The sequence below is a fragment of the Erpetoichthys calabaricus genome, chromosome 4, assembly GCF_900747795.2.
Source record: "Erpetoichthys calabaricus chromosome 4, fErpCal1.3, whole genome shotgun sequence".
Classification (NCBI taxonomy): Eukaryota; Metazoa; Chordata; class Cladistia; order Polypteriformes; family Polypteridae; genus Erpetoichthys; species Erpetoichthys calabaricus.
This window is the reverse complement of record NC_041397.2, coordinates 287,823,432-288,976,864: the sequence shown is the minus strand read 5'-3', so window position 1 is coordinate 288,976,864 and position 1,153,433 is coordinate 287,823,432. Positions and strand designations below refer to the sequence as shown.

General features: G+C 39.9%; 4 protein-coding genes and 1 pseudogene across 6 annotated transcripts; 2 read left to right on the top strand and 3 right to left on the bottom strand.

Moving 5' to 3' along the window:
* Window positions 1-242,557: 242,557 nt before the first annotated feature.
* Window positions 242,558-686,315, bottom strand: dhrsx (dehydrogenase/reductase (SDR family) X-linked). Its single transcript, XM_028800889.2, has 7 exons — window positions 686,180-686,315; window positions 613,991-614,098; window positions 593,847-593,915; window positions 463,676-463,777; window positions 432,270-432,477; window positions 350,669-350,876; window positions 242,558-244,570 (listed from the first exon to the last, which is right to left on the bottom strand). Exons 1-7 carry the CDS (start codon window positions 686,277-686,279, stop codon window positions 244,382-244,384), a joined length of 984 nt encoding a protein of 327 aa, XP_028656722.1. The 5' UTR covers window positions 686,280-686,315; the 3' UTR covers window positions 242,558-244,381.
* Window positions 633,063-886,432, bottom strand: LOC114650937 (E3 SUMO-protein ligase ZBED1-like). 2 transcript variants are annotated; one of them, XM_028800886.2, is made up of 2 exons: window positions 886,293-886,432; window positions 633,063-636,930 (listed from the first exon to the last, which is right to left on the bottom strand). In XM_028800886.2, the coding sequence occupies exon 2, from the start codon at window positions 636,876-636,878 to the stop codon at window positions 634,800-634,802; it is 2,079 nt and encodes a 692-aa protein (XP_028656719.1). In that variant the 5' UTR covers window positions 636,879-636,930; window positions 886,293-886,432; the 3' UTR covers window positions 633,063-634,799. The 2 variants fall into 2 exon arrangements, with proteins under 2 accessions (XP_028656719.1, XP_028656718.1); XM_028800885.2 differs by lacking the exon at window positions 886,293-886,432 and adding an exon at window positions 686,180-686,325.
* LOC127527570 (uncharacterized protein K02A2.6-like) lies at window positions 774,579-779,148 on the bottom strand (annotated as a pseudogene).
* A 91,374-nt stretch (window positions 886,433-977,806) lies between the features above and the next one.
* Window positions 977,807-1,079,791, top strand: LOC114650935 (CD99 antigen-like). Its single transcript, XM_051927285.1, has 11 exons — window positions 977,807-978,031; window positions 1,006,863-1,006,892; window positions 1,021,249-1,021,323; window positions 1,031,537-1,031,563; window positions 1,037,254-1,037,310; window positions 1,038,078-1,038,152; window positions 1,044,195-1,044,218; window positions 1,044,425-1,044,457; window positions 1,068,286-1,068,393; window positions 1,068,544-1,068,597; window positions 1,077,532-1,079,791. Exons 1-11 carry the CDS (start codon window positions 977,974-977,976, stop codon window positions 1,077,564-1,077,566), a joined length of 576 nt encoding a protein of 191 aa, XP_051783245.1. The 5' UTR covers window positions 977,807-977,973; the 3' UTR covers window positions 1,077,567-1,079,791.
* A 12,507-nt stretch (window positions 1,079,792-1,092,298) lies between these two features.
* LOC114650934 (glycogenin-1) lies at window positions 1,092,299-1,149,990 on the top strand. 2 transcript variants are annotated; one of them, XM_028800879.2, is made up of 9 exons: window positions 1,092,299-1,092,927; window positions 1,097,849-1,097,990; window positions 1,107,357-1,107,531; window positions 1,108,906-1,109,068; window positions 1,117,566-1,117,692; window positions 1,118,773-1,118,995; window positions 1,121,364-1,121,477; window positions 1,134,248-1,134,349; window positions 1,148,991-1,149,990. In XM_028800879.2, the coding sequence occupies exons 1-9, from the start codon at window positions 1,092,921-1,092,923 to the stop codon at window positions 1,149,150-1,149,152; spliced, it is 1,215 nt and encodes a 404-aa protein (XP_028656712.1). In that variant the 5' UTR covers window positions 1,092,299-1,092,920; the 3' UTR covers window positions 1,149,153-1,149,990. The 2 variants fall into 2 exon arrangements, with proteins under 2 accessions (XP_028656712.1, XP_028656711.1); XM_028800878.2 differs by having other exon boundaries at window positions 1,092,300-1,092,927; window positions 1,134,245-1,134,349.
* Window positions 1,149,991-1,153,433: the final 3,443 nt, after the last annotated feature.

Genomic DNA, 1,153,433 nt, shown 5'->3' with positions numbered 1-1,153,433 from the left:
GACCAGGACTGTGACTGTGTTTTTCTCTCTTACAGCTGAACGTGGATACCCCCAGAGGTTTATTTTCTCAATTGATTCTGCTGACTGGAGTTTTTGTTTTCCTCCCCTCCATTGCCAACTGGCCATGGTTAAATGATAGTACTAATGGAAAAATATTGGTGCAATTTATGCTAATCATTTTCAACTACTTTTTTACTCTTTTTTAAAATAAATCTGTCTTTACGTTTACTCATTATGCAATTAGTAATTTGAAAAGTTTGTAATTGCATTAACTTGTGAAATTCCTACAGTGCTCTGAGCCCGCACTTAGTGAAGAGTACTAAATTGAAAATCAACTGAATAAAACTAAATTGAATTGAATATGCAATATTATTGTATGGCAGGGGTGGTCTAATTTCTTTAGATAGATAGATAGATAGATAGATAGATAGATAGATAGATAGATAGATAGATAGATAGATAGATAGATAGATAGATAGATAGATAGATAGATAGATAGATAGATAGATAGATAGATAGATGTCATCACACATACTATAGTAGTAAAATAAGTTCACAAAAAAAATGAAATTATGGAATTTTGTAAAAGGCTGCCAAGCACCCAGGCTTGCACAGTGCCCAGAAGTATAGGATTCAGTAAAATATGGAGACAATGACCCAAAAGAGTATGCCAGTGGTGCCAACACATGACTCAGGCTCCCCTGTTGCTGTCCTGGACAGCTGGTTCTTTTATTGCCTTTGCGATGAATTAGAAAGCTCACATATATGGTCACTAGGATGAAAGAGACACATAAGCAAAAGCTAAATAAAAATCTTGCCATGAATTGACTTGAAAGGTGTTCTAATATGAACATTATAACATTTCTAGAATAAAACAATATAATGACTTTCAACTCAGGGTGTAATTGCCTGCGGGGCCAATCACTGCACCCCCTGAATACTGTAAATCTGCTATTTTCTCTGATCCTTTTCATCTGGAGGCTCACAGCAATCTGTACATCACAGAAATTAAGTCAACCCATTCAGCATGTTTTCAAAAATATTTTCCGATACCTCAGAATTATGCTGTCAGCAGGCTTGAGCGCTTTGGTGGATTTTTAAAGTGAATATTTCACCATGACAGATGATGACATTGCTTGCTTCCTGCTTTGTTTTGTTTTTTTTAGATTTTGCGTATATATTTAGATAGGGACTCCATGTTCCCTGTTGCACAGCAGCTGAATGTTGTGTGTACCTAATTAGGGAGATCAGGAATTACACCTTCATTTGTAAATTTGACAAGTTAAGCTTCACTCATTACAGATCATTTTGGGGGTTTCTATGGTGATCTGATGTGACAGACTGTCTGTGTTCTGTCATTAAAGCCAAATGATAATGGGCTATATTTATTAATTTTATTGACAGAACGTTTCACAGCAAACATAGTTGTAGACAATAACATAGAATACTGAGGCATGTGCCTGAAGCTGGTACTACTAGATAAAAGGAAAAGAGAAAGGAGATTTGTAACCCGTAGTCTCGTGAAGGTAAATGGTATTGGGCAGAGAATGGAGTTGTGTGCCATTCAAAAACGAATTGCTTCTTACTTCTTAGGCATATTTTAATGTACTTTACTGTCAGCCTGTCTATCATATGAAGCACCTTACATATCTATTAAGTTCAAGTCAATTGAGTTTATTTTGTAAAGTGTTCTTCACTGAGTCCAGGCACAGAACACTGTGACAAATTCTCAGGTGAAATACAAATACAAACTTCACAAATCATGTCATTATAATTTAATCAATTGAAACATTTAATCAAATCATATTTAATGAAAATCAAACATATCTATCTATCTATCTATCTATCTATCTATCTATCTATCTATCTATCTATCTATCTATCTATCTATCTATCATCTATTAATCCCCATATAACATCTGTGTAGGGACCTGAAGATGGCAGCTTATAGACACTTCCCATCCAATCTAAAGGAGCTTAAGGAAGTGTGTTCAAAGCTTGTAGAGACATACCCAAGAAGACTCAACTCTGTCATTATTGCCACAGTGGCTTCTAAAAAGAACTGAAATAAAGGTCTGAATAGTTCTGTGTATGAGAGATTTCTGTTCTTGAGTTTTTTTAAAAACTGTAAACCTTTCTGAGCACATGCTATCACTGTGTCATTATGAACTATTGAGTGCAAATTGATGGGCAAAAAATGTAAATATATGCTGTCACACATGTGCGCTTAGGAGGCAGTCAACAAGCCCAGAGGTGAGAGATTTATTACCGGATGAGGGATTAGATTGTGATACTAATGCCTCTCTCTCTACTCTTACGGAACAAAGGAAGAAAAATAACCCACTCACTTCATCAACAAATCCCATCCTGGAAAACGAATTCACTTTCCGGTCCCATCTTGATGACGTCACTTCTGTCCATCCCGAATGACGTCACTTCCGGTCCCTCACTGATGACATCACTTCCTGCCACATCACCTACAGCGGCCATTTTGTCTACTGTATAAAAGCTCTCACTCCTGAGCTGTTTTTGTCGAATGTTTGATTTAGTTTTGAATCATTTTTGACCATCGTTTGCATCAAAGCGATATATGGGGCCAATCCCCAACACTTTATCTTTGTTTGGTGATCTTCTTTTCATCACAATTCATATAGTGTTTATGTAGAAAGTGAAAGAGTCGGAATACTTTCTTAATGCACACTTTGTCTTTCTTCTCTCTATGTGTGTATATATATATATATATATATATATATATATATATATATATATATATATATATATATATATATATATACTGTATATATACATATATGTTGTCAAAAGATTGGACAGATACAAGAAGAGGTTTGGGGACAGCCGTCTGTATACTTGAATTAGGCTGCCAAAACTGAAAGGATGTTTCCACAGAACAGGTCTCAACAGACTTCAGTCCAACAACAGAACAATCATCACAGGCAAAGATGGCAGTTTTACAGTCGGACAAGGGAACTGATGTCATCAGGGCAGGAACCGGAACTGGTGTCATTGGGCCCAGAACCGGAAGTGACGTCTTTTAGTCCAGGCAAAATTTCCTGTGGTTGGTCTGCTGATGAAAAAGAGGGAGGGTTAGTACACCCTGCCATCTCCTGGTCTGGAATGGAATTATCCCTGTGTAAGCCCTTCAGCTGCCTCCCATGCACATGTGTATATTATAATAAAAAAACTTGGGTCGGGACATGATCTTCTCGGAAGACACTTTGACGTCCAATGAGACAAAAGGACAGCTGCTGTACAGGCTTTTAAATGATCAATGCGCAGTGCAAAAAGCAGAACACACAGCTCAGCAACAGCAAGCCAGCAGCTGATCCGTCCATATCTGCTTAGTGTGTGTTCAGCCCCCCCACTCTACAATGCGAGCGGCAGAGACACAAAGTGTCTGGCACGTAGCGCGAGGGAGGGGGTGGGCAAGCGAAGCGAGGACAGCAGCTGTACAGGCGTTAAATTAATGACGCACAGCACGACAAACAGAACACTCAGCTCAGTGCGTTCAGCCACCCCCTCTTCACAATATATATATATATATCCATCCATCCATTATCCAACCCGCTGAATTCAAACACAGGGTCACGGGGGTCTGCTGGAGCCAATCCCAGCCAACACAGGGCACAAGGCAGGAACCAATCCTGGGCAGGGTGCCAACCCACCGCAGTATATATATATATATATATATATATATATATATATATATATATATATATATATATATATATATATATATATATAGGGAGGGGTGGCACGGTGGTGCAGTGGGTAGCGCTGCTGCCTCGCAGTTGGAAGACCTGGGGACCTGGGTTTGCTTCCCAGGTCCTCCCTGCGTGGAGTTTGCATGTTCTCCCCGTGTCTGCATGGGTTTCCTCCCACAGTCCAAACACATGCAGATTAGGTGGATTGGCGATTCTAAATTGGCCCTAGTGTGTGCTTGGTGTGTGGATGTGTTTGTGTGTGTCCTGCGGTGGGTTGGCACCCTGCCCAGGATTGGTTCCTGCCCTGTGCCCTGTGTTGGCTGGGATTGGCTCCAGCAGACCCCCGTGACCCTGTGTTCGGATTCAGCAGGTTGGAAAATGGATGGATGGATATATAGGGAGTGGTGGAGCCCTTGCCTGTATACTGGAATGACTGGGGGGGGGGGGCGGGGGGGCATTTAACATTTCCAGAGCCAAACATCCCCTGAAGCAATAGATGGCAGCCCCTCTGGGTTGCAGCAGTGTTTCAGACTCCCACAGGAATGCATGGGAATTGGACTTTGGTGCAGCCCTGTTGGGTTCTGTGGGTGCTGCCAGGCCAGTGGGTGCTGCAGGTACTGTTGAATCCTGTGTGGCAGCACTTCTGCCACAATCAGAAGTGCTGCCGGAAGAAGGTCATCAGACTCCCGGAGCACTTCCAGGGGCCCTATAAAATGAGCCAGCAGCCAGGAGGAGGTCAACAAAGCTTGTTGGAGGAGGAGTGGAGGTAAAGGGGATTACAAAGAGAGAGAAAGAGAAAAGGGATGAGAAGAGAAAGCTAGTGCTGGGTGCTGTAGACTGCTTTGTATATATATTGTCACACACGTGCGATTGGGAGGCAGCTAGAGGGCCTAAATAATAGAAGTACCATGCCAGCCCTGTGTTGGCTGGGATTGGCTCCAGCGGACCCCTATGACCCTGTATTATGGATATAGCAGGTTGGATAATGGATGGATGCCAGACCAGGGGGTGGTGAGCTGCACCAACTCTCTCTCTCCATCCTCTGCAGACTATTTCCAGGAAATCCCACTAGGTACCGGCGCTATTGATGACATTACTTCCAGTACCGATGCCATGGATGACGTCACTTCTGGTCTCAATGACATCACTTTTGGCTCCAGTCTCAATGACATCACTTCCGGTCATGGCCTTTAAAGCCGCCATCTTGTCAAACCAAAGTCAGTTCTGTTTTGGACTTCAACCTGAACACAACTCATAAAAAATTAACCTTTTGCAGCCAGGGCACAATATATGGGTGGCTGCCCCAAACTTTTTTTGATTTATCCTTGTCTTTCTTATCACAATATATATTTCCATATTGCTTCTAATACACAAAATTGGGGTGCATTATAAATTCAAGGTATTTTATTGTCACACTGTCAGAAAATATAAGAAAACAAAAATCCTCCAAAGGCTCAGATTTAAACCTCTGCAGATGAATAAACACAAGAAGTAACCTCTTATGGGCTCATGAAAAAAAGAAAGTAATTTCATGAATGCGGGGACATAAAAAAATGCAATTCCACAAAAGAGAAATAAATGGTCTTTGTTTACCAGTATATGCTGGTAACTAGTAGTAATTTTATTTTCCTCTGGTTTTGAAAGATGGCTTATATTTGAGAGCATCTCAAATTGGAAGCAATATGGTATAAAATAGAAATGCTCATATTCCAAAAATATAGAAGGTTAGAAATGCCAGGATGATGTTTTTGAAGATGTCTGTCTATTTCTGGGATTAGAATAAGGTCACCTAATAAATGTGACTAAAGAGGCTGGCAATCATATAGGAAATGAGGGCTTCAGCCTGGATTTTAATGTTGACTTTCACAGGGTTCCAGCCAGGGGACGCCATAGAATGCAGCAAATATTTATTTGGAATTTAATTTTAGATCTTTAAAATTTATTAAAAATATACATACAGAGACAAACAGAAATAAACACCATTTAACGTTACGCCTTTCCAATCCAAATCTGATTTCCAGGTGCTTGTCTGGTATTTTTTTGTTATGTGTAGATTTCCAAAGATGGAGCACTTGCACTCTAAGTCACCTCCTCAGACTCACACAGTGGCAGCACTGGAGCCCAGAGCCTTATGTTTCCCACTCCACTAGGAGGCTCCACTTGCACCCATTATTGTTTAGCTCCTCTTTGTGCCTGAGGCTGCCAGGACTGACCCCCCTGGCCATTCACAGCCCTGAGCTGAATTAAACAGATTTAAGAATAATATCTTACTCTAGTAAACATATGCCAGCTCAAGCACTTCCAGTTCTTAATAACTGAGACTTTTTGTACAGATTAGCAGGTTAACGCTAATTAACTCCATTAATAACTCTCTTTGCATATGCTTTACCTCCCCCATACTTCTCTCTTTGTGAATGCAACCCCACAGCTGAAAACAATCAAGTCAGCTACAGTGAATAATTAATTTTCTTTACTCTATCATTAAATGTCACTGCTGCCCTTTTGAAGCCTTCACATCGCTTCCTTATGTTACTCCAGATAGAAGATAAGCACTGGTCTGACACTAGCATGCCACTGCAAATGTTGGCTCCAAACAGATAATGTTGCAGTCATAAACAATTACATGCTGCTAGGGGGGCGGCCTTGGCTTTAAATTTAGCCTTCACAAGGTCTGCTTGCCAGCTTTTCAGCATTCACCGCATGTTCCTTGAGTGACCAGGAAAGAACAGTACCACCTACTACTCATCGTCAAGAACACAGCATCGCTTGAGCCTAATGGAGCTTGATAAAGTGGCTGGCTCCGTTTCCAAAGGGGACACAAGGCTGTGCTAAAGCGTTTGCAGCTTCTATAAGACGGCACGGCTCTCCACTTCACGTCCCCAAAAGAGATCATAATAACTAAAATAAATCAGATTGTATTGGTTTCACAGGATGGTGATTATTACAGTCTCATAAAGAGACTTTTGAAGGTGCCCGAAATGAAATGACGGTTAATTGAGAAGGCATGATATTGTCAACTCTTTTCTCATGTTCGGTGTAATTTATTAAATAAAGAATGCTCTGTGATAGTGTTTATCAAGAAAGGCACTATACAAGAACTTATCAAGACTGACTTCTTATTGATTTTGTAGTGCACACTCTAATTGAGATGGATTTTAAGGTGAATTCTTGCTGACTGTGTGAACATATTTTTAAATACTTATAAAAACTTTATATGGATGGCGTTTAATTCACTGGCAATCATTTCTAAGTGAACATTACCAAGACAAAAGCATCGGTGGCATGGAGAACATGTGGAGGTGGTGAAGGCCAATAAATACATGGGGGTCTATATGAGCACTCGATTGGATTTGGTGGACAACACAGACCTGGGAGAGCAGGCTCTTCTGCATGTGAAGACTATCATAAACATGACCAACTGCTGGGGATGTTCTACCTCTCCATAGATCAAGTGAACTGTTTTATGCTGGAGTCTAGTGGGAAGTAAAGCCAGAACCCTGAATAAACTGATCAGGAAGATCCCTCTAAATTAAAAAAGCTGACCATGGACTGACTGGACACTGTGGCAGAAAAGTGAATGACAACAAAATTTATTAAGTTCTCTTTATACTTACCACAGAGACTGGGATGTAAAGCACATATGCTGTCAGTGACCAAGACGCTTTTAATCTTGTGACAGCCCGTTCAAGCGGCATGTTAATATTCACATAGTCAGTAGGTGGCAGTGTTTGGTCAGTGTCAAGTAACTAGCATTATCACAGCAGAGAAAGTAAATTGTTTACATGGTTGTTCAGCGAAAGGTGGCTACACTTGGTGAGACTCTGCCGATGAACATTGAGCCTGTAATTGCTAGCTCTAACATGTTTTCAATGTTTTCTTACATACTGCTTCATTTTCTCCAGTGTTACTTGAAGTTTACTTTTATGAATTTGTCATTATTTGAGTGTCTTTATGGTCTCTGGGAGAATCATACTTCTATACCCAAGATCCTAGCTGGAGGAATGAGCTGCTCACCTCCATTCGATCTGCTGACTCCCTGAATGTGTTTGAAAAGTCTACTGTTTTGTGAATATCTGTCAAATTCTTAATGAATGTTTATTGCTCTCTGGATATCTGTTATAATGTTAAATGATAATGTTTTTGGTATACTAGCTTTGTAGTTCAACACCTGTGGTGATCAACTTTTGTAACCACTCCTGCTACATTTGTTTAAATATTACTCGATTATTATGACCTGCTTTGGAAAAAAAGCACCTGCTAATAGAATAAATTTATCTGTCATACAGCAGCCTAGGTCACCTCATTTCCTCCACCAGCCTCTTCTCAAAATTTGACATTTTGGATAGTCAGGCAAAATTCTGTGCCACCAAACCTAGAAAGAGGATGTGTATTCACATCCGATGTCATTTTTGGCATGTGGCCCAAACTTATAGAGTATGTCCAAACTTATTCCAACACTAAGAGGTGGTATTGGAGGTCTACAGCCTTCAGATTGTATAATATCATCTCCCATCAGGCCCAACTTCACCCTAAACAGCTATAATTGACATAGTAGCATAAGGAAAACATTTCTTTAAAGAAATTGCTCATTCAATACATACATACTGTGTAAGTCCAGTGAGCTATGTTATAATTAAAGTTGTAGTGGAATAAAGGGATTGGTTGGTATTCCAGCCAGGACTAACGATGATCCTTTATCTGGCTGAGAGCTTGGATGGATTGGAATCCCAGCTGGGATGGTTGGTTGGTGTTCCCCTTCCAAATTAGGAGACCAATATGATCGAAGGACAGCAGGACCAGGGGTCCTCTTGTACAAAAGGTGTGTACGCACATAAATGTTGCGTATGCCCGTTTCCACGCTCATATCGCAATGTATAAAACTTAAACTTGTCATAAAGCCATGCACATTTTCACGCTAGCTCAAACCCTGGCATAAGGAAGTTCTCCGCTCGGTTTTGTAAACTGGCGAAACCCAATGTCAAAACAGTGCTTTTGTTCCAGTGTGGTTTCCCTTTCTTTTTTAGATGCACATCCCTGACGTGGCTTTATCATATACACTAACATTAACCGCATATTGTTTATCAGTTTATATCATCTGATTGTAATTAACCCATAACAATATAATGGTCCACGGAATGGCCAAACTATTCCAAATACCATAGATGCTTTAGCATTGTTACTCTCACTGCACCTTCTTCTTTTTTCAGCTGCTCCCGTTAGGTGTTGCCACAGCGGATCATCTTTTTCCATATTACTGTCACTGCACCACTCGGAGTATTTATATCACTGTATCTGAGTGTGGAATCACAGCTCTACAGCAGCTGATCGGAAAGAGAATTATCGGTATACAGCATCAAGCACACGCTGCCTCAGCCATGCTGCCTATTTGAACTGCTCTCATTCGGCAAACGCTTCAGAGCCTTTCCTGTACGGACCTCACAGTTCAGAAACAGTTTTATCCTAAGAACTATAAACGCACTCAATCAGTCCATCAAGTGCTCCTTGTAGAAATGTTTGTACTTATAAGTACAATTACCTCACTGTAAACTTGAGATACAGTTATAATATTGCACAACCTGAGCCACCTTATAAACCGCATATTTACATATGATGACGATATCATTTTTAAGATGAAATGCAGCAAAATAAGTTTATTACATTATACAGATAAAATGTTAATGTCATTTAAATAATCTATATTGTTAATAATTAAACATGTGAGGACACGGTGTCGCAGAGCTAGCTAGTTCACGGATTGTTCCTGCCTCGTGCTGTATGCTTGCTGGGGATGGCGCGACACTGGAAGGATAGATCCATCCATCCATCCATCCATCCATCCATCCATCCATCCATCCATCCATCCATCCATTATCCAACCCACTATATCCTAACTACAGGGTCACAAGGGTCTGCTGGAGCCAATCCCAGCCAACACAGGGCGCAAGGCAGGAAACAAACCCCAGGCAGGGCGCCTGCCCACCACAGGGAAGGATAGATGGATGGAATAATTAAACATGTACTAAAGTGCTATATAAATGTAATGAATTATTATTATTATTATTATTATGAAGATATTTCAATGTTCCTTAAAAGTTTTAAAGAATCGGCGTTCTAAGCTTATAGATGGCTTAACATCTATTACAGAGCAGATTGTGTGGCGATTGGGTACTTGGAGAAAGAAAAGGAAGGACAGGAATTGGAGGTTAGTACATTTGAAAGAGACAGTACTGCTGCAATAAATTATTTCATCGAAGGTTGTGCACGGCGCAGCAAGCATCCTGCCAGAGGAAAGAAAAATCTTTGGACGGGGCGCCAGTTCATCTCTATCACTGCGCCACCGTGTTCCCAAGTTTAACAACATGCTTTAACTCCTATCATCATGAAAATGATATCAAGTATACATCTCAGTATTTTAAGTATTCAGTGAGCTCTAATATCACAAATGTAATGGATTCTTTGTCCTATCGGAGGAAGATAAAGCCCGTTTAAGAAGCACATAGTGATTCACACACATAGAGCACATAGAAGATCAAATACAAAACAAAGCATTTAATGTGCTAGTTTAGTTACAATAGTATTTGAGAAACTAGTAAATTAAATGATTTAAAGATGAAGTTTGTGATGTTCTACTTTAATGACAAAATAAACTACGTGATTAAAGTGAAAATTTCGAGATTAAAGTAGACATTTCAAGATTTTTTCCCCACTGTGTCCCTATTTTTTTTCTTTTCTCTGTAACCTAATAAGCTTTCATATGACACTCAGACAGTGGGCTACGACTCGCCTTTTCACAGCGACTTTGATGTCTGACAACTTCTTTTTTATTTCGGGCACTGTGCGACTTTGTGAACTTGAGCTTTCGAGTTTCTCCAACACTCTGCCACTCGATCAGCTTCCTTTTGTTGTTTATAGTAAGTTTTTCCTTGCCTCCACTTGGTATTTGCTGAAATTCTTCTATTTTCCCCCATGCTTTTGCCATTGCCTTTTCACAGAATGCTGAGGTTAAGGGCTATTTATATTAATTTGCATATTCAAAAAGGCGTAATTCTGGGAGGAGATGAGGCAGCATGGCAGGCGCGTGCACGTGCTTTACTTTTCACGCTGACCAAGATTTATGTAGCGGAAGAACATGGAAGTTGGCGAACACACATGCATCTGGATTTTTTTGTGCATATGCACATTTCTGCTTTTGTCCTTAAGCCATGTTTTAGTGTGAATTCTACGCATGGTGTTATGCATGAGGCCCCAGGTGTTTTACCAATATGCTAAGTGGCAGCATCCCACTAATTTGTTTCCCACTTGGGCAATGGAATGGCTGCATGGCAGTTGAAGTTCCAACAGGCAGCCCTGTTGGTTCTTTTAGGGAAAATGTTCTGTATAAGTTCTGAGTTTGGCTTTTCTGTACCATTTGTTTCCAGAATATTCATCAAGGAAAGAAAGAGAAAATGATCATTATTTCTTTTGATTTTGTTCTCTTTAAAATTTTTTATAAGTAGTTCCTATTTAATGATAAGATGTTTGCCAAAGACTTTGAATCTGTTTAATTATTTTGGGACCTTTAGATATACAATAAGTTATGTTATAGATTATACCATTTATGTATATGCTGATTGGTAAAACTAATGTATTTCTTAACTGTGTTTTGCAAATGATCCTAGCTTACTTGTGACTGTTACTCAGCCACATTCTTCACTCTACATAAAGAACTCACCTGTTGATGCATGGGCTCCATTGGGTTCAAAGTCATAATGTCCATTCTAATCATAAAAGTCTTGATCTTGGTTAAACTTAATAGTATTAAAAAAGAATTTGCGCAACAGTACTTTGTGTGCTACTGGAAAGAACTGCCAGGAGGAGGCTACCCTGTCACATGAACATTCCACCAAAAGTGCTTCCTAAAGGTAATAATATTGCACTGGAAGGTATTGTCTGTCAGCTGTAATATGTTCCACTTCATCCCAGTCAGTCATGCTGATATTTTGTAGATCTGCTTTGAATTCTTGCCTTTCTGTCTAGAGTTATCTACCTTTGTTCTTGTTTTCTCCTGATGGTATTCTTAGCAAACCACTACTCTGATAGACATATAATATGCCCATCAAGGCAGCTAGCACTCCACCATCTTAAATAGTGGTGATCTGCTGACATGACATGATATGTCATCCAGTGATAAATACAGCTCAGTGTCACTGGAATACAAATGAAAGTTAATGTTGTGTTTCCAAATGACATCTTCTAATGATAACATACTGTGTATAGTGAAAAGAGAATTTGCCTGAAGACTGAATCCTAAGGGACACAACATCTAAATACAGACAGGAGCCTGAGTGAACGGTCTTCAGACTTCTGTTCATATTGAAAGTGATTTGCTACGTATGAAAATGAAGACTACAAACTGTGCCTGACAGGCCAATTAAATACTGAAGCCCATGTAAACAGACGGTGATCAATGACATAAAAAGCACTACTTATGACTTAATACATAAAAATGATGGCATCTTGTGCATTGGGTAAGTTTAGCATATTATTTACAACACAAGTTAAGGCAGCTTCTCTACTGTGATGATGTCCAAAGTTAGAATTCTCCTAAAGACTATATTTTTTAAGATACTGTTGTGTGGGAGTGTGTCTTAACAAATGCTACTTATAAGGAATAGAAAAGAATGCCACTCACCGTAATAAAAGGATAAGTGTCTGTGTGTCTGTCTGTGTGCCTTTCCGGTTGCTATGTCTCTGTCATTCCAAAAGATGGCACATCACAAACATTTTTTGGTAATAAAATGCATTGCATTTGTCATTCCTAGTTATGTGACTAGTAAAAAAATAAAACAGAATATCTAATGCAGAATCCACGTATCCTGCTTTCCAGTTCTTTTAAAAAATGCTTGTTGTTTACAGTCTTACTGGTAAAACCTTAAGGTAAGGAAACAAATCTTCTTGTTTTTCATAGTTCTTTCAAATTAACTAACAACATTGAAAGTTCATAGTAAAATACAAAGAATTTGTGTTAAACCCCACAGAATCTTAACACTGCTTCTGTGTCTTGGAGGGATTTCAGAAAGCATACTTCACATTTAATCATTCTAAGGCTCTGCACAGGTATGACACCGTTACTTATTAATTTGTAAAATGCAAGTGTGACCCTCTCATTGTTGCTCCTATGCAAAAATATCTTTCTGTCTTGCATGGGTAGGGTGACAGTGATATCTACAAATAAATGGCCTAAAGACTGGTTTCTGATAAAAAAAATAATAATGATTAAAACAAGTAATAATTAAAAACACTCACTTTCGTATGAATATAAAAAAACTAAATGCACCCAACACTTCGGCACATCCACCTTTTCATGCAAAATAACATCATTAATAAACAAACAAAAAATACAAGATTGTCACGCATTATTCAACAAGCAATTCATTCTTCAATCCAAACAGCAATGCAATGAACTTTAATATAACTAATTAAGTAATAAGATACAGTATAGATATACAGTATATATATATATATATATATATATATATATATATATATATATATATATATATATATATATATATATATATATACCTGTGCTCATAGCTCATCACCGTGCAGCTTGATAGGCATTCGCCAGAGAATACCATAGTTGGACGCTTCAACCATTGGCGACCCGTTCTCTTCACAGATGAGAGCAGGTTCACACTGACCACATGTGACAGACGTGAAAGAGTCTGGAGACACTGTGGTGAATGTTGAGTAGCCTGCAACATCATCCAGCATGACTAGTTCGGCGGTGGGTCAGTGATGGTCTGCATCGGCCTATGCTTGGAGGGACACACAGACCTCCACGTGCTAGGCAGCGGTACCCTGACTGCAGTTAGGCACCAGTATGGAATACTTAGTGTCATTGTGACACCTTATGCTGGTGCAGCGGGCCGCGGGTTCCTCCTAGTGCGGGACAATGACCAGCCACATGTGGCCAGAGTATGTAGGCAGTTCCTGAATGATGAAGGAATTGATGCAGCTGACTGGCCCACAAGTTCTCCAGACCTGAATCCAGCTTGGAACCTCTGGAACGTTATGCATGGGTGCACCCAACGCCACCAAATAACAGCACAGACTGTCCAGGCGTTCAATGAGTTATATTGTATTCATGAATTTACCACTTGAATATTTCATTCATCAAGATCTAATTTATGATTTAAGTGTTTCATTAATTTTTTGAGAAGTATATGCTGTATGTATATGTATATACTTTGACGGCGGCAGCAGAGAGGAATGTGCTCTAGATTACCTACTAAGCTGCCATCAGAGTTGGCAAATAGGCAGTGACAGCAGTCACACTATATATATATATATATATATATATATATATATATATATATATATATATATATATTTATTTATTTATTTATTTATATATATATAAATACTAGCCATCCCCCACAGCTCCGCCTGTGTAGTGATGAAACAGGACAAACTTTATATATCAATTAAAAAATAAAAAAATGTAATAATTTGTATTGAGAAGAATTTATATTGATAGCTTTCTTATCTGAGGGCCTGTTGATATACAATATTTTTGGTTTTGCTATCAGGGGCAATAATGTAGCTGTAATCTCTTTGCCAAAAATGTAAAAATTTGACAAGGTAACTCTGGCCAAGCGGAAGGTAGGTACTGTGATGGATGGCCGGCAGCTCAACCCGGCCGGGATGCCCAAAGAATAAAAGGATGGGGGAAGGCAGCTACCTGTGGACACTTCCTCCCCCAAAGCGCTAGATGGCAGCTTCCCTGGACTGCAGTGGTGCCCCAGATTCTCACAGGGCACTATAGGACATGGAGTCCGACAATGCCACCCTGCTGGGTACCGTGGGTGCCGCCAGGGGACGCTGCAAGAGGACTGGAAGAGTCATGCCTCATCCATAGCCCTGAAGTACTCCCAAGTTACGAGGATGGATGCTCCGATGTACTTCCAGGCTGAAGAAAAAAGCAAGTTTTCCATCTGACTGGGAAGTGCTAGCAAATCATGTGGACAGAAGGACAGAAGCACTTCCGGGTCAAGGACTATAAAAAAGGACTGCTGTGAACCAAGCAATCAAGCTGGAGTCAGGTGGTAGTAGATAATACTTGCTGGGAGGTGTGGAGGAGATATATAGAGAGAATTGTGTTGATTATTGTGTTTATTTGCCTGTTTATTGTGACTGTGTTGCTTTGGGTACTGTTTTCAAGAAGTCCAAGTATTAAAATACTTCTTAGTGTTTTTAACCTGTGTGCTGTGCTGTTGTCTGTCTGTTGGGCAAAAAGGGGCAACAGTGCCACCTAGAGTTGGGAAAAGAGCATGTGGCCGTGATATCTCTGCCAACGAGCAGCTACCTTCTAAAACACATGTCGCTGTGATCTCGCTCTCAAAAACGTCAAACGTTACTCCTTAACAATCTCTAGATGATAATATTTGCTGAACAAACAGGTATTGCTAGCTAAGCGGAGGCAAGGTGTGCTCCAACACGTGGCGAGAGGTAGAGTGACTCGAACGGAGGCTGGTGTGTGAGTAAGGAGGGCTCCGCCCCCTCCCCACTCCTGAGATCCCGCCTCCCCCTCCCCTCGGCCTGAAGTGTCTCTCTTGGATTCGTGCAAAATCAACTGGAATGTTCAAGCATGTTATAGAAAAAAACCCAATCTAAATCCATTAAGTAGTTCTTTCATGAAAAACGGACAGACATACAGACAGACAGATAGACATTGGATTTTATATAGAGATATATATATATATATATATACGAGGGAAGAATTTCAAAAACAAATTACATCTCTTTTCTACATACTTCTACTCTTTTCTGACCTCCCCAGAAGCTGCTGGTTAATTTCTATAGATGCACAATAGAGAGCATCTTAACAAACTGTATGATGGCCTGCAGGTACAACAGCTGCACCAAGGCTGCTAAAGAAGCCCTGCAGCGGGTCGTAAAAACAGCAGAGGCCATTATTGGGACTGAACTGCCATCACTCGAACTCTTGTGTAAGACTCGCTGTGTGAGAAGGGCCAAAAACATTCTCAAGGACGAAACTCATACTGGAAATTCGTTGTTTGAGCTTCTCCTGTCAGGAAGACGCTTTAGGTCAATCCGTACACACACAAACAGACTAAAAAATAACTTTTTCCCATCTGCCATAAACTTTCTGAACTCTGAATCTCCTCAGTCTGAGATCATTATTAATTGAACATGTGCAATAAGCTATGTTGGTAATGTGCAATGTACTAATGCAGTGGTGGGCAAATTCATTCCTGGAGGGCCGCAGTGGCTGCGGGTTTTTGTTCCAACCCAGTTGCTTAATTAGAAAACAATCCTTGCCAATAATTACATTTCATGGCTTGTTGGTGCTTTAACTCTGCTATGTCAAGTCATTCTCAAATCCTAGATTTTTTTTTCCATTCTAAGGATATCAGCCAAATACTTTGAAGTGTAAAACGGATGAGTAATTCTCAATCCTTCACTTTTTTCTCTTCTCTTTCCTTCCAAGTATTTAATTAAACCAAACAGTGCATGATAAATACACACAGGTGTAAAGGGTAACAAGCAAAATGGATAACTGTTGGTTTCTTTTGTCATTTGTATCTTATTGCTAATAAGGAGCAATTAAAAAACAAGAATGCAGCTGTTTAAGACTTAAATAAGCAATAAGGGTTCATAATCTTAACAAGGGAGATAACTAAAATGAAGCAGAAGTGTTTCTAGAGCAATAAGTGCTTCTTATTAAGCAATTGGGTTAGAACAAAAACCTGAAGCCACTGCGGCCCTCCAGGAATGAATTTGCCCACCCCTGGACTAATGTAATACAATATATAATATTTAATTTAACAGGTGCTTATTTATGCTGCTGTACTTTGAGCAGTAATAATTTGCTCTGGTTACTTGATCACTTAACACTGTATACGACATATAGTATTTGGAATTATTTGACTTTTCTTTAAATTCACCTTGGGGCTGTCACAAAAAATAATTTAGTTGTGTTACACAATGACAATAAAGTGCTTGAACTTGAACTTGAACATAGTCATCTTCTTTTGCGATGCAATTTTCTCAACGTCATACCAACTTTTTAATACCATCAGCAAAAAATGTTTTTGTTTGAGTGCATAGCCACTGATGCACTGCTGCTTTCACATCATCATCACATCAAAATCTTCTTCTCCTTAAAGCTTCTTTGAGCGGTCCATAAAGGTTGTTGAACATTTCAATCCACTCATAGATGACTCTACGAGAGAGAACTTTATCCCCATACTGAGGAAACATGTGGAGATTAGTTTGCGCTCCCGGCACACCTTCTGCCCACAAAAAGCGTATGACAGAACGCTGTTCCTCATTGGTGCAATTTATAAGTTTGGCAGCCATCTTCACCACAGGGTGACAACTCATATACTAAACTGCAGGGGATGCTGGCTTGCCAGGCAGAACTAGTCACATGACACTCTCAGACACAACCAATTACTACTCCTCCTCCCACCTTCACCATTTCCAATGAAAATACAAAATTGCGTAAACTTTTTGAATGCCCCTCGTATATATAAGTATTTATCATATTATAATGGTAAAATTAACAGAAGTCTTTAAAGTTTGTGGTAGCTACCTATCGTGGTACCTATCCTCCTTGCATGCCTCTCCTCCTCTTTGCACCTGGCTTTTCTGCTTTAACAACTAACCGATCCAAAACACAACAGCCCTGAGGAACAGAAATAAGTCTACTAACAAGCATTCTCCCTTCTTTTAACAATTAATCCTTTGAGTTGATGCAAATATAAATCAAGAAAAATGATTTATATATATGTGGAAATAAAGAATATTTGAACAAACACTCTTTTTTTCATAACAAAGATTTAAATAATCTTATAGGGTGCTACATGAACTTAATTGACCTGTCAGTGTTTTAATCCATCAAAATAGCGGGTCATAATGAACCACCTTAGCCAATGAAAATTTACACCTGCAGCTAAAAGTAGCCCAAAAATATTTTTTAAAGTCATTGAAAACTAAGAAAAATCATAGACAATAGTAATATAACATTTTTAAACCCACTTAGTCCAAATCAGAGCCAAAATGAAGGATTAATATTTGGAGAACGAATGATTTGTTATTTTACTGGTGTTCAGAAGAATATAAAAACCTCACCTTTAAACCTTCATATCTGAGAACGCTCCTTTCATTCCCTGTCTCCAGTTTACTGTGGGCATATGTATCTTTTGTGAAGAATAATTGTGCTACAGCTACACTGGCACCCTGTGCAGGATGGGTTTCTACCTTGTGTCCGATGCTGCCAGGGCTTCAGCACCCCTCTACTTTTAGATGGCATTTTATAATGGAGGAATAGGCCAGCACTCTCAATTTGCAAAGCAACTTGGGGTGGCGTTCACTATTTGAAGGTGCAAGGGAAATTAAACATTTGAAATGCCAAATGGTGAGCCATTTGCAAAGGGCACGGTGCTAAATAGAAATATGCATTGAGTAAAATGAGCATAAGGAAGAGAGACTGACAGGAAGAGTGCATGCGGGACTTGATCTTACCTGTCTGAGGTGAGAGAAGGTGCATTAATGGGACCCTACATCGATAAGCCATTAACCTGAGCGGCTTAATGAGGTGCCATGCACAGATGCGCACACTTCATTGAGCCCAAAAGGCGATGCACGCCACAGATGGCAGCAGCGTGTTTCTCACAGAGTTCAAGTACTCACTTACTTAATGTGAAGCAGATTTTTGCCTGCCATGTTCTTCATTTCAATTCCTCACCATTTCAGGACACTAGCTAGTGACCTCTGAGTTCTGAAAGAAATGCAAAATATGGGTATTTGCAATCTGTTCTAATTTTACAGTTTCCTTAACTCACACTGTGAAAAGCTCAGGAGCGTCAATGCTTTGAGAGAGCCTCACAGACATCTTGAGGTCTCAGAGTAGTTTCATCGTCGTTTCACTAACCTCAAATTCTATTTGGATTTTACATGTTCTCCCTTTCTCTGTCTGGACTTCCCTGCAGACACTCCTGTTTTCCTTACACATACACGTTAGGTTAGGTACCTCTAAATCAGTCCTCTAGTTGCAAGTGGGCCCTGTGATGCTCTGCTCTAAATTAATCGCAAATAAAACAGCACAAAATTATTGATACAATTTACAATACAATACAGTTTATTTTTTGAATAGCCCAAAATCACGCAAGGAGTCATGCAATGGGCTTTAACAGGCCCTGTCTTTTAACAGCCCCCCAGCCTTCACTCTCTGAGAAAACAAGAAAAAACTCCCAAAAAAAACCCTTGTAGGGAAAAAAAATGGAAGAAATCTCGGGAAAGGCAATTCGAAGAGAGACCCCTTTCCAGGTAGGTTGGGCGTGTAGTGGGTGTCAAATAAGGGGGTCAATACAATACAATACACAGAACAGAACACAAGTAATCCTCAATGCAATGTAATAGTACAATAATAATAATACAAGTAAAGAGCAAAATGCAAGAGTAGATGATGTCACATAATGCAATTTGGATTTGTTCAGAGTCCTGGAGACAATAGCCATCGAGCTCCCGCACCCCCTACTGGCTATTCCACAGCTGTGTCAGTGATGGGCTGGCCAATATGATGAAGGACCCTTCTACCTGAAGATTTCAGAGCTCCTCCATCAGAGATGAATTGATCACATAAATATTCAAGTCCTTCAAGAACTTATAATAGACTTCTGGAGACAAAAAACAAACTATAACCCAATATACATCAGTGGAGATTGTGCCTTCAAGTTTGTGGGTATACAGAACATCTGGGAGAACATCTCTCCTGGTCCACTGCACCACAGTGGCAGTCAAGAAGGCACAACAGAGACTCTACTTTTTGAGGATCTTCAGAAAAAATGACCTGAAGGAGAAGCCGCTGGTGTCCTTTTGTAGCGGGGCTACATAGTAATAGTGTTGTTCAATGTTTGTACTGATTGCGTTTTGTTTCCATCGTCCCGTTTGCTGTTTGTGTGTGTCAGTAAATGTCGTCCCCGTAAATTACAAGGGGGACGGATGATGGAAAGAGACTGCAGCCCCAAATTGGAAAACACCTGTTAATGATCAATTACATCCAGCAGTACTATTTAAGCAATCATGTGGAAACGAGGGGGGAGAGAGAGGAGAAAGACGGAGACCATTTTTTACCACCACGAATCAACTTACCTGCTGTTTTTCCACATTGCGCTTTTGCATCAGTTTGTTTTCATTCCGCCGGACTGACTTCAATTCCCTCATCACCAGAGACCCCGGGGTCGGATTACATCATCCACCACGCGCCGAGGATTCACGGTGAGGTTGCTCCATTTAATCCAGGAAATGCAAACGCATCTCTTATCAGTTGACCAGTCATCCGCATTCAGGACAGTTGTACACTCGGACTCAAGTTCAATATCATTGCCATTTTCCATGTTTCATTCATTGTTGATGTCTTGTGAATCTTGATATCTACATGTGATTTCTCAATTTTTTTATTTTTAATACATTTTCAAAAATCTCAAGTAAACTTTTATCACGTTGTCATTATGGGGTGTTGTGTGTAGAATTCTGAGGGAAAAAAAATTAATTTAATCCATTTTGTAATAAGGCTGTAACATAACAAAATGTGGAAAAAGTGATGCGCTGTGAATACTTTCCGGATGCACTGTATATATAAATTCTACATGGTGTATGTGCAATAGTGTTTTGTTGTGTTCTGTTTTAATATATTCACTTATTTTTACATATTTGCTTTTCTTTTGTGCTTATGTTTACACCGTCGATTGTGGGGAAAAGTTTATTTGTTAGAGGTATAGCTTGATATATAAGATTCAATCTCAGTAATTTATCCAGGCCACAGGTCTTGGAGGTGTAGCTGCCGGCTGGGTAAGGGGTCGGCCATTACACTTTTACCGTTGCTCCATTGAGGATGTGCTGTCATACTACATTTCGACGTGGTATGCCAGCAGCTCATTGGCACACAGGAGAGCCCTTCAGAGGATCATGAACTCTGCCCACAAAGTTATTGGCCGTACACTGCCCTCTTTGGAGGAACTCTTCAGCTCTCGCTGCCTCAACAGAGCAGCCAACATGATAAAAGACCCTTCCCACCTTGCACATCACATGTTGGAGTTGCTGCCCTCTGATAGGTGGTTCAGGTTTATCCAATTGCGGAAAAACAGATTTAAGATTTCTACTTCAGAGCCATATGAGAATTACTGTATATACTCACATATAATTTGGGTCTTGAAACCTGAAAAATCGATTATAAAATCAGATCCTGACTTAAATGCCCATTCAAAATGCGACAATTTTTTTTTCACATCTTCTTGCCTCCTCCAATATCACACTAGCTTCTCAGATGCATTGAATTTTGTTGCAGCAGAGCAGTTACCAATTTCTTTCGCCACTTCAACGTCGTTTAATTAAAAACCAGCTTCATATTTTCTTCTGATCGAACGCTCCATCATAGGTAAGGGATGCTCTTGTGATAAAGGTGTATGAGGGCATGAGATACAAAAAACACAAAACAGTGCAAACATTGCTTCAGAATAGTTTGGGTATTACTGTGTGGTCAAGTAGGCACAATACATAGGAAAAAAAAGGCAGTATGCTCGGTGGTTACTGTCTCAGGTGGGCGTTAGCATATCATAATCTCTTGGCCCAATAGCGTGAGTTTTTCTGCATTCGACCTATACGACTGACATTATAAAATACCAAAAATTATACGGTAAAATCAAGTCCCAACTTAACAGTCTTAACAGGCTCAAAATTCTCGGTGACACAAATTTGGACCTACTTTTAGTAGTAGAAGTGAAAGTATTTTATCAGGTTTACTAATTTAGGAAACTACTCCTAATGTCATGAGGATTTTGGAGAACTTGTGAATTGTACTAACTGTTTTCCTCTAGGGGGCGATAGCTCCCTGGTTGGAATAAGTTCTTGTTAATTGCGGCATTTTAAGTAACCTAAATCTAAATAGATATATTATAACTAGGCGATACCCCTCCCATAGAGATACAGTTGTAACAAATTACATAAGAGAATATAACTTTGCTTTTTTAATGACGATTTACGTGGCATAAAAGATGAAAGGAAGCCAATGGCAAGACAATTACAGAAGTGGGAGTTTGATGTATACAGTCTGCCATTTTCGTTGCTGCGTTGGAAGGGTTTTCACGATCGGATGACGTTTTCTCCCATCCATCCAGCTTCCTGGTGTGCCAGGCAATCTTCCAAGGCTTTATACTCATTCTCCATGTGCAGGCACTTACTTATGTAAATCATGCCATCCCAAACAAGGAAAAGAGAGTACTATTTCTGTGTGCATGAAATTGAAAATGCCCATTTCGTAGTTGTCCCTTTCTGTCTTCTAATGCTTGCCTAGCAGTTCTAAATGCTGAGTCCCTGTGTGCTAAATCTGGCCTTGTGTTAGCTGTACATGTGAGTGGATTTATAAAATATTTTTTTTTTTGTACAGAGCACAATATCATTAAATTTATGTTCTTATTACACTAACTTGCTAGGAACTGCCAGAACATGGCGTTCAGGCAGTGATCGGCTTTTAAAGTTGGAAAGTTGGAATGTTTTGGAAATGTTGGACAACAATGAACTTGTAAAAAGGTATTGAATAATAATATATAATATTCACTGAATAATATTTTTAATAAATCCTGTATGTTTCATGATCAGTGTATCTATAGAGAAACCATTGTATGTCATACGAACTTTGAGCATTGGCAACATTTCTTTTTAGCCACAGCTTTGCAATAATATGTCACAACTGGCCATTTTTCGAAGTTATCACCAAACCTTAAACACCCTTACAACACATCATTTAATATGTAGATTTATACATTTGCCTACGATAACTTGCAGTAATGTTAAACCAAGTTTCATTCATGCAAATCGGCATGTACCTAAAGATCGTTGCCCCAAATGTGGTATTGTAGCAGCTGGCATGTTACCCTGAAGATAACAGGAGGTTGGATGGCTGATTGACAGCGAAATATCACACAGGTACATTGAGCGCTGCATCCATGTTAGATTTTAAAAGCCAAGGCATTGGATAAATAGAGATTCACATAAGATAAGGGGAATCATGGAGAGCGGTACAGCATACCACAGTGGAAGTCGGTCAGGCCACCGGAAAAGTGAATATGACTTCAAAAACCACACAAGTATAGCTATGAATAGTTTCAATAACTGTTATTTTATGAGATGTTTCCTGCAGCCATAAAAATGTGATTTATCGTGAAGTGCGGCTCTTGCTCTGGATTATCCACCGGTCCATTTTCTAAACCTACTTGCCTGAGCAGGGTCACAGGGAAGCTGGAGTCTATCTAAGCAAGAATAGAGCACAAGACAGGAACAATCCCTGGAGCATTCGTTGTTAAATGAACGTGCCCATTATTGAGTTTAACACTCATTTGGTGTGTGTCTCGGAGTCTCCATGAGTATAATCTTTGATGTTGTTACAAATTGGCAAAATTATGTGCATCTTAGCACAATATCCTCCCTTATTATGATTTCCCTTTTTTCTTCTACAACAACTACAACAACATTTATTTATGGAGCACTTTGTCATACAGATGATGTAGCTCAGTGCTTTACAAGATGAAGAAAGAAAATAATATAAAAATTAGGCAATACTAATTAACAAGGAATTAAGTAAAGTACGTTGGCCAGGGAAACAGAAAAAACAAAAAAAAACTCCAGAGGCCTGGAGAAAAAAAACAAAATCTGCAAGGGCTCTGAGGCCCACATCCTAACATCTCAAACAGTCCTCGTGGTTTTCAGGCTTCACGTGGAAGAATTAGACAATGATGGTCATGTGGATCTCTGGCCTTTAATCCCTCAATGTAGGAACAACATGGTACCCTGATCAGGTGCTGGTGGCGCAGATCTCCACCACAGAAAACCGGAAAAAGAACAGCAGAGAAAGCAGGGGTTAGTACGGATTGTGGAGCCATGATAAAAATGATAATTCAATGCATATACAGAATACCAGGGTTACACTAAAATGAAGCTATAAGAAAGTCATGTTAAAATAATGAGCTTTTAGCAGTTTTGTAAAGTGCTCCACGATATTAGCCTGGCAAATTTCTATTGGTAAGCTATTCCAGATTTTAGGTGCATAACAGCAGAAGGCTGCCTCACCACTTCTTTTAAGTTTATCTCTTGGAATTATAAGCATACACTCATTTGAAGATCTAAGGTTACGATTTGGAGTGTAAGGTGACAGGCATTCTGAAATATAGGATGGAGCGAGATTATCGAAGGCTTTGTAAACCATAAGTCAATTCTAAATGGCACAGGTAACCAGTGTAGTGACATCAGAACTGGAGAGATGTGCTCAGATTTTCTTTTCCTAGTTAAGATTTTAGCAGCTGCATTCTGCACTCGCTGAAATCGATTGATGTCTTTCTTGGTTAGTCCTGAGAGGTGTGCAGGAGTGGTGGCTCTGAGGCTGCACTGGTAATCGGAAGGTTGCCAGTTCGAATCCCGTAAACACCAAAGTAACTCTGCTTCATTGGGCCCTTGAGCAAGGCCCTTAACCTGCAATTGCTCTGTCCTGGGTATGACGTTAATCTGCATCCAGCCCTGCATGTAGGTCCTCCAACCTGCAGGGAAAACTTTTGGGTTGGTGGCAGAATTGGCACTCCAGCCACCATAAAAAAACTCACACTATTCCTAGTGTGGTGCTGAGGTGTTGCCCATTGCACTCGGGTCCCATTCCAGGTGGTTCATTGCATGGTGGGTGCGGCAATGCGCTGTCAGCTCATGCTCCCAACCTCTCTCTCTCTCAGTTAAATGGGACTCATTATGGAGGTGTTCCAACTCTTTCCTTGTTTCGCTTCATAGTGTGACAATGAATAAATATGGAGACATTTGTATTTTAAGTACCATAAAACGCACTACATTAAACCACTAAGACTCAGCACTGAGTCACCAAGTGATCCTACATGACTTGTGTAAAGGAGAACACAGAAACAAGAAAAAAGGTATGGGGTTCCACCCCGTAAATTGTCAGACATTATGAGCTCCATAGAGTAATCTCAAAAGACTGAGTCCTGAATTGAACTGACCAGAGAAGGCAAGTGACTGCTTTTATAGGAGGTAGAAAGGTAGAGGAGATTCCAACAGGCCACCGGCGGAAGTGAGGTCAGCAGGAGGGCATGGTCTGGACAGGGAAGTAGATATTGGTTAGGCTGTCATCTGTCTTCTCTTCTGTGGTCCATAGACTGCCTCCCATGCACACATGTGTGACACTTGGCATTATTAAAATTTGGGAAAAAGTGTACCATACATGTAAAGAGTCAAGGAACGTTAAGGATGTTATAAAACCACAAACCACTGACTCAGTGATTTATTCTGTGTGAGTCAGTTCACATTTGAGTGCTCCTAATGCAGGATATGGAAATAATTGCACCATACATGTCATGAGCCGGGCGGCACGGTGGCGCAGTGGTAGCGCTGCTGCCTCGCAGTTAGGAGACCTGGGTTCGCTTCCCGGGTCCTCCCTGCATGGAGTTTGCATGTTCTCTCCATGTCTGCGTGGGTTTCCTCTGGGTGCTCCGGTTTCCTCCCACAGTCCAAAGACATGCTGGTTAGGTGGATTGGCGATTCTAAATTGGCCCTAGTGTGTGCTTGGTGTGTGGGTTTGTTTGTGTGTGTCCTGCGGTGGGTTGGCATCCTACCCGGGATTGTTTCCTGCCTTGTGCCCTGTGTTGGCTGGGATTAGCTCCAGCAGACCCCCGTGACCCTGTGTTTGGATTCAGCGGGTTGGAAAATGGATGGATGGATGTCATGAGCCTTAGAATGATGGCACTTATGAGGCAAACTATTCAAAGTCACTGACTAATTGAATATCCTGGGCAAGTTGTTTTATCTGGCTTGTTAAAGTATTTTGTGTTTGAGTTTATTGATTTGTCATAATACTTTTGTACAATGAAATTCTGATGACAACATTCCATGTGCAGCAAAGAAGAAAAGGTGTGGGGAACAGCCCGGACACAGACAGGCATACATGATGGTTTTACCACACACGTGTTTATTTACAGTATATACAGTGCAGTTTCTCAGTCTTTGGTCTGCCTCCACTCCTCTCCACCAAGCTTCGTCCTCTTCCACCCGAATCTCGCTCCTGACTGGAGGGAGGCGGCCCCTTTTATTCACCCCGGATGGGCTCCAGCTGCATCCTGAGGGCCTGTAGCCACACCCCTGTGTGGCGGAAGCCCCAGCGGTGAAACCAGAAGTCCACCGGGTGTCTCCACATCTCTTCCCCCCAGCATTTCCCGGTGTGGCGGAAGTACTGAGGTCCAACACTCCCAAGGCATTGGGGCGCCCCCTCGTCCCCAAAGCCACCAGGGAGGACGCCCCCTCGTGTCCTGGAGGAGGCACAAGCCCTCCTCCACTCCTCCTGGGCATCCCGGACGGGCATGGACGCCCGCCGGGCACCACAAAGGTAACAATAAAACACTACAATAAGGCAATTATTCAGGTTATTCAGGTAATGAAGGAAAGTAGTGAAGAAGAAAGCAGCATATATTCAATTGCTGTGCATATACAAAATTACATTAATTATGTAGAGCTTAAGAAAATATTTAAAGTGTCAATATGCATTGCCTATGAATAAGTTGCTTGTATGTATGATAAATGTGAAGGTAAAATGTGTCTATATGTGTGTTGCCTATATTGTATATTTTATGTTTATACTTGGGGGGCAAGCTGCCCTGGCACCTTTGGCACCCAACCCCCCCGGCGCCTCAAACTTCAGCTAACTAAATCACCTAAATACAAACATTGGTGTTATGAATAGATCATTTTATAATACTTTGTTCCTGTGAAAGAAAGTTTACTTGATCAATAATAAAAGCCATGACTTTCTTGATATTAAAAACCACGACTTTCTTGATATTTTAGTTTATAATTTAAAATCAGAATAAGAATATGAAAATCTAACTACATTACATTAAAGTTCAATAAATTCTGAAAAGAATGATACCAAACATATATACAGTATGTAGGTTTTAAAATCATTGCACAAAATCGTTGCACGTTTAGGCTTAGGATTTTATATATAGGGAGTAGATTGCAATTTCTGTAACCTGGAGGAGTACTGGGTTTGGAGAGGTGTAATGGAAATCAAAAGGGGCCAGAGCACAGGGTCAGCCATTGTGCAACACCTCTGGAGCAACTTTTAGGTCAAGGGCCTTGCTGAAGAGCCCAATATAGTAGGATCCATTTTGGCATTAACAGGATTTGAACCAGCCATCTTTTACATACCAGCGCTGAACCCTAGCCACAGATCCACCACTCTGCCCTAGGACACAAATTAAGAACTATGCACCTTTACGATTCACTTTTCATTGTGCATGTTGTGAATTAGGCTTTATAAATAAAGAATGATTATTTGATTGATTTATGAATAGGAATATGTGGCTGATCTGATGAACACAAATTAATCATGAACTGCTTGCCTTGCTTTAAGCTTGACTCTTTGTTTCTCAATTAATCATCATTCCACATAGTGCCTTTCACAAAGAATTTAATATTTTAAAGAAAAGGAGAGTACAATTCAAGGGAACACAATAAAGGGTCTGAGTGAACATAAGGAAGCAAACTTTGAAGAGTCTAAATGGGCAAACACATGAACTGACAGTATGAGCTGACAACGCAGTAGAATCGAGATCATTAGAGAAGAGTCAGATTAGAGGATAAAGTTACAAAATAGCTGATTAAAGCGCAAGAGGCAAAAGGTGAGTATTAAGAGTGACTGCCAATGGAGCATCGAGGACAGACCAAGGGCAAGAGAGAGATTCAGAAAGGTGTAGCCACAAAGCTTAATGAGTGTTGGAGTTGAACAAAGAGTAGTGTGAAGGCCAAGGTCAAGGGACCTCAGCCATGATGACAGGGAATGTGGAGCGTAGGATTTAACTGCTTTGAGAGTCAGTGCCAGAGTCAGAACATAATGTGACAAAGGTGTCTTCAAGCCAGCTGAGCTCCTTGTCGCAACATTGGCTTTGTTATGATCTGTTAATACAATTACATTCATTTGTTTAGCAGACACTTTTATCTAAAGCGATTTACAGAAGAGATCAACATAATCAAGCAAAACATCAGTCTAGGGGGACTGTTTAGGATCAAGTGTTACAGGACAAGGGTACAAAATGATCATCACAAGTGAACAGCTCAGAACAAAATACAAGTGAATTACAACTCCTAGGTTACCAAAAACCTAACAGCTAATATCAAATTCACCATACAAGAGAATCTTTAAGCGCTTCTTAAACACGCTGAGGGAGTCAGCAGTTCGAATGGAAGTGGGCAGTTTATTTCACCAGCTAGGAGCTACACATGGAAAGGAGATTGAGATCTGATGGCATGTAGAGGTGGCATCACCAGAGATTTCTCATTAACAGATCTGAGTGGTCGAGAAGAAGAATAGGACCTCAGAAGTGTCTCCATATATATAGGTGCTGATCCACTGACTACTCTGTAGGCAAGCAACAAGGATTTGACCTTATCATTTGCTGCTACATAGGGCCAATGTAGTGATTCGAAAACAACACTGACATGTGCCTATCTCGGTTGGTTGTATACCAGATGTGCTACTGATTTTTGATTCATCTGCAGCAGTTTGCTGACACATGCCAATACTCCTGCCAGAAGAGAGTTGTAGTAGTCCAGATGTGACAAAACCAAAACCTGAACTAGGAGCTGTGCTGCATACTCCATTAGGTACAGCGTGATTTTCTGAATATTGTATATAGTGAATCTGCAAGACTGAGAGGCCATAGCAACCTGGTCATTGAAGGACAGCAGGTCATCGATCACCACCCTAAGGTTATATACTGACTTGGCCTGTGTTAGCGATAGTGAGCTGAGCTGAACTGAGATGGGATGCTGATTACATGGATGAGCTGAGACAACAGGAAGCTCCATCTTTGCCAGGTTGAGCTGGAGATGGTGCTTCTTCATCCAGGTTCCAATGTTAGCGAGACAGACTGATACCCTTGTCAGACAAGCTGACAAACTGATGTGGTCCTCTGGCGGGAATGACAGGTATAGTTGTGTATCATCAGCATAGCAGGGACATTAGTACTGGATGATGGGGCCTAGTGAGGAGGTGTATAGAGTGAAGAAGAGAGGACCCAGCACCAATCCTTGGAGCACTCCTGTCCTTGGGTGGTACACCCTTGACATCTCTCCTCTACAGGTCACAAACCACCTGAGAGCAGACCCAGTGATGCCACAGTCAGAAATGGTGGCAAGGAGGATCCAATTAATGATTGTGTCAAAAGCAGAGGAGAGATCCAGACCTAATTTGAGGTGGAAGGCTGAGAGATATTGGATGTGTTTTTAGAATCTGGGAGGAAACCGTAGTATTGAAAGAAAAAACTTTTTTTTTTGTTTTTATTTATTTATTTAAAATTATATCCTGTTTTTTTCTCTTTCTTCCTTGCCAGACAAGCTCCTGTCTCCACTTCATTTGCAACTCCAAGCTTACCTGTTTAGGTTAATTAGCCGACCAATAGTTCCGGCTCATCTTTGAGACTTTGTGAGGTATACAGTTGTCTGTGTTAAGGGCTACGGCATCTGTAGTCTGCTACAACCTGGAAGTAGCTTCTTGCTGCCCCCATGTAACTGGTAGGACAAGTAGGTGGTCTCTTGTCCTGCTTTGGACATCTTTACTACTCCATCTGGGATGAACTCTCCAATTCCTAGATGGCTCCTTTCTATCCCATTCAGGCAGAGGTCCTGCAAAAGTTTAGGACGGCATATTGACTCTCCATCTGGGCCGTGGTACCAATCAACTCCTGGACAGGATGAAAAAACACCTACAGTGCGCATTTATTTGTCAGTTGCTCAAGTTCAGAGTTGGTATGGATTATTCAAAGTTGGTATGGATTATGTGCTATATACAGTTGCAGAAAAGAGCACAAGTAAATGGTGGCATCTATATACTACAAACATGACTTTGCAAAAAATGGAAAAATAATTTTTAAACACATATAAAATTTAAAATTACTTGTGAAATGATTTTTAGTGTCATTTTCACTAAACTATGCAATTCTTTCCTGTTTCACTCATCACTAGCCACTATCCACTGCCAAGATTTTAGTGAGTTGTCCCCAGATGTGTACTCTCATTCTAAGAATCAAGTCTGGCCCTGCAAGACTAAGAAAGCTCCAGACACACTTGTTCTTCACCCTGGAAGAGGAGCCCACTTTAACATTTTAATATGGGTGTGCTTGAGCAATTAAATTGCTAGGGATGTCCCCTTTCAATATTAATAGATCAAAAAAATGTCTAGGACCTTACAATAAAGACCCCCACCATGTAATGAGTACCAAATGTGGGGTTGCTAACCTAATGACGGTATGTCTGTGTTACTGCCTTAAAGACTGTCACATTCTTTGATTGCTTGAATGATCAGCATTTCATTTCATTCAGATATAGATAGATAGATAGATAGATAGATAGATAGATAGATAGATAGATAGATAGATAGATAGATAGATAGATAGATAGATAGATAGATAGATAGATAGATAGATAGATAGATAGATAGATAGATAGATAGATAGATAGATAGATAGATAGATAGATAGATACTTTATTAATTCCAAGGGGAAATTCACATACTCCAGCAGCAGCATACTGATAAAGAACAATATTAAATTAAAGAGTGATAACAATGCAGGTATACAGACAGACAATAACTTTGTATAATTTTAACGTTTACCCCCCCAGGTGAAACTGAAGAGTTGCATAGTGTGGGGGAGGAACGATCTCCTCAGTCTGTCAGTGGAGCAGGACAGGACAGCAGTCTGTCGCTGAATCTGCTCCTCTGTCTGGAGATGATACTGTTTAGTGGATGCAGTGGATTCTCCATGATTGACAGGAGTCTGCTCAGCGCCCGTCGCTCTGCCACGGATGTCAAACTGTCCAGCTCCGTGCCTACAATAGAGCCTGCCTTCCTCACCAGTTTGTCCAGGTGTGAGGCGTCCCTCTTCTTAATGCTGCTTCCCCAGCACACCACTGCGTAGAAGAGTGCACTCGCCACAACCGTCTGATAGAACATCTGCAGCATCTTATTACAGATGTTGAAGGACGCCAGCCTTCTAAGGAAGTATAGTCGGCTCTGTCCTTTCTTACACAGAGCATCAGTATTGGCAGTCCAGTCCAATTTATCATCCAGCTGCACTCCCAGGTATTTATAGGTTTGAACCCTCTGCACACAGTCACCTCTGATGATCACAGGGTCCATGAGGAACCTGATCCTCCTAAAATCCACCACCAGCTCCTTGGTTTTGCTGGTGTTCAATTGTAGGTGGTTTGAGTCGCAACATTTAACAAAATAAACTTAAATAAAATTAAGATAGATAGATAGATAGATAGATAGATAGATAGATAGATAGATAGATAGATAGATAGATAGATAGATAGATAGATAGATAGATAGATAGATAGATGGCATTGCACACATGTGTATATGGAGCATCTACAGGGTTCTGGTAAGAAGAAACGCTGACCCAAATACCTGCGGGATTGCAGCTGCTAACACTTCCTGCTTTCTCACCCACAGATTTGAAGACAATTCCTGTGATGAACTCTTACATCACTTCTGGTTTTACCCCAGGCACAGCAAACCAAAAGTCATCATTCAATTGGGAACCCACTACTAAAGAGTATGGAGCTCCATGGAGGAACTTCCATCTGCAGTAGAGATGCTCTCAGAAAACCCATAGCCATAGGCTACAGAAGATGTGAGACATTTGGAAATTTATTTGGTCCTTTTCCTTTTTTCTATTATATTATAGGTCTCCAATCCATCACAATCTGTTTCCCAATTCTTATCATACAATAAACAGATAGGAGGTGTCACTACGTCCCAAACCCCAGACGCAACTGACACAAAGAGTCATGGGTTCAAATATAATGGTTTTATTTCGTTCAAGTACCTTTACACAGCATGGTATATACAAGGACGGTGAATCCTTCCACTTTATTCTCTTCATCCTGACTCCTCTTCCTCTACACGAATGTTGTCCACTGCCCCCCAACTTCAGCTCTCTGAGGTGAGGCCCCTGAGGTGAACTCTTACATCACTTCTGGTTTCACCCCAGAGGTCCTTCTTCTGCCCTATTTAAGGGCTATTTAAGGCACAATGAAACAAAAGTCATCATTCATTTGGGAACCCACAACCAAAGAGTATGGAGCTCCACGGAGGAACCTTCGTCAGTAGTACAGATGCTCTCAGAAAGCTGGTAGCCATAGGCTACAGAAGATGTGAGACATCTGGAATTTTCCTTTTGTTTTTTTCTGTTATATTTTAGGTCCCCAATCCATCACAATCTCTTTCCCAGTTCTTATCATACAATAAATATATAGGTGGGGTGGAAGACAGGAGGCGTCACTAAGCCCCAAACTCTAGACACAACTGATACAAACAGTCATAGGTTCAAATATAGTGATTTTATTTCATTCAAGTACCTTTACACAGCACTGTATATACAAGGATGGTGAATCCTTCCACTTAATTCTCTTCATCCCAACTCCTCTTCCTCCACACAAGTATTGTCTGCTGCAGGCCAAGGGCTCCTTTTAAGCCAGACCCTGGAAGTACATGCAGTGCTTGGGCAAAGTCTGGAGGAAGTACTTCTGGGTCGGGCAGAAGTGTCATTATTCTGGCCTCCCTTCCAGGCAAAGGACCAATTCCTGATCTGTCCAGATCCCAGTCCATCACTGTCCTTCAATTCTGGCCTCCAATTATGGCAAAGGAGCCACCTTTCTTTGTAGATGGTATGCCAGAAAATCTCATATGGAACTTCCAAAAGATAAATAGGTGGATTTGAAAGGCACTATACATCAGATATGAAAGATGTTATATGAAAATAAAGTTACTGTAGCTGCCTGTAGGTGTGTCTGACAATGATAGATAGACTAGGCATTGTGTAATATGTTGACTAACATAGATTTATAGATGAGTTTTAGTTTTTAAATGCAACATTTTCTGAATAAACAATACATATTGTTCAATTTATAATAAAAGCAAAGAGCAAAATAAGTGATAAAAAATTCAAAAGATTAAAGCTGCAGCCGGCCTTGCCTCCTTTAAGTTATTCCTCTAGTGGCCTATTCCATTAATGCTGTTCTCTATGCTGTCCTTAATATGCAATGATAAGTCATCTCTTATTAACTCCCAGTGGGACCTCCTAAAAATAGGCTGACCTGTTGACACATATTTTTTCCTAAATTGCTTAGCCCATTAGAATTTCTTCCAGAACAGACCAATAGAAATCTTTCCAATGAACTGCTGATGTTTCATTGCTTTCCTAAGATTGCCCACCATAATGCACGTGTGATTTAGCCCCTTGAGATTACTCTATCACCATAATACTTAGAAGAATATGGCACACTAGAGAAGCCAGTGAGTCGTCAAGAGGCTGCACTTGGGTTTAAAAGAAATTTTTGTGTTTTGTTTTACATCTAAGCCTTGGCTCAGTTCTCACCACTCGGCTAGACAACAGCTCTCAGGAGTGATCACTTTAAATCAGAAGTGGCATTGCTATAGGGAGACTCATTTCAGTTTGTAGCCACTCTGGGACACCTTACTCCCAGGGAGCTGGGTATAAAACTGGAGCTGAGGTCTGTCTCTTGGGTCACGAAGACTGCCGAGGTTTTAGTAAATCTCAGGGCCTCCAGAGGACATTAATGAGCAGAAGTGAGATGTGAGAAGTGGTTTGTCTCCTCTTTCTATTCTGGCTGTGATACTTGAACAATGACTTGCTAATGAAGCAGCAGGCTTGATAAACAGCATGCGAGATACACCAGCAGCTGCTCTGCTTATTTTGCTTCTTGACCTAAATTTAAGGAAAATAAACAGCAGACTCTCATGGGAGTTGATGTTCTGTGTGGTGATCCCTCACAGCTAGGAAACAAAATCTCACCCTTGGAACTCAAATGAGGCTTGATGACAAATTACTTTCCACAAGAGAGAGTCTGCAGATATAAGGCAGTGTGCCACCTTGTCCCCCCAATATTTAATAATTCATTCATTCATTCATTTTCTGAATAAGAGTCTGTCCTGTGCCAATTTCGAGCTGCCAATTAAACTAACATGTGAATGTACCTCTTTGGATGTGAGAGGAAAACTGTAAGACTCAGAGAAAATTCCACACAGATACCAGGAAAGCAGGCCAATTGCACATGGACTGTGACTAAGCCAGGTTTCAAATCTCGGACTTGGAGCATTAACCAGAGTGACAAATGCAAAACTGTCACCCAAGATGGATGTTAAGAAAATCATGAGGTTAAATGGAGCTTGATGGACACTTGATGATGAAAGCTGGCCAAAGTGGGAAGGGAATGGAGATTTGTGCCAATGAGAAAACTGACTACTTCTTGATCTAAAACAAATTTTAGTCTATCTATCTATCTATCTATCTATCTATCTATCTATCTATCTATCTATCTATCTATCTATCTATCTATCTATCTATCTATCTATCTATCTATCTATCTATCTATCTATCTATCTATCTATCTATCTATCTATCTTTGGGAATTGGTCAGTTGCTTGGAAGGGAGGCCAGAATAATGACACTTCTGCCCAGCCCAGAAGTACTTCCTCCGGAATTTGCCCAAGCACTGCATGTACTTCCAGGGTCTGGCTTTAAAGGAGCCCTTGACCTGCAGCGGACAACACTTGTTGTGTGAAGGAAGAGGAGTTAGGATGAAGAGAATTAAGTGGAAGGATTCACCATTCTTGTATATACAGTGCTGTGTAAAGGTACTTGAATGAAATAAAATCACTATATTTGAACCTATGACTGTTTGTATCAGTTGTGTCTAGAGTTTGGGGCTTAGTGACGCCTTCTGTCTTCCACATCACCTATATATTTATTGCATGATAAGAACTGGGAAAGAGATTGTAATGGATATAACAGAAAAAAACAACAGGAAAATTCCAGATGTCTCATATCTTCTGTAGCCTATGGCTAACAGCTTTCTGAGAGTATCTGTACTACTGATGGAGGTTCCTCTGTGGAGCTCCATACTCTTTGGTTGTGGGTGCCCAAATGAATGATGACTTTTGGTTTGTTGTGCCTTAAATAGCCCTTATATAGGGCAGAAGAAGGACCTATGGGGTGAAACCAGAAGTGATGTAAGAGTTCATCTCAGGAAGCAGCCGCAATCCCTCAGGCATTTGGGTCAGTGTTTCTTCTTACCAGAACCCTGGAGATGCTCCATATATACATGTATGCAATGCTATCTATCTATCTATCTATCTATCTATCTATCTATCTATCTATCTATCTATCTATCTATCTATCTATCTATCTATCTATCTATCTATCTATCTATCTATCTATCTATCTATCTATCTATCTATCTATCTATCTATCTATCTATCGTCACCCATGTGCATCTGTAGACCACTCTCCGCACTCATCTGTGGTATGTACTACCACCCCAGGTTGAGCACTGGCACTAACCTTCACCTATTTTGTTCCCACTGTAGTACCGATAAGATACCCAGTGAGGGCAGCTGACTCCACCCCTTCTAGTCATCCACCTATAAATCCCACAACAGCTGGAAGAAGGCAATCACTTTTGTGGTCCTTTCTAAACCTAATCAAACCTGCCAGCTTTTTCTTTTGGTCAGGATTTCTTGTATTGGTTTGCATAGAGGCCAATTTTCGTTGCTTTTGGTTTTGTTTCTTGCTGGTAATTTTTCAATATATTTTTTGATATACAGTATATACAGTATTTATTAGGGCTGTCAAAGCATTAACACATGCGATTAATTTTCAGGGTTATGACACAATACTATTCCTTAATCACATTATTGGATACCCCATGCTGTCTAAGCCAATGTTTTTCAAACTAGGAAGCTGCAGCTCCAGCAAGGATGACATTATTAAAAAAAAATAATTTGAATTTTAAAGGTTGTCTTTAAATTTCCTAGTTTGTAAATAAACATATAAGTAACTGAAAATGTTCTTCATTTGTTACGTAAAAGCAGTCATAGTTATAAATGAGAGCAGGGGTAAACAAATAGCAGTCCTGTATTACACAAGCAAATGAGAACAATAAAAATTGGGACTTACAGACGTGTACAAATTTGTTGATACCCTTACTGCTTATTGGAAAAGTATTGTGCCCCTCCTGAAGGTGATTAAATGAAAAGCAATTGTATACCAGCATGCCTCTGATGTATAATTCAGTAAAGGAAAGCAAGTGTGTAAAGAGGTCAAGTGTTGTTTATTCTATAAAGATACTAGCAAAATACCCGCACTTTGCAGCAGAGAAGTAGTGTGTTAAAGAAGTTAAGAAAAAGAAAAGGAAGCATTTTAAAAATAGCATAACATGATTGTCAATGTAATTGTCGTAGGCTTATTTTAGTATTGAGAGTGAATTTGATGATTGTAAAGAGTTTAATTTATGATTGTAAATGTTGTGTATGAGAAATGCACCTTTTTAGGATTTGAGGATCTCTTTGTAAAAGACGTTTGCAGTTCTGTCCTCGGGCTGTAAAATGACCAAGCTGTCTGCTGAGCTTACTCTTGAGCATGCAATAAACCGCCAAAAGGAGAGGTCAGTTCTGAAAGTTCTTTACGGCATAATGGTAAGAACCCCCAAAAAGAAGACGTTATTTTCAAAAGTTCGTTACTGGGCACAGTGCGAAATGAAACATACTTAACATTTGTAAGTACAGTGTAAAGGATGACCATGGGAAATTTGGGCTTCCTACGTATATTGGAAGTCACAGAAATAGTGAGGAGGGGTTTCCCCTATCTATATACAGTATACAGTTTAGGGGGTACACCCGTTTCACCCCTTGGGTGTTGCAATAGGACATGAAACATACCTGACTTTTGTAAGTACACTGCAAGGAATGAGCATGCAAAATTTCAGCTTTCCACCTATATGGAAAGTGGGAGAATTAGTGGTGAGTCAGTGAGGACTTTGCCTTTTATGTGTATAGATTCAAAAATGGCCCGGATATATTTGCTGGTGCCCCTAGAAAAGATCATAAATAATTGGAATCAAGTGATTTTGATGTCTGCAATCATGCAATCAGTCACTCAACCTATTTAAAAGGCGAAACGTTGACACTTTGCTAAACATGAACCAGAGAAAGCAAAGGAGAGAGTTGTGTGACGAAATCAGAAAGAAAATGACAGACAAGAACATTAAAGGCAAAGGCTAGATGATCACCTTCAAGCAGCTTGATGTTCTAGTGACAACAGTTTCAAATACGATTATGAAGTTTTAAGGTCCATGGGACTGTAGCCAAGCTCCCTGAACATGGCTGTAAGAGGAAAATCAACTCCTGAATGGGCAGAAGGATAGTTAGAATGGTAGACAGAAAGCCAAGGACAACTTCTAAAGAGATACCTGCTCCAAGGTTGAGGTCCATCTGTGCCTGATCACACTATTCTTCGGTGTTTGAGTGACAGTGGACTCAATTAATGAAAGACTAATGTGGACTCTACTGTTGAAAGAAAAACATAAAAAAAATCCAGACTGGAATTTGCTAATTTGCTACAATGCTTTCGGAAAGTCACATCAGCTCTGTGTCCACCTACTGTGAAACATGGAGGAGACTCATTGATGTTTCAGTTCTGCTTTGCTGTATCTGTCACGGGGCGCCTTGAGTCTGTGCAGGTAATAATGAAATCTCAATTGACTATCAAGACATTCTGTAGTGGAACACTACAGCCAGAAAGCTCTGATTCAGCCACAGGTCATGATCCTCCAACAGGATGATGAGCCAAAACACACAGCTAAAAGCACCCAAGAATGGCTAAGAACAACACATTGGACTATTCTGAAGATGCCTTCTATGAGCCCTGATTTGAATCGTGTCAAACATCTATGGCAAGAACTGAAACATGCACCAAATCAAATTCTTCAAAAGCTCACATTGGCTTTGAGGGAATAACTCCCTCTCACTTCCACACCTCCTTGAGCCAATCCATTGCAAAGATGGAGACTGCTGGAGTAGCCATACACCAAAATCCATGGATTTTTTTGTGACAGAGGGCATCTCAAGTAACAGCCCTTAGGTGGGAAGCCCTGATCCAAGCTGTCCTGTTAGTGATGGCTGAGAAAGATGAAATGTATGATGGTCGCCTTTGATGTAAAGCTCTCCCAGATGGTTCAAAGGACAAAACTGTCGATTCTTGTAAATTTGGTGCTTGCAAATTTAAATATCACAAAAGTACAACATCCTTGACTTATGACACAGGAGCAAAACAGAGATGATATGGTTGTTTAAAACTCTAACGTTAGACATAAAAACAAATTGCCTTGAATGAATGAAAGCATTAACAAGCAATATAATTAAATACTAAGTTTCATTATCACTATAAGAGCTATCTATCTTCTAATAAGGAAACTGTTTGGACTGTGGCCGTCCAGGACATAGACAAGTCTGCTAGAGTTCAGAAGATGGTAAACCGTGGAGATATGCTTGGAAACTTGTTAAGGACAAATTTCACACAAATGTTGGAAAGTGTTTCTTTACATGAAGAACAACAGACACATGTAGTGTAATGGAGAGTAGAACTTGGGGGGCCTTCAGAACTCAACTTGATGGTGTTTCTGAGAATCAGAGTAAACAGGATGGAGGAGCTTGTTGGGCTGAATGGCCTGTTCTCATCACAATTGTTCTAATGTTCTAAAGTGGTGATAAAGAGTCTGCTCAGAGAAATGGGGTGTTCATTGATGTCTTCTTTATCCAAAGACCATCACGCAGTAGGACATATTTGTATTATTCTTATATGAGACAGTGCCATCTTCGGTCCATCAGCTCATTTTGGTATTTACTTCTGTTACTATGCACTTGGCAGAGATGTCATTTTGCCCTTTAAGGCTAATGTAAGTCTTGGAATTCATAAGGCAGGACCCAAAAATTCCCAGAATTGGTCAATAGCACCGGAGTAGGGTGAATATATTGACGATGCCTATAGGTATTGCACACCTAAAGTCTTGTTAAATAGTCTACCAAGTGGCACTGTGATAAGTTGATTGAGATGTTAATTTCTGACATCTACTCTACAATTGCAAAGGTGACTTTGTCATTTTTCTTTCTAAAAAGCATAAACGTCAAGGCACCGATGATTGCATTTTGCGACGTTAACAGACTTTAAGTTTCCCTGTCTGTTAATCAGCAACATTACTCTGAACTGCTGAGGCATCTGCAGGAAAGCATCAGGACAAAAAAAAAATGTCATCCAGAGAGCAGGCGCACACAAAAACTGCATTTTGCACCATGACAGAACACCTGCACACACTGCATTGTCAGTCGACCGAAAGCAATGTGGTTGTTGCTTCACACCTCCCGCATTTGCTAGATCTCACTCCTTGTGATTTTTATTTTGTTGCCAAAATTAAATTAGAAACTGAAGGGAAGATGACTTGCTACCATGTAAAAAATCCAGAAAAAGACAACAAGAGGCTCTAGACATGGTAACAAAAAATGAATACAGGAAATGTTTCCAGAAATAGTAGATTTGCTGAGACAAGGGTATTGCATCTCAAGGGGAGAATTTTGACAGTGACTAAAAATTGCTGTAAGTTATATAATAAAGTTTGTTTTTTTTTTGCAATTTTGGTAACTCTCCCTGCCTCTTGTATGGCTACTAGGCAGAGCTCTAGGCAGGCATTCCTGTAACACGTATCAGGGCCATCTTAACAGCATTATAGGCCCCCGGGCAAAGCAGTGCACTGGAGCCCCTACCTACACAACATACTGTATATAGATTAGTATGGGCCCCTATGCTCGTGGGGACCCCAGGCATCTATCCAGCATGCCCATGCATTAAGACAGCCCTGACACATAGAGGTCCATACCTATCTTCAGAAATATTCTCTGAACATAGCTAAAATGACTCATTGAAAGGGTTTAAAGCCACCTCCAGGTCAGAGAGTCCGTGAACTGGAAGTTGAAAGGGCTGTGGGTAGAAAGAGTTTGACTAGTTGGAGGAAGACAGGCCAGGATTACAAGAGAGAGAAGCATGAAAGGTGAAGATCTGAGACGTGGAGTCACTGTAAGAGGTGCTTTGGTGTACCTGCTCGAAAGACATGTCATAAGGCCAAGAAAAACAAAGCAGTTTTCTTTTGTTCTGTTCTTTTTTGTAAAATTTTAATATAAAATAAACCTTTATTTCAGAGTACTTTAACTGTTATATTAATTTTGAGGCAGCTTGGGAGTGTAACCACTAGTCTCTAACTTTATTTAAATTTAAACTCAATTTGACATAAACAGCCTCCTTCTTTTCTGTTCTGTCTATCCTTCCTACAAATGTGTACCCATCTATGTTATACTCATTCCCATCTTTGTTATTTAGCCAGATTTCCGTTAATGCTATAATATCATAATTATGCTCCACTACATAGTGTACAACTTAAATTCATGTATTTATTTTTGATCCTTCTGACATTAAGACAAGCTATTTTTAATCCAACTTTTATCCAACCCGCTATATCCTAACTACAGGGTCACGGGGGTCTGCTGGAGCCAATCCCATCCAACACAGGGTGCAAGGCAGGAACCAAAGGCAGCAGGGTGCCAGCTCACCACAGGCTATTTTTAATGTGCTACTCATTTTACTTCTGTACTTAAACTTTGAGCTAAATTTGATTTTACTATGCATATTTTTTGCACTACTTTTCATCTCCTTATGAAGAGTACTAAACTGTCTTAAACTTCTTGCCCCCTCCCCCCCCCACACCCATACCCTAGTTTAAATAACCCTTGACTAACCTACTCATACGCCACCCCAACACATTGGTTCCCATCTGATTCAGATGTAACCCGTTACGGTGAAACAGGTCCCATCTGTTCCAAAAGGAGTCCCAATGCCCCCTACACTTATACTCTTCTACCCTACACCAAGATTTGATCCATGCGTTAAGATTTATAATCACCTCAATCTTCCCTGGACTGGTGTTTGGCACAGGCAGAATTTCAGAAAAGACCACCTTGTCGGTTCTGCTCCTCAGCCTGGCACCTAACTCCTTAAATTTGGATTGCAGAACAGACAGTCTACCCTTATGTATGCCACTTGTTTCAGCAAGGCAACTTGATCTACACCTCCCAGGTATGGCCTCCCACCAGTGCATCCAGGAGATAAAACACTGAGTGAGACTCTCTGCCTTTGGATCATACCTGCTTATTGCATATTGATTGAATTCCCCATTATCACAACGTCACTCTTTCTGGGGATTGATTATGAGGTGGCCTGTTGGAGCTCTTCATGCCTGACAACCACCTCAAAAATCTTCAGAAATGCCATCCAGCTCTGTAAGGACCTGAAAATGTGTGTATTACCATATCAGTGGAGTGGTGGCAAAAGAAGCCGTGCTGGTAACTGGAAGGTTGCTGGTTTGAATCCTGGCAGTGCCAAAGAAATGCTACTCCATTGGGTCCTTCAGCAAGGCCCTTAACCTGCAATTGCTCCAGGGGTTCTTTACAAGTAGCTAACTAAAGCTTCTCTGTGTGTCTCTGAAGAGTAAGTTGGGGTATGAGAAAACTGACAAATTCCTAATGCAAAAATCTGAATATGGTGAATAATCATTGAATTATCATTATTATTTAAATGGTTTGACACTTCCAGTTCTGAGGTTGATGCCCCCAGACAGTGTGAACCCATTGCCTTGCACCTTGTGGCTATGACACACATATCTGTATCTATCTGGTCTGGGGTCTCCTCCCGTGCCACCTTAGGGGTGCACACTATCTCTCTAAAGGACACCTGGGCCAGGTCCGCCAATTCTCTACTACAACACAGGCCAGCCAACTCCTCCTCCAGTTCAGCGACGCTGAGCCAGAGGTTCTGGATGAGCTGACATCTCCTGCAGATGTAACCTTCAAAGCAGACTGGCTCTGCTTTGAATCTGTCATCTAAAAAGTCCAACATCCAACAGGATTTGCATTGCACTGGCCTCGTTGTTAAAATTTAGCTATGGATTACTAAAAAAAGCTCAACCTTTTTCATTAAATGACTAAACTAAAATATTAAAACTAAAAAATGTAATTAAAAACTACTATGGTTATCGTACTCCTTCTGACCCCTACAGTTCCAGTAATATTCTCCCCCTCAACTGCCTGCTGTTTGTCCTTTAATGTAGTTAACTTTTCTGTCTGTTTTTCTAACTTTGCTCCCTTCTAATTCCTTACTTTGAGGCTCTCCACTCGCACGTTTGTATTCACTTTGTATTAATAAACACTTATCCTATCGCCCTCTTCTTTGCTTTACTTTCCTGATCGCATACTGAATATCCGTCACTAGTTACTTTGTTATTCTCTTGTGTGCTTCTACAGCCGCTGTACATCGGTGAGTTAATGCTAGTCACCTGCCTACATACTGCAAAGTCTTTCTCTTAACCTGTTTGAAGTCAGCCACCTACCTTAAAACAAATGCTTTATAACGTATGAACGCATGTGCCTCATTCACTACCAGCGTTGACACTTAACTGTACGAGTGCTATATGGTGCTCTATCCAATTATTCTTTATATGCATTGACTTTTTCTCAATAAGGAACTGCTCTTACTTTTACCTATTAGTCACTATGACGCTGGTTATTTACCTACAAACTCGTCAATTTCAGCTACCACTTACTGACTCACCTTGCCGACGCTAGTTTTGAATACAAACAACAAGAAGAGTACAAAGGTACACATAATAAGTATCTTTCCAAATATTGTATAATGTACAGTCATATGAAAAAGTTTGGGTCCCCCTCTCAGCCTGCATAATAATTGACTCTCCTTTCAACAAAAAAGATAACAGTGGTATGTCTTTCATTTCCTAGGAACATCTGAGTGCTGAGGTGTTTTCCAAACAAAGATTTTTAGTGAAGCAGTATTTAGTTGTATGAAATTAAATCAAATATGAAAAACTGGCTGTGCAAAAATGTGGGTCCCCTTGTAATTTTGCTGATTTGAATGCCTGTCACTGCTCAATGCTGATTACTTGCAACACCAAATTGGTTGGATTAGTTCATTAACCCTTGAACTTCATAGACAGGTGTGTCCAATCAGGTATTTAAGGTGGTCAATTGCAAGTTGTGCTTCCCTTTGACTCTCCTCTGAAGAGTGACAGCATGGGATCCTCAAAGCAACTCTCAACAGATCTGAAAACAAAGATTGTTCAGTCTCATGGTTTAGGGGAAGGCTACAAAAAGCTATCTCAGAGGTTTAAACTGTCAGTTTCAACTGTAAGGAATGTAATCAGGAAATGGAAGGCCACAGGCACAGTTGCTGTTAAACCCAGCAGGTCTGGCAGGCCAAGAAAAACACAGGAGCGGCATATGAGCAGGATTGTGAGAATGGTTACAGACAACCCACAAATCACCTTCAAAGACCTGTAAGAACATCTCGCTACAGATGGTGTATCTGTACATCGTTCTACAATTCAGCGCAATTTGCACAAAGAACATCTGTATGACAGGGTGATGAGAAAGAAGCCCTTTCTGCACTCACGCCACAAACAGAGTCGCTTGTTGTATGCAAATGCTCATTTAGATAAGCTAGATTCACTTAGGAACAAAGTGCTTTGGACTGATAAGACAAAAATGGAGTTATTTGGCCATAACGAAAAGTGCTTTGCATGGCGGAAGAAGAACACCACATTCCAAGAAAAACACCTCCTACCTACTGTCAAATTTGGTGGAGTTCCCATCATGTTGTGGGGCTGTATGGCTAGTTCAGGGACTGGAGCCCTTGTTAAAGTCCAGGGTCGGATGAATTCAACCCAATATCAACAAATTCTTCAGGATAATGTTCAAGCATCAGTCACAAAGTTGAAGATACGCAGGGGTTGGATATTCCAACAAGACAATGACCCAAAACACAGTTCGAAATCTATAGAAGCATTCATGCAGAGGGAAAAGTTCAACGTTCTGGAATGGCTGTCACAGTCCCCTGACTGAATATCAACGAAAATCTATGGGAAGATTTGAAGCAGGCTGTCCATGCTCGGTAGCCATCAAATTTAACTGAACTGGAGAGATTTTGTATGGAAGAATGGTAAAAAATACCTCCATCCAGAATCCAGACACTCATCAAAGGCTATAGGAGGTGTCTAGAGGCTGTTAGATTTGCAAAAGGAGGCTCAACTAAGTATTGATGTCATATCTCTGTTGGGGCGCCCAAAATTATGCACCTGTCTAATTTTGTTATGATGCATATTGCATATTTTCTGTTAATTCAATAAACTTAATGTCACTGCTGAAATACTACTGTTTCCATAAGGCAGGTCATATATTAAAAGGAAGTTGCTACTTTGAAAGCTCAGCCAATGAGAAACAAAAATCCAAAGAATTAAGAGGGGTTCCCAAACTTTTTCATATGACTGTATTTGCAGCTGTTTTCTTAATTCAGGAGTTTTGACAGGTAGAGGAAGTCAAGTTGTAATTTACAATCGCAATGTTCCATGTTAGGGGTTTAATTTTTTTTAATACAACCTCTGCTAAAAACAGAAAAATATTTCATTGATGTTTAATGCATGGACATCTGAGCATCTTTGCTTATACTGCTGCCTCCATGACCTAGACCCAGATAAGCAGCAGAAAAGGAATGGATGGATGGATGGATGGATGGATGGATGGATGGATGGATAATTCAAGTAAGTCCTCAAAACTTTCCATTATCCAACATGGCCCTAACAGAAATAAATATTTCCGTAATATAATTTTTGTTTATTTACAAAGATTACATAACATGACAGTATCAAAAACACCTAATGATGTTCAGAGTTGTGTGGGACTACCCAGTTAATTCACATGCAAAGCAGGAACATACACTAGTCATGGTGATAGCCCATCACAGATCCAGCAAACATGTTTTAAGCCATTAAGTGTGAACCATTTTTAAGTATATTTACATATAATGCACTAAACCACCTATTACAATAGCCCACATCTCTGTGTCTGGCTGTCCATCTGTTCACATGAAACATCTCAACCCACAGTGGACCAAAGCTGTTGAAATGTGGCACACTTATTCTTCAAGGAAGTTCAATTTTTGTCGAGCTGTACAAAACTTTGAAATTTTAAAGTCTCCCATTGAAAAAGCATTAGCGAATCTGTGAACTTGTCAATCGTAAAACAGAGAAACATTTGGTGGGACTTAAACTACTAATTCATTTTCTATTTCACCTTGGCGACAGTTACTCCAGGTTGTTTATACAACTGCATGCATGGGCAGGAAGTTACTGCCTGGTTGAGCATGTGTCTGACTGGGTGGGCAGGCATTCTGCCATCTTCAAGTCCAGCAAGACACTTGCAGAAGGTCTTCCCAACAGAGTGCGCGCAAACTTAAGTGAACTAGTGCACCAGCATTTCACTCCTCCCAATTCTTTAAGCCAGTGTTTCTCATTGACCAGTAGTGGTCCGGAGAAATTTTTTGCCAGTCTGAGAAAAGGCAGGCATGGCAAGTATACTGATACTGTTAGTTGCTTGCGGCCAGTCTATGAAAAACTGGCTATGAATTGTCACCGGTCCACGAACTAAGAGTAACCTGCTCTTCTATTTATTATTAACTAGCTGTCCCCTACAGCTCCACCGGCATAATAGTGAAACAGGACCAACTTTAAAAATCAATAAACAAACAGGTATCGCTAGCTAAAAGGAGGTAAGGTACACTCCAAAATGTGCCGACAGGTACACCGACTCAAATGAAGGTTGGTGCATGAGTGAGGAGGGCCCCGCCTGGCTTTCCACTCCTGACGTCATGTTTCCTTCTCCCCTCGGCCTGCAAACTCTGTCTCGGATTAGCGCAAATAAATCACTCCTGTGAGCGAACTATGATTCTTAGCGTGATGAGAGAAGTCGCAAAATCAACAGGAATGTTCAAGCAACTGATAGAAAAAATACAATCTAAATCCGTTAAGTAGATCCCTCATGAAAAGTGGTCAGACAGACAGACGCTGGATTTTATATAGAGAGACATTGATCAATCCACTCGAAACACCACAGGAGCCCCCAACTTTTTGATCGAATGGTAATCAATCAAACCTCTCAAAACTCCATGGAGAACCCCCTGGTCCATGAAGTCATTCTCTAACTAAAAATGGTCCACTTGTGAAAAAGGCGTGAAACCCACTTTGACTTAAATGATCTTCTTAACCATTAAAGTATAAAATACTAGCAAGGAAAAGAAAAGGATATCTAAGATATGAATGAAGTATCCGGTGGCGAGACTATGTCACTGACACTATAATTTACTAGGGTGACCAGACATTCTGGTGACATGGACAGTCTCAGGATATACATAAATAACTGTAGAATATCAAAATGTTCCCGTCTTACTAGGCTCCCCATTTAGTAAAGTTTTTCAGAGCTGGAAGACATTGCTTCATCAAAACAAATATCATCACAGTATATTTAGAACAGCTCATACAAAACTCCAAGAGGGAAACCTGCCTGACTAACAACTTGTGTTAAATTTAAACAGCATCGCAAGAAGGAGCAAGAAGAAGACAAAAACAGAGCACTGGCATTTATTTGCTTATACAGGTCAAATTCCGTTAAAACGTGCATGGGACTGAACACATAATTTGTTATAGCGGAAAATTCATCATAATGATAGAAGTGAAACATAATGTGGTCTTTCAATATGTAAAGGCGACGAAGCTGACTATGGAGTGCCAGTCTCGAAGGCAACATTTGTTTTCTTCTTGCTACCATCAATAGCAGCGAGAAGTTCCAAACTTTTTTTTTTATCTTTCTTAAATGTGTCCATATCACTCAGTCAGTATTATTAGACTTCGAGGTCCATGGGATGAGGTGTTGGGGTTCCCCTCAGTGTCTGCTTGAGTTACATAAACAGTGCCCCTCAGTGTCCATAATGTCATCCCTCTGGTCCAAATGTCCTGATAGATTGACAGGTCTTCTCTGGCTGCCATCTGCTCTTTTGTGAGTTACCGGTTTTTACATAAAAATCAAGTTTTACATAAAAAGATCATGATAAAAAGTTTGAGAAAATGAAGGTCACATTCACAAATAAGAATCGGATGGATGGATAGTGAGCTTAAAATTCAAACACACATTGAAATGCAACATTTTTTTTAAGGTTATGGTGGACAACAGAAGATCAGAACCACACAGTGAAAAAACTTATGGGATAACCCCTATCATGTACTGTATGTACGTGAAAATATCTCATACGTACAGGATACTTTTACATGTGTATGAGATGTTTTCATGTACATACAGGATACTCTCACGTATGCATACGATACTTTCATGTACATATGAAATGAAGTTAGATTTAAAAAATTACAAAATTGCGCTTTGCAGTTCCCTAATTACGACTTTCTCAAGGTCTCGCCGTTTCAGTTTGATGTCACTTCCATCTCCTGTAGTGCAGTGACATAAAAAGCCGATGGATGGGCTTTTATTTATTAAAGGGGTGTGGGATGGTTTAAGTACGTACTTTCTGTTTACAGTTACCAGTTTACACACTCGTATGGAGTCCCTGAGGGGACTTGGTGTCGTTTTGTTTTTCTGGGAAACAATTTGCTGCGTACTATCTCCTGCTCACCACTTACCATCTTGTGCCCAACACTCACCATAGCCTGGCAGCAGGTACTTTAAAGTCACACCAGCTAATATTGCGTATGCTCTGCATACATTCAGATGAGCACCAAATACCATTGTGTGTGACTGTACATCATTTTCTGGAAACAGGTGTGACAAAAGGGGCTATAAAAGCGTTCAACCCGACACAGACAGACGCAGGAGGCACACTGGTAAAAGAAATAAAATGTTTTTATTTTCTTTTTCTTTGCCTGTGGGCAGCACCTTCCCCGTTTCCCACAGGCACAACACCGTCCCACAAGCACAGTAGCACACAATTCTTCTACTCTTTACTTTTCTCCACCACTCCTCTCTGGCAAGCTTCGTCTCCCTCCTCCTGACTCTGGCTCTCGGAGTGGTGACTGCTGGCTCCTTTTATAGCCCACCCGGAAGTGCTCCAGGTGTTTGATGACCCATTTCTGGCTGCACTTCCAGGTGTGGTGGAAAAACCACCCACATGGGCTCAGGAACCACTGCAGCGACCCCTAGCGTCATCCCCGGATCCCAACAGGATTGTAGAGGACTCCATTTCCCATCCGAGGCACGACTGCGACCCAGGGGGGCTGCCATCTATGTCCCAGGGGAGGTACTGTTCAGTCCAAGCTTGCTCCTCTGGGACCATATAAAGAAGAGGCGTCCCAGCCAGGCAAGACCACACAGGACATATCGCTTAACAGTTTGATGTTTTACTCACGCAGTTACTATACATTCCACAGAAGTGGACATTGGCCAGTTAATAAAAGCAGGCTATACATTCAAGCCCAAGTCGTAGGATCCACGAAGCAGCAGTGCTAACAAAAACCCGGAAACAAGTGACAGACTGTCCGCAAGTACAGATGACATCAGATTTGACTGACAGTTATCCCTCCCCAGATACATCCACAATGCCTCTGGTCTGCGGTAACCCTTCTCGAGCTTCGCAGCTGCACAAGTGTGACAATTGTCGAATAAACTAAACGACATAAGCATGCAATCTAATTGCCTGTCCTGATTCGTGATTTTTGGGCCAAGTGTAGAATAAATTCACATATGTTGCTGCTTTTTTTACTGAAAAATTGTAATTAATTTTGCAGATAAAGCAAACTTCACTGTAATGAGTTTTTATTAACATTCGTTCTATAGGAAATTGGCCAGGACCAAAAAAATAAAACTGTTACAATGAGAATTTTCGTTAAAACAGAGTCTGTTCTAATAGAATTTGACCTGGACTTCAAGCACTATTTGCAATCCTGTGTGTTCATTTTTTGTATTTCCCCGTGCCCTGATCCCTCTTTGATGATGATGATGATGATGATGACGTAAAGCAGGCATTATGAGGATTGGCTCTGTATGTGGGAATACCTGATACACAAGTGTTAGGACCCTGAAAATCTGCTCACCCTATCATTTCCCATTCAGAGTGCTACATTCACCTGATATCTGAAATAGTCAGTCACTGTCATAAAGTTTGCCTTTCACATCTGTTGTTCCCTAATATTTGCCATAACAGAAAAGTGTTGTAAGTCACATCCATCCATCCATTTTCCAACCCACTGAATCCGAACACAGGGTCATGGGGGTCTGCTGGAGCCAATCCCAGCCAACACAGGGCACAAGGCAGGGAACCAATCCCGGGCAGAGCGCCAACCCACCGCAGTGTTGTACGTCCCATTTCATGAAAATTACTATGGCCAGATGGGCTCAAGTACAGAATAAATTAATTACAAGTAACTTTTTCTTTAATTTATTGTTAATTAGAACTTGCAAATTGTCACTGTATGTGAATATAGTGTGTGTGTGTTTGTGTGAGTGAGAGTGGTACCTGTGATGGACTACAGTCCTGCCAAGGCCTGATTTCAGTCTTTTGCCCAGTCCCGGTGGGTTAGCCTCTGGCCCCTGCAACCCTCAAATAAACTGAGAAGGTTCTAGAACCTGCTATCCCTGCCGAACTCAATCTTTTCTGGCACTGCCAGTTAAGTTCTAACTGTTTAGTAGACTTTTGTAACCCTAACATGAAAATTCTAATGCTGCTGCTGGTGCAATGCCCGCACAGCCCTCGAACGCACCTGAAGGCTACGCCATGCATACATTTTCTAACTTGTTTATTTTCTTAAAATACTCCCAAACTTAAACTAATTTAGAACAATGCTTTAATCCTCCTACTTTTCAGATGATGGTGTCCATTCATTTTCAAGGGGCAGCATTAAGACCTACTGGTCAATAATTAATGGCTTCTAATTTTCTGTCTATTTTTTATGACCTGCAGTCATATTTTCAGGTTTTCTATCATCAGGGCTTTCACACAATGTGGCATTTAACAATTAATATAGTCATTTATTTTGCAGCAAAAGCAATTATTTTAAACTTCACCATGTAGTGATTGAAAATAATTAGTACTGCAGGGGATGTCAGTGCAATTTCCATTAAATTCCTGGAATTTAGGCTCAGCATCAGTGCACAATATATGAACTCATTTGTTTTCGGAATAAACAGTTGCTGTATGAGGTCATGTTTATTAGTCTTCGTTCACAGAACACATTTATGAAAGCCATCTAGAATTCAATCAAAAGCGTGTCCTCTTTTGGGATTTTTTTAATACTTTTCTCCCTTAACATAGACAGCTGACCTGGTTCCTTGTTTACTCTCAGTGATTGGCTCTGTAATGGAAAAAGAGATTTTTTAAAAAAGGAAATTGTCTTAACCCCATTCTGTTTTGTTCAGGGTGTTGAGTGTTGATAGCCAGAATGAAATCTCCTTCATATGAAATCTGCACGTCTAACTGATGTTTCTAGGACAACTAATCTTGTTAGAGTGTGTGTGAAGTTCCATATTCTACCATGTGTCTGCATGGGCTTCCTTTGGATACCCCAGTTTACCCCCTATTTCCCAAAGATGTGTGTGCTAGACTAACTGATGGCTCTAAATTGAGTAACAGGCACTGTAATGGTTGATAATGGTAATGGTTGGCTCTGGCCTTGCTCATCAAGGAGACTTATACAAATTTCAATTAGAAACAATAGGTTTATTTCCCATGCCTTCAGAAAGTCATCAGTCACTTTTTTCACATTTTGATATGTTACAACAGCTGTTATCAAACTGTGGGGCGGGCCCCCCTGGGGGGGGGGGGGGGGGGGGGGGGGGCGCGAAGATGTGAAAAAAAGAAAACAAGAATCGAAAATATGAAAAATACATCTGTTGAAACCAAAACAAATTAACTTAAACTACATTCTGATGCTAGAAAATTTAATATAGTGTTAGATAAATGTCGATAAAAGTTAAGTAGGTATAATAAAATATGTATCTATGATATATCATTAATTAAAAAAGAACAGGTATTAGTGGGCTCCTTTCAAAAAAACGTTAGGGGGGTGCGATTAAAACTGTTATGAAAACTCGGGTCACAAATACTTGTGAGAAATGCTGTGTTACAGCTTCTTCCTATAATCTTTTATACAGTAGAACCTCTGGTCACAAACGTTTCCGAACACATACAAATTGGCTTACGATCAAAAAGTTTGCCAAAATTTTGCATCTGTTCACGCTCTGGTGGTGAACAAAAACACTAGCGGCAAGTTTCCCTAAGCGCATTCGTACGCGCCAATTATTTGCCATTCTCCGTTTCCCATTTTCTTTTGTTTGCATATACAGGGCTTAACAAAGCAGCTGATGTTGCAAAAGAAGTTACAATGTTAACCAAGCAGAGGCCTCAAGTGCTGGAAGAGGTGGAAAAACTGTTGCTGGTGTGGTTGAACGAGAAGCAACTTGCAGGGGATGGCGTAAGCGAGAAAGCCAGGAAGATTCCTGGCGATTTGCTGAAAAGAAATCCTTCTTCGAGTGGCGAAGGTGAGGAATTTAAAGACAGTAGAGGATGGTTTGAAAAGTTTCGCAAGAGAAGTGGCATTTAATTTTTTTCCCCTGTGCTTAAAACTCATAAAAAAAAGCTTACAGTGAGTGGTTCGTAAGGGTCTAGTTCAAACTCTTACAATGTTAGTTTTCTCTGTTGTTCAAGGTTTTCCAAGTGTTATTCAATGTTTTTACATTTAGTTTACTGTTACGCCGTGCATTCTATATTATAATTAGCTATTTTTGTGCTTAAAATATATATATATTTACATACAGTTCATACGGTCTGGAACGGATTAATTGTATTTACATACAATCTTATGGGGAAATTATGTTCGGGTCGCGACCAAATCGGGTTGCGTCCAGAGTTTTGGAACGAATTACAGTCGTGACCAGAGGTACCACTGTATTCGGTTTTCCCCACATCAAGCAATACTCAATAAACCCAGAATGACAAATTGAAAACAGGCCTTTAGAAATTTTTGCACATTTATTAAAAAACAAAACAAAACAAAACAAAACTGAAATTTCACCATGACTTAAGTTTTCAGACCTTTTACTCAGTTCTTCATTGCCAGTTTTAGGAAGCGATTCCAGCCAGGAGTCTTCTAGGGTCTGACATGACAAACTTCACACACCTGGATTAGAGAATCGTCTGCCACTCTTCTCGACTGATTCTCTTAAGTTCTGTCAGCTTGAATGGAGACTGTCAGTGGACAGCTACGTTCAGGTCTCTCCAGAGATGTTTGATTGAATTCAAGTCTTGGCTCTGTCTGGGCCACACAAGGACATTAGTAAAGATGTCCCTAAGCCACTTCTGGGCTGTGTGGTGAATGGCTGGGGACCTTACCCAGCTGGGATGCCTCAATAATGGAAGGACCAGGGGAGAAAACAGGCACAGGGCACTGCCTCCCCCAGAGCACTAGGTGGAAACCCACCCCGGGATGCTACAGCACCCCTGATTCCTTCAGGGCACACTGTGACTTGGAGTTTGTGGGCTCAGCCCTGTTGAGTTCCAGAGATTCCACCAGGGGGTGCTACAGGAATTGGCAAGCCCTATTTATCAGGATTCCGCCATATCAGTAGAGACTTCTGGATCATGCTAATGGGAAAAAAAGATGTGTCGCTCTGGGAAGGGTTCTTTACGTGTGAAATTGGTTCTTTAGGGTTTGATAAAGTAATATGTGAACAAATCAGAAATATTTAATATATAGTAGGATAACCTAGCAGGATACTATAGATCAAGAAAACCTGAACTTAGCCTGAGTTATTGCAGGCAGCAAGAGTCCTTTTAAAATCAGGAACCCATTGGTATTTCTCAAATTTGTTACCATCTCTTCATGGGCATTTATGGAACCTGTTACAGATCTAAATAACTAAAGGTCCTTTCTGATACTTTAATATCTTCCTAGGACAATCGTCCAAAAACTCTTCTAATTTGCGACCCAGTTTTGCCATTCTTATTGTCTTCAATACCCGGTCCACGATGACTGTCAGATCAGTTTTGGGGGTGGTGTTACTGTGGAAGAAAGATTAGGGTTAGGGTACACATAGTCAAATAGAGTAAAGTGTTTTGATATGCTTTCCATTTTAACATACAGTGCATCCGGAAAATATTCACAGCGCATCACTTTTTCACATTTTGTTATGTTACAGCCTTATTCCAAAATGGATTAAATTCATTTTTTCCACAGAATTCTACACACAACACCCCATAATGACAATGTGAAAAAAGTTTACTTGAGATTTTTGCAAATTTATTAAAAATACAAAAATCGAGAAAGCACAAGTACATAAGTATTCACAGCCTTTGCCATGAAGCTCAAAATTGAGCTCAGGTGCATCCTGTTTCCCCTGATCATCCTTGAGATGTTTCTGCAGCTTAATTGGAGTCCACCTGTGGTAAATTCAGTTGATTGGACATGATTTGGAAAGGCAAACACCTGTCTATATAAGGTCCCACAGTTGACAGTTCATGTCAGAGCACAAACCAAGCATGAAGTCAAAGGAATTGTCTGTAGACCTCCGAGACAGGATTGTCTCGAGGCACAAATCTGGGGAAGGTTACAGAAAAATTTCTGCTGCTTTGAAGGTCCCAATGAGCACAGTGGCCTCCATCATCCGTAAGTGGAAGAAGTTCGAAACCACCGGGACTCTTCCTAGAGCTAGCCGGCCATCTAAACTGAGTGATCGGGGGAGAAGGGCCTTAGTCAGGGAGGTGACCAAGAACCCGATGGTCACTCTGTCAGAGCTCCAGAGGTCCTCTGTGGAGAGAGGAGAACCTTCCAGAAGGACAACCATCTCTGCAGCAATCCACCAATCAGGCCTGTATGGTAGAGTGACCAGACGGAAGCCACTCCATAGTAAAAGGCACATGGCAGCCCACCTAGAGTTTGCCAAAAGGCACCTGAAGGACTCTCAGACCAAGAGAAAGAAAATTCTCTGGTCTGATGAGACAAAGATTGAACTCTTTGGTGTGAATGCCAGGCGTCACGTTTGGAGGAAATCAGGCACCGCTCATCACCAGGCCAATGCCATCCCTACAGTGAAGCATGGTGGTGGCAGCATCATGCTGTGGGGATGTTTTTCAGCGGCAGGGACTGGGAGACTAGTCAGGATAAAGGGAAAGATGACTGCAGCAATGTACAGAGACATCCTGGATGAAAACCTGCTCCAGAGCACTCTTGACCTCAGACTGGGGTGACGGTTCATCTTTTAGCAGGACAACGACCCTAAGCACACAGCCAAGATATCAAAGGAGTGGCTTCAGCACAACTCTGTGAATATCCTTGAGTGGCCCAGCCAGAGCCCAGACTTGAATCCGATTGAACATCTCTGGAGAGATCTTAAAATGGCTGTGCACCGATGCTTCCCATCCAACCTGATGGAGCTTGAGAGGTGCTGCAAAGACGAATGGGCGAAACTGACCAAGGATAGGTGTGCCAAGCTTGTGGCATCATATTCAACAAGACTTGAGGCTGTAATTGCTGCCAAAGGTGCATCGACAAAGTATTGAGGAAAGGCTGTGGATACTTATGTACATGTGAGTTCTCAGTTTTTTATTTTTAATAAATTTGCAAAAACCTCAAGTAAACTTTTTTCACGTTGTCATTATGGGGTGTTGTGTGTAGAATTCTGAGGAAAAAAATGAATTTAATCCATTTTGGAATAAGGCTGTAACATAACAAAATGTGGAAAAAGTGATGCGCTGTGAATACTTTCTGGATGCACTGTATGTAGCGTTCATCTTAAAGAAATAGCATAAAGGGTTAATGAATTTCAGAAACCTGTTCACACATATCAAGAAACCAGATAAAGGTCAAGTGAACAGCAAAAAAGTATTGAAAATGACTAAGAGATGACTAAGAAATCAGCAGATGTCCTGTGAACAACCAGAGTGGACAGTTGTTACACACACCAAAATGTCAAGGGTGGTGACTCAACCCAAAGGATACAAGAATAATAAGCATATAGTAAAATAAACTTTCATTTTATGTAGATCATTTAGGTACAAACCGACGAAATCAACCAAAGTAAATGTATGCATGGATTGACACTGTTATGTAAATGCAATCTATATATATAAAAGCCAAATACCACTGACTCACTCATCACGAAGTGGACTTGGGACTTGAAATTTGGAATGTAGGATACCCTTGGTCCATAGGTGCTTGCTAAAAAACGGTTTTAAAAATTTCGTGGTCCAAGCGTGAAATTTCTTATATTTTTTTAGACCCGTTTGTATGTCTGTTCACTTTTCACGAGAGAACCACTTAACGGGTTTAGATTGTTTTTTTTTTTCTATAATTTGCTTGAACATTCCGTTGATTTTACAACTTTCTCATCGTGCTAAGTATCATAGTTCGCTTGCGGTACTGATTTATTAGTGCTAATCCGAGAGAGACTCATTGGACTGCGGGGAGGGGGGTGGGGCCCTCCTCACTCACGCGTCTGCTTCGGGGCATAACCTTAACTCTGCTTAGCTAGCGAATGAGAGAACTACTTAACGGATTCAGATCTTTTTTCTATAATTTGCTTGAACATTCCGGTTGATTTTGTGACTCCTGTCATCGCGCTAAGAATCATAGTTCGCTTGCAGGAGTGATTTATTTTCACTAAACCGAGACAGAGGCTGCGGGCCAAGGGCAGGGGGAAGAGTGACGTCAGGAGTAGAGAGCTGGGCAGGGCCCTCCTCATTGTCCTGTTTCACTAATACGCAGGCGAAGCCACGGGGGATGGCTAGCAGTTTATAAAATGAACCTCTATCCTTTGTTTCTCTGACCATTCCGATCATGTTGTAGAAGAATGCTCCCTGTTGAAGCATTAAGAGTAATAAATGATATACACCAGGGGTCGCCAGCTCCGGTGCTGGAGGACCACAGTGGCTGCAGGTTTTCATTTTAAACATTTTCTTAATGAGTGACCTGTTTTTGCTGCTAATTAACTACTTTTGACCTAATTTTAATTGATGTGTTCTTGAAGACTGAGACCCCTTAATTGCTTCTTTTTCCTTAATTAGCTGCTAAACAATAATGAGATACAAAATGAACCAAAACAACTGGTGTCCATCATACAATATCTGAAAATAAAGAAAGATGACGGTCTCGGGAATGTTGAGAAAATCAACAATTTCAGAAATGTCTGCTAATGCACCACGAGAGCAGCAACAAGCCATGGAATTAAAGAACGAGTTTAATTAACAACAAGAATTGGCACCTCATTAAGCAGCTGGTTGGAGAGAAATTGGTTGGAATTTGAGGCCCTCACTTAGTTGGTCTTCTGTTGGCTCCCTCACTTCACATTTCATTTCTGTTTGCGTGCCATTTAAGGAAAGAAATGAAGCAATTCAGAGGAAAGATGAAGAAATTCAGGGGAGCAAATCTTAAAAAAAGCAATTCAATTAAAATGATTTCACAAGAAATTATTAAGCAGCACAAACAGGGTACTCATTAAAAAAGGATTAGAATGGAAACCTACAGCCAAGGTGGTCCTCCAGGACTGGAGTTGGCAACCCCTAATCTAGACAGACAACCTCAAAGATTTTATCAAACTTGTCCCAGTTAAGGATAAGAGAATCACCAATGACAATCATAGCAGAGGAGTCCCCCTTAGAGAATCACCACCAGTGTTGCTTAAACTGCCCACAACAACCCATTGTAAGACACTTCGCAAGCCTGCGACCCTTTCCCATTAAATACACCAGTGAGTCACAATCTCCTAAAGATGGCAACCCGTCGTCCATTTTGGATTGTGGTTCATACTTTAAGAAAATAAAGCATCTCTCTCAAGAACCACTCTGGTACCTTTATGTTTAGTGTATGTAGAAACACTTCAGCTTACTGAGGTCCTTCCTGGGAATCCTACTATGTGGCTTAGATTACTATTTATATTTGTGAACCTGTGATGGCATATTTTTCATTGTCTCTAAGGTCCCACCACAAAGGCAGAAGGAGTATCTTTATTAAAGAAGTAATGATTGCAATGTTGGACACCAAGACGAGAATGGTAGAAGGTTAATAGGAGCCCATCTTTAGTTGAAGGAGTTCTTTGTCATCATCATTATCATCATCACTTTCACTCTGCTTATCTTGATATGGCTTGCAATACCAACCCAGTGTTTTGCAGACAAAGATAAGCTATTCTCATCAATTTCTTTTGACACATTGAAATGAATTCCCAGATGTAATACAGTGATCCCTCGCTATATCGCGCTTCGCCTTTCGCGGCTTCACTCCATCGCGGATTTTATATGTAAGCATATTTAAATATATATCGCGGATTTTTTGCTGGTTCGCGGATTTCTGAGGACAATGGGTCTTTTAATTTCTGGTATATGCTTCCTCAGTTGGTTTGCCCAGTTGATTTCATACAAGGGACGCTATTGGCAGATGGCTGAGAAGCTACCCAGCTTACTTTTCTCTTTCTCTTGCGCTGACTTTCTCTGATCCTGACGTAGGGGGATTGAGCAGGGGGGCTGTTCGCACACCTAGACGATACGGACGCTCGTCTAAAAATGTTGAAAGATTATCTTCACATTGCTATCTTTTGTGCAGCTGCTTCGTGAAGCGACATGCTGCACGGTGCTTCGCATACTTAAAAGCTCGAAGGGCACGTATTGATTTTTGATTGAAAAACAAACTCTGTCTCTCTCTATCTCTCTCTCTCTCTCTTTGTCTGCTCCTGACGGAGGGGGTGTGAGCTGCCGCCTTCAACAGCTTTGTGCCGCGGTGCTTCGCATACTTAAAAGCCAAACAGCCCTATTGATTTGGTTGCTTTTCTCTCTATCTCTCTGACATTCTCTGCTCCTGACACGCACTCCTTTGAAGAGGAAGATATGTTTGCATTCTTTTAATTGTGAGACGGAACTGTCATCTCTGTCTTGTCATGGAGCACAGTTTAAACTTTTGAAAAAGAGACAAATGTTTGTTTGCAGTGTTTGAATAACGTTCCTGTCTCTCTACAACCTCCTGTGTTTCTACGCAAATCTGTGACCCAAGCATGACAATATAAAAATAACCATATAAACATATGGTTTCTACTTCGCGGATTTTCTTATTTCGCGGGTGGCTCTGGAACGCAACCCCTGCGATGGAGGAGGGATTACTGTAATAATAAAAATAATAATTCATTACATTTATTTAGTGCTTAGATGTAGCTAGACCAGCCAAGACATACAATCCTTCAAGTGTTGAGGGTCTAACCTTGTGTCTTTTCTCTGCGGGATGAGCCTTTAAACCATGTGTGTGTGTGTGTGTGTGTGTGGGGGGGGGTGTGTGGGGTGTGTGGGGTTGGGGGGGGGATTGCACTAAGGTGGCACATTAATTATGCAGGTAAACCATCTCAACTGACTCCTGTCATTCAGGTAAGACTGTGGTGCTTTGTTGAGCTTCTCACCTTGTCACAGGGAGTGCACAGAAACCTCAGTTTTTTGGTCATTCTTTTATTAAGTTGGAAGGGAACCTGGATGTGCTGTTTACTTATGAGTGCCTGCTGGCCAGTGACTGACACATCCCGGTCATATTCCAAAAAAAAATAAATCAGGCAGATCCACCAGATGGGCTCACCACACACAAGGTAAAGGATGGGTGTCATGGCATGAGTCTGATTTATACAGGCATCCTAAATCTTGGCAAAGGTTGAAGAAGTTAATTGATTTAACCTTAGTCTGTATGTTTATCTGTATTACATATTTCTCATCTTGTTTCTTGCAGTTCTATTTTCCTTTGGCATTTTTCTTTGTTTTACAGTGGTTCATTTTTAACATTCATTATCCACAAAGGGGAGCATCAATAAAGAACAATTATCCTACCATTGGACGGTTGCAGAAATCAGATCATTGTAGTATGATCTGGACATGTCTTGTGCTCCATTTTCACCCTGCCAGTTCATCTGTAATGATTATAGTCTTACTTTATGGTACTAAGAAGCTATTTCCCCTGCTTATTCTCACTGTCATAACCGTTCACTTTGTGTTTTCATCCGGTGCAATGGTTCTTCCTTCAAGCAGAAATGCAATTATGTCTCGTCTGCACAGGACAACTTTCAACAGCCCATTTAACGCGTTTGACTTTCAGCATATATGCATACTCCTAGATCGAATGATCTTAAGCATGTGCTTAAAGTACACTAATATTCAGTGTGCATTGCTGGTCTTTATATATGTAAATGTGAAAGTGAATCCAGCACCTCTGAAAGGGGTAGGAAGTCATAGGCAGCTTCTGGACTACAAATCCCATTCTTTTTAGTCCAGGGTTTTTGTAATAATCCCCAAGAGGCTGGAGAGATTTTTTATCTTGCCTCTTGCCAGTCATATACTTTATTATCTGATGTCTGAACACCATGATCTGCTCCTTTTCTGCCATATGGTACTTAATAATAAAATAATAATTCATTACATTTATATAGTGCTCTTCTCAGTACTCAAAGTGCTATCCACACAGGGAGGAACCAGGAAGCGAACCCACAATCTTCCACAGTCTCCTTACTGCAAAGCAGCAGCACTACCACTGCGCCACCTGTGAGGACATTCATTCTCCTGGCAGTCGTCTGTGGCCTTACTTTATGTAAATGGCCAGGTGTCTCTGACACCAACTGAGCTACCAGCTCTTAATAATCTGAGAGAACATTAGGTACACAAAGTGGATTCAGAAATTGTTCAGGCTTTCACTTTCTGCACACTTTACTGTGTTATTAGATTTAATTTAAAATACATACATTTGCCATTTTTCACCTATCAATCTACACTCAATAACCAACAATGAAAAAGTAAAAACAAATTTTGAAAAACGCTTGCAAATTTCCGAAAATACAAAAACGGAGATCTCTCATTCATAAAGGTATTCAGAGCCTTAATTCAGCACTTTATAGAAGCCCCTCTACCAGTAGTTACAGCTTCGAGTCCTCTTGAGTAAGTCTGTACAAACTCTGCATTTGGGCAATTTATCCCATTTGTCCCCCTGATAGATCCTCTCGGACTCCATTTGATTGGATGGGAGGCATCTGTAAACTGCCATCTTCAGGTCTCTCCCTAAATATTCTATAGGGTGTGGCAGATGACCAGTGATCTTGCTCCACTGGGACACCTGGAAGAAGGACAGACTGGGAGAGAGGCACTATCTTTCCCTGGGCACAAGAGAGCAGCCCCCCTGGGCGGTATCGGGGCCACAATTGTGGAACACCGGAGCTCATGCATTTTGCGCTCTGTGGCCACCTACAGGGGGAGCGGAACGACTTAACGAGCCCGTTTGGGCTGTGATGCAGCCACACCCGGAAGTGCAGCCTAATTAGGCTAATTACCACCTGAAGCACTTCCGGGTGGGCTATAAGAGAAGCCCGCAGCCACCACTTGAGGAGCCAGAGTCGGGTGGAAGAGGATGGAGCTTACGAGAGAGGAGTGGATGTGGCCTGAAGAAAGAGAAAGGACTGAGTAGAGTGTGGTATTCTTGTACACTGTGTTGGTTTTGTGTGGTCTGTAAATAAACAGTGCATGTTTTGTACATTTGGAGTTTGTGTCTGTCTGTGCCGAGGCTGATCTTTCACAAGGGTTTAACTCTGGGCTTTAGCTGGACCACTTAAGGCCAATTAGAGACTTGTCATGAAGATACTCCAGCATGCCCTTGGCTATACTCTTAAGGCTCATTGTCATGCTAAAGGGTGAACTGCCACCCCAGTCTGAGGTTGCGTGTACTCTGGAGTAGGATATCTTCAAGGACCTCTCTGTATTTGTCTGCATTTCTGACCAGTCTCCATGTCTCTATCACTGAAAATACCCTCAAAGCTTGATGCCTTCATCACCATGCTTCACTGTAGGGATGGTATTAGGTAGCTGATGAGCAGGGCCTGGTCTTCACCAAACATAGTGCTTGGAGTTCTGCCCAAAGAGTTTAAATTTTGTCTCATCAGACCATTGAATCTTTCTGCACATGATCTCAGACTCTTTCAAATGGTCATATGCCTTTTACTGAAGAATGTTGTCTATCTAATGACTCTACCATAAACTCCAGATTGGTGGAGTGCTGCTGAGATGATCATCCTTTCTAGCAGAGGACTTCCGAAGCTGTGTTACAGTGACCACTGGGTTCTTGGTAACCTCCCTGAGCAAGGCCCTTCTAGACTGGTTACTCAGTTTAGCTGGACAGGCAACATTCTTTCTTTTCACAATTTTTTTTTTATATGCCCTTTTCCTGATCTATACCTCACCATAATTTTTTATCACAGAGGTCAACAGAGAGTTCCTTGGCTTGGGTTTATCCTAACAAGCAGCATGAATTTTAGAATCTTCTATGCACAGGTGTGTACCTTTCTAAATGATGTTCAATCAAGTCAGTTTGCCTTCCCTTAGTTGAACTTCAGTCACATTCTCAACACCTCTCCAGAAGAATGAAAGCAAACAGGATCCACCTGACCACAATTTGGAGAGCCACAGCAAAGGGTCTAAATACTTGTTAGTTTTTGATATTAAAAAAAAAATTTGGACATGAGCATCAGTAGGTTTTGCACCCTAGGAATGAAATTACCCAAACTATTCCATAACATTTCAGTAATTATTTACTGCTATGATGCTGATCGTTCTGATTATAAAATAAGTTATTAAGATAGCACCTGATGAGAAAAATTTATCATTAATTGCTGAATTACAGTATTTCAGGGTTCCTCTAGAGTGCCTCTTTCTCTTACCCGATTTGGCTCAAAAACTAATCAGCACATTGTCATCTCATACCAGGTTTAGGTTTTGAGTTTGGTATTTTTCCTTCCAGCCGTTTTAGCTCTAGACCATCCTCAAGAAACTGTGACATAAAGACACACACAATAACAGAGACAGACACACACCCGTCATCGAGATATCGATGTTTTCGGTATCAGGGGACCATAAAACATTGAGATCCATCAAAAACCAGAGATCAAAATTTTTGACGAATCTAAAGCTTTCGCTCTTCCCCCGTAGACGATAGGTTATGGTGGTGGAGGGCACAAAGCAAAAGTTGTAACCCTTTTTTGAAAATATGTTTTCACTTTATCATTATAGGATATTACGTGTAGATTGATGAGCAAAAATAGCAAATCTATCCGTATAAAATTAAATCTACAACATAGAAAGTAATGGGGTCTGAATCCACTGTATTTAGGGTAACACTTTAAAATAGGGGCTGCCCATTTGCATTTCTTAGACACTTACAGTTAAGTAGCAAGAGCTCAGCAAACACCTTCTTTGGCCTTATTAAGCTTTATAAAATATCAATGAGAACACAAGAGTAATAGCCACCAATAGTGTGTCTATAAGTCACTTACTACTATGTAGTGATGAGTAAAACAAACAGGTTTTGATTTCATAGTTTCACCAAACGGACACTAAAATTCATTTCAGAAAAAAATTTATGATTGCAAAACTTCAAAACTCATTAAATAGTTTTTGGGGTTTAAAAGTTTTCATTTTTGGGTGAAAAACAAGGACTACTGCTTCCTAAAGCCTCATTCACTCTTCCATGTTTACCTGTATCATTTTTGCAGTTGCATAAATCAAGTAATCCATAGTACTCTGGTAAAACAAACTCTGTTGATAGTATGCCTCTTATTTACATTATGTAGTATGTTTTTAAAACATGTCAAAAAGTTGCCACTGCCCCCTTACCCAGCGTGCCAGTCAAGGATACGCATACGTCCAATGATTGTTTTCTTTCCACTAGAATTCTTTTTGTAAATACAGTAATCCCTTGCGATTCATGGGGGTTAGGGATGCAGGACACCTAAGAATTGCAAGATCTGCAAATATGTTTTGATTACTGTATATTCTAAGCTAAAATAAATAAGATAAAATGATCACATGTATGAGACTGGATACTGAGACAAAGGTGTGTGGCATCCCAGGACAAAGTGCATTGTTCAGAAGTTCTTTAGTAAACTATAGCTTTTTTTCAAAATTTTACTGATTATGATATGTTTACTGTATGTGAATCAATATGGTTATTATAGCAGATACAAAAGAAATATAACAACAAACAAAACCCAAAATGATAAACATTCATGACACAGTTCAGTTGTGTAGATGTAGATGAAGGCGTTGTAGTTCTGAAATGAAATCCCCTGTGAACAGCCTCCTGAAAGTTTTTGTCCTACCATGATGCCGAAGTGAAGAAGTTTTTCCAATCCAGATGAAATCACACAAAGAAGCAGCACAGGACAAGAACATAAATCGAATAAAAACTGTTCACTATTGGGACTACCGTATATACTCGCATTTAAGCTCTCCTGCGGATAAGTTGGGAGTTGATTTTACTGCATAATTTGTGTTATTTTATAATGTCGGTCATATAAGTCGAATGCAGAAAACTCTCGCTATTGGTCCAAGAGATTATGATATGCTAACGCCCACCTTAGAGAGTAACCACAGAGCTCTATTTATTGTGCCTATGTGACCACACGGTAATACCCAAACTATTCCGAAGCAATGTTTGCACTTATTTGTGTTTTTTGTATGTCACACCCTCATACACCTTTATCGTAAGAGCATCCCTTATCTACAATGGAGCTTTCAATCACAAGAAAATATGAAGCTGGTTTTAAATTAAAAGTCGTTGAAGTGGCGAAAGAAATTGGTAACTGCACTGCTGCAACAAAATTCAATGTGTCTGAGAAATTGATGCAAGATTAACGGTGGCAAGAAGATGTAAACAAAAAATTTAAGTGTCACATATAAGCATATAAGTTGGGGTCTGATTTTATGATCGATTTTTAGGGTTTCAAGACCCGACTTATACGTGAGTATATACGGTACTTGTAATCCAATTGTTCAGTGAAGCGTTGAAACAAAAAGACACCACAGATTATGATCCCATCGGCTTCTTATGAGTCATCTTTCACCCAGCAAAGGTAACCACTGGAGGTACCCAACAATGCAGTACTACTGGGGTTGCTGGGATTTGTAGTCCACTTAAGTAGTGGAGGAGCAGGATCATCTGTGGTTTCTGCAAGAAGCCGCAAAACTCACAACATAATTTCCATTTAATTATTAATGACAAAACTGCAAATAGGCAGATCCGCAAATTGTAAACCTGTGAATCATGAGGGCACACCTGTACTAAAAAACAGAATGTCACAGGCATAGTTAATGCATTAAGGAACTAAATGCCTTTCTTCTTGTGTGAATGGCTTGAATTTCTCTGGAAGTGAAATGCATGTTATTTCAAAAAATGTCTTGCAAATTACAAATCCAAGTTTCGCTACAAATTCAATTTCATGCCAATCACTTTGCTCATCTTTACTGCTATGTAACAAGAGTTTAGCAAAGTGTTTGTCTTTGTTACATAGAAATAAATGACTAACCAATGCAATATGACAATCTTTTAAAGACCCTATTACAAAGTGTTACCTTTAGTTATTTGCCTCTCGCTCTGATGCCCCTGTCCAGTGTACATATACTGTAGTGGCAAACCCATTTATATCCCCATTTCCATATTGTCTCTTCCTACCTCTCTTATAGCCACTCTCGCCCTGTCCTTGCTCGTCTAACAATCTTTTCAACCTATATACGCCTTTGCAAACTGGACCCCCACAGATGTAAATATGAAATAAATGTATCTGAAAAATTAGTAATAAAGGAAACAACCAAAATGGTTGTATAAAGTCATGATTAAAATGTAACACTACAAAGTTCCCCATAATGAAACACAAAATCAAAACCTCAATCCAGAAAGCAATAAATCTAATTAAAATACAAAACAAAATGGAATGCTTAAGGGGGAAATCCTTTAAATAAGAAAAAGTCTTAACCTTTTGATAGAAACTAAATATAAGTAAAAACAAAATGATAATGCTGAACTACAAAACAGGTCAGATAAATTCAGTTCAATGAGTCTTGTTGTGAAATTCTTCCACCCTGAAGTACAAAATTGGGAACAGGCCTCCAAAAACTCACACAAAAGGCCAGGCCTGCTCTATTGTCAAGTCTGGACCCACCAGATTGGCCTCACCCCGGGCAGGCAGGCTCCAAACTCCAAAGTCAGGCTTCTCAGCTTGCATGGGTTTTTAAATTCAAAAGTGTTCACAAAAATGGGGAAGGCTGAAACATTGAAACCACTGATTCAACATAGAGAATAGCAAGCTCCTTTTATTTAAAGATTTATTTTAAAATTTTCAACATATATTACAAGAAAAGCCAATATATTAACAAAATATTTAAAAAACTGCATTTGCCTTTAAGGCAATAAATCCAACAAACACCAATGTAGAGATAATACTTTAAAGAAAATGCAGAAATAAAAAGCCAGAGAATTCAAATATGAACAAAAGCAAAGCAAAAATAAAGAATAAAATATATTAAACACAGCCATGCAGAAGCTGATGAAACACTCCAAAGCCTCATTCACTCCAAAGTACTGTCATGAACTAGAGGTTCCGCAACACAAAAGTCCCAAATTATCTCAAACATTCCCACTTGAAGAGGCAAAACTGTGAAACACCAGCTAGTCATAAAAAGGGCAAACTAGAAACAAAAGTACAGGAGAGATATGAGGCTAGGGATCTGCACTGGCAATTGGAAGGTTTCCGGTTCGAATCCCGTAAATGCCAATAGGGACTCTCGGTCTTGTGGCCTGGAATCCTGCAGATTTTATTTTTTTCTCCAGCTGTCTGGAGTTTTTTTTTTTTGTTTTTTCTGTCCCCCCTGGCCATCAGACCTTACTCTTTTTCTATGTTAACTAATGTTGTCTTATTTTAATTTCTTATTTTGTATTTTATTTTTCTTTTCTTCATTATGTAAAGCACTTTGAGCTACTTTTTTCTATGAAAATGTGCTATATAAATAAATAGAATAGAATAGAACAGAATGCCTTTTATTGTCACTATACACATGTACAATGAGATTAAAAGCAGCTCCTTCAGTGCAGACATATATGTTGAACACAACAAGTAAATAAACAAATAAACAAATGGTGCAGAAAGTTGCAAAAAAAGTTCTGCAACACTATTTACAAATGGAAAGAATGATAACTAAATCGAGTTATTGCACATTATTTAAATACTGGAAAGAATAAATAACTATTGCACTATTGGGTTATTGCACATAATTTAAATATTGCCCAATAATGATGATCATGTGCAGTGAGTAGTGGATGTTGGACCCTGAGAGTAATGATATTGTACAGTATACAGATATTACACAGTTATTATTCAGTACCATTTAGATATTGGATATTGCACAGTTGATGGATAGAAGGAAGTCCTGGGGTTGGGGGGTTAGACTGTGTAGTCAGTGCATGTGTGAGTTCAGAATGGTTATGGCTTTGGGGAAAAAACTGTTCTTGAGTCTGTTTGTCCTTGTTGTGATGCACCTGTACCACCTCTCTGAGGATAACAGATCAAACAGATCAGAGCCAGGGTGGGAGCTGTCCTTGATGATGTTTTTCGCTCTGCTGAGGCAGCGGGAGGTGTAAATGTCCATCAAGGAGGGGAGAGGGCAGCCGATGATCTTCTGTGCTGCCTTTACTACTCACTGAAGCCTCTCCCTGTCTGCCATGGTACAGCTGCCGTACCATACTGTGATACAATACGTCAGCAGGCTCTCGATGGACAAGCGGTAGAAGGTCAGTAGCAGGCTGGAGTCCAGGTTGTGCTTTCTGATGACCCTCAGGAAGTGTAACCGCTGCTGAGCCTTCTTGATGACTGCTGTGATGTTGTCTGTCCAGGAGACGTCAGTGGAGATAAGGACGCCAAGAAACCGGAAGAAAGAAGAAACTGGAACACCAAGAAACACTTGCCATTGATGTAAAGGGGGGCTAAGTCGGTGCTGTGCCTCCTGAAGTCGACAATGATCTCCTTGGTTTTCCTGGTGTTCAGAGCCAGATTGTTCTTTGAACACCAGGCTGCCAACTTCAGGACCTCCTCTCTGTAAGCTGCCTCGTCTCCCTTTGAGATGAGTCCGACCACTGTGGTGTCATCAGCAAACTTGACGATGAGGTTGTTGTTGTGGGCCGGACTGCAGTCGTGGGTGTAGAGACAGTACAGAAGGGTGCTCAGCACACAGGCTTGCGGGGTACCGGTGTTGTTGTTGTTGTTGTTGTTGAGCAAGGCCCTTAACCTGCAATTGCTGAGCGCATTGAGTAGTGAGAAAAGCACTATATAAATGCAAAGAATTATTATTATTTATTATTATATGTTAGCCTGCACACCAGGGTGAGTTAGAGAGAGTGACAATAAGGGGAGAAGCACAGCCCATTTCTTCTCAAGGCTTTGTGTAAGAGGTGGAGAACATAATGGGAGACGTGTGTCCGTCTCATTTGAGTGCCGCTAAATATCAGAGTGAGTTTGACAGAAAAAGGCTACAGGGAGAAGCTCATCTTATTTGTTGTAATGTCTGTATAGGTGAGACAGAGCAAGATTATATGGGATATGTGTGTCTCTCATTCAACCACCACACATCAGAGTTAGGGATATAGAATGAGGATACAGGAAGGGGCATATTTCTTCTAATGCCACTGGGCATAAGGCCAAACAGAATATCAGTAGGTGCTTATCCTACTGTTTCCGGTATCACTGTCCACAGTTTTGGGCATAAGAGGGAGAGAGTGCACGTCTTAGTTTTTTGTTATACCAAATCTGGATACGTAAAACAGAACAAAAGTACTGTATGAGAAAAAATTACTCAAACTTCTTTTCACGCCAATATGAATGAAACAGCTAGAGAGTAGAGAGGTCACACATTTTGATCTTTCTCTTACTTCTTCCAAAATAACATCAACTTGAGTTTTGAAAGTCCCTAAAGTCCTACTGTCTACCACACTGCTTGGTAAGCTTATTCCAAGTGTCTATGGTTCTCTGTGTAAAGAAAAATTTCCTATTGTTTGTGCAAAATTTACCCTTAAAAAGTTTCCAACTTTGTCCCCGTGTTCTTGATGAACTCATTTTAGAGTAACCACCCACTGGACTAATTCCCTTTGTAATTTTAAACACTTCAATCATGTCACCTCTTAATCTTCTTTTGCTTAAACTGTAAAGGCTCAGCTCTTTTAATCATTCCTCATAATTCATCCCCTGTAGCCCTGGAATCAGCCTAGTCGCTCTTCTCTGGACCTTTTCTAGCGCTGCTATGTCCTTTTTGTAGCCTGGAGACTCAAACTGCACCCAGTACTCCAGATGAGGCCTCACCAGTGTGTTATAAAGCTTGAGCAGAACCTCCTACAACTTGTACTCCATACATCAGGGCGCTATATAACCTAACATTCTGTTAGCCTTCTTAATGGCTTCTGAACACTGTCTGGCGGTTGATAGCTTAGAGTCCACTATGACTCCCAAATCCTTCTCATAAGGTGTACTCTCGATTTTCAGAACTCCCATTGTGTATTCAAACCTAATATTTTTAATTTGTACATTTAATACTTTACACTTACTGACATTAAACTTCATTTGCCACATATCTGCCCAAGCCGGTATGCTGTCCATGTTCCTCTGTATTGACTCAACAGATTCTCAGTTATCTGCCAATCCGCCTATCTTGGTATCATCTGCACACCTAACCAGCTTGTTACTTATATTCCTATCCAAATCATTTATAGATATTAAAAATATCAGCAGCCCCAGCACTGACCCCTGCTGGACACCACTCCTAACATCAGTCAATTCTGAAGAGGTTCATCACACCATCACCCTCTGCTTCCTGTGTCTGAGCCAATTCTGCAGCCATCTACAAACGTCACCCTGAACTCCCACTTCTTTTAGTTTGACGCCTAACCTCTCATGTGGCACCTTTTCATATGCTTTCTGAAAGTCAAGATAAACTGTGATGAAATGTGAATTTACCATTTAGTTGTGATAATCTGAGGCTCTACTGTATTACATTAATTAGTGACTGTAAATGGTTTAGGTCTTTGAGTGAGTCTCACCAGAGCTGATTCCTTGCGCCTGATACTGCTAGGATACCCTTTGTTTCCCTTTGATTCTATAATGGAAACAGCTGCTTCAGAAAATGAATGGGTGGGATACTTTCTGCTAAAAATTGCTTTTTAATTTTCTGCTCTGTCACTGTGACTAATTTCTATTGCTTTCATTAGACTTTGTTCTTGCAGACAAATATGATTTGAAGTGCCGTCCTTTTTCATGTTCCGCCTTCCAATGTGCCAGTTGAAGTCATTCCCTTATCTCCTAGCAGTATTCAGACTCCTTCACTTTCTGCACACTTTATTGTGTTGTAGATTTAATTTTAAATCGATACATTTGACATTTTATGGCCATAAATCTACACTCATTAACGCATAAAGACATGTTTTCAGGAAGATCTTCAAATTTATTAAAAAGCAAAAACTGAAATCTCTCATTAATTTTAGAATTCAGACCTTTCATTCACTACTTTGTAGAAGCCCCTTTGACAGAAATAATAGCTTGGAGTCTTCTTGGGTAGATCTCTACAATCTTTGCACACCTGGATTTGATCAGTTTATTCCATTCTTCTTGGTAGATCCCCTCAAGTTTTGTTCAATTTAGATGGGGAGCGTCTGTAAACTGCTATCTTCAGGCCTCTCCACAGATGTTCTATGGGGTTTAAGTCTAGGCTTTTGCTGGGTCACTCAAAGCCATTCCAGAGTTGTAATGGCTAATACATTCAGGCCATCCTCGTGTTGAAAGGTGAACCACCTCTCCAGTCTGAGGTTGAGTGCACCCTTGAGCAAGTTTTCTTCATGGACCTCTCTGTATTTGGCTGTGTTCATCCTTCCCCTAATTTTGGCAAGTTTCCCTGTCCCTTCTGCTGAGAAGCATCCCAAGAATGAGATGCTGCCACTGCTAGGCTTCACCGGAGGATGGTATTAGACAGATGGTGAGCAGTGTTTGGTCTTCAGCAGACAAAGTGCCTGGAGTTCTGCCCAAAGATTTCAATTCTGTCTCTTCAGACCACAAAACTTTTTTTCCCCATGTGCACAGAGTCCTATAAACTGTCCTATGTCTTTTACTCAAGAATGGCTACTGTCTAGCCAACCCTACCATAAACACCTGATTGACTGAGTGGTGCTGAGATGGCTATTCTTCTTATAGATTCTTCTTTCTCTGCAGAGAACTTTAAAGCTGTGATAGAGTCATCATCATATCTTATCACATCACTGCCATATCCAGGTAAGAGTGGTATCATTAGCATCCTTAAGATCTTCATTGATGGGAACATTCACTGAGAATGTGGTCCATTGTTTGGGTGAGCTCACCACAGGGACATTCAGCGCTTGTTGTGAGGCCCCATCTAAATAGGTTGTCCCTTGTTTTGCCCACCTCTGACCTAGCTTAGTTAAGCGCAAACCAGTCTTTCCTAGAGAGGGATGTTACATTGGGTAGATGCTCTTGAGGTGTAGGTAGAGCTTCATTAGGAGAGCTACGGTCAGTCTCTCGCCACCACTCGAGCCTATGTGTTGTGGACTGCTTTGGATTGAGGGGTTTCACTGTGGCGAAGCTCCGACGCGAAGGTAGTTGGTGATTTACTTCCCAGTGGAGGTGGAGTGGGTGTCTGGAGTCCATCAGTTGCTTGAACGTTTCTACTCTGATAGAATGACCACTGGGTTATTGGTCACCTCCTTGACCAAGGCCAGTCTTTCCCAATTACTTAATTTCACTGGAGAGCAAACTCTAGAAGGAGACCTGCTGGTTCCAATATTCCATTTCACATTTATTGAGGACATTGTGCTCCTAGGAATACTCAAAAAGCTGTAGAAATGGTTTCATCCCCTTGCCCCGATCTTTGTCTCACCACAATTTGATCACAAAGGTATACAGAGACTTCCTTGAACTTCATTGTCAACTGTAGACCTTCTATACAGAGGCATGTGTCTTTCTAAACGATGTCCATCCAATTCAGTTTGCCACAGGTGGACTGCAGTCAAGTGCTCGACCTAAATCAAGGAGAATTAAAGCAAACATGAGCACCTAAACCATAACCTGAAGAGTCACAGCAAAGGGTCTGAATACGCATATAAAGGAAAGGTTTCAGTTTTAATTTATAATAATTGTGCAAACCCTTCTGAAAACCCAGTTTGACTTTGTCATTGTCAGTTACTGAATGTAGATTGATGAGCAAAAAAGACACGTTTTTCCATTTAGATTAGATTAGATTATTTATTTATAAAAGCACATTTAAAACAACAAGTGCTGTACAAAAAAGCATTAAAATAAACACAATACAACAATAATTCAAAAGCAGATTAATAAGATAACCAATTATAACATCCCCCACAATCCCATCATACACAGTGAAAGATGACTTTTAAAATCCTCGATAGAGGATGAAGACCTGATGTGCAGAGGCAAGTCATTCCAAAGCCTAGGAGCAACAACTGAAAAAGCTCGGTCTCCCCTAGACTTCAGCCGAGATCTTGGCACTACAAGGAGCAGTCATCCAGATGACCTCAGTGCTCTTGGTGGCACATAGGGGTGAAGGAGGTCACAGACATATTTTGGAGCGAGACCATGCAAGGCTTTAAAAACAAACAACAAGATTTTAAAATCAATGCGATACTTCACCGGTAGCCAGTGGAGAGAGACTAAAATGGGGGAGATGTGATCAGATTTTCTGGACCCAATCAAAAATCTAGCTGCTGCATTGTGGACCAACTGAAGGCATCACAAAGCAGATTTGGGCAGACCCACATATTATTACAATAATCAAGGTGAGATTTAATAAAGGCATGAATGACTGCTTCTAAGTCCTTTTGTGATAGAAAGGATTTTAGTTTAGAAATTTGCCTCAGTTGGTAAAAACTGGACTTTACTACCATGGAGATTTGTTTTTCAAAACTTAGTGACGACTCAAAGATGATACCTAGGTTTCTGACATCATTATTAATCATTGCTGCCAAATGTCTTAAGTGCATGCCGATTTCAAAATGTATGAAATCTACAACAATAATAAAGTGTTCACACAGTGAAGGGGTCCGAATCCTTTCTGAATCCACCATTCAGTCTTCAGAAACTTTCCTAAAGTGTGTCTAACAAGGTGAGATCTGACAATGCCGTCCATGAACTGCTCTTCCACTCCCAGATTATCACATATGCAACCCAACAAATTTAAGCAGAGAATTTTCCAGAAAAAAAAAAGAGAATCTCAAAACATAATCTGGGAAATACCTCAAGTAATCACAGCAGGTGCTCCTCTGGGCTCTGATTGTATTCCCCATTGGATTGCTGATTGTGTTCTAACAGTCGCTGTGCCGGTGTGAAACACCCATTAGAACGAGTCTGTCACAGCAGGCAAGAAGAGGTGAGCAAAACCTGCTTCCTATTGCACTGATTACTAACGTGCAGCATGACGACAGTCTCAGAAGGATGCCCTATTTTAATAATGACTGCGTGATGTTATATTATGATTAATGTGTCACAAAATAACTGAGATAGAGCAGCAGACATGTTTGCAATTTGGTTCAATGGAGGATTAAAACAATGCACATATATTCTGCCGACTCCTGGAGGATTCAGTTATCTTTTAAATCTTCAATTAAATGATAATGTACATAATGTAATGTTTCATCTAAAGGAAATGATTTTTGAATGACGTTTTTGGAAATTTTGAAGCAGTCAGTGATGTGCTCAGTGTATTGCTGATTTGTGCGGACAGAAAAACGGAGGACTTTGTGTTTATGGTTTGTTTGTTTTTTTGTTTCCTTTTTGGTTTGCTATGTTAGTTTGCTTTATTCCAGCATTTCATAAAAGGGTGAGCCTAAATTTAGATCTAATGTTATTTTTTATTAATATTATTATTAAAACATTCATTTTTTAAAAAAAAAGTCAAGTCATACCAGCATAAACAGGATCATCAGTTTCTTTTTTGTTTTTTTCTTGCACATCTAGTTTGAATGATTTTTGTTCACACTAATTTAAAAATTGGAGTGGTCTCCCCTAGACTTTCTTGTATACTCGGATATGGGGATGGATATTTGAGGAGTAAACTGCAGATAATGATTATATTTTGTGGTAAGCATACCCCCGGACACAGACAGACAGACACCAGAATGTCCAAAACACACTTCTCTATTTTTCCTTTCAGTACCTCAATGCGTTCATCCACCAAGTCTCTTCCTTTCTCTCTTTCTCTTTCTCTTCACAATGACCTCCTCTCTCCTCCTCACAAGCCTCGTCTACTTCCTCCCAACTCTGGAGGGAGGCGGTCCCTTATATACCGACCCAGATGAGCTCCAGGTGCTCCCCCTGACGACACTTCCTGGTGTGGCGGAAGTGTCAGGAGAACCCCCGGAAGCACTCCGGGTGCCCCTGGGAATTCTTCTGGCAGCACTTTCTGGTGTGGCGGAAGTGCTGCCATCCAGGACCTCACAGCTGTCTGGGCGCCCCCTGGTGGTGGCCACGTCCTCCGGTAGGAATGAGTGTCCCAGCTTCGGTCCAGTGGTCCATAAGCAGACCCGGGCAGCTGCCCCCTCGTGGCCCAGGGGAGGTATTGTCCATCACGGGGACCATCCAGGCGTCCTGGCTGGGTAGGGTTCCCATCCATCTGGGACAATTTTTATATTATGTACATTAAAGAACCATTAACAACAAATCAAATCAAATTAATAATATATTAAACAATTATTATAAAAGTAAACCTGAATAAATCGTACTCTGCAGCTGCATGAATAAAAATGTACCACTTCTGGTCTGTGGAAATAGTTCAAAAGTTGATAGAAATCGACGTTTTGCACCTAATGCTTGTATGCAAAATTTGGTAGACCTATGTGAAAGCGTACTCAAGTTATCATGTTTATATACATGCACACACACACAGACATAATACAAAAAATGGCATTTTCAGACTCAGGGAGGTCTAAAAGATTGAGATTCATCAAAATCTCGAGGTTGAATTTTTAGATGATTACAATACGTTCCCTATACTTTGTATATGAGAAAGTAAAAAAGGGTGAAAATAACCTGAGGAGATACCAGCCCATCACAAAGCCCAAACATCTAAATAAAATCTGTTATAACTTTGACATTAGTAGCAAAGAGACAGAAAACAGTTTTTGACATTCCTTTTAATTTGTGAACTACCTGCTCTAATATCATTGAGCCACAAAGTAACAAGCCTGACTCACCAGAACAGAAGGAGGACACTTTAGTACCAATTGAATTGGTGGCTCGTAAACATCAGTCAAGTCCGTGACCCTGGCTAATCCTTCAGCATTAGGCGGCCGAGTGGTTGTAGACTTCCCAGCCTACTCAGTAGAAGTGTTGGTGCAAACCCATCGCTAAAGCAGCAGGGGTTTCATTTGCTGTTGGGGCATCACTGAAGTTTTCAAAATCTGCAACCTTTTGCAGTTTATATCTGTTTTGTTTAATTATAAAATCTTAAAGCCTTGTTTGGGAGACATCGCTAAATTTTACCTAGCCTCCTGTTAACATTTCTTGTTTTGAGTTGCAACTAGTAAAATTTACAGTCTTAATATGGATGTGGTGAGAGAGGACATGCAGGTGGTGGGTGTAACAGAGTAAGATGCAGAGGACAGGAAGATATGGAAAAAGATGATCCACTGTGGCAACCCCTAACGGGAGCAGCTGAAAGAATAATAATAATAACTCTTCATGTAGTGGCAGGTGGCTGGCGTCCATGCCCACCCGGGACACCCCTGCACACTATATTCAGGGGGAGCAGCCCTGGACGCTGCAATACCTCCCCCTGGACGCTAGATGGCAGCCCTCCTGGGGTGGAGCAGTGCCTCGGTTTCCCACAGGGCTCCCTGGGAATTGGAGTTGGGTGCAGCCCTGTTGGGTCCCACAGGCACCGCTAGGGGGTGCTGTGTTTGGGACTCCTGAGCCCATGTGGGCTGCAAATGCATCACACCCGGGAAGTGCAGCCAGAACTCGGTGATCACACACCTGGAGCACTATCTGGGTGAACTATAAAAGAAGCCAGCGACACCACACAAAGCTTGGTGAGGAGTGGTGGTGGTGGTGGAAGAAGACAGTGTGTTGTAGTGGTGCTTAGTACTGTTTTTGGGACTGTGTATTGCCTGTGGGTCACGGGGAAGACGTGCGCCCACAGGGGAAGAAAAAAGTTTATTTATTTTTATATGTGCATCCGGGTGAATCTGTGTCAGGTCGGGTGCAATATAGTGCCTTTTCTTACAATGTTTATATAGCACTTTTCTCACTACACAAAGCTCTTTTCATAGTAAGAGGACAGCTGTTTCAACCACCGCTATTGTGCAGCATCTACCTGGATGATGTGAAGGCAGCCAGTATGTTCAACACATACTTCCTATTAGTTGATAAAGTGGTGAGAGAGTTATCCAATTAGAAACAGATGATTAAGGGGCTAGAATATTGAGGCCATGGTGGTCAATTTACCCAGGATACACCCTGCTCTTTAGGAAGGATGCCCAGGGATCTCTTATGACCACAGAGATTCAGAAACTCAGTTTTTTACGTCTCATCTGACAGATGGCATCATATCTACAGCACAGTGTCCCCGTCACTACACTGGGGTATTGGGATCCACAATCAGACCACAGGGTAAGTGCCCCCTGTTGTCGTCACCAACACCTCTTCCAGCAGCAACCCAAGCTTACCTAGATGGTCTCCCATCCAAGCACTGGCCGGGCCTGAACATACTTAGCTTTAGATGGATGACCTCTTCTGAGTTGCATGTGATGTGGCTTATCTTCTATACCTTGTTAGGTAAACATACGCTATAAAATTAGCATTAATGTATATATTTACCATTTATATGTTAAATTAACTCAAGGTAAGAAACTAATATTGTTAATGTTGAAATGTATGTTAATTAATTAATATTTTAATCTAGGGAAATGTATGAGGGATGTTCAAAAATTTTCACTTTTTTTAAACTCTATTAAGAATTTCAGAAACAAATTACATACCTTTTTAATGCCCAATTACTACTCCTCCTGCCTTAACCGTTCCCAACGAAAATACAAAAGTACAGAAACTTTTTGAACATCCCTCGTATATTGAAATCCATGTAGTCAGTATATGCCAATTTTCACTAAAAATAAAAACAAATTAAAAAAAGCTTAGTGACAAAACAGGGAAGGCCATTGAGCAATCTGGGTGGACATAGGCCTACTTGGGCCCTGACGTGAAATTATCTGTTAAATTAATTTCAAATGAGATTTAGCAACTGCAAACAAAAAATTACAAAAAAATTGGGGTTTTTTTTGGCTCTTTAAAGGTTTTTTGGGTTAGGAATATTGCTTTCGTATTCCATTGCCAAAGCTGTTGTCTCCTTCCTTATCTGCACTTCACTGGCTGTAGATCTTCCATGACTTCTTCCATGAACCTCTGCCTGCTGCTGTCAGCTTTGAGGAGCATCTGCCTGCACATTCTTGCCACCATTGATTTGGGATAAAAGACAACACCATCTGTGCTGTGGATCTTAGCCAGGATGAAGGGGTTTTGTAGTAGAGGCTTCACCACAGAAATAATAATAATAATAATAATAATAATAATCAAAGTAGTATGAGAAAAAACAGAAAAATAAAAACATTAAGGTATTGCACTAAACTGAACCTAATTGAATTCAATTATTCTAATCTAAGAATAATATTGTAACAAGCGCCGAGATGTAAAGACAGAAACACAAACTCTGAATGAGAGTACAGCCCGATAGCAGACATGCTTATTTAACAATGAATGATCCACAGCCGTACTTTCAGATGAATCACCTTCCCCACTGTTATAGCCACGGGGAATGCCTTCTTAAATAAATTACTGAAACTATCCACAGCTATTGTTGCACTGCATCTGAAGTCTTGTTCACTCTTCCAGTGACCCTGATGGTCTTCCAGAGTTCCATGGCATGTCTGTCTCTGTGATCCCCATTTATCTTCTGCAAGGCTCTGTTTATCTATGCTCCAGGAGTCTCTGCCTGCCTTTTTGAAAACTGTAACACAAATGTTCCAGGAGTTCATGGAATGCAGAGCTCAGCATACCTGTGTGACATTCACCCATCCAGCCCCGCCTATCATCAGGGTAATATGCTAGCTACTACAATAAAGTTTGAATACACATGAGCACCTGTCTGTTGATGCTGGGATATCACGTATGATATGTGCTCATCCACACTTTGGGTAGTGATCTTTATGTGAGTGCTGAAGTTGCATAAATGCAGCTTGGTGGATCACTATCTCACATGGAGTTGTGGGCAAATGTATATAAACCCTCAAACTGACACGTGTTGTAAGGGTGTTCAAAGTTTGGAGCGAAATTCAAGAAACAGCAGATTATGACATGCCCATATCATCACTATTGCAAAGTTGTGACCAAAAATTGTAGGGTTACCAACATGTTTATTTCGGCTGACAGCACATTTTGACTTTTGGCCTGATTTTTGGATTTTTTAACCTTGCTTAGTGGTTTAGATGTTATTTAAATTCCTTTTACAATTTTTTGCCTGTGTCTCTTGATATCTTGTGCACTTCTCTGAATAACCTCCTGTTATGTATTACTCTAAATGTAGGTATTTAATTCTATTTTTGAGATATTATGTGTAATATTTTATGTATTTTCTATTATGTGTGTTATTATGTACTATCCTATTTAATGTGCCTCCATTGTTGTTTTGTAGGTGGAGCCTCAGGAGGTGGAGCCAACTGACATCACCACTATTGGGCCCTCCCTCTGGCTATTTAATTCACAGTACACAGTAAGATCAGACCAGGTAATCATTGTGTAAGATGGAGTTCTTTGAGTGTTTTTCTTTGGATTTTTCTGGTTTTCTTGCTTGCTTTTGTTGTAAGGATTCCCATATGCAATTGTGTACTGAGAATTTTTTACTGTAGGGTTGTCTTTCAGGCATCTCCTTCTCCCTACCTTTGCTCTTTTAAGTTTTTCCTTGCATTTTTCTATTTTTGTGAATAAATCACTTATCTATCTCTCTCTCTCTCCAGGACGCCTGGAAAAGGGAAGGACCGGGAGAGGGGCAATATCTTCCCCACGGCACAAGAGGGCATACCCCCTGGATTACATCAGGGCCACAGATGAAGAGCTTGGAAGCTCAACCCCGTTGAGGTCCATGGCCACCACCAGGGGTCACCTCGACCATCACAGAGCCCTGGACGGCAGCACTTCCGCCACACTAGTTGGTGTCTGTCTGTGTCGAGGCTTATCTTCCAAAACATTTTTTTTCTAGAATTTAATCTAATCTATTTTTTTTAATTTAATCTATTTTGCGCGATAAGAACCATAGTTCACTTGTAGGAGTGATATATTCACGCTAATCCGAGAGGCTGCAGGCCAAGGGGACCCTCCTCACTGCCCTCTTTCACTACCCACGCGGGACAGCTAGTGTGTGTGTGTATGTATGTGTATATATATATATATATATATATAATATATATATATATATACAGTCGACCCTTGATATACGACTGGACTGACATGCGAACAACTTTATTTATGACCAAAATTTTTGTTTTGATTTACGACCAACATCTTGCATTACGACCTGAATGCGGTCACATGTATATCCACTTGCGTGATTGTAAACAAACAGCCGAGAGCATTTGTAAGCGTCAGTCGGAGCCCAGATACATGTGTTTGTGGACGTAATTTCGGTCAGTGCAGTGATTTTTATAATTTGTTTCGATAATTGCTAAGGAAGGAAGAGAAGGTAACGAAGGTAAAGAAAGCGATCACAATCGAAACGAAGAAGGAAATTGTGCAGAAATATGAGAGTGGTGTTCGTGTGACCGATCTCGCTAATATTTACAGCATGTTGAAATCCACCATCTCGACAATTTTACAAAGAAAAGATTTGTATAAGGAGGCTCCTTCCAAACAATAACTACCTTCCATTTCATTCTCCTCCTCCTCCCTTCCTGCAGCCCAAAGATGTCAATTTAAATGGTGAGTACAGTATAAAATTGTTGTTTCTGGTAGGCTAGGCACTGTTTATAACTTTTTGGTTAGTACATTAGAAAAATTATTGGTGTTTTGGTAAATTATGCACATTATACAACCCTTTTTTATTATGAAAAGGTTAAGTAAGTGTTGCTGTGGGAGGTTCGGAACGCATTATGGATATTTTCTTATGGGAAAAATAGTTTTGACTTACAACCAACTTGAGTTACAACCGGCCCTCGTGAACGAATTGAGTTCATAAGTCAAGGGTCCACTGTATAGTGATAACACATCTGTCTGTCCGGCATCTATGCCCTTGGAATGCCCGACTAACAAAGGCAAGTAGCCGGCGTAAGATAGTAAACTGTGCAGCATACATTTGTGCATTCAGAAATCATGCCACCCACAACAGAGCTTGAGCATCTGACAAAGAAAGACAATACAAATCACAAAGAAAGAGGGATGTAAGGGTTAGTATATCCAGTAAAAAGAGATTCATAAATGCAGGACGTGAAAACAGACGGACTTACCATTCCACCATTAAGCCCGTTTTAATAGATTCTAGTTTATAAATATTTCTTGTTTGTCCTTCTGTGCACAAGCTGGATGTTTACAGTCATCCTGCCTCTTGTGAGATTTTAGTTGTATTTCAGGACTTTTCTACTTATTTTGTCAGCTCCCAGTGGTTGGGGCCTGCTAGGCAGGCAACCTGTAGCTAGCAGGTGTGAGACTAGATGTATTTGGGGTGAACTTCGTCAGGTAGGCTGGTTAGGTGGTTTCCCTTTCTTTAAAGTCCCCTTAGGAGGCCTCACATCCTTTTTTTGGCCTCAGAGTGCACAGCATAATACATTCTTTCTGTTCTTTAAAATCACAGACTTACTTAAATAAACATTCAATTATTTACTTTATCACCATGCCTTTTTATTAAGTTGCCCCCCTCAGATCTGTGTGGTCCCATTGTTGCGGGTGACTTGTTGTGTGGTACATAGCAGCCCTCTATTACCTGCTAAAAAGCTGCTGCCAAGTAGCTGCACTGTGTTCAGCCCAGCCTCTATGGGCACTTCACTATGCGATGATATTAAGTGGTCTGGATTATGTTATGTTTTGTTACAGTAATGAGCATACAACACACTAGACTGTTGCTGTATATTGCTTTCTAAGGTTTAACTGTAAATATGCAAGATATGACATTATTAACTGAGTCAGATGAAGTTTCAAGCTTTTGCATGCATTCCAAATTCACATTGCTTAAGTAGAAGGCAAGAGATTATTTGGCACAAAGCTTAGCCCCTCTCTCACTGAAGAGATTAGACAGAGTTATGTTATTGCCTTTGACGTCATCTGACTTGTAGATCTCAGCCTGAGTTGTGGAAAACGCTTGTATCATCAGCTAGAGCTAAATCCCTGTATCTGGCAGACAAGAGCAGAAAGTCGATAAACAAAAATTAAACATCTCATTCCGCATTTGTTAAATATTAGGTCTGGTCTTTTGTGCTTAGATGTAAGCAATTTTCTTATTTCTATCATTCTTGCATTTCTCAATAAAGTATACTTCTCTTTTTCTAAAAGAAGAGAGTGGCTCATTGAATTGAATATTGGTTTTCATTTCTGTCCTTTTCCCACTGTTCCTAAGTTGGGTTGTTGTAAAAGTGAGAATCTCTAAAACATCTTTCTTACCTTTTGCGTTTACTTATCCATTTCAAGATCACAGGAAACAGGTGCTATAGCAGCCACTAGCATTGGTCATGACTAGTAAGGAGCAAAACATCTGAGTTTCATTTCACATCGAGTTTTGCAAAATTGACACGTGAAACTTACTAAAAGTTTTTTGAGACAAAAAGGAAGGAATGTAGCTCCCATAAATTTATCGATGCTACCATCAACCACATCTTCAATGGCTCCTGTTTGTGGCATCACACACTGTCAACTGTCTCCTGCCCTTCCTGCATATTCACAACGCTGATTTTGCCTCACACCGCTCATTTCAGGTGAGAGGAAACACCACTGGCACTCAAGTTTTTTTTTTGTTTTTATGTTTCTTCTGCAGTATGAATTTCCTCATGAGACCGATCAGCTGATACACGTACCTCACTTTCATTTTCAACTTCCAGATCCCTTGCATCAAAATGAGAGTCTGATAAGTCAGAGTCTGATTCCAAAATAATACGCAAAATGTTTTCCACAGAGTATTTTGCCTTTCCACATTTGCTTCGGTCTCTCACCAGATGTTGATGCCATTTTAGACATTGTTTACTCTACACCACTCTCACATATGCAGGGATTCAAGGTCAAATCAATGAAGTTAACTTTCCTTCTAGTAAAGTGAGTTGAACTATAACGTAATGGCGAGTTGTGTCAATGTTTACAGCTGATTACCACTCTCTACCCCGGATTCTGACATCCGCCATCCGCCTGTGTATATATATATATATATATATATATATATATATATATATATATATATATATCAACATAAATCAACTCCTGCCTCCAAAGTTTATCTAATCTGATCTAATCTAATTCCCTAGCTCTGTAAACTGATCCATGCCAGGATCCTTCCAGAAACTTGCTGGAGGCCACACAATGGCCAATAAATTTTAACAGTGGACAAGTACCTCCAAAATGTTTTAAGGCAAGCATTGTATAGCCTTGTATTTCCAAGCTCTGCACCAGAATAAATTTTTCCATGTGAATGTGATAATAGCGCAAATCATCTTCAATTCTCACAAAACATAATTTTTTGGTGAATCTTTTGTGAAGCAAAGTTGTGCTGCAAATTTATTTTTTCTTAACTTATGTTACTCAGCACTACTGACATGGCAGAGACCAGACCTGGACAGGTCAACATCTCTATCCAGGGCACATTACTTTTAGAGTCTTCAGTTAACCTATGCATTATGTCTTTAGGATCTAGCGGGTAACTCAAAGCATCTGGAGAAAAGCCCACCCATACAAACATAGACAATGTGGAAAATCTCCGCACACTTCAGTGAAGTCAAGTCAGTCATGTCATCTGCCATATCCAGTGACTCATGCCAACTTGTCCACAAATTGCAGGAGTGAGCTCTGTGTGCATTAGAGCCGACAACCAATGAATGATCCTGTGGTACTACAATGCATAGAATGCTGCGATAAGTTACAAGGAATGCAGATGTTTTGGACCTCACAAGCAGAATAGAGGTCCATCTACCTGATCAAACTGGAATCGAAATGGCCAAAAAAACATTTTGAATAACAGATTTGTAGACACTGGTCATTGTTCCATGTGACACTCCAACTTATTTAAGCATCTTAGAAAGAACTGCCTATGGTGAGCTTACATGACCATAAGAGATATGTTGATCTCCCATGTTAAAGTGCTGGTGCCTGGAAACTTGAAATTCTTAATTATCTCTACAACCTAACTATTGATAGACAAAGGTGGCAGTGACCTTTGACATCAAATAAAGTCCACAACCAATCATTTACAGTAATTGTTATTTTCTATTCAACCCAACCCTTAATCAGACCAAAACAAAATTTTATTAAGTTGGTACTTGTCTTTGTAATAACTGTAGGAGCTACTTTATGAGTTGGTTTAAATACAAGTTTTATAATATAATATTAAAGATTGACCAATCATTGTCCAGATCTGATAGAAATAGAATTAGACAAATTATCCTCTATGAGAACCATTTATTTATTTTATTAAATTAACTGCTATTAGAAAAAAAGTAACTAATCTCCAAGACAAGGCCTAAAACCTGTTCCCTTGATTCTATTCTAACAAGCATGGCAAAAAAAGGCCCTTGTGGAACTTACTAAGCCCATTCTTATGGGCTTCAATAATGGTTATTGCACATGTCACTTTCAAATCGACTTTTGTTTGTGATTTTCTCATGAGACGAATTTAGGGATTACTATTCTTATATAGACTGGTCTGTAACTTAACATACAGTTGAATAACTTACAAAGATATATAAAAAAAAAATCAACCATAATAAGTAAAACTCTGCTAAAGCAACCAACATTTGTTCAAAAATGTGAAAAAGATTATAAAGACACAGGTGATCTTCTGCTGATGAGGTTTTAACAAGATATCTCCATTATACTTGATTTCTAATCACGTCAACAGCAGTTCTCAAATCCAATCTGTAATATTCCAAACCTTCTTTTATATTATTCAGTTCTTTCTGTCTTCCTCTGCTCTTACCTCCTCCCATTAACATCATTATTCAGATGTGTAATTGGTCTCTATGATGGACATTCTAATAAGTCCTTATTTCTCTTTGGAAAAACGGTAATTAATGCTTGCAACAAAAGTCTGAGGTAGAATCTTGTTGTCTTTAACTCCTATAAATGATGTTAATTACAGTGGAGCTGTCTTAGTTGAAAACGATTGATAAAATTCCACTGGGTAGCCATCAGGACCAGCTGCTTTCCCACTTTGGTGTGAGTTTATAGCATCCAGTAATTCTGAGTGTGTCAGAGGTTTGTCCAGTTCCTCTGCACTAAAAGTATCCAACTGTGTTATTGGATCAAAAAACTCCTTAGATTGTGTCCCATCTTCTTTAAACTAAGTAGAATATATGGACTTAAAGAACTCCCTGAATGTGTGAGATATATTTTTATGGTCAATGATTTTATCTCCAGTTGTGTTGATAATTTCTGTCATTGCTTTGCAAACTTCCTGCTTGTAGATCTGTTGAGCCTTATTAGCCTTCTCTCCGTGTTCATAGTAAAGAGGTTGCGATTTAAAGATGAGTTGTTCTGTTTCTTTTGTTGTCAAAAGATTAAATTCTGATTGTAAAACCAGTCTTTTCCTGCCTTATTAAGAGACTTGACATATTCTTGATCTGTTCCGGAGATCTCTCTGATTCACTCTGATGCCTTCAAGGTCCCTAGTTCATTTTTATGAGAAAGATATGAAATAATCTGTCCTCTTAAAAAAGTCATCATAATTTTCCTGAGTATTCCTGTGTAGAGACCTCTGAGGATGTGTTAGTCTCTGAAGAATAATCAATTTGTTTAGTGATAAACTCTGTTAAACTCACATCTGCTAATGACAAGTGATTAAGATGCCAGGTATGAAATGAATATGTAGGACCTAGTGATTCAAACTCTTAAGATCAGAGGGGCATGATCAGAAATAAAAAGAGCATTGTCAATGAAGAAATAATCAATTCTTGAGTAACTATGATATACCGGTGACAAGAAGGAATAAGATGTTGAATTTGGATTCAAAATTTTATTTGGTTTGATAAGTTATAATCCATTACAAACTTTGTGATTGTCTTTGCGGTATTAGATGTTATCATCACTGTAGTTGATGATCAATCCAGGTCTGAACTTTAAACACAATTAAAGTCTAAATATTTATCACAATTACTTTTGATTAATTGTCATTCATTCCCCTTTCACCACCAAATATCTGATGTGTGGTGAATGAACTGGCACAAGAATGTTTTCCATCACACCATCCAGGTGAATGCTAAATATTGGTGGTGGTTAAAGTGGCTTCTATACTATGTAAAACATTTTGGGTGTCTAGAAAGTGTGAAGTAAATGTAATTTATTATTATTATTGTTACTGTTATTATTATCATTATTATTATTATTAATTATTATTATTTTCCATAAAGGATGAGAGTAAAATTTTGAATCTCTGGTTCCATGGAAAACAAAAATAAAGTTACTTTATATTTAAAGAATTTATTAGAAAAAAAAAACAAGGCAATACAGAAAAAACAAATAGCCGACAAGTCACAATCCAAATTAAAATTACCATCAGCATTAAAAAGCTAGTAAGAAGCCAGGATATCCAAACATCAAAAAAGTATCACAAACCAAAAGACAGGAATCAAAAAAACAAAACACAACCCCGAAATGGCTGTGAGAACAGAAGCTTCTCCATTGATACCTCAGAGTGCAGGTACGTAATCAGGTGGCCCTTTCCCTTTATGTGGAGCCCAAAAGAACAGGGCCACTTGATTATGTAAACAAAGAAAACCAATGCATACATTGTTAATATTTTTTTTAAGTTTCTTAATGTAGTTTATGTGGGTGGAATAAGAAAGGGAGGAATTGTAAATGTATTTTCTCTTTGTTGATTATTCATTATTTACAGTGCATATGTGATTTATAAGGCCAGCCTTTTTAACAAAAATGCATAATGAATATACGCTGCAGGAATACACTCTTGAGGGGTCCTCTGACGGTTTACGAGATGCACACTTCAGATCAGATACATCCTGCCACCTTCAGTAGGGCTGTAATGTATTGAATCAGCACAAATCCAAAGGTGACGTTTCAACAGAAGCCAAACACACAAACACACACACACACAGAAGTGACCGGTGGACTCTCAGTTGGAACATTCACATGTTATCATTTGGCTTAACATTGTTATACTTCAGATGCTGATAGCCCTAAAGAAATCCCATATCACCTTCACCGGATTCCACTTTCTCAGGAGCAATATTTGGATCCAGTCTAATGATTTTGGTAAACTCATTCCTTTCTTTAACTATTTTGTATGGATGGCCCATATCTCAGGAGCAGCCTGACCTACTTTGAACCCTCTAGTGTAGCGCGTAATTACAGGCTCTTTATCACTGCAGCCAGCTGTACAATCAGTGTCTTCCACTATGCGACAGATCTCTGCCATCAAAAGGAAGAAAAATAATCACAATGAATCTCTGATATCAGCTCCCAGCCTTGCAGCCAAACAAGAAGGCAGGAGCAGCAGTGTTACTCATATAACCTGCACAACTTTTAGGAGGTGACTTTTAGGAAGTCACTGTGCTCTAGAGAAGTTCTGAAGGACTGGAAAATGGCAAATATTATCCCGTTATATAAAAAGTGTGACTGGGCAGATCCAAACAACTATAGGCCAGTAAGCTTAACATGCATCACAGGAAAATTAATTGAAGGAATAATTAAGGATAAGATCGAGCAACACCTGGCAAGGACAGGAGTTATTAGGAACATTCAGCATGGGTTCTGAAGAGGAAGGTCCTATTTTACTAACATGCTGGAATTCTATGAGGAAACAACAAAAGATTAAGATCAAAGTGGAGCATATCGTATTATTTATCAGAAAGTATTTGATAAGGTGCCACATGAGAGGTTGGGCATCAAACTAAAAGAAGTGGCAGTTCAGGGTGATGTTTGTAGGTGGGTGCAGAATTGGCTCAGACACAGGAAGCAGAGGGTGATGGTGTGAGGAACCAAATCAGAATTGGCCAATGTTAAGTGTGGTGTTCCACAGGGGTCATTGCTGGGGCCGCTGCTATTTTTAATAACTTGAGGACTGGCCTCACAGCTTTTTCGGTGTGTAGCCTCCTCAGTTGTTTCCTCACTTCATCACCAATTATTGACAGTCCACACTGATGGTCAAAGATGGGCTCATCTCTAGCCATACCATTGTGGAACGAGCCCCGGACACAGACAGGTAGACATGTTATTTTTGCACCACCACACGTTTATTTACACTACTACTATTTACAATGTCTCTAAGTGCTCCACAAACCCCAATCTTCCCCAAAGTCCAGGCCAACCACTCTGCCTCTTCGGACCGCCTCCTTCTCTCTTTCTCCGACCTTGTCCTGCTTCTACCCAACTCCAGCTTCGAATGAAAGGAGGCGGCCCATTTTATCCATACCCGAATGTGCTCCAGGTGTGCACCGGCAATCTTTCACCTGACACGCCCCAGTGTGGCGGAAGTGCTGGCTGTCTCCCCAGAAGCACTCCGGGTGTTCCCTCTCTTCTTCCCCCCAGCACTTCCTGGTGTGGCAGAAGTGCTGGGGTCCAGGGTCCATCAGGCACAGGGACGCCCCCTGGTGGTGACCATGGGCCCCTACAGGGTTGAGCTTCTAAGCCCTGTACCCGTGACCCCCAATACAACTAGGGTGGTAGCCCCTTGTGGTCTGGAGGAGGCATGAGCCCTCCTCCTGTCTCCCCAGGCGTCCCAGCCGGGTAGGAATCCAGCCAGGTGCCACACCATTTATAAATGAAGAGAGTGCAAAGGATGATTAGATAAAGAAGCAACAAAATACATAGCATAATCAGAAAACAATAACCCTAATGCCTCCCTTGTGCTTACCACACACGGGTAGTGTCCTATCTAAACAGTATGGCGTCTGCTCTGCTTCCTGTTAGGGTTAACATAAGTACGTCCCTCTTACGCTTTTTCTCAAAATCTCTTGCCGTTGGAACACCAACTTGTCTCCTGGATCCAAGTTCACTGGAGGTTCACTTGTGTTCTGCCACTGCTAAGGTAAAGTCAATCACAAGAAAAAGAGATGAGAGGAAACCAGTGCTAGTCGTCCTTATATGCAAACTATACAAGATTTGCACAGATATGTACAGAAATGTGCTGACAGTACTCCATCATTATACACAGAAGTGAGATATGGTGTCCCTCAGGACTCAGTACTGGGACCTTTACTATTCTCAATTTGCATGCTTCCACTGGAATCTCTCATTAGGAAACATCATGTTCATTTTCACTTGTATGCAGATGACACCCAGTTATACCTTTCATTTAGATCAAATGAAGTTTCTCCAATGTTGTCTTTAATTAGGTGTGTTAGTGAATTAAAGGAGTGGATGAATGAGAACTACTTGTCTTTAAACATAGATAAAAAAGAGATGTTAATTGTTGGAGGGAATGACGCTGATCACAACAATATTTAAATCAGTTGGAATCACCATTAATTTTACTGAATCAGCCCGCAATCTAGGAGTTATCTGTGACTCTAGCATGTCATTTAAAACGCATATTACAAAGTTGTCCAAATCATGTTTCTTCCATTTTAAAAATGTTGAGAAATTAAGGCACTTTCTAAATAAACAGGATTCTGAGAAATTAATTCATGCATTTATCTCTAGTAGGATTGACTACTGCAATGTTGTGTTCACTGGATGTTCAAACTGTTCTCTATACAGCCTCCAGTTAATCCAAAATGCTGCTGCAAGAATTATTACAAGAACAAGAAAATACGAACACATAACTCCAGTTCTTAAATCCTCACACTGGCTCCCGGTTAAGTTTAGAGCAGATTTCAAAATCCTCCTTTTAACATACAGTATAAAGCATTAAATGGCCAAGGTCCGGCTTACTTGTCGGAACTTATGATGACTTACAAACCTGAGCGCACATTATGATCTCAAGATGCCGGTCTGCTTATGATTCCAAAGATTAATAAAATAACAGTGGGAGGTCGAGCTTTTAGTCACAGGGCCCCTAAACTGTGGAATGGTCTGCCTGCTACTATAAGAGATGCCCCTTCGGTCTCAGCTTTTAAATCCCGGCTGAAGACTCGATACTTCAGTTTAGCATATCCTGACTAGAGCTGCTGATTAACTGTACAGACTGCATCTCTGTTGTTAGTCATTAGCACTAAAACATAAGTAGTATGATAGTTATAATTTGTTACTAACCCTCACCTATTCTGTTTCTCTTCTCGGTACTCAAATGTGGCACTTGGTGCCACTGCCCACCTGCCAAGTTGTTTTGCCTGCCTAAGGTAAAGTTATCCCTGATGAAGGATCGCAGGAATCGTGGGAAGGAGGGGTCCTTTTCATTGGATTAGTGCTATTTCAGCCTTGGAATGGCCAAATGGGGGAGGCAGCTTGATGGATGAGGTCTCCAGGACTCTAAATATATCCAAATCTTCTTATGTGATATCATTTACTGTTAAATTCTGCTCCTAATTTCTAACATTTTTATTTTTATACTGTATTGAGGATTTGTTCTGTTCTGTGTATTGTATTGTATTGACCCCCTTCTTTTTGACACCCACTGCTAACCCAACCTACCTGGAAAGGGGTCTCTCTTTGAACTGCCTTTCCCAAGGTTTCTCCCATTTCTTCCTGCAAGGTTTTTTTGGGAGTCAAGGCTGGGGGGCTGTCAAGAGGCAGGGCCTGTTAAAGCCCATTGAGGCACTTCCTGTGTGATTTTGGGCTATACAAAAATAAATTGTATTGTATTTATAATGCCCGGTATGAATAATTTTGTAATGATTGTTTGTCATTCTTAATTGTTTAGATAAGCTCATTATAAGCTTGATTTATTTACTTACTTCCCACACCATAAAGTCACAAGTAGACTACAGAGCTTCCAGTGTTTGATCAACACGGGCATGCTCAAAAAATACATGTGTAGTGCCACGAAAAGTGCATGCTGACACTTCAGTTCATAGGCAATGGTACAAGAATGAAGTCAGACTTTTTTGGGCACATACACCATTCAGATCTAAACACTAGCGTAAAAAGTCGCTCGCATACTGAAGAGTCTATAGCTGCAGGTGGAAGCTGCTGTCGCTGTACTTTGTATATAAGAGCCAGATCGAATGTTATTTACCTATTTACCTTGATTTATTTACTTATCTTTCAACAGCGTAAAGTCACAAGTAGACTGTAGAGCTTCCCGTGTTCATATACAAAGTACAGCAACGGCAAAAGTGCGACATGCATTCTTTCTCCGATGTAGAACCCTCGTCATCATCTGAGTTCACCTCTGTTATAGGACGTCTTTATGTGAAAATAGCAGTGTCATATCAGGGGGAGCGTGAACTCGACTGAGAGAATAAAACTGAATTAAAAAAAAAACAAAGCTAACCTTTACAAGTACGATAAATTTACACTGGTTGTTACAGACTCAAATCAAATGTATGTTTTTATTCTAAAATAGTAAGAATAAGGGCAACTTACTTCTCAAAACGGAGTCATTTGGGGATCGATTAACAATCAACAGTTGTAACTGTTGCTCCACCAAAGCGGTCATACCCAAAGTGTGTCAATGTCGCCCCCTAATGCAGGTTCTTTTTCTGCAGTTATAATCTTGAATAGAAGCGCACTTTCTGTTATATTTGTACATTTTATGAAACTGTTTACTTGATATCTGGACTTCAGTTGCACACATTATACACTTCATTGTCAACATTTTGTCAATTATTACTAAAACATGACAAATGTTTCTGTTTTAATGATGTGTTTACATAGATTGTTGTAGACACGGAACACACATGAAATGCATGTGTTCCAAATAGCGATAGTATTTGTAAAAGGTGTCATTTTGCTTGATTTCTCACTCTATACAACTCTAAGCAACTGACACGCAGGTAAACAGACTTGAGCTGAGAAAACTGTGCAGCGGTGGGGTGATGTGATAGCAGGCTGCTTGCTGCTTATCGACACATATACAAGACAAAAGATTCTGACAGAGAGGTGCAAAGGGATTTAAGGTTCTGGTAATTCTAGTGTTAATACATTTCCAAAGAGCATAAAAGGAAGGGGCTTGGATTTCTTGAATGTAAACTGTGATTAGTTGAGTCAAAAGATTACAACAGTAATTTTTTTCCCATCATTCATATGAACTTCAATAGACAGAATGGGACGGCAGGGCATCCAAAGAGCATATTCTGTCAAGGGCCTAAAAAAGAAAAAACAAGAAAAGGCATCAGTGATGTATTTTCAGATATGCTTAGTTTAATATGAAGTTTCACTGTAATTGAGCAGACAGTCTTCGGCAAATTGGCAACAGCAAAGTAATACTTGGCCTACACTTCAATCACAAAATGTTGCTCAGTGATAAACAAGCCACTTGTTTTGCACCTTACCTGAAATGTACATAATTACTTTATTTCCCATGTCTGCTCATTTTTTAAATTATTTAATATCCATCCATTTTAAAATACAGGTTCGCCAGGGGTGGTTATCTCAGGAGACCTGGGTACGCGTGATTTCTCTGTCTTTCTGGTTTTGACCCCTCTATCATTAATGGTCTCTTTCTTTTTATGTCCAAGTGGCCTGCCAAACTCCAGTCCACTTTTCCACACATTGCAAACACTTATTTTTGGAGACACTTAATTATCAAAATCATATGAGCTTTTACTTTGAACTTGAACTTTCACATCCACAGTTAATAAAATTTTGAATTCTGCTATTAACCTGAGTAACGGGGCCCTACTTAAATATTTGATTCCTCTAATCTTCTTTCATCTGCTAATATGCCTGTGCCAACAATGTGCTGTAATGAATTCCAAAAGCTACCAAACCAAATGCTAGAGCTTCTCCTCCATCTGCAGACAAAATGATAATTTAAAGGCAATTTATACAAAGTGACTGTAATTTAAACATTATGGCAGATCATTCCTTTTTCCATTATACCACTTTGTGCTGCCATTACCCTACTTAACACCTTCTTGGTATGGCATTTGAGAGACAGGACAGGCATTAACTTTGCAGTACAAATAGTAATTTATTTAAAGAATAGCTATAAATGAAAACTGGAGAAAAAATATAAAAAACATGTATGAAAAGGGATTTTTTCAAACTTTTTTTCAATCATTCTCTAATAAAGTAAGTGTCTAAAGATTGTAGTTATCCACCCATTCATATTCTATTCCACTAAAGGGTCATAAGTGGACAAAGCCTATACTGGCAGACCTGGGCAGCTGGCAAGGACTAACCCTGGATGTGACGCCAGTATATTACATTCATGCCCATTCATATAGCCACGCTGAGTCCTCATACACAACCGACTCTTTGTTCATGTCGGAGGAGAAATGGAGTACCTGCAGAAAAATCTCAGTCTCGTAACCCTAACCTGGGAAACGGGCATAAACTCTACCTTAATAAAGACTGAGTGCAGGGCTTCAGCCAAGGACTCTGGGAGTGTGAGGGAGCAGCGCTAACCATAGATAGGGTCCCACAGATTGCAAAAATGTTTGCAGAAATTATTTTGAGATGCGCAGCAGTACAGTGTTTCCACATTACTACACTTATATATCAATAGTTTGACTCTGGGTTTGTGTGCCCAAGGGGTAACTGTGTGTGGCTTTACCGTTTCAGAACAAATCACCATCATCAACACAAAATGGTGCTCCACTGAGACTTAAGGGTCTCTCTTTGAACTGGCATTTCCAAGGTTTCTTCCATTTTTTTCTCTAAAAGGGTTTATTTTGGGAAGTTTTTGCTTGTCTTCTTAGAGAGTAAAGGCTGGGGTGGGGGGCTTTCAAAAGGCATAGCCTGTTAAAGCCCATTGCGGCATTCCTTGTGTGATTTTAGGCTATTCAAAAATAAATTGCATTGTATTGTATTGTACTTAGTTCACAGTAATGCCGGTACATTTGAAAATGCATATTTTGTATTCATTCTCCTCCCAATACTGATCCTATTACATCTTGGTATTCCTTTTTAAGTGAATTAAATTCTTTCACGAGGATAGATTTACCTTATCTATATAGAATAATTTCTCAACTGAAACTCTCCATCTGCGTCCTTGACCCAATACCAGCAGGCTTTTTCAAAGACGTATCCGATATGCTAATTGGTAGTGTGCTTGACATAATAAACTCTTCATTAGATACAGGGGTCTTCCCAGACTGTCTTAAGACTGCTGTTGTTAAACCCCTGCTTAAAAAAAAATAATCTCAACTCCTCTTTTTGACAGTTTTAGACCTATTTCTGACCTGCCTTTCTTAAGTAAAATCCTAGAAAAGGCAGTCATTACGCAGGTAAATGATCTCTTGAATTAACATTCTGTTCTTGACAAGTTTCAGTCGGGTTTTAGAGCAAATTACAGTACAGAAACTGCACTCGTTAAAGTAGTAAATGACTTGCGGGTAAATGCAGACAGAGGCCGTTTATCTGTTCTCATCCGTTTAGATGTGAGTGCCGCATTTAATACCACTGATCAGAATATTCTTAGAAATCACCTTAGTCAGTGGGTGGGCCTCTATGGCAGTGTCTTAAATTGGTTTGAGTCTTACCTGGCAGGTAGAAAATTCTTTGTTAGTTGTGGTAATTATACTTCGAAGACACCTGATTTTCTATATGGTGTTCCACAAATCTCTATCCTGGGTCCACTGCTCTTTTCGATCTCCGTGCTTCCGTTAGGTCAGATTATCTCAGGACATAATGTGAGCTACCACAGCTATACTGATGACACATAACTGTATTTATCAGTAGCACCTGATGACCCCAACTCTCTTGATTCACTGACCCAATGTCTCACTTGTGTTTCTGAATGGATGAGAAGTAATTTTCTCAAACTAAATAAGGAGAAAAGAGAAATCTTAGTGATTGGCAAAAAAGGATATAATGAGGGTATTAGAAATAAACTTGATCTATTAGGATTAAAAGTCAAGGCAGAGGTAAAGAACTTAGAGGTAATTGACTCCGACCTAAATTTTAAGTCACATATTAATTAGATCACTAGGATAGCATTTTTTCACTTAAGAAATATAGCAAAAATTAGACCCCTTATAACTTTACAAGATGCTGAACAATTAGTTTTTTTTGTTTTTAGTGGACTAGATTACTATAACGCACTCCTCTCAGGACTAAAAAAAGGTATCAATCAGTTGCAACGAATGCAGAATGCAGCTGCCAGGAAAAGAAAATCCGAGCACATCTCTCCAGTTTTGATGTCCCTACATTGGTTACCTGTGTCATTTAGAATTGAGTTTAAAATACTGCTTATGGTTTACAAAGCCTTAAATCATCTCGCTCCATCCTATATTTCAGAATGCTTCTCACCTTACACTCCAAATCATAACCTTAGATCTTTAAATGAGATGTCTGCTTAGAATTCCAAGAGCTAAACTTAAAAGAAGTGGTGAGGCAGCCTTCTGCTGTTACGCACCTATAATCTGGAATAGTTTACCAATAGAAATTCACCAGGCTAATACAGTGGAGCTCTTTAAAAAACTGCTAAAACCACATTACTTTAACATGGCTTACTCTTAGTGTAACCCTGATATTCTGTATATGCATTGATTTATCATTTTTATCAAGGCTCCAAAATCTGTACTAACCCCTACTTTCTCTGCTGTTCTTTTTCCGGTTCTCTGTGGTGGCGATCTGCGCCACCACCACCTGATCAGGGCACCATGCAGTTCCTACATTGATGGATTGAAGGGCAGATGTCCACATGACCAACATTATCTAATTCTTCCACGTAAAGCCTGAAAACCATGAGGACTGATTCAGATGATTTATGTTAGGTAGAATGCCCAGAGGGGGCTGGGTGGTCTTGTGGTTTTGGAACCCCTGCAGATTTTGGTTTTTTTTTTCCAACTCTCTGTAGTTTTTTTTTCTGTTTTCCTGGCCATCGAACCTTACACTATTCTTTGTTAATTAATATTGCCTAATCTTTTTATTTTTATATTTTCCTTTTTTATAAATTTTTCTTTCTTCATCTTGTAAAACAATTTGAGCTACATGAATTGTATGAAGATGTGCTATATAAATAAATGTTGTTGCTGTTATTGTAAAAAAACATCTTTGAACACCGAAAATTAATTGATTCAAGAACGCTCTCCCAGGTGTGTAAATGTGAAAATTGAAAGTGTGTAACAGTGTACATGTAGAAAAACCTGATTTTCAAAAATGTTAATGCGACCAGGCACTGTCTTCACTTTTTTTCCCCTGGGATTTCATCTTTACTGTTAAGATATTCCTTTCTTAACTCCTCTGCATCAGCCGACAGGTGCTGGAACGCTCAAATATTTCATGGTATTTATTTTGGTCGGTGTATATTTTTACAAGGCTTTATCAATTTTGTACTCATTTGTAACCTCTAAAAGCATTTGTACTTCACCATCTGCCCTCAAAAAGAACTCTATTTTTTTTCTTGTTCTTTCACCATTTTGATTAACTTTGGGTTTGCACAGTTACAAATTTTAGAGATTGAAAAACACTAGTGTGGACGGAAAACTTGAACAATGAAAATGGAGTTTTTAGATTTTTATGTGTTATTGTAGATTAAGCCTGAACTGACAAGCACGTTGCCAAGAAGACGTCTATAATCTTCAACTAATAATGTGTGGTCCATTTGTTCTCTGTTTACACTCAGCACTTCCCACATGCCCGTTCACATGATTTTCATTTATTTCCATCATAATATTAAAGGAAGTTCTCAACCCAAAACTAGTCATTTATTTAGCAGTTACTTACTCTGTGTTGTTTGTAGTGATGCTGAATTTTGAATGTCATGTTTTCATGGGAAACGGTGATAACAAACTTCCTGATGCAATGGGCTTCAAAAGGGGCCAATGCTGAACAACACCAATTATATAATAATAATAATGATAATACCATCATCATCATTCTTTATATTTATATAGCTCTTTTTTTATTACTCAAACCCATGATCTCCTTACTGCAAGGCAATAGTTCTACCACTGCACAATTAATAATGAAATATCCTTGAAAAGATTTTAAATTACTCATCTCTCATAACCCACATGTCAATAATCCAGTCCCAAACACATGCAATATTTGTTAAAATACAAATTCTTCCAGAAAATGAGCGCAGTTCATGACAGTGAAGAGTATTCAAATGTGATTGAGATTTTGAACAGAATACCCACCTACCACCTGTTTTATTGATCAAGAGTCCTGTCATCAATTAAAAAATTTGATCTAGCTTGAAAGTATGAGATTAACATTTTTCTCAGTCATCACTACAACCAACATGGGGCAAGAAACAGATTAAAAAATATCATTTTGGGGCATAGCATTTCTTTAAGAATCCCGTGGCAAGTTGTAGACAGTCACAGCGGACTGGTATCCATTACCATTTGTAGTGTGCGGTGGCACCCCCAGTAACTCAGTCATGTTGCTCTTAACAGCCCCTTCAGCTCTGCAGCACATTAGAATAAAATCAAACTGAGATTTAAGTCGTAAGGGTGGTTTTTTGTGTCTGCAAGTGTTTTCAGCTGTGGAAGACAGGGGGTGCCACAGAGCCCCAAACCCCAGTCACAACTGACACACGCAGTCACAGGTCCAAATGAAAGTTTTTTATTCTTCTTAACTACCTTTCTCAACAAAGCAGTCATTTTCTCTCATCTGTCTTCTTCTCTGAACTCCTCTTCCTCCTGTAAGTATTACCCTCTTCTTCTCGGCTCCGACTTTCTAAATAAGATGGAGCACCTCCTTTTATCTTGGACCCAGGGGTACTTCCAGTGCCAGGGCATAGCCCAATTGAGCTACTTTTGGGTCAATTGGAAGTTTCCTAAAGCAGGGACCATAACTCCCTGTAGTGCAACTATGGATCCACAGCAGGGCTGCATCACTACACTACAAGTCCCATGACTCCTTGCTGGTATCGAAATTGGTCCTGAAGCCCAGAGATGCTGCCCTCAACTGGGTTGGGGATGTATATAGTTTTGAAACGAAGCTTCCCTCCATTGTTCTGTCACATTACCCTCCCTGCCAGTTAATGATGTATCTATCTATCTATCTAATGGAAAGGAACCAATCCCGGCCTTGATGTCCATCCATATGTGCAGTCCTTTACACAGCCAATTAACACTCAACGAGAAGTACAATCCATACAGTGCCAACAAACAGCAAAGGACACTGGGAGCTGCAAGGAAAAAAGGACTCTGCAATTGGAGGAGAGGCTCAAACTTTGGGGCCACTAGAGACATCTATTTAATGTTTCATGTTTACTTTTGTACAGTGTTCATCTTCTTACTGTGGTGTGCTCCTCATTCATTGGCTGTTAAATCAAGACTGCCTCGCTGTCCTATACTGACACAGAATGAAAGTTACAATCATCATGAAAAGTTCTGATTTAATCATTTAATCAGTCATCAAGTGGCATAATTTGACACTCTCACAAACAATGAGATTCTGCAAACTTCAGCTGTTAAACTTAACAGGATCTCCAACTGTCAAGAACCTGCCAGCCCCAGGCCTTGATTCTGGTTTTTGGGTTTTCTAAAAATTGGCCGCACCTTTCTTTTCTTTCCTTATAATTGTTACATTATCCCAATACAACATTTCTTTTGTCAACAAGCACTTCTCAGTATCTTTAATCCCCTAATACTATTATTATTATTTTTACAATGACTATTACTACCATTATCACTACTATGGCTACTATTATTTTCAGTTTTACCAATTTTGGTTAATTATGGTGTCAATTGGGATATTTAGTTTTACCTTACAGACACCATAACAGGATGAATAAATGTGCATGTGTAATCCAAAAAACATTTAATATGAAAAATGATTTTATATATCGATTATCCACTTCATTAACAGACTAAAACTGACAAATCTATTCTGGGTAAGCATGTGTGTATTCTGTAGTTGGCATACGGGATGGACGGGCATCCCGACCAGGAGAGGGAATTGTACCTTGTCTTCTGAGGGAAGACAATGGAGAGTAGGGTGGCGTGGACGTTGACTCCTTTCCCTTTTCCAGTAGACGACGAACAGCAACGTCAGTTCTTCTTTAGTCTCAGAAGTCCCATTTAGTAGTTAACAGGACCCCAGATCGAAGTCGTCATTCAGTATCTAACTCATGTCTGAAACGAAAGGAGTATCAACTTTATCTTTTAAATTTCTTGCTTATCTTTTGCAGCATTTTTCGTTGTTAGCATTAAACAAGGTTACCGTGGAGGTCAAAAACTCTCCATCTTGTTCCTGTCATCTCTTTGCAGTAAACACACTGTAACAAGAGACAAGAACAGAGACAAGAATAAGGTTTGGGGATCCACTCCGTATACTTGAGAGAAGTAGCAATTTAAAAAAAAAACAGTACAATGGTGGAGTAATCTTTCGAGACTGAGTCCAAAACATGATTGACTGGAATACAGAAGGAATGTTGGCTTTTTAGAGAACAGGCAGGAGGAAGTGAGGTCAGCAGTGGGATTGGATGGGAGATCTGAGCTGCAACTGGAAGTGAGGTTAGGTAGGCTTTCCTCCTGAGGATCTTTAGAGGAAGGAGAAAAGGTGCGCACTGCCAATCCTTGGTCCAGCATATCAACACATTTAGTCAAGCCTATCGACTGCCTCCCATGCACATGTGTGTGATAACACACAAAAACATAATGTTTACAGTGGATTTTTAATAAATTTACACACCTTTCTGAAAATATGTTTTATTTTGTCATTATGGGTTGTTGAGTATAGATTGATGGGCAAAAATGGCAAATTTATCCATTTAAAATTAAATGTATATTAAAAGTAGACATTAGGCTTCCAATCTTCGTCGCCTATTTAATGTAATATATTCACCAATAAAGTCTAACACTCCGAAGATCATATTATCTTTGAATGCACAAAAAACATTACCTGTTCACCGCTTTGCATAAATTTGGGTTTGGCCCGAACATTTGTGCATGGATCAAACTACTGTATACCAGTTTATATTAACAACATTAATTCAGAACACTTCAAACTAGACGTGGTACTAGACAAGGATGCCCCTTGTCACCTCTGATTTTTGCAGTCGCCATTGAGCCACTGGCAGTTCACTGTTGAAATGCTAATGAGATAATGGGGATTATGAGAGAAGGACTGGAACAGAAAATATCACAATATGCATATGATATGATACTGTATATATCAGACCCACAGAATACTGTGTCTGCAGTCCTAACAGCACTAACAGAATTTCAAAAGATATCTGGACTCAAGGGCAGCACGGTGGTGCAGTGGGTAGCGCTGCTGCCTCGCAGTTGGGAGACCTGGGGACCTGGGTTCGCTTCCCAGGTCCTCCCTGCGTGGAGTTTGCATGTTCTCCCCGTGTCTGCGTGGGTTTCCTCCGGGTGCTCTGGTTTCCTCCCACAGTCCAAAGACATGCTGGTTAGGTGGATTGGCGATTCTAAATTGGCCCTAGTGTGTGCTTGGTGTGTGGGTGTGTTTGTGTGTGTCCTGCGGTGGGTTGGCACCCTGCCCGGGATTGGTTCCTGCCTTGTGCCCTGTGTTGGCTGGGATTGGCTCCAGCAGACCCCCGTGACCCTGTGTTCAGATTCAGCAGGTTGGAAAATGGATGGACTCAAAATTAATTTGAACAAAAGTGTGCTCATTCCAATGAATTCTCTGGCAACCAACAATAGATTGAACACTTTCCCTTTTATTATTGCAGATCAGTTTACATACAGAGGGATCAACATCACAAGTAAATATAAACCACTTTTTCAACAAAATTTTGCTATTTGCATGGACAAAATTAAACAAGACCTGCATAGATGGTCTGCCCTCCATCTTACTTTAGCAGGGAGAATGAGCATTGTGAAGAATAATATCCTCCATAAGCTGCTGTTCCTATTTCAAAACATCCCCATATACATTAACACATCTTTTTGTAAGAAATTAGATTCAATCATATCCTCATGTATTTGGAATTCAAAAAATCCACACATTGAAAAGGTGACCCTACAGCAACCTAAATCAGAAGGCAACATGGCTCTACCTAATTTTCAATTTTATTACTGGGCAGCAAACATACAAGCTATAAAAACCTGAACATTGACACAAATAGATGAAAATTAAATGTACAACACAACAAAGTGGGCAGAAACTGAAGGGGTCTGAATACCTTTTGAGTTCACTGCATATACGTCCTGATCACCATATTAGGTGCGAGGCAACAACCATGACTATCTACCATGGAGCCCACTCACACATACACTCACACAGGGAAAATTTAGAATCAACCACTGACCTAACATGCATGTACATGGCAATCCAGAGTACTTGGAGAAGATCCCACACAGACATGAGAACATGTAGCCTCCATACAGATTCCGAGCAGTGCTAACCACTGCACCACCATGCCTCCCCTCTATATTAGATATACAGTAAGGGCACAATAAAACAAGATAAGCTGAACACAGTCAATAGTCATGCCATGTCATTTTCTTTTCTGAACCTTTTAATCCAGACCAGGGCTGCACCAGAGCCTATCCCAGCTAGCATAGGGTGCAAGGCAGAAGCGAGCCCTGGACAGTCCACACACACACACACACACCAGAGACACATTATGGCCAATTTAGCTTTGCCCATTCACCTAACCTGCATTTCTTTGAACTGTAGGAGGAAACCCACACATACATAAGGAGAACATGTAAAATGTACAAAGTTAGGAGGCAGGATGCCAGCACTGGCCTCCTTACTGTGGGGCAGCAGCACTAACACTGTGCCACCATGCCTCCTCTATACATTAGATATACAATAAGGGCACAATATAAAAATAGAAGCTGAACACACATCACAGTAGAGTGAGCGAATAAACAGTTTTGAGCTATTTTCATCTCCCATAGTGCATTGCACACATATATTCAAATGACCTAACCTAACACAGAAGGTGACAAGCAGAGCATTACAATATCTCAAGAATAATTTTTCAGATGAATAAAGGTGGAGGAGGAAACAGACAGAAAGAGGCGCTGCCAGAGAGAGATGACAGGCAGAGTCCTTAATCACATTCACTAAAGGCTTTATTGGAACGGCTGCTGTGTGTGATTACATTCATCCGAAATGAAAACACGGAAAGCCTCCAGTGCAAACAAAAGCCCATTTCTCATAAGTTTGCTTTAACCCTTGTCACTGTAAATATCATTTTCCGAGGTGCTATGACATTTAGTGACTCTGTTAGAATCGAGCATTTGTCAAGATTAAAAATGAGGTGAAATCCGAAATCATATTTACAGTGAAGAAGGCAATCTGTTACGAGAAGATCCAAATTTGAGAAAAGGACCTAACATTAGGAAGAATGCTGGCTAATACTGTGTATTCATACAAAGGCATGAAACACTTATCTGCTGAAAAGGCTCTTCACACAAGTGCGTAACAGATAGATGTTTTTGTAAACCGTCTAAAGTAAAAAGCAGCAATACTTTCTACAGTCCATTCATCCATTATTTGTATCTTCATTCCTATAACAGGGTCATGTGCCATCTTATATAGCATCTACTAAAAATCACTTACAACGCAAGGAAAGCAAAGCCATGCAGCACCTTCAGAAAGTGTTCAGACCCTTCACTTTTTATGCATTTTACAACATTGCAGCCTTGTGTTAAAATCATTTAAAGTATTTCTTTCTCCGCATCAAGCAACGCTCAATACCCGGAATGACAAAGGATATTCAGATTTTTTGCAAATTAATTAAAAATAAAAAACTGAAGCATAATACAGTAATCCCTCGCTACTTCGCGGTTCACTTTTCGCGGATTCACGACTTCGCGGATTTTTAAATACAAGTGATTGCCCGCCTATCGCGGAAGTTATGTTCCAGACCCATCAGCAACAGGAGAAAATCCGTGATATAGAAAGACCATATAAATAAACATTTTTTTAGTTTAAGCCTTAAAATACCCATCCCACATGCTTTAAACACATGTAAACTTATAAAACACACTTTGTTAACACATATGATATGTGGATGTCGGGCTAAGGATATGAGTAACATCTCACTATTATAAAACATTTTAACTTCACGCAAGACAAGACAGTGAGACAGGAAAATTGGTGATGTACACCTAAAAGCCTGATTGTACAGGCTTTTAAATTATTGACACGCAGAGCGACAAGCAGCACAAAGCCAGCACAAAGTCCACTTCTCCTTAGCGTTCATTCAGCTCCCCACCCCCTTGACAATGCGAACTGCGCTTCCGGGGAGGGGGGGTTTGAGCGAAGGTGCGTTCAGCTCTCACACACACACACACACACTCCTCGAGCAGAGCGACAAGCAGGCATTTTGGCAGAAGCAGCACAAAGTCCATTTCTGCTCATCGTGAGTTCAGCTGCCCCCCTTCACAAAGCGAGTGCAGACACATTGACGTCTGATCGCTGCGTGCAGTGTGCAGTGTTGGTCTGCGGTGTTTAAGAATGTAGAAAGTGTTTAAGAGCATAGGAAGTGTTTATAAGAGTGTGGGAAAGGTTAACGAGAGAGTGGGAAAGGTTTATAAGAGTGTGGGAAGGGTTTATAAAGCCTTAAAATATGTATAAATAATAAAATAAATATAGGTCGCTACTTCGCGGATTTCACCTATCGCGGGGGGGGGGCTCTGGAACGTAACCCCCGCGATAGGTGAGGGATTACTGTATTGACGCAAATATTCAGACTCTTTCCTATGACACTTGAAACCTGGTTTGGATATATCTCATTCTATTGACCATCGTTGAGATTTCCCCACACTTTCTTTAGTTCATTGAATTGACTGAAAATGATGAGGAAAGGCCCACACCTGTCTATAGAAGGTCCACAGTTGACAATGAGAATTTGAACAAAAACAAAGCTTTGAGGTCAAAGGAATTCCCTGCAGAGGTTGTGTCAAGCATCAATCCAGGGAAGGCTACAAAACCATTCCTACAGCACTGAAAAGTTCCCGAGAACACAGTGGCGTCCATAATTCTTAAACGGAATAAGTTTGAAACAACTTCAACTCTTCCTAGAGCTGGACACCTGGCAAAGCTAAGCAATTGTGAGAGAACGGCCTTGGTAAGAGAGGTGACCAAGAACCTGATGGTCACTCTGGCTGAGCTCCAGACAACCTCTGAGCAGATGGGAGAAACTTCCAGAAGGACAACCTCCACTGCAACACTCCCCTGATCTGGGCTTTATGGCAGACTGCCCAGGCAAAGCAAAAAAACTCACTTGGACTTTGTAAAAAGGCACCTAAAGGACTTGCAGTCTATGAGAAAATAGTTTCTCTGGTCTGAAGAAACATATATTGAACTGTTTGGCCTCAATTCTAAGCATTACGTCTGAATGAAACCAAGGACCGCTCATCACCCATGCAATCCCATTATCTAATGGTGGAGGCAGCATCATGTTGTGGGGTTGAGGAAAAGATGAATGGGGCAAAGTACACAAATGTCCTTAATGAACACCTTAGACTGAGCTGAAGGTTCACCTTCCAACAGGGCAGTGACCCGAAGCACAAAGCAGAGACAACACATGAGTGGCTTAGCATCAACTCTGTGAATGTTCTTGAGTGGCCCAGCCAGAGCCCAGACTTGAATACAATCAAACATCTCTGGAGAGACCTAAATATAGCTGTCAACTGACGGAGTCTCCTTCCATCCTGAAAGAGCTGGAGAGGATCTGCAGAGAAGCATGGCAGAAAATCCACAAATCCAGGTATGTGTGAAGCTTGTCACATCGGATCCAAGAAGACTCCAGGCTGGAATCACTGGCACAGGGACTGCAACTAAGTAGTAAGTAAAGAGTCTGAATATATATGCCAATATCTTTAATAAATATACAGAAATTCCCACAATCCTGTTTTCTCTAAATAAAGATCTGTAAGCAATTTGAAATCAGTGACTGAGGATTTGTGTGATTGTGGCCTCAACTGTCCAGCGTTGGTTACTATTTAGTGCCCTGCATTTTGCCTGGTATGGGTGCACTATTAAACTGGCATATAGACCATGTATAGACTGGCATCCTGTCCAGGCCTGGTTTCTGTTATACACCAGATTTTTTAGTGTGTAGCTCCCTGATTTGGTTTTGGAAAAGCTGAATGTACTACTGTATGCCAAAAAAAAGGACTCTGTGATATATTTTATAGCATGTGTTATGTCAAACTTAAATTTACAGGGAACATTTGAGTTACACTATAACTGTTGGTTGACAGATTTGGAAAAAGAATGAATACATGAATGAGAAGCACATCCATCAAATGATTTATTCATAAAAAGGACTGAATGTGGGGATAACTGAATAACAAACAAGAAGAACTGCCTTGAATCAAAAATCCCCCGTCTATCACAATTTAAGAGAACATCATAAAGTTTCAATCATCCTAAATTTATTTGTACTATTTTTAACCATTTTTGTCAGATGTAATGATGATCTTACCAGATGCACCAATTTAACTTGTGGTTGCTATATACATTGTTAGTACCATGGTTGGGGGCCGGAGCTTTTAATAACGTAGTCTGAGGCAAGGCACATTTTTACTGCCACTATCACTCCCAAATCTCTGCATATGACACAGCTCACTTAATGCATTTATAATGTGCACTGTAATAATAATGTTAACTTATTCTTTACATTAATATTGTGCTTTTCTTACCACTCAAAGCCCTTCAGTGAGTGGGGAGCCACTTCAGCAACCACTAATGTGTAGCATCCACCTGGATGAGGCGACGGCAGCCATTGACCACACATTAGCTGTTAGGTGTTAAAGGGGTGAGAGACAAATAGCCAATTAGAGACAGGAGATGATTAGGGGGCCAGAATGACTAGGTTATGGTGGGCAATTTAGCCTGGACATTGGATTACATCCTACACTCACGATGGCGCAGTGGTAGCACTGCTGCCTCGCAGTTAGGAGACCTGGGTTCGTTCCCAGGTCCTCCCTGCGTGGAGTTGGCATGTTCTTCCCGTGTCTGCGTGGGTTTCCAGCTCTGGTTTCCTCCCACAGTCTAAAGACATGCAGGTTAGGTGGATTGGTGCTTCTAAATTGGCCCTAGTGTGTGTTTGGTGTGTGGGTGTGTTTGTGTGTGTCCTGCGGTGGGTTGGCACCCTGCCCGGGATTGGTTCCTGACTTGTGCCCTGTGTTGGCTGGGATTGGCTCCAGCAGACCCCCGTGACCCTGTGTTCGAATTCAGCGGGTTGGAAAATGGATGGATGGATGATATAAACCAGTGTATCTTTGGAACAATGGAAAAATAATACAGTCTGTGAAAAATCAAAAAGATTAGCTTTAAAACACACCCACACAAGACAGGCATTAAAACAATAAAAATCTATAAATTCTTCAACTCTTATGTCAGACCTACCCCCAAAATAAACATTTTTACTGAATAGATAGATTGAATAGATTTTACTGCCTTTCATTACCTATCTATTATATAGTGCCTCATCTATCTATCTATCTATCTATCTATCTATCTATCTATCTATCTATCTATCTATCTATCTATCTATCTATCTATCTATCTATCTATCTATCTATCTATCTATCTATCTATCTATCTAATAGTGCCTTTCATTACCTATCTATTATATAGTGCCTCACCTATCTATCTATCTATCTATCTATCTATCTATCTATCTATCTATCTATCTATCTATCTATCTATCTATCTATCTATCTATTGTAACACACATGTGCTTGGGAGACAATGACAGGTGACAGGAATTGACTTGCAATTCCTCCCCGAGTCACAGGTTGGCACCTGAACCCATTCCTTCTGCCTCATTGACTTCATAACTGGCACCACTGCCATCTCTCCTCTGTCTGGAGACTCCCGTTTGTAAAAGTGTAATTTTTTTTTGTGATTTACCACAAATGACCCTTCATGTTTGTTTCTGATTTTATTACACTTACCTGAACTCAAAGTGGTAAACACAATGTCGTCAAAACCAGAAAGAGAGTTTAAATAAATTCACAAGCTGTAATTTGTTGGTGAGCCCTTCCATTTATATTACACTGAGTTCTAACATCTTTATGAGCACTAACATGTTGAGATGGACAAGATGAATTCAACAATGAACAGATTTGGTACTGTGTGTCATAAATTTGAAAGTCTTTCATTATGTATGTACTAAGCATGGGAATCATCGAGAAGGACGTGAGAGGGACTGATCTTTTCAACACATAACTCAAGCTAAACCAAAGTTAAAGTCAAAATAACAGTAAATAACATTCAAAAACAGAAAATTTTCCTGCAAGTGAATTTCTTTTTCTTACCAATGTCATGCACCATGCAAGTGCGCAGGGAGTGATTAAAAAAAACCACCATAACATCACATGTGACACAGCACATGAACCTGAAACATCACAGAGAAGAAAGCTCTCCTAACATGGTGGTGGCCACAAAAGACATACTGTATGAACAAAATGGTAATAAATCAGGATGTCACCATCATAGTTGTTAAAATATTAATAAGATAAAACACAACGAGTGACTCGCACAATCATCTTGCTTAGTTTTCCTGCCAATTCCTTTTCTAAAATGTTTTTGAATTTTGGTTTTGACATTTTTAACTTCTGGCTTGGGGGGGGGCCACCTTTTCCGTGTCGATTTACTAGCTGATCCATTTTGTTCTTTAGAGCGCTCACCCCTTTCCGGTCCCGATCGCTCTTCCTTAATATCATGTAGAAATGTGTCAGAAAATTCCAGTTTCTAATTTCTCAGCTTGGTCACATTTGTAAATAAAACTCCAGGGTTAATAATTCCATCTGTGTTTTTTCTTTTTTTTTTTTTCTTGTTTGCTCAGGGAGCAGTTTGGTGGCCAGCTGGCCTTATGTCTCTCATTTCTTTTTTTTTTTAATATTTACAGAAGAATATCGAGGTAATGGTTTGTTTGTCTCCATCCTGGAGATGGTGCTTTTCTCTGTCACTATTAAGAATATTCTCTTTACTCATAAGCCTGTATATGTGTTTATGTTGCAAATCATACCTTTATACCTGTACGATTTAATTTCTGTTAAGATTACGTGAATTTACTGTATATTGATTTGGTTTTGATATTTTTTATAATTATTTTTGGGTCATGTCTACCACCATTTTGGGAGTTCTAACTTTTTACTTACCACATTGTTTATAGCAATGATATGCATTGACAGAAAGTCATCATCCATAATATTAGGATTGATTTTCGTTTTGTGCGTTTACCGAGTCACGTAATTCCACAGTCATTTGACTCTTGTCTGCCTGGTTTAATTTTTGACTTTGCGGATTTTGACTCTTGCCAGTCTTTTGGCCTGGTGTTTATCAGCTCCTAGTTATTTTTCTCACAATAATCCTCAGACACCTATTATTGCTCTTAACATGAATGTCATCCTGTCAGCCCTAATTTTGGATTGATGGCACTCTATCAGCAGTGTCCAAGTTTCTAAATGAATTTCAAATCTTTTTTAGAATGTTTAGTCTTACTAGGGAGCTGGGACATAAACTCAAGTTTTTGATTACTGTAAAATTGCACATATAATGCGCACCCTTAAGTTTTCAAGATTTTAGGGCGGTTGTCGACTTTTGTTGACAGGAGGGATGAGGGTGATAATCAGCTGTAAACATCAAAAAAAACTTGCTGTTACAATAAAGGTAGACTCTCTTTGCTTGGAGAAATGTTAGACTTGTTGACTTGTGACATCTAATCTCTTCATGTCCATGAGTAGTGTGAAACAACAGCAAAACTGGCATCGACAGCTGGTGAGAGAGCGAAGGGAAATGCGCAAAGTAAAATACTGAGTGGACGACGTTTTGCATATATTTCATTATTTGGAATTGGACTTTGACATGTCAGACTCCGATTTTGGTGCAAGTGATCAAAATCGAAAGTGAGGTACTGAAATCAGCTGATTGGTAGCCTGAGGAAACGTTTCCATGGGAGGACCGCCACTTACAATGACAAGAGGTACAAACCCAATTGCATCACACTGAGACCTCCACTGACGCTGCCCATCCTGCCGACACCACCCCTGCACAGCCACTGCCACTGCCGCTTTAGCCAAATATGGAAAACACACCCCGAGAGCGGCCACAGAAGCAGTAACAGATGTTTTATGTAAATTTATGTGAGAAAACATTGCTTTGTATACTTTTCAGAAAACAGCCGGGCAGCTGCCCACTGCCCCTGCCACACAACCGCTGCCGCAGCAGCCAGAGGTGGCTAAGACACAACGATAGCTGATTTATCTGAAAAATTATTGCTTTAAAATTATGTTTCATGTGTAATGCAAACTAAAGCATTTTTTAGCAAACTAAAATGAATAAAAACTCGTATTATATGTGAGATTTTACAGTAATATTTTTCCTGGATTTTTGGCCAAACTTCAATCACCATCTTTCTCTTTCATCTTCTAAAAGAAGACACAAACAACATGTATGAGTTGGGGGGGCACTGCCCTAGTATACCATATAAACAAAAAAAAAATGCTATTTCCAGACAAAAGTTCAAAACAGAATTAACTCCAAGATGGCCAAACTGCTGGTCGTATGGATTCTGGCAGGTAGGGGTGGGTTCTGGACAACAGAAGTGACGTTAGAAGTGGAATGGCTGTCAGTCTGTCAGAGATGGGATTAGCAGACAGCACCAACCCCTGGTTTAACGGGTAATAGAAATAGAATCTAATAGAAATAGACATTAGATTCACATTAGATGGGGTCATTAATTGAAAAGCCAAGCGAAATGACCCCTTTTATTGGCTAACTAAAAAGATTACAATATGCAAGCTTTCAAGGCAACTCAGGCCCCTTCTTCAGGCAAGATGCAATCAATAATTGTAATCCATCCATCCATCCATTTTCCAACCCGCTGAATCCGAACACAGGATCACGGGGGTCTGTTGGAGCCAATCCCAGCCAACACAGGGCACAAGGCAGGAACCAATCCCGGGCAGGGTGCCAACCCACCGCAGTCAATAAATGTAATAATGACGTAAAATACAATATGCACATGTGTGACAATATCCTTTAAACAATTTCCATCCAACTTGCCATTCCTTCTGAACTCAATGTCAATTTTTGGCTCTGTTGTTCTACTCACAAGAGAAAACCTGGAAGTTAAGTATGTCCGCACTGCTGAAGACAGTAAGATCTGTGATATTCTGACCAAACTGTTTAGTTTTAAACATAGATTTGAATACTAGAAAATGTTTAGTTCAAACAAATTTTCATTGAAATGAAATACTGATATTAAGTTAATTATAGTGCAAAAACAATAAAAAAATTATAATTGACAGCTAAAAAATGTGTTTTGTGAGAAAATGTTATGAAATAGAGAAAAACGGTTTCCAGTTTTTCATTCAGCAGCCAAAAAATATATAAAAAATATATAAAACTCATCGGCGTTTATTCACTTTTGAAATTATCATGTATGTTTTTTTGATGGTTTATATTTTTGATCATTATTCTGGAGATGCCAATTTGTTCTGGTCACTAATAATTTGTGTCATTTCTTGTGTATCTGTGGCCATATTGTTTATTGTGATTTCTTGCCTATCTTGTATACTGTATAATCGTCTTCATGTGGAAGTGTGTGTGCCTGTCCGGCCTGGAAGTGAGAGATAGAGTCGGGGTAAGGGCTCCACCTCTGAGGATACGCAAGCGAGGCCAGCATGTCGGCAAAACGAAACCTCCGAAGAAAGTCACTCACTTCGCCGCTAATTCAGAAGTGAGGCAAACACATCGACAAAACGGTATCCCTTTTATTTTTCCTCCCACCGCTAATACACAAGCGAGGCGAGAATGTCAACAAAATGAAACCTCCAAAGAAATTCAAAGTCGCTTAGTCGCTAATGCACGAGCGAGGCGAGCATGTCAGCAAAATGAAACCTCCTAGGAGAGAGATGCCCAGAGTAGTTCCTTTCAATTACCTGACATCTCTACATTTTAATTTTTTTTCTGATGATTTCAATAGTTTCTAGGACTCCGGGCTCTTTACAGCACAGGCTTACACAGCTAGTTTTTAATAATGGCTGTACACAACTTCAGACGTCCAAGGTTTTGGATATTTCCAAAAAAGAACCTAGCTAGCTTCAAACTTTGGTTTTTGGTTAAGGATTTTTTCTTGTTAATCTTGAGTTTCCCCTTATGCTCCAGCCTTTGCAGCTACTGATTTTGGTTGCTAGATAGTTTTCTCTCTTGCTTTCCAACTCTGTCTGACTTTTTATCACAATTTCTGCCTCCTCCTGTAAATTCTATTCATCTCCCGGTCAAATATTTTACATTTATTTCAAATGTACACTACACTTTTGGCTTTCCATTTTACAGCTCTGGTGGTATGTTTTGATTATTTTACTAACATTTTTTTTTACCTGTGTCTTAGAAATTAAGAGTAGTCAGTTGACAGTAGTAGTCAATACACTAAAGGATAGAGATCAGCAAGCAAATCATGCGACAAAACAAAACTCAATATCTATCAAAGGTAGACTTCTAGTAAGAAATGTTCAACAGTTATTTAATTTTATATTTTCCCCTTCAGCATCTGAGTCCAAAGGTGCTACTATATTTGGATACAGAAAAAGTCTTTGATAGAATACAATTAGGATATCTGTTTACTGTATTTTGCAAATTTGCATTTTGCCCCTAATTTATATGCATGGATTATTTCTTTAGTTTAGCACAGAAGCTTCAGCTCAGATAAATAATATAAAATTACAGCATGGAATAATACATTATCCCCAATGCTTTTTGCAATTACTATAGAACCCTTAGCTGTTTATCTTTGGGTGCAGTCAAAAAAATAATTGATTTTGAGAGAAGGGCTTGAACAGAAAGTATCTCTTTATGCGGATGATTAGGTACTCCTTATCTCAAACTCATTGCCATCTGTATTAAATCTGTTTGGAGGTTTTCATAAACTCATAGGTACAGAATGATCTTGAATAAGGGCATTTGCTCCTCAGTGAATTCTTTCACATGCCAGACAGAACTAGATCACTTTTCAGAAATTGTCTCAGAACAGGTCAGATTCCTAAGAGAAACTGTTACAACAAATATTAAAGATATCTTTAAACTTAATACCTGCAGTATAAATGAAGGCAATACACAAGACATTAAAGATGGTCCATTTATCTTACTCTGTGAAAAAAATAACATTGATGAAATGAATATCCTCTCAAATTGCCAAGATCTTTTAATAGCTTCTCTCTGTATTAACAAATCCTTTTTTTAAAAAAAAGGTAGACCCCATTGTAACTTAATTTATCTAGTAATTAAAGAGTCGTGTATTAAAAGCTGATTCTAAAAACACCTAAGGCAGAATGTGGTATGGCGCTACCTAACATTTAAAAATGAGTACACTTGAGATTTTGGAAGGAGTCAGAAGTTAATGAAAGCTCACCAGCCTGGTTAGCAATGGAAAAGAAATCCTCTTTGTATGCTTTTCTCCGTGCTCCAGTCAACACTAATTACTGTCAATTTACAAGCAACCCTGTGGTCTACCATTAACTTAACATATGAAATAACATTTTATGTAATGCATTATTTCTGGGATGGCAGAGTGATAAAATGATTTACGCTGCTGGCTCACTGCTTTAGGGACTTAATTCCCAGTTTGAGGTCTGTGCATTTTCTTATGTTTTTGTGGGATTTATCCTGGTACTCTAGTTTCAAAACATGTCAGCAAGATGTTCATTGACAAATCTGAATGGGCCTGATATTTGGATAAAAACCGTATGCTTTAAAAAACAATAAAGAGTTTAACATAAAAAACCCATATAAACAAAAATGTGAGTTTTGCAAAGAAGGTTTCATTAAAACTGCGGTGTGCTGGTGCCCTGCCCGGGGTTTGTTTCCTGCCTTGCACCCTGTGTTGGCTGGGATTGGCTCCAGCAGACCCCTGTGACCCTGTAGTTAGGATATAGCGGGTTGGATAATGGATGGATGGATAGATAGTTTCATTAAAATTAATGTGTACATTCGATAATGAATGAGAGTGATCTAGAATTGCATTAGAGATCAGTATGGCTAGGGTTGTACTTTATTGGGTGGCTTGTCTGTTACGTTTATAAACACCACGAGAGTATTAGGCATGCTATAAAAAAGGAGCTCCAATAACAACAAACAGAGTTAGACTGTTTAGGCCTTGTACTACTGACATTGCAAGTCAAGAATTCTTTGACAAAAGAAGACAGAAATTTTCTAATCATGGCGCTGAAGACGATGGTATGTTGCATGTTGATTAGCACATGCATGAAAGGATTACACTGTACACTGTACATGGGACAATAATGACCACATAAAATTACATAGTATCACTACAGAACATATTTTAGGGCAGAAATGTTACTATCAGCATCCCTGTTCTGGACAGGTGGAAGGGCACTCTGGGACTTCCAGAAGGTGTTGAGGTGCTAGCCAGATCAACATGTTTAATCCAAAATTAATCATTACACTGGTCTACAAAAAAATATTTTTTGTTTGCTACTGGGAACTTCAGAGCAGCTCTTTATTAAGTTTTTTACACTCAATTCATGTATGAAATCAAAATTAAGCTAGCACATCAGGTTTTGAAATACACATCATTGACGTTTTGACACTTTTGAATATCAATATAATATATTAACACAATATCTAGAGTTTCAACTCTGTCCCACCAAAATTGTTTTGATGTATTTATTCTGAAAACAAACTAGAAGACGATATCAAAGACACATTAAAGCATATTTATGTCAATTTACCTCAATATAAAAGTGAGGTCAGCCTGCCCAAAAATGTTGGAGGCACTTGCTTTTGCCCTTGTACTGCACATCCATCTCTCTTTGCAAGAACCAACAGTAGCTACCCATCATGCTCAGAGTGAATTTTCCCTTTATATCTTGATATAATCTTTCTGTATACTCATCGCTGACATTGCTCAGATTTGGTGGAAAAAAGTCGAGATGAGAATGTAAAAGATGCGTCTTCAGTGACATTCTGGCTCCCGTAAGCTAATATACTTTCAGCAGGTTCTCCACAAGCTCAGTATAATTCTCTGCTCTGTGACTGTCAAGAAAATTCTGGACCAACTGCACAAATAAGGGTGCTGATTCAGTTGGCTTCAGTTTCCTTTTGAACTCATCATCAAGCATCAGTTCACAGATTTCAGGGCCAACAAAAACACCTTCCTTAATTTTGGCTTCACTTTTCTCAATATAATAATAATAATAATAATAATAATAATAATAATAATAACATTTGTTTGTATAGCACACTTTCATACAAAAAAGTAGCTCAAAGTGCTTTAGATAATGAAGAACAGTAAATAAAAAAATATATATATATATATATAACAACATAAGAAATTAAAATAAGACAATATTAGGTAACATAAAAAAAAGAGTAAGGTCCAATGGCCAGGGTGGACAGAACAAACAAAAAAAAGACGGCTGGAGAAAAAAATAAAATCTGTAGGGGTTCCAGGCCACGAGACCACCCAGTCCCCTCTGGGCATTCTACCTAACATAAATGAAATAGTCCTCTTGTGTCTAGGATTCTCACGGAAGGACTTAATGATGATGGACATGCAGACTTCTGGCATTTAATTCTTCACTGTTGGAACAAGAATTTGTGAATTTCCCCTTGGGAATAATAAAGTATCTATCTATCTATCTATCTATCTATCTATCTATCTATCTATCTATCTATCTATCTATCTATCTATCTATCTATCTATCATGGTGCTTTGCGTATAGGACACCGGAAAAAGAAACAGAAGGGAGAGTAGGGGTTAGTACAGATTTTAGAGCTACCATGGATAGTAATTATAATGAATTGGATATACAGAGTATCAGGATTAAATTACAGTGAAATTATGAGAAGGCCATGTTAAAGTGATGTGTTTTCAGCAGTTTTTTAAAGTGCTCCACTGTATTATCCTGGCGAATTCCTATTGGGAGCAGAAGGCCACCTCACCACTTCTTTTAAGTTTTGCTCTCGGAATTCTAAGGAGACACTCATTTGAGGATCTGAGATTACGATTTGGAATATAAGATGTCAGACATTCCGATATATAAGATGGGGTGAGATTATTTAAGGCTTTATAAACCATAAGCAGAATTTTAAAGTCAATCCTGAATGACACAGGTAACCAGTGTAGTGACATCAAAACTAGAGAAATGTGCTCGGATTTTCTTTTCCTAGTTAGGATTCTAGCAGCTGCATTCTGCACTAGTTGCAAACGATTTATGTCTTTTTTGGGTAGTCCTGAGAGGACTGCGTTACAGTAATCTAGTCGACTGAAAACAAACGTGTGAACTAATTTCTCAGCGTCTTTCAATGATATAAGAGTTCTAACTTTTGCTATGTTTCTTAAGTGAAAAAATGCTGTCCTAGTGATCTGATTAATATGCGATTTAAAATTCAGATTACAGTCAACAGTCACCCCTAAGCTTTTTACCTCAGTTTTGACTTTTAATCCTAATATATCCAGTTTATTTCTAATAGCCTCATTGTATCCATTATTGGCAATCACTAAGATTTCAGTTTTCTCTTTATTTAGCTTGAGAAAGTTACTATTCATCCATTCTGAAATACAAGTCAGACCTTGTGTTAGTGAATCAAGAGAATCGGGGTCATCAGGTGCTATTGATAAACACAGCTGTGTGTCATCAGCATAGCTGTGGTAGCTCACGTTGTACCCTGAGATAATCTGACTTAACGGAAGCATGTAGATTGAGAAGAGCAGTGGACCCAGGATAGAGACTTGTGGAACACCATATAGGATATCATGTGTCTTTGAGTTATAATTACCACAACTAACAAAAAATTTTCTCCCTGCCAGGTAGGATTCAAACCAATTTAAGACACTGCCAGAGAGGCCCACCCATTGACTAAGGCAATTTCTAAGAATATTACGATCAATTGTGTCAAATGAGGCACTCAGATCTAAGAGGATGAGAACAGATAAATGGCCTCTGTCTGCATTTACCCGCAAGTCATTTACTACTTTAACGAGTGCAGTTTCTGTGCTGTGATTTGTTCTAAAACCTGACTGAAATTTATCAAGAATAGCATGTTTATTGAGGTGCTCATTTAACTGCATAATGACTGCCTTCTCTAAAGTTTTACTTAAGAAAGGCAGGTTAGAGATGGGTCTAAAATTTTCAAGAGCAGAGGGGTCGAGATTATTTTTCGTAAGTAGGGGTTTAACTACAGCAGTATTGAGACAGTCTGGGAAGACCCCAGTATCTAATGACGAATTTACTATGTCAAGAATATTATCAATTAGCACGTCCTATACTTCTTTGAAAAAAATTGTTGGTATTCGGTCAAGGGTGCAGGTGGAGGGTTTCAGTTGAGACCAAACTTATTTCTTAAATGCTGAAACGCATGACCTTTACTGTCCAGTCACCCTAATTGTCCAAGACCTGGAACATCATAACTAAAAAACAGGACATGCTTGACGAACACGGTTTTCAGATTTGGAGTCAGCAAGTGAAATTTGTTAAAGTACAGATGAAAGAATCCCAGTAGAGAAATGCTTGTTGACCAGTGTTAAAGAAAATTGGTACCTAATGGCGCAAAAAGAGAGCATGCAACATAAAAAAAGGCAACCTCCTTAGCTTGCAGGTTCTAGCAGCTCAGTCCGGGAGCTCTGTCCTCTTTGCAGTTTGGGTTCAGATTGAGATGACTCTCTCTGGGACAGTCCTGCTTCGATATGGTTCTGACCAGAAGGAGTAGAGTCAGTTGCCCTCACTGGGAGTTTTCTTGCCACTGCAGGTGAAAGAAGAAATTATACTGTTAGCAAGAGCACCCTCTGTCGTCCTGGGGTGGTATCGCTTACCTCATATGAGTGTGAGTGTGAAATATGAATGTTGTAGCGGTGATGCTGGGAAATGAAACTTCAACTCCCAGCAGTCCCTGCAGTGGCTCTGATTGGTTGTCTGCTGAGGGTGCAGGTGCTGCTGGAGACAAGGAGGTGGTGCGACATTTAAAAGGAGGCCATCTCTGGAGTATCTACCTCCTTCATTTCATTTAATCAGTTGCCGTTTTCATGGACTTGATAGTGTGTGGTTTTGGTTAGTGGTTCGTTATTGATGAATTTGTGTTTATTGTATATCGCCATAAGGGGAATAGGGGTGGGATCATTGTAGGTTGCATATATTTAATTTATTATTGTTTAATACATTCTTTAATTTCTGTTTTATTATACAATACAATACAATTTATTTTTGTATAGCCCAAAATCACACAGGAAGTGCCGCAATGGGCTTTAACAGGCCCTGCCTCTTGGCAGCCCCCCAGCCTTGACTCTCTAAGAAGACAAGGGAAAACTCCCAAAAAAACCTTGTAGGAAAAAAATGGAAGAAACCTTGGGAAAGGCAGTTCAAAGAGAGACCCCTTTCCAGGTAGGTTGGGCGTGCAGTGGGTGTCAAAAGAAGGGGGTCAATACAATACAATGCAGTACACAGAACAGAACAATTTCTCAATATAGTAAGAAATAAAAAATATAAATTTTAGCAGTACAGAGCAGAATTTAACAGTAGATGATATATCCCATAATAAGATTTGGATTTGTATAGAGTCCTGGAGACCTCATCCTTCAAGCTGCCTCCCCCATTTTGCCATTCCACGGCTAAAACAGTGCTGGGCCAGCCAATCCGATGAAAGGACCCCTCTTTCCCACGATTCCCGCGATCCTCCATCTGGGATGACTTTTCCTTAGGCAGGCAAAACAACTTGGCAGGTGGGCCGTGGCACCAAGTGCAACATTTGAGTACCGAGAAGAAAAACAGAATAAGTGAGAGTTATTATACAATTATAACTGTCATGTTACTTATGTTTAAGTGCTAATGACTAACAACAGAGATGCAGTCTGTACAGTTAATCAGCAGCTCTAGTCAGGATATGCTAAACTGAAGTAGTGAGTCTTCAGCTGGGATTTAAAAGCTGAGACCGAAGGGGCATCTCTTATAGTAGCAGGCAGACCATTCCACAGTTTAGGGGCCCTGTAACTAAAAGCTCGACCCCCCACTGTTATTTTATTAATCCTTGGAATCATAAGCAGACTGGCATCTTGAGATCTTAATGTGCGCTCTGGTTTGTAAGTCATGATAAGTTCAGACAAGTAAGCCGGACCTCGACCATTTAATGCTTTATATGTTAAAAGAAGGATTTTGAAATCTGCCCTAAACTTAACCGGGAGCCAGTGTAAGGATTTAAGAACTGGAGTTATGTGTTCGTATTTTCTTGTTCTTGTAATAATTCTCGCAGCCGCATTTTGGATTAACTGGAGGCTGTATAAAGAACAGTTTGAACATCCAGTGAACACCGCATTGCAGTAGTCAATCCTACTAGAGATAAATGCATGAATTAGTTTCTCAGAATCCTGTTTATTTAAAAAGCGCCTTAATTTCCTAACATTTTTAAGATGGAAGAAACATGTTTTGGACAACTTTGTAATATGCGCTTTAAATGACATGCTAGAGTCAAAGATAACTCCTAGATTGCGGGCTGATTCAGTAAAATTGACTGGGATTCCCACTGAGTTAAATGATGACAAAATATTGTTGTGATCAGCATCATTCCCTCCAACAATTAGCATCTCTGTTTTATCTGTATTTAAAGACAAGTATTACCGGTTGTTTGTTTGACTCAGTGAGGGAGTGTGTGTGAGTCGTGTCAAGGCTGGATGCGTTTCTGGGACCCCCACCTAAAAAATAAATAAATCACTGTCATATTGACGGTGTGAATCTTAGCTGGGTTTTAGTCCACTACAATGTGATCCTGTGACACGCATGCATGACACTGTGTATGATAATTATATATTCAAGCCTTGTTCAATCTATAAATTAATTTGGAGAATTTACATGGTTTACTGCACACCAAATGGCATAAAGGGGTTCAAAATATCCAAAACTTCAAAAACAGGCAGTCTAACTTCATACTCAAGTGACAGTGTGGAGATGCATGCCTGCTGCCCATCATGCATGATCCCGATTTTCTTCGGGTGTAGTCATCTGGTTTGCGAATTGCAGTGCTTCAGACAGTGTGACTGGTGAGTGAAGGGTACTGGCTGAGGGTGAACAGGACACACGTCAGATGTGGGGTGCTGCAAGATGTCTGCTACATGTGTGTGTGTGTGTGTGTGTGTGTGTGTGTAGTGTGACATGCATTAGTATGATGTAGGTTAGGCATGTGTCCAGTTAGAGAGAGGTGTTAGATGTGGTTTGACCTGGGATAAAAGCCAGTCTATTCACCAGCCTAGGCACCAAGAGAAGGTCGGGTGCATTCCTTTCAGTACATGCAGAACAAAAGTGGCAGGAGGGTGATTTACAGGCAGGTGAACAGTTACTACTGCTTAGCCAGGGCATACCAGCAATTAAACTTAAGAGCTGACTACTTGGAGCCCATTAAAATGGAACCTTTTTAAACATTTTCTTTCTTTTATGGGTGTGTTTCGTATGGTGGTTTTAGAGAAAAGCCAAGCAAAATGACACCTTTTATTGGCTACCTAAAAAGATTACAATATGCAAGCTTTCGAGGCAACTCAGGCCCCTTCTTCAGGCAAGATGAATGGTATGGTGGTTTTAAATTTTGTCCTTTTAAAGAACATTCTTGTTTTCTTTGTCTTATTTACTTTTTGAAGTATTTGCTAACATTACTGAACATTGATTTTCTTTAAATAAATACACCTTGTTGTACCTGCTGTGTCTGACTTATTGCCATACAGACCCTTAATTATTTCTACTGAATTCCATCTAAAGCCTAAGGTGGTCTTGACACTCCTCAACATACAAAAGAACTTCTGGCCTGGATAATAAGAGAGCTGCTGCTTTCAATAGCAGGCTTGTAGATGGCAGTAACATGTGGTCAGACCTGCCCAGTTGTGCCACGGGTTTACATTTAAAGGCATTTAATATTTGGATAGAACAGGCCCAGCTTGTCATGTCCACAAATGGGACAAGCTGGCAGAAGTGTGTTCCCCAGGTTAAAGAATGAACAAAGTGAGTTAATACGCCTTAATAATGGCCAAGGCCAACAAGACTGACTTTATTTTTGACTTTCTCTTTTATCATTTTAATCTATTCTATTGTCACTAGTCAACTAGCCATAGTTCATCAATTTATCAACTCTTTTAGGGCTCATTTTTTCCCTTTTGTTCCAGGGCTGAATATTTTTCCAAAATACTCAGTCTTCTAAAAAGCACTCAAAGCAATGGTTTCACACATAAATCAACTTAAAAATACTTATTTATGACAAATGTCTCTTTGTTTTATGTCCCATGAGACTCTACAGTATGTAAATTCACATACATATTACATACCTGTTTGTCTCCTCACTCATAAGCTGAAAGACACTTTCTGGAAAAAAAAGGCTTGAAGCAGTCAAGTGGCTGGTAATCCGTAGTGTCCACTAGCACACCGGGTCACTTGATGAAGTCCGGTCATCAGCTTGCTTCCCACAGAACTATATCTGTGTAGTCCTCCTAGAGCGAACGTTGTTGTAGAGTAGGGGTCTCCAACACGTCGCTCGTAACCCCTCTCCAAGTGGCTCGCCAAAGGGTTAATGAACCCTACATAAATTTGAAAACTTGATTCGTCAAATTAGGGGTGGGCGGTCTTTCCAAAAAATCATATCACGATCCAAAATCTGAATTGCAAACTTTTCAATCTTTGAAAAATCTTTTCAATGTGGCATACACTTAAGAGAATATCCAGACTCAAACTCGTCAAGACCTAAGTAACACTTTATTTTAAATATCAAACAAAGTTGAATTCAATTGTTCTCTCATTCGCTAGCTAAGCGGAGTTAAGGAACATGCCCCAAAGCTGGCGAGTGAATTATGGAGAAACCTCGGATTCGCACAAATAAATTGGTACCACATGCGAACTATGATACACAGCACAATGAGAGAAGTCGCAAAATCAACCAGAATGTTCAAGCAACTTATAGAAAAAAAACTCGATCTAAATTTGTTAAGTAGTTTTCTCGTGAAAAGCGAACAGACATACAGACAGACAGACATTGGATTTTATATATTATATATTAGTAAACCTTCGAACTAATGTGCAGTTAAAGTCTCAACAGCATTTCTGGAGCTAAGTAGAGCCAGATAACTATAAGAATCTTCACCAAGCAGCTCTGAAAATGTCTGCTTTGTTTGGGTCTCCATACGTCTGTAAGTCGGCCTTTTCTGATATGAATGTCATGAAGTCAAAATTCACAACAATGACTCCATAAGAGTGAACCTAAGTGGCTCCACTCCACCATATACCTGCCTCTCTTGTTGACTCCATGCAGTGCCAGTCATCTGACTAACTAAAAAACACATCGCACATGCAACTGGACCTGTGAATAAAGTGACACAGTGACATGGAACAAAATGACAAATGAAGAAGTCATATCTGTGTATTTGGAATTGCATTGTTTTGTTTTGACAGCATTGATGTTTTAATTCAATAGCGTGACATACACTAGAAAATGCAGACAGACATACAAAATGCACTTGCAGGTGAACTAAATATTTGTTGTGATGTTTTAATGCAAAATGTAAGTTGTGGACACCAACATTTTGTAAATGTTCAGGCAAAACAAGCTTATTCAGTTTGTCTGGGTTGAAATAAGTTATGAGAATAAACGTTAGAAAACATGAGTAGCTCTCGGCCATTTTCATTTTGTAAAAGTAGCTCTCGGGGGAATAAAGTTTGGAGACCCCTGTCGTAGAGCATGATAGATGCACAATCAGCTAGGGTGTCCAATCTGCTGATGAAGATGAAGATCTCCAGCTCACTTGCATCAAAATTGGAGTTTGATAAGTCAGAATCCGATTCAGCAAAAAATAAATAAATAATACGCATGGAGTATTCTGTCCACTTCGCTCTCTTTGGCCGATGTCAATGCCATTCTAGACGTTGTTTAGTCTATGCTACTCACGCACACACAGGAATTTGACATCAGGTCAACAAGTCTAACAGTCTTCCTAGCAAACAGGATCTACCCATAACATAATAGTGAATTTTATCGACGTCTACAGCTTTTTGCCCCCTCTGCCCATGGATGTCGACTTTAGTTGACATCTACCCTAAAAGAGTTAATGGACAGATATTGTTCTATTTATGTTTAAACAGTTTCTGTTTATTCTTTGTGTGTTTTAACAAATCTGTATTTACATGTGTAAATTTAGTAATTTGTGTAATCTGTGCTTGTATTTTAACTGAGAATTGTTCACAGAGCTCTGCGCCGGCACTCTGGGAAGAGTGCTATACAAAAAATAAGTTGTATTGTATTGTGACTTATCTCCATAGGCACTGTATGTATGTTTCCAACTAAATTATTTATCTCCTCCCCTTGGTTGTGCCTTCAGTGACAGTCATCATCCTTCTGAGTTAATAAATCTAACATTTCAAACATCAGTCATGCTTGATTTGTAACAAAGATGTTGCACCAGTGATTGAGGTGGCAGCTTTGCCAACAGTACGCATTCAGGTGAGATAATGCAAGAAAGCAACACTCTTTGCAATTCTCCATGCGGTATAATAGTTGGACACCTCCCAATCCTCTGTTTGGATTGAACGGACACCCATTCATATGCATTGGCTTCCTATCAAAACAAAATCAAAGGTTCCGGAGATGCACTTGGTGTCAGGGCCAAGTTTTTCAGGCTGGGGAAGCTGTATCTCCAAACCTTCCATTAATAATCATCAGTTGTGTTAATTATTTTGCAAAATTTCATTGATATTAATTTCCTACAGTTCAAACACTGATTTCCCCCAGACCCCCTCTGTGAAGGTGCGTCTGAGCTGGTAATCATTTAAATTCCTCTGAGGCCACATGACGACGTTCCAAGTAATTGAAAAAATGCAGATGAGCTGAAGAACAACTGGCAGGCCGGGAGTAATGACATCAACATGATACAAAAGAGCTGCGGCGCTGACTTTAAATACAGCTCATGACATTCCTTGTAGGTTGATCTCTCTAATCCCTTTGCTTTAGGCTTTACATTTAATCATTTCAAGGAAGGGTATGTCAAAATCTCCCTGGTGACCGTTCATGGGACAAAGAGCTGTCTTGACATCAAATGTGTTAATTATCAATTCATTGCAGTGTGCTTTGCCACCAATGTTAAAATGACATTAACTGCGTTCACAAAGGACGCCTGTAATTGCAATTAACTGTTTGGGACCTGCTGTCAGCTCTAGTCAAAGTGCCATTTTTCCCCCTAAATTAATGAGTAACTTAACCTGTTCATCCATTTATTTCCTGAACTCACTTATTCTGATTTTGCAGTCTCAGAAAACCTAGCAGTAAACCGTCACGGAGTGGGCACCATCCAGCCAGTGGGCACATTCCCACATGCACCCTCTTTCACTTTTACAGTATTCAAACTACGTGCATATCTTTGAGAAGCAGGAAGAGAAATGGAGTAGAAAGATGTGTTGGGGTCAGCCACAGTGGTATCTCTGGCTCAAGTTTGTTTTCTCCTTAATGTTTTTGCTGTCTTTCAAATACTATTTTCTATATTGTATTAATTCTGCCCTTTTTTTGTGTGTTATATCTGTTTAATAGTGTATTGGTTATTAATGCTGTGTTTTGTGTAATGTTATTAATGTACAGTTGATTCAGCAATTCTTCATACCTCTTCAGTTTCTGCGCACTTTATTGTGTTGTACCTTTAATATTAAATGCAAGTTTGCCATGTGTCCATCATTCCATACTCAATAACCAATAAAGACAAATTGAAAACATGTTTACAGAAATGTTGGTAAATTTATTAAAAATGAAAAACTGAACTCTCTCATTCATAGAAGCATTCAAATCCTTAATAAAGTACCTTGTTGAAGCCCCCTTTGGCAACAATTCAAGTCATCTTGGGTAAGTTTCTATAAGCTGTGCCCACCTGGATCTGGGCAGTCTCCATTAGATTGGATGACAAGTATCTATAAACTGCCATTTTCAGGTCTCTCCATAGATGTTCAGTAAGGTTAAAGTCTGGGCTTTGGGTGGGCCACTCAAAAGAACTGGGGACTTTTCCTGAAGCCACTCCAGTGTTGTCTTGGCTGTATGCTTTGTCTCATTGTCATTCTGAAAAGCGAACCAAGGTCACATTTTCTTCAGGGACATCTCTGTATTTGGTTGTATTCATCCATCCCTTAAATCTGACCAGTCTTCTTGTCCCTACTGCTGAGAAGGACAACCATAGCGTGATACTGCTAACACTACGCTTTACTGCAGCTATGGTATTAGGGAGGTAGTGATCAGTATTTGGTTTTCTCAGATATAGTACTTGGATTTCTACCCAAAAAGGTCAATTTTTGTCTCATGAGACCAGAGAATATTTTCCTTATGTGCTCAGAGTCCTTTAAATATTTTTTACTAAAGAGTGTCCTCTGTCCAGCCACTCTGCTCTAAACCATCTGATTGATGGAGTGCTGCTGAGATGATTGACCTTCTGACAGATTCTCCCACGTCAGCAGAGAACTTCTGACGTTCATGTAAAATGACCAACCATTGAGTTCTAGGCCTCCTCCCTGACGAAATCATCTCTAGGAAGACTCCTGGTGGCTCCAAACATCTCACATTTCATAATTATTTTGGCCACTGTGCTCTTGGGAGCACTCAAAACTTTAGAAATGGTGTTAAACCTTTACCGTGAGTTCCTTGGACTTCATGGTTTGTTTTTTTTTTGTCCTGACATGAAGTGTGAATTGTGGGACCTTATATACTAAGGTGTGCTCCTTTCCAAACAAAGTACAACCAATTCAATTTTCCAAATTAAAAATGATGTACCAGATGTTAACATGAAGTTGACGCTCATAGTTACCCTCTGATTAGTCTTGCGGGTCCAGACGCGATTCTCACACAAGAGTACACACCTGGGGACAACTCATTAAACCGTTTGTAGTGAACAGCTGCAAAATCTGTTGTTTTAAAGGCTCCGTCCACAGAGTTTCTTCCTAAAAATTTGACCCCAGTTCTTCCAGTTTGTGCACTTTGGGGTTACAGGGAGAGACCAAAAGAAACTGAACAAAGAATGAAAAGCTACAATAGTTGTTATCAATTCAGGAGCTCAGTGGAACAAGGTAATGGAGGCTCAATAATGAATTTGTATGTTGTAAGTTATCGTGGTGACAGAAGAGAAACACACATGTTGACCACTGCAGCTACTTGGCCCCATGCATTAGAGAAGTGGTTCTTTCCGCTGCTATATCTTTCCATCATTCTGACAACTGCAAACAGAGTTTCGATAAACATTATGGTCTATGGATATATTCAGAGTTAAAACACAGCAGCTATATTCAGGCATGGCGTGTTTGCAGTTACAATTGAAGATGTGAGTTCCAAAATCTGCTAATTACACCTTTTGGTAAAATTTAGTGAACACGTGATTGTGACTTTTCATGCAGTTGGTCATGCGCCGAAAATATGTTTGAGCTACAAAACCTGCTCATTGCAACAGTGTAGCACTATAGTTTTAGGGATTTAGTTTCAAAATCTGTTTACGGACCCAGATTTTCCTATTTATCTCCAAAATTTATCTTTTGTACTTATCTGATTTTGGAACTGAGCTCTTCAATTAGAACGTAATGTTAACTTCCTATAGACATTAATTAGACATGAGGTCAGAAAGTAGACGCTGTGCTTGTGTTGTTAGGCAAATTTGTTAATTCACGTGTTTTGAGTACCGAAATCTGCATCTCCCGTGACTTTTTGTTATTAGCTTGCTTTCTTCTTTTCATCTCCTTTTGATGGGGGGTGTAACATAGTGTTTTCTTCAAATACATATTTTGAGCTTCATACATTCACAAGTATGGCTGCCAATTCCTTCAACCTTACACCAAATCCAACCTTTTTGTCATAACTGAACAACACATACAGTCATCGACAACGCATTGTTCACTTTTTCCACTAACCCAAGAAGAACCTGATTTTACAAGCAGGCTTCTCCCTTGCAACAAGTTATAAGTATTTTTAACACATTGCATTGTGTTTTCTGCATATTCAACATACATAACAGGTGGGCTTTTTAGGAGGCTTTTTGGTTGTAGACAATTCATCATAATCAGAAGCTTGCTCTCTGTTGGAAAAGGTTAACAAGAGCACCATTACTTTTTGCGACTTTAAGCTCCGGCTTCATGAGGCATTGGATTGGTTTATAAATGTAACACTTATTGAACAATGTACTTATTACCCCCCACTTGCAAGCAAAATTCACTTGAGGCTCAGTTGATCGAGCTGCCCTGTGGCACATCCAAGGGTTCCCGGGATCCCCTCGAGGTTGTGAATTTCCCATTGGGATTAATAAAGTATCTATCTATCTATCTATCTATCTATCTATCTATCTATCTATCTATCTATCTATCTATCTATCTATCTATCTATCTATCTATCTATCTGGGTTGCTGGATATAATGGCCGGCCTGTACACTGGTACTGTGAGTGCTGTGCAGAGTGGAGGTAGAACATCTGTGTTTTTTCAAGTTGATTCTGGGGTTCGTCAGGGGAGTCTGAGTGTCTGGGCTTGCGAGTGTCCAGGATAAAACTCAAGATCCAGGCTTTTAATGACCTCTTGGGCACAGCCATCAGCAGTATGTCTGCGGAGAGAGTGTTGACCTTGTTGAGAGGTTTACTTACCTGGGCAGTGACATTCATGTCTCTGGTGGCTCTTCCTTTGAAGTCAGTAGACGGATTGGGAGAGCACGAGGGGGGTCATGAGGTCGCTGGAAAGGGGTGTGTGGCGCTCCCGATATCTATGCAAAAGGACAAAGGTCCAAGTCTTTAGAGTCCTGGTGCTTCCTGTCTTGCTCTATGCTTTCGAGACATGGACACTGTCCAGTAACCTAAGATGAAGACTGGACTCCTTTGGTACTGTGTCTCTCCAGAAAATCCTTGGGCACCGCTGGTTTGACTTTGTGCTGAATGAGCGGTTGCTCATGGAGTCCCGAATGAGGCACATTACCTACATTGTGAGGGAGCTTCAGTTATGGCACTACGGCCATTTGGCACGTTTCCCCAAGGGTGATCCAGCTTGTAAGATCCTCATTGTTGAGGACCCGAGTGGTTGGACCAGGCCAAGGGGTCGCCCACGTAACACCTGGCTGCGACAGATAGAGGGTCATTTCCGGAGGGTGGGACGGGACCACGTGTCTTCTTGGGGGGTTGCCAACTGGGATCCCGAGTTGTTTCGTTGTGTAGTGGGTGCAGCAACGCACTGCACCAGTGCATGCTCCCCAACTTGACTTGACTTGCTATCTTCAGACATGCTGTATATATACTACTCAAAAAAAATTAAAGTAACACTTTTTAATCAGAGAATAGCATCAAGTTAATGAAACTTCTTGGCTATTGATCTGGTCAGTTAAGTAGCAGAGGGGCTTGTTAATCAATTTCAGCTGCTTTGGTGTTAATGAAATTACCAACAGGTGCACTAGAGGGGCAACAATGAGACGACCCCCAAATCAGGAATGGTTAAACAGGTGGAGGCCACTGACATTTTTCCCTCTTCATCTGTTTTTTCACTCGTTTTGCATTTGGCTATGGTCAGTGTCACTACTGGTAGCATGAGGCAATACCTGGATCCTACAGAGGTGGCACAGGTAATCCAACTTCTCCAGGATGGCACATCAATACGTGCCATTACCAGAAGGTTTGCTGTGTCTCCTAGCGCAGTCTCAAGGCCACGGAGGAGATTCCAGGAGACAGGCAGTTACTGCAGGAGAGCTGGACAGGCCCATAGAAGGCCCTTAACCAATCAGCAGGACTGACAGGTATCTGCTCCTTTGGGCAAGAAGGAACAGGATGAGTACTGACAGAGCCTAGAAAATGACCTCAAGCAGGCACGTCACTGGTATGAATGTCTCTGACCAAACAATCAGAAACAGACTTCATGAGGGTGGCCTGAGGGCCCGACATCCTCTAGTGCGACCTTTGCTCGCTGCCCGGCACTGTGGAGCTTGACTGGAATTTGCCATAGAATACTAGAATTGGCAGGTCCACCGCTGGTGCCCTGTGTTTTTCACAGATGAGAGCAGGTTCACCCTGTGTGGAGAATGTTATGCTGCCTGTAACATTGTTCAGTATTGACCAGTTTGGTGGTGAGTCACTGATGATCTGAGGAGGCATATCCATGTAGGGACGCACAGACCTCTACAGGCTAGACAACGGCACCTTGACTGCCATTAGGTATTGGGATGAAAATCTTGGACCCATTGTCAGACCCTGTGGTGGTGCAGTGAGTCATGGTTCCTCTTGGTGAACGACAATGCCTGGCCTCATGTGGCGAGAGTATGCAGGCAGTTCCTGGAGGATGAAGGAATTGATACCATTGACTGGCCCCTACACTCTGCTCACCTGACCTCAATCCAATAGAACACTTCTGCGTGTGACATTATGTTTCGGTCCATCCAATTCCGCCAGGTTGCACCTCAGACTGTCCAGGAGCTCAGTGATGCCCTGGTCCAGATCTGGGACGAGATCCCCCAGGATGCCATCCGTCATTTCATTAGGAGCATGACCCCTGCACGACATTGTCAGGCATGTATACAAGCATGTGGAGGCCATACAAACTACTGAGTACGATTTGGAGTTGCTGCAATGATATTTTGGCAAAATGGACTAGCCTCTCGCCTCATTTTTTCACTTTGATTTTCAGAGTGTCTTTGATTTCAGCCCTCTGTAGGTTGATAATTTTCATTTCCATCAAACGACGTGACATCCTTTCATTCCTAACACATTACCATATCAGTAGGATCCAGCAGGATTTTTTTCCCATTGAGATCTGATGTGTTTTCAAAGTGTTCCTTTAATTTTTTTGAGCAGTTTATTTGACATCTGGCTTTGTGCGACTACCCTCTGATTCAGCTGATAGGTGATATTTTTGTTTAGGAGTACCCAAAAGTTATTAATTTCTTGTGCTCCATGATTTTCCTCCTGAGCTGTACTAGCAGCATCACATCTAAAAATGTAGGACGCCAGGGTGGTTAAGGTTATTTTTTTTGTTCAGTCGTGTTTACACAAGAAAACATTAGATTTGCCCTTTCACGATTTCATACATTTAAAAAAGAACAAAATGTATATAAAAAAAGGTTAACAATTTCACAGAGGTCAGACATATTGACATCCTTTTAAATCAATCCTTTTGTATCTACTTATAACAGCTGACAAAGCTTTCATCTAAACCCATTCACCACACTTACTGTTTTTTTTCCTTCCAGAAAAAGGGGAGTAAACCGCAAAAGAATTAAAAAGAAAAGGAACACATGCCCTAATACTCGTCTGGGCCTACTGGATTGGCCTCAGCCCAGATAGCCCCACCTCCAACTCAAAGGGCAGGCTTATGTAGTAGGCAAAAATATCAAAATCAGAATCCAAATCAGAATCATATTTATTCGCCTAGTATGCTCACATGCACGGAATTATGCTACATTTTTTAAACCTTTTCAAGCACAGCTACATGACATGTTAAGTACACAACTGAGATGAATATAAGACAATAAGTCTTTATGAGAATATAAAGAAATGCATACAGAATACAAGGTGGTGCAAAAAATACTAAAATATATATTGAATTACACATTAGCTACAGTATATGCAGGGCTTTTTTGTAACGGTACACGCTGGTATGAAATACTGGCACCTCGGCCGCGACAACTGGCAGTGGCATTGACTAAATATTAAATGATTCTATAATCAGTTGTGTGCTGAGTCTTAGTTGTACTCCAGTTTCATCAAGTGAGTATGAACACAGGTTCTCACAAATTAATCTAATTGTTACTCTAATGAGTGCCTCATTACTGACAAGCACCGTCTCCGTGCTCCTTTTCACACGATTAGTTGGCCCTCCACTCACACAGAGATGAGTGATCTTGTCTGAACTTATCATGACTTACAAACCAGAGCGCACATTAAGATCTCAAGATGCCGGTCTGCTTATGGTTCCAAGGATTCATAAAATAACAGTGGGAGGTCGAGCTTTTAGTTACAGGGCCCCTAAACTGTGGAATGGTCTGCCTGCTTCTATAAGAGTTGCCCCTTCGGTCTCAGCTTTTAAATCCCGGCTGAAGACTCTCTACCTCAGTTTAGCACACCCTGACTAGAGCTGCTGATTAACTGTACAGACTGCATCTTAGTCATTAGCACTAAAACATAAGTAACATGATAGTTGTAATTGGATACTAACCCTGACCTATTCTGTTTCTCTTCTCGGTACTCAAATGTGCCACTTGGTGCCACGGCCCACCTGCCAAGTTGTTTTGCCTGCCTAAGGTAAAGTCATCCCTGATGGAGGATCGCAGGAATCGTGTGAAAGAGGGGTCCTTTAATTGGATTGCCTGGCCCAGCACTGTTTCATCCGTGGAATGGCCAAATGGGGGAGACAGCTTGATGGATGAGGTCTCCAGGACTCTAAATATATCCAAATCTTACTATGTGATATCATCTACTGTTAAATTCTGCTCCGTACTTCTAAAATTTTTATTTTTTTTTACTTCTAAAAAAAAAACTTATTTTATACTGTATTGAGGATTTGATCTGTTCTGTGTATTGTATTGTATTGACCCCCTTCTTTTGACACCCACTGCACGCCCAACCTACCTGGAAAGGGGTCTCTCTTTGAACTGCCTTTCCCAAGGTTTCTTCCATATTTTCCCTCTTAGGGTTTTTTTTGGGAGTTTTTCCTTGTCTTCTTAGAGAGTCAAGGCTGGGGGGCTGTCAAGAGGCAGGGCCTGTTAAAGCCCATTGCAGCAGTTCCTGTATGATTTTGGGCTATACAAAATAAATTGTATTGTATTGTAAACTGTGATCTTAGGACACTAGGACCCTGATCCTGCAGATTTGTGGATGTTACAAAGACGACAATCAGCCACTGACACTAAAGACAAAAAATGAATTAGAAAGAATGAATTTGATGAAAACATGCAAAAAGTTTTGGAATTTTCTTTAAAACTCAATCAACTATAAGCATTGATTGCTTATTATTATTCAATTTCGGAATTTCTGTGTTTGTAATTTTAAACTGTCAAGCACAATATAAAGCAAAATGGTTCACTTGATAATTTTAAATGCTGTGTTTCACTAAATAAATAAATCTTTTAGTGCTATAACCCTCAGCCGCTAAATACTTTCGCGGTACTTGATCCAAATGCAGCGCATGCATACCACCACCTTTTTGTTTTACAAAAGAAGCACTGGCTATATGTAAGAATATGAAAAATAATTGAGCAGGTGGATGTCCAGATTGAAAAGAACAGTCAAGTTAAGTATTTGTGAACTTGATGGCCTGTGGAAAGAAATTGTTCTTATATGTGCTTAGCTTAGTGGCGTAGTTTAGTTTATAACACCTGGCAGATAAAAGAAGTTCAAAGAGGTTGTGGACTGGATGTGAGGGGTTGGTGATGACTTTCCCTGCCCACTTCATGACTCTGGAATAGCACTGGAACCTACCCAGTGTGAAGGACAGCCGGGTCCCATGCCCGGCAGGGACGCCCCTACTGCATCTGTTCCAGGGGAGCTACCATGGACAGCTCAATACCTCCCCTGGGATGCTTGGTGGCAGCCTCCCTGGCAGACGATGATTCCCCAACCGGGCGCATGGCTCCATGGGAGATGGAGTCCTCCACAGCCTGGTTGGGGGCTCGGATGGCCGCCAGGGGGAGCTGCATGGACTTTGCAGCCCGGCTGGTCAATTCCTCAGCCCCACCCAGAAATGCAACTAGGCCCAGGTGATCAAGCACCTGGAATACTTCCTGGTGGGGTATAAAAAAGGCCAGCCACCACCACTCGAGAGAGCCAGAGTCGGGAGGAGGAGGACTAAGGCTGAGCAGGATTGGTGGTGCTGCCAGAAGGATTGTTGCTGTGGTGAGAATTGTGCTTGTTTGGGCCTGTGGGTCACGGGGAAGACGTGCGTCCACGGGTGAAGAAAATAAAACGTGTGTGTTTAAGACATACGGTGTCTGTCTGTCTGTCTGTGCCTGGGGCCTGGTCTTTTACACCAGTAATCTCTGGGTAAAAGACGGGAACAAAAACTAAATCCAAAAATTAAAAAGGAAACAAGAAGATAAACATGAATCAAAAACAAAACATAATGCTGACAGTCCACTGTCACTGGAATTTCACCTTAAATACTATTTGGGCCAGTAGCCCAGCAGCCTAATCAGGTGGCCTGCCGCATTTGGCACCGCATAAAGGAGACAGGGCAGATAAACAAAAATAAAACAATAAAACTTAACATAAAACCAAACCACAAAATAGCTAATAAAAGAATATCAAATGCAGAATTAACAACAAAATGTTTCAAATAAAACTAAAATGCAAGAAAATATACCAGGCATGATGAGACTCTGTCAGAAACATAAGCTTACAAGATACACTCTACTTATCCCTACTTTTGTATCTGTAATAATTTAATGTTAATAAAAACATATGTAACTGGAGAAAAATAATTTCTGGGGTGGTTTCCGTGTGTCCTTACGGCAACACAATAAACAAAAGAGTGCATTTACTAAAGCCCATACTGAAAAGCAACCGGGGCAGAACTGTGGGATAAGAAACCGCCTCTCTTCTGTATTCCTTAATGTTCCTGTGTTTTTAATATCTTCCTCAGAATTGAGAACAAAAACATAATCTCATGGTTTCAAGTTCTGTTTCTTCACCACACTTAACATAAACATTTCACACATGCATTCAGATATTGTTGTGAACTCCATTCCAGGATTATTCCCTCGTGCCCTTCCAGTCTTTGAGCCCACCCACCATGTTTAATTACTTGTTATGTAATGGAAAAAGAGCAGATTACAAAATACACCACCAACCTTTAGTGTGCTCTAACATTGTGCTGTTTGACTCTGACAAAACCCTTCAGCTTGTTGCTGTGATTTGGTTAGTGGCGCAGTACTGTACTGTCTACTTTAATTGTCACTTAGGGTGTCAAAACCCCTTCTTTGGGGTCAGAAAAAAAATAGGCTTGCAACATGAATGTTTGGCTAAAAACCTGCAGGAACTGCGTGATGCTATTGAGTCAGCATGGTCCAGAATCCCCAAGGAATGTTTTGGACATCTTGTTCAGTATTCACCAGTCTGGTGTCAAGCATGTGTATCTGGTGACCACAATCCTGGCTCTGATGAGGCCCTCAACTCCAGTCCTGGAGGACCACAGTGGCTACAGATTTTCATTCTAACCCTTTTCTTAATTAGTGACCTGTTTGTGCTGCTAATTAACTTCTTAAGGCTAAACCAAGCTACTTTTCTTTTGAACCCTGGACACTGTTTGCTTACTTTTGCTTTATCGATTAAATGATGTCACTTGGCTGATGCCCCAACCTTCCTTTTTGGTTCCCTCTGTGTTTTACTCGGTCACAGTGGATATTAAAGGGAGAGGCATTATAGTCTGCTACTAAGCTAGCAGACATAACCAAGTGGCCACTCAGTGTACAGTCATGTGAAAAAGTAAGTACACCCCATGGAAATTTTTGATGTTTTAAATATGTTTGAACAGGAAATAGAGTACATGCAAAAAAGGTGAGATACCTGAATAAAAATACAAGGAAACTTTGCCTTTTCATTTTTTCAACAAAAATATCAATAGAAGTAATGGTCAGGGGAAGAAGTAAGTCCACCCTTGGCCTCAGAAGCTGCTTTTGCCCACTTTATCAGAAATTACTTTCTGTAGGCATATTATAAAACTGCCCAGCAGTCTCTGACACCAACTGCAGTAAAATGTTGTACCACTCCTCCATGCAAAAATTCCTTTAGTTGCAAGATGTTTGTGGGTTTTCTTGTGTGTGCTGCCTTTTTCAAATCATTCCACACCATTTCTATTGAATTCAAACAGGGGCTTTGACTAGGCCAATCCACAGGCCTCCATTCCTTCCTTTTGAGACATTCCTTGGTAGATTTGCTAGTGTACTTTAGATGATTATTGTAATGAAAGCTCCATTTTCTGGGTCAACTACAACTTTTGGACAGATGGCATCACATTCTCCTCAAGCACACCTTGATATAATCAGAATTCAGAGCTGATTTGATGGCTGCAAGTTGCCCAGGCCCTGAAGCAGCAAAACAACCCTAAACCATAACATTTCCACCATCCCACTTCACAATTAGTTTCGAGATTCATCTCCTGAAGTGCTTTCTTTGGTATGTGACAAACATGTGTACTGTTACTGCCTCGCAGTAAGGAGACCCGGGTTCTCTTCCCAGGTCCACCCTGCGTGGAGTTTGCATGTTCTCCCCGTGTCTGCGTGGGTTTCCTCCGAGTGCTCCGGTTTCCTCCCACAGTCCAAAGACATGCAGGTTAGGTGCACTGGCGATCCTAAATTGTCCCTAGTGTGTGCTTGGTGTGTGTGTGTGTTCTGCGGTGGGCTGGTGCCCTGCCCGGGATTTGCTCCTGACTTGTGCCCTGTTTTGGCTGGGATTGGCTCCAGCAGACCCCCGTGACCCTGAGTTAGGATATAGCGGGTTGGGTAATGACTGACTGACTGACATTGTTCCACAAGGCCTGGGGCCTCATGCATAACGCCATACGTAGAATTCATACTAAAACATAGCGTCAACTTCCACGTTCTGGACAGCGTGAAAAGTAACGCTCGTGCACACGCCTGCCACTCCATCCCGACTCCTCCCAGAATTATGCTCTTTTTGAATATGCAAATCAATATAAATAGCCCCTTATGTTGTGCATTCTGTGAAAAGACAATGGCAAAAGCACGGGGGAAAAGAAGAATTTCAGCGAATACCAAGTAGAGGCAAGGAAAAACTTAATATTTGTTGGTTTCAGCAGTGATATAAAAACAAAAGGAAGTTGATCGAGTGACATAGAGTGTTGCAGAAACTCAAAAGTTCAAGTTCAGAAAGTCACACAGTGCTCGAAATAAAAAGAAGTGGTCAGATATCAAAGTCGCTGTGAAAAAGTGAGTCTGTAGCCCACCGTCTGAGTGTCATATGGAAGTGTTTTAGGGTACATAGAAAAGAAAAAAAATAGGCACACAGTATGAAAAAAGGTTGAAATTTCAACTTTAATCACGTACTTTATTTTGTCATTAAAGTAGAAGGCCATAAACTTAAACTTAAAATCGTTTAATGAAACAGCATACAGAGATGAGGTGGAACAGCTGTCTGCATGGTGTGAAGACAACAATCTATCTCTCAATGTTGACAAGACAAAAGAGATAATCGTGGACCTCAGAAAATCACATCCTGCCCACATCCCACTCAGCATCAATGGTTTAGATGTGGAGACTGTTAGGAGTACCAAGTTCCTCGGTGTGCACATAACTGAGGAACTTACTTGGACGCGTAACACCTCATCAATAATCAAGAAAGCCCAGCAGAGACTACACTTCCTGAGGCGGTTGAAGTGAGCAAGTCTTTCTCACCATGTTCTACAGAGGCACCATTGAGAGTGTTCTGACCAGCTGTATCACTGTCTGGTATGGCAACTGCAACATATCCGACTGCAAGCACCTGCAAAGGAAAGTGAAGACAGCAGAGAACAGTATTGGGGTGCCTCTCCCTTCACTACAGGACATATTTTACAAACGAAGTGTTCACATGGACTGCAGCATTGTGCAGGACCCCTTACACCCCTCACATGGACTTTTCACACTTCTTCCATCCAAGAGAAGATACTGCAGCATCAGAAAAGAATCTGCCAGGCTGCAGGATAGATTTTAACCCCAAGCTGTTAGACTTCTTAACACCAGGCTGCCCCCTGGGACCTTCCACACGGCCTCAACCACCTCTAAAAACAGAACTTTTATACATGCAAGCCACTGTCCTGCAAAGACGAGTGTGCATGTAGAGAAGAACTGAAAATCTCATACTGACCTTTAAGTATTTTGACATTCTTGTTATCCTTCTGCTGTGAAACATTCTGACCTGTCCTTGTTTACACACGTCTTAAACAACTATTAGCATACACTGATAATGTCTGTATTATCTATATCTATTATTTATTATATTACATATCTTACACATCAATATTGCTGCTACTTCTTTGTTTTTGTCTTGTCTTTGTGCAATGTCTTGTCTTGTTTGTGTTTTAATTTTAATTTAAATTTTAATTCTATGTTTAATTTATTATTTGCACGTCATGTTGTTACACTGTGGACCCTGAGCTTCGCAATTTCGTCTATCTGTATACTTGTATATGGTTGAGAAGACAATAAAGTTCACTTTGACTTTGAATAGTTTCTCAAATCCCATCATAACTAAAGTAGCACGTTAAATGCTTCGTATTCTATGTGTTCTTATCTTTGTGTGATTCACTACGTGCTTCTTAAACGGGTTTTCTCTTCCTCCAACAGTACACAGAATACATTACAGTCATGATGTTACAGCTCTCTGAACAATTTAATACTGAGATGTATACTTGATATCATTTTCATGATGATAGAAATTAAAGCTGCTGTGGGTTGGCACCCTGCCCAGGATTGGTTCCTGCCTTGTGCCCTGTGTTGGCTGGGATTGGCTCCGGCAGACCCCCGTGACCCTGTCTTCGGATTCAGCGGGTTGGAAAATGGATGGATGGATGGATAGAAATTAAAGCATGCTTAAAACATTGAGGCACGTTGGCGCAGTGGCAGCAATGAGCTGGCACCCCTTTCCAAAGATTGTTCCTGCCTCCTGCAAGATGCTTGCTGCACCGTGCACAAATCCTTGATGAAATAATTTATTGCAGCACTACTGTCTCTTTCAAATGTACTAACATCCAATACCTGTCCTTCCTTTTCTTTCTCCAAATAACTAATCGCCACACAATCAGCTCTTTAATAAATGTCAAGACATCTGTAAGCGTAGAACGCCGATTCTGCAAAACTTTTTTTCAAGGCAGGGGATGGGACAGCAGGCTGCTTTCTACTTGTGTTGAGCGACACATTACAAAAGACGCTGATGGAGCGGTGTGAAGGGATTTAAGGTGGGCCAGGATTACAAGTTTTTTTGTAGGCTTCAGGAATTCTAATGTTAATGGATCTGCCGTGGTGATAAATGTAGGGGTGGGCTTACTTTTCCCAGATGACAAATCTACATTTTTGTTAATTTAGATTATGTGAGTGAATACACTATGTCACTTTTATGTGTCATTTATTCAGGTATATCACCTTTATCTGTAGGCACTGTTTGCATGAAGATATAGTGTTTGCCTCTTCAAATTTGTTAAAAACATCAACAATTTCCATGTACAGTATATTGTCACCCACTCAGTGTACAGTTCTCTTGGCTTTACTATCAGCATTGTCAAATCCTCTCACATCAAGTAGCCATCAGGTCACAACCATATGAGACGCAGTCGGACTTTCTCACACATTTAACAGCAGAGCAATTTAGATTTGCTAGTTTATCAGTTATGGGTTGATGTGTAAGGCGCAGGAAAACCAACTACACAGCCAATGTTTCTGTAACTATCAAGGATATTATAGGACCCTTTAGAATGATTTGGCTTCTTTTTCAAGTCATGTCCTTGTATTTGTCAAGAAGTAAAAAATGAATAAGTCATCATTTATTGTACAATAGCACTTTTCATAGGTTGCGCTGTCCTGTGCACAGAGAACAATTTCTGCAAGTAAAATCCATGTCACCCATTTTCAGTTGCAAACTGTGCTTTAATGTCTTGCTCACCCGCGTGAGGGAATCAATTTGATGAATCCTTGACCTGACTGAGCAGGGATGCTGCTCCAGCAGAGAACAACCAAAAGAAGAAATCAATGCACTGACCTTCAACGCAGTGCTTTGAAAAATAAAACGGCATGCTTTGAACCGTATGCTGCTATCGATGCAAAAAATGGAAAAACTTCATGTTCCAGGTACTATTTCTGTAGGGTATCATTTTGTCTGGGATGAGCTGTGATGCCATCCAGGACTGATCACAGTCTTGCCCCGTGGTACCTTGGATAAACTTGGGCACACCTGCCATCCCCTATATTGTAAGGCAAGGGTTGAAAATAGAGTGGAGCTAACTTCATACCTTGACTAGTTTGTTTTTTGTTTATTATTTCCATACAATTGCAGCTGTTGAAGAGTACATTTTGATCACAAAGCTAATTATTTTTAGAGGTTTGATTAGACAATCTTCCATGATGAACAGTTTACCCTTAATCTTTAAGTATTAGTAATGTAAAAGCAGTGATAACTGCTTCTCTGTTTATACAGTCAGCACACCTATTAGTATTCGTCCCCTCTGGGCAGCCAGGAGGCAAACTCAGTGCCAAGAGCAAATATCAATAGACTCGGCTTGTCAAGCCATTGCACAACTCCATTAGTGGGCTCTTGGCAGTGTCTTTTCTGCAGCAGGCTCACTCCACTACAAAAGCTCTTACTAGCATCACATTACAGATTGTTATGATTTGAGTGCATTCAAAGTGGTGAGTGGATGTGAGCCTTGACTCCAAACTCAATAGTTAGGCTTTGGCCTATACAGGCCCAAAAAAGGATTTGGTCCTAAAAATTGAAATTTTTTTTGTAAATTTCCCAAATATACACATAAATGTCCCACAAGGGAGAGGAAACCTCTGGTTTGAGAGAAATGTCGAAATACAATTTTTTTTATGAATGAAGAAATGTGTATTTCATTATCAAAAAAATAACAACAAAGAAGCAAGAAAGGAGTGTGCCTAATAAGGCAAAACAAGAGCAAAACCAGAGCAAAGAAGTCCTATAGGTTGGACCAATCACAGAACAATATGTGTATAATAATAATAATAATGATAAAAGGAAAGGGAACTTTCAACCAACATTATTTGTCTACTGACCTTGCATAGCTCTGACCATACCAGGCACACTGCAAGTACAAAAAAGTTAGATCCTTGTATTTGTTTTGAAAAAATAAAAATTAAATATGTGAATGCCTGAAGCCTTGGCCACCTGCTACTTCCTGTAAAAGCGCTATATAAATAAAATGCATTATTATTATTATTATTAGTGGATGTCTTGTAGTTCATACCCGAGGACAAACTCAAGCAAATAAAGAGGCAGACAACAAGACTGAAGGTGCCAAAAACTGCATCATTGTGTGAAAGTGGGAAACATTTTACATCTATAATAAACAATTTATAACATGAAAAGGTTTTGGAATTACAATGTAAAATCAATAAATAAAACAATTAAAATCAGCAGGAGAAATAGAATCACTTTCCCTCCTCAGAGCATCAATCCTCAGCAGAAGTCCATCAATGGATGGAGCCTTGTCACAACCCAAAGAATATACTAGCGACTTTCTGTTTGCTCATCATTGCTGTCACATTTGCACGTCCCGCAGCTCCCCTCTGGTGTCCTCTCATCGCCCCTGCACTCCGTCTGCAGACTCAGCTGTACCAGGAAATCTGGTCTCCTGAGCTCTCGCTCCAAGCTACCCCCTTCGGTACCCGCAGGAAGTGTTCCACTGTTCCTGGCTGCAGCAGAAGATACCCCATTATTAGAGTTAACCCCTTCATTATCTACAGCAATCACTTGTCAGTTTCTCCACACCAGTCATGCTTCTGCCCTGATGTCTTTCTCCTGCTCCTTCACAAACTCCATATTGATCGATGCTCTTTCTTTCCAGTACCTCCCTCTGTGTTAACCAGGTACCCTTTGTATCTGCACAGAGCCCTGCTTTGCTGATTGACTCATGATGCTGTTTAACGCATGCAGCAGCACTAATCGCCTCCCCTGCACATACCTAGCTCTACACTCATTAACAGCTCCACTGTAGGATCACCACTAGACAACCTTAGAGAAAGCTACACGTTCCACTTCACCAAGCCACATGACGCAGTGTCACAAAGCAACACACAATATAACAAATACTCCTTGAACAATGCCCTCCCCAATACCTAACACACACTAAAAGACCACAAAAGTACAAAACACAATCAAAAAACAAACAATCCTTTGTGAAATGATGAAAAATGATCAGAACAAAGTCCAGTAAGCCCAAAATTACTGTAAAAGTGATTGTATGGAATATTGGAAAAGTCTATGTGGTGGGATGGTACTTCTTCAGTTAATAGATTGTAAAACAGTTTTCCCTACCAGTAGGGTTTACTCTGGCTTACACATTTCTTCAACATGATCAAAAATTTTGGGGGGCTCTGCTTTAGCTGTAATAAGTTAGGCTTTACTCTCCTCTTCTATATCTGTTTACTGCTATCACTCTTCTTTTCTACAACAATGCAGGTGTTCCTTTCCTACCACCATTGTATTTAACCCTCTGATTCCTGTTTAGAGTCCTCCCCTTAATTCCAATGCCTACTGGTCTGTTCCAATTATTATGTCTGCTGCAGGCATCACAAGATTTGCTTCTTTCAAGTAAGAGCCAGTCAGATGGTTAGACTTACACACATTTATAAAAAAAGAAACGCTGGGTAGATTCAAACAATGAAACAGATTTTCTCCATGACCTTTGCTATGAGGTAATCCAAAACTTGAAGATTTAAAAATAGAAGCAATAAATCTGAAACCAGGAAAAATCACATTAACTACACCACTCTTCAGCCTCTCAATATATAGGGCATGGTGTTAGGGTGGCCCCGCCTCCTGGGGTTCCACCCAAAAAACACAAGAAACAGATAAGTTTTAAGTTTACATTTGAAGGTTGAAAATGATTCGATATTTCTGATCTCAGTAGGTAGTGAGTTCCTGAGCTTGGGAGCAGAACAGCTGAATGCTCTGCTCCCCATGGTGGTTAGATGGGCGAGAGGGATGGTCAGGTGGATGGAGGAAGAGGATCTAAGGTTACGGGAGGGAATGGCAACATGAAGAAGGTCGAACAGATATGGAGGGGGTGAGGTTATGAATGGCCTTAAATGTTAACAGGAGAATTTTAAAATCAATTTGAAGCTTAATTGGGAGCCAATGAAGCTGCTGCAAGACCGGAGTAATATGGTGAATAGACGGGGTTCAAGTAATGACAAGAGCAGCAGAATTCTGGACTAGCTGACGCTTATGGAGAGATTTATTAGATTTATTTAGATTTATTACTATTTAACAAAGAATATATAAATATAATACATACCAATTTCAGATAAACAAAGAAGATACAAAAAGAAAAGGAAAATAAATTCAGGGAACTCACCCTGGCTGAAACATGACAATAGCTAAGGATCCAGTGCTCTGGGCTTGAATCCCACACCCAGTAGCTGTCATGTGGAAAGTGCACTTTTACTTCTTGTCCATTCTGGTTACTCCATTTTTCCTCCTATATCTTCAAATATATACAGATTATACTAATTGACTCCATGTGGGTGTGTTCCTCATTGAGATCTGATATGAAATGCCTTATTTCTGACCTTGTGAGCAGTGCCTCCCACAACCTTGAAATAGATTAAGTACGTCTAAGAATGTTATATTGTTTCATTACCCAAGTCAATTTTTATTTTACTTTATGGCATTCAGGGAGAACTCTGCATTAGTACTGTATGCATTCCTTTACTACACTCATTTACTTCAACGTCACAAATATAAGGAGTGGTGACAAAACCTGACATTAACCAACCCAAGACAAGATGTTAGTCTTTAGCACGTCACACACGCACCCACACTCACTTATACTGAGTGAATTTATCATCGCCAATCAATCTAAACTGCAAAATTTATAGATCTTATAACCAAGCTAAACAATGCAAGTACTCTAATGGTATCTTTTATTGCTTCCCCCTGATTTAAAGTTTACCCTTTATCCTTGAAGGGTATTAATGTAAGGCAAGCTATTATTAGCACCTTATTACTATATAGTTGACTACTCATTTATTTTATTTTGCATTATGTCATGCCTTTACTAAATCTTTTTAATTCTTTTTCAAGGTTACAAAAAGTTGAAGCCTGTCCCACAAACATTACATCCAATCCTAGAGGGGGTGTTAGTCCTTTGCAGGGGGCTTTCATGCTCTGTCACAAGGGACCAGTTTAGAAAAACCAGTGACCTGTCCTGCATATCTGTGGAATGGGGACGAGGAACTGGCAGTAAAAATTCTAACTTTTGATATGGTTATTACATACTGACTTTTATGACTATATCATCTTTTTATAGTGCCTTTCATTCAATATGTCTTAAATATATGGTATCTATTTAAATGCATAAATAGGAGTAACTGTTTCAAAATACCTTAAAGATATATTTAAACTTCACACCTGTAATATAACTGAAATCATTACACAAAATATTAACAGATGGTTTCTTTATCTTACTTTATATGGAAAAATTAACATTGATACAATAAAATCAATCAATAAATCTTCTCCTTCTTTCGGCTGCTCCTGTTAGGAGTTGCCACAGCGGATCATTTTCTTCCATATCTTTCTGTCCTCCTCATCTTGTTCTGTTACCCTCATCACCTGCATGTCCTCTCTCACCACATCCATAAACCTTCTTTTAGGTCTTCCTCTTTTCCTCTTCCCTGGCAGCTCTATCCTTAGCATCCTTCTCCCAATGTACTAAGCATCTCTCCTCTGCACATGTCCAAACCAACGCAATCTCGCCTCTCTGACTTTGTCTCCCAACCATCCAACTTGAGCTGACCCTCTAATGTCCTCATTTTCTAATCCTGTCCATCCTGGTTACACACAATGCAAATCTTAGCATCTTTAACTCTGCCACATCCAGCTCTGTCTCCTGCTTTCTGGTCAGTGCCACCGTCTCCAACCCATATAACATAGCTGGTGTCACTACTGTCCTGTAGACCTTCTTTTTCACTCTTGCTGATATCCGTCTATCACAAATTACTCCTGACACTCTTCTCCACCCATTCCACCCTGCCTGCACTCTCTTTTTCACCTCTCTTCCACAATCCCCATTACTCTGTACTGTTGATCCCAAGTATTTAAACTCATCCACCTTCACCAACTCTACTCCTTGCATCCTCACCATTCCACTGACCTCCCTCTCATGTACACACATGTATTCTGTCTTGTTCCTACTGACCTCCATTCCTCTCCTCTCCAGAGCATATCTCCACCTCTCCAGGGTCTCCTCAACCTGCTCCCTACTATCGATACAGATCCCAATGTCATCAGCAAACATCATTGTCCACGGGGACTCCTGTCTAATCTCGTCTGTCAACCTGCCCATCACCACTGCAAATAAGAAAGGGCTCAGAGCCGATCCCTGATGTGATCCCATCAACAACTTGATTGCATCCGTCACTCCTACCGCAGACCTCACCATGGTCACACTTCCCTCGTACATGTCCTGTACAACTCTTATGTACTTCTCTACCACTCCCGACTTCCTCATACAATACCACAGCTCCACTCGAGGCACCCTGTCATACTGTATGCTTTCTCCAGATCCACAAAGACGCAATGCAACTCCTTCTGACCTTCTCTAAACTTCTCCATCAACATCTTTAGAGCAAACATTGCATCTGTGGTGCTCTTTCTTGGCATGAAACCATGCTGCTGCTCACTAATCATCACCTCACTTCTTAACCTAGCTTCCACTGCTCTTTCCCATAACTTCATGCTGTGACTCATCAATTTTATTCCCCTGTAGTTACTACAGTCCTGCACATCCCCCTTATTCTTAAATATCGGCACCAGTACACTTCTTCTCCACTCCTCAGGCATCATCTCACTTTCCAAGATTCCATTAAACAATCTGGTTAAAAACTCCACTGCCATCTCTCCTAAACACCTCCAAGCTTCCATAGGTATGTCATCTGGACCAACAGCTTTTCCATTCTTCATCCTCTTCATAGCTGCCCTTACTTCCTCCTTGCTAATCCATTGCACTTCCTGATTCACTATTTTCACATCATCCAACCTCTTCTTTTTCTCGTTCTCTTCATTCATCAGCCTCTCAAAGTACTCTTTCCATCTGCTCAACGCACTCTCCTCGCTTGTGAGTACATTTCCATCTTTATCCATTATCACCCTAACCTGCTGCACATCTTTCCCAGCTCAATCCCACTGTCTAGCCAATCAGTACAGGTCCTTTTCTCCCTCCTTAATGTCCAACCTCTCATACAACTCATCATACACCTTTTCTTTAGCCTTCGCCGCCTCTCTCTTCACCTTGCACCTTATCTCCTTGTACTATTGTCTACTTTCTGCATCTCTCTGACTATCCCACTTCTTCTTTGCCATCCTTTTCCTCTGTATACTCTCCTGTATTTCCTCATTCCACCACCAGGTTTCCTTTTCCTCTTTCCTCTGTCCAGATGTCACGCCAAGCACCCTTCTTGCTGTCACCCTTACTACATCTGCTGTAGTTTCCCAGCTGTCTGGTAACTCTTCACTGCCACCAAGTGCTTGTCTAACCTCCTCCCTAAACTCAACCTTGCAGTCTTCCTTTTTCAACTTCCACCATTTGACCCTTGGCTCTGCCCTCACTCTCTTCCTCTTCTTGATCTCCAACGTTATCCTACAGACCACCATCCTATGCTGCTTAACTACACTTTCCCCTGCCACCACTTTGCAGTCTTCAATCTCCTTCAGATCAACTCTTCTGCATAGGATGTAATCTACTTGTGTGCATCTTTCTCCACTCTTGTACATAACCCTATGTTCCTCCCTCTTCTTAAAATATGTATTCACCACAGCCATGTCCATCCTTTTGGCACAATCCACTATCATCTGACCTTCTTCATTCCTCTCCTTAACACCATACCTACCCATCACCTCCTCATCCCCTCTTTTCCCTTCACCAACATGCCCATTGAAATCTGCTCCAATCACCACTTTCTGTCCCTTGGGTATACTGTTCGTCACTTCATCCAACTCACTCCAAAAATCTTCTTTCTCATCCATTGCACACCCAACTTGCTGTGCATATGCACTAACAACATTTATCATCACACCTCCAATTTCCAGCTTCATAATCATTACTCTGTCTGACACTCTTTTCACCTCCAGAACACTCTTGACATACTATTCCTTCAGAATAACCCCTACTCCATTTCTCCTCCTATCCACACCAATGATAGAACAATTTGAATCCACCTTCGATCCACCTGGCCTTACTCCCATTCCATTTAGTCTCTTGCATGCACAATATATAAACCTTCCTTCTCTCCATCATATTGGCTAACTCTCTCCCCTTACCAGTCATACTGCCAACATTCAAAGTTCCTACCCTCAGTATCATAAAATCAAGTATTTAGACCCCTTTATTGTGTTGTAGATTTAATTTTAAAAAGGATGCCATTTTTGTCTATCAGTCCACACTCAATAACCCATAATGACAAAGTGAAATCATGATTTCAGAAAGGTTTTCATATTTATTAAAATTCAAAAACTGAAGTCTCGCATTCCTATAAATATCCTGATCCTTTCTTGTGGTTCCCAATTTGTGCTCAGGTGCAGTCTGTTTGCTTTAATTCTCCTTGAGATGTGTCTGTGTCTAGAACTTGACTGGAGTCCACCTGTGGCAAACTGAATTGACTGGACATCACATAGAAAGGAGCACACCTTAGTATATAAAGGGCCACAATTCACATTTCATGTCAGGACAAAAACCAAACCATGATCTCCAAGGAACTCACGGCAAGAGTTTAATACCATTTGTTATGCTTTGAGCGCTCCGAAGAGCACAGTAGCCAAAATAATTGTGAAACGTAAGACGTTTGGAGCCACCAGGAGTCATCCTAGATATGAGTTGGTCAGGGAGGTGGCCTGATCACTTTAACAGAGCTCCAGACATTCTCTGCTGATTTGGGAGAAACTGTCAAAAAGACAACCATCTCAGCAGCAATCCATTAATCAGGAGTTTATGGCAGAGAGTGGATGGACAGATTCCACTCTTGAATAAAAAGCATTTAAAGGATTCTGAGTGAATGAGGAAAAGATTCTCTGGTCTCATGAGACAAAAATTGACCTTTTTGGGTAGAACTCCAGTACTATGTCTGGGAACACTAAGCACTGCTCATTACCTGCCTAATACCATCCCTATGGTAAAACATAGTGAGGTAGCATCATGCTGTGGTTGTCCTTCTCAGCGGCAGGGACAGGTAGACTTGTCAGAGTTAAGGGACAGATGAATGGAGCCAAATAAAGAAACATCCTTGAAGAAAACCTGCTCCAGAGTGCACACAATCTCAGACTGGGGTGGCAGTTCACCACTCAGCATAATAATGATCTGAAGCATCCAGCCAAGACAACACTGGAGTTGCTTCAGGAAACCTCCATGTCTGTCCTTGAGTGGCCCATCCAAAGCCCACACTAAAACCTAAAAGAAAATCTATGGAGAGACCTAAAGATGACAGTTTAAAGACACTTGTCATCCAATCTAATGGAGACTGCCCAAATCCAGGTGGGCAAAGCTTGTAGAAACCTACCCAAGATGACTTGAAGCTGGAATTTCTGCTAAAGGAGACTTCTGCAAGGTACTGAATTAAGGATCTGAATGTTTCTATGAATGAGAGATTTTAGTTTTTGATTTTTAATTAATTTGCAAACCTTTCTGAAAATGTTTTCACTTTGTCATTAAGGGTTAGTGGGAGTGGAGTAATGGTCAAAAATGGTGACCTTATCTAATTACAATGAAATCTACAACACATTAAAATATTCTGAAAGTGAAGGAATCTATCTATCTATCTATCTATCTATCTATCTATCTATCTATCTATCTATCTATCTATCTATCTATCTATCTATCTATCTATCTATCTATTATATAGTGCCTTTCTCATCTATCTATCTATCTATCTATCTATCTATCTATCTATCTATCTATCTATCTATCTATCTATCTATCTATTATATAGTGCCTTTCTTATCTATCTATCTATCTATCTATCTATCTATCTATCTATCTATCTATCTATCTATCTATCTATCTATCTATCTATCTATCTATCTATCTATCCTGTCTTACTGTTACTCTGTGTATCGATTGCTTTGGTCTGGAGTGGGAGTGGCCTTTGTGCTAGCAGGAGAGTGAGTGTAGCTTTTTCTTTTTTTCCTTTTTTTTTATTTTATTCTTTTTTTTTTCTCTAGTCATTTCTCTTAATTTTTAGCTGTGTTATTTATATATAGTTATTATTTCAAGTTTATATAGTGTTTTGTTTTAAAAAAGAAGTGGCTAGGATTGCTGTGTCCCAAGGGATGCAGCCAGGCCTTTTGCCATATGGCTTTGAAAACCTTAGCAGAAGAAATGGCATCAAGTTGATTGTTGATCCAGTAGTTTCAGTAGAGAAGTGTGTTACTGAAATATTGGAAAAATAATTGGATGTAAAAACATTATTTCTGCTTCACGAATGAATAAGGCAGTTGTGGTATTTCTAAATGAGGAGGCCTTAGTTCACCAACTGGTTCAGGAAGGCCTAGTTATTAATGGAACCCTCTTTTCTGTTTTGCCACTTTCAACTCCCGCAAAGAGGATTATAATCTCTAATGTTCCTCCTTTCTTGAAGAATGAACTGCTACGTAATGAATTGCGCAGGTATGGCGAGATTATTTCTGATATTACTTTGATTCCTTTGGGGTGTAAACAGCCAGAATTAAAGCATGTGGTTTCATTTAGAAGACAGGTTTTTATGCTCCTCAACAGAGGTTACAATGAGTTAGATGTTGCTCTGAAATTCAAAGTAGATGGATGTGATTATATTGTGTTTATATCTTCTGAATCAATGAAATGTTTTAAATGTGGCCGTGCAGGGCACAAAGCAATTGATTGTAAGAGAACTGATGGAAGTTATTCTATGGGAGGTAACATAAATGCAGTGAGGGAGTCAGATGTAGAGGATGCGTCTGAGGACTCCGACTCCGATGCTGAAGATCAGCAGATTGTTATCTGTGAGGTAGCCACAGGTACTCTCAGCCCTACTTCAGGAAGTTCTGAAAATCAGATACCCAGTTGTAGCTCCACAGTTGAAAGGAGTGAAATAAAGAAAGCTGAGACAAAAATGCCTGAAGTGGATGGATTGGCTGAGGCCGAGTTGAAGTCCTCTAATCTAAATATACATCAGGCTGAAGAAAAGGGCCCAGCTGAGGCCGAGGTTATGCAGCTTATCAGAGAAATGACACCAACTGAGCAGCTGCTGCTGCTGCCTGTGAACCATCTAAGGTGGATGAGCGGGCCGAGGCCAGTCCTGAGTCCACAGTCCACAGTGAAGCTGCTCGCCCTCTCTTGAATCTCAAAGCTGTGGCAGAAACTGAACCAGGCATCACTTCAGGTAGTGCAGTTAGGGAAGAAAAAGCTGGAATTGTTGAGGAAATGAATGTTGAAGAAGAATGGACGACACTCCCCAGAAAGAGGAAAGAAACCTCAGACGGTGGAGTAGATGCAAAGAGAAGTAACAAAATGAACCTGACAGAGGGGGCTGACGTGTCTTTAAAAAATCGCTTTTTAAATACCAGAGAGGTGACAATTAGCCCAGAGTGTGAGGAGAGTCAGCAGGGTGGTGAGGACAGTGACTCTTGTATGTCAAGTGACAATTTAACTGGTACTCTTGGAAAAACGGAGTACAGCACTGAAAGCATTCTGAGCTTTCTGGATTTTCTTGAAGGCAAAAGGAAGGTCAATGTTGTAGAACATTTTCCTGACCTGGAACTTTTTTTGGTTTCAGCCAAGCGTGTTATGCGTAATGCTGTTCCTTTGGGAATGGAAAGAAAAGAATTTAATCGTTTAAAGAATGTTATCAGTAAAGTTAGAAAGTCTCTCACCTTTAGCACATAATGGCTCCACACCAGCTCCTCTTTTTTTCATTAGTTAAAGTTCTTGTTGTCATTGCTGCTCCATTTCTATTCTTTCTAATGCCTGCTCTTTCTTTGGGCTCTTTGAATGTTAACGGCTGCAGAGACTCCTCAAAGAGAGCCGTACTTTTTCAATATTTAAAACAGAAAAAAATTGATGTGATTTTTCTTCAAGAAACTCACACTGACCCAATGAATGAGTCGGAGTGGCAGAGGGACTGGATTGGGATGACGTTTCTGAGCAACGGCTCCAGTGCCAGCGCAGGGGTGGCAGTGCTCTTCAGTAAAGCAATTCTCCCAGAGTCCATCGACTGTATTGAGCAAGTTAAAGGCCGTCTCATGAAGGTTGTTGTTCATATTCAGGGGAAAAACATTATTTTTATAAATGTCTACGCTCCAAATGAGGGCAAAGAGAGAATTTCTTTTTATCTTTTGTTAAAAGACGTACTTGCTGAGTGCAGTTCAGAGGATGTCGTGTTCTTAGCTGGTGATTTTAATTGCACTGAAAATGCAGTAATGGACAGGAATGACGTTGAGCCTCACCCGGGGTCAGTCAAGGTGTTGCAGTTGGTCCTTCATCAGCAAGAACTTGTGGATATGTGGAGGGAGTTGAACCCGACGGTGAGACAGTACACATGGCTCAAGGCCTCCAGTGGCAAGGCTGGACAGAATTTATACTTTACAGCACAATTTGAACCTCATTTTGGGCTCTTGCCTTCTGCCCACAGGGTTTTCAGACCATAGTTTAGCTCTCAATCGGTTTTCTTTGGGGTCTGAGAGTAATTTTAAATCTTTCTGGCACTTTAATACTAAACTTCTTAAAGACTCTCTATTTCTTCAACACTTTCGTCTCTTTTGGGTCAAATGGAGACTCTGCAAAAGTGAATTCTCATCTCTGAAACAATGGTGGGATGTCTCCAAGGTCCAAATTAAACTGTTTTGCCAGTTTTATTCTGAACATTCTTCTAGAAAGGTCACCATGGCCATTAAAGAACTGGAAGAGGACATTGGGCTAATTCAAGCCAAACTGGATAGCGGTTTTGATGCCACTTTGCTTGAGTCCCTACAAGACAAAAAGGATTCTCTGAGGTCCCTGCTGGATGAACAGGTGAAGGGTGCCATTGTCTGGGGGAGATTCCAGAATATTTCTCACATAGACGCCCCTACGCAGTTTTTCTTTTCTTTGGAGAAAAAGGTTGCTCAGGCAAAAATCATTCACTGTCTGAAAACTGCTGATGGGACTGAAATGGCGGAGACCGAGGAGATCAGGGAATTTGCCTTAAAATTTTACAAAGACTTATTCTCTGCAGAAACCGTGGACTTGTCTTCAACCACAGGATTTTTCTTTGATGACTTATGTGAAAACATAAAAAGATGTAATTGAACAAAATGCATGTGTGTATAGAAAATAGGACAGAGTGATGAAACTTGTTTGTGTTTGGCGTGCGTGACAAAAAGCATGTATACTTTCTGGAAGTTTCTTTTGATGATGTGTGTGACAAGAAAATATACCTTTAGGGTAATGACTTTACAAAAACTGGAAAAGTACAAATGAGTCAGGATGCTATTTTTTGCTTACGTGGTCAACGATCAGGAGATTAGAAAGGTATAAAAGAACAAGGACATCTGCGCTCGAGGCAGATGAAGCGCGGTGTCCTGGGACTGTGTTTCTCTGACATTTTACCCTTGCCTGGTATGTATTAATAAAAGGTTTTTGACTAATTTTAATTTTCTTCTCTGTCTTCAGTCACAAAAAGTGTCCACAGTTTTGGCGCCCGGACGTGGGGCAAGAGACGGCCGGTCGACTCCTCCGGCGAGACCATTTCAGTGATCCGTCTTAACAGCGGACTGCCGTTAACTTAAGATATCCGGCAGCAGAGCATGCAGCTCCGGCAAAAGTTAGGACTGCCCTGTCCTGAAACAGTTCTTGCGTGAGGAGCCCCTGGTCTCCTCTTTGCTACATCCACGGTGACTGAACGGATTTCCAGACAGAGCTTGCACACTTCCAGGCTGGGGTAAGCACCGGGGGATTTCCGAATATTTTTTATTTTCTAAATAACGGGAGGGCGAGTTTCCTGTTGACCGTCTAGTCATACTCATATCTCAACGGGTTGCTTAAGGTGATGGAGACTTGACCCAAGCAGTTTGACGCATACGAAAGGTCTGACGAAAGGATACTGGCCTCACCCATATCCTAGACTCGGCTGGACGTATTGATGTAGTATTCTGCTGAACCGAATCGGACACGAAGTCACCTGAGCTGGAATCCAGGGATGTGAGCGGACAGGCTAACGGGACGAGTAACGGGGTGGTATGGAAATAAACCGAAAAGAGCACAGATTACAGGATTGCTGTTAGGAACGGAATGATACGTAGCGCTATGGAAGATATGTAGCTATGGAAGATATGTAGCGCTATGGGAAAATAAATAAATCTACATACGGAATAAGCAACAAAACCGTGTTCTCCTGGGAACTGGATCAGAACCGATAGTTAGGTGTCTCCCCTTGAAACTAAGAAGGGAACAGTTTAGGTTTAGTGAGTGGCACACTTAATGCCTCGCTGATTCATACGTACAAGGGATTAGGCGAATCAGTATATAGTTGGAAAATTAAATACAGAACCCGGGAGAGCAAGGGGATATAATGGGAATTTATAACAGTAAGCCTGTTAATCGCCGCACAGGGGGATCAAAATCATTAATGCTGGAAGGATTATTGTCGGAGGATCAACAGACGCCCCGTAAAAATGGGTCTCCTAGAAAATTAATAGAAAAGAAGACAGGTTTAGATTTCAAGAAGGCATGTAAGAAACGGAATAGACAGAGTGGTGGGCGTTGGCCAATAGAGGGGACAGGAGATGTAAATAATAGTGGACCGTATCGAATCGATAGAAATTTAGAAGCAGTACCCCCTTTATCCTATTATTTTTTTCCCCTCCTCAGAACCAACCTCAGACACCTCTATTATCCCCTCCTCTATTCCCCATTCCGACTGTCCCCCCCTGCACTACAACTAGCAGAAGTTTCCCCTGATGAATCCCCAGGCACAGATCACTATGACTCACCCTGTACTACACAAACCCCCGTCTCTAAATGCATTCGAAGTCACAAACCAGCTCCAACTTTTTTCTTTTCTGATCTTCCACATTCACTTACTTGCCCTTTAATAGAAGTTCCCAATCCCCATTATAACCCTGCCCATCCAGCTGGACCCCAAAATCCCACAACAGTTATGATACATCGGAATTGGGACATCCAAGAACTAAAAGATGTCGTGAATGCACTTCCAGATCCAAAGGAAGTAGGAGGACTAAAATTTGTTGAACAACTTGATCAATTAGATAGCATGTATAAGCCTAATGCTGCTGAATGGACCCAGGTACTTCGTCGAAAGTTTGGGACCACATGGGCCACTGTTAGCAGGGGTGTCCGCAATGACATTCCATGGGTATGGAACCCAGCTTTAACTCGAGGACAGGGGATAGGTGGAGAAGGCGAATTTAACCCACAATGGGAGGGGTTGAGACAAAATATTGCAGAAAAATATAAAAAAGGAACGAACTGGTCCCTTATTTCTGCTGCAAAACAAAAGAAAGACGAGACGGTTGATGAATGGGCACATAGGATTCAAGACCTTATGGCTAATCACTCGGACTTGGGAAATGCTGATGACCGCACCCGAGCTGCAGTTCCACCTTTTGTTTCCGGCTTGCGCTTTGATATACAAAACAAGGTCCGCACTTCCTGTATTGAATGGGAAAGTGCCACGTTTGATGAAGTCAAACGACATGCTGAACAGGCCGAATCGAACTCTCATGCCAAATTATTGGCAACACAGATGAACTATTATACCAGGAATGCTCCTGACTAAGGTCGAGGATATGGCTTTAGAGGAAGGGGACGAGGACGAGGAAGAGGACGAGGTGGTTTTAGAGCTCCTCCTGTTGACCACACTAAGAATCCTTTTATTCCCTCTCCCTTTAATTCCAATGCTAATTCCTTCTCTTGCTACGCTTGTGGTGAAACTGGACATTTTCGTCGGGAGTGCCCTCACAGACAGCAACAGCCCCCACCTCCCCTTATTCCACCTGTTTCCTCTGACACCCCTGACTAACAATACTGGCCGTAGGAAAACGCTGGGACCTCCAGCCACTCTTTTCAACTACCTTTGCTCACTCATAATTCAGAGACTGATCCTTTACTGACATTGTTCGTTGATGGCACTGAGACTGTTTTCTTAATCGATACTGGTGCCACTCGCTTGCTGGCAAAGGTCCCTGCTTCAAACGAAAACTGTTACTGTGCTTCCTGCTTCTGGACAACCTCATCTTCTTCAAGTATCAAAACCTCTTCAAGTCCAGTCACGTCCTGGCGGACATACCTTGTTCAACCCCCAAGTTGTTGTGTCAAATTACCCCTTATCCATAACCCTCTTTTGCAGCATGGACTTTAGATATTTCCCCACACACCATTCTCCTCAAAGCCCTACACTCTTTTTCCCCTTGTTTTTTCCCAATTTACAGGCCCCTGACATTTTGGTACTTGCCCCGAAACCCTTCATATCTACTGTGTTTTTATTTCATCCACAAAGGCTGCTGCTTCTGTTCATTTTACATGCTCACAGCACATATATTGCCTCATATTTTTTCCTTAGCTAAATCTCACACTGTTAAATGGGAGAAAATAGGACCATGGGTGGAAAAATGCCTTGAAAGAACAGACTGGTTACAAGTTACTCCGGGTATTTTTGATACTCCTGACCATTTAATAACTAAAGTAGTGTTTCAAAGGATAGCCCACTGTGAGCCTCTGGTGATCCACCCGAAATCCTCCTTCCGCCCGCACCGTGCCCAATATCCTTTGTCTCCCGAAGCAGAGGCTGGCATCTCCGCCGTACATCCCGATCTCGTCAAACGCGGTACCGCCGATGGACATGGACCGTCATGCCTCAGGGATACAGAGAAGCCCTTTGTGTTTCTGGTTAAGCTCTTGCCCAAAATTTAGAAGGCGTCTGGCCGGAAAAAGGTAGTACATTGATACAGTATGTAGATGGAAATAATATGTAGCGCTACGGAAAGAAGATTGTACAATAGATACTCAGAAATTGTTGCTGTTTCTGGGGGAAAAATGGCCATAAAGTTTCTAAGGTTAAGCTGCAGCTAAACAAAACAACAGGTTATGTCTGTTTTAGGTATTCTGGGCTACTACAGACAGTGGGTTCTAAATTTTACTGAAAGAGCACAGCCGTTGCAACGACTGGCTGAGAAGGCTCTGTAACCTCAAAGCTACTCTTTTATCTGCGCCCGCGCTAGGTTTGCCTGATCATTCTCGTCCATTCACTTTGTTCGTGGACGAAAAGCAGGGATTTATGAATTCAGTACTGACGCAACAACATGGAGATAAACAAAGACCGGTGACTTATTTTTTCTAAAACAAAACTGGATCCAGTGGCCGCAGCATTTCCTCCGTGTCTTCGTGCTGTGGCTGCAACAACAGAAGCTGTATTAGTAAGCACGGATGTAGTTCTCATGAAATTTCTTCTGTCTTTTTCTTTTTTTTCTTGTGACGTGTGTATTTGAGAGGCTGTTTTATGTTTGTTTGTCCTGAAGAGTGGAACTTGCTTTTCTTCAGAGTCCATTTGTTTCTGTTTCCTTTGCTGCATTGTTTCCAAATATAGTGTAAATATAGAATAATACTGGGGTGAAGTGTGTTGAAAATGGTATGGGTGATTTTGTGTGTTATAGAGTGTATTAAAGGGATCCCTATGAGTATCAGAATGTACTCTGTACTTTGTCAAATGCTACAATTGAAAAATGGAGCGCCCTCAACCAGTTACGCAGTGGTCCAAGGGGACCGCCTGCTGGAAGCAAATCAAATTTCATAAAGCTAAGTGCACAAAACAGCTGAACTCGTAGCACTCAAAAAGCATGTCAGCTGTCCGAAGGGAAGATCGTAACAATTTATACAGATTCCAGGTATGCTTTTGGAGTCTGCCATGATCATGGAACACTATGGAAACTAAGGGAATTTAAGACCAGTCCTGGAGAGCTCTAACTAAAAACTGAAAAAGATAATTATCGATTTGTGTGATTGGTTTAGCGCAAATGAATGTCTCCACTTTTGTTTAAGGCTTGTAAATATACAAAAGTATTTTTCCTTTTAAACCCTGATCAAGTTTGAAGGGAAAATGCTCTTTTAATAATATTGCATGAGAAGGGAGACAAGTTTTTTGGCGATAAGCGGAATGTGTCTAATTGTGATATGAATGTGTGTGTCTAATTGTGATATGAATGGAAGTTGTGTATTTTAGGTACTATAAAGGAAGAGCATGGTGACGCAGTGGTCAGCACACTTGATACGAATAAAGGTTCAAGCACGTATGTTTTCCTTGTTAATAATAAGCATGAAGGAAAAGACGCGTTTAAGTATATTGCATAGATAACCTTTAAGCACAAATTAAGACCAGTACTGGCAAACCCATCCAACATCAGAAATTGATCGAATCCCTTTTAGAAGTTATAACCAAACCATCGGAGCTAGCGATTGTTAAATATCAAGCTCACACAGGAAAACAGGATCCTGCTAGCAAAGGGAATGATTTAGCTGACCACTTTGCTAAAGAGGTTGCATATAATAACACACCAATTTCTTTATTCCAACAGAGAAATGACCAGGACCCTGATAATCAAATTATTTCTTTACAGAATGCAGCCACGGATATCGAAAGGAGAAAATGGTCCAAAGAAGGGTCCCTCTCTGATGGAGTCTGGACTCATAAACACACTAACAAACCTTTTCTCCCAATGATTTTCTCTCTAGTCTTGCAGGTTTGCGAACCTCGTTGAAGGAAATCCACCAGCAGGTTGATCAAGCCTGGAGGACCAGCCCCCTTTCCAAGGATTTACCAATTCCTTTGGGCACCTGGATCCTGGTTCGAGATACTCGGAGGAAAACACTGGCATCAGCCTAGGTGGAGAGGATCATTCCAAATTCTTCTATCCACACCACACGCCGTGAAAGTTGAAGGACTGCCTGCCTGGATTCACGCCTCACATTGCAAGAGATGGCACCCTTGATTGCTGTGCTACTATGTTTTTCTTTTCCCTTGTCTACTGCCCTGGTCACCTTGACTTTCCCGTTGGGAATTACCACATCAGTGCAGTTTGATTTCTGCTCTATTATCAACTGTGGGACTGGTCGACAAGCCCAGTGGACCGGATCTGACAAATACGTGTGTATGAGGGGAAGTGACTGCGACAACTGGCAATGGGTTTTTGCTAACACTGGAACTGAGAACTGGGGTTATCAACCTTTTTGAGGCCCAAAAATACGGTTTGAAAAATCGGTTTTCTATCATAAAAGGACATGCCTCTCATTGTATGTGCTGACAACCATTGTAACTCAGGTATTTATGTATTAGGGGTATATGTATCTGGAACAGACCCTTTAGGGAGATTTCTAATTAAGATTGACGATCCTGTTACTAACACCCCTCATTCTCTGGCACACACACCCATCTCCCCAACTTTTGGTTCAGATTTTTCTCCTGTTATGAATATTTCCACCCTTTCATCCACTTTTTCAGTAGAAACTGGTTATGGGGATCAGAATAGATGGTTGCAGTGGGTTCTCTATTCAGCTAAGCAAGTTAATCGTTCTCATTGTTATGCGTGTGCTGCAGCCCGTCCTCATTTAGCTACAGTCCCTTTCCCATTATCTAACATTTCTGACCCCGTGGGGTTGCCCTGCCTTCTGTATTTATTCACTACTTCCAAGAAACCCCTCTCTGGTTCAAAGTGTTCTAATCTATCTATTCTTTTTCCCCCCACCCGTCACATGGATACCCCTATGTTTCAAACTCACGAAGGAAATTATACATGTTTCAAATCTTATGGAACGACATGGGTAGGAGAATTACCATTTTCTTTCTGTTCTCAAACTTTTCAGGTTAACTTTTCTCTGAACACCGTTCTGTCTTCCTTTCTTCTCTCCCAAACCACTCCTAGATCAGATATTTGGTGGATGTGTCGTAGGTCCAAATTATTTGCCACCTTTCCCCCTAATTGGTCTGGTACCTGTGCTCCAATCCAATTAGTTATGCCTTTTAGACTTCTATCCTTACCTCCCTCTCCTTACATGGCCCTGGAGTATACATAGATGCTATTGGAGTCCCTAGGGGTGTCCCAGACAGATTTAAAGCTAGGGATCAAGTCGCAGCTGGTTTTGAATCTATCATACCCCAAATTACTATTAATAAGAATGTAGACTGGATTAATTATCTTTATTATAACCAACAACGTTTCCTTAACTTCACCAAAGACGCTATTGAAGACTTGGCAAAATCGTCTAGCCCTGGACATGTTACTTGCAGAAAAGGGAGGTGTTTGTGCTATGTTTGGTGACGCTTGTTAAATAATACCGCGCCAGATGGATCAATGACTCGTGCATTGGCAGGCCTCACTGCTCTCTCTAAAGAACTTTCCACTAATTCTGGCATTACAAATCCCTGGGATCAGTGGTTTGCATCCTCCTTCGGATCCTGGGGACAATGGATAAGATCTGTTTTTATTTCTTTGGTTGTGACATTTTGTCTCCTCCTCCTGGTTGGTTGTTGTATTATCCCTTTGTTTCGCTATGTAATCTCTAAGTACTTTACCGCCTCTATGGAAAGGGCATATGTGCTACATGATGAGCGCATGTCTCGTATAGCTTCTTCCATTTTCTCTCCCCCTTCCCCTTCATCAACCATTTCAAGATAGAATTATATAGGCCCACATCATTTTTGTTCAAAAAGGGAGGAGTGTGAAAACATAAAAAGATGTAATTGAACAAAATGCATGTGTGTATAGAAAATAGGACAGAGTGATGAAACTTGTTTGTGTTTGGCGTGCGTGACAAAAAGCATGTATACTTTCTGGAAGTTTCTTTTGATGATGTGTGTGACAAGAAAATATACCTTTAGGGTAATGACTTTACAAAAACTGGAAAAGTACAAATGAGTCAGGATGCTATTTTTTGCTTACGTGGTCAACGATCAGGAGATTAGAAAGGTATAAAAGAACAAGGACATCTGCGCTCGAGGCAGATGAAGCGCGGTGTCCTGGGACTGTGTTTCTCTGACATTTTACCCTTGCCTGGTATGTATTAATAAAAGGTTTTTGACTAATTTTAATTTTCTTCTCTGTCTTCAGTCACAAAAAGTGTCCACACTTACCACAGTTGACTCCATCCACCAAGGAAGTACTCGACCTGCCACTATAGCTGGAGGAGCTCACTAGTGCTCTTGGGAGTTTAAATCAGAACAAAGCCCCTGGGATCGATGGACTTCCTGTTGAATTCTACAAGTCCTTTTGGGATATCATGGGTAAGGACTTCCTGACTGTGTTCGTGGAGAGCATCAGGGATAAAGAACTTCCTGTGAGTTGTCGGAGAGCTGTTTTGACTCTTTTGCCAAAAAAAGGGGATCTTTGCAACATTAAGAACTGGAGACCAATCAGCCTAATCTGCTCGGATTATAAAATCTTTTCCAAAGCGTTGGCTCTTCATCTGAGGACTGTTATGAACTGCTTGGTGGCCTTCGATCAGTCATACTTTGACCCTGAACGATGCATTTTTGATAGATAGATAGATAGATAGATAGATAGATAGATAGATAGATAGATAGATAGATAGATAGATAGATAGATAGATAGATAGATAGATAGATAGATACTTTATTAATCCCAATGGGAAATTCACATTCTTCAGCAGCAGCATACTGATACAATAAATAATATTAAATTAAAGAATGATAATAATGCAGGTGAAAAACAGACAATAACTATGTATAATGTTAAATGTTAACGTTTACCCCCCCGGATGGAATTAAAGAGTCGCATAGTTTGGGGGAGGAAACGATCTCCTCAATCTGTCAGTGGAGCAGGACAGTGACAGCAGTCTGTCGCTGAAGCTGCTCTTTTTTGATAACATTTTCTTTGTGCGGGATTTGGTATCTGCATCTGAGACTCTTAGGTTTAAGGCGGGTCTCATCTCATTGGATCAAGAGAAGGCATTTGACCGGGTAGACCACCAGTATTTATTTAAAGTTCTAGAGAGGTTTGGTTTTGGTGAGACCTTTCTAGGATATATTAAATTAATGTACACAAATGTGTTTAGTGTTTTAAAAATTAATGGAGGATTGGGAGCCCCATTTTCTGTTACAAGGGGCATTCGTCAGGGGTGTGCACTCTCTGGTATGTTATACTCACTGTCCATAGAGCCCCGCTCCACAGACTTCACCAATTACTTCATGGCCTGTCATTGCCTGTGTGTCCCACTGCATCCTTTAAAGTGGTGGCATATGCTGACGATGTCACAGTTGTCATCACTGAACCTGATGATGTTGTCCTGCTGCAGGACTGTTTACAGGTGTTTCAAACAGTGTTATCTGCCAGGGTCAACTGGTCCAAATGTAATGCCTTTCTGATGGGCAAGTGGGACTGTACTCCCCTAAGCCTCCCAAGTGGTTTAACATGGAACTCGAAGGTGTTTAAACATCTGGGAATTTACATTGGGAAGTCTGGAGCCACAGCTGATAACTGGGAGGGCTTAATTGATCAAATTCAGGGGAGACTGAAGAAATGGAAATGGGTGGTCACTAAGCTCTCTTTTAGGGGTAGAGTGCTGATTATTAATAATTTAATCGCTTCAATGCTTTGGCATAAATTTAGGTGTGCAGATCCTCCACTTTGGCTATTAAAAGAAATTCAGAGAATTTTGCTGGATTTTTTTTGGGACAAAATTCATTGAGTTAAACGCAGTGTGGTACATCTGCCTGTGGATGAAGGTGGTCAGGGCTTAGTGGACATTCTGTGCAGAATTGAAGCTTTTAGGCTGATAGATTTACAGCATCTCTTGTACGCCCCTCAGCCTTTACTGTGGAGGAGTTTGGCTTTTACTTTTTTTCATAGGGTTGGTAATCTTCATTTTGATTTGCAACTCCTTTTCATTGACATCAAGTGATTGGCGCTGTCTGTACTGCCTGTTTTTTACCGCAATATGTTATTAATTTGGCATATTAAAACAAGCAGAGTGGGAATTAATTTGGAATCAGTCTTCTGGTTACTTGAAGAACCAGTAGTATGGAATCCAACCTTGGAGTTTGACTCGGTTAGTTTGAACTCCCTGCTTATGAGCAAAGGCTTTACTAAAGTAGCTGACTTTATTAATCCGGTCAGCAACCAGTGGAAGTCTGAGGCAGCTGTGACACATGAGCTCGGGATTAGGTCTGTCGGTTTTGGGGGGTCGATTATTAACAAACTACAAGTCTCTTTAGTGCAATTGGGTGCAGGTCCCCTGTGTGAGGAGTTTTTCTCTGGCGATCTCATAAAAGAGGCAGAACCTCCTGAATGTGATATTAGAATTAAACCAAATGTAAAAGATTTTATCAGGCCTAAAAACTCAATTTTAAAAATTAATCACATGAATGGAATTTTGTTCCAAGATTTGTCAAAAAAATAATTGTATGACTGGTGTCTTAAAGTATCCCATTTTATACATTTGAAGGACATGACTGATACCCTCTGGAGGAACACTCTGTGTCTGCATGACACGACATCTCCAGCATGGAGGACTTTATATAAACCTCCCATTGAAAAAAGAGTTGGGGACTTGCAATGGAGGATTCTACATGTAGCAGTAGCCACCAATTCATTCTTAAAAACCATTGGCACCAGCACAACAGATCAGTGTCCATTTTGCCTTCAGAAACATCATTTATTTCTGTATTGTACCAGATTACAACCATTGCTGACTTTCCTTGCTTTATTGTTGTTGGATTTGGGAATTGTATTTAATGAACTCATTTATATTTTTGGAATGTCGGTGTCAAGAATTCGTAAAAGAGAATGTTTACTTGGCAATTTTTTGTTAGGCCAGGCCAAGATGGCAACTTTAAAAACAAGAAGAAATAGAGATAAAGGTCTGAAAACCACTGACGCTCTATTAATGTTTAAGGTCCTCCTTCAAAGGAGATTGAAGATTGAATTTGCATATTTTAAACTAATTAATCAATTAGATGTATTTAGAGAAATCTGGGCTGTAAATGATGTTTTATGTTCCATGGAAAATGAATGTCTGGTACTAAAGTCTGAGTAGGAAAACTTTACTTTTAAATGTTGCTGAATTTTGGCTGTTAATTTGACTGCAGTTGTGTTATAATTGTTAATAAAGGTCTGTTTAAAATTTAAAAAATTATCTATCTATCTATCTATCTATCTATCTATCTATCTATCTATCTATCTATCTATCTATCTATCTATCTATCTATCTATCTACTGTGTCTGTCTGTCTGTCTGTCTGTCTGTCTGTGAATCAATCAAAATGTAAAAAGGTAACAGTTCAGGATCATAAAGTGTTAGAACAAAGCTTTACAGAACTATATTGGCAAAAAGCTCTAAAGTTGAATTTTTAGCTTGGTGTCCCTGTTCTCACAAAGTTAACCCCAAGACATTGGCAAACAATTGGCAAGACGAAGAGAAATCCGGATTGTGAAAGAAAAAGCATTTGAGAAGATAATGCATTCATGTGGTACTTTGGAGATGGACGTCAGTGAGCTACCCCTGCGCCCCTAACCCCCAATGCAGACTGGAGTTCATTTCCGTGTAGGTAGGCCCAAGAGCATCAGGATTTTACTTGTTTCTGATTTCTTTGGTACTGTCAGTTTTCCTAACTCATTCTGTGTTTTTTATTAATGCACTGTTTTAGATATGTTGGAATATAATGCAAAAACGCACCTTCTGTCATTGCTGTGTTTTTCTGTCCACATAAAACAACCTGGCTCCTAGTGTACCAATTTTGTTAAACGTTTGGCACCCTTATCTTCAAGGACAGTGTTTAGGAAAGTTTAATTTTTGTGGCAATATCTTGAATACAAGACACAGTATAATTCCAAAATCTTTGCTTTGGAGAATTGTCAAGCTTAAATAGTGAAATATTCTGTGCGATTCTAATTAGAGATCAGTGGGCTGTTTCAAATATACCATGAGACTGGTTACTTGCTCCCCTGCTTTTTCTGTTTTCTTCTTTTACTCATTCGGCAGCCACTCCTGTCGGTAACACAGTGAATCACTGCAGTGGCTTCTGTCTGTAGAATCGGCTCAAATGGCCCCATGAACCTCAGCTACAGCAGCTCGCCTCTCCTGCTCCCTGTAATTGTAGCAAGTATGTTGTTCACGTGCATAAACGTAAATCAATGGGAACAAATGAACTTATGTAGAACTGAATCAGGAAACAAACTCTCTAGCCTTGGCTCTGTGACACATTATGCATACAGTTAATAAATGTGCACGCCAGATTTCTATTACACTATAAACAGGGCTGCATTATCTGAAGATCATGATTTAGTATTTCTCTGACAATGTCATTTATCAGCAAAGTGTCACACTGATCTGCTTATCTATCAAGGACACATACAGCCAACAATTTTAGCTTTAGACATTAGCACACATTTTAAATCTCCATTGGGTACTTCTTTGAAGAAGTTTGCATTAAATTACAATTAGCCATCCACAACCAACAACTAACACTAACAGCACATGAGTTGATGACATTTTTTCATCACTTTGGCTGGAATCTGCTGTCTGTGAAAACTACTGAGCCATCACAAGCTTATCTGGGTTAAATAACTGAGATAATAATATGGTTCAGTCAGTACAGAAATGTTAAAGAGTAAAAACCTATGAAAAGCTCCATCAGCCGTGTTTCTTATTTGTACTGGTTACTACAATATCACTGACAAAATGGGAAGTACAAGTCAAGAGATATTATTCTTGATCTACACAACGCAACTGTGAAGTAATATTTAGAATACTGTATATAGTTTTGGTAATCTTATCCACCTTAATAAAAGGACAAGTGTCTATGTGTCCATCTGATTGCTATGTCTCTGTCATTCCAAAAGATGGAATATCACAAACATTTTTAGTAATAAAACGCATTGCTTTTCTCATTCTAATAGATGTTGCATCACAAACTTTAACACTGCTTTTACAAATCCCATACCAAATGGCATATAACAGAACACACACACTGTGTGTTGCACTGCACACATTAGCGCTGGCATCTATGTTGATTACTTAGATTTCAAGCCATCTTAGACAGTTGGCAGACCTTATTATTAAAAAAAAAGGCATTGGCAATAGAGAACATAAACTGACAAGTCCAGAACTGTTGGGCATGAATAACGGAAGGAGATGAATCAATTGAGCCTGAGCGGAGATTAAACCTGGCGTGACCCAACTTTGAGACGGAGAGCACGACACACATAATAACTGTAGTCACTTGATTTTGTTGCTGTGAGAATGTCGGGTTATGACAGGCTTCAACTTATAATTCCTTGTCCTCAAAAACTCTTTAAGTTGTCTGTTCAGAGGTTTCTACGGTCAACAAATTTGGTGCTTTCATTTATTTCTTATTCTGGTGTGTATTTATGAACATTTCTTTTTTAATTTATTCTCGCACGATGCCATACTAGGCTTCATGATTGGAGGTTTGCATCATGTGACATCATTGTTGTGATGGGATAAACATTGGCATCCCACACTTCCAAATCATCTTGATTATTCAGATTACTTCAAAGATCTACTTGGCGTGCAACTTGTTATGTTAATTTGATCTCTTGGCTTTAACTCATTTTGGTTTCCTGTCTTTGACTCTTGTCCCTCGTATCGATTCATAAACAGTAATAGCAATAATAATAATTCTTTACATTGATATAGCGCTATTCTCACTATTCAAAGTGCTTCAGTGAGTCAGGAGCTACTTCACCCATCTCTGATGGGTAGCATCCATCTGGATGATGTGACAGCAGCCATTGTTGCACCAGTATGCTCATCACACATTAGCTCAGCGTTTCTCAACTTTTAAGTATTTGCAACCCGAGTTTTCATAACAGTTTTAATCGCGCCCCCCTAACGTTTTTTTGAAAGGAGCCCACTAATACCAATTTGTTCTTTTTTAATTAATGATACATCATAGATGCATATTTTATTATATCTACTTAACTTTTATCGCCATTTATCTAACTCTATATTTATTTTTCTAGTATCAGAATGTAGTTTAAGTTAATTTGTTTTGGTTTCAACGGATGTATTTTTCATATTTTCGATTCTTGTTTTCTTTTTTTCACATATTCGTGCCCCCGTTTTTGTTACTTTGCGCCACCCTACGGGGGCCCGTCCCACAGGTTGAGAACCACTACATTAGCTGTTTGGTGGTGAAGTGGTAAGAGCGAGAGAGAGATAATTAGAGACAGGGGGTGATTAGGGGGCCAGAAGGATTAGGCCATGGTGGGCAATTTAGCCTGGACATAGGGATACACCCTACTCTTTACGAATTATGTCAAGGGATCTTTAATAACCGCAGAGAGTCAGGATGTCTGTTACATTTCATCCAAAAAAAGACTCCATATTTACAGCGCAGTGTCCTGTCACTGTCACAATGGGACATTAGGATCCACATTCAGACCACAGGGTAAGCGTCCCTTGCTGGCATCACCAGCACCTCTTCAAGAAGCAGCCCATGCTTTTCCTAGGTGGTCTTCCATCCAAGTACTGGCCGGGCCCAAACATGCTTAGCTTCAGGTGGATGACCTGTTCTGAAGTGCACGTGGTACGGCTGACTTCCTGGCTCCAGACCCTCTCTCTATGTCCTTTTTGACTCAGATTTCTGCTTCACTACTTCAATGTCAGGTTTCTTACTGGCTTCCACCTTAGCATGCTTTTCTGATTTCATATCTTGAAACTTAACGTTAAACCACCTGTGACTGTTTCTTCCTGCGTAGTCATTACAATGACAGAATACATGACTCCCTCATGACATTTCAGCATGAACATAGTGGAATGTCACCGAATTGTGACAGCTAATTAATGTGCTTCCTGGCACCGTTGGAGGTTGTACATGTATTTTATTTAGGTATGGTAAGCTCAGCAACCATCTTGTCTCAACTATTTCCTTTTATGTAGTCATTTGTGGTACACCAAACACAAGATGTCAGATAGACAAGCCTTTCGTGTATTTGTGCGTTTTGATAAACCCAGCTGTTTTGTGTCTTTTCTGTTGTATTGTACGTGTTGTACTTCTGGCTAAGCTCCCATAGGTTGTGAACTCCCGTACACACAAGAGCCCACCTCTGCGACTACTGACAAAAACAAACCTGCTTGACCTCTTATAGTGAGTCATAGAGAGCAATGACCAAGTCCCTGTAGATGTTACACTACACAACTATGATAATGTTAGTGATGTCTATGACTGAAAATCGCAGGAAAACCTGTTTAGTGTGACAGGAGCTTAACAGGTCACATGATAAAATTGTGAGGGGAGTAAGCATAGTGAATACCAGCTGTTGATACAAAATATCGACTTCAAGAAAAACACAGGGCACAGATGGAAGTTGCTTTACGGTAAACAGCATCAAAATGTTTATGATACAAAGAAGAGCTAAAGCACTGAGTAACTTACCAAGTCATGCAGTCAATAATAATAATTTGGGTTCTTTCAAATCTTGACTACAGCATATTTTACAAATACGAGGTGACTGGGGGGTGATCAGCTGTTCTAAGATCAATGTCTTCTTCTTGTGAAAACCTAAATGTAATTCGTTTTTGCATAGCTGGTAGAAATCAGTTGATATTTTACAATATGAGCAATGAGCTGATATACTATCTAATATTTGAATTTTAAGGCCCCCAGCCTGATTTTTTATATTTTACTATAAGCTCTCAATGAGAATGTTTTCTGTTGTTGACTTTTTATTATTCAAGGGCAACGGATTTTTCACTTTGCTGTTGGAAAAAGCAAAGAAGACAGCTTCTGTGACTATGTCTCATTGGATTTAGGATAATTAAGAGATAAGGCAGCAGCGGAGGCTAAGATTTGTATGAATAATGAACTCTTTAAATATTAACTCTGCTTGCCAAGATGAATTACTTTGTGGGTGTCCGAACCTTGACTCGTCTTCTGTTCCTTGGTACTGCTTGATTTGAGTTGCATTAAATATTTTACACTTGACACATTGTCTGCAAGAGGGAAGGCCGTGTCACTCTGAAACACCATTACTGCCACATTCAAAGGAACATCTACATGAGCTTGTGTAAAAAGGTGACTGGAAATTTGAAAAGAAAATATTACACACATGAGATGAGCTAGTTTTAATGCTGATGCAGTAGCTCTTGCAGTCACGGTGCCCTTCAGGCTCCCCTTAGGACTTCAGAATCTTACTGTATGGTGTTGAAGATGCCTTTCATGCTCAGATAATTTCAATCATGTGCATCTGAGTCATACAATAATGAGAAATGTTTATATAAACAACATAAAATGTAGAAAATATTGTAAGTGGGGTATGGTGTCTATTCTAGGGCTTCACTTGTCACTTCTCACACATCACTCATTTTTCATCATCTGTCAGTCATCACTCATCATTTCTAAGTTCTCACTGATCACTTATTGATCACTCATTAATGATTACATGTTATTTTTCTGTCGTACAATGACCATTTTAGGATATGCACCTCCTTTCAACAAAACACCATCCTTGATTTGGTAAGATTCCCTCCTATCTCTTTCAAAATGGCATTGTTCCTCCAGCAACATGTCATCCATGTTCTGTGCTCTCTCCTGCCTCAGACACAAAAAGGAGAAAAGGCAAGTTGGATGTGTCGTGGAAAACACTTTCTTCCATCTTCAAAGAAAGCAGTACCTGTGCCCAGATGAGAGTACAGAATGTTTCTTTATTTGCACATAGTTATGCACAAATGTCTCCGTCTATGGATTGAACAATCCATCAAATAATTCATAATTTTTTTATACTGTTTCTAATTACCATTCCCTTATTTAACACATCACATCATCTGACTCTTAATATGCAGAACTTTATTACCTCCTCCAATCAACTAACACCACCAGTAATTACTGACTCATGTTGATTCTCCCATTGCACAGAACAGCCTTTTGTTAAGAGGGGTGTTTTGCAGGGTGTCCTACTGATCTTAGCACCGCTTCATCTGATGGGGTGTATGGGCTTTCCCATCAGTTTATCCCCACTTTCTGGAGGGGTGTTTGTTACTCATTTACCTCATTCGAACCTTAGAGAAGATACCAATGTAATTTTCTATGATTAGACAAAGACCTATGCTTTCAACTTTAAGTTGCATTTAGTTATCATTCAATCCTTTTCCTTATGGTTTAATCATTTATTCTGTTATGGCATCATAAATATAAACTTATTATGTATTAACTAAAAATTCCATATATGCTATGGGTGTAGCAGGCATCAAATTGTTTATTTCAAGCTACACATTCCTCTTCAGATTTATATGGCCTGGAAAACATTTTAGAGTATTTATCTCCGTTAAACTTTTTTTTTTTAAACTCCTGAATGCAGTAGCTTAATTTTATCTTATTTCATTTGGCTTATATAACATTATTTGTAGCCTACATTTCTACAATCTGCTTTTTGGATATTTTTTTAAATAATTTTAAAGCATAAATGATGACGGTTACTTCCTTGACATTTAAACATGCTTAATGCTTATAAATAAGTTGCATTAACTGCCACATCTCATGGCAAGTCACAGCAAATTCAGGCACTGTGGCACTTTGTTAGCTGAGGAGAATTGGCTTTAACATCTTAATCCATACTCTATTTTATTGTGGACGAGTTTCATCTGATACAACAGCAGTGGAGACCTGAATATCTGTATAAAAGAGCAATGGTAAATAAGTGAGCAAATTACAATTAAAATTAAAAAGTGTAATCTAGACACTGAAATACTGACTGATTTATCCACATTACCACCTAGGGAGATAAGTTACAGCATCCTTATTAATGTTTATTACCTCAGCAACAGCAATAATTCACACTGTTACTAACACTCGGATGGTGAATCATTCTGACCCTAGAATGCTGGAGACTGTAACCAGCAGAACTTAGGAAGGAACAAACTTCTATCAATGTGTGGCATGTCCCATTTGTGGACATGATAAGCTGGACCTGCTCTATTCAAATATTAAATGCCTTTAAATGTAAACCTGTGGCACAGCTAGGGAGGTCTGACTACATTGTACCCCCACCTACAGTGGCACAACATCAGGCTTATTTAACACTGGTAGCAACATATGAGAACAAAAATGAATATGGCCATGACCTTCAACACTCCAGAAACTATACATAAATCATTTTTAAATAGCCAAGGCACAATTGGAAAAATTAAAAATCGTATGCCTGATCTTGACAGGTAGAGTTTAGGTTGTCCTGTCCTGCAAATTGTGTATTGTTCCTGTGAGGTTCTTTGCTGTTGATTGTTTCTTCTGTATTTATTTCATTATGCTATTGATTTACTTGATCATTGTGTGGTTCTTATTTATTTATTTATTTATTTGTTGCCATCTCTCTCTTGAGTTGGATAGTGGTTAGTACTGAAGCATCAAGTATCCAATGTTCTGAGTTTGAACCTTTTGGAGCTGGCAAGTTCTTATTGCTTGAGTTTTCTTTCATGTACTCCTTCTTCCTGTTGTATCCTTCAAATGTGCATGTTAAGTCAACTGGTGATTCCAAATTGGCCCTGTGTATGTGTCAGAGTGGGTGTTTGTATGAGGGGGCACTGCAACCTGTCCAGTTTATGTGCCTGAAGCTGCTGGAATAGCTCCTGATGACCCACAACCCTCAATTATTTTGATCCAGAAGTGACATCACATGCCCTTGAGATGTTGGTTTCCAGATCTGCAGAGGAAAGAAGAGGAGAGGCGTTACACAACAGCACAAACACTTGACTTGGAGTGGAATTACAAGTTGAAAAGCCCTGTAATTGTCTCCAAGGCAGGTGCGTGTGACAACAGCTGACATGTAACAAACACACACACTCACGCACACATTAGGATTAGAGGCCCAGTGTCACACTCCTGTTTATTTGTGATTCCTGCTTTGTAGTTTTTCATTTTGCCTCACCTTTAAATGTTTATATGTTTGTGGGTTTTCATATGAGGAGTCTATTTCTTTGAATTTGTGGTCCCTTGAAGAAACAGCTTTATTTGTTTTGCTTACTTTACTAACAAAGGAACCGCAGAGGTTTCCTAAATTGAAATTGAGCCCTTTGAACAGAATGCCTATTAGTATTTTCAGTATACTCAATTTTTTATGAAGCTAAATACATTTTTTTTTATTTATTTTTCTGTTACATGCCATGTGCCACAGCTGGAAGGAAATGTAACACAGCAGGAATTCCCATATGAACACATGCGGCAATCCATTTTCACTGCAGACCGTCTGCATGCTTCTTCATAGTTACATCTACACAACACATCATAAACTAAATGGTAAATCCTGACATTTCCAAAATATGTGAAGAAGTATATTTTATATCCTCTCCATACCTCATAACTGTTCCAAAAAATACAGGCATACTGCTTGAGTTTTGACAGCGGGTGTTGTTTTTGTTTTGATGATGAAAAAAGGATGAAAAGGGGCTTCATTTATATAAAAAGCCATAAACGGGTGAGTCTTGAGTTATGGCAATTCCAAAAATAGGAACGAGCACATAAACTTTCAAAAAGTTTCTTTTAAAATGAATTTTAATTAATTTTCATCTAGCCACTTCCAAATCCTTACTTACAAACAAATCAAGCTGGCTTTGACGAGGCTCCGCCATTTTTAATGGTGAGGAATAGTGCTGCACATTATCATGCTGCACTCAGGACTTTTTCCCTGGCTTGGGTTTATTCTCTGTTTTATTGTTTTTGTTCATTTGGAGATACAGGTTGAATATCCCTAATCCAAAATGCCGGGGACCAGAAGTATTCAGGATTGTTGATATTTTCAGATTTTGGAATATTTGTTTACACATAATGAGACATCTTGGGGACACCCTTGATCAAGTAGGAGAATGAAGGCAAACCAATTAAATGACATCTCACATGTATAGTAATTAATGTCACTGGACCGTTATTATAATGTGCATTGACATGACAAACATACTAGACCTTAAAAGTGATTAATATGATGCATAGGCTTATTTCAGTTCCCCTTTAAGAGGGCCAATGCTGCGTATTTGCACTGAATTGTTTTTTTTGTCAGTTTATATTTGATACCTTTTGTCCCTTCTCAGGAAAATGGCTGACATCTCAGGAATATCTCAGCCAAGCTTCACTCCATCCTGCCCACTCTGCTGGAAGTCATTAACTGACTGATGAGGTGTTGCATTTAGTTTTCATATGGTATTTGTCTACATAAATAAAACATAACTCAGTTTTATCAAATTAAAAATACCAACATAAAAAGGCAATTTTCAGCAGTGTCTGGTTATCCTAAGGTAATCGGAGAAATTTACAGAACTCGGATTGCAATAAGGGCACCTAGTCAGAATGAAGCTGTCTTTGCTTAACTGTAAGCAGTGACATTTCATTCATGCACAAGTCATTTGCAATTTTATTGTTATTTTCTTTTACCTTATTGTTATTGTGTCGCTTCACTGGGGACAAAGCTCATTGACTGTGTTTCTTGGCTTAGTGGGATACCCCCTACTCCCCCCAACCCCCACAGGATTGTCAGTTTTGTGTAGTTCTTTCTTGGCACTCTAAGCTTCACCGGGAGCCATTCCCACCCTCATCCTGCTCTGAAAGTATAATGAAAGAATAAATCCTTACATATGTTATTCATAAATCTACTTTTTGGTGTTAGCATATTCTCATGCTTGAATCCAAGTATAATTTTATATGAGACCCCTCATGTGGCATTTTCCACTTGTGCCATCATGTTGGCACTCAAAACGTTTTGGATTTTAGAGCATTTCAGTTTTTGGAATTTTGGAGTTGGGATACTCAACCAGTATGATCTCTTCATTTGTACTTTGTCTCTTTAAATGTGCTGCTCCTGCAGTTTGTGGGTGGAGCCCCAGGAGGCGGGGTCACTATGACATCACTGGAGGCTGGGTTCTCCTCCTCCTCCAGGCCTGTATATGTCAGCCAAAGAGAAGGATTTGGCAGCGGTGCTTTGAGTTAGTTTTGGAGGTGATGTAAGCATTGATTTTTCATTTGTGATCACTGGTTTCTGGATTTTTTGGCTGTTTCTTCATTTTGCTTTGTGCTGTGTATTGGGACGTGTTTCACATTGGATTGCCTTTTTGATAAATCCCTTTTTTACTCTTTTGAGCATTTTGCCTTGTTCTTCTAAATGATGTTAATAACCTTTCATTTACAAAGATTTCTTATGGGACTTGTGTCTACAAGCCAAAGTGTGACAGTTTATATATCTTAGGAGTCATTATCAGTTATGTTTTGAGTCTTTCCTTATATTTTTAACATTTTAAAAATCAGCTCTCCTTTCTGGGCCTATGTAGGCTGAACCCAGAATATAACAGTTGGAGACTGGCTAATTTGGGGTGAGCCTTTTCTGGGCAGATTAGTGAAGGTCTTAGCCTAGCTTGGCTATGGTTATCCTAGTTCCCAAAAAAGACAAAATCACTGGTCCTAAGCAGTTCTGATGTCAGCAGTTATGAAAGCCTTTGGACATCTGATGGTGGCTTATCTCAAGTCAATCACAGACCCCCTCTATGACCCTTTGCTGTTTGCTTATAGGGAAAATGGCTAAGTGGATGATAAAGTTAATCTGCTCCTTCGATGCGTGCTTTAACATCTAGACTTGTTTCAGACATGCTCCATAGCAAACTAACTCATCCAGCTGTACCCCTGAGCATGTGCCAATAGATCACCAACTTCCTGTCTAACAGGAAGCTGTATGTGAGGCTGAGTCCTCACCCATCTGATCTGATGTTCATTAGTTCAGGATCCCCGCAAGGTTGTGTACTGTCTTCACTTCTGTTTTCACTGTACACAAGTGACTGTATAGCTGCAGACAAATGTGTCAAAATCTTAAAGTTTGCAGATGACATAATTGTGGTGGGACTTATCTCCAACAATGATGAGATCAGTTATCGTAGAGAAGTGGGCTGTCTTACTGCATGGTGTGGTAGTAAAAACCTGCAACTAAATGCAGCCAAGACAGTGGAAATGTGGGTGGATTTCTGTCATCCAACCTCTAGGTGCCTTCCTCTGGAAATTAACGGCCAGGCTGTGTCTGAGGTTGAGTCATTTAAATTCTTAGCCAACACTACCACAAACACGCTGAAATGGGACTTGCAAGTCAACTTCATCACCAGAAAAGCCCAGAAAACACTGTTCTTTCTTACGTCAGCTTGAGAAGCTCAAAACACATCTTGTTGAACTTCTACTCAGCTATTATTGAGAGTGTTTTGTAAGTGCCAGAGAGGATGGGCTGGGCGATGATCTTCTACCTGGCTGGGAGGCCATAATGAAAAGTCTATTGAAACATAGACATGCAACTCAGCCAGGATAATCCTCGATTTTTATTCTAGTTGACATGAACAATTAATGAATGGACCAGGGGAGGTTAGATATTGAGAGCAATTCATCACCCAGCATGATAAGGGGCATATTCCTCTGGCTTGCTACCACCTTAGACATCAACAGGGTAACCCGGGAATTATAGAGAGGAAGGGTGACCCCGTCGAGGTACTTAGTTACTGCTAGGGGGGCCTGTGACAAATGAAACGTTTTGCTTCGTGCAGCTTCCGTGTGGCCCAGAATTGCTTTCAGCGTGCAATATTGTGATGCTGCAAGAATTCCCAGGAGCCACTTTGCCTCACCCAGTTGAGTCAGAGTCAGGAAGAAAAGGACTATGCACACAAAGTGGAAGGAGATGGAAAGTGCTCATCTGATTAATCATATTGTGCTGGTGTGAAGTAATCCTATTTAGGTACAGTTATTAAATAAATACAGTATAATTTATTTGAATCTGGAACTGTGTTTGATTTAGATGTGTCTGGTGTTCTGTGCTCAGTGGCACCCCCTAGTGATCAATTGTTGTGACATCTTTCAGCACAGTCTGGTTGTCTGCTTCCTCATTCCTCTCCTAGGCCAGGCTGCAGCAAGTGGTCTGCTCAGCTGAGAAGATCATTTGCTGTCACCTACCACCTCGGTGAAATCCTTCACCCTGGTTAATCTCCCTCTGTCTGTGTCTGGACATTTCTTCTTTTACTTGTACTACAATCTATACTTAGTTTTTTCAATCAGTATTTGTTTTTGCACTGCATCAGGTATTGGCACATATGGACATTTTTCTCTAGTGTCAAATTGCGCTACAACTTGTTTTTGTGCTGTATTTCCAGTCTGGTTTGCTCTTCTAAGTAATCTGCACATTCTCATTGCACGCTGTAGCTATTCACTCCGATTACTTTTAGATTAAATGGTAATTGAATATGTTCAGGATTGTGTGGTAGCTTGAAAATGTTTCTGCACTGTGTATCCAAAAAATTCTCAAGCCCTATTGGCTTCTTTAGTTTTACTGTACAGTAATCATGTCGTCTACACTGTGTCCTGTAATAATGCTGCCATTTTTTGTCAGCACTGTACCTGCTGTGAAGTTGAAATCTTGAGAAAAATAACTTCAACAAAAACAGATAAAGATTTGGGGACCGTCCCCGTATATTGTCGTTCAGACAATAAATAAAGAAACTGATTCAGATGACTTTGCAGTACATTGAACACTTTACTGTAAACAAAATGGTGTTTATATAATAATGGGACAGGAAATGGTTGGCTGGATGTGACGATTGGAGACAGGAAACGGAACCAATGTCATCAGGAGTTGACGGGGAGTGAAGGATTGTGAAACCGGAAGTGACGTCATTGCGGCCATTTTGAACCCGGAAAATGGAGGTCCTTATTTTTCTTCTGATTTTCTGTAGATGGAAAGAGATTCAGGTAAGTACCACGTGATGACCCTCTGTCTCGCGATAATTCACTCACCTTTAGGCTCTTTGACTACCTCCAACAGGCACGTGTGTCCGAATGGTCTTTTACAACAATTTCACAATTGTTTCCTTGGAGCCACAATACTCAAGATAATGTGGCAAGAAACGTAAGCAACACACGTAACAAGCTGACTAAACTGTGGTACTTGAACGCAGCATCATTGATGAGAATGACTGAAATAGCAATTGGGCATCACCAACGTTCAGGCTCGGCTAAAAACATCTATCCGCACCCTAAGCATTCGGCCCTGCTCTCCTCCACAGGTGCCGCTGAGGTGTACTCAGACAAATAAAAGGGTATTAAAAGACTTTCTTTGTATGCTACTTATTTTTATTTTAGGGGAAGTAAAAAGAAATCACAAAAACCCATTGTTGAACACACAAACCTAATAAAGATGCTCTCAAGTATCCATTTTCTAAATGCATTTAAGCTATTATGCATTCAAGGAACTCAACAACAGCCTCAGGTGAGGTGAAAACACTCAAGCTCATGTCTGCCCTCATTTACTCGGGACCACTCTGTACAGTTTACTGTTTAAACAAATCAGCACTACTTACCCATCCCAAATAACTGAGGTCCTGGAGCTCTGGAGAGTCCTAATGACAAACAAGGCCTGGTCTCTGTGGACACAAGACACAGTTTAGGGTAAGGGAATAGAGTGAAACTATAAACATAAAACAATATAAAAACTATACGAAGAAACACGTAAACAAGGTTGAGGTACAGCTGTGATCCTAACGTCTTCATCTTAACCAACCAAGATAAACAATAATCACAGTAATGGAAATATAAAAGTTAACTGCCCACCACCGAGTTCTTTTCCTTGTGCTTCCTTTATAACATATCTTGGTAGAGACACTGCTGACGCAGGGTCACCACCTTGTGTTCTGTCATTTTGCTTGTGGAATCGATGATTTGAATTGTCACATCCACCACACCCTCACCTTTCACTTTGCTTGTCTAGTTTGATTCCTTCCACACCCCATCTGTTTCAGTTCATCCATCTCATGATATCATTGATCTTAAGCACCTCTTTAGCCCCATATCGTTGGGATTAGTTTCACACCACGAGGTATTATAAAGTAATGATTATCGGAGGGCCGCTATTGTTTTAGCGCTGTCAAAATCACTCATGTACGTAACATTTTACACTTTCACATCCCAGTAAATAATACAGATTCTTTTACCGTCTGTAAAAAATATCCATGTTAAAAACGTCTCCTAAGAATTGACAAGTCAGCAAAATCCCATCATTTCCTCTGAAAAGGGCATTTTTGCTGAAAAATGGAGGCAGTCGAAAAACTCATCCACTCCCTGTGTGAGCCACATTAACCCACTTCAAATGGTTCAAGTGGGCAATTTTGTGTACTGTCATTTCAGGTATTCAATACATTCTCAACATTTTGTCCAATCTTTGACAGAAAGACATTTCTCATACAGCTCTTTATTCCATCCCAAATGTAATGTCATTTACTCCGAAGTGAGATGAGGCACAGAGTTTCAGCTCTGCTCCACTCACAGCCCTTCCTTACACTGATTGCCACCATGTTTCTTTTCATGTTATGGGAAGGACCAATAGTTACATAGCTACAACATGTGCAGCTCTTCAGAAGTGGCGCCATGGCAGAACTGTAAAAGGCACGGCTATCTCTGTCATTTTTCAAACAAATCTTATCTTGTGCAAATCCATTGTAAAAATGACTGATGCTGTGTGGTAACAGTGATTTATAGACATATGTCCTGAAAGCTTATCCCATCCTAATAGAGATTTGGTTTAATCCTGTACTGGACTGAACAATTACAAAAGCCCTGTTTGGACGGGATTAGTTTTACACCAGGAGGGGTTTTAAAGTAATTATCACTGGAGGAATTCTATAAATTTAGTCCCACCCGAATCACTCATGTCAGTAACTTTTTAAGGGACAACGTGTTCAGCGCAGTAAATATTACAGAGCCTTTAATCTTCTGTAAAAAGTCAGGAAAAAGAACCCCAGGTTAAACTAGTCCTGTGTGAATCAACATGTCGGTATACTTTCATTATTTGAGCAATTCAGACAGGACTACATTTACAGAGATCCTCCAGTAATAATTACTTTGCCTAACTCCCGGTATAAAACTAATCCTATCCGAATACAGCTTAAGGCAAAATTAATATATATATAAAAAAAAATATCCAGGGCCCCAAAGATGTTTGTACAGTAGATGATTTTCCCTACAAAAAAAAAAATATGATTTGAGAAGAAAAATATTGCAGCCAATTTTTCATTATGCTGAATAAAATGGCAGAATCATATTTTTCCTCCGCTGTCTTGAAGCATAAATGTGAGCAAATGATGTATGATCTTTACAGCAATCAAAGGGCTTCTACCATTTTTCATTGCTTTATAGCACTGAGTCATTTCATTTGAGTTATTTTCTCTACTGACATCCCAGACAGACTGTATTGCTGTGGAAATTTGCCTTAATAGAGCTGCTTTATAGCGCCCTACTTGTACAGCCTCACCTGTATGTGGACAGCAATGCCAAGCAAAGAGACTTGCTAGCTGTGCACAAGCAGACCAAACGGTGGGCTTCAGACCTGAGCTACACCTGGAACAATTACTGTGCTGCTTTATATTGAAGGGCGGCAGGGTGGCACAGTGGTAGCGCTGCTGCCTCGCAGTTAGGAGACCCGGGTTCGCTTCCCGGGTCCTCCCTGCGTGGAGTTTGCATGTTCTCCCTGTGTCTGCATGGGTTTCCTCTGGTGCTCCAGTTTCCTCCCACAGTCCAAAGTCATGCAGGTTAGGTGGATTGGCGATCCTAAATTGGCCCTAGTGTGTGCTTGGTGCGTGGATGTGTTTCTGTGTGTCCTGTGGTGGGTTGGCACCCTGCCCGGGATTGGTTACTGCCTTGTGCCCTGTGTTGGCTGGGATTGGCTCTAGCAGACCCCCGTGACCCTGTGTTTGGATTCAGCGGGTTGGAAAATGGATGGATGAATTTATATTGAAGACATCTCTTCTCAGCTGCTAACCCTGTGGGAATATGGTAACCACCCACCCCAGGTGCTCTTCTCACTATACCATGAGTATGTATATTATATTATATTATATTATATTATATATATATATATATATATATATATATAGTGAGGGAATAAACACACAGAAACTCAGGTTAAGAGTTGGGGATCCTCCCCGTATGCTGGGTGTAGTGTCCAGTACAAAATACTGGTCAAAATTAAAGTAAAACATTTGACAATATAAAGTTCTCTTTTCAGTTGTTTTATATATAACAAAAAGGAAGTGCAATTAACGGGGAGGAAGTACAGTGGAGAGTGGAGCTGACGTCAAATGCAGCGGCCGGACATGACATCAGGAGCGGGGTTGAGGGACTGCAGTCATTGGGGCCGTAAGGAAGCGTGGTGACTCCACGGAGGCAGCTGAGGAGTCTTTTGTGTGAATGGGATGTGATGACCAGTACGCTAGTTGCATTCTGTTGTTTTTCTGTGGAGTGAAGGAAAGAAAAGCATTAGTACCTCACCTCATCCCCCTGTCCTTTGTTCTTTCACACATGATCGAGCCTTTTGACTGCCCCCTAAGCGTGTGTGTGTGTGAGTGACAATATATATACAGTCATGTGAAAAAATTTGGGAACCCCTCTTAATTCTTTGGATTTTTGTTTATCTTTGGCTGAGCTTTCAAAGTAGCAACTTCCTTTTAATATCTGACATGCCTTATGGAAACAGTAGTATTTCAGCAGTGACATTAAGTTTATTGGATTAACAAAAATATGCAATATGCATAACAAAATTAGACAGGTGCATAAATTTGGGCACCCCAACAGATATATGACATCAATACTTAGTTGAGCCTCCTTTTCAAATCTAACAGCCTCTAGACGCTGTCCTCCTGTAGCCTTTGATGAGTGTCTGGATTCTGGATGGAGGTATTGTTGACCATTCTTCCATACAAAATCTCTCCAGTTCAGTTAAATTTGATGGCTGCCGAGCATGGACAGCCTGCTTCAAATCATCCCATAGATTTTCGATGATATTCAAGTCGGGGGACTGTGACGGCCATTCCAGAACATTGTACTTCTCCCTCTGCATGAATGCCTTTGTAGATTTCGAACTGTGTTTTGGATCATTGTCTTGTTGGAATATCCAACCCCTGTGTAACTTCAACTTTGTGACTGATGCTTGAACATTATCCTGAAGAATTTGTTAATATTGGGTTGAATTCATCCGACCCTCGACTTTAACAAGGGACCCAGTCCCTGAACTAGCCACATAGCCACACAGCATGATGGAACCTCCACCAAATTTGACAGTAGGTAGCAGATGTTTTTCTTGGAATGCGGTGTTCTTCTTCCGCCATGCAAAGTGATTTTTGTTATGACCAAAAAACTCATTTTTTGTCTCATCAGCCCAAAACACTTTGTTCCAAAATTAATCTGGCTTGTCTAAATGAGCACGGGCATACAACAAGTGACTCTGTTTGTGGCGTGAGTGCAGAAAGGGCTTCTTTCTCATCACCCTGCCATACAGATGTTCTTTGTGCAAACTGAATTGTAGAACGATGTACAGATACACCATCTGCAGCAAGATGTTTCTGCAGGTCTTTGGAGGTGATCTGTAGGTTGTCTGTAACCATTCTCACAATCCTGCGCATATGCCGCTCCTGGATTTTTCTTGGCCTGCCAGACCTGCAACTGTGCCTGTGGCCTTCCATTTCCTGATTACATTCCTTACAGTTGAAACTGACAGTTTAAACCTCTGAGATTGCTTTTTGTAGCCTTCCCCTAAACCATGAGACTGAACATGGAGAGTTGCTTTGAGGATCCCATGCTGTCACTCTTCAGAGGAGAGTCAAAGGGAAGCACAACGTGCAGTTGAACACCTTAAATACCTTTATATCTCATGATTGGACACACCTGTCTATGAAGTTCAAGTCTTAATGAGCTAATCCAACCAATTTGGTGTTGTAAGTAATCAGCATTGAGCAGTGACAGGCATTCAAATCAGCACAATTACAAGGGGACACAAATTTTTGCACAGCCAGTTTTTCACGATTGATTTAATTTCATACAACTAAATACTGCTTCACTAAAAATCTTTGTTCAGAAAACACCCCAGTACTCAGATGTTCCTAGGAATTGAAAGACATACCACTGTTATCTTTTTTGTTGAAAGGAGAGTTAATTATTATGCAGGCTGAGAGGGGTTCACAAACATTTTCATATGACTGTATATATATATATATTTATGTACGTATTATAAGGGATGGCCGGCAGTTTATCCCGGCTGGGATGCCCCAGTAATGGAAGGATGGGGGAAGGCAGCTTATCAAGGATACTGCCTCCCCCCAGACGATAGATGGCAGTTTCCCTGAACTGTAGCAGTGCCCCAGATACCCGGAGGGCACTATGCGACTTGGAGTTCGGCTACACAGCCCTGCTGGGTATCGTGTGTGCCGCCAGGGGACGCTGTGGGAAGTTGGTGAGAGAACAAATTCTCCTAGCCCAGATGTACTAATGGACTATGACAACGGAAGCCCCAAAGTGCTTCCGGGCTGATTAAAACCTGAATTCTCCAGCTGACCCAGAAGTTCTGGCAAGTCACATGGGAGGAAGAACAGATGCACTTCCGGGTCAAGGACTATATAAAGGACTGGTGGAGACCCAGCAACCCAGAAAGAGTTGGGAGGTAGAAGACAGAGCTTGTTGGGAGGTGTGGAGGAGAGATTGTGATTATGGTGGCTGCAGTGCTTTAAAGGCACTGTGAAGAAGAAGAAGAAGAAGAAGAAGAAGAAAATTAAAACAGTTCTTGGTGCTTTTAGCTTGTGTCCAGAGCATCTGTATGTTGGGGAAAAGGTGGGCAATAGTGCCACCAAGCGTCCATTTACTTACAGTATATATATATATATATATATATATATATCTATATATATATATATATATATATATATATTATATAAATATACAGTATGTGTATATTATGTGATGGACCCCGGCCGGGACACCCCTACGACACTGGATGCGAGGGAGCAGCCATGGGATGCATGCAATGTCCCCTGGAAAACACTTGGTGGCAGTGGCCCTGGGTTGCATCGGGGCCACAATGGTGGAACACTGGAGCTCATCCCTGTTGGAGTCCATGGCCACCGCCCGGCGGAGCTGCAAGGCTTAACGAGCTCGTCTGGGCGGGAGCGCAGACACACCCAGAAGTGCAGCTAGAAGTAGGTCAACAAGCACCTGCAGCACTTCCGGGTGGGCTATAAGAGGAGCCTGACTGCACTACTCAGGGTGCCAGAGTCGGGAGGAGGAGGACGACGACGACGACGACGAAACAGCTGCACGAAGCTGCCCTGGGAGGAGGGGAGGCAAGAAGAGTGTGTTTTGGAGTGTTTTATTTGTGATTTGGGACTGTGTTGTGCCTATGGGGGTTCACAAGGAAGACGTGCCCCATAGGTCAAGAAAAATAAATCTTTGGTTTATTTTGCCTGTGCCCCTGGTGTCACTCTGTGTCGGGTCTGTGCCAACCAAGCGCCTTTATCACTATATATATATATATATATATATATATATATATGCAATTATTATATTTCTATAATCCTTGTGTTTATCAATAAGTTGTATTATTGTTTCTTAAAATGAGTAGATTTCAGTTACCTTGATGTAAGTCTAATGGCTGGACACCACCTCCTACAACAGAGAAGTGAAAGGTAAATAAAGTAGGAGCCTTGCCAAATTATTTAATTAATTTAATCAATTAAGTAATTACCACCATTGCTGAATGCAAAAACAATAATTGATAAATTGAGTTAAATCTCTCCTCCTTTCCTATATTATTTTAAAAGTGCCTGGGTGGGCAAGTCAAAATTCATTTTCCTCTTCCCACACTGCTGACAGGCTGATCAGTATTTGCTTACACAGTTCACATTTTGACTTGGTTGCAGCCCACATTTGTGTTTAATAAATGATTTAATTCATAGTTCATAATTGTAAGTTTTGAACATTAACTCTTTATATTGTGTATTTCTATGCTCATATACAGACAGACAGTCCGACGTGGTCAGATCGTGTTCATGGATGTGTGAAACGAGTTCATCTTTTGAAAGCCCACAACCAAACATTGTAATATTTACTGTATAGGTAGGAAAAGAATAGATGATACATAAAACTAAGTAAAAAAAGTAAAAATGTATCCCTCCTTATCCTTTAAAATGTCCTTTGAGAAATGCCTGTACAGAAAAGTGGTTTTGTGTTATTATTTATTTATCTTTATCCTTGCTGTGTCTCTTTCCCTGTCTTCATTCCTAATTTTAGCTGCAGTTAAATAATGCACATGCTCAAAGAATAGGGAGCACCTTTCAAGAAGGTGTTGCTAATAGCATTTTTAAATTATTTATACTTTATGCCATATACGCTCTGCTGTATGGATTATTGTACAGCTATAAATATAAAACTCAATAAAATACTATCAATAAAAAAACTGAGTACCAACTCTAGTACCACATACACATTCTGCTGATCTTTCATTTAATAATAGTAAAATATTTTATTTATATAGCACCTTTCCCATGCTCAGGGTTTCTAAGTGTGATCAGTGCTATCACTGTTAGTATTAAAATGGTGAAATATAATCCCTTGTGTTTTATGAAGAGGACTCTATGCACCCATCTGTCCATTACGGGGTCGTGCAGAGTTGGAATTGCCGGATGCTTTATAATAAAGTTTTTTTTTTTAGCAATTCTGGAAATTTTGGGGACCTCTCTCCCAGTAGTGAACACCATTCCTAGGTGCTTTGCAACTACTAAAGTGAAAATATCTATATTTTAATTTTTAATGTTGCAGCAAAGGTAGTTGAAATTATTTAGAGGAGGGGACTGATCAGAAAGCTTAAGAGTTCATGTAGCACATTTTTATAATGAACTTAAGAACATAAGAAATTTGACAAATGAGAGGAGACCATTCAGTCCATCAAGCTCATTTGTTTAGCTAATAGCTAAGCTGTCCCAGTATCTCATCCAGATTCATCTTAAAGATCGTCAAGATTTCTTTTTCAACTACATGTCTCATTGTTCTGGAGTCCCACAACTCTTTGCATAAAGAAGTGCTTCCTGGCTTCAGTCTTCAATGCAATTCTCCTTAATTTCCACTGATGTCCACGAGTATCTGATAAACATATCTAAGTGCTTTACAAACACAGAACTACGGTAAATGGATGACTTTACTTTTTACTTCTGAAGCACTGGCAGGTGAGCTGACTTACCTACAGATTTATACCCTAGCCTGTGATTTAATCAAAGTATATGAATTTAAATTGAACTAATGAATTATATTCTAACTGGGGAAAAATACTGGACGGTCCAATGAAAGAGCTCTTTAATTTATTTAGATACATGCCTGTTAATTTAGTTCTATTTGCTTTGAGCTTTTACTGTTTTGTGACAAAGCAAAAGGAAATGGAAAGACAGGGAAAGAAAGACATGTGAGAAGATAAGCTTTTGTCAAAATGTCAGTAAATGTGAAGTATTACACATACAAAGTAAAAATATTAGGTTTGAATACACAATGGGAGGTCTGAAAATCGAGAGTACACCTCATGAGAAGGATTTAGGAGTCGTAGTGGACTCTAAGCTATTGACTTCCGACAGTGTTCAGAAGCCATTAAGAAGGCTAACAGAATGTCAGGTTATATAGCTCCCTGATGTGTGGAGTACAAGAGGGTATTTTTCATACGTGGATTACTCGTTTAGCCGGATGTAATTGTTGACGATTTGGCCTGATCCTGGATCTGTCGGTTTTTCGAAACTCTTGCTGGATGTGTTGTCATAGCAGCACATCCAAATCCTCAAACCTGCTCGGAGCAGGTTTGTTCAATGTAAACAAGAATTAGCTCTCACACTTAATTATTGTCAATACATGGAATTCATTCAGTCATGGCTTCACCGTTCATGAATGAGCGACCAATTAATATTGGTGCGCAAATTATAAGAAGAGAATTTCATATAGATAGGGGTTTGCGCGATCGGCAACATCCTTTAATGCTCCCGGAGGAAATTCTTTTCGAAAGATACCGCTTTAGCCAAGGTGGAATATTGTACCTCAAAAATTAGCACCTTATATTCGAAGTCAAACTCGGTGAAGTGGGACTCTCACAACCACACAGACAGTATGTATTGCTTTGAGGTTTTTTTGCAAGCGGCACTTTTTTTATATACTGTACTGTAGGCGATGCGGAAAATCTAAAAGTGCAGTTTGCCAGGCAATTCGTAAAGTCTGTTTGGCTCTGAAATATTTCCTTCGGGTTTTCATAGTGTTTCCTGGACACCTGCGTGTGCAGACAATAAAAGAGGCGTTTCATGCCATTGCAGGTAGGTAATACACAGGCAAAAACACCCACAGTTCCATGAAGAATCTCAGAATCAGCCTAACATTCTCATTACCCAGGATTTCCAAATGTGATTGGGGCACATGGGACTGATGAGAGTGGAGTTTGATCAAACATTATTTGGAAAATGTACCTCTCCTTCTGATGAATAATCAGACACAGTGTCTTCATCAAATATTTCACCTTTGTCAATATCTCCTTGGTCAGACACAGGTTCAAGGGATATGACATTCCCTGCAACTGACCAAACAAAAAAAGAGGGCTATATGGAACATACCTATGGCACACATTGAGGACAAATATATGCAATGACCATCCTTTACCTGAAATGAAGTGACCACTGCATCCTGCCACTGGTTCTGAGGAGGAGCTTCCCTCTGGAATTCCCTCAGAAACAGGGCGATGGGCATTTTGCTGTAGAGCCAACTCTTCTGCAGGAGTTAGGTCTGGACTGCATAGACCTCCACCTGTTTTTTGCTTGTCTGCCTTCTTATTAGCTTTAAAATTAATGTTTTTAATATTGTATATGATTATTTATGTCAACAATTCTTTAAATAGTTATATACCAATATTTACCTGTTTGAAGTATATTCTTGTACTTCACTTTAACCTGTTCCCATGTTCTCCTTGTGCTCATGTTTGATCTGGAATTATGACATATTAAATAATAATCAATCTGACACATAGGAAATGAAACGCTGCGTTCAGTAAGTACAATGCACACTACTTAGCATTTAATTTGTCGGCCACTTTTTGCCAGACGTCTTTTCTGGTTTGGGCTGCCTTTGCAGTGTTACCCCCTGTGCATATTAAATCTTGAAATTCTTCATGTCCTGATTCACTTGTGTGAAAAAAAAATGCGCCCGTTCTTTTGTCAATGTGTTACAGCCTATCAAAGAGTTGCTGATCATGTTTTCTAGACTCAATATATATGGGCTTTTCAATCAGCGTGGGCGTGCGCATTCATCTCGTATGATTAGATCCAGCTAGACTAGACTAATACACGGCTGCGTTTGAAAAAGTTTCACCGGCATTAACTCATCCAAGATGAGGCATCTGATCTTGGATGATTTAAGCGACGTACGGAAAATACCCCCCAAGTCACAGGAGGTTCTGTTCAACAACAAGAACAACATTTATTTATAGAGCACGTTTTCATACAAATGATGTAGCTCAAAGTGCTTTACAAGATAAAGAAAGAAAAAATACAAAAATTAGGCAATACTAATTAACAAAGAATAAAGTGACGTCTGATGGCCAGGGAAGACAAAAAAAATGAAAGAAAAAAAAAGACTCCAGAAGGCTGGAGAAAATCTGCAAGGGTCCCAAGGCCACAAGACCACAGAGCCCCCTCTAGGCATTATACCTAACAAAAATGATCTCAATCAGTCCTCATGATTTTCAGGCTTCACATGGAAGAACTAGACAATGATGATCATGTGGACCTTTAATCCCTCAATGTAGGGACATCACAGTGCCCTGATCAGGTGCTGATGGCACAGAAAAACAGAAAAAGAACAGCAGAGAAAGTAGGGGCTAGTATGGATTTTGAAGCCATGAAAAGTTTCATGCTCAAGCTTCATAACACACTGGTGAGGCCTCATCTTGATTACTGGGTGCAGTTTTGGTCTCCAGGCTACAAAAAAGACATAGCAGCACTAGAAAAGGTCCAGACAAGAGCGACTAGGCTGATTCCAGGGCTACAGGGGTTGAATAATGAGGCAAGATTAAAAGAGCTGAGCCTTTACAGTTTAACAAAAGAAGATTAAGAGGTGACCTGACTGAAGTGTTTAAAATTATGTAGTGAACTGGTCCAGTGGATCGAGACTTTTAAAATGAGTTCATCAAGGACATGGGGACACAGTTGGAAACTTGTTAAGGGTAAATTTCACATACAAATTAGGATGTTTTTCTTGACATACAGAACCACAGACACTTGGAATAAGTGACTAAGTAGCATGGTAGACAATAAGAATTTAGGAACTTTCAAAACTTGACTTGATGTTTTTTCAAAGAATTAAGTGAATAGGACTGGCGAGCTTTGTTGGGCCTGTTCTCCGCAAGATTGTTCTAATGTTCTGGTAAAAACAGGAAATTTATATTAATTACTGGTGTGGCAAGTGGCCGGTAGCTCATCCCGGCCAGGATGCCACTGTGATGGAAGAATGAGGGAAGGCAGCTTTTCCAGGTCACTGCCTACCGCAAAACGCTTGATGGCAGCTTCCCTGGGATCTGGCAGGGCATCCTGGAACTTGGAGTTTGGTTGCCCAGCCCTGTTGGTTGCCGTGGGAGCTGCCAGGGGGAGCTGTAAAGGAACAGAAGGACTCGTGTCATATTTATAGCATGGAAGTACTCCCAGGTCATGAGGATGGGAGTACTGAAGTACTTCCGAGCTGAAGAAAATTCCAATTTTCCATCTGACCTGGAAGTGCTAGCAAGTCACATGAGTGGAAGAACAGAAGCACTTCTGGGTCAAGGACTATATAAAGTACTGGTGGAGATCCAGCAAGCGAACCAGAGTCGGGAGGAGGTGGACAATGCTTGCTGAGAGGTGTGGAGGAGTTATAAAGAGAGACAATTGTGTTTATTAATTGTGTTTTGGTGGATGTGGTGCTTAGGGAGCACTGGAAAAGAAGAAGATATTTAATAAATATCATCTGGGTGCTTTTAACCTGTGTTCTGTGCATCTATCTGTTGGCTTTAAGGGGCAACAGCGACCTCTAACGTCCACACTGGAAACATGAAAACTGTTTCTCATCCAATCAAAACCAAAACCAAAACATTAAGCAAAGACAGAGTTGTAAGTCAGAGACAAAAATCAGAAACCAAGATTCTAACTGGCAAAACAAAGTAACAGGTTATTTAATGTTAACCAAAAATCTATGATGATTCTAATAATTAAATGTTGGCTTTTATAGCATTGTGCTAGTAATGCGACCATCATAATAGATCTGTTCTCTCTTTATCCAAGTATTTGGATAAATCCTAAACATTTACTAAGTCTTTAGAGTCCTTGCGCTTCCTGTTTGCTATATGGTTGCAAGTCGAATGCTATTCAGCAACCTGAGACGAAGACTAGATTCCTTCGGTACTGAGTCTCTTCGGAGAGTCCTTGGGTACTGCTGGTTTGACTTTGTGTGAAAAGAGGGGTTGCTCATGGAGTCCCAAATAAGGCACATTGCCTACATTGTGAGGGAACGTAAGTCACAGCACTACAGCCATGTGGTGCGATTCCTCGAGGGTGATCTGGCTCAGGTCGAGGGGACACCCATGTTACGTCTGGCTGCAGTAGATGGATGGTCATTTCCGGAGAATAGGAATGGACTGCATGTCTACAAAGGTGGCGCAATGGTAGTGCTTCTGCTTTGCAGTAAGGAGACTGTGGAAGATTGTGGGTTCGCTTCCCGGTTCCTCCCTGTGTGGATAGCGCTTTGAGTACTGAAACTCTTTGATAGGCTGTAACACATTGACAAAAGAACGGGCGCATTTTTTTTTCACACAAGTGAATCAGGACATGAAGAATTTCAAGATTTAATATGCACAGGGGGTAACACTGCAAAGGCAGCCCAAACCAGAAAAGACGTCTGGCAAAAAGTGGCCGACAAATTAAATGCTAAGTAGTGTGCATTGTACTTACTGAACGCAGCGTTTCATTTCCTATGTGTCAGTATTGAAAAGCGCTATATAAATGTAATGAATTATTATTATTATTATTATTATGTCTGCATGGGGGGTTGCCAACTGGGATCCCAAGCAGTTTCATCATGTGGTGGGTGTGGCAATGCGCTGTACCAGTGCATGCTCCCCAACCCGACCTGACCTGACTTACTTTGTGATTCAACTGACTTTTTTTTGAGATTGCGGATTTTGGTGCTATGCATTGTTGATCTTCTTGACCTCATGATGATGACTTCTGTAAGGACTTTTCTTTTGACTCTATACCTCTGGTCATGTCCTAATATTTTTTTGTGTTTTTAACTCCCTATGCCCAAAGAAATCTCACTCCGATTTGTTGTTCAACAATGGTGCAATCCTGAAGTGGAGCACTCATATTCATTTGACCTTGGCTTCAGCTAGTCTAATGGCAGAGCGCTGTTCTGTGTGTGTTCAAACTAGCCAGTAGCTACGATGAATGTGTTGTATTGTATCAGATTCAGCCTGATGTGGTTACTGAGTAACTTTCAAATTGCCTTTACTTTTTGATTTACCTTTTTAACATGACACAAGCATAACATTATGAAAGTGGAGAGCAAAAAAGAAAAAGAGTAATGCAATAGGGAGACACAGAGAAAAATGTTGAAGCTGGTGTTTTTCAGACCAGCCCTCAGCAATGTTTCAGTGTATGGCACATCTTTCCAATCAGGTGACTTTGCTGACCTCATATGATGTTACCAGCCATAGTCGTACCATAATTCTCTGTTCAGTCTGAAGCTTAGGCAGACTCAGCAGCTAGCACAGCCATAGGCGTAGCACAGGCAGCGACCGCAAAGGCCTCGTCTCCACAATCACCACACTCACTACAGCTGGCAACGATCACTACTTCACCGCTCCTGCTCGCTGGGGTTATGGAGTTTTGGAAAATTCTTAAAAATTATTGGATTTCTGGGACTATATGTTCTGCCTTAGAATTTTTATGTAATGTCTAGGAGTTCATGTTTTGGAGAAATAATATCTCTGTTTTGATTAATTCAGTTTTTTTTTAATGTATTGTTCTGTTATGTTATCATTTCCATTCATTCATTTATTATTTGTCCCTCTTAAATTGTTTTGTTTCAGTAGATTTATATCTTGCATTAATTAGTATGGAACTGACGCTCTAGTGCAAGTAATTTTCTTCTCCAGTATTTACTTTTTCGGCCCAGTTAATTAGTTCACCTTTTTTGTATTCCTTCTTTGTTTTTAGAAAATTAATTTCATTTTCAATTAATTTTCAATATTTGAGGTATTTAGTTGCTTTAGAATGAAAAGATTTCATGTGTGTATGTAATTTAAGTTTATGTGGAAGTGTGTCCTCTAATGGTTTGTTAACTTTTGAAACATTTTCTTATGGAGCAGCTCTGTCCCGGAGTTTAAAGCAATACTCCACCAAAAAATAATTTCTTTTTTTCATATGTTACTTACCCTGCAGATTTTGTAGTGATGACTGAGAAAAATAAATAAGTAAATGTTTTCATGGAGAATGAAGATAAAAATAAGTTTATGATAGACTAGGCATCTATGGTGACCAATCCTGTTCAACTCTATTTGATCGTGTTATCGCATCACCTGTGAAATGAGCCTAACATGAAAGGAACCAATAAAACCTCTTAGGTTCTGTTCTTAATGGGGAATTGGAAGAAATGTCCAAAACAGCTATATAACTGGTACCTGGTATTGTGTATTCAACCCCGGCGACCTCTTTGGCAGGCTGATCGCTGACTGGGACTGTCTTTACTTCCACTCCTTAACTTCAATCAGGCTTGCACTGAAAAAACACTTTACAAAATGTCCTTTGTGCTCTTATGGGACTGTATTTAGAAAAGCAAAAATCAATTATAGCCTTTCTGCAACCCTAGTAAATCAATAATCGGATAAACACATTGAGTCTAACTTTTACTTAACGATTATATCCATCCATCCATTCTCTAACCCGCTAAATCCGAACACAGGGTCACGGGGGTCTGCTGGAGCCAATCCCAGCCAACACAGGGCACAAGGCAGGAACCAATCCCAGGCAGGGTGCCAACCCACCACAGGACACACACAAACACACCCACACACACACCAAGCACACACTAGGGCCAATTTAGAATCGCCAATCCACCTAACCTGCATGTTTTTGGACTGTGGGAGGAAACCGGAGCACCCGGAGGAAACCCACGCAGACACAGGGAGAACATGCAAACTCCACGCAGGGAGGACCCGGGAAGCGAACTCAAGTCTCCTAAATGCGAAGCAGCAGCGCTACCACTGCACCACCGTCAATTATATTTATTTGTGTAATAACCAAATGCAGCAAAAACAAGCAATACAAATAATTTATTCGACCTGAGTAGGCCCCATGCAGTCTTCATTTAGTCCCAGATGATAATTCCCAGATGGCCCAATTCCTTAGTTACAGATTACATATCCTGAATCAAAAACTAAAAAGAAAGTTTTCTTGCAGGAGACAGAGCTGCTTGTAAAGAGTCCAGCAGATAAGCAGATATCAAACTCCATTTAAATGTCCGTGGATTGTCTCCAAGTGTCAGAGAGACAACAAAACACCAACTTAAATAAAACTAAACTAAAAACTGAATTGAAAACTGAACCAAGTCTTGTTTTGAAGACAGTTCTAATACAAGGCAGCCAATTTCTACCCACTTCTTGGCCAGTTTAAGCACACACACCTAGCTTACTGTCTAGCTAACACTTTTAAAGTTTCTCAAAACACAGAAAGGATCTCACACAAAAGCTCAAAGTCAGTTCTCATGGGAATCAAAAACTGCCCTAAGCTGCCATCAGACCAGTTGTACAGCACATTCTAACGTTCTGCTTTGCTTCTGGCATTCTGAGAATACACTTCACTTGTGTTCAGCTTGACAATTAATAATAATAATAATAATAATACATTTTAGTTATATAGCACCTTTCCTATGCTGTTTCAGGCCTCGTCTGTTTAAAAGAAATCTGTCAGTTGAAAAGATTAAAGAAATCCCTCATACAAATGGCAAACAGAAAAAAAATCTCATGTTACTTGTGTCATGTAATCCATACAGTATGTGAATTATCCAGTCATTTATTCACAACATGCAAAACGCATGCATTTTTTGTTAAAGTATTGTCAAATAGATACTGTATTTACATAAAAAAGCATTACAATTCATAAGCAGAAAACGTGTAATGATTTTAATGGAAGTTTGTATTTAACAAATTTTAGCAAAAAATGCATATGAGCATGTGACTGGATGTGACTTTTCTCCATAGACGTTTTCACATTTCTTGCTCTTTTACAACATTGGCCAATATTGATTTCTAATAAAACATAAAGTTTTAAAAGTTTTTCTCAGTCATCACTAAAAAATATATAAATTAAGTAACATATAAAAAATATCATTTTTTTTCGTGGAGTATTCTTTTAATCTTTTTTTTTTAGTCTCCTCCATTTATTTTTCTGTGAGTCACAAATGGTGGGAAGGGGAAGCCCTCTGACTCCTCTGACCCTTCCTGTGACTGTTCTCGATTGAGCTGGCATCATTGTGAAAACAGAGGGGGCGGTCATTTTCACTTTAAACAGTAAAAGGAGAAGGCAGAAGGAGGTGAAGAAAGTTAAATTATTTTATTCTTTGGAGATATTAAGTAGTATATTCAGTCTCCATTTTTATATAAGAGTCAACTACTTGTTGACAGTTATCGGAACTCAGTAGGCAGCTGACAACATTGGGCTAGACACAGGTTCAAGGGTTGGGGTACCAGCCTGGCAATCCCATATCAGTTGTGAACAAGAAAACAAAAGAATTAACAAAAACAACATCCAGTGCCACTTCTTTTCATAGATGACAAAGTCCTCCTTGGGTCCTTAAGTGAATGTCTGCTTCTGGTCAGAATATATGGTCATTGTCTCAGAAAGGGAGGGGCTTCTGGATCTCAAATGGGGGCGTGGCCATAGATTCTTCAGTGCCTGCCCTTTGGAGCTGCAGGTAATCAGAAAGAGTGTCCTGTCAACCCAGAGTGGAATTGCTTACCTCAGCATAGCCCTGAAGATGCTCCCCTGTGGCAAGTTGCACCATGGAGTAAGGTTTATCTAGTTAGCCAGTCATTTTCTAACCCGCTTAGTCCTGAACAGGGTCACAGGGGTCTGCTGGAACCTATTCCAGGTAGCATAGGGTGCAAGGCAGGAACAAACCCTGGACAGGGCACCAGATCATCTCAGGACGAACACACACACATCTCAATAGCACACCAGGGCCAATTTAGTATTATCAATCCAACTAACCTTCATATCTTTGGACTGTGGAAGGAAACTCGAGCACCCGGAGGAAACCTATACAGACACAGGGAGAACATGCAAACTCCACACAAGGAGGGCATGGGACACAAACCCTGGTCTCCTTATTGTGAGTTTATCTAGACTTACTGGGATTATCTAGAGTTATTTGTATAACTATTTAGAGAATTTTTTATTTTGGTTAGATAATTATATGGATTACTTACCTATAAGGGTTAGAAGGAGGTGTTGAAGAATATTCTGGTGAAGGTGGAAAAAAGGGTGGAGTGCCCTCTCAGGGTTGGTAGCGAGATCCTGCCCCAAGCAGAGGAGTTCAAGTATCTCGGGGTCTTGTTCACGAGTGAGGGAAGAATGGAGCGTGAGGTCGACAGGCGGAGCGGTGCGGCATCCGCAGTAATGCGGGCGTTGCATCGGTCTGTCGTGATGAAAAAGGAGCTGAGCCGCTAGGCGAAGCTCTCAATTTACCAGTCGATCTATGTTCCTACCTTCACCTATGGTCATGAGCTATGGGTAGTGACCGAAAGAACGAGATCGCGAATACAAGCGGCTGAAATGAGTTTCCTCCGCAGGGTGTCTGGGCTCTCCCTTAAAGATAGGGTGAGAAGCTCAGTCATCCGGGAGGGGCTCAGAGTAGAGCCGCTGCTCCTCCGCATCGAGAGGAGTCAGATGAGGTGGCTTGGGCATCTGATCAGGATGCCTCCTGGACGCCTCCCTGGTGAGGTGTTCCGGGCACGTCTAACCGGGAGGAGGCCCCAGGGAAGACCCAGGACACGTTGGAGGGACTATGTCTCTCGACTGGCCTGGGAACGCCTTGGGATTCTCCCGGAAGAGCTAGAAGAAGTGGCCGGGGAGAGGGAAGTTTGGGCATCTCTGCTCAAGCTGCTGCCCCCGCGACCCGACCTCGGATAAGCGGGAGACAATGGATGGATGGATGGAAACAGCAGGGCAGCTGTGTGGGTGCACACTTTCGAAGCAGTACGGGGGGATTTGCAGAACACTACACAAGTGGATTATACCTGGGCAGGAGGAAGCATCCCGGCATGAGATACCAACCTGCGCAGGAAAAGGATAAAGTAAATAAAGCCATTTGTGAGTTAAAGAACCTGGGATAGAGAAGAGATGTTACTTACCAGAGAGTGTCTGTGGCCATACACAAGTATGTGAGCATGGGTCACGTAACTTAAAGGGTTACTTCCAGATCATGGCATGTGGAGTAAACCGCGTGAAGGCATGCAAGGTGATTGGAAGGGGCTGGGAGAGACGTCCGCAGGGACTTGAGATCAAAATCTCATGGATGTATGAAAAAGGATGATGGATGCTAGAAGCCGTCTTCATCTGGTCACTGGTGGAGTGTGCTCCATAATCCTTCTGAAAAGTGTGAATAAGGACAGGATGAGGTGAACATTACTCTCGATAATTCCCTAGAGTGTGAGACATGGGGATAATGCAATGAGCTGGATGTTATGATAATCTGACTTATTTAGACCTCTGTAAGGTATGAGGTAAGTAGGGGGCATCACACTCCTAAGCACATGTGTGTCTGTATAACTAGCAACAGCAAACTACAAGACAAACATGAAAAGCATTTTAAATTCAGGCAGAACTTGATAGCTCCTAAATTGTGATTATTTGGTGGCCATCTTGAATCCTTAGGGCAATGTAGGACTGTAAGCCAAAAAGTACATCCTGAGAAAAAAAATGACAACAAGCGAAAAGGCAACACGAAACACACTCAACAGGCTGTGAAACCCAACATAGCCCTGGGATGTCGAACTTGCTTTTTCTTTTAGTCTAATTTTATTTCCACTCTCTTAATCCCCTGTATCGAATGTAATTAAGAATGTTGTTCTCTGCCTCAGTTGCTAAGGACTCAATGTACAGAGAGCTCACAGTTGCCTGAATTCACTTTTTTTATTTTTTTTCTTATCTCCCCTGAGACTTCAGGCTGAAGCGAGTCCCACTTTTCAGTTTCAATCTGATAACATTCTGCTCTTGTTGTGTTCCTCTGTACATTCTGTGCTTTTCCTGGTCTGGGTGGGCATTACTGATAAACAGAGAAGACACAACAAGGCTGCTGGCGACACAACAAGTCATGGCACGGAATCCATCAAGAGCATTCAGGAGGCCACTGGATGCCTGGTGTTTTGTTCTTTTTCGGTTATCATACATTACACTCCAGTCTGGACCTGCATGTGGTATGGACTGAGTTTGGCACCTGGAGGGCCCTTCTGTGGTCCCATGGCCGTTTCACTTCTGGTCTTTCATTAGCAGTCATGAAGATTTATTTTTAACTCATGGATACTGATAAATTATAGTGTGACAGAAAATCGTTTTGAAAGGACAGCTCCTCAGGCTGGGCAGAACATGTGAGTTATTGTATACACACCAAGGAATGCATTTTTGGCATATTTACTAGAAATAAATAAACTCAAATATCCCACTGAGAGAAGTATTCAGACCCTTGAAATCTGGCACAGGTGCATCCCATCCTATTCATCACCACTGAGATCTTTCTACACCTTGTCTAGAATTCACCTGTGGTCAATTCTGATGACAGAACCACTGCGCCACCACCAGCATGCAGCCCCCTCCAGTGTTGATAGATTAAAGGTGGGCGTCCTACCTGTCCACGAGACCAGTTTCATCAAGTACTGTCATGTGAAGCCTGAAAACCAAAGAGGACTGATTTAAGAATATTTATGTTAGGTTGAATGCTAGGTGGGAGCTGGGTGGTCTTTTGGCCATGGAAACGCTGCAGATTTTTTTTCTCCAGTGTAACTAGAATTTTTTTTTTGTTTTGTTTTTTTCGGTCCTCCCAGCCATATGACTTTACCTTCTTCTTTATTGCTTATTCTTTATATTATTCCCCAATCTTTTTGTTTTTCGTCTTATATAACTTTCTTTTTATTGTCTTGTAAAACACTCTGAGCTACATTGTTTGCATGAGAATGTGCTACAGAAATAAATGTTGTTGGACACAATTTGGAAAGGCACACAACTAAAAAGGCGGAGTGGTGGCTCTGAGGCTAGGGATCTGCACTGACAATCGGAAGGTTGCAGGTTCGAATCCCGTAAATGCCAAAAGGGACTCTGCTCTGTTGGGCCCTTCAGCAAGGCCCTTAACCTGCAATTGCTGAGCGCTTTGAGTAGTGAGAAAAGCGCTATATAAATGCAAAGAATTATTATTATTATTATTAACTATCAATAGAAGGTCCCACAGATGAGAAAAAGCCACGGCATGAGGTTGAAAGAAATGCCTGCAGAGCTTAGGGACAGGATTGTGACACATCTTGCAAAATTTCATAATAAATATGCCTCATCTGAAGAGTGATATCATAAGAGAACAGAACGTCAGAGGAAGGCAAGAGCAACATCAGAAGAGGGCGTCATCAGCGTGTAGCCATTTCCATCTGATCGTCAGCAAAGTATCTCATGAACAGCTTTGAGTGCTAGATCACAAGCCACCTGAGACATTCATCTTTGACATCTTTACTTTTCGTAAGCTTTTTCTAAAGAATATATATTTCTAGAATTTACTATCAGTCTTATTTTCTATTATTCTTTATTCTATTTGGTATTATTATTCATGTAATAAATATCATGCTGCTTTTAACTTTCTATACTTTGTCTTCATGTCTGGAGTGATTGAAATAGTAGGAGGGTACATGTCATTGAACACCTGGAGCAGCCAGAAGTTTGCCATACGCTCTGTGCTGCCAGGTTTATTAAGGGCTGAGGGTGTGAGCTCCACCCAATAGTAGGGAACAGTACATAAACTAAGGCATTCTTTGTTGATAAATGTCCTTTAGCCAAGGATGTTGAGCCTTTGTATGTTTGAATATATTCCTAGAGACTAAAGTAATATTTAGGTCTGAGATATATTTAAAATATCGTATGTTGTTTGTACTGACAATAAGTAAATCTCTTGAAGAGTGACAGGCTGTGTTATTCCTAAGGCATTTGTGTGGTTTACAGTGCTAGAGGTTAAACAGCTGTGTGTATATCATTCATTTATTTTTAATAATAAAATAATAATATTAGTGCAATTTTAGTTTTTTTTTCTGTTGCAAGACCACAAACAGCAGTCTACACATATTTTAATGCAAGTTATGTTTTAGTCAACAAAATACACTCACAGTTCACAATGCTATTAAACACAGCTTGACTATCAATGATCAAACAGATTAAGTGGTCTAATGAGTATAGTCAGCAAGATCAAATGTTTCTACCCAAGAAACCAGTCTGTGCAAGCACATTGCTATTAAGCTTTATATAAGCACACATTTCGATAGATCTGTTCATGTTGCAATGACGTCCGTTGTATGGATTGCCACACAGTGAAAATATTCGCTCAACAAATGCCTGTGATGCAGGTGCACAGACAAGGTCCTCATCCACTGGTGCCAGCAGACTGTATCTTTCTTACCATCTCTCTTTCTCTTCTCAGCATTAGTCTTGTTTTCTTTGTCTAATTCAGTCAAAATCGTTGGACGATGTTGAGCTAAATGAGCCCCCAGATTTGTAGTATTCTTCCCACTAACTAAAAACCACACTCTTTTTCTTACACTTGCATGCTATATTTGCTTTTATTATCATCTGCGCTGTAATTAAAGATTTCAACACATTACTTTCTCGCTTTCTACCCGCAAACATCTGTGCAAAACTCGCCGTCGTCAGCCACACATGCTTACTGCTTCAACCCGATGAACCAAATGTTCTCAACAAACAAACAACAGTCCTTTATGGAAGTTGTGCCACATGACTATAGTAGGCCCAAGGTACAAGGTCACCACATAGTAAACAGCACAACATAACAGAACACTCAGGGAGTTCAAACAAACCCTCTGTATGACTGAACCAGACTGAACGAAAATGCTATTGCTGTTTTTTTTTTGTTTTAACTCAGTTTTCTTTCTCGTTTTAGTTCGTTCACATATAACTTTTTTTATTTTTATTTAGTTTTAGTTTTTCTGTTTGCCTTAATTTCAGTTCTTGTGCTTATAAAATGAAAAACAGTATTTTTAGTTCTAGTTCTCGTTATGAAAATATCACTGGTCTGAAACAGCCATGACTCTTCCTACAGCTTGCTGCCAAGCCAAACACAGCAGTTCAATTCAATTCAATTCAATTTTATTTGTCATTTAGCAGAACATCCAAGATGTGCTGCAGAACGAAAATACGATGCACAAGACATTAATAAAAACACATAGTTAAAATCAGCCTACATAAAATACTAAAATGCTTCATTTAAAAGACGAACGGCAGTAGGAAAAAAACTGTTTTTAAACCTGGTAGTTCTACATTTCAGGCTGCGGTACCTTCTGCTTGAAGGCATGAGGGAAAAGAGTTCAGAGGCAGGATAAGTAGGGTCTCTAGAAATCCACACAGCTCTGGCCAGACAGCGATGTTTTGCCAAATCTTGTACATTTGGCAACGGGGCTCCAATGATCCTCTCCGCAGCCCTCACCACTTTCCTCAGTGCTTTCCAGTCCGAAGCGCTGCAGCTCTCCTGCCACAGAGAGCTGCTGCTGGTTAGCACGCTCTCTATGGTCCCTCTGTAAAAAGTGGTGAGGACTGACTTACTGAGATGGGCCCTCTTTAGCCTCCGCAGAAAGATCAAGCACTGGTGAGCTTTCTTGATGACGGAGGAGGTGTGCAGGGACCAGGTGAGGTTGTTCGTCACATTAACTCCCAGGAACTTAGTAGACTACACAATTTCCACAGCAGTGTTCTTAATGTAGACCGGGATGTGTATCAGCTGTTTCTTCCTGAAGTCGATCACCAGTTCTTTTGTTTTTTCGACATTCAGTATCAGATTGTTTTTATCACACCATTCCACAAATTACTTCACCTCCTCTCTGTAATCCCCTTCCCCGTCACCTCAAATGAGACCCACCACTGTTGTGTCGTCCGCATACTTAATAATTTGGTTTGTGCTGAACTTGGCACAACAATCGTGGGTCATGAGCGTGAAGAGGAGGGGACTTAGAACACACCGCTGTGGAGAACCTGTGCTCAAGGAGATGGTATCTGATTTATTCTTTCCTACCCGTACGTACTGTGGCCTATCCATTAGAAAGTCCAATATCCAGTTTTGCAGAGGTATGCCCAGTCCCAATGGGCCCAGTTTGCTGATCAAATTCTGAGGGATGATGGTATTAAAAGCCGAACTAAAATCAACAAACAACATAGTCATAGCGACCATAGCGTCTCTATTCTCCAGATGTTCCAATGAAAAATGGAGTGCAATAGATATGGCATCCTCTGTGGCACGGTTGGAGCGGTAGGCGAATTGGAGTGGGTCAAAAGAGGAGGGTAGGACAGAAGTAATGTGGTCCTTGATCAGCCTCTCGAAACATTTCATCACTATTGATGTTAAGGCTACAGGGCGATAGTCATTCATGGTTGTGACTATGGGTTTTTTCGGAACTGGGATGATTTCTGAGGTTTTAAAGCAAGATGGCACAACAGCTTGACACAGAGAGATGTTAAATATATCCGTAAGGACATGTGTCAGCTGCTCCGCACATCCTTTGAGTACACAACCTGGTAGCTGGTCTGGTCCCGCAGCTTTCCTTGGATTAATTCTCCTCAAACTCCGTAGAACATCATCCGGTTCCAGACACAGTGCCTTCTCATCAGGATGAGGGGTGGCCTTCACTGGTGATGTATCATTCAATGCTTCAAACCGTCCAAAGTACTTATTTAGGTCATTCAGGAAGTTGAAGCTATCATCACAGGGGTAAGAAACTGTTTTGTAATCTGTCACAGATTTAATCCCCTGCCACAATCTTCTGCTGTTCCTGTGATCTTGAAAATGACTCTCTATTTTCTTTCCATGAGCCCTTTTAGCTCTTCTAATAGCTTTATTTAGGTTGGCTCTTGCTGTTCTAAGGGCAGCTATATCTCCAGATTTAAAAGCACAGTTTCTCACTTTCAGCAAAACTCGCACCTCAGCAGTCACCCACGGCTTATCATTTGCCCTGACAATGATGTTTTTGGTGACGCAGTTGTCAGAGAAAGGGCTCTGGTAAGTGGTAAGTGGTGACCGAGACACCGATGATCACTCTGTCTGAGCTTCAGAGAACCTGTGTGGAGATGGGAAAAACTTCCAGAAAGACAGCCATGACTGCAACACTGCACCAAACTAGGCTTAATGACAGAGTGGCCAGATGACACATGAACAACAACAACAACAACAACAACATTTATTTATATAGCACATTTTCATACAAAAAGTAGCTCAAAGTGCTTTACATAATGAAGAAAAGAAGAATAAAAGACAAATAAGAAATTAAAATAAGACAACATTAGTTAACATAGAAAGGAGTAAGGTCCGATGGCCAGGGTGGACAGAAAAAACAAAAAAAAACTCCAGAAGGCTGGAGAAAAAAATAAAATCTGTAGGGGTTCCAGGCCACGAGACCGCCCAGTCCCCTTTGGGCATTCTACCTAACATAAATGAAATAGTCCTCTTTGTAGTTAGGGTTCTCACGGAGTCACTTGATGCCGATGGTCATACAGACTTCTGGCTTTTAATCCATCCATCATTGTTGGAACATCATGGTGCTTTGGGTAGATGGTGGTGGCACAAGCCACCACCAATAGGACACCGGAAAAGAAAACAGAAGAGAGAGTAGGGGTTAGTACAAATTTTGAATGAATAGTTATTATAATGAATTGGATATACAGAGTGTCAGGATTAAATTACAGTGAAGTTATGAGAAGGCCATGTTAAAGTAATGTGTTTTCAGTAGTTTTTTAAAGTGCTCCACTGTATTAGCCTGGCGAATTCCTACTGGCAGGCTATTCCAGATTTTAGGTGCATAACAGCAGAAGGCCGCCTCACCACTTCTTTTAAGTTTTGCTCTTGGAATTCTAAGGAGACACTCAGTTGAGGATCTGAGGTTGCGATTTGGAATATAAGGTGTCAGACATTCCGATATATAAGACGGGGCGAGATTATTTAAAGCTTTATAAACCATAAGCAGAATTTTAAAGTCAATTCTGAATGACACAGGTAACCAGTGTAGTGACATCAAAACTGGAGAAATGTGTTCGGATTTTCTTTTCCTGGTAAGGATTCTAGCAGCTGCATTCTGCACTAACTGCAAACGATTGATGTCTTTTTTGGGTAGTCCTGAGAGGAGCGCGTTACAGTAATCTAGCCGACTGAAAACAAACGCATGAACTAATTTCTCTGCATCTTTCGATGATATAAGAGGTCTAACTTTTGCTATGTTCCTTAGGTGAAAAAATGCTGTCCTAGTGATTTTATTAATATGCGATTTAAAATTCAGATTACAATCAACGGTTACCCCTAAGCTTTTTACCTCCGATTTGACTTTTAATCCTAATGCATCCAGTTTATTTCTAATAGCCTCATTGTATCCATTATTGCCAATCACTAAGATTTCGGTTTTTTCTTTATTTAATTTGAGAAAGTTACTATTCATCCATTCTGAGATACAGGTTAGACATTGTGTTAGCGAATCAAGAGATTTGGGGTCATCAGGTGCTATTGATAAATACAGCTGTGTGTCATCAGCATAGCTGTGGTAGCTCACGTTATGTCCCGAGATAATCTGACCTAATGGAAGCATGTAGATTGAGAAGAGCAGCGGACCCAGGATAGAGCCTTGTGGAACACCATATAGAATATCATGTGTCTTTGAGTTATAATTACCACAACTAACAAAGAATTTTCTCCCTGCCAGGTAGGATTCAAACCAGTTTAAGACACTGCCAGAGAGGCCCACCCATTGACTAAGGCGATTCTTAAGAATATTATGATCAATAGTGTCAAATGCGGCACTCAAATCTAAGAGGATGAGAACAGATAAATGGCCTCTGTCTGCATTTACCCGCAAGTCATTTACTACTTTAACGAGTGCAGTTTCTGTGCTGTGATTTGTTCTAAAACCTGACTGAAATTTATCAAGAATAGCATGTTTATTGAGGTGCTCATTTAACTGCATAATGACTGCCTTCTCTAGAATTTTACTTAAGAAAGGCAGGTTAGAGATGGGTCTATAATTTTCAAGAGAAGAGGGGTCGAGATTATTTTTCTTAAGTAGGGGTTTAACTACCGCAGTCTTAAGACAGTCTGGGAAGACCCCCGTATCTAATGACGAATTTACTATGTCAAGAACATTATCAATAAGCACACCCGATACTTCTTTGAAAAAATTTGTTGGTATTGGGTCAAGGGCACAGGTGGATGGTTTCATTTGAGTAATTATTTTATGTAAATCAGGTAAATCTATCCTAGTGAAAGACTCTAATTTATTTATTATGGAGTACTGGGGTTTCGGGGGATCCTTAGTGTTGGGGAGATATACTATGTTATTTCTAATATCATTAATTTTTTGATTGAAAAATACAGCGATAGCCTCACAGGTTTTACTGGAAGTACTTAGAAGGCATTCCTTTGAGTTACCTGGGTTTAACAGATGATCAATTGTCGAAAATAACACTCTGGGATTACTGAAATGAAAGCGCACTTGTTTACAAAAAGGTACATAAAGAACTATGAGAAACAAAATTCCCTGGTCAACTGAAACCAAGAATGTTTAAGCTTTATGTCTGAAGAAAAGCAATCACCTCTCATCACCTGTGCAATACCATTCCAACAGTGAAGCATGATGGATGCAGCATCATTCTGGGGAGTTGTTTTTCAGTGGCTGGGACTATGGGACTAGGCAGGATTGATGGAATCCTGAACACTGCAAAATACAGAAATATTGTTAATGAAAACCTGGTCCAGAGTTCTCCGGACCAGATTGTGTCAGGACATTGACCCTAATGTTAAAGCCAAGACCACAGAGAATAGGCCTAGGGATGATGTCGAGAATGTCTTTGAGTTGCCCAGCCCAAGCCCAGACTTAACCCCAATCGAACATCTCTGGTGAGACCTGAATATACAGTACAGCAGCTGTCCACTGATGATCTCCATCCAACATGACAGAGCTTGAGAGGATCTGAAGACAAGAGTGACAGTAAATCCCCAAATCCAGGTGTGTGAAGCTTGTTGCATCAGACCCAATAAGACTCCAGTTTGGGATCGCTACCAAAGGGGCTTCAATACTGAATGAAGGGTCTGAATACTTGTGTAAATGGGATGTCTCAGTCACAAGGCCATTCCTATAGTTATAAAATTCATATGTGTAGGGTTAGCATTGTGACAGTCACATTAAATATATTTAAATCTTTTAGGCATCCCTGAACATGATTGGACCGCTTTAGGAGTGATGTGTGTCTAAACCTGTGGTATAAGCGGTGAAGGTTAAAAAAGCAAATTGATCTGACTTAACTTAACTTTGAACTGTGAGACGAAACTTCTGTGAATATCGTTCTGCTGAATGAATAACAAACTGAACCGTGTAATAAAAAAAGAGATGCTGTCTTGCTTGCTGACTAATGATCAAAGAGTTTTTTTTCTTTTATGATTTAAAGGATTTATAATGATTTATGATGATGATTTATAATCATTTTTTTAGTAGTTGCTCCCTTTCGTTTAAACCTCTTCCAAAAAACCTCATTAGAAGCCACCTCAGTGCACACAACCAATGTTTAAATAGGCTCAGACAGGCCAACTTTGGCTAAGAGAGGAGTGGAAGAAAACTCTTTTGGGCTGAAGGCCTTGGATGAGTGAGAGCGGAAAATGAGCTCCAGTTTCTTAAGATCCTGTAAATGGTCAGGATATCAGTCCCTTTAATTAATTAGTTACCAATATTACTACTAACATAAATTAACATCCTTCACTTTGAATTTTTACCAGAAATGATAAAGAATTATCTTTGTTTGATATTTTTATTTAATAGATGTATATATTTTAATATGAAATTTTTACTTTAATATATATACTAGGGTGTTTGCCCCCTGCTCGCTTTGCTTGCCAACCCCTCCAGCCTGTGCTTATGCGCCAGCCAGTTCACGTCTCTGCCGTGCGTGTTGTGAAGAGGGGGGCTGAACGCACCCCAAGGAGGCGCGGTCACTCCTCCGAAACCCCCTCTTAAACAATGATACAAAGGGAAACAAATATAATTTTTTTTTTACCTCCTCTTTGCTCGATCAGCTGCTGGATTGCTGCTGCTGCCGTGCCGCGTCATTTGCATCTCTGAACATTTAAAAGCCTGTACAGCAGCTGTCCTACTCTTTATCTTTTATTTCCGGCCCCGGGCGTGGTTAAATCTCTTGGCACAAACTCTTGTCTTGCAGGACGTGAGTTCTTCATATTTTTTATTTTTATAATTTAAAAATGGAATAAGAATCTGAACATCTAACATAATCACATTAAAGTTCGATATATTCTGAAAAGAATGATACCAAACATAATATGTAGGTTTTTAAAAAAGCCAGATTTAAATCGCAACAAAAAACGTGACATAAAATCGTTGCACTTTTAGGCTTAGGATTTTATATATATATAAAGTAGGTTTAAAAGTTGCAGATGTGTTTAAATTTGTGATAACATATGGATGAGGAAGACTATGCACATTGTCTCTCCAAGCTAGGAAAGATTCACCATACAAATTGCAGCAGAGGATACTCCCATTTGGTCTAAATTTTGCTACAGCTACATTCCAGTGCATTTTGCATTGCTGATTGTGTAGCAGTGGTAGTAGCAGTAGTAGTAGTAGTGGTGTCATTTATTAACATATGTGAGTATTTATTCATTTTTTCAACCACCTTCCCTTAGATTTCAATTAATTAGACTGCAGTTTTCCTTTGCATTTTCTTTAATGTTTTCAGTCATCAGAGTAATACAAGATTTGCTACCAAGAGCAGCTCCAGTACTAATAAACACACTGATGCCCCTACTTCTTACTTAAGTTGTTTAATATGATATGTTTATTAATTGAAGACCTACTTCAAATTTACCCTTCCTCTGTAAAATGTTCGAAAAAGTAGTTGCCACTCAGTTTCAGTCTCACCTTACATATCACAATTTATTTGAGACATTCCATTTTGTCTTGTCATAGTACAAAAATGGCACTAACACGTGTTGTAAATATTTCTTCTGATGAAATTCCACTGCAATTATGTTATTGGATTTACACGCAACATTTCACATCATTGATCATTCTATTTTATTTTAGAGGATGGTAAATTACATTGGGCTAACAGGTACTGTGCTTTCCTGGTGTATTTATCAAATCAATTCCAGTGTGTACAGAAATGTGCTGACAGTGCTGCATCATTATACTCAGAGGTTAAAGATGGTGTCCTGTAGGGCTTAGTATTTGGACCTTTACTGTTTTCACTTCACATGATTCCACTGGTATCTATCACTAATAAAACATAACATTCATTTTCACTCACATACAGATGGCACCCGTTACACCTTTCTTTTAGACCAAATAACATTTCTCAAATGCTGTGCTTAATAAGTTGTGTCAATGAGTTAAACGAGTAGATGGATGAGAACTACTCTCTGAATACAGACAAAACAGAAATGTTAGTTGTTGGAAGGAATGATGCTGACCACAACAACATTCTGTCGCTCTTTACCTTGGAATTGCCTTTAGTTTTACTGAATTAACACAAAATCTAGTGAGAAAGAATATTTAGAATTAAGGTGCTTCAGCCTTTCCAAATAATAAAAGTATGGTGCTAATAGAACTATAAGAAGAGTGACACTTATGCATTAAATAACAAATGCAATCTAATGCAGATACTAAAGCTATAAGAATGTAATTTCTCTGTAACTAATGTAATGTACTGAACTAACTTTTATGTAACCCTTGATATTGTATAAGCTATGTGCGTACAAAAAGAATAATGAAGTGAGTATTGTCTAAATCTGTTGTAGTTGTACACACCCTGTGACAGTTAGGATTGCTGCAACTGGTCTTGTGTGTGTGCGGTGCTGACAGTGGCGTATTGTTTAAGATGTGAGTGTGCTGACAACTCTTTTTTCTGTAAGAAACAATGTGCACTCCTGCATGTTCTAATCCAGGATGTGACATCAAGCTATAACAATCTATGTATGGCCTCTAAATAGACTGCCATATATCCTCTTTTTTGTTTAATAAACAAGTTGGGTATAAAAAGAGGGAAACTCCCTGTTTACGGGAGGCTGTCTGTGTGATCAGCTGCTGCGGCCTCCTGCTCACCAAGAATAAAGAAATTGCTTTTTACTCTACATTGGTGTCCATCTCCTGTCGTTCCTGACTTTCAGCGACCACACTAGGCATTATCTTTGACACTAGCACGTCATTTAAAACACACATTAAAACTATCCAAAAATGTTATTTCCATCCATCCATCCATTATCCAACCCGCTGAATCTGAAAACAGGGTCACGGGGGCTGCTGGAGCCAATCCCAGCCAACACAGGGCACAAGGCAGGAACCAATCCTGGGCAGGGTGCCAACCCACCACAGGACACACACAAACACACCCACACACCAAGCACACACTAGGGAAAAATTTAGAATCGCCAATCCACCTAACCTGCATGTCTTTGGACTGTGGGAGGAAACCGGAGCACCCGGAGGAAACCCACGCAGACACGGGGAGAACATGCAAACTCCACGCAGGGAGAAAAATGTTTTTTCCATTTTAAAATTGTTGGAAAATCAAAATGATTTCTAATTTTGCAGGATACTGAGAAATTAAGTCATGCATTTGTTTTTAGTAGGATCGATCACAGTAATGTCGTGTTCACTGGCTGTTCATATTGTTCTTTATACAGCTTTCAGTTAATTCAAAATACTGCTGTAAGAATTATTACAAGAACAAGAAAATATGAACACATAACTTCAGTTCTCAAATTCTTACACTGGCTCCCAGTTAGACATAGGGCAAAATCCTCCCATTAACTCATAAAGTCTTAAATGGCCAAGGTCCTTCTTACATACAGTATCTGAGCTTCTTATTACTTACAAACCAGAGTGCACATTAAGACCTTAAGATGCCAGCCTGGTAAAGATTCCAAGGATTAGTAAATTAACAGTAGGAGGGCGAGTCTTTAGCTGCAGGGCCCAAAACTGTGTGAAAGGTTTGCCTGCTAATATAAAAGATGTCCCTTCAGTCTCAGCTTTTAAATCCTGGCTGAAAACTCACAACTTCAGTTTAGCATACCCTGACTGGAGCTGCTGATTAGCAGTGCACACTGCATTTGTTAGTCATTTGTACAGAATTATAAGTATCACCATATTTTTAACTGTTGTTAACCCTCCTCTATACTTGGTATCTTGAAGTGGAACTTGTACCGTTATTTTGTGGCCCAGCTGTTCACCAGCCCCTGAAAAGTCATTTGAGATACAGGGAGCTTTGAAATCATCAGATGGAAAGTTTCTCTCATTATACTGGATGCCCAGCTGGGCTCTACCATAGAATGTCCCAGAGGAGTAGTTGCCCAGTTGGCTGAGGTCTCCGGGACTCTGAGTGTGTCTGACTTTGGGGTTCCTTGGTTAATTATAACAGGCAAAAGTTTATTTTCTTTAGGGAGTTTTTTGTTTTCCTTCGATGTTAACTGGCCATAGTTCAACAACAATGGACAGATATTATTGATTTCCATGTGTGTTAATAATTTTCTACTTTCTTTCTTTTAGTTTTAATTAATCTTTATCTTTATGTGTACTAATTCTGCATTTAGTAATTTGTAAAACATACACTTGCAATTTTCTTGAAAACTTGTCACAGCTTCTTTCCTTTGCTCTCAGTAAAGGCAGCTACTGTATATAAAAATAAACTAAACTAAAAAATAACCAAAATTCATTAATTCATGAATGTATTCATTGTGACAGTATGGCCGGATACTGCTGTGGTAAGTGTTAGTTATTTTTTGTGTTATGATTTTCTTAGTTGTCTCACCATTGGATTGGGTCTTGTATTTACTGTATTTTTTCGATTGTGCTCTTTATACCGTCAATTACGTTGTCTTCTCTTTATTACTTTCTTTGTTAACTCATTAAGAAAAATCAGTTATCCTGTATTTTTCCTTTTTCTTAGTTTAATTATGTTAGCCTTTCTGTTAATGTAATTAAGTGTGTAATGGTTTTTGATAGTAGTGGGGGGGTGAGGCCTTTACCTAATCAACTGGCCCAAATATTGTGATTAGGCCTTTACAAGCATTGGGGAGTATTTATAAAGGTCATGTTGCATTACAATTAGAGTTGTTTCCCTGGCTTGTATTTGTTTTCTTTTCTGTTGTTGCTTTTGTTATTTGTGAAATATTATTTTTAACATTTTATTTAATTTTGGTTATGTCTGTATAGTATTTAATATTTACGTGCTATCTCTTTTATTATTTGTGCATTCCTTGTACTTTGCAGGTTGAGCCCTAGGAGGCGAGGCTACCCTAACTTAAACACTGCTGGGTCCTTCCTCTTCCTTTATATTCAGGTCAGAGAAAAGGACCCAGCAGTGGATCATTAAGTTTGTAAGGGCATATTTTGTATTACATTTTCTTTGGATCGGTTGTTTTTTGTGATTTATTTGTTTCTGCAATTGGATTTTACTTTCAGATTGTGTATTGGACTTGTTTGCTTTTGATTGCCTTTTATGGCACATTGTTTTGTCCTTTTCATGCCTTTTTTCTAGCTTGACACATACATCTCCTATCACTTTGCTAAAAGAACTTTACTTTTTATTACTAATGGTAAACAAATCCTTTTTTTGAGCTCTCACTCCAATTTTTCTTTGATCACACTCTAGTTTTTATTTTTGATATTGATCTTGGCTTTTCCCAACCACTGCATCTTCCAGTGAAAATCTTTTTTTTTTTATGGTGCACCTACTGCAATAGTCATTGTCTGTCTGCCATCATGAAACATCTTGGCCTCCAGTGGACCACACCTGTTCTTAATGAAAATTTGTCTAGACAGTTTTATTTCCTTTGAGATATCTTAAGCAGATTACCCTGTACAAAGTTCTGAAATTTCAAAAGGATGGAGGGGTGTGTCTCTTAATCCTGCATTTCTGTTTCTGTCTCTACTAACACTCCCTCTTCCAAAATACATAAGAAATTTGACACACAGGAGGAGACCACTCAGTCCACCCAGCCCATTTGTGAGCAGCATGTTCTAACAGCACATTGTTTCTTCTTTATGAAGTCTTCCCAGTAGCTTGAGGCCAAGCAGAAGATAACCAGTGTACTAGCATTTCACATCTCCCAATGGTTTCCATCCATCCATCCATCCATTATCCAACCCGCTATATCCTAACTACAGGGTCATGGGGGTCTGCTGGAGCCAATCCCAACCAACACAGGGTGCAAGGCAGGAAACAAACCCTGGGCAGGGCACCAGCCCACCGTAGGGCTTTTCCCATTGGTTTAAGCCACTACTTTTCATGGACTTACACTGGTCCATGGACATTTAGTGCTGGTCCTCAAAAAGGCAGGTATGGCTAATTAACACTGTTATTGCCTACTGCCAGTCTGCAAAAAGCTGGCTATAAGTTGTCGCCAGTCCATGGAGCTCCACTGCTATTAATCCCACAAGCAACCTACTCTTCTATTTATTGTTAATTAATCGAGCTACTCAAAACCCCACAGGAGACCCTTGCTTTTTATTTGAATGTTAATCAATCGAGCTGATCAAAACTCCATGAAGAGCCCCCTTTGGTCCACAAAGAGATTCTCTAACTAAAAACAGTCCTCTTGTCATAAAGTTTGAAAACCCCAATAAATGAAATGATCTTCCAAACATTAAAATTAGCAAAGGAATGTAAAATGCTATCTAGGTATGAAGAAAGTACCATAGTGGCGTGACTATTTCAATGGCACTATAATTTACAAGGGTGATCAGATGTTTGGGCGTCAGGGACAGTCCCAATTTCAGGCTTTGCATCCCAATAAATAACTGAGGAATATCAAAATGTGCCAATTTTCACAGGCAAGTTTTTTAGAAATGCACACATTGCTTTGTCGAAACAAACATGGTCACAATATATTGCCTTAGACCTTGCACACATTTTCTGACTTGATTCGTTTACTGTCTCTCCTGAGTTAGTATATTATTACTTTTTATTTCAATCTTTTGCCCCATTGGCCTTTTTGTCTTATTTTACCCTCTCAATTTAAAATTCTATTTTGGACCATTATAATTTATACCCTGATGCAATTACATTAAACTCATTAAACTGGGCCCAGTTGGATACAATAACCACTTACCTCTGTTAGCGAATCACTCAGTGTTGTCACTTCTCTTCACAGCCCCCGTCCTCACTGAGACACAAACCCGACTCACTGGAAGTTCGATCACTAAGTAAATAGAGAACCGCATTTGAACAGAAGCCTGTACCTCAGCCGTGATGCCATGTCCTGCACAGCAGTGAGGTATCTTGCTCAGATTCCCTGTGTGTGCGCCACCAGTTGCACCACTAATTATGCACACTTTTGTGATCATTTTGTTTGGGTTGGTTGTACAGCTTTCCCCAGGGACATGAGGACACATGGTGTGTCTGTGGTACAAAATGGTAAAGATTCAACCTTCATCAGTCAGTTTCTCTTATTGTGTTCTATGAGTAAACATGGCTCCTCCACCCTCTGTTTGTACCCAACACGAACAGTGTTACACTATTTAGGCTATGATGGTGTATCAGGGATGAAATCCACAGACTTTGTGCATATTATGGAGTGTGTTTTACCACACAGGTGTTTATAAACGGATTGAGAAGTTGAAAAATGGGACAAATGTTAAGCACAAAGAAGGAGTAGGGCGCCCATCCATGTCCAGTAATGATAACAACCTTGAGCAAGTGTGTACAATGATTTTAATAAACCAATGAGGATTTTGGACCCGGTACATGCTTAGCAGATTAAAAGCACATCACTACTTGCTGCTGTTTCTCTTTAGACAGTAGAACAGCCATGTTTACTCCTGGAAAACAACAAGAAAGACTGTTTGATCGATGTTGAATGTAACGGTGCAGGTTGGCTCCACACTACCAGCTCCTCTTGAACCTGCCACTGCTGATAACATTACGAGATGAACCAGGCACATGAGGACATCACACAAATCAAGGGGTAGATGCTTAAGTGAATAGTGCCTTTATTAAAATCTAAATAAATCAAGTGTCCATATTAAAGTACAGTGCAATCCTCCATAAATCCAATAAATAATCCAATAAAAGTCTTTGCACAAGTGGAGGTTAAAACAAATCCAATACATATATTCCATTAAAAACAACGAGGTTAAAATCCAGTGACAGTCCGCAGAACTTTGGGCTTCAAATACTGCCCTTTTAAACCTGCTGCTACTGCCTACTTCCCCTTATCCTGTTTGAACCTCACAGATGAAGGAGACGCCTACCAACAGGTGCAGTCAACTATCACATCCTGACTCAGGTCCCCCTTGCCTGGCCATTGGCAATCCTGGGGCCCCATGGTGACCCACCTACATCCCCTACCACCTATCCCTCGGTGTCTGCAAGAGGCAGTGCATGTCGGGCTGCTCCTACTCCCCGGAAATCGCTCAGTAGGAGTGCCCTTTCTTCAGCCTCAGCCTCAGGCTCAGGCTCCTGCAGCCCTGAAGCTCACTCTCAACCCGTCTACCTCTTGCTCCTTGCAGTATGAGCGCTCTCACTCGCCTCTGTCTCTCTCTTCTCTCCATTTAGCCTCTCTCTCTGTCTCTCTCTCTCTTGTCTTTCCCTCCCACTGGCCAGTCTATTTTTCCTCAGCTTCTGCCATGCTGGCTCCCATTTTATCTTCTTCCGCAGAGTCTCGATCACGAACTGTGGAAAGCCAATGAGGCAATTAAGACAGAACAAACCCCTCACGTTCAGGTGTGCTCCATCTCAATGACCACACCAACCTCCCTCAGCCGTGTGAACATGCACAAATGGAGATCGAGCTGGCTATTTAATTATTCATTTATTTAAAAATGAACTCCGGATTGTTAAGCTGCAGACCTACTATACCACGTTGAAACTTTACCACTGTGACCACAGATGCACCATGTTTCCTCTTATGTACAGGGAAAGCTGGCCAGCCATCTTAAACAAAACTATCACAAAAGTGTGGATAATTACTGACTTACCTTCATACAAGTCATCCGTTTACCGGGCAGAAGTCTGGGCAATAAAGATGTGGGTAAGGGCAACGCCTACTTGCCTGCATGCTGCCTCTCACACTCCATACATTTGCTTTTCATTTTCTTGCTTTGCCTTTCCAGAATTCAAGTAGCGAGTGGTCTGCCTGTGAGGATTAGTGTTCTGCATTTGGATTGAAGTCTTTCTTCTGCTCTTGCTTTGTTAAGACCCTTTGTGTTAATTATCCAGTGCAGCAGTTCATTACTTTCTAGGAATTTCTTCTCTAGCTTTTTTGATCTCTTTCAGGCTTTTTGGGTTACTTGAAGTGTTTCTATTCTTACCTTACATTTTTCCTTCCCTTTAATCATCTTAACTCTCTTTTTGTTCTGTTATTTTCAGCTTTAGGATCTTTTCTGTTACATTAACTGATCAATTAGTTAATTAGTTTGTGGAACTGGTGTTCTTTTTTCTTATTTAATTTGTTAATCTAATAAAGAATATATATATATATATAATATACTAGGGGGTTCCCCCCTGCTCACTTCGCTCGCCAGCCACTTTTTTTTTGAAGAGGCAGGCTGAACGCATCCCTAAGGAGACGCGGTCGCTCCTCTGAAACCCCCTCTTTAACTGTGATACAATGGGAAACAAATACAGTTTTTTTACCTCCTCTTTGCTCGATCAGCTGCTGGCTTGCTGCTGCTGCTGTCGTGCCACGTAATCTGCATCTCATGCGGCGCTTCAAACATTTAAAAGCCTGTACAGCAGCTGTACTACTCTTTGTGTTTTATTTCCGGCCCCGGGCGTGGTTAAATCTAGTGACAGCTCTCCAGGCGTGTCAGCCTCCCAACCTGGCACAGACAGACGCAGGAGGCAAACATATTATTCACACATGATTTTATTTTCTTGTCTTCCCTTGTGGGAAACGTCTTCCCCGTCTCCCACAAACACAACAACACTGTCCAAAGCACAGACTACTGCACAATACTTTCCTTCTCTTCTTTTCTCCTCCACTCTTCCTCCTCGGCAAGCTTTGGCTCCCTCCTCCCAACTCTGGCTCCCCGAGTAGTGGCTGCTGGCTCCATTTATAAGGCACCTGGATGTGCTCCAGGTGCTTGTTGACCTAATTCTGGTAGCACTTCCGGGTGAAGCAGAAGAGCTGCTCTGCAAGGCTCAGCAGCAGTTGCAGTACCCCCTGGTGGCGCCCCCGGATCTCAACTGGGCTGTATCCAACTCCATCTCCCCATAAAGCCCTGTGGGAGTCCGAGGCACCACTGACATCAAGGGGGTTGCCATCTAGTGTTTCAGAGGAGATAATACTCTATCCACACTTGCTCCCCGGGTCCTTCCAAGAAAGAGAAGTCCCAGCTGTGTATGACAGTATATATATATATATCTCTCTATATATATATATTGTGAGACTTGCCCGGACACCACCAGTCAGAAACCACCTCTTTATAAAACTCACACGTTTTTTAAGCACCATAATACACAAGTTTCAGTCCCAAACACCACACAAAGCACTCAGCAATAATCTCCACAATGAACTTCTTTCTATCTCAGTCCTTAGCTGCCTCTACTCTCCTCCTAGGAGCTTTGTCCTACTCCCACTCCTGACTCTGGCTCCCAGACTGTAGTAAGGCAGCACCTTTTATTCCTGCCCGGATGTGCTCCAGGTGGCTGGTGACGACCTTCCGGCAGCACTTCCTGGTGTGGCAGAAGTGCTGCCCTTTGCACAGGAAGCACTGCGGGTGTCCCTGGCAGGTTCATCCACCATCTTGCCTGGTGTGGTGGAAGTAACAGTTCTCCGTGTCCCACGAGTCTTGCGGTGCCCCCTGGCAGTGGCCACGGGTCCAAACAGGCCAGAACCCCTTTGTTTCTCTCCCGTGGTCCCCTCCTAGTCCAGGGCGGTTGCCCTCTCGTGACCTGGATGCTATTCCTGTCCTTTTCCGGTCCCTCCAGGCATCCCAGCCAGGTAAGAACCCCAGCAATCTGCCACAATATATATATATATATAATATATATATACACTAGCTGTGTAAGCCTGTGCTGTAAAAAGCCTGGGCTACTAGAAACTATTGAAATCGTCAGAAAAAAAATTGAAATGGAGTCGGAGGATTTGTTTTGTAGATGTGCTCACCCCACTTGTCTATCAGAGGCTAAGCGAGTTTCTCTCTCGTTTGTCTTTCCTCGGCTGTTTCACTTTGGCGATGGAGTCACTTTTTTTCAGCTTCATGCTGTAGCCTTGTATGTCTTTCTTCTTCTGATTCATGAACTTGGGGCCACCTTGTCGGCTTTTTGAGTGTCATGCTGTGGCCTCGTACTTCTGGGACAGACAGACAGACTCACACACAATTCCATGCGTAGACTTTTATATGTAATATATATATATATATATATATATATATATATATATATATATATATATATATATATATATATATATATATATAATTTCCCATTGGGATTAATAAAGTATCTATCTATCTATCTATCTATCTATCTATCTATCTATCTATCTATCTATCTATCTATCTATCTATCTATCTATCTATATATATATATTATATATATATATATATATATATATATACTGTAGGTGGTGCAGTGGTAGTGCTGCTGCTTTGCAGTAAAGAGATCGTGGGTTTGCTTCCCGGATCCTCCCTGTGTGGAGAGCACTTTGAGTAGTGAGAAAAGCGCTATACAAATGTAAAGAATTATTATTAATCTTATATATAATTCGCCAGTCTACTCACTCACTCACTCACTCACTCACTCACTCACTCACTCACTCACTCACGCATGTCTGTCCGAAGCCGAATGCACAGTCGCCTTCTGCGCAGCTGCCCGAAAAACCTTACAAGACCGACATCGCGGCAGGTGGCGGATTTACGGCCGCAAAAATTCAAAGAGAAAGGCGACTTTGATTAAAGCTCTAGAGGCCTGAAAGGCGATTTCGACTACAGCTCCAGGCCTAATTACGCATTCATTCAATACACTGTAGCAGTGCTACTTTATAAGAACTGCATCTCCCAGCAGTCCTTGCAGGGGCTGCTGGGGTCAAAGGTGGTCAAAGGAGGTTTAAAAGAGGGCAGAGGGTAAAAAGGAAAAAAAAAGTTTGTTTTGTTTGGTGCGTTGTGTGTTGCGTTCATCTGTCGTGCTGCCTGCTGTTATTAGAGCTCTAATTAATCATTGTGTCCTGGACTGTACTTGTTTGTTGGGGTTTGGATCATGTGTCTACCTGTGTGATGACGACTGTGTTGGATTCATTGGTTTTCCGGAAGAGTGGAGCGCTCCTGAACCATCCATCTGATTTCATCCTTTCAGTATCAACCGGTAGGACTGTGTTTTTCCTTCACCCTTTCAACCTACAGATCGCTGGGCTTAATTTCATCACTTCCCATTTTTCATCTGGATTGGTTTTCATGGACTTTTGCTGTGTGGTGTTTGTGTGTATATAAGTTAAATGTAACATCGGCGAAGGGGTCAGGGGTGGTATTACTGTTTTCATTTAGTTAATTGTGTTCATTATACTCTTAATTGTTTGCCTTTCCCGGTGTGCTTTATTGGTCTCTGTTATGAGTGTGTGTGGATCGATCCAAGGCTCGGGACGTTCCTGGGATCTCTTATATTAAAATAAATAAATCACCGTCAGCCTGGACAGTGTGAATCTTAGCGGCCCCTGACTGCTACAACACCTATATCAGGTTTGTGGTGCTTATACTTATTACTATTGCACTCGTGTCTGTTTCATCTTACGTTGTCGAAACAGGCTTTGTCTAGTATATATATAAAGCCTATGTCTCACATAAACACGCTGGGCATAGGGGCCCCATACTAATCTATGTATGTTGTGACTTGCTGTCAATAAATAAATAATATACTATACTAAACTATAAATATTTGTTGTTGTGTTACAAGTGGGCACTGGCATTTGTCTCTGATTAAGTATCACAGTCACTTCTGTAACCTCACATGCCTGTATGTGTTCTGATCTCACGCACAACATAATGTAAAAGCGTACATGTTAACGTCACTTCTACTCAATTCTCTGCAAAGAAATCTCGCAAATGTTTGTATTGAACACTTGATTAATAATAAATAATTCATAGTAATTTCATACTGTGCCATCTCCGTCTGTATGGTTTACCAATTGAGTATCATTTATATGTTGAAAGTTTTGTGTTTTTCAAGGCTCATGTTATATTGTTCAAATGTTTGTGTTGATTAATCTTTGCTGTACAGCTTGTTTTTTTAATGTTTACGCACTGATTTATTGGAAGTACCAATACAATAAATGTATGTTAAATTTTATCGACCATTTACATTTTTATTCCTGTGAGTGGTTGTGTAGGTAGGGGCCCCAGTGCACTGCTTTGCCCAGGGGGGCCTATAATGCTGTTAAGACAGCCCTGCACCAATCATATGGCAGCAGCACAATGCACAAAGTCCTACAGACACAAGTCAGGAGCTTCAGTTAATGCTCACGTCAAATACAAGAATGAGGAAAAAATTGGGGCTCATTGATTTTGATGGTGGCATGATTGTTGGTACCAGGTGGGTTGGTCAGAGTATTTCTTTAACTGTTGATCTCCTGGGATTATCATGCACAACAGCCTGTAGAGTTTACTCAGAATGGTGAGAAAAACAAAAAACATTGAATGAGTGGCAGTTCTACAGAAGCAAACACCTTGTTGATAATGGTGGTCAGAGGAGAATAACCAGACCAGTATGAGTTGACAGAAAGGCTGTAGTGACTCAGAGAACCATTCTGTACAACTGAGGTCAGCAGAAAAGCACCTCAGAATACACAAGACATCAAACCGTGAGGCGGATGGGCTACAACAGCAGAAGACCACTTTGGGTTCCAATCCTGCCAGCCATGAACTGAAAACTGAGGCTGCAGTGGGCACAGGCTCACCAAAACTGGACACTCAAAGACTGGAAAAATATACCCTGCTCTGAAGAAAATGGCTAGGTCAGAATTTGGTGCCAACATCATGAATCCAGACACTCAATCTGCCTTGTGTCAACAGTCCAGACTGGTGGTGTAATGGTGTGGTGAATGTTTTCTTTGTACACTTTGGACTCATTAATACCAATCAATCATCTCTTGAATGCCACCGCCTATTTGAGTATTGTCGCTGACTATGTGCACTCCTTCATGGCCATTTTTTACCCATCTTCTAATGGTGACATCCTGCATGATAATGCAACATGTCACAAAGCAAAGGTCATCTCAAACTGGTTTGATGAACATACAATGAATTCAATATTCTCCAGTAGCCTTCCCAGTCACCAGGTCTGAATCCAACAGAACTCTTTGGTATGTGGGGGATCAGGAGATTCACAGCATAAATGTGCAGCTGATAAATCTGCAGAAATTGTAATTATGTCAACATGGAGCAGAATCTCAAAGGAACGTTTCCACCATCTAGTGGAAAGCATGCTGTGAAGAAATGAAGCTGTTTTGAGAGCAAAGGAGACCCTACAAATTTGCTCAGTGAGTGCACTATATATATGCTTCATGAGAAGTCAGTTAACACTTATTGTCCAAGCAGCCTTTGCCTGCTTCATTTTAGTTGTCTTGTTGCACTTCATGTGAAGCTGATTGTCATCACTGTGGATTTGGTGACCTTTGGTCACGGACATTACATTCATTATTGTGAATTTTTGACTCCATTTTCTGAACCCTCTTTGTCCACTACAAGATTGTGAAGAGTGGGGGCCTAGTAGCAAGAAAACAACCAACTCCGGATGTGATGCCAATCCATGACATGGCACAATCATTCATACTGGGCCAATTTAGAGTCACCAATTAACCTAACACATGCATCTTTTTGATAGATTTTCCCCCCAACCACCATTACCTTTCTCTGATGGCCAGTTTCCTCACCAAAACACACCATCTCTATCGCATCAGCATCCTGTACCACTTCTACTTGAATGGCCAGTGATGAGTTAAATACTGACCATCAGTATGAGCTGTCAATAACTGAGGACCATGTGAGAAGACAACTAAGAAGAAAATTCAGGGGACCAGACAGAGTCAGTCCTCAGGTTCTCAAGGCCTGTGTTGACCAACTTTGTGGTGTCCTCTGTCACCTGTTCAGTCTGTCACTAAAGCTTCAGAAAGTGACACTTCTGTGAGAAACATTCTGTTCCAAAGAAGGCAGGTGCATCCTCACCTAATGACTACACATCAGTGGTCCTGAAAGTCTCTCACCATGAAGACCTTTGAGAGGCTGTTCCTGGACTTTATGAGTCCTTCTTGTGAAAGTCCACTTATTTCCAAGTGAAATTTCCCTGTTGGAACAAATAAAGCACTATCTATCTATCTATTAGAGATACGCACTACTACTCAATACTACTACGATATGAGGGGACGTTTTTTACACCCACCGTTCCAAGAAGATACCCAATTTAGGCAAATTACTCCTCCCCTACTGGTCCAGGGACTACAAAGCTGAGGATTCATGGAAGGATGTGTTTCATTTTGGGAAAGAGCAATGACCTAAAGCAGTGAGCACTCTACAAAGCTTCACCCAACCAGTTGTTGGAGGTGTTTCAGGTTTCTAATTGTTTGGTTCAGGTCGTTTTGTTCTAGGCTCAACTTCATCAGTTCATCTGCATAGTACTTAAAGACTGCTGGAGAATAATGTGACTTAATATTTTTGGGACTCCCACCAAAGAGCGTCCCAAAGCACGATCACCGCATCTGTGGAAGACAGTATATCGGTCGCTTAAGCGGCTCATGCAGCGGTTCACCGCGAAATCCGAATTGATCACGTTCGCACCATAAGTGCCTGCCATCGATGGATGATGCAAGTATAGCGCCCTCCTAGTTGGGTATTATAGTAAACTTAGTAGTTAGCCTCAGTGACACCACCTTTTTTTCTTTCTTTCTTTTTTTTTGCTTTGGGGAAAGCAGGAAGAGAGTTGTGATTGGTGTTATTTACTACCAATCAAGGCATAGAGCGCCGCTAGTACTCCAATGATTTTTGTTTTTCTTGGGTAGGCGAGAGGAAGAGACAGAGCGAGGTGGGGGAGAGTGTTGAACGAGTGGGTAAGAAAGGAAAAAGAAAAAAAACGAAAGAAAAAGAAATGAGAAAGCTGGTACTGTACTAAGGTCGAGGAGAGCGCGAGAGTGAGCTTTGAGAAAAAAGAAGAAACGTGTTTTGGTGTATGAGTGTTAAATGTGAGACATGGATAAAAAGGGGTGCTCGGCTTTAAAGAAAAGGGACAGACAAACCAAGAGTCGGGTGCCATACTTTACGGAAATTTGCTGTCTAAAGGAAATCCGAAAAAGGGAACGCAAATAAATCCCGCATCAAGACGAAGCTACTGGCGTCCTCCCAGACGGAGCTGTGAGATTCCTGTGTTTCACCACAGAGGTAAATGTGAAGTGCGGCGAAAGTTCTAGAAGGACAGCGTGAGTACATTTGGGGTTGTGCACTGCTTATGAATTCCAACTTATTTTTTATATTTTATTTATTTATTGTTTTAAATTTTTTTATTGTTGATTTTCTATGTGTGAACTTTACCTGTGCTGTAACTTGTAGTAATCGAGTTAAGTTAAACTGTGATAATATCTCTTAAGTGGGGAGTTTAATATATGTGTTTTATTTCTTTTTTTGTTTTTCTATCTATGATTGTGTGGAGTGCTTACATGGCATTGTGGTTGCATTCAAACAAGTGATATCTATATATATATATATATATATATATATATATATAATGTTTCAGACTACGAATGTAATGAAAATACAATCTGATTGTATGGGTGGTTACCTACCAGGTAACGCATGTTGTTGGTCTACAAGTCGGCAAATATCCGCCACGTCCTTCTCAGTTGCGAGAAGCAGATCATAGAACATAGTTTACTGTCAAATAAAGCAAAGAGTACGCGACACGTGTTTCGCCCTCATTTGGGCTCATCAGACGTACACACTCTACTGCTCCCCTCACGGGATTGAACCTCGGACGTCAGCGTCAGAGACGAAGCCCCTTGACGCTCTGCCACACGTGTGGTTCATTAATTTGACAGCTTGTAGGTGTGGAGTGATTGCATTCATTGCATTCGCAGACCTGATTGTATGGGTGTTTACCTACCAGGTAACGCCCTTGGCAAGCAGACCAACCACATGCGTTACCTGGTAGGTAACCACCCAAACAATCAGATTGTGTTTCAGGCTACAAATGCTATGAATGTAATTACTCCGATCTCCAGGCTGTCAAATAAACGAACCACACGTCCTGGCGAATCGTAAAGGGGCTTCGCCTCTGACAGTGACGTCCGAGGTTTGATTCCCGCGAGGAGTGTGTACGCCTGATGAGCCCAAATAAGGGCAAAACACGTGTTGCATACTCTTTGCATTATTTGACAGTATGTATAAAAGGGGCATATTGTGTAATTAATAAAAGGGTGAGCATTTACAAATAATTACTTTGCAATATTGTAACAGCAGGGATAAATATAATTGTTTCATTGGACCCATTGGTTATTGAAATTTATTAGGGTGTGTTTGATGTGGATCCCACCATAAGGTAACATGCCAGTTCAACGGTGGGAGGGCTATTTGGCACATTATTGCTTGGCCACGAGCCTGCCTGATTGCTGTGTCTGTGTATAGGAGAGTGGTAGATCCCGCTATAATAAATACTCCTGCTGTTCCTGTTTCAAGCTGAATAAACTTGGTTTTGCTAAAGTACTGAGACTCAGCCTCGCGTTTTGGGGTGCAAGACAGGGACTCGCACGTCACAATATAAAAGAATGGAGCACACATCTAACCAGCAGGAAGTTCCATCTTGAAAATGAAGTATGAAAAGGAATATCACTGTAAAGGCGGTTACAAAGAAATGCGCAGGTTTAATAATAAACTCCTGTCTTTATTACAAATTTCTTTCAGTGGTTGATTGCACAGTTTTCCTCATGAAGTCTTCCATAAGAACAACAACCATCTGTTAACAAGAAACAAAATCATTTAGAAAGATAAAGCTTAAGAGAAATAACCATCGAGTGTGGTGCTTTATGGTCAACAAAGGGATAAAGAAAGAAAGAATTACCGGGCCAACTCTAGAACAGACAAAAGCAGCAAGGACATAAGAAGCCGTCTTTGAGGGTCTTGTCGCACAGGCTTGTGACCGCTGTAGTGATGGACACCGTTACATGTTGGACTCTACCAAGGTGGGAAGGTTTGTGCAGCCCATGTTTTACATCCTAGGCTTTTGACAGAATTTCACTTTTTAAGGTTTTTGACCCTACCAATACGCTCTGGATGGAAGCTTTTTACACAGATGGTGCTGTTATGTGTGTGAGCATCTTAACATTATGTCAGTTTTTTGAGTTAAGTTGAATGTGCATTTAATATAATAATAATAATTCTTTACATTCCCATATAGTGCATTTCTCACTACTCCGAGCACATCAGTGAGTCGGGAGCCACTTCAACCACCATCGATGTATAGCATCCACCTGGATGATGCAACAGCAGCCATTTTTGCCCCAGTATGCTCACCACACATGGTGGTGAAGTGGTGAGAGAGAGCCAGTTAGAGACAGGGGGTGATTAGGTTATCTGTGGTGGGCAGTTTAGCCTGGGCATCAGGATACACCCTACTCTTTACGAAGGATGCCCAGGGATCTTTAATGACCACAGAGAGTCAGGACCTCAGTTTCACATCTCATCCAAAGGATGGCGCCATTTTTACAGCACCGCGTCCTGTCACTGCACTGGGGCATTGGGATCCACACACAGACCAGAGGGTAAGCAGCCCCTGCTGGTCTCTCCAACACCTCTGCCAGCAGCAGCCCAAGCTTTTCCTAGATAGTCTGCGATTGAAGTACCGTCCGGGTCTGAACATACTGAGCTTCAGGTGGACGACCTCCTCTGAGGTGCATGTGGTGTGGCTGTTTGACAAAAGAGCACAACGATCTCAAACCCACTTAATGCAATTCAGTGTCAAAGGTTGCTTGAACTGATTATGTCTCCTTTAAATGATCTTCTCATTAAATGATTTGTTCCTCGATATTTACTGTTTCAACATGTCAAACAATAGTGGACTTTTAGTGATCTAAAACCCCCAAAAAAGTGATGTACAACTCACATTACGAACACTTTGTATCTTATCGGGGAAAAATAGTTCTGCATTGTTTGACTATAAATCACACATTTTGGATCCATATTAGCAACGTATAGCAAGGACTGATTGTCCTACAAAAATGCCAAGTCGATCTCTTTATATGTTTTTCTAGCCTGGTATCGCTGGCCTAGAGCAACTGTGAAAGATGTGAACTCGAAACCACAAAGCAGTAGTACCGGTAGTAGTGGCACTAATAATTATAATAACAATACATTTTATTTATATAGCACCTTTCCCATGCTCAAGGTGCTTACTAGCCACTTGCACGGGGAGGAGGGAAATCCTTACTTGCATGTCTGATCTACTGTTCCACTCTCTTCAGCCAGGATGTAGACCCCAAAGTTAACATTTGCAGTGCACCATGTTTGTTAAATGTCTCTGTTATATGCCATTTGGTATGGGATTTGTAGAAGCAGTGTTAATGTTTGTGATGCGCCATCTTTTGGAATGACAGAGACATGGTAACCGGGCAGACATACAGACAGACACTTATATTTTTATTAAGGTGTGCTACCCATCAAGACGAGTTGGAATCTAAACGATCAACGTAAACCTCAGTGTTAACATTTGCACTGCGTATGTGTCTGTTATGGGCGGCACGGTGGCATAGTGGTAGTGCTGCTGCCTCGCAGTTACAAGACCCGGGTTCGCTTCCCGGGTCCACCCTGCATGGAGTTTGCATGTTCTCCCCGTGTCTGCGTGGGTTTCCTCCGGGCGCTCCGGTTTCCTCCCACCGTTCAAAGACATGCAGGTTAGGTGGATTGGCGATTCTAAATTGGCCCTAGTGTGTGCTTGGTGTGTTTGTGTGTGTCCTGCGGTGGGTTGGCACCCTGCCCGGGATTGGTTCCCTGTGTTGGCTGGGATTGGCTCCAGCAGACCCCCGTGACCCTGTGTTCGGATTCAGCGGGTTGGAAAATGGATGGATGGATGGATGTGTCTGTTATATGCCATTTAGTATGGGATTTACAGACGCAGTGTTAATGTCTATGATACTATGTTGGAATGACAAAGGCAACACATTTTATTATTGGAAATGTTTGTGATGGGCTATCTTTTGGAATGACAGAGACATAGCAATCGGACAGACACACAGGCACGTATCCTATTAGGGTGGATTACATATCCTTTGTCTGAATTGTACTCTTAAGGTAAGTTTTTCACTTTTATATTGTTATGTTATGGCTAAATTTGCCCAGCATTCTTAACTAGCCTACTGAGAAGACCACAACTTATACCTAACAAAGAATTGAACTGATTTCTCCTGCCAGTATTAATAACGGAAGAAACTGTTCATGGCCAGAGGTGGGTAGTAATGAGTTACATTTACTTGAGTAACTTTTTAAAAAAATTGTACTTCTAAGAGTAGTTTTACTGCACCATACTTTTTACTTTTACTTGAGTACATTTGTGAAGAAGAAACACTACTCTTACTCTGCTACATTGGGCAACACTTGAATCGTTATTTTTTTTCCATTATATACGCTGTAGTCCAACCCACGCGGCCACTGCGTATTCTTTAGCTAAAACTCCCTAAACCATTTCCCATTCATTCTCTATGGTAGTAGTAAACCACTACCGATGCGATCTATTTTCTACCACTTCCGTTTCGGGGGGTGCTGTTCTGTGCTTTTTGCCACTCTGCCTGCAGCGTCTGCCTTCATAGACTTGCTGGGGCGTTTTTCTTTTTTTTCTTAAGTAAATCGCTAAGTTTAAAATGTCGATTGCGGTTATTTCTGTTGATTAATTCATGCTTTAAGGAGACAATTGCCTCTGATGTAGCCAAGAGTACTTCAAGGGTGATCATCTTTAAGGGAGAAGACCCTACTGGTAAAATTACTATAATTTCACAAGATGAAGTGGAATAGTGTCCTCCGTGAATGAATCACTATAAAAAAAAAAAAAGGCTCTTTGATATACACGAGGACGGCAGGGTTCACACACATAGCATCCTGGGTTCAAATTCGACTCCCAATCACTTTCTCTGTAGATTTTGCATGTTGTTTCTGTGTCTGCACGGAAATCTTCTTTGGATACACTGATCATTCCCCAGCATCCCAAAGTCATAATTCAAAATTATCTCCATATGCTATGGATTAATGTTCTCTCCAGGGTTCTCTCTGACTTGAGCTTGATAGGCTCTGCCTCACTGCCAGTTTCAGTTAGACGTAGGGGCTTTGATAATATTGCTCATTCATGAGATCTCAAAGGTAGGCGTCAGATGTTACTTAGCATTTCTAAATGGTCCCATTATGAGTGTGCCCTGCAGTCAAATGTCTCATCCAGGGTAAATCTTTAACCTTGCACCACCTGGAAATAGAAAAATCATCTAGAAAAAAAAAAAAAAAAACGACTGACAAGTAAATTTAGATAACAATATGGATAGGCAGCTTCGATGTTATTTATTAACAGCGTACAAAAAGACATTGACTCTGCACAGCAATGTTCAGTAAAAAACAATCTTATGGGGAACCTCAAAACTTGTTAAAATGGCTCTTTTACAACAGCCCTGCATACAAAGTGCAAAAATTACATGGGTGTGCGCAAAATACATCAAGCCTACCATAAAGTTAGGCCTTCCACTTCATGTTTCTGCTTACTGACTCCTACAGTGTCCTGTAAGTGTATGACAAACATAAAGATGTTCATTATACATGGTATGAAGTACATATGTACATATACAGCATTTACATACATATATGTGTGTGTATATGTATATATAAATATATATTAATTGGTTTGGATCCTAAACTGATTATTAGGTGGTTACCTACCAGGTAACACTCGTGGTTGGTTGGCCAGTCAGCAAACATCCGCCATGTCCTCTCAGTTGTGAAAAGCAGCTCCTAGATATGTCATGCAGTACCTGACAAATAATACAAGGAGTACACGACACGTGTTTCACCCTAATTGGGGCTCATCAGGTGTACACACCGTTACTACCTATGAATGTAATACTCCAATCTTCACCCTGTCCAGTAAGCAAACCAGCCACTGTGGTGCAACGTCACAGGCTTTGCCTCGGGTCTGACGTCTGAGGTTTGATCCTCGTAAGGGGAAGCAAAGGTGCGTACACCTGATGAGGCGAAACATGTGTTGTGTACTCTTTGTATCATTTGGCATTTGTATCACACATTATATATATCTATCTGTACACACACACACACACACATATATATATATATATATATGCATATCTATCTATACATACATACAGTACATATATATATATATATACAGAATATATATATATGTGTGTGTGTGTTTGTATGCAGTATACAGTAAATAAATATTTATTTATATTTATATACTGCTGGCCAAAAGTATTTGCACCCCACATTTTTCCATTTTTTTATTGAAATTTGAAGTCCAGTGAACACCCTGAAATAGTACAAAGGTATGCAGCAGCAAGCTGTAGATTTTGAAAAAAGAAAAAAAAAAGGTTATCAAACATTGAAAAATAATGCAGTTTCATACTTAATGCTCTTGTCCTATGAAGCGCCTATCATGGAAGCTGTTGACTCTCAGAAACATTTCTTCAGATTCTGCTGTGATTTTGGGTCTGCCAGCCCTGTTCCTGACAGACTTTCCTCCAGTTTCTAAGTTCCTTTTCATGGTGTAAGAAAATCTACTCACGGACACCTTGGCATTGTTTGCAATTTCGCTACAGGAGAGACCTACACCTTTAAAGGTAATAATGCCCTGTCAGTTTTTTTTTTTTTTGAAAATTGCCATTATGATAGCTAAGTGCATTGCAATATTGTCCAAATAAAGCTTTAAAGGGTGTAGCAACACACCGCTTATTTGAACACTGCTTGTGTACATGACATTCAAGGCTCAATCAACTTCCATTGCTGAAGGAAACCTGTGAATTGTTTGTCAATCTATTACTTGATCAGTGTTTGTGTAACTCCATCACAATATTTTTCAGTTTTTGGTAAGCTAAACTTTTTTTAACCACTGGCAGTTTATCACTTGCCTTTGTACAATTTCAGGTATTTCACTGAACTTAAACTTCAATAAAAACTTAAAACATGGAGGCATTTTAAAACATTTGACTGTTAGTGTACATGCATATACAGTATATGTGTGTGTACAAATATATGTATGATATACAATATAGGGTGAGTCAAAATTATGTTAACACTAATGGATTATTTTTATATTCCAGGTCATGGTGGAGCATTGCCATGGCCTCCACACTCCCCTGATATAACACCCTGTGATTTGTGGTTATGGGGTATGGTGAAGGAGCACGTGTGTAGCAGGAAAGTTCGTGATATCAATGACCTGAAGGACAGAATATGGACTGTGGTATCATCAGTTGTGTGTCCGGACTTTAAATGGTACCATTGCTTGTTGGTTTTTGTGTGTTGAACATGATGGCAAACAGGTTGATACATTCCTATAAATCATCTCGCACATATGAAGTATGTTCTGTGAATAAATTGTTTCCGCCATTCAAATGTTAACATAATTTGGACTCACCCTGTATAAATATACAGTATATACAGTCATATGAAAAAGTTTGGGAACCCCTCTCAGCCTGCATAATAATTGACTCTACTTTCAACAAAAAAGATTGTAGTATGTCTTTCATTTCCTAGGAACATCTGAGTACTGCGGTGTTTTCTGAACAAAGATTTTTAGTGAAGCAGTATTTAGTTGTATGAAATTAAATCAAATGTGAAAACGTGGCTGTGTCATTGTGATGATTTGAATGCATGTCACTGCAACACCAAATTGGTTGGATTAGCTCATAAACCCTTGAACTTCATAGACAGGTGTGTCCAATCATGAGATATAAAGGTATATAAGGTGGTCAATTGTGTGTCAAGTTGTGCTTCCCTTTGACTCTCCTCTGAAGAGTGACAGCATGGGATCCTCAAAGCAACTCTCAACAGATCTGAAAACAAAGATTGTTCAGTCTCCTGGTTTAGGGGAAGGCTACAAAAAGCGATCTCAGAGGTTTAAACTGTCAGTTTCGACTGTAAGGAATGGAATCGGGAAATGGAAGGCCACAGGCACAGTTGCTGTAAAACCCAGCAGGTCTGGCAGGCCAAGAAAAATACAGGAGCGACATATGCGCAGGATTGTGAGAATGGTTACAGGCAACCCACAGATCACCTCCAAAGACCTGCAAGAACATCTTGCTACAGATGGTGTATCTGTACATCGTTCTACAATTCAGCACAATTTGCACAAAGAACATCTGTATGGCAGGGTGATGAGAAAGAAGCCCTTACTGCACTCACGCCACAAACAGAGTCGCTTGTTGTATGCAAATGCTCATTTAGACAAGCCAGATTCATTTCGGAACAAAGTGCTTTGGACTGATGAGACAAAAATTGAGTTATTTGGTCATAAGAAAAATCGCTTTGCATGGCGGAAGAAGAACACCGCATTCCAAGAAAAACACCTGCTACCTACTGTCAAATTTGGTGGAGGTCCCATCATGCTGTGGGGCTGTGTGGCTAGTTCAGGGACTGGGGCCCTTGTTAAAGTCGTGGGTCAGATGAATTCAACCTAATATCAACAAATTCTTCAGGATAATGTTCAAGCATCAGTCACAAAGTTGAAGTTACACAGGGGTTGGATATTCCAACAAGACAATGACCTAAAACACAGTTCGAAATCTAAAAAGGCATTCATGCAGAGGGAGAAGTACGACATTCTGGAATGGCCATCACAGTCCGCTGACTTGAATATCATCGAAAATCTATGGGATGATTTGAAGCAGGCTGTCCATGCTCGGCAGCCATCACATTTAACTGAACTGGAGAGATTTTGTATGGAAGAATGGTCAGAAATACCTCCATCCAGAATCCAGACACTCATCAAAGGCTATAGGAGGACAGCGTCTAGAGGCTGTTATATTTGAAAAGGAGGCTCACCTAAGTATTGATGTAATATCTCTGTTCGGGTGCCCAAATGTATGCACCTGTCTAATTTTGTTATGATGCATATTGCATATTTTCTGTTAATCCAATAAACTTAATGTCACTGCTGAAATCCTACTGTTTCCATAAGGCATGTCACATATTAAAAGGAAGTTGCTAGTTTGAAAGCTCAGCCAATGATAAACAAAAATCCAAAGAATTAAGAGGGGTTCCCAAACTTTTTTATATGACTGTGTGTGTGTATGTATATATAAATATACACACACACACATACACGTAATATACATATGCATACACCTTATACATAACATATATAAACAAACCTGTCAAATTCTTGTAAAATGAATTGAAATTGATAGAAGCATATAAAATATGTTGCTAAGACTTCGTTCAGTCTGCATAAGAGCTGAAGCATAGGCACATAAAATCAGGGCTCAGCATCTTAAAACATTGTGTCCGTTAATTTAATGCAGGGTCCGTTTACTCACTGCTCTTCAATTCAGTCTTTCCTTATCAAGCACACTTCCGCTGGTGAGCTCAGCACAGTATACAATAATTACACATATACCAGGAAAAGAGACAAACGACATAAGCACAAAACATAATTTTGAAACAGAAACAGTGAAACATCATGCAGAATATACAGAAAATATACATACAGCAGATATTGAACAGAAACAGGATGTCAGTACACACACAAGGTATTCATAACGAGGAACATTTTGCTTTATGCCAAATGTACTGTAGGGTTTTTCACTGAAGGCGCAATATTGTGAAATTAATATGCACCAAGCCATGGAGATGAAGGTGAGAACCACATCACTTTCTTCCTGCTGTACTGACTAGACCACCCTATCTATAACAACCTCTTCCAGAATTCAACCCATTTGAGAGAAGTAATCGCTACTACACCCCCCTTCCCTAGTGGTAGGCCCACCCAAGGAGGCACCCTGCCCATACTGCCTCATCGCCTCCTTTTCATTCAGTTTGCCTCTAAGGTCCTCCAGTGTTGCTGTGCTCCTCATTGTTTGCTCCCGTTTCTCTTTATCTTATTCTTTAAAAAGCAATTTTACAAAGTTGCCTAATTTTGTGAAATTCATTTTTATGCCTAAAATAAATGAAAATTAGAATAAAAAAATTGAACTTTCATTACAGAGATTTCAGAAAAGGAGACCAACATGAGCATAGATGTGGGGAACATTTTGACTAATAAGAACATCCGTTTGAAAGTTAAAGAGCCTATTCCTTTTTAATTACTTCATTAATTTATTTTGTGAATGTCAGAAATTGTAAAGGCAAACCAGAATTTGAAGAGTAAGGACAAGTTGGGGTCGATCGATCAAGCAAATTTTCCTCGAAGCACTTTAAATGGGAAACCAACATTGTTAGCAAACTAAAACGTCGTATTTTGTTGTTAGTCAGAATGTTTCTGCAGAGATCAAAGTGGGATCATCAACAGCCCTATCATATCTATCTATCATGGGGATTAAAAATACTCTGATATTAAAAATTTCAAACAAGAAAGGATTACACAAAGTGCACTTGTGTGTTTGTTAATGTTGTGTATTTAGCATCATTAGCTTTGTTATAATTGTATGTTTTGTCTCTTTTAAGAATACTAGAGGGCTTTGCCCCCTGCTTGCTTAGCTCGCCAACCCCTTTCCCTCCCCACCAGCACTACGCACAGTTGTGAAAAGGGGGTCTGACTGCACCCAAAGGGGACGTGACCGCTCTTAAACAGTGATACAATGGCAAACAAATACAGTTTTTTTTTATCTCCTCTTTGCTCGATCAGCTGCTGGCTTGCTGCTGCTGCCATGCCACGTGATCTGTGTTTAAAAGCCTGTACACAACTGTCCTTTTGTCTCACTGCCTTGTCTCTCTTCTCTCCCAGACATCCTCAAACGCTGTTCGATGTCTTTTCGCTGTTCTGTTATTTCACCAAGTAATATTTTCCATTTGTTTGTGCTAATGTGATGTTTACTCTCATTTTTGTGAGACTTTCGAATTTTCCTACTTCCATTATCTCTAACCTGCTCTGCATATGTATCAAGGGACTTGCTTCCAAAGGTTGCATGACGTGACTTGACCGTCTCGCGGGACGTGAAAGTGTCTCTCTTCCAAAGATCACGTCTCCTTGCATGAAAAAAGTCTTGTACTGTCGCAGGATTTTTTTTTTTATAATGGAGAGATGCTAAATTTGAATTGGATGTTATTAGAGAAAATAACCATTTTGTAACAAGTAAGTGTCCTGTATACTCTACGGTGTAGGAGACATGGTTTACTTTAGTGTTGCGGTGTTCAACTCACTTTAGGAGATTCTATTAAATGCTGACTCATGATGTGAAATTTGTGATTAGGACGGGGTAGGGGCTTGTAATTAGTGTGTAGACCATTTATGGATATATGGAAGGGGGACAGGATGACTAGAATAATGAATTTTGCTTCCCCCTTCAGGAAGAGAGCTTGGAGAATTTAAGGCAGGATTTATGAGCCTCAGTGAGGACAACAGAAAGTCATCTGAAGAGCTAGCTAGTGACATTGTGAGACAAGAGACACACACACACAGAACACAGAGATGACAACCGGACTACAGATAGAAGTGCCTAGAAAGAGACGACCATGGATTAGGTGGAGTGGTGGATCTGAGGCCTAAGCATTTGTGCTGGTACCTGGAAGGTTGCCGATTCAAATCCTGTTAACTCTTGGGCCCTTGAGCAAGACCCTTAAACTGAAAATTGGTCCAATGGCTAACCCTGATCTCTGACCCCAAAAGGTCAAACGAAAAGACAATTTCACCTCGTGGATTGATACAGTATACCAAATGATGACTTGACCAGAGACTTTATGTAACTACTAAGAATCGACATATGCATACAGAATGTGTAGCTGATCTTCGTCTGCTTTCAGAACCACAGGAACATCCAGGTTGTATTGGTATTAATTGTCACATCTGCATTTTGCTTTTGGTTTATGGAACTAACTATAATAGTTATAGATTAAAACCTATTAGGCCTGCTATCCTGATTTTAAAATTTTGATTTATTTGTGCTTCTATCAGGACAGGTCAAGTCAGGATGGGGCGCATGTACTGGTATTTACAAAATGTGTCATAAGACCTCCAAGAACGTATCGAGTACAAAAAGCCCTAATGATCAGTGGAATATTGTGATCCTCATGTTTAGCATCCATAGTGTGACCTGTAGGGGACACAACTGCACAGACACCAGTTTCAGGTTCAAAAGAGCTTGAATTCAAGGTAGTACAGGTCAGGTCAGGTTGAGGAGCATGTACTGGTACAGAACCTTGCCGTGCCCACCACACAATGAAACAGCTCAGGATCCTGGTTGGCAACCCCTTAGGCAGACCCATCCTCCGGAAATTACCCTTATTTGGTTAGCAGTGAAACGTTGTAAGCCTTGGAGGAAATCCACATGAATTGTGGGAGATCAGGCAAATGCCACACCGAAGGCATCCCATCTGGGAAACAAAGCAGGGGTCAAGTTCAAGAGGTAGCAATGCTATTAACACTGGTACCCGACTATACAAATAACTAAAGAAATTCATATTGGAATTCTAATTCTTAATATAAATTTATTGTCTTGGCACTGTCATAATTTGTCACATTTTAAGCAAACACAATTAAGGAACAAAAGAGGCTGAGAGCGTGGGCTTCAATGTGCAACAGCGGCAGCATTAGTAATGTGAAAATTGTATATGTCAGTATGAGGAATATCTCGCACTGCTTTGTCATTAATGGAACGCATTAACATGTGGGCTTAGAAAAGAAGAAACTGTGAAAGTGGACTTTAATGTCTGAGAGCTGCCGCATTAGTAATATGGTAATAATTCAATAATATGGTATGCCGATCTCATCACGTCTTGGAACAGTCTGGATGCGGGGCTAAACAGACATCACTTCCACCAGCAGCAGTTGCTCACTCTTCACAGAGAGTCTCTGCGCACTCAGCAGCCATCTGCGTCCTGTTGGAATATCCTGGGTGTCAATTACAATTTAATGCGTCCGGCACACATCTTGCAGGAAGTGCTCAAATGGTGTCTTTACTATGGGCCCAAAATCCTGATCTGAAGCAGAAGCCATTTGAAATTTGGACTTAAGACCACCATTAATATATTATGAATATATATACAGTATGTATGGTGGGCCTTAGTAAGTCTTTTACAGGGTTCAGTTTTGTGGGTGCACAAGGGAAGAGAATGGATGCTGTCAACCCATTTTTACTTCTCTGCCCTTAGAAGGGAGGAGAAACCCCTGATGTCACATTGGTCCCGCCTCCAACTTCACCCTCTTCAGCACCAGCATTTAAAATCCTGTTCAAATCAGGAAGTTGGCATCCGGTAAGAAGGCCAAGCACTGGAAGTCACACATGTAGTGTCAACTACTTGTTTTTCCAACTTTTTGATTGAAGGTTAAACAGATTTTCCCACTTGAGACCCCAAATATCTACTCTCTTTTTCTTCTACAAGGGTGATTAATAAGAAAATATTGACCTGGCATTGTGGCACTGTGGGCAGCACTCTTGCCTCACAGACCTGCCATGCTGTGTTCAAACCCCATGCCTGGCCATCGTCTGGGTGGAATTTGTGCTTTCTCTTTGGGCATTCTCCTGGGCACTCTGGGTTTCTTCTCATATTCCTAATGATGAGCAAATTAGTGTAACTGGTGGTCCCAAATCAGCCTGAGTTTGGGTGTGTTGGTGGCCCTGGCAGTTCTGCTGGGGTAGGCTCCATCAACTCTGGATTTAATTAAATGGATTTAATTGAATCGACTTTTCCATATTCTTACTTAGATTGAGCCTTGCATTACAATTTTCTTCAAGTACTGTACAACAATTTTTCTCTCATAGCCTGAAAAAAATGCCAGTGTGGCTGACTGTCAGTCAGTCAGTCATTTTCCAACCCGCTATATCCTAACAAAAGGTCACGGGGTCTGCTGGAGCTAATGCCAGCCAACACAGGGCGCAAGGTGACCGGTAACTCCAGACTGGTTCTATGTGGGTGAGTGTGTGACTGCTGGCATTCTCCTGACTTGTGTCTACTGCTGCTGAGATAGGCCCTAGCCCCTTGTGATGCTGAATTGGATTAAGTGGATTTAAAAGTGTTCTGTTTGTTATTTTATACTTTATTATTTTTAAACATCCTATGTTCCAGTGCAGTCTACCTTGCAGACTCATGGAGAAGGCATGACCCAGACTTGAAAGGGGTATCAGTCCATCACAGGACCTCTTCACAATGACAAAGGGACAATTAGGAATTGGCAATCAACGAATGGAAAAGCGGGGTACCTCCCACAGGATGTTGTATATTTGTTTTTTCCTGGTCTTATAAGAGATATTTTTTTAATTTCACCCACTTAGGGCTTTTAATTATGGCAATTAAGTTCAACCTGTACATGTTTTTAGGTACAGTACTTACTGAAGATGCTGAAAAATAAATTGCATTGTTTCATTGCTTTTCATGGGTGCCGCCATTTCTTTTATTTGTTGTCTCAGTAATAACCCAGAAATATCATGGTGAGTGATGAAGTATAAAGTTGTGCCCAATGACCTTTTATTGTCCGAGACTGCAGATTTCCCAAAACACTTTGTGCTTCTAAATAGAATTCTCGTTTTTGGTCTCATGGTATAAAATAATTATTTTGCTCTCCTTTTAGGTTCTGACTGTCTTATTATATATATACATTTGTAATATTTTCCAGTTACATTTTGTGCCTGCCTCTCAACTGTGTCTTTTCTCCCGATTGTGATAAGACGGGGTGTTATAATTGACTTATTCTTAGATTTTATTTGTAAACCATTTCAGCCCATGCGTTGGCTTGATAAAGTGACGATTGTTTTGCAGCCCGCTAATCAGCAGGCAACGAGTGCAGTTTGGCTCATTTAAAAGGAAGCACGTTAGCGCAAAAGGGGGCAGAGCTGTTTGGCTTTTGGTTTTGTGGAAAGGAAAGGGAGTGAAGGAGAGGCAGACCTTGACCTACGGTGAGGAAGATCAGGGTCGAAGGCTGAGTGTGGAGCCTGTGTGGAAATTGCGCTCTCATCCATCGAACAGTGGAGCAGATGAGAGAAGGAAAGCTCACCAGAGCGAGGAGAAAGAGCGGGGCTCAGGCCCAGAGGCATCTGTTAGAGGGCCAAGCTGCCCAGGGAGCTGTGACGACCATGGACTGGCAGCTCAGATCCAGCTACGGGATTTGGGAATGCAATGGGCTGTGTTTGGGGGGGGGGGGGGGGGGTTTGGTTTGGGTTCAAATGCAGTGTTGTCCAGAGAAGGGCAAGACACTTTGGGAACTGCAGGTGGCCACAGCTTGGATCCTCTTCTAGGTGTGACAGGCTGCAACTGTGAGATCTTCCTATGAGAAAAGAAGTTAACGATGTTTTACTTTCTGATAATGGGATTTAAACTTACTTAATGGAACTATGTATTGATTTATTTATTGGACACACAACTGATTTTATGCCACAAGTTTGTGGATTTATTTGTTGACATGTTCATTTTGTTTATGCTCTATTTACTGCAGTTTTTCATTTTCTGTTTTAATCGACTGCCATGAATCTGAGTCTCACTTATCTGCTTTACTCGTCATTGGTTCGTCCCACTGTTGACTATCGATGTTCTAGATTAAGGGGGAGTGTGCCAGCTGTGGGCCACCCGGGTATCACACTCATCCCTTAGGTTACATCCACACTAGTAAATTTTCATATTTTTAAATGAAAACAATCTCTGTACACATTAGCATTTTCATGTTGTTTACAGTGTCGCAGGTGGCTGGGGGGGCGACCCGGCCAGGATGCCCAGGAAGACCGGAAGAGGGCTTATGCCTTCCTCAGACCACGTGGGGGCGACCGCCCTGGTTGCTATGGGGACCTCGGGTACAGAGCTTTGAAGCTCAACCCTATGGGGACCCGTGGTCACCGCCAGGGGGCGCCCCAGTGCCTTGGGGGCCCTGGACCCCACACTCGGAAGTGCTGGGGGGAAGAGGAGCAGGGACACCCGGAGTGCTTCTGGGGATGCAGCCGGCACTTCCGCCACACTGGGGCATGTCGGTGGAAGATTGCCGGGAATCACCTGTTTCACATCCGGGTGACTATAAAGGGGGCCGCCTCCCGTCGTTGAGTGCTTGAGTCGGGTGGAAGAAGGATAAAGCTGGATGGCGAGGAGTGGAGGCGGCCTGAAGAGACAAGGCAAGAGTGTGAGGCCTGGACTTTGGGGGAGATTGTGGTTGTGTGGCACTTAAGTTGTCAATAGTAGACTGTAAATAAACGTGTGGTGGTGTGAAAAACATGTCCTCCTGTCTGTGTCTGGGGCTTAGTCCACAACAGCCACACTGAAACAACTGACAACACGTATACAGTAATCCCTCCTCCATCGCGGGGGTTGCGTTCCAGAGCCACCCGCGAAATAAGAAAATCCGCGAAGTAGAAACCATATGTTTATATGGTTATTTTTATATTGTCATGCTTGGGTCAGAGATTTGCGCAGAAACACAGGAGGTTGTAGAGAGACAGGAACGTTATTCAAACACTGCAAACAAACATTTGTCTCTTTTTCAAAAGTTTAAACTGTGCTCCATGACAAGACAGAGATGACAGTTCCGTCTCACAATTAAAAGAATTCAAACATATCTTCCTCTTCAAAGGAGTGCGCGTCAGGAGTACAGACTGTCAGAGAGATAGAGAGAAAGAAAAGAAATCAATAGGGCTGTTTGGTTTTTAAGTATGCGAAGCACCGCGGCATAAAGCTGTTGAAGGCGGCAGCTCACACCCCCTCCGTCAGGAGCAGAGAGAGAGAGAGATAGAGAGAGACAGAGTTTGTTTTTCAATCAAAAATCAATACGTGCCCTTTGAGCTTTTAAGTATGCGAAACACCGTGCAGCATGTCGTTTCAGGAAGCAGCTGCACAAAAGATAGCAACGTGAAGATAATCTTTCAGCATTTTTAGACGAGCGTCCGTATCGTCTAGGTGTGCGAACAGCCCCCCTGCTCAATCCCCCTACGTCAGGATCAGAGAAAGTCAGCGCAAGACAGAGAGAAAAGTAAGTTGGGTAGCTTCTGAGCCATCTGCCAATAGCGTCCCTTGTATGAAATCAACTGGGCAAACCAACTGAGGAAGCATGTACCAGAAATTAAAAGACCCATTGTCCGCAGAAATCCGCGAACCAGCAAAAAATCCGCGATATATATTTAAATATGCTTACATATAAAATCCGCGATGGAGTGAAGCCGCGAAAGGCGAAGCGCGATATAGCGAGGGATTACTGTAATGAGCATTTCCACACAGAGAGCAATGAATCCGAAAAGCAAAACAAATAAAAAATACAAAAGATTGTTGAGTAATGATGGGATGGATTTGTCACTGAGAGTAACACACGATTGTAAAGCAAGCAACCAGCTTAGAAAACAGACAGAAAGTCATGGCAGTGCAAGTACGTACAATTTATGGTTCTACAAGGTGCAAACAACAGGATAAGATGACCAGCCAGCACGGACAAAATTCTGAAGGTCAGTCAATCATTTTTCTAACCCGCTTTGTCCTGAACAGGGGTCTGCTGGAGCCAATCCCAGCTAATATAGGGCAGGGAACTTACCCTGGACAGAGTGCTAGTCCAGCTACAGGACACACACCCACAGACAAAGCACACACTAGGGCCAGTTCACCTGAACTGCATGTCTTTGGACTGTGGGAGGAATCTGGAGCCCCCACAGGAAACCCACGCACACGGGCAGAACATTCACACTCCATGCAGGAGGGCCGAGGACACAAATCGGAGTCTCCTTACAGCAAGGCAGAAGTGCTACCAGTGCGCCACCGTGCCACCCATAATTTTCAAGGTAATAATTACAATTAAATTTTACGTTGTAAGAAGAAAATAGAGACAAGCAGATGTAATGAGTAAGATCCAATCAGGAAAGGGCAACGTATAAAGCACAAACCAATCAGAAAGCAATTCCAGTTTTCGTTTTCAAAACTCTGCATTTCCACGAGTCAACAGTACAATGTGGTGTGGCACTTTCAGAAGCAGGCAACTCTGGAGAGAGTTTTCAAAAGTCTGTGTTTTTTTTTAGGGGTTTAAATAGCATCAGTGTTTTGTGGATGAAAGACAAAAAATGAAGACTAATGTCTAATGACTTGAGTATGGGACATCAACCCATGACGTTGGTTCAACCAGTTAACAGTGCTATCTTCTATGCTGCCCAATATTATATATTTAGGATACACAAAACACACATATTATAAATTCTTGGCCTGCCTCATCTCAGTAAAGTGCTCGCTTCACGCACTTTTAATTTGTTCACCCTTACAGTAAACAGAATTATGGAACAGAAGAGATTATGAAGGCCCCTGTGACCCAGCATTGGATTAAGTGGGTTTCAGAGGACATGTGTGTAAGAGATTACCAGTGTTGGCTTTAATGCGTGAGAGCTCCTGTATTATTAATACACAAAATAGATAATCATATTAAAATTCATTGCATTATATAAATAATGATTCCTGCTTCCACATTTACCTGGTACTATCATGAATTAAACTAAGCAGACTGCGAACTTGAGCTTTAACATTTGAGCACGAAGTAAACGAAACACACAAAAACACTTCAGTATATTTCTTTCTCCATCAGAGAAAACAGTTCTTGCAGCCCCTTGACTTGATGTCCCTGCTCATTGCTTTACGTGATCACAAACAGTGCTCATGTCACGATGCTCAGTGACAGAAGGTGAAGCACAGAAAACACCAAGGTCAAGCCACCAAACCTACATGGAGATACCAACCAAATCTGTAACCCAGAGCAACACATCTTGATTTTGTAAGCCTCTGCGATGTCCACCTTATAGTAGCAGTGGCTTGGTTATGTGTAGAGAGCACCCTGAAACACTTGTATGGACATCTGAGTAACATGCAACATGGTGCCACTCTCCAATGACAGCATAAACGAAACTGTATTAAAAGACAGGACGTCATCTTATGTGAGGGAAGCACAAAGCAGCTTACCTGATGTACGCCCTACTCCAGGCACTTTCCTGAAACGTTAACTGAAAAGACCCTAAGGAAAACCCAAATACAGTGGAACCTCGGTTTGCGAGCATAATTCATTCTGGAAATGTGCTCGCAGTCCAAAGCACTCGTATATCAAAGTGAATTTCCCCATAAGAAATAATGGAAACTCAGATGATTCGTTCCACAACCCAAAACTATTCATATAAAAATGATTAATACAAAATATAAAGTAAAAATACATAAAACAAATTAACCTGCACTTTACCTTTGAAAAGAATCATGGCTGGTGTGAGTGAGTTTCTAAACCCTTGTGGGATTCCTCCCAATGGGACGACACGCAGAAGAGCATCCCAAAGCAATCGCAGTCTTCCAGCGCTGTAGCAGTTCGCCGTAAAAGCGAATCCGAAAAGATCGCGGACATGCTATAAGCACCTGCTGTCGATGGGTGATACAAGGAACAAGGAACATTATAAATGCGCTGGGCACAGTACTACTTGGCCTCGACCCTGTCTGACTGCTGTGTCTGTGTATAGGAGAGCAGCAGATCCCGCTACAATAAATAACCGTACTGTTGCTGTTTCAAGCTGAATAAAGCTGGTGTTGCTGAGTACTGAGACTCAGCTTCGTGTTTCTTGGTGCAACACGGGGACTCGCACGTCACAGCACACACACACACAATCACAATGGTGTAGTAAACAGTATACACTCGTACGGATGTTGACTATATAAGTGAGGCACGCCGACTCAGACGGAGAATAGGAGATGATTGCCCACAATCCCGTAGCGAGAGAGAGAGAAGAACCATCAGCTCAGTTGTGATCACATGACACTCAGCAGACAAAGCATATACATACTACTCGTATTGCAAGACCTCGCTCGTTTATCAAGTCAAAATTTATTAAAAATTTTAGCTCGCCTTGCAAAACACTCGTAAACCAAGTTACTCGCAAACCGAGGTCCCACTGTACATCAAACAACACTCAACACCCCAGAACGACAAAGCAAAAACAGGACTTTAGGAAGCTTGGCAAAGTTATTAAAAATAAAAAGCTGAAATATCACAGTTGCACGAGTATTTGGATCCTCAGTTTTGACACTTGACATTTACCTCAACGTCATCCCATTCTGTTGATCATGGTTGAGATGTTTCTACACCTAGTTTGGGGTACACTGGTGGTTAATTTACTTGACTGGACATGTCTAGGTAAGGCACATACTTGTCTACAGAAAGTTCTACAGTTGAGCAAAAATCAAGCCATGAGGTTGAAGAGCTTAGAGACAGGATTTTTTTGAGGCAAAGATCTGGGGAAGGCTACGAACAAACTTCTGCAGCATTGAAATTTCACAAGAGCATAGTGACCTCCGTAATTCTTAAATGGAAGAAGTTTGGAAAACTATGACTCTTCCTAAAGCTGGATACCCATCCAAACTGAGCAATCGGTTTTGTTAATCCCAGAGGGGAAATTGTCTTTTCGCAAAACCTTTGGGGGTCAGAGTGAAGGGTCTGCCATTGTACAGCACCCCTGGAGCAATTTTCAATTTACAAAACAGTGCCATCCGAAGTAGCTGAGTTGTAACATACTGTAATGTTGACCTCTTGTTCTCTTCAGTAATATTAAAGACAAAATAATTACCAGGTTACCTAAAAGTGACATCACTGTTGCCAGTTTCTGTTTTGAACAATGTGATAAATACCTAGTTATTTTGTTTGGTTTTTATTTTTAATGACTATGTAATTGAATTAACTGTGAAAAGACTGAATCACACATGGGGTCCTGTCCTGAGTCAGATCCTACGAAGAGCCTGGTGCTGATACTCCAATCACAGTGACCCTAAACTGGATTAATTAATCAATGATGGATGGACTGATATCTGAAGTGTGTTCTTTAGATGGCATCATATTATGGGAGTATCAAGGCATACTGTACAGCCTCTTTATCAGCAGTACAAATGATTCTAATTACTATTCTACAGTGTCTCTTTCAGTTTGTCACATACACCACCTTTGGGGACTCTAAAGTGCTCAAGTACATTCTTTCAAAAGTTATTATCAAAGATAATAGTAGAACTAAAGTACTACAAAGATAAGAGCTGACACAATGTCTTCTTTCTCTGTATTAAAGTGCCTTTTTAACAATTAGAGGAATCTGGCTGTCCAGACACGATTGTAAGCCTTCACAACATTATTCCAAATTCTTTAGAGAATGAAATTTTAGTCCATGACTGAGAATCCCTTTGGCCGTCATGAATATTCATCAAAGGTTGGCTTGTCCTAATTAAACATATAGTGGATTTTTTTTAGCTCTGACTGACTGAAGTGCAAAATACTCCCAATAGTCCTGACTCCATTAACCAATTCTGCACTCACATCTTTCCTAAAACAGACACTTTTGTTAAAACTGTTCACACTCTGGATGTTTAAACCTCACTAAAAGAGGATGCCTAATGTGAATTACGATTAAAAACATTTGGCCTGCCGCTGTGTGCCTTAGCTAGAACCATATTAGTGAAGTTTATCAAGACAAGTGGAGAAGAAGCGAATTCAATTCAGTTTGTTTTGGTGTAGTGCTCATCACTAAGTGCAGGCTCAAAGCACTGTAACAAGATTATAGGTACAAATCACAAACTTTACTGATTATTAACAACATAATGTAGACGTGTAAAGATACAGAGTAGTTTAACATACTGTAACGTGACGATAACTCCATTGAACTAGTTTTGTCCAGTTCTATTGTTGTGTGATCTTTCTAATACATACTGTTAGTTAGGTGGCTAATTGCAGAGGAGGACAACCAAGTGAATCCCAGGATTTAAGGACATGTTGTACTCCAACAGACCCAGAGAATTAAACCTGTTCAGTTTCGAGCAGAGGAGACTGCCTGGGGACCTAATCCAGGTCGTCAGAATTCTCAAAGGCATTGATAAAGTAGATCCCGCAGAATTCTTTCAACTTAATGGTGAATCACGTTCTCAAGATCACCAGTGCAGATTAACGGGAATTACATTTTAAGACTGAAGCCAAGAAGCACATCTTTATACAAAATGTTGTAGGAATCTGAAACAAACTACCGAGACGTGTAGTTAAAACAGAAATATTGAAAACCTTTAAGAAGTCTCTGGATGAGATACTGGGACCGTTTAGCTATTAGCTACACAAACCAGCCTGATGGACTGAATGGTCTCTTCTTGTTTGTCAAATTTCTTATGTTCTTATATTTTTGTGGGTTTTAGTTTTAACTCTTTGAGGGCTGAATATTTTTTCCAAAAAACAGTTTCTGAAAAGCAATGGTTGCACACACAAATCAACAAAAAACGTCTGTTGCTGCATGCTGTGGCTGCCAGTTTGCCAAGAATGTGCGGCAGGCTTGCTGCCAGGCTGTCTTCGCATGGCTGGGGCAGCTGCAGCAGCGATCATGGTCGCAGTGTATTGCAATGTGGTTTCTACTTCCTATCATTGCTAAGTGGCAGTCCTACCTGGCGAAACATTGTCAGTGCCACGATCAGCTGGGGACCAATCAGCTGAACCTGGAACCTCACATTCGTTTTCGATCACTTGTATCAATATCGGAGTCCAACAAGTCATAGTCCAGTTCAGAGATAATAGGCAAAATGTCGTCTGCGGAGTATTTTGATTTACGCATCCGCTTTGATCTCTTGCCAGATGTCAGTCCCATTTTTACCATTGTTTGTGCCTTGCTACTCACACGAGTGCAAGAAATCTCAGTCAAACCAATGAATCTAACTTTCCTTCAGGCAACGAGAGTCCAACTAAAACATAACAGTTGTTTTTTTCACAATTTACAGTTGACTACCATCGTCAACTCCTCCTTTTGACAAAAGTGGACATCAGCCCTGAAAGAGTTAAAGAAGACTGTGACTATCATGAATTAAACTCTGAGGCACAATGTTGAATTTTTTTTATAAAATCTAATGTTTATTCACATGCCATGGGAATTTTAACAATTATCACTTGTGACGTGTCATGTTCCAATTCGTTGTGAATTTCTAGTAGCTGTTTTGTGAGAAACGCAAGGTTGCTGTTGACTTGCTACGCAGTTCTCACAAAAAGCAATTGAAAATAAAATGGATTTGTTTCCTAAAAATAAAAATCAAACAAAACAACTAGGTATTTATCACATTGTTCAAAACAGAAACTGGCAACAATGATGTCACTTTTAGGTAACCTGGTAATTATTTTGTCTTTAATACTACTGAAGAGAACAAGAGGTCAACATTACGTTACAACTCAGCTACTTCAGATGGCACTGTTTTGTATAAAGGGAGTTTCCCATTGGGAGTCTCTTATTTTTCATCTATCCCATAGCACATGAACACAACATTTTAAAAATATTCAATCACTGCACATACATTTAGCTAGTATGTATTTACTATATTACGATATATTTAGAATTTTTAACTGAAAGACTACATTTTGTATTTTCACTTCACTGAAAAGAGCAAAGGTATCAAGGAAACATTGTCTTTAGCAAATGGAGAAAGGGAAACAGTGACATTATGGATTACTTGAAAAGAAAAAAAACATTTTCCTTTTTAATGTGAGGTATATTCTCTTTTGTTTGCGTTTTTTTTTTCTCTGAATGTTATGTTATATTCTACACTGGGATCCTACACATAGGGATGCTGCACTACTGATGACCACAATGATGCCTGTTTTGTCCTAGTTAATCATACATGGCACTATTTTTATGTTAATTAATGTAGTCAAACTGAAGACATTTTTAATTTGTGGATGATAAAGGCAACCAAAAATGAATCATTTCAGTGTCTGAAAACATCCACATGAAGATCCCCAAGTAAAAATAAACTGAATTATCTGAGAGACTACCTGGAAAATGCTGTGCATCGGTAATCTCGGGGCCACACTGACCAGATCTCCTACTCCGTGGATGCCTCCCACATGAAGGCTCGGGTGAACAATGTGGTCACCATGGAGGAATGTTATGTTTCTGTTGGCCCAAGAATTCCTGGGAAGGAGCTGAAGGCAATTGCTGGGGAAAAGGGAAATCGATAAGCCCACATTTAGTCTGTCAGAATTACAAACCTCACGATGGACAGTTCTATCAAGTAAGACTACGTTAGTTACTTTTGATCAGGGGTGTCGAACTCCAGTCCTGGTGGGCCGCAGTGGCTGCAGGTTTTCATTCTAACCCTTTTCCTAATCAGTGACCAGGTTTCACTGCTAATTAACTCTTTTTCCCTTCATTTTAATAGGTCTGTTTGTAAGGATTCAGTCCTCTGAATTGATTCTTTTCATCATTAAATGGTAGCCAAACAGAAATGAAACATGAAATGAGCTGACAGATGACCAGGTAAATTGGGGCTTCAAACTCCAACCAAACGATTCTTGCTGTTAATTAAACTTGTTATTTAATTCCAACACCTTGTGGCTACTCTCATTCTGCCACAGCAGACATTTCCAAAACTGTTGATTTTCTGTTGATCAACCTTACTGAGAACTCCACCTATCTTTATTTCCACATATTGTGTGATAGGCACAGGTTAGTTAGTCACGTGGCACCTTGTTTTGTGTCTCATTATTGTTTGGCTGCTAATTAAGGAAAAAAAAAACAACTAAGGGGCCTGAGTCAAGTTAATTAAAATTAAGGCAAAAGAAGTTAATTAGCAGCAAAAACTGGTCACTAATGAAGAAGATGGTTAGAATGAAAACCTGCAGCCACAGCGGCTCTCCAGGGGCCTCATGCATAATGCCGTGCGTAGAATTCGCAATATAACATGATGTAAGCACAAAAGCCGAAATGTGCTTACGCACAGAAAAATCCAGATGCAGGAATCTGTGCGTACGCAAACTTCCACATTCTTCCGCTACATAAATCTTGATCAGCGTGAAAAGTAACGCTCGTGCACGCGCCTGCTGTCCCGCCCCAACTCCTCCCAGAATTACGCCTCTTTGAATATGCAAAGCAATGTAAATAGCCCTTAAGCTCAGTGTTCTGTGAAAAGACAATGGCAAAAGCAAGAGGGAAAATGAAAGAATTTCAACGAATAGCAAGTGGAGGCAAAGAAAAACGTATTATTTGTTGGTTTAAACAGTGATATTAACAACAAAAGGAAGCTAATCGACTGACATAGCGTGTCGGAAAAACTCTAAAGCTCAAGTTCACAAAGTCACACAGTGCCCGAAATAAAAAAGAAGTTGTCACATATCAAAGTCGGCGTGAAAAGGCGACTCATAGCCCACCGTCTGAGTGTCATATGAAAGCTTATTAGGGTACAGAGAAAAAAAAGGCACACAGTGGGGGAAAAAACACAAAATGTCAACTTTAATCTCGAAATTTCCACTTTAATCACGTAGTTTATTTTGTCATTAAAGTAGAACATCATAAACTTCATCTTAAAATCGTTTAATTAACCAGTTTCTCAAATCACATTGTAATTAAAGTAGTGCGTTAAATGCTTTGTTTTGTATGTGTTCTTCTATGTGCTCTATGTGTGTGAATCACTATGTGCTTCCGTTCTTTCTTTTCCTCCGACAGGACACAGAATCCATTACATTCGTGGTATTACAGCTCTCTGAATAACTAAAATACTGAGATGTATACGTGATATAATTTTCATGATGATAGGAGTTAAAGCACGTTATTAAACATGGGAACACGGTGGCACAGTGATTGTGCGCGACCTTCGATGAAATAATTTATTGCAGCAGTACTCAGGGGCAGCTCTAGGCTCGTGGCGGCCCTGGGCAGAGAAAGAATCGGTGGCCCCTTCGCCCGCCAATGTTAATATGGTATCTTATGCATGGCGGATGGCCACGTCCGTTGTGGACACTGCATAGACGCCTCGTGCTCATGACAGAAGCGTTTAACTTTTACCGAAATTTGCCGCTGCGTTTTTAGCTGTGTCGTTATTTTCTCTTTCTGTTTTATATTCAATATATATTGGCGTGGCGGCCCTGTGCAGGTGCACGGTTTGCACATGCCTAAGGCCGCCCCTGCAGTATGGTCTCATTCAAACGTACTAACCTCCAATTCCTGTCCTTCCTTTTCTTTCTCCAAGTAACAGATCGCCACACAATCAACTCTGTAATAGACGTTAAGCCATCTGTAAGCTTATAACGTCGATTCTTCAAAACTTTTAAGGAACATTGAAATATCTTCGTAGTACATGTTTAATTATTCTATCATTCACGCCTGTCCCAGTGAAGCATACAGTGCTTTTATCTGTATAATAAACATATTTTGCTGCATTTCATCTTAAAAATGATATCGTCATCATATGTAAATACGCACTTTATAAAGTGGCTCAGGTTGTGCAATATTATAACTGTAGTGCAAGTTTACAGTGAGGTGATTGTACTTATAAGTCCAAACAGTTCCACAAGGAGCAGTTGATGGACTGACTGAGTGCATTTAGAGCTCTTGGGATGAAACTCTTTCTGAACCGCGAGGTCTGTATGGGAAAGGTTTGAAGCGTTTGCCGTGTGAGAAGCAGTTCAAATAGGAAGCATGGCTGAGGCAGTGTGTGCTTGATGCTGTATTCCGATAATTCTCTTTCCGATCAGCTGCTCCGAGTGGTGCAGTGAGAGTAATATGGAAAAAGATGATCCACTGTGGCAACTCCTAACGGGAGCAGCTGAAGGAAGAAGAAGAAGAAGGTGCAGTGAAAATACCAACGTTAAAGCAGTTATGGTATTTGGAATAGTTTGACCATTCCGTGGACCATTATATTGTTACTGGTTAATTACAATCAGATGCATTAAACTAATAAACAATATGCGGTTAATTTCAGTGTATTTCTAAAGCTGCGTCAGGGACGTGGATCTGAAAAAGAATGATAAAGCACACAGAAACAGTAGCACTGCTTTGACGCTAGGTGCCGCCAGTCTGCAAAACCGAGCGGATAACTTGCGTACAACAGGGTATGAGGTACCGTGGAAATGTGTGTGGCATTACGCCAAGTTTAGGTTTTATACATCGCAATTTGAACGTGGAAACGTTCTTACGCAACATTTCTGTGCGTACGCACCGTTTATACATGAGGCCGCAGGACTGGAGATTGAAACCCTTGCTTTAGATCAAGATTACCCATTTAACTTGTGATGATTGCAGGTGTAATTCCAACCAACTTTTCAACTTGAAAGTAAATACAGTTTAGGGGAGAACACTTTCCTGCTGATCCTGTTACCGGTGTAAAATGTACCTTTACAGTTTTTGTGAAGTGGATAGTTAATCGTCCACTTGTCTTTCCTACTATATAATAAAAAGAGAGACATGTGGAGGAAAACACAAAGGTGAAAATGGCATTGGTTGATCTTGCTAATTTCACCTAACATTTAATTAGGAAGAGAGAAATAAAGAGCTTAAAATGTTTAAAAAGCAAGAAAAATGACTGTAAAATTTCATTTAATTCAAAAATAGTCTTGAATGAGGGTCCACCTTGGGTACAAATTAAATTTGTTTGTTCTCACTGGCACAGTTTGCCCTGCCTTCCCATTATGGCTGGGAGCACATGGCGTAAAGGACAGACAACACTGGGTACCTCAGTTCACGTTCTGTTCTCTCTTTTCAGGTTGGGCCCATAAAGTGTCCCAAAAAAGGCACAACACAGAAGGCAGCCATAACTTTCCAAGGGTCTTTTCATTCCAGTCACTGCCTTGATGGACATGGTGCCCGCTCCTTCTATTCAAAAAATATAATAAAGGTGGGGACTGAAAAACACAAGGTCACTTCACACTTGACTGGAAGGCAGTTCGATCAGCTAGACAGACCCCAGTAATTTTTCAAAGCACACAGGGGTCCCAACTAAACAAACATAGGCTATTAGAAAGTCTGAATAGAAAATGTATTACTATGGTGGCCCAAAATGAAAGGAGCCAAATCAGTTAAATGAATAAAGAAAAAGTGACTATTTTTTTGTGTTATTTGGGCGAGAAAAGACTAAAAATAATCCCTCAAGGCCTGCTAGGAGTCACTCATCAGAGATTTTGCATGCTGCTTGGGTGAACCCCTACTGATCGATCATATCACGTATAAATGATTATTAACTGTAAATCACGCAGCAGTTCAGTATTTTGAAATGAGGCAGCAGAAGAAAAATACTTGAAGCTAACAGCAGAAAAAACAAACACTATGACAAATATGAAACTGAATCCTGTCAACATTAACCAGCACTCGTGATAAATCAATTAGACTCAATTTAATATGACATGGTATGAACATTATTTATTTTTGCTTCTGCAATTCAAGCAAATTTGCGCAAATTCACAGCTTCATCTGGTCACAGTGCAAAAGAGGGCAGAACACAGAGTCTCGTCTAGCAGGTAATGTGTGTCTAGTAAGTTATGGTGTTAGCATTGTCTGTTCAAATCCCACCGCTGTCACCCACATGTCCACTGGCAAGACGTGGCACCTGCCCACGCTCCCACAGTAAGATTACGCATTGCTAGAAACATAATGAGTACTACGCTATGTGATAACATTTCTAATTTAAACGAATGATTCGACTGATTAATTATTCAGTCTCTAAGAGCTCAGATCTGAAACAGCCTAGCTTTACAATAAAGATCATCCCAACAAACAAAAGGAATTTAATTGTACACAGATAAGTCCACTGATTAAAACATCTAAAATGATATGTCAACAACAAGTAATTTCAAAGAACATAAAACAGGGAGCAAGGGCAGAGACAGTGACAGCATCAACCCTTACCAGTTAGTGGTGGGCCATAAGGCCATCTTGTAGACCAACCATGCCCAAAGTATCAAGCGTCCTTTGAATAATATGCACATAAATGAAGAGGCTGCTTGTGCTACGTCTTATTAACTGTTGATGCCTTGGTTCAGGTACAGGAGGTGGATTATATCTGTTGGCTTAATTTTTAATTGCAGGTTAACGACTTCTGGCTCTTATTTGTTACTTTTATTTACTGGAGCAATCATTCTCCAGAATCTAAATGTATTCATATCTATAATGCGGCTATTGAATAAAAAATTCTAGTAACCTTAAATCTGTCTATTTGTCATGGAGAACCCTGCACAGATGGCATGTTTGGCAAGTAGAAAATGCCAATTGAAGGGGCAATGTACCTCAAGTTGGAGAGTGGTGAGTCCAGGGAGCCACTATTTGGGCAAAGACAACACAGACCCCATCAATCTGACAGTTTTTGGGTTTCGGGAGTGCAATGCAATGTCCCTGGGTAGGGTCACCTGGTGGTCAAGGGAGCATCGGGGCTATCGGATCCTTATAAAATCTGACAAGGTCACCCCATGACATATTGCTGGCATGTGAAGTTGCAGGATGTGTTGGCACTATTACACTTCTTGTCAGGGTGGTCTGGGACATGAAATCACAACCTTTCAAATTCAAATCCCACGACTAGCCCAAGATTTTTATACATCCCTATGGAAGTCATGCCACATGCATGCACTCCAGCTTCAGATCGTTTCTATAAAGTGCTTCATTATGACGTCCACAAAGAAAGACATCCATCACTCACACTTGATAATATTTGCATGTTCTTAAATAGCTGACGGATACCAAGTGACGGGGCAACAACTGCAACTTCAAAGCACTTTGGAAATGGAATTAAACAAAACATCTATTATTTTTTTTTCTTTTTTAGAAAGTCTATTGAACATCATATGAAAATATCATCTGTGTAAACATTTATCATGATGCTGGACCGGGATAGCATTTAGAAATGACAATTAGTGGTGATGTAATTTCAATTCATGTGCAAAGGCAAAGCTTCTGCTGTCACTTTAAGAAAGGACTGCAAATTCATAATCCAGTTGCTTTAGCCCCACAAAGGAGTGCAAACTCTCAGGAAGGTTCCAGTAATTACTTGAAATGATCTGAAATGATGACTGACTACAGTGGTGCAGGTAAATCTTCTTGTCTGGTCCAAAGTGTAAAAGTGGTGCTACTCCCTTGTTTGAACTGATCAAGATTAGAAAAAGCAGTTGGTCGATCTATTTTTGACATCGAGTTGGACTGGTTACATGTAACTGATTGGTGATCTTAGCGGCTCCTCTCGGCAATTCGTACAAGGTCACAGCTTTGGTGGTAGAGCTGGTGTTGAAGCTGCTCGTCATACGTTATGTCTGCAGACTTAACCTTTTGCCCGTTGTACAGATAGCAGCCTCCAGTTCCCTCCAGGTCTGGTGCAACGGCAGCATATATTGAAGTCGAGGCTCCCTGCTCTGGTGTCTAAAAGGAAAAATAGACAAAGAAAGGAGGAATGAGTTCATTGGTGTGATGTACAGCAGTACAGCAGGAGAAGGAAATACAAGATGCTTCAAAACTCACTTTCTTCTGGGTGCAGTGGTGGGGAGATACAGCCTACTCCCCCTGACTTGAAAAACAGGGCATATCGAGATTTACATTTACGGTTATTTGCTTAGCAGACGCACAATCAAGAAAACATCAGTTTGGAGGACTCCTTAGGAACAACCAACCCCACTAAATATCTACTGTTACAGATAGGGGGCGCTGTCGCTCCCTTGAATCCTCAGACCAGACACCAGATAAAAGTCCAATAATTATTATTTATTATAATAATAGTGTGCACAAAGCACCTACACTCCTCTTTCCAATAATAAATCAATAATGCAATAATTCCGATACAATTCACAATAACAATAATCCTCCACACCTCCCAGCAGCTCAGTCACCCTTCCTCCCAACTTGGCTCAATCCGCTGGGGTTTCCCATCGTCCTTTCATACTTCTTGACCCGGAAGTGTTTCTGTCCCTCAGTCCATGTGACTCTTAACACTTCCGGGTCAGGTGAAAACTCCTTTCCTCCATCCCGGAAGTAGGTCATTTCTTCTGTCCCTGTGACTAGGACGTACTTCTGGGTTATAGTGCAAATAAAAATCCCTGGGCCTCCCTGCAGCATCCCCTTGCGGCCCCCATGGTATCCAGTAGGGCTGTGCATTAAAACTCCAATGTCCATGAGGCCCTGCTGGAATTCGGGGTACCTCCATGTTGCAGGTAGGGTTCCATCTGGCGGCCTGGAGGTATTGGCCAGGATGAACGGCCAGCCATATCCCACACTACTCAAACAAGCATTTGTAACTTTATTAAACATCATAACAGCATAGCTGTGGGGTAAGGCTGACCACCCAGAGAAGGTCTTGTATTCTTTATCTATTCAATGTAGCAAAAACCTCCTAAAACTCAACACGGTGACGATGAGATTGTGTGAAGACTTGTTTTTCTTAGACTCTTAAGCTGTCATTATTGTTTCCAACTGTATTCTACAAATGACCTCAATCATTATGAGCTCATCTCACTCAATGAACTGTCATAATGAGTTGAAGTGTTCATATCAATGCTCCCTCAGAGCAGTCAAATAAAAGATGTCCACTGCACGATTGATCTCAACTGGAATTGATGGCAAACGACTCTTTTCTCACCCAGTTTGTTTCAAGCCCAACATATCGTGATGTCTGTCTTGATCTCACGTTTTTGAACAGAAGTCATCGATACTCTAAGCAACACTGATGACAACATGGTCAAATTTGAGATAATCTTTGAAGATACACAAATGGAAGAATGAACACTACACTAAATACACTATATGAATACACTAAATGAAGACTTAGAATTTGCACAAAGCAGGCTCCATGGGGATGAGGACGTATCTAGAAAACACAGAATGGAGAAGTAAAAACTCTTCAACTATAAATGGTAGGTGGTGTCACCTCAGAGACCTTTTGATTCAGGCTCAAAATTAGCATTTTCCGAAAACTCTGGCCAAAATGGATAAATAAAGACATTACAGAAAGGTAAAACTGAAAGGATCACTGTACAAGAAAATTCAAAGAACAGCCAAATAAATCTGACTTAGAGGAGTACTGGACACTACAGCAAAAGATCAAAAAAGAAAATGATAAAGAAAAAAGGCATTTGAAAGATCAAAAGAGAAAAAAATTCTAGTGAAGGCAAAACAGCAAGCATTTTTTAAGTGCTATTCTAGTAAAAAGACACTTAAAGAGAATTTAAGAACCTTCAGGGATACAAAAAGAGAAACCACAGAAAATGAGAAGGGAATAACAAAGAAAATGAATAAATATTCCAGATTTTAAAATAGAAGAGTCAGATGTGCTTCCAGCCCTCAATACAGAAGACTAATAAAACCTCTGGACCTGATGGGATTTTACCAGTTGTACCAAAAGAAGTGAATGATGACATCTAAAAACCACTGGAAGGCATATTTGAGCCGACACTTGAGGAAGGAGAAGTACCAGAGGACTGGAAAGCTGCAACTGTGACTCCAACATTCATGAAGGGAGACAAAAAGAATCCTGGTCATTACGGACCAATAAGTCTAACTTTTATGCCATGCAATTATAAAAATAACTATATGAAAATAATATACTAAATAGCATGGGTTTATAAGAGGAAAAACTTACAAAGCCAATCTTTTAGATTTTTTTGAACAGGCAACTGCAATGGTTGATAAAAGTAAAGTATACAATAATTACACTAATACATAAGTTTCTTAGACTTCCAAACAGCCTTTGACTTAATCCCAAACTGAAGATTCATTCTAACACTAGAGGTTGTGGGCATCGGAAGTAACTTAAAAAACTGGATCTTGAGTTGGTTAACTGGCCAAAGACAAAGAGTATAGATAAGAGGAGAACGCTCTACATGGAGTGAAGTCATCCCCTGAGTCCCTCAAGGGTCTTTTCTGATTTATATTAATAACACTGCTTACAATATGATTTAAAAACTTGTGAAATTCGCAGATAATACTAAAAGTGGTAATGGCAAACACTAAGGAGGCATCAAAAGGAATACAGACAGACTTGGACAGACTTCAGAACCTGGCGAACAATTGAAAAATGCAGTTTAATGTAGAAAAGTGCTACACCTGGGCAAAAGGAAGGTCAAATACAAACACAAGATGGCAGACACTGTCCCACAGGAAGCAACCTCTGACAAGGACGTAGGGGTTTATGTTGGCACAACATTTTTATCAACCGAGCAATTTGTGGAAGCAATTAAAAAGGCAAATTGAATAAAAATGCTCATGCATTAGTGAGACTGCATCTGGTGTATTATGTGCAGTTCTGGTCACCACACAAAAAGAAACACATTGCAACTGCCTCTCCTGTCCTACTCAGACAGCCTCAGAGAATTAAATTTGTTTTATTCTCCAGCAGAAGAAACTGCATGGGGACCTAATCCAGGTCTTTAGAATCCTCAAAAGTATTGATGAAGTAGATTCAGCAGAATTCTTTCAACTTAAAGGGAAAATCACGTACTTGAGGACATCAGTGGAAATTAAGGGGAAGTTCAATTAAGACTAAAGCCAGGAAGCACTTCATCACACAAAGAGTTGTAGGACTCTGGAACAAACTAGCAAGACATGGAGCTGAAGTAGAAGCCTTCACAACCTTTATTAAGAATCTGGATGAGATATTGGGACAGCTTAGGACTGATCTACACAAACAAGCTTGACGGACTGAATGGTCTCTTCTCATTTATCAAACGTCGTATGTTTTTACTTCTTATGTTCTTATTTAAAAGAAAGGGAATCCACAACAAAGGCTGGGTGGTAATGATGTGACCCCTCAAATAATATCATACTGTATTTTAGACCAATTGTAAGAGCCATCTCCCTAATCCTATAAGATTTATGAATACTTTATAAGATGACATCGCATGATCTATAGGAGATTCCTATAACCCCCATAAGTACAATTGTATTGGTATATTCTTGCCATTTCTAACAGCTTGGAGTAAGCATTATTCTTCAGTTAGTGACAGCCTTGCCATGTGTAAGGTGTAGAGGCATACGGTTTTTAAACGTGTTCGTGCTCATGCTTGATGGCCTACGGGCTCTTCGAATGTGTGAAGTAACACGTAAAGAAAACTTGTTTATTTAAGTGAAGTACCGTATGCTTAAGGCGTACAGAAGAAGAAATTAAGAACTTTTAAGTACAGAAATAACTAAAGTTTTTCAAGAAAAGCTAAGTTCATAGAAGATACATTTTTCCTTTTTTTGCCTTTTATTCTACGTGTGTAACTATTTTCTCTTTTATTCTTGTGTGGATTATTTTCTTTTAACTTTCACTAAATATTTTAAAACAAACTTTTGGACTGTGAGAATTCTTTCGACACGCGTTTTACCCGTGCTTGACAACACCTTATATATGTCGGCAGCTACACCAATCATTACTGTTGAGTCCAGCAATACATTTACATTTTTAGAGCTGCTAGAAGTAGAAGACAACTTGTCGGATTTTTTATTTTAAGCCATATATGAAAAAGACTGCCGTGGTTTTCATGGCAATGACTGTTGGGTGTGTCAGCGTGAAATGCACGTTTCAAACTAGCTGCTTTGTATCAAAGAGTTTTCTACTTCACCTTACAGACCAAGTGAGTAAGAATGAGCAGACGTATACACCGCCATCATGCCACTTTCAAAACAAGGAATATTCCTATGTATGTGTATTGTATTAATCTTTTATTAATACAATAGTTTGGAATAAATATAAATACTTTTAAAGTGTGTCATGTTGCTAGTTTGCAGCATTTTAGTACTGGAATGCTACGATGCGTGGCAGCGTTGCTTCCAAGAATCACTCACTGTGCATCATGTCATGATACTCCATTATTTAATGTCACGCAGTGTTGAGTGTCCTAGATTATGGATTAAATATTTAAACAATCTCAGTCTTGTGCTCCTAATGTTCAAAGCTTCCTGGGTCTTAGTGGTCTTAGCGTCTTGTTCTGATGACATCACATTCTTTGATTAAAGGCTTTTAACCATCTTTTTGGCTTTACTCATGGTTTGTTTTCTGGTTTTAGACGTACATCTAGTCTGTTTTAACACCATCCTCATTGCTGTTAATTGTGTCATCAGCAGCCAATTCAGAGAGGACCAAAGCAGGTGGACCTGGTCAACGCTGTCGTCCAGCAAGGCCACTTTGAATACTCAGGACTGGCATAACACAATATGGTTGTCCCAAGAATATATGAACAAACATCTTGGTTTCAGCAAATCCAAACAATAGCTAAATGTAACCTTATTTGATAAACGAGGCTTAATACACTGACTGGTGGACCATTTATTATCAGGATACTGCAGTATTGGTCTATGCATATATGATAAATAATGAACTCTATCAAAACTCACAAAAAATGTAAAGAAATTTATTAGATAAAACAGTTTCATTATCAACAGTAACATTGTCAAAACTCTTAAAATGTAAATAAACCTAATGAATAATTTAAAAAACTGTTAATTTCCTTATTTTCTTCAGCAGTATTACTAAAAATGTGACAGAACCTGAAGCATGGCACCACACAGAAACACATGCGCCACAAAAGCCGTCCACGCTTGTTCCACAGAATGCATTTGGTAGCTGGTGACTGTTTGTACTTAGTGGGTGGCAGAATGTCCATGTAGTGCTATCCTGACAGTTGTGACAAGTCAGATGCCTTGTGATGAAGAAATGACTTCACTGTCTGCACCACTAGCACAGCCTACACGTTCCACATCATCCATTTGATTGTCATTATCGTCAAATTACTCATCGTCAACAAATCTAGTTGTTTCAAAACATCAGCAGCTTTGTACCTTTCTCATAAAGACATAACTACTCACTGTCTATTTAGAACACTATTTTCTTTAGCAACCAAAAGACAAAAAATATATGGCTAACCATTAGAAGGCAGCACTATAGTAGGTAACTGAGACGCGGTAACATGTTGGCTGCAATCACAGTGGCTGACATACGAGTTTTCTCGTACATCGCGCCTTAACAGGCTCAATCAGATACCTTGTGTTCAAAGTGTTAAGAAATTTTACTTTGTGATTATTTATTTAAAAAACAATGATGCAGTATGCAGAAGTCACATGTTAGGATTCTGAAGTTTTGAAATCTATAAAATTAATTTCTTTGAACGTTTTGTATTTTTAGCTTTGTTGTTTTAACGTTGCAGTTTTTTTTGAAGATTTGTATTTTGATCACTGGTTCTTTTCATTTCGTGTTTGCTTCCTCTCGGTCATGGCCATCTTTTTTATTGCTGTCACAGCTGGCCGTTAATCACAAGATCAGCAGCGATGCATCATTCAGCTCTTGTGGCATCCATGTGTTTGGATTCGTGAATAAAATATTTTTCTGGCATTTAAGTAGCAAATTAGTCCTATTAGTGAGTCTGGACTTTGCATAAAAGTTCAGCTTGTGTATTTGGTTTTGGTAAAATTGATCTTTTCTTTTAGACAACTTTTTTTGTCCTTCGATTTAACCTCATCTCCTAGTCTTCCTTAATTTTGAATGACTAATTTCATGTGGAATGTTATGTGTGAAAAAGTAAGCACACCCTGATTGCTTCCATATGAAGTGAGAGGTCATTTCTGCCAGGCGCTCCTTTTTTACCTGACTTGACTTGTGTGTGCGAGTGTTTGAGAACATCTGGAGACGGACTGCAAGAATCACAACTGACGCCTTTATGGCCTTAGTGGGGATAAGTAATTAGATGGATGGACATTAGAATGTGCTTAAAAGGACTACTAGTGCGAGAACTGCTTGGAAATATTCCTTATTAAATATACAAAAGTCCCACTGTGAAACTAACAGGGCAAAAAATACAAACTTGTTGGTAATCTTGTTTAGAAATGCGATGAAGGAGAACACGTCCACAGAAGAAGAAGATGAATTCAGCAAAGTATACAAAGTAGGGCTTGGAAAGGAAGATACATTGCTTCATGATTTGTGTAACTTCAGCCAGGCTGACACGGTGCTTAACACCGCAGGGCGTATCAGTGTGATGGTGAGGGGACAGAGGGTGGCTTTTATTTGGACCACACGGAATATCACACTTTTTATGGAATTCACATCCTTATTACCCACTACATATTTTCATTTTGGCTCTGCACTTTTCCTAAGGCTCAATGCAGGCTGTTTTTCTTGTAAATCTTAATTATTCATATTTAAACTGACATAATTTAAATTATGCATTTTAACCTCAAGTGATAAAAACAGTGGTTCTCTTTGAAATACCATAAAGTTTCTTCATTAATATTACATTAAAGATAAACCCATCTTTTAATATTTAATTCTAGTTCTAAGAGTTTATAGAAATTCAGCTAATCAGAATATCAAATAAATATCTAAAGGATTTTTCAAGTTGACAAACCAGAGTATATGACTTTCAAAAATAAGCAACAAACTGCCGTAATGGGATTCATTATTTTTATTATATGATGCAATACTTTTGAAACCCTCATGAAGCCTTTAATCACATAAACAGTCCTGCATTTTATACAGCACCAGAGAAAATGAGGACTGTTGTCACAAAAAGAATTCAAAAAAGCAAATTACTTTCACGGTGCCAGGGTTGGCATCTTTGATCCCATCATAGTCCAAAGGATTCAGAAATTATTCTGACCCCTTCACCTTCTGTACACTGTATTGTGTTGTAGATATATTCTTAAATGGATACATTTGACATTTTTGCCCATTGTCACACATGTGCATCAGAGGAACACCTTCTCGGCACAACACAGGTACTCAATACCTCGCTGGGGCAAGAGGGGGCACGGCAACGTAAATCTGTCCATCTATTGCTCTTTTATTGAAATCTGCTTAAATCAGTTCAGGCTGTGGAGACCAAAACATTTGGCCTATGGTAGGATGCAAGTCTGTTCACAGGGCACAGTCCACACACCATCACCTCCCTCACTCAGATGGAGCCAATGAAATGAATTCACATGTTGTTGGGATTTGGGAAGAAACCCTGAGCATCCAGAGGGAAATCAGTGCAGACACATGGAGTATAAGCAAACTCCACCACTGACCAGGCAGTGTTTGATCTTAGAATTGTGAAGCTGTAAGGAATCATCATGCCTAATAATACTGCATAGATTAAATATAATATCCTCAAAACCTTTACAAAATGTGGGACATTCTTTCATTACTGCAGCATCTTCTTCCAGCACAGAGTTGCTGGGAGATGGAGAATTTTATATTTTGAATTGCATTCTAACCCTAAGCAACCAAATCAGAAGCATCAAATTAATGTTGCTAGGTATACAGATGACACACAATTAGACATTTGTCTCTCATGTCAAGGGCAGCACTTCATCAGTAAGATAATCAGATGTTTGTTGGATATGACTCACTGAATGTTTCAAAGTCCCTTTACGAACAAGACACAGATATTTAATTATAAGACAAGGTCAGTCAGGTTATCTGTCACATAAATTAGGCATGTATTAATTTAGAAGTACGGCAATTGGGTGTGACGTCAGATTCGACAGACAGACAGACAGACAGGCAGGCAGGCAGGCAGATACATAGACAGATAGATAGATAGATAGATAGATAGATAGATAGATAGATAGATAGATAGATAGATAGATAGATAGATAGATAGACAGATAGACAGACAGGCAGGCAGGCAGGCAGGCAGGCAGGCAGGCAGGCAGGCAGGCAGGCAGGCAGACAGACAGACAGACAGACAGACAGACAGACAGACAGACAGACAGACAGACAGACAGACAGGCAGGCAGGCAGGCAGGCAGGCAGGCAGGCAGGCAGGCAGGCAGGCAGACATATAGATAATGTAAAAAGAAAACATTCTCACTTCAATTCAACTCATGGTCACAGCTGCATTGGGGGTCTTTGAAGTGTCCCCCCACACACACATACCCTGCATATATTAGTATCTGCACATTTTTTTTTCTTTGATTTACTCATCTATTTGCAATTTTCCCTTTTCAGTTCTTGTGGTAAATCTGACTTTTGGCATCCTGGGATTTCATGTTTGGACCGTATTTATTTATTTTAGTAGCTATTTATAACTTCATTAATATTTTGGCAGAACTATTTCATTATGCCCAATGCATGCCATTTATAGAAACTCTCCCACGTATGGCGAGGCCGCAAAAAGCTTAAACAACATGGCACATCCACATAAACGACTAGGATAAGCTTTCTTGAAGGATTTAGTTGACGCACCTCATTTTACAGGTAACAATCAAGCCGTTAAATAAGAAACGATACGATTTACAAAGCATTACATAGCAGACAGTATACATTAAGAAATTAAGCTGTAACAAAGACATAAGGTAACTGTCGTCACACTTACAAAGCGAGTGATTTCCATAGTGCCGAGAGATGCGTGTAGACAGAGATCCGAATGTTCTCCACCACAACTAACCAGCTCCCTAGAGTTTATAGATACGAATTGAAACGTGACCAATACAAGAGGATAAAGAGTACCACCGTGATGCTCAGGGGAGCACTGTAAGTAAATGTTCACTATGTGACTCTGTGTGACAGAGGTTTTTTGGACATTAATTACATCACTATGAGTGTGGCGAATGACTAAATAAGTGTGCTAATGGGCGATGGAACAGTAGGGGTGCACAACCCAAACAAATAAAAATTTCAGCTAAGACATGTGGGTTAGAATGTATGTTTGTTGTTGGTCTTTTTATATGGTTGCCACCATTTTGTGACAATTTTTTCCTTAGCTGAGACCATTTTTCTTTACATTCGTTATGATCACTGCTGGACACCATGATAAGAGAACAACGAGCTTCATCACGTAGCCAATGTTAATCAAAAGATTTTTCTTTTTGCTAAGTATTTATAATAGAGAAAAGTGCAAATAGTTGAAAAACTGGCACTTACCTGTACTAAATGGGGTGGTGTGGAGTGGGCACTGTGTCGTAGTAAGTGACACACAGACACGCAGTGGCTGGAGGTTTTTCCACAGTGCTTTTGGCAAAGGGAGAAGGGCCCAGGTTGGTTTTACATTGAGGAGGTGATTCTTGCCCACATCTCTTCAGTCTGTGTCTTTAAACTAACTCACATCTTGACTTGAGGTTCAAAACAGAACCTGACAACGACAACCATTTAAACCCTGAGGAAAGAGACGTGCTTAACAAAAGTTTAGGACAACCAGCTGCAACTGCATCTGGCAGCAGACGCTACAATCGTTCAGATGGCTCACTTTGCAATCTTTCAGGGTATTTTACGTATAAAGGGGGTGCCCATACATGTGCCTGAATTAAAATATTGAAAGCGCTAGAATGTTTGTTGAGGTTTTTCTTGCCTGCTCCTGTTGTTCATAACCTTCCATTATGTGATTCATACAGAAAATGCTTAATTTCAGCCGAAATATTGCAGTCTTCTTTCAGATTTTATGATTATTTTCATGTTTGGTAGCACAAAGATTATCATTCTCTACCTGCATTATTACAGATATTAGATTTTATTAAGGTTATGTTTTTTGACTTTGTCTTACAGTCTTCTTTTCATTGACACCACATGTTTTATTGTTGTTAATTTTCTACAGCCATCTTGTTGATAGCAACCATTCCTTGTTCATAATCATGTGACCTGAATGAGGACGTGTATGTGACATCATCATTATTTAAGATGGCGGCCTGAATCTTAGGCATTCTCCCTTTGGACCGCATTACTGTTCACTTTCATTTTCTTTAATCTAGCTCTCTCGAGTTCAATGATGCCCAGAAATTATTAATATTAGGAGCTTATTGGTTTGCTTCTGTGACTTCAATTCTCGCTTTACTTACTGGATTTGTCATTTGGATATTTTGTAATTTGCCATTAGTTTTGGACCTGCTGCATGGCCACTAATTAAGATTTTACCTACAGTAAAACAAATAATTAAAATGATAATAAAATAAATTAAATGTACCCCACCTTCACTAATTTTTCCTTACTGGTGGAGATAATGCTAACCATACATAGACTGTCAACAGACTACCATAACTGCTATTCTTTCTCACACTAGCTACAATAAACTAGGATCTGACTGTCTCCCAAAACACTTTTTTGTTAGTCCTGCACAGTTTTTGTTCAGATTCTGAAAATATTAATGGGACAAGAAAATAAGGACTGATACACAGGCTTTAGAAACTCCTGTCTGGTAGAATACTATATTCCTGGTAACAAATAAGAAGAGAAGTATCTGCCATAAAAAAGTAGACTTTGGTTCTGCCTTATTTCCTTAATTATGTTTTATAGTTCACTTTCCCTCCTCCTTGTGACATGGGAACTGGGACTAGGTGAGGACCTCCAAAACACCTCAGCCATGTGTTTCTCTCTTCTCTGGAACATTCTGACTAACAGCTTAGGATGGGGATGACCCTCGAAATCATGGGAAGTCCAAGGAGGAAAGAACCACCAGGTGAGGTCAAGAGAGGCTAAAAGGACATTAACCTGTTTGTTCACAGAATCCAATATAAAATCTGAGATAAAACAAGAGAGCAGGAGTAAAGTCCTCAGTCCAGTTCCTCCAATGCCAATAGGATGAAATTCATCTAATGTTCAATGTTTTCATAGGCAAAGAGCCCCTAACCCTAGAGCATGCGTTAAGGACTATAATTGTCAGGAAAGCCCCTGTGAAGAGAGGCTTTAATGAGAAAATGAGTGCATCATTAATGACAACAGGAACTCTGTAACCTTTGATTTCTAAATGTTTAAAGAGAACCATTGTTGAGGACTGGAGCCAGGTAGGCATGTCTTGTATGTAAAAGCTACATTGAGACCAAGTTCTGCGAACTAAGATGGTCCAACCATTTAATTAGAGTATTATTAAAACTCTGACTGTGAACTACGAGTTAAGTTGTATCTCACTGAGCCTGCCAAGACATGACATCCAGGAAAACTCGTATCTCAGTATACAGCCACTACTGACGCAGGCAGCTTACTGGAGAGCTTTACTGCCATGTCTCAGTTACCTACTGCAACCATCTAGTGGATAGCCATAGAATTTTTTTTGGTAGTATAAGAGAGAGAGAGAGGAGAGGTTAGGAGCAGGCGCTGATACAGCGCATTGCTGCATCCACCACATGACAAACCAACTCAGGATCCAGATTAAGACCCGAGTGCAGCCATGCAACGGGTGACACCTCAGCACCACACTAGTTCAGGTGGAGTGGAACAGTGTGAGGCTTTTTATGGTGGCTGGAGTGCCAATTCTGCCACCAACCCCTAAGTTTTTCCCTACAGGTTGCAGGGCCTACATGCAGGGGTGGATACAGATTAATGTCATACCTAGGACGGAGCAGTTACAGGTTAAGGGGCTTGCTCAAGGGCCCAACAGAGCAGAGTCCCTTTTGGCATTTATGGGATTCGAACTAGCAACCTTTCAATTGCCAGTGCAGATCCCTAACATGTTGTTGCAAAAAAGCTATAAAGCTGCTCATTCTTTGAAACAATTACATTTTTGGAGACTTTTACATTTTGTTGGTGAAAATAAAGAAATTAGCAGTTTTTTTTTTTTTGCATTTTTGACATAGTTACTGTTAATAATAAAACTGTTGCTTCTAATACATTTCTTCACAATTTTTACAAGTTTTGATAGAGTTCATTGTTTATCATCTATGCACAGACCCATACTGCAGCGTCCGGCTAATAAATGGTACAACAGTTAATGTGTTAATAAAAATGAGGTGATATCTGTGTTGGTCTTGGTGGACACCAAACCATTTTCTGTACCTACCTAGTGGAAGCAAACAAAAGAAATCACCTTTGCAAGGCTTGATGGACAAACTTTTACATCAATTTCCATCCAAACTGCTGTGAGGCCAAGATTAAGACTATAGCACAATAGATGGTCAACACCTTCTTTTAAAATTTCATGTAAATAATAATTGCAGATATACTCCTAAACTGTTAAACAGGTCTTCACTACCAAAAAAGACAGTGCTAAGATGTAGGAGTGGAAGACACCCCATGTTTAACAGAATATTAAAAAGAAACATGTTTGAAATCTGTAGTGTTGAGGGAGTTTAGTGTGGCACAAGGAGTGATCCTTAATAGGCAAAAAGGTAAAGCTCATTTGTTAAGCTAGTAGTTATGCTGTCTCATGTATCTCATCCTGGTACTTCTTAAAAAATTGTGAAGGTTTCTGCTTCAACTCTATATCTCAGTCATTTGTTCCTGATTCCCCACATCTCTTTGCACTGTAGCTTCAGTCCTAAATGCCCTTCCCCTTAATCTCCACTGGTGTCCTTGAGTACCTGATTCATCTTTAAGTGGAAAGAATTCTGCTGGATCTACTTTATCAACGTCTTTGAGGATTTTAAAGACCTGGATTAGGTCCCCAGGCAGTCGAGACTAAACAGGTTTAGTTCTCGGAGTCTGTCACAATACGAGTAGTCCTTAAGTCCTGTGATGCACTTGCTTGCTCTCCTCTGCATGTATTAAAGTGCTGTAATTTCCTTTTTAAAGGGTGGTGACCAGAACTTCACACATGCAGTCTCACTAGTGCATAATGAAATTCAGTTTAGTTCTGATTAACACTGTTTACTAAGTGCAGGCTTAGAGCACCATAACAGTTTCACAGGTAAAAAACAATAACCCATTTTGCAAATGTCTACTTATATAATGAATACACATAAAGCTGCAGATTAATTTAAACACACAGTAACACAAAGCAATTCCAAAGTGATTAACATAAATGGAACCAAACAATATCTGTGCTGTGATTGATTTATTTGTTTTTTTAACTTTTCTTTCAGTGTTTTAGTCAACTTGGTATATAGTCTGGGGTTTATAGACCAGAAGTATCCAAGTCTGGTATTTTTTATTTTGTTTCAAAATGGTCCCAAAGATCTTTATTCCAATATACCAGTTTGGTTTTCTAATGAGCGCCACCATTTTCTGTCTTTTGTGGTTGCTATGGCATTTCTATGAATGATGTCCAGATCTGTGCTGCCTGTATCATAAGCAGTCAAGGTTATAAAGATCAGCTCTGTGTACTTCCAGGTATCTGCAATACTTTTTTTTTCCAGTGATCTTTATGTTCGTGTACTTCTGGTCCAAGACTTTCATTTCTGTCCTTTTTGACTAAGATTTTTGGTTGCCTCTTTGGTTTTGATGTAAGATAGACTTGATTCTTGATTTACAATCCCATCATAGCTTTGTTAATGTGTGCTCTCCTTTTTATCATGAAAAATACCTCAGAACAATCTGTCCATTGACATTATCATTGAACTATGGGCAGCTGACAGCAGGGGAGAGGAAAACAAAATACTCCAATCAGCAGCAAACTCTGGGAATAATGAACCTCTGGGAGTTCACGGTCAAATATAGCAAACCAGGACAGACACATTCACAGTCACAGTCCTGGAGACCTCAGCTAACTGGGCACCCACCCCCTTCAATATACATTTTGTGCAAGCAGTTTACTGTGATGACAGAATCCTGTTATTAAATATATGTGTATATATTGGGGGTGGAAAAAATGTGCCATGTCTCAGCTGGTGTGATTTAACACACCAAATCTGTTATTCTCACCAAGCTCTTATTGGTAGTAGTAGTAGTAATAGTAGTAGTAATAGTAGTAGTAGTTGTATTATCAAGTGTACAGAGTATAGTGAAATTCGAATTTGCACATTTGACCGACATGCTAACCCAGACTGGTTGAGTGACATCATTTAGACTGGTACAGTGAGTAAGACTCGGAGAACAGATTTAATGGAGCAATTACACATACAAAGATGGCAACATGGTCAAAATGTAGGTCTTGAAGAATGCAAAAAATAATTTTTAAGACCAGGAAATGAAGCGTAAATAAAATCAAGAAAATGGTCTGTAGAATAGTGAGGGGTTAGAAACCAGGAGACTTGTGCAAGATTAACTGTCAAACTACAACAAGTGAAGCAAAAGTCATAGTTAAGAAACAAGAGCAAAAATCATGGCTACTTAAAAATCTTTTCCTATTTTACTATTTCAAGAAAGAAAGTTTTCTTTTTGAGTTTTTAAAATCCAAACCATTGCCAAATGCTGCATTGCCATGGTGTTGCAGAATGACCCAGAATGTCAAAGCCCACATAAAACAGTGTTCACTAAATGACACCAAGATGACATCACAAATGAAAAGCTAAATTAATATGAAAAGAGGAAACACTAGACAAATATTAGCAAAATTATTCAAATATTAATTATAAAAAACAATATCTCTGATTCATTTTATATACTTTGTAATATTGGGCCTGTTTAGCATTTCAGTTATCCCATTAAGAATATCAATAAGGGAAATCAAATAGAAAATTAGGCTTTTATTAATTTTAATTAAAAAATTTAATCAACTGTAAATGCTCTGTAATTTTTCAAGCCTATAATCTACCAGAGGGAAGTGTAATTATGGTGTTCATCAGGTGGGTTGGTCCATTAAATATAACTAATAATCTTCAGACTCATGCCATGATGCCACTCTACCAATTGTGCTTCTACGAAATTCACTTTGTCACCGACCAAACCACCAAGGAAGCTCCATCCACTAGCTAGCTTGTATAAGGGATATGAGAATATCTGAGTTTTTTAAATTAGAATGAAGTTCTATGTTTTAACCTGTAATTGTTTATCATGGCACAGAAAAGTGACGCTACTTCTTCTGCTACTATTGGAAAAATCACAGTGTTGTGAAAGTAATCCACATCGGTACTGGGATATTGTGCATACCTCGCACAGAGTGTTACCCACCAGCCTGGCCACTGCATGCTGCCCCCCCAGCCACTCGTGTCACTCATTCCTTCAGCTGAGCCCACTTATTCCAATAAATTCATGTTGGTTGAATTATGATGACAGCATCTAAAGCAGGCTGTTAGTTTCTTAGCAATGTAAGAAAAAATATTTGTCTTGTCAAAAGTGGCCTTTCCATTTCTAAAGAGCCTTTTACTAGGAGACCAGTGTGTAACTGTATAAGAACTTAACACTGATACGCAAATACTAACCTTTCATTTTTATCCAGATGTGGGGTAAATTCTCCAAAACACAATGTAAAACTGCAAAAAGTAAAATTAGCAGGGCCTCTTTATTATTTTTTTTTTCTTTTCTATCTCCAAATACTTCTCCTCAGTACTGGAAAATAGAAAATGTCAAAAGGCAGCAGTGGCACAGCAGTGCATCCTACAGAAGCGCTTGGTGTAACAAAGGTTAATGATGTTAAATAAGACAGAACTGAAGGATAATCTCCATCCAGCCTGTCCGTGTGACACCATGGCCTGTCCTGTTAATGTGTTTCGTAGCCGTCACTTTCACATTATCCAACTTCTAAATGTACACAGTGATGAAGGGATGATATACGGAACACAACGGGAGACTCAGCTGGGAAAAAGAAAATGTGTTTAATAAAATGAAATGCTGCCAATTAAGACAGTTTGGGATGTCAGTAAGGACTGTATTTTAGATTAGAATGCAGACCAAGATACCTTCTGTGAGCTGTGTACTGTACCTTGAGCATGGGAAAGGTGCTATATAAATACAATTTATTATTATTACTATTATGGGCGGCACGGTGGCGCAATGGGTAGCGCTGCTGCCTCGCAGTTAGGAGACCCTGGTTCACTTCCCAGGTCCTTCCTGCATGGAGTTTGCATGTTCTCCCTGTGTCTGTGTGGGTTTCCTCCTGTTACTCCGGTTTCCTCCCACAGTCCGAAGACATGCAGGTAAGGTGCATTGGCGATTCTAAATTGTCCCTAGTGTGTGCTTGGTGTGTGTGTGTGTGCGCGCCCTGTGGTGGGCTGGCGTCCTGCCCGGGGTTTGTTTCCTGCCTTATGCCCTGTGTTGGGTGGGAATGGCTCCAACAGACCCCCGTGACCCTGTAGTTAGGATATAGTGGGTTGGATAATGGATGGATTATTATTATTATTACATGTTCACCTTTTGGATTTCTAATGGGGACTGTGTTTCATCCATGATAACCGCCAACAATAAATTGCGGTGTCAGATTCATCCACTGCCCTTTTACCAGCAAAAGTAGCAATATTTTTTATCCCAATCTTTGTTTTTGCTATACGTTTTTAATTGGTAAAGGGGAATGAACACAAAGCACTCTGCTGACAATAATTATTTCATGAATGACAGAAACGAGAGCTTTGCTACTGATCTCGTGTGGATTGACAGCCAATGACAATTTAAGCTGGTGCACAGGAGGAACTTGCTGGTAGATACTCCTTTCAGGATTCAGTCATTCACAAGGGCACCAGTTTCTGCAGTCCCAAGTAGCCCCTTAAGGCTTTGACTTCTTGAAAGAGACCTTAAAGTTAGTGCTCATCAGAGACCTGGCCGACACTCACAAGTTCACAAGTTATAATCAAATAAATGATAGTTTTATTTATTTAAATCTTCAGGAGTAGCCCTCTCTCTATATATATATATATGGCGAGGGATGGCCTTGAGGTGGAAGGACAGGGAAAGACAGCTTACACAGGAATTTGTCTTCCCCAGGATGCTAGATAATAACAATAATAATGCATTTTATTTATATAGCAGTCTTCCGGTATGGAGGTTTATGAACCCCGAGGTGGGGTTTAGTAGACAAAACTTTATTGACTATACAACACTTCTGCAGCAAACACCATGCCAAAACACAACCATACAACAGGAGTACAATGGTGGACTGCTCTGTGGCCCCATGTTTAGTGCTGCTGGATGCCACATTTGAATCCTGCCATTGTGGACTTTGCACCACAATGTCTCCTCGTGTTTTTGAGGAATATTCTCCAGGTACTCTGGGCTTCCTCACATGGTGTGCATATCCTGTCAACTGGCACTTCTGTAATGAAGCACTCTCAAGGATGACTTAAGACAGAGACCGCAAAGATCTGCTTAGCAGTTTAATGTTATGTCTTTTTTGATCTCCTTAATGTTGTCAGCCTCCATCAACCTTGAACAGGATAAAACGCATGTAGATAATGGATGGAAAGGATAGGACACCGGTTGCCATATCGTGAGTCAGTGTTTTAGAATGAATATCCACTAGGCTGCACAGCATGCCCTAGGTATGTCATCATCACACTTTCTCGCTTAATAACGTGTCTGCCTTTAAGAAAAACCATTTTAGAAAGGAACATTTAACATGGGTAATATAAAATATATCAGAATGAAACAGCAAAATTTCCCCTGCAAGCCAGATTAACTTGCAATGCAGTGGGGAAGAATTCTGCAATGGCTAGATTTGATAAGAGGAAACTTTTAATTCCTTAAATATATGCCATTTGAAATTTGCATGCAAATCTTCACAAATCATTCCCGAGGTATTTTGTAAAACCTGCATTCTGCCACCCTCTGAGTCACAAATGATCTTCTTTTTCTGTCATCTGACGGCTTACTGATCCTTCTCGGCACTCTCTCCTGTATCTAATACTTTAAGTCGCCCCCATCCCAATTCAATGTATTTTGACTTCTACTGGCATATCAGCCGCTGCCCCTATTTAGGTTCAAGCCCTGCTTTACCGACATTGGAGATTAAACATCTGCCATTTAAATATAGCGGCCCACAAGAATGTGTGCTACCATTTGGATTGATTGTCTATCTTCATTACTTCAATTTCCACTAATGACACCAAACAATGCATTACTGCTATTGTTGATTTTTTTTTATCCATTTGCCACTGCCCAGCTTTGGTAGTTTAGGGAGTGGAAAATTGGATTCTTCAAAAACTGATATATTTTTAAGGAGAGAGTTCAAGAATAGTTGTGCTCACAGACCACCATCTTTCAGTTCTGCCTGTAAAGAGCTCTCTGCACTCAGTTACAAAGTTCTCTTTGAACTTCTGTAATAGAGACTAATTAACGATACGATGGTGCTGGGACTGATAAGCAGGGATGATGAAACAGCATACAGAGATGAGGTGGAACGGCCGTCTGCATGGTGTGAAGACAACAATCTATCTCTCAGTGTTGACAAGACAAAAGAGATAATCGTGAACTTCAGAAAATCACATCCTGCCCACATCCCACTCAGCATCAACGGTTTAGATGTGGAGACTGTTAGGAGTACCAAGGTCCTCAGTGTGCACATAACTGAGGAACTTAAGTGGACGCATGACACCTCATCACTAATCAAGAAAGCCCAGCAGAGACTACACTTCCTGAGGTGGCTGAAGTGAGCAAGTCTTCCCCCTTCCATCCTCACCATGTTCTACAGAGGCACCATTGAGAGTGTTCTGACCAGCTGCATCACTGTCTGATATGGCATCTGCAACATATCCGACCGCAAGCACCTGCAAAGGATAGTGAAGACAGCAGAGAACATTATTGGGATGCCTCTCCCTTCACTACAGGACATATTTTACAAACGCAGTGTCCGCAAGGCCTGCAGCATTGTGCAGGACCCCTTACACCACCTCACATGGACTTTTCACACTACTGCAATCCAAGAGAAGATACTGCAGCATCAAAGCCAGATCTGCCAGGCTGCAGGAGAGTTTTTACCCCCAAGCTGTTAGATTCCTTAACACCAGACTGCCCCCTGGGATCTTCCACACGGCCTCAACCACCTCTAAAAACAGAACTTTTATACATGCGAGCCACTGTCCTGCAAAGATGAGTGTGCAGGTAGAGAAGAACTGAAAATCTCATACTCACCTTTAAGTATTTTGACACTCTTGATATCCTTCTGCTGTGAAACATTCTGACCTGTCATTGTTTACACGTCTTATACAACTATTATCATACACTGATAATTTCTGTATTATCTATATACATTATTTATTATATTACATATCTATTGACTATATTTATGTTCATATTGCTAACTACATGTCAATATTGCTGCTGCTTCTTTGTCTTGTCTTTGCACAATGTCTTGTCTTGTTTGTGTTTTGATTTTAAATTTAAATCTTAATTTTAATTCTATTTTTAATTTATTATTTGCACTTCATGTTGTTACACTGTGGACCCTGAGCTTCGCAATTTCGTCTCTCTGTATACTTGTATATGGTTGAGATGACAATAAAGTTCACTTTGACTTTGGACTTAACTGATAACATTATATGACACAACACACATTAGTTTCTCAGTTTTGTTGTGGCACACTTGGGTTGTGGGAGAGTCCCTCTCCACCAGTGGACATGTATGCACAGGCTCGGGTGGATGCAGCCAGGCTTTGTCAGGGGCCACAAGAAACTTTCAACAGCATTGTAGCTTGGCCGAATTAGACATTAGACAGCAGGCTCAGCCACAAATACACCTTTGGCACTTTTAAAGGTCAATTACCACCAGCGTTGTCGAATCATCAAGTCTGTTCCTCTCTCGCACCCATGGGTTGTTACAATATTAGAATTCTAAAGTTTGTGCAATACTGTGAAATGGCAATGCTGTATATTCTGTTCCGTTTGTAGTTTCACTTTGATTCATAATCCCACTGATGATATGAATTAAACAATGGAGCTAAGATGTTCTTATCTAACTCTCATGTTTTTTTTTTAACAAATACAGTTTGCTTGGCTGCCTAACATTGCATAAACATCATTTGTGGTGCAATTGTCACAATAATAATGAAATTGTTTTGAAGTGTCACAGAAATGGACTAAAACAACTCACATAAATGCAAAAATCAACAATAAAATCACAACAGTTGCTGTATTGGAGTTTGTCCTTTTGATGTTCTGCTTGATGCTCTACATCCACAATATCAGACGTTAATAATAATAATTCTTTGCATTTATATAGTGCTTTTCTCACTACTCAAAGCGCTCAGCAATTGCAGGTTAAGGGCCTTGCTCAAGGGCCCAACAGAGCAGAGTCCCTTTTAGCATTTACGGGATTCGAACCGGCAACCTTCCAATTGCCAGTGCAGATCCCTAGCCTCACAGCCACCACTCTGCCTATCAAACTCTGGAAGTTAAAATTTGAAATATTGCTGCAGGATGAAGTTAAGGAAAAAGAAAATAAAAACATGCGCCTGAAGATTAGACAGATAGCAAAAGCTCCAATCTTTGTGTATGCATATTTATGTTTCAACGACTAAGAAGAAAACGTGCTTGTCAATATTAAAGGAGAAGATCTCTAACAAGGTAAATGTTGTCTAAGTGTCCAGCAGGAGATACCAGTGAAGGAGACCAATGGCAATAAAACTAGGATGGGTGTTCTTCTGAATGAGACCACAAAGCGTCACCAAAGGTGAGCTCGTTCTTTTGTGGAGCTGGTGTCATCTAATTGATGCTGTTTTGTTTTTTGCTGTAGGACATATCACACATTTTTATCTTGCACTCAATTAAACTGCTTCCATTAATCACTAATGATTACAAACTGAACTGTTTTTAATTTATATGGGCTTGGGGATTTTTCATTTGTTTTACAAGTGAAAGTAGTTGTATAGTTTTATAAATAAACATTGTAGGACAGACTGCAGTCACCATTTCTGCTTTGCTTTGGCACACAAGTCCTCAGCTTAAGAAGCAGCTGACAGACCCTCTTAACTTCAGCTCAAGTGTCAGTTCTCACACCACAGGGCATCTTTTAAATACAGTTTTTGGGTCTCATCTGATAAGACTGGTCAATCCCAGGGAAAATGACATATAAAGCTATCACTGTGATGCAGCATGTAAACACTTGGTCAGAGAACAAAGAGCATTAACTCAATGATTTGCAACCTTGATGGAAAAAACTTTGCAGCAATTGTCAAAGAAAAGGTTGGGCTTATGTGCACCCAAGAAATCAATGGCAATACATCTCTGCAATTGTAAATCTGTGGTCGGGATGTGCTCCCCCTGCCCTCGGTTTGGCTGTCACGTCTGCTCCACAGCATGACCGCTGTTGTCTAGACTGGAACAATCTCTTTTACTCCAATGGTTACCCTAGTGCTGGACTGAAATAGTGGAAAACCATCCGTAATCTGGTTGGGCAAGGAGATCACGAGCCCAAAGCAAGGTGTACAAGTAAGTGAGACCAACCTACAGTCTCACTTTTGTCTCGCTAAAGATGGGAGTTGACTGATAACTTACTAATCAGCAGACATAAATTTTACACTAGCAAAAGAAGGCTACTGTATGTGAAACCTCGAAGACAAATTGCAGTATCAGCCATAGCCAAAACGTGAGACCAAACTGAAGAAGAGCTTCTCAACAAAGAAAGAAAAAGCAACACTGAACACTCATCCATGTGCACCAGGGAATGCTGACTCAAAACAGTTGGAACAAAGCATCACCTACAAACAGAGTCAATGGTACATCTAGTTTGACTCTGAGAACTAATAACTGTAACTTAGTAGTTAGGATAAAGCCAGCTATTTTGTTCTGGTTATTGTTATTACTGTAACTGAAAAGTGAATGACCTGCGTGAAGGATATGTTTTTAGGTGTTATAATTTCCTCTTCCTAAATACAGTCAGAAAGTGCTGAGCATCTTTATACATAAACACAGAAGATGTATGTAAGGGAGTAATCTAATGCAGACTAGCTGTGAGCAAATCACCACCATCATCATGGTGCAGATGCTAGAAACTTAACAACTAGCTAAAAAACTTATCCATATTGACCACATTAATAAAAAGATCAGAATTCATAAGTTATGTGCCCTTTTCTATAGAGAACTTTTTCAAACAAAGCTAATGTAAATTTATGTTTTGTGTTGTTTGTTTTACCCTTTGTCTGTATATCTGTATATACTTGCATATACCCATCTTCTAGTATTCTTCTGTTATGAATAAATTATATTATTTGTTTAACTGCAGCACGCATGTTTGGGTTATTGGTTGAAAAATAACCTATCACCATGTCCAAAACACAAATGGAGAATGTGAAAGTTACTGTTCGTAAATTGTACAGATCTCTTCATAGTTCTGAATTCCCAGCTGGAAAGTGAAACAGAGATTGCACACATACACCATATATACAGTGGGCACGGAAAGTATTCACACCCCCTTCAATTTTTCACTCTTTGTCATATTGCAGCCATTTGCTAAAATCATTTAAATTATTTTTTTCCCTCATTAATGTACACACAGCACCCCATATTGACAGACAAAAAAAAAAAGAATTTTTGAAATTGTTGCAGATTTATTAAAAAAGAAAAACTGAAATATCACATGGTCCTAAGTATTCAGACCCTTTGCTCAGTATTTAGTAGAAGCACCCTTTTGAGCTAATACAGCCATGAGTCTTCTTGGGAAAGATGCAACAAGTTTTTCACACGTGGATTTGGGGATCCTCTGCCATTCCTCCTTGCAGATCCTCTCCAGTTCTGTCAGGTTGGATGGTAAACGTTGGTGGATAGCCATTTTTAGGTCTCTCCAGAGATGCTCAATTGGGTTTAAGTCAGGGCTCTGGCTGGGCCATTCAAGAACAGTCAAAGAGTTGTTGTGAAGCCACTCCTTCGTTATTTTAGCTGTGTGCCTAGGGTCATTGTCTTGTTGGAAGGTAAACCTTCGGCCCAGTCTGAGGTCCTTAGCATTCTGGAGAAGGTTTTTGTCCAGGATATCCCTGTACCTGGCCGCATTCATCTTTCCCTCGATTGCAACCAGTCGTCCTGTCCCTGCAGCTGAAAAACACCCCTACAGCATGATGCTGCCACTGCCATGCTTCACTGTGGGGACTGTATTGGACAAGTGATGAGCAGTGCCTGGTTGTCTCTACACATACCGCTTAGAATTAAGGGTAAAAAGTTCTATCTTGGTCTCATCAGACCAGAGAATCTTATTTCTCACCATCTCAGAGTCCTTCAGATGTCTTTTAGCAAACTCCATGCGGGCTGTCATGTGTCTTGCACTGAGGTATGTGTGGAGACAACCAGGCACTGCTCATCACTTGTCCAATACAGTCCCCACAGTGAAGCATGGCGGTGGCAGCATCATGCTGTGGGGGTGTTTTTCAGCTGCACGGACAGGACGACTGGTTGCAATCGAGGGAAAGATGAATGCGGCCAAGTACAGGGATATCCTGGAGAAAAACCTTCTCCAGAGTGCTAAGGACCTCAGACTGGGCCAAAGGTTTACCTTCCAACAAGACAATGACTCTAAGCACACAGCTAAAATAACGAAGGAGTGGCTTCACAACAACTCTGTGACTGTTCTTGAATGGCCCAGCCAGAGCCCTGACTTAAACCCAATTGAGCATCTCTGGAGAGACCTAAAAATGGCTGTCCACCAACGTTTACCATCCAACCTGACAGAACTGGAGAGGATCTGCAAGGAGGAATGGCAGAGGATCCCCAAATCCAGGTGTGAAAAACTTGTTGCATCTTTCCCAAGAAGACTCACGGCTGTATTAGCTCAAAAGGGTGCTTCTACTAAATACTGAGCAAAGGGTCTGAATACTTAGGACCATGTGATATTTCAGTTTTTCTTTTTTAATAAATCTGCAACAATTTCAAAAATTCTTTTTTTGTCTGTCAATATGGGGTGCTGTGTGTACATTAATGAGGGAAAAAATTAATTTAAATGATTTTAGCAAATGGCTGCAATATGACAAAGAGTGAAAAATTGAAGGGGGTCTGAATACTTTCCGTACCCACTCTATATATGGTGGGCCAGGCCTATGGGAGATATTTGCTGGTTGTAATTGTATGACCTATGCAGACTTATTGGGCACCTTCTGAAAAAGTCACTTAGACATGTCATATGGGCTCTCCAACCATAAGGTAAAGGATGAAAGTTGAGTGGTATTCCATTTAGGAAAAAGTCTGTCACTGCAGTTAATTTGATCCATGATGTGGAAGAACATGCTAAACTTCACACAGATGTGCCTAACTGTATTCTTGTAATAGAAAATGAAATCCCATTTCAGGAGTAAGTGAGAAATAAATTGGAAAAAATGACTATGACAGAAAAATATCATGCAATAACTGTGTTTACTTTAGATGCAGGTCTGAAAAAATCATGAGTGGTGTTTTTAAATCTCGCTGTTTGCACATTTCTGTCATAACTATATGCAATTCCTTGCATACAAAAAAATAAATCAGATGAACAGCAGGACCCCAATGCAGTGTACTCCCAGGATAATCAAAGACAGACGGCGGGAGAAGCAGAGCCAAAACTAGATCAAAGATGAAAGGGATTCCTGCTGTGATTAGAAATTCATAACAACAATTCAACCAGGCTGGGAGAAACGGCACAGAAGAAAATATTCACTTTCTGCTTCTGAGATCTGCTGGGAACAAATGGAGTGTCAAAACATTAAGCAAAGGCATTATAAAGGGATGAGTGTAAATGATTAGAGATGGGAAGCAAGGGGGCAACATCGGTAGCCTTACTACAGTACTGGGACCCTGCTCCTTATTCATGGGTTTGTAGATTTTTGTACCTCTATATCTTTCAGTGTATCTTTAGTATTGAGAGCTACATAATTAATAATTTAGAATTGTCCAAGGAATGATACTTTCTAGAATGTGGCTGACCTGTGAAAGATACAGTGCAGATTAAAACCACCGTGAATACTGGCAAGAAAATGTATGTGGAAATAATATGTGGGCTTTATAATATGGTTTGATCTTCATCAAAGTTACAAGAATGAACTAACACAGTTTGATTTATCTAATGACACACAAATTATTGTATTGTTCTTATATATACTGAATACATCATTCAAACATTTACAGGTGTAGGTTGGAAAAAATATGTGACCCTTTGACTGATGACTTCAACAAAAGAAACTGGAGTCAGAAGTTAGAAAAGTTGGAGCCCAATCAGTGAAACTAGAATGAAGGTGAGGTTTAGAGCTACTCTGACCGCTAAAGAAAGACTCGGACATCTTCAGTTTGCTATTCATACCAAGCTCCTGCTAATGTGAAGCATGCCTAACAAAAATGAGATCTCAGAAGATCTATGACCAAGAATTGTTGATTTGCATAAAGGTGTAAAGGGCTACAAAATAATTTCAAAGAGTTTAGATATTCATTTGTCCATAGTTCGATAAATGGTATACAAATGGAGATGATTTAAAAGGACATTGCAGAATGCTCCATGAGGCCAAAAAGAACCCCACTGTAATATCTAAAGGCTTGAAGGAATCATTCAAACAGGTTAACATCTCTGTTTATGAGTCTACTATACGCAAAACATTGAACAGGCATGGTGCCATGGCAGGAAACTAAGGAGGAAGTCATTGCTATCCAAAAAATATCACCCCACTTTAACCCTCCAAAACACTATTGGGAAATTGTTTTGTAGATTGATGACACTAAAGTTGAAATGTTCTAGAAGACTATGCAGCAGTACAAAAGGTGGGAAAAGGGCACCGCATACCACCATGAAAGTGCGGTGGAGGGAGTATTATGATTTGCTGTACATGTACATGTAATGAAGCCAAGAGAAATAAGGAATGTGGGTGTTTTGGAACTCGCAAACAGAAGAGTAGCTTATCTGTCTGATGTCTTGTGTTTAACAAACCTCAATAGAATAACAAAAACAGAAAGACTGTCGCTGAACTCATCCATATCTGTTAAACCTTTGTACATTCCGGGCCTTGTCAAGGCAGCACACTATTCACTGTCAGAAAAAGAGGCGAGCACGACTATGGTGAAGAGTTGGCATGTAGTTGTTATATTTGACGAGCCCAGTGATGTTCAATCATGTAAACTGAAATGATCCTGTAACAAGATCAGCACCTGCAGTCGGCAAGTCTGATATACTCAACAACTAGAAGTCGCATAATGAGATGTCAGCTTCTCAGGTGTTGATTGTATGTGTCCTGTGCTTCAAGATGTCTCCAGGCCATTTTATTTGGATCATTGCCATGAAAAGTTCTTACCTTTAAAAATAGACTCCAGCTGTCTGGTTCATGCACCAGATGACTGTGTTCTATTCCAATCATTGTATCATTAGATTATATATTTTTTTTCCTACAGGCATCCAGCCTGGCCCTTTCTTCAGGGGTTCCATGATGGAGAGTTTTACTCTGTAGTGAAATCTACAACAATCATTATTGTCATGTATGGTATGGATGAAGGTTCATTCATTGAGTGAAGTCACTATTGGCATTTTTTGTTTTCATGGGATTTCTGTATATGTTTAAAACAAAATATACATTCTCCCCATTTTTTTAACAAAATAATTTTTGATGTTTGTGTTTTATTTGAAATCTTCCTTTAAAAGTTTGTCATTTTTTAGTGTTATTTTTCCTACTATCTTATAGTCCGATGGATGACTCTGGTTTTTTCTATAAATATGTATGTCATTTTGTGAAGCGCTGTTGCTATGGCACTGCTGTGACATGAGGGGTCTCCTTGCACAAGTCATTAGGGTCAAGGTCTGTTCTATACAATTCCTGGTATCCGCGAGTGGAAAACCTTCCTTTTGAACTTCTTACTCAGATTCCATATTTCTTGCCTTTTCTTTGTGACTTTGCTTTTTGGTTACTGTATTAGGCTTTGATAAAAGATCAGACTGACTTTTTGGATAAAAAAACTGACTCACAATTCAACTCCAAATCCATCCATCCATCCATTATCCAACCCGCCATATCCTAACTACAGGGACACAGGGATCTGCTGGAGCCAATCCCAGCCAACACAGGGTGCAAGGTAGGAAACAATCTATCTATCTATCTATCTATCTATCTATCTATCTATCTATCTATCTATCTATCTATCTATCTATCTATCTATCTATCTATCTATCTATCTATCTATCTATCTATCTATCTATCTATCTTGCAGCCTTGTGTTAAAATTGTTTAAACTCATTTTTCCCTCATCAAGCAACACTCAGTACCCCATAATGACAAACTGAAGACAGGATTTTAGAAATGTATTAAAATAACAAAAGTGAAAAAATCATATTGACATAAGTGTTCAGAACATTTACTCAGTACTTATTTGAAGAACCTCTGCCATATATTACAGCCCAAAGTCTTCTGAATTTGTGGTTTTCTGCCATTCTTTTCTGCAGGTTCTCCCCAAGCTCTGTCAGATTGGATAGAGACTATGAATGGGCAGCTCTATTCAGGGTCTCTCCATAGATGTTCGATTGAGTGTCCCAGCCAAACCCCACACTTGAACCCAAGGACATTCCCAAAGTTGTCCATTTGTTGTTTTTGTTTTATGCTTAGGGTCACTGTTCTTTTGGAAGGTGAATCTTCAGCCCAGTCTAAGGTTCAGAACACTCTGGCGCAGGTTTTCATTAAGGGTGTGTCTGTACTTTGCTCTGTTCAGATCTCCTTCAACCATGTCTAGTTTCCCATACTCTGCCACTAATAAATAACCCATGGCATGATTCTGCCACCACTATGCTTCATTGTCACAATAGTATTGCACAGCTGATGAAGAGGGCCTGGTTTCCTCCAGAAGTGATGCTTAGACTTGAGGCCAAACAGTTCAATCTTGGTTTCATCTGAATCTTGTTATTTATAATCTGAGAGTCCTTAAGGTACATTTTTGTAAACTCCAAGCAGATTTTCATGTGTCATCAGGTCATTCTTCCATGAAGCTCAGATTATTGTAATGTTGCAGTGGTGATTGTATTTCTGTAAGTTTTTCCAATCTCCAAACAGGTTATCTAGAACTCAGCCAGAGTGACCACTGGGATCTTGGTCACCTCTCTTACCAAGCCCTTCTCAATCAATTGCTTACTTTGGTCGGACAGCCAGAGTCAAACTTCTTACATTTAAGAAATATGGAGACCACTGTGCTCTTGGAAACCTTCAATGGCGCAGAATGTTTTGTAGCCTTCCCCAATTCTGTCTCTAAGCTCTGCAGGAAATTCCTTTGACCTCATTGTTTGATTTCTGCTCTGGTACACATTGTCAAGTGTAGGTAGGACCTTCCATAGACAGGTGTATGTCTTTCCTATCTCCAATCAGTTGAACTGACCACAGGTGAACTCCAAACAAGGTGTAGAATCATCTCGGCAATGGTCAATAGAATGGGATGTACCTGAGCCAAATTTCAGGTGTCATAGCAAACAGTCTACATGTTTGTATCAATGTGATATTTCAGTTTTCTGGGGTATCGGGTGTTGTTTGATGAGGGAAAAAATGAATTTCAATGATTTTAGCACAAGGCTGTAACATAAGAAAATATGTAAAAGTGTAGAGGTCTGCATACTTTCTGATGACACTGTGCATACCAAACCCACCAATTTGGGGTGGCAGGGAGCAAGTGCCTATCCTGGCATCACTGAACACGAGGTGAGAAACAACCATGGACTGGGAACCAGTCCTTCACAGGACATACATATGAGTTACCAATTAACTTAACCAACACATATTTTAGGAATGTGAGGGAAAACTGTAATATCTAGAGGAAAAACACAACAGGAAGGGGGCAAATGTGCAGATTTCACACAGACAATTATTGGGTGTGGGATTCGAACCCAGCACGCTGGAATGTTGAAACCGTAGTGCTGTTTTTCTTTTTGTTTGTATTACGGATGAGTTATGACTTGGCAACTGGGACTACAACAATGTTGAAAACGAAACAAGATAAAAAACACTTCAAATTGTCTCACAGATACAGGACCATGTGATTGGAGGTGTTGTGAAATAATCCTGATTAAAAGTAGATGGATTCCCTGATTGGGATACAAGGCTACATAAACAGACGGATGGATGGATGGATATCTCCAGGACACTAAGAAAAAGCTACCTAATAAAACATACGAGAGTCTTTATAATTACAGAAAAATCCATCTGTTTGTCACATGCAGTAAATAAGAGAAGTCTAGGAAGGGCACAGTGGTGAAGCTAAATCAATACTTGAGAGTGGCTAGCTGAATTTCCAAGTATCTTCTATTAAATCTGTCAGGAAGGCATGTTGTGTTTAAGAAACACTTGACAAAGAGCTAGTAAAGATTGTTTACTTGAGGGTCTGCTTATCTCAAGAGGCATCTTTGCCACTTGAAAGGCCAAAAGTACACTGCTGTGAAATATTATTGGCACCCTGTTGGATTCTACATTACTGCATATTTATTACAGCTAATATGCTCAGAGCCTATACTGTAGTCACAAATATTGTGCAATATGAGATAAAAATGTTTGGTGATTCACAAATTTGGTGTACAGTAATCCCTCACTTATCGCGGGAGATAGGTTCCAAGGCCGACCGCGATAACTGAATTTCCGCGAAGTAGGGACACTATATTTATTTAATTATTTAACGTGTAATTGGACGTTTTTAAACCCTCCCTGTATTGTTTACAACCCACCATTTACTCTATTAAAAACAGGAACAACTGCTAAGCAATATGAAATCGGTAGATAAGTTTACACTTACTGTATAGCGAAGTACACGTAGCAGCTTTTAGGCGGTCATGACGTCGTCGACCTTGTTGCAAAGATTCCTAAAGCAGATTCCATCCAGACTACTGCCTTATCACGTCCACTTGCAACTCGTTTTGCACCCTGGTTAAAGGACACTGCGGCTGTAGATCTTATATGCTTTTCCTCCTTTTTAAATAAAGAGAATCGATGTCCTGCAGCGGTGTAGCTGTTCCCTTCCTTCAACATATCCAAAACTTTTACCTTTTCTGCAATCATTTGCATCTTCTGTTAGTGCTTGGACACGGCCCCTGAAGCATTAGCACGTTAATGATGAATGAGTGAGATGAGACTTCCTGGTTAATGCAACACTTGTCGCTGAGCCAATCAGCAGCACACAGGAACTTAACTGCGTGCTCTGATTGGGTAGCTTCTCAGCAATCCGCCAATAGCATCTCTTGTATGAAATCAACTGGGCAAACCAAGTGAGGAAGCAAGTAAACAGACCCATTGTCCGCAGAAACCCGTGAAGCAGCGAAAAATCCGCATTATGTATTTAGATATGCTTACATATAAATTCGCGAAGTCGTGAATCCGCGAAAAGTGAACCGCGAAGTAGCGAGGGATTACTGTACAGTTTTCAGGTATAAAAATGTTACTGTGGGAACTTGACCCATTTAAAATGATTGTTCAGCTCAGGTGTCTGAATATGGTACCAATTAGGCCTAATCCTGGCCCAGTTCTGCACAATATACACAGCAGTGAAAATATGTGAGAATACAAGATTTAGAGTCACATCATTCCAAGTTAAAAAATACCCTGCGTACCTTCAGCAAGAAAAGATTTTAAGGTCAGTTAACTGGAAAATGGTAACAAAGCAGATTTCTGAGGCTCCACCAAACCACTGCCATAGTCACTTTGTCCCGATTTAAGGATAAAGGTTGAGACTATCTAACTAAAATCTCTGGAAAAGGAGGTGTGAACATTTCCGTATGTTCACAAAAATTGCTTTATCAATAGTAAGGATTATCAAGCCTCATTCGCCTTGACATTTACCTTGAAGTCTGTCATCAGAAGGACACTGAGGAAATGGCATCCATGGAAAATTGTAAATCACTGTTTACCAATAAGAACATGAAGGGAGTGCTCCAGATTTAACCAAATGCACTTGGATGATCTTCAAGAATTCTGGAATAAAAGTTATATGGACAGAAGTGGAATATTCTTGCTGATGTAAGCTCCATTTTGTTAGTAGAAAAGTTAACATTGCTTGGTGTGAAATGTAGAGATGGTAATGTCATGAGGTAATATATCAAGACCTGGACAACTTGCCATTAATGAAAGAACCATGATTCTACTGCATATAATAATCTGTGCAGAGTATACATTCCTGTGCAAAAGACTCCGTTTTGAAGGAAAGCACAATGAGTTTTGAAAGAAATGAGCAAAATGCTCAGAAATAATGGAAAAAAAGGCTGATGGTTGAGGAAAAAAGTTAAGTCTTTGTTTTGGGGGAAGGTAAGAGGTCAAAATTCAAGAAAAAGTAAAAGAAAATCAAAGCAAAAAAAGCAAAGCCAGTAGCTAAGTACCAAGTAGGAAACTATACTTAAGAAATCGCTGGAAACTACTTTATTTTAGAGAAATAAAACAAAAAATAAAAATTGGATACTGTAGCTACCTGAGCCAGCGCTGAGGCGAAGGGTCTGCTCTGGTATCCGAAAACCCTAACCCTAACCCATTACTGGGCCATTGAACAAGGCCCTTAAACTGCAATTACTCCAGGAGTGCTGTATAATGGCCGACCCTGTACTCTGACCCTAGGGGTATCCAATAACTACACTTTACTGCACCTGTACTATGACAATAAAATTGAATTATTTAATTTTATTACATATAACAACATAAGGCATGCAATTGGCCACAGGTATCATGACTAGAAAACAAGATGGCCAGCCCAAAATACGACCAAATATTCAAAGCAGCAAATAAACAATGTCACTGTCATATTTGCAAAAATAATCAAACAGCTAAATCAAAGCATCACGTCACAAACCTTTACAGTTCAAAAGCTTAGGCTCCTGACAACTAATTACCTGGATAATAAATGTTTATTTATTTTTGCAAACACTATGCAACATTAGAATAAGCACAAATAAATACGTTACAAATTACACTCTCCTTGTCAAGTCTCAATCTCAAATTGAAGAATAAGTACCTCAACCTAAGACAAGTTTGAACTTTACACTTTTCACACTTTTTCAGCCTGAATATTGCTTTACTTACCCAATTGTATTTAAAATCTCAACATTCTGTTTAACTCTGAACTTTAAATTCCATATTCCGTTTTAAAATTGAACACTCAGGTCCTAATTTTATTGTAGATCTAAACTTTAGATTTCTCATCTTTTTTTCCCAAGATTGAACACTACACATTTTTGAAATTTCAAAATCTATTTAAGAAGCATTGGCACATTTTCAAAATAATCCATCCTATATTCCTTATGTCCTCAATTACAAATTCAATTTACTCTTTCAGACTTACCTTGAGAGAATTTAGTTCAGCTTGTCTAATAGCTGCTCATGACGGAGATGCAAATCCCTAATATGGGTTATTAAAATACATGCAGAGTTGTGTTTATCGGAAACTTATCATCATATCAGTTATTTTGGATGCTCACGGCGGACTAGAACATGGACTTTAACTTTCCATTGAGTAATTTAAAAAAATTTGTGTTTAAAAAATATGAACTACAATTAGCCATTTGACCCTTCACAACCAAAAACTAGCAGCAGGCAGGGCTTTGATTGTAGGGGGGTGGCCAGGTCAACTGCCCCAAGCCCTGCCCTTTATATGTGAGATGAACAATATGATAATTAAAATAACATTTATTAAAATATTAAATACCACTTGCAATGATGTATCCTTCAATATAAAACAAAAAAAAACAAACACATTGAAAGTTACCATTCTCGCAAAAACAGACACAGTAGCATTTATTTGTCTCAGAATAACCTTTCTGCTGTGTTTATTACAGCACGCCGTTTATTTTGATGCTGCATTTATTTCCTTTTCTCAGCTTTTGTTTATAAAAACTTGGTAAAAGTGACTAATTTGTGCGATGTTATTGCTTGAAGTGATTCAAAGTACATTGCTTAACAGATTATAAAATAAATATTGAGAATATCACAGTTACTAATACAGGTAAAATTCAACGAATATCTTTACAACAAAATTTTCATTACAACAAAGTATTTTTATGGTCCCGACAGTTTCCCCATATGACACGAGTCTATAGAAATCTTGTTACTACGAAATACATTCAGCAGATACTTTCATTACAACGAAGTGACCTTGAAATGCTTGAATGAATCATCTACAGAGCAGTTAGTTCCATGGTCGCAGCTCACTTGTGCACAACGATCCCCCAAGCAGAAACACTATAATCTTTTTTTCGAACGTTCCTCGTACTGTTTTGTTTGCTGTTTTTGGTGGTTTTCAGTGATACCTTTTACTTAGTGCTTGTCAACATTTGAAAAACATCCATTGGAATTTAACTCATTGTCACCCTCCTATAGAAACGGCAGACACGAAAAAACAATAACAGTTCATATTCCATCCATCCATCCATTATCCAACCCGCTATATCCTAACTATCCTAACTACTGTACAGGGTCACGGGGTCTGCTGGTGCCAATCCCAGCCAACACAGGGTGCAAGGCAGGAAACAAACCACGGGCAGGGCACCAGCCCACCGCTGCAGTTCATACTATCTATCTATATTAGGAAAAAAAAAAACTTTAAATTTTTGCGCCTCTCGATTCTGGCAAAAAGAAAAAAGACGTTGCCAGTGAATTCGGAATTTCGCCAGCGACACTGTCAACTTTCTTGAAAGACCGAGCAAAAAGGAAGAAAACTCTTGGGTTGCAAACGTATGCGAACTGCTGCACTTGAAAATGTTGAAAAAGCCATTTTTATGTGGTTCAGTGACGCTCGTTTCTATTCCTATTAATACGGCACTCATTCAAGAAAATGTGAGGTTTCTAAACTCTCTTGGGACCTCTCACAACTGGACAACACGCCAAAGAACATCCCGAAGTGCGATCACCACGTCTATGGAAGACCATTTATCACAGGCTCATAGCTCTGCTGCGGCTCTTCACTGAAGCAAACAGAAAAGATCTCAATGGGTGATGCAAGGAACATTATAAATGCAGGAAACAGGATTACTTGGCCACTAACCTGGCCACGACCCTGCCTGACTGCTGTGTCTGCGTATAGGAGAGTGGCAGATCACGCTACAATAAATAACCAAGCTGTCCCTGTTTCAAGCTGAATAAAGTTGAGACTCAGCCTCGTGTTTTGGGGTGCAAGACACGGACTTGTAGCGTGACCCCGATCTTTTAGGATTTGCTTCTGTGGTGCTTCATTGCAGCTCTGTGAGCCTGCTGTTGCCCTGCCCCGGCAACGGACCAACAATCTTCCACAGACGCGGTAATCGCGCTTTGGGATGCACTTCAGCGTGTCGTTCCTGTTGGGTGGAGGAAGGGGGGATCCCAAAACAGCTCAGAAACCTCAAAATATTAAGAAGAAGGATGATTTAGCTTCTGATTGATAACTGTGCTGCCCACAACATGCTTCCACATTTAGATAATGTTTGCGTTGAATTCCTCCCACCCAATTGCACAGTGCTTCACCCATTGGATTTGGGCATCATTCGCACCCTGAAAGTGTATTATCACAAGGAAATGGTGAGAAACATTCTCATCAGCATAACTTGTAGACAGGAGGAGATTAAAATTAACGTGAAGGAAGCTATTGAAATGATTGCAAACGCCTGGACGCAAGTTAAAGAAAGCACTATAGTAACAAATACAGAATCTCATTACTACGAAATTTTCATTACAACGAAATATTTTTTAGGTCCCTGGCTTTTCGTTGTAACAGAATATTATCTGTATATGCAATGTGCAAAGTTTTGGGTGCGTATGTGACGGAGAATTTCAAAGTAGGGCTATCGCTCCCACCAGGCACCTGGTGCCATCACGTGTGAATCCTCGGCTTTCACACAACACAAAGCATCAATGATTTGACCACAAATCCAAGAGTCTTCTTTGTTTAAGGTAAGCTTTAAAATGTATTCTTCTCTCGATAAAAATGAGCTTGGGTTTCCATTCATCGTGTTAAAACTTGCAGCACATTATATATTGGAGAGCTTCTGCAAGATGTAAAGTTATTTACCTACTCAAAGATTCACCATGGCGTGTATTTGAGTGCGAGTTTTATTTCTTTAACATCGATACACTGTTTATTTGAATGCAGTGTTTATTTACTGTACACAAATACAGTATTTATGCAGAAATAGTTTTTAAATGTTGAACTTTTCTAAATTAAAATCAATAAAAAATGATTTACAGACAGCCTTGTCTCAGGAGTGACTGTGTGGACTTGCAGTAATATCTGTTGAAGAGGATGGTGTATGGTCATTTAATTTCAGAGTTTTCCACAAGGAAGGCCAGAAAGATTAGCCTGTAACCTATGCAATCGGTAAGTTGAAAGTTTTTAAATTATTATGATAAATAAGCCAATAGCATAAAAGCAGAGTAAGTTTGAATGTACTACTGACCTGCAGACGAATGGGTGGTGTTATCTTCACATTAACAGCAGGGCCTCGCCCCAGGACCTGCCCACCACAAGCCAATGTTCCCTCAGATTTTTTTGCTAATGAGCAGATGTGCTAATAACCTATGCGCCAGCACTCTCGATGAGCTTTGGAAGGAAGGTGGGATGCTTAGTTCTGGGTGTTAGAAGGCTGTTCAAAAGTGCTGCACTGCAACTTGAAAAAAGGAGTGTGGCTGCACAGCTTATAAGGAACATTCGTAATACTCATTTTTTAGAGACAAGATGTATTAAAATGCGCATGGACTTTATGTACTTTACCAATACCATTATGATGTGATCACCCATTGTCAGGGGTGTTGGTTTTGGAGGTAGTGGAAGGTGCCGTCATAGACATGATGCTATGAAAGCCATCATCTTATTATCTGTGCCAACCTAGATTCTTCCTGCATTCGTTCTCTATTAAAAGGACTCTTACTTTCTGAATAAGGTTTTAGACTTTGAATTTTGCATCAAGTTTTGTTTGGTCAACAGTCCTGTGGTATTCCTGGTGTTAGATCCCTCATTATACTCTTTTAACTACATCCTTCTCCTGGTCCTGTATTAATTTCTTTAGCCATCCAACTTGCTGCCTTCTGCATTTGTGGCATAATAAACACATTCAACTTCCAAAACCGATTAGCAAGTTCCTGAATGTGCCTTAATGTTACCTAATGAGTACATTTTGTATCTTTCATTTATTTATTTTTTAACTTTTATCACATTAATACTTCTGAGCTGAGCTATCAGTTTCATTAAAATGCTTTCATACACCGTACAGCAGATCAGTAGTTAAGCCTGTGTTGGAAATTCAAAACACACTCATTTCCAGAGTTCGCGACAGCAAAGTGATGCCAGCTGTATTTAAATAATCCATAATTGGTATTCAGACAAATGCTTAAAGTTTGGATGGCCAGCAGGCAGAATTAATTCACTACGAACTCTAGTGCCATCTTATGTCTTTGGGAGCCATTACAAAGGTTAACAAGTACAGTAAAAGTGAAATGATCTGCAATGTGCAGCGGCATGTTTATTTTAATTAAATGTTGACCCATACATAAAGGATACAGTGTCACATTTAACTGCAACTAATAAATTACATCAGTGACAGCTGGGATCCCATGAACTTGAACGACAAGGCAGAAGGACACAAAAACAGATTAATGGCTTCTACAGGTGGCTGCATCTTAAACAACCGACAGAATTTAAAGTGTGACATTGTGACGTGTGACATGTTGTTTTTCACCTAAATAGATGATCTGATTTTGCACACTTTAACTCCTGTCTTTCTGAAGAGAAATGAAAAGAGTTGGTTATCTAGGACAGGGGTCCCCAACTCTGGTCCTGGAGGGCCCCAGTGGCTGCAGGTTTTCATTCTAACCCTTTTCTTAATTAGTGACCTGTTTTTGCTGCTAATTAACTTCTTTTGAATTAATTTTAATTGACTTGTTTTTGAGATTTGTTCCCCTGAATTTCTTCATACTTCCTCAGAATTGCTTCATTTTTTTCCTTAAATGGCAACCAAACAGAAATGAAATGTGAAGTGAGGGAGCCAACAGAAGACCAACTAAGTCAGGGCCTCAACCAATTTCACTCCAACCAGTTGCTTAACTAGGTGCTGATGCTCGTTGTTAATTAAACCCGTTCTTTAATTCCATGGCTCATTGCTGCTCTCATTGTGGAATAGCAGACATTTCCAAAATTTGCTCTTTTCTAAGAGCACTGTTAAAATGTTTTGTGGACCTGAGCCAGATCAGCATTCCCGAGACCTTCACCTTTCTTTATTTTTAGATCTTGTATGATGGACACAGTTTGCTGATCATGTTTTGGCTCATTTTATATCTCATTATTGTTTGGCAGCTAATTAAGGAAAAATAAACAAGGGGTCTGACTCTTCAAGAGCACGTGAAATAAAAGTAATTCAAAAGAAATGAAGCAATTCAGAGGAAGTATGAAGAAATTCAGGGGAACAAATCTTAAAAATAAGTCAATTAAAATTAATACAAAAGAAGTTAATTAGCCGCAAAAACAGGTCACTAATTAAGAAAAGGGTTAGAATGAAAACCTGCAGCCACTGGTGCCCTCCAGGACTGGAGTTGGGGACCCCTGATCTAGGAGATGGTATGACGGCACAGTGCTGTCTCTCCGTTCCAGGTACTCCATTTTAATTTGCACACCACGTACAATTTCTGTTGAGCTAACCACATCTTGAAGATGACAATGTTAGTCTGAGTGACTCTAAACTGGTTCAGTGAAGGACTGATGTTCCCTTCCTGCCAGGGTTGTCCCCTTGTCTTGTGCCCACCTGCCAGGGTAGACTCTGTGCTTCCCATGACCTAATTCCGGAAAAAAACAAGTGCAGATAATGAAACAGAACAAGAGGGGAACAGAGTCATTTGTTGTTTTCCAGATTAAAAACTGGAGTGGTTTTGGTTTCCTTCCCACCCTTTATGTTAATGTTAACAGAATGTCTTTTGTACTTTTGGAAATTGACGATGACCATTATGGAACATAACATAACATAACATAAACCTGATACAGCTGACAAACGTGCATAAATGTGCATCATTAAGAAAGAAATAAAATCTTAGTGTGCTTAAGCTTCAGAAAAAGAAATCGACCGAAAGAAACTTTCAATTAGGATGAGATATATTCAATATCTATGCCTGCTTGTACTCTTACCATAAAAAATCTGCATCTTGTCTGGTGGTAAGTGGTAAAGTGCCACCAGGTTTGGAAAATTAAAGAAATATATTTTTTGTTTTATTATAAATGTATCTGTAAATGCACATATTGCTCTGAGCTTAAATATGGGAAACATAATACAGTATGTAAAAATGATACATAAATTAAAATGTTACAAGCACAGTGAAAAGCCTATTTATTAAAACAAGCTTAATGGTACAATGGTAAGTCCATCTGTTTCGTTTGTGTTGTGCATTTATGAGCCTTTGTTCACCGGACATGCCTTACATCTCTCTTTCTTTGTGCTTCTTGTTGCCTTTCGTTGTCCGACATTCCAGCCCTGTCGTGGATGCCAGACAAGGTGAAGCATGGACATATGTCACACGGTTTAAAAACTTATGACGGCCATTTTCTTTTGTTCATTGGACATGCTGGATGCGGATTAACATCACACCCAGGACGAGGCAATTGCAGGTTAAGGGTCTTGCTCAAGGACCCAATGGAGTAGAGTCACTTATGGTGTTTACAGGATTCGAGCTGTCAACCTTCCGATTGCCGGCACAGATCCCTAGTCTCAGAGCCATCACTTTGCCCAAACTGAAGACAATATCATCCAGTGGGTCATGGCAATGCAAATGGATTGTACCAGCGCTTCTTAAAGCGTTTTGGACCACGGGCTATTTTATCAAAGTCAAAGATATGGAGGACCACCTACGGCCAACAGCCACTCATTACCTCACAATTATCCAATTTTTTTTCTGCATTCAATTATTTGAAAAATAAAAACATGAGGTGCAAAAAAGAATTTGTCCTGTATAGTAGTAATAGTAAGCTTGAATGGAGCTGTTTATCAGAAAGCACTTTCATAATTTACAGTGGTGTGAAAAACTATTTGCCCCCTTCCTGATTTCTTATTCTTTTGCATGTTTGTCACACAAAATGTTTCTGATCATCAAACACATTTAACCATTAGTCAAATGTAACACAAGTAAACACAAAATGCAGTTTGTAAATGGTGGTTTTTATTATTTAGGGAGAAAAAAAAATCCAAACCTACATGGCCCTGTGTGAAAAAGTAATTGCCCCCTGAACCTAATAACTGGTTGGGCCACCCTTAGCAGCAATAACTGCAATCAAGCGTTTGCGATAACTTGCAATGAGTCTTTTACAGCGCTCTGGAGGAATTTTGGCCCACTCATCTTTGCAAAATTGTTGTAATTCAGCTTTATTTGAGGGTTTTCTAGCATGAACCGCCTTTTTAAGGTCATGCCATAGCATCTCAATTGGATTCAGGTCAGGACTTTGACTAGGCCACTCCAAAGTCTTCATTTTGTTTTTCTTCAGCCATTCAGAGGTGGATTTGCTGGTGTGTTTTGGGTCATTGTCCTGTTGCAGCACCCAAGATCGCTTCAGCTTGAGTTGACGAACAGATGGCCGGACATTCTCCTTCAGGATTTTTTGGTAGACAGTAGAATTCATGGTTCCATCTATCACAGCAAGCCTTCCAGGTCCTGAAGCAGCAAAACAACCCCAGACCATCACACTACCACCACCATATTTTACTGTTGGTATGATGTTCTTTTTCTGAAATGCTGTGTTCCTTTTACACCAGATGTAACGGGACATTTGCATTCCAAAAAGTTCAACTTTTGTCTCATCAGTCCACAAGGTATTTTCCCAAAAGTCTTGGCAATCATTGAGATGTTTCTTAGCAAAATTGAGACGAGCCCTAATGTTCTTTTTGCTTAACAGTGGTTTGCGTCTTGGAAATCTGCCATGCATGCCGTTTTTGCCCAGTCTCTTTCTTATGGTGGAGTCGTGAACACTGACCTTAATTGAGGCAAGTGAGGCCTGCAGTTCTTTAGACGTTGTCCTGGGATCTTTTGTGACCTCTCGGATGAGTCGTCTCTGCGCTCTTGGGGTAATTTTGGTCGGCCGGCCACTCCTGGGAAGGTTCACCACTGTTCCATGTGTTTGCCATTTGTGGATAATGGCTCTCACTGTGGTTCGCTGGAGTCCCAAAGCTTTAGAAATGGCTTTATAACCTTTACCAGACTGATAGATCTCAATTACTTCTGTTCTCATTTGTTCCTGAATTTCTTTGGATCTTGGCATGATGTCTAGCTTTTGAGGTGCTTTTGGTCTACTTCTCTGTGTCAGGCAGCTCCTATTTAAGTGATTTCTTGATTGAAACAGATGTGGCAGTAATCAGGCCTGGGGGTGGCTACGGAAATTGAACTCAGGTGTGATACACCACAGTTAGGTTATTTTTTAACAAGGGGGCAATTACTTTTTCACACAGGGCCATGTAGGTTTGGATTTTTTTTCTCCCTAAATAATAAACACCATCATTTAAAAACTGCATTTTGTGTTTACTTGTGTTATATTTGACTAATGGTTAAATGTGTTTGATGATCAGAAACATTTTGTGTGACAAACATGCAAAAGAATAAGAAATCAGGAAGGGGGCAAATAGTTTTTCACACCACTGTAAGTGCCTCTATTACTTTTGCTGTTAAGCCTTTGGAAGATGCACCAAGAAAGACAACAAAAACCCTAAACAAACCAAATTCTGTCAAACCTGTACTGCTCCTCAGTCTCTTGCTATGTTGAAGGCTAACTCTTGTACTGTTACTCTATTAGCTACCATGCTGGCCCGGAGTACAGGATTGGAGTGGGAAGGAGTAGCGCAGAAGAAAAAGATCTGCCACAAAGTCTGACAAGGGTGCTCTGTGGTCTGTGTCTCACAGCTGTTTTCATATGTCCTTCATTTGTCCTACAGATCATCTGGCACATGCTTACAAACTACACTTTAAGAGCCACTGATTTAACATAACCATTCTGATACGGCGAATCTCTGCAAGAAGGAGAGGCAATGTCCCAAATGACAACAACATCATGCTCAAAGAAGCTGAAAAGCAGGGCAAATAGAAAAACCTGTAGGATGTGGGCCGCCAAAATTACAGCTGTGCTTGTGAGGGTTGGGACTCTTGGTAACTTCAAGAAAGGACTCAACAAGAATCTGAGGAGGTGGCAGGTGTGGAGGACGGCTGGGGCCCTTACCTGGTTGGGACGCCTGTGTAATGGAAGAACCAGGAGGAGAGAATACATACAAGGGAATTTTCTTGCCCGGAGTGCTAGATGGCAGCCCCCCTGGGTTGCAGTGATACCTCAAACTCCCACAGGGCTCTATGGAAGTTGGATTTCGGCAAAGCCCTGTTGGGCTCCATGGGTGCTGCCAGGGGGTTCTGTATGCTGTTACCTTGTCAAGAAGGATTTCAAGGTCATGCTAAAGGGCAACCGGAAGTGCTCCTGGGTGTGGCATAAAGGAAGCCAGAGTCGGGAGAAAGGCAGATGAAGCTTGACAGGAGGAGTGGAGATGAAAGGAGAGACAGATGAAGAAAAGAAAGAAGAAAAGTTTGCTTTTGTGCTGTTTATTGTTCTTTTGAACATTGCTGAGCAGGTGGGGCATGAAAGGGAAAGAGTTTCCCACTGAAATAAAATAAATAGCCGAACTTGTGTCCTGCGTCTGTCTGTGTTGGCTTTGGGGAGCTGAGCACCCCCTGCAGGTCACACAGGACACCATAATAAAGCATGAAGATGGAGACCAAACACAGAAAGTGCTGGGTTAAATTTTAGGTTGCTTTAAAGAACAAGGATATCGCAGCAACCACAGGCATACTGTTGTGATGAAGAGATTGTAATAACAATAGATGTCCACTTCAGGACTGGTTTCTGTTTTGTACCCGGTGTTACTGTGATAGGCTCTGGCTTTCTGTGTGCCTGAAAGTGAACTGGATGAATTTTATATAGACATAATATCTTACATTTTATATAATAATAATAATAAATTGGTTCCAGGATATGTTCTAGCTTCCCACAAGCCTAAAATGCAGTGGATCAGCAGTTAACAACCTGGACAACTGCATGGATAATTGAACTACTGTTACTAATAATAATAATAATAATAATAACTGTGAGGTTTCATGACAGAAGTGTCTTCATTTATGATGGAAAATAGCACGGTGAACATTAGTGTAAAACAGTGGTTCTCAAAATGTGGAGCGCGCCCAAAGTAACAAAAAAGGGGGCGCAAATGTTGCCATATGTTGCACAATTTTGCTATTCGTAGGGAAATTTTAAACTTGTAGCGATGTATCGGCAGCAAAAATATAGGAATAAATTTTATTAGGGTTTCAAAAAAACGTTAAGGGGGCGCGATTAAAACTGTTATGAAAACTTGGGTCGCAAATACTTAAAGGTTGAGAAACGCTGCTGTAAAATGAGCTCAACTAAAGGCACAGATGAAAGGAGGCTAAGGGGAAATTTCTAGTAAACATTTGACAGTTTTCTTAATGCAGAGAGCCATACATATATAGAATGATTTACCTAGCAGCGTGGTAGGTAGGACTACTTTAGAGACCTTTAAATCTCAGCTGCAAGTCACTGGCAAGAAAGGTGGGGCTGAATTGGATTTTTCTCATTAAAAATTTTTTTATATTCTTAGTATAATAACAAGAAAAACTGGTGCCCAGTCCAGTATGACACGTTTCTTAAAAATGTTTTGAAAAACTCAAAATGTTCTATAAAATAAATGATAAAGTCAAAAATGATAAAATTGATTCCTCAAGCATTTTTTGTTTCCTACCATAGCAATTCAATTTCATTACAGGGAAAAAAAAGTCCCTAAATGTATTCCCACAGTATAAGGTTTGCAGCCATCCCTGTTGGATATTTCATGATGGCTGGAAGGTGGTTACTGGACTTGTCGAGTTAATAGCCTCGCTGCCACTTTAACATAACGAGATAAAGCTGCAGGATGACAAAGTCCATTAAGGAGACCACAGCCGGTGTTATCATCTAGATCCTAATACTGAGAGCTTCCAAGAAAGGCATTTGTCACTTGGATGGGAGAATGAAAACAGATTTCTCGTCATTCACTGTGGTATCGCACCTGTTGGATTTCATTCCCAAGTATATTTAACAAAAAGGTAATTGCTGAGGTCGGTAGATGCAATCACAAACAGCACCCTGAAGTTTGGAATTGTATCAAAAGGTCTTCCAATAGGTAAGGAGGAGTAAAAGAGGACTAATTTGGTGCAATGTGAACTGCATGTACTGAATTGTGGTTTCCTTTACAACAGCAGACAGAATGTTGATTGCATGCTGACTTATTAGTCTTTTGATGGCTTAAATGAAATCTCAAGGCTTTGAGAGCTTGACACAAGCAAACAGCGAGTCTATAGCTGAGACGACTTTGTATTGACTTAATCAACAAAGTGAATCCAGCACATTTCTTTCACTTCAAAAGTAAAGCTCAGACTACTTGAAACTGAGGAATGGAAGCTGCTCAGAATTTTTTACACTGTGTGAGATAAAAATGTAGTGTGTAATACAAATGCAGCAGAAACCATGGTGGATTTTTGTGACCACATGCACGGTACATGGAGGGAATTAAAGTTCATCAATCCATTGTGGTGGCTGGCCAGGGCCCTTGCCCAGCCGGGATGCCCCTGTGATGGAAGGACCAGGGGAGAAGGCATTTTCAGGGCAATATCTCCTCCGGAACATGAGAGGGCAACCTCCCTGGCTCACAGCGAGGCCAGGGGTTTGGAGCTTAGAAGCTCAAACCTGCTGGGGCCCATGGCCACTGCCAGGGTGTGCCAGGATAGTTTCTGAGCCCTGGGTTGCAGCACTTCCGCCACATCCGGAAGTAGATACTTCCGGTACCCTATAAAAGGGGCCTCCTCACTCCATTAGAGAAGTCAGAGTCGTGAGGGGGAGGACAAAGCTTGCCAGGAGGAGTACAGGTGGACAAGAAAAGAAGAGAAGAGAAGGAAAGAATTGACGGAGCATCGTGTGCCATTTGGTACCGTGCTGTGCTGTGGGGAGCGAAGGAAGCACCCCCACTTATAAATAAACTGTGTGCTGTGTGGCAAACTTGAGTCAAGCCTGCCTGTGTCGGGGTTATGGGGTGCTGTACGTGCCCTGGGCTTCACACCATCGATTTTCTAATTCTCCTTGGTAGTCGATAGAGCATGATCTAGAGCTAGAGTCTACCCCCACAGGACTGAACACAGGCAAGAACAAACTCTGGATGGGGGACCACCAGTTCATCAGGGAACACACTCACACACACAATCATACTGGAAGCTATTAGTTCACCTATTTTTGGATGTGGAAGTAAAATTAAAAGTACAAGATGTCAGGCACATGCACCAAGGAAATGTTTTGAATGCTCTACACAAATAGGAACCGGTGAGACAGACAGCGGTGTGACATGGTTGTTAACTGTTCCCTCTTTAGATAGATAGATAGATAGATAGATAGATAGATAGATAGATAGATAGATAGATAGATAGATAGATAGATAGATAGATAGATAGATAGATAGATAGATAGATAGATAGATAGATAGATAGATAGATAGATAGATAGATAGATAGATAGATAGATAGATACTTTATTAATCCCAAGGGGAAATTCACATACTCCAGCAGCAGCATATATTAAATTAATATTAAATTAAACACAATATTAAATTAAAGAGTAATAAAAATGCAGGCATAACAGACAGTAACTTTGTATAATGTTAACGTTTACCCCCGGGTGGTATTGAAGAGTCGCATAGTGTGGGGGAGGAACGATCTCCTCAGTCTGTCAGTGGAGCAGGACATTGACAGCAGTCTGTCGCTGAAGCTGCTCCTCTGTCTGGAGATGATACTGTTTAGTGGTTGCAGTGGATTCTCCATAATTGACAGGAGCCTGCTCAGCGCCCACCACTCCGCCACAGATGTCAAACTGTCCAGCTCCATGCCTACAATAGAGCCTGCCTTCCTCACCAGTTTGTCCAGGCGTGAGGCGTCCTTCTTCTTAATGGTGCCTCCACAGCACACCACCGCGTAGAAGAGGGCGCTCGCCACAACCGTCTGATAGAACATCTGCAGCATCTTATTGCAGATGTTGAAGGACGACAGTCTTCTAAGGAAGTATAGCTGGCTCTGTCCTCTCTTGTACAGAGAATCAGTATTGGCAGTCCAGTCCAATTTATCATCCAGCTGCACTCCCAGGTATTTATAGGTCTGTACCCTCTGCACATAGTCACCTCTGACAATCACGGGGTCCATGAGGGGCCTGGGTCTCCTAAAATCCACCACCAGCTCCTTGGTTTTGCTGGTGTTCAGGTGTAGGTGGTTTTAGTCGCACCATTTAACAAAGTCCTTGATGAGGTTCCTGTACTCTTCCTCCTGCCCACTCCTGATGCAGCCCACGATAGCAGTGTCATCAGCAAACTTTTGCACGTGGCAGGACTCCGAGTTGTATTGGAAGTCCGATGTATATAGGCTGAACAGGACCGGAGAAAGTACAGTCCCCTGCGGCGCTCCTGTGTTGCTGACAACAATGTCAGTCCTGCAGTTCCGAGACGCACATACTGAGGTCTGTTTGTATGATAGTTCACGATCCATGCCACCAGGTATGAATCTACTCCCATCTCTGTCAGCTTGTCCCTAAGGAGCAGAGGTTGGATGGTGTTGAAGGCACTAGAGAAGTCCAGAAACATAATTCTTACAGCTCCACTGCCTCTGTCCAAGTGGGAGAGTGATCGCTGTAGCATATAGATGATGGCATCCTCCGCTCCCACCTTCTCCTGGTATACGAACAGCAGAGGGTCGAGGGAGTGGCGGACCTGTGGCCCCAGGTGGTGAAGCAGCAGCCACTCCATGGTCTTCATCACATGTGACGTCAGAGTGACAGGCCAGAAGTCGTTCAGCTCACTAAGACGTGTTACCTTTGGGACTGGGATGATACAACATATTTTCCAAAGCCTTGGGACTCTCCCCTACCCTTAGAGTATAGAAGGAAACCCTGTAGGGTTCAGAAATTCCACCCCTTCCACCCCATTTGCTATATAGAAAGAAGAAGGCCAGAAGTCGGTGTTCATTTGTGAACTCTTGTCTAATGGAGAGGGAGCTCGTTCCTTAGAAGTAGTGAAGAGCAAAACAGGTAACTTTCGACTGACATACAGTTCCACTACAGCTTGACACTAAGATTCTTTTAACATGTGATTTTGCAAATGCCAAATATCAAACTCACTAAAGAGCTTTTCGTGTGGATGTAAGGAGAAAACTTAATGTATAAATACGTAAAATGGCTCTAACTATAACTGTTTGTTTATCTAAGATATTCTGTAACATTTGATTCCGGAACAATTACCAAGTAAACAATGAGATAATGACAAATTATCACAGGTTGAGCATCTCTAATCTAAAATGCTCCAAAATCTGAAGCTAAAACCTCTGTAGTTCAGCTAAAGCAATAGTATAGGAGTTGATGTAAAGTTGAAAGAACTGGCAGCGACATTTGTGAAAATATTAATTATAAGATATGCATTCGAAGTAATCAGAGTATTTAAAGTTTCTGACCTATCAAAAACATGTGAAAAGGACCCCTGCATAGGAGATGCAGATTCTGGCACTAAAAACACTCGAATCAGTAAATTTGCCTAACAATAAGAGTACAGCATCCACCTTCTAACTGCACGTCTAAATAAATAACTAAAGTAAGTTAACATTCCTGTCTATTTGGAAATACAAAATATAATATGCAACGATATAGCTGCAACACTTTAACACATAGTAATCCATAGACAACTGTGAAAGAAAATTTAACTGCTTGCAAGCTACTAAGGGTTAAAAGCTGTTTTGTTATAATGGCAGGTTATCCCTACAGGCGTCTGTCATAAGACAGGTTGAAGTAAGCTGACCTAGGACAACTTCTTTATTTAGCATGCGTCCGTTACACACAGGACAGATGACTTTTCCTTCTTTGGGGCCCCTCTTGATGCGTACACAAAAAAAGGAACGGTTGGCCAATTTGCCTTTCTACTTGTGTGAATTACACAAAATGAATGACGGATTTCAAAACTGAGTTTTGCTTCAAATTAAATTTGTGCAAATCATTTTTTCTATCACTACTCAGAAACTGAAAAAGTCAAAACTCGGACTGCAGAGGTCCTGGCTTACTTGAAATCAATTCCAACAAGACTACCATTCCAGAGCCCAATTCTATCTCTGTATCTTTTTTCTATAGAGAAAAACGGGGAGGACATGCAGACTTTACCACGTATTTGTGATATCACTAGGAGGAGGAGGTGGGGAGCATGCGTTGATAACGCGTTGCCGCACCCACCACATGACAAACCACCTGGATTGGAACCCGAATGCAGTGGGTGACACATCAGCACCACAGTTTTTTACAGTGGCTGGAGTGCCAATCCTGCCACCAACCCCTGAGATTTCCCTGCAAGTTGGAGGACCTGCTGTAATCAGAATAATAAGTTTAATGTCACTGTGCTCTGTACAAAAATTATTTTATAAATCCACTCACATGTACAGGCCAGGCCAAAGTTAGCACACAGGGGCTCTCAGCATTTAGAACTGCTAGGCAAGCATTTGAAGAGAGAAAGGTACAACTACGAAAATGGGCATTATACTATTTCTGTATGTTAGAGATGAAATTGAATCCTCTCCTTGCCTTGTTTGGAAACTAAGTAAGAGCCTGCATGTGGAGAAGACAGTATAAAAGACTTGGACAACAGCCAATTCTTTGAAGCCGACGGACGGATGGGTGATAACGTCATCCGTCCTGAAAATCCTTCCATCGCAGTGACGAAAAATGGCAGATTGTATACATCAAGATCCCACCTTGGTAATTGTCTTGCTCTGGCTTCCTTCGTCTGTAATGGCGCGTAAATCATCATTAAAGAAAGCTAAGTTATTTTCTCTTATGTGATTTCTTACCACCATATCACTATGGGAGAGATATCGCCTTTTAATATTGTATCTATACTAGTCATTTAGCCCGTTACAGTAACGGGCGCTAGAACAGTAGTGCATAAACATTAGTAGGAACAGTCTATATTAAATGGCAAGGGACTTTGACCTCATTCTTTTTGTTGGTCGTGTTTTTCTTTGTCTTTCAGCCTTTCTTTTGTTGATGTTTACTTGCTGAGCTGACCGTTCTTCGTGGGCTGCCGCCGTGTATTGTGTGTCTTTAATTTTCTGTGACAGTAATACTGTCTTGTACGGCTCTATTCAATAAGGGCGCGCACAAAAAGGTGAGCTTCAAAAGGGCGACCTCAATTGAGCGCAAATAAAGGCGCGCGTAAATAAAGATCTGCACCTTTGTTGCTCTTCACATATTCCAGAGCCATTTGAACTAAATTATCTACGAACGCCTTTATTCGCCGCGCCCAATTGAGGTCGCCCTTTTGAGGCTCGCCTTTTTGTGCGCGCCCTTATTGAAGGATACCGTCTTCTACGTCCGCTGGCTTGTATGTCCGTAATATACCTTTAATTTTCTCTGGCGGTAATACAGGCGTGCATGTCGGTAATATGCCTTTAATCTCCTCTGACAGTAATACTGGCTTGTATGTGGCTGTAATATGCGTCACTGTATTGTGTACCTTTAATTTCCTCTCGCAGTAATACTGGTTTGTATTTCCGTAAAACGCCTCTAACTTTCTCTGACAGTAATATCGCGCATTGCACCGTGCCCCGCGCATGCGCACTTCATCAGAAGATACCCACACAGGGATTTTATATATATAGTTTTGGGTTACTTAAAACGCCACAATTACAAAAAGAACTAATTCCAACTAGGGAGCTATCACCCCCTACAGGAAATACCTGCTTGCAGGACTGGTTGCAGATTAATGTCATACCCAGGAGAGAGCAATTGCAGGCTAAAGGCCTTGCTCAAGGGCCCAACGGAGTAGAGTCACAACTGGCATTTACAGGATTTGAACCGGCAACCTTTCGATTTCTGGTGCAGATCCCTAGTCCCAGAGCCACCACTCCGACATCACTAGAACTGCATTTAAATGTTTATCTGGACCTTGCCTTACTGTTAAAAAATAAGGCTAAAAGGCAACTCAGATTTAAGTCTAACATCAACAAAGTGCAAGGTATAAACTGAAAAATAAATTGGGCATCCAAGAGGAATGACAAAGTGTGATAGCAGTTGTCTTATAAAAATCAGTCTGGAAGAAAAAGGAAAAAAAAAGTTAAGGATATAAATGGAAAGAAACACAGAAACAGGCCGCTGATAAGGGAGGCTGTCTTTAGGACTTATAGACTCGATGGATCATTCCCTCTTTTATATGGCAAGTCATTAGTCTTCAAAAAAAAAAGACCTCATTTCCTTTTAAAAGCTTGCAGTGATTCAGGCTTTGATTCCCGGGCAAAAGGGCATAAGCTACCAAGAGCAATTTTAAACAGTTTAATCTTTTCAAACAAATAAAGATATGACTACAAGGAAAAAAAGACTTGGTCAAACAAAGCATTAGTATCTAAGTATAAAATATAAGTTGCTGTGTGAGTAAAGGGGCGTCATGGTGCTTCTCCCTTACTGCCCCAGTGTGCATAGGCTGTGCAGGGTTTGCATGTTCTCCTCATGTCTCCAGTTTCACTCTGAGGGGGCCAGTAGAGTCGGTTCAGGCCTGATGCCTCCCCCAGGATGTGCACAAGGAGAAGACCAGGCAGCAGGCTCAGGACAGGAAGGGTTTAATTTCTTGACTGTCCTGACAGCATTTTGGGAATTCCCCAAAGAAGGCTGGAGGACACTGCAAGGGATAAGGATGCCTGGTCAGGCCATCTTAGCATATTTTTATTGTAATATTCATCAGAATTAGAGGAATGAAGATTATGATGATCTTAAATAACTGAGTGTTGGTTAGGTGGATGGGTAAATAAACATCTTGTTTAAATATAAGGATGTACTAACTAACAGATTGTGAGAATATCTGAATTAGTTTTAAAACATAAGAGCAATACTGCACTCTGTACAAGTGTCAATAAATTTGAACTTGAACATGAACTTGAAAAAAAGTGGTGGTTCACTGGCCTTCTCGTGTGGTTCTCATCATCAAAGATAATGGAAAGTAATAATAATAATAATAATTAATAACATTTATATAGCACTTTCTCAATATTCAAAGTGCTTTACATAGACAGAGGGGAACCACTTCAGCAACCACCAATGTGTAGCACCCACATAGATGATGTGATGGCAGTCATTATTGTGCCAGTATGCTCACCACACATTAGCTATTAGGTGGTAAAGGGGTGAGAGAGACAGCTGGCCAGTTAGAGACAGAGGGTCAGAATGGACAAGGCTATGATGGGAAATTTAACCAGCACATTGGGATAAACCCTACTCTTTTCAAACAATGCCAAAGGATCTTTAATGATCACAGAGAGTCAGGACCTTGGTTTTATATCTCATCCAAATGCAACATTTACAGCACAGTGTCTGCATCTCTGCACACAGACCACAGGGTAAGCACGCCCGATGGCCTCACCAATACCTCTTAGAGTCAACCTTGGATTGTGTGTACTGTATAGGTGCAATTCAGAGGAGAATGGGCATAACTATAAATTAAGATCTGTTTCATTTTTCGTGTCCAACAAGTGTCACGAATGTCTATAAAAGAAACTTGGAAGTACACCTTACAACAAGGACTTGGGAGGCACAGTGGACTTGTCACCATCCACATCCAGGCCAATAAGATGGCTAGTAGGATATTATGTTATATAGTGCCCACAATGTGACATGTACATATACTAATATTCTAAAGTTTAGAATCACCCATACCTTCATGTTTTTGAGAGAAATGTGTGTTTTTAATATAAAGGTACCATTAAATTAATTTAAAAATATAGCCAAGGCATCAGTAATGTTGCAAATGGCTGACTTATAAAATATGACACCTATGAATGCAAAGCCCCAATTACATTAGTTCTAATGGTAATCTCTTAACTCAGCTGGTGTTAGTCATATTTAAATGCTAACTGGGTATTAGAGAAACCGTTGTAACTGTGTTGGTACAGCTGAAATCTGTTATTCTGTTCAACAGAGCAAGTCAGTTGTCCTTCCTTGGATTTCAAGGTACTGCCATTCCTAAATTTCAATTCTAGGTTAAAGTAAAGGGGCCCAAATGAAAACGACTGTTTTAAGAAACACTGAAAATTTCATAAGAGGATATAGAGAAAAGCCAAGCAAAATGACACCTTTTATTGGTTAACTAAAAAAGATTACAATATGCAAGCTTTCAATGCAACTCAGGCCCCTTCTTCAGGCAAGATATAAGAGGATATATAAATTTTGTGACAATCCCTTTAAGTCTGAAGGGCAACTGGACTGGAAGACCTGTCTGTATTGGAGTTGGCCGAGGATGCCATTAGTCCAAACTTCCCAACCTCACAGCAGGAGTTCATTTTTCTAGCAACCAAGGACATTGTCTGTAAAAACCTTGAAGAGAAAACTGCTGAAAACTGTATGACCAAGGTGGAGATGGAAAAGACTCCCTGAACAAAGAAAAGCATGCTTGAAGATCTTTCCATTTACAGGAGAAAGCCGACCAGGAAAGGAACAAAGCATCGTCTACACCAGACCATAAGTAAATCCACAGTACTTTGATTCTGAGAAGTATTAATTGTAACTTAATAAATAGGATAGTGCCAGTCAATGTTTTATTGTAAGGGTGTCACTGTATCTGAAAGGTAATAATTATGTGAAGGATATGTTCTAGCTGTTGTAAGTTTTTTTTCCTAAATCCAGTAATAAAGTGGAGAGCGACATCTAACATACACACAAACATAGAAACTCTGTATGTTGGGGGTTAGCTGAGTAGCTGTGAGTAAATCAATGGCACAGTGAGGTACTAGAAATTGAATAACTAAAGAACTTATCCATCTTAACCACATGAACAGAAAGATCAGAAATCATAAATGATGTGCCTTTTTCTATAGGAGAGAAAGCTAAGCTGTTGTAACTTTATGTTTTGTTGCTTGTCATAGACATCTATCTATCTATCTATCTATCTATCTATCTATCTATCTATCTATCTATCTATCTATCTATCTATCTATCTATCTATCTATCTATCTATCTATCTATCTATCTATCTATCTATCTGCATATGCAGTATTATCTTCTATTATTCTTATGCCATAAATAAATTGTATTATTTTGTTCACTGTAACATGAGTGTTTGGGTTATTTGTTGAAAAATAGTCTATCACCACAAAAAATTCAAAGTATTATAAGCTGTATTGTAAACTTTTATTTTTTTAGAATTATGACCTGACAACACGTCATTTTGGATTTGTATGGGTGCCATAATAATAATAATAATGATAGTTCTGGAGCTCTTCTATTGGACAACGACTGGAGTGGAAGATGCAATTATCTGTCTGCATCAGATGGCCTATTCTCAACTGGACAAAGCTGGCAGCACAGTGAGGATTATGCTTTTTGATTTCTCCAGTGCCATCCAGCCATCCTTGTTAAGAGGTAAACTCAGAGATATGCAGGTGGATGACCATATGGTGTCCAAGATAATGGACTGTCTGTGAGGCAGTGTGCAGTTATCAGAAACACTGGAGCTCCGCAAGAAACAGTCCTGTCTCCTTTTCCCTTCAACTCTGCACACCTCTAACTATAAACTTTAACATCAGGTCATGTCACTTGCAGAAATTCTCAGATGATTCTTTACTTATGGGGTCTATTCATAACAGGAATGAGAGAGAGGATAGGAGTCAGATGGAAAACTTGGTGCAGAAAGAGAATATTCTGTAATTTAATATCAGCAAAACCAAACAACTGGTTATTGACTTTCACAGCATCAAAGGGCCTTGATGTCCAGTCACTATTCAAAAAGTGGATATAGAACTGGTCCACTCCTACAAGTATTTGGGTGTCCACATCAAGGACAGATTGGACTGGTCTCAGAACACTGAGGAACTATACAAGAAAGGGCAGAGCAGGCTCTTCTTCCTTAGGTGACTGCATCCCTTTAATGTGGGAAGTGACATCCTTCATATCTTCTATAACTCTTTGATGGCCAGTGAGATTTTCTATGTTTTGTTGTGCTGGGCTGGTAACATCACTTCAAGAGAGGCCCACCGGATAAACAAGTTAATTAAAAGGGCAGGCTCAGTTACAGGACATACTTTGGGAGAGAATGAGGACAAAACTGAGTGTCATTATGAACAATGCTGCATATCCTCTCTCTGAAGCACAAACGCTGAGGACTTTCAGATAATGAATTATTCAGCATTGTGGTGTTTGTTCAGACCATAATGTGTTTGTATATATACAGTATGTGTGTATGTGTTTCTTATCTATCTACATACTTACCTATTTATTTAACACATGAGCCTACGAAAAAACTCGTAGATCCATCCCGCCTTAAATTGCTTCTCACCTCTCCGTCAGCGTCCTTTGTCCTGTAAATGTGTGGATAAGCAGCAAACAGCAAGCAGCCTGCTATCACATCCCCCACCGCTGCACAGTTTTCTCAGCTCAAGTCTGTTTACCTGCGTGTCAGTTGCTTAGAGTTGTATAGAGTGAGTAGTCAAGCAAAATAACACCTTTTATAAATAATATATCGTTATTTGGAACACTTGCAGAAACGTTTTGCATGTTTTAGTAATAATTGACAAAATGTAGACATAAAGTGTATAATGTGTGAAGCCTGAATTCCAAAAATCAAAGAAACACTTTAACAAAAGGTACAAATATAACAGAACAAGTGCGCTTCTATTCACGAATATAGCTGGAGAAAAAGAACCCGCGTTAGGGTGCGACATTGACACGTAATTACTACGACCGCTTCAGTGGCGCAACAGTATCAACTGTTAACTGGTAATCAAAACTTCACGGGTTCGATCCCGGACGAGTCCATTTTAAGAAATGAGCTGCTCTTATTCTTACTATTTTAGAATAAAACGTTTCTGTTTTAACGATGTGTTTACATTGATCGTTGTAGACACGGAACACACATGAAATGCAAGTGTTCCAAATAACGATATATTATTTATAAAAAGGAGTCATTTTGCTTGACTGCTCACTCTATACAACTTTAAGCAACTGACACGCAGGTAAACAGACTTGAGCTGAGAAAACTGTGTGGGATGGGGGGATGTGATAGCAGGCTGCTTGCTGTTTGCTGCTTATCCACACATTTACAGGACAAAGGACGCTAACAGAGAGGTAAGAAGCTATTTAAGGTGGGAAGGATCTGCGAGTTTTTTCGTAGGCTCTGGTAATTCTAGTGTTAAGAAGTTTCTGTAAAAAACACATTTCCCCCGGGGACAAATACAGTTCTGTCTGTCTATCAAGCTATCTGTCTACCAACCATTAATACAACTAATAGAAATACATGAACTGATTCCTTTCCATTGGCATATGGCACAAAACCACTTCAGTAACAGCATGCCGGGTACTAAAGGTAATGATTCCACTTGTAGAAACAATGAATTGTATCGGCAGGAAACTGATGAAAGTTAACAACAACATGATAGAAATGAAGGCTGGTCTAATGGAATTACATGGGCTGTCGCCTAAGTGAGCAAGAGGCAAATGCAGGACGGCTTGTACTTAGGCAATCATAAAAACAGAATTCAACTTGGCCTCATTTGAAGAGTGCTCATACTGCGGTAATGATGATTTAGTGGTGACATTTCAAGGGAAAATAGTCATTATTACAGAAAATACATTAGTAATACCATCTGCAAATGAAGACGGCTTAAGGAGAGGCGCGAGTGAAGCCTAATTTCTAAATAATAATAAGCAAGACAAAGTTAGCGCTGACGGCCTATATTGTAATTAGATATCATACACAGTAATTAAGACATGCAGATCTGGAAGAATGTGATAAACACTGCCATCTCAAGACGTGCAAACCATTATTGGTTACAAATAAAGAAAAGTACTCCGGTGTTCAGTAACTACAAGTTTGGGCACCCAACTGGAGTACTTTAACAAGGCATTCAGTTTCTCTTATTGTTAATTTTCTTATTACACATGAAACTTAAAGCTTATTGTTATGGAGTTTTGGTCACTATGCGTACACCTACATAAATTGTTCACTGTCACAGTGTAATGAAATTTCCAGATTTTTAAGTAATCTGAAATAAAACACTTGCTGTGGTCTTCACCCCTTTGCTATGATATCAAAGATTTCATGACATCATAGACTCATCTGTATAGCTTGTGAGGTGAGTAGTAAAACTAAACAGCATTTCCTTGTGGTCATATCAGCTGGTTGATTTGATTTTTGAAGAAATCACACCCAAACAGTATGTGAGGATGCGGCCTTGGTTTTGCCCCGATTTTCCCACCTCATGCAGTTTTTCATCTGGCTCTGTTCAACAGTAATTGAGCTTCAAGCACTTGGATGGAGTAAATGAAATAAATAGGAAAGCTGGGACTTCCAACCTCAGAATGAACTCAATAGCCGTTGTGAAAGCTGCTCAGTCGTTCAATGTTTCTGTGTTTGACGATATTAACAATAATTTTATTTACTAAACGTGATTTACACGTCTCTTGCATGTCTCTGATAGTTTTTTTTAATTATCTGCCATTATCTTTTGTTGCTCAGCTTCACCAGCCAGAAAGAGTCCAGTGTTAGCTGGCATAGTCAGGTTATACATTTACATAAGGTCCCACAAATAAAAATGCACATCAAAAGTGGAAGTACCTCCTTGGGAGCAAAGATTCTGTGCATGCAAATCCACAGAATTCATTTTTAGGTGTGTGGAAATCTGCAACTATTTCCAATTGCAATGAGTGAAATGTAAAACAGAACAACCAGTGGGGTCAATATGCTTTGCATGTGTGAATGGTGCCCTAAACGTAACCACTCTTTGGACACTGAAGTAAAGGAAAGATGATGTGAAGAGGTTAAGGGAAATCCTCCAGACTGTGGGTCCTGGAGAGAAGTACGCCAACCTTGCTATAAGCAGGAAAGGAGCCGCAAAGCACTCCTGGCGCTTTCGGTTAAGATTTGGGGCTCAGAGGCACAGGAATACAAGTGACCACCAGTGGGAGCTACATGGCGAAGGTTCAAAGATTTGTAGACAGCATTCCTGACTCTGTAAGTGATTCCAGGGCTTGTCCCAGGAGTAATCCCAGTCTGATCCCTGACAACTGAGGCAGAGTTTGGGAGGTCAGTGATCATAAATAGGAGAGGGTGCTTTGGTGTGGTACTGTGGTGGGCAAATATGGAAGCCACCCTACCACACTGACATGTGGGCCATACCTCCATAGGTTTTTTTGAACTTTTGTTCATTTAGGTATATTTTCTATCCTTCAAAATTACTTTGTTTGATAAAACACTTATTTTTATATATTTTGATATTCCTGGTGTTTTGTCTTGGTATTACTCTACTGTCCCCTTTTGTATTATTAATATGTAGCCTCTGTCAGAATGCCTCAGATCTCACAGACTTACCACTTTTTATAAGGTATTGTTCCATATAACTTCTCCCCATCTTCCCTTCTGCATGTATAACCTCAGGCAATTAGGTGTAGTAAAAGACAAACAGGAGTTAAGTTACAATTTAAATAATGTATTATTGATAATATTCATAAATAATAACAATATGCAAAGTACAAGTGAACACTGGCAACCATATAACCTGATAAATGCTGATGTGTAGTTTCAGGCGGCACACAGACTTGTTAGTTACTATAAATGTCTCTAGTTAAGGCATCATTGGTGGTCAGCTTCTTCAGAACAGGCCGCATGCCTGTCTCAATATGGCTGCCGAGCTGTGCTCTTCATTGTGTTGTCCTTTTCATGGAAATGGTGTGTGAGATGCTCCTTCATGATGATGGTGTGAGAGAGAGAATGAAGGGTAAAGCAAGCAAGTTTATAAGCTCTCTGTCCAAACCCTACAGCCAATAGGGTGTCATTGGTACTTAAAGGCGTCTGATACAAGCCAATTCCAAACAGCCATACTTCAGACCATTGGCGGGACAGAATACCTTCACACCTGCCCCCCAAACCACGTGTTAAGGTAAAGCTTGCCAGTTAGACGGCCTGGCTTTCCTGTGGGGGTTGACTGAGAGACTTTAGCAGAGAAATGTTGGTCAAACTGGTTTGAGGCACTTCCCTCAACCCTGTCGTAAAATTACAAAGAGACTCATTCCTAAAAGGGGTTCTTAACCATCAAACCATTGCTGTTCTTATCAATAATGTAACACTAATATTAGATTGCTTTGTCTAAGTTACAAATAAAGATATACAAAATATGTATGCAAAATTTCACATCACAACACCTGGTTAATGCCCTAAGTGTTCACACTGCCTGTATGGAATCTGCAATGTTTACCCCGTGTCCTGGTATTCTGACTGACTGCCGTATCCCAAACTCTAATTTTCTCCAGTCTGAGTGATGGTTGGTGTGTGAACGTTAGCACAGCCAGTGGTGGACTGGCAATCCATTCATGGTCAGTTCTTACCTTGTGCTCACCATCATCACAAAATGGATGGACAGGGACACCTTTGTTAAAAATGCAGCTGGACACCATAAAATACTTGGTAGTGTTGTTTGAACGGATGGCCTGTAATGAGCTTTGTGGAATTAAAATGCACAATGCTGCCAGAGAGTGTTTGCAATTTTATATCAACAAGTTCTTTTTTGGGAACAGCAGGGTACATGAAATGAGAAGGGCTGTGTGGGGCACTGAAATAATTAGTGTGACGCTGCTTCAGCATCCAAGATTCAAGGTGACATTGGTGGAACAATTTGTCGCTTTATCTAAGCATGCATATAAAACTACAAAAAACTGTATTATTGAGGGCTGTAGAAAGAAAGAAAAAAGTGAAAATAGCTGAAGCAAAGCAGGAGTAGCATTTAATTGTGAAAACAGCACAATGCCTTATCTTTACACCTCCAGGTGCCTGCATTCTGTACAAGTTAATACGCTATACATTCTAGGTGAATATGATCCTGTATCACAAACATGTGCATGTTAGACTGACGACTGAGTATGGGGTGTTTGTCCTGCTAAGCACTAGCAATTTATTTATGGAAAGTCCTGCCTCAGTCCGCATTTGGCTTAAGACCACCTGTTGGCATCCCATTCAGAGCTGGTGCCTGCCTTGCAGTGAGAGCTTTTGTAATTGTCTCAACCCCACTTTGCTGTTCCATCCAGGAATTGTCACTCCTGTCTTGTACCCAGGACTGCCACACCCATCTCAGTCTCCCTCTAACTCTACACTGTAAAAGGCAGTTTTGAAAAGTGAATGGACGGATGGATGGATGAGCTTTCATTTCAGCTCAGTATACACCGATCATATACGGACACTCAATTTTAAAGAAGTCTTGTGCTTGAAAATGAAACATATGGGCGGCTTGGATTTGTCAGCCATACACACTAGCATAACGCTGAACCGTGCCTTTTCTTCAAAAATCACAGAAGCTAAAACAGACTCGGCACCATTAAAACGGAGAGTTCTGTCATACAGGTTGTGAACTGTAAGAAGTGTTTAATCCGCATTACCAGTCTGTGACAAATCCTACTCATCTTGCTTCCAGATTTTTAGAGTGGAAAGCAAAATGTTGCTGGCTCAATCCCCATCGTTGACTCACTTAATCTGCTACTGCTTATATTTGCAGAAAAATGAACACAATGTTAAATTACAGATTGAAAGTACCTTGGGAAGACTACCACAATGAAAGGTGCTATATAAAATTCAGAGAACTTATTCACACACCAGAATAATCGCTATATTTATACTGAATTTGTACACAAGTGCTTGTTTTCAACTCCAACATGTAGATTACTAGTGGCTAAGATGGTGGCTTTTAAAATCCACCACAAGCTCACTGCATGACCCCAATTGAGCTCTTTCACCTGCAAGTACTCACATAGATAGATAGATAGATAGATAGATAGATAGATAGATAGATAGATAGATAGATAGATAGATAGATAGATAGATAGATAGATAGATAGATAGATAGATAGATAGATAGATAGATAGATAGATAGATAGATAGATAGATAGATAGATAGATAGATAGATAGATAGATAGCACTTTATTTATCCCATGGAGGAAACTTAACCTTTTACAAAACCTCAAAAAATCCAGAAATACAGGGAGTCCTCGGGTTACAACGTCTCGACATACAACGTTTCGAGTTTACAACGCTCACTCCCATAAAAACTTAAAAAAATTGAGACATGAGTGTTTTGGCTTACGCCATTAGCATCGTACTTACAGACTACGTAGGCAAAGTAGTTTGGTTGCGTGCAGCGGAAGAATACGCGGTAATGCAGCGTATGAGTGAGGGAATTGGCAAACTAGTTTCGTTGCGCGCGGAGGACGTGTTACGTTTGTGTGGCTTTGTTTGGCGACTTTGTGGCCCTTATCATGGCTCCTAAATGAAAGTCACAGTCTTCAGATGGCAGTGAAGAAGGGGAAAGCCATCACGATGGAAGTGAAATTAGACATTGTAAAGAGATCAGAAGGAATAAAGGTAAGGAATTTTTTTATACACTCATTTTTTTGCCATTTTTTCAGTACAGTACAGTATATTTATGTCCTTTTCCTTTTTCTGTGGCTTAGTTGTGTTTTTATGTTCTAGATTATGATTTTGCAAATGTGTTAGGATAGGTAATTGACTTAGGCTAGGGTGTGTTTCGACTTACACCAAAATTTGGGTTACATCACTGTTGCAGGTACGGAACTGTGTCGTAACCCAAGGACCCCCTGTATTATCAGCAACAACAACCCCATTCAAACATACAAAGGAGGACATTTTTAAAAAAGCTCAAAAATCCAGAAGTATTATAACAAACAACAACAACAACAGCAGCCCAACTTAAATGCGCACATGAATTAAATAAAAGAAGAAAAAAACTTGTGCCTGGGCTAAAGATATTAGAGCAGGCACAGTGAGGTGTTATACAGGCGTATTGCGTTGGTATGAAGGAGCCCCAGTAGCATTTATCCACACACTTCTGCTTAATTATTCATTAGCTAAGCATCCTCAATGCCAGTGTGTCATTGAGAAGATGTGCAGCATTATTCATAATGGCACTCATGTTTTGCCTTCATCCTTTTCTTCACTATTACCTGCAGCAGGTTCTGAATGCGTCCCATGACTGAGCCTGCCCTTTCAATTAGCTTGTTGATTTGTTGGGTTTTCCTAGAAATGATGTTACTAGTCTCTGGAAGCAACATCACCACAAGAACGGTGCGTCAAGACCTTCATGAAATAGGTTTTCAGGGCTGAGCAGCTGTGCACACACCTAAGATCACTATGTGTAATACCAAGTGTAAGATGGAGTGGCTTCAAGGACATTCACATTGGACTCTGAATCAGTGGAAATGTGGAGTGATCAACCACGCTTCAGTATCTACCAGGCTGATAGACAAACTTGGGTTTAGCTTAATGCCAGAAGAATGGTACCTTCTGGACTGCATGGTGATTAACTGTAAACTTAAATGGAGAAAGCATAATCGTCTAGGGTGGTTTTTCTGGGTGTGGGCTAAGCCCCTTGGTTCCATTGACGGGCACTGTTAATGGTAGAGCATACAAAGACATTGTAGGCAATTGTGCACTTCCAAGTTTGTGAGAACAGTTTGGGGAAGGCCATTTTCTGTTCTAGTATGTGGACAAAGCCAGGTCCATAAAGACATGGAGGAACTCAAGTGGCCAGTACATAGCCCTGATCTCAAGCCTATTGCACACCTATTGGAACACTGACTGAACGCTAACTGAGAACCAGATCTTCTCGTTTAACATTGACATCCAACCTTTCAAATGCTATTTTGGCTGAATGGGCACACATTTCCAGAGTCACACTCCAAAATCTTGTGGAAAGCCTTCTCAGAAGAGTGGAGGCTGGTATAGCTACAAATGGGGAACCAACTCCATATTAATGCTCATGGTTTTGAAATGGGATGTCCCACAAGCTCATATAGATGCACACAAATGTCTTTCCATTGCACTATACTACGCTGAAAAGGACACTCATTTTTTCCAGTTCCGTAGCTATTTGCCAATGCACAGCATTTTATTATGTGCTGAACTTTCCATTTATGCAAACACTGCTTCATTTCCCAAGTCGCTAAGTGGTTGGCTTATAAAGCAGAAGGCTGCTACTTCAGACGTCACTATCGATCCAATGAGAGTCACTGAGTGACTTAGTTAACGTGCTAGTGTTACATCTGGAGACGTACAGCATAAGGAACATTTGAAGAACAACTGTCACAGTTCACTCCACCTCTCCCTAAAGACCAAGTCAGGGGTCCAGGGACAGTAATGGGGAGGAAGACGAGGAATTCAAGATGCCTTAGGCCATGCTCTTCTAACTTTTTAGAGGACCAGAAATTACTAAAGAAAGATGAGCCCAAGAAGATAACAGGAAGTGCCAGGGAATCTCGCCAGGTTAGCGAGGGCAAAACGTCAAATCTCAGCACCATCCAGTCCAGTCACTTGGGCAAGGACTGATATAAAGGGGGTCCTATTCGCCCCGGATCATCAAGAGTAACAGAACCCCACCTGGGTGCTGAATAACAGGTGTTTGGATAAGTTGGGCTGCCCTCTCAGAAACTACAGAACATTTGGTTTGTTTGTATAAGTAAGCCAAAATGTGTTGAACTACAAATCAAACACTGAACAAGCAAAGACTTCATTTTTAATATTCTTTGAAAGCCACTTCTTTGATTTATTTTAAGTGACTGAAAAGTGCTGCATTAAAAGTATCCCAAATGTTTGGGTGGGGATTGTTTTTTGCAAAGAATCTGTGTTTTGGCTACTTGAGTGCCTTTCCTTGGTGAAACATCATGGGATGAATTACTTTATGAAATGCACCATATAAAACAAATTGGCAACACCTATACTTGTTTTTGGACACAAATGCTTCTTTGCAGGTGGGTAGTGTTGCCCCTAAGCAGCTATGTGTTTATAAAATGCAGAGTATTCCAGCTTTAAAATCCATAAATGCCCAGTTGGAGATGCTGGGTGAGCCATTGAACCTGCCAGTACGACAGCACTGAACTGTATACATTGAAAGAAAAGAGGCATTGAGGAGGCATTATGAAGGGGATAATCCAATCTGTAAATCTCCTTTGTAAAGTGAATGATCATAACTCAAACACTTAATTACAATTGTTTAAAAGGAAAACATTTTAAGTGTTCCCCTGTTTTTCAAATAACATCAAACCATATGAAAATTTACAGAATTAGTTTAACAGCAATAACTATCAAAACAAATCCTAAGAGGGCATTGCCCCTCCTCGAACCGCCACCTTATCGTGGTGGAGGGGTTTGCGTGTCCCAATGATCCTAGGAGCTCTGTTGTCTGGGGCTTTATGCCCCTGGTAGGGCCACCCAAGGCAAACTGGTCCTAGGTGAGGGATGAGACAAAGTGCGGTTCAACAGACCTTCTATGATGAATAAAAAATTTGGACAGCGTTTTCCCTCACCCGGACGCGGGTCACCGGGGCCCCACTCTGGAGCCAGGCCTGGAGGTGGGGCTCGATGGCAAGCGCCTGGTGGCCGGGCTTGCACCCATGTGGCTCGGCCAGGCACAGCCCGAAGAGGCAACGTGGGTCCCCCTTCCCATGGGCTCACCACCTATGGGAGGGGCCAAGGAGGTCAGGTGCAGTGTGAGTTGGGTGGTGGCCGAAGGCGGGGACCTTGGTGGTCCGATCCTCGGCTACAGAAGCTGGCTGTTGGGACGTGGAATGTCACCTCTCTGAAGGGGAAGGAGCCTGAGCTAGTGCGCGAGGTTGAGAGGTTCCAGCTAGATATAGTCGGGCTCACCTCGACGCACAGCTTGGACTCTGGAATCAATCTCCTTGAGAGGGGCTGGACTCTCTACCACTCTGGAGTTGCCCCCGGTGAGAGGCGCCGAGCGGGTGTGGGTATACTTATTGCCCCCCGACTTGGAGCCTGTACATTGGGGTTTATCCCGGTGGACGAGAGGGTAGCCTCCCTCTGCCTTCGGGTGGGGGGACGGGTCTTAACTGTTGTTTGTGTGTATGCACCAAACAGCAGTTCGGAGTACCCACCCTTTTTGGAGTCCCTGGAGGGGGTGCTACAGGGCATACCTTCTGGGGACTCCCTCGTTCTGCTGGGAGACTTCAATGCTCACGTGGGCAATGACAGTGACACCTGGAAGGGCATGATTGGGTAGAATGGCCCCCCCGATCTAGACCCCAGTGGTGTTTTGTTATTGGACTTCTGTACTTATCACGGATTGTTCATAATGAACAGCATGTTCAAGCATAGGGGTGTTCATATGTGCACTTGGCACCAGGGCACCCTAGGCCTCAGTTCGATGATCGACTTTGTGGTCGTGTCATTGGACTTGCGGCCACATGTCTTGAACACTCGGGTGAAGAGATGGGGGAGAGCTGTCAACTGATCACCACCTGGTGGTGAGTTGGCTTCGATGGTGGGGGAGGATGCCGGTCAGGCCTGGTAGGCCCAAACGTGTTGTGAGGGTCTGCTGGGAACGTCTGGCAGAGCCCCCTGTCAGAAGTAGCTTCAACTCCCACCTCCGGCAGAACTTCGACCGCGTCCCGAGGGAGGTGGGGGACATTGAGTCCGAATGGGCCATGTTCCGTGCCTCTATTGTTGAGGCAGCTGACCGGAGCTGTGGCCGTAAGGTGGTCGGTGCCTGTCGTGGCGGCAATCCCCAAACCTGTTGATGGACACCAGCGGTGAGGGATGCTGTCAAGCTGAAGAAGGAATCCTACAGGACCTTTTTGTCCTGTGGGAATCTGGAGGCAGCTGATAGATACCGGCAGGCCAAGCGGAATGCGGCTTCGGTGGTTGCTGAGGCAAAAACTCGTGCGTGGGAGGAGTTTGGGGAGGCCATGGAGAACGACTTTCGGACAGCTTTGAGGAGATTCTGGTCCACCGTCCGGCGTCTCAGGAGGGGGAAGCAGTGCAGTGTCAACACTGTATATGGTAGGGATGGTGCGCTGCTGACCTCGACTCGGGACGTTGTGGGTCAGTGGGGGGAGTACTTCGAAGATCTCCTCAATCCCACTAACATGCCTACCAATGAGGAAGCAGAGCCTGGGGACTCGGAGGTGGGCTCTCCCATCTCTGGGACTGAGGTCACTGAGATGGTCAAAAATCTCCTTGGTGGCAGGGACCCGGAGGTGGATGAGATACGCCCAGAGTTCCTCAAGGCTCTGGATGTTGTAGGGCTGTCTTGGTTGACACGTCTCTGCAACATCGCATGGACATCAGGGACAGTGCATCTGGATTGGCAGACCGGGGTGGTGGTCCCTCTCTTTAAGAAGGGGGACTGGAGGGTGTGTTCCAACTACAGAGGGATCACACTCCTCAGCCTCCCTGGAAAAGTCTATTCGGGGGTTCTGGAGAGGAGGGTCCGTCGGATAGTCGAACCTCAGATTCAGGAAGAACAGTGTGGTTTTCGTCCTGGTCGCGGAACAGTGGACCAGCTCTATACCCTTAGCAGGGTCCTGGAGGGTGCTTGGGAGTTCGCCCAACCAGTCTACATGTGTTTTGTGGACTTGGAAAAGGCGTTCGACCGTGTCCCTCGGGGAATCCTGTGGGGGGTGCTCCGGGAGTATGGGGTACCGGAACCCCTGATAAGGGCTGTTCGGTCCCTGTACAACCGGTGTCAGAGCTTGGTCCGCATTGCCGGCAGTAAGTCGAACCCGTTTCCAGTGAGAGTTGGACTCCGCCAGGGCTGCCCTTTGTCACTGATTCTGTTCATAACTTTTATGGACAGAATTTCTAGGCGCAGCCAGGGCATTGAGGGGGTCCGGTTTGATGGGCTCAGGATTGCGTCACTGCTTTTTGCAGATGATGTTGTCCTGTTTGCTTCATCAGGCCGTGATCTTCAGCTCTCTCTGGATCGGTTCGCAGCTGAGTGTGAAGCAGCTGGGACAGGAATCAGCACCTCCAAATCCGAGACCATGGTCCTCAGCCGGAAAAGAGTGGAGTGCCCTCTCAGGGTTGGGAGTGAGATCCTGCCTCAAGTGGAGGAGTTCAAGTATCTCAGGGTCTTGTTCACGAGTGAGGGAAGAATGGAGCGTGAGATTGACAGGCGGATCGGTGCGGCGTCCGCAGTGATGTGGGCTCTGCATCAGTCTGTCGTGGTGAAAAAGGAGCTGAGCCATAAGGCAAAGCTCTCAATTTACCAGTCGATCTATGTTCCTACCCTCACCTATGGTCATGAGCTATAGGTAGTGACCGAAAGAACGAGATCGCGAATACAAGTGGCTGAAATGAGTTTCCTCTGCAGGGTTTCTGGGCTCTCCCTTAAAGATAGGGTGAGAAGCTCAGCCATCCGGGAGGGGCTCAGAGTAGAGCCGCTGCTCCTCCGCATCGAGAGGAGTCAGATGAGGTGGCTCGGGCATCTGATCAGGATGCCTCCTGGACGCCTCCCTGGTGAGGTGTTCCGGGCACGTCCAACTGGGAGGAGGCCCCGGGGAAGACCCAGGACATGCTGGAGGGACTATGTCTCCCGGCTGGCCTGGGAACGCTTCGGGATTCTACCAGAAGAGCTAGAAGAAGTGGCCGGGGAGAGGGAAGTCTGGGCATCTCTGCTCAAGCTGCTGCCCCCGCGACCCGACTCGGATAAGCGGAAGAGGATGGATGGATGGATGGATGGTATATACAATATAAAATGCTAAGGTATGTTCATCTGTCACACAATAACTTGAAAACTACTGGGTCTTGAACCTTGAACCTTGGTCTTAATCGAAAGCTTATGACTTGACACGTCTAGTAATAAAACAATTAAGTGGCAGCACACTTAGTAAAGTGACTTGTGGTCGTGTGTTTATTATGGCAAAGTGACGGCAAAACCAAGTGATATGGCAAAAAGAAAAAGAACGGAAGTGACATACAGCTGAGTGTCAAGCAAATTACAGAAGCTGATTACATGACAAAAAAAAACATAATAGGACGAAGAAGAAAAGCAAAAACAGCTGAGCATTAAGTGTGGCATACAGTAGGCAAGAAAAACGATGAACTGAAAGAAGTACAAAACTTGATGTAGCGGCAACCTGATGGCCATGACCTGTTCCAGAAACCAAATGATAAACACCATAATGGCAGAAAAAAAAGAAAAGAGAAGCAACATCTGTTGAGCATCAAGGACATCACAGAAGGCTATTAAATGATGAAGAACAAGCAAGAATAGGAAGACAAGGTGCTGAAAACAGGCGTACAGCGGCCACCTGGTGGCCATAAAGGCAGCAAAGTAACCTGTGGTCATGGGCTTACCGCAAAGTAATCAAGAAATCAAGTGATAACCACTATAATGTCAGATGAAAAAGAAGAGTGGCAGCATTCACTGAATGTATATTGTTTGATATATTGTGGAAAAAAAAATGACATTGCAGAGGCCTGGTGGTCAGTTGACTGGTGGCCAGTAAAGTTTATAATAATAAAACACAGTCCCCTCAAGCTCATCTTTTGCTAATCCTCCACAACATGGGAGATACATGTCCGTTATTCATAACCAATTGTAAGCATTGTGTTTATTGATCATCGAACATCACAATTTGTTATAAGTAAATGAAGGATGGAAATTTGTCCTGTGGTTACATGTTTGTGGCAAACTGAGTGCAAATCCAAATGATAACTACCATAAAGAAAAAGAAAACAAAAAGGCACAACCTCTGCTGAGCATCCAGCAATTTCCAGTATACACTCTGCAAGAACACCCCTGAGACAGAAATGCAGAGCGGCAATTGAGAAGATTGTCAAATACTCAGAATTTCTGACCATATAAGGCATTAATTTTACATCCTAACATTGATGTTTCTTTAAAGACCACTACGTGGCAAAGTTACATCAGTGAGGTGATGAGTGTCACTGTTTTTTAATGTTGAAAACAAAGAATGTGTTGCCATCATAGAAATGTTATGTTTCATCTAGATGAGCTACCAGAAGTTGTAAGGCGCCTCCTGTCTTCTAGAGGAACTGAAAGAAGTAACTGTTTACAAAACATAAGAAGTGTCAACAGGCCCTTATCTTTAACTTGATTTTTATTTGTATTTTGTTTATGACCATAGGCCTGTATGTTTCACTAGTGTATAATAACTTGCTTTACTTAAACTTTACCACTTGTAGTTTTACATTCAAAGTGAATGGCCTTTCGCTTTTATTTTGGCCTTTTCCAAATAGTTCACAATCTGTTTTGGAGCCATGATGCCCAGAATAATTTGAGAAGACATGTGGACAACAACACGCATGAACGAGATGAGTGAACCACAGCAAGCGAATACACAAGTACACCTCACTGATCAGCCCTTCCTCCTTCTCCAGAGGACAGTGACTGAACACAGCAGCTTCAGGTGTGTAAATAAAAGAGACTGGGAATGTGCATTGTGATGGATGGCCGGCAGCTCAATCCAGCCAGGATGGCCAAAGTGTGGAAGGATGGGAGAAGGCAGCTACTTTGGGACACTGCCTCCCCCATGACGCTAGATGGTGATTTCCCTGCAGCACAGCGGTGCCCTGTGGTGTAGCGGGTCCACAGCTCATGTCAAAATGGTCACTTTTTAAAAAAAATAATCGCCGCACTCGCGGCTTAGCGAGGGGACATGGTGTGTCTGGCCGAGCGGTTCCCGGGAGATGCGTGATGCGGACGGCCCTCACTAAAGTGCACAGGTGAGGAGTTGTCCACATCTGTAATTGTTCCCGGGAGCTGCTGATCGCCACAGCTGACCAACGTCCCTGTGAAGTGCGAGGCAGCTAGCAGGGGATGATGAAGAAAGAAAGATGAAGAGACGGACGGGGGTTAAGGTGGCAGGAGAAGAAGGCAGGAAGCAGGGAGAGAAAAGAGAGAGAGAGAGCGAGCTGGACAGTGAGCCCTAGAGGGGTTTTTGGCCGACACCTAGGGCAATGGATTGTGGTCGCTCCCACTGAGCATTTTGTGAGGAGCGGGAGTGACCGGAAGAAGGATGGCTCGCTGCAGAAGACAGCGGGAGTCGGGAGGCTTGGGAGGTGGATTCCCCAGCGTGAATGTCCTGGCTGTTGGGGGAACCCAAGTCTCGGTCTGGAGAGAGCTGAACCGAAGCCAGGGATCGAGAAGCCTCCAGATCAGAAGGTAGAATGAAGGTCAGCTGCAGGTAGGGTGGCTCCCCTGGTTTGAAGCAGGGGGGTCACCAGTAGAAAGGCACCAGGCTATGAGGTTTTATTATAAAATATTGCAATAATTTTAAATTGTACATGTTCTTAATGTAATTTAATGCCACATTACTGAACCGTATGACACAGTTTAGGACTATCTGAAAATAAACCTGATCCACTTCTCCTGTGCTCATTCGTCACCGGCTACACTGCCATCCACTGGAGGATTTGCACATGGATCACATTTCATGTCAGTTGTTGAATGTTCTTTGCAGACAAAGTCATTGCAAGAAGAACATCCCATCGTTGTCATACATACGCAAGTACCTGCACGGTACACCATATGCAACATATGGAACTTGCGACTGTGCATCCACTCATAAAACTGGCTGGAGGCACACTGGTGGGAAACCACTGGGACACTGTAGTTGTAGTGAATCAAGCTGAGGAGAGATGCTGGATGCTACCGGTAGGTTCAAGTAAAAGGATGTTGGATCAGAATAACTGAGATTGGTGTACAAAATACACCAGCGAGAATAGTTAAGGCTTAATGCAAACAGACATATCATAGTAGGCGCTTTTCACATTATACACAAAAGCACCTAAAAATAGCTGACAAGTTGGTCTGAGAGCACTAAGGAGACATCGATTCAAATGACGGGTTGGTTTAACACCAGGACCTGGTTTCTAATGAGAAGATCGATTGGAGCAAAAACCTGCAACCACTGTGGCCATCCAAGACTGAGACTGAAGGCCCCTGGTATAGAGGGCATGGTGTCCCCCTGCACTCCAGAAGACTTTAGGGACCTTAAACATCAGGGTCTCCACGCCAGCTTCCATGCTACCCATTCCCTTACATGCCTTTACGCATAAATATGAAAAGACCCGAAAAGTTTATATTTAGTTAGCTATAACACAAAAACATTTGATTTCAGTCAGAGTTTAATCGGAGGGAGGGCTTCTTCCAGCCAGTATAAGCTTAGGTTCCCCCTGATCCCTATAGACAAATGCTCACATAATAATCCTTTTCCATGTTTTTTCCTCATGTTGCAGAACAGTATTGTTCCAGAATCAGCACCTTGCCCCATGTATACTGCAAATCATTAAGCTTCCATTTATTTCTTTTTTCTGGACATAAACAATTTTCGCTACAAAAGAAATCATCTGTCACCTCACATCAGGCCCAGAGGGACCAGACCTTATATCTTAATGTGTTAAGCCAGTTTCTGCCTTTCCAAGCGGCAAACCGCCTCTATTGTCATTTAGACATCTCTGTCATTTTTCTTAAGATGAACACAACCATTTTATGCTCAGTGTACTTCTCATTTAATCCCAAGGAGATACAGTAATTTGAAAAGCATCTCTTACACAGTCTAAAGGTATTAAAATAGGCAATTGTTTTTCTTCCTAAATTTAATAATTGAGACTAGTGATGAGTAAAAGCCATAATGGACTCTATTAATTGAAAATTTGCTATTAAGGTATTCTCTGGTGATTTCCCCCAACTCTTGTACAATATATGCCAGCTATAATCTGTTAAGAAGAAAAGAAATTAAATGCACTCTTACGTAATGCCATTATGTAAGATCTGATGGTTAAGGATCAATTTGAGGAGTTTGGATACAGCGAGTCGCTTAAACAGAAAAGCGGTGCCTCTCAGCTCAAACCCATTAACATAAGTGTATAAAGCTCAAATGTGGCGCTGCATCAGGAGAGACAGATTCACGGCCAACTCGGCCAAAGCCAAGCAAACAGGACTCTGGTGTTCCATCTGCTCTACGGTTTACTGTTTTCTGCTTCACTATCCCAAATTGCAGTCTTTCACAGTATAAAAAAAAATGTTTAGCAGAGGTCTTGGTTATCTCGGTTAGTCACACTTCTATCATAGGTTAGGCCAAGGTGTTTCGTAATGTCCATGACAAATTCTTTATGCATGGCGAGAACAGATTGAACCATCTTAACGGTCTGCATTCCTTTCAGAGCAGTGCTCAAGAGTGCAGGCTTAATCCAAACTCACAAGTGGTGGAATTAGGAATGGTTTCAATTTTAGTGCACACAATCATCTGTATTTGCATTTTTACACTTTTGGCAGAATTTAGAAGCAGCAAATTAACTGCATTCAGACTGGCATCTGCTTCAGTGTGTTCAGACAACTTCTGAATATCCTGAGCTGCATTAGCACAAAATAACACATCACTGGCATTTTAGCACTATATAGTGCCATGTAATGGATAGCCATTCAAGCGTGATGGAACAACGCCATAATCTAAGAAAAAATAAATTGAAGGCAAAAATCTAAAAATATGTTATAAGAAAGAATATATACAAATATAGAAATTTTTTCATATATAGGGGTGGGCAGAAGTAGGTTTACAGTTGTGTGTACTCGAAACACAGATTATTCTTGCATTATTATTTATTTATTAATAATTGTATTATTTGTCTTTGTCTGCTTAAACCTATTAAGTTAATAAATGTATTGTAATAATCCATACCAACAACTGTAAACCTACTTTGCCCACCCATATATCCTATTAAAAATTATTCACCCCTTGGAAGTTTTCACATTTAATAATTCTATAACATTGACACACAGTGGATTTAATTTGCTTTTTTAGAACTGATCAACAGGAAAATACTCTTGAATGTCAAAGAGAATACAGATCTCTACAAAGTGATCTAAATTTGTTAGAAATATAAAGCACAAAATAATTGATCCCGTAAGTATTCACCCCTAAATCATCCCAGGTGCAGCCAAAGTGCCAGAATTAGTTCAACGGAGATCACCAGTCAGGGTTTTCAGCTAACTGCAGTCTAAATTCAGCTCATACAGCAGCCGTCTTCTCCTGCTGGTTTAGATAAGTCAACCAGAAAAGTACAAAACAAAAAAAGAAATGGAAATGAATGGAAGAGGGAAGCAATTATGTAAGCATGTATAAGACTGAATTGATTGAACTAATATCATCTGCAGATTAATACTGTAAAGAACTGATGTTATCAGCTTACAGCTGAAAGGTGTTTGAACTACTGTAATTAATAGCACAGGAAAGGTGCAGCTCCCCTAAGAGATGTAAATACACACACCACATACAGGCTTAGAAATGGAACTACAGTTGACCTGCGGGCAGAAGACAAGAGCTACTGGGCATGCAACAAGGGCCATGTTGGTCACAAATAGCAAGGACAGGGCAGGGTTACAATTTGCACCATGCTGAAAGAGTTACTTAGCGGCGTAAAGCAAAACAGACTGGGGTGCATTATGGCTTACCTGCACCCAAAGAGGCACTTTTCATTCTATGAACCTTCACACCAGAAATCTTCAAGATGATTGCCACCTTTTGTATTCCCATTATACAATAAATCAGTTCCCTTCCACGTTCTCACTTAGATTATGTAAAATTACTTTAAAAGAATCTCAGTAAGCAGAACGAGACACACGCAACAGGCCTTGAAAAATGCTCATTGAACATGCGGAAACTGACATTTAGGGTATGTCATCCTCTTAGATTAAAAAAAATCATGTAACATTTGCCCATATCTAGCACTAGACTTACAAAAGCCTACGAAAAAACTCATAAACCCGGCCCACCTTAAATCCCTTCACACCTCTCTGTTAGCGTCTTTTGTCTTGTAAATGTGCTGATCAAGACAAGCAGCAAGCAGCCTACTATTCCATCCCACCACCGCCGCAGAATGGGCACAAAGCTCTCCCAGTTCAAGCCTGGATTATCTGGGAGTCAGGTACCTAGAGTTGTATAGGTAAATAATAGATTGTTATTTGGAACACATGCATTTCAAACACATCGTTAAAACAGAAGCGTTTTTCATATTTTAGTAATAAATGACAAAATGTAGACATTATCTATATATAATATCATATCATATCATATACATTATCATATCTGGCCCCTTAATCATGCCCTATCTCTAACTAACCAACTATCTCTGCCACCCTTTCGCCACCTAATAGCTACAGTGTGGTGAGTGTACTGGCGCAGTAATGGCTGCTGTTGCATCATTTCAGTGGGTGCTACACATTGGTGGTAGCTGAAGTGATTCCTTTCTGTTTATGTAAAGCACTTTGAGTATCAAGAAAAATGCTACATAAATATTATTAACTTTTATTTTTATTATAATTGACTATCTGTTGTTGTTATTAAACATCATTTTTTATCACAAGTGTGACGTGTCATCATTCTGCCATATTTCTTCTAGTGGTAGTGATAGCTAAAAGATGCAAATAAGAAGATTTTAATATTAGGAGCTTTGGATTGCCCTCTGGATTTAATTTAAATCTCGCGTTCTGGTTTGGTAGATAAAAGATGCTACCAAGAAGACCTTATTGTTCAGACCTTGAATTTTTGTAACCCATTTTTTGTTTATTTTCCATGCCTGTTTTCAAACCAGTCTTTTCTCTGTTTCCATATCCTGGTCACATTTTCTTACTACTCTGCAGTATCTACTCTTCAGTCACAACGCTCATTATTTGATTTTGGAATGGTAAAGTTGAAATGCAGAAACAGTAAGAAAGACTTTGCATTGTTGATGGACGGCAGGTTCCTTTTCTACTAAGGGGCAATCAGAAAGTGACATGGCAGCAGGCTATAGTCCAGCCAAACAACATGCCTGCTAGACGCACCATCACAGCGCATATGCGCATTTTATTATGTAGCTTAGTCACACGAAATATCTGTCTTTCTGACATACTCTTTGAAATCTCTTTTAAATGTTTTATTTAGTTGCCATGCTTTTGTTACTATTATTCTTTACGTTTATTGCTTAGTTTCAACATTGCCTCCATTGGTCTGACAAACAACCTTGAATTTCCGCAAAAAAATAACATGCACCCTCTCTTTTCCTAAAAATATGGGAATTTGTCTCTGGGAGGCATCTTCTTTTCACTGTGGACAAGCTAAAAATATGCATTCAGCTGGAACACAGCTTTTACCTTAAAGCGAGCCATAGTACAGCTGCAGTTGCTAAATTGCATTACAGACACAAGATTACTTTGACATGTACACAGGGATTACATAACATTTATAAATAGTCATTCCTCCCTTTAGACATTGTTTTTCTTCTCTGCTTTTTGTGTCACACTCCACCTTTCTAGCTCTCAAAGCGTACGTGCTCTTTGCTATTAGCACTCCATTCATTTGCCGTACGTATTGACCCATCCATCCTTTATTATTACCCTGCTTTGCCCAATTCAGTATCACAGGGGATGGAGAAGAACTGGGCAGCATCAAGCATCACTTTACTGCTGGTCATCTTTATGGACATTTACTCCCATTGGGTCCATTTCAAGCCAACATTTAACCTTTACAAACATTTACAAGGTTTATAAACTACCAGGTCATTTAGTGGAAGCAGAAACCTTCACAACCTTTAAGAAGTACCTGGATGAGATATTAGGACAACTATTACTATAACTTAAGAAGATATTGGGACAACTATTGGCTGAGGCAGTGTGTGCTCCATTTACCTGTGAATGAAGGAGGACAAGGACTTGTTGACATCTGCAGCCGAAGCTTTGCAAAAACTGTTATATTATCTGACAGACCTGTCCTGGAGGTCTCTTGCCTGTATCTGATTACGACAAGTGGGAAATCTACATTTTGACAAGGCACTTTTTTTATGGACAACAGACAGCAGTCAACTGCTGGCCTTTTGCCTTTCTACAGCAGTTTACTCAGGACGTAGAATCTCCTTGAGCCTCATGTTAACTGGAGCTCTGCCAGTATGTTTTGGGCTTCAGAACACCCAGTCCTGAACCTCAAAGCCCAATCATTACTAATCAACTGTGGAATAACCCAGGTCTGCCATCAAATAGGTAAGGAAAAGCGCTGCTGGTACAGCACTGAGAAGATGGTGGAGGTGTTGAAATTATGCTCACAGATGCAGGCTAATCAACTGCTGAGGAAGATCCGTGCCAATCTTCCAGCCGAAGTAAAATCTCTTATTGGAGGCTTCCTTGCTGGCAGAGATGAACCTGTGTCCAATGAAGGTTTTCCTGATGTGACAGTGGTCCCGACTGGAGGATACTGAAGTCACGTAGGCATGCCATCTACAGCACAGAACAACTTCTTTAGATGGTGCTGTTGGGAAAGACCTCTACAAAATACATGTGATGGCAAATCACTGGGAACCACTGAGCACAACAACAGAGCCATCCTGGAGGAGCAGACTTGGCTGAGACTCCAGGGCCAGCTTGGCAGAACTTATATAGACCACCATTGAACAAAAGACCTTATATAGACCACCCCATATTTAAATAAAGGTTGTTCGCTCGCTTTCTTTCTTTCTTTCTTTCTTTCTTTCTTTCTTTCTTTCTTTCTTTCTTTCTTTCTTTCTTTCTTTCTTTCTTTCTTTCTTTCTTTCTTTCTTTCTTTCTTTCTTTCTTTCTTTCTTAGTCATAATTGTTATGCCTGAATCAAATAAATTAGGTTCACATAAAAAGAACAGCAAATGTTTGGTGTGTGACAGGTTCTTTCTGTTAAAACATACCATACATTTGGAATTCTTTAGCAGTTTGTACCACATACTGCAAAAATTGTTTTTAGACTTGGTGGTCTTACATTTTTTTCTATGTAACCATTAGCTAGACTATAAAGATAGAATCCGTCGGTGGCCAAGTTGCAATTGCGTATTATGGAACAATTTTTATTTGCAGAAGCAGGCTACCTTATAGTTAGGAAACAAATAACCACAACATGTACTGCCAAGAGAAAGAAACATGGCAAGCTAAAAAAGGCAGAAGGGATGGGTCAGAAGATACAACATCTTTTGTCAATAGTGGAATGTTATCCAAAAATCTTTTCCAGAAAACACAGGATCAAATGTCTTCAAGTAAAAACTTTAAAAACTTGGATGACTGCTACATGCTGCTGGCTTTTAATTCATTGAGTTAATGACATTCCCTGACCCGACTCCCATAAACCACGCCACCCAGCAGCTGAGCAAATCATCGCAGCAATGGGGTCACAAAATGATGGTTCCCACAATGAAAACACAATATCACTTTGGCAATTCAGGAACAAATAATATTTTAAATGAATAATAATCATACTAATAATTAAATGAGAAGCTCTGTCGAAGTCGAAGTATGGACATGAGGTTCCAAGGAGCCCCACTGTCAAATGTAAGAACAGACAAAGTATTTTTAAAATTTTTAAAAAACGCTTCACAGGGTTGAGTAGCAAATTAATATATATCATGATTGTGAAGAAATAACTTTGACTTGAAAAATATCAAACTTTACCGTTAATAGCAACAAGAAGCAGATCTTCATTATCCGTATCTTAAAAAACATTGATTTTCATCTGACTATACACAATGAAAACTTCTAAAAGCAGAAAAAAAAACTAAAAAAGCTTGGGAATTATAGCACAAGGTCAGTAGTATTAATGACAGCATACAAACACAGAATTTAAAAATATTCTTTATTAGCCATTGGGCTTTGAGTTTTAACTCAAGCAATCGATGGCAGGATGCATACGTAACTCAATTAATCTACCCGAACAGTGCATGTGTTAAAATGGCTGCTAGCTTGGCAATCATATAATATTTGATCGGTCAGATCTGAAACAGAAGTGATTGTAGAAGTGATTACATATGCAATGATATAAGACGCTGTGTTAAATATTGTGTTACTAACATGAAAAATTAATCACAACTAAAATATGTGTCAAAAAAGGATTTTCTTAGACGTTACAGCACATATCCTGTCCAGAGCGGCATTACAGTAGCTCACAAGCCTGTGAACACGCTGCACACAGTTCTTTTTAATCCTAAAAACAAGGATTTGGCAGCAGAGACACGGAATACAGTTTATAGCATACCATGTAATGCGTGTCCAGCGGTATATGCAGGGCAAACATCAAAAACACTTGACAAACGTATACAGGGACATCGCAAGGCAGTCAGAAGAAAGGACCCACGATCTCTGATTTACACCCATATAGATTAGACTGGACACACGTTTAAATGGGACTCAGAGTACGTAAAGTCCAAGGCTAACACTAAAAGTGCCAGAGAACTGGCTGAAATGTGGCTGTCTAATGAAAACGCCATTGACAGATATTTGGATATTAATCCAGCATATGCAGGATTAAAAAGAAGAACATTCAAATAATAAATAAGACTTTGTGCCCAACACCCTCTGAAACCCACCTCATCAAAATTAATTATATATATATATATATATATATATATATATAGAAGCAAGATCTTGGTCTCAGTCCACAGCACACCACAAACCTGACAGAAAAAGAAACACGCTGACAGATACTTACAGTGACTTGCATTACACAAGTGTTAGACACTCTTGATAGCAATCAACCAAAACTATTTAATTTAGATGGCTCTGGCATCACCTGAAAAAACCTTTTTTCATCCATTCTTGATACACAATAAAAAATATGTCACTGCAGTGGCTCCAACTGGCATCACAGCCATACTTACTTGGTAGGAAACCAGCACACTGCATTTTTAAAATTCCATTGAATTTGCAAGACACTTACTTCTACAACAATGACAAACCCAGCATCGCAACAACACAAAACACTTCAAGATGCCCACTTAATTATAACTGATGAGGCCTCGGTTCTCTCAAATCTAGCTTTGAGACATCTGCGACCTGCAGGTACATTTTGGCGAGATGGTTGTCATACTTAGTGGATATGTCATATGATTACAAAAATGAGAGCTGCTCTTGTGCAACTGCAGTTCACCCAGTTTTTACATTAACTGGGAAGTTCTGTACTTAGCACTATCGTCATAGTTCTTAGAAACCTCAATGGCATCAGATGTGCAGTCACAAATCTCCTTCAAAACATGACTGAAGATCACAAGATCTTTCATTGGACAAAAGCTGTTTGAACCTCACATGGATCTACAGTGGTGTGAAAAACTATTTGCCCCCTTCCTGATTTCTTATTCTTTTGCATGTTTGTCACACAAAATGTTTCTGATCATCAAACACATTTAACCATTAGTCAAATATAACACAAGTAAACACAAAATGCAGTTTGTAAATGGTGGTTTTTATTATTTAGGGAGAAAAAAAAATCCAAACCTACATGGCCCTGTGTGAAAAAGTAATTGCCCCCTGAACCTAATAACTGGTTGGGCCACCCTTAGCAGCAATAACTGCAATCAAGCGTTTGCGATAACTTGCAATGAGTCTTTTACAGCGCTCTGGAGGAATTTTGGCCCACTCATCTTTGCAAAATTGTTGTAATTCAGCTTTATTTGAGGGTTTTCTAGCATGAACCGCCTTTTTAAGGTCATGCCATAGCATCTCAATTGGATTCAGGTCAGGACTTTGACTAGGCCACTCCAAAGTCTTCATTTTGTTTTTCTTCAGCCATTCAGAGGTGGATTTGCTGGTGTGTTTTGGGTCATTGTCCTGTTGCAGCACCCAAGATCGCTCCAGCTTGAGTTGACGAACAGATGGCCGGACATTCTCCTTCAGGATTTTTTGGTAGACAGTAGAATTCATGGTTCCATCTATCACAGCAAGCCTTCCAGGTCCTGAAGCAGCAAAACAACCCCAGACCATCACACTACCACCACCATATTTTACTGTTGGTATGATGTTCTTTTTCTGAAATGCTGTGTTCCTTTTACGCCAGATGTAACGGGACATTTGCCTTCCAAAAAGTTCAACTTTTGTCTCATCAGTCCACAAGGTATTTTCCCAAAAGTCTTGGCAATCATTGAGATGTTTCTTAGCAAAATTGAGACGAGCCCTAACGTTCTTTTTGCTTAACAGTGGTTTGCGTCTTGGACATCTGCCATGCAGGCCGTTTTTGCCCAGTCTCTTTCTTATGGTGGAGTCGTGAACACTGACCTTAATTGAGGCAAGTGAGGCCTGCAGTTCTTTAGACGTTGTCCTGAGGTCTTTTGTGACCTCTCGGATGAGTCGTCTCTGCGCTCTTGGGGTAATTTTGGTCGGCCGGCCACTCCTGGGAAGGTTCACCACTGTTCCATGTTTTTGCCATTTGTGGATAATGGCTCTCACTGTGGTTCGCTGGAGTCCCAAAGCTTTAGAAATGGCTTTATAACCTTTACCAGACTGATAGATCTCAATTACTTCTGTTCTCATTTGTTCCTGAATTTCTTTGGATCTTGGCATGATGTCTAGCTTTTGAGGTGCTTTTGGTCTACTTCTCTGTGTCAGGCAGCTCCTATTTAAGTGATTTCTTGATTGAAACAGGTGTGGCAGTAATCAGGCCTGGGGGTGGCTACGGAAATTGAACTCAGGTGTGATACACCACAGTTAGGTTATTTTTTAACAAGGGGGCAATTACTTTTTCACACAGGGCCATGTAGGTTTGGATTTTTTTTCTCCCTAAATAATAAAAACCATCATTTAAAAACTGCATTTTGTGTTTACTTGTGTTATATTTGACTAATGGTTAAATGTGTTTGATGATCAGAAACATTTTGTGTGACAAACATGCAAAAGAATAAGAAATCAGGAAGGGGGCAAATAGTTTTTCACACCACTGTATGTACTGAAAAGCACACAACGTCTTTTCAAAATCAATGCAGACAATTCCCACTTTGGCCAGCCTTTGCAATGATCATTAGCAAAGCCCATCGAGGAACATTCCACGGGCCTCCTCCTGAATTTTCTTGTTTTTTCTCATGGAGAATTGTACATTGCATTTTCATGATTCTCTAGATATGAAGACATTAAAGTCATGATACAACATACTTCTCATCAAGGCAAAGTAGAAAATCATATTTAGACTACTAATATGGTCTATAAAGAAGTCCTGAGAAACCTTTCTCTATCTATCTATTATATAGTGCCTTTCATATCTATCTATCTATCTATCTATCTATCTATCTATCTATCTATCTATCTATCTATCTATCTATCTATCTATCTATCTATCTATCTATCTATCTATCTATCTATCTATCTATCTATCTATCTATCTATCTATCTACAGTGGGTACGAAAAGTATTCAGACCCCCTTCAATTTTTCACTCTTTGTCATATTGCAGCCATTTGCTAAAATCATTTAAATTATTTTTTTCCCTCATTAATGTACACACAGCACCCCATATTGACAGACAAAAAAAAGAATTTTTGAAATTGTTGCAGATTTATTAAAAAAGAAAAACTGAAATATCACATGGTCCTAAGTATTCAGACCCTTTGCTCAGTATGTAGTAGAAGCACCCTTTTGAGCTAATACAGCCATGAGTCTTCTTGGGAAAGATGCAACAAGTTTTTCACACCTGGATTTGGGGATCCTCTGCCATTCCTCCTTGCAGATCCTCTCCAGTTCTGTCAGGTTGGATGGTAAATGTTGGTGGACAGCCATTTTTAGGTCTCTCCAGAGATGCTCAATTGGGTTTAAGTCAGGGCTCTGGCTGGGCCATTCAAGAACAGTCACAGAGTTGTTGTGAAGCCACTCCTTCGATATTTTAGCTGTGTGCTTAGGGTTATTGTCGTAAACCTTCGGCCCAGTCTGAGGTCCTTAGCACTCTGGAGAAGGTTTTTGTCCAGGATATCCCTGTACTTGGCCGCATTCATCTTTCCCTCGATTGCAACCAGTCGTCCTGTCCCTGCAGCTGAAAAACACCCCCACAGCATGATGCTGCCACCGCCATGCTTCACTGTGGGGACTGTATTAGACAAGTGATGAGCAGTGCATGGTTGTCTCCACACATACCGCTTAGAATTAAGGCCAAAAAGTTCTATCTTGGTCTCATCAGACCAGAGAATCTTATTTCTCACCATCTCAGAGTCCTTCAGGTGTCTTTTAGCAAACTCCATGCGGGCTGTCATGTGTCTTGCACTGAGGAGAGGCTTCCGACACTTGTCCCACTTCATCATCACTTGTCTAATACAGTCCCCACAGTGAAGCATGGCAGTGGCAGCATCATGCTGTGGGGGTGTTTTTCAGCTGCAGGGACAGGACGACTGGTTGCAATCGAGGGACAGATGAATGCGGCCAAGTACAGGGATATCCTGGACAAAAACCTTCTCCAGAGTGCTAAGGACCTCAGACTGGGCCGAAGGTTTACCTTCCAACAAGACAATGACCCTAGGCAAACAGCTAAAATAACGAAGGAGTGGCTTCACAACAACTCTGTGACTGTTCTTGAATGGCCCAGTCAGAGCCCTGACTTAAACCCAATTGAGCATCTCTGGAGAGACCTAAAAATGGCTGTCCACCAACGTTTACCATCCAACCTGACAGAACTGGAGAGGATCTGCAAGGAGGAATGGCAGAGGATCCCCAAATCCAGGTGTGAAAAACTTGTTGCATCTTTCCCAAGAAGACTCATGGCTGTATTAGCTCAAAAGGGTGCTTCTACTAAATACTGAGCAAAGGGTCTGAATACTTAGGACCATGTGATATTTCAGTTTTTCTTTTTTAATAAATCTGCAACAATTTCAAAAATTCTTTTTTTTCTCTGTCAATATGGGGTGCTGTGTGTACATTAATGAGGGAAAAAATTAATTTAAATGATTTTAGCAAATGGCTGCAATATGACAAAGAGTGAAAAATTGAAGGGGGTCTGAATACTTTCTGTACCCCCACTGTATCTATCATGCATTGCAAGGGTTGCTGCAGAGCCCCAACCACCAGTAAAGACAGTAAAAGGCAGTCTAAAACAATATAATTGAAAGAACAAGCACCTCTGTCTCCTTCCACTACAACCTCTGTGAGCCTCATCCACTTTCTCCCGATTCTGACCCTGAGGTAGCTGAGGTGCCCTCTTTGATGATAGACCCAGGAGTACTTCCAAAGCTATGGCGTTGCTTAAAGGAAACACATCCGGTTCAAACAGAGGTTCCCCATAATAGGGATATTGAGTCTTCACAGCTCCACCTTGCGGCACACAGAGACCTTGAGAAGGTTGTCCTTCCACAGTACAAGTCCCAGGCAAGTCTGTGGGTGTCCACACTGAGCCCCTATAGCACTGCCAACTGTCACATTGGGGAACAAACTGCTCATAAAATACCTTTGGCCCATCTTCCATCCACTATTACTTCCTCCCAACTGGGATACAAACTGGTAATCCTCCTGTCCTGGTTCGCCTGCCTTCTTGTTGACCTTCCTCAATACCAGTCGGAATGTCAGTCCATCTGCTCCCCCACTTACAATATCTATATATTGTGACCGGTGATGCATTGTCTTTGAGGGTGACAGCTGTTAAGTTTATAATTAAGGTAAACATACTAATACTGAATTATTGTTGTTGTCCCCTTTAAGACAATGTATCTTCCTTGTGGGCATGTGTGGAATGTTGTGAGTTTTTGGTGTTTGTATTGCAGTTCTTTTTCAGTTCGTGTTTTTTTGCATGTTTGAAAGTAAAGTATTTCACATTCAAACTGGTGTGCTTATTGAAGACTAACATTGGTAGCAGAGGATGGCTGGGAATTACAAAATACCTCCTGTTCTCGACGAAAAAAGATCATATGAAAGCTGGAAAAATGAACTTGAGATTTGGAGACAAGTGGTGGCTCTGAGGCTAGTGATCTGCACTGGCAAGCGGAAGGTTGCCGGTTCGAATCCCGTAAATGCCAATAGGGACTCTGCTCTGTTGGGCCCTTGAGCAAGGCCCTTAACCTGAAAAACGCTATATAAATGGAAAGAATTATTATTATTATTATTAAAAGAAAAAACAAGCGCTTGCTGTTGCTCTCTTGCTTACAGGCAGAACACGAGATACGGTGCTAGAAATTCCAGCAGAAGACTTAAATAAAGACACTGGTATGGATAACTTAAATACTCGATAGGGTATTTCTGAAAGAGGAAAAAGACCGCACTTATGAGGCATATTCGTCTTTTGACAATATAATGCGGGAAGGTTCAGTTTCGTTGGTGGATTATATTATGGAGTTTGAACAATGCTATAATCATATGCGGAAATATGACATGACTCTTCCAGATGCTTTCAAACTGCTTGATAGTGCTTATCTAGAAATTAAAGACAAACAGTTGGGCCTAACTGTGTGCTCAAGCTTAACTTTTGCCTCGATGAAATCAGAGTTAAAGCGCATCTTCGGTGAGAAAACAGCAGTTGCCTGCGCTTCCACTGGGATAAAAATCAAACCCGATGCAGCTTATTTTACGGATTAAAAATAAAACATGTCGCAATATCAGAAGAACCGTTCAAAATTGCCATTACCTGGTACAAATCCACTTGACAGGTTCGGCAGAAGATCGAAGTGTGCCATGCAGTTAGGTCTATAAATATTTGGACAGAGACAACTTTTTTCTAATTTTGGTTCTGTACATTACCACAATGAATTTTAAATGAAACAACTCAGATGCAGTTGAAGTGCAGACTTTCAGCTTTAATTCAGTGGGGTGAACAAAACGATTGCATAAAAATGTGAGGCAACTAAAGCATTTTTTTAACACAATCCCTTCATTTCAGGGGCTCAAAAGTAATTGGATAAATTAAATAACTGGAAATAAAATGTTCATTTCTAATACTTGGTTGAAAACCCTTTGCTGGCAATGACAGCCTGAAGTCTTGAACTCATGGACATCACCAGATGCTGGGTTTCCTCCTTTTTAAAGCTCTGCCAGGCCTTCAGTTGCTGTTTGTTTGTGCGCCTTTATATTAGAAGTTTAGTTTTCAACAAGTGAACTGCCTGCTCAATTGAGTTAAGATCAGGTGACTGACTTGGCCATTCAAGAATTTTCCACTTCTTTGCTCTAATAAACTCCTGGGTTGCTTTGGCTGTATGTTTTGGGTCATTGTCCATCTGTATCATGAAACGCCACCCAATCAATTTGACTGCATTTAGCTGGATTTGAGCAGACAGTATGTCTCTGAACACCTCAGAATTCATTCGGCTGCTTCTGTCCTGTGTCACATCATCAATAAACACTTGTGTCCCAGTGCCACTGGCAGCCATGCACGCCCAAGCCATCACACTGCCTCCACTGTGTTTTACAGATGATGTGGTATGCTTTGGATAATGAGCTGTTCCACGCCTTTTCCATACTTTTTTCTTGCCATCATTCTGGTAGAGGTTGATCTTGGTTTCATCTGTCCAAAGAATGTTTTTCCAGAACTGTGCTGGCTTTTTTAGATGTTCTTTAGCAACGTCCAACCTAGCCTTTTTATTCTTGAGGCTTATGAGTCGCTTGCACCTTGCAGTGCACCCTCTGTATTTACTTTCATGCAGTCTTCTCTTTATGGTAGACTTGGATATCGATACGCCTGCCCCCTGGAGAGTGTTGTTCACTTGGTTGGCTGTTGTGAAGAGGTTTCTCTTCACCATGGAAATGATTCTGCGATCATCCACCACTGTTGTCTTCCGTGGATGTCCAGGTCTTTTTGCGTTGCTGAGTTCACCAGTGCTTGCTTTCTTTCTCAGGATGTACCAAACTGTAGATTTTGCCACTCGTAATATTGTAGCAATTTCTCAGATGGGTTTTTCTGTTTTCGCAGCTTAAGGATGGCTTCTTTTACCTGCATGGAGAGCTCCTTTGACCACATGTTGTCTGTTCACAGCAAAATCTTCCACATGCAAGCACCACACCTCAGATCAACTCCAGGCCTTTTATCTGCCTAATTGATAATGACATAACGACGGACTTGCCCACACTTGCCCATGAAATAGCCTTTGAGTCAATTGCCCAATTACTTTTGAGCCCCTGAAATGAAGGGATTGTGTTAATAAAATGCTTTAGTTGCCTCACAATTTTATGCAATCATTTTGTTCACCCCACTAAATTAAAGCTGAAAGTCTGCACTTCGACTGCATCTGAGTTGTTTCATTTAAAATTCATTGTGGTAATGTACAGAACCAAAATTAGAAAAAAGTTGTCTCTGTCCAAATATTTATGGACCTAACTGTATGTCAGAGTACGTTTCATTGGACTAAAGACTGTCCGCATAAAAGTGACCAAGTGAAACTCACAGAGGGCAATGTAAATAATGATGACATTGAATAATGTAACGTTACACTGTATTCAAATTAATCTGCCTCTGATTCTGAGATTTTTGTTGTTGAATCTTTGGGATCTGCAGTAATTGACACTGCATGCACTCGAACTGTTTGTGGAGAAAAGTGGCTTGAAAGTTTTATGAGTGAGCAAAGTCAGAATGAAGCAGACAAGTTGATTGAAGTACCAAGCTATTGAGCTTTTAAATTTGGTGATGGAAAGATTGTGCAGGCTACTAAAAGAATTACAATTCCTGCCAAAATTGGACACACCAAATGCAACATTGAAACAGAAGTGATCCCTGCTGATATTTCTTTGCTCTTAAGCAAAACATCTTTAAAGAAAGCTGGAGCTGTGCTTGACATTGAAAATGACAGAACAGTAATGTTTAAACAGCCAGTTAAGCTTGAACTGACCACTTCTGGGCATTATTGTATAAACATCTTAGATAAGGACAAGCATGTAGCAGTTCATGAAAATTAAACTTTGACAGTCACAGAACATATGACAAAAGAGCAGAAGCAAAAAATGATGTTAAAGCTTCACAAGCAGTTTGGACATGCTTCAGTGGATAAACTATGGAAACTGTTGCATAGTTCTGGTAATAATGACACAGAATGCATATCTATTTTACAGGAAATTGTGAATACTTGTGAAACGTGTTTGAAGTACAGTAAGTCTACGCCTAAACCAACTGTAGGCTTGCCATTGGCCTCAAGGTATAATGAGACTGTTGCTGTGGACCTACATGAACTTGAACCAAATGTGTGGTATCTCCACATAATTGATCATTTCACATGTTTTAGTGCAGGAAGCATTGTGACTTCAAAGAAACCTTCTGAAATAGTGAAGCATTTTATTCATACATGGATAAGTATTCTTGGACCACCACAAAAAATATACAGTGGCAATGGAGGAGAATTTAACAACGAAGAAATGAGAGACATGGCTGAAAATTTTAATATAGAAATAAAGACAACACCAGTGTACAGCCCATGGAGTGATGGGCTTTTAGAAAGACACTGACAGAAATCCTTTTGAAGGTTAAAAAAGGTAATGCATGTGACTGGAAAATTGCATTAGATGGGCCACTCATGGCAAAGAATACTATGCACAATGTACATGGCTATAGTCCATATCAGAAACCCAACTTTGCCTTCTATACTAATTGACAAGCCACCAGCCCTTGGAGGAACCACAATGAGTGTTTGGGTTGGACATCATATTACAGCTTTGAATGTAGCTCGTAAAGCATGTGCAGAAGCTGAATGTTCTGACAGGGTACACAGAGCTCTTCGAAAACAGCTGCACTCTATAGATAAGAAGTACAAGACTGGAGACAAAGTATACTATAAACGAGTTGACTGTGCAGAATGGAAAGGTCCTGGAGTTGTCATTGGACAAGATGGTATGGTAGTTTTTGTAAGACACGGAGGTATTTGTGTACATGTGCATCCCTCAAGATTTAGGAAGGTGGGTGTTCAAGAAACAGACAATTTCTCCACAGGTCTAAATTCCACAGAAAATGTCAAGGAAAACACAAAAAATGATTTGGATAACAAAGACAATGGAAAAGACATAGATCAAACGGAGGATATCGATAGTGACACAGAAACTGTTAATGAGGAAATAGAGGATATTCAGCAATCTTCAAGAAACTTGCAGTTTGCATTTAAACTAGGTCAAACTATCAAATACACTGATAGAGACAGTGGTGTCCATCATAAAGCGGAAATTCTTGTACGAGCAGGAAAAGTCCGAGGAAAATATGGAAATTGGTACAATTTGAGCTACACTGAGCCTGATGAGCTTGCTGGGAGCACAAGCTCAGCTGATTTATCAACAGTTGATGGTCTTAATATTGAACTAAAGGACAATATGCAGAGCAGTTTTCTTCCTAATGAAGATGTGCTTGAGATCAAAGATGTGTTTTTTGATACAGCTAAATAAGAGGAACAATTGGAAATACAACAATGTTTTTGAAGAAACTCCAGATCTGGGGCAAAAGTGTGTTTCAACAAGATGGGTATGCACCTTGAAAGAGACACCAGTGGGTATAATGCCTAAAGCTCGCCTTGTGGCAAGAGGTTTTGAGGAATTTGGTACGGATGAACTTCCAAAAGATTCACCAACATGTTCTTCTGAATCTTTAAGAGTGCTTCTGGCTGTTATTTGTCAGAAGCAATGGAATGGACACTCCATAGATATTACGTTTTCATTCTTGCAAGGAATAGAACTGTCTCGAGATATTTATATTCAACCTCCAATTGAAGCTAAAAGCAAGGGAATATTGTGGAAACTAAAAAAGTGTGTTTATGGACTTGCAGATGCGTCACTCTACTTTTACAACAAAGTGAAATCTTGCCTGAAGAAGGGGCCTGAGTTGCCTCGAAAGCTTGCATATTGTAATCTTTTTAGTTAGCCAATAAAAGGGGTCATTTGCTTGGCTTTTCTCTACATTCATAATGGCTAACACGGTACAACACCCTAGTACAGCAAAGTGAAAGAAACCATAAAAAACACAGGGGGAATAATGTCAGTAGTAAATCCTGCTGTTTTCTACTGGTTAGATGAACATGGCACTGTAACTGGAGTTCTTGCTTCTCATGTTGATGATTTTATTTGGGGTTGGGGCTCAAAACACTTTGCAGAAACTGTAATGCCGTATTTTAAAGTCTGTGGTCCAAATTGGACATGAGGAACATAATAATTTTTGTTATGTTGGTATACAGGTGATTTCTTCTGGTGGCGTTATACAGTTACAGCAGGAAACCTACATAAAAAAACCTTTGTCCTATTCCTACAGATTCTTCAAGAGCTCTGCAACGGGAAGTACCACTTATAAATACAGAAACTGATCAACTGAAATCAAAAATAGGTCAGCTTCTATGGGTTGCTCGGCAAAGCAGCATCCAACGTGAAGTATGCTACAGTACAAAACATCCATGAAACAAACAAAATAGTGAGGAAACTGAAGTCTGAACATTTTACATTAAAATTTCAACATTTAGGGCATGATGACTCATTAAAACTGGTCCTGTTTAGTGATGCTTCTCTTGGGAATTTGGCTGATGGTGGTACCCAAGGTGGACACTTCTTCATATTAATGGGCGAAGGAGGTAAATTCTCACCACTCTGTGTTGGCAATCTAAAAGGATAATAAGGATTGTTCAGAGCACTCTTGCAGGAGAAACACTTGCTTTGGCAGATGGAATTGACAATTCAATGTTTCTGGCAACTCTGTTCTCAGAATCATATAAAGGTTGTGCAGACAGATACATTTTGCCTATTACTTGTATCACTGACAACTACTTGTGAATGCCATCAAATCTACTGAGAATGGAGATCAGCTCTATAAAAGAATTCTTACACTCTGGTAGAATAGGCCAAATACTTTGGTCAGCTACAAAGGAGCAGTTGTCTGACTGTTTGACAAAAAAGGGTGCATCTGCCTTAAAGCTGCTGAAGGCTTTGAGTGACGGGATATGGCATTTAAAATAAAAGATTTACATGTTTATATTAAAAAAGGGGAGATTGTTATGTTTATAATTAAGGTAAACATACTAACCCCTTCTCTATTATCCCTGCAGACCAAACATGGGAAATTGTGCCTGATTCTGGCTACAAAGACATCACTTTCGATTCCAGCCACCCTGACATCACTTCTGGTTCAGGTCACAAAGATGTTGCTTCTGGTTCCAGCCACGATGACATCATTTCCAGTTCCCTGCCTTAAAACCCAGACCTCTTCCTATGTTTCCTCAATGGAGGACTCGAATCTGTACACATCAGCAACTAAGTTTGCCTTTTGCAACCAGGGTTCAAGTATACGGGTGGCTTAACCTAAACCTTCTTCTCTGTGTCGAGGCTATTTATTTCACAACAGCTCTGAAGCTGCTCCGTGGTGTTTTCCTCCCAACTGCTGCTGGTGGCTGCTCGATGATACTCCCTTAGCTGCATGCTGACACTCAGCTAAACAGTAAACCAATGGCAAAGACAGACAACTGCCCTTCGAAAAACTCCCTCAAACAGTATTTCAAAGGGAAACAAGCACACTCTTAACTTGTCCTCTGTGGGATCAACTGCAGATTTTCAAGCTTACTGTGTAACGTGCTTGCTGCACGAGATTTTGAATATTTAAAGCCAAGCAATGTCCATTTGCTCATTCTCCTGTCCTCTCTCCTCCAGACTGTGTCTGCCCCGCTGAAGTTGCTCGTCGAAGACGGCTTAGTGCTCTTTTAATCTGAAGAAGGGAGCTATAGCAGGATGAATGTCCGCATCACTGCTTGCAAACTGTACGCTTGTGTGCTAAAGAAAAACTTCTATTTTGAATAAATCCTTGAGACTGTTCCTGCCTACTCAGCAATAAAGTTATCCTTTCTTGGAAACCTGGTCTCATCTTCATGTCTCTTGTGCAACTCTGCGACCCAAGCTTGACAATATATATATATATAAGTGTCATTATTTATATTAACTGGCCTGATTTTTATGGTTGTCATAGTACTGCTAAATTGTTCTGTATCTCTTTTTCTGAAAAGAATCTGTTTTTTTTTTGTTTACATGTAGACAGTTACTTTGGTCATGTAGTTAGGATGCCTTCTGGGTGTCCGCTTGAGAAACATACAAGGCATGGCCTGCTGGTAAAATAATCAGGGTCATACTCAGGACCCATTCAAGGTAACGCATCTTTTGACTGGCCTGGGAATATCTATGAATTTCCCAAGAGGAACCGTAGGAAGTGGCTGAGACTAGGGTCGCTTAGGTCAGATTGCTGGCACCAGAACCCTCATCAGGATAAGTGGAATAGAACTGATGAACATAATGATGAACTAAGTGTACCTTAGATCATACGATATGAGAATTAAATTATGTATGTGCATAATAGAGCACTTGAAATGGCTTATATTTGATGAATATGCTAAAAAATTCCACCTTATTATATCTGCATTATCATTGACCCTTGAATGACAAGGGTATAAAATCCTCCTTTTTTAAGACAGGCTTTTAGAAATGGCACACTAGTTTTAATGAGTAAGAGGCTGCTCTGTCATTTGCCACCTTTGCGTGGGCATTCACAGCACCACAGAAAAGAGAATGAACCATAACTTTAAAAATATTTATTTAGATCGCTTTCTGAATAACAATTAACTTGGCAGACATCCTGGAATCCCAGCTGATATATAACACTTCTGAAAAATAAGAATGAAGTAAGGAAGAAAAGCACACAAATCTCAGGTGGGAATTACCTGGATTTTATGATGCCTACCTTTTAAGAACAGAACAAAATGTTGTTTCTCTATGACTTGAAAGCTGAGCAGCATCATGGGAAATGTTTAAATTAACACAAATTTGGCATTCAGAAACAGCATACTTGAACACAAGGCTACTCAAAACTGTAGCTGCAGCCTGAGTAGTCTGGATCAAAGGTAAATTGTCAGCCTTGTAGTCATGTCATGCAATTTGAGGCTGTATGTTCTGGACAGGAGGGTAATTAGTGGTTCCGAACTGTCAATTGATTGCTTCTTTTTGGAGCGTTATCTCAGATGGATGGAGGGTGGTGGGAGGAACACTTTGATGAACATCTAAACCTGATGCCACAACCTTCTTCAGAAGAGACAGCACTGAAATTACTGGTTTGGATTGGATCCATTAAAGTGACTGTGGTGAGTTTTATAGTGGCAAGGCCACTGTGATGTATGAGATTTAGACCAGGGGTTTTCAACCTTATTGATCAGTAGAAGAGTGAGAAAATCTTCATGGATAAGAGAGTTGGAAGATATAATAAAGTTATTTGCTCTGTCACTATTAGTCCAACTATTGGCTAAGTGGAATACATATCATAATATACTCTTTTTAAGTCTGATTTCTTAAAAAAAGCAGAGATTGTACCATCCAAGTTTACTAGAATTAGAGTGAAGACTTTCCCTTGGAGTTTCTAGCATCTGGATTGACTAACACTAGTTTGAATAACTGGGACGTTCAGAGGGTGGTTCCCCTGTGCAGATGTGAGTGTTAATATAATGTAAAAATCTTCCTACGGACCAGTGCCAGTCTGCGGAACAAGGAGGTTGGGGAAAACTTCAGCTTTTTAACTTTTTTGGTTAACCTACTTATTCTGTGTTGTTTAAAAGGTTGAGGACAATGCAATATGGATGGTCAGACCATCACAAAAAGTACCACATTTCAAAAAGGAGAATGTATGTTCTACTTGTACAGAGATCACATTTCTCAGCCTCTCTGAGAAAGCCTATGCTGGGGTAATGGAACTGCAACTCAAATCTGGAGGGAATAATGGGGATTTCTTTGCACATATACAGTGTGAAGGACAGCCGGGCCCCATGCCCGGCAGGGACGCCCCTGCTGCATCTGTTCCGGGGGAGCCACCATGGGCAGCTCAGTACCTCCCCCGGGACGCTTGGGTGCAGCCTCCCTGGTGGACGATGATTCCCCAACCCGGCGCAAGGCTCCATGGGAGATGGAGTCCTCTACAGCCTGGTTGGGGGCTTGGATGGCCGCCAGGGGGAGCTGCATGGACTTTCCAGCCCAGCTGGTCGACTTCTCAGCCCCACCTGGAAGGTCAATTCGGACCAGGTAATCAAGCACCTGGAACGCTTCCGGGTGGGGTATAAAAAAGGCCAGCCACCACCACTCGAGAGAGCCAGAGTCGGGAGGAGGAGGAGTGGTGGTGGTGCTGAGGTGGATAGAGAAAGGGAGAGAGAGAGAGAAATTGTGAGTGTATTTGGGACTGTTGGGCCTGTGGGACACGGGGAAGACGTGCCCCACGGCTGAAGAAATAATAAAGTGTGTTTTATTTAAGTACGTGCCTCTGCCTGAGTCTGTGCCGGGTCGGGCGCTATATAGCGCCTTTTACAACAGTCATATGAAAAGTTTGGGAACCTCTCTCAGCCTGCATAATAATTTACTCTCCTTTCAACAAAAAAGATAACACTGGTATGTCTTTCAATTCCTAGGAACATCTGAATACTGGGGTGTTTTCCGAACAAAGACTTTTAGTGAAGCAGTATTTAGTTGTATGAATTTAAATCAAATTTGAAAAACTGGCTGTGCACAAATTTGGGTCCCCTTGTAATTTTGCTGATTTGAATGCATGTCACTGCTCAATGCTGATTACTTTAAACACCACATTGGTTGGATGAGCTCATTAAGCCTTGAACTTCATAGACAGGTGTGTCCAATCATGAGATATAAAGGTATTTAAGGTGGTCAACTGCAAGTTGTGCTTCCCTTTGACTCTCCTCTGAAGAGTGACAGCATGGGATCCTCAAAGCAACTCTCAAAAGATCTGAAAACAAAGATTGTTCAGTCTCATGGTTTAGGGGAAGGCTACAAAAAGCGATCTCAGAAGGTTTAACCTGTCAGTTTCAACTGTAAGGAATGGAATGAGGAAATGGAAGGCCACAGGCACAGTTGCTGTTAAACCCAGCAAGTCTGGCAGGCCAAGAAAAACACAGGAGCGACATATGCACAGGATTGTGAGAATGGTTACAGACAACCCACAGATCACCTCCAAAGACCTGCAAGAACATCTTTCTGCAGATGTTGTATCTGTACATCGTTCTACAATTCAGCAAATTTTGCACAAAGAACATGATGAGAAAGAAGCCCTTTCTGCACTCACGCCACAAACAGAGTCGCTTGTTGTATGCCAATGCTCATTTAGACAAGCCAGATTCATTTCGGAACAAAGTGCTTTGGACTGATGAGACAAAAATTGAGTTATTTGGTCAGAACAAAGCGCTTGTATGGCGGAAGAAGAACACCACATTCCAAGAAAAACACCTGCTACCTACTGTCAAATTTGGTGGAGGGTCCATCATGCTGTGGGGCTGTGTGGTTAGTTCAGGGACTGGGGCCCTTGTTAAAGTCAAGGGTCAGATGAATTCAACCCAATATCAATAGTACTAGGGTGTTGCACCGTGTTAGCCATTATGAATGTAGAGAAAAGCCAAGCAAAATGACACCTTTTATTGGCTAACTAAAAAGATTACAATATGCAAGCTTTCGATGCAACTCAGGCCCCTTCTTCAGGCAAGATGTGAGTTGCCTTTTTAGTTAGCCAATAAAAGGTGTCATTTTGCTGAGCTTTTCTCTACACCCAATATCACCAAATTCTTCAGGATAATGTTCAAGCATCAGTCACAAAGTTGAAGTTACACAGGGGTTTGATATTCCAACAAGACAATGACTCAAAACAAATTTCTAAATCTACAAAGGCATTCATGCAGAGGGAGAAGTACAACGTTCTGGAATGGCCGTCACAGTCCCCTGACTTGAATATCATTGAAAATCTATGGGATGATTTGAAGCAGGCTGTCCATACTCGGCAGCCATCACATTTAACTGAACTGGAGAGATTTTGTATGGAAGAATGGTCAAAAATACCTCCATCTAGAATCCAGACACTCATCAAAGGCTATAGGAGGCATCTAGAGGCTGTTACATTTTCAAAAAGAGACTCAACTAAGTATTGATGTCATATCTCTGTTGGGTTGCTCAAATTTATGCACCTATCTCATATTTTTATGATGCATATTGCATTTTTTCTGTTAATCCAATAAACTTAATGTCACTGCTGAAATATTACTGTTTCCATAAGGAATGTCATATATTAAAAGGAAGTTGCTACTTTGAAAGCTCTGCCAAGTGGAAGTATTAACAGTATATGAGGTTTCTGGGATCCCTGCTATTCAGTCAGAGGTGGGATTCCTCCAAGTCCACTTAGACTGAATCTAGGACTCTTTCCAGGGTGTTCCTTATTCCCCTTTCCCAATTGTGATTTTCATGAATAAGATATCAAGCTACAGCCGAGGTCTGGAGAATATCCAGCTTAGTAGCATAAGGGCTGCATCTCTGCTGTTCACAAGATATTTTGCCATCTTGGTCTCTTCAGACTGTGATCTCAACAGCACATTGGGGACGGCACAACTGAGTGTGGTGAATTCTGAATAAGAGTGAACACCGACAAATCTGAGGCTAAAGATCCCTCCTGTTGGTAAAGGAGGCCATTTGCTCCAAGGAGAGGAGCTGAACAACCATAGGGCTTTGTGAGTGAAGAACAGATTGTGGAATCATCCAAGAAATCAGTGGGGCACTGGCTCTTTGAGAACGTGCATTGGTGTGTGTTGGTGAAGCAGGTGCTAAAGCCCTAGATGAAGATTTCAGTTGGCTAGTTAGTCTACATCACCATCCTCATTTACAGTGATAAGCTCTGGGTGTTGGCTGAAAGAATTAGATTGCAGGTACAAAACAGTGAGATGTGTTGCTGAGCTTGCTCTTCATTTTAATCCAGGATCAATGATGCTATTTAGAGTTCAAGGAGAACAGTCACATTTGTCTATAGTAAAAGGTACTCTTTACTGTGTAAAAAACAATCACGGTGTGAAATGTTGCAGCAGTTTTCATATAAATCACCAGAAAAAGAGTAGTCTAGTGACATCACTGGTGTAGTATGGCATCAGGGAAGAATTTGAAAAACCGAAGAGTTAATGCTGTCACCAGGCAACTGACGCTTTGGGTCACATGTTTTAGGAATGGCTCACATTGAGACCTTATTGGGATAAAATCTCCCCTCGTCATTTAGGTAGTTTTGGCTACACAACAACACTCTAACAGCACTTCTTGGAGGAACAGCCATTGGAACCACACACAAAGCAAAACAACATTTTGGAGATCATCTAAAACTGAAACTGCGCATTCCATACAATCCTCAAAACGTGTCAAATCTTTTAAAATTGAACAAATAAAATAAAAATGTGATCTTGTTCACAACTTACCCCGACACTCCTAGCTGAACTATGACTACATCCTGTGGCAGACGACCAGGGATCTTGCCCCACCGGGACACCTCGAGAAGGGAAGGGCCGGGAGTGGGGCCATATCTTCCCTTGTGCGCAAGAGGTCAGTACACTTGGATAGCATCCGGGCCATGGATACAGAGCTGGATGTAGAAAAAGTATTGTCGTTTGTACATAGTGTGACTAAAATGTATGCAGATCCCCTTAATTGAAAGCCTGCAATGTGCCCTTTAATCACATCTGAACTGTTTGATTTATAATTTTAAACTGTTGAGTAGACGGGTAAATCAAGGGAAAAATGCTTCTTTGTCCAAAACATTTTGCCTAGAAAGAAAGAAAGAAAGAAAGAAAGAAAGAAAGAAAGAAAGAAAGAAAGAAAGAAAGAAAGAAAGAAAGAAAGAAAGAAATTGATCGGATTTAAATGAGAAAAATGAAAAATGAAAGACAATGAATGACCTTAAGGAAACTGCTTTACTTCATCAGCTCTTTTATAATGGAAGCTCCACATAAGAGAAAATAAGCTTGGTGAAGTGTTTGGTGGCACATTATGTCTCTTTCTCTCAAGTGCACAGTCTCCACAAGTCGTTTATCTTCTGTGTATTTGTCTTTTAGTATTATAGTAGTAGCAGGGCCATATGATCAACATCATAGGGCCCAGAGGAAAAGTAGTGTGGTGCGGTTCTGATAGCAAAACAGAAACATACATAGGAATCAGAAACCTCCTGGGGCCCCCGGCTAGTGCCCATTGTGCCCATACGTTAAGATGACCTTGAGTATTAATATTGTCACATGTATATCCATCCATCCATTTTCTAACCCACTGAATCCGAACACAGGGTCACGGGGGTCTGCTGGAGCCAATCCCAGCCAACACAGGGCACAAGGCAGGGAACCAACCCTGGGCAGGGTGCCAACCCTCCGCAGGACACACACAAACACACCCACACACCAAGCACACACTAGGGCCAATTTAGAATCGCCAATCCACCTAACCTGCATGTCTTTGGACTGTGGGAGGAAACCGGAGCGCCCGGAGGAAACCCATGCAGACACGGGGAGAACATGCAAACTCCACGCAGGGAGGACCCGGGAAGCGAACCCAGGTCTCCTAACATGTATATCATTCAGTGAAATTCGCACAATCATCGGTCAATATTCATGTTCTTTCAGATGGCTCTGTTTTCAAGGCTATAGTTTTACTCCAGAAAATCTTAGAAAAGAGCAAAACATCAAAATACACATACAGTTAAATGGAACATCGAGTAAGCATTTCATCCTTATTTGAAAAAGGAGCCATTAGGCTGGGATTTTAGGTAAACATATATAACAAGCTTTGCATTTTAAACTGGGACATGCTATCATTCATTTACTCAACTTGAAGACCATCCATTCACTTTGTGAGCCTGCATATTCCAATTTTGGGGTCAGACAGATCTGCAGGCTACCCTGGCAGTAACAGGCACGCGTGACGAACCAACTTTGGATAGGGTGTCACTCCAAGGTTATGCTCACACACCCTCATATACCACCAGTTTCAATGTAGAAGTAACATTTCACCTAAAATGCCCACCTTCAGGGTGAGGGAAAGAAAGCCATGTAGATATGGGATGAATGTAAAATCCACATTCGCACTGTCTGGGCCAATATTCAAAAAACTCTGGAGCTCTGAGGCGGCAGCATTAGCTGCTATGTTGCCCATTCTATGAATTTACACAACAGTTACAAGCCAGCTTAAATAAACTGAGGATAGAGAGGGCCTGGAACACACTGTGGTAGAATCAAACAGAAGGCACTACCAGTCCGCATGAGGGAAACTTAGAGGCATTTACTAACATGCCACAAAGAGTGGGTGAAATCCTGGCATACTTCACATTGAATGGTTAAACCAGGAATTAACCCAGCATTGAGCCATCATGCAATAATTTCTCAGACTTGCATAATTCAATGCTAGTCTTCTGGAGTGGAAAATCATTATGGAACTGAAGGCACTATCTTAAAAGCAAACTGCAATCATTGCGATGAACTGTAAATGAACTCTCTGGACACAGAGCAGGTTTGAGAAATCCTGTGAAGAGCAATGCTGTGAGTGGCACAGTAAGAAGGTTTTCTGTTTTGTTTTCATTTAATATAATTTGTGTATTTTCTTTTTTATGTCATATATAGAATGATCATCCATCCATCCATCCAATATCCATCCATCCATTATCCAACCCGCTATATCCTAACTACAGCGTCACGGGGATCTGCTGGAGCCAATCCCAGCCAACACAGGGTGCAAGGCGGGAAACAAACACCGCAGCAGAATGATCAGGCAGCCCATAATTTAACTTTTAGCTGGAAGTAAAGAGAACTAAAGATTCAACACAGAAGATTATGTGTTTTTGTCAGGGGTCACTGTATTGGTGTATGCCACTCACTCAGGTGTTATGTTGACCCCCAAGTAATCTGTAAACAGAGGGTGGACTCAGCAGAGAGTGAGAGACATAAAGTAGGTATTTTTGAATAAGGGGCAAAAAGGTTATAAAGTTTATTAAAGTCAATAAATTAAACATGGGCACAAGAGGCTGAAATGAGCTTTCTCCGGAGGTTGGCAGGGGTCCCCATTAGAAACAGGGTGAGAAGCACAGACATCCGGGAGTGGCTTGGAGTAGAGCCGCTGACTCACCATATTGAGAGGAGCCAACTGAGGTGGCTCAGGCATCTGATATGGATGCCTCCCTGTCGAGATTTTATGGGCTGGACCAGCAGGGAGGACACCACAGGGAAGACCCAGGGTTCACCGGGAGGATTTTATCTCCCAGAAGGCCTGGGAATGCCTTGTGATCCCGCAGTATGAGTTGGCAAGTGTAGCTGGGGAAAGGGTCCTATAAGCCTCAATTTTAAGACTGTTGCCCCAGCAACCCAGTATTGGATAAGTGGTGGAAAATGAAATGAAATGAAAAGGATATGCTTTAAAATGTTCCAATCAGTTCAAAAGAATAAAATAGGAAAAATCCAGGAAAGAATTAGAAAAAGTTCAAATGAGTCAATTTTTAAAACAAACTCACCCTCTCCAGGAGAGTAAAACCTCCTTCACCACCACTGTTTTCACTGGCACCAGAAGTGGCAACCCACCATGAACATCATTAGGATTATGTCCATCCATCATTATCAAACATTATCAAAGGTATACTTCCTTCTCTACTCTAGTCGGCGAAGACTCCCACCTGGCACACCCATGGACCCAAGCTGCTCCAAGTGGCAGCATCGTCACCTCTTCTCTGTGTCAGCAGAGTCCCTCACCACATTGTACCATCAAAAGGTATTCCCAGAATCCGTTCCATTCACTGGCACTGGCTCTCCCTGGCCTGACCCACCTCACATCCTGTCTGTCGTATTCCCAATGGGGCTGTCAACATCCCACCTCACAACCTTTCTGATGTATTCCCAGTGGCCATTCGCTGCCAAACTCCCAGTCCCTCTCCTGCTCATCACATATTAAAGTCTGCAGAAAAAAAACAAAACTCCTCTTTCCTGATGATTTTCTGGTTCATGCTCTCCTTCACCTTGACCACCTTACATCTTTTTCATCACAGACTGTTCCCAATATCTGACCTCTTGCTATCCAATCCCCTAGAACTGACCTCCTCACTGCATTTACCGAAGCGGTTAAAAGCATTTCCACCTTCATTACCTCTACCATCCAATAATGAACTGCCACCTGCTCCCTTCCAATAGTGATTATTCAATTAAAACAAAGATATCTTTTAAAACATCTACAAGTAAGTTAAATGTCATATCACAGATCCCATGGTACACCTTGCCACAGCTTTGTGCAACCTTTAATGATAAAAGCTTTATAGTTTGTATGTTTGCTGCCCAGTAATAAAACTGAAAGTTAGGTAGAGCCATGCCGCCTTCTGCCTTAGGTCTTTTTAGGGTCGCCCTTTGGATACGTGGATGTTTTGAATTCTAAATAAATGAGGTTATAGTTGAATCTATTTGCTTAAAAAATGATCTATTGATGTATATCGGAATGTTATGAAATAAAAAGAGTAGCTTAGGAAGGATATTCATCTTAACAATGCTAATTCTACCAGCTAAACGGAGATGAAGCGTTGACCATCTATGCAAGTCTTGCTTCATTTTTTCCATACAGATGCCAAAATTTTGTTGATAAAGAGCTTTATATTTACTTGTGATGTTTACCCCTAGGTATTTAAACTGATCTGCGATGATAAAAGGGAAGGTGTCCAATCTAATATTGTGTGCTTGAGAATTCACTGGAAAGAGCACACTTTTATCCAATATGATTCTGAGACCAGAAATCTTTTGAAATTCTGTTAATGCTGTTAGGACTGCAGGCACAGTATTTTGTGGATCTGATATATACAGTACCATATCATCTGCATATAGAGAAACTTTCTGTTCCAGTCCTATTCTGATAATCCCCTTTATCTCATAGGCATTTCGACAGTGAATTGTGAGTGGCTCAATGGTGATTGCAAAAAGCAGTGGTGACAAGGGGCATCCTTGTCTGGTCTTGTAGTTTAAAGTAGTCTGAATTGATGTTGTTAATACAAACTGAAGCTTTTGGATTGTTATACAGTAATTTGATCCATGCACAAATTTTGGGGCCAAACCCAAATTTCTTCAATGTAGTGAAAAGGTAAGTTCCATTCAACCATGTCAAATGCTTTTTCTGCATCCAATGATAATAATATCTCCGGGGTGTTTGACTTTGTTGGTGAATATTTTACATTAAACAGGCGTCGAAGATTGGAAGCTAAGTGTCTGCCTTTAATAAATCCTGTTTGTTCTTGTGATATTACCACAGACAGCACTTTCTCCATCCTTCTTGCTAGGACTTTGGATTGTATCTTAACATCATTATTCAGAAGTGAAATTGGTCTGTACAATGCACATTGTAATAAGTCCTTATTTTGTTTAAGAAAGACAGTAATTAATGCTTGGCGAAAAGTTTGAAGTAGAATTTTATTTTCTCTAGCTTCTGTAAATGTTGCTAATAGAAGGGGAATGATAAAAGCTTTTAGGCAGAGCCGTCCATCTTCAGAGTTGGCAGCCGATGACCTATGTACAGTATAACATCACAAGGTCTGCAACCTCATGAGGCATAAAGATCAGCCTATATGAGAGAGGGAGAGAGACATCATGGAAAAAGACTCCATTCCATCAGAAAGACTCTATTCACCTGGACATAAAGACACCGTCCATGGCTCTGAGGGAATTCTGAATTTAAACGTTGGTCAACAAGACAACTTCTCCTCTAAAGCTGATGTTTCCTAGCCTGCTGATTTTGAGTTTTCCAATCTTCATGGAAAATACTGCTTAAAGTTTCCTTACTCTGAAGCAAAGGTGTAGCTTTACAAGTAGACTTTACTATTATTCACTATTCTCTTATCATTTATTTCGATTTGCCATTATTTTGTTCTTAAAAAATCTTTTTTTGCTTTACATTTCTGTACTTTTTCAGTATATCTTGAGTGACTGAAGTAGATTTTATGTTTCAGCCAGGGTCCTACCTGTGGCTGAAGTTCAAGGTCTTGTTTTTAGTTTATTCATTTTTTTTATGATAAATAAAATGTATTATTATTATTACTCTTATTATTATTATTGTAATGATCCAGCCACAGACTCAGAGGGTCATGGGGCTGGACAGCAGCTCAGCACTGTACTGGCAGAAGATGCAGTGTGATATGTTGATGAGACACATCGGTGGGAGGAGCAGGAGGGGCAGAAGTCAAGCATGTGTAGCGGAACGTGTGGCAATGAGATGTAAAAGAGTGGAATGCTTCAGGGCCATAACACTGCAGCTGAAGACGAACAGTGTTAAAACTAAAATGAGTCTGGTAGCGAGTAAAAAGTGCCAGAACAGTGGGAGTTTACCTGGGTAGTAATAAATAATAGTTCATCGGCTTCAAACCTCTGAAACGCATATGGGTGTTTACTTCCTCCCTGACTAACTGTGCTTATTACATTATTATTATCATTAATGTTACTTTTGTTAATTATTTGCATTATTCCTTGTCTGTGATTCTGTCTCTAAGCCTTTGTTATGTGGGTGGTTCCTCATCACCACCAGAGACTGTAAAGATCAGAATTTCCTACAGTTCTTGGGGATCCATTTGAATGCGCAAGGGAGTGGTGAGTGTTTATTGTGTCTTTACTTTGCCTAGTGTGATCATTGGATTTTTTACCTTCTGCTCTGTTTTTTTACTTTCGTATTTGGACTTTGTTAACCTTAGATTGCCTTTGCTGGCAACTCCATAATGCCATTTTGTGCTCCACGAAACTTCATGTTATTTAAGAACATTTTTGTATTAATAAATCTTTTATTTATAAAGATTCTACATTTCCCTCTATGCTAATAACAGGGTATTTCATGTGTTGTCGTCCAGTTGGATTACATGGATGTTAGCCGGCTGGGGAGAGGGGCTTGTCCCAACAGAGGACATCATGAAGGGAGTAATGTATCATTGGTTGATAAGTGGCTTTACCCAAGGTATATCAGCCTCCATGTGTCCAAGTTATTCTCAAAGACCAAGGTGTGCTAGTCTTTAGTGTCTAGGTTCATATTCTGAGAGATCGTGAAGGTGTGTCTACCTTTATGTGTCTAGGTTATTCTCAGGGACCAAGTCACATCAGTCTTTAGGTCTAGGTTCTAGTCAAGGACACCTGTGTGTTTTGTTCATGCTATAGCTACGAGCCCCTGTGTGGTGCACTGAGGAGTGACAAGCGGTGTAGGCACCACTCATAATCAGGGCTTATATGGATAGAGGTTATGAGTGTGTGTATGTGTCTTTCTGTGTGTATCATAAGCTTAGGGTATTAGAGTAGACCAACCCCATGATATAAACACAAAAGCCAAAAATGAGTTTGCATATGGTGATTATTGGTTTGGAGAAGGCTTATGATGGAGTGCCATGTCAAGAGGTCTGGAGGTGCATGAGAGTGAAAGGAGGACCACAGATGTATGAAAGGATTACCTAGGATATGTGTGAGGGAGTGAGGATGCAGGTTAAGAGCAATGTTGGGATAAAAGACAGGATCCCAGTTAGAGAAGGTCTGCAGAGAAATCTTCATTAAGCCCCTGCCTCTTTGATCTGGTTATGGATGTGTTGAATCATAGGATAGAAGACCAATGCCCCTGCTGCCGGCTTTTTGCTGATGGCATTATGTTGTGTAGCACCAGAAAAGAGGAAGTGGAGAAGAAGTTGGAAGAATGGAGAAGAGCAGTGGAAGATAGAGGGTTGAAAATAAATAGGAAAAAGACAGAATATATGAAATATAATCAGGATTCAAAAGTTAGCCTGCAGGGGGAGGTTTTGAAAAGAGTGGTTAATATTTAAATATGTAGGATCAGTGTTAGCCAAAGATAGAAAATTTGATGAAGAGATAACCCATAGAGCGTAATGTGTTGATGGAACAATTGGAAGATGGTATCAGGAGTATTGTGTGATTAAAAAAATTAAGGCGAAGGTTACAGGTAAGGCTTTAAGAACAGTGGTAAGACCAGCAATGATGTATGGAGCTGAAACATGGGCAGTAAAGGGAGCACAGGAGAAGAAGTTAGACGAGGAAGAAATGAGAGTGTTGTGATGGAGGTGTGGAGTTACAAAAAAGCATAGAATAAGAATTGAGACAATCACAGGTACAACAAAAGTGGCAGAGATATCGAAGAAAGTACAGGAAAGTGGGTTGAAGTGGCATGGACATGTGATGAGGAGAGACAATGAATGTGTGGACAAAAGAGAAGAGAAAGTGAGGGATAAAGTAAAAGAAGATCTGAAGGGAGAGGGTCAGTTTGGGGAAGAAGTGCAGGACCAAGCTGTTAGTAGAAGGTTGATCAAGAATATTAACTCCACATAGAAGTGGGAAAAATGAAGAGGAAGTGGAAGAATAAATAAAAACTGCAATTTCTTCATTGGAAGATGAGACCATCAATACATACTGTAACTCTAACAAAAGGAAAAAAGATAAGTGAGAACTACTGTCATTTTGAACTGAACAATAAGAGCTAACTTTCCTCTCACGACAACTGTGCACGTCAGTTAAACAAGACTTGAAATTTATTAACTGTAATGCCTTTGGCTTTAGTTCTGTGTTTACTTTATTTGCTACTGCATAAATAAGTAGGCTCTGGAATATCAATAAATAAAAATGCCTCTCTCTGATGCTGATTTGGTACCAATTCACTGCCTTAGCTGTTACACAACCCAGAAGATCACAGATGATATCTGACGGGAAAAACTCGAGAGGCAGCTAGCTTCTTGCCTGAAAACACAGACTGACAGCACAGTGGCTGCTGGAGATAAATATTCGCCAGACTTATCTAGCAGCACACAAATCCAAGAGCCTGTTGTGCGGAGGTGATTGACAGTACACCACTTCTTCTTTCCAATAATAATAAAAAAAACATTTAATAAGTTAACTGTAGGCAGAAACCAAGATCTTCTTATATAAGTCTTGAAATGAAGGACGTGACACTGATAACTTGCTCATTTACTTTAGATCTGGAGTCTGCAAAGGAAAAGCGGCAGCAAAAAATGAACCCAATTCAATAATTAGAAAACTGCTCTCATGAAGAATCACATCACATTCTCATGGCTCCTTAATCCAATTCAAGGTTGCCACATGCCGCGGTCTGTCTCATCAGCAAGAGGTGCATGACAGGAAACAAATGTGAATGGGGCACCAGTCCATCACAGGGTCATCCGATGCACGCATGTGGTCACAGTCACAAAGGGACAATTTAGATTTTAAGATAATATGCGGGTAGGAAATCTAGCATGGCAAGAAGAAAACCCCCAGAAACTGTGCAAACTACACATGGTGAACGATTAGGCATGGAATGTAAAATGGGAAGACAGCAGTGTTAACTGATATGTTACTGCACTGACCAGAAGGATTAATTAATATGATACATAGGAAAATTACATATACAGTATATATTACAAACTAATCCATTGTGGTAACTACACAATTTCCATAATGCAAAACCACAATTACCATTAATGTAAATGAAAAGAAAAAAAAATTAAGCTTTTCTTGATCTCAAAAAATGACCTCCATTTTCACTTAGATAACATCAGAATACTTGACAATTGGGGCGGCACGGTGGCGCAGTGGGTAGCGCTGCTGCCTCACAGTTGGGAGACGTGGGGACCTGGGTTCGCTTCCCGGGTCCTCCCTGCGTTGAGTTTGCATGTTCTCCCCGTGTCTGCGTGGGTTTCCTCCGGGCGCTCCGGTTTCCTCCCACAGTCCAAAGACATGCAGGTTAGGTGGGTTGGCGATTCTAAATTGGCCCTAGTGTGTGCTTGGTGTGTGGGTGTGTTTGTGTGTGTCCTGCGGTGGGTTGGCACCCTGCCCAGGATTGGTTCCTGCCATGTGCCCTGTGTTGGCTGGGATTGGCTCCAGCACACCCCCGTGACCCTGTGTTCGGATTCAGCAGGTTGGAAAATGGATGGATGGATACTTGACAATTGACAGCATTAGTTTAATAATAACATTAGTCATCAAAACAAACCCTAATAAGACATTGCCCCTTCATTAACCACCATTTAATAAAGCTGTTTACCCACACTTCATCATTTCACATTTTTTTAATTCAGTATAGCAAAGATAATTTGAGAAGACAACTGAGGAACATACATGATAAGATGACTGAACACATCAGCTGTGAGAATGAATGACTGTGATTGTAAATCACCTACATCCAGGCCTGCCCCAAAAATCCGCCCTGCTTCATTCCGCAGGCTGCAGTCAGATGTACTTAGAATGAATGTGAAGAAAATTGTACCAGACACCACCTTCGTCAGTCAGTCAGTCAGTCATTGTCCAACATGCTATATCCTAACACATTGTCACGGGGGTCTGCTAGAGCCAATCCCGGCCAGTGCAGGGCACAAGGTAGGAACAAATCCCAGGCAGGGCGTGCCCTAAACGCTTCCTATACAATCACAATGCGCATCGTACATGGGGCAAATTTTTTTCGCGATTTTCTTTGTAAAAATTAGGGTGCGCGTCTTACACAAGGGCGTGTGGTACACAAGTAGATACGGTATATATATATATACATTGTGGCACCCAGCCGGGACGCCCAGGAGGACAGGAGGAGGGCTTGCGCCTCCTCCAGACCACGAGGGGGCAATCGCCCTGGTTGCATTGGGGGTCACGGGTATGGAGCTTTGAAGCTCAACCCTGTAGGGGCCCGTGGTCACCGCCAGGGGGCTCCCCGATGCCTTGGCAGCCCTGGGAAGAGAAGCAGGGACACCCGGAGTGCTTCCTGGGATGCAGCCGGCACTTCCGCCACACTGGGGTGTGTCGGTGGAAGATTGCCGAGAATCACCTGGAGCACATCATCCGGGTGCTTATAAAAGGGGCCACCTCCTGTCATTCAGGGCTGGAGTTGGGTGAGGAGAATGATGAGGTCTCTGGAGGAGGCAAGGAGGCGGCCTGAAGAGATAAGGCATTGTGTTGGCCAGGACTTTGGGGGTTTGTGGTGCACTTTTTATAACTGTAAATAATGTATAATAAACGTGTTGTGGGTGACTTGAACGTATCTGCCTGTCTGTGTCGCCCCCTGCTCGCCAATCCCCCCGGCCGGTGCTACATGTCAGCCACTTTGTGTCTCTGCTGCTTGCGTTGTGAAGAGGGGGGCTGAACGCACCCCAAGGAGATGCGGTCGCTCCTCCGAAACCCCCTCTTAAACGGTGATACAATGGGAACAAAGACAGTTTTTTTTTTTTAACCTCCTCTTTGCTCGATCAGCTGCTGGCCTGCTGCACCACGTGATCTGCATCTTTTAGAGTACTTTCAACATTTAAAAGCCTGTACAGCAGCTGTCCTACTTTTTGTCTTTTATTTCTGGCCCCGGGCGTAGTTAAATCTCTTGTCACAAAGTCTCATCGCAGAACATGAGTTCTTGATATATTTTAGTTTATAATTTAAAAACGGAATAAGAATCTGAAAATCTAACAACATCACCTTAAAGTTCGATAAACTCTGAAAAGAATGATACCAAACATATATATGTAGGTTTTAAAATAAGCCCAATTTAAAGTGTGACATAAAAACATCACATAAAATCGTTACACAAAATCATTGCAATTTTAGGCTTAGGATTTTATATATATATATATATATATATATATATATATATATATATATATATATATATATATATATAGTATATATGGTGAAATTTGGCAACAACCAAGCAAAAAAGGAAGCGAGGACCAAAGGCAAGCAAATTTAAGTCATGGGAAGTGAATGCCACAAGAAGGCATTAATCCACACAGGAGCCACAATGGCTTCATCATTTTTATGACTGGGGTTTTTCTTGATTTACCTAAGGACTCTTGCCAAATAAACTGTCATAAAGATCAGAAGCTAACTCAGCAAACTGTTCTCTGAATCAATAATTTCGAGTTTGGAAAAGTTTGATCCAAGATTCTGTACTCAAAAAGAGACAGTGAGAATTTTTCAAATCAAAAGAACACATAACCTTCTGGCACAAAAGAGGAGACAGGTCAGCAGTCAGTTTTAAATGTTCTCCTTGTCACCACCGGGTGACAGACGTGTTATGTGGTGAGCCTGTGAACTTGTAGTTGCACTGGCGGCGGACAACCAATCCCTGCCTGCGTTAACAGAGTTTCAGCATGCAGCACAGTTTGGGGGTTGTCAGGATCTCAGAAATCTCACTATATATAGTGAAAATGCAGGCAATGGTCAAAACCAGGAATATCTAGTGAGAAAATCTGATATCGAAACCAAGATGGCAAAACAAAGTGCATAGTGAAAAAGGCAATAAATAAAGTCAAACATTTTTTGGAACTAATCAAACTAGGATGTCCTTTCCAACTATAATGAGAATTTTAGGTTGTGTCTCTGACCCACCAAGGTGTAATATAATTTCATTTTATAATGAAAACCTGGTGACATCATGTGCCATGATGCCAGCTGTCGCATAGCAGCAACAGGTCTTGCTAATGAAAACAACATGATTGTGTCCAGGAACAATGGGACCACAACACTGAGGCCAAAACATAAACATAAAATATTTCAACATTATTACAGATACAAATAAAAGCATGACAATAAAAAGTCCTGAATAATCTCCAGATTATAATGTTAGTTTTAACACACGACAGCACATGTCAAAACTCTGAATCAACAGCCTCTGTTATTGCAGCCTCGCATAATATAGACAGACGAGGAAGAAGTGGCGTATACAGCTCTGTCTGTACATATATCTTCACAGACTGAGCAGTGAATTACTGTACATGTAAGAGCGGGTGGATCAAATAAACTGTCTAACTGGCATAAAATGCATCAAAGAAAGAACCTGAAACAGTACCCTAAAGAGGAACCAGGCCACAATCCACTTGCAGAGCTTGGCTGGCCAGGAGATATGTTGGTAAAGGTCAGTGTTCACCACCCCGGGGTCCACCACATTTGCTGTCACATGGCTCCCATCAGTCAGAAGCTGTTGTTGCAGATGATAAGTAAACATGACAAGAGCAAGCTTGCTTTGGGCATACGCTCCATAGGGAGAATAACAGCAACTGGAAGAGAAAAAAAAAGGGAATAATTTAGAATTCAGGCCTGTAATATGAAATCTTTTTAAAAAAACAAACAAATTAAGAAAGAATATCTTTTGTTATGTCTTGTTCTTTCATATACTGTCTTTTTTTACAGTATGTCCCCAATGTAGAATGTAGCAGTAGAGGAGGGCTTAACTGGGTAACATTTTAGGACAGACACTTTCTTTAGTGGTCTACTGGCCAGTTAATAAGTAACCGGACCTTAACAGATGATACTCTGTGTGTGGACTTAATAAGATTTGCAAAGCACCAATCACAGTTTAGAATAAAGGCTACTTTCAGTGTGTCTGCTAGTTGCTGTTACGACACACACAAATCTAAGGGTATTTGCGGACTGTTCAGTACTAAATCATGGTGAGAAAAGAAAGCCAGGTCAGAGCCAAAGAGACAGAGGATAAGGCAACCAAAACTGGAATCTGAGTAAAAGATGAAAAAAATGAAATCTAATGCTAGGACTCACCTGTCATATAAGCTAGCTACATTATAAATTGAAGAGCAAGAGTTTAATCCACAACATGTAAAGTGATTAGCACCATATTTATACCGTGAAGTACGGTCACGTGACACATACTCCATGTCACACATAAACAAAGAAATGGAACGGTAACAAAATAAAACTTTTTAATTTACATGAAAATAATAAACAAACTTCAAAAAGGAATCTACTATCTTTATATATAATACGGTACTGAGGCTGTCTGTTTGTCTGTCCAGGATTTTAAATCACCTGTAGCTCGCAAACCATTGGAACTATTGACCTGAAATTTGGTACACATATACTACGTGACGTCTGCTGTCCACTTTCTGGGTGATGATTGACCTCCAAAGTTATTCCTCTTTTTATTTTATTGTAGAATCAACTCTCGGCAGTGGCCATGTGGTGCATGCGTACAGGCGCCGTTCTCATTCCCTACCACCTTCACCATCACTTCCCCTACCTCTTCATACCTTAAATCATTATTGAGTCAGATTGAAGACTTAAGTGCCAGCTTAAGTGAAAAATTAAAGAAAACATACTAAGCAACTGCAACACAAACACTGACTTAATCAGTTTTAATGTGAAAAGATACTAACGAAAGAAGCGGGCCGCTAGGGTGGAGAAAAGAAGAGCTGCTCAGGAAGCAAGGGCATCAACCTCTGAGCAAATGAATGCTAAACGTACAGAGAAAGAAAGAGGAGGAAAACTAGGAATGCTCAAGTCGAGTGTATTCACTGCACGTTGTCGTGCAGTGCGCCATTACTGGTGGTAAAATAATGTAATGTGTGTTCTTCCAGATGGACTTGAATTGGAGAAGGACAAGCAAACGGTGATTGCATTCACTACACTTTTGGCACGCAGACTTATTTTGTTAAATTGGAAGAATCCTAACTCTCCTCTTATAAGTCAGTGGGAAACCGATGTTTTATATTATTTGAAATTGGAAAAAATCTAATTTTCAGTTAGAGGATCGGTACAAAATTTTTTCAAAACATGGCAGGATTTAATCAATATTATTTTAGAATAAGAGAAATAACTATTATCGCATTTAACTCCCTTCTCCATCTCTTATTTACATAGATATTTACTTCTCCCTTTCTTTTGTTTAATGTTGCCTTATTAAAAAGCCTTAAGCAATTTCCCTTTAGCTAAGCTCTCCTTCTCAGGGGTGGGGTTTGATTAGTCTTCAAATTTGTTGGGTTATAAATTGATCTGTTTGTATGGAATGATTACAATGAAAATCAATAAAATAAAAATATTAAAAAAAAAAAAAAAAAAAAATGTAATGTGAGCCAAAATACACACACAAAATGAGGTTGTTACTACAGTTGCTTAATGCTACTTAACAAGAACTTAACAAAGGCTCTATTTGCCAGAAAATAATCCAAAAAGAACAATCAGCACTAATGCACGGGATGTTCCAATCACAGATAATGAGACGGTCAACTTGCTGAACTTTATATGGTAGCATTGAAGACGTCATCCGCCAAACAGCCCTGGAGAATTCTGGGAATGCTACTATGGAAACAGACAACACAAAGTCAGAAAATGGCAACTCCCAGAGAAAAACCAAAACATCAGGATGTTTTAATATAAGAAATGAATGCTAAAATTAGATTCCTTGGGTTTGAAAAACCCAGAAAAGAAACATAGATGAACACAAATACTTCAGGAAGAAGCAGAAAAAAGTATTGAAGTATGAAGTAGTTGTGTTTTATTTTTCTTAATAAGGCCAGAAATTTAAAGTTACGCTCTACCCCTGAAGGACATTTGTGGGCATTCTTAAATTTCTGAACTTTAAAAGCCTGAGAGTTTGGGTCTAAGCTGCCTGGGGTGAGGCCTGTTTCTGAGGCCCAGACTTAGTGAAGTTCTGGTTTGGCTTAAGTTTATTTTCAGACTGCTAACACTTTTTGCTCTTTTGGTGTTGCTAAATGTAACTCTTGCAATCCAAAAGAGTGGTTTCAAAATACATTTCATTCAGCACTATATAATGAATTAATTTGATGGAAGCAGTTAATGAAACAGAAAACAGAAACATTACTGAGGCCATTTTACAATGTGACGCTTGAGACATTTGATCACCGTGCCTCTTATATCAAAGAAATAATAATAATAATAATAATAATAATACATTTTATTTATACAAGGTGCCTTTCTAAGCACTCAAGTACACCAAACAAAGAATAAATAAAAAAGCACATTACAAACAAAACTTAAAACATCAGAAAATACAGAAAATATAAAAATTAAAACCAAACAAAGCCACTGTAATCATAAAGAAAAAGCCATCTTAAACAGATGGGTTTTAAGTTTACATTTGAAAGTTGAAAATGATTCGATATTTCTAAGCTCAGTAGGTAGTGAGTTACAGAGCTTGGGACCAGAACGGCTGAATGCTCTGCTCCCCATGGTGGTTAGATGGGCGAGAGGGAAGGTGGATGGAGGAAGAGGACCTAAGGTTACGGGAGGGAATGGCAACATGAAGAAGGTTGGACAGATATGGAGGGGGTGAGGTTATCAATGGCCTTAAATGTTAACAGCAGAATTTTAAAATCAATTTGAAACTTAATCGGGAGCCAATGAAGCTGCTGCAAGACCGGAGTAATATGGTGAATAGACAGGGTTCGAGTAATGATGCGAGCTGCAGAATTCTGGACTAGCTGAAGCTTATGGAGAGATTTATTAGAGAGACCAAAGAGGAGCGAATTGCAATAGTCCACACGAGAAGTAACAAGACTGTGAACAAGAATGGGGAGTGAGGAAGGGGCGGATGCGATAAATATTACGTAGGTGGAAGTAAGCAGACCGGGTGATGTTATTAATGTGACATTGGAAAGATAAAGTACTATCAAGGATGACAAAATCACTTTTGGTTCACGTGTTTTGTTAACAGCTGAGGGGTACTATTATCATGCCATCTTCAAAAAGGCAAGTGCGCTTGACTGAAGAAGCATTTATTTAATACTTTTCTGGATTAGAGTTCAACAATCATAAGAGACCCTATGCCTGTCTGTGCCACGGATTTACAGTTATATGTCACAACAAATGACCTGTGAATCATCTCCCCTCTAGTTACACTGACAGTCACTGAACATGACATTAACAAAACATTTACTCCTCAATGAACAGCGTGTCATGAACCTTGACAAGAAAATGCATTAATTAGTCAAGGAATATATTATTTGTTGAATTATCACCATCCTGAGGGTTTTAAATGCTCTATTCAGAAATTACAAATTTCAGCCTATGCTAACTGTGCTATTTAGTATGCTGCTGGAAGAACAGAAAGTCTGAAAATGTTACATTTACAGTATGTTACAACATTTAAGTCAACAATTCATGAGGAGATGGAGACTATCCAAGCATCAAGAGACATAAGGCAGGATACATACAAACTTATACTCTAGATACACTGCATCGACGACACATTCGTCATATTAAAAAGTAACCAGCTGAGTGAATTCTACAGCCACATCAACTCAGTATTCCCCACAATCCAGTTCATGATAGAAAAAGAAATGCATTGATACATAGGTTTCTTTTGAAATTTCTATTGAATGAGGTAACCACACCGGTTTAATTATGAGTGTTTATCATAAGGATTCCAATACTAAAAAATATACACTTTTCCAGTAACGACCTTTCATCACATAAACGGTTACATAGGAGATGCCCCAGTCCTCAGCAAACAGTAGACTCCAACTTGGTCCTCCACCGCACTTACCACACCCTCCCTTATCCTTGTGGCATTTTAGAAAGTAGAGCATGCGTCCTGTTCAGATCTGCCATCAAGACAGAGCACAAACCAGCAGAAACATTACAGTCCGTCCTTTTCAATGCCAAAACCAAATGTCATCCACAGAGACAAGAAACACAGTTTACAGCATTCCATGCAGTATACGTGGAACAAACATCTAAAAGACTCGTAAACATCTAAAAGACACATGTACAAGAATAGCACGGTGCCATCCCACGTTTAACTGGGACACTGTGAAAGTAAAATTCAGGGCCAACAGTAAGAGTGCCAGAAAGCTGGCTGAATCATGGCTATCAAATGAAAATGCCATTAACAGACACTTGGACTAGAACCCAACATATATACATACATACATACATACATACAGACACAGACAGACAGAGTGTGGACCACCAGTGGCTGCACTGCCACCCAAACCTGACACAGACAGGCGGGGGACACAAGTTCAAGCCCACACATTTTTCTTTTTTCTTTTTCCCTTGTGGGAAACGCCTCCCTCCGTTTCCCACAAGTACAGCACAGCTCAGCACAACAAAAGCACACAACACTCTTCTTCTCTTTGCCTTCTCTCTCTTCCATTCCTCCTGACAAGCTTTGTTTTCTGCCACTCAATTCTTGGTTCCCGGAGTAGTGGCTGCTGGCTCCTTTTATAAGGTACCCGGAAGTGCTCCAGGTTCTTGTTGTTCCATTTCCAGGTGTGGTGGAAGACATGGGCTCAGCTGCAGCACTTCCTGGCGGCGCCCACAAAACCCAACAGGGCTGTATCACACTCCAAGCCCCATAGAGCCCTGTGGGAGTCCAAGGCACTGCTGCAACCCTGCCACCTAGCGCTCCAGGGGAGGTAATGCTCTGGATACGCTCCCTTCCCCAGTCCTTACAGCATGGAGGCGTCCCGGCCAAGCAAGGGCCCCAGCCGTCAACTACAACAGATAGATAGATAGTCGTGGATTCAGAAAGTATTGAGATCCTTTTGTAGTGGTACTACTAGAAGTTAAAACTGCATCTTCCAGCAGTCCCTGAAGTGGCTCTGATTGGTCTTCTGTCGAGGGTGCAGGGGCTGTTGGGGTCAAAGGAGGTCAGCAAGGATTTTAAAAAGGAGCCAGTGACCAAAAGTAGGAGGGGTGTATTTTGTAATCTGCGTTATAAGTTCCTGTCTGTCTGCCTTCTGTTGGGTTACCTGTACTTAATCGTTTTGTCTTGGATTGTTTCGTTGTTGAGGTCTGGATTGTCTGCCTGTGTACATGAGGACTGTAAGTGGATTCATGGCCATCCTACAAGGAAAGGAGCACTTCTGAACCCGTCCACCCGTCTTCACCATTTCAGGAACTACCGGTAGGACTGTCTTTACATTTCCATTCAACGTGCAGATCTCTCATTTCATCCGTTGCATTTTTTCATGGATTTTGCTGTGCGTGTTTTGTTTGTGCTTTGTGTATTTAATGTAATATTGCCGTAAGGGGAACAGGGGTGGTATTGTTGTTTTCATTGCATTCTTTATTTGCTGTTTGGTTACCGGTTTGCTTTGTTTTTGTCTTTGTGAGTGCGTGCGGTTCGGGCCAAGGCTGGGTGCGTCCCTGGAATCTCCACCATAAAAATAAATAAATCACCGTCTTCTTGACGGTGTGAATCTTAGCGGTACCGGACTGCTACACTTTCACTTTCTGCAAACTTTAATATGCTATACATTTAATTTTAAATGGATATATTTGCCATTTTTGTAAATCAATCTACAATTATTAACAGATAATCACAAAGCAAAAACCTGTTATCAAAAATGTTTTCAAATTTATTACAAATCAAAACTGACACCTCTCATTCTTTTAGCATTCAGATGCTTAATTCAGTGCTTTCTAGAAGCCCCTTTAGCAGCAAATCCAACTTCAAGTCTTTTTGGGTAAGTCTCTAGAAGCTTTGCACACATGAATTTGAACAGTTTATCCCATTTTTCCTAGTAAGCTCCATTAGAGTGGACGAGAGGCATCTGTAAACTTCCATCATCAAGTCCCTCCACAAATGTTTTGTAGGGTTTAAGCCTAGGCTTTGAGACTTGTAACAAAGACAACCCAGCATTGTCTTGGCTTTATGCTTCAGGTCACGAACATGCTCAAGGGTGAGCCATTACCCTAACTCTGAGGTCGAGTGCACTCTGGAGAAGGTTTACTTCAAGGGCCTTTGGCTACATTCATCATCATCAATTCTAACCTATCTCTCTGTCCCTGCTGCTGAGAAACACCTCCATAGCGTGATGCTGCCAGCACCATGCTTCACCCTAAGGATGGCATTAGGTAGGTGGTAAGCAGTGCCTGGGCTTTGTCAGGACTGCAGTGCTAGTAGTTCTGCTCAAAGAGTTCACATTTTGTTTTATCAGAGCAGTGTTGTATGTAGCCATTTTCCTGCAAATGCCTGATTGATGCAATGCTGCTGAGATTTCCATCCTGGTGGTTTTAAACTTCTTCCTATTTCCAATTATTGAGGCCACTTCATGGAGTTCATAGCTCGGTTTTTGTCCTGACATTCAGTGTGACTTGTGGACCTTATTTACACAGGTAAACGTTTGCTTTTCAAAATGACGTCCAATCGATTCAATTTGCCACAGATGGACTAAATCAAGCTCTAGACACATCTCAATTAAAGAATTAAACAGGAGGTATCCGAGCACAATTTGGAATGCCTAGCAAAGGGTCTCTCACACTTAGGAGAGATTTCAGTTTTTGATTTTTAATAAAATTGCAAACCCTTCTGAAATCATGTTTTCATTTTCTCAATTTGTGTTATTAAGTGTAGTTTGATGGTTAAACATGGCAAATTTATCCATTTAAAATTAAATCTACAACAAAATAAAGTATGAAAAAGGATAGTGAAGGGGTCTGAATACTTTCTGAATCCATGGTACAATACAGCACTGTAATATAAACACACACACAATTTACTGGGTCTACTTTCTTGTTAACACACAAATAATCTCTGACAAAACTTTAGATTGATGAAGATGTATTGGTGAATGAAGTGGAAGTGCCAGCATATTAGAAATCTGCGACTTTACATACTTGAGTCTCATAGAAGTTAAAGAAAACGGGGAGATAAGCGAAAACACCCAACGAGTGCCAAGTCTCAGGGAAAAATGAGTGGGGTCTGAGGAAAATGGCAAGACTTTTTCAAACTACTGAAACCAAAAGGCCACAAATACCCAATATACACAAGATTAGACCATATCTGAAAGAACATCCAGCACAACTCCTGGCCCAGGCTTTGGTCCTGTCATATCTGAACTACTGCAACTCTCTGTTGGAGGAAGTAATATCATTTGAGACTATGTCACTGCAGATGAATCAAAATGCATTAGCACATTTCGAGGTGGACACATCTCACTCCTCTCTTCAGATCACTACATTGGGTCCCTATAGCAGCTTGTATAAAGTCCAAATCCTTGATGTTGGCTTACAGAGTAGCCAATGGATCAGCACCTATATGCATTACCGATCAAAAGTTTTAGAACACCTCAGTTTTTCCAGTTTTTCTTCAAATTTAATCAGCTGAAATGCAAATGGATAACCTAAATGGTGAAAAGGTAAGCAGTAAACTGCCAGGGGTTTAAATTTAAAGTTTAGGTTAGCAAACACGAAAAAAAGGAAATATCAGAATATTACAAATGGGTCTTCTTCAGGGAACACTTAATAGGTCACAACTTACAGATGTTCTGCAGCAATCAGAGTACAAGAAGCCTTGCAAGTTGAAGCAAACAATTTGTACAGGTGTCCTAACTTGTGTCGATTACTTCAAACCCATCTGTCTTAAAGCAGAGTTGGAACAGACTGAGTTACTACACCCTCTGAAGTACAACTTGGACAATATTACACCGTAGAAAGTCGTAAATTCCAGTAATAATGATCAGTAGTGTATATGGAGACACTTGTGAGGTCCTATGCCCTTCCTCTTGTGATGATGATGCCAACTTATTATTATTATTTGCTTTATTGACACCACTGCACAGATCTATCTTTTCTGGTGTCAATGATCCAGGGGGTGGTAATGTAATGTGGGAGCTGTAGTAAAGTCTACGTACTGTAAATTAACATTTGCTCCAAGTAAAATCTTGGTGCAGCAAGAAATTGATCTTTATTATCAAAACAAAGACATGAAAAGATTCTATAACAAAATCAATGTTCAAAACACAAAAATAAAGCAACTGTCAACTCAAAAACAAATAGACAGCTTCTGGCATGGAATCTTCAAAAACAGAACCATCCATAACTGCCAAGTCACTTAGGCTGAAGGGAGAAAAATGCTTTCCATCATGTCAACTCTGACGTTTACAGAGACTTACAGTTGGCCAAACTGATGAAGTTATTAAGCAGGTTCATACATGGAAATACCTAGGAAGTAAAAAGCAACAGCATGCTGTTATTTAAGCAATTCCTGATTCTTCACCGAGATCTGAAGAGAAATTACAATGAGGTAATGAAGGATCTATTGAGCTCTCAAGAGCACTGGTGTTCACTTCATGGGCCCCTAGAGCCCTAATAATTAGGGCTTAAAAATATAACATCTCCCCCATATATCCATGTTCTATTATAATATGACTTTTACAAACTCTTTGTAGTTTTCCAGTTGAAAAAATCCTGTAATTCATCTCACAAGAAAGACAACACCTGCCTACCAGTGTTAAGTGTTGGTTACTGCAAAAAAAAAAGAGGCTTGAACATTGAGGAAGAATAATGTAGTAGGTTCTATAAACATGAATGTTACATTTATGTATGATGTTATGAACAAGCATCTATAAAATAAGCACTCCAATTAATCTCAAAAGTTGTCTCTTATGCTCTGGATAGTGGTTAATAACTAATACCCCATTCCATCCATCCATCCATTTTCCAACCCGCTGAATCCAAACACAGGGTCACAGAATACCCCATTCCTATTCCTAAAATTCAAAGATCCAAAGGACCCCAATTCTATCAAACTAACGTCCAATGATTTGCCTTCACCAGCTAATGACACTTACAGATGAAAGACCGAAAAATTACACATGACTGCTGGAATGCTATGATGTTGAAAGGGAAGATTTTCTTTATTGCATCACGATAAGTGATGAAAGTTTGATGTGGAAACCAAATGAGTAAACGTGTTTTCATATTCGTAGTCCATTTGCTTTGTGCCAAACTGGGAGACAATTAGATGCTTTGTTTCCATCTCCATTTAGTTCAATTGTGTTTCACACTGCAAACTTTCAGGTCAACCAAAAGTAGCAATGAACACCTCATGGTCATGTCATGGACTTCTTTCATTTGCCAGAAATGATCTTTTTCCCGGGAAAAATCATGAAGTGTTGACAAGTGCATCCGCGTACTTGCAAGAACTGCACGGTTTGTTTAATGTCCTCACAGGTGGTGGAGTGGTAGTGCTGCTGCTTTGCAGTAAGGAGACTGTGGAAGATTGTGGGTTCGCTTCCTGGTTCCTCCCTGTGTGGATAGCGCTTTGAGTACTGAGAAAAGCGCTATATAAATGTAATGAATTATTATTATTAATAAACATGGTTCTGTAATCATATTATCTGATAACTAGAAGAGTACAGTGATCCCTCGCTATATCGCGCTTCGCCTTTCGCTGCTTCACTCTATCGCGGATTTTATATGTAAGCATATTTAAATATATATCGCAGATTTTTTGCTGGTTCGCGGATTTCTGCGGACAATGGGTCTTTTAATTTCTGGTACATGCTTCCTCAGTTGGTTTGCCCAGTTGATTTCATACAAGGGACGCTATTGGCAGATGGCTGAGAAGCTACCCAACTTACTTTCTCTCTCTCTCTCTTGCGCTGACTTTCTCTGATCCTGACGTAGGGGGTGTGAGCAGGGGGGCTGTTCGCACACCTAGACGATACGGACGCTCGTCTAAAAATGCTGAAAGATTATCTTCACCTTGGCTACCTTCTGTGCAGCTGCTTCGTGAAGCGACATGCTGCATGGTGCTTCGCATACTTAAAAGCACGAAGGGCACGTATTGATTTTTTTATCTGTCTCTCTCTCTCTCTTTCTCTCCCTGCTCCTGACGGAGGGGGTGTGAGCTGCCACCTTCAACAGCTTTGTGCCGCGGTGCTTCGCATACTTAAAAGCCAAACAGCCCTATTCATTTGTTTGCTCCTTTGAAGAGGAAGATATGTTTGCATTCTTTTAATTGTGAGACTGAACTGTCATCTGTGTCTTGTCATGGAGCACAGCTTAAACTTTTGAAAAAGAGACAAATGTTTGTTTGCAGTGTTTGAATAACGTTCCTGTCTCTCTACAACCTCCTGTGTTTCTGCGCAAATCTGTGACCCAAGCATGACAATATAAAAATAACCATATAAACATATGGTTTCTACTTCGCAGATTTTCTTATTTCGCGGGTGGCTCTGGAACGCAACCCCCGCGATGGAGGAGGGATTACTGTACATGAAAATGGTGCGTTACTTTGTATGCTATGGAAAGGACACAATCTATCTAGGTGACTGTAAAAAAGATGGTGAGCACTGGTGAGAGCATACAATGACGTGCTTCAATTTCATTCATGCATATTATTTCACTGTATAATATTGTGTATTGACTATCCGGTAACCTTTTATATGAACATCCTCTATTTAGTTTACCTTAAATCTCATGTCAATAGTCATCAAGCCTGTAAATATTTGTTAATAATGTCCACTTGAGAATGTTTAATTAACATTTATTACAATAGTATTAAAGTTAATGTGTCCCTCCAGTGACCGCATCATGCCTGAAGTGCAATCGCATTGAGAGGATGCCCACCCAAGTATGTCACTCTTTTGGTACAGATTATGGGCTTTAATTGTTTAATGGGCATTCATTATTCACCAATGTCATGTGTGGTTTGATCTACCTGATCACAAATTAATTTAATCTCTCTTTTTATTTTAATGTGGTCAACTGCTTTCTCACAGTGAGAGAGAAAAAGAAGCTCTGACGCTGAATCAGGTGCTAAGATTGACTTGTAGGTGTGCGTATTTATTCTCATACTGAGATTGCCTAAATACTGGCTGAAACATATCCCATAATGCACGCTTTTTCCTCTACTTAAATTGGTCTTGTGTCACACAACATTCATACAGCACATAAACCGCTCCAGGGTTCACTTGGTACTGTGCCAAGACAACCGTTTCTAAAGGAACTTAGGCCAGTTTGCTTTGATTCATGCTAAAGTGTGACTTGTGTGTTCACATCTATCTAAAAGAACCAGAATACAAAAAAAAAATACTCTTCAGACAAACTAGGTGTGATAACACTTTATAATACGTAGAATGGCAATTTAAAAATGAGAGGCCAGAGCTACAAAATGGGAAGATTCTCCAGGCAGCAAAGCGATGCTATTTATGCTTGGCTGGAATGAAGCACTTTTGCAAGGAAATCTTCACATTTTTAAATTGGTGTAAAAATGATTTAACCCAGACAACAATTTTGTAGAGAAATAAATAAAGTTAATTAGATATGATTAACTTACAATAATCATTACTAATATCTGTTGTCACACACGCATGAGTAGGAAGCAGCCATCAAGTCTTGAGGTGAGTGATATTTCACGAGGTGAAGGGTTGGTTATGTGCGCTGATATCTCTTTCTCTTTGCCAAAAGAAATAAAGAAGAAAAATAAGAACCGTCTTACCTTATTTGTGGACTCACAAAATGGCTTCAAAAACAAAACACGCAACTTCCGTGACGTCAATTCCGGTTGCGGCACGGTGATGTCTCTTCCACAGATGACATCACTTCCGGCACTTCTTTACGACGCCACTCCCGGGCAACCTCGATGATGTCATTTCCGGTGGCCATTTTGTATAAAAACGCATTGAACCAAACTGTCATTGTCTGATGTGATCTATTTTTGATTCATTTTTTGACCATTATGCTGTTCAACTTTGTCTGGCGGACAATATACGGGGTCATTCCCCAAATCTTTCTGAGTATCCAACGTGATTTCATTTCACACTGTATTGAATCATAAAATGAATTTGCTCATTACTTTTCATACTACTGTTACGACTAGGAGTTCCAGAAATATCTAAGTCCAAAAAATGAACACTAGAGGGGAAAAGCCAATCAAAACCCCCCAGTTAGAAACAAAAAGGGCCATGTAGAATATCCATCCATCCATCCATTTTCCAACCCGCTGAATCCGAACACAGGGTCACGGGGGTCCGCTGGAGCTAATCCCAGCCAACACATGGCACAAGGCAGGGAACCAATCCTGGGCAGGGTGCCAACCCACCGCAGGACACACACAAACACACCCACACACCAAGCACACACTAGGGCCAATTTAGAGTCACCAATCCACCTAACCTGCATGTCTTTGGACCGTGGGAGGAAACCGGAGCGCCCGGAGGAAACCCACGCAGACACGGGGAGAACATGCAAACTCCACGCAGGGAGGACCCGGGAAGAGAACCCGGGTCCCCTAACTGCGAGGCAGCAGCGCTACCACTGCGCCACCGTGCCGCCCCATGTAGAATATTCATTAAATAAAAGAGTTATTCTTCACAAAAATACCCTTCAATAACAATGAAGCTCCATGGTCCCCAAAACAACAAAGTCACCCAATGCAACCAAAGTCCTAACACAGAAAGACAAACCAAAGTCCAAATCACAATAAATGTAGAAGATCACAGAAACCCATTACTAGCACTTTCAAATGAACCGCCAGGAACGGTGGGAGACCCTGTTGTTTTATAAGGCAAAGAGCATCTCCTGGCAGAGATTCATAGCACTCTGTTATGAAGGGTGCTATATAAAATAATACTTAAAAAATGGACTTTGTGAATGTTCAGTTTTCCTCAGGCTGTTCTACTTTCTCTTGTTATCGCCTACACAAGTTGAGTGGGCTGTTTGCAACTGCTCCTTTTTATTTGTTTCAAGTGACAAGTTGGGATAAACAGGGAGTAACATTGAGCTTTCAGAAATCTCAGAAGATTATGTATCCATTAACTTTGTCAGCAAACTGCATTATTTAAATGAAGTAAGAAATTTGGAAAACATCAGTTTGTTATATGTTTTTCTGTGCTGGCTTAAACTCTGAAAAAAGTACCAACTGACCCCAGCTGTGCTGAGACTCCTTTCTTTCTTCAGCGACTGAAGCAAAAACTACTGTTACAATGGCAAGCACGACATTCTTAATCGAACAAGTAAACAGGCTTGTTTCTTCATAGGTGTCAGGTCATTGCTCATAACGTCAGTACTATCTCCTTTCTCACAATAATCCTCTGACTTCATGTTTATCTTAACAGTTAAAATTTACAGAGGGTCACAATTCAACAGTCCAATTGCTGAGCAGCTCAGTGGTCCTTCAGTGTGTGTGGGGCTCAGTGCATTCCCACCGACTAACAAAGCACGATAATGAATGTCTATGAAAAGTATTCACCTTTGGAAGCTTTCACATTTTACTGTTATACAATACTGAATCACAGTGGATTTAGTTTGGCTTTTTTGACACTGATCAACAGAAAAGGACTCTTTGATGTCAACATGGTCTAAACTAATGCAAACAACAGATATAAAACACAAAATAATTTTTCTCATAAGTATTCACAGATATGTCAGTATTTAGTGAATTTACCTTTGGCAGCCATAACATCCTTGAGTCTGTGCACACAGGTCTCTTTCTGTTTGCTTTGCTATACAAATGAAATGCATTATTATTATGATGATGATTATTATTATTATTACTAGGGGGCTTTGCCCACTGCTTGTTCCATCGCCAAACCCTTACGCGGCATTGTGAAGAGGGGGGCTGAATGCACCCCAAGGAGATGCGGCCGCTCCTCCAAAACCCCTCTTAAACGATGATATAATGGAAAACAAATAGTTTATTTTTATTTACCTCCTCTTTGCTTGATCAGCTGCTGGCTTGCTGCTGCTGCCGTGCCGTGTGATCTGAATTTTGTGCAGCGCTTCGAACATTTAAAAGCCTGTACAGCAGCTGCCCTTTTGTCTCACTGCCTTGTCTCTCTTCTCCCCTAGACATCCTTAAACACTGTTCCATGTCTTTTCGCTGTTGCGTTATTTCACCGAGTAATATTTTCAGTTTGTTTGTGCTAATGCGATCTTTACTATCATTTTTTTTTTGAGACTTTCGAATTTTCCTACTTCCATTATCTCTAATCTGCTCTGCATGTGAATCACACCAACGTTTTTGAATTCTTTACGACGTTCTACTTTGTCTTTTTCTGGCCCCCGGGCATGGTTAAATCTCTTGGCACAAAGTCTATGCATCCTTTTCTCTCCAACACTTTTGGATCTCTTTTCGATGCGCTGCTCTTTCTTCTTCGCTTAGTCGTTGATGTGTCATCTAGAACGCATAAAATTTTTAAGAGCTGAGAGCACAGGAAGTGTGTCTGCCAAAAGCATTCCAACAACTGAGAGGTTAGATGACTGTGGTCTTGTTTGAAAATGGTTGTAAGTAGGGCGTGACTTGCAAAAGTCACCGTCGCACGGGACTTGTTTCCAAAGGTTGTAAGTATGACGTGACGTGAACGTCTCGCGGGAGGTGAAAGCGTCTCTCTGTCTCTCTTCAAAAGATCACGTCTTGTTGCAGGAAAAAAAGTCTTGTCTTGTTCCAAGATTTTTTTTTTATAATAGACAGATTTGTACATCTGGACATTGCAGTTTTTTCTCTGTTCTTGTTTGTAAAACTGCTCAAGCTGTCAATAGGGATTGTGAGGGAACAGTCTTTGTCAAGCCCAGCCACAAATTCTTAATTAGTTTGAAACGCAGACAATAACTCGACAACTCCAACACATTGATATGGAGTGTCCCAAAAAATGTATACACACTTTCCTCTGATCTTCTAGAAAAGTTATTTGGCAAGTGGCTTGTGCGATAGGTATTTTAAAATCAAGTGTCCATTGCATTTTGAAGCATGCTCATTGGAAAAGGTTTATTCCAACATCAGTCCAAGCCCTCAATGAAGATGATCCTAACAGAAGAATTGAATTTTTTGAGTGTATACATTTTTGGGACACCCTGCATTGTTATTTTGAAGCCATTCCAGTCAACTAGACCTCTTAGGCTTTGAATTCAGCTTGTTGTACAGCTGAGGACTTATTGAGGAATGCAAGCCTTGTCAAGGAGTGCAATCTTCCTAATCATTTCCATGTTGACTCTCATGAGAGTTTGTCCAGCTGCTCTGGGAACCCGGTCTTGATGTTTCCTAGTGCATCTACGACTACTGAAGCCACTCTTGTCCTCATGTTCCACGTGCGTCTGACTTCAATCACTAGGTCTTTATATTTGACGATCTTCTCTGCCTCCTTACTCAGGATATTGTTGTCATCTGGAACGGTCGTATTGATGAAGACACATGACTTGCACTTCTTGTCATGGAGCAAAAAGTCTAGACCTATTGGCGGTGACAGTAAGGTCTGCGGGAATAATTTTATCCTACATGATGACACAGTCTCTAGTTTCAAGACCACGTCGAATAATGCCCAGTGCAGATATTATTATTACTGCTATCTATATATATAATTCACTAAGTCCATGGCAAGCAAGACACACGCAAGACAGAGCCCCGCCCACCAACACTTCACTAAGCAGCCGACCATGGCACGCAAGACAGAGACCATGGAATACGCATGACAGAGCCATGCCTGACAACTCACAGAGCCCCGCCCGCCAACTCTAACCCTCCTCCCACGTCTATTACCTTCACATTGTTTTCTTTTTATTTCTGATCCCGTTCAACAACTATATGGTGACATCGACTTCTCAACTGTGACTCCGGAACAACTCAGTACTTAAGCTATATTAAGCGTCACCAAAGAAGACTCGCTACACCTTAATGAACAAGTACTGAAACTTATCCCTACCGATGAAGTAACTTTCACCAGCATTGACTCCATCGTCACAGACGATCCCGCAGATCAAGTTTCACTGGCATGCCTCCGTATAAACTCTAACCCTCCTCCCGCGTCATGGGATACGCACAACAGAGCCCCGCCCGCCAACTCTAACCCTCCTCCCACGTCCATTACCTTCACATTGTTTTCCTTTTATTTCTGATCCCGTTCAACAACTATATGGTGACATCGACTTCTCAACTGTGACTCTGGAAAAACTCAGTTCGCGAGCTATATTAAGCGTCACCAACGAAGACTCACTACACCGTAATGAACAAGTACTGAAACTTATCCCTACCGACGAAGTAACTTTCACCAGCATTGACTCTATCGTCACAGACGATCCCGCAGATCAAGTTTCATTCCCCGAAAAATTTCTTAACAGTCTTACTCCCACTGGTATGCCTCCGCATAAACTCAAAATTAAAATAGGTTCAGTCATAATGCTTCTCAGAAACCTCATACCAGTAAGAAGTCTCTGTAATGGCACAAGACTTTCTGTTACCACCATTCACCGCAATGTACTGGAGTGTAAAACTATCGCAGCTGCTACCTCACAAACTGTCCTTATTCCCCGGATATTCTTGACTCCATCAAATTCAAATGTGCCTTTTACTTTTACACACAGACAATTTTCTGTTAGATTGGCCTTCACAATGACAATTAATAAGGCACAGGGACAAACTTTCAAAACGATATGCCTGTATCTGCCAAAACCAGTTTTCAGTCACGAACAATTGTATGTTGCTCTCTCCAGAGTTCCATCTTTTCATTCACTTACAGTCGTATCCTCAAAGCCACCCCATTTGGACAACTGTGTCTTTCAGAAAGTGTTCACCCATCAATAAATAATTATGCGGTGTATGCTACGCCGTGGGTTGGCTAGTTACTATTATTATCTTTGTGGTAAAGCCTTGGCATTAGTATCTAAAAACTGAAAGGCTGATTTACAAGGAAACAACCAAGCACCTTCATGAGTACCAGTTTGTGGCTCTGTTTGACGAAAAATTGTAATGTTATTCATTATCAAACATTAAATCCTGGTCTTTGCTGACAGTCTGATGAGGATACTTCAAAACTACTTTTCATGTCTTACTCTGAGGCAGGAAAAAATTATATTCTAGTCTGATTTTTAGTACAATTTGCAGGAGTAATTCTAAGATGCTTGATAAATGCGGGCCCTGCTGCATTTATTCTACAATCAACTGAAACAGCACACGGGTGATCTCCTGAATTAATTATGAGACTTCTAAAACTAATTGGCTGCATCAGTAATGATTTAGGGGAGTCATATTAAAGGGGTTGAATACTATTTTGTGTTTTATATCTGCAATTAATTTAGACCACTTTGCAGAAATGTGTTTTCACTTTGACATTAAAGAGTTTTGTCTCTTTGATCTGTGTCAAAAAAAAGCCAAATTAAGCCCATGGTGACTTAATGTTGTATAACAAAAAAATGTGAAATCTTCCAAGGGGGTGAATACATTTACATTAGATAAGAATTAGATAAGAATAGATTAAATAAACCTTATTAATCTCAATGGGAAATTCAGATGCATACAGCATCAGAAAAGTAAAAAAAAAAAAAAAACAAGGATGCAAACTCACAGGAGAGATAATACAGCCAATCAATAATGAGTACATCGAGTGGAAGCATGGAATTGCCCAATAGCATTTGGCATAAAAGCCCTTATCAGGAGAGGATGAAGGGGATTTTTCATGATGGCATCCAATTTTGCCACCATTGTCTTCTCCACAACAGCATCCAGTGTGTCCAGGTTTCACCCTGTGATGGAGCAGGCTTTCCTGATAAGTTTGTTCAGATATTGTGCTTCTTCTGTGCTCTGGTTATTTTTCCAGGAAACTGCAGCACAGAACATCACACTGGCTACTACAGACAGGTAAAATATTTCCAGCAGCTTGCTGCATACAGTACATCAAAAGACCTGAGTCTTCTTAGGAAGTGCTGTCTGCTCTGGCCCATCTTCTACATTGCAACTGTGTGGTCAGGCCAGTCCAGTTTGTTGTTCATATAAGCTTCAAAGTACTGGTAGCTCTGCACCACTTCCATGTCCTCCTCCTGAATGGTGAAAGGTCTCAGAGTCTCCTTGGCATATCTGAGGTCCACCACCAGCTCTTTAGTCTTGCTGATGTTGAGGTTGTTGTCCCTGCACCACAAGACAAAGTCTTCCACAACCTTCCTGTATTTGACTCGTCTCCATTATTAATGCACTGTATGACAGATGAGTCATCTGAAACTATCTGTAGATGGCAAGCGTTGGTATTGTGCTGGAAGTCTGTTGTGTGGAGAGTAAACAGGAAGAGAGACAGGAAAGCTTTTTGAGACAGTCTCTCTGCCTGACAAATTGCTGCTGCCTGTTGGTCAGGTAGTCCATGATCCAGGAGAATGTGGGGACATCAAATTCAAAGCCTTGAGCTTTTCCCCAATCGATGAGGCAGTATGGTGTTAAAAGCACTGGAAAAGTCAAAGAATATTATCCTGACTGTGGTACCAGCTTTGTCTACGTGGAAGTAGGCTCTGTGGAGCATGCAGATGAGAGCTTCCTAAACACCTATCTGTATCTGATACCAAAACTGCAATGGATCCAGATGTTCTGAAATCAGGGGGTGTAGCAGTTTTAGGACCAGCCTCTCAAAGGTCTTCATGATGTATGAAATAAGAACAACTGGTATGAAGTCCATAGGACTGGGATGTCCATTCTTTGACAATGGAACCACACAGGATGGTTTGCAAAGCTGGGGAACCTTCTGCAAATTCAGAGAAAGGGAGAACAGATGCTGAAGGACCCTGCTGAGCTGGCTGGTAAATCTATTTTTAATCACCCTGGGGCTGATTCCATGTGGCCCTGAAGCCTTGTATAATGGTCATCGTAGATTCAGGTATATCCCTTGGACCTGTTTCTCAATGGATAAGCATCAGATTCACCACCACCATACCATAAACTTGATAAGCAGGTGTCACTGCTATTTCCACCTTGGAGTAGTGTGAATAATTAACCATCATTAACTCTAAGCTTGGTACCTGCCATACACAAGATGTTATCCAGCTTTATCAGAAGGTTTTACTTTCATCTCTAACATGACCCAGTGTGATTGAGCGTGCCCTATAATTTACTGACATCCCATCCAGGACTGGGTCTTGAATCTGACCCTGCTGGGATCGTCTCTCGGTCAAGATGACACCATAAGAAATAATAAAATGGGTACAGAAAAGAGATTGCCACATACATGAAAAGTATGCCAAGCCTAAGTTAGGCACACTGATGATTCTCAATTGGCCCTGTGTGGATGTGAGGCACCATGGTGTGCCCAGTGTTGCTCATGGGGTCATGAAATGGAATTAGTGATTTTGAGAAGTCATGTATCATTGCCAGCATTCACAAGGGGCTTTACAGCATAAGAAATGAGGCTGCACTGCCAATTTTGGTGACTTCTTTCTGCCACTGAACTAAGCAACAAACTCACTGAAGAAGCTGTCCTTTGGAGAAAAAAACCAAAACAAAACAGATGTGATAGAATGTGTGTGTGTCGAAAATAAGGCATTGGTGAGCAAGCCTTTCCTTAACAAATGTATCATCATCTGCTAGGACAGCACGGCGAGCTCGTGACTCTGCACGTCTGCAGTGACAATGCTGCGTGAATGCTGATGCGTGCCCACACCCTCCCCCACTGCAGCAGCCCCCTTCTACAGGGACGCCATCCAGCCGCCTGTAACAGGTGCTACTTGGCCCCAAATAATGGCGGTCGTTAGCACGGTACTACTAGTGGGCACGTAATTACTACTAATTACCTCACAGACGCATCTCCTGGGTCGGCAGGAGCCACTAATTCTGATCTAATTTGCAGTTTCAGGATAAATCACATTGTTAACCAGTTCAGTGAACTGACAATTGTAAATAAGAAATTCTTCTTCATTAACCGTGAGCGATTGCAACTGACTGCAAAAAAATAAAACGAAAGGGAAAGAAAAAAAATACAGTGCAAGAGAGAGAAACTCTAATTCTTACTTTTTTTTTTTTGCCTGAAGGAATATTGCTTTTTTGTTTTATTTTGGTACATCCAATTTAGCTTTTCAAATGAGCAATCTCCTCTGTCGCCAGTGGAAAGGGAAATGCCTGAATGTGTCATTTATCAAGGGCCCCTTGGCACGGCCCAGGCTGCCAGAGGATATATTAAGATGGCCAATCGCTAATTTAGAAATTTAGCCAAACCCTGCTTCTAATAGAAAGCTCATTAAGACGAGGATCAATTTTTGTTCTATATAGCACCTTTTACTGCGAAGCGACACAGTGCTTAGTGGTACTGCCATACAGCACCAAATTCGGGGCGCATTCACTTCTTCACCGAGTGTTCATGTGAGTTTAACTAGCCTATTTTCCAGCAGTATCAAGGGGAAAGACAGGACCTCAAGGCATTGCTGGGCACAATTAACAAGTTAGTGAGTGTGAGTGTGTGTGACTATGCCCAGCAATGAGTTTAAGTCCTGCTTTGGTCAATGATATTGCAAAAAAAAAACAGGCTATAGTCGTTGAAACCATGAACTGAAATAAGCAGGTTTGATCATGAATGAGTAGACCTTAAACTAGATAATGAATTTACAAACATAATCTGGATTATGGGGATTCCACGATAGATAGATAGATAGATAGATAGATAGATAGATAGATAGATAGATAGATAGATAGATAGATAGATAGATAGATAGATAGATAGATAGATAGATAGATAGATAGATAGATAGATAGATAGATACCGTTTAATTTATCACAAGAGGAAAATTTAGTTTTACAGTAATCCCTCCTCCATCGCGGGGGTTGCGTTCCAGACCCCCACGCGAAAGGTGAAAATCCGCGAAGTAGAAACCATATGTTTATATGGTTATTTTTATATTGTCATGCTTGGGTCACAGATTTGCACAGAAACACAGGAGGTTGTAGAGAGACAGGAACGTTATTCAAACACTGCAAACAAACATTTGTCTCTTTTTCAAAAGTTTAAACTGTGCTCCATGACAAGACAGAGATGACAGTTCTGTCTCACAATTAAAAGAATGCAAACATATCTTCCTCTTCAAAGGAGTGCGTGTCAGGAGCAGAGACAGAGTCAGAAAGAGAGAGGAAAGCAAACAAATCAATAGGGCTGTTTGGCTTTTAAGTATGCGAAGCACCGCGGCACAAAGCAGTTACAATGCAGGCAGCAGCTCACACCCCCTCTGTCAGGAGCAGAGAGAGAGAGAGAGAAAAACAAACAATCAAAAATCAATACGTGCCCTTCGAGCTTTTAAGTATGCGAAGCACCGTGCAGCATGTCGCTTCACAAAGCAGCTGCACAGAAGGTAGCAACGTGAAGATAATCTTTCAGCATTTTTTGACGAGCGTCCGTATCGTCTAGGTGTGCGAAGAGCCCCCCTGCTCAATCCCCCTACGTCAGGATCAGAGAAAGTCAGCGCAAGAGAGAGAGAAAAGTAAGTTGGGTAGCTTCTCAGCCATCTGCCAATAGTGTCCCTTGTATGAAATCAACTGGGCAAACCAACTGAGGAAGCATGTACCAGAAATTAAAAGACCCATTGTCTGCAGAAATCCGCGAACCAGCAAAAAATCCGCGATATATATTTAAATATGCTTACATATAAAATCCGCGATAGAGTGAAGCCGCGAAAGGCGACGTGCAATATAGCGAGGGATTACTGTACACAGAAGCCTAATGAATAAAAAAGCAATATAACAAAGAACTGCAGACCCCCTCAGATTCACACCAGAATTACTAAAAAGAAAAGTGCAGTCCCAGCCCCAGTGAGGCATTATAAAGGTGTATTGTTTTATGTATAAGAAAGTCCCAATAGCGTTTTAAGACACACTTATACAGAATAATTCATCGTGTGAATGTCCTTAATGTTACTGTGTCATAGAATGGCTTTTGTTAATTTTCAAGTGCAGAAAAATAATTGGCATAACAAGAATCATAAGATATTAGTCAGGATTTGAAGGCAAAATGAAAGCCCGGAACCAGAAAACATCCTAATGCTTAGGCCTATTTGGAAAATAAAATAACCTCAACTAATGAGAAACCTGTTTCCTTGATTTATCCCTCTGCTCCACAGTTTAAAATTACAAATCAAACACTTCAGATGTGACTAAAGTGCACATTGCCGACTTTTATTTAAGGGGATTTGCAAACATTTTGGTCATACCTTGTAGAAATGACAACACTTTTACTACATGGTCCTTCCTTTTCAGGGCACCATAATATTTAGGACAATTGGCACCACGGGTGTTTGTGATTACTCAGGTGGGTTTCACTGCTTCATTAGTGCAGACATAAGATACCTTGGCTTGCTTCTACCCTATGGAGTCTGTAATTGCCTTTGGTCAACATGAGGGCAAGAGCTGTGCCAACGAAAGTCAAAGAAGCCATTATGAGGCTGAAAAATAAAAAAATAACACCATTTAAGATATCGGGAAAATCTGAGTATTACCTAAATCTACTGTCTGAAATATCATGGGACTGGTAGGCCAAGGAAGACCTCCTTTGCTGATGACAGAAGAATCCTCACTATGGTCAAGAAAAAGTCCCAAATACATCTGACAGAACATAAACAGTCTTCAGCAGGCCAATGTGGATGTGTCAGAGATGACTATCAGCAGAAGGCTTCACAAACAGAAATACTGAGGCCACACTGCAAGATGCAAGCCACTAGGTAGCCAGAAAAACAAAATGGCCAGATTACAGTTTGTGAAAAAGGACTTAAAAGATACTGTAGAATTCTAGGAAAAGGTCTTGTGGACAGATGAGATAACGATGAAGCTCAGAGTGATGGCAAGAGCAAAGTGTGGAGAAGAAAAGGAACTGCCCAAGATCCAAAGCAGACCACCTCGCCTGTTATACATGGTGCTGGGGTTGTTATGGCTTGGACATGTATGGCTGCCACAGGGACTGGCACACTTCTTTTCACTGATGATAGAATTGCTGACGGCAGTCTCATAATGAATTCTGAGGTCTGTAGAAACATCTCATCTGCTCGTTCCTATAAATGCCTCTAAACACATTGGATGGCACTTCACCCTACAACAAGATAAAGATTCAACATACTGCTAAGGCAACACAGGAGTTAAACAAAGCTAAAAAATACAGGCTTCCTTGAATTGCCAAGCCCATCATCCAATTTAAATCCAATTGAGCAGGCATTCAATATACAGAAGAAAAAATAGAAGGGGACAAGCCTCCAAAACAAACAGGGGCTAAAGATGGCTACATTAGAGGCCTGACCTTGGCAGAGCATCACCAGAGAAGAGCCTCAGCACCTCATGATATCCATGAACTGCAGACTTCAAGCAGTCATTGCATGCAAGGGTTATAAAACAAAGTCCTAAATATGACTGATTTAATAGACCTGCCATTGTGGTGCCACGAATGGGCAGTGAGTCATTTTCTAACCTGCTTAGTCCTAGACCAGGATCGTGGGATCCTGCTGGAGCCTATCACAGGAAGCATAAAGCACAAGGCAGGAAGAAACCCTAGAAAGGCTGTCAGTCCTTTGCACACATGTACACCCTAATCACACACAAGGGGCAATTTGGGATTGCCAGTTCACCTAACCTGCATGCCTTTGTTCTGTGGGGCAAAGCTGGAGCACCTGAAGGAAACCCACACAGACACTGGGAGAACATCAAACTCCATGCAAGGAGGTACTGGGATGCAAACCCTGATCTCCTTACTTTGAGGCAGCAGTGCTATCATGAAATGAGGGGGACCAAAATTCTGTGATCGAAATGTATGCAAATAACCTTAAATGAAAGTTTGCAATTAACACTTGAATCAAGACTGAATTGTTTGATTTATAATTTTAAACAGAGGGATAAATCAAGGAAAAATGGTCTTTGTCCCAAACATTATAGAGGGCACTGTAGGAGTAGTTTATTAAGAGATGGATAATGCATTGTAAAGCCGCCATGTATTTATAATGAAATTTCTGTGATGCCACAAACTGCCTGAATGAGATCACACTTCCAGGTTCTGTTCTACCTATGCCTCTTCATATTTTTAAATGGTTATCTTGTAATGTCATTAGTAAAATAGACAGCATATTACTTCTTAACCATACCCCTTTGCAATGCATTTTCGGACAGACTTTTCTACTATTGCTATTCTCTTGGCTCTACAGTTAGGTCCATAAATATTTGGACAGAGACAACTTATTTCTAATTTTGGTTCTGTACATTACCACAATGAATTGTAAATGAAACAACTCAGATGCGGGTGGCACGGTGGCGCAGCTGCCTTGCAGTTGGGAGACCTGGGGACCTGGGTTCGCTTCCTGGGTCCTCCCTGCGTGGAGTTTGCATGTTCTCCCCGTGTCTGCGTGGGTTTCCTCCGGGCGCTCCGGTTTCCTCCCACAGTCCAAAGACATGCAGGTTAGGTGGATTGGCGATTCTAAAATGGCCCTAGTGTGTGCTTGGTGTGTGGGTGTGTTTGTGTGTGTCCTGCGGTGGGTTGGCACCCTGCCCGAGATTGGTTCCTGCCTTGTGCCCTGTGTTGGCTGGGATTGGCTCCAGCAGACCCCCGTGACCCTGTGTTCGGATTCAGCGGGTTGGAAAATGGATGGATGGATGGATAACTCAGATGCAGTTGAAGTGCAGACTTTCGCCTTTAATTCACTGGGGTGAACAAAACGATTGCATAAAAATGTGAGGCAACTAAAGCATTTTTGTAACACAATCCCTTCATTTCAGGGGCTCAAAAGTAATTGGACAATTGACTCAAAGGCTATTTCATGGGCAGGTGTGGGCAAGTCTGTCGTTATGTCATTATCGATTAAGCAGGTAAAAGACCTGGAGTTGATTTGAGGTGTGGTGCTTGCATGTGAAAGATTTTGCTGTGAACAGACAACATGCAGGTGAAAGAAGCCATCCTTAAGCTGTGAAAACAGAAAAAACCCATCCGAGAAATTACTACAATATTACGAGTGGCAAAATCTACAGTTTGGTACATCCTGAGAAAGAAAGCAAGCACTGGTGAACTCAGCAACGCAAAAAGACCTGGACGTCCACGGAAGACAACGGTGGTGGATTATTGCAGAATCATTTCCATGGTGAAGAGAAACCCCTTCACAACAGCCAACCAAGTGAACAACACTCTCCAGGGGGTAGGCGTATCGATATCCAAGTCTACCATAAAGAGAAGACTGCATGAAAGTAAATACAGAGGGTGCACTGCAAGGTGCAAGCCACTCATAAGCCTCAAGAATAGAAAGGCTAGATTGGACTTTGCTAAAGAACATCTAAAAAAGTCAGCACAGTTCTGGAAAAACATTCTTTGGACAGATGAAACCAAGATCAACCTCTACCAGAATGATGGCAAGAAAAAAGTATGGAGAAGGCGTGGAACAGCTCATTATCCAAAGCATACCACATCATCTGTAAAACACGGTGGAGGCAGTGTGATGGCTTGGGCATGCATGGCTGCCAGTGGCACTGGGACACTAGTGTTTATTGATGATGTGACACAGGACAGAAGCAGCCGAATGAATTCTGAGGTGTTCAGAGACATACTGTCTGCTCAAATCCAGCTAAATGCAGTCAAATTGATTGGGCGGCGTTTCATGATACAGATGGACAATGACCCAAAACATACAACCAAAGCAACCCAGGAGTTTATTAAAGCAAAGAAGTGGAAAATTCTTGAATGGCCAAGTCAGTCACCTGCTCTTACCCTAATTGAGCCTGCATTTCACTTGTTGAAGACTAAACTTCAGACAGAAAGGCCCACAAACAAACAGCAACTGAAAGCCGCTGCAGTAAAGGCCTGGCAGAGCATTAAAAAGGAGGAAACTCAGCATCTGGTGATGTCCATGAGTTCAAGACTTCAGGCTGTCATTGCCAGCAAAGGGTTTTCAACCAAGTATTACAAATAAACATTTTATTTCCAGTTATTTATTTGTTCAATTACTTTTGAGCCCCTGAAATGAAGGGATTGTGTTAAAAAAATGCTTTAGTTGCCTCACATTTTTATGTAATCGTTTTGTTCACCCCACTGAATTAAAGCTGAAAGTCTGCACTTCAACTGCATCTGAGTTGTTTCATTTCAAATTCATTGTGGTAATGTACAGAACTAAAATTAGAAAAAAGTTGTCTTTGTCCAAATATTTATGGACCTAACTGTATAGTAGCACTAAAGCTGATTTTTAATCACTTCTCCTATTCTAGTTTACTTTTAAACCTGAGATACCTGCCTACAGTTGTTTTATGCTAGAACAATTAGACATCTATCAGGGCTTGCAAATGCTGCATTTCTTTCTCATTAAAAGCAATGGAATAGAGCTATTTTAAAGTGCCGTTTCACTGTAATGCTTATTTCAGCTGCTTCAGCTAATGTGCTTATTCACATGCAGTTTGCTTCTTAGGCGGGGTCCGGCTTGACACTCAAAGATTAAAACAAGGGTATAAGGGAAAAAAAATATCTGTGTTACATTTTGGCATAGATGTAAAGAGAAAAGAGAGAACCTGAGTTTAGTTTGGACCCAAATGGTATTCTTTGACTGCCTGCTCATGTCTTCAGGACTTTAACTAGCACCCTGAACTAGCAGAGTATTGCAACAACTGTGGAGGCTGACAGATGTGAGAGGATTGGATTAGCACTCAGACAACATTGTAGGTAACTAGCCCTTAACTGGTCTGTTTGTTATTCTGGAAGTTTCCAAACTTGGCCACAATTCCATGCCCCTGCTCTGTCCATGACACTCTGCTCCTCAGTCTAACCCAGCCTTACTCTCCTCTGACAAGTCCACTGCCCATCCCGCTTCAGAGTTTCCCTCTGCTTCATTAGGGCACAAGGCACCATTACTGCCACATCCCAACTTTGCTGGCTTATCCAAGCCAGGATCATTCTGGATGTTTTGCCAGTCAAGAGTATCCAAAGAGAGAGGAGGATCTGCTGGACCGCAGAACAGGCAAAGTGTAGATGTTTTGTTTTTTTTTTTAAGTTGCATCTGGTCTCCAGAAATTACATGCTGGAATAATCAAAGACAGCAACTCAGAGAAATGCATTAACCAGGCCAAAAAATGTAAATGCATCAAGAAACTATAATTAAACTCAATGTCTAAAAACTCAGATAGGCGCTGCCAAAAACAGAATAGATAAAGTGTAAGCATAGTCAGACAAGAAGTGCTATGAGTTATAAACCAGAAGATGTTTAGTCATCAAAACAGAGGTGGTAAAACCTTAAATAAAGTGGAATGCTATGAGTGGTGAAATAAAAGGCACAAAACACTGCAAGAGACAAGACTGAAGTTGCTTGACAGATGAACTTATAAATCAAAGAAGTCATAACCAAAACGGTCAGGAGTGGAACAACCAGAACGTGACTGTACTATAGGTGACGTGATACCAACATCTACTTATATGCAAAACCATAGTATAACCTCAAGACAATAGTCATTAAAATTGGGAGTCAAAAATGCTCCTAAAACCTGAAGGCGAGCTGTGGACAAAATCTAGACACAAGACTCTTGCTTAAAGAGAATTGAAAACTGCTGTGAATCAAAAGTCAAAAGGCATTCACACTGAAGTGCTTACAATGAAGTTTTTAAATGTTGAATTTCAGATGTTGCACCGAATGCAGCATGGGGTTATAGAGCAAAGGATCCATGATGTAGCGTAAAATATCTTTGTGGAAGCAGACCCTGGCAACAGGGAAGAACATCTGGGAACACATTTACAAAATGCCAATTTAATGCATCTAAAATTATATAATAAATGAATTTCAACTGGTTCATAATTATAGTACATCATAAACATAAAGAAGTCACAAATTAATATTCCCATAGGTTAAAGCCTTTCTAAGACCTACAATAAAGCTGCAGGAAAAAAATCCCCAGAAACAAAAATAAATTGAATAAACTAGCCCAAATCGTAGCATGTGAAACTACTCAAAAACCTGATGTCAAGGCAAGACAAATGTATTTTAATGGTAGAAAAGTGACTTTGAAGTGCCTTGGTCTGACGAGTACGTGGTCTTTATTCACCCTTCCTTTACTTTCTGTACTGGCTCCTTTTATGGCTCTATGGTTGAGTCTATAGTTATTGTGCTGTGCCCACTCTTTACACACATGCCAGAGAATAACATCAAGTTCTTCCACTGGGCCATTTAAAGGGAGCGAATTAAAGCTTGTAGAATTGATTCTTTTCACATCTTCCTGTCTGGTCAGCACAGTCTGAAGTGAGCACTTGTGAGTGTGGTCAATGGATAACCAGTTCCCTTCAATGACAGCCAACATTAGTGTAGAGCCCAATATTGTTATAAATGAAAACTGGGTGTTCAGTTTGAATGCAAGATTACCATATGGTGTCTTGGGTTCAAATTCTGCCTTGGTGTGGAGTTCATATGTTCTCTGCTCATCTGTCTGAATACATACTGTAAGGCTGATACTGCACATATTCTGTTATATGAAGTAATCTGCAATATTGTATTAGGTATACTGACAAAATTGATCCTAATTTGGCCCTAAAATGAGAAAGTGTGTGTGTATAAGTATGCCTTATAGTGGACTGAAGCTCTTTTCTTGCCTTTTGACCAGTAATTACTGAGATAGACTCTGAATTATATCTTTATATATAATCTTCATTTGGATCTTGATCTTTGTTTGTCCGCGAATTCACTGCCTTGTGTGGTGTTCCTGCTGTGTTCAGTAGAGGGCAGTAGTGATGGAGGAGGAGAGGAAGTGAGGGGGAGGATCGTTGGATGAGGTTGGAGTGTGGTGATTAAAGAGGATTGAACTAAAGGAGACTACATGCTATTTGTACTGGCTGAATACACAACACCTTGGTTGTTACTTTTGTTTACAAACACTGTCGATACCACACTTTGTGTTTAGATCTGGCGTTGACACCACTGTTTGTGTTTAGATCTGGCGTCGACACCGTGCTTTGTGTTTAGATCTGGTGTTGACACCTGCTTCATTGTCGAGACTGTGGTTTTTTGTGTTTCTATCAACCGTCGTTGACAGCACTTCATCCAAATCGAATGTTCACCCGTTTCTTGGAGTCGGCAGTCAGAGTATATAAGTCGGACACACTTCTGTGATTTTCCATCAGTCGGCGTTTGGAGTTCAAGAAAGAAGCATTGGTTCTTCCTTACTCTTTGGATTGCCACAAAACAACCTGCGAGATTGGAGAAAGGTTGAGAAGAGATCGTGAGAGGAAACGACAGCGTCGTGAAAACGAGACCAACTGTGAACGGAGAGAAGCAGAAATGCTCCTCCACCACCACATAATTACTATTCGGACAGTGATTCCGAGTAGGCCGTTCCTATCGAATCAATGTCCAAGGGTTTTGTTTTGTAAGTTTGTTTCCCTTATAAAAAATCATAATGCTGTGCAACGAAGGGCCCAGTTCATGACTGGCAGCCACGTTTAAACAGGGAGCCCTTCACAGATAACTTTAACACACGCAACGTAGTTGGGCGCACATGGCTAGTTTTATAATATAATAGTAGTAATGGTAGGATAAAAAATGTTTATATTTTCCTGCTCATGATAATGTTCCAATAGAAAACACGCTGCAATTCTATGAATCAACAACAGATGGTGCTGTACAGATCCCTACATTGATGCATGCCTACATAATCATGCTCAGCTGATCTTGCCTGAGTGACATGCTTGCTCGGAAGAATTTTGTAGTGCTTGCACAGGACAACTGCAGTTTAGAGTGAGAAAGGAATCAGAAGATGGTCGGATGATTGAAATATTGACCAAAAATCAGAATCGAGAAGACAAAATTTTAGTTATCAAAAACCCATTCATGTAACCCAAATCAGAATCAAAACACAAAGCAAAGTAGTGAGATGCCAAAAAGGTAAACATAACCAGGGCCAAAATTCAAGGCATAAATTATAGTTTAAGGGCCCAAAAACTCAGAACAAACTGTCAAAAATAACACTAAGACTTGCACCACCAGGAAATGTGTGACACCAACTTTTAAACCGTCATGGTAATGACCTCACACTCCTTGTCATCCAAACTAGCAATGGCATAGCAACCGATTATAAAAAATGGCAGCGCCCACAAGAAAAAGTCAGGTTTTATTGTCATACCACCTATACGCATATATTGGTATATTATACAATGGCAAGAAATAGTTACTGTATGTTTCCCAGGGTCATAGTGCAACATTTAGACAAAAAAATAACAATATAACAATACAGATGGGTGGGTAATATTACACAAGGGAATGCAGAATAAGAAACAAAATCAGTACAAATCAAAATCATATTTCCAAAGAGCAATCAGTTATGGTAGGAGATGAACAATGGATAAGCAATGCAGAACAGAACAGCACTTAGATAAGAGCCTATGATTAGAGGGCACATGCAAGGACAGGGGGGCAACATTGTGTTCAGGAGCCTGACTGGCTGGTCGAAAAAGCTATTGTTCAGTCTGGCAGTGTTGGTCTGCAACCTCTGATACCTTCTACTGGATGGAGGCAGGTAATACTGGAGGCCTTATGGATGCAGAACTTTTTGAATGTGTCTATGATGGAAGGAAGAGAAGACCTGATGATGATCTCTGCAGTGCATACTATCCGATGTATGTACTTGTGACCAGACACATCATAGTTTCCATACCAGACAGTGATGCTGCAGGTCAGGAAACAGTCAGTGGTGCCATAGGACATGTTGAGGATATGGTGTGGAAGGCCTGCTCCCATCAGCTAGTGTAGAAATTGGAGTCAGTGCAGTGCTTTCTTGGTCAACGAGGACCACATCAGGCCCTTGTCAGAGGCACACCAAGGGATTTGGTGCTTTCCACTCTCCCTACCACAGAACTGTCGATGTAAAGTGGCGTGTGAGCAGGGTGGGTCTTTCTGACGTCCACGATCATCTGTTTATTTTTATTAACATTGAGAGACAGGTTGTTACACTTGTAACAGTCTACTAGCTGCTCCACTTCCATTCTGTACTTTGTCACATCATCACTGCTAATGGGACCCACAACTGTCATGTTATCAGTGCCTAGCGATGGGGTATCAACTGTCAACAAAGGTTCCCCAAATGGTATGAAAAAATGGTGTAAAAAGGGTGCAAAATATTTTAGCTATTGGAAATACTGATGGAATTCAAATGAAAATATTTCTGAACTCCTCATAATAAAAATCCAAAAAGAACCAAAATATACAAAAATAACAAAGGAAAAAATGAGTGAAAATTAAATAATTAACTGAATAATAACAAGATCATAAAGAAATGCTACTTACATATCAAATCTCAGTGAAACAATTTTCCATATATACCTGCCTTGTGCCCTATGTTAGCTGGGAGAGGCTTCAGCAGACCCCCACAACCCTGTTCAGGACTTAAAGGATTGAAAAATGATTGAATGATAAGTATTGCTAAGAAAAAAAATAGACCACCATAACAGCTGTCTCTGGCATCATACTTTGGGTGAGAATTATAAATAACCTTGAGAGTTACTCTTCTTTAGATAATCAAAAATCATCTGATTGTACAGGGGAATGATTTTAATCAAGTACAAAAATGAAGCTACAATAATAAAGCTTAATTTTCACTAAAACTATAAGGAAAAAAGTAATGCTGTACAAATACGCAAGTATGGAAGCTACACCACAATTCAGAACCCAGAATATGCCTGTAAACACCTTACAGAGGTGGGTGGACACACGCACATCAGGCAAGATGTTCTGTGATCAGCAGTTACGCTGATGATTGATGTCCATTGGTTTGCACCTAATTGTTGTAATTTGTCTTCCTGCGGCTTGTACTGTTCTAGTTTTTATTAGATTCATAACATATAGGTATTTGGATTAAAACAAAGCATGAGTGAGACTCAAGTCAAAATGTATTTATAGAGCACATTTAAGGCCGCAGAAGTTGTTTCCAAAGTGCTGTAGGAAAATAACGTCAAAGGTTATTACATAAAAAGGGAGAGAAAGACAGCAAGCTATGTTTAATCTATCCTTTTAATCCTTAAAATTATAAGTACCAACATAACAATAGACTTCATGGCAATAACTCCTGGAAAAATTGGAAATTAAGGTCAAAGCTGTTTTATCTTCAATTAAGACTACAAAATGACAACAAAAGTTCAGAAGCAATGTCTCCAAGACTGGACAGTTAATTTTCTGAGTTGGAATGTTAAAGGCCTGAATCATGAATTAAAGAGAGTATTCGCTCACCTAACAGGTATAAACGCTAAAATATTATTTTTACAGGAGACCCACTTATTACAGTCATATGAAAAAGTTTGGGAACCCCACTTAATTATTGGATTTTTGTTTATCATTGGCTGAGCTTTCAAAGTAGCAACTTCCTTTTAATATATGACATGCCTTATGGAAACAGTAGTATTTCAGCAGTGACATTAAGTTTATTAGATTAACAGAAAATATGCAATATGCATCCTAACAAAATTAGACAGATGCATAAATTTGGGCGCCCCAACAGAGATATTACATCAATACTTGTGCCTCCTTTTGCAAATATATCAGCCTCTAGACACCTCCTATAGCCTTTGATGAGTGTCTGGATTCTGGATGGAGGTATTTTTTACCATTCTTCCATAGAAAATTTCTCCAGTTAAGTTAAATTTGATGGCTGCTGAGTATGGACAGCCTGCTTCAAATCATCCCATAGATTTTCGATGATATTCAAGTCAGGGGACTGTGACGGCCATTCCAGAACATTGTACTTCTCCCTCTGGATGAATGCCTTTGTAGATTTCGAACTGTGCTTTGGGTCATTGTCTTGTTGGAATATCCAACCCCTGCATAACTTCAACTTTGTGACTGATGCTTGAACATTATCCTGAAGAATTTGTTGATATTGGGTTGAATTCATCTGACCCTCGACTTTAACAAGGGCCACAGTCCCTGAACTAGCCACACAGCCCCACAGCATGATGGGACCTCCACCAAATTTGACAGTAGGTAACAGGTGTTTTTCTTGGAATGCAGTGTTCTTCTTCCGCCATGCAAAGCGCTTTTTGTTATAACCAAATAACTCACTTTTTGTCTCATCAGTCCAAGGCACTTTGTTCCAAAATGAATCTGGCTTGTCTAAATGAGCATTTGCATACAACAAGTGACTCTGTTTGTGGCGTGAGTGCAGAAAGGGCTTCTTTCTCATCACCCTGCCATACAGCTGTTCTTTGTGCAAACTGCGCTGAATTGTAGAACGATGTACAGATACACCATCTGCAGCAGGATGTTCTTGCAGGTCTTTGGAGGTGATCTGTGGGTTGTCTGTAACCATTCTCACAATCCTGCTCATATGCCGCTCCTGTATTTTTCTTGGCCTGCCAGACCTGCTGGGTTTAACAGTAACTGTGCCTGTGGCCTTCCATTTCCTGATTCCATTCCTTACAGTTTGACTGACAGTTTAAACCTCTGAGATAGCTTTTTGTAGCCTTCCCCTAAACCACAGGTGTCAAACTCCTGGCCTGGAGGGCTGCAGTGGCTGTAGGTTTTCAATCTAACCCTTTTCCTAATCAGTGACCAGTTTTCACCGCTAATTCACTTTTTTCCCCTTTATTTTAACAGCCATGTTAGAAGGATTCAGTCCTCTGAATTGATTTGTTTCCTCATTAAATGACAGCCAAACAGAAATGAGATGTGAAACGAGCCAACAGATGACCAGCTTAAACTTGGGCTTCAAACTCCAACCAGTTTCTTAATGAGAAGCCGATGCTTGCTGTTAATTAAGCCCATTATTTAATTCCACGGCTTGTTGCTGCTCTCGTTCTGCAACAGCAGACTTTTCCAAAACTGTTGATTTTTTGTTTTTTATAAGAACATCGTCAAAGTGTTTTGGTGAGTTGAGAAATCAACCTTACTGAGACCATCACCTTTCTTTATTTTCAGATATTGTGTGATGTGGCGGCTTGTTTTGTGTCTCATTATTGTTTGCCTGCTAATTAAGGAAAAAGAAACAACTAAAGGGCCAGAGTCAAGTTAATTAAAAGACATAATTAGCAGCAAAAATTGGTGACTAATTAAGAAGATGGTTAGAATGAAAACCTGCAGCCACTGCAGGACTGGAGTTTGACACCCCTGACCTAAACCATGAGACTGAACAAATCTTTGTTTTCAGATCTTTGGAGAGTTGCTTTGAGGATCCCATGCTGTCCCTCTTCATAGGAGAGTCAAAGGGAAGCACAACTTGCAGTTGACCACCTTAAATTCCTTTATATCTTATGACTGAGATATAACTGAACTGTCTATGAAGTTCAAGGCTTAACGAGCTAATCCAACCAATTTGGTGCTGCAAGTGATCAGCATTGAGCAGTGACAGGCATTCAAATCAGCACAATTACAAGGGGACCCACATTTGTGCACAGCCAGTTTTTCACATTTGATTTAATTTCATACAACTAAATACTGCGTCACTAAAAATCTTTGTTCGGAAAACACCCCAGTACTCAGATGTTCCTAGGAAATGAAAGACATACCACTGTTATCTTTTTTGTTGAAAGTAAATTATTATGCAGGCTGAGAGGGGGTCCCAAACTTTTTCATATGACTGTAAGTAAGGATCATTCTCGGCTGCACAAAGACTGGACTGGCCAAATGTTCCATTCCAGCTTTACAAAGAAAACTAGAGGTGTGGGAATTCTTATACATAGAACAGCCTCATTCTCCTAAAGGGAGATATGTGATTGTCATGGGTAATTTAATTTTAAAAAAGTTAATAAAAAGAACAAACTTTAAAAAGAAAATAAAAACAATAAAAATTGACAAATAAAAATGTGCAACACATAAAAACACATAATGAGCAAGTAAAAACCAGAGAGAAGAACGTCATTTTCAGCAAAGATTTAAAAGAGCAGGGTTGGAGCTGCTCTTACCTGTAGCAGTGGTAGGCTGATCCATAATCAAGGAGCACACACTGAAAAAGCTCAGTCCCCCTTTTTTTCACCTTGATTGTGGTAAGGCCAGTAGTAACTGGTCAAACAATCCCAGGGGTCACAAGAGACAAGGAGGCCAGACAGATAAGCCAATTTAAACATTTAAAAGTGTACAATAAAATTTTGAAATCAATTCTAAGACTGACAAGAAGCCAATGGAGTGATGGGCTCATGCTTACGTGACCCAGTTAAGAGCCCTGCAGCAGAGTTTTGGACCAACTGCAGGTGAGAGAGAACAGTTTGGCTGACACCACTGCCCACTATAATGAACTGAACTGAACAATGAGAGTCAAAGGCTTAGTTTAAACTCCAAGACTACTGTATCTACATTGAGGTTACTTTGAAATGGCAGACTTATTGATGCTATGATTACAATGTCAAAGAGAAGTCATTCAACTGATCCTATGAACTTCATACGAGTTGCTCTTACTTAATACATCATGAAGTCCTTTGAATAGCTAGTCCTAAACCAGCTATGACTCCAGGTTGCAGAACATCTAGATCCTCTGCAGTGTGCCTATCAGACACAAATAGGTATTTAGGATGCTCTCATCTCCATACTCCACAGAGCCTACTCCCACTTAGACAAAACTGCTACCACAGTTAGAATTACAGTTAGGTCCGTAAATATTTGGACAGAGACAACCTTTTTCTAATTTTGGTTCTGTACATTACCACAATGAATTTTAAATGAAACAACTCAGATGCAGTTGAAGTGCAGACTTTCAGCTTTAATTCAGTGGGGTGAACAAAATGATTGCATAAAAATGTAAGGCAACTAAAGCAGTTTTTTAACACAATCCCTTCATTTCAGGGGCTCAAAAGTAATTGGACAATTGACTCAAAGGCTATTTCATGGGCAGGTGTGGGCAAGTCTGTCATTATGTCATTATCAATTAAGCAGATAAAAGGCCTGGAGTTGATTTGAGGTGTGGTGCTTGCATGTGGAAGATTTTGCTGTGAACAGACAACATGCGGTCAAAGGAGCTCTCCATGCAGGTGAAAGAAGCCATCCTTAAGCTGCGAAAACAGAAAAAACCCATCTGAGAAATTGCTACAATATTACGAGTGGCAAAATCTACAGTTTGGTATATCATATCAACATACAGCCAAAGCAACCCAGGAGTTTATCAAAGCAAATTCTTGAATGGCCAAGTCAGTCACCTGATCTTAACCCAATTGAGCATGCAGTTCACTTGTTGAAGACTAAACTTCAGACAAAAACATGCAGGTTAGGTGGATTGGCGATTCTAAATTGGCCCTAGTGTGTGCTTGGTGTGTGGGTGTGTTGTGTGTGTCCTGCGGTGGGTTGGCACCCTGCCCGGGATTGGTTCCTGCCTTGTGCCCTGTGTTGGCTGGGATTGGCTTCAGCAGACCCCCGTGACCCTGTGTTCAGATTCAGCGGGTTGGAAAATGGATGGATGGACAGAAAGGCCCACAAACAAACAGCAACTGAAAGCCACTGCAGTAAAGGCCTGGCAGAGCATTAAAAAGGAGGAAAGCCAGCATCTGGTGATGTCCATGAGTTCAAGACTTCAGGCTGTCATTGCCAGCAAAGGGTTTTCCAACAAGTATTAGAAATGAACATTTTATTTCCAGTTATTTAATTTGTCCAATTACTTTTGAGCCCCTGAAATGAAGGGATTGTGTTAATAAAATGCTTTAGTTGCCTCACATTTTTATGCAATCGTTTTGTTCACCCCACTGAATTAAAGCTGAAAGTCTGCACTTCAACTGCATTGGAGTTGTTTCATTTAAAATTCATTGTGGTAATGTACAGAACCAAAATTAGAAAAAAGTTGTCTCTGTCCAAATATTTATGGACCTAACTGTATGTTCTTTGATTTTCCAGTGCCTTTAACACCATTCTGCCTTATCGACTGAGGACTGGGGAAAAAGCTCAATGCTTTGAATCTTAATGCACCCACAATCTCCTGAATCATGGACTACCTGACCAACAGACAACAGTTTGTGAAGCTGAGAGACTGTGTGCCAGAAATGGTGGTTTGTAATATTGAAGCACCTCCGTAAACTGTCCTGTTTCTCTTCAATGTTTACCTTCTACACAACAGACGTCCAGCACAATACTAGCACTTGCCATCTACAGAAATTTTTTAGATGACTCGTCCATCAAAGGCTGCATTAATAATGGAGATGAGTCAGAGTTCAGGAAAGTCATGGAGGACTTTGTCTTGGGGTGCAGGGACAACAACCTGCCACTGAACATCAGCAAGACAAAAGAGATGGTGGTGGACTTCCAGCATTCCAAGAAGCCTCTGAGACCAGTCACCATTCAGTGGGAGGATGTGGAGGTGATGCAGAGCTACAAGTTACCTGGGGGTTCACATGAGCCAGAAACTTGACTGGTCTGACCACACAGTGGGCCTGTACAAGAAAGGCCAGAGCAGACTGGACTTGCTAAGGAGACTCAGGACTTTGGCTGTGTGGGCCTGTCTAATTTAGTCAATTCTTCGACTGGGTGATTTGCTTTCTCTTAAGACTTGAGGCTTGTCCTATGTAAGATACTGACATCACCATGTATTATAAATGAGCAATACACTTTTAGAACATTGGTCTGACTTTTTCTCAAACTTTTGGAGGACGTATGCCATGAAAGGCACCATACACAGCATATACTCACTAAAGGGAGGAAATGCATTACTAATACATCACTATATCTACACACAAAAGTTAAGGTCTATCTGTCTGTCACATGATTACTTGGGAACTAATGGGGCTACAATTTTGATCTAGGTCTTTATCGAAAGGTTATAATCTGATATATTCTGGACATTCAAAACATTTCAGGTAGTTGCAATCTAGTAGTCACTTTACTGGTGTCCAGAAGAGTCTCTAGTAATTATAGCATAGTCTCCACAAGCCAAACTATAGATAATCCCCCAGGGCATGGAACTAATGTATTCAAAATTCATAATCAAGTGTAAGAATAGTGTTTATTGATTCATAATTCATAATCAAAGTATAAGAATTGTGTTTATTAAACTGTTGAGCATTAAACTATTTGATTACCACCATAATGGCAGAAAGAAAAAGAAGAGCAGTGGCATCTGCTGAGCATCAAGCCAGAAGGTGATTAAGTGATAAAGAACAAAAAAGGATAAGACGACAAGGCGCTGAAGCATATGGACAATCAAGCAGTATTCCTGAATGTAGCCTGATATGTTCAAAAAATTTTACGTAGCAGCAACTTGGTAGCTACTTTACTGGAAGCCAGAAAAGTTTAGTGTAGGTAAAGCACATACCCTATAAACTAATCTACTGATAACCCCCAGGGCATGATATATACATATTTAGACTTCAAAATCAAGGGTGAGTATTGTGTTTATCGATCACTGAACATCAAACTTTATTACACCTACATAAAGGATGGCAAAGTTACCTGTGGTGATGATCAAGTGATTGAAAATCCAAGTGATAACCACTATACTGGCAGTAAGGAGTGACATCTGCTAAGCATCAAGCAAATTGCAGAAGGTAATTAAGTGATAAACAACGAGAAGGAATAAGAAGACAAGGCGCTGAAACAGATAGACAATCAAGCAGTACTCCTGAATGTAGCCTGTTATATTCTAGCAATTAAAAAAAAAATATGTAACAGCAACCTGGTGGCTAGGTTACTAGTAACCAGAAAAGTGTATAGTAGTTAAAGCAAGGACAACACAATTGATAATCACCACAAGGCATGGTATATACATGATTAGAATTCATAATCAAGGGCAAGTATTGTGTTCAATGATCACTGAACATCAAACTTTAATAAACCTAAATATAGGATGGCAAAGTGAACTGTGGTCATATGTTCATGACAAAGTGATCAAAAAGCCAAGCGATAACCACAACAATGGCAGAAAGAAAAAGAACAGTGGCAACATCCGCTAAAATTACAGCAGATCACACAAGGCAATTAACTGATGAAGAACAAGGAAAAACAAGAATACAGGATGCTGAAGCACATAGACAAGCAAGAAGTAATTCTGAATATACAGCAACTAGAGCAGCAGGTAAAACTCAATGGCTCATAGGAATACAAGACAAAGTCCAGGATACAGAATGCAAGAACGAGAAAGAGACAGAAATGAATGGCAACAGTCGAGAAGATCATTAAATAGTCAAAATGTCTGACCATACAGTATGAATCCATTGTTTTTACATCGTTAAATTGATGTTTTTTTGAAGACCATTTAATCAACGTTATATCAGTGATGTAAACAATGTCAAGATGTGCTTTTATTGGTGAAAACAAAAAGAATGACAAATTATTTAGAAAACATAAAAACTATCAACAGTTCTCTTCATCTTGTCATGTGCGTGCACATGGGAAATAGCTTGAAGGCCTGGGTGGTGGTAATTCTCTGCCAAGACAGGAGGTGGCACTATGTACTAACAACCTCACTTCTTTCCCTTCTGCAAAAAGGATGACTGACACCATTGCAAGTGACGTCACCTCTGGGGTTCATCCACATGCACCTGCCTCTTCCTCCCAGGATTCCTTAAATTCGGAGGAGCAGCCATCATAGTCAGTTTACCTAAGATGGATGTTCGAACAACTCGCTTATCGTGTCATAAAACACGTTTTCTTTCAATTTATTCCATAATATTATATGGGGTTGGCCACAAGGTGCCCCAAAACTCTAACCTTGCCCTGTTATTTCCTTTCACAATCTTTAACTTGGTTTTTATTTGCATTTTGTTTTAGGACAGTTGGTCCTAAATTCCATAATTACATATGTACATCTCTTTCATAACTGGGAAGCATGGCTGTGCAGTGGTTAGTTTTACTGCCTTGCGGCTTTAATAATACAGAATAAAATTTAATGATACAATCCAGGAGGACGAGTAGGTTCTGGATACCCCAATTCATCTACTATGCAGTCCCCCAAAAATGTACTGGTTAGGTTATTTTATAATCACATATTGGCCCTGTGTGAGTGTGAGCCCTGCCATAGACTGGCACTGTCCAGGGCTGCTTCTTGATACACTCTTGGTGCTGCCAGGATTGGCTCAGGAGCCCTGCAAATCTGATTTAAAGCAAGTGAGTTTGGAAATAAGATACAACTAAAAATAAAATTTATAATGTCTATTAATATTTTCTGCTTATTTTTGAAGAAAAATATACAAACTGAAACTCCCCAACATAGTCTGTAAATTGCATTACGCATTACGTTTCTCATGATGATCATGTAATAAGGCTAATTAAGCGAGAGAGAAATGAGAACAATGTGAGCCTGCAGGAATTAAATTTGACAACCATAATTTGGATTGCATTTCACACAGGCCAATATTCACACTGATAATTACCCTTAATGAAACTGAAATGACTTCTTTAATCAACAGTTTAACCTCAGGTTAAACCTCGGCAAGCATTTCAAAATTAGAAATAAATATAGCTTTAAGAGAAAAATATTCTAGGATAAACAATGTGACCTTCATTTTACAAGCCTGAATGCTTTGGCATCCTACTACATGGCTGTAAATGATATTGTAATATAACATAACACAGCTTTGTCAGATCCGTTTAATCCTCTCAGGTTTGCAGGGACTGGGGCCTCTCCCAGCAGCATCAGGTGCAATGCAGGAACCTGCCCAGGACTGGACTATAGTGGACCAGAGGTCACATTCACTAAGAAACTCACAGATTTATGTTCCCCGATGAACTTGACATGCACAACTTTGAGAAGTGGGAGGTACGCATGGAACCTGGAGAATAACCCACACTAAGACAGGGAGCACGTACAGACTCCACACTGATGATATTCAAACTCAGGACTCTGGAGTTGTGAGGCATTAGTACTAACCACTGTGCCACCATACTGCCCAACTGAGGTTGTCTAAGGCTAACTGCATTTCAAGAATCAGAAAGAGGCTATTGTGCTCCAGGCAGGGATTTTTTTCCCCTTGGCCTGACTTTATTTCCTGTTTTATGATGTTTTGTTTTGCTTGAATTATTATTTTTAATGATTTTATATTTTTTATGTTGGTTATCTTTATTAGTTGTTAATAATGTGTTGTTTCTTTAAATTTGCTGCCATTTTATGTGCTTTGTGGGGGCCACCTTGACATCATACCTGCTTGGTCCCCCTTCTGGCTTTCTGTATTCTTTCCAAAGCGAGACCAAGCAGTGGTGTGTTGAGTTTGGATTAGGACTATGTGAGTATTTTGCCTGTTTTTTGTGGATTTTTTATTCTGTTCTTGGATTTTTGATTTTTGATTACGCATTTGAACTTGTTAGTCTTGGATGGCCTTTTAGGCACATACATTTGCCTCTTTTTTGGTCTTATCCCATTTTTGTGTGTTTTTTTTGCTTTGTGTCCTACCCCACCATAACCTATCGACTATGGGGGAGAAGCGAAATCTTTAGATTCTTTAAAAAATTTCAGTCTCCGTTTTTTGACAGTTTTAGGGTCCCCTGATACCAAAAACATTGATATCTTGATGATGGCTGTGTGTCTGTGTTTCACAGTTTCTTGAGGACGGTCTAGAGCTAAAACAGCTAGACAGAAAAATACCAAACTTGAAACTTAAGCCTGTTATGAGATGTTGATGTGCTAATACGTTTTTGAGCCAAATCATACAAGAGAAAGAGGCACTCTAGAAATAAATACCATAATTCTGCAATTAATTATGAATTCTTCTCATCAATTGCTATCGTAATTACCTATTTTAAGATCAGGAAGATCAACATCAGAGTAGTATATAATTACTGAAATGTTATAAAATAGTTTGGGTAATTTGATTCCTAGGGCGTAAACACTACTGACGCTCACATCCAAATTGTTTTCTATTATTTAATAAATATCTTTATTTATAAAGATCCTTCAACTGGATTATTTTCACATGCCACAGTTTGAAAATTTCTCTCCCTAGTGAGACATTTTTGTATTATATTTTCAGGCTCACTTTGTCTTTTGAACTTTCAAGGCAAGCTCTGGATTTTTAGGACTGTACAGGCGGCTATAAGCAAGTAGCAGACTGAGAACTTGCCTCCTTGGGGTGAGCTTCTTCTCAGCAGTTTAGCGTACCTCATGGCTTTTCTGATGGTCTTTTTGGAAGCCTCACAGCATTTCATCTTGTTTCTATATAGACTGGGTGTATCAGTTTGAAGATTTAGACTGCGATGAAGTGCCAGTGGTGAATCTCAAACCAACAACGTCAAGCTCAGAAGTGAGCTCTTTGCACCGTGAGTTAAATGGAAAGCTTTTTTAGTTAGCCATGCAGAGACCACCTCAGAACAATGTGAACGGTGTGTTTAATGGGTACATCAGCTGATCTCTCCCTGTGTTAGCCCAAACCTTTTCTGTGCAGTGTCACCACTACACTACACCCTTCCACAATGCAAATCCCATCCTCGTCACCAATTGTGTCAACTTTCACTACTATACTCCAACCATCCACAATGCAAATCCCATCGTCGTCTCCAATTGAGTCAGTTCAAATAATTGCACTGTGCTGAACTGCCAGTGTTGAATCTCAAACCAAAAATTTTAAGGGTTACAAGCAAGTTCTTTGCAGTGTGACCTAAATTGAGACATCCTTTAGTCAGCCACACAGAGAGCATCTCTGGACACTGTGAATGGTGTGCTTCCTGGGGACATCAGCTGATCTCTCTCTGTGTCAGCCCACACCTTTTCTGTGTCCCCACCAGACTCCAACCTGCCTACATTGTAAATCCCATCCTCATCATCAATTGTGTCAATTGTCACCACTACATTCTACCCATTCAAAACGCAAATTCCACCCTCGTCACCAATTATGTCAGTTCAGAGATTTGCACTGTGGTGAACTGCCGATGGTGGGTCTCAGATCCACAACATCACACTTAGATGCAAGCTCTTTGCAGTGTGAGCTAGACAGAGACCTCCTTTAGTTAGCCATGCGGAGACCATCTCTGAACCCTGTGAATGGTGTGCTTCCTGGGGACATCCGATGATCTCTTCCTGTGTCAGCCTCCACCTTTTCTGTGCAGTGTTGCCATTAAACTTGGTTTCTATTTATAATTTTCATGTATTTATTTCCAACAATTTGTATGCTCATCCACTTGTTTTGAGGGTCATAGATTTAATTTCTGATGTTAACTTTTCATTGTATTGTTTCCTTTACAAATTGTTTAATTTTTTGTTGTATTTTGGTTGCCATTCTCTATTTTTAAGATGTCTGATATTTTGGAAACCCATTGTGCTTCCAATTGATGCAACGGGTTGAAAGGTTGTCAGAAAGTCATTTCCTCATTCTAGTTATGGATTCAAAATAATTTTCTACGTCCTTTGCTTAAAACTTTTCTTGTTTGTTTTTTTGTGGTTCTGACCTTTTTGTAAATGTGAATATTTGCAGAGTTTCTTTGCAGCCTTTGTCGATTTTCGCAAAGCGTTTGACTCAGATGGTTGAGCTGCCCTGTGGGACATACTGAGGATTCGCAGGATCTCCTCGAGGTTGCCGTATATCATGGCCGGCCTGTATACTGGTACTATGAGTGCTGTGCAGAGTGGAGGCAGGACCTCTGCGTTTTTCCCAGTTGATTCTGGGGTTCATCAGGGGTGTGTTCTTGCTCCTATTCTGTTCAATGCACGTATGGACTGGGTGTTGGGCAAGGTTGTGGGGTCCACCGGCTGTGGGGCATCTGTTGGTGAAGAAAGATTCACCGATCTTGACTTTGCTGACGATGCTGTGATCTTTGCGGAGTTAATGGAGGCTCTGATTGGGCTCTCGAGAGACTGAGTGAGGAGTCTGAGTGTCTAGGCTTGCGAGTGTCCTGGAAAAAAAACAATATCCAGGCCTTTAGTGAGCTTTTAGGCACAGCCATCAGCAGTTTGTCTGTCTGTGGTGAGAGTGTCAACCTTGTTGAGAGGTTTACTTACTTTGGCAGTGACATTCATGTCTCTGGTGACTCTTCCTATGAAGTCAGCAGACGGTTTGGGAGAGCATGGAGGGTCATGAGGTCAGTGGAAAGGGGTGTGTGGTGTTCCCGATATCTATGCAAAAGAACGAAGGCCCACATCTTTAGAGTCCTGGTGCTTCCTGTCTTGCTATATGGTTGCAAGACATGGACCCTATCCAGTGACCTGAGACAAAGACTGGACTCCTTCAGTACTATATCTCTCCAGAAAATCCTTGGGTGCTGCTGGTTTGACTTTGTGTTGAATGAGCGGTTGCTCATGGAGTCCCGAATGGAGCACATTATCTGCATTGTGAGGGACCGTCAGTTACGGCACTACGGCCATGTGGTGTAATTCTCCGAGAGTGATCCAGCTCACAGGCTCCTCATTGTTGGGGACCTGAGTGGCTGGACCAGGCCAAGGGGTCGCCCACGTAACACCTGGCTGCAAAAGATAGAGGGTCATTTGCGGATGGTGGGAAAGGACCACGTGTCTGCTTGAGGGGTTGCCAACTAGGATCCTGAGCTGTTTCGTCATGTGGTGGGTGTGGCAACGCACTGTACCAGTGCATACTCCCCAACTTGACTTGACCTTTTTGCTAATGCTTTTTGTAACTACAATCTTTGTCTCATGTCTTAACTTGATGATTGTGTCTTTTTCCTCCAGGTTGTGACCTTTTTCTGTCCCACATCTATCTCCTGGTGCTCATAAAAATTACTTGTCAGCTTCCTGACATAACAGTTTCTGCCTTCTCTTTACAACAGAGGCAACCCATATTATGGAATCAGAAATGAAGCATAGAGTATATCATAAGTCAATTCATAAGACACCTACATTACACAGAAAATGTTTGATAATGACACCAGTAAGGATGAATATGAACATGAAAGCTTTTTCACCATGAAAAAAAACCTTTTGCTCATTTAGAAAAGAATTCCCCTTTGCTATTAAATTTGACTGCAAGGATAGGACCAAGCATCACATTCACATGAAAGTGCATCGACAGTGAAAATCAGAAGCTCTACAAAATGCTCATTTGGAGTCAGGCTTTAGTTATTATCACTTCAAAAGAAAGCAATCCAGAAAAATTAAATGTGTTACATCTGTAGGGTGCAGTGCAACAAAAAATCAGCAATTATTTAGAATTTTGGCTTTCCAATGCGAATAAAAATTTAATAACATCCTGCATCCAGGCTATACAGAAAAACAGACATGGATATTTTATCATATCTGCAGCTGTTGGCATTTTGTGAGACACAGTGACACAGCCGTTAATGCTTCCCACTTAAAACTCCAAAGTCCTCACTAGAAATCCCAGCCTGGTTACCATCCTTTTGTAGTCTACATATTCTCCTAATGTCTGTCCAGGTAGATTCCCCTCTCGTCTTAAAGACTGACAGGTTAGATGATTGGAGATTGCGACTCAATGTGAGTGAATATGCCCTGTATCTGGGCTGGGGTCTTATCCAGTTTTGCTTCTTGTCTTGCACCCACTTCTGCCGGGATCTATCCTGCTCTCCCCTGGAACCACAAATTGGAATACTAATGTGTGGTTTTATAAGTTAGCTGTTAAATTGCTGGTTGGAGCTGAGGACCAGTTCTTAGGGCCTTGCCTCATAGCTCTGTAGTCCCAGATTTGAGTTGTGATCTAATCACTGTCTGTACGATAATTGTATGTGCCCCTTTTGTCTGCATTGCTTTTCTTGCACTTCACAAAGATGAGTCTGTTAAGGTACTTGGTGACTATAAATTGGCTTTATTAGTGTGCATTAGTTGGGAACTCCAGCTGGTTTATGCTCGGTGTCTGATGATGCCAAGATGCTCCCTGCAGCTGTGAGCTGGACAGAATTTTTAATAAAATAATGAAATAAGTAATGGTGTAAGGAATTTGGGCAGGGTGTCGCCCCCATCTATAGGTAATGGCAGTGGTGGGGACTGAACATGGGTGAATGGAATTACAAGCAGTAAGTTCTAAAGGTGGATCTCGGTCAGCCAGTGGATGATCAGGCTGCTAGTTGAGAAGGGGCACTTTATACAAAAGCAACACCCCCCCACCCCACCCCTCTGTCTCATCTTTGTCTCCCACCTCTCCAAGTCAAGGCACCATTTGTTTCTCAGTGAAGGTGGCAGTGGAGATCTCCTTTAGCACGCAGGTAGAATCCAGCAACTTGTGTTCATTCTCAGGAAGGATGTGTGGCTTATATGGTGGATTCAGAAAGTATTCAGACTCCTTTGCTCTTTTTCACATTTTGCTATGTTGCAGCCTTGCGCTAAAATAGTTTAAATTAATTTTTAAGGCAACGCTCAATAATCCAAAATGACAAAGCGAAAACATGATTTTTGAATTTTTTGCAAATTTATTAAAAAACTGAACGATTACATTGATAGAAGTATTTAGGCCCATTTGAGTTGTACCCTGTTATCTCTTGGACCATCACTGAGACATTTATAAGCTTATTTGGAGAGTATGTCACACTGGTGTCAGGCCAACAGTCTTCTACTAAATGTCAGCAAATCAAAGGAGCAGAGTGTGCACGTTGGGAGGTAACAGTAGAGGCACAAAACACCCTCTCAGTATTAACGGCACTAAAGTAGAGAAGGGGAGCAGTTTCAGATACTTCAGTATCAACATCACGGAGGATATGACCTGGTCCAAGCGCATTGATACCTTAATGAAGAAGTCAAGGCAACCTTTGTGCCATCTCAGAGATCACAGATATTTCAGGCTGTCTTCAGAACGTCTATACATCTACCATCGATATTATTCTGACAGGAAGTATCACCACTTGGTGTGAGAATGACAAAGCTCTGAAGAGAGTGGTGCGGTCAGCTGGACACATCACAGGATGTGCACTTACTGACTTCCAGCACATTTACACCAATTGATGTCAAACCAATGCAAGGAAAAATACCCATTACACCAGCCAACCCAACTACTACGGTCAGGTAAACAGTATGGCTGCCTAAAGTCCAGTTCAGACAGACTGAGGAGAAGCTTCTGTCCACAGTCCATACGCATGTCAAATAAAGCATCTAGAAATACATGTTGTTAACTCTCACATTAAGTTCTTTAATATAATTCATCTATTTAATTATTATTATTTTTTATTTATTTATGGCACTCTGGATGAGCTCCAGAGAACCTGTATGGAGATGACAGAAACTTCTAGAAGGACAACCATCACTGGGCTTTATGACAGAGTGGTCATACAGAAGCCCCTCCTCAGTAAAAGACATAAGGAAACCTGCTTGGAGTTTGCAAGAAGGCACCTAAAGGACTCTCAAACTTTGAAAAACAAGATTAGTATTATGTCTGGACGAAAGAAAGCATCGTTCAACACCTGTGCTCTGTGTTTTCAGTACCAGGGACTGGGAGAATAGACAGGGTTGAGGAAAATCTGAACAGAGCAAAGTACAGAGATATCCTTAATGAAAACCTGCTCTAGAGTGCCCTGAACATCAGACTGTGCTAAATGTTCACCATCCAATAGGAAGTACAAAGCAACAACAACACAGGATTGGCTTATGGACAGCTCTGGGAAGGTTCTTGGTTGGCACAGTCAGAGCCTAGACTTGAACTCCATCGAACATCTCTGGAGAGGTCTGAAAATAGCTGTCCACTGATTGTCTCCATTCCAACGTGACAGCGCTTGAGAAGATCATGAGAGAAGAATGGTAGAAAATCCCCAAATATAAGTGTGCGTCAGACCCAAGTAGGCTGGAATCACTACCAAAGGGGCTTCAACTAAGCTGCTGAGTAAAGGGTCCAAATACTTGTCAGTGTTACACTTGAGTTTTTTTGTTTTTTTTTTAATTTGCAAAAATTCCTAAAATCATGTTTTCGCTTTGTCATCTTGGGTTATTGAGTGTTACTTGATGTGGGGAGAAAAATAATTCAAACATTTTTAACACAAGGTCGGTATGAGAATATATACAATTTGACTCATCATAGGTTTTTTGAGGTTCCCCTCTCAAAGTCAACCTCATGTAGCTTGGCTTGTCTACCTTAAGAACTCCAAAAACATCAAGAGATCCAGGGATTCACATTTTAACCAGAGACATCTCACACTTACAGTGTGATGGATTGATGCAGCATGAAGATCTGCTTCCAACTTGGTGCCTAATACCTCTAGGATGGGATTTGGTTTAAGCAGGGTTTTTAATGGATTCACTGAAAACTTTCTCTGAACAGGGCACCCCTTTGCACCTGTATCTCCTTAATTTCATTCAAGTTTGGTATTCTATAATGTACAGTTTCCCAATTTTGTCACATTCATAATTTAGGAAACCCTGCATATATTTAACTGTCAAAAAACATGATGCACATTTTTTAGGGAGGTTACTTAATGTGTAAGATAATAAATTTTAAAATCGTATGCTGTATGCTAATCAAGCAACCTCTGTATCAATTCTCTCTAAATTCGGCATGTGTGTGTTGCTGTTAGTAAATCTTAAAATACTGGCTATACAGAGTATCGAGGAGTGAGGCAGCAATGGAAAGGGGCAACTCAAAAAGCAGTGCTGACGTGGGGAGTACTGTACAATTACTATCAGGCAGCAGGAATACACTCAGGCGAAGGAAGGACACCATTATCTGCACACATAAAGTTTCGTACAAGCCAAGGTGGGATCTTATATAAGATGGAGGCACAGTGTTTTCTTCTCAACTAATCTGGATAGCAATGTTGTATCATCATGGGTTGTGTTTAGCTATGCTACATTTTCAAAAGACAATTGTTGCCCATTTATTTTAATCTAGACTATTCTGTGAGAAATACATGGGTCTAAAAGGGGTGTAGATATGGCCAAACTCTTAGAAAACAATGTTCCTTTTGTTCAGAATCAAATTATATTCATATCAAATACTTATAAACATTTTAAAAGTACGCATTTTTTTCTTTTCATCTGGGGCCTCCTGGTTCACCTGTATGAGAAAAGCCCCACATATGATATACCATTCGACTCATCATAATCTCTTGCTATGCAAGACCTTGAGTTTTTTGGGGTTCCCATCTATTTTTGGCCTTCTAGACCTGAAAAAACTCTTTATTTTCAGGCCACTGTTGGACCAAATTTTGTGTAGGAAATTCACCCTTATGATAATGAGAAAAGTAATAGATGCCTTTAGCAAAAATAATCAGAAGAACTTAAAGTTGTCCATGCCACACCCACCGACCCCAGGGGGTTCACCCCTAATGAGATACAAAGGGGTCAAAGTTACTCCATTTAACGAAAGATCATGAAAATGGGGGTTGGTAGTATAGGGATGTGGAGTGTTGTTTAATGCTATTTTGAGGTTGCTGACCATGAATAAAATAATATTTTGCTGTCCCAGCCCTCTAGATATCGCTCCTAGTAAGTTAAAAATGCCAAACATAAGCTTTCAAAGTCAGAGATAGCAAATGTGGTGCTAATTTTGATTTGTAATCCTTTACTAGCAATCTAGCTCTCCGGTGGAAAATGACAAATCTCTATTACAATTGAGAATACTTAGACTTTAAACATTTAAACCAAAGCAAGTATTTTAATATTTCAAACATCTGATATAACTATTCTTGTTTATTATGTAGTTCTACCTCATGAAGTAATTTTTTACATTTCTTATAAACACACCAAATTAGGGTGGCTTAAGCTAATTCAGATGTTTCTGAATTTGAATCATCTTTGTAACATTATTGAAAACCACCATTAGTGCTGTTTGCTTGCTGTAATAATACGAAGACCCCACAGTGACATCTTCGAACTCCTAATCCCACTGTTCCCCAATATTGTTGTTGCTTACCATGGTTCATGGGTTCAACAATCCACCCAATTTAAAGTGAGATCAACTATCTATTGGTAAAACCACAGTAAACCAGAAAACAAAAAGAAGCAGCATTCATGGTTCTGACCCAACGAGACGTTACCACAATCATGGAGTCCAATCCAACACAAAAACAGTAAATTCTTGACTCACGAGAGCTGACAAACTGATAGAACAAAAGTGTAGATCAATATTACAAAAGGATCAATATTTAAAAAACACAGAAATATTTGCTATCTTACCTGATCCGTTATACAAATATAACCGGGCAATGCCAGGCACTTCGACTAGTTTAACATACTGTTTTATAAAAATGATATATTTATCTTACAACATTAAAGTTCTATGTTATAATAAGCAAACATCGGAATAATGAGATAACAGAAGATATTAAGTCATATAAAGGAAATACAATTTCATGGACACACCAGATGTTTATCACAAAAAACAATTCTCAGCCAATTATATTAAGAAGTGAAATTGAAATAACCTGGATTTAGGTGAAAGAAAATAGCTTCCATAACAATCCAATTAAACTCATTTCAGTTCCAGATAATTAGCTGTGCCTCTTTTCTGTTATTTGTCAACTGCACACTTTCAATATGAAGCACATAACTCAATCGCTGTACTGGAAAAGGCAGATTTACAAAATCCATGGATGCATGGATGGTTTCAAGACAGAACATTCTTTTCCACAGAAGTGCATTTGCAGACACCACATTTATCTGAAAAAAGCTCTGTGCAACCAACTGGCATAATCCTCAACTTGCGGAAATATAAAAAAGGCATTTATTTTAATTAGTGCAGAATAGAATATGCCATATTATAATACAAATGTTCACAGTATAATATCAAATTATCTTTCTACAGTATCCATCCATTTGCTCTTGAAGCCAATAAATGCAACCCTTGTACAAAGTAGGAATCAATCCTGGAGTAGCCCTGAACATCACTCATGTGCACAGGACAATTTGTAATGGGGGTGCTCTCAAGCAGACCATGGACGTAACCCTGGAAACCAAAAATATCTAAAAGGAATTTATTAAAACAAAATATAATAAACAGAAGATGAGGATACAAAAATGATATGACTAAAATAACAAAATGTAACAGGCCTGGGCCTAATTAAACAAAGGTCACTCCCAACCTGCCCCACTCCTCCTTCTAGCTTTCTTGCTGTTCTGGCCTCTATTGCTCCTGCCAGGTGAACTCTTGCCAATTCTACTCCTGACTCCAAAATCAATAGGCCCTGTAGGCCCCCCTTTTAAGGCCCTGCATGCAGCTGTATACTAGCAAAGACCAGATACTATTTCTGGAATTAGGAAAGATACGGGGATCTCCTGAGGTCATCCTTACAATTATTTATTTGGCTGATGCTTTAATCCAAATCAACTTACAACATATGAAATGCAATTGGTTAATTTCTTTTGGTTTTCCAGTTGGAGCACAGGTGGGTGAAGTGACTCGCTCATGGTCACACAGTGTCAGTGGTGGGATTTGAATGCACAACCTCAGGTTTTGAAGTCCTAAGCCTTGACCACTGCGCCTGTCAGAACTCTAACCCGAGCGACCTCAGGTGTCTCTGGAATCCTGGACCCTAGTTTTCTGTAATAGGGCCAGACAATACCTCAGACAGCTGAAGATCATAATGGCTAGCAGACATCACACTGCTTTCTTCTGGGTGTTTACAACAATGCATTATGGAAGTCTTGCAATAACTGTCCCTGTCAGACATAATTGTAACACCTGTCAACCTAAACTGCAGTTTGCTGGAACGCAGGAGAGAACCAGATAATTCATCAGCTTTCATAACCCTAAAGGATGTGCCAATACGGGGCACACACTCCCACAGTGGTGCAATTTAAAGCCATAACATGCATGTCATCAGGATGTTAGAGGAGAACTGGTGTACCTGGAGAAAACCCCACATGGATGGGGTGAGATCATGAAAACACCACATGTGCATACTGTATATACTGGCGGATAAGTTCTCCCTCTGATAAATTGGGACCTAATTTTACTGTATAATTTCTGGTATTTTTAAAATGCCTGTCGTGTAAGTCGAATGCAGAAAACTCACGCTATTGGTCCAAGAGATTATAATATGCTAACACCCACCTGAGAGAGTAACCAGGGAACACATAGCCTTTTTCTTCTATGTGGGTATGGCAATGCGCTGTATCAGCGGATGCTCCTAACTCCTCTCTCTCTCTCTATGGTGCCTACGTGACCACATGGTAATACCCAAACTATTCCGAACTGACGTTTGCACTGTTTTGTGTTTTTTGTATCTCACATCCTCATACACCTTTACCGTAAAAGCATCTCTTATCTACGATGGAGCGTTCAATCAAAAGAAAATATGAAGCTAGTTTTAAATTAAAAGTCAGTGAAGTGGCGAAATTAACTGGTTACTGAGCTGCTCCAACAAAATTTGATGTGTCTGGGAAACTGGTGCAAGACTGGAGGAAGCAAGAAGATGTTAAAAAAAAAAATAAGTGTTGCATTTTTGAATGGGCGTATAAGTTGGGGTCTGATTTTATGATCGATTTTTCGGGTTTCAAGACCCAACTTATACATGAGTATATATGGTAGTTGAACATCCAATCTCTGCAGATATTGTCTGCGGGGTGGGAATTGATCTCTAGACCTTGGAGATGCGAGTAACTAGTGCTGATCATTGTGCTCCCATCCTGCTCAGTATTAGACACGGAAATGTGAACTGCACAGATTGTTTGGGAATGGTTTAGGTGTTGTCCTAGCTACCATACTCCCAAATCTCAATCCATCGTGTGGGATGTGTTAGAGTATCAAGTCTGACCTGCGTAGGCACCACCTCACAACTTATAGGAGTTAGACGATCTACTGCTAATTTTCTGGTGCCAGATACTGCAGGACACTTCCAGAGGTCTTGTAGGGTCTATGCCTTGGCAGGTCTAAGCTGTGTTGGTAGCACACAGAAGAGCAGCAAAAAATTAGGCAGGTGGCCATAATGCATTGACTCTGTAGTAAAGCATGTTATACTACCTTGGGTATAAAATTCTAAAACCAATATTATTTAGTGGGAAATTCACCGAATATGAGAGTCTCCAAATGCTTCCCAAAATGCACTGAGGGAGAAAGTTAGAATTTCAAATGAAGGTGGGCAACTCGTTCCACCAGCTAGGACTAAGATTTTATACCTTGCAGAAGTGGCATCACTAAATGCTATTCATCATCAGACTTGAGTAGGTGAGAAGGAGCATAGGACCTCACAAGTGTCTCCACCTATATAGGTGATTATTAATTTGACAGCGATATGTGCTAGAGTAGCCAGACAGAGTTCCTTGACCTCCCACATCAATAAGTCTTGGCCACTTTGGCAGTTGTTTGTGTTTTTTTCCCCTCTTTATAACACTGCTGGTAGATGAGCATCCCACAAGCTTTCCTGTTTCAGAAATGCTCTGACCCAGTTATCCGGCCTTAATTATTTGAACCTTATCAAAGACGCTTAAGACTTTACACGTACCCATATCTTTTGGCTCATCAGTGTATGCACAAACTAGTCAAGAGTGAAAGGGAAGGTCTACAGTACAGTAGTGAGACCAGCTATGTTATATGGGTTGGAGACGGTGGCACTGACCACAAAGCAGGAGACAGAGCTGGAGGTGGCAGAGTTAAAGATGCTAAGATTTGCATTTGGTGTGACGAGGATGGACAGGATTAGAAATGAGGACATTAGAGGGTCAGCTCAAGTTGGACGGTTGGGAGACAAAATCAGAGAGGAGAGATTGCGTTGGTTTGGACATGTGCAGAGGAGAGATGTTGAGTATATTGAGAGAAGGATGTTAAGGATAGAGCTGCCAGGCAAGAGAAAAAGAGAAAGGCCTAAGCGAAGGTCTATGGATGTGGTGAGAGAGGACATGCAGGTGATGGTTGTAACAGAACAAGATGCAGAGGACAGAAAGATATGGAAGAAGATGATCTGCTGTGGCAACCCCTAATGGGAGCAGCCGAAAGAAGAAGAAGAAGTGTATGCACAAACTAGTAATTAACAACTTTGAATTAACCAGTACTACCACAAACACGAGAAGGAAGGCATCAGGAACAAATACACTGTAGCACCGGAGAGTGACCGTTTGCTTTGTTACACCTCAATGATAATGCATTAAACCATCAGAGTTTGCAGATCAGTAAAGTGAAAAGTATAGCTAGTAACCGTGGAACAACATGTAGAAAATTAGCACATCGTGTAACATACAGGAGTGTCCAGGAATAACTGTTTTTTTTTTTTGTTTTTGTTGTTTACCTTTTTTTTGCAATGAGACATATCCAAAAATAACAGTGAAAATTGAATGTAATTACATGCATTAATGGAGTTTATAAAAGTCATGTTTTGTTTTTTATAGTGTGGCTTGAAAGGGACATCTCAGAGGCCCAAACCCTAGACATTATCACACAGACGCAAGTCCCATGTTTAAACAAGAGTTAATTTTAATGAAATTCATTACACAGGCTCTCTTCTATCATAAACAGTAGTCCTTCTTTCTTTTTTTCTTGTTCCTTCTCCACTACTCCTCCCCAGGTGAGTGTTGTTCTTCTCCTCTCTCAACTCCAACTTGTCTGGGTGAGTAACCTGGAATGGTCAGCACTCTTCAGATCAGGGGAGCCTCCGCTCAACAACACACTCTTGCTGCCCCCATGGACCCCACCAGGGCTGCCCTCCAGAACTACAACTCCTATGCAGCCCAGGCAGTGTCCAAATAGGAGCTATGCCTGAGGGATGGCAATCACTGCCTGTTCTTCCATTATATTTTCTCAACTCATTTGCGACATTCTCCATCCATTATGAAGACTAGCTAGCCAGATAACCAATCATCCATACCAGATGGGAGGCCAGCATCTTTGGCTTCCATCGCAAAAGCGTTTTACAATGTCAAGTAGCTAAAAGCACAACCAGGCTTGTAGTGGTAGAGACAGCTTTCCTAGGCAGCAGATTCCAACTAAAGTGATGTTAAAATTGCGCCACCAATGTGCTGATGTTAGTACTTCATTGTGGAAGATCTATGATTAATGTAAGTTCAAACTTCCTAAAAATAAACTTTTTGAAAGAAGTACATTATGGATAAGTGTACTACAGTGTCCTCTATAATGTTTGCGACAAAGACACATTTTTCCTTGATTTACTAACAAACAAACAATACAGACATGATTGAAGTGCACATTGCAGACTTTCATTTAAGGAGATTGGCATTCATTTTGGTTATCTCTCTATTATAATAAAAAAAAATCCTAGGACAACATGTGACTTTTTCAGAGAGATACTTTCACCTCCCGCGAGATGAGACTTTGTGCCAAGAGATTTAACCACGCCCGGGGCCGGAAATAAAAGACAAAGAGTAGATGACAAAGTAGTACGTCGTAAAGAATTCAAAAATGGTGCGATACACATGCACAGCAGATTTGAGATAATGAAAGTTCTAAAATTTGAAAGTCTCAAAAAAATGATAGTAAAGATCGCATTAGTACAAACAAATAGAAATTATTACTCGGTCAAATAACAGAACAGCAAAAAGAGATTGAATATATTGTTCGTATTTAAACTTTCATTGAATTCTTGTTGCCATCAGTGAAAAGTAGTGGTTCTTCCCAATGAAGAGGCGCATTTGCAAGAATTAAAAGATTTGTTGTTTGGTGAAAGTGAAATCCACATACGCTGTCACGCTTGGGTCACAGAGTTGCACAGATACACACAGGAGATTTTAGAGACAGAAATGTTATTCAAACACTTCAAACAAACATAAGTCTCTTTCAGGAGATAATCGAACTCCGTATGTAGTCAGAGGGGACAGTTCCATCTCTCAATTAAAAGAACAGAAAATCTTCCTCTTCATAGGGGCGCACCTCGGGAGTGGGACCACCAACAGGAGCACTGGATGATAGGGGGTGAAGAGAGACAAGGAAGTGAGACAAAAGGACAGCTGCTGTACAGGCTTTTAAATGTTCGAAGCGCCACACAAAATTCAGATTACGCGGCACAGCAGCAGCAGCAAGCCAGCTGATCAAGCAAAGAGGAGGTAAAAAAAAACAAAAACAATTTGTTTCCCATTGTATCACCGTTTAAGAGGGGGTTTTGGAGGAGCAATCACGTCTCCTTGGGGTGTGTTCAGCCCCCCTCTTCACAACGTGAGCGGCAGAGATGCGAAGTGGCTGGCGCATAGCGCAGGCCGGGGGGATTGGCGAGCGAAGCAAGCAGGTGGCAAAGCCCCGTAGTTATTATTTATTATTAAGTAATTCAAACATGTTGTTAAAACAGATATGGGTAAGAAAAGTAGTTTGAAGATATTAAAAGCAAATCAACAGTCATTGGCAGCCATGGATGTTACAGATTCATAGGTAGAAAGCAGTGTAACAGATGTGTGTCTGTAACTAGTGACATGGCAGTTTTTGTGACATTCTCCATATGTATGTCAAACTATTACAAAGTATACATATACACCAAAGGACAAAAGAATATATCAAGCTATCTAATAAATAAATGCAAGACTATCAATCTTAGCCAGCTATTTAATGCCAAAGAATGATAGCTGATTATACGAATACGAATGAAGATCTTGAAGTACCAGCCTTACCTAGCACTCAAAATGCTCATGAATATTCACTTTATTACCACATGACCTGAATTTGACCAAGACGGACTATCAATCATATTGAACTGAGAGGCCAACCATATATTTCATACAGCAGGCCTCAAGCATTAACACTTGATGCCTCCCATGAGCTACCTTCTAATTCATCACAGATTCCCTTTTTCCCTATTCTCCAGTTTATGGAGGAAGATTAAATGCAAGGGTGAGACTCCACTTTCTGTCTCCATTACCCAGACTGCTTACTGGGCCTCATCTCCTGGACTCTGCTTTAGCCAGCAGTAGTTGTTAATAAGGTAAAATTCACTAAACTGGGGATATTACTAACCTGTGAATAGGGGCATCTGATACTTGTATTAATGTACACAACTGATTTCTAATTATGTGGATGGTCTAAATAGAGTTACAAGGCTCACCACCTATGGGAGGGGCCAAGGAGGTCGGGTGCAGTGTGAGTTGGGTGGTGGCTGAAGGCGGGGACCTTGGCGGTCCGATCCTCAGCTACAGAAGCTGGCTCTTGGGACGTGGAATGTCACCTCTCTGAAGGGGAAGGAGCCTCAGCTTGTGCGCGAAGTTGAGAGGTTCCGGCTAGATATAGTCGGACTCACCTCGACACACAGCTTGGACTCTGGAACCAATCTCCTTGAGAGGGGCTGGACTCTGTACCACTCTGGAGTTGCCCCCGGTGAGAGGCGCCGAGCGGGTTTGGGTATACTTATTGCCCCCCGACTTGGAGCCGGTACATTGAGGTTTACTCCGGTGGACGAGAGGGTAGCCTCCCTTCGCCTTCGGGTGGGGGGACGGGTCCTAACTGTTGTTTGTGCGTATGCACCGAACAGCAGTTCGGAGTACCCACCCTTTTTGGAGTCCCTGGAGGGGGTGCTAGAGGGCATACCTTCTGGGGACTCCCTCGTTCTGCTGGGAGACTTCAATGCTCACGTGGGCAATGACAGTGAGACCTGGAAGGGCGTGAGTGGGAGGAATGGCCCCCCCGATCTGAACCCGAGCGGTGTTTTGTTATTGGACTTCTGTGCTCGTCACGGATTGTCCATAACGAACACCATGTTCAAGCATAGGGGTGTTCATATGTGCACTTGGCACCAGGACACCCTAGGCCTCAGTTCGATGATCGACTTTGTGGTCGTGTCGTCGGACTTGCGGCCACATGTCTTGGACACTCGGGTGAAGAGAGGGGCGGAGCTGTCAACTGATCACCACCTGGTGGTGAGTTGGCTTCGATGGTGGGGGAGGATGCCGGTCAGGCATGGTAGGCCCAAACGTGTTGTGAGGGTCTGCTGGGAACGTCTGGCAGAGCCCCCTGTCAGAAGTAGCTTCAAGTCCCACCTCCGGCAGAACTTCGACCACATCCCGAGGGAGGTGGGGGACATTGAGTCCGAATGGGCCATGTTAGGTGCCTCTATTGTTGAGGCAGCTGACCAGAGCTGTGGCTGTAAGGTGGTCGGTGCCTGTCGTGGCTGCAATCCCCGAACCCGTTGGTGGACACCGGCGGTGAAGGATGCCGTCAAGCTTAAGAAGGAGTCCTACAGGACCCTTTTGTCCTGTGGGACCCTGGAGGCAGCTGATAGGTACCGGCAGGCCAAGCGGAATGCAGCTTTGGTGGTTGCTGAGGCAAAAACTCGGGCGTGGGAGGAGTTTGGGGAGGCCATGGAGAACGACTTTCGGACGGCTTCGAGGAGATTCTGGTCCATCACCCGGCGTCTCAGGAAGGGGAAGCAGTGCAGTGTCAACACTGTACATGGTGGGGATGGTGCGCTGCTGACCTTGACTCGGGACGTTGTGGGTCTTGGTTGACACGCCTCTGCAACATCGCATGGACATCAGGGACAGTGCCTCTGGATTGGCAGACCGGGGTGGTGGTCCCCCTCTTTAAGAAGGGGGATCGGAGGGTGTGTTCCAACTACAGAGGGATCACACTCCTCAGCCTCCCTGGAAAAGTCTATTCAGGGGTCCTGGAGAGGAGGGTCCGTCGGATAGTCGAGCCACGGATTCAGGAGGAACAGTGTGGTTTTCGTCCTAGTTGCCGAAGAGTGGACCAGCTCTATACCCTTAGCAGGGTCCTGGAGGGTGCATGGGAGTTTGCCCAACCAGTCTACATGTGTTTTGTGGACTTGGAAAAGGCATTTGACCGTGTCCCTCGGGGAATCCTGTGGGGGGTACTCCGAGAGTATGGGGTACCGGCCCCCCTGATAAGGGCTGTTCGGTCCCTGTACGATCGGTGCCAGAGCTTGGTCTGCATTGCCGGCAGTAAGTTGAACCCGTTTCCAGTGAGAGTTGGACTCCGCCAGGGCTGCCCTTTGTCACCGATTCTGTTCATAACTTTTATGGACAGAATTTCTAGGCGCAACCAGGGCGTTGAGGGGGTCAGGTTTGGTGGGCTCAGGATTGGGTCACTGCTTTTTGCAGATGATGTTGTCCTGTTTGCTTCATCAGGCCGTGATCTTCAGCTCTCTCTGGATCGGTTCGCAGCCGAGTGTGAAGCGGCTGAGATGAGAATCAGCACCTCCAAATCCGAGACCATGGTTCTCAGCCGGAAAAGGGTGGAGTGCCCTCTCAGGGTTGGTAGCGAGATCCTGCCCCAAGCAGAGGAGTTCAAGTATCTTGGGGTCTTGTTCACGAGTGAGGGAAGAATGGAGCGTGAGACCGACAGGCGGATTGGTGCGGCATCCGCAGTAATGTGGGCGCTGCATCGGTCTGTCGTGGTGAAAAAGGAGTTGAGGCAAAAAAAAAAAAAAAAAAAAAAAAAAAAAAAAAAAAAAAAAAAAAAAAAAAAAAAAAAAAAAAAAAAAAAAAAAAAAAAAAAAAAAAAAAAATTTACCAGTCGATCTATGTTCCTACCCTCACCTATGGTCATGAACTATGGGTAGTGACCGAAAGAACGAGATCGCGAATACAAGCGGCTGAAATGAGTTTCCTCCGCAGGGTGTCTGGGCTTTCCCTTAAAGATAGGGTGAGAAGCTCAGTCATCCGGGAGGGCTCAGAGTAGAGCCGCTGCTCCTCCGCATCGAGAGGAGTCAGATGAGGTGGCTCGGGCATCTGATCAGGATGCCTCCTGGACGCCTCCCTGGTGAGGTGTTCCGGGCACGTCTAACCGGGAGGAGGCCCCGGGGAAGACCCAGGACACGCTGGAGAGACTATGTCTCTCGACTGGCCTGGGAATGCCTTGGGATTCTCCCGGAAGAGCTAGAAGAAGTGGCCGGGGAGAGGGAAGTCTGGGCATCTCTGCTCAAGCTGCTGCCCCCGCGACCCGACCTCGGATAAGCGGGAGACAATGGATGGATGGAGTTACAAGGCCAACAGGCCAACTCGAAAGGGTAGTTCAAGCTCACACATTCTTTATTAGTTCTCAAAAAGAAACTACACATTTTTTTAATTCTCATTTTTTTTAGCTTTTCATCCCTCTGGTCTTTCATAACTCCTTGGGTTTTGTAATAATTTAATGTTATTCACAATATTTTATGCTTTGTGTTGCTTTCCGGACATCTCGACAGGGACTGAAGTAGCTAGCTATGTCATTCAATTGTTTATTCATTCACTAATTATTTCCATATAAAGTGTTTTTAATCTTTCTTTTTATCTTCAGTGGATTCAGAAAGTATTCAGACCCCTTCACTTTCTGCACACTTTACTGTGTTATAAATTTCAAATTAAATTAATAAATTTGCCATGTTTGCCCAACAATACATAAAGACAAAGTAAAAACATGTTTTCAAATTTATTAATAATCAAACGCTGTTATCTCTCATTGATATAAACATTTAGTCCCTTAAATATCAATAATTCCTAAAAGCCCATTTTTCAAGCAAATCCAGCTTTGAGTCTTCCTGGGCAAGTCTTCAAAAGCTTTGCACACCTGGATGTGGGCAATTTATTCTGTTTCTCCTGGCAGATCTTCTCAAGCTTCATTAGACTGGATTGCAAGTGTCTGTAAACTGCCATGTTCAGGTTGCTCCACAGATGTTCTGTGGGGTTTAAGTCTGGGCTTTGGCCAGACCACTCAATCAGAGACTTGTGCTGAAGCCTCTGCAGTGTTGTTGCAGCTGTATGCTTGAGTCATATTGTCATAATGAAAGATGAACTGTTGCCCCAGAATGAGACTTTGTGAATTCTGGAGCAGGTTTACTTCAAGGACCTCTCTGTATTTGACTGTATTCATTCTTCTCTCAATTCTGACCAGTCTACCTGTCTATGCCACTGAGAAGCAGTCCCACAGCATCATGGTTTACCGTAGGGATGTCATTAGGCAGGTGATGAGCAGTGCCTGGTCTTCACAAGATGTACTGTTTGGAGTTCTGCCTGAAGAGTTCAATATTTGTCTTATCAGACCAAAGACCTTTAAAACAAAATTTGTCAAATTCCAAATGGGCCGACATATGGCTTCTACTCAAAAGTGTTGTCTGTTATTTAGCCACATTATGATAAATACCTGATTGACAGAGAGCAGCTGAAATGGCCATCCTTCCTAAAAGTTCCCCAGAACAAGGACTTCTGAAGATCTGTTAGAGTGACCATTGGGTTCAAGGCCCTTCTTGCCTAGTTACTCGGTTTGGCTGGACAGCCAACGCTAGGAAGATTCCTGGTGGTTCCAAAAATCAACAAGTATTGAGGTCCCTGTGCTCCTGGGTTTTATAAAGTTTGTTAAGTGGTTTCATACCCTTGACCTGGTTGATGCCTCACCACATCTTGATTAAAGAGGTCTACAGGAAGTTCCTATGACTGCATGGTTTGGTTTTTGTCCCAACATGCAGTGTGAATTGTGGACCTTACATAAACAGGTACATGTGTGCCTTTCTGAAGTCTCCAATCAATTCAGTTTGTCGAAGGTGGACGGCAGCCAAGATCTAGAAACATCTCAAGGAGAATTAAAGCAAAAAAGGATGTGCCTGACCACAATTAAGGCACTTTCTAATTAAACAGGATTTTGAGAAATTAGTTCATGTATTTATCTCTAGTAGGATTGACTACTGCAATGCTGTGTTCACTGGATGTTCAAACTGATCTTTATACAGCCTCCAGTTAGTCCAAAATGCTGTGGCAAGAATTATTACAAGAACAAGAAAATACAAACACATAACTCCAGTTCTTAAATCCTTACACTGGCTCCAAATTAAGTTTAGGGCAGATTTCAAAATCCTCCTTTTAACATTTAAAGCCTTAAATGGCCAAGGTCCGGCTTACTTGTCTGAACTTATCATGACTTACAAACCAGAGTGCACATTAAGATCTCAAGATGCCGGTCTGCTTATGATTCCAAGGATTAATAAAATAACAATGGGAGGGTCGAGCTTTTAGTTACAGGGCCCCCTAAACTGTGGAATGGTCTGCCTGCTACTATAAGAGATGCCCCTTCGGTCTCAGCTTTTAAATCCCGGCTGAAGACTCACTACTTCAGTTTAGCATATCCTGACTAGAGCTGCTGATTAACTGTACAGACTGCATCTCTGTTGTTAGTCATTAGCACTAAAACATAAGTAACATGATAGTTATAATTTGTTACTAACCTCACCTATTCTGTTTCTCTTCTCGGTACTCAAATGTGGCACTTGGTGCCACAGCCCACCTGCCAAGTGGTTTTGCCTGCCTAAGGTAAAGTCATCCCTGATGGAGGATCGCAGGAATAATGGGAAAGAGGGGTCCTTTCATCGGATTGGCTGGCCCAGTGCTGACTCAGCTGTGCAATGGCCAACTGGGGGAGGCAGCTTGATGGCCGAGGTTTCTAGGACTCTAAACAAATCCAAATCATATTATGTAATATCATCTACTGTTTAATTCTGCTCCGTACTTGTGATATTTTTATTTTTATATTGTATTGAGGATTACTTGTGTTCTGTTCTGTGTATTGTATTGTATTGTATTGTATTGACCCCCTTCTTTTGACACTCACTGCACACCCAACCTACCTGGAAAGGTGTCTCTCTTTGAACTGTCTTTCCCAAGGTCTCTTCCATTTTTTCCCTACAAGCATCCCAATATACTCTGCACATGTGCAAACCAACACAATCTCGCCTCTCTGACTTTGTCTCCCAACTGTCAAACTTGAGCTGACCCTCTAATGTCCTCATTTCTAATCCTATCCATCCTCGTCACACCCAGTGCAAATCTTAGCATCTTTAACTCTGCCACCTCCAGCTCTGTCTCCTGCTTTCTGGTCAGTGCCACCGTCTCCAACCCATATAACATAGCTGGTCTCACTACCGTCCTGTAGACCTTCTCTTTCACTCTTGCTGATGGATATGAAGTGTAGATTGACAGGCAAAAATGGCAAATTTATCCATTTAAAATTCAAATCTAAAACACAATGAAGTGTGCAGAAAGTGGTCTGAATCTATCTATCTATCTATCTATCTATCTATCTATCTATCTATCTATCTATCTATCTATCTATCTATCTATCTATCTATCTATCTATCTATCTATCTATCTATCTATCTATCTATCTATCTATCTATCTATCTATCCTATCTATCTATCTATCTATCTATCTATCTATCTATCATGTCTCCATTATAGTGAACCTGCAATATGCATGGCAGATTGGATAGAAGCCACTGTCTGACCCTGAAGAAGTTTGGTAATTATTTTGCATTTCCAGAAAAGATTAACATATTTTTGAATGCTGGACTCGTGTCGTGAAGTATTTACTTTATGAATATTTCACTTGCCTCCATTAAAATAACCAAAACATCTCTATGTTGCACTTTCAAGATTTAACAATTTGGGTTAACATCAAACCTCTTATCAATCCGATGACAAAGTAATAGTAATTTTTACTTTTGTCTCTAAGTAAAACCAATCCAGAGCCATTCAATACCCTATTATACAATGCGGCCTGTTGTGTGCTTCATGGTCGACTTGTGAGGGCATTTTTCTTTCGATTTAGCCCTAATGAATTTCTGATGTTAGATGTATTTGTTGTTGACTGGCAGCACGTAAGAATGCATTAACTTTACAAAGAGTTAGATGGACATATTCTTAGACAGATCACATGAAATAATAAACAGACAGAAGTAGTGGATGTGAGACAGACTCCTTAAACAGAGTGTTGGAAGTCCTGGAAGATAGAAAGTAGAAAGACAGCTATTCTGGATGATGGGCAGAATGAGAGAGAAGAACTATTTGAGATGCAGATGGAGAGACAGACTGACAGACAGATTTATCATTAGACAGATAAATCCTGGATACGATAAGAAAGACTGGATAGACAGAAATAAAATACTAAACTAATGAACAGAAATCCTGAGTGAGAGACAGAGGTACTGAATGAGAGTCAGACAGACATCTGTGGAAAAACAGGCAGACATGAAAGCTAAATAACAAGCTGACATTTTTGCCTGAGGACATAACGGCAACCAAGCTACAAATTCACCTGCCCCAGGATGTCTCGAAGAGTCAGGCAGACAGACAGACAGACAGACGGAGACATTTCCAGGTTCTCTTTTACAGAGTAACACAATGCCCTCTGTCCTCAAATGATATGCGGCACTCTGGATTGCATTTGTGTAGAACTACCGACTAGGTAAAGCATTCTTTACAGTAAGCAACAGGGACAGACTAGGAGCTGGGAACAAATCTAATTAAATGGACTGTCAGAGCTTGTTTTAAGACAACAGCCTAGAGCAGCATTACAGCAGAAAGCACCAGGCATGGCAGAGGCCTAACTATCTGCCTTTAGGATGGCTGTAAGTCACCTCCTCAGTGCTTGGCTTTCCCAGCCTGCCAGAACCCCAGAGCAATGTCTCGTCTGTGGTGTGCACCTCTCTGGGTCGAGTCAGCTGGAACCAAACCTGACTGGCATCTCTTTGCAAGCACAGTGTCTGCACTGGCTCTTCAGTTTCTAAGAGGTGACAAGAGCTGACAGAATGGGTTAGGGCTGTCATTTATGGTAAAGATGAAACCTTATAGTTTGGCTCAAACTGCAGGCATCAGTTCATGTTTTTTTGCACAAGATGATTGCAGCCTTCAGAACACTTTAATTGCACCATTACAGGCTGCCTGACATCTCATGTTTCTTATCAGGTGCCACTGCACTGAGACAGACATCATTCTGAACTGGTCACTACCCCACCCCTTCACAAGATGGCTTCTCTCGTTTTAAAGTCGGCAGTTCTAAAAGTTACCTGAAATGGCAGGAGGGAGGGAGACAAAATTCTTGTTTATGATCGACCTTTTGCCTTAAGAAGGTCAGCCATTTTGAAGCTGTTCTCCTGAACCTGACTTCTGGAAGACTACGAAAATACCATTATTAAGAAGGATACTGACTAGACAAAAAGTAGGAGAGCACATCATGGCTATAGTGGTACAAATACCAATTAGACACACCTTAACAAAGTTAGTTTGGCATCTTGCACCACTGAAAGGCCACGATTAATTGAAGGTGGCATATTAGTGGCACTACTGCCCCTGACCGGTCAGTGACTGTGTTTCATTTGTTTGTACTCTTGGTATTCATGTGTTTTCTTCTCCCAATATTCTTGTTTCTTACAACATCATCAAGACGTGCTGGTTAAGTTGATTGGCAGGACTAAAGTAGCCTGGCATATATAGTAGACTGGCATTAGAACAAGCTGCCCTTAAAAAATTACATTTACTGCAAAACAACCAAAAAAATACATGGATCTACAGTGGAATCTGAAAGTATTCAGACCCCTTCACTTTCTGCTATTTGCCATCTCTCATTCATATAAACATTCCGATCCTTAATTCAGTATTTTCTAGAAGCCCCTTTCCAAACAAATCCACCTTGCAGTTTTCTTGAGTAAGTCTTCATAAGCTTTGCACACATGGATTTGATCAGTTTATTCCGTTTCTCCTGGCAGATCCTGTTTGCAAACTGCCATCTCCAGGTGTCTCCAATGATGTTCTATGGGTTTTAATTGTGGGCTTTGGCTGGGCCACTCAAGGACACTCAGAGACTTGTCCTGAAGCCACTCCAGTGTTGCCTTGGTTGTAGGCATCAGGTCATTTGTCATTCTGAAAGGTGAGCCATCGCCCCATTCTGGAGTAGATCTTCTTCAAGTACCTCTCTGTATTTGGCTGCATTCATCCTTCCATTAATTCTGACCACTCTGCCTGTCCCTGCCCCTTAAATGTACCCTCACTGCATGATAAAGCCATCACCATGCTTCACCGTAGCCAGACACAGTGCTTCGAGTTCTGCCTAAATTTTGCCTCATCAGGCCAGAGAATCTTTTCCTTATGCTCTCAGAGCCCCTTTTTGCCATTTGGGAAACTCCTAGCAGATGTTAGCCACGCTACCAAAAACACCTGAGTTCTGTTAAAATGGTCATCCTTCCAACATGTTCTCCAATGTTAGCAGAAGACTTCTGAAGCTCTGTTCGATTGACCTTTGGGTTCTTAGTCACTCCCCTGACCAAGTTCCTTCTTGTCCGGATACTCAGTTTTCCCAGATGACCAACTCTAGGAAGAGTCCTGAAGGTCCCAAACCTCTTCCACTTCATAATTATTGAGGTCACTTGTAATAAGTTTATATGTTTAATATGTCACTGTGCTCTGTACGAAAAATATTTTATAAATCTGCTTCTTCTCACATGTACAGCTAACACAAGGCCAGATTTAGCACACAGGGGTGTGGTGTAGCGGGCCCACAGCTCATGTCAAAAAGGCCATTTTTTAAAATAAATAATCGCCACACTCGCGGCTTAGCAAGGGGGCGTGGTATGTGTGGCCAAAGCAGTTCCCTGGTGATGCGTGATGCGGATGGTCCTCACTTAAGTGCACAGGTGAGGAGTTGTCCGCATCCGTAATTGGTGCCGGGAGCTGCTAATTGCCACATCTGATCCATGGCCTCCTAATAAATAGAAGTGCAAGGCAGCTAGGAGAGGGAAAAAAAAGAAAAGAAAATGAGGGAAAGAAATTGATGGAAGTTAAGGGAGGAGAAGGCTGGAGAAGTGGGGAGCCGGTGGGCGAGTGACAGCAGGCTCACTTGAGCAGAGGCAGGCAGCTGAGGGAATGTTTGGCCGACACTCAGGGTGGATGGATAGGGTCACTCCTGCTGAGCTTTTCAGAGGAGCAGGAGTGACCAGGATCATTGACGGCTCGTCACGTAAGGCCAAGAAGGCAGCGGCAGTCGTGGAGGCTTTGGGCGTATTGAGCCCCAGTGTGAGCGTCCTGGCCGCTAGGGAAGAAACCAAAGTCTCGGTCCAGCTGGAGCCCAACATAGCCAGGGAGCGGAGGGTTATTGGACCAGTGTGGAAGGAGCTGCATATGCTGGTAGGGCAACTCCCCTGTTGCGGGGCCCGGAAGGGAGGAGCAGGGGAGTTGTCAGGTTAAAGAAGGCACCGGATTTTTAAAGAGAGACTGTTTCCAGCCGTTATTTTAACCGTATTTTTTTTTGTATTGGATTTTAACCTCCACCTTTCACCTGTTTTATGGATTATTTATTTAAAGATTTTGATACAATGCACTTTATTTAATTTGGACACTTTGATTTTGTTGGTTTTAATAAAAGCACCTTGGACTTTTTGCACCATCCCCTTGCTTTGTTGTGCCTCACTGCCTAGCTCATCGGTGACATTACCTACGCTGTCGGGTTCAAGAGCTTCCAGAAGTCTGATGGGAGCATGAAGCGAACCTGCATCGTCACAAGGGGCTCATCATTTAGAACTGCTAGGCAAGCATTAGAAGACAAGAAAGGGACAACTACAAAATTGGGCATTGTACTATTTCTGTGTGACAAAGTCCGCAAGACATTGGATCTTCTTTTCCTTGTTTGGAATGGCATGATTTACCTAGGTGGGGGCCTGGACATGGAGAAAGAGTATAAAGCCTTGGAACATTGCCCGGCACACCTTTGAAGCCGACGGACGGATGGGAGATAATGTCATCCGATCCTGAAAATCCTTCCAGCACAGCAATGAAAATGGCAGACTGTATACATCGAGATCCCACTTCGGTGAAAAGTCTTGTCATTGGCTTCCTTTGTCAATAATGCCGCATCATCATTAAAGAAAGCTAAGTTATTTCTCCTATGTGATTTCTTACCGGCGTATCACTAAGGGAGGGGTATCGCCTTTTAATATTATATCTATATAGTTTCGGGTTACTTAAGACGCTGCAATTAAAAAAGAACTTATTCCACCTGCTGGAAAACATCACTGCTCCTGGGAACAACGATAAGTAGAAATGCCTTAATCCCCTTGGTCTAATACGTCACCATAATTTGATCATAGAGCTATGCAGAGAGTTCCTTGGACTTTGGGCTTGGATTTAGTTCTGAATTGGAGTGTGAGTTGCGGACCTTCTCTGCACAGGTGTGCTTTTCTAAGTGATGTCCAATCAATTGAGTTTGGCACAGGTGGACTCCAGTCAAGTTCTAGACAAATCTCAAGGAGAACTAAAACAAACAGGATGCATCTGAGCACAATTTGGAGTGCCACAGCCAAGGATCATTTAAAGTTTATTTTGAGTAGTCTGAATTTTAAAACCCAGTTCCTCTTTTCAGGTCTGTCTAGACTCTGCGGGTCTGAAGCAAATAACAAAGAACTCCAAACACCAAAGGCCCCAAAATCTTACTCCAGCCTCCCTGGTGCACAGCACAATCATGTACCTCCCTGACTTCAGTGTCTCCACTCTGCGCTGTGTCCCTCCTGGGGGTGGTGGAAGTGTCCCCATGAAGTCTGAGCTGCATCAAGTAAAAAGAAGGAGTGGAGTGAAGTCTCCATCATGTCAAAGCAGTTGGGGGTGTTCCCCAGTTAATTTTCAATCACACTGAAGCAAAGAAGGATCGCCATTGAAATCACAAATGTGACAAAGTGGGAGCAGACCCACCGCCAGGTCTCTAGTAGGCTGAAGCTAGGAACTCCCTTCTTAGTTTTGCATTAGTGTAGTGCGTCAAAGCAAGTTGTTCACAGCATGGTCTACCGTGTGTTACAGGTTATGGGGGAGGTTAGAAAACTAATAATTACTTCCAGTACTGAAAATAATGATGGTACTGTACTGTTTTTAAAATTGGGTTTTTGGAACATTTTCAGTATTGTTATAATGAGCTACTCTCTGTGTCCAAGTGCAATTTGTCTTTTTTTTTTTCTTTGAAATCAAAAAATAACTGAAAATTTGCTCTAGAGGTTTTAGAGGTTAAGAATTCCTGTGCTCACATATGTTTCTTAATTTGATGCATTTTTAAAATCATTATATTTAAATCTTGTTTTTTGAATGTGTTATTTTGATGCTTGCTTGCATTTTTTAGCCAGTGCGGCTTGAAGTGTGCAATGCATGGTGACATTATCAGTCCGGCATAAAAAGTCTTAGAACTTCCTTGTTTGTCCAAGTTTTGTTTGAAAATTTATGCCCAGTCAATTCTGATTATCTGTGGAGGTTACATTCATGGAAAACCCCACGGATAAGGAAATCATACATAGTAAAGCATCGATCCTATGAGAAAAATGGGCTTAGGTTCAGGACAGCAACTTACGGTGAGGACTGGCAGGGAGAGGAGGGTCGAGCGCACACGTCCTTCAAGGCTTGGTATGATCCTCCCACTGTTTAATAACAATAATTAATTACATTTATATAGCACTTTTCATGCTGTTCAAAGTGCTTTACATAGACAGAGGGGAACCACTTTAAACACCACCAATGTGTAGCACCAACCTGGATGATGTGATGGCAGCCATTATTGTGCCAGTACACTCACCACACATAAGCTATTAGGCAGTGAAGGGGTGAGGGAGACAGCCAATTAGGAACAGGGGATGATTAGGGGGCTTGAATGAAGAAGCCGTGGTGGGCAATTTAGCCTAGACATCGAGATACACCTTACACATTTCGAAAGATGCCAGCAATCTTCAATGACCACAGTGTCATGACTTTGGTTTTACATCTCATCCAAAGGATGGTGCCATGTTTACAGCACAGTGTCTCCATCACTGCACTGCAGCATTAGGATCCACATACAGACCACCGGATAAGCGCCCACTACTGGTCTCACTAACATCTCTTCTAGCAGCAACTCAAGGTTTTCCTATATGGCATCCCAGGTTGCCGGTACAATTCCCATTTCAGGCAGAAGGGATTCTACTCTGTTGGGTCTTTGAGGAATGCCCTTATTCTGAAAATTGCTCTAGGGGTGCTGTACAATGTCTGGCCCTGCACTCTAACCCCAAAAGGTCATGTGAAAAGAAAATTTCCCAGTGGGGATTAATATGGTATATCAAATCAAATTCAAGTACTGGCCAGGCTCAAACATGCTTAGCTTCAGGTGGAAGACCTGTTCTGAAGTGCAGGTGGTAGGAAAACGTGTTACAACTTTTACTTTCCTCTGTGGTCAAGTACATTCATCTTCTAGGTGCTGTGGCCATAAGTGACCGAGGACCTCATAAATCATGAAACTGGTAGTATAGACAGGAGATGTGTACAATGAACAGGGACTTAAACTGTGCAAGTCAATAACCAGCACTTACTGGGTATTTCACATTCGTTTGCCAGGTCAGGTCTCCATCACAACAGCTTAAACACGCAGACCCATTCAGTGCAGCCCTGGACATCTAAGGGCATCACACATCCGTTATTCTGTCATTGCTCAATCTTACATGTCACCTATGCATGATAGGCTTCTCTGAATTTTTTTCCTGCTGCACATGGTCATGACCACAGCCCCTGATGTCCATCCCTGCCTAATCCTGTAGCGCTCAACAAGGACCTTATCTGCAGATAGACTCAATGAGATTGTGTGTATCGCAAAACGGCTTACACTCTACAGTTTAATAAGAGTTGATAAGCAAATCCACAGGAACGGAATCTGTGAATAGCGAGACTTTATATAGAGTCATATGAAAAAGTTTGGCCCCACTTAATTCTTTGGATTTTTGTTTATCATTGGCTGAGCTTTCAAAGTAGCAGCTTACTTTGAATATATGACATGCCTTATGGAAACAGTAGTATTTCAGCAGTGACATTAAGTTTATTGGATTAACAGAAAATATGTAATATGCATCGTAACAAAATTAGACAGGTGCATAAATTTGGGCACCCCAACAGAGATATGATATCAATACTTAGTTGAGCCTCCTTTTGCAAATATAACAGCCTCTAGACGCTGTCCTCGTATAGCCTTTGATGAGTGTCTGGATTCTGGATGGAGGTATTTCTGACCATTCTTCCATACAAAATCTCTCCAGTTCAGTTAAATTTGGCATGGACAGCTTCAAATCATCCCATAGATTTTCGATGACAGTCAAGTCAGAGGACTGTCACAGCCATTCCAGAACATTGTACTTCTTCCTCTGCATGAATGCCTTTGTAGATTTTGAACTGTGTTTTAGGTCATTGTCTTGTTGGAATATCCAACCCCGGCGTAACTTCAACTTTGTGGCTGATGCTTGAACATTATCCTGAAGAATTTGTTGATATTGGGTTGAATTCATCCAACCCTCGACTTTAACAAGGGCCCCAGTCCCTGAACTAGTCACACAGCCCCACAGCATGATGGGACCTCCACTAAATTTGACAGTAGGTAGCAGGTGTTTTCCTTGTAATTGTTCTTCTTCCGCCATGCAAAGCGCTTTTTGTTATGACCAAATAACTCAATTTTTGTCTCATCAGTCCAAAGCACTTTGTTCCAAAATTAATCTGGCTTGTCTAAATGAGCATTTGCATACAACAAGCGACTCTGTTTGTGGTGTGAGTGCAGAAAGGGCTTCTTTCTCATCACCCTGCCATACAGATGTTGTTTGTGCAAATTGTGCTGAAACTAGAACGATGTACAGATACACCATCTGCAGCAAGATGTTCTTGCAGGTCTTTGGAGGTGATCTGTGGGTTGTCTGTAACCATTCTCACAATCCTGTTCATATGCCGCTCCTGTATTTTTCTTGGCCTGCCAGACCTGCTGAGTTTAACAGCAACTGTGCCTGTGGCCTTCCATTTCCTGATCACATTCCTTACAGTTGAAACTGACAGTTTAAACTTCTGAGATAGCTTTTTGTAGCCTTCCCCTAAACCATGATACTGAATAATCTTTGTTTTCAGATCTTCTGAGAGTTGCTTTGAGGATCCCATGCTGTCACTCTTCAGAGGAGAGTCAAAGGGAAGCATAACTTGCAATTGACCACCTTAAATACCTTTATATCTCATGATTGGATACACCGGTCTATGAAGTTCAAGGCTTAACGAGCTAATCCAACCAATTTGGTGTTGCAAGTAATCAGCATTGAGCAGTGACAGGCATTCAAATCGGCACAATTACAAGGGGACCCACATTTTTGCACAGCCAGTTTTTCATATTTGATTTAATTTCATACAACTAAATACTGCTTCACTAAAAATCTTTGATCGGAAAACACCGCAGTACTCAGATGTTCCTAGGAAATGAAAGACATACCACTGTTATCTTTTTTGTTGAAAATAGAGTCAATTATTATGCAGGCTGAGAGGGGTTCCCAAACTTTTTCATATGACTGTATATACTGCTCAATAAAATTGAGGGAACACTTAATCATCACAGTCCAACACACAGTTAGGAAGCACAAGCGATTGTGAATCAACTTCACCTGCTTTGGTGCAAATGAAAGTGACAACAGGGCACTGGAGAGGCAAAAGCAAGACAACACCCAGAAAAGGAATGGTTTTGCAGGTGGTGTGTATGAACAATTGCTCTCTCCTTATTCTTCCTAACTGATTCTTCTCTAGCTTGGTGTTTTGCTAGTGTCCTTGTCACAACTGGTAGGATGAGGCAGCACCAGCATTCGATTCAGGATGAACAGGTAGTCCAGCTCCTCCAAGGTGGCAGATCCATATGTGCCATCATAAAAAGGTTTGCTTTGTCTTTTCCACCACAGTCTCAAGAACATGGAAGAGACACCAGGAGACGGGCTGTTTCACAAGGACAGCTGGAGGATATGTGGACCAGTCAATGGTATCAATGCCTTCATCATCCAGGAACTGCCAAAATACTCTGGCCACATGAGGCCGGGCATTGTCCTGTTCCAGGAGGAACCAAGGGCTCACTGCACCAGCGTAAGGTCTGACAATGGCTTTGAGGGTTTCATCAGCAGTCAGGGTATTGTTGCCTAGCACATGGTGGTCTGTGTGACCCTCCAAGGATATGCCTCCCCAGACCATCTCCGATGAAGCCAGTGGTAACACGAAACAGTGAGTTCAGCCACAGTCTCTGCAATTTTTTTCCATTCCATTGAAGTATTTAAAACAACGAGACATCAGATAGATGAGCTTCTCTTCTGTTTGTGAGGTCCAAAACACCATCAAATCTGCTTTATTTTACATATCTCATTGAGCTTTGGACTGGTTGGACTGAGTCGTTGGATATGTGACATTGGGTGACTGCCCCCGACTCGCTAAGATTGTGTAAATTAATTAAGGCTATGACAGAAAATCACGGGGAAAGTCGAGTAATGTGCCCTGACCTTTAGGAGGGCATCACATTATATGACTTTGAGTTGGACAGCACATCACTTTTAAAGACCACATCTGATGGATCTCCTTGCCTTGAATTAGGAATGTCAGGGGATGAGGGATTACACGATTCCCTTATGTCTTCTCCTCCAGTTTCAAATTTCTAATTGTGTCATATAAATATCACAAGGTAAACACATTTTGGTGTCCAATCACCGTGAAGCATTTTATTTATTTCTCCCGGCTTGTAGTATGACAAAGACAAAGCATCCAATTGACATCTGTGCTGGATCCAAAGTTGGCCATGGCTCTTCTCTATTTGTGCAGTTCACAATGCCCATTCTGATTCATTTCTTAAGGTGGCCGTTACTCTTCTCTGTTCTTCTTTTGCTTGCAATTTTCTCTTCTACATGTGTGGGCATTGTATGCATTATTTGACTGGCTGAGTGCTTATTGGATGTTAGTTCTCGTAAACACAAAAGACTACCCCAGTAACATAGGACCAAATCAAGCCTTGCTGTGGCTAATCGTAAAACACGGAGACGGAGTTGGTCGGGATTTCATATTACACAACTGCAGTCATGAGTGTGCACTGTGACTGTCCACAACCTACTACGAAAATGTAAATGATAGCCATGACTAAAAATTACAGAAAAAATAACGCACTGTAAGTGTGCCTCATTACTTAAAAAATGAAAGTCATGTCTAGTATTTACATAATGGTAGGCTTAAAATTTTTAACACACTGGTAACCCCCATATGGAGTACTGAGTGCAATTTTAGTCTTTATGTTACAAAAAAGACATAACAGCACTAGACGAAGATCAGAGTGGAGCGAATCGGCTGATTCTGGGCCAGAGAGATATGAACTATAAGGAGAGATTGAAGGATTTGCGCCTTTTCAGTTTAAGCAAGCAGAAACTAAGAGGTGACGTGATTGAAGTGTTTAAAATTATGAAAAGAAATTTGTACAGTTGTACTTTAAAACAGTTTAACTAGAACAGGGGGGCACAGCTGGAAACTTAAGGGTAAATTTCACACAAACATCATACAGAGCCCTACAGACAAATGGAATAAGTTGCCAAATACTGTGGAAGACAGTAGGACTTTTGGGACCTTCAAAACTAGACTTGACATTATTTTTACAGTAATTAGGTGAATAAAACTGGTGTGCTTTGTTGAGCTGAATGGCCTGTACTCATCAAATCTTATTGCTCAAAATGGTTAAAATGACAAGTGGGTTTTTTATTTGTTCTTAGTAGCACCTTTTTCAGACTATTGATCAGTCAATGTTTCTAAAGTACATTAGGTTATTGTCAACTCTAAAATGGTCAGTATAGGCTCTGGCTCATCACATCCTGCATTTGGAGAAAGCAAATACAGTAAATCGATGGAAGCTTTGACCGCGAAATCCACCCATTGATTTACTGTGAGAAATGTATAGCTACTGGATTTCAGAAATAAATCTTACAGCGCTATTAAAGTGATAAGGACGTCACACGTAAAAAGTAAGTCCTCTGTTCTGAACTCCTGTGAGCAGATAGGAGCTTTCTGAAACATTAAGTGATGTAACCAGGGAACAGCGTCTAGTGATGCCACCTCTGTGTGGTACCAAGTCTCCATCCAGGCTCTTTTCCTGTGTAGTTCCTAGCTGCCCACCTCCATCGGTACTGCTGACTCCCTAAATGTATTTAAGAAGCAACTGGAAACCCATCTGTTCTGTGAATATCTGTCTAATTATTGTTGGTTAATTTGTTGTTTAAGTTTACTTGCTTTATCAAGTGTAACCTCCGATTAGTTATTACAACTTTTCACTTATGGCAATCAATTTTTGTTACCTGTCCTACTACATTTGCTGAACAAACAGGCCCAAGCCTAATGTTACTCAATTATGTTTACGTCTTTTGTAAGCAGTTATTTTGCACACTAGGTCAAGCTTATTAGTGCACCAACCGACAGTTTGGTAGCTAATCCATGGGGTTGGGTTTTACTCCCCTTATGATGTGCGCCCTAGGCAAATGCCTAATTCACCTTAATGGTGGCACCGGCCCTGCTTGCATTGGATAAAAGCATCTGCCACACAAATAAATAGAAATGGAAATAAATGTAAATGTACACAAATTTTAAAGCAAACAAGGGCATGGGAATCTAGACTCTGAAAAATATTTTTATTATTATTCTTACAGATGAGATGATTTTTTTGATAAAAAATGGTATGAGCTCCCATTCATTCTTATAATACAATATGGTGGCACAGCAGTAAGTGCTGCCATCTTTCAAACCCAGTACCAATGGTTACAGTCCTGCACCTGATCATTGCCTGTGCAATCTGCATGTTCTTCCTATGTATGAGTGCTCTCCTCCAGCTACTCAAGAGTTCTCCTCCCACATCCCTAAAGACATACTGGTTGGCATGATTAGCAAAGCCACATTGGTGCTATGTGGGTGTGTGCATCAGTGGGCCCTGTGATAAACTGGCATTCAGTGCTGACTGACCCCGAAACCTTGCATTGGATTTTGCGGGTTTGAGAATATTGTGTTTTATGTCATTACACATTCAAACACGTTAGAAAATGTGAAGACAACATCAAAATGTAAGAAAATGTGAAATTCATTTGGCTTGTGGGGGAAATCCTTAGCATTCATTTTCTACATGACAATATAAAGAAAAATAGTAACTCTCACTGGAGCAGGCTATGTGATGTTTATGAGTGGAATGTGAAATGATTTTTAAATCATTTTAATCAGCTTGTGCAGAAAGCTGGCTATTACTCACTTGGATGGCAAATTACATCCGCTTGAGCAGAGGCCAGCGCCTTGCCTGATGAAAACATCCCCTGCTGCACTATTTCATCTCTATTCCTGTGTTTTTGAAAAGAGAGAACTGAGAAATTCCAGCTGCCTGGAGTTAGAGACGCACACACTGGGCAATGCTGCTGCAGATGGCCAGAACAGGCCATCATTTTTAAATTGCACATACTGTCACTATATGTGCACATAGCAGAGCCGCTCTGCATGAATGTTCCATCATATCACTCTGTACATCAGTCTTCAGCTCTAATTGTTTACGAATTCTACTGGTTTGCATGCATACTGTGCTGCTATGTGTACTTGCACTACTGCTTTGCATGCGGATGGTATGGATTTGGGTTGAATGAAAGCATTAATGGTTTGTGCATCTGTAAGACTGATTGGCGTGCACCTCCATATTCACAGCGTTGGTTTGAATTCTTATAGTTTGGTTTGTGGACTTGAATTATTGATCTGCATGAATACTGGTATGTGTACTTTTAGTATGGTATTGACTTGGATCATCATAGTACTGGTTTGGGCACCAGAACTACTGATCTGCAGGCATATGGTATTGGTTTGTGTGCATACATTAATAATTTGCATGCAAATGGTATTAGTTTGTGCACCATTATTAAATATTTGCATGGTTGTAATACAGGACTGTGTAGTTACGTTATAATGTGCAAACATAAGGCACGAGTTTGTGCACCTGAATAATTAATTTGCATGTAAAGGGTATTGATGTGTGCATTATTGACTACTGATTTGTGTACTTGCATTATTGACTGGCATGCCATCAAGATGGGTTTCAGCACTTTCTCTACTGATTTTCACACATGTGGCCTTAGTTTGTACAAATACATTAATCATCTAAATGCATACAATGTTGGTTTGTATACAAATATTTAATCAGCATTGGATTGTGCACTTTTATTTTTGACTTGCATGCAGACAATATCAGCTTATGCCACCATGTTATAAAATTTGTGTGCTTATGGTACCGGTTTGTGCACCACTATTATTGATTTGCAAGCAGGCTATATTTGTCTGTGCAAAAAGGACCAAATTTGAATTATTGCCATCCAACATGAGTTAAACAACCTTTATTATAAAAAAGTATATTAGTATTAGAAGAAAAAAAAATATATGCACTTTTTCAAGATGTCAGCCTACTTATGATTTCAAAGATTCACATAATAATAGTGTGAGCTCAAGATTTTAGTTATACGGCCCTGAAGCTGTGGAATGGGCTGTCTGCCACAAAAAGAGATGCCCCTTCAGTCTCCGCTTTTAAATCCCAGCTGAAGACTGCCTACTTCAGTTTAGTGTACCCTGACTAGAGCTGCTGATTAACTGTGCATATTGCATCTCTGTTGATAGTCAATAGTAAAACATAAGTAATATGATATTTATAAACTGCTACTAACATTCCCCTGTTCTGTTTCTCTTCTCAGTACTCACATATGGCACTTGGTGCCACTACTTTACTGCCAAGTTGTTTGCCTATCTACAGAAAAGTCATCTCAGATAAAGGAGCACTAAAATCATCCGGAAGTAGGGTCCTTTCATCGGATTGGCCGGCCCAGCTCTGACTCAGATGTAGAATGGCCAATAGGACTGAGGCAGCTTGTTGGCCGAGGTCTCCAGGACTCTGGTTGTGTCTGGCTTGTCTCTGAGTCCTCTTCTATAATTTGGCAGTGGTCTAACAATTAGTTGATGGACAGATGTTGTTGTTTATCTTTTATGTTAATTAGTTTCTAATTTGTTTTTGATATATTTTAACAAATCTGTTTCCTTATATGTAATACTTCTATATGTAGTGAGTAGTGTAATCTATTCTTGCATTATGCTGAAAGAGTTGTCACAGAATTGAATACAGTCCCTCTATGACACCTTTGGGCAATCTGTACTTTATTCCAATAACTCATGTGGGATTCCAAACCTTGTGATGCCAAACATCATGATTTGAGTGCACTCCAAGTAGAGAAAAGGGTGTGAGGCCCTTACAATCAGGCTATGAATTTCTCACCTGAATTAACTGATAACTGATTGAGAACATGTTCTAAAGGCTTCGGTCATGAAAATATGTGCAAGCATCTATGCTGCTGAGGCAGATACGTTCCACCTGGACATAAGTCATAAGTCATTTATGAGTCATAAATTGACTAGTCATTCTTAATTAAAATAATATACAATCAGATAAATTAAAAAAAAATGTGCATAGACTTAGATAAATACAGAGAAGTATAATCCAAAATATAAAACATCTCACAGCGCAGCTCACAGGGTCTCATGGAGATCCTCTGTATGAAACAATAGTGCGTAAAGTTCCAGAGTTCAGATTACAGTTCATCACAGTATGTCTGAACAAAACTTACGGCAAAAAGAAAACAGTCCATTGTGGCCTTCCAATTAAAATGTCTACAGGCGCAAAATGACGATTTTGTCTCTCAAGGATGCACTCAGAGACAGAGACATAATGGCATTAATACTAATAATGCACTCAATGTGTAAATCCACCAGAAACTTAAAATCAAAGCTTAAACTCCTTTCAATACTTTCTCTTATACTACATATGGAAGAAGTAAAACGGAATAGCTTTACATAACTTCTCTCAGCCACCTTTTAGATTAATTAAGGAAAACTGGTAGACAGGCCTGAAACAAATGCATAAAATCCAGTTGCGATGATCAGCTTAAAGTGTCTTTGCTCCTTAACAGCACTCGTAGGTCTCAAATCAAATGATACAAGTTAGCAGCCCACTTAAATTGTCACAGTCATTCAATAAGGTAAAACTCTTAGTCCATGTTACAGACTAAGACGGGGGCCCCTTGTGGCTGCAGGTTTTTGTTCCAACTAACTTCTGTTGTCAATTGGACTCCAAGCCTAATTAAGCAAGTAGTTATTTCCCAGTTTCTGTGTGGTGGGGTCAGTGTGGAAATTATAAAACTAAATTGGGTAAATGTTTATTAGAACGTATCAATCATTTATGAATGTTATATGGGAACTAGTCATTAAGCCCGTTACAATAACGGGCGCTAGAACAGTAATCCATAAACATTAGTAGGAACAGTCTATATTAAATGGCAAGGGACCTTTTACCTCATTAAATTTTTTCCGTAAAATGCCTGTAATTTTCTCTGGCAGTAATACTGGCTTTGCTGTCCATAATATGCATTTCATTTTCTGTGACAACAGTGGGCAATCAGCAGATTCTCCCCAGCAACCGATGTAATGTGCGCGAAAATAAATCTACTTTTACTTTACACTTTACCGGGCCAAGCTTCTTAATCGCAAATCTGACATCCTCAGAGTGAACACTTGTACAACAATGGGGAAGCTGGTCTCCGCGTCTCAGTACCCGATTGGATTTTTTGTATTTTCTGTTTTAGGTCTTACCTCATTTACCAAATGATCTGCCAAGCGATATTTTACAGGTCCCGCCCTCTCTGTCTTGTGTGACGCGTCAGGCGGCCTTTGAAGCATCGCTCCGTGCCCCGCGCATGCGCACTTCACCAGAAGATATGGACACATGGACGCACACAGGGATTTTATTAAAGAGGATAAGTTAGCGTTTTGTTCATTCTGCTTTTTCAAATGTTCTGGTTATTCAATCCATAATTTACTAATGAGCATGTTAGTTGATCTGGCGCTAAAGTAATCTGCAGTCTATCAGCATTCGGTTTCATTTGCCTGGATGTCTGCATCACCCGATGTTAATTGTCATGATTAGGATATGATTAAGGGAGCAAACTATGAAGAATAAAGGGAAATGAATAGGAAAACGATAAAAGAAAGTTAAGCATTTAAAGATATGGAAAGCATACCAATACTTCGAAGTGTCTTATAAATATAAAATCACAGTTCTATTCTTTTCTGAATGCAGAATAAGAAAAAAAAAAAACAGTAATTAAATGTGACCAATCAGAGGGAGGATGGCTCACTGATTGTGAAACTGGTTGGAACAAAAACCTGCAGTTATAGGGGGTCCCCAGAACAGAGTTTAAGAATCAGTGAGCTATGTAAATATCATGATCAGACAAATTTGGATACTTTTTATGATACTGTGGTGGATGCCCGGGATCCACGCCCGGCCGGGACACCTCTTTGGCACTGAATCCAGGGGAGCAGCCATGGGAGGCTTATTTCTTCCCATGGAACACTTGGTGACAGTCCCCTGGGTTGCATGGGGGCCACAATTCTGGAACACCAGAGCTCATCCCTTTTAGGCTCCGTGGTCACTGCCAGGGGGAGCAGCACGGCTTCCTGAGCCCGTGTGGGCTGTAATGCAGCCACAGCCGGAAGTGCAGCCTGAATTAGGTTAATTATCGGGTGGGCTGTAAGAGGAGCCTGCAGCCACTACTCGAGGCGCCAGAGTCGGGAGGAGGAGGAGGAGGAGGACAAAGCTGCCTGGGAGGAGTGGAGGAAGAAAAGTGTGTGTAGGTGTTTTTCTTTTGTGCATTTTGGGGATTGTGTATGGCCTGTGGGACACGGGGAAGATGTGCCCCACGGCTGAAGAAAATAAAATCTTTTTATTTAATTTTAATGTGCCTCCGCTGTCAGTCTGTGTCAGGTCAACGCCAACAGAGCGCTTTTGCCACAATACACATGATGGTATAAGATCACTTTGATGATTTGGTGAGAACACAGTTATGATAAGGTGATTGGTGGAATAAATTCAGTTCAGTTCAACATTAAGTAAACTCATATCTGAAAAAGAATACCAACATAATAAGTTTGACAAATAAGAAGAGTCATTCAGGCCATCAAGCTTATTTGGTTAGGAAACTGAATTTATCTCAATATTTTAAACGTTTTCACTTCAACTCTTTGACTTGAAAGTTTGTTGCAGATCATTATAAATTGTTCTGTGAAGAACAGCGTCTTGGTTTCCATCAATTCACTCTTGAATTTAAAGAAGTCTAGTTGATCACTATTATCAATACCATTGAAAATTCTGATGACACAGATTGCAGCACTTCCAAAAACAGTACACAAAACTAACAATAAGGTACAATTAACTGGAGTGTCTGGATATTTTGGGATTAAAGTCACTTGAAAATGACAGATGTCACGCAAAGACTGAACATGATAAGCTTTTAGAAAAGAAAATCATAATTACAACTATTGCTGCCTCCCCCTGATTTAAGTTTATAATGCATATAGAAGCCATAGGGTTAAGTCGTGATTGACTGGTAGTATTTACCTGCAAATCAATCTTGTGTTTAAATACATTTTTTCACTATCAATCATTACTCTGTGAATAGCATAACATTACTGAGCATATCACTTCACCTGTCAGTGATCCAATTGTTGAAAAAGATGGAAACAATTGTACCAAACTTGCAGGAATGAAAGTCATGTCACTTACGAAAATAAATGGAATGTATATATGGTGTCGGCTCAACCTTTGAGTTTTCTTATCAGAATTCTCTAATGCTGCCATGCAGAGTTGACTCTTGACATAAAAAGATTTATGACAGCATGAGCTAAACAAGAGGTGCGTTTGGATTGGCTAAAATTTGCTTTGTGCTTATGTTATTCCTGGTGGGTGGGGGCAGTACCCTAGGCCCTAAAGTATTCTAGCCAATCAGAGGCTGCCTCTATAGTGGTTACAATGTAATTACAATGCAAATTACAACATCTGATGGCCATCGAGAGGTATTTAAATATAAAACAAAAAGATTAAAAAAACATAAATATGTTGTTCATTCTTGATATATATTTTTCTGTTTCTTAAAGGTGAAGTAGAATGAAGTTTCATGCATTCTGTGGTGTGGCTCTGATAAACAGTAGACCTTACCTGCTTTGCAGGTCCTCCAGGTTCAGGCTTCCAACATAGTGAGTAGCAGAGGACACAGTAACAACACGGCTGCAGGAGTCTGCTGATCCCGAAGTCTTGAGTGTGTCCAAAAGAAGGCTGGTCAACAGGAAGTGCCCCAAATAGTTTAAGCCAATGTGTTCTTCAAAACCATCCTTGGTTCGTCTTTGTGGAACCAGCATTACAGCAGCTGAAACAGAGAAAACAGAAAAGGGTTACCATGAAATGAGGGACTGCTTATTTTTTATTATCGATTAAATTATCATTGCAATCAATTGAGGAAGGAATTAATCTGACAATTAATGATGCAATTTTATCTAAGAGAGAGTGGCAGGGGTTACTGAGCAGAAAGTCAGAAAGAGGTGCATAACACTTTGAGCTATCTGGTGTACTCTATGATCGGACCATTTTAAACAAAATGCCACAGTTGGTACTCTCTCATCATGCTGAACTCTCAAGAGTACAAAGAGTGAATTACCATAAAAGAATGGAGGACATCCAGGTGCCTCAATGTCTCTACTGCTCCCTTTGTAGGACAGAACTAGAAGTGAGTAGCCCAAAGGTGGAAAGGAAGACTGGAAGACCACCAAGGTGAGCACAGCTTGAGTAGATGAGAAAGGAAATGAGGAGCACCAGTTACATCCCCTTAGGCCAGGGGTGGGCAAAGTTGATCCTGGAGGGCCGCAGTGGATGCAGGTTTTTGTTCCAACCCAGTTGGTTACTAAGAAGCACTTATTGCTGAAGTAACACTTCTGCTTCATTTTTGTTGTCTTGCTTGTTAATATTTGGAACCCTTATTGCTTATTTTAGTCTTAAACAGCTGTATTCTTGGTTTTTAATTGCTCCTTATTAGCAATATACCATGCAAATGACAAAAGAGACCAGCATTTCTCCATTTAGCTTGTTACCATTTACACCTGTGTGTATTTATCATGCACTTGTTGGGTTTAATTAAATACTCCGAAGGAAAGTGAAGAGAAAAAAGTAAAGGACTGAGAATTACTCATCCATTTAAGGTCACAAATCATTTAGTTGAAATTCTTAGAAAGGAAAAAAAAATATAGGATATGGGAATGACATTGCATCGCAGAGTTAAAGCACTAACTAAGCAATTAAATTAAATTATTGGCAAGGATCACTTTCTAATTAAGCAACTGGGCTCAAACAAAAAGCTGCAGCCACTGCGGCCCTCCAGGACTGACTTTGCCCACTCCTGCCTTAGGCGGTTATAAATGGGGCAGGAGAGGAAAAAGAAGGCCATTAGCTATAACTCTTCAAGAAATGAGGACTTCTGTCTGAGAGGCTTGTCCAGTAATCCTAAAGGGAGACTAAAATGGCTACCACCCATGTGTTACTTACAGTACAAGTCATCTATTTTTTGACCCTGGGTCTGTTAGTAAAGAATATTAGGGTTGTTAGCTTAAAGTATAATCAAGTCATGTATCATAGTTTGATAAGCACCCCCTAGCTGTCAGAACAGGTAACAATGACAGCAACTGCATAAGTATTACATTAAAGTTGAGATGAGAACAGGCCATTCAGCCCTACATGCTCATTCAACCTATTCACCTCAATTGTCTAAAACAATGTCAAGTTGAATCGGAAGGTCCCCAAAGTCCTAATCTCCACCAAAGTACTTGGTAATTTATTCCATGTATCTAAGGAATAAATAAGAACTTTATGTGAAATTTACCCTTAACAAGTTTCCAACAGTGTCCCTGCATTTTTGTTGAACCTATTGTAAAGTAACAGCCTTAATCTACTGTACTAATTCCCTTTATAATTTTATACACTTCAGTCAAACTCTCTCTTAAGGAGTTTTCACACTCAATTCATTTGGTGGAAATTTTTTCAAACTCTGGTGCGATTTCCCCAAAAGTCCAGTTCGTTTTGGCCTGCACTCAGGTTCACACCAAAACAACTGGACCGAGACCCTTTAGAAAGAACATCGGATGAGGTATGAATGTGATCCGACACACACCGACCAATCTAAGTGCAAGAAATACTGTGTACTATGGATGAAATGTCATTCACAGCAGATTCGAGAGTTCACATTGGACATTAAAAGAAATCAGAAGGTAAAAATAAATACACACAAAAGATCAAATGTGACACAATTCACATAAAACAACTCGCACAGTTACCAGTCAGTAAGAGCATGCCTAGCACCTGATAAAAGCCCATTGTATGCAATCAAAGAAAGAAAGGGGAGGGGGAAAAAATGTGCAATTTCACCCGTAATACAGATGTGGCGAGAAAAGAACAGCATTACTGTGAGAGACTGACAATCAAACCCCCTAATCTTACACCACGACAGTGATAGATAGATAGATAGATAGATACTTTATCTATCTATCTATCTATCACGTGATGTGGGAAGATAGAGAAGTGCTCTCCAATCACAATGTGGTGTGGTGGATTGCCGGCTTTTGATTCTGGCTCTCACCCCCAGGCCGCCAGGAGGAGCTCTCCCAACAGCGTGAACGTCCCCCGAGTTCCAGCAGGGCCTCATGGACTCTGTAGTTTTTATACGCAGCCTTGCTGGATACCTTGGGGGCCACCAGGCGTCGCTGTAGTGGGGCTCGTATGCTCGCATGAGCCCTATAACCCGGGAGAACGTCATAGTCACGTGACGGGAAGAAACGACGTGCTCCCGGGGTGAAGAAAAGGACTGTTTACCCTGACCCGGAAGGAATAAGGAACTGTGGACTGATTAGACAGGAACACCTCCGGGTCAGGGTGTATAAAAGGACTGTGGGAAAGCCCAGACACTGAGCTGAGCTGGGAGGTAGGAGGGCGAAGTGTCTGGGCGAGGAGGATTGGTTTGTGAGAGTTTATTATTGTAATTATATGAGTGTGGAGTGGAGGGTGCTTTGTGCACATCAAGACAAAATAAAAGAGTCTTGGACTTTTATCCAGTGTCTGGAGTGGTACCTGAGGGTGTTAGAGGTGGCTCCACGCCTCTACTGCTACAGTGGATACAGAAGCACAGTAACTTTGACATAGGTAGTAAACATTAATCAAACACTCTAAAATGATTATTACTAACAAATAGTTATAGGAGTTATGACAGTAGACATGTGATTTGAGATCCTACAGTACATTGAGGTTACATTCATCATGGAGGATACTGGGGAGTAAATGCGAAATATCACACAGTTAAATGAAACTCACCTGGCACGTCTACCGTCATAAACTGAAGCACTTCACTGTGTGCCCTCTGCAGAGCTTGCTTGTTTTAGTACACTCAGCTATTTGAAGCATGCCTAGTAGCACTTTATTTTTAAGCATTTTCTACTTATTCGATAATAGGCGTTTTTCTCAAAGAGCAAATACACAAATAATTATGGAAAACGTGTTTAGTTAGCTTGAAAGTTTGCTGTGTGAAACATAACCAAACTAATTGGAAATTGAAACAAAATAAGGATAAGCAATGCTAATGTGTATCTTTTTTGTAATATGCAGAGAAGAACTGAATACTGTACTCCTGAATAGTGTGCTTAAACAGTAGATAGATAGATAGATAGATAGATAGATAGATAGATAGATAGATAGATAGATAGATAGATAGATAGATAGATAGATAGATAGATAGATAGATAGATAGATAGATAGATAGATAGATAGATAGATAGATAGATAGATAGATACTTTATTAATCCCAAGGGGAAATTCACATACTCCAGCAGCAGCATACTGATAAAGAAAAATGTAGTAGCTGTAGTACTGTATTTGTAGTATAGTCATGTGTGCAGAGTGCAGTGCACCACAATGAAACAATGTCACAAGACAAGAATGTAGTAAAACATCTATTAGTCTCCACTAAAAGCAGAGAAATTAACATGTAAATAACCAATAGCTACTACGGATGATAACTGAGATATTGTACACATAAACATATATGTATATGTATATACATACACATATACATACACAACATTGTATATGTGTGTGTGTATATATATATATATATATATATATATACTGTATATTTATATATATATATATATATATATATATATATATATATATATATATATACTGTGAGATTTTTGAGACCCTGACAACTCAGTGAACGCAAGAGGGGACTGGTTGTCCGCTGCTAGTGCAACTGCAGGTTCGCATGCTTATCACGTAACGTGTCTGTTGCCCAATGGTTGATGCAGGGAACATTTAAAACTGGCTGCTGACCTGGCTGTGTGCTCACATTCTGACTCCTCTCTTGTGCAAGAAGGCTATCTGTTCTTTTGATCTGAGAAGGGAGCGAATGCAGGACGACATCTTTGTCACTGCTTGTATGCTGCATGTGTTTAAGTGACAGCTCCCGTTTGAATAAATGATTTGAAAATGTTCCCATCCTATGCTACTGTGGGGAGTGAGGGAGAAGTGCTTCCTAACTATAATAAACATGTGTGCTGCTGCAATTGTGCCAAGTGTCTGTTTATCAGGTGTTTTGGGAGCTGTGCACCCCCTGGTGGTCACAATATATATACCTGTATGATGTATTACTGTCTCTATTGCCATTTTTCTAATTGTTATACATCTGTTCTCTCTGAGGACGTCAACATTATTCTTTTCTTTGTTACACCTGACAGAGGCACTTTGCAAGTGACCACTATGGGGCTGATTGACAGTGTTTTTGTTCCTGTCTTTAAAGCACTTTTTAAAGCTAGTCACGAGTATATTATCCACAGAGTTTTCCTTCTTCACCAGAAATTCAATCACTGTACATGGATAAAATGACAGGACATTGTCAGCCATTTTCTTGTGTTGAACTATGAATATGCGACAGAAGCTGGAGACATCATTTGACATATGAGATTAAGAGATTGAGATTGGTTAAATAAATGTTTGGTTAGTGAAGATATTGTGTATTTCAATAATGCCACTCATTTCTTAGTAAAATTCAGATACACATATATAATGTGACCACTGCCGCAGGGGGACATAGCCGCCCTACAGAAACCCCCTCTTAAACAGTTTTTCAATGGGAAACAAACACACTCTTACAGCTCCTCTTAGCAGGATCTGCTGCTGGCTTGTTGGCCTGCTAGCTTGCTGTATAATGTGTTCCTTGCTCGGGGCTTCAAACATTTAAAAGACCAAGCTGTAGCCATCCTGACATCTCAGTCTCCTGTCTCTCTTTCCCCAGACTCCCTCCGCTCCAGTTGCTGCTTCCGAGCCGTTGTACCCGCTTTAAGGAGAAGACTTTGTTTTCTTTTGACCAGGAGGCAGGGCCGAGATATCAAGTTGGACAGCTGTTCCTTGAGTGGCCAGATTGCTTCTGAAAGAGACTTGTGTCTGTATTTGCCTGGACAGCAATAAAGTTTCTATTCGTTGGAAAATCTCCTGTTCTCTCCTGTGCAACTTTGTGACCTAAGCTTGACAATACAAATTAGCATAACCATTTATCACTTAGGTTTGTTGCATTTGCTAGTAACTACCAATTATAATAATTCAATTAAAAGTAAAAAAAAATAAAAATTACAGTGTAATCCATTTGAACATTTTGGCAATAGATGAGAGAGACATAAACCATCCCTGGCTAATGTGTACACAAGTCAATGTCTTGCTTTCACCCTCAGTGATTAATACTGAGTCAGTGTCTTAATGTGGCGGAGTGGTTTGCATGGTCAATAAACACCTGACGGGAGTTGTGTACTTCTGGTTGGAAACCCATGGTGGCAAGGTCAAAGTCCTGACTAAGGTCCTGACTAAGTCTGCCTCAACCACCCCCTCTGTCCCACAAAGGGTCCATCCAAAGTGGTGCAACTTCCTGCCATCCCTAGTTGCCTCTCCTTTGTTTGTGGGGTTCAGACCATTGATTTTTCTTTGCTTCTTGAGGCCTCCATTACAATTTTCCTCTTCTTGTGGATTTAGCTTGTCAAATTTTTCACACATAAGAGCCCACCCCTACAAACTGCAACAGTGTCATTAAACCTGTTTGATTTTGTTGTGTCTAGTTGCACCTTGTCTAAGTCACTGGGAATGTGACACTACATGAATGGTGGTCACAGATGCAGGCCAAACTGTCCACAACTTGCAATGGTTATGTAAATAAAGGCAGCACTAGAAATCACTGAAAAAACCATATGCGATAGGAGCTTAAATCACATTTTGGGACAGGGTTTTAAGCTCAAGTTATGACCCATTACACCCTTTTTGAAGTATTAAAATATGTGATTGAAATATCAGTCTGAACACCAAATGGCCTTTGATTTATTTCCCACTCCTTCTTCTTCAATTGCAACACATCTGACTCCATTTTTAGTTGGAGGATTTTAGTCCTAAAAACCTGACCTACTAATCAGTTAGTTACACGCATTATGCATCGTTGTGAATTCTGGTATCTACTCCTGAACAGCAAGCATTTTTCTTTTTAATCATTTCAAGAGATAAGAATGCACTACATTAGCAATGTAGGTTTAGCTCCTGTCTACTAGGTAACCAAAGATGAATAAAACACACTGTAACTACATGAAATTACTGAGGAACTTGGACAGACTACAGCCTTGGATATTAACCAATCAGTCCGTTTATAGTGCCAACTATAATAGCGAGGAGAATGTAAATAGTAAGGTGGAAAGATTTAATACTAAAGTGAGGGCTGCTGTTGACTTAGTTGCACCTGAAAAGACAGTTAAAAAATCTTCTAGCATTGTTATACCATGGAAGACCCAAAGAGTGTCTGATTTAAAGAGAACATGCCGTAGAGCTGAGCGTAAATGGAGGAAAACTAAACTAACTATTGACTATGAAATATTAAAAGTTAAAATAACAGAATACAATAACACAGTCCGTCTTGAGAGGCGCTGCTATTTCTCTAAGCTTATAAATAACAATGCTAGTAATCCCAGAGTCTTATTTTCGACAATTGATCATCTGTTAAACCCAGGTAACTCAAAGGAATGCCTCCTAAGTACTTCCAGTAAAACCTGTGAGGCTATCGCTGTATTTTTCAATCAAAAAATTAATGATATTAGAAATAACATAGTATATCTCCCCAACACTAAGGATCCTCCTAAACCCCAGTACCCCATAATAAACAAATTAAAGTCTTTCACTAGGATAGATTTACCTGATTTACATAAAATAATTTCTCAAATGAAACCCTCCACCTGTGCCCTTGACCCAATACCAACAAATTTTTTCAAAGAAGTATCGGGCGTGCTTAGTGATAATGTTCTTGACATAGTAAATTCGTCATTAGATACGGGGGTCTTCCCAGACTGTCTTAAGACTGCGGTAGTTAAACCCCTACTTAAGAAAAATAATCTCGATCCCTCTGCTCTTGAAAATTATAAACCCATCTCTAACCTGCCTTTCTTAAGTAAAATTCTAGAGAAGGCAGTCATTATACAGTTAAATGAGCACCTCAATAAACATGATATTCTTGATAAATTTCAGTCAGGTTTTAGAACAAATCACAGCACAGAAACTGCACTCGTTAAAGTAGTAAATGACTTGCGGGTAAATGCAGACAGAGGCCATTTATCTGTTCTCATCCTCTTAGATTTGAGTGCCGCATTTGACACCATTGATCATAATATTCTTAAGAATCGCCTTAGTCAATGGGTGGGCCTCTCTGGCAGTGTCTTAAATTGGTTTGAATCCTACCTGGCAGGGAGAAAATTCTTTGTTAGTTGTGGTAATTATAACTCAAAGACACATGATATTCTATATGGTGTTCCACAAGGCTCTATCCTGGGTCCGCTGCTCTTCTCAATCTACATGCTTCCATTAGGTCAGATTATCTCAGGGCACAATGTGAGCTACCACAGCTATGCTGATGACACACAGCTGTATTTATCAATAGCACCTGATGACCCCAAATCTTTTGATTCGCTAACACAATGTCTAACTTGTATCTCAGAATGGATGAATAGTAACTTTCTCAAATTAAATAAAGAAAAAACCGAAATCTTAGTGATTGGCAATAATGGATACAATGAGGCTATTAGAAATAAACTGGATGCATTAGGATTAAAAGTCAAATCGGAGGTAAAAAACTTAGGGGTAACCGTTGATTGTAATCTGAATTTTAAATCGCATATTAATCAGATCACTAGGACAGCATTTTTTCACCTAAGAAACATAGCAAAAGTTAGACCTCTTATATCATCGAAAGATGCAGAGAAATTAATTCATGCGTTTGTTTTCAGTCGGCTAGATTACTGTAACGCACTCCTCTCAGGACTACCCAAAAAAGACATCAATCGTTTGCAACTAGTGCAGAATGCAGCTGCTAGAATCCTTACCAGGAAAAGAAAATCCGAACACATTTCTACAGTTTTGATGTCACTACACTGGTTACCTGTGTCATTCAGAATGACTTTAAAATTCTGCTTATGGTTTATAAAGCTTTAAATAATCTCGCCCCGGCTTATATATCGGAATGTCTGACACCTTATATTCCAAATCGTAACCTCAGATCCTCAACTGAGTGTCTCCTTAGAATTCCAAGAGCAAAACTTAAAAGAAGTGGTGAGGCGGCCTTCTGCTGTTATGCACCTAAAATCTGGAATAGCCTGCAGTAGGAATTCGCCAGGCTAATACAGTGGAGCACTTTAAAAAACTACTGAAAACACATTATTTTAACATGGCCTTCTCATAACCTCACTGTAATTTAATCCTGATACTCTGTATATCTAATTCATTATAATAACTATTCATTCAAAATCTGTACTAACCCCTACTCTCTCTTCTGTTTCCTTTTCCGGTGTCCTGTTGGTGGTGGCGTGCGCCACCATCATCTACCCAAAGCACCATGATGTTCCAACAATGATGGATGGATTAAAAGCCAGAAGTCTGTATGACCATCAGCATCAAGTGACTCCGTGAAAAGCCCGAACTACAAAGAGGACTATTTCATTTATGTTAGGTAGAATGCCCAAAGGGGACTGGGCGGTCTCGTGGCCTGGAATCCCTACAGATTTTATTTTTTTCTCCAGCCTTCTGGAGTTTTTTTTTTGTTTTTTCTGTCCACCCTGGCCATCGGACCTTACTCCTTTCTATGTTAATTAATGTTGTCTTATTTTGTCTTTTATTTTTCTTCTCTTCATTATGTAAAGCACTTTGAGCTACTTTTTGTATGAAAATGTGCTATATAAATAAATGTTGTTGTTGTTGTTGTTGTTAACTTTAACGTAATTAAATATAAGGTAATACCTAAGAAGCTGAAGTGTGAGATTCGAATACACAATTGGAGGTCTGAAACTTGAAAGCACCCCATTTGAGAAGGATCTAGGAGCCAGACAGGACTCATCACTATCAATATCTAGACAGTGTACAGAAGCCATTAAGAAAGCTAGAAGAGTGTTAGGTTATATATCACGATATGTGGAGTATAACTCAGGCAGATTGGTGGCTCTGAGGCTAAGGATCTGTGCTGGTATCTGGAAGGTTGCTGGCTCCTATTACTGCCAGCAAGGATCCAACTCCATTGGGCCCCTGAGCAAGACCCTTAACTTGAAAAGATTGTTCCAGGGGCGCTGTACAATGGCTTACCCTGTAGTCTGACCCCAAAAGATCATGTGAAAAGACAACTTTCCCTCGGGGATTAATGAAGTGTACCAAATACTTGAACTTTATAATTCACTGTAAGGCCTCACCTGGAGTACTGTGTTCAGTTTTAGTCTCCGGACTACAAGAAAGACACAGCATTGCTAGAGCAAGTCCAGAGAAGAGCAACTAGACTGATTTCAGGACTAACAGGTATGAGTTATAAGGAATGATTAAAGCTGAGTCTATTAAGTTTAATGCAACAGGAGATTAGGATGGGACATTAGGGGTTTAGGGGTGTTTAAATTTATGAAAGAAATTAGTAAAAACAGTACCATTAATCAAGGTTGTTCAAAAAGAACATGGGGGCACAGATGGAAAATTGTTAAGGGTAAACTTCATTTATACATTAGAAAGATTTTCTTCTCACAGAAAACCATAGACACATAGAATACATTGTCATGTAGTGTTGTAGAGAGTAGGATGTTAGAGAACTTCAAAACTGAGCTTGATGCTATTTTGGAGAAATTAGGTGGGCATAACTGTCACTCCTTGTTAGGCTGAATATCCTGTTCTTGTCAAACATTTTCTAATATTCTCCTGCTCTAAAAACAAAACTTGCCAGCATCCGTGCACTCATTTACTGACCTTTGGTGGGATCAGATGAAGGTAGAATGAAATGTTCCTATTTTTCAAAATATGTAGTAGCCTTGGACAGGGTTGCCAGTCCATTAAAAAAAGTACTCCTTATAAGAAGGACTTGGGAGTCATAGTGGACTCATCACATCTACATCCAGACAGTGAACAGAAGTGATCAAGAAAGCTAATAAGATGTTAGGTTATATAGCAAAATGCGTGGAGTACAAGACAAGGAGGTTATGCTTACATTATATAAAGTATTAATGAGGGCTAACCTGGAATACCATGTTTAGTTTTGATCTCCATATCACAAAAAAGACATAGCAGCACAAGAGAAAGTCCACAGAAGAACGACTAGTTTGATTACAGGAGTAACGGGTATGAGCCTGGAAGAAATGAAACATTTTCAGCTTTAACAAACTGAGATTAAGAGGTGATGTGATTGAGATGTTTAACATTATGAAAGGATTTAGTACCGTGGACCCCAGTTGTTACTTTAAAATACAATTTGCAGCAAGAACACAAGGACACGGATGGAAACTTGTTAAGGATAGATTTCACGCAAATGTTAGAAAGTTATTTCTTCACACAAAGAAGCAAAGAGCAGTGGAGTAAATTAGCAAGTAGTGTGGCAGACAGTAGGACTTTGGGAACACTGAAATCACAGCTTGATGTTATTTTGGACAATGTGAGTGAATAGGCTGGATAAGCTTGTTGGGCTGAATGGCATATTCTTGTCACAACTTTTTGAATGTTTTAAAAAGATTCATTCGCACAATCCAGACTATTTAACATTCATCCCTTTGGAATAAGCAAGGAAAACTCAGTAACTGGAGAAAAAGCCACAGAAACATTGGAATGACATGCATATTCCACACAGAGCTTTTCAAATCACTGGACTGTCCTCCAGGCCAATTTTATATTTCAAAGCTCTTAGGCAATAGTAGCCATTGGATCAGCATTGGGACAAAGAGCTCAGTTAGTTTAATGAGGATGCCATTTCTATTCTGTGGCTTGATAGCTGCGCCTAATCTATGGTTTAAGAATGACTCGTTCTTTTCCCTTTTTTGTAAAGTTCACCTCAGGCTAACGTTGAAGCAGTAAAACAAAGCACATGTAATGGCTTTAAATGAAATAATAAGTGACACTTGAAAAGGCATTTGCATAGCACTCTCCATTGTCAGCCTAAGCGCAGAGATACTTGACTAAACCGAAAAGTACATTCTTCAGACAGAGTCAAAGCAAACATTTGGAGCCAAAATAAAAAGCGCCAGCTTTACAATTATGTCAAATCGGGTCCAGTGCATATGAGTTCTCCATTTGTAAGGCAGGGAGAAGAGATCAGGCAGTGATTGTGTTTCCTCTTCTAACATATTCATTATTTAAATCTGTCTCTACTGGCTTGGAAAGTCTGCTTTTCCTTTTTTATCTGATAACTCAGTAAAATGAAATAAGAAAACTGGATAGCAGATCTTTTATTCCTTTGCTTTTTTTTAGCTATGACTATAAGAGAAACTACTAAGATGTCAACTCACCCATTCCACTTACCTTAAATATGTTTTTTTGTTCGTTTTAAATTGTGCAAATGGATTTCAAACATTTCAGCTGTCTCCACACCAAGAATTAAACTATTCATTGACAGAACATAACAAGCACATTGGTACTGTGAGAGGAAAAATGGCATCCTGGGTGGGAAGGTGGAGGATTTATTACCGGGATGGGAGGCCAGAGTAGAACGTCAAACAAATTGTCCGGCGGAACAGAGAAATAAATTTGTGCCTGGCTGGTATCATTAAGCGGATGGAGTAACAGAAGCTGAGGATCGGGAGATCTTCCATCCCCTATACGTTAAGTGGCAGTGGTCCTCATACAGCAACACAGTCAGTACATCTGCAGGGGTGCTTGGGAACTGGAGTCTGAAAGTACAGCACTGTTGGGGTCCCTGGGTGCCAACTGAGGGTGTTGTTGGGAGAGGACCACCCTACTTCCTTTATGGCCTGGACGTGCTTCCTGGAGGAGATTGCGTGGCACCAGAAGCAGCCTCGGGTCTGGCTTAAAAGAGAGCCCACTGCCTCACAGTAACACTCATTGGAGGACGGAAGGAGGAAGATTTGTTAGTTTTTTGTAGAATTGTAGACTGTGGAAATCGCTAACTGGAAGTGCTTTGATATCTTTTGTAAGAAAATAAGCGGGGACAAAAAGTGTTGGGGACCACCCTGGAACACCGTTTAAAAACCAAATAATGGAAGGACTCAATGCATCCAGACAGTACTTATCAGATATAAAGAGCATCTGTTAGGGGAGCTTTGTCCTCTTCAGGCATAAATTCAAGATTATCCCCAAAAGTGACATCAGAGATCCTCTAATGCTTCGGGAGATAGCAACCTTGCAACCCTTCACTGGATGGGAACCTTTCTTACCTCATTTGAGACTTAAATGTACTTTCAATGCACTCATGTGTGATTTTTTTATGGCATCTTCTCCCGCCTTATAGACATCAATTAGTTTAATTTTCAGATCCTCATTCAGTTGCTTAGAAGAGCCCTTGTTAGTTGAGGGTAGCACTGTGTTCGAGGAGTCAAAGAATTTATGAGGCTCTGGAAATGGTATCAGCTGACAATTCCTAAAGGCAATTCTTGACCACACTAACACTTAACAAACTAAGCCACATAAGACTAACAACTTAGTGATATCTGAGACCTTACCACTGAAAGGGAGACCAAATGTTTTTTTTTACATTTTTTAATCTCATCAAAAAAATTATGATTGCATATTAACGTTTTTATTAAAATCATATTATTTTTTACATGGAACTGTAAATACATGTACAATATACTGAGAGTAAATTAAATTCTTGTTTATCGTGGAAGTAAGAACTTCACTGTATTCTATACATGTGACTATATTCATACTACAAGGCAGCTGACTTGTTGCCCCAAGTTCTCTTTTCTCCTACATACACTGTAAGCATGTGTTTATCGGATAGCAGTGGATCCTCATTGCAAGCCACTAAGCTACAAGATGGTCCAAGGAGGTAAAACATAAATACAGAGTAAAGATTAAAGGGGAGCTTATCCTCTTTAATAAAATCCCTGTGTGCATCCATGTGTCCATGTGTGTGTGTGTCTTCTGGTGAAGTGCACATGCGTGGGGTACGGTGTGATGCTTCAAAGGCCGCCTGACGCGTCACACAAGACAGAGTGGGCGGGACTTATAAAATATCACGCAGCCGATCCAATCGGATTTCGGTAAATGAGGTAACACCTAAAACAAAAGGCACGAAAAATCCAATCGGGTACTGAGACGCGAGGACCAGCTTCCCCAAAGAGGTGGGATTAATGTTTGTTGTTGTGCAAGTGTTCACTCTGAGGATGTCAGATTTGCGATTAAGAAGCTTGGCCCGGTAAAGTGTAAAGTGTCAGTCATTGAAGGGGTTTTCCTAAATATACAAATTTTCATGATATTACAATAGGAGGACTTTTAAAAGTAGATTTATTTTCGCGCACATAAAATCCGTTGCTGGGGAGACGCCACACATACGATAATCAGCTGCACGCCAGCACAGATTAAAATACTTGCTGGGGAACTGCACAGTACTTGCTGGAGAGACGCCACAGCAAGCTAAAATAAAGAGAGGCAGTATAGGAGATCTTCAAACAGACACAACACATCAATCAACAGCCACAGAGGAGAGGATAAATGTAATATTAATTATACTTACTGTATTGTCATATACGTTTCTATTTTATTTTTATTATCATTTTACTTAAGGCTTCTTGCAAAAATATTTTTGACAAAAAAAAATTAAGACAAGAAACAGAATGAGGTCAAGGTCCCTTGCCATTTAATATAGACTGTTCCAACTAATGTTTATGCACTACTGTTCTAGCACCCGTTATTGTAACGGGCTTAATGTCTAGTATTAAATAAATGCAGTACTTGGATGGGAGACTACCTAGGAAATCTTGGGTTGCTGCTGGAAGAGGTGTTGGTGAGGCCAGTAGGGGTTGCTTACCCTATGATCTGAATGTGGATCCCAATGCCTCAGTGCAGTGATGGGAACACTGTGCTGTAAAAATGGAAGTGCCCTTCGGATGAAACGTAAAACCGAGGTCCTGACTTCTCTGTGGTCATAAAAGATCCTTGGGCATCCTTCGTAGAGAGTAAGGTGTACCCCGATGTCCAAGCTAAATTCCCCACCAGTGCCTTGTCATTCTGGCCACCTTATCATTCCCCGTCTCTAATTGGCTAACTGTCTCTCACCACTTTATCACCTAATAGCTAATGTGTGGTAAGCGTACTGGGGCAAAAATAGCTGCCGTCGCATCAGCCAGGTGAATGCTACACATTAATGGTGGTTGAAGTGGCTCCTCACTCACTATGAAAAGTGCTTTGAGTAGTGAGAAAAGAAAAAAATAATTAATAAATAGAAGGAATTATTATTAATATTATTATTAATTAAACACGGAGAAGAATGATTACATGAGAGCACAAAGCATCTTGTGACATAGCATCACTGTATAACTAAAGAGTTGGGTTGGTTTTGAGTTTAACTGTTTACAGAATAGTATACATAAGACTATAAGAAATTTGACAAACGAGAGGAGACTATTCAGCTGCTCCAATATCTCATCCAGATACTTCTTAAAGGTTTTCAAGGTTTCTGCTTCAGCTATAAACCTCAGAACTTTGTTACAGATTCCCACAACTCTTTGCTTAAAGAAGTGCTTCCTGGCTTCATTCCTAAATGCACATCCCATTACTTTCCACTGGTGTGCTTGAGTACAAGATTCTCCCTTAAGCTAAAAGAATGTTGCTGGATCTACTTTATGAATGGCTTTGAGGATTTTGAAAGCTGGAGTAGGTCCCCACATTTAGGTTTCCTAAATGGGCTTCTTTCTCTGCGTCTGTCACAGTACGCCATGTCCTTAAGTCCTGGGATGCCCCTTGTTACTCTCCTGTGCACATCTTCAAGTGCTGCTATGTCTTTCTTGAACTACGACAACCAGAACTGCCAGACACAGTCTCACTGGTGCATTATATAGTCTGAGCATAATGTCCCTGAGTTGCCTCGAAAGCTTGCATATTTTTAGTTAGCCAATAAAAGGTGTCATTTTGCTTGACTTTTCACTACATTCATAATGGCTAACATGGTACAACACCCTAGTAAATTTACAGTAAATGTATGTGTTTATAGGGTTGTTATGTGCGCAGAGTACAATGAAATTCTTAATTTGTAGTTTAATGGCAAAACAGAAAATCCAAATCTTAATTTCTAAAACAAAAACAGACATTTGAAACACTCACCTAGAGCGCTCCAATGAGCCATGTTGGATATAATTAATAAATCATTTCCTGGATGGACATGTTCCCAAGCTGTTGTCAGATTTTTATTAAAGTAATCAAATTTGAAGCCGAATGTTCTAAAGAATTATGGACCAATTTCAACTATCCACTTTTCTCTCCAGAGTGTTAGAGAAAATTTAAAAAAAACATCCAATGTTATTGAATTTTTGTTATTTCAGTCTGTCTTTGGACTTGGCTACAGCCTCAGCTCAGGTAGTTAATGTTCCTCATATGTTCATAATTGCTGGAACTGCAACAATTATTATGCTCTTGGGCTTAAAGGTGACATGAGTGATAACAATACCATACAACACATACTTAAAACTATTGTTGGTTTGCCAAGAATTGGTTTATATCTTAGTTATTATTTTTGCTTTCAATACCTGGTGAAGTTTGATAACAATTTTCACTTGCATTGTCTTACATTTTATTTGATATCCAACAGATCCAAAGGCAGCGCGAGAACTTCATTGAGTAGCTGGATTTTTAACTTCCTGACAGGCAGATCCCAGGTGGTTTGAGTGGGTAGTCACATCTCGTCGTCCCTCACTCCCCATACAGGGGCCCCACAGAGTTGTGTGCCAAGTCCACTGCTTTACACCCTTTATACATATGACTGCACAGCTCTGTGCGACTCTAACGTTATTGTCAAGTTTGCTGATGAGCCAGCTGTGGTAGGCCTGATATCCAACAACAATAAGCAGCTTTCCTGGATGAAGTGTAGAGTCTGGCACACTGATGCCAGGCCAACAGTCTTCTCCTGAAAGTGATGAAGACAAAGGAGCCAATGTTGTCTTTTCAGAGAAGACAACAGAAGCACAACCACCCTTTTAGTATTAACACCACTCAGATTGAGAGGATGGACAGTTTCAGATATCTCTGTGACTTGACTTGTTCCAAGCACATCAACACCATAGCAAAGAAGGCACAACAACGTCTTTACCATCTCAGGTGTCACAATGATTTCAGGCTGCCCTCCCAGATACTATAGAACTTCTACACATTCACCACTGGAAGAATTCTGATAGTTTTGGGTAACAGCACACAACAGGACTACAAGTTTCTGCAGAGAGTGTGGTTCGTTCAGGGTATGCACTCATTAATGACCAGGACATCTACACTAAGTGATGTTATATCAGGGCAAGAAAAGCAATCTGTGACACCAGCCATCCCAACAATGGCACCTTTTTTATGCTGATGGCAGGTAAATGCTACTACTGCCTAAGGTGACATTTAGACAGACAAAGGCTTCTGTCCACATTCCATTTGCGTGTTAAATAAGAAAACTGTCCAGAAATATGTGATGCTCTATTGTTAACCCTCTCACATGAAGCTATTTAAATGATCTATTTAGCTATTATTATTAATTAGATATGTATAATTCAATTAATAACTTTTGAATCTATAAAGTTGTGTATTGCTATTGTCACTTTACATGTGTCTCAAGGCACAGTCATTGGAGTTGAGCATATACACATTTTACTGCATATTGTACTGTATGTACAATTTGTATGTGACAAATAAAAGTTGATTTGATTTGAAACTGGTCATGAGCCGCATTAACCACAACATCCCTGCTACCCTGGATGCATTACACTTTGCATACTGGCACGATAGATATGTGGATCTCCCTCATAGAATTATTATTATTATTATAATCATCATCATCTGGAAAGGAAAAACACCTATGTCAGAATGCTATTCATCAGCTATAGCTCTGCCTTTAACACTGTTCTCAGAGGCCTTGGTCTGAGCAGGAACTCCTCCAAGCTGTTTACCAACATTGGCATTCCATAATACTGTAACCTGATACCACTGCTCTACAGTCTATTCACCTATGAATGTGTAGAAAAGCATAAGGGCAACTGCAACATCAAGTATGTGGACAACACCACCAAAAATGGCCTTAACAGCCATGATGATAATGCTACAGGAGGGAGGTAAAAGACCTGAGTGTATGGTGCCTGACAATAACCTCTCCCTGAATGTCACCAAACAAAAGAGATCATTGATGACTTCAGAGAGACCAAAGGAAGTCATGCTCCATTCCACATCAAATGTTTCCCTTTCCATATAGCAGCTTAATGTTTGTGGGTGTCACAATCACTGACTGGCTTTCATGGTCTGTCAGAACCACCTGTATCCTCAAAACAGCTCTGCAAATTTTCTTTTTCTTGAAGAATGGGAATCAAAATCTTGGTGAACTTCTACCGCCACATTACTGAAAGTATCCTGACTGGATGCATTAGGGTGTAATTTGGTAATCTGGCTTGTCAGGATCACAAGCTCCTCCAAAGAATTATTTATTTTGCTTCTAAAATCATTGGGATTGACCTTCCACAGCTTCATAAAATCTTCTCCAGCAGATGTCTGATGTGAGATAAATGCATCATCTCTGACACCAGCCATCCAGCTAATCCCATTTTCACTTCTACCTTCTGGTAAACGTTAATGGAGCCTCACCATATGCTCCACCCAATTCAAGTAGCACTTCTTCCTGCAGGCCATTAGGTCACGGAACGCTCTGCAACCTGATCAATCAGCTCTTATGGCTGAATGGGCATAAATTCCCGGAGACACACTTCAAAATCTTGTGGAAAGCCTTTCCAGAAGAGTGAGGAGTGGAGGCTGTTATAGATGCAACGGGAGGGCCAATTCTGTGCTAATGCCCATGGTTTTGGAAATGGATGTCCAACATCCATTGTGATGGTCAGGTGTCCACAATCCATTTGCCATATAGTGTACAACCTAACATCTTATTATCTTCCTTAATTACTTCTGTACACTATACTGTACTAACACTGTACACATCTATCTATCTATCTATCTATCTATCTATCTATCTATCTATCTATCTATCTATCTATCTATCTATCTATCTATCTATCTATCTATCTATCTATCTATCTATCTATCTATCTATCTATCTATCTATCTATCTATCTATCTATCCTGTCTTGACATTGATAGTGGTGGGTCCACCATGACACCTGGATCCTTCTCATAAGAGGTACTTTCAATTTTCAGACCTCGTATTGTGTATTCAAATCTAACATTTTTACTTCCAACATACAATAGTTTAAATTTACTTTTATTAATGTGTAACTTGTAAATAATCTTGGAATAGTATTCATTACAGAAGGCATTATATAAACAAAAGATTACCAAAGGGGCTAACAAGTCCATTTTGTTTAAAAAGTAGAGAAGGCTTGAGGTTGACTTGAACTTGGAGAACCAGAGTCCTGAGGAAGAGGATGAAGCAGAAGGGTCAGGTATGCTGAGACAATGACAGGTACCATGAAGGTGAGCAAGGGGGATGTGCCACATACACTTGACAGGAATGGCTGAAATCTCAGTAAGTTGTGTTCTAGAAAGGATGAAGGTTTATCATTCAACAGCTGGTCACCATTTTTATAATAGTACTGCCTTTTTATTAATATTGTTTGACATCCATGACATTATCAGAGGTCAGGGTCAAATTAACAGTGCACCTTCAGTCCAATACAGCAATATTTTCTTTAAACACATTACTGAAACTCCCCTGTTTAGGATTATATGGTAGTGGCATAAAAACTAAGCGATAAAGAAAATAACTTGTTCATGTATACAAGACAAAACCTAACGTAAACAAATCTAAATTAAAAACCAATAGATGGTACCTTTGCCCTGCGGTGGGCTGGCGCCCTGCCCGGGGTTAGTTTCCTGCCTTGAACCTTGTGTTGGCTGGGATTAGCTCCAGCAGACTCCTGTGACCCTGTAGTTAGGATATAGCGGGTTGGATAATGGATGGATGGATAGATGGTACCTTATCGTTAAGCCAGGGGTCAAAACAAGAGAATCCAAACATGTATAAAATCAATGTGTAAATCAACAAAAAACCCACAAACAGCAACTATGTTGAAGCGAATGAACACTCCAAAGCTTCAGCTTAAATACTGTACTGCTGCAGCCAGTACCCAGCTGTATGATTGGGTGGCCCTGCCTCCTTAGGCTGTGGATACAGGTGGCAGGGCACATTCCAAACAATACTACATAGAAACGTAAGAGCAAAGAAAGTCACAATTGTACAAAATATAAAGATAAAACATAAAACAAAATTTTAAAAATAGGCCCAGAAATGAGAAAGAGAAATAAACTGAAGTAAAAGGCTGCAAAAAGTTGCATTTTTCTACAGAAACATTGCATTGTTAATGTCCTTTTGCTGTTGTTTCACTTTGCTGTGTATTTGTAATATCTAGCACTAAGACAATTATATATTATCATGTCTTTTATGAATGAGTTTGAATTGCTTGCTTAAAAACAAGCAGCAGCATTCTAACAGTAACTAAGAAGACCTGTTGTTACACTTTATGGTTTTACAGGCTTTCACTACAATGCCCCACTGTATCCAGTTTCACAAGGGTGCTTTGCTTCAGCCATGTGCAGACATGACAGAAGCACTGTTTTAGTTTGTATGAGCTCCAGTCTCAGAGACATGGTTCACATTCGATCTTATGAGCTGTTCCCTAAAGGGTTGTAGTGAGGGCTGAGTCAACACAAAATAGTAGTGGAAGTCAGCCCTTGCATAATGCCATCCATTTGTAACAGAAGCTGGACTAGTATAAATTTAGGGTTAGGGTCTGTCTCTCTTGCTACTGCCCAATACAGACGACCATGCTGTCTGTTAAAACCATTCCATCTAAGAGCCATGCCAGACAATGTCAGACCAGAGATAAATCAACATACAAAGACAGAGAGCCACCTGGTAGCCTATTTTCCAGGTTGTATTAATATTATTTTGCCAACACTCACATTTGTACTTTGGGTATATTATTTATAATGCATGAATAAATGTGCAACCTTTTTCTCCTGCCTGTTCCGTTATTCTCTCTAATTGCCTGTGGTTATAGATGTTAAAGAAAAGGTGAAGTGTTGAACTACAGTTATAGTGACCAGGCTGGTAAGAGAAAACATACAAAGGCAATTGATGGGATTTGGGGTATTCCTATTAGATTTATGAAGCATAATCATATATAAACAACAGCAGAAAGTGTATATAAAGAATAAACTTAAGCCAGAACAATAACCCTAGCTGATGCATAACAAGAATAATTGCTCTAAAACTGAACTGCCAGCAAGTGCTCTTTCTTCAAAAATGAACTGTTAAAAGTAAATAAATGGGCACACTGACACTACTGAATATGTATTATCAGAATACAGAGGAAAGGAATTTTGATTTGCATCAGACAACTTAAGTATAGATACCAAACCTAGTGGTGCTTAAATATTAGTGTGTGTGTGGCTGAGTGACAGAGATAGCAAGAGTCTGCATTGGCAAATTAGTCACACCAAAGACAATAGAGAGGTGAAGACACAGCAAAGTTAGACTCAAGGCACAATGACATCGCTTGACAAGAGCAAATTAAAAATGAACGCTTTATATTTATAGGATCTTTTTATAGAGCATTGCAAATAAAGATCAGTTTATTCAGCCCACACAAAACAAAAGATCTCATCTCCTCTCATTCTGAAATGCACTTAATCCAGACCTGAGTCAATCCTGCCAGCACTGGGTAAGAGGCAATAAAATAGCCTATGATGGGACTCACGGACATACCCACACTCACACGGGAACACATATGAAAATGGCAATCAACCTAATATGCACTTCTTTGGTGATTTGGTCAGAAAACCCAAGGAGACATGTTGAGAACATGAAAACTGGAGAAAGTCTGAGTATTGGATATGTGGGGTGGGGACACTGGCTACTTCACTGCAGTGTTGCCCCCAAATTAAAGTGATCTGATATAACATTAAGGTGGAGGTTTGTGGTGAATCATACTAAGGAGACAGTGAAATTCGTGTTTTATAACTATTTGTAAATTTTTTATTTTGTTTTGTTTAAATTGTTGCAAGGATTGCTTATCTTCAGGTTTTTGAAGGTGGTGCCAATGAGAGCTCTGGGGAAAAAAACAGCAAGGCAACTGCGCAGGTGTGCATGTGTTCGAGTTTGGGACCAAGTTGTGGAGAGTTATGCCAGTGCGAGATAAAGGGCCTGCGAGAGACAAAAAAGACATTACTCACAAGGGAGTAACTGAAGTTAGAATGCCTGTGGCCATACACACTCATGCATGTGAGTGTGAGTCGTGGATTTAAAGAGCTCCTTTTAGACTACGCGCATAGAACAAACTGTGTGAAGGTGTGCAAGATAATCAGGGAGAAGTCCATCGGGATTGGAGGACAAAATCCTGCAAGCATATAAAATGGGATTATAAACATTAGAGGTCGCCTTCGGTTTATCTGAAATGAAGTCTCTCATTAGCGGAGTATGCATTGGAGTCATCTTGAGCAGCCTAGGAAAGGTTAGAATGGAGTGTATGTTACTCTTGATTATCTCCTAGAGCTTGAGAAGTGGGGATAATGTTGTGAGCCTGGGCTTTACATTAATTTGATTCATTTTTCTTTTTGGAGGAAATCCTTGGTTCCCATCAAGCAGCCCAAAAAAGGAAGAAGATAACAAGACTGGTATAATTGATGTGTATTTTTTCATTTGAATGATTTTTTTTCTTCATCACATCATTTTAATTCACACACCTGGCAATTTTGAATTTACAGACTTGTTTGTGAGATTTTTCACTTTCTTCTTCCTTTTCCGCTGTCACTCCACTCTTGACAGTATATCTAGTTTCTAAGAATTTATATTGGATCCTCTGAAAAATTTGGCTACATTGAGATAGGTTTTACGCCTAAGAAGTCTACCATCGACCACATCCTGGCACTGAGGGTTCTCATGGAGCACAAACGTGAATATCGGCAGAGTTTCTTTGCAGCCTTTGTCGATTTTTGCAAAAGCGTTCGACTCAGTTGATCGGGCTGCCCTGTGGGACATCCTGAGGATTCGCAGGATCCCCTCAAGGTTGCTGGATATCATGGCCGGCCTGTACACTGGTACTGTGAGTGCTGTGCAGAGTGGAGGCAGGACCTCTGCGTTTTTCCCAGTTGATTCTGGGGTTCGTCAGGGGTGTGTTCTTGCTCCTTCTCTGTTCAATGCTTGTATGGACTGGGTGTTGGGCAAGGTCATGAGGTCCAGCGGCTGTGGGGCATCTGTTGGTAAAGAAAGGTTCACAGATCTTGACTTTGCTGACGATGCTGTGATCTTCGCAGAGTCAATAGAGGCTCTGATCGTGGCGCTCAAGAGACTGAGCAAGGAGTCTGAGTGTCTAGGATTGTGAGTGTCCTGGATAGAAACCAAGATCCAGGCCTTTAATGACCTCTTGGGCAGAGCCATCAGCAGTATGTCTGTGGAGAGAGTGTTGACCTTGTTGAGAGGTTTACTTACCTGGGCAGTGACATTCATGTCTCTGGTGACTCTTCCTATGAAGTCAGTAGACGGATTGGGGGAGCATGGGGGTTTGCTGGAAAGGGGTGTGTGGCGCTCCCGATATCTATGCAAAAGGACGATGGTCCAAGTCTTTACAGTCCTGGTGCTTCCTGTCTTGCTGTATGGTTGCGAGACATGGAAGTTATCCAGTGACCTAAGATGAAGACTGGACTCCTTTGGTACTGTGTCTCCCCAGAAAATCCTTGGGTACCGTTGGTTTGACTTTGTGTCAAATGAGCAATTGCACATGAGCATTTTGAGCATTTCAGGGGCTCAAAAGTAATTGGACAAATAACTGGAAATAAAATGTTCATTTCTAATACTTGGTTGAAAACCCTTTGCTGGCAATGACAGCCTGAAGTCTTGAACTCATGGACATCACCAGATGCTGGGTTTCCTCCTTTTTAATGCTCTGCCAGGCCTTTACTGCAGCGGCTTTCAGTTGCTGTTTGTTTGTGGGCCGTTCTGTCTGAAGTTTAGTCTTCAACAAGTGAAATGCAGGCTCAATTAGGGTAAGAGCAGGTGACTGACTTGGCCATTCAAGAATTTTCCACTTCTTTGCTCAGGATGTACCAAACTGTAGATTTTGCCACTTGTAATATTGTAGTAATTTCTCAGATGGGTTTTTTCTGTTTTCGCAGCTTAAGGATGGCTTCTTTCACCTGCACGGAGAGCTCCTTTGACCGCATGTTGTCTGTTCACAGCAAAATCTTCCACATGCAAGCACCACACCTCAAATCAACTCCAGGTCTTTTATCTGCTTAATTGATAAGGACATAACGACGGACTTGTTCACACCTGCCCATGAAATAGCCTTTGAGTCAATTGTCCAATTACTTTTGAGCCCCTGAAATGAAGGGATTGTGTTCAAAAAATGCTTTAGTTGCCTCACATTTTTATGCAATCGTTTTGTTCACCCCACTGAATTAAAGCTGAAAATCTGCACTTCAACTGCATCTGAGTTTTTTTCATTTAAAATGCATTGTGGTAATGTACAGAACCAAAATTAGAAAAAGTTGTCTCTTAACTGTAGATCTTTATATTTTGATTTCATCCATTTATTGAATCCACTTAATCCAGTTTAGAGTGGTGGAAAAAGGCAGCACTCGGGGCAAAAATAGAAGGGCATAACAGCACAACATAACATAACTTCTAAAACCTACTTCATCCAATTCAGAATCACAAGGGTTCATGGCTTTTTCTTAATAGGCTTATAAGGTCATTATTGTTATATTTATAAGAGTGCAATGAAATTCAATCAACATGCAACATGTCACCACTCTCTGGCCCCATGATTAACGAGTATTTCTACCTTACCCCAAAGCTTCTGTTTTCATTATCTGAAATAACTGTTGTACTGGGACCCCATAAATCTCTTGTGACATGTGTTATTCAGGGTGTGCCACAAGGCTCAGTTCTGGGGGCTTTACTATTTAATATCACTTTGTTTCCTGTATGTTGTATTATTTGTGCACATGGCCTGGACTACTAATGCTATGCTGATGATACTTGATATAAGTAAAAGCATTTAAATTCCTATCAACTTCTGCTCTTTGTTCCTGCTTGTATGATGTCACCTTATGGCTTACAATTTTTTTCTTTAAGTTAAAAAGCGTGAAAACTGAAATACCTTTGATTGTAAATAAGTCTAAGTTGGCTAAGATGTATCGTTTTACATTAATAGTTGATCGTGCCTCTGTCCAAGCTTCAGCTGTAGTTTGACATACTGGTATTAAATGTAATTCTTCTCTCTCATTTTTTCCAAACATTAATAAATTAATGAAACCTTTCTTTTATCATCTATGGAATTTAACCCAACTTTGAACATCTTCTACCTTAGCAGATGCTGAACGTTTTAGCCCATGCTTTTATTACATGCTCTTCCAAAGTCTGTTCTAAACAAACTGCAGTATGTTCAGAACTCTGCTGCTAAGGTTCTCATATACACCAAGTCCTGGGAACATACAGTATGAAACCAACTTTGATTGAACTACATTGGCTCCCAATTTAATCTCGTATCCACTATGAAATAATTTTGCTAATTATTAAAGCCTTAAAAGACCAAGCTCCATCTTACTCCTGCCTGCCAACTCCAGTAATCTGAAGTTAGCCCTCTACTTGCCATTCCTAGGACTAGGAGGAAGAGTGCTATGGGTGATAAGGCCTTCTATGTCTCAGTTCCAACCTTGTGGAATATTCTTCCTTAGAAGCTCCACACAGTTTGTAAAAATAGACAAAAAGCTTTTCTGAATGCTAAATCTTTTCTATAACCTGGTCTGTTATTCCTTTCTGCTACCCTTTTATGGACTTTTAGCTATTTTTGTTATGCTTTGTACCAGGGGTCGCCAAGTCCAGGCATGGAGGACCACCGTGGCTGCAGGTTTTCATTCTAACCCTTTTTTTAACGAGTGCCCTATTTGTGCAGCTAATTGATTTCTTGTGAATTCATTTTAATTGAATTGCTTTTTTAAGGTTTGTTCCCCTGAATTTCTTCATCGTTCCTCTGAAGTGCTTCGTTTCTTTCTTTTAATGGCACCCAAACAGAAATGAAATGTGAAGTGAGTGAGCTAACAGAAGACCAACTAAGTCAGGGCCTCAAACACCAACCAATTTCACTCCAACCAGCTGCTTAATGAGGTGCCAATTCTTGTAATTAATTAAACCCGTTCTTTAATTCCATGGCTTGTTGCTGCTCTCATTGTGCAATAGCAGACATTTCAGAAATTGTTGATTTTCTGAGAGTTCAGTTAAAATGTTTTGGAGACCTGAGCAGATCAACATTCCTGAGACCTTCATCTTTCTTTATTTTCAGATATTGTACTTTGGACACCAGTTGTTTTGTTTCATATTAAGGAAAAAGAAACAATTAAGGAGTCTGAGTCTTCAAGAACAAGTCAATTAAAATTAGTTCAAAAGAAGATAATTAGCAGCTAAAACAGGTCACTCATTAAGAAAAGGGTTAGAATGAAAACCTGCAGCCACGCCACGGTGGTCCTCCAGGACTGGAGTTGGCGACCCCTGCTTTGCACCACATCCTTAGGATGTGAAAGGAGCACTATAAATAAAATGTACTCCTATTATTATCTTTTTTACTTTGTCATATATGAAGTACAAGAAAAGTATTTCAATCGTCCAAAGATTCAATGTTCAGATTTTGATGAATCTCAACATTTTAGACCTCCCTGAATCTGAAAATACCATTTCTGGAATTATGTCTGTGGGTGTGTGGGTGTGTGCATGTAAACACAATAACTTGAGTACGTTTTTCACTTCAGTCAACCAAATTTTGCATACAAGTATTAGGTACAAAACGTAGATTTCTACCAATTTTTGGGTTATTTCCGCAAACTGGAAGTGGTACTTTACAGTTTATTCATGCAGCTGCAGAGTCCGATTTATTCAACTTTACTTTTATAATAATAGTTCAATATATTATTAATTTGATTTGATTTGTTGTTGATGGTTCTTTAATGTACATAATGTAAAAATATAATCATTGTCTTGCGGTTTATTCCTCAAATATCCATCCCCATATCTGAGTATACGAGACAGTCTATGGGAGACCACTCCTGATTTTTCTGGCTGCTTTTTACCAGAAATCCACCAGATTCTTTACATCTTACTATCTGATGGTCAGGATTTTAAAAAGTATGTAGGCAGTTCTGAGGAGGGTGATCTGTGGTGTAGCGGGTCCACAGCTCAAGTCAAAAAGGCCACTTTTTAAATAAATAATCGCCGCACTTGCGGCTTAGCGAGGGGGTGTGGTATGTATGGCTGGAGCAGTTCCCAGGTAATGCGTGATGCGGATGGTCCTCACTTAAGTGAACAGGTGAGGAGTCGTCCGCATCCGTAATTGGTGCCGAGAGCTGCTAATTGCCACATCTGATCCATGCCCCCCCCCCCCCCCACCATCCCCTTGCATTGTTGTGCCTCACTGTCTAGCTCATTGGTGACATTACCAACAGTGTCGGGTTCAAGAGCTCCCAGAAGTCAGATGGGAGCATGGAGCGAACCCGCATCATCATATGATCTTCTGCACCAGGACAGCACTTGCTTTACCTGCCATATGTCAATTTTGGAGACATAGTTGGGCAGTTCTGATTACGATTGGAATCACACAACAGTTTGCCTTCCATACATGCTAGACATCCATCTTGAGGTCTTTGTATTTGCTGAATTTTTCCACTTTTTTGATTGAGATGATTGCATCATGTGGAATGGCTACATCGATCAGTAGACATTGCATCTAACTTCTGTCATGGAGAATGATGTCCTGTCGGTTGACTACAGTGGTACAATCGGTGCTCAAACCCATATCATATGTAATGGATGTGTTCTCCATCTCAACAGCCTTTTCAGGCTAGTGATTATACCAATGATCAGGTTCTGAGAGATCAAACTCTTAGAGTATTGACCAATATAGGTAGCTAGGTATCTTATTGTGTTGGTCAATGTATTCAATTGGCACTAAGAGAATCCAGTTGTAATATGGCTGATGTTCACTTCTTGTTGCTGGCATACCCTGCACTTGTTGTCAACATTCATCTTGAGAATACTCATCTGAAAATAACACCTGTTAAGTGCCTGATCCTGAGCTTCCACAAGTGGACTGTTTGAGCCTTCAGCCCAGAACCTTGCAACCATCCAAACGTCAGTTTCTTATCAACATAGTTGTTCAATATCTGCATTTAGAACTGACCAAGGTGTGGTTTCGATGAGAGGTTGTTGATTTTTTTCGTAAATTAACACTTAGGAAAACAAAAAGATTTGGACAGTCTGGAATCAACAATTAAATTAGCATGCACATTTTTTGTGGATATCTGAGGAAAACTGGAGTATATGGAGAAAAAGCCGTATGGAGCAGAAAATGAGCAGGTGTGGGAACTGAACTCAGTAGCTGGATGTGTGAGGTTGCAGCACTCACCACTGCACTGCAGTACCATTCCATATTTGTGTAAATGTGGAATAGTATGTGAGACAAGTCCGCAGTGATGCAGGCTTTAAATTAAAACATTACAGCTCGGGATCAGAGGGGGTGTATGCCACAAAATGTTTAAGCAGGGCTGATCACACGTGAGGGTGCGGTTGGTTCCAATTTCCTCATTGACACCTCACAGGTCATAATTAGGACATTGCACCTTACAGAGGTATATAGGTGAGAGAAGGAAGGAAGGGAAGGAGTAAAAGAAAAACAGAATTGGAGATGATGATTTTGGAAAGCCTGCAGTACTGGTTTGGTTGAAGTCTGCCTTCTGGAGTGACTACCAGATTGGAGCAGTCAAGAAGATGATGGGAGTGCCAGAGAGCAAGAGATGAAATGGTAGAGTGTAGAGGCAAGTGCGGGGACGCTGGATTGCCGTCTGAAGCATGTGTCTATGACCATGAGAGAAGGTGTCCAGGAGCCCAACAAGCTTTCGCAAGTGTGGTGTCTCTGGATCATGTAATAAGACAAGCATCTATTGCCCACAGAAGGAAGAGAGACTTGGAGACTCACAGAAAGAAAAGGTCTTCAAGTGTTTTTTAAGGCCAAACTTTTAAAGAAACTGTTTATTTATTGATTGATTTTATCCCTCATGATGGACACTTGTTTTTATTGGGATTATTTATTTATTATGGATGGAGCACTGCACAATTTGCACTTTGCTGTTTGAAGAATAAAAGCACTATTTGCATTTTGCACCACACAATTTCTGTAATGTGTGTCCTCGTTGTCCTGGCTCTTCTCGGTTATGGCTCCAAGAGGGTTATGGAAACTGCAGCCTACTGTTAACTGAGTGATTTAAAAATATGAAAAGAAAAACTGCCTGAGGGGAATCTAAAGCTGAACCAGCTGTAGAATGTATTCAGTATACACCCTGAACCAAGGAGCAGGTCTGCCATTTAAACTTTTAACAGGGATGCCTTATTTACAACATGATGACTGCCCAAGTAAATGTCAGAGTGGCACTTTAGTTAGCAATGCAGGAATTCCACATGTGCATGAGAAGCAGACTGACCTCAGCAGCCCATAGTATCCATAATGCTCTACACAGCCTAACACAGACCTGCTTAATCTAATTTGGTGTTGCAAGGACAGAGCCTATCATGGCTGCAATAAATGCAAGGCAGGAACACGAGCCTGGAAGAGATACCAGTACATTGCAGGGACCACTCATGCATACTGTGAACAACCATTCGTCCCCTTTCAATAATCCTTTATGTTTGCATATATTATACAGAGAATGCCCTCCAATCATTAGTCAAAAAGTAATATTAGCAAAAGCGAACCTGAGTGAACACAGAATACAACTTACTTACTTTAAACAAGGAAGAAAGTTATTCAACAGCTATTTAATACCCATGTGGAAAAAGTAATTGCCCCCTTAGTTTCAATACTTGGCTGCCTCACCTTTAGCAGCAATAATCAAAACAAAATGCTTCCTATAAATTGATATCAGTATTTCAAATAACTTGAGAAGAACTGTATCCCACTCTTCTTTGCAGTACTGCTTTAATGCACACACATTGGTATGTTTGCAAGTGTGAAATGCTGATTTCAGGTCATGCCACAGCACCGCTAATGGATTTAAGTCAGAACTCTGAGTAGGCTACTCCAAAAATGTTAATTTTTATTATCTAAGCCATTCAGCTGTTGACTTGCTGTTACGTTTTGGTTCATTGTCCTATTGCATAACCCGGTTACCCTTTAGCATTAAGTCACAGACAGATGACCAGACATTCTCATTAAGAATATTCTGGTAACTTGGAGAATTCATGGTTCCTCCAGTCTTGTCAAGTCTTCTAGTTCCTGAGGAAGCATAGCATTCCCACACCATTGCACTTCACCCTCATACTTTATTGTAAGAACAATGTTCTTCCTGTCAAACACCAGGCACACTGGAGTATGTGTCATCCAAAGAGTTCTACTTTTAATTAATATTAATTAATTAATAACATTTATATGGCACTTTTCTCATTACTCAAAGTGCTTTATATAGACTGCTGGGAACCACTTTACCCACCACAAATGTGCAGCACCCACCTGGATGTATGACAGCAGCCATTACTGTATTGTACCAATATGTTCACCACTCATTAACTATTAGGTGGTGAAGGGGGGAGAGAGACAGTTAGCCAATTAGAGACAAGGAATGATTAGGGGGCCAGAATGGATGAGGCCGCAATTGGCAATTTATCCAGAACGAAAGATGCCCAGGGACCATTAATGACCACAGAGAGTCAGGACCTCATCCGAAGGACAGTGTGACATTCATAGTACAGTGTCCTCATCATTGTACTAGAGTCCAAAAACAGCAGGTCCTGTTGGACTCACAAACACCTCTTCCAGCAGCAACCTTAGCTATTCCTAGATTGTGAATTTCCCCTTGTGCCTGCCTGCCTGCCTAGCATCAAAGTATTGGCCAGGCCCAAATATGCTTAGCTTCAGGTGGATGACTTGATCTGAAGCGCAGGTGAACTGGATGTTGACTCACCTGTCTACAGGACATTATTATTACGAAAGGCCTGAGGATCCCCTAAGTGTTTCTTTTCAAATGAAAGATGGCAACTGATAGCTTACTACTCTCCTATGAATCCCATTTTTTACTCAGTCTCTGTCTTATCGTCAAGTCATGAACATTGAATGTAGTTGAGGCTAGCGAGACCTGTAAATCTTAAAATGTTCTTCTGGGATCCTCTATAACTTCTTAAATAAGTTATCACCTTGCCCTTGGAGTGACTTTGGCAGATCAGTCATGTCTGGAAAGATTCAGCACTGATATGAGATAATGGCTGTCACAGTGGTTCAGTGGAGTCCCAGAGCCTTAGAGATGGCTTTGTAATGATTGGTACATTTCAACAGCTTTTTAGCTTTCTTTTGATCAAGGCATACATGTTCTTTTGGAAACTTTGTAATGATGACTTCAGTGTTATAGTAAGAGTCAATACGTGACAAGGTGTGCAGTCAACAGGTCTGGCTGTGTTCAGTCAGCTGATTAAAGGAGTAATGTGGAAATGATGTTTTATGTCTAATCTGGTTCCCTTTGTCTGAAATGACCTTTTGCTTAAAGATCTGAGGCCATTCATTGTGACAAATATAAAAAAAACAAAGGATATCAAGAAAGAGATGAACACCTTTTAACCAACACTGTGTATCCATATAATAAGTGTCAATGTGAGTCAAAATATATAATAATGTTGTGCTATAAAACCTTCACCACAAGGTCACCATTGCTCAACTTTAGTAACTTAACTTACTGGTTGAATTTGACCAACTTGCTTTACCTGCTCTTGCTCAGTTGTAAAATTAATTAAGAATCAAATCAAAGTAAATAAACTACAGCTTAATATCTGTGCAGCCACTTGGGGCCATGTGCACCTTATGTTAACAATAAATAAAATAAAAGGTAAAGGGCTTTGTGTTTACTGCTTCAAAAACAAAGAAAAACAAACAAACACTGGCAGACTGACACTTTTAAGCCTTTGTGCTCAAATTTAAACCTTGTAGCTTTATCACAGGTGTCATTTTATCTGTTCCTTATTGTGGGAAGCTGAAGGTACTTACCATTATTAACTAGCACATGAAGTGGAAGGCCTCGGTTTTTAAAGCTCTTCACAAACTGACAGACAGAGTTGAGGGAAGTCAGGTCAAGATGTTCAAACTCCACTAGAATAATAAAAAAAGAAAAGAATACAAATGTAATGTTTTCAATGGCCTAAGTTATTATTCATCAGATTGCTCTTAGATATCTATCTATCTATCTATCTATCTATCTATCTATCTATCTATCTATCTATCTATCTATCTATCTATCTATCTATCTATCTATCTATCTATCTATCTATCTATCTATCTATCTAAAACCATTTGCATAACAACTTTAATATTTACCAGTTAATCAAAACTGCTTAAATAAATTCAGAATCACAAACACAGCCCATCAGGTTTGATCTCACTCATGCACAGCCTTTTGAGGCCTATTCATAATCACCAAAAAAAAAATGTAACGGCTCAACTTTGGGATGTAAAGAAACCAACAGAACACTGAAAATCCACATAGACAGAGAGTGTTAACCACTGTGCACTCCACATGCCAACACACATTCTCAAAGCAGCTTAATCAAATTGAAGGCCTTGGAAAGGTTCAGGCATTGCAACCCTGGGCCCAAGACAGCAATCAAGAGCGTCACAAACATTTACAAAGGGCTCATATGGAATCTTCACTTCTTCTAATGTGCACACCTTTGGGAGTGTGGGAGGAGAACCAAACAAACATTGGGAAGAACAAGCAAAACACATATAAAGTGCTTGGGCAGTCAATCCTGAACAAAAGAGGACTGATCTATGAGGCAGCACCACTGTGCCACCATGTTGCATCATATTATATTATATTAGCTCTGCTACCCATCTAAGATGTGTAGATAAAACAGTGTCTTGCAAACAGTATTAATGTCTGCAGTCTATTGGAATGTATTTTGTAATGTATATAGTAATAAAATGCATTGTGTTTGTCATTCCAACCGATGACGCATCACAAATATTTTTAGTAATAAAAAGTATAATGCATATATCTCTGTTGTTTGTCATTTGGTATGGGAATCATAAAAGCACTGTTAATTTTTGTGATTCACCATATGTTGGAATGACTAATGCAATGCATTTTATTGCTACAAATGTACAGTATGTGATGCACTTGTCTTTTGGAATGACAGAAGCGTAGCAACCAGACAGACACACAGATACACAGACACTTATCCCTTTATTAAGGCGTGTTATATTATATTATACTATTTTAAACCCCAAGCTTTTATTGTTTAGATAGAACTTTACTTCCATATATCTGCACTTTTTTATACTAATTATGTTGATTTATTTGATTAGATTAGATAGAGCTTATTTTTATATATCTGCACCTTTTTATACTAACTATGTTGCTTTATGAAATTAGATTTGATACAACTTTATTTGTATATATCCTCACTTTTAATACTAATTATTTTGCTTTATTAGATAGGATAAAACTTTATTTATGTGTATCTGCAATTATTATACTAATTAAGTTGCTTTATTAGATTAGATTGAACTTTATTTTTATTTAACTGTACCTTTTTATACCAATTAGATAGATAGATAGATAGATAGATAGATAGATAGATAGATAGATAGATAGATAGATAGATAGATAGATAGATACTTTATTAATCCCAAGGGGATTAATTATGTTGCTATATTAGATAGATATAACTTTATTTGTATTTATCTTCACTTTTTATAGTATGTTGCATTATTAAATTAGATTAGTTTATAAAGAACTTTATTTGTATATATCTGCAGTTTTTATACTATTGATGTTGTTTAGATCAAATTAGATTAGATAGAACTTTATTTTTATATATCTTCACATTTTTTTTAGTATAGGAATCGTGAAAAAATTCAACCTCGAGATTTTGATGACTCTTGATGTTTTAGACCTTCTTGAGTCCAAAAATGCCATTTTTGAAATTATGTCTGTCTGTGGGTAAACACGATAACTCGAACACACTTTGCCCTCGGTCGACGAGATTTTGTACACCTGCTTTATATCAAAAATAAGGAATCCTATCAACTTTTGGGCCACTTCCAGAAACAAGAAGTGGTACTTTAACTGAATATTTTTGCAAATTTTCAATTAAAATATGGTTATAATTACAGATAGATGATTCAGATTTTGTATAGATATTTATGATGATAAAAAGCAAACATATGAAATTTGAGAAAAAATTACTCAACTGGAAGTAGTATTTTATTTAAACAATCATCCAAATATTTTCTATCATGGAAATATGAATGTATACACAATATTAAAAAACTGTATTCAATATAATGCATATTCTTTCAATAACTATTATTAATTTTATTTTAATTTAGACATTATCAGTTTAACAATAATATGTAAACATTCAACATGCCATGTAAATATAAAGAAGTAATGGGAGCAATAAGCTGCTACGTCCCCGTCGTGTTCCTGGTAATACGTTTAATTTTATGTTTTTTTTTTCATTTCCGCCATCATTATCATAATTAAATGTAGCTAAACGCAGTTTTACCTATAGCAATTTATTGCAACAAATATTATGTAATACTAACAGTTTTTCAATGTTTTTAGGTAACTATAACTCTTTTTACTTTGCATGCAATCTAGGTAATGCACATGTAATTATGAAAAAAGTCCACCACTGTTTTCGACCTCCCTAAGTGAGAAAATATCATTTTAATATAAAGTTTTATTATAAATAGAGATAAATGATTGTACTGTATATTGATATTATCAATTAGTTGTGATGAGAAACAAAGAATATGATATTGGAGAAATATTGCACAACTGGAAGTGATTCTGATGACCTTTTCCTCAATCTCAGTATACGAGAAAGTCGAGGGGAGCGCACTCTCGATTTTTTTATATACTATTGAGGTTGTTAGAGCTTCCCCAGTGATCACAGCAGTGAAAAGGCAGAGGCAGGCAGTTCACATTCTGGTTTTACCAATATGAGCATGCTTTCAGTGAAAGCAGATCTCGCTGTCCACCTTCATCTTCAGGATGTGTATCTGGTGATAAAAGGTATCACCTTCCGACACCAAATTACCATTTGAATTATTATTATTATTATTATTATTATCATTATCAAACAAACATTTAACATAAATAGCTATAATAAAAATGATAATGGTTAATAAAGAAAGCCACTGTTGGACCCTGATGTATAGGCTAACAGATGCAGAGGCTGCCATTATTTCCATGTTCTGTTTTTAACTTGGTGAATGTCAATTTTACTTCCATCTACTGTTTATTTTGACAAGACTTAAGAGATTTTGGTTGGAACAGGAGTGGTAAAGCAGTCAAGCGAATTAACAACCCTGAGCATCTAACCTGTGAATAATCAGATGGGAACAGGCAACTCTTTAAAAAATGTTTAAAGCAATGATGGATATGAGCAAGAAGTTCAACAGCGAGAAAAAAGAAAGATGAAAGGAAGAGGGGAAAGAAAATCAATGGAACTCCAGGGACAGAGTCAATCACCTCTTAAAGAAAAAACGTCAGCATCTCAGAGCTGGATAAGCAACTTTAAACACTTGCTGCTTTGCCTTTCCTTTGCACATATCAAGAGAGCCCCTAAGGCCGCCAGTCAGATACAATTTATCTTAGCCCTCTGTGTCAGAAGTGTGAGAATTACTGTGTGTATTCAACTATCTGCATTGTAATTACAACTTAAAATAAAGCAAAATATAGTCATTAATTCCAATTTTAACCTTCAAATTATTCCCATTGATTATTTTACTATAACTTCTTTAGATGCAGCTATGATTGCCTCACATTATTGATTTCTATTGCTCATACATTCTCTGCACACATTCTGCATATTCTCTCCATGCCTCTGTGGGTTTTCCTCTGGATAGTCTGGTGCTCTTCCCAAATCCCTAAAGGTGTCAATTTCAAATTGGCAATCGGGCTGTATGTACAAGTGGGCCTTCTGTGGTGCCCCATTCAAGGCCATTTCCAGTCTTGTATGCATTGCTGCCAGGACTGGCCCCAGTTCCCAGAACCCCTGTATTAAATGAGTTTCAAAATGCCATGTTATGGTTTCAAAGTGGCACAGTAGTCAGGGCTAGGGACATCTGGATGTTGAATGTTCTTCCCTTATCTCTGGGAGTTTTCGTTCAGGTGTTATAGATTTCCTCCTCACCCCAAAGAGAGGCAAGTTAGGCTGATTGTCCAGCTACATGCAAGTGAGAATATCTAAAGAAGTATGCTTCATGATGGACTGCCGCCATATTCAAAGTGTCTGATGATGTCTGGATTTGTTTCAGCTCCCCACTACCTTGAACCAGGTAAGCAGGCTCAGAAACTTGATAGGTGATATAAACTGTAAAGTGGCAGCATGGTTAGCTTTAAACACCTGTGTCCAAACACTGGGTCACTTGTTGTCAGTGCAGTGTGCAAGTCCTCCCTTTGAGTCCTCTGGTTTTCTCCCACATCCTAATGTCATGAGAGTATGAATGAGTGGGCAAGGGTTAATAGGATTTGAGATGGACTAGCATTTCTCCAGTGTTGACGCCTGCTTACCTGATCATTGATTCCCTAGATGTGGCATTTAGTGACATCCTTTGCAACAGGATTGTGGACTGGTAGGCCTCAAGACGGAGAGGACTAGCAGCATCACCTCAGCACAAGTACCCAACAGCGTAGTGTGATCAGCCTGCTATTCCTGTGAGGTCAAACTCAGCTCTGATCCCATCATTAAATTTGCTGATGATAACGACCACCTTGGGCCTGATCACCAACCATAATGAGACGTCGTGTTTTGTAAGGGAATCGCACCACGATCCACCCCAGGAAGCACATTTTGCACTGTGGTAACTGTTGGCTACTTAGCAGAGGAAGTGTTTGCTTCATTTTTTAAAGTGCTTTACCCATTGTCTGACACTACTAACCCACGTGAGGTTAAAGTCACTCATAAATGTTACATACTTGGGTGTCCTCCTTCAGCGGACATTCTAATAAACACTCGTTCATTTGGGCTATTCTCTCCTACTGAATTATATAGTGCTGTGAAAAAGTATTTGATTTTCCTTTTTAAGTATAATACAAAAGAAAACCTGAGTACACATCATAAACTGTTTTAAAGGATGATTTGATTTACTGAAGGAAAAAAAAATTCACCAACAACTATATCACCGATGTGAAAAAGCAACTGCCCTCTAAATTTAATACCTGGTTGAGCCACCTTTAGCAGCAACAACTGCAGTCAAATGCTCCAAGTAACAGGAGCTCAGTCCTTGACATTGCTGTGGAGACATTTTGGCCCATTCTTGTCCACAGAATTGCTTTCATTCAGCCACGCTGGAAGCATTTTGACTATGAACTGCTAGAACATCTCAATGGGGTTCAAGTCAGAACTTTGATCAAGTCACTCCAAAGCCTTTATTTATCCATCCATCCATTTTCAAACCCGCTGAATCTGAACACAGGGTCACGGGGTCTGCTGGAGCCAATCCCAGCCAACACAGGGCACAAGGCAGGAACCAATCCCGGGCTGGGTGCCAACCCACCGCAGGACACACACAAACACACCCACACACCAAGCACACACTAGGGCCAATTTAGAATCGCCAATCGACCTAACCTGCATGTCTTTGGACTGTGGGAAGAAACTGGAGCACCCGGAGGAAACCCATGCAGACACGGGGAGAACATGCAAACTCCACACAGGGAGGACCCGGGAAGCAAACCCAGGTCTCCTTACTGTGAGGCAGCAGCACTACCACTGCGCCACCGTGCCGCCCTGCCTTTATTTATTTACATTTTTTTTCAGCAATTCAGAGATGGACTTGCTCTTGTGCTTCAGATTGTTGTCCTGCAGCAGAAATCTGATTACTTTTGAGCTTCAAATCACAGACTAATGACCAGACATTCCCCTTCAGTACCTTCTGTCAGAGAGCTGAATTCATGCTTCCCTCAGTTATGGCAAGTCACCAAGGCTCCCACACCATCACACTACCACCTCCATGTTTGATTGTGGACATGATGTTCTTATTGCTGAAAGCTGTATGAGCTTTAAGGCAGATATAATTGGATCAATGTCATCTAAAAGGTTCCACTGTTGACTACAGTAAACTTGCCACGGAATATTATCCCAAAAGATTTGGGGAATCGAGGTGTTTTTAGCAGTGTTTGTTGCCTTACAGCTCTCCTATGGATATCATTTTTTCTCAGTGTCTTATTAATGGTGGAAAATCATGATTGCTGGCATTAACTGAGCTGGATGAGGCCTGCAATTCCTTAGATGTTCTTCTTTGAGTTTTCTATGCACTCAGAGTGTAATTTTGCTTGGATGGTCACTCCTGAGCAGATTTACCACTGTTTCAAGTTTTCGTCATTTAGAGATGATGGCTCACATGGTGATATTTCTGAAGTCTCAGAATTTTATAAATTTCTCTGTAGCCTTTTTCTGACTGATATAACTTTCTTTCTCATGCCTTCTGGATTTTTCTTTTGATTGAGGAATGGTGTACTGCTTGTTCAGACCTTTTAGCCAACTTCACATTGCTGCAAAGGTTCTCTTGAAGTGATGCTCAGATTCGATAAGGATGGTGTCAGTCCTGCTTGGGTGTCTCTAGTCTAACTTAACCCATTATCACTTAAAGTTGGTTCATTGGTTGATTGAGTGCCCAATTATTTATTCACGTGGGTGACATGGGTGTTGGTGAACTTTTGTCCTTCAATGGTTCAAGTGGCCATTTAAAAACTGTGCACTCAGGTTGTCTTTTGTATTATACTACCTTTGTTTGGAGATCAGAGACAATGAACTGATATGAATAACCAAAAATAGAGGAAATTAGGAAGGGGCATTGTAAGCATATGACTGATGCAGATGAAATAATTTATCATTCAGGTGTGAAAGATAGCTGGAATTACTACTTATGTTAACACATTTCAAGCTAATTCCAAAATGCTCACTACTTGAATAAGCACGTTTATTATGATCAAATAAAATGTAATGAATGTCCTATTGGGCAGATTTTATTTACCAAGTGGCAGAAAAAACGTGGTTTTCTTAAAAGAGTGAAATTAATAATAGTTTAATGTTTAAAGAAAAGTTCATTTGACATAGAGTCACCAGCTTGTTTCTAAAAACATTTAGGGACTTCTTTGGTCTTCTTTTATTGTTTAACTGCATCGTCTCTGTTTTTCATTTGCTGGGACAGAGTTGGCATGGCAAGTGGTCACCTTATATGTCACATGCCTTGCTACCGTGTGCATCATCGTAACCTGACAAACAAAATGGTGGTGCTTATGAAAAAAAACAAACAAATACACAAAATGAGAAGCAGTCATGTCACCAAAATACAAAAATGAAAAAAAAGTAAAAAATAGATAGATAGATAGATAGATAGATAGATAGATAGATAGATAGATAGATAGATAGATAGATAGATAGATAGATAGATAGATAGATAGATAGATAGATAGATAGATAGATAGATAGATAGATAGATACTTTATTAATCCCAAGGGGAAATTCACATACTCCAGCGGCAGCTTACTGACACAAAAAAACAATACTAAATTAAAGAGTAATAAAAATGGAGGTAAAAACAGACAATAACTTTGAATAATGTTAACGTTTACCCCCCCCCGCCCCCGGGTGGAATTGAAGAGTCACATAGTTTGGGGGAGGAACGATCTCCTCAATCTGTCAGTGGAGCAGGACAGTGAAAATGATATTAACAAATTCCTAACACTCAAAAATATATGTATGCCAAACAATATGGGGCACAAACATCATAGATGCTTTAATTAGTCATTATTTTTCAAAATTGACTTTTTTGTTTGAATCTTTTTTTGATTTCCATGTTTTTAGATCTCCTGCCTATTTAACTCTCTTTTTCAAGGTTCAGGTTAGCCTGTTTTTTTCACCAAGTACTTGACTTATTTTTACTGTTTGTTAGTATCAGCGTACTGACTTTTATCCCGTTTTGACGAGATCGCCACGTCCTCTTGCTGTCAAGTCTGATTTAGACGACTCCATTGATTAAGAATATCGCTGGCTGCTCTGGACCTTAAAGCAGTCGAGTCCTCACTGCTTCCCAACTGGCCTGCTTTCAAAAGGTGGTGAACTCTGACAGAAGTAGACAAGGTGACAGTCCATTCTGGGTAGGCTGAGTGACAATGTGACAACAGTAATTAAAAATTCTGAAGCACTTGACACAAATGATGTATAAAAGTTTGATAAGTCAGACAGACAAAATGGTAGATATTTGCACTGCTGACTTTAATCCTGTTAAAAATTTAACTGTCAGATGACTGCCTCTGGTGGTAAGCTTATCTAACACATTAAGGTCAATAGACTAATGTAAAATATTCAAAAAATGGGATCTTCATGTTTATAATCTGGCTTTATGGTGAACATAAAGAGGATTAATCTACGTATCCATTACAGCTGATATCGCTTTTTATTAATCTGTTAATTACACTCTTTGATGTAACAGCAGAATTAAATGACATGATTGTAGCCACATTATTCTTCATTAGGTGGCTTTGTACAAGATTATATAACAATACCCACAGGGAAGGGATTTATGATTTAAAAAGAAAACATCTGATATGTCCACCACTTGACTTTCACTACATAATTATTATAGCAGTAAAACTTTGCTGATCTGTACAAAAAAACATTATCTCACTAGAGCAAAATCAACTGGTTTGGTTTTGAATAAAATTGATAGGTTTCTAGCGCATGACAGTGCTAATAACTTGTTAATTTTCATTTGCATTGACTGATTTTTGTTTTTGAGTTACTCTGTACAAACCCTTAAAATCAACAAACACACTGTCAGCAGGCACTACTCAGGTAGTGGAAATATTATGTTGCCTAAAATATTTAAAAATTGCTCATAATATTTTCCATATGTATACTGTATATATACAACCTTTAATCTCTCTCTCTCTCTGTATATATTGTCGCAGATTGAGGTCGCTATCCTCTTGAACCCTCTGACTCGACTCCAGACACCAGGTAAAAGTCCAAATATTACTTTTATTTAGACAATAATGTGCACAAAGCACCCTCCACTCCACAATACTCATAAATCAATAAACACACAATAATCAATCCTCCACACTCCCAGACACTTTGCCACCCTTCCTCCCAGCTCAGCTCAGTGTCTGGGCTTTCCCATGAGTCCTTTATACACCCTGACCCGGAAGTGTTTCTCCCTTCTGTCCATGTGATCATAAACACTTCCGGGTCGGATAAAAAGCTCCTTTCTTCAACCCGGAAGCACGTCGTTTCCTCTTGTCACGTGATCATGACGCACCTCCGGGTTATAGGGCAAGTAAGAGTCCGGCAGTCTCCCCACAGCGACTCCTGGTGGTTCCCAAGGTATCCAGCAGGGCTGTGCATATAAACTACAAAGTTCATGAGGCCCTGCTGGAATTCGGGGAACGTCCACGCTGTTGGGAGAGCTCCACCTGGCAGCCTGGGGGTGAGGGCTGGAATATTTAGCCGGCCACACACCACAATATATATATATATATATATATATATATATATATATATATATATAAATATATACACACAAACATACAATCAGGTACATAAGTATTTGGCACTCAACGCCAGCACAATGTATTTGAAATAAAGCAATCATTATGTGATTGAAGTGTAGATTTTCAGCTTTAATTTAAGGGGTTTACCAAAAATATCATATGAGCCATTTAGGAGTGACAGCCATTTTTCATCATAGCAACCCCGCCAACCACTCAAAATTTTCCGGGGGATCAAAAGTATTAGGACATTTGACTGCAAGCTGGTGGGAGCAGTTCCCTAATTATTTCATTAATTATTAAGCAAGTCAGAGAGTTGATTCCAAGTGTGGAATTTGTATTTGGAAGCTGTCACCGTGAATTCTCAATATGAGGTCCAAAGAGTTGTCCATCGAAGTAAAATCAGGCAATCATTAGGCTGAGAAAACAAAAGAAACGCTTTACAGTGATAGCAGAAATGGTGGAAGTAGTCAAATCAACCATTTAATACGTTCTTAAAAAGAAGGAACACACTGGTGAACTCAGAAACTCCAGAAGGTCTGGAAAAACACAGAAGACAACTGTTCTAGGTGATTGCAGTATTCTACCCTTGGTGAAGAAGAACCCCTTCATAACATTTAGCCAAACCAAGAGGACTCTTCAGAGGTAGACCTATCATTGTCAAAGTCTACAATCAAGGGAAGACTTCATGAAAGTAAATACAGAGGATTTACTACAAGATGCAAACCGCTGGTAAGCCTCAAGTATAGCAAAGACAGATAAGACTTTGCAGAAAACATTTTCTTAAAATCCTGTCCTGTTCTGGAACAGTTTGCTTTGGACAAAGAAAACTAAGCTCAATACAGTCATATGAAAAAGTTTGGCAACCCATCTTCATTCTTTGGATTTTTGTTTATCATTGGCTGAGCTTTCAAAGTAGCAACTTCCTTTTAATATATGACATGCCTTATGGAAACAGTAGTATTTCAGCAGTGACACTAAGTTTATTGGATTAACAGAAAATATGTAATATGTATCATAACGAAATTAGACAGGTGCATAAATTTGGGAACCCCAACAGAGATATTACATCAATACTTAGTTGAGCCTCCTTTTGCAAATATATCAGCCTCTAGATGCCTCCTATAGCCTTGGATGAGTGTCTGGATGGAGGTATTTTTGACTATTGTTCCATACAAAATCTCTCCAGTTCAGTTACTGTAAATTTGATGGCTGCCGAGTATGGACAGCCTGCTTCAAATCATCCCGTAGATTTTCGATGATATTCAAGTCAGGGGACTGTGATGGTCATTCCAGAACATTGTACTTCTCCCTCTGCATAAATGCCTTTGTAGATTTTGAACTGTGTTTTGGGTCATTGTCTTGTTGGAATATCCAACCCCTGCGCAACTTCAACTTTGTGAATGATGTTTGAACATTATCCTAAAAAATTTGTTAATATTGGACTGAATTCATCTGACCCTCGACTTTAACAAGGGCCCCAGTCCCTGAACTAGTCACACAGCCCCACAGCATGATGGGACCTCCACCAAATTTGACAGTAGGTAGCAGGTGTTTTTCTTGGAATGCAGTGTCCTTCTTCCGCCATGCAAAGTGCTTTCTGTTATGGCCAAATAACTCAATTTTTGTCTCATCAGTTCAAAGCACTCGCCTGATCATCTGTTTTAAAGTCTTTTTAAATCGTTCAGTCAAACCATGTGTCTGTGGATGGTAAACAGTGGTACTCAATTTCTTAATAGCAAAGCTGTCACATAATTGTTTCATCACACGTGAAGTAAAAGGTGTGCCCTGATCAGTTAAAATTTCTCTAGGGATGCCAATACGAGTAAAAATCCCGCACAGAGCTTTGGCTACAGCAGAGGAGTTGGCCTTTTTCAAAGCAGCCACTTCTGGATATCGTGTTGCATAGTTAACCAACACCAGCAAATATCGGTACCGATTTTTAGTCTTAGGTAGAGGGCCTACAATATCTAATCCCACCCGTTGAAAGGGGACTTCCAAAATAGGCATTGGAGAAAGGGGAGCCCGAGGAGGTTTATAAGCAGATCGATCATCCGGGTGCTTCAGGATCCTGGAGGGGGCATGGGAGTTTGCCCAACCAATCCACATGTGCTTTGTGGATTTGGAGAAGGCATTCGACCATGTCCCTCGAAGCATCCTGTGGGGTCTGCTCCAAGATTACGGGGTACAAGGCTCATTGTTACGAGCCATTCAGTCCCTGTACAGGAGGAGCAGATGCTTGGTCCGCATTGCCGGTAATAAGTCAGACTCGTTTCCTGTTGAGGTTGGACTCCGCCAGGGCTGCCCTTTGTCACCGATTCTGTACATAGGTTACTGTATATGGACAGAATTTCTAGGTGCAGCCAAGGAGCGGAGGGGGTCTTGTTCGCTGATCTCAGAATCTCATCTCTGCTATTTGCGGATGACGTGGTTCTGTTGGCTTCATCGGACAGTGACCTCCAGCTCTCACTGGAGCGGTTCGCAGCCGAGTGCGAAGCAGCGGGGATGAGAGTCAGCACCTCTAAATCCGAGGCCATGGTTCTCTGCCGGAAAAGGATGGAATGGTCTCTCCGGGTTGGGAAAACATTACTGCCTCAAGTGGAGGAGTTCAAGTATCTCGGGGTCTTGTTCACAAGTGAGGGAAAAATGGAGCGGGACGTTGACGGACGGATCGGTGCGGCATCCACAGTAATGCAGGCTCTGCAATGGTCTGTCGTGGTGAAGAGAGGGCTGAGCCAAAAGGCAAGGCTGTCGATTTACCAGTTGATCTACGTTCCTACCCTCACCTATGGCCACGAGCTTTGGGTAGTAACCGAAAGAGCAAGATCGCGGATACAAGCGGCCAAAATGAGTTTTCTCAGCAGGGTGGTTGGACTTTCCCTTTGAGATAGGGTGAGGAGTTCAGTTATCCGGGAGAGACTAGGAGTAGAGTCGCTGCTCCTCCGCATTGAGAGGAGTCAGTTGAGGTGGTTCGAGCATCTGGTCAGAATGCCCCCTTGATGCCTCCCTAGGGGGGGTGTTCTAGGCATGTCCCACGGGGAGAAGGCTACGGGGCAGACCCAGGACACGCTGGAGGGATTATATCTCCCAGCTGGCCTAGGAACGCCTCGGGGTCCCCCCAGGGGAGCTGGAGGAGATGGCCGGGGAGAGGGAGGTCTGGGCTTCTCTGCTTAGGCTACTGCCCCCACGACCCGACTTCGAATAAGTGGTGGACAATGGATGGATGGATATATATATAGTTACCAGTGTGAGTCAGATGAGAACCTTCCAGGCTTATCAGAAGTATATCACCCCAGGATGAGAGAGGGTGCTGTCACTAACTGTGACGTCTCCACTTCTCTCCATAGCTCCAAGGAGAACAACCTCCCCCAAAACCATAAGGGCAACTAATTCTGACTGCTCTGGTCATGAACCCCACAAATCCAAATTCTCCACTGACCACAGGACAGAGCTCCATTCTATTCAAGAGACCAACTGAAAAAATTGCTCTACTTTGCCTACCAAGCTAAGTAATGGAGTTGAATTTTCTACTTTATTAATTTTGTAGTGTGCACTTTCTCTTAATGTTAATGTGCTGGGTGATTTTAACATTTATATGGATAATATTAATTGCCCACTTACAAAGGATTTTGTGTGTTACCTTGATAGTTTTGGTATACAACAATTTGTTAATTTCCCAGCTCACTCCAGGGTCCACACTCTTGATCTTGCATGCTGCTCTGGCATTGCACCAAGTGATTGTAATACTTCTGCTTTTTTCATATCTGCCATAAATTAGTTTCATTTAGTTTTAATCTGTCATTATTCAGACTTAAACAACAATGTTACATGTGTTACCATAACATTAAAAAATATAAATATCTCTGCTTTGACTACAGCAATTGATAACCTTAGCTGAAATGAAGATTTACTTACTCCAGATGAATTAATTTCTTACTATAATGATAGACTTCATAGCATTTACACATTTGCTCCTCTAAAAACATGGACTGTTTTCTTTACACACCCTGCTTCCTGGTCACCCCTGAGCTTCAGCGGTTTAAAGCGGATATCCACCTCTATAAAAAAAACTGGACTCAATATGCACATAGAAATGTATTGTGAACACATTTGTCTGTATAAAGATGCATTATCTGTGGCTAAAACTGCTTATTACTCTAAACTAATCATGTCTGATGGTAACAAAAGAGCCTTATTTTCCACCATTAACAGAATTCTTGCACTTCCTGATATATTTCCATCACATACAGTATGTGCTGCATTCTTGATCTTTCTTAAAACCAAAATTGCTAATATTCATCGACAGCTAGTGTCTTCAATACGTACACCATACAATTCTTATTTAAATATTTCAACTGAGCTTCCTGTTACTTATCTATCTACTTTTGAATTACCCACTGAAACTGAAATTTCTCCTATTACTCATAAATCTACATGTGCCACTTGTCCACTTGATCCCATGCCTACTTGACTGGTAAAACCCTGCTTACCTTCACTTTCTTCACTTATAACTGATATTATTCAGCCCTCTGTCAGATTTGGTTTTGTTCCTTTATCCCTTAAATCATAACAAACCTGGTGCTGACCTCAATAACTTCAATAATTATTGTTCTACATCAAATCTACCATTCATTTAAAAAATTCTTGAAAAAGTAGTTGCAGCACAGGTTAATTCTCATCTCACAGAAAAACATAGTAGGGAAACAGCCTCGGTAAAGGTCACTAATAACCTATCAATGGCTGCAGAAGCTGGGCTTTTAACAATACTTGTCCTTCTCAATCTTTGTGCAGCCCTTGATACTGTATCACATAGTATTTTGTTGAGTCAGTTAGCTACCATTGGCATTACTGATACTACCCCCCCCCCCCCCCACCCCCTTATTTCGTTTACTTCATACCTGTCTAATCATACTCAGTTTGTTCAACTAAAAAACTCAATCAAAATCCCACCCAGGGATCGGTGGTTGGCCCCTTACTGTTTTTAATATATCTACTCCCTTCAGCTGGTATTTTAAAAAAAAATTGGAGCAATTTCATTGCTATGCAGATGATACACAGCTCTATATATCTACAAAGCCCAACTCTGTTCTTCCTCCTTCCTGCCTCAATGACTGTCTACTTGAAATAAAATCTTAGTTTTCCTCTCATTTCCACCAACTCAATAGCCATAAAACAGAGGTTCTCCTCATTGGCTCCAAGTCTACCTTACCAAAATCTAATTGTTTCTCATTTAAAATTAATGGTACCTCAGTTTCTCCCTCTCCTCAGGCTAAGAGTTTGGGGGTTATCTTTGATAGTACTATGTCTTTTGAATCCCATATCAATAATGTTATACAGTCACCTTTTTTCATCTCTGTAGCATTGCACACATGTGACCCTCCTTCACAATAAATAGCACTGCTATCTTTACTTATGCATTGGTCACTTCTCACATTGATTATTGTACTTCTCTTCTCTTTGGTCTCCCGCACAAGTTTCCATACAACACATTACTCCATCTGTTAAGCAGCTTTATTGGCTTTCTATAAAATTCTGCATTGATCCTAAAATTTTTTTACTTACTTTCAAAGCACTCCATAACCTTTCTCCATTGTACCTCATATATGTCTAAACCTCCAACCACACTCTTAGGTCCTCCACATCTGGTCTCGTCATCACCCACCACACCTAATCACCATGGGTTCCAGGGAATTTAGCCGTACTGCTCCTCATCTCTGGAACTCTCTACCACAACACATTCAAGGCACATATTCCCTATCTATTTCCAAATTCTGTCTTAGATGGGGTTACACTATATGAGCCTAGGCTGTATTCTTATTTGCTTTATTTATTTTTAGTTCCACAAATATACAGTATGTATATATTGTATGTATGTTTACATGCATGTTTGTTCATTTTTGGTTTTATGATTTTATTGTTTGTACGTATCCTAGGGTGTTTAGAAAAGTACCTTGAAATGAAATATATCATTATTATTATTATTATTTCATTTTTAACAATTCTATTCATGTTATGCCATCATGCACTGTTTAGTTTATAGCATAGAGAACTAAACGGGATGATCAGGCCAGCATCCCAACACTTCCTTTTTTTGCACTGTGTTATTCCTCCACTCAACAACAATATATAAGTATAATATATAATATTTATATATTTTATATAATTTTGTATAATATATATATTTGTAGCAAGAGATCCATAAAGGGAGAAAATGAGTCACGTATTTCAAAATAGTTTTTTATTCCTAAACGTTCATCAATCTACCAGGTGTCATCATCAGAGGAAAATGATTAGACATACAGGAATCAAAGGCAATATATAGCAGGTGAAGTGTAGGGGTGGGGGGGTGGTTGTGTTGGGGTGGAATAATAAAAATATAGGGTTTGGAAGGTGCTGGTCATAAAGACGTTTTTATTATCTGACCGTTCTTCTAATTAACCCTGCAGATGCTGGGTTCAAGTCCAAGCGTTTGTTAATGGTGTTTTCATTAGAGAGGTGTGATGATGAATGTTGTTAGTGCAAATGACAGACAAGTTGGATGTGTGATGGATGAGAAAGAAGATTTCTCGAGTTGGATGAAGTGTTGGAGGGTGTACCCATGGGAGAGAGAGTGGTGATTGGACCAGATTTCAATGGACATGTTGGTGAAGGGAAAAGACTTGAATAGGTGATGTGTAGGTATGATATCTAAGAAAGGAATGCAGATGGCAGTGGATTTTGCTAGAAGGATGGGCACGGCTGTGTTGGTTGCGTATTTTAAGAAGAGGAAGGAACATAGTGTGACATACAAGAGTGGAGGAAGATGCACACAGGCAGTATATATCCTATGCAAGAGGGTCAGTCTAAAGGAGATTATAGACTACAAAGTGGTGGCAGGGGAAAGCATAGTTAGGCAGCACAGGATGGTGGTCTGAAGGATGATGTTGGAGATCAAGAAGAGGAGGAGACTGAGGGTAGAGCCAAGGATCAAATGGAGGAAGATGAAAAAGGAAGACTGCAAGGTTGGGTTCAGGGAGGAGGTAAAACAGGCACTGAGTGGCAGTGAAGAGATACTGCACAGCTGGGAAACTACAGCAGAAGTGGTAAGGAAGACAGCAAGAAGGGTGCTTGGCGTGACATCTGGAGAGCAGAAGGAGGAAAAGGACACCTGGTGGTGGAATGGGAAAGTACAGGATAGTACACAGAGAAAGAAGTTGGCAGAAAAGAAGTGGGATAGTCAGAGAGATGCAGAAAGTAGACAAGAGTACAAGGAAATAAGGCGCAAGGTACAGAGAGAGGTGCTGAAGGCTAAAGAAAAGGCGTATGATGAATTGTATGAGAGGTTGGACATTTAGAAGGGAGAAAAGGACCTGTACCGATTGGCTAGACAGAGGGACCGAGCTGGGAAAGATGTGCAGCAGGTTAGGGCGATAAAGGATAAAGATGGAAACATACTCACAAGCGAGGAGAGTGTGTTGAGAAGAGGGAAAGAGTACTTCATGAGGCTGATGAATGAAGAGAACGAGAGAGAGAAGAGGTTAGATGATGTGGAGATAGTGAATCAGGAAGTGCAACGGATTAGCAAGGAGGAAGTAAGGATAGCTATGAAGAGGATGAAGAATGGAAAGCCGTTGGTCCAGATGACATACCTTTGGAAACATAGAGGTGTTTGGGAGAGATGGCAGTGGAGTTTTCAACCAGATTTTTAATGCAATCTTGGAAATTGAGAGGATGTCTGAGGAGTGGAGAAGAAGTGTACTGGTACCGATTTTTAAGAATAAGGGGGATGTGCAGAGCTGTAGTAACTACAGAGGGATAAAACTGATGAGTCACAGCATGAATTTATGGGAAAGAGTAGTGGAAGCTAGCTTAAGAAGTGAGGTTATGATTAGTGAGCAGCAGTTTCATGCCAGGAAATAGTACTATAGATGCAATGTTTGCTTTGAGGATGTTGATGGAGAAGTATAGAGAAGGCCAGAAGGAGTTGCATTGCATTTTTGTGGACCTGGAGAAAGCATATGACAGGGTGCCTCAAGAGGAGCTGTGGTATTGTATGAGGAAGTCGGGAGTGGCAGAGAAGTACATAAGAGTTGTACAGGATATGTATGAGGGAAGTGTGACAGTGGTGAGGTCTGTGGTAGGAGTGACGGATGCATTCAAGTTGGAGGTAGGATTACATCAGGGATCAGCTCTGAGACCTTTCTTATTTGCAATGGTGATGGACAGGTTGACAGACGAGATTAGACAGGAGTCCCCGTGGACTATGATGTTTGCTGATGACATTGTGATCTGTAGCCATAGTAGGGTGCAGGCTGAGGAGACCCTGGAGAGGTGAAGATCTATTTTAGAGAGGAGAGCAATGAAGGTCAGTAGGACCACCAAGACAGAATACATATGTGTAAATGAGAGGGAGGTCAGTGGAATGGTGAGGATGCAGGGAGTAGAGTTGGCGAAGGTGGATGAGTTTAAATACTTGGGATCAACAGTACAGAGTAATGGGGATTGTGGAAGAGAGGTGAAAAAGAGAGTGCAGGCAGGGTGGAATGGGTGGAGAAGAGTGTCAGGAGTGATATTTTGACAGACGGGTTTCAACAAGAGTTAGAGGGAAGGTCTACAGCAGGGGTCCCCAACCCTCGGTCCGCGGCCATGTAAATTAAAATTCTTTCTTCGAACTTTCCTTGTACTGTTTTTTTTTTTTTATGTTTTTGTTTTCTGTGGTTTTCAGTGATACCTTTTTCTTATTGCTTGTCAACATTTGAAAAACGTCCATTGGAATTTAACTCATTGTCACCCTTCTATAGGAACGGCAGACACGAAAAAACGATAACAGTGTTAATGTTTGTGATGTGCAATCTGTTGGAATGACAAATGCAATGCATACAGTATGTCTTTGTTATATGCAAAAAAGAAGAAAAATCACGGGTTGCAAACGTATGCGAACTGCTTAATAACTTCATATTAATAGAAATGTAATGTAAATTGTGTATAAAACTGCCCTACAAACCTGCCCCGAATCCTCAACCCCCACCCAAAAACAACCCAATACCCCATCCGGTCCCTGGAAAAATTTGCTTCTAATAAAGTGGTCCTTGCTGTCAAAAAGGTTGGGGACCACTGGTCTACAGGACAGTAGTGAGACCAGCTTTGTTATTGGATTGGAGACATTGGCACTGACCAGAAAGCAGGAGACAGAGCTGGAGGTGGCAGAGTTAAAGATGCTAAGATTTGCATTGGGTGTGATGAGGTTGGACAGGATTAGAAATGAGGACATTAGAGGGTCAGCTCAAGTTGGACGATTGGGAGACAAAGTGAGAGAGGCGAGATTGCGTTGGTTTGGACATATGCAGAGGAGAGATAAGGCAGAGCTACCAGGTAAGTGGAAAAGAGGAAGGCCTAAGAGAAGGTTTATGGATGTGGTGAGAGAGGACATGCAGGTGATGAGTGTGACAAAGCAAGATGCAGAGGACAGAAAGATATGGAAACAGATGATTCGCTGTGGCAACCCCTAACAGGAGCAGCTGAAAGAAAATGAACATTTTGACTTATATTTAGTACATAATATCAGCATTTCAAATATTTAATTAATTTTATGGGCCAGCTAAATGTGCAGTCTGTAAATGTCATTGCTCTTTATAATAAATTAAAGTAAAACACAATTCAGTGTTACATAGTCACTGTCTGGCTATGGCAAAAAATAAATAAATATTTACAATAAATTGTAGTCAGAAGATGCAACTGATGAAAAACACAAAAAGTAATGCTTGAGTGAATGATGTAAACTAAAGAAAATTGTTCAATTATAAATAATAATAATAATAGCAATTCTTCTATCCCTTTTCTAAATCTGCTTTATCCTGAGCTGGGATGCAGAGAACAACAGCAGCAACAATATTTATCTATATAGCACATTTTCATACAAATAATGTAGCTCAAAGTGCTTTACATGATGAAGAAAGAGAAAAAAGACAAAATAAATATGAATTAAAATAAGGGAACATTAACATAGAATAAAAGTAATGTCTGATGGCCGGGGAGGACAAAAAACACAAAAAAAACACTCCAGACGGCTGGAGAAAAAAAAATCTGCAGGGGTTCCAGGCCACGAGACCACCCAGCTTTATCCCAGCAAAGAATAGTGCACAAGTACAGACAGACATAAATACTCAGAATTTCTATCATTCCCACTGATTACTCGCTTCAGTTCAAAAGAATACAGTTTCGTAGTTTGCTGTAATTAGGAAAAGTAGGAATTGATCTATGACAGAAATGTTTTACCTCTGGGCAACCATATGTAGAATGTTAAAGAGTGGTGGGCTCCAGTGAACAGCAGTCATAATATTAGCCCTGGTTATAATAAAAAAATCAAAAAACAAATATTGTATAAAAAAGACACTTAGTTGGTCACATAGTATTTCTGATACATCAGATTACCTGATGGCACTATAACTGAGGCCCACTGTCTTAGAAAATTTCCCAGGCAAATCTGAGTAACACAGCTAATGTGTGTGTATATACATACAATATATACACATACATATAGTAATTCAAATCAAGGGTGTAGAGCCACAGGCCCCCTTTGTAAGTGAAAATCTTTAACCCTTAAGTTTGCCGCAACGTCACAAAACCCGCAAAATAATTTCCATTAAATTATTGATGACAAAACACCAAATACGTGTATCTGTGAATCGTAAAAAAGTGATTGGTGAACAACTGACAGGATTAGTTGATGACAATTTTACCCCGGGCCACCTGAGGGAGCTAAGCGGTAACAGTATTTCTTCTTCTTTCCCCTCTGTGGAAAGAAAAACTGACGTGCCACCATCTATGATGTCACTTCCTCCCAGGAAACATCACAACCAGAGACACCGCCATCTTGAGGCAGACTCGGTCATCACAATGGGACTTGTCTCAGTTTAAGCGCCTACCACACAATTTCTTTTTTGCTCCTTTAGTGCCCTTTCAATATGTGGGGCTTGCCTACAGGTGTCCCAGACCCTTTATGTATTGCAACAAGAACTCAGGAATACAGTTGGAAACTTGATATGGAAACTTGTCAAATGCAGAAGCTGATTGGTTATTTGATTATTTTCTGTTCTGGCAAGACGAATGCATGGTCTTGAATCAAAATGCAATACAAACAAAGCAACTGCTAAGCAAAATGCAATATGTCTGTCTTGCTATTAGTTATGACACATAATCTGTGGACAAGAACTAAAATGTGACACACTTTTGTATTGCCTTTCAGACTGACAAAAATTGGATGGTGTAGTAAAAAACAATCAATTATATGGGTTGATTTGTTTTAACTATAACACGATAAAAATGTGACAAATTCAAATGCACCACGTGAATTCTGTATGTATTGCATTGTCATGTAGTTAACACGTTGGATTGCATTTAAATTAGGTGCGAAAAATCTTCAATAGTGACCAGGCTGAGCTTTGGAGCTGTGAACCAACAGCACTAACAACTGCATTATGAACCCACCCAGATATACTTATAAAGTGTGTGTGTGTGTGTGTGTGTTTTTTTTTTGGTTAATCCTAGTATCATAAGTAGTTAAATTTCTCCACACAATTTAATTGAAAATTGCCTGAAAGCTAATGAGTGCTTTCCAAAATCAAGGCAGCCAATTAGTTTTGAATTTAATTTAGCTTTGCAAATTTGAAGCCACTGTTGCAAATCATGATCAGCCGTTTCCTACTTACTTCTTGTAAGGAATCAAATGAATAAATTACTTGAAAGATTAAATTGTGTGTGCTAGTAGGTCAACCCAGTTCTGTGCAAGTCTATAAATGGAAGGCAGTTTAATAAGCTCGGTTATGTCCAGCATTTTTTAACCTGATTTTTCCAGCATAGGGTGACATAAAGTCCATAGAAATAGTGTCAGGCAAAACATATGAACTGACTGGAGAGAACACCAGTTTATAATAAAACACGATAGTCACACAGACACAGACACATACATACACCCTGAGATGCAGTCAAGATGACGGTGGGAAAAAATCAGTGTTGGATGCCATGAATACACTGAAAATTCTAACTAGGCCCCTAAAGTTTTTCAGTAACAACCACAATCAATGATCAAAACATGATATTTCACATTAAATATTATTTTATATCATATTAGTTGTACAGGGTCCAAGTCAAAGTTTTATGCGCAAAATCTGTAATTTATTTTTGCAGGCAGGCAGGCAGGCAGGCAGGCAGGCAGATAGATAGATAGATAGATAGATAGATAGATAGATAGATAGATAGATAGATAGATAGATAGATAGATAGATAGATAGATAGATAGATAGATAGATAGATAGATAGATAGATAGATAGATAGATTTCAATTGACTAAAATGCAATACATTAGCGTAGTAAGTGAGACAGTTGTTGAGACTGCCGCCTCACAGATCAAGCCCTCCTGCCCATTGCATGCCTCTTTACAGTTTGCATCCTTCCTCCCTCTGCTTTGGGTTTCCTTCAGGTTGGATACTCTATAGCAGACAGAATGGCAACTGTCATGTGAATTGGAGAGGCACAGCTCTAGCAAGGCAAGGAAGAGACCAGAAAACCTTCTTATTTGACACAGTAACATGCCAAAACATAACGTTCACAAACCAACATAACTCACACGCAAAGCAGGAGCCAGTCCTCGATGGTGTTCTGACAGTTGAAAACTAAGCAGACTTCAAACAGCAAATGGACCAAAAAATGAACTGCAAGTCTTAATAGACAGAAAAGAGTCAAACCCAGGAGATCTAAATACTATACTAAAGGGAAATGCTAATGCTTCCAGAATCAAAGACACAATTTACTAACACACTAACGAGTATCCATAAATGTCAGATAATGGCCATCCTTTCATACCATCTTGTTCATGACACCATCGCTGTGCACATTCTGAAGGCACATCCCTAACAACAGGCCATTGCGTTTTGACAATGGTTCCACAAATTGTCAGTGTTAACCAGAAAAAAAAATAAATAAAAAGAAAATAATAATCAACATTGATTAAAAACAATAATCATCATCATACAGACCAAAAACTACCTTGATAAATAAGCTGGGAGTAAAATTTCCCTACACAGGAATAATTTTTTAGCCTTCATAAATCATAACAGATGGGTTGCCACAATAGTTATTACTTATATGACTGCTTGTTACAGCTATTTATGATGCTGTCAATGATGAAAGACACTTCATAATTTAAAGGTTGGCTGACTAGTTCTATATCCAATAGCTTTTATATTGAACATGTTTTAATGTTAATTACTTTCTAATTCAATCATGATACATATTAAGTTATATATTGATTATGCAACACAAAGATAAGTTTATTCTTTTGTCAAGTCCTAGACAGGAATGACTAATGGCACTATATAAAATCAGAAAGATTGACTAGCTGGTCATATGAGCAGCTTTTAACGGACGGTAGACCTAATAACTTTTTCCAAACCTTGTGATTCCACTCTCCATGCTAGATGTTAAATGCAGAAGTAGGTCGCTGTCTTGACCGTTCCCAATCTTAGTAAAGTGATGTTAAAATGGGAGCAGAGCCGTGGCATGACTGCATAATTTATCAGCCTATCTTCTAAATTGGCTTTTCTTATCCTCCTTGACTTAAGGACATTGAAAGTGATTGCAGGCTGGCGAGGCCAAATGCCTTTCCTTCATCTAAAGGCTTTCTGTTCATATGATCTTGAATCTGAAAGAACATCACAGCTCCAGAGGAATATTATGAGATCCTTCAAAAAATAACTTGGTCTTTTCACCCTGCCAAGCTGACTCGTCTTCAGAAGCCTGCATTCTGCTAATGTCTCCATCCTTCATGTTATAGTAAGAAAACGCCACGCTGCCATAAACGGATAGCTTGGCTCGTTGCGGCAGCCTCTGCTTATCTCTGCTGAATGGCTGCTATCCTGATGTCACCTCATAATCACACCAAACATCTGTGCAGAAAATATATGCACTGATGTAGAATTTTAAAAATGCTGAGGAACCATAAAAATATTTGCTTATTTATGCTTTCATTTTATTCAATTCCATTCAACTGGGTCTTGTTGATGTCTGTGTGGAGTTTGCATGTTCTTCCAATGCCTCTCAGAGTTGCGCTTCCACATCCCACAGATTTTTGCCCATTCCAAACTGGCCCTGAGCTAAAGTGGGTGTTCACATGAGTGGGCACTCCGATGGACTGGCACCCTGGCTACAGGGTTGATTCTTGCCTTGTGTCTGATGCTGATATGATTGATGTTGTGAACATGCAGCTCTGGATTAAGCGGTTTGTGAATGCTGTGCTATGATACAACAGTTAGATCAATTGTGTCTCTAGACTGGCCCTATATGAGTGGCAATGTGTGTGTAAAAAATGGCTACCCATGTAGGGCTGACTTCAAAACCCTGAGTTTGTGGGTTTCGATCCTGCTAATGACACTGTGTGTCCATGTGCAAGTCACTTTACCTGCTTGTGCTCCAACTGGAAAGACAAAAGAAATGGAACCAATTGTATCTCAAATGTTGCAAGTGCCTTTGCATAAAAGCATCAGCTAAATAATCTCTATATAATATATTGAAAAAACTTTCCGTCGTGTCCGTGTTGTTCAGCCTTGACCACTCCGCTCCACACTGCTCGTCCAATCATTACTACTACTGCACACGTCCCCTCTCCATACCACCCCGTGACACTCTCAGTGCTAACTCGCCCTTCAATGAAAAAGGTTAAAATGGCAAGGCAGAAAAGCAGATTATCTATTCAAGAATGTCGAATTTTACATCACGATAGAAGACGGGCGGCAAGAGCTGATAATGAACGTCGAAAAAAGAAAACGAACAAAAAAGAGCTGCATATAATAAAAATCAAGAACAAAGAGAATTGCCCAATAAACAAAAAAGAGAAAAATATCCTGAACAATATCTGAACAGAGGTGCAAAAAAGCAACGTTTATAGAATGTAAGTTAGAGGATAAAGTAATTCATAATATTGTTTTTGACAGAGGTGTTAAGGTCATTTAATTTTTTATTTACTTTATATTATGTTTTATCACATTTTACTTTTTACTACACGTTATTATTCATTGTTTTTTAAAACAGACAGTTGTAGTGAAATACTCAAGTACAGTGGTACCTCGGTATACATCCTTAATCCATTCCAGATCCTTTGACTTATATCAAACAGGATTTATACCAAACTAATTTTTCCCATAAGAAATAAAGGGAAAATGATTAATCTGTTCCCATGAAAAAAAATCCTGTTGTTATTGGCATATTATACATTGATTGGGTTGTATAAAATAATAAACACTGCTTAATACTAAAATACATAAATACAAAAGCAATTAGATGAAATAAATGAAAATTTAACCTCACTTTACTTTTTAATAACGTCTTTGTTTTTCACAATCGTAGATCCCGTCGTTCTCGGCATACGGTATGCAGCAGCCATGTCCCGGATACGCATGCCACCTTCATACTTTTCAACAATCAATTCAAATTTACGCAAAAAAACACAAAATCACGTGGAAATTCACATAGAGTTATAGCGCGGGTTGTTCACTGAATGCTAGCAACTGGCATACTAACGATCATGGGCAGCGTAGGGTAGTGCGCGGTGTGACAATGCAGGTCCGCTCCACGCTCTCATAGGTCCTTACGGGGAGCCCTGAACCCGACAGTGTTGGTAATGTCACCAAGATGAGTTGACAAATGAGGACAATTCTCAAATGAAGCCAGGGGATAGTGCAAGAATGCCAAGTGCTTTTATTTAAAACAAAAATCAGCGTCCAAACAAAATGTGCAGTGCATCTAGTTTCAATAAATAATTATTTAACAAATATCCATAAAAACAAGTGTTCTGTGGGGATAAAAACAACAATAAATAAATCCGATAAAATCTGAGGTTAGAAATGCAGTCTCACTCTTCGCGATCACAGCCCACCTGTGCAGGTGAGATTTGCTCCAACTACCTCATTAACTTCCCCGCGGTTATGCAATCGCGCCCATGGAGAACGACACGACTATTAACACCTGGCCCTTTTTTTGAAGCTGCGGTCCCGCTATACCAAGCGCGGTGTTCTAGCACGCGAGTCGTATTCCAAACAAAGGTCGTATACCAAGCAAAAATGTTCACGTCCAAACAGGATGTATACCAAGTTGGACTTATTCCAAAGCAGACGTATACCGAGGTACCACTGTAACTGATTTTCTACCTATAATAACTAAGGACCAAACCATCTTCCTCCCGCTCCCCGCCTACTCTTCTATATACCATCTCTTTAAATACAATCGCTTTTTATAACGGAGGAGCGGCTTGATGTCCGTCAAGCCACTCAGCTTCAAGATAGAGGGCACCTACTGCCCCCGGGGGTTGGTGAGCGAAACCCCCTAATAAATAAAATAATAATAATATCTCTTGCTCTTGATCCTAGGTAGTGAAGTGAGTAACTCATTAACTAAAACCAGTATAGTTTTGTCATATCGAATCACAGTGTGCAGTAACTGAAACTCTAGGAGTGTCAACTATACATCCTATATTAATGGGCCTGCACATCGACTCCTCGCGACTCTCAGTGATTTTCTTATTATTATATAAATGAAGGCTATAACAGAAAACTGTTATAAAAATTGTGCAGTGTTGTACTTGCTTAAAGAAATACTCCTAAAAATGATACTTTTTCAATATTTGACTTATCCCATATGGTGTGTAGTGATGGTTGAGCTAAATATTTAATGTCATGTTTTCATAGAGTACAAATTGTAAAGGATGATATTGCGCCCCAGCCAATATGGACACCACTCACTTACCTTGCCAAGGGGACCTTAATAACATTAGGCCAAGGCAGGACCAATATCTGCTTTCCATGTCAGGACTCAGAGGTGGAAGGATGTCACAACAGCTACATTGGGAGTGGCGCCCTAATAGCTATGTAGTCGCATCCGGGATGGACTTGGGAATATAGAAGTTCATCAGAGTGGCAGACTGCCTGCTAAGGGCAGAGCATCACCCGGTACACTGGGTGGCAGCATCCTACCCAGCCTGCCATGTTGGGTTCTGTGGGGGCTACCCAGGGAGCTCTTCGATACTGATGTTAGAAGGACTTTGGTGGTCTTGCCTGACCAAGAATAGGGGGCAATAGGTTAAACACCAGAAGTACTTCTGGGTTCAGAGTTAAAAGAGGACCCTCCACTCAAGTTGGGTATGGAAGACAGAGTGGAGGTGGAAAAAAAGAAAAGGAATAAAATGAAGGGAAAGAGTTGCACTGTATTGTGAACAAAAGAAGTCTGTTTGAAGGTACTGCTTAAATTAAAAACACTTTAATTAAACTGGAACTGTTGGGGTGCAATATGTGTCTAGTGGTTTGGGGCTCAGTGGTGCTCCTCACAGGTCAAACGTGATAACAAACTTTCTGATAGAATGGTCATCTATGGTGACCAACATTGGACCAGAGCAAACTACATATAAAAATGTTGCATTTCTCACATAATCAACATGTCAAGTCATACACTTGTAATATCTTACAACAGGCATACCACATGCATTTTTTGATAAATAAATACTTCCAGAAAACTAGAGCAGTGTATGCAGAGGACACGTGTTCACTCAGGAATATACTTCTGAACTGTAGACTGCTCTCTTCCACTCATTTGTAGGTCAAGAGCCCCATGATTAATGTCAAAAGGAGAATTGCCAGAAGTTGATTCAACAAACAAAATTCCAGGCTTTAAATCATAAAATAACCTGAAGGTGAACTGTATCAAAAATCTAGACTTGAAACTGTACAAGGATCAGAAGGCATAAATCCACTAAAATCTAGTCATAAGACTGTCACAGAAGTCCCTGAAGGCTCACACTGAAGCTGATTAAGTGTTGTATCCGGAATCTAAGACGCTGCACTAAATGTGGTATGGGATAAAAAAAAATGTAAAAACCCAGCAATGGGAGAAAACTGAAAATAAACAATTATAAAATTGTACTTGTGAAAGTCCTGGCCATAATATCCTGAAATAAAACCCTGCAAAAAGGCTAGATATAGATAACATTAACTCTCCCATTGCTTACAAACATTAAGGACTTGATTTAAAGTGACCGTGCTTTAATTACAATACTGTAAACATCCATTTCTGTCTCTGGGGCATTCTTGCAATGTGTATCTCAGACTTTGTTTTGTGTTTGTGTGCTGCTTAGTTGCTCTGTATTTGGATTACTTGTCTGTGTGCTTCATTGTCTTGTTTCCTTGTTTTTTCTCGTTCTTCATCACTTAACTGCCTTCTGTGATGTGCTTGATGCTCAGCAGATGTCACAGCTCCTCTTTGTTTTCTGACATTAGGGTGGTAATTACTTGGTTTCTCAATTTCCTTGCTTTAATCACGTGCCCACAAGTTTCTTTGCCATCCTTTGTGACCACCAGGTTTCCACTACTAAAATTTTATATTAAGGATTACTTCTCACTTGTCTATGTGTTTCAGCATCTTGTCTTCTTATTCTTTCTTGTTCTTTGTCATTTAATCGCTTTATGCAATTTGGTTAACACACAGCAGGTATCACTGTTCTTCATTCTCTTTCTAGTATTATGTTGGTAATCGCTTGATTTCATGTCCACTATGTTGTCACTACCTAAACATTTTTCAGTTCATTGTCGTTCTTACATTCTGAATCCCGCACTTGACACTCAGTATATGCCACTTCTCTTTTTTTTCTAATTCCTATTATAATTATTATTCCTGTTATGGCAAAAGATGATCTGCTGTGGCAACCCCTAACGGAAGCAGCCGAAAGAAGAAGATTCTTCCTGTAATCAGCTTTTGCAGTTTACTTGATGCTCAGTAGATGTTGCTGCTCAACTTTTTCTTTCCACCATGTCACTTGGTTTTGTGTTCACTTAGTCGTAATAAACACAGGACCACCAGTTACTTTGCAGATGTTGTCACTACCTACAATTTTTTTAATTTCCTGAAAGCAAATCAGGTCATAAGCTTTCAATTAAGACAAAGATGAAGGTCCTAGCTCCATTAGTTCACAAGTAATCACGTGGCAGATTGACAGACTTCAGCATGTTATATACAGTCATATGAAAAAGTTTGGGAACCCCTCTTAATTCTTTGGATTTTTCTTTATCATTGGCTGAGCTTTCAAAGTAACAACTTCCTTTTAATATATGACATGCCTTATGGAAACAGTAGTATTTCAGCAGTGACATAAAGTTTATTGGATTAACAGAAAAAATGCAATATGCATCATAACAAAATTAGGCAGGTGCATAAATTTGGGCACCCCAACAGAGATATGACATCAATACTTAGTTGAGCTTCCTTTTGTAAATATAACAGCCTCTAGACGCCTCTTATAGCCTTTGAAGAGTGTCTGGATTCTGGATAGAGGTGTTTTTGACCATTCTTCCATACAAAATCTCTCCAGTTCAGTTAAATTTGATGGCTGCCGAGCATGGACAGCCTGCTTCAAATCATCCCATAGATTTTCGATGATATTCAAGTCAGGGGACTGTGACGGCCATTCCAGAACATTGTACTTCTCTCTCCACATGAATGCCTTTGTAGATTTCGAACTGTGTTTTTGGGTCATTGTCTTGTTGGAATATCCAACCCCTGCGTTACTTCAACTTTGTGACTGATGCTTGAACATTATCCTGAAGAATTTGTTGATATTGGGTTGAATTCATCAGACCCTCGACTTTAACAAGGGCCCCAGTTCCTGAACTAGCCACACAGCCCCACAGCAATATGGAACCTCCAACAAATTTGACAGTGGGTAGCAGGTGTTTTTCTTGGAATGCGGTGTTCTTCTTCCGCCATGCAAAGCGCTTTTTGTTATGACCAAATAACTCAATTTTTGTCTCATCAGTCCAAAGCATTTTGTTCCAAAATGAATCTGGCTTGTCTAAATGAGCATTTGCATACAACAAGTGACTCTGTTTGTGGCGTGAGTGCAGTAAGGGCTTCTTTCTCATCACCCTGCCATACAGATGTTCTTTGTGCAAATTGCGCTGAATTGTAGAAAAATGTACAGGATGTAAATGTAAATGTAAATGGATTGGCAGACCGGGGTGGTGGTCCCCCTCTTTAAGAAGGGGGATCGGAGGGTGTGCTCCAACTACAGAGGGATCACACTCCTCAGCCTCCCTGGAAAAGTCTACTCAGGGGTCCTGGAGAGGAGGGTCCATCAGATAGTTGAGCCTCGGATTCAGGAGGAACAGTGTGGTTTTCGTCCTGGCCGCGGAATAGTGGACCAGCTCTATACCCTTAGCAGGGTCCTGGAGGGTGCATGGGAGTTTGCCCAACCAGTCTACATGTGTTTTGTGGACTTGGAAAAGGCATTCGACCGTGTCCCTCGGGGAATCCTGTGGGGGGTACTCCGAGAGTATGGGGTACCGGCCCCCCTGATAAGGGCTGTTCAGTCCCTGTACGATCGGTGCCAGAGCTTGGTCCGCATTGCCGGCAGTAAGTCGAACCCATTTCCCGTGAGAGTTGGACTCCGCCAGGGCTGCCCTTTGTCACCTATTCTGTTCATAACTTTTATGGACAGAATTTCTAGGCGCAGCCAGGGCGTTGAGGGGGTCCGGTTTGGTGGGCTCAGGATTGGGTCACTGCTTTTTGCAGATGATGTTGTCCTGTTTGCTTCATCAGGCCATGATCTTCAGCTCTCTCTGGAACGGTTCGCAGCTGAGTGTGAAGCGGCTGGGATGAGAATCAGCACCTCCAAATCCGAGACCATGGTCCTCAGCCGGAAAAGGGTGGAGTGCCCTCTCAGGGTTGGTAGCAAGATCCTGCCCCAAGTGGAGGAGTTCAAGTATCTCGGGGTCTTGTTCACGAGTGAGGGAAGAATGGAGCGTGAGATCGACAGGCGGATCGGTGCGGCATCTGCAGTAATGCGGGCACTGCATCGGTCTGTCGTGGTGAAAAAGGAGCTGAGCCGCAAGGCAAAGCTCTCAATTTACCAGTCGATCTATGCTCCTACCCTCACCTATGGTCATGAACTATGGGTAGTGACCGAAAGAACGAGATTGCGAATACAAGCGGCTGAAATGAGTTTCCTCTGCAGGGTGTCTGGGCTCTCCCTTAAAGATAGGGTGAGAAGCTCAGTCATCCAGGAGGGGCTCAGAGTAGAGCCGCTGCTCCTCCGCATCGAGAGGAGTCAGATGAGGTGGCTCGGGCATCTGATCAGGATGCCTCCTGGTGAGGTGTGGTGAGGTGTTCCGGGCACGTCTAACCGGAAGGAGGCCCCGGGGAAGACCCAGGACACACTGGAGGGACTATGTCTCTCGACTGGCCTGGGAATGCCTTGGGGAGAGGGAAGTCTGGGCATCTCTGCTCAAGCTGCTGCCCCCGCGACCCGACCTCGGATAAGCGGGAGACAATGGATGGATGGATGTACAGATACACCATTTGTAGCAAGATGTTCTTGCAGGTCTTGGAGGTGATCTGTGGGTTGTCTGTTACCATTCTCACAATCCTGTTCATATGTCGTGCCTGTATTTTTCTTGGCCTGCCAGACCCGCTGAGTTTAACAGCAACTGTGCCTGTGGCCTTCCATTTCCTGATCACATTCCTTACAGTTGAAACTGACAGTTTAAACCTCTGAGATAGCTTTTTGTAGCCTTCCCCTAAACCATAAGACTGAGCAATCTTTGTTTTCAGATCTGTTGAGAGTTGCTTTGAGGATCCCATGCTGTCACTCTTCAGAGGAGAGTCAAAGGGAAGCACAACGTGATCACCTTAAATACCTTTATATCTCATGATTAGACACACCTGTCTATGAAGTTCAAGGCTTAACGAGCTCATCCAACCAATTTGGTGTTGTAAATAATCAGCATTGAGCAGTGACATGCATTCAAATCAGCACAATTACAAGGGGACCCACATTTGTGGACAGCCAGTTTTTCACATTTGATTTAATTTCATACAACTAAATACTGCTTCACTAAAAATCTTTGTTCGGAAAACACCCCAGTACTCAGATGTTCCTAGGAAATGAAAGACATACCACTGTTATCTTTTTTGTTGAAAGGAGAGTCAATAATTATGCAGGCTGAGAGGGGTTCCCAAACTTTTTCATATGACTGTATATAGTTTAACTTGTTGTTAAATAATGAACACGAAATGCAAGTGCATTAATATTCCCTGTCACATGAAGTCTCCAAGAACCCACAGAAAACTAGGAGAAAAAATATAGAAGAAGCAAAAAAAGAAACCTTTTCATGGTGAAAACAGACTAGTTTCCGCTCACTTTTCACACATGCAAAGTTCAGTGGACAGTGAACACAGTGGATATGAATACATGCTAGTATTAACAGCTTTCCCCTCTGATGCCTGTTCCTGCTGACCCCCTGAAGAAAATGGATGGAGTCTTCACAGAATTACACTCAAGTTTTGTAGGATTTGCCACTTTCACAGTTTCAAATATTAAATCAGTTAGAGAGTTTAGGCCACCAATGTGAGATTCTTATTTGGCATTATGGTCTTGATACGCTGGTCTACTAAAGACTCCTTCTTCTTCTTTTGGCTAGTCCCATTAGGGGTTGCCACAGCGGATCATCTTCTTCCATATCTTCCTGTCCTCATCATCTTGTTCTGTTACACCCACCATCTGCATGTCCTCTCTCACCTCATCCATAAACTTTTTCTTAGGCCTTCCTCTTTTTCTCTTGCCTGGTAGCTCTATTCTTAACATCCTTCTCCCAATATACTAAGCATCTCTCCTCTGCACATGTCCAAACCAACGCAATCTCGCCTCTCTGACTTCGTCTCCAAACCATCCAACTTGAGCTGACCCTCTAATGATCTCATTTCTAATCCTATCCATCCTCGTCACACCCAGTGCAAATCTTAGCATCTTTAACTCTGCTACCTCCAGTTCTGTCTCCTGCTTTCTGGTCAGTGCCACCGTCTCCAGCCCATATAACATAGCTGGTCTCACTACTGTCCTGTAGACCTTCCCTTTCACTCTTGCTGATACCCGTCTGTCACAATTTACTCCTGACACTCTTCTCCACCCATTCCACCCTGCCTGTACTCTCTTTTTCACTTCTCTTCCACAATCCCCATTATGCAGTACTGTTGATCCCAAGTATTCAGTTTCTCTTCTTGGTATCTTGCTGTGGTCCTTAGTACCACTGCTATCCTTCCAAGCTGTTCTTCTGCCATTCAGGAATACTTGGCGGCCTTGGAATGCAAGTCTGAAGGGAGTTTGCCATTTTACTAGGCTGCCCAGCATAATCTTATATTGTACAATTCCCAGGAGGAGGTGTGAAGCCATTTGGCCAAGATATCAAGGACATTAACTGTCTGACTTTGTCTTTTATAGTTGACCGTGGACCCCCAGAGGTTTAATTTCTCCAAGGACGCTGCTGGCAGGAGATTTGTTTTTTCCATTCTCTGCTGTTAGATGGCCATATTTCAACAAAAATTTTAACAAAAATCTCTTGTTAGAATCCATTTATGGTAATCAGTTTGAAACTGCATCATTTTTCTGTGTGTTTAAACAAATTGGTACTTTTATACAGGTACTTTATACTTACACATTATTTGTATTTTATTTGTAAACCTGTTACAATGCTATTATAATTAAATTGAATTGAATTGAACTGGATTTTTAAGTCAAAGTCATTATTTAGTCAGCGAGGGAGGCCCTCAAGATGGAAGGAGTGGCGGAGAGAGTTAGATGGATGAGATGGATTGGCTTATTGGTGACGACGTCCGGACTGCCCAGCCTCCCACCAAACCAGCAATGGTCAAGGTGAAAGCAGTGCATACAATTCAGGGTCTCTCTTTATCTCATGGAGAGACCCAGCCTGTTACCACACCCCAGAGGAAGAAGGAGATGCATGGGACTGGGTCTCACATAAGGGAGACACAAGCCGCCCTCGGCTGAGCAGGAGGGGAGGTATGGATTTCTGTCCCGTTTCTGGACTCGCAGGTCATGGGTGCAGAGAGGAGGACAGCGGTGCTATGAGTGCTGTCAGCCACAACATGGCTGGAAACGCTGTCCCTTTGCAGCAGACATAGGTACCTTGAGGCGGCGATGGTGTAGCATCTCTCTATCATAATGTTGTCAGTTTATTACAGGACAGAGCCATGGAATGGTCAACCCCGTCAGCCCCCTTGGAGAGGAGCAGCCCTCACAGGACCGGACACCTCACCCTATAAGGCTCAGCTGAGGGTGGGGCACTGTGAGGGAAGGCCAGTGTCCTTACTCAGCCAGGACACACTCAAGAAGGAAGGAAGCAGGGAGAGAGCATGCGCAGGGAATCATTTCCCCTGGATCACTAGATGACAGCCCCCCTGGGTTGCAGCGGTGCCTAGGATTCCTACAGGGCATACTGGGAATTGGAGCTCTTCGACTGAACCCTGTTGGGTTCCGTGGATACTGCTAGGAGATGCTGCAAGGACTGGGGAGCCCTATTTCATTGGGCTTCCACCAGACGCAGAAGTGCTTTCAGGCCTCATGTATGGAACACCGAAATTACTTCTGGGTGGTAGATAAAAGGAGTGGCATACCTAATTTTCTTAGAGCCAGAGTCATGAGGTCGAGGACAAAGCTTACCAGAAAGAGTGGAAGAAGCAGTGACCAGAGGCAGAGAGAGGAAGAAGAGAAAGAGTTGTTCTTGTGCTTAATCATACTTGAGGCTGTAGTAGGAAATGATTGCCCAAGAAGAGTTTTCCACGAATAAAAACTTTTTATTCATTTTACAGTTGTGTTCAAGGCTATTTGTGTCGGGTTTGGGGAGCTGGAGCACCCCCTGGATGCCACAAGTCAATCTTCTCATCCACTATCCCAAATATGATATGGAATTTGGGATGCAGATGGAAATTTCTCTAATCTTTGCAATTCTGATTTAGGAAATAGAGAATACTGGCCATTTCACTACTTGGACTGGATCCCCAGCTTCTTTGGGTCAACACGTTTAGACCTGTTGGAGTGGTACAGGCAGTTTAGTCCACTATTAGCTAAGGAGCTCAACTGTGGACCACAAAGCTACAGATGTAGCTCAACTCCAGCAGTGACTTGGTGTGCCCAGATGTGTTCTGCAACACACTGGCTACATGCCCACACACTTCAAAATAAAGGAGTCAAATTGTTCCTTTAGAGTGTTGCCACTCTTTATTCCCAAAATAATCATCTACATGAAAGTTCCAGAAAAAAATATTATTTAGTTGGATCTAGAACAGGTTCCATAAATAGTCAATAAGAGATGATAACAGATTTGTGAAAAACCAATGGCCTCAATTAGAACATAACAATAATCTAGATGAGAACAGGTCAATCAATGCTCATCAGTTCAATCAACTTAATTCTTCGAAAATAACATCAAGTTAAGCTCTGATGGTCTCTAGAGTCCTACTGTCTACCACACTATTTGGACTTTATTCCACGTGTCTATGGTCCTCTGTGTGAAGAAAAACCTCTTAATATTTTTAAAAAGACTCCTGCTGCATACAATAATAAAGGCTAATTCCAGGCTTTCTCGATCTGTCAGTATTCTAGTACTTGTAGGTAGTGTGGTCTTGCAAGGTATGACATGGGACCCAAAGCAAATGTTGGGGTGCCAGCCAGGAAGCACCGCTTAATTAGCAAAAGAGAGGATAACAAAAATATTGTGTGATGGTGCATACATGACAAAATACAGGATCGCTAAGCCTTCTTAAGGTTCTCAGATCTGGAGTAGAGCTTCATCTTCATTAAGTGTCTATAATGAGATGCCACCTTTCTGGGGCATCTCAAACCTATAGTCCTCAGACAGGAAGGGGCAGGATCAGTTACCCTCACTGGGTTTTTCTATGTGCTGTGGGAAAAGAAACAGACAATACCGCTAGCAACAGCTCCCCCTATTGCCCCAGAGGGAGTATTGCTCACTAAAGATAAACCAGGAAAGTTATTCTCAGACGTGCAAGCATGACAGTAGCCATTACATTATTAGTAGTACATTAAAGATTTCTGTTTTGTCCACATATTAGGAACCTTTTCAAAAAACTGTTTTCATATGCAAAGAACCACACAACCCAGTAAAGTGCCATTTCAGAACTATTATTTTTAAGAGCAAGCACAGAGTTGATTTCTGCCTTGCTTCTGATGTTGTTCAGAACAGTTTTTGAGATGTGAGAAGAAACCCAATGGATACAGGGGGAATGTGCAGCCTCCATGTAGAGACTGAGGAGGCAGAGGTTTGAAACTAGGTCCCCCGAGCTCTAAGGAGTCACTTCATGTCACTACTGACAATACAGAAGAAAAGGTGTTCTATAACACAATTGTAAAATTGCTTGGGATGTTGTTTTCCATAAAATGTGCTAAATAAAATCACAAAGTTGCTCAATGAGTTTCCACCAGTGACCTCATGTGCAGCTTAATTGCCTCATCTGTTCATGGTTGACAGAAGATAAACATATAAACCTTTATTTACTTCACCTGTAAAGTGCACTGGGAATCTTTTTTCTATAAAAGATGTTACAGTGCATATAAAAAGTATTCCACCCTTGGCAATTTTCATATTTTATTGTTATACAACATTGAATCACAGGGATTTCATTTGTCTTTTTTGACATTTATCAGCCAAAAAAGACTCTTTAATGTCAAATTGAAAACAGATCTACATGAAGTGCTCCACACTAATTACAAATATAAAGTACAAAATAACTGATCACACAAGTAGTCACCCCTTTTAACATGACACATTCAAATCCTCACTGGTGCAGGCAGTCCCACCATTAGTTCAAAGGAGATCTCCTGTGTGGGGTTCTAGCTGAATGCAGTATAAATGCACCTTATCTGGAAGGGTCAACCTGTGAGGAGCTGTCATGGTGAATTAACCCTACGCAATGAAGGCAAAAGAACACTCTGAGCAACTCTGTGAAAAAGGTAAATGAAAAGCACTAGGCAAGTGATGGAGACAAAAAATTGGCAAGTCATTGAATATCCAGTTAAATCAATCATGAAGAAATGGAAAGAGTATGGTACAGCTGTAAATCTGATGGACACTGAGTGATTGTGCAAGAAGAAGACTAGTGAGAGAGAGACCGCCAAGAGGCCTCTGAGACCTCAGACACCAACTGTTACCCAGGTGCTTCATCAGTCTCAGCCTTATGGGAGAGTGGCATAAAGAGAAAATGCATATGATATCTCAGCTAGAGTTTCCCAAAAGGTCTGTGGTAGACTCTGATATCAGCTGGAAGAGTTCGATGTTCAGATGAAACCAAATTTAAGCTTTTTGGTCATCATACTGAAGAATATGTTTGAATATGCACATTACCAAAAACACTCCATCCGCACCATGAAGCATGATGGTGACAGAATCATACTGTGCAGATGTTTCTCTTTAGCAGGCCCAGGAAGGCTTGTGAGGGAAAAAATGAATGCAGAGAAATACAGTAGGAAAAACTGAATCTGTCTGCAAGATGTCTGCACCTTGGGAGAAGATTTGTTTTCCAGCAAGACAATGAACCCTCCACGTAAAGTCAAAGCTACACAGAAATCACTTAAAAACAACAATTCTAATGCCCTGGAGTGGCTGAGTCAGAGTCCAGATCTTAAGAAAAACTGAGAAATTGTGGCTGGACATGTGAAATGCTGTTCTCTTACGATGCTCATGACACCTGACAGAGCTTTGAGCAGATTTGCAAAGAAGAAAAATGGGAAGAAATGTCAATGTGGTGATGTGCAACGCAGATAGCGAAAGAGCAAGACAACTGAGCACACAGACTCAAGGCTGTCATGGCTACAAATGAACACATGCTAAATACTGATGTGAAAGGAGTGAATACTCATGTGATCAATTATTTGGAGTTTTACAATTAAAATCTACGCTACTTTGCAGAGATCTATTTTTACTTTGGCATTAAACTTTAATTTAAATGATTAAAGAGTCAATTTCTGTTGACAGATATCAAAAAAGACAATTAAATGCACTGGGATTCATTGATGTATAAAAAATAAAATGTGAAAACAATAACGGGGGTGATTACTTTTTATCGACACTGTACCTATAAACATACAGTTAAGTCCATAAATTTTTGGACAGAGAAAACTTTTTTCTAATTTTGGTTCTGTACATTACCACCATGAATTTTAAATGAAACAACTTCGATGCAGTTGAAGTGCAGACTTTCAGCTTTAATTCAGTGGGGTGAACAAAACGATTGCATGAAAATGTGAGGCAACTAAAGCATTTTTCTGGTCCAACAGTCAAGTGCATATATGTGACTATATATATATATATATATATATATATATATATATATATATATATATATATATATACAGTATATACAGTGCATCCAGAAAGTATTCATAGAGCATCACTTTTTCCACATTTTGTTATGTTACAGCCTTATTCCAAAATGGATTAAATTCATTTTTTCTTCAGAATTCTACACACAACACCCCATAATGACAACGTGAAAAACGTTTACTTGAGATTTTTGCAAATTTATTAAAAATAAAAAAACTGAGAAATCCCATGTACATAAGTATTCTCTCCAGTTCAGTTAAATTTGATGGCTGCCAAACATGGACAGCGCGATCAAATCATCCCATAGAGTTTCGATGATATTCAAGTCAGGGGACTGTGACGGCCATTCCAGAACATTGTACAGTGGAACCTCGGGTCACGAACGTCTCGGTACACGTACAACTCAGTTTACGACCAAAAAGTTCACCAAACTTTTGCCTCGGTTCACGACCACACACTCAGTATACGAACAAGCCAGTTTCCCTTTCGGTTTGTGTGCGCCGATGATTTCCACACGTGTTGCATTGTGCTCGTTCAGACGTGCATGCTTGCACGTGCGTGCGTGCTTTCGCTGTGAACTCTTTGTGCTCTATTTCATTTCCCTTCCAGTTCGTACACGCTGATTACTGCATTTAAGCACGTGTTCAGCCTCTCCCTGTTCATTGTTCTCAGTCAGACGTGCGTGTTTTACCTGTTAACTCTTTGTGCTCTACAGTATTTTATGTGCTTTTGCAGTTAACCATGGCTTCTAAGCAAGTGAAGAGTGGTGAGAAGAAAGTTTTGCAGAAAACTGAAATCGAAGTAAAGAAAGAAATTATTGAAAAGTAAGAGCGGAGTGGAGGGCAAACACGAAGGGTTGGGTCACAAGGACTTTGTTTTTGGAATGGCTGCATGAGGCTTTCGCACCCACCAGCTAAACAGCTAAAAACACCAGAAACCCAAGAAATCACAAGAGAGAAAACATCCCTCCATCGTGGAGCCAGACTCTCCCTCAAAACTGAAACCTCCTCTCCACCCAGTTCCTCCTCACTTCATGCCAGACCTCAACTAATGCAAGGTTAGTTTTCTTGGTGGTTTATGGTTAGTTTTTGTATTACGGATTTTTCAAATGTTCATTTTTCGGTTCGTAGCGTGAATTGTTGCAGTGTTACTTTTCTCTTTTTTCCCTGTGCTAAAAAACTCATTAAAAAAAAGTGTTTACAGCGAGTGGTTCGTGGTGTGATTTGTTGCAATGTTACTTTTCTTGGTGGTTTATTAAATTACAGATTTTTCAAATGTTCCGTTTTTTCCCCTGTGCTTAAAACTCATTAAAAAAAAAAGTGTTTATACAGCGATCGGCTTACAAGGCTATAGCGCAAACTGCTGCAATGTTACTTTCTTTGTTGCTTGTGGTTGGTTTTTAAATAAAGTTCGGATTTGTTCAAATGTTCCTTTTTCTCCCCCTGTGCTTAAAACTCATTAAAAAAAGTGTTTATACAGCAATCGGCTTGCAAGGCTATAGCGCGAACTGCTGCAATGTTACAGAGAGAGAGAGAGAGGGCTCGTGTGCTGCTGAGAGAGAGCAAGCCTGCGCATGCAGCTGAGCAGGGAGCCTGGGTGTTTGTGTCAGTGTTATTCAATGTTTTAAAATTAGTTTACTATTACACTGGGCATTCTATGGTGTAATTAACTATATTTGTGCTTAAAAAAATCTTTAAAAAAATATATTTACATACAGTTTGTGCGGTTTGGAATGGATTAATTGTATTTAAATACAATCCTATGGGGGAAATTGCTTCGGTTTACGACCAGAGGTTTGGAACGAATTATGGTCGTGAACCGAGGTTCCACTGTACTTCTCTCTCTGCATGAATGCCTTTATAGATTTTGAACTGTGTTTTGGGTCACTGTCTTGTTGGAATATCCAACCCCTGTGTAACTTTGTGAATGATGCTTGAACATTATCCTGAAGAATTTGTTGATATTAGGTTGAATTCATCGGACCTTCAAATTTAACAAGGGCCCCAGTCCCTGAACTAGCCACACAGCTCCACAGCATGATGGAACCTCCACCAAATTTGACAGCAGGTAGTCGGTATTTTTCTTGGAATGCGGTGTTCTTCTTCCACCATGCAAAGTGCTTTTTGTTATGACCTACAACAAGCGACTCTGTTTGTGGTGTGAGTGCAGAAAGGGCATCTTTCTCATCACCCTGCCATACAGATGTCCATCCATCCATCCTCTTCCGCTTATCCGAGGTCGGGTCGCGGGGGCAGCAGCTTGAGCAGAGATGCCCAGACTTCCCTCTCCCCGGCCACTTCTTCCTGAGGCGGTCCCAGGCCAGACGGGAGACATAGTCGCTCCAGCGTGTCCTGGGTCTTCACCGGGGCCTCCTTCCAGTTGGATGTGCCTGGAACACCTCACCAGGGAGGCGTCCAGGAGGCATCCTGATCAGATGCCCGAGCCACCTCATCTGACTCCTCTCGATGCGGAGGAGCACGGCTCTACTCTGAGCCCCTCCCGGATGACTGAGCTTCTCACCCTATCTTTAAGGGAAAGCCCAGACACCCTGCGGAGGAAACTCATTTCAGCCGCTTGTATTCGCGATCTCGTTCTTTCGGTCACTACCCATAGCTCATGACCATAGGTAAGGGAAGGAACATAGATCGACTGGTAAATTGAGAGCTTTGCCTTACGGCTCAGCTCCTTTTTCACCACGACAGACCGATGCAGAGCCTGCATCACTGCAGACGCCGCACCGATCCGCCTGTCAATCTCACGCTCCATTCTTCCCTAACTCATGAACAAGACCCCGAGATACTTGAACTCCTCCACTTTGGGCAGGATCTCGCCTCCCACCCTGAGAGGGCACTCCACCCTTTTCTGGCTGAGGACCATGGTCTCGGATTTGGAGGTGCTGATTCCCATCCCAGCTATACAGATGTTCTTTGTGCAAATTGCGCTGAATTGTAGAACGATGTACAGATACACCATCTGCAGCAAGATGTTCTTGCAGGTCTTTGGAGGTGATCTGTGGGTTGTCTGTAACCATTCTCAAAATCCTGCACATATGCCGCTCCTGTGTTTTTCTTGGCCTGCCAGACCTGCTGGGTTTAACAGCAACTGTGCCAGTGGCCTTCCATTTCCTGATTATATTTATGACAGTTTAAACATCTGAGATTGCTTTTTGTAGCCTTCCCCTAAACCATGAGACTGAACAATCTTTGTTTTCAGATCTTTTGAGAGTTGCTTTGAGGATCCCATGCTGTCCCTCTTCAGAGGAGAGTCAAAGGGAAGCACAACTTGCAATTGACCACCTTAAATTCCTTTTCTCATGATTGGGCACACCTGTCTATGAAGTTCAAGGCTTAACGAACTAATCCAACCAATTTGGTGTTTCAAGTAATCAGCATTGAGCAGTGACATGCATTCAAATCAGCAAAATTACAAGGGTACCCAAATTTTTGTACAGCCACTTTTTCACATTTGGTTTAATTTCATACAACTAAATACTGCTTCAATAAAAATCTTTGTTCAAAAAACACCCCAGTACTCAGAAGTTCCTAGGAAATGAAAGACATACCACTGTTATATTTTTTGTTGAAAGTAGAGTCAATTATTATGCAGGCTGAGAGGGGTGCCCAAACATTTTCATATGACTGTATGTATACATATATATACAGTGCATCTGGAAAGTATTCACAGCGCATCACTTTTTCCACATTTTGTTATGTTACAGCCTTATTCCAAAATGGATTAAATTCATTTTTTTCCTCAAAATTCTATACACAATACCCCATAATGACAACATGAAAAAAGTTTACTTGAGAATTTTGCAAATTTATTAAAAATAAAAAAATTGAGAAAGCACATGTACATTTGTATTCACAGCCTTTGCCATGAAGCTCAAAATTGAGCTCAGGTGCATCCTGTTTCCCCTGATCATCCTTGAGACGTTTCTGCAGCTTAATTGGAGTCCACCTGTGGTAAATTCAGTTGGTTGGACAGGATTTGGAAAGGCACACACCTGTCTATATAAGGTCCCACACTTGACAGTTCATGTCAGAGCACAAACCAAGCATGAAGTCAAAGGAATTGTCTGAAGACCTCCGAGACAGGACTGTCTTGAGGCACAAATCTGGGGAAGGTTACAGAAAAATTTCTGCTGCTTTGAGCACAGTGGCCTCCATCATCCGTAAGTGGAAGAAGTTCGAAATCACCAGGACTCTTCCTAGAGCTGGCCGGCCATCTAAACTGAGCGATCAGGGGAGAAGAGCCTTAGACAGAGGTCCTCTGTGGAGAGAGGAGAACCTTCCAGAAGGACAACCATCTCTGCTGCAATCCACCAATCAGGCCTGTATGGTAGAGTGGCCAGATGGAAGCCACTCCTTAGTAAAAGGCACATGGCAGCCCACCTGGAGTTTGCCAAAAGGCACCTGAAGGACTCTCTGACCATGAGAAAGAAAATTCTCTGGTCTGATGAGACAAAGATTGAACTCTTTGGTGTGAATGCCAGGCGTCACATTTGGGGAAAACCTGGCACCATCAGTGAAGCATGGTGGTGGCAGCATCATGCTGTAGGGATGTTTTTCAGCGGAAGGATCTGGGAGACTAGTCAGGATAAAGGGAAAGATGACTGCAGCAATGTACAGAGACATCCTGGATGAAAACCTGCTCCAGAGCGCTCTTCACCTCAGACTGGGGCGACGGTTCATCTTTCAGCAGGACAACGACCCTAAGCACACAGCCAAGATATCAAAGGAGTGGCTTCAGGACAACTCTGTGAATGTCCTTGAGTGGCTCAGCCAGAGCCCAGACTTGAATCCGATTGAACATCTCTGGAGAGATCTTAAAATGGCTGTGCACCGACGCTTCCCATCCAACCTGATGGAGCTTGAGAGGTGCTGCAAAGAGGAACGGGTGAAACTGGCCAAGGATAGGTGTGCCAAGCTTGTGGCATCATATTCAAAAAGACTTCAGAATCAGAATCAGAATCAGCTTTATTGGCCAAGTATATGTACACATACAAGGAATTGGACTCCGGTTTTACCTAGTATTGTCCCTGATGCTGTGAGATTGACTTAAGTGTTCATGAGAGTGATGGCCTGAGGAAAGAAACTGTTCACATGTCTGGTAGTTTTGGCGTACAGTGCTCTGTAGCGCCTACCAGAGGGAAGAAGTTGAAAAAGGTTGTAACCAGGGTGTGATGGGTCTGCAATGATGTTTTCTGCCCGTTTCCTGACTCGAGATCTGTATAAGTCTTGAATGGAGGGCAGATCAACACCAATGATTTTTTCTGCAATCCTGACTGTCCGTTGAAGTCTGTTCCTGTCCTGTTTTGTGGCTGAGCCAAACCAGACTGTGATAGATGAACAGAGAACAGACTGGATTACTGCAGAGTAAAATTGGATGAGCAGCTCCTGAGGCAGGTTGAACTTCCTGAGCTGGCGCAGGAAGTACAACCTCTGCTGGGCCTTTTTAACAATTGTGTTTATGTTTAGTTCCCACTTTAGGTCCTGGGAAATTGTGGATCCCAGAAACCTAAAGTTTTCCACAGCGGACACAATGCTGTTGAGTAGTGTGAGAGGGGGCAGCACTGGGGGGCTCCTCCTGAAGTCCACTGTCATCTCCACAGTTTTAAGCTTGTTCAGCTCCAGGTTGTTTTGACCGCACCAGAGGGCCAGCTGTTCGACCTCTCGTCTGTATACAGACTCATCACTGTCCTTGATGAGGCCAATGACTGTCATATCATCTGCAAACTTCAGGATTTTAACAGACGGGTCTCTTGAGGTGCAGTCATTTGTGTAGAGGGAGAAGAGCAGAGGAGAGAGGACACATCCCTGGGGGGCGCCAGTGCTGACTGTTCGTGTGCTGGATGTGATTTTTCCCAGTCTCACTTGCTGCTTCCTATCTGTCAGGAAGTTTTTGATCCACTGGGAGATGGGAGCTGGTACAGTGAGCCAAGTGAGTTTGGTGTGGAGGACTTCTGGAATGATAGTGTTGAACGCCGAGCTGAAGTCCACAAACAGGATCCTAGCATATGTCCCTGGAGAGTCGAGATGTTGCAGGATGTAGTGCAGTCCCATGTTGATTGCATCATCCACTGACCTGTTTGCTCGGTAAGCAAACTGTAGGGGGTCAAGCAGGGGGTCTGTAATGTCCTTCAGGTAGGTCAACACCAGTCTTTCAAAGGATTTCATGACCACAGACGTCAGGGCGACTGGCCTGTAGTCATTTAACCCTGCAATGGAGGTTTTCTTTGGAACCGGGATAATTGTGGAACGTTTGAGGCAGGAGGGAACTTCACATAGCTCCAGGGATCTGTTGAAGATCTGTGTAAATATGGGGGCCAGCTGATCAGCACAGACTTTAAGACAGGAGGGTGACACACCATCTGGACCTGGTGCCTTCCTGATCTTCTGTCTCCTGAAGAGCTGACTCACGTCCCCTTCACAGATCCTGAGTGCAGGTATGGTGTCAGTGGGGAGGGGCAGGGGCTTGGTAGTGAGTGCTGGGACTGTATTTTGATTGGCGTGGGTGAGAGGTGTGAAAGAGGGATTATCAAACCTGCAGTAGAACAAATTCAGCTCGTTGGCTAGTTGATGGTTCTCTTCAGTATGGGGGGATGGTTTCCTGTAGTTGGTGATGTCTTTCAAACCTCTCCACACTGATGCAGGGTCGTTGGCTGTAAACCTATTTTCCAGCTTTTCAGTGTAGCACCTCTTTGCTACTCTGATCTCCTTTGTCAATGTGTTTCTGGCTTGATTATACAGGATTCTGTCCCCACTTCTGTAGGCCTTCTCCTTAGCCTTACGAAGCTGCCTGAGTTTTGTAGTAAACCAGGGTTTGTTGTTGTTGTATGTGCGAAAAGTTTTCATGGGCACACACATATCCTCACAAAAACTGACGTAGGATGTCACAGTGTCAGTAAGCTCATCCAGGTCTGTCGCTGCAGACTCAAAAACACTCCAATCAGTACAGTCAAAGCAGGCTTGTAGTTCCAGCTTTGCCTCGTTGGTCCATCTCTTCACCGTTTTCACCACAGGCTTTGCAGATCTTAAGTTCTGCCTGTAAGTCGGGAGAAGATGAACCAAACAGTGGTCAGAGAGTCCCAGGGCAGCATGAGGGACAGAGCGATAAGCATCCTTTAATGTAGTGTAGCAGTGGTCCAGTGTGTTTTTGTCCCTGGTAGGACTCTTAATATGCTGACTGAATTTTGGCAGTTCTTGCCTGAGGTTTGCTCTGTTAAAATCACCAAGAACAATGAGCAGGGAGTCCGGGTGTTTGTGCTCCATGTTAGTTATCTGGTCAGCCAGGTGTTGTAAAGCTTCACTAACACAGGCCTGAGGTGGGATGTAAACACCAACCAGAATAAACGAGGAAAACTCCCGCGGTGAATAGAACGGTTTACAGTCAATGAAAAAAGACTCTAAGTGAGGGCTGCATGTTTTGATTAGTACTGTGACATCTGTACACCAACCTTCGTTTATGTAGAAACAGATTCCGCCTCCTTTCGTTTTCCCCGAGAGCTCCATGACGCGGTCCGCACGGAGAAGTTGGAAGCTCGGCAGGTATAATGCGCTATCGGGGATGTGCTCACCAAGCCAGGTTTCAGTGTAGCACAGGACGGCAGATCTGGAAAAGTCCGTGTTTATTCTGTTTAACAGTAGCAGTTCATCCATCTTGTTGGCCAAAGAGCGGACGTTCGCCAGGTGAATTGAAGGGAGCGCAGTTCGAAATCCCCGGTGGCGCAGTTTAACAAGCGCTCCGGCTCGCTTCCCTCGTCGGCGTCTCCTTCTAATTCCGTAAAGGGCAGCTGCTCCTCCGACTAAAAGTTCTGTAAAGTATTCTGTCTGAGTGAAAGACGGTGAAAAAATTTCACCAGCGAATTGACCGATGTGTAAGAGTTCCTCTCTGCTGTATGTGATCAGAGGGGGACAGCTTATCACGGAACAAACAAACAAAAACAGAGAAAGCACCAAGGAACGAGGCACCGAGGCTGCCATCTGCGGCGCCATGATGTTTTTCCAGGCTGTAATTGCTGCCAAAGGTGCATCGACAAAGTATTCAGCGCAGGCTGTGAATACTTATGTACATGTGATTTCTCAGTTTTTTTATGTTTAATAAATTTGCAAAAACCTCAAGTAAACTTTTTTCACGTTGTCATTATGGGGTGTTGTGTGTAGAATTCTGAGGAAAAAAAAGAATTTAATCCATTTTGGAATAAGGCTGTAACATAACAAAATGGGGAAAAAGTGATGCGCTGTGAATACTTTCTGGATGCACTGTGTATAATATATATATATATATATATATATATATATATATATATATATATATATATATATATATATATATATACATATACACATACTGAATTGGCTCAGACACAGGAAGCAGAGGTTGATGGTGCAGTGATGTTAAGAGTGGTGTTCCACAAGGGTCAGTGCTGGGGCCACTGCTATTTTTAATATATGAAACAAATTTACATAGGAATATAAGTAACAAGCTACTTAAGTGTGCATGGTGATACTAAGCTAGGTGGATTGGCAGATAATCAAGAATCCGTTGAATTTTTAAAGAGGGATTTGGACAACATGCAGGCTTGGGCAGATTTGTGGCAGATTAAATTTAAAGTCAGTAAATGTAAAGTATTACACATAGGAAGTAAAAATGCTAGGTTTGAATACACAATGGGAGGTCTGAAAATTGGGAGTACACCTTATGAGAAGGATTTAGGAGTCGTAGTGGACTTCAAGCTATCAACCGCCAGGCAGTGTTCAGAAGCCATTAAGAAGGCTAACAGAATGTCAGGTTATATAGCGCCTTGATGTGTGGAGTACAAGTCACAGGAGGTTCTGTTCAAGCTTTATAACACACTGGTGAGGCCTCATCTGGAGTACTAGGTGCAGTTTTGGTCTCCAGGCTACAAAAAGGACATAGCAGCACTAGAAAAGGTCCAGAGAACAGTGACTAGGCTGATTCCAGGGCTTCAGGGGATGAATAATGAAGAAAGATTAAAAGTGCTGAGCCTTGGCAGTTTAAGCAAAAGAAGATTAAGAGGTGACATGATTGAAGTGTTTAAAATTATGAAGGGAATTAGTCCAGTGGATCGAGACTGTGACTTTAAAATAAGTTAATCAAGAACATGAAAACACAGTTGGAAACTTGTTAAAGCTAAATTTCACACCAACATTACGAAGTTTCTCTTCACACAGAGAGTCATTGACACTTGGAATAAGCTACCAAGTACTGTGGTAGTCAGTAGGACTTTAGAGATTTTCAAAACTCAACTTGATGGATTTTAAGAAAAATTAAGTGGATAGGACTGGAGAGCTTTGTTAGGCTGAATGGCCTGTTCTTGTCTAGATTGCTCTAATGTTCTAATGTATATACGTGTGTGTGTGTGTGTGTGTGTGAATTGCATTAGGATGATGTTATTTGTAAAAGGAACTACAGTATATATATAACACTGTAAGTCAATATGGAAGTTCCCCACTAGTGCTCTGTTATTTCTTCTGCAAAAGCTCACACTGTACTCATTGAATTATCTGCTTATTTACAAGCCAATGGATAAAAAGGTCAGCTAAACATAAACCTCCTGCACCACCTTACAGGTAAGACCACCAGTGGTGATGGCAATGCTCTGCCACTCAGCCAGGTGGCATGCTTAATTTTCACGTAGGGCTTTCCAAAGCCTCACTACTGTCAGATGAGCAGAATACAGATGTTAATGTCAGCTCTAAATCCCTAACATTCAGAAGGCTAATACTTCCTGTCAGATTTGCAGTGACAGATTATCCAGGGCCTGAAAAGCTGCTCTCATTGATGGCTCACTGAGCACCCAGCAAATAAGCGTCCATATTTTGAAGATTTTTTTTTTTCTGCTGCTCTATTATGTCCTCGAGGATAATCAACAGGGCAGGCAGCTTCCAAATCAAAACCTCAGGTGAGGTAATTGCCTGGCCCTGAACAAGCCACTTATCCTCTTGCTATATGTCTGCTATTTCTCCTGAGTACAGTGAAAAAGCAAGAGGGCACAGCTGGTACACATACAGTGAATGGAACACATGTACCAGAAGGAACATTAGATGACAGGGGGACCACAATGGACATGTGGACATAACATGCTGAGTGGCCTAGGTTAGCAGAAAATAAATGAAGCACCTCACAAGTGCAGAGAAAAGGCCAACCAAGTACAGATTGTTTCAGTTTAGAGGAGCACAGGAGGCCACAGCTGTTTTCAGGTACCATTAAGAAAGAGACATTACAGGAGCACATGATGGATGGCACCAAATGGGTGTGCGCTTCATTTCAGAATTGTAGCCAACTGCTCACAGGCTAAAACTGCAGGTCAGGATGAAGCTGCAGTAAGTGAGACAGTCTCTCCCGTGTCAGACTCACCACCCACATTGATATTGTGCAGCCATCATATCTAGTGCAGGGAGGTCATGCTCAGTGCTTATTACAAGAAAACGCAAAATGCTCAAAGTTTTCAATAAGCAGCACTTGAAGGCCCTATAAATATCTCTCTAGCTTCCTCCAAAGCAGCCACTGGTCTTTAATGTCTGACTGTCTCTTAATGTACAGGTACACAAGCATTAGAGCCCAACTCAATGCCGTGATCACTAAATACATGTGTCTATTAATATCAATAAATATTTGGTGATATACACCTCGAACGGCACAAGCATTTAAGAAGCAACCCTGAATGTTAAAACATGCAAAAGTTGGACAGTCAGTGTTGTTACGCATATGTGACCTTCTCTGGGGCTCCGTAAAGGTATGTGATGACCCACCAAGATGAGAGGGGGTACTGTCACTAACTTTTCTCCCAGTGGCAATGAGAAACCCGCCAGTGAGGGCACCTAACTCCACCCTTTCTAGTTCGCCGACTATAAGGACCCCCAGGATCCCAGGAGGCAACGTCATTTGGCTGACCGACTACCCGTGAAACGGAGCTCCTGAAAGCTCTGACTAAACCGACCTTTATGAATTTTTTCCGTTTCTTTTGGCCCACAAGCCTGGGCAATGATGCCAATATGGGCATAACTTTAATTTTACTATAGGTTAAACAGATGGTGCACTAACAATTGGTTAAGGAGTCTGTTATTCCTGCACCCAGGCCACAGTGTGCAACAATAATGAGGAACATAACAAATCTCAAAGCTCCAAACTGCTAGAGTTGATGAGTCTGTAATACAGTACCTCTATTTATCCTATTCATTTTAAAAAGAAGCAAGACACCTTGCCTTGTCAAATTTAATGTTTAGAATATAAGTTTCACAAAGAGAGGAGACAACTCAGGCAATCTGATAGCTAATAAATAATGTATCCCACGATTTAATCCTAATCTTTTCAGGCACGTGCACACATAATGTGAAAAGCACCTACTACGGTTGCCATGTCTTTCTTTCCTCATGGAAAAACTCAGCTCTCAGAGGACCAATTTTGTTTACATTTTCTATAATTATTCTTTAAGAATATTTGTTAAGAAAATTCACCTTTCACCGAGATATCTTGAATAGAGAGTGCTGTTCAAAGTTTTGAAATTTCTAAACATTCCATCAAAAAGCAGTGCCAAATTTGTTTACGGTTGCTGGTCAAGTGATCACGACTGTTATGGAAATACATGGCATGACTCAGCTTAGGAATGACTGTGACCAGTAAGCCAGTTCACGATGATAAGCACCCATCATCAAATAACCCACGGATAACAAACCCTGCAACAGATCAGGGATGGTGTGATTTCTATGTGATGGTCTCTGCAATGAAGGCTCTGATTCAGCACATAACTCCGACAGGTCAAAATCAACTTGTAAGCCAGTCATCACCGCACGTCAAATAATCATTTCGATCCCTGAAAACGCATTCCTTACATGGACTGCCAGACTGCTGTAAAGCCCACCAAAGGGTTTGACACATTGCCATGGCTTCTGCAGCGCTACACATCACAGTGCACCAAAATATGAATGGATTTTTTTTTATTTGTGACCCCTGCAGAGAGACAAGCAAGATTCATGTTTTTGTGGTATTCCACCATAATACCGTAACTGCACATTCTCTGAAGTTTTGTTTCCAGTGTTTTCCCATGGTTTGTAGCAAAGACTTCAATCAGGAACACTGACAAATTTATATGGCGATTATATTACATGAACATTCAAAAGAAGCCGGCAATGTGGATCAGCTATTGATAGGATTTTTATTCATGTGGCCACAGGGGTTTTTCTAGGAAGCAATATTTTCTGATCTCCCAAACTAAAATCATTTCAGAGAAGTTTCTTTGTAAAACTCTATCAAACCTTGGCACTAGCATGAAAACATGAAAAAGTGATTTTACAGAGTTATTTAATTCACCTAGTCCTAAAAGTGAATATGTGAGGGCCTGCCTGAAATACAGTAGCTCCTTTTTTTAACTGCTACAGTCAAATCACAATGAAGGCAAACATATATGTCAAAAGAAGCATGTTTACTGTGGTGGTTTGATATGTTACATATAATTTGATAAATATTTGGCATGTATTTATTTGTAAGCTAGACAAAGCAGATGTAATAGTAGTGTTTCTGGAGCCATGTTTGACTTTACTGATGAGAACAGAGGTGCTTTGATGTTTACCTAACCAAACCCCAGTCTTTAGTACTGACTCAGAATGTGAAATTTATGGTGAGGGAGTTGGAGCAAAAGACCAGCTTGTCAAGGGTGACTGTGTCTGGACTTAGAGCCTATAAACCATCCACAACAGGAAGGCAATAAACTGACTAAACAAAGCAACTGGGGGATGAGTTGTACCTGAGCACTTTCATTGATAGAATTATTTTTTTCCCCCTTCCTGGGCCATCTATCGGTCTAAGTAATAGCAGTTTATGATTGGTTTTGAATCAGAGGCCATTCTGTACTCCCCATTGGTCAGTGATTTGTGATGAGAATGGTATATGTTGGGCGGCACGGTGGCGCAGTGGGTAGCGCTGCTGCCTCACAGTTGGGAGACCTGGGGACCTGGGTTCGCTTCCCGGGTCCACCCTGCGTGGAGTTTGCATGTTCTCCCCGTGTCTGCGTGGGTTTCCTCTGGGCGCTCCGGTTTCCTCCCACAGTCCAAAGACATGCAGGTTAGGTGGATTGGCGATTCTAAATTGGCCCTAGTGTGTGCTTGGTGTGTGGGTGTGTTTGTGTGTGTCCTGCGGTGGGTTGGCACCCTGCCCAGGATTGTTCCTGCCTTGTGCCCTGTGTTGGCTGGGATTGGCTCCAGCAGACCCCCGTGACCCTGTGTTCGGATTCAGCAGGTTGGAAAATGGATGGATGGATGGATGGTATATGTTGGTCACGTTGCCTTTACCTCTCTCTCTCGCCATCTGGCCATGAAGAGAAGACCATGATGAAGACAACTCTATCTCAGCAGCCATACTGAGGTAGGCATGTGGTATGGAACAATAATTTTAGGGCAACATAGCATTCATCTTAAAGAAATAGCATAAAGGCTTAAAAAATGTCAGAAACCTGTTCAGGCACACCAGGAAACCAGATAAAGGTCAAATGAACAACAAAATGTACACTGAAATATAAGAATTGGTTGATGAAAAAATACTGAGATTGTCAAGTAAATAAATAATATACCAGAAGAAAGGTAATATACAAAATGATCTGAAGGATGACTAACAGATGATTAAGTAGATTAAAAAAAAAAAATTAAGGTCTACACAATAAAGAGTATAAAAGGGAAAAAGAGGGTCACCAGAGGACCTTACAGGATAAAACATCTACACCAAATAAAAACTAATCAAAAACACACAAAGTACAGCCAATGATATGAAAATGCTAGATAAATCTCAAAATATAGAAAGCACTAAACTGGGATAAATGAATTTCATAAAGACTGAGGAAGTATCATTTTATAGCAAAGACTTGCAGACAGAGTCTTCTTTTCATTTCCCTAACTTATCCTAACATGAGAATGGAGGGAGACGGGAGAGGAAACCACATGCAAAATAGAGTGTGCAGAGTAGAGTGATTATGTTTCAGCCAGAGGTGCTGCCCTGGCTTATATTTATTTTTTTGTTTATTCAATATTTCCATTATTGTTAAAATTCAATTTTGCATACTGTGTTGGAAATTCTGTTTTAAGTTTTGTTTCGTCTTAGTGTTAAATTATGCTTTTCTGTTATATTGTGATGTTTATTGATTCATTTGTATTTCTGTCTTATATTATTAATAATTGTATTTTACTTAGGTCTCTGTCCTGTCTCTTTTGCATGGAGCCTATGGAGATGGGGCCTCCTAACCATGCAGTTAGGGTAATGGTCTCAGCAAGTATTTGAATTGAAGTCCGGCCTCTCCCCTCATTAATTGGTCCTAACATTTTTTACACTGAGTGAATGTTGAATAGTTTAAACGCCACATGCTAATAATGCTGCCATGTGTGATTTGTAAGCAACTGGGCGAAGAGAGTTCTGGTTCATAATCAATACCAGGGCGGCTATGTTCTATATTGTTGTTATAGAGCTTCTGTAAAAAGCCTGATTTCCCTTGGGGACAAAGAAAGAAAGAAAGAAGGTATGTAGGTAATTTTGTTTGTTCTAACATATATACTACCTTTCACATCTATCTATCTATCTATCTATCTATCTATCTATCTATCTATCTATCTATCTATCTGTCTGTCTGTCTGTCTGTCTGTCTGTCTGTCTGTCTGTCTGTCTGTCTGTCTGTCTGTCTGTCTGTCTATCTATCTATGTTTTTTTAACATGTGCACATCTATGATGAATTCACACACTTATATAAAGGTAACAAGGGCTGAAATGTAAAACAGATTGATTACAAAAAATAACTGCAAAGAAAAAGAATCAGACTCGAGAAGCATTGCTTGTAAATTCAATAGGTGGGTTCCATAAATGAAAGCCACAAACTGTGCATTAAATCTGATGCTGTCCATTTACTATTAAAACAAACACAAACATTTGGGGCCGTTTCCAAGTAGAACAACACACAAGTGGCCCTCCCGGTTTCACCTGCAGGCGCCTCTGCCTATCCCAGACAAAAGTAAATCAACTAGACACAGTGTTGGCCATCAGGATGGAGAGAAGCAGGCTCTGCTTATTCAGAACAGAAAACTGGCCCAGTAGTCTGGCTGATAATCATGGAAGCGCACAGGAGACCTGGTCAGGAAATGCAAGGGATTATTAGACAGAAAAGCAGCTGCGGTCTACAAGTGAAAAACGCTTTCATCTTTTTCATTTTCTTACTCTGAAGACTAAGGAGTCATCAAGCAAAAATGAGGGGCAGGTATGGCAGAACTCAACATCCACTACACTGAATTCCATTCAAAACTGTCCAACTGTGAGTCAAACCCTTTGAATCCAGTTCAGGAATACAGGGAACAGGGATAAACCCAAATAGTGTTATGGCAGAAACCAGCTCAGAAAGGGTGGCCAGGACACTGCTGGGCACACTCATGATACAGGATCAATTTAATTGAGAGTAGAAGTTAAAGTCCTCATCTTGACATACAGTGTCTTCAGAAATTATTCAGAACCCTTCACTTTTTTCACATTTTGTAATAGTACAGCCTTGTTCTAAAATAATTTAAATGTGTTTTTTTTCCCTTAGCAAGCAGCACTCAAAATCCCAGAATGACAAAGTGAAAATATTATTTTAGGAATTGTTGCAAATTTATTAAAAACAAAAAAACTGAAACATATAGAAACTGAGCTATGATACTTGGGACATTTGGCTCAGGTACATTCCATTGTGGTGGAGAAGTTTCTACAACTTGTTTGCAGTCCACTTGTGGTGAATTCAACTGATCAGAATTGATTTGTAAAGTCACACACCTGTGTATAGTAGGTCCCAAAGTTCAGCAAAAACCCAGCCATGAGGTCGAAGGAAATGCCTGGAGAGCTTACAGAGATGATTCTGTCAAGGCACATATCTGGGGAAGGCTACTAAAAAAAGGTCACAATAGCCTTCAAAATTATTAAACAGAATAAGTTTGTACCAGAGTTATTATAGTTTTGACTTTTTTTGCTAGTTTTTATTTTTATATTACTTCAGGTCTTAATTTTAGTTTTAATTTAGTTTTAGTTAGCCTTCATGCCATATTTTTAGTTTTAGTTTAGTTTTTATTTTACAAAGTCATTTTTATTTTATTTTTATATATATTAGTTTCAGTTTTAGTTTTAGTAATTATAGTATGGTTAAAGCAATTTTGTGGAGGTTAATTTTTGTGCCACAATGAGAGAACTGTAGACTTAATAATTTTGGAAATAACATTTATTTAATGTCAGTAAAAACCTATAGGTATGTCCTGTTAAAAAACAAACAAAAATAAACCCAGATACTGAATTTGAACTGACTGTGGAACACACTGCAGTTTTGCATGCAAAATAGTAATCCTAATTTAAATGGTATAATTGAAACAACAAATGCTTCTTTCTCCTTTGCACAATTTACTAAAGCCCCACCATAACAGTGATACAAAACAGCCTGACTGATTCAATTATACATCTTTCTGTTAATTTTCAAGAAAACTCTGTGCTCTAGAGAAATGGTCATTCTGTTTCGCAATCCAGATGACAACTGTCCACAAACTGAAAATATGCGTTCAACAAATGCTTGTGAGGCCGGGGCACACACAAGGTCCAAAGCCACAGGGCTAAGTTTAGGATACACAGCCACCCTGGCTTGCCAGAACTGAAGAGGATTTCCAGTAAAATCCCCCTGCCTAACCTCCTCCTGATATTTCTGCATTTCAAGTGGAGCACTTTCAGATGGCCTAGGCTGGTTTTCAGGGTTTAAGCTATTTATTTTATTAGCCAAGTACTTGTATTTCTGAAGGACTGTAATGTTTGCTGAAACGGCTACTGTTTGTGTAGACTCATCTTGTTGTGCTTCTATGGTGTGATTGTGTTTCGCTGCCTCGGTCAATACAAATAACTCTGCTGTTCTTTTCAAAGATATTAGTTCAGGAGACTGTAGGGTTAGAGAGACAGTTGGATCCATTAGACATGCGGCTGCAGGGACTGGATCAAATTAGTCACTAATGGGATCTAACAGACATGTAAAACGTTGGCGCAAACACTTGAGAAGAGCTTGTGCCAAATTTTTCTCTTCACTAGTTGACTGGAGATGTGCCTCCAGGTTTAGCAGGGAAGGTATCACCTCTGACAGAGACTGGCTATCTGTTTGAAGCTGATCTGTGTGCATGCCAAATGGCTCCAATACTTTAAGTTGGTTTTCCAACTTGGCCCAATCACTGGTCAACAGTGTATCTATCCCGAGTTCATCAAGAACCTCATTAAGTGTAGCTTTAGTTTCCAGAAGTCGCTTCAGCATGTCAAGTGTACTGTTCCACCGTGTGGGGCCGTCACGAATCAGTGTTCAGCCACACCTTTAGAAACAAACAGAGAATAATGTCATTGTAATGAAAAGGTAAGAAGTTTAAACAAAATAATCACTTATTCCTAGTGCATCATAGAATAAGTAAATGATAATTTTGGTCAAAGCCACTATTATTATTATTATTAGTCACTATTGGTGTGAATTTCCCCTTAGGATTAATAAAGTATCTATCTATTTATCTATCACCACTGTGGTTGCAGGATTTTGTTTTGTTCAGTTTCACAGTCAAAGAGTCATCTTACCTCTGTAACTGATCTCATTTAATAAGCTGGCCTCATTTTCTCTTCTCATATTCAGAAAAGCTTTAAAGTGTGATTTTTTTTTTTAAATAAAATATTTAGAAATATTGGCTTTTTCTATAGTACAAATGGTCAATTCTTTGTGATTTTCCAATTAATTTGTTCTTTTTCTGTCTAGTTTAATCCCTTAATTGTACCATGATAATAAGCAGACACTGGGGCAAACAATGTTGAATGCTAAAAGCTGTCTGCCTGCCACAGCTTTTCCAACAATAGTAAATAATGGAATACATAACCAGAAAAACTGGAAATGAAAAATTATGACAATGATAAAATTCTTAAAAACCAAGATAAAAAGAAATTAAATTGTTACTGTGTACCATACTATGTACCAATGCCTGATGCAGTCTAATAACATTTTTCCAAATTTAGTTTTATAATTTGTATATGGACACCAAATCTGGACAATAACTGCTCAATTAGGCTAGGAGTTCAATTAAAAACAAAACATGGCTGTAATGAAAACCTGCAGTCACATGGCGTTCCCAGGATTGAGTTTCAGAACAATTTGTCTATGGGATTACTTACTAAATATAAATATATATATATATATATATATATATATATATATATATATATATATATATATATATATATATATAAATATATTGTAACTCAGATTTTTAGATAAAGACAAGCCTGTTGTCAAGTCAGTTAGTATTATAAAACAGGCTAAAGTCACACCTTTTAATCATTTGCTCATTTGCTACCGAAGATTTCCTGACAGAATGAATAAGGTTCCTGGCTTTGTTAACAGCAGAACTGGCTCCTGATTGTTTCATGGCATCTTTCAATGCAAGCTGAAGTGTGTGTGCCATACAAGGCATACGTCGAAACCTGGATATGTCTCCGTCTTCAAAGAAGTCTGTTGATTCTGTTAAGTAATCAAATAAATCACAGTTCAGCTTAATGTGTTTTAGGAAATGTTTTTTCTTGGTTCAATTTTGTCTTTTCTCCAATGTAGATTTTATGTATATTATTTATTACATGATATTTAATTTTATATATTTGTTTTTTTTCAGTCTTGTAAAAAACTTAAAGCTGCATTGAATCATTTTGAAATAAATAATAGTTTTTATTATTTATTTTACACACAGCCTCCAGAATCATCTATTAAGTTTAATCTATAAATATAACACTACAAAAGAAATAATTTTTAAATATGATAATTTATAACTATTTTACCAAGACTAATTAAAATGTAATGTGCTGTATAAATGTGCTAATGTGTTATATTATTACAAAATATAACAGACTAGAGAGACAATGGATACATGTTGGATGGTTTGCTGACCATTTATCATACATGCCACAATCTTGCTGCCTGAAACAAAAAGTATCAAGCAGAATATACTGAGCTACTTAGCCAATATTTTTTAACTTACCTTGATCAGAGATGCTCATCTCTTCTTCCTCTATATCCGAGTCCGACTCAGATTCAGTTGAATCCAGCTCGATGAACTGCTGTGCAGAATATTCTCCTTGCCTCCGCCCTTTCCGTAGTATATCTATAGCTTTTACTATGTTTGCTCCATTGTCTGTCACTATAATCATAACCTTGTCTTCTGTTATGTCCCACTCATCGAGAGTACTGTCGATAGCGTTTGCCAAAGCTTGTCCCGTATGCGGATGACATATGCGTCGTAAACTTAACAAAGCATGCTGTGCTTGGTTTGTTGGTGAATGATAAAAGCATGCAGAAATTCCCAAAAACGAAGCCATCAGACCCTTTTTACTCCATCCGTCTATACAAAGGGTTAGTTTCCGAGCTTGTTGGACCATTTCTTTGATACGCTGTGTTGCTGTATTCATTTTATGTACGATGAGCGCATTTATTCGTGCAGCATGTGGCATGCTAAATTTGGGATCAAGAGAGGAAACAAATTTTCTGAATGAAGGCAAGTCACACAGCCTAGTAGACATGCCAGTTTCAATAAACAAGTTTACTTGGGCGTCTTCGCGTTTTTGGTGTTCAGCTGAGTTTGTTCCCCAATTTGCTGTCCTCTGCAAACACGATATTAATGTCTGCTGTCTTGTATGATGTGTACTAGAGGTTGCATGTATACTCAAATTGCACTCGCTTTTCAGCCTTTCTTTTTCTTTACCCAGAAATATCTCGTAGGCTAATTTGTGATAGCTATTTAGGTGCACTTTAAGGTTTGTTGGGTTTTTACCTTTAATCTGTACAGCACACAACGCACCCTGCTCCAACACTATGCACTTACTGTTGTTGCTTTCAGCATTATATTCGAAAAACTCCCATACAGCGCTGTGTCGTTTTCTTCTGGACATGTTGATCGCTGATACCCTCTGGTCAGATAAAGTTTATATACTGAATTTCACCACCTACAGGGCAGGACTGGAAGTTAATGAAAATGCAAAAATAGATTCTGCCGCGTTCTTTCAGACATGATCACGAAAACTGATTTTTTTTTTTTAGAAATTATTATTTTATTTCACTTAGTCTTTTAAGCTACTGTAATCGTTCCGTATCGTTTTAGTTTTTCATCTCAGTTTTGTTATTTATTTTATTTCAGTTTACGAAAATGTTTTTTCATTAATAGTTTCAGTCTTCGTTTTCGTTTTAGTTTACGATTATTACCTTGGTTTGTACCAACCACAACACTTAAAAGAGCTGGCTGACCGGCCAAAATCAAGAATCAGGGGAGAAGGGCCACAGTAAGAGAGGTAACCAAGAACAGGATGGTCACTCTAGTTGAGCTCCAGAAAACCAGTGTGGAGATGGGAGAAACTGGCCAAAGGCCAAACACCACTGCAAATCTCCATTAATATGTGCTTTATGGCAGAGCGGCAAAATGACAGATAAAAACCCACTTGGATTTTGCAGCAAAGGCATCTAAAAGACTATCAAAGTATGAGAAACAAGATTCACTGGTCTGATGAAAGCAAAATTGAACTGTTTGGCCTCAATTAAAAGTGTCAGATCTACAGGAAACATCCACCTCTCATCAACTGCACAACACCATTCCAATAGTGAAGCATGGTGGTGGCAGCACCATAATGTGAGGTTGTTTTTAAGTTGCTGGGACTGGGAGACTAGACAGGATTGAAGGAATGCTGAACAGGGCAAAGTACAGAGATGCCTTTAAGGAACACCTCCTCCAGCATACCCTGGACCACAGAATGAGCCAAAGGTTAACCTTCCAACAGGGCAAATGACCCTAAGCACAAAGCAAAGACAACATAGGAGTAGCTTAAGGACAGCTCTAGGAAGGTCCTTAAATTGTCCAACCACAGAACCAAACAAACATCTCTGGAGAGACCTGAAAATAGCTGTGTCTACATCCAACCTGACAGAGCTTGAGAGGATCTGCAGAGAATAATGGCAGAACCCCAAATCCAGAAGTACAAACAAAAGTGCAAGGTTGGGGACCTGAAATGTGGCAAATACGAAATACTGTGCATTAATTAAGCTTACTTCACATCTCTCACCTCAGAACTGGCAGAAACCACAGGCACTGTGGTACACGCATCTACAGTCCAAAGAAGTCTTAGCAGAAATGGTCTTCATGGAAGATTTCCAACCAAAAAGCCATTCCTCAGAGGTGGAAATTAAGCCAAAAGACTCACCTAAGTATGAAAACACAAGGACTAGGGTGCAGAAAATGCCTCATACACAATCAGCAGCCATACCCTTTGTGAACAGGTCATCTACCTGAAGCTAAGCATGTTTGGGCCCGGCTAGCACTTGGATGGAGACCATCAAGGAGAAGCTTGGGTTGCTGCTGGAAGAGGTGTTGGTAAGGCCAGCAAGGGATATTTACCCTGTGGTCTGTGTGCAGATCCCAATGCTCCAGTGCAGTGACAGGGAACGTGTAATGTACAAATGGTACCATCCTTCAGATGAGATGTAAAACTGAGGTTCAGACTCTCTGTGGTCATTAAAGGTCCATGGGCATCTTTCAAAAGCAGTAAGGTTTATCCCAATGTCTTGGCTAAATTGTCCACCTTAGCTTGGTCAATTTGATGCACTAATCATCCTCTGTCTCTAATTGGTTATATATCTGTCTCACCACTTCACCACCTAATATTGTCACAGATTGGCTGCCACTACAACATCCAAGTGGGTGCTACACTTTGGTGGTGGTCGAGGTGGTTCCTCCCTTTCAATGTAAAGCTCTTTGAGTAGTGAGAAAAGCTCTATATAAATGCAATTAATCATTATTATTATTATTATTACTAGAAAGATGGAGTGGCACAGTGGGGCAGTGGCTACACTGTTGCCTCGCAGTAAGGAGACCAGGGTTTGCGTCCTGAGTCCTCCCTGCATGGAGTTTGCATGTTTTCTCCGTGTCTTCAAGAGTTTCCTCTGGGTGCTCCGATTTCTTCCCACAGTCCACCAAAAGACATGCAGGTTAGGTGAATTGACAATACTAAATTGGCCATAGTGTACAATATGGTTGATGTGTGTGTGTATTCACCCTGTGATGGACTGTCGCCCTTGTCCAGGGTTTGTTCCTGCCTTGTGCCCTATGCTAGCTGGGATAGGCTCCGTGTACCACCTGTGACCCTACTCAGCACTAAGCGGGTTAGAAAATGACATGCAATTATTACAAAGGTGTCAGCAGGTACTCTGGATTAACCAATCCAAATGTGATATTTTTGGCTGTCATAGAAGACAGTTTGTCTACTGAAGAGCTACAAAATGATACATGGATGAATGTCTGCAGGCAAAAGTGAAACTTGGTGGAGGTTCCCTGCAGGTTTGGGGATGCATCTCTGCAAATGGACTTGGTGATCAAAATTGATGGCACACATACTGCTATCAAGTACAAGCAGACTCATTCTCCATCACAAACTTCACAACCCCAAATACACAGCAAAAATCATAATCAGAGGAACAGGAAATCCTGAAACATATGGCATGGCCAATACAGAGCCCTGATCTCCACATCATCAAGGCATTCTGGGATTACAAGTAAGACAGCCAAAGTCTTTAGTGAAATGGAAAGTTTGACAAAAGAGACAAGAGGACCTTTGGAAATGGCATGACGGTGGGGTTAAGAGGAGGCAAAGGGTGGTCACTCACAATAGTGATTTTATTCATGCTTTTTTTCTATGTGGTGAGTTTCCTAGGAGGTTTATTGCAATAATAAAAATATTCATGGCCTTATTTTTGAAAGCATTTGCACTTTACAGCATTTTTTCACATGGAACCAAGACTTTTGCATTTTTGTGTGTTTCACTCAACTGACCAGAGCTATGTCTTCAAGTCTAACTGAACCATTTATGATGCCATCAAGAGGGAAGTGCAAGTGATGTTTGCAGGTCTTTAGCATTTTAGCAGCAGCAGAAGTTGTAATTCCAAATAAATCGGCATACCAAAGTGATGTGACTGTTCTCATTAATACAGTATATTCTGCTGGAATTATCTGACTATAAGTACAAGCAAGCAAAAGAAACACTTGAAGTGGATTATGATGATAAACAAGGCAAGCAGCTGACTCCTCTAGGCCTGTAAGCAAAAGACTTTCCACTGAGTCCTGCTGTGGCAATCAGTTCCTTAACCTCTAGATGACAGCATCTGTTCACATTTATTTGATCAACTTTAGTTTATTATTAGCCCAGTGAAGGAATGGCGGCCTGTCCAGGACTGGGTCCTTTCTAAGAACCCTGAGTTAAATTAATTGGGTTTGAGAATATACAGTAAATACATATTTATGTAATGTAGCATTGGGATGTATAATAATACCGTGGCTAGCAGCCTCAGAGAGCTGGCCCCTGACCATTGTCTGTGTGGAGTTTGCATATTCTTCCTGTGTCTATAGGGATTTTTCTTTCCGGACTGAGGTTTTCCTTCCACATCTTACATGCCCTTGGGGTTAGGTTAAATTGGTCCTGAGTTCTCCATTGCTCCTGCCTTAACACACAATCAAGTGATATGTTGCCAAGTGTGAAGTGGCTGGGATGAGAATCAGCACCTCCAACTCTGAGGTCATGGATCTCTCTTGGAAAACAGTGAATTGTTCTGTCCAGGTGAAGGCGGGTGCATCTACTCATAGTAGAGGGTATCTTAGGATCTGGTTTATGAGTGATGGAAGATGGGAATGTGAGATCAACAAGTGGATTGGAGTGGTAGCGGCTGTTTTGTGAGTGCTGAACCAGTCTGTGATGGTGCAGTGGGAGCTGAGCCTAAGGACAAAACTCTCAGTTTACTGGTCAGTCTACATGCCTGTCCTTACCAATGGTCTTGAGCAGTGGGTAATGACCAAAAGAACGGGATTCAAGTACAAGCTGTAGAAATGAGATTTCTTCACAGGGTAGCTGGAATGATACTTAAGGATAGGGTGAGAAGCTCACAGTTTGGGAGAGCCTCAGAGTACAGTTGCTGATCCTCCAGATCCAGTTGAGGTGGTTTAGCCATGTCATAAGAATGCCCCTGAGTGGCTCTCCCTAGAGCATCTCTGGGCACATTCCACTCGGTAGAAACTGGGAAATGCTGGAGGGATTATATGTCTTGGCTGGCTTGGAAACATCTGAGAATTTCCCAGAAACAGCTGAAATATGTAGCTGGGGACAGGAAAGTGTAGGTTAACCTGCTTGGCCTGCTGCCACCACAATCCTTACAAGGAAAAATGCTCTGAGAAAGTGAGATGAGATGGTCTCGAGTAAGTAAATGTGACTGTGATTGACTATTACTTCATCCTGGGTTGGTCGTCTCTCTTGCAGGATTGCCCACCAGTTCACTCTGTTCACCTAAAGTGAAACAAGTATATTCAGAAAATGGAAGTGTGGACAGTTTACAATTAAGTATAATCCTGTCCAGGATGAAGGACAGTTACCCAAGGTGAGGGGCAGAATCATACTTCACTGGCCATAGAGGAGATGGTGCTGCAAATACTGAAGTCTTGAGACTTGCCTCATACAGTAAGATGAAAAAATATTAACATAATAACTGTTGTATGTGGTTATTTCCTTTGAATACTTTCGCTCACCTCCTTATACTGATCACCTTCTGGGCCAATTCATGCAATTTGAACTACTGCCAGGGCTCAATGTAACAAGGAGACTGGCTTTCTTTTAATATTACAGTTTTACTTAGTGGCCTGTTTTCGTTGGATCCAGGCTGGGTTCACTGGGACCCTGTACAAAATAGAGAGGCAGTAATGATAATGGATGAACAGTTATTTATAGACAGAGTGCTAGGATATAATGGGGTAGCTATTTTTATTAAATGATGCAGGCGTTTATGTAAATTTTTTTCCATTAAAGCTTTTTTTGGATTATTGTGTCCCTGTTGAGACGTTTTGACACCAGCACATGTTTAAAAAGTATGGATTAAACAAATTAAATAATAAGGCAAATTCAAGAAAAAAGGTAAATGTTTTGTGCATACATTGAAAGTCAGGTCAAAGTGTCTGGAGGAGGCCCATGTCTGAAGGTTGTATCTCAGTGCTAAAGGGAAAGGCCCCCCAGGTGTCAGTGGAGAGATCTGACTATAATATGTTTAGCTTGCCTTTTAAACTGACATGTTGGGCTGCCACATTTGACTGCAGGAGGGTTGACTTCAGAGTTGCGATAGGTTCAGTTAAATCCGGGCAGTGACATGAAGATCACCTCGACGGTAGATGTGACATGTTACCTTTGTGATATCTGAATGCTTAATATTTTTAGACATTTGTTCCTTTCTAGGTCTTATTTCTCATTATTATTTTTTTTTTTGAGACAGCAAACCCGATTTTTGCATTTATTTTTTCTTAGAAAATCACTCTCATACTGGGAAATTATTTAGCATCTTGTTCCACTGGCATTTTGTTTTTCCCAGAGTGCTGCTACTTTGGTTTGCTATCACCATGATGCGACAGCAATTGCAACAGGATGCAGTCCCGGAAGTCATACATTTTCATCATCAGTGCAATGTTATAAAAACTGTAATGTCACATTAGTCATTATCCAAGTTTGAGGGTATTCGAAGAAAAACCTTACTGCATGAATGTCAATTATTGCTCTTTGGAATTTCTAGTTTTCTGACTTCAATTTCTGAATTTAACGCTACAATTTTTTGGGTTACAATAGAGTTTTGAAAATCGATATGATTCACTTTTGGTTACGAATTTCAGGCTTGATTACACATTTCCTCTTCTAGGCACCTCCATTAATTCTGGTTGCCTTTCACCATGCAAAGCGTTATTACTGCAATGGAACAGCTTATTTTGTTTAAAGCTGCACTGACAAGGCTACAATAACACGTCTCTGCTTCCCTGTGTTATTTCTGCATCCACATAATGCAGATAACTCACAACACACCAGTAAAACCAATTTTATATTACGCCCCATATATCACCACAGATGAGAGTAACACATTTTTTTTGAAAATGTGCCATGCTGCATACTTGCCAAACACAGCATAGTTCATCCATCGTTGAACCTGCTATATCCTAACTACAGGGTCACGGGGGTCTGCTGGACCCAATTCCAGCCAACACAGGGTGCAAGGCAGGAAACAAACCTGCCCACCGCAGGGCACACACGCACACACACACACACACCAACCACACACTAGGGACAATTTAGAATCGCCAATGCACCTAACCTGCATGTCTTTGGACTGTGGGAGGAAACCCATGCAGACACGGGGAGAACACGCAAACTCCATGTTCCCGGGTCTCCACTAACTGCGAGGCACCAGCGTTACCGACTTTGCCACCGTGCCACCCAGCATTGTTCATATTAATGTATTTTTCCACAGGAAACAACAGAGGCCCACCCCTTGCCATTCCCTAGCAATCTCTCTTTCTTGTTTCCATACAGATGAGACTGAACACACATATGAAGGCAAATACCCAGTGTTGTGTCTGATGCAAGTTTAGGATGGCAATCGCCATGATTGCTATTGTAATTGTCAAAGTGGGCTTTGTACTACCAGAATAACTATGACACACACAACACGTAACTCAACATGTACACATTACAGGAAAAAGAGTCCAGCAATTTTTTTTTTGTTGTTTTCTAAACAGAAACTGTCAAGCAAACATGTTCAGGAACTAGTTAATAAAAATGGTAAAACACAAAACAGACATGGGGAATGTACACTCATTAACGCGTATCTCTACAGAAGCATACAATAGGTATAAATCAGACCTAAGCCATGTCTGCATGTATGTGCACTGATCATAATTACTCAGGCCTAACACAGAAGAATATGTTCCTTATTGGGATTTCTTCATTATATTTGGCAAAAGTCGAAGAAAATACTATTCATTTGAACCAACTTTGAAAATAACATTCTCAAATCTGATCATTCCATTTAGACTCACTTACTGTAGTGGGTTCTTTTCTCAATAAGTAACTTTTGTGGTGTAGAGTCTATTTCACAACGGGGTTACAGGATTAAAATAAGTTTATTATCTTGTGCCCTAATGTTAAAATAGCTTTCAGTTTGTCTTGATTTTTGCTTAGTACAGCTTGGTGGTAAAAATAGATTTACAACCCTGGGCCTTGAGGCTAATAGTATTTTTTTCATTTCCGGATTGTCTGGTTAAAGGTTCTCTCTATAATCTATGGTTGGTTGGTTATGGATGGGTTCTTCTTATTTAGATCATCTATCCCTCACTTTGATTCTAAACTTAACCTCAGTGGAATAAGGCCCTGATGTTAAGATAGTGTTATGGTGGACGGCCCTGAGGCTAAAAGTGATCTTTTGAGGTTAGACTGCGGAAATCTTTCTTTATTATTGTGATTCCTTTTCCTCACTTTTGATTCTAAATTTAACCTTAGTAGAAGTAAAAACTCTGATGTTAAAATTAAATCATCGTGGGCTCTGAGGTTAAAAATATTTGTCTTGTAGGGTGTTTCTTTATCTCCTTTTCTTGGTTTGTATATCTTGACTTCAGTAGAACAAGGTCTGAGGTTAAAACAGAATTATTACCAGAGGCCCTGATGTTAAGAGGGTGTTTTTCTAGGGTGATCACTATTTTCTGGTGGTGGATTGGAATGGGTTAAGGCCTTAATGTGTTAACTAGAGAACTGTTTTAGATAAGACATTATAGAGGAAGGACTGGCCAATGGCGGAGTAATTTTGAATGCCTTTTGAAGTATGGTAGGATGGTCTTTTGAGCTTGTTTGTGGTGTTCTTTTGATATCTAGAATGAGCAAATTTTTGATATCAGAATTAAATTTGGATTTAAGACATGGATTAATGTGATTAATAGTGAGTATCAATTTTGAACACGCTATGGATAAATCGTAATTTTGATGTCAAAATTTCATAATTTATAAGATAAAACTAAAATTTATGCTGTGGAAAAGTGGAGGACAGTATAGAAGACTTGTTAGGCCATTGTACTGAAATTTGATAGAATAAGAATATTCCCCTGTAAAATAAGTATTTTATAAATGGAACATGTGTACCAATGCTTTGCCTTCGGGATTCTATCCCCTACCCCAACCCTGACAGCATCAGGCACAAGTGAGGAAACATTCCTGAATACCGTGTCAGTCATTCACGAGTGACGACTTACGTAGAGAAACCCAAAGGGAGTCAATTATGTCATCCAAACAACCTAAACTTCACCCCTCAGAAATACTGGAGGAAAATTTGAGTGCCTACAGAAAGGCTATTTCAGAGGAAGGAAGCATGTACACACTGCAAAGACACATAAAATGGGCCAGGATGCTTGATCTAGGAGGCAATAGTCCTTACAATTGGGCTAACCATGCTACCCCACTGTGTTTTAGTCAATTGGGAATAAATTAACACTGATGAAAATTAAAATCCTATCTATCTATCTATCTATCTATCTATCTATCTATCTATCTATCTATCTATCTATCTATCTATCTATCTATCTATCTATCTATAATATAGTGCCTTTAATTATCTACATTTCTATCTAATAGTGTCTCTCGTGTCAGATTACCTGTTGTACACTGCATTTTGTAATTATTATATAGTGCTTTCCTACTAAACAATACATACTGTACATATATCTTTCTTATAGTGAGTTGTCCCTAATGTAAAAGGCGCTATATTCGCGCCTGACCCGACACAGACTCCCACCGGAGGCATGTATAAAACAAAGAAACTTTTAAATTTTTCTTCACCTGTGGGGTATGTCTTCCCCGTGACCCCCACAGGCACAACACAGTCCCAAAACAGACAACAAAACAGCAACACACACAGTCTTCTTTTGCATCACCACTCATCCTCCTCCTCCCGACTCTGTCCATTGAGTGGTGGTTGCTGGGCCCTTTTATAGTCCGCCCGGAAGTGTTCCAGGTGGTTGATTGCCGAGTTCCGGCTGCACTTCCAGGTGCGGCAAATACGCTGCCCATACGGGCTCAAGAGTCCCAGCTGCAGCACCCCCTGGCGGCGCCTGCGGGGTACAACAGGGCTGTACCCAACTCCAATTCCCATGGAGCCCTGCGGGAAACCAAAGCACCGCTCCGACCCAGGGGGCGGCCATCTAGTGTCCAGGGGGAGGTATTGCCCAGTCCATGGCTGCTCCCCCTGAACATATAACGAAGGGGCGTCCGCCACAATATATATATATATCTATTATATACTGCCTTTCATATCTAAATATTTTTTTATTCCTTTTCCAACTATATACCTATTATACAGTGACCTTAGTACATATAGTATCTGTCTATTACACATTGTCCTTTCTAACCTTGTGCCTATCTATAGACAACTATGAAGGTACCCCAGAGCATTCATGTGAGTCTTCTGCTGTGATACAATGGCAGAAAAGAGGACCCTCAGAACTAAATATATGACTGAGAAAGCTAATAGTGTTTTGAGTGAGCACTTGTGCAGAAAGGATAATTTTGTTATTAATTTGGCTTTGCTTTTCACAGCAAATTCACAATTCACGAATATGAACTATTTCATTAGTATTGTTGTTGTTGTTGTTTATTGGGCTGACACCTTGTGGTTTAAATGAATGCTTTAGCTATTACATCACAGTCTGTCTAAATAAAGCCTTTCATGAAGTGTTCTGCACCATATGGTGTATTTAATGGGTACAATCAGCAGGCCAAATGTGGCCAATGATGAAAAGTCACCACACAGATGTATGCCTCTTGTCATGTTTCAATGGTGACTGCAAGGTTAAAGGGCACAGGTGGCATTCTACTAAAAAATAATAAATACATACTGTTTTAAGCCATTACATTGACTTCAGGGACTGTTAAATTGGCAAGAAAAAGAAACAAAAAACATAATTTTCCAAAGGCTAACATAATCTCTTATATATATTTCTCTTCTGGTTCGTCCTGCTTCCACTTCAAAACCGGTCCCGCCCACACGCAGCCGACACGGCATTTCTCAATTCCTATTCGTCGTCTTCCATGTCATGCACTATACTGGCCTGCTGAGCGTAATACATCCAAAAAGTACTCGAGGTGCTGCCACGACGGTAAAGTAGCTTTACCACCTTTGCGAGAGCCACCTGTGTCTTTCTAACAGCTTCTTACACAGCAAACATCAGAAGCTAAAAATTATCGTGAACACATTTGAGAATACAACTCTTCTCTAGCGTTTCCATCCATGGGTGCATAGATAACTCAACCTCCTGGCCATGGACCATACTGTTTTAAAATACACGGGCAAATTTATCACCAAATCTCTCCACTATACGCTAACACTTCTACCTCTCCAGGATATGGACAGTTGTATGTTTTTGACACAGCACAAGCTACTGAAGTACACTTACAAAATAAAGCAAACTCTGCATGCAGAAAAAATGTACTTCTCCAGCTAGATTTCATGCTCAGGACCATCAACCCCTTTGCTAAATCATACAAACACATGCATGAAATTGCTCAGTCCAATCAAATAGCATCTGTACGAATGATTTTCAAGGAAAACCCTGGGCAGGATTTACGACGATACAATGCCCCGACATTGCAGCTATTTTCGTTGGAGAAGATGGCGAAACACCTGCCGAAAGGGACATTTGCATCTATCCCATACGCAACTCCTGTAAACAGATTTCCACGCTCAATATGAATTGCGATCCTATGGTTTATCCACTTTTATTCCCTTACGGAGACATTGGCTGGCACAAAGATTTACAACATGTTCCCGATAAAAGAACCGACAAGCGAATAAGGCTTACTCAATGCCAATTTTACGCGTACAGATTAGCAATGAGGAATACATTTAGTATTTTGCACTCCACTGGCAAACTATTCGAACAGTATGCATATGTTAAAACAGAGGGCACGCGTCTCAACTATCTCAGATTACATCAACAAGATCTGCGCGTTGAACAATACAATGTTTGAATACAGACGCACTGCAAGCAAATGCTGAAAATAACAACGTACGTGTAGGCAAAATGATCATATTACCGTCCACATTTCCAGGAAGTCCAAGATACATGCAACAAAACTATCAGGATGCCATGGCCATAGTACGTAAATTCGGAAAGACTGATTTATTTATCACTTTCACATGTAATCCTACTTGGCCAGAAATTCTACATGCACACTGCGTCTTTCAAGAAGGATTTATTTCTACTTGATGTCTGAATTCCTTTCTCACCGTTTTCTGTTCCTATTCTTACACCGCTATCGGCTAGTATACCATAATATAATTAAAGTTGCTTCATCCAGTTCATGTTCACACTCTTTTTGAGGCCTATCATTGCAGCATTAAACTGGTATGGCATTAAACCCACTCAAGCACAGACCCACATGAACTCATACCTGCTCATATTAGAACTGGCAAGTAACCTACGTTGTATGTCCAAGAAAAGCCCATGCAGACACACAGAGAATGTATAAACTAAACAGAAAATGACTAAAACCCTGGTGGATTTGACTCATAAAGCAAAATCACTAACCAGGTGCCATCTTTCCATAACCTGCAAAAAAGCTATGCAAAACAATATATTCATCTATTCATTTTCAAAACCCTCTTTCTCCACTTCAGGATCATAGGAAGCCAAAATATAACCCGCTATGACTGGGTGCAAGGCAGAAGCCAACCCTGAAGGTGAAGTCAGTCCATCTTAGGGCACATTTGAGCGCACAAACTCTACAGGGAAGGCACCCAGGCCATAAAATCCCTCAGGAACAGCATGGAAAAGCACTGGCAAGGCTACACAGCTCATAACATCGTGTGTTTTCTGGAATTTCCATTCACAAATTCATTCTTTTATTGGAATACTATTCATTTACATAATACATACAAATTTAAAATAAATGAATTTGATATAAATGCCAATGTTTGCCCCCAAGAAACAAGAACAAGGAAACACAAAACTAGTGAAGCAAAAGTAAAAGAAAAATAACATTAATTAGCCAGACACAAAATTAGTTTTGTTGCCAGAGCAACAAGACTGAACTCAAAGCAGTCCAATAACATCACCACAATTGATTTCTTGTATAGTCCAAGATCACACAGGCTTTAACAGGCCCCGTTTTTGGACAGACCCCCAGCCTTGACTCTTTAAGAAGACAAGAAAAAAAAATAAAAATAAAATAAAAAGTAGTCTTGGGAAATGCAGAAAGAGACCCCATCCCAGGTAGGTTGGGTGTGCAATGAGTGTCAAAAAATGGGGTTAAAACAACACAAAAAAACAGAACACAAGTAATCCTCTTCAAAGAGATGGATGGCCAATCTGTCATGGCCACCTTAGAAATGCACTATAGGATGTAGAAAGTGTCGACCTTTATTTAATAGAGCACAGGTACCGGCATGCACCATCACAACAAACTTTATAGGATGAACAAAATGAGCAGTACAATGAAAACACAGCAAATTAAGAAATGAAAGATACATGGAGCAGGTAACATTTTAAAAATAAGGAAGAAAAAAGGGCACTATAAAGTAGTTAAAACAGTCCCCCAGACTGATGTTTACTCGATTATGCTGGCCACTTTTGTCAGTCACTTTGGATAAAAGCATCTACTAAGGGAATACATGTAAATGTACAAGTTGAAGAAATGAAAAAATTCGAACCTGCCTTCTCTTTGTACAAGTTATAGTATTTTTTCATAATCATAATATACATTCACTTTCAATTAAGTGTTCTTAAGATTTTTTCTTCAATAAATGAAAAACAAATACTAATTCCTGTGGTTTAAAATGTTGCGTAGGTGGTATAAGTCCAAACGTTAAAATAAAAGCATTAAAAACACTAAAATTTACCTAATTTGTTAATTTTCAAGTCATGTTATTGAGTATTGATCTGTGTCATAAGATTGTCCATTTTATCTTTGATATTCCAAAACAAAAAATTGCAGATTCTTTCAATTTTAATTGCAGTTTGGCTGTGCTTCATAGTTGTCTCCTGCCACATGGCAACCTTTCACCACCCAAGTAGCAGTGGCAGACCTAGATTTTCAGGGCCCTGAAGCTTGAACAACCAGCAAAGAGGTCTGGGTAAGCACTGTTCATAAACACAGTAGGCTTAGGCTACTCACCTGAATTACTTACCATACTTTTCTAAATATTACATTTATTTTTAAGTAGGGGTTAATTTAAATATTGTACACTTTTGAGCACTTTATTTTTAAAAAATTTACGTCTAGACCACTATCACTAGTGCTATCACAGTCTTTTCACATTGTCACAATGCTAACCTGACTCATGGCGATGGCCTTCCCTGTTATGTTACAACATATCATTTACCATTTCTATCTACCAAAGAAGATATTTTAACTACCTGTTAATTTTTAATGTGTTTCAATTGTACATACGTAAAATTGTTATTATTTAATGTAATAGTATTATATGTTTAGTATATTTTATGGTTTTATAAGATAATTCATTTATTGAAATGCTGTCCTTTACGATGGCCGCAAACTACGAATAATGCTTTCATTTTTACAATTACAGCTAGATAAAAAATTATAATAAAAATTTTCATTTTTGTCATAAATGTTAATAGTGTTTTAAATTTATTATAATTATTTTATTTCCAAATATAAAAAATCCAGCATCTGTCGGTCTGTCCGCTTTTCACAAGAGAACTACTTAACGGATTTAGATTGGCTTTTTATCTATAATTTGCTTGAACATTCTGTTTTGATTTTGCAACTTCTCTCACTGCAGTAAGTATCATATTTCGCTTGTGGTACCGATTTATTTTTGCGAATCTGTGAGAGACACAGCAGGCCGAGGGGGGGGCGTGTTACCTCTTCGCTCACGCAGCAGCCTCGGGGCGTTCCTTACCTCCACCTAGCTAGCGAACGACAGAACAATATAACGGATTTACATCAGGTTTTTTTTCTATAATTTGCTTGAACATTCCAGTTGATTTTGCGACTTCTCTTATAGCGCTAAGAACTATAGTTCACTTGCTGGAGCGATATATTTGCACTAATCCGAGACAGAGGCTGCGGGCCGAGGGGAGGGGGAAGCGTGACGTAAGGAGTGGGGAGCCGGGCAGGGCCCTCCTCACTGTCCTGTTTCACTACTACACGGGAGGAGTCGTGGGGACGACTAGAATTAAATATATTTAGAATGAAACATCCTTTTTTCATTTATGGCTAGCCTATGTGATACTTAAATAACCTGTAAATTTGTATTTTAATTATTATTTTGTATTGAATAAAACTATAATAGTAATATTATTACTTTATAAAAAAAACCTCTTCATACAGTAGACACCTAAAATTTTGAAGCAATGTAGTATTCTCTGGGATTAGGGTCTCTGAAACTTAAGCATCATTAGTTTCATTGTAGTTCCGTCCCTGCCCAGTGGTGTGCTTATCTGTTGTCAGTTCCATCACTATTATTATTTTGAGAGTGATTTGAGCACTGATGGGAAGGCTGCTCTCAGGATTTGGAGAATATTATCCATTACTTTAAACTTACACATAGAAACCCACCCACATCACCACTCATTCTAATTTCAAATCACCAATTCACCAGCATGTCTTTGGGGTTATGGAAAGAGGATGTGGAGAGGATATGCAAACTCTACATGGACAACAAGCAGGCATGAGACTCCAGCTCAGGCACAGTTGCCAGGATGGATATTGTCAAATCAGTGCCAAATGATTAGATTGGGCGGCATCACTTCGCTTATACTCTCTCTTAACATGAGAAAATGGACATGTACTAAGTCCCCTTCTATATTTCCTCTACACCCATTACTATATGGCAATGAAAAATTTGAACATCATTGCAAAATTAGCAGATGACACAACAGCAGTGGGTCTTATTTCCAACAGCAATGAGACTAAATACAGAATGGAAATTAGAGCCCCTGACACATTGGTGCCAGGAAAACCACCTCCACCTCAATGTGGCCAAGAACAACAGTGGACTTTATGAAGCACAGAGGTATACACTTTCCATCACCATCAATAGGACTACTGAGAAGAGGATTAGCAAGCTTAATTTCCTTAATTTGTAGATCATTGAAGACTTTAAATGAACTATTCACACCAAGAAAGGGAGAAGAAGGTGAAACAATGCCTTCTTGATCTCAGGCAGATGAAGAGGTTTAGCATGTGCCTGTGCATCCTCAGATTATTGTATACTTGAACTACTGAAAGTATCCTATTTGAAAGCATGACTGCTTAGTACAGAAACTGCACTGCCCTAAATTGCAAATCATTCAAGAATTTACCATGTTTTACCCCACAAATCATTGCAGATTATTTTCCTAACCTATAAGATCCATACTGTATGTTAAGCAGTGTCTAAGGAAAAAGTTATCAATGATCCTAGACATCCAAGTCATAAATTGTTCACATTAATACCTTCAGGCAAATGTAATAATAGCACTGGGTCCAGGACAAGCATGCTCTGAAAGAACTTCTTTCATTAAGCTGAATTCTGCATAATGACTGGTACCAGTCCTAATAACATTTGAACATTACAACTTTAAACAAATATGACGAGAACAGGCCATTCAGCCCAACAAATTCATCCATCTTATTCACTTAGATTGTCCAGAAAAACATCAAGTCGAGATATGAAGCTCTCTAAAGTTCTACTCTCCACTACACTAGACTATGGAAACTTATTCCATGTGTCTACAGTCCTTTACATGAAGAAAAACTTTCTAACATTTGTATGAAATCTGCACTTAACAAGCTTCCAACTGTGTTTCCATATTTTGTTGGTTTATTTTAAAGTAACACTCAACATCCACTCAATTAATTCATGTCATCAGCTAATCTCATTTGTTTAAACTGAAAAGGTTCAGCTCCTTCAGTATCTCCTCATAGCTCATAACTCTCAGTCCTGGAATCAAACTAGTTGTTCTTCCCTGGATTTTCTCTAGCGCAGCTATGTCTTTTTTGTAATATGGAGACCAAAACTGAAGTAGTCCAGTCTCACTACTGTGCTATAAAGCTTAAGTAGATATTCTCCCCAAACTTGTAACTCTACACATCATGATATAACAGTATAACCTACCTAACATCCTATTAGACGTCTTGATCACTTCTGTACTCCCACTTCCAATGAGACTCCTAGGGCTTTCTCAGGAGAGATACTTTCAAGTTTATCAAAAACCCCACGTTCCCCAAACTCAGGCTGCTGCTCCTTCACCTCTAAATTTCATTGCACAATAGCTATTTTGTGTTATTTGTATGCATTGTATAGTGTATGAAATAACGGTATATGTAATTGTTTATTTACGTAATTAAGTTTATTCTGTACAATGTCTGGTGAATGAATTCATATTAAATGTATTTATTAAGTGTATACTCTATTGTGTAAATTTGAAGTCAAAACTAATATTACTGTACTGCTTTGGACCTTTAACACAAGTTTTTCACTCACCTGTACATTCAGGTCAAGTGATGTGACAATAAAGTGACGTTTGGGTTATTTTTAAAGTTGATGCACATGAAAAAATGGCATAGATAGGACTCTTATTTTTGTTTTGTTTTTTTTAAATTGTATGCAGTATTGTAAAGGCTAAAAAATGTCTATTTGCATTTCACACACCTCTTTACCCTATGAAACCAGCTCATTTTCTTTTCTACCTATTAAGATGAAATGTCACAGAGCCCCCATCATTTAACGTGTAAAACCCATCGGTTTCACAGATAGCTACAGTTCATTCAACCCCTGACCTGGCTGTCAGAGCCACTCCTGCCCAATTATTGATAAAACTCAACACTGTAGTAGAGATCAGCTAATTACAACTGGTAAACAGTCCGTCTTAAAAAGAAACGCACAAAATAGGAATGCAAAGGTGGGATGGCTGCAGCATTTTGGGAATGAATCTACTATCATCAGCATATACTTTGCAAAAATGTACAGAAAACATAAGCTATTAAAAAAAATTAAAAACTTATTTACAGTTATGAGAAGATAATCCTGATATAAAACAAGTGATTGCTTCTGTTCTTTGAAATAATATGAAGGGAAAATACTGTGGCATAGTTGGTAAGTAAAACATTAAACCATTAAATATACTTATGCATTTTGAAGGATATTTCTATTAAAAGGATGGTTCCTGTTGGAAAAAAATACTTGTATATTGTACTTCAGCATGATGTATGTAAATGCGTTCCATGGGTTAAGTGGTGTTATAACATTGTGTTAGTAAAAAAGAAAAGGTCATTTTCATGTTGAAACAGGAGAAAAGGTAGGAGACACAACACCTCAGTGACTAACCTAATGAAGGCTTTACAGACAAAACGTTGGGTTTCTTACCTTCTGTCCTTTTCAAAGAGGAAATAACCTTTATCTTTTTTTTTTCCTTTGCAGTTCACATTGCCACGGCCCCTCACTAACTTTAGACCATAGGATATTTGACAAATGAGAAGATACCACTTAGTCTATCAAACTCGTTTGTTTAGCTAACAGTTCAGCTGTTCCAGTATCTCATCCAGATTCTTCTTAAAGGCTGACAAGGTCTCTGCTTCAATGACATGTCTCAGTAGTTTCTTCCTGATTCCAACGACTCTTTGTGTAAAGAAGTTCTTCCTGCCTTCAGTCCTAGATGCACTTTCATCTTAATTTCCACATGTCCTCTATGTACAGGACTCATGGTTAAGTTGACAAAATTCTTCTGGACCTACTTTATCAATGCCTTTGAGGATTTTGAAGACCTGGATTAGGTCCCTCAATAGTCTCTCCTGATCGACACTGAACAGCTTATCTGAATACAACATGTACAGTATTCATACATCGATTTCTATTATGTTGTTTCACCTGCAACACACACAACCAAATGGGTTTCTTCAACCAATATTGGGTTCAGTTTTGCAGAATTTGGTGGATTTTGACCGTGATTAGGCTGAAAAGTGTTTGTCAAATCTGGCAACCCTGGACCCTGGATGCTAATGACTTTGTAACCATCCTGACCTGCACATGGGCTATTTATCTATCTAGTATTGAGTTTGCTAATAAATTACACTTCCATTATGTAATATTTAGCGAGCCAAAACTTTTAAGAAGTGGAAAGGTTGCAATCACATTTGCATAGCGATCATATTAGAACACTTCAAAAATGGGGAACGCGTGATATTAGGTCAGCACTTAGGCTCTGTGGTATATTTTCAATCCACCACCCAAAAAACTCATACCAGGAAAATGTCTAAAACAACTAAAAATATTACAAACACGACAATGAAAAGGAATAATAAATATATAAGTAGTATATCCCAATATGACTCCGACAGGTTATATATATATATATATATATATATATATACAGTCCAGAAAGTCATTAATGCTAAAGCAGTCTATACATCTCAAAATGCACGAAACAGTTTATCTTGTACAAAAACATGTGATGGATTGTCCCTGTTTTGTAAACACACTTGATCTGCGTCTGTACTTGCACTGTTTCCTAGTATCGGACCTTTTTAGGGGAAGTTAGTGCGGCGGGATGTTACAGCGCGTGAGCTTATTCAGTGCGGCAGCAGCAACGCACATGTTGATCTTTTTTTTCTTTCAGTATTAGCGCCAACATAAATCCAAACCTGATCTGATGCTGTTCGTTTTCAAATAATATTGCATTAGTGCGATGATGTTTTCACATATATTGTCTCTTTCTTTCAGGTGTGTAATAGGAACCACAGCATAGAGAGAAGCATGTACATTGTAACAGGTACACACGTTGTAAATGTAGGAAAGACTATCCTTGCGTGTGTGTGAACAGTTAACATTTGAATCTGATGATTGCATTTAGCGCTGAACTTACTGCTGTTTACTATTCTATCCTCTGCATGTAAATACATGGAATACAAAAGAAACAGCATATAGCAACATGTGGGGACTAGCAAGATGGAGAAAAAAAACATGCAGTCACTGATTACAAACCGCAAGATGTTATGCGAATGAATATGAATAATATGAATAATGTTGCATCCGTGCCACAAAGTTTTCCGAAATGTACTATACAGGTCATAAAACGAATAATTCCAAATATCATATAAACCTACGTCTGTGTTTTTTTTGACATCATACACCATAAGGTGCACGCTAATTCAGCAGGAGCAGGAACACTCAATAAAACTGAATAAAAAAAAAAAATCAAGTGACGGTGAGATACGAAGAAGGCAGATTCGCCAGCATTTTTGTGTCAGCTTTTATCCCTCCAGATGAGAGAATGTCCAGTTCCATTGTCTCAAAACACCACTCACATCTCCAGTTATTCCGTTTCAAATGAAAAATAACAGCGTCAGATCCCTGGGTGGGAATTTGGGGGGGTTTGGTAGTATGTATCGTGATCGTGATTTAGAGAGAATAAAAGTTAAAAACACGGTAACTTTTACAAGTCCTATAAATGCACACCGTGTGTTACAGACGCAAACCAAACGTATGTGTGTACTGTATAATATTAACAAAATGAGGAGCTCACGACTGAAAACGGCAAACATAGGAGTGAGTGGGGATCGAACCGGGGACTCTTGATTACAAGTCAGCAAATCTTACCGCTACGCCACAGAAGCTGCTGTATTATCCTTGAACCTTTTGTGAAAGTGTTTACTTGATCTTTGGACTTCAGGCTTCATACATTATATAGTTTATGCCTACATTTTGTCATTTACTACTAAAATATGAAAAACGTTTCTGTTTTAAAAATGTGTTTACACAGATTACTGTAGAAACGGAACACACATGAAATGTGTGTGTTCCAAATAGCGATCTATTATTTCCACTCTAAAACTCCAGCACTTCAGTCACTCCCAGATAATCAAACAAGGCATGAGCTGGGAAAACGTAGTGAAAGTTCTGCGGCGGTGGGGGATGGAATAGCCAACTGCTTGCTGCTCATGTTAATTGGCACATTTAGAAGACAAAAGAGAGCTGAAAACGGTTTTAAGGTGGGCCGGATCTACGAGTTTTTTCGTAGACTCTGGTAATTCTAGTGTTAACCCAAGTCTTTACACCCTTATACATATCCTGGACAATCCTCCCATACTTCTCTGGTCCTCCTTTCTCTCTCATGCACTTCCAGACCTCTTGACATGGCACTCCATCATAAGCCAATAAATATAAAATGCAAACCTTTTTGTTTTTCTTGACGCTTCTCTATGAGCCGTCTCAGTGCAAAGACTATATTGGTTGTTCATTTCCCTGGCATAAAACCAAACGTCTCCTCCCCTTTGGTGGAATTTTTTCCTAAGCCTTCTCTCTATAAAGTTGTCCCAAATTTTCATTTTGTGTGACATCAGCTTTATCCCTCTATAGTTTCCATAATCCTGAACATCACCATTCTCCTTATAAATGGGTACAATCATACCTCACCTCCTCTAGTATTCTCTCCTGTTAATGTTTCATGAATAGATTTATTACACAAAAATTTAATTTTTTATTGAATTGGGTGATGCTAAGAAATAAGGCTAACAGAATAACTTAAATATATAAAGCTAAATAAGCATAAACAAATGTTTATCAGAAAAATGCAAAAGAATAATTCCATTACATTTCTACAAGGAGAGAGAATAGAATCTCCTACTACTTTACCCCCTGTGTTGTTGCTGAGATCATCCTTCATCTCAGTGGACACTAAACTGCCCACCACAAACATCTTTTTATATCCCTCAACAGAATCCAAGTTATAAGGCTTGTTTCTAAAAGAGAGTCACTCTGCTGAGTCTAAACATGCAAAGAAGCCTTCAAGGGAACTGTGCAGCTCTGGGAAGGATGCCAACCACTAAAAACAATTTTCTGTGAAGGCAGACTTTTAGCAGGCTAATAGGAATGTCCTTTCAGGTGTCTACAAGGGTATGACAATGAAAATATGGTGTAACGACGGCGTAACCAAATGAACAATTTAATGTTAGTCATTTCCAATTGATTGTAGAGCTGGCTGTCATCTTGACTTAGCAGATGAGAATGACATACACTGCCTCCGTTTTCTTTTCTGGACTTGATTTTCTGTTCATTCCAGGTATTATTCTTTACTTTTTAAATATCCCTTTCTCTATTTTCAAATCCTGTTCATGATGTTGAGGACCTTAACCTGGCAGCAATGCAGGATCAGAAAGAACAAAAAGGGTCTCAATTTCCTTATGCTCTTTTATTTGGCACTTTGTTTATCCATTTTGGTTTATTTTCCCACAATTATAGCACACCAAATTGCCACTATATGAAGTACATCTGCCATTCCAACAAAAATGATAGCTCAATCTTGTTACAAGTGTGAAATGGCAACGATCCCATTGCATTCCACTCCAGTCAGTGAAAAATGTGTGTGTGCTTGTAGTGATGGTGTCATAACTGGCTAAGAACCACAAACTTTACATACTGGAAATATACCATCTTATCCATTGCTGCCTTCCGATTACACTTATTCTAATATGAAAGCATGAAGAAAATCCTCTGCCTGAAGTGAAGTAGATGAAAATCTCTTTCAGGCTTAGGCCTGAAATTTTCCTTGTTGGTCATCTTTAAATCCTCTCACTTGTCACTTTTCACTTTCCTTATAAATAGTAAAAAAAGTACAGTACTGGTAACATGAGAGGTCATGCTATGAGCATTGCATAATATAATATTGCATCTTATGGGGAGCCATAGAAGCAGCACATCTTCCTCTTCAATTGAATTGCCATTTTTGTAAAAAAAAATTTCCATCCACAAGATGGAGTAGGGAGCTGTAAGACAAATTAAGCACTTTCACTCTTGCACTTACGACACCTGCTTGCAGATGAGAGTGTCCTAACAGAATGGTGTAATATGTAAAACAGAACTTTTTATGAACAAAAAGAATATTTGATTATGTGGAAGTAGTCTGCTTTGTTAATTTCTTCCGGTACAACCATCCATGGGCGGCACGGTGGCGCAGTGGTAGTGCTGCTGCCTCGCAGTTAGGAGACCCGCTTCCCGGGTCCTCCCTGCGTGGAGTTTGCATGTTCTCCCCGTGTCTATGTGGGTTTCGTCCAGGCGCTCCGGTTTCCTCCCACAGTCCAAAGACATGCAGGTTAGGTGGATTGGTGATTCTAAATTGGCCCTAGTGTGTGCTTGGTGTGTGGGTGTGTTTGTGTGTGTCCTGCGGTGGACTGGCACCCTGCCCAGGATTGGTTCCCTGCCTTGTGCCCTGTGTTGGCTGGGATTGGCTCCAGCAGACCCCCGTGACCCTGTGTTCAGATTCAGCGGGTTGGAAAATGGATGGATGGATGGACAACCATCCATTAAAAACACCAGCTGGGATACAGGCAAGAGCAACCCACCAGACAGAGCTACCGACCAAACTGATCCTAATCCACAGCAATAAGCCGAGCTTTACTTTTGTATTATGCAGCCCAGAGACAAGGGCAATGCAACAACTCCTAAGTATTTTTTTTTTTTCTTCGTTGCTTATTAAACAGGGCGTTCCAGATAGCTGGCGAAATAATTTGTCTAATGCACTGTAAAATGTTGAATAACACATGAAATGATTACACTATATAGCATTTACCACATTAAACTATTGATTTTTAGAACACTCTAGACAACAACAGGCCATTCAGCCCAACAAAGCTCGCCAGTCCTATCCACTTATTTCTTCCAAAAAAACATCAAGTCGAGTTTTGAAATTCCCTAAAGTCTTACTGTCTACCAAACTACTTGGTAGCTTATTCCAAGTGTCTATCGTTTTTTTGTGTGAAGAAAAACGTCCTAATGTTTGTGCGAAATTTACCCTTAACAAGTTTCCAACTGTGTCCCTGTGTCCTTGATGAACTCATTTTAAAGTCACAGTCTCGATCCACTGTACTAATTCCCTTCATAATTTTAATTACTTCAATCATGTCACCTCTTAAACTTCTTTTGCTTAAACTAGAAAGGCTCAGCTCTTTTAATCTTTCTTCATAATTCCTCCCCTGTAGCCTTGGAATCAGCCTAGTCGCTCTTCTCTGGACCTTTTCTAGTGCTGCTATGTCATTTTTGTAGCCTGAAGACCAAAACTGCACCCAGTACTCCAGATGAGGCTTCACCAGTGTGATATAAATGTTGAGCAGAACCTCCTTGGACTTGTACTCCACACATCAAGGCGCTATATAACCTAAGATTCCGTTAGCCTTCTTAATGACTTCTGAACACTGTCGGGAAGTTGATAGCTTAGAGTCCACTATGACTCCTAAATCTTTCTCACAAGGTGGACTCTCAATTTTCCGACCGCCAATTGTGTATTCAAACCTAACATTTTTACTTCCTATGTGTAATACTTTACATTTACTGACATTAAATTTCATCTGCCTCAAATCTGCCCAAGCCTGTATGCAATCTAAGTCCTTCTGTAATGATATAACGGATTCCAAATTATCTGCTAGTCCACCTATCGTGGTATCATCTGCAAACTTAACCAGCTTGTTCCTTATATTCCTATCTAAATCATTTATATATATTAAAAATAGCAGCGGCCCTAGCACTGACCCCTGTGAACATCACTCTTAACATTGGCCAGTTCTGATGAGGTTCCTCGCACCATCACCCTCTGCTTTCTGTGTCTGAGCCAATTCTGCACCCATCTAAAAACATCACCCTGAACTCCCACTTCTTTTAATTTGATGCCCAACCTCTCATGTGGCACCTTATCAAATGCTTCTGAAAGTCCAGATAAAGAATATCATAAGCTCCACTTTGATCGTATCCTTTTGTTGCCTCCTCATAGAATTCCAGCATGTTAGTAAAACACGACCTCCCTCTACTGAACCCATGCTGACTGTTCAGAATAACTCCTGTTCTTGCCAGGTGTTGCTCAATCTTATCCTTAATAATCCTTTCCATTAATTTGCCTGTGATAGACACAATTAGAATTTTGAAGGATACAATTAGAATCTGGACCTTTCGCACTAGCAATAAAAATACTTTCTTGCTGTGCACAACTTAGAATTAAAGCTTAGTACAAAACTAATATCCTGCTTACAAAATCAGGAAAGGTGCAATGGTAAAAATGAGTTAAAAAGTCCAAACCGACTGTATTTGAGTGGGTTGTACTGTAAGACTTTGTTTCTTTTTCCCTTTTGTCGCATTTCACATTTCTCTAAAGAGGCTGAATCTGTGTCAAAAAGGTGAAAAAAATCGTTAAACAATTAGAAGATGCGAGAGATAATAATAATACATTTTTATTTATATAGCGAGATAAGAACATATGAAAAGCCCTACTGGCATTTTATAAACAGAAAAATGATTGTTTAGCTGTCCAAAAGAAATGAGAACTTCATCAGTAAGCCTTCAGTTGCCAGCCAGGGTTTGCGAACCTCTATTGAATGTCTGTAGAAAAAAATGTCCTTCGCTGCGACGTCCTGGCTCATTATGTTTATGACATGTGCAATGTGCATGTGGGGAGACTCTCTTTTTACAGTTTACAGTAGTGTAAGCACCGACTGCATAATGAATAATATCTCCTCCGTTATTTGTAACAACCCCAACTTTGATAAGTCGTATGGTTCCACTGACGCCTTCACTTCCTGAACCTCCACATATCAGTTTTATGGGTGCAGAAAACAGGAGCGAGTTCCATTAGCAGAAAGAAATTTAAAGGCAGGGACCAGGCCTGAATGGGGCGCCCACCAATTTGAGGGCACACACACTTAAAAAAAAATGTCAATTTTAATTTTAACATTTAACAGTAAGGTTAAAAGCATTAATTCAAAGGTTATTTCTTTATTTATTGGTCAGAGATAATTTTGTTCTGTATAGCTTCGTATTTATTTATTGACTTTAGATTCATTTACTTAATAATGCTTGGGTAGAAAACACAGGGGGCAAGGCAGAACAGGCACACCCCCAGAAATCGAAGTGATATACTGCTTCCTCCATAATGTTTGGGACCAAGACATAGCTGGTGGTGGATTTTAGGAGGCCCATGCTCATCCTGGACCCCATGATCGTCAGAGGTGACTGTGTACAGAGGGTACAGACCTATAAATACTTGGGAGTGCAGCTGGATGATAAATCAGACTGGACTGACAATACTGATGCTCTGTGCAAGAGAAGACAGAGCCGGCTATACTTCTTTAGAAGACTGGCGTCCTTCAACATCTGCAATAAGATGCTGCAGATGTTCTATCAGACGGTTGTGGTGAGCGCCCTCTTCTACACGGTGATGTGCTGGGGAGGCAGCATTAAGAAGAAGGACGCCTCACGCCTGGACAAACTGGTGAGGAAGGCAGGCTCTATTGTTGGCATAGAGCTGGACAGCTTGACATCTGTGGCAGAGTGACGAGCGCTCAGCAGGCTCCTATCAATTATGGAGAATCCACTGCATCCACTAAACAGTGTCATCTCCAGACAGAAGAGCAGCTTCAGCGACAGACTACTGTCAATGTCCTGCTCCACTGACAGACTGAGGAGATCGTTCCTCCCCCAAACTATGCGACTCTTCAATTCCACCCGGGGGGGGTAAACATTAACATTATTCAAAGTTATTGTCTGTTTTTAACTACATTTTTATTACTCTTTAATTTAATATTTTTTTGTATCAGTATGCTGCTGCTGGAGTATGTGAATTTCCCCTTGGGATTAATAAAGTATCTATCTATCTATCTATCTATCTATCTATACTGTATTTACCCCTCAGCTCCACATTCTAACAATTCAGATGAGATTGAAGTGCACTTGCACATTTTCATTTAAGGGTATTGGCATACCTTTTGCTCACATCATGCAGAAATTATAGTACTTTTTAGACATGGTTCCCCCCATTTCAATGTTTAGCATGATTGGAGTCACAGCTGTTTGTGATTCCTCAGGTTTGTTTCATTGCTTCATAAGGTTTGTGTCTCCCTTTTGGAGTCTGCAGTTGCCATTTGTCAACATGAGGACAAGAGCTGTGCCAATGGAAGTCAAAGAAGCCATTATGAGACTGAAAAACACAAAGAAAACCATCAGAGATACTGGTAAAACCTTATGGTTTACATAAATCAACTGCCTGGAATACCATTAAGAAAAAAGAACACACTGGTGGGCTCTGTAATTTCAAAAGGACTGGTAGATCTCCACTGCTGATAACAGAAGAATCCTCACTTTGATCAAGAAAAGGCCTGCCTGACAGATCAGAAACAGTCTTCAGGGGGCAGATGTGTCAGAGACAACTATGGCCACAATCCAAGATGAACACCACTGGTTAGCCACAAAAATAAAATTGCCAGATTACAGTTTGTGAAAAAAGACAAGAGCCTGAAAATTCTGGAAAAATGTTTTGTGGACAGACAAGACAAAGATGAACCTACATCAGAGCGATGGCAAGAGCATAGACTGGAGAACAAAAGGAACTGCCAAAGTAGACCACCTCACCTGTTAGACAAGGCAGTGGGGGTGTTGTGGCTTGGGTATGTACGGCTGCCACAGGGACTTACATACGTCTCTTCATTGATGATGAAACTGATGACGGCAAGTGCAGAATGAATTTTAAACTGTGGAGAAGAGGGCCAAATCAAGGCAAGATGTGTCTTGACCCAAATATTATGGAGGACATCATATTGTCTTTGCATTAATGGATTTGGACATAAATGCAGTTCAGTTTTTCAGTCAGCAAGCAATCATTCTTTTACACTTTTATTTTGGTGAGCATTATATCTATTCATTATGTGTTTCAAACCCATATTCCACGAGGCACTGTTATGTAATAACATTACATGTAACAGTCGACTGAGTGAAAAAGTCATAAAAAATGTAAAAACATGGCTAAGGACAAGTACGTTACTTGCATGATTAGTCGAGTGGGCATGATGTGTTCACCTATGGTATAGTAATGGAGTTGAAAATTCTGACTTTTGAGTAAAACATTTTTGACATCCGTTTACACAGTCTGACCATTTCCAGCATATACTCTATCTGAGACTTTGTGAAAAGAACAGATAAATTAATCTTAATTAAATCTGGCTTGCCCAATTTTGAAGCAGCAGAACCCTAGTGATTTTGAACTAAAACAATTGACTGAAGCTTTTGTTTTATTCTACACTAGTCAAGCACCCAACGTTCTATTAAATGCTCCAGGAAAACATGAGACTGAAACTTGGTGGTAAGTAGCAAATAATAAAAATACAGTGATCCCTCGCTATATCGCGCTTCGCCTTTCGCGGCTTCACTCCATCGCGGATTTTATATGTAAGCATATTTAAATATATATCGCGGATTTTTTGCTGGTTCGCGGATTTCTGCGGACAATGGGTCTTTTAATTTCTGGTACATGCTTCCTCAGTTGGTTTGCCCAGTTGATTTCATACAAGGGACGCTATTGGCAGATGGCTCAGAAGCTACCCAACTTACTTTTCTCTGTCTCTCTTGCGCTGACTTTCTCTGATCCTGATGTAGGGGGATTGAGCAGGGGGGCTGTTCGCACACCTAGACGATATGGACGCTCGTCTAAAAATGCTGAAAGATTATCTTCACGTTGCTATCTTTTGTGCAGCTGCTTCCTGAAACGACATGCTGCACGGAGCTTCGCATACTTAAAAGCTCGAAGGGCACGTATTGATTTTTGACTGAAAAACAAACTCTGTCTCTCTCTATCTGTCTCTCTCTCTCCCTGCTCCTGACGGAGGGGGTGTGAGCTGCCGCCTTCAACAGCTTTGTGCCGCGGTGCTTCGCATACTTAAGCCAAACAGCCCTATTGATTTGTTTGCTAGAGATTGTTTTCTCTATCTATGTGACATTCTGTGCTCCTGACACGCAATCCTTTGAAGAGGAAGATATGTTTGCATTCTTTTAATTGTGAGACGGAACTGTCATCTCTGTCTTGTCATGGAGCACAGTTTAAACTTTTGAAAAAGAGACAAATGTTTGTTTGCAGTGTTTGAATAACGTTCCTGTCTCTCTACAACCTCCTGTGTTTCTGCACAAATCTGTGACCCAAGCATGACAATATAAAAATAACCATGTAAACATATGGTTTCTACTTCTCGGATTTTCTTATTTCGCGGGTGGCTCTGGAACGCAACCCCCGCGATGGAGGAGGGATTACTGTATCGCTTTTGGGTGGAGCATTCCTTTAAAACCAGAAATATGACTCTACTATCTATCTATCTATCTATCTATTACTTCACTTTTTCATTGTTAAATTGAGAGAACCATTACCTTTGCAACATAACATAACATTCTCAAACTGTCTTAATCCAATAACAGGATCATCTCAACAGCACTGGGTGCAAAGAAGAAAACAACAACAAAAACTTATTTCTTGTATAGCCCAAAATCACACAAGCAATGCCTCAATGGGCTTTAAGGGGTCCTGTTGTTGACAGCCCTCGCTCCCTAAGAAGACAAGGGAAAAACTACCAAAAAAAATATGTAAGGAAAAGAAACAACTGTGGAAAGACATCAGTCAGTCACACACGCAGGGTCAAATTGGATTAAGCTAACTCATACAGGACATCCGTAGGGATGCCCTGAGAAAGCTGGAGTTCCCACCTGGAAACTACACACAGACCAGGAAAATTCCTGGCAATGATCGGGCATGGGATGTAAACCCAGGACATCATATACTGTAGCACTTCGACACACTGAGCTGCTTTGTTGTTTTTTCTTTATTTTTACATAAAGTACTGACAAACTTTATTCTGGAACTTCTGACTCTTGTCCGATATGTTATTGTTTGCCACATTAGTGTCAGCAACCTGCAGTGAGGAAACGTCCCTGGAAATGAAATGTAATGTAATGTGAAAGCACCAGGGCAGTGACAAACAAAGAATGGAAACAACAAAAAAATATTCATTTTTTAAATGGAAAAATAGCTAAAATGACACATGCTGAACCTGCTGAAGATGCTGACTCAGCAACTACCAACAAGCAATTTGTTGGAATTAAATGAAAAAAAAGTGGAAAGAATTAGGCAACGTGTCAACAAAGCTGTTTTAAGTCACCTAAAAATGGAGGCTTGGAAGAAAACAAAAAAACAAACACTTGCCTTTCCTTAGGCTAATGTTCCCAAGTACGGCGCGAAAGCAACAGTGGAGGAGATAGAGAATAAAAAGACAAATGTGTTGGAGTGGTCCTGTGAAACTCCTGAGCTCAGTCTATTGAGAATATGTGGAACAATTTGAAAATGGAGTCCAGCAACAACAACAACAGCATTTGATTTCTTGTATAGCCCAAAAATCACATAAGGAATGCTTCAATGGGCTTTAACAGGCCCTGTTGTTTGACAGCCATCCCCAAGCCTTGACTCCCTAAAGAGAACACGGAAAAACTCCCAAAATAAAAACCTTCTAGGGACAAAAAAAAAATGGAAGTAGTCCAGGGAAAGCCAATTCAGAGAGAGACCACCTTCCAGGTAGGCTGATCATGCAATGGGTGTCCAAAAACAAAAAAAAAAAATAGGTAAATACAACACACAAAACAGAACACAAGCAATTCTCTTCACAGAGCCAGAAGGCCAATCTGTCATGGCCACCTTAGAAATACAACACAACAGTACAAACTGGTCCAAAAAAGCATTATACTAGAACCAGTAATGGCGCAATGCACAATAACGTGCAGTGAATACACTTGACTTGAGCAGTCCTACTTTTCAGACTCTTTCTCTGTACATATAGCATTCGTTTCCTCAGAGGTTGATGCGCTTGCTGCTTCCTGAGCAGCTCTTCTCTTCTCCACCCTAGCAGCCCACGTCTTCTATTCTTCTGTCAGCATCTTTACACATTAAAACTGATTAAGTCAGTGTTTGTGTTGCAATTATTTAGTAAGTAATTAATTTAGTAATCCTCTCAGGGTTGGGAGCGAGATCCTGCCTCAAGTGGAGGAGTTCAAGTATCTTGGGGTCTTGTTCACGAGTGAGGGAAGAATGGAGCGTGAGATCGACAGGCGGATCGGTGCGGCGTCCGCAGTGATGCGGGCTCTGCATCGGTCTGTCGTGGTGAAAAAGGAGCTGAGCCGTAAAGCAAAGCTCTCAATTTACCAGTCAATCTATGTTCCTGCCCTCACCTATGGTCATGAGCTATGGGTAGTGACCGAAAGAACGAGATCGCGAATACAAGCGGCTGAAATGAGTTTTCTCCGCAGGGTGTCTGGGCTCTCCCTTAAAGATAGGGTGAGAAGCTCAGTCATCCGGGAAGGGCTCAGAGTAGAGCCGCTGCTCCTCCGCATCGAGAGGGGTCAGATGAGGTGGCTCGGGCATCTGATCAGGATGCCTCCTGGACGCCTCCCTGGTGAGGTGTTCCGGGCACGTCCAACCGGGAGGAGGCCCCGGGGAAGACCCAGGACACGCTGGAGGGACTATGTCTCCCAGCTGGCCTGGGAACGCCTCGCGATTCTCCCGGAAGAGCTAGATGAAGTGGCCGGGGAGAGGGAAGTCTGGGCATCTCTGCTCAAGCTGCTGCCCCCGCGACCCGACCTCGGATAAGCGGAAGAGGATGGATGGATGGATGGATTTAGTAAGTTTTTCTTCATTTTTCACTTAAGCTGGCACTTAAGTCTTCAATCTGCCTCAAGAATGATTTATGATATGAAGAGGTATGGGAAGTGACAGTGAAGGTGGTAAGGATGAGGCCGCCGTGCTGGCCTCTGCTGAGAATTGATTCTACAATAAAATAAAATAAAAATAAAAAAGGAATAACCTTGGAGGTCAATCATCATCCCGAAAGCGGATAGCAGACGTCACGTTGTATAAAGTAGTATAAAGTAATGAATTATTTTTATTATTATTATGTGTGCCAAATCTCAGGTCAATAGGTCAAACGGTTTGCGAGCTACAGGTGATTTAAAATCCTGGACAGACAAACGGACAGCCACGGTAGTGTATTATACTGTATAAGAAGATATGGGGTGAGCTGGAGCAAATCTGCCAAAAAGAACAGGCAAAAATAATAAGCTAACTGACACCAACACTAAAAGACTGTTGTTGAGGCAAAAGAGGTCTTAATGAGTGGGGTGGAATATTCTTGCAGGCAACAAATGTAAGTGTTTAACTTTAAGACGTCTTCTGAATGATAACCAATTTTCTTTTTCTATCATTTTTTTTGCAATAAAACCCAGCAACACTTTAAATACTTTAAATGGCCCACTGGAGTTTTTAGTTCATTCGTGTAGCGTGTGTAATACTGATTGATTTGGGATTTTTTTAATAACACTTGAGAAGAGCTTCAAAACAAAAAGGTGCACCTTTGAACTGAACACAATTTAGCTAGATGAGCTGGTCTCTAAAGAGCTGCTTATCTCAGACCCCTGCAGTTCACTTTAAAGCCTGTCAGGAGAGTAAGCAGGGACACTCATTGTCACTGATGTACCCAAGCTGTCATTGTGTCACTCACAACAGGCAAGCAATCCTGGGTTCCTGTCAGCGTAAGTCACTGATGATTTTATCTGATTTGTGTTGCTCGTTCTTTACGTAGGCTCGGAAAGCAATATGAGCTACCTGTCTAACTATACCAGCTCCCTAGGGGTTGTAAGCATGCTGTACTCGCAGCTGGAAAAACAAAATACTTCTTCCGTTTAACACAAGTGTCCATTTCAAATGCTAACTAAAATACATACGCCATCTGGGTAGTACAGACGTAAGGCCTTCATGCCACGGTGGGTAGTAATCGCTAAGCCCTGGATTAATGGCAGGAGGTCAGCACAAGTGGAAGGTAGTAGCATGAAAGCAAGCAGCCCAGAAAATGTTTTGGAAGACTGGTCCTTTAAGGACAGGTCGGGGATCAGGTGCACAGTGATTTCAGAGGCCACAGAACGGTCATGTGGACCTAAAAATGCATTCCTGCTACAGGCACCAGACGTGATTTCAAGATTTGCTGTGGAGTGGATAAAGGAAGCATCAGTGCTTAAGTGTGAAGCCTTTGCAGCATTTTTTTTACAGGAAAAAAAAATAGGATCTAATACAATACAGACCTCAAGAACAAAGTTAGAACATAAGAACATAAGTCCAGTCAGTCCATCAAGCTTGCTTGTTTAGCTAAAAGCAAAGTTGTCCCAGGATCTTATCCAGATTCTTCTTAAAGGTTGTCAAGATTTCTGTTTTAACTCCATGTCTAGGTTGCATGCACCATTTCCCATTCAGTGTAGCAAATGCAACAAACGATACTCCTTTAGCAAAATTAATGTACCTGATCTTATAGAATACTTACTCAACTGAAACGGCCTAATAGCGCCCCCAGTTTGGTCATACAGGCTTTTCTTTCATCTCAGCCATCAGTATTCTCTTTAATATCTATATGCTACCCCTGGGTCACATCATCCGCAAGCATGGAGTTTCATTCCATTGTTAGGCTGATGATACGCTGCTCTATGTGAGACTGGATTCGACTTCTCTTACACCTTCATCAACTCTTTCTTCTTGCTTGAATGAGATTGAGGCCTGGATGTCCAAGAACTTCCTCAAGCTGAACAGCACCAAAACTGAAGCTCTTTTAATTGGCACCCCCCATCAACTTCGTTCCTCTTTAAATTGTATTTCCTTTTCTCACCGTACCATTACCCTCTACCCTTCTGTTACAAATCTGGGTGTCAAGTTAGACTCCCAACTGTCATTTGATATACATATCCATCACCTTTGTAAAATTGCATTCCTTCATCTCTGAAACATAGCCAAACTCCGTCCCTACCTCTCACTCTGTGATGCTGAAAAGCTGGTTCATACCTTTGTCTCATCCAGACTGGACTATTGTAATGCACTCCTCATTGGGATACCCAACAAGAGCCTTCAAAAGCTCCAACAAATTCAAAATAGTGCTGCAAGAATCCTAATGAGGGTGCGGAAATATAAACACATTTCACCAATCCTTTGGTCACTTCATTGGCTCCCTATTCACCTCCTCTTCAGAGACTCTGTTTGTTTACTCACCAGTGTATAAATGGAAATGCTCCACAATATCTTAAGGAACTCCTTATATTACAATCCACTACAAGAAACCTCCGTTTTGCAAATACCTACCGCCATCATCCCCCTGTGACCAAACTTCATACAACGGGTGACTGAGCCTTTGTAGCCCTCTGGAATGCCCTACCAGAGAGCCTGAGAACAAAGCAGATTGTGGGCTGTTTTAAAAAACAGCTAAAGACTTTTCTATTTAGGAAAACATATTAACAAGAATGCTATAATTATTGTTGTTTTATCTCTATTTTTATCTTGCCTTGCCTTTGTTTAATCTTTTTATGTTGCACTTTGAGATTTACTGCTAATGTAAAGCGCACCTATAAATAAAATACATTATTATTATTATTATTATTATATTCTGCCCAACCTAGCTGGCCAGTCATTAATCACCACATCGATGAAAAGTCAATCCCCCAGTCCAACATTTAACAAAAATTCTTTTCTAATCTATCTGGTCATAAATGGCAGGAGGAGCAACTGGCTTATCAATTTCACTGCATTTTAAAATTAGATATTGTGGGATTAAGTTATTAATTTAAAAATTAGATAAGAAAACTTGGCTCAAAAATATTTGATAAAGACAATCTACAAAAACATTTATCAAACTAGATATTACCATTTTTTCTCTCCATTGCACAATTATACCACTTTTTTCTGTTGTATTTTCAGTAAATGATATTAAAGCAAGGGCACCATACTAAGCTTCTTGTGGGCTGCAATGTTTGCTGGATTTCGTTCCATTCCTACTCCACAACTGAACTGGTGGCACAATTAGGTCTCTCATTTCCGTATTTTCTTGTGCCGATGGGTGTAAACATGTTAGCACTGCATTTCTAATTGTTATAAGAACACTAACATGCTACACTTGGCTTTTTGTAACTCCTTCAAGATGCTGAAACATTTATTGAGAGCTGCACAAGATACACATGAAATTATATAATGCTACCAAGATAATTGAATCCACTTTTTAAAACTACTCTGTTAATAAGAAGTACATTGAAGTACTTTGGACAGTAAGGGACAGCAGCATTTAATCAGAAAAAATGGAAGTAGGAATGAGGACTCCTGGGACAAATCGCAAGTAGTGATAAACAAATCTCTCTAAATTTGCTTTGATTTGAGTTCGGCAAAATCATGGAAATGCTCGGAAACTTCGCCAAATACAGCAAAATGCATTGAAGTCAATGGAGAAGGAGAAGCTACACTAGTTTTGAGGGGATAATAATGGTCATTTAAGTGTCAATGAAGGCTAGGGAATTTCTGCCAACTAGGCTGGACTACTTTTATGGCCAAAAATATGACTTACTATAAGTTGTGAGGCAACAACACTAATCACTCCCTGAGATAAAATTACTAGAATTTAATATCAGAACAGTAACATTTCTTGTAGACAGTGGCAGGCAGAAAGCATGTGTTCACTATGGCTTTGCCTCCACAGAGTCAAAAGCAGGTTCTCTCTAACTGAAAAATGTAGTTTGATATTATTTGGGCCTCAATGCTTTTGCTCATTCGCTGCTGCAATGCAACACTAAAATAAATGGATTCTTTACTGCTTCTTGTTTGTATTATCTTGGTAATACTATTAAAAGAGTAGGATTACATATTATACAAAGGTCACATACAAGAAAGACAAAACAAAATGACATAAAACACTTTTAAGGCACCAATACCTCGACACATTTCCGGTTTCATTCTGTGTGCACATTTTGTGCTTAAATTCATGTACAAGTTTTCTGCATCATCATTATATACATGTGGGGTCTGTCCCTATTCAACAATGGATGCTACATCTCTGTGATGTCACACTGGCTGCACAAAGCATCACGAGGTACTGAGGAAAAAGAAAAGTTCCTCTATGTGAGAAAATATTTGGCGAACAAGACCACCGGCAAACACAGCATACAGTGCATCCGGAACGTATTCACAGCGCATCACTTTTTCCACATTTTGTTATGTTACAGCCTTATTCCAAAATGGATTAAATTCATTTTTTTCCTCAGAATTCTACACACAACACCCCATAATGACAACGTGAAAAAAGTTTACTTGAGGTTTTTGCAAATTTATTAAAAATAATGAAAACTGAGAAATCCCATGTACATAAGTATTCACAGCCTTTGCTCAATACTTTGTCGATGCACCTTTGGCAGCAATTACAGCCTCAAGTCTTTTTGAATATGATGCCACAAGCTTGGCACACCTATCCTTGGCCAGTTTCGCCCATTCCTCTTTGCAGCACCTCTCAAGCTCCATCAGGTTGGATGGGAAGCGTCAGTGCACAGACATTTTAAGATCTCTCCAGAGATTGGATTCAAGTCTGAGCTCTGGCTGGGCCACTCAAGGACATTCACAGAGTTGTCCTGAAGCCACTCCTTTAATATCTTGGCGTGTGCTTAGGGTCGTTGTCCTGCTGAAAGATGAACCGTCGCCCCAGTCTGAGGTTAAGAGCGTTCTGGAGCAGGTTTTCATCCAGGATGTCTCTGTACATTGCTTCAGTCATCTTTCCCTTTATCCTGACTAGTCTCCCAGTTCCTGCCACTGAAAAACATCCCCACAGCATGATGCTGCCACCACCATGCTTCAACGTAGAGATGGTATTGGCCTGTTGATGAGCGGTGTCTAGTTTCCTCCAAACGTGACGCCTGACATTCACACCAAAGAGTTCAATCTTTGTCTCATCAGACCAGAGAATTTTCTTTCTCATGGTCTGAGAGTCCTTCAGGTGCCTTTTGGCAAACTCCAGGTGGGCTGCCATGTACCTTTTACTAAGGAGTGGCTTCCATCTGGCCACTTTACCATACTGGCCTGATTGGTGAATTGCTGCAGAGATGGTTGTCCTTCTGGAAGGTTCTCCTCTCTCCACGGAGGACCTCTGGAGCTGTGACAGCGTGACCATCGGGTTCTTAGTCACCTCCCTGTCTAAGGCTCTTCTCCCCCGATCGCTCAGTTTAGATGGCCGGCCAGCTCTAGGAAGAGCCCTGGTGGTTTCGAACTTCTTCTGCTTAAGGATGATGAAGGCTGTGCTCATTGGGACCTTCAAAGCAGCAGAAATTTTTCTGTAACCTTCCCCAGATTTGTGCCTCGAGACAATCCTGTCTCGGAGATCTACAAACAATTCCTTTGACTTCATGCTTGGTTTCTGCTCTGACATGAACTGTCAACTGTGGGACCTTATACAGACAGGTGTTTGCCTTTCCAAATCATGTCCAGTCAACTGAATTTACCACAGGTGGACTCCAATGAAGCTGCAGAAACATCTCAAGGATGATCAGGGGAAACAGGATGCACCTGAGCTCAATTTTGAGCTTCATGGCAAAGGCTGTGAATACTTATGTACATGTGCTTTCTCAATTTTTTTATTTTTTAATAAATTTGCAAAAATCTCAAGTAAACTTTTTTCACATTGTCATTATGGGGTGTTGTGTGTAGAATTCTGAGGAAAAAAATGAATTTAATCCATTTTGGAATAAGGCTGTAACATAACAAAATGTGGAAAAAGTGATGCGCTGTGAATACTTTCTGGATGCACTGTACTCTATCTTCATATGCAGGCCCCCACTTAGGTGAATCATGTCATTCTAAACAAGGCAAAGAGGATAAAGTTTCATGTGACTTTGACACACAAAAATAGTACACAATACCCATTTCAGAGTTGTCCCTGTCTTGTCTTCTAATGCTTGCCTAGCAGTTCTAAATGATGAGCCCCTGTGCTAAATCAGGCTTTGTATTAGCTGTGCATGTGAGTAGAAAGAAAAGTAGATTTATAAAATATTTGTAGAGAGCATAGTGACATATTAAACATATACACTTATTACAATGTCTTACTGATATCTCAACTTGGATGATGGACCACCATCTACAGGTCAACCTGGCAAAAACTGAGCTTACTGTGATCCTGGCCAGCCAGTCTGTTCAACTTCCCATGTCTGTACAGCTTGGCTCACTGGTGCTAACACTTGCCAAGTCTTTACACAACCTTGGGGTGCTGATTGATGAGCAGCTATCTATTTCTGACCACATTTCTACTGTTTTTCGTTCATGCAGGTTCACGCTGCACAACATGTAAAAGATCAGACCTTATCTGAGAGAGTATGCAACACAACTCCTGGTCCAGGCTCTGGTCTTGTCACATCTATCTATCTATCTATCTATCTGGACTACTTCAACTCACTTCTGGCAGGAGTACCTGCATATGCTATCAAGCCACTGCAGATGTTCCAGAATGCAGTGGCCCATCTTGTATTTAACCAGCCGAGATGGGCACATGTCACTCCTCTCTTCAGGTCACTACATTGGCTCCCTATGGCAGCACAAATTAAGTTCAAAGCCCTGATGCTTGGCTACAGAGTAGTCAGTGAGTCAGCAACTGAGTATATGGAGACACTGGTGTAGTGCTGTACTCCTCGCCCACTCAGGTCTGCCAGGGAACAGCATCTGGTGATGCCACCTCTGCATGGTATCAAGTCTCAATCCAGGCTCTTTCCGTGTGTAGATCCCAGTTGGTGGAACAGGCTGCCCACCTCCATCCGTACTGCTGATGCCCTCAATGCATTTAAGAAGCAATTGAAGAGCCATCTGTTCTGTGAATATCTGTCTAATTGATTGGAAAAAAAAACAAAAAAAAAAACTTTGTTCTGTGATATTTTATATTGTTGGTTAATTTGTTGTTTAAGTTGAATTGCTTTATCGATTGTTAATCTATGATTGTAAATGTTATTACATCTTTTCACTTGTGGCAATCAACTTTTTTTTACCTGTCCTTCTATACCTGCTGAAAAAATAGGCCCTAGCCTAATGTTACTCGATTATGTTTACTTTTTGTAAGTCGCCTTGGAAAAAAGCATCTGCCAAGCAAATAAATGTAAATGTAAGACACATTTATGTCTTACATTTGGAGGGTCAGTAGGTAGCTTGGAGCCATGGTGAGATCTGAATTAGTGATCAGCAGCTTTCAAACCCAGATCCTTAACCACAGTACCACTTCACAGCGATGAGAGCAGGAGAAATAAGAGCTTCATCTCAGAGTGAACACCATTCGCCCTTCTTGCTGTATGCCTCCTTTGAGTGTCCCCTGGCCACAGCATCAAGGGCAGTTTGTTCACAAATCAATTCGTATTTATATGTATTTTTTTATCCACATTGACAGAAGCCACGCCAGCAGCTGGCTTTTCTCAGACCAACTCTGAGTGCTGTCAGCAAGTCAATAACTGAATTTGGCAGCTGCTGTCACCAGTTCAAGTTTTATACGTGTTGCTGTCTTGTCTCTCTAACCCAACATTAATTAATGGCTGGATAAAACCAGTGAATCTCTCAGAAAATATCCAGTGCCTCTAAAAATCTGCACAGGTTCTGTGTGCAATATTAGCAAAAGGCTACTAAACCCTAGACCAGTGCTAGGGTGGCAGCTTTTTATTCTGATCAGTGCATTAACCAGAAGCTAATTGGGTCCCCAGCATCACTCCACAAAAATCCAGTTAACTTGCATCTGTGGAGATTATAGAAAGCATAAAAATATATCTCACTCCTTAACATTCTGTCTCAAAATTATGATATAAATATCCTGGATTCTTATTTAACGGTTGTATAAACTTATTTTTACGAATTCATATGTGCACACATTGTCCAACCAGTTTAACCCAGTTCAGAGCAGCAGATCCTATGTTGGCAGCACTGGGTTCAAGGAAAAAAAGCAACTGTGAAGAGGGTGTCAGTCCAATGTGAAAACGTATACTGATGCACACCGTGCCCAATTTAGTGTCACCAATTAACATGCATGTTAATTTAGAATTACCAATTCATTTATCTGCTTTGGCCATATGTAAAGGAAACCCGTAAAGACATGCAGAGAATGTGCAAACTCCACACGGACAATGACCAGGAGCAGAATCTGAACCTATCATGCCACATAGTGGGGAGCAGAGCGGGCCACTGACCACAATTTGAAGAATCTTCCTGCTTGAACTATCATCCATTTACAACACATTCAAAATACCACTGTTAGGGAGCTCACCCAATGCCGTGACCTCACTGCCCACCAGCTGGCATGTCTACAGCATCTTTCCGTCCGATATCAAATCTTCTTCAAAAGGCGGCCATTTGCTTTAAATTATGTCTCCTCCTAAGAAGCCCAGTACATTGGCCCAGATGGCTCAAATCATTTACGCCAGTTAGACAATTGTGATCTTCTAACACTGGGTTTCTGACTATACCAAACTCCTGCAGTGTAACTTTTAGCAAACATTCAACCAACCTCATAGGCTGATCTAGTACGGTGCCTTTACAAAGTATTCACCCCCTTGGACGTTTTTACATTTTGAAACATTGAATCACAGTTGATTGAATTTGGATTTTTTTTTAAAACTGATCAACAGAAAAATATTCTTTAATGTCAAAGTGAAAAGACATCTATGCAAAGTGATCTTTAATAGTTATAAATATAACTGATCCCTTAAGTTTTCACCCACTTCATGACAGTTTTTAGTAGATGGCAGCCATGACAGCCCTGAGTCTGCACCCATCAAGCCTCTCTCTATCAGCTTCACATATCTACACACTGCCATTTATCCACATTCTTCTATACAAAACTCTGTGAGTTAACAAGTCCAGCCACAACTGGACTGAGATCTGGTCTCTGACTCGGCCACTCCAGAACATTCTTGAGTAGCTTTGGATTAAGTCTTGAGGTTATTGTCTTGCAGGAAAACAAATCCCCCAAGGCACAGATTTCTTGCAGACCACATTACTTTTCTTCCCACGGATTTCCAAGTAGTTTGCTGCATTCATTTTATCCTCATAAGTCTTCCAGAGCCTGCTGCAGAGAAGCATCTCCACAGCATGAAGCTGCCACCACCATGCTTCACCATGGGGATGAAGTGTTTTTGATAATGTGCAGTGTTTGGCTAATGTCTAAACAAGGTGTTTTAATCTGATAGCCAAAGAGCTCAATTTTGGGCTCATTAGACTGCAGAACCTTCTTCTCACTGATGCCAGTGTCTCCCATGTTCCTTCTGGTAAACTCTAGCCAAGACGTCAAGTGTGTTTTTTTAACATTACCTTTCTCTTGGCCACTCTCCCATAAACCAGTCTCTCTAATCTCATCCACTGAACCTTGTGTACCTTATGACTCCTTCAGAATTCTCACAGGACTCTTGGTAGCCTTCCTCACTCATCTTCAGTTTTTGGAAAGGAAAGACACTTGTATGCCTCTGCGATTACAACAATCTCATTTATTTTGACATGGGAGAGAAGATGAGGTAAGATGGACTTCTGCTTATTAATATCAAATGTGCAAGTAATGTCAGGGCAGGGGACTCTTTATGAGCTCACATAACAACTGTGGTCACATGACGCCGTCACACGATAACACAAAAAATAAATTAAACCAGTTGTGAGCCCAAATAAACTTTTGTTAATGTCTATAAAAATAAAAATGTAACCTTGAAAATTAAATCATTAGGGGAAAAAAACACAACGCACTCCAAATTATACATACAGCAATGCCTTAGTATGACCCCTTTGACATTGCAGTAGTGATGCTCCGATCGATTGGCTGCTAATCTAAATCGGTTGATCTTCATTACAATTTCCAATTTATAGAAAATGCTGGATTTTTGAACACAGTTTTACAGGGCAAATGCATCTCCTTCGTGCCAGCAAAGCAGCGGGTCCAGATGGAGTATCGCCACGACTGCTGAAGGTCTGTGCGCTGGAGCTGGGGAGTCCTCTACAGCGCATCTTCAACCTGAGCCTGGAACAGGGGAGAGTCCCGAGGCTTTGGAAAACATCCTGCATCACCCCAGTCCCAAAGGTATCATGTCCTAGTGAGCTGAACAACTTCCGGCCTGTCGCTCTGATGTCACATGTGATGAAGACCATGGAGTGGCTGCTGCTTCACCACCTGAGGCCACAGGTATGCCATGCCCTTGACCCTCTGCAGTTTGCATACCAGGAGAAGGTGGGAGCGGAGGATGCCATCATCTATATGCTACACTGATCCCTCTCCCACTTGGACAGAGGCAGTGGTGCTGTAAGAATTATGTTTCTAGACTTCTCTAGCACCTTCAACACCATCCAACCTCTGCTCCTTAGGGACAAGCTGACAGAGATGGGAGTAGATTCATACCTAGTGGCATGGATCGTGGACTATCTTAAAGACAGACCTCAGTATGTGCATCTCGGGAACTGCACGTCTGACATTGTGGTCAGCAACATAGGAGCGCCGCAGGGGACTGCGCTTTTTCCGGTCCTGTTCAGCCTATATACATCTGACTTCCAATACAACTCTGAGTCCTGCCACGTGCAAAAGTTCGCTGACGACACTGCTATCATGGGCTGCATCAGGAATGGGCTGGAGGAGGAGTATAGGAACCTAATCAAGGACTTTGTTAAATGGTGCAACTCAAACCACCTACACCTGAACACCAGCAAAACCAAGGAGCTGGTGGTGGATTTTAGGAGGACCAGGCCCCTCATGGACCCCGTGATCATCAGAGGTGACTGTGTGCAGAGGGTACAGACCTAGAAATACCAGGGAGTGCGGCTGGATGATAAATTAGACTGGTCTGCCAATACTGATGCTCTGTTTCCTGATTAGATAGATATTATTATCTTGCATTTTACTTTGAAATGTTGGCTTGATCTCCTTGTGTCTTATGACAGTGTACTCTGTGAAAGACGCTACATAGCTGCACACTGATTAATTGATGGGTGGCACAGTGGTGTAGAGTAAGTAGTGCTGCTGCCTGACAGATTCAGAATGCTGTGTTTAAATCGTAAGCAGGAGATTGTCTGTGCGGAGTTGCCATTTTCTCCCCATTTCTGCATTGTTTTCTAATATTCCGCCAACATTCAAAAGATGTGAATGTTAAATCAATTGGCCATTTATGAGTTGGGGTGGGTGCACATATCAATGGGCCCCGCAGTGGACTGGGACTCATCTAAGGTTTGTCCCTGCTTTGTGCTGCCAGGACAGCCTACAGATTTCCGACAATTTACTGATTTACTAGTGTCACGGAAACTCCTAACTCATGAGGCTGCTTTATTTGCTCTTTATGTTTTTTTTCTTTCTAAGTAATTTCTATTACATTCTAACCAATTCAGGACAAGCCACCTCAGTTACATTTTAGGCCTAGGCATAAAATCAATACTTACTTAATTCTGAGATTGAATTGAGACTGTGCTGATAAACCCCAAAGTTATACAAGTAAAGGTCATGCGTAACTGTCCTGACATGCACACACTGCACATTTTAACAGCATTTTAGCTGTCCTCTCATTTCATCACTGAGTTATTGAGACAATTCATTTTTGCCACATTTTTGGAGGACAATCCAGAATGGAAATGATATGACGGGAGAAGCCACTCTTCCACACCCTTTGGCTTCAGCCCAGCTTTCTACATTAATCAGACAAAGCATAAACGCTAAATCAATGAAATAGACTTGCACGTCCCTGTGATTATAACAATCTGATTTATTCTGGCATGGGAGAGAAGATAAAGTCAGTAAGGCTTCTGCTTATTAATATTAGACGTGAGAGTGATATGTCAGGACAGGGGACACTTTATGAGCTTGGTGTGCCAGCTTTCAAATTCATTAGCCAAGTGACGATCTCGTTAGTGTCTCACGGCTCATTCAAAATGGTTACAGCACTTTGCTAATCAATTCTCTCCAGTTTATTGTTTATAGGTGCCGTTCACACAAAATTTATTTGACTTATGATGTCTTACACAGTCAAGACCATTTCACATGAATTAAAGAAATTTAATTTTCCTTTGGTGGCACAGTGGTGCTGTAGTTAGTACGGCTGCTCAATGGACCCAGCATCCTGGGTTCCACAGCCTGGCACAACTGTTATTTGTGTGTCGTTTATAGGGTCTCATCTCTGCATCACATTATTAAACAGAGGTGTCCAACTCCAATTCTGGAGGGCTACAGTGGATGCAGGTTTTCATTCTAACATTTTTTTCTTAATTAGTTACAACTAATTAATGTTTGTCTTAATTGTAATTCAATTACCACTTCAGGCAAAATTGTTCCTTTTTTCCTTAATTAGCAGTCAAACAATAATGAGACACAAAGCGAGCTATCCAGTGTCCATCATACAATATCAAAAAAAAAAAAAAAAAAGAAAGGTGAAAGTCTTGGTAATATTGATCTGTTGATATTGATATAATGAGGTAAAATCATTTTGATGGTGCTCTTAGGAAAAAAAAGGTCTGCTGTGGCAAAATCAGACCACCAACAAGCTATGGCATTAAATAACAGCTTTAATTAACAACAAAGACTGAGTCTTAAAAACACAAAACAATTAAAATGAAAGAAAAGGAAGTCAGTTGGCAGCAAAAACTGGTCACTAATTTAGAAAAGGGTTAGAATGACAAAATGCAGCCATGGCAGAGCTCCACGATCGGAGTTGGACTTCCCTTTTTCATAAGGGCACAGAATCACTTCCACCTTCCTTGAGAGACCCAGAGTGAGTGAGTGAGTGAGTGAGTGAGTGAGTGAGTGAGTGAGTGAGTGAGTGAGTGAAGTCAGTCAGTCAACCTAGATTTTAGGAAACTGTTGATTTGGTTTGTATTGTTTTTTTTTTTTTTTATTCCAGACCATTCTGCCATCACATTCTGGAATCCAAGGTGGATTTTGTCGTAAAACAAGATGTGTCCAAGGATTACTGTCAGAATGAATTAACAGAGAAGACGGTTAACATGACACAGAGAGATGTGGCCCATCCAGGCCAGGGTCAAAGCTATGACATAGAATCAAAAACAACAGGGTTAAATATGAGAATCCAAGTCAAAACCAAAAACACAGACCTAGCTCTGAGGCCTATTTGAATTCAGAAACTAAGTAAACTACAGAGAGATGCTGAAAGTTGCATATCCACAAAGCAATAACACAAGCTGAGTATGTCACATTTAAATATCTTCAAAAGTTACGACATTATACATACAACTGTAGTCAGAGTTACACAAAAATAAATGAAACAAGACATGAGCCAAAATAAACTTTGTTAATATACATCAAAAATTAAATAAAAAATTAAATCCTTAGGGGAAAGAAACATAAAACACACAAACTTATATGTATAATAATGTGTTAATATGACAGCTTTGACATTACAGGGCATAGTGTATGTGGTGACATGAGTCAGCCATTAACCCCTCAAATTAAAGGGGGCCCGAATGCAAGGTAAAATTATCCATTCTTTTCACCAATTCTACATTTTATCACTTAAGAATCTTTGCTCGTTCCAGTATTTTGTTTAAATCATTTTGCACAAGTCATTGGAACTTAGTGTTTATTCTTTATGTTCATAAGGAAACAGTGTAAGTAAGCAAAGTGTTTTGAAGCAGTGAATAGGTAAGCCGTGTCTTAAAATTTTTGGAAGTTTGAGATGTTATCTAAATATGCAAGATATTGAGAAGTTAATTCATTCATTTATTTCTAGTAGGATTGACTACTGCAATGCAGTTTTTACTGGCTGTTCAAATCATTCTTTATGCAGATTTCAATTAATTCAAAATGCTGCTCTAAGAGTCATTACAAGAACTAGAAAGTATGAACATGTAACTCCAGTTCTCAAGTACTTACACTGGCTCCCAGTAAAGTTTAAGACTGATTTCAAAATTCTCCTTTTAACATTTAAAGCCTTAAATGGCCAAGGTCCTGCTTACTTATCTGAACTTTTCAATACAGTAATCCCTCGCTATATCTCGCTTTGACTTTCGCGGCTTCACTCTATCGCGGATTTTAAATGTAAGCATATTTAAATATATATTGCGGATTTTTTGCTGGTTCACGGATTTCTGCGGACAACGGGTCTTTTAATTTCTGGTACATGCTTCCTCAGTTGGTTTGCCCAGTTGATTTCATACAAGGGATGCTATTGGCAGATGGCTGAGAAGCTACCCAACCAGAACGCGTATTACGTATTAAATAAAACTCCTCAAATATATTGTGAGCACGGGGGCTGTCCGCACCCCAGATGATACGGCTGCTCCTCAAAAAACGCAAAAAAAGATTACCTTCACATTGCTCTCTTCCTTGCTGGGCTTACATATGGCTGCTTTGTCAAGTGATATGCTTCCCGCACTGTACTTCGCATACTTAAAAGATCAAACAGCACGTATTGATTTTTGATTGATTGTTTTTCTCTCTCTCTCGCTCTGACATCCTCTGCTCCTGACGGAGGTGGTGTGAGCAGAGGGACTGTTCGCACACTGGCCTAGAGGATACGGACGCTCCTCTAAAAAATGCTGAAAAACTACCTTCACATTGTACATTCTTGCAGCTGCTTTGTCTGGCGGTGCTTCGCATACTTAAAAGCCAAACAGCCCTATTGATTTTTGCTTTTTTTTCTATCTCTCTCTGACATTCTCTGCTCCTGACGCGCACTCCTTTGAAGAGGAAGATATGTTTGCATTCTTTTAATTGTGAGACGGAACTGTCATCTCTGTCTTGTCATGGAGCACAGTTTAAACTTTTGAAAAAGAGACAAATCTTTGTTTGCAGTGTTTGAATAAAGTTCCTGTCTCTCTACAACCTCCTGTGATTCTGTGCAAATCTGTGACCCAAGCATGACAATATAAAAATAACTATATAAACATACGGTTTCTACTTCGCGGATTTTCACCTTTCGCAGGGGGTTCTGGAACGCAATCCCCGCGATCGAGGAGGGATTACTGTACTTACATTCCAGCGTGTACACTGAGATCACAAGATGCCAGCCTGCTTATGATTCCAAGAGTTAATAAAATAACAGTGGGAGGTCAAGCTTTTAGTTACAGGGCTCCTAAACTGTGGAATGGTCTGCCTGCTACTATAAGAGATGCCCCTTTAGTCTCAGCTTTAGTCCAGGATACCCCTAATAGAGCTGTTGATTATCTGTGCACACTGCATTTCTGTTTGTTAGTCATTTGTGTAGATATATAACTATCACAATATTTTTAAACCATTATTGACCTTTCTATTTCTCTTCTCATTATCTGGACGTGGCACTTGGTGTGACTGTTCCACTACCAGGCTACTATCCTTCATATGGAAAAGTCATCTCTGATTAATAAGAATTGGAATCGAATCCTCGGATGGAAAGATTCTCTCGTCAGATTAGGCTGCCAGAGCAGACTCCACAACAGCAAACCCAGGAGGGGTTGGGCAGCCAGTTAGCTGAGGACTGCGACTCTTTATATGGCTTTCTCTTATCTCCACCGTTGTCAACTTGCCATCTTTCATCATTGAATTAATGGACAGGTATTGTTGGTTTACATTTATGTTTAATCAATTTCTACCTTGTTCTTTGTGTGTTTTAACAAATCTCCTTTTACATGTATATCAGTTCTGAATTTAGTCATTCATATAATTTATACTTGTAACTGAGAATTGCTCACAGTGCTGTACAAAAAATAAGATGTTGCTGTTGGATGATTAGAATAGAAAAGCAAGCCCTTGCAGGCTCAACCATAAAGAATTCAGTGTTGTTCCTTAAACAGGCTAACGGTTGGACATGCTAATTTTATATTACACCAGATAATGTCCACACAGATTGCCTATTACTGATTTCATTCAGGTGACTCAACACCACGTAAGTGCCTCTTGAATAATTTTCTTTCTTTCTTTCTTTTAGTTATGTCAAGGATGAAATTTGTTGTGTATAATTAAAGTTTAAATTCAAGATAATTATTGTTTAGTTTCAGTATCTGTGTAACCAAGCAGTGATACATGACATTCTCAAACACACGTAATCCAAATTCTGGATTGTGGGGGCTAAAAGGTGTTCCTAAGTATGTCAGTGAAATACTGTTATTTGTAAGAACACAAGTTTCTCTGTAATTCCATAACTTACTGTATTACCAAAGGTGTTATTTCAGATACATAGTACGTAGGCTATAATAATGCATAATGACAATAAAATTAATAAGTACTGTACATAGTAAATATACAGTACATTGAAGCTAAAGTGTGGTCTGTAACTCACTCTGGATAAACAAATGTGAAAACGAAACAGCATGGGAATGACTCATTATCACTCACACACATCATGAGCAAAAGACATAATGCTGCAGCATCTGTACTGTCAGAGCCAACCCGCAACTTCAAACTACCATCTTGATCAGTCGAGGATGGTCATAACACTTTTTTATGTTATGAGTAATGAATGAAAGGCCCAGTTCTTATGATCTACTGCAATACCCACCAGTTAGATAAATGGGTTTAAAATATGGATGAAAAGTAATAGCAATAACATGACTGGCTCCTAGGACCTGTCATTACAAGTATGCAAACATAAGAAAGCAGACTTAGAAGAAACTGGAGAGATGGGTGCTTTGGTTCTTATAAATGGTGACTATCATTGTGGCTCTGCAACTCTAAATGTAAACTGTTTTTGTAATAGGAACTGTTAAAACTATATAATAGTTCAAAATGAACAACACAATATGATAATTGCTTAGTGAAATTTTACTTTATATAGTGTCTTACATGGACAGCATTATAACAAAGATAATTAAAAGGTGGGAGGAGGCATGATGCACTGACTGTATAGCAAAGAGAAGAAGACAACTTATAGGGAAGCCTTGTTCTGAGGCTGGATAACTTTCATTTTGTGTACTGCTTTTAAAGCCAAAGCCACATTACGCAACTAAGTGTCATTGAAAATATTGGACAGATCTCATCACCAGACCGGGTCAATTTAAAATAATTGAAAATCCTGGGGCATATCAAATTAGTCTTGATAAATGGACGTTTTTGGCAAGTTTTTAAAGTTTTCCTCTCTGCCCCACAGACTGCTATGTAAAGCGCCAATATGGGTAAGATTTTTTTTTTTTAAATTTATAGAAAACAACTTTTGCTGCACAAAATTGTGTTCTAAATAAATATATAGTATATTTGTAAAGAAATAACTTTGGTGTGAAAAATACCAAACTGAAATAAATTGAACAACTAGGCTACCAAAGCAGTGGACTCCCATCAAAGCTCCCCTAGAAGGACTCACCCTCGCCACTGCTTGACCTGATAAAACTCATTCAGTGGTCATTTAGACCCTTTAGTCCTTTGAAGCAGTAAAATGGTCTTTGCGATCAGGCTAACAGTTATCAGACAAACTATGCTGTGCGAGGATATGCAGTACAGCAAAAGCCTGGGAAATACATGTTGAAACGCACAGGTTAACTCCACACAGTTTTATAGCCATGGAGCCTTCACACTGAACAGCATGGACCAGAGAGGGAGACTAGCAGAACACAGAGGTGGAAATAAATCCTCACAATTCTCTGCATTCAAGCAGAACTGATGAATGCCCAAGGCTTTGTACTTGTAACTCTCTTGCTTATTTTTTCCTTATTTCTTCCAGGGTTGTGCAAATGTGCTCTTGTTCACTTTACACACACAAACACACACACACTTTATGTATTAATAGTAAATATACTCTCTTTACGCTGTCTCTGAGCTAAAGGGATTTCACTCTAGGAAGAGAATGTTAAAGGAAGACCAGGGTAGCAGTTGAATGCTTTGCTGCTTAATCAGTCTGTGCGTCTTAATTATAACAAGAACGTCATCAACATTAAACTTGCAATCCTGTGGTGTCCAACCCTTTGTTAACTGACGGAGTAACAGAGTCAATGACGATTGTGATTTAAGTTCAGAGCCTTGCCTTCTTCTGTATAGCTTCTTCATAATCCAATGCACTTAAAGTGGTGAATGTTATATGTTTAGAAAAAAAATTGACTTCCTCATTAACTCAGCCATGCTGCAAGTCCACCTGCTTACCTTTATTATATATAGTGCCTTTTCTGGCATGCCCTTACCAGTTATACTTAAATATATGATATTACACTTTTTTATAGACTCTTCACTACAGTTATGAGGCTTAGTGTCACAGAGTAGAGTAGAAAAATGTGGTCCTCAGCCTAATATTTCACCATTATTTTACAAAGCCTCCTTAAAAAAACACTTTAATTTTTGGTTACATCTTGCCTGAAGAAGGGGCCTGAGTTGCCTCGAAAGCTTGCATATTGTAATCTTTTTAGTTAGCCAGTAAAAGGTGTCATTTTACTTGACTTTTCACTACATTCATACTGGCTAACACAGTACAACACCCTAGTACTACATTTTAATTTTTAAAACACATTTTCATATATAATATGTAGCTGTAGCTCAAAGTGCTTTAAGTGGGGAAAAAAACAGTGCATGATAGTGAGTTTAATATTTCACAGTATTTGTCAGGTGTATCTCTATCAGTAAAATACAGTGCCCTCCATAACGTTTGGGACAAAGACACATTTTTCCTTGACTTACCCCTCTGCTCCACAGTTTAAAATTATAAATCAAACACTTCAGACGTGATTAAAATGCATTTTGCAGACTTTCTATTAAGGATATTTTGGGCTCGCCATGTAGAAATGACGATACTTTTTGTAAATGTCCCCCAGTTTCAGGGTACCGTAACATTTGGGACACAGCAATGGCAGGTCTGTGAAAGCAGCCATATTTAGTATGTTGTCGCATATCCTTTGCATGCAAAGACTGCTTGAAGTTTAACATTCATAGACATTACGAGGTGCTAAGGATCTTCTCTGGTGATGCTCTGCCAAGCCTCTAATGCAGCCATCTTCAGCTCCTGCTTATTTTAGGGGCTTGGCCCCTTTAAGTTTTCTTTTCAAACATTATGGTGCCCTGAAATGGGGGGACAATATATAGAAAGTATTGGCATTTCTACATGGTGAGACTAAAATGTATAGAAATATTGTTAAATGAAAGTCTGCACTTTTTTCATGTCTGAATTGTTTGATTTGCAATTTTAAACTGTGGATCAGAGAGGTCAAGGAAAAAATGTGTCATTGTCCCAAACATTATGGAGGGCACTGCATTCCAGATTTTTGGCGCATAACAGAAAAAAGGAAACTTCACCACTTCTTTTATGTTTAGTTTTTGGATTAAAAGAAAACCAGTTTTTGAGAATCTAAGATTACAACTGGAAAAATAAGGGGACAGGCACTCCAAAATAAAGTCAGAGTAAGATTATTCACAGCTTTACATACTGTATAATTAAAGGACAGAGGTAACCAATATAACAAGGCTAAGACATGCTGAAAGTATAAGGTTTTAAAATGATACGAAAAGCCAAGCAAAATGACCCCTTTTATTGGCTAACTAAAAAGATTACAATATGCAAGCTTTCAAGGCAACTCAGGCCCCTTCTTCAGGCAAGATGTACATAGAAAGCTTGCATATTGTAATCTTTTTAGTTAGCCAATAAAAGGTGTCATTTTGCTTGGCTTTTCTCTACATTCATAATGGCTAACACAGTACAACACCCTAGTACTACTAAAATGATACGAGAAATGCTTTCCTAGAAAGGCCCGGTCCTATGACTGTTTAAAACCCATCTTCTTAACTTTACTTCACATAAAGCTTTTATGGCAAACCCTTATTCAATGCACTTAAAATTTATAAAACTGTGAATTGTTTAATATACATCTCCAAAATTGTCCAGTCATGCAGATGAGAGTCACAGAATGAATAGTGATTGCAGCTTTCAGCTTAGCTCAGAATCAGAATCACATCTACTGGCCAAGTGTGCTTACATACAACAAATTTGACTCTCAGTGTATTACATGACAGGCGTGCAGGAAATTGAGAATACACACCTGAGACAAAGAATTTAAATACATACACACAAAGTGCAAGGCAGTGTAGGAAATACTGAAATAAATACTGAATTAAGCATTAGTTATAGGTACAAAATACTGCAAGATATTGAGACTAAATAAGACATCTGACTTAACCAATTATGAGCTTGATAGATAGACAGACAGACAGACAGACAGACAGACAGACAGACAGACAGACAGACAGACAGACAGACAGACAGACAGACAGACAGACAGACAGACAGACAGACAGACAGACAGACAGACAGACAGATAGATAGATAGATAGATAGATAGATAGATAGATAGATAGATAGATAGATAGATAGATAGATAGATAGATAGATGGCATGTGGAAAGAAACTGTTCTTATATCTGCTTGCTTTGGACTAGTTTAGTCTATAATGCCAGTCTGTTTCTTAGTAATCCTATTCAATTTGCATTCATTTAATAAATAACACTATAAAGATTACTATAATTATGCAGTCATGTGGGTGAGTGCCAAGGTGTGAGTAGCAATGGTGACATTAAGCTCACCATTTTACCTTTGTTTTATTTAGCATGATAATCCTAATCCTGTGCAATTCAAACTTTTGTTAAACATAAAATATTATACATCACTACAATAGTCCAGTCATGCAATTGACAGTCATAGTGTAAATGGGGTTTAGTGCAAATGTACACCCACCTCTTTTTGATTACATTACATAATCTATCTTAGAGTAAACTTAACCCATGTAATTTAAATGTAAAGCGGCCTACATTAAAAATACACCACCACAATTATCCAATCAATTTTACCTTAAATGTATAATATCGAGCATGACTATAACTGTCTAGTCATGTGGCTGAGAGCCATAGCGTAGGCGATGGTTAAGCCCAACTCCTTCCTTTTGCTTATTACTCAAGTCACACGTTTTCTTATTTTCAGTTATTCTGGTGTGTTTTTGAGAAGGGTATTATTGTTTGGTATAATATACTAATATTTATTGATTTTCGAATAAGAAAGAAAGAAAGAAAGAAAGAAAGAAAGAAAGAAAGAAAGAAAGAAAGAAAGAAAGGCTTGTTTATTTGTTTATTTGTTCTATCTGCCTGTGAATTATATAGTGCCTTATCTATCTATCTATCTATCTATGCTTTTCCAACATCGAGAACTCTATGATGAATTCACACACTTATATAAAGGTAACAACGGCTGAAATGAATCAAATAAAACTAAATTATCATAAAAATGATTGCAAAGTAGAAGAAAGAAAAAGACTTGAGGAGCCTTGTTTGTAAATTCAATAGGTGGTGTAGCTGCTGGTAAGTAAGGCCATAAGAAATCTTTCAGTCCAAAAGTTTGCTTTAAAAAGGTTTCGTGAAAATTCAAGTAAACAGTCCACACAAGAACAGAGATGAGTTGTCACACATGTAGAATAAAAGGCAAAAAAAAGGAAATATGTTTCTTCTTGTTAAACTTCAATTGTTTCTATACTTAAGGATGAATTATTTCACTATGCTTTACTTAACATTCAGTATGTTCTAAACGTTCGGCTCTGCACATAAAACTGAGCACATTAAGGAATGGTTTGAAACCGTGTGCCTTCCATGCCTTACATACAGCAAGGCAGGTCACTAACTGAGACTAATCTATGGTCAGAGGGACAAGAAATAAGTTAGAATATACCAATTTGTGGGGGTTATAAGAACCTCCAATAGACTGTGCACTAATATATAGGCAAACATTTAATATAACTTAAATAACTAGCAAATGGATTTTACAGGTGGGTTCCATAAACAAAAGCCACATTCAGCACATACTGTGCATTTACTATTAAAACAAACACAAACAATTTGGGGTTGTTTCCAAGTAGAACAACACACAAGTGGCCCTCCTGGTTTCTCCTGCAGGCGCCTCTGGAAATCCCAGGCTACAGTAAATCAACTAGACACAATGTTGGCCATCAGGACGGAGACAGGCAGGCTCTGCTTATTCTGAACAGAAAACTGGCCCAGTAATCTGGCTGATAATCATGGAAGCGCACGGAAGATCTGGTCAGGAAATATAAGGGATTATTAGACAGAAAAGCAACTGCGGTGCACAAGTGAAAAACGCTTTCATCTTTTTCATTTTCTTACTCTGAAGACTAAGGATTCATCAAGCAAAGCTGAGGGACAAGGATTGTAGACTGATAGCATGTCTGAACTAGACATCCACTACACTGAAATCCTCTGAATTCAATAATCCAATTCAAGAATACAGGGAAGTCTGCCCTGCCATTCATTCATTCATTCTGTCTATCGTATAGTGTATTTTCTTTCTTTCTTTCTTTTACAAATGTGCATTGCTAAACATAAAAAAAATCACCTCACTCCATTGTCCATTTATATAGCACAGACTCACTTCTCCATATGTTTATCTTAGCTATCACTGTAAACTGTAAACAGTATTGCTCAGTTTTAAAAACAGATTTACAGTACATCCTTCCTATTGTCTAGAAATTGGACTAATTCAAGGACAGCTCGATTTGCTCTTCTTTTATATAGTACATTTCAGGATAAAATTAAAAGTGCAGTGCAGCATATGTGCTTATTTATTACAAACACAGATATTTCTTTAACTGTAGGGTTTCCTTCATTTGTTTTGTAAAGCACAGTTTTACAGGATTGAAGTTGCTCCCTTTTCTGCCACACTTTTGTAAAGGCACTATAAAAAAAACGAATTTCCAAACAGTTAAAGTTGAGATAAACACTAAAAATACCCTATTCTCTTATCAGAAACAAGACAAGAAGGCAGAAGCAAAAGCGTGAAAGATGGCGATGTTTGTGGTAAGCTGCACGAAACAGAAGTCTGATTAAAGAAACACACTGTGACAGAAACTGACAAGAGTTGTTTTTCTTTAAACAAACACTGCAGCCACACAAAGAAAAAAGCAACTGGGTCGTTCCCCCGGAAGGATACTTCACACTGCAGAGATGATTAATGTCAAGAACAATAGAGAGAAAGGGACTCCTAAAAAGTGGGCACACTAAGTAAAAGACAGCAGACTGCTCTTAATCACTGGCGCTTTGGCATTTCACCCATGGTCTTGAATGTTTATGTTCTGGAAAGGTACAACAATGAGCGTACTGCTTCTTTAATCAGAATGTCTTTATCGATTATTATGACTTAAGACGAAGATCAGATCACATTTCAGGATGTATTCAAGCCAACATTCTGAAAATTCCAAAGATTTTCAACTTTGTATGCAACCAGAAGCAGTGATTACTGACTCAGTATCTGTCCTTGATTTTTAACATTTTCTAATCTTCAACATTCTTATATTTATATGCTGACTTGATTCTGTGACCGTGTTAAAGATAATCTGGCAAGTTTTATTTATTTGCCTATTTATGTAATTATTTGTAACACAATACCATTTTTAAATCTGCTTAATCTAATTTGCAGTCACAGAGGTCATATTTTACATTGGTTTCATTGGGCACTGGTACATCACGGCGCCCCACTCATGCTTACACGGAGCCATCTGTCTCATAATTTGGATTCCACTTCATCTGGCCTGGCATCTCCACGTTACTCCTCCAGATCAGCTAATGTGGATGACAAGCAGTACATGGTGTGTATGTTTTCTTCTGAATTTATATAAAGATCTTTCTGGTGTATGATAATCAGACACCGTACAATTCCTGGATCAGGGTAGCATAGCAAGGTGCACCATTATCTGTGACGGTCCAGGTTGGCTCCATGGACCCTGGCAGCATGAACCCACACTCGTCGATAATGAAACCGTGGATGAGCCAGGCAAACGAGGACATGCACAACACACAGCCAGCAAGAGGTGGGTGCAGGTGCTTAGTGTTTTTATTTGACGCAAACATTTTCCAAAAACCCTTTGAAAAATGTCAATATATCAATAACCTCAATAAAAACAATTAACGTTCGGAGATTAAAAACCTCCGCTTACCCTGAATGGAATCTTGAGATGTCCTTCCAACAGGCACAACCAACCCTTTTACTGGACTGAGGTCCTCACCTCCTGTCTATTGGCATCCGCAAAGCACTGAACTGAGCCTTGCTCCTTTGTCTGCCTCTGCAATTTTTCAGTCTTCTGTGGTAGCCCTCCTGGAGCTGTCAGTCAATCCTGCTCCCCAAATCACTCAGCAGGAGTGACCCTCAGTCCTCTATTAAGCGGCAACCACACGCTCTTCTCCTGAGACTCTTTCCAGCTGCCTATCTCAACTCCTCCTCACACAACCATGGAGGTAGAGCCACATGATTTATTTAATAATATGTATTGCCACAGACCTCTTCTATCACATTATTACAGTACATAAAAAAAACTGTTTAAACCCAAAGTGATGTGGCCACTAACATTCCCCAACCCTTAAACACAATTATTCCATCTACAGTCCTGGATTCAAATAACTATTTTTTAATTCGAAAAAAGTACCTTATGTAGGCTTCTTGTTCAATACTTTCTTTTGTTTTCTCTCACTGGCTTCTTCTGGTGGCACCAACAGCACTCCACAGGGTTGCTAAAAAGGACTACAACCTCCTAGTTTTCCCTGTGGGTATGCACATGGGGAATACAACAAATGGAGACTGCCACCTAACACAATGGGGGGTATACAGGCCTAATAGGTGGTCTCCCCCTATTCTTCCATTACATGGGCCTTCCTGGCCAGGCAAGTCCATCCATCACATTCAGGAAGGCAGTCCATCCCTGCCTTCCATTAAAGAAGTTACCTTAAAGTCAGATGCAGTTCAATTGTGAGGCTTTACCTCTTTTTTATTTATTTGTTATCTCTTGGGCCAAAAATTCAGAGGTGCATGATATTTTATCATTTCATGCTGATTATATACATCTTAATGTCAGTATAAAACCTAATAATAATAAATGACTTCATTTTATAATGAATCATATCCCTGATAGGTTGGATAGCAAGCAGTCTTTTTAAAACGTAATGATGATAAGTCGGAGATACTCATTATTGACCCTAATGGACCCAGATATCAGATAGGTGCCAACTTACATTCACTAGGCCTGCAGTTAAAAATTTTAGAGTAATGATTGTTTGTCCCTGACATGAGCTTCACAAATCATTTCAACAGTAATACTGTAACTGCATTGTATTGCTTAAGTAATACTGCTGAACTCTGTACTATCATTACAGAAACAGGTCAGCTGATGATAGCAGAGTTGATTATTTCAATGATTTCGTTATCACATGTACCATTATTACTACTTATTACTTGGCTAACATCTTTATCCATGGCGACTATACAATTGGTTATATTTCTTTTGTTTTTCCAATTGGAGTACAGCTCCTGGTCACATGGTGTTACTATATGGATTTGAACCTACAACCTCAGGGTTTGAAAAAGTTTCACAGAAAATTCAAAATGCAGGGGACTGATGGTTAACAGGGTCAGATAAAGCACTGCCTATCACTCCTGTTCTTAAGAGACTTCATTGGCTTTCTTTGAATTTTTAAACTGATACTAAGGCTCTTTTAAAAGTTTATAAGGCCCTCTGTGGCGTAGCTCAATATAAGCCCAAAAGCAATCTTTGTTCTAGTTGTGCTTCATGGCAGAGGCTGCTTTCGCTTATTAGGTGCTCAGACTATGGAGTTCTTTTTCCTGCAGCAGCTGAAAGACTTGATTTTAATGTTTATTTTGTGTGCCAGCTTTTATACTTATGTTTATTTAGTACTTTTTGAATCTATATTGGTTGCAATATTATTTTTATTGTTTGGTATACAGTTTCAAGGAATGCTGAAATAAAAACAAGAAACCGAGTCTAAATTTTATTAAGGGTGTAATTGAAATAGAACACAGTACTGCTTTTCCACATTATCTCTGTTAACATCAAAGCACTTCTTCAAATAAAGTTTTCATCTGTCGGTCAATCCAGCTGGGCATAGATGCAATGGCCTCATCAGTTCCCTGAAAACTCCTTCACAGATCCACACACATTGTGATTGTATAGTACTCTAAATTATTCTTTGGCGCATTGTTAAAGAAGTTCACTAACAGCAACTAAACATATTTCCTAGTGGTCTATTATAAGAACCATTAGACCCCCATTGCATTCGCCGCACTCGACTTCAACTCGTTGTGCACATTTTCACGACAAATGTTATCTGATGACTGTCTCTCATAAATTCTGCAAACATTACCAGGAATGACAACATTTCTTGATCTTGAAGCATGAATCTTCTTGTTCTTCTCTAAGTGATTTGGACAAACTGTATACCTTTGACTAAGACTGACATCCTCCATAATAGTGGTAAAGATTTCAAAAGGAATCATTCCTTCTTTTGTAAGGCATTATATGATTATGCTCTGTTGAACACTGCTAAATATGTCTTGCTCTGACAACTTCTAAACAACGGACCAAAGAGGTGTAGGGCAACCCAGCTAATATGTGAAAATCTAGACATGCATATACAGAAAAGAAAAGACATGTTAATACAGGTTGATTCATGCTCACTCTTCACCAACATTTTCATTTATTATGTGAACGTTACTCATACTTACAACCGAAACTATTCAAATAAAGGTATTATTTAATGTCTGAGATATCACTTTGATGAAAACATTTAATGACATAAAAATTAAAAATAATTGAATGGACAAAATATACAGTTATTGGCTGCTGTTATACTTTCAGTATTCCATATACTGCATTTTAACTTACTTAAATAAAGCACCATACAATACAATATGATCACTTCTTAACATCTACAGATGTTTCCTGATTTGCATTTGATGCATGCCAGAATGGACACTGGTCCTAACAACCCTGAACCAAGTTAGATAACAGTCAAGATGGTTGAATGGAACTTGGACTAGACAGCATGATTAAAACATCGATTTAACAGTTGCGGTTTTTTAAATGTGGAGCACTGCAAAAAAGTTGTGTTCACAAAGGCCTGCTCCTTGAAGTCCAGGCGTGTGAGAGTAGACTGCTATTCAAGGTTTCATTGTGTGTTCCAGTGAATATTTGACAGGGGGTTACTGTTTGTTATTGTATTGTATTTATTTATTATCAGGCGTCTGTAAAAAGCCACATTTCCCCATGATGGACAATTAATTCCATCTATCTATCTATTTTTCATATAGTGCCTATTTATCGATTTATCTATCATGTGAAAATTCTTTCATTAATTATACAAAAAAGACTCACTTTTAAGAAAGGGGACCGGAGGGCGTGTTCCAACTACAGAGGGATCACACTCCTCAGCCTCCCTGGAAAAGTCTATTCGGGGGTCCTGGAGAGGAGGGTCCGTCGGATAGTCGAGCCTCGGATTCAGGAGGAACAGTGTGGTTTTCGTCCTGGTCGTGAAACAGTGGACCAGCTCTACACCCTTAGCAGGGTCCTAGAGGGTGCATGGGAGTTTGCCCAACCAGTCTACATGTGTTTTGTGGACTTGGAAAAGGCATTCGACCGTGTCCCTCGGGGAATCCTGTGGGGGGTACTACGAGAGTATGGGGTACCGGACCCCCTGATAAGGGCTGTTCGGTCCCTGTACGATCGGTGCCAGAGCTTGGTCCTCATTGCCGGCAGTAAGTCGAACCCGTTTCCAGTGAGAGTTGGACTCCGCCAGGGCTGCCCTTTGTCACCGATTCTGTTCATAACTTTCATGGACAGAATTTCTAGGCGCAGCCAGGGCGTTGAGGGGGTCTGGTTTGGTGGACTCAGGACTGGGTCACTGCTTTTTGCAGATGATGTTGTCCTGTTTGCTTCATCAGGCCGTAATCTTCAGCTCTCTATAGATCGGTTCGCAGCCGAGTGTCAAGCGGCTGGGATGGGAATCAGCACCTCCAAATCCGAGACCATGGTCCTCAGCCGGAAAAGGGTGGAGTGCCCTCTCAGGGTTGGTAGCAAGATCATGCCCCAAGTGGAGGAGTTCAAGTATCTCGGGGTCTTGTTCAAGAGTGAGGGAAGAATAGAGCGGGACATCGACAGGCGGATCAGTGAGGCATCTGCAGTAATGCGGGCGTTGCATCGATCTGTCGTGGTGAAAAAGGAGCTGAGCCGCAAGGCGAAGCTCTCAATTTACCAGTCAATCTATGTTCCTACCCTCACCTATGGTCATGAGCTATGGGTAGTGACTGAAAGAACGAGATCGCGAATACAAGCGGTTGAAATGAGTTTCCTCCGAAGGGTGTCTGGGCTTTCCCTTAAAGATAGGGTGAGAAGCTCAGTCATCCAGGAGGGGCTCAGAGTAGAGCCGCTGCTCCTCCGCATCGAGAGGAGTCAGATGAGGTGGCTCGGGCATCTGATCAGGATGCCTCCTGGACGCCTCCCTGGTGAGGTGTTCCGTGCACGTCTAACCGGGAGGAGGCCCCGGGGAAGACCCAGGACACGTTGGAGGGACTATGTCTCTCGGCTGGCCTGGGAACGCCTTGGGATTCTCCCGGAAGAGCTAGAAGAAGTGGCCGGGGAGAGGGAAGTCTGGGCATCTCTGCTCAAGCTGCTGCCCCCGCGACCCGATCTCGGATAAGCGGAAGAGGATGGATGGATGGATGGATGGATGGATGGATGGATGGATGGATGGATGGATGGATGGATGGATGGACTCACTTTTAACGATCAGAGATTTATTTGGGACATGAAATATAAGAATCAAAATGAAAACTTCAACTTTTAAATTATTTATTTGGGCAAGCAACGTTAACCATACTAAGATAATGTGTACTGAAGAATTTGAAAAAAAGTGGGGAGTGAAGGGGGTGCAGTGCACCAATTAAAAATCAATTTATAATAATGGTACATGGGTGAAAATGTGTAGAAAATTGGAACATTTGGTGTATGATTTTTGGTGTTTTTTTTACATTATAATGTTCATTCTAAGTATCAAATATTTACTTAAACTTTGTGTATTTGCGTAAGACATTTGCTAAGGTCATTCCAACCCATTATTTTACATGCCATAATTGAGTATGAACTGGTCTGATTTTGTAATGTATATTTTTGTTATAATAATTATATTTTAAAAATCTATCTATCTATCTATCTAAAACTCATTAAAAGGCTTCATAAGATGTGCTTAAAATAAGGCAGAAGCATTTCTTTATTGGCAATGTGACAATTACACTGTCGTGGTATAATGTGTGTTTTCTTTATCAGATGAATCTAACCTAATTTTCTTGTTATTTAATTACTGTGTGTGAAGGAGATCATCTGAATCCAGCTTAGATTAAGTGCTTGCCAAGATTTCCTCCAGCTTGTACAGTACTAGCAGTTCAGTGTGAAAGAGGCCATCTGATTCCAACCTCACAAGGCTGCCATCAGAACACTCCACAGTATTCAATCACAGGAAGTGTGCAGCAGCTCAGCTTGTGCAAGTCCTATGGTTAGCAGATGCCACCATCTGACCTCTAGTTCAGCCAGCTTTCACCCAGCTGCTTTGAAGAAATATTAAATTGCTTGAGTCAGTCCAGTTCCTGCCTCTGACTTTGTGGAGATGGCTTGTTCTTGCTGTGCATTTTTCTCCATGTACTCTTTTCATCTCCCACATCTCAAAAATGTGTTACATTAAGCGGTGACTCAATGTAGACCAGGAGTGACTGTATGTGTGTGTGTGTGTGTGCAACTGGCACTCAATTCAGAAGATGTCAGAATTGGTTCACATCCCTAAATCTGAATTTTACATTAGAACATTAGAAAAACGGTGATGAGAACACGTCATTCAGGTCAAGAGGCTCATCCATCCTATTCACCTAGATCAGCGGTACCCATCTCCAATCCTGGAAGGCCACAGTGGCTACAGGTTTTCATTCTAACCATTTTCTTAATTAGTGGCCAGTTTTCACTGCTAGTTACCTTCATTTAATTGATTTGCTATTCAAGACAAAGACTCTTTAAATCAGGGGTAATCAACGTCAGTCCTGGAGGGCTGCAGTGGCTGCAGGTTTTTGTTCCAACCCACCTGCTTCATAAAAAGTCAATTACTGCTGATGAAGCACTTATTGCTCAAGTGACATTTTTTTGCTTCATTTTAATTGTCTCGCTTGTTGAGATTCCCCACCCTTAATTACTTATTTTGATCTTAAACAGCTGTATTTCACTGTTTTAATGGCTCCTTATTAGCAATAAGATGTAAATGACAAATGGGCAGTTCTCCATCAAACTTGCTTCCATGTGCACCTGTGTGGATTCACCATGCACTATTTGGTTTAATAAAATACCCAGAAAGAAACTGAAGAGAAAAAACTAAAGGACTGAAAATTAACGTTAGGCTTCGTATCATTAATAATGATAACATTAGAAAAGAAAAAAAAAATTATGATTCAAGAATGATCTGACATTGCAGAGTTAAAACACTAAAAAGTTATGACACTAAATAAGACCTGTTAATGGCAAGGATTGTTTTCTAATTAAGCAACTGGGTTGGAATAAAAACCTGCAGCCACTGTGACCCTCCAGGACTGACAATGATTACCCTTGACCTAGATTATCCAAAATAATATCAAGTCAAGATTCGAAGGTCCCTAAAGTTCAAGTTTCTACCACACTATTATATATAGTAATTTATTTCATGTGTCAATGGTTCTTTACATGGAGGTAAACTTTCAAACAATTATGTTATATATGCCCTTAACGCGTTTCCAACTGTGTCCCTGTGTGTTACAGAATTCATTTTAAAGTAACAACTGGGATCCACTGTACTAATTCTGTTCATAATTTTGAACACTTCTGTCATGTTACCTCTTAATTTCTGTTTGCTTGATCTTGAAAGGTTCAATTCCTTCAATGTCTCCTCATAGCTCATACCTCTTTATCCAAAAATCAGCCTAGTCACACTTTTCTGGACTCTCTTTAGTGCTGCTATGTCTTTTTTGTAATTTGGACACCTGAAACTGCTCACAGTACTTCAGATGAGGCCTCACTAGTGTGTTATATAACTTAACCATAACATTCCTTGATGAGTCCACTATGACTCCTGGGTCCTTTCCATAAGGGGAACTTTCATGTTTCACACTTCCCATTGTGCATTCAAGTCTAACATTTCTACTTCTTACATGTAGTGTATATAAGCAGGCATCGTTCCGTTACCGCAAACCCTCCTTCTTTTGGACCTCTCAATAACATAAGTTGTTATGCCTCTGTATGCTGCCAGTTATGCTACCTCTTGCATCTCAGTGGAAGATACTGAAGCTGCTCCCACTTAATTAACTTTGAACTTCTTGCAAAACAGATCAATAGGGTGTCCAGAAGATTAATTGAAAAGTAGACTACATACAGTGCATCCAGAAAGTATTCACAGCGCATCACTTTTTCCACCTTATTCCAAAATGGATTAAATTCATTTTTTTCCTCAGAATTCTACACACAACACCCCATAATGACAATGTGAAAAAAGTTTACTTGAGGTTTTTGCAAATTTATTAAAAATAAAAAAAAATTGAGAAAGCACATGTACATAAGTATTCACAGCCTTTGCCGTGAAGCTCGAAATTGAGCTCAGGTGCATCCTGTTTCCCCTGATCATCCTTGAGATGTTTCTGCAGCTTAATTGGAGTCCACCTGTGGTAAATTCAGTTGACTGGACATGATTTGGAAAGGCACACACCTGTCTATATAAGGTCCCATAGTTGACAGTTCATGTCAGAGCACAAACCAAGCATGAAGTCAAAGGAATTGTCCGTAGACCTCTGAGACAGGATTGTCTCAAGGCACAAATCTGGGGAAGGTTACAGAAACATTTCTACTGCTTTGAAGGTCCCAATGAGCACAGTGGCCGCCATCATCCGTAAGTGGAAGAAGTTCGAAACCACCAGGACTCTTCCTAGAGCTGGCCGACCATCTAAACTGAGCAATCGGGGGAGAAGGGCCTTAGTCAGGGAGGTGACCAAGAACCCGATGGTCACTCTGTGAGTTTCAGAGGTCCTCTGTGGAGAGAGGAGAACCTTCCAGAAGGACAACCATCTCTGCAGCAATCCACCAATCAGGCCTGTATGGTAGAATGGCCAGACGGAAGCCACTCCTTAGTAAAAGGCACATGGCAGCCCGCCTGGAGTTTGCCAGAAGGCACCTGAAGGACTCTCAGACCATGAGAAAGAAAATTCTCTGGTCTGATGAGATAAAGATTGAACTCTTTGGTGTGAATGCCAGGCATCACATTTGGAGGAAACCTGGCACCATCCCTACAGTGAAGCATGGTGGTGGCAGCATCTTGCTGTGGGGATGTTTTTCAGCGGCAGGAACTGGGAGACTAGTCAGGATAAAGGGAAAGATGACTGCAGCAATGTACAGAGACATCCTGGATGAAAACCTGCTCCAGAGCGCTCTTGACCTCAGACTGGGGCGACGGTTCATCTTTCAGCAGGACAACAACCCTAAGCACACAGCCAAGATATCAAAGGAGTGGCTTCAGGACAACTCTGTGAATGTCCTTGAGTGGCCCAGCCAGAGCCCAGACTCTCTGGAGAGATCTTAAAATGGCTGTGCACCGACGCTTCCCATCCAACCTGATGGAGCTTGAGAGGTGCTGCAAAGAGAAATGGGCGAAACTGGCCAAGGATAGGTGTGCCAAGCTTGTGGCATCATATTCAAAAAGACTTGAGGCTGTAACTGTTGCCAAAGGGGCATCGACATAGTATTGAGCAAAGGCTGTGAATACTTATGTACATGTGATTTCTCAGTTTTTTTATTTTTAATATATTTGCAAAAAACCTCAAGTAAACTTTTTTTCATGTTGTCATTATGGGGTGTTGTGTGTAGAATTCTGAGGAAAAAAATTATTTTAATCCATTTTGGAATAAGGCTGTAACATAACAAAAGGTGGAAAAAGTGATGCGCTGTGAATACTTTCCGGATGCACTGTAAGACCTTTTGTTTAAACCATGTCTTCCTGTTGCCCCATCATGAAGCTTTCCGTCACTGTTGCTATTCATCATTTTAGTAGTGAAGTTTGTGATGCCTTTTCTCTCCTTTCCTCCAATAACATCTAACCCTTAGATCACGTAGGGATGGCATTGGGTTGTTTTTATTACCTTTATGTTTGCATACCTGCGGTGGGTTGGCACCCTGCCCGGGATTGGTTCCCTGCCTTGTGCCCTGTGTTGGCTGGGATTGGCTCCGGCAGACCCCCGTGACCCTGTTCGGATTCAGCGGGTTGGAAAATGGATGGATGGATGGATGTTTGCATACCTTGTTCTATTTCCTGTTGTTCTACTGCATTTGACTCCAAATAAATTGACCACTAAAACAAATGACCATGGCATAATGTCTTGTAGTTTTTTTTTTCACCTCTCCCTAACCTGTAGTGTACCCACTTGGTTTGTGCGTTTTATATGCTACCTTTGCACATATGTAGTTCCCATTACATCTGCCTTGATCCTCTTGTGATTTGTGTCTCACTTTGGATGAAAGCTTTTGTAGAACATGCACTGTAAATGCAAGGCTACCGCTATTGTTGCACAACAAAAGGGTGTCGTGACAAAGGTGTGACAATTGCTCAAAATACACCATATGTAATTCGAGGAAGAGAAGAACATCCTTGAAAATTAAAGAGTAACCGTGCTGTGCAATTTATAGGCCCATCCAGACAGATACCAAGTAGGATGAGCAGTTCACACCCTAAGATAGTGCGTGTTTATTGTTCAACTTCACAAAAGAACAGGCAAATCGCTAAGCCCTATATGCCTATGCAATCGTTCCTGCTGTTCAGAGCCACAGGCAACGCCACCAAAACACTGGAGCAAGTTGTGTCTCGCTTCACCATTTCCTCTCTCCTCATGCATTCTGGATGATCTGCACTCATCAACTATTGGTCAAGTCATCTTGGTCCTCTCCCAAACACGTGAATCCTCAGGGTTCCTGACTACAACCACCAAGACCAGTCCACTCACTCTTGGAGAGGAACAAAAGTCTCTGTTAACTCCTCTCATTTGAGCAGCCACTTCTCGATCCTCGCCAGAACTTCAGCTCCTCCACCCAACTCCCATAATCTACCAGAAGGGATCCTTCTCATGTAGGCTGCTTCTCACACTCACCCCCTGCATGTCGCCAGAAATGCCGTACCACCACTTAGTCACAGTGCTATACTTTTCAATACCAGCACGATGGACTGTCGAGCCCCTAGACTTTGCTCCTTAGAAAGCTGTGGAACAGATAAGATGGTATGGCTAAGTTTCCTGTCAATAGATAGCTGTTTCCATTCAGTCTGTAAGTACCTGGACCAGTGCTTCCTCTCTGCTTGTCTCTATAGAATCCATGTACTCTAAAATGACTTGAGTATTTCAACACAAAGCTAATAACATTTACATTTTCTGCAAGGGATTGCACACAATGTGGCAATATAAATTTCACAGTATAGTTCCTTTTTAATTTACATGGTTATGTCATGTCTCTTATATGTGCTGTTTTGCCTCACATTATATGGCGGCGCAATAAATTGCACGGTAGAGTGACCCTTTACATTTGTCACTTTCTCGTGGCCTTTCATCAGCATGCATTTGGTGGCGTGCTTTTGTCCCGTGCACTTTTCTTGTCTTTTTATGTAGCAACTAATTCGAACACCTAAAATTAGAATCATGTATTTTTTTTTAGATTATTTATGCATTATTTATATTTTTTCTTAAGTTTAAACAGATTCCTGTCACCGGAATCGGCCTCCGTAAAGGTTTCAGGCGTCACTGATTCCAATTTTAGCAGCCATTTTCTGACTCTGTGTTGTTTTAATATTGTTGAAAATTAATAGTGTATTTTTTTCCTCCAACGGCATCTTGGTATGTTGCTGTCGCAATGCTAAAGGTTACTACTCAGACATGAGCGGTAGAGGTCTGCAGAGTACTGATTTTTATCTCCTACTTCAACCAAAGTTTCATCCCGTTCCTGCCAAAATTCACCGCACTTCCACCTGCTCCTTCCTACTTTCTTCTGCGCCTGCAAAATGTTCAGTTCCACTCGTGACTTTTCCCCATTAAAAGACACCTGAATCAGGCACATAGCTTAAGTGGATTCTTAAAACAGCAGAATCTACAAGGAGGAAAAACACATCACACAAATCTGAGTAAATCTGTTTATGACTTCTGTTTTTATTTTCACAGTACAATCAAAGTTGATCTACTGATAGCATTTTTAAAAAATGACACCTAGATAGATAAATCGATAAAGGGTTACCAGATCTCCTCTTTTCCCAGATGATGTCGTCTTTTTGAGAATTAAAAAGTGGGCTTATACTGACACTTAAAGTCCCTAAAATTGTCTGGGGTTTTGTCTTGATTTTTATTTAGACCTTGTGAACAAACAAAAGACCTACAGTGCCCTCAATAATGTTTGGGACAAAGACAATTTTTTCCTTGTTTTGCATTGCATGCAAAGGATATGCAACAAAGTGCAAAATATGACAGCATTTGTAGACCTGCCATTTCTATGTACCAAACATTATGGTGCCCTGAAATGGGGGTAATCATGTGTTGTCATTTCTACATGCTGTGACTGAAATACTGTATATGTAAATACTCTTACATGAAAATCTGCAATGGGCACTTTAATCACATCTGAATTTCTTGATTTGTAATTTTAAACTGTGGATCAGAGGGCAAAATCAAGGAAAAATGTGTCTTTGCCATAAAATATTATGAAGAGTGCTGTAAATGGACAGATACAGTCAAGTGATTTTTATATGTTCAGAGTTGTACATTTGTTTGATCCTAGTGAGACATATATACAGTGCATCCGGAAAGTATTCACAGCGCATCACTTTTTCCACATTTTGTTATGTTACAGCCTGATTCCAAAATGGATTAAATTCATTTTTTTCCTCAGAATTATACACACAACACCCCATAATAACAACGTGAAAAAAGTTTACTTGAGATTTTTGCAAATTTATTAAAAATAAAAAAACTGAGAAAGCACATGTACATAAGTATTCACAGCCTTTGCCATGAAGCTCAAAATTGAACTCAGGTGCATCCTGTTTCCCCTGATCATCCTTGAGATGATCACACTTTATTTTCTTCTTTTCTGACTGAATGTGTGTTAATCACAATAAAAGCACATATCTATATATATAAAATTCTTTTCGCGCTTGAAACGGAAATTACGTATGACCACGTGATATAGAAATTACGTATGAAACGGAAATTCCGTATGACCACACGATATGGAAATTACCTATGACCACAGAACATATTATAATACAGGAACTAATCACTTTGTTTGTTGACGCCATTTTTATATTGTCTTTATAAATTGTTATTATTTGTGTACGCCACGCGTCGCCCTCTCCCACCCCTCCTGTCTGGACTACAGCGCTGAGCCGTCGGCCACCAGGCACATTCTGACAGAGAAGTTTTATTTATTCGTCCACATGACTTTCGCTGAAACTGCCACATTGTAACTTTTTTTTAGTTGGCAGTACTTGATATTAGAAGAGATGAGGGAAACAGCTTTGCGTCTTTCTACTTTTTAACTGCGGCGAGCTGTAAACAATGTGAAGACAAGACCGCCTTCAGCTGCGTGGGGTCGTGAGAACAAAGTGGACGCTGGGAGATGCGGAATGTCGGGCTGCTCGACCGAGTCGAGAGCTTCGCAGTTTCGGGCAGCGTCCTCTCTTCTCGCACTGTTTGTGACACTTCAAGTCCCCTGTCGGCTCCTGGGAGAGTGGAAATCTTTGCGAATGAGTGTAATCGGCGCTATCGAAGCAGGATTCTGTTTGTAAATTGCCCTGCACAACTACTTACTGTCCCTTAAGGTGAGTTCGGGTCACTAAAACCCCACAACATTCAAGGTTGCTTTTGTGATTAAATTTTAACAAGTAAATCACAGGCATATAGTGCAAGGTTGTCAGGCAAAAATTTGGATGATCACATAGAAAATGTAATTTCTTTACCACATCGGTTGTGTAGCGCCTTTCACAAGGGATCTACTACTTAACTGTTGTGTTATAGCACCTTTAAAATGTAGTTTACCCGAAACCACTCCAGTAGTGCTCAATGTATCTTTACTTCTTAAATGTTAATGTTTTACTTTTTAATAACTTATAGACTACATTTTATTTTTGTCCCTTGCACTCAGTGAGTGAAGCCACTGGGTAATCAACTAGTAACATATATAATACAGAACTTCAAATCACATCTCTCTATTATAATAAAAAAAATCTTGGGAGACGAGACTTTTCATCCTGCGACAAGACGTGATCTTTTGAAGAGACTTTTTGGAATGAAGTCCCACGAGATGGAGACTTTTAACATGAGATCCTTTCAAGTCACATCATGCTTACAACCTTTTGAAAGCAAGTCCCGCGAGACGGTGACTTTTGCCATTAGATTCTTTCAAGTCATGCCCTACTTACAACCATTTTCAAACAAGACCACAGTCCTCTCACCTCTCAGTCTTGTGAATGCTTTTGTCAGACGCACTTCTTGCGCTATCAGCTCTTATAAATTATAATGTTTTCCTCACTTTAAGTTCCCAATTAAAGAAAACGTATTATGTCCAAACCTAATTGAAGAATTTCATCACGAAGGGTTATCAACAGAAAAAATGAGTACACAGGCAATCCTATCACCTAAAAACGAGGAAATCAAATTAATTTACACCAAAAATGTTGATCGGTAACACGGCAAAATGGTTAAACACTGTCACACACAAACGCATGGGGAGCGGTTTAAGGACCTGACAGGCGCCGCGACAAATCGTGCCAAGGGACAATGGAGGGGTACTAACCTCCCTTTCTGTCTTTCTCTAGAAAACACGAAGCACCGTCGCCATAACTATTCCCCCCGGAAGACTGCTGATTCCACCCACTTCCGGGGTCCTTTCTTACCTCTGGTCCCCTCCTGATGACGTCATTTACCCATCCATCACCAAGGCTTACCCATCATCTCGTCACTTCCCGCTCATCATTATAAATTGTCCGCCCCACCATTTTTCGAACTGTCTGTTGTACACAGCTGAAAACACTGACAAAATCCTTTTTTTTTGCTTTACAGTATACGGGGCCTAAAAAACCCCAAACCTTTATGCTGTGTTTGCATATTCTTTTACAATGCGCATCAGTAGATTATGCTGAAACAGTTGGTGGTGAACGTGTAGAAGATGAAAACAACAACTTATAATATCACAAAGAATATATACAACCGTTAACACCGTCCAGTCATCCACCACACAAAGTACTATAGAAAGAATGATGTATCCAAGAAAGGTAATGTAGTACATCTCTCCTGGATAACAGACACCAAAGGAGATCTTGATATGCCATTCGTATTAAAACATTAACAGAATCCAGTTTAAATAGCTTTTGCAAAAACAATTAACAAATCTCAAAGCCAAACATTCGAAAAAGGCATTTTATAAATAGAGAGAAAGAAACGATATGCAATCATGGGCAGTTATACGTTGCGTGGATGCAAATGTAACACTTCACATGAAAATTAAAATCTGTTTAAATTGTACATTCACATCCCCATACACGAGTGGCAGAACCACTAAGAAGCTAGCGCATAGCGCTGGCCAAAGGATTGGCGAGCGATGCAAGCATGGGTCAAAGCCCCCTAGTTTATTATAATGATAATGATAAATTATAATGGTAAATTTATTTTTTATGTACTTTCTCAGCAGTTCATTTACGCTCTGACCACCGAATTAAAGTCCACCTGCCCAGGTCTGCTTACTGTTCTTAAATTTAAGTTTTGTTCCTCAAAAAATTGAAACAGCCCATGTGGGATTTCCATGAGAATGTCGGCCTCTAGTGAGCAGCACCTAGCGTCATCACTGAGACGGCATTTCCAGGTTATTCAACAATTGGACAAAAACCTCAAATAATAACAATTGTATTCGCAGCTTGTTCCTAGTAACGACTTTTCTTTGATTCAATGACTACAAGTTTTGTGTTTTGTTTTCTTTTTTGGGACATCTTCTTTACTGGTTAATACTGTCGATCAGTGAAATTCGCCAAACTGTATTTTGCAGGGAATATGCTGTGTTCATCTGTGACCTTCTCCTCTAAGTATATTCCTGGAAATTTGCCATGTGGCCAGATAAGGCAAATATTTTTTTTCCAAGTGCCCCATGATGCTTTGTAAGGCTAACTGTACCAGCTATGCAGAGAACTTTCAAAACATGTCTACTGTAAGATTGTTGTCAACTTGGTCATCACTGTATCGCAAGCACATAAGGAAACAGAAAAATGAAGCTTCAGCTACTGAGATGTGCTAAAAACCACCCCCTGCTACCTCATTCACCTAACAGTGTTGCGCTATATTTTTACCCACCTCTACCCACACTCATTTCTTCCACTCATGGTCCTTTCAAACCCCCAGGTTCTTTGATTGTTGTATGTGGGTTGTGAGTGAACATAAAAAAGTCACAAAAGTTGAAAAACGCTGCCAAATTTCCATTCCGCATGTGTTGAAAAAAAACAAAAAACCTGCAGTACTGCTAGAACTGTCAAAGGATACATAGCACTGATCACTGACAACACAGCACTACATTTAAATTAGCCATGTGCTCAGCAACACCTTAAAACAAGCCATAAAGGAGCCCTCCCCCTTCCATTTCCCTCATCAGATAACAGAGCACACACTGAAATAATAAAAACAAAGGATTTATTACTCTTAATTCTTGATGGAAGAAGAATGTGCAAGGCATCTGCACAGATATATGAGTAACAAAAAAGACTTTCCCGCTGTGTACGGAACCACAACTTCAAACAATGAAGTGAGACAGTCTCACGCTGCCGCTTCGGGTGACGTGTGCCCTAAGTTTGACACAGTTTCTGTGCATTTATCTATATTTTATTTTTATTGCTAGTTTGTGGCTGTTTGTTGTATTTTATTTGTGGGATTCGTTCCATATGTGTCTTGTGTCTCACAGCTCTGGTCACATTTTTGGCCACCATAATCAGTCCAGCACAGTGGGCAAGTGCTTCACTAGCCCTGAGGGACATTTAAAAGACCATTGCACAATTATAATCCACTCGGATCCTCCTTCCCTAACGACTTCAATGGATTTTTTTAGAGTTCACAAACATTTCCTTGATTTTGCCAAACTCAAGGCAAAGCAAATTCAGCGGGGTTCGCTCATCACTACTGGCTAACAGCGAATTATTTTCTTCTTCTGATTTCGGCTTTGCTCTAATACTGTTCTGTTACATAATTAGCACAACAAAATTAAAGCGAGAAATTTGAATAAAGCCTCAAGTCATTTTTGACTGAAGAATTAAAGATACTCTGACAACTGCCAGAGTCACATACCTTTGCAGGTATAGCTTTGAAGGACCTGCTCTAAGATATCTGACCTAACCTCTTTGCTGTCAGATGGCCCACAAAGTGGGTCAACTGTGCTGTCTGAATGTGTCAGCCACAGCATAGGCATTGGCTCCTGTGACCACCTGGATTGGTTCCACACTCCCTCGTTGCTTCCAAGAGCCTCTTGAACCAGAAACCGTTGTTAACCGAGATGAGCCAGGCAAATGAGGACACAGAAAGTCAGCAAGGGATTGGTGCAAATGTGTAAAGTGCTTTTACTAAAATCAATCAAAAGTGTCCAAAAGTGTGATATAAAAACAGATCCTCAATAAATAAATAATCCATAAAATCCAAGGTGTCATGTGGAGGTTAAAAACAAACAAACATATGCCATAAAAATCAGGTGAAAATCCCAGGCAGAGTCTTCTTTTCTAACACACACATGCTTCTTCCTAAAATCTGCCATCTCCTCAGCTTATCCCAACAGGACCTTGCAGCATGAGGAAATGCCTTCCACCAGGTACGGTCTTTCAATAAATTCTAGGTTCAGGGTCCCACTGGCAGCCTGTCAGCACCAGAAGGACTCCCCAGCCAAACCGTTGACATCAAGAGGGAGACGCTGTACAACAGGGGCCACTCCTACTCCTCTCTGTGTTGTTTAGTCAGAGTGCGCTTTCACCAGCCCCACACTCAAGCTCAGTCTGCAGCTCGCTTCCCCAGGGCATACTCTCAATGACCTACCTCAATTCCTCATGACACAGCCTCCTCACCGTCTTGCCTCTTTCTCCCTTAACCTCCATTCTTTATTTTCTTTCATCTGATCTCATTTTTCTTCACCCTTTCTATCATACAGGCTCCTTTTATACTGCCCGATTGGGTGAAGGTGTTGACATACACCTACTCTGAGGCATGAAAGAGGCACCTGACTTTTCCACTCGAATTTGCACATGAATGCACGATCAGCCAAGCACCTCAATTAACCTCGGTGCAGCGCTGGCATGTGCACACCTGCACTCGTATGGAGCCTGCACGATCTGGGACCTGACTATTTATTTAGAAATCTTGCTTTACCACGGACCTCTTATCACAGGCTCCTGGTTTGCCATCTCCAGTAAACATCATAATCTTTATCACCCTGCCACAAGGCATTTTACAGAATTTGCCCTAAGTGTATAAGGAGCCCACAAACACTGTGAGATTGTTTCTGTAGGGGAATCAAAAGCTTACTGAAGATACAGAAATTTAGAAAATCATGAAGTATTAAGTGTCTCAGTAGAAGTAGCTCAACTACTCTGATATTCTGTGGACTGCTGGAAATGCTCAACATGGAGTTCAGAGTCATTGTGGACAAGGTTCCTTTAGTATGAGTTAACTTTCTCATTAACCCCAAAACACAGACTACAGTGTGGATTGATTCTATCAAGAGTGTCTTCTAAGTGTAGTTTCCATGTTGTCCCAGCAGTCATCTGAGTTGAATAGTGAATACAGGTAAATCTAAAGAGAGAATGCATGTGTTTGCATGAGTATACTATTTGGAAAACGTCCTAAGAATAGGAAAACACAGTCCATGAGCAAAGACAGATGAATGGGCAACTTTTCATACATCTTCTTTCTTCTGAGACCAAATGAAGCTGCATGTGCTGCAGTGTCTGTTTACAAGTCACCACTAACCTCTACAATAGCCATACACATTCCATGCAGAATCTTTTATAGAAGCAGAAGAGGCTTTCACAAGAAATGAAAAATTCATGTTCTGCTTTAAGGGGGAATCACAGAGTTAAAGCTGATAAGAACACAGTGACTATACCTTTATCATGGGGGTATTCAGCCTTGATTCTTTTCACTGCCTCCTGACCCTCACTGTCAATATGCCCAGCTGCAAAAGAAAAAAAAAGAAAAAGAAGATATGATTATCAACAAAGCCAAACACAAACATTTCATTATCTGCTTCAGATGGTGGCAAATGAAGCCTTACTTGCTTGTACTTGATAGGTAATAATTTATAATCAAGTTGAAACACGGCCCATTGGGATTTGCAGCCAATTAGCTCTAGAAAGCTCAGGATTGAATGGATAAAAAGAGGAGGGCATTTTTTTTTCTCATCTCATTTTGTCAATCTATTTGTCACTTGCACAGAATAGCTCTTTCACCTTTACACAATAAAGTTTAAAATTCCAAATAATTAACAATTAGATCAAATTTATGTTGCAATATATGGTAGCCCTAGGCTGTTACATACTGTATCGGCATGCTAGAACAAGAGTAAGAACTAGCCATTAGAAAAAAATCATGTTGTATTAAAAATTCATTATTCCATTTAATTTTACATGGTGTGTAATTCATTACGGTCACACGGGGTTCCTCAGCTATCACTGCTGTGGCTTAAAATCACACCACATGCCCTGAGATGAACAGACCACTTCTAGATCAAGAAGTTGCAGGTTAACACATTTTCATACTAAAACTACTTGCTTCATTACATTACGTTACCAGAAAAAATAGCAATCACAAGCATCAAGAACTGATCATGTCCTTTTGCAAAAAATAAAGTCTAAAGATATGCACATGAATAGTAAAACAGTAAAAAGCAGACTTCTCTATTGTTAAAAAAATAAAAATCACATATGGGGCACTCTCTGCATTACGGTTATTCACTCTTCTCTGCAAAACTAGCTATGCAATCCTCACAGATTAGCAGCCCCTTCACTTCTTCCAGCCATCTTTTCTTCTTGTTCATTCTTTTCACTCACAGTCTCTATCACATTTTAAAGGACCCACCATATTTTCTGCTAGCCAATTCCAGACCTCCCACTTTAACATCTAGGCAAAGTAAAGAGGGCACATATGGCAGTCATACCAAACAAGTCATCACAACAGCAATGCCACACAGTTGTATGCTAGGTCTAGAGTTAAGGTTAGAAGGCCACGAGCAGCATGCTATACAAGTATATTTTGGATAAAATTAAATAAATAAGTAAATATGCAAATAAAACAAATTGTGAAATGTGAAATGAAATTAAAAATGTAATATGTGAGCGTAAATAATTAAATGTGCTATGAAACATTATTTGTTCCTTATTTATTTAATGTATCAATTTCTGTGACACCGAATACAACATAAAATATGCCTTAAAATTAAAATTGTCATTTTCACCCATCGAAATTGAAAGGGTGGGCTCAAGCGAAAACTGTTTTTTGATTGGTGAGCATGAGCAGAGAACCTCCTGTATCTTCCCAGCCTGTTTAGTCTCATCCATCCAGATCTCTTAAGATTTTTGCTGACTGTCAAGACATACATATTATTGGCAGCTCTACTGCCTGCGACCTGAACTTTTCAACCAATATTCATAACATGTTTGTATTCTGCTTCTCAGGCGTCAGTGTTATGGACTGTGGGATATGGCCGGCCTGTCACCCCGGCCAACACCCCCAGGCTGCCAGATGGCGCTGTCCCTGCGGAATGGAAGTGCCCCGAATACCAGCAGGGAATCATGGACGATGGAGTTTTCCTTTACAGCCCTGCTGGATACCACAGGGGCCAACAGATGACGCTGCAGGGAGGCCCAGAGAGTTGTTTGTGCCCTATAACCCGGAAGTACGTCGTAGGCAAGCCAACAAAGGAAATGACGTGCTTCCGGGATGAAGAAAAGGACTTTTTATCTGACCTGGAAGTGATAACGAATCACATGGACTGTAGGGTTGGAACCACTTCCGGGTCAGGGAATATAAAAGGATGATGGGAAATCCCAGACGCTGAGCTGAGCTGGGTGGAAGGGTGGCAACGCGTCTGGGAGTGGAGGATTGTATTGATTGTTTATTTGATTATTGATTTACTGGAGTATAGTGGAGTGGAGAGTGCTTTGTGCACATTATTATTATAATAAATATTCATTTTGACTTTTATCTGGTGTCTGACGTCTGGTCTGAGGGTTCAAGGGGTCACGGGGACCCTTTAAACTGTCACAGAACATTACAAGGATTTCCTCGTCAGTTCTTGAAGAGCACTGGATCAGAAATATTGGAACTGTGGTGCTGCATGCCAGCATTAATGACATCAGATGTCCTAAACCAAAAGTGCAGAAGAAGGACTTTGCATCACTTATTCAAGCTGTCAAGAAGAAGACCCTGAACGCTAAAGTCTTCATCTCTGAACCTCTACCACTGATCAGAAGATCCAACAAGGGTTACAGCAGACTTCTTTCCATGAATGACTGGCTGAGATCCTTTGGTGTGGGAAAACAACACTGGCTTTAATGACTACTGGAAGATACAATGCTTTTAAAGTTGGGATAGCCTGCTCCCTACTTTATTTATCACTAGTGTCCCCTACGTTAACATTAAAAAAGGTTATACAAGATTCTTGACCATCTTCTATTATTCATTAATAATACTCATGACCTTGTAGAAAAATGTAATAAATATGCAATGGGTCTACATTAATCTGCATCCAGCCTTCCATGTAGGCCCTCTAATCTACAGGGAAAAAACCTGGAGGTTGGTGGCAGAATTGGCATTCCAGCCACCATAAAAAAACTCACACTGGTTCCATTCCATCTGAACTAGTGTGGTGCTGAGGTGTCACCCTTTGCATGGCTGCACTCGGGTCCTAATCTGAGATCCTGAGTTGGTTTGTTGTGTGGTGGGTGCGGCAATGCGCTGTATCAGCGCGTGCTCCTAAACTATCTCTATCTATCTAAGCAAGTACATCGAGTCTACTGAATATTTACAAACTGCAGATTTGTTAAAGAGCACAGACAGTTTGGTATTCATATCAGTAACTCAATATGTATTTCTCGTTGTACAGTAATCCCTCCTCCATCGCGGGGGTTGCGTTCCAGACCCCCCCGCGAAAGGTGAAAATCCGCGAAGTAGAAACCATATGTTTATATGGTTATTTTTATATTGTCATGCTTGGGTCACAGATTTGAACAGAAACACAGGAGGTTGTAGAGAGACAGGAACTTTATTCAAACACTGCAAACAAACATTTGTCTCTTTTTCAAAAGTTTAAACTGTGCTCCATGACAAGACAGAGATCACAGTTCCATCTCACAATTAAAAGAATGCAAACATATCTTCCTCTTCAAAGGAGTGCGCATCAGGAGCAGAGACTGTCAGAAAGAGAGAGGAAAGCAAACAAATCAATAGGGCTGTTTGGCTTTTAAGTATGCGAAGCACCACGGCACAAAGCTGTTGAAGGCGGCAGCTCACACCCCCTCCGTCAGGAGCAGAGAAAGAGAGAGAGACAGAGAAAAACAAACAATCAAAAATCAATACGTGCCCTTCGAGCTTTTAAGTATGCGAAGCACCGTGCAGCATGTCGCTTCACGAAGCAGCTGCACAGAAGGTAGCCAACGTGAAGATAATCTTTCAGCATTTTTAGACGCGCGTCCGTATAGTCTAGGTGTGCGAACAGCCCCCCTGCTCAATCCCCCTACGTCAGGATCAGAGAAAGTCAGCGCAAGAGAGAGAGAGAGAAAAGTAAGTTGGGTAGCTTCTCAGCCATCTGCCAATAGTGTCCCTTGTATGAAATCAACTGGGCAAACCAACTGAGGAAGCATGTACCAGAAATTAAAAGAACCATTGTCCGCAGAAATCCGCGAACCAGCAAAAAATCTGCGATATATATTTAAATATGCTTACATATAAAATCCACGATAGAGTGAAGCCGCGAAAGGTGAAGCGCGATATAGCAAGGGATTACTGTACTACAGTTTCTGGGCAGAAGTCTCTTTCCGACACTCTTAATACAGAATTATTTAATATTAGAACATTAACTAGTAAAACATTTAACGAAAATTATCTTATTACTGATAAGAAAATAGATATTTTAATTGAATGCGAAACTTAGCTCAGTGGTGATGGATCACTAGTATTTATTGAGTCAGCATCGTCAGACTTTCTTTTTTATTTACTCAGTCAGAGCATTAAGGAAAGAAAGGCAGTGGACAAGCAAATATTTTCTCCAGCAATGCAAATTACAAGGATGCCAGTCTTGGCAGTTTAATTGCACACCTTTTCAGTATCTTGCTGTCATTATTACATTCCCTTTTTCTATTTATAGGCCACCAAAATATTACGTCTTAGTTATTAATGAGTATTCAGATTTATTATTTGTTGTAAATAACATGCTATGACAAGTTCCTAATAGTAGGTGATATCAACTTTCATGTAGATAATCACTCTGATCCCAAACCTACAGAATTTATGGATCTTTTAAAGGTTTTTGACCTTACTCAACATGTCACCAGTCAAAACACAAAAAGGGCACACATTAGACCTGGTCATCTCGAACTGGTCATTAGAATTGATGTCAATCAGATAGTGGATATGGGTATATCCAGTCATTACTGTATTTTCTGTAATTTATCAATACCACTTACTGGGACTAAATAAAAGCACATTTTTAAGGATTTTTTTTGTCTGCCTCTGTCTTTTCCAATATTCAGTCTTGATCTAGTATCAACTCTAATACAACCAACAAAGTAAATACTAAGGTTGACGCTTTAATGTAAAAGTTAATGGCTGACAATGACTGAAAAACTGTAATACCCTGGAAGAGAGAGGTAGTTAGAAAACTTAAAAGACAACGCAGTAAGGCTGAGCATAGATGGAGAAGAACTAAGTTAACAATCCACTATAAAATACTAAAGATTTACATTAAGGCAGAGAAGTGGCTCTGAGGCTAAGAGTCTGCACTGGTATCTGGAAGGTTCCATGGTTCAAATCCCATTAATGACAGATGAGCCCTTGAGCAAGGCTCTTAACCTTAAAACTGTTACAGGGGAGCTGTATAATGTCTGACACTGTGCTCTGACCCCCAAAGGTCATGCAAAAGGACAATTTCTTCTTGGGGATTACAAATAAATCTAAAAAAAATAGATATAAAATATCTTAGTTCAATCTGAGAGATTACCCTTCATCTCCACAATTTTAAAAATATAGCAGGAAGTCCAAGAATTTTATTTACAACCACAGGCTCAGTCTGTTGAAAGGATGCTTAAACTAGTGGTGGCTAAATGTGAGACACTCGTAACATTATTTGCAGAGAAAATATCTAATAAAACATATCATATACTACTGACATCAAGCAAAAACCTTGCTGAGCCTCAACATAATGTACACAGTTAAACTCCTGTAAAAAAAATAAACCTAACTGATCTTCGAAAATTAATAACTTAGTTAACACCATTCTCATATGTACTTGATCCAGTCCCTACACGCTTTTTTAAAAACATCACTGATTTGCTAATCAACACTGCATTTGATTAAGTTAATTATTGGATGCAGGCATTTTTCCTTTTTCTCTAAAAACTGCTGTAATTAAGCCACTACTTAATAGAAATAATCTTGACTTTTCCGTCGCGATCGATTTTAAACCCCTCTCTAACCAGCCTTTTAGCAAAATCCTCTGCATCTTGTTCTGTTACACCCATCACCTGCGTGTCCTCTCTCACCACATCCATAAACCTTCTCTTTGGCCTTCCTCTTTTCTCTTGCCTGGCAGCTCTATCCTTAGCATCCTTCTCCCAATATACCCAGCATCTCTCCTCTGCACATGTCCAAACCAACGCAATCTCACCTCTCTGACTTTGTCTCCCAACCGTCCAATTTGAGCTGACCCTCTAATGTACTCATTTCTAATCCTATCCATCCTCATCACACGCAATGCAAATCTTAGCATCTTTAATTGTGTAACCTCCAGCTCTGTCTCCTGCTTTCTGGTCAGTGCCACCATCTCCAGCACATACTGTACAGTATACCATAGCTGGTCTCACTACCGTCCTGTAGACCTTCCCTTTCACTCTTGCGGATACCCATCTGTCACAAATCACTCCTGACACTCTTCTCCACCCATTCCACCCTGCCTGTACTCTCTTTTTCACCTCTCTTCCACAATCCCCATTACTCTGTACTGTTGATCCCAAATATTTAAACTCATCCACCTTCGCCAACTCTACTCCCTGCATCCTCATCATTCCACTGACCTCCCTCTCATTTACACACATGTATTCTGTTTTGTTCCTACTGACCTTCATTCCTCTCCTCTCTAGAGCATTTCTCCATCTCTCCACGGTCTCCTCAACCTGCTCCCTACTATCGCTACACATCACAATGTCATCAGCAAACATCATAGTCCACGGGGAGTCCTGTCTAATCTCATCTGTCAACCTGTTCATCACCATTGCAAATAGGAAAGGTCTCAGAGCCAATCCCTGATGTAATCCTACCTCCACCTTCACCTTGAATGCATCCGTCACTCCTACCGCAGACCTCACCACTGTCACACTTTCCTCGTACATATCCGTACAACTGAACAACTCTTACGTACTTCTCTGCCACTCCCGACTTCCTCATACAATACCACAACTCCTCTAGAGGCACCCTGTCATATGTTTTCTCCAGGTCCACAAAGACGCAATGCAACTCCTTCTGACCTTCTCTATACTTCTCCATCAACATCCTCAGAGCAAACATCGTGTCTGTGGTGCTCTTTCTTGGCATGAAACTATACTGATGCTCACTAATCATCACCTCACTTCTTAACCTAGCTTCCACTACTCTTTCCCATAACTTCATGCTGTGGCTCATCAGTTTTATCCCCCTGTAGTTACTACAGTCCTGCACATCCCCCTTATTCTTAAATATCGGCACCAGTACACTTCTTCTTCACTCCTCAGGCATCCTCTCACTTTCCAAGATTCCATTAAACAATCTGGTTAAAAACTCCACTCCTAAACACCTCCATGCTTCCATAGGTATGTCATCTGGACCAACGTCTTTTATAGTCTTCATCCTCTTCATACTGTAGCTGTCCTTATTTCCTCCTTGGTAATCCATTGAACATCCTGATTCACTGTCTCCACATCATCCAACCTCTTCTCTCTGTCATTCTCTTCATTCATAAGCCTCTCACAGTACTCTTTCCATCTGCTCTACACATTCTCCTCGCTTGTGAGTACATTTCCATCTTTATCCTTTAACATCCTAACCTGCTGCACATCTTTTCCAGCTCGGTCCCACTGTCTAGCCAATCGGTACAGGTCTTTTTCTCCCTCCTTAGTGTCCAACCTCTCATACAACTCATCATACACCTTTTCTTTAGCATTCACCACCTCTCTCTTCACCTTGTGCGTTATTTCCTTGTACTCTTGTCTACTTTCTGCATCTCTCTGACTATCCCACTTCTTCTTTGCCATCCTCTTCCTCTGTATACTCTCCTGTACTTCCCCATTCCACCACCAGGTTTCCTTTTCCTCTTTCCTCTGTCCAGATGTCACGCCAAGCACCCTTCTTGCTGTCAAACTTACTACATCTGCTGTAGTTTCCCAACTGTCTGGTAATTCTTCACTACCACCAAGTGCCTGTCTCACCTTCTCCCTAAATTCAACCTTGCAGTCTTCCTTTTTCAACTTCCACCATTTGATCCTTGGCTCTGCCCTCACTCTCTTCCTCTTCTTGATCTCCAACATCATCCTACAAACCACCATCCTATGCTGCTTAACTACACTTTCCCCTGCCACCACTTTGCATTCTTCAATCTCCTTCAGATTGACTCTTCTGCACAGTATGTAATCTACCTGTGTGCATCTTCCTCCACTCTTGTACGTCACCCTATGTTCCTCCCTCTTCTTAAAATACGTATTCACCACAGCCATGTCCATCCTTTTGGCAAAATCCACTATCCTCTGACCTTCTTCATTTCTCTCCTTGACACCATTCCTACCCATCACCTCCTCGTCTCCTCTGTTCCCTTCACCAACATGCCCATTGAAATCCGCTCCAATCACCACTTTCTGTCCCTTGGGTACACTGTTCATCACTTCATCCAACTCACTCCAAAAATCTTCTTTCTCACCCATTGCACACCCAACTTGTGGTGCATATGCACTAACAACATTCATCATCACACCTCCAATTTCCAGCTTCATAATCACTACTCTGTCTGACACTCTTTTAACCTCCAAAACACTCTGGACATTCTGTTCCTTCAGCATAACTCCTACTCCATTTCTCCTCCCATCCACACCATGATAGAACAATTTGAATCCACCTCTGATCCACCTGGCCTTACTCCCCTTCCATTTAGTCTCTTGCACGCACAATATATCAACCTTCCTTCTCTCCATCATATCGGCTAACTCTCTCCCCTTACCAGTCATACTGCCAACATTCAAAGTTCCTACCCTCAGTTCCACTATTTTTACCTTCCTCCTCTCCTCCTGCCTCTGGACACGTCTCCCCCCTCTTCTTCTCCTTCTTCTTCTATGGCCAACAGTAGCCCAATTTCCACCAGCACCCTGTTGACTAACAGTACATCTTATCCCATTGTAAGATGCTGAAAAGTTAATAAACGGCATCTAGATAAATTACTGCAATGCATTCCTATCAGGATTACCCAAAAAAAAAAAGACGTAAGAGAGAGCTGGGCAACCTTTTGGTCTTGGGGATCGAGCAGGTTTAATTTTTCCCATTAACCCACCAACTACAGGTTTTTTCTTATTTTCCTGTCCTCCACGGCCATCTGACCATAGTTTGTAATTAGGCAGGACATTATGATTGTCTGATGTTCTTTCGTTTTTACTTTCTTTTGCAATGCTGTTTAGCTATTAGGATTGTAAAGTAGTTTAAGGTACATTCACATATGAAAATGTACTATAGAAATAAATTATGTTGTAGTCCAGGAAAGGCTAGGTCATTAAGAACAGCCTAATTATATGCTTTTTAGGCTATGGCAAGAAACTGAGTTTCCACATAGCTATCCATACGGAGGGTACCTGAGAGAAGAATTAAAGCAGGGTCTAACGATATAGCTGCTGCTCTATGTATGCTCTATGCTCAGTATGCTACTGCTGGAGTATGTAAATTTCCCCTTGGGATTAATAAAGTAACTATCTATCTATCTATTTATCTATCTGTGACACCCTAAATGAGCACAAAAGTTTGAACAATTACAGTAAAAAACACCTAAACTCAAAGAACATTGATTAGATTATCAAAATTATAAGTGGCATGTGACAATTTTGGTGTTTATCATGTAATATTTAGTACTCCATCTTTATCAGAGAGATTCTTTTAATCACAGGTCAGTTTCACTCCAACTTATCGCAGACTGACTACTCTGTTCTGTCACTTACAGTGGTGTGAAAAACTATTTGCCCCCTTCCTGATTTCTTATTCTTTTGCATGTTTGTCACACAAAATGTTTCTGATCATCAAACACATTTAACCATTAGTCAAATATAACACAAGTAAACACAAAATGCAGTTTTTAAATGATGGTGTTTATTATTTAGGGAGAAAAAAAATCCAAACCTACATGGCCCTGTGTGAAAACGTAATTGCCCCCTTGTTAAAAAATAACCTAACTGTGGTGTATCACACCTGAGTTCAATTTCCGTAGCCACCCCCAGGCCTGATTACTGCCACACCTGTTTCAATCAAGAAATCACTTAAATAGGAGCTGCCTGACACAGAGAAGTAGACCAAAAGCACCTCAAAAGCTAGACATCATGCCAAGATCCAAAGAAATTCAGGAACAAATGAGAACAGAAGTAACTGAGATCTATCAGTCTGGTAAAGGTTATAAAGCCATTTCTAAAGCTTTGGGACTCCAGCGAACCACAGTGAGAGCCATTATCCACAAATGGCAAAAACATGGAACAGTGGTGAACCTTCCCAGGAGTGGCCGGCCGACCAAAATTACCCCAAGAGCGCAGAGACGACTCATCCGAGAGGTCACAAAAGACCCCAGGACAACGTCTAAAGAACTGCAGGCCTCACTTGCCTCAATTAAGGTCAGTGTTCACGACTCCACCATAAGAAAGAGACTGGGCAAAAACGGCCTGCATGGCAGATTTCCAAGACGCAAACCACTGTTAAGCAAAAAGAACATTAGGGCTCGTCTCAATTTTGCTAAGAAACATCTCAATGATTGCCAAGACTTTTGGGAAAATACCTTGTGGACTGATGAGTCAAAAGTTGAACTTTTTGGAAGGCAAATGTCCCGTTACATCTGGCGTAAAAGGAACACAGCATTTCAGAAAAAGAACATCATACCAACAGTAAAATATGGTGGTGGTAGTGTGATGGTCTGGAGTTGTTTTGCTGCTTCAGGACCTGGAAGGCTTGCTGTGATAAATGGAACCATGAATTCTACTATCTATCAAAAAATCCTGAAGGAGAATGTCCGGCCATCTGTTCGTCAACTCAAGCTGAAGCGATCTTGGGTGCTGCAACAGGACAATGACCCAAAACACACCAGCAAATCCACCTCTGAATGGCTGAAGAAAACCAAAATGAAGACTTTGGAGTGGCCTAGTCAAAGTCCTGACCTGAATCCAATTGAGATGCTATGGCATGACCTTAAAAAGGCGGTTCATGCTAGAAAACCCTCAAATAAAGCTGAATTACAACAATTTTGCAAAGATGAGTGGGCCAAAATTCCTCCAGAGCGCTGTAAAAGACTCATTGCAAGTTATCGCAAACGCTTGATTGCAGTTATTGCTGCTAAGGGTGGCCCAACCAGTTATTAGGTTCAGGGGGCAATTACTTTTTCACACAGGGCCATGTAGGTTTGGATTTTTTTTTCTCCCTAAATAATAAAAACCACCATTTACAAACTGCATTTTGTGTTTACTTGTGTTATATTTGACTAATGGTTAAATGTGTTTGATGATCAGAAACATTTTGTGTGACAAACATGCAAAAGAATAAGAAATCAGGAAGGGGGCAAATAGTTTTTCACACCACTGTATCAGCCAGCTCACTTCTTTATCGGACCACCATTTTACTGCTCCACACTAATGCAATGGCGTTCACAGATCACCTACTTCACAACCTGTGTATCTGAATACTTTTCTCACAGATTCCTCTGTCCTTTTGTATCATTCACTTTTTTAAATTAACATTTCTTTTACAGAGATGTTGCATCTCTTTTCCTTCTTCTCAATTTCTTCTCTTACTCCGGCATTTTTCCCCATTTACTTGTTTATTCTTTCCAAAGATTGGACCAAAGCCAGTCAACCTCATGTTTTTGTCCCTTTATATATTTTTGCTTTTAAAGGTATGCTGTCAAGCAAATGTTTGTAATGAGCTGATCGAGGAAACATGTAAGAATTCAACAAATATGGAAGGCAAGGCTTGACAACACTTGAGGGTGATTCCTGATTAAAAAAATGAGAAATGACAATGCCCTAAAATGGACATCATACTTAATAGTGGGCTCACGTGTTCACCTGCCTGGGCTTCCGGTGTATTTGTCAAATTACATACATGAGCATACATATAACTCATTTTGCCTCCAGATTAGCCTGGATACTTTAAGGCTTGGATTCAACAAACTGCTATAATTTTCCTAAGGGATTTTGGTCCATTGTGACTCAAAAGTATCACATGCACATTTTTTTGCCTTGAACCTCGTGTTGACATGTGCATTTTGACATTGCGCATTATACATTTGAAAAAGGTTACACTGTGGTCATGAAGGGATGTACATAACATCAAAAATACAGCAAAAATAAAATCAAGTGGAATAATGCGTGTACACTCCATTACACTACCACAACCAGTCTGGATACATGCTGTTTTCGCCAAATTCTGATCCTACCATCTGTATCTCACAACAGATATTTAGATTGTGAATTTCCCCTTGGGATTAATAAAGTATCTATCTATCTGTCTATCTATCTATCTATCTATAGACAGAAAAGGACGCATTTCTTGTGCAATTTTTAGCCTCATCATTTTGTTCTAAGATGACAGAAATGGAACCTGACCCTTTGGTGGTTAGAGCGTTGGGTGAATGATAATGATATCAGAACATAATCTATTTTAAGAAAAAATATATGTTTTAAAAAAATAATAGGCAAAAAAAAAAATGTAACCCCTCTCTCTCTTCATATATATTATATTGTCACACATGTGCGAGTAGGAGGCCGCTAAAGGGCTTAAGTATTAGTAATACCATATCAGACCAGGGGGCGGCAGAATGTGCTGATAGTCTTTCGCAGTTCCTTGCAGACTGTTCCCACGAAATCCCACCAGATTCCGGTGCCATTGATGACATCACTTTGGGTTCCGGCCCTTTTGATGCCGTTACTTCCAGTTCCGCCCCCCCATGATGTCACTTCCAGTTCCGGCCCCTTTTGAAAATGTCACTTCCTCTCAGGGGCTTTAAAGCCACCATTTTACCCCCACCTCATCAGCTCTATTTTGGACTCAGTCGTGTGAACGTCTCTGTTCAAACTTTTTTAGCCGGGATATAATATACGGGTGGCTGCCCCAAACTTTTATAATGTCTGAAGTCTCATCACAATATATATATATATATATATGCATAGGTCTGATCACAATCTGACTATTTGGATGGTTGATTGTCCAGTTGGCAGACATCTGCCATGCCCTCTCAGTTGTGAGAAGCAGATCGCAGATATGTTATACAGTATCTACCAAATAATACAAAGAGTACACAACATGTGTTTTGCCCTAATTGAGGCTCATCATGTGTATGCACTTTTGCTTCCCCTTGTGGTGATCGAAGCTCAACCAAATTTGGGAAAAACACGAATTGTGTACTGTTTGTATTATTTGACAGGTACTATATATCAGGTCTGTGATACAGTTTGCATGTTTGTAGCTAGAAATCCACAAATGGAGAAGATGACTCACGTATCTTAAAACAGTTTTTTATTTATAAGCTTTCAACTCCTTCCAAGACTCATCATCAGAGGAAAATGATTAGACATACAGGAATGAAAGGAAATATATAGCCAAAGAGGATGGGGGTAGGTGGGTGTAAGATGGGGGTGGAATAATAGGGTGGGGTTTCATTGCTATCAAGCGAAAATACCATCAACAGATACGTGGTCATGAACCCAGCATATGCAGGCTTAAAAGGAAAAACGTCCACATATTATATGACTTTATAAACAACCCCTCTGAACCCCTCATTATTAACCCCCCTCTTACAACCTTCCCCTCCACCCCTACCCTTCACTTGCTATATGTTGCCTTTGATTCATGTATTTGTAGATATACAGTAAATATATATATATATATATATATATATATATATATATATATATATATATATATATATATATATTGTGGAGGATTGCCGGCTTCTTACTCTGGCCCTCACCCCCAGGCCGCCAGGAGGAGCTCTCCCGACAGCATGATCGTGCCCCAAGTTCCAGCAGGGCGTCATGGACTATGTAGTGTTTATACACAGCCCTGCTGGATACCTTGGGGGCCACCGGGAGTCGCTGTAGGGGGGCTCGTGGACTCTTATGTGCCCTATAACCCGGGAGTACGTCACGGTCACGTGACAGGAAGGAACGACGTGCTCCCGGGTTGAAGAAAAGGACTGTTTAACCTGACCCGGAAGGGATAAAGAACTGTGGACTGATTGGGCAGGAACACCTCCGGGTCAGGGTGTATAAAAGGACTGTGGGAAAGCCCAGAGATTGAGCTGAGCTGGGAGGTAGGAAGGCGAAGTGTCTGGGCGAGGAGGAAAGAGTATTGTTTGTGATTGTATTATTGAGAATTTATGAGTGTGGAGTGGAGGGTGCTTTGTGCACAGTATCATTATTTAATAAATAATAATTACACTTTTATCCGGTGTCTGGAGTGGTACCTGAGGGTTCAAGAGGTGGCTCCACGCCTCTACTGCGACAATATATATATATATATATATATATATATATATATATATATATATATATATATATATATATATATACTGAACTGTGGTGGGTTGGCACCCTGCCCAGGATTGTTTCCTGCCTTGTGCCCTGTGTTGGCTGGGATTGGCTCCAGCAGACCCCCGTGACACTGTTCGGATTCAGCGGGTTGGACAATGGATGGATGGATGGATATATACTGAAGAAAACAATAACATCCAATTAAATAAATTAACATATTAAACAAACACATAATGAAAAAAGTAATAGACACTCGGAACTAAAGAAAACATTGGATATAAACACACATACAGTATATAAAGGTGGCAGCACAGCAACAACAGTACAATAAAAAAGGATAATACAGTATAATAAACTAATTAAAGTTAAGATATGCACCAGAAGTTTAGAAAAGTAGGAACTCAAAACATATAAACACAGAAAAAATACCTAAAGAAGAGTAATTAACAAAATTTCCAAAAAATACTTATGATAAAAAGTAATGTTAGTGGACTGAAAAAACAGTAAACAAAAAAATTATGAACAGATATCATATATACAGAGAAATATAAATGACATGATGGCCAAACTGGATAATATGAAATACAAATAAAGAGATTTAAATCCCTTCAAAGACCACACACACTGCTGTGCATGTGAAGTGTGAATGTCTGTGAATTTCATAACAACAAAAGTTATTTAATAAGTCAGATTTTAAGGGGGGGGGGGGGGAGTTGGGGGGCAAAGCCTTTCAAGGGCAAAGCCCCTTACTTCGGGACCACTTGTAAAAAATTCTATCCAGAATTTTAAAAGTGCTGTAATTTCTACACCCTGTGACCAAAATGTATGCAAATCCCCTTAAATGAAAATCTGCAATGTAAACTTTAATCACATCATAATTGTTTGATTTGAAATTTTAACCTGTGGAGCAGAGAGGTAATTCAAGGAAAATTGTGTCTTTGTCCCAAACATTACGGAGGACACTGTATGTTCTGAAAATACATTAATATTATTCTTTATTCTGCTCCTTATACTTACCAACACTATCAGTTCTCCACTTCGAGGTCATCATGCTGTGTATTCAGAGATGCCATTCTGCACACCACTATTGTCAGAAGCTGTTATTTGAGGATTTTCGTTTTCTGCTAGCCTGAACAAATCTGGTCATTCTCCTATGATTACTAAGGTACTTTGCCCACAGAACTGATGCTCCCTGGATACATTTGGTTCATCACCCCATTCTCTGTAAACTCTAGAGATTGCATTATGTGAAAATCCCATGAGGGGAGCTGGAACTGGCACGCCTGACAACAATAATCAGACCAGCGACAAAGGCACTTAGATCATACGTCTTCTTCATTCTAATGCATGTTCAGACAGCTAAACCTGTTGACCGTATTGAAAAGTTATATATTTTGAGCTTCACACACGAGTGACTACTGGCTATTTGTGTTAATGAACAGATGGGCCTAATAAAGTGGCCGTTAAGGGCATGCATACATTTCTTTTTTTCTCTTATGAAAAAGTATGTAAAAGGGGTTATTTTGAGGCATTGCCTAATTTAAATCCATCATTGACCTTTCAGAATTGTTTTTATAAGAAACCATATTTCCATATTATATATATTTTTTTCTTACTATCTGCTCATTTTAACTTTTTAATTTGACACCCCATCAAATGGAAAGGTTAAGGAATGCTTTGATTAACGGCTAATCACACTCTGCTTTCTCAAAGGCTCCCTTGGGTGTGCGGCACACTGAGTAGCTGTTTATTGTATCTGTTCATTCCAGTTCTTTTTTTTTTGTATATATATTTTTGTGTTTCTCAGTCATTTGCATTACCCTGTAAAGCATTCTGTGACAGTACTTTGATGGCAGATGGTATATAAAATGAAACATTCATTTGTTAGAAATCATTTCACATGGTCATTTTGCAAGTGTAAGTAACAAATAAATTTAAAAAAGGCACAGGTAGGCCTAAACTGTCACTTATTTGTACTTATTCTTAGGTAAAAGGAAAAACACCGCCATAACCTTGTGGGCCTGCTCAGAACAATCTTTCTTATTTCTCACACGATATTAGCACCTTTATTCGACTGGCTTATAACATTAGTTCCAAATGAAGTGTCCTGCTCATTTTAATGTCTCATGAATCTGCCACATTAAGAAGATTATACTGTTCCTCTCACAGTAATGGTAGTTGGGTTTGCAAGGTCAATGCCATTATCTTGCAGCACTAGAGCTTGGCTGAGGCTACCACCTTGTAACAAACACCCAGATTCCAAAAATGGATGGGGAAGCCAACAGATATGCAGTATACTATGCTATAGCATGGTGGCATAACAGTTGTTTTTGCAACCTGCTACAGTTTAGAGCAGGGGTGGGCAAAGTCAGTCCTGGAGGGCCGCAGTGGGTGCAGGTTTTTGTTCCAACCCAGTTGCTTAATTCGAAAACAATCTGTGCCAATAATTTAATTTCATGACTTGTTAGTGCTTTAAATCTGCCATGTCAGGTCATTCTCATATCCTAGATTTTTTTTTCCTTTCTAAGGATATCACTTAAATGATTTGAAGTTTAAACCAGATTAATTCTCAGTCCTTCACTTTTTTCTCTTCACTTTCCTACCAAGTATTTAATAAAACCAAATAGTGCATGATAAATACACATAGGTGTAAATGAAAACAAAACAAAAGAAACCAGCATTTCTCCATTTAGTATTTCTATCTTATTGCTAATAAGGAGCAATTAAAAACCAAAATACAGCTGTTTAAGACTAAAACAAGTAATAAGGATTCAAAATCTTAGCAACTGAGACAATTAAAATGAAGCAGAAGTGTTACTTGAGCAATAAGGGCTTCTTATTAAGCAATTGGGTTGGAACAAAAACCTGCTGCCACTGCGGCCCTCCAGGCCTGACTTTGCCCACCCCTGGTTTAGAGTCACAAATCATCCTATCATGAATCTATGTCTTGGAGATGTAGACAAAAGTAACAGGGCTGAAACCTGAATCCAGGATCACAAAGTTGTGAGGCAGTTGCTCTATCCACTAAAACATCTTGTTCATTTTAACGGTGGTGTTTGTAATACTGGTGTTTGTTTAATTTATTTAAATAGGCATATAAAGTGCTCTCCAAAGATACATTTTTACTGGATTTAGCTCAGTTTAAAATTACAAACTAAACAATTCAGACTACATTAAAGTGCATATTACATGTATTTGCATATATTTTGGTCACAGCATGTAGAAATGACAACACTTTTTAATACATGGTCCCCATGATCTTTCTCAGCATCCTTTGCATTAACCCCAAGCGTGACTATAAATAGAATTTTCCTAAGTCAAGACAAATTTATTTATTTATAGAGCACATTTAACAACAACAGAAGTTGAACAAAGTGTTGTCAGATTCTAGTTGATATTCAATGATATGCTTTACAGCGTTACGCTCAAATAATTTCTGGAACATTATTCTTCTGCCAGTTGTGGATAGAATAACATCATGTTGTGCAAAATTACGAATACTTGTATGTGTTTTGCCAATCAAAAGTAACTCATTGATATTCATGTGTGGGCCGGAGTCTTCAACAAAAACATAATGGTGTGACAACAAGAAGCTGTAAAGTCAGTTTTAGAACAAACTGAAAGTGAAGCAGTAGTTGAATCAAGAGATAGTGATGACAATGTGAATTGGTCACCAGACATTGACATAGATATTGAAACTGATGCAAAAAGCATTGTACAATTGAACCGCCCTGATAGGCCGAGTGAATTCGGCCGACTGAAGGATCACCGTGGTGCAAGTAGGTGCATGACAAAATGATTGTGATCAAGTGGAAGGACAAGAAAGTTATTAGCCCCCTATGCACTGCTCACAATGCAGCAACTGTCAGTGTTCATGCACTGTGGTAGCCTACAACAACACAAGGGATGCGTTGATCGTGTGGATCGGGCACTAACATTCTACCCTCTCACACTCAAGTAACATCAAAAATATCATAAGAAAAGTGTACAAAGAAACACGCTTTTACTGCCATGATTGTGACGTCAAGGCTGTGCACTGGTGACTGTTTCAAAACATATCACATGAAGGACGTGTGCTAAATTTGCATCAGTACAGCAGTAAACACCAGACATACATTTCCTACTGTATTTACATTGAAATACACAAACTTACACGTTTGTGTTAACATGAAAAAAATTCAGTGTTTCTGACTTGCTTTTCTGGGGGTAAACAGAACTCTAATGAGACTGCATAGTGGAAGGGTACCAATACTGTTAGATGTGTCTCACCGACACATGGCTAACAACTAGGCATGGGATTCAAGGCAAAATTCTGTATCCATCAGGCAGCAGCACTAAGCACCATGGCAAGTTGTCTACAGCATAGTTTCTTAAACGGGTCTTGAGCTAAAATGGGTCATGGCTTTCCGCCTTTTGGGTCGTGTAGGGCCTTGACTTATCATTGTATTGATTTAGAAAGTCTTGTGTCGTGTATGGCTTGCTAACTCACTCGTGATGGGTCTCTAAGCAACTGACAAGGTGAAGGGGCTAGGACTATCAACGGTGATTCTCCAAGGGGATCAGATGCTCGTCATGGACTGGGTCTCGAAGTCACTAAAAAGGGCAAGATTGGATTGCGAGGAAAAAAAAAGGTTTGAGAAACACTTGTCTACAGTCTTTACAACTGAAGCACTGACAGGTGAAGTGTGTTGTTACCAAAAGTTACTAACTGAGCTGGAAAAATGAGTCGTCTTAGCCATGTGGCGTCATCTCTCTATTATATAAAAAAAAAAAAACCTGGAACAAGATGAGACTTTTTAGCCTGGGACGAGACGTGACTTTTTCAGAGAGATACTTTCAAGTCCCCCGAGACAAGACTTTGTGCCAAGAGAATTAACCACACCCAGGGGCCGGAAATAAAAGACAAAGAGTAGATGACAAAGTAGAACATTGTAAGGAGGCTCCAAAACATTGGTGCAATTCACATGCAGAGCAGGTTAGAGATAATGAAAGTGGTAAAAGTCTAAAAAAAAAATTATAGTTAAGATCGCATTAGCGCAAACAAACGGATATTATTACTCAGTGAAATAACGGAACAGCGAAAAGAGATTGAATATATTGTTCGGATTTAAACTTTAAGTCAGAGACTTGTAGATCGTCTAATTCGTGTTGTCATCAGGGAAAAGTAGTGTTTCTATCCAATGAAGAGGCGTGTCCGCGAAAATTAAAAAATTTGTTGTTTGGTGAAATTGGAATCCACATACGTGAGCGGCAGAGACCAAAGTGGCTGGCGCATAGCGCAGGCCGGGGGGTGGGCAAGCAAAGCCCCCCCTAGTTATACATTATTATTATTTTCGTTTCCTGTTATAAAAAAATGCAAAAATTCCAAATGCTAATCGGTCACATCAACCACCACCATCACCACAACAGACTGAATTGTAAATGAATGAGAGAGGCCAATGTTTATCAGTGTTTTTATAATACTTTTAACACATATGGCTGGTTACAGTAGCAAATATTATGAAATGCAAGTGAAGCTTACTGAGTAGACTACAAAACAATGAAGGTGCTGGTTCATTTATACAAGAAAAGTCGACTATGTGCAAATCACTTTTCCTGCATGTGCTAATAGTGCACAGATATGGCAAGAATTGAAAACTCTTACCATGCACTTGATAAAATAGGTAAATGCATAGACAGAAACTGCACTACACCAAACAGAGACTGCGGCTACAGAACCCACTCCTTGGTACATTTAGGACTGAATATGAAACAATTTGTGAGACAAATGACACATCTCATTAGTTTTGACTACCACCTTCAAAATGACAGCATCAATTATGTCACATTATGACACAAGTAGAGCGAACCGTACTACCTTTATTGAGTTATTTCCTTATTACAGGCTAGCTTAATAAAAAATAAGGAAACCATAGGCTTAACCACCTTAGTAAGTCTGTTCACAGTGCAATACAAAAGGCTTTTGTGACACTGAAAGGCACTATATAGCATTAAGACAGACCGAGATGTTGAGTATGGCTCATGCATGGCTTTAAAGAGAGACACATGAATAATAAATTTGTCATTTATTTATGTGCCCTGTGGGTGTTTGCGTGTCTGCAAGTATGTGCTAGACAGTTTAACCACAACTAAAAATCAAACCTGTTGTGTTGCTTCCCTCTCATCATCAAAACAAGCAGCTGACAGCAGCCAGTAAATGAAAAAGAAGGACAGCAAAGCAGGGGTCGGGACTGCCGGCTCACATTACCTATTATCACATGCATTCCAAGTCTTGCCAGATGTCTTGCGGTCTCAAACCCAATTCCTTTGACACCTCCGGTCACTATGGCAACTCTTCCATTCTGTTTGGGAAAAGCTGCACAAAGAAAGAAAGGAAGACAGAAAAAAATTAAGGTAGCTTTCCACAGGTGATGTCCGGCATAGTAAAAAAAAAAAAAGAAACAGATGACAGCTTAAATAAATGAGGCATAAAAATGCAATCCAAAACCTCAACAAACGTCTTGCATATCTCAAGAACCTCCGTTTTTAACACATTGGCAATGCAACACCTGGCACACCTCTGGTCACTTGATAGAGTGGAGCTGCTTATGGAATCCTATTATGGACAGAACTCAAGATCAAAATTGATAAATTTATCCTCTGATTTACATTTACATTTTTTTAGAGGATTACCACTGTACCTTAAAAGAGATACAGATTTTTATGTATTTCAGCTGGTGCGAGACCTTTCCATGATGAGAAAGTGAGCCTGTGTTTGATACTGAAGCACCTTTATTGTGCATTACCGCCAAATGGCAAAGCCACTAGGGGGCCAGCATTGCAATCTTTATAGCACCTTTCACAGTAAGCAGCATGGAGAAGTGTTTAAAAAACCACATTTCTCTCCATAAATAATTCTATTATTATTGCAAAACCTACAAAAAAGACACTATATTGTCCTATATCTTCACAATTCTAAGTTGTGCATTAGATTAGTCAAGGATCTGTAAACAAAGATTGTTCAGTCTCATGGTTTAGGGGAAGGCTACAAAAAGCTATTTCAGAGGTTGAAACTATCAGTTTTAACTGTAAGGAATATAATCACGAAATGGAAGGCCACAGGCACAGTTGCTGTTAAACCCAGCAGGTCTGGCAGGCCAAGAAAAATACAGGAGCGGCATATAAGCAGGATTGTGAGAATGGTTACAGACAACCCACAGATCACCTCCAAAGATCTGCAAGAACATCTTGCTGCAGATGGTGTATCTGTACATCGTTTGTGCAAATTGCACTGAATTGCAAAAAAACATCTGTATGGCAGGGTGATGAGAAAGAAGCCTTTTCTGCACTCACGCCACAAACAGAGTCGCTTGTTGTATGCAAATGCTCATTTAGACAAGCCACATTCATGTTGGAACAAAGTGCTTTGGACTGATGAGACAAAAATTGAATTATTTGGGAATAACAAAAAGCACTTTGCATGACGGAAGAAGAACACCGCATTCCAAGACAAACACCTGCTACCTACTGTCAAATTTGGTGGAGGTTCCATCATGCTGTGACTACAGGGACTGGGGCCCTTGTTAAAGTCGAGGGTCAGATGAATTCAACCCAATATCAACAAATTCTTCAGGATAATGTTCAAGCATCAGTCACAAAGTTGAAGTTACGCAGGGGTTGGATATTCCAACAAGACAATGACCCAAAACACAGTTTGAAATCTACAAAGGCATTCGTGCAGAGGGAGAAGTACAATGTTCTGGAATGGCCGTCACAGTCCCCTGACTTGAATATCATCGAAAAACCATGGGATGATTTGAAGCAGGCTGTCCATACTCGGCAGCCATCAAATTTAACTGAACTGGAGAGATTTTGTATGGAAGAATGGTCAGAAATACCTCCATCCAGAATCCAGACACTCATCAAAGGCTGTAGGAGGCATCTAGAGGCTGTTATATTTGCAAAATGAGGCTCAACTAAGTATTGATGTAATATCTCTGTTGGGTTGCCCAAATTTATGCACATGTCTAATTGTGTTATGATGCATATTGCATATTTTCTGTTAATCCAATAAACTTAATGTCACTGCTGAAATACTACTGTTTCCATAAGGCATGTCATATATTAAAAGGAAGTTGCTACTTTGAAAGCTCAGCCAATGATAAAGAAAAATCCAAAGAATTAAGAGGGGTTCCCAAACTTTTTCATATGACTGTATATTATATATATATATATATATATATATATATATATATATATATATATATATATATAATATATATATATATATAGACACATACGCACACATATTTTATATACTGTAGTAGAACACAGTTCACACTGTCTGAGGGGATGGCAAGATGAAAGCTTACCTCTGACAAAAAGCACCCATGGCCTGATGACAGATGTTACAGAAAGTACCGAAAAGCCATACTTAATAAAAAGGAGAGATTAATTTCTGGAAAGTAACTCAAGTAAAAGTAAAATTTTCCTGTCAGACAATAATTCAAGTAAGAAGATATTCAATTTTTATAAGTTACTGTACATATCTAATGTATTTTGTAGTGATGGCTGAGAAAAATGTTTAATCTCACATTTTCATGCAGAATGGAGAGAAAAAAAAATGATGATAACAGAAGCCAACAGTGATCAGTGGAAAAGAGTACCAAAAATCTTATGTTACTTGTGTTGCATAATCTACATTCAGTTGTATGCTCAAAACGTGTAAAACACATGCTTTTTTTTGCTAATATATTGTTAAACTAGCCAAGTGTGGCATTCAGGACAAAAAACAACCCGAAGCAATTTTACCATATTCATGAACCTGGAGAGCATCAGCAAATTACCCAGTTCAGAGGACATGGACCCACCTTGTGCTTGCTGGCTTTCATGAGAACATACCATATCTTACCCGTACCACTGGCATATGAGTCCTATCAATCTTTTTCTTGAGAAAATACCTCCAGATAGACAACACTTTTAGTGAAAACCTCAAGCCTTGCCCTCCGTTGCTGAAATGTTTCACTTGCACATTGTTGAGCTGCGGCATTTGCTTCATTTCAACATTTTGTCTCTTCATCTGTGTCATTAGCAGGACGTCGTAGTTGTGTGGTGGTGTTTTCTGCACAAGTCTTTTGTAGTGAGAAGTGAGGTGCATGCAAGTGCTGAAAAATTTGAAAAGTGCATGCATGTGCCATCTAGTGGCTATGGTTGAGCATCAGTAGAGTGGACTGCTCCATTCACACACTGGACTTTTGTTTATATATGTCTAATAGTTACATCTCAAATAAGTAGCATCTGGGATAAACAGAAAACTAAAGTTTTGTGGGATTAACTTTTTAAATTGATGACCCTCCTCTCCTTCTCATTAGTTGGTGAAGATTTTCAAACTTTGTTTTCTGTTTATGCCTGACATGGATTATTCCAGATGTAACTATTTAACAATATTTTAGTGATATTTAAGAAACATTTTCTATAAATGAGTAAAAAAAGCAACTGTGGCGCTAAAGTAACTGTTCCTCTGTAGCATTCAGCACAGTATCTACCATCTGCTTACTTAACACAAAGAGTTCACTTCGCTTTGAGTTTAGCAAAATCTCATAACTTTGCCAAATTCTGCAAAATGCATGTAAATCTATGGGCAAGGAGGAACAGAACTAGTTTTGAGTGAATTATAAGAGTACAATAGCCTTAAGTGTCCCTGAGGCCTAGGGAAACATCTATACTGGACTAATGATGTTGGGGCAAAAAATATGACCTGAGATGTAGCTGTGGGAGAGCAGTTCAAGCACCTGTGCCTCACACAACAAAATATGCAGACGGAAAAAAAAACAAAAACTGGCAATAAATAAATAAATTATAGATCATTACGCTGACAGTTACATATCTTGGGGCACATATTGGTCCTGCCATGAAGCTGATCATTCCAATATTTAAAGTTGTGGGCTACGAGCGCAAACGGAACGTCTCTTGTTGTTTCCCAAGTGTCTGTGCAGATGCTCGATTCTTTTTTCCTCCACCAAGAAGAAACACCTTATAATTAGTAATAAACCTTTTGTTGTTATTATTTAACAGGATCTCATTCTGACATGAGCAGAAAGACAGGAGAGCTCCTTTAAGACTGGTTTTGAGATCACAGCTTGGCACATGGCTAATTATGTATTCTCTGCTACTAAGATACGGGAATCAGGGTTATATTTCCAGTGACAGAACACACTACTGGCGTCCTGCCTGGGGTTTGTTCCTGCCTTGCGCTGGCTGGGATTGGATCCAGCAGACCCCCGTGACCCTGTGTTAGGATATTACAGGTTGGAAAATGACTGACTGACTGACAGAACACACTATGGTTAGCTACACCTCAAATGAAAAAAATATTTTTTATTTTTTTTTAATGCACACAGGATGGAAATCTGGCTGATTGGGTCATGACATCATGACAATATGGCAAGATCTACTTAATCAAATCTTAGAATAAGCATTTATATCTGGAAAAAGGACATTCTCCTTTTTTGTTGATTTTAAAGATTTTCTCTTGCTGTAGGCTCTCCTCTCTTTCTCTTGGGCTGGGGTTAAATTCTGAATAGTTCAATTTAACACAGTTGTATGGAATGTTGTTTTCTTCGAATGAAATCAATTAAAAAGGTTCCAGGTGGGGCATGGGTAGCATGGCAGAACGGTTATGGAGGCGAATGTGGGAATGGGCGAGTCTGCAGTCACGTGCAGAACCGACCTGTTCCCTCATCAGCACTGGAGTCATGACTGCCACACCTGCATCCCACAGTAGTTTAAAAGGTAGCCAAAGTGCGAGTTGGGGCAGTAAATTGTCTCTCACCCAAGGAGGAGCCCTATAGGAGCTCAGTAGTAGATGACCTAAGGGGCATATAGAGGAGTACAATGGTGAAGATGAGCAAGATATGAAAGAGCTAAACCATGTCAAAGTTTAAAAGCACTGAGCACAAGTTTATTTTTGATAAATGAAGAAATAAGCAAGCAACACAATTGAACATGAGCGACATGTTTTGTTCTTAGTATGCATCAGAAAATTAACAGCCACATTCAAGATGTACTGTATTCTATCGTTTTAACAGGAGGGGTCGGCTGACAGGCAGTTGGAAAAGTCAAGGTGAGAAGTAATGACATTATGTACTAGCATTTCAGCATCTCTCCATTCACACTCAACGGGCAAGCATCAGCAATACTGTGAAGGTAATAATAACAATTTATGATAAGTGAACTTATGTGAGGCTCAAAGGATTTTCTGCAAACTGTTCAGGAGTGATTCTCCTCCATTCTTCTTGGCAGAATTGATCGAGATCCTCTAGGCTGGTGGGACAGCCCCTCCAAATATTGCCACAGCTTCTCAATAGGGTTAAGATCAGGGCTTTGACTTGACCATTCCAAAATTTTCGCCTTTCTGTTTCTGAGCCATCCTAGTATTACTCTGGCCTAATGCTTAGGGTCATTGTCATGTTGAAAGATGAAATTTCAATTCATATCAGACTGGAACAAGTTCTCCTGCAATATTGTGCGGTATTTGTGTCCATCCATTGTCCTTCCAACTCGGACAAGATTCCCAGTCCCAGCAGATGAAAAGCATCCTCAAAGCTTGATGTTGCCACCACCATATTCCACTGTAGGTATGTTCTTTCTTCAGGCACGGACACCACACACACCTCTTTGAACTCTGGGCAAAAAGTTCTGTTTTGGTCTCATCTGATAATAAAACCTTCTCCCACATCTTAACCGAGTCTTTCTCATGCTTTATAGCAACTGCCAAATGTACGTTTATGTGGGCCTTCTTAAGGAAGGAGTAGCTTCTTTCTTGCTACCCTCCTGTAAAGGCCTGTTTTATGGAGAGCTCTTGAAATTGTGGACCCATCTGCACCTTCACTCCAGTTTCAGCCAACGAACATTGCAGACTTCCAAGAGTGACAGTTGGATTTTTTACAGCCTCTCTCAACAGTCGATGTCTTGCTCTGATGTTTAGTTTTCAGGGATGGCCTGCTCTAGTAAAAGTCTGGGTGATGAACCTTTCACTTTCTGATGATGGATCCAGCATTGCTTAACGGAACATTCAAACTCTTTGATTTTTTTTTTTGTAGCCATTTACTGCCTTTTGCATTTCAGTGACTTTGTTTCTCACATCAGAACAAAGCTCGTCTGTCTTCATTTTTGCAGTGATTGTCCAACAAAGAATATAGCCCTTACAAAGGGTGCTTGTTATATCCAGAAAATATAAACGACACACAAGTCGTACCTAATTACGTTTAATTATGACTGTCATCTTTGTGTTGTTTGCAATTGATTTGTCGTTTGTGTAAACCTGGAACTTCCAAAGCACAAAATACTTCTGCAAACAATAACTTTGTGGAGTTTTTCTTCTTCAGTTAAACATCTACAGAAAATGCTTTGTTACTTTGGAAATGCACTGTTACAGCATAACAGTTCACATTAAAAATACTGAATGGAAAATGTGTACAGATTTTTTTGTCATGCAGAAAATTATGATGACTTACAAGGGGACTGAATGCTTTTGCATGCCACTATGTGTGTATATGTAAATATCTACACAAACATATACAGTATACAATAATTGTATTAAAACTCTATCAGAAACATAAGATTTCGACCATGACAAAATGGTGTTAGCAAGGATGATTAAGAAAAGACAAAATAAAAGTGCTATGATTTACAGCGTCAGAGGTTGCACTAAGATCAAATAGATGATGATAAAGATCCTGTTTAGCTGAATAGGTCGGAAGTCTCCTAGTAACTAACTCTCCAGCTCCTTTGCTAGGAATGGGAGGTTGAAGATGGGTGTGAATTTATCAAGACAGGATTATTGATAAGCAAAACCTATGCAGTTCACTTTGCCTTGAGTTCAGCAAAATCACTAGAATGTACACAAACTTCACCAACTCTGCAAAATGCATTAAAGTTAATGAGGAAGGAGGAACTGAACTAGTTTTGAGTGTAATGGTCTTTTACGTCTCCCGGAGTACTAGAAAAGGATCTGCCAAATATGCTGGACCGATTATCGTGGCCAAAAAACGTGACATTCGCTGTAAGGGCGTGTTTTCCAGCAGGGGGCACTAGCTCCCTGGTTGGAATAAGTTCTTTTTGTAATTGCAGCGTCTTAAGTAACCCGAAACTATATAGATATAATATTAAAAGGTGATTCCCCTCCCTTAGTGATACGGCGGTAAGAAATCACATAGCTTTCTTTAATGACAATTTACGTGGCATAACAGACGAGGAAGCCAATGACAAGACTTTTCACTGAAGTAGGAGCTCGATGTATACAGTCTGCCATTTTCGTCACTGCGCTAGAAGGATTTTCAGGATCGGATGACGTTATCTCCCATCCGTCCGTCGGCTTCAAAGGTGTGCCGGGCAATGTTCCAAGGCTTTATACTCTTTCTCCATGAGCAGGTCCCACTTAGGGAAATCATGCCATTCCAAACAAGGAAAAGCAGCTCCAATGTCGTGCTGACTCTGTCACACAGAAACAGTACAATGCCCATTTTTGTAGTTGTCCCTTTCTTGTCTTCAAATGCTTGCCTAGCAGTTCTAAATGATGAGCTCCTGTGTGCTAAATCTGGCCTTGTGTTAGCTGTACATGTGAGTGGATTTATAAAATATTTTTTGTACAAAGCACAGTGACATATTAAACTTAGGTACTTATTACATGGCGGCAGTCCTAACTACTGTTCCAACTCGGCTCAATCAATTAAAGAAACAGATGTAACGATAACCATAAACAAAACACAACAGATGACGACAAACTAGCAATAAGAATGAAGATATATGCATATAGATCAGTCTTTCTCAAAGTGGGCGATAACGCCCGCTTGTGGGCGCTGGAGGCCTACAGGGGGGCGTTAAAGGGCCCAGAGAAAATTGGGGGGTGTTGAAGTGGTTTAGGGGGGCGATGGCTTATTTATGTTTTTTTTCTAATATTTTAAAATTTAAACTAAAATCAAAACCTACCTACTATACTACATCGATTATTTCGTTCTTATTCCTGTCCTGTTTGATTGTTTAAATATAAATAATTTATCATGGCTTTCGTAGGTCGCCCATGAGCAATCAAGTTTTAACAAGTTTTTATTAAACAACGCGGTTTGTGCAATCCTGTATCAAGCGGCCGGATCATCGATACTTGTTCTAACTGATTCCGGTCGTTTTTATCAAAAATAAAAAATATAGAAAATAAAAAATATCGAATTAAAAAATGTTGAAATTTTCATATAAATAAAAAATTAATCTTAGCCCTAGCCTTAACCCCCAAACCAATTTTTTATTTATACTAAAATTTCGACATTTTTCAATTTGATATTTTTTCTTTTCTATATTTTTTATAAAAATGACGGTTACCGTTCTAACTTGCTCAGTACGAATTCCATCGAATGAGGTAAACGAGTTTGTGCATGTTTGTCTTATTCCTGTCGGTGCGTGCTGTATTTTAATCTTATATAAGACAGCGTAATACTTCTTTTATTTTCATTAGCGTTTTCGCACGCAATCATTAGAAAGTTTTTTAAGCTCGATACTTTACTCACGTATTTGTAAAGACAAAACCATGTCGGAAGCAAAAAAGAAGAGACGGCAATACAGTGCAGAATATATTAAATACGGATTTGTTGAAAATCCCACAAATCCATCTTCGCCTATGTGCCTTATTTGTCAAAAAACATTTTCGAATGAAGCGATGAAGCCTTCTAGGCTACAAGATCATTTGAATAAAATGCATCCAGATAAGAAAGAAAAAAATGTGGCCTATTTTCAAGACCTGGAAAAGAAGTACATAGCCTCAGCCAACTGTATCAAAACTTTTTTCAGCGGCTTCTAAACAAGACGATGACGGACTTCGAGCCTTGTACAATATCTCTTTGTTAATTGCTCAAACAGGCAAACCACACACTATTGGAGAAGAGTTAATTTTACCGGCAATAAAAGAAGTAATAACTACTGTGCTCCATAAACCAGCGGCAGATATTATTCGAAAAAATTCCTTTGAGCAATAGTTCTGTGCAAAGACGAATTGATGAAATGGCTGAAAATATTGAAGACTCATTGTGCAATCATCTGAAGACTAGTCAATTCTCAATTCAGTTGGATGAGTCCACTTTACCAACTAATGAAGCACTATTGTTGTCATACGTGAGGTTTATTAAAGATGAGAAAATATGTCAAGAACTATTATTTGCTAGAAATTTAGAGACAGATACAACCGGAGAAACCATATTTAATACACTGGAAAAGTTTTGTGATGAGAAAGAAATTCCCTTGAAGAATATTATATCAGCTGCTACGGATGGCGCTCCGGCTATGACAGGGCGTCACAAAGGCTTCATAGTGTACTTAAAAAATAAAATTCCAGATGTGCTCGCTGTTCATTGCGTCATTCATCGACAACATTTGGTTGCGAGAAATTTGAGTGAACAGCTGTTTCAATCACTGCAACATGTCATCAAAGCAGTCAATAAAATCCGAAAGAGCTCTTTAAATGACAGATTATTTAATCAGCTTTGTGTTGTTAATGATGAAGATTTCAACCGATTGCTGTTTTACACAGAAGTGCGTTGGCTATCAAGAGGTACTTGTCTGACTCGATTTTATAATCTGTTTGACTCTGTGATAGAGTTCTTGGAAAACAAAGACAAAGAATTGCGCAACAACCTCATCACATCAAAGAATGACATTGCGTACTTGACAGACATGTATAAATTGTTTAATGATATCAATCTCCAACTTCAAGGTGACGACTTGAACTTGATTAAAACAAAAAATATCGTTGCTGCTTTCGTAGCTAAACTGCTCTTACACAAGAAAAACATCGGCAGACGTGAGTTTCACAATTTCCCTAATTTATCAGAAGTACCCTTCATCAACGACGACTTGCTTGTTTACTGCCAACATTTGGAGAACCTCCACAGTGATTTCAAAGAACGGTTCCAGGACATTTTAAAATTGGAAATACCGGACTAGGTGTTGGATCCTTTTTCAAATGTTAACACAGCAGGATCATCCCAGCTTAAGGAAGAACTCATAGAACTGACAACGAACGAGGAAATAAAAATCAAATTCAAAAATGGCTACCAAGAATTTTGGCTACAAAAGCCAATCCCACAATTGTACCCTGGATTGTGGTCGATTGTTCAACGATTTTTGGTAGCATTCCCATCGTCATATTTGTGTGAACGTGGATTTAGTGCTGTGGCAACGCTGCTAACTAAAAAGAGGAATTGTTTGCATGTTACCGAACGCGGTGACTTACGGCTGTTTTTGAGTAAATTCGAACCTGATATTAACAAACTTGTTAAAAATCATCAGATTCATCCTTCACATTAGATAAGTTTTAAAATTTTAATTGAAATGTTTGTTTTAATTTGAATAAAAGTCTTTTTAAATATTATAAAGTTGTGTTTTTATTGCTCCCGTTAGTTAGAAAGTCTCATTTAAAATGTAAGTTTGAACTCAGAAACAGGATAAGACACATATGGCACGCTATAATTAAAGTAATGATTGCATTTGTGATTTTTAAGATGTGGTAAAATTTTGGGGGGGGCGCTAGAAAATAATTGATTCTCAAAGTGGGCGGTAGACAAAATAAGTTTGAGAACCTCTGATATAGATATACACACATTATACAGGTATACGTACATACACATATACACACAAGTGTCCTTTGTAATGTTAGGACAAAGACACATTTTTCCTTAACGTAGCACTGCTCCACAGTGATTAAACTGCACATTGTAGACTTTCATTTAAGGGTATTTGCATACGTTTCACTCACGGCATGTAGAAATGAAAACACATTTTATACATGGTGCACCCATTTCAGGGCACCATAACGTTTGGGACAATTGGTCTCACAGGTGTTTGTGATTCCTCAGGAGGGTTTCACTGTTTCATAAGATACCCAGGCTTGCTTCAACCCTTTAGAGTCCATAGTTGGCATTGTCCAACATGACGACAAGAGCTGTGCCAATGAAAGTCAAAGAAGCCATCATGAGGCTGAAAAACAAGAATAAAACCATGAAAGACTTCGGTAAAACCTTAGGATTACCTAAATCAATTGTCTGGAATATCGTTACGAAGAAAGAACACACTGATGAGCTCAGTAATGCAATGGGACTGGTAGGCCAAAAAAGCCTCCACTGTTGATGACAGGAGAATCCTCACTATGGTCAAGAAAAAGCCCCAAATGCCTGTCCAACAGATCAGAAGCAGTCTTCAGAAGGCAGATGTGGATATCAGCAGAAGGCTTCATGAACAGAAATACACAGGCCACACTGCAAAATGCAAACCACTAGTTAGCCACGAAAACAGGACGGCCAGATTACAGTTTGCAAAAAAGTACATAAAATAGCCTGTAGAATTCTTGGAAAAAGTTGTGTAGATGGATGAGACGCATCAGAGTGGTGGAGCAAAATATAGCGCAGACCACATCATCTGTTAAACATAGCTGTGGGGGTGTTATGGCTTGGGCATGCACGGCTGCCACAGGTCCTGGCACACTTCGCTTTATTGATGATGTGATTGCTGATGGCAGCTGCACAATGAACATTTAGGCGTAGAGAAGTGTCTGATCTGCTCAAGTTCCAATAAATGCCTCCAAACACATTGGATGGTGCTTCATCCTACAACAAGATGATCCAATAATAATAATAATAATTCTTTACTTTTATATAGTGCTTTCTATCACTACTCAAAGAGCTTCAGTGAGTGAGAAGCCACTTCAACCACCACTAATGTGTAGCATCCACCTGGATGATGCAACGGCAGCCATTTCTGCGCCAATACGCTCACCACACATTACCTGTTAAGTGGTGAAGTAGTGAGAGAGATAGCCAGTTAGGGACAGGGGATGATTAGTGGACCAGAGTGACTAGGCCGAGGTGGGAAATTCACCCAGGACTTCAGGATAAACCCTGATCTTTATGAAGGATGCCCAGGGATCTTTTATGATCACAGAGAGTCATCTAAAGATTGGTGCCACTTTTAGAGAACAGTGTCCCCATCACTGCACTGGGGCATTGGGATCCACATTCAGACCACAGGGTAAGCACCCCCTGCTGGCCTTCCCAACACCTTTTCCTGCAGAACTCCAAGATTTTCCAAGATGGTCTCTAATCCAAGTACTTGCCGGGCCTGAATATACTTAGCATTATGTTTGCCGCATACGTTAGAACAGGTCATCCACCAAAAGCTAAGGCTACACAGGAGTTTTTCTAAAGCTAAAAAAATCCAATTGAGCAGGACTTCCATATGCTGAAGAGAAAACTTAACACTAGAATTACCACAGCCTACGAAAAAACTCGGAGATCCGGCCCACCTTAAATCGCTTCCTAAATCCATTCACACCTCTCCCCCAGTGTCTTTTGTCCTCTAAATGTGCTGATAAAGACATGCCAGCAGCTGGCTATTCCATCCCCCCACCGTCTTAGAACGTGCATGAACTTCTCCCAGTTCATGCCTTGATTGATTATCTGGGAGTGACTGAACTGGAGTTTTAGAGTGGAAATAATAGATCGTTATTTGGAACACACGCATTTTATGTGTGTTTCGTTTCAACATTAATATGTGTAAACACATTGTTAAAACAGAAACTTTTTCATATTTTAGTAATAAATGTTACAAAATGTAGGCATAAAGTATAGAATGTGTAAAGACCGAGTTCCAAAGATCAAATAAACACTTTCACAAAAGGTTCAAAGATGATACAACAGTTTCTGTGGCGTAGTGTGCTAAGATTTTCTTTTCAGATCGCAGCAGCTTTGCTGTGCCTCACAGACCTGAGTTCGATTCCCCATTGAGGAGAAAGTGTTATTTTTTTTTCCTTTTTAACCTCAAATGGACATAAAATTTATAGATTGGTAAGCACTGTCAATTAATGAGATTGTTATATTTTCATGTGGGATGCTCCTTTTAAAATATTTTTTAACAATTGAGACTGCAATTAACATGAACAACTGTCCTTATAACTGTTATTTTTAAGATCCATAACACACAGACAGACAGAGCACTGCGTAATAGAGAGACAGACAGGCAGAAACTCACTAGATATATAAATAAACAGGGAAGGCACATGTACTGAAAGAAAAAAAAAAAGATCAACATGTGCGTTGTTCCTGCTGATAATCAATCAAGGCATGAGCTGGGAGAAGTTTGTGCACGTTCTAAGATGGTGGGGAGTTGGAATAGCCAGCTGCTGGCAGCATGTCTTTATCAGCACATTTAGAGGACAAAAGACGCTGGTGGAGAGGTGGGCCGGATCTACGAGTTTTTTCGTATGCTCTGGTAATTCTAGTGTTAAGGAGAGAAGCACCTGAAACAACTAGGAGCTGAAGATGGCTACATTAGAGGTTTACCAGAGCATCACCAGTGAAGATCCTCAGCACCTGGTGATGCCTATGAATCGCAGACTTCAAGAAATCGATGTGTGTCAAAGTATTAAATAAGCCTGTTTTAAACAACCTGCCATTGCTGTGACCCAAACACTATGGTGCCTTGAAATTGGGGAGACCATGTAAAAAAAGTGTTGTCATTTCTACATGGTGTGACCAAAATTAATATCCTTAAATAAAAGTCTGCACTTTAATCACATCTAAATTATTCGATTTACAATTTTAAACTGTGGAGCAGAGGAAAAGGAAAAATAAGGAAAAATGTCTTCGCCCCCAACATTTTGTACGGCACTGTATATCTATGCACTGATTGGCTGTGCCATGAAGCAGTGGGCACAAACCAATCAATGAGTCCTTACTGAGTTCATATAAGGGATGAGTGTTTGGGCCATATGCACAAATCTTAAAAGCTGTGAAATAATAACAATCACAAAAGATTTATTACTATTTACAAGGTGTTTCTATCTTTTTGATGGAAGACAAAGGTGCAAAAAAAAAAAAAAAAAAAAAAAGCTGGTATCTGCTTAGCCCAAACATTGGCTAGCCTGCCACGTTATCATGTTTGCCAGTAGTTACACTCGCTGGGAAATTTGGCGCACATCCCTCCCGTGCCCCCTTTATATAAAAAGCACTAGACTAATTATAATATAATTCTAGTAAGTGGTGCTCTAAGGGTATTGCTCTTGTCACAAAGTGTAAAAGTAAATGGTACACACCAGACTGTTTCCTTATGGAGCCTCAGAGTAAATGTACTCCTCAAATGGAAATACTGTAAGTTTTGTTTATATATTTGCAGCTGAAAATCCACAAAGGGAAAAAATGAGTCATCTATCTTAAAACAGGAATTTATTCCTAAGCTTTCAACAAACTACCAGGTGTCATCATCAGAGGAAAAATGATTAGACATACAGGAATCAAAGGCAATATATAGTAAAGGGTGGGTGTTGGTTATAAAGTCTTTTATTATTTGGATATTTTTTTAAGCCTGCATATTCTGGGATCAAGTCCAAAAGTCTGCCAATGGCATTTCCATTTGATAGCCACAATTCAAACAAAATTACCATTAACAGACACTTGGATGCACAAAGCAGACAGCTCCACAGCTTAACTGGAGTACATTTACAGTACGCATGCGTGAGAATGCTTCACATGGCTGCTACCCCTCTGTGAAGTTCATGCTGGCTTCACAAAGCATCATGAGGCACTAGGAAAAAAATGTTCACCTGAGCTGGTCAAATGGCAAATTTCTAGGAAAACATTCACCGAACAAGGTCACCAGCGAACCCCGATCTGACCACATTTGTTTTGTCAATCTAATGTGTAATACTGCCATACAGTACCCATTCTGTTTATTTTTGATCTTATAACCTCTCTTCCTGCTTTGGATCTTTCATAACTCCTGTCTTCTCCCGTTCATTTTTTTTTCCCTACTGTGCTTCATCATTCTTATATTGCTGAACACTAGAATGCCTGAACCCTACGAAAAAACTCGAAATCCTGGGCCACCTTAAATTTCTTTGCACCTCTCCATTAGCATCTTTTGTTTTGCAAATGTGTCAATAAGCACATGTAACAGGGAGACTGCTATCCCATTCTCCCTATCGCCGCGGCCAAGATCTGGCACTGCTGTTTTCAAATAGAGACGTGCTATAACAGAGGTGAACTCAGACGAGGATTCTATATCGAAGAAAGAGAACAGAAGACCTCCCTGCAAGAAACGCCCAGTCACACAAGAACAACGCAGCTGCATCAGGCGTAAAGGTGAAAGATGGCACCGTTTGAATGCAGCAAGAGGTCAGGCGTCATCCTGCCAGTGAATCTGCCACACACATGTCCTTCAACGAAACAGCAGGGCTTACAGAGCTCGCCAAGATATCATGCAAAGTCCTGTTTGTGATTATTTACTTATATAAAAGCCAGATCAAATGTTATTTAACTTGATTTACTTACTTCTCTTCATACAGCTTAAAGTCACAAGTAGGCTGCAGAGCTTCCTGTGTTTGATCGACACGGGCATGCTGACAAAGTACTGTACATGTGCAATGCCACTCCTTACTCAGGAAAAGATTCTAGTCGTCCCAAGGGAGAAAGACTTTCCGAGACTAAGATCATAAAGCTGTTTCTGGACAAAGTCAGAAGCATAACAACAGTTGCGTAAAGTGCGACAGGAGCTTCTACCTGCAGTTAATGTCACTTCAGTACTGCCTGCCTCTCTCACAGTTTCAAACTCCAATGCCATTAACTTTACAGCCAACAGTAATATTGTCTCGCATCTCCAAAATACCACATGCAGACTGCAGCCCGGGCACTGCCTAAGTGCAGTTATGGATGATCGATTCAGTGATGTTCAATCAGGAAAAAAGACAAACTCCGAAGAATTCCTTCAAATGACACTTAAATAATTAATAATGATAAGCAGAAATACTTCCTTGCTAGGAAAAGGGGAAAAAAACAAAACTCTTACTAAAATAAGAGCAACTTAAATAGCCTAACTTTTAAATACACCTGGCTCTAAAGTAATATTTCATTCCTATCATCAACAATGGCTAATGTTGAAACAGCCCTCAACTGTGTCTATTGGAATAACAAAAACATCTTTGTTTACAGGAAAATTAATGCTTCAAAAGTATACTTTATATCAAAGCTCAGAAAGCTGCATATACCTGGCTTTAAAAGTTCTCATTTCTAAAATCAGGAACTCTGAATACCAAGCACTTCACTGGAAAACTTCACAAAAAGATAATCATTTACTTCATTCTTTTACAGGCACTGTATGTGCCCACTATATGGATGTTAAAATAGGCAAGTAAGCAAATAAATCACTTTTGAGGATAGCTGAAGATTTATTTGCAATCGCCTCATTTTAGTCAATCACTCAGGAGTAAACTGACAACAAGGCTTCTCCATGTAAGAAAGTGGGAAGAAGTCTCACATTTACAAAGTCATTTGTGTTTAAAAAAAAACAAAACAATACAGTACAATACTGTGGGGAAAAAATAGGGAGAATAACTTTTCTCCAATTTCCTCCATAAATTAAGCTTTTTTTTTATTACTAACACCAGACAGTTAACACTTCTACCATACTTTCTTCATCAAGTTTATTCAAAAAGTAAAATATGATACCAGGCAAATCATAAAAGGATTTGCTTTAGCAAAAATAATAATAATTAACAAAGAACATGCATAATGATGGATTCTCAATAAAGGTAGGTCTTGTTTTTTACTTCAGTTTTTAGGTAGTAACAATGCATTACCTAAGAAGGCTTTTAATGTAACAGGTTTTAGAACACCTCAGTTTTTATGGAAAAGAATGCAGTTTAATATGTTAATGTTTAATGAAATCAAGGCAAAGAACAAACAATGGAAAATAAAAAAAATAAGTCAAGGAATCAACAAGTGTATAACATTTTATTCAAATTTTTGATTAAAGAAAGTAACCACCTTTAGCTGATATAACAGCCAAACTGTGGTAACTCTTTTAATTCAGAACGCCAGTCACTTTGTGCATGTTACCAACTCTGCCTCCAGCAATAGAACCCCAGACCATCACACTTCCTCCTTCCTATTTGACAGTTGGTGTCACACAATAAGGAACCATCCTTTCATCAACTCGACAGTGTACAAACACCCTGCGTGATGAACCAAAGATTTTAAATTCGGATTCATCGTTCCATAAGACTTTTCTCCATTCTGCAGAATTCCACAGCCAGTATTTCAAGGCCCCATTTTGTCATTAAAGGAATGGCTTTCTTCCTGCCTTTCACCCTGTCAAACCTGCAGCACAAAATCTCCTCTTCACAGTAGAAACTTGAGACTTGCTTTTTTCGACCTGCACTGTTAAGCTGTGCTTGAAGCTGTTGTGCTATGAGGCGTCTGTGATCATGCAAGATGGTGACTCTCAGAAACTTGTCTTCTGATTAGATTCTGACTTTGGGTCTGCCAGATCTCTTCAAGTCCATGTTTCTCCCAATTTCCAATTGCTTTTTGATTGTGTTGAACGCCACTGTACCACTTTTGATTTTTTTTTTTTTGTTGCAATTTCACTAAATGAAAGGACTACACTTCTACTGGTAATAATGCTCTGTCTCACTTAATTTGTTAATTGCCAAGTTTTATTTCAAAGAGTATAGTAACACAGTCTTTTCAAACTCTCCTTTAAGACAGACAGACAGAGCAGTTTAAAGTAATCAACAGAAGTTGGGACACGTGAAAATTGTTTGCTTTAACTTGCAAAGTTTAATTTACTTTAATTGCCTCAGAATATCTGTAGGTTGTAACCTATTAGTTGTTCACTGAAGAAGGCTCCTTTGTAATATTCTGAAGTTTCATTTTTTTCAGTTTCTACTAACCTAAACTTTAAATTGAAACCTCTGGCAGTTTACTGCTCATATCGTCACCATTTTAGGTCATTCATTGTATTTCAACAGAATACACTTCAAGAAAAACTGGGAAAACTGAAGTATTCTAAAACTTTTGACTGGTAGTATATATAAATAATTTAGAAAACAGTGAACTGTTTTACAAGGCTAGCTGTAAAACAATGTATAACCTTGCATTCTTTCATTGGCATTCTAGTTTTTGTAATTAATTTAGTTTTTAATATAAAAAACATGAATCATTGGTCCAGAGGAGGTTTATACAGTATATCCACTTTCATTTACTGTTTTGAATTGCACTGTTTACTATATAAGAAACACCTTCTGGATGCACTGGGACGCATCATCAGTGACGTATCCTGAGGTCATCGGCGTTTCGGGTCTTGCAACATCATACACCCTCGCTCAGGTGACCCAGCCAGGGTTGATCAATCCCCAACTTGCGTCCCAGTAGCGATCCACAGATCAGCCCTCTTTACCCAAAGCCACCTTGAGGCTTTCTTTGTGGCTTCACTTGCAGATTTAACGGCCTTCTGTTTGGCCTCTCCTGTAATGCCCAGCCGTGTGAGGACTCTGCAGAGTGAGTGTCCTGCAAATCCGATATTTTAAAACACATCAACAAAAACGTTTTTGTAACAGATTTGGTCTTTTTTTTAATATGAGGCAAATGCTTTAGGAACAATAAATATTTCTCAAAACACATACAGGTATAAGGGAGGCAATTGAGGAATTTCAGAAGTTTATCATGTATTTTATACTCTGAATTATACACTATGAAACAGGCCACCAATACTGTTACATTACATGAATCATGAAAGTTATTTATTTTTGTATTTAAAAATTACAAGTTCACAGACTCACTAAAAGTGAAAAGAAATATTTATCTATGAAGTCTTACTTAATGCACCTAAAATATAAAATGTGTTTCCACAAAGAAAATTAACTGTGGTTAATGTAAAAAGCCTTAAAATTAAAATAAATTTTTAAACGCATATATATATTATATATATATTAATATATATATATATATATATATATATATATATATATATATATATATATATTAGTGTACTGCTTATGAAGGTTATACTGAAGTTAACAGCTTTAAAATTACCCATATTCATGTCATTCATTTTATTACATCTTTCAAAAAGTACTACACAACATATTTTATGTATTTTTCATTGTTTATACTTTTAGCAGTGCACAAGAATGAAAAGGGTATAATTAAAATGAATTAAACTGAAAACTTGCATAGTTATATTCAATGAGAAATGAACATGATCTACAAAGCTAATTTAGCTAAATGTGCAACTGACAAAAAGTTCAGCACATGGTGACAGGACAACTTATTCAACAGAATAAAATTAGAGCTGAGAATATCATAACTTTCATTTTTTGTTTAATGTACAACGTCTTAACAACTTTCCCATAAACTACATTATTTAAGTTTTATATGGGTTGCATTTGTCCGTAACAGAAAATATAAGTAATACAGTATTAATTTAAAATGGAAACAGACACTGTCCACATAACAAAAAAAAGTCACAAAACGGAAATACAGTATTTATTAAAAATAAGTATTTCTTTAACATACATGAAAAAATGTTAAAATTAAAGAAAATTAGAACATATAAAAGAAACCTACTTTAGTTACTTTTATATAACTGAACAGAATGCTTGGTCTCTTACATTTGATACAAAGTGACACATCTTATAACATGACTTTACACAATGCAGTCTTACCGTTAACAGTGTACAAGATGAGTATCTGAATTTCAACAAGATTACAGATTTCAGAACATGATCAGGCTTTCCATTTACATTTTTAGAGAAACTAATTTGAAACTTGACTGTTATTTGTAGATTTCATTGATTTTTTTTTTAAATAATCATAATGAAGGTACAAGTTAATATAACTTGAAATTAACTGCACTTCTGGTTATGCTTACATAAAGGACTCCTTTATAGTGGCAGCAGGATTTTTTAAACTTTACCAAAATATGCTAAGACACCTGAGGGAAATTTGTGATATTTGTGTGCAAAAAAGGCTTTACATAGCTAACCTTCACACAAAACTTAAATAAACTAGGCTTTCTGCTGCTTATAAAATTGGAACACTTGAATTACCACGAGAATTCACAAGGGGCTGCCTATCCAGGATTGGTTCCCAACCTTGTTCTTAATGCTGCCAGGATAGGTTTAAAATGCAAACAAAACTATATGGGACAATCACAATGGGAAATGGATAGATGACTGGAGGATTATTAATTGAATAATGCATTGCTCGTATGTACTGGATTTACCATAATTACTTTTAGACATTTCATGTGTTTTTATTAAAAAGATTTTTAAAAAATCAAGTCAATTATTTAGATGCATCAGAATCAACAGGTTTTCTTCCTTGATGTAAAACAACAAGCTATTAACCAAAAACAGCTATGAGCTATGCTACAAATCAATGCTTGACACCATTTGCAAATAATTGTCAGGTATATGTCACAGTGTTAAAATTACCTTAAAAAACTTCACATTTTTACAAAAAATAAAATTGCTAAACTTTATGGTTTTTTGCACCAAATTTCCCCAGGATCTATGCAGTATACTTTTTGCATTATAAATGTTACAAGTAATCATTTTTCCCATTCCCTTTACATCATCTGCTTAAACTAAGTTTTTACTTTATATGTTGGTTAATGTGTGCTAGCATACCATCAGATACTTATTTAAGGCCATTTACACAAAAGTAATTATAAGCTAGTGAATTAAAATGGCACATTAAAACTGGTCAGCAACCTGGTGCGCCTTACTAGGTTTTAATATACAGATAAATGAAATCAAAATGTTTCCAACTGTAATTTAACTAATTTGCCTTTTAACTGTAAAAGGCAAATTAATCCTTTGCCAAACACCAGTCATTTCTACGGTAATTTGTAACAAGGTTAGCTCTTCTCCACCACAGCACTATAAATACATTAATTTAAAATATTTATCATAACTTCACATCACATTTACAAAAATGTATTAGTTCATTAATCATTTGCAAGGCACCTGCTTTGGCAGTACATTAAAAATTTTCTAAAGCAGGCAAAAACATTTACTTCAGTATTACATTTTGAAACAATGTCCTTGAGATGTTTTAATTATGCATGAATAATTTATTTTGTACAGTGTAAAACTGTGTTAAATAATACCACAATACACTGAATTAAACACAGACAAGTAAAAGTTACAACATTCAAAAGAATAAAAGGAAATTCCAACAGTGAAATACTAAAAAGCAAGTTCAAAAGAAGCCAGTGTCTTTTGCGTTAACCATATTAGAATGCATAGCATGTGTGTCACCTACACTCAGCACATGGTCCTGTTCCGTACCCCACTCACTCTCGTCCTCATCAGTAGGCTCAGGCTCACATCCATTCCGAGTGTTTTCATACAAAAAAACTTGTTGGTCCACATGTGCAGGAGCAAGCCGGTTTCTCTTCCCACTTAAAACATTACCAGAAGAGCTGAAAAGTCTCTCGGGGAAGATGCTTGTGGCTGGAACACACCAGTACTTCTGAAGAATCTTTGGTAAAATGGGAAATAAGGCTAAACGGTCAGACCACCATCTCAGAGGATCCTCATTGAGTCCAAGAACCTTCTGAGATTTAAAGTTGCTCAGTTCCTCCATTACCTGAGCGTGCAGCTCTTCCTGGTTCTCATCAGAGCCTGTCTGGCAAAAGATAACAGACAGAATGTTGTTGGCATTATTGACAGGAGGTGGAGTTGAGGTTGTCGGTCTTTTAATTGGAGGTTCGTCTGAGAAATGAAGTGGGTCTTCAGACCCAGAACATCCATCTTTCCATTTTTCTAACATAGCCTTTGCCTCTTCAATAACTCGATTCTCTACTTGAGCTCGCTCAAATGGGGAAAGAAATGGCAATTTTTTGTACCGAGGATCTATAAAAGTTGCCACATTGAGGAACATGTCGATTTCAGGTGTCTGCTGGTAAGTAGAAGAGAGTTCTTTGGTTATTATCTCCTTTGCCATGCTAATTTCTTTAAGATCACTGTCTTTAGCTTTTAATGTAGTGTTCAAAAGCATATGCAACAGAGGTTTCACCATGCTGATCGTTGGATATTTGCATGCTGTCATCATATCTGCTGCTTGCTTAAAGGGCAATAGCAAGTCCACAAGCCCCTCAATTGTGCTCCACTCAGTTGCTTCAAGCATCAAGTGATGGTTGTTGCTATCTTCTACAAGCACAGAAGCAATAACAAATTGTTGCTCCTTTAGTCGTTGAAGCATTGCAAGTGTGCTCACCCACCAAGTTACTCTGTCACTTATTAGCATGCATTGTGCCACATTCTGTTGTTTTTGTTTTTCCCTTAACATATACATTGCCACTGAAGACTGTTGAAAATATTCCACCAGCTTCCTACAACGACTCAATAGAGAACTTAGCTTTGGAAGCTGAAATGCTTGGATTATTCCTTGGTTCACAGTATGTCCAAAACAAGGCATGTGCACAGGAAGGTCAAGGAGGGAGCAAGCCTTGACAATGTCCACAGAACAATTGGTCGTAACACTGAAGACTTTACCATTGATACCCCACTCCACAAAAGCTTCATAAAGTGCCCGTGTGATGTTTTCCGCAGTGTTATCTTCAGGTACTTCAAACGTTTTTAAGCACCGGGTTGTTAATATTAGGCTGCTAATACTGCAATTGTTCAGGGAGTGAGCAGTTAAGGTGATATATGTCCGGTTTTGGTTGGGACTTCTCCACATATCGGCAGACACCCCACACCATATCACATCTGCTAGTTCTTTAAATATAACCTCCTTGACCAAATAGTATTTTTCAGGGATGGCTTTGGTTGATATGTAGCTTCTGCTTGGGAGTTCATACCGTGGATCTGCAGTTTTCAGAAGGGCTCTAAAGGTTGGCTCATCAACCACAGACACTGGATACATTCCCTCACATATGAAGCCAATGACTGCAGAAGTCAGATCTTGGTGTTTTCTGTTCTCGTACACGTAGCTGGGCTTCATGATTATAGTGTCCTGTACATAATGTTGTGACGTTTCAGGCTTCAACTTTGAGAATGCTGTAGCAAAAGCTTCTCTCATTTGCTCTGTATTGCTTTTCACAAATTCACAGAACTCATCGGGATGATTCTTTTCAAGATGGTAGGACAAGTTGGAAGTGTTTCCAGAGTAGGCAATCTGAGCCATACATATCCGACAGTATATCTTCTTCCACTGCAATATACATCCCTCAGCATCGGTATCAAATCCAAAGTACTTCCAAACTTTGCTTTTTGCTCGAGGGTGAGCAACCAATTTGAGATCCGACAGTGAACCTTCTCCTTTATTTTCCATCGCTTCAGAGACCCACAGTTCCACTTATGTACCTTCACTCATTAATGAGTACCTGCCAAAGGCAGTAAGATAAATGTATGAGAGATTAAAAAGCCAATGTACAGTAAATGTGATGCAACCTGGATTTAGAAGAAAAACATTTAATACATTAAAAGAGCTATGAACACATGACTGCTATTCATTACAGTTAAGAGAATTCATGGAAACAAGATCTCCACCAACGAGCAGAGCTAGGAGGTATATCTTACTGAGTAACTGGACATTTAGGAGCACTGATAAACAGGAGCTGCATTATTACTTGAATTTTTGAACACTTGAATACAGTGACTAATGATTTCTAACATAAAGGAAAGGAATAATGCAAGAAATACTTGTGAGGTAAACTTTAATGTTTATAAGCTAAAAGAAACATCATATAACATAACTCTGCCTAATGCAATTACCTGTCAATTGAAAACAAACATCTTTGCTTCTGGCTATGAAAATCACCTGACTTTGATACCAAAGATAGGCAGACAAAAAACAGATGGAACTTTTGTTTTTCCCCATGATCCAAACTACCTTTAAAAACATCATACTTAGAACAATGCAGGGTAACTACTTCCTTATTATACAATGAATGAATGGCTTTCTAGTACCTGTATTACTGTTTTAAATCAGTGGTTAGGAAACTTACAAAGCCTAAACTATTTCCTATTTTAAAAGGATCTTCAGAGTGCAGATAACAGAATGTTTACTTTTTGCTGTTGTGATTGAGGGCTCTTTTTTAAAAAACGTTTTTCTGAAAAAAGAAAAAGAAATGTACAAAACTAAGAATGCAATTAGGCACACTAGTCATTTTTTCCATCACAAAGACAAGATAAAAAGTTCTAATGGACATAATTTTGTTTCTATTACTTCAAGGAAATTAATTTCTCTGAAAGACAAAATATACTTTTGTGAACTGACTGCGGGCATGACTGAATGGATCCTGTGGGACATATTTTACAAAAGAAAACTGCTGATACAAAGCTCTCTACAGATATGGTAAAAACAAAGCAAATCTTTTAATTAACAAGGAAGACCAAGTAATCTGATATTGTCTTCATATCAGTTAGTGAGCAGCATTGCGATAAATCCATATCATGGTATAATGATAAATTCTGACTGTTTTAGTAGATACCTGTATAATGCACTTACGTATTCTTCCTATACTGAGACAATTTCTAACAAACAACAAATGTACTATGAACTAACTATGCACACTATTATCCACTAAAATGCTTGTTTCAGATTTGATCGTGGGTATTTACTTTGCTCAAAACAATTAAAGAGCTGGTCTTTTCCTAACTCATTTAAGTTCCTGGATCTGTCAAGACAAACAAAGTACAAGAAGTGGCTTCTGTCTGTTCTATCTTCAAATTTATTTAATCAACTCACCACTTACATTGAAATGCATTGTACTCTGGGCAGTACTCTTAAAGGAACAGGTTCACCTGTTACAGTCTCTAAACAAAGAAATTGCCTTTAAGAAAGTAATATACAAGAGGAAAACAATACTTCGCAATGCACATTTTGAATGCACATTTTGTATTTTATGCTCACATGTGTTCACATTTTCCTGTAATTTTCAGCATACTGTTAAAACTATTTTTATGAAATCCATACTGGAAGAAAAAATTGCATCCAGTACACCAGATATGATGGTATATCATCAGCTATAGTTCATGAGTTATTTGTTTTTTAAATAACTAAAGAAGAGTATTCCATTCAAAATCAACTATTAACTGAATCTTATACCAGTGCTTTTAAAGGACAATAAACACTGCAAACTAAGGTATAAGACTGAACAGAAGAATGTGAGGTCTGGAACAATTAATAATAATAATAATTCATTACATTTATATAGCGCTTTTCTCAGTACTCAAAGCGCTATCCACACAGGGAGGAACCGGGAAGCGAACCCACAATCTTCCACAGTCTCCTTACTGCAATTAACACATTAACACTTTAAGGCCTGGTAAAAGCCTGCTGGATGGGATACAGAGAAAACAAAGCTACTGAGGCTCAATGAAGAGAACTGTCTCCTTTTTGTTAAATTTCTTAATTTTCTTAATAAATACAATAAATAAACAAACAAACCTAGACTGGAAACTTATTTGTAAGATGAAAAATAGAGCCTGACCAACAAATACTACTAGAAAATACAAAAAGTCTTAATAGTATAAACAACAAAGTGCAATTAAACTTTTGCTTTTCTTTACAAGATCTTACACTTTGTTCCACTATTCCATAAAATAATCTATGCCTTTAAGCCATACAAAAAGTATGGCTCAGTATGCCTGGTTAGTGGCTCCAATCACTTCACACTGACACTGGCAATACAGGATGTTGCTACATATAGAGAATAAAAATAAACATTGTAAGCTGAAGGTGATTACATCAAATTACTGTGGATAACCTATAAATAACACAATTAGCAATTTACACTGAGACAGAAGCAAAGACACAAAAATCAAAATAATTTCACTGTGGCTTATCAGTGCAAGGTGCCATATTAAGTTTTTAATACAGTACCTATTATAACCATTCAAAACAGATTGGTTTTTTTTTTATTTATGTGATGCTTCCTTTTCCCAATGTGATGGGTAAAACCTATTATTATGTGTTAACTATTTTTTAACTATACTAATAGCAAAAAAGAAAAAACATTCTTAGAAGTGAGTAATATGTAATTCAGCTTAATTTTTCAGCAGAATCAATTTCGTTTGTATATCCTTAGTAGATTCAATAATTTAAAATTTCTTTAAAAAAATGTTTAGAAATATAATGGATGGTGTAGTGGGTTGACCTGCTACCACATGGATAAACGGTTCTTGATTTGAACCACGTGCTGGGTCTGGTCGTTATCTGTTTATGGAGTCTGTACAATGCAACAGAGTCTGTTTTCCTAATACATCCCCAAAGGCAAGCCTTTCAGAACAGCACTGGATTTCAGAATATGTCGAGAGTATGTGAGAGAGAGAGAGGAGGCCCTGCAGAAAGAATGGTGCCCTGTCCATGAACATGACGATCATGAAAAATTAAGCAGGCTTCAGAATGTTATGCGATAATGTTCCAGAATGTAGAAACTCTCTTTTGATTTTGGCTGCTTCCTCTTATTTTCCCTACTCAAACATCTTCGGTTTTGTTGAAGTTGGGTCTCTAAGGTGGCCAATCTAGTGCTGCCAGTGTTCCATCTACAGACTTCCACCCAGGTAAGTCTTAATTTTATTTGAAGTGTACTTGTGCCTGCAGATAAAGTTTTATTACAATATGTTTTCTCCCTTGTACGTACAGCATGATAAATCAAAATCTGATTAAAATTTCTCAGCAACCGTCACTCTATCGATATTGACCAGATGCTACACTGTTGGCTAAAATACATCTCCAGTTTGATGCTTCATGACAGAGCAACATACGTGCTTCACACAAGGCCACTTCTCGCTTACACTTTTCTTCTGAAACACTTTGTAAGTCAAAAAGTCTAAATTTTGACACCAGATCATGACCAACCTCTTCACAAGATTTCCTTTAGTCCTTTACAACGAAGTGACCTTTAACTACAGATCATGAGTTGCCAACATCTTTTTCAGTCTTCCACTGTGTTTTCTGTTCTCACCAAGTTCAGTTTGTAAAAATTTGTTTATGAGCATGTCCAGTCCTCAGCTTCAAAATCCAGTTTGATGTACTATTGTTTGCCAACTACAGACTGTACTAAAGTGTGTTTGCCCCATATCTCTAACTAAAGCAGTCAGCATCTGTGGATATCTTCAAATATACCCATTTATCTGTTAAATTTGGTTTGGCTAATAATATTCATATTATTTCATTAATATGAATCAGCTGTGCTGTTGGTGGACTTTTACAAATACATGGAATGGCTATGGTGTTCCAAGGAGAAATTTGTCAATGATAACAGAGTTGTTTTGGCCATCTCTCAAGATATCTTCTTTTTCGTCTTTCGGCTGCTCCCGTTAGGGGTTGCCATAGCGGATCATGTTTTTCCATATCTTTCTGTCCTCTGCATCTCATTCTTTTACACCCATCACCTGCATGTCCTCTCTCACCACATCCATAAATCTCCCCTTAGGCCTTCCTCTTTTCCTCTTACCTGGCAGCTCTATCTTTAGCATCCTTCTCCCAATATACTCAGCATCTCTCCACTGCACATGTCCAAACCAACGCAAACTTACCTCTCTGACTGTCTCCCAACTGTCCAACTTGAGCTGACCCTCTAATGTACTCATTTCTAATCCTATCCATCCTCGTCACCCCCAGTGCAAATCTTAGCATCTTTAACTCTCTACCTCCAGCTCTGTCCCCTGCTTTCTGGTCAGTGCCACTGTCTCCAACCCATACAACATAGCTGGTCTCACTACCATCCTGTAGACCTTCCCTTTCACTCTTGCTGGTACCAGTCTGTCACAAATCACTCCTGACACTCTTCTCCACCCATACCACCCTGCCTGTACTCTCTTTTTCATAACCCCCTCTGTACTGTTGATTCCAAGTATTTAAACTCATCCACCTTTGCCAACTCTAATCCTTGCATCCTCACCATTCCACTGACCTCAGCCTCTCATTTACACACATGTATTCTGTCTTGTTCCTACCGACCTTCATTCCTCTCCTCTCCAAATCATTTCTCCACCTCTCCAGGGTCTCCTCAACCTGCTCCCTACTCTCGTTACAGATCACAATGTCATCAGAAAACATCATAGTCCACGGGGACTCCTGTCTAATCTCGTCTGCCAACCTGTTCATCACCACTGCAAATAAGAAAGGGCTCAGAGCCGATCCCTGATGTAATCCCACCTCCACCTTGAAAGCATCTGTCACTCCTAATGCAGACCTCACCACTGTCACACTTCCCTCGTACATATCCTGTACAACTCTTACGTACTTCTCTGCCCCTCCCGACTTCTTCATACAATACCACAGTTCCTCTCGAGGCAATAAGCAGAAAATACAAACGTATTAAAATGATGTTTCATACTGCTTTTTTGTTTAATATCAATAGTTTCAATAATAATGGCAAATATTTAAAAAGATAATTTTTCCTGCTCTCAATTCTATATATAAGTACTCTACTTCCCTATTAGTTATTTATTTGTCTTATATACGTGTGTATTATATTCTTGCATTTTATTTATTCATTAATATTCTTATTTATTTTAAATTTGTTTTTCTTTGAAGTCTATTTCTTTGACATCTCGTAAAGCACTTTGAGCTATATCCTGTGTATGAAAATACATTATAGTAATAAATGTTGTTGCTTGAGATCCTAAACAAATATACAGATGAAGGCAAAAAAAAGCAGTAGCAGACTCTCAAAGAAAACATTATAATATTTTTGTATTGCTTTCTGTGTAAGCAAGGTAAATAAAACAAAAGTACTTCTAAGTCTACTGTATAATAGTGTATTTATAAAAATAGTATAAAATTCACTATATAGTGAATTTCCCCTTGGGATTAATAAAGTATCTATCTATCTAATAAAATGTCTTTACTATCCAGATACATTAAAAACAGTGGGCATTAAAAATAAAGCTATTACAGACAGCAACTCTTTTTTAGTGGTGGAGGTAGGAATGATCAAGAAATAAAATTACTAATTTAACAGACATGTTTTAAGTTTCTTTTGAAAGGATGGAGTCAGATCAATGGATCTTGTAAACATTAATGTGGCAATTTTAATACAGTAGACCACCACGAAGTTGCGGTTCTGAGTTCGCAGCCTCAGTCATTTGCAGATTTTTCTTTAGAACATATCTAATAATTGTTAGCGGAAACCGCAAATATCCTCTGCAATTATTATGGCTTTTATCGTGACAATACTGCACTGTAGAGAGACCAGGAAGCAACTGTATTGGAAAACGCGGCTTGGGATGGTGAAAGTGGTCAATAGAATTTGAAACTGCGACTCTCATCAGTCCCTGCAGTGGCTCTGATTGGATGTCAGCGCGGCTTTTAAAAAGGGGGTCAGCGACCAAAAGCAAAAAAAAAGTTTTTGTAATTTGTGTTCCTGTCTGCCTGCCTTCTATTGGGTTACCTGTACTTATTCGTTTTATCCTGGATCGTTTCGTGCATCTGGGATTGTCTGCCATCTGCCTGTGTACATGAGGACTGTAAGTGGATTCATGGCCATCCTGCAAAGAAAGGAGCACTCCTGAACCTGTCCACCAGTCTTCACCATTTTAGGAACTAGCGGTAGGACTATCTTTACATTCCCATTCAATGTGCGGATCTCTGGACTATCTATTTTCATCATTACATTTCATCCGTTGCTGTTTTTCATGAATGTTTTTCATGATTTACTCTGTGTTTATTTGTGCTTTGTTGTATTTAATGTGTAATCGCCGTAAGGGGAACAGGGGTGGTATCGTTGTTTTCATTTATTTTCATTACATTCTTTATTTGCTGTTTGATTACCAGTTTGCTTTGTTTTTGTCTTGTTTGTGAGTGTGTGCGGGTCTGACCAAGGCTGGGTGCGTCCCTGGAATCTCCACCATAAAAATAAATAAATCGGCGTCTTCTCGACGGTGTGAATCTTAGCGGCACCGGACCGCTACAGCGTTATTCATTTCTCCTTGCTGCTGCATCCCCAGCAGAGTGTTCTTCAAAAAAAACCCTCTTAAAAAATGCTGATAGACTACCTTCACAATGCTCCCTTAATTGCTGGGCTTACTTTCGGCTGCTGTGTCTCGTGATATGCTTCTCGCGCAACGCTGCACATACATAAAAGCCTGAACAGCACATGTCCTTTTTGGCTGATTGCTTTGTTTCTCTCTCCTCCCCCAGATATCCTCTGCTCCTGTTGTGCTCCCCTATGATGTTTGCCTATTCTTTAAACTGATAGCTAACTGCATACTGAGCTCATTTTACTTCTGAAAGAGACATGTTTGTTTGAAGTGTTTGAATAAAGTTCCTGTCTCTACAATCTCCTGTGATTCTGTGCAATTCTGTGACCCAAGCGTGACACCCTGCAGCACTGCAGCCTGACTGTCTCTGGGATGGAGCCACTGCACTATAGCCTGCCAGCATCAGCACTTACCAGTGTGTGCTTGCGTGCAGCCAGTTCAAGCGCAGCTTGCTCAGTGATTTCATTCATGGCGTCAGTTACACCTTGTACATATTGTTCCTGTAGTTTTTTTTAAATAGTTATTACAGTTCATTAGCAGTGTGTAAAATGATCAGTGTTGCAGTAATTGTGATGCTCTTTGCATGAAAAAAGTGTTCCATTAAAATTTAACTTTTTCTTTGTGAATTGTGACATTTACTTAAAGTGCAGCAAAAAAGTATTTGGCGTCCAGGGATGCATTAACCCCCAACTATGTGGCAGTTTAAGAGTTAAAGCCCCAAGATGCCGCCAAAAGTCCCTGCACCTTCTAAGGCTTCTGGCAATGAAAATGCGCTTGCATGAATTACCGTACATATAGCGGTAACATCGGTATTTTACATTCTAGCACTGCGGGAGACATAGCAGTACAGTACTGTGCAGTATACGGGTTTACCTTTACATTCTTTTTTTTTAGGTAATGTATTAAGCTGAGTTTGAAATTAAAGTGTTTTGGAGGGCAAATTTAGGGTTTAAACTATAAAAATAGGCATTTTTTTTAACCACATCCAAAATTCGCGGTTTCTCACAATTCGCAAGTGCTCTAGGAATGTAACCCCCGCGAATTTTGGGGGTGTACTGTATATTAATACAACAGAGCTAAATTCTCTAAAAGCAGGTGAAAATTGCCAATGTCAAGTTATCTTCCAAGACATCTCAGCAACTTTTTCCAAACACATTAAATGGATTAGTTACCATGTGCCTTACAATAGCAGCAGCAAATCATTACAAAACTTAAATGGAAGGAATTCATTGCATTTATGGACTATTTTGGTGGAGATGAGTATGGGGGCAATAAATAGATTGCACATCTGAAAAAGAAGTGTTTAGATAAGCAGTTCTCTATCTTTATTGCCTTGGTATCCAGTTTTATCTATTACAGTTCATTGATAACCCTTTATTAGCAGAAACGTTAATGTAAACTATTTTCCTTGAATGGCACATTAATAACTGTAAATACAAAATTAAAATTTAAATACAATTCACATAATAGAAGAAACTTGACTTGACACAACAGTGATCATTACTGAATCATTTTTTTTTAAATAGGCAATACAGTAGGTAACCTGGGTTTTTTTGATTTTCATAAGTTTGTCAAAATCAGTGTTAAGTGAAGAGAGTGCACAGAGGAACATCTTTAAGTGTGTATTCATACTGGCAATTGCAATGCACACGTATGTTTTTCTGAATGTAACCCCACAAAGTCTAGTTCATTTGGCGAGTGTGATCACTTCGTGCCAGGCCAACCGTAGAGTGCCCTGGCTCACTTGGAAGAGGTGGGCCTGAGCATGGTTCAGTAGCATTCAGGAACAGTGTAATCGCTAAATGTGCCCAAACATGGAAAACAGACATGAAGACAATGATGCAACAAGTCAAATGCCACAATTCTCATTTCATTCAATACCATTTGAGTTAAAAACAGGTTTTTATTCTCACCTTACACATGAACGTGAACTGCAGATGGCAAGAAAAGCTGCAAATTCCTCCCTTAACATCATTTGTCACCGTAAAAATCTTTTCATACGTGCAGCATGATTAACAGCAAAATGCTGTGCTGCACACTCAATAAATCTGTAAGAGGGCAGAGTGTTATCCTGCCCTACACAACTCCAAAACCACCACAAAATAAGTAAAATCATTTTGATATGCATGCTGTCACTCCGTGTTCAGACCTTATTTTGGCTTTACGCAAAGTTCCACGGTCATGACGAAAGTGTGCCCGGGCCCAGAACGTTAACCGCAGTGTGAGTGTAGGCAAGCGAGGGAGTAGGGTGGGGGGACAATCACAATTGGGCACAGTAAAGAACAAACATGTCTAGTTTTGAGTAAACCCTTAGTTTACAGACAACTGACCTTATCTAGAATTTCAGCACAAGGAAAGACAAGCTGTTCTGGAATTCTGTAAGATTTTTATATATGGCCAATTTTTATTTTTATTTTTTTTAAAAACCATTTTTGGTTCGAACAAAAGGTTGGGAAATACTTGTTCAAAGCTAACTCTGCTTTTTGCAAAGGGTTTTACTTTCCCTGGGATGCCAGTTCAAGCAACATAACATCCAAAGATGAAACATGTAGCTGTATATAAAAAGAGATCATCTGGGCATGTGTAGCACCAGCACTATATCAGGAGACAAGCAGCAGGTAGAGGGAGATGACAGTTGTAGTGACTTGCCATATAGCAAAACTCAACTTTCTCCTTCTTAACTTGCTCCCAAAAGATGCTCCTTTGTTCTTCGTGACAAAAAACTACACTAATTACTAATTCACATCACACCACATGAGACTTGAAAGCCTCATCCATTCATTTCACACCATTGCTGCTACTGAAACATTATAAAGAGGAATAACAACAGTAGGCTTTAAAGTTTTTTCTCGTGTGTGAATTATTCTTTATTCATGTATGGGTTCAACTGAACTTTATTTTGATTTTTAGCTATGCATTCATGTTGCATTAACATTTATAAATACACTACAGTAATCCCTCACCTATCGCGGGGGTTACGTTCCAGAGCCCCCCGCGATAAGTGAAAATCCGCGAAGTAGCGACCTATATTTATTTTATTATTTATACATATTTTAAGGCTTTATAAACCCTTCCCACACTCTTATAAACCTTTCTCTCTCTTGTTAACCTTTCCCACGCCCTTATAAACACTTCCTATGCTCTTAAACACTTTCTACATTCTTAAACACCTCAGACCAACACTGCACACTGCACGCAGCGATCAGATGTCAATGTGTCTGCACTCGCTTTGTGAAGGGGGGCAGCTGAACTCACGCTGAGCAGAAATGGACTTTGTGCTGCTTCTGCCAAAATGCCTGCTTGTCGCTCTGCGCGTTCGGAAGGAGGATTGTGGGGTAGTGTGAGAGCTGAACGCACCTTCGCTCAAACCCCCCCTTCCTGGAAGCGCAGTACGCTCCTGCCACTTCGCATTGTCAAGGCGGTGGGGAGCTGAATGAACGCTAAGGAGAAGTGGACTTTGTGCTGGCTTTGTGCTGCTTGTCGCTCTGCGTGTCAATAATTTTAAGCCTGTACATCACCAATTTTCCTGTCTCACTGTCTTGTCTTGCGTGAAGTTAAAATGTTTTATAATAGTGAGATGTTACTCATATCCTTAGCCCGACATCCACATATCATAAGTGTTAACAAAGTGTGTTTTATAAGTTTACATGTGTTTAAAGCATGTGGGATGGGTATTTTAAGGCTTAAACTATAAAAATGTTTATTTATATGGTCTTTCTATATCGCGGATTTTCTCCTGTTGCTGATGGGTCTGGAACATAACTTCCGCGATAGGCGGGCAATCACTTGTATTTAAAAACCCGCGAAGTCGTGAATCCGCGAAAAGTGAACCGCGAAGTAGCGAGGGATTACTATATTCTGGTAATCACAGAATCTGTTAAGATTAATGAGTAAGTCAAAATATACAGTCATATTACTCTGTTAACAGAGGTTAGTAAAAGGATAATAAAATATCAATGAAATAAAAATGTGATTTTATAATGTCAAATTTTAATAAGATTGTTCACTGTTCATTAGGACTGAAAGTGAAAGTAAATGATGCAAATCATAAAACAATATTTGTATGATATGAACATGTATTATGATCTGTGATTTGTGCAGTAATCAATCAACAGTCTTTCCTTATATAAAACAATCGGAGAGAGAGAGAGATTGAGAGAGACCAGTGTTTACTGATAGGCAGCAAAAGACACCAGCAAGGCTTACATACTATATAAACTCAAAAGTAAAGAAGGAAGACATAAAACAAAAATGGCTGAAAAAAATACGGTGTTATTTCAGATGTTTCTTTGAGGTAAAACTATTAGTGAAATTGTTAATTTTTTTTTTTTTTAATTTCCTTTGCTAATATTTCATATCATTATCATGAATAAATATAATAGGGTTGCTTTCTGCACACTATATAGGATATAGATGACCATAAGGTGCTGATTTTCAACCTTTAAGGTATTTTGAGAACATATCAAGAAATAACAAATCCAGCTGGAAGACTAACAAGCTACAAGGTGAATGAAAATAATTATAAAATAGCATCAAAATAATTAAATCGCTTAAAAAATCCAGTTACAGCAAACTTCAAAACATCATGTCTGATGGCAATTGGCCCACTTAATCAATATTTAAAATCTGTTATCATGAGTCAGCAATGACTATGCGTCTTCTCAAAGACTCTCTTTAAAGACTATTTCATATATAGATTGTTTCTGTATATAGTTTAGCTGAATTACATTTACAACTGGTATTAACATGTGTCTCCAGTGGTCGCAAAATACGTTTGAGGCTTCAAAGTGTCTCGTCTATAGCTAAACACTTCTGGATCAGAAGGATTCCCTGTATACACACAGCAATTCTCCCGTTTTTTTCTGTGCAGCTATTACCCTGTAGGCAGAAAGCAAACAGACTTTCCGTAATAATTCAACAAGAGCAAGTGAAAAGAAGGTGACGTGCCTTACTTCATTAAGTATGATGACTAGGATTTGACAGTCCCATGAAATAAATGGTGCAAAGTTGACCTACAGCTGCTGTCGCAAGTGAACTCACTTTTTAGAGTTGCACAGGTGTCAAGGCTGACCACCTCTTCACGGCTTACCTGACTGCTGCCACAGCCCTGCAAAATGTTTGTCTTTTCCAACAAAAGAATTGCTGTATGTGGACAGAAAATCCATTTGCATTTCCACTCACGTAGAATGTGGCTATCAATGAAGGAAATGCTCCAGTGCTAAATGCAGAGGATAACGAAGTACTTTCTGTGATTAAGTCAAGAAAAAGTGTCTGCTGAGACCTTATCTGCATCTAAAAATTACTTTTGACTTTCTATTTTCAGAAACACATGATCCATTTTGACTCAATTCAAAAAGTAACATTTAAGCACAGTGAGTATTGAGCAGTTTCCGATGTAATTAAAAATATTTGTAGTGAGAAATTCCTGCTTTGGGTAATTACCAGTCATTGATTAGCCCTAAAAAATGCCTCCTTGTTTTATGTTATGGTTAAGAAATTCAAACACTGGTAAAAATAAGTTTAATAATAATATACAGGCAGGTTTTTACATGGTCTATTAATTACACAGGCAATGTAACAGCACAACCATTAAATATGCTTTTGTTATATCATGGCCTATGCAGGAGGGCCCTCACACGTTCAGGAGGAATAAAGGTTTAGAAGCACTGTGTACAATGTGTATGAAGATGAAAGATACAGTAACTGTAGCCTGTGCCAAGAAAAAGCCATCCATGACGCAACTGAAGCCAAGACCTTTGACGCTACATATTTGATAATTGAATTTAAGATAACATCACACACCAGATTACACAGTCTTTAAATAACTTTCATTACATATAAGTAGAAACAGCATTCTTATGATATTTCATCATTTCCTTTTGATTTGATCTTCAAAGTATCGCAATGTTAACAAAAAATGCATAAAAGCTAAAATAAGTTAGTGGTAATATTTTTTTTCTTGATTTAACTAAAAGATTCAAGAATGAGTGTTTCAGAAACACAATGCAAGAACAAGTAAGAGAAATACTCCTGAATATTTTAGGAAAAAAATAGAAGTTGACTGGGCTGAGTAAAATGACTCTAAGTCATCTCCTTCTAATTCATTATACGACACTGGAGAAGAGTTTGGAGGAGTTTCACACTCAAGAGTTTTGTAGAATTGCAATTGGAAACCCACTGATGCCTATAGGCTGAAAACCTTGTGTACTAAAAGACCAGTAAGGCACATTTCCTTGCTCTTAATAGAAGTAGAAAGTGCATATTTGTCTCTCTCTAAGCAAGATTGTAAAGAGAAAAATATTTTGTTTAATGAAGCTTTTCATTTTTTCAAACCTCAACAAAGCCAACTTTTGGTCTTCGTAACACTTATAAAATGTCAATAGATGGGTTATTCATCTCAGTGAAGTGTGGCTCATTGACCCGATGGTAAAATTACTTGTTAATATGAAGGATTTACAGGTCTTATACTAAATATGCAATATTAAGAGAAATGTTTCTCAGTTAAGTCACTTCAGAACACTCCAGATTCAAGTTTTGTTAGTAGGTCAAATTGCAGAGATGAATAAACACTTTACAGATGCTTTGTGTGAAGGCCCAGAAAAGTGTTGTTAAGGTCTTGTGACAAAATAGTAAATAAGCAATAGGTGCATTTTCTGTACCTAAAGTGTTACCATTAAATGGACTGCAGGGTGAAATCACATTCAGTAAACTTTATGTAAATGAAGGATATATTCTGCAGCAAACTGCCATGTCAGATGAACGGAAACAAGCCAGCAACAATTTGTTGAATTCACTTTTACAGGATCTGTGAACAACATGAAAATAACTACTACTAGTGGTATTTTGTAAATGCTAACAAATGGCATCATGACTTAATTTTTCTGATACGTTAAGTAATAACACATCAGATAAAAATGCTGTAAAGTAGCAGTTAAAATAAACAAAGTAAAAATATCTTCAAGTAATAAAAGGTCTTAAACAATCTTTTATGTCATGGTTTCGTTAATTAGCATACTAATGACTTCAAACAGACTGTTAAAATTGGCAATCATATTTTCATTTTTGACAATGAAAAGATGAATCCTGATTCCCAAGCCAGGTAACCATTTTCAAAATGTAATGTTAAACCACAGTAGGTTATGTATTAAGAGACTGACAGATTCAAAACAGGACTGTTGACAGTATGGCCCTCACGTAATAATGACAGAAACAAACTAATAACAAAATAAAGCAAATTTAGAAAAATTCTCACCAAATAATACTGGTGATGTCAAAGAAATTAGTGTTGAGTTTTAAGTTACATTTCTGAGATTGAGAGCCGCACCTTAATGCAATGGTTTTCTCATAGCTTTGCTGAGTTATAATCCCAGCTCCATCATTTTCTGTGGGATGTTAGCTGTCATGGATTTCTTTTAAGTAAATGTTCTCAAGATACTCTGCAAAGGGTTTAGTGTATATATAATTATTTATTAACAGATCATACTAGAAAGCAGACAGTGAGCTGCCTGTTCTACTTTACCCAATCTAATTTGACATTCTTAGACTTACACAGAAATGGATAAGAAAGACAGCTAACAAGTAGTAAATCATACTACAGACTATGGAAAGGTATTAGGAAAGTTACAACCTTAAATTTTCTCTACATATTTTCCATCAACAAGCACACAGATTTTTTTGTTTTTAATAATTCTGTGCAAGCAAACAACAACAACATTTGTTTATATAGCACATTTTCATACAAAAAAGTAGCTCAAAGTGCTTACATAATGAAGAAAATAAAATAAAAATAAAAGACAAAATAAGAAATTAAAATAAGACAACATTAGTTAACATAGAAAAAGAGTAAGGTCCGATGGCCAGGGGGGGGGACAGAAAAAACAAAAAAAAAAACTCCAGACGGCTGGAGAAAAAAATAAAATCTGCAGGGGTTCCAGGCCACATGACCGCCCAGACCCTCTGGGCAAAATCAATTTTTCTATAACTAATAAGATTGTTGATAAAAAAACGTCTTGTTAGTTAAAGCTCTAACATTTAATAGTGCCATATTTAATGTTTCGGAGGGGCAGAGATGAATACTATGTGCGTTATTGATATTTGGCACAGGAACTAAGTTATTTTTATTAGCGCCGCTCTGTGTGTATTTTTTGTTTAATCTATAGTCTGTTTTTATAGTTTTAATACATTGTTCATCTAAAGTAGTAATTTTAATTAAAAATTATTGGTGTTTATGCCGTTTTGCCTAGATTTTCTGCGTGCATTGCAAAGATTTTTGAACCTGCTGCACTCAGATATAATTCATCTAAATTACAACAGTCTAAACACCTTTTGAACAGAGATGAATAATTTGTTGCATTTATTAATGAATAATCATTTGAACGAAATAATACTCTCTTAACAGCATAATCGTTGTTTAACATACTTTACTTAAGAAAATTAAACCTGCATAAATTCATATTTAGTTCTGGGCAAGTAAGGGAATGGATTATCTGTGTTCACAAGAAGAAACAATTTATAGCAAAAGATTAAACACTGTGTAGCAGTAGGGGGCGCTATAGCTCCCTTGAACCCACAGATACCACTCCAAACACCAGGTAAAACTATAATTATTATTTATTTTATAGTAATATTAACACTAATCACCAACAATAATCAATCCTCCACTCCCAGACACTTCGCCACCCTACCTCCCAGCTCAGCTCAGCGTCTGGGCTTTCCCACAGTCCTTTTATATTCCCTGACCTGGAAGTGTTTCCCATCCTACAGTCCATGTGTTTTCTTATCACTTCCGGGTCAGATAAAAAGTCCTTCTCTTCAACCCGGAAACACGTCGTTCCTTCTGGTCATGTGATCATGACGTGCTTCCGGGTTATAGGGCACGTATAAGTCCTTGAGCCTCCCTGCAGCGTCCTCTGGTGGGCCCCACGGTGTCCAGCAGGGTTGGGAATAAAAACTCCATTGTCCATAATTCCCTGCTGGTCTTCGGGGCACTTCCATGCTACAGGGAGGGCTCCATCTAGCGGCCTGGGGGTATTGGCAGGGATGAACAGCCGGCCATCTCCCACAGCTGTTATCCATTAAGTTTCTAGTAAGTCTTTTATAGCCTACAGTAATCCCCCGCTCTATCGCAGTTCAGCTATCACACCCCCGGCTTTATCGCGGAAAAATTCAATAAGTACATCCTACCTGTAGTGTACTTTGCAGCCAATTCATAACAAAGCATACAGTTTTCAGCAGACAAAGAGTTTCACGTTACAGCACCCAGATGATTTCTTACAAAGCCCGTTATTGGCTGAAAGAGGAGACTCAACCAATCAGAGAGGATTTTATTCTCTTGGGCTCTGATTAGCTGCTGCTAACGTGGTGTAATCTCGCAAGAACAGCGGGCATAGGTCCCCGACGAATCGCGTACCATGCTTGTGGTCCGACTTTTCTGAGCAAACTTTTGTGAACTTTTCATTTTGTTTTAAGCCCTACGATGGCTCCCAAGGGCCCTGCATCTTGTAAGTCTTCTGGTAGCAGTGAGCCTAAGCACCAGAGGAAAACCTTGACCACACAGGAGAAGGTAAAACTGATGATGAGTATTATTATGTTACTCATATCTTTAGCCCGACATCCGTGTATCATATGTGTATCCAAAGTGTGTGTTAATTAGTTTACATGTGTTTAAAGCGCGTGGGAGAGGTATTTTAAGGCTTAAACTCTAAAAAAAAAAAAATGTGGTCTTTCTATATTGCGGATTTCACCTATCGCGGTTCACTGTATTCTCAAAAAAAAAAGATGATTAATTCAGAGGAAAAAATATTCAAATGATGGCTTTCATTTAGATTTCAGAATTTACCATCTTCTTAAATGCAGAGAAAACCAGAGTTATCTTTTTAAATCCTTTTTAGAAAGTCTTTAAGCTTGACATAAACTAAATTAAAATGACCCGGATATATGGTTCTCAGTCCCTAGTTGTCTTATTTGGTAGCACTTAACCTTAGCTTAAATTGAACAAAACAAAATAATTACTTTTAAGTGGCCCTTATGTATATTATTTTCTTATTTAAATATAATGAAGTAGTTAATATTTAATTATTTTTCTGTCTAGGTTAAGATTAAGAACATATTTGTTTTACTTAAATTTAAAAAAAAAAAAAAAAAAAATCTATGGATTCAACAATTGTCCAAAGACACTTTAATTGAACGTAGTGAGAACTAGAACCCATCCAAGCAACACTAAGTGCAAGTTGCCGGAACTAGAAGTTTAAACTGCATGGAACTCACAATACAATATTATCCTTATTATGCTTATACAGTAATCCCTCGCTATATCGCGCTTCGCCTTTCGCGGCTTCACTCCATCGCGGATTTTATATGTAAGCATATTTAAATATATATCGCGGATTTTTCGCTGCTTCGCGGGTTTCTGCGGACAATGGGTTTTTTAATTTCTGGTACATGCTTCCTCAGTTGGTTTGCCCAGTTGATTTCATACAAGGGACGCTATTGGCAGATGGCTGAGAAGCTACCCAGCTTACATTTCTCTTTCTCTTGCGCTGACTTTCTCTGATCCTGACGTAGGGGGATTGAGCAGGGGGGCTGTTCCCACACCTAGACGATACGGACGCTAGTCTAAAAATGCTGAAAGATTATCTTCACGTTGCTATCTTTTGTGCAGCTGCTTCCTGAAACGACATGCTGCACCGTGCTTCGCATACTTAAAAGCTCGAAGGGCACGTATTGATTTTTGCTTGCTTGTTTTTCTTTGTCTCTCTCTCTCTTTCTGTGCTCTTGACGGAGGGGGTGTGAGCTGCCGCCTTCAACAGCTTTGTGCTGCGGTGCTTCGCATACTTAAAAGCCAAACAGCCCTATTGATTTGTTTGCTAGAGATTGTTTTCTCTATCTATGTGACATTCTGTGCTCCTGACACGCACTCCTTTGAAGAGGAAGATATGTTTGCATTCTTTTAATTGTGAGACAGAACTGTCATCTCTGTCTTGTCATGGAGCACAGTTTAAACTTTTGAAAAAGAGACAAATGTTTGTTTGCAGTGTTTGAATAACGTTCCTGTCTCTCTACAACCTCCTGTGTTTCTGCGCAAATCTGTGACCCAAGCATGACAATATAAAAATAACCATATAAACATATGGTTTCTACTTCGCGGATTTTCTTATTTCGCGGGTGGCTCTGGAACGCAACCCCCGCGATGGAGGAGGGATTACTGTATTCAAGTAACAACACAATACTGTTATCTGTTAATGTTTTAAAATATTAACCACACTGCTGCTCGGGGTTTGTTTTATTTTAGACATGCCCCATTTCTTGGTAGTAAAAGAGCATGTTTCTCCTTATTTATCTTTTTCACTCCAACAACTGTAAATGGCAACATGATAATAGGCTCCTTAGCCGTATTACTTGGCAATAATTTGAAAGCAAGTTTAAAGCTATTTTATGAAACAACACACTAACATTACTTAAGATTACAAAATGTCCTCAAAAGTTGAGAAGCAGTATCTCTCTGACTAAACAGTGAACCCTGTAAGCTGGAATGTCAAAGGTCTCAATCACAGGAAGAAAAAAAATTATTCCCTCACCTAAAAGGCCTAAATGCCAAGATAGCATCTTTTACAGAAGAGAATTAAAAATGATCAATTTTAATAGCAAAGGGATTGGATTGGCCATATTTTTAACTCCAGCTATACAAAGAAAACTAGAGGTATGGGAATCTGAATACATAGAACAATCTCATTTGTAGCATCAGACATAGTATCTGATTCTGAAAGGCGATACATCAAGGTGTTGGATAATTTATTTAAATCTAAAGTAAATTTTGATAAATATCTATGCACTTAATTTGGATAATACATTTTATCCAAAACATATTTGCATCTATACCCAATATGAACACTCATAAAATTATAAAGGCTGGAGACTTTAAACTGTGTTTTAAATCCAGACCCGGAACAGGTCTTCAACTACGGTGGTGATAACATCTAATAGCACAAAAACAATCACAAAGTTTGTAATGGATCATAACTTAATAGACCCATGGAGATTCTTAAATCAAAACACGAGAAAATATTTCTCATTAGTACATCATAGTTACTCAAGAACTGATCATGTCTTTAGGGAAAATAATGTATTTCCCAATATTAAATCTTACAAGTACAATGGTATTGCCATCTACGATCATGCCTCTCTAATCTTGGAGCTTGAATGCTTCACATACAGTTGTGCTTGAAAGTTTGTGAACCCTTTAGAATTTTCTATACAGTGATCCCTCGCTATATCGCGCTTCGCCTTTCGCGGCTTCACTCCATCGCGGATTTTATATGTAAGCATATTTAAATATATATCGCGGATTTTTCGCTGCTTCGCGGGTTTCTGCGGACAATAGGTCTTTTAATTTCTGGTGCATGCTTCCTCAGTTGGTTTGCCCAGTTGATTTCATACAAGGGACGCTATTGGCAGATGGCTGAGAAGCTATCCAGCTTACTTTCTCTCTCTCTCTCTCTCTCTCTCTCTCTCTCTCTTGCGCTGACGTAGGGGGGTGTGAGCAGGGGGGCTGTGTGCAGCTGCTTCCTGAAGGACAGGCTGCACGGAGCTTCGCATACTTAAAAGCTCAAAGGGCACGTATTGATTTTTTTTATCTGTCTCTCGCTATCTGTCTCTCTCTCTCTCTTCCTGCTCCTGACAGAGGGGGTGTGAGCTGCCGCCTTCAACAGCTTTGTACCGGCGGTGCTTCGCATACTTAAAAGCCAAAAAGCCGTATTGATTTTTTTTTTTGACTGCTTGCTTTGCACTCCTTTGAAAAGGAAGATATGTTTGCATTCTTTTAATTGTGAGACAGAACTGTCATCTCTGTCTTGTCATGGAGCACAGTTTAAACTTTTGAAAAAGAGACAAATGTTTGTTTGCAGTGTTTGAATAAAGTTCCTGTCTCTCTACAACCTCCTGTGTTTCTGCGCAAATCTGTGACCCAAGCATGACAATATAAAAATAACCATATAAACATATGGTTTCTACTTCGCGGATTTTCCTATTTCGCGGGTGGCTCTGGAACGCAACCCCCGCGATGGAGGAGGGATTACTGTATTTCTGCATAAATATGACCTAAAACATCATCAGATTTTCACTCAAGTCCTAAAAGTAGATAAAGAAAAACCAGTTAAACAAATGAGACAAAATTATTATACTTGGTCATTTATTTATTGAGGAAATAATCGAATATTACATATTTGTGAGTGGAAAAAGTATGTGAACCTCTAGGATTAGCAGTTAGTTTGAAAGTGAAATTAGAGTCCGGTGTTTTCAATCAATGGGATGACAATCAGGTGTGAGTGGGCACCCTGTGTTATTTAAAGAACAGGGATCTATCAAAGTCTGCTCTTCACAACACATGTTTGTGGAATTGTATTATGGCACGAACAAAGGAGATTTCTGAGGACCGCAGAAAAAGAGTTGTTGATGCTCATCAGGCTGGAAAAGGTTACAAAACCATGTCTGAAGAGTTTGGACTCCACCAATCCACAGTCAGACAAATTGTGTTCAAACGGAGGAAATTCAAGACCATTGTTACCCTCCCCAGGAGTGGTCGACCAACAAAGATCACTCCAAGACCAAGGCGTGTAATAGTCGGCGAGGTCACAAAGGACCTCAGGGTAACTTTTAAGCAACTGAAGGCCTCGCTCACATTGGCTAATGTTCATGTTCATGAGTCCACCATCAGGAGAACACTGAACAACAGTGGTGTGCATGACAGGGTTGCAAGGAGAAAGCCACTGCTCTCCAAAAAAACATTGCTGCTCATCTGCAGTTTGCTAAAGATCATGTGGACAAACCAGAAGGCTATTGGAAGAATGTTTTGTGGACGGATAAGACCAAAATAGAATTTTTTGGTTTAAAAGAAAAGTGTTATGTTTGGAGAAAGGAAAACACTGCATTCCAGCATAAGAACCTAATCCCGTCTGTGAAACATGGTGGTGGTAGTATCATGGTTTGGGCCTGTTTTGCTGCATCTGGGCCAGGACGGCTTGCCTTCATTGATGGAACAATTAATTCTGAATTATATCAGAGAATTCTAAAGGAAAATGTCAGGACATCTGTCCATGAACTAAATCTCAAGACAAGGTGGGTCATGCAGCAAGACAACGACCCTAAGCACACAAGTCGTTCTACCAAAGAATGGTTAAAGAAGAATAAAGTTAATGTTTTGAAATGGCCAAGTCAAAGTCATGACCTTAATCCAATCGAAATGTTGTGGAAGGACCTGAAGCGAGCATTTAATGTGAGGAAACCCACCAACATCCCAGAGTTGAAGCTGTTCTGTACGGAGGAATGGGCTAAAATTCCTCCAAGCCAGTGTGCAGGTCTGATCAACGGTTACCGGAAACATTTAGTTGCAGTTATTGCTGAAAAGGGGGGTCACACCAGATATTGAAAGCAAAGGTTCCCATACTTTTGCCACTCACAAATATGTAATATTCGATCATTTTCCTTAATAAATAAATGACTAAGTATAATATTTTTGTCTCATTTGTTTAACTGGTTTCTCCATCTACTTTTAGGACTTGAGTGAAAATCTGATGATGTTTTAGGTCATATTTATGCAGAAATATACAAAATTCTAAAGGGTACACAAACTTTCAAGCACAACTGAACAACAATCGTAAGGCAGCAGGAGTGAGAATCACCAGGAATACTACAATATAAATGTACTGCAATTTTTTGCTGCTCTGAAATATCCTGCAATCATTTGATTTTTCATTTGATTAAAATTAAACATGAAATCATATGACTATAGACATATTAACAAGAAAAAGTCTCGAGTCAATCATCCATCCCTCCATTTTCCAACCCGCTGAATCCGAACACAGGGTCACGGGGGTCTGCTGGAGCCAATCCCAGCCAACAAAGGGCGCGAGGCAGGAACCAATCCTGGGCAGGGCGCCAGCCCACCGCAGGACATACACACACACACACCCCAAGCACACACTAGGGCCAATTTAGATTCGCCAATCCACCTAACCTGCATGTCTTTGGACTGTGGGAGGAAACTGGAGCACCCGGAGAAAATCCACGCAGACACAGGGAGAACATGCAAACTCCACGCAGGGAGGACCAGGGAAGCGAACCCGGGTCTCCTTACTGCGAGGCAGTAGTGATACCACTATTTACTATTACATTGTATAACCTTAGCTCTTGGTAAGTCATTGTGTGAAACTAATGTTTTTAGTAAGGCTGACAACAAAAAACTTAAATTTAAATGCTTCAAATTTAAAATATCTCATTTGAAAATATATGAATGTACTTTTGATATTCTGAGGGCTACATACATGTACAGTGTATCTGGAAAGTATTCACAGTGCATCACTTTTTTGCACATTTTGTTATGTTACAGCCTTATTCCAAAATGGATTAAATTCATTTTTTTCCTCAGAATTCTACACACAACACCCCATAATGACAACGTGAAAAAAGTTTACTTGAGATTTTCGCAAATTTATTAAAAGTAAAAAAATTGGGAAAGCACGTGTACATAAGTATTACCAACCTTTGCCATGAAGCTCAAAATTGAGCTCAGGTGCATCCTGTTTCCCCTGATCATCTTTGAGATGTTTCTGCAGCTTACTTGGAGTCCACCTGTGGTAAATTCAGTTGATTGGACGTGATTTGGAAAGGCACCCTCCTGTCTATATAAGGTCCAACAGTTGACAGTTCATGTCAGAGCACAAACCAAGCATGAAGTCATAAGAACTGTCTGTAGACCTCTGAGACAGGATTGTCTCGAGGCACAAATCTGGGGAAGGTTACAGAAAAATTTCTGCTGCTTTGAAGGTCCCAATGAGCACAGTGGCCTCCATCATCCGTAAGTGGAAGAAATTCGAAACCACCAGGACTCTTCCAAGAGCTGGCCGGCCATCTAAACTGAGCGCCAGGGGGAGAAGGGCCTTAAGCAGGGAGGTGACCAAGAACCCGATGGTCACTCTGTCAGAGCTCCAGAGGTCCTCTGTGGAGAGAGGAGAACCTTCCAGAAGGACAACCATCTCTGCAGCATTCCACCAATCAGGCCTGTATGGTAGAGTGGCCAGACAGAAGCCACTCCTTAGTAAAAGGCACATGGCAGCCCGCCTGGAGTTTGCCAAAAGGCACCTGAAGGACTCTCAGACCAAGAAAAGAAAATTCTCTGGTCTGATGGGACAAAGATTGAACTCTTTGGTGTGAATGCCAGGCGTCACGTTTGGAGGAAACCAGGCACCACTCATTACCAGGCTAATACCATCCCTACAGTGAAGCATGATGGTGGCAGCATCATGCTGTGGGGATGTTTTTCAGTGGCAGGAACTGGGAGACTAGTCAGGATAAAGGGAAAGATGACTGCAGCAATGTACAGAGACATCCTGGATGAAAACCTGCTCCAGAGCGCTCTTGACCACAGACTGGGGCGACGGTTCATCTTTCAGCAGGACAACGACCCCAAGCACACAGCCAAGATATCAAAGGAGTGGCTTCAGAACAACTCTGTGAATGTCCTTGAGTGGCCCAGCCAGAGCCCAGACTTGAATCCTATTGAACATCTCTGGAGAGATCTTAAAATGGCTGTGCACCGACGCTTCCCATCCAACCTGATGGAGCTTGAGAGGTGCTGCAAAGAGGAATGGGCGAAACTGGCCAAGGACAGTTGTGCTAAGCTTGTGGCATCATATTCAAAAAGATGAGGCTTTAATTGCTGCCAAAGGTGCATCGACAAAGTATTGAGCAGTTTTTTTATTTTTAATAAATTTGCAAAAACCTGAAGTAAACTTTTTTCACGTTGTCATTATGGGGTGTTGTGTGTAGATTTCTGAGGAAAAAAATGAATTTAATCCATTTTGGAATAAGGCTGTAACATAACAAATGTGCAAAAAAGTGATGCGCTGTTAATACTTTCCTGATGCACAGTATATTGTCATATGAAGTAAACATTACCAAACCAATAATGTTCCATTTTCAGAATTAATCCGTAAGCTTTTATTGTGGAGGTAGGGAATGTGTCAAGGTGAAGTTAATACTTGTGGAACAGCAGAACAAAGTAGAAGTTAGTGAGGAGGGACAATCTTTTACTGGGATATGTTGATACACAAGATAAACCCGTTGATAATGTTTTGATTCTCTGATACCAAGAAAGTTCCACGTTAGTGAACTACAGGGAGAAAAAACATCCAACACCTTTTTATTGTAAATTAGATTAAAATAAAAACAAGGCTCAAATTGGACATGTTTGAACAATACAGCCAAACTGATGTGACTAGAGCTGATGTTACTTCTACTTTAAATTTATGTAATCCAACCTGAGCAAAAGGAGTAAGAGAGACCCACAGCACAAGGTGTGCTTCTCCTATTTTCTCCCATCTGTTCCTTTTAAACATGGATGGAGCATTTTATGTAAGAATATCTGCACTTTGCTAACATTAGCAAATGGGAATTTAAAAGCAGTGCATTAGGGAAGAAGAAACTCCAGATATTTGTCTTCAGTGCATCAATGATATATAGCAAAGAAAAAAAAAAAAATCACACGTGAATTACTCTGCAATTGTTTTCCAATGAGAGCACAATAAAGGTAATTTATGGATAAACAACTATATGCAGTAGGACAAATTACATATGCATAAATGCATTACTGACCTTTCTAATCAACCATAATTATTGCTAGCGATTGAATTAACATATTTCACAGGCCATAAGAGGATAAGCCTTAGGAAAAAATAAATGCATTTTATTGTGATTAAGTTGCTCAGTTTATCAATGCCGACAATTTCTGGCTCAAATAACAGCTTGGAGTCAAGCACTGATCTGACATTTATGAGCAAATGAAGACAATCAAAGTATTAAAATGCCAAACTATGCAATGATAGAAACAAAATGCTTAACAATGTCTTAATAAGGAATCAGCGCAATTAACTTTATGGATAACTTGTTTTTCCTAATTATCTGAGCTTTACTAACCAGGCAACATGACCTTAAAATACTTAGTTTCATTAAATAAATGCACTCAATAAATCATAAAACAAAATAAATATTTCTTTGCAGCGAACACACAAAAACAAAAAAAATATATTTTTTATCAGTTTTACCATTTTTACTTCTTTCGCTAAAATTTACTTTCACTTCCCCTCAGTTCACTAAATACAAGTTAGATTATACGTTGACTATTATCCAAAAGGGAAATTTGCTTGTAGGAGAATAGTACAAAAACATAAGACGCTGTTATACAGATACAAGAAAATTAGCAAAGACTCAACAACTGACAATTAACATTGTAAGTACACACATTCAAGAATAGCACAAGTATAAATAATTACTTTTAACAGTGCTAGTGCTGTCAGATCAAATATTACTGTTTGAATATAATTAGAATCTCTATGAAAAATGCCTTATTTGAAGGCAATTGCTGATATTCGATTGTAAAAGAACAGCCTGTTACTGCAGCTATGCTAGGCTGTAATACTTCTGTATTTTGGATGTGTTTTGCATGTCACTTTCACGTTAAGTGTTTATATAATTTTGAAACATAAGTTTGTATTATCATTTAAAAAAAAAAAATACAGGACATTTTTCCTACTGCACAGTTCTGGTTTTTGCTTAATGGGTGTGCTAACAACAGATGTTAAACACTTCTCCAGTTCCCCTCCTAATCCTGTTTCGTTTCTCTCGAACCTGAAATCACAAATTAGCTGTTGCATTTATTGTACCAAACAAAAGCAGCTTTCTTATCTCTGCCATATTGCCAATTTTCCATTTAATATCATGATAGCCTTAAAATCGGCATTTTTTTACTTAGCTGCCAAATTTTGAAGTTGCTATTAATGAAAGTGTTACAAAATAAAAAATTAATAGTGTGTTTCTCAACCACTGTGTCACGAGTTGCCTCCGTTGGTTTGTGAGTGACTAACAGAGGGCCACCAAAGCAATGTTTCCCCAGTTCTATTTCAGCTTATTTCATGAAGTGGGGAGCCTCTGTTCCACTAGAACTAATTTCAACAAGAGGGACCACCCAGTTTGCAATTGCTGCTAGTGGGTCATTGCTGAACTTAAAAAGGCAAAACTTGGTCGCAGGACCATAAACGTAAAGAAACACTGCTTTACTATCATTTCAATGCAACGTTTAGTTCATTTACTTACTCCATTTGTCAAACAAAAAACTGAACTACCATGCCTGGACTAGTCTAAAATAAACATTAAATAAATAAGCTGGAGGGAGCAGGATATGGGTTTCTAAAGCATGCATTTAACATGTTTGTATAATTGTGAGCAATTTTGTATGGGTTTCATGGATGTATTATGGGATTGTGAAAGTATCCCAGTTCCACAACTCTCTTTGACGAAACTATTTTCCACATGCAGAAAATCTGTTTTTGCAAAGGGACATGTTTTCTAAGCAAATGCAGGTTTAGTGCATGATTCTTTTAAGTGCTAAAAGCTTTGCAGATATACTCCAAGCAAAAAATCAAAAATTATAACAATAATGAAGCATATAAAGGCATGTTAAGTACAAAGTACCTGTACTAACGGCACTTCAAAAGGTACGTTTGAAACAGAATTGAATTTTTACACATTTTTAATATGAATATTCAAATCTTAAATTTTTATATAATTTGACAAACGATACAGAAAAAATAATTCAGCATTTAGCATTTAACAGCATCCCAATAAGTAACAGAATTAAAAATACTTATAATTCTGGGAATAAAAGAATTCTTAAATTTGGATGAAACAAACCTTGAGTTGGGAGGTTTGCTGGGGTCTACAGATAACTGGATGGGTGACTGAGATTACTGGGCAGCCCTCCACTAACGGAAGGGAAAATACTTGACAGCATTCAATATGCAAATACGTTATAAAGAAGAGACAGCCCTGTCCAGTCCTGTAGAAAATTATTCTCTAGGCTGCAGAAAATATGTTGTAAAGAAGATCTTGAATAAACCATGACGTGAGCGAAGGCCAAATCAAAACTCTATTACAACTGAGTTAAAAGTGGAGATCATCAATATACATGGAAAATCTAAGTGGCACAGAGAGACAAAGACAGAAAATAAAAAGAATTCAGTATGAAAGCCTTCATAACACTGTCGGCACAGATAACGACATCTTTTGGTTAGCTAGTAATGTTACTTGTTTCTCCTGTCCATGTATTTTTCATGTAAAATGAAATATTTCGTGTGTATAAACTTTTCTCAGTTTCATCTTTATTAGGGCTATGACCTGCATTATGTTTGGTTGAGCTCATGGGGAGGACTAGATTTTATGATCTTGTGTTAAATACCACACACACTTAAGTGCAATATGTAAGGCCATATACATTTTAAGTATCTCCCTCAGTTATTAAAAGTGGATTTCTTGAAAAATCTGTAAAAATAAGATCGGAACCACACTGCAGCACTTAAATATAGGTGAGAGTTAAATTCCATTTATTTGCTAACACATAAGGACACCTCTACTCTCTTCTTGTTCCGTACAGTATGATTTAAAGCATTACGCTGAAATTCCGATCTTTTGTTGGTACTACATTTTATTGTGATAAAAATGCATTGCTTATGCATTCTAAAAGATGGAAAAAGGAATGTTTGCTAAATATAGCTACTTATTGTTCACATGGCTGACACCTTTATCCATGACACTGTACTCGGTCAAGATACATTCCGTTTACAGATTTGCGCTGATTTTACTTTTATTATTTTTTTTAATAATTGGGGTAGAGGCAGGTTAAATGACTTTCTAAGTTTGCTATGGACCAGAGGCAGGAACTGGCAATACAAAACATCATGTCAATAATGTAGTCAACATTTGGTTCTTTTTCCTTTTCACAATGTTAAAAAATACTGAGATTTCACATGAAACAAGCAATTTGCAAACACTTTCAGATGAAAACCAAGCACTCTGGACTATACACTAAGTCTCTGACACTGGCCCAGAAAGCACAAAAAGCTACAAGAATCTGTGTATGAAACTTCTTGTGAAACTGCTTGTCACTTTCAACACAAAACATTTTTTTTTTTTTTTTTTTTTTATAAACAACACCTAAAAACACTTAGAATTTTAATTTTTTGGTAAAATGTTTTAGTTCTACTCTCAATAATCTAGCTATGCATAGAATTATCATATTCTTCAATGAATGTGCTATATTTATTAATCTTTACTTTCTCTGTTTCTTTTCTATTTCTTCTATGGTGATGAACATTTACAGTGTGTTAAGAATACCCAGTCAGGACTATGTGGTCTTTTGGCCTTGGAACCCATACAGATTTTGTTTCTTCTCCAAATTAACAGCATTTTTTACTATTATGTTTTTTCTGACCATCTGATCTTATCACCAGACTCATCTTCAGGGACTTAAACAATTCTATATGTAAGGATTCTACTTCTCTATTAATCATATTATATATGTATATATATATATATATATGTATATATATATATATATATATATATATATATATATATATATATATATATATATATATATACTGTATATGTCTTATCTAAGTGTGTACTGTTTTCTTGTATATTTATTCATCACTATTCTTATCTAATTTTGATTTTCTTTTCTTGTAACTATTTTTTGATATCCTGTATCACTGAGTTATATTCAGTGCCTAAAAATGTTCTATAAAAATAAATTATATTGTCATACACAACAGATTCCAAATAAAGTGATGTAAAAATGGCATTATGTTATGTGGTTTAGTGGTGGAGTGTCTGCAATTAAATTTTCTTAAAACCTAACATATTTGAAAGTACACCTAATAACTGCCAAATGAAAAATACCTATTAATACAAAATGACCGACACTGGCAAAAAAAGAACTATCAATATTACCCTATGAAAAGAGAAAAGAAAGTACAGTAATCCCTTGCTATATCGCGCTTCGATTTTCGTAGCTTCACTCTATCGCGGATTTTATATGTAAGCATATTTAAATATATATCACGGATTTTTTGCTGGTTCGCGGATTTCTGAGACAATGGGTCTTTTAATTTCTGGTACATGCTTCCTCAGTTGGTTTGCCCAGTTGATTTCATACAAGGAACGGTATTGGCAGATGGCTGAGAAGCTACCCAACCAGAGTACGTATTACGTATTAAATAAAACTCCTCAAATATATTGTGAGCACGGGGGCTGTTCACACCCCTAGAGGATACGGCCGCTTCTCAAAAAACACTGAAAGATTACCTTCACATTGCTCTCTTCCTTGCTGGGCATACATATGGCTGCTTTGTCAAGCGATATGCTTCCCGCACTGTGCTTCGCATACTTAAAAGATCAAACAGCACATATTGATTTTTGATTGTTTGCTTTTCTTTCTCTCTCTCGCTCTGACATTCTCTGCTCCTGACGGAGGGGCTGTGAGCAGAGGGGCTGTTCGCACACTGGCCTAGAGGATACGGACGCTCCTCTAAAAAATGCTGAAAGACTACCTTTACATTGTACATCCTTGCAGCTGCTTTATACGGCGGTGCTTCGCATACTTAAAAGCCAAACAGCCCTATTGATTTTGTTTGCTTTTCTCTCTCTCTCTCTGACATTCTCTGCTCCTGACGCGCACTCCTTTGAAGAGGAAGATATGTTTGTATTCTTTTAATTGTGAGACGGAACTGTCATCTCTGTCTTGTCATGGAGCACGTTTAAACTTTTGAAAAAGAGACAAATGTTTGTTTGCAGTGTTTGAATAAAGTTCCTGTCTGTCTACAACCTCCTGTGTTTCTGTGCAAATCTGTGACCCAAATATGACAATATAAAAATAACCATATAAACATATGGTTTCTACTTCGCGGATTTTCACCTTTCGCGGGGGGGGGGGGGTCTGGAACGCAACCCCCGTGACAGAGGAGGGATTACTGTAAAATAAGTAACTAATCTAGCTATTACTTATTGTTAAAACCCAGTAATTCTTTAAAATTCTATAACTAAGAACTAGGGACAGCAAGTGATTTACTATAACAGAAATACCAAGGGTGACAATTAGTAATCTAAAGATACATAGAAGTAAAAGTGGGTCTTCAGTTGCAGATAGATATTGCCCAGCACTAGTTTATCTATATATATATAATTCACTAAGCCGCCAACAAGTAGCCACCCATGGAAAGCACGCAAGACAGCCACACCCACCAACTCTAAGACCATTGGATACGATGACAACTCGCAGAGCCACACCCACCAACTCGGACGCGACGCCTCGGAAAACACGCCATATCTATATATATAATTCACTAAGCCGCCGCCAGAGCAAGCAAGACACCCATGAAAGCACGCAGGAAGGAGCCACGCCCACCAACTCTAAGACCATTAGATACGACGAAAACTCGCAGAGCCACGCCCACCAACTCGGACGCAACAACTCACAAAACACGACATCATTGGATACGACAACAACTCGCCGAGCCACGCCCACCAACTCGGACGCAGCAACTCACAACACCGGGCGTCATTCACGTTCGTCTCTGCTAGACTCCACATGCACCTCTGAGCCATGTTGACTTTCATTAGTCAACCTCAGTGGAACCTCGGTTCACACAGAGGCAGCGCCAGAAAGAGACAGAGACACACACACAGGCAGCGCCAGAGAGAGGCAGAGGCACACACACAGGCAGCGCGAGAGAGCCGCGCACACATACAGGCAGCGCCAGAGAGAGACAGAGGCACACACACAGGCAGCGCGAGACAGAGAGCCGCACACACATACAGGCAGCGCCAGAGAGAGACAGAGGCACACACACAGGCATCTCGAGAGAGAGAGCCGCGCACACACACAGGCAGCGCGAGTGAGAGAGGGGGCTGGACTCATAAGGTAGGAAGGCAGTTATTAAATTACTGATATTTTCAAATGTTCATTTTTTTCCCTGTGCTTAAAACTCATTAAAAAAAAAAAGTGTTTTTAGCCAGCGGTTGGTAGCGCTATAGCACAAACTATTGCAGTGTTAGTTTTCTCTGTTGTTCAAGGTTTTCTCAGTGTTATTCAATGTTTTTACATTTAGTTTACTATTACGCTGTGCATTCTATGGTTTAATTAACTATATTTGTGCTTAAAAACTTAAAATACATATTTACATACAGTTCGTACAGTCTGGAACTGATTAATTGTATTTAAATACAATGCTATAGGAGAAATTGCTTCAGTTCACGACCAAATCGGTTTACGACCAGAGTTTTGGAACGAATTATGGTCGTGAACCAAGGTTCCACTGTATTCTTTTCGGTTATGACGGACGACCGCGTCCACCATTGCAAACTGTTTTATACACCATGGTCTTAGAGTTGGTGGGCGGGTCTCCATGAATTTCTCTTGCGAGCGGGCACATGACCATGCGGTGTGTATGCTTCGAGAACGAGGGTGGACGCAGCAGGATAAGAAGAGGCATGTTTGTCACGGATGTGAATTGATGTATGCGGCGTGTAAAACAGTTTGCGAGGGGTATCCCATGGTCTTAAAGTTGGTGGGCGGGTCTCTGTTAGTTGCTCTTGCAACCGGGCACATGACCAGGCAGTGTGTATGCTTCGAGAGCGAGGGTGGACGCGACAGCACCATCTAAGAAGAATCATATTTGTCGCAGATGTGAATTGCTGTATGCAGACTGTAAAACAATTTGTTTGTCGCGGATGTGAATCGCTGTATGCAGTGTGTAAAACAGTTTGCGAGGGGTATTCCATGGTCTTAGCAGTGTCTATACTTCGATGTGAATCGCTGTATTCAGCGTGTAAAACGCTGTATTGTATGTTGCCCTCTCCAGAGTTACATCTTTTCATACACCTACAGTCGTATCCTCAAAACCAACCCCATTTGGACAACTGTGTCTTTCAGGAAGTGTTCACCCATCAATACATAATTTTGTGGCGTATGCTACGCCGCGGATTGGCTAGTTAACAAAATTTACTTCACAATATTTAAATACATGTTAATAAGGATAATAATACTATGCCTCCAAAACACCAGCAATCTATATCAAATGGGTGTACTGCAAAGTTTACATAGCATTCCAAATTTCAACCAAAAAATTCCAAAAAGAAAATTTGCTTTTATTTGCTTTATGTATTATAAATTATTCTTTTTGAGCAATCTTAAAAATATTTGCAACCATTGTAATAAAATCATTCACCAAAAGACATTATAATTAACTTTCACTGGACATTAGAATATAAATGTGCAAAATTAGACAACTATTGCTCACTCAAATAGACAGATACTTTAGTTCTACTTGTAGTGCAGACATAGCGATCATGTTCTTTTATTAATGCAGTATTCCGAGAACTGTTGCATGTTGTGTGACAGAAAGACAACCTTATCTACACTCTTAGGATTGAGTGATGCTCTATGCCAGGCAACAATGCTTCCACCTGTGCTAAATGCCCTTTTACATAGGGTGCTAGTTGCAGGAATATACGTGTGTTTTTTTTTTTTGTAAGGTGAAACTCAAGGTAAACTGGTTTTATTGGTTTTCATTGTGCAAAGGATCACACTCACTATCTGCATCTGCCATCTCCAGACAGGTTTCCAGCTCTTTCTCAGTTGCATACCTGCTAGCAAGACCAATTTCTGAGCTTTCTGGAGCTTTCTTAACCTTTGCTATACATGAAACGTACAGGAATCAATATTATATAAACTGGGTTTTTAGTGACCAGGCAATTAGCTGTGCAAAATTTTTGAATACCTCTTCCCTGAACCCTGCACATTTTTAAACTAATTTTTAATATTTCCTGCAAAATATACAACAACTAGGGGGGCAAGCCCCCCCTGGAGCCTTCGGCAACCAACCCCCAGTTGAGCCCAGATTATTAGTAAAATATGTAAATGTACAAAAGAAAAATTATTATCTATTGGAGTCAAATCACGAAATTCTATAAATATGTAAAAGAAAAATTAAGTATTATTTAACGGTGTAAAAATCATGAAATGCAAAGTTTACACATTACATTAATATGGTCAGTGTCAGTATTTTGCAAATTCTGTCCTCTGCCAGCAGAGTATATTTCTCCACCTCCAGTTACTACTCGAAACAGAGGTAAACACTTTTGTTTTGCAAGCATTTGCATACACAAGACTGCAAGAACATATTGAAGTTTATTATTATTTAAAGAGTTAGCCTATCTACCTTGATGCCGTCATGTTATTTCACGGGGTTGGGCAGCTGAAATGACGTATATTATTAAAAGAATTATGATTCGTGCACAAGTATAAAGCTTGTGAGCTATTATTTATTACCATTAAAACTAAAAATCCTTCCCATTGTGTGAAACCAATACTTGTATAGGCAATAGACCAACCAGCACTAGGATAAACCATAACACATGGCTCAGTCTTTTGTACAGTATACCGAAGTAACTTTTGAAGCATGGTATAAACTGCAATCATGCCCTATACTTGCTATTTGCTGCACAGTAGTTTGCTGTAGAAACCAAATACCATAGCACGGTCCTTACAGCATGCCCAGCAACTCCAATCATCTGCCTGTATATCAACTGCAGGTCCCTTTCTAAGCCCATGTTATATTTATATCAATTAAGGAAGCTGCACCTATCTCATGTAATTAATTGTTTTCAAACACTGTTTAGCTGCAGGTTGATAACATTGGCTCTTTTCAATAATAATCTACAGATAATATTAAGCTCACTCAATTTTGTTTTACATATGTCCACATATTAACGCTTACAAAATGCACAAACCTTTTTTCTGACATTGCAATGAGGACCCAAGAAGCTGGCAGACGGGCAAAAGAAAATAAATATACAAAATATATCACAGAAAAACTAAAACAGTAAACTGATTCATATTCAAAGTCATACAGACAGAGGAGTTAATAGATTCACCAATACTTTCAAAGGGAGATTTTGAAATTTCAAAACTTTATACAGCAACTTTATGCATTCTCTTCAAGATATTTGAATGAAAACTGAGGTGTGTCCACAAATTTCCTTAAAGAAAATAATGTGCCAAATTTCAATAAATTAAGTCCACGAGGAACAAGGTATTTCATGCGGACAGACAGATAGACACTGCTATCGCAGTAGGTGTTTCTCGAACACACCTAAAAATGGAAGCCCCTTCATCTTACTATGGGCAAGCTAAAACATATGGAGTATAATATTGGCTAATAGAATAGAGGAAGTCACAGTGAGAAATGTGGTATAAGATCAAGTGTGTACCATACTTTGAAAAACATTATTTGAAAATGTATTGTTATAATAAGCAATACTGGAATATGTCAGAACAAAAAACCTATAAATTTATATGGCATGAAAAAATATGACATAACAGAGTATGGGTATACTTTATGTTTAAAGTGTTGAAGATAAATTCACAACCAAAATAATTCCTGGATTAGAGAGTATTGCATTACAGGCAGAGTGATGATAGTTATTTTAGTGAAGAAATTAGAACAGGAACAGTAGAGAGGAAAGGTTGCCCTCTATCAAATGTGCTGTTTGTATTATGCATGGAACATCTGCTTCAAATGATAAAGACAAACACAAAACTGACGAAATGCAAATTCCAGGAAGTGGTTGTTAAAACAAGCTAAGATTTTAGTACATGTGAACATAGATTAGACAAATATTTTACAACATGGATGTACATTTTGTGCTGAATCAGGGTCCAGACTAAACAAAGGATAAACTAAATGCTTAATCAAAAGGACACGAGAAGAAATAGAGGGTATCAGAATTAAGATGCAAAAGGAATCAGCCTATTACCTTTGGGGGACAAAAACCTAAGAAAGTGCAATGGGAAGAATTAGAAAAAAATCATTGAAAGGCTAACCACTTTATGGAAAACAACTTGGAACACTGGTCTGTAAGATGTACATTCTTTTACTTTATTCTTATTTACAAAAAGCAATACTTGATGCCTGACACAGCATTTTTGGTAATATGTTATCTAACTTACCTAACTTTATAAAAATCTGCTGGATAGCATCTTGGACTTCAAACAGCTTCAATGGTTTATCCAGTTCCACTATGAACAGCACATTAGGCAGAAGCATTTCAATTTTACAAAAAAAATGCTTTTTAGGGCCTTGCTTTCATAAAATCTGAAATGTGTATAAAATCTTGTAGTATGCCCTAACTCAGGGGTGCCGCAGTGGCTACAGGTTTTCATTCTAACCCTTTTCCTAATCAGTGACCCGTTTTCACTGCTAATTAACTTTTTCCCCCATCACTTTAATAGCCCTGTTAGAAGAGTTCAGCCCTCTGAATTGATTCCTTTCTTCATTAAATGACAGCCAAGCAGAAATGAGATGTGAAATGAGCTAACAGATGACCAGCTAAACTGGGGGTTCAAACTCCAACCAATTTCACTCCAATCACTTTCTTAATGAGATGCCAACTCTTACTGTTAATTAAACCCGTTGTTTAATTCCATGGCTTGTTGCTGCTCTCATTCTGCCACAGCACACATTTCGAAAACTGTTGTTTTTCTGTTCTTTCTAAGAGCACCGTCAAAATGTTTTGATGACCTGAGAGATCAACCTTACCAAGACCATCACCTCTCTTTAATATCATATTGTGTAATGGGCACAGGGGAGCTGGTCATGTGGTGGCTTGTTTTGTGTGTCATTATTGTTTGGCTGCTGATTAAAGAAAAAGAAACAACTATGGGGACTGATTCAAATTAATTAAAAGAAGTAATCAGCAGCAAAAACTGGTCACTAATTAAGAAGACGGCAAGAATGAAAACCTGCAGCCACTGTGGCACTTGAGGCCTGGAGTTCGTCACCCCTGCCCTAACTGATAGCATCTTTCCAAATAAATAATTAACCTAATGTTTTCTTACATATTTGTTGAGCCAAAATCTTATTGATGGTATATATGACTTAAGAATTGGTTGTTCTGTTTCTACAGTGGTTAGCAAATTGAATTCTGTTTGTGAAGACAACCTTTTCTTGTGAAACAAAGCACTGAGTGATAATCTCCATTATCAAGTATGTCAGTCAATTGCAGGATGCAGTAGTGAAGAATAATCATTTGAGTTCCAAAATATCAGAGATATTCATTGTGCATAGTTTAAAGAATACTCTGGCCTCTATTATCACAGATGTAAACTGTGATTTTTTTTCCCAATTAAGTCTTAGCTGCTCTAAGACTTAATGGAGAGTTGAAGGATATCTGCTATGCTCAAATGAGTTTGCTCCTGTCCACTCTTCAGTGACCCACACTTTCAACCACTTGTTACTGGCACTTTTTCACATTAAGTTTGTAGCAGTGAGTTCAAGAGTTTTTAATTCACAAATATTTAATGTTATCAAAACACCCCCAAACAGATATATACAAACAAATATATTGGTGCCTCGTACTTCGAACTTAGTTCATTACAGGAGGCTCTGAAGTGTTCGAAGTCCAAATTAATTTTACCCATTAGAAATAATGGAAAGTGAATGAATCCGTTCCCAGACCCTAAACGATGCCCGCTTTGTTAAACTTAAACAGCGAACTTACATAATTTAAGGTAAAAATAACACAATTAAATGTCCTAAATAATAAATTCAAGCATGAAAACATAAAATATATAAATACCATACAATTAAATGTACTGTATGGAGGCATACATAGACACAGCTGCTCAATGCTCTTCCTTTCAGTGCTTTGTAGGTCTGTTAATGTATATGTTGCCGGGCGAACCAGCCAGCACGATCTCCTAAAAATAGGACTATGAAGCAAGCAAACTGCTACAGCCGAGTTTCTCCACTTCCGCGTCATTCCAGCACACATAGCCATGCGTCAGGGCTCTCCACGGATTACCATCCCCACAGGTCGGAAATGGAGGCAGTGCAGGGACAGGATGCAGAAGCGGGCTACAGGGCTGGCGAGGCTATGGTGGTGGCCACACAAGCCGCCTTTTCCTAGTATTTTTATCACAAACGCAAGATCCCTCGTAAATAAGATGGACAAATTGAAAGTAAAGATTGCAGTGAATAAGATCATTAAGAACAGTTGCATTCTGCTAATTACAGAGAGCTGGACAAGAGACTCCAGTAAGAGAAAACAGAGGATTGGGTTACACCTGTATGTCAACAACATCTTGTGTACTAACACTAAGACTGTACACAAAAGATGATGTTTACGTTAGCCCCACTTGTTTCTGCATTTTTATCAATGCATGCACAGTTCAAAAGTAGACATATTGTTCAAACCTTGGGTCATATTTCTCTCAAATTTAGCATTTGAACTATAGAATTTTTGAAGTTAGAATCACTCAAAGTACACTGTATATGGAAAAAATGTGTGAATTATGACAATCTTTGAAACTGATAATCAAGGCAAACATGGAAGGGAGTCCAGCAAGAGACCTATGGCAACTGTAAAAGAATTTACACTTTTTCACTTGCAGAAACTCTGTGCATATACCAACAGTTTCACATATTTCTCATATTATAAGAGCTCTCTGTCAGTCTGTGGCAATATTAAAAACGTTCATTGAAATTTCTACATTACACTACAGTTTGTAAAAGGGCATGATAGGCTTTACTAAAAGCATGCTGATGAGGATTGTGCGTTATGGAAAACAAAAAATATATTTACAACCTCAACTCTACACACAATGAATACTTCAGTCTGAACAATGCATAGTCTTATCTGTCCACAGAGCACTCTGAAATAAAAGCTTGCCTCAGTCTTATATGAACTTCTGATTTAGTAGAAGGTTGATAGTCCTGCAGGAAAATAACTCAAAACATATAGCCAAAAGCACAAAAGTGTGGCTTACAAACAAAATGGTCAATGACCCTAAAAAAAGGTACAGTTCTAGTCTTAAATTAATCAAGGATGTCTGCTAGAAAAAGCTGTTCACCAGTTTCCATCATTAGAAACAAAGGAAACTGAGCAAATTTTGAAAAGAAGAATTGATGAAAAGTGCAAGAAAAAATGCTGCAACTAAACCTGGAGCATTCATTACTAAAGACTGAATATGTTCATAGCTAAAATATATTTTTAAAGGGCTACTACTTTTAAAAGACACAATACTAGTACCGAATTATTTCTAATTATCAGTTGTCATTTGTATGTTAATTTTACTTACTACTCCTAGGATCTGCCTGAAGAAAAAATAATTTAGCAAGAGAAAAACAAACAGAAAATACACACACACACACCATATTCATCCTGGACTTTAACCCTATTGGCAACTGTTAATACTTCCTGCATGTTTCCTGATTCATATATTAACACATGCACCTGTAGTAGTAAACCACTACTACAGGTTAAAAAAATAAATAAAAACACAGGACAGTAAGAGAATAACAGTCATCATGATATATCATAAGTACACCAATTTACAATTCACAATGTGCATAAAATAATGCAAAAAGAAACGAGAGAAACATATTTCTGGAGGCAAAAGAAAATTTCTCTTAAAATAAAATGAAGGTTATGCAAAGCACTATAAAATGTCCCACCGCCCTATAGATAAGCAACTTGGAACTTATAAAAGTATTTAACAACTGAAAAGCATTAAAAATTATTTTCTAATGCATGAAAACTTAATGGGAAAATATCATCCATCCATCCATTTTCCAACCCGCTGAATCCGAACACAGGGTCACGGGGGTCTGCTGGAGCCAATCCCAGCCAACGCAGGGCACAAGGCAGGAACCAATCCCGGGCAGGGTGCCAATCCACCACAGGAAAATATCATTATAATGCCTAATTTTAAAAGTAAATGTTGCATACTACATATTAAAGCAATATTTTAAATTTTAAACATTATTATCTCAATTATTAGTTAGCAGCCACTAGCCAGTGCGACAAAATACCCCACTTACGATATACCACTTGACTCATCTTGATGTGTATTTAGTAGTCATTCAAGATGTGGTGCTTTTTGGGTTCCCCTTATTTTTATCCCTCTAGATCCAAAAAAACCCTCATTTTAAGGCCACTTTTGGACCATATTTTGTACAGGAAAATAGGTGTCTTAAGCAAAAATGACAAGAAGAACATGACCAAAATCTTTAAATGCCTTTCAGACACCCTTGGAGTCACAATACCTCCTAACCCATTAACAGCTGTTTGGTGTACTTCCAGATGGGCTTAAAGTGGAGAAGGACAAACAAACTGTGATTGCATTCACTACACTATTGGCACGTAGACTTATCTTGCTCAACTGGTAGAATCCTAACTCTCCTATTTTAAGTGGGTAACTGATGTTATATACTATTTGAAACTGGAAAAAATCAAATTCTCACTTAGAGGATCTGTACAAATAAGCATTTTAATTGAGGAAGCAGATTCTCTCCCTTCTTTCTTTTTTTTTTTTTAACTTTATTTTTATTCATATACTAATTTATCTATTTACTGTTTTTTTTTTTTTTTTTAACTAGCTTAAAGTTTTACTCTGCTAGTCTAGCTCTCTTTTTCATGGGGGGGTGCTGATTTGTTTAAAACAAAGTCTTGTAAAACTTGTTATTTGTTATTAAAATCAATAAAATCCCCAAAAAAAGAACATGAGTTCACAAAACGTCAAAAAAGTCAGTAATGCACGTTGTGGAGTGTTGTTTTATGTTATTTCAAAATTGCCGATCATGAATATGATAACATTTTTGATATCTGACTTCTAACAGTGATCCTAAACCTCCAAGAGAGTCACTTCCAGAAGATTAAACATTTCAAATTTCAAACATAAGCATGTGATATATCATTTTAGACTATTTCAAGGTCGGATATCACAAATATCTTGCTGTTTTGATTTATCATCCTTTAATAAGGATCTACCACTCTACAGATCTCGTTCAGGATGTGAAACATGACAATTTCCTATTACAACTAGGAATATTTAGAGTCTAAACATTTAAACTGAAGCACACATTTTAAAATTCCAAATATCTGATGCAACTACTCTTGTTAATTACGTACTTCTACCTAATAAAGTAAATCACTACATTTAACATCCCGAATTAGGACAGCTTACACTAATTAGCCTTTTTGTCCATTTTAACAAATCCAGAGGGGTCATTTTTCACTTCATGGGGTCCCCATCAAAAAGTAATTAACTTTTTTACATTTAAGTCTTATTACATGCAATAAACGTTAAATGTTTGCCAGTTAGCAAATTTTTGTAGCAGTAAAATATGCCTCAAAACACACACCTGTCCACATCACTAAAACAATATTTTATGTACCAAGTAAAAAATGGTAACAGAAGCTGATCTGTCAACATAAAATCCTCGTTTAACACCTAATTTTTCTAACTTTCTTAATAAATCGCATACATATTCAAACGCATGGCCAAAACACAATTGTGTTTTCAAGGACGATCAGCAGAGCTCAAATTGTTAACTAATACTTACTCTTAATTTGTACTTTGCAAAAATATTCCTAGACACTTTCGCATTATTAAAAAAAAAAAAAAAATTCCAATTGTTCCCCTCAGTTATACTGTGAGCAGAGTGTTCAGGCTTTTGGGGTGGAGGTGATTCTGAAGTGGTATCTTTAAAATGTATTTACACTAAAACCCCAATACACATTAGCAATGAAAACTGTCAGGCCACTCCCAACCAATCTAAGAAGGCTGAAGAACACATCCTTGTGATGATGAGTAGTAGTAGTAGTAGTAATACAGTCATGTGCAAAGTACCACTCTCCAGCTGCCACTTTCAAATAATTACAGCTATAATTACTAATAATATCTTGCCCTGCAGTTTTGTCACGAGAGACGGGTTATATGTGCTAGTGGCTTATGTTGATCCTGAATATCAAAAGTGCTACCATACAAAACATTAAGAGCAATGGTTGACAAGATTTCAATATAGAAAAAGGATAAATGGAAAATCTGACTTACAGCCAGTAAATAAGGTTGCAATCATTATAGATTTGTGAACTGCACTTATAATCACAAATTATCGTAACTTGTTATTCCATGAACTGCAGATAAAATGAATGGCAAATTCGCTGAACAGGGGAGAAGCGGGAAAACTTACAAGCACTTCCCACTGATGTACTGCAAAATGGTCCATACAAGAACAAGTGAAAGTTTGCATTCACAAGTCCAGCAACATGGTGTTTGCAGAATAAAAACCTTCTTGACTGGGATTCCATAAAATGCTATGCTCACACACTACACTTTGCTGTGCATGCCAGGTTGAAATGTGACAGTTTTAGCCATATGACTGCTGCATGTGGTAGGCTTGTAGCACACTTCCACTATTGCTCAGTCACAACCAATGCTCTCAAAAGGGCAGAGGAAAGATAAGTCGTTGCAGTATTGGCACACATGACAGACCTCCTCCACATATCATATGATGGAGCATTTGCAAGAGTAAAGGACAGCAGTAACTGCAACAATTTAATGAGAACACTCACAAAACTCAGTGATGCCATGACCTTATTACTCATATACAACAGCTGCTTTATTAATTTACTGTGCGTGAACCATATCAAATTGGTTACTAGAAACAAGACGTGAATTCACCCTCGCAGAAAACAATACAGTTTAATAAGGTTCAACTTTGCTTTGAGCATTTTTGTATCTGTGGTACGTTTTATGAGTGTACACAAGCTGTTTTTGCATGGGCTCCTTCTACTATTCAAAGACTAACAATTAAACTTACTGTTAAATCTAAGGTCGTTCTTCTTAGAGTCACTGATGATGGAAAAAGAACAAATAGGTGGAACTGGTTAAAACAAAAAAATATAAAAAGGCTCAATGCCCACTTTTAATATCTGGGCTTTAGTGATAAGGATCATAATTAAAGAATCTGATATAAAAAGAAACCTCTTGCAGACAATAGGGTCATTTACACTTTATAGAGGCTAGTGACTAATTTACTGACATACACCTCAACAAGTGATTCTATCCAATCAAAATAATTTGAACACTAAATAAAATGTCTTAATTTTCAGCTGCCCTTGAAAGTAAACTGTTCTCAGTTAAGTATGGATGTATTTATTTTTGAGACTAAAGAAATCATATGAGATATGTGCAACTGTCACATAAATGGCATTGGAAAAAATCTAGTTTGATAATAGATAGGGTTGATCACTAGTAAAACAATGAATACCCAGTTGCCAAACTACATGTAGCAGGGCAGTGTTTATCTTTTATTGACTAATCAGATGTGCAATAAACATCACTGCACTATCTGGATTCAAAAAGTATTGAAGCTTATACAGCCTGTAAAACAATTTTTAAAAATGCAGAAAAATAAATCATTGTTATTCAGTACATAAGAACACAGACACACACATAAATAAATGAATACATAAAATAAACACCTCCAACATATTGTTATTTGGTGTCTATTCAACTTTTGCAAATATAAAAGAGAAAAATTATTTTATTTAAAGTTTCAGTATTCACGCATGATTTTAAAGTCTGTACCCCCCTGGCGCAGCCAGTCACTGACACACCTTTCTCATCAAATGTCATTAAATTATGATGTCACGTTGTTTCATTTCTTGCTGTCATAAGAACATCTAAATTAATAAATAATAAAATATGAAGAAGTAGTAAAAAAAAAAAAACAAATCTTTTATATACAAGGGTTTTAAAATGTTGGGGAAAAATGACAATTAATTACAAAATATCAGATCTCAATTTTCCATTAGAGATTTAAAGAGAAGAAGAAATATAAAGGAAATTAAAACAAGAAACCAGTACAAAAACAAAAGGGAACTAGCTTTTACAGGATATGTCTAATTATATTAATGGTGAAGTAACTGAAAAATTTATTTGAAATGTGTATTTAGAACGTTCCCATCTTTTTAAATTTGTGAGCTCTCTCTGCAGACCTCTAAATGGAGACAATGATAAAAGGGGTCGAAATGTGGATAGAAAACTGCAATTAGACTTCCACCAACTAGCATTTATGTCACATAATAAAAAGCATCTGTTCCACTGATAGAGTAGGCATAGTGGTTTTACTGCTGCTTCACAATAAGGAGAGCAGGGTTTGTGTCCCACGTGTTCTCTGCAGGAACTTGCATGTTGGCTAGAGGCATGCAGGTCAAGTGAATTGCCATTGCTAAATTGGCCCCAATGAGTGTATCTGCCCTGTAATGGACTGATGCCTTGCCTAAGTCTTGTTCCAGCCTTGTGCCCTATGATTGCAGGGATAGGCTCCAGCTGCCTCACGACTCTGCCCTGAATAATCAGGTTAGGAGAATGGATAGATGGATGTGTCACTGAAATGTACAGTTTGCAAAGCTCAAATTTGCAAGAGATATTTTTGTTTTAACATGCCACTAATAATATAAACAGATCTATCCGACTAATGCTATAGTCACTACTTCTGCAATTTCTTTTTTATTTTGGTCCTGGTGCCATGCAAAAATTAAAGTGTGATCTTAGGAAAAGCAGGGAGGCATGAAAAAGAGAAGGTATAACCAGGTCCCAGAAAACTGGTCTTGTGTATAAGCTTTTTGGTTTACGAGTTAGTCTCCTTTTCATGAAGGTGTGCTTCTCTTGTTTTATTTACTCATTTTTTCATAAAAATCAAACACAAAATGCATAAAAACATCTTTAGTTATTAAACCCATTAGCAGTCAAACCCTAAATTAACTGTAAACATATATTTGTCACTTCTACATTGTTTTTTGCTCTTTTTTCAATCTGTGCCACTTAACTAATTACTCAGTCAATATAGGCAGTGGCACAATAAGATGTCCCAAGTCAAGTCAAGTTGGGGAGCACATTGCCACACCCACTACACAAAGAAACAACTCGGGATCTCGGTTTGCAACCCCCAAGGCAGACACGCGGTCCAGTCCCACCATCCGGAAATGACCCTCTATCTGCCACAGCCAACTGTTACGTGGGCAACCCCTTGGTCTGGTCCAGCCACTCGGGTCCACAACAATGAGGATCTTACGAGCTGGATCACCCTCAGGGAAACGCGCCACATGGCCGTAGTGCCGTAACTGATGCTCCCTCATAATGCAGGTAATGTGCTCCATTCGGGACTCCATGAGCAACCGCTCATTCAACACAAAGTCAAACCAACGGTACCCAAGGATTTTCCAGAAACACACAAAACCAAAAGAGTCCAGTCTTTGTCTCAGGTCACTGGATAACATCCATGTCTCATAACCATATAGCAAGACAGGAAGCACCAGGTCTCTATGCAAAAGGATGAAGGTCCAAGTCTTTAGATATCAGGAGCGCCACAAACCCCTTTCCAGCGACCCCAGGACCCCCTCCATGCTCTCCCAATCCATTTACAGACTTCATAGGAAGAGTCACCAGAGACATGAATGTCACTGCCCAGGTAAGTAAACCTCTCAACAAGGTCAACACTGTCTCCACAGACATACTGCTGATGGCTGTGCCCAAGAGGTAATTAAAGGCCTGGATTTTGGTTTTTATCCAGGACACTCGCAATCCCAGACACTCCGACTCCTCACTCGGTCTCTCGAGCGCCACGATCAGAGCCTACATTGACTCCGCGAAGATCACAGCATCGTCAGCAAAGTCAAGATCCGTGAACCTTTCTTCACCAACAGATGCCCCACAGCCGCTGGACCCCATGACCTTGCCCAACACCCAGTCCATACAAGCACTGAAGTAGGAGTAGAAGTAGAGTAGGAGCAAGAACACACCCCTGACGAACCCCAGAATCAACTGGGAAAAACGCAGAGGTCCTGCCTCCACTCTGCACAGCACTCACAGTACCAGTGTACAGGCCGGCCATGATATCCAGCAACCTCGAGGGTATCCCGCAAATCCTCAGGATGCCCCACAGGGCAGCTCGATCAACTGAGTCGAACGCTTTGCGAAAATAGACAAAGGCTGCAAAGAAACTCAGCCGATATTCACGTCTGCACTCCATGAGAACCCTCAGTGCCAGGATGCGGTCAATGGTAGACTTCTTAGGCGTAAAACCAGACTGTTCTGGTCGCTGGTAGGTGAGCAAGTGATCACGGATCCTACTGAGGACGACCTTAGCAAGGACCTTACCCGGCACCGAGAGCAGTGTTATCCCCCTGTAGTTGCTGCAATCTAGGTGATCACCTTTCCCTTTCCAGATAGGGACGACAAGTCCTGTTTTCCAGTCAGTTGGGATGATGCCAGTCTCCCAAATGGAAGCAAAGATTGCTTGCAATGCCAGGAGGACAGCCTTACCACTAGCCTGGAGAAGTTCATCCCAGATACCACAGATCCCTGCAGCCTTTCCCCCCGTCAGCTGGTTCACCACCTGTGCAATCTCAGTGAGACTGGGTGGTTCACAGCTAATTGGAGGATCAGCCTCAAGAACCATGGACCCAGAAATATCCAACGTCCTAGCCAGAGGATCAGTTTTGAACAACTGCTCAAATTAGCCAGCCCAGCGGGTCACAACTGCAGCGTCACCCGTAAGGACCGTTCCATCAGCTGCCCTGACTGCGACTCTCCAAGGAACAAATTCAGATGTGCGTAATGCTGGATGTGGGTCACTAGACCACAGATGGTGCGTCACTTGCTCACAGACTCCTCTAACAAACGCCTCTTTATCTGCCCTCAGAGCTCTCGCAGCCGTCCCTCTCAGTTCCCGGTACAGACCAGAGTTGCCATTAAGCCGTGCGCTGCGACTCCTCTCAATGATATCCTGGGTGCCCTGCGAGATGAAACACCTCCTTCTGGGAACACCGGTAACACCAACACAACCCTCAGCAACCTTCAGAGTCTTGGCACGGAAGGTCTCCCACATCACATTAGGTTTGGCAGTTGTACCTAAATCTGCAAGTACCTCACACAAACTGCGTGCAAACTCATTAGAAACAACCTGGTCTTGGAGTCTGGCCAAGTCCAGGCTCATTTTCCTAGTAGGTGGTAACCTACTGGACCTAAGCTGGATCCTAAGAGTAGCAACAACAAGTCTGTGGTCAGAATTCACAAACTGGGCACTTCCGTAGACCCTGCAGTTTTGCAAGAGCCTCCAGCATCTGCCCACGAGGATGTGATTGATCTCCTTCATCGCACCACCAGTACCAAGTCCAATGATGTGGTTTACTTTACTAAATTTAAGGTGCAAGCTTTAAGTTAGCAAATGAAATAGTGTTTATTTTGTGCGTTAAGTTTACATTTCACAAATTAGTACTCAACAAATAACTCTTAATATTTCAGGTTTTTAAAAATGTCAACAGGAAAATAAGGCCCCCATTTTTCTTACAGGTTAAAAAAAGTAACTCAAACAAATCTAAAAGAAAAGCAAGAGATTAGGCATTCTCCAAACTGCAAATTTTTAAGCCTTAACATTACATAAGGGTAAATTCAAAGCTAATTTTTCTTGGGTTTATGTGGGAAGGTGGAGGGAAATGACTTGCAACCGTTTGATACTTAATCCTGCCATCTTCATAGACATGTGTGGGAAACTGATACAGTATCTCACAAATGTGAGTACGCCCCTCTCATTTCTGTAAATATTTTATTATATCTTTTCCTGGGACAACACTGAAGATATGACACTTTGATACAATGTAAAGTAATCAGTGTATGGCTTGTATAACAGTGTAAATCTGCTGTCCCCTCAAAATAACTCAACACACAGCCATTAATGTCTAAACCGCTGGCAACAAAAATGAGTACACCCCTAAGTGAAAAATGTCCAAATTGTGCCCAATTAGCCATTTTCCCTCCCTGGTGTCATGTGACTCATTAGTGTTACAAGGTCTCGGGTGTGAATGGGGAGCAGGTGTGTTAAATTTGGTGTTATCGCTCTCACACTCTTATACTGGTCACTGGAAGTTCAACATGGCACCTCATGGCAAAGAACTCTCTGAGGATCTGAAAAAAAAGAATTGTTGCTCTACATAAAGATGGTCTCAGCTATAAGAAGATTGCCAACACCCTGAAAATGAGGTGCAGCACGGTGGCCAAGACCATACAGTGGTTTAACAGGACAGGTTCCACTCAAAACAGGCCTCGCTATGGTCGACCAAAGAAATTGAGTCCCCATGCTCAGCGTCATATCCAGAGGTTGTCTTTTGAAAATAGATGTATTAGTGCTGCCAGCATTGCTGCAGAGGTTGAAGGTGTGGGGGGGTCAACCTGTCAGTGCTCAGACCACAAGCCGCACACTGCATTAAATTGGTCTGCATGGCAGTCATCCCAGAAGGAAGCCTCTTCTAAAGATGATGCACAAGTGCGCCCGCAAACAGTTTGCTGAAGACAAGCAGACTAAGGACATGGATTACTGGAACCATGTCCTGTGGTCTGATGAGACCAAGATAAACTTATTTGGTTCAGATGGTGTCAAGCGTGTGTGGCGGCAACCAGGTGAGGAGTACAAAGACAAGTGTGTCTTGCCTAAAGTCAAGCATGGTGGTGGGAATGTCATGGTTTGGGGCTGCCGGCACTGGGGAGCTACAGTTCATTGAGGGAACCATGAATGCCAACATGTACTATGACATACTGAAGCAGAGCATGATCCCCTCCCTTCGGAATCTAGGCCGCAGGGCAGTATTCTAACATGATAACGACCCCAAACACACCTCCAAGACGACCATTGCCTTGCTAAAGAAACGGAGGGTAAAGGTGCTGGACTGGCCAAGCATGTCTCCAGACTTAAACCCTGCTGAGTATCCCCAAACAGAAGGTGGAGGAGCACAAGGTCTAACATCCACCAGCTCTGTGATGTTGTCATGGAGGAGTGAAAGAGGATTCCAGTGGCAACCTGTGAAGCTCTAGTGAACTCCATGCCCAAGAGAGTTAAGGCAGTGCTGGAAAATAATGGTGGCCACACAAAATATTGACTGGGCACAATTTGGACATTTTTCACTTAGGGGTGTACTCACTTTTGTTGCCAGCGGTTTAGACATTAGTGGCTGTGTGTTGAGTTATTTTGAGGGGACAGCAAATTTACACTGTTATACATGCTGTACACTGACTACATTGTATCAAAGTGTCATATCTTCAGTGTTGTCCCATGAAAATATATAATAAAATATTTACAAAAATGTGAGGGGTGTACTCACTTTTGTGAGATAATGTATATAACTGATTAATATAAAGTAAAATCATAAACAGATTTAGACTAAATATTCCATTACAACAAAGAATAACATACCATATATACAATGATACATTACCATAAAAGTGTCTAAAAAATAATAATGAACATTGGAAAATGTTTCAAGAGATACACAGCATCTCTAAACAACCACAAAGTGACAGTATGTCACAAGCAAAGGTCCGCTGGGTGATTATACTTATTAATTTATTTGTATTAGCTTCAGTGTTTTAAAGTAACCCACAAGTTCATCCCTCATCACCTACACATTGTGTGAGCTTCAAAAATACTTTTAAATTCACAGATACCTAAAAGACATACTGAACTAAGTGTACTATGTTTTCTGCCACCTTAGAAAACAATCAGGGTCCTCCCTGCGTGGAGTTTGCATGTTCTCCCCGTGGGTTTCCTCCGGGCACTCCGGTTTCCTCCTGCAGTCCAAAGACATGCAGGTTAGGTGGATTGGCGATTCTAAATTGGCCCTAGTTTGTGCTTGGTGTGTGGGTGTCATGCAGTGGGTTGGCACCCTGCCTGGGATTGGTTCCTGCCTTGTGCCCTGTGTTGGCTGGGATTGGCTCCAGTAGAGCCCCACGACCCTGTGTTCGGATTTAGCGGGTTGGAAAATGGGTGGATGGATAGACAGAAAACATCAATTGCTGTAAATCTATTTGCATTTACACCTTTCTCTATCCTCTGCATTTACTTTAAGGTGTTAATATTATTCATTGGTGATAAAACCATGAACTTATTTTTACATGCTTTATTGCTTTTATGTAATATTAATTTAAACATGTATCACTGTTGTTTTTAATGTTACTTACAACTTTGAAACTCAGCTGAACATGCTGTATAACTAAAGAACAGTTAATAAAAATATGTATACAAATACTAACTTATTCTTTTAACTTTGATGATAAAAAGCATTTAATACCTGAAATACTTATTTTTTTCTGTCATATTAATTTCACTGTGTACCACTGCTATTTTAATGTTATTTATAAATATTTATATAAAGCAGAGTTATGTTTATTTGTCATGGTCGGAACTTCGAAACTCAACTGAACAAATAATTTAAATATAGTTAATAACAATGGATACCAAATTAAGTTACTAGCCTATTCTTAATTCTTAATTGAAGATTAGGTAATTAATACCTGCTTAAATATTTGCATAAATATATATGAATGCAGCAGCCCTCGTGATAAAAAAAATGTAAAAAAAACAAACAACATAGAGGCATACATAACAATAATAAATAACAAAAATCACAACGGTGATAACGAAGACCGTTAAAAAACGAAGTACGACTGTCACGTGCTGTCATGGGGAGATGTGCATCTCCGAGATTTCACACAGGCTTACAATTTTCAGCAAATAGTGGTAAACTCGAATTTTTAATACTGAACCAAAAATAATGGGATGTGCTTTATCAGTGCTGCTCTTTCTTCCATCAATTTTTACAGTAAAGTTCATGTCTTTTCAGTATCACCGCACGCGTGAAGTTAATTCTGCAAAGTGTTAAATTAAAAAAGCCCCCTGTTAAAATATATTAAATACACTATGACTCTGCACAAATTTGGTATCAAAGAAATCAACATTTCTGACCTACAGTACAGCACTCGCTTATAAACTGGGCCCGTTGTTTTATTTCTCTCTTAACAAAAAAAGAGTGTTAATCCATTTTTCCCGCACTGCACAAAGGATATTGTCTAACCTGGCAAAGTGAACGATTCGTTGAAGAGTTGGTATAGAAGCACCTTTAAGCCGACATAGTAGACCTTGAGCAGAGGAATCACAAGAGCAAGAAACGACATGACTTCAAGCACTCGGAGGTTGGATACACACAGACAGATACACAAGAGGGGCTCCCTCCTCTCTTCGACGTCACTGCCTCCGCCGTGCGCATGCGCTGCACTCTGCACCTTCTTTTTCCGACAGCAAACTCAGATGAGCCTTCACCGTTCCGCTTTGTGGACCTGCATGCAGAGAGTAAAGCCATGTCTAAGTCTTTCATTTGTGAACTCCCTATTTGTATATGTTTCCCTAATTTATTGTTTGCCTTATGTTAAAAGTTAACAGTTTAGCATTTATTATTATTACTTGACTGACGCGTTGATCCTAAGCGACTTTCTAAGAGATACAATTTGTTATAAAGTATTTCTTTAGGTTTTGCAGTTGGAGCAAAAGCTGGTGAAGTGACTTGCTCATGGTGACATATTTTTGAAAACGCTTTTGTACGTAAATAATTGAACTGTATATAGATTGATAGATATCAGCGACGTGTCATAAAATAAATCTGTTGTCAAAAAGTCAGGCAAGGGGAATGCAATAGAATACGGAGGAGAGGCAGAAAGCGAAAAGGCGTGGTACAGTACGGAGTTAGGGGCGGGGCAGAATACAGCCGGGGCGGTAACTGACGAAGAGGGGATTGGACGCATGTAGTGGTTGTGTACAGCATTTTTCTTTTCAAGGTGCTAAATAAAAGTAAGTTGATATGCGCCGTTTCCATGCTTCATTATATAGGTTTCTATTGTCGAAATAAAGTGGTTTTAATCAACAAAACAAGGGTGATAACAATTACGTTACTATAATCTCCATTCAGAAGATTAGTATTGTGTTAAGCAGATTAGAGTACGATTACAAGCACGTCAAGCAAAACATTTCTTAGTGCTTCTGTACTCATTGTTTACTTCTGACTGTGTGATCTGACACAGCTGTAAACTCCATCATTAAATTTGCAGATGACACCAACAGCAATCTCTTTGGAAGATAAAGGATTGAAGATAAATAGGAAGAAGACAAGGTATTTGAGATTTAATGAGGATCAGGGTTCACGTTACCCTGAAGGGAGAGCTACTGAAAAAATTGGATAAGATCTTGCAGTCTTCCTTTTTCAACTTCCACCATTTGGTCCTTGGCTCTGCCCTCCCTCTATTCCTCTTCTTGATCTCCAACATCATCCTACAGACCACCATCCTATGCTGCTTAACTACACTTTCCCCTGCCACCACTTTGCAGTCTTCAGTCTCCTTCAGATCAACTCTTCTGCATAGGTTGTAATCTACCTGTGTGCATCTTCCTCCACTCTTGTACATAACCCCATGTTCTTCCCTCTTCTTAAAATATGTACAGTTAGGTCCATAAATATTTGGACAGAGACACCATTTTTTTGGTTCTGTGCATTACCACAATGAATTTTAAATGAAACAACTCAGATGCAGTTGAAGTGCAGACTTTCAGCTTTAATTCAGTGGGGTGAACAAAAAGATTGCATAAAAATGTAAGGCAAATGAAGCATTTTTTTTAACACAATCCCTTCATTTCAGGGGCTCAAAAGTAATTGGACAATTGACTCAAAGGCTATTTCATGGGCAGGTGTGGGCAAGTCCGTCGTTATGTCATTATCAGTTAAACAGATAAAAGGCCTGGAGTTGATTTGAGATGTGGTGCTTGCATGTGGAAAATTTTGCTGCGAACAGACAACATGCGGTCAAAGGAGCTCTCCATGCAGGTGAAAGAAGCCATCCTTAAGGTGCAAAAACAGAAAAAAAACATCCGAAATATTACTACAATATTACGAGTGGCAAAATCTACAGTTTGGTACATCCTGAGAAAGAAAGCAAGCACTGGTGAACTCAGCAACGCAAAAAGACCTGGACATCCACGGAAGACAACAGTGGTGGATGAGCGCAGAATCATTTCAATGGTGAAGAGAAACCCTTCACAACAGCCAACCAAGTGAACAACACTCTCCAGGGGGTAGGCGTATCGTTATCCAAGTCTACCATAAAGAGAAGACTGCATGAAAGTAAATACAGAGAGTGCACTGCAAGGTGCAAGCCACTCATAAGCCTCAAGAATAGAAAGGCTAGATTGGACTTTGCTAAAGAACATCTAAAAAAGCCAGCACAGTTCTGGAAAAACATTCTTTGGACAGATGAAACCAAGATCAACCTCTACCAGAATGATGGCAAGAAAAAAGTATGGAGAAAGCGTGGAACAGCTCATTATCCAAAGCATAGCACATCATCTGTAAAACACGGTGGAGGCAATGTGATGGCTTGGGCGTGCATGGCTGCCAGTGGCACTGGGACACTAGTGTTTATTGATGATGTGACACAGGACAGAAGCAGCCGAATGAATTCTGAGGTGTTCAGAGACATACTGTCTGCTCAAATCCAGCTAAATGCAGTCAAATTGATTCATGATACAGATGGACAATGAACCAAAACATACAGCCAAAGCAACCCAGGAGTTTATTAAAACAAAGAAGTGGAAAATTCTTGAATGGCCAAGTCAGTCACCTGATCTGAACCCAATTGAGCATGCGTTTCACTTGTTGAAGACTAAACTTTGGACAGAAAGGCCACAAACAAACAGCAACTGAAAGCCGCTGCAGTAAAGTCCTGGCAGAGCATTAAAAAGGAGGAAACCCAGCATCTGGTGATGTCCATGAGTTCAAGACTTCAAGCTGTCATTGCCAGCAAAGGGTTTTCAACCAAGTATTAGAAATGAACATTTTATTTCCAGTTATTTAATTTGTCCAATTACTTTTGAGCCCCTGAAATGAAGGGATTGTGTTAAAAAAATGCTTTAGTTGCCTCACATTTTTATGTACTGTAATCGTTTTGTTCACCCCACTGAATTAAAGCTGAAAGTCTGCACTTCAACTGCATGTGAGTTGTTTCATTTAAAATTCATTGTGGTAATGTACAGAACCAAAATTAGAAAAAAGTTGTCTCTGTCCAAATATTTATGGACCTAACTGTATTCACCACAGCCATGTCCATCCTTTTGGCAAAATCCACAATCCTCAATTTGAATCCACCTCCGATCCACCTGGCCTTACTCCCCTTCCATTTAGTCTCTTGCACGCACAATATATCAACCTTCCTTCCTTCTCTCCATCATATCTGCTAACTCTCTCCCCTTACAAGTCATACTGCCAACATTCAAAGTTCCTACCCTCAGTTCCACTCTCTTTACTTTCCTCTTTACTTTATTAACTCTAACCCTAATTTATCCGGGCTTGGGACCAGCATGAACAAACACACTGGTTTTTGCATCCCCTGTGGCTGGGTTATATATATACAGTACATATATATACAGTACATACAGTAATCCCTCCTCCATCGCGGGGGTTGCGTTCCAGAGCCACCCGCGAAATAAGAAAATCCGCGAAGTAGAAACCATATGTTTATATGGTTATTTTTATATTGTCATGCTTGGGTCACAGATTTGCGCAGAAACACAGGAGGTTGTAGAGAGACAGGAACGTTATTCAAACACTGCAAACAAACATTTGTCTCTTTTTCAAAAGTTTAAACTGTGCTCCATGACAAGACAGAGATGACAGTTCTGTCTCACAATTAAAAGAATGCAAACATATCTTCCTCTTCAAAGGAGTGCGCATCAGGAGCAGAGTCTGTCAGAAAGACAGAGGAAAGAAAACAAGTCAATAGGGCTGTTTGGCTTTTAAGTATGCAAAGCACCGCCGGTACAAAGCTGTTGAAGGCGGCAGCTCACACCCCCTCCGTCAGGAGCAGGGAGAGAGAGAGAGAGAGAGAGAGCCAGAGAAAAACAAACAGTCAAAAATCAATACGTGCCCTCGAGCTTTTAAGTATGCGAAGCACCGTGCAGCATGTCGCTTCAGGAAGCAGCTGCACAGAAGATAGCAACGTGAAGATAATGTTTCAGCATTTTTAGACGAGCGTCCGTATCGTCTAGGTGTGCGAACAGCCCCCCTACTCACACCCCCAACGTCAGGATCAGAGAAAGTCAGCGCAAGAGAGAGAGAAAAGTAAGTTGGGTAGCTTCTCCGCCATCTGCCAATAGCGTCCCTTGTATGAAATCAACTGGGCAAACCAACTGAGGAAGCATGTACAGAAATTAAAAGACCCATTGTCCTCAGAAATCCGCGAACCAGCAAAAAATCCGCAATATATATTTAAATATGCTTACATATAAAATCCGCGATAGAGTGAAGCCGCAAAAGGTGAAGTGCGATATAGCGAGGGATCACTGTATATATACCAATTAGCCACAATATTAAAATCACCTGACTAATATTATATATGTCCCCCTTTTCACATCAAAATAGCTCTGAGTTATTGAGGCATTGACTCCACAAGACCTCTGAAGGAGTACTGTGGTATCTGCCACCAAGCAGATTCTTTAAGCCATGTAAGTTGCAGAGTGGTGCCACCATGGACCAGACCTGTTTTTCCAGCACATCCCACAGATGATCAATCAAACTGGGATATTTGGCTCAGATGACATTCGGGTCAGGTTGAGATGAGTGTTCTAGTTTGGAGAGGTTGGTACAGGGCAGGGGTAAGTCACAGCAACACCATAGGATGGGGAGGAAAAGTGTGCACTTACAAGAATCAGGTATGTCATCAAACCAGTGCAAAAGAAAGTGCACTTGTAGAGAACAGCATGTGCTCCATATTTAAAGGAGGCCCTGGATGTACTAACATCTGTGGCAGAGCGAAGGGCGCTCAGCAGGCTCCTATCAATTATGGAGAATCCACTGCATCCACTAAATAGTATCATCTCCAGACAGAAGAGCAGCTTCAGCGACAGACTGCTGTCACTGTCCTGCTCCACGAACAGATTGAGGAGATCGTTCCTCCCCCAAACTATGCGACTCTTCAATTCCACCCGGGGGGTAAACGTTAACATTTAACATTATACAAGTTATTGTCTGTTTTTCACCTGCATTATTATCAATCTTTAATTTAATATTTTTTATTGTATCAGTATGCTGCTGCTGGAGAATGTGAATTTCCCATTGGGATTAATAAAGTATCTATCTATCTATCTATCTATCTATCTATCTATCTATCTATCTATCTATCTATCTATCTATCTATCTATCTATCTATCTATCTATCTAATAATAGGGGCACCAGGCATTAGAGAGTGAGAGGTAGCCTGGACACCAGAATAAAATGCTTCTCCAGAATTCTGGATATCAAACAACTCAGCAGTTGCCAGATTTTTCTTCCTCTCCGTCTATCTATCTATCTAAAAGAGAGCAAGACCATAGAGGGCTTGGATGAGAAAAACATGCCTCAGTTCCAACAGAGTGCCACATATGGCTCCAAGCCTAGACATCAGGAACAGAGCTGTCCTTTTAAGTGGTGAGCCAGTGAGATGCGTGCCCTGGAGATGTGTCCTTCTTAAAGGAACTGACAGTTTAGGATTATGGAGACACAAGGTACTGTTAGAGGAAACTTTAGCATGGTGTCCATGATCCTAGCAGTAATTCCAGGACTTGTCCAGAAAACATCCTGGGATTGAGTATAAAGCTGCCGCAAGTCCATAGATACAGTATATTGAGCATGGAGGTAGCAGGAGAAACAGAAGCAGAAGAGAGAAGGGAGAGTCCTAGTTAAACAGAGCAAGAGAGATAGACAGGAGGAGAGATTAGGAGTACTTGTGACATTTCAAGGTAGGCAAGTGGATGAGTCTTCACATCATTTTGGTACCAGTATAGGAAGGTTCAGAGGGGCTGCAGGTTTATTGTTCCATATTCTGTTCAACTGGGGCTTTGTGTTCTCCCCAGGCTTATCCCTCCCTACTGCTTATCTATTTCATAATCATATATTTTTGTTTATCTTTGTTTCCTTGCATTATTACAGGTACAAGAATTGAGACTTTGTATATGATGAAAATGTTTGAGATTATTTTTAAGTTATTTTTATTTTTGTTTTCAGTTTTGTCATTATTTTGATGATGTTACCAATGCACTGTTTTGTTGTTGGTTCTTCTGGTTTACCCTATAAAAATAATTACATTTTCTTCTCTTTTTGTGCTTATAAGTCCACCATCTATAGTGACACTTTGCTTTATTATCTCAGCTGCAGAAATATCTTTTTTATATCTTTTATTACCTCTTTAAGGGGTTTACTGTCATTTTAAAATTGCATTCCTGGTGTTGTATGCAGAAGGTTCAAAATGCTATTGTCACACTCTTGACAAGAGCAATGCACAGTAAAAAATGACAACTCAAATTTGCTCAGGTTCTGTGGTTTCTTGTTCAATCTCAAAATTCAGCTACCTTCAACAATGGAAGTTGCAGCATTCCGTAGAATCCATTCATTACTGTTTACTGTAACTCTGCACAACACCCGAGAGACTCCCAGTTCAGCTTTCTTGTGATCCTGGTGCAAGTCTTGGCCAATGTGCATTCTGCTTTGTTGGGCATAGTTTTGAAAATGTATTTGTAGGTTTATCTAAAATTATCATATTGAGCATGAAACCAAGGACATGTGCTAACTAATATATTGTCCTATTCTGACTTGATGGTAGGACATTTAGTAGTTCTTTATCAGGAAAAGGAAGAGGTCTCTGAATGTAGTCTTCAGTCAAGGGATTAGAAGTTGTGGTGGTGCAGGATGTATGAACATTGGGGGTGAAGCTGGATAGAAATCTGGATTATTCAGACATGATAACTGACTGGATTTACATCTTCTGTCTCCAGTAGAATATTTCTGCATAATTATACCAGCGTATGTTACATGGTAACTTTTGTAGACAAAGGATTATGGATGTAGTTAAATGACTAAAGTAGATGCCAGCAAGCTAATCAAGTTAATTTGAAGGGCTGGCTTTACCCAGGTCATCAGCCTGGACCCTCTGGAGGCAGGAGAAAAGTGACAAATGTTGGCCAAGATGCTGGTTATCATGAACACTCTCTGACAACGTTTGCATGACACCATCAGTGCATGGATAATTCCATTAGTGTACCTCTAGGGGGCATTGTTAAAGATCTTTTTAAAAATATACCATGGGATGGTACAACATAACCTGTGATTACACTGTGTTTTTTTCCATTTTTATATGTTTTAATATGCTCATTTTAAATAGATTGTAGTTTTTTTTTATAATATATCTTACTGTTTCACCATGGTCAGTGTAGTTTTGTGTGTTTTTTTGCTCTAACATTTCAATGTTTTCTTGTGATCACTAAAATCTATCTATCTATCTATCTATCTATCTATCTATCTATCTATCTATCTATCTATCTATCTATCTATCCACCTGGCAATGCCCTCCCAAGTAGTTGTCACTGCTATTGCAAAATTTATATAACTCTATTAGGCCATTTCTGAACCTTGTTCCTGTTGCATTGCATGCCCACCACAGATGGGAATATCTTCATTTAAAGTAGGTAATGTTTAACATCTTAGCAACTGGCTTCTAGTCCCTGTGTTTATACACAGTAAAAGAGTGAAATGGTTCACACAGATACTTTCATCTTTAATCAGGCCAATGGCTGTCAGACTGCTTCAGCACATCCCAGAGAGATTAGATTAAAAAGGTTACAAATCTGTCTTTTAGGATTTAATTTAAAGTGAGCTCTGAAATAGAAATGCATACATTTCTAGAGATTAAAAGAGACACGGATAAGTGAATGGCTTGCACCACAGGTCATGTTTTCATATTCTTTTTTTTTTTCCTTGCAGTTGATTTTCTGTTTTCCTTTTTTGTTCCAGACTGAAGGTCATTTAAAGTCATGAACACCGTGCCGGTTTAAAAATCTTTTCCCATACATTTCTTCAAGAGAAACCATGTCAGGATAAGCCTATGATGTATCAACAATGAAGGATATTGCCGCTGATTTTGCCTTTGTGGGACAGATTTTATATGTTCAAGCAGCAATTATTGTATCATGTCTGGGATTTTTCTGTATTGCCTAAATGAAGCTTTCTTTTTTTAAATAGCAAAATGAACACTGTCATGGATAGCACAGTGGTTATTGCTGCTGACTCATGAAGACAGCATGCTGGGTTTGAATTAAGTGCCAGGTCACAGCCTGTGTGGCGTTTACATGTTATCTCTGTGGCTGTGTAGGTTTTTAGTATGCACACAGTGGAGCACCCCTTTTCTTCTAAAGCATTATTGTAGCCCTGAATGCAATATGAAATTAAATCATATTCTCCCATTTGCCCATTAAGCAATGCTTTGCTTTATTGCAATGTTTCACAATTTGATTACGTTCATTCCCCAATGTGAAATGTAGGTTATGTATTTCATGCCCTTTTCAGACCACATTGATTCAATTCATTCATAGTGGGAAAAATTCTGATGTGACTTTAGGTAAACTTTACTGATATGAAACAAATTAATTTTACTGTGTTTGTAATCTCATTTTACAAATATTAGTTTCTATCTTACAATACTGCAGCAGTGGTGAGCTCACCAGAGGCCCTTGCCATATATTAAATGAAATGTGCTCTCAGGGCAGATTAGTTCAAAATAGAGAAGCAAGTCCCTTCCATCTTATTAGTTTCTTTCTCCTGAAAGCAAAGTTTATTTTGTCTGGAGCACCACATTCCTGAAATTTGAAATCATTAAATAGTTTTGTGCCTTTCACCTTCAAAGGTAGAACAGTAGTTTATCAGTATTGGGAGCTGAATTCAAATCCCATTTCAAATGTCTGACTGTGTCAGGTGTAAATGTTCTCTTTTTGATTTGGTTTGGATTTACTCTGAGTACTCTGGTCTCCTCATGCATTCCAAAGACATCAACGATAGGTTGACTGGCAATTTTACATTGGCCCAACATGGGTGTAGCCGACGTAAGCACTGTTTTACACCTGATGTTTGAAATAGCTTGTTGATTTGGTGGTCCTCTCTTGAAATTATGTCACTGACCCTGCACACCACAGCATAGAAAATTGTGCTGGTCACCACATGTTGAAGATGTGAAGGATGTCATGACTCACATTAAAGAAATGCATTCTTCTAAGATAAAAAAGAGTCTTCTATGTCCTTCTTTCTATAACTCTTCTGTGTTACAACACCAATCCAGTCAGTCATTGATGCAGACCCCTAGCACTTCTAGCAGTGCACCACCTACTCATCCACTCTCTGAATAGTGACTGGGCAGGAATACCCTTTGCTGCAGTGTAAGTCAACAAGCAGTTCCTTGGTTTTGCTGATGTTAACATGCAGACAATTCTCTTTGCACCAAGAAACAAAGTTTTTTACCTGACTCCTATACTCCATCTCATCCTCATTGTCAATCACACCATTAGTGCAAAATCGTCTTAGAATATCTAAAAGTAACATTACATGGTGTGGTATTTATAGTGTGAGGTGTACAGGCTGAAGAGAAAAGCAGACAGGCCTGTTCCTTGTGGTGCTCCAGTGTTGCTCACACAGTCCTCAAGTCTCACAAACTCTGCTCACCTGACAGATAGCCCATTATCTAGGACATCATAGGCTTATCCACAAGTACATGTGTGAGTTTACCCCTTAACAGACATGGTTGGATGGTATTTTATCTCATTCTCAAATCACAATGAAATGTGTGTTATGTTAACCCAATTAAATACACTTTAATTTCAAAAATTCCTACGTAGTATACCACTTGTGCAAACCACAAGCAATTAGCAATTACATCCATCCCACCCCATCATTATAAATCCTGCTTGATCAATAGTAGGCATGTGGAAGCTGGCACTTATTATGGAAGCATAAGGCAGTAGTGAGCACTGGACAGGGCACTTGTCCAGCACAGGGACATAAGTAGTATAGCTAAAACAAAATGTCAAATAAAATGCAGCAAGCCACAAAAACTGAATGGATTAGGCACAAAGAAATATACATGTGTGAACGTTTTTTATATCATCTTATATAATACGCTACTGTGGCTGTCCGTTTGTCTGTCCAGGATTTTAAATCACCTGTAGCTCGCAAACCATTTCATCTATTGACCTGAAATTTGGTACACATATACTACGTGACGTCTGCTATCCGCTTTCGGGTGATTATTTTTATTCCTCTTTTAATTTTTATTTTATTCTATTGTAGAATCAACTCTCGGCAGCGGCCAGCAGGGCAGCCGTGCAGCACATGCGTATGGGCGCCATTCTCATCCCTACCAACTTCGCCATCACTTCCCCTACCTCTTCATATCGTAAATCATTTTTGAGGCAGATTTAAGACTTAAGTGCCAGCTTAAGTGGAAAATTAAAGAAAATGTATTAAGTAATTGCAACACAAAAACTGACTTAATCAGTTTTAACGCGAAAAGATGCCGACGAAAGAAGAGAAGAAGCAGGCTGCTAGGGTGGAGAAAAAAAAGAGCTGCTGAGGAAGCAACAAGAGCATCAACCTCTGAGCAAACGAATGATAAACGTACAGAGAAAGAGGATGAAAACTATGAATGCTCCAGTCAAGTGTATTCACTGCACGTTATCGTTCAGTGTGCCGTTACTGGTAATTACAGTATATACATTCTACTAAAGGTTAAAAAGAATATGGATAGAGATTTCAGTCCACAAGGCCAGCAACTAAGACAGCACAAAGCCTGAAATTATAGGCTTATAGAGTCATTATTGTTATGTGTACAGAGTACAGTGACATTCTTTCTTGCACGTCCTAATCAACAAGTGGCATTATTATTAAATATTCCTAAATATTATTAAGAAAATGAAAAACTGAGCATAAGATTAACTGGGAAAAGAAAAGACACAGCATCCCAAACTTGCTTAATTCGATTCAGTGTCACAGAGAGCCAAAGCCTATTCCAGCAGCATCAGGGACTGTTCCAGAACCAGCAGACTGTGGTGATCGCAGCCACATTCACATACTCAAACAATGCTGATTTACATCCACCAATCAATTGAACACACACAAACATGACTTTGAGATGTGGCAGAAAACTCAACGTAGCTATTAAGACACGGACATGATGTACAAACTGCACACAAGCTACAAACCGGTGCATGATTTGAACACTGGATTTTGAATCCACAAGGCAGCCGCTTTATTCGCTAAGTCACCTCAATCCAATCTAGACACATTGCTCCTGCATTTGTCCAGCTGTTTATCTCCTCCCTCCATAGCCACTGTTTAATACACAATGGCACATTCAAATATTTAAGGCGCAAGGCAAAATTCAGCAAAATTCGAATATTTTGTTAGGCTGTCACTGAGTCAAGGGGATGGATGTCTATCTTGGCAGCATCAGCACCCCACAGTTCATGCTTTCCTCTTATGATATCATAGATAGATAGATAGATAGATAGATAGATAGATAGATAGATAGATAGATAGATAGATAGATAGATAGATAGATAGATAGATAGATAGATAGATAGATAGATAGATAGATAGATAGATAGATAGATAGATAGATAGATAGATAGATAGAACAAACTACTAGAATGGCTTTATAAAGAAGATCTTTAAATAAATAAATATACGTACACTCTATGGTCTGAACTAATAGTAGAATGACTAAGAAGAAAGAAAAAATTAAAAAGAAAGAAAACAAAATGTCTGACTTGGTAGTCACAGTCACAGTCACAGTCACAGTCACAGTAAGAAATTATACAAACCTATTGCCATTGGTAAAAAGAAGCCCCTTTCATGTTTCTTGACTCATTTCTGCTGAATAATTCGCTGGCTGAAAGTCCTCAGTGTTAGTGTGTCAGAGAGAGGATGTGCAGCTTTGTTCATAACAGCACTCAGTTTTGTTTTAATTCCCTCCTTCCCTCCTTTCCAAGAGGTCCAGAGTACATTACATAACTGAGACTGACTTTTTAATTAGCTTGTTAATTCGGTGGGCCTCTCCTAAATTGATGTTACCAGCTCAGCACACCACAGTGCAGAAAATCACGCTGGTGATCACAGAGTCATAGAAGATGTGAAGGATGTCACTACCCACTTTAAAAGAACACACAGGAAGAAGAGGCTTCTATGCCCTTTCTTATATAGCTCCTCTATGTTATGGGACCAGTCCATCCTGTCATTAATGTGGACACCCAAGTACTTGTAGGAGTGGACCACCTCTACATCCACTCCCTGAACAGTGACTAGACAGAGAGGCTCTTTGGTGCAGTGAAAGCTTGGAGCACATGAAGAACTTAAGAGAATAGACAAGGAGCTCCAAATGCCTCACAACAAGTTCTCTTTTTTTCAACAACACGACTCAAGAAAGACACACCCAGGGAGGACAACAGAGGTTTTGAAGCCCATAAATCACCCATTTAAGTCAAAAAGGAGTTGAGATTTCCACTCTGTCTGGTTCCTTGACAATTAGACCCTAGAAATTAGTGGAAATCAGTGCAAATCACTTTTTGGGACTTGTATGTATACTTTTCTTTAGATGCCAGCAAAGAGCTAACTGTTCAGCTGGGTTGCAGTATGAGCAAGCACATGTACTTTTTTAAAACCATGCTTTCCAGCAGAAAATGGATCAAAGATAAATAAAACAAAGTCAAAACCAGGAGGATCAAGCATCAAACACCATAACCAATATGCAAGGCAATATCATAGTACTAATAGCATGCAAGGACGTTTTAAGCCATAATTTATTTAGAAGCACCAATCAATTCAATTCTGCTCTCCGGTAATCTCAGATACAGGAATTGTCTGGGAATCAAAAAACCAATTCCATACAATTGGACAGTCTTGTTGGTAGCTGAGTACCCAGTAGGCAAAATCACATTAGCCTAACCTCAAACCATTGGGTGAGCAGGCAATGAGTAATTGTGACCTGTTTTTTGTTCTATAGGAAAAAAAAAACACAGAATATTGTAATACTACTAAAAATATAACATTGTATTGCTTTTGGGGAAAAATGTGAAGTCAAGAGAAACCAATTTCTGTGAACAGAAGCCTACAACAAATGCACTGCTGTCTTCCTTTGGGTATTTTTAAAATTCCTACTCATAGCTCTAATTAAACTGATTAATGATGTGTGGTATTGTTGTAACTCGGCAGTAAAATGCCTAAAAGCTCTGAGAGAAAGTTTGTGACCCTCTGGAATTTTCTGGATGCCAGGAACAATGGCTCCTAAAAACTGATCTGATTTTAACTTACAATAATAGATAGATAGATAGATAGATAGATAGATAGATAGATAGATAGATAGATAGATAGATAGATAGATAGATAGATAGATAGATAGATAGATAGATAGATAGATAGATAGATAGATAGATAGATAGATAGATAGATGTTTATTTGTCCCCTGGGGGGAAATTTGGTACACAAAACTGTAGAGTGTCATATATTACAGAATATTATATTTACATATTTAAGGGCAATGTCTGAAAAAGGTTATAAATATCCAAGAAAGAGGCTCATTGAAATGAGGTGCCCAAGTCAATGAGATGCCATTTATAAGTGAGATTATTGAGCCCCACACTCAAAACCCATCTCACAGCTTTCAGCTTTCTCCCCTTCACAACAAAGTCCTGCTCAAGTTCAAAATGACCTGCTCAAAAGCAATTTCAGAGGACATCAGAAGAAGTGTTCCCTTCTAAAAAGAAAACTTTTTCTTTGATGTCTTTTAACGCACTTTGAGTTAAAATGTTTGTATGAAAATGTGCTATATAAATAAATGATGTTGTTGCTGCTGTTTATTGTGGACAACAGGGAATTTATGCAAAGTGTATTTGCACTGTTTTCTAATATGAGGACTCATAAAATTATAATCTCATGATATTTTAGCTGCATTTTGAATCCAGATTTGGATGCGTCTTCAACTATAACAACTGACATATCTAAACCTACAAAGATAATTACACGATTCATTGTGGGTTACAATCTCTCAGATCCATGGAAATTTTTATATCTAAATTAAAAAAAATATGAATTCTTCTGGCAAGTATATATTATAGTTACTCAAGAAGAAGAGTTCCTAAGGCTCATTAAAATCTAAATTCATTTATAAAGACCTATTACTTCATCAGTCCATATCCAGGCATTTTGTTGATAGACTGACCAAGTGTCACATCTGATTAGGCTATCTCTAATAAACGGTTGCTTGTTTTTCTTAACATTGTATGTGATTTTGCAATGATCACAATTGATAGTATTGTGTGCATATATATATATATATATATATATATATATATATAATATATATATATATATATATAATATATATATATATATAGTATATATAGACAATATGATATTGTCTGTCTGTACACCTGCATCGTTATCACTCTTTAATTTAATATTGTCTTTATCAGTATGCTACTGCTGGAGTATGTGAATTTCCCCTTGGGATTAATAAAGTATCTATCTATCTATCTATCTATCTATCTATCTATCTATCTATCTATCTATCTATCTATCTATCTATCTATCTATCTATCTATCTATCTATCTATCTATCTATCTATCTATCTATCTATCTATCTATCTATCTATCTATCTATCTATCTATCTATCTATCTATCTATCTATCTATCTATCTATCTATTTGCATTTCCACACCCATTAACTAATAAATGGCATTTCTGATTTTTTTCAACCTATGGCAGTGAAATATCACACAAACTGTTGTTGAGGACAGTCTGAGAGAGGTCTACAAATTATTCAGAGAAAGAAAATGACCAGGAGATGTAGGCAAAATAAAAAGACAAGAGAAAAATTGATAGGAAGGAACAAAATCAAGACCAGAATGACAAAAAAAAAATACAAAACTGGTATTAAATTTTTTTGAGGGGCAAATTGAAAGTCAGAGGTCTTACACAAAAATATTATGATCTGCTTGGCTGTGCAAAACCCAAAGCTCAAATCAGCCTTGCCCCAAACTCAAGGGCCAGGCTTTACAACCTGTAAGGCCATAAAAAGATAAAGACTTCTAAATTAAAAAAAAATGAAAAGTAAAGAGTGAAACTTTTAAACCTGCCTGGAACAAAAGGATGAAAACTGAGTTCCTCTGATTTTGAAGATTTATTTGCTGATGTTCAAAAAATAAGAACAAGGGCAAATAAGGTCAGAGTGGTTCTTCAGAGTGATGACAAATTTCCCAAAAGAACCATTCATATGAAGGTTACAGAAAGAATTTTTATTTATTTAGATGCATAACATTCCAATAACAAACATAAATAGCTGATACTAGATTTTTGAAATACTAATTGGGTTATGACATTAAAAGGGCACTTACTACATAGACAAACTCAGGGTAAATTCAGCTTTTCTTGCTCTTCATACCACGTTATGTATCCTAATTAAGATTTATGTTTTGCCACATATTGGGAACCTTTCCAAAGCCCAAAGAGCAAATTTCATATGAAAAGAACTTTCTTTCTTCTGTTCTTTGTCAAGTAATAGACCTAGGAGGAACTACTCAACCAATTAACTGTTATTTTAGAACCATTGTTTTTATTGAGTGTAAATGATAAGACAGACAGACCTAAAAGTAGTCAAAACAAAGTCCAAAATCCAGTAATAACGTTAAAAACTATAATCAAAGTATCGAAAACCAGGCAGAAAAACAAGAATCCAAATGATGAGGTGAATAACAGAAACTTTTTTGTTAGAGCTGCTTGCTCACCAAACTCAAAAGGTTACTTTACTTCCCTGTTCCAAAATAACAAAAAAGAGTTTCTTTAATAATCAATTAATTTATTTCATAAATAAAAATTCAAGGTCAAAACTAGAACACAAGTGGGGTCAAAGATATTTACCAGAAGGCAAAAAAAAGTTACTAAAATCCCTCAGCTGCAATATCGAGAGGCCCTGTCCCCTTTGGCTAAATATACAAATAATATGAACAACTGCTACATGATTTAACATGATAATTAACCCATCCAGTATCCAACCCGCTATATCCTAACTACAGGGTCACGGGGGTACACTGGAGCCAATCCCAGCCAACACAGGGCGCAAAGCAGGAAACAAACCCTGGGCAGGGCGCCAGCTCACCACAGGGCGCACACACACACACACACACTCTCTAGGGACAATTTAGAATCGCCAATGCACCTGACCTGCATGTCTTTGGGCTGTGGGAGGAAACTGGAGTACCTGGAGGTAACTCACGCAGACACGGGGAGAACATGCAAACTCCAAGCACAGAGGACCCGGGAAGCGAACCCAGGTCTCCTTACTGCGAGGCAGCAGCACTACCACTGCACCACCGTGCCGCCCCATAATTAATAAAAAGTAATAATTAAACCAGACTGCATTTATTAAGAAACAATCAGAAATAAACAAAAATAAAATACAAACAAAATTTTCAAAATAATGTTGAAAAAACACTTGAGCCAGTACAAGTCAATAAGTTAAATTTTTGATCTGGTGGATCAACTGGAACTGTCTTGGAGTTACTGTATAACATCTCAGTTATGAAGTAGTAGACCACATAAACTCAAAGAGTAGGGCCAATGAATGCTGAAACACATAGCGTGTACAAATCACCTCTACTCTATGGTATCAGTCACAAAATAAGTTGTGATTCGTGTGCTGATGTTACTTCTTCTGCCTGTAGAAGTAACATCAGCACACAAAGTGTGTTTTGGGAGCTTCATGAAGTAGGTTTCTGTGGCCAAGCATCTGTACACAAGCTATAGATCATTATGCACAATACCAAGGTCATTTAAAGCACGGCACCTTTAGACTCTGGAGCAGTGGAAACTTATTCTCTGGAGTGATGACTCACGGTTCATTATTAATAATGCTATAGCATTCAAAGATATTTTAGACAATTATGCACTTCCAACTTCATGACTAAACAGTTTGGGGAAGGCCTTTTTATTTTCCATCATGACTACATAAGACATAAATCGAAGTCATAGAACAGGAAAGAAATTATAACCAAAGATAACTTAACAATAATAACACACTTTTTTTTGTTTGTTTTTTTTTTATTTATGCACAGACTTGGACAGTTAGGTAGTATGTGATGTTAATCTTTATACTGTCAAGACACCGTGCCTTCTCCCACTGTTGACCATGCTTCCTAGTAACAGCCTAGCAACTCTATCACACACAGCAAACAATTGCAGTCCATAAAGAATACAAAATAGTACTGCAGTAAGACATTCTTAAAGAATAACATTTGCAAAAATGTTATAAATCAAGAAAAAAGTCAGATCATTTACTTACTTGAAATCCAAAACAATATTTTAGGTCCAACGAAGAACTCATAAAAAATACAAAACAAACATTATATCGTTTTTAGGATCTTTTGATCGTCTTCTTTTCAAATTTGAGTTTTGGTTTTTTTTGATGGTGTAGTCATGAGAATATAAGGAATTTGATAAACAAGACAATTCAGTCCCACTATCTCATCCAGGTACTTCTTAAAGGCTGACAAGGTTTCTGCCTCAACTCCACTACTCAGTAGCTTGCATTTTACTCTTAAGATAGTGAGGTTCCTTCTGGTTTCAGTCCTAAAATGCACTTCCCCTTAATTTCTACTGGTGTCCTCTAGTATGTGATTCACCCTTAAGTTGAAAGAACTCTGCTGGATCTCCTTCATCAATGCCTTTGACAATTTTGAGGACCTGGATTAGGTTCCCATGCAGTCTCTTCAACTCGGGACTAAACAGGTTTAATTCACTGAGTCTGTCAGAGTAGCACATGTCCTTAAGTTCTAGAGTCTACTTGGTTGCTCTCTTTTACACAGCTCTTAGTCCTGTTATCTCTTTCTTGTAGCGTTGTCACCAGAACTCAACTTAGGGTTGACTCACCGAATGAGAGAAAAGTGTGACATATGGATTGACTCTGATCCCAAGTGAGAAGAGTGAGGCAGAGCTGGGCAGCATGTATGAGTAGACAAAAGAACAAAGTAGCTGAGAGCATTTGCTGCAACTAAAGATATAGGTGTTGAGGTGGGAGCAGCTATTGAGGGAGCCAAGGAACCTTTTTAGGGCCACATACCACCAAAATCAAATCTCCAGTCTGGCATAAAGGGGCTGATTTCATCTCCTCATCTCTTGAACCACCATGTCCCTAGAATATGTGCATCCATAGCAGCATATACAGTCTATAGTGTTCCAGTCATTTGTTGTGACTGTTGTTATTAATGTGCTCTGTAAGGTGTCCTTGTGTGCCTTGAAAGATACCTATCCATCCATCCATCCATTCTCCAACCCGCTGAATCCGAACACAGGGTCATGGGGGTCTGCTGGAGCCAATCCCAGCCAACACAGGGCACAAGGCAGGGAACCAATCCTGGGCAGGGTGCCAACCCACCGCAGAAGATGCCTATAAATAAAATATTTTTTTTTAATTATTATTACACCTCCTCGAGCCGCCACCTTATCGTGGTGGAGGGGTTTGCGTGTCCCAATGATCCTAGGAGCTCTGTTGTCGGGGGCGTTATGCCACTGGTAGGGCCACCCAAGGTAAACTGGTCCTAGGTGAGGGACGAGACAAACAGCGGTTCAGAAAACCTCCTAAGACGAAGAAATAATTTCGATGCCGTTTTCCCTCGCCCAGAAGCGGGTCACCAAGGCCCCCCTCTGAAGCCAGGCCTGGAGGTGGGGCTCGATGGTGAGTGCCTTGTGGCTGGGCCTGCACCCATGGGGCTCGGCCGGGCACAGCTCGAACAGGCAATGTGGGTACCCCTTCCCATGGGCTCACCACCTGTAGGAGGGGCCAAGGAGGTCGGGTGCAGTGTGAGTTGGGCGGTGGCCGAAGGCGGGGACCTTGGTAGTCCGATCCTTGGCTACAAAAGCTGGCTCGGGACGTGGAATGTCAGCTCTCTAAAGGGGAAGGAGCCTGAGCTAGTGCGCGAGGTCGAGAGGTTCCAGCTAGATATAGTCGGGCTCACCTCGACGCACAGCATAGACTCTGGAACCAATCTCCTTGAGAGGGGCTGGACTCTCTACCACTCTGGAGTTGCCCCCTGTGAGATGCGGCGAGCAGGTGTGGGCATACTTATTGCCCCCCGACTTGGATCCTGTTCATTGGGGTTCACCCCAGTAGACGAGAGGGTAGCCTCCCTCTGCCTTCGGGTGGGGGGACGGGTCCTAACTGTTGTTTGTGTGTATGCGCCGAACAGCAGTTCGGAGTACCCACCCTTTTTGGAGTCCCTGGAGGAGGTGCTAGAAGGCACACCTGCTGGGGACTCCCTCGTTCTGCTGGGAAACTTCAATGCTCATGTGGGCAATGACAGTGAGACCTGGAAGGGCGTGACTGGGAGGAAAGCACCCCCCCCCCGATCTGAACCCAAGCAGTGTTTTGTTATTGGACTTCTGTGTTCGTCACTGATTGTCCATAACGAACATCATGTTCAGGCATAGGGGTGTCCATATGTGCACCTGGCACCAGGACACCCTAGGCCTCAGTTCGATGATTGACTTCGTGGTCATGTCATCGGACTTGCGGCCACATGTCTTGGACACTCGGGCGAAGAGAGGGGTGGAGCTGTCAACTGATCACCACCTGGCGGTAAGGTGGCTTAGATGGTGGGGGAGGATGCCGGTCAGGCCTGGTAGGCCCAAACGTATTGTGAGGGTCTGCTGGGAATGTCTGGCAGAGTCCCCTGTCAGAAGTAGCTTCAACTCCCACCTCCAGCAGAATGTTTACTATGCCCCGAGGGAGGTGGGGGACATTGAATCCGAATGGGCCATGTTTCGTGCCTCTGTTGTTGCTGTGGCCGTAAGGTAGTCGGTGCCTGTAATGGCGGCAATCCCCGAACCCGTTGGTGGACATCGGCAGTGAGGGATGCCGTCAAGCTGAAGAAGCAGTCCTACAGAACCTTTTTGTCCTGTGGGACTCCGGAGGCAGCTAATATGTACTGGCAGGTCAAGTGGAATGCGGCTTCAATGGTTGCTGATGCAAAAACTCGGGCGTGGGAGGAATTTGGGGAGGCCATGGAGAATGACTTCCAGATGGCTTCGAGGAGATTCTGGTCCACCATCTGGCGTCTCAGGTGGGGGAAGAGGTGCAGTGTCAACACTGTGTATGGTGGAGATGGTGCGCTGCTGACCTCGACTCGGGACATTGTGGGTCGGTGGGGGGCAGTACTTCGAAGACCTCCTCAATCCCACTAACATGCCTTCCAATGAGGAAGCAGATCCTAGGGACTCGGAGGTGGGCTCTCCCATCTCTGGGACTGAGGTCACTGAGATGGTCAAAAATCTCCTTGGTGGCAGGGCCCCTGGGGTGGATGAGATACGCCTGGAGTTCCTCAAGGCTCTGGATGTTGTAGGACTGTCTTGGTTGACACGCCTCTGCAACATCACATGGATATCGGGGACTGTGCCTCTGGATTGGCAGACCGGGGTGGTGGTCCCCCTCTTTAAGAAGGGGGACTGGAGGGTGTGTTCCAACTACAGAGGGATCACACTCCTCAGCCTCCCTATTTGGGGGTCCTGGAGAGGAGGGTTCGTCAGATAGTCAAACCTCGGATTCAGGAGGAACAGTGTGGTTTTCGTCCTAGTCGCGGAACAGGGACCAGCTCTACACCCTTAGCAGAGTCCTGGAGGGTGCATGGGAGTTCGCCCAACCAGTCTACATGTGTTTTGTGGACATTCAACCATGTCCCTCGGGGAATCCTGTGGGGGTACTCCAGGAGTATGAGGTACCGGACCTCCTGATAACTGGTGTCAGAGCTTGGTCCGCATTGCCGGCAGTAAGTCAAATCCGTTTCTGATGAGAGTTGGACTCCGCCAGGGCTGCCCTTTGTCTCCGATTCTGTTCATAACTTTTATGGACAGAATTTCTAGGCGCAGCCAGGTCATTGTGTGGGCCGGTTTGGTGGGCTCAGGATTGGGTCACTGCTTTTTGCAGATGATGTCCTGTTTGGTTCATCAGGCTGTGATCTTCAGCTGTCACTGGATCGGTTCGAAGCCCAGTGTGAAGCAGCTGGGATGGGAATCAGCACCTCCAAATCCGAGACCATGGTCCTCAGCCAGAAAAGGGTGGATTTCCCTCTCAGGGTTGGGAGCGAGATTCTGCCTCAAGTGGAGGAGTTCAAGTATCTCAGGGTCTTGTTCACGAGTGAGGGAAGAATGGAGCGAGAGATCGACAGGTGAATCGGTGTGGCGTCTGCAGTGATGTGGGCTCTGCATCGGTCTGTCGTGGTGAAAAAGGAGCTGAGCTGAAAGGCAAAGCTCTCAATTTACAGGTTGATCTACATTCTTACCCTCACCTATGGTCATGAGCTGTGGGTAATAACCAAAAGAACAAGATCACAAATACAAACAGCTGAAATGAGTTTCCTCCGCAGGGTGTCTGGGCTTTCCGTTAAAGATAGGGTGTGGAGCTCAGTCATCTGGGAGGAACTCAGAGTAGAGCCGCTGCTCCTCCACTTCGAGAAAAGTCAGATGAGGTGGCTCAGGCATCTGATCAGGATGCCTCCTGGACGCCTCCCTGGTGAGGTGTTCCGGGCACATCTAACCGGGAGGAGGCCCCGGGGAAGACCCAGGACACACTGGAGGGACTATGTCTCTTGGTTGGCCTGGGAATACCTCAGGAATCCCCCAGAAGAGCTAGAAGAAGTGGCCGGGGAGAGGGAAGTCTGGGCATCTCTACTCAAGCTGCTGCCCCAGTGACATGATCTTGGATAAGCGGAAGAGGATGGATGGATGGATGGATGGATGGATGGATGGATGGATGGATGGATGGATGGATGGATGGATGGATGGATTATTATTATTATTATTATTATTATTACCAAAACGCCTAATACAGGCTGCCTATGGAGTCTGAAATTAATCTGGGTAACACCCTTATTGATCACCAGGGGATTCTACCATCACAGTAGTGGTTACTCACAAACCTATGTGTAGTAAAAGAAACCCTATTTGCAGTGTTTTAGGTTCCCCCAGGTGCTATTGGGCAATTTATCATAGCTTCACCAGGGTACCAGAGTGGACAAGAACTGAGGAGCACCAGGGAGAATTCTGCCCATATGGCATGAGAGATAGGATCAGTGTAAATGTCAGCCAGGATCCTGGAAGTGCTTATGGTGAGGTACCTTGAGCTAGCCTGGGTCAGAGTATAAAAAGATCTTTCTTGTCTTGCTCAGATAAATTTAGAGGCAGCTAGTGACAATTTCTCAGCTGGCCAGAAAAAGAAGGACAGTCAGAATCTTGGTAGGTGAGCACGGAGAACACAAGTGACAGAGTAGCCAGGGGTTACTGCTGTTTAGCAAGGTAGAGGTGTTTATTATTTTTCTATTTGATTTGTTTGCACTATTTTGCTTAATTAGTATTGTGTTAATCAAAAACCCTTTTTGCTTGTCATTTAGGACTCTGATGTTCGTGTCTTGGGGTTCAATAGTCCAAAAACGACACCTTGAGGAAGACTGCCGAAATCGAACTTGACAGACACATTTGTACTGTATTTATTTCTTTAAAAGAAACCTTAATGCAAAAGGCTTACTATTTAACTAAACGGCATTCATTAATCAGAAATAAATTTGTGCAATTAAGTATTAATTACACTAATTAAATATGTATTTATCAGTATAATTAACAATTAATTGATAACTGTAATTAGTCACATTTTTCACTTGGGTAAAAAAAAAATAGGGCCTCTAGTTAATGTGCCTACATGATAAAATTTCTAATAAAGTAAATGAAGCAGAAATACGTATACAGTACATATTTAGAAAACAAGGAAGATGTAGTTACAGAGCTGGAAAATGGCACACAATTGAAAGGAGTCAAATCCACATGGGTTGCACTAGAAATTGAGGTTGATATGGATCATGCTCCACAGTGCTTGTGCTGGGGGTAAAAAAAGCATTTTACAGCAGAAATTGTTCAACCATGAATTTAGTATTTGGATAGCAGCTAAATGGATTCTGTATGCATTACAGAATGTAAAAGAGAACTAATCCGTAACTATTTGATTCTTTATTTCCCACTCTTGCTAATGCGGCACTTCAGAACTCATGAAATATTTAAATATTTAGCTAAAAGTGATTAATTCAAAAATGAACAGAATAGTACAATGAGTTTGATTCAAAAGAGGTTACCTCTGTTAAGTGAAAATATTAAAAAAACGAAATAGGGTAGTATTCATTTTCTGCTTAATTTAGGTGAAAGTCCCATAGCCTATTCAGGCAGCTTCAGGGAGAAGAAAGAGAGAGTAGAGTTTACAAAAAGGGAGTCCTGAGTTGAAGAGACAGCAGGATTGGGAAGTGGAGGAGGAGGACAAAGAGGAGGAGGTTGGGAGCATGCATTGATATAGTGCATTGACACACCCACCACACGACAAACCAACTCAGGAAGTCTAAATGGCACTCTAATGATTTAGGTAGATCCAAGAGCAGCATGACATAGAATCACAGCATACTGTACGTTCACTCACAGATCTACACTCACTCACACTGTACTAGTTTTGAGATCCTGATCAACCTAACGAGCATGCCTTTGGGAGGAACGGCAGAAAAAGTGTACCCACAGAAAAACTCAAAACAACAAACATGGAGATTCCACCATGCCATACCCAGGACTGTGATGTTAATCACTGATGAAGCATGCCACATTAAGAAACCAATAATATTAAAGATATTGTAGCAACCTCAATGTCCAGACCTGTGAAGGGCATGCTTCTCAGGTGATTATGGAGTGTCTGAGGGAGCAGCCGGCATTAAAGCAGCACATGTGCATCAGGAGAGGGGGCTCAGATACAGTACTTAAGAGAATATTTCAGACGTGTTTCCTAGCTACCTGAGTCCTTTGCGTGGCCGCCAGTGAGCCTCAAATTTGGACCATGGCCTACGGTTTGCTTAGTTAGAGCCTGGGAAATAATGTGGCATATTGGTAGCCTCTGAACCCTGGGTGAGAGAAGTGAGGCAGAGCATAGCACCATCAAACAGTAGGGTACTGTGTTGGAGGTGCATTGTAGAAACAAAGGTCTTTTTAAGTGCCATCAGAAATTTGTGTAAAGTGGCTGTTTCCACTCCTCCATCTCTTGCACCCTCCTGGGTCATAACATTGGTAGCAGTGCTTAGGAGAACAACAGACAAACAACCCCAGGATGGAGGACTGGTTTAGCAATCGTGCTAGTGGACCACTCAGTCATACTCACAATGACTCGCTTCAGGCAGTGTAGACCAGATCGCCTCCCAACCCCTCGAAGGTCCTGGCAGATTGAGTTCATGCTAATCCTCTGGACAAGGTCTTGATAGAAGTGTGGTGACCTCAGGGACCAGACCTGTGGGGAAACATGCGTCTCAGCTGGCTACAGACTGCCCGTAGTGGCGGGAATACCTGAAGCAGCTGGCTCTAAAGCTGCAGAAGGGGGCACGGTACAGCACTTAGAGAGCATTTTGATCATGCTTCTAGCCTCCTGAAGCCCATCGGCCAAGATGAGTGCCACCAACAATCATCAGATGTGGACCTTGGCTTTGGGTTGACACGTTGTACTGGGGGATAGTGTGACATACGAGTTGCCTTTCACCCCAGGTGAGCAGAGTGAGGCAGAGTTGGGTGGAATGTATGAGCAGACAAAGGTACACAGCAGCTGAGAGCACAAACAACACCTGAACAGAGCAGTGGAGGCACAATGTAGAAAGCTACAGTCCTTTTTAGGGTCCCTCAGCAGCAAATGGTGCAAACTCCATTCCTCCATGTCTCAGGCACCCCTAGTTGCTACTTCATATAACATGAATGTATACACGCATATTTTGAATTGTGCCATAACATATTGAATTGAATGGCAACATATTAATTTATATATATTTGAAATCCTCTTACTGTATGCTAAAACATGGGTGCTGAGAAGACAGAGCCAAACCTGGCAGTATATGTTACAAGGCGGGCACTAACTCAAGGTGTGGTGCCAGTCACATTCACTTTTACCAAAACAATCTTTAACAAGAGGGAAGAAATCAAACTATTTTGAGAAATCAAATGAAGGCATGCACTGTAATAAAATCAATTGTAAATTTATAGTAAATTACTGGCTACTAATTGCAATATATTCACTGTGTTTCACCACATCATTTTACAGTATATTAAAACAAAAATTCAGTTCTATATGGGGACTTCACGGTAAACTGGGCCACAAAATTAATGTGATGTAGCAGTTCGCTGCTGTTGAATTACTGAGATTTCCTGAATTCTTTTCATCTTAACTGTACCAGTACTGCAGTTTAGTAGCCAGTAGTTTACTGTAAATTTAGTAAAAATACTTTAGTTAAAAGATGTGAAAAAACTGACCATTCATCCAACAGTTAAATAACTAGCAATTCTGCTACCAATCATTTTACTATTAAACATTCAGACCAACCTTTTCACCCATTAATACAAATTCAATGTTAAGTACAAATACTTTGTGTTGTCTGGTGGAAAAGGAGAAGTTGCTTTGTGATGTAGGGTATGCTGCAGGTTTATCCATTTATCAAAAAAAAAATCCCCCATAAATCATCTTCTAAAACCTCTAAAAAACTTAGGCACCCACCAAAACCTTTGTTTGCTGGCTATCTTTAAGTTTTTGTCTCTCACAGTGAAAAGGTGTGGAAGTCAATGGGAGCAATTTACAGTGTCACCCCGTTGGGCCCTTGAGCGAGGCCCTTAACCTGCAATTGCTCCGTCCCGGGTATGACGTTAATCTGCATCCAGCCACACTGCGTGTAGGCCCTCCAACCTGCAGGAAAAAACCTGGGGGTTGGTGGCAGAATTGGCACTCCAGCCACCATAAAAAACCTCACACTGGTTCCATTCCATCTGAACTAGTTTGGTGCCGAGGTGTCACCCGTTGCATGGCTGCACTCGGATCCTAACCTGGGGTCCTGAGTTGGTTTGTCATGTGGTGGGTGCAGCAATGCGCTGTATCAGTGCCTGCTCCTAACCTCTCTCTCTCTCTCTCTACAAAGGGGGCGTTCCTTATGCAAATATGCTAACTTTATGCAAATATACTTTTCAGTACCATTGTTACTTTACAGCTATATATGACAATTATTCATAAAAGTAGACTTACACATTGAAACAAGAAAGTGATATTGACAGCTAAAACATTGATTAAATGTACATTTACTTGCATTAATCTATTTAAAAACATTGGATTAACTATTAATTGTATTACACCTTTTTGACTAAGAAAATTATTCTGCACTTATGGAGCATATTGATAAGGGAAATGAGCACAGGAGTACAGGAGTCAGATAGAGAAGTTTGTTTCCTGATGCAAAGATGCACAACATCAGCAAAACCAAGAAACTGGTTGTTGACTTGCATCACACCAAAGGGCCTCCATGTCCAGTCACTATTCAAGGAGAGGATGTAGAGGTGGTCCACTCCTACAAGCACTTGGGCTTCCACATTAATGACAGGTTGGACAGGTCTTGGAACACAGAAGAACTACATATGGAAAGGCAGGGCAGGCTCTTCTTTCTTAGTAGACTGCATTCCTTAAATTTGGGAAGTGACACCCTTCATATCTTCAATAACTCTGTGATGGTCAGTGCAATTTTTCTACGCTGTGGTGTGCAGGACTGGTAACATCACTTCAAGAGAGCCCCACTGAATTAAAAAGCTAATTAAAAAGTCTGGCTCAGTTATGGGATGCACTCTGAACCTCCTGGAGATCATAGTGAAGGAGAAGATAAACACAAAACTGAGTGCCGAACAAACCTGCACATCCTCTCTCTGACCCACTAACACAAAGAACTTTCAGCCAACAAATCATTCAGCTGAAGTGTGTCAAGAAACAACACTGGGGCTCCTTCATACCAACAGCAATACGTCTGCATAAGGCCTCACTGCGGCTGGGACTGCCAAGTCAGCCATTTTTATTTATTTCATTTTACATTTTTCTTTCCTGCGGTGGGTTGGCACCCTGCCCGGGATTGGTTCCTGCCTTGTGCCCTGTGTTGGCTGGGATTGGCTCCAGCAGACCCCCGTGACCCTGTGTTCGGATTCAGCGGGTTGGAAAATGGATGGATGGATTTTTCTTTCTTTCTTTCTTTCTTTCTTTCTTTCTTTCTTTCTTTCTTTCTTTCTTTCTTTCTTTCTTTCTATCTATCTACTGTATATACAGTTAATGCAATATTTTTATTCAGGATTTGTTTTAAGTGTATTCACCTACTTCTTTTCATCAGGGTCCCTGTAGACAGGATTTCACTTTTAACTGTCATTTTACTACACATTTCAGTGAAACGGTATGAAAATTTCATGTCACTTTTCTAACCCACTTAATCTAGACCAGGGTAGCGGTATGAAAATGCCTGAACTGAAAATATCCCATACTGCAATGTGGACTAATCCAGATACAATTATATAGTAATTTGCTGTCTTATGACAGAAGATGGCTTAGCCTGCTGTGATTACACAATACATTTCTCAATACAGTATGTTATTGTGAAAAATTACAGTAAAATCCTGTAAAAATGCTGCCCTTTTTTTTGCAAAGTAGACAGAACATGCACCTTCCACACACACAATAGCCAGGCTAAGGTAAAAAGTCAGAGATCTGGAGCTGTGAGACAGATGCACTAACCACTGTGCCACATTGTCTGCCACCTACCTAAATGTATTCACCTGCTTCCCAGATTCACTTAATCTGGTACAGTGTTACAGGGGAGCAGCATTTGATCTAGCAAGAGTGAGCGCAAAACAGGAACAATTCAAACAAGGCTGGAAGTGACATGTACTCTAGATCTATGACTCTAAATATCCCAGACAATCAGGCTAGGTTAAAGAGCTCCGAGAAATGCATTCAGATATACAATACTATTGAATTACTTGAGGATTGAAAATGCACATATAATCACAAGTAACAGCTTTGCTTTCCGTATTGTATGAAGCTTTGTTAAGAGCTCAAAGTAAAAGGGAGAATCGGATTTATGTGTAAGCAGTTTCTTAGTGGTTATGTGTATAAGGAAGTGATAATGAACCCATGAGTAAAAAAAAAATAATTCTAAAGAGAATTAACATGTTCCAAAAAGGAATTGGGACTAGGTTCAATATTGATTAATCTCAATCTCAATCTGTTTTCTAAATTAATTATTAAATACTGATGAGTATTTTGGAAAATTAAAAGCAAGGCAAGAGCAAACCCTGGAGCTCCATTAGAACACACTCACTCCATTTCATGAACTGCCAGTCAGGCTAGCGTGTGTGACTTTGAGATGTGGAAAGAAATCAAAGGAACAAACACGGGAACATACAGTAGAATGACTGTGCAGGCATCCAAAGATAGAACTGCGGAGCTATGTGGTAATGGCATTAGCCACTGTGCTACCATTTGCTGTGGACTTTATTTCATCCTCACTCATCCTAAACATACTGTATGTATATTTGTAAGCTCTAGATTAGCCCAGTGATGTTGATGTGTGCAAGACTGATGGACTATTAAACAAAGCACATAGATGGATTCATAAAACGGTAATTGTTAGAAATTGGCCTTCCTTTTCCTTGTCATTTGCCCCAACATCCCCTTTTGTCATCTACTGCTTTGTAACATTAACTGGGCAGTAATCCTGTGATGGGGAGATTGGTGAAATTCAGAAGAACTTGGATGGTGTTGTTACTATCCCATTGTGTAGGAAGTCCTTTATACAGGTCTTCTTACAAGCTACAGGATGGTGATGTTCCAAACCTATTTTGCAGTAAGTCCTTTATAAAAGCCTTCATTCAAGCCCAGTAATTGAAGTGTTTTGATTCTTCTGCATGTGTCTTCTGTTGTGTTTTTGGAGTATACTGTAGGCCTGTCTAGCACATTATTTCTTGATTTTGATGTTCAATGTATATGACCCTCTACCTGCTCATGCAATTATATTTATGGATCATGGATTGCAAAATTAACAACTTTGTTTTACCTACTTTCAGGCTGGCTTGTCCATAATTACAGTCTAACGTGTTTGGGTTTGTGTTACCAAATGCACTTTACAGGATGGGAATCCTAATAATCTCATGATTTCATGGAGAACGAAGATGGAAATGTTTATGATATAATCCAAGCAAATGGTGACCAATGTCATACAGTTGAAAATGATATGAACAATGTTCATGGGAAATAAAAAATCTGTGTTAGTCGTGGCACATAATCCACCAGTCAGTTAGCCGCATCATGTAATACCCATGCAGTTTTTAGCTAAAATGTTAAATAAATGTTTCTGGGAAAAACAATGCACATCATAAACAGGAAACACCACTCATATGGTACTGTGTTTCTGAGTACTACTCATATAATGTATTTGTTTAAACCTGTTATTTGTTATCTTATATATAAATGTCTACATGTGGAAGTGTGTGTGTCTATCTGTTTGTCCGGCCCAGAAGTGTGAGGCTACAGTATGAAGCTCAAAGAAAGCGTTTCTGTTGCCAAAGTGAAACCGGCGAGAAAAGAGAGAAACTAGATTAGCTGCTAATACACAAGCGAGGCAAGCACATTGGCAAACTCGCTTAGCCGCTCATAAGACAACGGAGGCGAGCACGTCAGCAAAACGAAACTGCCAACAAAAGAGAACCTAGCTTAACCGCTAATGCACAACCGATGAGACTGATTGATTGAAGTGCCAGAATCCATGGTTTCTAGGACCCCGGGCTTTTTACAGCATGGGCTTACACAGCTAATTTTTATATAATGTGCTTTGGTTTTTGAAATATGTTAGCATTGTTATGTATGTTTGTTCTGTGAGTCAATATTCAAACATAGCACTTGGGTCTAATACACTAACTGCACTAAGCTACCTACAGTGCATCCGGAAAGTATTCACAGCGCATCACTTTTTCCACATTTTGTTATGTTACAGCCTTATTCCAAAATGGATTAAATTCATTTTTCCCTCAAAATTCTACACACAACACCCCATAATGACGTGAAAAAAGTTTACTTGAGATTTTTGCAAATTTATTAAAAATAAAACAACTGAGAAATCACATGTACATAAGTATTGACAGCCTTTGCTCAATACTTTGTCGATGCACCATTGGCAGCAATTACAGCCTCAAGTCTTTTTGAATATGATGCCACAAGCCTGTCACACCTATATATGGCCAGTTTCGCCCATTCCTCTTTGCAGCACCTCTAAAGCTCTATCAGGTTGGATGTGAAGCGTCGGTGCACAGCCATTTTAAGATCTCTCCAGAGATGTTCAATCGGATTCAAGTCTGGGCTCTGGCTGGGCCACTCAAGGACATTCACAGAGTTGTCCTGAAGCCACTCCTTTGATATCTTGGCTGTGTGCTTAGGGTCGTTGTCCTGCTGAAAGATGAACCGTCGCCCCAGTCTGAGGTCAAGAGCGCTCTGCACCAGGTTTTCATCCAGGATGTCTCCGTACATTGCTGCAGTCATCTTTCCCTTTATCCTGACTAGTCTCCCAGTCCCTGCCGCTGAAAAACATCCCACAGCATGATGCTGCCACCACCATGCTTCACTGTAGGGATGCTATTGGCCTGGTGATGAGCGGTGCCTGGTTTCCTCCAAACGTGACACTTGGCATTCAGACCAGAGAATTTTCTTCAGGTGCCTTTTGGCATCTCCAGGCGGGCTGCCATGTGCCTTTTACTAAGGAGTGGCATCCGTCTGGCCACTCTACCATACAGTTCTGATTGGTGGATTGCTGAAGAGATGGTTGTCCTTCTGGGAGGTTCTCCTCTCTCCACAAAGGACCTCTGGAGCTCTGACAGAGTGACCATCGGGTTCTTGGTCACCTCCCTGACTAAGGCCCTTCTCCCCCGATCACTCAGTTTAAATGGCCGGGCAGCTCTAGGAAGAGTCCTGGTGGTTTCGAACTTCTTCCACTTATGGATGATGGAGGCCACTGTGCTCATTGGGACCTTCAAAGCAGCCAAAATTTTTCTGTAACCTTCCCCAGATTTGTGCCTCGAGACAATCCTGTCTCGGAGGTCTACAGACAATTCCTTTGACTTCATGCTTGGTTTGTGCTCTGACATGAACTGTCAACTGTCAACCTTTCCAAATCATGTCCAACCAACTGAATTTACCACAGGTGGACTCCAATTAAGCTGCAGAAACATCTCAAGGATGATCAGGGGAAACAGGATGCACCTGAGCTCAATTTTGAGCTTCATGGCAAAGGCTGTGAATACTTATGTACGGTATCCGTCAATAAGGGCGCGCACATAAAGGCGACCTTCAAAAGGGCGACCTCAATTGGGCGCGGCGAATAAAACCGCACATAAATAAAAGCGATCTTCAAAAGGGCGACCTCAATTGAGCGCCGAATAAAGGCGCGCGTAAATAAAGGCGAGCTTCAAAAGAATGACCTCAATTGAGCGCCGAATAACTGCGCGTGTAGGGAGGCACGGTGGCGCAGTGGGTAGCGCTGCTGCCTCGCAGTTGGGAGACCTGGGGACCCGGGTTCGCTTCCCGGGTCCTCCCTGCGTGGAGTTTGCATGTTCTCCCCGTGTCTGCGTTGGTTTCCTCCGGGTGCTCCAGTTTTCTCCCACAGTCCAAAGACATGCAGGTTAGGTGGATTGGCGTTTCTAAATTGGCCCTAGTGTGTGCTTGGTGTGTGGGTGTGTTTGTGTGTGTCCTGCGGTGGGTTGGCACCCTGCCCGGGATTGGTTCCTGCCTTGTGCCCTGTGTTGGCTGGGATTGGCTCCAGCAGACCCCCGTGACCCTGTGTTCGGATTCAGCGGGTTGGACAATGGATGGATGGATGGATAACTGCGCGCATAAATAAAGGAGTGCTTCAAAAGGGTGACGTCAATTGGGCGCAGCGAATAAAGGCAAACGCAACAAAATTACACAAAATTTATTAGATAAAGGCAATGATTGAACGTATAAAAAGGTGAAAGCAAGAATATTAAAACATCCAATTAATTAATGCATGAACTTCTAACGAACTATTTCTAAAGCTCTCTATATTTCCTTGTTTTCAAAATTACAGAAAATTAGATTAAGGCAATGACTGAATGTATAAAAAGGTGAAAGCAAGTTACACTTGAAGCTGTAGATTATGTGCAATGCCACGTAGATATTCGAGATGCGGTCTATTAGCATAATCAAGGACAATTAATTTAATTCGCTCCGAAGGTCATCCTTTTGAAGCTCGCCTTTATTTACGCGCGCCTTTATTCAATTGAGGTCGCCCCTTTGAAGATCGCTTTTATTTATGTGTGCTTTTATTCTCCGCGCCCAATTGAGGTCGCCCTTTTGAAGGTCGCCTTTTTGTGCGTGCCCTTATTGAATAGAACCCTTATGTACATGTGCTTTCTCCATTTTTTTATTTTTAATAAATTTGCAAAAATCTCAAGTAAACTTTTTTCACATTGTCATTATGGGGTGTTGTGTGTAGAATTCTGAGGAAAAAAATGAATTTAATCCATTTTGGAATAAGGCTGTAACATAACAAAAGGTGGAAAAAGTGATGCGCTGTGAATACTTTCCGGATGCACTGTAAATCAAGAGAACCTTCAGCCTGTCATGTATCCACCAAGGGATGACGTCAGTTGTGACCATCGCGCATTTATAACGTCACCCTTGTGATGAAATCGATGAGACAAATGCAATCACGTGATCCTTCAGATCTGAATCACATACATAAATAAAGAAGTGAATGAAAATGAATTTTGTAAAATCAGAAAGAGAAATAAACTTCAAAATACAAAATACACAAAAGCACATGTATAAAAATACCATCTTTGGATTTTCTTTGTGTCTGATGATAAGTTCTTATGAATCTCTGATTTTTGAAATTTTGCTCTGCTCTTGATTAGCGATTTTTTCTTTCAATTGTAGATATGGTATATTGTTTGATTACTTTTTGAAACTAATATTTTGTAAGCTTTGTGAGGGCCGGAATGCCCAAAGGATGGAAGATGGGGGAAGGCAGACAATTTTGGACACTGTCTTCCCCAAAACGCTAGGTGGCAGCTCCCCTGGAGTTTAGCGGTGCCCCGGATTCCCGCAGGGCATCCTGGGACTTGGAGTTCAGTTTCTCAGCCTTGTTGGGTACCGTGGGTGCTGCCAGGAGGAGCTGTAAAAGGACAGGAGGAGCCATGCCTCATCCATAGCCCAGAAGTACTCACAAGTCACAAGGACGGAAGGACAGAAGCACTTCCGGGTCAAGGACTAAATAAAAGACTGCTGTAAACCCAGCAAGCCGAAGTTGGGAGGTAGAAGATAAAGATTGCTGAGAGGTGTGGAGGAGAGAGTTGTGTTAATTTATTGTTTATTTAGTTGTTTATAGTGGCTGTGGTGCTTGAAAGGCACTATTTAAAGAAGAAAACTATTAAAAGTCTTCTAGGTGCTTTTACTTTGTGTCCTTAATGTCCGTCTGTTGGGGTTAAATGGGCAACAGCGACTCCTAGCGTTCACAGCTTGTTTACTATTATTTTTTTGTTTGTTTTCGGAATGCTTTTTTAGACTAAATCACATTGTTATAAATAAAATATTGTTTAGTTCTTTCAGGGCAGGATTATTTTTATGATCCTCCTTTCCCTTTTAAAGTTGAATGCTTGGTCCTTTTTGTGTGTGCAGGCTATAAGCCTGCCTAGGAGTTTCAGGGCCTGGCCTACTTTACATTTCTAGGCCTAATTGCAATTGTGCGCCCTCATTTTGAAACTGAAATCTTTTTTGAGTTTTGTGAGCCCTGTATTCCAAACATTCACAGTGCATTAAAATGTTATCCAGACCATCCCAGTCTAGATGCTGCGGCATTGAACTTTTTGGCTGGCCTGCTCTGAGCCTGGGTTCCTTTATTACCTTTGAGTATCCGTAATGATAAAGTAATTGTTATCATTAGTAAAGGCCTTTTGATTTGTTGAAATCAGTCTTTGCTGGCTTTAAGAATATTGTTAAGAGGTTTGTGTTTTTGGATTTTGCACGTGTCACTTAAGAAGAATTTTCCCGGGTGACAGTCTCACTCACTCTCGAGCCATCCTCAAGGTGACACATGGACACAGATCACTGGAATCGGAGCCGCCTGTTGCAGATCTGGCTCCCTTCACTGTGATAACTGTGATGCTGCCTGCCAGATTTCTCATTTTGTCAGGTTGCCCCCACCATTAGTTACAGCATAAACATGTTATTTCTAGATTTTGCTTATTTATTTGCTCATTGAGCCATTTTCCCTATTAGAACTACTTCCTAGTTAATTTGCATGTTTTTAAATTCTATTATTATTTTTTAGCCTTTTCCTTAGTTATTGTTCTTTACAGGTTTGTTCATAATTTTCAACACACAAATACTGTACACAAAGGATAGAAATCTGTCATTCCTCATGGTTTCGCTTCCCTTCAACTAACCCAATCAGTGTTTTGTTCTCTGAACATGTGAAGTACCAACATCTCCTATTGTGCCACTGTTCCCTGCTAGTTGACATGATGTACAATCTATTTTGAACATTGCTGCATATAGATGTATCTGTGAGGACAAGAGCTGTTTTCAACATTTTCAATCTTAGATGTCATCAGGAAAGAATATAAAAGTGTCTTCCTGGAGCTGACGGCAGGCAGAGTCTGTGCCTGCTGTCTTACTACTTGTGTTACAATAGAAAAAAAGAAATAAAAAGAGATCCTCCATTGTTGTTCTTTCTTCTCAAAAGAACTGTTCTGTACCTTACTTGAAACTCAGCATTGCAATAATGTTCTGTATGCAGTAAATGAGAAGGTATTGAAGTAGGTCAAAATGTCACCTTTAATGTACTGATAAATTTACACTCACTGAGCATGTCATTAAGGACACCTGTACACCTGCTTATCCATGCAAACATTTATTCAGCTGTCACGCATGTGCGTCAGAAGACTCCTTCACAGGCTTGATCAAGGTACGCAATGACCCTCCGAGGCGAGAGGGGGAACTACTGCTAACTTTGCCTTCTCTTTCTTCTTCCCTCACAGTGCCAAGAAGCCTCCGAGTCAGGGCACCTAACCCCACTTCTCCTGGTTTGATCATGATAAAAGCCAGGCATCTCAGAAAGAGGTGTTTTTTCAGGCCAGAGCAAGCCACGAGATGGGGCTCCAAATCTATACTAAAATTGTATTAGTTAATGAGAAACCCCAAGCCAGAGGGTAGCATCAAGACACAGCTTTTTGTTTATCTTTTTCATTCATTTAACTTTGTTTGGAGACGAATAAAAGGAGTGACCTGGCTGGCATCCCAAATATCTTTTGTCTTTGACACTCTTGTTACACAGCCTGATCACACAAACAATCATGTGGCAGCAGTATGCTGCCTAAACTCATGCAGGTACAGGTCAGGAGTTCAGTTAATGTTCATATTAAACAACAGAAACGGGAAAAAATGAAATCTCACTGAATTTGAGTACTGCATGATTATTGGTCCTAGAAGGGCTGCTTTGAGTTTTTCTGTAACTGCTGTGGCAGAAACACCATGTTGTTAAGAGAGCTCAGAGGAAAATGGACAGACAGGTTTGAGTTGAGAGAAAGGCTATGGTCACTCAGATAACAACTGTGGTGAGCAGGAAAGTATATCTGAATGCACAACAAATTGAATCTTGAGGTGGATGAGGTACAACAACAGAAGACAACATCAGATTCCACTCCTATCAGCCAAGAACAGAAAACTGAGGCTACAGTGGGCACAGGCTTACCAAAACTGAACAGATGAAGACTGGCAAAATGTAGCCTGGTCTGATGAATCTCGATTTCTGTTGAAATACACAGATTATAGGGTCAGAATATGAAGCCAACACCATGAATCCATATACCCAACCTGCCTTGTGTCAACAGTCTAGGCTGCTGGGGTTGGTGTAATGGTGTGGTGAATGTTTTTTTGGCACACCTTGGTCCTGTTAATACCAATCAATCATCGCTTGAATGTCACAGACTATTTGAATATTGTTGTTATCCATGTGTATCACTTCATGACCATGATTTACTCATCTTCTAATGGTGACTTCAGCATGATAACGCACGACATCACAAAGCAAAGGTCATCTCAATCTGGTTTCATGAACATGACAATGAGTTCTGTGTTCTCCAGTGGCCTCTCCAGTCACCAGATTTGAATCCAATAGAACTCCTTTGGGATGTGGGAGAACAGGAGATTTGCAGCATGAATGTGCAGAAACTGCATGATGCCATCATGTCAACACGGACCAAAATCTCAAAGGCATATTTCCAAATTCTTGTGAAATCCATGCCAGGAAGAAATGAGATTTCTTTGAGAGAAAAAGGAGGACCTACCAGTGTTAGTGTAGTGTTCTTAAGAATTTGCTCTGTGAGTGTCGAGGCTTTACATTTCCCAGAGCACAATTTTACCTTTTTTGATATAAAGGCTGCCAGCTTGTGTATGCTTATTTCAAGGTTATTATAGTTATCGAAAACTAAAATCAAAACTGAAACTATTATTAAAAAAACAGTTTTCGTAAACTAAAATAAAATAATTTACAAAATCAAAATGAAAAACTAAAACTAAACAAAACTATTAAAGTAGATGGAAAAACTAACTGAAATACAGTAATAATTTACTAAAAATATTTTAGTTTTCGTTTTTTGTATGAATATTTTTGCTGTTAATCTTTAACCCTTATAATTTATAACTTATAAAAAGAAAGTAATCCACCAAGAGCCACCAGCATATATTTCATCCAGTGAACGGCAGTAGGTCAAGGAGGGTGCTCATAAAGCATTTGTGGTGACAGAGCAAGATGAATATGGGCACATAAAGTGTGTGAGATAGAAAGCAATTTACTGTGCAGCCTTTCTTTGTGCTTATTGTATATCAAGATGTAATTCAAAATCCCGAAATCGGAATGTAGTGGTCAACAAAACCTTTACCGTATGGACAGAAAAATCACGAATGAGTAACGTTTCAGTTTATTTCTCAGGTGCCTGCTTTCTGTTGACAATAATTGACCTGCTACTTCGCACAGGAGAAATCCTTTTTGAAATTAAAACAACACTGATTGAGAGACTGACTAGGTCATCATATGAATTCAGCATATTGTTACTGACCAATCACTTTTGTTTTAAAAAAGTCATTTAATAACAAAGTGATACAAACCTTGTAAAATTCTTGAGTTGGCAATGTCTCTACTGAACTACAGGTAGGTAGAAGAGAGAGTCTGCCAACTGGTGAAAAACTAAACATACAGTACTAATGTGTTTTTGTATACTATATTTATTAAATTATCTTAATTTACTTAATATTCCAATCTCAAAATACTTGATATTGTGAAAATAATCCAGTACTAGAATTATGTCTTAAAATATTTGTCCCCCTTTTTTCAATTTTTCTCTCTCTCTCAAAATAGATAGTTGAAATATCATATTTTTTTTGCTCTTAACGTCAGCTGTATCACACATATTGCATACCAGAGATTTTTCCTGCCTCGCATCCAAACCTGCTGGGGTAGGCTCCAGGTTTCCTGCAAATCTCCTCTGGATAAACAGGTTTAGATAATGTATATTGTGGCGGGTGGCTGAGGGCTGTGCCCAGCCGGGACGCCTGTTAGGACTGGGAGAGGGACTATGCCTTCCCCGGACCACAAGAGGGCAGCCACCCTGGTTTTTATGGGAGCCACGGGAATTGAGCATGGAAGCTCAACCCTATAGGGGCCCGTGGCCACCACCAGTGGGTGCCCAGACAATTGTGGAGCCCTGGACGTCAGCACTTCTGCCACACCTGGAGGTGCTGGCGGAAGGAATACCAGAGACACCCGGAGTGCTTCCGGGTGCTCCTGCGGCACTTCCACCACACCAGGAAGTGCCGCAGGAAGTTCATCAGAGGGCACCTGGAGCACGTCCGGGTGGGAATAATAGAGGCCGCCTCCCTCCAATCATCAGCAGAAGTCGGAAGGAGGAAGACGGAGCTTGTGGGGAGAGGAGTAGAGGCGGCAGAAGGATTCGAGGAGAGAAAGAAAGAAAGAAAGAAGGGACTGAGTTTTGGGCTGAATAATAATAATAATAATGCATTTTATTTATAGGGGTACTTTACATTAGCAGTAAATCTCAAAGTACAACATAAAAAGATTAAACAAAGGCAAGGCAAGATAAAAACAGAGATAAAACAACAATAATTATAGCATAAGGCATTGTGGTGCTGTTTTATAAATAAAACATGTGTGTTTTGGACATTTACCGTTTGTCTGTCTGTGCTCTTGGGTTGCCTTTCCACAATATATTATTCCTAATCTCAGATGCTGTCTCTGTCATTTTGTGCTCATCCATATACCTATTACTTACTCTTGCTCTGCTCATTAAGGGTTTACTATTCTTATGCATGGGGTATTCAAGTCTCACTGCCCCTAACCTTGACACTAAATGATTGTTTTCTTTGTTTCCCTTAATACAACTAGGTGGGGTCTGCACACTGATTCAAGCCTAAGAGCCCTGTTCTTCCTAAGCCCCCATGATTTTTATGATCACACCTGTCAAAACACAGTAGAAACTATTTTTTTATTTTTTATATCTTTTCTGGCCTGCAGGTGCCAACATTCTGTCTATAAAGTGTATGTGCCTGAGATGGAATCAGAGATCAATATGGCTGGTAGAAAATAACAAAGCCCAGTATGGGAGATATTTTAATGCAATAGTGAAGGCATTCGTTATAGGCACATTGTCTTGGAGCAGGATATGTTATGTGCTATAGACATTTAGAGTAAAAAAAAAACCTCAAACCTTAAAATTCACCTACATTTCATTACAAATTGGTCCATTCTGGCCAATAAAAGGAAAAGATAAAAAGTCCATGCACATTTGTTCAGCACAAATGACATACTTGGTATCTGGTTTTGATTATGCTTGTTTTTATCAGACAAAAACAAAACTAGATAGTAAACCATGTAGTGTAGTAAGCTTCCAGTAACATTAAACTCATATTATATCCAAATCCTACAAAACTAAACTCCATAGTAGCTCTTTAACTATACCTTAATTACTAAAACTAAACCTGAAACTAATAAATCTAAAAATAAAATAGAAATATCTTTGTGAAATAAAAACTAAATTTAAACTAAAATACATGATAAAGGAAAACTAAAACTTAACTGAATTTCAAATTTAGGTTAGGAAAAATATACAAATAAAATTAATAGAAAAGGACAAACTATAATAACCTTGGTTTGTTGCATTCATAACACATGAGAAGATCCACAATCTAAGTCAAATCTGGCACTCATATTGAGAACTCTATGGATGCTAAACAAAATTAGTTCAAAGGAATGTCAGTTTTACTGAATGCAATTTCAGTGCTGGTATATCAGTGTTTCAATGAAAAGTTGAAGACTGAATAGGCCCTATGGTTTTATGTCATTTTATATTTACCTTTAGGAAGGTTTTTCAGAAAAAAAAAGTTTCCATTGCAAATATTTGAGGATAAAAATGTACATCTACAAATGTTTTTTGAAACTCTCAACAGGTTTTGAGCAAAAAAGATACGATAAAATTACTGGCGAGGAAGTCTGTGTAAGGGCGGCATGGTGGCACAGTGGTAGCGCTGCTGCCTCACAGTTAGGCGACCTGGGTTCGCTTCCCGGGTCCTCCTTGTGCGGAGTTTGCAAGTTCTCCCCATGTCTGTGTGGGTTTCCTCCCACAGTCCACAGATATGCATGTGAGGTGCATTGGCGATTCTAAATTGTCCGTGGGGTGTGTGTGTGGACTGGCGCCCTTGCCTGGGTTTTTTTTTCCCGACTTGCTCCCTGTGTTGGCTGGGATTGGCACCAGCAGACTCCCGTGACCCTGTAGTTAGGATATAGCGGGTTGGATAATGAATGGATGGATGGAAGTCTGTGTAATCATATGTAAAAATACTCATGTTAAAATATTATTTTTGTGGTCATTTGGAATTATTATTAGGGTTTATTTGTATTTTTCATGTTATAATTTACAAATCTCTCTATATAAACTAAAACTCACTGACTCAATAAACAAATCAATTTTTACTATTTGTTTAAAAAGCTGAACTATGGCAGGTTTGCACAAAGGTATCTGCTAGGAAAGGACATTTCAGTATATCAATATTTAGGGGTAACAACAACCTCTACAAGAGAAAACCTAAAAAATTTAAAATCTAAAAAATACTTTGACCAATTTAATTGAAATTTGGTAACTTTCAGAAAAAATAAAATTTGCTCACTCATGCTTCTTTATTTGTTGGTATTTGCTGATAATAATACTATACCAAGTGAGTTATACTAACATGCAGCATCCTTTTTTCAGCTCAATACTGAGATGAAGCTGGGATGGAGACAGTGCCACATGGCTCTATGAGGCTTTCTAGATTATGCAAATGAAGATCTCCAGCAGAATGGATAGGAGGGTCACGCAAAAAGTGGCACTGACTAATAGGGTGGATGAACGAGTGGAAAAGGAAAAAGACACGGCATGATATGTGGCATGGAGAATGACCAAAGGAATATTTTGGTAAAGCTCAAGTAACATGTGGTTAGCAAGTACACTATAAAGCATGAGTCTGAGTGCCAGCCGCTGTGGCTGTGAGCGCAGGTGATGAAAGGAGGTCACTACTATACATTTACAGGGACAAAACAACCCCAAAATTAAAAATGCTCAATGCTGTACAAGTTATTACTGTTACCAATAATTTAATTTAAAACATGATTCAGTGTCAGAACATTACTGTCTGGCTTTGGCTTTTGAGGTATTACTAAAATAAAAAACAAAAGACACTTATACATACAACTGTTGAAATCCACAAAAATAAATGCTTGGTTAAACGACTTGAACAAATGAAAATCATAAACATCCAATAATAACAACAACAATAATAATAATAACAATAATAATAATATAGTATTCCATCCCCTTACACCCCAAGTGAACATAAGAATGATGATAAACTTAGAAGCAAATTCTTGAGTGACCAAAGTAAAAACCCACTTCTGAATCTGAGTTCAGTTCAGTTGGCTTGCTGCCGTTCTATGATGCGAACATATGGTGCATTGCAAGGTGAGATTTGCAGATTGCTGTACTTTTTATTTGTTTTTCCATCATTTTCTTTTTGTTTTATTCAAGTTCTTATTGCTTTCAATTTTAATTCAGCCCTTTCTCTGAGTTAAACTGTTGTTTCCATACTCTAGGCTTGTTTAAATGTGTGTATTGCTTCCTCCAAAACTTTAAAACTCTACAAAATTGTAGATCAAAGTGTTACATTCAAATCTGATTGCAACTACCATTTTTACAGGATGTCTTACAGAATGGATTATATTTATACACACAATTCCAGTTATTCTTATTGATTGCCTGTCTAATATTCAAAACAATAGTTTCCTGTAAAATTGGGTTTTGCAATCATTATTGTCACACGTATGTGTTTGGTAGACAACTTCAGGGCTCATCTAACGGTAATTCTATCCCAAGTCGAGGGTTGGCGCTGTTGCCTAATGCTTCCCCTCCTTTCTCCCTGGCAGACCTGTCCATCAACAGGAAGACATATGACATCACTTCCATTTTCTGGTCCCTTGAGCCTACCCCTTCTGTCTTAGCCTTCTCTTTAGGGGGTCCACCAGCATCATGATTTTAGTCTACACTGGGACTCCCGTCTGGAAAGACATTTTTTCTAACAACGGAATTAGTTTTTGCAGTTTTCTTTCAATATACAGGGTTTGCTTATGGGCACCCCAAATATTTATTATCTCCCTTGTCTTTATTGTTTCACACCTTCAACAGAACCCGAAGTCAGTCAGTCAATAGGAAAAATGGGAATCAAACTATGGGAAGAATGTTTTATTCCTGGGAACTTTTATGTAGCATATTTAAGAGTAAGGTGCTCAAGTGAATTAATAATTTCATCTCCTGGTAAAAATAACTAGAAATACTTACACAGTAATTCTGACACATCCAATTAACTGACGAGGCCTATTGTTTTAGTACATTTCCAGGTGAAGCCAGACAACACAATTAGTTGTTATTTTTGCCACCATTTTTTTAAAATCACATTCATTGCCATTTTGTGAATTTGTTTAGTGCTTGCAGCCAACTTATGGTTAGCAATGCTTCCCAGTTGCTAACATTTAATTCCAGGAAGTTGCATATTATAATCATATGATCTGGAAAGTAAATAAAGAAGCCATGCATTCCTCCTGGCATGCAAGATTTTGTGTTCAATTTACAACCAAACATTCAAGGTGAAGGGACATTTTTTTTCTCAAAGATATTTTAAAACTTACTTCCTGGCTTTGACATTTGGCTATGTTCTGATTTTGGCAATTTGATTATTTTTTGATCTTGTGGTATGTTCTAACCTCTGCTGTGTTTTAGGTCATGGATTCTTGTCTGAAGAATTTATTTGTAAAAATAGCACAAAAAATGGTAAAACAATAGAAAAAAATACAAAATAATCCAAAACAACACTTGACTTGGCTTGAAAAGGGCATGTGTAAAAATACAACCAAAGGTGAATAAGCTCTGTCTATAAATAATGAATCAGAAACCAAAAACCAAGTGGGAATCCACAATAAGCATGAAAAGCAATTAATCCTTACTACAAGGATCTTTACTCCACCAACCTCAATGAACCTCTGGGGGACTCATTCTTCAGCCTGAAATATAAAGGCCGTGGGTGGTCCGTTATCAGTGATATAAAGTAAAATCTTATGACAGGGTAACATGTCTGTCCACTGTTATGCTGATGATATTCATATTTATCTCCAGACCATTCCCGATACCCAGGGCCGGATTTTCCTATAGGCTAACTAGGCTTCAGCCTAGGGCCTCAAGATCAAGAGGGGCCTACATTCAAATTGTTAGCAAAATTAAAATTACACTAATAAGGAGAAATTCTATGCATATGACTAATAAACAAACATAAAAATGTATTGGTTAAGATCAACGTGTATTACGTATTTTATTATCTCTCATGTAATTTACAGACTTAAAAATGGAAGGTGAAAGGGCCTCATAAGTGGAATAGCCTAGGGCCTCTTTTCATATAAATCCGGCCATGCCGATACCCATGTTCTACAAACTCAAGCCACTCATTTTCTTAATGATGTTTACAATTGGATGAATAATCATTCACTGCAGTTAAATAGCAATAAGTCAGAAGTTATAGTTGTGGGCACTCCTTGTAAGGTTATAAATTCCAGCATAAAACATGTCAGTTTGGATGGTCACTTGATTCCTGTTTCTTCGTTGGTTACAATTCTTGGGGTTAAATTTCATTCTGCACTTTCATTTCAAAGCCACATTGCACCCTCATCCAGAACTTCACCTTATTTTTTATAGAACATAGCAAGAATTTGACTTTTTCTATAAATATATGACACTGAGAGGTTACTTCATGCTGTCATCACCTCTCATCTTGACTACTTTAATTCTCTGTTTGTTGGTCTTCCTGGAAAGACCATTCAGGGGTTACAGTATGTCCAAAATAATGCTACATGAAAAACTCATAAATTCATTAATTCCTTGCACTGGGTACCAATTAAGATAGGATCCAGATTAGAAATAAGTATTAATAATAATAATAATAATTCATTACATTTATATAGCGCTTTTCTCAGTACTCAAAGCGCTATCCATACAGTATTGCTGTTACTGTTCCTCTTTACCTTTGAGACTTACTTGCCACATATACAAGGGAGAATCAAAAAGTAATGGCAACTTACCCTTTAATACTGGTAACTATGAGCAGATGAATGTAACAGTTACATGACTTCTGCACATAGTCTTCCTGCAGGTTGATGCACTTCTTGTATTGCTCCACTAACTTCTTCATCCTTAGGAGATGAAGCAATATGACTGTTTCCAATTCTGGTCTGTCCCACTTCCTTAACCTCATCATCAGAGGTGATCCTGTTACCACGTAGAGTCTTTTTAAGTGGACTGAAGTGTGATAGTTGCATGATGCTGGATCAGGGCTGTAAGGGGATATGGAAAATATTCAGACTGCAGCTGTTGTATTACCTCCACCATTGCATATGCAGCATCTGGATGTATGTTGTCATGGAGCAACAAGACTGTTTTTGACAGCATTTAATTTCTTTTACTGTACATTGCAAGTTTTTCTCTAAGCATAGCACAGTATGTTACACTGTTCACTGATGGTCCATTTTCCTGAAAATGCACCAGAACAGGACCCTTCATGTCCCAAAAGAGGGTCATTATGATTTTCTTGACAGAGGACTGTCATTTCAATTTCTTCTTACTGGAGAAGACAAGTATTTCCACTGCATGCTTTGTATCTTGCTTTCTGGCTCACAGTGATGGACCTATATCTTATTTCTGGATCAAGCTTCATCGGTTGCACTTGATTTTCCCATTTTAAACCCTTCTACCCATTCATAAATTTCAGTCAGTCATTCTGTTTTCACTTCTAATATTCCTTTGGTGAATTTCAGCAGGTTTCATTCCCTCTGCCCAAAGAAATCTATCTGTTTATTTGACCTCGGCTTCACAGCTCAGCACTGTGCATGTTCGTACTACCCATAAGCCATCACAAACGTGTTGTATTGCGCCAGCTTCTATTTATTGTGATAGCACATAATTTTCAAATTGCCTTTGCTTTTTGATTTATCCTTGTACATCTGTTAGTTCTTTGTTCTTGGGTTCCTCTAACCTCCTGGCCCAGACAACACTGCGCGCAGTGACTAAGCCTCTTGTTTTATTAAGTCTCACCTATGAAACAATGAAACAAGCTCTCGCAGTCTGTCTGAAGTTCTGCGACAATTACTATTTTTAACATGAACTTAAAGACTTATTTGTTTCATTACGCTTACAATAATCTACTCTAAGTGCTATTTATTTCTGCTTTATTCATTATTTTTTATGTAGAGTATTATTGTTTGTATTTTTTTGTTTTTATTTATCTTGATTTGTAATGAACCTAGGGATGACTATGTTTTTAATATGTAAACCGGAAAAAAAAACGGAAAAGGGTGGAGTGCCCTCTCAGGGTTGGGAGCGAGATCCTGCCTCAAGTGAAGGAGTTCAAGTATCTTGGGGTCTTGTTCACGAGTGAGGGAAGAATGGAGCGTGAGATCGACAGGCGGATCGGTACGGCGTCCGCAGTGATGCGGGCTCTGCATCGATCTGTCGTGGTGAAAAAGGAGCTGAGCCATAAGGCAAAGCTCTCAATTTACCGGTCGATCTATGTTCCTACCCTCACCTATGGTCATGAGCTATGGGTAGTGACCGAAAGAACGAGATCGCGAATACAAGCGGCCGAAATGAGTTTCCTCCGTAGGGTGTCTGGGCTCTCCCTTAAAGATAGGGTGAGAAGCTCAGTCATCCGGGAGGGGCTCAGAGTAGAGCCGCTGCTCCTCCACATCGAGAGGAGTCAGATGAGGTGGCTCAGGCATCTGATCAGGATGCCTCCTGGACGCCTCCCTGGTGAGGTGTTCCGGGCACGTCCAACCGGGAGGAGGCCCCGGGGAAGACCCAGGACACGCTGGAGGGACTATGTCTCCCGACTGGCCTGGGAACGCCTTGGGATTCTCCCAGAAGAGCTAGAAGAAGTGGCCGGGGAGAGGGAAGTCTGGGCATCTCTGCTCAAGCTGCTGCCCCCGCGACCCGACCTCGGATAAGCGGAAGAGGATGGATGGATGGATATTATTATTATTATTACCAGTAACATGCAGCGAATACACTTGACTTGAGCATTCATAGTTGTTATACTCTTTCTCTGTACGTTTAGCATTTGTTTGCTCAGAGGTTGATGTGCTTGCTCCTTCCTGAGCAGCTCTTCTTTTCTCCATTCTAGCAGCCCACTTCTTCTCATCTTTCGTTGGTATCTTTTCACGTTAACACTGATTAAGTCAGTGTTTGTGTTGCAATTGCTTAGTCCATTTTATTTAATTTTTCACTTAACCTGTCAGTTAAGTTCAATCTGCCTCAGGAATGATTTAAGATATGAAGAGGTAGGGGAAGTGAAGGCAAAGGTGGTAGGGATGAGAACGGCACCTGTACACATGTGCCACACGACTGCCCTGCTGGCCACGGCTGAGAGTTGATTCTACAATAAAATAAAAATAAAAAGAGGAATAACCTTGGAGTTCACTCATCACCCTGAAAGCAGATAGTAGACATTACGTAGTATATGTGTACCAAATTTCAGGTCAATCGGTCAAACGGTTTGTGAGCTACAGGTGATTTAAAATCCTGGACAGACAAAAGGACAGCCACAGTAGCGTATTATATAAGACCAGTAACGGCACACTGCATGATAACGTGCAGTGAATACACTTGACTTGAGCATTCCTAGTTTTCATCCTCTTTCTCTGTACATTTAGCATTCGTTTGCTCAGAGGTTGATGTGCATGCTGCTTCCTGAGCAGCTCTTCTTTTCTTCACCCTAGCAGCCCGCTTCTTCTCTTCTTTTGTCGTCATCTTTTCGTGTTAAATCTGATTAAGTCAGTGTTTGTATTGCAATTACTTAGTATGTTTTTCTTAATTTTTCACTGAAGCAGGCACTTTAGTCTTCAATCTGCCTCAGGAATGATTTAAGATATGAGTAGAGGAAGTGACGGCCAAGGTGGTACGGAATGTAGTATATGTGTACCAAATTTCAGGTCAATAGGTCAACCGGTTTGCGAGCTGCAGGTGATTTAAAATCCTGGACAGACAAACGGACAGCCATGGTAGCGTATTATATATAAAGATTATTATTATTTATAGCCATGTGCGCCCAACTACGTTGCACGTGTTAAAGTTGTCTGTGAAGGGCTCCCTGTTTAAACGCGGCTGCCAGTCATGAACTGGGCCCTTCGTCGCACAGCATTATGATTTTTTATAAGGGAAACAAAATTACAAAAGAAAACCCTTGGAAATTGATTCGATAGGAACAGCCTACTCGGAATCATTGACCGAATAGTAATTATGTGGTGGTGTAGGAGCATTTCTGCTTCTCTCCGTTCACAGTTCGTCTCGTTTTCACGACGCTGTCATTTCCTCTCACAATCTCTTCTCAACCTTTCTCCAATCTCGCAGGTTGCTTTGTGGCAATCCAAAGAGTAAGGCATGGAGCAATGGTTATAAAAGGGGGACACTTAGGTATCCAGGCTCTTTAAAGCATAAATAGGGATCACTTCACTGACATGTGAGCAAGCCACGGTACAACTGTGAGACGTGCAGCACTCGCCAGCTACAACGTAACAATAATAATTTCCGGAACGTGCTGTTACGTTGTCATTCATTTTACCCACTGTCTTTCTTTCATTCATATGTTACGTAGGCACGTACCTTTTATCTTCGTCAATCTCATTCTCTAACCAGGCCTCAAGAGCTAACCAGCATAATACTGTCCACCACCCCTTTCGTTATTCCGGCACATTGTTGACATCCATGAGTAACAACAACATACTAAACTGGAAGGTGGTCTACGCATGCGTGGAATTCGCGGACAAACAAAGATCAAGATCCAAATGAAGATTATATATAAAGATTAGTTAATTTAAAGCACAACAATTTGTTTAGTTTGAATGTCTGTGTTTTGAGGTGTGACTGGAGTACTACAGTCTTCAGTAGTATAAGCCTGGAGGAGATTCTTAATGCAATGCCTATGTTTTAGCTGTCTCTCTACTGCCATCTAGTGCTTCTTCTTCTAATTCATTCGTGGACAAACAAAGATCAAGATCCAAATGAAGGTTATATATAGAGATTATTATTATTATTATTATTATTATTATTATTACTTTAAAAGTGTCCCTGCCTCTTGTGGTTTCCACCCACAGAAAATAAGGAATGTACATAATGATTTTTAGAAAAATTCCATAACAACAAAACTACGTGGAAAATAATAGTTAAAATGACAAAAATAATAATAAAACATAAAATAAACATAAGGAGAGAACAAACCCTGACTGTAACATAGGGGTGTTTGGGGCTGACCTTTTATACTGTTATGCTAATGACAACGTTTACTGCACACTCCCAGTCAGTAACCATAGCAACTGAAATCACAAGTTTCACAAAAAGGCAAAGTGTTTTACCAAACAAGATGGCATTGGAAAAAAGATGTGGAAATTAGCAGACATCTTTATGGGAAAGGTGCTATATAAATAAAATGTATTATTATTAAATTTTCTTCAAATAAATTCTTAGAGTGCATAATATGATTCAGCATAAGTCAAAACACTGACAACAGAAAAGAATTTTCAAAATGAAGTTAGGATAAATTTGAAAAGAAGCCAAATGATACCAGGCTGAATTGTACTACATTTGTTTGAGGATGTCATTTTTCACCATTCCAACCATTACCAATCTGCCAGACTTTATCTTTTGTTTACTGCTGAGTCAGATTTTCCTCTCTATGGCACTGTGTCTTCATTTTTATGAAAAAGTTTCGAGTTTTTTTTATCTGAAACGTTCTCTGTAATTCTCAACTGTTTTCGAACAAGACCTGACGCATCCTTTCAGTGATACACCATCCATCTTCACTGATGTTGGTTTTGTTATTTATAAATATGGTCCATGGAGCGTAAGTGTGCAGGCCACAGGAGTGATCAGAGATAGAAGAAAGTGGAGAGACCCCAAGACAGCCTTTTAAAATGTTTCTGTTTTCTTTAGCTGCACAAGGTGAAGCAGAAAGAACAAATACAGTTTGGGATGAGTGTTAATGTTGATAAGAAAGCAGGAGACAGAGGGAGATCTATTCATTAGTTGATTTTTGAATATCTAGTCCAAAAGTCAGCATTGCAGGGGCTAGAGCCTATTCTAGTAGCAAGGTGCACTCACAAACATGGGTCCAGTTTAACTATGCCAATTAACCTAAAACACACATCTTTGAGATTTAAGAGAAACAAATTTAGTGCCTAGAAAATAGTACACTCAGACATGAGGAAAACATTTACTAACAGTGCCTGGGCCAGTATTTGTATTTGTAAAACAAAACTGCCAGCCACTGTGTCTCCATACCACTCCAGATTTACTCGTTATTTACACTTTATGGCCAAGGCATGCGGACACCTGACTATCACACCTATACAAACATGTTGGACATCCCATTCGAAAACTATGTGTATTGATACAGAGTTATAGTTCAGTTATAACTGCCTCCACTCTTCCATGAAGGTCTTTCCACAAGATTTTAAACTGTGCCTGTGAGAATTTGTGCCTATTCAGCCAAAAGAGCATTTGTGAGGTCAGGTACTGATATTGGATGAGAGGACCTGTCGTTCAATAGATCCGAGGTCAGGGCTATGTGCAGGCCACTTGAGTTCTTCTATGTCTTTTTGGACCCGGCTTTTGTGTGAGAATAATTTAGAGGTAATAGTGGTTAAGTATTTTGGATGGTAGTGCACAAAGAAATATGTGTTTATTTTAAAATGTCATGAAGGGAGCTACTGAAATGTTTAAACAAGTGGTCTTAGAGGTAGGTTGATGTAATATACCAAATGTGATATCAGCAGATGTCCTGTAAACAACAATACCAGACAGTTGGTACATACACAGAAATTTCAAGGTTGGCAACTCAATCCAAGGGATATGAGAAGAACAAGAATATAATAATATAGCCTTTTATTTTTAATAAGTAATTTGGGTGTAGACCAACGAACCAACCACAGTAAATGTATGCATTGATTTACACTGTTATGTAAATTCAGTTGGTTAAAAAAATAGACCTAAGTCCAGGCCAGCACCACCATTATGGTGAATTAGGCATTCATCTAGGGCACAGATCATGGTGGGGGGGGGGGATGGGGGATGGGGGGGGGGGGTTACCCAATCACACAGGTTAGCTACGAACAGTTGTTGATGAAGATGCTGATTACTACTACACTTTGTGCACAGGGCACAGTCATGCTGGGACAGAAAAGAGCCTTTTGCAAACTGTTGTCAGAAAGTTGGAAGTGCAAAATTTTCTAAAATGTCTTTTTGTATGCTAAAACATTAGCAGTAGCCTTCAGTGGAACCAAGGGGTCCAGTCCAAACCATGGAAAACATCCCCAGATTGTTATCCCTCCTCCATCACAAGTTATAGTAGTCATTATTTAGTTCTGATGATCCGCCACACCCACGTTCATCCATCAGACTGCCAGATAGTACAGTGGGATTAATCACTCCAGAGAGCAGGTTTTCACTGCTCCAGAGTCCAATGGTGGGATACTTTACACCACTCCAGCCGACATTTGTTATTGTATTCTTAGGTTTGCGTTAGCTGCTTGGCCATAGAAACCCATTTCATGAAGCACCTTGCCCATGGCTCTCCTTTCATGCAGTTCTTGTGCTGATGTTTCTAACAGAGGCAGTTTGGAACTCTGCTATAATTGATGCAACAGGTGGCTGGTAATTTTTACATGGCACACCCTTCAGCACTTGTGAGTTTGCATTGACTTCCACTTCTTTTCCACTTCCACTGAGTTGTCGCTGCTTCTTGATGGTTCCATTTCACAATAATAACATTTACAATTGACTAGGGCAGATCTAGCAGAAGTGAAGTTCCACATACTAATTTGTAGCAAAGGTGGCATCCTATAAGAAGTGCTATGTTTAAAGCCACTGAGCTCTTCAGGACAACCCATTCTACTACCAATGCTTGTCAATGGAAATTGCCTGGCTATGTATTTGACTTTATGTACTTGTTAACAATGAACTCATTCATTTAGAGGGATGCCCCCATACTTAAGGCCATATAGTGCAATTTTAAATGTCCCTTTTTCACTTATAATATCATGTATCTTATCAAGCAATTTTAACTTATATAATGTCTTTTAAATGGTTTGCAAAACCAATGTGAATTTCCCATTGGGATTAATAAAGTATCTATCTATCTATCTATCTATCTATCTATCTATCTATCTATCTATCTATCTATCTATCTATCTATCTATCTATCTATCTATCTATCTATCTATCTATCTATCTATCTATCTATCTATCTATCTATCTATCTACAGAATAAAATATTAAGCCAATATTCTCTTAGGTTAATCAAAAACATCAATAAATAAATATAAAATGTCAAAAGTTGAAATAGGAGAAAGCGAGTAAAACATGTCAAGTGTAAAGATAGAAACTGAATCTGATACGCTGACGGGTTTAAAGAGAGAATTCCATCAGGTGGACATGAGGATTCACAGTGTCTGCTCACCCATGTGGCTTCAGCCTTCATTTAGGGAGAAATGCAGAGCTAGAAAGGTTCAGTCGGAACTGGCAAGTAGGAGAAAATGCTTCAGTGAGATTAGTCGAGTACATTGGAGCGAGGCCATTCTGATCCTTTTATGTCAGCAAAGGGTTTTTAAAGTCAATACCACATTTTGACAAGCAGCCATTGTTGAGAATATAAAACAGGACTTAAGTGACAGGAAGGATTTTAAACATGCTTATCTATTAACAGTGACGTCATTCCTCTTATCCATCACTGGGCTGCCTTTCTTCCGATTTGATGGGCATCAGCAGGAAATTTATTGTGTGAGGAATGTGATCTAACATCTCATCTGGACATGTTTAGTCAGACTTCAATGTTTATTGCCGATTTTACAATCTTAGAACTGCTGCAAACCCCATCATTAATCAGATATTATTTAAATCAATAGTATCACACATACAAAAAATAAGGAATTTTGTCCACCACCCCAACAAAAGAGTTGTTAAGATGCAACATCTCAGTTTCTACCAGAATCTGTGCCTCACTTTGTGACACTAAACAAATGTCTTCACCTGACAGTGACGCAGATGTAGGAGTGGGAAAATACTGATATGACAATAAAGCTCCAACTATGATACATTACCATCCATCCATCCATCCATTTTCCAACCCGCTGAATCCGAACACAGGGTCACGGGGGTCTGCTGGAGCCAATCCCAGCCAACATAGGGCACAAGGCAGGGAACCAATCCCGGGCAGGGTGCCAACCCACCGCAGTGATACATTACCATTATTCACTAAATATAGGCTCATTGAGCAAATTATTGGGAACATCTGTACACCTCACCTGCTCATCCATGGAATTATCTAGTCAACTAATGATGTGGCAGCAGTGCAATGCATCAAATTGTGCAGATACGGGTGAAGGGGTCTCACTTAATGATCACAATTGTGATCTCTGTGATTTTGACTGTGCCATGATTGTAACTGCTGATTTCCTGGGATTTTCTGCAAAATACTGTCTAAAGTTTACTCAGAATGGTGCAAAAAAACATCTAGTGAGCAGGATCTGTGGACAGTAATGCCTTGTTGATAGAAGAGGTCAAAGAAGAATGACCCGACTGGTTCAACTGGACAGAAAGACTATAGTAACTCACATAATAACTCTGTACCACTGTGGTGAGCAGAAAATTTCGTTAGAATAATAGAACTTCGAACCTTGAGGCTAATGGGCTACAACACCAGAAGACCATCTCGAGTTCCACTCCTGTCAGCCAAGAACAGACAGCTGAGACTGCAGTGGGCACAGGCTCACCAAAACTGCACAGCTGAAGACTGGAAAAACGTAGCCTGGTCTGATGAATCTGTTTCTGTTGAGGCACACAGATTGTAAGTCAAAATCCATTGATCCAACCTGCCTTGTGTCAACAGTCCAGGCTGGTGGTGGTGATACAATGGTGTGAGATATGTTTTCTTGGCACACTTTGGTCCCCTTAATATCAAACAATAACCACTTGAATGCCACAACCTGGTTTAGTGATGTTGCTGCCCATGTGCATCCCTTCATGGGCACAATTTGCCCATCTTCTAATGGCTACTTTCAGTATGATAATAAACCATGTTACAAAGCAAAACTCATCTTTAAATGGTTTCATGAATATGACAATGAGTTCAATGTTCTTCAGTGGCCTCCCCAGTCACTGAATCTGAATCCAGTAGACCGCCTTTGGGATAAGGTAGAATGGGGGAATTAAGCATGAATGTGCAGCTAACAAATCTGCAGAAATTATGTGACGCAATCATGTCAATGTGGACAGGAATCTCAGAGGAACGTTTCCAACATCTCGTGGAATCCATGACGTAAAGAAATGAGGCTGGTTTGAGAGCAAAAGGAGGCCCTACCTAGTATTAGTATAGTGGTCCTAAGGATTTGCTCTGTGAGTGTATTTCTGTGTGTGCGTGGGTGTGTGTGTGTACTGTCACACACACGCGATTAGGGGGCAGCCAACGGGCTTAACGAAGCGCGACAGAATGAGAAATCGGGATTTAAGACAAAGTACTAATGCCTCTCTCCCTTATTCAGCAGAAGAACAGAGGATTAAAATGTGCACCATTCAGAGGTCCACCAGGGTGACGTCCTTTTCAACTCTCACAAACACTTCCACTTCCGTGTTCCTGCCAGCGAGTGCTTCTCCTTATGTCCCACCATGATAGATCTCTCAGACCACCTGACAGTATAAAGGGAATTCTCCAAACCTTCATCTGTTTGTCTCCTCTGATTATTTTCTTTACAGTACATATACAACAACAACAATTTATTTCTTGTATAGTCCAAAATCTCACAAGGAATGCCTCAATGGGCTTTAACAGGCCCTGTTTTTTAGCATCCCCCCACCCATGACTCTCTAAGAAGACAAGATACCCCCCAACACAAACAAAAAAAAAAAGCCTTGTAGGAATAAAAATGGAAGAAATCTTGGCAAAGCCAATTCAGAAAGAGACACCACCCTTCCCAATATGTCGGGCTTGTAATGAGTGTCAAAACATGGAGTAAATACAACACACAAAACAGCACACAAGTAATCCTCTTCATAGGACTTGATAGCCAGTCTGTCATAGCCACCTCAGAAGTACAACACAACAGTACAAACTACAAGGCAAAATGCAAGAATAGATTATACCACTCACTAAATACAGAACTATCACATATGAGGATACAGATTTATTCAAATACATCAAAAACAAAGTTGTACCTAATTCGGATAAATGAAAAACAACAACATCTGTCCATCAGCCAATTGTAGAACCACAGCCAGATTGTAGAGAAGGAGTCAGACAAGCCAGACAAAGTCTGAGTCCTGGAGACCTTGGCCAACAAGCCACCCACACCTGCAGTCATATGAAAAAGTTTGGGAACCCCACTCAGCCTGCATAATAATTGACTCTCCTTTCAACAAAAAAAAAAGATAACAGTGGTATGTCTTTCATTTCCTAGGAACATCTGAGTACAGGGGTGTATTTTGAACAAAGATGTTTAGTGAAGCAGTATTTAGTTGTATGAAATTAAATCAAATGTGAAAAACTGGCTGTGCAAAAACGTGGGTCCCCTTGTAATTGTGCTGATTTGAATGCCTGTCACTGCTCAATACTGATTACTTACAACATCAAATTGGTTGGATGAGCTCACAAACCCTTGAACTTCATAGACAGGTGTGTCCAATCATGAGATATAAAGGTATTTAAGGGGGTCAATTGCAAGTTGTGCTTCCCTTTGGCTCTCCTCTGAAGAGTAACAGCAACTCTCAAAAGATCTGAAAACAAAGATTGTTCAGTCTCATGGTTTAGGGGAAGGCTACAAAAAGCCATCTCAGAGGTTTAAACTGTCAGTTTCAACTGTAAGGAATGGAATCAGGAAATGGAAGGCCACAGGCACAGTTGCTGTAAAACCCAGCAGGTCTGGCAGGCCAAGAAAAATACAGGAGCGGCATATGCACATGATTTTGAGAATGGTTACAGACAACCCACAGATCACCTCCAAAGACCTGCAAGAACATCTTGCTGCAGATGGTGTATCTGTACATCGTTCTACAATTCAGCACAATTTGCACAAAGAGCATCTGAATGGCAGGGTGATGAGAAAGAAGCCCTTTCTGCACTCACGCCACAAACAGAGTCACTTGTTGTGTGCAAATGCTCATTTAGACAAGCCAGATTCATTTTGGAACAAAGTGCTTTGGACTGATGAGACAAAAATTGAGTTATTTGGTCATAACAAAAAGCGCTTTGCATGGCAGAAGAAGAACACCGCATTTCAAGATAAACACCTGCTACCTACTGTCAAATTTGGTGGAGGTTCCATCATGCTGTGGGGCTGTGTAGCTAGTTCAGGGACTGGGGCCCTTGTTAAAGTCGAGGGTCAGATGAATTCAATCCAGTATCAACACATTCTTCAGGATAATGTTCAAGCATCAGCCACAAAGTTGAAGTTACGCAGGGGTTGGATATTCCAACAAGACAATGACCCAAAACATTAGTTCAAAATCTACAAAGGCATTCATGCGGAGAGAGAAGTACAATGTTCTGGAATGGCTGTCACAGTCCCCTGACTTGAATATCATCGAAAATCTATGGGATGATTTGAAGCAGGCTGTCCATGCTTGGCAGCCATCAAATTTAACTGAATTGGAGAGATTTTGTATGGAAGAATGGTCAGAAATACCTCCATCCAGAATCCAGACACTCATCAAAGGCTATAGGAGGCATCTAGAGGCTGATATATTTGCAAAAGGAGGCTCAACTAAGTATTGATGTCATATCTCTGTTGGGGTGCCCAAATTTATGCACCTGTCTAATTTTGTTATGATGCATATTGCATATTTTCTGTTAATCCAATAAACTTAATGTCACTGCTGAAATACTACTGTTTCCATAAGGCATGTCATATATTAAAAGGAAGTTGCTAGTTTGAAAGCTTAGCCAATGATAAACAAAAATCCAAAGAATTAAGAGGGGTTCCCAAACGTTTTCATATGACTGTATCGGACATTCTACAACTGAGTCAGTGCTGGGCCAGCCAGTCTGATGAAAGGACCCTTTCACCCAATGATTCCAGGGCTCCTTTATCAAAGAAGACTTTTATATAGGCTAGCAAACAATTTGGCACTAAAGCAGTGGCACCAAGTGCCACATGAGGATACTAAGAAGAGAAACAGAATATACATATTGTCATGATTTGCTACTCCTCCTCGTGAGAATGATGGTGCATGGCCAAAACTCAGGGGAAGAGAGAAGGAGCTCCAGATAGCCTGAGGCATTACCTTCTTTTCCCTTAAGGAAAGGTCTGGAGGTAGAAGACTCTCCTTTGAAGAAACTGGAAGTCCCAAAAGCAGGGGAAGAAGGTGACGTCAAGAGACCTCAAAACCCCAACTACTTCCAGTAACATGGCAAGGGGACTGTAGATTAATGAAGAGTCCAGAGAGAAGGAATCAGTTGACGTCTGGATGAGCAGTGGGGAGGAACTCCATTGAGATGCGCGGACACACTCGCATAGACAAGATAGTGGAGTTCTTGAATTTAAGAAACAAAACATAATAACACAACCCAATCAAATGGAGAAAATATCGCAAGTACAATAGTATGATTCAAAGACACTAAATACACTTAACCAGTACACAATGAAGACACCCATATGACTAAAGAACCCTGTCTAAAATGTTTCTTTATATAGGACACAAGAGCAAATAAGATAAAAAGGTTTAGCACAGGCCTGACATTTTTACTTTAGGATTAATTTAATTGAGTTCTTGCCAAGTTCTTAAAAAAAAATCTTAATATGGCCTAGTAAAGAGAATCTGATTTTTCTCCAATTTAAGATTATATATAACATTACTGAGTTATAAAAGTAGATAGGGATGCTTCCAGTTAAGCAAAATAAGAGTTTGTGTAAATTGCGTGGTTTACATCTTTACAGTTGATTTGTCATAGCCCACTATCAGAAGGGTTTTGTCAGTGCAGTTATTCCTGGCAGATTTGGTCTATGAATGTACGGATTGGTTGGCACAACACCCCTCTGTGGTTATAATATATACACAGTACACACACACACACATACTCATAGTATATATATTAAGTATATATATAAATATATATATACTGCATATATATATATATATATATATATATATATATATATATATCCATCCATCCATCCATCCATCCATTTTCCAACCCGCTGAATCTGAACACAGGGTCACGGGGGTCCGCTGGAGCCAATCCCAGCCAACACAGGGCACAAGGCAGGGAACCAATCCTGGACAGGGTGCCAACCCATCGCAGGACACACACCAACACACCCACACACCAAGCACACACTAGGGCCAATTTAGAATCACCAATCCACCTAACCTGCATGTCTTTGGACTGTGGGAGGAAACCGGAGCGCCCGGAGGAAACCCACGCAGACACGGGGAGAACATGCAAACTCCACGCAGGGAGGACCCGGGAAGCGAACCTGGATCTCCTAACTGCGAGGCAGCAGCACTGCGCCACCGTCCTGCCCCCAGTATATATATACTATATATATATAGTGACAGTTTTAGGGTCCCCGTGACCCCTTGAACCCTCAGACCAGACGTCAGACACCGGGTAAAAGTCCAAAATGACTTTATTATTATAAATAAGTGCACAAAGCACCCTCCTCTCCACAATACTCAATAAACAATAACCAATAATCAATCCACCACTCCCAGACGCGTTGCCACCCTTCCACCCAGCTCAGCTCATTCGTCTGGGATTTTCCACAGCCCTTTATAGTCCATGACCCGGAAGTGTTTCTGTCCCTCAGTCCATGTGACTTTATAACACTTCCGGGTCAGATAAGAATCCTTTTTTTTCACCCCGGAAGCACGTCATTCCTCTTGTCCATGGGACTCAGACGTACTTCCAGGTCGTAGGGCAAATAATCGCTGATCCTCCCTGCAGCACTTTCTAGCAGCCCCCGTGGTATCCAGCAGGGCTGTAAAGGAAAACTCCAATGTCCATAAATCCCTGCTGGCATTCGGGACACCTCCATGCTGCAGGAAGGGCTCCACCTGGCGGCCTGGGGGTATTGGCCAGGATAAACGGCCGGCCATATCTCACAATATATATATTGTGACTAAGTCAGTATGATCGGGGGGGGGGGGGGGGGGGGGGGGGGGGGGGGGGGCGGGGGGGGGGGGGGGGGGGGTTGTATAGTTTAATCATTGTTTATATGTCCTTATTAAGTTGGCATATGCTGGGTTTATGTCCAGGTGTCTGTTGATGGCGTTTTCATCTGATAGCCAAGACTCGGCCAACTCTCTGGCGCTTTTTGTACTGGCTTTAAATTTTACTTTTATGTTGTCCCAGTTGAATGTGTGTCCTGTAGATTTGGTATGTGCATATATCAAGGATAGTGTGTCCTTTCTTCTGACGGCGTTGCGATGTTCCTGTACACGTGTTGAGATTTTTTTTGACGTTTGTCCTATGTATACAGCTGAGCAAGAATTGCATGGAATACTATAAACTGCGTTTCGTGTTTCGGCTGTCGATTTCTTGTTTTTAGCATTAAACAGGACCATGCGCAGATTGTTCGTGGGTTTATGTGCTATTTTGATGCCCCAATTGGTCAGGTTGCGTGCCGTGCCTTCTGACACATTATGATGATACGGGAGTGAATGCCAGGTGGGGTGGGGGTTCTGATTTACGTCGATTGTATGCTGATTCCTTTGGCGTCTGCTGTGTAGACTCCGATTAATGAATGATTTTGAGAATCCGTTCGAGGTGAAAAGTTGAAACAGATAGCGTCTCTCATTAATTTTTGTTTCCTTGGTATTACAATGCGTGTGGACTCGTTTAAATAGGGTTTTCACGCAGCTCCGTTTATGAGATACCGGGTGATTGCTGGCGAAGTGTAGAATCTTGTCTGCGTAGCATTGTTTGCGGTAAACACTTGTGGTCAGGGTGGCGTCACTATTTCTTTTGATGTAAATGTCCAGGAAGTTGATGTGTCGATTAACTTCTTTTTCCATTGTGAACTGGATTGCAGGGAATATTGTGTTAATATGACTGAAGAATTCATTCAGCTGGTTCTTTCTTAATATGACGAATGTGTCGTCTACATAGCGTATCCAAATTTTGGGTGTAATCTGGGATAAAGCTATGTTTTCAAATCGTTGCATTACCAGTTCAGCTAGGAGTCCAGATAACGGTGATCCCACCGGCATGCCTTCTTTCTGTGTGTAATACTTGCCGTTGAAATGAAAGTGCGTTTTTTGACAAAGTGATATTAGGTGCATTAAGTCTTTGATGGACAGTTTGGTTCTTGTCTCTATGGTGGGATGAAAACACCATCAACAGACACCTGGACATAAACCCAGCATATGCCAACTTAATAAGGACATATAAACAATGATTAAACTATACAACCCCCCCCCCCCCGATCATACTGACTTAGTAATACGCCACCCACCCCCCCATCCCCCCCCACCCCCCCCCATACTGAATGTGTTGCTATATATTGCCTTAGATTCTTGTAAGTCTAAGCATTATCCTCTGATGAAGACCCCTGACAGGGGTTGAAAGCTCAGGAATAAAACGATTTTATGATACGTGATTCGTTTTTTCTCCCTTCGTGGATCTCCAACTGCAAATATATATATATATATATATATATATATATATATATATATATTGTGATATATGGCCGGCAGTTCGTCCCGGCCAATACCCCCAAGCCGCCAGATGGAGCCCTCCCTGCAATATAGAGGTGCCCCGAATGCCAGCAGGGCATCATGGACATTGGAGTCTTTATTCACAGCCCTGCTGGATACCGTGGGGGCCACCAGAGGACGCTGCAAGGAGGCTCAAGGACTTGTATTTTCCCTATAACCCGGAAGCACGCCGTAGTCACAGCGACAGAGGAAATGACATACATCCGGGCTGAAGAAAAGGAGTTTTTACCCGACCCGGAAGTGTTATAAAGTCACATGGACTGAGGGACAGAAACACTTCCGGGTCAAGAAGTATAAAAGGACTATGGGTAATCCCAGCAGATGGGGCCAAGTTGGGAGGAAGGGTGACTGAACTGCTGGGAGGTGTGGAGGATTGAGATTATTGTTGTTATTATTAATTATTGTATTGTGTTTATTATTAAGTATAGTGGAGGTGGAGGTGCTTTGTGCACTGTAGTATTATAATAAAATAATAATTTGGACTTTTATCTGGTGTGTGGCGTCTGGTCTGAGGGTTCAAGGGGAAGACAGCGCCCCCTATCTGTCACTATATATACAGTATATATATATATATATATATATATATATATATATATATATATATATATATATATTTATATATGCATATGCTGCCAATAAAAAGCCTTTGCCCTCTTGGTAGCTTCCATATTTTATTATTACACAACATTGAGGATTTAAGTTTGTTTTTGTTTTTTTTGACATTGATCAACCAAAACAGACTTTTTAATGTAAAAGTAAAAACAGATCTGTTTAGAGCAGTATACATGAATTACAATTATAAAACACATGATATCGATCATTTAAGTTGTTGACCCTTTAATATGCCGCACCTAAATCATCATTGGTTTTGAAAGTCCCATAATTAGTTCAAAGGAAATCACTTGGCTGTAAGTTCAGTTGTTTTTAGTCTATGGAAGGTCCAGCTAGTAGTGAGTCAGTATGGGAGACTAACCTACACAATGAAGACAAAAGAACACTTCAAGCAACTCCATGAAAGCATTAGTCAGGAGATGGAAACAATAAAATCTGTAAGTCACTGTATATCCAGATAAATGAGTCATGAAGAAATGTGAAAGGTAGCAATACAAATCTGCCTAAAGCAGGCCATCCACAAAAAACAATAGAAGAAGACGACTAGTGAAGGAGGCCAATAAGAGACATCCACAACTGTGAAGGAGTTACACGCTACAGTGGCTAAGATTGGAGGGGCAGTACAGACAGCAGAAACACAAACATAGCCTTGCTAGTGGCTACATTGTCACATTGTTTGCTTGTAGGAAGGTGCCATGGTAAAGTCAGTCTTGGGCTGAAGATGATTCCCATGCCAGACAGGGTGTGTAGTGGAGGGCGGTGGACATTGTATGAGACAGCTAACCTCTATCATCCTGGCAGTGAAGATTAACTTGCTAAGTCAATCAGCATTTCCTGTTCTGATGCTATTGCCCCAACACACTGCTGTTTAAAGCAGCAACGCTGAATCCCAGAAATATGCAACATATGCATAAATATTTCCCCTGTAAAGAAACCCAAAGAACCTGAGCTTCCCTCAGTAAATCTAGTTGACTCTGGCCATTTCTGTATAAGGTCCAAATTTCTTTTCAGGTACATCCTCAGGTCCAAATGTACCTGGACCACTCTCCCTAGATGATAACCAGAATGCAGGTACCTTTGCTCTTCCTGTAGTGCACCACCATCTCCTTTGTTTTGTTAATATTGCGCTGAAGATGATTAAACCTGCATCACGCAACAGAGTCATCTGTCAGGCCTCATCTGTATACCATTTTTGAATGCTTTATTCACTTATTGTTGCAGTTCACTTTTTCGGTATTCATTTGTCACATTTTGTATTTGTTTAAAACACTACACGGGTATTTTACGTAATATTTAGGGAACTGTGTGCTTTGAAAAGCTACAGTAAAGAAAGATTGATGGTTTCTAGGCGATGTGCTAAAGCCAGTCATCTGCTGCTTTATTAGAAGGTGTCAACAAGTATTTATCAGGCACGATCTCCCAGCTGGATTAGCTATTTTTAGTTATGTGTGCCTTGTCCTTTTAGGATCAGTCTCACCAGACCCTCATGACTGCTCAAAGTGACTCTGTCTCTGTATTATATAGGATATAACTCACAGCTACATCTATGGTCAGTTTAAAAGGCTTTTAAAGCTCCAGGTTCTTGTGCTGACTATTAGTAACATAACCCCAATTAATATTTGCATAATTGAAGCCCCCATGATAATTGTCTCTTTCAGAACTTGCTTTTTTAATATTGTGAAAACAGATACATATTGAAACTATTGCCTGGTTTGTTGCAAATTAATGGTTGGATTGTTTCATTTTATAGGCCATTCCATGTATAATGGGAGTGAAGAGGAGGTTGGGCAATGGAGGTTGCATATTTGGAATTATATGAAATTAGATCATCAAACTGCAATTATCTTTTTATCACAGGGAAATGGTCATGGCAGACCTGGTAAAGTTAACTAACATTATGACTGTCCTGGGTAAAGACAAAAGACCAAAACCCACCACCCACATCGTGTTCCTGAATAGCAGTATCAGCCTCAGCCGTCCAGTCACTGTTACCCATTCAGTCCATTCACAATGCCAGTCTGCAAGGTTGTGATCAGCAATGGTGCTACATTTTATCCGTACAGATTTTTCCATTTTTGATCTGAGGTCACACATAATGTGAACACTTGCTGCAGCAGCCATGCCTGTCTGTCTGTCTGTTCATCTGTCCATCCTGTATGAGGCAACTTATCCCCCAGTACATCGATTTTGTTAAAATTTGACACATTTATTCTTCAAAGAAATTTGTCAGGAAAGTTCAGTTTGTAATGAGACATCTCAAATACAGCATGCAGTACACATTTTTAATTTTTTTATAATTGCATAATGCAATTTTTGGGCGAGTTCACTGGTTGTCTTCCCTTGCACCACTTTTGGTAGATACTAACCACTGTATACTAAGAACATCCCATAAGACCTGTGCCCTCATTTATAAAGCCTGAGGCTTGAAAGGGGTGAACATAATTTCCCGTGCATACGTCAGGAATTAAAGAAAACTTGATGGGGGAAATGTGTATATTTAGAGCACTGTCGGGCAACCGGTGCAGCACCGTGGAATTTTCTTGGGGCGCTGCGAAAACTTTTGTAAAATATTTAAAATTGCTAGTGTTTTTGAACTTTTGGTTCATTAAAAAGATAATGTTTAGAAAAAAATATTTTATGTTGGAAAAACAGATAACGGTTAATCAGATTGTTGAATAAACGAATGTATTTATTTTGAATGCAAGTTAAAATTTTCGCTGTTCACCATTCATCATAATATCACCACCAGCGTTGTCAAAAACACATCTCGTGAGACTTAAAAAGTCTCATTGTTAGAAGATCTCGCTCACTGTACGGATAGAAGAAGGCGTTGCAAATATAGAACGAGAAAATACGAACGCTACTGTTTTTATTGCCGATTGTCCATAGATTGTGTCGTCACGACTTTATTTATGGGCAGTCCCTCAGGTGTGCCGTGAAAGAAAATTTTTGGACTTAGTGTGCCGCAACTCGAAAAAGGTTGCCTTTCACTGATTTAGAGCAATTCTCACCCGTGTTTACTCAGAAACTGGGAAATGATGACACCCTTGATCAAGTAGGGAAATGCAGCCAGACCAGCTAAATGATGACACTCACGCATAATAATACATATCACCAAGCTGTTATTGCAATGTGCATTGATGTGACAAACATATTATACATCAAAAGTGAGGAATATGATGTACAGGCTCTATTTTAGTTCCCTTTTAATGGGGCCAATGCTACATATTACATCTGAGGGAACTGGCTGACAGATCAGGAATAATCTCAGCCTGCTGTACTGTAAGCCATTAGCCAGCTAAATCCAGTTCAGTTTTCGCATGGTGTGGGTTCACATACTGTACATATAACATGTTGTTACCAAAATAAGAAGGCAATGGGCAGCAGTGTTGAGTTTTCTTAATGTAACCAGAGCACTTTAAGTCACTCATGTTGCAATAGGGGCACCTAGTGAGAATGAAGCTGCTTTTGTTAACCGTAAGCAGTGACATTCTATTAATATACAAGTGATCTGTGATTGCCAGGATGATACTGCCTATCATCACCATTGCTTTGGCATATTGCTTCATCAAAAGGCATCTCCAACTGCAAATGAGCATAGATGTGTTTACTTCCTCCTCCTGTTACACCTACATTCTATCTGTGACCAGCGATCTGCTTCGTCACCAGAGATCAAACTTTTTTTTTTACTTTTATTTCAGCCATGAAAAGGCTGACTTCATGGCATTTACAGCAGCAGTAACATTTTGCTCTTCAACATATTGAAAAAAGGGTGAGAACAGGGAAGAAACAACACAAAAGAGCCGTGAGAACAGCAGAGAGGCAGGTTGAGCTAGCCAGTATGGAGAAAGGCAGCACAGTCGTTTGCCCCACGTAGGAGTAAGGGTTTGGTGCTCTAGGGGTGGATCATGCCCACTGACTATTCTTTGAAGAGCAGGTATGATTAAGGTGGTGTCTTCAATAGGGATCTGAAGGACGACCGCGTATGCATGAAGGAAGACGGGAGGACAACAGACCCCGAGCAGTCTGGCTAATGTTGATTGAGGCAGCTAAGATGGAGGGTGGGAGGAGAGGAGCACGGCCACAAGTGTCTCCGCTATCTGCGTGAGCTATGGATGAGCTGGGGAAATGAAGAGGGTGTACTGTGTGGCAGACGGCTGGGGGTGGCACCCAGCCAGGATGCCCAGGAAGACAGGAGGAGGGCTCTTGCCTCCTCCAGACCACGAGGGGGCGACTGCCCTGGTTCCTTTGGGGGCCACGGGTGCAGGGCTTGGAATCCCAACCCTGTAGGGGCCCATGGTCTCCGCCAGGGGGCGCCCCCATGCCTGAAGGACCCGGAACCCCAACACTTCTGTCACACCAGGAAGTGCTGGGGGGAAGAAGACTGGGAACACCCGGGGGGCTTCCGGGATCACAGCCGGCACTTCCGCCACACAGGGGAGTGTCTAGGCAGTGTCGGGGATCACCTGGAGCCCATCCGGGTACTTATAAAAGGGGCTGCCTCCCTGCAAAGAAGGACTGGAGTCAGGTGAGGAGTGGACAAGGTTTGTGTGCAGGAGAGTGGAGGCGGCTGAAGAGCAGGCAGAGACTGAGAGAGACCTGGACTTTGGGGGAGTTTGGTGCTTGAGGCACTGGGTTGTGCACTTTATTGGACTGTGATTATGTATAATAAACATGTGGTGGACTTTAACATGGTGTCCGTCTGTCTGTGTCCGGGCAGCTTATCACAAGTGTTAGACTCGTCCAAGTTGGGAGAAGAACAAAGACCTGCTTGATGTCACACTAGTTTCTCTGGTCTAGAAAAAAAATTTTTTTGTTTGCTTCTGGGAACTTAAGTTATTAAGTTTTTTATACTGATTTCATATATGAAATCAGAATTAAGCTAGCACGTCAGGTTTTTGAAATAAACATCACTGACGTTTTGGCACTTTTGAATATTAATATAATATATCAACATGATATCTGGAGTTTGGAATCTGTCCCACCAAAATTGTTTTGATGTGTTTATTCTGAAAACAAACCAGAAGATGATACCAGAGACACGTTAAAGCATATTTCTGTCAATTTACCTCAATATAAAAGTGAGGTCAGCCTGCCCAAAAATGTTGGAGGCATTCGCTTTTGCGCTTGTACTGCACATCCGTCTCTCTTTGCAAGAACCAACAGTAGTCACCCATCATGCTCGGAGTGAATTTTTCCCCGATATCAGTTTTCCATCACCTTTATATCTTGATATAATCTTTCCACATGCTCATCTCTGACATCGCTTAGATTTGGTGGAAAAAAGTCGAGATGAGAATGTAAAAAATGCATCTTCAGTGACATTCTGGCTCCCGTAAGCTAATATACTTTCAGCATATTCTCCACAAGCTCAGTATAATTCTTTGTTCTTTGACTGTCAAGAAAATTCTGGACAACCTGCACGAATGAGGGTGCTGATTCAGTTGGCTTCAGTTTGCTTTTGAACTTGTCAAGCATCAGTTCACAGATTTCAGGGCCAACAAAAACACCTTCCTTAATTTTGGCTTCACTTTTCTCGAGACCAGACTTATTTCTTAAATGCTGAAATGCATCGCCTTTACAGTCCGGTCACCCTAGTTGTCCAAGACCTCATCATAACTAAAAAACGAGACGTGCTGGACAAAAACGGTTTTCAGATTTGAAGTCAGCAAGTAAAATTTGTTAAAATACAGGTCAAAGACCCCCAGTACCAAAATGCTTGCTGACCAGTGTTTTAGTCTTCTTTTGAATCTTAATTTTTTTACTGTTTTTACAGATTATTTATTGAACCTTTTTGGAAGCACTGCACTTTAATGGACACTAACTGTTTTGATTTTTTTTTATTGTTTAACAAAAGCACTTGGACACTTTGCACCATCCCGTTGCCTAGAGTGTTCTATCCCCATCTGCCATGCTCATCTGGTTATGTTATCGACGGTATCGGGTTCAAGAGGGTCCCCAAGTGAGAAGAGGGAGAATGGAGCCGGACCCACACAGTCAGACACTGTCATAGCATGGTCTAAATACGGTTGCTTCAGGGTATAACTGGGAGGTGTTTGAGGCATGTTCACAGATGCACTTTTATAAGATGAATGTGAGTTATAAAGGATAAATTGTGTAGAAACATGCATGTGCTAGGTTTTATAAATCCAATTTTCCTGATTTTTGGCATACACATATTTTCATGCTCAAAATTATATCATATTTTATAAATGAGGCCTCTGCCACTGACCCGGTCATCTAGCCATCACAATTTGCCCCTTGTCAAAGTCACTCATATCCTTACGCATGCCCATTTTTCTTGCTTCTAACACATCACCTTCAAGAACTGACTGTTCACTTGCTGTCTAATAGGTTGCACCCCTTGATAGAAGCCATTGTAACGAGATAATCAATGTTATTCAATTCACCAGTCAGTAGTTTAAATGTTGTGTTTCATCGGTGTACTGTAGTCCTACCCTTGGTTACCTTGGTGTGGTGGAGTGGTGGCCCTGAGGCCAGGTATCTGTGCCGGCAATTGGAAGGTTGCCAGTTTGAATCCTGTAAATACCAAAAGTGACTCTACTCCATTGGGCCTTTGAGCAAGACACTTAACCTGCAATTGCTCCATCCTGTTGTATGATTTTAAATTGCATCCAGCCCTGCAAGCAGGTCCTCCAGCTTGCAAGGGAATATTTGGAGGTTGGTGGCAGGATTGGCACTCCCACCACTATAAAAAACCTCACACTATTCCATTTCATTAGAACTAGTGTGGTGTTGAGATGTTGCATGGCTGCAGTTGGATTCTGAGGTGGTTCGTCATATGGTGGGTGCAACAATGTACTGTGCATGCTCCTAACCTCCTCCTTGTTTATTTGCTGTTACTGATGATTCCGTTTCAGGTTGTAAATGACACGGGGTGCCACTGACTCCCAGACACACCACACTAAACAGTCCCAGGTGTAAAATACAGGTTTTAAATTTCACAAAATGACTCTTTTCCAACCAGTCCACAGCCTTTCAATAAACAGTTCCCCTTGTCCTCCTCCAGGTGAGCTTTGCCTTCTGCCTCCCAGCACTGATTCACTGAAGGAGGCTGAATGGCTCGCTATATCAGACCCGAGAGTACTTCTGGTACTGGAGTACAACTTGATGGAAGCACCTCTAGGTCAGACGGAAGCTTTCTGACTGAGTCCTCCTGAGTCCTTCTGCCTGCAGTGCCACCTGATGGCACCCAAGGAACTCGACAGAGGTGTCCTGCAGGTCTATGACTCCCATAAACCCCTGTGGATGTCCTTACTGGATCCATAACCAACTGGGGGAGGAACTGCTCTTCATATCCCAGCTCCTCCCTACTGTCCACTAATTTATCCCATTGCATGGGTTGTTGATTCAGCCATGTCAGGCTGGGTTATGACTCCTTCCATACTGTCCTTTCCATTACAGCATCCCAGCCAGGAAAGGGTCCAGCATGGCATTCACAAGGTATTGTTCAATTGTTACTTATTACTTTTGTCTCATATTGTGTTTCTATTTGTTGCTGTTTTTTAAAAGTTTATTTTTTAATCCCTTCTATTTTTATGAAAACTTCCATGTTATTAATAGGCCACAAATTACACATCTTCATTTTGTTTGTCTGGTAATGACAAATATGTTCTGAGATTATTCAGAAGATAGAAGATTGTTAAACTTGCTACACATGCTGCGGTAGAATAATGATGTGTTGTGTGTTGGTTAGAATATCCATCCATCCATTATTCAACCCCCTATATCCTAACTACAGGGTCTGCTGGAGCCAATCCCAGCCAACACAGGGCGCAAGGCAGGTGGGCCCACCGCAGGGCGTGCACACACACACACCAAGCACACACTAGGGACAATTTACACCTAACCTGCATGTCTTTGGATTGTGGGAGGAGACTGGAGCACCCGGAGGAAACCCACGCAGACACGGGGAGAACATGCAAACTCCACGCAAGGAGGACCTGGGAAGCGAACCCGGGTCTCCTAACTGCGAAGCAGCAGCTCTGCCCACTGTGCCACCATGCTGTCCACTGGTTAGAACATTCAAGTCAGAATTTCTTTCTGCTCTTCACATATGACAATGATATTTAACCTTATAAACCAATAAGGATGCTTGCCCATCTTTAAACACATGCATTCTTTCTATCACATTTTGTCAGAAATGAGCTGAAGCCCCACTCCAGCCCCTTCTCGACCTGAGCCACAGATGATTCATGATATGAACACTGACTATTGCGTCACCCAATCACATTGTTTCAACAATCAATCACAAACAGCTGGACTAAAAACCAAACTGACACTTTATTAATAAGTTTCTGTTACTGGACTGCATGCATGTACATTCTTTTTTGCTTACTTGTGCAATGGAGCCCTGCAAAGGTGTGGCACATTGGTACATGTGCTTCTTGCTTTACACCCAGTGCTGCTGGAATAATAATAACATGGGTATTTTACCTTCAATAAAATGAGAATTGCTTCAGGTTACTCATTACTTTAGAAAGTAATCAGACTGCATAACACATGATATTTTTACCCTACAGCTCCTGAGATTGTGCTGCTGAGTTTAGCAATGTACATTCAGCTCATCAACATAAATATACTGATTTATGAAATTTCTGAGGCACATTTGTTTAACCAGGAAAACGAAATAATGCGAATCGCTTGACCATTTGCCTCAGGAGATTTATCTTTGTGGATGCTGAAAGCATTTGTGAAGTTAACACATATGCAGGTGAACAGGGAGTCTAACAGACATATGCAGACTGTAGCTGTAACCCAGTTAAGGGTTTACATGGCCAAATAACTGAGAAATTTACATCTGTTAACCAGGTTTCTCATACACCAATAACCCAGTTTCTTCAACTGGAATAAAGGTTTACATAGCATTTTAGAAACCAGGTTTCTGTGATTAACCATGTTATTGAAGCACATGGAAATGCTCTGAATATCTTTGTCATGCTTGATTTCATCTTGGCCTGTCTAAATCTGCAGTGCAACCAAGATGCGCAGTTTCAGCCATGCAATAGTGGTATGTTTCCCTACTATGCAGTGGATCAAGATGGCTCTGAGGGGCTGTGCATGTGTCTGTCTCTTTGGGTGCACATGGTTGATATGTGCCCTGACGCAATCCATCCATTCAGGACAAAGAACTCCACCCTACTGGCCAATTCCCTGCTTAATAACACTAGAACACTAAAAATGATTTAGATGGGAACAGGCCATTCAGCCCAACAAAATTTCCCGGCCCTGTTCACTTGATTCCCCCCAAATAGCATCAAGTTGAGTTTTAAAGGACCCTGAAGTCCTACTGTCTGCCACACTACTTTGTCATTTATTCCATGTATCTACAGTGGTGTGAAAAACTATTTGCCCCCTTCCTGATTTCTTATTCTTTTGCATGTTTGTCACACAAAATGTTTCTGATCATCAAACACATTTAACCATTAGTCAAATATAACACAAGTAAACACAAAATGCAGTTTTTAAATGATGGTTTTTATTATTTAGGGAGAAAAAAAATCCAAACCTACATGGCCCTGTGTGAAAAAGTAATTGCCCCCTTGTTAAAAAATAACCTAACTGTGGTGTATCACACCTGAGTTCAATTTCCGTAGCCACCCCCAGGCCTGATTACTGCCACACCTGTTTCAATCAAGAAATCACTTAAATAGGAGCTGCCTGACACAGAGAAGTAGACCAAAAGCACCTCAAAAGCTAGACATCATGCCAAGATCCAAAGAAATTCAGGAACAAATGAGAACAGAAGTAATTGAGATCTATCAGTCTGGTAAAGGTTATAAAGCCATTTCTAAAGCTTTGGGACTCCAGCGAACCACAGTGAGAGCCATTATCCACAAATGGCAAAAACATGGAACAGTGGTGAACCTTCCCAGGAGTGGCCGGCCGACCAAAATTACCCCAAGAGCGCAGAGACGACTCATCCGAGAGGTCACAAAAGACCCCAGGACAACGTCTAAAGAACTGCAGGCCTCACTTGCCTCAATTTTCAGTGTTCACGACTCCACCATAAGAAAGAGACTGGGCAAAAAACGGCCTGCATGGCAGATTTCCAAGACGCAAACCACTGTTAAGCAAAAAGAACATTAGGGCTCGTCTCAATTTTGCTAAGAAACATCTCAATGATTGCCAAGACTTTTGGGAAAATACCTTGTGGACTGATGAGTCAAAAGTTGAACTTTTTGGAAGGCAAATGTCCTGTTACATCTGGCGTAAAAGGAACACAGCATTTCAGAAAAAGAACATCATACCAACAGTAAAATATGGTGGTGGTAGTGTGATGGTCTGGGGTTGTTTTGCTGCTTCAGGACCTGGAAGGCTTGCTGTGATAGATGGAACCATGAATTCTACTGTCTACCAAAAAATCCTGAAGGAGAATGTCCGGCCATCTGTTCGTCAACTCAAGCTGAAGCGATCTTGGGTGCTGCAACAGGACAATGACCCAAAACACACCAGCAAATCCACCTCTGAATGGCTGAAGAAAAACAAAATGAAGACTTTGGAGTGGCCTAGTCAAAGTCCTGACCTGAATCCAATTGAGATGCTATGGCATGACCTTAAAAAGGCGGTTCATGCTAGAAAACCCTCAAATAAAGCTGAATTACAACAATTTTGCAAAGATGAGTGGGCCAAAATTCCTCCAGAGCGCTGTAAAAGACTCATTGCAAGTTATCGCAAACGCTTGATTGCAGTTATTGCTGCTAAGGGTGGCCCAACCAGTTATTAGGTTCAGGGGGCAATTACTTTTTCACACATGGCCATGTAGGTTTGGATTTTTTTTCTCCCTAAATAATTAAAACCACCATTTACAAACTGCATTTTGTGTTTACTTGTGTTATATTTGATTAATGGTTAAATGTGTTTGATGATCAGAAACATTTTGTGTGACAAACATGCAAAAGAATAAGAAATCAGGAAGGGGGCAAATAGTTTTTCACACCACTGTAGATAGATAGATAGATAGATAGATAGATAGATAGATAGATAGATAGATAGATAGATAGATAGATAGATAGATAGATAGATAGATGCTTTATTAATCCCCAAGGGGAAATTCACATACTCCAGCAGCAGCATACTGATAAAAAAACAATGTTAAATTAAAGAGTGATAACAATGCAGGTAAAACAGACAGTAACCTTATCTACGGGTCTCTGTGTGAAGAAAAATGTCCGAATGTGTGTGCCAACTGTGTTCTTGATGAACTCCTTCTGCTTAAACTGTATAGGCTCAGCTCTTTCAATCTTTCTTCATAATTCCTCCCCAGTAGCCCTGGAATCAGCCTAGCTGCTCTTCTCTGAACCTTCTCTAGTGCTGCTATGTCCTTTTTGTAGCCTGGAGACCCAAACTGCACCCAGTACTCCAGATGAGGCCTCACCAGTGTGTTATAAAACTTGAGCAGAACATCCTTGGACTTGTACTCCACACTTCAGGATGCTATATAACCTAACATTCTGTTAGCCTTTTTAATGGCTTCTGAACACTGTCTGGCTGTTGTTGATAGCGTTGAGTAGATTACAACTCCTAAATCCTTCTCATAAGGTGCAATTTCGATTTTCAGACCTCCCACTGGGTATTCTCACAATGTATTGTATAGTAATTTAAAAAAAATTACAGGTTATATGTTTGTTTGTTTTTTTGCTAAGGAGTAAAAGAAAATGAGCAAAATGTGACATATGGAAACTGCACAGCTGGGCCCGACTTCGATATGCAAATTCAGTCACTTGTGGGGCATCGGGAAAAGGATGGGCAGGATGCCCACAGTGTCTATTTAAGGGGATTGAAGAAAGGCAGCTGCCTGGTGTTCAAAAATACTCAGCACACCAGGAATGCAGGCCGCTTTGGCTCACTGATGTTTCGACTCAACTGAATTTCCTTGAGCTCCATTAGTAAGCTAATGAACAGAAGCAGGTGACAGAGCTTGCGGTTTGCTGTGTTGTTATTTTTGATACTATCTATTCATTGTCGCATGGCTGCCTCGAAAAAATATCAAATTACAACAAATGCCATCAAATGAGTAAAATTCAAACAAGCAGGATTATTATATTTATGAAGAAAAATGACTGATGTAAAGGAAATTGACATCCTTAGAGCAAGCACCATGACTGCATGACAGATTCAGTGAAATAGTAAGGGGTTTCAGTTCCATGTAATACTATGATGGAACAATCGATTTAGGAATACTGGATGCCTAAATATTGTAAGTGACAAATAAAACACACATTGCTACCAATTAATCAGAAGTAGAATTCAATAGCTATTAAAAAGGCAAATAAAATGTTAGGTTATATTGTAAAAACTACTAAAAATAAATGGGGTTATGCTCAGACTATATAATGTACAAGACAGCACATGATGTATTGGTGCAGTTCTGGTCACCACAGTACAAGAAAGACATAACAGCACTTGAAACTGTGCAGAGGACAGCAACCGGGTTCATAACAGGATTTAAAGCCATGTGTGACAGACTCAGAGAATTAAACCTCTTTAGTCTTGAGCAGAGGAGGCAGTATGAGGACCTAATCCAGGTCTTCCAGATCATCAAAGGCTTTGATAAAGTAGATCTGGACAAAAGCTTTTAATTTAACAGTGAATCCTGTACTCGAGAACATCAATGGAAATTAAGGGTAGTGCATGTAAGAATGATGCCAGGAAGTACTTCTTTACACAAAAAGTTGTCAGGAATCTGGAACAAACAACAGAGTTATGGAGTGGAAGCAGAAAACCTTGACAGCCTTTAAGAAGAATCTGGATGGTGGGACAGCTTAGTTATTAGTTAAACAAACGAGCTTGATGGACCGACTGGTCTCCTCTTGTTTGTCAAATTTCTTATGTTCTTATTTAAAAATCTTTAATAGACTTGCACTACAACCAGTGCTCTGTTGCTTTAAGCCCAATTGTGACAAAATATAAGCTCCATGGCATTTAAATAAAATTAATTGGAATGAGATGTTGTAATGGAAGGCAACCTCAAAACTGTTCATTATTTCAAAATGAAGGAGCCAATCATAATGAAATTGTGATTACAGCATACACTAATACAGCGCATTGGTGTTTCAAAAAATATATTTTGGAACAAGGGGTTGTAATGGGAAGGCACAAAATGCATCAGTCCAAAATGGCTGAGTTGAAGTTCATGAAATTGTGCATGCATATTACTATTGATGCAATTTGAAATCTAGACTTTAGGGTCTTTTAGAAGGTCCTTTGAGAAACTAAGATAGATAGATAGATAGACAGACAGACAGACAGACAGACAGACAGACAGACAGACAGACAGACAGACAGACAGACAGACAGACAGACACTTTATTAATCCCAAGGGGAAATTCACAAACTAGGTTGTAATGGTGGTGGTGCTACAAGACCTAAAGTGTGGTATCACATCAAAATGGATCAACTGAGGGGAATAATATGGCATATCGTTTAGGTTTGGCTCCACTTACAGTGAAGTCTACATTCCACATCAGTGACTTAGTGGAATGATGGCAGGGTGGGCGTAGGTATGACGGTGGGGCAATAATAAATTGTGTGCATCACTCAAAAACAGCCGTGATATTTTGTATTTATATTCTTTTTCATACTGCTTAAATTCTAGAATTTATGGGATTTCAAGAATTTCATTATGGAATCATAAAGGGAGGGCGAACAACACAAAAAAAACACATATTACAACAACTTAGTGAATTTTCATAACATTTTGCATGTGTATTACGTATAACCTAACTTAACATTTAGTATACAGTTTACAGAGTTTCAAAGGTTTCATCTTAAGTAAAGGTTCAATTGAGGAAACAACACTAAAACTCATTGTTCTTGATGAACTCCTTTTGCTTAAACTGTAAAGGCTAAACTTTTTTAATCTTTCCTTAAAACTCATCCCCTGTAGACATGGAATCAGCCTAGTCGCTCTTCTCTGTACCTTTTCTAGTACTGCTTTGTCTTTTTGCAGCCTGTAGACCAGTTTATTAATGTGTGATTAAACATCTGTTAGTGAAACAACAGTAAACTGGGAAATATAAAGAAGCAGCACTCATGTGTTCAGCCCAGCCACAGGCAAAAAGAACAAATTTTCAACTCATGAGGGCAGACAAAATGATAAAGAGGTAGTGGAAATGACAGATGGGACAGTCAGCAATGACAAAAGGATCACAATTTTAAAAACATATATATATATATATATATATATATATATATATATATATATATTTTGTCACAGGAGGCTGGGGGACAGACCCAGCCAGGACGCCTGGAAGGACCAGGAGGTGGCTTATATGTCCCCCGGAGCTGCCCTGGAGCTTGAGGAGACCACGGGAAAGGAGCAAGGAGGCTCAAGCGCATTGCGGTCTGTGGCCACCACCAGGGGGCGCCCCGAGCCTCATGGAGTCTGGGAAACAGGCACTTCCGTCACACCTGGGAAGATGGAGGAAGATCCTTCCATGGACGCCTGGAGTGCTTCCGGGTGCAAGGGCAGCACTTCTGCTGCCGGAAGAGGGTCATCAGGCACCTGGAGCACATCCGGGTGAGAATAAAAGGGGCCACCTCCCTACAATCGGGGAGCTAGAATCGGGAGTAGAAACAGGACGAAGCTCCTATGAGGAGAGGAAAGGCGGCCCACGGACACTAAATGAGATACCCGTGGAGAGGGTGATTGGTGCTGGGGGGCGCTGTGTGCTGTGTGGAACTTGTTTATTGGGAAATAAATGTGTGGTTTTATAAAGTGCTGGTGTGTGTCTGATGGTGTTCAGACCCGAGCTCACTATACATATATATATATATATATATACAGTTATGTCCATAAATATTTGGACAGAGACAACTGTTTTCTAATTTTGGTTCTGCACATTACCACAATGAATTTTAAATGAAACAACTCAGTTTTTTTATTTTTAATAAATTTGCAAAAACCTCAAGTAAACTTTTTTCACGTTGTCATTATGGACTGTTGTGTGTAGAATTCTGAGGAAAAAAAATGAATGTAATCCATTTTGGAATAAGGCTGTAACATAACAAAATGTGGAAAAAGTGATGCGCTGTGAATACTTTCTGGATACACTGTATATATATATATATATATATATATATATATATATATATATCTGCGGTGGGTTGGCACCCTGCCCAGGATTGTTTCCTGCCTTGTGCCCTGTGTTGGCTGGGATTGGCTCCAGCAGACCCCCGTGACCCTGTTTGGATTCAGCGGGTTGGGAAATGGATGGATGGATCTATATATATTCACATCCATCCATCCATCCATTTTCCAACCCGCTGAATCCAAACACAGGGTCACGGGGGTCTGCTGGAGCCAATCCCAGCCAACACAGGGCACAAGGCAGGGACCAATCCCGGGCAGGGTGCCAACCCACCGCAGTATATATATACAGTACTGTGCAAAAGTTTTAGGCAGGTGTGGAAAAAATGCTGTAAACAAAGAATGCTTTCAAAAATGGAAGTGTTAATCATTTATTTTCATCAATCAACAAAATGCAGTGAATGAACAAAAGAGAAATCTAAATCAAATCAATATTTGGTGTGACCACCCTTTGCCTTCAAAACAGCATCAATTCTTCTAGGTACACTTGCACACAGTTTTTGAAGGAACTCGGCTGGTAGGTTGTTCCAAACATCTTGGAGAACTAACCACAGATCTTCTGTGGATGTTGGCTTCCTCACATCTTTCTGTCTCTTCATGTAATCCCAGACACACTCAATGATGTTGAGATCAGGGCTCTGTGTGGGCCATACCATCACTTCCAGGACTTCTTCTTCTTCTTTACGCTGAAGATAGTTCTTAATGACTTTGGCTGTATGTTTGGGGTCGTTATCCTGCTGCAGAATAAATTTGGGGCCAATCATATGCCTCCCCAATGGTATTGCATGATGAATAAGTATCTGCCTGTATTTCTCAGCATTGAGAACACCATTAATCCTGACCAAATCTCCAACTCCATTTGCAGAAATGCAGCCCCAAACGTTCAAGGAACCTCCACCATGCTTCACTGTTGCCTGCAGACACTCATTATTGTACCGCTCTCCAGCCCTTCGATGAACAAACGGCCTTCTGCTACAGCCAAATATTTCAAATTTTGACTCATCAGTCCAGAGCACCTGCTGCCATTTTTCTGCACCCCAGTTCCTATGTTTTTGTGCATACTTGAGTCGCTTGGCCTTATTTCCACGTCGGAGGTATGGCTTTTTGGCTGCAACTCTTCCATGATGACCACTTCTGGCCAGACTTCTCCGGACAGTAGATGGGTGTACCTGGGTCCCACTGCTTTTTGCTAGTTCTGAGCTGATGGCACTGCTGGACATCTTCCGATTTCGAAGGGTAATAAGCTTGATGTGTCTTTCATCTGCTGCACTAAGTTTCCTTGGCTGACCACTGCGTCTACGATCCTCAATGCTGCCCGTTTCTTTGTGCTTCTTCAAAAGAGCTTGAACAGCACATCTTGAAACCCCTGTCTGCTTTGAAATCTTTGTTTGGGAGAGGCCTTGCTGATGCAGTAGAACTACCTTGTGTCTTGTTGCTGTGCTCAATCTTGCCATGACATGATACTTTCCTCCACAACCTCACCTTGGTAGCAGAGTTTGGCTGTTCCTCACCCAGTTTTAAGCCTCCTACACAGCTGTTTCTGTTTCAGTTAATGACTGTGTTTCAACCTACGTGTGACATTGATGATCATTAGCACCTGTTTGGTAGAATTGGTTGATCAAACACCTGACTAGAATCCTACAAAATCCCTGACTTTGTGCAAGTGTACCTATAAGAATTGATGCTGGTTTGAAGGCAAAAGGTAGTAACACCAAATATTGATTTGATTTAGATTTTTCTTTTGTTCACACGCTTTGCATTTTGTAAATTGATAACAATAAACAATCATTATTTATATTTCTGAAAGCATTTTTTCACACCTGCCTAAAACTTTTGCACAGTACTGTATATATATATAGATCTTGGCGAACAAGCCACCCACCCCTGCAGTCATATGAAAAAGTTTGGGAACCCCTCTCAGCCTGCATAATAATTTATTTTCAACAAAAAAGGTAACAGTGGTATGTCTTTCATTTCCTAGGAACATCTGAGAACTCGTGTGTTTTCCGAACAAAGACTTTTAGTGAAGCAGTATTTAGATGTATGAAATTAAATCAAATGTGAAAAACTGGTTGTTCACGAATGTGAGTCCCCTTGTCATTGTGCTGATTTGAATGCCTGTCACTGCTCAATGCTGATTACTTGAAACACCAAATTGTTTGGATGAGCTCGTTAAGCCTTGAACTTCATAGACAGGTGTGTCCAATCATGAGATATAAAGGTATTTAAGGTGGTCAATTGCAAGTTGTGCTTCCCTTTGACTCTCCTCTGAAGAGTGACAGCATGGGATCTTCAAAGCAACTCTCCAAAGGTCTGAAAACAAAGATTGTTCAGTCTCCTGGTTTAGGGGAAGGCTACAAAAAGCTATCTCAGAGGTTTAAACTGTCAGTTTCGACTGTAAGGAATGTAATTAGGAAATGGAAGGCCACAGGCACAGTTGCTGTTAAACCCAGCAGGTCTGGCAGACCAAGAAAAATACAGGAGCGGCATATGCGCAGGATTGTGAGAATGGTTACAGACAACCACAGATCACCTCCAAAGACCTGCAAGAGCATCTTGCTGCAGATGGTGCATCTGTACATCGTTCTACAATTCAGTGCAATTTGCACACGCAACATCTGTATGGCAGGGTGATGAGAAAGAAGCCTTTTCTGCACTCACGCCACAAACAGAGTCACTTGTTGTATTCAAATGCTCATTTAGACAAGCCAGATTCATTTTGGAACAAAGTGCTTTGGAGTGATGAAACAAAAATTGAGTTATTTGGTCATAACAAAAAGCGCTTTGCATGGTGAAAGGAGAACACCGCATTCCAAGAAAAACTCCTGCTACCTACTGTCAAATTTGGTGGAGGTTCCATCATGCTGTGTGGCTAATTCAGGGACTGGGACCTTTATTAAAGTCGAGGGTCAAATGAATTCTATCCAATATCAACAAATTCTTCAAGATAATGTTCAAGTATCAGTCACAAAGTTGAAGTTACGCAGGGGTTGGATATTCCAACAAGACAATGACCCAAAACACAGTTCGAAATCTACAAAGGCATTCATGCAGAGAGTGAAGTACAACGTTCTGGAATGGCCGTCACAGTCCCCTGACTTGAATATCATAGAAAATCTATGGGATGATTTGAAGCAGGCTGTCCATGCTCAGCAGCCATCAAATTTAACTGAACTGGAGAGATTTTGTATAGAAGAATGGTCAAAAATACCTCCATCCAGAATCCAGACACTCATCAAAAGCTATAGGAGGACAGCGTCTAGAGGCTGTTATATTTGAAAAGGAGGCTCAACTAAGTATTGATGTAATATATCTGTTGGGGTGCCCAAATTTATGCACCTGTCTAATTTTGTTATGATGCATATTGCATATTTTCTGTTAATCCAATAAACTTAATGTCACTGCTGAAGTACTACTGTTTCCATAAGGCAGGTCATATATTAAAAGGAAGTTGTTACTTTGAAAGCTCAGCCAATGAGAAACAAAAATCCAAAGAAGTAAGAGGGGTTCCCAAACATTTTCATATGACTGTATATATATATATAAATATATATTATAAAAGGAAATCCTGGGATGAGACTTTCTCTGAGATAATTTCAACTCCCAAGAGAGATAATTTCAGGTCCAGCAAGACAAGACTTTTTGCCAAGAGATTTTGTCCTGCCCTCCTCTCAAACATTTACAACCACGCATATGCCTATGGTCCAATCACTTCTCATTCGTGTGAATGATACTGCCAGACAAAGTTCCTATGCTCTCAGCTCCAAGCAGGGTCGGAAATAAAAGACAAAGAGTAGAAGACAAAGTAGAACATCGCAAAGAGGTTCAAAAACGTTGGCGCAATACACATACACATGCAGAGCAGGTTAGAGATTGTGAAAGTACTAAAATTTGAAAGTCTCAGAGAACTGATAGTAAAGATTGCATTAGCGCTAACAAATGGAAATTATTACTCGGTGAAATAATGGAACAGCGAAAAGAGATTGAATATATAGACATAGGTGATATGTCAGAAGTATGTAGATATTGTAAGGCTTTAAACTTTAAGTCAGAAACTTGTAGATCGTCTAATTTGTGTTTCCATCAGGGAAAAGTAGTGTTTCTTCCCAATGAAGAGGCCTATCCGCGAGAATTAAAAAATGTGTTGTTTGGCGAAAGTGAAATCCACAAATGTGAGCAGCAAAGACGTAAAGTGGCTGGCGCATAGCGCAGGCTGGGGAGTTGGTGAGCGAAGCCCCCTGGTGTGTATATATATATATATATATATATATATACTGTATATACCATAGATATAAATTTTCTTTTAAATAAAATGCACTATTGCATTTCATTCTAATTTATGCACCCAATGACACTTTATCTTGAGCATATTTCTTCCCACCTTTTGCTGTTATTATCATGATCGTATTAATTCCAGGTTAAGTACAAATAGGCCCCACTGTGAATGGTACTATATAATAGAACGATGAGCAGATTATCTCATTCGTTTATTATTAATATTTTTATTTTATTAATTTTCATTGTAATCATTCCATACAAACAGATCAATTTATAACCCAACAAATTTGAAGACAAATCAAACCCCACCCCTGAGAAGGAGAGCTTTTTAATAAGGCAGCATTAAACAAAAGAAAGGGAGAAGTAAATATCTATGTAAATAAGAGATGGAGAAGGGAGTTAAATGCGGTAATAGTTATTTCTCTTATTCTAAAATAATACTGATTAAATCCTGCCATGTTTTGAAAAAATTTTGTACAGATCCTCTAACTGAAAATTTGATTTTTTCCAATTTCAAATAATATAAAACATCGGTTTCCCACTGACTTATCAGAGGAGAGTTAGGGTTCTTCCAATTTAACAAAATAAGTCTGCGTGCCAAAAGTGTAGCGAATGCAATCACAGTTTGCTTGTCCTTCTCCAATTCAAGTCCATCTGGAAGAACACCGAACACAGCTGTTAATGGGTTAGGTGGGATTGTGATACCAAGGCTGTCTGAGAGGCACTTAAAAATTTTTGTCCAAAATGATGTTAGTTTGGTGCAGGCCCAAAACATGTGACCCAGTGAGGCAGGAGCTTGGTTGCAGCGCTCGCAGGTTGGATCCTGCCCTGGAAACATTTTGGACAGTTTTAAGCGAGACAGATGGGCTCGATATATAATTTTTAGTTGAATAATTCTATGCTTTGCGCATATAGAACTCGAGTGAATTCTCTGCTTTGCTACCTTCCACTCCTTTTCTGATATATTGATTAAGAGATCTTCTTCCCAATGTCCTCTTGGATCTTTGAAAGGTAGGGAATCTAATAAGATTTTATATATTGCAGAAATAGTGTTTGTTTCCTCGAAATTGAGCAGTATTTTTTCCAGCATTGTGGAGGGTGCAAGGTGGGGGAAATCGGGCAATTTCTGTTTAACAAAATTTCTAATTTGAAGATAGTAAAAGAAATGTGTAGCTGGGAGGTTGAATTTTGAACGTAATTGTTCAAAAGATGCAAATATGTTGTCTATATAAAGATCTCTGAGCATTTTAATCCCAAAACTTTTCCAGGTATTAAAAACCGGATATACTTGCGAAGGTTGAAAGAGGTGGTTCTCTTGCAGAGGTGCCACTGATAAAAGATTTTCCATCTTAAAATGCTTCCTAATTTGGCTCCATATTCTGAGTGAGTAAAGCACAATTGGGTTATTAGTATATTTGCGATAACTTTCATTTATTGGAGAGCAGAGCAGGGAATATAAAGAAGTACTACAGGATTTTACTTCTATTGCGGACCAAGCCTGTGTATGTTCATTTATTTGTGTCCAGGTTTTTATGGCTTGTATGTTTGCTGCCCAGTAATAAAACTGAAAATTAGGTAAAGCCATGCCACCTTCTGCCTGAGGTATTTGTAGTGTCGCTCTTCGGATACGTGGGTGTTTTGAGTTCCAAATGAATGAGGTTATTATTGAATCTAACTGTTTAAAAAACGATTTATTGATATATATTGGAATGTTTTGAAATAAAAAGAGAAGTTTAGGAAGGATATTCATCTTAACAATTTTAATTCTTCCGGCTAGAGTGAGATGAAGGGTTGACCATCTATGCAAGTCTTGCTTAATTTTTTCCATACAGACGCCAAAATTTTGTTGATAAAGAGCTTTATGTTTACTTGTGATATTTACCCCTAGGTATTTAAACTGATCTGCTATGGTAAAAGGTAGGGTGTCTAATTTAATATTATATGCTTGTGAATTCACTGGAAAGAGTATACTTTTATTCAGATTAATTCTAAGACCAGATATCTTTTGAAATTCTGTTAGTGCTGTTAGAACAGCGGGGACAGTGTTTTCTGGGTCTGATATATATAAGACCATATCATCTGCATATAGAGAAATTTTCTGTTCCAGTCCTTCTCTGACAATCCCCTTTATCTGATAAGAATTTCGGCAGTGAACCGCCAGTGGTTCAATAGCGATTGCAAACAACAGTGGCGACAAGGGACATCCTTGTCTGGTACCACATTCTAGTTTAAAGTAGTCTGAGCAAATGTTATTAATACAAACTGAAGCTTCTGGATTGGTATACAGTAGTTTGATCCAAGCACAAATATTCGGGCCAAACCCAAATTTCTCCAATGCAGTGAAAAGGTAATTCCATTCAATCATATCAAATGCTTTTTCTGCGTCTAATGATAGTAATATCTCTGGGGTGTTTGATTTTGCTGGTGAATATATAACATTAAACAAGCGTCGGAGATTTGAAGATAGATGTCGGCCTTTAATAAATCCAGTTTGATCTTGTGATATTACCGAGGGCAGCACTTTCTCCATCCTTCTAGCTAGGATTTTTGAGAGTATCTTAACATCATTATTCAGGAGTGAAATTGGTCTGTATGATGCACATTGTAACAAATCCTTATTTTGTTTAGGAAAGACGGTGATTAATGCTTGTCGAAATGTTTGAGGTAGTATTTGGTTGTCTCTAGCTTCTGTAAATGTTACCAATAAGAGTGGAGCTAGCTGAGTGGAGAATTTCTTATAAAATTCTACGGGGTAACCATCAGGGCCTGATGATTTCCTGCTTTGTAGTGACTTTATAGCGTCTAGTAATTCTGTTAGCGTTAGAGGTCTATCCAGTTCCTCAGCACTTAAAGCATCTATTTGTGGTATCTCTGAAGTATCCAGAAATGCATTAGATTGTGTGTTGTCTTCTTTGGGCTCAGTAGAATATAAAGACTTATAGTAATCTCTAAATGTGTGCATTATTTTATTATGGTCGATGATTTCTTCTCCATTCTTGTTGGTGATTACTGGTATTGCATTGCGAACTTCTTGTTTATGAATTTGTTGAGCTAAAAGCTTATTAGCTTTTTCTCCGTGTTCATAGTAATGCTGTCTAGACTTATAAATAAGTTGTTCAGTTTCTTTAGTTGTTAAGATGTTAAGTTCTGTATGCAGGGCCTGCCTTTTCCTGTGGAGAACTTCATTTGGACGCCTGGCTTGTTCTTCATCTATTCTAGTAATTTCATTTCTTAGCTCTGACACTTTCTTGGTTTCTATTTTATTTCTCTGGGAAAGATATGAAATAATCTGTCCTCTTAAGAAGGCCTTTAGAGTTTCCCAGAGTGTTCCTGCAGAAACCTCTGTGGACGTGTTTGTCTCTAGGAAGAAGCTGATTTGTTTGGATATAAATTCTGTGCAGTTCTCGTCTGCCAATAAAAGAGGGTTAAGACGCCATCTACGAGGTGAGTGTGAGGGGCTTAATGATTTTAGCTCCAAGACTAGAGGGGCATGGTCAGAGATAACAATTGTGTCATATTTGCATGATTTAATTGTAGGCAGGAAATTATTATCTATAAAAAAATAATCAATTCTTGAGTAGCTATAATGCACTGGTGAGTAGAACGAATATGTTCTTGAGTTTGGGTTAAGAAACCTCCAGGGGTCTGATAAGTTGTGATCATTCAAAAACTGTTTAATTATCTTTACAATATTAGATGTCGTCCCCCCTGTCACAGGAGTCCTATCTAAGAGTGGATTTAAAACACAATTAAAGTCCCCAGCCATTATAATTTTATGAGTGTTAACATTGGGAATGGATGCAAATAGATTTTGCATGAATTCCTTATCATCAACATTGGGTGCATAAACATTTATCAAAATCATTTTACTGTTATATAAGTTGCCCATGGCCATCACATATCTCCCTTCAGGGTCCGACACTACATCTGATGCTACAAATGGAACTGTTCTATGTATGAGAATTCCCACCCCTCTAGTTTTCTTTATAAAGCTAGAATGGAACATTTGGCCAGTCCAGTCTTTTTGTAATCTGAACTGATCCTTGGTTAGTAATTGGGTCTCCTGTAGAAATACTATTTTAGCGTTTAAGCCTGTTAGGTGAGAGCATACTTTCTTTCTCTTTAATTCGTGATTCAGGCCTTTAACATTCCAGCTCACAAAGTTAACTGTCTCATCATGGAGACATTGATTCTGAGTTTTTAATATCATTTTATAGTTTTAATTGGTAATATGGCAGTTTTAATCTTAGTTTCAAGATTCCCCATGAGTTATTGCATTTTAGCCTATTGTTGAATTGATATTTATAATTATAAGAGTTACAAGAATAGATTAGATATAACCTGCTCTCCTTCTCTCCCCCCTTTATCCCCCCACCCCCCCCATTTTGCCTCCCCACATGAGGCTAGATCCCACTTCGCAATGTTCCAGTCCTCTGACATACGAAGAGACAGAGCACGTCCAAAACAAAACAAACACCACCCCGCAGCGGCGTTACAGAATTAAAACAGAGATATCTTTTGCAGTTAAATTCTTAATACTATCTGCCGAAGATGTTCTCATTAACAATATTTAAGCTTGAAATAATCTTCAGCGCTTTTAAGTTAAGATATTAAGATTAAAAAAAAAAATAAAGAAAAAATAAAGAAAACAACCCTGGGAATGATTTTAAAAACTAGTCTAGGATCAACCTGGTAATTCCTACTGTAATAGTATAATGGTAATAGTATAAATAGTAGAAAAAGCAATAAACCAAGGGTATGAAGTTAAACAGTCTACTTTAAGGTATAGTAAAATAAAAAAAAAGAAGAAAAAAAACGAATCCTACTTTAATTACTTCCACATTTTCACACTCACGTCTATAACTCTATAACTCTGATTAAAACATAAACATATAAAGTCCAGATAAAGAAAAGGAAAAAAAAAGGGATGTATAATTATAATACCAGTCTCTTTAAACATGGATCCAGAGAGCAGATCATAGGTCCTTCCCGTGCCTTGATAGAATACGGCTCCTTATTAACTTTCAAAAAAGTGTCGGAAACAGCTTCTTTAGTTCCTTTTCAGCTTCTTCTTTGCTTAGGAAAATATAATGTTGATCTTGAACTTCCACTTTCAGTTTGGCGGGATACAAGAGGCTGTATTTGATATCGGCTTTCCGTAGCAACTTTTTAATGTCGATGTTGGATCTGCGTTTTGCAGCTGTTGATGGTGAGAAGTCGGGAAAAATATGAATAAGATTATTTTCGAATATAATCTCTTGCTTGCGTCTGAGAAGTGCCATCACATCAAGCTTACATCGTAGTCGCTCGAAGCGGACAATAAAAGACCTAGGTTTAAAGGCGCTTGGTATGCTTGTGCGATAAGCCGTGGCTATCTCAATGTCGAGTTTAAAGTCATCTCCAATTATTTTAGACAGTAATTCTACTGCAAATTTCACTGGGCTTGAGCTTGAGCTTTCTCGTTTCTCAGGTATACCCTCAATTCTTATATTATTTCTTCTGCACCCATCCTCCAGGGCTGCAAGTCTGTCTCCAAGTTTTTTGCATTTGAAGTTCGCAGCTGTGGCTTTTTCATCGGCGTTAGATGCCAGTTGTTCCGCTGTTTCAACTCGAGCCGTGAGTCCCTGCTTAACGTCTTCCAGCTGATCTGAAACGTCATTAATATGGTCATCAAGCATTTTCAGTTTGGAATTAGTTTCTTCGATGTGTTCCACTAATTTCTCCAACATGCCTTTAAAGTTCACGTCAAAACGTTTAAACAGACACGTTTCCTTATCTTTGTTATCCTTCTTGAGCTCAATGGTCACCTTCTTAAGATCATTCATATTATCTTTCTTAAGCTCATTCTTAAGCTTATTCATGGCCGTAACCATGGCAGTGGCCAGTGTAGCGATCATCTCTTTCAGTTCGGACAGTTCGCTTCGGCTTTCGTGCTCTGCGAGTAGAAATGCAGCTCCTGTTACAGCAGGCGCTGCAGGCTCGCGATGAGTAGATGAGAGCACATCCTGCAGGGCCCTTTCTAGTTTCGAGTGATCCTCAGAAATCGGCGATCCATCGCGACCTGTATCACTTGCACCTTCGCTCCCATTTTCACTCTCGACTGGAGACGATACAATAGAGCGGGGTCCCAGGAAATCTGCGCATTCGTCTGCCTGTTCCAGGTCAGTCTCCGTGAGGCCATACCTTGCACTTTCACTCAGGCCGGAAGTCTGTTCAGACTTTGATACAGCTTTAAGTTTCTTTTCCGGTTCTTTCTGACTTTTCTTCTTGTTACTCATGCTTGTATATTGTAGTGGAAGTTCCTTGGTCGGGTTAAATACAGGATACCTCTAAATAATATGAAACACGTGGGAAAATAAAGCCGCTGCTAGCGGAGCTCTGCTTCAGACGTCCATCTCCTATAAACGGACGAAACATTCGTTTATTAAAGCAGTGTCAGTGTAATTTTACTGCCATTGAGTGTTCCTTTAATGGCTGACTGTTAACAGCCTCACAGCTCCACAAAGAACACTGGAGCAAGTCGATACCCCTGTGGGCTTTTCTCTGGACCCTCCAGTTTTTTCCCACTGCCGTGTGTGTTGTATTGAATGGCGATTTCAGAGTGGCCTAAAGTGTGTGAGTAAATCGGGCCCTGAGATACTGTAGAATGTGCATGCTGCCAGGATTGACTCTCATCCCACGTAATCCTGACAAATTGGGAATGGAAGCTACATGGCTAATTCTGTTAAAACTAGTACTTTTTAATACCCTTTGTGATGACATATACAGTACTGCCAAAAACACACTATCAAATACGGATTAATTGATTGCTTGCTTGAAGGTTATTTAATACCCCAAACTTCATTACTCTCATTCCGCAGATATTTATTGCATTCTCCCATGCCTTTCTCTTCTAAAATTGTTAGTAATTTTGTACAGCACTGTGTGACAGCAAGTGGTATTCAAGGCACTATAAAAATACTGAGTGGCTCAAGTCCTGCGTTTTGGCTCTAACTTAATTATTTTCAGTCTGCAGCTAAGCAAGTGCTAACCTTTTTGCTTGATCTTTGTAATGTTGTGCAGAATTAAATGCATTTTATCACTTCCACAGATTCCATTACTTCCGACCATTAATGCTTTAATCCATTATCGTCTCAATATTATTTCAGAGTACGCTGGATCACAATGTAATATGGAAAGCACTATAAAATTATTGATGGGATTATACCTTTCCTGACGCCAAGTCTATTTCTTCCATTATTCACATCCATTATTTGTGTCTTTACCTTTGAAACATTGGGGACTTATAAAGCACATTATCCAAAATATGAAAGGCACTACATAAAACATCCATTCTTATTTTACCCCACTTATAAAGATTAAGAACATGGGGAGCCAGTAACAAGGGTGGCAACACAGCACACAAGTCTTTACTGAGAAGACTCACACCGCCAACTAATCTTTTGAGGTGCAGAAGAAAATCAGAATAAAACAGAAAATGGGGAGAAAGCCAGAATAGCCATCTTTGCATAGGTAGTGCCCAGAGCGGGAGTCAAAGCTTGGACTCTGAAGGTGTGATGAAGCAGCACTAAGTTTCTGAAGTTACACACACACTCTGCAATAAACATTACAATATAAAGCAATAAAATATGTTAGCGTGGCGCCTGTGTGTTTGCCCTGCGATGAATTTGGCTCCCTGTGCAGGGACTGTTCTTGCCTTGTGACCCTGCTCAGTATAAAATGGGCTTAGAAAATAGTATGGTATGGTAAAATAGCTATACTATACTATACTATACTATACTATACTATACTATACTATACTATACTATACTATACTAGTGCTGCATCCATAGAGCACAATCTGCTTGTTTATTCTTTAAGCCCAGCTTTGTTTCTCAAGCCACCGACATGAGGTTTGGCACACAGGTACTTCACACTCTACATAAGGTTTTTAAATATAATCCAATTGGAAATGACGCTCAGGGTCAGAGTCAGTAGCAAGCAATGCTACATTGTAGTCTATTGACAAAAAAAAATATCTTATGCGGTGTGATAGCTAACACACTTTCCATCAATAAATCTGTGTTAATTTCTTGCCTATAACTTCTGACTTTTTCTTTAATCAAGCAGTTCCCTCAAAATTTTTTTTGTCATGGCCCACCACAGAGTTCTAAAAATATTGATACAGTATCCCTGCATGGAGTTTGCTTGTGCTCTCCGTGTCCATGTGGGTTTCCTTTAGGTGCTCCGGTTTCTTCCCATAATCTAAAGGCATGCAGGTTGGGTGACTTGGTGTTGTTAAATTGGCCCGTGTGTGTGTGTGTGTGTGTGTTTGTTCATCTTACAGTGGATTGGGACCCTGTCCAGCAATTGCTCCTGTCTTGCATTTAATTCTTGCTGAAATAAGCTGCAGCTGCTCCAGGGCCCTGCTCAGGATAAGTGGATTGGAAAATGGAAGGTGGATGGATGGACTATTGCAATAAACTAACAACAGTTAAGTGTACTAAATGCAATAAGTTTAAACGTCACACAAGTTGGTAATAAATAACTTACCTTTCCACTTTACCACATTTGGAATAGCAGGTAAGTCAGCTTGTACATATAAAGAGCTACATTTCTACCTACTTATTTGGCTGATGCCTTCTTCCAAGGCAATTTACAACATTTATGATACAATTGGTTCCATTTCTTTTGAATTGCTCAGGGTCACACAGTGTTATTAGCAGGAGCTGAACCCACAACCTCAGTGGCTGAAGTCTAAAGTCTTAACCACTGCACCACACAAATGGACTCTTACCTTAATTTTGGTGCTTTCAGCTTTTAAACAGGTACAGAGTTAATATAATTTCTAAACCATTGCTTAAGTACTGCTTAATGCTTATTGTTTAAGCAATTCTATCATCTGGATAAAGGCAGCCTAATTTATTTAATTTTGTGGGATTGGGAGGGTCGTGACAAGTACTGACCTCATTACTTAATGCTTTCGCGTATACTTTCGCATTGGTGTTATTTGCTTTGGTCCGATATTGGTGATGATGATGGCGATGATTATTAAATGAACGGAATCCGCACATCCCTCGAGCAGACACTCTGCCCCATGCATTCTCACGACTCGTTATCTCGCGGACACGACTTATTTTCCTCGGGTCTTGTTTACTTTCTCACGGTCAAAGTCGCGCCCGCGAGTTAAATCGGTCGTGGGAAGAAGATTAGCGAGTTGTGCCAACAGATTAAAAGTCGTGCGAACGCAACTGGCGCTGTTCTCCCACGTCAAATCCCTACGTAGCAATCTTAAAGCAATCCTAAGGAAAGAGAAAGTGAGAGAAAAAAAAAAAGAAAAATGAACACGAGCAAGTGGCGTACTGCTTTACTGGAAGCGCATAAGCTTGCGATGCTCCGTTTTCTTGATTGGGAATACGCAGGGCTACGGTTTGGAAAATGAAGCTGATCAAGGCAGCAGCGAGTGTGTTTAGAAGATTCACTCGACTCAGAAGCAGTGCACGAGCGAAACACCCGTGTGCATGCGTGCGTGTGTAAGTGTGAGTGCGCGAGTACCTGCATGAGTAATGAGTTTGCATTTTACTTTATCATGTAATGGATGGAAGCAAAATGAATGGGAGAGGTTAGGTACCGTGATTATGAAACTTTAGTCCCGTCCAGATCAGAGGCGTCGCTAGGGTTTTCAGCGGTTGGGGACAACTGTTTGCCAAAATGCAACGGGGAACATCAATTCGGCGCCCCCTGGATACTGCGTCCGGGGACAGATGTCCCCCTTTGCACCCCCAATGAGCTACGCCACTGGTCCAAATCGCTCATGTCAGTAACTTAATAAGCACTGCGCGTTCACGTCTCAGAAAATATTACGGAGCCTTTTCCCTTTTATAAAAAAGTCCATAACGTATAACCCCAGGTTAAACCAGACTCAAGCAAATCGACAGATCAGTAAATTCTGTTTTTTGAGCGATTCTGCACTAAAATGTACAGAGGTCCTCCGGTAATAATTACTATACCCAGGCATATAAAAGTAACCCCGTCCGATAGGGCTGAAGACCTCGGATTTAAGTTCTTTATTACATATTCCCTCAACTCTCTTAGATTTTCTAGTTTATTATTATTAATACCTACTTGCTGCATGGCAGCATGACGTTTAATCAATTCCACTATATTCTTCTGTTATTTACTTAAATATAATTTACTGTTTATGATATGCATTTGAAAGTTATTTTATTTTCCGTTAATTTTTTTAAGTTTATTCTTCTTAACTTCTTAAGGAGCCATGTAACAATGCAGTGTGTCATAAAATAATGATGGATTCGTTGGAGTGAATCTGAGGAGCACAATTAGAACAATTGAACTGAAATGATAGCGTAAAGTTAAAAACATGAATGGGAGATTACTTTGAACTTTTACGTAACAATCACTGTAAAATAAACGGTATATTTTAACAGTAAACAAAATGTAACACAGCTCAGTGTTTAAAAACAGACACGTGTATATTACAATTTTAAGCAGTGTTTCATGTGCCAGTACCACTTGTTACAATTTGCAGGAACCGTTTGAGGATAATCGTATTGCTATAGAATAACGATGGCGCTGTCTTAAAACTGAATATGACATTTAATACGAAACTACTGCAGTATCCATCTTTTCTCCTCATCTAACAGTATAAACGGTAGGGTGACCTTTTGATTCTGACCATTGTTTAACGGTAAATGCCAGTCAGAAGTTATCTATTTCCATATCAGTTCAAAACAACGAAATAAAAGACGCCTGTATACAACTGAAAAGTTTGAGTAATCACAATGCGCTTCGAATTGCAAAAGATGGGACTAACGAAGTCAAGAGCATCTCAAAGAATATGTAATATTAAATAGACATTATCTATCTATCTATCTATCTATCTATCTATCTATCTATCTATCTATCTATCTATCTATCGACTTGGATAATTTATCCTTATTTCAGGTTCACGATGGCAGCACCACCGTGCGCAGAGCAAACCTCGGTCCTGGACGGAGCGCCAACCACTTCTACGAATAGCTATTATTATTATTATTATTATTATTATTATTATTATTATTATTATTATTATTCACTAAAGCAGAGTTCTTAGAAACTTGGATTTGAATTTCGTTCCCGAGCACTGCCAATAATAATTCTCTACATTTCTATAGCGCTTTTCTCACTGCTCGAAGCGCTCTCCACGCAGGTTTCAATGCGGTTTTGTTCAGGTTCTCTGCTGGCCCGTTCGCTTTCTTATCACTTGTCTATTGCGTTTATCGATGTGCTGTTCGTGAGCGCGCTCTGCGATGAGTTGGCACCCCGTCCAGGGTTTGTTCATGCCGAGAGAGGCACCTACTCGAAAGCGACCTTGCACTTAGATTTATCCGGTTTAGGAACTGTCGGGTAAATATATAAAATAGTTGATTAAGCTTACTTGCACTGAGCTGCGCCGTCCGTTTTTCGGAATGTAGTCGCTTCACTGCACGAATTCAAATGCTAAAAATCGTACCAGATACGAGTTGAGCTCTGATTTCTTGGTCACTGCCTCTTCAGGTCTGCCTCTCTCTTTGTCCCCACCCCTTCTTCATTGTAGACACTTCATCACTTTTTTATGAAACCCTACTCTTTCTCTCACACTAGTATAACTTCTTATTATAGAAATGTTTTCTATATACTATAACATCGATTTACGACACACAGACGTTGATAATGATTCTTAAATATAGTTTTTAATAACTGTAAAATCGTGTCAGTTTCTCATTAGGTTCTCTCAGTAAAAGACCAAAATACCTTTTTTTAAGAACTTCCTTTTTCCTTCTAAAATCCCACCCACTAATATTCTACAGGAAATTACCAACAACAGGAATGTCAATCAACATCAATATAAATTTAACTTGTTACTGAACATACAAATTCACAATACACTCCGTTTTGGCCTAACAAGAGCTCTACAGGGCCTTAGTGACACCATAGGCTGCAGGGTCTTAACATCCACAGGTTTACCAGTTTCAGGGGTTGGTGTCACTACTGTATCATTATCTGCAGTAGATTCAGAAGAAGTTGGTATTTCTGGGCTACCAGGAGGCTGCTGAACAGCGGTAGCTGGCTGCTGCATTGACTCTGCTTTGGGCACTTGCCCTTCATCCATCATCTGCTCTCGAAGCTGATCAACATGGCGACGGCAAATGTGTCCATCTTCTGTTTGCACACGGTAAGACACAGGGCCAGTTGCCTCTTACACTACTGCTGGCATCCATCGTGGTTCTCCTACAAAATTGCATGCATATACTGTCTGTAAGGGTTGAAATTGCCTAAACTCACCCCCATGCTTTTGTGCTAGTTCCTCTTTCTTCTTATGCATGTCAGCTTGAAAGTCTGAGTGAAGGCGATCAAGTGCAGTGGTCAGTCGTCTTTTCATTAGCAATTCTGCAGGACTCTTCCCTGTGGAGTGGTGTGCTGAGATAGCAAAAATCTTGCAAGGTGTGTTTACCAATTACCAGCTATGATTCTCCATAGAGCAGTGGTTCTCAAACTGTGGGGTGGGCCCCCCTAGGGGGACGCGAAGTAACAAAAAGGGGGGCGTGAAGATGTGAAAAAAAGAAAACAAGAATCGAAAATATGAAAAATACATCTATTGAAACCGAAACAAATTAACTTAAACAACATTCTGATACTAGAAAAATAAATATAGAGTTAGATAAATGTCGATAAAAGTAGGTATAATAAAATATGCATCTATGATATATCATGAATTAAAAAAGAACAAATTGTTATTAGTGGGCTTCTTTCAAAAAAACGTTAGGGGGGCGCGATTAAAACTGTTATGAAAACTCAGGTTGCAAATACTTAAAGGTTGAGAAACGCTGCTGTATAGCATCCTTTGCTGTCTGTACCATTCACTCTGCTTGCCCATTTGAGAACAAATGATAGGGGGCCGTTGTCACATGCCGTATCCCGTTTCTTTCTGTGAACTCTTTGAATTCAGCAGATGTAAATACCGCACCGTTGTCTGAGACTATAATATCTGGGAATCCATGTGGAGCAAAGATAAGGCTCAAAGTGTCAATAGCAGCATTTGCAGATATGGAGCGTAGAAGAGACACCTCCAGCCACTTGGAATGGGAATCTACCAAAATAAAGAAGGCCTTTCCTTGAAATGGTCCAGCAAAATCAATGTGGATCTGAGACCAAGCCTTAGCTGGCTATTCCCAGGGGTGAAGTGATGCCCTTGATGGTGCATGCCATGACTGTTGACGTGTTGTACAACACTTTACAGCTTTCTCTATTTGTCCGTCTATTCCTGCACACCATACATAACTTCTATCCAGAGCCTTCATGTGGACTATGCCAGGGTGGGAGTCATGAAGTAGTTTAAGTACATCCTCCCATGCTAGAACAGGTACAACAACACGGCTACCCCATAAAGCATAACCCTTGTGAGTTGAGAGTTCATTACGTCTATTGGCAAAGGGTATGAAATTATTACCTGGGACTTCATGGGGCCAGCCATGCAAAAGCCAGTGCAGCACACCAGACGGAACTGGATCCTTCTGAGCAAGTGCAGCAGTTTGGTTAGCATTAGGTGCATTAGGCACAGACTCCAAGAGCAGGACCTCAAGAGGAGGTGGTGTATCAGCCACAGGATGTGCTATAGGTAAGCGGCTCAAGGCATCGTGGTTGTCAACTCTATTCCTGGTCTGTAGCACAACTGATAGTTGTATGCACCCAACAAGAGACTCCAGTGAAGCATACGAGGTGACAAGATCTGTGGCATGGGTTTAGAATGATGGAGGAGACCAAGGAGCGGCTTGTGGTCTGTGCAAATCATAAACTGACGCCCCTGCAAGAACTGATTAATTTTTTTATACCAAAAATAACATCAAGAGCCTCCTTATCTATCCATCCATCCATCCATTATCCAACCCACTATAACCTGACTACAGGGTCACGGGGGTCTGCTGGAGCCAATCCCAGCCAACACAGCGTGCAAGGCAGGAAACCAACCCCGGGCAGGGCACCAGCCCACCACAGGGTGCGCACACACACAAACACACACCCACACACACTAGGGACAATTTAGGATCGCCAATGCACCTAACCTGCATGTCTTTGGACTGTGGGAGGAAACCAGAGTACCCGGAGGAAACCCACGCAGACACGGGGAGAACATGCAAACTCCACGCAGGTAGGACTGGGGAAGCGAACTCAGGTCTCCTAACTGCGAGGCAGCAGCGCTACCCACTGCGCCACCTTGCCCTCCTCCTTATCTATTTCAGCATAATTGCGTTCAGTGGCCGACAGTGTCCGAGAAGCAAAACTAATTGGGCACTTCATACCATCAGGCTCTACATGGCTCAGTAGAGCTCCAAGGCCATAAGGAGAGGCATCACATACCAATACAAGAGGCTTCTTAACATCATAGTGCACAAGCAGTCCATCTGCTTTGAGTACATTGAAAAAAGTATAACATTAATGTTGTTCATTCAATGTAAATTTTCTTTTTCAAGCAACTTAAGATTAGTCATTTAATGTTGCAGCTTGAAATATTTGGTTTCAGATCTCAATCAAAGTAAAAAAATTTGTTTGTACCAAAGTAAGTTATGATGGAGGGAATAAACATAAAAATCCTATTTCAGTTCACCTAATATTTTAGGTTGTTCGTGTGCTGTGTGGGATGGTCCATTTGTATATTCTTCCGATAGAACTTTCCAGCATGTTGGCTTTCCAACTGCCAAAAAAGAAGAACACTTTCCCGAGTGGAGTGGACTTGACCATACAGGTCTGGTCATTTTCAGCAGCAGACTTTTATAACAGAGGATCTCTGGTAAGTAACCCTGTTTCTCAACTGTTAATTTTAAATATAAGAACTCATAATAAAACATACATTCAAGAAAGCTGTAGAAACTGTGGACTAAGCCCCGGACACAGACAGGCGAACATGTTGTAAATCACCACCACATGTTTATTTACAGTCTACTATTTACAAGTTAAATGCCACACAACCCCAAACTCCCCCAAAGTCCAGGCCTCACACTCTTGCCTTGTCTCTTCAGGCCACCTCCACTCCTCGCCTTCCAGCTTCATCCTTCTTCCACCCTACTCCAGCACTCAATGAAGGGAGGCGGCCCCTTTTATAATCATCCGGATGTGAAACAGGTGATTCCCGGCAATCTTCCACCGACACGCCCCAGTGTGGCAGAAGTGCCAGCTGCATCCCCGGAAGCACTCCTGTTCCCCCCAGCACTTCCAGGTGTGGCGGAAGTGCTGAGGTCAAGGGCCCCCAAGGTCAAAAAATTGGAAAGAGGCTGTGCTCAAGCCAAGATTCAATGAGGTAACAGTGAAATGGCTATGCCTCCCTATGGACAGAGCGAACTGTTAAATGCATGAATCCACTAGAGTTGTGCAGCGTCAAGTCTGTCCTATCAGCACTGGGCTTAAGGCAGAGACCAGGGGCCTCATGTATAACGCCGTGCGTAGAACTCACACTATAACATGGCGTAAGCACAAAAGCAGGATTGTGCGTACGCACAGAAAAATCCAGATGCAGGAATCTGCGCGCACGCAAACTTTCACGTTCTTCCACTACATAAATCCCAATCAGCGTGAAAAGTAACGCACGTGCACGCGCCTTCTGTCCCGCCCCAACTCCTCCCAGAATTACGCCTCTTTGAATATGCAAATCAATATAAATAGCCTTCTGTGAAAAGACAATGGGAAAAGCACAGGGGAAAATACAAGAATTTCAGCGAATACCAAGTGGAGGCAAAGGAAAAACGTACTATTTGTTGGTTTAAACAGTGGTATAATGAACAAAAGGAAGTTGATCGAGTGACAGAGTGTCGGAGAAACTCGAAAGATCAAATTCACAAAGTCGCACAGTGCCCGAAATAAAAAAGAAATCACATATCAAAGTCGCTGTGAAAAGGCGAGTCGTAGCCCACCGTCTGAGTGTTATACGAAAGCTTATTAGGGTACAAACAAAAAAAATAGGCACACAGTGGGAAAAAAGCACGAAATGTCAACTTTAATCTCGAAATTTCCACTTTAATCATGTAGTTTATTTTGCCATTAAAGTAGAACATCATAAACTTCATCTTAAAATCGTTTATTTTACTAGTTTCTCAAGTAGCACGTTAAATGCTTTGTTCTGTATTTGATCTTCTATGTGCTCTATGTGTGTGAATCACTACGTGCTTCCGTTCTTTCTCTTTCTCCGACACGACACAGAATCCATTACATTCGAGATATTACAGCTCTCTGAATAATTAAAATACTGAGATGTATACGTGATATCTTTTTCATGATGATAGGAATGAAAGCATGTTATTAAACATGAGAACACGGTGGCGCAGTGCTTGTTCATGTCTCACGCAAGAGGCTTGCTGTGCCATGTGCGACCTTCGATGAAATAATTTATTACAGAAGTACTGTCTCTTTCAAACGTACTAACCTCCAATTCCTGTACTTACTTTTCTTTCTCCAAATACCCAATCGCCACACAATCAGCTCTGTAATAGACGTTAAGCCATCTGTAAGCTTAGAACGCCGATTCTTCAAAACATTTAAGGAATATTGAAATATCTTCATAGTACATGTTTAATTATTCTGTTCGTCTATCCTTCCAGTGTCGCGTCAGCACCAGCAAGAATACAGCGCAAGGCAGGAGCTATCCGTGAACTAGCTATACGCTGCGGCACCGAGTCCTTACATGTTTAATTGTTAACAATACAGATTATTTAAATGAAGTTAAAGTTTTATCTGTATACTATAAGCAACATATTTTGCTGCATTTCATCTTAAAAATGATATTGTCATCATACGCGCTTTATAAAGTAGCGCAGGTTGTGCAATATTATAACTGTAGTATAAGTTTACAGTGAGGTTATTCTACTTATAAGTACAAACAGTTCTACAAGGAGCACTTGATGGACTGATTGAGTGCGTTTATAGTTCTTGGGATGAAACTGTTTCTGAAACGCGAGGTCCGTACAGGAAAGGCTTTGACGCTTTTTGCCGTGGTTGAGGTAGTGTGTACTTGAAACTGTATACCGATAATTCTCTTTCCGATCAGCTGCTGCTGTGATTCACACTCAGATACAGTGATATAAATACTCCGAGTGGTGCAGTGAGAGTAATATGGAAAAAGATGATCCGCAGTGGCAACCCTTAACGGAAGCAACAAAAAGAAGAACAAGATGCAGTGAGCGTAACAATGCTAAAGCAGTTATGGTATTTGGAATACTATGGCTATTCTCTGGCCCATTATATTGCTACAGGCTAATTACAATCAGATGCATTACACTAATAAACAATATGCAGTTAATTTCAGTGTATTTATAAAGCTGCGTCAGGAATGTGGAGCTAAGAAAGAAAGGGTGATCACACAGGAACAGTAGCACTGCTTTGACGCTGGGTGCCACCAGTCTGCAAAACCGAGCGGAGAAATTGCGTACGCCAAGGTATGAGTTGCCGTGGAAATGTGCGTGGCTTTACGCCAAGTTTAGGTTTTATACATCGCGATTTGAGCGTGGAAAGGTTCGTACGCAACATTTCTGTGTGTACTCACCATTTATACATGAGGCCCCAGCTGTGAACAAAGTGCCAGATCACCAGGGGACCGACATAAGCACCTTAAAAACAGCTTGGTTCTTTAACTGCACTTTATCGTTCTTTACTAGGTTGTGTGGTTCCTTGTTGAACCTTTGCTTGACAAAGCACCATTTCATTCTGAGGAGGGTGCTCTGCATATAAAGTTCGTTCTTTTTGCTTTGAAAACCTTCCTAATATGTAGAGATAAGCCAAGCAAAATGACACCTTTTATTGGCTAACTAGAAAGATTACAATATGCAAGCTTTCGAGGCAACTCAGGCCCCTTCTTCAGGGGCATGAAGAAGGGGCCTGAGTTGCCTCGAAAGCTTGCATATTGTAATCTTTCTAGTTAGCCAATAAAAGGTGTCATTTTGCTTGGCTTTTCTCTACATTCATAATGGCTAACACAGTACAACACCCTAGTACTACTAATATGTAGAGAGTAACACTGAAATCTTTAAAGTATGGTAGGCTGCCTAGCAAGACACTAACAAATTAAAAAATCCTGGACTTAGCCTGTGTTACTGTAGGCAGCGAGAGTCCTTTAAAATTTAGGAACTCGCTGGTATGTTACAAATCTGCTACCATCTACGCATGGTTATTTACTGCATGGAGTCTGTTATGGATCTACCTATAGAAAGATTCTATGGATGGGTCTTTGGGAACCACAGGTATGTCATCGCTATGAAGAAAGACTCTGGTACCTTCATTTAAAGAGTGTAGGACCAATATACATGGACTTCATTGTTTTAAATACCAGCAAAACCAACAGAAATCATTTCTATAACACACTAAATAAGTACAGGCTCTTTCATGTGGATGGGTCTTTTCTTGAACCAAACATGGTTCCCCTATGGCATTGCAGTGAAGAACAACTCTGGCACCTTTATTTTTATCAGTGTGCCACCATACTGGACCAGCTGAGATTTTGCAGTTAACCAACTTCCAATTCACTAAAACGTGTGAGGAAACTGAAGGAGCTTGCAGAAAAGATGCATGCGCATTGGAAGAACATGCAGACTCCATTCAGATAGACTTCAGTAAGTTACTAAGCGGTTGAACATTCAGATGGAACAACAGCCAATGGACACACAACTACAGAGAGACAGAAAAACACAAGTGCGGCATAAAGATCATGCAGAATGCTGGACTCTTCTGCTTTATATTCTTTACACCACCATTTTCATACTGCTCTGTTTATTTAAGAGAAGTGTCACATGTCTAGGGGAAATCAGGAGCATAATATTTTGCTAAAGTTATGGAGAAAAAAAAATCAAAGCTGCTAAAGAACAAACGCAAGGTGTTTAAAAACCTGCCCTCTTTACAAGTTTAATTGTTATTCAGCTTCCAATTTTGCTTTCCAAAGATGCTAATACATTAATTACATGCAAATTGAGAACAGGTGCTATAGCTTGTGTAAACGTGTTATAAAGTAGATGGGGGGATTTGTTTTTTTGGGGGGTTGTTGTATTAGGTTATGTATCCCCAGTGCAATTGGGCACATTTTTCAAAGCGTATTTTAACAGCACTCGTCACACTCCATACAAATGGACACCTACGTATCTAAAGATGCATTTGCTCTACAACTGGCCTTATTCATCAGGAACTATTTTATTCCTAGGTTTCAGGCAGTGACAGACATAACATTTAAAGCAAAATAAATAGTCCATAGGTGGGATTTTGGTACTTGATATTCCTGAATGAAAAGTACACCTTATGATGAGAGTTTTGGGAGATTTCTATTTCTCACTGAGGCTCAAAAGACAATTCTTGGGATAGTCAGCTAATTTTAATTGAATGTGCTCAAAATGAGCAGGTTGCAACACTTTATAAATCCTTTTCTAGTACAACTGACTTAAAATTCTTTACTGTGTTGTGTGTTTCATTGTACACTCTTAAAAATAATGGTAGCTCTTCAGAGACATGCCATAAGAGAACAATTTTGGGTTCCCAAAAGACCTATCAACATAAAAGATCCCTTAATTAGATCTGTAACAGACTCCATACAGTAAATAACCATGAATAGATGGCAACAGATCTATAAAATACACTGAAAAAAATGGCATGTCAGATTAAAAAATATATATATATACATCGATTGCACATAATAAAATTGTTTTTATCAAAAATAATTTAATTATGCTTAATGCACTAAATTAATATATCCTGAATCAACATGATATCTACTCTTTATATATAAAATCCTAAGCCTAAAAGTGCAACGATTTTATGTGACATTTTTATGTCACGTTTTCTGCCATGTTTACAATTGGGCTTATTTTCAAACTTACATATATATGTTTGGTATCATTCTTTTCAGAATTTATCAAACTTTAATGAGATGTTGTTAGATTTTCAGATTCTTATTTCGTTTTTAAATTATAAACTAAAATATCAAGAAAGTCATGGTTTTTAATATCAAGAAAGTTATGGTTTTCAATTTCAATATATCATATATAAAATAATATATTACATTATTTTGCATCGAGTAAACTTTCTTTCACAGGAACAAACTATTAGAAAAGAAATGATCTATTCATAACAACAATGTTTGTATTTAGGTGATTTAGTTAGCTGAAGGTCGAGTTATGATGACCCCATTGCATACCATTTTAGTTTTCACCTGATTTTTCCTGTTATTTAAATGAGTAATTTTTTAAAAAAAGTTTTTTTTTATCTATAAGAATGTCAGTTAAAATGACTGGATCGTTTATTTAGTCTCTTATAAATATTTTATTGAGCATAGTGGACCTCAGTTTAACAGGAATACTCCAATCGGTAAGAGAGTAAATATTTCATTCTCATTTCATGATTTTTACTCCGTTAAATAGTAATTAATTTTTCTTTTACATATTTATAGAATTTTGTGAGTTTGGCCTCAAGTGGGGCGGCCTACCAAGCCAGAACTGGGGGTTGGGCACCAAAGGCGCCAGGGGGGCTTTGCCACCCTAGTTTTTATATAAAATGAATGAAACTTTATCATTCTCTGTTAAATTAATTATATTATGTTAAATTAACATGTCAGTAAAGCATAATATTTTAACAATTGTTTTATAAACTTTTTAAAAAATGCACCTCGCCAAGTTACTTAGCTATAACCTTTTTAGGTTGTCAATTATACTTGTTCCAGCAACATTTTGTAGCTCATGTTCAAAGTTATTAATAAGAAATAAACAATTTTGTTTATACCAAAACTAGTTTTATTTGGTAAAAACAATACAAACCAACAAAAATACTAAAGCTAAGTATTCAAAAGTTTTACAAGAACACTGCTTCTTTGGCTGTGCCAGAATGTCACGACTAATGTATAACTAAATATGAACACAAAATGCACTTTAGATAGAGTGTTATATTATAAAATACATTTATTTATATTTATGTATCTGAATATATTATAGATTAAATATTAAATATCGCCCCCTGCTCGCTTCGCTCACCACCTCTCTCTGCTGCTCATGTATGTGGATTTCACTTTCACCAAACAACAAAACTTTTAATTCTCACTAATCCGCCTCTTCATTGGGAAGAACCACTACTTTTCCCTGATGGCAACACAAATTAGATGATCTACAAGTCTCCAACTTAAAGTTTAAATCCAAACAATATATTCGATCTCTTTTCACTGTTCCGTTATTTCACCGAGTAATAATTTCCGTTTGCTTGCGCTAATGCGATCTTTACTATCATTTTTTTGAGACTTTTGAATTTTAGTACTTTCATTTTCTCTAACTTGCTCTGCATGTGTTTTGCGCCAATGTTTTTAAATTCTTCACAACGTTCTACTTTGTCATCTACTCTTTATCTTTTATTTCCGGCCCCGGGTGTGGTTAAATCTCTTTGCACAAAGTCGTGTCCCATGAGACGTGAAAGTATCTCTCTGAAAAAGTCTTGTCTCATCCCAGGATTTTTTTATTATAATAGAGAGATATAAAGTGCAAAAATTGCTGCTTGGCACCTTCTTTCATAAAATAATTTTGTTTTATTTTTTATTTTCGAACAAGCAGATTTGGCACCTGCATTGTATTGTATTTGGATGTATTATTTATTTGTGTGTATTAATAAGTGTTTATCTGGTTGAGCAATGCTATGATAATACTAATGAACAGCAATGCTGAAAGTAGTTGACCTGTAATGAAAGTCAGAACCTGTACTAAGAGAATAAATCTAGACAACTTAATAGTACACTTACTGACTTGAGACGGTAGTTAGTACGCATAGTTTGATAAAACATTAAAAGAGAATACAAGGAAAAATGCAAAACGGAGTAACATTAGTCTTTGTGAGTAAGTGTTTTAGATGAATATCTGAATTTTTCTCATGTGTGTGTGTTTTTTTTTCTTTTTTTAACTGTTATTTCACTAACCTTTTGCTCTTAACCAGCAACAATAACTCAAACCCACAACCTGTTGCTTCTCTGAAAGTCACATGACTTTACCTCCAAGTTATCCAACCTCCACTGATGATGAATCCGCTTTCCGGTGAGGACTAAATTTAACTATTTTGACTTCTACCTCAATGACTGAAATTAGGATATTGTATATTCCACAAGATTCAATAAATTAAACATGATCAAGGTATGTTCAAAGCGGAACTTTAGCAATACATGTAATATAAAGTAAATACATTTTTGTAAATGTAACAACCTGCCATTTCCCTTTTTTTCAGTGGACCTCATGATATTAAGAGGATTCTTGTTGCATAGAGTAACATAGACTCAGTTCAGGTTTTCTAAGTCTGTCACGTTGCCTACCATACATTAAAGATTTTTCTACAAATTAGGATGTTTTTAAAAGCCCAAAGAGCCAACTTCATATGTAGAGAACCTTTCCAACAATGAAATGGTGCTTTCTCATTCATTCTGAGAAGGGTTCTCTGCATATAACTTTATAAACTTTCTAATATGTGGAAAAAAACACAAAATATTTAAAGTATGGCAGGCTAAATAGCAGAACACTAACAGATTAAGAAACCTGGATTTAGTCAGTGTTACTGTATGCAGCGAGAGTCCTTTTAAAACATGAGCTGTTGGCTGTGGGACATGGCCGGCCTTTTATCCCGGCCAATACCCCCAGACAGCCAGGTGGAGCCCTGCCTGCAACATAGAGGTGCCCAGAGTTCCAGCAGGGCATCATGGACAGTGGAGTTTTTCATCACAGCCCTGCTGGATACCATGGGAACCTCCAGGGGACGCTGCAGGAAGGCCCAGAGACTATTATGTGTCTTATAACCCGGAAGTATGTCGTAGTCATAGCGACAGGAAGAATGACGTGCTTCCGGGGTGAAGAAGAAGAGTTTTTATCTGACCCGGACGTGTTCCAGGTCACGTGGACAGAGAGGGTGAAACACTTCCGGGTCAGGGAATATAAAAGGACTGTGGGAAAGCCCAGACGCTGAGCTGAGCTGGGTGGAAGGGTGGCAACGCATCTGGGAGTGTGGAGGATTGTATTGTAATGATTATTGGTGATTTATGAGTATTGTGGAGTGGAGGGTGCTTTGTGCACGTTATTGTCTAAATAAAAACAATATTTGGACTTTTACGTGGTGTCTGGAGTCAAGTCAGAGGGTCCAAGAGGACAGCGCCCTCTATCTGTAACATGGCATTTCACAGATCTGCTACCATCTAGTCATGGTTATTTATTGTATGGAGTCTGTTATGGATCTACCTATAGAAAGATTCTATGGATGAGTCTTTGGGAACCAAAAGTATGTCATCACTATGAAGAAACACTCTGGTACCTTCATTTAAAGAGTGTAGGAACAATATACATGGACTTCATTGTTTTAAATACCAGCAAAACCAACAGGAATCATTTCTTTAACATACAGCCAGTATACACTGTGAGGGATGGCCAGCCATATATTCCGGCCAACACCTCCAAGCCGCCAGATGGAGCCCTCCCAGCAGCATGGAAGTTCCCCGAATTCCAGCAGGGCCTCATGGACCTTGTAGTTTTTACAACCAGCCCTGCTGGATACCATGGGGACCACCAGGAGATGCTGTAGGGAGGCTCAGGGAATACTACGTGCCCTATAACCCGGAAGTGTGTCCTGGTCACATGGACAAAAGGAACAACATGCTTCTGGGATGAAGAAAGAGTGGTTTTTATCTGACCCGGAAGTGTTAAGTAATCACATGGACAGGGGTTCAGGAGCACTTCCGGGTCATGGACTATAAAAGGACCATGAGAAATCTCAGACAGCGAGCTGAGCTGGGTGGAAGGGTGGCAACACGTCTGGGAGAGTGGAGGATTGATTATTGTAGTGATTATTGATTTATTTGAGTATTGTGGAGTGGAGGGTGCTTTGTGCATATTTATTATTATAATAAATAACATTTTGGACTTTTATCTGGTGTCTGACGTCTGGTCTGAGGGTTCAAGGGGTCACTGGGACCCTCTAATTGTCACAACACAAATGCCTGAGGTTGCTTTTAGTCATAATGAGCGTGTTTGAAAGCATTGAAGATGTATTCTTTATGAACGTTTGCAATTACACAGGTAGTTTAGGTTGATTTAACTAAACATGAGCATGTTTGTTGGCTTTACACATCTGTTTCCATTACAACTGACACAAGTTAGTTGAATGTCATAGTAAGAAGGCTCATTAATGGTCAAACAGAGCAAACAAGTGTCATTGGCATAGAATTGCCATTCACATTGGACTGGCATGCAGCAGTGTTACAATACAATACAGTTTATTTTTGTATAGCCCAAAATCACACAAGGAGATACCGCAATGGGCTTGCTTTTTCACAGCCCCCCAGCATTGACTCTCTAAGAATACAAGGAAAAACTCCCAAAAAAACCCTTGTAGGGAAAAAAATGGAAGAAACCTTGGGAAAGGCAGTTCAAAGAGAGACCCCTTTCCAGGTAGGCTGGGCGTGTAGTGGGTGTTAAAAAGAAGGGGGTACGTGTTGAACCTAGTCACTTTTTTCAAAAGGGGCCTGGACAGAGTGCTGTTTTTTGGAACATGTTCTAGAAAGCTTGCACAATTGTTCAGATCTTTACCTTGGCAAAATGTCTTATTAGTATATCTTAAATTAATCTTTATTAAGGGGGCAGGCTTTTGTGCCCATATTATGGATTTTTTGTCACTCTCCACTCTTTTATACAGTTTACAGTTTCAGGGAAAGATAAAGATCATACATGACAATATCTTTTAAGGTTTATGTGGTTAAGGAAATGTCTTTTGGATAGCTTATTTGACATAATCTTGAAAATGTAACGAACACATTACACGACGAGAGCATGCATTTCCTCTCCATGTGATATGTGATATGTGTATTACATCTTCAGGTGTGAATCGGCCCTTAGCAGTCTTATTTAATAGCATTGTGATTAGGCAGCTGGTTTCTAAAGGATCAGAAATGTAGAAATGTAATTTGTGAAGTCAAAAGTTTGTGTTTTGAATTTACTTAATGGTGGCACTGACCAGAAAGCAGGAAACAGAGCTAGAGGTATCAGAGTTAAAGATGCATTTATTTATATTTATGTATAAATGATTTGCACTGGGTGTGACGAGGATGGATAGGATTAGAAATTAGGACATTAGAGGGTCAGCTCAAGTTGGATGGTTGGGAGACAAAGTCAGAGAGGTGAGATTGCATTGGTTTGGACATGTGCAGAGGAGAGGTGCTGGGTATATTCGGAGAAGGATGCTAAGGATAGAGCTGCCAAGCAAAAGGAAAAGAGGAAGGCCTAAGAGAAGGTTTATGGATGTGGTGAGAGAGGACATACAGGTGATGGGTGTAACAGAACAAGATGTAGAGGACAGAAAGATATGGAAGATGATGATAAGCTGTGATAACCCCTAATGGGAGCAGCTGAAAGAAGAACAAGAAGATGTTAAGAATTCAATGCCATCAACTCATCTGCAGTTGGTTCAGTTAACATTCAGTTATTGGGCTACAGAGATGTTTGTTTGAGTAACTCGAATAAGTTACATAAACCTCATTTATCATAACGCATCTGGCTGGGGTTAGTTTCAACACAGTGATCTGAGTCTGAATTCATCACTTTGTTTATGCACAGTTTTTGTATTAAATTAAATTAAGTTCCTCCAACACGTCTTGTTTTTTTGAATGCATCATGTTACACTTTAAAATAATTGTCTAAATTTCACCAATGATTAAATATACATTTTCTTAATTTAAGAGTGGCACAGTGGATAGCTGTACCACTTCACAGATTCAGTGTGTGAGATATAATGATTGCCACTGTAGATAGACAGATAGGTACACCGTAAAAAAAAAACAAAAGAAAAGTTAGATTTACCATAAAAAATAAGGTTACAAAATTTTTAGATCTACAGTATGTGCTGTAAAAAATGACGTCTAATTTATGGTAAAGTATGGCAGCTGTGGTTGCTAGAATTTTACTGTAAAAAAGGTGACAATATTTTTAGGTCTGTGGTATAACTTTGTAGTAAATAACTATTTTTTTTTTTTTTACAACACATTCCAATAGAAGTAAACGTTCAACCAAACCTGAAATCCATGCACTGTAATAAATATGCCAATCAATAAACCATTAGAAAATATTGTCAGGATCAAACACCAGTACAAAATTTGTATCAGTAAAGTATCAACAGCCAATAGCAAACATGTATCATTGAATTATACACATTGAAAAGAATTCAGTGTTTAAGGAAGTTATGTAAATTGTTTGGTTGAGAAGTAAAGTTTACTTTTGTGGTGTGTGGTGTCCTACAGATATGCCAGTTTATCAAATACAACCCATCGTAAATCAGCTTCCATATCCTCAAAAAACCTTCAGCATGCAGGGAAAAATAAGTTTGCTAACTCAGATTAGGTTTTTTTCCCCACTGTGCAAAGGTATGCAGTTTGCCAAGAACAATATGATAAAAGAGGTTGTTTTCTTATACAAATATTGTAACTTATGCACATTTAGAAATAGATGCCAAGAAAAAAAAACAGAAAAGTTTTGAAAAATTGCATTATACTCTATATGGCAACCACTTTATATTACCTCGGGTGCACATTAATTAAAAGTTATATTGAAGAAACAGCTACAAAAAGCAAATACATATGATCATTTTGAATTAAATCAATGTAAGGTAGCTGTTGTCACACACGCGCGTTTAGCAGACAGCTAAGGTGCCTGGGGAACTGTAATACTACACCAGACCAGAGGATGGCAGGAGTGTGCTGACTGTCTCTCTCAGTTTCTTGCAGACCATTCCCAGAATATCTCAGCAGATTCTGGCACCTCTGATGATGTCACTTCCGGTTCTGGATTAGATGACATCATTACCTTCCCCAGCCCTTAAAACCGCCATCTTACCTCCAAATATTCAGTTCTGATTTGGACTCTGTCTTGTGAACATCTCTGATCAAATATTACAAAACTTTTGCAGCTGGGAAATAATATACGGGTGGCTGCCCCAAACCTTTACGATGTCTGAAGTCTCATTCTTATTACACTGTTTAAAGTTAAACAATAAATATTCTTGGTAGATTGTATATTAGAGCAAACCACACACGATCAACAAACAGCAACTTTTCTTTAAACAGCTTGGTGTAGTAAAATGAACGATTTAATACGCTTTCTTTTCTGAAGGCTTTATTTTGTTTTTGGGTGCTGTGGTTACTGTTTTTTCACAGAAGAAGAATATTTTCTTTATGGGTTAACAATGTAAAAAATATTATTATATAGGTCTGTATGTTCCATTTCAGCGCTCTGATGTTACTGAAACATTGCTTTACCGTTTTATGTTTTACAACTGGATACCTTCGCTATTTAACACTTTTATACTGTAAAATGAACACCCATTTTCGACAGTGTAGTATTCTTAAAAATAAAGGTGGCAAAGTGGTTCTTCAGTGGTTCTGTGGTTCTTCATTTTTGGTTCCCAAAAGACCCGTCCACATGAAGTTCCAGAAAGAACCTTTATTTATTTAGATTCGAAACAAGCTCCTCACTGTCAGTAGCCGTGAATAGATAGTATCAGATTTGTAAAATACCAATAAGTCATGATTTGAAAAGGACTCTTGCTTACAATAACACAGGCTAAGTCCAGGCTTTCTCAAACTGTTAGGGTCTTGCTAATTATCCTACCATACAGGTTTATATTTTTTTCTACATATTAGAAAGTTTCTCAAAGCACAAAGATACAACTTCATATGCAGAGGACTCTTCCCAGAATGAAATGGCTCTTTGTCAAGCAATGGTTCTACATGGAACCACACAACCCAGTAAAGAATCATAAATATAAAATGCCATTAAAGAAGAATTATTTTTAAGAGTGGAGGAAGGGTGGGCATCCCAGCTGGAATAGAGACTGATTAATTGTCGCTTGTGCAATATCTGCTGCTGACACTGGAAGAGTATATAAGAAACACACCTTGTCTTCTAAGCTTGAATTTGGACCAGTCTCTATCAGCCTGAAATAAGAAAGCCAGTTTTGCCCTGTTAAAGCAATTCCAGCCCCTTTTACAGCCAGTAGGGGCTACTGAACCAGTTTTCTCTCATTTTCTACATTTACCAGTAACTTTCCCAAAACTATTAGATTTTCTGATGTTAAACTTAGAACAGTACACTTTCTCTGAAATTACAGACATGGCAGCACCTGTATCAATTTGCATCTTGATTCTTACACTGGTAACTTTTAACAGTACATCGTAGAGTTTTGCATACTCACTGTCCATCACAAACAGTTCCTGAACCATAGGTAAACTACCCTTAATGTCCATTTTAACCTTAACATTCTGCTACCTGTGAAGAAACATGGCGAGTACACTTTGAAGTACTTCAAATTCATGTTTTCTGCCATCCTGGGAAAAGTATTTGATTTATCATTAGCCCTACGTGCACCGTCCATACCGAGCGAGGCTAAGCTATTTAGCTCACAGAAGTCCGTCACATCCTCTGACACGATCTGTGAACTCTGTCCACGAAGATTTGGAAATAATGCTGCCCTTTCACCAACTGGCATGTTTCGACAAGCCTTAGCCAAATGACAAACTTTTCCATGCTCGTAACACTTAACCACCATGTACTCATATAAGGCTTAGGGTCCATCCCCAAACAACAGAAACACTTCTCCTTACTCTTCACCCAGCAACCAAGCTAAATGGCTTTACTGGCTGCAGCAGTTTAAGGCTAGCAATGGTGAACCATATTTTTTACAAATATCCACCATCTTGTCTCAGGATAACACTTCATCATAAGCATCTTTTAGCAACCAGGCTCACAGTGCCCTATTTGCCAACCCACAGATTACTTGGTCTCTCAACTATTCTCCTAAAGTTGTGCCAAACTTGCAAGGTATAGGCACTATATATCATAACACAAACTCCATACCTTGCTGTTTTCTGCTGCAAAAAACATAATGTCCAAGCACTATATTCTGATTTGGTTCAAAATGTGCCTTTAGTGCAGCAGTTTGCTGTTTAATGCTCATTTCTTTTGTGGTTTGTGGCACTATGACATCTTTCAGGAGCACGAAGTTCGTTGCCTCAGGAACAACAACTTTTTCCTTTCCTCAGCAATATCATTTACCACAAAGAAATGCTCAGGCCTTTCTTCAAAGCTAGAAAATTCTCCTCTGACTTCATAAACTACAAAGCTGCAGTAACAACATTAGCTTTTTTCACACTGCCTCAAAATCCCAGTCCTCGTCGCCAGTCTGTAAGTAACTCTGTGAAGGGATAGCGCTCATAACAACTAAGAGGAGTCCGGAGACAAGATCAGTTGACCACTGTTTTATTTTAAACATGATCTTCAATATATATATAAGAACAGTCTGATGCAAACTAATTAAAATTGGACAGAAGTATTACCTTTATATGGACATGCTCTACACCAAGGTCAGATATATAGCTGGAATAAACAACACATTTATTGCCAAAGTAAAAATCCCTTTAAAAGCTAGCAAAACACAAAGAAGTCCTATCCAACAGCTGTCATTTGTGCTTTTGCTTTTTTTGGCATTATGTAATTACCTATGTTCCTTATGTTCTATGGGTGAAACCCAAAGTGGTGGACGTACCTTAACATTACTGTTTACGATATTTACAGTCAAATGAAAAAGTTTGGGATCCCCTCTTAATTTTTTGGATTTTTGTTTGTCATTGGCTGAGCTTTCAAAGTAGCAACTTCCTTTTAATATATGACATGCCTTATGGTAACAGTTGTATTTCAGCAGTGACATTAAGTTTATTGGATTAACAGCAAATATGCAATATGCATCATAACAAAATTAGACAGGTGCATACATTTGGGCACCGCAACAGAGATATGACATCAATTCTTAGTTGATCCTCCTTTTGTAAATCTAACAGCCTCTAGATGCTGTCCTCCTATAGCCTTTGATGAGTGTCTGGATTCTGGATGGAAGTATTTTTGACCATTCTTCCTACAAAATTTCTCCAGTTCAGTTCAATTTGATGGCTGCCGAGCATGGACAGCCTGCTTCAAAACATCCCATAGATTTCTGATGATATTCAAGTCAGGGGACTGTGATGGCCATTCCAGAACATTGTACTTCTCCCTCTGCATGAATGCCTTTGTAGATTTTGAACTGTGTTTTGGGTCATTGTCTTGTTGGAATATCCAACCCCTGTGTAACTTCAACTTTGTGACTGATGCTTAAACATTATCCTGAAGAATTTGTTTGATATTGGGTTGAATTCATCTGACCCTCGACTTTAACAAGGGCCCCAGTCCCTGTACTAGCCACACAGCCCCACAGCATGATGGAACCTTCACCAAATTTGACAGTAGGTAGCAGGAGTTTTTCTTGGAATGCGGTGTTCTTCTTCCGCAATGCAAAGCGCTTTTTGTTATGACCAAATAACTCAATTTTTGTCTCATCAGTCCAAAGCACTTTGTTCCAAAACGAATCTGGCTTGTCTAAATGAGCATTTGCATACAACAAGCTACTTTGTTTGTGGTGTGAGAGCGTGAGTGCAGAAAGGGCTTCTTTCTCATCACCCTGCCAATCCTGCTCATATGCCGCTCCTGTATTTTTCTTGGTCTGCCAGACCTGCTGGGTTTAACAGCAACTGTGCCTGTGGCCTTCCATTTCCTGATTCCATTCCTTACAGTTGAAACTGACAGTTTAAACCTCTGAGATCGCTTTTTGTAGCCTTCCCCTAAACCATGAGACTCAACAATCTTTGTTTTCAGATCTTTTGAGTTGCTTTGAGGATCCCATGCTGTCACTCTTCAGAGGAGAGTCAAAGGGAAGCACAACTTGCAGTTGACCACCTTAAATACCTTTATATCTCATGATTGGACACACCTGTCTATGAAGTTCGTCTTAACGAGCTAATCCAACCAATTTGGTGATTCAAGTAATCAGCATTGAGCAGTGACAGGCAATCAAATCAGCAAAATTACTAGGGGACCCAAATTTTTTGCGCAGCCAGTTTTTCACATTTGATTTAATTTCATACAACTAAATACTGCTTCACTAAAAATCATTGTTTGGAAAACACCGCAGTACTCAGATGTTCCTAGGAAATGAAAGACATACCACTGTTATCTTTTTTGTTGAATGTAGAGTCAATTATTATGCAGGCTGAGAGGGGTTCCCAAACTTTTTCATATGACTGTAATTCAGACTGAGAGCTAAGCTCGACACCGTGTTGTTGAGAGTTGTAAAGTGCGCACCACTATTGTAAGCATTGTTTGGCTTTTCTGGTTTATTGGATTTTTGATCCTTGTTTTTGGTTTTTGTTCATTGTATTGCAGATTTGGATTTGTTTGCTTGTGGTTGCCTTTTTTAGTTGAACTGTTTTTGCCACAAAATGAGATATACACAACATGAGGCTCAAAATAAGCATATTGAACTTTCCACTCACACCTCAAGATTTATAAAAGAAAACCTGATGGAAGAACGTGTATAATTTATGGTAACCCTGACCCATCCAACATTTCAGAGAAACCGGGAAATGATGACACCCTTGATCAAGTAGGGAAATGCAGCTAAATCAGGCAAATGATGACTCATGCATATCATAATTCATATCACCGAACCATTATTATAATGTGTGTTGAATGGGACAAACATCAGTGATGTTTATGATCTACAGGCTACATTTTAGTTCCCTTTTAAGAGTGTGTATTTGCACTGAAGAACTTGTTTTTTTTTGTTGGCTACTTGTTGTCACTTCCCAGGATTAGAAATCAAAGTGCAGTTAAAACACAGACATGATTTACTCTCTGTGTATGGAAAGCTCTACATCTTAAGCTCTATAGTCTAATCATACCTAATGGCTTGGCACAAACATCTGGCACTGTTTGAAGACAATGCAAACTGTCATATTCCAAAGGAACAAGCAGGATTTTTTTTTCTGCCCATGACAACATCTGGCATATGGGCCGACTGATGTTCCCAAGAGCCATTTAATTTTCCGAATGTAATCATGGCAATTGACAGCACTCATAGCAATAAGAGCACCTAGCAAGAATGAAGCTGTTTTTGATAACCATAAGCAGTAACATCCCATTAAGGCACACGTTGTCTGTGATGCCAAGATAAGGCTGTAAACCGTTATTGCTCGATGACTCGTGTAAACCCAAGATTCATTTATTTTGACACAAAGTAGCATTGACAGTCGAATTGCTCATGAAGCTGCTGTACGTGATGACCGGTTTATCGGTTAGCAAACTGGCTGAAATCACAGTTTATTATATGGCCTAAACTATTCATTATAGCAGCAATAGTGTCATTACATGTGCCAGGTGATACTGGCTGCCCGCTCACACACTGGGGTCTGATGCTTAACCCTGACCACACACTTCAATGCCTTGCGGACTGCAGCACAGGACAACATAGGACTGTTATCCTCATATGTAGGCAAGATGCATATGGCGGTGTCTAAATGCTCTTCCAGCTAATGAAGATTTGCAGCATCATGCTTTCAAATGTACGAGGTTGATTAGCGTGCTCCATGTATGGTTGTTTCAGGATGGCAATGATGCGGGTTTAAATGCTGGTTCATGTATACACATTTACAAGATGATTATGATTTATTAAGGCAAATTGTGTAGAAATATGTGTATACGAGGTTTTAAAATGTGTTATTTTATGGTGTATGCATTTATCTGTTTTTTGAGATACAAATATTTGCATTCTTGAATCCAAGCAAAGTTTTATAAATGAGACCCCTGTAGCTGAGGAAGAGTAATACTATCCAATGTGCCATCCTCAGTGAGGGTAAAATGTAAATATTGATGCACAACAAATCAATGTTGAAGCTAAGCACATTTAATGGTAGGATGGTAGGAAAACCTTGGGTTGCTGCTGGAAAAGGTGTTGGTGAGGCCAGCAGGGAATGTCTGTGAGAATGTCTGTGTGAGGATCCCAATGCCCCAGTGCAGTGACAGGGACACTGAGTTGTAAATATGGTGCCGTCCCTCAGATGAGATGTAAAACTGAGGTCCTGCCTTTCTGTGGTTATTAAAGATTCCTGGACACCTTTTGAAAATATTAGGGTTTTCCTGATGTCCAAGCTAAATTATCCATCATGGTCTTGTCCATGTTGGCCCCCTAATTATCCCCATGTCTCTTATTGGCTCACTATCTGTCTCTCAGCCCTTCGGTACCTAATAGCTAGTGTGCGTTGAGTGTACTGGTGCAAAAATGGCTGCTGTTGCATCATCCAGGTGGGTGCTACACAATGGCGGTGGTTGAAGTGGCTCCCCACTGTCTATGTAAAGCACTTTGATTAGCAAAGAAAGCACTATATACATGTACATAATTCATTCATTCATTCTTCTTCTTCTTCTTCTTCTTCTTCTTCTTCTTCTTCTTCTTCTTCTTCTTCTTCTTCGTCTTCTTCTTCTTATTATTATTATTATTATTTATCCCAGTCATGTAAACTGCACACAAATAGTGACAGAGCCCGGATTTCTCCTCACGCAGTCTCTTTGTAGACACTGTGGCACTGTGCCATTCTTTTAGTGCAGATAAAGCAATCTGCAAGTCTTTTTACCTGTATCTTTCTATCAGCTTTCTTTTTAAATACTTAAAATGCTCAAAGTTAGGGGAAAAAATGAAGTCTGACAAAATGCATCTAATCAGCAGGTAAGTCTGATTCTTTGGAGAATTTAATTAAAATTCACTCAAGACGATTACACGTAAACTAGACCGTACAGATAAATGAGATCCCTTTAGCTTATAACTAAATTATTAATAACATTTTATGCTGTAGTATTTTAGGTCATATTATTTTCTTCCTTAAGTTTTCATGAATGACCTTTTACAGTATGTATATGTATAACTCCTCATATATCACTTTTTAAAAATTTCACATAAGGGCAAGTAAAAAGAAAAGAAAGTCTTGTTGTATTTGTTCAATGGCCCTTGATCCTTTGATCATCTGGCACAGAATAATCTTACAGAAGAATGGCTTATGCCCTCTCTAGGAATGTTTTACAATCCCTATTGTTATGATGTTTGATCTTTTCTAAAATACTGCTAACCACTTGGAAATTCTCTTGAGATTTGCTTCTTAAATGTTTGTCCTGTAATGGTTTGGTATCCAATTCTGTTTTGGTTCTTGCTTACCACTCAATGCTGCCACCGCAAATGCCAACTTCTAGCAACAAACTAAAAAGTGGATAGATGGGTACATTGAAACAGTAACCCAGGTGGGAATTAAACTTAAATCAGCAGCCTAGGAACATGCAGAGCTGTAACTGGGGGCAGGTAAAAGATGTACCCTGTCAGGAGAAAAACAGCTGGAAGATGATGGTGTGATGAAACAGAATAGCCAACTCTGAGTGAAGGACACTTCAAAACTGGGTTCGGCAGGGCAGGTCCTTCTTAAAGGAGTGGAGCACTCTGGTCAGCACACGGGCCGAGCGGGTAACAGAAAGATAGAGCTTCTATCTGCAAGGACTGAAGTGTGAAAAGATGAGCAGGCTACAGCATAATCGTAGAGAATTGTTTTAAAATTTTTAAAAGATTTCATATATTGCCTGTCCTAATTTATACAATTATCAATTTACCACTTTATTATATTATATATTAAGTTTCATATCCAAATATAAATATCTGACTTGCTGTTGCCTCTCCATTGCACCTGTTGTCACTTTCATTTACACCAAAGCAGGTGAAGTTGATTCACAATCGCTTGTGCTTCCTAACTGGACAGATTGATATCCCTGAAGCTTCATTGACTTACTGGGATGATTAAATGTTCCTTTCATTTCTTTTGAGCAGTGTTTACCTATTATACGAAACCTCTGATATCCTATCTGTTATATGAATTGGTGCCTTTCGTTTCTATATAATTATCTATTTCATGTCTACCTGTTCCTTTATTGTACCTTTCATGTTAACTTATCTGTCCATTCATCTACCTCATTATTGTTATGTAATGGCAGTTATACACATCTGTCCAATATTATACAACGCCCTTCATATCAATCTGTTAATCTGTCCATTTGTTATCTAGTGGCATTCATGTACTGTTTATTTATTGATTGCAACAGTTCATGCTACTTTTCATATTAATCTGTCTAACTACTTTTGTACAGTCTATCTATCTATCTATCTATCTATCTATCTATCTATCTATCTATCTATCTATCTATCTATCTATCTATCTATCTATCTGTTACATAGCATATCTGTCTTTCTTTCAGTCTATCTATCTATCTATCTATCTATCTATCTATCTATCTATCTATCTATCTATCTATCTATCTATCTATCTATCTATCTATCTATCTATCTATCTATCTATCTATCTGTTACATAGCATATCTATCTATCTATCTATCTATCTATCTATCTATCTATCTATCTATCTATCTATCTATCTATCTATCTATCTATCTATCTATCTGTTACATAGCATATCTATCTATCTATCTATCTATCTATCTATCTATCTATCTATCTATCTATCTATCTATCTATCTATCTATCTATCTATCTGTTACATAGCATATCTATCTATCTATCTATCTATCTATCTATCTATCTATCTATCTATCTATCTATCTATCTATCTGTTACATAGCATATCTATCTATCTATCTATCTATCTATCTATCTATCTATCTATCTATCTATCTATCTATCTATCTATCTATCTATCTATCTGTTACATAGCATATCTATCTATCTATCTATCTATCTATCTATCTATCTATCTATCTATCTATCTATCTATCTATCTATCTATCTATCTATCTATCTATCTATCTATCTGTTACATAGCATATCTATCTATCTATCTATCTATCTATCTATCTATCTATCTATCTATCTATCTATCTATCTATCTATCTATCTATCTATCTATCTATCTATCTATCTGTTACATAGCATATCTGTCTTTCTTTCAGTCTATCTATCTATCTATCTATCTATCTATCTATCTATCTATCTATCTATCTATCTATCTATCTATCTATCTATCTATCTATCTATCTGTTACATAGCATATCTATCTATCTATCTATCTATCTATCTATCTATCTATCTATCTATCTATCTATCTATCTATCTATCTATCTATCTGTTACATAGCATATCTGTCTTTCTTTCAGTCTATCTATCTATCTATCTATCTATCTATCTATCTATCTATCTATCTATCTATCTATCTATCTATCTATCTATCTATCTATCTATCTATCTATCTATCTGTTACATAGCATATCTATCTATCTATCTATCTATCTATCTATCTATCTATCTATCTATCTATCTATCTATCTATCTATCTATCTATCTATCTGTTACATAGCATATCTATCTATCTATCTATCTATCTATCTATCTATCTATCTATCTATCTATCTATCTATCTATCTATCTATCTATCTATCTATCTATCTGTTACATAGCATATCTGTCTTTCTTTCAGTCTATCTATCTATCTATCTATCTATCTATCTATCTATCTATCTATCTATCTATCTATCTATCTATCTATCTATCTATCTATCTATCTATCTGTTACATAGCATATCTATCTATCTATCTATCTATCTATCTATCTATCTATCTATCTATCTATCTATCTATCTATCTATCTATCTATCTATCTATCTATCTATCTATCTATCTATCTATCTATCTATCTATCTATTTAAGGCGGAGTGGTGGCTCTGAGGCTAGGGATCTGCACTGGCAATCGGAAGGTTGCCGGTTCGAATCCCGTAAATGCCAAAACGGACTCTGCTCTGTTCGGCCCTTAAGCAAGGCCCTTAACCTGCAATTGCTAAGCGCTTTGAGTAGTGAGAAAAGCGCTATATAAATGCAAAAAATTATTATCTATCTATCTGTTACATAGCATATCTGTCTTTCTTTCAGTCTATCTATCTGTCTTTCTTTCACTTTCACTATCCATTAAGCATTCTCAAGCCCATGTTCTCCAGTTCTTCATCACAAGAGTCTGTCCTAGCAGCATGCAGAAACCAACCTTGAACAGAGTCCCGAGTATCACAGGGACTAGAAATATTTTCGCTTTTCAAATTACATTTTATTATTGTGTCTCAAAGTCATCTCTTGGCAGTAAATAGGTAATTTTCTGCTATATAATATATGGACATGTTGTTACTTTACTTAAATTCTTGTCAGACAAAATGAGAGAGTGCTGCATACATAAGCATTTATTTAAAAAAAGAGCTCCCAGCTCTAAGCCTCAGAGTCTCCAGGGTTTTGGGTTACATCTTTATTTTATGACTCTGCTCAAAGGGGTTTCTGAAGGTGAGTGTCTCTGTACAAACTGTAAAAAGGGGAGACTAATTAACCTCATTGAAATGCAAAACACCACCAGCATCTTAAAATATGTGAAAGCCATGTATGTATGAATGTCATGCATATGAGAAAGGAAGAAATAACCATGAAGAGCAATGCAATGTGGCCCGTGACGTGAATTCTTAGTTTGACAGCAGTGGTGTCCTTTGTGCATGAGGGGATTTTGCTTACTCATTGTCTGTGTTCAGGAATTGTGGGAATGAATGCATGTTTGTAAATCACCTCTCCTGTTTACAGTTTCATCCACACACCATTTACTGTTGCTGCTTTATCTGATACAGGGACAAGAATGTCTGGAGCCTATCCTGGCAGCACCAGACCAATGTATGCATTTAGCAAGCATCTCGGATTTACTTGTAGGAATTGCACTAAAAGTCTAACCAGGATAACATTTTGTCCTACCAAAGAAGAGCCCTACTCCCACACCCAGCAAGGAGTTTAAGATGATGTCTTTCATGACACCCAGAGCCACAAAGTAGTAGTCATGACAGCACTTTTTTAGTTTTCTGATACTAAAACAAAAGCTTCACCACAAAGTTAATGAATAAAGAGGTGGAAGAAGAAGAAGGAAAACATAATAAAGTAGAATATTGTGCTAAGCTGCATGTAATCATTACCACTTCTCAACAACATCAAGGATAATACTATAATGAGATGGAGAGACCAAGGTACACACACCAAATGAGAATTAAACTCAGTAACCGGCACATTTCTATAGCAATGGATGATCCACAGCTATACATGATGAAGAATGACCCTTCTTGCTGTTATGGCCACGGTATAAAGTGACATCTATACTGAAACAAGCCACAGCCGTTTCTGAAGTCACGTTCAGTCTTCTAGTGTTCCCAATCATCTTCCAGACTCATGGGCCGTGTCCTCCCTCATCTTCTATGAACCTTTATTTATCCAGTGCTCTGGGAGTCTCTGCCTGCTTTCTTGAACCTTCCTGGCCTGGCAAAGTATGTCACAAATGTTCCAGGAGTTATTTATATTCAATGTGTGCCAAAAGTGCTATATACGAGTAAATAAAGGTTATTATTATTATTATTTATATTATTATTAATAGTAGTAGTAGTAGTATTACAACAATATTTATCCTACCAATATTCATGACTTAGTGACTTCCATATTTCCCCTGACATGAGCATTGGCAGTTGCTGCATAGTGAACAGTATTTAGGGAGCTTATGCCTTTCTTGTCCTTCCATATGATTGCAATAATTTTGCCTTTTTGCCACACATTTACATGTACCATAATGAACGCTTACATGGCTGAATTCACCAGGCCTATCATGGCGGTTCAGTAATAGTGTCATATGTAACAGTTTCACTATCTGTCAGTTTCTGATGACCAATTCACATTGTCTTCACTATCGCTGGATTCACCTAATGGTTCAGTGTTAGTTTGTTCTAAAACTGGCTTTACAGCTTCTCTTTTACATGCCAGTTGAATACACCGCCCCACTCATGAATATTGATGCGTTACATTATAGTGGCAAAATGCATAGAGATGTTTTTTTGCAGCATGATGACATTTTATCTACTAGATGGCAGCAGAAAACTGTCTCGAGAGTTATTTGGGCTTAACACTGTACATTGGATCATAACAGCTCAGCCCAAGAGATGTTCACAGTTGTTTTGTCTTGGTACAGTAATACTGTATATTGCTCTACTTTCCCCTTTTGTATTATTAATATGTAGCCTTTGTCAGAATGCCTCAAATCTCACACACTTACCACAGTTTATAAGGCATTATAGTATATAACTTCTCCCCACCTTCCCTTCTACATGTATAACCTCAGGCAATTAGGTGTAGTAAAAGACAAGCAGGAGTTACGTTACAATTTAAACAATGTATTACTGATAATATTCATAAATAATAACAATATGCAAAGTACATTTGAATATTTGCAACCATACAACCTGATTAAATGGTGATGTGTAGTTTCAGGTGGCACACAAACTTGTTAGTTACTTAAAAATGTGTCTAGTTAAGGTATCATTGGTACTCAGCTTTCTTTAGAGCAGGCTGCATGCCTGTCTCAATATGGCTGCCGAGCTGTGCTCTTCATTGTGTTGTTCTTTTCAGTTCATGCATCAGTTTGGTAAGAGAGAGAGAGTGAAGGAGTGAGCAAATTTATAGGTTTTCTGTCCAACCCCTACAGCCAATAGGACGTCATGGTACTTAAAGGCTTTTGATACAAGCCAATTCCAAACAGCCATACTTCAGACAAATGGGGTGATAGAACATCTTAACACTTGCCATCCCCCAAAACTATATGTTTAAGGTAAAGCTTGGCAGTTAGGAAGCCTGGCTTTGTGTGGGAGTTGAGAGACTTCAGAGAATTTTTACTAAACTGGTTTGAGGCACTTCCCCCAAATCCTGCCCTAAAATTCAAAGAGACTCAGTCCTGGTGGGGGGTAAACATGGATACTTCTCACTAATGTAACACTAATATTACATTGCTTTGCCTAAATTCTAAATAAAGACATACAAAATATTTATCAACTTGTATGCAAAATTTCACATCACAACAACGGTAAACTGCATTTACATAGAACTCCACACTTATGCAAAAGGAATAAATACAAAATTATTATTTCTGCTATGATCGGTTTTGGTTGTTGTGGTGGTGATCTAATTGCTGTCTTGGGTTTGCCGTAGTACTTTTAGCAAACCTGCCTTTCACTAGTTCATCTCTCAGCATTCAACTAACACTTTCCACTGGACAGTTCGTTTCATTGCTAGTTTAACAAGGGTATTTATTGCTTTCTATATTTACAATTGTTGTTTAAGTTCACCCTTCTGCAATGGTCTGAGTTGGCTCCTTGTTAACATGAACACAGAGCCATCGATAATGTAGCCAAGGATGAGCCAGGCAAATGAGGACACAAAGTCAACAGATAGGTGTAAAGTACATTAGTGCTTTTATTCCAAAAAACAGTGCCAATAACACAGTGCATTCAATAAATAAATAATCTGTATAAACAGGTGATCTTCCATGATAGCTAAAAGTTGCAATCAAATCCTATAAAAAATTATGCAGAAATTGGGCTTCTCTTTCTCTTTTACTTATCCTTTCCTATCTGTCTGCCCAGCTCACTTTCAGGTCTTGTGGCCAGCAGACACACTAGCATCCGTGGTCTCATCCTCAAGCTCTCGCCATGGCTGCCTCCAGCAGTGTCAGCTGTGATGCTCAGAGCCAGACCCTCCAACTTCCTAACACCTTTCTGGCTCCTACTAGGTCCCAAAAAGTGCTCCTCTTTTATCCTTCACTCCTTCTACTGCTCAGCAGAGGACGATCCACTCCAGAGCATCAATCATTTGCTCCACCACGGTGCCACCGACTGCATGCCTCCCATCACCACACTGGCTTGAATTACCTGATTCTGCCTCATTCTTCATCCCTTTCTTTCTTGCTGATCTCCCTATCCTGTTCAGGGTACTTTTTTATCCCTGTGCAGTTGTGGTGTCTCAGTTACCCCAAGTGGGACTCGGGTTAACCTGATTTCTTTGCAAGTATAGTGTTAAGCTTGAATTATGCTTGGGACAGTATTCTGCTGCCATCTAGTGGACTCAATAACTTCATGTTGCAAAAAACTCATGAATATTTCTATGCATTCTGCCTCTCTATGGTAACTCATCAATATTCATGATTAGGGGTGGAGCCTTCAACTAAAAAAGACAATGGAGTGTAAATGAAAACTTGTAAAGTCAGTTTTAAACAAACTGAAACTGGACTGTTTGTTAAATCAAGCAATAGCGATGACAATGTGAATTGGTCATTAGACATTGATATGAACTGCTGTGATATGCCTGTTGACTTTAATCACATGTAGCTCCAACTTCTGCAAATAGCTGCATGGCACAAAGGCAAAATGATTGAGATAAAGTGGAAGGCCAAGGAAGAGGTTAGCCCCCTAAGTGCTGTTCACAAAGCAGTAACTATATATATGTCAGGGGAAATGTCAAAGTCAAGCTGAGATGGCGGTGCCTGTGCAGGCTGCGGCTTACAGAGCTCCCGAGTCTGCGGTGTTTAGTGTTAATCTTTGTTCGTCTTTGTCAACTAGTATAAGTAAAGAAGTAGATTTGAGTGATAGTAGTACGCAGACATACATTTACGAGTGACAAATCCTGCTTGATTTCCAAAGACACTGCGCCGGAATATCCAGTGAGGTGAGAGAGACACTCCGCAGCCTTTGCTTACTTCAGCAGCCTGAGAAGCTGAGCTAGTGAAAACGCAAGCGCTGCGATCGGAAGCAGAAATGACGTAAATGTGGCAGTGTTAGCACAAGGCTAAAAACTAACCCCACCAGACCTGCGATACCATCCATTCTGCTCACGAACGTCCGATCGTTGGAGAACAAGCTGGATTATATAAAGCTGCAGCGGGCCAAGCAGTGGGAAATGAGAGACTGTTGCATTTTTATTTTCACTGAGACATGGCTCCAGGAAAACATTGCAGACTTGGCCATCCAGCTAGATGGACTGACCATCTTCCGAGGAGACAGAGACACTTCTTTGTCCAGTAAGACCCACAGTGGGGGGTTCGGCTTGACTGTGTGTTTATGTGAACAGAGAGTGGTGTACAAACGCTGCCTGGGTTGCATGACACTGTTCCCCGCTGATAGAGGTTTCATCGGTAAGGTGTTGGCCTTTCTACCTGCTGAGGGAATACAGTTGCGTGTTGCTGGTTGCCGTCTACCTCCTGCCTACCACAAATGCTAACCAGGCACTAGCAGAACTCTACAAGATCCTCATCAAACTGCAAACGACGCACCCCGAGGCATATTTCATTATTGCTGGAGACTTCAATCATGCCAACTTGAAGTCAGTTCTCCCAAAATTCTTCCAGAATGTGAACTTTTCTACTAGAGAGTGACGCTGTCTGGACAATGTTTACACGAGTGCTCCTGGCGCCTACAAGGCCCTACCCTGCCCCCACCTCGGCTGTTCAGACCATATCAGCATTTTTATGGTTCCTGCATACAAGTCCCTGCTGAAGCGCACTAAACCAGCCCACAAGAACATCAGAGTGTGGCAAGTTGGTGCTGTTTCAGCGCTCTAAGATTGCTTTGAATTGACAGACTGGGACATTATCTGGGATGCTGCTATGGACTACAAGCCCAAGCCACACAGCAGCGATGGTGATGCCTCCCTTCCGGATGAGATGAACAACTTCTTTGCACGGTTTGAGGCGCAGAACAAAGAGCTTGCGAGAAAAGCAACACCTCCCTCTACTGACCAGGTACTCTGTCTCTCCATAACTGACGTGGAGAGGACTATATCCAGAGTTAATCCACGCAAGGCTGCAGGACCTGACAACATACCTGGTCGTGTGCTCAAAGAATGTGCCAGTCAACTGGCTGGTGTCCTTACAGACATCTTCAACACATCTCTGAGTCAGTCGTCAGTCCCAGTATGCTTCAAGTTGAACACCATCATACCAGTGCTAAGAAGTCATCAGTGACATGCCTGAATGACTACAGACCAGTTGCACTCACGCCAATCATAATGAAGTGCTTCGAAAGGTTAGTCATGTCACATATAAGACTAATCTCCCTCACTCCCTTGACCCTCTTCAGTTTGCATATTGCTCAAACAGATCAACTGAGAAAGCCGTATGCTCTACTGTTCACCTCTCCTTGACACATCTGGATAAAAAAGACACATATGTCAGGATGCTATTCATAGACTTTAGCTCTGCCTTCAACACAATCATCTTTCCAAAGCTGGTTGTAAAACTGAGCAGGTTGGGCCTGAACACCACCCTCTGCAACTGGATCCTGGACTTCTTGACGGAGAGGCCCCAGTCAGTACGGATGGGCTGCAACTCTTCCAGCATCATCACAATGTCCACTGCTGTTCACCCTGCTGACTCACGACTGCATAGCCATGCACAACACCAACCACATCATGAAGTTTGCGGATGATACGAGGGTGCTGGAACTGATAAGCAGAGATGATGAAACAGCATACAGAGATGAGGTGGAACGGCTGTCTGCATGGTGTGAAGACAACAATCTATCTCTATATGTCGACAAAACAAAAGAGATAATCATGGACTTCAGAAAATAACATCCTGTCCACATCCCACTCAGCATCAATGGTTTAGATGTGGAGACAGTTAGGAGTACCAAGTTCCTCAGTGTGCGCATAACTGAGGAACTTACTTGGATGCGTAACACCTCATCACTAATCAAGAAAGCCCAGCAGAGACTACACTTCCTGAGGCGGCTGAAGTGAGCAAGTCTTCCCCCTTCCATCCTCACCATGTTCTACAGAGGCACCTTTGAGAGATGTTCTGACCAGCTGCATCACTGTCTGGTATGGCAACTGCAATGTATCTGACTGCAAGTACCTGCAAAGACAGCAGAGAACATTATTGGGGTGCCTCTCCCTTCATTACAAGACATATTTTACAAAAACAGTGTCCGCAAGGCCTGCAGCATTGTGCAGGACCCCTTACACCCCTCACATGGACTTTTCACACTACTGCAATCCAAGAGAAGATACTGCAGCATCAAAGCCAGATCTGCCAGGCTGCAGGAGAGTTTTTACCCCCAAGCTATCAGACTCCTTAACACCAGGCTGCCCCCTGGGATCTTCCACACGGCCTCAACCACCTCTAAAAACAGAACTTTTATACATGCGAGCCACTGTCCTGCAAAGACGAGTGTGCATGTAGAGAAGAACTGAAAATCTCATACTGACCTTTAAGTATTTTGACACTCTTGTTGTCTTTCTGACCTGTCATTGTTTACACACGTCTTAAACAACTATTAGCATACACTGATCATTTCTGTATTATCTATATCTATTATTTATTATTTATTATATTACATATCTTACACATCAATATTGCTGCTACTTCTTTGTCTTGTCTTTGCACAATGTCTTGTCTTGTTTGTGTTTCAATTTTAAATTTAAATTTTAATTCTATTTTTAATTCTTATTTATACTTCATGTTGTTACACTGTGGACCCTGAGCTTCGCAATTTCATCTATCTGTATACTTGTATATGGTTGAGATGACAATAAAATTCACTTTGACACTTTTGACACTTGTATGGTGGTAGCCTACAGTAACACAATGTGTGGTGCTGGTCACGCAAATCAAGCACTGACATTCTACCATCTCATGCGGAAACAACAGAAAAAATAAGAAAAGTGAGCAAAGAAATGTGCTTCTAGTGTTCTGATTACAAAACTGGGCTGTGAGTTGGTGACTGTTTCAAAATATGTCACACGAGAGATGCGGTAAACATAGTGCTAAAGTGGCTACTTCAATTTAGGGTCACTGGAAACTGGAGACTTTCCCAGTGAAAGGGAAGAAAGAGTCCTGGACAGACAGCCAGTTCATCACAAAGTCCTCATTCACACTGGCCAGTTTGGAAACACTGATTAATTTGGGAATCTTGGAGGAAAACCAAAGTGCCCATGCAGACATTGAGGAAATGCGCACACTCCACTCAAACCCAAGGTGTTGGGTCCATAAGGTAGCAGTGTTAACTGCTGTGCCACTCTTAGCAGTCTTGTGACATCCCATTCATCGATGCAGATGTGTACCTGTAGCTTTGTGACCATTCTCTATATGATCTGTGATCACAGGTGATTCAGCCTTTCAGAGGTACAAGGATGGACAGCGTCTGCTATGTTGGAATATGATTTACACCGTGAAGGGTGACCACTCAAGGAATGAGACAATCCAATCAGGAAAGGGCATTGTAATAAGCAGAGATGATGCTTGACCAATAAGATCTTCAGCAGCAATAACTGACTTCTAAGAAACTGTACAATCCACAGCTGCTGCGACCCTCCAGCATCAAATAATTACACTGTCCCTGCCCTAGACCCCAAATCTCCTGCTACAGATACTGGGAGGACAACACTAACCTGGTCTTGAATATTTGCTCCACATCCATGCATTGTCCAGTTTTGTAATGCTATTTGTAACACAGAATAGACAGATGTCTATGTGTTTATTAAGTCGTGCTTGGCTGACAGTAATCAATGACAAAAACATCAGGAAGAATTCAGTAACAAATTGCAATCGACCACAATTCAAATAAATCACTAAATAATGATAATGAAAACACCCTATATGGAAAATGACAGAGTAGCACCATAAATTAAAGCTTCTGCTGCTGTGGATGGCTAATTTAAATACTATGGAGTCCATCCAAGTGCAGCCAGCCCTGATAGAGAGATCTTTATCATATTAGCCGATGGTGCCTTTGTCTAAAGGGTCAGTAAATCAGGACTTATTTGATAGACTGTAGTTGCCTTTATTGTGAACTTCTTCCCAGAACAATTTGTATTATCATTACAATTTATAGGCAGCGGCAGAGTGGGCAGTGCAGTGGCTTCATTCTTGGTTCAATGGCTGTGGCCAGATATCTGTGTGAAGTGTAGGTCTTCCCAAATTCCTGGAGACATGGAGGATAGATTAATTGGTGACTCTAAACTGATTCCATTGTGGATGTGTGAAGGCCCTTTAATGGATTGGTTTCCTGTCCAGGATTGCTTACTGCCTTGAACCCAAAGCTGTTGGGTTAGGCTTCTGTCCCCCTGCTCACCTGAATTGGATTAAGCGGTGTATTGCTGTGAAGAAATTGTGCCTTTTACACTGTGTTTAATCAAACTCATAAGATTTAATTTGTGTGAATATAAGGATTATTATAGCAATAGCTGTGCAACCTCTTTAAGATGGGTTGAGATCTAAGTAATCAAGCCTGATATTAGAACAATCTACAAGACAACAGGCTATCCAGTCTAACAAAGCTTGCCGGTCCTGTCCAATTAATTCTTCTTAAATAACATCAAGTCGTGTTTTGTGAGTCCATAAACGTCTAGTGTCTACCACACTACTTGGCCTCTTATTAAATGTGTCTATGCCTCTCTGTGTGAATTAAAACGTCCTAATGTTTGTGCAAAATTTACCCTTAACAAGTTTCCAACTATGTCCCCGTTTGATGAACTCATATTAAAGTCACAGTCCGATCCACTGGACTAATTCCCTTAATAATTTTAAACACTTCAATCATGTCTCCTCTTAATCTTCTTTATTTTAAACTGTAAAGGCTCAGCTCTTCTAATCTTTCCTCATAACTCATCCCCTGTAGCCCTGGAATCAGCCTAGTTGCTCTTCTCTGGACCTTTTCTAGTGCTGCTATGTCCTTTTTGTAGCCTGGAAACCCAAACTGCACACAGTACTCCAGATGAGGCCTCTGCAGTGTGTTGTAAAATTTCAGCATAACCTCCTTGGACTTGGGCGCTATATAACCTAACATTCTGTTGGCCTTCTTAATGGCTTCTGAACACTATCTTGAAGTTGATAGTGAAGAGTCCGCTACGATTCCTAGATCCCTTTCATAAGGTGTACCTTCAATTTTTTGGATTTAGACCTCAGCGTTAATGTTTGCAGTGCACCATGTAATCCATATTGCTCTGTTATATGCCATTTAATATGGGATTCATAAAAGCAGAGTTAATCTCTGAGATGTGCCATCTATTGGAATGACAAATGCAAAGCATTTTATTACTCATAGTGTTTGTGATGCACTATATTTTTGAATGGCAGAGACATAGCAATCGGACAGACACACAGACAGGCACACAGACAGTTATTCTTTTATTAAGGTGGATTATTTAGGTAAGATACAGCTAATATTATGTGGATAGTGTGTATTTAAACAGACGTTTGGCAGGCAAGTGCCCTTTTGGACAGAAGGTAATACATGACAATGTCTCATGGGATATTTTTCATGACAGAGTGGATTCTGTGATGCATGTAAATAAACTGAAGAATGCTGGGAGGGCAAGCAAACGTAAAAGCAAATACTAAGATCTTGTTATAATTAGATAGATAGATAGATAGATAGATAGATAGATAGATAGATAGATAGATAGATAGATAGATAGATAGATAGATAGATAGATAGATAGATAGATAGATAGATAGATAGATAGATAGATAGATAGATAGATAGATAGATAGATAGATAGATAGATACTTATCTAGTGGGGTGAATAAGAGTTAAGCTTAGATAAACTAACCAGAGTGTGTATGTGCATAAGAAGATGTGAAATAGATGCCTGAGACCTTGTAGTCAACATGTTTTGAATGTAGTTAAAAGTAGCTTCACTGACAGGTAACATGACCATTGGAAATTATCAGTTATAAAATTTCAACTGATGCAACAATTGCTAATTCTTGTTTAAAGAGCTACTTGAGAGTCCAACCTAGGCATTGTTTGGCATGGGACAGAAAGAGAGAGAGAGTTTAGGAGATATATGAGAGAGACACTTCAAAAGATACAATGAAACATCATGCTGTCAGGGGATGAATGTCACAGAGTCACTTAAAAAATGAAAATAAGCCACAAAAGAGACGAGTATTAAAAGGAGAAACGCTGCACAATGGCATACAGTGGATTCACTGTAACAGTATACACTTTTGGGAGACCCAAAAAATGCCAACAGGCAGAAATAATATAGTGAACAAGTCTCCAAAAGAACCAGCAGAATCAAACCCAAACTGAAGGACCTGAGCTGTCCTGGAAGGCTGTCAAAGTTGAATGCTTTTATCCTGAGCCTAATTAGATTAGCATGATGCTTGACCAAAAATAGATCTTTCAAGATTTTGCTAACTTATATTTTTTTAAACAAATGCTGTTTTTTCATTTGGTTTAATCAAAAACTGTAATATTCTCAATCTCACATAATGAAGTTCAGAGCTGTGCGGAGCTGGAACCTGTCCTCAGATCAGCACTGGGTCCACCGCAGGAAACAGCCTGGGCAGAGTGTTAGAAAATCAAAGGGCTTGCTCATGTAAAGATGTGGCATCAAACAGGCATCAACGTTGTGACTGATTTTAGAGAGAACTCACCCCTGTACATTAATTTCATTGATTATGAAAAAGCATTGGATAATATGGACAGAAAGACCCATTGGAAGCTGCTAAAGATCAGCAGTATTATCAAGATCTCTTACAAGGAGATGACCTGCAGGGTGGTCCATATTGAACAATTTAACAGATGACTTCCAAGTGTGGACAGGAGTGAGGCAAGATTTATCTACCTTTCACCTTTCTTGTTCCTGATGGTGATGGATTGGGTCATAAAGACATCCACATCACAGACGTGAAGTGTCATTCAATGGATACCCAGGATACAGATGAATGACCTAGACTTCACATCTGACCTGGCTCTTTTTCTCACATCTTCCACCATCAACAACAACAACAATTTATTTCTTGTATAGCCCAAAACCACACAAGGGATACCTCAATGGCCTTTAACAGGCCATGTTTTTGACAGCCCCACAACCTTGACTCCCTAAGAATATGATTTAAAAAAATCCCAAAAAACCCTTGTAGGGTAAAAAAAATGGAAGAAATCTTGGGAAAGGCAATTCAGAGTGAGATCCCCTTCCAGGTAGGTTGGGCATGCAATAGGTGTCAAAAAAATGGAGTAAATACAAATGCTCTTCATAAGGTTAGGTGGCCAAATCTATTATGGCCACCTCAGAAATACAACACAACAGTTCAGACTACTTTGTTCTTGCACAGCGCCCATCACTAAGTGCAGGAGCAGACAACCGAGACAACTCCAAGGCCAAAATGCAAGAATAAATTATACCACTTACTAAATATATGTCAGGTCAGGTTGGAGAGTATGTACTGGTATTGGTACACCACAAGACAGAACAGCTCGGGATCCTGGTTGGCAACCTCCCAAGCAGACACACAGTCCAGTCCCACCCTCCGGAAATGACCCTCTATCTGCTGCAGCCAGGTGTTACGTGGGCGTCCCCTTGGCCTGGTCCAGCCACTCGGGTCCTCAGCAGTGAGGATCCTGCGAGCCGGATCTCCCTCAGGGAATCGCGCCACATGGCCGTAGTGCCATAACTGTCGCTCGCTAACAATGCATGTAATGTCCCTCATTCAGGACTCCATGAGCAAATGCTCATTCAACACAAAGTCAAACCAATTCGCAGAAGAGACACAGTACTGAAGGAGTCCAGTCTTCGTCTCAGATCACTGGATAGCGTCCATGTCTCACAACCATATAGCAAGACAGAAAACACCAGGACTCTAAAGAGTTGGACCTTCATCCTTTTGCAGAGACATTGGGAGTGCCACACACCCCTTTCCAGCGACCTCATGACCCCTCATGCTCTCCCAATCTGTCTGTTGACTTCATAGGAAGAGTCACCAGAGACATGAATGTAAGTAAACCTCGTGACAAGGTCGATGACGTCTCCGCAGACAGACACACTGCTGATGGCAGTGCCCAAGAGGTCATTAAAGGCCTGGATCTTGGTTTTTACCAAGGACACTCGCAAGCCCAGACATTCAGACTCCTCGTTCAGTCTTTTGAAAGCTCTGATCTGAGTCTCCTTTTAACTCCGCGAACATCACAGAGTCATTGACATTGTCAAAGTCGACATCAGTGAATCTTTCTTCACCAACAGATGCCCCACAGTCGCTGGACCCCACGACTTTGCCCAACACCCAATCAATGCAAGCATTGAACAGAGTAGGAGCAAGAACACACCCCTGACTAACCCCAGAATCAACTGGGAAAAACACAGAGGTTCTGCCTCCACTCTGAACAGCACTCAGTCCCAGTACCAGTGTTGGTATCTGGCAACTTTGAAGGCATCCTGCAAAGTCATCTGAATCAACCGCTTTGCGAAAATCAACAAAAGCTGCAAAGAAATTCTGCCGATATTTACATTTGTGCTCCATGAGACCCCTTAGCGCCAGGATGTGGTTGATGGTAGACCTTAGGCGTAAAACCAGACTCCTCCGGTCACTGGTACGTGAGCAAGTGATCACGGATCCTACTGAATATGACCCTAGCAAAGACCTTACCTGGCACCAAGAGCAGTTTTATCCACCTGTAGTTGCTACAATCCAGGCAATCAACCTTCCCTTTCCAGATAGGGATGACAAGTCCCATTTTCCAGTAAGTTGGGATGATGCATGTCTCTCAACTGGAAGCAAAGATTGCTTGCAATGCCAGAAGGATAGCCTTACCATCACAGATCCCTGCAGCCTTCCCTTCCCTCAGCTGGTTCACCACCTGTGCAATCTCAGTGAGACTGGGTGGTTCACAACTAATTGGAGGATCAGACTCAAGAACTGTCAACACATAAATATACAACTATCACACATGAGGATACAGATTTGTTCAAATACATCAAAAACAAAGTACAAATTAATTAATTGAAAAACAACAATATCTGTCCATCAGCTAATTGTAGAGCCACAGCCAGAATGTAGAAAAGGAATCAGTGACAAGCCAGACACAGTCAGACTCCTGGAGACCTCAATCAACAAGCCACCTTCCCCCATTGGCCATTCTACATTGGAGTCAGCTCTGGGCTGGCCAATCTGATGATAGGACCCTCCTACCCCATATTTCAGCACACCAACAGTTGCAGGAAAAGACTAACATTATTACCAATAAATAAACTTAACTGGGATTTAATTTCCACAGAGGGAAGAGCAAGGTCCTCAGGGTAAATGCTGCCAATAGAACCCCATTATGCTAAAAAGAGAAGCACTAGAGGAGGTGGAGAGCTTCACCTACCTAGATGGCATTGTTGACAAACAGGAGGTGAAAACCTTGATGTTGACATCAAAGTCAGGATTGGCAAGGCAAGGGTACGTTTGCTTCAACTAAGGAACATTTGGGGCTTCAGCAACCTGTCTATTGCAAGGAAGATCCGCTTCTTCAATTCCAATGTTACGTCAATCCTGCACTACAGAGACAAGATATAGAGGACCACTGTTACCACCACTAAGAAAATCCCAACCTTTATCAATACATGTCAACATACACTGGCCCGATACCATCAGCAACAAAGAACTGTGGCCATGAACAAGACAAAAGCCAGTGAAGGAAGAGATTCTCTGGCAACAATGGAGGTGGATATGCCACAGCCTCCACCAATCAGCTTCTAGTATCACCAGATAAGCCATTACATGTAATCTCCAGGAGAAGAGAAAAAGAGGCCAACCAAGAAACTCTGACATGGAGGCAGACACTAAGAGGACGGGGTACACCTGGTGGCAGTTGGGGCTCAAGACTAAAATGCCTGGAGAAATGTTGGCAGTCTATGCCCCAGACAAGAGGGATGATAAAGGCTGAGAGAAAGAGATAGAGCTCCTGTAAAGACCACGCAGGTTTGGTTCAATTTGCCGTTTCACCTAATTAACATATCTTTCAGAATATGAAACCAAAAACAACCAAGGACACGAGAACAACATGAAAACTCCACATGGTACAGCATTTGAACCTGGGACGACAGGTCGTTACAGTAGCTGTAATAGCCATTCTGCTATCTCTTTCATATATCTTTACTGGACTTCTCTTGTGATCTCCTAAAAATAAAAAGATGGAAGCATATCATTGAAATAAGTACAACTACACATTACAGCAGGGAATTTCTGTCAGTCGTTCGATGCTTGACATTTATACTGGCAATTTAGCCATCAATTGCAACAAAATAAGATGAAAAAAAATTTGTACCGGTGAATTCCTGTAAATATAATTCCAGCTGTATGAAATATTTTTGTTTTATATTCTCCCCTAATTACTTTTTGATGGATGGTTTTCCTTAAGGCTACAGGGCCATTGAAATGAATCTTTTATGATCATCTAATATTTTTAAAAATGCAAAGCAGTGTATGATTATTAATTAAGTGACTGGAAAGCCCTGAGGAATGTCTCCACATTCGACTACTTATTTCACGTGGAGTTCGCGGGACTATCGTGTCTGTGGAGGTCTTTCTGGAGTCTCCCATTTTCCTCATACTATACATGCAGATGCCAGGTCAGTGAGCTATCGCATGCTGGCCAAATATGAGTGTGTGTGGGTATGTGTATAGATAATGCCCTGTACTGCACTGGTTTCCCATCTCTTTTTATTTCCAGCAATGCAGCTAAGATGGTCTCTACCCCTGTGACCCTAAACTGGATTGAATGGTTTCATAAATGTATAAATACCGTGGATTCAGAAAGTATTCAGACACCTTTAATCTTTTTTCGGATTATTCAATTCTGCAGCCTTGCGCTAAAATCATTTCAATTTATTTCTTCTTCACATTAACTAACTCTCAATACCCTGGAATGTCAAAGTGAAAGCAAGATTTTTGATTTTTTTGCAAACGCATGAAAAAAAAAAATGAAATATCACATTGACACAAGTATTCAGACCCACAGCTATGACATGTTAAGTTTGGCTCAGGTGCATTCTGTTCAATTGATCACCACTGAGATGTTTCTACACCTTAATTAGGAAAGACACACACTTCTCTACAGAAGGTCTGACAGTTGACAGCGCACAGTTGACAATGTTATTGGGACAGCTTAGCTGTTAGCTAAACAAACAGGCTTGATGGACTGAATGGTCTCCTTTCATTTGTCAGATTTCTTTCATTCATATGTTCTTAAACAAAAGCTGAACCATGAAGTTGGAGGAATTGCCTGTAACGCTAAAAAAAAAATATCTTAAGAAGTTTCCAAGAATACAGTGGCCTCCATAATTCTTAAATAGAAGAGGCATGGAACAACAACAACAACAACTCTTTCTTCTCTCCAGGAAATCCCTCTTCCTGGTTTACCACATTGAATCCAGCACAGATGCCCCTGGACTGCTTTCTCTTCTCCCCATCTTAGAAATAAAACTAAAATCTTGTACCAACACTTAAGGGCCTTTAGTTTCCTATATGTTGTGCTTGTGGTGCGGGGTTGAAAAACTTTTGGATCACTGTCCCAAATGGCACTTGTACACTCTCATCTTCAACAGTTATGCTTTATATATAGGTGGTTGTCCCATTTCATTTCCCTCATGGGTGATCCTAGGCATTTCAGCTCTTGACAGCATTTTTGATGATGCTGGGATTTCTAGTCCCTGAGATCCAAATTTGGTATTCCTTCCTCCACTTCTTTCTTTTACTTTCTAAGGTTTGTTCTCAAATTCATGCCGTGGGTTTGTTTTTCAGTGGCAGGAATTGGGAGACAATAGAGCATTGGGTGAAAAGTGAATGGAGCAAAGTACAGAGATGTCCTTAATAAAATCTGTTCAAGAGCCCTATGACCCTCAGATTTGGGAGAAGATTCACATCCTGAAAGGACACTGGCCATAAGCACAAAGCAAAGACAATACAAGAGAGGCTTATAGACAGCTCTGTGAATGGCCTTGAGTTGCCCAGCAAAAGCCCAGGCTTGAACTCAATCACACTTTTCAAGAGAGACCTGAAAATAGCTGGCCATTGACGCTCTCCTTTCAAATTGAGATGATCTGCAGAGAGGTACTGCAGAAAATCCAGGTGTGCAAAGCTTGTTCGTCATACCCAAGACTTGCTGGCTGGAATCGCTGGACTGGACACTGGACTGGATTATCACCTACTGTACACAAGGTAGATTGGGTTCATGGATTCATGTGTTCATCAGCACAAATCAAGGTTCATCAGACCAAGCTACATATTTCTAGTATTCAGCTGTCCAGTTTTGGTGAGCTTGTGCCCACTGCAGCCTCAGCTTTCTGTTCTTGGCTAACAGGAGTGAAACCCAACATGGTCTTCTGTTGTTGTAGACCATCTATTAAAACGTACAACATGTTGTACATTCTGAGATACTTTTCTGCTCACCACAGTTGTACAGAGTGGTTATCTGAGTTACCACAGCGTTTTCGTCAGGTCAAATCAGTCTGGCCATTCTGCTCTCACCTCTCTCGTCAACAAGGTGTTTCTGAGACAGATTACAGGCTCAAATAGATGCAGTTAACCGTCGAACCAGAGGCTGGCGCTGCCCTCTAACTCTTTTTCCTCTCTCCCGGCAAAACAACTGAAGAATCCACACAGTAACATCACCTCCAGTTCCAACTCTCAAGGTCCCTCCTCTTCATGATGTCATTTCTGGTTCTAACCCTCAAGACCCCACCTTGTCATAACATCACTTCTGGTTCCAGAATGACTTTCACCCATGACATCACTTCCTGCAAATCTACTACATATACTGCCTTCAGTTCCTTTTTTGTCAGTTCCTATTTGAACTTTGTCTGTGAAGACGTCATTTCCTTTGCTTATGCTAGTATATGGGGGAATCCCCCCCCAAACCTTTGATGGTGTTTGTGTCCTTATTTTACACTATCCACACAACTGCTGCTGACTGGATGATTTTTAGTTTTCGCACCATTCTGCGTAAGCGCTAGGGAATATTATAGGTACAGAAATACTTAAACCAGTCCATCTGGCACCAACAATCTTATCAAAGTGAAATCCCATTTTTTCCCCATTTCTGTGCTTGGTGTGATCATTAACTGAATCTCGTGAGCGGGATCTACATGATTGTATGCATTATGCTGTTGCCACATGATTGACTGATTAGGAAATTGAATGGATAAGCCGCTGTACTGATGTTCCCAATAATTTGTTCAGTTAGTTTATATTGAGCATATGTTTGCACCATATATTTATGATAATTTGTTATTTATTTATTTTATGTGAGTGTGTGACTTGTGTCACTATTCTGAGTAAGAATTCATTGAACGTGAACACATAACAATACACTTGAATTTGATTATTCTGATGGTTGACTCTAAATTGACTCCACGTCAGTGAGTACATTAGTGTACTAGCCCCCAAATATAGGGATGACTTCTGCTTCCTTGCCAATTCCACCCTGTCTCAGACTAAGAAGTCAAGAAAATGGATGGATGGACATAACCGAACTTAAAATATTGATGCACAACTACAGTACTAGAAACCATTTTACAGTTAAATAAACCCTAAATGTTCAATAGTCTTTAGAAAAATAAAAGTTGGCAACAGCACTGCCACCACATTATCAGTGTGCCTTTCAGAAATGAGATTATGAAATAGCAGAGTGCTGCAGTGTATGAAATCTCTTTCAAATTTAAAAATGTTCTGTCTTCCAAATGGTATGTGACAGCAAATGGCCTCTGCCAGGTTAACATAAGAAAGCTTGAGTGATTCACCATTTTATTTTATGTAAAGCTGTCCTCTTTAATATCCACAAATTATAACAATCCTGGAGGCAGTTCCAAGCATCTCGGATTACACCACCAATGGTTGGCAAAGTGAATCATCTCAGCAGAATGGCTTGAAATGCATGACATTTTATTACTTGATAAATCATATTTACTGTATAATATGAAATACACATAATAATATGAGTGAAAGAAGACTGACCAAGAACTTGGTGCAGATGTTATGTTGATGTTGTTCCCGACCACTCTGGTGAAGCAGGAGTTAAGGATTCAGATGAAGCTTTTAGTTTACTAGTCCGTCTACAGCCTAGTGGTTAGTGAATAAAAGCATGAGATCTTGAGTGAAAAAGACTGAGCTGAGGCCCCCCACTCAGGGCCGATGAGCTCACTTTCTCTGGCAGGATGAAGAGTCAAAAATAAAGGGGGACCACTTTTACTTGTGTTTGACAGGGAGCCAGATGAGGAGTTAAAATGTCTCCTTGCAACATCCCATGAAAGAAGTTCAAAGCCTGGCCCATTGAGAGCAGACAAAGGAGCAGAAACAGGAACAGATCCCATACTGGAGGGATTATATTTCTCAGATGACCTGAAAGTGTCTGGTAATTCACAAGGAGGAGTTGGAAGAAGTAACTGAGCATACAGTGGCCTAGTCAGGCTAATCAGCTTAGGATCATCTTAGAATATTGCTACCATTTTCCCCATCAGAATAAGCAGAGATGAAAGTGTGAAAGGTCTCCACTTTTTCTTCTAACTTCCTACTATATGTTCTTATGTTTGTAAAGTCAGGAGCAAGAGCACAGACTCATATTTACCACACCTGAATGTACACTTTTACTATGAATATACTGTAAAGAAAATGGAAAATGGACTAGGGAATTGTCAGGATAGTTGATATATTATTGTGATCTGTAATTTTTTATTATTTTTTGTGAGTTCCTCTGAATTAAATTTATTTAAGCATTAATGTATTTAGGGGGGTTGAAACATTTTTGAGATAGTAAGAATTTTTCAGCATTATGTCCCAATTAAATCTTTGTTTGTGTATGTGCTACAATGTTCTGAGTTCCATTATCAAGATGTGGCTCCTGGTGAATAGGGGGCAAGAGTGAAGTCTTGACATCTGATATCAACGATGAAAAAGGTTAAAAAGTTGACACTGGTAGCCATTTCTTATTTGAATTTTGGGGTAAATCCTTGTGTTAGTGTGCAAATTGCTTCCCAGTTTTAGAAATTAGCTCTTGTTATCCTTAAATTTTGGTGAGTGATATAAACTTGATAATAGATCAGTTTGACTTTTGGTCATTGACTTTAGCTTATTCCTTAACTGTCTTCTGATCCTTACCTTTAAAGACTCTTGCTGTCTCTTTCTGAGTCAGATCATATGTTAAAGATGGCCTCTAGGTGTACTGACTGGCAGAGCTGACACTACATAGTGACGTCTGTGGATGGGCTCAGGCCTAACACCGCGAAGGCAAAAGAACGTGTCATAAAGTCAAAACGTAATCCAAAAATTAAAGTCAAGTAAAAGACATGCAAAGATTTCTAAACCATAATTTAGCATTAGAACAAACACCACAAAAGTCTTTTAGAATGAATCCAGAATCTTGGGTAGTTACTGTCAGTGCAACTCCGGTGAAAACATCATCTCCTTGATGATATCTCCTTGTTTGGCTGTGCTAGTGAGTTAGTAAGGAAGACTTGTAGAGTAATTGGGAGAAAAGGAGTAGTTGAGATCAAAAATAAAGGACAAAACCACAAATATTACCAAAACCCATACAGGTGACTAAACCGAGGTGAAAAAGTACAGGGCACAAATCAAAAACCAAAAAAAGGACTAAAAATAAGAAAAGTTATCTAAAGCAAAAAACGTGTTTTGAATCTGCAAAATTGGATAGGGAATTGCTCACCATTTAAACTATAGGTTTCCAACCTTTTTTGGGTCAGAGCCCACTTTTTCAAAGAGTGATTCGATAGCACCCCTTGTTGGGTGAACTATACTATACTATATACAGTATTGAAAAACAAGGACATATTTTTTATTAGAAGATATTAACAATGTTGGTGTATTTCTCAAAGTATGATTAAAAAAATATATATTATTAAAAAAATGAATATAATATTATTAGTGAGAGGGTTGAGCTTGGTGTGATGACACTAATTTTTCGATGTTTGGTGCCATTTTTGTCATCAGCAATCTTAAATTGCCACATTCCACTATTGACAATCTGTTTCTTTTCTTTGCTAACAGATTGTTGACCATGCAAAATCCTCTTTTGGCTAAATATGATGATGGGAGACTTGTAGATCGTCTAATTTGTGTTGCCATCAGGGAAAAGTAGCGTTTCTTCCCAATGAAGAGGTGTATCCGCGAGATTTGTTGTTTGGTGAAAGTGAAATCCACATACACGAGTGGCAGAGATGCGAAGTGGCTGGGCCGGGGGGTTGGTAAGAGAAATGAGCAAGCGGCAAAGCCCCCAAGTTTTTAATAAGTAGCTCCACGCAAGTTTTCTTTTGAATGTGATCTGTAGGTACCGCACTGTAATTTTAAGTTTACACTTGCTCTGAAGGAATTCTGAAACAATCTCGTATTGATAAAAAAACTTCTCACGTATTTATAGTAATATTCAATGAACCTGTCAAAACATGCATAGATTTGGTCCTCTGCAGGTGCGTTAATCTTGAAGGGACTTGCATGATCTGAGAATGCATGACTTGTGCAAAATTGTAAATATAACGGACCGGTGGCGCAGTGGTAGCGCTGCTGCCTCATAGTTATGAGACCCGGGTTTGCTTCCCGGGTCCTCCCTGCGTGGAGTTTGCATGTTCTCCCCGTGTCTGCGTGGGTTTCCTCCGGGCGCTCCGGTTTCCTCCCACAGTCCAAAGACATGCAGGTTAGGTGGATTGGCGATTCTAAATTGGCCATGGTGTGTGTGTCCTGCCGTGGGTTGGCACCCTGCCCAGGATTGGTTCCTGCCCTGTGTTGGCTGGGATTGGCTCCAGCAGACCCCTGTGACCCTGTGTTTGGATTCAGCGGGTTGGAAAATGGATGGATGGATATAATGTACCAATACCTGCTATTTAATATGGATGGGTCTTTCTTAATGGACATTTAGAATAATTGGTTGAAGCATACATTTGATGATTTTAATATTAATCAAACTTTTCACCATGTTCTTGTGAGTATTGCCCAAGGAGACAGCGGCTGGTCCTCAACGCACCCTTAATATGTCTTGGACCAGAAATGCCCCCTTAGATTTCTTCAGTACCCGCCGGTGAGCAGTACCGCCCCTGTTGGGAACCTTAGATTTAAACCCATTGCATCAGTAGGTAAAGGTCATGACCCCTGGGGACCCCCTCTGACAACATAGGAGCTGTCCTAATCACGGGAAGACAAAAATAGCAATGAACATGAATAATTCAAAATGGTGGAGAAAAATGGCACTAATACAAGCAAAGTAAGAAGTAAATCAAAAAACATTTTGAGAGGTAGATCTCTGAAAAGGATGAGAAAAACATTCAAGAATTGACTAAATTATTCAATCATAACACATTTGAGGAACCTTCAAGTCACCACCTAGTAAAATGCCCAAAAATAGTGGAGCTATAACAAAATCAAAATGGTATTGCTGGAGGATTGTAATTAAATACAGCTCGATCATACTGTAGTCTTAAGCCATAACATATGAAAACTATCATTTTCAGAAGGTCTGGAATGTAGAAAAATTGCAACGATGATTTAAAAAAATTAGCAAAACCAGTTCCCCTTTCCAAATTCATGATGTTAGGCAGGCAGTGGGGCCAACATGTTAGACATTAAACCACAAGGCTTCTGTTTCGGTCCCCTCATCAACTCATTTTAAATGTCTGGTGCTCTAATCGTAATAAAATGGCAGTGACTCTATGATTGAGCTCATGTTCACCATTAGTTCTGACCATTGAAATTTGCCAAAGTGTTTTTCGCAGTGAATATGCTGAGTTCCCTGGTGATCTTGTTTGCCAAAATTTTCAGTTCACGTAGCTCAGAAGAACTTTTTTCCCCCAGCATCCCTTGAAGTTTTTTAAGGCCAGTGTGACATCTCAGAGCTGTACTGTAGCAAGCAATATCAGGTGGGACAGCCTCCTCCCCACCCTCCCGAGTATAACGCTGATCCTAGTGGTGGGCTAAAAATTAGCAGAAAACTTGGCAATGCATTTAATCACAAACGATGCCTGTAAAAAACAAATGGGAAATGTGCTGGTGTCTTTCTGTATGGACTTGTACGTGACCTGTCTACCCTTTCAGTGTTATTAAACAGAGTGTAGTGCAGTTGATGCAAACAGGAAGGAGTGAGGAATCCACGTGCTTTAGTGTTGTGCTTATTTGGTAGCAGTGGCAGTGACCAAGCAAAAGCATAAGGGGAAAAAAATAAACTGTACTTTTCAGTTCAAGAGAGGTGAGCCCTGCTGTTAAATATGTGGGGGCAAACCGTAGTGAATTCATGCTTCTTGTCTGCCACTGTCTGCAAGAAATGCTACAGTTCTGATATTTAATTTAATTAATTTTATCTCAGGGAGGAACAGGGGTCAGCACCTCTCCCTCAACAGCTCAGGTCACATTTTTGGCAACAATAATCAGTCCAATATAATCAACAGACATTTCCCTGTCCATCAGGGTCACTTAAAAGACCATCGCAGTCCACCATTACAATCCACTGAAAAGTAGTTCTGTTTCACCTTCCCCATTGACATCAATGCATTTTGCTTAGCCCACAAAGTTCTCAAACATTTCCGCAATTTCTTTGAATGTGAGGTGAAGCAAATTCAGCAGGGTTCACTCATCATTATTCACCATATAATGATGGTTGGTTTGTTTGTTTAGCAAAGACCTGCTGCCACATGACGTTCAGTCCTAAACAGTAGCAAGTGGGCAAGTAGACTTCAGCTCTATTACAACAGCCTGTTTTTGGATTTTTTTATAGCAGCTAATCGGAAGCCGGATGAACTAAATGCCAGAAGTGACTCTGCTGTGTTGGGCCCTTGAGCAAGACCCTTAACCTGAAATTGCTTCATCCTGGGTATGACGGTAACCTGCAAGCTGGTCCTCCAACTTACAGAGAAAACTTGGGGGTTGGTGGCAGGATTGGCACTCCAGCCACCGTAAAAAACCTCACACTATTCAGTGTGGAGCTGAGGTGTCACCCGCTGCACTTCGAGCCCAACTCAGGTGGTTTGTCGTGTGGTGGGTGCGCCAACGTGCTATCAACGCATGCACCCAACCTCTCTCTCTCTACTCCTCCATATGTTTTTTGTCTTTCTTTTATCACTTACGATTCTCATTTAGCTCTTGGAAAATAAATTATTTAACATGTAGTGTGCCAAAGCCACCTCTCTAAAAGTGATTTCGTCTTCTGATACATCTAAACTTTGCCGGAGAAGGAAGACGTATTCCAGCAGCTGATGAAATAAGACCCAGGGGTAATCAAACACTGAAGGCCCAGCCAGATAGACGGATACTTCATAACAGTGAAAGGCTCCTGCATCTAGTGGTTTGAGATGAAGCATCTCTCTCTCTCACTCTCTCTCTGAAGTGTGACTGTTTTCCACATGCTAGAAGGACCCTCCAGGGCTAACAACTCAGTTCCGACTCTCAAGTTTCTAGTGGTCTTTTTATAATATGAATTGCATTTTCTGTGACTCTGATATCTTTTAAATATTTTATTCACGTGGTCACTTCATGTTGAATGCAGAAATTTTTTTTAGGTTCATTTATTATTTAGTTGTCTGCTAGTTAAAAAAAGTTGAAGTTACTGGATAGGAATGTTAAAAGGTTGGCAAGCTGAAATGCAAATGGAGAAAATGTGACTACAGGCAGTATGGAGGCACAGTGTGCAACTAGGGACAGGACTTCATTTAATGGCCCACTTGCCGTCTTATATAGCTTCCACTGAATATTCCAGTATCCTCCAGCAAACCCCAATATGTTTAAATTAGGGTTAACTGTCATTCCAACTTGCATGAGTGGGAGCACAGTGATGGACGGACACTTGTGAGGTCCTCTGCTCCTCCTTGACCACTCTGGTCTGGTGATGAATAGCATCTCACAATGCCACCTCTGCATAGTATTAAACCTCAATCCAGACTCTTTTCATGTGGAGATCCTAGCTGGTGGAACGAGGTGCCCACCTCCATTTGAAATTCAGACTCCCTCAATGTGGTTAAGAAGTGTTTGAAGGCTCTCTTGTTTATTTCTGTCTGATTTTAACTGTTTAGATTTTGTAACCTAGGAAGTGTAACAAGCTTGCATTTTGCTCTGAGCTCTTCACTTGTGACATATCCTTGTTTTATAACACTTGTTCCCAAATAGAATGGCCATACCTCTGTAATATAAATGACATCTATAAACAAGTAAGAAAATATAAGCATGGCATAAGTGCTGGTCGAAGCCTATTTGGAGCCCTGGCCATGGTCGACGGTTGCACTTTGAGCTACATTATTTGTATGAAAAGGTGCTATATAAATAAATATGGTATTTATGGTATTCAAGGTGTCTCAACAAAAATGGAACTGTCCTGACAAATTCTCTTGAACAATAAGTGTGCTGAGTTTCAATAAAAGTGGTCCACTGGGAGCCGAGTTATTTCATGCGGCCAGACAGACGGACACGGCTATCACTGTAGGCGCTTTTCGCATTGTATCAGAAAGCACTTAAAAAGGGTAAAACTGATTAAACTGATGAATTCTCCAAATCTCATAAACACTCTTCTGCTCCACTCTAATGAACTGGCATCTTGTTTAGTGTTGATTCCTACCAGGGCTTGAAGTGAGTTAGTAGTCACTGGTATGGTATACCGGTTTTATTCCATTTCAGTGGTGTAAATGGTTACATACTGGTACCTGTACCTGCAATATCAGTGCTTTCAAAACTCAATGGAGGCACGACTGACCCCCCCAAACACACACACACACTTTTTGATCTAATATGCCTACATAAGTGCAATCGAAACTCCCAAAGCATCACGAGGAGGACCGAGAAGCTGGCAAAACCACAAAATGCTGGCAAATATTTCCACTTCAATCACTTCTTGTTCCTGCCTTGTGCCCAATGCTACTGGCACAGGCTCTAGTCCCCCAGAGACCTGCGCTGAAAATATACACTTGGATACAGCTGTTCAAATGTATAGCCAACAAAGTTGACAAATTGTAGAAGTTTTCATTATGTAAGCAGTCCATAACCTTTGCTGCATTAAAAGAAGGAAACTTTGCTGATAAGCTGTTATGAGTCACAAAGTCTGCGAAACAGCATGTGCCTTTGGTGGTTTCTGTCCTCTTCATGTGACTCATATGGCTGTCACTGCTCAAGCTTTTTCACATTTCAAAGGGTTTTTTTGGTACTTTAAGTTTTTATTTCCTCTGATTTGAATGCATTTCTATCCTTTCCAATGGCCAACTTTGACCAAAATCTGTGTGCTGTTTGATGCACAATGCCTTCCAATCTATAGAAAATTTTCTCCTTTTTTATTTTATTTTTGAAAAGAAAAACATTACAAGTTTCCTCCCACAGTCCAAAGACATGCAGGTTAGGTGCATTGGCGATTCTAAATTGTCCCTAGTGTGTGCTTGGTGTGCCCTGCGGTGAGCTGGCACCCTGCCCAGGGTTTGTTCCCTGCCTTGCGCCCTGTGTTGGCTGGGATTGGCTCCAGCAGACCCCCATGACCCTGTAGTTAGGATATAGCGGGTTGGATAATGGGTGGATGGAAAACATTACAATAGCAGGCCACTTTCTAAAACAAATAATAATAACATAATAGATACAACTACTTTAAAATCAATACCGAGAAAACAAAATAATCAAAACAAGACTGAACCTCCCATCTAAGAGAAAGAGAAAAACGGGAAAGATGCAAGCAAAACAAAAAAGGAAAAGAGACTCCTTTTGTTGCTTCATGTAGGCTAAAACGTCAAACCCTAAGAGCGCGGGGCCACCAGCTTAGCCCCCTCTGACTCCAAATATTTCTTCAGTTGAACAAATAAGACCAGAATTGACATAATTGTAAATGTCTATGCAGGTTTCAGTAAAATAAATATATGTAAAAATTATGAAAAGTATGGTATATTCCTTGGACATCCAGCTTTATTCATTTGATTATTGAATTAAATGGCCCAGTCCAGCCCCTTAGTTTATTTGAAATCACTTACAAAAAACACAAACTCGAGGATGGGACCTGGCAGAATCACATTATTAATGTCAGGTTAAAAGGCTCATTTAGCAGCATCCCTACTACGAGAGACATTAATTTGTACAAAAGCACCTGATGCTGTTTGTCTTCGTAAGCTCTGGTGAGAGCTCTGTACACTGGATTCAGAAAGCATTCTGACTCCATCACTTTCTACACACCTTATTGTGTTTTAGATTTAATTTTAAAAAGGATACATTTCCCATTTTTGCCTATCAATCTACACTCAATACCCCATAATGACAAAGTGAAAACCTGTTCTCAGAAAAGGTCTGCAAATTCATTAAAAACCAAAAACTGAAATCTTTCATTCATATGAGTATTCAGACCCTTTGCTGTGGCACTCCAAATTGTGGCTGTGACGATGCGGGTTCTACTCCAGGCTCCCGTCTCCATTTCTGAAGCTCTTGAACCCGACACTGTCGTTAATGTCACCTGACGAGCTGGACAGTGAAGACATTAATGACGAAGCAGGGGGATGGTGCATAAAGGTGCAAAGGTGCTTTTATTTAAAACAGCAAAAAACAAGAACAGTGTTCAAATAAATAGTGCAGTGCATCCAAAAGTTTTTAAATAAATAATTCATTAAAAACAAATGAAAAATGTGGAGGTTAAAATCCCATAAATAGATCCAGTTAAAACGTGGTTAAAACAATGGCAGGAAGCAGTCCTTTGAAACATAACTCGGTGCCTTCTTTAACTGGTGACTCCCTTGCTTCTCCCTTCCATGGGAGTTGCAGTACCTGCAGCTGTCCTTCTGTTCCTGCTGGTCTGTTTGCCTTCCAAGACCCTGGCTCCAGTGGGCTCCACCAGACTGTGACTTGGGCTCCCCAGCGACCAGGGCATTCACGCTGGGGCTTTCACTTCCCAAGTCCCAGATTCTCGCGACCTTATGCGGCAAGCCTACCCTCTTCCAGGTCACTGCAGCTCCTTGATCGCTCAGCTGGAGTGACCACTTCCTTCAGCCCCACCGAGTGTCAGCCAAACGCCCTTTCCCAGGGGCTCTCCCTCCAGTTGCCTGATCTCACTAGCGAGCCTGCCTTCACCCACTCGCTCTTGCATGCACCGGCTTTCTTCTTCCTGCCGCCCCCTTTCCTCCTTAACCTCCGTTCACTTTCATGTTTCCCCTCCCTCCGCACTTGCGCTCCTACTATATATAATGGGGACGTGGCTCAGGTGTGGAGATTAGCAGCTCCCAGCATCAATTACGGATACGGACGATTCCTCACCTGTGCACATAAGCGAGGAAACATCCGCCTCACATAGCGTTCAGGAACTGCCACACTACCTGAATACATAGTTCCTCCCTAACGTTAACATTATTCAAAGTTATTGTCTGTTTTTACCTACATTTTTATTACTCTTTAATTTAATATTGTTTTTTTGTATCAGTATGCAGCTGCTGGAGTATGTGAATTTCCCCTTGGTATTAATAAAGTATCTATCTATCTATCTATCTATCTATCTATCTATCTATCTATCTATCTATCTATCTATCTATCTATCTATCTATCTATCTATCTATCTATCTATCTATCTATCTATCTACCATGCCACTCTTTACGCCGCAAGTGTGCGATTATCTATTTAAAAACTGGGCTTTATCATCTGAACTGTGGACCCGCTACACCACAGCATCTTGCCTGCTTTAATTCTCCTTGAGATGTGTCTACAACTTGAGTGGAGCCTACCTGTGTCAAACTGAATTGATTGGACATCATTTAGAGTGGTGCACACCTCTGTTTAGAAGGTCCACAATTCACACTGTGTGGATAAAAACCATGCCATGAAGTCCTTGAGTCCTTTTTCTTTCCTTCTGATTTAACCTCTAGTCTTTTTGTTCACCCTTTTTTTTGGTCGTTCTCCCTCTATGGTTCCTTCTTTTTTCCCCAGTGGGCGCATGGTGCTTTAATTACAAAACCTAAGAACACTATTGAAGTACCTGGCTGCAGCACACGGCAAGCCTGCATTCACAGAGAGATGCAGTTCCTTCATCAACACTCTTTAGGTTGCTCTGCCACGCTACCACGTGCACCTATGTCCATCCAGAGGCTGAGTGCACCATTTGTATGTATTAAAAACTGTGCATCGCTTCGGACCTCTCTTACTACAGGTCACTCAATAGTGATGTCATGGTAGCCCCACCTCTTGGGGTCAATCCCACAATATGCAAGGAATGTAAGTTTGATGCAGCAAGACCCAATATATAATAATCAAATAATATTTACAATTATATTAACAAAAATTACACATGAAAAATAATACAGATGACAATGACAACAAAAAGGAAAATAAACTTAAGCCAGGGAACAAACCCTGATGAAAAGAGTCCACTGCATCAGCCTTGAATTGGACTAAAAAGCTTTGAGAATAATGATGCCTGGTGGCATCTGGTGTCACAGTTTGTGGTATTTTATGTCTGCAGCTGTGGATGTGGTTTCAATGAAGTCTTCTTGAGGTAGTCCAAGATGAAGATGCAGCTTTATTTCTTTTTTTGGATGTAAATCATTTGTTACAGCTTGTCATGGCCTATCTGGAATGCTGCCATTTGTCAAGGGCCCTTTGGTACCTGAAATTGGAAACTCGAGATAAGTAAAAAATCTTCATGACCTCGATTTGCTTGCACACCCCAGGCTAAAATCATAACATTATGGCAACCTTTTTGCACTTTTACATGCATAGGTCAATAGCATAATTTATTTTTTTTTCCTTTTACCGTTGAGGATATTTCTATTAATATGTACAACTCATCTCCTTGAACTTTGCTACGCTCCGAGGCTCCTTCTTGCATGGTTTCTCTCAGTTTTGTAAGTTACGCAGCAAATCTTACACTTCTCACCTTTTTCCTCAAGCACAATGGATATAAACTGCTCAAAAAAATTAAAGGAACACTTTGAAAACACATCAAATCTCAATGGGAAAAAAATCCTGCCGGATATCTATATTGATGTGGACTGGGTAATGTGTTAGGAATGAAAGGATGCCTCATCGTTTGATGGAAATGAAAATTATCAGTCTACAGAGGGCTGAATTCAAAGACACCCAGAAAATCAAAGTGACAAAATGATGTGGCAGGCAGGCAAGTCCATTTTGCCAAAATTTCATTGCAGAAAATTGTACTCAGTAGTTTGTATGACCCCCACATGCTTGTATGCATGCCTAATGAGATGCTGAGGGATCTCCTCCCAGATCTGGACCAGGGCATCACTGAGCTCCTGGACAGTCTGAGGCATCGGATGGACCGAAACATAATGTCCCAGAGGTGTTCTATTAGATTGAGGTCAGGCGAGCGTGGGGGGCCAGTCAATGGTATCAATTCCTTCATCCTCCAGGAACTGCCTGCATACTCTCGCCACATGAGGCCGGGCATTGTTGTGCACCAGGAGGAACCCACGACCCACTACACCATAATAGGGTCTGACAATGGGTCCAAGGATTTCATCCTGATACCTAATGGCAGTCAAAGTGTCTGTGCGTCTGTGCGTCCCACCATGGATATGCCTCCCCAGACCATCACTGACCCACCACCAAACCGGTCATGCTGAACGATGTTACAGGCAGCATAACATTCTCCACGGCTTCTCCAGACCCTTTCACATCTGTCCTATGTGCTCAGGGTGAATCTGCTCTCATTTGTGAAAGCACAGGGCACCAGTGGTGGACCTGCCAATTCTGGTATTCTATGGCAAATGCCAATCGAGCTCCACGGAGCCGGGCAGTGACCATAGGGCCCACTTATTATTCCATTAATTAATCCATTGGGATTAATAAAGTATCTATCTATCTATCTATCTATCTATCTATCTATCTATCTATCTATCTATCTATCTATCTATCTATCTATCTATCTATCTATCTATCTATCTATCTATCTATCTAGAGGACGTTGGGCCCTCAGGTCACCCTCATGAAGTCAGTTTCTGATTGTTTGGTCAGAGATATTCATACCAGTGGCCTGCTGGAAGTCATTTTGTAGTCCTCTGGCTGTGCTCATCTTGTTTCTCCTTGCCCAAAGGAGCAGATGCCGGTCCTGCTAATGGGTTTAGAACCTTCTACAGCCCTGTCCAGCTCTCCTAGAGTAACTGCCTGTCTCCTGGAATCTCCTCCATACACTTGAGACTATGCTGGGAGACACAGCAAACCTTTTGGCAATGGCACGTATTGATGTGCCTACCATCCTGGAGAAGTTGGACTACCTGTGCCATCTCTGTAGGGTCCAGGTATCACCTCATGCTACCAGTAGTGACACTGACCATAGCCAAATGCAAAATGAATGAAAAAACAGATGAGGAGGGAAAAATGTCAGTGACCTCCACCTGTTAAACCATTCCTGTTTTGGGGGTTGTCTCATTGTTGCCCCTCTAGTGCACCTCTTGTTAATTTCATTAACACCAAAGCAGCTGAAACTGATTAACAAGCCCCTCTGCTACTTAACTGACCAGATCAATAACCCAGAAGTTTCATTGACTTGTTTGTATAAAACTCTTCATTGAGTAGAAACCGAGAGTATTGTGATAGGTTCACTGGTAAAAGTCAATTACAAACTTCACAAATTACTAATTACAAAATCAGTACTCATAAAAATATGATTAGTTTAAGCATATAGTAAAACAGAGAAGTCCAAAACAGATTCACCTAAATGGAACCTAACAATACAATATCTCTCCACTTTTTATAACTGACAGGAAAGGAAAACAAAAAGTCGCATCCCTGGAGAAAATAAACCAGTGTTGGTCCATAGTTAGAACAGATAAAGTCAAAGACGTCTCTGAAGTTGTCATGGATTGGCATTGACTGTCTAAAACACTGTGTCTGCATCAGAAATACCCATACTCAGTCAATGGATGACCTTGTGTAATTTCTGGAGTTATATATTCTTTTTAAAAGTGCCCCCATTCTATGAGTTTTTTGTGGGTGGAGACCCAGCAGGCGGTGCCACCCTGCTGATCCTTCCTCTGTTTTTATGTAGAGTCTGGAGTGACAGAACCAGTTAGGGGTTCATTTGAGTTTTGTATTTGAAGTCTTTTTATAAATATAATCTACTGTTTCTTGTTTTACTGGTTTTTTTGTCAGGTCAGGTCAGGTCAGGTTGGGTAGCATGCACTGGTACAGCGCATTGCCACACCCACCACACGATGAAACAGCTCAGGATCCCAGTTGGCAACCCCCCAGGCAGACACGCAGTCCAGTCCCACTCACTTGGCCTGGTCCAGATGCTAGGGGTCCTCAATAATGAGAATCCTGTGAGCTGGATCACCCTTGTGGAATCGCGCCACATGGCTGCAGTACCAAAACTGACGGCCCATCACAATGCAGGTAAATGTGCCTCATTCAGGACTCCATGAGCAACCGCTCATTAGACAAAAACTCAAACCAGCGGTACCCAAGGATTCTCAGAAGAGACACAGTACCAAAGGAGTCTAGTCTTTGTCTCAAGTCACTGGATAGCGTACAAATTAAAATCCTCAAAACAAATCAAGAAGTCACAAAAAAACAACCAAAAAACAACTATAAGGTTGCTTTTTTGTGACTACTTGATTTGTTTTGAGGATTTTGATTAAGGATTAGGACCTGTTTGCTGTTTGATGGCCTTTTAGGCAACTACGTTTTGTCTGTGTTGCTCTTTTGAGAAGCTTTTCTTTATTTTAAATTTTTTTATAAATATTTTTCATTTCTGTTTTTCATTTGTGTTTCTCTTGTGTCTACAAGCCAGGGATTTGCAGTCATCCTTTCCCTTGGAGGTAATTTTGATATATTTTGAGACATTTCTTTATATTTTGAACATTTAAGCACATTTTCCCCACTTTGGGCCTAGTCAGACCAAAGCCCGTAGGTAGTGTTCAGGGGTTAGCTGGACTGAATGTGCTGCCTCTGGGCTGGTTAGTGAAAGTGCTGGCTGGTCTTAATTGGTCTTTTAAGAGGCCATGTTTGTGACTCCATATCTCAAAATCTATTTGGCTCTGTCTTTCGATTGCGTCTCTGAGTTTCATATATGGATTTTGTTTGCTTTGTATTTCCTCATTAGGCAAATCCTTTTTGAGTTTTTTGCTTTTACGGTTTTTGTTCTCATTTATTAACTTTGTAAATAAATTCTTCACAAAGTTCTTCATTGGTATTGTTCTTTAAGCCAGAACTTTTACAATTCCCTCTCCCTTGAAGAGATTTTTTGTAGATTTGGGCCATTTTGTATTATTATTATTATTATTATTATTATTATTATTATTATTATTATTATTATTATTATTATTTGGATGTCAACTTTATTCAAGGTGACTTACTGCATTTTGAAATTGGTTACAATTATTTTTGTTTTTCCAGTTGGAGCACAGGCAGGTGAAGTGATTTGCTCATGGTCACACAGTGTCAGTAGTCCACTATGCCACATTGCCTGCATACATTGAAAGTGTATTTTTTTAACTTATAAAGCCTGAACACCTTTTGGGTCCTTGCATTACTTGAAGCCTGTCTGTTGAGTTTGGGGTAGGGCTGCTGGGGGTGACCCCTGCTTTTACATTTCAGATCAGGAGAATGCTGGTGTGGTTAGGATATTTTGAGGCCTGTAGTCACTTTTGGCCATTTTGTGCCTGGATCATAACAGAATAACTGTAACAAAATCATAACAGACTTCTTGGCTGTGCTATTTTCCTGAAGAAGACTGATTTTGATTCTTCTTTTCAGACTTTTTATTAAACTTCAAGAATAAATCATAATAATTAAAAAAGCTGTACATAAAATTCCTGAAAATTCATATTTAAAATGACAATAAATCATACTCATCTTCCACACCCCACCACTACCCTTTGAATTTAACTGCCTCAAGGGGTTAGGATAAAGGGGATCATGAGGCTGACCAAAGCATTAGCTTTAAGGTATATGTTAAACCAGTAAGTGTGGTTTTGGAGGAGGTAATTGTCTGCTTACTGGTCTGCCTCTTTCCCCTTCCTCACCTTTGTAGGATTTTTACAATGGGGCACATCCTCAGAGAAGAAAAACTACTACTCCATATCAAGAGCCAGTGAAAATGGTTTGGGAGTTTGGCGATAACAATGCCTCCTAGATCAGACACAGAAGCAGAACCAACACATATTGGAGAGTTATATCCCTAGGAGACCCTTAAAATTCCTCAATAGGAGCTGGAGACCCTTGTTGGGGATAGAAGAGTCTGGAAACCCCAGAAGAGTCTGTTACCCTTACCAGGACACAGTCATGGAAAAATGAGATGAGACATTCACTTATTACTTTAATCTAAAGTGGTTTACCAGCCTTACATGTAAATTACAAGGCGAGAACCTGAAGATGAATCTACTCATTCAAGGTCACACAGCATTTAATTTATAGTCCAGCTCTATAGCTACTAGGACACATTACCCCCTTAACATTTACTGTAAATCACCCAGGCCATCTGGTGTTTTCCACCTCTTAGACTATTAAGGGTGAACGATAATATCTTTGTATTCAGTACAGAAAATTTGGAAGTTATTATACCAAACTCTAGTATTCAATTATTTATAATTCTGTTACCTTCTTTTGCTTTGGGTAATACTGCAGTGAGAATCAGTAGCACTGACAAGATTGTAGGTGTTATTATTGACACCACTTTCACTTTTGTTATCCCAGAAACAACGTAGTTAAATCATTTTAGCTTGTGCAAATCATTTGCAGCCTTATGCTGCTTCTATTGTGTTTCTTCCCTATTTGCTCTTAATGGTAGGTTTTGTGAGCAACTGAATCCTTTTAAAAGCCCACCGCAGAATGTATTCACACAGGATCCGACAGATGATTACCAACAGGAAGTAAATTCTACCATCTCACTTCTCATCAACAGAAAACAATTGCCTCCCAATGCTAAGTGCCTCGTTGTTGAAAACCACAGACATCTCCATTTTACCTTCTCCCCAAAATCCACAAACTGGACTGTCACACTACTCATTATTCAGCTTTCCTTGACAGTCTTATAAGAAAAAGTGTTATTATGTGTAACAGACACATGCAGATTTTAAAATGTCAACATAAATTACAGTACGAAAGGTACGACTAGTGTCCTCTGCTGTACTAACGCAGACTTAGTACACGTCCTTCATGTGATATGCTTTGAGACAGTCTCCAACACACAGCCCGATCGGGACAGTAGAAGTGGGTTTTTTTGCACACTTTTCTTATAATATTTTTCTTTTGCTTGAGCATGAGAGGGTAGCATGTCAGTGCCCAATTCACACCCTCAACATGCCTGTTGTGAAATTGCAGCACAACGCTTAACAGCTTCCATATTTCCCCTGACACAAACATTTGTGCATTCGCTGAATTGAGAACAGTGCTTAGGGGGCTGATATCTTTCTTGTCTTTCTAAATGATTGCAATCATTTTGCTTTTTTGCCATGGACCTACTTGTACTACAGTGAACCTTTAGGCGACTGAATTTACCAGGAAAATCATGGAGGCTAGATAGTACAGTGACGCTTGTATCAGCTTCACTATTTGTATCAACGTCTGATGACCAATTGACATTGCTTGATACAACTAATGGTTCAGTTTCAGTTTGTTCTAAACCTGGCTTTACGGCTTCTCGTTTACATGTCATTGTGTTTTGGTTGGAGGCTCAACTCTAATCATGAATAAAACACATAAATAATGCTCAACATTTTTGTAGCATAATGTTATTTTATCCACTAGAAGGCAGCAAAATACTGTCCTAAAAATTATTTGGGGTTAACACTGTAAAGCTGATCATTACATGTCACTCGGACTTAACCATCATTATATAGAATTCCAAGCTTTAGTCAAATTTGGATTTAACACCAAGGAGGTTAATAAACGTAACCCTTAAACCGGTGAAACCAGCTATTGTCGGTTCCCTGTGCAATTTGCCAGCACGTCGAAGCTGATCAGTCCGTGCCGTACATTCGTTGAGCAGCCAGGTCATGACCACTGCCACCCCCTGCAGCCTCACTGTCCCTGGGATTCTGCCACTGCACTAGACTAGCCTGCAAGCATCAACGTTGATTTCTGTGTGTTTGTGTGCAGCCACTTCAAGCACAACTGGCTCGGAGATTTACCGAATTTCATCAAAGGAGTCAGTTGCACCTTGTACCTATAATGAAAGATTGTTGCAGTAGTTTTTTTTTAAGTTTTTACAGTTCATTGGCAGTGTGTAAAATGATCAGGGTTGCAGTAATTGTGATTCTCTTTGCATGCAAAAAGTTTGCTCCATTAAAATTTCACTTTTTCTTGGTGAATTGTGATGTTTCCTTAAAAAGTGCAGCAAAAAAGTATTTGTCGTCCAGGGGTGCATTAACCTCCCAAGTATGTGGCAGTTTAATGGTTAAATTGCACAGTTAATATAATAAACCTAATGCAGAAAGCAGTGGGAAAATAAACTTAGGAAGATTCTATACAGAGTCAATTCTCATTATCTGTGGGAGTGACATATGTGAAAAACTATGTGGATATGCAAACTGCGAATATTGAAGTATTGGACTGGCAGGTGGAGATGGGGTCGGTTGAATATGCCAGTTTTCCGCTCTCACTGCTTGTGGCTCAGCAATGATCCTCCTGAAGGTTCACTTTTGGAATTTCAGTTCCAACTTTTACTTCCTATATAGGTAAGTTCAATCCTCTTCTAGGCATTCCGCTAGAAACCACAAGCAACCTCTCTAAACCATTCAATCGGTAGTAGCAACAGGCAGTGTGTACAAAAGGCACAGACTTAATCTACGTAAGCTTATGACCTGCACTTCCTAGGAATTCCTGGGAATTCTCAAAGAACAATTGTAAGCCCTGGTCCTCATCATAAATGGGTTTCAAAGGCTTACCTACGTTTCTTGGCACTGAGTAAACACACGTTGATCCTTTCAGTGTAGCATGCGAGGAGCCCCAGACATCTGAGGGCATCACAGACCTGTTATTTCTCAATCTCGCATGTCTCTCCTGCACAACAGGCCTTCCATAGAAACACATGTGTGAGCTATTAAAAGCCAATCCCAGTGTATTTAAGAGACAAGTGATTAAAACCAGGAGAAGGAGGCTTAGAAATAGCATAATATCTTAGGCAGAGTACAAAGACCAGATACAAGGTCTTTAATTAACCAGAGATACAAAGATTTTGGGTATTTCAAATAAAAATTATTTTGGATATTAAATGTAGGTAGGAATAAACTTCAATGAATATTCAATATGTGTTTAGAAGCGGTCTGCAATTAGCTCACGCTCTAAGGAGACCACTTCCGAGCCAGGCGTTACAGGTTTGCAGCTGATCATTGGCATGTTTACCATATTGCAAATCTACAAACTGAGATACTTCATGATGTGAGTCCACAGCAATACATTTCCAATGCACTCTGAACAGATGGAGTGTAATTTTTGTTATTTACAAAATAATTGGGGGTTGAGAGAGAAAGAAAGAGTTCAGCTGTCGTCATCAGGAACTGCTCCGCTCACAACGTTTATAAACCATCTCTCTGTGGTGAATGCAAGGAGTTCTCCTACAGGCTCATGCTGTAAGGAAACCACTTCTGAGCCAGGCGTTGTAGTGTTGCAGCTGACCACTGTCAGTTTACCACCGTGTAAATCTTCAGACTGAGATACTTTGTGATGGGAGTCCACAGCAATACACTTGGAGACGAGGATGGGATGTGCACTGTGGAGAGGTGGAGTGTAGTGGTGGTGTTGTACAGAAAAAGTGATGGTTGTGTGTGTGTGTGTGTGTGAGCGAGAGAGAGCTGACTCAGCTGACATCATCAGGAAGTGCTCCACTCAATGATTAGAAGTAGTCTCTGTGCAGTCGTTGCAAGGAGCTCTCCTATTAAGGAGACCACTTCTGAGCCAGATGTTGCAGGTTTGCAGCTGACCACCAGCAGTTCACCTCAGTGCAAATCTGCAAACAGAAATAGTTTGTGGTGGGAATCCACAGCAATACACCTGAAAACACCACTGAAATAATATACAAACCGTCTCAAAGTGGTGTTACGCATGCAAAAATAAAATTGTGCCGTGTGAGAATGTCATTCATTTTAAACATACTGAATTCATACTGAAATAAAAAATAAATGTGAACATTGGAGTCTGGGGTGGCGTGGTGGGACAGTGATAGCAGTGCTGCAATACAGTAAGGAGACCAGGGTTCACTTCCTGGGTACTCTCTGTGTGGGATTTGCATGTTCTCACCGTAACTACATGGGTTTCTATTTCTTCCCACAGTCCAAAGACATGTAGGTTAGGTGAACTGGCAATCCTAAATTACTCCTAGTGTGTGTTTGGGGTGGATTTGTGTGTGTGCGTTTGCCTGTGATAGACTGGCAGTTTCAGGTTTGTGAAATCCAGGGTTTGTTCCTGCCTTTGCGCCCTATGCTAGCTGGGATGGGCTCCAGTACCCCCTGTGACCCTGTTAAGGTTAGAAACTGACTGACTGAATGTCATTGGATTCCCTGATCTCTAGGACCCTCAAAATTATATTTTACATTATTTTTAGAGACCCAGGAACCATACAGAAAAATTAAAATCCAGGGTCAGATCATGACACCTGTGCCGTGTTTCATATATATTTATATATATATATATATATATATATATATATATATATATATATATATATATATATATATATATATATATATATATAGTGGCACGCAGATGGGGGTGGTACCCAGCTGGGACGGCCAGGAGGACCAGAGGAGGGCTTGCGCCTCCTCCAGACCACAAGGGGGCGACCACCCTGGTTGCTTTGGGGGCCATGGATACAGAGCTCTGAAGCTCAACCCTGTAGGGGCCCATGGTCACCGCCAGGGGGCGCCCGGATGCCTTGGCAGCCCTGGACCTCAGCGCTTCCGCCACACCAGGAAGTGCCGGGGGGTAGAGAAGCAGGAACACCCGGAGTGCTTCCGGGGATGTAGCTGGCACTTCCGCCACATTGGGGGCGTGTAGGTGGAAGATTGCTGGAACACACCTGGAGCACATCCGGGGGAACATAAAAGTGGATGCCTCCCTTCATTCAAGGCTAGAGTCGGGTGGAAGAGGACAAGGTCTATGGAGGAGGCAAGGAGGTGGCCTGAAGAGAAGAAAGGCATCGTGAAAGGGCCTGGACTTGTGGGGTGATTGGTGCTGCGGCACTGGGTTGTGCTTCACTTGAATTGTAAAATAAATGTGTGTCGGGTGACATAACAATGTCCGTCTGTCTGTGTCCGGGCTGCTTCCCAATATATATATAAATCTCTACAAAATGTTAAAAAAAATACAGACATTGGGTGAGTATTTTAGTTCAGTAAGCTTATTAAAGTCAAAACCTTGAAGAAAAGAAACTAGTACGAAGTGACTGTGGAAGAAGGAAGAGATCTGCATGCTATCAAAAAAAGAAGAAAACCTTAATGATTCAAGTCAAAAAGTAAGTTTAACAGGGATTGGGATTTAAGGGAATGTTGCATAAGAATCAGGATTTCTCGTCTAGTCATAGATTTTATCTTTGAAAAGCGAAAATGTAGGCATATGAACTTATCCTAATGATATACTTCTCTTTAAAAAATGCAAGAAAATATTCTAAAGGAAAAGGCTGCATGTGTCAGAATTGAATGACATTGTAGTTAATCCTTCAACCAGCAGAAAGGAAAGATACGTAACAAAGGAAGATTTAATGACATGGCAAGAACTGTCTAATATGGTTCTTAATGCAGAGCATCTTAAGAAGATGACAAAAGAACAGGAACACATCAATACTGGGGAAAATGAAACTCTGACATGTAGATGGAAAATGGACCTTCCATAATACAGGCAGGTGAATGAATTGGCATAATATTTTAGAATGGCCAAGCAAGGATATGTAGGTAATACTGAGAGAAGGGCGCATAGCAAGTGTCAAAGTAAAATGGACAATCTGCAGAGATAGATAGATAGATAGATAGATAGATAGATAGATAGATAGATAGATAGATAGATAGATAGATAGATAGATAGATAGATAGATAGATAGATAGATAGATAGATATGAAAGGCACAATATGATAGATAGATAGATAGATAGATAGATAGATAGATAGATAGATAGATAGATAGATAGATAGATAGATAGATAGATAGATAGATAGATAGATAATGACTGTGTAGTCAAACTAGAAAAAGTAAAGATAAAGAAAGAAAAGAAAAAATAAAGATAAAAAACAGCAGAAAGTGAATAAAGAAAGCAGGATCTAAAAAAGACAAAACCTAAAAAAACAGAATTCAACCACCACCAGAGAGATAGAGAGGAGAGCCAACAGCATGGTCAAAAATGTTAAAAGAATGCCTCAGTGCTTATTCTAAAATGTTATTAATTAAATCTTGCCATATTTTAAAAACGCTTTCAACAGATCCTCTAAGTGAGAATTGGTATCGGTTACCCACTGACTTAGAATAGGAGAGTTAGGATTCTTCCAGTTGAGCAAGAGAAGTCTATGTGCCAATAGTGTAGTAAAGGCCATGGCAGTTTGTTTGTCCTTCTCCACTTTAAGCCCCTCTGTGAGCCCACCAAACACAGCTGTTAATGGATTAGCAATGATTGTGACACCGAGTCTGTCTGAAAGGCATTTAAAGATTTTGGCTCAGAATGATGTTAATATGGTGTAGGCCCAAAACATATGGCCTATTGAAGCTGGGGCTCGATTGCAGTGTTCGCAGGTTGGATCTTGTCCTGGAAACGTTTCGGACAATTTTAAATGAGACAGATCTGCTCAATAAATGATTTTAAGTTGAATGATTGAGTGCTTTGCGCATGTGGAGCTGGAGTGTATTCTGTGCATGGCTGCTTTCCATTCCTTTTCTGAGATGTTAAGTGAAAGATCCTTTTCCTATTGTACCCTGGGATCTTTGAAAGAAAAGGAATTTCAAGTTTTTAAATATTGCTGAGATGAGTTTTTTTTATGCTGGCCGACCAGCAGTCATCTCTGAGCCATCTGTATAATTAAGATGCTATCCAGATTCATCCAATCTCCTGACAGTCAGGGCTGAGCACAATTGCTGATTTTCCTAAAGTAATCAGTGCAACCATCTGCACAAATGTTGCAATAAAGGTGCCATCACAGAATTAATTTGATTTTGTAAACAGAAAGTATTTTCATTTAACTCATATACAACTAATATGTGATGCTCAAATGTTGCAAGGTGGCCCAGATCAACAGAGAATCAGACTGTGATGGTTAACCTCTTGGTAACACGACCATTGCCACATAAGATAAACCAGATAGGCTACACACTATGGAAATTAAAATTAAGTGTATGCATTAGGATTTATTACCAACATTGTAGGCAGCGACAAAATATTTTAACACCAAAAACGTTTGTATAAGACTTTCAAATGGTAAAGCTTTACTGTAACATTAAGCTAATTATAATGCAAAGTAGGCAGTTTATAAATTCCTACTGTTGTGTAAGAAATGGCATACAAATGTTTTCAAGCATGCACACATTTTATATATGAGGCACCAGGCCAGTGGAACATTGCTCAAAGCTACAGTCTATAAAAAATAACTACAACACAGAGTCAGAAAATAATGGCGACTGTGAAAACTCCATAAAAAAAAAAAACAAGAACAATGTCACTCAGTCATTTTCTAACCCGCTTAGTCCTGAACAGGGTGGCAGAGGCTATCCCATATACAACAGGGCACAAGGAAGGAAAAAACCCAGCACTGGGCACCAGTTCATCACGCACACACCCCGATCACACACAAGGGTCCATTTAGGAACGCCAGTCCACCTAACCTGCATGTCTTTGGACTGAGGGTGGAAATTCCAAAAGCAGAAGTCAAAACAAAATGCAAAAGTTCAAGACAGGAACAAAAACACAAAGCAAAAACTTCAAAAAACCAAAAGTCCGAAAACCATATTAAACTTCATTGGTGTCTCCCAGTTAAGGGTAAGTGTGGTGCTGCCCTCCCAGTTCCCCAAAAGATGGCGCTGTGGTACAAAATTTAAAAAGTTGTTATGTCTCAGCCTGAGTTCCTCCTCCAGCTGGGATTCACATTCATGTCTGGTGTCTCTTTATTCATTTTAATTCTTTCTATGTCAATGTTTTGTCGTGCAGGGTCTTATGGTGACTCTATTATCCCTTTCATTTTCTTAATTGTGTAGACTTAACCAACATGCCTCAAATCTCACACACTTACCACTACCTCAGTTCAGTACAACCCAATTCCCATCTTTATTATATATAACCTCAGACAATTAGACAGAGTGAAAGAGCAGGCTGGAGAAAGAGCTACACTTTAAACTGTGTAATGTCAGTAATTAAATGTTATTATAACGAGTGCCATACAAGTAAACTATGATTGATATCCATTTTGTGAATAATAAATCTTTTATTTTATAGATTCAGTGCTTGCCTTCTTTACTCACCAGGGTTTTACTGGGATATCTTTAGTGCTTGGGACTATTAGTTCATGACAGTTGTAAACTGGACTAAACAATTTAATGTGTTGTTAAAATGATTATAGAAAACTGAATTTACCCATCATAATCACATTTTTCCAATGCTACTTGTTAAATGCCATGTTATATCTACCAATATATATATAAATAGGGTTTGAAAGCTAAAGCTCTTTAAAAGACCCATTGTGACACAATTTAAAGGGTGTTTGATTGTGCACATTTTACTATTTTAGAGTAGTCCTCATTATTATTATTATCTTTATGAATCATATTGATTACTTAGGTCCAATACAATTTTGTGCTTTGCGTACTGTAAAAAAATATGAATTTGTGTTTCTGCTTTTGGTGTTGTATTTGATGTTATTGTTGAGATTCCTTTTAATACTGTCATTTAGTGGATGTATTGTACGGCAAAATAATATGCACTCATTTTGTATGAATTTTTTAATGCCGTTATTCGGCAGACATTTTCTCATCACTGGTGCTGGTAGTCAATTATATTGTCAAGCACAGGGTCTGTCCCTTGGTCCCTTTCATGATGCTAAGTGATTTCTCTTTCCTCAGCCATTCTCCAACACCTGACCTTTCACAGTTCCTTTTCTGTGGCTCCAGTAATATTTTCTCTGCTGTGTCCACTGCCTAAACATTCACACTGCCTCACACTGCTCACTTACAGTGAGATGAAACACCATCTGCCCTCATTTTTCCCATCTTGGTCAGCCAATCCAAGCCAGGATCCTTTTTGAGACTTGCCAGAGGCCACGTGCCTAGTAAAATGGTGTGGCGGAAGCTTTTACCTGGCCAGGATACCCCAACTATGGAAGGAAACAGGGAGAGAGTATTTTCAAGATTGTTTCTCCTCGGCAAAGGGCAGCCCCTTGATTTCTGTGTCATAAGCCTGGAAGCCCAACCCTACTGGGACGCATGGCCACCGCCAGGGGCCGCCTGGACACTTGCAGAGCCCTATTTGGCAGCACTTCCACCACACCCAGAATTGCTGCCGGAATAAGCTCATTGGGCACCTTGAAGAAGTCTAGGTGCCTTATAAAAGGAGCCAGTCACCACCACTTAATGGCCTGTGTCAGGAGGACGTGGACAAAGCTTGTGTGGAAGAGTGGAAGTGGAAGGACTGGCTGGGAGAAGGGACTGTGTTTCAGATTGGTGCTGGACTGTCTTTTGTAAATAAACTGTGTACTGTGTGGCAATTTGTGTTTGGGTTAGGGCGTCTGTATGTCTGTATGCCCCCCCAGGCACCACAATGGATTGAAGCATTAGAGCAGGTCTTGTAAGGGCTGACCCTACAGTGTCTCTCTCTCTCACACATGCACATACACTACATATGTCTTCTCAGGGTGGCCTCACCTATTGTGACAAAGTCTCTCTATCGCCTACGTCCGTGTGGTCTAACCAGAATCTTCATGCCAAAAACATCACTACTGTACTTTAAACAAATTTAGAAATTCAAGCAGATCTCTAGGATAGGGCTTTGTAAGGGCAAGACTGCAAATGTTCGAGCAAACCTAAGAACCTCAGATTCCTGTCTTTATGTCATTAGACCCTTCTTCAAATATTGCCATGCAACAGGCCCAGTAGGAGAAGTCTGGAGAAAAAAGCGACTAAAAATAATCTCGCTGTAACAGTCTTCTTCATACCTTTTTCCCAGCATTCCCTAGTCTTTTGAACTTTGTTTTGTCTTTGATATTTCTGGAAGTTTTGGTCATTTCAGGATTCCCATTTTTTAACCTTCTGTTATTCCTTTGTCCGTATATATATTTCTCACCATTCCTGGTCATGCATTTATACAAGCACTTGCCTGTTTTGGACCTGCTTATTAAATGCAGACTTATTTAAATAGACAATTTTTACTTTAATTAGCACAGTTGGCTCATCTGGATCCTCAATAAACCTTAGCCGCATACAGCCAGTGGCATTTAATAGAATGCCGTGTTGTGCGGTGTTTTTCTATCCCGATTATGTTTGCTTAACAGCTGGTACTGAGGCCGCATAGTGTTTCTATCTGCCTCTGTGGGTGTGATGAGCCATTATCAGCTTGACAAATGCCAACTGACAAAAGAAAAAGTAAAGATTAGTAAGAAGACCTTTGTCAAATTTCAGAGTTGGGCCAAGGAGAAAAGACAAAATGGCGTTGCAGTAATGTGTAAATTATTTTTAGATGTTGCTAAAGTGCAAGAAATCAGTAAAGAAAACCTCAGATTTGGAATGTCTGGGTGTTAAATTCTTATAATTGAGACGTAATGACCCAGAAACTCCTCTAGATTTTGCATAATACATTTGTGAAAATCAAATATTATAACAATATGATCATGTGGATGAAGTAAGTCAATGATGGCTCCAGTGTGTTATGGCTCAGGAGGTTTAAATAATTCTTTTCCTTATGTTTTCATTCTGTTGCCAAGTGATTTTGTTGTAAATGTGGGTGCTGCTGTATTGTGCCTTTATTGCCATGACATGTTGTGTGGTTGCTGGAGACAGAGTCCTGGAAGATACATAGACATATAGAAATTAAATAATTATTACAATTAACATAAACAGAATAATCAATAACAAACAACAAAGAGCATGTCTGACAACAGATAAGGTGACAGTCCTTCTTCTGGTTTAATATTACAGTCAGAAAGAGAGAACCAGCAGTGGATCATTGAGTTTGTGTTGGAGTTCACTGCATTGTTATTTTGTGGTTTTTCTGGTTTATTGGATTTTTTTCTTCTGATTATGATTTTGTTAGACTAAAACCGCCTTCAGACTGCCTTTCAGGAAGTCAACATTTTGGTGTTATTCTATTTTTGTTAATAAATCTTCTTTTCATAAAGGTTGCGCTTTTGTCCACAAGCTTGATGCTTAGGGTCTTACTCTCCCTTGTCGAGTATTTTTGCATATTTTTGGGACTGTTTTTGCATTTTTAACTTTTAAGTCAGCTCCCCATTCTGGACCTGTGTAGGCCGAAGCCAGCAGGTATGACTTGGGGTCTGTCAAGCTTAGGTGAGCCTTATCAAGTTGGTGAGGTCCCTGGTCTGCTACATGGCTCATCTTGAAGGCCTTATAGCCATTTTGCCATGGCCACAACTCCACAACATCCTTAACTATTAAAATATACAAAGAATGTCTTTGGGCTATCTTTTGTCTGTTCTTCAGTACTTCTCTCTAACTGCCTTTCAGCTTTCCTAATATCCTTTTTAACCTTTACTCTTCTGCTCTCATAAACCCTACAGTATACACTGTACCCTACACTGTGGAGTTCACTTTCATTTCTTACTGTTTGTAATTTTTTTTTGCTGTATTGAATACAAAATGCTTTTAAACCCACTCCACCGCTCTTCATGTGTCTCCACACTTCCATCTCAGTTAACCCTTTTTAGATTTTGTCAGATCTTTTCAAAACTTAAACTACAAAATTTAAATTCAACAGTTTTACCTTTTCAATGTAGAGTACTGCAAAAAACATTCTATTGTGGTCACTAGATCTTAATGGTCCAGTCCTCTTTGCACACTCCATTCTATGCTGTTACTTACAGAATACCAAATAGACAGAAAATCTCAGGCTATGTTTTTTTTTAGATTAGTGGTGTAAAAAGAAATAACCCTCACATATCCAGGAAAGTTTGTGACTGAATGTCTGAAACAGTAGAAGAAGCAGAAAGATTTTGAAAAGTCAGATCTGCACTCTATGGAAATGTTGGGATAGAATCTGAAATGAAGAATTAATGACGGAAAGCCTTCAAATATTACCAATATGAGGAAGTTTGGCAAAGGCATATTAGGCAAAAACTATGGAGATACAAGAGATGTTCAAAAAGTTTCCTCACTTTTCTTGAACTCTATTTATTAAGAATTTCCAAAACAAATTGCATCACATTTCTACATAGTCACCTTCGTTTGCGAAGCAATTTTCCCAGCGTCGTACCAACTTTTTAATGCCTCCCGCCACTGTTTCCAACGAAAACATAAAAGTGTGGAAACTTTTTGAACATCCCTCATATGAAGGAATAATCAGAAATGACAGAAGATATAATTGGCTGTGGAGGACACAGTTGCCAAAACAAAGGATGTGATTATGTTTTTATTCAGGTACTTTGACTTTGTCAACACACCATAGACATCAAAATAGGCTGCAGGTGATTTTTTTTTTTTGTTTTGCATTTTCGGTATTTTTTCCCAGGTACTCTGGTTTCCTCCCATATCTGAAAGAGACACAGAGCAGGTTTTTTTGGTAACACTAAAACTGTCCCATATAAACGAGTGTGTCGATATGAATATAAGAGTGCCCAAACCATGGCTTGCTGCCATAGGCTCCTGTTACATATAATCCTGTTAGTTATAAAATGAATGCAGCATCCTAATGATTTTGCTCATTCATCAGGTTTTATCCATCAATATATGTCTGAATGAGGGTCTGATTAAACTTTGGCTTCACCCATCTCTTATAATGGAATAAGTGACTTCCAAAAATAGTCAAAATTACACAAAGATTCATTAAGAACAAAAGGATTCAATTAAATAAAGAAGTTGAGCACCAGAAAGTAAGTCTCATATCCTTTCCTTATTCACAAAAGTGGTTACGTTGAAATGTGAACCCACAAGTTTCACAAAGCGCCACGACAGTCCCTGGCAGTTTTTTTTTGCTCTTGTGGCATTACCAGTCTATCCTCTGGTCTAATCTTTAATTTGGCTGCAAATTAAATTAATCTTTAATATGTCTTATCATAGTTGAATCTGTGCAGATTGATAGATCAGATATGTCACTGGGTATACTTGTGGAAGTCTGGAATTATCATTCAGAAAATGTCTAAGCAGCAGTTCTGTTACCTATAGATCATGTTCAGGCAAACATATACTATTGATTATTTATTCTCTACAATGTATTGATCTGTTACCATTTACCAGTAAACATTCATTTAATGGTACGCTGAACCTGACTGCACCAGTGGTCACAATAATCAACACCTCAGGGATGAGATGGGATGCTCTGTAGTCTCCACACTGTAAAGATTTAGGTTCATGATCAATATGTGATTAACTGTGCACAATATGCTTCAGCTGGTTCAAATGCTGTCTATGTTGCTCATTGTTTCTGTTTACATTGTTGGTTATTTCGTTTCTTTACGTTTACGTGTCTTTTATCATGTTCTTGGTATTTTGTGGGTTTTCCCCCAAGATGCTGATTTGAATCCTATTGAACATCTATGGAAGGAACTTAAACATGCAGTCCGGAGAAGGTTCCCTTCATACCTGATATGGCTGGAGCAGTTTGCTCAGGAAGAGTGGGCCAAACTACCTATGGACAGGCGCAGAAGTCTCATGGAGAGCTCCAGAAATCCCTTATTTAGAGAGATGGCCTCTAAAGGTTGTGTAACAAAACATTAGGTTAAGGGATTCATCATTTCTGTCCACGTCATTTTCATTTGTGTTATTATTTGAAATATTTTGTTGAATCAAAACTCAAAAGTAAAGTCTGATTTTTGTTAAATGCAGAATAAAAAATGATAGGTGCCAGTTCCATCTGTCAGTTTCGAGTAATTTCAGAGACAATTGTGGGTTCTTCTTTGTTCGTGGAGGGCTACCAACAAATTTGCCTACATCTGTATGCTCTGATTATCATTTGCTTAGCTTGTTTGTGCTTAGAACAATGGTTCTATTTCAGCACACTTATCTCACATCCATGCCCTCTTAAAACTGTCAGACTGTTGATCACTAATCATCTCTAAAGCGCGAGAAGTAGGTGAGTCTAATGTGAGTCAATTGGGATGCAAATGCACTTCCCTGAAGGTTATATCCCCTTCAGAATATCCAACATGCATTATGGAGGAATCTGCTTTTACACTTACACCATACATGAACGAACACAAGAAATCCATTACTGGTAAAATCAACTATAGGTCCCCCAATCTGAAAATACAATAAAATGGATTTAGAAACAGATGAATGGATTAGATCAGCAGGGTAATATTATGAGCTCATGGTTCTGGTCCTGGTTCAGTGTTCGGCTACTGTGTCTTTTCTTTGAAGGTTTTGTGTACAGAGAGAATTTAACTTCATATTACGATCCAAACAGATGTTCAGAGAGTGTATTTTATTCAAAATTCTCCCACTATGAGTGAGTCTGAGTGTGCATAAGAGAGTCTGCGATGGGCGGGTTGACTGTTACCTTTCATGCAATGCTACCGTAATAAATGTAATCTTCCCACAATTCCTTACTGGATTTGTAATAAGGATATAATACTATAGAATTTAATAACATCTCTATATGACTAACTATGATGTCAGATGTATCTTTAGAGATCTTTCTAGGACAAACATATGGGATGTCAATTTCTTTCTTCAGAATTTAGGGTCAATTACCCTTTGTAATCAGGATCTTTTGACCCACTGTATTGACGTGTGATGTAAAATGGAAATGGAAATTATAGGGTGTCTGCCCTGCCAGAGCCGCATGAAGGTACAGCTAGTTTTGTAGAAGCCAACAATGCAATTACAAACATGGCACAAAAGATTTATTCAAATTATGAACCTTTATTCCTGAAAAGTATTGAGATTAAAATATCTTTTGTCATCTGTACATACATTTCTATTGTTTGCAGTGGAACAAAACACAAAATCGGAGAAAATAGCTAAATTTTGCTTCTTTTACAAAGTTATCACAGTAAACAAAGAAAAGAGGTAGGAAAGCAGCAAGAAGTTTTAGGAAGTAAAAAAAAGAAGGTAATCACCAAGCATGGTCAACATCCCGGTAACAAGACCATCTCCAAAGCTCTTCATTGTCCTGTAATCACTGTTGCCAATATTATCAACAGGTTTAAGGACCATGCGACTGTAGCCAACACCCAGTGCCATAGCCACAAGAGAAGAATGACCCATGATTAAAGAGAAAGATTGTTCAAAATGTGGAGAAAGAACCAAGAAAAACTTCAAGCTGACCTTGAAGCTCAAGATGTAATAGTTTCAAGTCATAGAAGACCCATAAAGATAGCATTTCTAAGACAGAAACACAAAATGCCCTGATGAATGTTTCCAAAATACACATTGCCAAACCTCCTGGGAGAATGTCCTTTGGCCAGTGTGATACCCTTTGTCACTAGACCCTATCATGCTTACACTCTGGGCATCTTGTAGTTCATAGCCGAGCACCAGTGAAGTAATGAGAGACACCAACCACTGAAAAAAGAAAGAACAAAATAAGTAACTGCTAGAAAATATTAAATGTTTAGGCTTACAAATTCTTAAAATCCAACAATCTAACAACCCATCCGCTCACTTCTTCTACAGTAACCAATTGCTTAGAGGTAATTCCAAAACTTGTTTCCTAGCAGTTACTCAATTCTTTTTTTCAGTGTTCTACTCTTCTTTGTTCCTTCATGACCACCAGCACCCAACTCCATCATTCAAACAAATCAGTGTTCGGTTCTCTCCTCTCTTTAAATTATTCAAGCGATGGAACCATGAGCTGACCCACGTGAACAATGAAACAACCAAATGGATACTGACTCCATCAAGGACTCACACAGGCATTAAATAACCCTACAAAGAAACCTCATCCAATTCCCATTGTCACTCAGTCACCATCTAATTACTTATAAGCTGAAATGCCAGAGCTTATGGCATGTCTCTCTCCTCTAATTACACCATCTCTCTCATACGCACACATCCCTTCACTCATGCGCACAACCATGCCAACCACTATCCACTCACCAGTGGTTTCCTACACTCCTAACAGGACCTTATTCTCTCTCTCGATGATGGCCGTCACCTCTGCTTTGGTCCATGCAGTGGCACACAAAATTGCACGTCTTGGAGTAACACTCTGCACCACTCACTCTCTAAGTAAGTGCACATCTTAACTATTTACACCTGTTTCTTCTGTAAATAGTTAAATTCTAACTGTACCAACTTTAAGCTACTTGGTGAGGCCTTATCATAGACAGATGAAAAGAAAAATAAACATTTTTGGTAAATAACATCATCTCTGCGTTAATAGAAGATAATTGACGTTTTCAAAGAAAAAAACATCATCGTTACTGTGAAAGGTGGAGGAGGCTCAGTGATGTTTTAGGGTTGCTTTACTGCCATTAGCACTGAGAGTCTTGAATCTGTGCAGTGCACAATGAAAACGCTCAGGATATTTCGGAGAGAAGAGTATAGTGCAGTGTCAAAAAGCTCTGTCTCAGGAAAGCAACCCAAAACCTCTAAAAGCACCCAAGAATAGATGAGAGGAAATCATTGGACCATCCTTTTGGGCATTTGTGGAAAATACTGAAACTTGCACTTGAGGTAAGGCAACCATCAAACCTGGGAGAACTGAAGAAGAGTGGGCCAAACAACCAGATGAGAAGTGTAGAAATCTCATTCAGAGCTACAAAAAGCTCCTGATTTTACTTCATTGTATCCATAAGCTGTGCTATGAAATATTAGGTTAACAGTTTTTGTTTTTACTATGTTTTACTAACATTTTCAGCTATGTCTGTATGTAATTCATGTTAATGTTATAGGGAGATGAAGTGATATCATCAAGAGGAGCAATAGCAGATTCTAGGTCTACGGGAGCATTCCATTAGGTTTCACTAGTAGATTGGAAAACAAAGGGGTCAAATGTTAAGTTCTAGTGTAGACAGGCGTACCACAATAGTTAAGTTCACATTATGCTGGCCTTACGATGACATTAGGTCATTTTGAAAGTTGATGGCTGACAAATGCTGACTTACTACATCAGGATTGGTGAACAGAGAGAAATAGGGTGGAAGCCTACTCAGGCCCTTTAAATAAATTTGGGGCTCAGGAGATGTCAATATTGTGCATCCTAAAATGCAGAGAAGGGTCTGGCTGTGGACCTCCAGTAGCAGACCCCTCAGTTACAGTCAGATGCCTGCAGTTGGAGGTGTAATGTGGAGAGTCTTGACAATGGGAGACTCATCATCTTGTCCTGTCCCCTGTTGTGCAGTAGAGCTTGGATCTCTGATTGTGCTTCCCGTTGTCGTACCCTCACCATGCAATCCACCAGAAAACACCTGCATGGAGCTGCTATTTATTATCTCATGCCTTTTGGTCATGCAGAATCGAACGCAAACCTTCCTAAAACTTGTGGAATTCTTCAGTCTGTGTACCTGTGTGACAGGTTACTGTCAAGCAGGCATCCAGCCCCACAAGTTTTCAATTCAATCAACTGGCTGCTACAATACTATAATATTTCCATAAGATATTGCCGCAATTTATTATCTAAAATACTCCTAGTTTAAATGTACTGTGATTATTTCTGTAAGATGATGCTAGAGTCCTGCAGACAGGAGCAGCCCCTGAGTGGTCTGCCACTGCAGGTATGCAGCCAGACTTCATTGATTTGTTTTGTAGTAGTATTTGCCGATATTTTTCTGGATCACATATTATGAAAATATTAAGTTGGAAAATTTAACAAGGTAAGTTTTAAACTGTATCATTGGGTGATAAAAATATTACAGTACATGTATTAAATTGTGATATTGTTTCCTGAAAATGATATAGTATAATTAACAATAAGGTACTTATAGATATTAGTTTGTTAAACACACACATAATGTCACTAGTTTGAAAGAGTTTTCCACTAGGGTACAAAAGTAGAAACAGTAAACTGTACTTGTTAATTTAACAAAATATGCATTAATGCTTGTCATTCATATCTGCTTTTACATGCACACATGACCCTGTGTCAAGACTCTCCACTTCACACCTCCAGCCACAGGCCCCTGAATGTCTTCACAGGGTATTGTTGCTGGAGCATCGACAGAGAGGTCCGACATCGGAGGTCTACGGCCTGACTGTGATTAAAACGGTTATAAAAAGCAGTGAGGAGTAGTAAGGAGTAAAGATGGAGTGAGAAGGAGTAACCAGAGGGCAGAGGTGAAGAAAAGCAACTATAATCTCTTACTAAAGGAAGACGTCACATTTATTTTCACCCATATAAATATTAGAGAACATTAGAACACTCTAGACGAGAACAGGCCATTCAGCCCAACAAAGCTCACCAGTCCTATCCACTTATTTCTTCCAAAAAATAATCAAGTCTTACTGTCTACCACACTACTTGGTAGCTTATTCCAAGTGTCTATCGTTCTTTGTGTAAAGAAAAACTTCCTAATGTTTGTGTGAAATTTACTCTTAACAAGTTTCCAACTGTGTCCCCATGCTCTTGATGAACTCATTTTAAAATCACAGTCTCGATACACTGGACTAATTCCCTTCATGATTTTAAACACTTCAATCGTGTCACCTCTTAATCTTCTTTTGCTTAAACTGTAAAGGCTCAGCTCTTTTAATCTTACTTCATAACTCATCCCCTATAGCCCTGGAATCAGCCTAGTTGCTCTTCTCTGGACCTTTTCTATCGCTGCTATGTCCTTTCTGTAGCCTGGAGACCAAAACTGCACCCAGTACTCCAGATGAGGCCTCACCAGTGTGTTTATAAAGCTTGAGCAGAACCTCCTTGGACTTGTACTCCACACATCAAGGCGCTATATAACCTAACATTGTGTTTTCCTTCTTAATGGCTTCTGAACACTGTCTGGAAGTCGATAGCTTAGAGTCCACTATGACTCCTATGGCTTCACTTATGCATTGCAGGGTTTGTCATGTGATAAAATCAATGTAGGATAACACAGTCCGCTGTAAGAAAATAAGAAATTTGACACATGAGTGGTGACCTTTCAGTCCATCGAGCTCATTTGTTTAGCTGATAGCTAAGTTGTCCCAATATCTCATTCCTATTCTTCTTAAATGCTATCAAAGTTTCTGCTTCAACGCCATGTCTCTGTAGTTCTTTCAGATTCCTACAACTCTTTGTGTAAAGAAGCCCTTCCTGGATTCAGCCCTAAATGCACCTACTCATAATCTCCACTGGTGTCCTCAAATACGGGACTCACCTTTAAGCTGAAAGAATTCTGATGGATCTTCTTTATTGATGCCTTCGAGGATTTGAAGACTTGGATTAGGTCCCCGCACAGCCTCCTCTGGTTGAGACTAAACAGGTTTGATTCTGAGAGTCTGTCAGAGTGCGACATGTCCTTAAGTCCCGGTTGTTCTCTGCACAGCTTCAATTGCTGTTTTGTCTTTTTTGTAGCGTGGTGACCAGAACTGCTCACAACACACCAGATGCCATCTAATTAGTGCCTCGTATACTCTGAGTTTAACATCCTTCAATTTACATTCAACAGTTTTAATGATCTAAAATAACATTTTATTTGCCTTTTTAATCACTTCTGTCACAAAACCCTAAATCCGTTTCAGAGGTTGCATCCTGTAAGACTGATGTTCCTTTTGCCCACATGTAGCACTGTGCACTTTTCGACATTAAATGACATTTTCCAAATGTGCGTCCAGTTCTGATGCTTGACCTGGTCTTTTTCAATTGTTTTTGCTGCCTATCCTCCAATTTGACTATTTATTTTTGTTTCTAAGCTGTTCCACAGATGTATTGTTAGCCTAGTGTCTACTTTTGTGCCATCTCGACCCTGAGCAAGCTTTCACCACAGTTGCAATATAACAGAATTTCTTGTTTTCAACGCAGTGGTCTGTGGATTATAATGGCTTATTGATTGTTGGCAACAATGAACCAACAGCAAAATATGCAAAAACACAGTGTGGTTTGCTATCATTGTCAACATGTTCTTGATAAGAATAAAGAGAATAATGGACCGATCTACAGCCTCAGTGCTGTTTGTGTCAGAAGTAATGGCTCCCGTTTCTACAATGGGAGACAGAGACGTTTTGAAAATTACTTCTCCTAACTATAGCCATTACTGAGCACTTCAGGAGTCTTTTGTTGCAAAAACAAATGTGAATGCAAGTGGCAATAAAAAGTAAAAGCTGAATAATACAAAAAGTCTTCATTGGCTGTACACAACAGGGCATCTAAAAGTGAGAGAGGAAAACATAAGTGAAAATCATAAAATACAATGGACAGAAATAAATGTCTTTAGATCCGGGCTTAGTGATACTCTACTGAGGCTGGCACTACTATTTGGACAGAGTGGGCAGCATAGTGGCACACAGTTCAGTGGTGTCTTTGTGCTTCAGTCCTAGGCCAGGGCTATTTGACTACAGACCTTACACCTTCTCTCATGGTTCACACAGACCAAAAACCAGCGGTTAGCTTGGCTATCAAGTTTAAATTGAGTGCTGAATTGGAGGAAGATGCCATCCTGGCCCTCAGTTCTCTAAAGTTCCCCAAAGCTAACAAAACACTTCATGTCAGATCTTCATCGTTCTCACTGCTGTTTAGTCTTTACATTGGTAAACAAAATGTAGTTTATTTGTATAAAACAACAAGACCTGTTAATTAGAACTTAGAACTAACACCAGACAACTTCAGGACATTCAAGGTCTATAGTAATATTTCTTTACATTTATATAGTGCTTTTCTCACTACACAAGTTGCTTTAGATAGTGAGTGGGGAGCCACTTCAAACCTCCACTAATGTGCAGCATCCACTTGGATAATACAATGACAGCCATTTTGTGCCAGTACGCTCACCACACATTAGTTATTAGGCCGTGAGGGGGTGAGAGATAGATAGCCAGTTAGAGACAGGGGATGATTATGGGGCCAGAACAATTAGGCCATGGAGGACAATTTAGCCAGGAAATCAAGATACATCCTGCAAGGTCTGAGCATAAATTTTAGAAACAGGGCTGGCCAACGCAGAAAAACAACAAACTAACTTAAAAAAAGGAAGAAAAAAAACGGCATAAGTAAAATCAGAAGCATAAGGACCCCAGAAGAGGAGACTCTTAAGGATGGAGTGTTGGGGTGAGGGTCAATGGATGGAGTACTGGCCAATGCTTGGCTGGGAAGTAACAAGAAAATACAGGCATTAAGTTGAGAATCAAGCACAAATGCCTATTCAACTTGGATTTCTACACAAGAAAGCATTTATTGTTGTACAGTGTTTGCTGTTTGTGTTAATACCACGAATCCCAAGATATGCAAGTCCCAAAAAGTTGAAAAGCACTTCCAATAATGCCCACTATAGGAGACTATACTTTCAACCCCTAGCTAGGTAAATGGGCAGACACAGAAACTTTATTTTCATAAAAATGCTCCACGTGAAGTTCTCAATGAAAACAAAAGATGTAAAGGAGTTGCCTAAAACCATAAGACATTCCAATGTCAATGAAGCCCAGAAACAGAATCCCAAAGTTAGGTCAGGAAACAGAGCAGAAAGGTCAAAAAAGTCCAATAAATCACAATACGTACAAGGCAGAGCAAGAACTCAGCAAAACTGTAGAGTGCTTTTGAAATGAACCGCCCCAGATTTATAGGGTGGAAGACAGTTCCTGGCAGTGATTGGCAGAAGCCCCACCTCCTGGGGGACCACCCACAAAACACACAGAAAATAACTCAGGCAGCTTACAAACATTGACACAATCAAAAAAAGAAAAAGAATAATGCAAATAATCAACAAAAGTAACATTAACATAAACAATAAAACAGACCTAAAACATGATTTTGAATGCCAGCTGGTAGGAAACCCTGATCAGCGTCAATGGGGAAGTAATGCTGAATAACAGCAAGCAATATAAAGATTTCACGACATTCATATTGGCATCAGTGTTTCTAGATATTGTAAACTGACTTTTTTTTACTGAAATCCTTGAATCATATTTTACTATGGAGTATATGCAGCAGTTCTTTTCACCTGAACCATGCCCCTAACTTGATCTCTGAAACAGTCCCATTCTGCAGGACAATCCCAGATTGGCATCTTTCACTTCCACAATGCCATAGATCTGTGGTCAACCAGCTCAGTCCTGGGTCATAGGTTTTTATTTTAACCCATTTCACAATCAGTACATTATTCTTACTTTTAATTGATCTCCTTTATTTACTGTGTGGTCCTTTATATCTTATTTTAAGACACTTTGACATATTTGTATTTTGGCATGAGTTTAAAGGCTCAGTGTTTCCTTTGCCATTTTCTGTTTGATTAATCCTTTTTATAGATATATTTACACCTTTCTGCTCAATGATAACAACATTTTCCAAATAAGCAGACAAGTGAACTCTCAAGCACTTCATACTAGACACGGTAAACTATCTGTTCATTCTATCAAACTGGTTTAAATAACTAAGGATTGACATCACAAGTAAATATAAAAATCTTTTTTGGTAATACTATGGAACAAGGTTATTATAGTTAACGAAAACTAAAATCAAAACTGAAACTATTATTAAAAAAACATTTTCGTAAACTGAAATAAAATAATTAAAAAAAACCTAAATGAAAAACTAAAACTAAATGAAACTATTAAAGTTGCTGGAAAGACTAACTGAAATAAAATAATAATTTACTAAAATATTTTAGTTTTCGTTTTCGAATGAATATTCTTGCCGTTAGTCTTTAACCCTTGTAAGTTTTAACTCTAATACAGAAAGTCATCCACCATGAGCCGCCTGCATATATTCATCCAGTGAACAGTGGCTGGTGACGGAGGGCGGCTGTTCACACAGCGTTTGCGGTGACAGAACAAGCTGAGTGAGGGTGCGTAAAGCGTGTGAAATAGAAAGCGATTTGCGTTCCGCCTTTCTTTGTGCTTGTTGTATATCAAGATGTAATTCAAACGGCTGAAATCAAAATGTGCTGGTCAACAAAACATTTACCATATGGACAGAAAAATCACAAGTGAGTAACGTTTCAGTTTATTTCTCAGGTGTCTGCTTTTTGTTGACAGCAATTCACCTGCCACTTTGCACAGGAGAAATCGTTTTTACTTTCTCATATACGAAGTATAGAGGAAGTATAGTAATCATGAAAAAAATCAACCTCGATATTTTGATGAATCTTGATGTTATAGACTAACCAATGTCCAACAATACTGTTTTTTGAAATTGTGTGTGTGTGTGTGTAAACACTAGCCTATAACTCAAAAACGCAACTAGATAGATGGATGAAATTCGGCATGTGGTTGTTACACCACAATTATAGTTCTGTATTAACTTTTGGGCCAAATCCATCACCCAGAAGTGGTACTTTACCTGAACGCATACTCGATTTTTTTTATTTATACAGCTGCAGAGTCCGATTTATTCAACTTTACTTTTGTAGTAATTGTTCGATATATTATTAATTGGATTTGTTGTTGATGGTTCCTTAATGTACATAATATAAAAATATAATCATTGTCTTGGCGGTTAACTCCTCAAATATCCATCCCCATATCTGAGTATACAAGAAAGTCTAGGGGAGAGTACTCCCGGTTTTTGAAAATAAAACGGCACTGTTCGAGAGACTGACTAGGTCATCATACAAGATCAGCATATTGTTGCTGACCAATCACTTTTGCTTTAAAAACATCGTTTAACAACGAAGCGATACAAACAAAGGTAGAGAGTCTGACAAGTGATGAAAAACTAAACATACTAATGGGTTTTTATATTTATTCTAGATTTATTAATTTATCTTTTTAAGTTCATATTCACAACTCAAAATACCTGATATTGTGAAAGTAATCCAGTAGCAGAATTATATTTTAAAATATTTGTCTCCCTTTTTTCAATGTTTTTCTCTCTCTCTCAAATAGATAGTTGAAATAATAAACAATTCTTTTTGTTCTTAACATCAGCCTTATCATACATATTGCACACCAGGGATTTTTCCTGCCTTGCATACAAGCCTGCTGGGGTAGATTCCAGATTTCCTGCAGTCCTACTCTGGATAAACAGGTTTAGATAATGTATATGTTGTTCTTAATCTCAGACGCTGTCTCTGTTGTTTTATGCCTGTCCGTACTCTTATTACCAGCTCTTGCTCTGCTCATTATGGGTTTACTGTCCTTTATGGTGGTCTATTCATGTCTCACAGCCCCTAACCTTCACACTACATGCTTGTTCTTTGTTTCCCTCAGTACAGCGAGGTGGGGTCTGCACACTCATTCAAGTCTAAGAGCCGTGTTCTTCCTAAGCCCCTGTGATTTTCATGAGAAAATATTTTACATATTATAAAATTGTGTAAAATATTCAGTGTCTAGTTTTGATTATGCTTGTTTTTATCAGACAAAAACAAAACCAGATAGTAAACCATGTAGTGTAGTAAGCTTCCACTAACATTAAACTCATACCCAAACCTGTTAAGTGTGCAGTTCTGTCTGATTGTGACACAAAACTAACTTCGTAGGTGCTCCATGCCATAATTACTAAAACTAAAACTGAAACTAATATATATAAAAATAAAATAGAAATGTCTTTGTGAAATAAAAACTAAACTAAAACTAAAAATACATGATGAAGGAAAGCTAAAACTAAACTGAATTTCCAAGTAAGGTCAGAAAAAATATAGAATAAAAACTAATATAAAAAGGCAAAACTATAATAACCTTGCTATGAAAAAAAAAATCAAACAAGACATTAACAAACAGTCTACTCTCCATTTAAACTTTGCAGGGATAATCAATACTGTCAAGATGAACCTCCTTCCTAAGTTTCTGTTTCTATTAAAGACCATCCATATACATCAACAAATTGTTCTTTAATAAACTAGAGTTAATTAAAACCTCATTTACCTTCAATTCAAGCCATCCACACATTCAAAAGGTGAGTCTATAAAGACCAAAAGCAGAAGGTGGCATGGCACTATCTTAACTTTCTATTTTATTACTGGGTAGCAAATATACACACTATAAAGACCTGGAAATTGGCAAATGTTAATGCATTTACACGTTCATGGCCAGCAATGGACATCAAATCGTGGATGCACTTGAAGAAAGTGTTTATCTGTTGCTGTTCTACATGATAATCAACTTTTTCAGTCTTCTCAAACATATTCAGAGTTTAATCTTTAGAAGACGAAGACTTAAGACACTTGTGCATAGATTATGTTTTGGTATCTTATGAACAATTATGAACAGGTACACTTCAGATTTAAGTTTCAAGCAACATACTTTTTCCACTGTTTTTAAATTAGAAATTATGTTAAAAGAAACCTTCTCAAATTTCCAACCCCCCCGTCCTCCCATTTCTGTTCCAGAGGCAATACTTTTCAGTCTTGAAGACTTAGACAGCATCTCATCAATAAATAAAAACATCTCAAAGAATCCTCCCTTCAATAATCAGAGGGTACGGTGGGGAAAGGACCTTTCAATTAGAACTTCAGAAAAGGAGTGGCATACAGAGAATACATTCTGCCTCTATATGTGCAAAACATTCAATAATTTAACTCATAATCTTTCATCAATCACATTCATCTTTTTTAAAGTTGCCCAAAATGTATCCAAGAGAAGATCCAACCTGCAAGTATTGCAATTTACCTCCAGCCTCACTGGGCCAACTGTTTTGGGAGTTCACCAAATTAACATAATTTTGGACAAACATCTTTGAATGCTTATGAAACGGCCTTGGTGTCACAATCACTCCTAACCTATTAACAAAGATATCTGGTGGACTCCCAGATGGGCTTAAAGTGGAGAAGGACAAATTGACTGTAATAGCCAACAACACACTAACAGTACATAGACTTACCCTGTTTGACTGGAATTGTCCTAACCCACCATATTGTATTATTTCATATCGGAAAAAAATCTAATTTTTGCTTAGAGGATCTGTCTAAAATATTTTTAAAATGCGGCAAGACTTATTTAAAAAAAAAAAATGAGAATAGGCGTTCATGGCTGGGAGAGGGGTGCTCTGCTTTTGGTCACCCTCTCTTTCTCTTTCTCTCTGGTGAGGGTTGACTTCTTGCTTTGTTTGTTTTTGTTTATTCATTGTTTTTGTTTCTTGTGTTCTTTCTAGATTCACTTTGAAGAAACCTGTCGTATACATTCTGCAAATGGGTAGCACAGCCATGCTTGTTGAGGATTTCCAAAATAGTTCTAACTTGCAGCTAATGGAAAGGTTTGAGCATTGATTCTGATGCGTACACAAAAAATACATCTGTGTGAACTGACGTGTTAGTAAAAATTTTGTTATTTGAGTGATTTGAACAGGACTAAAATTTACAGAGGTAGTAATTACTTTATCCAACCTCCTGATGTGAATCTACTTCCATCCAAAAAGGGCTGTGGTTTCATTGCGTTGGGTTTCTATTGGTCAACACATATGCTATGACATACACTTTGACATATGGTCATTAAACGATATGCCTCTATACCTTTCTATTTACAGTAGCAAACAGTCCAATCTATCTAATAGTTCATGTTTCTATCAAACTGTCTAACAATTTGAGATTACTCTGTTGTTACACCAGAAATATAGCAGAGTATTAAGAACATTCTATAAAAATATTAGCTTATAGGGAATAAAACAGAATCTTCCATTATATATACAGATACAGTATGTGAAACATACATTCCATTCAAGTTAAGCAAACACTTAAATGAATTTACCACTAACATTAACTTTCAAGCAGTTATGTAATTTCTCACATTTACCTTCACTGTTATTGGCACCAGTGTCTGCAGTACTCATTGCTGAACATCAGCATTTAAATACAACTGATAGGGTAAACTGTACAGAAAAGGGTAACAGAAATGAAATTCAAGCATTTAAACACATTTTTATGAATTCTTCACAACAGCAGTGAAATCAGTTAAAAGAAAGAATGACACATGGATGGTGAAATTGGTTGGTATAAAATCCTGCAGCTGTAATGGTTGTGTAAACCACTACCAAAGATCATTAGGAAAATTAGGAGTACAGTTTCTATAGCTAATTACTGGTTTCCCTACTTTTACCAGTCATAAACAAATATATTTTGAACCATTTTTCCACAAAAATCTGAGAGTAGAGAGGGGTAGCATACAGAGTGCCAGGGGTTAAAATGAAAGTTAGGGTTGAGGTGCAGACTAGGATGTAATTTCTGTCCTGGGGGAGTAATGGACCTTAGATGGGTCCTATCATTCTCTCCTTATCAAGGACAGTGCCAATCTAGCGTACCCCAATGCCCTCTCAAATGTAAAGCCAGTAAAGTATGTTATACATTGTGATCTAAAAGGGACAGAATTTGTCTTTGGGGTGGGTTTTGATGTGAGCACTTTTAGATGTACTCTATCCCTGCAAAGAATTACATATTTAGATCTGCAAATTCTTAGTGATGTTGATGTCCTTGGGCTGGACTTTCTTCTGCTTCCCAAATAGTAGCTTTAGGACTGTTAGTTTATTTTGGACTAAAACATTTTTATATGTCTACTTTACAGACAGAACAAAAGTGGGCCATGGGGTTTATTTGGAAACCATGGGAAAGTCAAATAATCACAACGACAGGCAGTTAGATGACTGGTCAGCTTCAAAGACCCTCTAAGTCACCGGGCCGCTGATGTTTTCATATATATTGCCAGTTACCACCACACCAGAGTTATTGGGCTAGTCTGAACACTTTTATTCAGCACTACAGGTCAACAATACATAAGTAAGTAAATAAACACTAGAGCACTAATCTTTCACCATGTAATTCAATAGGATGGAGAAGATGCATTTCAGGACTTTAGTTTGCTTTAAGAAAATTCAGTATCTGCGATAGACGCATCATAGGAGTAATATCAATATTTATTTTAATGACACTTATTCTTTATTCCACAGCTGAAACTATGGTCTTTTTCTTCAGTCACCTCCAACACTGCCTCGGTGTTCCACAAGGTCTCATCTGCTTCATCTACAGCCTGCACACTCACGCCAATGGCTCCAGCTCACACCTCACTGGAGACCAGAGGCAACACCAACTGCTTTACCTTCCCTATCTTCTTGAGTCATTCCAAGCCAGAATCCTGAAGAAGGCTCACCATTGGCCATTCACTTAGACTGCTGGATTTTAGCAGAGGAAAGGCACCTCCTAAATACTTGCAGGTACATTGGAATCAGAGAGTCTTCAGAACCCTTCACTTTCTAATCACTTTTTAATTTGAAATGGAAAAATTTGACATTTTTGCTCATCAATCTACATTTGATAACCCAAGAAGACAAAGTGAAAACATATTTTCAGAAAGGTTTGCAAATGTATTAAAAATCAAAAACTGAAATCTCTCATTGCTAGAAGGATTCAGACCCTTTGCTGTGGCCCTTCAGGTTGTGTTTGGGTACATCTTGTTTGCTTCATTTTTTCCTTAAGATGTGTCTAGAACTTGATTAGAGTCCACCTGTGGTTAATTCAATTGATTGCACAAAATAAGGAGAGGCACTCAGCTACTCATAGAAGGCCCCACGTTGACCACGGGTATCAAGCCATGAGGTCAAAGGAATTGCCTGCAGAGTTTAGAGACATGACTGTGTTGAGGGACAGATCTGGGGAAGGCTACAATAAAAACATCCTCAAGAGTACAGTGGCCTCCATAATTCTTAAATCATAACTCTTCCTAGAGCTGGCTATTTGATCAAACAGCAAATCATGGGAGAAAGGCTTCGATAATTGAGGTGACCAAGAACCCGATGATCACTCTGGCTGAGCTCCAGAGAACCAGTGTGGGGATGGGATAAACTTCTAGAAGGGCAGCCACCACTGCATCACTACATTAATCTGGGCTTTAGAGTGGGCAGACAAAAATGAAGCCCGCTTGGATTTTCAAAAAGGCATCTAAAGGATTCACAGCCTGTGAGTAACAAGATTCTCTGGTCTGATGAAACCAAGATTGAACTGTTTGTTCTAAGTAATGTCTGGAGGAAACCAGGCACCACTCTTCACTTGCGTAATATCATTTCAATAGTGAGCATTTTGGGCGCATCATGCCGCTGGGTTCTTTTTCTGCAGCAGTGTTTGGGAGAGTAGACACACTTGAGGGAAAGTTGAAGACAGAAAAGCAGAGGTATCCTTCATAAAAACCTGCTTCAAAGTGCTCTGGACCTCAGACTGGGCCGAAGGTTCACCTTCCTACAGAACAATGACCCAAAGCATAAAGCAAAGACAACTCAGGAATGGCACAAGGACTACTCTGGGGATGTCCCTCAGTGGCAGAGCCAGAGTCCTGACTTGAACCCTTTTGAACATCTCTGGAGAGGCCTGTAAATAGCCGTCCACTGACGGTCTCCATCCATCCTGACAAAGCTTGTGAGGATCTGCAGAGAAGGATGGGTTGGGAGCATGTTGCTACACCCACCACACAGCGAACCACCTGGATTGGGACCCAAGTGCAGCAGGTAACACCTCAGCACCACACTGGAGCAGTGGGAGGGTTTTTTTTTGTAGTGGAATGACAGAAAATCACCAAATCCAAGCACACAAAGTTCTTCACATAAGACCTAAGAAGGCTCACCACCAAAGAGGCATCAACGTAATACAGAGGAAAGGCTCTGAATACTTGTGGCAATGGGATATTTCATTTTGTATTTGTTATAAATTTGCTAAAATCCCTAAAATCCATTTTTTGCTTTGTCATTGTGGAGTATTGAGTGATACTTGATGAGGAAAAAAGTGAATTTACTGTAAATGTTTTTAGCACAACGCTGCAACATAACAAAATGTGAAAAGGTGAAGGGGTCTTAATACTTGTTGAAGGCACTGGACATCCGATTAATATGTCAAAGTGTGTTTGTGTTATACTGGATGGGCATATGGACAGGTGGGCATATGATTATTGGTGCCTTAATGTTATATTTGTAACAATGTTTGATTGGAATGAGTTTCACCAAATCAAATTTTATGCCACTGATGTTGTTTACAGCAATAAAGTAAAGTAAATAAGGCGCCTCTGATATAAAACCCCTGACATCTCAGTGAAAAACAAGGTGGGAGTAGGACAGGCAGAGTCAATGCTGAGCAGATAAATAACAGAGTGCAAAGCACAGGGTGAAACTGCACACCACAAAAGTGCAGACTAGACATCAAAAGCAGAAGTAAACAACATCAAAAAGAGACTCCGGCACGAGAGGGCCAAGAAGAACTCACTTACAAGTGACTGACTTGCATCTTCTGCAGCTTGCATTTACTCCAGAAAATGGAAACGTAACAGCGTGTCAGCACTGCACCGAGCGATCGTGTCTACAGAGGTGGGAGGTCACACTGAGTGACCGGCCGACATCAGTTTCCATGGTGCAGAAACTGAACCACAAGGATGGAGAGCTGAGGGATTCCCTGCTGCCTGCAGGTTAAAGACAGAAAGCAGACAGCAGATGGGCCATCTCACTGGGATGACTCAGCTAGTAGCTGAATAAAAATCCAGAATAAAATCATCTTCTCATTTGTGTCAGCATCTGACAGCTTTTTTTACCCATACTTTGGCAACACTTGCATCTAATTAAACACTCTGTTTTGTTTCTCTTAGAGAAGTTTAGTTCTTCCTTTACATGTGTGTTTATTTGCACATTTCGAAGTGACTATGATCTGAATTCAGTCATCTTGTACTTAGAACTGAGTACTACCAAATATAAATCAGGGTTCTACATGGGCTGGACTTCAAAGTTCTTGCTTATTTTGTTTATTTTGTATGTTAACATTGTTGATCATTTAGTTTTTATATCTGTATATATTTTTTTTATGTTCCCTGTGCTTTATAAGTGATCCACCAAGAGATGGAGCCACCAGCCCATCACCATCAAGAAACTGCACTCCACCTTATAAAGTTGGAGGGAACCCCACAGTCCCCTGCAGTTCATTGAATGTGCTGACATTGGTGAGTTTTCTGGTGCTATTGCTTGTTTCTTGATTTTTAGATTTTTGACTTTTGTGCTGTATCTTTTGACCATTCTTGGGATTTGTGTTTTAGGATTTGTTTGCCTTTGGATAGTTTTATTTTGCCTTTGTTCCCTTTGGAGCTTATTTGTGTGCCACAGATCATTTATTGTAAAAACTAAATCATTTTATTTAGATAGAGTGTTTGCCCTTTTTCATTACTGTTCAGGTGTGACGGTAGTAGAACCGTCACCGGGTCTTTTGTTGGTAAGGGGAGCCGGAAGAGCCAGCAGCAGCTACTATTTAACCCAATAAAGTACAGTAAAGAGTTGACAGGTACAGTGCTGAAAGATTCATAAAGTGAAGATTCCCCATAAGACACTTAATCTTAGCACATCCTCTTCTTCTTTCCACTGCTCCTGTTAGGGGTCGCCATAGTGGATCATCTTCATCCATAACTTTCTGTCCTCGTCATCTTGCTCTGTTACACCCATCACCTGCATGTCCTCTCTCACCACATCCATAAACCTTTGCTTAGGCCTTCCTCTTTCCCTCTTCCCTGGCAGCTCTATCCTTAGCATCCTTCTCCCAACATACCCAGCATCTCTCCTCTGCACATGTCCAAACCAACACAATCTCACCTCTCTGACTTTGTCTCCCAACTGTTCAACTTAAGCTGACCCTCTAATGTCCTCATTTCTAATCCTGTCTATCCTCATCACACCCAGTGCAAATCTTAGCATCTTTAACTCTGCCACCTCCAACTCTGTATCCTGCTTTCTGTTCAGTGCCACCGTCTCCAGCCCATATACCATAGCTGGTCTCACCACTGTCCTGTACATCTTCCCTTTCACTCTTGCTGATATCCACCTGTCACAAATTACTCCTGACACTCTTCTCCACCCATTCCACCCTGCCTGCACTCCCTTTTTCACTTCTCTTCCACAATCCCCATTACTCTGTACTGTAGATCCCAAGTATTTAAACTCATTCACCTTCGCCAATGCCAGTAAATATCAGATTTTTTTTTGATTTGGCGGAGTGCTCTTCTTAAGCAGACTAGTCGTGTTAGTGGTCAGTTGATGGGCAGTAATAGTTTTACTCCATTCGTTCATGTATTTTATGTCTTTTTGTTGTTCAAGAATTTGGATGTAATCCCCAGGGATGTGTGAGATGTATGTAATATGGTGTATATGTAGGAGTAAAGTAAGGATAAGGAGGTGTTCCTCTCCCTTTATCTGAATGGTAGGAGCCCATTATCTTTAAGCGACTGGATAGGAAATACTTAAAAGGCTCAGTGCCAATAGTAAGAGGGGGTGTTGAGGATAGGTGTCGCTATTCTGCGTATTGCAGAGGTTCATTTTTTTCCCCCCATGCTCAAGGTTGTCTTAAAGGTATTTTTCCAATCTTTTTAAACCAATAAGTCTCCTAGATTTTGGGGAGAGCTTCAGCATTTGGGGAGAGGTTTTGGGCTGCTATAGAGCCATTGGACCAGTTATTCAACCTTTTTCTTTCTACCATTTTATTTTATTGACAGCTTTGGACTATGTTCATTTTATGAGCCCTTGCCTATAATAACTATACATTAATTTTTTCAGTAATTTATTGAATTTGTCCTGTTTGTTGGATGCAACTATTTTATTCTGCTGGCTTGTTACATTTTATTATTATTTTTTTTTTTTTTTTGTGGAGTTTGTCTTTTATCTCACCCACAAATACTGGTTTATGATTTTTTTCGCAGTAAACATTGGTGACTTTGATTTAAAGAGATTTTATACTTTATCTGGGTTTTGGGGTACCTTGAGCGCCGTCCATCTATGAACTACTAGCAGACACTAACCAAAGAAAGTGTTTCGTGACACCGGGGTTTGACTTTTTTCCTCTCTTGTGGCCATTTTGTGTAATTTTTTTAGGATTGTTATACTTAGGAACTCTCTGGTTCGTGACAGACAGTATAAGAGTGACACTGGCTACCTGGTGAGGGTGAGGGCAATGTATTCAAGCATCCTCTGTGCCTTTGTGCAGTGCCATACCTCACAGTTTTTGACTATAGGAATCCTCCTCTCTGAGTTTATCTGATTAGTTGATAAGCAGCTATCACTAATTTCAAGCAGAAAGTGAGCCCACTAGTGGCTAAGGTTTTGGATGTCACAATAAAACATAAAGGCGTCAGTAGTACTGGGTGATATAGTGATTGATCCAGTATACCAGATAGAACTCTTCTGGTATGGATTTTTAGGAAACCATTTGACCTGTATGATAAAAATAAGTGAAAAACTTACAAACACATTTAATGTTAGAATTACCAGAGTCTACAAAAAAACTTGTAGATCCGGCCCACCTTAAAACCATTCGCACCTCTCCGCCAGCGTCCTTTTCCTCTAAATGTGCCGATTAAAACAAGCTGCAAGCAGCCGGCTATTCCATCCCCCCACCGACTTAGAACGTGCAGGAGCATCTCCCAGCTCATGCCTTGATTGATTATCTGGGAATGAAGTGGAGTTTTAGAGTGGAAATAATAGATTGTTATTTGGAACACACGCATTTCTTCACGTTTCTACAGTAATCTGTGTAAAACATTGTTAAAACAGAAACTTTTTCATATTTTAGTAATAAATGTTACAAAATGTAGGCATAAACTATAGAATGTGTGAAGCATGAAGTCCAAACATCAAATAAACACTTTCACAAAAGGTTTTCAAAAACAATACAACAGCTTCTGCAGGTTTACTGTCCCTCAGAGATCTGAGTTCGATTCCCCATTGAGGAGAAAGTGCTATTTTTTTTTTCTTTTTAACCTCAAACGGACATAAAATTTATAAATTTGTAAGCACTGTCAATTAATGAGATTGTTATATTTTCATGTGGGATGCTCCTTTGAAAATATTTTTTAACAATTGAGACTGCAATTAACATGAACAACTGTCCTTATAACTGTTATTTTTAAGATCCATAACACACAGACAGACAGAGCACTGCGTAATAGAGAGACAGACAGGTAGATATATAAATAAACAGGGAAGGCACATGTACTGAAAGAAAAAAAGATCAACATGTGCATGGATCCTGCTGCACTGAATAAGCTCACGCACTTTAACATTCCACCCCCCCGATCTGACTCTAAGTAACAGCACAAGTACAGATGCAAACCAAATGTATGTATGTACTGTGTAATATTAACAATAAGAGCAGCATACTACTGAAAACAGCAAATATAGGAGTGAGTGGGCATCAAACCGGGAACTCTTGATTACAAGTCAGAAAATCTTACTGCTTAGCCACTGAAGCTATTTCTTCCTTGAACCTTTTGTGAAAGTATTTACTTGATCTTTGGACTTCAGGCTTCATACATTATATAGTTTATGCCTACATTTTGTCATTTACTACTAAATATGAGAAACGTTTCTGTTTTAAAAATGTGTTTACACAGATTACTGTAGAAACGGAACACACATGAAATGCGTGTATTCCAAATAGCGATTTATTATTTCCACTTTAAAACTCCAGCAGTTCAGTCACTCCCAGATAATCAAACAAGGCTGGGAAAACTTAGTGAACGTTCTGCGACGGTGGGAGATGGAATAGCCGGCTGCTTGCTGCTCGTCTTAATCAGCACATTTAGAAGACAAAAGACGCTGGCGGAGAGGTGAGAATGGTTTTAAGGTGGGCCGGATCTACGAGTTTTTTCGTAGACTCTGGTAATTCTAGTGTTAAGCATAAAACATGTGTAATGTCTGCAAGCAGACTGGGGTTAAGAGTGAGAGAAAAGACAAAAGCCAAAACAGGGTCAATACAAGGAGATCAAAAACAAGAGCATCAAAGCCAAAACGAGAGACAGAAATCACGGTCAAAAAACAAAAGCAAAGAAGTCATTACCAAAAATCATTTAGCAAAAAAAACTTTGAAAGAACAACTTGAAAAGGGTTCTTAATCTGCAGCAAGGATGAGGAAGACACTTTTTAACCCTTTGCATCATGTCACAACCTCAGAGGACACGCCCCTAACAACAAGCACAGTTACCCTAACAACCACTGCATCTGCTCTAACAATGGGAGCTCCAAGATAGTGGTGGGTGTGAAAAACAAAATGACGGTCTAAACAATGAAGGAGAATCATCACAAATGGATCTCAGAATCAGATTTAGCGACACAAAAAAACAAAATGATGATAAGATTATTAGAATCAATACCAGGGTGTTGAACCATGTCAGACATTATGGATGTGGTGAGAAGTTAAGAAAAATGACCCCTTTTATTGGCAAACTAGAATGATTACAATATGCAAGCTTTCGAGGCAACTCGGGCCCCTTCTTCAGGTAAGATGTAATACAGAAACTGGAGTTCCCTGTGTTTACATACACACTAGGACAAGAAACAACATTGGTAAATCTTTAAGTGAGAAATCTTAAATGTAAAAAATTAATAGACCTCTTCAGGCTAAGATTTATTTTTCCTGAAGAAGGGGTCTGAGTTGCCTCGAAAGCTTGCATATTGTAATCGTTCTAGTTAGCCAATAAAAGGGGTCATTTTTCTTAACTTCTCACTAGAATCAATACTGAAAAATGTCTGAAAAAATAAAGGAACTCAATCCTAACTGGTTGAATACAAAAGAAATCAGGAAGTGTGATTTTGTGTCAGTGCCTTAAAGGTAACATCTTTACGTATGTGCTTGTATGTTAAATTATACATTCAGTATATTTCATGGTATGCATTAATTTACCACACTAAGTTGTGTTCTAAAGTTAAGCTTTTCTATACCTTTAAGTATGGCAGCTGTCACACATGTGTGCATAGGAGGCAGTCAAAGGGCTTAACTGAGGGTAAGATGTCAGCTTGAGGGTTGATAAAGTGCACTAACCTCTCTTCTTCCTCTTCTACAGATCAACAGAAGGGAAGCCCACTAAAACCAGCACCAACTTCTATCCTCTTTTCCAGGCCACACCCTCCTTCCTACTGACCTCACTTCCTCCACTTCCCACACAGACCCGCCTCTTCCTGCTCAGCAACTATAAAAGCCCACATCTCTCTTTCCCAGTTTGTCTATTGGGACTCAGTCTTTTATGATTACTCGTTTGATATTTCTGAGCTTGTCTGACAATATACGGGGTGGATCCCGAAACCTTTCTCCTTCTCTTGTCTTCTTATTTCACAGCATATAATGCAGCCTAAGAGAACACAGCTCCATAGGTGAATGAAAAAGCTTTAAAACTTACAAAATATGTCCACCCTGAAGCTGCAAAGGTTTCAATTTAAGAAAATGTGCCTTCCACATTTATGAGGTGATAACGAAAGGAAACTAGAAATAGTTATTTTTTCACAGATTCTTGGAACTAATTTTCTTGAGGTGAGAATTAATTTCCTGATTGCTTGTCTGCTCACAGCCTCCATCGTGGATGGAATTATGACAACCCAACAAGCCCCCAATGCCAAGCTATATTCTGCCTATAATTCTACTTTTGCTTCTACAATTCTGTTTACGTTGTGGTTAAGCTCTGCCAAAAACAGAATTGAATTTACCAGTGCAGTGTGGATTACATATGTTACTCAGCTGATGAAAAGAACACATGTGAACACAGGCTTTAGGAAGCAGTATACTTTGTTATTCACCCCACACCCCCACCAAAATTAAAACCTCCAAAAACTCTTTTTAGATTTGAGTTTCAAACTTTAGGTAAATTTTTTGAAAACCATGTGTGAATCTAAGCTTACCTGATTGACTCCTCACTGAAGGTTAGGAAGATCACTTAACTTACCTAGTATGGCCTCAAGCAGCAAGAGAACTGAATTAGTATAGTAGATGTTCACACAAGCCATTGATAATTCTGCGTATATGAAATTATGGAAAAAAAAACGGCGGCCAGGAGATGAGAGTTAGTCGAAGGTCAAAACACGTAAACCAAAACTAACATCTCTGTCAAACAGCATGTAAAGTCATGACTCCTTAACAAAAATTGACAAAAATGTTTTCTTCACAAATCCAAAGTTCTGTACACAAAGAATAGGATGGCACCATCTTTAATACTGTCCAGTAAATGATGTCCCATGTGCTCTGTGAGGGAAATGGGGCAACTTTGCTAACAATTTGCCACTGGCACCCACGATCATAATCCACCTTAATAAAACTATCTTAATCTGTGTGTCTGCCCAGTTGCTATGTCTCTGCCATTCCAACAGGTGGCACATCAAAAACAATAACACTACCTTAATGAATCCCATACCAAACAAGTATACATCTGCTGTCTGTAGCCTCTAGCCTTGAGCTCCAAGTAGATGGTGTTGACCCCAATGAGCACCAATATAATCTAGCTGCAGACCTTCTGAGCTCTAATTGATTACATTATGCTTAGGATAAGGATTGTAGGAGGGTTATCTCACTCAGATAAGGAGTTCCAGGGTGGAGGATCTGGACTGCAGATCATGTGGCATATAACAGATTCATACTGTATGCATTGCATTTGTCATTCTGACAGAAGGTTCAACATAAACATTTGAAGTAAAGCATTTTATTACTACAAATGTTTGTGATGCACAGTCTGTTGGAATGGAAAATGCAATGCATTTTATTACTACATGTGTTACATATACATTCCAGTAGACGGCACACTGCAAACGTTAACACTGAGGTCTACATTGGTAACACAGCTTGTTAAGGTATAAAATGGTGCTGCAGTGATGCCATCAAAAATAGTAAGGTCATAATTGTCCAAAAATGAATTCTACAGAAGGAAGAAGAAAGCCTAAATCATAAACACTGACTTGATGGTTTGTTCCCTCCACATGCAAGACTTGATCATCAAAAGCAGCTATCAGACATGTAAAGGAGGAAAATATAAGTTGAAATAACCTGTGTCAAGGTTCATTAGTCTGTAATTGAGGTACCTAAGGTACATTTCAGATCTATCTATTTTACATATATACCTATCTATCTGATATAGTGCCTTTCATATCTGATTTATTTTTTTACCTTCGTATCTACCTTTCTACCTATTTCACATAGTACCTTTCAGATAGAACTATTTTACATACAGCACCTTTTAAATATACTTACAGTATCTATCTATTTTATATAGTACCTTTCATATCTATCTATTTTATATAGTGCCTTTCATATTAATGTATTTCTTGCCTTTCATTTCTACCTTTCCTCCTACTTTATATAACACCTTTGACAACTATCTATTTTATATAGTGCCTTTCATATATAACTATCTATTTTATGTTATGCCTTCCATATCCATATTTTTGTTGCCTTTCATATTCTACTTTTTCACCTACTTTTACATAGTACCTTTCAGATCTATCTATTTTATATAGTGCCTTATATATCTAGCGATGGTATATATTGCTATTCATATCCATTTTATTTGTTGCCTTTCATTTACATCCTTTCACGTTAGGCAGAGTGGTGGCTCTGAGGCTAGGGATCTGCACTAGCAATCAGAAGGTTGCTGGTTCAAATCTCGTAAACTGCCAAAAGGGACTCTGTTTTGTTGGGCCCTTAACCTGCAATTGCTAAGCGCTTTGAGTAGTGAGAAAAGCGCTATATAAATGCAAAAAAAAAAAAATATTATTACAGTATATTATACTTATAGACCTTTAGATCTTTGAGACCTATTTTATATAGTGCCTTTTGTATCTATCCATGTATACCTCAACAATTATTCTGCAATAAATATTCATGCACCCCATTTATGTTAATGAATTTCATTTTTCTTTTTGTGTACTTCTTATGTATGGGAAAGGTGCTATACAAATAAAATGTATTATTATTAACTACTAATCTGTGAAGTTTGTAATTGCCGTTATCTGAGAACTTGTCACAACACTCTTAGCCAGCACTCAATAAAAAGCAGTACACCAAATAAACTGAATTGAATTGAATGATCTACAGTATCTTATATAGTAGCTATCATTTCATATCTATCTTACATTGTACCTTTTGTATCTACCTATCTAGTGTGTCATGCAGGTCACCATCCAGGCTCAGACAAGGTATGCAATACCCCACCAGAGCAAGAGGGGGCGCCAACACTGACAATGTTATCTGTTCCTCCTTCATAGCTCCAAGAAGCTGGCCAGTGAGGGCACCTAAGCCACACCCCTGATCAGCTAAACCACGCCTCTTCCAGTCAGGATGACAAAAATATTTGGGCTCCTGGAAGATGGCATCTCAGTCAAAGGAATGCAGTGCCACATAATGGAGCTCCCTGACACAGATCTGCTTGAGAAAGCTGAAAGCTCTGAGAAGCCGCAGAAGCTGGGAAGGTAGAATCTGTTATGTCTGATTTTTGTTGAGCCACCACACACTAATTTGTGTTTAGTGTTTTGGTTTTTGGCAGTAAATGGGGTTGCCTGGTTGGCACTACAACTTTTTTTTGGTTCTCCTCTCCCTCATTTGTACCTCATAAGTACCTTACTTATCTGTTTATATAGCGATCTATTATATAGTGTCTTCATATCCAGTTACCAGCTTTACCTAAAACTACACAAACCTACCTCACTATCTAATGATAGTGCTCCCCAGTGCTCTACATTATTGTATTTTCTGCATACTGAAATCTGTTACAATATTTTTGGGGTAAGGTTGTACACAGTGGGGAATCTGAGAAAAAAATTACATGAAATTGTGTCTTTATCTCCTTTCTCCCTTATTTGTCCTCCAGTTCATCTTTGTCTCCTTTTCCATTTTTATTAAGATAAAGTTCATTCCAATTCCTTGATTATGTCCCTTCCACAGAGTCTTTTAAAGTGACTTATAATTCACAGAGCTTCTTGTATCCCCCACTACGTTTTCAAAGAGTCTGATCATTCATTTCCTTGCACATTCTCTGTCTGTGCCTTCCCTTTTCTAGACGTACAGTCAAGATTCAGCAATCGGGTGGTCATAAAGAAGCCTGACAATACTCCTTTTCACTTATTTTTTATTTAAAAACAGATTCAGTTAATGAAGACCTCATTCTTTTTACTCCCCTCGGCACATCCTTCTTCTAGCATATCTACTTTTGTGGAAGTGTATGCTAAATCAAAATAAGATTGTGATTCTTTGGACTTTTAGCAAATATTTGATACTTTTGTTTTCTGTATCTTGGACAATTGAACTCTCCCAACATCACTTCTCTTTCATTCTTATCTCACGTGCCCCACGTGTCGAGTTTGCGCACAGGTGCGCACACATTTATTAAAGTCGCTGTTTCCTCATTATTATCTGTTTGTCTCATTAACAACATCCTACCACAGATAATCTCTTCCACCTTCATTACCTGTACACCTGAATTCTTTCTTAGACGCAGAAGAAAAGAAGCTTCCTCCAATTCATTCATTTTCACAATATACTTAAGGCATACAAAAAGAAGTGTGACATGCCTCTAAGCAAATATAGCAACAATTAACATCCAAGGTAGAAATATACAAAAAAAAAGAAAGGTTCTAAGATATGACCCCTCTAGTCTGTTAGAAAGAGGTCATCACACTTGGTTGAACAAAACAGATGAAAATAATACAAGCATGAGCCATAACCCACGTAACAATCATGCATCACTCTTTGTGTAGGTGTCATCACCCATCTGTAGACTCACTCTATGGTAGACAATCATCCTTGCCTTAGAGGGACAGCCATGGTGACGGTTAGTGATGAGTGGAGCAAATCATTCAAAACTGGATTTCAAACATAGAGTTTTCATGAAACAAATCGTGTTTCACATTAAACGAAATTTGCACCATTAAAACATGTCTTTGTATCTCATCTGCAACCTTTTTCTTCATGTGCTATAGCGTGACACAGATCATTATGGCTGATAATGCTGAAAGTGTGCAGCACAACTACAGAGTAGGTACCTACAAGGCTCTCAGCTGCTAAACTCCATTGACCAGGTTACATGAATTCTTACGAGTTGGATTGCATTATTGAGTTGGGGAAAATGAACGCAGATCAGAGTGTGTGGAGCAGCATGAAAGGAGATGCAACATCTGAGTGGTGCTTGAAGGCAGCTGAGGAGAAAGACATTGATTTTTGGCTATGGGGTATGCTTTGGAGAGATAACATTCAGTTGCTTTCCACCCCAAATTCTGTTTTAACGGATTTTGTAATTGCGGAATTGACGGTAAAGTGACGTTTAGGGACAATTTCACCATCCTTTATGCAAATTGAATCTTCTCAGTTTCGCACATCACTAGCAATGGTGATACACCATCTCAGAAGTTTCACTCAAGCTTCGTTTCTTCTAGTACGATATGAAAATAATAATGATCAAAACATAGGTGGCTTTGTGCACTGGATACAGAGGGCACTATGTGTAGGCTGCTCTTTGCAGAAAAGCTTCTTCATCATTTTAGGGGACTGCTAGTAGAAGGAGAGAACATTTGTCACAGATGAAAATGGATGCATGCCTGTGCCACAACCCACGTAATAATCCTGCATCCCTCCTTTAACAAATGTCAGCACCAACCTGTAGTCTCAGTCCATGGAAGACCATCATACTTACCTGAGAGAAATAGCAATGGTGATGGTTAGTGATGAGCGAAGCAATTCATACAAAATTCATTTTCCGGGAAAACTCAGGACTTCTTGAGAAACAAATGTAGTTTCGGAACAAGTGAAATTTGCCCCGTTGACAATTTTATTTACATCCCAATCTTTTTCTTTGTGTGCAAAAGTATGGCACAACTTATTATGGTTCGAGAGCATCAAAAGTGAGGAGCACGGCTACAGAGCACATATCTGGAAGCTTCTCTGCTGCTAAAATCCATTGGCATTCAGTATATGGATTCTGGATTGGCTTATGGAATTGGGGAAAATGAGCACAGATAACCCAAATGAGTGCTCTGAAGCATGATCGGCCCCATGAATCCACAGATAGGCGGTGTATGAGCCAGGTCTGAGCATGTGGAGCAGCATGGGGGGAGCATCAGAAAGGTGGTGGAAGGCAGCCGAAGAAAAAGACATCAGTGTCGACAGAGGAATAACTCTTAGAGAGAACAAGATTACATTGCATTCCACCACAAAAAAAATAATTTTATTGAGTTGTGTGTTTCACGATTGACTGTGAAACAAATTTCACAAGTATTTTCACCAAACGATTTGTGAAATAAAACTCTTCTGCTTTTACTCATCACTAGTGATGGTGATACACCATCTGAGAAGTTTCATTCTAGCTTTATGTCTTCTGGAACAAAGGAAAATAAAAATGATCAGAACCTATGGGGCACTGCCAGCTAGAGACATAGGGCACTATGTTTATCTACTCTTTGGAGAAAAGCCTCTTTATCATTTTAGGGGACTGCTAGTGGAAAGAGAGGACATTTGTCACCCTGATGTCACCCTGATGTTCAGTGGCTCCCTGATGAAAGAAGTGATAATGAGTTATTTAGTTTGCCAGCCTTTCCTGTCTTTTAAAAATGTAATTAAGATAGCGAAATGTGTACACTTGTTTAATCATGCGTGTTCGCTGTCCCATGAGGATGTGATGCCCGTGACGTGACTCAGGCTATCTAGTCCAAAACAGAAGAATTTCTAGGCATCCTAGTTGAAAAAAAGGTTACTGGGGATGTGATGGCCTGCTTAGTTCAGCTCAGCAGGTTGCTACAACCACCCTCTGCAAGGAAACATGGGGATAACCATGATGAAAATCTAATGGAACTGTCCTTCATTGTCATCAACATCATCATCACCATCTTCAATAAAACTGAAAAGCAACAACAACATGCCTCCCTTGTTTTGGAATAAGGAAACTGAAACATCTGGACAGAACATTGCCAAGTGTTTTTGTGAAAACCCAGGTTAGTAATTGTCATACCTTTGTCACACAGAAAGCATGCAGAGCACGCCAATGGCTCTCATCAGGTAAAAATGATGAGGAGGGCTTTGAAAATATCACAGACAGTCATACGGACAGTAGAGAAGTCTAGATGCGGACCTCCAGAGCTTTGCGGAGGAGCCAATCAGACTGCACACATCTGATGATGTTCAGCAGCCTTTGCATTACACTTCAGTGACGTTATGCAATGCGCCCCCTGATCTGTGTCTTTCTCAACACACCCATGTCAAGGAGCACCTCATTCTTATAAATCATCCTTACATGATGGTTGGGTTTAGATTTGTGGGGGGAGTAGTGGCAACTATGGTAGACACATGTCATGTAGAAGGTCTGTCCCTCATGTAGTAACACTGTTGTGTAGTGGAGTGGACCACAGCCAGACCATTCTCAAGGCTTCCACTGTGTAAATCATGTGATATAAACATGTAATCTAATTGGCTGTTTAGCGGAGCTTCTGAATTGTGGAGAGTGGGAAAGCCTCGACCGCCAGGTGACCTGCCATTCCTGGTTTGTTCCCTCTTTAACAGCACTAACAACCAAAGCAGGGACGTGCGGTCAGTGGAGGCTGTCATCATGAAAAGTAAAAAAACTAATAATGATAACATAAACTAAATATGTCCACTGGTCTGTTCTATAAATTTGTTTTCTGTATGATTCCAATAATTTTGATCATTTCTATAGTCAAAATCTCTGAATTTGCATATTGCCTGTTCAAATACAAAGGAGAAATGAGAGGTGCGGCAACAACAAGCCTCACCTCCCCTCGGACTGCACTCTCCCTCACACACGGAGTTGATGCCTGCAGTTGGCGTGTGCCTGTTGCTGTCTCTCTGTATGTCACCAATATAATGTTGGCAGACATGTTTACCATACACCCTGACTTTCCACAGTCTATCTAATATCTTTAATGATTGTGTGTGACATATTTAGTCTTGCTGATCGGACACAAAACTGCAGTGAAAAGGCACAAGGCGAGTGAAGCAGACAGTACTGTGTCGCACTGAAGGGGGCACATGTGAGCCCAACAGGTTCTCGTTGCTGCTGTTCTTCTACGCAGAGGCTCTGGGCGCCAATAAGTTAGCGATATCAGAAAGTCAAGTGCACTGCAGCGGTCTGTTTATTTTTATTTTATTTTCTAACTGACTGCCAAAATGATATTAAGATTTTTAGAAATAAAGGAAAATAAGGAGGACTTTTACAAGAAAGTGATAAAGATTTTCGTGGAGAAGGATAGGCGCATGGACTTCATTTACAAATAAAGGTAAGACCATAAACAGTTTTCAATTTCATAAAAAATGGGATCAGACTAAGAAAAAAAAATCCAATTTTTAAAAACTACATTTTGACTTTAAATAAAATATTCTTTGTTTTTCTTGTTATCCTTTTGTTGGACAGTCTGTATTAAAATTGATTAAAGCATCAGAATTAAAAGCTTTTAAAAACAACTAAATATTTTAATTAAGGTCAAAATTGAAATCTGTTGTTTTTGTACACCTCTCTATACTTTCATTTGTATTGAATGAGTGTGAATTGTGGAGTTGCAACGGAAAATTTAGAACACATGGAGGGTGCGGAACAAATGCGATCACTCCGCTGTCTCTCGCCGCTATAAATGTAACGTTCTTTCTTAGCCAAATATGAACCTTACCTATCTATGTGTGTGTAAAGAATGCTGATGAGATATGAAACATAACCAGTAGTCAATGCTCCCAACCAGTGAATAAGCTACTCTTTTGGGTTCATATATTTGTAAATCTGACTCTGAAGGAGTCCATGCCTCACCAGCCATGAACCTCACCGCACGTCACTGAACCAAAGGTCAACTTTCATTCTGGATCCTGCTACCAGCGAGAGAAGACTTCCTGCGGTGACATCTACTAAAGCCTGATACCTTGAGCTACTATTGGGCTATCTGCCTTGGACCGGCGGTCCTGTTGTTTTACTACTCTGTTTTTGATCTGTTAAAACGACACCTATCATAAGGGGTTTGCCAAGTCAGTATCCCACCTTTTCTTCACATGTAGCCATCTTGTTTCCACGCAAATTTGTCTGCTGTTCAGACACTGCATATACAGTAACTGCAGTCAAGGAATAACTGAACTTCCAACCAGAATCAACGAAATACCATCCGTCTCTTACATGATTCACTTCACATCTGTCTACATACATATTAATTATAAAGGGTTTTTTATCTGCTTGTTAGTCTATTTATCTACCTAGTATATAGTGCCTTTCACCTTTATCTGCCTATCTGCCTTTTTGTTTTATGATATGTCTGTCATATCTTTCTATCGGAATCCCTTTTCTGTCTCTCTTTTACATGGGGCCTTTCACATCCTTCTCTCTGTCTGTCTGTCTATCTGTCTGGCTATTGAGTAGAGCTTTCACACTTATTTAATTCCTTTCACATCTTTTTTTATATTGTGCCTTTCACATTTATCTGCCTATCTGCCTATTTGTTTTACAATATGCTTGTCATATTTTTGTACCTGAATCCCCTTTCTGTCTCTCTCTTACATGAGGCCTTTTACATCTATCTCTCTCTCTGTCTATCTATTTAACTGGCTATTGAATAGAGTTTCCATGCATATCTAATTTTCTTTTTTTTATAGTGTCTTTCACATTTATCTGCCTATCTTCCTTTTTCTTTTTATAATATGCCGTTCCTATCTATCTGATAGCCTTTTGTACCTCTCTCTTATATTGAGCCTTTCACATTTACACTTTTAAGTATAAAGATGCTAACATGGTTCTTCAGAGTAATGCATAACACAAAGTATGATCTGCATGAAGGCTCCAGAAAGAACCTTTATTTATTTAGCTCCTTGACAGGATCCACAAATAACCATTAATAGATGACAACAGATTTGTTATACTACAGTATATAACAATGGGTTCCTGATTTTTAAAGGTGTCTTGCCGCACATAACAACACAGGCTATGTTCTGGTTTTCTTGATCTGTTCTATCCTGCTAGGTCCAGTCTACTACAAATGAAACATTTCTGTTCTTTCCACATATTAGGAACATTTTCGAAACCCCAAGAACTAACTTCATGTGCAAAGAACCCTTCACAGAATGAAATTTCTTTTTTGTCAAGCCAAGGCTTCCACAAGGAGCCAAACAACCAGCGCCATTTTAGAACAACTATTTTTAAGAGGATATCTGTCTTTCTTTTATCACTTCTTATTTGACTGATGCCTTTATCCAAGATGACATACAACATTTGCAATATAATTGGTTATATTTCCTTAACTGGTGCAGAGACAGGTAAACTGAGTTGCTCATGGTCAAACAAAATCTTAGCAGGATTTGAACTTACAACCTCAGAGTCAAAAAGTCTAAAGCTTTAGCCACTTTGCCACATTGCTCACCAAATTTTTTTTTTATTATTATTATTTTTGCCCCCATGAGGAGTCAACAGTCTACAGTCCTCAGCTTGGAAATGCAGCCTTCAACCAATGTGCTGCCGGTCAGTGCAGTCTATTTATCGGGCAATTGTGTAGTGTTTTCACATCTATCTAATTTACATGTATTCCTAATATAGTGCCTTTCACATCTGTCTGCATGTTTGCCTATTTCATTTAATATTATGCCTTTCATATGTATTAATCTGACTCCTTTTTCCACCCATCTCTTAAACAGAGCCTTTCTCATTTGTCTGTCTATTTTTCTGGCTACTGTGTAGTGTTGTCACATCTCTCTAATTCCCTTTACTTTATATTCCTAATACAGTGCCTTTCACATCAATCTGCCCGTATGCCTGTTTGTTTTTATAATATACCTTTTCTATCTATCTGATTTCCTTTTCCACCTTTCTCTTACATAGAGCCTTTCACTTCTATCTATTCATTTATCTTGCCATTGTATTGCATTTTCACATCTCTCTAATTCTCGCTACATTTATTTCTAATATAGCATTTTTCACATCTATCTGCTTGTCCATCTATTTGTTTTTATAATCTATCTATCTATCTATCTATCTATCTATCTATCTATCTATCTATCTATCTATCTATCTATCTATCTATCTGTCTGTCTGTCTGTCTGTCTGTCTGTCTGTCTGTCTGTCTGTCTGTCTGTCTGTCTATCTATCTATTATATAGTGCCTTTCATTTCTATCTATCTATCTATCTATCTATCTATCTATCTATCTATCTATCTATCTATCTATCTATCTATCTATCGCGATCATCAGCCTCCTGTGGGTTTGTTGCCCCTGAGAATGGAAAATCATGCCATCCTCAGTTCGACGACAGGTGTGCACGGCAAATCCATCCATATCTATACATTGCACGGCACCCTGGCGGCTCTGCCGATTTCCGAAATGACGTTGACAGCGAAATGAATGATGCCGCGCCAAATGTCACCATCATCTTCATTATTATCAAGACGCGGTGAAAACAAATACCTGTTGGCTATCTATCTATCTATCTATCTATCTATCTATCTATCTATCTATCTATCTATCTATCTATCTATCTATCTATCTATCTATCTATCTATCTATCTATCTATCTGCTTTCCTTTTCTATCATTCTATTATACAGGGCCTTTTACATCTATCTGTCTATTCACCGGGTTAATGAATAGTATTTTCACTTCTGTCTAATTCCTGTCATATCTATTTCTAATATAGTGCCTTTCACATCTACTGTATCTGTGTGCTTGCCTTTTTATTTTTATAATACGCCTTTCATATTTATCTATCTGATTCCCTTTTCTACCTATCTCTTATATATGGCCTGTTATATCTATCTGCCTGTCTGTCTATTAATCTTGCTTATACAGCTTTCACATCTATCTACTTTACATTACATCTATTTCTAATATAGTGCCTTTGATATCTGTCTGCTTTTTTGCCTATTTGCTTTTATAATATGCCTTTCCTATCTATCTCTTTCCTTTTTCCACCTTTCTTTAATGCAAGTTCTTTCATATTCCATCTGACTGTCTGTAAATCTGGTTATTATATAGTGCTTTCACATCTGCCTAATTCCTGTTGCATCTATTTCTAATATAGTGCCTTTCACATCCTCCTTTTCTATCTATCTATCTATCTATCTATCTATCTATCTATCTATCTATCTATCTATCTATCTATCTATCTATCTATCTATCTATCTATCTACCTGTTTGCTACACTTCCCCACCTATCATATATAGAGCCTTGCACATCTGTCTGTCTACTTATCTAGACAGTGTTTCGTGCTTTCACGTCTATCTAATTCAGGACTGGATTAAGACTCTAAGGTGCCCCTTGGCATCAGCACCTCTGGTGCCCCTATGCACACACGCAAACTTTGAGACAAATCTCATTCAATGTACGTTACATCAAAAAAAACAAACACACCAGCATGAAGGTCCATAGGAGTGAGATGATGTTAGAATCTCTACAATCAACCGTAATTGTTATTGATTTGTGAATCACACTTTTGTTGCTCTTTCCAACCTACACAAAATATAGAAAATGGGAAAATCACACTGCTAAGTTTACATTCTTTTAAACTATTGCCTTTAGTTTTTAAAGAATTCTCTTGAAGTTCATTTTAACCAAATATTTGAAAGAAACATCCGACGTATGCGGATGAGCAGGCGCAGCCATCGAGATGCTTGTGAAGTTTGAATTCCAATATTTCGTGCTGTTTTTTTTTGTTTTTTGTGGTGCTTGTGCCCTTGGGCACTGACCCGATTGCCCCCCATGGTTAATAAGGCCCTGATCTAATTCCCTTCACATCAATTTCTTATATAGTGCCTTTGACATATCTATCCGTCAGAACCCTTCTTTTTTACTGAATGGACTATTCTCGCATTTTAATTAAGGCGCCACCAGGACGAGTGGCATTTCCATCGGCAACCTCTGTGACTAATAATTGCAGTCACCATAATTTCATACATCAATCTGGGACAGTTTTATTCCAATCTGGCCAAATAAGAGGGACGTAGCGCGACTAAACCGGCGCTCGAAGTATCAGAAGCCCCTCAGCCTAATCAGCAGACAGCGATGCGCTTTAAACTTGTCATTAAACTGTCCTTCACGAATCTTATTACCGCAACAGCCTTAACTGGCCACGGGGATGTCTGGCTTCGTTAGCAAACCAGTGCTCGGCAAATATACTCCAAAATGCAAGTTACAGTTGTGTCCAGGCACATTTGTTTTTGGCGTTATATACAAACGTGGTTTGATTTTTTTCTTTATTTATTTTTTTTCTTTGCCACGTTACTCGACCGCATGCCGCTGAGCAAGATGACAATGCAAGGAGGCGATTAAAATGCGCCCCACGTAGCACACAGGCTAACCGGGAAAACACTCCCCGATCCACATCGTCGTTCAGCATTGATGTGTTTGTGGGGAAAAAAAGGGCATAAAATATTATTAAAATACAAATAATGTGCCCTCTGTGTTTATAAAAACGAATTTGAAGAATGAAGCAGGAGAGCGGTCGTCTGCGTGGCATTGTCAGTGAAAGATGAAGAGAGGCAGATGTGCAGTACTGTTTGTCCGAAAACGGACCTGTCGAGGACAGGTGAGGGTCAAAGGGCAGCTATTCAGGTGAGACCCTGACCCTCACCCACGGATACACTTTTAACAGCTCTCTACACACAGCCTCGTGCGTGCTGCGCTTTCGGTAGTAGAATTAGCCGATCCGCTACACAATTGTGGATTCCACTTGACATCAGTGGACTGTACTTCTTTGGTTCTCTCCATTTTTTGCTTGGTGTTATTATTAATTACACTGCTGTTATTGTCTGTATTATTTATTAATCTCAATTTATTACTTTTGTTAGAATATTGGCTATCCAGTAGGCAATTTATCCAGTCCTTAGTGATGGCCACAGTCACCGTTTAAAGTAACTGCTTATTAAATCCGTTAGGATCAGCCTGTGCCTATTCTGTACAAAGGTTGTTTTTAAGCGTACATGTGTGTAAATCGTGTAAAATGACACAGTATTGTTTGTTTCTCAGTGTGAATTGGTAAAACAGCACAGCGTTGTGTATCTGTAGTGTGTCAAACGTGCATGTCTACACACCGATACGTGTTCTGCGAGCAAGAAGGTAAGGAGCTATATATCTATTTGGCGTCTTAGTCAACACTTGGTCTGGTCCGGTTTTTATATGGCACCTTTCGGTAAAATGTAAGGTAAACATTCTAGAAAAACTATATCCTTCTTTGAAATCTATACCTTGATAAGCTAGGGAATAGCTGTCCTGTCAAGAGTATAGCGTCTTAAGCATGAAGTTGTTCACCCGGGGTTGAAGTCTATAGAACTGTGTATGTATGTGTGTGTTTGAGTGTGGAGGGTAAAAAGTTGCCTGAATTTCTAAAATATTGGTTCAAGGGCATACCCGTAACATCTGTTGAGCATCAGAGCCCACCATACCAAGTCAAAGCAGGTTGTCTCTTATTTTAGGAAGCTATTCAGGTCGAAAGAAAAATGCAGACTGTGATGGTAAAAGGTGTCATTTCCAAGTTTAATAAATTAAAAAAAAAAAAACCTTCATTGGCACCTCGACTAGAAATAAAGGCTGCGATTTTCATTAGAATGTAAAGTGCGATAACTTAAATTATTCGGCGCCTCTCACTCTGTCTTCCTCGATCCGTTTAATTATTTCCAAAAATGACAGTGTAACGTTAGGGAAGATAATGTTTTCAACTCACCGGGTCACCCTGATCTCCCGTGATGGCCAATGTCAGGATTTGGACTTCGTTTCCTTCTAGGTCCGTATCCAGCTTTTATCTTTTCTTTTCTTTTTTTTTTTTTTCCAAATCAGATTCCGTGATCACAATCCACGTCCCGGCAAATATACCATAAAATCACATAGAGAATCAGAAGGATGGCAAAAATGAACAAAGCTACCAGAATAGCCTTGGTCACCGGAGAGATAAGAGACTGCATGTCACCCGGAGCTGCGAGCAGAGCACACTATCGGTAATAGCGCCGAGGAGCGCGACGGTGATCTCCTACCGCACAACAGGAGCAGATCTGCATTGGTTCGTGCCAAGTTGAAGAGTTGACCACAGGCGGCTTTCTCCGATGGCAGCTTGAGGATGAGGCGCCGCTTTAGTCTGGCTGACCAGGGGCAAGAGCTCGTCCACAGTGACAGTTTCCCTCGTTTGCATTTATTCACTTGTTTTTGCAGTTAAGCTCTTGTTTGCACTCCACGCATGAGGAAGAGCCGCGCACTGCCTTCCCCTGCGCGACAGCCCCTCTGTTTCACATCGGGAGCCATAAAGAAGAGAGGGAGAGAGCGAGCGGGCGAGCGAGAGAGATTAGAGAGAGAGAGACGGGGAGAGAGAGAGAGAGAGAGAGAGAGAGAGATGAGCGCAACCTCAAAGTTGTTTTCGGCTGCTCGCTAGGATTCCCGGTATCGTTTCCTTTCGTCTCCCAGCTCACCCACCTAACACTGATTAGTATTCTGGACAGGGACGCGCACCCGATTTCACGTGACGGAGATTTCTTAAAATTTGCCGGAAGAGTATGTCGAATCCGAGTGGAGGGGGGTCCTGCCTGTGCGATGCCTTTGCTTTGACCCGACTGATCACGTCTGAATCATTTTGCTCTCCTTCGAGCAATTCTATTACATCCATTAGACATCCCACAGATCCCGGCTAATTGTATTCTGTAATGCTAAAGATCGGAAAGCAAGAAAAGAGCTGATAGATAGATAGATAGATAGATAGATAGATAGATAGATAGATAGATAGATAGATAGATAGATAGATAGATAGATAGCCAACAGGTATTTGTTTTCACCGCGTCTTGATAATAACGAAGATGATGGTGACATTTGGCGCGGCATCATTCATTTCGCTGTCAACGTCATTTCGGAAATCGGCAGAGCCGCCAGGGTGCCGTGCAATGTATAGATATGGATGGATTTGCCGTGCACACCTGTCGTCGAACTGAGGATGGCACAATTTTCCATTCTCAGGGGCAACAAACCCACAGGAGGCTGATGATCGCGATCAGACAAACCGTTATCAAAATGACAGCAACACCTGTTGACTTAATTTTTTGTAGCATGCAGCTGTGATGAGGATCCATGTTGAAGATGCTAGTTAGAAATCAGTTTACGAGCTTTGATAAATTCCTTTTCTTTGCCACCAGGATCCATCATCCCCTTTAACGTGGGATGTCAGCCTATAAGATCACGGTGGAAGCTAACACAGGATGGCATGCAGGCCAGTCACAGGGCACATCTAGACCCAACGGGTCAGTTAGAAGTCAACCTAAAAGAACGCCTTTAGACTGAGGGGTTAATTTTGCTGCTTCACGGAAACAGGCGACAAAAAGCGAATGTCGTATCGGTCGGCGGCTGGATTGAACTTCCATGCGCTCCTTGTGCCTCCGTTGGCTCTCCGGTGTTTCTCTTACATCCCAAAGCAGGACTGGTCACATGGCAGCACTTATTTATGAATTTACTTTTAATATACTAGTGTTGTATCCTGATCTTGTTCTGCCTGGCAGTCGAGTCAGAGATGATGCCCACTCTGTCGAAACCCTGCTGCATTCAGCAGGCTTTGTAAAAGGATGGGCTTAAATGAAATCTCCAAAGAAGCAAATGGAAATGTATAATACTGAATGAGCACACACTCTTAAAAATAATAATACGTTTTATTTATATAGCCCCTTTCCCATGCTCAAAGCGTTTCAAAGAAATTCAAAAGGAACAACAGGAAATATACAACACTGGATACAAATGCTTTCCGCATGAAACACCAAATAAAGATAAATACAGGAAACACAATGCCTTGAAATAGAAACAGCAGGAATAAACCAGAAAAAAACTACAATAATAAAATAAAACATCTATAAGAAAACCCTGATCAAATAGTATGATCAGTGCTACAAAGGTAAACCATCCTGAATTTATGGAAAGAGAGGGTAAACTGAAAGAATGTCAGGGTAAGCTAAGTGAGTGAAATGCCTTCCTGAACAGATTCATTCATTCATTCATTCATTTATTTATTTATTTATTTATTTATTTATGTATTTATGTATTTAATTATTTATGTTAAGGATTAGTGGAGTCAGCTCATCTCATTCATTTCAGCAGGTCATTCCAAAGTCTGGATATTATACAGCTATACCCATACTGTGCACGTTAGTGGGGGGCACAACAAGACTGGCAGAATCAGAGGACCTTAATGTGCAAACAGGAACATAGTGATGAAGAAGGTCACTGATGTAGACTGGCAAGGCCATTTAAAGCTTTGTAGGTTAGTAATAGAATTTTAAATTTAATCCTCAGCATCGGAAAAAGGAGAGGAATCAGTACGATGCCATAGGGGAACCATTGGTTCACAAAAGACTCATCCACACAAAGATTCCAGTGAGAACTTTTGTTTATTTAGATCCTTACCAAGCACCATAACAGATGAGAACAGGTTTGTGAAATACAAATGGTCTTTTTGTTTTTAAAGGATTTGATAACACAATAAGTTCAAGTTTTCCACAGGGTTCAGTGCTAGGGCTGCTGCTATTTTGAACATATATAAATGATTTAGATAGGAATATAAGGAACAAGCTGGTTAAGTTTGCAGATGATACCAAGATAGGTGGATTAGCAGATCATTTGGAATCTGTTATATCATTACAGAAGGACTTGGATAGCATACAGGCTTGGGCAGATTTGTGGCAGATGAAATTTAATGTCAGTAAATGTAAAGTATTACACATAGGAAGTAAAAATGTTAGGTTTGAATACACAATGGGAGGTCTGAAAATCGAGAGTACACCTTATGAGAAGGATTTAGGAGTCATAGTGGACTCTAAGCTATTGAGTTCCCAACAGTGTTAAGAAGCCATTAAGAAGGCTAACAGAATGTCAGATTATATGGCACCCTGATGTGTGGAGTACAAGTCACAGGAGGTTCTGCTCAACCTTTATAATGCACTGGTGAGGCCTCATCAGGAGTACTGGGTACAGTTTTGATCTCCAGGCTACAAAAATGTGGTAGAGAAAGTCTAGAGGAGAGCGACTAGGCTGATTCCAGGACTACAGGGAATGAATTATGAGGAAAGATTAAAAGAGCTGAGCCTTTACAGTTTAAGCAAAAGAAGATTAAGAGGAGACATGACTGAAGTGTTTAAAATTATGAAGGGAATTAGTCCAGTGGATCGAGGCGGTAACTTTAAAATGAGTTCATCAAGAGCATGGGGACACAGTTGGAAACTTGTTAAGGGTAAATTTCACACAAACATTAGGAAGTTTTTCTTTACTGAAAGAACCATAGACACTTGGAATAAGCTACCAAGCAGTGTGGTAGACAGTAGGACTTTAGGGACTTTCAAAACTCGATTTGATGTTTTTTAGAAGAATTAAGTGGATAGGACTGGCGAGCTTTGTTGGGCTAAATGGCCAGTTCTCGTCTAGAGTGTTCTAATGTTTTAATGTTTTCTTGATCAGTTAGTACCCTGCTATTGTATCCAACTAAGAGTCCTGCTTTATCCAAATTTTAGGATCCTTTCCAAAGCTCAAAGAACCATCTTTATATGCAAAGAGCCCTTCCCAGAATGAATTTTATTTCTTTTTTTTTGTCAAGCAAAGATTTCAAGAGAAATCACACAACCCACACAATGGCTTTAAAGAGCATGTCATTGTCAGCAGCACCTCCTAGATCAACATGAACACATCCAACAGAAATCATCATTACAATATTTACTGATTTAATATTTGTAAAAGAGAACGAAATGAAGAATCCATTAAGACATAGAAAACAACCCTGGAGGGGCGTCACCCCATCGCAGTGCCCACTCATGTGTATATCCACATCCGTACTTTGGAATCCATCTGGAAGTAAAACCAGAGCATCCAGAGAAAACCTTACTAGGAGAACTTGCCAGACATGGGGGTGTGAGGTCAGGGTCCTAAACTCATGGCTTTGTTGGCTGCTGCTCATGTGTTTTTGTCACAGTCCATCCTGCTGCTTCGACGGAGTTGAAAATCTGAATTAGGTTTTGTTTGCTTCTTTAGTTAATCAGTAGGCTTAAACCTCAATTCTGAATGTCACATTAATACATCAGCTTATATTACATATCCATTCATTATCCACACCTGCTTATCCAAAGCAGGGTGATGGGGAAGCTGGACATGGCGTCAGTCTGTCATATGATGAACACACACACACAATGGGTCTGCAGTGAGGCATCACCAGCCCGGTAACCTGCATGTCTTTCGACTATGCCCTCTTTAAAAGTATGGTGCCAAAGGGGAACCATTTTTAACTCCTAAAGCTACCATCCACATGAAGGTCCCAGAAAGAACGTTTATTTATTTAGATGTGCAACAAGCTCCATAAATAGCCACCAACAGATGCTAACAGATTTGTGAAATACCAATGGGTTTATGTTGCAAACACTTGCACAAGGCTATGTCCAGGTTTTCTTGATCTATAGCATCATGCTGGGATAGCTTAAAAAAGATTTCTATTTTAGGAACGATTTCAATGCCTGAAGAACCAACTTCATTTGCAAAGAACTCTTCCCAGAATGAAACGTTTCTTTATCAAAGCAAGGATTCTGCGAGGAACCACAGAAACCAATAAAGTGCCATTAAAGAACTTATTTTCAAGAATGTAGGAGGAAACCCACAGACACACAGGGAGAACATGCAGTCTCCATGCAGGGAGTGCCCAGGACTTGCACCCAGGTATCTCTGAGTCGAGGGTGCAGCAGCACCACGGCATCACCTTCTTAATCTTACATTAAAAACAAAATTAAAAGATTGTCTCAACAGATTGTGCATTTTGAAGTCTTTCCTTAACACAATTCTAATCAAACTGTTTCTTTTCAGGCTTCTTCTTTGCTGTTATTTCTTTAATATTGATGACTGTAAATTATTCTTTCCAAGTGAACCAAGACAACAGATTTTTAATTATTTAATCAATTTGTGCCCTTCTGGGGTATGAAGACATTGGCTCAGAGGCAAAAAGTGCATGCATGGTGTTTACTCCCTTTGATCAAATATTAACAATAATTTATTATTATTATTATTATTATTGGGCGGCACTGTGGCGCAGTGGGTAGTGCTGCTGCCACGCAGTTGGGAGACCTGGGGACCTGGGTTCGCTTCCCGGGTCCTCCCTGCGTGGAGTTTGCATGTTCTCCCCGTGTCTGCGTGGGTTTCCTCCCACAGTCCAAAGACATGCAGGTTAGGTGGATTGGTGAATCTAAATTGGCCCTAGTGTGTGCTTGGTGTGTGGGTGTGTTTGTGTGTGTCCTGCAGTGGGTTGGCACCCTGCCCAGGTTTGGTTCCTGCCTTGTGCCCTGTGTTGGCTGGGATTGGCTCCAGCAAACCCCCGTGACCCTGTATTCGGATTCAGCGGGTTGGACAATGGATGGATGGATGGATGGATTATTATTATTATTATTATTATTATTATTAATAATAATAATAATAATAATAATAATACATTAATTAATAAATAATAATATTTGACTGATGCTGTTATCCAAGGCGACTTACAACATTTGGGATTCAGTTGGAGCGCAGGCAGGAGAAGTCAGTTGCTCATGGGTACACAGTGTCAGTAGCGGACATTTTTAAATTATGTGCTCAGTCATTGTTGGCTTTACGGATCGGTATAAAGGAGCTAAGTTATGTAAAAATTGCTTAAGGCTGAGAAGAAGACTTTGAGTTGTGCTTGAGTGAACCCTCTGATGACCTGGCTTTCCTTGCAGGGTTTGTTCCTGTATTCAGGTAACATGGAGTCAATCAAAAGGTAAGATAAATCGTAATTCATATAAAGATGAATTGAATGTTAAAACGTTTCAGCCATTAAGCTACCTTTGCAAAACGTATTATAAACAGCCTTTTACATTATGACAGCGTCTTAAACAGTTCTATGAAAATAGTTATGTAGTTGAAGACTGCCGTTGCACACCCGGTATTGATTGCAGTGTTTACCTGCATGCAAGGCAGAAAAGGTGCAATGGAGTCAACCTTTGCATTTAAGTCGGAGTCCGTGACATGCATTTCAATGAGCTGCGCTGCGCATAGGGGACAGTAGGGGGCGTTGTGCTCATAAAGCAGCGGGGACACGACTATTAACAAGGTAGCGATTCGGTTTGTGAATTTACTCGCTTTGAATGAAACACACATACACACACACACGCACACACACACACACACACATATATATATACAGTGGAACCTCGGTTTGCGAGCATAATTCATTCCGGAAACATGCTCGTAGTCCAAAGCACTCGTATATCAAAGTGAATTTCCCCATAAGAAATAATGGAAACTGAGATGGTTCGTTCCACAACCCAAAACTATTCATATAAAAATGATTAATACAAAATATAAAGTAAAAATACATAAAACAAATTAACCTGCACTTTACCTTTGAAAAGAATCATGGCTGGTGTGAGTGAGTTTCTAAACTCTTGTGGGATTCCACCCAACGGGACGATACGCGGAAGAGCGTCCCAAAACAATCGCAGTCTCTCAGTGCTGTAGCAGTTCGCCGTAAAAGCGAATCTGAAAAGATCGCAGACATGCTATAAGTGCCTGCCATCACTGGGTGATACAAGGAACAAGGAACATTACAATTGCACTGGGTACAGTACTGCTTGGCCTCGACCCTGCCTGACTGCTGTGTCTGTGTATAGGAGAGTGGCACATCCCGCTACAATAAATAACCACGCTGTTGCTGTTTCAAGCTGAATAAGGCTGGTGTTGCTAAAGTACTGAGACTCAGCTTCATGTTTTGGAGTGCAAGACGGGGACTCGCATGACATAGCACACACACACACACACAGTCACAATGCTGTAGTAAACAGTATTCGCTTGTACGGATGTTGACTATATGAGTGAGGCACGCCAACTCAGACGGAGAATAGGAAACGATTGTCCACAATCCTGCAGCAAGAGAGAGAAGAACCATCAGCTCAGTGGTGATCACATGATGCTCAGCAGACAAAGAGTATACATACTACTCGTATTGCAAGACGTCGCTCATTTATCAAGTCAAAATTTATTAAAAATTTTAGCTCCTCTTGCAAAACACTCATAAACCAAGTTTCTCGCAAATCGAGGTTCCACTGTACAGAGGCGTAGCTAGGGTTTTCAGCACCCTGGGACAACTGAAGATTTCACGCACCCTCCTGTTTGCCAAAATGCAATGGGGAAGGGAAATTTGGTGCCCCCTGGATGCTGTGCTCAAGGACAGATGTCCCTCCTTATCCCCCCAAGCTACGCCACTGCCACTGTACATATATATATATATATATATATATATATATATATATATATATATATATATATATATATACTGTATATATATTAGAGAGAGAGAGTAACGTGCAGTGTAATAATTAAAAATAATAGTGGGATTGTTTCCTTTAGGAAACAGTCATTAAAAATCAAAGTACAGTTTGACTTAAAATGTGCAGGTTGAGTGCTGTATGTGTACTGCTCAGAAAAACTAAAGGAACACTTAATCATCGCTGACTAACACCAAGTCAATGAACCTTCAGGTATATCAGTGTGTCCAGTTAGGAAGCACAAGTGATTGTGAATCAACTTCACCTGCTTTGGTACAAATGAAAGTGACAACAGGGGCATTGGAGAAGCAACAGTAAGACAACATCTAGAAAGTGAATGGCTTTGAGGTGGTGGCCACAGACAATTGCTCTCTCCTCATCCTTCCTGACTGATTCTTCACCAGTTTTGTGTTTTTCTAGTGTCCTTGTCATTTGTGGTAGTATGAGGCGGCACCTGCAGCCGATTCAGGTTGCACAGGTACTCCAGCTCCTCCAGGATGGAACACCCATATGTGCTGTCACAAGAAGGTTTGCTGTGTCTCCCAGCACAGTCTCAAAAGCATGGAGAAGATACCAGGAGATGGGATATTACACAACGAGAGCTGGACAGGGCCATAGAAGGGCATCAGCCTAGAAGCAGGACCGGTATCTGCTCCTTTGCGCGAGGTGGAACATGAGGAGCACTGCTAGAGTCCTACAAAATGACCTCCAGTTGCCTACTGGTGTTCATGTTTCTGACCAAACTAACATAAATATGATTCCATAAGGGTGGCATGAGGGCCCAACATCTTCTAGTGGAAACTGTGCTCAAAACCCATCACCATGAAAAAAGATGGGCATTCGCCAGGGCATACCACAATTGCCAGCTCCGCTGTTGGCACCCCATTCTCTTCCCAGGTGACAGCAGGTTTACACTGAGCACATGTGACAGACACAAAAGTCACTGTGATGAACATTATGCAGCCTGCAACATCATCAGGCATGACCAGTTTGGTGGGGGGTCAGTGATGGTCTAGGGAGCCATGCCTTGGAGGGTCACACAGACCTCTACATGCTAGACAATGGTACCATGACTGCTGTTAGGTATCAGGCTGAAACCCTCAGAGCCATTGTCAGGCCTTACGCTGGTGCAGTAGGCCCTGGGTTGCTCCTGGTGCAGGACAATGCCTAGCCTCATGTTTTCGGAGTGTGTAGGCAGTTTTCTGGATGACGAAGGAATTGTTGCCATTGATGGGACATCATGTTCACCAGATCTGAATCCAGCTGAGAACCTCTGGAACATTATGTATCAGGGCATCCAATGCTGTGAAGTAGTGCCACACACACACATACACACACACATACAGTGCATCTGGAAAGTATTTACAGCGCATCACTTTTTCCACAGCTTTACTTATCTATGTGCCGGATGACCTTGCTGCTTTGGCCTTTCTGATCCAAATTCTTAGCAGTATTTCAGAATGGATCAATTGTAGCTTTCTCAAACTAAATAAAGACAAAACAAAAATAACAGAGACTGGCATGAATGGTAATAATGAGGATATCAGAAGTAAACTTGATCCCTTAGCTTTAAAAGCCATGGTGGAAGTAAGACTTTAGGTAAGACATGGACCCTGAGCTAAACTTTAAATCGTTCATTATCCAGATTACTAGGATTTCACTTTTTCACTTAAGGAACATTGCAAAAAGTTAAACCACTTATAACATTTCAGGATGCTGAAAAATTAATCCACACCTTTGTTTTTGATTAGATTATTGTAATGCTCACCGGTAACACTTTAGTTTAGGTACTGTAAAAAGGAGTGTACTACTTCTTTACTGTTATGTAACAAGACCTTAATAATAATAATAATAATAATAATACATTTTATTTATATAGCGCCTTTCCCATGCTCAAGGCACTTACAGAATATAGTAAAGAACGGCAGAATATACAGTATATAGCATTGTACAAACCAGATACATAAATAAAGAAGATTAAGACAGTGAATTCTGAAAAAAAAAACAGACAACATAATTGATGGTCTAGCACACACATACAGGTTACATGAGCATCCTGACAGAGAGGTAAACTGTGAGAAGGGTGATAAAGTCAAGTAGAGCTAAAAGCCTTCCTGAACAGATGAGTTTAAAAGAATTCATGGAGTCAGCTGACCTGATTAATTTTGGTAGGTCATTCCAGAGTCTGGGCGCTATACAGCTGAAGGCCCTGTCACCCATGGAGTGTAGATTTGTGTGGGGCACAACAAGATTGCCAGAATCAGAGGACCTTAGTGGGCGGGCAGGCACATAGTGATGGAGAAGGTCACTGATGTAGTTTGGCGCAAGGTTATTTAAGGCTTTGTAGGTTATTAGTAGGATTTTATATTCGATTCTGTAGGACACAGGGAGCCAGTGAAGGCGAAGTAGGATGGGTGTGATGTGCTCGCTGCTGCTGGTTCGAGTAAGGACTCTTACAGCTGAGTTTTGAATAAGCTGGAGCTGTGATAGAAGATTAGAAGGGGCACCTGCCAGTAGAGAATTACAATAATCGATGCGGGATGTGATAAAAGCATGGACAAGTTTCTCAGCATTAGAGAAGGAGAGGAAGGAGCGAACACGTGATATGTTACAGAGGTGAAAGTAAAAAAAGTTTCTTAATGTGATTTATGTGGGCAGAATAAGAGAGGGAGGAATCAAAAATGACACCAAGATTTTTTTACAGTAGAGGCAGGTCTGATGAGATCACCGCCAAGATAGACTGGGAAGGAGCTCATTTTATTAAGTTGCATTTTAGTCCCAATTTGCAGGAGTTCAGTTTTGTTGTAATTTAATTTTAAAGAGTTCTGCTCCATCCAGGTTTTAATTTCACTAAGGCAGGTTGTGAGCTGAGAAAGCTCTGATGAAGTTCCACCTTTAACATTGAAGTAGAGTTGAGTATCATCTGCATAAAAATGATAACCCAGTCCATAGCTACGGATAATATGGCCAATGGGAAGCATATAAATACAGAAAAGCAGAGGACCGAGGACAGAGCCTTGAGGGACTCCTTGTGTGACTGGCGCTGAGCTGGATCTGCTGTTGCCAAGACTAACAAACTCTTGCCTATCAGTCAGATAGGACTTGAACCACTGGAGGGCAGTGCCAGAGATACCCAGCATGTTCTCCATTCTGGACAGTAGGATGTCATGTCTGACAGTGTCAAATGCTGCACTGAGGTCTAACAGATTAATATGCTGGTTTGTCCAGAGTCTGTTGCCATAAGCAAATCATTGGTTACCCGTAGCAGAGGAGTTTCACTGCTGTGCCGCGCCCTGAAACCAGACTGAAAGGGTTCCATCAAATTATTGGAGGTTAGGTAATTGGTGAGTTGGGAAGCTACAACACGCTCAAGAACTTTTGACAGGAAAGGTAAGTGAGAAATAGACCGGAAATTGTTAAGATTGTCAGCATCAAGACCAGACTTTTTTAACATTGGGGTTACAGAAGCAATTTTAATAGTGAGCGGCACAGAGCCAGTGTCAAGGGATGAGGTTATTATTGTTGTAACAGTCGGGATTATGGCATGAAGGCAGGATTTAAGTAGTGTGGTGGGGATGGGGTCCAGTACACAAGTAGTCGGCCTCATCTTACAAAGCAGGTTATTAACAAACACAAAAGTTTCTTTTGGTCTTCATAGCACTTGTAAGACATCAGTAGATTGGCTATTCATCTTATATTATCTTATTGACATGATGGTAAAATGACTTTTTAATATGAAGGATTCACAGGTCTTATACTAAATATGTAATCTCAAGAGAAATGAGTCTCAGTTAAGCAACCCCAGACCACTCCAAAGTGAAGTTTTGTTAGTAGGTCACATTGTGGAGATGAAAAAATGCTTTACTGATGCTTTTTAAGTGTTCTGAAGACCCAGTGAAGTGTTTGTTAAGGTCTTGTTACATAACAGTAAATGAGAAATAGATGCATTGGTGCAGTACCTAAAGTGTAACCTGCACTTCTAAAAGGACTTCTCATGAAAGACATTAATCGATTACAGTTAGTTCAGAATACAGCAGCAAGAATCTTAACTGGAAAATGAAAATCTGAGCACATCTCACCAGTTGTTACATCGGTTACCTGTGACATTTACAACTTGATGGTATATGAAGCTTTAAATAATCTTAAATAACCTGTCCTCCTACACTCAATCAGAACCTTAGATATTCCAATGATAATGTGCTTTTTATTTCAAAAGCTAAGCATGCAAGAACTGGAGCGGAGACGTTTTGCTGTTAAGCATCAAAAATCTGGAATACTTTAACAATAAAGATATGCCTGGCTAATACTGTGGAACATCTCTCTATTATAAAAAAAAAGTCTTGGGAGGGAGACTATGGAGACGAGACATGATCTTCTCGGAAGACAATTTAACATCCCGTGAGGGACACTTTAACGTCACGTGAGACAAGGCAGTGAGGCAACATTTAAAACAAGTTCACGGACATCTAACCTAGCAGTTGTTGGAATGCTTTTGGCAGACACGCTTCATGTGATCCCAGCTCTTAAAACAACGAAAAGCGACAAGTAGAACACGCAGCTCGCCAGCAGCAGCAAGCCAGCAGATGATCTGATCGCTTCTCCATAGCATGCGTTCAGCCTCCCCCTCCCTTCACAACGCAAGTGGCAGAGACACGAAGTTGCAAAAGGACAGCAGCTGTACAGGCTTTTAAATGATTGACACGCAGTGCGACAAGCAGAATATGCAGCTCACCAGCAGCAGCAGCAACAAGCCAGCAGATGATCCGACCGCTTCTCCTTAGCATGTGTTCAGCTGCCCCCTTTCACAACATGAGCAGCATTATACGTCCTGCGAGAAAGAGATTTAACCAGGGCCGGAAATAAAGTATTGTTTTTACAAAAGTTTTAAAGTAAAAGTGAAAATAATGCATATGTAACAATTCCCATGAAAATAACAATCTCTTTAAATTGTATATCCGTTAAACCAAACCTGGGGGTGGGCAAGTGAAGCAAGCAGGGGATGGAGCCCCCTAGTTTTTAAAAACCTCCTAAAACCCACTTTTTTTTAATTTGGTATTTTTGCAGCTGTGATAGATGGTCTGTGGCATTTTAAATAAATAATCGTGACCTGCGAAGTGCAGGGAGTGGCTATGCGTGATCACGCTCTGCTCCCGGGATGATGGAGGTGACTGGCTGATTGAGAATGGACGGGCAAGTGTGAGCGTCAGTCAGGTGCCTCATATTGCCGTGGAGGGAGCATCATCTCATACCTGTGTCCCATTAGGAGAAGCAGCATATGAGGAGTCTACATGGAACAGAAGAGGTGGAAAGAGAGAAAAAACAGAGAGAGCAGTAGCAGAGAGCCAGGAGAACAACGTCAGGTGAAAAGGCAACACAAGCCAGCAAGTCAGCAGGCCAGCATAGGAAAGGTAGCATAGTCATTGGCCTCACAGTGGAGTGAAGTATCGGCACTCTAGGGTGGTTTGTCACCACTTATTTTAAGTGGTATAGTGGAGGTGAATCAGGTGGAGTCCTACAACTGGGATCTGAGGTATGACAAGGGAGTGCGAAGGAAGACAGGAGGCTAACTTGGAGTCAATCATGGAGAATCCACTGTATCCACTAAACAGTATCATCTCTAGACAGTGGAGCAGCTTCAGTGATAGAATGTTGTCAATGTCCTGCTCCATCTATCTGTCACTGTTTTAATGGATTGTTTATCTATTTTTGAAGATGGCGCTGCTCTATTTGAATACTGTTTGTTTGACTTTGTTTTAAATAAAAGCACATGAATACTTGTACACCTAGCCCTTGCTGTATGTATATGTCCTTATTTGCCCGGCTCATCCTTAGTTACATTATCAACGGTGGTGGGTGCAAGAGGCTCCCAAACAGGAGTCAGCCTGCACCATCACGATAGCTACATTTTAGTTTTTTTACTCTTAATTTACTATATAGGCAAAGAATTATCATAATGTTCAGGGATTTTTAATCTTTAACAATCTTTACTTTCATTTCTGGTGCACTGTGACATAGCGGGTCCGCAGCTGAGAATAACAGGCGAGTTTTAAATTAATAATCGGCGCACCCGTGGCTTAAAGAGGGGGGCCTGGTAGTGTGGCCAGAGCAGTTCCCGGGCACGAGGAGGGCTTACGTGTTTCTACACTGTGCACCATGTCTGTGATTGATGCCGGGAGCTGCTAATTGCCACACCTGTGCCACGTCCCCATTATATATAGAAGGAGCGCAAGTGCAGAGGGGGAAGAAAAAGAAAAAAAGCTGAGAGCCAGTGCGAGTGTGAGCAAGCGAGCAGAAAGAGCAAGCTCGTGGGTAATAGAAGGCAGCTGGGAAGTGAGCCCTAGCGGGGAGTTTGTCAACTGGAGGCAGATGGATTGGGTCAGTCCTGCTGAGTTTTGCAGAGGAGCAGGAGTGACCACGATCGAGGACGGTTTACTGCGTAAGGCTGCGAAAGGCAGCATGGGAGGTGGAAGCCCCTCTATGAGCGCCCTGGTCACTGGGGAAACCCGAGTCTCAGTCTGGCGGAGCCCTATGGAGCCAGGGTCCGAACGACTACCAGACCATTAGGAGAAGTCAGCTGCAGGTAGGGCGACTCCCCTGGTGCAGGGCCCAGATGGGAGAAGCAGGGGAGCAAGCACTGTTTGCACTTTGCACCTTTCCCCTTGTTTTGTTTGGTGTCCTCATTGTCGGGTTACATTACTGACTGTTTTGGGTTCAAGAGCTCCCAAAAGGGAAGTGGCAGTGTGAAGCAGAACCCTCATCGTCACATGCACCACCTGATGAAAGTTCTGTGCATCCATCTGTGATGTTCAAATGAAGGCAGGTACCCCAGCTGCTACAAGCCCAACTGGGTATGAAGCCTGGAAACAATGAGGAATGACTTCAGGACATGTATGTTAGGTAGAATGGCCAGTGGGAGCTGGGTGGTCTTTTGGTCTTAGAACCTTTGCAGATTTCATTTTTTTCTTGAGGTTTACTGGTTTTGTGTGTGTGTATCTTTTCTATACTTCTGGCCCTTTGACCTTATTGTACTCATCTGTAGAAACTTATAATATGATATTGTGCATAAGGACGGTACTTTTATATTAAATATTATGTAAGCTTATATGGATTTATTTTTAGTTGCATATTCATCATTATTACTTAATTTAATTTGCTTTTCTTTGTTTGTAACTGTCTCTTTGACATTTTGTAAAGCACTTTGAGCTATCCAGTGTATAAAAAGATTGAAATAAATGTAGTTCTTTACTGAATAAAACAGGAACATGTGTGCTAGATGTATGAGAATTCATTTTTTGCTTTTAAATATTCTATTTTTTTAGTTGTTTGATTATTTTTTCCATTAGGAGAGGCAGTGTGCTATAGTGATTAAGGCCGTGGACTTCAAAAACTTAGGTTGTGAGTTCAAATCTCACTACTTTCACTATGTGACCAAGAGCGAGTGACTTCATCTATCTGGGCTCCAATTGGTAAATCAAAATGAAATGTAACCATTTGTATCTCCAATGTTATTGCAAGTTTCCTTGGATAAGGGCATCAGCTAAGTAATAACAAGCACACACTAAACCAGCTGTAGCAGAGCCAGTAAACAAAATAGTTGACACTGAACCAACAGTCGAAGAACTGGAATCAGTGATAAGATCCTTGAAGAATGCCAAGGCATCTGGGACAGACCACATCACTGCTGAAGCAATCAAGGCTGGTGGAGCTCCAGTGGCTACATAGTCTGCTAAGTCTGATTTGGCACTCAGAACAAATCCCCTTGACATGAAAACAAGCAATCATTGTGCCAATACTGAAGAAAGGAGACAGTAAGGACTGCAAAAACGATTGAGGCATCAGTTTGCTTGACAAGGTCAATTGTTGACAAGGTCTTTACAAAAATGATCCAAATGTACCTGCAGAATCATCGAGTAGAAACTAACTGTCTAGAGCAGGCAGGGCTTTGGCCCAGCAGGGGATGTTGTGACCAAATGTGTGCCATCAGGCAGCCTATGAAAGAAGGGACTCGCTGCGCTCAGCGTGCTGTGATTGTGCTTATCGATTACGTCTGCCTTCAACTGCATCCACTGGCCAGCATTGTGGGTACTAGTAGATAATGAACATATGCCACACAAAATTATTGGTCTCCTTCAAGCAATGTACTAGCTGTGTTTGTATCCGAAATGAGCTGTCAGAAGAATTCTCTATCCAAATTGGGGTTCATTAGGGCGATGTGGCATCACTGGTGCTATTTAACATTATGATCAATGCCATTATGAGGAAAGCCTTCAATGGCAAACGAGGAGTCCAATATGACATAAACTGTTTTATCACTGACTTCATGTTCATAGATGATAGTGCCAGCTTTGCTGCGACCGACACCTAGGCCACTGACATCCTTTACAATATTGCCCATGTCACTCAGCCATAAAGATCAATGTGGAGAGGACCAAAGTCTTGACAAAAGATGGCTCTATTGCCAGTGTTCATCTCAATGGTATTCAGGTTGAACAGGTCAAAGATTTTAAGTACCTTGGATCACTGACTCAGTAGTGAAAAGTGGCAAGCACCACCAAAATCATCAGCCGGATTGGCCAAGCCACTGTGGCCTTTAAATCCCTCAAATGGTGCTTGTGGTGTACAAAAACTATATTCATCAAGACCAAAGTCCATCTCTTTAGAAGATTGATCCTGCCTATTTTGCTCTATAGATCAGAGACTTGGATGAAGCTTCAATCCAACATCAATAAACTCTTAAGTTTTCCAAATGTTGTACCTATTGGCAAATTCTGGGTGTGTCGCTCCATGACTGCATCCGAAATGACACAATCTGAATTCGATGTGAGCAGCAGCCCCTAATCGAAGAAGAAACTCAGAAACGTGGTTCAGACATGTTTGCAGGATGGCTGACAGCAGGCTTCCACACAGGCGCTATAGCAGCAATGAGCACCACAGTGAAAGATGCAGAATCGGGCAAGATGGCATACACTGGACATTATCTACCTCAGACAACCAGATGGCAGCCGTTTGGGTTGCGGGAGTCCCACAGATTCCCTCGGAACACCATGAGAATTGGAGTTCTTCTAATCAGCCCTATTGGGTTCGGTGGATGTCACAGGGGGTGCTACAGGGACTGGGGAGCCCATCTTTGTCAGGCTCTAACCTTACCCAGAAATGCTCCTGGGCCAAACCATCGGGACACAGGAAGTACTCCCAGGTTTTATTTAAAAGAAGCTGCCTGCTTCAACTCAGGGAGCAAGAGTCGGATGGAAGGAGATAAAGCTTTCTGGGAGGAGTGGTGGAGGTGGTGAACGAGGGAAAAAGAGAGAGAAGACATTTACAGATCATTGCTGACTTTATTGTGCTTGGTGTTGTGGGAAACACTTACCTGAAGGGTTTCCCATGAAGAAAAACTCTTTGTGCTTTTATATTTGAGTCTGAGCCTGTCTGTGTTGGGTGCTTGGCGAGCTGGAGAGCCCCCTATAGTCCACAAAATGTAAAACTAACATTAATGCACTTTTCTGAATGCCTTCGTGGCCAATGCTAACTCATTGGCTCCCATTGTCGAATGACCCTTTTGTGGCACTCATCGAGACACTTCATTCAATCGTGCTGCAGTTATATAAACATGGAAACACTTGTACTGTACAAATAACATATTCAAAAATGTTGCTTATTATGGAAAGGTGCAATATAAGTTCAAGATCAATTTCAGAGGTAGGGTCACAAGTTCAGCCTCCACCAAGGCTGACTTCCTGTGTGACTCTCAATTCATCGATTTGCCACCTGCAGAAATAATGGACAGAACTGTACAACAGTTGCCAAGCTATTTGGGAAGGCATTCACTAAGGAGAGGCTCATTATAACATCACAATGCTCTTGGCTCAATCCAAACCATGTCTTAAGGGTGTTACTGGAGCAGGACACTTCACCTGCCCACCTTAACAATGATAGAAATTAAGTAAAAGGTTTAGCTGTCATGAAAAGCACTTTACTCCAGTCAAATCAAATCACATTTTTTGTCACTTACATTTATACACACAGAACAGTATGTAGTGAAATGCTTAGTTGTTAAACCCCAAGACTGTACATCAGAAACAACATTTTATTTCTGGTATTGCCAAAACTTACACAAGGAATAACCCAAAGAACTTTAATAGGCCCTCGATTTTGACAGCTTGACTCTCTAAGAAGACAAGGAAAAAACTCAGAAAAAACCTTATAGGAAAAAAATGAACGAAATCTTGGGAAGAGCAATTGAGAGAGATCCCGTTCCATGTAGATTGGGCATGCAATGGGTGTCAAAAACTGGGGTAAACACAACACACAAAGCAGAAGAGTAATCCTCTTCAGGAAGATAGATGGCCAATATATCATACCCACCTCAGAAATAAAACACAACAGTACAAACTACTTGGTTCTTGTACAGCACTCCTCACCAAGTGCAGGCACAGATTACCACAATAACTCATAAGACAAAATGCAAGAAAAGATGGTACTACTCATTAAATGTAGAACTATCACATATCCAAATATATCAAAACACAACATCTGTCCATCAGCTAATTGTAGAACCAAAATCCAAATTATAGAAGAGGAGTCAGACAAGCCAGACACAGGCAGAGTCCTGGAGACCTCAACCAACATGCCCCCCACCACCGCCATTGGCCATTCTACAGCTGATGAAAGGACCCTTGTACCTGATGATTCCAGGGCTTCTTTATCTCAGATGACTTCTCCATAGGCAAGCAAACAAATTTGTAATAGAGCAGTGGCACCAAGTGCCACATGAGGATACCAAGAAGAGAAACAGAATAGGGAGAATAGTAAGTTAGTAGGTTGTAACAAAAGAATATAAAAGACAATAGTGGAGAAATATGTGTAGTTAGATGGTATTTATTCAGATAATAAAATATTTCAAACTGTTCACCTTACTAGGTTACATAGTTATATAAGCTTCCTTCTAATCAATCAAAAAAGTCCTAGCATACTTCACTTCAGCTATCTTCTCCTCTTCTGCATCTGTTTACTACTGTAGCTCCACAAAATGTTTCCACAAAACTGCCGGTTGTCCTTTCTTACCATCACTGTATTGATCACTTCTGTTCTATGCCTTGGCCCCTCCCCTTACTTCCAAAGTGTGCTTCCTGTCATTATTTCAGTTGTCAGACATCTTAAGATTTGCTCCTTCACTGAGAGGAAATCAGACGATTAGACTCATGCCACATGACAAAAGAAAACAGCAGGTGCAGACATACAATTAAAGTAATTATCTATATGGCCATCTCTACAGATTCTCTAACCCCAAACCCTTCTTTGAGCCAAAGTGGGGTTCCATGTTGGTCTCATGAATTATAACAAAATTTAATTTCCCAGTTCACTTGCCAACTGACTTAGTAATTAACAGGATCTGATTATTTCATAACACAGGCTGGACCAAATCATTCTGGTGCTAATTTAGAAGAAATTTTTTTGTGAGGTAGAGGGACCACACATCTCCACCATTGCTTACAAACTGGATGAGTGGTTTTCAATGATATCAGGACTTGTCATTTGCCCAGATTCTCATGGGCTTTGTAAGCTCTGCCAGCTTCCTTATCACCCTGGTTGTGCTTCCATCTGTACCGACCCTGGGTCTCTGGGCAAACGTACAGCCACACGGGATGTGATGGAGGTTATCCTGAGCTGCATCAACCAGAAACAAGCAGTTCTTCTGAGCCTAACCATTGAGCCACATCAGCTAGGCTTGGCAGAGTGTCATATATGGCCCTGATAAGAAAGTTCAGTCTTGCCTGGAGGGTCTTCCAAAGGTCAGAACATTTTCTTGTCATTTGGACAATACCCTCCCAGGTTGCCCACCCTGCTGGCTTTGATTGACAGACGTCACCAATAACCCGGCCTTATTCCACATTTGTCACTTTTTTGGACACCTTTACTGTTAGTGTTTAAAGTTTCACCAGTGGGCACGGAGTGTCACACCAATAGTTTTTCACACATATTGCATGTCAGGATTGATTGTACGACCTCCTCACCCCTATTATTTGCTCTTCAGCTTGCCTCAGCCCCTCCTAACAGTATGAGTTGCTAGGCAACATTAAGTGTACTTCAGTAATGTGACAGAGAGCATGTCTGGCTGAAGTGCCTGGCACTGGCATTTTGCCCTTTGCCTTCAGCTGAACTCTTGCTGATATTATTTGCCTGTTTTTTAGTGTTATTAACCTATTGCCCACCCTTTTTTAACATTTTATTTTTCTTTAGTGTTTTTCTAAACTTTTGTGGTTTTTTTTGTTGCCTGCCTTGTGTTTTGACAACCTACTTGGAGCTTGTCCAGGTCTACAGCCCTACAAAATTTCTTGTAGCTTCATCAAACATGGTGGAGTGTAACCTTAGATAGGATGTTCACCTGCGATATCCCATGAGGCTGAGCTTCACCTTACTGACATTATGTGCCCACTGATGTAAAGAAAATTAAGAACAGAAACACTAATTTTTTTTTTACACTTACTGAGTGTGTTTCACAATTATTTTTTTCTCCATTCTTCACCACCATTGTTCAAACCTTTTCAAACACCAGTGTGTTATTGTAAGAATACTTGACCAGTGATGATGAACTGGTATTCTTCTTCTTTCGGCTGCTCCCGTTAGGGGTTGCCCACAGCAGATCATCTTCTTCCATATCTTTCTGTCCTCTGCATCTTGCTCTGTTACACCCATCACCTGCATGTCCTCTCTCACCACATCCATAAACCTTCGCTTAGGCCTTCCTCTTTTCCTCTTCCCTGCCAGCTCTATCCTTAGCATCCTTCTCCCAATATACCCAGCATCTCTCCTCTGCATATGTCCAAACCAACGCAATCTTGCCTCTCTGACTTTGTCTCCCAACCATCCAACTTGAGCTGACCCTCTAATGTCCTCATTTCTAATCCTATCCATCCTTGTCACACCCAATGCAAATCTTAGCATCTTTAAATCTGACAACTCCAGCTCTGTCTCTTGCTTTCTGGTCAGTGCCACCATCTCCAACCCATATAACATAGCTGGTATCACTACCGTCTTGTAGACCTTCCCATTCATCCTTGCTGATAGCCGTCTATCACAAATTACTCTTGACACTCATCTCCACCCATTCCACCCTGCCTGCACTCTCTTTTTCACCTCTCTTCCACAATCCCCATTACTCTTTACTGTTGATCCCAAGAATTTAAACTCATCCACCTTCGCCAACTCTACTCCCTGCATCCTCACCATTCCACTGACCTCCCTCTCATTTACACACATGTATTTTGTCTTGTTCCTACTGACCTTCATTCTCCTCCTCTCTGGAGCATATCTTCACCTCTCCAGGGTCACCTCAACCTGCTCCCTACTATCGCTACAGATCACAATGTCATCAGCAAACATCATAATCCACGGGGACCTTCTAATCCTGTCCATCACCATTGCAAATAAGAAAGGGCTCAGAGCCAATCCCTGATGTAATCCCACCTCCACGTTGCATCCGTCGCTCCTACCGCAGACCTCAGCACTGTCACACTTGCCTCGTACATATCCTGTACAACTCTTACGTACTTCTCTGCCACTCCCGACTTCCTCATACAATACCACAGCTCCTCTTGAGGCACCCTGTTATAAGCTTTCTCCAGGTCCACAAAGACACAATGCAACTCCTTCTGGCCTTCTCTAAACTTCTCCATCAACATCTTCAGAGCAAACATTGCATCTGTAGTGCTCTTTTTTGGCATGAAACTATACTGCTGCTCACTAATCATCACATTTAAGGAACATGGAGGCATACTGGGCATAAAGCAGGAACCAACACTGAATGGGACCCCTTACACACACTGACCTGTGTTTACACTCACAATACAGAAGCATGGACTGCATGCCAGTCCGTTTTAGTGACCACTCTTGCAAACACCCATAAAAGTCCAGCTTGGAACAGCCAATTAATCTAATGTGTGAGAAATGTAGGGGAGCATTCAAGAAAAACCTCCAGATCCACGAGGAAGCAGCATCAACTTCTGTGCCACTGCTATAAATGCAATATGTAAATATCTCCAAATTATCAACAGAAAACAAACAACAAGAATAAAGATAAGGCATTGTTTTCTAGGTTTGTTGTGAGAAGCACACAATACCATTAAAGTGCAATAGCTGGTGATATGAATGTGACAACAGTAAATATCAAATGATCAGAGCCTTTATTCGGATCAAATGAAATAGGCATTAATTTAATTTGGCACTCAGGATTTTTTGCCCTTTTTTATATTCTTGAGACCATCCAGAGTCCACAGTTAATGTTATTTAGGAAATTATGGGTGATGATCTTTGATTGAGTTAATTCATCATCATCGATTAAAATGGAACTTATTACATTGTAAATGCATGGCCTTTTCTCGTTCTGAATTGGATGACTTCCAAGCAAAAGGAGCCTTTGTTTTTATACTTTTACATTAACAAATGAATAAATGTTTTAAATGCAGAACAAAAATTCTGATAAGATTGTTGTACTAGGAAACATGCAAACCCCTGGTCCAGCACTGCTGTTCTTTCTGCCATGTCACTGGGTTGATCACTGTACCTTGCTATTCTGAGCTGAGGTCGTGGCTCTTGTGCCTTTTTGTGGCATGAGGTTTTGTGTACGGGTTTCCCTAGCAATTGGAGTATTAGCCTTTAGATTGTGACGATAAGGATCAGTCTGCCTGTAAAGCCACATGCAGACATCAGTTGACCTGTGCAATGTGTTTCACTGACAAATGTCTTCCACATCACTGTGTCAATCCCTGTGCTTTCCTTTTAGAGAGTTGTTAATCATCGCTGTTCTTTCTGCCATATCACTTTGTCGATCAGTGTCAGAGGTCCGCAGTTCACAGTCAGCAAGGAATGTCCAAATTGGTTCACAGAATTGTTCATGCCCATGATGCCACACTTTTCCTGTTACAGAGTGGTCTGTCAAATCATCAATAGCAGAGGTCGCTGTTGTTTGCCTAATAGCCATGGCACAAGCCCACACATCTGCTATTTTCCCATCAGCCAAGAGTTGTGACCACATTATCTCTGCAGTTTTTCTTGTCATTTTTGACATGGCTGCTCTTTTTCTGTCCGCCTGCCAGTGCGGGTGCTCAATTACATCGACAAGGTAGCAAGCACATCCAATTTTTTTTGCCACCACTGCACATCTCACATAATTTAAGCTATTAATTATGACCAAGATCATCATTCAAGGCCAAGGTGTTCACAAGTGTTTGAGTGACCAGACCATAACATTTCATATATATAGTGTCACAAATGCTTTCCTGGGAGGTAATTTCAGGGCTCTCACCTCAAGCTACTGGTTGGTGCTGCCTTATAAATGCTTGTACTCTCCTTGTCTGTGCGGATCTGGAAACCAACCTATGACGTCACTTCCAGTTCCAGGGCTCCTGCACCCATCCCTTCCACCTTATCACCTTCGTAACTTGCACCACTGCCATCTTCTTCCAGTTTAATGTTAGTTCCACAGATGTCTGAATAAAATTTGAATGATGCCTTGTGACGATGCAGGTTCGCTCCATGCTCCTATCTTTCTTCTGGGAGCTCTTGAACCGTACACCGTTGGTAATGTCACCGATGAGCTATGCAGTGAGGCACAACAAAGCAAGGGGATACTGCAAAAGTGTAAAGTGCTTTTATTAAAACAACAAACTCAAAATAGTGTTCAAATTAAATTGCAGTGCATCATAGTTCCTTAAATATATAATCCATAAAAAGCTGTCAATTGTGGAGGTAAAAAAAAAATCAATCCTTTAAAAACGAGGTTAAAACAATGGCTGGAAGCAGTCTCTTTAAAAGCAAAGCCAGGTGTGTTCATCTACTGGAGGCTTCCCTGCCTCTCCTCTACGGGCCCACAACAGGGGAGTCACCTTACCAGTAAAATGCAGCTCCCTCTTTACTGGTCCGATAGCCCTCTGATCCCTGGCTACGACCGAGACTTGGGTTTCCTTCCCCAGCGGCCAGGGTGCTCACTCTGGGGCCCAACATGCCCAAAGCCTCCTTGACACCGCTTCCTTCACTGCGGCGACGAACCAACCTTCTCCCGGTCACTCCTGCTCCAAACAAGCGCTCAGCAGGAGACGACCACTACCGTCGGTCCTCGAGTGCTGGACAATCACCTCACTCGGGGCTCTCCTAATGCTGCATTAAACTCTCAAGCCTGCTCTCGTTCTCGCTCTCCTGATCTGGCTTTCCTCTACCCGCTTCCTTCTCCATTAACCTCCGTTTCTTTCTTTCCTCCCCTCCTAAACGCCTCGCACTTCTATTTATTACAGGGACGTGGATCAGATGTGGCAATTAGCAGCTCCCGGCACCAATTACAGATGTGGACAACTCCTCACCTGTGCACTTTAGTGAGGAGTTGTTAGCGGCCACACATACCATTCCCCCTCACTAAGCCATGAGTGCGGCAATTATTTATTTTTAAAGATTGCCTTTTTGACGTGAGCTATGGGGCCGCTACACCACATGCCTTCATTTGTTCTTACAGGTGCACAGCAGAGTCCATCCTTGCTAGCTGTGACACAACCTGGTATGGGGCCTGCTCAGCTCAACAACAACAAGCACTACAGAAGGTGGTGAAGGCAGCACAGAATATGACTGGCATTCAACTGCTGTCTGTGCAGGACATACTGTACACAACACTCGCTTATGAGTTCAGCCATCCTACAGAGCCCCTGATTTCTCACTCCTCCTTGAGGACCACTGGCACTCATAAGCAGCTTCTATCTACAGGGCATAAGGTTACTGAGCAGGCAGTCATAATAACGAACACGGTATGTGGTCTTGCATTATGTATGTTGTCACATACATGCGATTAGGAGACTGATTAGGGCCTGAATAATACTAATTCCATGCCTGACCAGGGGGCGGCGAGGTGCACTGATTGTCTCTCTCAGTCCCTTACAGACCATTCTCGGGAAACCCCACCTGGTTCCGGGGCCACCAATGACGTCACTTTCCGGTTCTGGCACCACCGATGAAACCACTTCCAGTTCCAGTGCCACTGATGATGTCACTTCCAGTTCCGGCACTGCCAATGACGTCATTTACGGTTCCAGAGCTACCGAGGATGTCACTTCCGGTTCCGGCCCTGATGACATCACTTCCTCCACTTGTCTTTAAAAGCTGCCATCTTAAGGCAGCAATTCAGTTCTGTTTTGGACTGACATGAGTAAAGAACTCTTGAAAATGTACCTCTTTTCAGCCAGGATATAATATACGGATGGCTGCCCCAAACCCTTTCATGTCTCATTGTGCTTTTGTGACAATGTATATGGTGTTTTAATTGTGTGTATTGTGTTTTATACACGCTGTTGTATTTACTTGCTTCTTTTGCTGGATTGTATTACTGTTGCTGTTCTGAAGAGACATCCAAATACAAGAATTTTATTACACTAGCTACATATGGCAATAAACTTGAACTTGATGTTCTTAATTTCTGTTTTCTCTACTTTGAAATTGAAGAGCATTAACATTCAGTCGCAGCTTATCTGGTTTTCTTGGCTGAAGTGATGAAATTTATTTTCATATTTCAAAACACTGACTCATTGCGAAAAACATTTACAGACGGTTACTCCTTTGCCACCTGGCCTTTAAGATGAATTAAATATCTGTAATTTAGCATTTCCGTGATTTATTTCAATTTCAATGTTAATTGATCATTTCTGCATTATTTTGCATCTTGACAGTCTGTGCAGTGATTTGAGCCAACCTACTGTGCAAAGATTAATTTAAAAATAAATTGCTGTTTTTTAAAAAAAAAAAAGGGATGAGGGGGTTGCCGGTAGAACGTAAGAGGAGTTTTGACAGGAACAAGCCATTCATCCCAAGCCAAATGGTTTTTTGTCGTTTTCCTGTAGTGTCTGCAAAATATTAGTGGGTCAAGATTCCGGACAAGGCTGCCTGTTTTCCGTGTGCTGTTGTTGTGTTCCTCTGAGGAGCTCTTTCAGATGGTTTCATTAGCCTCTCCCAAAAGTGTATAAAGAAGATTATAAAAATAGGGGAATAAAATATTTAGGGGCAATCGGATAAAAAAAAATGATGAAGAGCCAGCAAAGAAGAGACTACCCCTGAGACAGCGGTGGTGCATGACGTAGTCAAGAAAACTAAAATTAAAATTCTCTATCTCTGAAAGTTCATCCATCCATCCATTATCCAACCCGCTATATCCTAACTACAGGGTCACGGGGGTCTGCTGGAGCCAATCCCAGCCAACACAGGGTGCAAGGCAGGAAACAAACCCCGGGCAGGGTGCCAGCCCACCTCTCTGAAAGTCATGCTGACAATAAAGCAAAGCACACACCACACATAAAGAATCTTGATCCAAACTCGAAAAACTTTTGATACAATCGATGATGTTCTTCTTTGTTCATTTTTGATTCTTTTGCTTGTATTAATTTTATTTATGCTTATTTGCATTTTACTTTGTATTTGATTTTGTCTACGTATCAATGTCTTTGTTACTGTATAAGCCTTGTGTTTTGTGGATGGACCCCTAAGAGGCTGGCGCACCTGCCCCTCACCAGCAGAGACTGCCCACGGCCCTATAAAGGTGAGGGTTTCCCACATTTTCTGGCAGTTCATCTCAGATGCACTTGGGAGTTTGGTGAGTCTTACTGTTCTTGCTTTTTGTAATTCTTTGGATTTCTTTTACCTATTTTATGCCTTTCTTAGACCATTCTTTGAATATTTGTATTGGGACTTGTTTGCTTTCGATTGTCGCAGTGTTTCAGGAAACTCCTTTTTTGCCTTTTTGTGCTCCACAGAGCTTTATTTGTGCCTTTTGGGGTTTTTTTGAAAAATAAATGTATTTTTTTAATCTATAATGATCCTGCATTTGCTCTATTACTAGTTTTGACAGTTTCCACACCCAGCAAGCATTTTTGACATTATTTGGGACTCTTTTTGCTGTTTTCAAAGGCCCACTTGCTATTTTGGTCAGTAACCATAATAAATGAACTTGCAAGTTCCAGAAAAATAGCAATCCCCTACACCAAATAAGATGGCGTCAAACAAGATGTGAAAATAAACATTTTTAAATAATCAGGTTCAGCACGTCAAAAAACCCTTACAGTGTCACAGGAAGCTGGGGGTTAGACCCAACCGGGACACCTGGAAAGACCGGGAGGTGGTCTATACGTCCCCTGGGCCACAAGGCGGCAAGGAGGCTCAAACCCACTGGGGCCCATGGCCACCACCAGGGGGCGCCCCGAGCGTCGGGGAGCCCGGGAGATCGACACTTCCGCCACACATGGAAAGGTAGAGGAAGGACCTTCTAGGGACGCCCAGAGTGCTTCCGGGTGCAAGGGCAGCACTTCCGCAACACCAGGAAATGCAGCCAGAAGAGAGTCATCAGGCACCTGGAGCACATCCGGATGGAAATAAAAGGGGCCGCCTCACTTCAATCAGGGAGCTAGAGTCGGGAGCGGGAGCAGGACAAAGCTCCCGTGAGGAGAGGAAAGGCGGCCCACAGAGACTCAGACAAAGGCCCATGTGGAGGGTGATTAGTGCTGGGAGCACTGTGTGTTGGGCGAACTTTAATTATTTGAAAATAAACGTGTGTTTTGGTAAAGTGCTGGTGTTAGTCTGATGGTGTTCGGACCTGTGCTCACAACAGTAATAAAGAAATCCATAAAAAGGTGCATAATAAACCCCGAAAACTTTATAAAAAGTAAACCAAATAATAACAGGATACAGGTTCAAGATGAAACCAAAAAGGAATAGGAAAAATAAAATAGGCAAAAGTCCAAATATCAGATCGTGAACAAAGTCAGAGTTTGAACTTTACACTCCAAGGCCTGCTTGATATCTGTACCATTCTGTACAGCAGAGTTTCTTAAACTCTTCTTTTTTTCTCACGGCCCAATCTTGCCCTTCTTAGTGTCCTGGAGACACAGTCCATGATGACCATCAGATTGGAGGAAGGACCCGTTTGAAAAATTGCCGCTAACAGTCACTGCTGACAGTTATAGCGGGGATGCAGCCAGTCACTAGTCAAAGTGAAGTAAACTGAACAGGACATATTCCCAATAAACACAATGATGAGCTGCAACCCATAGTTTAAGAAACTGTGATGTATACAGTGTCAAAAGGTGCTTAACAGGTTCAGTACAGCACATCTGTTTGCAAAAATAACAATGGGTCACATAGTTGGTGAAATGACCAAATAATTAATTTGAGGATCAAAGGCTACAAAAACAAGTGAATTAAATAAAATTAAATACAATAAAGCTAGTCTTGGGTGATGACAACGCAATTACCATTGCCAGGCAACAGTAACTAAAACATGAGGTTTGTCAGTGTTTTGTGGTGTTTTGCAGGTTAAACTTATTTGAGCTTTTCTTGGTAATTTCTTCTTTCAAGTTTTGTTTCCGTGAAATGTACTTTTTATATATTATTTAGTGCACTCCTACAAGTACTTGGAGGTCCACATCAATGATCATTTGGATTAGTCTATTAACAAAGAGGAACTATATACAGTGCATCTGGAAAGTATTCGCAGCGCATCACTTTTTCCACAATTTGTTTTGTTACAGCCTTATTCCAAAATGGATTAAATTCATTTTTTTCCTCAGAACTCTACACACAACACCCCATAATGACAATGTGAAAAAAGTTTACTTGAGGTTTTTGCAAATTTATTAAAAATAAAAAACTGAGAACTCACATGTACATAAGTATTCACAGCCTTTGCTCAATACTTTGTCGATGCACCTTTGGCAGCAATTACAGCCTCAAGTCTTTTTGAATATGATGCCACAAGCTTGGCACACCTATCCTTGGCCAGTTTCACCCATTTCTCTTTGCAGCACCTCTCAAGCTCCATCAGGTTGTACGGGAAGCGTCGGTGCACAGCCATTTTAAGATCTCTCCAGAGATGTTCAATCGGATTCAAGTCTGGGCTCTGGCTGGGCCACTCAAGGACATTCACAGAGTTGTCCTGAAGCCACTCCTTTGATATCTTGGCTGTGTGCTTAGGGTCGTTGTCCTGCTGAAAGATGAACCGTCGCCCCAGTCTGAGGTCAAGAGCGCTCTGGAGCAGGTTTTCATCCAGGATGTCTCTGTACATTGCTGCAGTCATCTTTCTCTTTATCCTGACTAGTCTCCCAGTTCCTGCCGCTGAAAAACATCCCCACAGCATGATGCTGCTACCACCATGCTTCACTGTAGGGATGGTGCCAGGTTTTCCCCAAATGTGACACCTGGCATTCACACCAAAGAGTTCAATCTTTGTCTCATCAGACCAGAGAATTTTCTTTCTCATGGTCTGAGAGTCCTTCAGGTGCCTTTTGGCAAACTCCAGGCGGGCTGCCATGTGCCTTTTACTAAGGAGTGGCATCCGTCTGGCCACTCTACCATACAGGCCTGATTGGTGGATTGCTGAAGAGATGGTTGTCCTTCTGGGAGGTTCTCCTCTCTCCACAAAGGACCTCTGGAGCTCTGACAGAGTGACCATCGGGTTCTTGGTCACCTCCCTGACTAAGGCCCTTCTCCCCCGATCGCTCAGTTTAAATGGCCGGCCAGCTCTAGGAAGAGTCCTGGTGGTTTCGAACTTCTTCCACTTACGGATGATGAAGGCCACTGTGCTCATTGGGACCTTCAAAGCAGCAGAAATTTTTCTGTAACCTTCCCAAGATTTGTGCCTCGAGACAATCCTGTCTCGGAGGTCTACAGACAATTCCTTTGACTTCATGCTTGGTTTGTGCTCTGACATGAACTGTCAACTGTGGGACCTTATATAGCCAAGTGTGTGCCTTTCCAAATCATGTCCAATCAACTGAATTTACCACAGGTGGACTCCAATTAAGCTGCAGAAACATCTCAAGGATGATCAGGGGAAACAGGATGCACCTGAGCTCAATTTCGAGCTTCATGGCAAAGGCTGCGAATGCTTATGTGCTTTCTCAATTTTTTTATTTTTAATAAATTTGCAAAAATCTCAAGTAAACTTTTTTCACATTGTCATTATGGGGTGTTGTGCTTAGAATTCTGAGGAAAAAAAATGAATTTAATCCATTTTGGAATAAGGCTGTAACATAACAAAATGTGGAAAAAGTGATGCGCTGTGAATACTTTCTGGATGCACTGTAAGAAAGGGCACAGCAGGTTCTTCTTCCTTAGGTCGTGTGTGTATTTGTTATATTAAGTATTTATTTATTTATTGAACCAAATTTCCCCTTTGGGACAAATACTATCTATCTATCTATCTATCTATCTATCTATCTATCTATCTATCTATCTATCTATCTATCTATCTATCTATCTATCTATCTATCTATCTATCTATCTATCTATCTATCTATCTATCTATCTATCTATTCCAGAGAAGTGCAGATCTAAGGAAGGACACAAGATTACCTCAAAGGCACTGAACAGACCTTATAGTTCAGTTCAGTACATCATATCCCAGAGCTCACTGCAGTCTGTTGATGTCAGGACACCCCTTTAAACTTAGGCTAAATCCACACTCACCTTTTTTCCACACTACGTTGGAGTTTGTATCCCCTGAAAATGCCCTCCAGAGTTGTATACCTTTGAAAACGCCAGCTTGGTGTTATAATGTTGATGAGTGATGAATTCACACTCTGATTTGTCCATGCTTTTTACATACCGTAGCCGTTCCCCCGATTATATACTGCTCATTACAACGTCTCATTCTCTGATTGGACACCCTTCACAGGAGAATATTTCCACATAGTGGACACAGAAGAATTGCTTTCTATTGCACTTGTTGTGTTTCTTACCTGTTGTGTTTTGTACAGTTTGAATGCTGCATACATGCACATAAGGCAAATAGTATACCGGTTGCTACAGTTTTGAGATTATCAGTTTTTCTGATGCCAGGGGCAATACCATACCTTCATGATTCAAAAACTGAAATTTTATTTTATTTTTCAGAAGTCAGTGACTGTAACTGGAGAGAATGTTCACGGTTCAACAGTCTCCAAGGCCTTTCTGGAAAATTGGAATGGAAGAAGCCCTAACTAAAAATTTAATAAAGAATACAATGTCTTTTGCTGCAAATAATTTGTAGGACTTCACATGGAAGATACTATAAAGATTTGCATAAATGTGCATCACAAGAAAATTAATGGAAAGAATTATTAAGGATAAGATTAAGCAACTCCTGGCAAATACAGGAGTTTTACTGATCAGAAGAGGGTGTTCATGTTTTACTGACTTGCTGGAATTCTATGTGGAAGCACCAAAAGTGTATGATCAAAGTGGATCACATGATATTATTTATCAGAAAGCATTTCATAAAGTGCCACATGAGAGGCTGGGCATCAAACTAAAAGAAGTGGGAGTTCAGGGTGATGTTTGTAGATGAGTGAAGAATTGGCTCAGACACAGGAAGTAGAAGGTGATGGTGTGAGGAACCTCATCAGAATTGGCCGATGTTAAGAGTGGTGACCCTCAGGGGTCAGTGCTAGGGCCACTGCTGTTTTTAATATATATATATATATATATATATATATACAGTAATCCCTCCTCCACCGCGGGGGTTGCGTTCCAGAGCCACCCGCGAAATAAGAAAATCCGCGAAGTAGAAACCATATGTTTATATGGTTATTTTTATATTGTCATGCTTGGGTCACAGATTTGCGCAGAAACACAGGAGGTTGTAGAGAGACAGGAACGTTATTCAAACACTGCAAACAAACATTTGTCTCTTTTTCAAAAGTTTAAACTGTGCTCCATGACAAGACAGAGATGACAGTTCCATCTCACAATTAAAAGAATGCAAACATATCATCCTCTACAAAGGAGTGCGTGTCAGGAGCACAGGCTGTCAGAAACAGAGAGCAAAGCAAACAAATCAATAGTGCTGTTTGGCTTAAGTATGGGAAGCACCGCGGCACAAAGCTGTTGAAGGCGGCAGCTCACACCCCCTCCGTCAGGAGCAGGAGAGGGAGAGAGAGAGAGAGAGAGAGAGAGAGAGAGAGAGAGAGAGAGAGAGAGAGAGAGAGAGAGAGAGAGAGAGAGATAAAAACAAAGAGTGAAAAATCAATACGTGCCCTTTGAGCTTTTAAGTATGTGAAGCACCGTGTAGCATGTCGCTTCACTAAGCAGCTGCACACAGAATGTAGCAACATGAAGATAATCTTTCAGCATTTTTAGACTAGCGTCCGTATCGTCTAGGTGTGCGAACAGCCCCCCTGCTCACACCCCCTACGTCAGGATCAGAGAAAGTCAGCGCAAGAGACACAGAGAAAAGTAAGTTAGGTAGCTTCTCAGCCATCTGCCAATAGCGTCCCTTGTATGAAATCAACTGGGCAAACCAACTGAGGAAGCATGTACCAGAAATTAAAAGACCCATTGTCCTCAGAAATCCACGAACCAGCAAAAAATCCGCGATATATATTTAAATATGCTTACATATAAAATCCGCGATAGAGTGAAGCCGCGAAAGGCGAAGCGCGATATAGCGAGGGATCACTGTATATATATATATATATATATATATATATATATATATATATATATATATATATATATAAATAAATGATTTAGATATGAATATAAGTAACAAGCTGGTTAAATTTGCAGATGATACCAAGAAAGGTGGAATCCGTTGACTCGTTTACAGGCGGATTTGGACAACATACAGGATTGGGTTGTTTTGTGACAGATGAAATTTAATGTCAGTAAATCTTCTTATATGATACGCTACCGTGGCTGTTTGTTTGTCTGTCCAGGATTTTAAATCACCTGTAGCTCAGACCTATTAACCTGAAATTTGGTACACAGATATTATGTGACCTATACTGTCCGCTTTTGGGGAGATTATTTTTATTCCTCTTTTTATTTTTATTTTATTTTATTGTAGAATCAACTCTTGGCCGCATGGCTAAATCATTCTTGAGGCAGATTAAACACTTAAGTGCCAACTTAAGTGAAAAAATTAAGAAAAATGTATTAAGCGATTGCAACCCAAACACTGACTTAATCAGTACTAACACGAAAAGAGGCCGACGAAAGAAGAAAAGAAGCGGGCCGCTAGGGTGGAGAAATCGAGCTGTTCAGGAAGCAGCAAGTGCATCAACCTCTGAGCAAACGGATGCTAAACGTACAGAGAAAGAGTCTGAAAACTAGGAATGTTCAAGTCAAGTGTATTCATTGCACATTATCGTATAGTGCGCCTTTACTGATACGTAACATTAGATAGATAGATAGATAGATAGATAGATAGATAGATAGATAGATAGATAGATAGATAGATAGATAGATAGATAGATAGATAGATAGATAGATAGATAGATAGATAGATAGATAGATAGATAGATAGATAGATAGATAGATAGATAGATAGATAGATAGATAGATACTTTATTAATCCCAAGGGGAAATTCACGTTGGAAGTAAAAGTGTTAGGTTTAGTAAATTTCACACAAACTTTACAAGTTTTTCTTTATACAGAGAACTACAGACACATACTGTATAATAAGCTACCAAGTAGTGTGGTAGACAGTAGGACTTTAGGGACTTCAAAACTTAATCTGATGTTATGTTAGAAGAATTAAGTGGATAGGATTGGTGAGCTTTGTTGGGCAGAATGGCCTGTTCTCGTCTTAATTTCTGTAATGTTCTAATGTTCAAACAGAGATAAATATTTACAAATTGTTGACATTTCAGTTTTTGAATGTAATTTTTAAATGGTGTAAAATTTCTTCTTTAGGTGGCAATGTGAAAAGGAGTGTTTTATTTATGCGTGAAAATTCCAAGTCTGGTTGATCAAACTCACAGGTTATGAAAAACATTTATATGAAAAAAGGTTTAGGGGTTGAACACTTTATGAAGGCGCTATATTTTGGGAGATCAGATGTCTTGTAAGAAAAACTTACGAAAAACAACGTTTTCGGAGGTAGCAGAGTTAAAGATGCTAAGATTTGCATTGGGTGTGATGAGGATGGACAGGATCAGAAAAGAGTACATTAGAGGGACAGCTCAAGTTGGACGGTTGGGAGACAAAATCAGAGAGGCGAGATTGCGTTGGTTTGGACATGTGCAGAGGAGAGATGCTGGGTATATTGGGAGAAGGATGTTAAAGATAGAGATGCCAGGTAAGAAGAAAAGAGGAAGGCCTAAGCGAAGGTTTATAGATGTGGTGAGAGAGGACATGCAGGTGATGGGTGTAACAGAACAAGATGCAGAAGACAGAAAGATATGGAAGAAGATGATCCGCTGTGGCGACCCCTAACGGGAGCAGCCGAAATAAGAGGAAGACGAAGAAGTTTTCATCGTCTAATCAATTTGCAGAAGCAATTATAAAGGTAAATGTAACATTAGTTTATAACGTAAAAACTGTTGGATATAAATCAAGTGATTTTATGCTTAGACTATATAATGCTTCAGTGAGACTGTACCTCGAGTAGTTTGTGCAGTTCTGGGATCTGATTTATAAATCTTGCATACACACAAAACAGAGGCTTGAAATGTGCGCACACAGCTTTCCACACAAACATCGGTATTCATAAAGGAGAATGTGCACAAGTTTATGGCAAATCTGTCCCAAACGTACACGATATTTTGGAGAAACTGGGAAATGAAGATACCCTCTATAAAGTAGGGAAATGTGGTCAAATCAGCTAAATGGCAACTCATGGAGGTAATAATTCATATAACTGTGCCTTCATTAGAACGTGTTGATGTGACAGACATTACAGGTCAAAGGTGATGAAGATGACGTACAGACTCTATTTTAGTTCCTTTTTAAGATGGCCAATGCTGTGTATTTGCACTGAATACCTTTTTTGGTTATTTGTCAGTTTATATCAGACTAGCCATCTCCTGTGGCTCTGCCTGCATAGTAGTGAAAGAGGACAATGAGGAGGGCCCTGCCCAGCTCCCCACTCCTGACATCACGCTTTCCCCTCCCCTTGGTCCGCAGCCTCTCTCTCAGATTAGCGTGAATATATCACTCCTGCAAGTGAACTATGATTCTTAGCGCAATGAGAGAAGTTGCAAAATCAACTGGAATGTTCAAGCAAATTATAGAAAAACCCCGATGTAAATTGGATAAGTAGTTCTGTCGTTCGCTAGCTAAGTGGAGGTAAGGTACTCCCCGAGGCCCCGTCCCCATCCCCTCAGCCTGCTGCGTGTCTCTCAGATTTGCACAAATAAATCAGCACCGCAAGTGAGCTGTGATGTATAGCGCAATGAGAGAAGTCACAAAATCAACCAGAATATTCAAGCAAATTATAGAAACAAACCAAATCTAAATCCGTATAGTTCTTTCATGTAAAGCGGACAGACATACAGACAAACATATATATATATATACTGTATACATATATAGAGAGAGAGATATGTGTTCTCACTTCTCATGGAGCTGGCCTACGTGTCAGGAATATCTCAGGCAAGCTTCACTTTATTATGCCCACTCTATGGGATGCCAATAACCAACCAATGAGACACTACATTCAATTTTTGTATGGTGTATGTGTACATACAGTTTATAAAACATAAAATGTTTTTGTCACCATAAAAAGGCAATTATCAGCAGTATCCAGTTCCCTTAACTCTTCAAAATCTTCAAAGGTCTTGGTCATGGTCATGGTCTTCAAAATCCTCAAAGGCATTCATGTCTTTCAACTAAGTGGTGAATCACATACTTGAGGACACCAGTGGAAAGTAAATGGAAGTGTATTTAGGACTCAAGCCAGGAAGCTGTTCTTTACAAAAAGAGTTGTGGGAATCTGGAACAAAATATTAAGACATGCTGTTGAAGCAGAAACCCTGACAACTTTTAAGAAGAATCTGGATGAGATATTGGGACAACTTAGCTATTAGCTAAACAAATGAACTTGACAGACTGAATGATCTCCTCTCATTTGTCAAATTTCTTATATTTGTATATTCCGATTCTTCTGTTACATGGTCCTGGTGAATTATACTCTATTTTAGCACTTTAACAACTGGGAATCAGTTCTTCACCAATCATACACACACAAATACCAGGCTATTTTATCTAATTTACACAACTTTGGAATCTGGGAATAAATTTGAGGTGCCCAGTCAAAACCCTCCTGGGCATGGGAAGAACATACAAATTCCACCCATCCTCTAGCTAAGCTGGGATAAAGTTCTAGCACTAAGCAATGAGAAGAAATAGAGTTAACGAATGTGCCGTGCTGTGTGACCTCAGAGCTCAACTGTTTGGGAGCCACATGCTGATTCTCCAGCCTGGCAGAGGCCACCAAAAAACCCCACTCTGTTCACGGGGTGCCAGGATACACCTACCAGTGAGCATTTGTGTGCTCACAGCCCCATGCTGTTCTGAAGCAGCCTACGTAAAACACTCCACTTAAAGTCTGTCATGGCTCGGGCACTGAACTCATATCCTGCTTTTAATTTTTTTTTCTTTTAGCGCACCATCATGCTGAACAGCAGCGTTTCCCAGGAGTGTGATCACACATACGAGTTGTTCTCAAATCAAGAAGGCGATTAGCACTTCTCTGCTACAAATATTTATCTAACAGAGCATTTTTCTTGCTTTGAAATGGGCCACCTATGGGCTTGTCATACTTACCTGCCTTTTCTGGGATACTTCTGAAGCAGGCAGGTACCAAAATCCAAGGTGGCTTATGCTTAATGACACAGACTTTTTCGAGGAAATGTGTCTGTGCTCAAATGTCAGAAGTGCTTCCTGAACTTCAAGACTTGAAAACAACAGCAAAGCGTCTGCGGTGTCCTTGAAAGGCGCTGAAACTGTCTGAAAGCTTCCTGCTCTAAGTTCTAATTTCCGGAGGGTGCTAAAAGAAAAAAAAAAGGCAAATTTTAACCAAGGTGGGGCTTCAAACCAATCATGGCACAAAATGACAGATTAAATACTCCATTTTAAAAGCAGGTTCAGATTTATTACAAAAATAATAGAATAGTCTAAGCTGTAGTTAAAAAGTCTATGGCACTGTCCTGGGGTTAAGAAAGTGCCAGTCTCTTTATGCCAGTTTGGCATTTCAGAGGATTAATCCACCACCTTAGGCATTCAGGAAAATACATTTCACAGACTAATGGTGGCCTCTTCAAGAAAACATGATTTCCAGTAGCAGACTCCACTCAGCTAATAAATTTAAAATCTAATGTTGGCATTGTAGGACAGGATGGCATTATCCATTTTGCTTTGCTTTGGCACATGCATCTTTTGCTTAAGGCAGGAGTGGGCAATGTCAGTCCTGGAGGGCCAAAATGGCTGCAGGTTTTCGTTCCAACCCAATTGCTTAATTAGAAACCAATCCTTGCCAGTCTTAGACCTTATTTAATTTTATGGGTTTTTAGTTTGCAATGAAAAGTTCTCATATTGTAGATTTTTTCCTTTCCAATGATATCACCCAAATGATTTGAAGACTAAAACGGAAAATTGTCAGTCTGTCACATTTTTCTATTAAGTGTTTTATTAAACCAAATAGTGCATGATGAACACATACAGATGTAAAAGGAAACAAGTTAGATGGAGAACTGCTGGCTCCTTTGTCATTTGCATCTTATTGCTAATAAGGAGCCATTAAAATGGTGAATGCAGCTGTTTAAGACTAAAATAAGCAGTGAAGGGTGGGGAACCGTAACAAACGAGACCACTAAAATGAAGCATCAAAATGTCACTTGAGCAATAAGTGCTTCATCAGCCATAATTGACTTCTCATTAAGAAAATGGGTTGAAACAAAAACCTGCATCCACTATGGCCCTCCAGGACTGACATTGCACACCCTTAGCTTAAGCCCACTCAACTTCAGCTCAAGTGCCAATTCTTGCCCCCAAAGGGCTTCTCTCAAATGCAGTTTCTGGGTCTCCACTGGATCAGGCTGATCAATCTTAGGCAAAATGACAACCTTAAATGTCTCCATGATGCAGCATTCAAACACTTGATCAGTGAACAAAGAACCACAACTAATGACTGGCAACCTTGATAGACAAAACTTTGCACCAAAAGTTGTCAACCAAAAGGTAGGAATTATGTACACCTAAGAAACCAATGGCAAAACATCTTCTCCTTCCTTTGTACCCACTGGAAGCAATAAATCTGTGCTCTTTGTCTTACAGTAGCTCTGCTCTATTACGGGATTCCTGTTGCCTAGGGTGTGACCGTAACAAAGGTTGGAGTGATGCCATTTACCTTACTGCTGGACTGTAAGAGTGGAAGACTGTCTGTAATGGAGCTGGACAAGGATGCCACAAGTCCAAACCTTTCTAAAGTAAAGCAAAATGTACAAGCTAGAAGGATATACGTACAGTCACAAGTTCGTGCTGAAAAAGATGGAGTTGACTAATCACTGACTACCAGCAGACGTAAATGTTATGCTAGAAAATGATGCCACTGTGTGTGTGTGTGAAACCTCAGAGAACACTGCAGTGCCACTCACAATGACTAGATGTGACCAAAGTAAAGAAGGAGAAGAGCTTCTGAACTTCTTCTTCTTCTTCTTTTGGCTGATCCCGTTAGGGATTGCCACAGTGGATCATCTTCTTCCAAATCTTTCTGTCCTTGTCATCTTGTTCTGTTACACCCATCACCTACATGTCCTCTCTCACCACATCCATAAACCTCCTCTTATGCCTTCCTCTTTTCCTTTTACCTGACAGCTCTATCTTTAACATGCTTTGCCCAATATACCCAGCATCTCTCCTCTGCACATGTCCAAACCAACGCAATCTCACCTCTCTGACTTTGTCTCCCAACCGTCCAACTTGAGCTGACCCTCTAATGTACTCATTTCTAATCCTATCCATCTTCGTCACACCCAGTGCAAATCTTAGCATCTCTAACTCTGCCACCTCCAGCTCTGTCTCTTGCTTTCTGGTCAGTGACACTGTCTCCAACCCATATAACATTGCTGGTCTTACTATCATCCTGTAGACCTTCCCTTCACTCCTGACACTCTTCTCCACTCGTTCCACCCTGCCAGCATTCTCTTCTTCACTTCTCTTCCACAATCCTTGTTACTCTGGACTGTTGATCCCAAGAAGAGCTTCTGAACAAAGAAAGAAAAAGCACATGCTGCATAAGGCCAACCCAGAAGGATCAGAACAAAGCATAGCCAACACCCAAAGTCAACAGGAACCAACAATAAGTACATCTACTAACTGTAGCTTCCAAGAACTACTAGCTGTAAATCAGTAGTTAGGATAAAGTCACTAAATGTATTCTGGTTACTATATTGTGACTGTAACAGCCTTTGTGAAAGATCATTTTTGAGCCGTTTCTTTTCCTCCTCTTTCTTTTCCTTTTTCAAGGCAGCTTCTCATGCTCATACACACACACACACACACACAGAGGAGCTGTGGGGCTGGGCGCAAACCAGTGCAGACAAGCTTTGAGCAAATCAAAGCCATCATCATGGTGCAAGCACTAGAAACGTCGTAACTAGATAAAGAAATTATCTTGACCACATGAATTAAAGATCAGAATTCATAAGTTACAGTATGTGCCTTTATCTATAGAAGAGAAAAGGTTCAAACTAAGCTAGTGTAAATCTATAGTTTGTGATCTTTGTTATTGTCCTTTGTCGATATACATTTGCATTTATCCATCTTTTATTTTCATCATGCTATGAATAAATTGTACTTTTTGGTTTATTGCAGCTAGTGTGTGACCTGTGGTCCATGGTGCAGTGCTGATTTTTAAATAAATGATCATGCCCATTATACATGCAGGCTCTAAGAGGATTTGTAAAGGCATTTCGCACTGTCTGACCATGCTGCATTCACGTGCAGATCACGTGCGGATCAATCAAGAGACTGAATGCTGCTTCGGAGGTAGCAACTCCACACACCTGCACCCAGTTGGCTAACAGTTTTAAAAAGAGTCTACATGGGTCGGGGAGACTGAGGAAGGAATGTGTTAGAAGAGAAATGGCTTCAGAGGTTAAAAGAGTTTGAAGGGCAGTCTTGGCCAAGATGAGACGACCACCTAGCGAGAAAAGGCAGCACAATCAGGGTGCTATAGGGGCTGGTTCACCCCACTAAAAATTTGGGTGGAATGGGGCGAGCATGACGGGTTGACTTCCCCAGGGATCTGAGATATGACTGCGGGTGCGTGAAGGATGATGGGAGAAGAACCAACCTTGGACGGTCTGGCTGGAGCTGTTTGGAGGCAGCCAAGATGGGGGTCCGGCGATGAAGACTGTGTTTGGGTTATTTGTTGCAAATTAAACTACAAACAGAAAGTGAAAGTTATTTAATGTGGACTTTCCAATCTATCTATCTATCTATCTATCTATCTATCTATCTATCTATCTATCTATCTATCTATCTATCTATCTATCTATCTATCTATCTATCTATCTATCTATCTATCTATCTATCTATCTATCTATCTATCTATCTATCTATCTATCTATCTATCTATCTATCTATCTATTATATAATGTATTTCAAATCTGTCAATCTGTTAATTGTATTGTCTATTTTTACACTTATGTTTTATCTCTTACATAATGTAGTTGCTTTAACACTAGGGTATCTATTTATCTATTAAGTACAGTAGATCTTTAAACATTACTCTTAATGCTGAAACTCCAACTTCCCTACTTCCTTACAAATTATATACTGTAGTGTCATTCTCTACTGGTCTTAAAGTGCCGTGGAGCAGTGTGGCAGCTGAAGTGACTGTCACTGATGAAGGGGGACGGAGTGGTGGCTCTGAGGCTAAGGATCTGCGCTGGTATCCCGAAGGTTGCCGGTTCGAATCCCCGTCACTGCCAAAAGAGATCCTACTCTGCTGGGCCCTTGAGCAAGGCCCTTAACCTGTAATTGCTCCAGGGGGCGCTGTACAATGGCTGACCCTGTGCTCTGACCCCAGGGGGTATGCGAAAAAAACTAACAAACACTGTTGTAAGTCGCTCTGGATAAGAGCGTCTGCTAAATGATGTAAATATAAATATAAATATAAGGAGGTCAGCACTGAGGACCAAACTGGCAGGCTTCTGGTTTTCAGTACACCACTCTAGCCACAAGGGGGCCACACTTCCTGGATTTAGAGAAAAATAATTCTATAAGATAATACAGTGATGTTTAATGTTTAAAGAGCTATTAATATTTTAAAAGGATAAGCAACATACTTTTAAATTTTCTTACACTTATTTAGTACAAGCTAATTAATTCCATATTTATTAATATTACATTTTTTTATTCATTTTTATTTTGTATCACTAATAATGTATACAATTTGCAAACCTTATTTCTTCATTATCCTTCCATACCACCCTAAGATGATTTATAATATACAGCGTACTTGTTTTTCTATAGTTGGGTCACACTGTTGGGCAAGGATTGACATTGAATGGGCAGTTTCCATCCCATTACCTTTGCTGCTAGACCACACTAAAAAAAGTTTTAATTAATGTACTCATCTTCTTAAGGTGTTTGTTCTCTTACAGTGTTGAAGGAAGCTACAGCTTAACCTAAGAGCAATGGGCACCTGCTCACCAATTTGGCACACTCAACGTCACATCTAAGAAAAGATCACAAATAAAACAAACCTGTGCACAGGAGGAAAAAATATGACCTCCATATGGGCAAACTATACCAGGAGCAGAATCTGCATCAGTGGAGCTATGAGGCAGCAGCACTTACCACTGAGGTGTCCTGCCTCAAATGTCCAGGACTGAATTAATTAAAATTATTTTAACGCTTCACAGACCCTTTAATAGCACTATTAACATCTTGTAATACAAAGTAATAAGGGAAATAAGTAAAACCATTAAAAATCAACAACACTGCAGGAAGTCTTTTTGGAGTCAATTTATTTTTCAGTGCTTTTCATAATAGATAGAATTTTTAACCTCACCATTAAAATTGATTCAAATCTTGTAAATGTTTCAGCACCCACTTTAGAAACATATTTCATCACTGTGAATTTTAAACAGTAAGATGTTTCAACAATTAATTTTAATTTATAGCACCTTTAGTATAAATTGAATAAATGTAATAAAATGATGAATAATGTGCATGATATGAATCTTGTTTTTCATTAAATGTTTTAATAAAATTTAAAAATGTGCAGTATAAATGAGAGACGTATACAATATGCAGTATGTATCCTTTAAATGTTATGATGAATGTAAATGTATAAACTGTTGCATTGCATTGTCTAGACTGCCCTCTTGTGTATAACCTGAGTATTAAACATTCTATTAATTGCCATGAATTTCCACAAGATTGGTTATTGTTTATAATATACCAGAAATAAGCTCTTTGCCCTAATTAAGGAAGTCCTCAGTTCATTTAGGAATGAACACTCCTTGTACACACTTTTCAGATTGAACATGACTATCTATTTGCAGAATTGACCTCAGCTAGTGGTCTTGGTGTGTCAGGATTTAAGTGTCCTTCTGACAAATGTCTGTGCTGTTAAGTATATACATATATAATGCACATAGTACATGTATACAGTATATAAATGTTTTACATATAGTATATTCATCTATATATTTTATTATTTTATATTATTTATAGAGTATACAGTGCATCTGGAAAGTATTCACAGCGCATCACTTTTTCCACATTTTGTTACAGGCTTATTCCAAAATGCATTAAATTCATTTTTTTCCTCAGAATTCTGCACACAACACCCCATAATGACAACGTGAAAAAAGTTTACTTGAGGTTTTTGCAAATTTATTAAAAATAAAAAAACTGAGAAATCCCATGTACATAAGTATTCACAGCCTTTGCTCAATACTTTGTCGATGCCCCTTTGGCAGCAGTTACAGTCTCAAGTCTTTTTGAATATGATGCCACAAGCTTGGCACACCTATCCTTGGCCAGTTTCGCCCATTCCTCTTTGCAGCACCTCTCAAGCTCCATCAGGTTGGATGGGAAGTGTCGGTGCACAGCCATTTTAAGATCTCTCCAGAGATGTTCAATCGGATTCAAGTCTGGGCTCTGGCTGGGCCACTCAAGGACATTCACAGAGTTGTCCTGAAGCCACTCCTTTGATATCTTGGCTGTGTACTTAGGGTTGTTGTCCTGCTGAAAGATGAACCGTCGCCCCAGTCTGAGGTCAAGAGCGCTCTGGAGCAGGTTTTCATCCAGGATGTCTCTGTACATTGCTGCAGTCATCTTTCCTTTTATCCTGACTAGTCTCCCAGTCCCTGCCGTGGAAAAACGTCCCCACAGCATGATGCTGCCACCACCATGCTTCATTGTAGTGATGGTGCCAGGTTTCCTCCAAACGTGACGCCTGGCATTCACACCAAAGAGTTCAATCTTTGTCTCATCAGACCAGAGAATTTTCTTTCTCATGGTCTGAGAGTTCTTCAGGTGCCTTTTGGCAAACTCCAGGCGGACTGCCGTGTGCCTTTTACTAAGGAGTGGCTTCCGTCTGGCCACTCTGCCATACAGGCCTGATTGGTGGATCGCTGCAGAGATGGTTGTCCTTCTGGAAGGTTCTCCTCTCTCCACAGAGGACCTCTGGAGCTCTGACAGAGTGACCATCGGGTTCTTGGTCACCTCCCTGACTAAGGCCCTTCTCCCCTGATCGCTCAGTTTAGATGGCCGGCCAGCTCTAGGAGTCCTGGTGGTTTCGAGCTTCTTCTACTTACGGATGATGAAGGCCACTGTGCTCATTTGGACCTTCAAAGCAGCAGAAATTTTTCTGTAACCTTCCCCAGATTTGTGCCTTGAGACAATCCTGTCTCGGAGGTCTACAGAGAATTCCTTTGACTTCATGCTTGGTTTGTGCTCTGACATGAACTGTCAACTGTGGGACCTTATATAGACAGGTGTGTGCCTTTCCAAATCATGTCCAACCAACTGAATTTACCACAGGTGGACTCCAGTTAAGCTGCAGAAACATCTCAAGGATGATCAGGGGAAACAGGAGGCACCTGAGCTCTATTTTGAGCTTCATGGCAAAGGCTGTGAATACTTATGTACATGTGCTTTCTCAATTTTTTTATTTTTAATAAATTTGCAAAAATCTCAAGTAAACTTTTTTCATGTTGTCATTATGGTGTGTTGTGTGTAGAATTCTGAGGAAAAAAATTAATTTAATCCATTTTGGAAGAAGGCTGTAACATAACAAAATGTGGAAAAAGTGATGCGCTGTGAATACTTTATGGATGCACTGTATACTGTAGATATACACACACACATACACACGCACACGCACACACACACACATATATAAAAGCTCAGTTTTTGTATCATCATACCAAAGGATCTTTTTCCTCATGCTCTCAGAGTCTTCTTCTCATGTCAGTCGAGCTTCATAAACTCCGCATTTCAGTGGTAGCACTCTCTGAGGTGCGTATACCTGGGACTGGCCAGATCTCTGTACGTGGGTAAACCATTTTTATTGTTCTGGTCACTCTGATGGCTGTCATACTCAGGGAGTAGCTGTTGCTGTGGCGGAACAGATCCTTCCAATACTGTCCGATGTCACTCCTTTCAACAAGTGTATTATGAGACTCAGATTAAGACACTCTCTGGGTGCCTAGTCTGTTGTCTCAGTGTGTGCTCCAACTACAGTGAGTGATGTCTCGGTTAAAGAGACATTTTATTCGCAAATTCACTCTGTGGTTGATGGGTGCCCGTGAGGTGACACTCCTTTGTTTATGGGTAACTTCAGTGCAACCACTGACACTGACATGGCTGGCTATGAGAATTGTGTCAATCCCCATGGGTCTGGCAACCTTGGTGAAAGTGGCTCCGTGTTCCTTGACTCTGCAAAAGGTCAAGGGCTGTGGATGTCTGGATCCTGTTTCCAGCACCCTGAACCATATCGTTGGACTTGGTGCTCCAGTACTGGTGGTGTGGTGAAGGAGATCGATCACATCCTCATGGGCAGACATTGGAGTCTCCTACAGAACTGCAGGGTCTACAGAAGTGCCCAATTTGTGAATTCCAATCATAGATTGTTGTTGCTTCTCTGAAGATCCAGCTTAAGTCCAATAGGTTACTACTTACTAGGAGAATGGGGCTGGTCCTGGCCAGACTCCAAGATCAGGCTGTTTCTAATGAGTCTGCACACAGTTTGTGTGGGGAACTTACAGACTTGGGTACCACTGCTGATCCTAATGTGATGTAGGAGACCTTCCGTAACAAGACCCTGAAGGTTGCTGAGGGTTTTGTTGATGTTGCTGGTGCTTCCAGAAGGATGTGTTTCACAGGGCACCTTGGACATCATCGAGAGGATTCACAGTGCACAGCTTGACGGCAACTCTGGTCTGTACCAGGAACTGAGAAGGATGGTTCCAAGGGCTCTGAGGGCAGATATGAAGGCATTTGTTAGAGGAATCTTTCAGTAAGTGATACACCATCTGTGGTCTAGTGACCCATGTCCTGCTTACAGAGTAATCAAAGCATTACGCACATCCAAATCTGTTTTTCGGAGAGTCACAGTAAGGGTGGCTGATGGAACGGTCCTTAAGGATGATGCAGTAAATGTGACCTGCTGGGCTGGCTACTTTGAGCAACTGTTTAAAGCTGATCCTCCATCTAGGATGTTGGACATCTCTGGGTCCACAGCTCTTGAGGCTGATCCTCCAATTAGTTGTGAACCTTCCAGTATCACTGAGATTGCACAGGTGGTGAACCAGCTGAGGGAAGTGAAGGCTGCTGGGTTCTGTGGTATCTGGGGTGAACTTCTCCAGGCTGGTGGTAAGGTTGTCCTCCTAGCATTGAAAGCAATCTTTGTTTCCATTTGGGAGATGGGCGATCAAGCAGTCCTATGGGATATCCTGAGACTTTGTGGGTTCCCCCCAAGGTTGCTGGATATCATGGCCAGTCTGTACACTGGTACTGTAAGTGCTGTGCAGAGTGGAGGCAGAACCTTTGCATTTTTCCAAGATGATTCTGGGGTTTGTCAGGGGTTTGTTGTTGCTCCTACTAATCTTGACTTTGCCGACAATGCTGTGATCTTCACATAGTCAATGAAGGCTCTGATCGGGGTGCTTGAGAGACTGTGCGAGGAGTCTGAGTGTCTGGGCTTGCGAGTGACCTGATAAAAACCAAGATCCAGGCCTTTAATGACCTCTTAGGCACAACCATCAGCAGTGTGTCTGTCTGTGGATTTAGTGTTGACCTTGTCGAGAGGTTTACTTACCTCAGCAGTGACATTCATGTCTCTGGTGACTCTTCCTATGAAGTCAGTAGATGGATTGGGAGAGAATGGGAGAGAATGGGGGGTGGATCATGAGGTCGCTGAAAAGAGGTGTGTAGCACTCCCAATATCTTTGTGAAAGGATGCAGGTCCAAGTCTTTAGAGTCCTGATGTTTCCTGTTTTGCTATATATGGTTGTGAGACATGGACACTATCCAGTGACCTGAGATGAAGACTGCGCTCCTTTGGTACTGTGTCTCTTCAGCGAATCCTTGGGTACCGCTGGTTTGATTTTGTGTTGCTCTCGGAGTCCCGAATGAGGCACATTACCTGCATTGTGAGGAAGCGTCAGTTACGGCACTATGGCAATGTGGCACAATTCCCCATGGGTGATCCCGCTCACAGGTTCCTCATTGTTGAGGACGAGAACAACTGGACCAGATCAAGAGGACACCCACATAACATCTAACATTCTGGGGGGTGGGGGTGGGGGTTGGCATGGACCACATGTCAGCCTGAGTGGTTGCTAACCAGGATACCAAGCTGTTTCGTTATGTGATGGGTGCAGCAACACGCTGTACCAGTGCATGCTCCCCACCCTGACCTGACCTGACCTCCGAGTCCTTTATATGCTATCATACGCCTTTTACTCAAATGTGGCTTCTGTCTAACCATACTTCTATAACCACCAGATTCATGGAGTGTCATCCATCTGACAGGGTTACCAGTTTAGCTGAGGATGCCTGAAGCTCTCTAAAAGTGACCATTGGGTTCTTCATCGCCTCACTGACCAAGGCCATTCTTGCCAAGTTATTCAATTCAACTCTAGGAAGAGTCTACTTGGAAATCTTTCTACACTTCATAAATATTGAGACCACTGTGCTCCTGGGAACACTCAATGTTTTATAAATGCTTTTATTCCCTTGCCCTGATCCATCACAATTTGATAGCCGAGATGTATAGAGATCTCTTGGGACTTCATGGCTTGACTTTTGTCCTATCATGCAGTGTGAATTGTAACACCTTTCTATGCACAGGTGTGTGTCTTTCTGAATGATATCTAATCAATTATCTGTGTCACAGGTGGGCTCCACTCAAACTGTAGATACATCTCAAGGAGAATTAAAGCAAATAGGATGGCCCTGAGCACAATCTGAAGTGTCACAGCAATGGATCTGAATACTTCTTGGAATGAGGGATTTCAGTGTTTGATTTTTAATACACTTAGAAACTCTTTCTGAAAGCATGTTTTCACTTCGACATTATGGGTTATTGAGTGTAGATTGATAGGCAATAATAGGAAATGTATCCTTTGAAAATTAAATCTAAAACACACTAAAGCATACAGGACTTGAAGGGGTCTGAATGCTTTCTGAATCCAGTGTGCAGAACTCATGCCTCCTTATGAAGACAAACAGATATCGGGTGCACAATAAACGTGCGTAGAAAGTAACGGGGTCCGAATACTTTCCAAGAAATGAAAGAAAACTTCCAGTTCAAATCTCTTTTCACACTAGTCTTCCACAGACTATTGATGATAGTACAATACAAATAATGAATACAGCACAGTGAGTACACAGCGTACAACAATCCTCATCAAACACAACACCCAATGATATACAGAGCTGCCAATGAAGCTCTCGGCCTTTGTGGCTGTTCAATGACTTTCTGATCCAGGGCTAAAAGCTGTCCCTAAATTCAGGGGCGCAGGTGCTGATGTTCCTAACAGAGGAGGGAGACAAGTGACTGTGCAGGATGGCTATGACCTTTAATATTGTCAGCTGCTTTTCTAAAATAGTGTGTGTTTGTGTACTGCATTTCCAAAACAGAAGAGTCCTGGGTGTTGGTAATATTCTGAGCTTGGTCAATTTAAAACAATTGCTTTAATTAATTAAAAATCAGCATAAAAACCCAATCTGATTCACTTTAACAGCAGCTGTAACATGAGTGTGCCACAATAAAATAACAAGTCTTAACCTCAAACTTAAATGGTGAGACCCATGGAGCTTCTCTACTATTAGTAGGCCAATCCTTCCAAAATATGTGACCATATAGCTAAAGGCTCTTCTTGCTATAAAATTTGTATTCATCTCTTCTTTCATGTATCCTAATACCATAAGCACAGGGGTACAGGCACTAATAAGTTTTGTAAGGTTTAGAGGGCCTAAACCCTTTACAAATTTCCACATGAGAAGGATTGTGATATTGTCTAATAACTTAATGGGAACCGAGTTATGTGTTTTAAGAACAGGAGTTCTACAGACATATGCTTTGCGTTAGCTATGATCCTTACCACAACATTTTGATATAAGCATAACATGCAATAAGCTGAAATAGACTAAAGAGATTAAAGATAACTTGTGCCATTTGTAACTAAATCTCCCCAGCCTTACATTTTGATTCTAACTGATTACGCTGTTGTATTGATTACCTACTCCTTCTATAAGAGTCAGTCGCCCCTTTCATTCCAAGCTGGCTGTTTAATGCTTTGCTTTAAAACGTCTACATTAGTTGAAAAAGAGAACTGGTGGTGAATAACTCTTACGGTCTAGAATAACTTCTAAGGCCATGCAAACAGTTCCCATTTGCCCCCTGCATGATGCTCCTATTTAGACAGCTATAACAAGTTATAATGGACTTGGCTGAGCTTCATTCTTCAGCCGTACTCTCCAGTCAGTATTACTCAAGATTGTGTAGCTATGTTTTTTTTTTTATTATAGTCCATCTCCAGCAAAAAAACCCAACCTGGCAACGACTGTTTGTGCAATAAACAGAAAGGCTTGCCTCTGATGACAACACGACCGACAGACCACAGAAACCCCAGAGGGTTCATTTCCTCTACTACACTTTGTGTTTTCATCTATTCTGTGTCATAGCTGCAAGGGGCTAGACATGGACGTGATTTCTTTGAATTGCATGTTCCGCTTGTAGTAGTGTGCCCTGCTGGGTAAAATGTTGTACAGAAATGCACAAATCTTTTGTTCAGACTCCTCTGCTGGCTTACAGCACCATCCTGAGTGAGTCATCTAATACCACTGGTGCTCACGCAGCACAAAAAAACGGAAACAATTGTGCTATAGATGGGAGGCAGCTTAAGATAGTGTTCACTGCTCAAGTCTGCAGTGTGAACAGACAAGCTTAATTTTATACCTCTGTACTGAATACCTAATATATTATAAGAATACCTCCCTAAGGTGTTCACATTCTCACATATCTATTATATAGTGCCTTTTGCATCTATCTATCTATCTATCTATCTATCTATCTATCTATCTATCTATCTATCTATCTATCTATCTATCTATCTATCTATCTATCTATCTATCTATCTATCTAAATAAAATGCATTATTATCTATCTATCTATCTATCTATCTATCTATCTATCTATCTATCTATCTATCTATCTATCTATCTATCTATCTATCTATCTATCTATCTATCTATCTATCTATGTAAATTAAATGTATTATTATTACTATCTATCTATCTATCTATCTATCTATCTATCTATCTATCTATCTATCTATCTATCTATCTATCTATCTATCTATCTATCTATCTATCTATCTATCTATCTATCTATCTATCTATCTATATAAATTAAATGTATTATTATTACTATCTATCTATCTATCTATCTATCTATCTATCTATCTATCTATCTATCTATCTATCTATCTATCACTGCAAAAAAAATAATCTAAGAAAGTGAAAAGTTTTTATACCAAGCCATCTAATCTTGTTTTCCTTGTTGTAAGATTTATTGATATATCGAGAAGCGAGTTGTGCTACCCATCGAAGACAGGTTGAAATGTAAATAATCTAAGTAGATCTCAGCATTAATGGTTGCAGTGCACCATCCATTGGAATGCATTTTGTAATACATGTAGTAATAAAATACATTTCATTTGTCATTCCAACATGTGGCACATCATAAATACTTGCAGTAAACAAATGCATTATTACAAATGTTTGTGATGAACCATCTGTTGGAATAACATATGCAATGTACGTACAGTATATTTATGAAATGTAGATGACATTGAAAAATGCTTTTTCTGTACCCAGCTTCATAGGACTAACCTACCCATGTCATCAAAAATGATCCATTTTCAAATTTAACATTATTCTGAGATTATTTTACTTTTATACCTGACCAGTTTGGCCTCTCACTGGGACAAGGTAAAGATGACAGCTCCCGAGGAACTTCACACTATACTCACAACCAATGAAAAGTAAATGGAGGGTGAATAAGAGCTTGATCTTATTTACAAATGTTGTACATCAATCAGAGTTTGCCCTTTGTGTTGTTATCACACTCTGCTCAGATAAAACTTATTCACCGACACATTTTATGTAACTGGCCTTGCCTACAAATTCATTTTGACCCTGCTGGTCAATCAGGTGGCATGTGAGCAGAGTTTTTTCACTCTGAAGTTCATAAGACACAGACTGAGGAGTACATTGTCACAGGACAATCTGGAGCTTTTATGTTAATGTCAATTGAAAAGCACATCCTTTCAACTTTTGAAGCAGACCTGGGGCCTCATGTATAAATGGTGCGTATGCACAGAAATGTTGCGTAAGAACGTTTCCACGTTCAAATTGTAATGTATAAAACCTACACTTGGCGTAAAGCCACGCACTTTTCTACGGTACCTCATACCCTGTCGTACGCAAGTTCTCTGCTCGGTTTTGCAGACTGGCGGCACCCAGCGTCAAAGCAGTGCTACTGTTCCTGTGTGGTTACCCTGTCTTAGATCCACATCCACAACGGCGGCTTTATCAAATACACTGAAATTAACCGCATATCGTTCATAAATTTAATGCATCTGATTGTAATTAACCTGTAACAATATAATGGTCCACAGAATGGTCAAACTATTCTAAATATCATAACTGCTTTAGCGTTGTTACTCTCACTGCACCTTTTTCTTCTTCTGTCAGCTGCTCCCGTTAGGGGTTGCCACAGCAGATCATCTTTTTCCATATTACTTGCACTGCACCACTCGGAGTATTTATATCACTGTATCTGAGTGTGAATCACAGATCTACAGCGATCGGAAAGAGAATTATCGGTATACAGCACTTGCTGCCTCAGCCATTCGCTATTTGAACTGCTCTCATCCGACCAACGCTTCACAGCCTTTCCTGTTTGGACCTTGTGGTTCACAAACAGTTTCATCCCAAGAACTCTAAACGCACTCAATCAGTCTATCAAGTGCTCCTTGTAGAACTGTTTGTACTTGCAAGTTACCGTGAGGTTATTGTACTTATGATACAGTTATAATATTGCACAACCTGAGCCACTTTATAAAGCGCGTATTTACATATGATGATGATATCAATTTTAAGATGAAATGCAGCAAAATATGTTGATTATATTATACAGATAAAACTTTAACTTTAACTACAAGGTGCCGCAGCGCTAGCAAGTTTGAGCTTCGTTCACGGATTGTTCCTGCCTCGCGCTGTATTCATACTGTGGCTGGCGCGACACTGGAAGGATAGATGGATAGAATAATTAAACATTACGAAGATATTTCGATGTTTCTTAAAAGTTTTTTAATAATCGGCGTTCTTAGCTTACTGACGGCTTAACATCAATTACAGAGCTGATTGTGTGACGATTGGGTATTTGGAGAAAGAAAAGTAAGACATGAACAATCACTGCGCCATCGTGTTCCTATGTTTAATAACATGCTTTAACTCATATCATCATGAAAATGATATCACGTATACTTCTCAGTATTTGAATTACTCAGAGAGCTGTAATATTACGAACGTAATGGATTCTGTGTCCTGTCGGAGGAAAAGCACGTAGTGATTCAGGCACATAGAGCACATATAAGATCAAATACACAACAAAGCATTTAACGTGCTGCCTTAGTTACGATGGGATTTGAGAAACTAGTAAATTAAACAATTTTAAGATGAAGTTTATGATGTTCCACTTTAATGACAAAATAAACTACGTGATTAAAGTGGAAATTTCGAGATTAAAGTTGACATTTCGTGCTTTTTTCACACTGTGTGCCTTTTTTTTCACTGTACCCTAATAAGCTTTCATATGACACTCAGATGGTGGGCTACGAGTCGCCTTTTCACGCCGACTTTGATATGTGACAACTTCTTTTTTATTTCGGGCACTGTGCGACTTTGTGAACTTGAGCTTTCGAGTTTCTCCGACACGCTATGTCACTCGATCAACTTCCTTTTGTTGCTTATATAACTGTTTAAACCAACAAATAGTGCGTTTTTCTTTGCCTCCTTTTGGTATTCGCTGAATTTCTTCTATTTTTCCTCGTACTTTTGCCATTGCCTTTTCACAGAATGCTGGGCTTAAGGGCTATTTATATTGATTTGCATATTCAAAGAGGCGTAATTCTGGGAGGAGTTGGAGCGGGACAGCAGGCGCGTGCACGTGCGTTTATTTCCACGCCGAGCGGGATTTATGTAGCGGAAGAATGCGGAAGTTGACGAATGCACAGATTCCTGCATCTGGATTTTTCTGTGCGTAAGCACATTTCGGCTTTTGTGCTTACGTCATGTTATAGTGTGAATTCTACGCACAGCGTTATGCATGAGGCCCCTGGTGATCAACAGGCTCACAAAGAAAAGTGAACAATGACTTTTGACTTTTTTTTGTCATGTTATTATTAGTTGTGTATTTATTGAGTTTTACAGATTTGCTTTATGACATTGAACCTGCAAAGACAGCTATACTATATGTGGCATGGGCCTAACGGATGTCAGCTTCTGTTTCGCTTTATATTTTTAATGGTTCAGTTTTTCTTCTCATTTTGTGTGAATTTATGTTACAGTGAAGGCATTAGCTCTCTTCTTGAGTCTGTTATTGTGTACATCAGGAGTATTACGATGCCCAGATAAATCCACCTCTCATATGGAGTTGTTATATCTAGTGAGCCACCAGAATTTTAAAATTTCCAGCAAAATTTAGGGTCCAAATCTGACCCTGCTCAATACTAACAATTAATGACAGGTACTGCAGATTCCATAGTACACAACACTTACTGTATGTCTTAAAGGAAGCTATTTTAGTGCTTGCTTTTTAGTAAATAATGGCATAACTGATCAGAAAATTGAAAGAACAAAATACTGAAAAGAAAACAGAATACTTATGCATTTAAATTCCTTCTTCATTAAGTAAAAATATAGTACAACCCATTTCTAATAGCTGGATTGATACAAAAACCACACAACAGTTTGCTTAATTAATAAAGACTCCAATTAAAAGAAGAAATTGGTGGGGTTGAAAACTGGCAGCCACAAAGGGGCTTCCAGGACTGAACCTGAGCATCGCCTCTTTAAATGGAAAGTTCACACAGATCCTCATGATATGAATTCTAATTAAACAATCATCCTGATAGCTATTATCATTTGTTTCACATTCAGAAAGTCTTTTAGCAGCTTTGAAGGACTTTGAAGGGAGTTGTGTTCCACTGATCCTTTAATCAAGAAGTGAGAAGAAGCAATAATCTGTTCTGTGGCCTCCAGAAAGAGGAGTGAAGCTCTTTTCGTATAAAATGAAAAGACGTTTTAGTTGAGGTGTCACATTCCTCGTGCTGTCTTCACGGTACAGTCTATGCACTTCAAAGTCCTGAAGCCCCTTTGAGGCGAGGGGTCGTCATGTGCCATCTCATGTGGGTTAAGTCAGAGCAGGGGCGACGCTAGCTTCAGCACATATTCAGGGCTTAGCTCCCCGTCTCTGATTATGCTGCCTCTTTAAGATACAGTATGTGTTAGATGGAAAAATGTGGAGTTTTCACACTGTCGATGAGTGGGGGGTGAGGGTCACCCATAGAATTCTCGTGTAGTCAACAAGTATCCAGGAAGGACTTAGCACTCAAAGATCAGTGCTGAAAGCTTCAGGCCATTAGACAATTTTTTAGGGGGGAGGTGCTCTCAGAGATCAAGGACAAAAGCCCAGGAAGCTCCTCCCCCTTAAACCTGGACGTCCATGGTGATCTCACTATAGTTGGAGCTGCTGGGTGGCATCGCCACAAGACAAGGAATAACATTAAATAGTGTAGTAGATGAAGTTGGCGTTAAAAGGTTAAATACAACTTCAAGTACTGGAGCTCAAAGAGTCTCTGGAAAAGATGAGCCGGCATCTCATGCTTCTTAGTACAAGCCTGTATTTCATCAGTATTCTAAGTACATTGGCTTTTTCTTTCAAACAGTCTCAGTTTGTTCCACATTTTAGACAAGTCTAGAGGGCCTTCAGAAAGTATTCAGGCCTCTTCACTTTTTCACATTTTATTATGTTGCAGTCTAACACTGAAGTCTTTTAAATGATGTATTTTCCTCATCAAACAACACACAATAGCCCTGAAATACAAAGCAAAAACAGGATATTAGGAATTATTATAAATATATAAAAAAAATAACAAAAAATGGAAATATGCCATTGACACAAGTATTCAGACCCTTTACTTAGTATTTAGGTGAAGCGCAGCCATTCCAGCCTGATGTCCTTTTGGGTCTGACATACACCTGGAAGTGGGGACCTCCTGCCACTCTCAAGATCTGTCAGGATGAGAGGACACCGTCAGTGGACAGCGACTTTCAGGACTCTCCCAAAATGCTCGATGTTTAAAAATTTGATTTTTTTTTTGCATACATATATTTTGAAGCACAAATCCATGCAAAGTTTTATAAATGAGACTCTGGATAGCATGGGGGATCCAGCTAAGTAAGTTGTGATTGTTCATGCTTTCAGTACTCCAACTGCCAGGTGTCATTGAGGGTCTCACCTCAGTTACTCCTTTTTTGTTTTTTTGAAATTTTTTATTTAAATGGATTTTATTTTAGACTTTACTTTTTTTTAATCAGAAAAGGAACTAAACTGGGTAATAATGTTAATATATTTTAACTTTCTCTTTAAAATGCTGCATTGGTTGTATTTGGATTGGAATGCACTATTTGTATTGTAATATGACATTTATAACATTGCATATCTGATTGCTTGATTATAACTCTTTTATTTTTTTCATTTATTCTGAAATGATATAAAAAATGAAGTGTTTTTTTTTCTGAATGCTCTATTAGACAGGCTAATGATGAAATATCCTTACAAAAGTCACCACCGTCTAATCACCCAAAGCAGTTTAATGTGTCTCTTACTCTATACACTTTATACTGTATATTACTTTATACACAAATACTACTGAGTTACTGTTAGAAAGGGAATTCTAAATTTTGGCCCTGCCCGGGGTTTGTTCCCTGCCTTGCGCCCTGTGTTGACTGGGATTGGCTCCAGCAGACCCCCGTGACCCTGTAGTTAGGATATAACGGGTTGGATAATGGATGGATGGATATTGCTGGTTCCTGTCATACACCAGCTGGACAAAAGAATTAAACAGTATGAGCAGTGGAGTCAGAAATATGGAGCCTCTCAAGGAGCCATTTGTATGGCCACAGTACAAGCCACCTTAGTTCACAGATTTGCATTGCTAGTGGCCATCCAGGAATATGCAACGTCTCAATTACACTGCTACGTTTTATTTTAATCCTTTATTCTCACCTTTAGTCCACACTGTCACAGAGTTTTTAACCTCCAAAAATAAAGAATTTTGAAAATGCTCTCCAGAGCCGTATATATTTCTGAAAACGCCAGCTTGGCATTGCAGTATGGATGTGTGAAAACTGAGAGTTTTAAAAACAGAGACTCTAATTGTGCTCGGATTGGTTTGTGATTATTACATAGCCCTTCTCTCATTTGTTCCTGTTCATTACATTTTCTCGGCCACTTCTCTGGCCTTCTTCTCATGCATCACTCTTAACAATTCCACCACATCGTCAGTGAAAACAAATCAATCTTTTGTTTTTTTTTTGTTGTTTTTTTATTCATCATTGCTGTTTTTTGATGTGCTAATGCAAGATACAAATGAATATCTAGTGTGGAGGACACTTCTCTTCCTCTTCCTGTTTCCACTGATGTACACACGACCAATGTAGGTGAACAGCTACATTATACATGTTTTCAGTCGTTTCAGTATGAGCAGAGATACTTTTGTAAATTATGTGAAAACACTAGTGAATACAGGAATCATTTTTATTTAAAAATTCTGTTTTTAAATAAAAAACATGCTAGTTTCGAATGTGGATGTAGCTTCAAAAACAGTTTCTTATCAGTCTGATTCCTGGTCCTGGCCGAGCAGACAGTGATTTGTGAACACTGCAAGTGGAGCACTTCCTGGTGACATCTAGTGAGTTCTCTCTCTCTGTCTCTCAGCAACCACCTTACTGCATCGTTTCACATGCACATTCTTAATTCACTTCTCATTCACCCCATAACCATCAGACTTTAAATACATTTCAGAGGCATGTCATCTGCAGATGTCCTTAAACTACTGTGCAATCATGTAGTGAATTAGTTGCAGATAGGAGAAGGAATATAGAGGTCTGTTGGATTTGTTTTTGTAGTGATGGTAGAACTTATTGTAGGTGGTTCTACCACCACTCTGCACCATTATCTGTAGGTTAGCAAAAGTAAAAGAGATGGTTGCTCTGACAAATGTCTTCATAAATGGAGTAGTAGATGAGTTGATCCAGATATATAAATTCCTTGGTGTGAACTCAGACTGAAATCTGAATTGAGCTAGACACACAAGCCATATACAAAATGGAACATAGTGGGCTGAATTTATTAAGACAGTTCAGGTTCCTTGGGATGGGTGGAACATGTCTGCATGAGTGTTATCAGTCTATGGTTTAAATGTGATCTTTTCCTCAGTAGTAGGTTTGGTCAGTAAGTTGGAAGCAGAAGACAACAACCTTGTGCCCAGGAAGCATTTTAGGGTTAGATGGAACCACAATAAAACATGGAAATTGTTTCCTAATGCTGCCCCTTGGTGCCACTCATGGGCCCTCAGCAGGGCAGTCTTTTAGATCTACACTTCCCATGGTGTCCAGACTGGAGCCATTTCAGAGGAGTACTGGGAGAACAGCTGTTCATGGCAAGCAGTCTCTCCCTATCGATCCAGTATATTTTTGTGCTGACTGGGAAAGGGATCAGGAACCATCTCAGTTGGGATGCACATACATCCGGCCCATCCTACCATAGTTTACATTTACATTTATATTTACCTTTTCTTTATGGCCAGGTAAGGGGCAACTGTTTATTTCAGTCAGGATGCCACTCTATCTATCTATCTATCTATCTATCTATCTATCTATCTATCTATCTATCTATCTATCTATCTATCTATCTATCTATCTATCTATCTATCTATCTATCTATCTATCTATCTATCTATCTATCTATCTATCTATCTATCTATCTATCTATCTATCATATAGTGTCTTTCATCTGCCGATCTATCTATCTATCTATCTATCTATCTATCTATCTATCTATCTATCTATCTATCTATCTATCTATCTATCTATCTATCTATCTATCTATCTATCTATCTATGTAATAGTGCCTTTCATATCAATCTATATATTTTTCTTGTCCATCTTTTTCCTTATTGCTGGATGGCAAGATGGCTGAGTAGTTAGTGTTGCTATCTTTCAGCTCAAGAGGTCTAAGTTCAAATACCCCTCTGGACACTGTCTGGGTGGACCCTGCACATGGTCCCCTAATCTGGAAGTGTTTTCACCCATTTATGCCAATTTTGATTATTATTTATTTTTCACCAATCCCATAGACATATAAGTTAAGTGGCAGCCGTATACTGGCCCAGTATGACTGAGTGTCAGTGTGAGTGTGTCTTGTGATTGACTAAGTCAAAGACTGTTTCCTGCTCAATAATCTCATGGTTCAGATTGGTTGTTTAATTTATTTTTGGATCGTTGTCTATGTTTACTGCTAAACTGTTTGGTCTTTTTTAGTTTACTCATTGGACTGCAGACTTTATTCTGACAATATCCGTTTTATTGTGCTTTCCTGCTCCTGAATGCTCTAGCCATGTCACAACTCTCTCAATGCTGAAACTGAACCTCGGGGTGCACTTTTCTCTATTAGGCTGTGACATTCACATTTTTACTGTAAACATACTGAACAGGCATTTTTAAATTGATAAATTGTAAAATACGTTGATTTTCTGTGAATTCTGTAAAATGCTTTAAAATCAATGGGAAAGGAGAAACTGAATTAGTTTTGAATGGACCATTAGGACACTGAAGGAAATGCTGCTGAAAATGGGGCTTTGCAGTCATATGTGAATAATAAATTAAAAATCAGTCACTTCAAGAAGTAATAGCTATTAGAAACATTAGTAACATGTTGGCTTTATTTGAAAGTCAGTTTATTGGTATCTTGATAAAAAATGATCCATTTCTATCAGAGACATGAAGATTTCTAGGTGTGTCCAGACTTTTGACTGATACTGTATGCACATCAGCTAAGGTTTACATTGCCAACTGTGCTTTCCAGGGCTCTGCACCTCATTGCACTCCTGTGGCTTAATGTTTCCTGTAGAGCTGGTACTGGAAACTGCACTGATGTACAAAACAGTAGCCAAGACAAAACAGTCATTTGGCAATGGAGGAGGAAGAAATAAAAACTCTGTATAGTCCAAACTTTGGAGAAAATAAACCTTTACTTGGGAAAATTTTCTGACAGCAAAGCCCCTCTATCATATCCCGTCAACAAATGGGAATTAAAAAAAAAAAAGTATAGTATGCTACACAAGTGGTTAACATTTTGCTTCCAGGCAGAAATTCCATATGTTATAGTAAAAGAAAAATCTGAGGAACTCCCTAAAGTACAGCACATGACTTGTCAGAATTTGATTGTGCTCATATTAATGGAACAAAGGGAATGAGTCAGAGGAACGCCCAGAGTCACCGAGGTGTGACTCACTGTGGCAGAAAACTACAAACAGGAAAAAAGACATAAATAATGGCAGAGTCTTACATAAACTACTTCTGTATCTGAGAGAACTGCAGCCACACAAGAAGTGCACTGTAAACCACAAGGCTGCCAGCTGACTCAATAAGTGACCCTTAATCTTCTAGTAAAATAAAGAAACAATTTAGAAGTGTCTTCAGTCAAGAGTGTCAGTTAAAAAATATGAAGGATGTGTGTACTAGCCGTGGATCAATCACAGGTCTGCAAGATTATATTCATAAAAAAATCACTTTGTGAAGTTATTGTTACCTTGCATTCATGAACACAATAAAAAATGTAATTAGACTGTTTTCCATCACGTCACATTTAAGATCAAAACTGTAAAGAAGTGGAATGTAACAAATTACACAATTTATTCATGAATACAATATGGTTCTAAATCAATTAACTGTAGCACAGCAGTACACCTCAGGTCGTGCTCTAAGATCTGCTCAGTCAGATTTCCTTTCGGGTCCTCGTAACCAAATTAAAGACACGCGGAGATGATGCATTTCAAGCCATTGCTCCAATGTTATGGTACAGTCTTACACTGATGTTTAAGGGTCAACTCAGGACGCATCTGCTCAGACAGGAATTTGGGTAGCGCTGTCATTTGTGGGTGTTTTTTATATTGTATTTGTTTTCTATTTTGTTTTGATATTTTATGCTATGTTTTATTGTTCAGCACTTTTTTGTCTGTAATAGGCGCTTTATACGTAAACTTTTACTTACTTTTTACTTAACATGAAAATATACAGGGTGTCCCAAAAGTCACTATACACTTCCTTTTTTCTATTTCGTTCCAGATATCATTTGGAGAGACTTAAGCCATCAGCATATGACAGTTTAGGCTTTTTAGTTTTTGTAAGCGCATGGCACCCCTCCCCACTTTGCCAGGTTAGTCAGAGATTTCCAGAACATCACGTTTCCTGAGCGATGGATCAGTTTTTTGTAGGGCAATATCAAAAGCAAGGTGTATGCCTCTAAGCCCCGTAACATGTCACGGCTTGAGGAAAGAATCCGCACGGCCTGCGGCGAGGTCGAGGAAGAGATGCTGCAAAACGTCGGAGAGGCTTGTGTCCGAAAGTGGCTGAAAGTTGTCGAAAATGGAGGCGCTCGTGTGGTGTGATACAACTAGTCTTCAAGGCTTTGGAATGTGATGGCAAGCCTAGCAAGTAAAACTGCAACGACTCCTTTGTTGATGCTAGAAATATTAATAAACTCAGCTTCTTGTGTAATTTTTAGGAATTTATTAAAAGGGTATAGTGACTTTTGGGACACCCTGTATTTTAAAACATATATGTAAAGAAAACAACAATACATATTGTAAGGTCGCAGCCGGGGTGAAGCCCGGACGGAGAGTGATTGTTGGCTCGAGTGGGAAGGGCGGAGAATGGCATGGAGGACTGACGTCGGGGATATGATTGACAGTAGAGGGAAGAAAGGGGCGGCACCCTAAAAAGGGGAGGAGAGAATGGAGGCAGGTATTTCTGAACGGATCGAGAATCAGCTAATCGGGGCGGGAGTTGAGTTGGTACGTGAGGTGGGTTCCGAATGCAGAGGCAGAGTGTTTTTTTTTGAGGTCCGTTGACGGTGTCTCTCAGTGCCATAACAACAAGAGATTCACAGGTAATTATAAAAAGTTCAACTTCAAACTCGTTCGTTTTGCTTTTACATTCGTGTACTTTTTTTTTTACTGTTCGAGTAAACTGTTCTGCAGTCCCTTCTTTGTCCTGCTGTGTTTATACCTTTACGAACCTGTCATGGTGAGGTCTCCACACTATTAACTATACCGCTTTTGTCACTTTTTTAATTTTGATGATCCCAAACGTCATTTGTTGGCCTGTCTTTTGTCCACTTTCTCTAGTGCTTCCCCATGAATCATCCAGAAGTAGTCCACCAGCCATCATACTGACATCCCAACATCCCTTCTTTCCTTGATTTCCTGATGGAGTCTTTCACCTCGCTTTTCAGTCACCGCTCCAATGAACTTAGAGACTCCTGTTGCAACCCAATTCCTTAAATTTTATTAATGCATTTTTTCACAATTTATTTATAATTTGACTCTTTATCATTACCTAAAAACACATTATTTCTTTAAAGTATACCCAAGTCTCTCCTACCAGGTTGCCAATTGCACCATCAAATTCTTCATCAGAAATCAGCTTTCTAATATCAGTTCCAACAAAAATGCTTCTTTCAATTTAGGCTCAGACAAATCTGGAAACTTTCAGCACAAATATATAAAACAGGCTCCATCTTTTGATAGTTCTTTGACAAACTGCTTCATTAAAACATGTTTAATATGAAGTAATGGTAGAAGCACTTTATCTGGATCCACCAAGCTTGGCCTGATGTTTTGGGCACCAAGCTCTATCTTTTTTCTAGCAGTCTGTTCCTTTGGAACCAAATGCCAATTTTTGGCTCTGCTGTCCCACACATAGAGAAATCCTGGGAGGTGAGTATACCCTGAATGTTGACCCAGTGACATACACAGAACTTTCAGATTCCCACACATCAACCAACAGTCCCTGGTCACCAAGTTTTATTCCCATGTAGGCATAATAAGCTTTTTTTCACAACCTTTGTTATGTGCTGCCTTTTTTACTATAGACTTTCCACATCGGAACTGTTCACACACTCTGTAGAGGCCATGAAATGAATTAACAGTACAGCAAAAAAAGAAACTCCCTTGCACTGACCATTTACAAGTGCGCTGATCAACAGATGGAGTCACACTAAGGTGTATTTGCTACACTCCAGTGAAACAGCTAGGACAGGCCAGACATGCTAATGACTACCTGCTGCTTAGACTCATCACCATGTTCAATTCCAGCGATATTGTTATCCTATCATCGAAAAAAAAAAGACTTTTGCTTTAAAAATAGATTTTAATATTAGAAGCAAATTGGCTCTTCTTTGTAGAATATTTACAGTTGTGTGAAAAGGAGCTCTATTCTCAGTGATGCAGAGTCCAAAATGACGCTATCATCCAGGGAACGCCCATTTTTATTGTGTCTGCGGCGTAAGGGGTGTGGCAAACTCTGGATGATGTGGGCAGAGCTAGGCATTGTGTTGTCTGAAATGTAGAAAGAGGTGTGGATGCTAGGTGGCACTGTTGCCTTTTTAAACCCAACAGACAGACATGCAGAACACAGGGTAAAAGCACTAAGAAGTATTTTTAATTGTTTTCTTCTCTAACAGTGCTCCCAAAGCACCACAGTCACAATAACACAGGCAAGTAAATACAACGCCTGCACAAATCTTCTCTCTCTCTTTCTCCTCCACACATCCCAGCAAGCTTCATCCATCTCCACCTGACTCCGGCTCACCTGCTGGGTCTTCAGCAGTCCTTTATATAGTCCTTGACCCCAAAGTGTTTCTGGTCTTCCTCCCACGTGACATACCACAATTCTGGGTCAGATTGAGAATTCAAATTCTTTAATGAGCCTGGAAGTACTTCAGGGCTTCTGTCCTCGTGACTTCCTAATATTTCTGGGCTATAAGGGATAGCATGACTCCCCAGGTCCTTCCACAGCACCCCCTGACGGCACCCAACAGGGATGAGATACCAAACTCCAAGTCCCAGGATGCCCTGTGGGAATCCGGGGCAAATCTAAACTCCAGGGGAGGTGCCATCTAGCGTCTTGGGAGAGACAGTGTCCAAAAGTTGCTGCCTTCCCCCATCCTTCCGTTCTTGGGGGGCCCGGTTGGGGTGAGCTGCCGGCCGTCTCTTACAGAGTAGATAAGGTTAGTGACAGAGCCTCCTGTCAACTTGGGGTGCTGTTGCTTACCTCATCAGAGCCAGGATGGTGGTCCTCAGGTGTGCATGCATGACAATATACTGCATATGTATAATTTTACTGCAGAAACAATTAAAAGCACAATAATTGACAGCTGAAAAATATGTTTTGAAAAAAAATGTTATGTGATGGACAAAAATTATTCTTTTTTGAATTCGGCATCTGAAAATACAAAAAAATGTAATGAAATAACATTTTTTTCAATATATAACTGTGGTAATATTTGAATTACACTGTAATAGTGTGGTCATTTGTGTTGTAATCTTATACACACTGAGTAAAATAAACTTTGCCACATTGTGAAACAGATAAATGACTAAAACAAATATTAAGTTCATAAACTTGATTACAACAAATATATTAGGAAGATAGGAAATTTTAGCCCATATATGTCTGAAAGCATACTGAGTGGAACCACTTATAAGAAGGATATACAGTGTAAAAAATGAAGAGATTGACAGATCATGAATGGTTTGAGTCCCATTAGATACCCCATTTAATGTCCCCCCCAAAAAAAAAGAAAAAAAAAATGAAAGAAAATAGCACAGTAACTGTGTATGACTTTGCAGCCCAGGTGATAAAATCCAACCACATTGGTTAAATGGCTCCCAAGTAAACACCAACTTCTGGTCAGCAAATTCTTTAACAGGCAAAACTCCAGCAGTGATATCAGGGCAAATCAACTGAGTCAGGAAACAGAAGAGAGGTTAGTGCTGGGGTCACCTTATTAATCTTCTCCTTTTATTTCCTTGATAATGACCCATGAGACATTCCTTATGCTTGCATGTGTGAAAGCAGATTAAACAAAGAATAACTGCATTAACAAGTTCATCCTCTCTAGTTTTGCTACAGAGCTTCATTCTGAACATTCAGTATATACTATTATTGCTTTTAAAATTGTCTAAAATCTACGTGGACAGTAAAAATATGCATCAGTTCTTGTTAAGTAGCCTGTAGCCATTTTACCAACGGCTAGTGTTCAGAAGAGCATTGTTGTGTGTTCTTTATTCTGATTTAAGGTCATTATAGAGAACTACTTGTGCAAGCCCGTGCTGTAAAAAGCCAGGGGTCCTAGAAACTAATGAAATTGTCAGAAAAAAAATTGAAATGTACAGATGTCAGGTAATTGAAAGGAACTATTCTGGGCATCTCTCTCCTAGGAGGTTTTGTTTTGCCGATGTGCTCGTCTCGCTTGTGTATTAGCGTCTAAGCAAGTTTCTCTCTTTTTTCTCAGCAGTTTCACTTTGCCGACAGAGTCGCTTTCTTTGAGCTTCATGCTGTAGCCTCGCATTTCTGAGCCGGACAGACAGACACACACACTTCCACGCATAGACATCTATATATATATTTCAGCATGTCTGTCTGTTGGTTGGTTGGTTGGTACGTTTACATCAGTGTTTTGATTGGCTGAACGAAGCACTGGGAAGCGAGTGACCAATCGGATTAAAAGAAAAGCTGAAGGAAGTCACTCGACTGAAGAAGACGAAAATGCAAAAAGAAATAAGATTTTGGATATTTCAAGTGCTCAAACTACACCTCAAGAATTGGCAAAAACGAAGAAACCAAAAAGTATTTTTACTCAAGAACAAAAACTGTGGAATAAACAGCGACGTGCAGTACGACAAGCAGCAAAGAGAGTTCAAATCTTGCAGCAGATACAAAATAAACGCCAACCAGTTGCAGCTTACAGAAGCAACCGCACGGAAGAACAAACACAATTGGTTCACGAAATTGAGCGTCTGCGATTACAACAAAAACGTTCTACTGCCACTGAAATTGAAGTTGCTGAAACACGTGAACATGAACAGCAACCACAACAAGAAAGTCGGTCAAACGCAACTCAAGTTGAAATTGTTGAGAGAAGAGAACAAGAACGCGGATGCCGGAACAAAGTTAGGACCTAACATCACCTACTGTCCGCCTGGGTTCGAATCCCGATTCGTCGTATGGCACAAATAACAAAAAACATTTTATTACTAAATTTAATCATGGTACAAATAATTTTGCACTTAATGACTTTTACCCTGCAACACTGATAAAAGTCGCCTGCACGACTACCTAGTTTATATATAAGATGACTGAAATAGGAAGAAAATCTCAATTTGAAAATGTTAGCCAGTATTGCCTGTTGTCATTATTTTATGGAGAATAATAATTATTTTACCTTCCCTGTCATTGCTGATTAATTTCACTTATTCTTTTGATTTTCTTATACTTAATTTATTTTATCATAATGGTGATGGCATCATTGCAGCTCCATTTTGAACTGTGCATTATCACAAGTACTGCTAGTTCATAAGTGATGTTCCTGTCTACATTGTGTGGTAATGTTGTCATTGTCTTCTGCGGGACCATTGTTATGATGTGTGACACAAATTGTATTTAGTATGGTGGCACAGCTAGCCTAATGTCCATGTTTAAACAATTAGTTTTTGATCAGCCGTTTGAATAAGGAAAGGGTCTTTAGGTTTTTGGAACATGCTACTCTCATTTTCAACTAGTAAGAATTGTTGTCTCTTGATGTTTGAAGTGACACCAGATTTTTGTTCCTTCCAGTTTTTTTAACTATTCTTTGGTTTCTGTTTTTGCATCGCCCCATTTTGTCCTTTTCTTTGGGTGGCACATTCATTACACCTATTTTAACAAAGCTATGTTTCTGATATTTTAAAAATATTTGTTTTAGTTTATATCATAGTAGATAACCTATGTTGAACTACTGTATTTTGAAAAATCTGTGCTTCTAATTTGAATTTATATGAGATACCTTATTTACAATTTTTTGGTGCATTTGCAATTACAGTACTGTAGTAGCCCAGTCTGTCTGTCTGTCCGTCCACGCAAAACAGCCTGGCCCCCAGTGGAGCACTTTTGTTGAAATGTGGCATGTTTATTCTTCAAGAAATTTTCGTTGAGATATCACAAACAATCAAGCTGTACAAAGTTTTGAAATTTCAGAATCTCTTATTGAAAAGTATTGGCATGCCTTGGAATCAACTTCAGGGCTGGTCGACTTGCAATTCCACTCAGAGTCGTGTTGTTGAACCTTCCTCCAAACACCTCCTCTTTCTTTCCCTCTGCAGATATGGAGAATCACAGGCCAACAACGCATGATATCACTTCAGAGTTTGGGGTTCCTAAACCTACCTTTTCCATCTCATCAGGTTAATTATTGGTACCAGCACAATCTTTTCCCTGTCTGGTCGGAGACTCCAGTCTGTAAAGACGCATTTTGTGATCAACTTGCTTTTTCTTTGTTCAACAATATACAGGGATCAGCTTTTGGTGCTCTAACCCTTCATCGTTGTTTCTGTTTCTTATTACAACAGAGAAACATTCTGTGCAGCTTCAACTACAAGTCTGTTTACTGTTTCAATTTTACCTTGAGATCCATTATATCAACTTGTACGTTTTGTGTATTTTCCACTTTTAATCATCTGACAGCCACTTGGATCTCCAGTACAAGTTAGTCAAAGGTCCTGGGGGAGGCACTACACAAGCCGCTCATACAGAAACTCATACAAAAAAACATCACCTATCTGGAAATGAACAGAAGAGAAAAGAAATTCTGTAAGCGCCATTTGTATTTACATTACAGTATGAATTACTTCTCTGCAACATTATTATTGTAAAGAACGGACCTTATCAATCTGCAGTTAAAACATGTTTGAACTAATTAATCACACATGAAGGTTCATCAATAACACATGGACACACTTGGAACCTTGTTAAGGGTAAATTTTGCATAAACATTAGGGAGTTTTTCTTTACACAAAGAATGATAGACACTTGGAATAAGTGACCAAGTAGTGTGGTAGACAGTAAGACTTGAGGGACTTTCAAAACTCGACGATGTTTTTTTGGAAGATATAAGTGGATAGGACTGGCGAGCTTTGTTGGGCTGAATGGCCTGTTCTTATCTAGATTGTTCTAGTGTAGTACCCCAAAGTGACGTAAAGATTTCATGGGGTTAGAAAGGGAACTGTAGTTTATCTAAAGGCAGAAGATCAGAGCTCTAGGGCATATAACAAGGACCGCACAGTGTTTAACAATTTCCATGGCACATAAAGGGCTGAGTGCCGCAAATTGCAAGGATGGAGCCAGGACTAGCTCGTGCATTTTTATTATCCTTGGTGAAGCTGTATAAATTCAACTCAAACCTTTTATATCTTCATACACTTAGTAAGCAGGTATATGTACTGTATATTTCAGCAATGAGCAGGTGGGGGGGGGGCCCTTAATCGCCACCCCAACATTTTGGCATCCTAAGTGACTGCCTAGTTCACCTATATGCAGTGGTGTCACTAGGGTATCGTAACTAAGGCCAGATTAAGACCCCCCATTGACCCCTGGGTAATTTGATGAATAGAGCTCGTTAACAGAGATTTGATCATACTAGAATGCAGCGCGTGGACACCCGAACATTTAATGCAGTGCAGTAATTCTCACTATTAACACTCAAATATTTCATTGAGTGAAAAGTGTGGTCCCCCCTTGGTGATTTCAGCATGTGAACACTCGATCATTTCATCGAGTAGGGTGGGGGGTTTCCACCTTAATTATTTCAGCTCGCAGTTACACTTGATCATTTCATTGAGCAAAGTTCAGTTTAAAATATTGCACAAGTCATAGTCATTTGATGTCACCCCCTCTAATGGTGTCAGGTAGTGCAGTTCACAACCCCCCTAAGTGGCGCAACTGCCTATATGATTGAGTTGACTCTACATGGAGCAGAACTCCAGCTTGTGCCATGGTAAAACAGCTGCTTAGTGGGAAAAGAGTTGGCTTGTAGAGCTGCTTTTCCTTGTGTGTATTTTCTGACTGAAATTAAATTCTTTAAGATAATTATCACCTTTTGGTATTTCTGTTATACAATAAATTAATTATTTTCCATGCTTTTAGTTATGTAGATATGTTTTAATAAATTACTGTGTTTTAACTAATATGAACAGCTGAATGGGAAACTGAGGTGTTTTTCTTCTTTCATGGAGTAATAATGTTTGAGATTTTTATATGAGAACCGTTTTATACTTTTGGTAATTTCACTTAATTATTGATACAGTGTAAGCTGGAATTTAATAATATAATAATAATTGTTTACATTTATATAGTGCATTTCTCGCTACTCAAAGTGCTTTACATAGTGAGTGGGGAGAAACTTTAGCCACCAAACTGGATGATACAACGGCAGCCATTTTTGCCCCAGTACTCTCACCAAACATTAGCTGTGAGATGGTGAAGTGGAGAGAGAGAGATAGCCAATTAGAGACAGGGGATGATTCATTTGTGTGCCAGAATGACTAGGCTGTGGTGGGCAATTTAGCTTGGACATTGGGATACACCCTGCTCTTTACAAAGGATGTCCAGGGATCTTTTATAACCACATAGAGCCTGGACCCTGGTTTTACATTTTATCTGAAGGACTGCACCATTTTTACGGTGCAGCGTCCCCATCACTGTACTGGGGCATTGGGATCCACACACAGACCACAGGGTAAGCTCCCCTACTGGCTTCACCAACACCTCTTCCAGCAGCAACCCAACCTTTTCCTAGATAGTCTCCTATCCAAGTACTGGCCAGGCCCAAACAAGCTTAGCTTCAGGTGGATGACCTCTTCTGAAGTGCAGCTGGTATGGCTGATGGCTCATGTAGTGAGAAACTGACTGGTGTGGTATTATTACTAAGATTGAGAAAAAGAAGATTGTATTTATTGGATGGTTATTGGTGTTTTTATCTTTTTAGGATCCCTTTTTGTTATTAAAAAACACAAAAAGAAAATATTTTTAGTCATGGACCTTCCACAACTATTAATAGCACATCAACTATGCCATTTTCATTTCAGTTACAAAGGCTATTGAGCCACCAGAAGCCTATTTGTAACTACATGACATTGTAAGGTGCTGTTAAAAAGCAGCTACATAATGCAGTTTATTAATAAAAGTAATTATATTGTATTACCATTGTTATTTTTAAATATGACTTATTGTTGCAATGATATTTAATAAATAAAAATGTGATAACTGACTCTTTGAAGAATTAATTAAAGATGCAAAATGCACCAATTTTTATATCAGTCAACTAAGTCCCTGAAGGCACCTGAATGTTACACCATGCATGCATTTTCTAACTTGACTTATATATTGTTTCAAACGAAAATATGACAAAAATGAGGAAAAAAGAAATGAAATGGAAATGCTTAACAACTTAAAATACACAAGTAAAAACATGTCTGGTTTGCCTGTGCTTTTGATTAGTCATTCAGGCCTTTCTGTGTTTACCTCTCATTCAATGCAAATAATGCCACAAATGAAGGATGAAATACTTCCCATGACTGAAGACAACAAAGAAACAAGCTGCCAGAGCACAACTAAATTTCAGGGTTAGCATGTCGGTTTTGGTATTTAGTTTAATTGACTCTCTGGTTGTGATTTTTGGCTTGCTTAATTTAATTTCATCTCCGGCTCTCAGACCCAATGCAAACTGCCTAATGAAAACTGGGTTCTCTAGGCAGGACATCTAAAATAAAATACCATTTTCCAGCACAAAGCAAAAGTAAAAAAAGAAAGTGAAATGAAGTACTGAATAGCTCAAACCCCAAATAAACAAGTTTAAAAATGTACATACAGCATGACATAACATTCAGTTGCAACCGAGAGCTATGCAGGCATTGTAGCCATCAAAGGACTAACATCAGTAGCTAGATTCTAGAACCTTCTCAATCCATTTTAGGGATTGCAATGGCCAAAGACTACCCCACTAGGAGTGGGCAAAAGGCTTAAAACAGGCCTGGGGAGGCTAGTCCATCACAGTAACCACTCTAACACTCACAAACCCCCCATATTCACACACAATGACAATTTGCAACTGAAAATTAACATAATCCAAAAAAAAAATTGTAATTACAGTAATTCCTTTTTTGCTTGATGATGCCTGTCTGCTATAATTTTCATGAAATGTAACTTGCAAAGCTATTCAGTTGTGACAAGTGTTAGGGAATAAAAGAAGTGAAAGACAAACTTTACTACAGCGACTAACCAATAAGGATATCAGGTGAATGTGGCGGTCTTGTGTAGCAAGTATGCCGCACATTAAGCCCATCCTCATTTGTTTTAATGCCTGCTTTATCTCATCATCATCATTGAGGGAGAAGGGCACAGAAAAGAAAAACACTTTCACAAATGAACACATAGGATTCCATACAGTGGTTGATGTGAAAACAAATGAATGGGAGTACTGTATGTTTTTGTCTGCTTCTTGGTCATTCTCACACTGATGTACAAATTTAACACAAGTTCTTAATTAATCTTTCCTCATCAGAGTTTTGACCACACTATTACAAATTTTGGAAGGGTGGTCTGGGGTATGCCGGGGGTCCACTTGGAGTCTATTTCAGTAATAACAGCAAAGTTTAATTGGATGGGCAACCAGTTAAAAGATTTTGATTTTCTTCAGTTATTTATCAGGGCACATAGCCTGCAATTGGGGCTGTCTCTGTCACCCCAGTAAATCATAGAGACAGTGCAATTGTGAATCATTATAATGTATAAATATTAGAGCTGTGAGGTTGGTTTAGTGTAAAGTGAATAGTACTGACTAAATGTTTATTTATTTTGTGCACTGCATTTCACATGCCACAGGGCACTTTATGCATCTCTAGATAACCTTTTGTTTTCTTTGCTTGTATTGTATACTTTTACAATTAGTTGAGATCATTTAACTTACCTCTTACAAATAAAAGCATCAGGAGTTGTGAGATGCATGCCAAGGTTTTCGCACACACTGAGCTGGACTTGCTGATAGAGGTTTACTGTCCTGCTCTTTTGCAAGCAGCCAGTGACAGCGACTTTCTACCCACACACGCAGTCTGCTGGTGTTTCATTAAATTGTATTGAGGATCTGTTTGCTGTCTGAATCAGAAGTGAAAGAGAAGAAAATATATACATTGGTGTAACTGCTGTCAAGGTAAAATTGAAACAGTAATCTACTCAAAGTTGAAGTCTGTTTTAAGATAGAAGACTTTGCAAATTTGAGATTACTTTTCAATAGGAGATTTTGAAACTTTAAAACAGTGTAGGCCTACAGAATGATCAGTGTAAGATGTCTCATCAAATTTTGAACTGTTTCAACAAATTTCCTTCATGAATCATTGTGCCACATTTCAACAAAACTGGTCTACGGGGGTCGAGTTCTTTAATGCAGACAGACAGACATGGCTAGTAGAATAGGTGCTTCATGCATTATATGTAAACACATCTAAAAATGAACAGTCCTACATTAAAATATATTAAATCTACAAAAAAATGATCACTGGGGTGGGTTGGCACCCCGCCCGGGATTGGTTCCCGCCTTGTGCCCTGTGTTGGCTGGGATTGGCTCCAGCAGACCCCCGTGACCCTGTGTTCAGATTCAGCGGGTTGGAAAATGGATGGATGGATGGAAAAAATGATCAAAGTTTCTGACCTTCGTAACATTCTTGTTGCAAAGAATTCTTTAACTATTTCCTATTGTGTTCAACAGGTATCAGTAATCAATAGACCTAAGTAGACTTAATGCCTTCACTTCACATGTCAATACACAGCTGAAAAGCCACTGAAGGTGCCATGGCTGTTTCCTAAGACTTCAGGGCTAAAAGTGAAAATTACCCAAAATCATGCTCCTTTGTAGGAAGAATTATTGTGAGGGGACAAATAAATTGCCGGGCTAAAGAGGGCATCTAGCAATGACAGGACAAGGAACAAGGGAATGGATAAAAAACATTTGTAATTTGGTTTTGTTCTGAATTATTTTTATATTCCACCTGCCTGAGTTTATGTTTTTTATATTCAGTTAAAGGTTTTTGGGTCACAGAGGAGTTGAAAAGTGGCAGTTTGAAACAATAAAGGGACAAAAAGTTAAAATACTGTTAAAAGGGTCAAACAGTGTTACCAAGAAATCAATATTGAGAGTCATCTCAACCAGGGGTCTGCAAAGTCAGTCTAAATGAAGAATCAATTACTGCTGTTGACGCACGTATTGTTCAAGCAACATTTTTCTGCTTCATTTAAGTATCTCGCTTGTTAAGGTTCTCCACCATTGGTTGCTTATTTTAGCCATAAATAGCTCAATTCACTGTGGCTCCTTATTAAGAATAAGATTTAAAAGATGTACTGGCAGTTCTCCATCTAATCTGTATCTATTTCATCTGTCTATATTCAAAGTGAACTATGTGGTTAAATAAAATATTTGGAAAGACACTGAAAAGAAAAAAGGGAAGGACTGGGAATTCCTAATCTGCTTTAGGCTACAACTTATTTGGATGAAATCCTTGGAAAGGAAAGAAATCTACGATATAAGACTGACCTAACATGGTAGAGTGAAACACTAACAAAACATAAAACGAAGTAAGATTAGATTAGATACACTTTATTAATACCATGGGGATCTGTTATTGGCAGAGACTGGTTTCTGATTAAGCAATCAGATTGGAACAACAACCTGTAGCCACTATGACCCTCCAATACAAACTTTGCAGATCCTAGATCTAAACCAAAATCACTAAATAAAGATCAAATTTGAATTTCAGAGCAAAAGGCCATAAATGCATGCTAACATTTTGACTGAATCAGCTGTCATGACTAGCCAATAAATGCATGGCGCTGACCTTTATACTGTCACAAATGTGATATCATGAGTTGTGCACTTCTAGTCACTAATGCATAGCAATGTTTTAGCAATGGTGCTTAGAATGATAAATATGGTGAAATAACTATTATGTTTTAGCTTCAATTTGTGCAGATTTTATGTTTTACTGTTATTTTTGTTAATACATGAGCTGTTATTTTTCATGTCTTAATGTTATTCCTTTGGGTTTTATTTGTAACTGTACATTGATGTTCTGTCTCTATTTGTTCCACTGTTTCTTATGCTTTGTGGTTGAAGTCCCATGAGGCAGGGCCACTCTGACAACACTGCTCCTGAGCCCTCACTGTAGCTATATGTGTGAGGTCATTCATGTATTGTGGAATTAAGTGATAATTATGTTTTCTGTGCTTTTAATTGATTAGGCCAGCATTTCTCAATCTGTGGGCTGTGGCCGACCCCAGACAAAACCCCACCGCCCCAGACAAAATGTGCCCGTGCCCACGACTCTAATGATCGTGGTGCTCAATTCACAGTGGTAGCATTGCTGGTGGATCACGGCCGATCTTGGATGATCTCCTACAGCCCCCTTTGAATCACCAACAATACAAAGCATTGACGATTGCAATTGATTCCCCTAATTCTCTGACACTGTCCACCTTGAATCCCCCCCCCCCCCCCCCACATTGCACTCAGTTCAATGAAGGGGATTGTCCCACTCCCCCTCCTCAAATCTACAGGTCAAGCTAAATTCACGGAGGGGGGCTATGTGGGTCATACTATATTCATGTAGAGGATGTCCCCACCCCCTGGTGGGTCATGCTAAATTCACTTAAGGGGATTCCCCCTACCCCGTGGTTGTGAACACACTGCCAAGTGAAAAACTGGGTCGTAACACCAGAAAGGTTGGGAAATGCTGACGTAGGCTATTGCATTAGACTGAAGTCACTGTCCTGTTTGTGAAGCAAACTTATAATGCAAGTGTGAAAGGATGTGAATAATGGAGTGCTGTGTGATGTTTGAGTGGTGGAGCCAAACCACTTGATAGACAGAGGGTCAAATCCTCTAAAGATAGGCACATAGAGACAACAAACTTGTCTTGTCATCTTTAAATTTGCAATTGTTCTTTCCTTTTATTATCCTTTCATTGTGTGGCTAATTGTGAAAAACACAATATGTTTAATACTTTTAGCCTCCTAGGTATCATTAAGGATAACTGTGCTCCCATTACTATTATACTACCTACTGCAATGAAATGGTTATTGCAGATATTTTTTATACAGATGTTCTTTTCTTTCTGGAAGAAGTATGTGTGGAATTTTAATAAGCTAACGCATAAAAAGGTTTGATTCTTACTCTTATGAAGGAGAGAAAAAAGTATTTCCTAACATATGAAAACAACCTTTTTAAACATAATTTTAATGTATTTAACCCATCTGCTTTTCAGTTTATGTCTTTGGTAATGCAGAAGCGAACAAAAAATGACAGAGGGCTCTCTCCATCTCAAGAGATATTAGTCAATGGGATTTAATAGCATTGAAATGTTTAAAGGAGTACTTCACCCAAAAATGTTATTTCTTTTATATGTTCCCTACCCATTGTGGCTTGTAGTGATGGTTGTGAAAAATTTTTAATCTTGTGTTGTTAGTGAGAACGGACATAATAGGAGTCTACTGTGACCAATGGTGGTCAACAGCAACCAATATAAAAATGTCAGTGAAAAAAATCTCACTTTACTCATATCTAAAATCCTCAAACAAATCCAGATACAAATTCAGATACAACCCAGAGACAGACACAAAGATAAGCAGTTCACAGGCAGCCGAGCTCTTGAATTGAACACCTGCCTCTTCCCATTATTCAATGGTTAAAAGACCCGTCTTCAGTTTAAAGCATGTTCCCATTTGAAAATGTTTCCTCTGTGTGCATAACTCTGATTTTTAGAAGTGTTTATTTTAAAATATTTTTGCAAAAATGCATGTGTTTTCACGCTGTGAGCATACAACTGGGTGGCTTGACGTGTGGATATGAGTAACATGAGATTTTTACCTGGACGTTGTTATATCATTTGCTATCATCCATTGTTGGCCTCTATAGGCACCCAGTCTTTCAGATAGTTGCTATCTCCAGTCTCAATGAAAAAGGTAGATTAAAAATGTTTTCTTGGGCATCATTACAAACTGCCTGGGTTAAGTAACAAATTACTTACAAAAAAATTATAATTTTGGGGTTGAGTATTCCTCTAACCTTTGCAAATATGTTTATAATTCTTCCCATGTCTGGGTATATCTTTTCCTCTGAGTAATGGGTTTCCATCATAAAAGAAATTCACATACTAAGCCAGTTTAGAGACAACAGATAACCTATCAATTCATTATCTCAGATAAATCAGTACGGTCAGTGCTGGTCAAAGCCTATTTGGAGCCCTAGGAGGGGGACAGGGATGGCGCCCCTCAATGTTCATAGCTGGTAGTCAGTATTGGACCTCAGTGTCTGGAGTGCACACCCTTTAGGTTACACTTTTGCCACACCTCTCAAGTATCAGTACCCCTAATGGATTAATCAGCTCAGGTTGTAATCTTCATTTCAAATTTTTTGTTGAGGGCACCCTGTGCCAGCCCAGGCAAGATGCCACCTTGGGCAGCTGCCCATATCAGACATATCTAATAGTGATACTGAGTACGGCTAAAATAACGGCATTATGGGTTTTTCGATTTATTTATCCTTTTTTTCTGTAATGGACATTCTCATCCAATTTGTCATAAATCTTGTCATGAAAGGAAACAAGTAAAACTAAACATGACTGCTTGGTTAATGTGAGGTTTATTTTATAAAGAGAACTATTACTTCTAAATTTCAGGAGACTGGGATTGAATCTCATCCTGGCTTCAAGGATGTGGAGTTTATACATTTTCCCTGTATACACATGGGGGATAATCTAAATTGATCTGATGTGAGATTGTGTTTAATTTTATGGATTGGCATCAATCCAGGAATGCCAGGGTAGACACAGACTCAGCACAGCAGTGCAATGGATAAAGCATAACATAATCCTATATTCTTAAGACCAAGTGAATTAAGAAAACGAGTAAATTGATAAAAGAGCAGAAAGGCACCAGCATTTAAGAAGAATATATTTGTTCTTTTCAGCCTTTAAGATTTAAAGTCAAATACCGCATTATTTTTATTTTTAATTTATTATTTTTATTTTATTTTTTATTTATTATTACAGCATATATGGAAACAAGCTCCCACTATGACCAGGACTGTTACCATATGGCCCGAGGAGGCCTCCCAACAGTTGCAGTACTGCTTCCAGAGAACCGATTGGGAGCTTTTCAATCACCAAGACTTGAAGAACCACACTACAGCAGTCCTGGATTACATCAGGTTCTGCACGGACAACGTCACCAAGGACAGATGCATAAGGATTTATCCTAACTGGAAGCCCTTGATGACGAGGGATGTCCAGAGTCTGCTGAAAGCTAGGAATACTGCTTTCAGGTCTGGGGATGGGGCTCTTTACAGTGTAGCCAGAGCGAACCTGAAGAGAGGCATCCAAGAGGCCAAGGCAGCATACAGAAGGAGGATAGAGGACCATCTGAGAAGGGTGTCCAGCACATCACGGGCTACAAATCCAGCAACTCCTCGGCCGCTGAGAGAGACGCTTCACTGGCAGAGGAGCTGAACATCTTCTTTGCCCGCTTTGAGGCGACACCAACAGCAGCTCCATCACAGCAGCCTGTTCACAACAGCAATATACTCATGGTGGAAGAGTGTGAGGTGTGGCGATTGATGAGGAAGGTGAACCTGAGGAAGGCTGCAGGACCCGACGGTGTGGCTGGATGGGTGCTAAAAGACTGTGCAGATCAACTGGCCAGAATCTTCACTAGGATTTTCAACTATCCCTGTCCCAGGCCACTGTCCCATCCTGCCTCAAGTCCTCAATTATTTTTTCCTTTGCCGAAAAAATCCATCATGAACAGTCTGAATGATTTCCGCCCAGTGGCACTCACATCTGTCATCATTAAGTGCTTTGAGAAACTGGTGCGGAGTCATATCATCGCCTGCCTGCCAGCAGACCTGGACCCATTTCAATTTGCTTACAAAGCAAAGAGACCCACGGAAGATGCTGTGGCCACAGCCCTTCATGCTGCCCTGACCCACCTGGAGCAGCAGGGGAGTTACGCCAGACTGCTCTTTGTAGACTTCAGCTCGGCGTTTAACACCACCCTGCCACAACGACTGGTGTCCAAACTGGCAGATCTGGGACTTCCATCACTCACTTGCAATTGGATACTGGACTTCCTGTCTGGTCGCTCCCAGAGGGTCAGGCTGGGTCTCCACACATCCACTGCTCTCAGCCTCAATACTGGGACGCCGCAGGGTTGTGTGCTCAGCCCGCTCCTCTATACTCTCTACACATATGACTGTGTCCCCACTCACCATAGCAACAAGATTATAAAGTTCGCGGATGACACGACGGTGGTCGGACTCATCTCGGGCAAGGAGGGTGAGCTGGCATACAGGGACAAGGTGGAGTGGCTGTCAGAGTGGTGCACAGTCAATAACCTGCTCCTCAACACCACAAAAACGAAGGAGCTTGTTATTGACTTTAGAAAAAACAAAACTGACATCCAGCCACTCATCATTGGCGGGGCCTTTGTGGAAAAGGTCCCGGTGTTCATTTGTGTGAAGAAAAACGTTCTAAGATTTATTCCAAATTTAGTCAGCAGTTCTGTCTTTGATTCAAAACTGCAACCCCATTTGAAGGGGCTTCCTGCTTTTTGGCTATTTTCATTTTCGGGAAGCAGTTATTTATAATTTAGCAAAAAATCATGACAGGGTAGTAACAGGGACTATGGAGGTAGTTAGTAATTTAATTGTAGAAGGAGAAATACTGCTTAGATTAAATTAACTGAAATCTAACAAATCACTAGGATCAGCTAACATATATCCCTGTGTGCTTAAGGAAGAACGTGAGTGTAGTTATTTTGGCATATATTTTTTAAAAATATCTACACACAAAGGAGATTCTTAAAGACTAGGAGCAAGCAAATATTATTAAGGTTTTATAAAAAGGTTGTTCTGACTAACTAAAGGTTAATAACCTTAATGTGCATCACTGGTAAATTAATGGAAGCAATTATTAAGCAAAAGGTTGAGCAGCACATGTCTAGAACAGGAGTATTAGTGAGCAAATACTCAACATGGGTTCAAACAAGGAAAGTTGTGTTTCACTAATATGCTTCTATTTTTTTTAACATTTTATTGAATTTATTAAAAGCAAGTACAAGCAAGTCAAACTTGACAAAACTAAGTTCAAATCAACCCCTACCCATGAGAAAGAGAGCTAGGCCAACAGAAAACTTTAATAGTAGGAAAAAAAGGAAGAAAATCAATTTCCCCAAATTAAATGCTTGTTCTAAAACTGTATTGATTAAATTTTGCCAAATTTAAAAAAAAGTTTTGCACAGATCTTCTAAGTGAAAATTTTATTTTTTCCAATTTCAAATAGTATATAACATCAGTTACCCACTGGCTTAAAAGAGGTGAGTTAGGATTGTTCCAGTTAATATGCTTCTATAAGTTAGCAAGAAAAGCATATGATAAAAAAAGGTGGAAATGATATTTATCTTTATTTTCAGAAACCTTTTGAAAAGGTACCAAATGAAAGGTTAGTGATTAAAATAAAAGAAGTGGGAATTCAGGGCAGGCTCTGTAGGTTGGTACAAAAGGGGCACAGACACAGGAAGCAGAAGGTTATGATGAGGGGAAACATTTTCAGAATTAGGGGATGTTAAAAGTGATGTCCCTCGGTGATAAGTAATTGGGCGGCTGCTTCTTTTTAATACACATAAATGATCTGGAGAAGAATATAATTAATAAACTGGCCAAGTCTGCAGATGATACCAAACTAGATAATGTACAATCAGCTAATTTTTTTACAGAGAGCTTTGGATAGCATAAACCCTTTGGTAGATTTGTTTTCAGATGAAGTTTCATGTAAATGTAATGAATTACATATAAGAAGTAAAAATGTTACATTTGAATACACAATGGGAGGCCTGACACATGGAGGTAAACCTTAATGAGAAGGACCTAGGGGTCATACAGTAGATTCCAGTTGTTACCTCAGAATAACAAGGGAAACAGTTGAAATCATATTAAGGGCAGATTCTGAGCAAATGAAACAACTTTCCAAGTAGTGAGGTGAAGAGGAGGATTTAAGGGACCTTCAAATCTCGACTTGATGTTATTGTAGACAATCTAGATGAATAGGATGGATGAGCTTTTTGAACTGAATGGCCTATTCTCATCACAATTTTCCTCATGTTCTACATTAGCTCAATATAGTTTGTCAAACCCTTTTCACCTGACGTCTTAAAAATATAATCAAGATTTTAAGGATCCTAAAGCACTTCTGGCTACCACACTAGAAACAATTTGTAGTGTTTATGTGAAAGTTGCTCTTAACCAGCCACCATCTATGATCCCTGTATTCTGGTTTAAAAACTCATTTAAAAGCAACAACTAAAATTTGCCATTTTCATACCATAACATGATAATCTTAAACACACTTAATCTTATTCAGGGTTATGGTCAGGCAGAGTCAGTCCCTGCAGTATTTACCACAATCTACCATACCAATTCCTTTCAGAAATGTTAAACAATTCTATTTTACCTCCTCTTAACCCCTATTTTGTTAAGCTAAAAAAATTAAAACCCAACAACGTTTACTTGTAGCTCATACTCAACGTTTCTAGACTAAGCCTATTTGCCTTTCCTACTCCTTTCTGGCACAGCCATTTTCTTTATAGTCACATTTATTTCTTTTCATCAGTCATGTCCCAGAAAGCACTGAAGGCTTAGCATCATCAAATGAAAAAAGGGTGTTGTTAAATATAAGTTTTCCAAGCCTGTAAAGCATATTACAACATATTATTACATGCTGTGGACACCATGGAGTGTACAGCTCCCCAACACAACAGACACAGAGCCCACAGGTTCAGCAACACACAGATATATTTATAGTTGGGAAGCCCTTCTCCCTCGCTTCCCACAACAGCACAGTACAAAGCACCCAGCAGCACTATGTTTCTCTTCTCCTTCCTTTTCTTTCTCTCTCACCTCTACTCCTCCTTCCGCAAATTTCGTCTGCTTCCTCCCAACTCTAGCTCTCTGGAGTAGTGGCAGCTGGCTCCTTTTATAGGGCACTTGGAAGTGCTCCAGGTGTCCGACGATGTTCTTCCGGCAGCAGTTCTGGGTGTGGAGGAAAGTGCTGCACCAAAGGGATCAGCCGTTCCTGTAGCACCCCCTGGGAACTCCAAACTCCAACTCCCATGGAGCGCTGTAGAAATCCGAGGCATTGCTGAAACCCAGGGGGGCTGCCATCTAGCGTCCTGGGGGAGGCAGTACCCTAAAGAAGCTGCTTTGAAGTTGGGTGTCCCGGCCGGGTTGGGCTGCCGGCCATCCCTTACAATGCACAGAATGTAAGTGCATTTTGTAACTGAGACTTCAGGTCAGAAATCTCTAACTTAAAAAAGAGAAAGAAAGTCAAACATAGAGTACATATAATTAAAAGACTGAAAAAGCATTTGGGATTCCTATAGTATTGTTAGTTTTCCATCATATTGATGGGTAAATTCAAGGGGAAATGGCAGAAAGAAACAATTATATAGTATTATAAAGAATTTGTGATCTGAAAAAAAAATAACTAAATTACTTTTTGGATCAAAAGATGCCTTATAATGTCCTGAGTCTGTTGCAGCACTGAAAGTCGAGAACCTTGCATTTTATTTAAAGGGTCTGGTATCCAGAATAAGTGTTGTACCATCAGAAGTCTTTTGTACAGTGCAGAGCCACAATATCCATCCCCTGAGGACACCTGGTGTCCTACTAGTCCCATAGAACACTGCTGTTTTATCTATCACCTCAAGTTAAATCCCTTATGGAATACTTTGTTGGCTGTTTTTACTCAAGAAAGATTTTCAGTTCATTCGTGTTTAATCAGTGTTGGTTTCTCTTTTCTTCTATGGCCAATTTCTTATGACATTTTGGTGCTCACTTTACTTTTGGCAACCCTTTCCTTAACAGCCAATCTGTCACATCTGCCAGATAAAAATACCCTCAGTAAACTGTTTAATGCTATTATGCATGAAGTAGCTATGAGGTTATAAATATTGTCAGGGTTGCCAAGCTGCCAGGCCCATACTTAAAAAAAATGAACTGATACATTTTTGACATGGTTGTGAATTTTGCCATTTTTTATGCTTATTGCTATTAGTTGAAGGGAGGGGGTCTTGTGCTTGAAGTGCTTTTGATCATCGCCTTCTCTGATATTTTGTGAGAAGCATGAAGGTGTTAACTGAATAACTAATTATTCTCTAATGTGTGCAGTATGTATATTTGTAGAAGAATTCATTTATTTATATACCTTAAACATTGGAACAATTAGCTACATTCTACAAGAGTGAATAGTTTAGAGCTGTTTATGTCCCAGTTGTCCATACTTTGAACGGACTACAAGTTCCTTTAGATGTTCTACTTTTTTCAAGGAGGGCACCTGGCTTCAGGGACAGTCAACACTATTAGGCTGACAGATAAATCTGAAAGCAAGTTGAGAACAAGTTAAAAAATGCACACATGGTGCAATATTCAGGTGCATTAGTTAACTGATTGAAAAATTGGAACATTTTACATTTCTTTTAGCTACTTCATCAAAGAGTCAGTTATCACATTTTTGTTTGTGAAATACTGTATTTTTGGAACAGTGAGTTGAATAGAATGAAATTACATGTGTTAGTAGAGTATATTAAATACCTGATTTTAACAGTACTTTACAATGTCATGTGGTTTAAAACTTATTCTAAATAGGCTTGTGATGGCTCAACATCTTTCATAAGTAACAGATTCCAATTTAACTGATGTAAAAATGTATTGTTAGTTGCTGAGTGTGGAGGATTTGTGACTAACTGTAGTTCATATTTCTTAAGCATAATAATTATGAAAAAGTACCTGACTGAGAGTAAAAAGTCTGTTGAAGACTAAACTGCTGGCAGCTTCAGATCATGACGGAGAGCAGGTCTGGAGCTCTGCCAAAAAGTGATAGTGTCATAGAAAAATTGAATCACCAAAACTGGCACATAATGGAACTGTGAACTTTTTAGTGTATAGTAGACATGTGCAGAGGAGAGATGCTGAGTATATTGGGAGAAGGATGTTAAAGATAGAGCTACCAAGTAAGAGGAAAAGAGGAAGGCCTAAGAGAAGGTTTATGGATGTGGTGATAGTGGACATGAAGGTGGTGGGTGTAACAGAGCAAGGTGACGAGGACAGGAAGATATGGGAAAAGATGATCAACTGTGGCAACACCTAATGGGAGCAGCCAAAAGAAGAAGAAGAAGTGAATACTGAGTGCACGTTTATTCAATGTAGGCACGATAGCTTGCAGGAACACTATCTGTTTATAGTATAGTACTTGCACTTGTTCTGTGTTTATGTATATCTAGCACTGCGGTCCCGGGGAATGTTATTTTGTGTCACTGCATGCTGCAATATTGTCAATGGATAGGAAGATAATAAAGCCACTTGACTTGGCCTGACTTGACATATAGGAGTTGTTTCCTCTTTAATTCATTTCCCGATAAGTTAAGCGACTGTTTCTTTTCCATGGGGGTATTTTTCGTACGTCGCTTAAACCATCCGAGATCAGGTGCCTCATCTTGAATGAGTTAATGCCAGTGAAACTAATCCAGATAAGTCGGTTTTTCAAACGCAGATGTGTATTAGATTAGTGTAGCTGGATCTAATCATACGAGATGAATGCGCGCGCCCGCGCTGAGTGAAAAGCCCATATATATTGAGTCTAGAAAACATGATCAGCAAGTCTTTGATAGGCTGTAACAAAATGACGAAAGAACGGGCGTATTTTTTTTCACACACGCGGCGCAAGACCTTTTATTCGAAGGACACGAAGAATTTCAAGATTTAATATGCACAAGCGGTAACACTGCAAAAGCAGCCCAGACCAGAAAAGACGGCTGGCAAAAAGTGGCCAAAAAAATTAAACGCTAAGTAGTGTACATTGTACTTAGTGAATGCAACGTTTCATTTCCTATGTGTCAGATTAATTATTATTTAATATGTCATAATTCCAGATCAAATGTGAGCACAAGGAGAACATGGGAACAGGTTAAAGTGAAGTACAAGAATATACTTCAAACTGGTAAATATTGGTATATAACTATTTAAAGAATTGTTGACATAAAGAATCATATATAATATAAAAAACATTAATTTTAAAGCTAATAAGGAGGCAGACAAGCAAAAAACAGGTGGAGGTCCACGCGGTCCAGACCTAACCCCTGCAGAAGAGTTGGCTCTCCAGCAAAATGCCCATCGCCCTGTTTCTGAGGGCATTCCAGGGGGAAGCTCCTCCTCAGAACCAGTGGCAGGATGCAGTGGTCACTTAATTTCAGGTAAAGGATGGTCATTGCATATTTGTCCTCCATGTGTGCTATAGGTATGTTCCATATAGCCCTCTTTTTCGTTGGGTCAGTTGCAGGGAATGTCATATCCCTTGAACCTGTGTCTTACCAACGAGATATTGACGAAGGTCAAATATTTGATGAAGACACTGTGTCTGATTATTCATCAGAAGGAGAGGTACATTTTCCAAATAATGTTTGATCAAACTCCACTCTGATCAGTCCCATGTGCCCCAATCACATTTGGAAATCCTGGTAATGAGAATGTTAGGCTGATTGTGGGATTCTTCGTGGAACTGTGGGTGTTTTTACCTGTGTATTACCTACCTGCAATGGCATGAAACGCCTCTTTTATTGTCTGCACACGCAGGTGTCCAGGAAACACAATGAAAACCTGAAGGAAATGTTTCAGAGCCAAACAGACTTTACGAATTGCCTGGAAAACTGCACTTTTCGATCGCTGTTCCGCATCGCCTACAGTATATAAAAAAAGTGCCGCTTGCAAGAAACCTCAAAGCAATGCCTACTGTCTGTGTGGTTGTGAGAGCCCGACTTCGCCGAGTTTGACTTCGAATATACGGAGCTAATAAATCTTTGAGGTACAATATTCCCCCTCGGCTAAAGCGGTATCTTTCGTACAGAATTTCCTCCGGGGGCAATAAAGGATCTTACCGATCGCGCAAAACCCTCTTTATATGAAATTCTCTTCCTATAATTTGCACATCAATATCAATTGGTCGCTCATTCATGAACGGCGAAGCCCTGACTGGATGACTTCCACACCGTCACTGATCACGTGTGTAAACTAATCCTTGTTTACGCAGAACAAACCTGCTCCGAGCAGGTTTGCGGATTTGGATGTGTTGCTATGACAACACTTCCAACAAGAGTTTCAAAAAACCGACAGATCCAGGATCAGGCCAAATCGTCAACAATTACATCCGGCTAAACGAGTAATCCACGTATGAAAAATACCCCCCATGTTTGCATTTTTTAAGTTTAGGAAAAAAAATGTAAACACTGAGTACATATTTGTTCACCTAGTGCCTACAAAGATAACAAACTGTAATTCTTTTCTTCTTACAAGCATTTCTGTATAGTGACTTTTTGATTTTTTTTTTACTTTTGCAGTTTGCTTACTTCAGTAGGAAAAGTGAGCTGATGTATCAGAGGAGTGCTTGTTTGTGTCTTGTTTACTTGTATGGTAAACTAATTTGTAACAAAAGTCGCAGAGGATGTTTCTCTGTTTTAAGATAGATGAGTTTAAAAATTCACCAGTACTTTTGTAATGGGAGATTCTGAAATTTCAAAAGTTTGCACAGCATACTCTATTTGAGATATCTCAATAAAAATTAAACTGCCTTGATAAATTTCCTAGATGAACAAAGTGGGCCAGATTTCAACAAAATCAGTCCATTGGGAGCCGAGTTGTTTCATAAAAACAAACAGGTGGACACACATTGTGCCTAAAAAAGGATGGGTGGAACATAATGAGAAATTAAAAGGTATTGTAAGAGCCAATCTGAGAAAGCTCATGTTTGATGCTAAATTCATATGCTTGCTTAACTTCAATAACAGAATATCAGTTTCTTATAGCTACCTAGAATGTGGTATAGCCTTTTAACCCTTGTAAGTTAACATGAAACAGAACTTTCTTAGCTCTATCTGTAGAACAGTGTTAATTAAGCCAGTTAGGAAGTAGTCTTAATGCTAGCATGGACTGTTAGATATGTTGCAAATAGGAGATGGCATACAGTTTTCTGATTGCGTTTAATGTGTTTAACATGTTTACATGCTTAGCGTGTCTCAAGTGCAACTGTATGACCAAAACTTAGAGAAATGAAACAAGATATATAGGCCTTAAATAGAACTTTCCTTTTCTTAAAATCATTTTTTTCTCTATTTTTGTGTGAACTGTTTTGCTTTGAAAATTTATTAAAACATTTAAATGAAGATATTTTGTCTGTGGAATTACTGGAACACACGTTACACTGGCGCTCGAATCATCCTATAAAGCAAACCAAAAGCTGTAGAAGTTTGGTAATTTTGGATAAATGCAGCTACAGGTAAAGTGGAATAGGCTATGCCAGAAAAATATCAAAGAAGAAACCTTGGCATTACTGAATACCATAAAAATTAAAATACCAGAAAGTCTATAAGTTTATAAGATGCTCATGTACAAAAATATCTCGAGGTTCACTTCTTTTGTTTACTAGAACTAAATAAAGGTTTGATAAATACATGCAAACAAATAAAGGTCAATGACTTTAAAGACATTAATTTGGTAGCTCCACATATCACTAGTTCTGCTTACTTTAATGTGTATTTTACCACTTATTATTTTGCCTGATTCATTTGTGTCTTTGTGCTCTCCATATGTGTGACCATTTGCCAAGTGCTTAAACAAAACACATCACTTTTGATATGTCCGCTTGTGCTTGCCATCATTCCAAGTGCAGAGAGGCACCACTAAGGCATTCTCGATTTACTACAATTATATATATTACAAAGTTCAAATCCTATGCCATGTCATTGTGTGTGTGAAGTTTGCACTTTCTTCCAGTGTCTGTGTGAGTTTTAATGACACATCTATAGAGATGTGGTGGCTATGTTAACTGTCAATTTTAAATTTGCCCTATGTAAGTGTTTAAGTAGGGCCTTTTAAGTGCTAGTTCATTCCTTGCTCCCAGTCCTGTGGGAAAAGGCTCCATACTGGGAATGGGAATGTGATATTATACATACTGTATATTACAAAACCTCTTCCTGCACACACCAGTTTCTGATATACATTGAAGAGTCTGACCACTTGGTCTGAAGGTCTTCTTCTAAATGACCAGCTATCTTAATGTTCCTCTTAACATCTGTGAGTATCCTTTGTAACCCAGCAGAGTGGCTGTCCTCTCTGAGCTTCCATTTTTGATAGTGTCAGCCAGTCTATGTTACCAGACAGCTCAGTCAATTTTGCACAGTGTCCGTTGTGCAATAATGGCCCTATACTATGATCTGTTACTCTGCCAGTGTTTCCTGGTACCATCACACAATGCAGTAATTCCCAAAGAACTAGTCTGTGGGGTTAATACCAGTGGCTTTCACTCAGTGGTCAGTGCAGATCAAACTGGTGTGGAGTTGTGAACTGGAATCCTGCATAAACAGTATCATTGAAGGTGCAGATGAACTGAATAGCTGTTTTGCGCACTATGAGTAGCAGATAGAAGCAGCACATTTTAGGCCCCTTAGCCTTTATGGAAAAACATTAATTATTTAACAGTCTCGCAAAGGGAGTGAATTGAGAAAATGAATGGATGGGTGGGTACAGTTACTATTCTTAAGGCGCAACTTAAAGCAACCAAACAGGGATCTGTTAATAAGAATATTGAATATTGTTTGCACTTAATGCTTAGAAAAGTAACACCTGCACTGCAGGGCATGTTTGAATGAATAAAATGAATGTATGACTGAATAATGTGAATAAAGACAGAACCTGTCAAACTACTGCTGACCCTGCTGTACAGTCTGTAAACCCTTCCTGAGAGTTCACTTTTAGGTTCAACCTATCTTTAAATTGTTTTGTTATTTTGTATTTTTGTTTTGTTTAATTTATAAAGTATCCTCATGTTTTGCTCCCTATTAAATTACTGTATAATAGTTGACTCACTGAAAATGAAAGATCTAATCAAGCAAGACAACGTAATAATCATTAAATCAGGTATAACAGGTGTATAACTTGTGATTTCTATCTGTATGTTTTGTAATGGTTTGTCCAGTTCAGTATCATAAGGAGCTAGCACCTACTGTATCCTGGCAGTGATAAGTGCAGAGCAGGAAAATGCTATTTAAGTGCTAAAATGCAACAGTGCACATGTAAGCACAAACTCCGGCTCACATGCATAGTAAGCCAGTTTATTCTTATTAGAACTTTGAGATGTGAGAGTCAGTGCTTATGGTGGGACAAAACATGAATTTGTCAAAATCCTGGTCTAAAAGGACATATACAACAGCTTAACAGTGACTGCTCTAGAGTTTTTAGCAAAAGTGCAATTATTCAGATCAGGTTTGCATAACTGTTGGTGCCTGTAAACATTTTCTGTAAAGCCATTTAAAATACTGGAAGCACCAGGCAGTTTGACCGGTGGATAGCTGGATAATATCCAACTGGACTGCCAGGAGCAGGTTGATGGACACTACCCTCTGCCTAGCCTCTGCAGTGTCCATGGTAATAGCAAGTGCTGAAGAAGAACAGTGACAAATAGTGACAGTCACATGATTTGGAGGGTGCAACACAAATATTTGTTTTGACACTTTATACAGGTATGTTGATAAAATTCTCCCAAATCCAATTTAGGACAGAACATTGTTTCGTTTTCATAAGCTCCTGCTACAGTTTTTATTATGATAATATTAGCATGTGTGTTTTCCACCCCTGTTAACATTGTTTGAAACATATTGAAGTCTTTTCCTTTTTCACTTTTGGACATTTATTTTTATGTCTTGTGATGAATGGCAGGGATAGACAGGCATCCCAACTGGGATGAACCCCATTCCCTGTCTCAGCCAGGTGACTAGCATCACATGCCAACATGGATGGACTGGCATTCTGGCGGGGTTGGACAGAAGACCCTTACTCGGCTGGGAGGCCAGTATAATTGAAGGACCAGGAAGACAGCCTTTCAGAACTGGATGCTTATCCCGATACGCTAGGTGGCAGCATTCCTGGACCAGGAGCATACAGAACAAGTTTGTTATTGTTAAACTTGTTAAAAAAAAGTATTTTGATTAATAAAAACAGGATATTTGAACCTGAGACTTTTGTTGGGTAATTGTGTCTGAGGTTTGGGGTTTGTGATGCCCATTAGTGGTGACAATGTCATGTAAAATGTGAAAAACACCTACGGTCATCGTTGTATCTGCCTGTCTGAATGAAACAATTCAGCTCCAAGAGGGATGCTTTTATTAAAATTTGGTACACTTATTCATCAAGGAACTTTGTCAAATTTTTGAGCCAAATCAAACAGAACGTTCTGTAAAAATTTCTGAAATTTAAAAACTGTGTAAAAGCAATTTTAAAAACTATCTGTCTTAAAACAGGTAAACATTATGTGTAACATTAATTGCTGAATAATTTACTGCTTCAAATTTACTTTCATGGAGTTTATTTCACCTTGTATGTCTGTATTATTTTTCTTTCCTGACAGCAAAATAGATGCACAATGTAAGTTACTGCAGTGCGAGCAGAGATGCATGAAAAGTAGGTAAAAGACTATTATATCAGCAGCTTGAGCAATCCTCTGCAACATCAAGTCACTTCTCCTGATTTCTAAAGCCATATCAGGTAAGTGATCTGTAAGTAAAAAATTCAAGAGTGGAAAAGAAAACGTTGCTTAATTTATCTACAAATGAATTAAAGAGTTAAGGAGCTTCCTAATCATGGCTCTGTAATTCATTGTGCATGCAGTAAATAAATGTGTGCTCAGTATTTACATTACTCTAGAAACATCCTCACAGCCTAATTATCTAAAGACTTGTTTAACTTTTTTCTGATACCATAAATTAAGGGAAAAGCACCACAATGACCTGTTATTCATTATGATCAGTTGCAGCCATTAATTTTAGCTTTGAGTTTAACTCTCCATATTATATTGCTTTTAAAAATTGTATTTTGAAGAAATATTAATACAATTTGCCCTACACCCTTAAAAACCAAAAACTAGAAACAGTACAATTTAGTACAAGAATTTAGTACAGTACAAGAAACAGTTTACTTGACTTGGAATCTGTCACCTGTGAAAGTATTTTGGCCATCAGAAGCCTACCTGGTCTTAGCTTCAAACTATGATATTTTAAAATGGTTTCAAAAACATATTTCTTTTGGAAAATTATTGGTTTCTATTGTTTGGTTTCATTCAGCGTTTGTGCTGAGATTTACTGCTTTATTTGCCCCTTGGCAGGTGCCACGAAGCACAACAAAATTTCTCATATTTGTCTTAAATCAGTTTAGTAAGTGTAATCAAACATAAGTCACCAAAACAATTTTCACCACTTGCTCAGAAAAAGGAACAAATGTCCCTATGTATTGAACCTATACCATATAAAGTAGTCTTCTGTGGCTCACCCACCTGCTTCAGCCCTCCCAGTCCTCATAACCTACGGTGGAAGTAACTTTGTATTTCCTCGCATCTTCTGATTTCTGTCTTTTTCCACAAGGTTTGACACTCTCCAGCCTTTATTCAGGTCCCCTAATCTCTTACAATGCTTTTCCTTTTACTTATTTTATCCCCAAATTCAATAGCACCCATCTGTGAAAAAAAGTTTCACTTCCATTCAGTTAAATGATAAGTCTGGTATTTTTTACGTCAAGGTATTTCAAGATATTTCTTCACAATCATGGTAATTCATATATTAGTTTCCCACAAGAAATTGCATTCTAAAGTGAAGCATATTTTATAAATAGAAATAAAAATAATTAGCCTGCTTTTGAGCTTTATTATGGAGCAAAAGAGTATTGGACTATCAATGTGATGTAAACATACAGAACCTGTCCATTTTACCAAGTCAAAAATGTTATTGAGTATTGATCTGCATCTTGAGATTACAAAAATATGGCAAAAAGGAATATCCATGCCGTTTTAAGGAGGAAAATAAAAACAAAAAGCAAACCATTGTGAGATTCATTCATTTTAAAAGGAGACTGACGGTGTGCATCACTTTGCTAAATTCTCCTTCCTCTGTGGCAGTGCAGCACCCTTCAGGCCAGGGGAGTGGATTCACCTTGAAGTCACTGCCAAGACCCATTATTGACATTGAATGTCGATTCCCAGATGTGAATTGCTTTCTTAATTTTGTGCACAACTAGACGATAATAATTGAAAAAGTCTATATATATTCTTTCACTATATGGAAATTTTTACCTTTACTTTGCAAAAATACTAACTGCGGCAGCTGGATTGTTCAAAGTATGCGGGTGCTTCAGGGAGAAAGGATATTGAAAAGGCACATAGCCAGGGCTCGAAGTGGGGTATTTTTCTGTTTCAGCAACAGAGTATGAGTATTTGCTGTAAATTGTTGAGACCAGGTTTGCCAAGTCCTGAAAAAATTTCCAGCCCAGGGATCAGCTCAAAATCTGCACAATAAACTAGCCCAATAACTCACAAATACAAAGTGACAAACTGGAAAGCACTGCATGGGGTCCCCCCTCAGAGATTTGAGAGCTATGGACTAGTTACATACCATAAAAATGTGAGGGGGTTCCCCTCAGAGATTTGAATCTGATAGATTCTGTATATATCATCAAAGAATGGGAAGAGCAAGTCCACCTTGGAGCTTTTAGAGAAATAAAGCATATGTAAAGGTCTGCAAAGCAGAGAACGGAGTTTCCGATGGGTGATAAGTACTGTATGCCAATAGAGTGATGATGCACCAACCAGACCTATTACTTAATAGTAGTTCTACAATGGAAGATTGTTTCTTGACAGTATATGTTAAAGGGGTATGGAATTGTAATTTAAACTTATTGTGCTGATGCACAGCATTGTCATACTGAGGAGGAGTTCCCCCATTTTTTTTTGCAATTAAAGCAGCTGTGTAAGTGAAACAGGGTTACCTGGAGGAAACTGTGCACAGAAATGGGGAGAATATGAAAACTGCATACAGATGGAGCTTTAAACAGGAACCCAAGTCTTTCACAAAGTGTAGCTAAGAGAGAAATTTGTTTGCAGCCAGAAAGTACAAAACAAGGTACAAGAACACATACTTAGGATGAGTATAAAGAAGAACAATTACCTTTAACAGTACATAAAAAAATGATATTTAAGAAGTTACAGCATCCCTGCAAGTAACAGAATTCAAAATGCTTTCAGCATTTCTTAAATCTGTTGCACTTTACCTTCAGAATCCTCAATCTGCCTCCTGATGGCAACAGCTGAAAATTTGGGAAAAAAAATAGGATGGCGTCTGTCTGATAGAATTCTCAGCCTTCATTCTAACCTGTTTGTAAAACAACCTGGTGACAGACTGCTGTAAACCAATAATTTTATTTTTAAGTTTTAAAATGGTGTTAAGATGGTTTATATTATTAATGTTGAGGTTACCCAACCAATATATAAAAGCAAATGTAAAAATAGATTTTTAAAAATTTCACTTTAGTTTCAACCACCTTAAAAGTAATTAATTGCCATGAGCACCACAGGAAAATGAACCATAAATTTTAGAGTTTTGTGCTTGAGGAAATGAAAGAACACACTGTAGCGGTCATATCAAACACTGACAGTAATATGCCACAGAGTCTGGGACAAATTAGGCTACATTATTTGTTAGATAAAATAGAGAACTGCTTCACAAATTGCATCCATCCTGTATTATCCAGTACAGTATACTCTCATTTTCATATGCCACTTAGTATAAATACATCTACTAAATCCCGACTGAAAAATAGCATTCCAAAATGACACCTGTTTAAATGACTAAAAGTACACTGAAGCTTCTTGAATGGTACAACTTTTAACACAGGTGCTGAAACAGAAATTAAGTTTAGCGCAAAGTTTGTATCATTGGTAGGATGGTCCTATTAAGACTGCAGAAGTGGATTCGAAAAGCCTCCTTCAACACTTCACCCAAACTTCATTTCCGTGCAGGGCAAGGCTGGTGATTTAATTACATAGCCACACCCAAAATACGACTTGTTTCGATGTAAACTGCCATCTTCGCTGGTTTTGAGCAGGCCCGCGTTTATTCTAGAGCACAGGATGAAGAGGGAAAAAAAAGAGACAACCGACTATTCTGTACATCGACGGCATGGCTAAAAGCGTCCTCAATCCTTTAAAGATTCAAAATACCAATTTCAAAATATTTTTAAGGTACTGTAAAGTTAAAATCGGGGTTGCAAGTTACGAACTTCCAAAGTAAAAGCGCGCGTTGCTTTACTCGTCCAATACCCTGCAGCAATTTATAAGCTGGGTGCGGTCTCGACAACGCCTACTTGTCTTTGCACATGTCCCGCCCTTAAGCTTTCTCATTGGACGTCCCATGTACATTGAGCGACCTCATTGGCACATTATCTGCAATTATCTTGTCAGAATTTACAGCCTGCTTACTTTTTTTGGGGGGGGACACTGGTGATGTTATTTTAGGAGAAAGCCAAGTGATATCTTAAGGCAAAAGGACTCCTTTCATTGTTTCATTCGAAAAAAAGTTTTGTAGGTTATTTTTTTTAAACTGAATTTTTAGACGGGCCTTTTAAGTAAGACATGCTGACGTTAAGAATAGTGTTTTTCTTCAGTTTGGTGCTCACGGTATCAGGTCAAGGTAAGTGCTTTGTTTTTCTCCCATGTACGCTCAGTTTTACTGTTTTTATTTCGGATCGACGGACAAGGAATTCCTTAAAAGGAACGACACGCTACTTTTTTTAAAAAACAGTCCATTTACTTAACAACATTGAGTCGCGGAATAAGTGCAGATCTTTATATAAATGCTTCATATGCTCCCAACAAGCACTGGCGTTTGACATCATCTGGCTTTCTTTTGGGGTGCCAAGCTTGCAGTCTTTGACGCGACCGATCTTACTAATCGACCAGTTAAGAATTTTAAAACGGCAATGAGCCATTCCTTACAGCGGCTTCGCGAAACAATGTAACCAGTCTGCATGCCCAGTGAAAACATGGTGAAAGTTTATATGGAAGAGTTAAACGGCGGCGTTTGGCCGAGTACAAGAATAACCTTCGCTTTATTTAGCAACAACAGCAGTGCTGTTCGGCCTTGCGTTTAAATACCCCATGTTTGTCTGACATCTATTTTATGTAACCTTTTATGGCGTAGCATTTATATGTTTTAGATAAAACGGCTGTTTTAAAAATGATTTCACTCTTCTAAGGCACTACTGAGGCCCGTACGCGTGGTCTTCTTCATTGTTTTAGTTTGGGAGATTTATATTTATTGCTTTTGAGCCATAATTCTTTTCTATAGAAAAGGTGAAACGGTTTAGTGTTTTGGGGTTAACCGACAGCATACTGAAAGGACGTGTTTAGCTGCCAGGCTTGGCATCCAGGTCATGTCTAATTCAACTGAGTCATTTGGTACTAGATAGGCTTCCTTACGCCCCATGCTTGCTGGGATAGGCTTCAGTTTCCTCACATGCTGTGGATAATCGGGGTTTGGAAAACAGATGGATGGAGTCAGTGATCATACAGAAGGAAGTTGTAGACGCAGCAAAGAAGAGAGATTTGGGAAAAAAAAAATCGTTTCCGTTTTTTTTTTTTTTTTTTTTTTGGTGGTTGGCATCAAGTGACAAAAGCCAATGAGACTATAAAGCACCAGGATGTTGACGATGTTAGCTGCAGAACACCTTTACTTAAGCACTTCATATCTTAGAAAGTGTGGCGCAGTGGTTAAAGTTTTGGACTTTAAACCCTGTGGCTGTGGATTCAAATCCCACCACTGAAACTGTGCGACTATGAACAAGTCGCTTCACTTCACCTGTCTGTGCTCCAATTATATATGTATATCTAAAATGTATGCCATTTGGCTTCAGCCAAATTAAAAATAATAAATGTACATCACGTGTTCCACAAACACCCAAAACACACCTACATGCATGCCATACATTTTCAGCAGTCAATATATGTGCCATAACAATTTTCATGAACTCTTTTGGACGTGTACATTGTTTACAAACGGACTTCAGCAGCTCCAAAAGAAAACACGAACATTACAAACCACAAACGACACCACCTGAAGCAGCCATAGAGTGACTCACTTTTCCATTTGTTGAGGGTGGAAGGGGTCTCATAGGTTATTAATCTGTGTGTTGTTTAAATTGTATCTAAGAAAATTCTTTCACACAACTGCATACATCAACACTACATGAAACAATAATTCATGCAGGCACATACCACTTAACCTGTATACCATAGTCAAAACCAAAGCGAACATAGCCACATACCTTAAAACCACGGCATGGGCTAGCAAATGTTGCATGGCAGACATCATCATGAACTTGATCAGCCTTCTGTGGATAAGTTTGTGTCAAATAGCTAGCTAAGCTGAGCCAAAACAGGTTGGGTTGTGCAGGCCATTCAAGATGACGTTATAAATGCAAGGAACAGAAAACATTCGTAAGGATACTGATATTACAGATGGTGACTTGTCAATTCAGTTCAGTTCTTTATTAGTAATGTAGATTTGTACCTGCTGATTTGCCATTTGATTTGTTTGAAAACATGGAGGGACAGTCTTGCAGCAGCTCTGCCAATATTGACGTTCTTAAAAAATGAAGCTAGATTTTAAGAATTGTCTTTAAATTATCTCATGCAGTTTTTAAATAAGTACAAATGCAAAGTATGACTCAAAAACCTCCTGAGTGAAACATTTGAGAGTAAGAAAACAAAGTATAACTTCTGAATGCGTTCTCTCAGTTTACATTGCATCATTCTGTTACGAGTATCATTTGTCAAAATGTAAGTACTTAATTGCAGGGGTTCCCCACATTTTTTTTAACTAAGTCTCTCAAAATGTTATATTATCTGGTCAGGACCACCCACTATTTTAAACCCAATGCTGCAAACTAGAGCACAGTCTTGGATCTTAGCATGATTAAGGATAACGGTAGACCTATGTTACTGCTATCAAAATCAAAGTTAAATGCTGAACTTCAGTAGACTACTGACATGCATGTGATTAAATGTTGTTTCATATCTCAGGGTGAGGGGTTCTAATCCTTTTTTCTTGGCATACTCACTTCAGGAATTAAATGTTTTGGAATGCCACAATTTTTTCAGTCTTAAATGGTTAAGTACTAAACCATGAAGTACTTATCCACAAGCAACTTAAGGTAATGTTTCTACAGTCCCCTGTCCTTAATATTGGGGTTTTAACAAGTGGGTGTTTGTCTTTTATTTTTTTCTTATGTAAAGCAAATGCTTTAAAAAATATTTTTAAGGTAAGAACAGTAGTGTGGTTTAAAATGGAATAAAAAATGAATTAAATTTCCATACTTCTAATATTGAAAAATTTATATAGTTAACAGTATACATGTGAATTCAGATCAACAGAAGAATTCACAAGTTACATTCTACTTCATGATTTAAAAAAAAAAAATAGCAAATACAGTAACTCAAAGATAGTGTGCTGGCCATTTCTGTTTCTTTGCTATACCCTTTAGGTTCTCCCTGTTCCACTATTTAAGTTTATCCAAAACATCATCTTTCTATTGTTGATTAATATTAGTAGTACTAGGATGTTTGTACCGTGTTAGCCATAATGGATGTAATGAGAAGTCAATCAAAATTACACCTTTTATTGGCTAACTAAAAAGATTACAATATGCAAGCTTTCAGGGTAACTCGGGCCCCTTTTTCAGTCAAGATTACATATTGCTTGAAGAAGGGGCCGAGTTGCCTCGAAAGCTTGCATGGTGCAATCTTTTTAGTTCGCCAATAAAAGGTGTCATCTTGCTCGACTTCTGATTAATATTAGTAAACACTATAATATAATGTTAGATATGTTTTTTTTAAATTTTTTTTTTGTTTGGCATTGTATATTCTTCCACATTAATCTGACATTTTCTACAATTTTTATAAAAATGATTGTACAGTTTTTTAAACCTAAAAGTACAGTAATGTTAGAACACTGGACCTTCTCATTGGGGAGTGGAGAGGGTGAAAATAACGGCATTCACCTGTTAAGGGATTTTTTTCAAAAAACATTATCTTAGGTGCAAAGATGTGGGGAGTGAGAGGGTGGGGTTACCTCGGACCCACAGTAGTCTCGTGCTATGAGATCTGTGAGACAGAGTGAAGTGTTGGAATTGAAACAAAGCCAACCAGTAAGAAACTAAAATAACTGATGTTTTTTTTAAAGGCCACTTTTCCCTATTTTTTTTTTTTTTGGTGTGTGTGATCCTCTCACATTATCACCTTAGAGCTGCTCTAGGATCATTGATCCTAATGATTCTAGGAGCTCTGTTGTCCGGGGCTTTATGCCCCTGGTAGGGCCACCCAAGGCAAACTGGTCCTAGGTGAGGGATGAGATGAAGTGCGGTTCAACATAACCTCCTATGATGAATAAAAAATTTGGACGGCGTTTTCCCTCGCCCGGACGCGGGTCACCGGGGCCCCCCTCTGGAGCCAGGCCTGGAGGTGGGGCTTGATGGCGAGTGCCTGGTGGCCAGGCTTGCACCCATGGGGCTTGGCCGGGCACAGCCCGAAGAGGCAACGTGGGACCCCTTCCCATGGATTCACCACCTGAGGGAGGGGCCAAGGAGGACGGGTGGAGTGTGAAGCTACAGAAGCTGGCTCTTGGGACGTGGAATGTCACCTCTCTGAAGGGGAAAGAGCCTGAGCTTGTGCGCGAGGTTGAGAGGTTCCGGCTAAGTATAGTTGGGCTCACCTCAATGCACAGCTTGGACTCTGGAACCAATCTCTTTGAGAGGGACTGGACTCTGTACCACTCTGGAGTTGCCCGCGGGTGTGGGCATACTTATTGCCCCCTGACTTGGAGCCTGTTCATTGGGGTTTACCCTGGTGGACGAGAGGGTAGCCTTCCTCCGCCTTTGGATGGGGGGATGGGTCCTAACTGTTGTTTGTGCGTATGCACCGAACGGCAGTTCGGAGTACCCACCCTTTTTGGAGTCCCTGCAGGGGGTGCTAGAGGGCATACCTTCTGGGGACTCCCTCGTACTGCTGGGAGACTTCAGCGCTCACGTGGGCAATGACAGTGAGACCTGGAAGGGCGTGATTGGGAGGAATGGTCCCCCCCAATCTGAACCTGAGTGGTGTTTTGTTATTGGACTTGTGCTCGTCACGGATTGTCCATAACGAACACCATGTTCAAGCATAGGGGTGTTCATATGTGCACTTGGCACCAGGACACCCTAGGCCTCAGTTCGATGATCGACTTTGTGGTCGTGTCGTTGGACTTGTGGCCACATGCCTTGGACACTCGGGTGAAGAGAGGGGCGGAGCTGTCAACTGATCACCACCTGGTGGTGAGTTGGCTTCGATGGTGGGGGAGGATGCCGGTCAGGCCTGGTAGGCCCGAACGTGTTGTGAGGGTCTGCTGGGAACGTCTGGCAGAGCCCCCTGTCAGAAGTAGCTTCAACTCCCTCCTCCGGCAGAACTTCGACCGCGTCCCGAGGGAGGTGGGGGGACATTGAGTCCGAATGGGCCATGTTCCGTGCCTCTATTGTTGAGGCAGCTGACCAGAGCTGTGGTCGGTGCCTGTCGTGGCGGCAATCCCCGAACCCGTTGGTGGACACCGGCGGTGAGGGATGCTATCAAGCTGAAGGAGTCCTACCGGTCCCTTTTGTCCTGTGGGACTCTGGAAGCAGCTAATAGATACCGGCAGGCCAAGCGGAATGCGGATTCTGTGGTTGCGGAGGCAAAAAACTCGGGCATGGGAGGAGTTTGGGGAGGCCATGGAGAACGACTTTCAGACGGCTTCGAGGAGATTCTGGTCCGGCGTCTCAGGAAGGGGAAGCAGTGCAGTGTCAACACTGTATATGGTGGGGATGGTGCGCTGCTGACCTTGACTCGGGACATTGTGGGTTGGTGGGGGGAGTACTTCGAAGACCTCCTCAATCCCACTAACATGCCTTCCAATGAGGAAGCAGAGCCTGGGGACTTTGAGGTGGGCTTCCCCATCTCTGGGACTGAGGTCACCGAGGTGGTCAAAAAACTCCTTGGTGGCAGGGCCCCGGGGGTGGATGAGATATGCCCGGAGTTCCTCAAGGCTGTGGATGTTGTAGGGCTGTCTTGGTTGACATATCTCTGCAACATCGCATTGACATCAGGGACAGTGCCTCTGGATTGGCAGACCGGGGTGGTGGTCCCCCTCTTTAAGAAGGGGGACCGGAGGGTGTGTTCCAACTACAGAGGGATCACACTCCTCAGCCTCCCTGGAAAAGTCTGTTCGGGGGTTCTGGAAAGGTGGGTCCGTCAGATAGTCGAACCTCGGATTCAGGAGGAACAGTGTGGTTTTCATCCTGGTCGCGGAACAGTGGACCAGCTCTACATCCTTAGCAGTGTCCTGGAGGGTGCATGGGAGTTTGCCCAACCAGTCTACATGTGTTTTTTGTGGACTTGGCAAAGGCGTTCGACCGTGTCCCTCGGGGAATCCTGTGGGGGGTGCTCCGAGAGTATGGGGTACCGGACCCCCTGATAAGAGCTGTTCGGTCCCTGTACGATCGGTGCCAGAGCCTGGTCCGCATTGCCGGCAGTAAGTCGAACCCATTTCCAGTGAGAGTTGGACTCTGCCAGGGCTGCCCTTTGTCACCGATTCTGTTCATAACTTTTATGGACAGAATTTCTAGGCGCAGCCAGGGTGTTGAGGGGGTCCGGTTTGGTGGACTCAGGATTGGGTCATTGCTTTTTGCAGATGATGTTGTCCTGTTTGCTTCATCAGGCCGTGATCCTCAGCTCTCTGTGGATCGGCTTGCAGCTGAGTGTGAAGCGGCTGGGATGGGAATCGGCACCTCCAAATCCGAGACCATGGTCCTCAGCCGGAAAAGGGTGGAGTGCCCTCTCAGGGTTGGGAGCGAGATCCTGCCTCAAGTGGATGAGTTCAAGTATCTCAGGGTCTTGTTCACGAGTGAGGGAAGAAAGGAGCGTGAGTTTGACAGGCGGATCGGTGAGGTGTCCGCAGTGATGCAGGCTCTGCATCAGTCTGTCGTGGTGAAAAAGGAGCTGAGCCGTAAGGCAAAGATCTCAATTTACCAGTCGATCTATGTTCCTACCCTCACCTATGGTCATGAGCTATGGGTAGTGACCGAAAGAACGAGATCGCAAATACAAGTGGCTGAAATGAGTTTCCTCCGCAGGGTGTCTGGGCTTTCCCTTAAAGATAGGGTGAGGAGCTCAGTCATCCGGGAGGGGCTCGGAGTAGAGCCGCTGCTCCTCCGCATCGAGAGGAGTCAGATGAGGTGGCTCGGGCATCTGTTCAGGATGCCTCCTGGACGCCTCCATGTTGAGGTGTTCCGGGCACGTCCAACTGGGAGGAGGCCCCGGGGAAGACCCAGGCCATGCTGGAGGGACTATGTCTCCCGGCTGGCCTGGGAGCGCCTCGGGATTCTCCCAGAAGAGCTAGAAGTGGCCGTGGAGAGGGAAGTCTGGGCATCTCTGCTCAAGCTGCTGCCCCCGCGACCCGACCACGGATATCCGGAAGAGGATGGATGGATGGATGGAGCTGCTCTAATTAATAACTTTGTTTATATTAGGGTCATTTTAAAGCAAAAACTGAAAACATTTTGAGGCATGAATCGGCAAATTCCTAATTGAAGAAGTATCACTAAAATAAATATATATTAAAGGAATGCTCCACCTAACAGAACTTCTTGTCCCAGTCTGGTTCATCATGTTCATCATAGGATGGCAGCCAACGGTTTAAAGAGGATTTTACTGTCTTGCAAAGAACTGTTTTTTCTTTCCGATCCCATAATATAGATTAAAAATGATAATTTGTCAGTATTTTGTGTTCACTCTGCTTGCTGAAAGGACATCTAAACAAATTGTTAGTCATTTGAACATTGCATTTCTTTTTGTGGAAAAGACATTGAGCATACTTCATGAACTAGGAGATTTGTCAACTACTTTAGTTCCTGAAAATGATTTTCATTGCACTGATTTCAAAAAATTGAATTGACATGAAAGTATTGGTAAAAATTGTTATATTGATTTTCATCTAACTGTTGTATACACACTACTTAAAACAGCCTTATGTCTTGTCCTAGGCTCGATGTGGGCAGTAGCAATGGGACTATCTTGGAAAATAGTTTAACAATAATAATAAAAACATATTGCAATTTAATTTAACTAGAGGTTTTGGAAGTAATTTCAGGTATAATAGGAAAAGGAAAAAGGATTAAATATGAATAGATTAGATTTAAATTCATATAAAAAATATATGTGGAAAAAGAAGAGGTAAGAAGTTATTTCCACACTGAAAAGGAAAGAAGATAAAATATGGAACAATTTGGCTGTGCAGACTACATTAGATGTGCAACGCAAATGGAAAAAGCAGGGAGGGAAAAAATGAGGGAACAAAGGCAAAGTAGGTAAGGAAAAGTTGCTATCAGAGCAGCTGAAAGGAGAGATTAAAAAGTTGGTCGGTTATTTTGACCTGGAGAAATATGTGATGCCAGGAGGAGAATGAGTTTAGCTTATTCTGATTTTATTTAAAAAGTGTCTGCGAAGATAAGGCTATTGTGGTTGTGATCAAGGGACTTAAAATGTTCTACAAAGGGCTTTGTAAAAAAATACTTTGATGTTAACAGCTCAAATATGCTTTTTGAAATGGTCTGCTGGCTGTCTCCCCATCTATGTAGATGGCTAAGAGTAAGATTTTTAGACTGGCTAGAGGCCCATTACCTAATATTGAATTTTCCAGAGGGACAAGATACCTGAGTATTGTTGGTGACATATTTGCAAATGACACAGTGGCTCCTATTACAGGAAACTTTGTTTAATGTGTTGAGAGAAAATGTTAGGGTGGAATGGGAAGGCCAGCAGGGTGCAGGTTTTATTATTGGGGTTTCTCTTAGTTTGAATTTATAAAGTCTACTCCTGGCTTGATCGAAGTCCTGGTCCACAGTATGCAGTATGCTGCAAGACCAGTTGGGACTCTGAATGAGGTACACAAGTATTTAAAGATCATGATTGTGAATTCACTTTCTTCTAGGCACTCTCCACAAGTGGTTATTATGAAAGACCTGACAAGGAAGAAGCCTTTATGGGAAAAGTGTTGTTGGTTGCAAAGCTATTGCAAATTTGTGGCATGTGCTGTTGTGGTGTAATGACAGTTGAGCAGAACTTTTTGCACTGAATGCTAAATGGTATGTGTGATGTTATATCATACACTACTGACCAGCTAAGTCACTTCTTCCGTGCTATATAGTTGAGTTTGGTGCTACATCATGTTATGTGGATGCTTTCACAACTGCATGGAACAAAGAGATCTTTTTTGATTAATAGACTGATGGAACTGAACAGAAGTTCTGTGTAAATCACTCCAGGGCATCTGTGAAATGGTTTAAAATGAGAACTTCATTTCCTTCAGAAGCCAAATAAGAGCCCTGATTCTAATCATATATCTGTCTGTCTATCATATAGTGTCTTATCTAACTATCTGTCTATTATATAGTGTCTTATCTATCGTCAGTCAGAGTTTTTATTTATCTTTGGGAGAAGCATTAATAAAAAGATTGTTTTGCTCACAAATGTAATATTTTAATCTGATGTATTAAAATCCCAGCCGGTAAAAATTTTGAACTGTGAATAAAATTTTGGGTTCTAAGTTCCATTTCAGAATGCTGTATTTATAATCCATAAAATTCAACAGTTGTTTTGTATTAATTAATGTGTTAAAAGAGTGAAGAACACCTATAAATGTATTTCCAATAACATTAATGTAACTTCAGTTAAGCTCACATTTTTAATAGTTTTTAGAAAATATTTTCACTTAAATATGGTTTCTTAACCATTAATTTACATTAATACTATCTTATTCTTTGTGTGAATAAAGACCCCATAGTGACTGTGGAATTTGACAGTATTCTCTGGTTTATTGTCTTTTAGTCTAATTTTTTTTTCCTGTTCTTTTGTAAATTTTTGTGAAACCCTTTGAGCATGGAAAAGGTGCTATATAAATAAAATGTATTGTTATTACTATTATTATTATTAGTACTAGCAGTAGTAGTAAAACATAAGGTTAATAACTGAAAATCCATGCAAAAGTGAATGATCCTGAGTGATTATTTTTATGTACTAGTGCTACATTTGAAGAAATATGGTATCCATAGATGTGCTTTGAGTAACAGTTTGAAAAATATTCCTTTTATTTAGCTTTCCTCTTTAGATGTCCATGCCAGTCACTACTTTTGTAGATTCAGTTCCTAAAATGTGTTGTGTGATGTTTTGCTTTAATGGAAAGTCTCCTCTAATTCCATATGTATTTTAAGATATGCTTGTTCACATCCTTGTGGAATTTTGAGCGGAGATTAAGTTTTGAACTTTAGAGTTCATGGAATGTCATAATGAAGTGAGAAGAAAGATAACTTCCAATGATCTTTGATGAAAATATAACATGTTCATATTAAGTTAAAAGAATATTGCTCACCAAATCAGAACACTGATGAATTGCTTTGTTCATTTTGACTCTGATAGCTGCCGTTGCCACCTTTGATCCCGTATGAGTGATTCTAATGTGCTTATGTCCCAGACTTGGACATATTGATTTTTCTGGGATATTCTAATTTAATTGCTTTTAATAAAGAGTTGAAGATCATTAAAATTCAAAGCTGAACCTCCGCGCTACTGGTTTGAATTTCTTTCTTACATGGCTTCCTGCCATGACTAAAAAGTATTTGTTTTTTGTGTTGGTAATGATGCCCAGATGTTCTTGACTAGCTCAGTTAGAATATTTTTAAACCACACCCTCTCTCTCTCTCTCTCTCTCTCTCTCTCATAATGAAATATAAATTTTCTGAATTTCATTTATCTAAAGTATTTAAATTAAAAAGGTATATATTTCCAGATATTTTAGATATATTTTTGCTGCTGTACATGCACATTTTGGTTGGCTGTTTTACAAAACTAATAGTTAAGCAAAATGACACCTTTTATTGGCTAACTAAAAAGATTACAATATGCAAGCTTTTGAGGCAACTCGGGTCCCTTCTTCAGGCAAGATGTCAAGATGAAGGGGCCTGAGTTGCCTTGAAAGCTTGCATATTGTAATCTTTTTAGTTAGCCAGTAAAAGGTGTCATTTTTGCTTTGTTTTTCTCTACATTCGTAATGGCTAACACGGTACAACACCCTAGTACTAAAAACTAATAGTTGTCATTTTACGAATTTAAGATTTTCTTTTTCAGATGTTTTTATTTCAGCCACTGTGTTTGCTTGAAAATGTTCAATTCAAAGCTGAATGTGTATATGATATTCTGGAATCTATTGGTGCCTTTCAGGTGTATTTGAAAAAGGGGTTATGTGGGGAATGTTACCAGGTGGTTGAATTACCTTGATTATGGTACAGATAGGTGTATTCATTTACTCAATGTGTGCTGTTGAAGCATTATTAAAAAGGAGCAAATCTGTAAATAGAATATCAAATCTAGGTTTTTGTCTTGTGTACATTATACAATGACATTTTAGTTGCATAACCTCTCAGAACAGTTTACAAAAATACAATACCAAACTGGACGAAATACTAGGCAGTTTGAATAATTTGGGGGGGGTAGTGAGAGAGATTGGCTGAAAAGGTTTCTGTATCTCTGCAGATGACAAACTGAAGAGGTGATTATAGTGTTTTTATCTTTATTTTTCAAACATCTGTGTACAATTATTTCCATATTTCTCAGTTTAGACTTTGGCAAAGCAAAAGGTTTACTCAGAGTTGCACAGCGATCTAGGAGTAGCAAACAAGCCTGGAGCTTTATGGTTTAAAATCCTGTGGTTTTAGACATTAGTCCATACCATATCCATGGTGTCATGACGCAGTACATTAAGAAAATGTGGGTTTTTAGTCCTGTTAAAATTATAAGCAGTGCAGGTCTTCATGACGTCATCACATTTTTAATATAGACTATTATTTGTCACATAACAACCTTGTTATATCCCTTCCCATCCAACCTGATAGAATACCTACTATTACCATATGGTTGACTTACTCATGGTTACTTTGTTGTTTTTTTTTTTTTAAATATAAACAACACATGTTCTCTTTTGATGGTCACATTGATGTATTCACATTTTTAACATCTTCCAGGTTCAAAGCAACACTCCATTTGTAATTTTCATAACATGGGTTTGTCTTTGAACTTATTGCGAGACATCTTTTAACAACAGCATCGATTAGTCAAAGCATTGAAGTGTTCCCCCCCCCCCCCCCAAGGCTTGCAGTACTGAAATAAAAATGCTAAAGTGTTGTGTCTGTGAAAAAAGTACATTTTTTTTTATGTTGGCATTGCTTTTTTGATTGTAATAGGCTCTGGTTTTAAAAGGGTGATTTAACAAATTAGATCTTGCTTATTCCATATCTGAGAATCCAAAAATAAGAAATATGAATTAATTTTTATATTTCTCCAGCATGTTCATTTTCATTCTAGATGAGGATGTTTAAAGTAATGGTGTAGAGCAGTATGCCAAATTTAAATCCTTGTCTTTGAGTTTGTTGATGCATCCCTAATGCGGCAAATTTAGAAATGAAATTGGAGTTGTTCTTGTAAAATTTTTAAACATGTAGGTAGTTTTGAGATTCAGTTGGTATTTTGCACCGACAGGGGCATGACCGGTAGAGAGACTACAGCTAACTACAGCTGAAAGACCACAAGTTTATGGCTTCAGAGTATGCCAGGATTATGGAAGTGGAGGATCTCCAGTATTCATGTTGTAGTGGATGGCAAGTTCCTGTCCCTAGCAACACTAAAGCAAGACATTTCAAAAGATGCAAGTTTTTTTTATTTTTTTATTTTGTTTTGTTTTAAATGACTTCAAAGCACATGTAATCGGTTGGTTAAACTGTAGTGTAGGCCATGTTTTGGCAGGCTGTGTAAGGTACCTATCTGAGCTACGAAAATTTCCATACGCCAGTACTGGTGTGGGCAAGCTGGAAAAGTTGTATAAGTTCTAGGTACATTTTTGTTGCTAATAATGTCAGGGTAGTTTTATTACAGGGTTGTTTAGCATGAACCACTTTTTTTGTTTGTTTTTTGTCACAACAGGTCAATTTTGGGTTTAGTTGTGGTCTTCCATTGTGCAAATGTTCACAGGCATGTCTTAGTTAATGTGTGTACGTCAGACTGCATCAGGTGCAAGATGTTCTTCAAAAGCACATTGATGCTCATTGCAGTGCTCAGTTTAAAACCCATTTTTAGTTATGGTTGTGCATAGCACTTGGAACTTCTGTCATAAATCTCATGATGTAATTTCACAAAAGTTTTGGTGATGGTGAAATAGGTCTGCAGATGTCTGGGGTTCTTAGTTTTTTCTATCTGGATCATTGTTTTACAGAATTGTCATTCTAGTGATATATACAATGCCCAGTTTTTGAGACCATTCCTTGTTGCTTCAGGTCATTTCATTGTCAGTGCTGTGTGAAACAATGATTTCTTGATTTTAGCTTTGGAGTGGTGGATGATTAGTCATTTCCACATGAGTTCAATGCATGCTGAGTCAATTTGAACACTAGTCAAATAAGGAATAAAAGCACTCTTTCATCGGGTTATTTTCTTAGATTCCATTTATTTATTCATGTATAACTAGGCATTACATGCAAACTGAATAAGTTATAAAATGTTCACATGGTATAACATTCAGGTGCATTTTAGTTCAGTGCAGTCATGAGCCCTCAATGGACTGATTTCAGTATGTAGGTTCTACAGTCTTCTCAGCCCATTTCAGGATTGTGGGGGCCAAAGGCTGAAAACAGGACTGGACAGGACTCTAATCATTCACAAAGGCCACTCTTACTCACATACAAACACACACATATACACCCCACACTCGTACATTGTGACAATTGGCAACTGGTAATTATTATAACTTGAAAAAAGTATAAATATAAACCTTTTGCAATTAATTTCTTGTTGATTTGTGCATGTCTAGCTGTGTTCATTGTCATGAAGTGGGACTGTCAAATCTGTTGAGTAGTGAAAAATGTTGGGGATTAACATAAGTGAAAGTAAAGAGAGCACATGTGGATATCACATGAATGTGGCACTCTAATGGTTATAGGGTGGCCATATTTTCAAAGTCCAAAACTGGGGCACTTGTGTAGCATGTATGCACATGCATGGAGCTGATTTGCATTCATTTAATGCCTGCTTTATAGAAATATAAATAAGGAATCAATTATACATAGAAAATGCTAAGGGGTTGTGTGTCTGTAAACTTATGAACTTGATCTTGGTCTTAATTGAGTGCTTGTAAGTTGATGCATGTAATGTGACCCAGTGATTGGAGGTGCAGACTACCTCAGCCACATTATTGGCTTTTGGGTCCTTCTCCAGTCAGCCATGGAACACTTGCCATAAGAACAGTAGCATGGGCATGCGGACTAACTGACAGGATAAGAACCGAGGCATGAACGGTGTGGTGGCACTCTCTGCAGAATGCCAAGGGGTGCAGTGTTTCCTAAGAAGCGCATGAACCACCTTTCTTTGAGGACTGGAGGTTTTAATTTAATAATTAGATCTAAATAATGTATAGGTCTACACAGCCCTGCTCCTTAAAATGTGACTACAGTGATCCCTCGCTGTATCGCACTTCGCCTTTCGCGGCTTCACTCTATCGCGGATTTTATATGTAAGCATATTTAAATATATATCGCGGATTTTTTGCTGGTTCGCGGATTTCTGAGGACATTGGGTTTTTTAATTTCTGGTACATGCTTCCTCAGTTGGTTTGCCCAGTTGATTTCATACAAGGGACGCTATTGGCAGATGGCTGAGAAGCTACCCAACTTACTTTTCTCTTTCTCTCTCTTGCGCTTTCTCAGATCCTGACGTAGGGGGTGTGAGCAGGGGCTGATCGCACACCTAGACAATACGGACGCTCGTCTAAAAATGCTGAGAGATTATCTTCACGTTGCTACCTTCTGTGCAGCTGCTTAGTGAAGTGACATGCTGCACGGTGCTTCGCATACTTAAAAGCTCGAAGGGCACGTATTGATTTTTGCATGTTTGTTTTTCTCTCTCTCTCTCTCTCTCTCTCTCTCTCTCCCCGCTCCTGACGGAGTGGGTGTGAGCTGCTGCCTTCAACAGCTTTGTGCCGCGGTGCTTCGCATACTTAAAAGCCAAACAGCCCTATTGATTTGTTTGCTTTCTCTGTCTTTATGACAGTCTCTACTCCTGACGCACTCTCCTTTGAAGAGGAAGATATGTTTGCATTCTTTTAATTGTGAGACAGAACTGTCATCTCTGTCTTGTCATGGAGCACAGTTTAAACTTTTGAAAAAGAGACAAATGTTTGTTTGCAGTGTTTGAATAACGTTCCTGTCTCTCTACAACCTCCTGTGTTTCTGCGCAAATCTGTGACCCAAGCATGACAATATAAAAATAACCATATAAACATATGGTTTCTACTTCGCGGATTTTCTTATTTCGCGGGTGGCTCTGGAACGCAACCCCCGCGATGGAGGAGGATTTACTGTATTATCTTTTTCCTTTGTATACATCTACATAAATGTGACTTGTTCAGTGGCTACTTTTACAACTATATGGTGCTTTCTTTGTTATGTCTTATGTTGTAGTGGTAGAGTGGTTTGTGCTTTGGAGGCTGGGGTTTAAGCCCAACGTAAGTTTCCTTGATAAACATTTTTCTGTAATAAGCTAGTAAGCAAACCAGCAGTTTAAAATGGTTTCAGAATACTGATCAAAGTACATCTACAAGCTTTTATGTAGTCTCCTGTTACACTGTCTTCTTTTATGTGCCCCTTCTTTGTTTTATACCAAAATGCAGTTTTTCATAGGGCTGGGACTCTTAAACTGTTGTCACAAAACCTGATTTTACAGCCTGCTGTGTGGTTATTCCACGGGTAGTAGACAGTCTTGTTTGGGGTTGGGTGTAAGTTTTCAGTAGCTGATGAGACTTTTTGGGAATTGCTTTTTAACATAAGACAATTGCCAAGTCTAGATTTTGAGTTTGTGGGTGTACTATGTAGTTTTAATTTTTTGTTTTGTTTTTTTACATTTTCTAAGTTCATGAGACATTAATGAAATTGTTTTTTCAATTTAAATAATTACAGGTACGGTAGACCCCCGCAAAGACGCGGTTCAAGGTTTGCGGACTCAGTTGTTCGCGGATTTTTACTTAGAACCTAACTATTAATTGTTAGCAGAAAGCAGAAATATCCTCAAATTTTTTATGGCTTTTTTCGTGGCAATACTGCGCTGTAGAGAGAACAGGAAGCAACCGCTGAGGGAAATGTGGTTTGAGATGGTGAAAGTAACCAATCTGAGAGTGTTATTCATTTCTCCTTGCTGCTGATTGACTGCTGCCCTGTGACACATCTCCAGCTGAGTGTCCTCGTGCTTTCTTTTTTGTTATTGTATTCATTTTGTTATTCTTAAACGCACAAGATGTCAGCAAAATGCCCTGCACCTTCTAAGGCTTCTTGCACTGAGCCTAAGCGCCAGAAAAAGTTTGAAGCACTCCAGGAGAAGGTTGAACTACTGGATTTGCTCCGGGAACTAAAAAGTTATGCTGCAGTAGCGTGCCACTATGGCATTAATGAAAGCACCGCACGCTACATTAAGAAGAACGAAGCAGCGATCTGGAGTACTGTATCTAAGTTTCTGTGATAGTGCCAAAAAGGTAACGACCGTAAGAATAAAAATACAGTAATCCCTCGCTATATCGCGCTTTGACTTTTGCGGCTCCACTCTATCGCGGATTTTATATGTAAGCATTTTTAAATATATATATCACAGATTTTTCGCTGGTTTGTTTGTTTCAGTGGACAATGGATCTTTTAATTTCTGGTACATGCTTCCTCAGTTGGTTTGCCCAGTTGATTTCATACAAGGGACGCTATTGGCAGATGGCTGAGAAACTACCCAATCAGAGCATGTATTAAATAAAACTCCTCAAATATATTGTGAGGAAGGGGGGCTGTTCGCACCCCTAGAAGATACGGACGCTCCTCAAAAAACGCTGAAAGACTACCTTCACATTGCTCCCTTCCTTGCTGGGCTTACATGTGGTGGTTTATTGCGCGATATGCTTCCCGCACAGTGCTTTGCATACTTAAAAGCCCAAACAGCACCTATTGATTTTTGATTGTTTGCTTTTCTTTCTCTCTATCTTCTGACATTCTGTGCTCCTGACGTGCACTCCTTTGAAGAGGAAGATATGTTTGCATTCTTTTAATTGTGAACTGTCATCTGTCTTCTCATGGAGCATGTTTAAACTTTTGAAAAAGAGACAAATGTTTGTTTGCAGTGTTTGAATAAAGTTCCTGTCTCTGTACAACGTCCTGTGTTTCTGTGCAAATCTGTGACCCAAGCGTAACAATGTAAAAATAACCATATAAACATATGGTTTTTACTTCACGGATTTTCACCTTTCGTGGGGGGCAATGGAACGCAACCCCTGCAATGGAAGAGGGATCACCAACTGCAGGAAGAACATCCCTTTGGACGGTAACCTCATCCGTGAGAAAGCACGGAAATTGTACCAGCAGTTCGCTACAGCAGACAATGTAGCAACTTCCCATCACAATTTTCCTGAAACCTATAAAGAAAAGCCAGCACGAAACCCCACCAGAAGAAGTCCCGTCCAAAGATACGAATCCTCCTGAAGCGCCTGAAGAAGAGGCGCCACCCAAGGAGTTTTAAATCCTCTGCATCGTACTGCACAGCTACTTCATCATCAGTATCATTCATCATACCCGTACATTTTACTGTATTTTAATTAAATGAAATTATGTATTTACTCTACTTATAACAAAGAAAACGACAGCCCATACCAAAGAAAACACGCTTGCATGAATTACAGTACGTATAGCGGTAACATCAGTATTTTACATTCTAGCACCGCGGGAGACATACAGTAGCAGTACTGTACAGTATACGGGTTTAACTTTACATTCTGTTTTTAGGTAATGTATTAAGGTAATTTTTTTGGTGATAATGTATTAAGCTGAGTTTGCAACAAAATTAAAGTGCTTTGGGGGCATACAGTATTTAGGGTTTAAACTATAAAAATAGGCATTTAAAAGGCATTTTTTAATCGCATCCAAAAGTCACGGTTTTTCACAATTCGCAGGTGCTCTAGGAACGTAACCCCCGCAGATTTTGGGGGTGTACTGTATATAGTGCTTTTTTAACTTAAAGTGCTTTTACATAGACAGTGGGGAACCACTTTAAACACCACCAATGTGTGGAATCCATCTGGATGATGCAGCCACAACCATTGTTGCATCAGTTTGCTGACCAGACCTTAAGATATTAGGTGGTGATAGGGGTGATAGAGAGAGCCAGTAAGGGGCAGGAGATGTTTAGGGGTCAAGAATAACCAGGCAGTGGTGGGCATAATGTAAAACTTTTCTAGTTCTTATAGGATACCGAATATATTATATTGTAATATATAGTATATACTGTATATAATGCAGTACATCACCACAGGAGACATTACAAAACTTAGTGTTTTATTTTTATGCCACACCATGTAATGAACATGCCAGGTAATTTCCAAAATAACCACAATAGAATGAGTTGGAAGGATTTTATAAGAATGGCAAATTAAAGCTTTATTTTTTTTTCTTTGAAACCCCTACCCATCCATTTTTTTTGGAGCCATTTAACTCCAGGGCAAACATTTATCCCTTCAACATCAAGTGGAACCACGTTCCATTCTGTTTCTGGTAACGCTGACTTTGGCACGTAACACTAATACTGTTATTTGTCCACACAGTGAGACTTTTATTGAAGTCGCAATGAAAATTGTAAGTGGAAATTAACCTTTTTTTAAAATTTGCTTCCAACAATAACTGTGTGAAAGGCATCCATCCATCCATTATCCAACCCACTATATCCTAACTACAGGGTCACGGGGGTCTGCTGGCGCCAATCCCAGCCAACACAGGGCACAAGGCAGGAAATAAACCCTGGGCAGGGCACACATGCGCACACACTAGGGACAATTTAGGATCGCCAATGCGCCTGTAGGAGGAAACCCATGCAGACACAGGGAGAACGTGCAAACTTCACGCAGGGAGGACCCGGGAAGCGAACCCAGGTCTCATAACTGCAAGCAGCAGCGCTACCACTGCACTACCGTGCCACCTTTGTGAAAGGCATGTGATAATAAATGAATACATTCACATGACTTTTTGAATGTTGAAGGAAAAAAACTTTTGAACACACAGTTTTTGCCCCATTGGAGAGTCAATTTCAGCAGTACTAATCATTGTCCTTTTCAATTTACATTGTGCCTGCTGTGTAAACTGTTAGTATGCATGAAAGAAAACGAAAGGTAATGATTTGATCAGCGTTTTGAACTGCCTGTTATGTTAGTCTATTACCCATCACCACTATAAGGACAGTAAAGTTCTTTTAAAAAATAAAAGAATGTGACAAAGATTCTAGAACAATCATTTATTTTAGCTGATTAGATGTGCAATTTCATATTAATATTGCTGTCAAGTAGTACTGAATGCTTTTTCACAATAACAGCAAGTGGTGTTTATACTACTATACATTATAATACATATTCTTAGAAAAGCATACAAAATTACATATTTTATAAAGTATTGTACTTGTTGCTAAAGGATAAAAGATTACACAGAAACAAGGTTTGCAATATCAAAAAATGCCATTACACTCTGACTAGTGTACCATGACTTTGTTGCATAAGATGTTCAAGAAGAGTACCACTGTGTACCTTTTCATTGAGTATTGAGCTAGAATATTGCTGTGATGTATGTTTTGCATTTTATAGTAATGTGTCCTTGAGTACAGTAGCTTGTTCTAGTCACACCTGTCTTTTTTTTTCTCATTGGTGTGTGTACAGTATCATTATTGTAGTTGCATGCTTCAGTTGTTAGCAAAACCAACTTTATTCCACTTGAAACAGGAACAGCACCATTATTTATTGTAAAGGGATCTACCACTCTCTTATACAGACACAGCAATCAGACAGGGCTTTGCTCATGTTGGTGGCCAAGTAATACTGTTCCCTGCATTTACAATGTTCCTTGCATCACCCATTATCGGCAGGTGCTCATAGCGACTGCGATCTTTTCGGATTTGTTTTCACGGTGAACTGCTCCAGCAACAGATAGGCTATCTTCCATAGATGTGGCAGTCGCACTTTGGGCTGCTTTTCGGCCCGTCGTTCCATTGTGGGGAGTACCAAAAAAGTTTAGAAACCTTACAATATATAAAATCCAACATCTGTCTGTTGTGTACGTCTGTCCTCATTTCACGAGATAACTATTTAAAGGATTTAGATCGGGGTTTTTTTTTTCTATAATTTGCTTGAACATTCCGGTTGATTTTGCGACTTCTCTCATTGCAGTAAGTATCATAGTTCGCTTGCGGTACCAATGTATTTGCGCGATTCTGAGAGTGACGCAGCAGACCAAGGGGAGGTGGGTGGTGCTCTCTTTCTCTTGATGATGCAGTATTCCAAGTTGTGTTTAACACAGTGAGCCACACAAACTGCAATACATTGCTTCAGCATGCAAGTATGAATGAATTTCACTTCATTAAAGCTTAACTGTCCTCCATTCAGTGCTTTTGTATTTCCCTTTTGTACAAAAATGTGAAACAAAAAACAGCTGAGTAAATCAATTATTCAAAAGTGGGGCCATGTTTTGGGATAGGTTTCACATATAAACCAGGAAGCTAGTAACTCTTGAAATTTAATTGAAAAGCCTTTTAGATAGATACTTTATTAATCCCCAAGGGGAAATTCACATACTCCAGCAGCAGCATACTGATTAAAACAATATTAATTTGAGATAAAAACGCAGTGCAAGTTTAAAAAAAATTCCAAGGTGAAGAGTGCAAGGCAAGTATAACAGACAATAACTGTATAATGTTAACGTTTACCCCCCACACCCCGGGTGGAATTGAAGAGTCGCATAGTGTGGGGGAGGAACGATCTCCTCAGTCTGTCAGCGGAGCAGGACATTTACAGCAGTCTGTTGCTGAAGCTGCTCCTCTGTCTGGAGGTGATACTGTTTAGTGGATGCAGTGGATTCTCCATGATTGACAGGAGCCTGCTCAGCGCCCATCGTTCTGCCACAGATGTCAAACTGTCCAGCTCTGTGCCTACAATAGAGCCTGCCTTCCTCACCAGTTTGTCCAGGCGTGTGGCATCCCTCTTCTTTATGCTGCCTCCCCAGCACACCACCGCATAGAAGAGGGCGCTCGCCACAACCATCTGATAGAATATCTGCAGCATCTTATTGCAGATGTTGAAGATCGCCAGCTTTCTAAGGAAGTATAGTCAGCTCTGCCCTCTTGCACAGAGCATCACTCCAGTCCAATTTATTATCCAGCTGAACTCCCAGGTATTTATAGGTCTGCACCCTCTGAACAGTGTCACCTCTGATAATGGGCCTCCTAAAATCCATCAGGTGTTCAGGTGTAGGTGTTTTGAGTCGCACCATTTAACAAAGTTCTTGATTAAGTTCCTATACTCCTCCTCCTGCCCACTCCTGATGCAGCCCACGATAGCAGTATCGTCAGCAAACTTTTGCATGTGGCAGGACTCCTGAGTTGTATTGGAAGTCCGATGTATATAGGCTGAACAGGACGGGAGAAAGCACAGTTCCTTGCGGCGCTCCTGTGCTGCTGACCACAATGTCAGACCTGCAGTGTGATGTCCCTGCAAGTGGAGATTCCTCCTCCTTTTTGCTTCCCGCAGGTATTTGCGTCCACTCTAACTGTGCTAAACCCGGGTTGCTCCACGTTAGCATCTGGGATGCTAGTCGTTAGCCACGTTTTACAAAAACGCAACAAACTGCATTCTCTGTAGGTCCTGACATTTTTCACCAGCGCAGCCGGTTCGTCGATCTTATTTGGTAGTGAGTTCACATTTCCCAGGTTCACAGAAGGCACCAAAGACTTGTAACACCACTTCCTCGCTAGCCGCTTATCGCCGGCTCTGCTGCCACGAAACGGCCTTCTTACCCCCTCAGGTAAATGGGGAACCACACTGGCACGGGCCTTTTGTTTTCAGAGCTTGAAGTTGACTACCTGAATAGACGAGTCTCGGCTTGTAAAAATCCATGTCCAAGTAGTAAGAAAAGGTAGAAATGCAAAGTCGTACATGGAGCTACATGGAGCTGCTGGAAAGGCTGCCACTCACGGCGGCGCCTACCATTACAATATGAATTGTATGAATTGGTAAAAAAAAATTGTAGTAGAAATACGTTGGGAGTCAGGTTTGGCATTTTTTAATGGTTATGCCAAAGACAAATATTAATTCTGATACACTGATAATAGAGTTGATGTATTTTGCATCCAAGTTTAGAATAAGCAGGTGTTTAATCCATTTACTGGTAAGTCATTTGCTCAGCAAAGAACTTGGGGTTGGAAGAATTTGCTTGTAAACTAATATCAAGCAGGCAAGAGTTTTTAGTATTTCTAAGGAGGCTTTTAAATCCTGTAGTGGTGTTTTTGGCTAAAAAATCTGTTCCTAATTATAGCTTCCCCTATATCTAAGCTGTTGAGAATTCTTCTTGGAGACATTGTGCCCTCCCAGTGTGAGTCACAACTCTGTCAGCAGTGTTGCCTGACCTAGAAAGTTCTGCCAGCTTTTTGTTTGCTCAGTGCCATTTTTAAGAGAGTTCTATTGTGAATATAATGTAGTTGAGGCAGTTTATGTATATACAGTATATGAAGACAGGTCTTTTTTTGCTGCTGATTGTACTTTGGTTTGTATATTGACATAATATAGCACTAGGTTTGTAGGAAAAGGTTCTTAAGTTAAACGAGCATTGGAGATGGAAAGTTTTTAAATTTTAAATTTGCATGTGTCTTGTTCAGAGAATGAATAAATATCCTGAACTGCTGATATGAAGTTGGAATAGTCATTAGGAACTAAAGTGGTGACATGTTGCAAGTAAAATTTCACTGCAGTCTGTAGACATGACAATACTACCACCACTAATAGTGACATCTTGATATTTTTCAGACATTAGGCTAGTCATATTACACAGTATATCTCGTCTTCTGGCAAAATTGGGCTGATTAAGTGTGCTGTGTAATGGACTGGTGCCCCATCTATGATTGGTTTCTACCTTTTACCTAGTGCTGGTGAGATGGATGGGGGAAATGTTCTGGGGAGATTATTTTTTTTTATTATTATTTGTAAATTTTTTTTTTTTTTTATATGAAAAGAACAGGTAATGAATTACAGCACACTTAAATACTCCTTATTTGTTATAACACTGTTATTGATATATAATATTATATAATATATGAACCATTTTATTTCTTGATCTCCAGTGGGTCAATGGTTGTCTGACGTGTTGCTCTAGTTCAGTATTTGTTATGGTTAAATAGCTCCTTTTTATAACTGGATGTTAATATATTGACTTCTTTTCCATATATGACTGACATCATGCGAAAAGTTCTCCTGCAACACTACAGATTATGACTCTCTCTCCTTGTGTTTTTGATTGGATATACTTTTTTTTTTTAATTCCCAAGGGGAAATGGTAAAAGACAATGACCTTTTAGAGGCCAGAGTGCATGATCAGCTATTGTACAGTGCTCCTGGAACAATTTTTCAGGTTAAGGGCTTTGTTCAAGGTCCCAGTGGAGTAGGATCCCTTGTGGTGGTAACAGGGTTTGAACTGACAACCTTCCAGATACCAGCGCAGATTCTTAGCCTCAGAGCTACCACTCCGCCATAAGAAGAACTTTGAAAGAGTGATCTATAATCAGTTTCGATTTCTCTGGACATATATAATTAAAGGATAGTGATGAGGCACAAATTTTCCAGGATTGGGCAAGGTGTCAAATTTTCGGTTCAGTATTGAAGGAAAAAAAAACAATATTCATAAGTCAATATTGCAATGTTCCACACTTTTGATATTGCTCAACTTCTTCTGATTGATTGAATCCACAGAATCTCTAGAACCATTTCTAAGCATGACTTTGTTGACTCTGCCCATGTTGCCTGGAGGTGATGAGAAAAAACTTGAGAAAGTTTTAGAGGAGGATGAGTTTAGAACAAGTAGAGTCAGCTTTGTTTTTTGCAAATTGTTGAGTTTTACTTGAGATGACGGTTCAGGTGGTACAACATCTGAAGGGCTGCACCAAACTCCAGCTCCCACAAAGCCCCGTGGTAGTCCGAAGCACCGCTGCAACCTGGGGGGGTTGCCATCTAGCGTCCTGGGGGAGGCAACGCTCTGGCCACGCTTACTCCCCTGGTCCCCCCAGTGTAGAAGCGTTCAGGCTGGGCAAGGGCCCCAGCCTCACGCTGCACTGTGCTGATAAGTATTTTTGAATTCTCAAAGGGCTCAACATTAACAGTTGCCAGTTTGCCATTGACAACCAGGGTGATGCATTTGACAGCCAGTTCCTCGACTTTGGTTGACCTCAATGGCAACCACTTTAGTGATGCAGTGATTTTTAGGCAGAGGATTAGAACTGGATGTTTTTTGCTTATTATATGTAATAAGAAGTAGATTGGCAATAACTTGCTAATCCCTAGTCAGTTTTATGCGTTAAATTAAATGTAAGCTGCACATCTGTGTACTACATTTCCTTGTCTGTCTCTGTGCAGGTAAAGTATAAAAAAAAATATAACAACCAGCTGCAGTCTGAGGGTGTGTGAGCCGATTGTGCACAGAACAAGAATGTTAAACATCTCCTTTGTCTCTGTGGTAATGTTACTGCCAGTAAATGGAGCAATCAGAGTGTGAATGCAGCTGGGGAACAAGTATGAGGAGCTGAAAAATACAACAGAATCCGCGTTAGCAACAGTATCTGCTGTATGGAAGTCCATTAAAGTGTTGGTTCTCATCTGAAAAGTTGACTGTTGCCATGTCGGGGTCAGTTGTGCCTTGAATTCAGAACTTTGCGATAGGCTTCTGCTAGTATGTATTAATCGGGTTAAGAGCATGGCTAGTTGGCAATACAGTATGCATGTAGATCTGACTTTGTTTAAAGCAACATTTCAGCTTTTTGAATTAAAAGATGTTTATTTGAGTAATACACTAGATTCTCTTTTATGTAAGATTATTTTGACATACCATATTTATTCTTTTAGATTTTAGGGAATGAGAGAAGAGAGTTTTCTTTGGGCTCAGGTTTTTTTTTTTTCTTTCTTAGCAGTCTGGTGTGCCTGTCATAGTTTCCCCAGTGAGTGAAGAGTAGGCAGGCATCGTTTACTAAAGTTATTTACAGTGGCAAAGAACTTTGGCTGGAATGTTGATTTCCCTTGTAATTCATACACAACTGAGCTTACAAATAAAGATCTTGTGCTGTGAGGTACTGTATATCCAGTTGGTATGTAGGACATGCCTTAAAATGTAGTTTTAAAGACACTTCCTACAACAAAGATGATACTTTCTTAATTGGGCGTTGTAGTTTTGGCCTGTGATATAAATACCAAAGATGTACAAATTCTAAGATTTGGATATTGTGAAATTAGAGCAGTATATCCAGAATAAATTAGTACTCCATCCCTATCTTTCTGAACTTTTAGTAAGCCGAAATCATATTTTTATTTTTATTTATATTATTTTTTTTTAACAACAACAACATTTATTTATATAGCACATTTTCATACAAAAAGTAGCTCAAAAAAAAAAAAAAAATCTGTAGGGGTTCCAGGCCACGAGACCGCCCAGTCCCCTTTGGGCATTCTACCTAACATAAATGAAATAGTCCTCTTTGTAGTTAGGGTTCTCACGGAGTCACTTGATGCTGATGGTTATACAGACTTCTGGCTTTTAATCCATCCATCATTGTTGGAACATCATGGTGCTTTGGGTAGATGGTGGTGGCACAAGCCACCACCAATAGGACACCGGAAAAGGAAACAGAAGAGAGAGTAGGGGTTAGTACAAATTTTGAATGAATAGTTATTATAATGAATTGGATATACAGAGTGTCAGGATTAAATTACAGTGAAGTTATGAGAAGGCCATGTTAAAGTAATGTGTTTTCAGTAGTTTTTTAAAGTGCTCCACTGTATTAGCCTGGCGAATTCCTACTGGCAGGCTATTCCAGATTTTAGGTGCATAACAGCAGAAAGCCGCCTCACCACTTCTTTTAAGTTTTGCTCTTGGAATTCTAAGGAGACACTCAGTTGAGGATCTGAGGTTGCGATTTGGAATATAAGGTGTCAGACATTCCGATATATAAGACGGGGCGAGATTATTTAAAGCTTTATAAACCATAAGCAGAATTTTAAAGTCAGTATGTTTACTAAGTATGCCTATAGGGATAAAGTGCAAAGATTACCACTACACCGCAGATCATATTACATATAATGCGTATGCTTGAACTTTAAATTTTTATAATGTAGTTTAAGTAATTTTCATTTTTGAAAAAAATTGTACAATACTGAAACTTCATAGTTCAATAATATTGAGACCACCCATGGTTGTAAGAGATGGAGGAAAGGGTTTAGCACTTGTGGAAAGCTGGTGGTAGTTGTCCATTGTTTTCTTCAATTGCTGAACCCGTTACTGACGTTTTCTGCTGCTCATCCATGCTGCCCGGGCCTTTTGCGGCTCTGTATATTCCCCACTGCTTTGTCCAAGTGCCTGTACATACATGTTACCAGCCTTAATTCATTACACTTGCATAAGGGTCAGAGACAAGTCATTTGCCACACTATCTCCCTGTTCTGTGAGCAGACTGCAGGTCAAGGTCCACATCCTAGGCTCATTGGTGGCCACACACCTACAGTAGACTGATAGGCTTTAGCAGTGGAGACCCACAAAGTGTTTTTTTTAAATGCTGTGTTTGCCCGTCACAAGGCTGCTTTTTTAGCCGACTTCTTCAGGTAGCCCTGTCTACTGTTACATCCCATAGCATCTGAGGAATGTGTCCCTCACGGGTCTGGCCAAGAGTGCCACACTGCCTTCCTCTCTTGCTGTTTTCAAGGTTAATGTGAAGTTTTTGTGTCAGGCCGTTCAAGTGGTGGAAGGCGATGTGGTCTGCCTAGCCTAAAGTGTACTCTTGTGAGTGTGGTCAAGAAGTCTACTAGTGTTAAATCAATCCTCCATCTCGGGTTATTAGTTTGTTGTATCCCACTAATAACACCAACTGTAATTAACATCAAGTGGAAAAGACTGAGGTAAACAGCAAGTGACAGTTAAGCCATGGGATGGACGTGTTAATTTAAGAGTGAAAGATCCCACTCTGAGAAGTAGCACTTTCCCACTGTTAGGAAGCTCTTCATAAAACAGCAGACAACTAGCCATGGCTGTTATTGCGCTGTTTCTTATGTTGTGTTACTCATCCAGCGTCCCTGATTGTCTTCTAGTGTTGTGTGCTGTTTCTTCATAATCCACTGGGGGCTGCTGTTTTCTGAGAATGCTTCTGTTTATCTCTTGCTCTGAGACTATCCACCGGCCTTCTTGAACCTCTGGGCTGCTGACAGACGCCTTGCACTCTGTCGTTTATCAGGTCGATCAGAATTCTTAATGGGGCTATGTCCCTCTCTCCTTGTAATGTGCAGTGATTTGTGTAGTACAACAGAACAGAGAGGCATGCTTGTGTACAGACTAGGGAACTGAAGGAGCCAGGGGGATGAGTTACGTCTTTTGCTTCAGTACCATTTTGGTACCAGTATTGAGATTCAAAAGCTTGTATCGGTATTGATCCAACAGTAGTATGTCAATAAATTTCATTTATTTCTCAAGTCTTTGCTGTCCTGTTCATTTTGTTTATTTGGAACTATTGGTGTAATTTTGCATAATTGCATAATTTTACTTGCTTTTTCAAACTAATCATTGTGCAATGCAAAACAGATTGGTTTTCTTTTATATGTAACAGAATATTTACATTTTATGTTAACATCCGTGAATGACAGTATTTTCCAGAATTGATTTATTTAGCAATATTTTCACCAAAATACTTGTGTTTACAACACTAAGCATATCTCACATTTGGATTATGAGGCAAGAGTCTTTTATTTTTTTGGATGGTTTGATATTGTTTGCTGCTTTTCAAGTTAGGTTTCCATTGTGGTTAAGGTTTGCCTTTTTTGTAACTGAAGGTGTTTTTTTTTTTTTTCTTTTCAAAGAAAATCCATATTACTAAACGAGAATGGTAATGGTAAACCGGATATGGCCGCAGGGACATGCCCGTGGACGCAAAAAACATAGTGCGCAGGCGCCACACAAAGCCCCCCTCCAACCAACGGAAATCGCACGAGATATGGTGCACCCACTAACAGAAATGAGGCAACGCGCCCATAGCACACACAAAAAAAAGGAGTTAGACGCAGGCTCCACATAAAGCCCATAGCTTCAAAAACAAACGCTCGACTGACCGAGATACAAACTGAAACGAGAAACACTACGGGGTCCGCAGTAGTCCACAATGCACCGCATAATAGTACAGACGGAGCTCTGTATTAACAGTGAGGGGCCCCAGAGTGAAACGGGCGAACACGCCGTATTAAACGTGCCTCATCCTCCCACGTGGCTGCCCGGCGGGCACGGGTTCAAAATGCTGGGGGTAGGCGAGCAAAGCGAGCAGGGGGCGGAGCCCCCTTGTTCCTCAGATTGTGGAGCACATTTTGAAGTGTATGATACCTTTCATGGCAACTAACTGCATACAGTGCTGAGTCTTGTTGTTTTCTGTGCAAGCTGCATTGCTGATACTGTGTTTCAGTACTCTTGTTACTTTCTTCTGACAGTTCAAAATACTCACCTGAAAAGTACAGAATCCATGTCATTAACAATATACAATACATCTTCTGCAGAGCAGCTACCTTAGAAAATGGATGGATGTGTTCTTTGCTGCCATCTAGTGGATAAAACTAAATGTATCCTAGGTGTCTTTTGTTGGTACCCACCTTAAAAGTGTTAGTTTTCTTGACCGTCACTACAAACCATGCTGGACAAATAACATAAACAACTTTTGATGTTAAACGCTTTATGTGTTTACTTTATTTAGTGACATGGATTCTAAACATCCTCTTCTGGGTTTTTTTTTTTTTTTGGTTCATCAGACCCAGAGTCGCACAAATAAAACTAAAACAAGTCCTTTAAAAGTACTCTTTATTTTAAACTTGTAGAAACAGTCCTTTGACTTCTGTTTTGAAAGACTCCAAGTTGATTAATTTTTCAAAAGATTTCAAGTCCGTTTGCGACCTCCTGAAATGAAATTGTAGGCATCTTGTTCAGAGTCGTACCACTTCATTGGGGTGAGCCGAAAACTGCATAACTGCACTGCAAGAGACATACAGCTCAGACATGTGGGGAAAAATCCCATCAATCACTGCTTAGGGTTTTTTTTTTATTTTTATTATTATTATTACCGTAAGATATGAAGCTTGTGCAAATTTTTAGCTGATCCTGCCTCACTCTGTCATTGTGAAAGTGTATCATATTTTGTACAGTTGTTTTGTATTGTGTGGTGAATGTGCTCTAAATTAGGGAAATTAGCTAGTTTTTTTATTGCATTAATTGTCTTTATTCATATTTATTTTTTTTTTTCCCTTTTAGATTTTGATCTCAGTGATGCATTTGATGAACGTAAGTGTTATAAAGTAATCTGTATAATCAGTATTTTATTGCTGGGACTCAAATTTGTGTGTTTTGTTAAATAGTAGAGTGGATTATTTGTCATCACCTTCTAGATCTATTATAGTAATAGAACAAGCAATCAAATTATTCCTATAAACTTAAACTACCACTACAGAAGTTAAGGTATAATTCTTGGTATAAAACATTTAATGTAAAGCATAAGTTTGGTATGCAGTTCCCTTTATAAATCTGAACACTTTAGTTACCATTTAATGGTCATTTGGATAAACTGAACATATTCCACAGGGTTCCAGACAGAAAAAAATTTTGGGAGCCATTGACTCTTAAATCCAAAATATTTAGGAGCCAAATGCTTTTTTTGGGAGCCATAATCTCTCTACCGCATGCCAAATGTGAAATAAACAAATAATATTTACTTGTTTGTTTCTTCGGTCTACCTCACACTGCCTTCCCTTTCTCCTATCTGAGCTGTTTGACCTGCCTACTAGTGTCCTCTGCAAGGGTCTTATAAATAATAATAACAGAAGAATAAATGACACACAAATGTGAACAGTGCAAATGTTTACTAATAAGCAGTACTTCAAGTCCAGAGTCTTATACACAACATGTGTAAGGAACACTACAAATACAAACACTGAAAATGTCTTACACATAATAACACAAGAATTAACACAATAACAAAGATTATAAACAATCATTTCTGAAATAATCATCTCGTAATGAGTGTACAAATATAAAGAAATTACTCTTCAAGTTCACTGTCACTAACAATTACAATGTCAGCATCATTAGGCCAGCCAGTATACTTTGGTCTGTGCTTTTTTTTTGCTGGCTGACAACCAGCGCTTTACACTGGGCTCTGGGTCAAAAAGTTCAAGTGTAGGGCCCTCTGTACTGATCCTTACCAAGTCTTCCAGTGTTTCTACACTTGGGAAGTTGCGCACTTTTGATTTTATTCTGTTTTGTGTTGAAAATCCTCGCTCACACTGAGCTGCAGATATCAGAAGCACCAGCATTATTTCGACTAAGTGAAGCAGATTTTTAAAATCTGTACAGAATGGCTCCTTGCTCAGCATCACTGTCCATAGGTCACCATAAGTCTTATCCATAAACTGACCCTTCACTAATATTTTCAAAATTAGCCATTCCTTCTGCACAGCTGTGACATCACAGCCATTGTTTGATAAGAGCTCCCTGTATCATTTAACAAGTGTGTTTATCTCACACTTGTCATAGCTATCGATGTCCTCTGGCCATGCATCATGACAAAACACTGAAAATGACTTGATGATTTCTGATCCCTTTGAATGTCCGTGCTGTGTAACACTTGACATCATGTTTGCAAACCTGATCTCCAATTCTTTAACAGTAATGTCAACTGTTTTTTCAATTGCGGCCTTTAGATCACTTCTGAATGTAGCCTGATTTTTGGGGGCCTTTCAATTTTAACATTTTGGAAGGTTATGACTGTGTGGCTACTTGCAGCCCTCTCACTCCTGCTTGTTGATGGCCCTTCCTGTTGCACTGAACCTTCAGGCTGAGAACCTATGTGCTGTAAGAATTCCTGCAGCTTCCCTTCTCTCAAACCATTTTCCTTCAATCCTTTGTTACCACACAGCCCACAATTGCAGCAACTGCCTGAGGAAGTATATGAGAATTTTTTTGAAGTGTAAGGCTCAGCTTTGAGACCTCTGAAAAAAGGTCATGTAAAAAGTGACAAAAGGCAACGAAAGACAGGCTTTCCATTTGCTGAACAATGTGTTTGGCTCTTCCCTTTATGTCTGTGTTTTTGGACATGACTGCAAGGTGCTTCATGTGATGATGCACAGCAGTGTACTGCCCCTGACATGTTGCATAGTTTGAATGGAGAAAAACTGAGAGTGCCCGATAAATGTGTGGCAACCAGCGCTGAGTTTTTACTGCTGATGGGTTTCGTACTGTGCATCCAAACTCTGCTCCTATAGCCTTCAGCTCTCGCTTGCTTTTGGGACTGAAATGATACGTTTTTCACACTAGTTGTAGAAGGTCATAAACTTTTTCAATCATTGGCACTGACCTTTGTGTGTTTTAGCATTGCCAGTTCTAGCCAATGGGGTAGACCATGGAAAGACAGCGCATGTTCACCTATCTCCTTTCTGAAAAGTGCCCCTGTTCCTCCTGTTGTACCCATGTTCACGCTTGCACCATCTGCTCCAAAAGCACTCATTTTATGTACCCACCAATTTGGGTTGGTTGGGTCAGCATTCTGAAGCAGTGATTTAATAGTGTTTTGAATCCCTTCTACATGACCATAATCAATCTCAGCCAAACCTACTAGATGAGTCTTAGGTGTTCCATCAGATACATACCTACAGTATGTGATGACATTGTCTTTCCCTGAGACATCTGTTCCACAATCAGTTATAACAGAGATGTAGTTTACCTTTAAGGCTTCTTCCAGCACATTACTTTTTAATTCATCTGCAATGCAACCTTCAAACTCTGCACATGCTCTATCATTATCATATGTTTTTGACACATCCATGCCATTCTTCTTCATCAACAGAATTTGAGATTTAAACTTCGTGAACGGTAATTCTTTCATCTCATTTTCTGTCACTTTCTCACAAGCAAGTTGCATTGCCTTTGCTGTGGGGCTGTCACGAGGAGCAGACCTAGCAATCACACAGTCTCTGGCATTCTTGTGTTTCTTACTCTCACCATGCTTTTTCACAGTTTCCTTTTTAAAATGGCTCGTACCACAAATGAATTCTGTTTTACCAGCAATTTCTTGTCTGGCTTGTGCACAAAAGCTGCAATACATCTTTCCCTTGTCATACCGTAACCAAGTGAACTCCTGTAACCAAGCCACTTTAAACTGTCTTCCAGGCGTCGGAGCCGTGGGGGCAGAAGACTTTGCTAACGGGACGGAGTTGTCATCCTTTAATAACCGTACATTTCCGGACGCCAGTGGCTGTATCTCAGATAACCCACTGTCTGAATTATCTTCGGTTCGTTCAGAAGTAGACAAGGCAGGATTTGGACGAGTGGGCATTGAGAAAAAGTCGGAAATTTTTCGTTCGACCATTTTGCGTGTTACATGGAAACTTAGGACGGAATTCGAGGAGTAGTCGTGTGCTCGATTCTCTTCTATTTCAGATCCCTATCCGCAGCAGTTAGCGAGATGACGTTTGAAGCAGAGTGGGCATATCAGATGATGCCTCGCTTCGGTTTGGCTTTAATCACGTGATAGTGTAATAGGAAAGGCAGACGCGGGCTGAGAGTGTTCGCACATAATTAAAAGCCGTTTCTGCTGCTTTAAATTTAAAACTTTTCTTAGATTGAGAGAGAGAGTCACCACTGGCGACTGGAATGAAAAAACTAGTCGCAAAATAGAAAATCAAGTTGCATTGGCGACCATTTTAGTCGCCATCTGGAGCCCTGTTCCACTGATTCTGCCTTTCCTCACAGCTCATAGATAGATAGATAAAACTTCTGTTCCTGGGAGAAGTTTGGCCTTTTTACAGAAGGTCTATATTACATGGGAAACTTTTTTTTTTTTTTTTTCTTCACTTAAATTTTTTTATAGTTTTCATTATTCATTATTTACTAATGAACATGTTGGGGCTGATATTAAAATAGTTGTAGCTCTTCAGTATTTAGTGTTGTGAAGCTGTTGGGAAATAAAATGTGCAGCTACACGGAGTCATCAGGACTGAGTTTGAAAACTACTGCAAAGAAATGTATACTAAATTAACAGTTGACTAGAATTACAATCATACAATCAACAAAAAGTGTCCAGAATCACAGATCAGTGTTGTATTTATATCTGTAAAATGAATGGAGTAAACACGTAAAATTTTGTCAACATTATCGTACAGGTTGAGCCAAAATGAAATACCACATTTCTCAAGGTCATCACGCGAGTTAGAGGTAACTAAGTGGGTTGGGTTGTGGGTCCTTTTGATAGGCGATCCCTTGTAGTTTTCAGTCGGCAATATGCCTTGGTCTGGTGTGGACTGTGCTTTCAGTGTTGAATAGTTTCTTCAAAAACAACAAATTCATCATCCCTACGCAATGCGACTTCTGAATGCACTTCAGCTTTCCTCCTAATGGTGACAGCCCAAAATGGAAAACAATTCTTCAGTGGGTGGCTAAATTTAGACAGACAGGTACAAGATTGAACGGTAAATCTCCAGGCCGTCCTCAGACTGTAAGATTGCCTGAAATCATCAAAGCTGTTAGGGCATCAATTTTGCTGTCTCCTAGACATTCAGTGCACAAACATGCTTCTGCCTTAAGCATTTCCAACACGTCTTCTAGGAGGATTTTGCATGAGGAACTTAATTTCCATCCGTACAAAATGATGGTAGTGCAGGAACTCACTGGGAGAGCCGTAGAGAGTTGTGCATAAACATTCTGCAAACAATTCATCAAGATGCCATCGTCCTGTGCAGCGATAAGGAACATTTACATTTGAATGGTTGTGTAAATAAGCAAACCTTTTGCTATTGGGCTGAAACCAACCCTCATGAACTTCATCAGAGACCCCTTTACACTGAGCATGTTACAGTTTGGTGAGCTGTTACATGATTTGGCATTGTAGGCCCTTGCTCCTCCCTCCACACAAAAAAAGTCACTGTCACTTCAGAATGTTACATTGAAATGCTAGAGAAGTTTTTGTGGCCCCAACTGGAAGAAAAGGATGTGGTGGATGCCTGGCTTCGACAGGATGGAGCAACCGCTCATACTGCGTGGAGATCCATGCAAGTTTTACGGGACTTGTTTAGGGGAAGCTGATCACCCTGCGCAGCTATATCGGGTGACCTTTACGTTCGCCTGATCTCGCTCTGTGCAATTTCTTCTTGTGGGGCTATCTCAAGTCAAAGGTATACGTACACACACCAACCTCAAAACCTTGAAGCCCTCAAGGATGCGATTTTCAACGAAATCGCCACTATTCCCCTTGAAGTGGCCGAACGAGTCAAGCGAGCATTGATAAATGGTCTCAAAGAGTGCATTGTTAATGATGGCCACCAACTTGAAGACATCATTTTTAAAACGAAGTGAAAAAAAATCTATTTTGTATACCCTTTCTTGTGTTGTAAAGAAATTTATTTTATCTTGTAGCGTTTTTGTAGAATAAATATTTGAAATGTGGTACTTTTTTTCAATAGACATCAGATTGAACTATATCAGTTAAAGACCAATATTTGGCTAAGATGCATGTATTGGATTGGATGCTATTACTTTTAATTAAATATAAAATTTGCAAAGTGTTTAGCATTAGAATTTTCTACCTTCTGAATATAATATGAGAAAAAAGTTTTGATCAACCTTATTTAGTTTAAGATAAAACTGAATTGTACTTTTTTTATTATATACATTATATTTACAGACATTCCATGTTTAAGTCCACATCATTGTTAATATTTTATGAATAACTGTTTATTTTTCCCATAGTTTATCGCACATTGAAACAGTCGATGATGGCAATCAAAATGCTGCGTAAACATAAATACACATTCATTTATTTGTTTTAAATAAATTTTGCCATTGTACTACAGTTTTTAGTGTTTTAGATGTATTTTAATATTATCCATTCCTAATTAAGGTGTAATTATAAATACAAATTTTATCTATGCAGTACTTGTATAAGACTGATAGGAGACAGTATGATCCATATTACTAACCGAGAATTGTAAACCGGATATGGACGCAGGTACATGGCATGCCCATGGACGCAGGAGACATAGTGCGCAGGCGCCGACAGCGAGAGAAGTTTCATCCACCGAGAAAGGAGTCGCAGCTCAAAAAAAATATATATATATTATTGTCACAAAACGAGTCTAAGACAGAAAAAGGTTTGGGGCAGCCACCCATATAATCTCAAATCCTTGGCTGCAAAGTTGTATTGATCAAAATGATAGCACTGAAGTGCATACAATCGAGTCCAAGATCAGACTGAGGAATAAGGACAAAGGGCAGGGTTTTAAAGGGGAAGACAGGAAGTGAGGTCATAAGGATCAGGGATTTGTTCATTCTCCATTGGTTCGTGCCCAGACGTGACGTCAGAGGAGCCGGAGCCAGTAAGGACTCCTTCCATTGGCTCGGTCCTGGAAATGATCTCACGAGAGTCAGGTGGAATCTCCCGGGAATGGTCTGCAGACAAGGAAGAAAAAGAGTCCGTGCACTCTGCCACCTCCCAGCATCTCTCAGAACTGTTGTCACTCAAGCCCTTTAGCTGCCTCCCATGCGCACGTGTGTGACGATATCTATAATAATAAAAGGCAAAGCCCTCACTGACTGACTCACTCACTCACTGACTGACTGACTGACTCATCACTAATTCTCCAACTTCCCGTGTAGGTGGAAGGCTGAAATTTGGCAGGCTCATTCCTTACAGCTTACTTACAAAAGTTAGGCAGGTTTCATTTCGAAATTCAAAGCGTAATGGTCATAACTGGAACATATTTTTTGTCCATACACTGTAATGGAGGAGGCGGAGTCACGTATCGCGTCATCACGCCTCCTACGTAATCACGTGAACTAAAAACAAGGAAGAGATTTACAGCACGAGTCACACGCGGGAACGAAGGTAAATGACGTTAATTTTTGACTATCTTTTAATACTGTGTAAGCATACATATTAACACATGTGCAATTAAATGTGTGCATTTACGGGGTGATTTCTCAGGCTTAAAAGCTCACCTTTTATCAAACGCGGGAACAAAGGTAACTGACGTTGTTCACTGTCTTTTAATACTGTGTAACCATACATATTAACACATGTGCAATTAAACGTGTGCATTTACGGGGTGATTTCTCAGGCTTAAAAGCTCGCCTTTTACTAAAAAGGTAAATGCAAAACTATTTTCAATCAGTTTATTGAAACGCTCCCGTTAAGGATTGCAATAACATATTCGCGAGATAAAACAACGAAGTAGGGGGAAATGGAGGAAGAGCCGCAAACAGCGAAGAGCAAAAAATTAATTAAACAATTGAGAACGGAGCGAGTTAAGCATACAAGCATGTTCATAAGGGAAACAAAGCACGGTGTAAAACGTAAGTTTAAATTAAGTTTATAGAAACGCTCCCGCTGCGGATTGCAATAACATATTCGCGAGATAAAACTTTAATGAGAAGACACGAGGTATAAACGAACCACACGCCGTGGCGCAACGTTAGGGGCAACAGTTTCAACCATTCTATGATCTGCTTCTCGCAACTGAAAGACAGCACATGGCGGATGTTAGCCGACTTGCTGACCGCAACGTTAGGGGCTTCAACTATGGCGCTGACGCCACATCTCAGTGCCAACACTTTGCAGACTCTACTTAAAAGACACGCCCTCCTCACTGGACAGTTAAAAAGACCAATCAAACTAACGATGACATCAAGTATTACCCAATCAAAAGTAGGAAAGGAGGCATCTTCATAAAATGCGTGTGGGATGATTTGCATGAGACGCTGCTTTAAAAAAAAAATGATAAAAAAAATACGGGATAAATCCCGTCCAGTATTGATTCAAAACGGGACGCGCAATTTCATTCTCAAACGCGGCACGATTCCGTATTTTAAAGGACGGGTGGCAACCCTACAGTGCCAGGTAACCACCCATACAATCACATTGTGATTCAGACTAGGAATGCAATGAATGTAATTACCCCGATCTACATCCAAGGCGAAAGTCTTGCAACATTCAAAGATGATGGTTTGGGATAAGTACACCATACAACATAAAAGAGCTTATGAAGCCTTGAACCGAAAAAAGCAAGATCTCAGAGATCATAAAAAAAAAAAATAGGAGGTAATGTCATTTTACTCGCTGTAGATTTTAGTCAAACATTACCAGTTATTCCACGAGGGAGACCAGCAGATCAACTCAACGCGTGTTTAAAATCCATGCTTCTCCCACACTCGGTTATATGTCGCGTGTTCTCGGGTAGGTGCAACAAAAAATGTATACATTTAAGCATGTAATGGGCAAACAAAAAATGAGGTATACCCGAAGGCACTGCAGTAGTACTTAATGTAACTTTACTTCTTAAATGTTAATGTTTTACTGTTTAATAATTTATACGGTTGTTATATGTTGTTCAAATTCTTTTATCAAAATACCACTGACAGCGCAATGCACGATAACATGGAGTGAATACACCATACGCATCCGCCCACGGCTGCCCTGCTGTGCGCAGATAGGAGTTGATTCTACAATAAAATAAAATAAACATAAAAAGAGTAAAACAATCATCACCCATAAAGTGGATAGTAGACGTGACGTACTATATGTGTACCACATTTCAAATGTATAGGTGAAACGGTTTGCGAGCTACAGGTCATTTAAAATCCTGGACAGACACACAAATTGCCACGGTAGCAAATTACAGAAGAAGATTTTACTGTTTAATAATTTATATTTATATGAAATGTGCTTCTTATATATTACTTCATATTCTCATATGATAATGATGTTAATGTTTATATTGATTTCTGTGTTATTAAAACTGCATGTATGTGTGTATATGTATATATATATATATATATATATATACTAGCAAAATACCCGCGCTTCGCAGCGGAGAAGTACTGTGTTAAAGAGGTTATGAAAAAAAAGGAAACATTTTAAAAATAACGTAACATGATTGTCAATGAAAGCCCGTTTCAGTCAGTAAGTCTTATGTGTGTGTTTATGTATGTGTGTATATATATGTAGATGTGTATATGTAGATATGTATATATATGTATATGTATATTAATGTTTGTGTGTGTGTATATTATATATATAATATATATATATATATATATATATATATATATATATATATATATAAAAGACAGCAACAGTTATAACAATGACAACACAATTACATTGACAATCATGTTACGTTATTTTTAAAATGTTTCCTTTTTTTTTTTCATAACCTCTTTAACACACTACTTCTCCGCTGCGAAGCGCGGGTATTTTGCTAGTATATAATATATATATAAATAATAATAATAATAAAAGGCAAAGCCCTCACTGACTGACTGACTGACTCACTCATCACTAATTCTCCAACTTCCCATGTAGGTGGAAGGCTGAAATTTGGCAGGCTCATTCCTTACAGCTTACTTACAAAAGTTAGGCAGGTTTCATTTCGAAATTCAAAGCGTAATGGTCATAACTGGAACATATTTTTTGTCCATACACTGTAATGGAGGAGGCGGAGTCACGTATCGCGTCATCACGCCTCCTACGTAATCACGTGAACTAAAAACAAGGAAGACATTTACAGCACGAGTCACACGCGGGAACGAAGGTAAATGACGTTAATTTTTGACTGTCTTTTAATACTGTGTAAGCATACATATTAACACGTGCAATTAAACGTGTGCATTTACGGGCTGATTTCTCAGGCTTAAAAGCTCACCTTTTATCAAACGCGGGAAGAAAGGTAACTGACGTTGTTCACTGTCTTTTAATACTGTGTAACCATACATATTAACACATGTCCAATTAAACGTGTGCATTTACGGGGTGATTTCTCAGGCTTAAAAGCTCGCCTTTTACTAAAAAGGTAAATGCAAAACTATTTTCAATCAGTTTATTGAAACGCTCCCGTTAAGGATTGCAATAACATATTCGCGAGATAAAAGAACGAAGTAGGGGGAAATGGAGGAACAGCCGCAAACAGCGAAGAGCAAAAAATTAATTAAACAATTGAGAACGGAGCGAGTTAAGCATACAAGCATGTTCATAAGGGAAACAAAGCATGGTGTAAAACGTAAGTTTCAATTAAGTTTATAGAAACGCTCCCGCTGCGGATTGCAATAACATATTCGCGAGATAAAACTTTAATGAGAAGACACGAGGTATAAACGAACCACACGCCGTGGCGCAACGTTAGGGGCAACAGTTTCAACCATTCTATGATCTGCTTCTCGCAACTGAAAGACGGCACATGGCGGATGTTAGCCGACTTGCTGACCGCAACGTTAGGGGCTTCAACTATGGCGCTGACGCCACATCTCAGTGCCAACACTTTGCAGACTGTACTTAAAAGACACGCCCTCCTCACTGGACAGTTAAAAACACCAATCAAACTAACGATGACATCAAGTATTACCCAATCCAAAGTAGGAAAGGAGGCATCTTCATAAAATGCGTGTGGGATGATTTGCATGAGACGCTGCTTTAAAAAAAAAAATGATAAAAAAAATACGGGATAAATCCCGTCCAGTATTGATTCAAAACGGGACGCGCAATTTCATTCTCAAACGCGGCACGATTCCGTATTTTAAAGGACGGGTGGCAACCCTACAGTGCCAGGTAACCACCCATACAATCAGATTGTGATTCAGACTAGGAATGCAATGAATGTACAACCCCAAATCAGAAAAAGTTGGGACAGTGTGGAAAATGTGAATAAAAAAAGAAAAAAGCAGGTTATAAATTCTCCTCAAATTTTATTTCATTGCAGACAGTATGAACACAAAATAATTCATGTTTTTTTTGTCAACATCATTTGATTTGTAAATAAATATCCATTCTTGCCATTCAGGCTTGCAACACATTTCAAATAAAGTTGGGACAGTACAGCATTTACCACTTTGTACAGTTCCCCTGTCTTTTAACAACACTTAAAAGATGTTTAGGCATTGAAGAAATCAAGTGACTAAGTGTTGCAGGTGTTAGTTTGTCCCATTCTTCCTGCAAACAACGTTTTAGGTGCGCAACAGTACGGGGTCTTCGTTGACGCATTTTTCGTTTCAAAATGCGCCAAACATTCTCTATAGGAGACAAATCAGGGCTGCAGGCAGGCCAGTCAAGCATCCGCACCCTCTTCTTACGCAGCCATGCCTTTGTTATGTGCGCAGTATGTGGTTTGGCATTGTCTTGCTGAAATAAGCATGGGCGTCCCTGGAAAAGACGTCGTCTTGAAGGCAGCATTTGTTTCTCCAAAACTGAGATATACTTCTCAGCATTGATGGTGCCATCGCAGAAGTACAAGTTACCTTTGCCGAAGGCACGGACACAACCCCATACCATGACCGACCCTAGCTTTTGGACTTGTATCTGGTAACAGTCTGGTTGGTCCTTTTCCTCTTTGGTCCGCAGCACACGGCGTCCATTTCTTCCAAAAAAGATGTGAAAAAACGATTTGTCTGACCACAATACACGTTTCCACTGCACAATGGACCATCCCAGATGCCTCCGAGCCCGGAGAAGTCGACGGCACTTCTGGACACTATTTATGTAGGGCTTCCTTTTGGCACAGTACAGTTTTAGCTGGCATTTCCTAATGTAGCTACGTACTGTAGTGCTTGAGAGTGACTTCCTGAAGTAGTCCTGAGCCCACGCAGTTATATCATTTATTGATGAATGACGGTTTTTAATGCAGTGCCGTCTGAGGGCTCGGAGATCACGGCCATTCAGTTTAGGCTTGCGCCCTTGGCCTTTGCACACGGTAATTTCTCCAGATTCCCTGATTCTTTTCACTATGTTATGCACTGTAGAGGGAGAAATGCCTCAAATCTCTTCCTATCTGTCTTTGAGAAACGTTTTTCTTCATCATTTCAAAGATTTTTGCCCGCACTTGGTGGCAAACTGGCGATCCTCTGCCCATCTTTGCTCCTAAAGGAGTAGGCCTTTCCTCGATGCTGCTTTTGTACCGAATCATGATTGCAATCACCTGTTAACATCACCAGTTTCAAATCACATCATTATTTAGTTATTATACCTCATTACTACCCCTTAATTGCCCCCATCCCAACTTTTTTTGAAATGTGTTGCAAGCCTGAATGGCAAGAATGGATATTTATTTACAAATCAAATGATGTTGACAAAACAAAACATGAATTATTTTGTGTTCATACTGTCTGCAATGAAATAAAATTTGAGGAGAATTTATAACCTGCTTTTTCCTTTTTTTATTCACATTTTCCACACTGTCCCAATTTTTCTGATTTGGGGTTGTAATTACCCCGATCTACATACAAGGCGAAAGTCTTGCAACATTCAAAGATGATGGTTTGGGATAAGTACACCATACAACATAAAAGAGCTTATGAAGCCTTGAACCGAAAAAAGCAAGATCTCAGAGATCGTAAAAAAAAAAATAGGAGGTAATGTCGTTTTACTCGCTGTAGATTTTAGTCAAACATTACCAGTTATTCCACGAGGGAGACCAGCAGATCAACTCAACGTGTGTTTAAAATCCATGCTTCTCCCACACTCGGTTATATGTCGCGTGTTCTCGGGTAGGTGCACCAAAAAATGTATACATTTAAGCATGTAATGGGCAAACAAAAAATGATGTATACCCGAAGGCACTGCAGTAGTACTTTATGTAACTTTACTTCTTAAATGTTAATGTTTTACTGTTTAATAATTTATACGCTTCCTATATGTTGTTCAAATTCTTTTATCAAAATAACACTGACAGCGCAATGCACGATAACATGGAGTGAATACACCATACGCATCCGCCCACGGCTGCCCTGCTGTGCGCAGATAGGAGTTGATTCTACAATAAAATAAAATAAAGATAAAAAGAGTACAACAATCATCACCCATAAAGCGTGTGTGTGTGTGTATATATATGTGTATATATATATGTTGATATGTGGATGTGTATATGTGTATATATATATATATATATATATATATATATATAATATATATATATATATGTAGATATATATATGTATGTGTATATGTATATGTATATATATGTTTATATGTGTGTGTGTGTATTTTATATATATAAAACACAGCAACACTCATAACAATGACAACACAATTACATTGACAATCATGTTACGTTATTTTTAAAATGTTTCCTTTTTTTTTCATTACCTCTTTAACACACTACTTCTCCGCTGCGAAGCGCGGGTATTTTGCTAGTAAATAATATATCTTGGCTATCAAATGAGAATGCCATCAACAGACATGTGGACATAAATCCAGCGTATGCAAACTTAAGAAGAACATGTTCATTATAAATAAAATCTTTACAACCAATAACCCCCCTTTTCACATTGACTTAGCCCCCATTGACTTTTGCTATATATTGCCTTTGATTCTTGTAAGTCTAAGCATTATCCTCTGAAGGCCCCTAGTAGGGGCTGAAAGCTCAGGAATTAAAACTATTTTATGGTACGTGATTCATTTTCTCATACTGTATATTATACATAATAAATTATATATAAATATATATAAATATAATATATAACATTCCAGAAAATGTTATTTTAGTTTATATTATATATAGGGAGTCTGCTCCATCCTGCCCCCCCTAATAAATAAATAAATATATATATATATATATATATATATATATAAAATATTCCTCCCCCTGGGGAAACTAGCCTATGTTTTTACTGGAAGTGCTTATAATGCTCATCTTTTTTTTTTTAGTAACTGTTGTGCTTGTTTCTACCACTACTTATTCTTCTCAACTGGCATATGAGTCTTCTGGAATTGAGTACTGAATCCTTTCGATAATGTTTGAAGCTTTAGTTTACTTTGACTACAATAACAACCTTCTACATCATTACATTCCTGCCCACCCACTCCAGCTTAGTGATGATAGAAATCTTTACATGTCACAAACTAATTTCTGTTGCATACAAACTTTGCAATGATCCGCCAAAAGTTAATAGATCAGTTGACTGCTTTAGATGGCAGTTTAAGGGATAAATTTGTTGAAGTTGTATTTCTATCACGCATGTCAAAAATTAAATTTATTTACTCCAGAGATTTGCATTATTAGTGGAGTATTTGGTAAGTTTAAACAATTTGTTTCACAATTGTTTTAGTACCCTGTTGGCTGCAGTTGTAAACCTTTCTGGGACAAGGTTTTAATCTAAAATTACCAAATATTATTTCATTTAACAAAGTGACTTGGGCAAATGAAAGCACAACAGAATTATTAAAATGTAAGATCATCTTAGTCACCAAATGTGTGTTTTAAAGCAAATGTTAAAGAAGTTATTTTATTTGCAATCAGATTCTATTTCTGTCTGTTTGTTTATACCTTTTGACTGGGTCATTGTTTTTTTCATTAGATCTGTTTTATTTATTTATGTGAACTTGTACTATTAAGTACAGTTTTCCTTTCATGAATTTTTGATGTAGCCTTTGCTCCATAATTGCATTAAACACACTAAATCTGTGTCTTAAATGAAACAGTCAGTATTTTAATTGTGCTTTCCTATGAAATTTTGCCAGAATTATTTAATTTTTTTTTTTGGTGTTCATACTGTCAAATACCTCAAAAATTTTAATGTTGGGTGTCAGCATAATTTTTCTTTACATTTCTTGCATATTAAACATTGCTTGAAGTGTACAAAGTCTTAACATTTTTTTTCCTCTTAACAGCTAAACCAACAGCTAAACCAACACCTAAATCTCCTCCTAAAATTCCAAATACACCTCCAAAAAATCCATCGAATGGTAAGACTTGTTTATCTCTTCCATTGTTTGGATATCCCTTGGTAATCTATCAAAAGGTAATATGCCTAACTAGAAAATTGTTTATATATAGTGGTTTTTATGTAAATGCTTAAAAATATCCATGCATTTACCTGTTCATTTTATTAGTATATTTTGTTTTAGATTTTATATTGTTTTTTACATGTAGTACTGTATAGAGTGTCCTTCTATAGTAAATGCCACCTCGACTATATTTTGATAAACAAAGTGAATTGCTCATAGTCCCAGATTGGTTGGTGGACTTAATTACCAACAACTTCAGTTTAGTTCCAGCTCTTGGCCAATTGGCTGACATGTTTGTAATTCTGAACTGGTAGCCAAACCATTCAGTATGTACTATGTGTCTCGACTTAGCCAACGGATCAAAGATATTGAAAAATACGTTATAAATTCTAGGTGCTACATACGGTCATGGCCGAAATTATCGGCACCCCTGGAATTGTCTCAGAAAATGCACAATTTCTCCCAGAAAATTGTTGCAATTACAAATGTTTTGGTATATACATGTTTATTTCCTTTATGTGCATTGGAACGACACGAAAAAACGGAGGAAAAAAAGCCAAATCTGACATCATGTCACACAGAACTCCAAAAATGGGCCGGACAAAATTATTGGCACCTTTTCAAAATTGTGGGTAAATCGTTTTATTTCATATGATGCTTGTTTGGACTCACCTGTGGCAAGAGACAGGTGCTGGCAATATAGCAATCACACCTGAAGCCAGTTAAAATGGAGAAAAGTTGACTCAACCTTTCTGTTGTGTGTCTAAGTGTGCTACACTAAGCATGGAGAACAGAAAGAAGAGCAGAGAATTGTCTGAGGACTTGAGAACAAAAATTGTGGAAAAATATCAACAATCTCAAGGCTACAAGTCCATCTCCAGAGATCTTCATGTTCCTTTGTCCACTGTGCGCAACATAATCAAGAAGTTCACAACACATGGCACTGTAGCTTATCTCCCTGGACGTGGACAGAAGAGAAAAATTGATAAAAAAGACTGCAACGAAGGCTAGATAGATAGATAGATACTTTATTAATCCCAGGAGGAAATTCACATACTCCAGCAGCAAAAAATATTAAAGAGTAATAAAAAATGCAGGTAAAAAACAGACAATAACTTGAATAATGTTCATTTACCCCCTCTGGTGGAATTGAAGAGTTGCATAGTTTGGGGGAGGAATGATCTTCTCAGTCTGTCAGTGGAGCAGGACAGTGACAGCAGTCTGTCGCTGAAACTGCTCCTCTGTCTGGAGATGACACTGTTTAATGGATGTAGTGGATTCTCCATAATTGATAGGAGCCTGCTGAGTGCCCGTTGCTCTGCTACGGATGTCAAACCGTCCAGCTCTATGCCAACAATAGAGCCTGCCTTCCTCACCAGTTTGTCCAGGCGTGAGGCATCCTTCTTCTTAATGCTGCCTCCCCAGCACACCACTGCGTAGAAGAGGGCACTCGCCACAACCGTCTGATAGAACATCTGCAGCATCACTGCAGATGTTGAAGGATGCCAGTCTTCTAAGGAAGTACAGAATCAGTATTGGCAGTCCAGTCCAATTTATCGTCCAGCTGCACTCCCAGGTATTTATAGGTCTGCACCCTCTGCACACAGTCACCTCTGATGATCACGGGGTCCATGAGGGGCCTGGGTCTCCTAAAATCCACCACCAGTTCCTTGGTTTTGCTGGTGTTCAGTTGTAGGTGGTTTAAGTCGCACCATTTAACAAAGTCCTTGATGAGGTTTCTATACTCCTCCTCCTGCCCACTCCTGATGCAGCCCACGATAGCAGTGTCGTCAGCAAACTTTTGCACGTGGCAGGACTCCGAGTTATATTGGAAGTCCGATGTATATAGGCTAGTCAGAATGGTGGATAAACAGCACTTCAAAACATATTCACGCTGTTGTGCAGACTCAGGGTGCAACAGTGTCGGCTCGAGCTATTCGGCGACATCTGAACTAAAATGAAACTCTATGGCAGGAGAGCAAGGAGGACCCCACTGCTGACACAGAAACATAAAAAAGCCAGACTGGAGTTTGCCAAAATGTACTTGAGGAAGCAAGGATTTTGGTAAAGCTCATCATTCTACTGTTTGCAGAAAACGGAATGAGGCTTACGAAGAAAAGAACACAGTACCTACAGTCAAACATGGTGGAGGTTCTAAGATGTTTTGGGGATGTTTAGCTGCCTCTGGCACTAATTGCCTTGACTGTGTGCAAGGCATCATGAAATCTGAAGACTGCCAAAAGATATTGGGGTGCAATGTAGGGCCCAGTGTCAGAAAGCTGGGTCTGCGTCAGAGGTCATGGGTGTTCCAGCAGGACAATGACCCCAAACATACCTCTAAAAGCACCCAGTAATGGTTGAAGACAAAGTGCTGGAGAGTTCTGAAGTGGCCAGCAATGAGTCCGGATCTAAATCCGATTGAACACTTATGGAGAGATCTCAAAATTGCTGTTGGGAGAAGGCGCCCTTCAAATCTGAGAGACCTTGAGCAGTTTGCAAAAGAAGTGGTCGGAAATTCAGTTGAGAGGTGTAACAAGCTTGTTGATGGTTATAGTAAGCGCTTGATTTCAGTTATTTTTTCCAAAGGGCGTGCAACCAAATATTAAGTTGAGGGTGCCAATAATTTTGTCCAGCCCGATTTTTGAGTTTTGTGTGAAATGTCAGATTTGGCTTTTTTTTGTTTTTTTGTGTTGTTCCAATGCACATAAAGGAAATAAACGTGTATACCAAAACATTTGTAATTGCAACAATTTTCTGGGAGAAATGGTGCATTTTCTGGGAAAATTCCAGGGGTGCCGATAATTTCGGCCATGACTGTGTGCATTCTTATCCTGCTTTTCTTTTCAGTTATTAAACTTTATAATAAGAATACAAATTTTTTATCATATTTCATACTAAATAGATGACCATGTTTTAAGCAATTAATCACCAGCAATAATTAAAATGGGACACTGTTTAATAGTATAGAAAATACTGCTTGCTAAATTTCCCAAAAAGATTTTATGTATGCATTGTGCATATAACAATTTTTTTTAATGTTTAAGTAACAACTTCTCACAAACTCTAAATTCTTTAGAAGCATTCCATATATTCTTTTGTTTTGGAATAGAAGCTTTTTGATATACTTAGGATTTGGTCACCTGAGAAGCCTGTTTACAGTCAAGACTGAAGATGTGAAATGCACAAGCCTACACATATGTGTAAAATGGATAGTTCGCCTTTTATAAGTAGTTGCCATATTTAAGCATGCATGTTTTTGCTGTTTCTTACATAATCAACAAAAACACATGGGCATTTCTGCAGACAAGTATGCTCATCCATATTGACCTAATTTTGTCCATGGGCACAATTCTATATGCATATGTGGATAATCTGAATTGCCCTCATGTCAGTTTCTTAGTTTCTCTTCTCTGGACTTTCTCTAGCACTGCTTCATCTTTTTGTAATGTGGTTGCCAAACCTACACACAAGCCATTTGTTTAGAGATTAGACTTCTCTTTCACTTTTCCAGGGTCATGAATTCAATCCTCAGTTCAAACACTTTATGTATTTTACATGTTTTTTCCAATGTTATCAATGAAATGGTCCAGTTATATGTACTCTTTGATCATTTATACTGAAGTTAATTTCTGACCGGGTAAACTACCAAAAAAAAAAAAAAAACAAAGCCAAAAACAAATAGCATCATAGTTAAATACCTGGCTATAAAAGCACATACCAGTGAAGTTCAAACTCCTAATGATCATTTTAGGAGTTCAGATTTGATAGATTAAAGTTTAGTAATACTCTGTTGTGGATGTACTTATAGTCACACTGGGAATAGAGAAAACTTGTATTTGATTAAATTGGGATTCTTTTTGTAAGTTAATGCACTTTTTTAACAGAATCTGTGTAAAGTATGTGCAATTATAGCTATAGACATTTTTCCACAGTACAGCAAGAACAATCTGTATAATTCTGTATACTAGATACTGCTGTCTTCTTCACTAATTGTTAGCACAAAATAAAATGAAAGGGCTGAATGCATGTAAGGAACAGGATATGCAGAAGAGCCAGTGGTGGAGATGTGTGTCCATAGTATCCGACCACAAATGTAGTACTAGTTTGAAATGGACGCTTAGAGGGCTGTGCTTGTAAAAAGGCATGCCTCATTTAAATAAAGCCATTTTGGGATGATAGGAAGGGTAAGGCTTAAAAGGGAAGCATCGGATTAAAATCAAAGAGAAACATTGGACAGTAGTGGGTGTGTTCATATTTTTACTTTTTCTTTTTTGGAATGGAAAAAAAAAAAGGGGGGGTGTGGTGTTAATGGCTAAGTGCATACTATGTGTAGAGAACACTGTAGTGTCATTAATGACAAGTACAATAAAAAATTAGCAACATTTAAACGAAATTGCTTAAATAAGGTATTGTGCAATAGGTTTTTAACCTTGCTCAAATTATTATTATTTTTTTTTTTTGCAAAACATATTGGAATCTGATACAATTTACTTAGTTCTATTTGTATTTTTGCTGAATATTTGCAAATATACTTAATACACAAAAAAATAATACTTCAGTGATCAGAAGGATAAATCCTTAATTCACTACCATAATGATTGCATGCATAATGCTAGGCAGTTATATGCTTTGCACTGGTGTAAAGCTGTCAACTAAAGGTTCCAGGGTTACTGCACACTTATTGCCAGCTTAATATATATAAAGAATACATGGGAAGGGATTATCATACAAATTGAATTAACACAACAGACAAAGAGCAATCTGCAAATATTACATTGCTTAAAATTGCTGGAAAGGGTAGTAGTTTTGCTAGGGTTAATACCATGCATGCGTCCTCCATGCAACACATCTAAATTCTTCGTTTTTCATGTCAGAAGAATAAGCTTTTGTTTAAAAAATATAAAAAATATCCGGAAAGTATTCACAGGACATCACTTTTTCCACATTTTGTTATGTTACAGCCTTATTCCAAAATGGATTAAATTCATTTTTTTCCTCAGATTTCTACACACAACACCCCATAATGACAACGTGAAAAAAGTTTACTTGAGGCAAATTTTTTAAAAATAAAAAAATTGAGAAAGCACATGTACATAAGTATTCACAGCCTTTGCCATGAAGCTCAAAATTGAGCTCAGGTGCATCCTGTTTCCCCTGATCATACTTGAGATGTTTCTGCAGCTTAATTGGAGTCCACCTGTGGTAAATTCAGTTGATTGGACATGATTTGGAAAGGCACACACCTGTCATATCTAAGGTCCCACAGTTGACAGTTCATGTCAGAGCACAAACCAAGCATGAAGTCAAAGGAATTGTCTGTAGACCTCCGAGACAGGATGGTCTCGAGGCACAAATCTGGGGAAGGTTACAGAAAAATTTCTGCTGCTTTGAAGGTCCCAATGAGCACAGTGGCCTCCATCATCAGTAAATGGAAGTAGTTCGAAACCATCAGGACTCTTCCTAGAGCTGGCCGCCATCTAAACTGAGTGATCTGGGGAGAAGGGCTTTAGTCAGGGAGGTGACCAAGAACCCGATGGTCACTCTGTCAGAGGTCCTCTGTGGGGAGAGGAGAACCTTCCAGAAGGACAACCATCTCTGCGGCAATCCACCAATCAGGCCTGTATGGTAGAGTGGACAGACGGAAGCCACTCTTTAGTAAAAGGCACATGGCAGCCCGCCTGGAGTTTGCCAAAAGGCACCTGAAGGACTCTCGGACTATGAGAAATACAATTCTCTGGTCTGATGAGACAAAGATTGAACTCTTTGGTGTGAATGCCAGGCGTCACATTTGGAGGAAACCAGGCACCTCATCCCTACAGTGAAGCATGCTGGTGGCAGCATCATGCTGTGGGGATGTTTTTCAGTGGCAGGAACTGGGAGACTAGTCAGGATAAAGGGAAAGATGACTGCAGCAATGTACAGAGACATCCTGGATGAAAATCTGCTCCAGAGCGCTCTTGACCTCGGACTGGGGCGAGAGTTCATCTTTCAGCAGGACAACGACCCTAAGCACACAGCCAAGATATCAAAGGAGTGGCTTCAGGACAACTCTGTGAATGTCCTTGAGTGGCCCAGCCAGAGCCCAGACTTGAATCCGATTGAACATCTCTGGAGAGATCTTAAAATGGCTGTGCACCGACGCTTCCCATACAACCTGATGGAGCTTGAGAGGTGCTGCAAAAAGGAATGGGCGAAACTGGCCAAGGATAGGTGTGCCAAGCTTGTGTCATCATATTCAAAAAGACTTGAGGCTGTAATTGCTGCCAAAGGTGCATCGAGAAAGTATTGAGCAAAGGCTGTGAATACTTGTGTACATGTGATTTCTCAGTTTTTTTTTTATTTTTAATAAATTTGCAAAAATCTCGGGTAAACGTTTTTCACGTTGTGTGTAGAATTCTGAGGGAAAAAAATGAATTTAATCCATTTTGGAATAAGGCTGTAACATAACAAAATGTGGAAAAAGTGATGTGCTATGAATACTTTCTGGATGCCCTGTGTATGTGTGTGTATGTATGTATATGTATAAATATATATGTATAAGAAATATATAAGATATATATATATATATATATATATATATATATATATATATATATATATATATAATAATATAAAATATACACAATGGGTACGGAAAGTATTCAGACCCCTTTCAATTTTCACTCTTTGTCATATAGCAGCCATTTGCTAAAATCATTTAAATTAATTTTTTCCCTCATTAATGTACACACAGCACCCCATATTGACAGACAAAAAAAAGAATTTTTGAAATTGTTGCAGATTTATTAAAAAAGAAACTGAAATATCACATGCTCAGTATTTAGTAGAAGCACCCTTTTGAGCTAATACAGCCATGAGTCTTCTTGGGAAAGATGCAACAAGTTTTTCACACCTGGATTTGGGGATCCTCTGCCATTTCTCCTTGCAGATCCTTTCCAGTTCTGTCAGGTTGGATGGTAAACGTTGGTGGACAGCCATTTTTAGGTCTCTCCAGAGATGCTCAATTGGGTTTAAGTCAGGGCTCTGGCTGGGCCATTCAAGAACAGTCACAGAGTTGTTGTGAAGCCACTCCTTCGTTATTTTAGCTGTGTGCTTAGGGTCATTGTCTTGTTGGAAGGTAAACCTTCGGCCCAGTCTGAGGTCCTTTGCACTCTGGAGAAGGTTTTTGTCCAGGATATCCCTGTACTTGGCTGCATTCATCTTTCCCTCGATTGCAACCAGTCGTCCTGTCCCTGCAGCTGAAAAACATCCCCACAGCATGATGCTGCCACCGCCATGCTTCACTGTGGGGACTGTATTGGACAAGTGATGAGCAGTGCCTGGTTGTCTCCACACATACCGCTTAGAATTAAGGCCAAAACGTTATATCTTGGTCTCATCAGACCAGAGAATCTTATTTCTCACCATCTCAGAGTCCTTCAGGTGTCTTTTAGCAAACTCCATGCAGGCTGCCATGTGTCTTGCACTGAGGTATGTCCTAAAAATGGCTGTCCACCAACGTTTACCATCCAACCTGACAGAACTGGAGAGGATCTGCAAGGAGGAATGGCAGAGGATCCCCAAATCCAGGTGTGAAAAACTTGTTGCATCTTTCCCAAGAAGACTCATGGCTGTATTAGCTCAAAAGGGTGCTTCTACTAAATACTGAGCAAAGGGTCTGAATACTTAGGACCATGTGATATTTCAGTTTTTCTTTTTTAATAAATCTGCAACAATTTCAAAAATTCTTTTTTTTGTCTGTCAATATGGGGGTGCTGTGTGTACATTAATGAGGGAAAAAATTAATTTAAATGATTTTAGCAAATGGCTGCAATATGACAGTGAAAAATTGAAGGGGGTCTGAATACTTTCCGTACCCACTGTATATATACTGTATATATGTATGTATGTATAAAATCCCTATGTGCGTCCAGGTGTCCGTGTGTGGGTGTCTTTTGGTGAAGTGTGCATGCGCGGGGCACGGTGCAATGCTCGATATTACTGTCAGAGAAAGTTAGAGGCATTTTACGGAAATACAACCCAGTATTACTGCGAGAGGAAATTAAAGGTACACAATACAGTGACGCATATTACAGCCACATACAAGCCAGTATTACTGTCAGAGGAGATTAAAGGCATATTACTGTTGCGCACGCCTGTATTACCGCCAGAGAAAATTAAAGGTATATTACGGACGTACATGCCAGCGGACATACAAGCCAGCGGACGTACAAGACGGTATCCTTCAATAAGGGCGCGCACAGGCATCCTTCAATAAGGGCGCGCACAAAAAGGCGAGCTTCAAAAGGGTGACCTCAATTGAGCATGGCGAATAAAGGCGTTCGTAGATAATTTAGTTCAAATGGCTCTGGAATATGTGAAGAGCAACAATGGTGCAGATCTTTATTTACGCGCGCCTTTATTCGCTGCGCCCAATTGAGGTCGCCCTTTTGAAGCTCGCCTTTTTGTGCGCGCCCTTATTGAATAGAGCCGTACAAGACAGTATTACTGTCACAGAAAATTAAAGACACACAATACATGGCGGCAGCCCACGAAGAATGGTCAGCTCAGCAAGTAAACATCAACAAAAGAAAGGCTGAAAGAAAAATACGACCGACAAAAAGAATGAGGTCAAAGTCCCTTGCCATTTAATATAGATTGTTCCTACTAATGTTTATGCACTACTGTTCTAGCGCCCATTATTGTAACGGGCTAAATGACTAGTATGTATGTATGTATGTATATGTGTGTGTGTGTGTGTGTATATATATATATATATATATATATATATATATATATATATATACAGTAATCCCTCGCTATATTGCGCTTCGCCTTTCGCGGCTTCACTCCATCGCGGATTTTATATGTAAGCATATTTAAATATATATCGCGGATTTTTCGCTGCTTCGCGGGTTTCTGCGGACAATGGGTCTTTTAATTTCTGGTACATGCTTCCTCAGTTGGTTTGCCCAGTTGATTTCATACAAGGGACGCTATTGGCAGATGGCTGAGAAGCTACCCAGCTTACTTTTCTCTTTCTCTTGCGCTGACTTTCTCTGATCCTGACGTAGGGGGATTGAGCAGGGGGGCTGTTCGCACACCTAGACAATACGGACGCTCGTCTAAAAATGCTGAAAGATTATCTTCACGTTGCTATCTTTTGTGCAGCTGCTTCCTGAAACGACATGCTGCACAGTGCTTCGCATACTTAAAAGCTCGAAGGGCACGTATTGATTTTTGCTTGAAAAACAAACTCTCTCTCTCTCTTTGTCTGCTCCTGACAGAGGGGGTGTGAGCTGCCGCCTTCAACAGCTTTGTGCCGTGGTGCTTCACATACTTAAAAGCCAAACATTGATTTGTTTGCTTTTCTCTATCTCTGTGACATGATCTGCTCCTGACACACTCCTTTGAAGAGGAAGATATGTTTGCATTCTTTTAATTGTGAGACGGAACTGTGATCTCTGTCTTGTCATGGAGCACAGTTTAAACTTTTGAAAAAGAGACAAATGTTTGTTTGCAGTGTTTGAATAACGTTCATGTCTCTCTACAACCTCCTGTGTTTCTGTGCAAATCTGTGACCCAAGCATGACAATCTAAAAATAACCATATAAACATATGGTTTCTACTTCGCGGATTTTGTTATTTCGCGGGTGGCTCTGGAACGCAACCCCCGCGATGGAGGAGGGATTACTGTATATATATAATATGTGTGTATGTGAGTCACAGTCTTGCACCACAAAACACGAGGCTGAGTCTCAGTACTTTAGCAAAACCAGCTTTATCCAACTTGAAACAGGACCAGCAGGGTTATTTATTGCAGCGGGGGCTACCACTCTCCTATACACACACAACAAACTGGCATAGTCGGGGTTAGGTCAGTGGCCAAGTTATACTGTTCCCTACATTTATTGTGTTCCTTGTATCACCCATTGGCGATGAACGCTTATAGCGTGATCTCGATCGACTCGTAATTGCTTCCGTGGCACTATGCTGCTGCACTGCAAACCTGTTGTTGCCTCGTCGATGGACAACCAGTACTCCACAGTCGTGCTTCTCTGTGTCGTCCCATTGGGGGGAGGACCTAAGAGTTCAGAAACCTCACAATACATATTTTAAATATTTTTCTGGTTTGGAAGCATGTGTAGTTCTTACATATGTCTAATTTTTTTTTTTTTCTTTCTACCCCTAGAGTTTGACCTGGGAGATGCTTTTGGAGGTAACTTTCTGCTGTAGTTCAGCACTATATGTTTTGTCCTTACTTTTAGTAACTTTTCAAGTTTTCTTTTTAAATGCACATTATACTTTTTTTTCCAGAGATATGAGATAATTTCTTGCTGAATTGTTTTCCTCAATCTTGTTTTCCTTCTTTATTTTGCTTTTTTAAATATTCGCAATTTGGGATATGCTTATTTAGGAAATATGGTCAATTGTTTTTCCCATTATTTGGCATTTTATTCAAATTCTTTGTTTTGAGGTTGAAGTTTAGTTGCTTGTTTGCATTGTTTTAAGTACTACTAAAATTTTGGGCTCCTAAACTAACTGTCTCTAGACTGCTGAACTAGCTGAACTGCTGGCCCTATGGCTTCCAGGCAGGAAGGGGTGAGTCCGGGAGGTTGAATGGCTGTCAATATTCTGTTCTGCAATTAGAGAGAGAGAGCATTACCAAATATAGGCAACCCTTAGTTCTGCAGGTAACTACCATCACCAGAGCCCTTAAGCTCTCTCCCAAGCACATGTGAATAACATGCCTAACCCCCCTGCCCCCACCCCCCCCCAAGGCCCGGAGCCATTTGGTAGGGTGATCCGAACCAAGAGATCATGAGCACAAGAGAGAGTGTTGGTGTGGAGGAAACCCTGATGATATAGGAGGTTAAACTGATAAGGTTAGAGGTACATGAACTATCTAGTGATGTAGGAGATTGACTCTTTGTGCAGTGTCATCTACTGGAGTGGTGCACGGTCCATCACAAGAGTGAATTCATGCCTCAGAATGTAGTACCTCAGTTGGATTATAGCCCACTTAATCAGCAAGGCTTCCCATTCCACCGCAACATACAACAGTTTCCTGCTGAGGAACATGATGGCATGTTCAACATCATCAACACTTTGGCTCATCATGGCACCAAGACCAGTGCTTAGAGCGTTGGTTTGGAGGACAAAGGGCCAAGAAATGTTAAGAGTTATTAAGACCGGTGTTGATGATAGGGCCTGCTTCAGGTCAATAAACGCAGCTTCTGATTTATCATCCTAGGCCACTGTATTGGAACGCCGCATGCTTTGTCAGATCCGTCAAAGGTGCTGCTTTCTCGGAGAATCAAGGGACAAACGGGTCATAGTACCCCACTAACTCCAAGAAAGCTTGGTCCTGCTGCTTGGTTATCAGACAGGGCCCTTTCATAATGGCATCAGTTTTTGAACACTGTGACTGGACTGTGCCCAGGCCCACCAAGTAGCACAAAAATTTGGCCTCCATTATCTCAAAATTACATTTCTTAGGATTAATCTGGAGACTGGCATTAATTAGTGTCAAGAACACAAACTGGACATTCCTTCCAGGTGCTGGAATAGATGACAATATCATCAATATAGTCAATGCTATAGGAATTGTGGGGTCGTAGCACTCTGTCCACCAGATGGTGGAAGGTTGCCAGGGTCCCATGCAGCCTGAATGAGAGGACACAATACTGCCAGTGCCTACAAGTGGTGCAAAATGCATTTTTTTTCTTTTGCCATTAAAGGAATCTGCCAATATCCTTTTATCATGTCAAGGGTGGTCAGATTTTGAGTTTTTCCAAGTTACTCAAGGAGGTCATCCAGTCATAGCATTGGGCAAGCGTTGAATTGGGAAAATTGATTGAGCCGATGGACGTCCTGCAAAAGCGCCAACTTCCGTCTGTCTTTGGGACCAAGATGATTGGGCTAGATCAGAGACTAAAACATATTACTTATATTACTGCCACCTGATCGGCAGAGCGATAACTTCAGGAGGGCATTATCCTGGATGTTGCAGGCCACTTGCTTGACCACCTTCTTGGCGTTGTTAACATCTGGTCATAACCAGCGCCCTGTCTTTCCCAAGGTATCGAATGTGTGGAAGAGAGTCTGCCAGGCTTGGATCGATTTGCCACTCCCTACAGGGCCTTGCCTGTTGATCTGGGGATGCTCCATACCTCAGCAACACCTTGGCTTTGTAATTAGAAGTTACCCGCTATGCCTCTCTTTAGGAATGGCGCCAATATTCCAGTGGTGATGTGTAGCTGTCCATTCAGAAACCAGAAAATACGTTTCAACATTGTCACTTGTTGTAACGGTAACAATGTCTGCAGTGGAGTACACGATCTGTTCCATTGGAGAGCCAAATGTGCTCTGCTCCTTTCCTCTGGAGCGATTTTTTTCCTGTTGAGCATGGCCGCCACTGTAAAAGGAGACACAATGGAGTGAGAGGGTTAGGGTACCACCAAATGACCCTGTATACTTAAAAGTGATGGCCAAACTGCTGGTCATATGGCTTCTATCCAAGAAGGGGTGGGTCAAGGAGAGCAGACAATGGAGGTGATGTCAGAGATGGAATGGCTGTCAGTCTGGTAAAGAGAAGGCATTAGCAAACTACACCAACCCTTGGTTCAGCAGGTAACTACCATCACCCAAGCCCTTAAGCTGTCTCCCAAAGACGCATATGTGACACATATTAATGGCTACATGTGTAAATGGCCAATGCAAAAAAGGTATTGATGTTCTAACCCATTTAGTTTGTTTCATAAATTAAATGATTTAAGCAAAGTAACTACTGCCATAACCATAAGATATCTGAAAAATATCAGATTTTTTTAAAATGAAATTCTGGAGTACTTAGCAGATCATGTCTTATGCACAGAATGAAAAAATCATCCATTCTAAGTAAAAACATATATCTGGATATCTTAAGTGTGTGAGGATCTCATTTCTAACTATTTAACTGCCACTGATTTAAAAGTCTATTAACCACAGAAACCTTCCACTATTGTGGCTCTGTGCAAAGCCATAAAGCTGGAATCTCAGATATACAAAATATCAAGACACATACACGGAAGATGTCAGTATTATAGAGAATGAACCAATATGATGATTCAGTGTGAAATTCTGTGGTTGTTAATGTTGTGTGGTTTTATGTATTTATTTAAGCTTTGCTATTTTAAAAAGTATGTAAATATTGGATGGTTCCCAAGAACAAATGAAGTTACTCTTCATTCATTTGAATAATCGCCACCGATGTACAGTTATACATATATCCAAACATACTGTATCTACTACTAATTAAGTTAAACTCACAGTAAAACGGAACAAATTCAATATGATTAACATAATCCATCCATTATCCAACCCGCTATATCCGAAGTACAGGGTCACGGGGGGGTCTGCTGGAGCCAATAACAGCCAACACAGGGCACAAGTCAGGAAACAAACCCCGGGCAGGGCACACACACATGCACACACTAGGGACAATTTTGGATCGCCAATGCACCTAACCTGCATGTCTTTGGACAGTGGGAGGAAACGCAGACACCGGGAGAACATGCAAACTCCACGCAGGGAGGTCCTGGGACTGTGGGAGGAAACGCAAACACAGGGAGAACATGCAAACTCCACGCAGGGAGGACCCGGGAAGTGAACCCAGGTCTCCTAATGGTGAGGCAGCAACGGTACCACTGCGCCACCGTGCCACCCTGATTAACATAACCATGACAATTTTTATATACATTTGTATTACAAGTGTAAAATGGCCAGTTGACAGTGAATGAAAGAAAAACAAAACGAACAACAAATTCTTTGGAAAATACACCCCTAAGGAGTCCATTGTATAATGTAACAAAGCCAATACTGTCACAGTTCTCGTGACCTTGGCCAATTGGCCTCATGTTCCCTCTATAGTATTATACACAACATCATTCCAGGCAGTCTAATATGGTTTAATAATTTCATTTTTGTATACCAATGCTCCAGTTATCTTTGGTGTCTTTTCCATAGGCAGGAATAGCAGCTTGACAGTATAGCAATGGCGCCATGTCCCACAATAGCATACCAAAAAGAGAAACCTAACTAAATAGGAGTCTGTAACCATTCGTAAATAGAAGCATCCTCTGAATTATAGACACCTGCTTGCTTATATGAGGAAAGTATTTTATCTTACGAACAACAATTAAGTTGAATTTTTTCATAGTTATGAAAACCAAGCCTGGGACAATTTTCACATGAGTGCTATCAGTACTAACCCTGGATCATCTTTGCAGTTGTTCCAAATACACCTCACTGCAGAATGCAGCTCAGTGGGAGGTTTGATATTTGAGGCAGAGCTGGATGTTGGCAATAATAGTCTGTTATTCTCATAACTGACGCTACATTTATGTTCAGTCAACTTGTGGCAAACTGTAAACTGCACTTAATGAAGAGAAATATATTATTAGGGTTTGTTTTGGTTTTTTATGGTGTTCTTGAACTAATTGTGAATAAAATACTTATGCATCTTTTGGTGTTTGGGCAAAAAGATGATGATTTTTGGGGCCAGGGAATGCTTAATTTTTTCCATATAAGTTAATTGTAATTATTTGTTCATGTTGTGAAAATTCACTTAAAGAGGAATAGATTATCTTTGCAGAGTGAGGGTAATCAGAATTTTTATATTTTTGTTCAAATGACTAGTAAACAGTTTGAACAAATAATCATTAACTATAATCAAGATATCCCAGACTAAGGTAGTGGTTTTTCAAGCCTGAAATTAAATGCCGAGATGGAGGAATCTTTTAAACAAGAAGGTAAATAATTTCACAGATATGGAATCCTGTATCTAAATTCTTAGCTTCCCATTGTTGTATTAATCTTTGGATTCTTTGGTAGACTAACATCCTCAGATCGATTTTAAGATCTGTGCTGGTTTGTACATATTGTATGTATTGACAAGTTTACAAACCAAAGTAAGGCCTAGACCAGTTTAAAATCTTTGTTGGTACGAAGGAGAATTGGCCCTAAACGTAAATGGAAGCCAGTGTAAAGAATTGAGCACTGTGGTCATGTGGCTGCAGTTCTTGCAGCCTCATGTTGAATTCACTGTTATCTTACAACAGAATGATTTGCAGAGCCTGTGAGTAACGCATCATAGTAGTTAATTGTAAAATATTCAGTTTCCTCCTCCTTTAGAAATCTTAATTTTACTATATTCTTAAACATGGAAGAGGCATATGTTAAGAGAGTTTAAAAATATATATAACGTTATAGGAAATTTTATTAGAAGTATGTGAGATCATTGATTTGCAGATAAAGTGAAAAACTGTAAATAACTAATGTTGCTCTCAACCTAAGAGATTTTAATTTTTTTTTTTCTCTCCAGAAGGCATTCTTAAGCTTATACAGTAGATCATCATTTTAGATACAGAGTGTGTTAGATTTTCTTGGTGTATGTTTTAGTTCTTAATACTCTTTGAGCATCATTTAGTGAGTGGAAAGGGATGTTTGTAACTGAAAAATGTTTGATGCAGTTCATTCAGCAGGGGCCAGTATAGAAGTATAGAAACTTTTCTTGAAGAACCCTTGTAGGACTACACAAGCAACGTTATCCACTGTTTTCCACCATATCAGTTAGTGAACCATGAGCACTAATTCAGAGCATACATCATTATTTGCTGTTTATGGTATAAACCTTTTTGTTACACTACCTTCATATAGGGCTTTTCTACCTTTAACATAACAAAGTGATGATACTAGGTTTTTGGTGAGCTATAAATCCGTATTATTAAAGAGAGAGGCTGGATTGCCTTTAACAAGTGATTTGCTGGACACACTATAAAATTCAAAAATTCACACCTTGTTACTGTTTTTTATTTAGAAAGTGTAATGTGATTTCTTCTTTTTTTTTTTGTTTTTTTCACTTGGCAGAAGGAGTTGACCCCAAGCCAACTGTTAAACCTCCAATAAAGAATCCTGGAAGTTCAGGTATCCATTTAGATTCTGGTAGATTTTTTTTTTCCTAAACTTAAAATTTGGTGGTTAGGGAAAAATCTATTTTTTTTATTATTGTTTTTGAGTTAATTTTAAACTGACAACTATAAATGTGACAGGCCTATTCTCACAATCATACTACATTTGTTTATATAAAATTACTATTTTTAAATTTAAAGAACAGGCTTGTAATGTGCTTTCCATCATTCACATAGTGGGCCAATTGCAGAAACTGTAGGTGACACATTGTTGTTTTTAGGCTGGCTGCTCTAAGCAGAAAGAATTTTATCCTTTTAAATTAAATCACACTTCTAACAATATTAGTGTATCTATCATATCTGGCTTTCTGGTATTATACCACTTAGACTTCAAGGTTGTTTTGAAAAAAAGAAGGTGGGGCCGTAGATGACAACTTCTTATTCTAGTACCTGGCAGCATCAAGGTGAAGAGCACCTTGAGGTGGATTGTTCAAAGGTTTTTTTTTTATTATTATTATTGACAAATCCTTCTTTATATGCCCTTAAGGATCTCTGAAGTGCTGTATACAATCATGGAGATTTGTTTTTGATAATTGTCACTAGGCTAGTGTTCATTTTGATTCCAACCCAAAATATTAAGTTTTCCATCTCTCAAGTTGTGTTCTGATATTGTATAGTATAAACTGAAATATCTGAAAGGTGTCTCTCATTTTCTTAGTTGTGTGGGAGTGCATGGGGATAATTGTGCTACAGACAGTTCTAATACAGCACTCTGTTACATAGGTGGAAACTTTGGGGATTCAGACTTGCATGATGTTGCAGGAGATGATGGATATCAACCAGATAAAGGAAAAGGAGGTAAGACACAACTGCCATAGCTTGTTGTGAAGTTTAGTTAATTTGCTTCCACTCTATTGCATAAACGGAGTGGCTCGGAATAGTAACAGTTTACTTTTACACTGATAACGAGTGTGGCTTTTGTTGGCCTTGGCTTGCATAGGTTATGAGATGTCAGATTATTTACTGGCAGGTTCATCCATGTGAAGTCAGAAGTTTTTTTTTTTTTTTTTTTTTTGCACTAAGCTCCTGCTTAGCAATCTATGTTTAAGCTTCATGTTATATTGTTATCCTTTTGTAAATAAAATACATTGCTTTCCACATGTGTTCATTTTTATTAACAAAATGAAATTTTCTAGGTTTATTGTTCAGTAACCATCAAAAATCCATTTTACTAAAGTTAAGTAAAATCCCTTAAAATACATACTTTTATACCTAGTAAGTGCTTTTTCACATAATACATGCACATATGACATAAATGAAATAAATACTTGTCATAATTACAAGCCACAGTTCTAATAAAATGTTCATAGGATATTTAACAACAAAATACAAGCAAACATGCTTAATAGGTTTACAAGTAAAGCAGCATAATTTGGCTCTTAAGTTACTAATTGTTTAATAAGCAGTAAGGGATTCTTCTTTATCAGTATACTAGCTGTCCCCCGCGGCTCTGCCTGCATAGTAGTGAAATAGGACAGAGAGGAGAGCCCTGCCCGGCTCCCTACTCCTGATGTCACACTTCCTCCTCCCCTCGGCCCACAACCTCTGTCTCAGATTAGCGCAAATATATTTTTCTTGCAAGCGAACGATGATTCTTAGCGCAATGAGAGAAGTCTTAGAATCAACCGGAATGTTAAAGCAAATTGTAGAAAAAACCCGATCTAAATCTGTTAAGTAGCTTTCTCGTGAGAGGTTACAGATATATAGATATATAATGTGGAGCCCGGACACACACAGAGGCAGGCATCGTTATATGTCACCACATATGCTTTATTTACAAATACTATTTACAGTGAAGCACACAACCCCAAAACTCCCCCAAAGTCCATGCCTCTATCACAATGATGCCTCTCTTCAGGCCGCCTCCTTTCCTCTGCTCCCGACTCAAGCCATCGAATGGAGGGAGGTGGCCCCTTTTATAATCACCCGGACGTGCTCCAGGTGCCTCCTGATACCTCCTCTGGGTGTGGCGGAAGTGCTGAAGACCAGGGCTCTCCAGGCATCGGGGCGCACCCTGGCAGTGACCACAACGACAACATTTATTTATATAGCACATTTTCATACAAAAAAGTAGCTCAAAGTGCTTTACATAATGAAGAAAATAAAATAAAAGACAAAGTAAGAAATTAAAATAAGACAGCATTAGTAAACATAGAATAAGAGTAAGGTCCGATGGCCAGGGTGGACAGAAAAAAACAAAAAAAAAAAGCTCCAGACGGCTGGAGAAACAAAAATAAAATCTGCAGGGGTTCCAGGCCATGAGACCGCCCAGTCCCCTCTGGGCATTCTACCTAACAAAAATGAAATAGTCCTTTGTATTTAAGGTTCTCATGGAAGGACTTGATGATGATGGTCATGCAGACTTCTGGCTTTTAATCCATCAATGTTGGAACATCACAAAGACCACGGGCCGCTATAGGGTTGAGCTTCCAAGCTCAGTTCCCGTGGTCCCCAAAGCCACCAGGGCGGTCGCCCCCTCGTGGTCTGGAGGCATTGTAAACCCTCCTCTGGTCCTCCTAGGAGTCCTGGCTGGGTACCACCCCCAGCCACACGCCACAATAAATGTATAGATAGTTTTTCTAAGGTCATTATAGCTGCATACACAACGTGCAGTGAATTTTGCTAATTAAAATGCATTGATATATATATACAGTCATATGAAAAAGTTTAGGAGCTCCTCTCAGCCTGCATAATAATTTACTCTCAACAAAAAAAATAACAGTGGTATGTCTTTCATTTCCTAGGAACAGCTGAGTACTGGGGTGTTATCCAAAGATTTTTAGTGAAGCAGTATTTAGTTGTATGAAATTAAATCAAATGTGAAAAACTGGCTGTGCAAAAATTTAGGTCCCCTTATAATTTTGCTGATTTGAATGAATGTACTGTAACTGCTCAATACTGATTACTTGCAACACCAAATTGGTTGAATTAGCTCGTTAAGCCTCAAACTTCATAGACAGGTGTGTCCAATCATGAGATATAAAGGTATTTAAGGTGGTCAATTGCAAGTTGTGCTTCCCTTTGACTCTTCTTTGAAGCGTGACAGCATGGGACAGCATCCTCAAAGCAACTCTCAAAAGATCTGAAAACAATGTTTGTTAAGTATCATGGTTTAGGGGAAGGCTACAAAAAGCTATCTCAGAGGTTTAAACTGTCAGTTTCAACTGTAAGGAATGGAATCAGGAAATGGAATGCCACAGGCACAGTTGCTGTTAAACCCAGGTCTGGTAGGCCAAGAAAAATACAGGAGCGGCATATGCGCAGGATTGTGAGAATGGTTACAGACAACCCACAGATCACCTCCAAAGACCTGCAAGAACATCTTGCTGCAGATGGTGTATCTGTACATCGTTCTACAATTCAGCACAATTTGCACACACAACATCTGTATGGCAGGGTGATGAGAAAGAAGCCCTTTCTGCACTCAAGCCACAAACCAAGTTGTTTGTTGTATGCAAATGCTTATTTAGACGAGCCAGATTAATTTTGGAACAAAGTGCTTTTGGACTGATGAGACAAAAAGTGAGTTACTTGGTCATAACAAAAAGCGCTTTGCATGGCAGAAGAACACCACATTCCAAAAAAAACGCCTGCCTACCTACTGTCAAATTTGGTGAAGGTTCCATCATGCTGTGAGGCTAGTTCAGGGACTGGGGCCCTTGTTAAAGTCGAGGGTCAAATGAATTCAACCCAGTATCTACACATTCTTCAGGATAATGTTCAAGCATCAGTCCCAAAGTTGAAGTTACGCAGGGGTTAGATATTCCAACAAGACAAAGTCCCAGAACACAGTTCGAAATCTACAAAGGCATTCATGCAGAGGGAGAAGTACAATGTTCTGGAATGGCGGTCACAGTCCCGTGACTTGAATATCATCGAAAATCTATGGGATGATTTGAAGCAGGCTGTCCATGCTCGGCAGCCATCAAATTTATCTGAACTGGAGATAAGTACTGATGTAATATCTCGGTTGGGGTGCCCAAATTTATGCCCCTGTCTAATTTCGTTATGATACATATTGCATATTTTCTGTTAATCCAGTAAACTTATTGTCACTGCTGAAATACTACTGTTTCAATAAGGCATGTCATATATTAAAAGGAAGTTGCTACTTTAAAAGCTCAGCCAATGATTAACAAAAATCCAAAGAATTAAGATGGGTTCCCAAACTTTTTCATATGACTGTGTATATGTATATGAACATACTTATATGAATTATATAATGCTGTTGAACAGACTTTGACTCTCGGGGACTCTGAACTAGAATAAACAGGTTTATTAATATAAATGAATTTTTAAATTGCCATAGTTAGGTGATCATTAGAGTTCAAGAAAGTAGATTCAGAAAAAGATGGCTATGTTTATAATCTGTTAGCATACATCTGTAGATAATAATTACTAATACCACACATTCAAAGAGTGAATAGTTGGATTTATTTTTACATCTCGGATTTAAATCTGTATCCATCTATCCTTCCATTTTCCAAATTTGTTGTATATCGTGAGGACGGTTACAGAGCAACTGGAGCTCCTTTCAGCAAGCATAAGGCACAAGGTAGGAACAGTGCCTGGATAGGGTGCCAGTCCATCACCAGGTAAACACTCACACAAACAAGGGCAGATTTAGTACTGCCAACCTTCGTATATATTCGAAAGATAATTAATAATGCATCTGTTAACTAATTGGATATTCAGAATCTACTTTTCAAGCCCTAATTAAGTGGTTTGAAAAAGGGGTGGATATTTGTCCATAAATATAAAAGTATAATAAGAATGTTATTGCTGTGCATCTTAAAAAAAACTGTAAAAATATATAAATGTTCAGCAATATTAAGTGTTTGTTATGATTGTGGATGAGATCTGTTGTATGTAAGTCTTTTAAAGTTCACTCCAGTGCTATTCTGAACAATCATTTCCTCTTAATTTGAAATGCTGTACTAAATGAAGTTCACTTGCTGTCCTTACTTGTTTGAGGGATAGAGGAACATCCTTTTTAATTCTTAATTTAAGTATAAAATGAAGTCATGCTACTACATAAACAGACTCTTTTGTTCCACTTAAAGTTCAGCTAAAAACTCACTCGGCTATCCACCCTTTTAATGCACAGAGAGACTCCATTAATTTCAGATTCTCAATTTATTACACCATTTTACTTTCATTTTAATGTGAAAACAAATATTTGTCTTTTGTCTCTTAACACTAGAATTACCAAAGCCTACGAAAAAACTCGTAGATCCATCCCACCTTAAATCTCTTCGTACCTTTCCATCAGCGTCTTTTGTCCTGTAAATGTGTCAATAAGCAACCTGCTATCACATCCTCCCACCGCCGCACAGTTTTTTCAGCTCAAATCTGTTTACCTGCGTGTCAGTTGCTTAGAGTTGTATAGAGTGAGAAGTCAAGCAAAATCACACTTTTCATAAATACTATATCGTTATTTGGAACACATGCATTTCATGTTTATGTAAACACATCGTTAAAACAAATGTTTTTCATGTTGTAGTAATAATTGACAAAATGTAGATATGAAGTATATAATGTGTGAAGCCTGAAGTCCAAATATCAAATAAACACTTTTCACAAAAGGTACAAATATAACAGAACAAGTGTGCTTCTATTCAAGAATATAACTGCAGAAAAAGAACCCACGTTAGGGTGCAACATTCACACCCCTTAAAATGATCACACTCTTATATGGACAAATTTAATCTTGTATTATTATCTCTGTCATTAAGCAGGATGTCTCTTTAATCATTAATTGCCATTAATTGATCAAAGAGGATCAACCATAGATTATGAAATATGATCAAATTTACTTCCATTTGGAATGTTTCTGAATTTGCACAATATCAATCTATTTTTTTGGTTTAAATTTTAGTTAATTTTTATAACTAACTAGGGGGCTTTGTCCCCTGCTCGCTTCGCTTGCCAAGCCCCAGGCCTCTCTGCGATTTTGACGCTCGCGGGGATGTGCTGTAGATGTACAATTTAAAAAGATTTTTATTTTCATGGGAATTGTTACATATGCATAATAGAACTTACTATTTTACATTACAGCGAGTAGTTAACCATATTAACAAATAGTAAAATGTGATAATTTGAAAGTAAATTGTTTAATGTTGTGTTAGAGTTGTTCGTTGAGTAATATGATTTTGTTCTGTTTAGCTTTGAAATTAACATGCAAATACTTTCTAAACTTACACTTTTACTGTAAAACCTCAGTAAAAACAATTCTGTGTTTGGACTTTCATCGTGAAAACACAACGAATAACTGTCCGTGATTGAATTTCACCACCGTGCCACCCAGTTGTAGATATTCATCAGGATATTGCAAGTTGATGTTTTCATGTTCTGCACGATCACCACCAATTTAACCAATTTGCCGTGTACCCGGTCAACATTTTTGCCATTAATTCATTTGACTTCATCGTTTCTCAGTGCTAGGATTGCCTGTGTACTTTTTTTTTTTTTTTTTGTTGCTAACCCTTTGTGATGAAAGTCTTCAATAAGATTTGTACATAATACGTCTTCTTTAATTGTGAACTTAAAGTGAGGAAAATGTTAACATTTATAAGAACTAAGAGAGCAGGAACTGAGTCTGACAAACGCATTCACACGAATGAGAGGTGAGAGTACCGTGTGCGTGGCTCAGTATGGTTGAGAGGAGGGCGTGATTTGGAAAAAAAATCTCATGGCCAAAGTCTCGCGGGACTTGGAAAAAATCTCTCAAAAAAGTCTTGTCTCGTCGCAGGATTTTTTATAGAATAGATTAGATTACAGTTTAAAACTGTTTTACGAATTCAGATTAACTTTTTTTTTTTTTTTCTTTTGCATCAACAGGTCCGCATGTTGGTCCTGCATCGGGTAAGTATTTACTTTTACAAGAAATATTTAAATGTCAGTTTTTATTTTTTTTTCTTCCATTTCATTCTGTTATGCATATGCATGCTAAATCTTTTTTTAATGATAATTCAGCTAGAAATCAGACTGACAAACCAGTTTATACTTTTTTTTTTTTAACATGTTTCTTCTTTTACTCCCAACCACCCCTTTACGAATCTTTTAACTAGATGGTGAGCAGTATGAGGAAGGAGGAGCTCAAGGTAAGAACAATCTAATTATTCATTTAATCCAAATTAGAAAGGAATTCCTATTTTCTTAGTGGTTCTCCAGCTTATTCCACACCTCTACCACTACTTTCTCATTATTCCTGCTGAAAGAAATGTTCAGAATTTGTTAATTAAATTGTTTATTCTTATTTATAATTGTTTATAATTAAGCTCAGCATAGTTCACACATTTTCAAATAAAGATTAAAATTAAAACCTCTTAGCAAAAACGCAATGCTAAATTTACATAAAAATCCACAAGGTTTTTAGCTTACCTGAATCGGATACCAGCCTTCAGCTAATTTTGGTACCAGAAATCAATGGTTGCACAGTAAGAACAACACAAACAGCTGTTACTGTTCAAACCTATACCAGGGATCATGAGAAAAGAAAAAAAAATCAAGTCTACATTGAATTTATCTGATCTTGGCCAGCTGACCATCTATACCAGTAGTTCTCCACCTTAATTTCTCCAAGGTCCCACAGTGTACCACAAGCCCCCCCCCTCCAACACAGACTATGATATTTACCCTTTTGCAGCAGTCTTGAGAAAGGCACTTGTTTGTGAACTTAGCTACTTACCTGTAGTTAAATATATGGTATCCTGAGCCAAAGAGAGAAATGCAAGCAACCCCTAAACCCCAAATTGCTATGCATATGTGTGGAGTCCATCCAATCTCTATTTAGACACAGAAAATTAATTTTAATGCCAAGTTTCAATGTAATCCTGCTAAACTATATACGGTGTGAAGGTTAAGGGGTGTCACAGAGTCCCAAACATGAACACACAAGACACTCCCGGGTTCAATTAAAGAGTATTTACTATGCAAAATACCTTGTACAAAGCCAAAACCAACTTGCTTTCTCTTTCTCCTCCTCTCGCTCTTTATCACACTGCTTTCCACCAGTTGAGGGTTGCCTTCCTTTCTCTGAGCTTCAGCTCACCTGGATCAGGCAGTGCGGTCCATTCTGTTAAAGACCTGGGGATACTTCCAGTGCCAGGGCTCTTGCCCATTGGAAACACTTCTGGGTCATATGGAAGATTCCAAATAACGGAGTATAACTTCCTGCAGTGCCCTCTTGTAGCACCTACTGACCCCAGCAGGGCTGCGTTAGCAAACTATAATTCCCAGCATTCCCTGCTGGTTTCCAAATGGGCACTGATATTCAGGGCTGCTACCATCTAGTGTCTTGGGTTTTGTGGGGTAGGGAATAAATATTCCTTAGAGACAGCCTTTTCCTGTCCTTACCTTTTATCTCAATCAGGGAAGGTACTACAAATATACCTAGTCGGGATGCCTGTCCATCTGTCTGTGGCTTCCCATCTAGGTAAAGAATCTTCTTCTTTTGCTGGGATGTCTGTCCATCCACCTGGGGCGTTTTGTTCGGGTATGGCACCTTTCTCTCTCTTGGCTGGAATGCCTGTCTGTCCACTTGGAGCCTTCCGTCTGGGCAATGAACTGTCCCCTCTCCTGGTCGGTATCCCTGTCCATCCCGTGTGGCACTTACAACAGTTGCAATCTATATAGATGAAATAGACTTTAAAGGGGATCGGCTCCATGTTACTGGTTGCATCCCAGTAGCCTCTTGAATCCGCTACTTCTGATAACATACCTGAAGGATGACCAGGGCAAATGGGGATAACTCACTCAAAGAAAGAGGTAGGTGCAAAAGTGAACAAAGTTGCTTTTATTAGAAGAATCCAAAGCAAAATCTCCAATAAAAAAATGCTCCATTAAAACAGTGAAAATCCGGGAGTTTAAAGGTAGGCTTAAAATGAGAATTAAAAACCACCAAGTCACTGGGTCAGTGTTACTTCCACTCTTGGATGAGCCCAGCCCAACTCCCTCTATTTCTCTGGTTCCCCCATTATTTGCTCAACTGGCGGAGACTGCAGCAGTGACAAGCAACGTCGGCCAGACGGCTCAGGGTTGGTTGTCCTCTCGTCTTTCTTCTCCCTCGCTCCACTATCCATCAGATCCCTAGAGAGGACACCACCTTGATTGCACCCATCCTTCTGGACAATGGATCGCTAATCCTTCACTCCGTCGTGGTACCTTCAACCACGCTGCCTTTCACACTCAAGCGGGCAGGCTCACGTTGCCTATCCTTGCGGCATCTCCACTCTTTCTTCATTATTTGTCTTTCTTTCTCTTTTATTGCATCCTCCTCTACCTGTACAGGCTCCTTTTCTACTTTGGCACTCCTAATGGGGCATAGGTGTGGATGCGGCACTCCCTCCAAAGAATTAATGAGGCACCTGCCTGACAGATGCACTCGCACATGCCTTTACAATCATGCAGGCCAACAACCACCCCCCCCCCCATCTGTCCCTGGAATGATACACATTTGCATGCCCAGTTAGAGCCTGCACTTTGCAGGGTACAATTATTTAAAATCGGCACAGCACCACAGACCACTTATCACACACTCACCTTCCACAAGACCCCAGTTGCATGGGAAGGCTCCAACATAGTGACCATTGGAAAAACTATCATTGCCCTCTAGGTCAGTCCAGAGTTTGGTAAGCCCTATAACTTTTGTTTTATTTACCCTTAAAATTAACCTGTAAGTGAAGCTTTATGTTAATTTTCCTCTGTGTATTGGACATGTACCTTTAAGTCTAACTCCCAGTTCATTTTGTGATCTTTTTTTCTGTTTCAGCTAACAGTGCTGACCAGGTTGATTTGTTGTAGAGAAACTAAAATAGACATGAAAAATAATATCTTGATACTGTGGCTAAGTGAATGTGGAAATGTGATATGCCAAAACATTAGAAATGGTTAAATGTGTACATACTGTAGGTGGTCTTTTTTGTTTAAGGAAGGGTGAAGAAGTGATATTCACTGGAACTGGTCACTGACAACATGACTGAATATTGTGGTCTGCACAGATACTTGACATAAGCCTGCATCCTGGTACAGAGTAGGAGTGACCAGTTTGCCAGTACTGAATACCAGTTCGGTTGTAAAGGTTTATTTGGGGGGAGTCTGCTGTCTGTAGGATTGTCCAATGAAGAACTGAAATTACTTGTATTCCATTATTTTTTTCAGTTTAGATACTGAAAGTAAAATTTGAAGGTTTTAGTCCCCTTAATTCAACTTTGAGTTATTCCAGAAACCACTGTGGTGTGGCTTTTGGGGATGCATCACATTCAACTATCTGATTAACACAGATTTTGTCATAAAGTTGTATACTGTGAGATGTATTTTTACTTTATGTGCTGTAAGTTGGAATAGACACGTGAATGGTTCAGTGCTGCTGTAATATAACATAACTGTTAGTCTCATACATTAGGGTTCCCAACTCTAGTCCTGGAGGGCCTAAGTGGCTGCAAGCTTTAATTCTAAACCTTTTCTTAATTAGTGACCTGTTTTTGCTGCTAATTAACTTCTTTTGAATTTTTTTTACTTGCTCTTGAAGACCCAGACCCCTTAATAGTTTCTTTTTCCGTAACTAGCAGCCAAACAATATTGAGACACAAAATGTATCAAAATATGATAGGTAAACTGTGTCTATTATATAATATCTGGAAATAAAGAAAGATGAAGTTCTTAGGAATGTTGATCTGCTCAGGTCCACAAAACATTTTAACAGTGCTCTTAGAAAAGTGAAAATCAGCAATTTTGGAAGTGTATGCTACTGTACAGTGAGAGCAGCAGCAAGCCATGGAATTAAAGAGAAGGTTTAATTAACAAGAATCGACACCTAATTAAGCAACTGGTTGGAGTGAAATTGGTTGGAATTTGAGGCCCTAAATTAGCTGGTCTTCATTTGGCTCACTAACTTCACATTTCATTTCGGTTTGTGTGCAATTTATGGAAAGAAATGAAGCAATTCAGAGGAATGATGAAGAAATTCAGGGACTCAAATCTTAAAATAAATTAAATAAATTTAAAGTAATTCAAAAGAAGTTCATTAACCGCAAAAAACGATCACTAATTAAGAAAAGGGTTAGAATGAAAATCTGCAGCCAGATGTAGGCATGGTTTTAGAAAAGTGTAGCTAGTGACTAATGTTGCTAGTTAATTATAAAACACAGTGCTTTGGATCTACCTTCCCAAGTTGAAAATAGAAAGGCATAATTTTGTGCCTTTTTTAAGAGTAAACAAAATGAAATCAAAATAAGTGGGCCAACTATGAAGGCTGAAAATGTTAACTTTCACCCTCTGAATATAGTTGACTTACACAAAGTTTTAAATGTATCTTTTTTTTTTTTTTTTTTTTTTTTTTTTTATTTATTTATTTATTTATTTATTTATTTAAGTATTACCTCAAACTGTGATTTGTTGTATAGTGTTGTTGGAATGAGAGGATGTCTGTCATTTTCATTCCAAAGTAAAATTTAATACATTTACAAGTTAATGTTATCAAACCTCCAAGCGACCCTACCCTAGATAATTGGGTTAGGCAGATGGATGGATGGATGTTTTCAGAACACTGGTTAAGCAATCATGTGGCTGAGCCCATGAAATCGCAAGCCGGACTGGTCTGATAAAATTTATTGTACATTAACCAATAGTTGGCCTCACAGCCTACTTAATTGCTAAAACAAATTGGAAAATAACTTGACTTCTAGCATTTGTTGGGTTTTTAAAGACAATAGAGTGTCAGCATAAATAAAATATTAAAGAAGGAAACATACTGTACATACTGGTTATATTTGAATTTCAGCTATGTTGATAGATGACACAAGTTTTTTTTAAAAAAGGGCTAATTCTAGATGAATCCACAGAGGTAAGCTATAACAAACCTCTGATCATCTATGTAAGATATGTGGCATACAAAACAACAAAGTCAGTTTTTACAGAATTTGTGAAATAATGGAAAGACAAAAGACCATTTATTATTTAACAATACCTTTCATTAACCATTAATCAGCTGTTTCCTAAATGTAAAAATGCAAACATAATTGTACAACAGCAAGTATCAGACAACTGATAAAGTGACTTTTTGACTAATGTCACTTAAACTCTTGATTCAAGAGCAGCTTCTACATTAAAGTATCCTGAAAAAATCTCTGTTTACTTGTTCTTGTAGCATTTGACTTGTTCATTTGGCATGATACTATGTTTGGATTACAATAGTATCAATTTAAGCATTGTTTGTTTTTTATTTTTAAAAAAATATACTTTTAGTACTTTTCCAAGTTAAATGAAGTCTTATGTTCATAGTCTTACCGTTCTTTGTAAAAACCAGCTTGAAATGACCCTCCTGCTATCAGTGCAATCTTACTTTTAAGCAAGTCTTGCGTTCAGTAATGGAATGGTCTTTTAACTGCTGGAAAAATGATTGATTTAATCCTCTGCTGAGTGTCCATTTCTAAATCATTCTCTAAGAAATGAGATGTGGGGTTCGTGATCAAAGATTTTTGCAATATGCAGCATTGCACAACACCTGTGAAGCATATTGTTAATTTGTTTTTCATGTTCTAATTAAAAAGGATACAGAAGGAACTGAAGTATGAATTTGTTTCATAAACCTACTTTATACAGTATTTTGCACACTTTGAGCATGAAATAAAATTTTTCAAAATCTTAAAAGTATTCAAATAATACAAAAAAAAATCATTATCTGTCCTTTGACCTTGCACCAGTACTACTTTTTAGGTCTTTTTTTTGTTTTTATTACATTCTGGAGGTTTTATTTAGTTCCATATTTTAAGAATAACATGGTGTTTATTTCAGATTATGAGATCCCTTCCAATTTGTTGTTTTTATGATGCAACAAAGACTTGCAAAGTCTCTGATACCCATTTTAGGTTTTGATGGTAAAATCTTGTAAATGTGGATAATTCTAAAAATGTCATCTGTCCAGCTGATTTAAATGAAAATGCAAAGTTTCTTCCCCTTCCTTTTCATGTTTGCTTCTTTTGTGCATATCAGGGATAATGTGTAACTTGTCATCTGTAATTATGTGTTACATTGTCTTGTATGTCAGGATTGTGAAAGGTCTTGGGTTGTCTTTTAAAACAAAGAAACAAAAAAACAAATACGTCAAATACTGTTATCAACCTCCATCTCTGTCAAATATGCTGATGGCAGCTTTTTTGAAATTATATTCCTCTGTCTGTCACATGCAACTTTTTAAAATGTATTTCACTGTTGGGAAAAGGTTTATTTTATTTGAAGTATGCAGGTCAGTTTTTGTTTTTTTTTTACTATCCCCTATGCGGAGTTTTCTTTTATATCTGAAGACAAAACAAAAAGAATAATGTTGGACAAAGGATTTGATGGAGACTTCCAAAGTTTGTTCAATTCATAACCTATAAAAGAATGATATAGTTAACAAGACAGAACTGATGTGTGTGTGTTCTAAACTTAACAATAATGTGTTTTATTTAACTCCTAAACATCAGACTTCTCCCATACAGTGGTGTGAAAAACTATTTGCCCCCTTCCTGATTTCTTATTCTTTTGCATGTTTGTCACACAAAATGTTTCTGATCATCAAACACATTTAACCATTAGTCAAATATAACACAAGTAAACACAAAATGCAGTTTTTAAATGATGGTGTTTATTATTTAGGGAGAAAAAAAATCCAAACCTACATGGCCCTGTGTGAAAAAGTAATTGCCCCCTTGTTAAAAAATAACCTAACTGTGGTGTATCACACCTGAGTTCAATTTCCGTAGCCACCCCCAGGCCTGATTACTGCCACACCTGTTTCAATCAAGAAATCACTTAAATAAGAGCTGCCTGACACAGAGAAGTAGACCAAAAGCACCTCAAAAGCTAGACATCATGCCAAGATCCAAAGAAATTCAGGAACAAATGAGAACAGAAGTAATTGAGATCTATCAGTCTGGTAAAGGTTATAAAGCCATTTCTAAAGCTTTGGGACTCCAGCGAACCACAGTGAGAGCCATTATCCACAAATGGCAAAAACATGGAACAGTGGTGAACCTTCCCAGGAGTGGCCGGCCGACTAAAATTACCCCAAGAGCACAGAGACGACTCATCCGAGAGGTCCCCTAAGACCCCAGGACAACGTCTAAAGAACTGCAGGCCTCACTTGCCTCAATTAAGGTCAGTGTTCACGACTCCACCATAAGAAAGAGACTGGGCAAAAACGGCCTGCATGGCAGATTTCCAAGACGCAAACCACTGTTAAGCAAAAAGAACATTAGGGCTCGTCTCAATTTTGCTAAGAAACATCTCAATGATTGCCAAGACTTTTGGGAAAATACCTTGTGGACTGATGAGACAAAAGTTGAACTTTTTGGAAGGCAAATGTCCCGTTACATCTGGCGTAAAAGGAACACAGCATTTCAGAAAAAGAACATCATACCAACAGTAAAATATGGTGGTGGTAGTGTGATGGTCTGGGGTTGTTTTGCTGCTTCAGGACCTGGAAGGCTTGCTGTGATAGATGGAACCATGAATTCTACTGTCTACCAAAAAATCCTGAAGGAGAATGTCCGACCATCTATTCGTCAACTCAAGCTGAAGCAATCTTGGGTGCTGCAACAGGACAATGACCCAAAACACACCAGCAAATCCACCTCTGAATGGCTGAAGAAAAACAAAATGAAGACTTTGGAGTGGCCTAGTCAAAGTCCTGACCTGAATCCAATTGAGATGCTATGGCATGACCTTAAAAAGGCGGTTCATGCTAGAAAACCCTCAAATAAAGCTGAATTACAACAATTTTGCAAAGATGAGTGGGCCAAAATTCCTCCAGAGCGTTGTATAAGACTCATTGCAAGTTATCGCAAATGCTTGATTGCAGTTATTGCTGCTAAGGGTGGCCCAACCAGTTATTAGGTTCAGGGGGCAATTACTTTTTCACACAGGGCCATGTAGGTTTGGATTTTTTTTTCTCCCTAAATAATAAAAACCACCATTTACAAACTGCATTTTGTGTTTACTTGTGTTATATTTGACTAATGGTTAAATGTGTTTGATGATCAGAAACATTTTGTGTGACAAACATGCAAAAGAATAAGAAATCAGGAAGGGGGCAAATAGTTTATCACACCACTGTAGCTTTTTGAAGAGAAGGTAAAATGAATTCAAGTAAGGACAAATAGAAGACAAGCAAAGAATCCACCAATGTCATTGTTTGTTTCTTGGAGAAAATAAATATAAGTGCAGTTTCCCTTTTATGAAAGTAGAATAAGAATTTGTTTAAAAATTTTACTTGCATACATAACAGTGCCCAGATGCCCAATTTGAATGGCACTATCCACAAATGTATAATTGGGAGGCTTTGATACTTTTATATTCAAATAAGTTAACAGTGTGCCTGCTGTTTAATTTAAAATTGGGCTGTGCCTGCAAATTCCATTGCACAAAGCTAATAAATCTGCAGATTTGAGCCAGGTTTGGTAGTTGCACTTAAAATCACTGGAACTGCATTAAATGCTGCTTAGCCTGTCTTGTTGTCCTGCTGTTAAAGCTTCAGTTAACATGACAGAAGCTGGTAGAAACTGAACAATATGCAATGGATAGGAGAAAAAATTCTGCAGAAAGTTTTTGTCAATTTAATGAAGTTTGCATCAATATACAATAAAGCAAACCTTTAAACCTTTAAGAGATGCACCACTTCTCATTAGATTACTAGTATGCTTAGGAACAGGTTAATTCCTGTGAAGGTCAGGTTGTTCTTGCCTGAAATGTTACTGGGAAATAAGTCATTTAATGTGACTTGTAATTTATGTTCAATTTACCAATCCTAATATTTACATTGTTAAAAAGAAACATAGATAAAAGAGAAACTGTCTTAAATTGAAGTAACAACTGAAAGTACAGGTATTTATGAAGTTCAGTCCTAAGTGTTTATAAAACACAGCAGAATCCACTTTACTAACCTTAGATAGAACATACTACACAGGAAATTGTACACAGAAGGTTGGAGAAGCAAGAGGAATACAACCTGATATATACTTCATTATTTTGCTCTAACCTTCAGAGTTCTGTTTATAATAAAATCAGTATTCCATCCTAGATTAAGATTAGAGATCTTTATTGTCACATATGCTGCTAGAGCATAGTGAAATTCTTGTGCCACAGTTGTGCTGATGTATAAATAGATACAATAAAGAATATCAGAAGGTAAACAGCATAAATACAATAATAAAATAAGAGTGAAATAAAAGTGTAACATATAGTAGAATTTCACAATAAAACAGCAGTTTGATATAGTACACCATGCAGGGCAGGTAGGATCAGGTTACTGGGAGTTTAGTGACATTATGCCCTGGAGGAAGAAGCTGTTCATGATGCCAGTGATGCTTTCATCACGATGCTTGAGGATAAGATTAAGACGACGGTGGTCAGATTTGGGAGATGGTTCCATGCAACTTCTTTCCCTTTTCAGTACTTTATCCCAAGTGTTATCAGAACTTAGAAACATCTTATTTAATGGAATAATTGAAAGCACTGTGTATAAAAATGTTTTTAATTAGTAAATAAAGCCATCCATCCATCCATTGTCTCCCGCTTATCCGAGGTCGGGTCACGGGGGCAGCAGCTTGAGCAGAGATGCCCAGACTTCCCTCTCCCCGGCCACTTCTTCTAGCTCTTCTGGGAGAATCTCAAGGCGTTCCCAGGCCAGTCGAGAGACATAGTCCCTCCAACGTGTCCTGGGTCTTCCCCGGGGCCTCCTCCCGGTTAGACGTGCCCGGAACACCTCACCAGGGAGGCGTCCAGGAGGCATCCTGATCAGATGCCCAAGCCACCTCATCTGACTCCTCTCGATGCGGAGGAGCAGCGGCTCTACTCTGATCCCCTCCCGGATGACTGAGCTTCTCACCCTATCTTTAAGGGAGAGCCCAGACACCCTGCGGAGGAAACTCATTTCAGCCGCTTGTATTCGCGGTCTCGTTCTTAAGGTCACTACCCATAGCTCATGACCATAGGTGAGGGTAGGAACATAGATCGACTGGTAAATTGAGAGCTTCGCCTTGCGGCTCAGCTCCTTTTTCACCACGACAGACTGATGCAACGCCCGCATTACTGCGGATGCCGCACCGATCCACCTGTCGATCTCACACTCCATTCTTCCCTCACTCGTGAACAAGACCCCGAGATACTTGAACTCCTCCACTTGGGGCAGGATCTCGCTACCAACCCTGAGAGGGCACTCCACCCTTTTCATCAGTTTCATCAAGTATTTACTAAATTGTTAATGCCTTTCTCCCTCCTTTTGCATACACACCACAGACTTAATGGAAAATTACCTTTTAGTCATTTAACAGTTGCCTTAGTTTAATAAGTTTAACAGGCTTCTCACTCTTTTGAGTGATTTTCTAGTTCAGCATAAAATATACTGTTCTATGTTATTTAGGTATGTTGTTAATGTTTATTTTAAAATGGTTGTACAACTCTCATTACTCTGGATTTAGATTTTTCATTTTAGTATGAATCCACCCCAACAAATCATGCATTGAAGGTAGTGTTCAATGACCATTCAAGTTTGAGCAGCACATAGATAGAATCCCCTTTCCTCACTGAGATTGCTCACATTTTTCAAAACATTCATCCAATTTTTATCTTGCAACATGGCTCATGCTTCTTTTGTGAATTTATACATCATATATTGCCAGTAAAGTCATTAAAAACAATATTTTGTTGCATATCGTAGCATCATATTTACTCCTTAATGATCACAGCAATTATAAGAGCTACCCAGTTTCTATACTACTTCTGCGCTTGCAGCCTTTTACCAGCTTGATGCCATTTCACAATACAAAATATTGTATGCTATGTTGTAGTCGATGTGTTTGCTGGTTCCTCTAGCATATTAGTGATGGTCTCCCCTTATTTTAATACCATGTTGACTTAAATGGATAGCTGGTTCACAGTGTTTTATTGTCAATGTTTTTAACTGGCTACAGAGGGTTGTTTTAGTGAGGTGTCTCACACATGGTAACGTACCATTTAATGGCACCATTAGGGTCTATAATCTGTTGTGCTTTGCAGCAAGTCTCCAAACTGCAGATTGTATTTATAATTATTAGAATGGCGCTACTTCTGTTGTCCTGAAGTAATGTCGTCATTGTTCCATGACAAAAAAAAAAAGAACAATTTTTCTCACATACTAAATCAATTGATTTAAATGTTTAATGTTCAATAAGGTAAGTTTCTTTTGTTAACTTCTGTCCTGGCAATGACTGTTTAGTCACGCATTTCCTTTTTTGCCAGAAATGTATTGAGTTCAAATGTCTTTTACAAGTTTACTGTAGAAAGCACACTGCTTAAAATATGGTTCTGATACCAGAGGTCAAGCTGATGGACAAGGCACAAAAATGAATACTAGAAAAGTTAATATAATAAATCTCACCCAACAAATTTTTAATTGAACTATCACTGTGTAATAATATATGTATATTATTTATAATTGAAACTGGGCAGTTTGGGTCAGTTAATGTGTCAGTCTTTCAACATGCTTTAATTGTCAGTCATCATCCAACCCGCTATATCCTAACACAGGGTCACGGGGGTCTGCTGAAGCCAACACAGGGCACAAGGCAGGAACAAATCCCTGGGCAGGGCACCAGCCCACCGCAGTGCTTTGATTGTACAAACCAATAATAAATGCATTGTATTAGCAGTATAAAGATTAAATATAAAAATATATCTAAGCAATTTATTATATTCTGAAATTTCCTATGGGATTAATAAAATGTATCTAATCTGATCTAATTACAAAGAAGTGTAATAAGAATCATTAAGAAGCATTGGTAATCCTGCACAAGACTGTTGAGGATTTTAGTATCTGCATTTACAACCCATTAAATTGTCAGATTTTTAACTGTGTGACACAATTGATGTTTTCATAATTTAATAAGTACATGCCCTAACTCCGGGGTGGTGTACTCCAGGCCTGGAGTGCCGCAGTGGCTGCAGGTTTTCATTCTAACCCTTTTCCTAATCAGTGACCAGTTTTCACTGCTAATTAGCTTTTTCCCCATCACTTTAATAGCCCTGTTGGAAGAGTTCAGCCCTCTGAATTGATTCCTTTCTTCATTAAATGACAGCCAAGCAGAAATGAGATGTGAAAAGAGCTAACAGATGACCCGCTAAACTGGGGCTTCAAACTCCAACCAATTTCACTCCAATCACTTTCTTAATGAGAAGCCAATTCTTACTGTTAATTAAACCCATTATTTAATTCCATGGCTTCTAGCTGCTCTCATTCTGCCACAGCACACATTTCGAAAACTGTTGTTTTTCTGTTCTTTCTAAGAGCACCGTCAAAATGTTTTAGTGACCTGAGAGATCAACCTTACCAAGACCATCACCTCTCTTTAATTTCAGATATTGTGTAATGGGCACAGGGGAGCTGGTCATGTGGTGGCTTGTTTTGTGTCTCATTGTTTGGCTGCTAATGAAAGAAAAAGAAACCACTATGGGGCCTGAGTCAAGTTAATTAAAAGAAGTAATCAGCAACAAAAACTGGTCACAAATTAAGAAGATGGTAAGAATGAAAACCTGTGGCACTCCAGGCCTGGAGTTCGCCACCCTTGCCCTAAGTGTTCAAATGTAGTGAACATGTTAGTATGTATTAATGTACTTCCATGTTTTGTTATATATAAATAGGAATAACTAATGTATACTCCAACATTTTAGTGAGTTGATAAACATTGTTGCCTGCATGTTTTTAGTGTACCTCTCACTATGTTTCACATTGGTCTGAGGCATGTACATGGTGGTCGTGTGAGTATGGTAGACATGCACTGCGCTTAAAATTTCTTTCTGCCAAGCTTCTATCTAATTTATAGCTTGAGGTAGCACTGCACTTGGATTATTTGAAGTGTCACTATATTGCTTTTAATGCAAATTAAACACTTTCTTGGTGAATACTTGCATTTTACTAATCTAATTTCATATGTGTAACCTTTTTTTTTAACATTTTTTTATACTCCATTGTGACGTGTATGATTTGTTTTTATTTTTAAATGGATTTTCATGAAACTACCCCCTTGAAAAGTAAGGATTGCAGTAAGACTGAGCAATTTTTCCAGGCATTGTTCTAAACATTGCTCTTCCAACATTTGGAAAGAGAATTAAGTGTTAACTTAAAAAAAGGTGGTTATACAGATTAACTACACAACATTGCATGTAGAGACAACGTAAAGTTGGTAAAAGTCAATGAATGGTTATGAACTGTTAAATTTGCTATCTGAGAAAATTTTAGCACTCTCATTGTTTTATGACATTCACATAGAGGCAGAGTTTTAAGAGAGAAATAAGTGAAAAGACCTTGTCAGAGCCAGGTTTAATGAATCAAAATGGAGAATTATATTTCAAGAGTTTTTACAACTGATGCCACTAGTTAAAGTGTAGTCATCAGCTGAATAAGAAATTATTTGCCATACATAAGGCAATATATCTAAAACTCCCATTACACTTATGTTTTGTTACAGATCTAGAACATTGGAGAGGCATTCTGAAGTTACTAATTGCAAATATGCCAGAGAACCTCCACATCTGGATACAGAATTTACAACAAGTAGCTGAGCCACTGATAGAACGTCTCTTGGAAATGCTTAATGTTGTTAACTTAAACTAGACTTGAAAGATTCAAATTTGTTTATATCTCCAGTGTATGGCACAGGGAGTATGCTATTCTTTTTGTGAGCATGGTGTAATTTCTAACTTCATGGCTGGCTTAATTTTGTTTGTATGGTGCCTTCTTTTATTTTTTTTACTTCTACTTTGATTTTAAATAATATGTACTACTTGCAAGTTATTTCCCAAATATTACACTTTCTGCTTTGCAGCATAAAATGCATTTAATTGCTTGTGTTTTGAGACTGTCTTCTACGTTTTGATCAGTTGCTTTGCTGCTGTCTTTAAAAAAATATTTGCTGTTTGTGCATGTGACCATAGATGCCCCTTTTTATACCTTTTAATGTAAAATTATCCATTCACTATAACAGGTTAGCAAGCCAGTCATATTGAATTTGCCTTAAACATTTAAACATCCATATGTTCATTTACTGAAACCATTTAATTCAACATAACGTTTTGCCGGAAGCTAGTTCTAATCACTGTACCATCTGAAGAAAGCATTAATTTACCCTGACTAGGACCCCAGGATATTATAGGGCAAACGTGCACACCCATGCCTTACTCTTACTAGGCCAATTAAGAGCAGTTTCTTTTAAGACAGAAAAGCATTAAAGTAATGCAAGTTGTATTTGCTCAAATTTATGTGTTTTTATTCAGATAGGCTGCTGATAACTCCTACAGGGTATTTCCTAGATAGCTGCTGGTTATTGGTGGCAGCTGGTCAGAGTATTGGATATTACCTCTAATTGTACATTTTGTTTACATATTTCTGTATTTAAAATGACATTGACAGATAAATTTAGGAATTTTCATATTTTTGCACTACTTTTTCACCCCATTTTCAGCTAAAGGGTTTACTGCATTTTCTTTAAAAGCAAGTCATGTCTGATGGGCAGACATGAGTGTGAAATGCTAATAGTGATCAGTACTCATCATCATCCTCTCATATCGAAACTATTAAGAAAGGTGTCTAATTTTTAAAGAAGCTAGGAAAAGCCAGTGATCTTGACCACAATACAGAAATAGAAGACTTGTACAAAATTCTGTACATATAGAGTCCATCTGGCAAGCTGTTCATTTTCTAGTGTACTACAGCTTCCATTGGTCAGATGGGGAAAAAAGCACGAACCTGTAGCCTTTCAGGATTTAGCACTAAAACTTTGTTTAGGAATAAGCGGGATGGACTGGGGAAAAAGTGGCTATTAATTTTATTTTCAATATACAGTATATGTAGTAGAACATTGAAAGCTCTCAAGACAAAACATGACATATTTCAGTAGTTCTCAGTTTTACTCAAATATTTATTTGGTATTTGTGAATTTTATGTTTCATTTTTATAAACCTTTTCAGAAATGGAAGTATTTGCCCCAAACCAGATAAACCAGGCCTGTGTTGCTGCTAAGCACTAGTGTTCACAATGCTTACTGTTTTGCCCTAACAATAACTACCACAGTTTCATTTGAATTGATTCCTGTTTCATATTATTTAATGTGCTCTCATGTTAGTCAGCTGTATGCCTGCCTGAGCTTGTCGTTACACTCTGTCTAACTTACTATGCAAGGCAAGTTTCTTTGGATTTTTCGGTTTTGAGTGGTGTGTTACCAAGGGCTTTCCCTTTCCTAACTTCTATAGAGAGTATTAGTACTGTCTTTTAATCCTAGTGACTCAAGATCAGATGAATGTCTCTATAGGACTAGTGCTTCGAAGTATATCACATTTAATAAATTCTAAAGTGAGCTACCCATCACATTTAGGTGTTTGACATTTTGTAATTGGTTTATTGATGAACATTTTAAATATTTTATCTTTTTCTTTAATCTGTTTTCTACCATTATAATAAGCATTTAAAATAAACAAGTTCCTGTGAGATGAACCTAGCGTTCTTTTTAGAACGATAAAAGTAGCCAGAGTTGCCTTCAGTATAGAATTTTGATTGCACCTTGGGTGGGAAATTTTGAAATTTGAGTAACGGTTGCTTTTGCATCATGAACAACAAATGTCAAAAGATGAGTATCCCACCAGCATGATTCCACTTATGTGGAGTAAGTTTGCTTTCTGAACACAGTTGCAGAGTATCGGGACATGTATATGAAATAGTATTTTGTTATTGTGACTATACTTTAACCTGTTATTAAATATCTGTGGTAATGCACATGATGAGAGCTAAAACATGCAGTTGCCACAATAAACTGAGACCGCTATAGTTCAAACTCCTCTGACTTTAAGAGTAACAAGTTTTCATTAGAATTTGTAAATGCAGTTGAACAATGGTAAAGCAATTGTCAGCTTCAGATACATAGATACATAGGTACTGTAGATAGAACTTTATTTGTCCCAAGTGGGAAATTTTGTCTTTTTATACACACACACATGCAAGCAATGGTCTGAACACACAACAGAATAACTTATTAAAAAAAAAAAGAAAAAAAGAAAGAAAACTTCTGACTTGGCAGTCACAGTGAGTCATTATTCAGGCATAGTGCTATCGGCGGAGTGGTGGCTCTGAGGCTAGGGACCTACGCTGGCAATCAGAAGGTTGCCGGTTTGAATCCCGTAAAATGCCAAAAGGGACTCTGCTGTTTTGGGCCCTTGAGCAAAGCCCTTAACCTGCAATTGATAAGCGCTTTGAGTCGTGAGAAAAGCACTATATAAATGCAAAAAATTTAAAATTTAATTTGGTATAAAGGAGCCCCAGTAGCGCTTCTTGAAAATGCTAAGTGTAAAGAGAGGATATGAAGTATAGTTCTTAGGTAGTAGAACTGAGTGTTGTCTTTATTCTCCCCTCTGGAACTACCTCCAAGGTGACTAGAGTGCATTCCGTAACTGAGGATGCCTTCTTAGCTTGTTGATTTGGCAGGCCTCTCCTAAAATTGTTACTGGACCTCAGCATACCACAACATAGAAAATTGCACTGGACATCAGAGTTGTAGAAGATGATGTTACAGATTTTACTGCCCACATTAAAGGAACACAGTCTCCTAAAAAAAAAAAAACAATCTTCTCTGCATTTTCTTACATAGTTTGTTCTCTGTTATGAGATCAGTCCATTAGAACACTCTAGACAAGAACAGGCAATTCAACTCAACAAAGCTTGCCAGTCCTATCCACTTATTTCTTCCAAAAAAAATATCAAGTCAAGTTTTGAAAGTCCCTAACATCTTACTGTCTACCACACTACTTGGTAGCTTATACCAAGTGTCTGTCGTTCTTTTTGTAAAGAAAAACTTTAATGTTTGTGCAAAATTTACCATTAACAAGTTTCCAACTGTGTCCCCGTGTTCTTGATGAACTCATTTTAAAATAGCAGCCTTGATCCACTGGACTAATTCCCTTCAGAATTTTACACTTCAATCATGTCACCTCTTAATTTTCCTTTGCTTAAACTGTAAAGGCTCAGCTCTTTTAAATATTGCCTCATTATTCAACCTCTGTAGCCCTGGAATCAGCCTAATCGCTCTTCTCTGGACCTTTTCTAGTGCTGCTATGTCCTTTTTGTAGCCTGGAGACCAAAACTGCACCCAGTACTCCAGATGAGGCCTCACCAGTGCATTATAAAGGTTGAGCAGAACCTCCTTGGATTTGTACTCCACACATCAGGTTGTTATATAACCTAACATTCTATTAGCCTTCTTAGTGGCTTCTGAACACTGTCTGACAGTTGATAGCTTAGAGTCCACTATGACTCCTAAATCCTTCTCATGAGGTGTACTCTAGATTTTCTGACCGCCCTTTGTGTATTCAAACCTCACATTTTTACTTCCTATGTGTAATACTTTACATTTACTGACATTAAATTTCATCTGCCACAAATCTGCCCAAGCCTGTATGCTATCCAAGTCCTTCTGTAATGATATAACGGATTCCAAATTATCTGGTAGTCCACCTATCTTGGTATCATCTTCAAACTTAACCAGCTTGTTACTTATATTCCCATCTAACTCATATAAAATATATGCCCTAGCACGGACCCCTGTGGAACACCACTCTTAACATCGGCCAGTTCTAATGAGGTTCCTCGCACCATCACCCTGTGCTTCCTGTGTCTGAGCCAGTTCTGCACACATCACCCTGAACTCCCACTTCTTTTAATTTGATGCCCAACCTCTCATGTGGCACCTTATCAAATGCTTTCTGAAAGTCCAGATAAATAATATCATAAGCTGCACTTTGATCGTATCCTTTTGTTGCCTCCTCATAGAATTCCAGCATGTTAGTAAAACACGTCCTTCCTCTTCTGAACCCATGCTAAATGCTCAGAATAACACCTGTGCTTGCCAGGTGTTGCTCAATCTTATCCTTAATAATTCCTTCCATTAATTTTCCTGTAATGCATACTAAGCTTACTGGGATATAGTTGCTTGGATCTGCCCTGTCACCCTTTTTATATAAAGGGATAATATTTGCCATTTTCCAGTCCCTCGGAATCTCTCCAGTGTGCAGTGACTTCCTAAAGTAGTCCAGCCTGTCATTGACATGTACTCACAAGTACTTTTAGCAATGTACCACCTCCACATCCACTTCTGAAAAATGACCAGATATAAAGGTTCTTTGTTGTGCTGATGTTAAGATGTAGGGAATTCTTTCTGCACCAAGTAATAGTTTTCCACCTGACTCATCTACTCCGTCTCTCTCTTGTTAATATGTCCCATTAGTACAGATTTCAATTTCTGCAAGTGATATGACATGGTGTCATATTTATAGTCAGAGGTGTGTAGAGTGAAGAGAAAGAGACAGAACTGTTCATTGTGGTGCTCTGATAGGTAAACTGCAGTGGGTTCAGGTTGTCTACTGTATTTTACCATCCATTCTGTAAAGTGCTTCTCTCTTATAGATAGGTTATACATCCAAGAACAAAGACATCAGCACTTATTATGTATTAATAAATTATGTGATGTTTTAATTTTTACTTATTTGTATTCTACAGTCTTTACATAAGATGCAAAACATTTATATACTGTAATGCTAGGGTGTTGATTACATCTTGCCTGAAGAAGGGGCCTGAGTTGCCTCGAAAGCTTGCATATTGTAATCTTTCTAGTTAGCCAATAAAAGGTGTCATTTTGCTTGGCTTTTCTATACTGTAATGTAATGTCTTAGTCTGTAAATGCCAAGTCTGAGTCACTTTGACATGTTAATTGTACAGTTTGCATTTTTATTTTCAAATCTGTTGGCTTATTATGGACTACTACTCAGATGAGCACTATTAATGAGCCAAAAATTTAATTGTATCTCAAATATTTAAGGATTTGAGATATTGGCTTTACGTTTAAATGCCATACTGTGGCTTCCCATTCTTTACTAGACATTTCACTTGTCACCTATAAAGTGGGTTAAAAGTTGTGTGTGTTTGGCAGCACTTTTCATATCCGGCACTTTTGTGTTTACAGACCTCATGTTTGCTTTGATCAAACCTTTGTGACTAGTGAGGTCATGTACACTTCAGCGGTGCCGATTTACAGCTGGAGTAATGGGCATTGCTCACCACACCAAGTTCAGAGCAATGACCTTCACCAGCAAATTAACTGCAGAGTAAAACAATGATGCAGGCATAACATGTGAAATAGGAGAAACTGTACGGGAGTGCTACCTAGCAAGTACAAGCTGCTCATCATTAAATATATAAAAAGATTCAGAAAATAGCAAACTAACAGGAATAAATCTGAATTAATCTGTAGTTATTATAACAGGTGAACTTTTTTGTTGTTTTTTGATTTATTAGATTCCCTTGAAAATGAAAGTTTTCTTTCCACTGTAATGATTTTACAGTTTGTGATCTTCTGTTCTAGGTTTCAAGTTATTCTTCTGGAATAATGTACAAGTACCTCTCTGTTTGTTTAGCATTAAAAAGAGACATTACAACCCAGTACAGGGTGCAGGTTGGTGTGTCAGGGCTGCACACATACTATGTTAGCTGCTGGTTTAAATGCAAACATTTAACATTTAATGAGAGTCTAACCTTAAGTTTAAAGTATAAAATCATCAACAGTCAACTTGTCGGCAGAGTGGCAGAGTTCTAGACTCTGAAAACCACCATTTATTTATATAGGACATTTTTAGAAGTGTAGCTCCAGGTTCTTTATAAAAAATATAAGAATTGCAATAACAAATCTAGAAATGAATAAACAGATAAATATATGAACCGATCAGGTTAGGTTGGGAAGCATGCACGGGTATAGCGCATTTGCAGCACCCACCACACAGCGAAACGTCTTGGTGTCCTGATTGGCAAGCTACCTCCCCTACCCGGGACTGGCACTATCTGCTGTAGCTAAGTGTTACATGTGCATCCCCTTGACCTGGTCTGGTCGCTTGGGTCCTCTGCTATCCTGTGAGCTGGATCACCCTCGGGAATCACACCACATGGCCATAGTGCTGTAACTGACAGTCCCTCACAATTCAGGTAATGTGCCTCATTTGGGATTCCACGAGCAACCGCTCATTTGACAGTCAACCCATGCGTACCCAAGGACTCTCCAAGACACAGAACCAAAGAAATCCAGTCTTCGTCTCAGGTCAGTGGGTTGCATCAATGTTTTGCATCCATATTGGAAAACAGGGAGCATCAGGACTAAAGACTCAGACCTCCATCCTTTCCCAGTGACCTCATGACCCCCATTTCCTCCTAATCTGTCTACTGAATTCATAGAAAGAGTTATAGGAGACCTGAATGTCGCTGCCAAAGCAAACCCCTCTGAGGTCAACATTCCGTCTGCAGACACACACACTGCTAATGGCGCTGTGCCCAAGAGATCATTAAACGCATGGATCTTGGTTTTTAAAATCTAATATTCAGACAAATGGATGATACTGTACTAATTGTACAGTAAGCTGCATCTTTTAGGAGGTCACAGGGCAGACGGACAGACAAATTTTCCCGGGGGGGGGGGGGGCCGCGCAAATGAAGCATTAAGAATTTACAGAAGCTCAAGAAAGATGTACAATATTACAACAAACAACAATTCTAAGCCTTTCCCAACAAACAAACACACACAAGAAATTTTGACTTGGATAATTATAAGAGAGCTGTTGTCATCTAATAACAGGCTTGTAGGTGGAAATATGATGAATCAGACTGTGGTCAAATCAGCCCAAAGGTGTCAGAGGTTCACATTAAAATGTATCTTTAACATCTGAATGGAGTAGGTCCACCTTGCTGTGTTCATGAATTGAACAAGACAAATAGTAATGGACATAGAAAAAATGATAAAGGTTTGTGCAGATGTTGGTTAATAGTTTTCATATACAGTAGTTGACAGTGAGGAAGAACAGTTGATGATACAGAACCCTCACAACTAAAATTGACCTGGAAGATAGCCAGAGGTTCTTGTGACTTGTGAAAGAAACACTGGACTGGAAGCCTGCTTTTCTTCTGTTTCATTGCTAAAATGAATGTGTTGAATACATTAAGCTAAGTTTTATTAGCTGGTTTGTTTAGAGTTCTACAATGAAGACTTTTGTCACACAGAAAATTATTAACTCCAAATACAATCCGTTTGGCTACATACTTTCAGCTTATACACCACCACAAGCACACATCCCAGTCCCAGTGGCACAGGAATTATTGGCTGTATTGGAATATCGCCAGTTGTCTTTTGAAACGGTTACTGTGTATCCTGTCTTGGACTGGTGTTTTGTAATGCCATGGATCTGATGTGTGATACGTGTTTTGAGACCATTTATGGTTCGGAATCCCATTACTGTGTCACTGATTTCCTGCAGCTAAATAATTTACAAATGCTTTGGAACACTGACCTGTGAAAAAGACAGTTTTAGGATGTACTTTTCTAAGATAAATAATATTCAACAGTGTTTCTTCAGTGCTGTGCCCAATTTAACATTTTACAGTTAAAATATCTAGTAAATTTTGGGAGAAAGCAGGTCTTATAGATGTATGTATAGCCCTGCATATTAGCAACAACTAAAGGCCTTTTTTGACAGTAAGAGTATGGTTATTGCCTCTCATGCCCCACTTCACTTACCTTACTTTTAAAGTAATAATTTGTGCTAAATATGCTGTCTTATATGTTCTCATTATATGTTATTGGTAAAGGCAACTGTGTAATGGGACTGACCTCATGCTCTCAGTGCTTCCACACTTACGCACAATGAAGCTTTAGTTTTACTCGCCACAGCATGCCAGTGTATTTTCCTTAAAAATTTTGTAACTGTATATAGCTGAATGTAAACTCCATCTCTGTGATTATTATTCTCATTCAACATTTAAATCGGACGGTTTCGTTTTTTGTGGATGAGGCCCCACTCTGTTGTGCGGTTTGTGCTGTTTCTCTCTTGGCTTCATGTTGCTTTAAAAATGTTTCTGTCTTGTAGTTCCCAAAATCAAAGTTTGTTTGAATATTTTTTTTAAACGTAAAGTTAAATTTATATGATGCCTGTGGTTTGGTTTCCCATTTCTGACTCTTAAAAATTATTCATGAAATGTAAAACATCACTATAAAATGTTAAATAAAATATTTTTTTTCTTTAAAGACACTGGTGCCTGTCTTTATTGATCCAACATCATGCTGCTGTTCTCTTTTTCTTTTCCCCCTATGATACTTGTACAGTATAAATGCATATGCAGTATGTACTGAAGTTTAGAGCAGACAAGTTCACATCCTGCTTTTGATCATCTTTACAAAATATGTCCTACTGATTTCCTTGATACAAAACTTGTTCATTTGTAAAGGTCATGGAGTTATCTTGCTGTTCTTTTACATGAGCAGTCTGACCACATTAAATTTTATATTAATTCCAGTAAGTTCCACATGTTGTCCATGTGTTTTCAAACCCCTTATTTTTAAGGTAACTACTTGATTGATTAAATTTAAAATTGGCATTCAGACATTTTTGGAAGATGAAGGATCAGGTACTGTATGTCGGGTATGTTCAATGGCTGTATTACAGGTGTCAAAAAAATCTAGATATGATTTTTGATGGCCAAAAATGGCAAAAAATTATAAAGGTTTCCAGCTTGTAATGACAAAGGCCACTGTTGTAGATGTAGCATTGCTTCTAGTGAGAGATTACAATGAATTCCTGTCTGTTTGTGGTAGTCAAAAATCAAATTAATTGTTATATTGAAATTATTGGCAGGTATGTGATTGTTTTTTTCTAGTACAGGGAATAAGTACCAAAAAATATCAACCTTCAATTTTTTTGTAGTGTTTTTTCCATATCAAAGACTATTTTACAAATGCATAGTACAAGTGATTGCCATTGACAACCACCGTTGTACCAATGGCACGCAGTCAACCAGAAGGGAATCCTGAACTGGCAAGCCTGTTCTTTGAAGTCTTGTTCCTTGTCTGCAACATTAGTGTCTGCAGGAATGCATTACAATTATAAATTAATATAAATTATTAATCGGACTGGTTGAAGCATCAGGGCATGTCTAAATTGGTACACTTTGAAAACTTAAAACCAGATCTTGAAATCAAGTGACTTATTCTCCATATGTAGTGTATTTCTTACTGATCAACATTGTCCCTCAGTTTACTAAAATCCAAATCTCCATTTTTTTTTTTTGTTGTTTGTTTTTTTTTAAACCTGCATATTCAATAAGGCAGACACAGTGTTGCTCTGCCTACTGTTGCCCTGCCGAGTTCCTACTGCTGGTGTACAGCTGGGTATAGTCCCTCACCAGCCAGTTGGGCACACTCACACCAGACCTGTCCCAGTGCCATTAGACTTTAAAAATGAATAGGAAACCCCAGAGTAGACCCACATGAACATGGAGAACCATTATGAATGCCATAGCGGAGGCCTTCAGCCAGGAATCAGATTGGTGTTTCTTCGTGTTTCACATAGTGAGTACGGAGAGCAGAATTTGGACATTTTATTTATGTTTTAATGAACCTAAAACAGGCTTTTGATTTTGTTTGTAGCAAGTAAACAAGTTTAGTTGTTAGTTTCTCAAGTTTAATTGTGACGTGAGCCTTTGTCCTACATATATCATGGATAACACAATTTTAGCAGAGGATTACACTTAAGTGCCTTGAGCATGGGAAAGGCGCTATATAAATAAAATGTGTTATTATTATTATGATGTCTTATCTCCACAAGTAACATTTATGAAAGATACAAACACCAAATGTCTTCCTACAATTTTCTATTTAAAACGAGAACATTCTTTCAGATATCTGTGGATATGTAATATATTTTCTGTGCAAGTCTTTTTTGTTCTTAATATTTTTTATTTGTAAATATTCTTTTATTCCTCATACATTGTGTGCAGTAAAACATTTAAGTAATTTTTTCATCAGTTATTATTTGTTTGCTGTGTTGTTTTTTTGCTCTGCAGAAGGTGGCAAGGTGGCTGGGATAGTGGGTGCAGTGGCAATGGCTTTAGTGGGAGCAGCCTCTAGCTACTTCGCTTACCAGAAGAAGAAGCTCTGCTTCAAACAAAGTGGTGAGTACAGTGTAACAGAGTAGCCATCAAAACCTGCTGCATTTACAAATTATATTATTAGACTTTTCTGAAGCATTTACGGCTTATGAGTTTTAAAAATGTGTTCTGAATTGGTTTTGACCTCTATTTATTGTTTTTTTTTTCAACTAGGTGATGTTGAAAGTGGTAATAAAGGCCAAAGAGGAACTAATTCAGCTCTCCAGGGTAAAGAATTTGACTGTTTTCTTGATTTTAACCTTCATTCACAGTTGAATCGACTCGTGTGTCAAGCCATGTTCTTATTGTAGTCTGTTGCTCACTCAAGAGTTTTCCCTATGAAAACACTGATCAGACGTGGGTAGATAGTGCTGGTAATGAACATACTTCTTTTTTGGAAAAATCTCATTAGTTTTAATGACGGAAGCTTACAATGATCATTTGCTTTTTTGGTGCCTCTCCGTTTGTTTGTTTGTTTTTTTATTCTTTTTTAAGTCCTTAGCATTTTATATCACTTCCACTTTTAACTAACAAGTCTAAACTCATTTGTTTTATGTTCATACGTTTGGTCCACACCTATAAAAAGTTCTTTAATAGTGTTTTTTATGTGTTTCCATATCATCAGGTTTTATAATTATCGGTCCTGTTTTTATGTACCCCTTGAAAATGTGGTAAATGGTTTTGAATTTATCTACTTTGTACAAATAAGGCTTCTATTTGTTTTTATCACTCTGTGGTATTGTGGGAAACAGTTGGCAATCCAAGTTGGATTTTTTGAGTCTGTCTTCTGTTGGCCTTGACTTGAAAACTCTTTAGCATTGATATTTTTCGAAGTTGAAGTTATTTCTTCACACGAATGTTATATTTTTTTGTGATCAAATTTTTGTTAATAAAATGGAAAAAGAATACAGTAAAAGGAAACCAACAATAATAACTGATTCGTGGGCTATGAAAGACAGAAACAAAACGCCACTCTGCCCCACCTGAGACGGCTAATTAAACCGAAACACTATGAGAAAGAGGAAAAAAATAAATAGGCCCATGGTTAAACCGGCACACACACACCATGCAGGAGCAAGGTATGGGAAATGGGGCATTTGGGTCAAAAAATGATTAAAGGTTTACATGAGAAACTGCTTCATGGAGCAACCCCAACCAGCTCTTCACTAACTTAACAGCTTGAAGCAAGTTGGGGGATAGTAGAGCCAGAAGAGTTGTTGATTCGGAATGCAGAAAGTTCAAGAAGAGGTAAGATTGTAAAATAAAGTCGATGGGAAAAAGGCCTGTTACCCAGTTAGACATGTTTGGTAATGTTTTGAAAGAAGTTTTGCGGAGGAGATACTGGTTTGGACTTATAAGAAAGGAAACAATAATGTTGAATATTAATTTTTCGCATTCAATTGTGTTTTGAAGTGAAACATTTTTATTGTTTTTAAATACCTACCTTTTTGGATTTTTTTTTTCTTTCAAACGTTAAAATCATTAAAACTTGCGCAATGAAAATGTCCATTCTTCATTTCTGAAACATGCTTGTGAAATCGAAAGTAAATTTTCAATTTCAACTTTAATTAGAGGTTCTTGGTACTATTTACATTTGCTCTTTGCTTTTATGGTTGCATCACTTGCAAAAGTTCTGACTTTTTCCACAGGTGCACACCCAATTCACCAAATTTCCATAGTTTCAGACTGTATATTATCCTACTTATAGTTCTTTTTGTTCTACAGTTCTATTGTACCATGACTTTCATCGATGCTCTTCACAAAACTATGTTGAGTGTCTGATACAGCAGCAGAGGTGTCAGCATGCTATAAAATAATGTGATTTGACTACACATCTGCTGTGATTCAAAATGTGCCAGAGCTGATGGTACATGTGTATTTGATTCATATGATTTTCTTATGCCATGGGAGTGTACTCAAATCATTTTTTTTTAATAGGCAATTCTGGCAAACAATCTGAATCGCATATACAGTAGACTAGGGTTGCATGGTATGCCAGTACAATTTTTAAAATGGTATGGTACTTGCATTTCTTTAATTTTGGTACTGGAACTAAATAGTAATTTTCAAACAACTCATGCTCAGTCAGTTATTAGCACTCCAAGGAGGATCCCACTTGAAAGGTTGAGGATTAACCCTAACCCATCTTCCCCAAACCTTGTGTCTTTGAATATAAATATGCTAGAGACTAAACCAGTGTTTCCCAAACTCTGTCCTAGGGACCTCTTGTGGCTGCAGGTTTTTGTTCCAACCAGATTCCTAATCAGTAACACACCTGATAGCACTGATCTCATTTAATTAGCTGTTTTTTTTTTTTTCTTTTATTCGACATTCAGAAAAGCATAGCAGCATGATTTTTACATTTATAAGACATGTATAAATATTTCTGCTTTTACTATAGATTTAAATGCTTAACTCTCTTTTGTTGATTTCATTATACTTTGCCCTTTCTCTGTGCAGTTTTCCCCCCTTCGTTGCATCTTTATAATGACAACTTAAAACGAGCAGATCAGACACCCAGGCAAACAACACGGAATAATCAAAGGCTGCAACTACTTTAGAGTCAGACCCACTAATTAGTAAATAATGGATTAATTAAACAATTAGAAGACCTAGAAAAGTAGAATGAAAATCAAGATGAAAATACTGTTAAAAAGAAAGAAAATACTTTATTCCCATATAGGTGCTGGTCATAAAATTAGAGTATCATGACAAAGTTGATTTATTTCAGTAATTCCATTCAAAAAGTGAAACTTGTATATTAGATTCATTCATTACACACAGACTGATGTATTTCAAATGTTTATTTCTTTTAATGTTGATGATTATAACTGACAACTAATGAAAGTCCCAAATTCAGTATCTCGGAAAATTAGAATATCAATTAAGACCTTTGCAAACAAAAGGATTTTTAGAAATGTTGGCCAACTGAAAGGTATGAACATGAAAAGTATGAGCATGTACAGCACTCAATATTTAGTTGGGGCTCCTTTGGCCTGGATTACTGCAGCAATGCAGCGTGGCATGGAGTCGATCAGTCTGTGGCACTGCTCAGGTGTTATGAGAGCCCATGTTGCTCTGATAGTGGTCTTCAGCTCTTCTGAATTGTTGGGTCTGGTGTATTGCATCTTCCTCTTCACAATACCCCATAGATTTTCTATGGGGTTAAGGTCAGGCGAGTTTGCTGGCCAATCAAGAACAGGGATACCATGGTCCTTAAACCAGGTACTGGTAGCTTTGGCACTGTGTGCAGGTGCCAGGTCCTGTTGGAAAATGAAATCTGCATCTCCATAAAGTTTGTCAGCAGCAGGAAGCATGAAGTGCTCTAAAACTTCCTGGTAGACGGCTGCATTGACCTTGGACCTCAGAAAACACAATGGAGCAACACCAGCAGATGACATGGCACCCCAAACCATCACTGACTGTGGAAACTTTACACTGGACCTCACGTAACGTGGATTCTGTGCCTCTCCTCTCTTCCTCCAGACTCTGGGACCTTGATTTCCAAAGGAAATGCAAAATTTACTTTCATTAGAGAACATAACTTTGGACCACTCAGCAGCAGTCCAGTCCTTTTTGTCTTTAGCCCAGGCGAGACGCTTCTGACGCTGTCTCTTGTTCAAGAGTGGCTTGATACAAGGAATGCGACAGCTGAAACCCATGTCTTGCATATGTCTGTTCGTGGTGGTTCTTGAAGCACTGACTCCAGCTGCAGTCCACTCTTTGTGAATCTCCCCCACATTTTTGAATGGGTTTTGTTTCACAATCCTCTCCAGGGTGCGGTTATCCCTATTGCTTGCACACTTTTTTCTACCACATCTTGTCCTTCCCTTCGCCTCTCTATTAATGTGCTTGGACACAGAGCTCTGTGAACAGCCAGCCTCTTTAGCAATGACCTTTTGTGTCTTGCCCTCCTTGTGCAAGGTGTCAATGGTCGTCTTTTGTACAACTGTCAATTCAGCAGTCTTCCCCATGATTGTGTAGCCTACAGAACTCGACTGAGAGACCATTTAAAGGCTTTTTCAGGTGTTTTGAGTTAATTAGCTGATTAGAGTGTGGCACCAGGTGTCTTCAATATTGAACCTTTTCACAATATTCTAATTTTCCGAGATACTGAATTTAGGACTTTCATTAGTTGTCAGTTATAATCATCAACATTAAAAGAAATAAACATTTGAAATACATTAGTCTGTGTGTAATGAATGAATGAATCTAATATACAAGTTTTACTTTTTGAATGGAATTACTGAAATAAATCAACTTTGTCATGATATTCTAATTTTATGACCAGCACCTATATAACTGCTTGGTACATTTAAATTATTTTTTTTTTTAGCAAACGTAATTTTCTAATTTCTATATTGTTCCCTAAACACAGAACTTGGGAAATTTCAGTTCACTTAATTAGCCCAGGAGTTCAATTAAAAACAGAAGCTAGTTGGAACAAAAATCTGCAGCCACAGGGGTTCCCCAGGACCGAGTTTGGGAAACACTGGACTAAACGGAGTGACAAACACCTCTTCTGTTCATTTGCAGAGTGTAGTGCAGCAGGGAGCCATACATTTTTGAAGTCAAAATTTTACTGCTAATCTAACGTTTATCCAGACACCATGGTTTCACAATGACTCAAATCATATGATTTTATTTTTTTCTTCTGAATGGAGCCCATTCTTCACCTATTACATTCTGTGTTCTTATTTAGCATAGCCTACAGAGTGAGGTTCATGCCACTTGGCAATATAGTGAGTTTTGATGAAGGATGCACATGAGTTACTGTGTACATATCACAGTTAATCTGAACTGAACTGTTTACACTGCGGTGCATTTTTTTTTTTATTTACCAAATCCTTAGAATTTTTTGAAAGAGCCACAGCCATTTGCAGGTCAATTCTTGACTTACTGTTCAATATTATTCCCTTTTTGTAGTGTGCAATGTGCATGTACAATAAATAAAGTCCTGGGAAAATAAAAAAGGCACATTATGTGATGGATCCAAACCAGACTGAACTGCCACAAACCAAATAACTGAATATTCTAGCAAATGCCGAGAGTTGTTCTTGCTGAGAATATGGTAATAATAGAACTGAGGAGAACATTTTTGAGTGAGTAAACTTAGTTTTGCTTGTTCCTGCTTGTAAACGTTTACGCAATGAGGTAATTCTGAGTAGCAATTTGTTGCAAATTTAAATCAACTTTTAATTATCACATATAGTGAGAACACTGAGTGATCATAAGTGTGGCATTTTTTCAATGATTATTGTCAACTTGTCTGCAGAGCTGAGACAGCAATTCACATCTGAGTATCCTCATTCAGTAACAACAAAAACACCGCTTTGATAGAACTTTTCAAGGTGAAATCGCACCACTGGAGCTGAAAGGTTACCGTGAAGGTAGGCAGTCAGCGAAGTGAAGCACACTACTTTCTAACATGACATGGATATGCTGTTTTGCAATTTATATGCAATGTCAAGACACTGATCAATACTCGATAATAGTCTTTTCTTGAAAAGTGGATTTATTAAGTTTTAGCACTTTTGTTTTTAAGTTTGTACAAATGTCTCTTCACCTCCATTTTAAAAATCCAATAGTAAGCTGGGTATTTCTTACCTCCCAAAAATTAAAATGTAAAGTTTAGTTCAATTAAGTTTAGTTAAATAAAATGTAAAATTAACAAAAAGTTTCACTTTAGAAGACAGTTTAATGGCTAAATTAATATATACCATTGACATGAAAAACCTCAAACTTAACCTTTTAATGCCAACCAGGTATTTACCCAAGTATTAACTATGTCCAAGTACAATTAAAAGTACCAGCGTCCCATTGGTCTCTCGCGCCACCCTGTTAAGGATTAAGTGGGCATAAAATTGGTACAGAATGGTAGTTTCCCAGTGGTTTACCTTGCAGCTTGTAAGAAAATCTCTTTTCATCACACCACTTGCTGTACCCCACTTCATGCAGTTTTCAGGGCCATGGGAGACAGAGACACCAACCTATCCTCACAGTGCTGTACAAGATCTAGGCTTTTAAATGGGGCACTAATCCATTTTAAGATGCACACTCCTCCATATGTTCTGGCAACTTTCCAGGCATTAGTTTTAGAACACCTCTATTAGGTTTATATATATATATATATATATATATATATATATATATATATATTTAAACAGTTCAAGTCCAGTGAATAACCTGAAATGTTTCAAAGGTAAGTAGTAAATTGCCAGCAGTTTAAAAAAAAAAAAAAACGCTTTACATTCCCAAAAACTGAGAAATAATGTAATTTTTAGAATAAGACAAACGACAAATCTTACACCTTTTTTTGCAGCAATGGAAGTTTAATTAAGCCTTGAAAGTTGATACTAACAGTTCCAAAAGGTGTCCAAACTTTTGTCAATTATCTTACAAACCCTCTTGTCTAGGTATAAAAGCAGTGTTTGAACAAACTCTGTTGTGGCATTACGTTCCTTTTTTTTAAACTTGTGATAGTCCAGTGCTTACCTTTTGTAGCATTTGAGGTTATTCTCTCGACTAGAACTGCTTGAATTTCAAAAGTACTGGAAAACTGGGTGTTCTAAAACAGTTCACTAGTCGTGTGTGTGTGTGTGTATATATTGCGACTAGTGTTGCCACAGTTTATAGCATAAGAGCATTATGGGCTGCTAACTGGTGGAGACACCGGTCACTATATATAGATAGATAGCTAGATAGATATACATACAGCTAGAATCCCGTTGTAATGAAATTCATGGGACCATAAAAATATTTCTTTATAACGGAAATTTCGTTACAACGAATATGGGGAAAATATGTATACTGTTTTGACCGGGGGTGCCAGTGATTTGCCATCTCTAACAGCAGTGGTGCAAGGACAACTCAGTAGCTGCTCTTCTGCATCTTGTAAACAGTAAGCCAAGAGCAAAACAATTGGTTGTCCTGTGCAGGATCAGACTTAGAGCGTAATGTGCTTGTCGCACAATGTTTAGAACATTTAACACCGGGCTTTGACCCGCTCTTTCTCGTACTCTCTTTGTCTGAAAGAGAGGTGATTTCAAGTTGCTGGTGTTCTTTTAATTTGAAGTTGGGAGCTAAAGCAGGACGATTGCCCCATGTCATGGCTCCTATGTTGTGTGCTTGAGAACTAAAGTAGCAACTCCTATTTTGAATGAACTCTGCTTTTGCTGTTGATTAGCTTCTTTTGCCTTCGTTTTAATTAACTTGACACAGACACCTTAGTGCCTTCTATTTCCTGAATTAGCAGCCAAACAATAATGAGACACAAAATAAGCAAACAGCTAACCACATTATCTGAAAATAAAGAAAGATGAGGGTCTCAGTAAGGTTGATCTCTCAGGTCAATAATCAGAAACAGAAAATCAACAGTTTGGGAAATGTCTGCTGTAACAGAAAGAGAGCAGCAGCAAGCCGAGGAATTAAGTAACGGGGTTAATTAACAGCAAGAATTGGCTTCTCATTAAGAAACTGATTGGAGTGAAATTGGTTGGAGTTTGGAACCCCAGTTTAGCTGGTCATCTGTTGGCTCATTTCACGTCACATTTCTGTTTGGCTGCCATTTAATGAAGAAAAGAATAAATTGAGGACTGAATCCTTAAAACAGGGCTATTAAAATGAAGGGAAAAGGAGTTAATTAGCATTGAAAACTGGTCACTGATTAAGAAAAGGGTCAGAATGAAAACCTGCAGCCACCGCGGCACTCCAGGCCTGGAGTTTGACACCTGTGCAGTAGATAGATAAACTGTATGTAAAAAATGTATGGTTTGTATTATGACTAGAGTAGTGAACAGGCAGTGTCTCCAAGAAAGAAGATCATTTTCAAAACCACTCGAGGTTACAGGAGCCCATGGCCTATTCAGGCAGCAGTGGGTTTAAGTTAAGAATCAATTCTGGATGGGGTACCAGTTCGTCACAAGGTGCACTCATCTCTCACACACACACACACATTCATACAAAAGACCTATTTAAAGCTCGCAGTCCTCCCAACATGCACATATTTTGGATGTGCTAGTAAAATCTGAACAGACAGCCACCAAGCATAGGTTTTGAGCCCACTGGGTTTGTGTAGCAGCAGTAGCACACACCTCACTATGCCACGACGGTAATAGCCAGATCAAAATATCCAAATATTAGTGGAACACTGTCAAAATAGTCAAGTTGTGCTTTAACTTCTTTGCCATATTTTTAATTTTTTCGTTACAGGAAGTGGCAAAGGCCAGAAATGTTGACACCTTCAGTATGCAAGTAATTAATGCAATGCAAGGCCACAAGGAGCCAGCATATCAGATTCTATAGGCCTTGGTTAGAAAATTCCAGGATGTCATATTCCGCAAGAGGAATGCAGTGACATTTCCCTCATGAGAGGCTTTAGCGCGTGCTTGTTTGCTAACCTTCACGCAAGCAATCCAATCCATCTTTTTCCAGAGCCACAATCCACCCTAGTTTGTGCAGTCTGCCCAGTTTGAAGAATTCACTTTTCTGTGTGTGCTGCACTGGTACTCGGTTTACTTTAAAAGAAAATGACAAATGTAAGGCAGTGACAAAACACAACTATTCAGAGCAGTGGTTTAAAATGTCCATGCAGGCCCTTGTCAGTCTGTTTCTCATCCAGTAAATCAAATGCAGTGCCTTGTACAGACCTGAGTAGGCTGCCATCTACTAAATATTGACTTGAATACTTACGACATCAGTTATTTTATGTTTTGTATTTGTAATTTAGACCACTTTGCGGAGGTCTGTTTTCACTTTGACACGAATGAATCTTTTTTTCTTTTGATATGTGTCAAAATGAAGCCAAATGTAATCCACTGTGATTTCATGTTCAAGAGGGTGAATGTTTTTATTGGTGTTGTTACTCCCTTAAAGACCTATTTAAAATGCATTGGCAATGACCGGTGACAGTCTTTTTTTGAAGAAGATTGAATTAGATTGGATAAGAAAGTTTAATTTTTTTTATTGTATATCTGGAGTTTTTGTAATTTATTACATTTCTCAGCACTAGATTTGAGAAATGCTGATTTTAATCGGGTTTAACACAGACCTGCAAACAAATGGTCACAAGCCCTCAGTCAGAATGAGTCTCCATACACAACACCTTACCTTGTGTTTGTAAGAAAACTGATTTTTTTATTTGTTCTTGTTTTTATCCTGCAGTCTTCAGCAGCCTGCTTCAGCACAATACAGCTTAATTCCCAGGAGTAACTTGGAGAAGAATGACAACTTTTCTGCTTGCACACCAACCTAAAAGATGGGAAAAAAAAGAAAAACAACCATGTAGATCATCTGGAACAATGTTTCTATTTTTCAGCATTTAAAATTTTATAATAGATTGCCTACCTTGTTGGTCTTAGTTGGATGCTCTGACTTAGTATGTTTTGTTTTGTAATCGTACTGAAATGTCGGTTCTGTACTGATGTTACTGTATGTCCTACGTCTCATGCTAACTGAATGATCATACATTTAACTTGTGCCACTACTATTCCAAACAAAATAATGTTAATGAAAGCTTGTTCTAGATTCACAAATAATTAATTTACCTGCAATGTTTGTGTGTCTTGAAATGTAGTATTTAGGATATGTTATTGCTGTTCCTTTCATTGTCTAAATCACTATTGTTCTGGATAGGAATATGGAGTTCTGAAGATGGGACTCGGCTCTAAGATAAAGAATACAGAGCACATTTACATCTCTTAACTTTTTAATTCATTTTTTCTTTTTTAAATTCGGTCAGTGGTTACGATTTACAGCCATTACAGTGTTTGCTTGCAGAACAGCCCTTCAGCTGTCTGTGGCATCTTCCTTATTTGCCCCAAGTATCCAGAGCTGCCTACTTTACACTTCTTCTAATCCTGCCATCATGCTGTACCCTTTTACTACATTTATCATTCTGTTGAACCCTTTCTAGTCTTCCTTTTGGTCAGCACAAGACATTGTTTCACACTGATTTATACATTTGCACATTTAGTAAGAAATGTGTTGATATCAAGCAGTTTACTCCTCACAAAAAAGTGTAGAATAGTATTTAATACTAATGTGCTTTAAGCCATCTGATATTGGCACTGCAGCTGCAATTTCTGCCAAGGAACTGATAAATCTAAAGCTGACTTCCAATGCCCCATCCAAGTTTTATTAGTAAGATTTTCTAAAGACTTTGATTTGAAGTTTTTGCACATATTGAGGATGGTGCGAATAGATGTCATCTCACTGAGCAGTGACTGTTCAGACTGACAGTAACTTATGCTGACATTGCTTCACTTTATGCAGTACATTTCAGGAACATAATAATAATAATAATACATTTTATTTGTGTAGCACCTTTGCCATGCTCAAGGTGCATACATTTCTGACATTTAGAATGTTTTTTCAATAAAGTAAAACTCCAAAATAATTACAGTAATGACAACATTGGATGTCCTTTGATGATATTTGTAATGTCAACCCAAAACTTAAAATATATTTTGATAGCAGAAGGAAACTTTAGTAGTGTATATCATTTCTTGTTGCTTTACTCTGACTGACCTGCATTACCATAAGAAAGCAGCATTTTGTTTTTGGATAGAGGAAAATAATACCACAGTAAAATTGTTTGTTCGTTCTGTGATAACGAAAACATTTTTTTATTGTTTTTTAAACTTAGCCCTCATACAGAGTATTTAAGAAATATACTAAAATATTGAATGTTCTGTAGTGAGTGTAACTCTCTTTTCCTTCATTTTAAATTGGGCTGAAGTATGTAGAATTTGCCTGTATATTTTTAATTGCACACTATACTGCAGTTGGTTGTACCTGTTATGTTTATTTGAATTAATTATTCAGAGCATTTTCTTTTCCATTTGTAAAACCCTGAAGTTGTTCTGGAGAATCTTCAGGTCCAGTACTACAAGTTTTTTCTACTTTACAGTCTTCAGGAATTCTGTACGTCTCTTTCAGTTTTAAGTTTCTCCTCAATCTTTTTTTTTTTTTTTTTTTTTTTTTTTTTTTTTGCTCTTCTTTATGGGGGAACAGAAACTGAATTTAATTGCATCTCCATTTGTTAGTTTTGTCGTTTTTTTAATAGTTATGAAATACTTTGGATGCAGTGCATTTCTAAGCGTAAATAGTATTATGTATTTGATCATTGTAATACGAAGAAATGTCGCTATTTCTAAGGAAAATCAAGGCAGTTTCTATTCAGTAATTTTGATCTGTGTTTTATTACTTTACACCTTTTGTATTTTTGCGATGATTTGAGGCCATTTCATCAACTGTAAATATTGATGACTTTTGGTTTATCTGCAAGATCTGTTACATTTTTTTTTTTTCCCTTCCTTAAACCCTTTTCTGAGCATGATTTTATTACTAAGATGTTTTGCACATGAATCCCCTACTTGGAGCTAATCTCTTGTAAATTAAAAAAATAAATAAACCAACTTTACTCCATTTTGATTGCTGTTCCCGTTTCATTATAAATAAAGGGTTTGGGTTCACCGTATAGATTAAAATATTGACACGTACTGTCCTAAGCACACAAATACTGTATGTATCCCACTGAGTGTTCCATGTTTCTCTTTGCACACTCCAGTCTGGCATAAGCAAGTTCTGGATGTACTTTTTTGCTCTTTGTGGTCTTTTTTTCTTTTTTGATGGATCCAACCGTTCATCTTACTACAGCATCTCATGAACTACTTGAAGCTTCTCTGATGCAGCTTATTGCATGAAGAACATTTGAAATGTCAACAACATAATGATAACCAGTTCCACCATTTTCAAGAATTAGTAAACTTAAGAATACACCTTGGATAAATGAGAGAAGACATTCAGCCGATGAAGCTCATTTGTGCCAGCATTTCATCCCGAAATATTAGAAAAAAAAGATACTTTTCAACATAAGTCATCAAAGGATCCACTTATTTTCCCAATATGGGGGTTAACTTTGTATTTATTTTAAATAAAAATTCCTCCCCAAAAAAACAATTACATAATGCAGACCTACCAAAGCTACTTACTTAATCCAAGGTAAACTTTATTGTTATGTGTACTCCATCCAATGACATTATTACTTGCATGTCACCTCCAAACGGTTGAAAATTTTTCTGAAGTTTGCTGCAGTTCTGCCTGGGTCTCCATTCAAGCCATTGTATCAGGAATTCTGTCAGAAAAATTTTCTTTGCCATCACTATAGATTATCATTTTGGCCAGAGTATATATTTTTTTATATATATATTTTATATATACAGTACTGTGCAAACGTTTTAGGCAGGTGTGAAAAAATGCTGTAAACAAAGAATGCTTTCAGAAATATAAATGATTGTTTATTGTTATCAATTTACAAAATGCAAAACGAGTGAACAAAAGAAAAATCTAAATCAAATCAATATTTGGTGTTACTACCTTTTGCCTTCAAACCAGCATCAATTCTTATAAGTACACTTGCACAAAGTCAGGGATTTTGTAGGATTCTAGTCAGGTGTTTGATCAACCAATTCTACCAAACAGGTGCTAATGATCATCAATGTCACACGTAGGTTGAAACACAGTCATTACCTGAAACAGAAACAGCTGTGTAGGAGGCTTAAAGCTGGGTGAGGAACAGCCAAACTCTGCTACCAAGGTGAGGTTGTGGAAGACAGTTTCATGTCATGGCAAGATTGAGCACAGCAACAAGATACAAGGTAGTTCTACTGCATCAGCAAGGTCTCTCCCAGACAAAGATTTCAAAGCAGACTGGGGTTTCAAGATGTGCTGTTCAAGCTCTTTTGAAGAAGCACAAAGAAACTGGCAACGTTGAGGATCGTAGACGCAGTGGTCAGCCAAGGAAACTTAGTGCAGCAGATGAAAGACACATCAAGCTTATTACCCTTCAAAATCGGAAGATGTCCAGCAGTGCCATCAACTCAGAACTGGCAGAAACCAGTGGGACCCAGGTACACCCATCTACTGTCCGGAGAAGTCTGGCCAGAAGTGGTCTTCATGGAAGAGTTGCAGCCAAAAAGCCATACCTCCGACATGGAAATGAGGCCAAGCGACTCAAGTATGCACAAAAACATAGGAACTGAGGTGCAGAAAAATGGCAGCAGGTGATCTGGACTGATGAGTCAAAATTTGAAATATTTGGCTGCAGAAGGCAGTTTGTTCGTCGAAGGGCTGGAGAGTGGTACAATAATGAGTGTCTGCAGGCAACAGTGAAGCATGGTGGAGGTTCCTTGAACGTTTGGGGCTGCATTTCTGCAAATGGAGTTGGAGATTTGGTCAGGGTTAATGGTGTTCTCAATGCTGAGAAATACAGGCAGATACTTATTCATCATGCAATACCATTAGGGAGGCATATGATTGGCCCCAAATTTATTCTGCAGCAGGACAACGACTCCAAACATACAGCCAAAGTCATTAAGAACTTTCTTCAGCGTAAAGAAGAACAAGAAGTCCTGGAAGTGATGGTATGGCCCACACAGAGCCCTGATCTCAACATCGAGTGTGTCTGGGATTACATGAAGAGACAGAATGATGTGAGGAAGCCTACATCCACAGAAGATCTGTGGTTAGTTCTCCAAGATGTTTGGAACAACCTACCAGCCGAGTTCCTTCAAAAACTGTGTGCAAGTGTACCTCGAAGAATTGATGCTGTTTTGAAGGCAAAGGGTGTTCACACCAAATATTGATTTGATTTAGATTTCTCTTTTGTTCATTCACTGCATTTTGTTGATTGATGAAAATAAATGATTAACACTTCCATTTTTGAAAGCATTCTTTGTTTACAGCATTTTTTCCACACCTGCCTAAAACACAGTACTGTATATGTGTATAATATGTATGTATGTATGTGTATGTGTGTGTGTATATATATATATATATATATATATATATATATATGTATGTATGTATGTGTATATACAGTTAGGTCCATAAATATTTGGACAGAGACAACTTTTTTCTCATTTTGGTTCTGTACATTACCACAATGAATTTTAAATGAAACAACTCAGATGCAGTTGAAGTGCAGACTTTCAGCTTTAATTCAGTGGGGTGAACAAAACGATTACATAAAAATATGAGGCAGCTAAAGCATTTTTTTAACACAATCCCTTCATTTCAGGGGCTCAAAAGTAATTGGACAATTGCCTCAAAGGCTATTTCATGGGCAGGTGTGGACAAGTCCGTCGTTATGTCATTATCAATTAAACAGATACAAGGCCTGGAGTTGATTTGAGGTGTGGTGCTTGCATGTGGAAGATTTTGCTGTGAACAGACAAAATGTGGTCAAAGGAGCTCTCCATGCAGGTAAAAGTAGCCTTCCTTAAGCTGCGAAAACAGAAAAAACCCATCTGAGAAATTGCTACAACATTACGAGTGGCAAAATCTACAGTTTGGTACATCCTGAGAAAGAAAGCAAGCACTGGTGAAGTCAACAACGCAAAAAGACCTGGACGTCCACAGAAGACAACAGTGGTGGATGATTGCAGAATCATTTCCATGGTGAAGAGAAACCCCTTCACAACAGCCAACCAAGTGAACAACACTCTCCAGGGGGTAGGCGTATCGTTATCAAGTCTACCATGTGAATTTCCCATTGGGATTAATAAAGTATCTATCTATCTATCTATCTATCTAAAGAGAAGACTGCATGAAAGGAAATACAGAGGGTGCACTGCAAGGTGCAAGATACTCATAAGCAACAAGATCAACCTCTACCAGAATGATGGCAAGAAAAAAGTATGGAGAAGGCGTGGAACAGCTCATTATCCAAAGCATACCACATCATCTGTAAAACATGGTGGAGACAGTGTGATGGCTTGGGCGTGCATGGCTGCCAGTGGCACTGGGACACTAGTGTTTATTGATGATGTGACACAGGACAGAAGCAGCCGAATGAATTCTGAGGTGTTCAGAGACATACTGTCTGCTCAAATCCAGCTAAATGCAGTCAAATTGATTGGGCAGTGTTTCATGATACAGATGGACAATGACCCAAAACATACAGCCAAAGCAACCCAGGAGTTTATTAAAGCAAAGAAGTGGAAAATTCTTGAATGGCCAAGTCAGTCACCTGATATTAACCCAACTGACCATGCATTTCACTTGTTGAAGACTAAACTTCAGACAGAAAGGCCCACAAACAAACAGCAACTGAAAGCCACTGCAGTAAAGGCCTGGCAGAGCATTAAAAAGGAGGAAACCAGCATCTGGTGATGTCCAGGAGTTCAAGACTTCAGGCTGTCATTGCCAGCAAAGGGTTTTCAACCAAGTATTAGAAATGAACATTTTATTTCCAGGTATTTAATTTGTCCAATTACTTTTGAGCCCCTGAAATGAAGAGATTGTGTTAATAAAATGCTTTAGTTGCCTCACATTTTTATGCAATCATTTTGTTCACCCCACTGAATTAAAGCTGAAAGTCTACACTTCAACTGCATCTGAGTTGTTTCATTTAAAATTCATTGTGGTAATGTACAGAACCAAAATGAGAAAAAAGTTGTCTCTGTCCAAATATTTATGGACCTAACTGTATATCTGGGTGTGTGTATAGAAGAAATGCTGGAACCTATAAAAAGCCTATAATGACATGGTGCTCTGTGAAACTGCAGCATGGACAACAAAAATCTGTGCATATCAGTGTAGAATTTGTACCCCTCGTCACAAGACATCTCAATAGGTGTCACCTACTGGGATCATATGATGTTTGTTTATGAATGGCAAAGAGCAAAAATAGGACAGGACAAACATGAATATGAACTGACTCTGTGCCACAGCGGCTTAAATGATGGGGCAGAGATTAGATTCTGCCTTGTGCCTGACTGTAGATTGACTCGGCTTCACCATGACCTTGTAATGAGAATAGCAGGTTGGATGGACAGATAGCTTAGAGTAGTGCAGACCGTTTCACTCTACTTAACATTAGGCATTCATTGTAGAACCTGCTTAATCCAGTCCAGGGTCATGAGTGCAGCTGGAAACAAGACAGGAACCAACCCTAGATGGGGGGCATCAGTTCATTGCAAAACACATTACTCACACATACAGTACATGGTTGATGCAGATGTGTAAGTTAACCTAACATACACATATTTGAGATGTAGGAATTAAAGTAGAGGACCTGAAGGAAAATCCATACAAAAAGTGGGATAACACAGAAAGTCTATCCAGGTGTGGTTTGGATTGGCATTCAAACCCAGGACTCTGAAGCTATGAAGAAGCAGCATTCACTGCTGTGCACCACAGTATCTACTATAATAAAAGGTTACAAGAATTAATATTTGTGTTGTACGAGAAGGTTTCATAACTATAATCATGAAATGGACTGAATGGTTATCAAAAAGGACCGATGGATGGCTGCAGTTCTGAAAGACATTAAAGGTTAGCTATTTTTCATTTTTGATATTATTCACAGTATAAGGTCTCATATTGATTTACTTTGGAACTGAACCCTTTTTATCGCTGGCTCTTTGTTTAATAGCCACCACCATGACATTCCAAACACTGCACCACATGAGATAAGCCACAATTTCTACTAGGAGTCGTCTTATGCTGGCTGTACTGCTAAATCATAAATTATGTAAACAGTCTTTTCATTACTCAGAAATGCTTTATGCGGACAGGCAGATGAAAGTAGAGGACATGGTATGCAATATGGATCAAAATGATGTAAACATTTCTGGATGAGGAGGAAAAAAATACACAAATCTGAAAACATTTCCTTTTGGTACAAATGAATGCGATAGTAATGTACCTTGAAGACAGAAGTTGCTCATTTTGTGCTTTTTAAGTAAACTCCTGTCAGCAGCAGCCAGCTCAGTAACTTGTGTTCCCCTTCACTTCACTTTACACCAGGGGGTCCCAAGTCCAGTTTCTGAGGTACCACTATGGCTGTGGATTTTTATTCAGAATTCTAAATTATGTAATTCTTTAAATAGTCTTTCTTGACATTCAGAAATATGTACTAGTATATTTATATGGAAACAAAATTCAGAAATGTACACTTTTTTACATATCTTTAAATGTTAACTTTTCCTGTGGAATTTATTCCTTTATTTAGAGGTAAATGCTGAAAATGACAGATGAGTAGTACACACACGGGTGCAAATGACACTGAGTTAAGCCTTTTATTACTAATTAGCAGACGAATGTAACATTGAAGTAGAGGCTCTGCTTTAACATTCTGTGACATGATCACCTGTGCCTGTACTGCTCACCACTAATCGTCAGGATTTGGATACAATTAATGGAGTAAATTCTACAAAAGTAAGAACTGAAGTAAAAATGGCAAAATAAAGTTTAAGTGTTTAAAACTATGACAAATAAGAAACATTTCTAAATTTCTTCAAAATGCACTTATCATACTTGAGCACTTTTCTGAATGCTGAATAAGAGGAAAAAATGGCAATTAAACAATTAGATTGATTAGACATGAGTGACCCACTGATTTGTAAAACTGGTTAAGGGAACTCTTATATCACACATCGGATGTCGCTGAACAAAATACTCAAGTGGAAAATTTTTACTGATTAATACTGTATGTAACGTCAGTCAATTGAAACCAAAATCATCAACCCATTGAGAGCTGGATTCAACATCACACAGAAAATCCAAAGTCAAAATTGAAATCACAAGCTGATCCAACTTGTGTGAAGAAGACGTTAAGCCCTCACGCCACCTTTATGGAGTCTGTTTCTGGCAGTTTGGTAAGAAACGTTCACACCAGTAGCCAGCTGGAGGTCATTTTGTAGGGCTCTGGCAGTGCTTCTCCTGTTCCTCCTCACAACAAAGGAGAAGATACGGTCCTGTGGCTGGGCTGATGACCTTTTCTGGCCCTGTCCGGTTCTTGTCCTGTAATGGCCTGTCTCTTCCATGCTTTTCGGACTGTGCTGGGAGATGCAGCAAACCTTCAGTAGTGACAAGGACACTAGCAAAACACAAACTAGAGAAGAATCAGTCAAAAAGGATAAGGAGAGAGCAATTGTCTGTGGCCACCTCCTGCCAAACCCATTCCCTTTTTTGGGGGTTGTCTTGCTTTTGCCTCTCCGGTGCCCTGTTGTCTCTTTCATTTGCACCAAAGCAGGTGAAGTTGATTCACAATCTATTACGCTTCTGAACTGGACAGACTGATATCCCTGAAGCTTCACTGACTTGGTGTTACAGTGTGATGATTACGTGTTCCCTTAATTTTTGTGAGCAAGTGTATAAAGAGATCCATCCATTTTACCTAGGACAGGGCCATCGCCAGGTGAACACACACTCTCACTAAAGTCATTTTAACAACGCCATTTGTCCTAACCTGCATGAGTTTGAACTATGGGGTGCATGAAGGAAACAAATGTAGACGCAGAGAGAACATGCAGACTCCACAGAGGGTGCACCTTTGCTGTGAACCTACAGTAGGCCTCATTTTTGCTTTATTATGAATAAAATCCATAAATTGATAGGAGGACCACACAAATCAACCCTAATTTCTCTTGTTTGTACGTTTGTAGGTGAAGGGACTATTTTCTGATAGAAAGCCCAACCATATTTGCTGTAATAAAATATTAATATATTAAATATATACCACATCTTTTCTAAAACATTACTTAAAGGAAACCATTTGGTACCAGCTTTAAATGCTTTAAATGCTTTTGTAAAATTCCTGGTGTTTTAGCTGGTTGAAGGTTATAAGTTCCTAGTGCTCTGATAGCATGCCCTGTTTTCTTCACAGTTTGTTCACACTTCCCATGTCTACCTGTGTGTTCTTATGTCACACACGGTTTGAAGCCTTTGTGTGAAGGTAGCTGCTGTCAAATAATTGAAGGAGATCTTATGAGTTTAGTTTACCTATTAAATTTAACAGGCAGATCTTTCAAAAGGTAAGGATTTTCACGTCATACAAGTTATTACACAACCAGAAACACACAAGCACATACTTTTGGTGGCTTTACGCTATCCACAAGTTTGTAAGTGATAATAATCTTTAAACCAAAAGTATAAAATACTGATACTAAAGTATGTTCAGTTCCTGTCACTCTTTACGGCCTACAAGATTGTTTTTACTGTCACATGTGAAAGGCGATGGATAATGAGCACATGTTACATTTCTTTTAATTCCAGAAAACCAAACTATGAACTCACAAAGCCCCGTGTATTGCTAGATGTTTCGGATCACTGGTCCATGCAGTATTCTCTTAATTAATCTGATAAAAACTAAAACCAAATTGTTCATGAATGATCTTAAGTTTGGTGTTGCTTTAAAAAACAGCTGATTATAGGATGCCAGACTGCTGTGACCATCATTGAAAGCCTGGTTTATACTTGATGCGTCAGCACTAGTTGCAAGGGTAGCACAGCAAAAAAGACATCAGACATGTGCTGTGCATGAAAATTGTTCTGACTATGCAGTGATGCGGGCGTGGCACCGTATATCCTTAATGGTGACTTTTGAGAAGATGCTGGTTATGTGGGTGCCAGAATGAAGAATAAAGAGGTAACTATGGCGTAACAGGTCATCAAAGCACAAGACATGTAAAAATATCTGAAATGCATCTATTTATCATGTACGCCATGCACTCATGAGAATATTGTACTCGACCTCTCTAAGCAATTTTTGGTGAATGGGTCTGCACACACACACACAACACACACACACAGACACACACACGGAGACCAGGGAGCAGTACAGCGAAATTCTGCAGCAAGTGTAAAGCAAGGAAAAGAAACAAGAGCTTTAACTGTAAGGCTACTGGGGCAGTGTGGGCAAGAATGCCAAAAGGTAATTGTATCCGCTCGTCTTTTACCATAATATAAATCAGGTAATAATTAACGTATAATCTGTTATGGATAAAAAGGAGAGGGCAAGGAGAATCATTCCACTTGTACTTTGATACCAGTTACAAGTAGCATTATGACAAAAAAAAAAGTAACAGTTGAAATACTGGAATAACTTTTTTAGCGGATTAAATACAGAGAAAATTTCAACCCAGCCACAGGGGATGCACAAACCAGTGTGTTTCTTCGTGTCGGTCCCAAGCCCAGATAAATGGGGAGGGCTACGTCAGGAAGGGCATCCGGTGTAAAATTTTGCCAAATCAATATGCAGACAATACAAATTTTCATACCGGATCGGTTGAGCCCCGGGTTAACAACGACGACCACCACCAGTACTGTTAGTCAACAGGGTGCTGGCGGAAATTGGGCTACTGTTTGCCGAAGAAGAAGAAGAGGGGGGCCACGTGTCCAGAAGCAGGAGGAGAGGAACTGAGAGTGGAACTGAGGGTAGGAACTTTGAATGTTGGCAGTATGACTGTTAAGGGGAGAGAGTTAGCAGATATGATGGAGAAAAGGAAGGTTGATATATTGTGTGTGCAAGAGACTAAATGGAAGGGGAGTAAGGCCAGGTGGATCGGAGGTGGATTCAAATTGTTCTATCATGGTGTGGATGGGAGGAGAAATGGGGTAGGAGTTATTCTGAAGGAACAGTATGTCAAGAGTGTTTTGTGGGTGAAAGCAGTGTCAGACAGAGTAATGATTATGAAGCTGGAAATTGGAGGTGTGATGATGAATGTTGTTAGTGCTTATGCACCGTAAGTTTGGTGTGCAATGGGTGAGAAAGAAGATTTTTGGAGTGAGTTGGATGAAGTGACGAACAGTATACCCAAAGAACAGAAAGTGGTGATTGTAGCGGATTTCAATGGACATGTTGATGAAGGGAACAGTGGAGATGAGGAGGTGATGGGTAGGTATGGTGTCAAGGAGAGGAATGAAGAAGGTCAGAGAATAATGGATTTTGCCAAAAGGATGGATATGGCTGTGGTGAATACGTATTTTAAGAAGAGGGAGGAACATAGGGTTACGTACAAGAGTGGAGGAAGATGCACACAAGTAGATTACATCCTATGCAGAGGAGTCGATCTGAAGGAGATTGAAGACTGCAAAGTGGTGGCAGGGGAAAGTGTAGTTAAGCAGCATAGGATGGTGGTCTGTAGGATGACGTTGGAGATCAAGAAGAGGAAGAGAGTGAGGGCAGAGCCAAGGATCAAATGGTGGAAGTTGAAAAAGGAAGACTGCAAGGTTGAGTTTAAGGAGGATGTGAGACAGGCACTGGGTGGCAGTGAAGAGTTACCAGACAGCTGGGAAACTACAGCAGACGTACTAAGGGTGACAGCAAGAAGGGTGCTTGGCGTGACACCTGGACAGAGGAAAGAGGAAAAGGAAACCTGGTGGTGGAATGAGGAAATACAGGAGAGTATACAGAGGAAGAGGATGGCAAAGAAGAAGTGGGATAGACAGAGAGATGCAGAAAGTAGACAAGAGTACAAGGATATAAAGCGCAAGGTGAAGAGAGAGGTGGTGAAGGCTAAAGAAAAGGTGTATGATGAGTTGTATGAGATGTTGGACACTAAAGAGGGAGAAAAGGACCTGTACCGATTGGCTAGACAGTGGGACCGAGCTGGGAAAGATGTGCAGCAGGTTAGGGTGATAAAGAATAAAGATGGAAACGTACTCACAAGCGAGGAGAGTGTGTTGAGCAGATGGAAAGAGTACTTTGAGAGGCTGATGAATGAAGAGAAGAGGTTGGATGATGTGGAGATAGCGAATCAGGAAATGCAATGAGTTAGCAAGGAGGAGGTAAGAACAGCTATGAAGAGGATGAAAAATGCAAAGGCCATTGGTCCAGATGACACACCTATGGAAGCATGGAGGTGTTTAGGAGAAATGGCAGTGGAGTTTTTAACCAGATTGTTTAATTGAATCTTGGAAAGTGAGAGGATGCCTGAGGAGTGGAGAAGAAGTGTACTGGTGCCAATATTTAAGAATAAGGGGGATGTGCAGGACTGCAGTAAATACAGGGGAATAAAATTGATGAGCAACAGCATGAAGTTATGGGAAAGAGTAGTGGAAGCTATGGTTAAGATATGAGGTGATGATTAGTGAGCAGCAGTATGGTTTCATGCCAAGAAAGAGCACCACAGATTCAATGTTTGCTCTGAGGATGTTGATAGAGAAGTTTAGAGAAGGCCAGAAGGAGTTGCATTGCGTCTTTGTGGACCTGGAGAAAGCATATGACAGGGTGCCTTGAGTGGAGCTGTGGTATTGTATGAGGAAGTCGGGAGTGGCAGAGAAGTACGTAAGAGTTGTACAGGACATGTACGTGGGAAGTGTGACAGTGGTGAGGTCTCAGGTAGGAGTGACGGATGCTTACAAGTTGGAGGTGGGATTACATCAGGGATCAGCTCTGAGCCCTTTTCTTATTTGCAATGGTGATGGACAGGTTGACAGACAAGATTAGACAGGAGTCCCTGTGGACTATGATGTTTGCTGATGACACTGTGATCTGTAGCGATAGTAGGGAGCAGGTTGAGGAGACTCTGGAGAGGTGGAGATATGCTCTAGAGAGGAGAGGAATGAAGGTCAGTAGGAACAAGACAGAATACATGTGTGTGAATGAGCGGGATATCAGTGGAATGGTGAGGATGCAGGGAGTAGAGTTGGCGAAGGTGGATGAGTTTGAATATTTGGGAGCAACAATGCAGAGTAATAGGGATTGTGGAAGAGAGGTGAAAAAGAGAGGGCAGGCTGGGTGGAATGGGTGGAGAAGAATGTCAGGAATAATTTGTGGCAGACAGGTATCAGCAAGAGTGAAAGGGAAGGTCTACAGGACGGTAGTGAGACCAGCTATGTTATATGGGTTGGAGACAGTGGCACTGACCAGAAAGCAGGAGACAGAACTGGAGGTAGAAGAGTTAAAGATGCTAAGATTTGCACTGGGTGTGACGAAGATGGATAGGATTAGAAATGAGGACATTAGAGGGTCAGCTCAAGTTGGACAGTTGGGAGACAAAGTCAGAGAGGTGAGATTGCGTTGGTTTGGACATGTGCAGAGGGGAGATGCTGGGTATATTGGGAGAAGGATGCTAAGGATAGAGCTGCCAGGGAAGAGGGAAAGAGGAAGGCCTAAGAGGAGGTTCATAGATGTGGTGAGAGAGGACATGCAGGTGATGAGGGTAACAGAACAAGATGCAGAGGACAGAAAGATATGGAAGAAGATGATCCGCTGTGGCAACCCCTAACGGGTGCAGCCGAAAGAAGAAGAAGATTTACAGTTCTATATTTCTCTTAATTATGCATCTACTTTATGTAAGTGTGCATTATTTATTATATTTTGTATACTATTTACTTTTTATTCTTATTTAAACTGAATTTGTTTTCTTTGACATGTACAGCATTTTGAGCTACATCCTTTGTATGAAAATGTGCTACAGAAATACAGTACAGTAAATGTTGTTGTGGTTGACGGTTGGGCAGCGAAAACTGTGGGTGGGCTTGGACCTTTTAAAATCTGCAGCAGCAAGGACTCATATCCGTTAAATCCAATAACTTTGTATATCGGGTTGGGTGATTAATTATAGCAGCATTGAGTATAATCGTAGGTGGCAATAGGGTTGATGTTACTACCTCAGGGTTTCAGAATCGTTGGCTGAAATCTCGGGCCAGGCACTGCTTGTGTAGTTCGTATATTCTCCCTTGTTTAAACTTGCAGTGTGGTGCAGTGGTTAAGACTTTGGACATCAAACCCTGACGTTGCGGGCACAAGTCCTCCCACTGATACTGTGTAACTATGTGTACGTGCTAAAACTAAAGAATTTAACCAAATGTTTTAAGTCGTCTTGTTCAGCCAAATAATAAGTAATGACCAACCCTGGAGTGGTGGCCAGGTAGGCATAGCTGGCTCATTCGTTAACTAACAGAAAACAAGGAGAAAATGCTGTCCTCCGCCAGAGGTATTTCCCAAATACGTGTCGGTGCGCATCCTCATTGCCGGGTTAAACGAGGACATTGCAGTTCCAGTAGCAACCGACCGAGTTTTAAATCACTGTCACAACAATGCCTTACGCTATCACATTAATTAGCAATTGGCTCGTGCTGTACAGTAACAGTACTCGAGTCGTACCTCTCAGTCTCCGGCAGATGTCACGCTGGACACTGCGACGAATGGAGTCGTGCGTGGTCAGTCTCCGCCGATGACAGTGTTTACCTGCCCTCCCACGGCCGGCGACGTCAAAACAAGTAAAGGACGCGCGCAGCTCCCAAGGACGCGTCCGAGCGCGTGTCCATTGCGACTACCCAGGCCTGATTGCGGTGGCGCCAATTTAGCGAGCGAGCGAGTGAGCGATTGTCAGTCGTGCTGCAGACTCGCTCACCGCTGGATTAACCTTGCGTTTATCCACTCAACACCTCCTCCTCCTCCACCTCCGTCCACCCTCCTACCTCCATCACCCCACCTGGGAATCCGTCCGATGCAGTCCTCAACAAGTGGCATTAGATAAAAATAATAATAATACGTTTGCTGCGTTTATACATATTCGTTTCGATCTAACGGGGTGATAACATTAAAGAAAACTCTCCTCTGAGATATTGGTAATCTCACTGTAGGGGCCTGATTTGAAGAGAGCCGGCATCTTCTGCGGCTCGACAGAGGGAGAGAGAGAGAGAGAGGGAGAGGGAGAGAGAGAGAGACTGGCAGTATTCGAGCAGGATTAAATGCACCGTCATCTGGATCTTTTACCGTTGAAAAGAAGGCCCGAATCTGCCTAGCGTGTATTATGCCAGGTAGGCATCTGTTTATTTATCGCTTGGTAACTGTTGCGCCACTAAAGTGGCAGGGTTCACCTTTATTTATTTAGTTCTAAGGGGTTAAGTAGTTAGATCACGTAGGTAGATCAGAGAGACGGATAGATCACATAGATAGCACAGAGGGGCATTTACATATATACAAGTACTTTCATGAATTATATTTTGTACAGTGCACTACAGTTTTGGAAGGCTAAAGTACAATAAAACACGTTGCGGAAAAAAATGCCATGTAACAACAGATACTTGTGTGTGTGTGTCTTTTTTGTATATCTTTTTAAGAACTGTAATAATAATAATAATATGGCAATATGAAAGATAATATAATCAAATAATATTTTTTAAACAAACTGTCCTATTCTATATGTATAGTATATACCGTATAGGCATGATAGAGATAGTCATATTAACAGATGACAAGCACAGATAGATTGGATAGACTCAGCATACTTTTTTTTAATAAAAAATGTACCTATTTACAGATATAGCAGTGATAATTTTACTGGAGACACACTATGCAATATATTCAGCGTATCTTCACACATTTATTTTGAGTAAATCTCATGCACAGCCACATTAATATCAGTCTGTAGTGGCCAGTGTATCTTTCTATCCGGTAGTGTGCTAGTGAAATGGCCTTAGCGCAGTTGATGCACAACAGACACAACAAACTGACTAAAAATCATGGGAGTCAGGCTGGACTCACTGGACGAAAGTGCTAGAACAGAGGACACTCAGGAGATTCCTTACTATCCTGGACATTGACTTTCTCTCCCTGTATGAGGCTATGGCTAAAGAGAAATGCAGTGTCGGTAATAGACTGAGACAACTGCGTTGCTTCAAGGAGCTCCATGTGAGGTCATTGCTACCCTTAGCCATCAGGCATTCATTATGAGGCTGTCCTTGGCAGAGGTGCTCTTGTTTCCTGTGTGCTGAATGGTACTGAGCTGGTGTGGCAGACATCTTAATAGACAATGAGGCTATGTTTAATATACTGTGCCAATATCTGACATCCTGCACTGTGGTATTGTCACTGATAAGTATGTACAATTTAAAACACTTTACACTTAGTAGATAGCTACTCTTTGTTAATTTACTCATAATATAGATAATTCTTGTTTTATATACATTTGTGACGTTTTTGTCTGTAGCTGTAACCCTGCAATTTTCTTCAAGGTTAATAAAGATTCAATCTGTCTATTTACATTTACTCACAGTATTTGGCTGATGCCTTTATCCTAGGCAACTTACAATATTTATGATACAATTGGTTAAATTTCTTTTGGTTTTCCTACTGGAGTTCAGGCGGGTCAAGTGACTTGCTCATGGCCACACAGTGTCAGCAGGATTTGAACCCACAACATCAGGACCTTAACTACTGCACCCTCTATCTATTTAGCTATCTGTTCTATCTATGTATAATAGGAATTGATGGATGGATGGTCTGGTCATGCATATGTAAAGATAGATGGATCAATTTAAAGAATTTTTTTTATAAATCATACTTTAGATATAAAAGTCAAGAGAACTATGCACATTTACAGAAAGAGAAATAAGAATTTTACACATGAAACAGAGTGCAGTATAATGTATTCACATTATCTGAAAATGCTTATTTGAATGTACAGCAGGTAATGCACATTAATGAGTGGGCAAACAGGCAGGTGAAACACATACAGACATAGGGCATATAGTAGGTTCAATACAGTTTCGTTTTATAAAGTGCACTTCCATATACATCTGATTCTGAAGTTTGAACATCTGATTCTTCTGATTAGGAGAACAATGTATAGGCAAGATCTGTGGATAAGATAACCGTCCAACCACAGATCTTGCCTATACATTGTTCTCCTTGCTTGCTTAATGAATCTTAGCCTGAAGAGGTCTATTAATTTTTTACATTTAAGATGTCTCATTTAAAGGTTTTCCAATGTTGTATCTGTCCCGGTGTCTATATAAACACAGGGAACTCCAGTTTCTGTATTACATCTTGCCTGAAGAAGAGGCCTGAGTTGCCTCGAAAACTTGCATATTGTAAACTTTTTAGTTAGACAATAAAAGCTGTCATTTTGCTTGACTTCTCATTAAATTCATAATGGCTAACACCGTACAACATCTTAGTAATGAAGTAAACAGCGTTTATTTTTCAGTCTATGGACAGAAACTGTAAGCGAATAAATGTAATATGTGCACACAGTAAGATTATTTTTGTAGTCCATGATAATCATATAATTCTTTGTAAACTTTTATATGTAAAAACTATTGAATATAAATGAAGGGACAATATGTTGTGACTAATGTAACAGTGACACTGCATTTGGAGTGCTATGTACAGTTCCGGTCACTGTAATACAAAAAAGACTTTGGAGCACTGGATGTTATTGTTGTATCACAACCAGCATTTTTTTTTCTGTGTTATTCTTGTTTTTGAATTATTATTTGTCATATCTTTTTGTAATTTCTATCAGGTTTGATTACTACTTGTCATTTGTGTACTATATCTTTAAATTCTCTGCCATTCCTTTGTATTTTGTGGGTTGAACTCCAGGAAGTGGGGACACTCTGATGTCCCCACTCCTGGGTCTTCCTGCTGCCTTTATATTGAGGTCAGAGAGTGAGTCCCAGTAGTGGATCAATGAGTTTCTTGGAGTTCTCAAATTGAGAGTATTGTCTTCTTTTTGATCATCTTGTCTTATGGACGTTTTGCTTCTGTAATAAGATTTCTGAGTTTGGAACCTATTTACTTTTGACTATCTTTTTAGCAGATCCTTTTTGCCTTCTATTTTGCCCCTTTTTCTGTTTTTTTTCTATATATTCTTCCTTTATAATGATATTTTGTATTTTCTTAACAGGCAAGAGCTATATGGTTACTCTTGTGGGGCATTTTTGTTCATTTTTGGACTATTAATAAGTTTTTTGAACTTTTAAAGCCTGTTCCTCATTTTGGGCCCAAGCAGGTCGAAGCCTGCAAGTAATAGTCAGAGATGACTACATAGGCTGTAGCGTTATTTGGGCAGTCTACGAGAGAGTCCTGGCCAGTGTTATGGCTCTTATTGAAGGCCTTGCATCCTATTTCACCATGCTTTCGACTGCATTTTATAACCTTCTGCAGAAAAGAGCAACCAAGTGCATTGTGGATCTAAAGGGCCTTTGCTATTTAGACAGGCTAATGAAGTTTGCTGTTTATCTGGCCTATAGAGTTTTCTTCATGGTTCTAAACCTGATCTTCCAAATTTAACAGCATTATTTCCATTAAATAATGAATCACACACTTAAGGCTGCCAGTGGAATTAAATAGAGGTGTGTTTAAGAAAAAGCAGACAACACTTGTTAAAGTGTTGTGGGTCTTCTTCTTCTTTCGACTGCTCCTGTTAGGGGTTGCCACAGCAGATCATCTTCTTCTATACATCTCTGTCCTCTGCATCTCATTCTGTTACACCCATCTCCCGAATGTCCTCTCTAACCACATCCATAAACCTTCTCTTAGGCCTTCCTCTTTTCCTCTTGCCTGGCAGCTCTATCTTTAGCATCCTTCTCCCAATATACTCAGCATCTCTCCTCTGCACATGTCCAAACCAACGCAATCTCACCTCTCTGACTTTGTCTCCCAACTGTCCAACTTGAGCTGACCCTCTAATGTACTTATTTCTAATCCTATCCATCCTCGTCACACCCAGTGCAAATCTTACCATCCTTAACTCTACTACCTCCAGCTCTGTCTCCTGTTTTCTGGTCCAACCCATATAACATAGCCGGTCTCACTACCATCCAGCAGACCTTCCCTTTCACTCTTGCTGATACCCGTCTGTCACAAATTACTCCTGACACTCTTCTCCATCCATTCCACCCTGCCTGCACTCTCTTTTTCACCTCTCTTCCACAATCCCCATTACTCTGTACTGTTGATCCCAAGTATTTAAACTCATCCACCTTCGCCAACTCTACTCCTTGCATCCTCACCATTCCACTGACCTCCCTCTCTTTTACACACATGTATTCTGTCTTGTTCCTACTGACCTTCATTCCTCTCCTCTCCAAAGCATATCTCCACCTCTCCAGGGTCTTCTCAACCTGCTCCCTACTCTTGCAACAGATCACAATGTCATCAACAAACATCGTAGTCCCCGGGGACTCCTGTCTAATCTCGACTGTCAACCTGTCCATCACCATTGCATACAATAAAGGGCTCAGAGCCGATCCCTGATGTAATCCCACTTCCACCTTGAATGCATCTGTCACTCCTACCGCAGACCTCACCACTGTTACACTTCCCTCGTACATATCCTGTACAACTCTTGCATACTTCTCTGCCACTCCTGACTTCTTCATACAATACCAATACTTGTTAAAGTGTTGTGGGTATCTGGAATAAATTGCTGAGTAATGAAGTTGAAGAGGAAATAGTCACAGATTTTCAAATCATTCCTGGAATGAGATGTTGGGACAACTCAGGTATTATCTAATCCAGAGTTCTCCAACTTCAGTCCTGGAGTGCAACCTAGACCTTCATCTTTCTTTATTTTCAGATATTGTATGATGGAAACAGCTTGCTGGTAATGTGTTGGCTCATTTTATATCTCATTATTGTTTGACTGCTATTTAAGGAAAAAAAGATTTGAGTCTTAAGTCATTTAAAATTAAGGCAAAAATATGTTAATTAGCAGAAAAACTGGTCACCAGTTAAGAAAGGGGTTAAAATGAAAACCTGCAGCCACTGTAGCCCTCCATGACCAGAGTTGGAGACTCCTGATCGTACCAAACGAGCTCAGTGGGCTTGTTTGTCAAACTCCATACATTCTTAATATGACTTCATCATCACACACTTCATTCACATTTTAGAGTTTACCTTTGCATGATATACTGTTCTTGGTTAGTCAGTTTTTGTTGCTTGTATTTACAGTAACAGACCAGGCGTTTGTGACTCTGGCTACCAGTGATGTGTATGGGTTGGGAGCCTTGGTTCTTGGTCATTCTCTTCGGCATCACAGAACATCCAGGCAGCTGGTTATTTTAATAACACCACAAGTATCCAGCAGCATCAGGTAAGAAGCACTAGTCAGTCATTAATCAGCACATCTCCTGCCTTTGAGGTCTTCTCTTTAATTGTCAACTGAAATAATATAAAGATGAGTTAAATCATCACTTAAATGTTAATGTAATGTGTCCAGTTTTCAGTTGTTGTTACAGAATATGTGTGCTCCTGCAGGTACTTATCTATTTATGAGCATGCTTCTTTTATATAAAAGACATGAATTGAAATGTACTGCTAACTTTTCACAACAAATTCATGTGTTTTTTGTGTTTGTTTTTTCTTATAATTTTGTTTGTGTTATTAAGTGTAGGAATATTGTAGGGCTTCATGGTGGTGCAGTGGTAGCGCTGCTGCCTCGCAGTTAGGAGACCCGGGTCCTCCCTGTGTGGAGTTTGCATGTTCTCCCCGAGTCTGCATGGGTTTCCACCGGGTACTCCAGTTTCCTCCCACAGTCCAAAGACATGCAGGTTAGGTGTCGCTTGGTGTGTGTGTGTGTGTGTGTGTGTGTGTGTGTGTGTATATTTGTGCACCCTGCGGTGGGCTGGCGCCCTGCCCGGGGTTTGTTTCCTGCCTTGTGCCCTGTGCTGGTTGGCACTGGCTCCCGCAAACCCAGCAGGATATAGCGGGTTGGATAATGGATGGATGGAATATTGTAAACTTAGCATATGTCAATGAAATTTGTGTAATCAGTTTTTTTTTAATAAAATATGTAATAATGTAAAAATCATAGAGAAAGTGTTAATATGACTATTGCACTATATTTACAGCTACATTGTTAGGGTTATGTTCTCTATGGAGTCTGGTACATTGTTTTCTTTTATGTGTAGGATCTCTAAAATAAAAAAAATGTATTTGTCACATACAGTTGTATAAACAGCACACATTTTAGTGAAATGCTTAGTTACAGAAGCTTAAGGAAAATACATGTATAAATACAATAATAACCAAACCCCAAAAATGCATAAGATCTTCAGGCTTGGACAGTAAGAGAGCTGCTGCTGTCATTAACAGACTTGTAGGTGGCAGTGAGATGATCAGGTCTGTCCATTTGTGCCAGAGGTGTACATTTAAATGCATTAACATTGTTGCTTTACATGTGATATTATTGGGATGGGTGTCATACCCCCAGTGCTCTCTTTTAGAATTAATAGAATTAAAAAAAGGAAGAATAAATAAAATATTCTTTGCAGCACATACATTTCATCATTCTTTAACCTTCACAAGCACAAATGGCAGATGTTGCACATTGGAATGAAAATGTTCTGGAAACCTGCTTATGAAATGTAGGTTATTTAAACATAATACAACATCTACTGTTAAAGACAAGAAATTGAAAAAGTAATGTTTATTAAATTTGGTAAACACACAGAAAATCAAAGTTTGCAATATTATATTGAACAGCTGTTCCAGGAAAATGAGAGCTTCATGTTTACCAAATAAAAATGGAACTAAATATATTCTTATTAGTTTGATTTGTGATTCATTTTCTCATGGAATAAACTATAATAAAATAACTGTGAATAACAAATATAATTCATTTTGTGCATTTCACAGATTGTTTTACAGTTCCTTTTGCTTTTCCTCATTGCTAATATCAATTACCTCTTGGATATTATAAGCCTGATAATTTTTCTGCGGAGGCTTAATGATACTTGCCTGCCATATGGAGATTAAAATTGTACTGACATTCACATCTTTCTAAACGTCATCTGATCTTAAGATGGAAGCACAGGTATTTGTTACCTTCTAGGCATTACTGCCTGACGCACCTCTGTGGGGAGGCTGCAGAATCATTAGTTAGGAGCCACTCTTCCCTGATGTTTTGCCCCTTTAATCCTGGGAATCTGGTGGGGCAGAGGTAGGGATGTCTCCATACCACTCCCTTTATACAAGACATGGGAATTCTTACAGTGCTGCAACATTGCAAGGAGGTAGCATTTCCAGGTTAGGCGGACGCCCCTCAAATTGACAATCCCTGTTCTTGTCAAGTCCCTCTGATGCTACCTACAGCACACCACAGGGCTGTCCAATGGGACTACAAAACCCAGAGTGCCCCATGGGTACAGGCATGTACGCTACAACCAAAAGAGTTTGCCATCTAGTGCTTTAGAGGATTACATATTCCTGATAGTCTCTCCCTTTCCTTCCACTACATGGGCCTTCTGGCTAGGCAAGAGTACATCCATCCCATTCAGGAAGCCAGTCCATCCTTCCCATCCATTAAACATTATACAGCCAAAGTGTCTTAGATCATGTATTTAGTGTATTCTAATGTTCGGGAACTACTAAATACCTTCAGCATGTCTGTATGCAATAAACAGCATGTTGAATGTTTGCAGTGACGGGACTAGGTAATGTTATTATATTAGTGAGAATGTGGGTGTCTTCACGAGTGGGTCCTGTGTTGGACATGGTGCCTTTATTGTTGTTTGTTGCCTTGCACTCCCAGTTAGATTAAGAATATTTAAGAATGTTATGTTTTGTTTATCCTGTTTATTTAAGGTAACATTTGCAGTTGTTTAATTAATGGAATACAGTAAAGTGTCAAAAGAAAAAAACAAAAGGTGCAAACTTGTCTATCCATTGTAATAGCTAGCATGAATGTAAAATGTATTTAAATTCTGCCATGTAAGAAATGAAACAGTGAAACACATATTTAAATACAATATTATTACTAGGGTCTGCATCATTAAATATTAAATGTTCTATTTATGAGAATCATTTTGACAGTTAGTTAATCATTATACTTATTCCATATAAGGAAACTCTCATGGCAGCCACCTGTACACATGAAAATATTAAATACAGTACTACAAAAACTACAGGAGAGAGATGACCATAGGTAGAACACAAAATATAAATGAAGAAATGTAAACTAAGCTTAGGTACAGTACTAGTCAGTGCCTACCTACACAGGTTCTGAACCATACATATAAAGCTCTACCATTATGACCTTACATCATTTTTCCTCCCATCCACTAAGCCCCCAATACCTCAACTCCTTCTTTCTCGCTGTTTCCTCTCAAATAACATATTTTGATCTTAGGTTTTCTTCCTCTTGCCAATTGGGTTTACCCCAAGATCTACTCCAGATTTTATACTTCCATTCTCTGGAAACAAAGTGGCTTTAAATCCCATCTGGTGATCATGAGCTGCTACTTAGCCACTCCTGGATATTATTCCACCCTGAACCTTTAGTTACCATTAAAACTGATATCTGCATGGCAGTTCTTCAGCCGCCTAATCTGATAGAGGGACAGAAGGTTCTCATACATTCCCTTCTTATGCCATCTTCTGGGACCTTATGCTACTTTCCGTTTCGTTCCCAGTTTGGCCTCATCATATATTTTAAAAGAGGGTCAGGTAACCCTTGCAGGTATAATTCAATCTGCCCTCTAGTGTCCTGAGAGAACATTGCGAACTTCCACTCAAACTGCTTTTTTCTTACAGTACATATGCTGGTGCCTCTCTCTAAACTCTTTTCAGTGCATATAGTATACATTGAAGATATATAACACCCTAGTAATTCTTGCTTTGCCATACTGGTCTACTGAATACAAAGGAGATCTGCTGCCCACGTTATGACACTGTCATTTTCTCGGAGGATATCCAGCTGTTTCTTTTTTCAGTCCTGATGGACCCTTACCACTGGCTTGCATCACTTCACATTGATAACACACCAGTCATCATTAAGGTGCTCGGTAGCATTAAAAGTGTTTTTTATGTCTTTTAATACTTACATGACAGATTTTGCAGGATGCTTTGGAAAATGGAAAAACAAAAAAAAAAAAATGTTCTTATAAATGCAAGCCTTCAAATGGTTTTTAGAAAACTTAATACATATTCTTAAAACCAGTATGTATTTATTGTTTTACAATATCGGTGTTTACATGTTTTAGAATATATTTAAATGTATTTAATATTTTTAACATCAAATCATTAGAAAACTTTGCTTTTTGAAAATCCTTGTTATTTGGAGTTGTAAATATGCTCCTTAAAAAGAGGTCAAATTTCAAGGTTATTAACTTTTTTAACATAAAGGATTTCTTTGTTTTCTTGAAAGAGATCGCCTAATAGAAAAGGCATCTCACCACAAGGAAAATAACCTTATTAATCCTGATTTCAGTTGTGTTATGATTCCAACTTGATAGAGGAAATTTTTCAAATTCTAATATTGAAGACAAAATGGTCAATATTAGATAAGAGATTAATTACTTGTTAGGTCCCCAATGCATAGATTCTTATCTAATTGTTTACAGTTTATTGTTACTGTTGCAATTGTTTATTGTAACAGTTTGAAAAGCAAACAAAAAATAAATGAGATGTTATGTCTTTCTGGAAAATCTCAATTCACACATTTACAATGATGTCTGGGTAGGTGACTTACATTGTAGAGTACTCTGCCTAATGTAGAAGTTAAATACAAATTCCTCGTAATAATGTAATTCTTCTTTTTAACTAATTGCTAAGTTTTTTTAACTGTGAAAAACAGGAAACTTCCTTATTCTCTTATGATTTTGCTGATAAGTCTTAAACACTCTCTATTGTGTAAAGAACAAAAAAACAGGATATGTGAACTCAACATTTGGATATCTTTTTTTCTGTGTTGTGCAAACAGTAATAAATATGAAGTATTAAATACATATTTCTTACTGTTACTTTTCTGCAACTAATAAACAACCTTGATTAGTTAATTAGTATTTTGGCTTAAGTTGGTGGCACATTGCACTATTTCTAGTTGGAAAGCATGCCAGACTTAACAACTGCAGGTGCTAGGTTGCGTTCCCTTAAGGATCTCAGATCACATGACAGGGAAATTCAGACAATGACAAACTATGAGATTCTGTGATGCCCCCTTTCAATACAATTTAAGATTTCAAAAGTATCATCAGCTCGCCACACTCTGACAGTCAATTAACGTTCTGGCTGAGAGTGATGGTGGCTGTAGAAATTCTTTCCAGATATGGTGAGTTCAGCCACAGTCTCAGCCCTTTCTTTTTCCTTTTTTCACACTGTTATGGTCCAATAAACATGACGCACCAGACAGAAAAACTTATTTTCAGTTTCTGCAAGGCAGAACACCCACTTTTCTTCTTTCCTGTCATTCTTATTACAGTGGTACCTCTGGTCATGACCGAAATTCGTTCCAAAACTCTGGACGCGACCCGATTTGGTCGCGACCCGAACGTAATTTCCCCATAAGATTGTATGTAAATACAATGAATCCGTTCTAGACTGTACGAACTGTATGTATTTATATATATTTTTTTAAGCACAAAAATAGTTAATTATACCATAGAATGCACAGTGTCATAGTAAACTACGTAAATGTAAAAACATTGAATAACACTGAGAAAACCTTGAACAACAGAGAAAACTAACATTGTAAGAGTTTGCACTAGACCCTTACGAACCGCTCGCTGTAAACACTTTTTTAACGAGTTTTAAGCACAGGGAAAAAAATGAAATGCCACTTCTCTTGCAAAACTTTTCAAACCATCCTCTACTGGCTTTAAATTCCTCACCTTCACCACTCGAAGAAGGATTTTTTTTCAGCAAACCACCATGAATCTTCCTGGCTTTCTCGCATATGATCGCCTCACTTTCGCTATCCCCTGCAAGTTTCTTCTCGTTCAACCACACTAGCAACAGTTTTTCCCACCTCTTCCAGCACTTGAGGGCTCTGCTTGGTTAACATTATAAATCCTTTTGCAATATCAGCTGCTTTGTTAGGCCCTGTATACGCAAACAAAAGAAAATGGGAAATGGAGAATGGCAAATTATTGGCACGTACAAATGCGCGTAGGGAAACTGGCCGCCAGTGTTTTTGTTCGCCACCAGAGCGTGTGGTCGTGAACAGATGCAAAAGTTTGGCAAACGTTTTGAACGCAACCCGATTTATGTGTGTTCGGAAAACGTTTGTAACCAGAGGTGCTACTGTATGTGCATTTACTTCAGGTGAGGACCCATTGGTTGACAGCTCTTGCACATACATAAGCCTGCCATGTAACTTAAGACAAGATTAAACCTGTTTGATTTGGTGGGAGTAAGCCACAGACCAGTCTGACTGAGATTCAAGGGATGTCAATATGCTCAACTAGCAGTCAAGGAAGCATGCCACGACAACCCCATACTCACTAAAATTATGTAAATTCATTAATTTTTGTTTGAGGCCACCCTCCTTATCTAAGGGTTGCAGATAGTTAGAACATATGGAAGGGATGATAGCACATTGCAGGGCTTACTTTGCAAGCACCCATTTATACTAGGGCAGTTAACTGTACTTGCACTTCATTTGGCTGTAGGAGAGATCTGAAGTACCCAAAGAAAATCCAGACAAACAGTGCATCCGGAAAGTATTCACAGCACATCACTTTTTCCACATTTTGTTATGTTACAGCCTTATTCTAAAATGGATTAAATTCATTTTTTCCCTCAGAATTCTACACACAACACCCCATAATGACAACGTGAAAAAAGTTTACTTGAGGTTTTTGCAAATTTATTAAAAATAAAAAAACTGAGAAAGCACATGTACATAAGTATTCACAGCCTTTACCATGAAGCTCAAAATTGAGCTCAGGTGCATCCTGTTTCCCCTGATCATCCTTGAGATGTTTCTGCAGCTTAATTGGAGTCCACTTGTGGTAAATTCAGTTGACTGGACATGATTTGGAAAGGCACACACCTGTCTATATATGGTTCCACAGTTGACAGTTCATGTCAGAGCACAAACCAAGCATGAAGTCAAAGGAACTGTTTGTAGATCTCCGAGACAAGATTGTCTCGAGGCACAAATCTGGGGAAGGTTACAGAAAAATTTCTGCTGCTTTGAAGGTCCCAATGAGCATAGTGGCCTCCATCATCCGTAAGTGGAAGAAGTTCAAAACCACCAGGACTCTTCCTAGAGCTGGCCGGCCATCTAAACTGAGTGATCGGGGGAGAAGGGCCTTAGTCAGGGAGGAGACCAAAAACCTGATGGTCACTCTGTCAGAGCTCCAGAGGTACTCTGTGGGGAGAGGAGAACCTTCCAGAAGGACAACCATCTCTGCAGCAATCCACCAATCAGGCCTGTATGGTAGAGTGGCCAGATGGAAGCCACTCCTTAGTAAAAGGCACATGGCAGCCCACCTGCAGTTTGCCAAAAGGCACCTGACGGACTCTCAGACCATGAGAAAGAAAATTCTCTGGTCTGATGAGACAAAGATTGAACTCTTTGGTGTGAATGCCAGACGTCACGTTTGGAGGAAACCAGGCCCCGCTCATCACCAGGCCAATACCATCCCTACAGTGAATCATGGTGATGGCAGCATCATGCTGTGGGGATGTTTTTCAGCGGCAGGGACTGGGAGACTAGTCAGGATAAAGGGAAAGATGACTGCAGCAATGTACAGAGACATCCTGGATGAAAACCTGCTCCAGAGCGCTCTTGACCTCAGACTGGGGCGACGGTTCATCTTTCAGCAGGACAACGACCCTAAGCACACAGCAAAGATATCAAAGGAGAGGCTTCAGGACAACTCTGTGAATGTCCTTGAGTGGCCCAGCCAGAGCCCAGACTTGAATCTGATTGAACATCTCTCGGGGGTACTCCGAGAGTATGGGGTACCGGCCCCCTTGATAAGGGCTGTTCGGTCCCTGTACGATCGGTGCCAGAGCTTGGTCTGCATTGCCGGCTGTAAGTCGAACCCGTTTCCAGTGAGAGTTGGACTCTGCCAGGGCTGCCCTTTGTCACCGATTCTGTTCATAACTTTTATGGACAGAATTTCTAGGCGCAGCCAGGGCGTTGAGGGGGTCCGGTTTGGTGGGCTCAGGATTGGGTCACTGATTTTTGCAGATGATGTTGTCCTGTTTGCTTCATCAGGCCATGATCTTCAGCTCTCTCTGGATCGGTTCGCAGCCGAGTGTGAAGCGGCTGGGATGAGAATCAGCACCTCCAAATCCGAGACCATGGTCCTCAGCCGGAAAAGGGTGGAGTGCCCTCTCAGGGTTGGTAGCGAGATCCTGCCCCAAGTGGAGGAGTTCAAGTATCTCGGGGTCTTGTTCACGAGTGAGGGAAGAATGGAGCGTGAGATCGACAGGCGGATCGGTGCGGCATGCATCGGTCTGTCGCGGTGAAAAAGGAGCTGAGCCGCAAGGCGAAGCTCTCAATTTACCAGTCGATCTATGTTCCTACCCTCACCTATGGTCATGAGCTATGGGTAGTGACCGAAAGAACGAGATCGCGAATACAAGCGGCTGAAATGAGTTTCCTCCGCAGGGTGTCTGGGCTTTCCCTTAAAGATAGGGTGAGAAGCTCAGTCATCCGGGAGGGACTCAGAGTGGAGCCGCTGCTCCTCCGCATCGAGAGGAGTCAGATGAGGTGGCTCTAGCATCTGATCAGGATGCCTCCTGGACGCCTCCCTGGTGAGGTGTTCCGGGCACGTCTAACCGGGAGGAGGCCCCAGGGAAGACCCAGGACACGCTGGAGGGACTCTGTCTCTCGACTGGCCTGGGAACGCCTTGGGATTCTCCCGGAAGAGCTAGAAGAAGTGGCCGGGGAGAGAGAAGTCTGGGCATCTCTGCTCAAGCTGCTGCCCCCGCGACCCGACCTCGGATAAGCGGGAGATGATGGATGGATGGATGGATGGATGAACATCTCTGGAGAGACCTTAAAATGGCTGTGCACCGATGCTTCCCATCCAACCTGATGGAGCTTGAGAGGTTCTGCAAAGAGAAAAGTGCGAATCTGGCCAAGGATAGGTGTGCCAAGCTTGTGGCATCATATTCAAAAAGACTTGAGGCTGTAATTGCTGCCAAAGGTGCATCGACAAAGTATTTAGCAAAGGCTGTGAATACTTATGTACATGTGATTTCTCAGTTTTTTTATTTTTAATAAATTTGCAAAAACCTCAAGTAAACGTTTTTCATGTTGTCATTATGGGGTGTTGTGTGTAGTATTCTGAGGAAAAAAAATGAATTTAATCCATTTTGGAATAAGGCTGTAACATAACAAATTGTGGAAAAAGTGATGCGCTGTGAATACTTTCCGGATGCACTGTAGTTCTGTTGTTTTTAACCTTGATACTTCAGAGGATAACATTAATGAGACCATGGTACAGGGTTTTCCAGAGAAAAAAAAAATACATGTTTCAGGTATACTATTTTGAAAAAAAAGAGCTAGAATATAATATTAGAGCTTCTTATATTATTTGACTTATGTAACTGCTGATACATAGAAGCAATATGTTTAAGTCAGGTGTCAGAGTGCTCAGCAATAGATATTTTAATTTTGCTTGCGGCCTTTTTATTAGTAGTACAGTATTAGAATGTTTGTTTTGCTGTCAAAAGTGCCTTATAAAATGCCTGCTCTCTTTTCTTCCCTACTTAATCCCAGGACTGTTCTGGACAATGTTTTTGATGAGGTCATTGAGGTGAATGGATTAGACAGCGGTGACACAGCACATTTGGCATTGATGAAACGACCAGACTTAGGAATAACCTTCACCAAACTGCAGTGTTGGACTCTTATTCAATACTCCAAGTGCGTTTTCCTGGATGCTGACACCCTTGTGAGTGAATATAATTTGTTAAATGCCATCTATTTGCCACTTTTTCAGCTGTTGCTGCAGTTAGTTAGCTTGGGGTTGAGTTTCTTAAATGCCCTAAAGGACAGCAGTTATTAATAGGTTTGCTATGTTTTGAGGCAGCTGGAGGGTGTCCTTTGTGGAATGGGTTTTCACTTTTAGAAACTGATGCATGCAAAACCACAGCATATTAGAGTATATTAATCAGCTCTTTCACATCAGGATTCTTTAGTAATCTTATGTGACATAATTGTTATGACAGTAAAAAGTAAAAAGCCCACACTATTTGCTAAAACTATTTTAAAATACATTATGATTATGATACATTAGTAATTGTATTTGCATGTAAAAAACTACATTTATATGTTCAAACTTCGGAGCACAGTGACAAAGTAGGCGTGAGCGCCATTTTATAGATTGTGTGGCTTCAGATCCCATGCTTGAACACTGACCATTTTTATATTGTTCACTTTGACGTGAAGTATAGATTTGTTCTCTGTTGTTCTCCATTATCCATATTTAATGTGGTTCCAGGAGACTAAACCTACTTGATTAAACACACATGTATGGAATCTATATTACATGCACTCATACTTGCTCATACTGGTTAAATTAATCAAACATGTAAATATTTGGGAACATTATGCAGAATGGAAATAACAGCCTTGAACAAAGTGCCAGTCCATTGAAGGGTCCACTCACACACACTCACAAAAGGCCAATTTAGAGTCACCGGTTAATGCATCGTACATACCTTTCGTAAATGGAAGAAACACCAGAGTATATAGATAAACTTTCAAACAAAGAAAGCATATAGACTTCCCACAAAAGGCAAATACAGTACATATGGATATTAAATACAGGATGATAGATCTCCAGATGTTGTGATTCAGGGTATCTCAAAAGTGCTGTATAGGGTTAATTTAAGGTCAGAAGAGAAGAGCAGCAATGACAGCACATGCACACCAGCATTCATTTCTTAGTTTTGACAAACAGTTGTGACTATAATAGCCATGTGTTGCATGGTGCTGTCCTGCGTTAAGGTCAGGTCCAATGAGAGATGTGAACAGAGGACACCTGATGTCACCTTTCTCTGAGGTCAGCAGCATGAAGATTATCCCCCAATATTTTGTTGCTGATGTGGACATTGTGTCCAGCAGTTTCAGCAGTAGTATGAGTGACAGATCTGAAGCAATCTCAACATTTTGACAACCTTCTAAAACTGTCAAAAATATAAAAATTGGTATTTGGTGAAAAATACTGATAAATATATTACAATTTTGGACTCAGACATTATAAACATATCACTTGACTACAGTATATCCTACAATCAAACTTACTATTCCTCTTTTCTTCCAGGTGCTATGTAATGTGGATGAGCTCTTTGACAGAGAGGAGTTTTCTGCAGCACCAGACCCTGGATGGCCTGACTGCTTCAACACTGGTGTGTTTGTCTTTAGGCCATCGTTACAGACATACGGCAGACTTTTGCAGTTTGCAGGGGTTCATGGTAGCTTTGATGGTAAGTTATTGCAAGCCTGTTAGTATGTAATATATTTTGATTCTAATGAAATAGAAATTGATAAGAAATTTTGGCTTCATATTGAGTGTCCCATCTTTGTTTACTCACAACCATTGAAATTATGTTTTTATTTGAAAAATATATATTTTTTTATTTATCTGCTTATTAAAATAATTGCTTTTAATGAGTTTTTCAACTTAGAATACCACTTTAAAGTTATGTTGATAGTTTTTCTTGCCCACTTTTTGAGTCAGCTACAGAATTTCGGAATGCGTCAGAATAACTTTTGATTAGGGATGTTGTGATACCACAATTTTTGTATTCAATACCAATACCATTGAAATTCGATAGGATACCATGGCAGAAATGGAAATCTCTTTCACTGCCTTTTTAGTTTAAAGTAGGTCCTGTATTTAATTGGACAATGCTGTGCATTTTTCTATAAAAGAATAAAAAATATATAAATACTAATAGTAAGAGCAATTTCAAAAGAGTGGTATATCCATCATGTCGTTGTCCAGCTATCATTTAAGAAAACTAGTATTGGCATTCATAAATATCATATTACAATGCAAAATTTGAATTTAATGTGTGACAGACATGGGAATTCTTCCAGTGTAACAACCAGTGTGGGTAGGGGGGGTTATAATCTCTGGGGGAGTTCAGCATAGGTTTTATAAGGAATCATATCATCACATACAACCTGATTAATCATATTATATGAACATCCTAATTTTATTCCCTGACATTTTTCACCTGAAACTGAAAATCAATACCAAAAATAAAAATTGAAATATCAAGTCAAGTCACATCAATTGGCTTTATTGTCATACCATTCATAAACAGTATTGCAGCATATAGTGGTACGAAACAACATTCCCCAGGAGCACATTGCAAGAATTGATAGTAATAACTTGAAATAGGTAGTAATAAATAAATACATGATAAAAGCAACAACAAAAAAAAAGCTGCACTAACAAATATAATGAATGTACTTCATATAACTAAACTACTAGCAGCAAATCTGAGTGGAGGTGGCCAGCACAGACTTCAGAGTCCAGACAGCCATAGAGTAGAAGCTATTATGGAACCTGGCGGGATTATTATATCTGTACTGTTGAATTTGTAAATTCCAAAATAATTTAGGATATTTTCATTTAAACAAACTCTTTAAAACTTGTTTGTAACAACATGATTTTAAAATGGGTTTTGTCTGAAAATCCTTGTTAGGTTTCTGACATTTACTATGTAAGATTTATATTTGCATTACTAGGTAGTAAAGAATAATTTATAGAGGATGAGTCAAGCTGATTCATCTTTCAACCTTTAGACTTCTGCAGCTTTAAATTTGCAGATCAATCCCTTTTACATTTGTCCCAACTTCAGCACTTCCTATGTAAAATCATACTTGTCAGTTTTACATTAATCTATTACTCAAGAATTCTGTAAAAGCATCCGTTGTTGTGATGTGTTTAAAGCATCCTATATGAGTGATCAGACTTTGTTATTCCCTTAGAAATTTACTAGACTGATATTACTTGTATTCAATTAATTGTAACTGAGAGACTGCATTTCATTTGCCAATGTGCCACTAATGTATATGATATACTGTATGTGCTTATACTACACTCATCACGTTAGGGGATATACTAATGAACATTAGTTTACCTTCAAAAATCAAATGACTGATACAAATTTAGCATTTGTGTAATCAGTTTGCTGCTTTGTCTATATTACCAGTGTCTGAATTGGATATCCATAAGTGCCGGTACTCTCCATTTAAGTCTGATTTAATTCAGCCGAAAAACAGTGGGATGGGAGGTGTCCCCTAGTAATTATAAGAGTATAAATACTTTTACATTCAATCAAAGGAGCTGATTCAGTTGAAGAGTGGGACTGGGTCCCCATGAAGTTTTTACTGTGGCAATGCTTTAACATTCGTTTGAAAAGTGGTTGCTTATATTTTTGAGTGCCTTAATACTTTCAACATTGTATTGAAGAGTGTGGTCCTTGTGGTTTCAAACATGGAGAGGTTCCCCATCGAATTTCAAGCTTGTCGATACTTTAACATTTGCCCAATGTGTGTGAGAAATGGGGGCTTTGTTGCATGATGCATGCCGATATGCTAGATAACACTACCGGTATTCAACTGGGGTACCAGCCCAATTTAAGCACTTCGTATTGCAATAAATTCATGTCTATTAACAAACTACATGTCATATTGCAAGAGAGACGTCCTTTGATGCATTTGTAATTGGATGGATGCTGAAATGGATATCTGTAGACAAACAATCAGAGAATGAATAAAAAGCCTCTGCTCATTTATTGTGACAGTGTAGGACATAGTATTAAAAAGTGATTAACATCACTATCTACAATTATAAATAATTATACCTTGCATCTAATTGGCGACCTCGTTCACTCTCAGAGCACTCATGAATCTGTATCTCTACTAACTTAAAAATGGATGTATTGATCAAAGCATTTCTAGACATGACTTCAACTGTTCTTTTCGAGATTTGTTAATGTGGTGTTGTAGCACTATGAGCCATTTTCATATGTACGTACATTTATTTCACTCTTATCATGTATTATTGTGTCTTCTGAAGTTATACGTATACTTGCTGTCACTCATCAGTGTGGTACCAACTTTCAAGCTATGGTACTGATAAAAAAAGCTAATACAGTTATGTTTTCAGCATATTGGTATTCACTAGCTGACATCTCTATTCTTGATAGCTGTTGTGGAATTTTTGTGTTTATTAAAACAAAATAAATTGAAGACCTACTTTGAAAAGATCTCAAATTGAATTTCTGTTTTTATTGCCACATATTTTTTTATGTGAAATATATGTTAAAATACAAAATGGTCAATTCCCTCAAAGCTTTAAACCCTTATAAGGATTTTCAGATTAAGCATTTTTTAAAGCAATCATCTGAGTTAGTCATTTACAAAATAGTGTGAATTAAACTTTTTCTTGTATAGTAAAACAAATAGCACAGTTACATACAGCAAAAACAATCATGCTCACAAAAATATGTAGAATTACGTGTGTGTCTACATTTCTGTATATATATACAGTGCATCCGGAAAGTATTCACAGCGCATCACTTTTTCCACATTTTGTTATGTTACAGCCTTATTCCAAAATGGATTAAATTCATTTTTTTCCTCAGAATTCTACACACAACACCCCATAATGATAACATGAAAAAAGTTTACTTGAGATTTTTGCAAATTTATTAAAAATAAAAAAATGGAGAAATCACATGTACATAAGTATTCACAGCCTTTGCCATGAGGCTCAAAATTGAGCTCAGGTGCATCCTGTTTCCCCTGATCATCCTTGAGATGTTTCTGCAGCTTAATTGGAGTCCACCTGTGGTAAATTCAGTTGATTGGACATGATTTGGAAAGGCACACACCTGTCTATATAAGGTCCCACAGTTGACAGTTCATGTCAGAGCAAAAATCAAGCATGAAGTCAAAGGAATTGTCTGTAGACCTCCGAGACAGGATTGTCTCAAGGCACAAATCTGGGGAAGGTTACAGAAAAATGTCTGCTGCTTTGAAGGTCCCAATGTGCACAGTGGCCTCCATCATCCGTAAGTGGAAGAAGTTCAAAACCACCAGGACTCTTCCTAGAGCTGGCCGGCCATCTAAACTGAGTGATCGGGGGAGAAGGGCCTTAGTCAGGGAGGTGACCAAGAACCCGATGGTCACTCTGTCAGAGCTCCAGAGGTCCTCTGTGGAGAGAGGAGAACCTTCCAGAAGGACAACCATCTCTGCAGCAATCCACCAATCAGGCCTGTATGGTAGAGTGGCTAGACGGAAGCCACTCCTTAGTAAAAGGCACATGGCAGCCCACCTGGAGTTTGCCAAAAGGCACCTGAAGGACTCTCAGACCATGAGAAAGAAAATTCTCTGGTCTGATGAGACAAAGATTGAACTCTTTGGTGTGAATGCGAGGCGTCACGTTTGGAGGAAACTTTTTTCTTCCATTAAGAAGGCAATAATGCCTTGTAAATATTAAGAAACCATTTGTTATTATTTCACATGGATTCATGTTTTCTGATCTGGGGGCTGTGGAGAGGGTCGGGATCCTTTAAGGTTTGTTTTAACTTGCTGACTTTTGGCCAGCATGAGCAATTAGCCATGTGGCATGGCTGCAATGTGAGTGAGTCCACAGGGATCAGCGTTATGTGCTTGGTGGAAGTGCTCATAACATTCTAATTATGGTCAGATAATGTACCTTTCAAGTAAAAATGTGATTTTTTTTATGCATGCGGGTTGCAAATCCAGCTAGTGAACTGATTGGATAATAGCATTATCTCTTATATATATTTCTCTTCTGGGTCGTCCTGCTTCCACTTCAAAACTGGTCCCGCCCACACGCAGCCGACACGGCATTTCTCGATTCCTATTCATCCTCTTCCAAACCCTTCCCCACGCTGCCTGCGGCCTCCCATACACCTTGCTATTTTCGTTATACTGCAACGGTTGTTTCCTAAGCCTTTGTTATAAAATGAACAACAGTATCTTCTCTGTCGACGGGTTTTTGTACAACATCCTCTCTATTCCGGGATCTGGCAACTGCCTGTTCCTATCAGAGGGTTATTTCTTGACACAAACGGTTGACGAAGGCAATTCACTCTCACTATGACATAGGGCAGTAGATTTCGTTGCATCACATTGGGACAGATTTGGAGACGTTCTTCCTGTTGTTCTTTCCAATGCAAATCGAGTTATCACAACAAGTCAGGAGTACTATCAATACATGGCAACATCTGGAGTTTATGGTGGGTGGTGAAGCTGAAATTCAAGCTCTTTCAGAGATTCTCCATGCTACCATTGTCATTTACTTCAAACACGACCCCAACATCCTGCGTTGCATTTACAATTCTGGAAATACTCTCTTCATTTACCTTCTGTACTTGGGACAACTGGACAATGGCCACTATAAAACCCTCCTACCGATTCTGATCATGTTTCCACAGCAGCATATAATGTCTGATAACACCAACACATCAGTCCTCAGTCATTCTTCTCTTCCACAAAACACTACAGTTTCGTCTACTGGTACAACCTTCCTCTGCGACATTTGTAGTAAACCTTTCAAAACAAAACCCAGCCTTGCCAAACACAACAAAATTCACTGCAACGACAAGTTGTTTCATTGTCACACTTGCACAAAACGTTTCACAATGCAGAACTATCTTCACAAACACACAAAAATTCACTCCGCTGAAAAATGACCTGACTCCCATTCCAGTAACACATTCTTCCAGTGCGATTCCTGCACCAAAATTTTTCAAACGCGAACCTCACTTGCTCAACTCAAGAATAGGCATTCTTCCCAACAACTATATGAGTGCCAGAAATGCAATAAAAAGTTCACTACACAGGATTGTCTGACTAAACACAACAAAACTCTTTCACAAGTCTTACAATGCAACATCTGCAAAGCAACGTTTCCAAACCAACGCAGTCTCAGCAGACATACACACAATCCTCTTCCCATTACCACAGGTACTTCACCTCATTTCTGTCTTCCCATCCAAGAGTACAACATTGGGACTCCAAACCAGCAGTGCAAACACTGTCATGCAATATACTGGCCTGCTGAGCATAATATATCCAAAAAGTACTCGAGATGCTGCCACGACGGTAAAGTAGCTTTACCACCTTTGCGGGAGCCACCTGTGTATTTCCAACAGCTTCTTACACAGCAAACATCAGAAAGTAAACATTATCGTGAACACATTCGAGAATACAACTCTTCTCTAGCATTTGCTTCCATGGGTGCACAGATAACTGAACCTCCTGGCCACGGACCATACTGTTTTAAAATACACGGGCAAATTTATCACCAAATCTCTCCACTATACGCTAACACTTCTAACTCTCCAGGAAAAGGACAGTTGTATGTTTTTGACACAGTGCAAGCTACTGAAATACGCTTACAAAATAAAGCAAACTCTGCATGCTGCGAAAATTTACTTCGCCAGCTAAATTCCATGCTCAGAACCATCAACCCCTTCGCTAAATCATACAAACACATGCATGAAATCGCTCAGTCCAATCCAACATCATCTGTATGAATAGTTTTCAAGGAAAACCCTGGGCAGGATTTACGACAATACAATGCCCTGACATGTCACACCGATGTTGCAGCGATTTTCGTCGGAGAAGATGGTGAACCGCCTGCCGAAAGGGACATTTGCATCTATCCCAGAGGCAACTCCTGTAAACAGATTTCCACGCTCAATATGAATTTCGATCCTATGGTTTACCCACTTTGATTCCCTTACGGAGACATTGGCTGGCACAAAGATTTACAACATGTTCCCGATAAAAGAACCGCCAAGCAAATAAGGCTTACTTAATGCCAATTTTACGCGTACAGATTAGCAATGAGGAATACATTTAGTATTTTGCACTCCAGCGGCAAACTATTCCAACAGTACGTCATAGATGCATATGTTAAAACAGAGGGCGCGCGCCTCAACTATCTCACATTACATCAACAAGATCTACACATGGAACAATACAAAGGACTATCAGACGCACTGAAAATAGCAACGTACGTGTAGGCAAAATAACAACAACAACATTTATTTATATAGCACATTTTCATACAAATAATGTAGCTCAAAGTGTTGTACATGATGAAGAAAAGAAAAAAAAAGACAAAGTAAGAATTGAAATAAGACAACACTAATTAATATAGAATAAGAGTAAGGTCCGATGGCCAGGAAGGACAGAAAAAACAAAAAAAACTCCAGACGGCTGGAGAAAAAAAAATAAAATCTGCTGGGGTTCCAGACCATAAGACCGCCCTGCCCCCTCTGGGTAAAATGATCACATTACCGTCCACATTTCCAGGAAGTCCAAGATACATGCAACAAAACTATCAGGATGCCATGGCCATAGTACGTTCGGAAAGCCTGATTTATTTATCACTTTCACATGTAATCCTACTTGGCCGGAAATTATACATGCACTGTCGGATACCCAAAGACCAGAGCACAGACCTGATATTGTAGTACGAGTCTTTTGGATTAAGCTGCAGGAATTACTTATAGACTGTGATAGCCGGCCCAGACACAGACAGGCGGACACGTTGTCGTCACCCACAACACGTTTATTATACCTATTGTTTTCACAAATGCACCTCAAAAACCCCCAAATACCCCAAAGTCCAGGCCACTCCTCGAATGCCTTTTCTTCTGTAGGCCTCCTCCACTCCTCTCCTTCAAGCTTTGTCTTTCTCCTCACCCGACTCCAGCCCTGAATGAAGGGAGGCGGCCCCTTTTATATGCACCCAGATGTGCTCCAGGTGCTTCCCGGCAATCTCCCACCAGCACTCCCCAGTATGGCGGAAGTGCCAGCTGCGTACCCGGAAGCACTCCGGGTGTCCCCACTTGTCTTCCCCCCAGCACTTACTAGTGTGGCAGAAGTGCTGAGGTCCAGGGTTCTACAGGTATTGGGGTGCCCCCTGGCGGTGACCACGGGCCCCTACAGGGTTGGGCTTCACAGCCCTGTACCCGTGGTCCCCAACACAACCAGGGTAGACGCCCCCTCGTGGTCTGGAGGAGGCGTGAGCCCTCCTCCGGTCCTCTTGGGCGTCCCGGCTGGGTTCCACCCCCAGCCGCGTGCCACAAGACATTCTACAACAACATCTTTTTGGGGTTGTTATTACACCGCCGTATGCTATGGTGGGCGTCGGCTAGTATATGCTTGAAACAGATCAGGCAGTGATGTAAAATGTGAGGTAGAGTATGCCTACATTATGTGCGTTGTAATGTTTTGCGTATGTGCAATTGAGTAATGACATCCCCATTCAACATACGTAGCCTGAGCTGACCATGCAGCGAATTTCCAGGAAAATATTTGGCAAACAAGGTCACCATGCCTTAACCACTCAGTTGAAGTGTCCCTTAATGATAAATGCTGCATGGCGTTCAGTACATTATAAAGTTTGTGTTATTCTTGTTATTCATGCATATTGCATTTGATGCTGAAAATTAATGATAATTAAAAAAAAGTATAGTATCATCTTTTGTGGTTCAAAATAAAATTTTAGTAAAAGACCAGTTTTGTTTTAATAGACTCAGTTTAACAATGTAAAGTATCTAAATGTAAGCATTAACTGCTTAACATATAAACGTAATTTCCTCATCTGCAACCATGCTGCTGCAGCCTTCAGGGTTTTGGCTAGAACATGCTTCTCTTAATGAACAATCATTTTAGACAGTGGATTCTTTGTTGCACATGTAAAGCAGACAAAGGCCATGGTAATAAGTTAAATTTATACCTCAATAGCTATTGAATGTGGTCAAGAGATCACTTAACAAGTCTTGTTTCTATTAGCTCTCAAAGTATTACTGAATTAATGTTATCTGAATTAGAAAATAAGGCTGAATACAGTTCCAGTGTCTGGTGATGAAACAAGTTTAATTATATACTCTCTCTATATATGTTTTTTTTATAAAGGAGGAGACCAAGGACTGTTAAACTCATTTTTTCATAACTGGGCAGTAAAGGACATCGATAAACATCTGCCTTTCTTGTACAATCTGAACACAAGTTCTACATACACCTATCTTCCTGCATTCAGACAGTAAGTACAAGTGTATCAAATTTCTGTTCTACTGAACTGTACATAGTGCACAAAGTGTAAAAGTATCAAATCTACTAGGAGTCTATATTTTACAACACTTCATATTCACACTAGTACAAACTTTGCAGCTGTTGTCACAAAAGGTGTCTTATACATTACACTTTAAATCACAACTTTACCAGTTTAGTATCCACAAATATGATCAATGGTAAGGTATTTATTAGCAATTTTAAAAAGCAAACGCAAATGAAAAAATCAAAACCAACTAATTCTCTGTTACCCAGGTTTACATTACAACTGCCATAATAATGGCACAGTGAGGAGAAAAAATAAAATAAATGAGCCTGACACACATCTAGTAAGTTTGACCTAAAAGTGCACAGGGGTCCATAGGTAGAAAAACTTCCAGATTGAAAATCTGTTTACTTCAGTAGAGCAGTTCTAAACTCAGGAGATTTTCTCTTGTTCATGGCCACAAGAAACTGAAAAAGTCAATTTAGTTTTCGTACTTTAATATTTTACCTGCCCATATTTATTCTGTCTTTCCTCTCTTTTTTGGCGATAATTTAAACTGTGTATTGAGTGTAGGTAAGGGGATCCACTATCCTCAGTTGAATTCCATTCGGTGTCATTTTCTGAGTCACTTTTGCATGTTCTCCCCTCATGGGCTTTACTCAGGGTATTCTGGTTTTCCTCCCATATACCATATCCCAAAATATGTTCTTAGGTTCCCATGTGTTCTTGTTGCTGAATACCTTGTAAAGCAATAGCTGGGATCCACTGTACATATCCTTTTCATAATTTTAGAAGTTTAACTAGATTAATCATTCCTCACAGTTTATTCCTTTCTGTCCAGGAATCAGAAATCTCACTCTTTCCAGGACATCGCTTATATGTCTTTTTTGTAATATGGAAGTTTAACTTTACACAGTATCCAGTTCTCAAATTACTTTAATGTTCTATTTTATTTTGAGCAAACAAATAGCAGTTTAAATAAAGAATTTTGTCAAATGAACCCCATGTTCTAATTAAATCTTGAACACAGAGCTGTTTTATTCTTTATTTTCTTCTTCCTTTCAGATTTGGCCATGAAGCAAAAATTGTCCATTTTCTTGGAGCAGTGAAACCTTGGAGTTATAAATATAACCCACAGAGCAGAAATGCTTATCAGGAACTTGATTCACCAACTGGGCATCATGATCCACAGTTTGTTAATCTTTGGTGGAAGGTTTACAGTTCTTGCGTTGTGCCTGCAGTGATGAAACACGAAGAAGTCAAGTTATCAAATCTTTCAAAGCAAAAGGTAACGGAATTTCATAAGAGACTCAGGGAATTTTACAGTGATTTATAGTACATCTTAATTATATGAATGAAACTGGCAAACAAAATATAAGTAATAAAAACACAATTTCTGATAGAATAGGACATAACTAAGGTGCAAGGTACTTCTTAAGAATATGCAACATATAGTTATTCAAGGAGGACATTTTTAATTCTTAAGCAGAATGATGTCAGTGCTACAGCATGCAATTGTTTGGTTTTGGCTCAGAAGTACCTTCACTAATACCTTAGACCAGTGTTTGTCTACTTCAGCCCTTGGAGCCCATCATGGTTGTAGTTTTCTATCTCAACCAAAAGCTTTTTGTTGTACTCACAGCTTAACTAAGCAAGCTGTTATTTCCCAGTTTCTGTGTTTTAATTTCAATCCAAAAATTCCAAAATTGGGTTTACTAGAGTTTTATTAGAATGTAGCAAACATTTATGTATGTTACATGGAAATAATGTAATTTTTTTATCTTGGACCTAAAGATTTTCATCATATTCATTTTCATTCCAGTTTTCCAGGTGTTCTGGTTATTTAAACTGTTACTTAGTATTTCGCACACTAGTGGATATGACTATCACAAACAACAATTGTCATTGTTAGGATACAATTAAGGATGTAGACTCCACAGAAAAAAAAAGTGAGGAAAATGACAAAAGATAGCATTTAAAGCAATGGTAAAATGACAAACAAGAGCTTGTAACATGATGACAAACATGCAAACATAACAGTGTTTCTCAATAATGTAAATCTCACACTATTGTATTTTCTGAATGTGAATAAGAAGAAAAAACCATGAGATAATTGTGGAAAAAAGTGAATGACTGTTTGTGAAATTGGTTGGAACAAAACGCTGCAACCACAGTGAGCCTCCAAAGCTGAACTTGAGAAGCACTGCCTTAGACCATCCAAAATGGGCACTAATTAACTGGAATATTCTGTACTCTGACCTTTCTTTGAGAATTATAAAGACACGGACAGTGAACTCTTCTTATCATCTAGGTTTTTTATTAAAAATTCACTTATTGAAGGTTGTGCATTCATTAAAATTATGGATTATCAGTTTTAAAATAAGAAATTTAGCAATGTATAATTAAAGAGACCATTTACATTCAGTAAATAAATATGTTAGTTATGCTTTATTTGTATTATCATGTTAGCTTCGTTATTAGCATAGTTTGATGCATTCTCCAGTTATTGGTCTGGGGTGCATTTCCTAAAAGCATTGTAATGCTAAGAATATCCTAAACTCCATTGTAAGATTGATTAATAATTTAGGAGTGTTTCTCAAACCCCATCATAACTAAAATGGCATGTTAAATCTTTTGTAATTTATGTGCTCCTAGACCGAGTGATTAATCGCTATGTGCTTCTTAAATGGGCTTCTTCATGTACTGATCATAGCCACAAACAGTGGTCATCGCAAAGAATATCTTAAATTCAAATTATGACAGCTCTCTGAACACTTAGAATATTAAGATTTATGTTGAAATTCTAATATTTCCATGATGAAATGTAATAAAGCATTCATTTTGTTACATTTTGTGGACAAAGTGCTAAGTTCATTTTAATAAATTAAACTCTTAATAATTACAAATGGGGTGGCATGGTGGCGCAGTGGGTAGCACTGCTGCCTCGCAGTTGGGAGACCTGGGGACCTGGGTTCGCTTCCCGGGTCCTCCCTGTGTGGAGTTTGCATGTTCTCCCCGTGTCTGTGTGGGTTTCCTCCGGGCGCTCCGGTTTCCTCCCACAGTCCAAAGACATGCAGGTCAGGTGGATTGGTGATTCTAAATTGGCCCTAGTGTGTACTTGGTGTGTGGATGTGTTTGTGTGTGTCCTGCGGTGGGTTGGCACCCTGCCCGGGATTGGTTCCTGCCCTGTGTTGGCTGGGATTGGCTCCAGCAGACCCCCGTGACCCTGTGTTCGGATTCAGTGGGTTGGAAAATGGATGGATGGATGGATAATTACAAATGTATAAGTTAACGATACATTGGTGTTCTTTAAAAGTTTGGAAAAGTTATTGTAATAATGTTGCAGCTAGCTTTACTTTCACTGAGACATTTTATGTGTTGCAATTGGTTTTGTGGAGAAGCTGGAAGAGAACAAAACACAAAACTGGATACCTGATATGTGGATTATGAGACATAAGTAATATGGGAATTTTATTATAGATATTTTGATATTTTTTGCAGCTGTTTAGTGTTAATTGCAGTTTTATTAGGAATTGTGTTATCTCAATTTTATATTGCAATAAAATTGGTTTCTTCATCCTGCACAGATAACAGCTTAAAACAATTCTCATTCACTTAATTAAGAATAATGTATTTTTTTTTATAATTTTGTTTAGAATCAAGAAGAAATTACTAAAGAGATAAAGACAGAGGATTTGCCTTCCGTAACTGAAAATTCACTTTCACCATGGCAGGCCTCTTCTCTAGTAGTGACACCAATAGAAGAAAATGTAAGTTTTATTGTATAATTCAGTGAACTGTGCATTAGGGTTTATTTGGATGATATTCTCTGAAAATAAAACTGAAAATAAAATTTCAGTTTTTGCTAATATAAACCCTAAAATCAAGACACACTAGGTTAAACATTTTTCAGTTTTAATAAGATATTGTTTCCTACAGTGTGCAAGTAAAATTGCATCATTCAGAGGGAAGTCATTCAGCATGATGCTTTTACCACAATGTTTGACAATAGGCAGTGTTTCCTTTTGTGTCAACTGACTTTGCACCAAAAATATTTATAGTGAAGATGGAGGGATGTCTCTGTGGCTAAGGATGTATGCTGGTATCTGGAAGGTTCCTGGTTCAATTCCAAGTACTGCCAGAAGGGATCCTACTCTGGGCCCTGGAGCCCTTAACCAGAAAATTGGTCTATTGTACAATAGCTAACCTGGCATTTTGAACCCCCTAAAGCAGGCATGTCAAACACGCGGCCCCCAGGCCGCATGCGGCCCGCAACAGAAATCTGTGCGGTCCGCATGACAGATCCTAGTTAGCACTGAACTTGTACAAAATGATTACTATCATTTGTGATTGAATCATTCTGCATCTTCGGTGTTACTTATTGACTTTTCTTACTTCTGCCTTCTGACAAAAGCGTGTTTTCCCATGGCATTACGGTACCGGAAACGTCATGTGCTAGTATAGCCACGAGCCTTGTCCAATGTTAATGAGCCACGACGTCGCAACTGAAGTGCTAGGCTGCAGCAGCAGGGGCGGCCTTAGGCATGTTGCAAACTGTGCACATGCACAGTGCCGCCAAGCCAATATATATTGAATATAAAACAGAAAGAGAAAATAACGACACAGCTGACGGCAATGTGGCCGAAAAACATTGTGTTTCTTGTTAATTAGTACGCTGTATTTACAAATGTCGCTAGAGTCAGAGCAGTAAGCTATATGTAGTATTATAACATTCTGCTGTAATGAGAATATCATGGGCCGCCACTTGGTTTTCAAGTTACGGACACGCGTATATAGAAGCTTGTCATGAGCACGAGGCAACTATGCAGTGTCCGCAACGGATGTGGCCATCTGCCGTGCATAAGATACCGTATTGACATTGCCAGGCGAAGGGGCCACCAATTATTTCTCTGCCCAGGGCCGCCACGAGCCTATAGCCGCCCCTGCTAAGGCTACACTACTGATTGGGCTGCTGAGACTGGCCACTGGGCAGAACTGACCATCACGAGTACTAATAGCCCGCATATTTTCATGTTTTTTGCTCTAGTTTCATGTAATTTTTTGCTAGTATTGTAACGAAAAGTTAGTGCAGACTACAGCTGAAGATCTGAGTTGGACGCGACAAGTTGGTGAGTTGTTTATTAACATATTTTTGTGATTTTGAGTTTGTAAAATTATTGTAGGTCAGGTGGCTTTTTGCATATCGGCTTATTTTACATTATAAACTTTGAAATAAACTTAGTAAAGTAAAATTTGATTTTTGGAGGATTTGTTTTCCAACTTGAATTACTGAGCAATGAATTCAGTGAGCATTTTCGTGATTTCAGTTCACACAAACAGGGCATTGCGCTGTTCTCTTACAACTCTGAGAATGCGCCTGAGAATATCCAAATGGAATTGATTGAAGTGCAGTCAGATTCTATTCTGAAGGCAAAATACAACGAAGGCAAAATACAACGAAGTTGGTGTGCCAGGCTTGTATGCTTACCTGCCACCCTCGTATGTGCAGATCTGTAAGTTGGCATCGAGAGTACTGTCAATGTTCGGAAGCACTTACCTTTGTGAGCAATTGTTTTCGTTAATGAAATCTACCAAAACCCCACATCGCTCAAGACCTACCGTCGAGCACCTTTCACCCCTCATAAAAGTTGCAGCTGCACAAGATTTCAAGCCTGATATTGACGAACTGGTTACTAACAAGAGATGCCAAGTGTCGGGACAAAAGAAATAAATCTCACACTGTAAGGCTCTTATATAAGCAATGAATATAATATAATGAATATAATATAATAAGGACCAAGCTAAGAGGCTAAGACTCTAATTCTACACTGTTGTATGGAGACTGTATGGAAATAAATTGCTTTTCTTTAAACTTTAAACTTTAAGTGTTACATTTTTTAAAGTTTTCAGTATTGGAAAGAAAGCTACAGTAACTTTGTATAATAGTATAATAGTATTTGTTATAGTGCGGACCGCTGACGCACGTATGGCAGTCGAAGCAGCCCACCAATGGTAGTGAGTTTGACATGCCTGAAATAATGCACTGAATATATTTGCCTATAGTGGAAGGCCTAATAGATATCACAGCATGGTCAAGTCAGTTATACAGTAGAAGAATGGAAAAAGGTGATACAAATCTAAAATACAGAAAGAAATTGATTAATTTAAGTCCATATAGAGGAGGTTTATAGATGTGGTGAGAGAGGACATGCATGTGATGGGTGTAACAGAACAAGATGCAGAGGACAGAAAGATATGGAAGAAGATGATCCGCTGTGGCAACCCCTACCGGGAGCAGCTGAAAGAAGAAGAAGAAGAATTTGAACATTTGAAATGGTGAAAACTAATAGAACTAACATCAAATAGAACAGAGTAGTGGAACCTTGTACATCAAATAGATCAGACAAATGGAACCTTGTGGTAGTGAGAAGGCCAGCATATATTTCTTGGGTTTCTCAGAGAGTATGCAGCACAAGACATAATATTGGATATGATGTGGTGTTAGTTTATAAGAAAATTCTGTGCATAATTGGAAGCCAGTGTAGTTAACCCAAAGGTCTTGTTATATTCAATCATGCAGTCACTAGATGTGTTCCATTCAGCTTCCCTGTATTTTTTTCTCAGCTTTAAATACCAAAACAGTGAGGCTTGATATCTGAACTAAATCATAAAATATTTCATAATTGTAAAATATCTTGCAATCAGAACAATATATTATTCCCTTGTAGAATAAAACATTAAAAAATGGTGGTTTTTCTGAAAGCAGATTGACAGTTGGCAGTGGATCCAAAGGATATCTCGTGTTTATAAATGTCAGTCTTATATGCTTAACTAAAGGAAGAATAAAATCCTAAAGAAGCCTTCAGGGACGACAGCTGGCATCTACAACGCTAATTCCTATTGTCTGTCCAGTAATCCACTTAAGAAGACAATGCAAGTGATTTGTGTCTACAGTGTGAAATGTTCATCTCTCTTCAAGTAAAAATAAAAAGACCATTCATTACTGCCTGTGTGGAGGTTTCCATACTCATAATGAGTCATCAGTTACAGACATCCATTTAATTTGTGCCATGTATATGATTTGAACACAAATGTTTATATTATTTAAAAAGGATCTATTTTCCTAACCCCATTTATCAAGTTCACAGTTGCAGACACATGTCTGTGATAAACTAAATTTAAGACAATAGTGCACATTTTCCTTATAGATAATCTGTGTGGGGATTCTGAGGATGTTCTAGTTTTCCTCTCATGTCTAAAGCATGTGACATACAGTATGTTAATTCCTGATTTTAAATCGGTCCCTTTTTTGTATGGAAATGTGACTAAGACTGTCTTGTCAAGGCTTTGTTTCTGCCCTATCATCCAGGATAGGCTCCAGTGCTAATGTCTTTTTATGGTCCATGTCCATCCATCCATTCATTTTTAAAAAAATACTTAAGTAACTCTTGAAAAAATGTAGAATACTGTGAAGATCAATGAAATGGTATATGCAGATGGGTCGCCTTTTCCAAAGGCCTGGCATCCACAGTTTTGACTCACGGCAGTGCAAATTTATTTAAAAACATCCAAAATATTCTCATTCATAGATAGATAGATAGATAGACAGATAGACAGAGATAGATAGATAGATAGATAGATAGATAGATAGATAGATAGATAGATAGATAGATAGATAGATAGATAGATAGATAGATAGATAGATAGATAGATAGATAGATAGATAGATAGATACTTTATTAATCCCAAGGGGAAATTCACAGCAAAGCAAATATAGGAATATAGGAATATTTAAAATTCCTGCATGCAGCACTGTCTGGCAAAATATGCACACAAACAGCATGCATACTTAAGTCCAGCTAACCCTCAGTTCCACTGTATCAGCCCTTGTGTTCACTTTGTGTCCACAATCTTCTTTATGGTTTTATATAAGTCTTGAGCATCTGCAGTTTTTGCACATCTGTGTGGAGCTTTGTGATGGTGCAGGTTGCCCTCATGCTACCAGGTCCTTTCAGTAGCCTCTTGAACACACTACCCCCAATAACGTAACCAAGGGATGAGCCCGGCCAATGAGGACTCACAAAGCAAGGGTTAGGCCATAAGTGAATCAGTATTTTTTTTAAAATCCAGAAAAACATAATGTCCAAGTTAAAGTACAATGTATTAACATTCAATCAATAAATAATCCAATAAAAAGTCCAAATGATAGTAAAGGTTAAAAACAAGCCATAAATGAATCAATTAAAATGGAGTTAAAATCATTCACAGTCTCCAGTGCTTCCCTTTAAAACTGATGTCTCTGTGGCTTATCCTATTAGGATCTTGCAGTCTGGTGAGATGTTGATCAACAGGCGCAAACAGCCTTCAGACCTGCTCGTGTCCCAGCCACCCATCTTATGGCAATCCATGGGGTGCTGCTGATCCTCCACCCCTTTGACTCCCACTGCCTTCCTGGACTTACACGGGTCCTCCTCCGGTGTATTGCAACCTTCAGTTCCTCTTGAACGCTGATCACATGAAACTTTTCTTGGGGCTCCATTCCCGGTGCCTTCTTCTACTGGTGACTCCTGCAGCTGACCTTCTTCACTTGGCTGGTCTGGTGGCCTCCCGATCCCTGTCTTTATTCAGCCATCCGCCAGACCGAGACTTCACTTCCCACAACAGCCAGGACGCTCACGCTGAGGTTCCACTTCAAATCTCCAACTCCTGCTGCCTTCGCTGTGGTGAGCCAGCCTTCTCCCGGTCACTCCTGCTCCCACCAGCGTTCAGCAGGAGCGACCACTACCATTGTCCCCGGGAGTCGGCCAAACACCCCACTAGGGTTCGCCTTTTCCATCTGCCTGCAAACATCTGCGAGTCTGCGTGTGCGCGCACTCTCTCTCACGCACACACTGGCTCCCTCGCTTCCAGCTGCCTTCTTCTCCTTTAACCTCCGTTCACTTTTTTCCTTTATTCTTTTTCTCTTTCCTCACTCCTCCACACTCGCTCTCCTATTGTTTATAATGGGGACGTGGATCAGGTGTGGCGATTAGCAGCTCCTGGCATCAATTACGGACACGGACGACTCCTCATCTGTGCAATTAAGCGATGTCTGCCCTCAATCATGAAGCGACCGGGAACCGCTCCAGCCACACTACCACACCCCGTCTTTAAGCTGCGAGTGTTGCGATTATCTATTTTAAAAAAAACTGGCCTTTTCAATCTGAGCTGTGGACCCACTACACCACAATACGCCCTTACTGGTCTTTTCTGACCCAGAGAATCTGTTTCTGACATCTGTTTTTATTTGGAAACCTTATTTAAAACTTTTATCCTTTTTAATATTATGTTTGACGCCATTTTGTTGTTGTTGTTGTTTGGAACAATAAACTAATATGTAATTGTAGTCACATATAATGTTTCTCAGTGTTAAAATGGACTGGTTTAAAAACTTTTTATGCTTTGTCATGGTAGATTTTGAAATTTCAAAACTTTGTACAACATACTCTACTTCAGGTATATCAATGTAAATGGATCTTTATTGAAACTTTTTGAAAAATAATGTGATGCCAGTTGCCCACAGCTGGCATAACCTCCTTGAACCCAGATCATTAATAGTAATGAAACTAAGGATGGCTAGGGCAAAGAGAACACATAAACAAGTGCTTCAGAAGTGCTTGGTGCAATTTATTATAACAGTCTCCAGATAATTAAAGTGCAGTGCATTCTTTAATAAAAAAACATAATCCAATAAATAATCCAATAAAAACAAATCAATCAGTAAATACTATATAAAATGAATTAAAATAAAAATGAAAACTTAGAATTAAAATTGGGACACTTCTGCTCTCTTCTGCAACCTTCAGTGCCTCTCTCTCGCCTTCCACTCGCCCATCGGATTTCCTCAGTGGGCTGAGACACCAGCAAGCTCAATCATTGTTTAAAATGGCTTTCGTCCCAGCTATTGGAACACCCAAAGCCTGGGTCAGTCATTCCTGCCCTACCATTAGAATACAGTAGGAGAACCCTGGAAGCCCTTTGACCACTGCTGCTCTCTGGATGCACAGCAGGAGCAACCTGCCCCTGGACTCCCATTCCTCTCGCTATCTGCATGACCTCTTCTCAATCACCTTGTCTCACATCTATAGCACCTGCTCACATTCCCAATTCTCCTCTTTGCTCATATAAGCTCTCTTTCTTTCTTTTTTTCTCCCATTGCTCTTTTTTTTCTCTTTGTGTCTTTTGAATTTCAGTTCTATTTAGATCCTTTGTAACCTACCCAGGCTGATTATGACTCAGGGAACATCAATGAGGAAACCAGCCAAACTAATTGCTTATTCACTTGCAGCGGCGATTAGCCAATATCCTTATTAAACATTCTGGTGCTGCATGGCTACTATACTGTATACACACATACCCAAGGAACCTAACCCTCATTGTTTTTTTTCTTTGTCAAATTTCACACAAGTTTCAACTGGAAGCACCTAAAAAAGGAACCAATGTACTTGAAGTTTTACTTTTCATCACAAACATGCACACATACGCACAGACTTTAGATTATGAAGTTCAAATATGGCAACGATTTTAGTGTAGCCATAAAAGTCTCCCAAAGCTTTTCTTGTTCAGCACAAATCAGACCTTTGATTATTTACGTCAGCTTCTCATTGCCAGTGCATCACCTGTACAAACTCCAACGCATTTTTTCCCAGTTGTTGCAGTTTTTTCTGAAAAATAAATCCTATCCTCAGATAGATTCTCTCCCGTAGTTCTTGTTAGTAGTAGTTTACAGAACAGAAAATACTCATGGGGCAAGCTGTCAAACTCGTACCTTACATAAACAAGCAATTTTGGCAGATTGTCAATGTCTCATTTTCCTGAAGTGAAAAACTTCTGTTCATTTTAGTTTGATATATCAGTATAAGTATGACATCATTTGCCATTTAATTTATTCTGCCAGTGACTGTGTTATTTGAAAGGGGTCCCAAGTAGTTTTATCCATGCATATTGTATGCAAGCTCTTTTGCTAATGGCGAACAAAGGTCTTTACCAATAGTGTGGGATTTAAGTTCTATACCAACCCACAGGTTAGCATGGTAAGATATTTCCTATGCTTTAGAAACTGGAAATTTGCTTTTTGAGATCTTTGAGTGTTCTTAGAAAAGTATCAATAACTTTGTCCTTCAGCAACACATGTTGTTGCCAAATGCCCTCTTAGATGTGTTAGTTTCATGCATTTATTTGTTTGTGTGACCATGGCTTTTCCTCTATACAGATGTAAGTAAATCCTGAACTTGTGGCTGTTTTCTGCTGCCTACTGATACTCAGCACTAGAGCTGGTGGTGGTAACCAGTGCCTCACCCTCCTCATTCATAAGCAATGTTTCTGATGTGTTGGAGCTGGTATTAGTAATCTTGCTGTCTATTCATTTCAGCCATGACAAAATACTCAGTTTTTGAGAAACATTTATTTTCAATCATGAGGTAGCTCTGCCTAATGTGCAGCTAAACATTTTTACAGTATCAAAAGTGCACTCAAGTATTTTCTTACATACATAAGAAGCCTATATGAATTGACAGACACACCCTTTTTTTAATTAATTTTAAACACAGCATCTACTGTAAGTATCTTAAGTTCTCACATTGTCAGTGTGGTGAATATTTCTGGACTTCTAGACAAAAATATATTTTAACCCCATGTACATGTCAAGTTCATAACAAACCATTTGAAAAAGACTGACATAACACTCTCAAGTATTTTGTGTACCACAATTTGAGAATCACTGGCCTACCTGATTTTATAGCTAGATAATACTGCTGTTATTAATCATAATAATCATTTAGAAAATCATAATCAGATAGTAGTTAGTACTAAAACTTTATGTATTTAGTTTTTTTTTGCAACTGGAAATACCAACATTAATTTTAAATACATAACCTACATATCTTTTACTTTTTGTTTAGTGACAGCTTGATAGAGCTCTAAATGTGGAAAGAAGTACTTGACAGGCATAAATTATCTTCCAAAACAGACTAAATAGCCATTTTTGTTGATAAGCTATGTTTTGACCAAATACAAAGGACACATTGTTACACCACAAAAGTATATTTACTACTTTGTTGAATGGCTTTTTGCAAAACCTGAACCCTTAGGGGCATGACATTTATAGGTTCATGGATGTTTCAAATAAATCTTTCTAAATCGATTTTTGCATAACCTTTTATTCTATTACAATAGCTCTTGAAGTTCAGAGCATAGACATTGAATGCATTCATATTTGTGGTGCTTCCTGGGGAAATTATTTCTGATACTGGCGTTTGATAGCTTGTTCCAATAGTCCTATTGTTCTCAAAACATGTTCATTGGCATTATCACCCAATATGGATATTATAACATAAAAAGTAATTCAGAGGAGTCCTATATTATTTTGATATGTCTCTCTCACCTTAATGCTAAATTGGTGACATGTTTATGAACCATGTTTTTCACATACATGCATTTTTTGAGTAATGTATCTTTTATTTTATTGCCTAATATTTGGTTAATAGCTTCCAGGTCTCTGCTCTACTTTTCTAGGTTGGCAGTTATCATATAATGTGTGCCTCCTAAAGCAATTTAAAAGAAATGTGTTCAGTGATATGCTGTGCCTAGAGCGGGCATCTATAAATAATATTGTATTTTATATCATTATTACATTTATTAATGGCCCTATCTAATGTGAATCTAATGTCTATTTCGAGCATTGTCAGTCATGGTGTGATGTGTATGTTGAAAAAAATATTACGTTTGTGATGTACAAATGATGCATTCCTCCATCATAAATATGTACTTCGACTTCATTGTTTAAACAAACTCATGATTTGAAAAATATTTTATATTTGCTACCAGGAAACTTCTTGAATTACAAAATCCTTGATGTTTTCTCTGTATGTAGCAGTTTGTGGAGATGAACTCCCCAGATTCTTTCATGTACCTCTTTTTACATGTCTTACAAAATGCTGGAATATAGGCATTGTATCTGGACACAATGAAAGTGCAGTCCTTTGTCTGGGACATCCTTGGCATTCTTGCATCCACTGAAAACACCACTTATATTTCCTCAGCTGACAATAATAATCACAATTTCTTGTATTTTCATTTACCTGAGAAGATGTGATCTGCCATAGTCTAGAGATATGTGAGACCCACATCACTGTACCTCTGTTGGGAGGAAATTCCTGCTTGATACTACGCCGCGGGTTGGTATGCAGCGTGTAAAACAGTTTGTTTGTCGCGGATAATTTGCCTTTTACTTTAACACGAAGACAATTTCCTGTTAGATTTGCCTTTGCGATGACAATTGATAAGGCACAGGGCCAAACTTTCAAAAAGATGTGCATGTATCTGCCAAAACCAGTTTTCAGTCACGGACAGCTGTATGTTGCTCTCTCCAGAGTTCCATCTTTTCATTCACTTACTGGTATGCCTGCAGGAACACGTGCAGCGAGCGACACACACACGCATACAGGCGCGCGCGAGAGAGAGAGCGCTGGACGCATAAGAATAATAATACTTCATTACATTGATATACCGGTGTTTTCAGTATTCAAAGTACTATCCACACAGGGAGAAACCAGGAAGCAAACCCAAAATCTTCCACAGTCTCCTTACTGCAAAACAGCAACACTACCACTGCGCCACAAGGCAGTTAAAGAATGCACCGGCCTCGATTTTGTTTTCACTTCTGTTTACAGCGATCGGATCATAGCGTGCATTGTTGCAATGTTACTTTTCTTGGTGGCTTATTACATTATGGATGTTTCACATTTTATTTTTTTTCCCTGTGCTTAAAAGACATTAAAAAAGTGTTTCTCAACTGTGACTCCGGAACAACTCAGTACGCAAGCTATATTAAGCGTCAACAACGAAGACTCGCTATACCTTAATGAACAAGTGCTGAAACTTATCCCTACCGACGAAATAACTTTCACCAGCGTGGCCTCCATCGTCACAGACGATCCCGCTTTCAGTCACGGACAATTGTATGTTGCTCTCTCCAGAGGTCCATCTTTTCATTCACTCACAGTGGTATCCACAAACCCACCCCATTTGGACAACTGTGTCGTTCAGCAAGTGTTCACCCATCAATACATAATTATGCGGCGTATGTTACGCCGCGGGTTGGCTAGTTCAATATAATATTCAATTCAAAGCGCTCCATGTGTTTGAACTGCAACACAACTTGTTTTGAAGGAAAAAATCAAAATTATCAATTTGTTTTGTATATCAGTTTGAGGTATTTAAGGTCCAACCAAGGTTTAATAAATATAATACTGTGTCAGCCAGTTGTGTATTAATAGCCAACTGGGTCATAGTAATATTGCCTACTTACCTCCAATCGCTTTCAAGTCTTTGTGGCTTTTTTGTGCATTTTCAATAGCAATGAATAAATATTCATTGATAAAATACAAAATGGGGATAAAAGAGTAAAATAAAAGAGAAGATTAGTGCTATGAAACTGTGAAATATTAAACAGAATGTTTTGTTCATAAACTCAAAATAATCCTAGCATCTGTCCTTTTGATTTAAAAATATATGATATTCATGAGCTCTAGGAAACTGGAATGAAATATTTACGTTGTCATTGTTTATGTGGAGATTGCATGTTCTTCCAGAGTCTAGATGTAATTTTCCTCAAATTGTCTGTGTTAGGTTAATTTGCTTTTGATGAGTTAGTGTGGCCATGTGTGTGAGTATGCTCTGCAGTCAACTGACTTTATATTCAGCGTTGGAACCTGTCTTTGCAAGATGTTTCCAGCCATAGACATCAGCTCACTACATTTCTATAGATAGCTTGTGCATTGTAAGGCTGGTTCAATATGGTTGGTGAAAGACGGTATATATTCATTCACTGTTTTACCATAACAGAAGTTGATTAAATTTGTACAAATGCATTTAGTACTCTTATGTCTGGTGTTTTTTATTTGTTCATGTCTATTTGTGATAATGTCCCAGTGTATTTAAAGACTCAATAGATCTGGGTATTTTTCATTATCTTTCTACTGTAGTTTTAGTTATTTTTTTTATTTAAACAAGTCAACTTAAAGTCATTTGTTTGTAAATCAATCTTTTGACTTTTTGGTTTTTTTAAAAAGCCTAATTATCAGGTGAAAGAATCCAAAAAATGTCCACTTATGGACTGACTGTACTTTCAAATTCTTCATCACTCTTCTTCATTCTGGACTGTTGTCTTTATATAATACTTCTCCTTTTGAAGAATTTGCATTACCATTTTTTGTGCTCCTATATAAGGAACTCCATTCTTCTAAACAACTCTTTTTTTCCCACATGATCCAACGCCTATACTTATAAAGTTATTAATAAAGTCTCCACCCAGAAAAATGCTAATTTAAATATTTGCATTTGAAGGCTGGTTAGTTTTGTACCATAGCTATATAAGCAGCAGGCAAAAGTGTTCTATGTGGCTTTTACAACTGAATTGTGCATCAGGTAAGGCTTTTTTACTTTTCTGTCTTATAAATGTCACATATTACAAGGCTATATAGTAAATGGGGCTAAAGAGTTTAAAAGACATAGGCTTCTTAAAATTTAATTCAAGGAGAGTTATATGATGAAAATCAGAATGTACATTATTTTGAGTTTTATCAGTTAGTAAATGTGATAGATATTCAAAACAGACGTGTCAGTGTCAGAGAGAGAGAGAAATCTGCAATATGATGAGAATAACATATGTTGATTTGTTGCTTTGTGAAAATAAATTGGAAAGGTGTTTTGTTGCATAAGTTTCATTTGTAGCTTTAACAGTTTCTGATTAGCACTTTTTATGGGAAAGTGAGAATGTCAAGAACTGGAAGGTGGAATATGCGAGTCCTACCATTAAAATGAAATAGTTGTGTGACATATTAATGTGAATAAATTACAAAATACTCTCCGTAAAACTCAGTCATTTTTTATTATGAAAATGCAAAAAAGTATTTTTGAATTTTATTAACTTGTTCTGAAGAAACATTTTTTCTTGTTGAAGTCCATTGTATCTGCTTATTGATAGTAATCATAACTTGCTCATAGCTTAGACATTTCCTAAAAACACCACTTTATTAAAATGTAAGTGCTTAAAAATGGTTAAAATATAAAATAATACAAATCTGTTGTCAAATAATTTTGCTTGAATTTTATTGTCTTGAGTTAAATGCATACTTGCAAGTCAAAGCATCTATACATTTCAAAAGGTTTTGTCTTAATGATCTAAAGGAAGGACAGCAGCAATCATGTGCAGTTGAATGAAGATATGATCAACACTGCACAAAAATGTCAAATCAATTTTGGTCAATTTTCTAAAGAAGCATTTAATTTTTTCCTGCATTTTTCTTGCTGATGTTTATTAGTTATGTCACATCACACACAAAGTTGCAATAAAGCTGTTAGAGATGCTAAAAAGGAAAATTTAGCTGTAAAGGCATGTCTGTTTAACTAATCATCTGTCAAACAGACAAAACCTATGCCTGGTTATCATGACCTTTTTATATAAGTGTAATTTTTTTTTTGTTTTATTTTACTCCAGCAGAATGCAAATGAAGAAGAGTCTTTGAATTCACCTCAGACTTTTCCCAAGGATAAGATGGCATCCTCTCCTGAACACCAAACCAAATGGATTGCCGAAAAGCAGGTATCGTAAAGCAACCATAACACTTTTTAAATTTTCAAAATTTTTGCAGATATGACAAATAGAGATCACTGACAGAATGTTTAAAATTATGAAAGAAGCAAGTAAGGTAGGTGCTTGTTGTTAGTATAAATTAGTTATTCAGCAAGAACACTTGGGGACAAATGGTAGCAAACTAAAAATGTATGTCATTACTGCAGTCATCCTTTAAAAACTGGAGAAAGCATTGATCTTGTAGAGCCATATAACAAGTATAGGAGTGGAATCAAATATCTAAAGTAAAATAATTGTAAGCTATAGGTTTTCAGGTCCCTGTGAGCCAGTTTTAGGATGAGTAACCTATTAGTTATGCAAGCCATTCTATATAGAATCATGCCTTTACTTTGTGAGAAGATGATAAATACCCTAGTAAAAATCTATATGGACAAGGGGAAGAATGTACAAACCCCACTCAGGTTTTTAAAGAGCCAATGTTCATAATGTAGGTATTAAAATAAAGCACAGAGAAGTAAGATCTGAAAAGCAATATTTCTATCCCTGTACAATTTATATCCTGTAATTTAAGAATTTCATATGATATACTGTCCAAATGGGAGTTATTTGTGCATAAGACCTCTGATAAAGATGTTTCTTAACTATGCTGGTTGTCAGGCACTACTTAAGAAGGCCTGGCAAATCCCAAGTCTGCAGTGTCTTTTGATGACAGTAAACTCATCTTGGACCTCAATGTTTGACATCCAGTTCCTCTTAAGCCATTTCACATAACTTAAAATCTCTTTCATTACCCTCCTGGTTAACTTAATGGCTGTATCCCTGAACGTTTAGGCCCTTTGTTCAAATGTTAAAACATTTTAAAAAGCTGTTTTTTCTGGCAGAATAAAATAGATATAATTTTCCTTCAGGAATTTAAGTTATTGGCTAAAGAAGTATTTCAATTTGGCAGTGATTGTTATCGCTAACTGCTTCTTCTTCTACAAGCTCTCATACATATGGTGTGATTTTACGGCTGCATAATTTGCAACTTAAAATATTCCAATCAGTTTTGAATGATACTATTAGATTATTGTTATTTACTTACAGAGATAGGTGAAATATTTTTCTGTGTTCTGCTGACTCTTCAACTCCTCATGAACCTTCATTCAGATTTACATTTTAAAGACTTTGAAATAATTCTTGGGTTACATTGAATACATTTCCCATTCCCATCAGCCATCATCCCCCAATCCACCCACATGCTTTAAGTTACTCCCTTGGGCCTCTGGAAGTCATTACAATTACACTTTAATTCAGAACTCTTAACTTTGCCAGAACCTTGCTTTGAAAATAGACAAAATCACATCTGTTCTGACTCGGTCGATGTTCCTGAATTTTTCTGCCCAGCTATAACAGGTGCTATGTCTGATGTCTCAATTTCATTTGCCTTTGTATTTTCTCCTTCAGAATGACAGAAGATTCCTGATCTAGAATCATGTCTCTTGTCTTTTGAGTGCAAACCCTTGTGTGGTTGATCCTGTCAGGAATCTATAATCTCTTCCAACCTTAATATTAATTCTTGTCTAGGATGTCTAGTTCTGTCTCGGTGTACTGAAAAAGGCTTCCTCACTTATAGAACTTAAACAGGCTTTGATCTTTATAAGTAAAAGAAGATCACCAGGCCATGGGGGCTGTTTTGTAGAGTGCCTGCTTTTTGAAATTAGATTTTGCTCACTTTTTCTAATGTTACACAAACCCCTCTATTGATATGTTAATAATTGTACTCTTTATTAAAACAGAGTAAGCAACCTTCTGATTGCTCAAAATACCTCCCAATATCTTTGATGAACTCCAGTGCCAAATTGTTTGCAAAATGTCATGCTCAGTGCCTATAATCTGTCATCTACTAGTTACTACTCACTGGTAAAACAGATTAGATGCAGGCCTTTCATGGGGCTGACAACATCTGCCACCTTTTTCATGTAACTAAGCACCACCTTTAACATCTCCAGCTGCCTTCTGATTGATTGATTTACTCATTTTTTCTTTGGCAGGACTTATGTTTGATGATGTTTTTAGTGGATTGTATTAACATGATTAAGATCCTTTATTTCTTCCCCTCAGCAGTAATATTTTATTAATTACGACATTTCCCAGTCCTTTCAAATTTGCAGTGGTAGAATGTGGGATAATTAAAGATGGTGACTATCATGAAGTCCAAGGGATCTATTAGCACCTACGGATCCAAGTTCATATTGGATATGAAGCAAGTAGTACATCTAAGGCTGCAACTAATAATTATTTTGATAATTGATTAATCTGGTGATTATTTTATCAATTAATCGATTAGTTGGATTATAAAAAAAAATCATTTGCAATTAAAAACATGAAGTGCATTAAACGGACCCTTTGACCAAATAAAAAGGTCTGTGTAAAATTTTCAGAAATCAGAATTCCAGAAATTTTTTTAGATATACTACTTATAGATATTTAAACAAAATATAGGGTTTCATATGACATTTACATATATAATACATTCAAAATAAATAGTAATAAATAAAAATAAAAAACTTAGTAGCACTTATGGCTCTGGTTGTGCAATGAACACACACATACACAGTTTCATTAAAAAAACAGTAGTTTTCAATAAATTAACTAAACTTGCAGTTTTGTTTTTGTATTCAGAATCACATTAAACTGACACTTCAAAATAAAATATGTCATTTAAGTTATGTTTTTTTTTTCAGTTTCTGTGACAGAGATAGTTTACTGGCAAAGCATCATGTAAATATCTGACCAACACAATATTCCACCACAGAAGAGTCTTTTGCACCCTCATGACTTTATTAATTTTCTTTTTTCCGTTTTTTTGTAAGTCTGCAGTATTGTTTGAAATTAGTTCAGCACAATCAACATGTTTGTCATCAGTCCGTGAAATGTCTAGACTGTTTTCCTTTTGCAGCAAACCAGGTGGTTTCATTTGTGTTGAAACTCGGTTCTTTCTTTGCGAAGTATTATGCAGAGTTTATTTTCACTGAAAGATATGTTTTTGCATCATCACTTGTCTTTTTTGCCTCTAGAAAACTTAGATTCTTTTGGCGCATTTGTTTGTGGCCAACACAATGTAGCAGCCTACTGCATGTCATTTGCTGTTGGAAGTGTGCTGTTAGATTTTCATGCTTGAAATTGTGTGACCCTGCCACAAAATCTGTTTTACAGACTAAAGTAGGTTTGTTGCAGCAGTACTTGCACATTATCGTGTCTTCCTCCAGATTGTATAAAAGCCAGATGAAGTTCGATAGTCAACTAGTGTGGAACTGTGGTGTTATGGGTCCACAGCTCTTCCAACAAAGGCCGTTTTGTTTTAAATAAATAATCGCCGCACTCGCGGCTTAGTGAGGGGGCATGGTAACTGTAGCGAGCCGCAGGGCAATCTGCGGTGTGGGCGTTTCTCACCTAAGTGCACAGGTGGGAGACTGCCCACATCCGTGATCGTTCCTGTGGCTAATGGGCTGCAGCTGCCATGTCCTCTCAGCATATATAGAGAAGCGTGAGCTGGTTAAAGGGGAGAAAAAGAAAAGAAGGAAAGAGAGAACAGGAGGTAGTAGGAGAAGACAGGAAGCAGGTGGAGAGTGCCGGTGTGAGGAAGAAGGAGAACGAGTGAGGGAGAAAGCAGGCAGCTGGGATGAGAGCCCACGAGGGGAGTGTTTGGCCGACACTCAGTGGGGCTGAAGAAAGCGGTCGCTCCAGCTGAGCGACTTAGGAGCTGGAGCGACCAGTAGAAGCGTCGACTGACCGTAGAAGGCAGCAGGAGTCAATGAGACTGTGAACTGGTGTAGCCTCAGTGTGAGCGCCTTGGCCGCTGGGGAATGGTCCAAAGTCTTGGTCCGGTTGGGAGCCTGACGAAGCCAATGGTCGGAGGGCTACCGGACCTGATTGAAGGGCAGCTGATCCTGCAGGTAGGCGACTCTCCTGTAGAGCAGTCCAGATGGGTGTAGCAGGGGAGCCGCCATGGAAACAGAAGACATCAGGCTTGTGGTTTTAACATTGTTGCTTCCTGTGCTATTTTACCTCGTGGTTTTTAGAAGAGTTTGTGTATTGATTTTAACCTCCACATGTTTTTGGATTATTTATTTATTTAATGAATGAACTGCACAGCACTTTACTTTGAACTCTGTTTTGGATTTGTTGTAAATAAAAGCACTTAGCACTTTTAAACCATCCCCTTGCTCATTGTTATTGCCTCACTGTCTAGCTCATCGGTGACATTACCGACGGTGTTGGGTTCAAGGGCTCCCTAACAGCCGATGGGAGCGTGGAGCCGAACCTGCATCATCACAGGAACTTTCGCTTTTCCACCCTGCTCCTATCTTTTGACTCAGAATGAGCGATATGCCTTTCAGCTACGATTGATGTGCTGTGAGATTCGCCGCCGCACTCTCACAGAGTTTTTGATTTCAGTCGCATATGAACCTGAAAAAAAAAGTTTTATGCTTGCACAGGGACTTATGTTTCTTCAAAACATTTAGTGCAAACACACACACGCTAATGTTACATGTGTTTGCAAACCTGTAATGCAGCACCATAATTTAGCAGAGTGACCAAGTCAAAAAAAAATCACCCAAATATGGTACGTGAAAATCTGAAAGTTGACTAGCTAGTGGCTAATGATACATTTTTAGTCAACTAACATGACATTCTGTCGCATGTGCTAGTGTTTTATGACTATGACTCGAATTATTCCTTACTTCAAACCGAAAGTCGTATCATTATGCCTAGCCTAACAAACATTGCGTTCATATATCAGTATCACATAACGCTGAAGTAACATTCAATTTACGGAGATGACAGTTGTTTTCCTTCTCCAAGGAGCGAGTAATGGCATGTTTCCTATGTTTGTGCATCTCCATTGTGCTCTTGTGCCATACGATATCAGACCTACACGTTTTGCAACTCACATCTTTTATTTTTTTCTGCAACTCACATTTATTTTTCTGTGCTCAGGTTAAAGTGCTCCTAAACTCTTAGGACACGAAATCCTTTCTTGCACATGCTTACCGTCTGCCTTTTTTCAAATGCATTCACAAATGAATGAAGCAGAGACTAAATTCCAGCACAACGTACTCAGCATAATGATGTAATCAACTAAACGATGATAGTGATCATTGCCAATGTTTTTAATAATCGATTATTACCAATTATGATGATTGCTTGTTGCACCCCAATTACATCTCTCAAATGCTTTCTTTATGGCAGATATCAAGGCAAGATAAAAAAAAATAAAAATATCTGTACAAACGGGGCAGCATGGTGGTGCAGTGGTAGCGCTGCTGCCTCGCAGTAAGGAGACATGTGTTCGCTTCCCGGGTCCTCCCTGCATGGTGTTTGCATGTTCTCCCTGTGTCTGCGTGGGTTTCCTCCAGGTGCTCCGATTTCCTCCCTAGTAAATTGTCCCTAGTGTGTGCTTGGTGTTTGGGTGTCTGTGTGTGTGTGCCCTGTGGTGGGCCGGCGCCCTGCCCGGGATTTGTTTCTGCCTTGCGCCCTGTGCTGGCTGGGATTGGCTCCAGCAGACCCCCGTGAGCCTGTGTTAGGATATAGCGGGTTGGGTAATGACTAACTGACTGAACAAACAGTAGCAAATGACTAGAAGGCTTTTGTAGATCTGTATGCTAAGAAACTGCCTTATGTTATGTTCCTGTATAGTGATGAGCAAACTCCATGTGTTCACTTCACTGCTTGTTTGGAAAAATCATGGAAGTGTTCGGGAATATCGCTCAACTCAGCGAAATGCATGGGGAAGGACTAACTGAACTAGAATTTAATTGGATTATAATGGTGCAATCATCTTTAATGTATCCCTGAGTGCTAGCGAACCATCTGCCAACTATAATGGACCAATTATTGTGGTCAAAAAAGTGACCTGAGCTGTGCACTACTATGCCTCTGTGAGATTAAAGAAGAAAGGACGCATTCAGTGACACGCAATCATAGATTTCCTTAAAACAAAGCGGAAATGCCGAAATTGTAGTCAAAAGTCAGAAAAAATATGTAGGTCTTTTAAAGAAATAAAATTCAAGGTGGCGTGTCATGATTGAAGCCATTGGCTCATTCCGTTTTTTGAAGTTGCCCTGAAGGCTCTCCAAACTATCTGTGCTGATGTTTTGCATATTTTTTTCTATTAAAAAAGATGGAAATGTCTTGTAAATAGTAATAAATCTTTCATTATTATTATTATTTCATAGAGTCTCCTGTGTTTGTTTGTCGTCAGCCTCCTCCAAGGTCTGTTTTCATTCTCCAAATGGCTAATTATGCATGCACAGGGCACATCTCCTTCTCTTATATTGAAGTTGACTCGGAATTAAGAAGGACTTGCACATTAGGCGACAAGCAGAGATAACTCAATGTTTATTCTGTATATGTTTCATAAAAGGCGGCATGGTGGCGCAGTGGTAGCGCTGCTGCTTCGCAGTAAGGAGACCAGGGTTTGCTTCCCGGGTCTTCCCTGCATGGAGTTTGCATGTTCTCCCCATGTCTGCATGGGTTTCCTCCGGGTGCTCCGGTTTCCTCCCACAGTCCAAAGACATGCAGGTTAGGTGCATTGGTGATCCTAAATTGTCCCTAGTGTGTGCTTGGTGTGTGTGTGTGTGTGTGCCCTGTGGTGGGCTGGCGCCCTGCCCGGGGTTTGTTCCTGCCTTGCGCCCTATGCTGGCTGGGATCCAGGAGACCCCCATGACCCTGTGCTAGAATATAATGGGTTGGATAATGACTGACTGTTTCATAAAAATAAAATTTTGAGAACCAATTATATACAGTATTAATGTGCCTTTATGGTTTTACATTTTACAGGATTTGTTTTTATGGAAAAAGTAAAAAACTGGTATGAATACTGATGCTATAGTAGGTCACCAGCTTCCTTAGCACATTTGGTTTCCATGACATCTGCATATTCTGCTTATATCTGCATAGGTTTTCTCTGCTAAAACAGAGTTTCTCCCAGTGTTCAAATCTACAGTGTATCAGCCAGTAGACTAGTGACAGTAACTGTGAGCACAATTGTGTGCTCTTCATAGTGCCAACCACTGCCCGATCGTGCCTCTGTGAGATCAAAGAAGAAACAACGTAGTGAGAGATGCGCAAACTTCGTAACCAGAAAGCAATCCTTTCTTTTATTAAAACAAAGAGAAATTCCCAAATTGGAGTCTAAAATAATGAGATCTATAAAACCTTGAAAGTCAAAGAAACGATCGCCAAAGAGAATATTTTTTAATACAATATCACTGCCCTTTGTGCCTGTTCATCTTCATGCTGTAAGCCCCATGCCTCCTCCTCTTCCTCCTGGAGTATCCCTGACTTGCCGGTCTGCCTACTGGGCATGCTCACCTCCTCCTTGGAACTCTCTCCCATCTCGAGCAGGCCACTTAGTGTCCTGTCCTGTAGGAACCCTAATGGGAGTACATCATGGCTGAAAACATTATTGGCCTGCTGGAAAGGAGCCACCTGCTGCCACTGGTCCCCAATAAAATATCCCAGTGGCAGTACTTGGCCTCTGGTACTCTGCTCCATAAGACAATCGTTCACTTGCACTGTTCCAACAATCACTCCACCATGTACATGGTGGTGTTCCACTGCATTACTGCATCACAAACCAGGCTGTGGCGGTTCAGGTGGTGCTGCTGCTGATTTTTTGTGAGCTATGCATTGGCATTAGGGAGTGGAGAAAATGGCTGAAGACCCACTCTGCCTTGCTCAGAAGCTCTCCCAACCCCATGCAAGTTAAGAGGAACCTCTGCACCACGAAGTTGAGCACATGAGGAACACATGGCACGTGGCTCAATTTGCCAAGTCACCGGGCAGACAGTAGGTTGGTGCCATTGTCTGACACCACTGCGCCCATCTGGAGCTGCTGATGGGTCATCCACCTCTGGATGTGACCCTAGAAGGCAATCAGAATCGTAGGCCCAGCATGGCTTCTCTCACCCAGACACACCAGCTTAATCACAGCCTGGCTCCGGATATGCAGTGCAATAACATAGCGATGGGGACATTTGCTGGATGGCCCAGTTTAGCTTGAGTCTGAGTTGGAGGCAGCTATACAGTAGGAGTAGGTGAAAGTGGCAGAGGAGGGGAGTGGGTCTGTTCAACACCCAATCCCCCGGGGTGGCTCCACCAACTCTAATGGTACCCTCCTAACGGCACCCTCCCCAACCCCTAGGTGGGTAACCCAATGAGCAGTAAATGATACGTACTGCGTTTTTTTCTGCAACTCACATTTATTTTTCTGTGCTCAGGTTAAAGTGCTCCTAAACTCTTAGGACACGAAATCCTTTCTGGCACATGCTTACCGTCTGCCTTTTTTCAAATGCATTCACAAATGAATGAAGCAGAGACTAAATTCCAGCACAACGTCCTCAGCATAATGATGTAATCAACTAAACGATGATAGTGATCATTGCCAACGACTATTGACTTTGAATGCACTGCTAATGACTGATTTAATTGAAAAAATAAGCATCTCTTAGATAGATAGATAGATAGATAGATAGATAGATAGATAGATAGATAGATAGATAGATAGATAGATAGATAGATAGATAGATAGATAGATAGATAGATAGATAGATAGATAGATAGATAGATAGATACTTTATTAATCCCAATGGGAAATTCACATTCTTCAGCAGCAGCATACTGATACAATAAATAATATTAAATTAAAGAATGATAACAATGCAGGTGAAAAACAGAAAAACAGACAATAACTATGTATAATGTTGAATGTTAACGTTTACCCCTCTGGGTGGAATTAAAGAGTCGCATAGTTTGGGGGAGAAACGATCTCCTCAATCTGTCAGTGGAGCAGGACAGTGACAGCAGTCTGTCGCTGAAGCTGCTCTTCTGTCTGGAGATGATACTATTAAGTGGATGCAGTGGATTCTCCATAATTGATAGGAGCCTGCTGAGCGCCCTTCACTCTGCCACAGATGTTAAACTGTCCAGCTCCATGCCAACAATAGAGCTTGCCTTCCTCACCAGTTTGTCCAGACGTGAGACATCTTTCCTCTTAATGCTGCCTCCCCAGCACACCACTGCGTAGAAGAGGGCGCTCGCCACAACTGTCTGATAGAACATCTGCAGCATCTTATTGCAGATGTTGAAGGACGCCAGCCTTCTAAGGTAGTATAACCGGCTCTGTCCTTTCTTGCACAGCGCATCAGTATTGGCAGTCCAGTCTAATTTATCATCCAGCTGCACTCCCAGATATTTATAGGTATGCACCATCTGCACACAGTCACCTTTGATGATCACTGGGTCTATGAGGGGTCTGGGCCTCCTAAAATGGGTATACATTAAAACTTGTGTTAAGACTAAATACTGCAAATACAACAAGTGTTTTTCAGTTTTTCAACTGCTGCGCTGTGGAAATAGCAGTGTACTGTAATGTCCCTGGGTCTTGACCTGAGAAGCTGACATAAATGCAGATCTGTGATCACCTTTACTTTAATTGCACTCAGACTCGTCTATCCCCTCTATACTGTCTTCCGCTTCATTGTTACGGTCCTGAAGCACACCGCTCTTTCACTGTCACTTCTGTACTCACTCGTTCACTTCGTGCTGTTCGTGCACACTGTGCTTCTCCTTAGGGATGGACAGATCGATACTTCGATACTCAAACTGTGAACATTTGGTATCGAGTACCATTAAATATTGATTGATATTTTTTCTGTAAGATACGGTAGCAAGGTCCTTACAAAGGAACAGAATGTATTAAATAGCTTATGCACTTTTCGCTCTGACGTACTGAAATGAGCAGACGCACTGTGACGTAAGAACACCATACAATCACACCCTTTGCGCAAGTACAGACCCTGTACAACAGTGGGCAGACCAAAAGCATGGCGATATATGCAGCTACTTTTTACGGATGGAAAAGAATACAGCCGCCCGATGCAATATTTGTGAGAAGAGTGAACAGTACATTGGCAAAACAAGCACACACTAACCAACAGAAAGGCGTTTGTAAAACATCAAAAAGATGCAAATATGAAGCACAGCGATTTAGCTACAATCAGTGCCAGTCGCCAGATAATGAACGTTGCAGTGGAATTTTCAAAGAGGCACGAGACGTTGTCTAAGTAATTGTTACTAGCACATTTATGTAGACGAGGGTTTACTGAAGTAATTTTTGTTGAGTTTAACATTTTGCCGTTTACTACTAATTAATAATTATGAAACACAAAGCCCTTAGTCAGAGCATTTTGTCACGGGTTATATCCGTTTGTTTTTTTCTGCTAATTAAACTGAAAGGTACAATATAAACAATATACATAAATAAGAATGTTAAATAGTCTTAAGACTATGCAAAATACTTAATAGCTAATTTGAAGGTGAAACCTTTCACTGAAAGTAGTTTTTCTTTCAGAAAAATTAGTGCCCGATTCAATGTTAGTAAAAATATCATTTTTTTGCAAGTTTAGTGGATTTACAAGTCCTTTAAGTGCATTAGTAACAGCAACTAGTCTATTAAAATATCATTTTTGTACTAAATTTTGTATTGCTAAACTTGTATTGTGCTCCCGTCTCCTCCCAAAGTCCAAAGACACGCAGGTTAGCCAGATCGACAGTGTTAAATTGGCCCCCTATGTGTGTGTATGTTCACTCTGTGGTGGGCTGTCTCTCTGTCCAGGGATTGTTCCTGCTTTGCATCCGCTAAGGAAAAACAGGATCAATTGTAAAAATGTTAATGTTATTTTTTTTTCTAAATACAAATTGGAAACATAGCTAAATGTAAAACTAATATGACAAAATCTTTCTCAATAAAACAGAAGGAATATAATGCAAAAGTGGGAATATTATTTTATGGTAAATGTTATTGTTCTAAGGGGATTGGTTTAAGTACTTTGGTGAAGTGATTGCCTGTTTTACATGTATTAAACAAATAACCACATTTTTATGAAAATGTAAAAGTTCATATTATCTTTTACATTTGTATGTTCATTCTGGGCGGCATGGTGGTACAGTGGTGCTAATATTGCTGCCGCACAGTAAGGAGACAGAGATTTGATGTGACTCCTCCTTATGAGAATGTTATCCCTCTGTGTAAGTTTCCTCCAACAGTCCAAAGACATGCAGGTTAGGTGAACTGACAAAGCTAAATTTGCCTTGGCATGTGTTTGGTGTGTTTGCCCTGCAATGGTTAGGCATCCTGTCCAGGATAGGCTTCTGCCTAATGCCCTATGGCATCTGGGAAAGGCTCTGGTACCCCTCCCCAAGCAGACCTGGTCTGCAGTAAGCAGGTTAAAAAATGATATGACATGTTCATTATATTAATATATATTTTGTAAAAAAAAATGTGTTATAGTAACAATTTAACTTGTTACTTATGTAGTTAGAGCAGCATGTTCCTAAATATATGTAGTTGTGCTCTTTCACAGTTTTGGGATAAAATGCTGGTCATTGCCTAACTGGAGTTTACTGGTTCTCCCCATGTCTTTGTCAGTTCTTTCTGAATACTATTCTTAAAAAGCTAATATATTTGTGTTTGGTTGACTGGAGCTTTTATGTTATCCCATGTGTTAGTGAGCTTGTGTCTATGAGTAGTTTTTTTGTCCCATCCAGGACTGTTTCCTGCCTGCACCCAGTTTTACAGGGAAGGGGTTTAACTCCATGTCACAAGAATAGACCTAAAAATGTACTTTACTTTAACTTTGTAACTTCTAAGACAAGCCTAAACAAACAATAAGGATGCCTAAGTTACTTACAATACTTAAAAACATTTATGATAGGTTGAATGCCCAGTGGGAGCTTGGCAGTCTTTTGGCCTTGAACCCATGCAGTTTGTGTTTTTTTATGTTCTCCCGGCCATCTGACCTTATCATTGGACTCATCTTTAGAGATTTAAAAAACAGTTTTATATATAAGTACTCTACTTCTCTATTAATTGTGTATCTATTTTATGCAAGTGTTTATTTTTTATTTCTTGTATGTTACTTATTCATTAATAATTTGCTTTTCTTTGTAACTATTTCCTTGACATCTTGTAAAGCACTTGGAGCTACAGTACATCCAGTTTATGAAAGTGTTACAGAATTAAATGGTGTTGTTCTAAATTTTGTAGCAGAAGTCACATTTACACCAAGTGTATTTGAGACTAGGAGATTTAGAACCTGATGAGTAGTAGGAGCTACCTGCTCATAGTGCTAGAGATTAGACCTAAAATTCAGGGGTTTATTCTTAAAAATTGTAACTTTTTGTCAACACCTGTATGAATCACATCTACTTTGTTTATTTATTTATGTATTTATTTATATTTTTTTGTTACATCATTTGGACAGTAGTAGCTGCACACAAAGCACAGAAAACATAGTTTTGAACACAGAACAATAAAAAGCAACAAACATGTTCCATTGCAACAGGGACACTAAGCTATGGTTCATGGCAGCAGCCCTATCCAGAGCCCATTGTAGCCCTTAATGGGTTAGGTCTTTCAGTTGTCTTCCTTCCACACTCACCTACTGTATCTTAAATAGGCATGGTGGCCTCTCTCATCCTTGTCAGATTCCACATGCTAACATATAATTACTTAGAGACCAAGTTTCTGAACTTGGTCTTAAAAGAAAAGTATATCCTTAGTTTATCCAGCTGGATAGACTGTATTATCAACTATTCCATTTTACTGTTCAGTATGTTGGACTGTTATCCCTATTAGTATCCTAAGGGTCTCTGCTCTGACGTTTTGTACAATCCAAGCCCCTGCCTCCCTCTACCAACGCCCCCCCTTTCTTTGTCTCTCTATATTCTGCTCATCTGCGGTTCTATTCAATAAGGGCGCGCACAAAAAGGCGACCTTCAAAAGGGCGACCTCAATTGGGCGCGGAGAATAAAAGCGCACATAAATAAAAGTGATCTTCAAAAGGGCGACCTCAATTGAGCACCGAATAAAGGCGCGCGTAAATAAAGGCGAGCTTCAAAAGGACGACCTCAATTGAGCGCCGAATAAATGCGCGCGCAAATAAAGGAGCGCTTCAAAAGGATGACCTTCGGAGCGAATTAAATTAATTGTCCTTGATTATGCTAATAGACCGCATCTCGAATATCTACGTGGCATTGCACATAATCTACAGCTTCAAGTGTAACTTGCTTTCACCTTTTTATACATTCAGTCATTGCCTTAATCTAATTTTCTGTAATTTTGAAAACAACGAAATATGGAGAGCTTTAGAAATAGTTCGTTAGAAGTTCATGCATTAATTAATTGGATGTTTTAATATTCTTGCTTTCACCTTTTTATACGTTCAATCATTGCCTTTATCTAATAAATTTTCTGTAATTTTGTTGCGTTTGCCTTTATTCGCAGCGCCCAATTGACGTCACCCTTTTGAAGCGCTCCTTTATTTGCACGCGCATTTATTCGGCGCTCAATTGAGGTCGTCCTTTTGAAGCTCGCCTTTATTTGCATGCGCATTTATTCGGCGCTCAATTGAGGTCGCCTTTTTGAAGATCGCTTTTATTTATGTGCGCTTTTATTCGCCGCGCCCAATTGAGGTCGCCCTTTTGAAGGTCGCCTTTATGTGCGCGCCCTTATTGACGGATACCCTCATCTGCATGTAGAGGTTTTACTTCTGAGTCTGTACTCCTACTGTATGCACTGAGTGTCAATGTTCTGCTTGTTTATGCCCTGTATTCACTGTTTAAGTTACTTTTTAATGTCATCTTTGTAATTTTGAGCATTTTCTATGTGTTTATTGTATTTATTTGTTTAATGTACAGTATATATTTTTTTATTATGGTGAAGTTATGTTTCTATGTGTGTATTCATATTGTGTTACATTCCTTGTGCTTTGTGGGTTAATCCCCAAGAGGTGGGACCTCCTGTCTATCTCTGTTATGAATTGTTCAGAGCTGGGGAAACCCACTAATCAAATGCAGTTCATTCATAGTCTCTTGGTTTGGGTGAGTGCTCTTTGTGTTTTTGATTTTTTTTTTGGAATTTAAGTGATTATGTTATTCTCTGGATTTCTGACATCTGCTCTGTTTTTGACAACTCTTATCAGATTCGGTATTGGATTGTCTATGGGCACATCCATTTCACCATGTTGTGCTCTATTAAGCATTCTTGTGTTACAAGCATTTTCTTGAAAAATAAATAGTGTTTTATTTATAAAGATTCTTTATCTGCACTTTTTATACATTCAAAAGCTTATGGTAATAATTTCATTGTTGGGGGTATTTGCTAGTATTTTGGGACTTTATAGTTTTGTGGCCAGTATCCCACAAGTGTGCCTCTACTCAGTTCTCCAGTAAGGATCCTGGCTTGCTCCCCAGCTAGTTTGGAGGCTCAAGTAAAGATTGTGGAGAAGAACTCCCTGATCCAGGACAACTGGTTCTTAGTAGCTTTTGTCTTCTCATTTTGTAATGATGTAGTCATGATGTAGTCACCTTACCATGGTGTTCCTCTTTCATTCTTGCCCATGCTGAGCCTCATTCCTACTCCATTGACACTGTAGTATATCTTTCATGTCTAGTACTCTATTGCTATGGGTGCTGCTGTAGAGACAGTAATTATAATTTGAGTTGGAAACCGGGTTCCAGTTGATTTCAGAGTTTTAAGGAGCCATTATAAAGCAGTGCAACAAATGTAGTAACCAAGAATGTTTTTCAAATTGTTTTTCAGCTAAATCTAGTCAATTCTGTGTCCCAACTTTCCATTGAAATAAAGACAGAGCTAAGTGATCCAGAAGATAGGAAACGCTGGGAGGAAGGAAGGATGGACTACATGGGGAGAGATTCTTTTGAGAACATTAAGAAGAAGCTGGACAGATTTCTTGAACAATAAATTTAGGTGTTCACTTTGCTTCCTTTGTAAGACTGCTACCATTATATGTCCTAAGGAAATAACACAATTGCAGGTGCAGTGTATTTTGTTTGTTGGCATCAATTAGCATTTTTTCATTTTAACTGTACAGTCAATGCAGGTAAAAACAGTATATTAAAAAAAATTTGGGGTTTAAGTAGCAGGTAAGTTAAAAAATCCTATGACTCAAAGTGTGGTGTTGTTTGAGTTTGAATGGCATAAGATATGCTAATAATAGCCAAAATTGAAGTGTATTAGAAATGTATATGTACATATTCAAGATTTATATAGGAAGTATCACTTAATTGTCCAAATCATTTTTGAAGCCGAGTTGAGCAGGTAGTAAAACTGAGTGAATTCTGTAAGGACTGTGTGCCTTCCAGTGTAAAAGAAGTGCCTTTAAGGAGGCTTACCATTCTTTAGTAATGGTGCTTCACCTCAATTTCATTTCAGTTTCCTTTTTACATACTTACAATACAATTATTTAATTTTGAAGATATAAAATAAATTTTGTGGTTACTTCAACCTGCAATATCACAACATTCATGACTTTTGTCGTTTTTGAAGTGCATTTATAGCCCTATCACATGTACCAAATGTTCATAAAATCAGAATAATAGTGTTATATTTAACAAAATACATATCCAAAAACATACATACATAAATATATAAGAGTGAAATCAGCTACAAAACTACAGCTTTATGTTTGCAAAATTAGAATGTGTTGTCTTTTATGTACGCATAGATAATAATCTACGAATAACAAGTGTAAAATAATATTTTATTGTACATTACAATAAAAATCTATACTTGTAAGCTATTCATTTTGTTGAATCTTATGAAAGGATCCTTCTCTTTCAAATATGACAAAGACTTATAGAAAACTCAAAATTATATAAAAGGGTGTGTGTATTTAAGCACATGAAACTAGATGACTCAGGTGAGTAACTTATATTTTAAAAGTGGGAGGCACATGTGTTCACATAGAGTAAAGCCTGAACTTGCACAGTGCAAACACGCTCTACGAGACAGGTTTTTAAAGTTGTATTCCTGTGACTTTAAACTAATCACTATGGTTGCTGACATACTTTGAAAAGTAATTTGAAAAAGCTAATGGGGCACAGTGTGTGATAAACATATCTTCAGGTGAGCTTTTAGAAAGGTGATGGTGCAGAGATGTTTTCTGGGGAAACTAACACAAGGAGTAAAACAATACCATGCACAAAACAATTAGAACAGAAAAATGACATATACGTAATGATGTAGCTAGCAAGTGCCAGGATCCCTCTGTAATTGTATTATCTGTTTTCAACAGAAGTTTTAAAACGTTACACTTCATCTCCCTTACATTTTTCCAACACATTCCATCATTGTCTATACCCTCTCTAACTATACTTACTCCTTTGTCCTCTCCTTCTTAATTAATATTAATAATAATTATTATTATTAACATTGGATTTTCACATTCAATGATGACTTGAGATTTTCTGCAAAACAATATGAGTAAACAAGTTATGAATGCCCCAGTTTGAGAGAGATGCCTTGGGATATTGGGAGGACATTACAAATATTCCTGAATGTTTAGCAGTAGGCAAATCCAGAAAAGGATGATCAGAGATCTGTTGTTTATAGCTAAGGGTAGGCGGCATGGCAAACCAAAAAGATTTGACTCAGTGGTTCAGAAGAACCAGAGTTCTGTCTGCAGGGATCATGGTATGTTGGCTCTGGGACTTTTAGGAGCACTCTATAATAATGTCACAATGTCAGTAACTCTGGATGATCCACATGCTTGGTGGTAGTTGTCCATTCACTGTGAATGCTGATATAATGTATATTCAAGTAGAGTAAATTCTCATCAAGGAAATTAATTCAGCCATAGGTTTTTGTGAATAATTCAACAGAAGAATAGAAAAGGACTTACTCAGAGGTTCATTTTATATATCACAACCAGCATTTCACAAGTCACATAGCATGTGAATCATGTGCATAGCAGCCACTCAATATTATTGTAACCAGATTCACATAAGGGTAGCATCCATAAAATCCAGAAGTACAAAATGACAACACCCAAGGAAAGACATACAGAAAGTGGTGACAAAATTAAATCACCAACATAAATCTAAAAATATAAACACATAGTGATCAAAGTTAATAACAAGTTGTAAACATAGACTAATGATAGAACTGAATCAATAACATATTCTTGACAGCTTGTCCCAGGCACTTCTTTTGTTAAGTACAGATATGTTTAGTAATAATGTAAAAGGAAGACATCTTAGTGAGCAGTTGGAACACAGAGAATACAGTGGATTCAGAACGTATTCAGACCTTCACTGTATACACACTTTATTGTGTTGGAGATTTAATTTTAAATTGAAAATTTTAAAATTTGTTCTTATCAATCTAAACTCAATAACCAATAATGAAAAAGGGAAAACATGTTTTCAGAAAGGTTTATAAATTTATTAAAAATCAAAAACTAAAATTTCTCATTTATATAAGTATTCAGACCCTTTAGTGTGGCAGCCCAAATTGTGCTCAGGTCCATCCTGTATGCTTTAGGTCTTCTTGGGATGTGCCTAGAACTTGATTTGAGATGCTCCTATGGCAAACTGAATTGATTGGACATTGTTTAGGAAGGCACAAAACTGTGTGTATAAGGTCCCACAATTTACACTGTATGTCAGCACAGAAAAACAATCCATGAAGTCCAATAAACTTTCTGTAGACGTCTGTAATCAAATTGTGGTGAGGCACAGATCTGGGATAAAACCATTTTAAAAGCTTTAAGTGTACCAAGGAGCACAGTGGCCTCAAAAATTGTGAAATGGAAGATGTTTGGAAACACCAGAATGCTTCTTAGAATTACCCATCCAAAAAAAAAACTAAGTAACTGGACAAGAAGGGCCATGGTTAGGAAGATATCAAGAACCTAATGGTCACCCTATCAGTACTTCAGAAATCCTCTGCTGAGATGGAAAAACCTGTTAGAAGGACAACTACCTCAGCAGCACGCAATCAATCAGACTTTTATGGTACAGTGAGTAAACAGAACGCCACTCTTGCCAAACAACATTTAAAGGACTCTGAGAGCATGAGGGAAAAGATTCTCTGGACTTATGAGACAAACATGTAACTCTTTTGACAAAATTCCAAGCACTATATCTGGTGAAGACCAGACATTGCACATCACTTTCCTAATAACTATCCCTATGGTGACACGTGGTGGTGTCAGAATCATGCTACAGGGGTGATTCTCAATGGCAGGGATAGGGAGGCTGATGAAAATATTAGGGAAGGATAAATGCAACCTGGGTGGCACGGTGGCACAGTGGGTAGCGCTGCTGCCTCGCAGTTAGGAGACCCAGGTTCGCTTCCCGGGTTCTCCCTGCGTGGAGTTTGCATGTTCTCCCCAGGTTTCCTCCAACAGTCCAAAGAAATGCAGGTTAGGTGCATTGGCGATTGTAAATTGTCCCTAGTGTGTGCTTGGTGTGTGGGTGTGTGTGTGCCTTGCCTGGGGTTTGTTTCCTGCCTTGCGCCCTGTGTTGGTTGGGATTATCTCCAGCAGACCCCTGTGACCCTGTAGTTAGGATATAGCAGGTTGGATAATGGATGGATGGATGAATGCAACATAATACAGACCTGTCCTTTAAGAAAATCAGCTCCAGAGTGCATGCAGCCTCAGGCTGGGGCAACAGTTCATCATTCAGCATGAAAGTGAGATGAAGTGGCTTTGGGACAAGTCTCTGACTGTCCTTGAGTAGCCCAGCCAACACCCAGACTTAAACCCCTTGGAACATTTCTGGAGCAATGTTTCTATGAATTTGAGATTTCAGTTTTTGATTTTTAGTAAACTTGCTAAATTTGTTTACTAATTTGTTATTTTGAGTTATTGAGTGTAGGGCAAAAATGTCAAATTTAATGATTTAAAATTAAATATGAAACACAACAGAAGGTACAAAAAAGTGAAGGGATCTGAATACTTTCTGAATCCAATGTATGTAGACTTCAAAGTGACATACAGTAACTTCCATTTTCACAAAGTAAATACTCTGCATTTGAAAATTTGAAAAGTATGTTCTTCACAACAAAGCTAAGCAGTAAATCATTCACTTTATCACAAGTTTTTGGAACTTTCTTTTCCAAGTTAAAAATATTTGTTGCTGAGATTGACTTCAGCACCCCCATAACACTGAGTTGAGTTTTGATGTGACTTTGTGGTGAGAAGTTAAGCCAAATGACCCCTTTTATTGGCTAACTAGA

Bases quoted from the DNA above. Each gene is read 5' to 3' on its own strand.
- LOC114650937 (XM_028800886.2), bottom strand. From the start codon at position 636,878: ATGGAAAATAAAGGAGAAGGTTCACTGTCGGATCTCAAATTGGTTGCT.
- dhrsx (XM_028800889.2), bottom strand. From the start codon at position 686,279: ATGTCGTTTCTTGCTCTTGTGATTCCTCTGCTCAAGGTCTACTATGTC. The intron at 614,099-686,179 runs GTTAGACAATAT...TTCTTTGTGCAG, and splicing joins CGAATCGTTCACTTTGCCAG to CTTTTCCCAAACAGAATGGA. The intron at 432,478-463,675 runs GTAAGTACCTTC...TCTCTGTTTCAG, and splicing joins TCATGTGCTAGTTAATAATG to CTGCTGTAATGCTGGTTCCA.
- LOC114650935 (XM_051927285.1), top strand. From the start codon at position 977,974: ATGCTGACGTTAAGAATAGTGTTTTTCTTCAGTTTGGTGCTCACGGTA. The intron at 978,032-1,006,862 runs GTAAGTGCTTTG...TTTCCCTTTTAG, and splicing joins GCTCACGGTATCAGGTCAAG to ATTTTGATCTCAGTGATGCA. The intron at 1,037,311-1,038,077 runs GTATCCATTTAG...TCTGTTACATAG, and splicing joins AAAGAATCCTGGAAGTTCAG to GTGGAAACTTTGGGGATTCA.
- LOC114650934 (XM_028800878.2), top strand. The intron at 1,107,532-1,108,905 runs GTGAGTGAATAT...CTTTTCTTCCAG, and splicing joins TCCTGGATGCTGACACCCTT to GTGCTATGTAATGTGGATGA. The intron at 1,121,478-1,134,244 runs GTAAGTTTTATT...ATTTTACTCCAG, and splicing joins TGACACCAATAGAAGAAAAT to CAGAATGCAAATGAAGAAGA.